Source organism: Apiospora marii (genome assembly GCF_038362585.1).
Source record: "Apiospora marii strain CBS 49790 chromosome Unknown utg000001l_segment0_segment0, whole genome shotgun sequence".
NCBI lineage: Eukaryota > Fungi > Ascomycota > Sordariomycetes > Amphisphaeriales > Apiosporaceae > Apiospora > Apiospora marii.
This window is the reverse complement of record NW_027117372.1, coordinates 1-975617: the sequence shown is the minus strand read 5'-3', so window position 1 is coordinate 975617 and position 975617 is coordinate 1. Positions and strand designations below refer to the sequence as shown.

The window sequence follows — 975617 nt, the reverse complement described above, 5'->3', positions numbered from 1 at the left end:
TCAGCAGAAACAGTGGACGGGTGAGGTGGGAGAGGTCGTCGAGGCTGGCAGCTGGGGGGCAACGGAACGGCAGGAACGGAGGTCCCAAATCAGTCGACGTCGGCTTGCCTGGCACAAACGCAGGAGCTGGGCAGAGCGCTGCGCTGCTGGGAACACGGTAAACCAGACCTCATCGAAGCAAAGTGGGCCTGCATTGGGATGTTTTTCCCCATTCTCGTCCAATCCCAATGGGGCTGAGATCTAAAATTATGCCGACCACCACTGATCTACCACTTAACCTCAAATCTCTCGATCTCACGCTGCAAAGCTTTTATCAGCCTGTGAAGATGTGTGTAAATATCATATCCTCAAGAAATAGCCATACATGGTAGCCATCAACAATTGACACATCTTGTAGCTAGCAATGCAGAATCTTTAACGATCATCTGTGCGAACACACTGCCGGAGTCCCCAATCCCGCCCATCTGTAGTGGTATGCCCCAGACCTACCTAACCAGGCCGATGCGACGTGTAACGCTAGGTACAAAGTAGCAGGCACACCTAACCCGATCACGATAAGCATTCATCGTCGCAAGTGACTTGACCCTTTTGCATCAGTTCTCAAAACAAACATTGCAATGCGCCTCTTCTAGCAAGCATTCAAAGTAAAACAGGAAAGTCGATAGATATTAGGGATGCACATAGGGAAAGCTTTCAGGTTTGCAGTGCTTATTTTTCCAGCCAAGGTTTGCTTGCTCCTTCTGCACGCAACCTCGGAGGGAGGACTCAGGAGGAGAGCTTTGATGAGCTTAAAGCGACAACTGGAGTCTGCTTCCGTCAGAGAATCGCATGCGCCCTTTTTCTAGGGATGGGGGTTCGAGGCGCCAGGGGTGTTGACCCATTCTCAACGTCAAGTCGTCTTGGATTGGCTGAAGCCTTGCATATAGCCCAGTCGCCCCCGAACGCTATCAAACTCTTTCCCTTGGCCCCACCCATTGCGATTTCTGACGTTCTTGTATGGCCCGTGACTTCGTTGCAAGTATTGCATCAAGACAGTGGGAACGCGCATCGTGTTCGGCGTGCCATCAATTTGTCCATACTACTAGATTTCGCGAGAGTATATCGGTTCAGAGGCCAGTTTGCTCGGCAACTACACACGTGCATTGGAACCCCAACCCACCTTGCTTGTTCTTTGGGTTATGAATCTTGGGGTAGGCTGTCGATTATCTTCAGTCTCATTTAGATCACAGGTTATTCCAGTTGTGTCCACTGCTGGTTCCTAAGGGGCACTGCCAGTGTCCAGGTTCCAAGTTTCACAGGGAAACAAGATCACACAGTCTTTTTATCAAAGGCTACTTGAGTCATGGTGCATGGGAAGTGGTCCAAAGGGCCGCCGACCGTGGCTGGGGGAAATCTTTTGTGGCTAGAGTGTGGCTTGTTTGAAGGACGCAATAATGACGGCTTCCTAAGCAAGATAATATAACGGTTTCTTCTGGCAATTTGATTTTATAAACGTGAAGAGGGGCTTCCTTCTTCTTTTACAAGCCGCTATTTCTCTGTCCAACATTGCCGGGGATGCTCCCGTATTTGGAAAGTCAAGGTTCAACTTCACTGTAGGACCAAACTCAGGAGTCAGGGGTAAACCAACGGTGAACTTCACTTGGGGCTGTTCGTGTTAGCCAATCAACAACGGCAACAGCGTCAAATGAAGTGCCATGTTGTAGAGTCGATACGCACACACAGTATGTGCAATTATTGGTTTTATTCTGAACCCCTCTGGAGACATTTCAGGATTTTCCCACTTCTAGATTCTCTAGGCTGTGATGTGAGAAAATGTATATATAATTTTCGCCGCTGACCTGCCATTCATGGCTGGACACAATACACTATTCTGTAGCAAGGAGAGTTATAGACTAAAAGTAGCGTTAAAATGTCGTCGCTAGACTTGAATTATACCATGATATCTTTGAAGACAAGGTATTAACAGTAGTTTCACACTTTTGGGCTATACCACTGTCAAGCACCCTAAAATTATGACTGACATCAAGCTGCCTCTATCCAATTGTTGTGGCAGTACTGCAGGACGAAGTTACAGCTGTAATATACGACAATACTAATTACTACCTAAGAGTATCAAGTACTAAACTTCAAGTGAACAGATGGTCAAGCCTGGTGAATGTGAAATGTAAGCTCAAAATTTCCACGTATTTCCACGTATTTCCACGTTGGAAGAAATAATGTACAACAGACGAAACGACCCTTATGTTGAACCTCCCTCAACGGCTGGTATGGTACGGCTCTTGTGGCAACTCGTACCTGATCTCGCTGGGCTGGTAATGAGGTGGAAGTTCAGCAATTACTGCCTGGTTGTTGTAGCGATCTGAAACGCGTGGTACTGAGGTTTCTTCCGTCTTCATCGCGCCATCATTATACTGTGCTTGGTTGGAAGTTGTCTGTGTGGCCGCTGCAGCTGCACGCCTTCTCCGGTAGAAGTACCATGATCCCAGTACGATAAGAATGAATGCTACACCCCCTATGGAAGCACCGACCGCGATGCCGGTGACTGATGATGAGCTCGATGCTGGTTGTGCCGGCGTATTTGCTGGTACAGTGTCTTGTGAAACCAATGGACCGGAAATGGACGAGTAAGAAGTGGGTGAGCCAGAAGCCGACCAATCGGAGCTCGATTGGCCATTAGAGTGTGATTGAACGGGTTGACTTGTTGGGGGAGGTCGACTTGCTTCCGTCGTAGGAGTTCGCGAGGTGGATGTGGGGACAGCTTTTCCAATGATTGTAATCGTTGTTGGCGTTCCTTCGAAATACATCAGACAAGACTCGGGTCATATGAGGCACAGACTTCACCTACCTTGGAAGAAGAGGATGTTCTTTTGGTTTAGACAGTCGACATTCTTGAGATTGTAGTCGATGCAATAGTAAATGTCTTCGGTAGTGTTCTCGCATTTTCCAACCCCTTGTCCACCAGCTGTATTGTCCAGCCATGGCGCCTAACATGCCATTAGATCGATACCCAGAGGGGAAAGGTGCCCAAGAAAGGCATTTCAGTGCTCCCCTTCCTCAACGCTCTGTAGGATATATACTTACTGCCGAATTCGCGCAAAAGTTCGGACAGGAGCTACTCTTCCATTTCGGATCCGTGCAGCTTCCTCGAACATATGTACTTGCGCCGTCCTTCAGTAGTTCGTCTCCGGTGGCTTTGCAAATATTGTTTGATAAACACGCATAGCCTTGCCCACAGCAAGTTGATTCTTTAGACGTATCATCACATGGCGTATCTTGTTGCGTCTGTGTACCGTCTGGGTAGTAGCAAAAGGAGTTCACTTGGGTGACCAAAATGAACAGAGCCAGAAAAATAGACCAATGACAAGCTGCGTTCATATTGATCACTCCTGATAAACGACGTATACAATAATCTTCTTAGACAAAAAGAAAAGAAAAAAAGCAAACCGATCGAAAGTGAGAAAAACTCCGAAGAATGAGCAGGCCGTTCCTTCCCCGGGGTGCGCCATTATTTAGGACTGGTCAGGGCAGTCTGGTTATGTCGACCCGGCTCTCTGGTTGGGTCGCATCATCACCCTCGTTGGCCCTGTTCAGAATAATAGTGGTTGGTCACATCCTTCCCAAGGGTGTACCGGCTTGTCGGTAAACCCTGATGGAGGCTACCCGCCCATGGAAACCACGGAAACGAGTCTGGCCGATATTGTCGCGCCTGTTATTTCTGGAAGGCATGGTCGACTGCCGTTTCCAGTTGCTTGTTTTCCAACTTAGAACATGAATGTCCTTCGCAAAAGACGTTCAGCCAGGGTTGCTGAGATTGAGCAGATTAGGACATATGTTTTTAGTACTGGTCTTGCTGACTTTTCTCCCCCTTCGCTGAGATGGAATGGATTCCCGCGCACAACAAGTTTGGGAGGGGTGTAGCCTGATCCTGCACAGGAAGAGCCGTGCCGCAAGAAATGGGCTGATTATCCATGATCTACGAGATACGCGCGCTACGAGCAGAAAGCCACGAATCAAATCATTCATTGTAAACGCTCGCGGCCCCTGATATGTGCTTCCAGGGTTGTATTATTGTAACTTGCCGAGATTTGCCGATGACCAATGAGCTTTATCACGCCAAACCCCATGCGACTTTGCCTGGCCAAAAGCCTTCGCAATAGCTGCCGAAAGCTGCCGAAACTTAGCGCATATACAGTGTTCAACTGTAGGATATTTCTACTGGAGTAGCTATTAATATAACGGCTTTCACATAGAATGTTACGATTGGGAGAGTTGGGGCAGTTCATGTTCGCAGCACAGACATGTAGCTAATGGTAAGGTAAACCTTGTACCCACCGTTCGCACTGTCCCCGCTAATAACCTCCTGGAACCAACACCCCGGAGCCCCCACCCCCATTAACTTGCCTCCGGTCAGACTGGGAGGGACTGGCAAGGTCGCGCTTCTATGACTTTCAGACCTTAAGCCAACCCAAATTCAACTTCTTCAAGTTCAGCAAACCAGTTTTCAAGACGAAGATGGCCAGAGTCCAGCGCAGATTGATAGTTCCGCTGGCCTTTTTGCTGGCTATCGGCTTCTACTACACGTACAGCGACCACAGTCCAATTCCAGCTCTGAAGTGGCAGCATGAGCCCCCCATAGCTCCCAGTGTTTTGGACGACCCAGGTTACTTCTGGAGGAAGATCCCAACACACTACCCGTTACAATCAATTCAATCACTACCCACGGGGAAGCCATCGAAGCTCCCAAAAATCCAACACCGATTCAGCCGTGAGACTAGCGCAGAAAAGGAGGCCCGCCTTCAAAAGCAGCGTGCTGTTCACGAGACATTCGGACGTGGTTGGAAAGCATATCGCGAGCATGCGTGGCTCCAGGACGAGCTTGCGCCCGTTAGCGGAGGCTCCAAGAACACGTTTGGTGGATGGTCAGTACCTGTGACGCACCTTCTCATTTATCCTCAATCACATCGATGCCGTTGGTTACTTACATGCTGATTTCGTTCAGGGGTGCTACTCTGGTCGACAACCTGGACACACTCTGGATTATGAACATGCGAAACGAGTTTGAGGAGGCGGTTGCTGCTGCTGCGAACATCAGCTTCGAGGCAAGCTCCCTTACTGAGATCAATGTCTTTGAAACGACAATCCGATACCTCGGGGGATTCTTGTCAGCATACGACCTTAGCGGGGACCAGAGGCTTTTACGCAAGGCTCGTGAAATTGGAGATATGCTGTATGTCGCCTTCGACACGCCCAACCGGATGCCAATCACGCGCTGGGAGGTGGGCAAGGCTGCCAAAGGGGAACTACAGGAAGCTTCGCCATGGGCCTTGGTTGCAGAAATTGGATCTCTCTGCATGGAGTTCACACGATTGTCGCTTGTCACCGGCGATCCGAAATGGTTTGATGCCACGGAACGCATTACAGAAGTGCTGAAATCTGAACAGAGCAAGACCAAACTCCCAGGAAGTATGTGTTCGCCCCTTTCTCACCCGTCTCACACCACTGCCATTTTTATGCGCAAGACGCCTGCTTATAGTTGAAACAGTGTGGCCGATCAGCATCAATCCCAAGGACAAGGACTTCCACGGAGACAACACTTTTAGCCTTGGTGCCATGGCCGATTCTGTGTTTGAATATTTACCGAAGATGGTCGCTCTTTCCGGCGGCCTGCTGCCGGACTATGGGGAGATGTACAACTATGCGGTAAACACCGCCAAGAAGCACAGCTTTTACCGCCCCATGGTACCGGACAACGCCGACATACTACTGGCAGCTGCTGTCCATGTCAACAAGGATGATCGCGGCAAAGAAGTACCTGAGCTAGACCACGTGGGGCAGCATTTGGTCTGTTACGTTGGAGGCATGCTGGCTATCGGGTCGAAATTACTACAACGACCAGACGACCTGGAGATTGCTCGTAAGCTCACCGACGGATGCATCTGGACATACAAGAACACGCAGCACGGCGTCATGCCCGAGACGTTCCTCATGACGCCGTGTCCGTCCAAGGGTGGAACCTGCGAGTGGGACGAGTACGCGTGGCGGAAAGCCCTGCTCGTCGGCGCCGAGAAAGACGTGACACACCTAACGAATGAGGAGATACGCGCGCTCGCAGACCAAGTCATCTCCGATAGGAGGCTGCCGAAGGGCTTCACCAACGTTATGGATCGACGCTATATCCTGCGGCCCGAGGCCATCGAGAGCGTCTTCGTGCTGTACCGGGTGACGGGCGACAAGAGCCTGCTCGAGTCGGCCTGGGACATGTTCCAGGCCGTCCAGAAGGTGTCCAAGACCGCGTTGGCGAACTCGGCGATCGGGGACGTCACCGAGGCCAAGCCGCACCAGACGGACTCGATGGAGAGTTTCTGGATGGGGGAGACGCTGAAGTACTTTTACCTCATCTTCAGCGAGCCTGATGTCATTAGCCTGGATGAGTATGTCTTCAACACGGAGGCGCATCCGTTCAAGCGTCTTGTGCCGTAGGGTGTCGCTGGATAGTGTGTATATTACCTGTTTAGAATATGGGTTTTCAGGGGTAGGATGGAACGTGTTATATATATCTCGGATGAGCTCCACGGGGGTTCCTAAAAGCTCGGGGTTTCTAAAGGACTGGCAGTCGTTATCTATGGGAGAACAGTACCGTATATATTGAAATATCTAATCTATTGCTTATGCTCCTTGTTTCTATGCTGCTACCTAGATTAATGATCCTCTTATATTAGTCTATACTGAATGCCTGTCACGATATCTGAGCTTCAAGAATAATTCATGTATGGATATAATTCATATGTCCACGTACGAACATATGTTTTGTCTTGGGATGACCTGGTATTTGTGTCATGTACGTCCCAGCTCGAAATCCACTTTAAGGGTCTGTCTGATTCATCTTTCAACTACAACTCGACTATATCAAGTACTGGTTAAGTGGAGCCTTATTATATGATACCAATGGGTGGCCAATATCCACTCACGATAAGGGATCCGAGTCTTCTCGATAAACTACTTTCCTACTATGCCTATTATTTCACATGACCCTCGAGGAGTCTACCATCACAGTGTGAGGAAACCGGCCTGGTTAATGCTCGGGTTATATGATCTTGCAGTATGATGTCGTCTTTGTATCCCATTTGCTGTTGTGTTGTGTAGCTTCTGGTCTTTGCACAGGCCTGCTACATATATCTCATGTAAACTAATATTGTCGGAGCTACATAAAATAGCAAGGCATGCATCTGTCAACATACAATCTCACAACATGCAGACAACAACATGTTGAGTTGTGAGAATGCCTTGTGTGTTGTCACATTTCTGTGTGTTGACATCAAAGTCAACGTATCTCAAAACGTAATAGCTCAAATGCCGAGTCTACTCCAGCACATCCTTGAGTATGGACAGGTAGTGCTTGAAGAAAGCCTCCGCGTCCACTTCAGAGGCAACCAAATCAGGACCCCCCTCATATTCAGTAAACGTCACCATCCCATTTCTCGCCTCGACCTGGATGCGCCCGGCCTTCCACTTGCACAGCCCCGGCTCGAAGATGACGGCCGCGGCCAGGGGGTCGTGGAAGGTCATGCGGTGCTTGATGTCGAGCCACCACGCGCTGCACTTCTCGAGGACCGGCCGGAGCGGGCCCTGCACCCGGCGCTCGAAGCCCCGGTACTCGTCCTCCGTCCAGACCACCTGGCGCGTGACGTCGAGCCCGACGAAGCGGTGGCTCGGCCGCCGCGTCTGCAGGACCATGCCGGCGGCGGTCCGGTCGACGGCGACGTTCCACTCCAGGTGCCGCTCCCCGGCCGGGAAGAACTTGCCGCCCATACTCACCACGCCGCGGCAGGCGGATGCGATCTCGGGCTCGAGGGCGAACAGGAGGCCCAGGTTGCTCAGGGGCCCGATGGTCAGCAGCACGACCTCGTTGAGGTTCTCGTGGATGGTCCGTCGCATGAAGTCGACGGCGGAGTCTTCCAGCCGGTTGAGCACGTGCTTCTCTTTCCGGATGAACGGGTACTGCTGGCATGTCTTCTGGCCCTCGCCCTCCAGGATGGGAAGTCGACGGCCGCAGTGTATGGGGATCTCGGCGGCTTTGGGACCGCAGGCGCGAAGAAGCACTTGGGCCACGGCTGCGCGCTCCTGGACCTCTCCGGTTACGATGGTGACGCCGAGGAGATTGCAGCGGGGGTGCAGCGCCAGGTAAGCTAGGGCGAGGCCATCGTCTGGGTCAGTACCAATATCTGTATCGACGATGACCTTGATGCGGTCGTCGATGGTGGCTTTGTTGCCGTCATTGTTAATTGACGAGCCGTCGTTCTCTGTTTTAATGGTGGCCGGGGTGCCGCCGCCGTTATCGGTAGAAGCCATGTTCAGGGAGTGGCTGACCGAGGGGTAGGTCAGCTGATGGGAATACGGGATTGAAGGCGTTGCGACCGGGTACGTAACGCAGTAGTGGTTGATGGTGTTTTCTGATTGGTGCTTACTATTTGGCAGTAAGTCCTGTTGAGGGGATCTGTCTAGTGGAGTTAAGACTGTAGACGGATTTAACCTGAAGATGAGAATGAGTGTGCGAGTGTCTGGGTTGATATTGGACCTCAATCAGCAGCGCATGCCGATCTAATAAGATAATCCAGAGATATAAAGGCAAACTAAGGATCCTCCGAGTAAGCTCTTCTATGAGTCTTCAACCGGAATACAAGGCAAATAAGCTCTTTGAACAACAAACGGCGGAAAACCAATAACACAAAGCACAAGCTCAGCGCTCGCTGGGATCTACATAGGTCTCCAGGGTGTTCGGATTGCATGAAGGAGAGGCAGCATTTGAAAGGCATGATTCCGGGCGACCAGGCGTTTGTAGAAACACCATGACTTATGTCGCACTCGATGTCATAGGCGGCATCATGAATCCGAAGGTTGGAAGATTCATCTTCGGCAGAAGTCTCAGGTATCTGGCGTATGTAATTATGCCACTTAGTGGGGGTCTTATCCTTGCACAATTACATATGTACTCATGTCCTTAACCATGCAATTCGCTTGTGATTGGCTGGCTTTAATTGATTTTCAATCGGACTAGTGGTCATCCTGCGCGACGCGTCTCCCACCTCTTTTCTAGACGCGACCGACATGCAAGTGGGATAGACCCGATAGCAAGCCAATTCCACATAACGTTTTTGCCCACCAGTCCTTCCTCCCCACGACCTCGATTCCTCGACAACCACAGAGTGCAACCACGATGCTGCGACAAGACTTCAATCGGATTGACCCTAAGCGGCGCAATGTCGTCGACCATCGTAAGAAGCAATTCGCCGACCCGGGCTACAAGGAGACCGCCTACCCCCACCGACTGAACTTCTACGCCGTCCCGCCCACCGCCGATATCACGCTGGAGCAGTTTGAGCAATGGGCCATTGACCGTCTCCGCGTCTTGGCCGAGCTGGAGGCATGCTCGTTCCGGAACAAGACCCCTGCCGAAACGGCCGAACACATGAAGCCTCTGCTCGAAAAGTACCTCCCGCTCAACACCAATACGAGCTCCTCGTCCAAGCTGTCTGTCGAGCGGCAAAAGGATCACTATAGCCACTTTATCCTGCGCCTGGCCTTCTCCTCGACGGAGGACCTCCGGAGGAGGTTCACTCGAGTCGAGACGATGCTGTTCCGTCTACGCCTCAACGACGAGTTGGCCAAGGAACGCAACGAATTTGTTCAGACCCTGAACCTGGAGTGGGATCCCGTCAGCGACGAGGAGCGAAGAGAATACGCAACCGAACTTGCCGCGCTTACCGGTTTCCGGAAAGGGGCCCAGGAAGAGGAGAACTGGTTCAAGGTGGACTGGGAGCGCGTTCCCGACTTGGTGGAGGGTCGCAGGGTGTTCCTCCGAGCCGGCAAGGCCTATGTGCCCTCGCGGGAGTCGACAAGCATGGTAATTGCCGAGTTCACAAAGCGCCTAGAGCGCTCCCTGGAGCTCACGGCGCGTGCGCTCCCCCGGCTGGACGAAGACGACAGACTGACGCCCATCCTGGACCACCTGTCCAAGAACTTCATCACCCCCGACGCATCTTACAGCAGCAGCACCTCGTCGGTGCCTGGTGCCGACATTTCCGCGAAGAACGTGGACGCCCTGTCCTCCAGCTTCCCTCTCTGCATGCAGCACCTGCACCGCTCGCTGCGGCGCGATGCGCATATCAAGCATTTTGGCCGTTTGCAATACACTCTATTCCTGAAGGGCATCGGTCTGAACCTGGAGGAGTGCCTCATCTTCTGGCGAACGTCGTTCCACAAAATCACCGACGATACCTTCAACAAGGAGTACCGGTACAATGTCAGGCACGCCTACGGTGACGTCGGCGGTGATTCTATCCGCCGTGGTGGAGGATACTCGCCGTTCTCCTGCCAGAAGATCCTGACCGAGCATCCACCTGGTCCCGGCGAGGCTCATGGATGCCCATACCGGCATTTCAACTTGGAAAACTTGACGGCACTTCTCCAGCAGGTCGGCATCGCCGACCGGTCCGTGTTACAGGGCGTCAAGGAGGACAAGGAGGCCCAGAAATTCCACATGGCTTGCAACCGGTACGTCTCCAACGTGCAGCTTTATTTACTATGTATTGCAATGCAACCAGTACTGACAAACAATATAGCGTGTTCGAACATGTGCACAAGAACGAGATCAAGCGAGCAAAGGACGACGGCATCATGACGTCGGCGCAGCTGGAGACGATTGTGCATCCGAATGAGTACTTCAAGCGAAGCTACCTTCTCAAGAACCTCGGAAAGGGCGGCCAAGACGTGAAGATGGAGGAGGCGTGATCGACGCTGGATGATATTGACTGCATGACTTTATTGAAGCGCAAGGCATTTGACGGAATTGGAGTTTGGGTGTACACAGTCAGGAGGCGGCTGTTGGGTAAGCATCTGTTTGTTTTCGCTAGAAGGGGCTGCTGTTCTCCAGGAACACACACACCATGGGTATATACCTAATACAAACATTTCGGAACAACATGATGGCATCGCCAGGAGTATCAACCCACTGCTACTGCTTTTCTTCCCCTTGGTCCTGCTGTTGTTGTTTCGCGTTGTCCTCAAACCACCGCGCGACCTGCTCCGGGTCCACAGCCACGTTCTCCCAGTGCTCCGCCAGCCTTCCTCTCTCGTCGAACCGCCAGACCCCGCAGAAGGGCGCGGCCAGGTCCGGCAGGATGTCCGGACGGTGCCGGCTCCGCGCCCGCAGCGTCCCCAGCACCGTCCCGAAGTGCGCGTTGGCGCTCACCCGCTCCACCGCCATGACAAGCGTCCCGCCCGCGGCGGCCACGAGCCCCTCCTCGTGCGCCTGCGCGGCCGCGGCGCCGCGCAGGGGGTGCGCGTGGTCGTGCACGCGGTGCAGGATGATGTCCGGGGCGGCCAGCTGCGAGATTCGGGTGAGGTCGGCGTAGAGCCAGCGGAGCATTTCGTCGCTGGTGGCGAAGGCCGGCGGGGCCGCGTCGTTGTCGGCCTTACTGCTGCTGCTAGGCGCGGCGGCGGTCGGCGCGGTTTGCCGGGTCGGGGAGGAGGGGAGGGGCTTGTTCAGGAGCATGGCTATGTGGGGCAGGGATACGGATGCTGGGCGCGATGGTAGCGATATGGATGCAGGCCGCCGGTCTTTGCTCTTGGTGTTGGTTCGTGGGCGTGTCTGCGGCGACGGTCTGGATGAGAAGCGTCGGCCCGTGTAGGGATCCGTGAAGGGATCGGTGGGGAATAGCGAGTATGTTGCGGTAGGTGCTGCCGATGGCTGAGAGGAAGAAGAAGAGGGAGAATTGGTGGTTGTTGTCGTTGGCGTGGGCGCGGTCAGGGAAGCTCCGCCATATATGCTGAATCGGCTTCGAGGCATGCTGTGCAACGATCGGAAAGGAGAGGCGCGGCTGCCTTTTTGTTGCGTCTTATGCATGTCTCACTTGGACGGTGTAATATCAATGTGTGCGATTGGGTGGGTGGAAAAACACTGCCTCGCTTTCTTCTCCCTGCGCATTGGGGAGAGGGATTCCCCTTGATCGGACGTCCGTCGCTGGCCGGCTTCTTATGCACGTCCAGGTTGAAGGCGAAGGTTTCGACCATGGCGCATGGGGATATTGCCTTGTATAGCCCAAATACGCCAAGAGCAGGTTTTGGCACTTCGTGCTAAACAAGGCGAGCCGCGTTTCCTTACTTCGTTGCAGCCACGGGTCTATCGTCGCGTTTTCCACCCACAACCCTGGCTGCCATAACCAGGGATAAACAACAGGGCCGCTGAATGGAGGAAATCATTGGGAAGGCTTGCGATAGATACATTGTATACCGTAATGCTAGGCGTTGAACCGATGCCGGGAAGCTCGGTGCATCCGAGGAGACTGTGACCAGAAACGCATCGAGGGAGGCATCTCGATCAGATCTTATCTAGCACCGCTGACAGCTGGTCTCTGACCAACTTTGGCAACTTCGAAACAGCCAGTCAGCCGGATTGGTTCATTGGCGGGATAGGTGGCTCGGCTCGCAACCAAACCGCTTTATATGTCAGGGCATAGTTCTCACCTATAGCGAAGCCATAGACATGTGGTTAACTTTTTATCCCGAAACTAACATCATTGCCAAGAGAAATAGACGTGCCCAGCTACATCTGTATTTAAGTAGAATTCTCACCATGCCATATGCTTTGGGTCGTTGAACTTTTTGCCGACAACTCACGCCAAGGGAGTAGTGCCTCGTGGTCTTCAGCCATAGCCGCGATCTCGCATGTGGCGGCGTTTCGGTTTGAAAGTAGGTAACCTTGGAGGCTGTAGTATGTATCAGAATCATATTGATTAATATTCTACACTTCAGTGAGCTTACGAAGCTGCTAACTAACGATCACTAACAAGGCAATTGTTTTGTAGATTCTGTGTGAAAGGACTTTGAGAAGAGACTTTGTTACCAAACTAATTAATCGGTATTCAACTTAGGAAAGCTGAATATTCAAGTTGGAGGCTAGAAAAGCCTCATACTGCCCATTGAGTAATGATGTGTATTGACTCTTCGTGTGTATGAAATTTGCTGCAGGGGCCGTCTTCACGCTAAGATGGCAGCACCTTCCCGAGAGCGTGGTTCATGTTTGGTTTCCCACGCGATCATTTCGGATTCGAGTCTCCGGAAACCATGCAGCTGTTGCCTTCTTGCGGTTGTGGTTAGCCAGAAGTGAGGGGGCGTGTTTGCAGCTGAGCAGCTTTCCCCGGTCTGCACATGCGCCTTGCGAATCGACCAATCAATCAACATGGATACATGTTTGTGCTCCAACTCCCTCTTTTCGTTTGCTTCATTGAAACCGCCCAAGGCACGCACAGTCCCTTTTCACAATGCTTCTTCCAAACCGCCTGCATATCGAACAACTTAGTCCACCTTTCGGTAGGACTTCCCGATTCACCCCCTTGTCTGGCATTATGTTATCGTGGACCTCAGGGTCGCCAAGGGTCGCCCAGCATGGTCTGAGGCTTGGCCGATACAACTCTCCAATGTACGGAAGGAAGCAAACCCCGCCCCATCTCAAAACTCCCGTCGAGATAAGGACAAGACAGAACGAGAAGCGCTAGTTTCTTGATCGTAGGGCTTGGTGCAAGCTTGAGAAACGCTTATCTTATACACGTCAAGTTTTGGCAGCGGATGGGTGGAGGCATGTTCAGAGACGGCACTGCTATTCGAGGAAATAACGATATACGGCCGACTTGTCGGCAGCACGGCAACGGACAAGGAGTACGAGAACAGACCCCCGGTACTACCGTCAAACATCTTTCCAGATCCTTGCCAAGATGGTCGTTGGTGCCGGGCGTAATCCAATTAATGGCTGTATTAGGAAGCTGCAGGAAGACCCTTATCAGTCGATACATATTGACTGCAATACTCGGACGATGGGAAACCCGTTTGAGATAGCTGCCGTTTTATTGCGAGGTGGCAGGGGCCTGGAGGCGGAGTATTAATGAGGACGATCGATCGCTCGGGAGGACCTCCAGGTTCTCTGCAGGTGCCAATCGCGTCGCCATCGCTCAGAAAAGGCTATTAGCATCGTATAGCTAAGTCTCCTGTCCACAGATTTGCGAATAATGGCTGGTACATTCAGATCCTGCCAATGATGCCTCATGGATACCTCTGCTCACTCTGAAACAGACGCACAGCAAACCCTCGGCACAGTCGCCGCCGGCGTTGGCGACGTGGGCCCCAACCGGAACGGCCTCCACGATGAGACCGCGACCAAAGCCATCGACCGGGCCCACCTGCCCCTTTCCGGCCTCGAGGACGACCCCGAGTTCGCCGGCCGCGAGACCTTCCACGGGCTGTACGTCGCCACCGAGGAGGAGAAGCGCACCCTGCGCCGCGTGGCCGGCAAGATGCCCAGCTCCTGCTACTACCTCTGCGCCGTCGAGTTCGCCGAGCGCGCTTCCTACTACGGCTGCTTCCAGGTTTACAAGCAGTTCATCCGTGCCCCGCTTCCCCCCGGCTCGACGACCGGCCGGACGCCGCCCGGCACGCGCTTCAACCCGGGGGCGCTGGGGCTGGGTTCCCAGGTTGCTACTGCCATGTCGGTCTACCTCCGCTCTCCTCTCTCTGGCCAAATATGACCTAGTCCCGTTGCTGACCCTAACCAAGGACCGAGGCATTCAAGTTCATGGCATATGCATTGCCGGTGTTCTTTGGATGGTTGGCTGACGCCAAGTATGGACGCTTCAAGATGATTTGCTGGGGTGTCGGCATTTGCGGTGTTGCTCATGGTGGGTTTTGCTTATCTCGATGACGTTCCCCGGTACTTTGGGTGTTTTGTTACTGACTAGGTATACGTTATAGTTATCATGATAGTCTCTGCTTTGCCGCCCGTTCTTACCTCTGGAAAAGCGGTTGGTCCTTTCGCTTTTTCGCTGTACTTGCTTGCTATTGGTGCAGCTCAGGTAGGTGGTACAACAATAACCCGTTTTGCCCCATGAGAATAGAGAATATAGTTAACAGGCTGCCCCTTGATCTAGTTCAAGCCCAACATCTCTCCCACTATTATGGACCAATCGCCTCATAAAGTTGCCCATGTTATCAAGGACAAAAACGGGGAGAAGGTGGTTGTCGACCCCGAAGAATCGATTGCTTCCATAATGCTCTGGTTCTATCTCTTGATTAACATTGGATCTTGCTTTGGGATCCCTACAAGCTACCTGGCAAAACTAGTTGGGTACTGGGCTGCGTACTGTAAGTGTTAACCGAGCTGATGAGCGAGGGGTGATGTGGACTAACAAGCACCCACTACCTAGTGATTCCTACCATCGTCTATTTCATGCTTCCGCCCCTTCTGTGGTATCTCAACACGCGTCTCATCAAGCAGCCTCCCGGGGGCTCTGATCTCGGCAACGTCTTCCGGGTTTTGGCAGATATCTTCAGCCACGGCGGTGTTCGCATGATCGGACGCAAAGGCTTCTGGGAATCCGCCAAACCTTCTGCACGGAGGGCAGCGGGCTTTACCAAGGAATACCCCTACGATGACGAGTTTGTCAACGACGTCCGCCGTACGTTCCAAGCATGTGGTATCTTCCTGTTCCAGGTATGTCTAGATGACACCGGTGTTTCTGATCCAAGAGCACAAAGGCAGAAGGGGAAAATGAGAAACAGAGAACTGACACCACGTGAAGCCAATCATTGGTCTGAATGACGGCGGTATTGGCGCCGCCGCCAACACTTTGACGGCCGGCATGGATGCTCACGGCATGCCCAACGATTTGCTCGACAACTTGAACCCTGTTTCCATCGTCGTTTTGGTTCCCATCATGAACCACATCAGTCAGTTTCCTATACACATAGCTGTGTTTTCCCTATCCAACCCCTAAATATTTAAAATTGCCCCCTTGCTAACGTCGATGACGCTCATTCTATAGTCTACCCCGCCCTCCGCCGCGCCGGCATCCGCTTCGGCCCCATCGCCCGCATGACCTTCGGCTTCGCCATGACAACGCTAGGCTCGATCGCGTACTCAGTGCTCGCCCACCGCGTCTACCAGACCTCTCCCTGCGGCGACCAAGCGAGCCGGTGCACCGAGACGGCGCTCGGCGACCAGGGCTTCTCGACGGTGCACATCGGCCTGTACGCGATCCCGACGGTGGTGACGGCCGTGGCCGAGATCTTCATCAACGTGACGGCGTACGGCATCGCCTACACGCAGTCGCCCAAGAACATGAAGGGCCTCGTCGCCTCCGTCAACCTCTTCATGTCGGCCATCTCGTCGGTCCTCTCCCTCGCCACCTCGGCCGCCATCCGCGACCCCTACCTGCCCTGGGTCTTCGCCGCCCCCACCATGGCCGGCGCCCTCGTCACCGTCGCCTTCTGGTTCACCTTCCGCCACCTCGACGGCCAGGAGTTCGTCATCAACACCGACTTTGACGACATGAAGCTCGACTCCGAGGTCAGCGACGAGGAGAACAACAACGCTGCCGCCGCCAAGAACAATGAGAAGAAGGGGGTTTCGGCTGCTACCACTGCTCAGCCTGTCGAAAGCAGCAAGGGCAGTGATGACGATGGCATTACTCCTACTGTCAAATGATGATGAGAGACTGATTTTGAATTTTGCAGCGCTGCTGGGCAGGCTTGGCCAGTATGAGTCAAGCGTGGACAACCGTTGGCGATGATGTCTTGATACACCAATAGTTGTATATAGATTCATGTAGTGAATTATGTTTTCAAGCCTGCTAAATCACGAAGTGGCAAGTCATCCAGTTTCGTATAAATGTGATGTTATTAACCAGTCTTTTTGATATTCCTCCCTTCGTTTATGACATGGCCCGTATTATATCGTAAGTTCATTAGTTCATAATTAGTGTACAAATGCGCAATGCTGTTTTGCTTTTTTGACGCCGCAGTTCCTTCCAAACTCAAGTGTCAGTGTCTCCTCTATCACAGCATAACCCACCCGTCTCAACGTCTGTAGTGACAACAAGTTCCTACCATGCTCATACGTCGTCTACTGGGGAGGATCCGTGTCGACCCCCTTCCCCTTAATGTCCGAGGGTGATGCCTCTGAAGACCTGAGCAATTCTCTGAGGGTGCCTTCTGCGTAACTCTTCGGCTTCGCCCCTCCTTTTGTATCCGAAGAGGCAGCAACTTCCGTCACGGCTGACCCTCGCCAAGGTATCCAATTGCTGAAACCGGCCAAGAGACCAGCTTGTGCCCGAGGGGGTTCCTCGGGGGCCGTGATGTCTGCCGCGGCCATAGAAGCGGAGAGCACGGCTCTCGACGGCTCTGCCGACGTCTCCGGTGGATCTGCCCCGGGTTCCTGTGATGTTCTTATCTCGAGATGGCTATGTGAGGTCTCAGGTTTGGCCGGCTCGCTCACAAGCGCACCCCCTGATGCCCGCGGCGACGCTGACTCTCCCTGGGTCTGGCGCGTACTATCAATAACAGCGGTCGCGAACGAATTTGATTTCCGGCGACTGACACTCTTTCTACTCTCTGCTTTCGCGGGGCTGGACGGCTCCTCACCGCTGCGAGAGGACGACGCACTCCCATCCTTGCGCTTCCTCGACGCTCTTCCGCGCACGTCTTCGGTCAGTTCTTGGGCCGATTTCTTCTTACTCTTGTCTTCTTCTGAGGACCGGCTTGAGGACATGATAGTCTCGAGCGTGGAGTGCGCCACGCTCTTCCTCCGCGCCGCGCTTCTGCGCTTCTTCTGCCTTGTGGTGGACTGCTCGTCGTCGCTCGGGATCGCCTGCAGCGTGGGTCCTACTGGTGGCTGCGCCCTAGCCGACGATGCCGAGGCGGACGAGAGGAAGCCTGTCCCACTCCCGTGCGGCACGACGTGGACTTCGTACTGGTTACTCAAGGAGTATTTGGACCTGGCGCAAATCTCGGCAATCCGATCTAGATCGGCTCCAATGTCTTGCTGTATATCCGCCATGATATTCTTGAAGCTGAAGGCCTCGAGGGGAGGGAGCGTGACGTCGTTCCTAGACTGCCCCTTCTTGGTGCCCCGATGGCGCGCCATGTTCAACACCATGCCATTCCGACCAGGCCGCCAACTTGACGTCTGCGAAGAGGCCGCGGTTGAAGAAAGGGGGATGCGCCGGCTCGCGGGACGGCTGGAGATGTGGGAGGGAGGAGGCCCAGAGTAGGTCCGAACGATGACGGGCTGGGAGTAGGTGCCGGTGGTGGTCCTTGTAGCCGTGCTTGGTGCGCCGGTGCTCTTCGTATAGCGATGGCGGGAGGGCTGTGAACGGTTGAGCTCTCGCAAGGCCGTAGTGCGGTCGGCGGCAGTGGAATCGTCCAGCGGTATGGGTTTCCCTTCGGCCGTGGAGGGCACCAGAGATGTGCTGGAGACGTTGGGCTGGCTGACTAGAGGGTAGCTGAAGAAGGGGACGGAGTGTCGACGATGTTTAGACGACCGCGCTGAAGACGGCGGCGGCGGCGGCGGCTGGTGGTGGTGAGTAGAAGGAGGTGGGGGTGGATTGGAAGCAGTAGAAAGGGAGGGAGGCCGTCTTTGAAGGTATCGGGGAGTACGGGGTGGTTGCTGTATCGGAGGTGGCGTGTCTGATATCGGGGTAGTAGTCGCCATATCTGCGGACTGCATTCCCTACATGCATGGACAGCACAACGCAGTAGATTTGACGGGCAAGAAAAACAAGTCAAGGAAGTGGATTCCCGTCCAAACAAAGCTGATTATGCAGAAACCTGTATGTAGGTAGGCGGGAAGGATGCGACGTATAAGGCCTAGACGTTTAGTGATCGTGGATCCTTTGCTGTATGCAGACCTCTTGCAGATTTGCCAATGGGCGGCGAATGCGCCGTGGTTGGTATCTGGCGAGTCGAGGGCAAATTACAGCTCGACCGGGGAGGGGGGTCGCGAAACAGAGGATATTAAGACACTGTCTTGGAGCAACTGCAGCTAGACACACCCGCGGCGCAGTGCAGCAGGCAGGCAGATACGGGGTGTAGTGCCTGTTCAATTCTGGGGAAGATGGAGGACAGTGAATGAGGAGAGCGGCACGCAAATCCAGGAAACGCGGAATTGAAGATGGTGTGGTTGGTGGTTTGTGGAGGTGGGGGGACGACTAGGACTGATGGAAATCTAGTCTTCGTAGATTACCCCAGCCCGGCGGCGGCTCCTTGTCTGAGATGGAGGTCGCAGTGCAGTCAGTCAGTGTGCAGTCAATCAAGCCGGCCAGTCAGTCTCGCTTGCTTGGGGCCGAAATGGAACGAGCATGAGGAGGAGGCCAGCGGCATCGAACGATCATGGATTATACTGGAAAACGGCCCTTGGGCGAATGGTAGATGGACAGATGGATGGGCTGATTGATCAATGCGACTAGAGGGGTCAACGTAGAAGAGCAGCAGCAGCAGCAGCAGGCATGTACGGCAGACGTGTATTGAGGATGGTAAGGATGAATCTGATCTGATGCATGAGAAAGGAGATTTTTCCCAATCTCATGTTCTGGCCGTCGACTGGAAAGCAATTTGAACTTTCTTTCCTTTCCCTTGCTGCTGGCCGTCCTTGTCTCGTTCGTTGCTCGCTGTCCCTCGCTTGTATGCAGGCATATCTAGAGCCTCGTGGTGAGTGGTTGTGGGAGGAATTGCCCGCGCGACTATTTTGTGTGGGCAGGATGCACGAACTCGTGGCTGTCGTTCAAAGGCCGACAGGGGGGTCGGTGAGGGGAAGCTGATGTGGAGCCTTCGACCTCAACCGTTCATCGGCGCTTGTCTCTTTCACCATTCTTCATCTGCTGGCCGAGCCACATAAATACATGTAAGTATCAATAACGCATGGCTAGCTATACGTACATATATGCAGTAGTTGGCTATTGAGATATCTGAAAAGTCCTAGGAAGCATCGCCCCTCTAAACGCTTTGCAAAAGCGGCATCGGGTCTAGACAAATATGTAGGTAGGCAAATATTATTGTCTACTACAGATGCAGCGTTCAGTGCAACATACATCTCTAGTAGTAGGTATGTATGCATGAATTGACTTTCTGCTGCCGATCTGGCAAGCTGTTCAAGTTTCCCTTATTGGCTTTCCAGGACACTAGCAGATGGTTTGCTAACATGGAAAAAGCATAGTGAAGTTCCGGAACCCTTGCCGTACAGCAGCTGGCCGGATTGGCTTGCCAGTAACACGGTCTAACCGGTTAGCTAAGGTTCTTCTTGACAGACTTTGCCTTTGACAAGACTACATGTACCAATGCTCGCAGAATACTAATAACATATAGCAGTATAACATATAATATAACGACTTGACTACACACTCAGAGAGAATAATTTGTTTTTCAGCTGTTATTATATCTATTGCCAACTGGGTATGATGGGTGTGAGATGCTACATGCTTCGTGAGAGCCTATGTCACCAAGCCCCTGGAGTTCATAGTTGAGGTACTTATCCGCGCATAGTATGTAAGATGTAAATCGATATTCAACTGCCCGCCTCGGCTGTGGCCGGCTTCCGCGATCATTCCGGAAAAGGTATCACGCGGATGAGCCGAACGCGCCCCAAGGCTGGCTAGCTACGTGTCTAGTTCCCCATCCCATGCCACTAACCCCCAGACGCCGTTATTGGACTACGATCCTGTATTGCTGCACGCAACGTGGATAAAAGACTGGCTTTTCCCGTCCTACTCACTGCCCATGCTCACACATCCGCCACGGGGCGAATCAGCCGGCAGTGCTGCTAAGGCTTGTCGTTTCGCGACAGGCCACCATAGTATGACCCTATATACCTGGCGCAGAGTGGTCGCGACACTGTTTCACAGGGAGCTCCTTTCCGTGCAATCAGTGACTTGCACGTTACAGCAAGTCCGCATCCAGCACCCATGCCTACCATACTCGTACCACGGGCACTCGGAAGACGTCTTGGACAGGGAAACAGTATCATCTATTACGCCAACTGCTATATTCGATGCCTCCCTTGCTGCTAGTCTCTCGGACTAGCAGACAGATCAATACATCGACCGCACGCCCGGTCTAACGCCTTGTTGCTTGGTATATCAGAAAATCATGTCATTAGCGGTACTTTCGCGGCTTCCGCGACATCGTCCTCCGACCACACCGCAACGCTCTCTCCCTCGTTGACTAAGCTGTTGCCGTCTCAGTCCAATGTGTACTCTCAAACAACGCAAAGTGTTCTAAGCAGTAGACTGGGCCATCGTACCGTAACCCTGACCGCCGGTTTGCACACGGTCGCTGTAGATACCCGGGGCTCGGCGGGCGGCGAAGCGGCCCTCGCGGGCCTGCTCTCGGCGATCGAGGTAAACGTATTCGAGGTAGAATGCGTGAACATGGCCCGGGATGACACTACCAACCACGGTTAGATTCCAAAACAAGCCCAAGAAGGAAGTATGTATCGGGAGCAAGCGACTTACCCAAGGATCGTCAGGCAGATGTTGACGAACAAGTCGGCGCCACAACCGGATACCATAAACACTCCGGCGGGAGGGACTGTATTTCTCTTGTTAGTTTCCAAAACCATCGATGGCAGCTGAAAAGCCCTTTCCCGTCTCTTTCTACTTACAAAGGATCGTGATGAGGATGAGAAGAACTCCGGATACGGCACCCATCTTGATTGCTGTCTGAATTGGCGTTTGGTCTGGTTTGTAACTGTCGTGGGGGGATGGATGTATGCTCGATGGTGTTGCGCGGGTGGTTGTCGTTAGTTGGTGCTGCAGTAGTCTGGACTCGAAGATGGTTGGTTGGCAAGAAAGGATGGTGGCTTCAATCAAATATGTATTGCAACCGCAGAGTCCGGGAGGTTATGCGCATTTTCCAAGTTTCACGAAGAGATTGCCTTGCCATGTTTGGGTTACATGGGCTTGGCCTGTAATCGCCATCAATGATTGATGCAATGACGTATGAGTCTCTAGCGCACGTGCTAAACAGCGCGACCACCGAAACTTATTGGCCGACTTAGCCGTTCGTGTGAATTCTATCGAGCATCCTGTTGACGTGCATCGAGCACAAGACGTGGGCGACCGGCAATAGATGACTCAACTTTGCGCTTCGTATAACTTAGGTAATAAGCATGCATACCTGGTATATAGAGCCAGGCATGTCATGAAATAGTATCAGCAATGCAGTGCACTGCATCTTTTCTTATTTTCATTGGGATGGAAAATAAGCATATGAACCTGCCTGACATCAATGTCAGCCTCGCCATGCCGCAATATCCGCCGGCTTATCACAACACGAAAGGACTTGGTGATATGCTAAATCTTTCCCATCGAACGTGGAACACCTTGAATATATCTTGAGTCTGGTTGATGCGGTCCATCTTTATCCTCCCCGTCGCAATCTAATCTTCGAGCCTAGAACAATTCTAGAAAGCCGACCTTGAGGCCTCTAGCTTTTGTTGGCCGTTCCGACTAGCAAGGGGCTACGCGTCCTACTGGGTCGTTCGTTGCTGGAGTGCAGAACAAGTAGGGTTTGGCAGCGCGCGCGGCTCCCTGCTCAAGTTGATTGCATTAATGCAGCTTTGAGACCTTGTCCCGCATTACCTTTCAAGCCACTATTAGACTGATTTGAACGCGAGAGATAGTCCACGGCAAGGCTACCATCACGAAGCTCAGTGCATGCTACTGAATTTGGCAACGATCATGATGCTGGAGGCCCGAAGCAGCCAGCAGCCGCCAGGCAGCAAAGCCCGAATGTGTGTCTAATGATTGATCAAGTGTTGACGCGCGCCATTGTATGGCATTTCGCTGTGAACACTTGCAGCTGAAACGCCCATCATAGAGGGGATCCTTGTAGTTCTCGTGTGGAGACATCCCGGACCGTCCCATGGATATGTTGGGACACAAATTGTATATACCGCCGCGGGATTTCCGCCCATGAACTTGATGCTATAGGATGCTACGTGCTCTGATGTCGGAGACTACGGGAGACTGTCCCCGTGTGGGTAACGATATGCCTCGCTTGCAGTTTAGTTGATGCCTACCTTACTTCCTTTGAGCCATTGGATATCCGGCAAGAAGTAATAGTGAATACAGTGAGGTCTAAAACGGAAGCTTGAGAATCAGACCCTGCGCGTAGGACGGGGAGTATCCTTGATGAAGTCACACTATATTATGGACTTGGTCAGTGCAGTGAAATGAGCACTCGAAGTGATTTTACATACACAGAATCCTCAACTTCTGCACGAGGCTTTCGGCCGGGCGGTCGTGACGGAAAGGAAAGGAACTTGACGGCGTCCGTATCGGGGATAAGGATGGCGGGAAGTTCAGACAGATAACTTCAATAAGGTTCCCAATACACTACGAAGAAAAGTATTGGACCTAAGGCCGCACGTTTGTTTACAGGGGAGCCACGCTTAAGGCTAGCCCCTATAAACCGCATGCATTATTGATACACGATCCGACAGTGACAGTGATTGCTGACGGCGAATCAACAAGTTGCCGGCATCAGGCGTATGTGCGTACACTGCAACGACCAGCTACGACCAGCCACCGTCTGGCCGTATTAGGAAGACCTACGGAGCTGTTGGCTTTGCCATGAGCACAGCACCAGGTCACAAAACCCGGGTAATAGCCAGAGAACCCCCCAGCTGGCTGCGAACCCACCCAATAGATCGTGGAAGGTTCCTTGTCCTGTCTGTCGCGATGACCCCTTGCGCCATCTAACCTAAAAGTCTTTTGGCCAAGGGAACCCGTCTTGTCGGACTTCAGCCGAATTGTTTTCGCAGTCTCCAATGGACCTGATTCGGCCCAATGTGTATTTCTGTGCACTGAATCTACCTACCGTGATAGACCCCTGCGGCCACTTATTAATAGGCGGATACATGCTGGCTATTAGCACTCAGCATTGAGGTATGTTGCCGTAGCGTTGATTCTCAAGGGCGGACTTTGGGGCTTTGAGGGCTCCGACGCCCGTTCTGACACCGACTGATTGCTCCGCCATTAGACTTCTGTCAAGACTGACAGACACTGACATCAATGACAGGTCGTGCCCGTTCCGGTGGTAGGTTTTACTTTCGTTACATGAGATGACATCCTACAAGTCGGATAAGGAACACCGCCAACGTGCCAACCCACCGGAAGCACAGACGCTCCAGCGCTGAAACGCCCGGGCCTCAAAGTGCATACATCCCTGCCAAGAGAGCTACCCGACCAGGAACCACGAGAAACATCAAATCACAATCTCCCCAAGGTAAGGCGCAGCAGGCTGGCTTCGCAGCTTTATGGATATGAGCTTTGACTTTTACTTTTGTCCTCGTGTGTATATCAATCTGAATGTGGTCGTTTACGAAACATACTTCTTACCAGACAGCAGCTGGGCCCAACACGGAACCAGCCACACAGTATCTGTAACTCACTTGAAGCTGTCTCTCAGCTTGAGCTACTTTCGATATAGAATTGGTATATCTGCGCCATGAGCTCATCGTACATATCAGCCACATAGGAATGAAATGCAATCGTGATATTTATTCAAAGATTGCTTGCTGCAGGCGTGTCAGATGGCATTTGAGTCTAGAGTACAGCACATAGATGCAGTGGCAGAGAGGCGTGTTCTGCGAAGCTTCGGTGACAAGTCCATCTCCAACCTTCCGCGTCTGTGGGCACCTGCTTGACAACACGTTTATGGCCGCGGACGATATCCACTCCATCATGCACTGGAGGCGCTTCCGGTAGAGACAACGCTGTTCAACAACTCCATAGCTATGACGCTATTCATTCACTTGATCATTGCTTGATAGTCGGTTTAGTAGCGGTTTGGACATTACAGAGATGCATACTTCAAGGCCTAATGTGGTAGCATACGAGTACGTGTATAATATGCAGAGGAGCGAAAAAGTACAGGTCCCCACTCTATTGGGCCCGACGCAATGGGCGTGATAGGGGATAATACTTGTACATAAGAGGTAATAAGCAAAAGTGACAAGCGTCCCATGTGTGTGGTAGGTAATTGACGGCTATTTGGCAGTTGGGAATTGAGTTGCTGCGAGGTCTGGTTGGTCTAGCAGCGTACCGAAGGACCGGCGGCAGGCGGGCCACTGGCGAAGACGACGCGGAATGCTTCGTTCGTTAGGAATTGGTTTTTTCTATCCACATCCGCCCCGAGCCAAGCGGACTGGTCTCTGGTTTCTACAGCAAAAGCAGGCCGGTTGTTGAAGAGACATGTCAAGATGTGTAGCTCTTCGGTTAATGCATCCACCTTGCCAGGTAAGTATTCATTATGCCTGTGACTAGGTTAGTTCGAGTTCAACCGTCCAGGTCAGACACGGGGCTAAACCGCATTGAGCAAACAGCACATCCGCTTTTTTCCCTCTCTCCCACACGAAAAGACAGCGATCAGCTTTCACAACTGCCCGAAACCAACACCTCCAGCCGAAACCACACCACCAAGACCACCCACCCCAAGCAGCGCAAGCCCAGAAAGCGTACAGGCCGGCTGTTTTAGTGGTAACAGAACGCTGGACTCATTGAAACTGGAGCTGGCACCACCACACGCAATTACCAATTCGGCTCAGGGAGTCGGTCACCTCGCTCTCACCTACTCGACTCGCAAAACTGTACACGCACGCACACACACACACTCACACACACGCACCACTCTCTTTCTTGACTGTAGTCTCTCCACCACAGTATCATCATCGCTCGACCTCCTCTCGCGCAAACCCTTGCATCCATTCTTTTCTCCTCCCCTTCCCTTTTCCTTCTTTGGTATTTGGTTTTCACTCCCCAAAGGACCGCAAGGAAACTGCAGAGATTTCTTGCTGTAAGGAAAGGCGTGGTAGAGAAAGTTACCAGGCGGAAACTAGACTAGCAAGCCCATTGCTGTGTTCCCACTCTCCCATTTCCCCTTGAAGTACCCCTTCTTCGAAGCGACCCGAAGCTTCAGCACACCGACCTTCGGTTTTACTCGTCCTTGGTCCTGCACCGTATCCTTCCTGCCATTTACTTGGAAGGCTCTGCATTGTTTACCAAGCATTCGTATTTCCCATACGCTCAGGCAGCTAGCTGACTCGATTCTTCATCGGGCGAAGGAGAAAACCAGGAGGGAGGGAAAAAAGGACCTGGACCCCAACCACACAGCCGCCATTGTCACGACGACCTCACGTCGAGATTTCAAGGGATTGTTCTCCAGCCGACACGAAAACCCGCTGCAATTACTATAATTATTGTACCATATTTCGATCGTATATTCCTTCCGTCATCATACTCCCGGAAACAACCTCCACCATGTCGAACCAGCCGCCACAGTCGCCTCACTTCGACCGATACGTCGTCATCCACGTAGCAACCACCTGCGATGAGCACGGCGTCTACGTTACGAAAGATTCGGCCGAGGTGATCGAGCTTGGATGGATTCTGTTGGACGCGAAGACTCTAGACGAGGTATGGCACGAGATTTTCCGCCCAATTCTGCGTTATGGAGCTGTTGCGGGCCCCAGTCCTTGCATGAGAATTGCCAGAGGTGCTGCAAATTGCTTCAGAAATGGTCACTAACTCGGTTTCTGGCAGATTCACCGCGAAAACGTTCTTGTCAAGCCTATCAACACGCCCATTACTCCGCTATGCAGTAAGTACAGTTCAAGAATACCCGAGCTTGGCGATCCCCTATGCTGTGCTGTGTACAGCCGATCTCGCTTCCAGGACGGACAAGACTGACTTGGTGCTCGCCTACCTGCAGCTAGTCTGACGACCTTGACGTGGGAGCATGTTCGCAATGCAGGCACCTTCCGAGACGCAATTAACCGCTTCGACGCTTTCGCTTCCGAGCACTTGACCTCGCAGAACCTTGATTTCGTTTTTGTCACCCTCGATGCCTGGGACCTGCGAGTACAGCTGCCCCGCGAGGCCCGCGACAAGGCCGTCGTCCTGCCTCCCTACCTGCAGCACTCCCGTACCTTCGATCTGCGCACCGAATACCAACGTTGGCAACAACACCACCCTGAGTCTCTCCCCTTTGGTCCTTCGATGCTCTCCAACATCTGCGCTGCGCTCGAGGTCGAACCAGTGCAGTCTAGTGCCCCTATCAAGCACAATCTGCCTTTCCACCTGCAGGCTCTGGCACCTGCTTCTCCTCGCCGCGCCATGGAGGAAGCCGTGACACTGGCTCGAGTTCTTCGCGGGCTGATCCGTAAGTCGCAGCCTCGCGAGACTCACCCCGACGTGCTCACCAGGCCCATGGACGCCCGGGCTGATGTCCGCGCTTTCCTGTCGGAGCGCAGCAAGGTCCTTCACATGTCTGGTTTGCCTCATGATACAACCCAGTCGGAGCTTGAGAGCTGGTTCACCCAGTTTGGCGGTCGCCCAATCGCGTTCTGGACTCTCCGCACGCCTGAACAACACAAGCCTACTGGTACCGGCTTCGCCGTCTTCTCCTCCCACGAAGAGGTTAGTAACACCTCGCTTGGCGACATTCTTTATACGATGATTTTGCTAACATGTACATGTGATCCAGGCTGCCGAGAGCTTGTGCATGAACGGCCGTGCTCTCAACGAAAAGGCCATCGAAGTCTCGCCATCGTCAAGCCGCGTACTGGACCGTGCAGCTGAAATACTGACTCCTTTCCCTCCTAGCAAGAACAGGCCTCGCCCTGGTGACTGGACCTGTCCTTCGTGTGGTTTCTCCAACTTCCAGCGTCGCACCGCATGCTTCCGATGCTCATTCCCCGCAATGAACGCCGGCGCACAAGGTGGCGAGATGACTGGTGGCGGCGGCGGTGGCAGTGGCTACGGCTATGGTGGTTACGGCGCTCCTCCCATGATGCCCCCGCCTCATCACGGCGGTGGTCACCACGGAAACATGGGACATGGTGGTGGACGTATGGGTGGTGGCGGCGTCGTTCCCTTCCGTGCTGGTGACTGGAAATGTGGCAACGAAGTCTGTGGATACCACAACTTCGCCAAGAACGTTTGCTGCCTGCGTTGCGGCGCAAGCAGAGCTGGTGCGGCAGTTGTCGCTGATTCTGGTTACCCTTCGCCCATGGACAGCAGCTCAAGCTACGGTATGCCCGGCAACAACTCCATGGCTGGTACTCCTGGTCCTGGTCCTTTTGCCTCGGCAGCCGGCCCCTTCGGTGCTGGCGGCGGTTACGGTCAGCAGTTTGGCGGTCCCCCCAGCACCTACGCTCTTCCCTCCGGCATTGGTGGCGGTGCGGCTCCCTACCCGTCTTTGAACACCCACTTCGGACCTGCTCCCGGTTCTCACTCTGCCGGACCCTTTGACAGCCGTGCTGCCGAGGCCGCTTTCCAGTCGGCGAGCAATGGCCCTGCATCCGCTGGCCCGTCCAATAACTTCTACTCGAACCAGAACGAGAGCGATCCCTTCTCGTTCCTGTCTACCGGCATTGGTGGTCTCTCTGTTAGCGGAGGCGATGCGCGCCAGAACGGCGCCGGCGCTCCCCCCAACAAGTCGCCCGCCTAAAGGCACTGTTATCAACTTACAGCGGCCCATTGTATGTCTTTAAAGCTACCTGGGGCCGTGCGCACTTACTCTCATCGATATTGTCAGGTGTTAGGCGGTTGTGGAGATACACGATGTTTTGACGACATTGATACTAAAGTGTCACTAATTTTGGGGGATGTACTTTGAATGACGAGCAGATGGTAAATCATCAAACCCCTTGGCAGTACATCTCTCTGGACTCGGACCTTCGATGATATGGCAGGCTTGGAAGAACTTGGTACCGGAAGGGGGGAGTCAAGGTTGTGATTCGGATAGGGGGGTGTTGGTTGCGTATGACCAAAAATTATTTTGGGGAGGGGTTCGCTGGAAAGACAAAAGTGGAATTATCGAGTAGAGTCTCAGCACAGCAACACACATCGGCAGCATCCTCGATACACAGTTGGAGAGTCAGTAAAGGCTTTGGGTCCTCTGTAGGTCGGTCACCTTGGTCTGCACTTTATTGCGATACACGGCCGGGTTCAGATATCCTCGGTATCGGACACAGCGACTTTGTACATGGTTACTCTTGTGGTATGGATTTGGTGGCATAGCGCGGGGAGTGTAAAGGGTATATCCTTGGCCTCTTTTTACTAGTTGTCCAAATTTTTTGTCTTCTCTGCTTCTTGTTATTTTTCCACTTTTCGTTTCCTTCGCCGTGTTTGTCTATTTTTCTTCCCTCGAATCTTGTTCACATTGTTGCCGCTGCGGCCTGTCATTAAAGTCTCTCTATTCTTGTTCATGTTCATGGTCACTCCTCACTCACAAAAGGAATCAATTACATAAAATGGGCACAGCCAGGGAGTGGAGGAGTCGGGGAGTGCAGGTTGGATTAGCTCGTTATTGCACAGCTGGATGGTTATCTTCTCTACATGTAGATCGAAAGAAGGCTGGGGCACCGCCGTCTCAATCCTCGGATTTATGGACTTTGCCTTTATATGGACTGATGCAAGTCAACCTTTTATATCTTTACCTTTCGCTGAGACTCGTCTTCATTCTCATTTGCGTGTATCGTTTTGGCCCATGTGCAGCACAAGCAGACCAGTGCAGGGTGCGGCAATAGGTGCTGGTGGCTAACAACCTAATGGGGGAGGTTCCTAGGTTCCAATGCTGTTGGTGAGCGACTTTCGGTGTTTATTCATTCCTATTCCAGTGTTTATTCCACGTTATCCCAGTGTCTTATAAGGGAAAGAGTAACCGTTTACTCGAGAAATTCCCAGTATTCCCTTGAGACATGTCTTTCACTCTAAAAAGAGTGAATGCTTACACCGAGAGTCGATGGGTCGAATGTGCCACAGCTACCTACATGGTTACCATCATTGTGGGAGCACCGATCCCATCAGGAGGGGTTTAATAAGAGGGCAGATACAGCACAACATCGAGTGGTATCTCCAAGAGCTGGAGATTTTGTACTGCAGATTTTTTCAGTACCTACGTGTTAACAAACATTCAAGTTTGGCATTTCGTAATCATCTTCTAATTGCCCTCACATGCAAATTCCCTGGTCACAATTGAACTCAACAATATAAGATGGGCTCATCTTGCCTGAATTGCATTTTCCTCTGCATGCTAGCTATCGGTTTCATCTTCCTGTATCTCCTACATGTGATCAATGGGTCTCTCAAGTGACCGAGAAAGGAAAAAAAAACCAGACCCCCTTCCTTTTGCATTTCATGACTTCTTCAGCTTGACAGCTACCCCACATTACGCTGTCTCTGAAGTCGAAATGGTCATCAATCGTAAAAAGCTCTCTTTGCCAGAGCTGCTCCTATTGTACAATACATCTTTCCAGTAGTTTTCCCTGCCAATGCATCTCGCAAGGTAATGCTGCTTCCAGGTGACACAAGTCATACCGATCACTCGTCGTCGGTGTTACGCGCCTGAATGTGCCGGAAACCGGCAGCGCGAGCCGCGGCTTCGGCCTCTTTGAGAGCAGTCCAGGCTTCCTCGACCCTCTCCTCCAGGGTCATGGGAGGTTCGTCGGCGAAAGAAGGTCCCGCGGTGGCGGTGGACTGCTGCTGCTGCTGCTGCGACCAATGGGCAAAAAAGGGATCATCGGAATCGTCGTCGTCGGAAGAAGAAGAATCATCACCGGCGCCGCCAGCATCGTCATCGTCGTCATGGGGCTTGCGGAGTAGGAAGCTCCAGATTTCTTCGGGCACTTGCAGCCACTCGAAGTCGGCCCACTCGTCCACGACCTCGTCCTCGAGATCGCCGTCCGACAGCTCCTGCTCCATGCTCTGCGCGACTTGGGCGATGTAGGCCGAGTCAACGATGGGGTGGCCTTCTTCGTCGACGTGGGGGCTGTTGGGGCCGTCGCCGTCGTCGCCGTCGTCGCCGTTGCGGTCGTTGGGTTCGGGGGTCGGTGCTGTCCAGCTGCGTGGCAGCGGCGAGCGCTCCAGGTAGGGTGTTTGGGCTGACGAGGCGCTGCGTTCCGAGGCGGTACGGCGGAGCTGCTCCATGTACTTCTCATGGGTCTGAAGGAACGAACGGGGCAGCTGGGCTTCTCCGGCTTGGCGGGTCTTGGGGGGCTTCCAATCATTCTCGTTATCGTTGCTGCCGTTTCCTTCGTCTTCGTCGTCTTCCGAATCCGTGTCTGACATGTCGCCGAAATCCGAATCGGCCATGTTCTCCAGCTCCAGCAGTCGGGCTGTGACAGGACCGGGGCCTCCGAGCGACTCTTCGTCGTCGTCGTAGAGCGGGGCGCCGTATTCGTCGGTGACGGTTGGGTCGGGAGGAGGGCGGCTACGGCCGGTGATGGGCTGCATGATGGCGTACGAGAGCTGGGCCACCTGGTCGTCTTCGTCGTCGTGGTCGTGGCGGTCCCAGAGCTGGTTGTTGTCCCACTTGCGCAGCAGGTCGTCGCGCTTGAGCTGGGCGGCGAGTACCTCTTCCTGCTCGGGGACGGTGAGAGTGTGCCAGCGGCCTTTGAGGATCTCGATGCGGGTGAAGTCCTCGAACGTGTCCATGTGTCGCGTCTTGTGCGAGGCGTCGGGCATGTAGATCTCTTCCTCGCTCGGGTACAGGTTGCGGCCCGTCTTCCAGTCGAAGCAGCCCCAGAGGAGCAGAGGCAGCAGGTGCGTCTCCAGGTCGAGGCGGCGCCGAGCACACTCGTCGGCCACGATCTGGGTGACGTGGATCATGGGTGTACGGTTGATCGGGTAGGGGGTGGGTGAGGCGCGGGGTTCCATGACGAGCGAGCCGCCGGCGTGCTCGCCCCAGTACTCGAGGGACTCCTTGCCCCAGTCGTCGAAGGGCACGCCCATGGCCTTGAACTTTTGTCGGGACAGCACCTCGGGGGCGGCGAACATGGTGACGGTCCAGTTGGCGCCGAGGTCGTAGCGGACCTTGAGCTCCAGCAGCTGGTCGATCTTGTGGTAGCGCTCGCCGAAGAGCAGCTTGCGCAGGGGCACGAGGCTGCGCTGGGCCAGCATGAGCTCCGACAGGTCCGTGTCCACGGGCCCGTAGATGGGGTCGTTGCAGCGCAGCTCCAGCTTGAGGAAGAAGCACTGGATCCGCGCCAGGTCGGCGTCGGTGAAGCCCATGATCTCCTCGGGCAGGCCCAAGGCGGCGATGTTGCGCATGCGCTCCAAGAGCTTGAGGGGCGGGATGGCCTTGCCGGCGTCCAGGCGCTTCTTGGCGTCCAGGATCCAGCACCGGCAGTGGAGTTTCTCGTTGTTGCGGGCCGAGCAGCTGATGATCTCCTGGCGCTCCGCGTTGGTGGGCGCCGCCATGAGCTTCCACATCTTCAGCAGCGAGATCGAGGTGCGTTGGGGCGTACGGTGGCCGCGGCGGGCCAGGTGGGCGAGGATGTCGTCGACGGTCTCCTGGCGGGTGTAGCACATGGCGTACCACTTGAGGGAGGGAACCAACCGATGGACCACATCTTTGTCCTTCTTCTCGTGGTTGGGGTGCGCATCATCGTCATTGCAATCACATTCGCACTTGACGGTGACTTCCTCCTCAGGTTCAGGATAGACCGCCTTCTCTTTGCCCTTGCGGCTGCTGGTATCGATGCCCTTGCTTTCGAGATAGGCCTTCTCTTGTTGCCGGTACGGTGTGTGCTTGCGGCGCCAGGGATGGAAGCCGAAAGGCGACAGGGGCGACGTGGGGGGCTGGCCAGCAGGGTCGGGGATGGTCAGGTGCCGGTACGCGGCGCTGTGCCAGTTGTAGACCATGGCGGCCTCCGGGCAGTTGTAGTCTGTCCAGGCCTTGATCGACGAGCGCAGGGATCCTTTGATGGCTTCGTGGAAGGAGCGATGGATGCTGTAGAGGTTCAGCAGGTCGGCAGGCGGCAGGTACTTGCCGATCTCGATGACCAGTTCTCCGTAGTTGGTTGACAGCTTGTCAAGGATGTCGGAGCGCCGGGAGACGCGGCTGTGGCCTGTCTTGAGGGCGAGGTGGATGCGTTGGAGGCGTGAGATGCCCGGGTTGTTGCGTCCTCGTCTGAAACTGACTTGCTCCCCCGTCATCTCCTTGCTTTCGACAGGAGAGCCGCCGGTCTGGTTCTCCAGGAAAGCTTCAACGTTTGGGCTGTAGAGGAGCTCAGCTCCCTTGCGCTTGGCTTCCTTCTCCTTCTTGAGTTCGATTTGCTCCTTGGCGAATGTGGCTGTCAGGGGGGTCTCCAGAGTGAAATCAGTCGACACCTTAGCGGTGGACTCCTGACTGATTTGAGGAATTGGCTCGATATTGTATGGTCCACCCTGCTTCCCCGTACTCTTGTCGTCGGAGGACAAACTTGCCACGGGGCTCTTGAGCAATACAATCTGCTCCGCTGTGCCCCTACCCCAGTTGACGACGGCCTCAAGTTGTTCCATCTTCTCGGGAATTATATGTTTGGCATACTTGTTCAGCACGGAGATGTGATGGGTGGGGACCAGCTTGCTAGGGCCGGGTATGGAGGGCTGCTCAAGATTGAGGGCCGGAGGGGGCGCCTTCCGGTTTCCAGCAATGCTGGACGAGGCTGCGAAGCCAGGGCCCGGCGTCAGGATCTGGTTGGGGTCCAGTGACAAAGCTGGGCGGAGATTCGAAGCCGAACCTGAAGGTTCGGTTCCATCACTTCTGGGCCGGATTGGCAGGAAGGATTGGCCAGGGCTGGAAGCAGATGCAGGTGCAAGACCAGGATCGGACGATGCGGTTCTGACAGACTCAAACAGGCGAGTTGCTTCACCCGAGCTGACTGTACCCTGAGCTGAAGCTTCCTGGGCTGCCGTTGAAGAACTGCTGCCTGCCGTAGCTTCGGTGGTGTGCTCCTGAGCAGTGGAAGGATACACTTTAAGCTCCGGGAATATGTTGACGTCTTCATAAATCTGGGGAGCAGAGGGGTTATCATAGTCGCCGGTCATGCCTTTCGCCAGCTCTGCTATCTGTTTGCGCTGAGCTACTTTGCGCAGGGCATCGGCAAAGTCACCCATGGTGAACTCAACCTCAGGATGCTGGCGTTGGAAGTCCATCAGTGCATTAATGACTGTCTCCATGCTCGGCTTCTTGGTGGCGGGAGACTCAGCGGGAGACTCAGCGGGAGACTCAGCGGGAGACTCAGCGGGAGACTCAGCGGGAGACTCAGCGGGAGACTCAGCGGGAGACTCAGCGGGAGACTCAGCGGGAGACTCAGCGGGAGACTCAGCGGGAGACTCAGCGGGAGACGAGTGGCCGCCTCCGCCGTCTGCCTTTCCCGGATCTTGGGAAGACATGATGGCAGCGGAGTTCCTCTTGAGAGTAGAACTAGGCTGTGCGGGTGATGAATGTGGATGTGGGTGGACAGGTGATCGAATGGGGAAGATCTTGGGGACTGGTGCGAGAGGTGTGGCAAAGCCAACCTGGTGAAAAGGTGTTGGTGGTTTGATGTAACCTGCAACTTACAAGGCTGGGTCTTGCAGATGCGGGAGGCTAGGTGCGTTGGTAAACAACACAGCGGGCGTGCAAGTTAACACTGTGAATGTGTTTCACTTGCAGAGTTGTCTTGCTCCCGAGAAGGAAAGGTTGGGAGAAGGAAGAGAAAGGTATGGATAGGATGTGAGATACACGATGTTGGGTTTGTGGGAAACAACAACAACAACGGTGGGGTAGAAGAGAAGTGCAAGGAACCCGCTTTCCTTTCCTTGAGAACAATCAAAATCGAAAGTGATTGTTAGATGATTGATGTGCACCAACCATATCGTCGCCCCGGCAGTGAACTAGGTGCGCACTGAGTGATTTCGGGGGAGGGCCGGTGGTTGCGGCCCCGGCCCGGGCCCGTATTAGCCCCGTACTTCCGGCATCCCCCCTAAGTTCACGGCTCGGTGGTCTTTTACTAGTCAATTTAGGGTGCAATTAGGCAGAGGAGTATACTAGGCACCAATGGTACACTGGTACCTCACCCATTTGGCTTTCTAATGTGTTGCTGTAAAGTAGCATGGCCGTATAAGACCGGGAACGGATTATGCAAGGCATCTCCTTTGAGACACCTCAACCTCAAGTGCTCACTAAGAAGTAACTACAAGTTTTCCCCTAAAAAATGGTTGCAATGAAGGTCAATGGTAACAAGGTATTGGTTGGTGTTCATCCATAGCGTAGCACGGTAGCATGTAGGTGACAAAGTAAAGTATGCCTGGGCGAGTAGAGTATGGACAACCACCTAAGGGCAATTTCACAGTTATGTCAGGCACAGAACCATCATCTGCCAGCCCAAACTTGCCTACAGTTGCTACTTGTTCCCTTGTTTTCGAGCAAAACCTTGCATGAACGGGCTACATGTCAACAACCCCATAACAGAGCAAGATAACAAACGTACATTGAAATGTTCTTGCACCCGGATGTGCACATCGTAGTTAGCTAACCTGTCATATGTGTACCAGAGGCTGTTTTTTTTAGGAGCCTTTAACATCACAGACCAAAAAGTAAAGCAGAATAAAGAAAAGTTAAAGGCGAGCGTAAGAATTGGTTGGCTCAGCTGGTCCTCATTGGCACCTACCGAAAGGGGCGTGACCATTTCTGCGCCCGCCAGACTTATAAAGAAGGGAGATTCAAGGCGTTGTAAAGGAAAAGGTTAAAAAGTTAAAAAGAATTAAAAAAACAGAATTTGCTGCCCACTACTGGAATCGAACCAGTGATCTCATCATGTCGTCGGATGCCGTCTTCTGGTGAAGTTGAGCTTCCTATTACTAGTGATGCGCTTTACCACTAAGCCAAGCGGGCCGGATAACCAAGGACTTGGTGATCTGATTGGGTGAAAATAATCGTTAATAACAGGAAATATAAAGGACAGTGAAAGCGGTGAGCGATTGTTGGTGGAGTCATGGCTAAGCTAAGAGGGTGGAGGATTGGGAAAGGGGGCCCACGACCATGGACCCCGTTTTATTCAACCGGCAGCAAAAGTTACATTTGACTCGAGGGCAAAGAGAGGAAGCAATTCAGAGTTGGTATCAAAATGTACATGTATTTATTTGCTGCTTGGGTCACTGATGAAACTCAGCAACCAAGTCCATGGCTAGTCAAGGACCAAAAAAACACCATACGCATGCCTGATGCTGTGCGTCATCCTCGAAGCATCCATCCCAAGTAGTATGTCACCTCTGGTGCGCCTTCGTAGTTACAAATCAACGTCAGAAGAACTGCCCTGTCTGGCTTCTATGTCTCCATTGGCATAAGAGATCCGACGTTCCTCCGATTCCAGACTGCCCAGACTGCCCAGACTGCTCAATGGAGAGTCCGTCATCTCCTCCCTTAGGTTCATGTTGCGAAGACCAAGGACCTTCCCAGTCATTTCGCCGGCTGGCGTTTGAACCCATTTGCGTAGATTTTCGCGAGACAAGTTCGCGGGCTTCCCCTATCTGCCCATCTCCTCCAAATTGATCTCGGCTTCATCCTTACCAACGATGGATTCCGCCACCTTCCACACCTGGAGCATGTTGTCTTCGGCAGCACTGGCTACGAGCCAAGGATCGTTGAGGTTCCAACTGAAATCCGCCAAGTGGTTGGTGTGGCCTCCATGCATGAACAGCCTGTGTTCATGTAAATTAGTTACTTGTCCAAAGAAGCAGTTATCGGTAAAGACTCACAGCTCGGGAGGTCCATCCTCCTGGTCATCTGGCTGTTGCTCGTCACCCACACGACTCAAGTCCCAGAAGATTATGCGTCGATCATAGCTGGCACTGCCGAGAATGCCAGCCTCATGGGGGTGCCAGGCGATGGAGGTAACAGCGTCCTGGTGGCCCTCCAGCGTGTGCACCTTCTCCTTGACATTGCGCAGATCCCAGATGCCAATGGTTTTGTCGGCTGAAGCTGTAGCAACAATAACTTCTGTTGTGGGATTGAACGCGAGCGCGTTGATGGCGTCGCTGTGGCCGTGGCGAGCCACAAGTGACGACTGAGTAGTCGAATCCTGCCGTAAGTCGAGAATTTGCAGTGTCAAGTCGTCAGACACACTGCCCAGGAAATTCTTCGAGATAGGGTGATATTGTACGTCGTTGACGACGTTGGTGTGGTGAGTGTAGGTGCGGGCCGGGTTCAGGGTCGTCTTGCCGCTTTCCAGGGACTTCAGATCCCACAAACGAACCGTTTGGTCCTGACTGCCCGAGGCCAGCGAGCCTTCAACATGAGGGTTCCAGCAAAGACCGAAACCTTCGTCTTGGTGACCCTTGAGTGTGATTTGCGGATTCACCGTTCCATCGGGCTTGACGCTGTGCTTGGTGCGATCGAAGATGAGGATCTCGCCATCGACGGTAAGAGTGGCGATCAGGTCAGGGTTCTGCGGGCAGTAGCGGGCCTTGTTGACCTCGCCAGGGTGGTCGATCTGCTGGACGATGTTCCATTTCATGGTGCCCTTGTCTGACTTGCCATAGCCTCCAATCTCGCCCCGGTCCTCATCGAAGTCGCTAGGGTTCGCCTTGATGGATTTGGGGATCTCGACCTCGGCGATCTGGACATGGTTGGGCTTCTCGTCGGCGGTATGGGTGCCGATCAATACGCGGTGAATGCGACAGTTCTTGCCCTCGGGCTCCTTCACATCAGGAAACCACTGGACGGTCAAGGTTGGCCATGTCAGCGCCGTGCTGAGAATCATATCATATAGAAAGGGCGCGTTCTTCTTCCATGTCTTGTACTCCTCGTTGATCAGTCGCTGCTCCTCGTCCTCGGAGTCCTGACCTGTCATGTTGACTGTTTGCGAGGCGAGTCAGTTTCATCCTGGCACAGCTTTCCGCCATCTAAATTTTGGTGGTGGGATATTATTACCATCAGGGTCCTCGGCAACCTGCGCGGGAGCCATGTTGGGAAGCAGTTTGATCGCTTTTGAAAGCTGCGACTACCCAATCGATTTGCTGGTTGCGACTTTATCAGAAAGAAGTGAGGTTGAAGACGATTGGGTTTGCGTCGGTGGGCTGATGTTGCCAATCGGTGAAAATGGCCAACGCGCAAAGAGATGGTCAATGGTGGGTGGGTGATGGATCGCGTAGCTTAAGGCAGAAAACGCGGCTTCCAGTCGCGTAAAGTGCAGGCGGCTGGAAGCATGTACCTACCTCAGGTAAATATTTTATGTACTCGCACCTTAGGTGCACTTACCTCCAGTTATGCAAGGCTGGATAATTGTGAGGCTGAACATAACTCGCAATGGCCCAAGCTCCCAAATCGAAATCTGGAGATACCCGACTCAAGTCTGTACTTGTACACCAAACCCATCGCTCAGCGATCCGAACCCGACCCCCCTCCAAAAGGCCATTGTTGATAGCCTAGGCGCCTAGCTGCTCTGCTACAAGGATCCACGTTAGCCCCCCAATCGGTCGCCGGCTGACTCTGAAAAGCACGGCCAGATCACATCGTCATACGAGAGACTGTGGCAGACACAGAGGCTGCGACCTCATTACACACTTTCTACATCTTCCCACCTGTCTCATTTTGTGGTGTTGTTGCTTTGGGCTCCTATATGCTTCCTTTGCACGACATCTAGATTTGCGCGATTCCGCCGTACCGTTCATCTTGTTCTATAGGATCTTTCAATTGGCTTCACAAGGCGTTTTTGGCCAGATCCGTCCCGTCCCGTACCGCTAAGACCCTTCCTTGTCTTGTCGACTTCGCAATTTTGACAGGCTTCATTCTTTTGCATCCCCCTCCTGTATCCCAGCTGGACTGCGCAAGATTGTTTCGTTTCAAAGCTTTGTTTGACGCGCTTCGTGAAGCACACCTTCTTTACTACTTGGATTGCTTCGTCTATACCTTGCGACCGCATGCGACTTTGCGAAGATGGGGTTCGTATTAGGCACATTGCCCTGCGCAGTATGACCCCGCGACTGACTCCCTCGCAGTGTTCCCAAGTTCTTTCGATGGATGTCGGAGCGGTATCCGGCGATATCGCAACTGATCGCCGAGAATCGCATTCCCGAGTTCGACAATCTATACGTATGCCGCCTGCGCACCTGCCCGCCTTGATTAGCTAGGAAACTGACTGTGTTGCGATTAGCTGGACATGAACGGTATTATACATAACTGTACACACAAGGATTCGGATGATGCGACCTTCCGTCTCACCGAGGAGGAGATGTTCATCCGTATTTTCAACTACATCGAACATCTGTTCGGGAAGATCAAGCCGCAGAAGCTCTTCTTCATGGCGATTGATGGCGTTGCCCCACGCGCCAAGATGAACCAGCAGCGAGCCCGTCGCTTTCGAACAGCTCTCGATGCTGAGAAGGCTCGAGACAAGGCTATCGCCGAGGGCGTGGAAATGCCCAAGGAAGCTCCGTTCGACAGCAACTGCATTACGCCTGGTACAGAATTCATGGCCAAGTTGACGCGACACCTGAAATACTTCATCAACAAGAAGGTCACTCAGGACTCAGATTGGCAGGGCTGTGAGATTGTTCTGTCTGGCCACGAAGTACCCGGAGAAGGCGAGCACAAGATCATGGAGTATATTCGCAATGCCAAGGCTCAGCCCGATTACGACCACAATGTTCGGCATTGCTTGTACGGTCTTGATGCTGATCTGATCATGTTGGGCTTGCTTACCCACGACCCGCATTTCTGTCTGCTTCGCGAGGAAGTCACATTTGGGCGTGCTTCTAAGTCGGCATCCAAGGAGTTGGAGCATCAGAATTTCTACTTGATGCATCTTTGCATTGTCCGGGAGTACTTGGAGTTGGAGTTCCAAGAGCTGAAGACCGATGGAAAGACAAAGTTCCCCTTCGACATGGAGCGGGTTATAGACGACTTCATTCTCATGGCGTTTTTCGTTGGAAACGATTTCTTGCCCAATCTACCCCATCTGCACATCAACGAAGGTGCATTGGCCACCATGTTTAGGATATATAAGGAGGTCTTGCCCCAGTGTGAGGGTTACATTAACGAAGGAGGAGTTATCAATCTCCAGAGCCTCGGGCTGCTTTTGAACGAGCTGTCCAAGGAGGAGAACCGTCATTTTGAGCATGAAAACTCCGATCAGAAGTGGTTGAAGAGCAAGCAGCTGGCCGAGGCCAAGGGCGAAGAAATGCCCAAGAGCAAGGGCAAGGTCATCATGACCTCTACCCAGAAGGAGCTGTGGAAGACAGTTAAGAAGTACGTCCAGAAGCCGCGCGCGGATCCTCTGGACCTCGGTACTGAACTCGTCGCTGCCGATCGTCAATTCATCAAGGAGGTGGCCAGCGATATGCGACTCGAGTGGCGCACAGTCGACGACGACGAGGGTCAACGCCATCTCGTTGTCTCGCTCCCTGGAAAGGCGAATGGCAATGCCGATGAGGAAGAGGATGAGGAAGTCGAGGCTGGCTTTGCTCTTAACCGCGTGATGAAAAAGTACGACTCTGCACAGGTAATCGACGTTTCAGCAACAGAGTCGCAGGCCTCAATGGCGATCAAGTACAAGGAGAAGTTTGGCGAATGGAAGAACGAGTACTACAGCTCCAAGTTCAAGGAGTGGTCACCCGATACCAAGGAGACCGAACTGCGCCTACTCTGTGAGAACTATGTCCAGGGTTTGCAGTGGGTGTTGTACTACTACTACCGCGGAGTAGCCTCCTGGCCCTGGTTCTACGCATACCATTACTCTCCCATGATTTCAGGCAAGTCCACCCGAAAGCATGGCTTTTATCTATTTGAAACTAACACTGTCTAGATGTCTGCAAGGGCTTCAACGCAGACGTGGATTTCAAACTCGGCCAACCGTTCCGACCCTATGAGCAGTTGATGGGTGTTCTGCCGGACCGCAGTAAAAGCATCGTACCTGCAGTCTATCACCCGCTAATGACAGATCCCAAGTCGCCTATCATCGACTTTTACCCACGGGATTTCGAGCTTGACATGAACGGCAAGAAAATGGAGTGGGAGGCCGTCGTCAAGATCCCTTTCATTGACGAGAAACGATTGCTTTCGGCGATGGCTACTAAGAACGACTTGCTCTCAGCCGATGAGAAGGCAAGAAACGACTTTGGCGTGTCGCTGAAGTTCACTTACGATCCTACAACTCCGCCGATTGTGTACCCGTCCTCCATGGTTGGTGTATTTCCTGACATTCCTGGCTGCCAGTGCGTTGAGAACATCTATGATCTCCCCACGGCAGATGGCGCCAAGCTCTACCGGGGCCTCTTGGATAATGCCAAGCTCAATATCGAGGCTCTGGCCGGTTTCCCCAGTCTGGCAACTTTGCCTTATACTGCCGGTCTCGACTACCACGGTGTAAATGTTTTCCAGCAGGACAGCCGTAATCAGAGCATGGTCGTGACACTATCAGACGTTGAGATGCGTAGCGGCATTGAAACGGCAAAGCTGAAACTGGGACAAAGATGCCATGTTGGCTACCCCTTCCTACAGGAAGCCAAGATCGTCACCGTTCAGGATCGCGATTACGAATACTCGCTAGATGCCAACAACAAGGTCGTGCAGAGACACTTGGACGGTTCAGAGATGCAAGCTTGGCAGAAGAAGGCCGCTTACGCAGGCAACTTCTACAGCAAGCGTCTTGGCATCGTTATCGGTCCCATCGAGGTCATGGTGCAAGTCGATATGCTAAAGGGCTTGATAAAGACCAAGGAGGGTGCGCTCATCAAGGAGTATGGTGACATACCGGGGACCCAGAAGGACCATGCTGCCCAAGTCATAGTAGACGAGGTCGTGAGCGAGGACCAGCGATTCATTGAAAGAGAAGCGTTGCCTATCGAAGAGGAGTTCCCATTGGGCTCCAATGCATTCTTCCTCGGAGAGACGGTTCAAGATTTCATGTACTACGGACGTCCTGCTAGAGTCCTCGGACACAGGGACGGTCTAGTAGAAACAGTTATGGCCTTCCACCACCCAAAGAATCGCCAACCACAACAAAAAGCAAAGGGACAAGATTTTGTCCCACACGAGGCTAAGTACGCATCGCGCTTCTCGACCGTTGCTAAACCAATTGTCGCACACGGAGACAGTCTCGGTAACTACGAGTCTGCTGTCAACGTCGCAAAAAACATCGGTGTCTCTCCCTTGGTCCTCAGCAAAATCGCATCATCGCTATTCGTTTACACTGTTGGGAACATGAAGGTGAATTTGGGCCTCAACCTGAAGTTCGAGGGTCGAAAACTGAAGGTACTTGGGTATACAAGAAAATCCGCTCGTGGATGGGAGTACAGCCAAACTGCCCAAGTTCTCATTGCGCAATACGCCAGTAAATTCCCCGATCTATTCGCTGGAATGATGCAAAACCCCCAGGGCAATGAGCTGCGCGAAACAGATCTTTTCCGACGAATGTCACCCGAGGAAGCCACCCTTAAAGTCAAAGAAATCGGCGCATGGCTCAAGACCATAGAGACTAGCAAGTTTGAGAAAGTTCCCTTGGATGCGGAACAGCTCGATTCGAATGTCGTTAAGGCAATTGAGAAGGCAGTCGATGGTCTCCTCGAAGAATTTAATAGTGGCTTAGGTGAGGATCTATTTGTCAAACGCAAGGCTCCCCGAGATGTGTTGCTGCGCATCGAGGACGCTGAGCAACGGCTTGGCGACCAGAAATTCTCTCTTGGCGACCGCGTGGTCTATGCCGCCGGTAATGGCAAGGTGAAGACCGGTGCCCAGGGAACAGTTGTTGGTATAAGTACTGTTGGAAATCACCATATGCTTGATGTGGTATTCGACCAGCCCTTCATGAGTGGCACTGCCTTGGGCGAACGATGCTCGCCATTCCGAGGAGCAACAGTCGCTGCAAAGACTGTCTTGAATACTACAAGCAAGCATTTCCTGGCAATTCCCAAACAGGGAAACACTGGAGGTCACAGGATTGCCGACTCGATCCAGAAGACCCGCGGAAACTCGGGAGGATTCCGTGGCAGGAATGGAGGCACATACCGCGATGCGCCTGCTCCTCCTCCTCTGAATGGGTCATTCCGCGGTGCTATGAGTGGTGGCCGTGGCAGAGGTGCCGGCAATGCAGTACCTCATTTGCAACATTCGAGCCTGGTCTATCGCCCTGCTCCGAATGGTGCACACCCCCAGCAACAGCATCCGAGCCACCAAGGAGGATACCAGGCCAGCAACCACCATGATTGGCAAACGGCCAACCATAGTGGCCAAGCGCATCATGGAGGCCAACCTCACAACAACTATGCACAAGGACAACCATCCGGCCAAAGCAATGGTGCCCTCTACGGCGCAGTACCGCCTCCCCCGAATCTGAATGCTAAGGACAACAGTCGTGGGGGACGAGGAAGAGGTCGTGGCGGTCGTGGGAGAGGAGAAGGCAGGGGTCAAAGAGGTGGACGAGGTGGAGCTTCCCGGGGCAGAGGAGGACAGCAGCAAAACTCTGCTTAAAGGAACTGTAGATTAAACTTGCTAGCGAACTTGCTCGACCTGGAGCAGTGGGATCCGTCCACTCCGCAGCGCGACCGACCCGCAGGTGCCGTTGAATCCCCAGCCTGGTGAATTCTGGGCATACTCGGCGCGCGCAATGAAGATCAGATAGACAACGTACAGATAGAAAATCCACAAAAGCTACTCGAGTGGATGCGCGCTTGCAATCAAGCCAACACAACGGCTACACGCATGGCATTGTCCAATCATGTGCCTTAATGCGGGGGGCTCGTATGAAACCCCCTGTCCCATCACACTTGGAGTGTAACGCTCTGGATCAGGCTGCCTTATGTCTTTTGTCCTGTTGCCTGTATCCTTCTAGACCACTGAATATAACGTTTATATATTATATCGTGTCTGCTCATCTCTTACATTGGAATTTCGACATCACTGGTTGGCTGACATCCTGATATCAAAAACATGCGGCTAATCAACACAGAAACGATGGAGATGGAGGAATTTATGGGTCGCACACCTCCAAAGTATGCTATACTGTCACATCGTTGGAGCGACGGCGCCGAGGTAACGTATGTGGACTATATGGACGGCAGTGCGTTGTCTATGCCAGCCTACGACAAGGTATTGTCGTTCTGCTCGAAGGCCAGGTCGGAGGGGTTGCAGTATGCCTGGATTGATACCTGCTGCATCGACAAAAGATCAAGTGCCGAGCTCAGCGAGTCTATCAACTCCATGTTCAAGTGGTACCAACAAGCGGAGATCTGCTATGCTTATCTCAACGACGTCACCAAGGATGGCGCGGATTTCTTTGCCCGTAAGGATCGGATGTTTGAGTCGGGCCTGCATATGGACGTCCATCCAAACGATATCTGGGAGAAGCAGAGGCAGACGAGACTGCACAGGGAGTTCTGCAACAGCGTTTGGTTCAAACGAGGATGGACGTTGCAAGAATTAGTCGCACCTTCCGAGGTTGTGTTCTTTGATAGTAACTGGCACGATCTGGGAACGAAGCATTCACTAGTCTCGCTGATACATAAGATCACGCGCATTGACATCGGTCATCTTCAAGCGGCTTCTGCAGAGGACATTGTCGTCAGCCCTGACAGCAGACTAAACAGCTATTCAAAGACACGACATCTTGCGACATCTTCCCGGAATATGGGCTTTTCTGAGCCATGGAGACGGGCTACCACGGCTCAGAAAATGAAATGGGCGGCCGGTCGACACACATCACGGCTGGAGGACCGCGCCTATAGCCTACTTGGCATATTCGACGTGACCATGCCACTCTTGTATGGGGAGGGGGAAACCGCGTTCATTAGGTTACAAGAGGAAATCATCAAACAGCATCCATACGATCATTCGATTTTCTGCTGGCGGGATGAATCAAAACTGGGGCATACGGGCTTGTTTGCGCCAAATCCCGACTACTTTGGTCTTTCGAGGGATGTGAGGCCAGCCTCTGTCACCTTTCGAGAAGAAATGGCCCGGTATTTTGGTGGCCCTGCTGGGACTCCACACGATCCTATCGAGGTATCACTACGGAGGGCACGTTTAAGATTGCCGCTGATCGGGCCCATCACGTCGGTTCAGCTTCAACGGTTGCGAGGCAATTGCCTGAAAGCTGCATACGCGGCTTCGTTAGTGCTCGACTTTAGCCAGAAACCACTATCAGAAACTTTACGGCCAGAAACTACTGGCTGGCATGATCTTGACCAAACCGGAGATAAGCGCATGCCGCCGGTCTACATAGCAGTGCTAGACTGCACTTTTACGGGTTTCCCGGGCCATTTTGTAGGCATCATGCTAAGACGGGAAGATGGTCCACATGAATCCTACGTCCTTGATCATAGCCTGAGGGAAATATGCATACGGCCGGACGAGCGTTGGGCTTCTTACCAAACCTTCTCGGTCTACGCGCACCTCGAATACAAGAATGCCACTGGAGGGACCGAAGAAGGGCTGCAACAGCCATACTTAAGCCACAAGACCGCCATCCAGCTCATTTATGTTGGTACGGAGCCTTACGGGCTTCTCAAGGTGCTGGGCGACTCATCTGCTCGGGGTTTCGTGCCCTTTCAGAACCAATGTGATCTTCACATCGAGGCGGGCGACCGTAACTGGCTCATATTCATCAAAGCAGATAGCCGCGGCAATCTGACCACCTTTGCACTTTTCGTCGGCCGCTTGGAGAACAGCGACAAGCTGTGGACGCATATCGAGTTCCCTGCCTCGTCGAATGACGCCGCTTACTGGACGATGCCCATGAACCGAATGGACCGGGAGCATGATGTTCGCATACCCCAATTCAACAGTCCACAGGGCTCAGAGGCGGACTACCGCAGTGACGGTATCTATGAAGGCCTCACGACGAGGGACCTGGAGGGAACGAACGGCGGCGTGGTCGTCGTGCGGCGCCGCAAAGCGCGCGGATGGCCCGGTGATCCCGAGGACGTCAACGTGGTCATCGAAGGCGTGGATAACCGACCGCTGTCGATGGCCGACGAGGGGCCGCAGGAGGAGTCTCCCGTATCTGACGAGGACGGCCCCAACGAAGAGGATGATGCATGCCGGTCAGGGGCGAGTACCCCCCAATCGCCGGGTGGCGCCTCCCTTCTTGACCTACCGCCTGGCTTCGACCGCTTCAGCCTCTGGGAGGGGTTCGCGGGGTTCAATATACCTCACCCTTTCGCCGACGATGATGGTGTGCCAGAGAACTGGTATAGCCTATCTTTCAGGGAGATGCTCAACCATGTGCCCAAAAGATTGATACATCAATTTGAGCAGCAGCAGAAGCAGAAGCAGAAGCAGCAAGGAGACATATTAGTGAAGGATCCGGATTCTCCACAGAAGCAGTAGTGCTACGGATGTGTGAATCTTCATATGATCCGAGCAAGAGATTGTCTTCTGTTATACTCATCCGCGAATGCCTTTTTAGCCTTACAATCCTACACTATATCCCAACGGGAGAACTTTCAAATTTCCTTAGTCCTTCCATGGCCTCTTCGTAACTTGTTCTCACCGCCTCGGCATGTTGTTGCGATCTCGGCAGGATGGAGCATGGGAACGGCAGCGGGCTCGAATTAAACCCGTCCGTGAACGCGAAACTGGTAGAAGCGATTAACGATTGCACATTTATCCTTTTTGTACCTTCCTTGATCACAACTCACATGTCAACATCAATGTCCTGCCCCGCCTCGTCCTTTGCGGGGGCCACATTGAAAGCCCACAGTATCCGGGCTATGTTGAGGTTGACCGATGCGGCCCCGAGATGCATGCCGGGACAGATACGGCGACCCCAGCCAAACGCGGTGTGGCCGAGGGTGCCGGGGAAGTCGCGGTCCTCGAGAAAGCGCTCTGGCTTGAACTCGTGAGGTTCCGGAAAGTCGTTTTCGTTCAGATGGACTATAGAGGAGGGAGGGGTTAATATCCGCCTGTTGCTGGCCGTGGGCGGAAAACAGCAAAACAGTAGAATATTTTAGGTATAGAGCTTACTGGTCCATAGCGGAGCAACAATGGTACTCCCCTTGGGGATGAACATGCCGTTGTACACGTCGTCGGCCGTGCTCGCGTGCGGGGTGCCGCCGAGCACGGCGACGGGCCGCCATCGAAACGTCTCGGCGGCCACGGCCCTGACGTACTCCAGGTCCTCCATGTCCTCGAACGTGGGCAGTCGGTCTCGCCCGACGACTCTGTCCAGCTCCTCCTGGGCGCGAGGGATGAAGTGCTGGCCGAATTTGACGCATGCCAAGAAGAAGCTCGCGAGCGTGCCTGCTGTCTACGGCAGAATCAAGAAGTTAGGATATGAACGTCGACATTAGGGACTGCTAATGGATGGGCTTTGGGTTACCGTTTCAATGCCCGCGCCGAAGGGCGAGCCAGCGGTGTAGGCGAGCTCCAGATCTGACATGCCCAGCGCTTCCTGTTCCTCCAGGAGATGGGTCGCGAAACAGGGCGTGGCGACGCCTCTCACGACTTTGTCCTTGGTGTCGTTCAGGAGGTCCATATACAGCTGTATGTCCTTCTGGCGCTGTTGGAGGACTTCGGCCTTCCAGGGGCGAACATGGCGGGGACGTATTTGAGTGCGGGATACCTCTCTGCCGCGTATTTGCCGGGGATGCTGCGCACACAGAGTTAGCATCTGTTACTTTCCCAATTACAGTCTGGGTATGATACAATGTTGCCCTGTTCCTTCTCGCGCGAATGGAGAGGGAGTACGAAGACTTACTTAACCGACGTCAACCTCCCCATAGCCTCAATATTCCGCCTCACCACCTCATCCCCCGCCACATCCGTCACCCGCCTCCCGTAAGTAACCAGCACAGTAACCGACGCCGCATACCTCTCCAAATGCCCCCGGAACCCGTCCGGCCGCCTCAGGAGGTCCCCGACCAGCACCGCGCTCTCGAGCGCCTGCAGCGGCCGGTAAGAAACGCTCCGGCGCTGCATGAAGCCCGAGTGCAGCAGCCGGCGCCAGCGCCGCCAAAATCCGCCGTAGGGCGCCATCAGCCCCCGCAGCCCGCCCGAGAGCAGCTCTCCGCCCACGACGAACCGCGGGCGCGACGAGTAGATGGACCCCCGCCGCTCCAGCAGGTCCCAGGCCGCGCGCGCCGAGCCCAGCACGATGGTCGGACCGGCGCCCAGGCCGGGGACGGAGACGACGTCGCCGTACTGGGCGCTTAGCTCGCGGAAGTAGAGCCAGGGCTTCGCGAGGCCGGTTTTGCCGGTTTTAGGGCCTGGGGGCAGGCGGGCGCGGTGGGCGCGGAGTTTGAGGGTTTGGTGGAGCTAGCGACATGTGAGTGTGTCTGTTGTTTGGGGGATGGAGGATGAAAGAAGGAATGCGCTTGCTGAGGGGGCTTACGGAAGGGTAGAGCAGGGTGAGGTAAGCTAGGGCGCCTGCCATCACTATGCTTAGAAGTATAGTGCCAAGCATCGTGGGTAGATTAGTGGTTGTCTGTTATACACGGACGATCCGCGTGAGTGCTGACGAATATGCAGCGGGCGATAGATACAACAGGAATGGAACTGTGCACACGGGCATCTATGCTGTTATATAAGTGCGACAAATAGGTAGCTTCCTCATCTACGCCGTAAAGAGCCAAGCAATACAACCCCGAGCCCACGGCAACGAAGACCGGTTCTCGGTTCAATGAGCCGAAGCACCATCCCCGCATTCTTCCCCAAGCGATGTAGATCCTTCCAACGCAGCATCGGCAAATTCGCAACTACTGCCGAAGCATGGCAAACTTTTCGTAATGTTTGGGGATTGAAACCCAAGTATCTAGTGTATTCCAATATCACTGTGTGCTGCTTACATGTACATGAACCTATATATATATATACGATAGCTAAGGCACCTTCGGAACCCCCGTAGCCGCCCATCTATCTATCCAGCTTTCCCGCCCCAAAATAAAATAGACACTATACAATACACAAAACCAACGCTCGCCAACCTTAGGTACTTTTTACACATCATACAGATGCCAAAACTTGGACGGCCACCCGTTCTCGCCGGTCCCCTCCTCGGGCCACTTGGCCGGCAGCTCGCCAAAGTTGAAGAAGTAGCGGCCCTTGCAGCCGTGCTCCTCGCACTTGAGGTCGCAGAGGCCGAACTTGGCGCAGAAGCAGGTGCCCGCGTTGGGGCAGTCGACGGCCGGCTGGCCGAGGATCTGGTGCCACGAGTACTCCATGACGCGGCCGCTGAACTCGTCCGTCAGGTCCGTCTCCCACAGCCACCGCCGGTACGACTTGTACTCGTCGAGCGTGCGGTTCAGCAGCCGCTCCCGCGTCGCCGCGAACTGCGCGCCGCAGTGCGTCCCCACCGACTCCGGGATCGGCCGGCCGGGGAACAGCTCCGCGTAGGCCCGCGCGTACGCCGCCTCCGTCTTGAGCCGCTGGTCCGCGTCCGGGTCGTCCCACCGCGCCGCCGCGTCCAGGTTCGGCTTCATCTCGACCGGGCAGCCCAGCAGCCACGAGCAGCGCAGCGTCGCGAAACCGTGGCTTAGCACGTACGGGATCCGGAATCTCTGCAGCACCGGGATGCCATCTGAGATGAGACGGCGTGTGAGCCAATAGCCAATGGGAGAAGAAAAAATGCACAGGGGCAGGCAGCAAGGGGGAGGGGGCTAAGCTGGGTAAGCACTTACCATAAAGGGGGTCTTCGTTATGCCATTGATATCTACGCCCATGGATAAAGATGGCCACATCAGGCAGCTTATGGTAATTATCAATTATGTACCTGCATATGAAAAGGTCAGCTTACGGCATATTCCAGTGTGTCTCGAAAACCCATTGCAGTAGGAGATCGGCGGTGGAGAGGGGTTTCGGCACACATACGTTAAGTATACGGTGCTCTCGTGTCCGATGTTATGCTTCACCGTTAACGGAGCATAGGGATCATCGGCCACATAGATGTGAGCTGGGTAATGGGGGAAATTGTCGGTGATCCATGACGTATTCTCGGCCTTTACCGACGAGACGACGAGTTCGACGCGGGCATTGGTCTGCTCCTCCGGCCTCTGCTGCTGCGTCGAGGTCGAGTGGTGTGCAAAGGGGTTCTTGTGAGCTAGGGCGGTGGAGAGGTGCTGCCCGCCCAGGCGGGTTGCAGGGAGATAGAGCCAGGAGATGAGGAAGAGCGAGAGCAGACAAGCGGAGAGCGCCAGTCGACGATACGATCTAGGGCCGGAGCTATACATGGCGTGCAGGCAGGGCAGTAGTTATTACTGGCAAAGGCTCGAAACCATGATCGATGATCAACGGCAGCAAATAGAAAAAAGTATGGAGGGAAAAGGGCAAACAAGCAGGCAAGCAAGGACGGGAACAAGGATCAAAGGGGTACGGGGATTTCGTTTGGATCGACCTTTTATGAAGATCTTTTCTTCTGTCTGGCAGCTACTTTTGCTTTTTTTTCCACGTGGTTCTTCCCTGCTTTCTCTGTTCCTGGCTGGTTAGTCAATCAGTGGGAGTTTTGACAGGTCGCGACAGTTTTGACGTTGGAAAGCTTGAGTTGGAAACCAAATTGCTTTGGATGGAGAACATGACGCGCCATCATCTCACGACAGTGCATGCGTCCCAGTGCGTCCCAGTGCGTCCCAGTGCGTCCCAGCAGGGAGGGCCGCCGCCTTTCAGGCCGGGCGCAAAAAGTGATCGCCAGGGGGCCGGCGAATTGGCAAATGAGCCAATCAAGGGCCAGGGCAGCAGCTGAGCTGTGAAACATGGACAGGGCTTCCAGCGATGCGGGCAGGGTAAAAGAGGGCGGGCCAGCAAGCCAGCAACGCCAGCGACGGAACAGACTAGCCTGCATGCAACATTCTCCCATCTGGCTGGCCCGTGGCAGATCGGGAGCTCTGACTCGACCCACTGATCCCTCCACCTCGGCACCCTCCCCAGCTTGGCCGATGAGAAATGGGAAACGTTTCCTCCGATCTGCAACGCACACGACACAGTCGTACGTGTCTGCAGATGGTTTCAAACTCGCCAAAGATAGCCCTCACCTCATGATCTCATGATATATCATCTTGCCTGGCAGCGTTTTTATCTCTCGCTGTACTTGAGGTCTTTAGGCAGAACACAGCAAACTTGTTTCAAGGTGCTTCCTGCACATACAAATGCACTTGGGCAACGTTGGGTGACCCGAGCTGCATGATTTCTAGTCTAGGTTAATGCCCGTTGGGTCCTCGTTGCACCGACGTTTTTCCCCAGCGCTGCTTGGGCATTGGATAAGAACAAAACTAACTGTACCGGACAACGGTTTCTTCCCGCCCTATAACAGCCTAATCCGGCCAAACCGCCTGCTAAATAGATCGTTCCAGTCAAACAGGAGACATAGTTGGAAAAGAACCAGATAGCCGAGACCTGCCACCAGAAACATGACATCGACACTGACACACCCATAGACATAGAAGAAAAGCGCCAAGAACCTGGCAAAGGTTTGAGGGTGCTCTCGGTGCAGCGAGAAATTCCCTCGCGTCCTGTAGAACTGTGACACGGACAGGAGCACCAGCACAACAGACTGCATGGCAATCGAGGTGATGCTGAGCGACCCACGGGTTCCCAGGCGGCCCACCGTCTTCATCTGCTTGATGAACTGGAACACCACCAGGAAGGCATCCGCCGCGCACAGGACCGTGATCCATATACTCCAGAGCATGGTGTAGGCGGCCGAGTGATGGACTTGCTCCGGCGACGAAGGCAGCGCACCCACAAACAGGAAGGCCAGCGAAATGGGGAGAGTAACTGCAGCGTAGATCCCGAGTATAAATCGCATCCGGGTGGATGTTAGTTTGTGTGCATGCGCCTCCTCTGGGAGCCAGTCCGACATCCTACGGGCACGGGCTTCGTCCGGCCCCGGAACCGTGACCACAGGCATAGTGCGATAGCGGATATATACCACCAGGCTTGGCGCTCGGCTGTCAGTATATCTATCTGCATGTACCGGATGCCAAGGGAGGGGAATTTCCTACAGAATGACTGAACAGAGCCATTGCACGGCCACCTCCACAAAACCCAGAAGCGCCGAGTAGCCTTGCCAGCCCCATATCTGGCGGCTCGCTACGCAGGTGAAGGCAGGAAAGAAGACGCTATGGCTGAGCCGGAGGGCTAGCGTGGTCGTGGAGAAGAGGCCATGGTTGAGGACGTAGTAAGGCGATATGCCTTTAGTGCCGGCCCGCCTGATGCCAATCAACTGTGGCACATACGCCGCGATAACCAACACCCACAGCAGCCTGCTTAGATATGTGATGAGCAATCTGGGTGAGTAGTTGTTCACCCGGGAATGGGAGGATGAACGGAGATGATGGAAGCTTACGTCTCAAGGACGGTGCGCGTAGTAGATTGGTACTGTGACGGGTCCTCGCAATGAGGTGATGTCATCAGAATGTCACCCATTTCGGCCGGCGCATTACAAGTTTCTCGACGTAACGATGCGGTGGTAGAGCCGTTGTCAAAGATGCTAGGGGCTTCTTTTGGGGATGCACGATCGAGGATAGAGATGGATAACTGTACGCTTGATGGACATGATTCAAGAGAAAGATGTTGAAGCCTGGAGGAGGCAGCCCCCAAGGCTAACGGACAAGAAAGCACATGGCCCCGAGCGAGCTAGTGTGTACGTGTGTAGTACTGTAGTAGGTAGGGTGTGTAAGCAGCAGCAGCAAACATGCGCCTAAGGCCTCCCGCCAGCGATCCCGTAGGTACTCAACTGGCGCACTCGCTTTATGCAAGGACACGTCAAATGTTCTAGACCCGAGTTTCAGGCACCGCAGCCGATTGGGGGGCGCGGCATTTGATGGAAGGCCGGTCCGGCAGCCTGTCATATTGGTTCGAGACCAATTGTCTTAAGTAAGTATGTGTAATCATGTTTTCGGTTTATTGGTGCGGCTCATAGCAAGCCAGTTTCTAACAGATCGAAGAACTATTACTGCTTTGTTTTAATAGCATGGCCATCTAGACGATGATGTTTCAATTGTGCTCTACTGGTAGCGAAAGACCCCTGGATCCAATAGCCTGGGAAATATACAGTACTGTTAGCCTTCTTCCACTTGCTTGGCTTCCATTTCTAGCTCTGATACTAGGGGTCGTGATAATATATATAATGCATATTATACAATATAGCGTATTATCCAAAAATAATACGCTAATGTAAGAATATTAAGCATTATTTCAATTATGTGCTCTGACCTCTCCGAATTGACGTACACTTTACGCACCTCACATTCACCTTACATTTCTAGCTACGTGCTCTCGATACTGCCACTACCACTATCGATCCTGTCGGACTAAGCTCACCACTATCGTCAATCGCCGACTTCCGCGGCCATTCCGATACCCATTTCGACGAAAACGAAGCTGGTGCGACCGGCAGTCGTTTGGCCGATATGGCTCGAGGGTGTGGCATACGTGGCTCGTGTGTGGCCGATGCGGCTCGTGTGTGGCCGATGCGGCTCGTGTGTGGCTTAAATAAGCTCCTGCCCCCTCTCATAATTCGGCACAATATGGCCATTATAGAAGCTAAGCCGGATTAGGCAGTTATGCACCATTATGCCATAATGTCCATAACGAATTTGAGACCCCTATCTGATACCACTAAAAACTCAAAGATGCTGCATGTCAAACGGTGGCAGCTAGAGGAAGGTAATGTCAAAATCGGCATTGAAAATCCACTACCAGAACATCAGGTGCAGTTCTTACCATCTCAAATATCTCTTATTGGCTATGCAATATATCCCTCGAAAGGGTGGAATTAGGGGAGAAAACTAGATAGTTTGGTTACATCAATCATACTTGCCAAATGCTTGTTTCTCTGTCTAGCATCTGTTGAAGCGACTGTGAATATGTGTGTCGGTACCTTTCTTACTAATAAGAGGAGCACAGGAGCACAGTCCCATTGCCCCTCCCCCTCCTACTACTAGCTCATCCTTGCTGAGAGGGCAGTCTCACTAGCACACAAAGCAACTAACTGCCGACGTCACCCGTTCTGCCCATTGCTTCGACCCTTGACTAGTAAATGCTTGCTTAAGAGTACAATCTTCACCCAACACAATGTCGACAGAAACAAGTAGGACCGCTATCGTGACTGGTGCTACCGGGCTGCTCGGTCGCCAAGTGACGAGAGCCTTTGAACGGGCCAAATGGAACGTCAAGGGCACTGGCTTCTCCAGAGCCGATGGCGTCGACGTCCTGAAGGTTGACCTCGCCAATGCTTCCGAGGTCGAGAAAGTTTTGGACGATGTCAAGTAAGCAAGACATGCCCCACCTGCCATATGTTCATTCTTATCATTGGTACTGACTGCTATACGAATTGCAACAGGCCCCAGGCCGTAGTCCATTGTGCGTATAGCCCAGCCTTCCTTCTTCACCGTAACTCCTTGAACTTCGTCGCTGACCAAGATTGCAGGCGCCGCCAACCGCTTCCCTGACAAGTGCGACAATGATCCCGAGGGAACGCGTGCCCTCAACGTTGCTGCAACCAAGTCGCTGGCAGGCCTCTGTGCTGCGCGCAACATATTCCTGATCTACATCTCCACTGACTATGTCTTCCCTGGCAAACCTGGAGATGCGCCGTACGAGGCAGACGCCAAGCCTCAGCCCACCAACCTGTACGGCCAGACCAAGCTGGATGGCGAGCTTGCCACGCTGCAGGAATACGAGGCCGCTGGGAAGTCGGGCCTGGGAGTCGTGATGAGAGTCCCTGTCCTCTACGGCGACGCTGAGACCCCGGCCGAGAGCGCCGTGAACGTCCTGATGGATTCGGTGTGGAAGGCTCAGGAGGAGGATGCCAAGATCAAGATGGACCACTGGGCCTTGCGCTACCCTACCAACACCGAGGACGTGGGCCGAGTCTGCCAAGGTAAGTTCGGATGTGACTTTCCTAGGGCATTGTGGCGTTCTTCAACTAACGTTATACCGCAGATGTCTCTGTGAAGTACCTTGAGGCCCAGGATCGCTCTTCCATGCCCAAGATCCTGCAGTTCTCTTCCGAGGACAAGCTCACAAAGTATGAGATCTGCAAGGTCTTCTCCGACATTATGGGACTTCCTATCACAAGGATCGAGGCGAACACGGAAGGCAATGACCCCAATGCTGCCGTTCAGAGACCCTACGACTGTCACTTGAGCACGAAGGCTCTAAAGGACCTGGGCATCAGTGTCACAACTCAAGACTTCATTGGCTGGTGGAGATGGTCGGTGAGAGCGTTCAGAAAATGAGCTGCCTATACTTAGTAGGCTACAAGACGTCTCCAGAGCATGACCGTGGGATTTAATGTCCGATTAGCGAGCATGGTGCATCAAGAATGCCATAACTAAGCTCAACTGTAGGCTAGATACATGGAAATGTTACAAGAGTCAACAAATACCGACATCACCAAAGTTGGCAGTAATTCGAATCGTATGCTGAATTCAAATAGAATGTTGGTCGGCATGCTTTTACTGATTAGCCCAGCCGTAGTTGCTTCGAAAGTGTTGCTATCTTCGAAATAGGCTTTGTCACTGCTCTGGAAATGAAGAAATCCAAACCGCGTAGACCTTTTTACAGAGTGCAAATTTCTTCAGCACTTCTTGAAATGCAACCGTTTTCCCATCAGCCTCGACTAAGATGTATACTTCTGATCAAGGTATTCAGCATGTAGTTTGAGTGACATTGCGCCGATTGCCTCTACATGCTTACCCGCCACCACCTCTAGCTGGTATTGGGAACCCCTGAACACGAAATGGCCCCCAAATGGAAATATGCCACGAAAGATCGCCTGAAGGTAAGAGCCGCAGTTTACCCGTCGAAGTACAAAGTACCCCCGAGGAGCCCAATCGTTCACAGTGGCCAAGATGAGCGGAGTACTTACTCATTTGTGTCTACAGACGCTCGTCGGCTTACGCCCATATGACGAAGGTTCCAATGACTTCGAGCCAGTTTTTGTCGGCTTCGATATCGAGGCGGTCCGGGATGAGCGCCTCAGGGCCGCGAATAGCCCGGAGTATGAGCCACGGGTTGCCGAGGTTGGGCTGGCAATTCTCGACTCTCGGGATTTCGCAGCCCCCACGAGCTCGATCCCAAGGGGCGAGCTGATACAACGCTACCGAGTCGGCGGTACCGCCTCTAGCGGGTCTCCTTCCACTGGAGCTGGAGGTGAGCCGCCCATCGCGGCCCAAGTCGGCGGTAAAATACGGATCCCTGACGGCATGTCCTGCGACGGCGGCAGGTGGCGCAACATTGTCATAGTCGGCCACTCCCCGCAAAGCGACCTGACCATGCTGAAGAACCTGGGATTGGATCTCGACGAGTGCGGGATGGGGTACGAGATCTTGGACACGCACAAATTGGCCAATGACATACTTTCGAGCGGCGGTAGCAAAGCAGAAGGCCGGAAGAGCTGGACTCTGGAGGGGGTCATGGAGCAACTGGGTTGCACGTACAACAGGAAACGGCTCCACCGTGCAATCCACGATGCGCGGTATCACTTGCAGACCATGGCCATGCTCGCCTGCCAGGCCTTCGATAGAGATCAGACCACGCCGCTGCCGATCTCGGACAACCCAAATTGCTTTGCTCCACCGCAGCAGACCGGCGAGCAGGCCAGGAGAGACCTGCTGCAAGAATGGTGTCGGGTCGAGTTCGGCGATGATGGGCAAAACTCGGAAGTCCAGCCAAGTCCGGGGCCCTCGAGAAGGCGAAGGCGAATAGTACCGAGCATGTCGGGCAAACATGGACGCCAGCGTTCAAAATCCGGGGAGCCTGCAAAATAGTTCGACCGGCTCCAGGCGAGCACCCCCCGGATGCGTCGGCTTGTTGTGACGTTTTGTGTCATGGAGCGGTACCCCATGATCGTGTTTAAAGGTTTCCGGACATTATGATAGAATATCCGGTACCCTTAAATAATATGTTTGGCGGTTAAACGACCACCCAGAAGAATAATGCACGAGCGAGCAGGAAAGACAGTAAAGCAGCGAGAGAAAGTGTATCAGTATGTGTGGTATTGTACGCTATGCTCCTTTAATCAAAAGGCTATCCAAAAACATATATGCAAAGACTCTGTATGCGGTGTTACCACGACTTCCTCGCGGCCCCTCGAAGATCGTCCACGTTGAGCATATCGACGCCCTCGGTCGTCAGGGCGTGCCAGACGCTGTTGCGCAGGCCGATGGGCCACGCGGGCAGGTCCCAGTACCGCACCGTCAGGCCCCGACGGTGAGCGCCCTTGACCTGGCCGCGGATGATGCGCAGCTGGTTCTCGGTAAGCCCGGCCCATACGCGGCCGATCGCGGATCCGAAGCTGACGCTGGCGTAGTGCGAGTTGGTGCTGTTGTAGACGGTGGGCGTGGTGACGGCGGGCGCGTCTGCGTCCGGGTCCTCCCACATCTTGTCGAGCGGGGCGTCGAAGAAGGCATCGCGGTACGTCGCGTTGGCGGTGAGCAGGTCGAAGGGCGTGTTGCCCGTCCCGACCACCGTCACCTGGCCCGGGTGTACCGTCCCGTTCTCGACGTACGTCAGCCAGCCCCGCGACCGCAGCGGCTCGAGCTGCTTCAGGACCTCGGGCCAGGTCTTGGCGCCGTCCGTCTTGACGTCGACGAGGAGCGTCAGCGACTGCGCCGGGTCGACGTCGAAGACGCCGCGGCTCGTTTCGTTTTGGCCGGCGGTGAAGCGCGTCTGCGGGTTCGCGCGCTCTAGGAGGTCGACGATGGGGTTGATGTACAGCGACTGGAAGGTCCGCGCCTCCGTCAGGGAGGCCCGGTTGTGGCCGACGTGCAAGGTGGTTGTGTTGCTGTCGTCGAGCAGCCAGACGTCGGCCTCGACGCCGATGCAGCCCGCGTGGAGGGCCGAGAAGAGGGGGACCTTCCTCCAGTAGTCGTTGTGCGAGTGGCAGTGGATCGGCTGCACGTCCCGCAGGAAGTCCGTTGGATACCATGCCAACCCTTCTGTGCCGGTGCCGGCCTTGCCCCAGTTCGCGAAGATTCTGTCGGGGTCGTCTTCCAGGCCCCATAAGCTTCGCGATATCATCAAAGCTAGATCAACCATTGCAACTAGGCCTCTGCACAACACACTATATCAGTACACAATTCCATGCTGGCGTTAGGGTTGGGAACGAGATCCGGACTTACAGTATCGTTAAAGACCATATAGTTCCACACATAAAATAGCCCATGGCCCGCCCTTTCCTCCGCTTGGGCACAAAGCGCCTCCCTTCAGAACCCGTCGAGTTTTCTTCATCGCACGATGCTGTTGAAGACCCCGTTTCACTGTCGGACCTAGACCGGGCTCGTGTGTAGAAATTGGCTTTTCTGTCCATCCTGCTCAGGAACTCGCTCAGAGTCCTCTTCTCTTTCCCCGATACACGCGGCGGGAGCTCGGCCATGTTGTTTGGTGGTGATTTTTGCCGCTATAACGAACGATATGAGGCATACATATGAGTGGGATACTGCGGGAAACCCGGAAAACAAAAGGCTGGACGGAGGGGGATCTTATAAGCGGTGTGTTTATGTCAGAATAGCAAGGTAGTTGTGCCGGTGTGCTCAGATGACGTGGGTGGTGTTGGTGGTGTTGGGTATAAGAGGTGGACCTGACAACAGGCGATCGGCGTCTTTCCTGGCGTGTATGTAGAATACCTGCGAGCTTATATCGTGTGATATTCAAAGAAAGGGAGGGGCTACCAGAAAGGGTAGGAACTGGAACTTTTGAAGGCACAGCTGACATGGGCTGAAGTGAGTACTTATCTCACACACACTCCCGCAGCCACGCACCCTCGCACCCACGCAGCCGTCAAGCCGTTTCATGGCTACTGCAACACCTAACCTATCAAGTTGCGTGATGTAAGCTAAGCTAGAAGCATCCAAGTACCGAGACTCGCAAATGTTCGTCCCTCCCATCAGATGCGTCTGGACCCTGCGGAGCCCATCTCGTGGGTGCTGGAGCGGCCATGGCGCTGGGTCCCTAGCAGAGGCACTAGATCAGGCTTGTTCTGAAGTAGCAGCAAGAATGAGACAACCCAGGCTCGCCAGGGCCCCGCGGGACGTCCAGCTGGGGGACCCGTGGCTTTTTGATTGGGTACAGCGACAGCAGCGGGGGCGGCGTGCCTGCACCTGCACCAAGCTACCGACTACTGCTACCTACCTTAGTACTTACTATACAGAGCAACCCATCATCTTCTATACGGGAAATTAGTTCAATGAGGAGCCAAGCTCATGACATGCGGCGGGAAAAGCGAGTTGAGTGGAATAAGGTTCGAGGCATCATCTCAATTGCATGGTGCCAGTCCCATTTTACCCCTCGCCAAGGCGACCGAACAACTCTCCGATGAACGAACGATGCTGATCATTGGGCTCCCGGGGGCCTCGGACTCGTCTGTCAGAAAAGATAAGCTGAGAAGTTTCATTCCTTTCGTTCGATACGGAAATAGCTCTCTAAGCGTCACACAACAGCCTGTTTCACTTCCGAAATCCCCCTCCTGCAACGCAACACTCAAGCTGAGCTGCCAGAAGGTGTTGGGGTCTGCGAAGATCCACGGTGTTTTAGTGGTTGGGGCAAGGGGGCATGGGGGGAGGAACGTGGCTTGCAGCTAGTTGGGTCTGGAGGAATCGACAAGGAGGCCGTGAGAATAAACGGTACTTCGCCTACCACTTACCTCAACTATACTAGCTTCTGTTAAGCATAGTAGAGAAAGAGATAAAGATGATTATACCACTTTTTGATGTAATCAATCAATACTTCCTATAGAATGTTTGCTTGCTGTGGTCGACGTTGCACTGTAATAGTAGTAAAAGCTTCTCGATCTCCAGCCTGATAGAGACTTGACTCAATGGTTTCTTCTTACAGGGGTTTGTAGAACGGATTCCTTGGCAAGCGCATAACACAAGCCTTGCTAGCGCTGACCTTCAAGACTGGACCAACCCTGGAAATTCTTATCTTATCCGAGGGTGGGCCCTGTTGCTGTGATTGGAAGGAAAAAGTTCGAGGCGGCCTAGCAAATGCGAGAGGCTTCAACCTAGACGAGGGTTTCAGTGACTGGCAAGGCGGATATCCTCACAACCAAGACTCGAAACACCCACCCACCGGGAAGCCGTCGCGATGCCTCACAAACACACAAGAAGAGAGAAGGACCTCTCGACGTGAGTGGCTGTCCCAGATCAATGGGCGAAATCCCCACTCCGTTCTAAGCTAATCGTCGTATCTTGAGCACAGTTTCGACCTACCGCCCACGCAAGTCGCCAAGTCCCTGCCCGTGACGAAGTCGCAAAAGAACAACCAACAGGACAAGAAGAAGAACACGCGCCAGGAGATAAAAGAGTCTAGCAAAGATGCGCCGCCCAAGAATTCAAAGCGGAAGCGCGAAACCGAGGCAAACGATGCGCCCCGCGCTTTCAGAAGGCTGATGGCCCTCTCCGGAGGAAAGAGAACACGCTCAGGCCTGGATAATGGCGACGACCACGAGTCAAAGAACAAGAAGAAGGCGAAGGCGAAGGCAGCAGCCGCTGCCGGCACATCAACCGAAACCGGGGCCACAGAAACGAAGGCAGCACCCAAGGAGACCAAGGAGGCTATCGAAATACCCAAGATTAAGCCGGGAGAACGCATGTCAGAGTACGCCGCCCGTGTCGACCAAGCGCTCCCGATTTCGGGGTTGATCGGCAAGACGGCGAAACAAGGCAAAGATCCGCTGGGAGGAAAGGTGTGGCGCACGAAGAAGGAGCGGCAGATGCACAAGCTCTACGACGAGTGGCGCGAAGAGGAGAGGAAGATCAAGGAGCAACGGGAGGAAGACCTCGAGGAGCAGGCCGAGCGAGAGGCCGAGGAAGAGGAACAGGGTATCAGCTGGAAGATCCCCAAGGAGCTCAGTGGTGCCGGGGGCAAAAAGGGCAAGAAGGGCAAGCGAGCCAGGCTTCTGGGCGAGGCCAACGATGACGAGGAGGACCCGTGGGCGGAGCTGAAGCGGAAGCGAGGAGAGTCGAGGCCGAAGCTGCATGACGTCGCGAAAGCGCCCCCGGAGCTTCACAAGATCAACACGGCAAAACTGTTGTCTGTCCGGGGCGCAGCAGTCTCGGTGGACAACGTACCCAAGGCCGCAGGCAGTCTGAGAAGGAGAGAGGAGCTACAGGGTGAGCGAGAGAAGGTCATCGCAGCCTACCGCAAGATGATGGAAAGCAAAAGTAAACCGGCGCAATAGTTGAATTGGTGCAACCAGTCCTTTAGGTTGGGGGCTTTAATGTTATAATGCTGATTATAAGCATCAAAATCATACTCTGTCCAACACCGAATCAACACATCCAATGCCGCTCAGAGCCTAGTTATGACAGCAGCTTGGATTGGTTCATCGTTTTGACGATCGGCCAATTTCCATTATGTCATTTTCTACTCTGGACGAGGCTGTGTGCTGTTGGATGTGTATATTGTCTGCAATTATATTGATGGCATGATGATTGACATGTAGGATCACAATCCATGCTCATCGGTGCTGCTGTTGTTGGGTGTAAGCAAGTGCTACTGGCGAGTGATCTGAAGTGATAGTTGCTCCGGCACGGTACGGGGTGTCTGAAGTGAAGTGTGAGGAGGGGCAGATCAAAAGCATCAGCCCCACACCCTCCTACCCCACGCTTTGACAAGCTCCAAAGCGTACAGCGGGTGTCAGTTTGATTTCGTTCTGGCCTTGGGTTGGGTAAATTTTACCAAATTTTCCAGAGCACCACACTTCGAGCCCAGCTGCTGGCTCTTTTCTCCTCGCGATTTTTTTAGCCATTCCCATATTGACACGATACAGCACAGAGACGTTTCTGTAATCAGAAACACAGTGACAAAATTCAATTCAGGCCGCGTATCTGAACATCGCATTCGCAAACGAATTCGACGCCTCATACCGGTCTCCAGGCAACTCATCGTTGTGTTACGCCTGTTCGGATAAAGCGACTCACTCACAAGCCCACCCTATTAATCATAACATACCCCTGCATTTGGCCGACTGGGCTTGGATTTGATCAACCTCTCAGGAATCCCCTGAATGATATTTGAGGCAGCAGTTGATCTGAAAATGGTAATTGTGCAGCCGTAGCCGCGCGCGCAAGGTACTTACCCGTATCAGGTGTTTAGGAGGTGGGAAGTCAACCCATCCTCGGACATACTTGCATTCATTCCCTTCAACTAGATGTACCAACGAAATCGAGACCATGGATCGGGGACTCGACGACTTGGTTGAATGGCTCCTCACGGAGATCGGATTCTCTGGCTTGGAAGGTAAGTCCAACCAGCTCAGTCCTCATAAGCTGCACTTGCTAACTCGATGCCTGCTAGGTTTCTCGGCTCTTCATATGGTGAAGGCCGTCAAGACATTTTACATCCAGAGTAAAGTCGGAGCTGAAGGTTCTGGTACGGATGCAACGCCACCGCTACCATCTTCCGAGGTTGTTCACAGCCAAGAAGTGGGTGAAAGCGACATCATCCAAGCAAGCGTCGTCTGGAACTGGCTTACAGCTCGGAACGATGTAATCGTTGGTGAAGATAATCGCTTCAGGGGCATCTCCCTCAAGGAGGCACTTGATCTCTCCGGCTATGTCCCCTCCACGGCACCTCTCGTTGCTGGAAGCTCCGGCGAAACAATGTCCGCAGCGAATGCAACCACCGGCCCAGCGACTCAAGGATCTTCGGCGAGTAATGAAGGTGCTGGCACCGATGGTAGAAGATCTGGGAAATCGACACGTCAAGTCGCACCACGGCTGCATCTTTCGGAAGAGAGGTTATGGAAGGCGATAACTGGACATCAGCCCGATCTCAAGAAAGTTCCTCAATTCGAATGGCAGGCTTTGGTAGCCATTGCTTCTGTCAGGGAAGTGGGAATCCTTCAGGGCGACCTAGTCAGGCTCACTAGCCAGGATAAACGCTCACTTCCCACACGGACAGACGCACTGGCGCGGAAAGGCTATATCGTGAAGCAACCTGTAATGCTGCGAGGTTGTCGAACAAGCAAGATCTGGCTGGCTCAATTCGCACACCATGCCAAACAGGAAACCATCAACGAGGGACTTGCATCCGCCAAAGTTGACTTGTCAAGAGAAACGTTGACAAGGAACTGGGAACCGGTCCCCTTCAGCCATTTCTGGAATGGTGCAAGAGTTGATCACATCGCACTCGCACAGGGGTTTTTGGCTATAGTGAAAGCATTCGGCAAGATCCGGTATTGTGATATCCGTATCAAGCTTGATATTGTAGGCAAGACTTCACAGATGCGAGCGATGGGAAAGTCCTCGAGATGGTTTGCACACCGCGGCATCGTCGAATTCAGACCAATGAAGGCGCCTGATAGTAACCGGGTCTTCAAGGATTGCGTTGAGTTCATCCGCGATCCAACAGCAGAGGAATGGCAAGCCTTCAGAAAGACCCCGACAACCAGGATGAGGCTGAAAGACCCATCGTCGCATCGCAAAGACAAGTCTGCTGCATCGCGCCATGACTCAGCGAGGACAGGCTCGAAGCTGTCGCGATCAGCCCAGAATGAGTTGAAAAACGAGCAGGCACTCATAGCCAAACTTCCCAGCCCAGACATGATAAGGCTCTCGGCATGGAACCCGTATAAACCCCTGATCAACACCGTTTTTGACATCATTCAGCGGTCTGGGACTGAGGGTACATCGAATTTGAACATCGGATACTTCCTGCTGGGTTGGCCTTATCGGAAATGGATTTTCTCCATGACGACTCTACTTGGCCAACAACGTGTACACCCCGAACACCTGAAAGCTTTCTCGGTCACTGCACAACTCGCCCGGCGCGGGAAGACTATGACGTACAGCTTCTTCGCCACCAGCAACATCAAGCCGGAAAACGACAGTTCCAGGCCTGCCCCTGATGGGGAACAGCAAGAAACTGCTGATAACGCAATAACCTCTGATGCTCTACCGACAGACCTGAACATCAAATATGGCTTCTCACGTCCCTCCACCAAGGTTTTCTTGAGGAACTCTTCGGCCAAGTACGTTTCTATGCCGAAGAAAAGGGAGCTGATGCCGCCAGTCAATCCCTCAGAACCCAACACACCAGCCAAGCAGTCAATCTCTCGGACCCGTCAGCTTAGACAGCCACAAGCCGGTCATGACGAAGAAGACTCAGCTTCCGAGCAACCTAACGAAACACCAACAAAGCGGAAGCGGTTGCTAAGGGGTAGGAAATCTCCGACCCCAAGTCTGACTGATCAAATGGACGATATGCAACCCGAACACATGGATGTAGACGATCTTCAGCCAGCTGAGAATGCCAGTGCTGTGAAATCGTCGAGTGAAGCAAAGCCTAATCCTATGCCGCCCCCTCCACGGCCGTTAGGGGTATTCTATGGCCAGCCGAACTCGCTAGATCCTCGGAAAACCAAAGGCCGGAAACGGAAGTCGTTAGTGCTCGTAATCAGACACCCTTCTCTCAAAACACCAAGCGAGACTGTCCAACAGAAAGAAACGCACGATGGACCCTTGGACACAACGCCAAAACACCAGCAGCCAACGCCCATGCATCCTGTGGAGGAATCAGCAGCCGTCTATAAGGACATGGTCGCTGAAAGTAAATCAAGCAGTACTGAACCTCCTGCTACCCCTGTTCCCGAAATGGTGCTAGAGACGCCTCTGCCAGCTCATCAAGAGAACAACTCAACTCCATCTGATGGTACTGCGCCAGCTCAGCCGGCTAACCAAGATAATACCTCTACTCCGGCTGATGGGGCAACGCCTGGTAATAAACGTTCTAGACGCGGCGGCGACAAGCGATTCACCTGTGAGACGTGTGGTAACAGTTGGAAGAATAACAACGGCTTGGAATACCACGTGAAGAAGTCTCAAACTGCTTGCAACCCTACCTGGGTACCACCGCCACCTAGTCTTGAGACCCTATCAGTTCGACGTGCGAAACCGAAGGAGCCTCCCCTACCAAAGACGTTGACCACACCTTCCAAGAGTCCTATGAAGGACCGCCAATACTCCCAGGCAGCACTGCCCACCAAACGCCCGAATCGTGCTCGGATTGATACCCCGCAAGAAACAAGCCCTGTGAAAGGGGTTAAATCACATCAAAGTACTGTTCTGCTTAGCGTGGGGCAAATACATAATGGGCCTGATCTTGCCCCAGCTATAAGATGTGCTCCTCCTAGGGCAGATGAGAACACCAATGGTACTGCACAGAATGTCTGTGTCCCTCCTTTGACTTCGAAGCCGCCGATGACCACGGATAGCCCAATGGTGACAGAGTCAAATGCCGGTGCTGTGCTCCCGGGAAGCAATGTGGCACGCTCATCCCCTTACCCGTTTGGTGGCATGGAACCTTCAGGGACTACATCTACACCTATGCCAACGCCTACGCCAGTGCTCAGTTTGCCAGATCGTGCGACGCCCGACTATCCTTTACCTATTCCCAAACATAACGTAACACTTCCAGCCCAAGCTTCACAGGGGACACCTTCCAGCGGCAGTAATATCGGTGGAACCGTTGCTCCTACTCCGGCGGCTCAACGCGAAGCAAAGCGAACTATCAAAGCAATGGGTGTGCAGAGACGAATCCGCACAACGAGTCTCATCGAAGAACTCCTTCGTGACAACGGAGGGGCTTTCCCTGGTGACCAGGCACTGCAAGTTGTGATTGCATCCATTTGGCCCCGCAGGTTCAACGACGACGTTGATCCACCCGATCAAAAAACTTGTGATAATATCGTCAAGAAGATGATAGGAGCCAAGGTTCTCAGGCAAGATTATTACGGTTTCAGGGACTATGAGGGGAATGTCAAGTCCATCTCAGTGATATCCAAAGCCAGTGATGGACAGGGAGAAGCGGCGCTGGCGGAGAAGATCCTAGGGATCAAAGCAAAGGCCATTGAGTTGTATCCCGACCTTTATATCCCTCCTGGGTTGAGTATGTTGCTTGGAGGACCGCCTCAAACTGAAACCTCCGGCATTGGCGAGGCGGGATCGATTCCTACGGCATTTACCAGCATTGCCAAGGGCTCCGTACGAAAAAGCGTCCTCACCCTGGATTACCATATGCCTCAAGAGTCATCAACGCTGTCACGGAGTGTACCCACGGTGGACCGAGTCGCGTTGTACGAGTCTAACAAGAGGGCTCAACCGGAGTCAGCGGACCCTAACGAAGAGAGTTCGAGGCTTGCAAAACGACAAAAAGTAGATGGGCACGATGAGGGCGGCTACAATCCCACTATGCCTCAACAGCGACGCTTGTCTATTCGCCCTGATTTCGCAATAGATCCCAGTCTGACTTCCCCGGCAACGCAAACAGAAGCAACTGTGCCATTTGGCCAATTCACTGAGGGTATGGAGCTCGACGCTACCACCTCTCTAGCTTCTAAGACCGCTGGCCGCGGGCGTGGTCGTGGCCGTGGGGGTGGCCGAGGCAGGGGACAGGGACGAGGACGAGGACGGGGCGGCAGCACTACAACTCGTGGACGCGGTGGACAAGGCACGGGCCGGGGCCGTGGTCGCAAGCGTGCCAATGTTGCCCTCGATGACAGCCATTCCGCCCGCCAGGCCAAGGCTGCGAAATACACTACCACGACGGAAGGCGACCTCAGCGTTCTCTGGAATCTCGATGAAGATCTCCCTAACGTGCAGCGGGCAATCAAATTCTCGGAATCGGCTCGGGTACTCTATCCCCAGCCCTTCGAGCTTACAGCAATGCAGCAAGATGACTCTGATGAGGACGATGATGAGGATAGGTTCCTTGCAGAAATACCACCACAGCGTGAGTCTCCGCCCAGCGCAAGTAACATGGTGGACACAGAGGCACATGCAAACAATAATAATCCCACTGTGCGTTTTGCTCGCACGGTTTGCGTCGAAGCTCTTGGTGATGGTATCTGGCCTGCAAACCTCCCCAAAGGCTACAAGCCTGGTGGCCGTGGTGAGAGTTTCAGGATGGTTGGCAAATTCCCGACTTCCCAATGGTTCTTCAGGGAAAACCTCCCGCAAAACGCCCAGGAACTGCTGCAAATGGCAACAGCCGCCAACGAAAAGCTTCCACGAAACGGAACCCCACTAGGATCCGACTATGAGGAGTTTCTTCAGAACGTCACGAGCATTGAATCTTGGGAGTTGTCATCGGAAGGTGTATACTTACAGTTCTCTGGTACAGCTGCACCAGATTACGTTTTCATCTCTGTCGGCGTAGATGGAAAACACACAGGCCCAGGTGCATCACCGAAGCTTGAATGGCGGGACGACTTGCAGTACACCCCCGCCAACATACCACAAGAGATCACCGAGGCCCCTCCGGATGACGAGATTTGTGTACCCTCGCAGATCGGACTTGTAGGGGCGGGTGATGCCGTGGCCCAGCCCATGGCGCAACCTGTACCACCACCCGAGGAAGAGACGAATGAGAACCCACCTCCTCGTAAGCGGAGAAGATACAAACGACGCACCGGGCCAATAACGATACGTCGTGATATTGTTTACAAGACCCGCCCGCTGAGCGAACTACCTCCGCTATCCAGGGGTCGCTGGAACCAGCGCAGCGAAGCTGCTGCTGAAGTCGGCCTCCTTGACGGAGAGCACCACCTATTAGTCGGGTTTCTCATACTCAAGGCGCTGGTTGGTGGTGTCGAGAAGATTGTCGACTGGGGTATGCTCATCAGGCTTTTCCCGCAGATGTCTCTGTCTGGCCTTAGGCGGTTCTGGTCCAAGATGGGCAGAGAGCGCAGGAGCTTCATTGATGCGTTTAATACACGTTTCCCGGCCGCGTTTCTGGAAGCCTATGAACAGGGCAAGCTGCCTCCGATAGACTACGAGAACCTCGAAGCGTACGATTGGAAGACATTGATTAACTGGGCTGCCAAGCTCAAGACGCACCAGCAAGTTGAGCTTCCCCCACGGCGAGAAGTGCTCGAGGACCGATACATGCTTCAAGAACCGTCCGAGATCGAAGCCAGATGGCGAGACGAATGGTTCGGCCCGATCACATCAGCCTACGCACGCATCGATGGTTCGGGCGGCGAACCTCTGACGGTTCCCCTGAGCAGCGGCGCCGACGATGATGTGATCATGAAACTGGCAATATCGTGGATCAAGGCTCTTTGCAACAGCAAGTCGCGTTGTACCGTGGGCGAGGATGTGCGAGATGGCCTGGCTAAGCTCGGAAGGGACAACATGGACAAGAAAACGCTTAACACTCTGCTCGAACGGGCCGTGACGAGTCTCATACACGACCGAGTGATTTCCAGGGTGAAAGGCAAGTTCATGGGACAGGTCTTCAAACTCAATAACAACTTTGAGAAAAAGGCTGAGAAGCTTGCCAACATTGAAAAGTTCGCCGAGGCTTCGAGGTTCAAGGCGGAGCTGGACATGTGTTTCCGCAGCGGCGAGACCATGCTCGTGCCCCTCGACGCCAACCCCGGCACCATCATGGCCATCATCAACCTCCAGGCCGAGGACAGAATCGCGTTCCAGCACGTCAACTTCCCCGACGTGCCCTTCGGCTTCGAGCCCAGCAACTACGAGGGCCGCATGTTCCCCAAGAGCTACTACAGCTTTGACGTACGGCTCCACCCCACCGACAAGTACCTCTACAGCGAAGACATACCCATGGTAGCAGAGGCCAACCACCTGCCGGTTCCCGAGAGAGGCCCCGTCGGCGAGCTTCCCATCTGGCGCGACTTCTTCGGCAACCTGGAGGCGGACCGCTGGGTCCAGTATGTTTGCCTGGTCGTATTTGCGCTCGCTACCAAGGGCCCGCTCAACGCCGAGAGCGCGGCGACCCTGCTGCATCCGATGGTCGAGGTCTTCGAGGTCAACCTGATCGTCCAGTGGATCCAGAGCCTGGGGATCCTGAGCTCGACGGCGGATGGTCATGGTTGGACGGTGGGCGAGTGGTGGTGGCTCATTATCGGAAATATGGTAGACCTCAAGGGGAAAGGGGTTGCCGCGGCATGATTGATTTTGCCATACTCGGCGACGGGTATTAAATGGCAGATCTCAGGGGCAAAGATTGCTGCGAAGCTCTGAAGGGCGTGCTGGCTTGGTAGCAGAACATGCGTTAGATACCTTAATGCAGAATGTCACAAGCGTCTGCCTTTCATGTACATATTACAATTTTGGTCAACCTACTATAAGATAACATGTACAGTACGTGATGTAAGCTTTTGTCCATGCCTATCTGCATTAAGAGTGTGCATGTAAGGAAAGGAAAGATGGTGATTCAGCTTCTTCATGACCTTCCCTTCAAACCTTCCAAATGCCTTTGTTCACTATACACAGCTGAATGTTCGGTGATTTCCCTATTCGAGCTCCAGAATTGCAAAACGAGGAGATTAGACCCAACCATGTATACTGACCGGATGTGAGAGTGATGGATGTTAGTCAGCTCTTTTGCAGGCTCTCCGGTCCAACGAAAATCAAATCAGACAGAGGCCTTGGAAACAAACACCATGTAGTGTGTATAATTCCATGAATTTTATTGATATCTGTCGAGGGGTAAAGGCAAGCTGCAATGCGCTACCAAGGTCGGTCCATAGAATACCACATCGACTGCCTACTGCACTTTAGGGGCAACCGCAAGCCTTCGCTCCCTTCATCCTCGTACCGTAAATGCAAAACGCCAGGCGCCGCGCCGTGCCAAGTCAGCCCATACCGTTAAATAAAAAAGACACGTCTCTATCAAGCGGAGCTTCAAAAACCATAGCCGCCCGCGTCGTCAGCTCGTATTTCGTTTTCATGTCCCAACGACTCCCTCCGTCTCTACCTCTCTTCCTCTCGGTCTCTAGCCCGCTCAGTAGCCGACCAAGATCTTGAAGAGCATGGCGATCAGTAGGCCCACGAGCACCATGATGGCGTAGTCGATCCATACGGGCACGTCGGCGTTGGCGCCGGCTCGGTGGTGGTGGTTATGCGCCATCGGCCACTGCTGCGGCGCAGCCGCGACCGGTGCCTGGTGGCCCGCCGCAGGTCCCGGGAGCGGAATGGTTCTCGTCGGCTGCGGCACGCCCTGTCCCGGTCTCGCGGGGGGCATCGGCGCCGTCTGCACGAAGCCCTCGGCCAGGTGCGCCGACTCTGTCTCCTCCTCCCCGGTCGTGTTGTTTGTTGTTGATGTTGTCGTAGTCGTCGTTGTTGCGCGCTCTGCTGCTGCACTACTGCCACCGTCCTCCGGCGTCTTGGTCTTCTTCTCCCCCATCTCGTCACGGAACCCCATCCTAAGCTCCGCGGGAATCTCGACCTCCTCCCGCTTCCGCCTATTCTTCTCGCCTTCCTCCTCCTCGTCGAGCCGGCGGCACTCGGCCTCGACTTCTCCAATGATAGCCTCGTTGCTCTTGCCGCACGCGGCGCAGGTCCAGGCGCGGCTCTCGCCCGCGAGGCGCCTTCTCACGTTCTCGGCCGAGTTGAGCCCGCCGATCTGGCCCGCGGCGTCCGTCTCCATGAAGGCGCGCAGGGCGACGAGGGCGGTGCGCACCCCCCACGCCGGCTGCCACGTCTCCTCGTGGTGGCCCGAGATGCTGAGGCAGATCTCGCGGTTGGCCTCGAAGCGGCCCGAGGGCGTGCTGAACCGGAACATGGGCGGGCGCAGCGGGTACGTCGGCGGCAGCACGATGCGGCCGTGGTAGATGCCCTCGGAAAAGGCCGAGTGCGGGGGCCCGCGCAGGGTGAAGTGCCACTCGAACAGGTCCGTCTCGAGGGGCGTGGCCGTGTAGTCGGGCGAGGGCGACGAGGACAGCTCGGCGGCTTCTTTTACTGGGTGCGGGGAAAACGCCGTTGGGTTAGCGACGGGCCGGACAGACGATGCATCACCAAGAGAGAGGGGGGGAGAGGATCGGAACCGACTTACAGATGCGCCGTATGGTGGGCGATTTGGAGTTGAACTTGGGTGTTGCCATGGTGGCAGCGATAGCGTGTGCAATCGTGGGGACTTTCGACCGAGAGCAATGGAGATGGATGAGGATGAAGGAAGAGGTGGCGAGTTCTTCAGTTCAATGGTAAAGTAGCCGGAGCTACTGCTGGTATGTATGCAGTTGACAGCTTAGGTGTTTAGTTCCTTAGGTCCTTGGGGAGCAAGGGAGTCATGCAGGTAGTTGGTTTGGTTGAGTTAGGATGCGCCGATCTGGGTAGGATTGGCATGTAAAGCCAGGTGTCGGTTATGTAAGTAAGTGAGTGGCCTCGCGCAACGGTCGTTTAACAGAATGACGACAGCTAAGGTGGCATTGTACTACTAAAAGGACCCCGCTGCACTGCTGCGGCTTAAAAGGACCCCTGTGGGCTATCCCCAGAAGCTTGACCAACAGGCGCTAATCTTAGTAACTTCACACCTATCGAGTTTCATAAGCATTGAATTCATGCCATATCCAGATGTGTCACTTTAATCAGCTGCAGGAAATCAAATGTGTTTATTCTGTTGTGCAAACTACAAGAATCTTACATAACGCCGCAGAAGTCTTCATCTAGCCCCTGGTAGAAAAGCATCACTGCGTTACCACCAGCAGGATGCAAACACTGCACGCCCCCCTATTGATGCATGTGAATACCAGAAGTCGCCCTGTCATCACCGGCCAGATTGGTAACCGCTAAGAAGATGCGCATGGAAAAGAAAGAAAGAGAAAGAAAACAACAATATGGACCATTCCATCCTCGATATGAACATTCACTATGCCCCAATCCTGGTTTTCGCCAAGGGCCACAGAATGACGGGTGTAAGCACCTGGGAGCCTACCAGCCATCATCCCCGAATCCTCCTTCCGAGCTTACTCGTGCTTCAGACGCCGGCGAGACGCTACGACCGCTTCTGATATGTCTATCAGGCGTGACGGGCTGCTCATCGGGCTTGGGGCGAAGTCCAGGAACGAACTCGGCCAAGATGTTCTGCGGGACCACATAGCGAGGAACGTGGAAGGCAATGCCGTCGGGCTTGGTCATGAAGACATCTATGAGTCCTCCGCTGACGTTGGCGATGAATTCGCGGAATAGGTCTGATTTGCGGATCTGACACTTTTGGCTGCTCGATTCGGCGTGGGCGATGGCGTTGGTCATGGTCGTAAAGAGCCGGGAGCAATACGGACAAGAAATCCGCATGCCGGCCTTGTGGGCTGAGGACTTCAGGTGGGAAGTGAGTTGGGCAGGTCGCATAAATTTCTTTCTGTTACGATGTCAGTAAGGGGTTTCCCCAGCGCACAACAAGTCAACCCATGGTGGACATACCCGCAACGAAGATGAGGACACTTGTATCTCTCAAAGACAGGTTCGTAGAAGACAGCCGGGTTGTAGCCCTGCTTGTCGGGATCCATCACACGGTGATCGATTCGCTTGGTCATGTCGACCGGCACTTCATGGTGATCAAGCTCCAGGTCGCGGAAGAGCTGCTTGGGAGGAGGCCGGACGTTGGGGAACGCTTGGTTCTCCTTCGATGCCCATGGGCCGGCGTGGCTCTCAGCGTCTCTCTCTTCCAAGGCCCGGTCGAGGGCAGCAAGGTTGTCTCCGGTGAGAAGGTCGGGCGCTTTGTTGATACCCCCGAGGTACAAATCGGGCTCGTTCTTGGGAGTCTCGGGCTCGCGTGCCAGCGGGAAGTCGTAGTCGGATTCCCACTCGACAAAGTTGCGACGCGCCCTATCTGGCTGGAACCAGGGGCGGATATCGGCATTGACGGCCTTGTCGTCCATGTAGTTGAACAAGTTGTCTTCGTTGGCGGGGTTCATGCTGCCCAAGCCCTTGACGAAGTCGACGCGTCTCTTGCGGGCCTCATTGACCATCTCCGGTTTGATGGTGGGGCATTCTCTCGACTCGACATGCTTCATCAAGCCGCAAGGGTGGCGGAAAGTCGATTTGCAGCCAGGGCATACGAGCTCCTCCTCGGGTACGTGCCACTGAGCAGAATGTCAGCAGTGGACTCATCAACACCGGGAACACTATCTTCAGCTTACCTTGGCATCATGCTTTGCCAGGCTCGTGCCGTCGTAGAAATTGATCTCGCACTTGGTACATGTCCAATGTGATTTTCGGTGCTGATGCTGGTAGAGCTCCGCAGCCGAAGGAAGGACGATGCCGCATCCAGGCCGAGGGCATGGGTGCGAAGAGGTTTGGGCCTGGGTAGTAGACGCTTGAGTGGCATGCCCGGCAAGGTTGGCGGCCGAGAAGGGGATGACGTTGTTGCTTGCCATGATTGCGTCGTCGGTAGGCGAGAGATGGAAGTGTGGTGACCAGGAAGGAAACAAGTCGAAACGATGTCTCCGGGGGCAAAAGTAATACCCACCCTTACCTTTGACCTGAGGCTGGTGATGTGCCTGCTTTGCTGGGAATCCTGCGTTGAAAGGGATGGATTGCAAAAGACGGGGGAGTGACCTTGGGAAAAGAGAAGGCGCCTCTCATTCGGAGGAGGTGAACTGGGTAGAGGGAAGGTGGGTGATGTTTACCACAATGAAAGTTGCCACTTTAGCTGGGTTAACAGACCCGCACGTCGGCGACAAATCCTTGAAGACTGGCGGTATTTATTGAACTACAGTCCAACTGCCGGTGACTGTATCGAGGAGAATGTACTTTAGGTAGCATTCAACGGTTCAAGAGCGCACCTTCCGAAAAACTAGAAAAGCGATGAGGTACTTGCCATCACGATCCAAATTACTGGGGCTGAACCGCAAATAATAAGTGCAGGTGTTAGGAAACAACAAATTACTACTGGTCTGTAAGAAAGCGTACGTCCAATTGATGTCAGGAGAGCAGACCTTTGTGTTCTTGGCTTGGAGTATTTGGGTCACCTCACGAGACAGCGGATCTGTGAGGAGGCAATCGGTGGTGGGATAGTTGTTTACATTCGAAATATCACGGCATCACTCAGTTACACTATCTGGATTCCAAATGGACGGGAACTCAGGAAGTCATATTAATTACCTAGTTGACCAAGCCTTATGTAGGTGTACGATATACAGGCTACCCCTATCTTGGGTTCACAACGCATTCTCCAATAGGGGAGCTAACTGCCTGGCTGGCGCAGAAACTGCAGTGGCCAACCCAAAATTCCGAGTTCAGAAAGCTTTCTTCGGGTCCTGTATGTGTACCCCGGCTTGATACAACAGCCGGGGGAACAAATTTGTCTCTCAGACACGTATTGAGAATATTTTGGTTTTGTTGGCAGGTTCACGTGCAGCACGATGAGCCAAAGGGACTCATGCCCTCTTGCATGGAATACATCTAGTCCTGCTGCTACTTTCCTAAACCCTCGTGCCCAGTCTACTGTAATTATATATGACAGCAGCACGGGGTTAGATATAGCAGCGGGGCAGCATTATGGCAAGATTCTCAGCAATACCAGAACGAGTACCTAAAATGACACCGTCCTCAGCTCCAGCATCACAGAAACGTAAACGTACCCTTTCAACACGGTTAATTCGACACGACAAGATGCAACCTAGGTAAACACCGCATCAACAGTTAGTACGCGCTAACGCGGACACACACAGGCATATGTTCGCGATATCATGCCATCGTCCCAGAAGCAAGCATCACAAGACACAGAAGAAAGACCAGAAGGAACTGTCAGTCGGCGATGCTTAGTTGAATTTCCAAAAAGCACAGCACAATCGGGGGTATCATTAGGTGCCACCACACCTCCCTAAGAATCTACAAGAACGCCGTCCCATGCAAAATTCCGCTGCTGATGCTCTGTCGCAATCTCTCTCGTGATGAGGCCCTCCCTTTCCTTCCCCTCTCCCTGGGGAACCAAAAAAAGAATCGTTATAATATGTACATTTCCTTCCTATTATCGTTTCACTCTAACTTCTTCCTCTCATCCTCCACTTCCTGCAGCAGCCCACTCATCTGGGCAAGGAAGTCGGCATCCGAGTCGTCGTCACTCTTGGCCCTTTTGCGGCTGGGGGCCGACGCTTCGCTTCGGTAGGCGGTCAGGTCCTCATCCTCTTCGGTTTCATCGGGAAGCACAGTGGCGGGGCGCTTGCGTTTCATGGAAGAGACCCGCGAAATGACCGGCGAGGGGCTGCTGTTGTGGGTGCCATCCAGGTCGTTGGCCACTGCAAACAGGCTGTGACGGGGTGTATCCTCAATGGGTGTCGATGCCAAAGAATCGCTAGGCTCGCTCTCACGCATGGTGGTTCTGCGGAACTTCTCAAGGGCTTCCGGCTGGTAGGCATACTTGCCGTCGGGCATGAGGACAAGACCATGGACCTTGTATTGCCAGTAGGGATCCTTGACCCGGCTCTTCTTGGTCTTTTCGACGCGGCTGGTGTTGAAGCCCACACTCGATCGGAAGCTTGAACTGTACGTCGAGTTTCGGACACTGCTGGCCGGGTTGGAGAGTGTGTCTCGGCCATTGGCCAACGCCAGGAGCTTTGCGGTTTTAGACCCCATCTTGGCATTGGAGGAGGTGGTAGAGTTGCGGCTGATGGGTCGGAGGCCTTGCTTCTCCCGTCGGCGGTTTTCGGTGCGCCGCAACATCTCTGACGGAAGCATCGTGAGTGGCGCGTCGTCGTCTGCGGCAGCTTCGCGAGCGGCTGCCTGCTCGTCGCGCATCCCTTTGAAGACACCGCTGGCGAGCAGGGCTTGTTCCACATCCTCGTCCTGCGATTGGATCGACTCCCTGAACTCCTTTTCCCTCCGAGACTTGTTCAGTGCTTTGCGTTCGCGGACTAGCTTGAGAGACTCTTCGTATCTCTTCTGTTTCGCAGCTTCCTCTTCGGCCTTCCGTGCTGCGATACTCTCTCGTGAATTCCAGCGTCGAGCCTCGTCCCTTCCCTCCTGAATTCGCTTCTTCACCCGTCGCTTGCGGAATATCTTTAGCCACCTGTAGAAGTAGGTGACACTCAGACTGTACTTCCGGAATTTCCTAGCCTCGGCCCACAACCGTTCATCCTCCTCTTTGCGTATGCGTTCGTTTTCCTCGGCCTGCCATTTCTCCCATACTTCTCCTATAGTTTCTGCCACCACCCATTCTTCGAGATGCTCCTTCATCAGTCCTCCGTCTCCCATAACAAACCATTCTGTAAAGCTTCCCATCGGGTCTTTGTGAGTGGGGGGGGGACTGCAGCTAGAGGCGCAGGGGTGATGCTAGACGAGGCCGTGGGAGCGAATGGCCCCAAGGTGCTCGGTGCCGGCGTCGTAGTGGCTGGTGCGGGACCAGACGGGAACGGGGACGATGTGTTGGTTAATGGTGATTGAAGGTTTCCCGCTGGAGCTTCGGTGCTCGTTGGCTTTGGGCTGGCCATCGTACTGAAGATAGAAGCGGGAGTCGAGCTGGACGTCGAAGCATCCCCAAGCGAAGCAGAGGGGGTGCCGAAGCTGGGAGACCCAATACCAGCAGTTGAAGATCCAGATGAACCGAAAATCGAAGGAACCGAGGGGCTTTTCCCCATAGCGCTGTCCGAAGCTTCTGGTTGCTTTACGGGATTGAACACAGATTTGGTGTCCGCAAACATGGATGGTGTATCGTTTGATCCTGATATGGTGTTCTGATTTGGGGATGCGAATATACTCGGTGCCGATTTCTGTGTTTCGGGGGGCCCAAGGAATGTGCTATCACCAAATGTAACCTTTTTGTCGGCCTTGGGTTTTGTTGTCTCGTCAGGTGTTGGCGGTACTGGCTTTGGAGCCCCGAACAAGTGAGCGAAGGGGTTGGCAGCCGACGGTGAACTTTGTGCGGTTGTGGTCGACAAAGGAGGCACTGAGGCAGTCGAGCTCGGCTGTGCAAAAATTGACGGCCCTGAAGACACGCCAGGGTTGGACTGTGAAACCTGAGCACCGAGGCCTGAGAAAGGGGATACCGCGGAAATAGGAGCAGGCTGCGCTGCCGGGGCAGGTGCCTCGCTATCGGTTTCCGACTCGACAATCTCGTCAGGCTGCTGGGGTGCTTCGCCGTTGTCCGGCGTTTCCTCCACAAATAGGCTCTCCTCATCGGGACTTGTCTCAGCCATCTCTACTCCAATGATTTCGTAGACGGTCTTGTGGATGATCTCGGCAAGGGGTCGATCGCTCCGTTTTCGCTCGACAAGACCGTTCGAGAACGAATGAGGAACGCGTGGTTCGTCCATCTGTTGCCGCGGGTTGAGGACCAGATAGCGGCGGTCGTTATCCTCCTCAAAGTGCAACCCATGCAACTCGGCAAAAGCGACAGCTTCGTCTTCAGTGTCGAAATAGAGCTTCCTCCGGAGAAATTCAGGGGTCAGGTCCTTGGGTCCGTCTCTGGGCCTGGAATATGCCTTCTTTATCACCTGCAGCATGGATTGACGGACCATGCTGAAGTGAATCTCGGCAAAGCAGGCCATGGTGTAGGATATCTGAGGGGATCCAACAATAGTGAAGAATATCGAACCGACATTGACGGCCATGTCGGCGGGCGCGGCTGGACTGAGGGGCCCACGAAGCATTGTGGTGTTATCGATAGCTTCGACGAGGCACATGGCAGTCCTGACACTATCCGATTCCCACAGCCAACTCGGCCATCTCTGGATCTTTTCTTTCAAGCCTGTCTCGCTCGCGAAGAATAAGGCGTAGTAGCCACGAAACTCGGCTTCGTTTTCGCACTTGATCCCAGACGTGGCGCAAGAGTCGTATGCCTGATCCAACGACATCAACGTCTTACTCAGCTGTTCGCGTTCTTGCTGCTCACTGAAATCTTCGGCAGCGAAGCCAGGTTGTGAAAGAAGATGTAGTGACGTCACATGGAACCTCGCAATGGTCTCGAGGCAGTAGATGTGATCCTGCACCTCCTCCGCGTTCATGGCAGGACCTTGGGGTATGAAGTCTTTGCGGATAGCTCGCGTGCGATCCCAGAGGAAATGATGCCGAGTCGTGAGCAGATCGTCAGTCGGAATCAGCTGGTCTATCATATAGTCCAGTGATCGTCTTAGCGCTGCGGGCGATCGTACGTCCATTGGCAAGGGCAACTCTATCCCAGCTGCAGATCGAGCCAGTCGCGTTACCATTTTCGTTGGGCACGGTATCATGTCTCCGTTGCTATCCTCCTTCTCAGCCAGCTTCACATCGTTTTCGGTAATCCGGATAATCTTCTCCCATTCTGGGCACATCTCCTCGCATATGCCCTTGAATATCAGGGCCTCGTCGAGACGCCTTTGTTTCCCTTCCTCGTCAACCAAGTCAGCCTTCACGAGCGAGCTGCGAGCCTTTTCGCGGTAAGCTTTGTACTCTTGGCGGAAGGCATCCATCGCAGCTCTTGAGGAACGAGCTCCCGGGTTGGACGGCCAAGTCGGGGGCTTGACCCTATCTTTAGCAAGCTGCGCCCTGATAGTGTTGGCGAAATCTTCACGTCCAGAGCCTTTCGGTGTGCTGCGATTATTCGAAACCGGCTGTCGGTTGCCATTGGTGTGTAGGTGGTTTGCCGGCTGGGCGGGTGTCGTACGTTGTTGCTTTGGCCGCCCTTGCTCCTCGTGAGCCCCCTTGCGTTTTCCGTTCACCTGGCCATTGGGTTCGCCATGAGCTAGCCCTGTGGGCTTCTGGGCCGCCTGTGACTGCTGGGCTTGGGCGAAGGCAGAGGACGGCTGGGTGACTGCTCCGGGCGCGGCAGCACCACCAAATGGGTTCGGTTTCGCAACCGCTGCGAAAGGGTTGGGGGCTGGCGATGGCGCTTTCGGTGCATTCTCTATGCCGGAGAACGGGTTGAATGGACCTTGAGAGGGCGCGCCAAAAGGTGCACTCGCAGGCGCCATAACCGAAGCAAAAGCTGCGTTTTCAGTAACATTAGTGGATCGAATACACACCTACATCCTCATAATCAAATCGGCGGTTTGGGGGTTTCTAGCGTAGCCCATGGTTCCAACATGGTGTGTGTGCTTCCGAGGGATGACTGCTTTCGGCCACGAACTCTCCTTCAATTGCCTAGAGGTGCCTGACGAAACAAGCTAGTCGTGACCTTTGCAGATCGGACACAGAAGACTGGCCAGCGGCGAGCCTGTCCTGCCCGTTTTGCCAGATTCTCCCATGGTTGTAGCCGCCAGTTTTCTTGCCAATCCGTCATCGCCCTGGCAAATGTGGCTCGGATGGTTTCGATGAGGGTGGAGCCAGCCTCTCCGTAGGCATCGTGCCTCCCAGCTGCTTCAAGGATGTATCGGCCGGTCGCAAGTCCGAGTAAACATGACAACTATGTATGGAGAGTGCTGGTGGTGGTTGTAGGAAAGATCCGAAGACTCACGGTTCGGTGCAGCCATGGCTGTAGACAATCCCCAGCTTTCGCCTCTTGCGCCGAAGGTCAAGGATATGGTGAGGTGTGATGATCGGTCATTGAAGAGGACGCGTCGCAGAGCTCCGATGTATTAAGTGACAGGATTTTTCGAGCTTGATGGTACAGTTGTAGGCTGACACAACGGATCGTGGTGTGATGTCGCGACAAGATTTGTTTCCGGTTTGAGGTGATGGTGGTGGTTGACAAAAGTGTTGCCGTCAGGATTATTGGTTCGTTGGAAGTCGCGCTTTGCCGGCGCTGGTTGTCTGATTGATTTGGGGTATCCGATTGAGATGTGAAGTGAGGTGAGGGTGTGTTGGAAATGCGATGGTCGTCTTCCTGGTGTTTGCTCAAGCCTAGTTGCTCGTGTCTGGCCGCGTTCGTTCAGGTCCAAATGCCATCTTCAGATGGAGTGGAAGGGAAGTGAAAGCGGAAAGAATGGGGGAGCTCTGACCATGAGCTGGACTTTGACCGCCTTGCCCTTGACCGGATTGGGCTAACTCCATTGGCCAGAATAATAGAGTGGGAAGTTGGCAGCCGCTGAAGCATCAGTAACAACAATAGGACAATAGTTCAACAATCAACCTGATTGATGAGCCAGACAGATGCACAAAATGCCTGTTGTTCAAATTCGTTTTTACCTATTGTATTAGACACTATTTTACTAACACCAAGGACCGCACCACCAGCTTTCGAATCATACATGTGGCTGAACTTCGGAAGCTACTGTTCCAGATCGTGTATACTTACCTAGACATCGAGATACAAGGTATAGAAGAGCCATGGAACGCTCTTAAGTACTCTACTGTACGATACTCTTCTACACTTATCTGTTTTACTTTATACGAACTTGGTAAGGTTAGATTACAATTCGTACCTAATTTCAAAGCCTCTATAGTACAGATAACCACCCACTGCCAGCACAACACATGGCCAGGCCACGATAGACATGCATAGCCATTCACTGTTCAGAATGCCGGCCAGTCAAAGAAAGGAGCTGGCAATGAGGTCATGAAAATCCAGCCACCCCGTTAGAGCTAACCCGCACTACTTTCCTGAGACCTTTTCACTGACCGACTGGCTGTCTCCGGTCAACCAAACACGGTAGGTTCTTTGGTGGTCCAGAACTTCAAGAGGCCCCCCTCGGCATCACCCCTCCAAAGAATTCCAATGCCTTGACTCGGGCGGTCCAACGTTCATGACAATTTAGCAGTCACCCGCCAGCACCCAGGAGGAGAGCAGAGAGAGGAACAGCCCGAGCCCGATGATCACTGGGAACTGGCCGGGCGCTATTACCCGGCGCCTGCAGGGGGGCTATTACCTGGCTGCAGCCCCGGTACTGCCGGCTGGGTCCCAACGCACGCAGCACGACTAAGGCACCTTGCATTGTGATTCCCCAAAAAGTCAAAGTCCCCTAGGTAAGTCCCTTGACGCCCAGTCGAGGGTGCGTCTCGCAAATAATTGTAGAATCCTCAATCTTTCCGCCGTGACCTTTTGCAGATTTTCAATCTCATTTTCCTTACCTATGTAAAACCACCCAGCCGTCGCCGTTTCGCACGCTTAACTTTCGTTCTCTTTTGGCCACCCAGAAAGACTAAGAGCAAATTCATAACTAAACCAACCCAATCGGAAAAAGAGAAAGAAAGAAAAGAACATATCCATCCTCCTCCCACGATTGCCAGCCCCGCCGATGGGGACTTATCCACGTCCGACACCTCATCATCGCCTTAATCGACCATCCATGTCTTAAGACGATCGGCTGATGGAACGAGGCTTCCTCGCGCGACACAACATACCAACAGCAGCAAGCAGCCCGGAAGTCCGACGACAAGAACCAGAAGCAAACAACCACAAACTGCGCGACCCCATTCGACGCTCTCACGATAACACCTGAACTGTCGCTTCTTCGCACGCGCGCACACGATTGAGATCTGCCACCACACAGCCCGGTTGGCTGACTGAGCTGCGCTGAGCCGAGCTGAGCTCATTTCCTCCCCCTACTTTGTCCATCCGAGAAACCACTCCCTGAAACAGGGCAGTGCAACACACACGCCCCCAACTCGTATCGCTCGTATAAATCCAATCCGCCCACCCACTTCCCACCCTCCGATGGCGTTTCTCGAAGACCCGCGCCTGCGCCAGCGCTGGAACCAGATATCGCAAACGACCGAGACGGTGACCGAGAACGCGGCGGCCGGCATCTGGACCTTTGGCCACACCTATGTCAACCCCTGCCTGGGGTCCCTCTGCTCCGTCTTCGACGGCTGCACCAACCGCTGTCTGGGCGACCCGGAGGAGCGGGCGCGGCGGCGGCGGGAGCGCGAGCGCGCGCGGGGTAACGCCGAGTACAGTTTCGACTTCTACGACGACTGGGATGACGACCTGGCCAGAGGCGACGCCGGGCAAAACAACAGCGGTGGCGGTGGCGGCGGCGGGATCTTCAAAGGATGGCACCACGAAGACTGGGATCGCCTCCTGGCCGGCACCGGCACGAGTAAGAAAGGCGCAGGCGAGGTGCACGAGCAGCCCCAGCGGGGGACCAAGGGCATGAGCTACGGCACGCGGGAGGCGCGGCGCAAGTCAAGCACGGCCGAGGACCCGACCATCATCCCCAGCACGGCGCCGATCGGCTTCCTGGGCCGTCTCCCGTTCAAGCTCGGCGGGCCACTGCGGTACAAGCCCAGCGCGGCCAACCTGCAGGAGCACCCGGGCCGGCACGGCCTGGAGGGGGAGCACGAGCCGTTGCTAGGGGGGCCTAACGACGACCACGACCACCACGAGGCTCACTTCATGGTGCACCCGACGCACAGTAGGACGCGGAGCGGGACGACGGGGAGCGGGGACACGAGCGACTCGTACCGGTCGCGAGGCGACCTCTTCCCTAGTGACGGAGAAGGGGAGGAGGACGCGATACCCCTGGACGACGAATTCGCCGACGACTTCGACATCACGCTCGACCGCATGGACGACCGCTCCAGCAACAAGACGCGCAGCAGCAAGGGCAAGCGCCGCGCCGCCTCGAGCAGCTACAGCGTGCAGCGCAGCGCGTCGCGGACGACGCTGGGGTCGACGCACTCGCGGCCGCCCTCGCTGCCGCCGACCCCTGAGTTCGCCGCCGCCACGGAAGCCGACCCCGCGATCCTCAGGGATCTGCAGTACGAGGAAGAGCAGCTGCGCCGCGAGGAAGACGAGGAGGTGGTGCGGAAACGGGAGGCCGCCGCCCGGCTGGCTCTTAGGCGAGGGCTCAGCCGGGAAAACATGCAGGTCGAGTCCGTGGCGGAAGCTAAGGCCGAAATCGTGCAGGTCGACCAAGTGTATGCGCCGGCGCAGGCAGCAGAAGTGATGATGGCTGGCTCTCCTCCTGAACCCGACTCTAGGCAACTACAGCAAAACCCGCGGAGTCCATCTCCGCCGCCACCGAGTGATGATTTCGTGCCCGCCCGGCTGCCGTATTTCAAATAGAAGAGAAGCAGCAATCTGCGACTGCAATGATTCACCCACATACGAAAACGCAGCAGCACTGCGTGCCCCCACGACGGTCGATAAATAAGCAAAGGCTTATCAAACACAACCTCGGGGGTCTTCACCATGCAAGTAATGGACCAATGTGGGTTTCGACCAAAAAAATAAAAATAAGGCAGTCGAGAAATTCACTGCCGGCTTGGATATTGTCCTTTTACCGGCATACCTACTCATACTGCGGCCGCATCATTACGGACATAGATACCCCAATCAACCCCTGACGACTAAGATGGACCTCATCCCCATGAGGACGACGATGTAGAATGCCAAGATGGGCATCATGAGCCACGTTTCAAGAGAGCCAACCGAGCTATGAAGATGACAGAATGACCTTGAATCCTTTTCATGTATATAATTATTAAGATATCATTATGGTTGCATAGCATATTGGCAATAGACACTTGGAAGGCCGGGCCGATCCAAGTTGGCAGGCATTCCGAGACATAGACAAGAGAGTTGAGACTTGAGACTGAGACCGAGTTCGTGAGTTCTTCGAATATGAGTACCTGAATAGCATAGTCGCATCAATCGAAGCAACTGTCAATGTGTCAAATTATAGATTGGCGACCCTGGATCAGCAGTGAGATCACTACTTGACGTCATGTCTCAAGTGTGTGATCAAACAGTACTTATCCAACGTAACGAAACTCGACATAAGTCTGGAATAAAATGACTGCCTCCTGGGTGCAATGATCTGCAGATATCTCGATCCTCTGTAAACCCCCTAGCTGCTATGCAAGGCAAAAACTTCGCAATCAGAGCCGACCTGTCCATCCGACCGTTGCTGTAGGACACATTGTACCTAGAAGAGGAAAGTGGAAGTTGATGAGGAGATCAAAAGTCGTGCCTCGGCCCACGCCCACCTTTCCCCGCAAAAGCGTTAGACCCAGCGGTTGCGGGTGTGGTGGAGAACCGGGGTCTGTGGCCGGGATCTTGTTTACGTAGGCGATAGATAGGTAGATCTTGAAGAGATGATGTTCCGCGGTCACTGGTCTCCCCCAATTGCTGTTGTTTCACAAGCAATTAATAATTTGAGCTGCCGAGAGGGACCGTTCGTGTGCACGTGTGTACATTTCCAATTTCTTTCCAGTAGGCTTCGCAAACCCAACTTCTCTGCATTGCCCAACCACTTTACCTAGCTGGCTTACAAGCAGCTCGAAGCAACCTGGAACCAGATACCTGACATAATACGACACACGTACTTGCTAAAGCACAACTGTCGCACAGTACCCAGCAACCATGACAGCCACCAACCCCGAGCTCACGCCCACAGGGCCCATAAGCACGCCCCTGACCAAACTCCTCGGGATCCAGCACCCCATCGTCCTGGCGGGCATGGCGCGGACCTCGGGCGCCGCCCTCGCCGCCGCCGTCTCCAACGCGGGCGGCCTGGGCGTCATCGGCGGCTTCATGTACACGCCGGACCAGCTGCGCGAGATCGTGCGGGACATGAAGGCGCTCTTCGACCGGCCGGACCGGCCCTTCGGCATCGACCTGGCGCTGCCCCAGGTCGGCGGCGGCGCCCGCAAGACCAACCACGACTACACGGCCGGCAAGCTCGACGAGCTCGTCGACATCACCATCGAGAGCGGCGCGCGCCTCTTCATCAGCGCCGTCGGCGTCCCGCCCAAGCCCGTCATCGACCGCCTGCACGCCGCCGGCATCTACGTCATGAACATGGTCGGCCACCCGAAGCACGCCGTCAAGGCCCTCGAGCTGGGCGTCGACATGGTGTGCCCGCAGGGCGGCGAGGGCGGCGGCCACACGGGCGACATCGCCAACAGCGTGCTGATCCCGAGCGTCGTCGACGTCGCGCGCCGCTACCGGCCGGCCATGCTTGGGGGCCAGCAGCCGGCCCTGGTGGTCGCCGCCGGCGGCATGTACAACGGGCGCAGCCTGGCCAGCTCGCTGATGCAGGGCGCGGTGGGCGTGTGGGTCGGCACGCGCTTCGTGGCCAGCGCCGAGGCCGGCTGCAGCGAGGAGCACAAAAAGGCCGTCGTGGCCTGCAACTTCGACGAGACGGACCGCACGCTCGTGCTGTCGGGCCGCCCGCTGCGGATGCGCGTCAACGACTACGTGGCCAAATGGCACGCGCAGCCCCAGAAGATCAAGGAGCTCTGCGACCAGGGCATCACGCCCATCGAGTGGGATTTCGACCAGGGCAACGACGTCGACCCGCCGCACCTGATGGGGCAGGTCGCCGGTGCCATCACCAAGATTCAGCCGGCAGGGGAGATTGTGCGCGAGATGGTGGACGAGGCCCTGCAGATGCTCAAGACAGGGAGGGATTACATCACGCCGACACCCAGTCAGCCCAAATTGTAAACTTCAATGTTTGTAACTATATAACCGTTGGTTTTTCCTATTTTTAGCGACACGAAACTCGGGTTCTGTATTTAGCATACGTACGAATGGTACCTACATACAAAGTACGTAGTAAAGTTTCCCAAGGGACCCGCAACGGGGCATCCAGTCATCTCAAGTTGCAAGCCAACCCGGTCATCGTCATTCAAGCTAGGTAAAGCTACCGAAATAACGAGGCATCTTCCTTTGTAAGCTGGATAGAGCTGGGTCGGCCGGGACGGTAACTTGGTTTGCTTGGCTAACGATGAACCCGAGTAATCGTAATCATGTGACACGAAAAGCGCCTTTGGTGGTGGATTATGCCCTTTCTTGCAGGCAACTCGATGCTAGATCACGTCATGTATTGACCAAGTATACAAGGGTGTCATGGTATGCAAGTCTGACAGTTGTGCTCTGCAAACTGGCAGGTTGGCAATCCTTTCGTGATGCAAATTACAGTGCAGATGCAGTGGAAGAGGGCCTCCCTCTGCCAAAATCACGGGTAGTCTTAGTCAGAGGTAACAATTCAAAAGACGTAGGTAAGCAAGGGAGGGCAGGCTAGGCATGTTAGCAAGGCAATGCTGGAGCGGCCAGGACTCCTTCATACACCCGTCAATAAAAACGGGCAGCAGGGTATCAATCAAAGAGTCAGGCCGCCAAGGCCGGCGGATCGGTTGTTTCCCTCGCCGACTCGACCAGGTAGACCTAGACGTACCGGTTACTTGAATCGCTAGGCGCGTCTTAGGGGGAAAAGCAAGCCGACCCGGCAACGTGATACTGCTAGTCTTCTCGCCCCTTGATTCATTGCTTTTTTGGAAGAGGGGAATACGGGACCGAAAGGGCTGCCCGCCCACCTGCTGAGACATGACAAGCTGTGGAGTTGGGAGGAGGATGCATAGGAGGATTCTGGAAAAGGCTGGAGGGAGCTCGGTAGTTGACAGGCTGGGGTATGTTGGATGGATCCCACACGGCACTAAGGCTACCTAAGCAAGCCTCTCCGCCGCCGCCGCCCCCCGTTGAACGAACCGCCTGGCAGCTGAGCAAACAAAAAGTCGATTACCCCTGCAGCAGGCGGTAGCAAGCAAGCAAGCATTATCACACATGGGCTGCGCGGCCCTCCCGAAGATCATTGCTGTCCTGGCCACTCAGCGGCGCGTTGGAGACAAGACGGCTTGGGGTTTGGCATACTGATTGGTCGGTTCGTCACCGAACGAAAAGCTCTGTGGCATGTTTCAGAAATGTTCTGGTAAGCTGTACCAAACCAAACATGCAGCTCTTCGCATGTGTGTATGTTTGTAGATTCATGGAAGGCAGTCGGGGCGAAAGCCGCTTGGTCTTTCCCCTTATCCCCCCTTAATCCTGTCCATATCTCTTTGCTTATTTTCACTTTTGCTTTGTGCCGTGCCCCCAAAAGAAAATTGTGTGTGCATGGATTTCAAAGGGGACTGAGAGATCAGATTAACGTCGGGACTTGATGCCCAAGCAAGCTGTTCGGGTCCGTTGGCGGGGCACATTCACTGCGTTACCCAGGGAGGGGGATTGACCACCCTCCTTTTACCTTGCCAAGCAGCAGTGTAAGAGGACATAGACCAGCATCGCTGCCCAGCGACAACCAAACATATGCACACATTGTCACCTTGGATTGCAGTGTTTCATCAGATTGTTTGAATTTGTTCTGTTGTTGATTCCTCCAGGTGATGTTACAAAAGTAAATGGTATCATTTGCCGCTCATTCCAGTCGTTACAACGCCCAAAAGCACATCAAGAACCCTCCAGCTAGCATACAAGCTCCAGCCCCCCTGTAAGTAGGTAGTATACAATACGACCGCCAACCAGTACCAGTTGAATGGTCCACGATCCTTCCCGGCTTTTAGTCTAAGCCCACTTGTCTCCACGGCTCTTCTTGAAGACGGCAGTAGATACCAATGGCTCCTTTTCCCACTGAGTCGGGAGAACCATGGCGAGTGTGTCGAGCTCTTCGCGGGCTGCTTGCATGCGCATCTTGAGCGGCTCCTGCTTCTCTGGGCTTTCCTCTTCTTCCGGGTAGGCCATTGGGTCCTCGTCGGCGTCTTCGATGCGCTTGATGAGCTCCTCGAGCTCCTCCTCGGGCACATCCTCCACGAGCTGGGGCGTGGGGCCCAGAAGGAGCTTGTGTGTGTCGTAGACAAAGATCATCTTCTGTAGCGAGTTCAGGTCGACCTTGCCCCATTGTAGCACCCTCCAGGCACCTTCGGGGACAACGGCCAGGCGCTGGGCCCGGGTCAGGTCCCGTGTAGAAGCCCATAGCGAGGAGCACTCGGGCTTGAGCTCGGCTTGGCCGAAGAATAGGGTGTCACGAGAAAAGTCGACGTAAATTCTCGGCGCGTAGTCACCAACACCGAGTGACAGGGTGTAATGCTTCAGGGCCTCGTGCCGGGCCTCAGAGTTGACATGCAGAAGGGCGGGAATCTGGGTGTTGGAGTGCCATGTCTCGCCGTTGTCGTGGCGTGTAAGGACACCGTCCAGAGAGGTTGGCGCATTGCTGCGCCGTGAGAAAGGCGACTGGACAACCACGGTTCGTGCAGCCGGCATGGCCTCTTGCCATATCTTGATGCGCAGCTCGGGTGGGAGCTGGCCGAACATGTGGAATGTTTGAGGGCCCTTGGTCGGGGTGAAGAGGGATGTAAGTGTTTCCATGTTGGACTGTAGGGAGTCGACAAGGTCAAGATACTGAGAGCGTTGTCGTTGGTAGAATCTGGCAAGGAGGCCAAGGGAGTTTATAACTGGAGCGAGGGCCAGTGGCGCCTCCTGCGCATCGATGGTAGTGGTGTGAGACCTTGTGGATGGCATTGTGGTATAGAGAGGCTTTGAGTGTAAGAGTGGGGGATGGTACTCTGATGGGCCAGGACCCCACGGTCGAATAATAAGCAAGTATAAGATCCTCTGTGCAGGGATCCGGTCTGGGTGGGCGTTCAGGGTAACAAGGGGCTATGCTCACGTAAAAGCGGTGATCTAGACCCCAGGGCAGGATGGTGTTCAGCTGTGTGCTGGAGGAAGGATGGGATGCGCCTCGAGGATCTGAAAGAATTATATATCGGCCATGGGCATTGAGCAATGAGGGGTCTCATCCCTGCCCGGGAGCATATACAATGTTGCTTGACGCTCGCAGCAACAGACAGCTGACTGCTGGTCACCAGCTACTTTTAGACTGCCTTTTTTTCGCCATGAGAAAGGCAAGGCCAGACCCTGCTAGCTGCGAGGCCAGGACATCCTTGGTGCAAGCCATGTCAGCCGGCTAACTTTGACCCATCTCTAGCCCAGAACTGGAACGTGGTTAGATAAATGGGGAGACGCCACAGGAGACTAAGGTTGATTGCTGCTCTGTACGTACACAACATGTTGTGCGTATCAATCGAAGGGGCCAGGCGGCCAGGCGGCGGCTGGGGGCCGACTCACCGTGGCCTCTCGAGTCCACAGATCTACTTGCGATGGCAGAGGGCAGGGGTAGCCCTGCCAAGGCATGTCGGTGTAAAGCCCCCGCGGCCTGGTACTACCACCACCACCACCCAAGCGAAGTTGAACAAATGAATTGGCTGAATTCGTCTCGAATTACATTGGATCTCTCTTGGTGACTTCACAAGATGACCGTGGAGCTATGGACAAGTGTCAAATCCGCAAGAGAGCGAGGGTGCAGGAGGGCGCCAACAATGACAAGCTGAGGTCGCATTTGCCGGCTCCGTACTTGGGCTGTCAGAGTTGCCCTTCAATGTTGAGATGTCAAGTTTTGTGGGACTGGACTGGCGACGACGAACGGCACTCCCTACCGATTGGGGCCGATGTGACGCTAATCCGGCCTTTGCAGGTGTGCTGTGTTTGTATAGCCACAGCGACAAGATGCATATACTACGTATGCTTCTTGATCTTTTGTGATTTGTTCAGTTCAGTCAAGGGTTTTTTTTTTTTTTTTTTTTTTACGCGCGTTCGAATGTGCATCTCTTGCGCCACAAAGTGCCTGCAATGCATGCGTGGTTTGTAGGTAGGCAGTCACGAGTCCTGTGTGGAGGTTGAAAGTGCGTGCGTGCGCTGAAGCAGGATGTCAGTATCCATACAGGCTTAACACATACCTACCCTTCGTTCCACAATCTCAGGCCCGAGATGTGACTGACGTGTAGGTAGAGTCGGTATGGTTCCATGACAGCTTGATGGGCACTTTCGAGTCAGTTCCTCGTCCGTATTGATTGCAGATCAAACATAAACAGGAACATATGGGGGAAGTCTATCAACGGCCAATGTCGGTCCACGGCGACGCCTTCCCCCGACCCCCTTAGGTAATACAGGGTTCGCATTGGTCTGTCTGCAGGCATGCTATTTGAGAGGCGGGAGCAACAGAATCGGTAAACCATATTCCCCTAGGTGCATGATAACTCTAGTATGGCATCAGATGAGAGATAGTGTGTCGTGTCTCTGGGTACGTACGTAGAAGATGGTATGTTCTTGTTTGTTTGTTGACTTGGCTCGGTATGTGTGTGTGGCAGTGCCCATGTCAACTGAGAGATATGGGGTTCTACTGAGTGGCTATACACATTCCAACTTGCATCCCGCATCACCACCATCGTCATCAGCATCATTATCATCCAATCTGGATGGGCACGTCGGCGGCTCTCCTCATGTGCCACCTGGTACTGATTCACAATACAACAATAATGTGCAAGCACGTCCGGGGGCGAGCAGATTGAATAGAGTTCATCTCTCGCATGCTTGACAGCTTTGTGTCATGGCGTTCTATTTTGAGAAGAGAGGGAGACACTCAAAATGCTGTCTGTCGGTCGGGGGTTGAGCTCCCTCTGGCGCCGACCCGCCGATGACTGATTGACTTCGTTGCATTCGCGCCCGCCAAGGCGAGCCGTCCGCGTCATAATTCGAAGCATGATCTGGTGATCAGCAAGAGAGTTGCTAGCTGCCCTTTTTCGCCCTCCCTTACATACGTATTACTTACCTGCTGTATGGGCATTGATGCAATTGGGGAATCCTTGACGTAGACCACGACGCGTCGGGCGGGCCAGCGCGGCTCTTCGGCGCTGCTCACGACCAACCGGGCATCTCGCAAGTCGGCACCCAGCTGGGCACTGCCTGCACTCCCCGCCCAATCTGCCCTTCCATCCGCGCCCACCACCCCTCATGCAGACAACGACCAATGGCCAATAGGACAACTGCAGCTTTCATCGAAACATCTGACCAGACTGAGACGAGATCTACCAAGTTTTCGTTACTGGGTTACCTGCAGGAAGTAATATAATCGACGGGTAACGACTGGGACTGGAACGCCGAACATATGCGACGACGACAACGACGTCGTCATGTTCTGGCGAGTCTGGTTCTACGTACGTACGTGGGCCATCAGATTGCCGCGTTCTTTGCATTGCTACTGGCCGTCATGTCGCTGCGTGGAGATTCGGGCCCGAGGCGGCTATGTGCATGGCGCATTCCTCCGTGTCCAAATGACCTTGCCAACTGACTGAGCTTGGATTGGCTTACAGCCACCAATGTACCTGTATTCGTCGACAATGGACGTGGACGTCGCACTACGCTGCGTGAATGAGTGTTGGTTGGCCAACATCAACCCAAGCCATTGAACATGATTGCTTTGAGGCATGTTCTGAGTGGGTGGCACCCGATCATGGCCGAGACTTGCCTTGGACAGGGTCTAATACCTACAAGAAGACGAGATCTCGGCAATCAGGCGCAGGAAGAGCATCCCCGTTCGAAAGTACGTAGCGCCTAAAATGACTCCATGTCGAATCTGGGGAATAGGTTCAGCCCAGCCCATGAATCAGACCCTGAAATCCAAATGAGATTCCTTCGCCTGCACCAAGTGGCTCCCATGATCCATGGATGCTGTGTGGTTAACCTCAACCTTGTACATGTACTGTAGTATGTAATCTGCTGCATGCAATGTCCTGGGTCGGTAGGCAGGAAGTGACTCTGCCACTGCCTCCATACTACCCCTCATTTCCCCAAGCGTTACATCCCGCTTTTAATGCTTTAATGGGGTCGGCTCAAGCCGCATCCAATGGCAAATGACGCTTTACCCCTCTCCCCTGCAAGACGGTTTAACTGCCAGCGTCGGATCTGCACCAGGATTTCCTTTCAGCCCCATTATGTATCTGATTCCCGTGCCCATTTACTACTGGCTGGGGTCCTTGGCAGACAACCTCGAAAAGCTTATGTATGTACACCCAGCTGGCCAGGTATGCATGGCTGGCGAATGCACGTTTGACTTGACCTGCACGAGTCTCACTTTCCATTAATTACAAGTGACAGAGCGGATCCGGGGCACACCACTTCCCACAAGAACAAGAAGAAACCTTGGGATCCTGCTGGAAATGCTCCATCATCGAGCATGTCGTGAGATTCAGGTAAATTCGATTCCTCGGCACACGCCGGCCATAAGGGGTTGTCTAATGCAATGCCAACGTGCATACCTGCCTACATGCCTGACCGGGTAGAGTTACAACTGCTTTACTGCTCGCCTGAGTCAAGACAACTAACTCATCGTCGGCCATCATTCTCGGGACCGTGATTAGTGAACGAATTGCGAGAGGGGACTTCTCTATTTTGTTTTCTTCTTCGGGCCCGGCCTGGTTTCTGGTTCTAGAACCAATGGCAATGGATGAGGAGACCTAATCAGCAGCGCACAAAAGAAGCAACCAGCCTCCATTTTCCACCTCTTTTCTATACGCCAATGGAAGGGAAAAGCAAGTACGGCAAAAGTAAGGGGGTGCGGTAGTATGTCTCATTCATCTAGTTTTTGCCTAAAGACTGGCCCAAGAGCCATTCGTTACCTTCCTCGCCAATAAAAGTTCGTTTTGCTTGCTCTGCTGAAGATACTAGAGCTCGGGCTTGGTCTCCTACAGCCCTATTGGACGTGGCACACAGCTGGCCTCATGTTCTGGCTGTCGATTGAAGAAATTACCATGTACGTCCACCCAATAGCACCTGCCTCCATTTGCCTCCGTTGCCTCAGGGAGGCACGCATGCCGCACCATCTCCGCCTCTGCACAAGGCCTTCCGACGTCAAACCATCGTCTTCTCCCTCTTTCTTCAGGGAAAGAGGCATCTAGACCGCGAACGAAATTCTCCCTGCCACGAAGCTCAGCTGCGCGTGACCAGTGGCGTCGCCCTCCCTCTTCAGCTCGCATGGTCCTGTGGCGTCCAGATATTCTGCAATCGCCACGTTTTAGCGAAACTCTGCAGGGCCCAACGGTCTGGACTCGCTACCAACAAGGTTCTGGTCCGGCTACAGGCGGCCCCAGGGCGCCATTCGGTAAGGCGTGATGGCCTGCCGGTTGCCCGCATACAAGGGCGGACCGCCAGGGAGCTAGCGGAGGTAAGCGAAAGCCTGTGGCTTGGAGCTGGAGAAGCAGTCTAGACCTTCACATGGTTTTTTGATTCTTGCAGATTCCTCCACTGGAGGCCTGAGGCTGGCGACTATACTCTCAGCCCTCCTTTGCTTTATTGCTACTAGCAACGCCTCGCCCGCCTATGCTCAAGAATCTGCACATTTCACCCACGGAGCCATCGCGCGCTTTGGCGCCTCGGGAGTAGTCAATATCCGCATTGATCCTTTTTGCCCATTTGCCCGCCTCTCCCCTTTTCGTCCCTTGTCTAGGAGTCGACACAAAGTTGAAGTGTCCAGCTTGACAGCGCAGATCCCGGGCGGGTAAGCTAAGACGGATCTCAGATATTGGACTCGACCGTGCGGAGCATTCGCGATTTCTTCACACCAGCAAGCTCGGAGCTAAAAGCAGATGCGGCTTATGCTTCGGAGTCTGGCCTCCAGGGGAACGGGGACCATGGTGAACCTCCGATAGAATGCGAAGCGGCTCACGCGCACGACTACTACCGGGATCACTAGAACAGAGCTGGTGTTGTTATCTCAAAGGCAAGTCTAGACTTGCTCTATCGGTCGACGAGGCGCCTGGCTCTGCATACGGGCTTGACTATTGCCACCTCATTTGTCACTTACTGGAGGGTCAAGTATACCCTGTGCACCATTGGAGCCAATATTCCTCTATCTGACGAGTACGAAAGCTTGCACATCGTTGTTTACTTGGCAATCCCATGGCCAAATTCAGTCCGTGTATGGCCGGTTGCTATTCGCAACTATGGCCGTTGTGTTATTGAGAAGAACAAGAAGATGCGAAGAAGAAAGCTAAATTCTGTCCTTCCTACTGGCGAACAGCACGTCCTCATGGGGAAACGCTTGCACTGGCTCAACGAGGTTCAGCGCCACGACCCCAACATGCGGAATCCCATACCAGTCCTCATGCACATTTGAATCAGCCATAATCACATCTTCATGTTTTGCAGCTCCCCTGGCTCGTTTCGAAATGCTCCCGTTGGCAATTGCCATCCAAGGGACGGAGAGGATCTGAAGAAGATTCTTGGCCCCTCATCTCTACAACTTGGCAAAGCTCACGATGTCTGTGCGAGCCAAAAAAGACTCCTGTGGCACTTGAGATGCGCCGGACTCTTCGGAGAAACAGCACACAGGCCGTCGCGGGGGTTGCGGTGTTCCAGGGCCTCCGCTTGAACTCCCCGACCAAGATAGGATAAACATCCCAGACGAGATGGAAACGCTCGTCCCTCACCCCATTCTAGGTTTCTTAACCCCCCAGGAAAACATTCTCAAAATAGTTGTGCTTACGAGAGATTTACTGTCCGGTATCTGCCCAGGGCTTCCTGTCTGAAGTCTGAAGCTTGTTGCCATCCTATCTTCTCTGGGGCGGATACAGTCTGCGTTCTCGAAGCTCGGGGGGTAACGGGAGTCGCCTCATGTACGGCCCTACACGGTAATGTTTGGAACCCCCTTGACAAGTATGTTCCTGAAGGTAACAGAGTTGAACTTACCCTCGAGGGGTGGTATGGGGCCGTCTGGTCCGTTTACCAAGGTAGGTAACAGAAGGCGCTTGAAGACCAGTGGAAAGGGGCCCTTCTTGTAACCAGTCTCGAACCTTGTGCACCGTTTCAAGATGTAACCCATTTGATAATCGGTCGGCCAGGAGGATGCTATTCCCATACTGGGCCGTAAGTTGAGTCAAGTAATGTTGATCGATGTCCACTTGTTGCTGGTGCAGTACACTGCCAAATGAAACACGCACTTGGTGAGTGACGAGACTCGCTACAGCAAACAGGGTATTGACATCAAGCGTTTCGAGTTGTTGAGAAAGGCTAGCCTGGCCTTCTAATTGTGCCACTTGGGTCCAAGGAAGGCAGGTGGACCTGAGGTCGCTAGATGCAAGCTTTGTTGAAGGTAGAGCTGCGCTGCGCTGCCATGTTGGCACTCTACTGGCTTTATCGTGGATGTGACCAGAGCTGTGCTTCATGTTTCGAATATTCCAGTAGTCTATTCTCGATTGTATCAGGGGCTTGTACGGGATTATAATCGAATATCCCTCGCCTTATTCCCATCAAATGTTATAGTGTGGAGGCAAGGCAATACACACTTCGTCATGGTGTGCTGGTATCTTCAGTCGATAAGACACCACGATGACTTCTCTTTGTGCGAAAACGGTAGCTTCCACACTGGACAGAGAAGGGGGTCGAGGGTCGCTGGCGATGTAGGCGGCTGCTGAGGCTGATAAACCAACTAACTGGGACAGGCGGTGTCTTTCTACAAGAGCTACGAGGAAAGCACAGCAAGATTTCCTGGAGTATCAAAGTCGAGAATGTTGCTGGTAAAAAAACCCTGGCGCAGTCAAGCTATGCTGTATCAAAGATCACGTCGCGACACCGATCGGACACTCGCGAACCACCCATTATACAGGGCTTTGGTACATGCTCTCCATGTCTTCATTTGCTGACTTCTTCATAGATATCCTCGGACTGCCCATGTGATCTTCAACATTTGGACATCCTCATATGGTAGACAGAAACATACATTAACCAAACCGCTGGCGGACTTGGGCTAGATCTGAACATCATGTTCTGGAATCTCGCCATATTGAGGTAGAGTTTTCTCTCTTTATCGACATTTCTCTCTACAGATGCCTAGCCATCAATAAGTCTGGAATATGGCTCAGTACATCTCGTGGAAACGGAGACAGTAAGGAGTGAATCTGGAGCCTCACAGCACAGCGAAGAACGCCTGACAGGCAGGGCGCTTCTTCCATCCCCCAAGTCCACAGGACAAGCTCTGTAGCATTCCGGGAGAGCCGGTGGGCCCCCACCAAATTCCTGGACTGCATGCTGTTGATGTGCCTTCCCGACTCCATTCCCGTTGCTTGTTCCTGCAGACGGGCTTCGCTAGCAAGGATCTTCGGTGCCAGCGGCGACCCCAAGTCCGCCGCCCGCCGTATTCAGCGAAATTGACGAGCACCTGGTCAGCAGCAGCTCGACCGACATCAATACGTTCACCCGGGAGCCCGGGGTAGAAATTCTCCGGACAGGCAGGGCGCAGCGGCCGAGGTGCTCGCCAGAAGACCTCCGAACGTTGGCTATAAGGTGTTTATGAGCCAATCCACCATGTCACGAACAGGGACAGTCTTTCGAGCGAGAAGGAGCAACATGAGCAGCGGTGTGCTCTATAGTTGAAACCCCGCGGTGAAAGGGCAGGGTGCCTTTGATGTGATAATATATATGTCCTACTTAGCCCCTGAATCGCATGCCAGAAGGATAGTACGCAAGCAGTCGAAATTCCTCACCCTAACGCTCTGCCCGTCGGCTAGAACAAGATTACAGACAACGTAAAATCCCCTCGGAAAACGTCTTGTGCCAAGTGGTGTCGCCGCTGGTACGGATGGCTATGTGCTCATGAGTTGTCTATCTCACGGTTGCAGGTGCAGTAAGTTGAATGTCAAGCTCACAGACGAAGTCGTATGCTTGGATATGCGAGGTTGCATTTAGACCCAGACAAAGTGCAATCGATGGCATATAAAGTAGAAAAGTGTATAGTATCCAAGTCAAAGGTCCAAGTTAGGGTGTCATGGGACTTCCTACGTTACCAAGTCAGATACTGCGCAGGTAGATAGACCCCTCTGGGGGATACCATTTGGTTCTGACAAGACATATACCAATGTCCTAATTGATTCATCAGTTGGCCGTCGGCTTTTGGCTCAGCTGCACATTCAACTACACCGAATTATCGTGGTGGTTGCAAGCTAACTAATACATCGTCACGTTTTACATGAGTCTACAGTCGCCGGCAGCTCCTGAAGGCCTCATATCGAGCTCCAAGGACTGCTATTCCGGCCAGTACACTATATAGCATCGGCCACGCATGCGCTTTCTTCGCCTGAGATATGCTGAGCACATCTACCTATCATATGCCGATATGTACATATATATCCAGCTTGCCAGGCCGTATACCACATACGCGATAACGCAGAGTGAGAAGCCCGCATAAAGATGCCGACAACAGCACAACTTATCCTATGCACTGCTGTGGTTCATAACCTGAAGATCCCTAGGTGCTACTAATAGCGCATGTGTAATCCCCCTGCTGTCGGATGACAAATCGCCATATCAACTCCCCAACCATCAAAAGAGACATATTTATCATACCCAGTGCCACGGTCACTACAGAACAGTGCATCGACACGTGCTACCTACCACGATGAGTGGACAAGACTCTGAAACAACCATCTAGTCCCTCGGGTTCCTCTTTCGAGTCAACCCGACAATGGAGACGGTTGATGTTTGTCCAAACGGCCCTGCAACCTACTGGAGCCCCCTCCTTCAGGGCCGAACGAAATATGGAGGCTGGCTGGGCACACATATCCATGGGACCAAGATCTCTCTCTCTCGCCCTTCCTTGCTTCTCTCAAGGCCTGTCGTCGGCGAAAAGCGACATGAGAGGGGGGAATCTGTAAGGTAGGGCCCTGCGCTCGCTCCCGGACGCCCTGGCATCGGGATTTTAAGAGTCACGAGGCAGGCTCGTGGTTAGGTAGTAGTAAGGCAGCAGGAGTTTTTTAAACGGGACGTACGCTGCCATGTTTCACCCTCCCCTCCTTGCTTGCATGTACATGGATGGCCCAACCCACGGGTAGTAGTACAACGCGCGAAGGTATAGGGTACTTACGTCCACAACCTGTCTATCTCCCTCTCTTTTCCCCTCTTCTTCTGCTTCTTCTTCTTCTTCTTCAACGTATGCAGGGCAGGCCACTCAACTCTCGCCTAGTGAGACCGATGAAGGGCCCTCCCATGCCGCCCGTCTGTCAAAGTCGGTGGAGGCCGCAGCGGGGAGGGCGGGATGCACATGCACAGGCATGGGGACGCAGAAGAGTGGGAGCCGGCAGAGGGAGAAGAAGAAGGAAGAAACACGCGAGAGTGGTCCCCGACCCTTTCGCTACCTCCCTGTCTCGCACCGCGGACGGGGCCAATCAGCATGCTTCTATCTATAACGTCGAAGACCAAGACTGTCTTTTCTTTCTTCTTCTGCCTCTCAGGCCGTGCCGCGTACCGCCGTCAGCCCCTGCAGTTGACAGCTGAGTTTTGCATGCAGGGAATTGTAGCACGCAGTAGTGTAGCGGGATTTACTTCCTTTGTTTGCCTCGGGCGGTTTCACTGTACTCTCCCTGTCTCATCCTAGACAGGCGGGAGGCCTGCATGCACGTATGTGAGTGTGAGTGGTGGTGACAAGTTTGTATAAGCCAGGGTTTGTTGGGTCAATCGGGGCCCGACAAAAATGCGGCGGCTGCAGCAAGTCGTTGAAGAGCCAGTACAGGGCTGGTGGCAGGGCTGGTTGGCTGCAGGGGACGGACCGTACCCGAGGCGGTAAAGAAGACGACGAAGAAGAAGAAGAGGTGGAGGATTGATGCCGATGAAAAAATCGGCGTACTTGATAGCATTGGGCGAGGGGTGAGAGCGGCGCACACCGCACCTGCATCATGATCAGCTGAGGTCAGATCAGAGCATGGATGCGACGAGGGATCGGTTGGCGATGAGAGCAAGATGCGCGATTGCACCGCCTGCCCGGCGTCGCAACTCCCACGGTTCGCCAGGCTCGGCTTGGGGGGGCTTGGGAGCACGAGGTCAGAGTCACAGAGAGAGGAGTCAGACTGACTGACCTCTCAACTCTCCATCCGCCTGTCCGGCACGACCTCGTCGCTCGTTGGTGACCTAATTCGCTCACCGCAGTTTCCCATGTCTGAGGAAGCGCGCTGCATGGAAATGGCTCTGTCCAATCAAGTCCGCTTTTCGCGTCAAAATCGGCTGGGCAGTCGTCGGCAGGGCTGGTGGCTGGCCTCTGCTCTTCCCCATCCTTGTCGAGTTACTTATTGGATGTAACGGGGTGAGCGACATCTGCAGCGGTCAAAAAAGCAAAGGAAAAAATAGATCCTTGCTCGCTCGCCTGTTCTGGTTTTGGGCCCCTAACACGCCGTATGTATTGGCATGTAATTGAGCAGCGGTCAAATCACCATGTCATTTTCTTGAAACAAGACAAGGAAGCTGCCTCGTCACCTATGCGTATTCTCGTACGACGACGTCCACGTGAGTCGTCGGCAGCAAGAAAAAAAGGAAGCAAAAGCAAAGGGAGGTGAATTGGGAGACTCTGTTTTGGCTTCGCGCGCAAAGGAAAAGGATGATGACGTCGTCTGCCTATCTTCCCTTCTGACAGCCGTCCCCGTCCCCTTCACCATCCCCCGCCCCCACCGCGGGAGTGTACGGTACATAGCTTCTTTAGCTTTTAGTGGTGCCCCCGGGCGCCTCCCCGGCGTATCAGAGGGGCTGCTGAACCTGCCAACCCCTGGCAAGATGGGGGTTACATCCCAAGATGTCGGGTCTTCTCACTGCTTGCTTCTAACCCCTGCCCGCCCCCCCTTCCATCTGGCAACTGGTGCACCCGACTCCGCACCATGGGGGGCCATGTGATCCTGTTTGGTTGCCCGTTATGGCTACCCGAGGAGTACAGGCCTGATTTTCAATTACACTGGAGCCCCTGGAATACCCGTAAGGGGCAGATTGGGGGATATTTCCCCTCAAAAAGGGGAGAATGTATCGGAAATATGTAAAAAGCGCATGCCTGTCGCTACCCTTTCATCAGAGACTTGGGCCTTGGCAGGGACAGATGCATGGCGGCTACCGGCGGGATCTACGGCTACGGCACTCCTCAACCAGGATTCAAGGTTAAAAAGAAACCGTTCTTCTCTGCCAAGTCGTGCAGGTGTGACGTTACGTTACATGACACCAGGTGAAAATGCAAACGGTGCCTCGAGGTACACTGTGCGACGGAGTGTCAAGCCAAGTGATTTCTTTCATCATGTTGAAGTATGTTTCCATTTCAGTATTTTACTTGTACAAGGTTCGTAGCGCGAGCCACTGGTATCTCTGTATCTTGGAAACATTTCGAGGTCATCAAGAAGGGGGATGTATGCGCTGTGCAAGCGATCCCATATTCGTAAAATTCGTAATGACTCTTCTAGTCAAGCAGTATCAGGGGTCTTGCCTAGACCTTCTCCAACTCTTACAAAGTGAAGCAGTGAAGAAGAAAAATAAAAAACCTTCGGCCCTGTCTTCGTGGAGATGCTCAGCATCCCCTAACCTTCGCCGTTCCATGCAACCAGATGCCTCAAGTCACCCTCGTCCTCCAATGGGATCGATTGTGCAGACCTTCAATGCTAGCGCCCCCTGATATTGCCGCCGCCGTTGAGACCATGCGCCTGAGTATCGGTTCTCTTGGAATACATGACGCATGAAACTTTTTTTTGTGTGGTTCCCCGTGTCTATCGTCCCAGCCCTTGCCAAAACACCTGAAATGCGATTCCTTGCCAGCTATGCGTGCCCATTCTCAGTCGCACCTGGCCAATTCAGCCTCGGGCCAAATCCTTCTGAGAAATACCCCTCAAAACGCCGTTGTGAAACCCGAAAAAAAAAAAGAAAAGAGGGGGAAAAACAGGTAAATGCACTATGTCCGCTGATGTCCCTGATGCGCCGTTCTCATGTGTGATCGAAAAGGGTATTCTTGCCGTAGATCAAAATCGAAGCTGGGGGAATCATTGCAAAAATGGCCAGAGTTAACAAAGGCCGAACCATCTTCCGTCGCGCGTGAGATGTTGATACATGCTGAGTGTCCTAACCAAACGCAGGCAGAATTTCTGTTATACAGTTCGAACCAGTGAGCTGTCCGAATAGCCGCTGTCGAAACTAGACTTCTCCACCGTCTTCTCGGCCGCCAACTTCGGGTTGCTGTTGTAGGATCGGTTGAAGACCTTGTTGCCGAGCGTCTTGAATTTGCCGACCGGCTCGCTCTCGTCACCGGGGTTGACGTAAACGTTGGTGACAGGGCCGCGCTCGATGCGGCAGAACAGGGTGGAAAACAGGTAGCGATCCCCATTCGGATCAAGTAAAGGCAGGGTCCGATATCCCTCCTTCAAGTTGCTAAGTTTGGCCGTGTATGTCGCCATTGGGGTCACGCGCTCGTTGCGTTTCTCGCCGTCGGGTGACATTTTCACGCTGAATTTTACAAAGACCAGCTCCGGGTACTTTGTGGTTAATTTGAAGTGGCACTTGTAGTCAAAGACGGGGTTGAAGCCGTTCTCTCGGACCACTTTCGTCGTGTACTTCAAAGGGGTATCGGTGGGAGTAGGTATGCCCACACTGCTGTCATGCTTGTCTCGTTTGTCGTTGGCATGGAACACCTCGACTTCGACATACGGATCGACAGTACGGTTGGCTGGCAAGTTGCCAGGGCGCATGAGTTGCTGGGCCGAGATGACGTCGATAGTAAAGGAGACGTTCTTTCGCTCCAACTTGCCAATGGCTTCATCCGGAAGTCCTTCCCGCAGCATGCGAATCTCTCGCATCGAGTGCGGCTTGAGGACGTAGCCCGACTGATCTGTGCCGCCTTCGAACATGGCCTGGTTGAGTTGCATACCATGGTCAAATGTTTGCCAGTTGAGTGCCGCCATTTGGACGCCCTTCCTCCAATACATCAGAGGATTGAAATTGTGGGAAGTGAGACGGTTGAACTGGGGGTACACTCGCATCATGAAGCGCATGTTGTGCCGATACAGAGCATCCTTGTACTCCTTCGTCTTCGTGTGCTTGCTGAACGTCCCTTCCATAAAGGACAAGATGTGAAAGGGCATCTTGCAGTCGAGTGCAGCAAATCCGTCGAACTTGACGCCCATGCAGTAGACACCTAAATCGCCGAGAGCCGGGACGATCTTGCTAGTCTTCTTCTTGTTGGGTGCGCCTTCACTGCCGCTGTCGTTGTCGCTCGTGTTGCTGCTCACAGTTTCTTGGACCTCGCCTTCGGTGATCGTGTTGTATCGCTTGCCAACTCTCAGCCGAGACGACTCTCTGGGGCTGAGTAGCGGGCTGTTCGCGAGGTACATGGCCGGAACCGCTCCATTATCCGCCGCCACCGGCTTGGTGTACGGCGATGTAAGGCTGTTTGTGAGACTGTTACCACGCCGACGTCCGGTGGAGGATGGCGTTCTTCCTTTTCGCGACTCATCGACGCTTGGCGCTGCTGCCTTTACCTTGATCAAGACCCTGTGCTTCAGCTCAGAGGGCGACGGCAATTTGTCCGAAGATGCATCCAGTGCGGTCGTGACCAAACGGGTGCCGAAAATCTCCTTCATAATGTCGGCCATGAGCACTTGCTGAGCGTTGTTGCAATGTACTTCAAGAGACACCAAGAGAGGGAATGGGCTGGCAACGAAGGCGTACTTGTTGACAATGTTGATGACTTCGCGGAAGGAAATGGCATTCGTCATGGCGTATCCATGCTGGACCTGGGGCTGTCCATCAGAGCCATCCCAGCAGTCGATTTCGATGCTTCGACAACCTTTGACAAGAGCCGTGATGTATCCTTCGACACTGGACAGATCGGCTACCTGGCGGCCCAACAGGTACGTGTTGTGGGAGCTGGATATGAAGTACTCATGTAGTGGCCGGTCGAGGGAGTATTCAGTAGGCTCGCGGGTGAGATGAAGGTTGTAAGTGGAAGTGAGATAGGCGGCAAAGGCCTGCTCCGTCATGCGAGGCAATGGGGTCTCGCCGTCTCCCAGATCGCTAGCTGTGGGCTTGGGCCGGCGTGCGAAGCGCATGAACTTGTCTTCCCAGCCACGGGGGTCGGCGTCAACATCCTCGCCCTGAGTCTCACGCAGGAATGATGCAAATTCAGGCCAGGTAATACCGGTTTCGACGTCCGTAGTGGCCGCTCCTCGGTAAACGGAGCGGATGTCGTCCCGGCGCTTCATCTCCCGGACAAAGAGTTGGAACTCACCGTAGTTCAGACGGCCCGTCTTGGTGGCGTCCGCCAAGGTAAACTTGCTCTGTAGTTGCTCGGGCGAGATATGAATATGCAGATTGCGACACACGCGTTCGACGCCGGGAAGATCGATCTCTTCGTCGTCAAAGGCATGCGGTCGTCCCTCGAACTGTTTCGTCATCTCGCTGGTCCAGTAGGCACGAATGGCTTTCTCGTTGAAAGACATGAGGGACGTCATGAGGTCTTGGCGGTGCTTCGAGATGGCGTCCAGGGCATTCACCCAGTTGTCAAAGGTCTCCTCATCCTCGGCAATCAGGTGCATAACCTTACTCTTGGACTTGTCGGCAACGGCATAGAGGATCGAGAAGAAACGGCCTTCCTCCGACTCGGGTACTTCGTAGTCAAGTCGATATTGCCGAATGTCCGAGCCCACTCGAATCTCTTTAATGTCGTCGATGTAAATGGATTTGGCCGGGCGGCTCTTGTCCCAGGTAATCTTGGCGGCTTCCGAGTCCAAAACAAGGAATATCTTCTTGTATTTCCTCTTCTTGGAGACCTTGAAGATGGAGGTCCCCTTGATCAGAGCCAGCGGGATGACGGGTCCGGCGTGTGCGCCAACCGGGGACAAGGATCCAGTGTTGGAGCCTGGGTTGCTCGTCGATGATACTTCTCGTAGCGATCCGTTCATCAGACCTAAAGCGTTGAACTCGTCTCTCTCGTCCGTGAAAGCGTCATCCGAGTCGCTGTAGAAGACCGTCTCCGGCGGAGCGGTATTGTTGCTGTCACTTCTGCGGCGCAGGATAGCAGGGCCAATAGTACCATCTCGGCCCGCGGGAGTGACTGAAGATTGCCGGCGAGTGGGTGCGAGTTTCTTGGCTCGGCTTGAGAGTCTCCGCATGAGACCTCCTTTGCTGTCCCTTTCCCGGCTTTGCAAGGCTTCAGCCAGGGAATTGGCACTAGGGGCCACACTGGGATTCATCGAGTTGACGCTTGGCTTGCGTGACAGCTGATGGTCGCGTATTATCAAGGGGTCGCCCAGCATCAAGGGGGTAGGCGGGAACTGGTCAACGTCGCGGCCAAGGAAAGGAAAGGGCTCCGGCGAGGCCTGGACGGAGCCGCTCGCCATCAACGCGGCGTACTCTGGCGTCATGAGCGGCGAGTCCCGGGGTAGGCTCGAGGCCATAGAAGAGGCGCTCATGGTCGAGGAAGGTATCGAACTAAGTTTTGGGTTCGCCAGGGCGGCTGTCTGCACCTGGCTGGGGCGCCGCCGCCGCTGTAATGAACCTGTGGAAGAGCCCTGGATAGCCATGGGAGGAGTGGTAGAGTTGACATTGGGGTCGGGGCTCGACCGTGGATGTGAGGTTGGAAGGGTAGGCATGGTATGGTTGTATATGTGCGGGATACAGCCCGGCACAAGGAAGCGCGATGTTCTACGCGAATGTTTGGTATGGAAGAGCAGCGCAGGACAGACTGGGCTAGGCGAACAGGCGTGGCATCTATGAAGAGGATCGTCCAGTTGGTTTCGTGGGCCTCATGATTCTGCGAGTTTGTGAAAGAGGAAAGAAAATCAAAAGCTCAGTGGCCCATGGGCAAGCAGGCGGTAGAAGAGCAGCAAGGGTTTATAAGAATGCAGGTGAATCTTAGCATACACGGACGGGGCCGTGACGGCCGGAGCTGGGACGAGGACAGGCTGATCCGGGACCAAGATGCCTTATATACAACCTTCGAGGCAGCAAGTCGATACCCCACGATATCTATTGGGGTCCGGAGCTTAAGTGGAGGGTAGGCCTACAAACCACCAAAGTCGGAGCAGCAGCAGGCCTCGAAGTACTGGGCGAGTACAGGTACGGCTTTTCGAGGTGAGTACGTCGAGGTACAAGCAACCACACAGATTGGCCGTACAGCATATGCGTGCTGCGCGGGCTGGGGCCGTGAAGGTGGCCTGCAACAGCAGAAGGGTGTGCAAGTGGCTGGCTCTGCTGGGCGAGAGAGTGAGAGATGAAGGTGGTGTTGGTCCTGCTGCAGGATGCAGGTCGCTTTTTTGGGCGGGAACCACGAGAAACTAGGGTAGGTGTGTAGTCAGATATGCAGATAACCCACACTGGCGATCGATATTGTTGTTTCCTATGCCGCGAGGGGGTTATCCCAGAAACGTCCTGTTTGGTTCTTTTCTTCGTATCCTGTTGAGCTACCGGGAGATTGCAACTTATTTTTTTTTCTTCCTTTTTTGACGGAGCGCGGCGGAGAGAGCTGGGACCAGGAGCGCCGCCTGACAGCGATTTCGTATGTTGCAGATGACGGCGAAGTTCACACTAGTTCCGCGAGCACAGTCGGCAATTGTTTCTGTCCAGGTTCCCCCAAGAGCGCCGATGCGATGCAATGCGCGCGACAGGCGAAGAGGAATATATGAAGTTGGTTGTTCGAGGCTGGCGCGCGTTGGGAAATATGCGCGGGCAGGACTGGGCAGTGTAGTACAGCGTTGGGTATATGCGATGCAGAGGCAATTGGTGCGAGGAAGAATCGAGATGTGTCGATACTGGCGATTTGTAGTCGTTGGACGCCAGGCGGCTTTTGAGTGCTTCTCTGGCAAAGGCAGGACTTGAAGTTCACTTATGGTGGTGCAGTAGACGGGGTCGGGAGATTATTAGTGACGGAACAGAGAAGGGATGAGAAGGCATGGCCGGACAGGGAACCGGGGTGCACGATCGACAGGTACGTACTGAAGACTCTAAACAAGTCGTTCAGTGAGCTAAGCAGCTAGCCTGGGAAGCCAGGGTTGAAGAGAGAAAAAAAGGGAAATAAAAAAAAGGAGGGGGTGGAGAGAGAGATTGCTGTGTGTGGATGCAGCAAGAACAGAGGGCGGACAGGATTTGGGTATGGACAAATGAGCACCTGGTGAGCAGTGCAATACCGAACAACAAAAAGGAAACTTTGCAAGTATCGGCTGTGGAGAGAGGCGCATTGTACTGTAGTAGGTACAGTAAGTCCTGCCCGTAGCGTGTACATGCAACAAAGGTACAGGGAGGAGAGGAGAGAGAAGAAGAAGAAAAGGGGGAGTACGGCACAGGCCTTCAAGTGAGTTGGGCCTTTGGGGGAGAGAGGAGAGCGAAGCAGGAGCAGATCGATGACTCTTTGCGGGCACCAACTCAGTTCCTCAGTTGAGTGGTTGAATGGCATGGCACATGGGGCGTATCCGAATAAGAACCAGCAGAGACACACACCCAGCACCAGCCAGTACGTACACTTGACTTGGCTATGGTCGCCCATGCGTTGCAGGGAGCACCCCAGAGTCGAGCTGGTTCATGAATGTATCGCTACGACGTGTGCTGTACTCTGTTCCCTCGTCAATCCTCCTCCTCTGCCTGCGCCCGCCCGGCCACTCTCTCAGCATGCATGCCGGTCAGATCCAGGGGTAGGAGGACAGCTGTGTACCTACATTACCTCTTCCGGTGCCCTGGCCATGACCACACTGTGCATACCTATCTTCATACATTCCTTCAACCCTCCGGCGCCCTGCCAAAGCATGTACCTACATCTCATCAAGCACGCACAGAGTTTCGATGTTTGGAAGAGACGATGCTAATCCGCTACTGCCGAGAGTAGAGTTCACATTCCATCCCACAATCATGCCCAACCAATTGGATAATCCTCGGGAAGGTTCGTTCGAAAGCTAGGTTGTTAGCACCAGCTTGTATGCAATGTAGGCATTGGGCGGAGAATTCATGAGAGATTGACCAAAGGTGGCATGTACATTGGCAGGTAAACAGTTCTTGTCGATCTTCCCTACCGTAGCCTGTACGTATGAGGTAGGCATGCATACAGGTACATGTGACGGGCACATGAACGTACCCTATGGAGCAAGGCAGCTAGCTGTCTGGCCATTGGAACCCGCCGGGCGAGCATTTGAGCTGCACGAGAGACAATGACAGGTATGCTAGAAGGAGTTGGGAGGAACCACCGCGACCGTTGTGCTAGGCTAGCAGGTGCGCTAGGTACATCCTCCCTGGCACTGCGCACTACTACTACACCACTACAGCTGCTGGCGGTATGCATGCGTATTTTGGCGGCTCGACTCGCTCAGAAGAAAAAAATAAAAGTACAAACTCTGAATAACGTGCTGATGACTAGAGGGTGGAACCGTCGCTGCCGGCTCCAGGAACACGCCTCCTAGAGATGCAAATAAGTACACAGGGCGAAACTCTGGGCAAAGGATGCTGGGATTGCTGCTCTGCATCGTGGAAAGCCAGCCAGTCCTCCCAATAAGTACATGGCTAAGCTGATATAGGTGGTTCTAAATGTGTATGTTAGGTACCTGCGGGCTGCCCAGACTCCACTGACATCCAACAATGACTTCACCCTATATTGGGTGACAGTGCAATTACCTATAAGAAGTACTTGTCCAACCGATGAATTGACGTGTTCGTCATTGGCGCCCTTGTCGTAGCGTCTTCACAGCCAGCTCGCCAAATTCCAGAGCGCCTATGACAGAATGGCCAGGGCAAGGACAGGAACAGGGCCAGGAGTAAGAAACATGAACAAGAATGAGAACCAGACGAGCGGACGAGCGCGTGAACATGCACTGTAACAAGTATCCCGAGGTAATAATGCGGCCGTAGTTCGCTTTCTCGCTGGTCTTGAGAGAGAAAAATTGAGAATTGAGGGCCCGACCGAGGCAAGGAACGAGGCGGACTATCGAGCTCAATGCACCTACGTAATTTATACATTTACTAGCCCACGCCAGGAGAGAGGATAAACACAACAGCAAAAGACCATACAGAGTCATGCATAAATGCTCGATTAACTTTGATGTTATGCACGCCATTTGCATGCCCGAGATTCCGCGTATTGTGCTACGTAAATCAAATAGATACGGGCGTGGTTCTGGTCTTATGCATACCTAATTTGATCTATACGAGCCCGTATCAGATCGCTCAACTCTGACAATTGCATTTTTTTTCTCTCTGGCCTCTTAAACCTGGGTCCGAGAGACCGGGGGAGATGAGAGAGATTGCAAGATTAAAAGTGTATCCAACCTAACCCAGATGCATGTGGCAGGTGGGTCTCTAAGGCACCTAACCCTACCGCGGTACCCAGTACTGAGATAGATTGGATCAAGCAAAATCACAAACGTTGGAATTTTGGCCAAAAACTTGCCCAAAGGAGTAGTACACGGTTGCTATCTGCCAGCGCATTACGACTGAAAGCCTTGTTATTGTTTCTGATCGACAACCCGTTGAGAAACGCACAGTTGACTCATCTGGAAGCAGATGAAGAAGAACACAAAGTCGTCCCATCGCAAAATGAATTACCTCTCCCGCCGAAAGAAGAAAAACCCCTGGGCTTCATCCCAAACCCGATATGTAGAGCTTGAGGCGCAAGTTCTTTTCGTGAAACCACAGTGAGAAAGGCGAGCGCATTGCCATTCCCACCCGCGGAACAGGATACAGTAACAGCCCTCAGAGAGCACGATATGATGTAGCAAGTACCCTACGTATTCCCTCACCAATGGCAGCTGGAACCGTACGGTCGCTTCGAGAAGAAGTGGACAATGGGACCTTACCTCTTGTAACCTAAGCTAATTGCGAAACAATATGGGGAGTGGGCTCCTCTGACGATCATCCGGCCGTCGGAGAGGCTCCATCTCCAGTCAATAAGGGCAGGAATGGTGCCACTGTTTTGTTAGGTCGCCAACCTTATTACTGGCACTCTATCAGGGACACAGGGACACAGCAGGTAAATTTGATACTTTGCTAAAAAATCCATCGCGCCTGGCCGAGCTCGTCGCCCGTTCTTCCGCAGGCAGGGCAGACCATACCGGGGAACCGCACCACGCCATGCCATCGCAGATGGTGAAATCGGGAATGGGCGCCGTCTTACTACAAGAGTACAGGTGCTGCACTAGGGGAGCAGCTGACAGTGAGCCGGTGGTGACGGCATCGTCCGAGAACCCGCGTCGGTCAGTGCTCGCCCTTCCATTCCGGTTGCGTCTATATTCGCCGGACTCTTAGGTAGGTAGGATTCATCAATTTGCTCTTTGCGACCCTGAGGGCTCTGTCACAGGCCACACTCACTTGTGGTGGACACCGGGATGTGTTGAGGGTCATGTCATGTCCTGATAGTTAATAGCGGTTGAAACTGCATTGTACATGAACCACCTAATGAAGACAAGTATGAAAAGTATGATGATCAAGGCCAGCAGCCATGTCTGTGGCCGTAGATCTGGAACGAACTTGCTGTCTCTGCAAGAGTCATTTGCGCGAACCGAAGCTTCTACCAACAGTGCATGAACCCAATCAAGGCCAGCCATCATTTCCCCGGGGGCGCGTCTTATTAGTGACCAAGACACTACAATTCTCGAGGTCTTCAGTGATTCCGTTTGCACGGTAAGAGCCTTTTCTCTCCACCCGTCAAAGCGATCTGCCTTGATTCCCAATTCCCCACGCCTATCCTTATTTGCCGCCTGTTTCGTAACGACTCAGAATAACGCACGCCCTAGACCCGACGTCTTTGTGATGTCCCCGGAATCGAATGTCTATCTGTCTTGGAACTTGGTTGCAAACTTGCAATTGCCTGATCACAAAGGTACCTACAATTACACATGATACCCAGGCCTGCAGGTAGCGCAAGTGCACGCCTTTTTCGGTAGGTAGGTAGGTAGACACACTACACAGCCGTCATATCCTCTGTGGCCTATCCGAACAGTCGTTTTTTAACTCCGCATCATCGAATGGGTAAAGAGGTACGGCAGCAGGGATTACGTCTATAATTGCAGGTGCCAGAACGAGCGATGATTGGCCAAGAGGACTTGCATTAGGAAATAGCTAGAGGGAGGCGCGGACTTCACCGCCCAGCTTCACGTCAATACAGTCGTCGCTACAGCTAGTGCTGACCAGGTGGTAATTTTTAGAAAAACCAGCCTTCTCACTCGGTTCCTTGTCATGACATACCAAGACGGTAAGCCGGCGTTTCGGCATCAACCTCAGTAACAGCGGTCTACTCGGAGAGACTTACAGAATAGATCGTCCGAAAAGACTGGCAACAACGAATAGTATAACCCGTATGTCGGCACCGAAAATCCAATAAGCCTTGTACAGTCAGCACATGAGAAACTGGCAGTGTTGGGGCTTGTTTGAAAAGGTATCTAAACGTCTCTGCTTTTGGCTGAACAAATCAAATACCTCGTGCTCCAGTCTGCGCTTTTGGGCTGGGTCACATCAGGTGCCAGCCGGTGATATGATACCATGCTTATATTGAATTGATTTGATGCCTTCCCTGCCTGTTTCGTCGGCGGCCAACGCAATAGGCAGGAAGAGAAACCCACAGCCGCCGTGTGCGCGATATCACTAGGCGATTGGCCTATACTCTTGGGTATTCGCTTCCCCAGGCAAGGCAGGGGTGAGTGTCACGAGGACAATTTCTCGCGTACCCAGAATGGCTACATGCCAGGGCAACATTGCACTTTGTCAGGGGTTTCGGCCAATCAGCTACTGCCGCCCAGCAGACATACTGTGACATAGTGTGGGCTTTTGCGAGGCGGCCAGTGGCCCATGCCTACTTATTATTGATATTGTCGCAATGTCGGTTGACTGTCACGGATGGAGTCTTACCTTCTGCACGCCCTCGGAATTTCCTCTTGCAAGCTTACCGAGGTGATTCCCACCGACTGTGGTATGCAGCTCTCTCTCTCACACTTTCGCTCGACTGCCTACCAATAGGAGCTGTTTCCGTCTTGCATCCAAATGTACCAGCCGGCTCTCCATCACTTTGGGCAACGCCGGATGTCGCACCAATTAACAGCACAAAGCCAAAGGTGCGCATGGCATTCCTCATACGCATAATGCTGTTGGACCGCCATCAAGAGAGGAGGAGGAGGGGAAGAAGGTAACGGTGGTATCAAGCTGCTGCTGGATAGCGATCGGGCAGCTCTCCGAGCCGACACATCATACAAGTATCACGAACTTGACTTCTATAGACTCACAGTACCGAGTATTACCAAGACAAATACTAGAAACCACATAATATCAGTGGGCCTAGCAATCGGCCAGGGCATGCTTGCTTTGTGTGCCAGGCACAGCAGCGAGCTCATTCGCAGGACAGGTCTGGAGGGCCCCGCATCCCCCATCCCCCCAATCCTCCCCATACACATTTCCCCAGGAAGTACGGATAGTCTCGTCATTCTGCATACCTAAAGTACACTTGCCACGACCAGAACCACAACACTATTCTGATCTACATAGCCACGGCCATTTGACCCCAAACTGTTCATAACAGTTTGCTGGTCTATGTATAAGTGCAAGCGATATCTCGTCGGATCATATATCGACCATGAGAATTCCGGAGGTCAGCAGCCTACGCTCGAAATTGAATTTGAAACCGGTGAGGCTCAAGTTGACTCTTGAGAGGCCCGACTCAGATGACTTGCATACGAACTTGCCCGAACCTAGTATCGCCTCGTTGGCTTTCTTGGCATCCCGAGAGGCATGTTCTTCTCGAGTTTTTGCCCTACTCTCCCTACCTGACGGTACGAACACACAAGCATGCATCATGCGCGCGGAAGTCCAATTTACTTGTCAGAAATAACCGGGCGAGGTAGGCAGCCAACCAGCGCCCTACTTTGCTTTCTTCATTAATTTTGTTTTCTTCTTCTTCAGTCCAGCATGCGCGCCATGCGTACCTGGTAGGTAGGTTTTGCATGCACGCCGTCCGTCCCAGAAGTGGTGGTACCGACAGATGGCGCGATGGCCTGCATAGGTACCGATTGATACAAAGCTCCGAAGCGAAAAATATCCGCTGCGGGATGGCATCGCCCGGCTGTTCCGCGTTGGACTTGCAGCCGCATGCTGCAATCGGGCAGCTGGGATATGCGTATCATTGCCTGGCCTGACCACCTCCTCCGTGAATGGCCCGTCGACGAGCGGCCGGCTTCTACTATTGAGCTGAGAAGCGTGAGAACAGCAATTGATTGACGTCCCCCTCTGCCCCTCGCATGGGGATCCCACTTATTAGTATGCGGCAGGCACCCACAACCGCAGCCAGCAGCCCAGCGGCGGCCGACCAGCACAGCGACGGCGACTGCAAGCCACAACACAAGGTTTGGGGGTTGGCAGGTTGGGGGCCATTCCGGTGGTTGGTTCGCAATGTCGCCAGGTCGCATCGCGCGCAACCCCGGTCCGTCGATCAGCGTGAAGCTTCGTGATCTCGACGCTGGATGTGGCCTAGTCGGGCCAGTTGTCAAAGGGCTGATCTATGTACCAAGGGGGGGGTTGGCAGACTGCTGGTGGTTCTCTACAAATTACCCTCCAGGTCCTGCTTAAGCGAGCATGATCACCCCTCCTTTGTAGGCTCCGATCGTGAACAAGCCGCTGCCACCACCCGTTTGGTACGATTGTGTCCTACCATGGTCTGCAGATTATCCACGGCGCTTCATTTATTATGGTTGAGTACCTATGTAGGTAGGCTCTCTCGGGCGCAAGGCGCGGCTGTGAGGTTATTGCCCCTCCTTCCTTTTTCCCTGCTGCTTCACATGAAAACCGGTGCCAATCAAAATTTAAGGCTGCTTGTTGTCTGGCAGGCAATTGGGCCATTGGCATCATATCACCTCAAGTCTCGGCAGCTGCTCAATCATGATAGATGTGCATTGGGCTACAGTACATGCAACAACAGCAACTTACATCAAATGATACTATGTACTACTTCACGCAAACCGATATCTGCATGCGCCTACATACCAGGTGCAGCTGAATATGCACATACAGATATATCAGGCTCAGCCTCCTATGGATCAATTGATTGATGACTGTGATAAAGATTCGTAATGGCGACGCAACACCATGTAGACGTCATGCGTGAGCTGCGTCTAGGCTGTACCTGGTTGGCTGTTCCCAAGCCATAAGCCTTTTGGGAAAATAGAGCGCGGGCCAATCAGGAGGTGCATATGGTGTCTCTAACGTTACTAAAAGGTACATAAAAGCCGGCGAAGATTTACATGTTCATGAGGGGCAGAGAGGACAGAGGGGTAGGGGTTCTGGCGATCCGAACATACCGATTTCCCATGACACCTTTTTGGGCATCCATATAAGCGCCGATCTGTCGCTGTATACATACTCCAGTCTATACTACATTCTGAAACAGTCGTCTATCTGGCCGGCACCTTGCACAAGAACCTTGCAGCCTGCTGTCTCCCGAGCCTTCCTCCCCCTTCCTTACTGTGAGGGGAGGCACGAGGGAGCATGGGAGCAAGGCAAGGGTGCGAAGCACTTGCAGACACCGGGAGGGTGGCCGGGAGGCTGCGTATGATGATGGGCGGGCCGCGGAACTGCTGGAAACATGCCGGGCGACGTCTGCGCGCTCTGTTCAGGACAGGATGGCCTGACCACAGCATCAATCCACCACCGCTGTACTGCTCGCGCCAACACCTCGTGCGCAGTATGAGGTATGCATGTAGATTTGATGTGCTGTGGGGAAGGAGAGACGATCCGAATACCAGGCTCTCACGATCACAAATGGGGGGTGGAGCAGCTACAGTTTCAGCACCGACGAGCGATATTCCGAGTCGGGCGCGCTGCTCGTCATGGCGCCGCGAGAAAGGGGGATTGACAGGAGGGAACACAAACCTAGAAAGCAGGTTTTCTGGGTGATTTCCCTCCCGTGACAGGACGGGCATCAATACCAGCAGCTTGGAAAGGTGAAGATGTCGCGTTTCCTCCCCATGTTTGCAATGTTTTAATTACCCCAGTCTCTGCCCAGTCCGTATCGGGCGGGCAGAAGCAATGGAATCTTGAAATGGCGAGATACATCCAACACCAGGAAAGATTCGTACGGAGTTGCAAATCGCCCCTGCTGCTGCTGCTACTTGCTGCTGCTACGTTGAATCCTCCTAGCCTGTCTCCGTGACGTCGAGACGTCCATGGCACGCGAATAAGACTTGGAGCTCCATAACTTTCTCATCAGACCACGGGTAATCGGCAAAAAGTGTTTACAACCGCAGGCGATCCACAATGGCTCTCTACCTTTTTTCTGAGTGCATCCAATTGCCATGCGTCCAGTCGAAAGTGTGAGGGGGTTATGCCGCGCCCATATCTACAGTACATACTCCGTAGAATTCACTTATCTCTATCTAATCCAAACTCCACGCCTTACGGTAAGGCCCGGCCAGGGGGAGCAGGGCAGGGCAGGGCAGGACAAACCCATGTGTTTGTGGTGACCCTTACGCACGCGCCCAAAGAGCGAGCGCATCTCCAATCTCCAATACCACCGTGTGCATTGTGTTTTTCGGGACGGTGTACAACACGCCCTGGGGGGGCCGACAGGGGGGGTAGGGGAACGTTCCAACATTGCAACATGGAGAAGAAAAAGATGGTGTTCTTCTAGAAGACAAAACTGGGGCCCTTATCCAGCTCGTCGGATCCATCGGTGCTTTGCTCTGCATTCTCATGTATAGGTATGCAATATGTAATATGTAGGTAGGCATATAATGTACAGGCGATATCACGCCTCCGTCCACGCGACAGACAGACAGTAAGTACTAGCATAGCCATCTATTGACAGACACATGGGTAACGTTGGGTAAAATGAGTTATGTACTTCAAATAGTAAACCTCAACCTATGTAGCCTGGCATGGGTCCTCTACCTCGTGCTGTACAGCCCGTATACCTAGTAAGTGCCAGACGTAAATAAATGCGCGTACTGTAAATGCGTATGCTAAGAAACATTGGTAGCAAGAACGGTGGGGCCGCGACCGCAAGCCCATACGAGCGAGTGAACGAAAGGTTCTCAAGTGAGGAAGCCGGCGCCTTAGAGATGTTGCGCTCCGCCTCACTTTTTGATGAAGGGAGGACTAAAAACTTAGGCAGCCTCTTTTTTTCTGGTCGCTATCAGGCCGGGGAGTATTAATAGACACATGTACACGGCCCATACCGGGCTAGCGCTAGCCTGAGTTGCATAGCCGCGTTCGTCAAGCAACCAGCCGTGACCCTGTAATAGCGACGGAGGAAACCACGGCGGTGGGTTGATGTGTTTTTTTTTCTTACCCATGTATGTATTCTGACGAGGACCAACCAACCTCGCCAACCAATCCGGAGGACATCCGATATTGGAGTCGTTCATTGAATGTTGCATTGCCTTGGTCGTTTGCTTACGTACCATACGACCTCCTCCAAATCGGAGGCATGCACGGTGCGTTGATCTGCTGGAGTGCATACACGCATCTTCTTGAGGACGACTAGCAAGGGTCTTTTGCTTCCTCGGGTCCGATCAATCCTGCGATCAACAATGGCATGGCCGGAAATGTCCAGTTCACCAACACTTGTCATGCAGTTTCTTCTCGTCTTTTCCAAACCATAACCAGGGTAGGTGGGCATTGCACCATCTGCACGTCAACATGTCACCCCCGGAATCCTAATAACCCCTAGATTAATATAATGCCGACCAGCGCAGTTAGGCCCGCGCGTCAGATAAAACCCCCAATCAGCAGCCTCCCTACGCCGGGGGATTATGTAACAAGCTGCTAGGTTAGGCCTGCCCCCTTCGGTGCCTCCCTCACTCTGGCTAGCGACGACCAGGATCGCCGACCGTATGAAGCCAAAATTGGCGGAGGGATGAGCAGCGTGCAACATGCGCTTTGTCTGGGCTCATTTGCACGCGTGTTACTACTACTGGCATTGGTCGAGTATGTTGTTGATCTGAGCCTGGCGACACAGCATTTCCGAGGGGAAGGGAACTTGGTAGGCCCGGCTCGCCTCCCATCGCCTCCTCTAGGGTTGTTTTGCGCATGCAACATTTCCCGTCGGCCCTCCTCCTTCTGTCTCTTTACCCCTGTGCCGAGTGGACGGCATCTACTGCCTACGACAAACCTACCGTGCTGATCACTTCATGATGGCAACGAATTGGTGTTGCCGCATGGATCCGTAAATTGGCGTGGGTGCCGACCATATTGGGACATCGCGGGGTCATTGCAGCGTTGAGCGGCATGTGGACGATGGGGAGGGAGAGCAGCATATGTATGATCTCCGGGTGCATTCGACCCTTTTCGGTCGCTATCTGCGCTCTGACTACTGCCGGGCACGGTTCCCGGGGCGGTGTCATCGTCCTCTGCAGAAGCTGCTACCTATTTCAAATGATCATGATATCGCTCGACGATGGCGAGGCGATAGTAGCATGCAGACTGCACAACGCTCCTTCTGGAACTGCGCGCCGCACCAAACGGGGAAATGTCGTACCAATCGTCGGTGAACCTGACCAATCTTCACCGAGAGCCGCGTCGCTAGGTCCCTGTCCTACGTGACCAGTCACTCCCGTATCGCCGCCCCGGGAATTCTCCAACGTATCGCTATCGCACCTTTTTTTTTTCTCTTTGCCCCTCGCTGCAGAGGGCAAACATCAGCAGCGTCCGGTTGGGGTGGGTTCCTGGTCAGCATGCGGTGTAACTGTCCAGGCCGGCCTTTTCCAACAGTCTCTGTTTCACGTTCAAGTACGCCGCCGTTCCTGGCCTGCACGAGAGTCGGTGGCGAAAGGGCCTACTAATGCTCTTGCCTGGCCGACATGCAATCATCGACATCAGCCCGGCTCATCAAGCGAAGCGAGTCAGCAGGAGCGACAACATGATCTGATCCGTCGTTCTGCGGCCAGTGGTACGCCACGAGCAAGTGTACTAAACAAGGCCCCTTGCAGTCTGCTGCAGCTTCGCGTCGTCGGCCGGGGTCAGGTTGATCGCCAGGCAGGGCCGGCCAGTCAATACATACCGCTGTTATGTTGCACTTATCAGGGTATCATCGTATCAGCGTATCTTGGAGTACCTGTACCCTGGAAGACCAACCAGCCCTATATGCGGAGGATCCCATCGGAGGCGCAGACTATTTTTGGCTTGCTGCGACTTGGGTGCCGTGCTGCCCACATGCCGGATTTATACAAAAATATATATAGGTAAGTATAAACAGAATATAAACATAAAAACCCACGGGCTAAGATATAAGCGAGCCCTGTGAGATTACCGCGCTGGCACCCTCCAAATGCGCCGCAAACAACGTCTAACCTTGTACGAAGTGAATTGTCAATGACTTCCTTGTCCAATGGAGGTCATGTTCAAAGCATCTCTTAAACACTGAGCTCTTCAGCCTCGTCATGTGCTGACGCGGCACAGGATGGACGTGACGCTGAGTCTGCCAAAAACCCACCGCCAGGCCTGTGTTTCGAACATGGGGGGTTATGTTTCCCTGAAACCGTTTGCAGCTATACCTAATTGTCGGTTACCTTACCAGCCCGCTGGTACGGTGATCAATACGAGACGCTACTCAATGCCGACGGCACCGCAAAAGCCAAAATGGTGACTGATCACTTTGTTGGAGCCGGGGTTGGTCTATTTTGGCGAGAGCAACGGCGCGCGTCCAATTACCAGCGGTTGTACGTTTATCCTGTCATCATGAGGGGCACTTGACCTCGACTTTTGGTCACTTCTCACAAACCGGGTTGGGAGTTGACCGCCTCGTCAAACGCCGTGCGGCCTTCTTTCTCTGGTCGTCAAAGCAAGCATCGCCGGTCAACCGTATTCAGAGGCAGATGCAGGCCAGCGTCGCGAAGTGGATTGTAGGAGTCACGCGCGGTGCATACATAGCTACTCCGCAGCCCGATTCAGATTTACACGTGCAAGTGTGAAACGTGGTCGGCGATGCGGTCATCATTCCATCAACGGTTCCATGCATATGACTGGTCCAATGGAAGGTTACCTGGCCCAATCCGGTATCTGCAAAAACCCAGGAGCTGTTTCCGCCCGCTTCTGATTAGACTGATTAGACTGGGGCAAATCGACTGTGGATATCGAAGGCCAGATATCGAGACCGCCGCAGATGCCATGTCGGCCGTCTTGGCTTACCGCCCACAACGACAACAGCAGCATCACGGGTCCCTCCTAATTCGGGACTTCGGCTTCCGGTGGCTCTCTGTCTTTGGATCTGGCTCGCTCTTTCCAGGCCATTATGATGGGTCCCCTATCGTATCGCGGCCATTCAAGCTGTGCCAGCTTGCAACGATTACGCTCCGGATGACAATTTCGCTTAATAGCTTCGGGTCAGCTTTCTGCTTGAGGAGTCACGACATTCATTATTCAGTACTGTATCTGGCTTCCTCGCTCACCTGGATGCATCAGGACCGATCGCAAATTGTTCCTCCATCTGCGGCTACAAAGTGGTGCAACATGGGTTTTGTAACATATCTTCCGCTCTAAATGCTTATACCGAGTCGGCTTTTTGCCTACCTCGGCTGCACCCACAGATACCTACAGATGACCCAAGATGAGGAGACTGATGAATGACCTTCCAAAACCAAGCACCTACTACTGCCACCTATTCCTCCTTCACGACTGCTGCAGGGCCCACGGTAAGCCTCACCTTCGCCTAAATATGGTGCTTGCTCACCCACCACCCACCCCCTGCCTGACCCTGACCCCTACCCCTCCACCACTCACCCTGTTTATGCATCGAAAGGCCAGCCACTAACTGCAACCGCACCCAGTGCGGTCATTCTGGGGTAATGCAGTGCGACGTCAGCCTGGGTCGGTCGCTATTGTTGTGTAAGCACTTGGCTTGCTTTCGAAAGAACTATTAGATTACGACCTGGCTAGGGAGTAGGTAGGTTACATATGTCGCTGACCTAACTTGGCATTGGATGATCTGATGATAATGATGACTACAACCTACTTTTGCATGTAGGTAGTGCAGTGCATCTTACTTACCCTTATCTCCGGCTACCATGAAATATCCCATGCCCTTTTTAATTGAACCACACACACACACACACCTCCCCTTCGGGCTTGGGGCTGATATGTATGGCCCATCGTCCCAGAACGGCAAGTCTACCACCTCTCCGCTACCTGAAGGAGCTACGGCAGGGCTCTCGTTTCGGGGCAGTCAGCAGGACAAAACCCTCCATGTGTGCAAATGGGGACTTACATGCATTACCAATTTTTGCCCCAGGTCAGGTCAGACCCAATGCTGTGTTACTGTCTGTCTAGTGGCCGCATAATGCCAATACATCGAAACCGTCTGCAAACACAGCACCGAAGCTTGCCTTTTGACATACAGCCAGCTAGCTGAACGCCATGCGAACCAAATGTGGCGTGCTAAGTGGCACTGCACTAGCAGCAGGATGCGTGGGAGAGATAGCATGTGGCGCTTTTGATCCTGACGATGGCTTGAGGACTGACTATTCGGTGTCCGTCGCTATATTGTACCACCTGAGAAGTGATCGGCAACAATACAGACAGGTAAGTAGGAGGCAGAGTCAGCAATAACGACACCCACCATATCTCGAAGTCATCAATATCTAATTCACGACGATGACAATCTTGACCTCTTTTTGTTCATCTCAGCCCGCACCCCTTTCTCCGCTGCATTGGATTGGCCTGAGGTGCCAGTCAACAACACATACTATACCGTGAGGACCTCCTTTTCAGCTCTCGTCAGCTGGCGAGTTGGGCCGAGGCCGATCTGGCTTCGCGCGTGCGGCTGGGGTGGGATTGTGCGTTGGCTAGAGTGTGCATATGTGTGGGTGTGTGTAACGGGGTGTGTGTGTGTGTGTCTGGGTGAGTAAGATAGTGAGAGGTTGGCAGAGAGAGTGTGTGTGTGGGTATGAGTATGGGGATGGCAGGTATCGATGTGTTTCCGTAGGTAGATATTCTCGTTTGAAGGTTGCTGTAGTCAGCGGTAGATTGTCATCAAGGTGTCGATATGTAGGTACTGTTCTTCATGAGGTTCGGTCTTGCCATTGACTCTTTTTTGAAGAGGCTACTGACACACCGCAGGGTACACCATGGGATTCACCACGGAGTACCTTGAACATCTCGGACATGTCCTTCTTCCATCTCACCCCTCGCGCGAGGTAGATGTACTCGCCGCGGTCGAAGCACAGCAGCAATGCAACGCTGGGAATAACCTGCTTCTGTTTTGCGACTGCTCGGCGAGGATGCCAAATGCCAAAGCAGTCTTGATTGCATACGCATGCATATATGCAAAGGAGGACACTCTTTCCCCCCCCCTCTACATTGCCACTACATGTGCAGCAGCAGCAACAGCAGGCTCAACAAGCCCCCCGGCAGCCAATCAGCCGCCCCCGACCGAGACTCCGGCGCAAGCCAATGGAGAAGGACAAAATTGAGATGCCTGTGAGACGCCATGCTTGTTTCTGCAAGCTCAGCCTGGTTGCCTCTTTCTGTCCGCCTTGCCGGACTGGCCTCTGGTTGGTCTGCAGCTGGGGACGCGCCCCTCGCCCCCGCGCGCGCGCGCGCGATCTATCAACTTACTTGCCCGCCCGCCCCCTTGCATGGAGTATATGCACACTTGGAGATACGGGGAGAGGGCCTGTGCGCGTGCGTCTATCTATACCCCGGGACCGGAGTAGGCGTGCGCGCCTCTGTTATTTCTTCATGCCATTTCCCAGGGCTCTGTCTACCTGTACCCCTAATTCAAGAGAGAGGCATGAAAGAGACATACATGCATATATACACTCATGCATACAGAGGGGGAAACGACGGACCTCGGTGGTGAGGGGGGACGAGGGACAACTATGGTTGAGAGAGACAGAGACAGAGGAGGGGTAGGCGCACGAATCGTTGGAGGCAGGCATCTGTACAGGAATACTGTAGAGGAAGGGCCGTGCCGGCCGTGGAAAGCCGTCTGGCCGCCCGCCCGCCCGCTGCAACTGCTGCTGCTGCTGGCTGCTGGTCGCTCTCTTCCTTTGGGTTGGTGGTACCCTGCAACGTCACGACTCCGTCACCTTCTTGGCAAGTGAAGCAAAGACCCTGGATTTACCAGCGGCCCAGCGCCAGCTCGATTCTGGTTCGATATAGATAAAAAGAGGAGGGGGATGGCGAGGGGAGGGGAAAATACGATTACTGTAGAATCATACTGTTCCATTTCCCGTCCTGCCCTCAAATTGGCCGCGCGACCCTTCTCCGGCCGATCTTCTCTCTATGCGATGTATAGCTAGTTTGCAACAGCTCACCACGTGCTATGGCCGCCTAATCTTTTCTTTTCGGACTGCTACTTTTCCCTGTGACCCTGTTGTGCAATTCTGCCATGGGATGACTCTAATAAGATGAGCATCGGGATGATAGAACGGGACGAGGTGGTACAAGGCGTGATAAGGCAGAGACAGATTCAGTTTCCCTTGCAGCAGGTCTCGGATGACGCGATCAATTTTCATGCCTGTCTCGCTTTCTATGATTTCTTTTTCCTCTCTTCCATTTCCCCTGCCTGCAGTGCCTACAGATGTACTAGATGTACCGAGGCTTGTAAGGTTAGACGTTTGACATGCACTGCTAGCTGCTGTGTAAGACATCGTGGCCCCTCGACCCGTGTAACCTCCGCCATTCTTACTACATGCCTCCTTCCACGGCCCATGTCATGGCACCATCGCATGTTTCGGAAGGCTCCGTCCCTCCGAAAGCCGGGCTTCTTTCTACTCATCACCGCACCACGTGAAATACCGCGAGCAATTTGCCCGTTGCTCGAGCACGCAAAAGGGCGGCCAGCCAGCCAGCGCATCGAGGTACTTTCCAGGTCCCAAGTCCGAGAGGAGCACACACATACACATTTGCCGTAGGTGAAAGGTTAGGCAGATAGATGGAACCGCCCCCGCCCCTGCAAAGCCATGGGTGTGTGTGTGTATGTGTGTGTGTGCAATTCCCCGATTGCGTGAATTTGCGGCCCCAGCAGCCCGAGAAGCACTCGGCGCTGTGGCTCCGGCTATTTCTGTCTCTCTATTCTGCTTTGCTCCCCTTACGTGCCTGTCCTACGGGGGCACACGCAATATGGGTAGCTGCAGCATCGGACCAGCGGGGTCATGCCATCGCCTCATCAGCGATGGACACGGCGTCGTTAGGCACACCGCAACTCTTCTTTTCATCTCCTTGGTCCATCGGGGTCCGAACAGAGGGAAGGAAGGAGGGTTGTTGATGGGGAGGAGGTATGTGGCTACGACGGATCAGTTGAGTCGCCTAAAGCGAGGGGAAGCGGTCGGCTCCTGTTACTCGCCAACACGTGGCCACGCTGTCGTCCCCCATCCTATCGTAAGGCCAGACAAATCAGAGCAGAAGGGAGAGAAGGAAATAAATCGCAAAACGGTTGGGCGCGAAGACGATCTCAGGGTTGTGAGAGATTGAGTGATTAACACGCCCCCTGCCGTCCCCCCCCCCCTTCCGCAGATCCGGAGGATACCTCGTCGAACGAGTGGCTGGGACCCGGCAGGGAAGGGATGTTTTTCTGTTTCGAGAAGCATACGCATGCAGGGCCCAGACCTTGATCGACCCAATGACGTGGAACGGTCAACACACACATTACTCTCTCTCCTCCCCTCCTTCCCCTCCCTCCCTGAAGCTTGCTCACCCACCTGTGATAGGACAAGCATACACTATCTTGATCGAGGGCGGCTTCTGCCGTCGCGAAGCGCAGTCTTGGCCAGATAAGGGTTCCATGGGACCGTTTGGCTGGCACATTGCCATGTATACAGACCCCTCAAAACTCAGAATGGCATCCCTTCCCTTGGAGAGGAGATTTGTGGATAGCCTGCGTACCGAGGTTGTATCGTCCCAATCCAGGGGTCATGGCTACCCTGGAGAACTTACCATCGAATATAGCCCCCCTTGTAGCCCATCCCGGATCTGTAGGCTGCAGGTTCTGATAGGGTCGATGGGAGGAGGCCGGCCTCCCCCCGTTCGAGCCAATCGTCGCTCTCCTATTCTCATTCCATGCCATTGGAGAACCGATAATCACAGGGGGGATTTCTGTGGGGCGACGTCATAGATTCTGATGTGTCGATCGAGGCCATCGCCAACGGGTCCTGTCCCAAGGACGGCATGGTACAGTGTAGTGTATCGAACATACTCACGTCCGCGACAACAAAGTCTCCGTGAGGCACAGGAGCCCCTAACGGCTAGTCAAGACCATGCTAAGTCCCGTAGCAGGCAGACGCCGAACCGGGTGTCCATGTAGTCTAGCATCATTGACATGTATGTGTGTTGTGTTCTTATGTGTTCGCTGCGATTGGTATCCAAAGAACAAACCGTACTGTATCTAGTGAGCTATAGAAGGATGAAGAGGCAAACCTTCTGAGCGGTGACAAGAATAGAAGCCAGGCAGTCTCCTCCCATCATCATAATATGCCTTCCCACTCAAGTAACATCAAGCGTTTGTAAGCACAGTGTCCTAGTCTTGAGCAAGTAGCATTACCCGTAAGGTATCAGGGCCCGTATCATCCAGGGGTTGTCTGTCCAGCCCGCGTCAAGATCATACTAGAGCTCCAGCATCACAACACGGCAAATCAGAAGTAGGCATCCTGTTACTTATTCAATTATAAGAGATAAATGACACTCCCGGGTCTCTTGTCTACCACGCTCGCGAGTTCCCCTATTTAGGGACTTTCACTTCTTGCCAGCAAAGATATCATCATGCCTCTTCGTAACTCTCATCTCGTTCATCATGCACAGCGCCCCCTTCTAACACCCCTTTAAACTTCCCTTCTATCAAAGCCAGAGCGAGAAAGAGACACACACAAAGAGGGAGAGAATGCCATGGGACAGTTCCTCGTTCCTGAATGTTATTATTAGAGCCCGTTCTCGGCCTTGAACTTGTCCCACGCCTCGTTCAGGGTAGCAAACACGGTGGCGGCGATAAGTTTCACCTCGGTAGAAGCGTCTTGCGGCAGCTATTTTGTTGAAGAAGCCAGTTAGTCAATATCACCATTTGCCAGCTATAGCATCAATAAAGGGGGGATAGAGCCTACCTTGTCGGGGTGCGTCTTCGAGATGGCCTTCATGTAGTTGATCTTGACCTTGTTGGCCATGACAAGCTCATGCAGACCGATCTTCTTCCAACCGCTGCCCTCCCATAGAACCTGGTCCATGCTGCCCAGCAGTGCGCGCAGGTTGTCCCGCTTGCCGTCCCGCCACATCGAAATGCGGGCGTCTACCTTCTCGCTCAACGCGAATTTCTCGTCATCGGCCGCCTCGGCCGCTTGATTGGCAGCCCGAAGTCTCTCGACTGCCTCGTAGCTCTTCTGGGGCGCCATGTCAGACATTGCTGAAGGTGTTGGCCGTGGTTTGACCGCCGTTACAGGCTTGGGTGTAGGCTTCGGCTTCGGCGCCAGAGCCTTCTGACAGCGCTGGCGGCCAGCAATAGCGGTAGGACCTCCTACGCCGGCCTCGACGCATAGCTGCCACACATTGCCGGCATCGCTCCATTTTTCCAATTGTTCGAGGGCTTCGGCTTTGCGGCTCAATGCCTTGCCATACAACTCCTTCATATCTCGGTTCTCGCCATCTCCCAACGCAACCTTCTCGCCTTCACCGTGAGAGGGTCCGATAATCTTGATCGCGTTGTCTGCGTCTTCAACCGCCTGTTTAGGGCTACCGGTCTTGAGAGCAGTAAGAGAACGATTCGTAAGCAATACAATGCAGATCGGGTGAGCCTGCGGTATTCCTTGCAGGGAGTTTGTGTAAGAAGTATGCGCCGCGTCGAAGTCGCCGCGCTTGAAGTGTGCGGTGCCGTCTGTCCGATGTTTCGTAGACGCCTGCAGGACAGCGGGCGAGACTGATGGGACCTGTCTAGCAGGTGCTGCTGGTCTGGGTGTGATGGCGCGAGAAACTGGCGTTGCCGATTTCGCGGGAGCTGGAGAAGGCTGTTTTCTAGGCGGCGGGGCAGTCGAGTTGAACAGCAGATCCGGTTCGGGTTCAGCCACCGCTTGCGGTTGCGGTGTCGCTTTCTTTCGCCGAGACGGGCTGACATATGCTTGAGCGCTCTGCTCTTCGATGGCCTGCTTGTTGAGACGAGCCCGAGGGTCTACCGGCGGTTTCGAAGCCTGCTGCCATTTGGGAGCGCTGGATGATGAACTACCAGAACGCATAGGCAACGCAGGAGACCGATCCCGAGACGAGTCAAATCTTGATGCGCCAGCTTGGGGTTCCCTTGAACGAGAAGGTCGTTCGGGCCGCATGCCCGAATCTAGCATCATGGCCTCGTCCGTTGCCGATTGGCGTTGCTTTTCTGGCGCGGACTGCATTTCTTGCTGGGCTGAACGCATCCATTTCGGCTGGTTCGGGTCACCACCACCTTCATTGAACTCGGCCACTGCTTTTTGAACCTGTTTCTGGCCTGTCTTCCACAGGGTGTTGGCAGTTTTGAAGAAACTTGCCCCCATGGCGGCGGCGCGCTGTTGGATATCGGCTGACCCTTCGCCCGGTGATGTGTTGCTAGATCGTGGTGGAAAGCCAGATTGGTCTTCCCTCATCCAGGCTGGGTTGCCGTTGTTCCTGGATCGCCCAGTGTCATCGCGTGTTCTACTTTGCTCGTTACGTGTGGCCCTCGCTCCCGGCTTCTCTCCCCGGGACTTCTTGTGCGCCTCGTCCAGAAGCCAGCTGACAGCTGCTTGGATATTAAGCCCCGCGCCGTTCTCTGTAAGTCCACGCCGGGCATCTTCAGGGGTAAAGCCCATGTCGACCAATTCTGCGACTGCTTTATCGAAGGGATCGTCACCGCCACGACCACTGCGACGTTGAGGAGGTTCCGGTTCGTCATCGGAGGATGAGTCGGATTCCTCTATAGGCTTGCCGGGCTGGGCCACGGGCTGAGCTGCTTGTGTTTTCCGGCGCACCTCTTCTACTGGTTTTGCCAGGTCGCCCAAGAAATCATCGTCATCGTCGGCAGGCGGGGCAGCGGGCGTCTGCTGCGATTGGTTTGGCCGAATTTCGTTCAGACCAAATGGGTCGTCGTCGTCGCCGAAACCTCCAGCAGGGGGCGCTGAGGGCTGGGCCCATGCGCTCGGATTGGCAAGGTCTAGTGTACCTGCATTCGCCGGCGTGCTCTTGCCAGAAGTTGGCTGCAGCGGGGGCGGATAATGGCTTGCGTTATCGACCTTGGTATTCCTGTTGAAGGCCGCGAACAGATCGTCGTCGTCGCCGGCCTTGGCTTGGCCGTTCTGGGGCAAAGTCGCTGGCGATGCGGTTCGTGAGGCATTGGCCGAGCCTTGACCCAAGCTGTCCCAGAATTGACCATTCCCGTACTGCGACTGCATCTGTTTCTTCTGCTCCTCCGCTTTCCTTATCTTTTCCGCTTCCATCTGCTCCTGTCGCTCTCGCAGGCTGAGGTTGGCATTGCTCTTCGCCCCGCCGAAGTTGACCAGGTTGCTGAAGCTGTCCATTCCAGACTTGGGGGCGGCTGGTTTGGGCGCACCCAGTCCCGAGCCCTGTGCCGACATAGGCGTGTTCCTACCCGATACCTGAGGGGACGGGCTCGGCCGTAGTGCTGGGTAGAAGTTGCTGCCCTGGCTGTTCATTGTCGCTAAGGTTGGCTTGTTGGAGCCTTGCGCCGGCGTGGTCGACGACCAATCGAGTCCTGAAAGATCGTCCATAGTTGCACCGGTATCGAACACTTCATATCATCATAAGGGTCGTAGGGAGGTCGTTGGAAGCGAGTTGAGTTGCTAAGTGGGCTGTTTGCGCTGGCGATCCGACGAGTGTCAACACGCGACATGCATCTCCTCCTTAAAGTGGCTTGAACTCTGAGGTCGGCTGTGGCGCCGCCGATTGGCGTTACGTAAGCGTGGGTTTTTGGAGGGGTCTAGATCCGCAATCCATCCAATCTGGGCCAGCTTGAGGACATGCACATCATCGGCACCAGAATTGGTCGTTAAGGGTCATCATGTTCAAGCTGGAACACTACGATAATTCTCTAAAAGGTACACTAGCCCCCATCTTACTTCTATGTACGGTGCTCACCTTATCGACACTGATCGATTAATACCCATAAAGATTAGTGGAAGTGCAAACAATCGAGGTGGAGGGAAGCCCCTGCGAGAGCAACACATTTAAGTCCATAACAGATTGAAGAGATGCCATTCCAGTTTGACGACCACCTCAGTGATATAGAGCATCTTGAATCGGTATTCAAGTGTACAGAGTTTTAATATCGCTTTGTGTACGGATACTTCTTTCCCGTAATCGGGGGTAAGTAAGTGGTACCATTTGGTTGTCATGATTCGTGCCATCACAATGAGACTGACTACATTATTGCGAATACGGCCAAACATCGCCAACGGCCCGATTTGAAAGAGAGAAAAAAAAATCATCTTGAAAATTTATAAATTCTCATGCTTGGCGACTAGCGATGTAGTACCCGATGAGTGACGCTCGGCCGAAATTTGGTATGCTTTTTCTCGGGTAACAAAAGAAAGCTGGAGCGGCTTCAATTCCCATGCTGGTAGATAGTATAACACAATACCTATAGGAGACGTGTGGACGAAGATGATACAGGAACGGTTTGAGACCCTTGGAAATCCTATGCAACTTGACCTGTCATCCGAAAACCCCGACGGACTGATACTACTCTGGACGGGGATTGAGTTGGGCAAGTGGAAGAACAACTTTAAATAATGGTCCCAACGGTTTGATGAAACATGTCGAGCTGATGACGAGATGGTGCCTGTGTGCCAAGCAATCAATACCAAGCTGCCTCGTGGCAACGTGACGGCAAAAAGCAATAGGCGGCCCAGCCGATCCTGCACAGGAGAAGCAGGAACGAAGCTGCGATTGTGGAAGAAAGAGATGGGGATTAGAAGCCGGCGTGAACCCGTTTGCCCGCTGTGGGGGCTCGGGCTTACCCAAATAAGACGCACACTACTTCTACCCGATACTTTTGCTACATAAGTTCATGATTCTCTAGAGCAACTTTGAAGTCATCGATAACATGAGTTCGATGCTTTGTACGCGTGCATTGAGCAACTCAAAAGTTGAATGTGTTCTATCGTTATAATTCTTACAAATCTGAAATCAGCCGTAGATACATACACGGATTGGAAGCCGCCAGCGGAATATCCGAGATCCGTATGCGATCTCGAAGAAGAAGCAAGAAAAAGGGCACCTACAGTTACCAATTACAAGCTCCTTTTCTGGTGGCACAATTCTGAGTGTGGATTGAGACGATCAGCGGCCGCGGTCATTTGGATCTGCAAAGCTGCCTCGTTTGGATTTGGTGGCACCGCGCGTTGTGGATAAGCCAGATCTGATGCTGGCAGTGTGTGACGTAGCTGGAAATGAGCAGGCAATCTTGTCAGACTGCCCCTAATTGATCAATGAGAAGATGATGAGTCGTGCCTCGTTCCTTTGCATGCTCTAATCTGCAAATCCCCAGCCAGCAAATGAAGAAGCGGATATCCAGAACGAACTGCTGGTCAGCGATGAGAGGAGCAAGACGAGGACAGGTTGGCACCCATCCCTAGGTAAGTAGGTATTGCCGGTGTTTGTTCCAAGCAGAAGAAATGGCCACGCTAGCGAAGAACGGGGGGCTTAGAATCGGAATACATAGCATCACGGTTGATCGAAATAGAAACACTCCGACGATTCAGGTCTGGATCTAAGGCTCGCTAACATTGAATCGCTCAGCTTGTGCCGCAATGCGACGCTGGGCTCGCGCTCTCTCTATTTCTGCCAATATGCTATGTTTGGCGCCATCTCTATCAGAGTCATAAGCGCCGGCGGCCGGCAGCAGCCAGCACCCCCGGTTGAGACGGCAAACAAGAGCGGGCTCTCCGGTACCTGCAAGTGCCATTCGCATCGAATCGATAAAGGGATGCCCCTGAATATTCCCGAGATAGATATGATCCGCCTAGTCTTGCGCGCCTGATTGGCTGGAAGTTCCCTGGCTAAGAGGGTGCTGAAACCAGTTTCAAGGATTTGGCCAATGGCACCCGGGCACCCCTGAAAGTCCTGCCTCTGTTAGGCTGCGGGACCCGCCCCAGCATGGTGGGAAGGAGATCTTGGTTACCACCCACCCCTTCTTTTCTATCTAGCCCCCTTTCTGCATCTGCACAGGAGCCTGTACGTCTAGTAGTATGTACATGGCACACGAACAATGCAGCCACGTTATGCAGCAGATAGTGCGCAATGTGCAGCATGAGGTGCGCAGCCAATACTGACTGCAGCGCATCACGCGCGATATCTTACAGACGCCAGCATCCGCCCCGGCAGCGTTGTATCGTACTTCCTCAAGCGAGCTGTTATACCTGACTCGGGCCGGCGCAAGTCGCGGATCAGCATCATAGGGCACAGACGTGGTTTGAAAAAGATACCGAGCAATGTTGCGCCGCCGCGGTTTAGACTGTTGAAATCAGGATAGGCGCCGCTTGGCCTAGCCATAGCAAGTACATACCCAGTACCGGCCTGTTGGTTGCGATGCTGACTGCAAAGCCACGTTCTCCTCCCACATGATCACCAGTCCCCCAAGATAGGGATGTATGTACAGTAAAGAGAGTATATCACCCCCGCCTACTGCAGTGCTGCTACACCAGTAATTAGTAAGTAATATATGGAGAGGGGGCAATGAAGTCCCTGAGAGGATGTCCGGTGTTGGATGTTAGTGCTAAACTGGACCCTCCATCCCTGACACACAAATTAGCTCGCCATGTCAGCCCGTGTGCAATGGATGCGGTGCCTGCCAAGCTGCCTGCCCTCGCTCCTCGCAATTCGCTGGCATCCATCGCTGGCCCCCTCTGCTCACACCATATGTTGTGACTGGACACAGGAGTGTTGGCCGTAGCAAACAAATTCGTGGACAGGACAGGAAGGATGCGTTGGCATGATGACTATCGTACGTTTTTGGAGAATGGGAGGATATCGAGAATGCGAATGTGACCGCTTCTGTCGTTTTTGTCGGCTCCATGCAGTGTGGGGGGTAGACTGGATTCCGCCGGGCGGTCTTTTTGACATTGAACTAAGGCAGGTACAGGACGAGATGGCGCAAGCCCACGCAAAAGGATTAGCCAACGGCGGCGCATAAGGCGACGCCTCTGTCATTCCGTTCCTGCTTCAACCCCCCAGTCATACAAGAAGGCAAGCGAATGATAGGTAGTATCCAAAAGACATCATTTGGGTGTCCCGGAAACTTACAGGCATGCGTTTTCAAGGAGAGGGAAAGAAGAAAAAGGCAAAGTCCCCTCCCAAATTTCCCAAGCCCATTGGGATTACGGAGCCCGTTTGCCAGGACCAGAAGACCTGGGACGGGACGCGAGACACCAGACGAACCCTGGGAATCTGCCCAATTGCTTGGGGGCAGGCCTTAATTAACTTGGTGTGCCAAGATGAGGAACCCCCAGGGTAGGTGACATGGGGTCGTGATCCATGCCGACCAACACCCTGGGGCCTGTAGCCCTTTTCCGCCTCTTGCCTCGGGTGCCTCCCCCCAGCACTCCCCCCTCTCTGCCCTACTACTACTGTACATTCCGTGTTGCCTCCTGTGGACCGTTCAGTGTTGGCAGCGGATGTCATGTCAGCACAGCAGCCAAGCAGTACTTGCATAGCAGTGGCAGGAAACGAACGTGTCGCGTACAGGCCAAAAAAGAGATTATTACTGTGGATCGGGTCAGACTGATGTGCATAGGCAGCGCCAATGGGTGGTGACCCCCATGTCTCTCGCTTGCCCAACCTTCTCCTGGCTGGCTGCTTGTGTGTGTGTGTGCCAATGTGCCTTGTGCCTGTCCCCGCTCTTGAGTGGTAGTGCTGCTCGTCCTGTTCGTTCCGTGTTTAACGGGCGGGGCCTTGTACCGCAACCCTTTTGCTGGACCACCATCGCCTCCGCCCAGGTACCGATTGAATTACACTACACTTCTTCTGTCCTCCCGTCCATTCTTTCTCTCCCCAACCATACCCACGCATTCGTTCATTTTTCACCTCACCTCCTCACGACTTTCTGTGTAGCCACCAGTCATTCTCGATAGCGCGCCCAGTTGACTGGACCCTCATATCTAGGACGCGGGCATCCACATTCATTTCCTTCAACCTGTGTTGATCGCACTCATTCTCCCGCTCTCTTTACCTACCACCCGCCCAGCCATAGAACACGACAAGTCTTCTTTTGGCATTCTTCCCTCCTTCTTTTGCGTGGTCGGTATCCGCTACTACAAGTGATCGCATTCCAGGAAAGTCTTCGGGCCTCCTTCACAATCGTTGGCGTCTCACTTAACTCCGGTCGCATACTATATCAACCCCAGTGCCGGTTGATACCCGCAACAGCCATCCCGGGAACACAATTCGGAAGGTGGTTAGCGACATTGACAAAGTTGGCATCTGCGATTTACCCTCTTTGAACTTGCGGCAAGAACCCATTGCCCGCAATCCACAACAATCGTCTAAGAGGGAAAGCGCAACAACGGGTTGTCTCACAGAACCCTCACGCCTCAAGCACGACACGCCGATATTTCACCTGTTCGACCAGTTTTTCATTGGTCTTCCGCTCCTTTGAGAATACCCTCAAGAAACAATCCCTCTGCCGGTTTTGGTCCCATAAACCGCCAGCTTGACCCGATTTGACGTCCTTGGATTCACATCATCCATAACAACCCCACACCAAATCGTCGAGATATTCTACGTTGATTGAACCCAATCCCCAATCAACCACAACCGCCAAGATGACCAAATCCCTGGTTCTTCTTGTCGCCTGCCTTGACGCCATTGCTGGCGTCTCGGCCTTCTTCCGCATGGAATGCCGAGGCAGACTTGCCATGGCCCGCCTGGACCCTCTGGTCAACTACAAAGAGCCTGGTGCCCACGTCCATGCCATTCACGGCTCGAACGGTAAGCTTTGAGCGCACCTTTTTTGTGATCGCACAATGGAAGACTGAATGCTGATTGGTGTTACGAGCCAGGTTTCTCCGAGTCGTCGGGCTTCAGCGAGCTTCGCGGCGGAGACTGCACCTCGTGCGCTGCCAAGGAGGACATGTCTGCCTATTGGACTCCGTCCATGTACTTCATGCATGACGATGGCACTTTTGAGGCCGTCGATCAGATCGGAGGCATGCTCTCGTAAGTGGCTTCCCACTTGTTGCTTTGGAACCCACAAGGCCGATAAATAATGCCTACTCGGCGACACTGCTAAACAGACATGCTAACGCGAAATCAGCTACTACTTGTTCCGTGATCCCAAGAACAACGTCAAGGCTTTCCCCGAGGGCTTCAAGATGATTGCTGGATCCAACTTCCGCCGTGATTACCCTCTCGGAAACCCGGACCAGCCTGACCCACCTCAGTCCAACTGGAAGATGATGGGTCAGACCACCCAGGCCGCCCTTCAGCAGCGCGCGGTTGGCTTCAACTGCCTGGATTACTCCAAGGCTCCCGAGGCTTCTCTGTTCCGCCACTTCATGCCCACCAAGGACTACCTTGACGCCAACTGCCCCGACGGTATTCGTCTTGAGCTGGCCTTCCCGTCGTGCTGGAACGGCAAGGACGTCGACTCGGATGACCACCAGTCCCACATGGCCTACCCTGATCTCGTCCAGGACGGCAACTGCCCCGAGGGCTTCGATACCCGCCTCACTACCCTCTTCTACGAGATCATCTGGGCCACCAACTCCTTCAAGGGCCAACCTGGCAAGTTCGTCGTTTCTAACGGCGACCCTACTGGTGAGTAGCATATCCATGCTTTGTGCGTATGACCCCCCTTGCTAACGGTCTCCCAGGATTCGGATTCCACGGTGATTTCATGACTGGCTGGGAACCCGATTTCCTCCAGGACGTTATCGGCAACTGCACGAACCCCTCTGGTGAGGTTTCCGACTGCCACCTCCTGACTCTGCAGAGCGAGGCGGAGCAGAACAAGTGCAAGATCAGCCCCCCCGGAGCTCTTGGCAAGGAGAACGTGTTTGGTGCTGCGGTCGACAAGGTGCTCAATGCTTTGCCCGGAAACGTTCCCGTCCAGGCTGGCCCCGAGTCTGCTACTCCTTACTCGGACGGTGGAGCCGCTGGATTCTTCACTAGCCTCTTCGGTGGCGGAAAGCCCAGCAAGACCCCGTCCAGCTCGTTCAGCGCACCCACCCTTACGTACCAGCCCGGCACGTCTTCTTCTTACCCCGGTGGCGGCATCTTCCTCGAGGCCACGAGCAGCCCTGCCGCACCTGCACCCGTCCCGGCTGCCCCCAGCTCTTCAGTGGCCCCTCCCCCGGCCCCTGTCGAGCCTACCTTCAAGCAAGCCCTTGCTGCCCCCTCTCCTGACACCACTACACCTGTGCCATCGCCGGCCACTACGCCCGCTCCTACTTTCTCGTCCGACCCTAATGTCTCGTACGAGGCTGTGAGCACTCAGACTATCAGCACTGGTGACCAGGTTCAGGAGGTCGTCTGGGAGGAGGCTGTCAAGTACGTGACAGAGGATGTCGTCACGACTACCACTGTCTACACTGGTGTTGCCGGCCGATCTGAGCACCACCGTAGCCACCTGCGCCGTCATGGCCACGGTGGCCACCGTGCGTAAAGGCTTGCAGAGATTCCATTTCACTTCGATGAAGATACTAGGGAGCGGCCGTACAGGGCGGATATTGCATCGCGATGTTTGGGCTTCATTTCATTTCGCCCGCATACTATGACTTCTTTTTTTTGTGCTGCTCTTGGAACAAAGCATATTTGACTCAACTGAACGGAGACGAATGCCGTTGTGGAAAGAGCAGGCTACAGCATTTGCATGGATGGAGGAGACGGAGAAAATAAGAAAAACAACGGTGTAGCAGACAATGGCATTGCATATGATGAAACTTTCGTTAGGCGTTACAAGGACAAGAGACACCCTCATCCGTAGGGAGTTGCATTTGGGGCCTGCATACATCTCTTCTGGATGGAGGTGTGGTATGCTCTTTCGATTTCTCTCTGCGGTGAGTTGATCTCAGAAGGCTGCATCGGTTCATACCCATTACCCAATGCAATCAACCCATCAATCAATCTGATCTTGATACACCGAAACCTACGGTTTATATCAACTATGTGTTTGCCGTGAACTATACTATGACGCGTAGTAGTATCGCATCCTTGTGTGTGAGAGAATGAATGCGACGCGACGTTTCTGGGCTGTGCTCTAGAAGACGGTGGCCCAGGATCTAGTGGCCAATAGTTTAGCTGATAGTCCCTATTTTTAGTCGCTTCAGTGGGTGGCTATTGGGCCTTTGCACCGCCACAGGTCCCTCTACCCCCTGGTTCCCCCAGGCCTCTCAGGCGTCGTAAAGTTGGCTGGGCTAGCCTAAGCTGGATTGCAAATCCTACCATCCAACACTCCCACCTCGCTGTCGATAGTGACTGTCTGTCGTACTTGTTGTTTTTTGCTTTTCGTGCTTGCTTCCATCTTTCCTTGCGCAACCTAACTTACCACTGCTGCATCGTTGGGACTGGCCTATGTAGCCTGTCTTGTTTGTTGTAGATCCCAGAACATGCGGTGAACCAATACGCGGCCCTCTCCCTACAACATCCATTCTTTAGAATCTAACCACTTCTTCGTTCCCGGCCTGTCCGTACCTCATGGATACGAGGAGCTTATCGCCTACGTTTGCATCCTCCAACATGGCGCGACGATGGGCTCGCCGGGTTGAACGGTATTGTTGCAGCTGTATTACGTATTTCCCCCTTGCTTTCGTTTACGGCGTCACGACTTGGGCGGTATGGGTCGTTGTTAGCATTGGGCGCAGCACCTCTGCGTCGTCAACCGCGTGGACTGGTAAGTCATACCTCGAACATTTCTGCCAGCCCTTACCCTTCTCAAACCTCGCATTCGGATTCTCCTCGGGCACTGGTACTGATTCAAACAAATCTAGGCACGGCGTCATCGATCGGAGGCGTCATCCTCTACGCCCTCCTAAACTGGTCCTACACCACAGCAGTATTCACGCCGCCCGGCAGCACAACCAACGATTACGGCTACTCGACTCTCCCGACCGTCGCTCCTCCCTCGGCCACCTCATTTACCGTCAAGTCGAATGGCGAGCTACGCTTCTGTAAGAAATGCCAGGCCCGCAAGCCCGACCGCGCCCACCACTGCAGTACCTGCAGGAGATGCGTTCTGAAGATGGACCACCATTGCCCCTGGCTGGCGACTTGCATCGGACTGCGGAACCACAAGGCCTTTTTGCTGTTTCTGATGTACACCACGTTCTTCTGCTTCTTCTGCTTCGCCGTATCCGGAGACTGGGTCTGGTCCGAGCTGGTCAAACAGACACAATACGTCGACACCCTCATGCCCGTCAACTACATCATGCTGGCGGTCATCTCGGGTATCATTGGCTTGGTGGTGGGCGTATTCACGGGATGGCATATTCTGCTGGCAAGCAAGGGCCAGACGACCATCGAGTGTTTGGAAAAGACGCGCTACTTGTCGCCACTGCGCAAATCGATGCAGAGCCAATACACCGCGCAACACAACGGTGAAGGCCTGGCGCTTCCCAAGTATGGACAGCAGCTTCTCGACATTCACGCAAACGCGCTGCCGGGGGTCACGCGGCCGGAAGAGGGGGAAGTTCGTGTGAGCCTCGATGGGAACAACGATATGCGCCCGGCGCACTTGTCGTACGAGGAGATGGAACGAATCCGATCCCGCAAACGGTACGAGGAATACCTGGACGAGCAGGACTCGGAGAAGCTGCCCAACGCCTTCGATCTCGGCCCGAAGCGAAACCTGCTGCATCTCTTTGGACACTCTCCGCTGCTCTGGTTCCTTCCCATCATCAACACGACTGGTGACGGGTGGGCATGGGAGGCTAGTCCAAAATGGGTGGCAGCCCGCGAGCGACTTTCGAGCGAAAGGGAGGAGCAGCGACGACGGGAGGAAGCCGCCGGGTGGGGGGTTGAGACACCCAACTTCATTCAAAGCCAGCCCTACGACACAGAACAGAACGGAGCGACGCGTCACTACCTCAACACCCCTGCGACGCCACCTCGCCCAAGCGGTGGCCGACGGACACTCTCCAAGGCCGATCGTGTTCTTGGGCGCGATCCAGACCTGTACGTGGACGAACCGGCGGGCTCGGTATCTATGAGGAAATTGAGCTCCCAAGGCATCGATATCGAGCATGATGATTATGATACAGACAGTGAGAATGACGAAGCCAAAGAGAACACCGCGATGAACCTGGTGACGAACGGGGCCTGGGCCAGGAGCGGTGCCAGCGGGCTGTTACGAAAGTCCTCATCGAGGACGGATTCGACCCCGTCGGTGAGCGGGGCGAAAGAAGACGAGGGGGTAGACTAAAGTCTAACCATGAGCATTTCGGGAGGCTGGTTTGCGATCTAATTGTTCTCGGGCATACAGGACAAGGCACTTGGAGACGGGGAGTCGGTACTATTGGGTGTGCATGTGTGAGATTGTATCAGCGGGGCATGGCCTTGGTTGCTTTTGCCTTGACTTTCTGGCAGACATTGCACAATCCGGGCTCTGACGACGGTGTCCGAATAAACCGTACGATACATACTTATACTTGCATCAGGGGGGATTCTGGGCAAGGGGTTTTTGCTCGACTTGTATGATTTTGTATTTTGGTCGCCCGTATGGCGTTAGTTGGAATATAGAAAGCGTACCCGTTCTCGGTAATGATGAGTCCACGGTCTTGAGTTGATATTGATGGGGGGCACGAGTCATCATGTACAGGGGCGGCATAATGGACGGGCGATACAAGACGGTCAAGACGCTGACTTGACAACGTCGTCCTTTTGCCCAATCGGGTCGAGGGCGGGCTGGGCGGTTGGTTAGAGCACCGGCTGCAGCGCCGTGACAAGGGGCTTGCTACGCTCCATACTGAATGAACTTTATGCGGACGGGGATGTTCTCACCAAACTTCCACGCCTCGTTTGAAAGCACCAGAGTATGCCATACTGCACAGATGATTGTTGCTGGTTTATGTTTTCCGTGTGTGTGGATGGAGGGACACCTAATTCACAGACCTACTAGGCATACAGGATATATCAACACAGCATGAGTGGCTCGAGTATGTACCTAGTGATTAAGCGAGACGGACAAGTGAGATACATGTATTGCCCACATCATCATCATCATATATCGCCACAATCCCAACGACCCCAAGGAGTACAACGTGCAGCAATGTCCTAGTCGCCGCGTCTTCTTCTCTTGTCGTGGGAGTCTGGATCGGATCCGGAACCACCACCACCTTTTGGCCAGGGGTTGTTACTGCTCGGTAAGCCTGCCAAGTGGATGAATAGACGTCTTGGTTCTGTGCTGTGGTTGTTTCTGGGTACGATGCCTGCCCTGTCGCTTGTGTCTGTCTGAGCTTGGCCTCGTTGCATGGCTTTCGATCTCGTCCAACTCACGGCTCACCCAATTATGAGCCGGATCAGGACACGTAGCAAATAGCGACACCGTTCAGAAAAAAAAAATGTTTTAACAAAGGCGGCGTTTTAATCGTGATAGCGAGGTCCATTATATGCACTGCTCGGTGATTGTCCCGTTGATGGCGATAGCGCTGCTTTTCGTATGAGACAGCATTTCCGTGGATAATCGACAGGCTAGAGTATCTAATCAGATATCTTATTTGATAAAATAAATGTTATACTATCAATATTAAGAGTTCCCTAGTAAATGCAGGTATAGCATCATCTCGTAAGAGCAACGTTTTCGTCACGAAGGGGACAATGGATTGAGTGTTTGAAGCCACGCAAATTACGCGGGATTTATGGATTATTCTATACCTATGTATCGGCTATTGCGTGTCAATCTAATTAGTCTATGTTTATACCATGTCATTTCGGTCTTTACTTCGGGCACTACCCCGATCCATGCTCTGTCTGAGCGTCATTGTTCTATGGAACAACCCGCCGCGACTGCTCCCAGCCTTACTGGTCTTACTAGCGGTCTTCTCGAGATTCGCACCGCTCGCGACTGCCTCTTCTGGAATCCTAGGTGGGTGGGCGAAGGATGGTGTCTGTTTGCGAGCCGCAAACACGTCCTGGTAGAAGTCCATGTTTTGCATGTTGTCGAACCGCGAAGAGTTGGAGCGTTGCCGGCGGGTCGCAGTCATCTTCGACTGATCGACTGAGTGCTGGCCGTAAGAGTCGGTCCTCTGCGGAGGCTGAATGTTCGTCTGGTATACGGGGAAATCGTGGCCGGCGATTTGCAGTTGTCTTCTCGGTTGTTGTATACCCATGGCGGCCGTCTGCTTGGAGAGTTCCATGGCGAACTTGTTGTGACGCGTGAGACGGATGAGTTCGTTCTGGAAGCTGGACTTGTGGAAGGTGATGAAGTTGACTGCCACGGCGTAGGTATCCTCGATGGTGGTCAACTCGGTGATAATCTTGCCAGTGTAGTCGCGTCGGTTGGCCTGGACGAACTCGGTCATACGCGCCTGCAACTCCTCGATCACCTCCTTGGGCGTACCGAATGCCATGCGCAGCTTGAACACGTCAGCCAGACTGCCGGATCGTCGGTGGTTGAGGATGAAGAGCGTGTTGAGCACCGAGTTGGGGGCCTGAACGATGTGGCCTTCCATTTTCTTGAACTCGGTGTATAGAAGGGAGATCTCGGTTACGTAGTAGTCGTCACCCGTTCCGGTGGCTCCAGTGTTGCCATAGACCGTAATACGATCACCGACGTCAAACGGATGCTTGACGAATACAAAGATGATTGACTGGAGGAACTCCTGTGCAGTCGCCTGCAGGACCCAGGCGAGACCCAGGACCGCAGTGCCGGCTGAAGCCAGAGCAGCACTAGCACTTGCCGAGATGATGGAGATGAAGACGATGACGGCGATAATGATCACAATAATGAGGAACGTCTGATCCAGCTTCTTGATGACGGAATCCAGATCTTTCAGGGAAGCTGTGATAGCTTTCTTCTCGCGATGGACCTCGTCACAGAACGCCTCCAACTCATCGAGCGACACATCGCCATTCAGGTCGCGGTCGAAGATAGAAAACGCGGCCTCGGCGTCCTCTTCTGACGGGAATGCAGGGCTCAGGTCATCCGGGGTGAGAACGTCAGCACCGTCCTTGGCATATGTCCGGAATAGACGGCGGGCTAGCACTTGGGCAGAGCTGGAATTTCGCAGTAGTTCCGAAACGACCTTTCGAGGATGGTTGCTGAGACGCACTTCGCGACCAGTGAAGTCTCCGGCCACCCGGTTGGCGACATCACCGACCTTGTTAAACGCAGTGCCAACAGTCTGCTGGAATTGACGCAGAGGGGTCTTCGTTCCAGAAGCGTTGTATCCCGAGACGGATTCTTCGGTGGCGAGCCGGTCTCCCGAGTACTGGAACAAGTGAACCAGGTAGGCAATGTACTGTTTGTTCGTATCGATGCGAATCATGTACGTCCGCTTGTGGAAGGTGTTCGTGATCCACTGCATGATGATCTTCTCAACAAAGTTGCCGACCGCCAGGACGAAAAGCGCGATGATGACCTTCTGGACAATGTGAATCCATGTGATATCAGGGAACCGGTTCTTCTCGTCGGATGAAGGAACCTTGTGGTTGTTGACGATGGGCTTGAAAGAGATCAACACGGCCAACATCCAGAGGAACAGCGCCGTGTGGAGTTCCATCTGCTCGCCGATGACCTTCCATTTCTTGGGATTGCCAGACCCCAGGATCTTGGCACCGAATCTGACCAGGTAGGGCAGAATTGCCGTACAAATTCGTGCAGCCCAGAGTGTCAGCCAGACGATTTCGAGCCAGATACCAAACCACAACAGCTCAACACCTCCGTCACCGCCAATCACAGGCTGGAACTCTCGGGGCAAGAAGATTCCCAGGAAAACCGGAATGAGGAGAATCAAAAAGATTGGTAGCAGGTAAAAGATGTACCGGGAGGCCCGTGGTAGCTTCTTCACACGCCTGAGGAACTTGAAGATCTTGCTGGGCTCTTCCTCATCAGCCGTCGTGGGCAGGTTGTTGGGGAGGTTGTTGGGATTGGTCGGGGCATTGAAGACGTCCTCCTTGATGATCTCTGACCGGCGTGATTGAGATTTGTTCAGATACTCCTCTTGGTTGGAGATCTTTCGCTCGATGCCGAGTAAGGTCAGGTCATCGTTCAGGCGGGCCGCATGATCCCGACGATCCTGGGTTTCCCTGTCCTGGGTTTCCCTGTCGCTCTCCGAGAGCACCTCGGTCTCCACGGTGGGCGCCCGGGTCAGCGTGTTGGAGGAACCATCGTAGTGCTGGTGGTTCTGGTGCCCCGAGTCGCCCGAAGGGTTGTGGTTGTGGTAGGGATTCTGTGAAGACGATGATTCGGCCATTTCGAAAGATGCTTGACGGTGGGGTTGATGATGTTGGCTATGGGAAGATTGTGAATGATGATGAGAAGATTCCATCTCGAACGATTGACGAGATGCCATTCGGTCCACTGTCGATTGTAGGGTAATCACTAATCACTGCCCAAGATTATGCTGTTGTTGCTGGACGCTGCGGTGGTGATTACAGGCCCCAGTATCGGCGACTTCCACTGATATGTCCAGTCTGCCGGTCAACCATCCATAAGAGGAGACGTTGATGCCAGTGTCTTGTGCAGCGAAGGACCGTTTATTCCAGTATCCGATTGAAGTAGGAATTAGGCTTGGCGACGTTGATGCCAGGGTCTTTTGCAGTGGAGGACCGTTGATTCCAGTCTCTAATGGAAGCAGCAATTAAGCTTATTAACAACGTTGGTGACAGTTGCCGGTGTCTTGTTCCAACAGTGGTGGCAGTAGCAGTAGCAATCGCAGCCGAGGAGCGACGATCAAAAAACGAAAAACGAAGATCGAAGAGCGAAGAGGCCGCAGGTAGGAATGTGCAGCCAGCGATTTACTATAGCTGGAGAATAAATAATGGGGAGCTGCGATTGATTGCGTGCTGAAAACGAGTGTGATGAACCGCCCAAGAACAGACAGAACCAGAGATCCGGAAGGAACAGACGCCAGATGAGGAGACTGCTTAATCAATGGAGAAAAAGATGGAGAAGGAAGGTCTCGAATCCTGTGAAATATGTATGAACAGGAGAAAGCAGCCAGTCGCCAATCGCCATCGCCTTGGTTGGAGCGGACGCCGGTTGTTTTGCTGGTGGTTGCTGATGCTGCTGCTGCTTGCGCAACCACCACCCGATGTCAATGGAGTATTCACGAACCCTCGATCCCTGCAGCCCCTACACGTCTGTATCCATTGGCAAGCTCATCCCTGCCCAGGTGTCCAGTCCGCTACAGTAGGGAGTCAGAATTAGATATGACGCGGCAGGGCCGCCGGGCAGGGCCTTCTCTTGGCTTGCCGATCCACAACTTGGTCAAATTTTTGAAAGGCGGCTTCTGGATAGTCTGTCTCTCGGGCTCCCATGCCATGGCCTCCTCGGGATAGCACCTAATGCTTACAATTACAAGTACAGGTGTGTGTATGTGTACTGGTACTCACGCTCTCGGAAAAACACTGTCTTATACAAATCAAGTAGAATGTAGCCTTCGATGTTCTGATGATACTAATAAGAAACATTCGAAGCTTGCTTTGTCGTGAATTCCACCAACTGGAAATTTGATTTCTCTACCCGGCCGAGTTCCAAAACGGTGATTCGACCAACTGAGGTACATGCACAAATGGAAAGAAGGTGGCTTCAGGATAAGCGATCGCATCCCAGAGTCGAGCGATCCACCACTGCATCCACCAGCAGATCTTGGCAGCGGGACCTGAACGCCACGCCTGGAATTAGCAGGACCCATGCCGCCAAAGGAAGCAAGAGCAAGCCGAATCGATGCGTTCCCTTCTCATTCCCGAGTCTGTACTGTGCATTGCATGCCGTAGCGTGGCTGGGCCGCCCGGGCTGAAGCAACAAACCATCAATCAATCGCTCAATGCCCTCTCGTGGGCGGCGGGCCTAATTTTGCATGTGCTTTGGGGATGCCGCCCATGTACTAAGTGGACGTCATATCGCATCTACGTCCCAAGTCGGTCTGATTGTAGATAGAGTTGTTTTTGGCACGATGCTTAATAGTCGGGATGATGCACATGCTCAGCTGGTAATTGCGATCAATGGCCTGAAGGTTTGCGTGCACTGTGGTACAGCGACGATCCTCAAATGCAGGGGCAGCCGAGAAGTACGGTAGAAGCGTGAAATCTTGTTATCGCACCCGACGGTTGACACCGATACATTGCCCAGGGACCCTGCTGCTCAGGGGTGACAGCAGTGGTGGGAGTGGGGGTCAAACTCATCACGAACCACGAACGGCTGGACGGACGGGGGTGGCTCATTCCAACTGCCATCGTGAAAAGAATACCGAAAGCAACGTGCTCGAGACCACACCACACAAGTACGATCCTCTCACCACTGCTGTTTTTTGTCGGGCCGGAGTCCGACTCATGCGAAAGAGATTGATCAACCAGAAATGCCACCAGGAGGTTTTCAACTGTTTCCTTCTTTCTGTCTCTTCCGCCTCTCCATCCAGTTCGAAATACGAGCGAACCTCAGACGGTAAGGAGGGGCCTTATTGCGCGCTACTGCGAGGCCCCAACATACCAGCGCCTCCTTCCCTTTGGTTTGGTACCTACGTTACTTGGTTAAACTGATAAGAAAGCGCATGGCCATCGGGCCTCAGTGCAATAATTGAAACCAATCTAGGAAATGCTCGTCGACGTCAGAAGTTGTCGAGCGGTGAGTTCTGTTAGCCTGCCTACCTAGCACGCCCGCTTGCCTGGCGGGTTTCCCACTTGGGCGTGCCTATGCTAAGAAAGCCGTTGGGCGGGTGGTTGGAAGTGCTTTTGCAGAAGGGATGATCGCCCCACGGGAGATGGGATAACGTTGCGCCACACGACGCCGAGGAGCTCAGGAAACACTGGAGTTTGTTTTCAGCTGGCCAGCTAGGCTGACGTCACATTCCCTCATCTGTGTTGTCTAGTAAGTCGCGCAAATGCCTCTTTGGTAATAGCCACTGACGAAATCGCCGAAACGAGATGCAAATCCTTCACGGGACAAAAGTGAGGGGTCGTGGTGTCGTGGTTGGTGCAGAAGTTGGTGGTAGGTATGCCTTGACCAAAATGCATTGATATGGAGCGGTCGTATTTCCGAGCAGTAGTAAGTAGGTAGGTAAGTAAGTATGGAAACCATTTGTAGGTCCAGATCCAGTAATCCGAGCATACATATATATATAAAAAGAAAGATATTGATACACGGGTTTCGCAGACCTGGGTCGGGGTCGCTGTGCAATGTGCCGCCCGTCCCGATCCGACCCCACGAGAATATCTCCGGATCACCGCATATATCTGGAAAGAAAGGGTCTCAAGGTTCACGGGGTAAAGTGCAATCCCGACTGCAAACCTCCACTTCTCCTGCACGAGATCTGGTATGTATGTGTAAGCTGCAACCTGACCCGACAGGTCGGTTAGAACTCGCCGAGATAGACAGAGAGCCAAGACGGGAGGAGAGCGATTCTCTTGAGCGCAAGAGATTTCAAGATGGCACGGCCGCCGACTCCAGCGACTGTTCGCAGCACGCACACCTGACACCCAACGAGCAGTGAGCCAACCCACCAAAGAGAGCCTCTAGTAGGCAATACATGCCCACCCCAACCACAACTTGTCGGTTTTGTCGGTCCGCAATGGGCCGATTACATTACTGGATTTCTTCTAGAGCTCGTCTGGACGATGGTGGCTGCAATCCTCGAATCATCAACCACCGATCAGAAGACACCGATCACATTTTCACCCCTACCTCTTTTTTTTTATTTTCTTCTCCTTCCACACCCTCAACGTGCAGTAGTGTGCCACCGGGTCGCTCAATCCGTCCGCATCCACGCCGTCAGCCCGCCAAGTCTTGGAAGGTACAAGCGTGGGGGCCACTGGCGAAGGTTTGCATAAATAGCCTTGTGCAATTGGGGGAAGGGCGATAATGAACGTGTTTCACGAAAGAGAAGATGGGTGGATCAACCAGCACTTGCCAGCCAGCGACTCGGATAACCGCTTATCGCCGCAGCATCTAGGCCTGCTAAGGTGAGTAGCAGCTTATATTTCCCTCTGCTATAGCACCACCTTCATTTCCCAGGTTCCCACGCGGCTGTAACATGTGCGACAAGGCGGCTGTGACGAGTGGACATAACGCGCCCCTTTTGAACCCGGGCGCCCTCCAATCGGGACACGCAAACTGCAAATGTGTTTTCCAGAGTCGGTATTGCGTCCATCCGGCTTGGGTCTAGACGCCCATGGGCCTGACTCATGGGCCAAACCCGCGAATGAATCGAGAGGCAGCAATGTGGACAGGCCTCGCATGGATTCAAAATTAGTAGAAGTGCACACATACACACAAGCGAACCTAGATTCTTTACAAGCAAGCTCGTTTGGCTGGCCTCGAAGCTTTCATCAGGCATGAAACTCGCAGACGGGAGAAATGCTCCCCATGCCATCTGGTGCTGTGTTTTTCGCTGAACGGCGCTACAATATCGACCAAAAATATAGTGGGACAAGCTATCACTTCCTTTGGAACAAGAATACCGAAACATCCTTCACCCAAACGACGACACGTGCTTAGATACAGGTCATCAGAAATATACACAGTGACATGACCGAAGAAACCTGGGAAGCCCAGTGCCTCCTTCGGATCCGGAATCATTGACTCGATTTTCAGGGTGAACATGCGATCTATTCCAAGATTCATCATCTACTGCTATCTATGTAGCTCAGTATCATATCAATATCAAGATACATTCGATCTGGCCTCATCGCTAGAGGAACATACTTCGACGTCTACTGAACTTACCTATGCATAACGATTGGCTTACTCAATGCAGTACTCATCATCATCGTCGTCGTCGTCGTCGCCAATACCAATGTAACGCTTCAGGTCCTCATCGTCGCTATCGCCAAGATCGATGAGGCTGGACGTGTCCGGTAGGGGCGCCGGCTTCGAGTAGTCGAAGAGTGGGGGGCCCGACGGCGACGGTAGCATCGCAACGATCTCGGCCAGGGTCAGGTTCTTGCCAGCACTAGGGCCCTCGGCCTTCTGTTCGGGGCTTTCCAGCATATCGATGCAGAGCTGCATCGCATCGGGGTCATCCTGTTGCATGATCGTCTGGTAGTGTCTCACCTCATCGGGTTCGTCGTGGAGATACTGCTGCAACTCAGCGTTGTCCTCGGCATCGTCAAGAACCATATCCTCGGGGCCAAAGGCGGCAGCGTCCGACAATGGCGGCTGTGGCTGCGGCTGCTTCTGCTGCTTGAGCATAGCTGTTGCTGCTGCCTCGGCCTGCTCTCGCTTCTGGTCCTTGTCCTTTTGGACTTCGGTCAGTCGGCGACGAACACGGCCAGCAACCAAGGTCTTGAACAAGCCGAGGCCTGGTCGTTTTCCCTGGTCGGCAGCCACAGGGGGCTTGGCCGGAACTGGCCTGTCTGACGCCGCTTTGGTAGACGAAGAGGCCTTGGGGTCGATCTTCAAGTCGCCCATCGAGTTCTTGCATGCCTGGCATTGCCGAAAGACCTCGGTAGGTCTGAAGCACGGCGGCGTATGGAGATTCTCCACATGCTCGACTTTGCCGCAAACTTGGCACTTGAAGATACGACACATGGTTACGTAGGTAGATGTTTGCTTTCGTGGTAGGTTCTAGTGAGAGATGGTGAGAGAGAGATGGATGTGGTAGGATGAAGATTGTCCGAGCAAGAGATTCATGGCATCCTTATATACGCCTTGGGATATTACCAACAACAATGGTGCCTTTCTTCCAACATACAAGCCCACTATAAATATAACTTCAAGAGCTGAGCCATGCTATTGTATGTAGAAAGACACAGAAGCTATGCTGAGATGGTCTTCGTTTCTGAGCATTGTTCCGGTACATTGATACTGGGACGTTCGAGTTTACCAGCGCACCACAACTACGTAGGTAATACCTGGCCACTCTCCAAACAAGGCGCCTCTTTTGTTTTCACTGGGAAACAACAGCACGAATGACAGGTTTTCATGTACCAGCAACACTGGCGCAATCACTTCATTCCATTAACCCCTTTCCCCCTGACATATTCATCAGAATCCTTTCTGCGAGCAAGTCATCGCCAATCGTTCCGTTTTCCACCGCCTTCAAGTGCGATGCCCAGACTACCCAGAGCACAAGGCATGACGAGTTGACCAGCTTCACACGCCTACTTACGCCCGTAAAGTCATGCGAGAAATGGGCGCTTATGCCAGCTTTCTCGCCCCTGATCCGACGTTGGAGGCAGCCCTCCACCACCAGCTTCGTCCGACCGTAGCCATACAGAACAGCCAGGGCCTGGAGGGAGAGCTCATTCCGACGTCCGCGACCCAAGAGGAAGTGGACCGAATAATGGCAGGTGGCTCTTCTTCATCTTCAATAGGCCGCGGCGGCCACAGCAGCAGCAACCGAAGCGGCGGAAACGTCAGCGCCGAGTTGAGATGCACGAGGCACGGCGGCAGGGCCAGCAGTCCGGCATGTACGAGGGCGCCCAGCCCACAAATCACGCAGCATAGCACGCACCCTTTTTCACCCCAGGATCACTTGGTGACATTGGCATAATATTCATTCTGTCGAATAGAATACAATCTAAACTGGCATTGGATTGACACAACGCGACTGGCGACTACATAGGTTAATTAATAAATTTCACAGTTATCCCACATGGCTTTAAACACTTATCCCATTATCCTATTGTCCCGTTATCCCGTTGTCCTATTATTCCATTGTCCCATTACCTCCTTAATAGTGATAGCGCTGCTTTTCGTATAGTGCTTCCCGTAAATAATCGTCAGGCCAAATTATCCAATCGGGCATTCTATCCAATGGAATAAACATTGTAGACACTGGAGGTCACTTCGCTTATTAGAAAGGATGTATATTATTTATGCATCCTATCTGGATTCATCACTTATTATTTACTCCCCTTCCCCTTCTTTCCCAGCGGCTCAAGTGGTTCTTTCCTCCTCTAGCAGAAACCCTTTCATGTCAATCTCCTTGAAGTCACAGAGACGATAACGGCGCATCGGTCGTTTTAGGGTCCGGTCGTCCCAGAAGACCCAGGCGCACATCCGGCGGGTGGCGATGATCCGTTCTGCCTCCCGCTGCTGAGGCACGGCATTCTTGCGAGGCTTCACGATGTGGTGGATCTGGCGATTGCGCCACTTCCATGAACTGTTGGGCATGATGCCCGAGCTTAAGATGCCGCCCTCGCCAAGGCGGGCAGGGTTCGGTATTGCGTTGTGAGGCTGCGATCCGAGCCGGGATCCCCGGTAGAGGAAGACCTATCGATCTAGTATTAGTCACTTGAAATCGATAGGATGCCATTTCTCGGATGAGTCCACCTCCCTTACAACACTGGGAGATCGATCCATTGGCATAGGAAAGGTGTAAATCTGACTGACTGGAAATCACTTACCAGGCCCCATTGATTGATGCAGCAGCTAAAACAACAGTAGGGGTCGCCGTTCAGAACAGCTCTCATGAATTCGCCGCCTCCGAGTGTATTATCGCGAGTTTGCGTCCGCCGGTGAATATCATCAGAGACGAGTTTACGGCGCGTCTCGTACGGCTCTGCGAGGCTGTTCCACAATCTCTCGATGCCACTTGCGAGCTTGACTCGAATGAAATACCTTGAATTGTGTTTGAGCCACATGTGGTCGCGATCCCACACATGGCGCACGGGGAAGGTTCGTCCGCCATCGACCATGGTTTTCTTGAGCTCGTCCACGTTGTCCGTCTCCGCAAAGGCCAACATCAGGAGGGAGAAGAGGTAACTATACGCACAAGCCACTTCCTCGGTCTGGGAAGGGGCCAGCTTGATGAGCGGGTTCTTGTTGACGTCGTACTCAGCACGGCTCGGCGAGTTGGCGTGGACGCGAGCGTAGAACTCGAATCGAAAGAAGGCGCGCTGGAACTTGATGAGCTCGTTGGTGGTCAGGCGGATAGCCTTCTTCTTCTCGAGGTCTATCGGGGAGTTCGGATTCAATGACTTCAAGGTTTCATCGGCCCAATAAGGAACGTTGTTGTAAACGTCGAAATCCTTGAGGGGGTCACATCGGGCCTTTGCCACGTAATCGTCGATGAATCCCTCGATGTAGGAGCTCAGCCGAGCGAGCTCAGCAGCATGGCGAAGATTGAAACCAGAATCGAAACCCGGAACGGCACATCTGCCACCAGGGTATTGAATGGGGCTGTCTTTCTCGGTTGGGGCGAAGGCAAACTTGTTGTACTTCCAGAGCCGAACGGCCTTTTCGGCGGCGGCTTCGTCCTTTCTGGTCTCCTTGTCGGCGTTGTTCATGTCAGGAGGGTAAGGCAGAGAGGCAGCCGCCAAGGCGTCATTTAGGACCTCGGGCCGGACGCCGCTACTGTATACCACGCTGTACTGAAGGATAACGGTGTAATACCGACAAAAGACGCGATAGAAGGCGGGCGATGCTAAGATAAGCGAGCGGATCGATGCTGCATCCGACCCTTTCAGGATCATCAACTTCAGCTCAGGAGCCAGATTCTCCAACGCCGGCGACGTCATGATGGATGGATACTGGACGACGACGTGACCAATTTGGGTAGATGATGTATGGAATGAAATGATTCTTCCCTTTGGTTGGAAGGAGTGGTTGTGCCTGCGCTCGTATCAACAGTGGAATAACGACTGGTACACCATGTGACTGTGCTCGTATAAACAGTGGAATAACGACTGGCACACCAACGGTTCACCAGACGTTCAAATGACCTTGAAGTCAATGGTTGCCTAATACGCTGGCAGAAACGAGTGGACGAAGTATTGTTGATTAGTCCAGTCCAGTCGAACCACCGGATGCATCCTTGTAATAATGAGAGTTTTGCATCAGTTGGAAGGTAAGTGATGCCTGGAAGGCGATTGGATTGCGCAAAGATGGTAGAAGGAATCGAGCAGTACGCGGAAGGAGCAACAGTGGTGGACTGGCCGAGTGGCCTAATATTGGTAGGATAAATAGGGCAGTTACGCGATTATTGCGCATCTCCAGCGCAACTTCTGCCCTTTGGCGCAACCTGAAGTAATCGGCCCAGGAATACTGGAAAGTGTACGTTGATCGGTGAGCTGCACGTGTAGAATATAGAGCCAGAAGACATCAAAAGGGCACATGGGCCCAAAAGTAGAGATGATGCGAGCAAAGAAGAATGCCGGTTTGACAAATTCCTCAGCCGACCCGCCATCAAGCAACCAGATAATTCTTGCCCAAAACGAGACATGGCGACCAACGACGGGATATTCAATCAACACCCCTTCTTTTGATGTGCACCGGCCAGCGCCCCGGCACCGCAGCCACGTAAGTCTTGTAAGTCCACTCCTGCTCTGGGTCGACGAGAGAGATGTCGTAGCGGCGCACGATCGTCGGCAAGATCTTGGACAACTCGATCCGCACGAGGTTCTGCCCCACGCAGGAGTTGTACCCCAGGCCGAACTACACATCACGTCGTCGACGGTCAGTCATGCGCCGCACTGTTATCGTGTACTCTTCCGGAGGAGAGTGGAATATTCGCGCTTGGCGAAAGGAATAAGACTTACAGGGATGAAGTACTTGTCCAAAGCCGCCGTTTTCTTGTCGTCCCCGAGCCACCTCTCCGGCACAAACTCGCCCGCGTCCGGCCCCCACAGCTCCTCCGACAGCAGCATGCTGGGAAGGTGAAGCGACAGAACAGTGCCGGCCCCGAAGGTCCGGTCGCCGATGGTGATACTCCCTGGTGGCGCCACGCGCTGCAGGCCGATGGTGGAGGGCGGGCAGACGCGCATGCACTCCTTGATGCAGGCCTGCAGGTATGGGAGATTCTGGGCCAGCGCAAAGGAAAAGACGGGGTGGTCCTGAGATGCAGATCCTGCTTCTTTTTGTGGCCGTTTGTCGGCTGTGGCCTGATCGATCTCGTCTTGAAGTCGCTTCCAGGCTGTCGGGTGCCGGATGGTATGGTAGATGAAAGACTGCAGGGCACATGTGACGGTATCCGCTCCGGCGCTGTTAAAAGAATTAGTTTCCCATGGGGTCGGCTGAACTGTGAAGAAGCCACCACACTACGCACCTAACATTGGACGTGACGGCCGCCTGCACGTCTTTGGCCGTCAGCCTGTCCGGGTGGCTCTCGTGGGTCCGGAGCCAGTGGGCAACGTAGTCGTAGCGGGCATCGGGGTTCTTCTTCCGCTGCTCCAGCGCCCGGATGCTTCGATCCACGACGTAGCTGGACGGCATCACCAGCCGGAGGAACGGGGCGAAGAGGGGGCTCACGAGCAGCCCCTGCAGCCAGGGGAAGTAGGGCAGCACCGCCACGTAGGCGCCGAACTCGAGCCCCTGCTGGAGCGAGTTCTCAATGTCGCTGCCTTTTTCTAGGAAACCAAAGCTCTTGGACAAGATGACTTCGCCTACAAGAATTGAATACATTGATGGGTCTGGTCAGCGATTCTATTATGCCAATCAATAGGTTGGGGGCTGGCGGTTTACTAGTGGGGTCCGAAAGGGGAGTAAGGGGGGAGGCAACCGGAGTTACTTCAGGAGGGGTTTCGCTAACTCACCCATGATATCGTAAGCAATAAAAGTAAAGAACTTGGACAGGTCCATGGGCCTGGCGGATGCCGCATGCTCATCCATCCACCTCATCAGCAACTCGACCTGAGTGTTTATTGCTTGCTCCGACTGCAGGAGGCTCGAGGTGGTGTAAGCCGACGCCAGCAGCCTGGACCTCTCGATCTTCTCTTTGGGGTCCACTGTAGCCATGGGGGTCTTGTACGTAGAGTCGGGGAAGGTCAGGGTCTTGTACCAGTAGCCCTGCATATGTAAAAGGTGGTTCATCGTTAGAAGAGAGCGCGTCACGTATCGTATCTTCTGGAACAGGTACCGACCTTCGGTAGTGTCTCAAGCAATAATTTCCTCGGCCCATCGGGATGGGTGACGCTGACTTCATCAGGCGAAATTCGCACGAAGTGGCCTAGCTGGCGATGAAGAGCGGTAATCTCTCTGGCGTGTGTTCCATTCTTGATAATTCTTGCGTGCCAAAGGCGAGTGAAGGCAGCTGGGAATGGTCCAGGTACATCTCTCAGACTCCAGTAACGACGCCAGAATAACACAATGATAAAGGTTGGAATCGCAAATGCAAGTAGAGATCGGATCTCGATTATCGCTATAGGGCTGATCGCCTCGAAGTTTGAGACCCACATCGTGAGACGTCCTGTGTCCGGCGGCGTATGCTTTTCTTTCGGACGCTTGCCGGTTGCGCCTCTCCATTCTTCGAAGAAAACCGAGACCACTGTATTTAAACCTCATGTGCTACCTCCCAGAGGACCCAAACCTGCCTTGAGTCTCTTCCATTGGATTGTTGGATTAATAATGCGGCAAAACCCGCCAATTTCTGATGACGGCACTCCCAGCCGGATCCTTCCATTTTGAAATTCTGGTCTTCCTTCTGGGGACAGGGGGGCGAGCTAATGCTGCGAATCTGGAACAAGGCACAAACGCGAGATCCGGGTGGAGTTACCCACTGCTTCATTTTTCCTTGTCACGATGCCTAACTAGTGCTGACTGCTTTCTGGAAATGCATATTTTTCCAGATTTGGACAATCGAGAGCTCGCCTCCCAGAGCCATATTCCACGTCTTGGCGGAACATGACGTGGTAAACCTGCATGGGAACGGGTCGGAGTCGGAGCAGCCTCCTATCTCCATACATTATCCCAGCCCGCCTGTTCGACGGCAAAAGCAATTGCCAGCCTGCAGTATTCGGCCATGTGCTACAATATCGATGTACGTTCTTAGCACATCAATTGGGTTTGGAATGGTAGCAGTGTCTAGACTTACATCGAAAGAGAATTTTCCCGTCTCATCGTCCACGTACATGGTATCTCGTACGCTGTGTATGTAAGGGTCGTAATCACCGGGGAACCGTCCGGCTGAGGGATCACCTTCGGTAGCAAACGCCGAGGGATAACCGAGCTTCGTGTAAGACATGTAGTCGGAGCCGGCCTTTCTGTAGTAGGGGTCAGATCACAGGATCGGGAAGGGAAACACGGGTGGCACTTACGGGTCGAGTTCCGTAATGAGAGAGGGAAGAGAGGTGTATTCTTCGCCCAAGCCCGCGATCCACTCCGTCAGCGGGTCATCTGCCTGGGTTTTGACGAGAACAATGGACTCAGTCGAGTTCTTTGCCACATACGCAACCATGTCGAATTCCACCATGGCCCCAATGCGCACTCCGGACTCCTTTTTGTAGCGCGCCACAAAGTTACTACCTAGATTGCCACCCTCTTCGCCCGCATACCAATGGAACTCCACAGGTCCGTCCTTTGGGGTAAACCCGTTCATTGCGAGGACCCGAAAGGCCTCAAGGATGGTGACGGTCCCGGAGCCATCATCGTCGGCGCCTGGCGCCGGAAGGAGTGGGAACTTATAGTTGGCCGAGTCCTGGTGTGCACCTATGATTGTCAAGGGGAGGCTCCAGTTGCGCACTTTGGGTTCGAACCGCGCAATGATCGAAGGTTGCGGGAACGGGTGCGTGAAGTATTCCAGTGAAATATAGCTGTGAAACGGCGCCTCTGCGATGATCTGAGCTATTTGATCATGAATCCAGTTCGCGCTCTCTTCGCCTGTCGAACCTCCGAACCAACGATTGTAGTATCCCGTCAAGTGTTCTAGGTCATCGTACATCCTCTGCTTCGAGATCTGAGCCAACAATGGCCGGACAAGGGGCTGGTTTGTGAGATTGGGGAGGTCTGTAATCTGCCATATCAACAGAGGAGACAGGATATTGCGACGACTGCCAAGGGTGCTTACGGGCTTTCCCAGCTTGTATGTCTGCCTGCTGGGCATAGAATTTGTAATGGTCAGTTATGTCCACGAACTTCTTGCGCTGTCTTCGCAAGCGCAGTTTGTCGCCTTCCGTCATCCACTCTGGTTTCTCCTCGCCTTGTACATGCAGTAGTCTCGGCTGTGCAAGCGCCTTGGCTGCCTCGGGACGGAGAGCGACGAAGGCGTGAACCGGATCGGCGTGTTTGGCGAGGGCAGCGGTTATCGCATCATCGACAACATGAGGTGGTCGAGATCCTGTGGTCTGGCGAGACCCGCCAAGCACAACCTGACCCTCGCCAGAGGATATGCCAGCAACAAGCTGCGAGCTACTAAGTAGCAAGCAAAGCAACTTGCAGATTCCGCCGAAGTCAAGCATCGTAGGCAGCTTCCAAATGATTGGTTCTCTCCGGTCCTTATACCTGGTCTATGCCTACCTGAAGCCAAGTTCGGGGATCCTTCAGGCTTAAATGCAATTACAGTCGTACTAGACCTACACCCAAACGAGAATCCGTACAGGGAGTAGATAACAACCGCTGAACCGACCCCGGAATTGCGGGGAAAGAAATTGGAGAGGACGTAAGCTGCATCATGAAAACCATCATTTTATCCTGGTCCGGAGCAACTGTACACCGTCTGAAGTGCACCGCAGAGCACATCACTAGCACTTGATTCCTCCGAGCTGTTGGGACGAAGAGATAAGGTAAGGGGGATACACCCGATTCGTGCGTATGGGACGTATGTACTTACGTATATTGATTGCTTTGTCTGTTTGCGACAGCTTCAAACGACTTATATGTAGTCGTCTTCATGCCGACGTAAGCCTCATTCATCCTTGTCATGGCCATGACGCGGCTTCAGATTTGCACCTGCGCCAAAAGTGGCCAAGCTGCGACTGGCATTTCGAGGGTTGTGGCGGAAGAAAAGCAACCTAGGCGCTAGCATGGAGGCTGACATTGGGCATGCAGTGAGACATCGGGAGAAACCTTAAGACTAAGCAAGCGCACATGGTCGCGGCTGACCCATGCGGCGAATTAGTTCAGCTTATACTATTACACAATATCGCACTCAAGTGGTCGTGACAGCGTCGAAAATCTTCAGCTTTTCCCATATATACCAAGGACCCAGGTCAAGATGTTGTTGTTATACCCGATACGCCGACCCTCCTCGATCTCCGAGTTGATTGCATCATCCTGGCCGACCTCGGCTAGGGCTCGACCGACCAAGTCGGCCGACTAGACCGAGGGTGCCGCATTGCAGTTAGCGCTTCGGATAGCAGCGATGACTTGCCGATTAAGGCATGCTGGACTTCTTGTTTTCTCATTGCGCCTGGCTGTCGCGTGCTTCTTATTATGCCCACTGGTATTACTTCTTCGACTCTTTGTTGACCAGCAAAAATGGAAAGTATATTGCGGCCCTTCCGCTGGTTCTACCACGAATTCGGAATTGTCTCCATCCACGACAGTGGCCGCAATGCCTGGATAATCATCCTTGCAAGAGCCTGCCGCATGTTCGCTCACGGTGCTATATCACTCATATTAGGTCCGTACGCTGCAGCTCGATGTTGGACGAAACAACTACCCATCATTATGGTTCCAAAAGACTGACAGGGCATATAGCCATCTACTTCGCGGCTCTGGAATTCACTGATCACCAGATCGGCCTGTTTATGACCCTGACACTGCTTGGCGATGTCTTCCTAGGCACATTTCTCACACTGATTGCGGACCGTATGGGGAGGCGCAAGGTGTTGCTGGGTGGCTCATTCCTCATGATCTTCAGCGGAATCATCTTCGCAACATTCGAGAACTTCTGGATTCTGCTGTTCGCGGCCGTTGTTGGCGTTGTCAGTGTCACCGGCGGAGACTTTGGGCCCTTTCGAAGCATCGAGGAGTGAGTCCCTCTAATACGTCCGTCTGTCATGGGTCTCGAGTAACAATTACTTACCATTATCCCTATAGATCGGTGCTTTCGCAACTAACTACGCCTTCAACGAGATCAGATGTTCTGAGCTGGTATGTTGCCACCTCAACACTGGGGTCTTCTCTTGGAAGCGAGGCAGGTGGCCGTATCGTCCACACATTGCGAGAACAGAGGGGCTGGACACTGGTCAACGCATACCATGCGCTCTTCTGGCTCTATGTTGGCATGGGAACGGTCAACGTCATCCTGGCTGCGCTTTTGACCGATGAGTGCGAGCTGCGGCAGCAGGATGATTATACACAAATCCCACAGGCCGAACAACCGGAAGCCCCCAGGGGTGCTGCCGTATTAGCGAGCCCCTATAATTCCGCACCATTGTCACCCCAAGTGCCACAGCATTGGCTACGCCGGGGTACGACTTGGCTTGCCGATCGCTTGTCTCAGATATCCGTTCCAACTCGCCGGGTCATGTACAAGCTATGGATCTTGCTTGCGCTTGACTCTGTCGCAGATGGGATGGTGCCTTATTCTTGGACGACGTACTACATGGACGAAAACTTTCACCCATCCAAATCAACTCTGGGCGATGTGACCTCGGTCAGCTACTTCCTCGGCGCCATTTCTGCCATGTTTGCCAGCCCACTGGCACGCCGTATCGGTCTAGTGAACACCATGGTCTTCACCCATGTCCCGTCTTCTGCCGCTGTTCTACTGTTTCCCATCCCGAACGTGTTTTGGATGACAGCAGGTTTGCTGCTTGTGCGGAGCGCCCTGAATCCCCTGGACCAGGCCCCACGCACGGCACTCATCGCAGCGGTTGTCCGGCCCGAGGAGCGCACCGCTGTCATGGGCATTACCAGTCTGGTCCGAACTTGTGCGGCCATGATTGGACCTACGCTCACTGGACTGCTGGCGGCCAACAAGCAGTTCTGGGTGGCATTTGTCGTCGCCGGTATTGCACGGCTGTCGTACGACTTCGGTCTTTACGCGATGTTCATCAACATCAAACTCCACCAGCACGAGACTCAGCCCGGGAGTGCCTCGGAGGGGCAGGTAGACGAAGAGCGGCCCGTCGAGCTCGGAAGACTTTCGTCCTCCAGCACGGATAGCGGAGACTTGGAGATCAATGTCAAGAAGAAGAAGGTGGAAGGGGGCGCGAGCGTGTCACTCCAGTTGCCCGCCCAAAGTGAAAGGGTGAGGAGCAGGAGCCCGCACAGGTCGTCTGTCCTAGACTCTTAAGCTCAGTAGAGCTTCCTGAATAAACTGCCACAAAAGTAGACGAGGAAACGAAGGAAAACTGATTATAATGCTCAGTTATCCTATTATCCCATTATCCCCTTAATAGCGAAAACGCTGCTCCTATAAGATTCAATTGTAATAAACGTAGAAATTCCGCAGTTATCCCGCGTAGTTTTGAACTCTTATCCCATTATCCCATTATTCCATTGTCCCATTACCCCCACGATAAAGACAGCGCTGCTTTTCGCATAGTGCTTCCCGTAAATAATCGACAGGCCAGATCATCCAACCGGGCATTCTATCCAATGGAATAAACATTGTATAATTTCAATGCCAATTTACTCTATAATAGACCTATTGGGTATCGAACTGGTATTTGTTCTCAATAAAACACACACAATCTTGCAACCAAATCAGCGAGCGTATCGCCCTCAAATGAATTGCCACTAATCACCTCCAGACTGCCTTGGCACCTCAGCAAAATACTGATATGATTTACAGTTTCAGATCAAGGGCTTCACAAGCTCTTGTCAGACACATTCTCCATCTGCGTAGCCTCCCCCTTATCGCTCAAATCCCGACTCTTCTCCCCCTGTGCCGGCGCCACAGGCGAGTCCATCTGATAGTTGTTACCGCCGGGCCCCGCCGACGGCGGCGTCGCACTGTTGTTCATCTGGTAGAGCGGCGGCATGGGCGCCGGGTCCTGGAACAGCACAAACTTCTTGAAGTACCACGGCAGCTTCTTGAGGTAGTAGGCGGCGTGGTCGCGGTTGCGGACCTCGAAGACGGCGTCGAGCTCCTCGAGCGTCAGGTTCTTGGTCTCGGGCAGCAGGAAGTAGCAGAAGACCCAGCCGATCAGGTTCCAGGTGCCGTAGTAGCAGAAGGCGCCCGTGTCGCCGAAGGCGTCGACCAGGGGCAGCCAGCTGAAGCTGATGATGAAGTTGAAGCCCCAGGTTACGGCGGTGGCGCTGTTGGTCATGTGTTGTTAGCGATATTTGTTTTTGGAGAAGGCAACGATGGGGTGAAAAGGGGTGATGGTGGAGGTCAGATAACAGCGAAAAACGTACCTGCACATGCCGATATCTCGGATATGGAGCGGGAATGCCTCGGCGGAGTAGGTGAAAGGCACGGGGCCGGAGCCGGGCGAGTAGCAAGCCATGAAGACGAACAAGCCGGTGGCGACCATGGCGAGCTTGAACTGCGAGGGGTTGGCCGGGTCGGGGTCGTCGATGAGGAAGCTGAAGCCGGTCCAGTACATGAAGATGGCCATGAGCGGGTAGGTGACGAGCAGCAGGTTGCGGCGGCCGAAGGTGTCGATGGTGTAGATGGCGGGGATGGCGAAGATCCAGTTGACGAGCCCGGTGCCCATGGTGAAGAGCAGGGCCTCGTCGCGCGTGTAGTTGGCGCGCTGGAACATGCTCATGCTGTAATACACGATCACATTAACGCCGCAGAACTGCTGCATGAACATGACGAACCATGACGACTGGGCCGCGCGCCAGTTGCGCCGCACGGTGAAGAAGTCGGTCCACTTGCGGCCCGCGCGCTGCGACTCCTCGATCTCGAGCAGCTTGTGGGCGTAGTACATGTCGCGGGCGGCCTGGACGCGGCTGAAGCGCAGGCGCGAGATGGCATCGAAGGCCTTGGTGTACTGGCCCTTCTCCATGTACCAGCGCGGGCTCTCGGGGCAGAAGTAGACCTGCAGCATGACGATCAGGGGCGGCACCGACGTCGAGGCCATGATCCAGCGCCACTGCGTCTCCTCGCCGAAGATGGTGACCTTGCTGAAGGCGACGCCCATGATGGTGCCGAGGGCGATGCCGAACGCAGTCCACGCTTGCCATTGCATTACGAGGGCTTTGGTTTCTAGTTAGCGTTGAATACGAAGGTGGATTAATATATTCAGACATACCGCCGCGGATCGTCTTGGGCGTCGACTCGGCCGAGTAGACGGGCGTCGTGCTCGACTTGGCGCCCACGGCAAAGCCCAGGAAGAAGCGCGCCACCAGCAGGTTGTACCACGAGTCCGCCGCCGCCATCCAGAAGCCCGTGATGACTGACATGCCGCAGCTCACGAAGATGGTCCCGCGCCGGCCTAGGTACTTGTTCAGCACCGGGTTGCTCCAGCAGCCGATCAGCGCCGAGCAGAGGTAGGGGGCGCCGTTGACGAGGCCCTGGATCTCGGATTTGGTAATGTTGAGCTCGTTGAAGTAGAAGTCCTATGTCGTATTGAAGAAAAGGGTCAGCAACATATTCTCATTCTCGTTTTGCTTGGTCAAGATCTTGGCCATCAAGGACGGAAAATACAAGTAATAGGCTTGAAAGAAGGTGCTTCGAGTCTATAATAGCTTGGTGGACTTACCTGGGCAGCGTTCACGGCGGACTGGTCCATGCCCTGGACGATGGCCGAGCCGGCACACAAAGTGCAGAGGAAGTAGAGCATGAACGGCTGACTCCACCGGTGCGTGATCTCCCGGCGGAGGATGTTCTTTTCGTCATCGCGCAGCTCCTTGATCTGCTCGAAAGCGTAGTCTTGGTTGGTCACTTGCGCCACTAAGGCGCCCTTGATGAAGTCCTCGCGATGTTGGGTCAACCCCCTTTGTTGGATGAACCCTTCGACGTCGGTGATGACCTCGTCTCGGCTCATCCCAGCAAGGGGGTTGTTCAGGAGGGTGCCAAGGGACGCCTCATTCCGGTGGCTGACCTGTGGCTCGGGGGCCTCGGGGTCTGTACGCTTCTCTGCCATGGCGGCGTTTCTGCTATATGTATCACTTGTGACGATGATATATACCTCTTATGCAGTTCCACTCTCGATGCGAGGGAGCGAGAAGAAGAAGGTGAGAGGCATTGGCACGTTCCCACCGGGCTCCAGGTGAGCGCACGTCTTTAAATAACGAAAACACGGGGTGGTCTTGGCCGAACCGCTGGGACAAACAAATGCCCGATCGCATTCCAGGTAGCTGATCGACCGTGTTTCTTCCCCATACTCCATGTGACCGTATGTGCCCAGTGAACTGGGAAACCCCAAGGGGGCCCAAGAAGCTGGGGAAAGTGGATTACCCTCCTTCCATCGAGGATGCGCCATGAATGCGCCGAGGATTCCTTGGTTGCGTGCAAATTTTCTCGGCCCTCATGGCACGATGTGACGACTTTGGCGTTCATCGGCACTGCGGCATGAGGTGAGACGGCCCAATACGCCCGCAAATGGTTGGCCGTAAGCATGTTTCTGGGGAGAAACCAAGAGCCGCAGAGACTCGGCTGACGAAAGGATGGCATCTCGGCGGTCTTGGTCGCGCCCCGTATGACGCACGCCGGGAATTGCGCCAAGGCTATGGGTCATGGGTGCCGAGAATACTTAAGGCAAGGCCAGCGGGCGGGACAAACACGACCTACCTCCACGCCGGACTTTATCCAATACAATCCTGTCAAATGATGCATGCACGATGCGTTATGAGTTTTGTGTAAATAGTATACATAATCAGGACTTGGCGAAAGAATTGCGAATACGTAGCCCGATATGACCCGATTGCTGTGTGGGAAGAGAGAAAGAAGGAGCGTCTGTATTGTGTTGTGTGGTTGTTGGGAACCGCAGATTACGATAGAAGCCAAGCATGGGATTCAGACTTGGCCGCATTCCCCCTTGAACCAACGTTCCCACATCGTACCACTCTTTTTTCTTGAGAACCTGCAGGGCTCCTACCTTTCAATTCGCATCAACATCGACACTGTTACAAACCTCGCCAAACGTCTCCATCATATGATTGAGCCCATCCCTGACCTCGACAGCCCGCACGGCGCAGTCTTTGCCCAGCATTATCTGGACCTCCTTCCCCAGACCCGCCCCGGCCCCCTCTCCCACCACGACGTCGTAGATGGCCCGGACGGCCTTTTTGTGGTTGCCCTGGGCCCTGAACTGGCCGCTCTGGAAGACGCCGATCGTCTTGCCCACCGTGCTGTTCTCGTAGTCGGGATCTAGGGGCTGCTCCACCAGCCGGGTCGAGCGCCCCATGGGCGTGTCGAAGGACCCTAGGTACACCTGCAGCACGCGGATCCCGAATTCAGCTACTTCCTTGGCCAGCGTCTTGCTGATAGCTGATAAGGTGATGAAGATATTAGTCATTCGATGATGCCAAATCAGTACCAAGTGTGTGTAGAGGTAGCTTAGCAGGAATCTAGAAAGACCAAGTTCACTTACCATCGAGCGCAGCCTTGCTCGCACCGTAAACCCCCAACGCATGCCTCGCCTCGAGCCCCGACCCCGAACTCAAATTCACAACCACCCCACGCCGCCGCCGCCGCATGTGCGGGAGCGCCGCGCGCATAAGCCGATAAGGCCCAAAGAAGTTAGTCTCCATGACGTCGCGGACCTCTTCGTCGGCGAAGCCCTCGACGGGGCCCGTCATGGCGAACCCGGCCGCGTTGACCAGGACATCGACGTCGGTCCCGGCCTCGGCCTCGAGGCGGTCGACGAGGGCGCCGCAGTCGGCGGCGCTGGTGTCGAGCGGGAGCCAGCGGCCCCGGCCCGGCGGGGAGGCGCCCTCGATCTCGCCGACGAGCGCGGGCGTCTTGCTCGGGTCCCGCGACGTCGCGATGATGCGGTGGCCGGCGGCCAGGGCGTGGCGCGCGAATTGCAGGCCGAAGCCCGATGAGCAGCCGGTGATGAGCCAGGTTAGTGGTGACCCGGTCTCAGGGGTGGTGTTGGTGCCTCCGGTGGATGAGGCCATTGTTTGCGTTTAAATCCTTATTTAGTCTTCTTTCCCAATGTCGTTACGAGTAGGGATGGTGATGTAGTGTTTTGAGCAATTCAGTGCTGTGGCGATGCCGTCACTTCTAGGTTGAAAGACGAGGTTCTCTTTACATATTCCCCATCATTTAGTGCAGATCTAACATCCCACGTCGAAATGTCCCCTCGTCTTGTACGGAGATGGAGTTAAGCCCCCTTATTTCCTCCAACTCCGTCGGCCCCGGGGCGACCGTCCATCCTCTTTAGTCTAAACTGAAAACTATCGGGGCTTTGTAGTTGCTGCTTACTTTAGAAAGATCGACCATCATATTGTCAACTAGCAACACTGCGGCGCTGGTCCTGTACCAGCGGCACGCCTACAAGGCTCGACTTCGAGGTATATATTTGCCAACCGAAAGGTCGATATTAATTAGCAAACCTTTGGGGTTATTGTCGCTCGACTTCGTCCAATTACCAGTTTTTGAGATGCCAGAATACTGGACTATATATCCACCACTGAAGGAGCTTTGAATTCCTCCAGACAATAGAATCCCAAAGACCTCGGCTGCACTGGGTATCGCTCGGCCAGCTCTGCCCTAGCCGCCACGACTTGCTTGCGCAACTCCATCCCGCGAGTCCTGCACGTCTCCATGAGCAGCTCGGACAGCAACTCCTCCGACAACAATCGATAGGGGTCTTCCTTCTCGCTCAGCTTCCTGTGCGTGTCCACAACGGGCTGCAGAATGTCGAGCGCTCTGGGCACGTTTCCCTGTTCCTTGTAGGCCGCGGCCAGCCAATGCTGGGCCATCAGTCGGTTCGTCACGTACTCATCGTACACGTCGTGGTAGTTCAGGGACGTGTAAGCGCTCACAGTCTGCTCGAGCAACTTGATCGCCTCTCCCGTCCGTCCGCCTCGAAGCCGTGCTCTTCCGAGCAGAAAGTCGGTTTCCAGCTGGCGGGGGTCGTTGGGCTTGAGAGCAGGATGCCTGCTTTGTAGCATCTCGATGTACTCGAGGATTGCGGTCGCCTCTCTGGTCTCCCCGACATCGATGTATGCGCTTGCAAGGGCACGCTCGCAGCGTTGGCATCCCGGGCTCGCTCTGCCGTGATGCTCGCGTTGCGTGTGCACCACGGCTTTCAACAACGGGATCGAATCTACCGTCCGTCCGACAACGAGGTATGCATTTCCGAGGGCGAAGAGCAACGAATCGTCGGGTGTATAGTTGCCGTATTTCACAGCCACATCCTCTTGCTTCAAAACTTCTTCGAAGTAGCCAATGGCCATATGGAAACGGTGGTCCAGGGACAAGCATTTTCCGACTCTGAAACACAAGTCGAATTTAGCTTTGTAGTCACCATACCTCCCGCTCTGTTCGAGTAGACGGAGTGTGTGTGGTAGATAGAGTCTCCACAGGTATTCGCTGTCCGCATCCCAAGCCATTTCAAATCGCTGAAGCGTCTGGGCCATAATGAGCTCATCAACCGGCCTCAATCGCTTCACTGCGAAGTGCACCAGACTGTGCATATCATACAATACGTCCTGATACAAGCTGAGATCTAGCGCCTCTTCGTCTTGCATACTCACATCGTCTGGCTCTTCCTCTTGGATCTGATCATCTCGGGTTTGTCCATACTGGGTCTGATCGATCTCCATCTCGTCGGTTACAAAGTCGAAGGTTACACTCTCGTCGTCTGATATTGGGTCGTCTTCAATTTCATTGTCTTCTTGGCAAGCCAGGAAAGCATATGCAATCAAGGTACCTATCGCATTTTCCATCACTGCGTCAGATCCTAGACTGGGAAGGAGCGAGCGGGGAATGGCCTTGGGCTCGATGAAAGAAATGAATGTCAGGAGTCTGGCCGCCACCGGATCTTTCCTCACGATTTGGCTAAACGAAATGGACCAAGTCAACGCGAGGGCGTTCTCCGATCCTGGGTACCGCGTCTTGTCGTTTTGGCCGGTTTGCATCAGATCGACGAGGCTCTCTTCGCTTCGGAAAAGAACCAAGTAGTCCTGGATGCCTATTCGGTTCCTTTTCATGTAGGCAGTCGCTTGCGAAATGGCCAACGGCAAATACGTGAGTTCTTCTGCAAGCTCCGCTACTAGGTCGTAGCGCTCTTTCCGTGGGAGCGACGTCTGCAGCATGCCCACCGCATCCTCATTGCTCATTTGGGGCAATTCAATGACATGGTCCCCTAGCTCATCCGCAATATCTCGTGTGCGTGTTGTGTAGATCGTCAACCCAGTGTCACTGTTTGGGAGATAGTTGCGAATGCCGCCAGACGGGTTGACCACGACATTTTCGTCGTCCGCATTGTCCACAATCAGGAGCCAATCTCCCGATTCAGCCGACTCGAGATAGTTCCGAAACGGCTCTTTCGGGTCCTCGTTGTCGTTGTTGCCACCCTTGAGGAAGCCGAACTTCCTCCCGATCTTGGCGCACTCATGCTCAAAACTTTCGCGACTCGAGACGGGGACCCAGAAAACAGAGAAATCCGGCTCGTTTTCTTTGACCCAATAGGCGAACTGCAACGCCAGTTGGGTCTTGCCAATGCCACCCAGCCCAGATATGGCCAGATTTTGGCAGTCCTCGTCTTCGTCAAGCAATAGCTTTTGTTTCATATCCTCTAGAAATCCACTTCGACCAACGAATCTCTTATTTCTGGGGAGAGGAATGTGATGCTGAGGGGCCCGGTCTACTCGACGTCTACGGCGTCGTATCTCATCTTCGAGACAGACTCGAGTTAGCAAACGTGCTCATTCATTGGGCGAGTTGAGGGTGTGTGTGTGTGTATGTGATGCAAGTCATAATTCATGAAAAATCTCCATCTCAGTCTTTAGCCACAGGATCAGGGTCACGCAGACAGCCTAGCCAATCGCTGCTCCAACGTGTATTCACCCTCCTCACCCTCCCCTTGAGCTACCTTCGCATCTTTCCCCTGGATCATGTTCAACGAAGCAAGTGACTCACGTTTCTTGAGCGCCTTGGTATAAACCTCCGAGATGTTGAATCGAACGATGTCCAGGTTGTCCAGAGATTCCTGACTATCATCAAATTTGCACACCCCTCCATGATCCGCATTCAACATGACGACGTTCTCGTTGCGGCCGGATAAATACAACCGTGAGCTCTCTCGAGGTACGACCTTCCTTGGTGGTTAATACCTACTCCAGGCGCGATATTTAGTTGCGATGAGGGACTTACCGTGTCAGAAGCTCCCCAAAAGGAGACAATGTCGTAGTCCGGGAGTTGGTGCCGCCGGTGCTCCATCAAAACATCCTCGAAGAGGTTTCCCCGTTCCAACGCCTCCATCACCCCTTGGCCCTTTTGCCACATCATTGCCTTCGCGATATTCGATGCTATAACTCCCAGATCCACCTTCCACCCCTCTGCTCCTCTCTGCGGTGTCGCGAAAAAGACTAACCCCGAGGTCGCATCCTTGATGCCCGTGTTTTCCGGGTTGGTTTGGGCGTTGATCAGCGCCTGCTCTACGTGAATTGACCACCCATGCTGTGCGAGATGAAAATGATGGGCCGTGTTTCGGTCCTGCTCTTTCTTGCTGCCGCGATGCGATTGAGTAGATCATTCGCCTTGTCGACGAAGGTAGCGCGGTCGTTGCCGTAAACCACCGTCGCATTGTACTCGTACAGGAAGATTCGTGCACCAGGAACGTGCTTTGGAAGATCATCCCGCAGCCAGAGTCGACCCTGAGGCCCTGGAGGGGTGCGCCATGTATCATAGGCGTGGTCGGCGTCGCTCTTCAGTCGGGGATTCAAACCATGGAACCAATTGGCGCAGCGGCTACCAACTCGTTAACTCAAAGTCTTTCTGGAGGATAAGCAAAAAATACTGACCATATCCGTCACTAAAGTCTTCTACAGGAGTAGCAAGAGAAGTTGACTTTGTGATGATCAATAGAGGAGACTTGGCAATCAGCCTGGTCGATGCTGAGTGAGTGAAGACGGGCTACACAGACGACGGGCAAAGCACCACCTGCCAGTCTTCGGGTGATATATATCAATCTGTACTGGGTGTCATCGCTGCCAGACTGTCAACCCCGCACGACGGCCCAATCGGCATAGCGTCGTGATCAATGCGAGACGCAATCCGCGGCCGCCGGCCAGGAAGCGAGGCAGCCATGACCAGCTTGGGGTCGGATGAGTGGTCAATTTCATCTTTGAAATGTGATAAAGTACGACGAGGTAGTATCCGCGAAGATGGCTGACATCAAATCCATGCAGGCGCAGGGGTTGGCAGAAGGGGTGCGAGCTATGCGCAGTGGACTTGGGGTGCCATGGCGGTCTCAAGATAGGGGGAAGGGGGTCGGAGCAACAGTAATGCGAAATGAAGTCGAAGTAAAACCACCTGCATGAGGATCTGATGAGGTTTATACAGAATCATGATGTCTGTATCGATGCGGCTCCGCCATGGTTTGCTACGTGAGCAAACATTACTGGGGTGCGACCACCTCGGCTCCAAAAGTTGGGGCAGCCGAGGCCCAAATGTTATCCAGAACCAGTAGATCTCACCATCAATCAATACTCCTTACTCATCCCCATGCATCAACATGAAGGCACCACGCGGCAGAAATAACTTCCTCAGCATTGCTCGTCATCAATCCCGCAAGTATTCCCTCAAAGTCTTTCTAGCATCGTGACCCGCCTCATTTTATCATCACTCCCAATCCCAACATGTCCCCAACCGCCAAACTCGCCACCCCGCTAACGGCCCTGCTCGGCGTCGAGCACCCCATCTTGCTCGCGGGCATGGACCAGGTCGCCGGGCCGGAGCTCGTGGCGGCCGTGACCAACGCCGGCGGCTTCGGCACGCTCGGCGGGGCGCGCTACACGCCCGCCATGCTGCGCGAGATGATCGCCGACATGAAGGCCCGCCTCGTGGACCGGGACGCGCCGTTCGGGGTGGACCTGCTGGTGCCGCAGGTGGGCGGGAGTGCGCGCAAGACGAACGTAAGTTTTAGTTAGTCTGGCAAGGGGGGAAGGGAGGAGGTGGGCGAAGATGGTTCACAGCAAGTGCGGAGCAGACCAGCTAATTAAAGTCCGGTATGACGGATCGGATGGGTTTAGTATGACTACACCAAGGGTCACTTGAACGAACTCCTGGATATTATCATCGAGAGCAAGGCGAAGCTCTTCGTCTCGGCTATCGGCGTGCCGCCCGCGTGGGCGGTCGAGAAACTACACAAGGCCGGTATCCTCTACATGGTGTGTCTGCTGCCCCCACAAAGGCTCGAGATGCGACTTCCTGCAACTGTGACTCCCGTGGAAACTAACACCCGAAACCTCCTGATAGAACATGGTCGGTCATCCCAAGGTACGATGGCCAACCCTGCAGAACCCAACTCGCGGATACTGATGACAGACACACCGTCATGTAGCACGTCCACAAAGCCTGCCAGGCCGGCGCCGACATCATCTGCGCCCAGGGCGGCGAAGCAGGCGGGCATACCGGCGACATCCCGACGAGGTAAACTCTTTCCTTTTCTTCCCTGCTCTCCCTCTACCAGAATCGCCACCACTAACCTACATCGCAGCATCCTGACTCCAGCCTGTGCCGATATCGTAAAGCAGTATAAGTCACCCCTGACAGGCCAACCCGTCCTCCTCGTGACCGGTGGCGGCGTGAACGACGGCCGCAGCCTCGCGTCCGCACTGATGCTCGGCGCCAGCGGCGTCTGGGTCGGGACGCGGTTCACGGCCGCAGCGGAATCCAAGTATCCCGAATCGGCCAAGAAACAGTAAGCAAAGAGGGACCCCATGGAAGACACACCTAGACAAGACGAAATACGGTTTCCCTACTCTACTCCTCTTCTTCAAATGGCAAGAATAGCTGACCGGTGTACGAACTGACAGGGTCATCAACGCCACCTACGACTCCTGGGTCCGCAGCCTAATCTGGAGCGGCCGCCCCCTGCGCGCCCTGCGGACGCCCTACATCGACGACTGGGAAGCGAACCGGCAGGGCGAGATCGCGGACCTGACGGCGCGGGGCATCGTGCCCCTGGAGCACGAGCTGGACAAACTGCACCGCCAAGGCCAGCTGACGGAGGAGATTGAGGAGCAAGCGGCAATGCGGTGAGTTTTTTCTTGGGACAAAGGATGCTTGCGCATGGATCTGATAGGATGACACTGTTCCTAATATGCTTTGTTTCGGATGATCTAGGCCTATCGGGATCGTGGCGGGTTCTGTCAACAAGCCCGGACAGACGGCGGCAGAGATCGTCGATGAGATGGTGAACGAAGCAGCTGAGCTGTTGGGTGCAGCTCCTAGCTACTTGACGCCGAGCTCCAAGCTCTGAGTAAGTAAAGATATATGTTCGCTAGCTATGGGATGAAGCATCACAATTGCCGAAGAAAGGGGCAAGCAAGACAAACATGAAAAATTTCGAGTATTTTCAACACGAGCCATAGCGGCAACTTGACATGGTAGCAACAAACCCGCACCAATGTGCTGTCTTGGTGGTGGTCGAACCGTTGATGGTATTATAAAACTATATGCAAACGTAACAAGAGAACTCAGGAGTTGTTCGATTCCGTAACAATTGGGGCTGCCAAAAAGCAAAAAGACGTACACTACTCAATACCCCCTAAGAACCAATCTGATGACAACCCGACCCGACAAGCCTCAAACGCCTGTGATTGTTATGCACCAGAAACACACTAATACATTCGTACTGAAAGGATGTTCAAAGCATGAAGGATTTGGACCCTTCAACCAACCCATCCCCCATCTTGGTGACCGTGGACCAATCCGGCGCGAACCTCCGAATCTCCTTAAGCGCCGGGATCGCCGTGCGCTCGTCCTGGTCGTTCCACAAGCAGACGACGCGGCCGTCCATTCCCTCGTCACCGACGTTCTTCCCCTTGCTAGACTTCCAGGAGAACGTCACGTCCCAAGGCCGACCCCACTGGCGGCTCCACAGCCGGAGCTCCTTGGAACCCGCCTCGCCGATCCGGGGGAAGCGAGGATCCTCATCAGACCCCTTCACCACGATGTCGTCCACGGGCCGGTCAAAGTATATCCGACAGGATCGCGTGTTCAGACCGCTGACCCTGATGGACGCGCTGTTCAGACCCTTTGCGCGCGTCGCATTGAGGCTGAGCCATTGAGAATACGTCTTCTCCGGCGGCAAGGTCCCGTTCGTGGGGACAACCCGCGGAGCAAGGCCTTTCCACGAATACTCTATCAGATCAGAGCGCGCCGAGCTGGTCTGCTTGACTATATCTTGCCCAGCAGTACTGGGAAGGCTGCCAACAATATCATCCATGAAAGACGACTCCACTCCGGCAAGGCTCACTTGATTTATGCCAGTGTCCAAGTTTAGGCGCTGCAGGAAGAAAAACTTCATGCGGCTTGTCGGGAAGAATGGGAAGGCGGCGAGGTTGTAGATGAGCGTTCCGATGAATACAAAGAGCAGCAAGGTGGGAATATGGTAAGAATGGCGGTGGATAAACGGGGACAAGGGAGTGAAGACAAGTACGGTCACCAAGGCCACCAAAATGTAGACGAGGAGAGCAGAACTGCCGTCCACGAGCGTCTGATTCGTAGCAGTCATCAATAGAAGACCAATCTGACCAAGGATGATGATAGTGATAGGGGCCAGGATCAGGAACTGGAACACCCACACCCAGTCGGAAAGGTACTGACTCCAGATTTGCTCGTCCCCGAAGACAGACTGCGAGCCAATGGTTCGCTCTTGCAGACCAGCGTTGCTGCCAGTGTTAACATGATCGGAACGGTTGTATCTAGCAAAAGTTGTCTTGGATCCCCGGAGAAGCGAAGTAGATTCGGTTGCCTCCTCGGCATCGTCCTGGTTCTCGCCATTAGTGACCGCATTGGGCTGCGTGCCGGAGGACTGCGGCCTATCTTGCGTGTCGCTTTCTGCCGATTGCGGCCGTTGAGCGTCGGCCTCGAAGCTTTGGTCCTCGGCATACTGGCTTTTCGTTGGCAGGCTGAAAAGCTCCAGAAAACCGAGCAGTGCCGCCACAGAAACAGCCAGGAAGTACCACACGACAGGGTAGCCCAATGCCAGTTGATATCTTTCCTCGTACACCGTCTCGATCACAAGAAGGATCCAGCCAACGACAAATAGCCACAACAACGCGTAGTGGCGGTTGAGCGCGGTCGGCCGTATAAAGTTGGTGGCACGCGCCAAGAACCACATACAGTAAATCCATGCCGATGCCATCATGGACCACACAGTGTAAGGGCTGCTATACACGATGAACGGGTTCAGCTTGTTCAGCATGAATGCCAAGCCGACGAGTATAGCAGTGGACGCGAGGAAAATGGTCGGGAATCGCAGAATGCCGCGTAACGCATGCAGAGAAATACTCTGATCGTGGTCAGCTTCTGGATGTGGTGGTAAGCAGTGGCTGAAGAGGTAGAACTTGTCGAAGTGGCTGAGGATGGCGCCCGTAAGGATGAGAGCAAGGGGAGCTACGACCAGGAGTGACACCGAGACAGCAAACAGGGAATGCAGCTCAAAAGTGAGGAACGCTTTCCCGAAAACGTCGAACCACACGGCAGAGCTACCTTGTCCGCTGGGGACCTGGTGCTTCCCGGCGGCATCGCCCTCAAACGTTGTGCCTGTGTCGGAGGTCAGGGCTTGCATGGTGGTGACGGCGGCTGAAAGCATGTGCCAGATGGAGTTTGGGCTAGTGTGCCGCGCATCGTCGTCCTCGGTATGGTACCGGGCCCGGGGCTCCATGAAAGCAACATCCAGTCCGCGCATCCCCATATTCTCGTTGAACACCACATAATCTGTCTGGCTTCGGATGAAACCAGACTTGAAGGCGTCGCCGCTGACGATGGTGCCAAAAGGATGCGGCGACTTCTTGTACGCCGAAGCTGCCTGAAGATCTGTAGCGCGGAACAGAGTGGCTCTTCCTCCCGCACCGGCTCCTTCGAGGTTGAGGAAGACACGAGGGAATGCCGAAACGGGGTGCCGACCGAAGGCTCGCGCTCCGTTCAAGTAGTCCTCTTCACCGTTGTTGAAGAGTGCGACAAAGCCTTTCGTGGGTTGATTGCCTTCTGTGGTAAAGTGCTTGATGAGTTGGAGCAGGGTAATAACACCCACTCCGTCGTCCGTAGCCCCGTAACCGGTTGAAACACTGTCGTAGTGAGCATTCACCAGGGACCCGCCGGACGAAGGCTGGCCCCCGCGTCGCCACCAATCACCCTCGTCGTCCTGGGAGCCCCTCACATACACGATGATGTTGGTTCCTTCAAAGTAGGTGCTCACGCTTGGGGCTGTTGAAGCGACACCGCTCGCAGCAGAGAAGGTGAGGTTGGACGTCATGTCATTGAAGACAACGACAGGAGCGTTAGTCTTGTCTGCGGAGACGCGCATGGCAGCGGACTCGACTCCGTAAGAGACGCCATTGGCCTTGAGGAGCTCGTGAATGCGGGTCAATAGCCAATCACGAACTTTGTCATTTTTGCGACTATTATAGGGATGGTAGCCGTTGCTGAGCTTCTTGAGATCCAGCCAAGCTTCGGTGATGTTGACACCGGCATAGGGCGTTTCGGATGGGGGCGCCGGAACGGTATGCTGCACAACCAGCAACGCGACAATGACGGCAATATACACGACCGTGGTGAGGAAAGTCACTTGCGACGGGCGAAAGGCGAGCGGATTGGCTACCATGGCTACAGATTTCCCGGGAGACGAGAGATAGCCGAGTTGTGTAAGGTGGTAGTAGTAATCTAATCCACAGAGAGGTGACGAGGGCCTACTGGTACTGACGAGATGACATGGCTTGGGAAGGGAGCAGGCAAGCTTGGAGCTAAATGGGTATTAGGCAGTCAGGATGTTGGAAGCAGTGTCGCGAGTAAGTAGTTGGTGTCGGAAGAAGCTGTCTCGCCCGTCCTACTGTAGGTGAAGTTGGAGATTGGGTACAGGATGATGCAATCAAGTCGGAGAGATGTGAGAAGCGTGCTCAGATCTCAGATACGCATTGGTAGTGCGCGCAGTGGACACCCGCACGCAGGCAGGTTTTAGCTGCATCCACCACCACCCTCCATGCTCCAATCCACTCGACGAGGCAGTTCCCCGCCTTTTCGGTGGGGGACTCAGCCACCGACTACCAAACGCTGCTGCATCAAGTGCATTGGTTTTCTTATCTTCAGGGCCTGCATTGGCGGGATAACCGGTAGGCAACAGGATGATCGATGTTGGTGGGCATCATGCGACCGAGTAGCTTTCTAACGAATGTCATGTAATCAAGTAGACGCGCATCAAAAGAATGTATATTACATTACTATCTGAAATTGTTCGTGTATAGTTGAACTTCGTATTTCTCATCAGTCTCCTCTTCGACGATCCAAGTTGGCTGGATGTCTCGAGCGTAAATTCTCGCCTTCGCCGCCCTTCATGTCTTATTGACCCCAAACACCGGCGTCCTTGCCCTCTGGGTAGAAGAACGCCACCACCGCAATGATGATGTACACGGCGCAAAGAAGCGCCCCCTCCAAGTAGTTACTCCTGCCATCGAGAACCAGGAAGTTGACAATAAAGGCAGACACGAACAGACAAACCGTCTCGAACAGGGTAAAGTACAGTGTCATCTCGCGGTTCATGATCCAGCCTAGGATAACAACCAGCGGCGTGATGAAGATGGCAATTTGAATAGAACTGCCGACAGCGACGCCGATGGCCAGATCCATCTTGTTCTTCATGGCCACCGTCAGGGCAGTCACGTGTTCCGCAGCGTTGCCAACAATGGGAAGGATGATTAGACCAATGAACGTCTCGCCGATCGAACTGGTTTCGACAACTGCGTTGATGGAATCAACCATGAACTCGGCGCATACAGCCACAAGCGCGGTAGAAATCAGGAGAAGTACAATAGCCGAGATTCTAGAGAGGTCGTCATCGTTCTCTCCAGACTCCGCATCAGCACCCTCAACAAGGGCCGCATGAGGTATCTGTGCAGGCAACATGGAGCCAGGGGCCCGGTATTGATGAACCTCGTTGAGTCGGTCAGGTAGCGAGTTTGTTCGGCGAATACCGTATCGTACGCGGGGTACACGTCCATTGGGGGCATTAGGGGCATTGGGGCTCTGGGCAGGAACTTGGCTGAAAACAGGTGGCGCCAAGCTCTTTACTGGCTTGAAGGAAATCGCACGGAGGTTCGTGAACGGGCGCCTGCCAGGGGTACCGGGTCCAGCAGGATCATTAACTCCATCCATGTTGGAAACGGTATCGGCGAAGTCAACACGACGAGGCTCGGAATCAGATACACCAGGGCCATCCACCTGCACAGTCGGGAGGTCACCGGCACTCGACGCTGTCGTACCAGGAATGTTGCCATCCTCGTTGACGGGAGATGCGGTCTTTCGGTGCTTGCGATGCTTGTGCTTTCGGTGACGATGTTTTCTGTGGCGCTTTGGTGGTTCTTCTTCGATAGCTTCTTCACTACCCTCGGTGTTCATGCGAGGGAAGACAGGCTTAGTTGGTCCGTTGGAAGAATCGCCAGATTTTGATGCATTGTCCGGCAAGGGACTTGCCGGATTGGTGCCAAACGAGGATGAGCGGGTCTGTTCGTCGATCGTGTCAACAGATGCCACGCTCGACTTTCTGCGACGCCTGGACCGAATGGCCCTCTTCACGCGCTTAGACATAGTGTTGCCCGAATGGCTAGAGCCTGCCGAGTCGGAGTCGGACGAGTCGCTCGATTCCGAGCTAGAGGTGTCAAGCCAAGCAGCAGCAGGGCCGGGGGTGGACTCTTCGTCAATGATATGTTGCGGGGTCGACTCATACATGTAGGCATGCGACTTCAGCTGGAAAAGAAGATAAATGACATAAACCAAGAGAAGAATAACACTGGTTCCTCTGCTAATCTTCAAGGACTCCGCGTCTGCCTTGTCATTATTAGTGAACGAGGCATGGAACGCAGTAGGCAGAACAAGACTGCAGACGCTCAGACTGAGTAGACAAGCACTCATTTGCGTAACGGTGCTGTTGTAGATTTGTTCCCGGAATCGAAGGCCTCCGAAGAAGAATGCCATGCCGAGAATCAACAGAAGATTGGCGAGGATGGACCCGAGAAGCGAGGCTTGAACGATGCGAATCTCGTTCTTTGCCAGAGCAATGATGAAGATGATCAACTCAACAGCATTACCAAAGGTAACGTTGAGAAGGGCGCCGACGGCATCACCAAGCTTTCGAGCAACCGACTCCGTGGCGTGACTCAAGAGGCCAGCCAGGGGGATGATGGCAACAGCGTTGACGGCGAAGACGGCGCCTGCTGGCATGCCGGGCACATTGGCCACTGCGATTCCCACGGGAACGGCAAGCAGCAAGATGTTGAACCAACTATGACACAGGATCTTCATAGCGGTTTGGTAGAATCGGACAAAGACATTAGGTCGGGGTTCTGTTTCTAGGACAGTCCCCGTCCCCTCAGCTTCAGATGCCTGACCAGTTGCGGCGTTGCCAGGCTGTGTATTATCGGCGCCGTGTGCTTGACTGCCATTGTTGCTGTGGACGCTGGGGGCAGTGCCGCTGCCACCGAGATTGTTGCGGCTACCATTTTTCTCATCTACTCGTTGTGCCTGTCGATTATGGCTTATAGGAAGCGTCGGGGATGCTGTGGGGTCTCCATGCGCGTGTGCTCTAGCCCATGAGCGTATGCGATCTATATACGCAGGTGAATTAGAGGAGCTTTTCTTCATCGATAGTGGATGGAATGGCAAATGTGACGATAAGGTCAAACAATTCTTGAAAGAGAAACAAGAAAGAGAGACGCAGAGGAAGAAGATGTGTAAGAAGAAGAAGTAAGGCTAGAGAGGCAGCCGCGCATCTGATTAATAGCAGCAGTAGAGAGCAGTCAATGACTGCGGTGAATTGGGGGCACCGGGGCTTATCTGACTGGGATGGGGGTTCCCTGTGTGCGAGTAACGGCTCTGGGCAGTGCCGTCGTCGTAGTGCGTAGGTACATACGGAGAAGAGTGCCCACTGGTGACCATCCGAGCCAGTCACGTCTCGACATGACATCTGGTGAGATGCGAGCGAGAGCGACGTGGGTCTCCTCAGCTTTTGCGGGTGCGCCAGCATACATCATTTAGCCACTAGCTTGATTCGCTTCTGCATACCAGATTGTCTGAATTGTGGATGGACTTTTGGATCCAGGGGTAGGTACATTTTGGGAGGAAACAACATTGGCCGCCAAGACAGCGAGAACAGCCAGCACGCCTTTATATCTGGATTGATGCCAACCCACGAAATGGGCTTCTGCCGCCAGCAGCGTTGTTGATGAAACTTGAGCCTGATGTTTTGAAGCCTCAGAGCTTGTCGGGTTTGTATACGACGCTGAACCAGCCCTGCAACCGCCGAATTGCAGTAGCTCAGGGCGTGAATCCAAAGTAAGGCGTGCGTCGAGTGGAACTTTCCACCGGCGGCTGTTTACCTTCTCGCCTCACTGCGAGATGGGTTGAGAGGATAGGGGAATTATAGTTTCTCGAAACTCAATGTATCCGTGTACTTGTACACCCGGGCGTTTGGTGTTGGATTGATAAAATAAAGTCGGGAGCAACGTACGCATGTTTCGCGCCGCGACGACACTAGGTATCGTGCTTGGCTGATGCTTGTCAAGTCTTGGTAGAGGCTTGTTTTGGAGTCTTGGAAGGCTTGGAAGGCTTGGGCGCTCTGGAGAAGGAAATTATGGAATTAGGTAGGCCAACAGCTCGGGCGCTGGGATTCGTCTGGTAAAAATAGATGAAGAGAAACAGAAAGGACTTCGAATCATCCGGTGAAGTAGGCTGGGCCCAGATAGCTACGGATGTCTATTCGACTTTTTGTTGGTGCTTTTGTTTTGGCCTGATTAAATGAGTGTTACAGGCTTGGCGTCCTAACCATCTGTGCTGTCAACGGGATAATCGCATAATACAGCATGGGGTACAGTATGTGATAATCGCATCACTGCACTGGTTGTTTTGTGGGTAACGACCAAGGGATGGGAAATATTCATCTATGCAGTAGCTATTCATATGGTATAATACTATATACTAAACGGGGATACCCCCGGTGCCAAGGCGGAGCCCAATCAAGTAATGAGGTCTGTAGCCGACAATTTCGAATGTTCGATTGACCCTTCATTGTTCAGGAACCCGAGAACGCAACCCAAAAATGACGTAATTAAGCTGAGAGTCAATCCATTCGAGCGCCACGTCACCTGAATCAAGTCCCTCGGTACTTTCATTGACGACAAGTTGTCGAGTTCTCGTCGCTGCTGCCGCCGTATGCTCTGATGGTACTACCTCATGTCAGTAGCGGTGTATGAATCGAGACAATATGCAATGAGCTGTCGGGACATTTTCTCACGATCAACTGGAGCATCTAATCAATCGTGTCAAAGGCACTCATTAGATACATACATCGACGTAGTGCACACACACCCAGTTTGACATGCATGGGTGTCACATTTCAGAAAGCAACTCGAGCAATTGAGCCGCGAGATGTATTCACCAGCCCGTCGTTCTGGTTTCCCGCAGCAGTGGTTTCATCTCCTCCTGAAATCCGAAGTGCGGATGCGTTCGCTGTTCCCCGACAGTGCTCGGGGCATTTTGAACCACGCTACAGACTGCCGCGATTCGCAACATTTGTAAGCTCTCACTGTAGGCGTTGGATGACTGTCTCAGAACCGAACGGAGGCAACATCTAACGAATGTGACCTCTCCGAGTCTACGTCTAGTGGTAAAGCAAGGCTATAGCATTTGAATATGCCCATTACCTATGTAGGTATGCAAGTATACCAATCAATGAACATGAAGTTTAGGGGCACTGCATCAACACATGGGGGCAGATGGAACGACTGCCGACAGAAGATAGATCGACAAGGTAGTACCGATGATGCCACAATGATCAAGATAACATTCGAGCTTACCCTGGCTTGGCTTCTAGTCGACGGGAGATCTACGGCCTAATACTCAATAACCTTTGAGCCTCCAACGGCCTCCCGGATGCGACCTAGCACGTTACCAGTGACTCTTCTGAGCACGACAGGACGTCACCACCTGCCTGCGCCTTGATTGATTAAACGAAATCCAAATGCGGGGTAGCTATCAGCCACCCTGGGGCAAGTTGCGTCGTACCTGCCTACGATCATGGAGTGGCTGAGCGGTACTTTTGTAGGCCTGTAAGTGGCAAGTACTTCCAGCACAGCCAATTCATGCTGACCATCGTCCAATTGCAGGCAGGGTAACCGATTATCAAGGCAGGTGCACCTTACATATTGTTAGAAGGGCCATTGTTCCCCGTCATGTAGTTGTGGTGCGTGGATTACCTGTTGGTTCCAAATGGTATTTTGATCAGGTGGACTTCGCAAGAGCGAGGCCAAGACAAATAGCAGTCTTGGCAATTCAGCACAGCCCGACTGTTCCTCCCGGTCTGTTGTTATGTTTCCCAGCAAATTCCCACTATTGTTTCTTTGTGAGAGAGCTGAGCAACCGGAAATAACTCTATTTGGAATTCTAATGTTCGTTTGAAGAGGTGCGGCCCACTCTACTTTCTACGCGCAGTATCTGCCTTACACATTGGGTGCCATAAACAATCAACCAAGAGGGTGAGCAACATGAGCAAGCAAGAGTGAGTTATCATCGCATCAGGCGCCCTCCGGACCTACACTAGTTCGCTCCAGGAGGCCTAGCACTACAGCTTGAGGAGTACACAGATAAGCTAGTCAGCGAGGCGCAGTCTTCTTGACTCAAGTCATAAACCCGTCGATCGCTCCGCAAGTTACAGCACAACATAACACTTTCCATTCGTCATGTGTTTTGGCAGCAAGAAGGAAAGTTCGAACGAGCCAGCTCCAAAGCCGGCTCATGTTCCGCAGAACGCTTCAAGCAGCGCCCTTCCAGCATCTGCATCGGGGAAGATGAATCAGGACTATGCTCCCCCGGCTGGACCGCCGCCGCCGTCAAAAAGCGCCAGCAGACCGGAGGATTACGCAGCGCCCTCGGGCCCTCCCCCCAGCCACTCACAGGCCAATAACTTTGCTCCGCCTCCGGGTCCACCGCCAGCCCGCCGCAACGATGACTTCACTCCCCCTCCGGGACCGCCTCCTCGTCAGGACTTTGCACCTCCGTCGGGTCCACCACCCTCCAAGGGGCATGGCGGATTCGGCGATTTCGCACCTCCCCCAGGCCCGCCTCCTCCGGCACAATCGGGCAAGAAGCACGCATGGGAAGAAGCTGTGCCCGACACCTCGGAGCTGCCACCACCCCCGCCATTCTTCGCGGCACATGACTTCTCGCCAACAAACAATGCCACTGAAGCGGAAGCTGAAGCAGGCGAGGCTTTCTGCCACAGCAATCCCATGTTGGCACCAGAAGCGCTTGACCCGGCCAATGCACAAGCCCAGCAACAGAGCAACTTCCGACTCCTATGGATGAACGACAAGGTCCAGATTGCTCCCGTTGCTCTGGGTGTATGGAAGGGCTTCAGCAAGGACGGCACCACTGACACAAGCATCATTTCATGGCCTCCAATGTATAGTGTCAGCTCGCACGGTCCTTGGGCGACTGGTCGCACCAAGGTCATCTACTACGAGGTCAACTTTTCGAAGGACAGCCGGCAGGAAATTAGCATGGCTCTTGGCTTCACCGTACCACCGTATCCCGGTTTCCGTCTTCCGGGATGGCACCGCGGAAGTCTGGCTGTTCATGGCGACGATGGCCACAAGTACATCAATGACCGCTGGGGCGGCAAGGACTTTGTCCAACCCTTTAAGCGCGGAGAGACTGTGGGAATTGGCATGAGGTTTGTTCCAACGGGAGGCGACGGCGTCAGTGTGAAGATTTTCCTCACCCGGGACGGCGTTCACCAGAGCCAATGGGAGTGGGACCTCTACGAAGAGACAGACATGGAACAGGATGGGGCCGTCAAGGGCTTGGACGGCTTCCGCGATCTCTGTGCCGCCGTGGGTGTGTTCGAGAAGGTGCATTTCGAGATCGTCTTTGCACCCTGGCGTTGGAAGTGGCAGGGCCTGGAAGAGTACAGCAAACGGCCTTGAGATTCGAGTTCAAGAGCTCCCTGCCAACGACTTAATTACTGCTTCGTGTATTCGTACCACCAGGAGATATTCGGATAGGGCGAATAAGTAGAGGCCGCCCAGGTCTTTCTGTTTTAATAATCACAAGTTTTTTTTATTTATATCTGTGCCTTATCACGAGTAGCATGATGCTGATAGTAGATGTCACGCTCGAAGATCAGAAAGTTCGAAGACACATCTTCTCTCATGTCAGTAGTCTACTCGACGATGAGTACAATAGGTGCCAGAACCGAGCGATGAACTGCGCTGTCGTAGTACAGTGTGGGAATAATAGTCCGCTTCAACGCGGATAATGGAAGCAATGCCTGCAAGCAACAACATTGTTACCGACAACAGACCGTCGCAGGTCAATCGTCAGAGACAACGACAACCATCTTCGCTCCCCTCCCCCCTGATTCAAGGACACGATGGACTTCCTGAATCTCGTCCAGCTTGAACTGCTTCACTGGAATCTTGACTCGGCCTTCTTCTACATCCTTGACCATTTGCTCCAATGGCATCTCATGGAAGTCTTCAGGTCCGCCACCACTAAACCGGTATCAGTACATATTATTATGCACACAGTCGCCAACACGGTTAGTGTATTTCATTCACTTACTAGGCGCAAAGCCGAACCCGGTTCGGGAGGTCGGACATCGGAGAAAACTGATTGATCTCCCACGATCCGCCTTGGATACCCGTCATACAGACTGTGCCTTTCGCCACGGCGCATCTCAGCGAGTCTCTCAGAGTCGTGGTCCCGTTTAGCTCGAGGACCTTGTCGAAGCTGCCTCTGGGACTCTGGACGACTTGATCGGCAATCTCGCCAGAGTCCACAAAGACCTCGTCAGCGCCGCAGTCACGAAGCATCTGCTCCCGGGTGTTGTTGCGCGTGGTGCCGGCGACGCGGGCCGCGCCGAGCGTGCGGGCGAGCTGTAGGGCGCACAGGCCGATGGAGCTGGTGGCGCCGCGGACGAGGAGACTGTCGCCCGCTTTCAGGTCGAGGGCGCTGACCAGCGAGCCCCATGTCGTCTGCATCATCTCGGGCAAGGACGCCAGCACACTGACCGGCAGCGAGGTCGGCGGAATCAGCCGGATGTTCCCGGCGTCGACGCATGTGTACTCGGCGTAGGACCCGGGGATCTCGCGACCGAGCCCGCCCATGCATGTAGCTGGTTTCGCGAACGTCAAAACCCGTAAATAGTGAATATGCCCTGCAAGAACAATACTAACATACCGATCTTAGATCCGATGGGGTGCGGGGGAGCCTCTACGGAGCCCCCGTAGGCTACGACCCGTCCGATACACTCGATACCAATTATACGTGGAAACTTCACAGTTGGAGAATGGCCCTGGCGGGTATACATCTCTTCGACAGGTCAGAGCCATTTCAATACATGGTTGATTGGAGGGACACGGATGTAGGAGTTACCTGCTCGGTTTATACCGAAACCCAGGATCTTGATTAGGACTTGTCCTATGGCGGGGGTGGGAACAGGAACATCTTGCAGCCTCAAGACATCAATGTCCCCAGGTTCGGCACAGACAACTGCGCGCATCGTCTTGGGCAAGGGTGCCATTTTCTTCGGAATAAAGTAGGTATCACACAGATATATATATCGTCAGATGTGGGCGAACAAATCACGATTTCAGCTCGACGATCAATATGGAAAATGGTAATTGCCAAGACAAAGGTACTGCGGGTTGCGGTAGAATCTTGGCGATCTCATACCTACCTTGACTTTGATCCGCAATGGCGGGGTTGTTGTACCTAGCAGTAAGCCGGCGGGGGTGAGACCAGCATCATTGAAGGCAGGCGGCAGGATTGAATTGGTTGTCATCCAATCGGAAAGCATGAGCGCAAAGAAAGAACATTGAAAGACATGCCCGTACAAAGTTTGTCCCAGCAAGCCACGCGACGAATACGTCAAGTGACCACCCCCTGTCTGTTCGCGATCAACCGAGGCGCGAACGTCTTGCTTCCATCCTTCTGGGTCAGCATCAGATGGATGTAATGAGATATCCTTCGGGGTTTCGGGTGATCCAGCCAACGCGATGACTCCAGTGCTGTTTTCTATATCAGAGACTGGTCGAGGCGACACAAACATCGGGCACGTTCTCTCTCAACATTTCTATTCTTCATTGATTTCATGCTGAGCGACTATGGACTAACAAACTTGGACTACCTACCTCCTACCGCAGGCCGCAGACTAGGGTGCTCGGATTTAATGGCCGCCAAAGTCCGGTAACCTACATGTATGACATGATGATGGTCTCACGTGTCGGCGAGGAGTCAGTTATGTTGCTTGCGCTCTACCCTAAGATTTTCTTCTGGTATTATCGTCTCCTCTCCGCCACCATCTTCCTGCCTTGTACTACTGGTGAGCATTAACGCGTCGTCATATTCCCGTACAAATGCCATCGCTCCAAGTAAGCAGCGCGGCACTAACGACATTCGCATTGGCTCGTATGGTAGCGGGCGATCCGAGCTGCTTCCCCTTCACACCATCTCCCTGGCTCCCCCTCTTTCAGGGCTGAAGATGAAATCCTGCTTACGGAAGCAAGTCCAAGGGATCTCCATCAGCGCGAACCCCACCGGCCAGCACCGTTTTCCTGGCCTGGTCTCCATCTAATCGATGGAGAATGGTTCCATGGAGATGAATTCTTGTCGGTTGACTATGCTGGCTTGACACCTGATGGCCAGCCTGACAACCCTCCTTCAACTCTGTATGTTTTCATCCACGACAACCTACCGGCAACGCCATATCACCACGGCGATTTTCTTCCACATGAAACCGCAAGGAACCACCGTCGCCGACCGATGAGCTCGGCCGATCCCGACATCGGTTATCCCTGTGCTGTAATCACCTCAAAAGTTGCCCCGAGAACCAGCAGGACCCGCGGCAAAATCGGGCATAGTCGACAGCGAGCCAGCCAATCGAGTCATCTATGCCAAGCAACCCGTGCTGTGCGTGCATGTACTGCTACTCCGTCACATTTCTCGAGCACTCCAAAGATTTTCTGATTTCCTCATCCTATCTCCCGACGCAGCGCCCGATTTTCGCGCGCTATCCGCCTTCCGTAGCGGGAACGAGCAACAACAATCGACACCAAACCCGCTGCGAAGGCTAAAGAACGCAACCCACTCTTTCCGTGAATACCTACTGCGCCGGCGCATTGTCATGGACAACACCATGGCCATGGGGTTCTCGCCCATCCCTCAGACTGGAAATACACCAGGGTCCTCCGTAGATTCCACCATCCGTGACAACATGCCCGTTGCCCCCATGCACACTATGACTGGAATGGGCGGCGGCGCGCCCGCTGGAGCCACCATCATCGACCCCAGTGTCGAACCCTCGTCTGCCATGAACCCGCGATCGTAAGCACAGCTAGCTCGATGCGCAGCACCGCCGTCATTTGACTAATGCAATGCTTGACATTTACAGGTGTGTTACCTGCCGTCGTCGCAAGGTTCGCTGCGATAAGCACATGCCTTGTGGCAATTGCCGCAAAGCGCACATTTCCTGCATCTTCCCGGCTCCCGGCCGAGCACCGAGACGGCCTCGTCCGAAAGATCCGAACGCCCCACCGAAACAGACGAGCGAGCGTGAGGTAGAGTTGATGAAGCGACTTCGGAAGCTGGAAGGCATTGTAGAAGAGCTGAGCGGTCAGATCGAGGTCGACACGCGGCAACCCACGAGTTCCGGCACTTCCCCCGAAGATTCGTCACATCCCGTTGGAGACGAGAGGAGACTAGAGAGCACCGAGACCTCACCCACGACCGCGTCCTCCGCGCGTACCACGAAGCCAGCCGAACTAGGGAGGAGCGCCACTACAGGGGGGATGAGAGCTCGCCAATCCACTTTGAACAGCCCCATACAGAGCCCTGGTAGTAGTCACGTTCATCGGGATTTCGGACGGCTAGTACTTAATGATGATGGGAAGAGGCGATACGTCAGTAATGCATTCTGGTCGAGGATGAGCGATGAGGTAAGATCGACATTGTTGACGAATGCTGGCTTAACGGACTGACTCTTGTGACTCAGCTTTCAGCGCTTCGAGCGGAGACGGAGAAGTTTACAGACGAGGAGTCTGATGATTCAGACGACGATGGAAGCACACCGGCCACCTCTACCTCCACCAAGGACCAGCAAGCAGACCACCATGCTTTCATATTTGGATATAGGTCGTCTGATGTCGATTTGAGGAAGCTCCACCCATTACCGTCACAGATCCCTTTTATCTGGCAAATATATACGGAGAATGTCGACCCGATCGTCAAGATCCTCCATGTACCGACGATGCACAAGGTCGTTCGGCAAGTAAGAGCTGATATGAACACCTTGACACCGGGTCTGGAGGCCTTGATGTTCGCAATATATTATGCGTCAATCACGTCGATGGAAGAAAACGAAGTGAGCCTAAGATTACATTCCTTACTAAAGCCCAGTTCCAGTTTGCTAACGATCCAGGTCCAAATTAACTTCAACACGGATAAGGCGCGTTTGCTCGACCAATACCGGTTTGGTACCGAACAAGCCCTTGCCAAAGCCAACTTTGTCAGCACTTCCGATGCGGTGGTGGTACAGGCTCTCACCCTCTATCTCGTAGTCGTCCGTAGAAACGACAGCACCCGATTCTCCTGGACGCTCACGGGCCTAGTTATCCGCCTAGCTCAGTCTCTGGGAATGCATAGAGAGGGCACCCAGTTTGCAGATTTGACTCCCTTCGAGATCGAGATGCGTCGCCGCCTCTGGTGGACTCTTGTCGTGGTGGATCTCAGATCGGCTGAGGACCAGGGTACCGAGCTGGTCATTGCCGAGCGGACGTGGGACACCGAATTCCCCCTGAACATCAACGATAACGACTTCGGCCCCGAAATGAAAGACTTCCCACCAGAGAGACAAGGAGCGACGGACGTGACTTTCTGTCTCATCCGGTACGAGATCTGCAGCCTTGCGAGGAAATTGCACTCCTCGGTCAATGCGCTGGCGCCGTGTCCAAAAGATACCCAATTAACCTTCCAGGAACGTGAAGAAATGCTTCTAGAGATGTATAACCGCGTCGAGGCCAAGTACCTGAAGCCATGTGATGACGCGAAAGGCGAGTTACTGCACTGGGTGGCGGCTGCAATCGCGCGGCTTATTATGGCCAAAATGAGCTTGACCGTCTACCAATCAGTCCTCTTTCCTGGTCAAGGGCTAGAAGTGTCTCAGCACGCCCGTGATCGCATATTCAACTCTTCTGTCGAGGTTGTTGAGTACAGCCGACTACTCAACAACGAGGAAAAATGCAAACAATACAGGTGGCTTTTCCAGACATACACCAACTGGTATGCAGTGGCATACCTCTTACTGGAGTTGGGCCGACGCGACTGGTCTCCCCCTATGGAGAAGGCGTGGATGGCGCTCGCCTCTACTTTCCGACTTGAGCCTGGAGAACTGGCCAAGCTACAGGGTAATAATGCAGTCATGTTTCCTATCCGCAAGCTGTTCGTGAAAGCACAGAAACATCGCGAGTCAGAGATCGAACGTCTGCGCAACGATCCCGCGGCGGCCGAGAAGCTGGATATGTCAGAGGACAACATGACGGCACCCATGATCACATTCCAGCATTTGCCAGCCTCTGTGCGTACTTCGATAGCCCTCGAGCGCTGGCGTGGCCTTGTGGGTAGGCCAAAAGCCGATAAGGCTGCCCACAGGTCGTGTATGGACGTTGTGCCTGCGACCACACCCCCTAATTCGGTCAAAACGGTTACACCGCCCACAACATCGTATCAAAATCAGCCGGAAACGGAAGCGGACTTCACCCCAACGCAGTTCTCATACCTCGATGCAGCCATGTCGCAGGTTTTGTTTAACTCTGAGAACTTATGGGGGGCGGCCTATGGTGCTGGAGGCCCCGTCGCAGACGGGCTCTCCAACGAAGCACAGCCTCGGATGACACAGCCGCAGCGGACCATGTCGGGCTATGTTAGCAATGGGAATTCTGGGCTTAATTCTGGAGGAGGAGTGTTTTCTGGAGACTCCTTTGCCACACCCCTTATGCCATCCCAGTCGTTGCAACAACAGCAGCAGCAGCAGCAGCAGCAGCAGCAGCGACAACAACAACAATCAACAACAACGCAGTCTGATAGCGCGAAAACCACACCCCAGCTAGAAAACAATCCCCCGCCGTGGGTGTGGCCAGATTCTGGCTGGAATTGGGGCCCGGGTTCTAGCGGACCGCCGGCAAACCTGACGGCACCAGTGGCGCTTCCGGACGACATCGACGTGAACATGGACGAAGACTTCAACTGGCAGGACTGGCAGCAGAGCATCCGCGGGTTCGAGATGGATGCTGCCGCGGCCGCGGGTATTCCAAATTTCCATGGTGGGTTTACTGGTGGGATATAGAAGGGCGTTGTGTAGGGACATGTGATGAACGAGATACTATTTATTTATTATATATACATAGAAGGTGAGGGACGATCTGTTCTTGGTGAAATTTGTGTGGCGACGGATAGAAAGGTTGGCGCGCATCATAATCGTTCGCGGATATGGGCTCAGCGTTGTGCGTCTTGGCGTGAACATAAAGCCCCTTTGGGCTGGGTTGGATTTGTCATGATTCCCCATTTGCTGTCCGCTTCCTTTGCAATCTTGGTCTGTTCGGTGGTGTGTGTGTGTGTTGGTGTTTGGGGGAAATGTCTTGGTGTCTTTGGTGGGCATTGCGGAGATTGCTATTAGTTATTACGAGTATGTCAATATGGGGAGCATTCTACATGACCTCGTCATGATGAGAACCGTCATTTCTTCATTGTATATCGGTGTCGTGATGCCGTGAGGAACTGGCCACAGACGTGTCGAAGGACAAACCGCTCTGTCTGCGTTCTTTGGGGAGGTCATTGTAAGTGGCCCCTTTAGTATAGTCCATGTATGCGATCTGGGTTCCCCGAAGGGGTTCTCAGAGCGTATATTGCGATCTTCCACCGAATGCTAGTCACAGAAACGCGAAACGCGAGTCAGTTGTCAGAAACAACTGCTCGCTTTTGCCCTAATGTCCGAGGTCTTCGCTTTCATATCTTATATTGATCAGGAGCCAGGACATGTAAGGCGAGGAGTCTAAGCAGGAGGTATTCTCGTCCAGCCCGAGTTGCACGTAAGGTTACAGCATTTGGATGAACCACTTGGCCTCCCGCAACAAATCTATCCTACCAACTTTACGTGCCTGTCCGTTCTGGGGGATGCAGGATGCCCAAACCAGGTTGTTGGGAGAGTTGCGAAAATGCTCAAAAGAGACGTCTGGGGATCGATACTGGCGTGATGGCAGTGTCGTGGCATGTTTGGTACAAGTACAATTAAGTATATCAACATCATATAGATGCATATCTGCCTGTGATGTTATATATCGAATAATACCAAGGATTGTTGGCTCGCTTCGTGATCGCGGAATGTGTCCCACCGCTTACAGTAGGCCGTGGTCGCGACTAATGACCAAAACCACCAACGACAACCGATCTACATGCTGGGCTAACACCGCCAGCAGCTGCTCAGGGCAGAGCCTCAAAGAACCTCTAGGCTTGCAGGAATTGCAGGATGTTTCATCTGGCTCAAGATTCCAGTGAGAATATGTTTGGTCATCAGTCATATTTCATGTCAATAATGCCTCAGGCAAACAAACAGACGGCACCAACATCCCGACGTCCGCTTTCAGGCATAGCCGGGGGTATGAAGCCTCCTTGTCTGGAATGCAGGTTTACACAACCTCGCTGAGGCGTCCCATTGCCGCCGTTGTGGTAGCCCTGCATGTCATGCCGGTCACATGAGGCCAGTGCCAGGGAACAATGGGAAGAAAGGTTCAGGTTCGCCTTCAGAGGTCGCACCGCATTAAGCCACCCCTTACGACGTCTTATTCTCCTGGAAATCTCCGAGAATCCCGTGGAACAAATGCGAAGGCGGGCCGAAGGGGGTGAAACAGGGCCCGACGACCAGCTCCCAAGTTCTGGACGTCAGCTTGTTGGTCTAAGATGCCTACCTAGCCTCTCATGGTTCACTATATTTCTAGTACGTAGAGATGAGGCCCAGACTCGAAGTAAGAAGCAAACACGTCAATCTTCGTCTATATAAATGAGGGCGAGCAAGCGAATGGCAAAGTCTCGTTCATAAAGGGAGGAGAGTAGTAGAGTTTGTGTGACTGATTTGGACAGTACATACATGACGTAAAGTAGTTAGGCGAAGACGACGAAATGGAGCAGGAGATATCCGCCCCTGTCCGCCATGGTGTTTAGGCGCGGCGTCAGTGGAGTTTAGAGCTTAAGGTCCGCTGTGGGCTGCCTGAAGGGCCCCGCTTCTCCCCCGAAGGCCCAGCCTTCCCAGCAGAGCACTTGCATTTAGCGCGCGAGGCTTCGCTGCCTGGCTGACGGTTGATTCTAAAATAAAAATACATGCATATGTCATCAATTGACTAGGCTGTGCCCATATTCTGTTCCTGCCATTCGTGTGGCCTGCGACAGCGTTCCTAATTCTGTCTACATCTCCCTTTCATCCTCATTTCCTTCGCGCGATGGATCCAGCACGACGAGCTATGATAAATGGTGGTGGCCGCCAGTCGCCTGCCCGAGGCGACATCACTTCTCCCAGACGAGACCCAAACACGCGGATTACAAAACAACCCGCACGACCCCCAAGCAAACCGAATGCGGCCTACATGACCCAGGATGAAGCGTCAAGGAAGTGGATGAATGAGGAGGACCGGTTCGTCCTGAAGCAGTCCAAGAAGAAGGCCGACATCCGCGTGCGCGAGGGTCGTGCGAAGCCCATCGATCTCCTTGCCTTCAACCTGCGGTGGATCGACCAGGAACGCGATGTCTTTGACGACCATGACGGCGATGTGGAAATGAACGTGCCTGCTCCGCTTGCGGTCATGGAGGGCCTGAACGAGGCACAGCTTAACGAGCTGGAAGAAGAGATAACTTCATATCGCTCGCTTGAGACAAACACAAGGAACCGGGACTACTGGACGGCCCTCCAGACATTATGCGCCGACAGAAAGCGCAAGATCAAGCCCATGGGCGCCGAGGAACGCGCGGTCAGCTCCGTCAGTTCCGATGTCGACAGGATCCTGGGACCCAAGACCTTGGAGCAGCTGGAGAAGCTCGAGGGCCAGATCAAAGCCAAGCTGCAATCGGACGAGGCAATCGATACCGACTACTGGGAGCAGCTGCTCAGAAACCTGCTGATCTACAAGGCCAAGGCCCGCTTGACAAAGGTGTATGAAGCAATCAAGGAGAGCAGGGTCCGGCAATTACGTGAGCAGGACCCGGAAAGGGCAGATGCTCTCGCCTCCTCTGGCCCTTCCACCGCAGCAAGCACACAGGATGGGCCTGCCACGGTTATCTCGCCTTCCAGTCAGCCTGCGAAGGGCATTCCAGCGCCGGTGGGTAGCGCCGGTACCAGTGGCCGCGCCACCCAGCCAACAACAACCGTAGCAGCTCCCGCCAGTATGCCGGGAACAGCTAGGTTCTCCGCAACGGGCGATGAGGACTTCTCCCAGGCAACAAGGGCTCTCTACGAGCGCGAGGTTGCTAGGGGTGTCAGTGAAAACGAAGAAATCTTCACGGCCGAGGAGACTGTGCCCGGTACGGCGCAACCACAGTGGGCCGACAAGTACCGCCCGCGAAAGCCACGCTACTTCAACCGCGTGCAGATGGGTTATGAATGGAACAAGTACAACCAAACACACTACGATCATGACAACCCCCCACCCAAGGTCGTGCAGGGTTACAAGTTCAACATCTTCTACCCGGACCTCATCGACAAGACCAAGGCACCCACCTTTAAAATCATCCGGGAACACGGCAGGCGGCGGGGCGAGTCCTTTGCTCCTGCGGGCGAGGAGGACACCTGCTTGATTCGCTTCATAGCCGGCCCGCCGTACGAGGACATCGCCTTCCGTATTGTCGACCGTGAATGGGACTACAGCGCTAAAAGAGAGCGTGGCTTCCGGAGCAGCTTTGACAAGGTATGCATGTCTAAATATATCCCCCTCCCTTGCATCGTGTTTCACGTGGTTAGGACACCCCGAACTGGTTCGAGAATCTCGTTGGGACTGGCCTGTTGCTTTATGCACCTACTACTCACTAGTATCGATACGAACAGCCTTCCTTGTCGCGCGCCTTTTCTTTGGACGCCATCATCTGGTGGCATCGTATGGCCTTTCTCGCTGTACAACCGCTTGATGCGCGGGTCCTATCGCTGCTGCTCTTTGAGTTGTGCGCACCTTACACACCCACGAGCCAACGCCACTCATGTTCTTCCTTTTGCGTTCCTGGTTGCAAGCCTAGTCCATGTCTGTACTAATCTCTCATGCGTGCAGGGTATCCTTCAGCTTCATTTTCAGTTCAAAAAGGTACGCCCAAGCCATTACCTCCCAGTCTCGATCGATCATATACTAATGTAGAGTGTCCAGATTTACTACCGAAAATAGTGCACAAGCTCTTCATTGCCCTTGCGGTTATCTATTCGACGAATTGGTTTGCAACAAACGGCTGTTTGCGTGGCTAGCGGACAAGCATACCGTCATGTCGCATTTCGCACTGGTGACTCAGCATCTACAATAGCTTGCATGCCTCCTCCAGTGACCGGAGCACCAGTAGCGGTCACTTAGTAATGTACAGGGTACACCACTTCATCTCTCCGAGGCATATTCGGCTTTCTGTGAGGCGCCTACGTTTCTGTTCCGCCTTGATCTTGTGACACGCTTGGTTGGGGGGAAAGCTGCCTGCGAGTGACATGGCCCCTGCTCACCATCAATACGACTTGCCCATACCGCCCTTCTTGCCTCGCCCAGCAAAGGTCTAGCGTCTTGGGCGGTTTGGCAGACAGCCTGGGTATATAGGACCGCTAATCACGGGTCAACCAGCGGTCCTGCGGACGCTGATGGCTACGTGGGTGTATTTGCGCAAAACATCTTTTATGCAAGGAAGCAATCAAGCAGGACTCCGCCATGTTTCGGAAAGCACAATAACGATGGTTCTTCTCTGGCGACAGTACTCGAATATATTCTTCCTCTTCCCGTTATGTGGCCATGAAAGTGCTCCTTGCGTCGCGATGGTCCCGTCCAATCTAGGAGATGATCTGTCGCGCTGATCTAGGCACTCTCGATGGCCAAATGCACAGTACAATGGAACGGGTCCCCCTCAATAACGTTGAAGCTGCTGTATCAGAACTCAGATGTAGGGCTAGCAGCTAGTTGCCCTGATTGGTTCCATTTGGCGAAGTCTTGTCAGAGCTCTATTGGCATGCAAGCACCCGGGAGTGGAGCGGCATAGTGCCCTGGATTCCCGCTGCAGTGCTTGTAGCATCAAGGAACGGAATCGCGGCCCACGATGACCTGCATGAAAGGACTGAAGGGGGGCCAAGGAACGAATCTAGGCAGCTCACATATCTCCTACACGCTCACACTCACCTACATACTCCTGTCATCTTAGTGAGGACCATCTCCCCGGATACAAAGGTGTTGTGGACACGGTCGGTACAATAGCTGCTGTTCCCTGGGGGGAAAGCATCGACGACCGCCTCTTCACGACACACACACTTACATACATACGTACACACTCACACCTCCAATTTCTACTCCAAGCTCAGGTCACATCTGCGGAGCAGTGGGGCTGCTTCATTTTTTTCTCAGGTTACAGACCGTCTGTTACCCAGAGGTCAACCACTTGTGGTGTAGCCGTAGGGAATACACGCCCCCCTCCTCTACTTGTACTGGGAAACAAAATCCCGAAGTTGCCTGGAGGAGTATGAGTGTGTGCGTAAGTGTGTGTGTGTGTGTGTGTGTGTATGTGTATCTGGCTGTATGCTTGTTCTGGGCCGACTTGTGTGTGTAATGGGATGCTAGTCTAAAATATCCCAACATTCGTATGACCGACCCTACAGACTGCACGATGCGCGTTTGCAACATGGCCAGAGAGGAAAACATGCATTTGCGCACGGTGGAGGCACCCTGTTTATCATGTACTCCGTCATGTACCCGTTGGCTGGGTACGGGGTACGTATAGCCAAGTAGATGTCGTTTACTGACTGAAAAGGCTCCGCTGGCGCACGCCGACGCAGCAGGCAAAGACGGACGGATTGATAGAGCCCTACCTACGGTGTACACATACATACTTGCTTGGCTGCTACCTACTCGCTCTACACTCTCACACAGCTGGAAAGCCTTGCACGCACCATATCATACCACATACCACAAGCACGCAACGCACTCGCTGAATTATTCGAGCAGGGGTTGTTCAAGCTTTATTTCCAACCAAATCGTGTGTTGGCAACGGTTAGGGCAGCCGGGTACCTCGTCTGTCGGTCTCTGTTCACTTGGGTTCTGCTCCGTCCTTCTCCCACTTCCCTCCCATCTGCCCGGCCTATGAGAGGGAGTCTTGGCACATGCTACCCAATCCGCCTTGATCTTCTCCTGGTGCATCTAGGCGCATCTGTCTAGCAGCCGATCCCTGCCCACCACCTTTACAGGGCCCCCTGTCGGGCCAGGGTACGTACGCTGCTGTCTTCCCTTGCTCACTTGCACCCCATACCTACCTAACCTATTAGGGATCTGATCTCTCGCGCATATGTGATGAGCGGCCCTGCCTGCTACTATTAGAGAGAGTACTGTACCGTCGGTAAGTACCTACCTACCTTACCTACCAACCCTGGTCGTTGAGCTTCCCGGGTTCCATACATATTCACAATTTCATCAAAGGAACAGAGCAGACGAGAGCACGGTCTTTCAACCAGCAACTTGGACCTGGCCCTATAATCTTAAACCTCTGACCTCGAGACGTTGAACAACATCCCATAAGGCCAAGCAAGTCGCCGTCTGGAAGGCAGCATTAACCCGCCCTACCCTTCTTCTTCTTCCTCCTGTTACTTGACCATCTTTTTGGGGTGTAGGTGTGTGTGAGAGTGTGTGTTGGTTTTTCTGTCTTGACTCTTATTCATAATCACTCGAGTATCCCGACTACTCGCTGTCTGGTCTCAGGTGGCTGCATTGTCTTCAAGTCACTTGACGTCGACTGCTCTCGTACATAAGAATCACTCAAACGTCGACTAATACGCATCATCAACACCGCCTCCTCGACAATATCTTTAGCTGTCGCTGTCGCTGTTGCCGTCGTTGTTCTTGCTCGGCTTGTTATACGTTTACTTGGCCTCCCTCCTCCTGATTCTGGTTCGGCGGCCCGTGATCTCGCTTGTTGCGTCAGCTTCTTGTTTCGCATCCTTCCCGTCCCCTTCCAGAGAGATCAGCAAAAACACAAAAAGGACCTGGTCAGGGCAGCAACCAATACGGCGGTGTGCCATGGTCGTAGTCTACTCCGTGATGAACGCTGGCCTTTGCGACGGCATGCCCGTCAACTACACCTCATCTCCCACTTCGGACTCCACTGGCAATCCAAAGCGGCTTTGCACGACGCAATCACCGGACGGGGACCTCCCCAATCTGGACAGCTTCTACACTCCATCCCCGACACTGGACGCTGCTGAAACCGTCCAACAGCACCAGCACCCGTCCCATATCCTACCTACCCTCAACACCGCCGCGGCTATTCAAACGTACCCGCAAATCCACTCGGCCTCGTCTTCCACCCCTAGCATGTTGGCCACGCCACCCAACACCGCCGGTGTGGACCACGAAGAGTATACCTACCAGGGATCGCCCGGGTCCTGTGGTGCAGCCCATGTTCCTGCCCTCTCCGCCAGGTCGTCCGACACGAGCCCGCGAAGCTGGTCATCGCCGGACCTGCAGCAGCTCAACTACCCACCGGGCTACTACCAGATCTCCTCCAAGGGCCACCACGACTTCCCGCCGCCCTACGGGGGATCCCAGCCGGCCATCGCCACCGAGGACGCCTTCTCTGTCTCCGCCGCCGCCCAGCCGTCGATGGAAGGGTGTGGTGGTGCCTACGCCGTCTCCGTCTCCGACTCCCCTCTGCCCGGCGACATTAAGCATGACCCGGACACGATCATGGGCCAGGACGCACCGGATATGACGCCAGACCACACGGACTCGGTCATGTCGGCCGACTCGCCGCTGCCCAAGCACGAGTACAGCAGCAACTCCTCCTACCCGTACGACGAAGGCGTCGGTCTCGTGGCCGGCGACATTCCTCACCCCCACCACGGGGTGCCGGAAGAGGACGAGCTGGCGAAAGGCGATGAGCCCTACGCGAAACTGATCGAGAAGGCCTTCTTGTCCAAGGACAGCCGCTCCATGACGCTGCAGGAGCTGTACCAGTGGTTCCGCGACAACACTGAGAGGGGCCGGTCCGAGACTAAAGGGTGGCAGAACAGTATTCGGCACAACCTCAGCATGAACAAGGTAAGCGCGGCAATCTTTTAGGCTAATTAATGATGCATATGTGAACTTTTTCTTCTTCTTTTTCTATCATATTCTACACGTCACATTTTCACGGCGGGCTGAGTAACTAACCATCTGCAAATTCCAAAACCTACAGGCATTTGAAAAAAGAGAGAGGAGACATCCAGCAGGGGGCCCGACAACCGAGTCGGGGGAGCCCAGGAGGTCCAATGAATGGGTTCTGACGAACTGGGCGGAAAGGGACGGGGTGCAAAGCACCACGCGCTACCGCAAGAGCAACTCGACCAGCGGGCGGCGGGGGCCCTCGTCGCGCTCGCACCACCAGCAGGGCAGCATCTCGGCCCGAGCAGCGTCGGGGCGCAAAGGCGGGCTGACGGCCAGCAAGACCAAAGCAGCGAACAACCGCGCCCTCCTGAAGCGGCAGAGCATGGGCATCGTCCCCCAGCACCACCACTACCACGGCGCGGGCAGCAGCAGCTCTTACCAACACGGGCAGCGCCATCACAGCATCGCCTTCTATCAGCAGCAGCAACAGTCACGGATGCACCATCATGATTACCTGCACGGTGGGCGCCATCACCTACCCGAGCCGGATTATACGAGGTCGATAGTGCATCACCACCACGACGAGTCGGAATCTTCCGAGGGCAGCAGCCTCCTACAGTACGCGGGCCACCACCCTATGACCTCGTCCATGGCGGCCAGCATCGGGAGTGGGTCAGGCTACTACCAGGCCCAACCCTACCTGGCGAGCCAAGCCTCGCAGCAGCAACATCCGTATTCTCACCAGCACCACCCCAACCATCCCCACGACGCCTACTCGCACCAGCCGCAGCCGCACGCTGCCCACCCCTTCCATCCCCGGCCAGAGAGCCATTTCAAGGTGGAACACGCGACGAGCGTCTACGAGCCACCGGTGACGTCGTCGCCCTCGTCGGCGGCCATCCACGGCGTGTACGCCAGCGTCTTCGCCAACGAGATTGGGGAGGGTACGCCAGAGAACCCGGTGCGCCCCGCTACCCTGCCCTACAGAACCAGTGGCAGTGGGTGGGCCGAGAGCGCCCAGTCATAAAAAGGGCCCAACCGGGGTTCTGGGTGGGCAGTTGGTGATTGGCTGGTTGGGGGTACGTAGTTGGTGGGATCGGACTGGAGGTAGGCAGGGCAGGGGAGGGGGTGGGTGGTGGTGGTGGTGGTGTGACAAGAAAAGGAAAGGAAACTACCACTCACTCGCCTCTCTCTCTCTCTTCCACCCTCCACTCTTCCTCCCCTGCTTGTGCGAACGTACTTGCTTCCCTCTGCCGCTGGTGCTGGGCATGCCAGATGAGCTGCTCTGGTTGGTCGTACGGCAGCTGCCAGGGATGACAGGCTGATGTGGGGGCTGCTGCAGTAATAACCTAGTACACCTATTTCTCTCTTGTCTCTTTTCTTTTATTTTCACATTCACATCATCCATCTACAAGCCCAAGCAACAGGCGTTGGTCACTGGCATTTTTTGGTTTTCTGGTATCTTGGCAGGCATCTCTCAAAGGAGGACGGGCAAAAGAAAAAGGAACGGGCATGGATGGCATTGCATTGGCATAGTCTTTTACTAGAAAGCGTCGTCAGCATCATCATGGTCATCAGCAGGCACAGGAGGGTGTTACAATCTGGTCGTTCTCCAATCTTCAAATTTGGTAATCCAGGCAGGCGCGTCACGTCCTCTTTCGGTCTTTGAAAAACGAACCGGTTCTTGCATTAGCATACATACATCATATGCGCGCATGGGCTGGCTAACACGGCCGGGACGGGAAGCACAGAAGGAAGCAGCTACCTACCTACCTACAGCATGGTACGATTTTTCCCTTTTTCCCTGGGCAACCGCAGCCATACAGCCAGCGAGGTAGACGATAGAGATGAGGCAGTCGCGAGGAGGGTCAGAATAACGTCGACCAGGACAAGGGTGCTTAGCTTGGGAAAAAAGGCTTGGCTCCGGTCGATCTATCCACTTACATGCCTCCTGCCTTCCTCCTGGACCAACCAACAACGTGCCGCTGCAAGAGTACTTTCTTTTGGAGTACCTACCCTGAAATTGACCCTCGCCCTCCCTCCCTCCCTCTCCCCTACCTATCTCCAAGCAGAGGAAATCGCCCGGCTCTCCGCTCCGCTGCCATTGGCACGACGGCGCCACTCTTCAGCTTCCGCGGCTCTTTTCTCTCCCGAGCTAGTTAGCCTAGCCTGAAGGGGAGGAAGCAGGAATCTGGCTTGCAAGTTGGAGGGCGGAGGGGGACAACAGCTGAGAAGGAATGCAATGGATGCCAAATGAGTCCAGCCGGAAGTCTATCTCAATTCCCACTGAATAAGGTGGCCCCCTCCTCCTCCCTGGGATTCTGCTGGGATCCTGGGAGGGTCGATTCGCAAAGCTGACGAACGCCGCCTGGCAATGCAACTGGACGGGGAATTGTCCCGGCCCACCCCCGCTGCAACACCGTTAGTAGCGCCCTCCTGCTGTGCTGCCTACACTGCTGCACTGCTGCTGCTGCTGTTGCCGCCTTCTCCCTCGCTCTGTCACTTGTCAATTTCTCTCGAATCTTGGATGGTACCACTTTCCGAATCGCTTGACACATAAGGATTTGATCCTGCAAACGGGCGACCGGCGAATTGGGTGTTGGAAATGGCACCGTACCATGCACAAACCAGATGACACCCAATTCTGGGAACGGATCCATCTGATGCAGGACACCCGGCCGCTGTGGGAAAAAAGTGACGCGACAAACGACGAATCGATTGCCGTTTTGGTATTCCCCGAATGGAGCTTTTGCGATGGACGACGATGATGACGATGCGCACTTCCCTCCTTGATCACCCCTCCCCCATTTCCCCTCCAGTACCCTCCACCTGGGCCTTGCCTTGCCTCATCTGCCGATATGCGAAAAGACCACCCAACTTCATCGCCGGCTGACTTGCTTTCGGGTCCTCCTCGATCGCCCAATCATTCCTCGTCCCGACTTCTCCTCGTTTGATGGCATGTTGCTTTTCTCCTTTTTCTTTCTTCTTTTGCTTTTCTTTTTCCGCTACCATGTTCCATGAGTACTCATTTAGACACAAGAAGAGCGACGGGACACGGACAGATGGTGCAAGCTCTGCTGCTGCCGCTGCCACTGTCCTGCCGCTGTAATAGCAATATGCAACTAGAGATACCCAATCATGATGGGAGGCCACTCGCTTGAATTTCTTTTTTATGTTCCTTATGTCTTCTCATTTTAGTTTCTGGGCAACTGCACTTTGGCTTTCTTTTCTGTAGAAATGTGTTTTGTTTCTATTTAGGCAATCGTTCTGTCCACCCCTTTCTTGCGTGATTACGAAGGGAAGGGCCAGCCATGACAAGAAAAGAAAAAAGAAGAAGAATCAAGACATGGGTTAGAGTGTGTCACATTTGGGAGGGGTCACGGTCACGGTCGGGGAGCATGGGCGTGGGAAATGGGAACATACCAATCATGGAGCCATGGCAGCATGGTTTCTCCCATGCAGTCAGACAGAAACACCCAGAGAACAAAAAAGAGGGGGGCGCACGAGACTGTGAGTGAGCGACGGAACCCCGGGTACGGATGGAGGGGGGGTCGGAACCAACACACAACACCTCGGGCCGGGTTACGCAGTCAGTGAAGGCGGGATGGTCATGTCATTCCTCAAGTCAGGCAGGCAGGATAAGCATGCATGTTGGGGTGGCTGTTCGGACTTGCTAATTACTGATTTCCTGGGTTCTTGTTCTCTAGAGGTTGGGTATGTATGTAGATCTCCGCGGACAAGAATCTTCTATGTCTCTTCGTCGGGCGTTCTTCAACATATTCAGCGGGGTGAAGCCAGTCGGGACAATCTGCAGCAACGACGGCTGTCTGGTTTTGCTTTTGGGGGGTTTCCGTGGGGTTTCCTCTCTCTAGGTATCACCCCCAATTAACTTGCTTTTCCGCTGCCGGCAGGGCAATTGGGCCCCATCCCCCCTCAAGCTTTCCCCGGATCTTGGGCCGAGAAGTTTAGACTTCCCCCAGTATGTCTCGATGTGTATGTCTAGGTACTAGGCTTCAGTGGGTAGGTAGCGCCCCTCGGACAAGGGGTTGCATGTTGATGGACTGTGAGAGCAAGTGCCTGTTGGCTGTGTCCATTGGCCGCTACTTGCCCCAAAGTACCCAAACCCCCCGGCACAGAAGGAGCAACAGGGGTAGCCCATTGGCGTCCCGAATACTCGGGACGAGCCTAGCGTCTTGGCGCCGCCGGTTCTGGCTCTCGTCTTTTGAATGTACCATCCATTTCGACGTTTTAAGATGTCTTCTCAACCACACACGGAAACAAATAAGGCCCCGTGGGTTGCTTGAAAAGGGAAATCAATAGTATATCGATGCGGCATATGGGGGAGGAGAGTGGGTAGCATCGCATATGGCCCCCGGCATTCGTCGTCGTTTGTTTGGGTCGCGGACCGGCGTTCGGGAAACCGAGGAAAGAAAACGAAAAGTACCCAGCACTTGGAGAAGTTGACGATGCGATGCTTGTGACGCGGCTTCATAATCTCCGGGCCGTGGCTATCAGACTGTCTTCCTATGAGGAGGAAGTGCATGGCGTTTGGGGGTGGTGGTTGTGGTGCCATCGAACCCACACGCGCACACCAAACCTCTGTGTGGGTGGCTCCTGTCAGAACTACCTCGCTTTACTTTTAGACGTATGCACAGCAAATCCTTCCATAACCCACACCACGCTACTTGGCTTTGATGAAGAGGCACAGCAGGGGGGCATTTGGGCAAGGGCGGCGGTTAACTAGCATGGACGGGAAAGGGACTTTGGCGAATCATCTCTCTGCAGGGGAAGGGTCTCATCCGACGCTTGTAGGGAAACGGTCTTCTCTCTTCTTCTTCATACCGCTCTGGTTTCAATAGCTTTCGACTTCCCATAGTGCAGTGCCATAGAGCGAAAGAATTCTTCTTTCTTAGATGTAATGGTTAGAAGAAGTCTACATGCATGCATACGCCCCTTGTGAAAGGCGAGATGTGGGAGCAGCAGGGGGGGGGGCCCCGGCCGGTATCCTTCCCGTCCCAATCGCCCCGTACCTATCTCAACGTCTTCCTGTGCGATGCACTGAAACAGTGACAGAACAGGGCGTATATAAGTAGGACAAGGAAGCCCTGTAAAGGTACCCATGTACTTGCTATCTAATGTCTTTACTCTCACTCGTCAGCGCAATTTGGCTGGCCCCCAAGAGGGGAGGGGGAGAAAAGCAGCCGCAGCAAGGGCTGGAATCCTTCCAGACTTTTGGGGGAGCCGGCGATAGTTGGTTTCGGTCCGTCTCGCATCGATCTCTTTACTTAACGCAGACTAGGCAAGGTTGGCGGCTTGCTCTCGACCACCTCCAGTCGGTGCTGTAAGGAAAGGCTCTGGAGATGCAATCACTATTGCTATTTTCCTTGTCGCCGTCCTCGTCCTCTTTCTTTCTTGCTTGCTTGTTATATAAATAGACATCGTGTCTATTATCGTCGTCCACTCATGACTCTGTGTGTTAGTCTGAGACAAATCAGCAGCAGTCTTCCACACGCGGTGATGCCGAACACCGCAGATGAAGAAAGGGGCGCATCCGCGACACACACACACACGTGTACTCGAGCTATCCCTTGATCCAGCCCTGCGGCATATTCTACTAGGTACTAAGTTAGCCGTTATCATACTCATACTCATCCCTTGAGGACTCTACAAGAATAGAAACTCAAGTGCGCCCGCTTCTCTCCAGGTTTCCATCGGCCCTGTTGCCTCTTGCGGAGGGGAGTGAAACCCTTCAGGGGCGACAGAGGGTAATATGGGGAATCCCGTCGTAGTCATCGTCGGTCGTTCGAAATATGTACCTGTTACCTTTCTCATTATGTACATCCATCCAGTGCCGCAATGTGTATGATGCGAATCACTATATGAATGTAATGTAAACGATATACAAGATCGGCCCAAGCTAGTTGCTCTCTTCCCGATGGCAACGGACCCGTGCCGGCCGACCGACATGCATGCCTGGGGGCTAGCTCGACAATCCGCTGGTAGGTAGGTAAGTAGGAGCCAGCTGTGATACGACGATGCGCCTACGATGTAACCCAGGCTTGACCGCGACTTGGGGTCGATGGGTTCTGGAAAGAAGCAGGTTGTAGTCTAGGCTATCTTTCACGGAGTTTCCCGTTCACATGTCGTCGTTCGAATCAGCAGAGAGACAAGGCGTTTCTTGGCCGTCTTCAATCCGCGGTTGGTGGCTTGCCCTCGTAGCGACACCGCGGTCTTGGCCATGCGTCCAGGGCGGCTACGATGTGTTGAGCGCCACAGCTGGGCGGGTAATTCTATAGTCCAGCCGAGCGTGTGAGAGGAATAGAGATATTGCAGATACGTCGTATAGTTCCAGGTGGCACGAGTGGCCGCAAGTGGCTTACGGTGCTCTGGTCCTATCTCTCTATAGCTCCCGCTGCTATAAGCCTCACGTTCGTGTACCTGCAGTGCGTATCATGATGCGACTTACATGGCTCAGCTGACCATCGCTTCGGGCTCTGGAATCATATGTCCAAAGTAATAGATAGTATGCATCAAACCTCGATATGTAGTTTCTATACTTGCATCATCTGATCGATCCCTACGTCAATATTGAGGATGAGCGGTGGGCGTCGCGATGAGAAACGGGCGAAACGTCCGATTTGGGCCCCCGAGGTGGCAGATGGGCGGCACAGAAGGCACAGAAGGCACAGATTGGGCCAGTGTGGTGGGCGAGGCCGGCGTCCCATTGGCGGTCCCGTCACACTGGCAGATGTCATCTGCGGGCCACTCCCCCAAACCCCCAGCTGCGGTCATCATTGAATACGACCTGAGGCTTACATGTCTACTTGCTTTGACCGCCACGCCCCATTAAGAGCAAGGTGGGTGGCTGGCGTACCTAGACGCCGGGTTCTCCTGTTCATGATCTCTCTCCCCCATTGCAACCTCACTTTATCAGCTCGACCCAGACGGTCGGGAACCAATTACGATGGAACGGCGGGCGTCGCAATGCCTCTTGCTTACAGATGCGCGTTGGGTCATTGATGATGATGATAATACTGCCACGCGGGATATCGCCTTATCAAATGTATCATACGATGCCAAGCAAGGGCGTGGTGTGTACCCGGGTCTCATTGGGGCGACGCTTTCGGCAGCAAGTCCACTCTACTCCGTCCCAAGTGGCCAAAAGTTCACGATAGTCTATGTACGTTGGACATTCGATGACACTTTGGGGTGCCCTGGTGTAAGTAAGCAAGGGCATACATAATTGGCTCTTGTTTTTGTCTTTATCCATATTATCCGAAATGCATCGAAGCAGAGAATCGGGGCCTCCCCCAGAGAATGTGACTGTTGCGCAATCTAGATGGGAACTGCGGATCGAAGGATACTACTACCAGGTCGGCGGAACTGCGCTGTGCTTCTTCTCCCCCTTTCCCTCATATGCAAAGCAAGCCTGGCAGCTAATCTGAAACTCACACATGTGCGTTTTCTAGAGGGATAGCAATATCGACATCAATGCAAGCCGTCGTCTGCCTCCCGCTCTCGCATGACAAACGGTCAAAGTAGGTAGACAGGCATACAGACAGGCAGGCGGCGCGGTGGGCGCCTGAGGCAGCGCGGCCCTACGCATCCATTCTCTAGATGAAACGGATACCTATGAACAAACGAATAACCGTTGCCCACTTCGTACCTCAACCGACGATCATTTCCCCCATTTGAAACCGGGGTGAGTTGGAAAAAAAAAACCTCTCGGCCATCGTCATATCCGTGTGGCTGGAGCTGCTGCTCTCTCTCTCTATCTCTGCATCCCTGCCTTCTGCCCTGTCGGCTTCCGCTGACATTGATTGACACACCGCAGGAACCCTTCTCACTGTACAGGGGCTACCTATCCTATCCTCCCTACCATCCATTAACCTACTCTCATCCAAAGCTACCGCCCAAAGCAGGATACAGACATACACTTATGCAAGGCCAAGCCAACTAAGACCCAAGCTCCCGTTGATACGACCCGACGACGTGCACAAGTGCAAAGCTACAAGCGTCTCTCGTCGGAAGATGGGCGGGCGGCGGGGGAAATCGAGATATCGATCGTTGCATTCTTCCTTCTCTTTGGCTCGACGCGGTCATGCGGCTGCTCTATTGTAGGCAGTAGGCAGACTCGTCCGCCCGCCCTCTCGATAGCATTGAAAGAGCTCCCCCAATAATAGACAATATGTACGCCAGTAAGAGCCAGGATCCACCGTCTGTGCGTGCCCCTACAGGACCTTCTCCTCCTCCCCCTCCTCCTCCCCCCGCCGCCGCCGTCGTCGCCGCGGAGGCGCGCTGATCCTACCTATCTTTGTCACTCCAGCCCCCCGCCCCCTGGGCCCCCCAATGTTCGGTCCCGGAATTGCGTCGTCCTTCCTTTCTGTATGTAGCTGAGGATAACCAAGAGGAAGGGTGTGTGCTTTTCTTCACGGCTAGCCGTCGTGCTGATGATGGTGGCTCGGCCCGAGAAAATGCCAATCTCAGGCCAAGCAAGAAGAAGATGGGCCAAGGTAAAAGCTGTCATCTCTAGGCCCTTGCCAGAACTCTGGCCTGGGTTGCGGACTCTAGGTTATTGCCCCTTTGTACTAGACCCTGTACATGCTGGGAACATGATTTATTATGGCATATAAATCGACCCATAATCGATTGGCCCTCATAGACAGAGACCAGCGACAGCTTCCGACATCATCTCCTATCGGAGGCGAGCCAGGGTTCTGCGGGGAAGCTGCTCGTCTACCAAAGGCTTGAATCCCAAGGCAGGCCGGGAATAATCAGGTTCCAATCGGGATGCCGATCGGTTTGAGTTCTGAGGTCCTGTTCCAGCTAAGCGACCTGCTAATTTCACCTGCTCGCTCTGCTCTCCCTCCATTCACTTATGGGAGCCCCCCAGGGCCCCCTCCCCCGCTGCTATAATTAGGAATAAGAGTAGCATGATCAGCCGACGATGACTATAGTCAAATCGGGGAAAGGCTAGCGTCCAGGCTGCTTCTGCTGCTGCTGCTACGCTCATCAGAAGGGTGCCGCGGCAGGCAACTACCTCACCCTATGACGCTTCGTTACGTGTCGCCTATGTACCTACTTAACATACGGATACAAGCTTAACTAGCTATATGTGCCCTGGTCTTGCATGACTATCCCAGCGTCTGGGAGTAATTAGAAAACCAAAAAGTCGGTCCCTGACTTATCTCGCTGCGAGCTTATGTATCTCTCCTCGTCTTGCGCTGCCAAGCCTGGGTTTTATGTAGCCGCTGGTTGGCCATGGGCCTGCAAGCGACTGGAATCCTCATTGATACGAGGTAGAGTCGCTGGTGTGGCATCAAGCCTGATATTGTCTGCTGGGCGGCTGGTGGGAGACGGTTACACGAGAAGCAAAAAGAAACCATCCATTGTTACTGCAGAAAAGGGCCTAAACCCTGCTTCCCCAGGCTTGCCAGGCTTGTCCAGAAACCACTAGAGCCGCCAGGCGCCGCCTGAAGACCAGGCTGTTGGCTGCTGGTCGCTGGCTGCTAGACGCAGCCAGCCAGCCAAAAAGGAGCCCCCTACGCCACCCAAACGCCGTCGACCGCGAATGAAGAAAACCTTGCGGACCAATAATGAGCGAACATTTGGGGAGGTTGATACTAGTAGTGCTGAAGAAAGAAAGAGAAGAGAAAAAAGGGACTTCCCTACATAGATAGTCAATAAGCCACTTTTTTCGTTTCATCCAAGGCGACTCGTATCACCAACAAGAAACCAGATGCTGGCACCCACGTGGCATGCCGCGTGGAGGTGGCATATGTACGACCCCCGATTCAGCTCTTAGCTCGTTTGGGTGTGCGCGTTTGTTGCTCAAGCAAAGAGGAGGAAAAGAAAGAAGAGAAGCGTCAGTTTGGATCTCGCAGGCGCTACGTAGTACGGTATTTTCTGTAGTATGGGGATCTGCATGTCCTTAGTTACGTTTCTGTAGCTCCCTTGGCGGAGACTGACGGCGGTGAGGGTCTGTATGTATGAGTACGCGGCCGTCTACAGACCCAGAGCCATTCGTCATGACGATAAGAAGGTGCACTCACGCATGTTACCGATCTCATCAGGGACTGATGGTGACAGGCAAGTAACAAGGAAGGGAGGGATGGATCAAGGTAGCGCTGCAGAGAACAATGGAACAACCCGACGGTATGCGGTCACCGTTAGCCTTCGAAGGTATGGGCATGCGATGAGCCGGTCATCTAGATGCATGGTACAGATCAACAGCCCACCGCCCTCCAGTCTGCAAGAAGGATGTGTCTCACGATGTGTCAACGCACCCCCGAGACAGCCCCAGCCAATCCATGACGCGAGTTCAGGAGGGGAGGAGGAGGGAGACTCACTCGACATCCACACGCAAGACATCACGACTGCATTGCATAGCTTGAGGTGTGAGGTGTCACCTCACACGACATCTATAACGTTATGAGCGTGGCACAGCAGCGACCATCGCGATGTGATGCCTCAGATCTCTCACCCTGCAGCTCCCAGCATCATCGGGCGGCTCATTGCCTGCTCTGGCGCTGGCGGCTGCCGAAAGGGGGTTTTTGGCTGTAGGTAAACGGCATATGCGTAACCTCAGGCTACCGTCAGGACCCTGCCCCGTCCGACCCTTCGCCTATTGAGGCAACTACGCACGTTGAATCAAGTGCCCGTAGAGTATGGGTTACGGTGAGCCCGACCCGGCGGCCGCCCGCATCTTTCATGTGGGATCGGGAGGCGACATAACAAAGCGAGGGCCCCTGGTAGGGGGGCGGGGGTGTAGAACAGGTAACACTGCCGTCATACTATCCATGGTTGATCTCGAGTGAATGAGGGGCTACATGATGGAAGGAATGGATTGAATTGGTGTAGTTGGTGCAAAAGGTCTATATGGCCATGATCAGAATTTCCGCTTCTTCTTGGCCGGCGCTGCTGCGGCTTTTCGCTCCAGCTCCTTTGCCAGCTCAGCTCGCCTACGCTCGGATACCTGCTCTTCCGTCTCTGAATCTTCGGACAATTCTTGCCCTGCGTGATTGGAATTGTTCTGCTGTGCTTGCCCTTCTTGCCCTCGCCTGCCGATCATTCCCAGCCGGCCAGCCTTGGGTTTGGTTGCGCTTGCTGTCGTGGCACCATCGTTTTGCTCTAGAGAAGGAGATCGCGTAGGCCTAGCGGCGGGTTTGGCCCTACCCCCAATCGTCCCTAGTCCACCTCTCTTGCGTTGAGGAGCCACCGGCTTGGGCGGTGAAGAGGGCGGGGGTGACGGTGCCTTTTTGGACCCATCGTCTGATTCCGTGGCATCGTCGTCTGGACGTGACGGTTGCGCTGGATTCGGTGTAGGAGACTTAACAGGCTGTGGGGTTGATCCTCGCTTCCTTCCGATGAGACCAATCTTCTTGGCCGGGCCTTTCTTGGGCGAAGGTTTCACCGGCTCGGCATCAGATTCCGATGCTGTATTATCGTCGTCTCCTGCGGTGACGCTTTGCGACGCTTGGTTTCCTGAAGACGACCGAGGCTGTTGTGAGGCACCTTTGTTGCCTATTGTACCTATACGCCGCGGAAGTGGCTTCTTTGCCCCCTTGCGCGGCGTAGGGTGGTTACTTGGGCTAACATCAGATCCATCACCCTTGGTACTAACATCATCATCTTGTGTACCCTGCTGTTGCCTCCGCTTGGAAGCCAGATGGGGCGGCGTGGCTTGAACTTGGAAGTCATCGTCATCGTCATCGTCATCGTCCATGGGAGTTCCAGCCTTCTGCTGCGTTTCCTCTTTCTCTCCATCCTGTGCGGGCTCTGTGGGTTCTTGAATAAGTGTAGACACAGGTCCTGGGTCCATGTGCTCCCACCAGTCATTCAAGTCATCAGATGCACGAATTCCAGCGTCCTTCAGATCGACAGTATTCGGGCCGCCGAGAACATCTTGAACCAGAGAAGCTGCATCAACAGGAGCGGGAATACGTTGGGCCATAGCCTGTCTCCATTCTGGGCCATCGAAGGGCGCAAGGCCGTTGACCTTGGCATCCGCTGCCACTCGCGATACCTTGCGCTTTCCGGACAGGGCGTTGAACACATCTTCGAGCCCCATACCCATAGCTTGAAGCTTATCCACCAGCTTGTTGATTATGACATCCTTCTGTTGGAGAGTGTTGATCAAATTTTCAATCTCATGCGCCCGGGCATGCTGTGACTGGATCAGAGGGAGCACAAGCTCCGAGGCGAGTGAGGCGGGCGACTGCCTTGCGAGATTGACGGGCCATCTCAGGGGCTTCAGACCGCCTGGGAGGGTACAGGTAATGAGTAGCACAAGCCCCCCTTTTGGGGCGGCTTCCAAAGTGAGCTTGGTCTGATGGTGCTGCGGGCTTGACGTGTCAAAGGCAGCCTGGAGGTAGCTGAGAAGGATGGTCATCTGATCAGGGCCTTCTGTGAGATCGATGCTGGTATCCTCCTGGATGCTTCGGGCAAAAATAGCCTTTCGGTCTAGAGACTCGGTCCATACGTTGGCCAAATCGGACACATGCAGTTTGTAGGTGCTGGTGCCGAAATTGGGTGAGACGATGAGCGCGGGGATGCCATTTTCAAAGGCCGGCAGCGGCACCCACTTCCCCGTCATTGCTGTCATGGCGAGGGCGGAAGGGGTATCCGGCCACGAGAGGGTCAAGGCCGAGTGGTTGAGATTGCAGCAGAGAGACAGCGGATGCAAATGTCGTGCGACCTGGCTCTGGACAGCATTCGCGGGTGGTTCTCGCTATTGCATCCCGCTGGACTCCAGGTATGAAGGATTCCAAGGGCCGTCGAGGGCGACTTGAGCAGTTGGTCAAAATGACGGTGGAACGGTGGGTTGCAGAAGTGGCCTGAATGCGCTTCCAATTTGGGCAGCGAGAAGAAGGTGACGACACCAAAATGGCAAGAGAAGTGAACCACAGATGCTGTGTCACTCGGCCAGATGGGCCGAATAATTGCGGTGTTATTCTGTTTCCAGGACGTCGTTGGCGACACAAAAGGCGACTTTGTTCCTATCAGCCAGGCAGACGCGACAACGACCCCCAAGTCAGTGTCAGTCAGGCAGTCGTCAGGCTGGGAGTGGCTCCATCAACCCCGGCGCACGGACGTTTCTGGTCAATGCCGTGTCACCCTTCAATCTTCAGTGGAAGTTTTGTCTTGGTCAAATGCACAACATCCATTCGATCAAAACCGAAGCATCTAATGTTCTGGAATTCCGAGTTGTATAGTTACTTCTCCCCAAGATACCTTTTCGAGATTTGAACTTGGTAATCTCAACAATCGGCTTGTGCATTCAGTACCTAGGCTATCTCGACTTCTGTCAACACGATCAGCTGAACTCCAGACCCACAATAGATTGACCAGGGCACATAGCCTATCAACCCCCTGTAAGATGGCCTTTTACAGTGGCTCTAGGCTCCATCTCTCCACTGATTGACCGCTGAAGGTCGCCTATCCGTAAACACTTCTTCGAGCGCTATAAGCATGCTTCATGCAGTTTATATGCTATACGATATTCTTAACACGCGTAGATCAGCAAGAAATGTCCAATTTTCTTGCAATTACTGTTATCCTAATTGGTATTATCTATATAGACCCAGTTGTGGAAATCATGGCCTTTACGAGCCCTATATCAGCAAAAGTACCGCCTGGTATTAGTTTCATGGTAAGCCCGTTGGCGTCGCCTGAATAACGGTGTTCGGAGGAATGACCTCGGAGACTTTCTCAGCATATAAGGGATGGACAATGTATTGCCCAACTCAGTTCACAACCAATATTGCAGCAGAGAGTAATTGAATTGAGCTTATTCCCACTATCGCATTCTTCTACGCCGATATACTTATTCAAAATGACAAAGTTCACCATCGACATCACATCAGATCCCGTATGCCCCTGGGTAAGCAAGCCCCCAGACCCCCTACACGCCGCAGGACGACGCAGTCACCACGACTAACCGGACTGTACGTACAGTGCTACATGGGCAAGATCCGCCTAGAGCGCGCCATCTCCCTCTACCAGAAAGTCTACCCGGGCGGCCGCCACGACACCTTCCGCGTGGCCTGGCACCCCTTCTACCTGGAGCCGGACGCCCCGGCCGGTCGGCCGGGGGTGCCCTGGGCGGAGCGGCACGCGCAAAAGTTCGGCGACGCGGACGATGGGGCGAGGGGCCGCCACCTCCGGGAGCAGCTCGCGGCCAAGGGGCGCCAGCACGGCCTCGACTTCAGCTTCGGGGGCAAGATCGGCAGCACGCGCGACGCGCACCGGCTGAACGGGCTCGCGGGGCGCATGGAGAAGGAGGAGGAGGAGGGGCCGGGGCTGCAGGATCGGGTGGTTATGCAGCTCTTTCGCAACTTCTTTGAGGGCGAGGCCGATATCACGAGCCGCGGCATGTTGGCGGACGTGGCGGAGCAGGCTGGCATGGGTCATCGGGCGGATATGTTGGAGTGGCTGGAGAGCGGCGAGGGTGGTAGCGAAGTGGACGAGGAGGCGCGGTGGGCTAGGGAGGAAGGGCAGATGAAGGGGGTCCCCCGTTTCGTCGTGCAAGGGAAACATGTCATTGACGGGGCGCAGGACGAACAGGCCTTCATGGAAGCCTTCGTCAAAGTCAAGGAAGAAGGGGAGGGGGAGCCTGCGAAGAGTGTTTCTTCGTCGTTGGGGGGCAGTGATCCTGGGGCTGCAGCAAGTTGCGCGCCAGGCGGTTCATGCAGCTGAGGAGGATCTGTCAGCCCTGTCATGTTTGTGCCGGCTTGCTTCTCATGGGCGAGACAGGGGATATCCTGGCTAACAATGATTCACAGAGCAAACCGTTCGTCTGGTTTGCTTGTTCCTTCTGCAAGCAATCCAGAAATCAACATCAATCGGACAAACTCTGGTAGTTATCATCTAGGGCGATGGTTGCGAGTCTACTGCTAATACACAAACAAGATACCTACATACGTTCGCCTTGTTTGTCACGTTTGTTGATCGAGCCAGCTAGTCCGGACGAAGATTCCTCGCAGCTTCAGCTCGGGTGACCACGGCTGAGGATGAAGCCCTGACCTGCCAGGCGGAGGAAGTACTCGGATTGGGGTTTCTAGGCGACGGCGGGTCACGAGCAGATTCATTCTTGATACGGTAAGTCACTAGGTAGCCTCTTCTTGAACTTTGGTTGTTACCAACCTTGTCTCTCGTGAAACATGCGATCTCACTCACGCCTCCACAGCATGGCACGTATAATGCCAGCAGGTAGTTAAGTGAATTATAGCCACTCACTTCATGAAGTCGCAGTCCTTTCATTGTGTCTTGATTTGCATAATAGCATCTTGATACGTCTCATAATGAATGTCTTGCAGTGTAGGGAACCACGTGGGTGGATCGGCAGCAACAGAAACAGGACAATATGAAGATCCAGGGGCGTCATGTAAAAACAACGCCAAAGGACGGCCGAAGTCTGTTCATGGAAACGCAGGAATACACCCCGATTGAATCCCCTCCAGTCGAGCGGCCAGCTCCTCCCAAATCCGATCCTCGATCCGTTTCCCCTGCTCGTCCGTGATCCAATCCGGGACCCATTCCCTTCACACAAGCGCAAAACCTCGTCAGCCCATTCATTCTCTTCACAACATACATTACGAATCAGGTCAAACAAAGGACGACTTACTCCTTAATCGCGCACCCCGACAGAAACTTCCCATGCGTCTCCTCCTCGGCGGCGACGCCGTACAGAATAGTCCGACTGCCCGCCTCCGCCGTCCTCGCCTGCATAAGGACGCGCGCAACGTCGATGTAGAGCCGGTAGTACCAGGTCGAGTACCGAGCGAGGCCGGTCCGGCAGAGGCCCGGATTGACCATATTAATGACGACGCCCGTCTTTTCGGGCGGGTACAGGCGCGCGAGTCGGCGTATGATGTGGATCTGCACCAGCTTCGAGAGAGGGTATCTGTAGGCAGGCACATGTCACAGGTTTTGGGGGTCAGTCATTCCGTATTGGGTAAAGTAGGGGGCGGCGGTAGGAATACAGGGCAAGGGTAAGTAGATAGGTAAGTAAGTGCCTGGTCACATACCGATTCCGCATATTCGCCTTCCCCCGGTCGTTCAGCCCGTCAAAGGCATCGTCCTTGATACTGTCCAAGTCGTCGCGGACCGAGAACGCCAGCGCGCTAGTCACGAAGACCAGACGGGGCCTGCTCTCCAGGAAACACCTCGCCGTGTCAGCGAGCTTGGGCAGCAGCAGCAGCCCCAGTAAGGATGTCGAAATAGCATTGACGACGATCGAGGTCTCCTCCTCTGTACCAGTCGACGACTTCACCGTCGTCCACTGGTCCAGATAAACGGCCGCGTTCGCGACGAGGGCGTCGAGGCGGTCGAGCTCGTCCACCACGCGCTTCGCGAAGAGCTGGACCGACTCGTACGAGGCTAGGTCGAGGCTCCAGACCTCGGCGACGCCCCGGCGCCCCGTCTCGGCCTCGATCTCCTGCCGCGCCTGCTCGCCAGCGGCCGTGGAACGGACGGCGAGGATAACGCGGGCTGACTGGGCGCGGACGAGGTGTTTGGCTGTCTCGAGGCCGAGGCCGATGTTGCTGCCGGTCACGATGTACGTCTTGCCGGCGCAGAGCTCGGGCGAGATAGAGAGAGGGAGGGCGGCATATTGCTCTTGTATGATCTCCCACATCGACATTGTGATGAATAGTTTTGGTCAAGCAAGGGGTACCAATTCTGTTATGAAACTAGTTGGTTACTGAGGGCGGAATTTGTGGGTTGAAGAGCCTGGAGAGAGAGAGAGAGAGAGAGAGAAATAAGTGTAAGAGATGAGTCAATGAGGTCAGACTGAATGAAAGACTCGAGATCTCATGGATGCTTTATATCCGCGTGCATGCTGATCTCTGTCGGCCTAAGGTCAAGTGCCTGCCGTAAACATGCCCACCCTGCCCAAAGCCAATGGCATCGGCCTAGCAAGAACCAGGGGGGGAGAGCAATGGAGTCGATTGGGAGTAGTACGGAGTATGGGGGCCATCAATGTCCTTACGGCAGGCAGAAAATTCATGCATGTCACTGGAAGTATATGAGAACTGACAATGTGGGTTGTATAAGACCTCATCGTGCCAGTTCCCGACGCCCCCGTAGCGGCAATATCTCCACTTCCAGCCCCGAAGAAGCCATCTGACCAATCAGAGATTGACTTCCTAATCGGGACATGATGTATTAGCAAGATCTGAGTGGCGCGAGTGACGGATAGTTGACGGAACCCGGCTGCCTTTATTATCTGTATTCCACGCATTGGCCCAATATCCGAAGCTTCTTCATTGGGGTTCTTGGTATCATCCTGTGGTCTAGTGTTGGCAGTTGTGACACAGTCCAACTTGGGCTGCTACGATGACTAACATGCCAACCTGCAAGATGTATATAGCCAGTTCATGACCCCCCAAAACTTATAAGGACCTCTGCGGACTGCTTTTTATAATCGATCTCCATAGAGCCTCGCCAGATGGATCATGGACCGAAGGGATCCAAGCAATTTTACCTAGCACACCCCGGGTTTCTGCCCAAGTTCGGAGACCGAGACGATCACATACACGCGCCAGCATCGGCGATAGCCACTCTCCATACTCGCTTTCGCCAAAGACCTGGATGGCCCCGGAGAACAGGCACCAGAGCAGCAGCTCGTAGTCGGCGGTAGTGCTGGGTCTAAACGCCTGGGCGCTAGACCGCAGTCCCTGGCCTAGGAGATCGTATTTCGCCAAACGCCGTCCGTACTCCGGCCGGAAGGTGACCGTGTAGGCTAGGAGAGCCTTGTGCACAAGATCGTCACGGCCGTGGTGAAGTTCGCTGGTCACGGGCGCCACTTGCAGGATTGAGCTGGTGAGTACGAGGAGGGCGTCCGTGTAGTCCAGGGCGAAAAGTCTGTTGCCAGTGGATCGGGTGTTGAGTAACTTCGTGAAGTCCATTACGTCGAGAGCGATATCCCGAAGGTGTGCAGAAGTGTCGTGAAACCACGGCAGAACATCATGTTTTCGGCTTGTTTCGCGGACTCTTCGAAGACCATCTAACACGATACTGTTTGGGGTGCTATCATCGCGAAAGTGAATGGTTGAGCCGGAATGAAGTGCGAACTCGACATCCAACCTGGAGACTTTCAGTCACTACCTATGAATACACGCAAGAATATTAAACTATACCTCCATGCTTTCTGACCAATGTGGCGGTTAATGAGGAACAGCTGCCTCATGCCGCCCCGTAGCTCGATCATGCGTCGCAGACCTTCAAAGTGAAGCTTCGCGGTGGACTGTTGCTGGTGAAGGTCCTCATTCATAGCCAGCGACGTGACCACAGCTATAGAGCCATCGCATAGGGCTTCCGGGCCCGACAGTCTTTTGTTGATGATATGGTAGGCTCGGGCCATATGGGTCATGACTTGCGGGCTCAAATGAGATTCCCCTAGGGTGAAGGAGGCCATGGCCGCCGACATGGCGAGCATGAGATGGCAGTCTGATGGTGTTTCACGTCAGCACTGATGAATTCGGTTTGTATGTAGTGTGTCGAACCCACATGCTTCATCTTGAAGGGCAAGCTGGAACCACACGGTGCTGACCAAATCGTATTCCTGGCAGAACGCCGATGGGTAGAGGGCCTCGGCTATAATCTTGAACCCTGCGACATCGTCAGTATGGACGTACGTGGCATAAGAAGCCGACCATTCTTACATCGATGGATCAGCGGCCGTGACTTGGGCGTGAGTTCGTGAGGAAACGATACTGACGAAAAGTCGGACCAGTACAGATTGATCAACTCTAATACTCTCGTCTCGCCGTACACCATGAGCCGGGGGTTTATGGTGTCGATTGAGGTAAAGGGCGGATCCAAAATGCGCTTTACTGGCGTGTTGCGAGGACGTCCCTTCCTGGTCGGGTGCGCTTTCCCAGTATTCCTGCCCTTCACTGGAATCCAGCGTTCGGCGTCAGCATTTCGGGGCTCGAGTTCGGAATCAAGCAGGAGGGATACATGGCGAGGAATGTAATCTTATTCATCTCCCATCAACCCCTCTGTGTATCGTTTCACAAGCGCGACGGAAAGAGGGGAGAATCGACTTACTAACATGCGACCGGATCAGTCGCCGTTCATTTCGCCCTACTTTCGTGGAGTCGATGAATTGGAAAGGCATATCCGTCAAATTGGTACGGAAACATATTGAAAGAGAATATAGCCTTATGATTAGCCCATCACATTTACTGATGCAGGCCCCTATCGTGATCAGCTTGTTTTGAAATCAGGAAGTCAATATTGCTTTTACAATGTGCTTTGTTTGAGGCGACCGCCGGGCGGAGTTAGAGGTCGCGGGTTTAACGGTGTTTAGGCAAGACTAATCAGGACCCGGGGAACACCAGCGTCCTAGTAACAAGTGGTAATGATATCATCAGTCAGCCCGTTTGACGGAAAATGTAATAGGTGATATTGCGGCGCTTAAATGCATCCGATGTACCAATGCTATTGAACATTATCCTCGCTGCCCGCTTATAAAAACGACCGCCAAACATTACCACGTAAACCCTTCGTTGTGCCACCAAACGTCTCTCCCCCTTTTCGCCCACGCACCTACGTACTCCCGCAGTTCCCGAGCCATAGCATCCGGTCCGCATACCAAGATGGCCACGCGGTCTTCAACACCCTGTCTAAATGCATCGTCGACGATCTTCTTCAGGTCAGGACGTCTACGGTTGCTGATGGCAGCGTGTGTGGCACCCATATGCATCGGGTTCAATTCGATCTCGCCGCTGGAGCCGTTCGGCCCGAAGTCGTTCCCGGTCAAGTAGATGTGAACACGCTCATCGTCCATGATGCTCTTCTCGAGCTCCGAGGTGGGCCAAGTGGCCTCGCCCGGCTGTCGAACCGCCCAGATCATCTCGGTACGGGTCAAAGGGTGTTCCCGATTGAGGTAATGATAGATCGGTAGCGTAAAGGTGGCACCGACCCCTCCTGCAAACAGAAGCACCCTATCGAATTTGAAACCAATAGTTTGGGGGAAATACCTCGCCGCGCCGTACGGACCCTCGATGCACAACGGAACTCTTGTATTTGCCCTTCCGCCCAGGCTAGCAAGTCTGCCAAAGTTCCGCGTCATGGGTCCACGGTGCTGACGCGCAACAAGGGTGAGTTCCCAGGAGTCTTCGTTGACCCCAGCAACAGTGAAAGGGCTGTAAATAGACTCAAACACCAGATTCGACGGCGAGACCGGATTGGTACTCGGGCGTGATGCTGCAGGAATATTCACATAGGCATGAGCACCCGGGCTTTCCTTGAACTGTGCCGCCATCTCGGGTGATACCGTGGCGGTGATTTTGACGAGATTTGTGCCCGGGATGGGCTCCACCGAAGCTTGCGCGGTAACGGTATAGAACTTGCGGACGCCGATGTCAACCACGATCACGGCCAAGGCCTCGATCATGTACAGCCTGGCGTGGTGCACGTGGAAGAATATGACGACCGGCAGACTCATCGCAACCACGAGATGGGTGGCAAAGAATACTCGATATGAGTACTCGCGCACTTTAGCCAACGCCGTGGTGTTCAGAAGCGACATGCTAATGATGCCGGCCAAACCCAGTAGCACAGTTTTGTTGGTGCTCATCTTTTGCACAACCCCCATTTGAACGAACTTGTTAGAGTAAAGTACCGCATGCACGGCAAGAAGGAAGTACACGATGCGGCCCAGTGTTCGGTGCCACCGATTTACTTCTTCGTGCGAGGAACGGAAGGCATAGGCGACAGGATTCAAGTACTTCAAGGATAATAGGTACTGGATAGGGAATTGGGAGCATCCAATAGCGGCAAACTTCTTAGTCAGGTGGTTGTAGTCTGTTCGAATTGTCAGTTGATCGTCAACACGTGGCGTTCGAGAGATGAGGCACTGGTTAAGTTATCACCCAACGACCAATTATCTCACGTACCATTGCCGGTGCCGACGAAGCACAAGAACACGAGCCAAGATGTCCATAGACCACCAAAAATGAACTGGTCTGTTCTGCCCAGTTTTGTTCCGAAGAAATAGATGTCGTCCTCTAGAAACCAGGAGATGCGGCGAAATATGCGAGCCACAGAGCCGCCAGTGGTGCTTTCTCTAATGTATTTGGCACCCGGCGAAGTCGGGACGGCATTGTAAGCGACGCTGTTAGGGGTTTCCCGCCTAGATAGCCAAACAACGAGCCTCACGATCAAAGCGACGAAAACCGGCAGTAGAGAAGAAAGCTGGGCATAGAGGCCGTATCTGTCCAGCGATAGCCGTCGAGCGTGCTTCTCAGCATCGCTTATTTCGGCAAATGAGTATGACCAAGCCATTTTGGAAAGTGCACACCAATTGACGAAAACAAAGCAGGTAAAAAAAGCTCTGCCGAAATACAGCTTCCAAACACCAGCGCGTCTTCGCTGAGATATGTCAGGAATGGGTGTTGAGAAGGGGTCAAGTTATTCGAGGTCCAATTTCGCGATAAGCAGATCGGGCGCATTGGACAGCTAAGCAGTCCCCTGGAGCCAAAGTCGGACACCTCGCGGGTTCCATGCTGACTGATTTCTCGTCTCAAATGCACGTGCCCGGACAGACAATGAAGGCGTATTTTCTAGTGACTTGATGAGGTAGACCGCGGCCAGCTCGTCCAATTCAATTGACGTATATCATCGCAAGTCAAGATGAAAGAAAACAAAGACAACTATTATGGCATGCATCGTAAGTTTGGCACGTCACCTTGGAAATATTAATTAGCACCATGTTCATCAGGCCCGAGTCTTTGGAGCGCAAGCTCGCAATGCACGCTTGGCTCGCACCGCCAATGAGATGAGTGCGGGTCATCAGTGTCCGCTAAAACATTGCAACTGGCCCCTGAGCAACAGAATAAAACGAACAGAGTCAAATCGTCATCCTCTGGAAACGCAACGAAATCGAGTCCTAAGCGGCGCCTGGTAATTTCATAGCTTGTGCTTTCCTCCCTTGGCCTGTACCCTCGAAATGCGAGTTTCATTTTGGTTCTGTCGCCAAGTGATTGCTTCAGTCCTCAAATCAATGCTGCTGCTGTTGCATGTTGCTGGTGTCGCTTCTTTTGCTTGTCGCAGATTACCAAGAACTTCTAACAGCTGCAATCAGCCAAGTCGATTCACGTCTCTCACAAGGCGCGATTGATGTCGCCAGACCTCGAAGTTGACCTCTGCTACTCATGCTGCTGGTCCGCCTAAAGTACAAACTTCGTAGACCGGCAGCATCCACCTCTTGAAGCAACCTTCAACTTGCGCATCGGACTGTTGCCGACTTCTAGCAATCGGATGGCTATATGCAATGCAGTAGATATCGTCATCATATAGAGCATATCCTTGGCGCATGCTTGAATCGACGCCACTACAACTGAGCTATACGCAGGAGGATCTGATCGGCCGAGTTAGCTAGCTCCCAGCCTGGTTTGATATATATGTTACAGTAATGAAATATAGGCAGGACCCAATGCGCCAGGCTGTAGCATTACTATTTATATACCCATGGCTTAATAACAATGGACTTGAGCAGAGTGTGGCAATGTGATTGGCTTGATGTTTGTTTGCACGATATGCTTACTGTGGTCGTGTAACGGCCCCAGACTCGGCCCCAGTTCTTTATTTTGGGACACCACGCCTAGGCCTGATCGGCCTGGCTTTAGATCAGGTGAACTCAGGAACTCACTGACGGCGTCTTACTATCGCGCGCAAAAGCAACGATAGCCACTTCGTGAATGTGGATGCACCATGGACCACACAAGCTTTTGCCCACGATCTTGAATGCAAGATCGTCAACAGGACATGTGGGGGTCAGAGTAAGACGATGAGATTAGCCAGGGAACGACAAACAACTGCGCAAAGAAGGGTGAACGAACCGATATATTTAAGGGTGAAGAACATCCTGCTGTAAGTTGTATTCTCTTGCTCATCACCAACAGCATCATCCAGCAGATCTTCCCAGCCTTCCTCAATACACCACCTACTCATCCACATATCTCGATCCTCCTCATTCTCATACAAGATGAAGTTCTCCGCCGCCACTCTCTTCCTCGCCGCCACGAGCTCCGTCTCGGCCGCCAACGTCGCCCGCGACGACGGCACCTTCACCGGCCTCGTGGCCCGGGAGAACATCCCGCAGCCCGCCTACGACATGGAGACGCAGTGGATGAAGGAGCAAGGCAAATGCCGCATCTACAAGCAGCTGAACGTGAACAAGAACCAGTTCATGGAGCTGTGCGAGCCCAAGTGCGGCAAGCTCAAGGAGGTCGCCAAGGATGGCAAGACTCACAGCGTCACCTGCTTCAGCCGCGAGACCAAGACCTGGACCGACCCCGAGAAGCACGACTATGTCGAGGGCGACTGCAAGTGCGACCTACCCATCGTCAACTGGGCCGGCGAGAACTTCGTCGCTGCACGTGAGTAGAAATCTCTTTATCCCCATTATCATTTTCCCCTTTCTTGCCATAGTTCAGGTACGCTAACACATAGACGCTACAGTCCCCGCCGTCGGCCAGGTCACCTGCGCCGTCTGGACCAAGGCCATCGAGGACGCCGCCAAGATCCTGACCAGCGTGAACGGCATCCGCGCCGCCGAGTCGGGCAGCGCCGTCCTGCTCAAGGTCGCCAAGATGCTCTTCAAGCAGGGCAAGTCGGAGAGCAGCTACGAGAAGTACGTCAAGGAGCACTTGGCCAAGGGCGACGCCTGCGACAAGTTCGACGTCAAGAAGATGTGGAACAAGGCCAAGGAGATTCCCGACTCCATTCTCGGCATCTAAGAGTTGTTCATCACCGTCTTCATTTGTATTCCTGTGGAGTTGGGAAAAGGTCCAGCAGGATGGGTTGGGGCTTGGCTAGGGAAAAGAGCTGTCACAACTACTGGGTCTTTTTGGGCTGTACACTATATTCTTCTTCTTGGGTAGACCCCTTTTGTGTCTGCATTTTATAACACTGCACATATTATTGGAACTTTGAAATTTCAAGTAAACCCCAGATATTAGAACGTGAAAGTCGGCAGAAGTGTTGAATGAACATACCTTTGCATTCCGTATGAATATACTGCCTGTTCATTTTGACCGCGGTGCTCCTCCACAAAACCTTGACATGTATGTGGTTGAATTATAATTGTCGTTCTCGGAACCTGGGGCTAGAGGAATTTGAGATTGCTCTTCTAAGCCGGTTCTCACGAGCACAACTTGCGTATTCTTACAACACATACAGAAACGATATCCCATCGATTGAGGCAATCACGTGAATCTTGTGCTGGCCTATATAAACTATTTGATCACATGGCAAGTGTATACTTCCCGACCCATGCCAGATGAGCTATGTAATATGCTCCAAGCGTCTCAGGGGTGTAGTGACTACCCGGCGACCAGTACTTAGTAACTATGCATGCAGCCATGCAAACCAGACAGTCTGGCAGCTTCTATGACCACCTAGAATCACGGGATTGGCAGTTACTTGCAATACCTTGACACCTATATAGCTATGACGTATATTGCCACTGCTCGGTTGTGAAGCCGGGGCAACGGATGTTGCCGAGGATGTATGCCTGGCCGAACGGACAGAAAATAGGACATGCAGGTCATGCTCTCTATTCGGAGTTAACGTTTAATCATTCCTGCCTTTTGTGAAACACGAGAACGACGAGTGTTGATAGGCATCTTAGCCCCGATACTGGTGGTGAAAGGCTACTGGCTACTGCAGGGAAAATTTATTCCTGGCACCAAACCAAGGGAACCGGCCGAGCGGGTGGAGCCAAGGCGCTTGATACTTAGGTAAGTCGGGCTGGCCGCCGCTTGTCAGCAGTCAGCAATGATCTAGATTGAACTGCATAGCGAGATAGCCAAGGGGAAAGATCTACTAAAAAGATAGCTTCCATCCCATAATGCACTTCTCATTTGACCGCTTCTTCCTCAAGACCGGGTGAAAGTCTGCCCCCTGGGGAAACTGAGAGTGAGGCTTATTCCCGAGCTGAGTAATGAGGCCGTCGCTGCCCCAGTCCGTATTAGGTAAAGCCTAACGCCGATACAGAAAAAAAAAAAAAAACATTAGCGGCCCCTCCATGGTGTGCCGTTACTCCTCCGCTTTTGGTGACGTCTGACGTGTTACTGCAACCAGAGTGCTCGTTTTCATGTGACTTTATCCCAAAGATACTGGCAGTCCAACCTTACAATTGCTGCAAATGACTCAGATTCTATGCTTCTTCAAGATGTGCTACATAACAGCCCCCACCTTCTCGTGAGACAATGACGAACTGGCAACTGGTGCCGAGAAGAACATTCGTCAAGCACTGAGCGATGGCGAACATGAGATCTGCTGGCTCAATTCAGGGAAACGGATGGAATGTGACCGATAAGGACAGATCGCCCCCACAGTTACCTCTCGACTGCCGGACGACCCGTTAACTGCCGCAGCGTTACTGGCAAGACAGAAGCCTCCCTATTTTCCCTAGTGGGTCGTAGTACGACCAAGATGGAGCCCACAGTCCATGACGGCATGAACGGAGTCGTTCGACCTTACTGCACCTGGCAACGCCGAGCAGTACTATGGGCCATGACATGGGGATAAGGTAAGCAGAAGCGGAGCAACTCGTCAATATCCCGCTCGGCCTTCCGCTCCTCTCTCGCCTCTGAGTGGACGACGGTGCAGCCACACTACTATTGGTAGTCTTGTTACATATTGACACTTCACGGACTACTCAAACAGGTTCCAGAAGAAAGCGGATCGAGTTAGCAATGCCAGGCAAAACTTGCAGCCCGTGGGAAAAAAGTCCCGGCTTAGCAATGCACGTGGGACGACGAACTTCGGGGTTTATACCCATTTTTCCCCTGGACCCCTCGTTGGGGTGCCATTTCGATGCAGGATAAGAAGGCTGGCCGCCTCCCGCATTCCTGATCGATCCGTCCTAACTTGTTTGCCTCTTCATCTCATACAAACAACCATCTATTACCGCCACAAGACACAACAACCTCTTTCGAACCAACAAAACACAATGGCTCCTCCCTCCAACCAGAAGCAGTGGGTGATCGCGTCCGAGAAGAAGGACCTGGACGGCCTCGAGTTTGTCGATGCCGAGGTCCCCAAGTGCGGAGAGACCGAGGTTCTCGTGAAGCTGCACGCCGCTTCTCTTAACTACCGTGATTTGGCTATCCCCAAGGTACGTCTTCTTGCTGGAACCCATCCCCACGAGTTGCTCGCAAAGAACACGTTTGGGCTAACTTAACCTACCAGGGGATGTACCCTTTCCCTTTGAACACACCCGTTGTCGCCGCATCAGACGGATCTGGTGAGGTTGTCGAGGTCGGCTCCAAGGTCACGCAATGGAAGCAGGGCGACAAGGTCCTCACTCTGTTCAACCAGGGCCACCAGTTCGGCGAGATCACCCCCGCTTCCGCTGCCACCGGTCTGGGTGGTACCATGGACGGAACCCTTCGTCAGTACGCCACTTTCAGCGAGGTAAGCAACCACTTAACCCCCCGATATATCTAGCACACAGGGCGCCTGGCTGACTCTGATGGAATATAGAATGGCCTGGTTCGCTCTCCCAAGAACCTGAACCACGCTGAGGGCTCCACTCTTCCCTGTGCTGCCCTTACCGCCTGGAACGCGCTGTACGGCCTCAAGCCCCTGAAGCCCGGCCAGTACGTCCTGACCCAGGGCACTGGCGGCGTGAGCATCTTCGCTCTGCAGTTCGCCAAGGCTGCTGGCGCCACCGTCATCGCCACCACTTCCTCCAAGGAGAAGGGTGAGGTGCTCAAGAAGCTCGGTGCCGACCACGTCATCAACTACAAGGAGGACACCAACTGGGGCAAGACGGCCAAGAGCCTGACCACCAACGGCCAGGGTGTGGACCACATCATCGAGGTCGGTGGCACCAACACCATGGAGAACTCGCTGGCCGCCATCAAGATGGAGGGCATCATCAGCATCATCGGCTTCCTCAGCGGCGCCAAGCCCGAGTCGACCATCCTCGACGTCCTCAGCTGCATCTGCACCGCCCGCGGTGTCTTCGTCGGCTCCAAGGCCCAGATGGAGGAGATGGTTGCCGCCATCGAGGCCAACGACATCCACCCCGTCGTCGACAAGGCGCAGTTCTCCCTGGAGCAGGCACGTGAGGCCTACGACTACATGTGGGCCCAGAAGCACTTTGGCAAGATCGCCATCAACATTTAAAAACGATACCAATAGACATAAGCGAGCGAGTCATGTATAATCTATGAATTAATGAAAAAAATACCACATTGATACCAACCATCATATTCTTCTTCTTCTTCGGTGTGATCTTCATCTTCTTGTACGCAGCACTGCCGGCCCATATTAAGTGGAATGCGGGCCTGCCATCTGTCCGGTTGGCGGAGATTTCCTTCGGTAGAAGATTGAACCTTACCCGAATGCATTCCGACTGGCCGATGAGAGTATGTTGTGCATCTGTTTGTGCATTTACAAGTGCATTGATGCGGAGATTATGAGACTGATCTTTGCAGCAAAGCTTCCGATGGCATTGGGCCCCTTTGCGAGCAGTAGTAACGTACTGATTGCTGACATTCAACGGGCGGAGCGCAGTCCGGGCGACTTCAGCGAAAATATGACCATAGGCTTTCGCCAATTGTAAACTAAGTCATGCATACCTCTGTAGGGTCTTGTGAGCAATCCAAAGTCAAAGGTCAGAGCCTCGCAGCTGGTTGCTCCCCATGACCGAATCCAATCAAGTAATATTCTTGGATCTTCGAGATTGCCTTATCTAGAAACTATCGAATGCGGGTATCATCGGCCATCGCCGAAGGAGTCGCTAAGTGGTGAAGCGGCGCTTTGCGGTAGCACCGCTGCAGCATAAAGACTAACACGGGACCCCTCTGTAGCTCATCTAGTAGTTTAATCTAGCATTCAAGTCCCAAACTACTCTCACCTAGACAAATCCCGAAACGCGAGTGCAGAATCCAGAGACAAGATTCCTTAACTCGAAAAGGCCCATCACTCTTATGACGAGCATTTTATCGATTATGGCATCGAACATCCGCGTGGAACCAGTTGCCTTCCCCGAGTCGTCGGGCATCGACTTCGGTGCTTCAGTCTCTAACGTAGACCTTGAACACCTGAATGGTAAGAATCAAACGAGAACACCATGATCTTGAGTATTCAGCCCCATGGGAATATGAACAAGTGACCTTGAAATGATGATACTGTGGATAAAAGGGAGAATACCCGTACCCAATCGGTAACCTCCTCGGTAAGCTACCCCCATCTCTGTTTCCAGCAAAGAGGAAAGACGCTGATAGGCAATCTCGCAAATTACAGATGCGGACTTTGCTGCCATTCGTGAAGCTCTCTTCACACACCAGGTGCTCGTGTTCAAGGACCAGGGCCACGTGACGCCCAAGGCGCAGTACGAGCTGACGCACCGCTTCGACCCGGCCGCCGCGTCCAAGTACGGTCATGGCGACACCGCCACGGGCAACAAGCGCAGCATCCTGCACCCGGACCTGCGGACCATCCCCCACCAGCCGCAGGTGCAGGTCATTGGCCACGGGCGCGTGGACGAGTACGAGGGGCTCCGCGACCTGCGCCTGCGCCATCCGCACCACCGCACCTTCCATGCGACGGCCGTGCCCAAGCACGAAGACCACGACTTCACGCGCTTCTATCGCTGGCACATCGACGCCGCCCTCTACGGCGCGGACCTGGCCCCGCCCGTCGTCACCACCCTGCTGGCCGTCAAGGTGCCCGGCGACGGCCGCCGCCAGACGTGTCGTTACGAGGACGGGTCCGGCGACGAGCTCGACGTCCCGCTCGGCACCACGGCCTTCGTGAGCGGCGCCGCCATGTACGACGCCCTGTCCGAGGCCGACAAGGAGTTCGCGCGCACGACCAAGGTCGAGTACGCGCCGCACCCCTACGTGTGGATGTCGGCCGCGCGGTCGCGGTCCGACGGGCTGGGCCTGCTGTCGGAGGGCCGCGAGCTGGGGCCCGAAGACCTGCCGGCCCCCGTCGACGAGAAGGCGCTCCAGATCCTGCCCATGTGCTGGCGCAACCCGGTCACGGGCCGGCTGGCGCTGCAGGTGCACCCGTCGGCGGTGCGGCGGCTGCACCTCGGCGACGGCTCTGTGGTGGACGACCTCGCGCGCGTGCGGGATATCGTGCACCGCCTGCAGCGGCCCGGCATCGCGCCGCGGCGCGTCTACGCCCACGACTGGCAAGAGGGCGACCTCGTGCTGTTTCATAACCGCGGGGTGCTGCACTCGGTCGTCGGGGCGTTTGCCGAGGACGAGGTCCGCCTGTTCCGGCAGTGCAACATTGCGGCTAGTTATTTCCCGGAGGGGCCTTTGCCGGGACAGTTGGGGACGGGGGCGGTGGCGGCTACGGCTTGAAGATGACCAGCCGTTTCTCCGCGAGAGGTTCTTTGAGTTGGATTTGGATGTACCTTAGGTGCTACTTCTGCCATGGATGGAGGCTTTTGTACTCATTTGCGCGCAAGGCAGGACAATGGCCTAAGGGCGAGGTGATTTACTAGCTTGTACGGGTACCTACCATCATAGCAATTTGATGCATTCCCTGTAATCGAACGCATGGTTGATGTAGACTTGCAATGGGTGTAAATGCTCACAATAGGATAGAAGTGGAATACCTAAGCACATACCTACAGCTGCTACAGCTTGCGACTTACGTACCACCTCCTGCCCTAGGGTACAATATGTGCAAGACGTCTTAGAGATTATCAGCTTGCCGAATATCTTTTTGGGCAGAAATAAAGATACGAGACTAGAAATCCTGGAAATAGCATAGCACTTATGTCTGAATAATCCCCTCCCAATGAAAGTTATTCACGGAGTTTTCCTCATGGTAGTCGGATGCCAGGCACCGAAGCGCTGCGCTCAGAACAGAACTACTTGCTACTGGCCATCGCTGTAGCTACGGGATAGAGGGGCTCTGCCTCCCCACCAAAGCTCTTACCTCCGAACCCCGACCCGAAACCGACAGGGCAGCTTTTAGCGGAAGAATGTTCCACCAGGTTCCTAATTGTTAAGTGACCAATCGATGACTCTTGTCCAGCTCCCCTCTAGAACATCGTCATTGTGATTTTTGCCATCCATTGCGGATACTTCAACCCATCCACGGGTCTCAAAACTCTACCCTTCTTCGACAACTCCATTTTGTTTGCGCCCAGAGAAACCCGGATATCATCGTCCCGAAAATGTCGTTCACCATGGCGGTCCGACCGGGCCCTGCGCGCCTGGCGACAAAGCTGCCGCAGCTCACCAAGACGGCTTTGCGCACCAATGCGCCCATTCGCTCGTTCCATCGCGCATCGAGCAAGCCTTCACAGACCTTCTTCACGTCCCGGACGCTCACAGCGGGCTCCGTCCTCCGAACCACCTCGCGAAATGCCTTCTCGCAGGCCCGTTCATACCAGTACCAATCTAGTGCGCCTGCGGCCGACTCGGGCTCTGTGATGCGTCGCCTGCTCACCGGCGGAGCCATCTTTGGTGGTACCCTGGTCGCCATCAACGCCGTCTTCAACCGGGAGACCCGTGAGGATGGTGGCATGCCTTACTTCGAGCGCGAATACCTCAACTCGACCTTCATGCACACTGGTCTCGGCATTGGCATCATCGGTTTGACCGCGCGACAGATGGTCATGTCGGGCTTCGCCTACCGTTTGATGGTGACGAACCCTTGGGCTGTGGCGATCGGTGGCATGGCCCTCAGCTTCGGCACCATGATTGGCACTCGCATGATTGAACCTGACAAGTAAGTATTTGCCTTGCCTCGGCGTCGGGGTTTCCCGGCAGCTGCTAATATTTGACTTCTAGCTACGTTCCCAAGTACGCTCTGTGGACAGCTTTCAATGCTACCCAGGCGGCCTTCGTCGCTCCTCTGCTCGCATTCGCCCCGCCCGCCCTGATTGCCCGCGCTGGGCTGTACACCGTCGCCATGATGGGCTCCATCTCGTTCGTCGGCGCTACCGCCAAGCAGGAGAAGTACATGTACATCGGTGGCCCTCTGCTGGCTGGCGCTGCTATCGTCATGGCCTCGGGCCTGGCCCCTCTTGTGATTCCCGCCACAGCTACCAGGACCCTGGCTCTCACCCAGAACCTCTGGCTGTACGGTGGTCTTGCCGTCTTCGGCGGCTTCACGCTGTACGATGTGCAGAAGGTTCTTCACCACGCCCGCATGGCGGAGCGTGGAATCATCAAGAAGGATCCCGTCAACGAGAGTATCTCGCTTGAGCTGGACTTCCTTAACATATTCATCCGAATGGTGCAGATTTTGATGTTGCAGCAAAACCGACGCAAGTAATGATTGACTCGGGGATATACGACGACCAGGGGTAGATCTCGATGGTGCCTACGGCAGAAGAAACAAATTCATGGCTAAAGAAAGCCATCCTTCGGTGCTTAAAATTACGAGCAGCCAAAGACTATTTAAAGCGAAACTCCCCTCTGCAAGCAACTCCTCTCTTGATGAGTTATTACCAGTTGCAACATGACCGGACCGGCCTGGGGGATATGTATTATTTTGTTTAGAATAATGTAAAACATACATGGACTCACTGACTTGTCCCACATTGAGATGTTTCTGAATGGCATTTTGCAGGTTTTCTGGGTACCAACCACACCGGTCTTCGATTCAACCAACCAGCCTCTTTGATGCGGTTGGGTCGAACTTGGTCTTTTTTTGTCCGTCCAAAGTTCCATCTATGCCCATCTCAACTGTAGATAGAAGGTTTCGAGAGCTTTTCTAGCAAACCGCTCGCTCCTTTAACTCAAGCTCTGATTTTTGCTGAGCCTGTGCTGTGCTGTGTGCCGTTTTTTTTTTTAAAATTCCGAGTCAAAGGCTACGTTTAGCCGAGACTTGACCTGTAGAACGGGGACTACGGCGTGCCTTGCCAATGAACATCCACCAAGGGCGGGAGTTCTGTTTCTTTTGGAGAGTCACGTCTGAGCATTGAAAAGCAGTTCGGCTGGGGAGGGAAATTGGAAGCCTGCAGGTCCGGTGTAAGTGCCTGTCGAGAGCCCGCATTAGCAGAATGGCTCATTACGGGATTGCTTACATTACATTAATGCTTTTGCCGCACTGTACGAGTTAGGTAGGTTAATTACCTGCAGTGTCTGGCCCTCTGCTCTTCTCATCCTGCCAAAGTCAAAATTGTCTGACACCGAGACGCTTAGTAGATCAACTGCAGCTCGTGTGCCTCCTTAGCAGCAAAGATGTTCACGGAACACGCCATGGCGCCCGAAGGCTGGGATGGAAATGGAAATGGCTATGACTATGTAATACACCTGATCTGTCGGCCAGACTGATGTCCTGATCTCCATTATCTGTCAGTACTTTACTTATTTGACGGCCTGCATCGTCTGGAAATCCGGACCATTCGATGATTCCGTCTCTTCTCTTCTCCCGTCTTTGTGTGTTTCCTGCCTTCCGGTTCTGGTGGTCGTCCTTCTCAAAGAGACGGGTACATAGTTGAATTCAGTCGTCCTATATATCGTTTCAACCCAGCTATATCTGTCTACCAACATACTATCTATTCGGCGCCCCAAAAAACATGTCGCGAACGTTTATGGAGAGGCATGGATCAATGTGAGTGCGATTTGCATGTGCTTGCGCTGGTTTTGTTCGTGTTTCCCGACCCGACCTACCTACAATACAACCCATGTTGAACGGAGCCCTCAATGTTCGATGGATCGGAAGTTTACAGGGCTCTTAACGCCGGGTACCCCCTCGGTTCGCGTTGATTCGATCGATTAATTCCCCATCCTGCCGTCCAATCCCCAGACCCCCGGGCTGGGTTGTCATGCGCCTGCCTCAGCCTGTACTTTGTTCTTACTCTCTCTCCCCATGGCAAAAACTTGGAAGGCGCACAAGGCACTGCAGCCGCCAATCGCATGGGCGAGGAATGATTTGCAGCTCTGAAAGGCGGCAGCAGCAGCAGCTCCTTCCCGCCCGCAGGAGCAACCCATGATTATTCCACAGGCGGCCAGGAATCAAATCCGAACCAGTGGTATAACCGCCATAGAGTTTGGTCAACATTTCATGCATTTCCTTCCCTCTTCCTCATACCTCCCTGCCCGTCCCGCTCCCACCCCGGAGAACACCCCCAAAACTGTTATATGCCAATTTAATCCTTGAGAACCATATCCCAGCATCCGTTTGATTGTACACGCATATATTTGGCATACCAAAGCGACATGAACTTCTCCGCTGACAACTGATCCTCTCTTTCTCCCCCCACCACAGCAATTCGGTGAGGCGCTTCAAGTCCAAGCGCCTGGCGCACTTCGTCAAGAGGGTCTCGTCTATGCGCATATCCTCCCCGCCGAACATGGATAGTTGGAACCAGCTGTTTCCCCAGGCCATGGACGTGACGGGCGCAACCCACGACACATCCACGGGGGATGAAGATGTGGAAATCGCCGGCGCTACCGTCAACTTCGGTGGCGATGCTGCCAACACCAAGCCCGGAACCCTTGGAACTAGCCTCACCTCACTTTCGCCCTCGTCCATGACGGTGCGCAGCAAGCCACACCCAGCGAGGTCAAAACTCCTGGACCTGCCGCAAGAACTCTTAGATTCCATCACCAGCTACCTCTCTCCCGCAAACATCGTCGTGCTTGCCCTTGTCAACAAGGAGTTACTCGGGCGATTCATCCAGTCCGCTGCTCAGCCCCCAACAGGAGAGAGCCCCCAAACGTCAGATCCTGATGCCTCGAGTTCCTCCGGTCTCTCGGACCAGCCCACCAATGTCCTGACCCCTCTGGCCTCCAAAGTGCTGGGCGACTATGTCAAGAAAGTGGATTCACCTAAACACCGGGTCCGCAGTGCTCTCCTGAGTTTGCTGGACAATGACCTACTTGATCTGGTGTACTGCTACAAATGCAAGCGCCTCCACGGCCCCTTCGTCCCCTTTCAAGGACCGCGCATTTGCGCTCAAGAAGGCTGTCCGATGCGTCGATCATCCGCCGGATCATCATATCCCATCGCGGGCAAATCGGAAGCTGCTTCGAATTATCACCAAACGGCGCAAACAAGGGGCCGAGTACGCTGACCTTATGGCTCAAGTGAACAATACCGCCACGGTGTACAAGAACGGAATTCTGGTCCAGACTTCATTGCGGATGAGATATCGTGGCGACAACCTCCTACTACGACGGCAGCGCATCGTTTCGTCCATCGACAAGACACCGTTGTCCCTTTGGCGATTTGTCCAGCAGCTTTCTGATCTGCCCAACCCATCTGCCACGTGCGATCCAAAGGTGCTGACCATCTGCCCACACCAGACCTGGCGCTCGCGATATGGGAAATTGTTAGGACAGCTCTTGACGCATCTATGTAAGAAGGCTCATAGGGGAGACGTGACTGGCATTCCTGCGTCAGGCTTGTGTTCGGCAGAATGCTTCAGTCACGAACCGTATGACGTCGCGGCCAATGCCGGCAATTCCGTCTTCGACCGATTTTCCCAAATTGGCGCCGGCCACGCGACGTCTTCGACCTCTTCGCTGTCGACGGAAGTTCCCAACAACGCTCTAGACACTTTCGGAAGTGGTGGCGCATGTGCTGCTTGCACGACTGACTTCCACCTGGACGTTGTCAGACTTCCAGAGCCATTTCAATGGGGCTTTGCGCTCACTACGTGGCTCGACCTCGGCCATGTTGATTTCTGTCCCAAATGGGATTCCCACCGAGATCTCCGGCCACCGCGACCATATGTAAGAGTCAGCGACGAACTTGGCGCGGCCTGCCGGCAGTTTGAGAACGTGGCCCAGCTGGATCACTATGTACCGGTCGTTAATGAACTCAACCTCGAGCGCATGAAAAATTATGGCTGGGCCGAAAGGGCAGCACAAGGTCGGGATCGATACGTTGCCTGGAACTCGGGACACTGCGCCGACCCAGTCACTGGGTGGTTTGCAGACCCCGATCCACTGCTCGATGAGGATCTGACAGGTTGAGATCAGTGCCGTTCAGTTGGACTGGATTGACATGTGCATTAGTGATGCTGGAAATTGGGTCTGATACACAGATACCATTGTACCTCTTTGCGAGGGGCAAACAGCTGGAGTTTCTGTCTGTACGATGGAGGTTAGAGTTGCGGAGGCCGAATGCGGCAACTTTCGTCTGCGGTGGTTTTCCGAATCAAGTTCATAGATGTCCAAACCGGTGGACTTCGATTATCACAGGGCTGGATGTCATCGTCGGGCTTAAATAAGACCATGAAGATGATACATCAAGGCGTTACATTGTACGGTTAGATTAACAGTTTTCCTTCATGCGCCAGCATGCCGGAGATACAGCGAGGATTATTGCACACAAAGATGGCATTTCATCTAAATATGGAATGAAATAATAAATTTCAAAGCTACCTAGCTACCCGGCCCAGTTCGAATATGTTGAAAAAACCAATAATAAGGGGTATGTAGTGAGCCGACGCGAGATTCCCAAACCAATGTACATGCATGCTCCCGACGAAGCGGGCTGAATTCCACCCGTAACGAACGCCCCTCGTACTTACTACCTGCGTGAGCATTTCCCTGCCAAAACACAGTCATCGCCAGCTTCCTCCTCCGCCAGCTTGCGTTGCCAAAAGTTGATTTTGTCCTTTCTTCTTCTCACTTCCTTCATTCCTGTCGTCTTCTCGTAAACCTCGCCACGCCGCCACCCGACTTCACTTTACGTCAGCGGCGGGAAGGTGCGCAGGTAGTGGCTGGGGCACTCGTAGCCGCCGGGGTTCTTGTCGAGGTAGAGCTGGTGGTACGTCTCGGCGTCCCACCACTGGCCGGCGGGCACGATGTCGGTGACGACGGCGCCCTTCCACCACTGCGCGCTGGCCTGGGCCGTGACCTCGCGGGCGACCTTTTCTTGCTCCGGCCCGTGCGTGAAGATGGCGCTGCGGTACTGCGTCCCGCGGTCCGGGCCCTGGCTGTTGGCCGTCGTCGGGTCGTGCATCTTGTAGAAGAACTCGAGGAGGTCGCGGTAGGTGAGCTTTTTGGGGTCGTAGATGAGTTGGGCGGCTTCGGCGTCTGTGAGGGGTGCGTTAGTTATTGATGGGACCATGGGTTGAAGGGGAGGTAGGTAGGTAGTACGTACGGCCCGTGTTCCCGCCGCACACCTCGCGGTACGAGGGGTTGCTTCCGTCGCCGCCGATGTAGCCGACGCGCGCGTCGTACAGGCCCTTGCCGGCAAAGTGCTTGCGGTACATGTGCTCGACGCCCCAGAAGCAGCCGGCGGCGATGGTGGCCTTCTCGGCGCCTTCGGGGATTGTGGTGGAGGTCATGCCGCTTTCGGTTGCGCCGGATACGCCGAGACGGGTGGTGGTGGTGAGGGGCCGGAAGAGTCGGGAGATGAAGTTGGGCGCGTTCGAGAAGAAGGCCATGTGCAGGATCAGGTAGGCGAGGAGGGAGCCGAGGGCGAGGTCTTTGAGGAGGCTCAGGAGGGCCGAGAGGGTCATGTACGTAGAGCCGGGTAGTTTATTGGTTTGGTAGGAGGGGGAAATGAGAAAGATTGATGCGAAAATTCAATTCAGCTATGGGTTTCGTCGCAATTGCTATTATATATGTTTCTCGTAATAGCAATGTAGAAAATCCATTCCGCCATTGAACCCTTCCCACATTAGTGCCCCTCCCTTTTTGGAGTCGCAAAAGCGCAGTCGGCGCAGGAAATCGTGACGTGTGAGGGGCAGGCAAAGCAAAGCAGCAGTGTTTGAGCGCCCACCGCCCAGCCGCCCGCCGTGCCGCCCTATCGGGATTTGTCATCGGCTTTAACACTAGCCTGCTAGCGGCGGCCCATGAGCGAGCGGCGCACCCCAACACTGCCATATTGAGATTGAGGCACAGGAAGGGCCCGCCCCAATCCAGTCTGGTAGAAATCAAATTCAGGGTCTTCGGCTCTTTAGCTAGTCATTGCGCCCAACTCAGGAATCGCATTCTATGCCAGATGCATCTCAATTGATTTGGAATATGTAGCATGTGATCATTAGATGCGGTTGATCTTAGTAGTATTAGGAGGTATGTATTTTAGTATTGGAAACCAGTCATAGCGACGCAAACGGTATGCGCAGTGCTTACTCATTGTTCAGGTCCCCCGCTTCGCTCGCGCCTACTCCTCATAATGCGTTCGTCGCTGTAAAACAAACAGGTAGGTAGGTACTGCGTATCGTAGCTTACATCAGTGTACTACGTCCGTAGTACTTCCATTCAGTTGGGGCTCCCTTCAACTCAGGCAACCTTGGTACTTCTAGCAGAACCTCAGGCTCGAGCTACTTTGGTAGGTAGCGGCCAAGAAACACTGTCTGTTCCCCTTCATCTCAATATGAGTTGAACCTTCTCCGCTCTTCGCCCCAAGGTAACAAAGAGACGGCGTTCGGTGCAATGGCCTCTCCGTGTCTTCTCGTCCTGGCTTGCCCGAGCAATCAAGTTATTCCTCGTTGGACCTCCTGCGGCTGGGCATGTGTCCTGGGCAGCTTCCTCGACGGGTGTTCATTACGGCATTACAGAGAAAAGGGCACCAATGGGATTTCCAGCATTCCATCAAGTGTTCAACCCCTTTCCTGCGGATCGTAAGACGAGTAGCAGGCACTAATGTGCTTGTCCAGAACTCGCGGGCCGACCGGCTTGACCAAAAACTCATCCGCACCCGCATTCTCCGAGTTCACCTTGTCCTTTTCCGAATCCTGGCCCGTTACCATTAGTATGAGCGACTTGCAGGACCCGTGCTTCTCTTCGTACGCGCGGATGGCCGCTGTCGCTTCGACGCCGTCGCAATTCGGCATCTGCAGGTCCATCAACACCAACGTGATGGGCTCTCCGTTCTCGGCAGCCTGCACAAACTGATCCTGCGCCTGGTTCCCGTCCTCAGCCGTGACATAGGGGATATTGCGCCTTTTGCAGAAATTCTGCAGGATTTTGAGGTTGATCATGTTGTCGTCCACCAGAAGTGCGCGGAGCTTCAAGTGATGGCAGTACCCAGAGAACCGTCCAGCCTCAGCCTCGGGAGTTTCTGTCGACGGAGGTGCTTCCGGCACAAGTGCGTTGTCTGAAGTCTGAGTTTGGATCGTGCTGACAATCGGGATCGTGGCCGCCTTCTCGAGTACCACCGGATCTTTGGGTGGGCCGGGTGATATCGCGCTGTATAGCAGATCTGCCTGGCGCATCACCTCATCGAGCTTCAAACGGTACAATGGCCCGTTTACTTCAATCCGGCGTTGCATCTGGCGTTCCTTCATCCACGCTTCTCGCGAGGAGTCTAGAGACGATAGCCACAAGACGACGCATCTTGGATATAGCAGCTGAATGCAAGCAACGTCATGATGGTTGGCATCGGTGACAATGTATCGGGCGGATGCGGCATCACTGCGCTTGAGCCCTTTCTCTTCCAAGTGTTTGACGGTGCGGCTAACGAGTTGGTCGAAAGATGACCCGTTTCTTATATCGTGGAATGTACCCGACTCTTGGGCCTTTTCAAGTTGTGTTTCCAAGCTCTTATCTTCCACAAACTCCAGGACCGGATCTGACATTTCAACTCGAAAATGCGACCCTGTTCCCAATGCCGACGACAGGAGCTTGACACTTCCTCCGAGTAAATTCACCGTCTTGCTGGCAAGTGTCAACCCCAACCCTGCACCGGCTTTGTGAGGATTGATCTTCTCGTACGGCTCGAAAATCTTGGCGTAGTTCTCTTCGGCAATACCAATCCCGTTGTCGACGATATCAAACGTCAGCCTTGGGGACTCGTTTGATGAACGTACGGTCAATGAGACCGTGCCCGCGGGCACATCGGACACTGCATGGATCGCATTCATGAGAAGTTGCTGCAGACACTCGATGAGGAGGCGGGCATCGGTTGTGAGGATGGTATGACCACCTCGTGGCAGATCTTCGATGAAGTCTATCGAAACACCCTGGAACTCTGGCCTTTGAAGATGTGATGTTATATCTCTGATGACATCTTGTTCTATGCCGGCCAAATTGTATGGGCCCAGCTGCACTTTTGTTGCCGTGCTTTCTGTCCAAACGTTGTGTTTGATGATACTGTTGACGGTGGTCATGAGCTCTTGGCCCGAATTTCTGATTGTTGCCACATTCTCCCACAGCGAGAGCGCATGCCGGCTTTCACCCCAGTTCACAGGCGGGGTCCCGGCCAGTGTCATGGCAGTGAGTTCCTCGGAGAGAAGCTCTACCGACCCCAAGACACCATGGATGGGTGTTCGAAGCTGGTGCGTGATGCCCCGAATGAATGTTTCTCGAGCATGCAATGCCTGTTGAAGCAGGCGATTTTGCATGGTAGTAGCTGTGATCTCGGCAACCTTGGATACGAACCATGCGTCAAAATCGTCCAAGATATGCTGGATATCATTTGACGCCACGACCAGGTACTTGTCAGAGCTGCCGCACCGAGAGACGATCGCCCGCACGGTCTGCGTGGCCTTGAGGTCCTGGTAGTTGGAGGTCCGAATGATCGAGTCTATGAACTCGCTATCTTCCCAAACGCCCTCGCTTATGTCAGAGTATGCGATGTCAGGCCGACCAATGAGCTTGATGTGGCCCTCGCTCGCGGACTGGATGGAGACATGAGCATCCGGGTAGACCTGTTGAACCATGGCCAGCGCAGCGGTTTCGTGGTGGTCGTCGCCGTCGATGGCGCTTCTAAGGGCCGTCAGCATCCCGTTCATATCCTGCCGCCGTTTGAGGCGCCTCTGTCGGGTGTGACTCGCAATGGAGGCGCTGATAAGCTCTGCAAATCGGACAAGGAGATCCTTTTGTTCCAGCGACCAGGGTACAGGCTACGCAGAGACTACCCAGGGCAACGTCTCCCCCGTCCTCAGCCATCAATCGTAGATGCGTGCCAGCATAACTCCTGAGGCCCAAAGCTGCGACTTGGGGTGCGTGCTTAAAGCGCCAGTCTTGGGACATGTCTGTCACCGAGAAAACACTGCCGAAGGTCTGGTTGATGGTATGGGAGCAGGGGCTCTCTCTCCGGGCAGAGAGGCCAGGGGCAAGTTGGCAGCAGCCACTCGAGTGAAGGTCGACTCGCTCAGAAGGCCTGCGATGGCATACCCCCAGCCTATTGCTTTTTGGAGGCCATTGACGAGCGTGTCGATTTTGGCCAGCAGTTGCTCATCTTGCTCAATCAGCCTGGTGTGATACCAATACGCTGCCAACCGCGACGACTCGTTTGGGGTGAGGTAAGGTGCGAGATAACTCTCGTCATGTCCGGCCGGGGGGTCTGCTGACGGCGAACCTGAAGACCCAAAATGCTTTTCGTGGTGATTTGGATCGAACGGCTTCAGCGGCAAATGCGCATGCTCGACATCCAGTGGTAGATCGACTTGTCGTGGTCGCAGGGGTATCGGGTGCTTGAGGAGGTTCGAGGTGTAGCTGAATGCGCTGTGCGGTATTCCCGTCCCACGACCCTTACCACGACCGGTGTGGTTGCCAGAATGGCCGTTCATTCTCCTGATTGCTATCGCATCAAGACGTCAACTGCCCTCGTGGAGTGACCAAGTTGGATGTCGTTCAGCTTCTTGCGTCATTCGCTTCGCGTCAAAGTTCGGGGTCTCGTTCAGCGTTTCCGTGGCAGGTCTGACTTGAGGATCGGAACAAAACCGTCGAAGCGCTCCCAAAAGGTGGAATTACTAGCTGGGCATTTACGTCAGGGCCCTCGAGGAGGGGATAATCAGTTTTTCTTTCTAGCAGCCGATTTCCACTGCGCCCGATGCCCGCTAACAGAAGCCGCAAAAAATAACGGCGCCCCAGCCATTGGCGTTGAGGCCCTCCCCTAGCTGGAGAAGGCGATCCCTTGTGTCTGCATACTCGAGCTGTAATGTCTTTGGCATCGCCGCTAGGACTTCTAGCGCCGGGTTTTTGGGGGTGATCTAGAGTCTAGACTGGCCTTAACCTGCCGCTAGCGTTATTATCTGCATTCGCCTCATGCACCGACCACATTCCCGGTTTTTCCCCAAGTACCTCTTTCATGGCTGGCAAAGCGGCACGATACCTCGATTATGACGTGTGTGCAGTGCGGGCCAACTTGGATGTGCCTTGGAGCTGCCGCTGCAGGCTGTGACCTGGACTGAACCGGCTTGCGAGCAGCTGTGACAGGCTCGGTTACATTAACCAACGTTCCAGCTGAAAAGCGCACTGGGACCTTAATGAAGCTGGGGTATCCGGGGCCAGGCGCTTTCTGGACGATCTGCCTCAAGGGGCAGGGCGGCTGTGCGGACGGCGCTGGCGGACGGGTTCTGGACCGCCCTCGGGACCCAGGTCTAGATTTTACTTTTCGCCTCCGACCTTACAGAGATTTAAACCTTACCAACGACACAGTCGCATGGGAATTACGTGGATTCTTACACTCCTGGGTCCAGGGGAAATACAGTATACATAAGTTACCCTTTCTGGCCGCCAATGATTTTTCAAGTTTTTAATTTGCACTTGAGCGTTTCGAGGCTGATTGACAGACAGCTACGGTACAGTAGTAAAAGGAATTAGTGCATGCAGCTAGCGGAGGGCTCCGAGTAGCTAGCGATCGTTGGACTTGTGCAAGGATGAAGTCATCGTCTAATCTACCGAGGCCCCGGTGAGCCACCGAAGTCCGGCTTAAGACGGACCCTCGGCCCTGGCCCTGGTTATGGTAACCATGGCCCGGCCCCAGACCACAGATCTGTGCGAGTTGTTGCTCGGGTAGCGCCTCGCAGGGCAGCGCCACAGCTAGGTGCCGCCGCGGTGATGTTGGTCCCCGCGAGGGCCAAGCGGGCTGGGGGCAGTAACCTATGATCGCGGCTTGGTCGTTGGGTGAGAAGTGGATTTGGGCGACGGTGATAAGGGGGAAAGCGAAGAAGTCGTCACGTCTACTCGGTGGATACTGTCGTTATGGATACCTCGCTGCCGACGAAATACTTTACCGTCTTGTGAGTGGCTTACAGACTACATACTGAAAAGGGTTGCTCTTCCTATCTCTTTCTCCATCTCTGCTGACCATGCCAGAATCTAGGATATCGTGGCTAGACTTGCAGTGCTGAATTATGACCATTCACGAGGCACTCTACTCCTCTGCCGCCAGGAGTTGCGGACGATCATATGTTCGTTGCAATAGGCCGTGATCTTGGTCGGGCTACCTAGACCGAAGTCTTGGTTTCTGGTGATGGTTATCGACTTCGCTGGGTCGAATACGCCCAGAGGCCTCAATGGTACCACCGCGCTCTCACGCACTCAAACTGATGGAGTTATCTTAGCCCCCTTTCCGGTCTCTTGACGCGATTTCGTCAGACATGAGCGACATGGTTCTGTCACTGGACGGCCGCAACCAACGAGGATGATGGGGTTTTCGATAAGTTCAGACGGAGCCAGATGTGCCCTGATGATAACTGGCTATGTCTCGAAATCCATCAGGGCATATTGAAGGGCAATGTTAAGTAGCAGCTGGTCCAGGAATGGTGAGGTGAGTGGTCAGTGAAGAACTTACGCGTCTCTAATGAGACGCGACATTGAATACTTGGATAATGATTGAGTTGGAACCAATAGGATTGGATCGATTTTGTGCACTGGTTGTTCAGTAATTGGGAGGCCAGCCTCTCAATCTGATTGCCCATGGGTCTGATAAGCAAGCTGTTCTATCGATTCATTTTCTGTTCAAAACCTGAAGCTGAGCTGTCGCCGATTGCAGAACCAAACACCACAGATACAACTTCTCTCCATGGGTTTTCATCATTGCTGATTCACCTCGCCGAACATCACATATTGCACATCAATCACCATTGCACTCATCACAACTACAAGAAGGGCCAGCAGCTTGCTGACTCCGGGCTTACTCCGTCAATTTTATCCAAAACTTGGAGCTTGACTGTCGCCGATTGCACAACCACAACTTCCCTCCATGGCTGTTCGTCATTCCTGATTCACCTTACCGTGCTTCACACCAAACCTCAATCACCACAACACTTACCACGCGAGAGAACAACCAGCAATTCGCATTTTTCAGGGCGCTCTTGCTCTTGCCACTTCCCCTTTTCCACAAGCTCTACTATCTACGCCTGCTTTTTTGCAACACCAACTGCTGGATAGATACACCAACCAGAACGTAATCTACACACGGGAGTCCTCGTAAGGACACAAACAATCACGAGAACCACTACACGGGAATCCTCGTAAGGACATAAAGAACCACAAGAACCACTACACGGGTGAACAAGATGGACCCCAACACTGCCACTCACTCGGCCAAGGCCACGGGTAGGAACCTAGCGCCCATCTCGTCGCAGCAGGATGGTAAGTCCACAAGATACCCTAACCCAGCCTTCCCCATTCTATGCGTGGACCATATTCAATTCTAGGCCACCTGGCAGACCTTTAAATCGTGGATCTCATGCTGATGGATTATGCTTAGCTGCTATGCGAAACCTCTACCTTCTCGCAATCTATTGCCAGCTCCACACCATCCTACACTGCCTCCACGAGAACGAGAGCAGTCCTGAAGACACGGACCCCGCTGTCACCCGCACAATCGCTACAATTCTCACGACCCTCGGCCAGGCCCTCGATGACATCGAGGCCTGCGCTGAGATTTATGCTTGGGAGGCTGACACCGAGGAGGAGGAGTACGTCAGCTTCGTTATGTCGTTCTACTACGACGTCCGGGAAGTGTTTGACGACTACCTCGTCTAGCTTCACGAAGTTTCTCAAGTCTTCTTATTAGACTTTCTTTTGGTCGAGTATGGAAGAAGTACGGTTGGGATAGGTTATGAAAGCGATGATTTATGAGGATTGGTAGTTTTCATAAGCCTTCTGCAGGAAACCACGATGTTTCTCTGGGATGTTATAGAAAACAACACCATTTTTGACTACTTTTTCGCCTTTTCTATCACTCAATTCCAGATTCTTTGAGAAACTGCGTTTTATTTGACGTGCCAGCACATGTAGTATCATTCGTAAAGGCGAGCGACATGACTGGGATTTTCCCCATTTAGGTGATTCTGCATCTGGTACGCAAACTGACATTTGGTCCTTCTCGCTGCTGATGATCTATAACACCTGCCTCAGTTTCAGCTCGTCCCCAGCTACAATTTCGTCGTTTTTGGTCATTAGCTCTGGAATATCTCAAGCTATGTTGATGTAACGTCCTGCCAGCCGGTCACGCTTCTCCGACATGAGGTAGACTGGCAAGTGTGCACTCGTTCAAGCCTTATCAACGGACATTGCCTCACCATTCATTTAGTTCGCATGAGGATATGTAGAGAGGGAGAGACCTTTGTGGTTTATTATCTCCTGGCTAAAGGAGGACGGAAAACGTGCCATGAGCAGTATCTGCAGGAATGCCTCCTCATGAGTCTGCTATGGTCGTTGTGACGTTGACTCTATTGATGGAGATGGCCACGATGCTCTTGTCGCCGTGCTTAACGCCGATGAACTCGAGCAGGCATGCCAAGGCCATCTTGGACATCTGGAAGGCTCTGAGACCCGGGTCGGTGATAAGCGCACCCACACTGGCGATGTTGGTGACTATCCCACAGCTGCTGTTGCCACTACTCTGGTCGATGAGTGCCAGGAGGGCTTGAGTCATCAGACACGCCCCCACAACGTTAACCTATAGAGGTCGCAACCACCCCTCCGGGTCTGAGTCCGCGATGGGCGCAAGCTATGCGCGGCGGTGTTATCGGCGAGAATATCAACGCCAGCAGGATTCGATTATCAGTCACCCAGTAAGGATGTCATACATTACCATCGGGCTTCAGGGTAGGTCTAATAGCAAGAAAGAGGTTTCCGCCGATGTACCAAAGCGACATAACTCAGCTATAAATTTCCAATCCGTGTGATCCAAGAAGAGGTAAGCAAGACCAACGAGACAAACACATAATCGCCTGTTTCGATAACCGCTTATATGCTAGGGTTAATGAGGCCTTATTCTATCCGAAAAGGTTGAGTGTTACACTGTCTACTGCTTTATGACAGCCAAAGCGGGTGATGTTCTCGCTCATCCAGTCCGTGTCCAGCGCATGGGGCAAGGGTGGTGGCGTCGTTCGATACATGAAGTTTGAGTTTGCCTACACCCAGGTTTCCAGAACTCGCAACGGCACAACATTGCTACCTTCTATGGTTTATATACTGTGTTGATACCTTGATCCCATGTCCGGGCCGGTGTAGCCTAGTGGTAGTATCATTATAGTATGCTTAAAGGCAAGAGGGTTCGACTCCCTCTGCGGACACTTCTCTTTTTTCTTTCTTTTTTTTATCCTTCCATTCCTCCTTTTCGCATCTTCGCTGTTCTCGCAATCCAACTGGTCTCTCTATTCCTCCCCTTTTCCACCTCATGCATGGTACAGTCCTCTCCTAGTCTGAAATCGACAAATCGTGGTCTTGAATGGACATCATTATTCACATGTTGGCTTCCGTTTCTATGCGTCTACGCACACGTCCAAGATAGCCAAGCAAAATGGGATTCTTACAACCTGGCTCTTGACTCCTGCAGGGATTCCCAATCTTCCCTTCGGAAAGGAACGTACCGATCACCCTGAAGCCACAGTATAGTATCATCCTTATTTCCCTTCTCTTCTGTTCCGATGAGGTCCGGGTCAACGCCCTCTTTCCGCAGCAACACCTTGTTCTGCTTGTGGTTATGAATGTGCGAACTGGCCCTCACCATCCTCAAAAACACGGGCACAGCGTACTTGGGCAGCTCGCTCTTGGCGAAGACCGCAAGCTTCTCGTAATCCAGATCCGCTGCGGTAGGATCGACATGGATAGCCGCGCAGCCAGCTCGACCCTCGTGGTGCGGCACACTGACGCCATAAACATTAGCTTCGGCGATGCCCGGAAACCGGCCTAGAACCTCGGCCACCTCGGCCGTGGAGACGTTCTCCGACTTCCAGCGGAAGGTGTCGCCCAGCCGGTCGAGGAAATACCAATGACCATCCTTGCCGCGCCGCAAGGCATCCCCTGATCGATACCACAGATCGCCCTTCTTGAAGACATCGCGGGCAAAGCGCTTGGCGCTGGCCGCCTCGTTCTTCCAGTAGACCTGCCAGGGCTTGTGGTCGGGAACCGCGACGAGGATCTCGCCGCCCTCGTCGTAGGGCATGCGCTGGGCGAAGCCGGTCCGGGGGTCCCGCCAGATCTCGTCGCCCGTCTCGTGGTCGATGCGCACCGGCACGTACGTGTCGCGCATGCGGTACCGCATGATGAGGCCGTGGTGGCCCACGCAGTCGCGCAGGTACGGCCCGCGGTCCCAGACGACGAGGTGCAGCATCCCCTCGCTCGAGCTGAAGAACTCGGCGATCTCGGGCACGCCGAACCGCTCCTGGAACTTGGTCCAGACGTCGGGGCGCAGGCCGTTGCCGTAGGCGCCTCGCAGCTGGTGCTTCTTTTGTTCAGGCGGCGGCGGGGCGTTTAACAGGTACCGGATCGTCTCGCCCACGTAGATGAAGAAGGTGGCCCCGGAATCGCTCACGTCGGGCCAGAACCCGGAGACGGAGAACTTGGGCGCGATGGCGAGGCTGATGCCGCCTAGCAGGAGCGTGGTGGTGGAGATGATGCCGGTGCCGTGGTACAGGGGCATGGAATTGTACCAGCAGTCGACCCCGGGTTTGCAACCGAAGGGAAGGTTGACATACGTCCTACATTTTGTAAGTGAACATGTAGGTGGAATACCTTCCTTGAATAATCAAACGTTTTGACTTACCCGGCCCCGTGCATACGATCAAGACTGTAAGCACAACCTTTGGGCAGCCCGGTAGTACCACTGGTATAAATAAGGCAGTACGGGAAGTCGCCGCGCATGCCCTTCCTCCACTTCTCCTCGGGGACCGCCATCGGCCTCGACTCGATCTGTTGTTTGAGCCCGCTGTCCAGGACGAAGATGCTCGCGTACTTCGACACAATATGGCTCCTGCTTCCGGCCACTCTCGCCTGGCAGTTTTCGTCTTCATCCACGATCAGTACCTTGGATTCGCAGACGTCGAGGCAATGAAGCAGAGGCCGGCCTTCCAGGTTGTAATTGACCAGGGCCGGCGCCGCCCCGATACAGTGACAGGCGAACATGACGGCGAAGAACTCGACGCTGTTGAGGAGATAGACGGCCACGAGGTCGCCGGGCCGAATGCCCTGCTCCAGAAGCCATTGGGCGTACTTTGCGGACATTTCGTAGAGCTCCTGGAACGTCACTGTGCGGGCCCGAGACCAGATGGCTCTCTCGCCGGCCCTTTTTCTACACGTCTCTTCCAGCACGAACCACGGTGACATCTTGCCCTCCTTCACTGATCGGAATTAGTTTTAACGGGACTGTTGGTGGGCAGAGATGACGAGGGGCTATCCTACCTCGTTGGGCGTGTAGCCTCTCTCCTTCCTTCTGGTCCTTGACGAGCTTCCAGTCCCGGCGAAGTTGGTACTTGCCATCGAGGTAGGCGGCTGCCGCCAGCGCGGCGGAACCGACAGCTAGGGAAGTATTGTTAGCGGAATGTCATAAAGCAGAGTATACTGACATTATCACTTACCGAGAACCATGCCCCGGAATAGACAGTAAAATCAGTTAGTTCAGAATGTATACCACTTTCGAGACCCTTGGCGGTCAATTGTATCCTATTAAACACTCTTTCGCGCAATCTAGAAGGTTCACGTAAGGGTGTGTCTAACCAGAGGGCATCAGCCCAGCCTCTTGTAAACGACGACAGAGATGTCTGCCTATCTATTCTCCGGACCTTGCCTCGGCATTCCCACAAAGGCAACTTGGATACCCCTCAATATATGCACCCCAACCTCACCATCCTTGCTAGTATGCATCATGGAGACATGCACGTCTCATGACGGGCTCGTGGGGGAAGCGGCCCCATCCGCTCCACCCGTCGGCTTCAGATGATGGGGTAGCGACTGCGGTCAGCCGAAAAGACGGGGGAAGCTGGACCGGCGGTTTAATCAAACGCTCCGGGAGTTTGATTACGTCCGATTAGTGTCAACACCTGGAATTGCACCTTTTTTTCCCAGGTCGATCAATTATGGTGGCAGCTGTGTTGCTGTACATAGCCAGGCCTCTTCCCATCAAGACTACATGGCTTGCATCCAAACCAGCAACAAATTGAAAGAAGCAAGTTCGCCCTAGCTTGGAAAATACCACCATAATTGGCTTCTTAAGAGTTGTTTCCATACGGATCTTCAACAGCCACTTCCCCTAGTCACGAAGCAGCCAGATTGGGATCGAACAATCACTGCTAGGATCTCCTTGATGATGCCTCGTATTCATTTCTTGTATGCTAACAATTGAGTCGTTCTCAGCCATCTCATTAAACTGTATTGCGATCACTACGCCGCGCGCCTGAGGTATTAGTGGACTAAACTGGCAAGCCGATACCGAGCTGGCGATGAAAAGGTTGACTGGACTATACCCATCTTTCCAAATATGAGATTGGTACCTGGCACTGGGCTGTCTCGTTTGGTTCTTGGAATGGATTGGTGTCTGAATTGAATGAGACGACCGTTAACGGATGTTAACGGAGGCTATTCCGCGTGGGTGGCCCGAGCGTCAATGGCTTCGAAAAAGTTTTGGCTGCTTTGCAGTCCAATAAAACGATCGGCCAGACCCTCCCAAAACTTTCCTTCTGACTGCATCCACCTTGCGAAATGTCTACCGCAAGCAGCTTTATCGACGTCGAGCGCCATCGCCAGACCCTCGAGCAGAACCTCGTCAAGCTTGAAGAAGCCTTGGACGAATGGCGCCAGTGGAAATCCGAATATGAGTCGTTAAAGAAGCAAGTCAGCTCGCTGCCAGCCAACGCTCCGAGCCTGACCAGCACACGGGAGGCTTACCATGGCGACCTCGTCGACGAGAAGGAGTTGCGGGACATTTTCGGCAAGGACGACTCGAAAAGCGCTCAGCAAGTCATCAGCGTCTTGACCAACCGCATCGACTATGTTTCCAAGAACATCAGTTCTCTCGAGATCCAATTGGAGGCGGCGCAGAACAAGTTCGCGGCCGCCGATGTCTTCAGCAACCCCAACGCGGCCGACGAGGGTGGTCTGCCCATCACGGAAATTATGGAGGAGCTCGACGATGATGACAACGTCCTCTCGTACAGCCTGCAGACACCGGCCGACAACCAAGCGAAGCTCCTGGAAGCCCTGAAGAAAGCAGGGGTGGCCGAGGCCCCTGCCCAAGCTGCGCCCGAACGACAACTTCCCTCCTCTGAGACGCCTGTAGAAGATGAGGCCGAGGCTCGAGCAATCGCGATCAAGAACGAGGCGGAAGCGCGCGCAAATGCCCTCAAGAACAGGCAGATCAAGGTGCCCATGAGGCCAAAGGCGCCGGCCCAATCGGCACCAAACGACAAGCCGAAGAAGGGTGTCAGCTTCGCCGAGGATACCGAGATTGTGGGCGAAGAGCCCAAGGATGAAGTACAAAGGACTCAAAATGCAGACCAGATCGAGGAGCTGATGCGCCAAGCCAAGGCGCAAGAAGAGATCATTTCGAAACCTGTTATCCCAACTGACGAATCCGAGGAAGAAGCACAACTTCGAAGAGACATGCTGAGCTACAACCTGTCTGAGCTCAACCCCGTTGTCGCGGAGCTGACGCTCGAAGAAGGCGACTATAGCGGCGACGACTTTGACAGTGAAGAGTACTCCGACGAAGAGGAAGATGAGGATGACGAGGACCAATGGGGCCGGTCTACCCAAAGCTTCATCGATGATGACTACCGGCAGAAAATGATCGAAATCCAAGAGCGCTTACTGGGGGGCCAGAAAGCGTCACAGGATCCTTCTACGAAGTTATACGCAGAAGACAACGATGGCGATCTTCAAGGCATTGGGCGCATTACCGTCAAGAAGGATGAATCTCCTGCTACGACTGGTGACTTGCCAGTGTATAAGACGAAGGGTGTGCGATTCGCTCCATCTCTCGATGTTGCCGACGCCGCGAAGACGAGCCAGGCTAAACCGGTTGAAAAGCCGGCTGAAGAACCGGCTGCAATTCCCTTTGTCGAACCCCTCTCCACCGAGATCGTTGAACGAAAGAGCAGCGCCACGGCAAATCCATCGCAGAACCCCGCTCCTTCCAAGAAGGCATCGAGGTTCAAGTCGAACAGAGCCGCCGGACCTCCTACACATGGCCCTATCAGTTCGGCTGGCATCCCCATTCTTCCGGAGACGCCTCCCACACATAGCCCAATCGCACCGTCGGGGCCAGAGGGTAAAACCATGGCCGACGCGGTGCTGGAGCGAGACAGTTCTTCAACCCCCAAGGAGCCCGATGAGCTCGACGCCGGTCTTTTGCGCCAAGAAGCGGCCACCGAGTACTACAAGATGCGCAATCGACTGATCCAGAAACAAGGTGGGTTCATGAAGGAGGACGATTCGCCAATCCAGCCTCTGGACGAAGAGGAAGGCGGCCCCAAACGCATGAGTCGCTTTAGAGCAGCAAGGCTGGCAAAGTCGTAGCCTGGAGCAATCTACAGTAGCTCAATGACGAGACTCTGGTTGTTCTGAGACTATGTGAACTTGACCCCGGTCCCGCACTGATATGTGACAACTTTATAACACCTCCATGATGGGCATTTGTCGCCTTGAATGACCTGGACACTTATTATATCCGACTGCACATTGTTGGATGCCATCCAATTCAGTTGCATACGGTAAGTAGCGGGGATCAGTACTTGTTTCCTATGTCTAGTTATATACGTGCATTGGTCGGAATAGGAGAAGGAAAGAAGCTGAAACCTCACGGAATCGCTACTATCTGACAATTGATGTACGGCAGCTTCAATCTGCCGTGGCATTACTCGCGGTTCCAAGAGCAACATTGCAAGAGGGCTCTCTGATGCCATAACCTGTGGTTCTTTTACCACCTACTTCGCGGTTATGCGCAATTCGTTTCACCCTGTACATCCCAAATACATAACCTGAATGATGATCAACACACCACTTGAATCCATATGTACTATTTTGCAGTTTTTCGTCCAATATAGTCACTTGTTTTGTTCAACTCTTCTCATCGCCGAATCTCTCATTACTCATAGCTGCCGTAACTCGTAATGCGATCTTCAGTCTCTTCACAGTGGTTCGAGTAGCACGCCTACATCCATGTCCGTACATATATAATGAGAACCAACCATCCCTCGTCCCCCCCCTCTAGCTGATCTTGGCGTTGCTGAAGTCCATCTCGGGGTGCTGGTCCTGGAACTTCTTGAGGATGTCGGCCTTCTTCTGCTCGTCGCTGGTGGGCAGGCCCTGCTCCTTCTGGCGCTGGTCGAACATCATCTTCTCGACCATGCCGCGGGTGGGGCCGTCGAGGTCCGACAGGTTCGAGTTCTCGGGCGTGATGCGCGAGACGTCCACCTTGGGCGCCGACGTGACCACGTGCGCCCACCACTCCATCTTGTTCTGCTTGTCCAGGTGGATCTCGACCGACTTGGTGCCGTCGGCGTTGGTGGTCAGGGTCCAGGTCGACTCGCTCGTGCTTACGTTGTGGGGGAGGTCGCCCTGGTTGTGACAATGAGAAGGGGTCGTGAGTTATGGCCCGGAAGGGTAGGTAAGGGGAAGCTAGGGTCGGCTGAGTGTGAAGTGAAGGTAACGTACATCGATGATGGGGGGCTGGCCCTTGACGCCGGCCACCAGCTTATTCTTCTTGATGTCGACGACGAGGTCGCGGCCCTTGTAGGTGCCGGGGAGGCCCTCGATGACAATGTCTAGCTCAGCGATGGTCTGGGTCCATTTGTAGGGCAGGGCGGCCTGCTCCTCCTTCTCCTTGGCGATCGCAGCGGCTTCAGCTTGGGGGTCTGGCGGGATGGGCGCGCGGTGGCAGAAGGTTAGCGAACTGCCAGCTATTCATGTAGAGCTATGGTGGGGTTGTTTCTGCTACATGAGATGAACATGTGCAGGAGGAGGCTGCCAGCAGATGCAAGTCGTAGAATCGGACTCTTGGCAGCGCGGGTATTGAGTATGTAGCAAAGGTCTTTGCTGCACCAGAAGGAGGCCTCGAATTTACATTGTGGTACGCACCTTTGTCAGCCATGGTTGCGGATTTGTGATATGCAGAAAGTATGGCTCTACCGAAATGTTTGGAAAGGATGACAAAAAGCTCCTCGTTGCTAAACTTAGCGCGGGGTCGCGGTGGTGGTGGGGGAGGCTCCTCATTGTTCAGCCTCCTGCCGGCAGGTTTAGTGGGTGGGTGCGGAAGGAATTCCATGCTACATCGAGCTAACCCCGATCGCCCTGACTCGGCATTTATTTGACAGCTCTCATTCCAACCTCTGAGATCCAGTCGCAAACCTCCACCGCTCCCCAACACCTTCAGATTTCTGGGCTCTGATTTTGCAATAGCCAAGCCATACCTGCCTCAACCGCCAAGATGTCGCGCAAGGCGGTAACGAGTACGGTTACCCAGCCGTCCAACGCCATCCTACCCTCCGATATCTGCCCAGTATGCAAGCGTGTCCGTTACCTCAATACCGACATGAGGTTTCTGATCAACCCCGAATGCTACCATGCCATGTGCTCGCAATGCGTCGACAACATCTTCAAGTCGGGTCCCGCGCAATGCCCGTACGCTTCGTGCAGCAAGACCTTGCGACTGCGTGGCTTCCGAGAGGCGTGGTTCGGCGACCTGTCCGTCGAGCGCGAGGTGGACATACGGAAGCGCGTCGCCGCCGTCTTCAACAACACACAGGACGACTTCGAGACGCTGCGGGACTACAACAACTACCTGCAGGACGTGGAGGACCTGACGTTTGCGCTCGTCAGCGGCACGGACGAGGAGCGGCGCAAGGCCGAGGCGCAGCTGATATCGTACGAGGAGAAGAACAAGGCCGACATCGACCGGAACCGGAAGCGGGGCCGGGAAGCCGAAGCGGCGAGGAAGAAGCGCGAGGTCGAGGCCGAGGCGGCCTCCAAGGCGAGACGGCTGGAGGAGCAGAGGGAGGAGGAGGAGGCGCGCAAGGAGGAAGCGACGCTCAACCGCGAAGTCATGGAGGCGCTGGCGCGGGGCGAGGCCGGCACGGCCGCCCAGATCCAGGAGCGCATACTGGCGCAGAAGAGGAAGCGGATCGCGCAGATCAACGGGACGCTCTTCCCCTCCACGTTGGACAGCGGCCCGTCCAGCATGCTGTCGATTCGCGGGCTCAAGGCGAAGCGGAATGGGCCCACAGAAGACGAGGAGGACCGGAACAAGCCTTACGATCCGTTTGGAGCCACCGATCTGGACCCGACTCGGTACACGGTCCACGACACCTACGAGAACACATGGTTGGATCCTGCCAGAACCAGGGACGACCATCGTGTGCCCGGTTACAGCGTACAGGAATACGTCACCCGTGCCATGTTTGAGGCGTTTGCCGGGCTCGGGGTGGTCATCGACGAGGAGAAGGCTGGTGCGCAAAGGGCAGTAGGTACCGCCGGTGCCAAGCGTGCTGCCCAAACCAACAGCACTACCGGGGCAGCAAAAAAAGCGAATGATGATATCTTTGGTTGAGGGCAGGCTGGTTCATGTTTCATAGCATTCCGAAGGCGGTGCAGCTCATGAATAGGAGTTTCTCATTGCATAGCGTGGGCGTTATCTACAGGATACTGGGTTTAGATGAGTACATACCTGTCTATCTTGACGGGAACAATAGACGGGCACTTAATAGACCTGATTACCTACCAGAGTAACCAAGCCAACTGTTCACTGTACTGGTAGCAACTTGTGGGACCGCACTTGAACCTGCCCGTTTGCGTTGTGTTGGGCAACTACCCGCGCCTTCCTTCTCATCTGCAGTGCATTGGCAGGCACGTTTTGGTTGCCCCACTATCTCCCACTTGACTTGCAAGTCACATCAACAACAGCCACCCGACTTTCATTCCACTTCAAGTTCACAATCACAGATTACACCAACGGGGTAATCAAGGTCACACTGGTAATAATCAGGGATTTCATCAACGGAGTAATCAAGCCACGGAATCACCTTTGGTCGCACCACTTGAACCAACATAACTCACTTGTCACTTGCATAACCACCTCCAATATGGCCAAAAGCTACAAACTGAAGAGTATTTACACGCCCGCAGGCTTCCATTTCCCGACCCGGAACGACCCCCGGCCGAGTAATGGCTACTTCCAGGGCTTTCTGTCTTCGCGTTGCTACATGCCAAGCAAGCAGAAGCAAACCACCACGCTGGAGTTAACCCAGGCCCGTTTCGTCGTGAACCTGACGGTGATATTTGAAACCGTCTCCTACTTCGGCGAATTCTTTGGTCATGGAACCGCCTTCTGGAAGCGGCTTATGACGTACCTGGAATACCATGGGCTCGGTAGGGACCGTCAGCGGCTGCAGAACCTGACGGAGGCGTACAGCGATGCGCGATTGACCTACCTGAAGCAGCAACAAGGACAAGCCGGTTCAGCCCCACCCACACGGTTGACCGAGCTGGCTGACATCATCAACGACCTCCGGGAACGTGGACAGAAACGCGATTTGAGGGATTGGCCCCTGCTCATGGATGGTTGGCGTGACCGTTTGGAAGTTGTGCTGCGGGAGCTTCAGCCCATCGGTGCGCCAGCTGACCACGACCCCAAGATAAAGCAGTCCGCGTCTGACGATGGCGAAGGCCTTGATGATGATGATTCAAGCAAGGGAGATCCTCTCTTTTACTTCGAGTTTTTCGGCAGCAAAGGCAAGAAACGAGGCCCCTCAGACGACACAACATTCGGTAATTCGCCCAAAAGACCAGCCTTGGGAGTGGACGATGGAAGCCACCAACATTCTAATCCTGGCGACAAAGTTAAGAAGACGGGAAAGGCACGCCGGATCAACGCAATGGAGGCACAACAGAAGGAAATGCGAGAGGAGATGAACCATAAATTTGACCTTCAAGCCAGAGAGTCAGCTGCCAGCTTGGAGGCCTTCCAATCCCAGCTCAAGGCAATGCAAGACCAACTGCAGGTGCAGCAGGTTGCTCCGCATGTTCCTACTACTGTACCTACAACTTCGACTCCACCAGCACCCTCTCTGGATCCCAAGAGACACGATCTATCAGAGATGCTAGATTACCAGCCTCGGGACTTCATCAAGGCTATGTGCGAGGAGCTCGGAAAGTTAAGAGCCATCACCAAGAGCAAGATCCACCAGATGGATCAGCAAGGTCTTCCGGACGACGAGAAGAAGCTGGCCGTCTCCGACCTCTCGTGGCAGATTGGCAAGTGCATCAAGGTTGCGGAGAAGGGCGTGGACGAGTTGATGTGAGGAGGAATGAACGGCGTTTCGGTTATACTGTTGATGCGACAGATACTTGTACAATATGATGGATAAAGGATTATACCCCCGGCGTTTATTCCGTTGAGGGTCGTTGTTCCATCGATGGTCGTTATTCCATCGAGGGTTGATGAGTCTACTTTTTTCAGAGACTCTGGCTGTTACTCCATCGAGAGTCGGTTAGGCGACTTATTTGAGCCATTAGGCTTGATGAAACTGTTGCTCGAGCAGGCATGTATGAATTAAAATAGAGTCAAATTATGCGCAATTGCTTGTCTACGTGATCTTATGTTAGCCGTCCCCTCGGGATGCCGAACCCCGTGCCAAGGTTCAGCTTCCGCGGAGATGCATGGCCCACTTGAACAGAGCAGGCCGGGCCCCAACGCCCGTCAGCCTCTTCGCCTTACTTTCTGTTACCCCATATGACGCCAATGCCGGCAATTAATTGGTCATCGCCCCCAACTCCACGTATAGGAGCGAAGCGTGTTAGTCAGAACCAAGAGCCCCCGGCCTGATCGCTACTTCCTTCCTGCCGGTAACTTGCCAGAACCAGCAGCAATTGAAGGGCCACATGATGATGTTGTCCGGCGGTAACATCACGCTATGCGGATATGTCACTGCAAAGGGGGGCCTCGGTCCTCTCGGGATGGAGGGGCGGGTTCTTTCCATCAATGATGGTACGCGTATGTCAAGTCGGATCTGGGGATCTCGCATCTCTTTGTGTAAAATGCGTGCCTGCCCAGTCAGAGACGACCTCGCTTGACCGTCCCATGTACCCTCCCACAGACGGCTCTTTGGAATAGGCAGATAAACCCCAAGGCTGGTATTGGCTATCGTCGCCAGTCGCTCGTGGGATTCTGCATACAGGTTTCGTCTGTGTATGACAGCACGCCTTATTATTGGGCGTGCCTTCCCGAAAAACTCGATACCTCTCTGGCCGCCTACTGCAAGCCACCCGAGCCGAACAAACGCCTGTGCCATTTCTTGTTTGGCAGGTCCGACTTACAACTCTTCGATCACCCACAGCTTCGATTAAGGAAGACCGTCTGCGCTGTGTCTCTGTTCCCGCGGTTGCAATACCTACCTTTTGACAACTTTGACTCGACAAAGCTCACTAGTCACTTCCATGCTGTGAACTTTTGGAACAAACGAACACAGCCGAAATACCAAACCGCAAGTACTGCTGAGGCCGGACATAACGACTTGCACCGCTCAGATGAAGCGGCCATCCCTCGGCAGCCCGTCCAAGTGGCACTTCGACATCGACGCCTACCTCAACCCATTCCTACCCTCGCCACCATGGAAACACCTGCCGCGACTCGTGACGCACTTTGTGGGCTATCGGCCGGGGAAGCAGCAGCCCATCGGTAACTTGGCCATGATTGCGTGGGCATTTATCGGCATATTTGCGTCACTTAGCATCATCGAGATTGTGGGCCGTCACATCGCCAGTTTTCGGTCTGGCGGCGCACCCTCATCATTGGGAGCTTTGTGAGTAAACATTCGACCCGCTTGTCGCGTGGTGTGGACGACCAAGAGCAGCACTAACACGACAAAATGTGTGCAAAGGGGAGCGGCCGCAGTCCTGGAGTTCTACGCCATCGAGTCGCCCCTCTCGCAGCCCCGCAACTCGATCCTGGGCCAGGTCCTCGCCAGCATCGTAGGCGTTGCCGTGGCCAAGCTGTTCGCGCTGGACCCGACGCTCCTGCCGGCGGCGGGTGAGCGCGAGCCGGGCGTCGCGGCCCATGACCTGACCTGGCTGGCGGGGGCGCTGGCCTGCGCCTCAGCCACTGCCGTCATGGGCCTCACGGGAACGGTGCACCCGCCCGCCGGCGCGACGGCGCTGCTTGCCGTCGTCAACCCGGACGTACGCGTCCTCGGCTGGCTCCTCATCCCCGTCATCTTGCTCGGATCCATCCTCATGTTCGGCGTGGCGCTGCTCGTCAATAACGTCCAGCGCCGGTTCCCCGTTTTCTGGTGGACATCGGGCGAGGTGGGAGGCTGGTGGAGGAAAAGGAAGCACCGCAATGGTCAAGAAGAGCACTGGGGGCCGCACATCGAGACGAAAGCATCGCATGCGTCATCGCAACCTTCTCATGGCGACGGCGACGGCGGCGGCGATCTGGAAATGGGACGAAACGCGAGTGGCGCGGCGCCGTCGGAGGCGTCGGCAACGGCGGACAGCGGGAGTACGCTCGATAGGGACACGGAACCCAAGGGCCGCAGCATCGTCATCGAGGCCGGCCGTGTCGTGATGCCCGAGGACATCTACATGACTACGGAAGAGAGGCTGTTCTTAGAGACGCTTTGTAAGAGGTTGTGATACAAGACGATAAAAGAAGAAGACTATATAAACGCAGGGACTAATGAAAGAAGGGTGTTTGATTGGGTTCGCTACGTTACACTTCGGTCTATTGTGCTTCGATGCAACTTATAGCTACTGACGACCTTAAAGGTTAAGGGAGTCGGTTTTACACGCATTAACAAGCATCAAATTGACTTGCACAGGGCTAAGAAAGCGACCAATTCCTCCCATGAGTTTGGTATGAGGAGGAGGAGTCAGATGTAAAGTCATGGGCAGCTGAAAAGGGGGTACGGTAAGCACAGGATGCGGCACAGCACGCGGCGCTCTGGCAGGACCCGAGAGCGGGATGATGCGAGGGGTGACAACCTTGAGGATTCCGAGGATCCCTGCCGTTCCACTAGCCGATCGCAACGCCGCATTTGACTACATATCTAGGTTCGGTAGGTAGATCGGCGGCAATATGGCAGGCATTGTTATCCCACATTCGTCACTTGAGTTACACAACTAGTCCAGAGAAGTGGGTGTCGCAGTTGTTAAGACGAAGATATTTATACAAGGAGTCACTCTCCTTTTTGCATACGTGATTAGGACGATGCAGAAATCCCCTTTTCTGCGCCCACCTATCCGAGCATCTGTACAATCCTTCCCCTATCGATCTACCCTACGTACGAGTTCTCGTAAAAGCCGCCATCGACGTACCACTCCTGCTTGGTCACATAGGCGGACTCATCGCTCAGCAGGAAGGCGATCGGGGCGGCGACCTCCTCGGGCCTGGCGAAGCGCTTCATGAGAGCCGGGAAGTTGATGTCCTCGGTGCACGTGAAGGACTCGCCGCTGGGCAGGAGGAGCGGCTGCCGCACCATGTCCGTATCCGTCGCGCCGCTGGTCGCACACTGGTTAGTCGCGGGGAAAGAAAGGGGAAGTAGCCAAAAGGGACTTACGGGCAGACCATGTTGACGCGGATCTTGCGGGCGATGGCCTCGAAGGCGGCGGCGCGGGTGAGGCCGACAATGGCCATCTTGGAGGCGATGTAGGCCGACATGCCGGGCTGCGCGTACTTGGTCACCTGGCTGCCGACGTTGACGAGCGAGCCGCCGTCCTTCATAGCTTTCAGCTCGTGCTGCATGCAGTTGAAGGTGCCGACGACGTTGGTCTGCAGCATGTCCTCGAGGTCCGCGACCGCGAAGTCCTCGACCGGGTACACCTTGTCGTGCATCCGGCCGGCCACGTTGGCGGCGCCGTCCAGCTTGCCCCACCGCGCCGTCGTGGCGTCGATCCAGGCTTTGACCGACGCGTTCTGGGCGATGTCCACGACGGTCGTCATGAGCCGCTCCCGGATGGCCGCTTTAGGTAGCTCTTGTTCGAGGCCCGCGACGGCGGCGGCGAGGTTCGTCGCCGAGGTGGCGCACGTCGAGACCTTGGCGCCGCGCTGGAGGAGGTACCGGACTACTGCCAGGCCGGCGCCGCGGCTGCCTCCGGTCACCGCGATGACTTTGTCTTGGAAAGGGGTCAGGGTGGGTGGAGCCATTGTGTCTGTCGCGTGGCTGGGATGGGGTCACTTATGATATAGGGGAGAGAGAAAGAAAGGTCCCAACTTGTGCCTTGAAGTATTGGCAGGGGAAGGAATCGACCATACAGGGAGGGTCGAGAGGGTGGCGATCGATGTGACACTGCCTTGTTCTCGAACCAATGTGAAAGGATGATGATATGCAGGCTGAATAAAATGGGACGGGAGGTTTGATTGAAATGCAACGCGCCCGTCTGCCAGTCTCTTATCGACTTGCGTTTCATGCCTTTCTGTCATGCTCCAACTCTGCCCCTCCAATATGTTCTTCTCCTCCTCGGCCCCAGGTGCTTCCCCTCCTGCCTGCCGAGCCCGTCCACGGCCGGACAGCCCAATCGGATGTCTGTTGGCGATCTTGTCATTCCCCGTAATTAGACGCAGTCCCATCCCACCTTACGATGGCGGGCCCAGTTATGATCCGGGGTCGCTTCGCTTCCGCCCAATACCGTCCCGGCGGCCCTTAGGTCTCGCTCGCGGATTGGGTAATAGCGCGATGCTGTGCCGCACACGGTCGGTTTCAATGCGTCTTCCTACATGGAAATTTTAATGGGCCCCCGCGCGGGTCTTTGACTCTTTTCGGGTCCTCGTAAGAGTTCCGACCCCAGCTAGTGGCCTTACATATGCCATCCCATGTTCGTCCGGGGGGTTTCGATGCGCATTGCAACGGGTGAAGAACCCGCTCGGCAATTTCGTTGAACCTGATTTCGGCTGCAGCCGGCGATCCGGCAAGCGAGAGTAAGCCGAGGGCGTGGGGGGGCCACGTTCCCTTTGATGAAGAAACGACAGGCGGGATCGCATGTAGTGTACAGAATAAAAGAAAGGGGGCTGGGCCGTTGACTGGAAACGGCCCGCGGCCGGCACCTCGGCTGATCGTAGCTGGCCTGAAGCTCATCTCGTGGGCAGGTTACATTCGTCCTTTGATGCCTTTCGCTATGCTCTCATCCAATGAAGCGCCGCTGCAGAGCTCCCCCCAGGCCTTATGGGGTGACAAGCGAACGATTCGCTTCGAGAAGGACCAAGTGGGAGCCTGTGGTAATCCCGACCGCTTGGTAACCACCATACCGTGTCATATGCCAACCTCGTTTCACAAGCTTTGACATGACCCTTCATGCCCCTGCGGGATTGCACCGGCCAAGTCTTTTCACGAACAAGCAGCTGTAATCTGGAGTAAGTGGAATAATCAAGACAGGTGCTGTCCATGGAGAAAGTACGGTTTATTCCTGCGACCGCTTGGCTTTTGGACATTAGATCGCCAAGGGGCGAGATTTTCGGTTCGCCCAGCCCAGTCACCGATAAAAATCCTCCGATCATCGTTGCCGCATTGATGGATCCGGGGATCATTTCCCGCCTCGAATCCCCTGTCCCGTCAGCCTGCCCTGTATGTAATATTTGGAAGGGGGCAGGCACCGCAGCCTTAACTACCGTTTGCCCTCCCTCCATCATTGTAACCCACTCCCTTCTCCACGATTTGCTTCTCTGCTCTGTCACACTGAAGATCCACCTGCCGCTGTGGTCAGGTGTTGTGGTAGCTTCCTTCTTTCCTTTCCCGCCTCGAGTTTCCTCCCTACTCCCGCCTCGAGTTTGACTGCACGAACGTGACGATCCAGGGGGTTGGTCAGTACTCGCCATGGCCGACGCAACGGTGATCTACATGGGCGAGCCGCCAAACGAAGAGGACCGCTGGGCCGCCTGGAGCCGCGAGGGCTTGATGCAAGGCATTGGCGCGCTTACCATGACGCTGGCCACCATCGCCTGTGCGCTTCGAGTATACGCGCGCACGCGATTGATTCGGCAAAAACTCTTACTCGACGACTGTATGCGCAACTGAATGCCCCCTTTTCTGATGAATTGCTCTGGGCTTACCAGGAACCAACCGGCTTACCCCTTTTCCAGATCTCGTTTGCATGTCGACCGTCGCGTGTTGGGCGTTTTACGCACTCTCTCTATGCAGTAAGTCGGACTTAAATAAACATCGCTTAACATTCATCCGATGCATAACCTCTGATGATGTCGATGCTGACATACATGCTTATCCCCCAGTGGCCAGGTACGGCGGAGCAGGTCGACACATGTGGCAGACGACGATGGAGGAATACACGACGCTGTTGAAGGTGGGTACACGACCACTCCAGTTAATGTGCAACGAGAACTCACCGAGAACTCACGTATTGGGAAACAGTTCACGTTGGGACTGGCAGCATCCTACATCTTGTCGTCCGAAGTCGCCAAGATCTCGATCCTCATGTTTTACTTCCGCATATCCCCGGACAAGAGGTTCCATTTTGCCGTAGGGGGCATGATCGGCATCCTCAGCATCTACTCGGCTCTGTACATACTGCTCAATATATTCGGCTGTATGCCTATCTCCGACGCTTGGAATGTGGCGAGTATGCTCACACTTAACCCCCTGAGGTCCTACCATCTATGGTACATCGGACAAGAAGCTATGTCGACTGGTCTCGTCGCTGACATGTGTTGGGGAATGCCATAGAGCAGGCAGCAGGCGAGGCGAAGTGCATTGACAAGGGTCAGTTCTACCTTACCGCGGTAGTTGTCAACGTGGCCATCGACTTCATCATTCTTCTGCTCCCGATCCCCGTCATCGCGCCTCTGCAGATGCCACTTCGACGCAAGATATCCCTGTGTCTCCTTTTCGCAACAGGTGGTTTGTAAGTTTCTCCCCGAGATACTCCGTTGACGTATAAGTATGTGTTCGGGACATTGTGCTAACGCGTCCGCTCTTACCGCAACAAACAGCACCATCTTCGCCGCCACCTACAACAGCGTCCTCACGATCAAGCTCTTCGCCAGCGACGACTACAACTGGGAGCTCTCCAAGGAGCTGTTGTGGATGTACGCCGAGCTCGCCAGCTGCGTCATCTGCGCCTCAGGGCCGACCCTGAAGCCCGTCTTCACCCTGGTTATCTTCCCGCGGCTGGGGATCAGGAGCTCCTCGTCGCGGGCGGGCTACCGCGAGCACCAAGACGAGTCCTCGGGCCCGTCCTACAACAAGCAGGGCCACGGCGGCGGCGGCGGCGACCTCAAGACCATCGGCTCCATCGCGTCCAAGCCCAAGTCCAAGTCCAGGAGGCTAGCCCCCCACGACGGCGCCATCGAGCTGGAGTCGGAGGACGACGACTTGTCCATCCGCAGAGAGCCGTTACGCGAAAGTAACACGACCGGGACGACGGATGACCAGGCCCGGCTCTGGTCGCGCGTGGCTAACCACGGGCGCGACCACTCCAGCCAGAACTTTCAGGTTACCTCGGCCGGTCACGATGTCGACGCGCTGAACCCCAACGACGGACGGTGGAGGGGCAGCGGGCTGGACCGGAGGAACTCGACCGGCATCAATGTCACGCGCGAGGTGAATGTCGCTTACGACTCGGCCAAACCGCTGAGTCACGTCTAGCTGGCGGGTGTGAGGAGGAAGAGAGCCCGCTGATCTCTAGGTAAAAGGAGGAGGGAAAAGAAGGAAAGAAAGTTTTAGATGTGTTAGTAGACGCCTACACATGAATAACAATTACCTCTCATGATCCGCCTTCTTGGATTCGGCAGATGAGACTGAACATCAGGGGGCTTCAGGGAAAACATTTACCCCTAAGGACCATCTACTAGTCATGTATTCGCGCATCTGGCGCCGGCTGGCGAACCGGGCTCTGGGAGAACTTCGGGACCCCTTCCCTTCCCGGAACGGGACGGGGACATGTAAGGACGCATCTCTTTACTGGGATAATCGCAGGCGACATCATCCATGTGACCAGGTTTTGGGCGAGGTGCATCGTAGCTCGAGTTACCAATCCCACTGAGAAGGCAGTGATTGTTCATTACCTCGTTCTCGTTAACCCATGCTGTACAGTCGAATCGGCCATTCGGGCATACTGTTCTGATGGAGCTGCCCAGAATGGACTGCCGAATTCGTCACGATTACCAGCGCGGCAACGGTGAGGAGGATATGCATGTAGTAGTGCCTTGGCGCCGATCCTCGAAGGATCGGGGATATTGCCCACCAGCCGAGAGACTGCGGGCGGCGGGCAAACTGGGGCTCTTGATGGGCCAATCACCTGCATGGAGCGACCAGGCGACTCGCAGTTGCATGCATCAAGCATGCCAAAAAGCACATACTGGGATGATACTCACCAACAGTCACTTGGGCCCTGCAATGATGATGTGACCTACTTATCCATTCGGCACGTTGCGTCTGCCGAGTTCCTTCGGTTCTCGTTTCTGATGCAATTGACTGCTATGTTTTCGCAAACCAGACTCTCGCGCGCACATGGTATATGACGTGGTCACCGGGTACCTCCTCATTGGTCACGGCTCCCTGGTCAACGACGTAGAGTCGAGATAGATTAAAATCCGGGGTATCGACATATGGTTTGGGGCTTCCCATTCGTGGGGCTCGGATTTAGCCACAGTGGGCAATCTTTGCGTGTCTGGTAGCAGGTCTCTCCTCCCTCCGGCGCTGTCTCGTTCTGGGTCCTCTGGTTCTTGGCAAGACGATGGCCTCATCCGGATAAAGACACACATGGTACGAGCATGCATCCGGATCCGCAGCGCCAAGGCTTCTATAGCGAGCCGCCTGCATGCTCAGATAACCACGCAGAGACATGATTCCCTGTCTGCCGTTCCCACTGAGGGGAACTGTATGCGTCTGCCGATCCCCATGGTCTTGGCGGCCATATCTCAGGAGTCCAAAGAAGGAATGTGGAATGTGACAATATTCCTACCGAGGACCGATAGCATCCTGGTCTTGTCCTGGACCTCTGCGCCTTGAGGGCTCGGATATAGCCCGGGGCGAAGGGGTGGCCGAAACCTGGGATAAGAACAGCAACCTTCGCTCTTCTGTTCCCGTCGAGTCTGCATTCGACTCTACCCATTTCATCTGAGTAGCTCTGCAAGACCCCACGAGCCTCTTCCCGCATTCACTATGGCGTTCAAGCTGCTCACCTCATTGGCGGTGGGCCTGTCCCTGACTTCGATAGTCGCCTCACATCCAGGCGAGAAGTTCAACAAGCGCGCTCACATGGAAGAGCTGGCCAACGGCCATGCCGTTGCCGATGTGAACTCTCGAGCTCTCGAGGCCTGCCAGAACAGGCCGGAGGTCAAGGCAAGAAAGGAGAGGGCCATCGCGCGACGGGCGGCCACCTTCGACCGCCTCCGCCAGGAACGAGACCTTAGTGATGGTAAGAAGAGTCATCTGAGCCTTTCTTCTCTGCCCGTCCATCGTAGTCTCCCAGACTGATAGGACCCCACATATAGCCACCTTCCTGCACCGCCGCGACGCCGCCTCGTTCCGCAAGTGGGCGGGGCAGTCGCACGACTTCACGGGCAAGCTCAGCTACGACAAGGACACGCCGATCGAGGAGGTCTTCGGGGCCAACACGTCGTGCACGCTGGCGCCCGACAACGCCAACGGGCCCTACTTCGTGTACCAGGAGCAGATCCGGCAGAACGTGGCCGAGGACCTCGCGGGCGTGCCGATGCACCTGGAGCTGCAGTTCATCGACGTCAACACGTGCGAGCCGGCGGACCTGCTCATCGACATCTGGTCCTGCAACGGGACGGGCAAGTACAGCGGCGTCAGCGCGGCCGGGCAGAGCGGACTGGGCACGACGTACCTGCGGGGGGTGCAGCCGACGGACAAAGACGGGGTGGTAAATTTCGACACGCTGTTCCCGGGCCACTACGAGGGACGGGCGACGCATCAGCATATTATCGCACACGCCAACGCGACCGTGCTCGACAATGGGACGTACACGGCCGGCAACGGGCACGTGGCACACTTGTCCCAGCTCTTCTTCGACCAGGCCCTGCGCGATGCGATCGAGAAGACGGCGCCGTACAACGCCAACCGGATCCCCACGACGACCAACCTACGCGACATGTTCACGGGCTACTCGGCCAGCCCCAAGTACGATCCGTTCGCCAACTACGTCGCCCTCGGCGGGGGGCTCGACAAGGGCCTCTTCGTCTGGGCCGAGCTCGGGATTGACACCAGAGCCAATTGGGACTACTATGCCGCCGCGGCGTCTATCTGGAAGGAGGGCGGCGGCTACAACAACCCCAAGTTCAACATGTTCATCGTTGGAACCCCGCCGCCCTCGCACGGCTAGGAGGGGTGGTGATGGTGACCTACGTCGTTCAGAGAGGTGTGTTCTCGTTCAGTGACGGATACTGAGCCAGGAAGAGTAGCCTATTGTTCATAGACACTGGAACAGTATCATCAATAGCACTGTACACCATTTCCTTGGTGTTCGAGTACGTTCTGTGTCATAAAACAATTGAACCTAGCGTCATGTTGAGCTCGCGCAAGTGATGGTGGCCTGTGAGTAAATGGCGTAGCAAGGGGCCGCAGGAATAAACCGTGCTTTCTCCATTAGCACAACTGTCTTGATCATTCCATTTGCTCCAAGTTACAACAGTAGAATTAACGAATGCTACTGTAATGATATTCTGGAAGAGATTCGACCGGTCTAGTCTCGCAGGGGCTTGGTAAGTGCAGTATGGGCTGTTCAGTTGAGCAACGCTGCTGTGAAAGCCGGGTCCCTTTGGCAGGAGACGCTAATCAAGTTGGGTCGCGACCGGGCTGGTTGGCAGCATCAATGATGTTTGCAGTCTGGTTCCTTGGACGCTAAGCGATCGGATCGAATGAGGCCAGCTAGCCAGCAATCATAACAAAAATGAACAAGTTGCCAGAAAAGCAAAAAGAAGAAATATGATGGGGTCTTGCCGGGGATCGAACCCGGGACCTCTCGCATGATAGCTTCAGGGTGAACCCTAAGCGAGAATTATACCACTAAACCACAAGACCGAAACCCGATCATCAGATGACTTGTTGATAACGCAGCCCGTTTTCAGCCTATATGTAAGCGGTCAAAGACCGACTAGCGCCGCGCAGAGCTCGGGCTGCGCGCACTGATCTTGCGACCTTGCAAAGACAACAGCTCTTTTCCAGGAAAGACACGTCAACGTCTAAAATGACAACCGTGGCGTGTGGTCTTCTATTTATACTCATAAGAAAAGAGTGTATTCAATTATGGGGTCGCATTCGGTCAGTAGACATCATCCTGGAGCCCATTGCTACCAATTCGCTTTTACCAGTTTGTTGGACGGATTTGAGCCAGCAAGGGGGCCATTTGCAGGCGGTGGGTCCCTGGGAATGTTCAGAATTTCGTCCTCGTCAAACAGATCTTCAACGAAAGCGCATCGCGTAGAGCTACTGAAGATGAACTTCGCAGTCGCAGCCACCTCGTCATGAAACGCTTCCACTAAGAGCTCCATAAGCTCTCGCATCTCGTTCTTCCGTTGCTGTGGGAGCGCAAACTGCGCGATCCCGTCGACCACAACGTAAACCACTACGTCGGACGGCAGCTTCTCGAGAAGACGACGTAGCGAGTCGCATATGCTCGAGATATCGTGCGGGTGTGTCTGATCGAGGCATTCTTGCAGAGCCGAACTTGAAAAGTCGGGGAATTTGTCGATTAGCTGCAGGAGCAGACTCATCGCCAGCTCGTGGGGGCTCGCAGCGGCGTCGCGGTAGTAATTCTGGTGCTGGCCACAGAAATAAGCGAGCACGACGACGTTCATCGCAGTGGAGGCCTTCCTTGCTTGGCGATGGCTCTTTTGCTGCTCGAGGAGGATGCTCACGATTTTCGCCATGACGAACGAGGTCGAAGCATCTGATGGCTCCTGGGAACCACCGTTTAGGAGGTAGAGGTACGGTGCATCGTCAGACAGCCAGACGTGTATTCTCTGGCTCCTCAGGATCGCATGGGCACGGTTGGTGTCAAAGGAAGTAACCGTGTTTGACGGTAAAGATAGGCGTAGCAAGGCCTCAATGTCATGTGGTACCAGTGCTGGGTCGTATTGGAATTCTTCCAGGAGGTCCCGGGCGGTGATCGACGAGATTCTGGGCAGCATTCCTTGGCTATTCTCCAGAAACATACCTGCCCTGGTCTTTAGCATCTTGAACCCTATGATCAGCGTGATGTATATGGATCACTTACGCTTCATATCATCTTGTAGAAGCCGCTCAATGTTTCCCTGGACCATCGTGTACATAGCCTCATAGGAGGCATAGCGAGTTGCTAGTCGCTTGACGTCTTTGATATCTGCCGCCAGTTCGTCCAGTTGCTGATGCGTTTTGGTGTGCTGCACGTATGCCAGCTCCTGAGTGTCACGCATGTCCTTCACCTGGCTCCACATCGTCTGAGTCGCCTTGGACTTCAAGTCCTTCGCAGCCAAGGTGACCTCGGCCACCCGCTCCTGCAGATTGTTATTCATTGCGGACGGGTTCAGGAAGCGCTTAGCCCCGGCGACTGAATAGGCAGAGACACTGTTAGCTGGCGTATCATGATGCCGTACCTAAGCTGGTATCATGACTTACCTAATGAGTTCAGGACGAACCAGTGGATAATGTGGTCCAAGGTTAGGCAAATTTCGGTGTACAACTTGGCCATGCGCTTGTGAACATTGGCATCCTGGTTAGCCAGATTTGTCCAGTCCAGACTGTCCTCGATGATGCGAGGTAGCTTTTCAAGCGCTTTGTATACGTTGGCTCGATGCAAGCCGGTCTGTTCCATGCAAGTCAAGATGACGTTGAGGCCACCACCAATGACCGAGCCGAACATGTCGTCGGGAATCAGCTGCGTGAACATCTTGCCCGCCCCAGCCTTGTTGCACAGAGATCGAAACGCCTTTTTCGCCTTGCCTGTGACCCCTTTCAAGTCCTTGTCTCGCGACGATACCTTCTCGAGTGCAGCACAGGCTGTATCCATGGATGCAAGGATGCTGTCCCATCCACAGGCCTCAGTCACTTGCATTGGTGGCAGTTTGAGCTTCTCCAAGCATTTGTTGGCCGTCTGGAAGAAGGTTTTCTGGACTGTTCTGTATTCGGCGTATATCCCTTCATAGTCTCTGCTCTTTGTCAGGCTGGCATTGAAGAGTGAATGGTATTCAGATGACTCACAGCTCGGCGTTCTGCCCTTGACCTCTAATTACTAGCGTTTCGTGGACATCACTATCCAATGTCTCCATAAACTCCACAACCTCATTGCGGCCGACTGTCGCCAAGAGATTGGGATTGGAAAGCGTCGCCATCTGGACGAAGGTGTTGATATGTGAGGAGATACGTGTGGAAGGGCGGGGACTGTCTGAAACTGGGCTGGAAATCTAGGACTCTTCATTGAAACAACAAACCCCTCATATCGCCGAGACCAGAACATAGCATACGTCTCACAATTGCACCAATACCCGGTTAGAATGGGGGCCGTTACACAGTTTCGCTGCACGCTTATGTTCAGCTGGCTGCTACGCCAATCAAGACTTGCAGTCGAGTAGGATTGGTTGCGCGCCACCAATGCAGGGTGTGGTAAGATTCCGACCCTCCAAGGGGCAAGCCCTTCGATGCCTCGCACTGAGTGGTTGTGCAGTGCCCCAAGTTAATCGACACATGGAAACATCCCCTCTTCTGCTAGAAACATTCACTTTTAATGCTTTTTCTAACACTCTTCGAGGCGTCATTTGCGAGAAGAAGCCGTCCACGAAGATACAATCATGTCTGAAGCCATGAAAGCTGCCGATCAGACTGGGCTCCCCTCCCCAACTCTCAACAGTGAGACCAACACTCAAGATGTACAGGAATCTCATGATAAGATACTGGAGACAGAGGCACCGTCTGTGGAGGACCTGCCTTCTCCTGGTGAGCATCCGGACTTGACGACTGACCCCAAAACCGATCAGGGTGCCTCATCTGCAGGAACTGTGACGCCAAACCCCGAATTGGAGTCGATACGAGAAGCCGGCAGGCAGCGGACTGAGCAAGTGCTCCTGGCGAAAGCGGCTCTCAAGTATGCAGCCCGTAAGCTACGGGACGTCGTGGCTGTGAACTCTTCTACCCTTGAAGAGGACATAGCAGACATCAACCAAGCCATTGGCACGTTCGCGGAACAGAGAAAACAAAGGCATCCAGCTTTGCAGCCGCCTCTTCGCACGCCCATTCCGCCTCCGCCATTCATCCAAGGTCCCCCGCAACCTCGGCTCCCAGGTCTCATTGAGTAAGTACATTGCCCTTATGTATGACATGAAAGATCCAATACTTGAATCCTGCTGGCAGAACACTCCAGAAAACGTTTCTATATGGATACTCGCTAAACAGATTGACCTCTAGACTGGAAAGTCGGCGACCATGTGAAGTTGAAAGACTTCTAATGGAGGATTGGCGCTCGCGTGGCTTTCTCTCAAATGGAGGTCGCCCACAAGATCTCAGTCCTGTTATCCAAGCCTTTTACCGGAATCTTCCTTCTGCGGCACCAGATCCAGACAGTATTGTGTCGAGAGAGGATTTCGAAGAGATTCATACAAAGTCACACGGACTTGAGAAGCCCCAGAGAGTCAGGATCAATTCACCATTGTTGTTCAAGGACTTGGAGAGTGTGTGTGGCTTGCAGCTGCCAAGCCATCCATATGCTCAAGTATGCACCTGAGCGTATTTCATTTCATGCATAACTAACTTCCTCCTGTAATAGGTTGGTTTCACCATACAAGGTAAGATATTGAGGGCCTGAACCCAAGCGTCGATTGGCTAACCACCAGTGCAAAAGCTACTGGTTAACAACTGGAGAGGCATACACACCGCCATCTCGCGTATGCGGGATGAGCTCAAGTCGATGGAGCAGGAATACAATCTGGATACTGGAACCACCGAACCCTCACCACCGACAGATGAGCAGTCGCAGGATGTCTCGCAAATCCGAGATCCAGACAGGTCCGTTGAGGACATGGAGCTCAGGACGATCGAAGGACAAGACGAAAAGAAAGGAGACGCGAGTAAAGCTGATGGAGTCCAAGATGGATTAGGTGTTTCAGTCAGCTCTTCCAGCTTGATAAGTGATGACGATGAATCTATCGACGATACATATCTTGCTGCGAGGGCGAAACTCTCGCTTCGTCTCAGTCATCTGACGGTTCTTTTCAACTTCATCAAAACAGACCTCGGGCATCTCGTCGGACTCAGGATGAAAATCCAGGAAGGAACCCTGGAAACCATCTCGTTCGAAGAAGTGTACCATCTCTATAACCCTGGAGACCTTATCATCAACAGGAAAGCCCATGTTGATCACCTGCATCAGGTATATGCAGTAACTGGAGGCCGTGTGCGACTCGGCCGCCATGAATCTGCGTACCGTCAACCAGGTCAAACACCTGATGATGCCGACGACGCGCCAGATGCTGGTGTTGGTACGTGGACGGATGTGGTCATTGATTGCTTTCGCATGCGGTGGGATGGAACGCACGTCGGGCCCTTCCGCCTTACTCACCGGGTTCGCCACTTCGTTGGCGAGAGGACCATCACCGACTTGGATTTCTTCCCAGTACGATTCCGAGAGAACCATGAGCATATATGCGCTGCGCTGGAAGAACGCGGCAAGAAGGTGCTGTTGTGCCATGGGCATATGAAGTATGAAGGGCTCACTGTGGCTGCAAGCGGCCAACAGTCACCGCCCCCTCCTCCTCGCTTTCCAGAATATGCACCTGCGTTGACGTTTGAGTCGATTACGGGAGTCTCGGAAGGAGGGATGGAGATCGAAAGCGATGTGTATGTTGACATGAAGGCATACCACCAGACGCTTCCTCCGCCGATGCGGGCTTTCGGTAAGCTTCGAAGAGTCCGGCCGAGCCCCAGAGAGGTGATAGAATCACTACCTGGCCCCAACTTGATCCTCGACTACCACACTGGCGACCATGATGTAGACGAAGCGAAATCAGATGAGTTCATGGCACGGTGCTTTTACCTGCTCAATCCGAGAACACCCGAAGAGATAGTTGGAAGAACGGCTTGCCTGTCCCTTTTGTCCCGGTCCGTACCCGTATACGAATTTCGTTCACGCGAATGGAGTAAGTCTCCTTCTTCCAGTATCTGATTCATGGACTGTAACTGACCGTGCATTCATAGTATGGGTTGACATTACCCAAGTTGAGCCTATCGACAAGGCCGAAGAGACTCGCATACGCGGATGGAAGGATTTGGTGATTGACGACAAGTACAGGCATCTCCTCGAGTCACTGGTCAATAATCACATGTCTCCAACGGAACAAAAGAGGGCGCAGTCACAGACAGGCGAAGACCTACCTATATCCCAGATTGACCTTATCCAAGGCAAAGGGCGAGGCCTGATTATCTTGCTTCATGGACCTCCGGGGACTGGTAAGACCTCGACAGCTGAGGCAATTGCCGCGTACACAGGGAAGCCTCTGTATGCCATCACATGCGGAGACATCGGTAATCATCCCAAGTACCATGCAGACAACAACCAAACGCTGATGACAAGCAGGCCTGGATGCAGAGGACGTTGAGGCTAACCTTCTGCGACACACCCGCCTGGCGGAGAAATGTCAGTATCTCCTGCATGCTCATCCACTCCACTCATGACCATCGAGCAGAAAGCTTACACAAAGACCAAAGGGGGTTGCGTGCTCTTGCTCGATGAAGCGGATGTTTTCCTCGCGCGCCGTAGCTTAAGTGACGTGGATCGCAACGCGCTGGTTTCGGTCTTCCTGCGCCGCCTGGAGTATTACTCCGGAATCCTGTTTCTGACGACGAACATCGTGGGCATGATTGACGAGGCCTTCAAGTCCCGAATCCACGTGGCGCTGCGATACGACACGATAGATGAGCGCACAACAGGACAGATATGGAAAAACCTGCTGAGGCGCATCAATCGGGACAACCGGGCATCCGATCTGAAAATCACGTTTGACGAGCGCGAGCTGCTCAAATTCGCCATGGATGACTTCGAGGAGCATGAGAATGACCACAGCACATGGAACGCGCGACAGATCCGCAACGCATTCTCCACGGCCATCGCCATGGGCCAGTTCGACCGGCTCGAGCGGATACGCCAGGAGGAAGTGAACCCGGAAGAGGCCATGGCCTCGGGCGACAAGAGCCTGACGACCATCAAGCTGACGAGGCGCAACTTCATCCGGATCGCCAAGATTGCGGACGATTTCGAGTACTATATGCCACTCCGTGCGCGGGGACGACGCCGAGACAGCGCACACGAACCAGCAGCGTGACGACTTCTTTCTGCACCAGCGGACGCCGCCGCGGAAGGACTATAGGCGCACCGCCGCCTACGACGACGATGACTATGGCTCTTCATCCGGTCGACGCCGGGGTCACCCGAGTTCCTCCCGCCTGTCGCGGCCTGCTTTCAGTGGCAAGAAGTCGGCAGCCAAAAGACCGTCTTATCGTGACAAATCCGACGAGAGAAACTCCGAGGTCGATGAAAGCGGGCACGATAGCGACGTACGGTCGCGGCGGATGCGACGAAGCCGCAAGACGCTGTCGGGTGATGAAGCGAATAGGTACGACGAAGAGTAAAGAGAGCCTTGGGCAGTTCAACGGTCGGTCAGGTCGGCCCCTGTTCCAACCGAGCGAGCACCAAACAAAACCAACTCTTGAGTCGATGACGTATGGCTTCTTCTGCTAAATTAGTCTTCTTTCATAATGACCCCAAATTGAGCATATGAAGGAGAATCCGACTACTTTGGAAGAATGGACTTATGGTGATTGGGCGCCAATTGATTTCAGGGCTTCAGGTGCATGCGGGTGAGTGAGGGGGTGCCCGCCATCGCAAGCAAGCCCCTACGTACGAGAATAAACTGGTCAAGCCTAACAGACCGCAAAGTTGTAATGCCAGTGTGACCTCAGCAGGTGAAAGTGCTATGAGTACTCGGTATAGTCAATGCAATCTGGCTGTTGAACAGGGAGCAAGTGGGATAATCAAGGCAAGTGACAGCTGAAGTTGACAACCTTAAGCACCTACGGCTTATTCCCGCGACCGCTTGTCTCGCCTAAAAACCTTCCAACTAGCCCGACTGTCCGCCTGCGTTCCAAGTTCAAGCTGCCCAACACCTATGACTCTTTGCTTTTGAGTTTTAGCACCATCAAACAGCCTCACCTTCCTCGTCACTTCGTTAAGGTCGCAAAAGGCCAAAAGGCAGCTCATCAATTTTGGGTGTCACCGCAATTCTATTGATCAGTCGTTTCCGCTATGGAACGACGAGAGAGAAAAAATAGGGAAGAGTATCTAAGCTTATGCAGAAAACTCAATCCAGCCGCAACCGCCAAACGCCGTGCCTTATTTGGGTCGTCATATTCTTCGTTCTGGTCGTGTGAAGTGGGTAAAGGGTAAAAAAAGCAAACAGGTATAGGAGCCTTCTTCTTTCTGTTTTCAATTATACACTCTGGGATCCGCAACGGATTTGAATGCATTTAATTCAGTTGAGATGAAACAAGGAGAGAGGAGAGAAAGCGTGAAATAAAATAAAAGAAAGAGAATAATTTCATCATCATCGTTATCAGTCGTTTTGCTCTTGTTGATGGCCGGCCAAGGCAACGTCATGCATCGATCGTATGTCGTAAGTCGAGTTCTTGGGAGCGCCTTGCCGGAGCAAGGCGATGGAGGACGGAACCGCATTCGCGTCGGCGTTGGCATATTTGGAGTGGTGGCTATAGGAGTTGCGACTGGTGGAGGAGCGTGGCAGGTTCGGTCTCGCGAACTCCTTCCTTCTCTCCTGCTCCGCATAACTCAGCCGGTACGTGTCCTGGTCGGTTTTCGACATGCGGTACGAGGTGTCTGTGTCTTCGTCGCGAACCGTGTCCCTCGAGCTCGACCTGTCGTGTCCTCCTTCCCTTTCCCGTTGCTTCTCTCGCTTCTTCTGGTGGCGCCGGTCTGGGTCGTGCGAAGATCTCCGATCAAGCCCAGCTCTTGAAGCTCGCGACCGAATCGAGGCTGTCGGGCTGCGCGACCTGTGCAGTCTCGCGCCACCGCGCAAGTCGAGGCTGAGCTGCGATTCGTTCGGCTTGTAACTGCGGCTTCCGTTGCGGTTCTCGTCGATCGGGGGAGTCGGAGGAGGCGGGGCGTCCAGGTCATCTCCCGACATTGCCGCCACTGCGGCTGCGTCTCCGTCCTTCTTGGCGCGGTACGCCTCGAGGGCCTTGACGAGCGTCTTGCGCATGGTGGCCTTGTTGACGTTGCGGCGGACGCGGTCGAAGTAGCGCGCGACGTCGCCCACCACCATGACCTGCGAGTCGTGGTCGATCTCGAGGATGTCGGCGTAGTTGGCCCGCGAATCCTCCTTGACGCGCAGCTTGCCCGGCTTCAACTCGATGGAAATCGGCGAGTACGGCAGCCGGTGGCGGTCGCCTTCGTTGGGCACATCGCCTTCGGCGTAGACATAGCCCTGCTGGTTGCTGTCGATACCCGGCTTGGCGAACTCGATCTTGCCGCCATTGGAAATCGGGCTGTTGCGCGCACTGGTCAGCTCACGGCAAATGCGTCGGGGTCGATGGGGTCGCCGCATTTCGACTTACATGCAGACGCAGTGGTGGGGGAACGTGTCGCTGTGGCGGAGAACAATGAAGCGGTTGTATCCCAAGCACTTCCACTCCCACTCGAATTCGTGCGTATCTGCCCACAGAAACTCAAACACCTGCAATTGGGACCTCTTAGCATTCTCGTCGGACGCATGGCGGCGGTTTTCTTTTTGGATCGGTGCGCAAACTTACGTCTCCTATCTGCAGGCCCGAGGCCGGACCAATCTCGTACCCCTTCTTGGCTGGGAGTTGGCGCAACGTTAGCGATGTGCTCCTTCATGAGGCCTTTCTCACCAGCGAAGCAGATTCGACTCACCTAGCGGATGGTTCGCCAGCTCGTCTATCGGCGTGTGTACCGAGGGCGTATGCACTGAGGGCGCGTGCAAAGAGGCCGCATCGTCTCCGTACCCGGAGTCACTCTTCGGCCCAGTATGTATTGAATCTTCACTTTTCCCCATCTCTTTGCGAGACAGATCAAACTCAGAGCAGACAGGAGAGAGAAGGAGGCAGACTACTAATGACCAACACTAGGTAAATGCAGGCGCAAGGACTTAGGGGTGGGAACAAAGTTGGCCCTCTTCCGATCTAACAGCTGGGTTGACTTGCTATGATGAGCTGATCCTGCTCGTCGGGAGGGGTACTAAATTGCTAGCAATGCAATGCTACGGAAAGCCTCACCTCGAAATGGCTAAAGGGCACGCGAAACGACCATGTGTCAAATCGACGTCGACGCTGTAGCGGTGCCCAAACCCACCTCTCCACCGCGCATGCATCGCATTTCCTGTCCGGACTGTCAATGGTCGCGATCGCGGTCAGGACCCACTCACGGCCCGCCGACCAGGCGGTGTGTTTGTTGTCAGCGCCACCGCCATTCGTCGCAAAATGGTCTCTTCGCAAAGGGCCTTGGAGATCCTTGGTTACAAGCCAAGGGAGGGGAGTCTGGGAGTCGCTTTTTTCCTCTGTGTTAGCCCTGGTTCTGCGAAACTGCCCCCTCGGGAGGCAGAGCTAGCAAATTGCGCTTCCCGGTTTTTCTGCTTCTCCCCCTCTACGGAGTAGGTACAAAGATTTCTGCTCGTGTGTGTGGATGGCCCGTGTCTGGCCCGTGATGCCGCTAAGTGATCTCCCCTCTCCAGTCCCTCTCCCCTCCAAAGCCCCTCTGTCCCCAGGTCCCTTTCCACTGTTCAGCTTTTGAACCCATGACGATGTTCAATCAACAGATCGATCACCTCAACAACAGTCGTGGAAAGTGGGCGATGGGTCTTCGATGGAATGAACCACTGCTCCCAACCGTCCAAAAATTCTCCATTGCATCTGCATGTCGTCTCCAAGCGGCTCTGTGGGTGTTTGGCTGCCATTCGTTGGATGCAGCATCCTACCGAGACTTTCCCTGCCAATCACGCATGGCCACCCAGGTTAATCCCTACCGGTTGAACAGAGCACACCAACTTCAGCGATAAGCTGCTCGGGATGCATATTCTGCACTATCCTGCCGCTTTTGTCGTGGATTACAGGCCATTGACGAAGTCTCATACCTTGCTTGCAGCTTGTTTTATCAAACTGGCATCTGTTTGGCTACTGGGTTTGGAAGCACACCGACCCCTCCATATGCTCTCAAATTTTCCTGTTACGGAAGGTCTCGGAGTTGTTCTGGCACCCAGCAATTTCCTCCCCGAGGGGAAATGTCGTGCTCTGCCATGACCATGGAATTGAAATCGAGATGCCATTCGGTCATTTCTTGCATCCCTTATCACGACACCAGCTTGTGCAGCTCAATGATGCCCAATGAGTTCCCGTGGTAAGATGCATTCATACAGGCCGCGCACAGACTCGCTGGTCGTTGTGATGGTCAATTCCCCGGCGACACCCGCAACTGAGCCTATCATATCATGCACGATTTGAGGCATGGAAAGTTCACGCATCATGATACCGGGGAAACGATACGCCGCTGCTCAATTCGTGCAGCCCGTGTAGATAGGCAAGGTCCGTCCCCCTGAGGGCATACTACTACAGTGCGAGAAGTCACATACATAGATACCATACTGTACAGCAGCTCGACGCCACCAGTTTATCCTCTATTACAGACCCTACTATTTTCGGACCTTCACAGGATCCTTCTCTGTGGATCTTCTTTGCGGTCCACGTCGGTCGTTTCCTTTCACCAGGCCCTTCCCCATCAGACCCTGAGGCTCCGGGCCCCCTCTGTTGCGGGGTGCCGACTACAGACTGGCAAGCTATGCCATGCTACTCGTTCGCGGTGCCGTCTGTTAGTGCCCTCGGCGTTCCGGGTATGCAGCACGCAGATCCAGCGCCCCATCGTGTCCCCATGGCCCCCATGGAGCCTCAAGCCGCAGACGGGAATTTTTTCTGGAACATAACAGCACATAATATTGGTCTTGGCAAGGGGAGTATCCCGTACGACGGGACACTTGAACCCGTCATTCTGCACACTGTCAAACTCTCAGCTGGTAAGAATTCTATCACACTGCAACTGACGGGTTCACTGAGCGCGGCAAGCGCTATGGCATGGGGCGAGTGCGTCAGTGAGCTTTGGGGCTGCTACAGACAGTACCCGTGTCGAATAATACCCACTTCCATGCAAAAAAAGTCGTCACTGCCGCCAGGAGAGTCTCGAACATTTCCGACTGGAAGGTTCCATTCCGTTATACCGGTCCAAGGGTACGCAAAGTTGCTTCGTGTTTGGTCTGACGCCTCGCTGTTCATGAACAGCCCCTCGACCTAGGTCTGACAGAACTGGAATCGAGATCATGGCCTCAAGCTCTAATGTTTGCCACCTTCGATGTCTACAGGCCTGGCTGGAAGCGAGGATCTTCCTTCGTCTGCTGACTCTATTCGGGGGTCTGTGCGAAGATGCAAGACCGTCAAGGGCACGGATGTAACAACGTTGCTGTTGAGAGTCGTGATCATCATGTCGAGCCAGTAATATCTGATAAGCGTGGATATGGGTTGCAGTTGGGCCTGACTTTCTCGTATCAGTGACGGTGTGATACCCGTATGGTGCTGACGCTGGCTGATCAGCTGGAGGAGGTAGACTCAACCACTCACGACGATCTGAGACGCAGTTTGAGTGGGGATCGCGCCGCCAATCACGATGCTGGCTGCCAAAGAAGACCATAGGCCCATCGAATATGTCTTTACATTAGCAGACCTCTGATCCGAAGCGATTACAAGGAGACCATCTACAATTTTCGCTCGATATCTCCAAGAGATGAGACTACGATGATCCTGCTCAACCCATTGACTAGGAGCTTTGATGGTTTGTCAAGGGTGAGTGAGCCACCCTCGAAGACGAAGACCCGACTTGGAATCAGATATACAACTATTCTCTGCGATCATGGATCCCTTGGTTCTGGCAGCGATGGCATGGAGTGAATTGCGACTTGTGGGTTGCAGAATCTAGCGAGTCGTCATCTCTGGACGCACATGCACCGCCCCCCTTGGTACTCCAGTGGGCCTGGATGTTCGAGCGTCATCTCAACCCCTAGACATGGGTTGATGTCGGGAATATGCTGTACTATACTTGTTTGAAGACAGCGGCGGAGTGGTAGTCAGTTGTCGTGAGTCAACAGTCCGGAGACAATGTTCCTAAATTCTACCAAGTATGCCTGTTTGACGGTATCTACGTCTCCTTCAACTGGAGCCAATACGCATTGCAGTCCTAAATGACGTGGGAAAATGCCGCTGTATCGTTTCCGTATATAGTGGATTTAATGTTGTTGTAGCTTTGCTTGTTGGTAGTTTGCATGCTGTTACGGTCATTGGCCGCGTAAGGGGCTATATAGGGGCTCCGTCATCCCCTGGCGACACAGCTCGATATCTGGCTTCACTCGGCACTGGGAAGGCAAGATTACGATGACCAAAGACACAAAACAGAGACGGTTACAGTGTACTTTCGTATTGGCAGATAAAGGGGGTACATTATTTCATAGGCGATCAAATCGACACTTAGATAATAACCGATGTTATCAGGCTCAACTTGTCTCGTATTTTCCAAAATTGGCTGGAGATAGCTACAGTATCCGGCTACTACTCTCCCTTAGGGGGCACATTGCCTACCTATGCATGCCTACCAACAGTACACTCCTACGGTCCCCAGTATCTGGGTACGTATGCGCTGGGCCCCCCTGAGTATGAAAAGGGGGGATACATATACGCTGGTGAACCATAATCACCCGGGTTAAACCCATAGCCCGGTGGATTGTACATGCCAAGGGCCGGAAGCGTGTTGTACGTGCCTGCTATGTTCTGATCGGGGTGGAAGCGGTTTGTACCACAACCGCGGAAGCCGGACTGCCTGTTATCCATCTTAGTATCTTTTCTCTTGATGGCTGACTCCAGAGGCTACTTTGATGTCCTATAGAGAGCAGAGAACCTCCAGCCACTTACCACGATGGCAGATTCCGGCCACCGCCAGCTCCGTTATAACCTGCGTACATTGTTGCTATTATAATCTTGTTTGATGTTAGGTGGATATGGACGGCTGAATACACTTGTTGCTGACTTGGATAATGGGTTTTCTTTACTGAGGTTTTTAATGGATTCAGGAAAAAGAAGTCAAGCTTGTAGCCTAAATAGTCGTGGATATAAATACTACGCTTTCTACGGTATACTTATCCAACATGACTGTTGATGATACGCCCTGATGAGTCCAGATCGGTCAAGATGATCCTTGACCTCCTTTTCAACGAAGGTGAATAAGAGCATCATGATCCAGGGACATCTATAGATTGACTTACTGACCATCTATGAGTGACCAGCAGTGTAGCCTCCTCGCGCTGTGTCTAACTGCAGTTGGATTACGTGAGACTCGCCTCCTACAAACACTCTCAAGATCTCTTCGAGGTCGTTTAAACAATTAAAGTGACAGCAAGATGGACGAGGAAGAGTCGAGGGAGAGAACTTTAATGTTGATAACAGCTAACAGTTAGTCACATGGCGTCACTTGGTTTAGATCCGAGATGGCACGCAAATATGCCAACCAAGACTCAAATATCATGCGGAATTTGTGGCATTTCTGATATCTCGCCGTAACTGTTAGCCCCCGTGTTGCCGAAAACGGCTATGTACTCATGTGACCAGCTGGCAGGCAGTCCGGCCCAAGCTCTCGGGGCCCAACCATAACGATAGTAACGTGGCGTCTTCGGCCCGAGGCCGCTCTAACGAAGATAAAGTTGGGGTTCGCCCCGGAGGCTCGAGCTCTACAGGGCCGGCGTCGAGTGGGGGAGAGGAACGAGCGGGAGCAATGCCACACTCGCATTATCCATCGGTACGTTGATGTGCTCAGCGAATCCAACCCCGCTTGGACGAAGTACTTGTGGCTTTATGCGTCGCCAAGGGAAGTCGCGGGCGCAGCCGCGGAGCCGGAGCTTGAACCGGTCACCGAACGAGGAAACGTGGGGTAAATATGTAAGTTGCAAGCTTTCTCGCTTCTGGGGGTTACTGGAAGTCAGGGGTATGCCTGTTTCCCAAGAACAGCCCGCGGCCATCGTGCCGCGCCTGCAATTCGTGTGCCCATGACGCATGCCACACAGAGGCTGAGGCATCAACCCAGTCCGATCCCACCTTGCACATGCCGTCGTCGGTCTGCTTGCTCGGTATGATCGTCAGGGCAGCCCGGAAGTCGGCAGCACCTGCTTCAGTTGCTTTTGACGACTGCGGCTTGTTCTTACCTGAGCTCTCCCATTTCGCGATTCGTCGGACTCTTGTCCCCCCTATCATGAAAACCGGATCTCTGTAAGGCGTTTGATATGCCTTCGCGCAACAATATCGACATTGCCCTGCACAACCCAAACGTTCAAAAAGGTTTACATTACTGCGCCTACCATTACAAGTTTCCGGCCGAGTCGCAAGCCAGAGGCCATGACCCAATCGCATTCGAGTACAAAAGCGGAAGTCAATGGATGGGGGTGACCTGCGGGTTTCTGATTGGTTGCACCAAGGGTCTTTGCCAAGCTCTCAAACACCCGATCCTCATTGGTGTTCCTTGCACCACCACTCCCCTAATCCAGTAGGTTTGGATGCGCAAGTCTCAAATTGTTCCTACGACTACACCAATTGTGTCTTCTGCCATTCGCAGTGGATTGTTCCTGCAAGGGCCCCTCATGCAACTCTGCATAGGTCGTGGTGCGCAGTAGTCGCTGTGTGCGCCAACGATAGCAGTGATGCTAGGTATGGTTCAAGATCCGACTGCATAAACACGCACACACATTGAAGATAAGGAATAGTTTCAATGACTTGACCCTCCCTCGGGGTTTGGTTTACGAATACGAGAAACACGACATTTGAATCAGTTTCGTCGCTTGCATGCGCCGAGATCCGCAGCATGGCAGTGTCAGTCGCGTATCACATAATTCGAGTCAGCAGTTGCCGTTTGGAGAGTCTACGCACGTAGCAATCGATCCTGCCTCAGGAAGCATCAACACCTACTATATTTAACGCCACCACCATCATCCCCATCCAAATAATGGTGTTTCTTCCCCTCTGTCGGCACACACCACTCTTTATGCACATGTATGGTGGTGTGTACATTCATCTGATCACGCCCTGAAGGCAGCCTTACCTGCTGAGTCCCGAATAACACCCGCCTGGCGCAATTGATTGAAGATGCTTTCCTACTCGCTGCATCTGCTCGCTGCTACCCTGGGCTGGGCCTTGCTGCCAATCCAATGCCTCTCCATACCATATCCCCCATCAGCTCCTGACTTAGTTCGGCGTCAAGTCAGCACGAGAGCCCCGGATCCCAGTAAGTATCATGTCCAGTCGATAAAGCATCATTCAAAAACCCCAAGCGCACATATCCATGACTCGACTCGGAAAGCATGCATACGCTGACACTCCGCCTGCACGTGATGATAGTCGACCAAGCCAGCTTTGATACGATCTTGCACTTTGCCAAATATGCCGGAACATATTCTACAGCGCCATGCAAGAAACCACCCCAGGGAGCCGCCGTCGTGGCGTTTGCGCAAAACGACACGACCAAGACGCAGCAGACCCTATTCCGCAACGACGGCGACAAGGAGATCGTCCTCGCTTTTCCGGGCACCATCGACATCAAAGACATCGGGACCGACATCAACTTCCCCCAGGTGCCGCACCCTGCCTGCGACGGCTGTGCCGTACATGAGGGCGTCTACGAGGGCTGGCTCAGCGTTGCCGACCAGACCATGGGGCAGGTGAAGGATGCCAAGCAAGCCACTCCCAACTTCCAGTTCATCGTTGTCGGCCACAGGTCAGTCTCTGATGTTTCCTTTTGTTTGATTATGCTGCTGTCAGAAACCTTCCACGGAATGCAACGGCTGACCCGTATTCTACATCATAGTCTCGGAGGAGGTCTGGCAAACATGGCCTTTGTCGATATGCAACGTGCCGGAATCAAGGTGGACCGCGTCGTTACCTTCGGAGAGCTGGCCGTCGGCAATGGCAAGTATGCCGACCACGTCGACTCGATCGCGGGTGCCACCGACGACCCGTCCAAGCCCGGCATGTTCATGAGGGTCACCCACGCTAACGGTACGAGGCAGCCATCAGAACTCCCATTTCTCTACATGCCGACGATTACTGACCACCAATGATAGACGGGGTCCCATTGCTACCCCCCAACGCACTCACGAGCATCATAGGACAGGACTTCATCCAACACCGCACCGAGTACTGGGCCAACGACGGGCCCGACGGGGCCGCACCGAACGTTTCTACGACTTTCAGGTGCTATGGACAGGGGTCCGACGCGTGCAATACGGGGCAGCGCGGGTTTGGTATAAACACGGCTCATGTCTTTTATCCGTACGTGGCTAGCCCGTTACTCCCCTTTCTCATAACGCGGACTGTGCTGACTCTGGTGGATCAGGGGCTTGAATGTACTCTCCTGTGGCCTCTGAAGCAGGGTTTGAGAAACAATTATTGCTACATCGTGCACTAGAATCCACACAAGGGCGGGGATACGATGCATCGGCACGAAGAGCATGGCGACCCTCTTAGCCGCCTACCGCCTACCGCCATGCACAACTGAGCATATTGGGGCGGTTGATGGCATTGAAGCTATGGAAGATCCAATGATACGATGGTGTCTGCAGAGGAATTTTACTTCCGAATCTGCGACAAGACGTACGTTTTCAGCAGGCGTCTTTGGTTAGCTCACATCACGTCATAGAAGTGAGCTGCTTGGAGGGAAACAAGCTGAAACCTGGCGGGGATGATGATGAAAACGGGTAAGATGAATCGAAGACTCAAGGACGACCAGCTTGGACCAGGGAGGAGAAGATGTCGCAGGCGATAAAGAGCGAGTTATGGCAGACGATAGACAGATGACTAGTCAAGTAATACGGAGGTGTATGGAGTAGAATAGCCTCAACGACAGGGCGAAATGGATATACTTGGTTATATGTACTTAATGAGATCTGTGGTCTCCTTTGCGTGTCTGGGCCATTGCTACGCTAATTACCCCTATTTCTTTTAATTCAACCTTACACCGTTTGCGGAAGAGGGTGCAAAACAGTCCACGTACGAAACCAAATTCACGTTCATGTCCCTCTTAAAGTCATCAGTGATACTTCGAAGTTGTCTCATAGACTAGCCGAGTTTCCAGTGGCCACGGCCGCAATTACGGCACACCGGGAGTGGGCCCAAATATGTGTATCAGCCCTTTTCACAAACCACGCAAACACATCTCAGTGTTGGTCAAGATCCTGTTGTATCGTAGGCCATTGAGGCTTTGCTGATCTGCGCAAAATGTGTCATCTGGGTCTTTGAGTCAACAGGAGCGGCATACTCAGGAGCACAGGAAGTGACGACAATGTGCGGTTTCAACATGACTATTACTTTTCACTTCGTGTATATAGCTGTACCATGAGGCTCACATAGGCAAGGCATGACTCCAACCAACACCTGTCATAATGAATACATGCAAATAAGCCAAGGGAGTATAAGTTTTCAGGCCTTTCCAGGGCCAAAGCAAAACATACACTTTCCCAAAGAGAAAACAACATCGAGCAGAATTGATTCTAGCGAATACCACATTTCACAGAATATTCAACCACGGAGTACTAGCCCAAAGCAACCACCATGTACGGATACAACTACGCAGGAAGAGCCGGAGCTGGCGGCGGCTACGATCTGCCGCATTGGTAAGTGCCTACACGATCCCGTTTCTCCCCTTCAAAAGAAACCGACTTTCGTGGCATGGAAATGGACACGACTAACAGGGACCGCGGAACTTGATAGGCAATACAACATGCCCGGCGCCGGAACCAACTACCAGTACGAGCACTTGAACATAGCCAACGAGCACCAGACCCTTCCCTACCCCTACATGGGCAACCAACCCGGCACGGGGTTTGATCCAGGCGCGTACCAGTCGCCATCGTACATGTATCCCTCGCTGCACAGCTATATGAACGAGTATTCGTACCCACCACAATGGGGACCTTACGGGTATTAGGTGGCAGCTTGTGTAGTCAGAAAGGCCCCTCGACGGCAAGAAACCAAGGTTGGAGCGTGTAAGCTAGAAGGCAACATCTAATCTGTTACCTGCAAGCGCCACAAACATGGGCGCTCAGTGAACATGGCTACCGTGTAGTCACTGGTAGTAGTAGCACAATACATGCACCCCTCGTCTAATCCTTCAAGACCGTCGCATAAGCTGGTTTACTCATATTGTGATATGTCAGCCAGAAAAGTGATATCCGACTGACGCCCCGAGAGCCGCCTCACGCTGTATGCGGGCTGGTGCAGAAACAGCATGTATTAGCGTCCAAACGTGCATGACTATGCATATTCCGCGTGGCATTTAGTATGTACCTGTCTGTCCTTCACGAGTGGCTTTTTGACAAGGGGCGCCGGCGCGATATGCAGGGACCTACCGGATCCCGAGTAGGCCGCCCCCATTTTTCCCATCGGACATCTTGCTTCAATCGAGCTTACGCCCGCCCGGGAAACCCACTCTCGTTAAGCTCCGCTGCAGAACACTGGCGAGATGCCAGGGTCCTCAGGGTAGCTTCCCAGCATAGTGCCGGACGCATCGGCGCCTAGTGCCTGGCGCCTGAACCAATCGCAGCCGGCGTATTCGCCCGAGCTGGCCAGATCTCCGCCACCATTCTTCACACCGCCGCTCCGCCCGCCCAAATGCAAGGCACACGCAACACAGGTACGCACACGCATTTCTGGCAGCAAAGAAGCTTCTTTTCTGAACCCACGCATGCCATACCGAGGCATCGCTCCCGACTTGTCGAACCACCTTTTCTATCCTCCGTCCTGAAACCCCGTCTCTTCCTGCAGGTACAAAAAGCAAAGACAAAGCAGGTCGGATTCCAAAGGACAACACCGTCTTACACCAACCATCGTCGCCCTTTTCTTTTCACTACCCATTCGTATACCCCCCCCCCCCCTCACACTCCGACAAGATGCAGGCCCTCATGGACCCCACGGCCACCTACACCATCCCGGCCCGGCCGCTGACCTGGCTTATCACGGGCTGCTCGTCGGGCTTCGGCCTGGCCCTGGCGCGCGTCGTGCGGGCGCAGGGCCACCGGGTCATCGCCACCTCGCGCAACCCGGCCAAGACGCCCGAGCTCGTGGCCGAGTTCAACGGCGCCGAGGGCTGCCGGTGGGAGACGCTCGACATCGACAACCCCGACAGCGGGGCCTTGATCAAGAAGCTCGAGGAGGACGAGGGCGTCCAGCTCGATGTGTTGGTGAATAACGCCGGCTTCGCCATCTACGGCGCCGCCGAGCACTTCTCCGACGAAGAGGTGCACCGCCAGTTCGAGACCCTGCTGTTCGCGCCCTTCCGCCTTACCCGCGCCGTCATGCCCTACATGCGCGCCCGCCAGTTCGGCATCATCGTCAACATCAGCTCCGCCTCGAGCCTGGCGTCGCTGCCGGCCATGTCCATCTACGGAGGCGCCAAGGCCGGCCTGGATGGTAAGCGGGCCCCCAACTCTGTACTTAAGCTGGAACTGACATCATTCAACCCCTGCAGCCGTCATGAAGACCTTCGCCCTCGAAGTCAAGGACTTCAACGTCCGCATGCTCAACGTGAACCCCGGCACCTTCGACACGGGCATGGCCAACGCGCTGCAGTACCAGGCCGCCGCCATCGACGGCGCCTACGAGGACAAGGCCGTCGGCAAGATGCTCAGCTACATGAAGTCGGGCACCGCCAAGCTCAACGGCGACGTCCAGAAGGGCGTCCAGGCCATGTACGACGTCGTCATGGGCGTCGGTCCCGGCGAGGGCCGCCTCAACGAGCCCCACCTGCCCCTCGGCGCCGGCGCCGCCTACTTCGTCTCCCAGCAGGCGGCCGCCGCCCAGCGCACCCTCGCGGCTTTCGGCGAGCTGAGCAAGAGCGTGGACAAGGCGCCGGCTGCTTAAGTGTCGGGTTTCGTTGGGAAATGAGCAATTGATAAATAAGTAAATTATAGAATAAATCTTAATCTAAGGAAGTAAAAATGTCTACACAGACAATGGCCATCTAGATTAGATCTTCCTCTCGGCATGAAGGTGAATGCTGGCAACTCGATTCCGGTATTTACAGGCATTGCGAGTACCCTGGTCTGGATCAGCGAAGAGCACGAATGGGGTCAGTTCGAGGGTGACTTACATTCGTTCGACACCTTGCAAGTGAACGGCGAGGCGCAAGTCTTGCAGCCCGTGTAGCCCTAACATATGGGTTAGCGATCGAGAAACCTTCATCTGTGTATTTCAATACTTACTTGTCCGCCGCACTGGGCATACTGCGCGGCAGCGCAACCGCCGCCACCGCCACCTCCATTACCGTTAGTAGGGCTAGGTGCAGCCGTGGTAGTCGTCGGGGTACCGGGGTTCGAGCCGCCGCCGCCTCCCTGTATAGCAAGAAACGCTTAGCATACGACTCAAGTCGACCGAGAGACTTGTAAGTGATAAGGGGGTCGGTCCACTTACGATAATGCCGAACCACTTCAGGTCCTCCTCTCCCTGGACGGGCACCGTGTGCCCAATGCTAGGACAGTAGATGCCCTGCAGCCGGTCACCGAATATGTACTTGGTGCATTGTTGGATAGGCGTACCGCCCAACGTCTGCACGGGGGCCTGGTAGTTGTACCCGTCGACGCCGGCCCACTCCTTGATGGTCTCGTTGTAGTTGTTAGGATAGAGGGTGGTGTCGCTACCACCGTGGTAGATCTGCAAGCGCGGGTAGTTGCCGGCGTAGCCCGGGTACATCTTGCGCACCGTCGCCGCCCACTGCTCAGGTGTGGCCCGCGAGTTGCCTTGCGAGCACGTCGAGTTCCACCCGTTCACCGTCCCCGTGTAGAAACAGCCCGCGGGGACCCCGTTGTACACGTTGCCGGCGGCGAACATGTCTGGGTAGGTCGCGGCCATGACGTTCTGGCGAGAAGAAAGAAAACAGAGAAAGTAGTTAGCGTCTGGATCTCTTAGGAGGGAGGGAAGAGAAGCAAAGCTTACCGTCATCATAGCCCCCGAAGAGCTGCCGGTCACGTAGACGCGGCTCGCATCGGCGCCGTACTTGCTCAGAGTATACGTGACCATGTTGGCGATGGAGTTGCTGTTGGCGCCGCCGTTGTGGGTGAGCGTGGCCGTCGACGAGACGTCCCAGCAGGTGCCCGAGTAGGGCGACTCCGGGTAGATGACGATGAAGCCGTACTGGTCCGCGAGGCGCGCGTACGGCGTCGACTGGTAGTAGCTCGTGCCGGTGCCCTGGCAGTGGTGGATGGCGACGACGACGGCCGGCTTGGACGCCACGTTGTTGGGCACGTAGATGAACATCTTGGCCCCCGACGGGTTCGAGCCGAAGCCCGACACCTGCTGCAGGGACGCGCGCTTGGCCAGCGGCTGGGGCTCCTCGGCGTCGGCCGCGGCGGTGAGCCGGCAGAGGGCCAGCAGCGAGGTGCTGAGCACCGAGAGGAACTTCATCTTGGAGATGTTGATCGGCGCGATGCTGAGTTTGGAATGGGGAAGGATGGATGACCAAGGAATATCTCCCGCCGATCAATGGCCGGGGCTGCCACTCTTATAGATGCATCATGCCCGCTTTGCGGTGCTAGCTCGGATGGCATGGCTCCGTGTGGCACTCTCACTGAGCTGCTGATTGCAGGCCTTGGGCTCCGCATTTGCTCAAAGAATGTTGGACTTGGAGCCACCCGATGCCCGTCCGCTGGGCCGGAGCATCGGCGCAGATCGCATGGAGAAAGCACCCCTGTCATCTATCGGGCGTATGTAGGTGGGTTGCTCGCGTCGACCATCATGCTTGCTGTTCTGAGTTGAGCTGACAAGTCCACGTATCAGAAGTGACAACGAACCGACACTGAAAACGTAGCTGGGATAATTGCCTGCTATTGCACGTATGCCTGGCAATGTAAGAGTAAACATGAAGAAGAGACTGCATGATCTCTGAAGATTGACCTGACCATCGCTCTTCCCTTTTCGGCGTCGCGGAGATTTAATGTTTCTGGCTCCGTGCTACAGGGGATTTTCCGCCAATTGGCCGCCAATTGACACCCCGAGAGAACCCACTTTGCACCAACAATCATCCCCTGCAAATCTGATGGTTGCATCTTTGGAACCATGAACTGACCAAGTACGATCAAAACCAGAAGTCTAGAATGATCTGATGGACGATTGAGCAAACACTAGGATATCGTACTTTGGTGCGTCCGGGCGAACGGCTCAACATTTTTAGTGACGTTCCCACGACGCATGCGTACATTCAGTTGGTCTCATTTAACATCCTTCAGTCAAACCACCACTCGTATCAAGATCGCAAGACAGATAGGCAGAGAAACACTCTGGTAGGGGGTATCATTGTATTATATAGCCTCTAATATCCAATGTACTAACGCAATGCCCGTATTCGTAAATGCTAAACGTACTTCAATGGCAAAAGAGAACAATTCGAAAGACGCAGCCTAGACCGTCTCCTTCTCGCCGTTCGCGCCAGCCCGGGCGCCGCCGTCACGGCCCTCCGTGGGCTTGAGGGACTTCAAGCCCGTCTTGTGCTCCGTGTGCTCCTTGCTCAGCTTCTTCTGCCCAATGAGGGGGCTGAGGAGGAGCCCCAGGGCCGCGAAGCACGTGTACATGATGTACATGGTCTGCAGGCTGTTCCAGTACGCGCCCTTGGCGACTGCGCCCGGCTCGCCCTGCAGCGCCGCCACGACGGCCACGTTGCCGCCCGCCGAGCCGCCCGAGAGCTGGTCCGCCAGCTTGGGGCCCAGCGCGGCCAGCAGCTGCGGGTGCTGCTTCTGCATCTGGTTCTGGAAGACGACGCCGCCGATGACGACCGAGATGGACGTGGCGAGCTGGCGGACGAAGCCGAAGGCCGAGGTGGCGGACGCGATGTTGTGGGGTTCGACGGACGACTGCAGCGCGATGAGCGGCGACTGGAAGTTTGGACCGGTGCCGATACCGGCGACGATCTGGAAGATGATGATCTTGGCCCAGTTGTAGCTGGTGTCCAGGTCGATGAAGAGGCCGAAGCCCAGCGTCATGACGGCCATGCCGAAGATGATGGGCGGCAGGTACTGGCCCGTCTTCTTCATCCACACGCCCGTCCCGGCCGAGACGAAAGATAACGAGAGAGCGTAGGGCAGGATGTAGACGCCCGAGAGAAGGGCGTTGGCGCCGAGCACGGCCTGGAAGTAGAGCGGGAGGTAGTAGGACCCCGAGATGAAGCAGAAGCCGTGGCAGAAGCTGACGGCGAACGCGGCCACGTTGGCGCGGTTCTTGAAGAGCGACAGCGGGATGACGGGGTACTTGGCGATCCGGGTCTCGACCACGAAGAAGAGGCCGATGGTGAAGATGCCGAAGACGATGAGGCAGATGACCGCGGCCGAGTTCCAGGGGTACATGACATCGCCGAACTCCAGGCCGAAGAGGAACATGAGCGTGCCCCCGATGATCAGCAGGCTGCCCAGCCAGTCAATGGCGGCAAGACCCTCGCGCAGGGGCGTCTTGGGGTTGTGCAGCTTGAGTACAAATACGAGAATGGCAAAGCCAACGGCAGAAATGGGGAGGTTGACGTAGAAGCACCAGCGCCAGGTGACTTTGGAGGTGAAGACGCCACCCTAATGAATGTTAGCCAAAAATGTATTCAACGGAGCAAGTAGGTAAGGGTTCAGATAAACGTACGAGAACTGGGCCTATCGCGGACGCGATTGCCCACACCATTCCCAGGACGCCGTAGTAGATACCACGCGTGCGCATGGAGAACAGGTCGCTGATGCAGATGTTGACGAGGACGACGATGCCGCCGCCGCCGGCGCCCTGGATAGCTCGGGCGGCAATGAGCATGCCCATGCTGTTGGACAGCGCGCAGATGAGCGAGCCGATCCAGAAAATCGCGACGGCGCCCAGCAGCAGGGCCTTGCGGCCGAAGATGTCGCTGAGCTTGCCCCACGAGGGCACGAGGGCGGCGTTGGCGAGGAGGTAGGCGCTGCCGACCCAGGTGTAGCCGACGGGCGACGCGAACTCCTGGACAATGGTCGGGACCGCCGTCGCCACAATGGTCACGTCCAGCGCCGCCAGGAACAGCGCCGAGCAGAGCGCCGCCATGATCAGCGTCGTCTCCAGCTTGGTCCGTCCCGCCTCGGGCGCCTCCGCCGGCTTCGGCTGGGCGGCGACGCCACCGTCACCGTGCGCCGGCGCTGTGTCACTCTTCGGCGAAACATGGTTGGGCCCGCCGGTGGCACCTGTCGCCGGGGCATCCGTGCTCCCATTGTGCGGCGAATGGGTGTTGTGGTTATGGTTTGCGCCGTGCTCTTGTTTGATGCTTGGCGAGGAATTGGTCGTTGCTGCTTTCGCTGCGTCGGTGGTAGGTTCTGCCCACCTCTCTCGACCTCGTGCAGCGTGTCGGAAGTGTCCGACGCTGCCATGGCCTCGGCTTCTTCCTCGAAGTTAAGTTCTTGAAGTTGCAGTAGAACGCTTGTTAGGGGCTCGTAACAGACGGATAGTCCAAAAAGGGGAGAATTATATGCAGAATTAAAAAGGTAATATTAGAGATGTGTAGTCGAGGCAAGGATCGAAGTCAACCGTAATCAGATCCCGGCATCTAAAGAAATATTAATAAAAATATTTTCTGGCTCCTTTTTCTTACTAATTGATGGCGGTCCAGAAACGCAACGATAGCCCAGGAGATAGTGGATTCGGGACCCTGGTCTAGTGGGTGCGCCCCGGGGTTTTCTAGATTTGCGGCGGTCTAACTCACATTCCAGTGGGCACATCGCGTCCAAATCGATGATGCGATGACCTGCAATGCGCTGGTCGTGACGATGCACTTCGATATTGGCCTTCGCACCCCCCTGCCTGCGCGATTGGTTTGAGATGATTGATGCAGCGCCGAATAATATGAGGCTTTCTCTCGGCAGATAATGACTTGTGTTTACTCGAGTATCCGTAGCAGATACTGCGTCCCGGGTTTGCTTTTGAGTATGCAATGGTACCCACACCCAATGCACCATGCACATCGGTTACTAACGTTTGTGATCCATCATTTCATCTGCGGAGCGGGAGCCGAGTCAGACAATGAGGCGCGTTTTTGGGATCGGCCCAGACCTCTGTTTTCTTCTCTCTCCCGAAAACGTGATCTGATCTCTTCGCACCTTCGTCTCCCCTCAGCCCACGGCAAAGCACCCGTCTGTCCCTTTTTGCAACCGGCAAATCAGAGGGGCAGCGCTTCCTCCACATGGATGGCCTGGCGTCGATTTACTCAGACCAGGTTCCTCACCTTGCGATGGCGCCTCCACCAAGGCGAGGATAGCGCCGGAGACAAGTTATGCGGGAAGCCGAGTGCGACACGCCGAGCTCCGAAGCGCCTGGCTTTCTTGTGGCTGCTTTGAGCTCGGGGCTCGGAATTAATTACGCGCATGATAATGGCACTACATCAACAGCGCCCATCAGCGCCGCCGATTTCGCGGCAGTCGACATGGGGCTGAACCTGGGATTTCGAGCTGCGCTACTACAAGATGGGATGATATGGCGCTTAAAGCCGAAGCCGTACGGCCGTCGTCGCAATACAGCAATGTTCTGCACAGTAAATGGCTGCGCGCACGTTTCCGACCCAGGCCGGCCGGTGCCGTGCTACAATCGCAGCACTGCCTTCCGCGGAGCTCACGTCAACATGATTGGTAGAATCGCCAATCAAATCAGACATCTTGAAAAAAGCACGTTCTGAAATTTGCCTACAGGTTAAGTATTCTTCCCGTTCCTTTTCTCTCAACGTCTTCATGGTGGGGCTTGTCAGTTCAGCCAATCGATCACGAAGCACCCCTGTCAATCGCAAACGCCGCATTGAGGCAGAGATCATTGGCAACTACAATGTTTTCGCGATGCGAATGACCACCAGGATGCGAGCTTTTGATCAGCCGCTCCCTTGCGTCTCTACAAGTACACCATGCTCAAAACCAGGGTGAGACACACAGCAAGCCACGTTGCCGGCAACGCGGCCCGAGAAGAAGCAATGCTCGGTGTAGAAGCGCCAGGATTCTCAGCGCTGCCTGTCCCGGACCCCGCCGTGGGCTCGCCCGCCGTCCCCGTCCGCACTCCCGAGGGACCTATGGACGTTGGCGCCACCGTCGTCGCACAAGCCGTCTTCGTAGCGCCGACGATGCTGGCCCCCTGGTCGTCGACATCGCACCGCGCCCTGCCCGTCTCGTTGCGGACTTTGAAGTCGATGTTGGCGAGCTCGAAGTCGTAGTCCACCTTGCTCGTGCTGTGAGACCAGATGCTCGCGACCTGAAAGAACAGCGGCCATCGCACCGTGTTCCCGGCGCCGAAGAGGTACTCGACCAGCTCCGGCGTCTGGCGCCAGACGTGCAGGCTCGCGTTGCGGACCTCGCCCGACTCCACCTCGTCGGGCCGCCGCCAGCCCTTGCGGGAGTCGACCAGCCTGCCGTCGCTGGAGGGCGAGGCCGTGCCGTTGGCCTGGATCCAGGGGAATGAGTAGATTTCGGTGTCGAGAGAGTCGAGCACGGGCACGAACGATATCTCGAGGAAGGAGAGGTACTGGGGTGCATCGTTGTCGGATGCTGGCGCCAAAGACGCCGGGTCGGCGAAGGTGATCTCCGGTACGTCGTAGAGGACATCTCGGAGGGAGATCACCTCACCCGGTGGCTTGGAGGTGGAGAAGGTCAGGCCGGAAGGGTACACGACGCTGAAGTCGAAATCGCGCCCTTGGATCCCGGTAGTGTCGCCGTGGACGCCACGCGCGAAGATGGCCACCGCCACTGTCGCCAAAGCCAGGGAGAGATACATGCTTAGTGAAATCGTCGAGATCCTTCTACGATTTTGGAACACTGCCGGTATGTTTTACACAAGGGAGGGCTTCGGCTTGGAGGAAGCGAAGAAGTCAGCGACGGGCTTGATCGTAGTAAAATATTTCTCTCGCAGCCATCACTCATGAAAGCTTTTCCTCGTGACTCGATTCTGCAAAGCGAATTGGTGCAACTACTAATAGCCGAGATTGCTGGAGGTAGAAGCCCTCCCTACCTTGCCAAGATTGGCTAGATACATAGTAAGCGCTAGGCAAGTCTCTAGGCAGGCTCAACTGCGGCCCGGCGACCAACTGTTCTTATCTTTATCGTCAACCATGCCGTCGCCGTGTCATTTCGAATTGCCAGATCCGCGTTTGATATCGTGGAGTCCTAATCTTTGGCTGGCATACTTAACCGTGGCCTCATATCGCCCCTGTAGCGCCGCGTACATCAACAGGATAGCTCGCAATCCGACAGCATTCAACACAAGCAATCGATGCGTACGTGTCTGCCAATCAGGGGCCAGCTACGTTAGTAACACGGCGCTGATCTCCAGTCAACATGATTGGTGGATATTGTACCAATTACATCAAGGCATTGTCTTGACTGCGCCTGCTTGAAACTTGCTTACGGGTTGCCTCCCCGCTTCTCTCGCACATTGTTTTTCGGCTCATATCAAACCTCCGTGACAGAAACAGCCTCTCTATGCAGCTGTCCGATAATAGACCCTTGTTCTTACTTCCTCTTCATCGCCTAATCACCTTGTCAGTTTTCACTCAGTCGAACAGGAATGCACGGAAAACAAGAAGGCATTGTGCCTCAGCCCCAAGTGTGCACTCCACCTGGCCACTACTCGTCATTAAAATATAAAGAAATCAGATTGGTGAAGCTTCTCCCGACCGCATCCGGCTCCTCCGTCAACTGCCAAATCTATCATGCAACCTTGGAGGTCGGCCAACAAAGGCGTATGAAGCCGCCCCGGTACCTTGCGTTGTCCTATGTTTGGGGAGACGCTGCAAACACGATGAAGATTGGAATTGATGGGTGCTATCTCTACGTCACCCAGAACCTACACCATATGCTGTCTGTCTTTGGTCGTGGAGGTATCGATTACAAGAAGTATTATCTGTGGATCGACGCCATCTGCATCAATCAAAAGAACGCCGACGAAAAGGCGAAGCAAGTTGGTCGCATGTCTGAGATATACGCCCTCGCTGACGACGTTATCTGCTGGCTATCTCCTCGGACTTGCACGATCCGCGACCCGCTGTTTAGCTTGTCATGCGAGACATGCTCGATCTTCAAAATTCTACAATCCATAGTCTCGGAAGCGACCGATCATGAAAACCCAATACCACCTTGGAACGACGTCAAACATGGATTCATGCGAGTAATGGATAACCCATGGTTCACCCGTGTGTGGACATTGCAAGAATGTACAATCAATCAGCGAGGCACGATGCAAATAGGAAAACACCACCACATGCCGATCAACATCTTCCTGAAAGGCTGTTTCAAGGCTTGGGATTACTGGAATCTACCCCGTGAACTTCCTATATATCAAATTCTGGGGTCCATTGAGTCCATAAGAGACCGGCGGATACGTTTAGGCCCTCGAATGGCATTTGGAGATGGCTATGCAGAGACGATCATGATGCTCCTCCAGGCCAGTTCCAACAGGAATTGCTCGGTCCCCCAGGATCAACTTTACGGGGTGTTTGGCCTTTTGAACTCCATGCACCACGCCCCTGACAAAATCCGTCCTAACTATGGAAAGTCTTTCGAGCGCGTATGCTATGACTATGGGATCGAGGTATTTGGCCATTCACCACACGGCATGAAATTGCTCGCGTTCGAGCGAAACCAGTTGAAGGGAGATATCCCATCGTGGGTCCCGGACTTCCGCAATATCGGAAATATCGACCTGTCTCAGCAGATCCGGGATGGGAATGCTAGGCTGAGCTCGAATCACCGGCAGCTTGTGTTCGATGGATCCTATATCGGGGTATGTGTTTATTCTCTCAGCGCGATGGCAGAGTTTGAGTACCTTAAAACCATGCAACCTCAGGACCCGGATAGCCCAGCAACAGACAGGTTGATTGAACGAATTGATGAATTCGAGAAGGATATACTATTCCCAGCTGCCGCCAAAGCCAATATAGACCCCCGGGAGCTTTTGGTGAACTGGTTATCATTGCAACTGAACGATAGCAGCTATACAGAAGACTGCTTACTGACTTGGTTGACTCTCGCCCATTGGCTTCCAGTTACGGCCAGCCAGGAGTCACAACACGCATCGTCGGCAGAGCTTAGGGCCGCGACATCTTCAACAACACTGTCCGAGCCGGTTTACCAGACTCTCTTGACTTTATTGAAGGCCGGCTTTCTGGTTCTGGACAATGGTATCATTGGGAAGGCTGTAAACCGCTCAGCATCTGTGCTACCTGGTGACATTGCTTGTCATTGCAACATAACGGGCAGTCAGCTCATACTACGCTCTAGGTCGGTAGAAGTGATCATTGAGGACTTTGACAATCAACTGGAAAGTACGGATACATTCACATTTGTATCGGCAGCAATATTGGGACCTGAGTCTTGGAAGCCGCAGGGTAACGAACCCCAAGAGACACAGGGGGTGAATCTGTCTCTAAAACAGTCAACTAGGACTTTTGTTGTTGTGTAGGGCCTGCTGGTGATAGGAATCTTTGATAAGGCAAGTATCAGTCGGGTCAGTATGGGGGTGGAGGGGGGTCATAGCCCTGAATAGGGGTTCAAGGAATGGCAAGACCTACCGGGGTAGTTCTGAGGCACATATGAAGACGACTGCGAGTAGAGTATATGAGGGTAGAAGGGAAACAATCCCAGACAATAAAATCGTGGTTTAGATGACGCGGTACCAGGCAGGCTGGTTTATTCGTAGTCATTTATTCTACAGCCATTTGCTACAGTTTCATAGGGTAGGCAGGTCTTTGGGGTCCATGGGGAACTTGGGGCCCTTGGGGTCCATACAAGGATAGGTCCTATGTCAACTACTGCAACAATATCCAATGAGGAAAGGGAACGCCGATTACCCATTTGCACGATGAAACATCATGCACCGCCACCACAGGATGGATGCTCACCAAGTCAGCCCAGCGATCAGCCCACCTACCAGGCAGCTAGGATACGATGAGCGCCCATCATATAAGGGAAAGAATCCCTCCCCCAGCCGGGTCATTGAATGATCAAACAGTTCCTCGGGTCTATCGCTATTGACGCATTATCTTCTATTATGCAATTTCGATTCGAAACGATTCCAGAAAATGGACCCTGTCTCGATAGTTGGGCTAGTGTCAGCTTGCGCCTCCATTGGCCGGCTGCTCATCCAGATACAGCACACACTCAACACCATACAGGAGAAATACAAGAATTCGGAGTTCGCCATCATGTCCCTGCTATCGCAACTTGTTATTCTCGAAGCCGCCACCTCGCGACTTGAGGCTGTGCTCGCAGCGCGGCAGCATTGCGGCGCCGACGACAATGGCCAGAATCTTTTGTCGCAGCTACATCAGTCTCTCGCCGCCTGTGCGAACTCCATAGAGCTCCTGGCGAACCATGTGGGGAGCGCAAAGACTGCCTTGGATGCTGGGCTGATGATCGGCAGACGCACAAGAGCCAGGTACATTTTTAACGAGGATGGCATTGCACCCATCCGGGAAGCGCTGCGCGATCAAATCCAAGCCATGCACTTCCTTCTCTATGTTGTTTCACTGCAAGTCTACCCAACTCCAATCATCGAAATATAGATCTGATTGATGTACAACCCGCTTGCCATTCAACATCAGGAAATTGTTTTGAACCTGGCACTGCGCCGACACAGATCGCTACCAGACGCCATTTGCACCAATCTTCGTCATTCTGGAGAAATCACACTGACCTTTGAGCTATGTAAATGTAGGGAAGCTAAAGAGGAGCAATCCACAGCACTTCTCGACGCTGAAAACTCCAACATGCTCCATCGCGTGGCTGATCGAAGTTCGTCCCTAATGTGCCTTCGCGATTCCGCATCCGTTGCATCCTTTACCGACAGGGTGACCGACAGCATATCGCGAGCCAGCATCATCTTCGGGTTTGACACCCAGCTACTGGATACCAAACTGTATCGTGGAGCCGTGATCACGGCCTGGAGGAAGCTCCATCGACCACCTCGAAACGATTACCAGCCTAGTAACAACGAACACGAAGCCCATGATTCCGATCCTACACCACATGATCTCGACTCTATACCACATGATCACGATGACCAAATAGCTGGCCGTGCGACCATTCGCGGGCCTGAACGGTCATTGACGCTGTTGGTGAAGTGGAATTTTCGGGCTGAACATCCAAACGAACTGAGCTGTGCTGCTGGAGATGTTATTGTGCCTATAAGAATAGCCGGTAACGATTGGGTATTGGCCAGGCCGGCAGCCGGTTCAAGCCCACCAGGAATTGTCCCAATCGGGTATCTTTCTGTCCCATCGATGAATGGCAGTGAATGCACGAGTGTGGAAGAAGCCCGGGAAGCTTTACTCAAGCTTATACGTATCCAAGTTACTTCTCCAGGATCGCAGGACCAAACCGAGCTGTCTACTGTTAATTCTCCGAAGCTCGATAGGATGCCACCGGACCCACAGGCATCGGAGAGCCCACCTAGGAATACTACCAATACTTCCAACTCGCCTGGAGTTGCCATGGATGATCCGTGCTCGAAGGTCCTCTCTTTCGCCCTTCGAAAATACGGGATCGAAGCGAGCCCGGATGAGTATGACCTATATATCATTCGTAATCACAGGGGAGTTGAAGAAGAGATGAGGTTAACGAAGGACGTTAAGGCGTTGCAATTGTTCAAGCAGTTGCACAGATTAAACCAAAAGCCTGTGTTTATGCTGAGGAAAAAAAGCCAGTGTTCGAGGGGATAAGACAGCCTGATTTGGATATTATCTGAACTTTGCGCAAGCAATATTAATGGACTGATCGCGGTGGTGGTTGTTTCCGACGGCTCGTCGCTTTGCGCTGTCGCGTGCGACTTTCAGCAGCGGCTGAAGGAGGAACACGTAATGACGTCAATTCCCGACTCTCTGGTTCATCATCCGTTTGTGGCAAATGGCGGCCGGCTAGGGCGAGAAGTGTGTGTTGGCGGCATCCAGTTGCCAGCAACTTCAAGACGGGCGCGCGGGGACGCCGTCTGGGGAAATCGTTTTGGGGAGTAGTCTAGAGCCTAGACCCCTGACCCACGGCCCCCCACGGCCCCTGGCTACCTCCCTAAAGAGGGCGTGCAGCGCCATAAATAGCATCAGAGCTGAAGGCAGGTGCAGGTGAACCCCTGGCTTGGAGCCAATAGCGAGATAACATTGGCTGCTGGTGAAATGGCAAAATGATAGCACTGCTTCAATAGTTTGCTTTTGTTTCTCGTTCACCTATGCAGGCCATGCAGACAGACAGGAAGAACACGAGATCGCATCAATGCTTGGCTGATTGGGGGAGGTATATCAAATGATTGATCAATATCGTCGGAGACTCCTTCCCCGCATGAAAGAACGCTATTTTTCTCTCTTTCTCCCACTGTCACTTACTTCTATTTAACTGCGGGAAACTGTCGTTGCGTACAAAGTTTTGTGAGTAGAAGATTCGTATGTTGCAAAACAGTGCTGAAGCCAATTGATGCCGTCTTCCGTGGTTGCCATTTGAATTGACAGGCCCTCCCGAGATGGAAGGAACGCCCAATAACGCCAAACCAAGCGCCAGGCCGCCCCTAATCGCCACGCTAGATCAACCGGCCATTGCAGGTGCCAAACTACCACCAGCAAGCAGCAACACATACAAATACTCACTGGACCCCGACACGCTCCGGTCGGAATCGCTGCGTCTACTGAGGGAGCGACCGCCCACCACCCAAGACCGCTTCATCTGCTACCTCCTTGATGGCGCCGACCCGCTGTCCAACCTCGGCCGCTACTGCGAGCGGGAGTCCTTCGAGGATAAGTTCCAGCTCGACGACGCCCGGATGCACCAGATGTACGGCGCCCACGAGGCCGCCAGCATCTTCTTTTTAGTGATGGACCAGCAGGACGCCGCGCCCGTGGGGGTAATCCGCATCATCCGCCACATCCCCGACGGCGCGGGCCTGCTGACGCTCAACGACTGCCGCGCCATGCTCGGGGTGACGGCGGCGCAGTTCCAGGCGCACCACGGCGTGCGTAGCCTCGACGACGTCTGGGACATCGGGTCCGTCGCGGTGCGCAAGCCGTACCAGTCCCGCGACCGGAACCTGGCGAGCAACCTGCTGTTCCGGGCCATGCACGCGCGCGCGGCGCACGAGGGGATCGCGCACTACATCGGCACCGTGGACCGGGACATCCGGCGCATGATCCAGCGGGTCGGGTTCTGGGGCGGGACCATCTGCGACACGGGGCCCGTCCGCCACAGCGGCTCCGACGATAGCTTGTTCAGTTATGGGCACTGGGCGACTATCAACACCAACGTCCAGCGGCTGGCGCGCGAGGCGCCCGAGGCGGTCCGGCCCGTCGTCGAGCTCTTTGCGCGTCGGTGTATCGATGGCGAGGATATGGATCATCGGCTCATGTTTGACATTTCCAAGGCCCCGGCGGGGGGCAAGAAGTAGGTGCATCTCTTCAATTACCCAGTGCTCGCTCTCTGGAGACGAGAAGGATCCGCTAATGTGTTGGTAGATTGAAAGCGCGCCTTTGATTTTCATTGAGTACGTACAGGTCGCTGGAGAAATTGGCTCCAAGCAGTACTCTAGCGTCGTCAAGCTGTTACGAAGCTCTGTACGATACATGTTGTACGATTGAACATGCTAGCGGATTTCATTAGAACGGTCATTCCACGGCGGGGAAGCGTTTGGCTTTGAGAGTTTCGCGGGCATCTGGGATTCATGGGCAGTGTCATAGATGGAAGATTGGCCTGGTTGGCTGCAGCGCAAGTCAGATTCCAAGAGTTGCTTTCTAGCTAGCAATTCTACACAAATCTATGGGGTATCCTAACAGTCAAGTGAGCCGTCCCAGCAAGTATTTAGATGTCGACAAGTGGTCTAGTAGGGAACTCTTGTGGCAACATCCCTCCAGAATGAGCAACGGTCGCCGCGCCCTCCTTCCCAGCTGGTCGCATTGACCAGACGGAACGTATTGACGATACCGCTACCGTTGCGTATGTAGTAGCTGAGATTGTCAGTTATGTTGAGGAGAGTGGTGTCTCCTCCCGTCGTGTTCAGATCCATTTGGTATGGCTCCGAGAGAGTGTACGCCGGCCAGTAGATGTCGCCATTGACAGGGGCCGTGGCGTTGCTGAACCCGGCCATGGCGTCCGCCAACGATATGACGGGCGAGCCCGACATGATGAAGTTGCCCCATATCTTCTGGATGGCGTAACTGAAATCGTCGGGCGTCCCGTCGCCGGCGGAGAAGTAGGACGCCAGGTCGGCCCCGTGGTAGGCTGGCGTCACGGAGTATTGGTACTTCCAGGCTTGGCGGGAGTTGTTTCCATTGGCGCTGGTGTTGTTAGTACCACAGCTAAAGGCTTCGACGAGCCACTGGGCGGGGCAGTCGAAGAGCGACTCGGCCGCGATATCGAAGACGCTCTGCTGCAGGCCCGTGGCCATCTCCGACACGGTCAGCGCGGTGGGGTCCTGGTCGCCGAGCGTGTCGTAGCGCCATCCATTGTTTCCCGCTTCCGACTGGTCGATCTGGTAGAGGGAGTTTAGTTCTGCCTTGTCTTCCGCCATGAAGTTTGGGAACGTGCTGGATATGAATTGGTCGTAGGTGTCCCTTGTCGAGACCTCGGGATTGGTCAAGGGGACTCCCTCGTTGGCATTGTTCTGTGCGAATTGGTTAGAAGATGTTGGACTTCAGAGCACGCCACGAACTTACGCCGACGAGGATATTTTTCCCAGTCACTTTTCCTGATGACAGCTGATTTGATGGCAGGTCCTGGATGTAGTCATCGTCGATCACAGGTCCAAATGCAAAGGTCCCAAAGTAGCCACGAGTGGTGGACACAAGACCACTTGCATTCTGCAAGGTCCAAGTATCCGTGGATACCAGGCAACCGAACACATCGGAGCGGGCTTGGAACCCCGAAGCACTAGCGCCGCCACATCCTGCTAGATCCGCGAACGCCTCATAGTTCAAGATGGGGAAGTTATCGTCATATCTGTAAACAGGTGGGGTCCAAGGACTGGCAGCGATGATCTAGAAGAAGTCCCAGGTCAGCATGGGGTGGCATAACACGTTGGCCAGGAAACAGTGGGCTTACGTTGTTAAAGAGGCTGGTCCCATTGCCGCCGTCGGCCATCACATGATACATGACCGATCCGGCCCCTGAGGACTCGCCGCCGATGGTGACATTGTTCTTGTCGCCCCCGAACTGGGAGATGTATTTGTTGACCCATTGCATGGCGAATCGCTGATCCAAAAGGCCAGCATTCAGGGCCCCTTTCTGCTTGACATCTGGCGAGGCCAAGTATCCGAAGGCGCCCAAGCGGTATTGGATCATCACGACAATGAATCCATTGTTGTTCGTGTTGATGAGTGTACTCGGGTCGTACATCGAGGCGTTAAAGACCGAATTACCCCCTCCATCTAGAAAGCATTGTCAGAGTCCGACCCCACACGGGAGAGAATAAATGCTTACGTATCCATAGAAACACGGGCAAGTTTGTGGCGTTAGGCGGGGCGTAAACATTGAGATAGAGACAGTCTTCGGTCCCGAAGCCGGAGTTGAAGCCGTAAATAAGAGGGACGCCGAAAGCACCGGTCTGTGGACAGGCCGGCGGCGGGGCGATGGCCGGTGTGACCCAACTGCTGTTAGAAAGAGGGGGCTGTGGCGCCTGCCACCGCAGCTTGCCCAGCGGCGGCGCTGCGTAGCGTATGCCCATCCAGATGTTCAGGTCGGAGTCGACGTCGTGGTATCCTCTGTATCTTGCGTAGCCGAGATTGACAAGGGGACCCGTGGAGTTGGATTCCGCCAGAGCCGGTGCTGCCAAGATGGCCAGGGCAACGGCAATGGCGAGTACAAAGCGCATGAGTCCGCCTTCCATTGCCAATATGGATGTTCGCAGCTGTCAGGGCCGGGGGTATCAAGGAGCCGCAAGTAATACGTGCTAGGACGCAACGAGGGTGTATTAGTAGGAGTGGAACGAGAGATGGACGGTATGAAAGCAGAGGTGTGGAGTGTGAGATCGGCCAGAGTTCGTGTCTCGTAAAAAGATGCGTCTTGGCCTGGAGATAAAAAGAAAAAGCAATGTTGTTGTGGGGCTTGCATTCACTGGCCCGGCTTTCCGGATATCGTGGATCCCGGGACAGTCCAGACACATAGGATTATATGGAATACTGCTGTGTCCATGCCAAAGGCAGCTTGGTGCTGGGTGAATAGAAGAAGATCCGAGGTGTAAGCGCTTCGCCTCCCCCGGGATTGAATGATGACTGCTTACCACTGTACATTTTAGCTAACATTCTCAAGTAAACAATCATGCCTTCAATTGGCTTACTCCTCAGCACTCATTCCGAGTCCTGAACCTATCTGGCGTATGTGTTTGAAAATAATCATAAAATCTATTTCAGGGGCTATTTTACCCCTTTTTACCCCCTTTTTACCCCTTTCGCAGATATTCGTCTCAGATAAAATGTCCAAAACGACCACGCAGTCCTTAGTATCATCTCTCGAATACTTTCGAACTAACAAAGTACCAATTGATCTGATAGTCGGGGTATTCCAGCTCATTACGTCCATGTCAGCGTCGTTGATATAGAGCAAATGGCGGTGACACTCCGTCAGCCACGACACCATGAGTCCACGAGTAAGAGCGTTGAATACTGCAGTTCTACCATCACTTGATAGAACTTGTCATGCACGCAGGGCAGCATGTATGTCGCCGAGATATATAGAGTCGCGCACTGTACTGTGTCATGGTGACTCAATGCTATATCGGATGACTTGGATTCTACCTAGTACCAACTACCGGCATCAATCAATTATTCTCAATAAAAAATTCCTGCTGCACCCCCCCCGCGACTGATGCATTCCCTTGATAGAGTCTCAATCAGACGTACCAACACCACCAACAACTATGGACGCAAAGGTGTTAGATCCCGAGGTCATGGCTCAGTCCCGAGCAACAGAGCTCGAAGTCTTCTTTTCGATTCCCATCCCCATCGTCATCTTCACCACAGCCCTTCGACTCTATGTCAGAAAGGCAACTATCCCCAAGGGCAGCCTTGCCGCCGACGACTACCTGATGATATGCGCCACTGTGGGTGTCGTCTAAGTCTGACTGTAAGACAAGCTAATTTGTCATGCAGCTGGCGGCAGTCGCGGTTAGTGCAGTCGGGCTCGGCTTTGGTACGCACGCTCCTTCCTGTTACAGCAATGACGCACAGATAGGAGCATGTGTGTTGACTGGACGCACAGGGCCGCCTTACGGATTCGGACGGCACAAGGAGGCCATTACTTCGGCTCAATATGAGACCTTTATGATGGTTGGTTCCTCCAGGCTGATACCGTGATCTCGCTGTTGGCGTTACTAACACCGAAGCGTATCAGGGCAACTACATCTTCAGTCACTGCTACGACGTGGCCATAGCCACCACCAAGCTATCTGTGCTGGCCCTCTACTACCGCATCTTCATCACCCCCTGGTTCCGACGGCTCGTCCTTCTCACCGCCGCATTTGTCCTACTATGGCTCTTGTCGATGGAAGTGGTCCTAGTGGTCGGTTGGCATCCCATCCAGAGGTGGTGGTCTGGACACGACCCCGGGTCCGTGCAGATAACCGGGTTTGCCTACTACACCAACATCACCAACATGCTTGCCGACTTGTGGATCTTCGTCATGCCCATCCCCGTCCTCCTCCACCTCCAAACTGGACTCAACAAGAGGATCGGGCTGTGCTTCTTGTTCTCGTTTGGGCTGGGGACGTGCGTGATCAGCGCGGTCAGGATGAAATGGATATTCACAATGGACTCCCGAGATATCACATGTAAGTCTCACGCTTAGCCAGTCACTTGAACTTCTTGGAAAACGCAAGTCATTGCACTGACTGAAGACGTCTCAGGGGATGAGGTACCGCTCGGTATACTCTCAGCCTAGGAGGCTTGCATGGGCGTTCTGTGCGGCAACCTGCCCGTGATGTACAAGGCTCTCAAGGACATCTTCATCAAGCTCGTCACCATCCACCGGGGCCAGTCTCAAGAAGAGATTGCATTACAACACCAGGAAAGTCCGCTGAACTCGCCTCCCGACTCCCACGAGGAGATACGACGTACCGGTGAATGGGTTCGCTTGCGAGGAGGCGTTACAGATATGGAAATCGTTTAGGAGGTTTCAAACGCTAGAGGGAGTTTGGGTTCTTAAGTACATCCTTATTCGACACAACTAGATTACCAATAGTTTCTATCGACTTTATTTTACAATACACTCCCTTATCGCGATGTGCGTCCATACCCTGATTATATGATACTCCCACAATACTCAGCCCTTCAAAGTGAGCGACCGGTATGAATCGAAAGGAATAATATCCCTTTTTATACAAGTCGGTTATGACCTAGTTGAAGTGACTTCAAGATTGAGAGTCAGGTACGAGGTTTCCAAGAAGGTGGATTCCTCAAGACCCGCCTTGATACTGTCTACTCCGGTTTTGAGCTCCGAGAAGCCTCGGGGAATGTAGCCACCGGCTCCAAGAGGGGGCCCGGTGATCCTCCCGAGCATCTTGACAATAGACTTTCTAGAGAGCAGATCCACGAGATTGGGGTTGGAGCTGTCCAGTGTTTGGCCGCGCAGCCGTGGATAAGGGAACAGCTTTTCCGCCGTGATGGGCCAGCAGCGCACGGTGTCCGATGACGGACCATAGCCCACGATGCCGCAGAGGATGGCGCAGCGGTATTGCCGGACCTCGCCTTCCACGGCGGACAACCAGATGATGGAGCGGACCTCCATTCCTGGTACGTAGCATAGCACGTTGGCTAGGCTGACAAGCCCCTCATGTTCATCGGGCGTGGTGTATCCAAAACAGTAGCGAGACCCACCGCTCTGCTTAATAGTGCCGAGCATAACCGCCCTTTCCTGCCAGTTGCCAGCTCCTGGGCGGGAAATCTCACCTATCCTCATATCAGGCTGGTTGCCGTCGTATATTTTAATGGTTTGCCGTTTCCAATGGGTAAATTCGTGTTGTCCTATAGACAAATTTTCATCAGCAGCTTGCCTACTGATGTCATGGACAGGCTCTTTGGGCACTTACCAAAGTGTGGTGGGAATGCCCTGGCAACATTCCCGCTTCCGGGATGCATTAGATAGATAGCATCCCACTTGTAGCGACACCACCCATCCAGATATCTCTCCAAGAGAAGACCCGGCCGCGTTATCATGGTGTCCCCTATTTTGACATAACACTCGAGACAACCGATAGCCAGCTCATACGCGTTGCTAGGGCGGGACAACGGACAGAGTATGAGGTCCAGGCTCAACGCCGAGCCGGATATCTCGATGCTGTGCGTCAGTGAGCCCCTTCCTTTCACTATCTCCAGACCGTAGGAAAACGCTTCCGGCCCCATTGTAAAGAACGGGCTTGGCGCCGTGCTGATGTGCGCTAAGATGGACTGGTCGTACGAGCTCTTGAGAATCTCCTCCTGCAGCCTGCGAAAGGCCTTGGCCTTCCCTTCGCCGTAAATTAGCGGCATGTTGACGCCGAAGATGCCGATCATACTATAAGCCAGGTCTTCTGCGCGCGTTGTCACCCTCTTGGCAGCCCAGCTCATCTTCTTATGCGTGCTATAGCTGTCCAAGAGCTGCCTCGTCAAGTCGGGTGTTCTCCTTTGGTGATTTGTCTGCTGCAGAAGCTCCAGGCTTATGCAGGTAGTCTGTGAGATCTGCTCCGCCCAGCTTTCTCGGCTGCCCAAGTCAGTCCAAGATGCACTGTAAAATCTAAGGCTGTAAGGCGCGACTAGCTCTTGCAACGTCCAGCCACGAGTGAACCATAAGCTGCCGAGCAGGCCGTCTGCCGATCGGACATCCGAGAGGAAGACGAGGCATAATTCGGCGTCTTGGTACCATGCGTACATGGAGTTGATGGCCTCGGTCAGCTCGGCGCTGCTCCTCTTGTCGATGCAGCACGAGTCGATCCAGATGTAACGATGGCCCAGGGCCAGGGCCGTGACGGAGCCTTGCAGTACCTTGGCAGCCCCCCCCTTGTTCTTCCACTCATCCAGCGGTCTCCCCACGTCCTCGAATAGCACTTCATCTTTTGTCCATCTATGCGACAGAATGGCGTACGGCGGCGGCTCGATGAAAAGCTCCAACTCCAGGGTCAGCGTATTGATCAGTCGCATCAGAAGGATTTCGTTGTTGTTTGGTCCAAGATCCGGGGCGTGCCGAGATTGGGAGGCAGCCTACGATGTAGCATCGATCAATTGTGATTGAAAGAATTGTCGGCACAGCCGAGGTTGGTGGTTGGTGTGGCAGACTTCCACCAATGGAACCCGCAGGACCGACACATCTGCCCATGACCGATCAAATCAACGATACGTCATCTGACCAAGTACATTATGGATAGGCAGGGTATATGTGGAAAGCTGGCTGGGAACTAACGCAGGGCGGAACGTAAAAGAAACTCCTATTGATGCATCTACAAATGAGTTAAACACAATATATGTTTCTGTATCTCTATAAAAATGGAGCCTGCAAACAACTGTGATACTTCCAAAACACCCTTATTCATGAGCCAGGCGATGTCATTTGCATCCAAACACATCATCATCGAGTGGCAGGCCAAATACATAACCCAAATCATTCGGCAGCACTTCATCTTCCACCCTTGACGTTCCTCGGAGCTCGTTTTCCGTATTTGTAGCATCTTCAATGGTAGCTGGACGAGACAAAGCGGACTTCTTTGGACCGTCCATGGGCGGCCACGAGAGCGCACACAACGTAGCCGACAGCTTAATCTCATTGATCACGGCAATGACCCAGACCGCCATCGCATAATAGGGCAGCGTAAGCACACCCGGCAGCGGCAACACCATGAACGCCAGCACCAGAAACTCGACGACGGCCGTCGTGCGCCATATCCCGCGATCCTGCAGCTTCCGCACCGACGCCGCGACGTCGTACCAGACCGCCTCCAGCAGCGTCGCGTCCACGAAGCGGTCCCACTGCCGCCTCCGCTCCGCCAGGGTGAGGTCCGCGCGCAGTTTCTGCCGGCGGTCCATGTCCCGCAGCCGGTCCTCCCAGAACGGCTGCAGTCGCCCCTTGGCGTCGTACGGCTCCCGCAGGCAGAACGTCCGCCAGCGCCGGATGGACTCGAGGGCCAGCTGCGGGTCGACGTCGAAGTACTCCCGGTGGTCGTGGACGCGGCACACGCAGTCGAAGTAGTACCGGTGCTGCGCCAGCTCGGCGTGGATCAGGCTCTCCGCGCGCCGGCAGAGCCGGATGGCCACGTGCCCGGGATCGTACTGTCCTCGGATGGAGTGGTGCTGGCAGTCGTTGAAGATGTTCTTCTGTCGCTTGTAGGTCGGCCCGGCAGTGAACCCGATTTTCCAGATAGTCTTCTCGGGGGACTGCGACGGTTTAACTTCAAATAGATAATTGTTGCCGTGGTCCTGTTGCCTTCGTTGCTTCTTGGTGAGGGGCTTTCGCAGAGCTCCCTTGATGTGGTCGTCCAGGCTTGTGGGGCTGTCTGAAAATTGTATGGTCCGCTCGCTTGAGGCCCGCGATGACAGAGATAGACGAGCCGGCTTTCGCCTGCCAGGTCCCTTGACGGCTGGGTCAGCGGGGGCCAGTTCGGGAGCTGAAACAGAGACGGTCTTGAGTGCCGGCCGCAAAGACGGACTCGGGGAAGGTGAGTCTTGTTCGGCCGCGGGCTCGACCGTGATCGAGTCTGCGATACGTGACTCTTCGCTGGAAACAAGACTTGGCAAAGGCGCAGTCACGCATCGTCGCTTTGATTCGCGTACTGGTCTGTGTCGTCTTGTCGACGGAGATGTGCTTCGAGGTTGAGGACAGGCGTCTCCTGCGGGGAGAGTCACGGTCTTCTTCGAAGTGCTTCGCGTCTTTGGGGGTGTAGGGAGTTCCGACTGGTTCTTGGCTGGTGTGTTTGGTAGGTTCTCCATGTTGACTGTTCAATTGGTTCGAGCAGATCAGAAACAATTGCAGAATGAGAGTTGGTATGGTGAATATTGGGAAATGGCTTTTTGACGAAGACTTTTGTCGGTTTATATGCTCGTAGCCCGTCTCGTGAGTCTGGGGATGAGTGTTGGTTAGCCGCCGAGCAGCGTTGACGACCAGGGTCCTGCTGCAGACACAGCCCGCGCAGGTTGCAGGTAACAGCGACCCAACCGGGAGGGCATAGCCCCGTTTCAGTTACCTCTCGACCTCAGCTCTGGGGAGAGAATGCAACAGTAAAAACCTACACGTCTATGCATCTTGCACCTATTACCACTAATTGCGCATTGGTAAGGTTGATTAGGAGGCTTATTCCATGGCCGTCCCTGCAACCTGGTCACGAACGACATCGATTGACCAGCCGGTCGGCGGCCTCCACGGCCAATCCTGCAACGCTCCGACAACAGATACTGACTGCCCTGAAGCATCGGCCATGGCCGATACTACAGCTCGTGAGGAATTGACCGGAAATGCGCTGGAGAGGCTGGCCGTTTCGTGAGCACCGCCATTGGCGACGAAACAATATGGTTCAGGCAAAGCAACTGAAGGTTTTCACGGAGGCACCATTATTCTCCAATCATTTCCCAACGTGCGATCAAGGACTTGGGTTTGGTAGGTTTGTATTACCCAGATGATTTCTTTGGCCCGCAAAAGCGCTATAACGAGTCGGATGTGATGGCAAGCAGATAACCCGCTACCAGAACTTCCTCCGGGCGTGTCCGCATTGTTTTGGGAGGGCCAGTTATTCTAATGTTTATTCAGGTTGCCTGTCAAACCCCGTCCTGACCTCTTCACCAGCACATGTTACAGGCCCAAAATAGCTACATGGCGTTATGCCGCGAGCCGTATTTTGTCAAGCCTCTGTATCTAGGCGTCCCCATATAACCCGGCATATGAAATGCAATGCAGTAAACGCTTCGATAGATAGCCAATAACATACAAGATCCACTCCAAGCCGAACCGAACCGGCTAATAGCCCCAAATGTGTCGGCCTGACTCGATCATCTCATATTCGGGAGGCGGCTCGTCTGTGTCGTGAACGCTTTGGTAAGATGGAGGAGCAAGCTCGCCCAGTACCGAGTCCGCGATATCCATATCGGGTGGTGGTGGCGGCAGGGAGCTGCCAGCCGGATCGCCCTCGGGAATCCCCCTCTCCACGTCTCGTTCAGCCGGCGCGCTTTCTCGAGCAGCGGGCGACGTCGTGGTAGTAGCAGTCGCAGATCCAGCATTCCGAGCCGCCTGCGCGGCGCGCAGCGCATCCAGCCTCTCGTGCAGAGCAGCCAAACTTACGCCGGTGGGCTGCTGGGTTGCGGTTCCCTCCCGAGTAGTAGCAGCCTCCCCGTCTTTGCCCCCAGACGACGGCTCCAAGAAGGCCCATTTCAGCCAGAGAACCTTGATCACCGCCCTCTTCGGGCCCTGGCAGTCGCAGCACACGCTCAGGAAGAGCGCCGGCGGCAGGAAGACGACCGCGGCGACTAGCTTGAGCGCCAGCCAGATCGCCGTCCAGGTGACGACTGCCGCGACCCATACCGCCACAGCAGCCAGTACGAATGCGACAAACAGCACGCAGAGGATTAGTATGGGGATCAGCCCGGCTGGATCCATTGTCGATAGCTTGGTCTTGTCGATTAAGGAGCAAGGGTGGTGATCAAATGTAGTTTCTAGAAGTCTTCTCGTACAAACGAGTTCTGAGTCTAGTCCTGGTGGAAGAATGCGTAGAAGAGGCAATGCTTCTTTCATTATCTGTTCCGGAAAGCGGCTGAACTCTGGAGGGAAGACAGGCCCAGAGAATGCGCACGTTTATGAACTGTGTTGGCAGCTACGCAAGTCCGCGCCTCTTATCAACTCAGATAGTGTTCCCCTAACCAGTTGACTCATCAACTCTAGCGACACTAGCTTCGGTTTCTCCATTGGAAATGTTCATTCCAGTCGATAAAGATTAGAGCTATTCCAGTGCCTCTCTCAGGTATTCAAGTCTATTTCATCATTGTAATAACCTCCCTAGTCACAGAAGCCCGCGGCCGACTCAGGATCCACCAGCCCCTGCTCCAGAAGGTCCTTGTAGCTCCAGTAATCGTGCTTCGTCCCCTCCCCCCGCGACGGGCGTGGTGCTCACCACCCTGCCCGTCCAGTACGAGCTCCCCACCGTGTGCCTGCCGAACGCCGCGAGCCCCGCGTTCAGGATCTCCTTGCGGGCGTCGAGCGAGTTGTTGTAGAGCGCCTCGATGGCCCACTCGCCCGTGAAGACGGGGAACCGGTCGCCGAGCTGCGCCGTCGCCCGCCGCGCGTCGGCGCAGATCATCTCGGTGATGTTGTTGGACCCCGCGGGCCGCCCGCTGAAGTAGTAGTAGTGCACGTCGAAGACGAGGTTCTGGCCCGCGGCGAAGCTGTCGGCCCAGTACTCGGGGCCCTTGAAGTCGTCGTCGAGCATGACGGGGATCTGGGGGTTCACGGCCGCCGCGCGCTCGAGGACGGCGCGGTAGTACTGGAGCAGCCAGGCCGCCGCCTTCTCGCTCAGGGACATCGGCTGGCCGATGTCGTCCGGGTTGTCCATGGGCTCGTTGACGGGCTCGAGCGTATAGGACTCGGGCTGGCCGGACGTCTGGATGAAGTCGAGCACGGCGTCCACCGTCTTCATCGACCAGTCCAGGGCCGTCTCGTTGTACCACCAGTCGAGTCCCCCCACGCGCTCGCCAATGGTCTGGTTGTTGACGCCGCCCGGCAGCCCGTGGAGATCGAGAATTACGTGCATGCCATGCTTGGTAATGGCGTGGGTCGCAATCTCCCGAATGTAGGCGGTCTGATGGCCGTGGTACAGCTTGCTGCCGGGGAGGTCGATCCAGGCCTGGTACGTCGTCGGGATGCGCAGGACCTTTAGGCCACCCGAGGCCAGGACATCAATGTCGGCCGTGGTGAACCAGGACGAGTAGCGTTTTTCGAACACGGGGCCGCACTGGTCGCCAAGGTTGGCGCAGCACGTCCACTCGTCCACCACCTCATCGCCGCAGTTGGCCGCCCACCATTCGGTGTCGATGAAGGGTTCTTGGACCATCCAGCCGCCGAGGTTCACGCCATCTCCCTTGAACGTCTTCCAGTCCAAGTAGCTCGTAGGCGACCTGGTGGTTGCTGCTCGAGCCGCGCCGGCGGAGCAAATGGACCCGGCTATAAAAGCGGAGAGTTGCATATTGACGGGAGATGGAGAAATCTGGGTGTCGTGGGTGGCTGAGGGCCAGTCTGTAACAGCCAGTGCTGTAACGCCCTTCTTGTACTTTTCCATCATCAACTCACGCGGGCCCCCACCGGCCCCACGACCAACTTCCTGGGAATTTGAGGGTCGACATATACCCTGGGAAAGCTGGGGCCCCGGATTTGGATGCACACGAATGAGGAGATCTGGTGGGTCGTCACCCGATGCGATGGGTCATCGACTAGGTATCCTTGGCGATTGGCAAAATCATGTGAGTGACCCTGCCAAGACGATGGAAATCCAGACAGGAAAGCTCTTCACTAAGCAATTTTCTATTTCCCCCCACTTACCGCATTAATCAGACGTCCTCACTTGGTTTATGCATCATTTATTAACAAAATCTGTCCTGACTGTGCGGAGGCGCGGGCGCTTGGGTAGAGACAGGCGGGAACTTGAGTGTTCTCGTCGCTGTGACGTTTCGGCGCCGGGAGAATACCACCTGTCTCTAAAGCTGGGCGGGCCGAAAAGACCATGGTTTGGGTTTCACAGGTGTTATTGCCCATCTCGAATGCCTCGGCATCGGTGTGCAGGTATCTATCTGCCTAGGTAAGCAGCCGGGGAAAGTTGGGATGGCATGCGGTTTGACACGAAAGCATGCAGCCACTTCGGATGAAAACGAAACAGCTGTGCGCGTTTCCTCTAGCAATCAGAGTAGCAAATCGCGTTGGACAGCTTCTGGAAGGCAGGAAACTTTATCAGATCATCGGATAAGCGCACTGACGGAAACTGTGTTTGTGCCTCGTACTCGGCGGTGGTGGCGCATCCCGGGGCAAGCTCACGGCCCGTTTCGGGGCCACGAGTCAAGTCATTAGGTCATCAGTTGCCCCTGAGCTGCGGCCGGTAATGCAGGACGACGTGCCAGATGATGTAGGCTTCGTGAAGATCATCAGGGGGTTGGTATCCAACCGCTGCACCAGGAGCCGAATGCTGTCGAATACAAATGCTGAGTGACGCCCAATGGCAAATATTGGCATCGGAGTGCAATCATCTCTTCAACTTCATTCCTACAAGAGTTGAGAACCTTTCACCTACTAACCAGTACATATTACGTTGCTTTACACACACATCCAAGATGGAGAAAGTCCAAGTCAACCTCGACGCCCTCGAGCGCAAGCTGATCAAGGCCAACAAGATCGCCGCCAAGGGCGAGAAGATGAAGGTCGGCGACGCCATCAAGCTCGGCCGTAAGTCGTCATCCATGGCCGCCACCATCAACAAGGGCATGAAGGAATACGATGTAAGGCCGCTGCTTCTGAACCTACGACTACCCCCAACTTGCAGACTCCAACCTTTGACACAGTCACAGGACACCGACCCTACGCCTCAGGAGAGCCAGGAAATGCTCATGCAGATGACGCGCATCGTCGAGTTGACTGAGGAGCAGGTCAACTCGCTGATCGGGTGCTCGGGATACCTCAAGGACAAGCTCCATGTGGGCGGTATGTAGTTCTGTTTGCCCCCATCCTCGCACTCTGTTTGCCTTACAAGTTCTTATGCTGACCGTCGCCCGACAATCAATTAGGCTTGGTCAAGAGGAACCTCGTCAAGACTTCCGAGGCCAGCGAGGCGCTTTCCCACCTGATGGTGTCGAAGGCGCCCCCGGAGCTGAAGGCGGAGGGCCAGGCCTTGGCCAAGAGGCGCAACGTGGCGTTCGACAAGGCGTTGGCTGTGTATGGCAACGCGACTGGGGGCGACGATCTTGGAGATGGGGCCGATGATTCTGATTAGGAAGATGGCTTGGATAATCTCAGTCCACTTCTCAAGTCACTTAGGACTGAAACTTCGTAGCGGGGCTGGAGTACGCTCTCCTTCAAGGTAGTGCCAATTAGCGAATAATCTGATCCGCCCTAAGTAGTCCGCACATATGTTCATTTCGATTAATACATTCGCTTCGCCTGCAATTTCCAGCCTGACTTTTCATTTACCTCGTTATCCAATTTTGGTATTGCAGATTATTGCATAAACTACTCATGTAAATGTATGTTCAAAGGCTTTTATTCATTTAATAGGGCAAAGCCCCTGAAAAGGGGCAACAAGTCATACATACAAAGCAACGCGAACAGATGGACAAAGAACCGGACACGCACCTTTCCTGGACCGGATACATCATCCCCATCGTTCTTCCTCATCAGGCCACGGCTTCCCCCGTACAAAATGCCACTCGATGGTGTCGGCATGGCTATCGATCAGCCACTTGAGCTCCGCGGCCAAGCACGCCCGTTCCGACCCGTCGTGACACGCGCGTATCTCGGCCGCATACCCAGCCGCCTCCTCCACGTGCCAAAGAACCCCGTCGGCGTGGCGGACAAGCCGCACCCACTCCCTCTCGCGCTGGATAATCGCGGCTTCGGTGCCGCCCGGCTGGCCCCGCATCGTTTTTACCTGCTGTCCGAGGTGCCGCAGCTGCGCGGCGACCAGGCTGGGCTCCTGGGCGAAGACGTCGAGGGATCTCTGGTAGTATTGGCGGTCCTTTTGTTGCTCCTTGCTTAGTTCCTTTGCAAGTCTGTCCTCTTCTTCTTTGATGGCGGTCCAATGAAGTGGACCCGTGAAGAGCCCCATGAGGCTCCAGTCCTCGCGTGCAGGGAAGACGGCGTGGCTGCTGATGCGTTTCCGCAGCTTCTCCATCCGACGGTCAAGGCATTCCATCCGTTGGATCTCGATGGCGATCCTGGATAGCAACATGTCACAATACCTTTCCCACTTTGCCTGGGGGACTACCTTGACTGCAACAGCGGTTGTCGCGGGTGAAGCCTCCTTTTCGTGGTGATGTGCCTGTTTCGACTGGTACCTCGTAGATGGATGCCAACTGGACGGCCTTGAATTCGATCGCGATTTGGGTGTTCCCTGTTCTCTTTGAGTAAGCCGGTGTTCCTCGGGGCTTGTCAGTGCTGTCCATCCACTAGATAAACATCTAGCAGAAGACATCGAAGCCTGTTGTTCAGGAGTGCATTGCATACCTTTTCCAAGTGCATTAGAGCACCCTTGTCGTCGATGTCGGTTCGTACAAGAGGGTTTAAGAACACAGTAGCAGCGCCCTTGCCAGGGTATCTTGACCCTGTTTTGCTTGATGAGGATGTGAACATTTTGCTGGATGGCAAATAATAATGTGTTGATGTCTGTGGTTTGCAAAGCAAGTAACGGCACGCTGATTATTCACAAAAGGCGCAAGGGTTTAATAGTGCTTGAATGGATAAAGGCCATGACTATAGCATTGTGTCAGTGCCACCCGTCAATGACAACAATGGCCACGACAAGTGACAAAGCCACGTGCCTAGACTAATCTAGGCCGTGCAGTATCCGCCCCCTGAAGTTTGGGCCCCTTTTCCGTTTGACAGACTAATACAAAGGTCCAAGCAACATATCCCCAAATTCCAGATTGATCTCCTATCATTCGACTCGTAACCCAACATTGTTTCCAAAGTTCATAGATCCCATTCCATAGAAAACAAAAATAACGCCATAAAAGTAAACCAGCCCCATATCACGAAACCCCCTCAAATCCCCAAATCGTCCGCGCCCGGCGATCCCAGCCGGTCCTGAACGACCTCGTGCTGCGCCGGCAACTCGATCTCCCCGTCCGAAGCCAGGGACGCACGACCCGCATGGCTTGTGTCCATCTCCCCGTACGTATCCAGCTTACCCGCATCCCGTCCCAGGGTGCGGCCACCACCAGTCATGCCCCGGAGCCGAGCATCGGACGACGAAAGCGGGTTGTTCCCCGTCCCGTACGGGTCCAGCAGCCACGCCTCGCCATTGAAGACCTTGCCCGGCATTGCCGCGGCGGTGATGTGGGGCGCGGCATGGTGGTGACCGGCGGTCTGCTGGGCCTGCTGCTGCTGCTGCTGCTGCTTATCCTTCCCCTTACCCTTCTGCTTCTGCTTCATCTCCGTCTTAGCGGCAAAGGGGTGCAAATCCCCCTCCGCCTGACTATCATCCGACACCGTCGGCGCCTCGCTCCCCATCGGCGTCGACCCGACGCTGCTGCCCACGCCAGCGGCCTGCAGGCCGGCCGCGAGGGGGTAGGGGCGCAGGAGGCCGTTGTCGGTGATGTCCTTGCGGATCTTGTGGGCGATGGACAGGGGGACGCCCTCGGCAGCCAGGGGCCCGGACGCCAGACCCTCCATGGGGTCGCCGCCGCCGCCGTACTGTCTTCCGTGGAGGGCGAAGTGGAGGGGGTCGTGTTGGCTGTCCTGAGGCTTCGGGACCTCGTCGGACATCTGCATGCCCGAGCTTGATCGAGGCACCGCCGGGTCCACGGCGGCCCCTTCCTGTCGTGGCGCCTTCTGGCGCTGGCCAGAGCTGGTGGCTTCGGTCTTGGGGTTGTTCATCTTTCTTTTCCTTTCTTTGTATCGTTTGGTTGTTCGGTATTGAAAGAAAGATGAGGGGAGGGGAAGAATGATGGAGGGGCCATATCGTGAAACAGCTGCCAGTGCGGATGGTTAATACTAGTATCGTCAGCTGTTAAGGTTCTGACGACATCCAAAGCCTATTGGTGGTTGACGGGAAGTGACGTTTGGAGCCCGTCACTGCGTTGTAACGAGTGGGCTATAAGTTTGGACTCGTCCCAACTAGGCACGTCTAGTTGTCGCATAGAGTTTGCGTGAAGCTGCGTTCCCTAATCCGGATGGACTGTGTCTCTTCCCCGCCCGCCGTTGGAGGGCAGTTTTGCGGATACTGCGGATGTTGCCGGGTGTCTCTTTATTCGTTCGGCTTGAGTCCATACTGTAGGCCGTTCCCATAAAACACGAGGAAACGAGGAGGGAAACCGGCAGTATTGAGAAGTAGAAAGGATGGGTATCAATTATTCATTAGGAGAGGTATTGTTGGCAATTAGCCCACTTATAGTATGTCTATCGTGTATCCGCCTGTTCATCTCCACATGTGAACAGACAGCGAGAAGCAATGTCACGGCTCAGATCGCCTTTCAAACGATTTCCAGGTCTTCTCTGCGCTTAGCTCGACCGCTCTCTTCCGTCGTCGGGCTCACCATGGCGTCCTCGCCCCTGGCTTCCTTCTCGGCCTGCCTCTCCCAATTCTCCTGACTGCGCGTGGCACGAATCGTCTCGAGGCTGCTGGCGGGGCCGAAAGCCTCCTCCTCGGTCGCGATCTGCAGACCGCCGCGCTTATGCTGCTGCTGCTGGTAGTCGCCGGGGCCCTTGGCGCCGTCGGGAACGTGGAAGCGGCGGTCGAAGCGCACGGCGGCGTAGAGGGCCGACACGATGATCTCGATACAGTAGATGAGGGTGTAATAGCAGGCTTTGTGGTGGAACCAAGCCGGCGCGTTGGCGGGCCGCAGGTCGAAGTTGACACCGATGCGGAACCCGGCGCCCAGCGTCAGCAGCAGCGAGGTGAAGACCAGCAGCCGCACCTTGGAGCGGAAGCGCCCCGCACCGAACTTCTCGATGGGCCGGCTGTCGCGCCGCGGGGTCAGGGCGGCGATCAGGACGACCGGTGTCGGGATGAAGGCGAGAAGTGCGAAGAAGGTGCCCGCGACCAACTGGACGTCGCGATCCATACGGCGCGCGTTCATGTCCAAGGTGTAAAAGGAGTGCACCGTGCAGACGATGACCATGATCAGGCAGGCGACGACGCTGAACACGAGGAAGCGGAAGACGATGCGCGTGGCCCCATGCCAGCCGAAGGTCGGGTGGTAGGCGCGGACCATGCGCTGGGCGAAGAAGAGGTTGGCGATGAACAGGATGATGACACCGGCCTGCGTCAGGATGTTGGCAGCTATGGCGATCTGCACATCATTCGGATGGGTGGCCCATACGATTCTCATTGTCAATGCTGCAGTGCGCGCCATACTCAGTCCGAAGAGCATCGCCGAGAAAACAAACTTGTGGTCACGTTTGCGGTTCTTTTGGAAGATGGTCATGTGCACAACGGCGAGGCAGAGGAAGATGGCCATCAGTACGGCCGAGACGGGGACGTCGAGATCAACAGTCGGACGGCCACCGAGTGATGCATTATTCGGGAGATACGGCGGACCGGACATCTAAGACATGTAAGTTGGTTGGGCTTCATGGAAGACATAAAGTTTCGGGGCGGGCTGCTTCGCCGAGACATGGAAGCTGAGCGAGACAGCCGTGCCAAGCCGGCAAGTGATGTGCATATGCCAACGTACCTGGGGCGGTCCACCCGCTGGCTGGGAGGCTCCGGATGACATGTTGGTAAGGTTTGCTTGTGATGCGCCACCGGACAGGGGATGTGAGATGGGCGATGCGGCTTTCTGGTCTTTCTCCTTTGGTGGATAGGCCAAGACCTTTTCGTCTCGCCCTCACTGTCCGTCTCTTTCTCTTGGGGTGCGTGGTGACGGCCCGCTGTCGCAAACAATGAAAGACAGGAATGTTCAAACAAGGAAAATCTGTTGCCAATATAGGTAGAGTCCCACAATATTCTTTGATGGACGCAGCTCAATGATCTAAGAATACCAAGAGATGGGATGAGGCAAGGCGGGATGGGATGCAAGATTCAGTTGATTGAGTTACAGTTTCCGGGAACCAAAGAGCTGGGCCCCGAACGCACTGCAGCCGCTATATACATACCGAACGAACCCCCATCACCCATCCTGCAAGACGAACCAGGCCCGGGACTTAGATAGATCCATGTTATCAGATCTGGTCATTAGCGCCGCCCGATCTGATGGTCAAGCGAGGAATGTCGGAGGTTCGTCGTGCCAGAACCACCGATCGATGGGGCAGGAATGGCGTGGATGACAGGGGTGAAGCGGACTGATTGTTCCTCCAGTGCTGTCAGTTGCTGCTGTAAGCAGTGTTCTGGGCGTGTCAGCTTCCAAAACCAGCAGGCCAGCCGGGCCAGCCACATCGGTGGTCGGAGCTTAACAGGTTATCCGTAGGCGCGAAATACTGGGTCTTGCTAGCGAGGAGATCTAGTGGCCTGGAAGTGCCCTGTCCGGCATTAAGCTAACCCCCATAGTCGCTTTTGATCTCGGGGTCAGTCATGACGAAAGTGGCTCCTCCTGCCTCCTAATGATCTTTGAAATCTGGATTCCTGGGTGACAATGCAATGCATTCATCAGTCGGTCATTTGGCAACTGTCAACATGACTCGCTACCAATTAGCTGGAATCTCGGCCGATGCTAAATCCCGTTCAGCAGAGCTTCAAGGCGTGGTATGTAACCTGACAATTGCTCAATTGCTTACTACAATTTTTGCTGCAAATCTGCTTATATCCGAGGCCGAGCCCGACTCCGATCGGGCGGCCACCATGATTCACGTCTGCGATTTTCGTGGAAAGGAGGTAACGTAACAGCATGGACGGGGCATAAAAATCAATGTGGTACAGATGTAACTAGAAAATCCCCTTTGATTTATGGTGGGCGAAAATGATCTGTACTTTGACCGGTCAGCATCGGTCCCGGGCGTCGCACACTCCGGGAGATTCCTCAGCGCGGGCAGGGGTTCCTGCTTTGTATTACTTCGAGCCGTGTTCAATCTTCATTTGTTCTTTCTAATATTAGCAAGCCTTGCGTACGAGCTCCTGTGTCACGATACACAACATTTGCAGGTCGGTCCAAACCTGTCACCGCGCCGACCTCCCACAACTCCCTCCAACTGCTCCCATGAATGACTGGCTTGCTTCCCTTCTCAAGTCAAATCGAAAAAGCATCAAGCCGCCAGGCACCCCTTCTTATACGGATAGACCGACTTGAAGTGGTCCGCGATCTCGGACCGCGTCGCCACCCAGACCCCCTCCTTGCCGGCGACGTACTCGGCGAACTGCTTCAACGCGGCGAACCGCCCCGGTCGCCCCGCGATGCGGCAGTGCAAGCCCACGGTCATCATCTTGCCCGTGCCCTCCGTCGCGCCCTCCTCGTACAGCACGTCGAAGGCGTTCTTGAGGTGCGTGAAGAAGCCCTGCGGGTCCCGGAACCCGGACCCGGCCACGTGGAACTTGAAGTCGTTGCAGTCGTACGAGTAGGGCACCATGAGGCAGCCCTTGGGGTCCGGCGAGTCGCGCTCGTGGGCTAGGTCGATCCACTGCGCAGTACTAATGTAAGCGCGTATCCCATTTGAGGTATGAACAAGAAATGGGCTGCGTTCTTCCATGCGCGTCGACGTCCTGCGGCGGGACGCGACGGGAAGAAAAAGAAAAGACTCACGTAGGGCACGTCATCGGCGTAGGTGTCGCTCATCCACTCGAGCTTCTCGCCCATCTCCTCGTAGACCTGCGGAACCAGGGTCCTCGAGTGAGGGCTGTTGCGCCCGTAGTACCATCCCCTCGGCGCATACCCCGTCAGGGACTTGAGCGACGTGATGCCCTTCCGGATATACTCCTTCTCCTTCTCGATGGGCATATCGTGGTACTCAATCCACCGATAAGCGCTAGGTTCAAGTCAGAGAGGCACACGCCAGGAAAAGGAAAACCAGAAGTAACGCCCGCCCGGATACGACTTACTGAGACGCGACGTCATGCCCCTCCTCCACACATCGCGTCGCGACCTCGGGCTGTTCCTCGACGGCCTGCGCAACGGCGTAGAGGGTGAACTTCATCCGCAGCCTGTTGAACAGGCGGAACATGCGCCAGAACCCGGCACGACTGCCGTACTCGTACTCGGACTCGGCGTTGTAGTTGCGCTCGTTGACGCGGTACTGTCCCGGCTGCTCTTTGAGCATGGGCTCGCTCATGCCGTCGCCGTGCAGCACGCTGCGCTCGGCACCCTGCGTTTATGGGTCCATGTAAGCGCGAGCGCATGATGAATGCGGGCAAGTTGTTCATTCGGGACGTACCTCCTCGTAGTTAATCACGAAAGAAACGGCGATCTTCGCGTTGTTGGGCCATTGGAGAGGCAGTCCCTTCTCGCCGTAGCCCTTGAAGTCGCGGGGGTAGCCGTAGTCCGGGTGTGAGTAGTACGCTTCCGGCATTGTGATATCGTAGCCGTGATGTCCGATACGAAGTCGCAGATTGTGCAGTCACGGTGGTCAAGTCAAGTTGCAAGAAAGAAGCTTTTCGCGTGTAATATGATGTGCTGCCCTTTCATCTTGACCATCATGGACCGAGCCTCAACAGGGTGACTGGCTTTATAGCTGGAGTCTCGTCAATCTTACTGATTGGGATACTCCGCCTTATCGTGCATATGCCTCCATTCATTGCCCCATTGCTGCGCCAAGGAATCTATCTGCGATCTGTGCAAGTTGGAGCAATCTGGGGCGATATCTTGGAGTAACGACACACTGTCGGAGATCACCCGATGAGGGATCGGCAAGAATACTGCATTCTTATATGCAATTGGAGATAATTCGTATTCATGGTGGATCTACACGTGGAGGAACCATCAGCTCATCGGTCTTGTTCGGCACCCCAGGACCGCCGCATCCTTCGGACGTGCTCCGAGATCGTACACCCCTACGCAAAACTACACGGGGCGACACGGCGAATGCATCTTTCTAGCAGCTCAATCAATTGGTCTATAGCAACCACCTCTGGCATGGGACTTATACTGCATATGTGATGGCGGTCAAGTATCATATCTCCACTCAATGTTCATATAAAGAAGCCAGTCCTATCTTCTGATCAACCTGGCCTCACACGACATAGTCAATTCACCAGTTCGCGGCTCAAAGCCGTCTTCGCTTCGACCTGACAGCCTTGGGGAAAGGCAACTTCATGATCCTCTCGGCCGCGTGCTCCGAAGCCGCGACAATCATGGCCGACGGATTGCCCGTCATCATGCCCGGGAAGATGGACGCATCCACCACAAACAGGTTCGCCGTGCCGTAGACCTTGGTATCGGCATCCACTACTGCCGTTCCGTTGGGCTGCCGCCCGTCGTCGAGGCCGATCTTCGCGGACCCGATCCAGTGATTGGAGCCACGCGAATCCGGTGTGGCGGGAATCTTTGGGGTTGATCATGACGAGTCAGCGGACATCGTCGCTTTAAGCAGTGTTTGGGTGAGGCATAAGACAGTCGCAAGTGACGAAAGAGGATTTTCTTCATAGAAACAGCTATCACTCACCGAGTTCACGTAGTGCGTCGCCGTCTCATTTGGAGCGGGACGGATCCAGGTCAGATTGGAAATCGACTTGAAGTAACCCTGCACTTTCTCGAGGCCGGCGATGACGGCAGCCTTGTCCGCATCGTTATGCAAGTATGGCGCGGTCGTGGCTTGCATGTTGAGCAGCTTGTTGATGGACAAGCGGCCTCGCGACTGCGCTCCAGTACCAAGATACTGAGTGATGGTCATTGAGGCTTTTCGGCAGTACGAATGATCAGCTGAGCTGTTTTCGCGTACGATGCCATTTTACCATGAAGTATTGACTCACTGTTCTTCGCCCCTTCGACGCGCGACTGCCAATGCAGATGCCGATCGATGCCATCGGTGCCGTGGATGATTTCCCAGAACTGCGTGTGCGTGAGCTTGAACTACTACGAAACGCTTTTGACATGGGCTTCTACTTACAATTGGCCCGAGATTGGGCGCAGCCTGGGTTAATATACCGGTTCGGTTTTCTTGGGATGTTAGCTAACACTCCAAAATTGCTTGTCACTGCCGCTTAGGTCTCACCTAGATACTGTGCCTTGTCGTCTGCATTTGGCGTATCCCAAGCGGCGTAAAAGTCGTAGAATACGACCTCGGGATGGGCAATCTCGATATCGGTCTAGACCATTCGTTAGAAAGGAGCAATAAGCTTGGATTGCGCACTGCGCTTGGCACACCCACTCCGACGTGGTCATCCAGATTGTGTCCCACAGGCAGATTAATCCATTGGTCCGACGAAATCATCGTGTCGCCATCTGTCGAATTCTTGACCACGTTCAATTGGTCTGTCGGGCCAATGCCACCTGTTCTCCCTTGTCAGACATGATCTCTTTCCAAGAGGCAAGGTAAATACAGCAGCGATTCTCGAGGTTTCTTACTTCTGAAAAGCACCTTTGCGGATCCATAAGTGCCAGCCGATACGATCACGCGACCCGTCTTACTCTTCACCTTAATTGTGCCTACATTGGCAGAAGGGTCTCCACACTCAATCTGCACTCCGGTAACATAGTCACCGGCGCGCGTCACCCGGCGCACAGTGGTGTTCATCCACAGCGTGAACTCCTTCCGGCGACTCGCGGTGACCAGGTACGTGGCCAGGGGCCCACCGCGCTCGGCATGTTCGAACATGTTGGTAGCGTGGCCGAAGGTCCAGTTCTTGCGGTCCGGGTGATCATTGGGCACGATCGAGGTCCACCCGTTCGCCGTCAGGCCCTTGCTCAGTACGTCGAAGCCTTGCTGCAGGTAAAGCTTCCCGTCTAGACTCGGGACCGTGGTGCCGGGGATGCGAGAGAACACCCTATCGGTGGCGCCGGCAAGATCGGGCGACTTCCATCCCGCCGGCCACGCATAGTCCCAATCATCGGGATGTGGCTTCCACCACAACCCCGAGTTCACGGCTGTTCCCCCTCCCAAAAGGCACCCGCTCATGTAGGGAAAGTCGGCGCAGGTGATGTTGGTAGGGTCATGCCAGATCTGATTGCTTAGACCTGGGACGTCAAAACGCGTGAGGTTCGTCCCTTCGAGCCACGGGGCTTTCATCGTACCGCCCCAGAGCCCGGTCGATGGCGGACCTTTCTCCAGCATGAGGACAGTATGGCCTGCTTCGGTAAGTCGGTCGGCCATTGGAATACCCCCTGCTCCGGAGCCAATTATGATATAGTCGTAAGTCTTGTTCCATACGGCAACGTCGGAGCACACCTCGGCGGGGTGGGAGAAGGCAACCTCGGCCAAGGTCGCCCATGGGTGAATCACTATAGTAGGTCAGCACAAGGCTATCATATACAGCCTGGCGTAAGGGTGTTAATCGTACAGAGCACCGCGGCGCATAGACGCCGGCATGTTGCTACAATACCCATGGTGAGATGTGGGATCGGATGATATCAAAGTATGCTTTGTAAACAATTTGACTTGGCTCTTTCACAAACGCCAGTCTCGCGTACCTGTGGATGAGTCACGCTGACCACACTCTGAGCCCACCAGATATATGTAGTTACCTGTCGAACCGGGAGCGGCAATATTTGTATAGCCTACCTCGAGATTGGCCCCTCAACGTCGATGACCGAGACGCAGTGTATATTACCTCGGCGGTCGCCAGTCTTGGTTCATGGTGCATGCAGCAAGGGCTGTATGCAGTTTACCACGTGCCATAGGAGACGAGAGCTTTGATTAGTCCAAAGGGGCATGAATTGAGGCATCAGGTAATATGCAACACGTTGGCCTGATATATCTTTAATCTGGGTCGACCCAATGAACAGGGAACGGACGCATCCGCATCCCCGGACCCAGTGGCTCCTCACTTATTAGCCGACATGCTCAAGATCCTGGGGTGCAGCAATGGCACGGCTGATCCAGAAGGTCGGCTTGCTGATGTCCAACAGAAGTGCCGATGAAGCACTTTGGTTGGTGATGCCGCAATGGACACAGTGGTGGTTGGCTCTACCGGCCGCCAAAGGCCAATTTTTATGACTGGATTGTGCCGCACTTGACGAATCGAAGAAGCGCGCGACCGATCCCATCGTAGGTTTGTAGCGATGAAGTTAATCATGGTTGAGATACTTGCATCCAGAACCGACTCAACTTCCACGGCGAGTTCAGTAGTCAGTTCGACATGTTGTGCGACAAGCGCACATTTTACCTTGCGAACCTTGCGCAAAGGGCGGGCGAATGAGTTGACCAACGTGCGACGAAACAAGCAATGCACGACGGCATCATGCATCGTCGATTGCCCAGCATAGGCGTTGACGCGCCGTGGTAGCAAAAAGCGGGAATCCATGGACCGTGGTTTCTTTTTTACAGCTGGCGTAGAGGAGACTTGACTGGAATGGCCCGTTTGATTGGCCTAATCATTGAATTGTCGCCTGTGTGCCCAAGACATTCAGAAGTAGGTCGCCGGCTTCTCATACATTGCCTTGTTTGGTAGTCTCACGCAAACGAGCAATTCGGGATGAACTTCGATGCCCATTGACTGGTACATGAGAGGAGCCCGAGTGGCCCATCCAATGCCATGCGGCTCTTGGGACGACTGACGCGAGATGGAGTGGCCTGGAAGCAAAATAGCGGGACGGGTGTCAGGTACTAAGCCTTACTTTTGAGGGGGCGTCCCGGTAGCCGCGGTGGCAGCGGTGAGCCCCTAAAAAAGACAAGACCCCTTAGCAGCATTGCTAACCTAAGCAGCCGCTCTTCAGAATCTTTCCCAATGGCCGACGAGAGGCCCACTGTTTCATTCACCGAAACTTTCGACCTCGAGTACTCAGTCTGAGACACGTTAAACTTGAACTTCATACAAGGGGGACAACATTGTTTCTGCTCGACCGGGGGAAAAGACAGGGCAAGCGAAGTGCAAGAGAGAAAAAGGTGGCTTCTAAACATCAATCAATTCCTCCTAGACTTTTTTGTGTGCTACACACCAGTCCATTCGTCAATTGCGTTTTACCCGACCCCTCCCCAATCTGATCGCCGGAGCCAGAAAGCCTTGTCACTCATTACTTGGCCCCCCGAAAAAAAGCTTGTGGTCACTGACGGTTGTTGCATCCGAACTAGCGGGTCATCTCATCCCTCCATAGACTCACTCGCTCCAATGGGATTGAGCATGACAGTGACGGCGCTGAGCGAGTTTGACGTGCTCGCCGAGTTCGATCAGCGCGTCTCCAAGGGTGTCATATTTTACGACAATGAACCCAAGATCCAGGTCCAGGAAGTTGACGGGTACAAGGTCAGTAACCATATCAATTAGGCGAGACTTTTACTCCCCGAACCCGCGAGCTGTTATCGCTGACATTGTGCCTAGTTTGAATTTGCCGTCACGGACGCCATAAGTAAAAAGCCGTACATCAAAAACAACGAAGATGAGCCCAGCAAGCAGTGCCACGCCAGGAGGCCGTCGCGGCCCGGCTACTTCCCCGGGTCGGACATTGACGTCTCGGGCTACGAGATGGCCGACGTCAGCGACACGCACTGCGTCGCCTTCAACAAGTTCTGCATGTACCGGCCGCACCTGCTGCTGCTGACGCTGGACGGCTACCGCCGCCAGTACGACCCGCTGAGCCTGTGCGACATGCAGGCGGCGCGGCAGATGCTCGAGACCATGAACTGGCACCACTTCATGTTCTTCAACTGCGGCAAGGAGGGCGGCTGCTCCCGCCTCCACAAGCACATGCAGCTGGCGCCCCTATGCCGGAACCGCCTCAAGCCCTGGCCCGAGACGACCGCGGGCGACGTCAACGTCAAGACGCCGTACCAGTACATCCTGCGGCGGTTCGAGAACGATTTGGGCCCCAAGCAGATCCACGACCTGTACGACCAGATGATGGTCGAAGCGCGCAAGATCCTGCGGATCGACCCGGCTTCGTCTGAGCATGTCCCCCACAACGTCGCCCTGGGCCGCAACTGGATATTGGTGATCCCCCGGCGGAAGGCCGGTGTCAACGGTGCTTACGCCAACACCCTCGGCTTACTAGGCATGGTCTCGGTGGCCAACGATGCAGAGCTACGATGCTGGCTCGACCAGGGCCCCATCGAGGTTCTGAAACAGCTCGGCGTGCCCAGATAGACCGGATTGGGCGCTAAACGGGGAGAAAAATAGAGGATGCGCGTCTTTCTTGTAGATGAATTGCTGTGTGTGTACTTACTTTGGCGGCTGCTGGCTCATGATATCCCATAGACAAGAATGTGTAATAGATCTGGTTCTTCATGGCGATATGCGATTTCGGGGCGGTTTGCGGTTTTCGCAGGATGCTGATTGTTGATGTCTCAGTTTAGTTCGGGATTTGTGAATGGATCGGCAAGTGGTTAAATGGAGGATGCAAATGAGTGTTTGGCTGGGCCTGGAATGCGTCAAATGAAATCTTCATCAGCGTCAAGATGGATGAGGTATTTAGATGCTGGTCACGATCGAAAGAGCGATGGCTGGGGTGGATCAATCGACGCAGTTCATTAGGTTTCAAGGGAAGTCGTTGACCGAGAGTCATCAGCATGCACCGTCATGGAGCGTACGCGATCCTGCTCTCAAGCCTTGCCGGTACCTTCGCGGCATCGTGCTATCCTGATCGATGCCTGAACAGTATGTATTCAGTCGCTCATAAGTATTTAGTTCCTAGCAGCTGATTTTCTCACGTCAGGGGTCGATTGCGGAGATGGTTGCGTCGCCGATTGCGCCCGGCATATCGCGGTCACAGTCACACCCCCAGCAGTGTATGGTCCTCTACCATACTCTCTCAGTATATTACCCAACACCGATTGATATTGACATGCTCGATATAGAACTCTCACCAGCACGACGACCATTTACTCCCAGTTCGGCGCAAACGTTTCCCCAATTGGTCCTGAGAGCACCGTCGTGAACGCTGCCCCAGCCTGTCGAGAGGTAGCCGGCTTTCCGTATTGGGCCGCCGTTTGTGACTCTAGGGAGCGATTTAGGAGTGCATGCTTATGCATAGGGGCTTCTATCACGACAGCCACAGCTCCCACGCCCACATCTACCGTCATCGAGACCATCGCGCCGTCGTCACCAACAATTGGTCCCTCCAAGACCCCCTCATCCACTGTCCCGACAAGCAGCGGTGACAGCCTTCCCACGGGGACAGCCTCTTTGAAAACCAGCCGAACAGGTGTAGTTTCGTCCTCAGTTCTGCTTTCGACCCCAGCCGGTGGGCCAAGTAGCACCACTGGCCAAACTACCGCATCCACAACGACAGACAGCGTACCCGTGCTCCTGACCGTCGTGCCCGCCATACTCGGACCACCGACCAGAAGGAAACGGCGCTTCTTCGGGGAAGAGGGGTCAAAAGACAAGATGCAGCGGCCGGGGGGTTCATCGACGTCGTGGGCACCGTCGAGACCTGTAGCGACGGCACCCCCTTCAACATCACCACCGAGGGGCAGCTGACCAGCGACGGTCGCGCTGTCGGCGCGCGCTTTGGCGATATCTTCATCCCATTAGCACCGAGGGATGATGGAATAGACATCTCCACGGAATTTGTAGTCGTTGATTCGGTCCTGCATTGGCAGAACGCGGCGTTTTCTGGCGGCGAGGCGAGATTCTGCCAGGTCGGCGGCGGCTCTGGCCAGGTCTATGCTACTTTTGCTGAGCGGGACACATGGCCGCCAGACTGTGACTCGATATCGATCATTGTTTACAAGGGTAAGATGACGTACATGTATTGTCCGTATTATCTGCTGGGCTGAACTAACATCATCCCAAAGCTCGACAGTGCCGCAACGGAGTGATCGTACTAGACGAACCAGGGGATGACATTCCCCCAACGCGATTATCTTCTGCCATGGACACTGTGCCTTCGACAACATACACAGAGACTGACATGAGCAGTACCCTAGCGACTTTCGCACCCACTATCAGCGTCGATACTGACTCTGCAACCTCTTTGGATGGGGTAGCCTCTACGATTGACGCCGGGCAAGAGACATCGATTGCCGCAGGATCTACTGCTAGAACGACGTCAACCGAGTCTCCCCCTTTTTCTCAGATGTCAGACACGGTACCGATGACATCAACCGGCCAGGGCACATCAACAGTGATGCCGTCTTCTGCGGTTTCTGAACCTCCTGGGACAGCTTCAAGCGGCCTTTCCCCAACTACTACCCCCAGATCTCCCGAGCTTTCATCCTTATCGATGGGTCCATCTCTCTTTCCTGCTTCAACTGAGTTGTCCATTACGTCTTCAGTTTCAGTATTGAGTGAAGCAACCAATGAATCGGGATCCCCAACATCGGTCGAGATGTCCGGATCTCCATCTTCAATGGATACATCTTATTCTCCTGTTTCCACCGAATCGCCGATTACATCTTCGCGGTCCACATCGAGGGAGGAAACCAGTGCGACAGCTTCCTCAGTGCCATCGGAGACGTATGCATCTCCATCTTCAGTGTTGAGTAGTTCAGTCACACTGGACTCTCCCACATCTACAGTGTCGTCCGGTACTATGACCAGTTCTCCGTATTCAGACTTCTCTGCGGATATGCCGACACAGGCAAGTACCACAAGCTCGGCTTCAAATTCATCCAGCTCTCCGGGGCCAACTTCGTCTACCGATTTCACCGACACATATACCGGCTCGACGCAGTCCTCGAACTCTGTATCGACCTCTTCGAGCGCCATGACCCCATCAACGTTGGTCGAATCATCATTAAGGGGTTCCTCAACGTTGATTCCTTCCGAGTCAGCGTCCACGCGCATTGGCAGTGCGGTACAATTGAGCACAAGCTCGTCGGCCTCTAATACTCTGGTTATCTCCACCGCACTATCTTCCACTTCTGTAATTACTTCTACATCCTCATTAACTTCTATTGCCCCTGTTACAACATCATCCACGGCCGAGTCCGAAACAAGCAGTGCCAGCGAGAGTCAACCCCTCACCAGCACGAGCACCTCCGGACCGTCTGAGCCAGAATCATCTCCCTCAATGTCATCAACGTCACTTCTATCCGCGACAACGACAACATCATCGTCCGCCGACTCAGAAACATCTACCAGTTCCTCAACCGAATCTCCATCATCCTCATCCGACACCTTTACCATCTCCTCCACGTCTTCCATCTCTTCCGATCTCCCATCCACGACCGAAACCCCCACATCTTCCTCTTCCACCTCCTCCTCCACCTCTTCCTCTGCATTCGCCTCCGCCTCCGCCTCCGCAGACCCCCCGCCACCGCCGCCAGGACCGACAAGCGGCCACGACTTCTGCCTCATCATCGACGCCCCAGGCGAAGACTTCGACGGCGCCATCGTCATCACCTACGGCTCCAGCCCGCCCTATGCCCTCATCTTCAAGTCCTACGACGACAGCTACACGCCCGCCGCCTACTTCGACCTCGACGGCCCCACAGGCCGGCTCATCCTGTCCTCGTCCCGATCCGCGCCGCCGTCGCAGGCGCTGGTCCCGTTCCTGCCGACGCCGCACAGCGACCAGAACCCCGTCCTGCTCGATGAGGCATACCTTATCGATACGCAGCCGGATGTATACCTCGAGATGAGGTGCGTGGCGCCCGCCGGCAGCAGCGCTATAAATCCGGCGACGGACAATCTGATCCCCGAATGCGCCATCGAGTGTATGGCCTCGGCGACACTTGAAGGACGGTATTACGGGGGCGTCTCCTATGGTGACAATACAGAGCTGCTGATGATCGACGATGACTTAGGGCTCACCCAATACCGGTTCAAAGTGGGGTATGAGGATGGCGCCTGCATGCCAGCAAGCTAGATGCTGGATGGACGCAGGAAGTCATGTCTTGAAGGGGTCAAGCCCCTATTCCGAGTATATAGTTGCAAGTTGAGTGCTGTATATACACATGCGCAACGAGTACTGAGCCGTCAAAAGCTACCTAGGATATGCACATGATTGTGACCAAATCCTACCAAGTAGTGAGTGTATGAACCGATATGTCAGTCGATTGGTTTTGCTATGACAGGTGTAGAAAGTGGTATCTCATCAAACATCGATACATCGTAAAAGTCCATCGCAGTGCCCAAGTTCCCTTCTCATCGATTCACGAACTGATCGACGCCCGCGTTCCCACCACCCAGGCTGTTCAGAATCGTCCCGCCATAGTCGTTGTTGTCGTAGAAGAAGTTCTGGTCCAGACCCAGCTCGTCGAACAGGTTGTTCGCCAGCATATTGCTATCGTACATCCAGGCCTCGGTGTGGATCAGTCCAGGGGTGTGAGGCTGCTGCGGCCACGCGCCCGTACCGACACTAGCACCATGAGGACCACTGCCCATCTCGACCCCCTCCATCGCAGCAGGGCCGTCTACAGTCACAGTGGCGGCAGCGGTCGGCAGCGGTCCTCTAGGTGCCGAATCAAGTTCCTCTTCTTTGCCTTGCCCTTCCCCACCCTCCACTTCCTCATCGGACGCTGACCCGTCGTGTTCGTGCCTCCGCGTCAGTAGCCCTTCCATGCCCATAGTAGAAACAATTTCGGCCCAGCGCTCGAGCTTGAGGCGGGTGATGCCGATCTTCTTGGCCGCAAGGTCCCAGATGTTGTGATCCACTCCGCCCTGGGTCTCGTCCAGAGCACTCCGGGCATCCTCAAGGCGTGCAACGAGCGCACGCAGGATCCCGACAATGTCGAGGTTCAGCTCCGGCTGCGCAAGGATGTGCGACTTGATGGTTAGCGCGGCGGCGGGCACGCCGGGGCGATCCGCGTCCTCCCTGTCAATCATTTCGCTTAGGTCGCGACGATCTTGCGGCGACGGCTGCTGCGGCGGGTTTGGAGGGCACGCGTTGGGTGGGTCCATGCTAGAGAGTTTGAACCAGCGGGACAGTAGCATGACGGCGTTGATGAGCTGTCCACAGAGCGGCATGGTGAGATAGAAGTACTCGAAGACATCGATAGACAGCCAGCACTCGAACCAAGCCTTGAGGGCGGCGTTGGAACGATAGAGAAAATCCAGTGTCGAGGGAGCTCCAATGGACAACGACGTCAGCGAGTTAGAGAGGTCTTCCAACACGGCGGCATCCATCTTGGGGGGCTCCCAGAGGCGTAGGGCCGCAGAACACACGTGGATGGATAGTACTCCTGTAAGTTTCGGATTAGCTCATAGTTTCCACGTAGTGCCCAGATGCATGGCACGACTCACGATTGCTCCTCAAGTGCCGCGGAATGTGAGCTTTGAACTTGTCTAGTTCCGCCTGGAAAGCACCCAGGTATGCGCTGGTGGGGGCCCTTGGAATAGCGGGCAGCTCGATCTCGTCCTCCGTTTTGTTGTGTAGGCATGATATCTTATCCGAAAGACGCTGGATGCGCATCAACTGCACAAGCAGCAGGTCGGTTTCGTACTCATTGGCGGCCTCCAGCTCCTTTACGCATCGCTCGATGTAGCTGGTATACTTGCCTTGCTCGACTCTCTGATAAGACAGAGCGATGCACGAGTTGACATACCAGGCGCCACAAAGAGCCCTCCGCTCGTCATTCGTTCGTGCTTTGGGCTGTTCTGGGTTCAGCACGAGCAGTCTTGTACGTTCGTGTAGCCCAGGCGGCCTATTGATGCCCAGGTCGGCGCATAAGCTCGTAGCCAGATGGGAAAGATTGCTCATCTGGCTGTGCATCATGCAATGATAGTGGTACCACCCGAGGACGAGCAGGATGGCCTGGAGCATCTCGAGCGATCTCTCGGACCGCACCAGCATGTAGTCGGCAATGTGCTTCATGATGCGGAAGCTCTGCGCTCTCATGGACCTCAGGTGGCGGACCGAGGCCACCATGCGAATCACGATGAAAAGGAACGGCTTGGTGGCTTTGAGCTCCTGGGCTGAGATGCCCGGCGGTAATACCACAAAGGGATAGCTCTGGCTGAGCTTGGTCACGAAGATGGACAGCAAGACGTCGTCATCCTCGACGCTTTCAACGCTCTCGCCGACGGGGGCGCGACATATGCAGCGCGGTGGGGCATACTGATTGTAATAGGAAGGGACTGTTTGGTAGGTCTCAGTGAAGTCGGTGCCGGCCGGGGTAGAGCTGGAACTGGGTGAGACGGTAGCTCTCTGGGGTTCCGATGGCCGGGGAAAGGTCTCGGAAGGGATGCAGTGGGGATCATCAGCAGGGTTAGGGGGGTTCTTGAAGGAGGCGGGCACTTCGCCGGCGTTGGTGGCCCGAAGAATCTCAACCAGGCTGTTGAGCCTTTCTTCCAATTGGGCGGTTCTCCTAGAGACAGAACTTGGTTAGGTAGGAATGGGGAAGGCGTGCAGGTGTGGCCTCAAGGGTCCTTCTTCTCCCTCCACTGGATGTGCACTTACGAGGGTTTGCTTTGCCTTTTTTTTCTGGGGCGATGAACCTGGTCCAGACAGTCTTTTTCTAGACGTTCACATCTACGATAGAGATCAGCACTTGCCTGCAGGGTTCAACATATCAATGCCGTATAGCAAGTCCACGTGTATGGTCCCATGCAGGGCAACGTTGGCTCTTTCTCTGAGATCATGTCTTACCTGTCGCATTTGGAGCCCGATCGTTCATTCGAACGCAAGCATTTGGCTTTGGCAGTGGCACACGGGGAGCAGGCGGCGCCCCACTTTGCGACTGCCGCACTTTTGGGCCTGTCCATGCTGGGACGCTGGGCCGCCTTAGTTTTTAGGTAGCCTAGTATTAGGTAACGTAGGGCAAGGTACGACGCCTAAGATTTGGCGGTATGGGATGATGATGGTGATGGAAACAGCAGGTGGTGTAGAAGCAGGAACGGGGAATACAGGTGAGGTCCGTTTCTTGTCAAAAAGGGACTGCAGAACAATTCGGATCCGTCGAAGGGACATCAAGTTGATGCAGGAGCTGACCGGACTTTGACAAAATTCTCCGCTGCTGACGCCAGACTTACGATTGAACCCCTGAACGGGCAAGGGCCTCAGCTAGCCCAGAGACTTGCAACCACAAATGGGTCCGATCCCAATTGCAGTGTTTAAGTACGCCATTGCAAATACTTTATGCCTACCGTGCGGTTTACAACAACTACAGTCAATCCTCCTTCCTCAGTCCTGTAAGATCTGATACGATTGTCAATTGAATAAGCTTATTTCGAGAGGCTCGTGGCGGTAATACCAGGCTACATGCACTCCAGTAATAGTCGTAGTGTTTGTTCTCCCTGACGTATTGGGTAGCGCAGAATTACCAAAGAGTTGGGTCGGCGAGACGGACTTTGACCAAATCTCCGGTCCCCGTTAATCTAAACGAGCACCTAAACGAGATGCATAATCGCTTTCTATTGGCCAACGCAATATGATGTGTGTTGGTGTCGGTGTTAGTTGTAGAACCTGAGATTCAAAACAGCGTTGTGCTACTTGAAAAGCGCAAATCCCCATCGCGTTCGCGTTCTTCGTCTCAAGAAAATGGCCATGTTGTGTCCTCCCTCACTTGTGCTCGCACAATCAAGTGCACGAAACCGCAAGCTACTGGTCTCAGCCCAAGTCTTGCTTGGAGAAACGGAAATCCTCCCGGGGCAGCGGAATGTCCCAAGACGAAATCGCTGCCAAGTCAGCACCGCCCGCCGCTACGGCTCGGCCGCACAATGTGGAGGAGGGATCTGGCGATGTGGAGAAGCAAGACCCGGTGACCACTCGTACGGTCGCCGACAGCCCAACCGCGACGTCTAGCAGCACGCAACCTAGTCTCACCGGCTTACCTTTCATACTGCTGTTGGTTTCCGTCTTCCTGGCAATTCTGCAGATTGCCTTGAACGCTACCATAACTTCCACGGTGTGTAACCCATGCTATGATCGTGTTCGCTCATCTAACGCCGCTTCCTCCAAGGTGATACCCATCATCACGGATGAGTTCCACAGCGCCGCCGACGTGGGCTGGTATGCCTCGTCCTATTTCGTCACGACGTACGTGGACCCGAGTGACCCCTTTCCCGATGCTTACCAAATAGTCTTGGTGTAAATACTTGCTGACGAAACGAAACCTTGGCGTGAGAAAAGATGCGCCGTGTCGCCTCTAACGGGAAAGCTCTTCCGCTTCTTCAACGCCAAAGCGACGTTCATCGCCTTCTTGGCCATCTACTTCATCGGCTCCCTCCTGGCCGGCCTCGCCCGCTCCTCGGCCATGTTCATCGGCGCCCGCGCGATCGCGGGCGTGGGCGGCTCGGGCCTCCTAACCGGCAGCATGACCCTGATCGCCATGTCGGTCCCGATCGGGAAGCGGTCCGTCATCAACGGCATTCTCATGGGCCTGTTCGCCTCGTTCCAGGCGGTCGGTCCCGTCATCGGCGGCGCCCTGACGGCCGGCGCTTCTTGGCGGTGGTGCTTTTACATGTTCGTCCAGGTTTCGCCCATTTGCCTTCATGCGAGGAACAACCCCTGAACTGACAAGAGCGTAGCAACCTGCCACTGGGCGGCGCCGTCATGATCTTCGTTGGTCTATTCGTAAAGATCCCCAGCATCGGGACACCAACAAAGACGACTCCAGAAAAGGCAGTCGCCCCCTTAACCCTCTACGAGAAGCTGCTCCAGATCGACCTGGTGGGCCTGCTCACCTTCGCGCTAGCCACGGCGCTGTTCCTCGTCGGCCTGCAGTGGGGCGGTACCACATACGCCTGGAATTCGGGCATGGTGCTTGGCTTCATGATCAGCGGGGTCGTCTGCTTCGGCCTGCTGGGTGTCTGGTTCTGGCACAAGAGCGAGGCCGCGCTGATCCCCACCAAGTTCTTCAAGGTGCGCGTCCTCAACATGATCAGCCTCACGGCCGTCGTCCAGGCCGGCGGCACCTTCACCGCGCTCTACTGGTACCCCATCTGGTTCCAGGCCATTAAGGGGGCCAGCGCCCTGCAGAGCGGCACCATGCTGCTGCCCATGATCCTCTCGCAGCTCGTCTTTTCCGTCATCAGCGGCGGTCTCGTGCAGAAGACCGGCTACTATCTGCCCGAGGTCGTCGCAGGCAACGTCTTCATAGCCCTCGGCTCTGGCCTCACGACCATGTTTGAACCGTCCACGAAGGCGGGCGAGTGGATAGGGTACCAGATCCTGGTGGGAGCGGGCAGAGGAATGGCGCTTCAAGTGGTAAGTCAAGAGATAGGCCCAAGTGCTGGTGATTGGCCGTGATAAACTGACTCGTGCGACTGATGTTATATAGCTGATTACTGCCATGCAAGCGAATGTGCCCAGCGAGGACGCATCCATCGCCTCGGCTTACGGCATGTTCGCCCAGTTCTTTGGTGGAGCACTGTTCAATTGCGTGGCCAAGACAATCATGACCTCGTCGCTTCCCCCGGCCCTTGCCAGATACGCGCCGGACGTCGACCCGAGAGTCTTTGCCAGCATCGGAATCACCGAGGCGCGCGAGGTCGTGTCGGCTGCTCAGCTCCCCGGGGTGTTACTCGCATACAACAAAGCGATTGTCAACGTATTCGTGAGTCTGTTCGCGTACCCTTACGATAAGGGGCGAAATAACAGTTACTAAACATGGATTGAATGCAGTATCTACAGCTAGCAGCATCATGCGTTTCGCTTCTAACAGGCTTTGGCGTGGGCTGGAAGAACCTCAAGAAGGTGGACAAGGAGAGGGCCAAAGAAGAAGCAAGTACGGCTCCAGTCGGCGGACCCTACCAAAGCAAGGAATCGCTGGAAGTGAAGGCCGACCATTAAAACATTTATATCCAGGGACAATGTGCGACGCGTTCGGGTAATCGAAAAGAAGGCACTACCACTAGTAGAACACTTACTGACAATCAGACGTCCTTTTTCGATGACGGGATGGTATACTTCATACCCTTCGTGGTGCTCCCGAACCATAGCTGCCAGGTGTCGAACACGGGGCTGATGCGCCCGTACCACGGCGAATCACCTGTGATCATCGGAAGCCGATCCTTGGCATTCTGAAAGTACGTCGAGCTGTGGGATACGACCGGTTTCGCGCGCGCCTTGTCGGCCTCGTCGAACACGGGCACTACCGACGTCGCCCCAATGCGCTTCATGTGCTTGTATACGCGCAGGATGAGACGCACGGTCGCGTCGGCGCCAAGGGTCCATGATGACGTCGTGTAGCCCGTCACGGAGCCGGCGTTGGGGAGGTTGGTCAGCATGGCCCCCTTCCAGACGTATTGTTCCGATATCTTGACGGGGATGCCATCGACTACTGGTGTCCTGCCGCCCAGGAGTTCCACGTGGAGGCCTGTTTCAACAGAAGTGATTTAGCAATCAAAGGTACTTGTATCTGTACAGCAATTTCATGAGGTTACTCACCCGTGGCTGTCACGATAATATCCGCCTCGATCTTCTGTCCCGACTTGGTCACGATCCCATCCTCCACCACGGTCTCGATCCTGTCCGTCACGATATCGCAATTATCCCGATGCAGCGCCTTGAAGAACTCGTTATCGGGCGTCAAGCAGAGCCGCTGGTCGAACGGCGGGTAGCTGGGGTTGAAGTGGACATCGGCCGGCACGGATGCGGGCAGCTGCCGCCTCATCATGGCCCGGATGAGCGACCGGCTCGCGTCGGGGAAGGTGAGGCTGAAGATCACGAAGAGCTGCTCCATGACGAAGGCGCGCCACCAGTTGACCGGGTGCGCCAGCCAGGCGGGCAGGTTCCGCTTGATGAAGGAGCCCGTGGGGCTGACCGAGTCGAGGCTCAGCACGTACGACGGGCTACGCTGCAGCATGGTGACGTGCGCCGCCGTCTTGGCCAGCACCGGCACGATGGTGATGGTGGTGGCGCCGGACCCGATAACGACGATGCGCTTGCGCGCGTAGTCGAGGGCCTCGGGCCAGAACTGGGGGTGGGCGACGACGCCCCGGAACCGGTCGATGCCCGGGATCTCCGTCTGCAGCGGCTTCTCGTAGTTGTAGTAGCCCGTGCAGTTGAGCAGGAACTTGGCCTTGAGCGTCTTGCGCTGCGGCTGCTGGTCCGCTAAAACCTCGACTCCCAGCGTCCAGAGCTGCTCCTCGGACGACCAGTCGATGGTGGTGACCCGGTGCTGGAACTGGATCTTCTTGTCGATCCCCTCGTCGCGCGCGGCGGATTCGATGTACTCCAAGATCAGGGACGCGCTGGCCATGTCCTTCTCGTTCAGCCACGGGCGCCACGGGAACCCGAAGAGCGTGAGCTGCGAGTCGGAGCGGATGCCGGGGAACTTGAAGAAGGACCAGGTGCCCCCGATCTTATCGCGCCCCTCGAGGATAGTCCATGATGCCTCCGGAACCTCTGTCTTCAGGCGATACCCCGTATTGATCCCTGAGAGCCCAGCTCCCACTACAATGAAGTCGTAAATTTCCGTCATTTTCCTCCACTCTTAACAGTACCACCTGAGAAATAGGTGTGAGGGAAGGAAAATTGGCCATGGAGCGTGAAAATTGGGCACAAAAAGAAACATCAAAAGAAACTCATCCCAACATATCTCGGTTTCGCAATCGTTCAAGGTCCAAACGACCGGTATGTGCCCACATCTTACAAGACGGCCCCTGATTCGCAAACTCTTTTCTATTGTATTCATGAATTGCCCGTGCTTATTAATAGTAGTACGTCTCAAGTCTCAAGTTGAAGATGTGAAGACTTAAAGATCTGCAGGTCTGGAGCGTCGGCAGCATGGGATGGCGGGGCGGATGACGCCAGAGAACGAGCGGGACCTGAGCTAGTGTACCTACTACAATAACCAGACACCAGACGCGGAGAGATGCGTCCGACAGACACTGAACTGCCACGATAGGGGATTTACCATCCTATTTCAAAAGTTGCGCCGCCACAGTCGGGAAGGCTTCCTATTTAAGATACTTGTTACTCTTGGGGAGCTCATGTGTATTCTAATACCCGGTGGAGACGAGTATCATCGTCGCTAGTAACCTGAATTGCGTGCTATATTACCCGTCTTGGAACTAAACTACAGCGCTGGGTCGCAGTCCAAGCGCAGTATATAAACTGCCCCGAGGAAGTGGTCAGGTTGATGATATAAGTCTGCGACGTCTCTAAATACATGTGACCTTGATGCATCAAATGCTTAGGTCGACGAGATTGCCGACGTAGGCCATTAAGCATGGATTTCCACCTTGTAGTAGATGAATCGAACCCGATCAGCATCCTCCTTCACTCTGGCATGTGCCGTCCAACGCGCCGCCTTCGTCTCGCCCGTTTTGAGCCCATATTCCACCTGTCCAGTAAGCGTGAAATGCCGCTCCCCTTTCTCATCAGACTCGCTCTTCGCATTCTCAGAGAAGCTGTAGAGCGTATGTTTTCGCGAGGATACTTTGTCCCACATTCTGCCGCGAAGTTGGCGGATCTCTGGCAGCGCGTCGAAGCAGTTAGCCGGCAGGTTTCATTCGGGCTCGTGATATTACAACCCCGTGAGCATCAGGCGCGGTTATCCTGGCAGAGCGGAACGTGTGAAGAGAAGGGTCATTCCGTGACATGTCTACTCACTCTCCGTTCCCTGTGCCTCGTCCTCTCCCATGACGAGCGTGGCGTCTGGGCAAAAGCACTCAATCCATTCCTCGTTCCTGGCCGCGTCGTCAGAGAGCCGGAAGAAGCTGGGTATGAAGTCGCGGAGTTTATCAGTGCTTGAAACAGTCGATGGAAACTCCAGCTCGTAACCAGACGGTGCAGCCATTATTGGAGGCTTAAGATGCAACTGAGTTGGTGGATGAATTGGAGGGGTAATAGTTCGGGGGCAGTTCAGCAGACAGCAGATGCATTTAGCAAGAACAGCGCCCCACCAGCGTGGTGTAACGAACTCACTGGAGATATCAAAACGATCATTAACGTTTTCAGAAACAGGCACATTGTCAAATTTCTTGAGCACCACATGGGTTATGCTATTCATTGCCTGATTCGATCTCGCTGGCCTTGGAAGCACGATCCAAAATGTCCCTAATCACCGGCTCCTTGCGCGCATTGTACTCCCGCATCGTCTCCCCCGCACCGCAACTAGCCGCCATCGCCTCGCGTTTGGTCCGCGCATACAGCTCCCGATCCCGCCCGTGGGCGCGCAGCCAGTCCCGAAAGAGGCAATGGCGCGCGACCTCCGGGCAGCCGGGCCCGTAGACGTGCAGGTTCACCCAGACGGGCGGGCCGTCGCGGCCGAAGAAGCGGTGCTGGTGCGCGCCGGGCGACAGGTCGCGGAAGTAGAAGACGAACCCGGCCGCCTCCTCGAGACGACTCACGTACGCCGCCTCGTCGCTCGGGTCCGCCACCACCAGGTCGATGTCGATGACGTCCTTGGCGGGCAGGCCGGGGACGCTTGTCGAGCCCACGTGCTCAACCGCCAGGGCGCGGCCGTCGCCGAGGGCGTCGCGAATCTGCTGTGCCAGGGCGGCGAAGGTCGAGGCCCAGTCCGGACTAGAATCGACGATTTGAAGGGGCTTCTTGTTCCGTGGGCCCGCTATCATTTGGACTCCGCTCATGTCGGCGTTGTGGAGGGGCTTTGTCGCTTCGGATGTTAATGGCATCATCATACGATCGACAGCTCCACGATGGAGGTTGTATGCTTGCTAGGAATAGGCGTGTTTCGGGCGGTTCTGCAAGAATTTGCCGGTCGTATATGAGAACCTACCTGAACCGCATATTTTGATACGTCCGACCGGTGTAAGTGAACCCGGTACGGAGTATAACCCCCCTTGCCTCTCACCATGGTGTCTTGGTGTCGGAGTCACTCTAGGCGATCCTGCTTGCTGAGTGGCAGTTACTACCGAATTCCGATTGGGATTCCGAGCTAACGTCCACTGGAACCCCACCATTTGGGGGAGTACAAGCAACAACACCAGCATCCTCATTCTGGTACTAAACTGTTGTGACTGGCCCGTAGTTTTCGGGAAGTTCATGTTATAGCTTCTCCTAATACCTTCACAATCTGTCCATGGATTTAACAGATTGACTGCGGCGAATTTACGGTACGGTGATGTGCTGTGATCTAGCACGTTTTGCGGTGAGACTGTGGGGGAACTCCCAGGGCCTAGAACAAGCGGGCGGATCCGGGCCAGAACCTCCGCGGTATAAGTAGACGATGTCTCAGCACCTCTTTGCCCCATTTTCCAGCTACGTCTCTCTGTCTTTTCGAAATGGATGAAATTGGGGCATTCGTTTAACTGTCCGAACGCCTAGGCGTCCAGTTGAATGGAATCGAACCGGCCAGGATTCCGGGGAGGGGGATTGGCGTCGTCGCCACGCGCTCATTAAAGGTACAGGCGAAAAGCCACTGGATCCGGCCTCATCCCGCTCTTCACCGACCGTCCCCGATAGCAATCTGAATGGTATACTGAAATTTGCTCTCCATCAGGCGGGAGATGCCATCCTCGAAGTCCCCATGCAAGCCGTCCGCAGTCTGCATTCCATATCAGATACGGTATCGAGTCAGCTGCCCGCCGGACTATCCTTCCACGGCGTCTTGGCTGCCGATCTAGCCCTGAACAAGAGCGCCGGCTTCGCATCTTGGAAAAAGCTTCTCCCCACCAGGACCGACTTCGCGGCCTCCATGCCCTTCACATGGCCGGAAGAACTTCAAAAGCTTCTTCCCAAAAGCGCGGGCGAGATCGTACAGAAGCAGCACGCCAAATTCAAGCGCCAGCGGGGCGCCGTCGCCAAGGCTTTCCCGTCCCTGACTAGGGACGAGTACCTGTACTTCTGGCTGCTGGTCAACACCCGGACCTTCTACCTCGAAACCCCCGAGCTGGAGGCGTATCCGTGGGAAGACCGGCTGGCGCTGCTCCCCATCGCGGACCTGTTCAACCATGCCGACCAGGGATGCCATGTCGCCTACTCGGCCGAGGAGGGCTATACGATCACGGCCAGCCGCCGGTACGAGGCCGGGGAGGAGGTGTTCGCTTCGTACGGCGATCATTCCAACGACCTCTTGCTGGCGGAGTACGGCTTCGTGATGGCTGAAAACAGGTGGGACGCTGTCTGCCTGGACGAGGTGATCCTGCCACGATTGAGCCAAGCCCAGAAGAAGAAATTGGAGAGCAACGGGCACGGAGGCCCTTACATGTTGGCTTCCGGATCAGAGCCTTCTCGCCCTTTGGTGGCAGTGTTACAAATGCTCGCCTCTCCAGGAGAATCCCCGCCTAGTGCATACGTCGACACGAATAAGGTCCCGAAATTGGGAGCCAGGGCCGAAACCCTTTTGAAAGCGCTGCTCAGTGAAGCTTTGGAGACAGCTGAAGGGGTAATGCGTAAAGTACAAGATTCGCAAGCTGGGGAACCGATGCAACGAGATATGCTCTATCATCGCTGGCAACAAATAGAAAGCATCCTGTCACGGGCTATAGATCGCTCCAATTGATCGATATACTACTGGTTTTCATTTCCAGGTCCATACTGTGAGGCATAATACCATTTTCAGAATTGATCGAGGTCTGAGTTGCAAGCCACATCTTCGCCTGCGTGAAGAGGCGTGTATCACAGACAATGGTTGGTTACCAATCCGTTGGGTAACATTGGCAGCAAGTATTTAACGCGGGTTATTGGCAAATCGGCTTGCCTTGATTGACTCCTGGAACTGTCTGTAAGCCATATTGTAATGATATCAGAATTTGAATACGATAGGGTTAGATCTCGAACGTCCGCCCCATCGGCTAGAACTGCCCACGGACCTTGTGACACTGCCGTCCACCGGGTCAGTACAACTATCAGCAGCAGAAGAGCTGAAGCTCTCCTTCAAAACGATAACGCCACCGTCTGGGTTTGTGGCGAATCTGCAGTGAATCGGTCTATGCTATAGTGTTCACCGACGGGTATCAGCCAAAGAGATCCGTGGGATCTTCACTCTCGGATTGCGCGAGTCTATGACAAGCTTAGCAAGCATCGCTCTCGAGGACCGTCCAACCGTCTTAACAGTGTGATGGCCAGGAAACTACGGGAAACCCTGCAAATCAATCTTGCAGGTGTCGGCAAACCCAACAACGGAGGGGACACCGCCTAGCATACTACTTGCATCAGGTTCAGTCATAAACGAAACTGTGCCTAGAATTTGGTTTACTTCTTGCGCTTTTAGGGAGATGGCCATCGATCGTCAGGATAGGGTTGAACATTGCAACAAATGCTGATCTTCTGGGGTCGATAAGCTCCCCGCCCTGGGCACATTAGCTTCAGCAGCAGCTAACCCACAAGCTCTAGTCACTTTGTCACTTCAACTGCAAAATGGCAACACGAAGCGCGAACACGGGGACATTCACTGATCGAACACGAGCAATTGCCCTATCAAAATGCAGCTCTCGAAATCCAATATCCAACCGTTTGGGGCTAATGAAGCATATGCATTCAAACGCCCAAGATCGATGATGCCCTGGGACTTTAACGTGCATTTGTGACAGAGCGCATTCATGGGTGGCTCTCAGAGCCAAGTGCAATACAGCTGAGTGGAGAACAAGGGCATTCAGCTCGGCCTAAACCGCACCGCGGCAATTATTTCAGCCCTATGCCTTCATGCAGGGCCTCGCGCTTCTTGCATCCATGTGAAGAGCGGCGGGCACGCTTTCCAGCCCAACGTTTCGCTAGGGCGCCATTCCCACTCTAGAAGCAAGTGCGGGGGCAGGCACTTTGGTATCATTTACCGAGCCGACAAGCCATTATCTCGGGTTGTCGAGGACGAGTTCTTGTCGCCAACGCCATCGTCTATCACCATGTGGCTGATCGACACGCGGACCGGCGTGCTGGTTTCCACCATAAACCCGGCTCCGGGCACGTACGTGATACTGTCGCACACGTGGGGCGCCGCCGAGGAGGAGATCAGCTTCCAGGACTTCCAGCGCCATGGAATGGCAAGCCTCACTCCCCCGCAAGGGGCCAAGGCCAAAGGGTTCGCCAAGATCGAGCACACGTGTTCCATTGCCCGCCGCCGCGGCCTCGACTTTGCCTGGATCGATACGTGCTGCATCGACAAGACGAGCAGCGCCGAGCTTTCCGAGGCCATCAACTCCATGTTCCAGTGGTACAAGGATGCCGCGTTCTGCATCGCGTATCTGCAGGACTTGCCGCCCGAAACGGACTCGTCTCCGCTCGAGACGGAACTTCCGAAGTGCCGGTGGGTGACTCGGGGTTGGACTCTCCAGGAACTGATTGCGCCCCGGGAGGTCGAGTTCTACGACGCATCCTGGGAATTCCGCGGGCTGAAGTCCACGCCGACCACGACGCGGCTCCTGGCCGAGGTGACCGGCATCGATGCCGACATCCTCCTCGACAGCACGGACCTGGACAAGGTGCCCATCGCCCGGCGCATGTCGTGGGCGTCGACCCGCGAGACGACGAGAGTCGAGGACGAAGCGTACTGCCTACTGGGTATCTTCAACGTGCATATGCCCATGATTTACGGCGAGGGACGCAAAGCGTTTCAGCGGCTACAGGAGGAGATTGCCAAGGACAGCGGCGACCTCTCGCTCTTGGCGTGGACGACCTCCCCCTACGACGAAAACGACGTCAACCGCGAAGTGTGCCCGCAAGGCCAAAGGTACCATGGGGTTTTCGCCACCTCGCCGATCTATTTCCGGTCGGCCCGCAACATAAAGCATCGCATAAAGAACTTCTGCGTCGAAAAGGAGTATATGGTGACGAATCGCGGCCTCAAGATCGAGACCGCCCTAGTCATGGACGAGTCCGGAAACGTAGTCCTAAACTTGGGCGTGTCGCATAGGGACAATTGGAGCCCGACCAATTCGGACGGGTGGAAGGGCATATATCTCTCCAAAACGGCCGACGGTTACGTACGTTCGAGGCCGTGGTCGCTCTATACGGCGCGGTACCGCCGGTACCTCGCAGACGCGCCCCCCACCGTCCACATCCGCAAACACGTCAGCCCCGCCGAGTCGCAACGGCTCGAACAACGGTTTGCCGGCGGCATACGCGTACGTACACGGTCCCAGATCCAAAAAGTCGCACCAGTGCACCTGTGGGACCAGACTCGTCGGACCTTCATGCACCAAGGCCGGGGTATCAACGCCTGGGTCGTCATCCAGCTCCCAAGTCCCGCGCCCGAAAGCAGCAACGGCAGCGGGCCGCCAAAAAAGGCCCAGCAGATTCCCACGCGCGCAATCGTAGCTTGCTCAACGATGGGCTATGAGCTGGACCAGCCCGGTCGGCCGGTGTGCACCATCTGGGTCGAGGGTCAGGGGCCATGGCGCAATGCGCTTGGGTTCCTCGAAACGCGCAAGGAGATAGCGGACTATGTCATGGCTGATTACCTTGTCAATCTTATTGCGGCCACAAGTTCGGATTTCTCGACCAGTTCGATGAGTTTGCCGTTTTTCGTTGACGAGGCGGGCAATGAGCACGTTGTCGAAGCGACGCTGAGTGATTGCAACATCGAGGGCACCCGCGGGTACTTTCTCGATATTACTGTAGAGGTTCGTTCCGAACAGATACCGCAAGAAGAGGAGACATGAGACGAAATGATCGGTCTGGAACAACATGAACCTGACCGCTCTCACAACGTTGGTGAAATGCAACCGGCAGCGGGTCACGAGGGTTTACTCAACCCCAATACCATATGACCTTTCTTCCGTTACAAAGATCCCCAATGAATTGATTGTTCACCATTTCCGGGAATAGCAACCGCAGGATGCGAATGCCAAGCTCAGAGCTATCGGTCTCAATCTTGGGTTTAGGCGCACCGTCGTCAAAGTCTACACTTTAGTGCGGTTCAGCATTTCCGTCATTCGGTACAGGACCAATGCATATTAGTACTTGTAGGGTACCTATCATATCTTAAAAGCGCTATTATTGCTGTATGGTAACTCATTTCACCCCTTTGAGGAATGTTAAGGACGAATTGCCTGTGCCAGGTGAGGTAGAAACAATGAAGAGGACATACAACACAGGATTGTGGCATTTTGGATTGAATCAACGTCCCAAACACACGACCGAGGCCTAGCAAGCATCTGTCAAGTGCAGGGATGTACGATTGCATGACAGTATAATACATTATGCGCTATTATACAGTATAATTGCATTATGCTGCATAGTGTATTATACAGCACGCCATCGGACGGATAACCTCATCCATACAGCTATCCGGACGACGAGGCTCGCACGGCGACGTCCGATACGTATCGGTAGCCTCGCATCGATGAAACTGCCTGCCGAACTTTGCGATTAAGAGGGCATCCGGACGCCGACGTCACGGAATAACATTATGCAGGTTTGTATGGTATAATGCACTATTCAAGGGAATTACCGGCATTATACTTATTCGTGCATAATGCGCATAACGTACATCCCTAGTCAAGTGACCTAGTTCCATGTCAGCATCATAGGCAAGGTAAAGTGCGGACCAATGTCTAGCGTCGGGATTCCTCAAAGCCGGGTCCGGCACGGCTTTCCATTCGGACAGCTACATCTTATCTTCCCCACACCGCTAAAGCCTAAGTTCACACCTACATCTTCGGCTCTGGCTAGGCCATCGGGCTCGCGGGGACTGAATCATGGATACTTATATTGAAGCACCAGGAGCACTCTGCTTGGTGTTCAATCTGTCTCTCAAGCCCACCGCCAAGCTCGACAAGGCGGCCATCGTCAGTTCAATTGCGTACTGATTCCTTGTACCATCTCTCTGCTTGCGGAACCAGATCATATACAATGTGTTTCACCCTCTCCCTCGAGTTGCTCTCCTCACGGATGAGTCTGTACCGCAACTCCATAGTTTCGGTCCGCTGTAGCCATCGCAGCCCCTGGCGTCAGCTGCGGTAGTACGGATCGCCCATGTTGATCTCGAGAAAAAAGCGGGTTGTTGCGACAGTAGGTCTCGCGCTTGCTCCAGCCCTTTCACGGCGTCCTTCTACTAACCGAGAACTGAAGAACCAGTCTACCCATCAAAGACATGGCGGACGGGTTGCTTCATCATGATCCATGAATCTCATCGTGATGTCCCCTCGGCTATTACTTCGAAAGGGGGCGGGGTTGCGGGTTGCTGGAATGGGACGTGGACTTGGGGAGCCGATTGATACGATGTGATCCCTTACCGCAGAGTTGGTCCCCCAGTTGCACCCGCGAAGGAACTTATTTTCATTAGCCCTGCATAAGTACCTAATGAACTAAGCATTTCATGCACAGATATATACTTCATCTACTGGCAAAGACCATTGCAATGTGGTTGCGGTTGCATGTCAGATCCATACCTAGCATATTTGGTAGAGCTCTAGAGTCTAGCGTGTCACCCATTCGGGCCAGCCCACTAAGCGTACCTAGGCTTAGGTACATTCCGACCCCACGCTAACAATTGTGCTGCCACAAGAGATGCTGAACAATACTCCGCGGCAATCCTTAGCAAAAGTATATTCTGTATTAGACCCTGAAATCGTGCTTGTTGGATGGAAAATATATAGCAAATAGTAATCACAATTTCTGTAACGCCTGACCCGGGGTATATCCATGTTTATAATATCGTGCCAAATCCAACCCGACCAGATACCCGTTCCCGTCAAAGCAGTGCGCACTGTCGCTCACATAAATTCCATCCTCGCAAATCGTGATGTACCCAAATTCGAATCCAACCCAGATCCTCCCCAAAAGTTTCCATATCGACCCGTGTTCCATTCATTGGCTGCTTGTTTTTGAACGACGTTTGCGTGGGTTTTCCAGGTCTACACGGTCTATCAACCACGGTGTGTAATCTCTCTTTGTGCTTTTGACAGGTTCCGGCCTGGTCGGCTTTGGAACTGAGCTTGATTCGACTGTGTTGGCCGAGTTGGCTGAGTTGGCCGAGGTTTCGCCCAGAACGGGCCGCAAGTAGTCGCTGATTCGATGATTCTGGTCTGTCTTGTCTTGGAATCTCTGCCTTTTCCCTCCCTTAGAGTTGGCTGGGCTTGCCAAGCTTGCTCGTTTGACTGGCTTGACAGGCCTAACTGAGTTGCATGGGTTGACTGGGTTCCCCGAGGTTTCGTCCAGAGCAGGCCGTAACGGGTCGCTGGTTTGACGTCCGTGGCCCGTCTTGTCTTGGCCTCTCCGCTTTCTCTCTTCCTTGTATAGATGGATGGCCGCCTGCTTGGGGAGTGTTTCTGTGGTAGGAAGAGACTGAGCGATGTTAGGATATTTAGCCTTGAAGTCTTGAAGAAGGTTTTTCTTCCACTCGTCGATACAGTCCCACTGGTTGCTGTTAACTATCGCCGCCAGCTGGTGGCCGTAGGAAGATGCGCCAATATCGAAGGCGATGGCTGGGCCACAAGACTCGACGCCAATGGAGAGAATATTAATTGCAAGAAAGCAGTTTGGAATTGAGAATATATCGGGCCTTGCCGACCTCAGGTCCTCCTCCTTAAGTTCCTTGACCATAACGACACCGTCCAGGGTCTTCTCGTGGTACAAGACATGTTTTCCTCCGAATAAGAAGACATCACTGTTGTTGGACATCACCGCATCCACACGACCAGCCGATTGCAAGGCGGCACATTCCGCCACAGCTTTGCCTGGAGCGTCGCAGAAAGATAAACCCTCCTTCTCGAGGCGTTCTTTAGTGAGGTTGGCTATCCGCTGATGGTCGATCCTCTCATCCCCGTCTTCTGTCTCGTCGCCCGTTCCATCGGTATTAGCAGCGGAAGATGGTGCCGACGAATCGAATATGAACATAGGCTGTTTCCCGGCTTTTCGAATATTCATCGCGAGGTCGAGCAGGTCATTTGCCACCACAACATTCTTCTGACCGATGTCAATCTTATTTTTCATTATTCTTATGATCCCTTCGATGAATGATGGGACATCAACGGCGACTCGCATACGTTGATGGCTCTTGCCATCGATATATTCGGTGCCGATTCGAGATAAAGGAACGGACTCCGCGATGTTGGATATCTTAAACAGATGGCTCCATAGACCGGGAACCCTTGAATAACCGTTAGCTTGTGGCTTTGACCTAGCGGGGAAGCGGGACGGCACGGACTCCTTGGCGTTCATTGTGGTGGAAGGCAGTTTGTACGCCAGCGTGTATGCTAGCAGCTTGAAAAGATGGCTTGGATTTACATGAGTGTAGCTACGAGCGGGCCACTAGGCAGAAGAGAACGGATCCCTGGATAGATTATATAGAAATTATTTATTGTGAACGAGAAAGTAGACGGAAAATTCAGGCAGCCAGTGTTAGAAACGCGGTCGAGTCCTTGCAACGCGTTAAGTGTACCCCCACGCCCCGCGCCCCGCGCCCCTGATGATACAGCTTTTAGTAAGCTAGCATGTACGATTCCCAGGCATCTGGACTCGCCCATCGCCCGAAGACGCAGCAGTGTGTCATTCTTGTGGGTATTGCATCGTATTACTCATACAAACACGCCATCGGAGAGGTCCCTCGTGCCAAAGCAGGGTTGAGATCTATCTCCAAGATCCGTATCTTAACGGGCGCGACCGACGATCGAACCACTCTGTCCAATGCTCCGGTCGACTGGAAAATGAAGTACAATCGGCATACAGAATCAACCCTGTTGTTCCGCTTCCACTTCCGCTGCCTAGCTCTGGGAATCTGCCTTGCTCTGGTTCGCACCCCACTTACAGGGCTGTCTCTGCGCATCGGAGCCCACCCGGGCAGATGCCACTTTTAGGTGGCTACAGTTTTAATTACAGGCGCTCAAAGGTGCATGGCTTAGATACCATTACGATACTTGGCATCGGGCCAAGTACATCATATCAGAAAGGCTTGCTTTGGTGCTCGATTACGACCACGACGGCACGATCAGGCAACAGCACAACTACACAGAGAGAGAGAGAGAGAGAGAGAGAGAGAGAGACAGAGAGAGAAATGGTGGGGCCTCGCTCACTGTGACACAGCCTTGGGCGGTGCATGTGACAAGAGTAAGTAGTTCATTCTATCGTCTTTTGGGGCCCGCTATCTGCCCTACTGGTTGCGTCAATGCAGAACGTCCTTGGTCGATCAGCCGTCGTGAAAGCCCCTCTCACTACAGGGTCCTGAGGTGGATGAACTAGCAAGCGGCCGCATCTGCAGAAATAAATCGTCTTACCTAGGAGACTTGTAGGGGCTTGGCTAGCTATTCGTCTCCCAAAGTGACATTCGAAGATCGACAGGAGCAACCCAGCTGCCGTTTCAGCAGGGCTGAACCCGCTCTTCCCCGCCCTTCCACCAATGGTTTCGACATTTTGAGCTTCTGACAGTGGGTGCAAGTGACCTCTGTGGTCGCGGCAAACAGGAACTGATGCCGTTAGCCGAGGCGAGGGAGGGTGGGTTCTGTTGAAGATGTAGAGTTGAGGAGAACTTCGGAATAGGTACTTCCTCTACACTCCCTTCACTTGTCGCCATGTACTCAAGTATGTACCTAATGTATATACATGCATGTAACTAAGCCCTGCCGCGAAATCTCCCCTTCAGTCGCCTCACCAGATGGTACCAAAGGCCTAACAGCAATATGGGTATGGGTATGGAGAACAGGGTAAAGCAGCCGCTCTTGGTGTTAGGTTGATACTGACAGGAGGCCCTTGCTTTAGCTGGAAAACAGGGTTGATTTCAGTTACTTACTATATCTTGCATGACACAATGAATCTGCAGCGTAATTTGGCAGGAGGCGTGGGATTTGACAGTCTGTTAGTGTCAGTCAGTCCCAAATGCCGGGGTATTTGGGCCGTCAAATCACATGGGGAGTGGCATACTTTCTTCATGCTCCTACGAACAAATATTTTTAGTATCAGGAATGGCTAATCAGAAAATCTGGAATGCTCCAAGCATGTCGATTTAGTAGCTTTTGGTGGAAATTCATCCGTTTGTTGCCCATCCATTTACTGGCACGCTGTTTGCTCCTCTAGCCATTTGGCCGTCAAGCTCGATCTGGCTGCAGGTCGACCGTATTTCTGCTAAACGACACGGAAAGAACGATCAATCAAGGGATCCACCACATTACGAGATGATGAAGAGGAAAGAGCAAAATCAGCAGCAGAGCTTCCAGATGGACTGGAGTCCTTTCCGTTTGTTAGGCAGTCACATGGCTCCTTCTCCAATGGCGACTTCCAAAACAGCTACCTTTCCCACAACAGCACCCACAACCGGCCAGAGTCACAACGCTATCAAATCTCCAAAGCTATTTTCCCGGTATGATAATTGAATAAACTCGTTCATGAACAGTCCTGACATATCGTCAACCGTCTACCAATCCTCTTCAGTTCGGCTGTCTTTTGTCACAATTGAGAACATCAAACCCTCGAACATCGCATCGTTTCGCGATCACCACGCAGCGCACCTTAACCCAATCCAATGACTTTCACGATGGCCAACGGAAAGCACGTTCCCTTCGACTCCGCAATTGAGACGCGAACATCCTTCATGTTTCCTTGGCTGCACAAGCGAGTCGTCGATGCTATCCATGGCCAGATCGACCAGGTCACTTTCCACAAGGAGGGACAGGACAGCGAGGCCCAGGAGAAGTATGAAACCTTCATCATGGGCAAGTTCACTTGCACCAACAATCTCTGTTCCAAATCAGCATGGAGCAGCAAGAAAGTGAACATCATCATCCGGCGCTTTACCGATGGAGAGCAAAAGCTAGCCTACAACGCGACTGTTTTCAACCAACGGTGCAAGTCGTGCAACGCCTTGGGCACCTTCTCGATAGACCAGAGATGCTACGTGAACCGGGTTGCCTATCGCATCCGAAGCTGGGCAGGAGTAAAGCAAGAGCGAGCACCGTACAACTTCACCGAGACCAGCCGACCTCACGAGGAGGACCTGTGCGAGGGTTGCAAGAGAGGCCATTGCCAGCGAGGTGACTCTCAGAGAAGCCGAACAGTAGTAGTTCGTGGCGGCGAAGTGTTTTTTATCAACTGTGTATGAAAATTGGCAAGGTCATACAGGAAGCGCTGATGTCGTGGTATCAAGACTGCTGTCCGGACATTTGAAGACTCGGTACAATCATGTTCACAAACTCTAGAGCACGGATTTGGGAGGTCAGGTTGGTGGTTTGTGGACTCGATATAATGGTGGCTTATTGGCTGGGTACAGCTTCGACTCTTCAGTCTGCAATCCCTATTTTAGCTTGATCTAGTAATGGTCTTTGATCCCAGGTAGATCGGACTTGGACAGTGACGTACCGCAATACATCGCAGCGCGGTTCTATGCATGCTTTGGGACTTATGTACCATGAAATTGTGGCTTGTTGTTGAAACCGCACCAATGACAATTTGTATATTCAACTCGTACGTGTACTCATTTGAAATTGTTCGCACATATCCCGTTCCTAATTTGCTAACAGCAGCATGCTATGTCGGAACATTCCGCAAGACCCCTGCCTAATCTCGGGACGACTGTCCAGATATAACATCCTGCGACTACCTAGTCTTACTCGGTAAGATCTATGATCTCTCTAGCAAGTGAAGTATTGCGTGTCGCTAGTCCCAAAGGCGACTCCGCCGCCAATGCCTTCTTTGCCCTGGTTATATCTGGGGTGGTAGAACCCGCAGCTGGGGCGGTAGTCTGCGGCTTAGCAGCCGTTACGCCCCGATTCGGGGTGATTGATTGCAAGGGTGTTCGTCCCGCAGGGTGTTTAGGTTTCGCCGCGCATGGGCTGCTGTCGGCAGCCGAGGGCTTGGGCTTGGGTGGCCGGCCTGGGCCGCGCTTGGGGATGGTCGTATTACCCGAGTCAGCTGCGGCTCGGTCCTTGGGTGGGCGGCCTCGACCACGTTTCGGGGCTTCGCCCTCGGATTGACCACCTTCTTCCGCCTTTCTCTTGGGGTTACTGATGGGGGCCTCGGTTGGCGGCTGAAAGAGGGCAGGACAGGCTTTCTCCACGAGCCAGAACGGAAGCCACTCCAGATCCTCCTCCATCTCCTCCTTCTTGAGGTTCCCCTTGTAGGCGTCCACAATTGGCTCGGCCATGACGTCCACGGGGACTACGACGGCATGGTTGGGCTTGACTCGGATCTCTTTCGCCGCCCCTTCTCCCTTGGTCTTGATCTTCTGGACGGTGACCCATTTCGACCCGTCCGTCCCCGACGCTATGCAGCGGAGAAGCCTGCGGACCAGGAGACAGAGGTCGGTCGTCCTCACGAACTTCACCGCAAAGTGCCGGTACTTCCAGTCGAAATAGACCCGGGTAAATTGTCTCAGACCGGGGACATCGACGTCCTTGTTCCAATCGATGGCTGGTGTCGTCGTGCTCTTCTTCATTTCCCTAATGTAGTATCCGACGACGGCCAGGTCTGGAAAATGGTCACCCAGAGCGGCGGCAAGCGTGACTTCCTTCCTTCCGAACTTGCCCTCCTTCAAGTCCTTTGCGAGACGACTTCTCCAAATTGGGAACTTCTCCGCCCGCAAAGCTTCCTTTTCGGCCAGGGTCCAGAGGAGACCGCCATGATTGGACGTACCAATCTTGAGGGCGAGCTCCGGGCCGCAGCCTGGGAGGCCGGTGCTGTAGTCGCCACCGGCGAGGATAGCCATGGCGAAGATGACCCTCTGCGTCAGAGGAGGCTTCGCCCTCTTCAGGTCCTCCATCTTAAAAACCTCCACCATGCAAACCTGGTTCTTCGCATTCAGCCCCCGCAGCACGGTCTGCGCCCCGAACAGGAAGGCGTCTCCGTCGGTCGACATGACCGCGTCCACGAGCCCGGCCCTCTCCAAGGCCGCGCACTCCGCCTCGGCCTCCCCGGGCGCTTCGAGGATCGGGACGCCCAGAAAGCCGAGGAACTGCCGGGACAGGTACGCGATGTGCCGGAAGTCGCCCTCGCGCTGCTACTCGGCCTCGGACCGCAGCTGGCACGCGGCCGACGGCGTGTAGGGCCGGTAGGGCCCCGGCGCGCTCGTCTGCTTCTGGCGCTTGATCGGCGGCTTGCCCGGCCCGTCGTACACGTACACGGGCTCGACCCCCGCGGCGAGCAGGTGGCAGACGTGGTAAAAGAGCGTGCGGGTCGGATGGTTCATCCCGCCGTACTTTTTGTCAGCGGTGACGTGGTCGGTGGCGGTCTTGTACTTGTAGACGTCGATCGGGGCGTCGACGGCGATGCGCATCGGCCGGCCCGTCTTCGCGACGTGCTCGGCGTTGAGTTCCCACAGGCGCACCGTCCGGCCGGGATAGTCCGCGGTGACGGCCTCCCAGAAGCTAGAGGTGTGGACCGGTCAGCCATCATTAGCAAACATCCTCGCGGTCGGTAGACCGGCTGCCTAGTCTAACGGGGGATGGGACGAAAAACACTAAGATATATGTACTCACCCTTTAACCCCCATGGCACAAGAGACGGGCGCAAGGGTCTGTAATCACGTGGTTGAAGAGCTCGTGTGTTGGGAATCCTGGTTCACAAAAAGAAGAAGAAGAAGGAAAGATGGAGCAGACAGGATGGAATTGGAAGAAATGCGATCCATAGAGAAAAGGTCGTACAAAGCTATGGGTGCGCATGTGTTGTATGCAGAAAACACTCGATGTTTTCCACGTTCAATGTTGTATGCAACAACACTCAGTGTACTCCACGTTCAATGTCGTACGACCGTAACACAACCCCCCTCTATCATCGTTTCCAGGTGAAAAGATCCATGTCACTTCATGAACAAGCCGAGGAACAACACCTCGAGGTTGACGCACAAGATCTCATGTGTTGCAAGTGAAACATTCATGGAGGTGTACTCGTACTCTATTTTTACTTCCGACATTTTAATTTCAAATATAAGCAGCAAACATGACTATATAGACTTACCATTCACCCTTTCAACCATTAATGGCATTTGGCAATGCCTTCCCACCCTTGGCCGGCGTAGGACGCGATCGAGAAATGCCAAGCATCTAGCGCGTCGCACCCCAGATCTCAACTTCTGTAGGGCGGCAGCGGTCCCCTGTACTGTCACCCAACTTGCCCCTTGCATAAGTGGGAACCACTCATATGCCGCTGTGTGGCTCGATGCTGTTTCGACCTTCTCATAGAGCGAGGAGCATGCTGGATTTGGGCTCGATGAACCGAAGATAGGCTCTGGCATTTTAGCAATCTTTGCCAAGGCGTAATAACACCCTGAAGTATAGGTTTATCCCGAGAAAAGACCACTGTCAGCAGGAGGCTGCTGATCAAGTTTGTTGCAAGGAACGAAATGAGTACACACGATAAAATATGTTCTCTCCCCTATTCTATACATGAACGTCGCTAAATTAACAAATTCCGTGCGTGCCGTATCGCACCCCGCTACGCAAAAGCACCCACCGCCGCCATCAGGGTCGCCCCCGCAATGACCGCCAAAAAGGCGTGCATCCTATTCGTGCCCTTGAGCGTCTGATAGCTCTTCTCCGTCAGGAAGTCCTCGGCCAGCAGCTGCACCAGGCCCGCGAACAGCAGCAAGCCGCTCGAGATGGCGTTCATGAACCCCACCATCAGCAGGCCCGTCTGGCTCATCGGGTCGTACATCCGGTGCACCACGAGGCCGATCGCCTGCCCGAAGGGCGTCGTCGTTCCGTACGCCAGCACCATCAGCCACGGCCGGAGCGAGTGCTTCGGGAAGTGGATGGCGGCGATGCGCGACCCCAACGCGAGGCCCTCGAAGGTCTGGTGGAACGCGATGGCCACCAGAAATACGACAAAAGGGGGTCCTGTCGCGACCGAAACGGCCATGCCTATGAAGACGCTGTGGAAGAGGATGCCGGCTTCCAACAGTAAACATTGGATCATCAGGCGTTTCTGCTCCTCCGGGTTAGGAACATGGGGCACGCCCGTCTCCAAACTCTGGCGCTTGTGCCCGTGGCGGCGACCGCCAGCAAGTGGCCGAGAATCGTCGCCGTTCACCGGGTCGAGCTCGTCAAGATTTAGGTCCAGGTCGTCGTCTTCGTCGTCGTCATCCTTGCGGTTCGCAGCCCCCGGTCTCGCGCTGTTGGGGGGTATCGAAGTCGGAGTTGCCTCGGGCAGCGGCGAGGCGCCGGCCATAAGTCCCTCTCGGTCCCCCAAGTCGTTGAGACTCAACTCTGCTGGTCGATGGTTCGAGGCTCGCTTTGCTGCCAGGCTTCCATTGGGTGGCGCATGGGCTGCCCCGTTGGTAAGCTCTTGTAGCTCCTCCTCCTCCGACACACACCCGTGTCCGTGGGAATGTGAATGGCCAGCACCTCGGGTAGTGAGGTACGACTCAATCGACACAACAATGAGTACCGACACCATCGCAATCAAACCCGCCATGGGCCGGTACCCCTTGCTGAATATATGCGGAAGACACGGGTCGGTCAACGACATGAAGGCGGTCGGTAGGAGGTGCACGAATGCAGTTGCTAGGAGAACGCCCGTGCCGAAGTGTTGGCAGAGGAAGATGATTCGGTGCGATCGGCGGCTCGACGAGGCACGGCGCGAAAATAGAGGGAAACCGCATGCTGCCATACGTAGATATATCAGCACACTATCCAGCGAGCATATCCATGCGTGTCTATAGCTCTTGCATACCTAAAGTGGACAACACCAATATCAGGACGAGGGCGAAGACGTGTAACGGCGTGTCGTAGGAGCCCTTTTCGCCCGAACCGCAGGCCGGCTTCTTGTCCTCGGAGGGACCGGCATCTTGTCGTCTGGACATTTCGGCGAGGAGCAGGTCTGTCGGTATCGTCGACCAAGATATATCTGGCAGGCCTCGTGGTTAGCGCGTGGGGTTCCCATGCATGCACGGCTTTCAGGGTTGTAGTGATCATGTAGCACTTACCTCGGCCGTTGAGGCCCGAGAGATCTACAGTGGTGTTCATGCCGATTGGACGTTTTTATTTGAGAGTAGTTGGCATGATGGCTGCTTCTACAATTGGTCGATGCGTTGAGGAATTCCCCCTGGAACAAAGGGAGTCGGGAAATGATGTCCTTGATGTCAAAGGCCAGCTCAATCCCATTGTGCCGTTGTTGGTTGTTGTAGGTTCTGGGCGCGCACAGCCCGGTAGCTGGGGCCAGCTCCCAGGGACGTTGCTAAAAACGGGGTACAGGGGGGAAGCTCGGGGAGCGCTGATCAGAACGCTGATGGCATCGGCTTTTGGGGGCTTCTAGCTTGAGCTACGCTGCATCTGCATTAGCCGAATCAATAGCTACCCCTGTCAACGGTGCGCCACCTTGCCATTTCCCGACAACGACCATCATTATCAGATCGATTTGAGACCCGGTGGGAACTGGCATCGTGAGATTCTCGTTACACGGGGCTAAACATGATCTTGATTATCGCCAGATACTTGATAGCCTATGGCCATGCACCGAAACTTCAAACTCAGCGTAGCATGTTTGCCGCCTGTTTGCATGCGGGGACTGCGACAGTCGGATCCGCCCAAGTTTGACACATTGACAGGTGTCACGAAACTTACCATCGCAATGGGATTAAATGGCCGTCAACCGTTCAGCAACAGTCAACAGGACTGAATGCAGTGTCATGTGTATCATATCCGCTGTCGCCCACGCTTTCACATCGTTCTGGTCTACCTGAGCCCATGCAATCATAGAAACACGTGACCCATCATCATAGAGAGTAGATGGAAGCCACTCACCAAACTCATAAGCTTCGAGGTATGCTTCAAGGTATGCGGCAAACCTCGCCCTGTCGTTTCATCGTGTCGCCGAACTCCCAGAGATCAGTCCGACGCCCAATGTGAAACCATGAGAGATTGGTCAATGAAGCAGGTCTCTCTATAGTCCTATTATCAGTGGTAACCAATCGAGTATCCTAATAGAGGATATGACGAGTGCATGTTCGAGATGGCAGGTTCATGGTAGGATCCATTCATATCTGCACATTCCAATATGATGACGGCATCAGATACTTCAGTGCCAAGTGCCTCACACCGCGGTCAAGGCCGCCGAGAACCACTGCCAGCTCTTGTGGTTCTTGCATGGCGGATAAGTACCTGAGTGAGCACTGAGGCCATAAAAGCGGGCTGCCGAGCTGGATAAGCATCTGTCATGAACGTATCGTCACCTCTCATGTCCTTTGTGAGAGGGCTATGAGAGGTGGGCGCCGATTTGTAGCATGACGTCGGGGAGGGCACAAGGGGCCGGGTATTCAGCAGGTGATAAGTTGGCATTCACATCGATTGACTGACAACTGACGGCGATTGCTGGGCTGTGTATAGACCGCGAGTGGTCGATGTGATGCGTTGCTGCTTGGTGTGAAGGAGAGATGGGAACAGCTCCCTCGCAAACCCCCTTACTTAGACGCCCTCAATTGGCAATGCATCGTATCCCGACCCCAAGAGGTTCAATTGACTAGCATCGGCCCCAAAGATGCCATTGAACTTCGTAAACGACGGTGCAGTGAAAGATTCACATGTTGATGGTTGAGAACCCATCTTGCATGGAAAAGCAGCCGCGTGTCGCCAACAATGATCCAGGACCGTTATGCCCGACTAGGCAGGCCGAGATCGCAACCGTGCGTCCAAAACCGATAGGCCTTATATGCCAAGATCTTCAGCAAGCATTACCTGCCAAATGCAGGCAATCAAATTCATGCCGAGAGGAACGGAACGTGGTTAAGCTCATTGATTTGTCGGAATCGACAACTGATGGGTCATTTTCAACAAGCGCAAGTAAAGTAGGCTGGTAGGTATGCCGAAGGGGTGGTATATAGCTGTACTTATTTGTGGGATTGATAGCGGCGGACCCCAAAATACAGTACATGACAAAACCCTGCGAGAACAAGCCTGTCAAGTCTCTGCTGGGATGAGAACTTCAACAGAATATCATCACAGTAGTACTCGTATATTTCACTGTCACAATCTGGAGGGTAAGCGGGATAATCAAGACAGGTGCTGTCGGTGGAGGTTGATTCCTGCGGTCGCTTGATGCGCATTTGAAGGCTTACTTCAACCTGGTTATGACGCCCCCAATGCAACAGAGGGGGGCTAACTGATAACAGAGTGGTAGGCGTGGTGCTGTACCAAAGCTTGTCAGTAACCTCCAGGGCCGCTGCAAGTGCCCAGTGGCCCGAAAATCGGGGGCCAAGCCTGCCGCCGAGCCGCCAAAACTTTTAGGCATGGACACAATGCAACAGAACGCCCGGGGTCATTCTTCACAGCTTCCCGTTTCGTCCCTCTGCCCCGTGCTTGGTCGACGCGCCTAATCGTGCGCCGGCAACCTCGCAAGCCCCTCGCCGGATGAGGTGCTCGATCATGTGCCCTGAGTGGTCCAACTGCCCTTGAGTACCGGCGGAGATCCAGCCATGCACCTCGATCTTTGCAGGTACGAAAAACAAAGCAAAAATAAAGCCGATGGAGATGGAGACAGGCCGTTGCTGGAACGCGCTCTCCGACGAGGGGCTATGATGCGATCTCGGCGCTACTCCGAATCCAACCCAACCTGAGATCGGTCGATTGAGCTTCGCCATGGCGGTGCTTCTTCCAGTATTGCGAGCGCGGCCCTCTCTCGCTCAAGAAGTACGACCGGCGTGCCATCGCCTGCTACAGCCCCGTCCCAGCGCGGCCTCAGCACTGATATAACTGAGTCATGAGTCCGCCAACCTCATCCCATCTCATCTTATCCCCTACCTGTAAAAGCCGAAGATCATCGAAGCCATTAGTAAGGCTTGTGGGGAAACCTCTGCGTTCCCGCTGAGCCTGCCGAAGCGCCGAGAGATCCTCTACAAGGCCCTACGGTGATAAGCATCATCTCACCTCTCCAATGTACTTATCGTAATGGCACTATGTAATCAAGCACCCCTGCCGCCCAGGTGCTAGCCATTGCTGGCTTACCCCAGAATGCACGATAGGCACTTCTTCTCGCGTGCGGCCGTGCTCCTCTTTCAATGGCAGCATGAGCGGGCATGGCTCGGACACATCGCGGCATATGGAAGGCCATCACACTTGCATGTGTGCATGTGATCCATCACGGAGCCATGACGATGGGCGAACAAGACTTTTTTCTTCTTGCGTGCTGCGGCTGCCAGGCACATTATGCGAGACGTTGGGAGCCCACCCAAAGACATCTCCCCCGATGCACATTCCTTTTCCGGCGGCGCAAGATGCTTGGCTGCTTCCGGCTGTCCTGTCGGTAAGCGGAAGGTATGGCTGCCGATCTCTGACTGGCCTCGCCAACTACTACTGTCCCGTCGGTTCGAGCCTTGCTTTTTTCAGCAGCAGCCTGCACAACACGAGCAACGGCTATCGCCTGCCATCCCAGCTAGTCGACCGTCTCTGGGCCCTCGTCCGGTCCTAGTCATGCTGGATGCGACTTGTCGATCTCCACTGTCCCTCCCATGGAATCAGGGCTCCCCTGACACACACAGTTTGTCGACTCACCAAGCTCGCCTTAGAATCAAAGTATGGCGCTGGTCCAAGTAGTTGCATTGCCAAGCCTCCGTCCTCCGAATCTCTTTCCGGAATCTTCATGCCACGGCCACAATGGAGCAACCAGTATCCGCCCTACTGCCATGAGCACGAGCGCTTGCGTGCCTGGGCGCGTATGAATGAAACGTCAGGTCTCTCCTGCCATTTCGGACGGCGCTATGGAATTGGCAGGCAGTTCAGACGGGCTCCGATTCCGCGTCTAAGGCTGATTCGGAAGCTGGCAACATCGCCTTGTGGAGAGCGGCGGTGACAATGGACACGATGGAGCCATAGCCTTCTCACGACTGGAAACTTGGCCTTGAGATATCGAAGTTGTTTGCCTATATAAGGCCAGAAGATATCTCCAGTTCAACGATATCACCATCTGCTCATCAGTCCTTCGTTCTCTGACAACCAGTCCTCGCTCGCACCTCAGTCAGTCTTTGCATCTTCCCGACATCATCAAAATGGTCAACTTCCGCCAGCTCGCTGTCTCTTTGACGGCCCTCCTGCCCCTTGCCGCCGCTGCCCCGGTGGAGCAGCAGATCAAGCGCGATGTCATCCCTGGGAAGTACATTGTCTCCCTGAAGAACGGCGCCAACGCCGAGTCTCACATGAGCTGGGTCAACTCTGTCCACAAGCGCTCGCTTTCCAAGCGTGCGACTGGTGGCGTCGAGAAGACCTACAAGATCAAGGATTTCGAAGCCTACGCCGGAGAATTCGACGAGGCTACGCTCCAGGAGATTCGGAACAACCCCGATGTAAGTCAATCACTCACGACCTTGGAACGCCCATCACTGATCCCAAGCACTGCAGGTCGCCGAGGTTGAAGAGGATCAGATCTGGACCCTCTTCGATATGCCCGCCGAGGTGCAAGACCGTGCCATCACGTCCCAGTCAGGCGCCACCTGGGGTCTCGGAACCGTCTCGTCCAAGACTCCCGGCTCCACCACCTACCGTTATGACACCAGCGCAGGAGAAGGAACCTACGCCTATGTTGTTGACAGCGGTGTTCTCCAGACCCACAGCCAGTTCGGCGGCCGTGCCTCGTACGGCTACAACGCCGCCGGTGGCGCCAACGCAGACGGAATCGGACACGGAACTCATTGTGCCGGCACCATCGCTGGTACAACCTACGGTGTCGCCAAGCGCGCCAACATCATCGCCGTCAAGGTCTTCAGCGGCAGCTCGGCCGCCACCTCGGTCATCATGGACGGCTTCTCGTGGGCCGCCAACGACATCATCAGCAAGAGCCGCACCAACAAGGCCGTCATCAGCATGTCCCTCGGCGGCCCCAGGTCCACCGCCTTCAACAACCTCGTCAGCCAAGCCTACAACTCGGGCGTCCTGTCCGTCATCGCCGCCGGCAACGAGGCCCAGAACGCCGCCAACGTCTCCCCTGCTTCTGCCACCAACGCCTTCGTTGTTGGTGCCATCGACTCGAGCTGGCGCCAGTCCTCCTTCTCCAACTACGGCTCCGTCCTCTCCGTCTACGCCCCCGGCACCAGCATCCTGTCCTCGTGGATCGGCGGCAACAGCGCCACCAACACCATCTCGGGTACCTCCATGGCCACTCCCCACGTTGTAAGTCATTGCCCATGATCTGTGGATCAAAAAGTGACCACTGCTAACATTTCCGCTACAGGCTGGTCTTGCTCTCTACCTCATGGGTCTCGAGAACCTCAGCGCCTCTCAGGTCGCCGCCCGCATCCGATCTCTCGCCACCACCGGCCGGATCAGCGGCATCAGCAGCGGCAGCCCCAACCGCATCATCAACAACGGCGCCTAAATTGGCAACACCCGTTGCTGATATCCCGCGGCTTGTCGAACGGTCCTGCAAAGTCGGAGGAACAGGATCGCACGTGTTGGGGAGGATCTCTCTTATGTCTCAATTCTTTTCTGATGTTGTTACGATGGCCGATGTACATAGATGATGATGATGTTCGATAAGCTTCTTTGAATATACATTCTTCATTTGATGAGATTGAACTTCCGTACTCCCATGTGCCTCGAATATCGGGTCAATCAATTGATGGCGCTTCGGGTCGGTGGCTAGAGCAGTAGGGACATTGACAAGACACCGGACCCACTAAACAGCTAAGCGTCATTTGATTATGCCACTGATTATTCCGTTCGAGTGCTTTAAGCACTCCGGTGTTTATTCCATGTCACTTCTGGCTTAGGTAGAGAGGCGTGGTTCATTACTTAGTGCCCCATTGGCTTGAACCGGGGGACAGCTTAGCGCGGCGATCCGTCTAGGCTCCCGATCCTCTTTAGGCAGAACAGCTCCATGGTGACGGCGCGGGGCTTGGAACCTGGTCGTATAAAGGAGCGCAACAAGATTTCCCCCTCAAGTACCTCGATTACTCAAGGTCGATGCATCTGTACTGCAACTAGCTGCGACTGCTGAGTCTAGCCGCCATCATGAAAACGCTTCAACTCCCACTCGAGATCTGGGGCATCGTCTGCGAGCAGCTCGCCGACGAGCACTTCCGCCAGCCCGGCAACCCCACAAGCATGTCCACGGACAACCCCGCCGGCAGACGAGAAACCCTCCTGGCCCTATGCCTAGTCTCCAAGGGCGTCGCGCAGATGGCCCAGCGGGTCCTGTTCCGGACGTACGACTTCGGCGAGGGCCTCAACGACGGCAAGAAGCACCTGCGCTTCCTGCGCAGCCTCCTGGACAACGCGCGCCTGGCCGCGGCCGTCCGGGTCGTGATGCTCGACCACTGGATCTGCGACATCGAGCCGCACCGGGACGAGCTGGTCGCGGTCTACGGCCGCGTCGCCGCCCGGCTCGGGTTCGACGCCGCCGCCTTCCCCGTGGCGCTGGATTTCGAGGAGAACGAGCACGGTCTCGCAACCCGCGTCCCGGCCATTATGCAGCTGCTCCTGCCGCTCCTGCCGAACCTCCGCTATCTGTCCGTCACCACGCGCCACGAGGAGGATGCGCTGAAGCTGCTGAGCGACCTTCGCGAGGCCGGCGTCCTCCAGCCCTTCGCGTCCGTCGAGCGCCTGACGCTGCGCCACGGCGACACGGAGATGGGCTTCGCCCTGCTGGACTGCGCGCCCCTGCTGACCTTGACGCCCAACGCGACGACGCTGCACCTGATGCAATGCCGCGGCGTGGGCGGCTCCGAAGACGGCGACGGCGGCAGCACCGACACCGACAGCGAAGACCAAAAAGCCGCGGTCCTGACGAACGCGCTGCGGCGGTGCATGCCCGCCCGCATCAAGACCCTCGACCTCGACTACTGCAACCTCGAGCACCGGGACCTGCGGGCGCTGCTGGCCAGCTGCCCGCGCCTCGAGCGCTTCAGCTACTACTCCGGCGGCGCCATCGTCGACGAGGCGAATCGTGAGGTCGGCAACCGCCAGCTCGTCGCGTCCCTAGCCCCCGCCAAGGCCACGCTGAGACGGGTAGAACTGAATTTTGAGCATTCCTGTCGTGAGATGTCCGATGATGATGACGACGACGAAGACGGATACGACGACGATGAAGACGGAGACGGCTATGGGCTGACCCAAGCGTCATTTGCCGAGTTCCCAGTGCTGAGTAGAGTCATGTACTCGGGGAAAGTGATATTTAGTAATAGGGCTCGGCCGAGTGGTATTGACAATGAAAGCGAGGATGAGGACGATAACAACGGTGACGGGGAGGACAGCGACGAAGAGTGATCCGCGCAGGTGCTGCATTGTAATAGTTGGCAGTTGATTGGTTTCTCCTGCAGATGGATGTTGCGTTTCAGCTATGTGTTGTATCAACACTGTTTACAGGGCTCTGGACGTTATCGCTGCAGGCAACAAGCAACGAGCTTTGCTCGCGAGTTTCTGATGAACATGAGTTGCTCTATTGTCCTGTCTTCAACCATCGTTGGTGTGTATAATCAACTGCGTGATCATGCCTTCTTACGCGTATATCTACTAAGGTGGAACATTCCTCGCTGTGGCCTCGGTAGAAGTGACAGCAAATAGACACCGCCAGCTATCGGGAAAGGCCTGGCTGTTTTGATAATCCGGTGTCTTGTTCATGTTACTACTGGTTTTGGTACAACGGACAGAAAATTGACGAGCTGGGCGGGATGCGAGCGAGAATGCGGGATTGCAAAAATTATCAGATCCAATATTGGTATCCAAGCTGCTGGTCACAAGCCCCCTATTGCGATTCTTTTCTAATAATCCGATAATCAGGGTGAAAGTCGAAATCCACTCAGCTCCTGGACCGACAAACCTCCAGCAGGTTGTCGAAGGATTTTTGGTCCTCCTCGAGGTGGTCTTTGTGAAAATTGGGAACCTCTTCCGGCCAATATATCGACCCCTGCTTGTCGGCTTCGGGCCAATGCGTGGGCAGGATGCCGTTGTCGAACACGACGTAGCGCTCCGGGAACATGCTGGACCGCATGCTGTGACAGCCCTCCACGCTGTACTCTCGCTCTTGGCCCCCGTCCCATGTGCGGCGCGGGTAGTCGAACGCGAATGCCTGCAGATTCGGCAGCTCGGTAGCCAGCGCGTCAAACAGGGTGCTCCAGTGTTTGTCGTAGCCATAAGCGACACACCATTCTCCATCGTCATCCTTCAGCAGCTTCCAGTCTCGCGTGCTGGTCTTCCACTCTTCCATGTTTTCCCGGGCGATACGGATCCGGCGCACGATCATGCACCTGTGCATGACGAGCTTCTTGAGGGACTTGATGGACAGTACCCAGTCCAGCTGGTCGTCGTATGCAATCGTATAGTAGCCGAGCGAAAGCGTCTCCAATTTCGGGAAAGAGATGGCGCCTAGTTCAAAGTAGCCCGGAAATGGGCCCCAGTTGTCGGTTCTCGCGTACAAAGACAGCTCCTGGAGGTTGGCAGCGATGGGAGACAGCCACGCGGAGCAGAGATGCTTGGGGAACGTCCGCAGCTCCATCTTGGTGTAGTCGTGGTCCGGACCGTGCTCATTGGACTCCTGGACCATCTGGATATGCAGCTCATCGAGCTGGTCCATGATGTCCCGGAACAGCTCGCTTTCCGTGAACTCGGGGAGGGGTTGATTTTGCAGGTTGAAGAGGGTCAACTTGTGAAGTCTGGAGCTGCCGGCATCCTGTCGGGCTTTGATGGCCTTGAAAACAAGCTGCAGCCGTTCCTCTCGGACCTCGGCCGATTCCATGACATCGTCCCAGTAATTGTTCTCATCCGTGCCAAGGCATTGGGCGCTGAAGCCCAGCAGCAGCGAGTCCAGATTGGGGAACTTGGCGAGTGCAGACACGGCGTCCTGGAAACTCTCCTCCACCTCCTCCTCCACATCTTGTTCCGCGTAGCGATCGTCGTCCGTGATATCTTCTACCGTATGGATCACGGCACGGCGGGCCAGTTGGGCAAGGGGTGCGTTGCCGGCGAAAGCGTTCCAATGGGCGACTGCATCCTCCGTTGGGCGGATGAAGGCCTCCCTGAACAGCTCGCGGACGGCTTGGTTGTTCAGGTCCCTGCTTGCGAGGCGGATGTTCTTGAGATCCTTGATGTCGCTTGCATGGCTGATGATGTTGGCGACAATCTCGGGAGCGAGGTCCGCGAGTGTGGTAGGTGCCATTGTGGAGGGACAGGCTGAGTACGGGATGAGATGGTGTGCACTGCCTGTGATAGGGAAGTAAATGCTGGGAATGAATCAAGACAAACAGCTCGAAGGACTCGTGTGGCTTTTATGCGACAGGAAGGACGCATTGTGAGGTGCAAGTGGTTTAAGGAGAAGGAGGACTAGCGCGATGTTGCCTGCGCCAGACCCTGCCTAAAGCTACTAGCAAGAGGGCCCGCCAAGGATCGAGGATGCCTAGTGTCACACCAGCACCTTCCAGCACAAGTAAATCAGCATGGCAGAAATGTTGTGTTCCACAAAACATCTGGTGGGCAGTAGCTGTAGGTCGTACATACTCTCATAATTACCTCATCAGATTAGATTGTAGTCTAAGATCCTGCCCACCCACCTCCCTGGGCAGCAGGCTTGGTGATAGCCTCACTTGCATGACAAGCCACACAAATTACGTCAATCAAATACATGCGTTGTAACTCCCCATCGACTAAGGAGTGTTACAGGGAAGTAATACAAGCGAGAAAACTACAGGGACACAGGATGATGTTTAGACTACGGCTACTAGGAAATGTACTTGGTGGAGAGGCATGTCACTTTACACAGTTGCAATCACAATCACGATCAAGAAGTATGGCAAGAGAGCAAGTGAAGAGGGAAAAAGGATTTCATTCAAAAGTATAAAAAAAGAAAAAAAAAGTTGAGTATCAAGCGCTGTTGTGAGAGAAGCAACGCTGATGTTTGTTTGTGAACTTGTTTGAGCCTTGGCTCCCCCATTGACGAGTGTAGTTTGTTGTCGATGGGGAGAGTTGTAGAGAGTGGTATCTTTGTCCAAGGTCAAAAGTCGATTCGCTGTCTGAGTGGCGAGAAACTGGATTGAAAGACTTGTAGTGCTGTCTTGTCGACTTGGCATCGAAGCCCTCTTTGTCTGGAAACTGGAGGTTGAGAACCCCGTCGCTGACTGCCCCCGCGATGTGCAGGTTGGCCAGTACACGAGGAACTCGAGAGAGAGAGAGAGAGAGGAGGAGTTTTTGGAGAACCCCGTCGCCAACTGCCCCCGCGATGTGCAGGTTGGAAGGTACACGAGGAACTCGAGAGAGAGAGAGAGAGAGAAGAGGAGGATTTTGAGAACCCCATCGCCGACTGCCCCCGCGATGCGCAGGTTTGTACGGTACATGAGGAACTCGAGAAGCACCCACACACACACGTGAGTTGAGAACTTCGTCGCCGACTGCCCCCGCGATACGCAGGTTTGTACGGTACACGAAGAACTCGAGTTGAGAACCCCGCCGCTGGCTGCCCCCGCGATACGCAGGTTGGCCAGTACACGAGGAACTCGAGAGAGAGAGAGAGAGAGAGAGAGAGGAGTTTTTGGAGAACCCGTCGCCAACTGCCCCCGCGATATGCAGGTTTGAAGGTACACGGAGAACTCGAAGAGAGAGAGAGAGAAGAAGAAGTAGAGGTGGGCGGAAATCTGTGAACACTTCTCGTCGCCGACTGCCCCCGCAATACGCAGGTTAGACGGTACACGTGGATTTCGCTCTTGGGAAGTCTTGAAATATCTTATGCATCCGCTATCGTATCAACGGAATACATCTTGGTCGCCATCGGTGTGTTTTATGTAACGTCTAGTCGATGGGTGTATTATGGGATGGGAATCCTTTTTCAATTGGGAAACCAGAGCCCTTTTCACCAAAGACTGCCATAATATGCAAGCTCGCCCCGTAACTGCGACTTTCTGAAGAGTCAGGCTTGAGCTAAACATATCCCCATCACCTTCGGCCAATACCGACCCTTATGGCTGCTCGCCCCGTGACTGCGACTTTCTGAAGAGCCAGGATTGAGTCAACCATAAAGGAGCTGCGGCGTGAGACAAAAGGGTCCGAGTCCTCATTACCTTCGGCCAATACCGACCCTCATGGCTGCTCGCCCCGTGACTGCGACTTTCTGAAGAGCCAGGATTGAGTCAACCATGAAGGAGCTGCGGCGTGAGACAAAAGGGTCAGAATCATGACCTGGGTCGACGTAAGGTCCCAGAGGGTTTTTTTTTGTTGATGATCATCCAAGGGTTTTCGATATTTCAAGAGTTCCCGCGTCTGATGCGCCAGCGTATATTTGCATTTCAACGGATCAGAACAGAGCATTGTGGTTAAGGTTGTTCGAAGTGACACAGGAGAGAGAGAGAGAGAGAGAGAGAGTAGGTAGAGTTTGTGTGTGTGTGTGTGTGTGTGTGAGTTTGAGAACCCCGTTGCCAACTGCCCCCGCGATGTGCAGGTTTGAAGGTATACGAGGAACTCGAGAGAGAGAGAGAGAGAGAGAGAGAGAAGAGGAGGAGGAGGAGAGTGTGTGAGAGATTCCAGTTCCAGAAAAGAGGGTTCGACACCAAGTCGAGTCCACGTTGACGTTGAATCGACTGAAGATGAACCCAAGTTCGTGTGTAGTTGTTTGTTTGGTGAGTTTAGAGTCATCCCAGGACGAAGCAGTGGATGATAAACGAAGCAGCGCTGAGTAGACGAAATCAAACAAAACTATACTGATGAAAGCTCGCTGATTGTTGTCTCGCTGGGTCGAAAATCATGGTTTGTCCACTTGAGGTGTAGAAAAAACCAAAAACATAAAAACCTCCCAGCAGATTGTTGGGAGGAAAAAAAAATGTTGGAAAAACACCTGTGACAAGCAAGAGACCGGAGCGTTCACTGACGCTGGCTACGGTTCTTGTTGCCGTTGTTGGATCGTCGACGCGAGGAGTTGTTGTTGTTTCCTCCACGTCGAGTCTCCGAGTTGGAGTTGTCGTTGTTTTGACGACGACCTCCAGTAGGCTTGGTAATCTTGTAGTTACCAAGGAAGCCAGCATCACCCCCCTTGTGTTTTTGGGAAGCGTTGTTGGAACCACCTTTGTTAGATTTGGTGGCTTTGCCGCGGCCCTTGCTCTGACGCTGGTTGTTGCGTTTGTTGTTGCGAGCAGGTTGGGTGTTGGCATTGGTGTTTGTTTGGTCATTGATGGACCATTCGTCAATATCCATTTCCACTGGCAGGTTAGAAGCTGCAGGCTGGGAAAGAAAAGGATTGACGGGCTTCGACACAGCAGGGGCATCCAAGAAAGGATTGACCTTAGCAGTGACGACAGGTTTGATAGGTTGGGACGCTGCCTTGGCACCCAAGAATGGGTTGACCTTGGCAGGGATGATGGGAACGACGTATTCAGAAGTCAGTTCCCAGTCCATTGCATCCGAAGAGCGACTGGCGACTTGCTCCTCGCGGAGCTCCTCGAAAGCATCCTGAGAATCAGCGATGCTCATACCGGTCAACTCTTTGTTGAGGAAGGGGACACAACGGTCCGCAGCCCCGACGGCAACTCCTGAGAGACCCATAGAAATGGACTCGATGTTTGCTGAGGAGAAAGCCATGTTGTTTGTAGATGATTGATGTAGAGAGTATCAATTGAAGACTGAAAGACTATACTTGCAAGACCGAAAGGTGATGAAGTATGAGTGGTTGATCTGACAGCCAAAGAGTAGAGTGTGAAGTGTAATGTCAAAAGACTTGAGTGTTTGAAGTTGAGTATAGGCTTGAGGATCAAGAGTATCAGTAGCTTCAGAGTAGCAGTGATAATTCCAAGAGAAGAAATCAATTATTGGCTGGGGGGAAGGGGGCCTTTTATACCCCCAGGAAAATAAGGTTTTTCTCCCATCTCGGGCTGGAATATCTCGAGAAAAGTGCATGCTTTGGGCTGTTTCTGGTACAGAACTATATGATGAGTCGAAGGGGGGCCCGACATCGATTGTTCATGCCAAAAAGGGCCCGAATAGTGGTTGGCTGAAAGCTTGTTGATCAAATGATCAAAGCACGGCTCCCCTGTGAGGCAGCAGCAATCTATACTCCTAGAATAACTTGGTGCTGCAGCAGGAAACTGAATATATGATCAGGTTGAAGGGATTGTTCTTCGTTCACCTCTGACAAACTGACTCATCCTCGAAATCCAAAGTTGAGAGTATGATGGGGGTAATTGAAGTAGAACCGTATGGTGGTTGGAACACGACGTTGATCCCCTGGAGGACCGATTTTGAGAACATGACTGAATTTATCCTCCAGTCTCCTAGACATAAGCGCAACATATATTGGTCAAGATGATAATCGAATGATTCGAAGCCATGTAGAGCATGCCATGCTCAATCCTGAATCAAATATGCCACCGGGCCATATACTACATCAACAACAACGTCGGTATTTTTGGCGGGCTCAGCTTTGACCCACAGCTCAAAAGGTGACAATACCGTGGAGTCGGGTCAGGGGGAAAGTTTAATAAATCAACGCTCGTTAACGTTTAATATCTGAGCAAGTTTATGTTGGCCCGAAGCTGGACGGATAGCCAACTGATCGAACGGTGAGCCAGCCGCTCGAACGGTGAGCCTGTATGCCTTTACCACGCAATACCGTTATCGTCCAATACGGCCCCTCTGTTTGTTTGCCTCATGGTTGTGTAGGCTGTCCCTATCCCTACCAGAAGATCGTATATAGTGACAAGCCAAGGTGAAAGAGACACTTGGTTATTCCCCAGCAAGTATAGAGACTGGCGGCTCTGTTCCATGGGCTGGCGTACCTCTGCGTGTTTTCTGATGCACCGCTTCAGCTTGGTTACTCGTCCTTTTGCTGCTGGTTCCAGCAGATCAAGCTTTCTCGAAGAGTGGCCCGATAGTGAGAGAATGAGTCAAGTTGGTTATTCCCAGCCCCCTTCAAAAGAAGATAAGAGCATAGGGTGCCTCCAGAAAACTTTGATGTATGACTCTTGACTAGAGTTTGCAATGCGGAAGAAGTCGACCAAATATTCGAACGAAAGGTGAAAAGTCTGGTACGAGGCAGCAGCGAAAGGCAGTAGCCATGGTGTCTCGGGGTGCAGAAGGGGAATGGAACGGCTCGAAGAATGCGTCTGCGTTTGGCACGGTGTAGGGTCGGCCGTAAGTTACTGTCAGCCGTAACTGACTGTGTGGCTCCAGAGACTGGGGTGGTTGGCTGGCGATTCGCCGGTTCGATTTGTTGTTATGTTACTCAAGCGTCTCCATATAGAGCTGTGTACTCGCAGACAGTTCGGGTTCGGGTTCGGGTGGTTCCGGGCCTTGGTTGCAGGGAGGATCAGGGAAATCAGTTGCCAATTTGTATCGCGTGCAAGGTTAGCCAAAATGAGTTGTCAGAAGACGGATGTCCTCGTGGGCGTTCGTTGATGCTGGGAGCCACCAGCCCGCTTGGTGTCAACATTGCCGTCGCTGCGTCGTGGCTTGCAAAGGTGGCTGCAGCAACCTTGGTAGCTTTCCGGAAATAGGGATCGGTGCTATTGGTCGACCCCGCACTATGCCGCCGAGATGGATGCATGCGTGTACAGCGCATGTGGGTGTGACGGGAAGCAGACGAGATTCCGAGAAACGGGCGGATAGCAGGCCCTGCCAGAAACCATGTGCGGCGTTGGCAGCCATGCGATACGGTTATATCGCCGTAGTACCATCAAGGGAAGTCTAACCGGGGTCATGATCGACAGGGACGTCTCTAGGCATTCGGCTCGAGGCGGGAGGCTTTCCGATGGCGGGTGGTGGCCGAGCTATATCTTAGCTAGTCGCGTGGCTGCAGGACTTCGGGGTGCCATGTGTCTCGTCGCAAGTGCTTGTTTTGCCCTTGCCAGGATTCATCTCATGTTGTCAGGCGGCGCTATTTCTCTCGTCCAAGGCCAAGGGCTTGGGGACCTGCGTAAGTCGATTGTGGGGAACGTTGGAGGCAGGGGGGCCTGGAACCGTTGTCATCTCATCGAGTCAAGGCCGCATACATAGATCCGAGCCGCTGTCAACTGGTTTTTCCCCCGCTAGACTCTCATCTGAATCAACGGTGCCCCATTGCTTGTGGTCTCACACAACGGATCTTTTCGTTAGGCTGGAAACGCCAACCAACTGGAAGGCCAGCCTGCCTGCACACCACAGCAAGGTGTGCACTTAGATGGAGTCTAGCAAATAGGCAAAGTACGCGTCTACATTAGGGCCGGATGGCCACGCAAGCAACCCCCGTATATGCTGTTTTCAGTTGATTAAATCCCTATTTGCTCATGTTGCACAGCTTGCTCTGACAGCCGAATTGACTTTTGCTGATCTTTTAAGCGAGTACTGATCGGCATCAGCCTCAGGGTTGCACTGTAGCGGGGAGCTCTCAAGTGCCCCGCGTGAATTAGTGTGTGTTCTTGGGGGTTCGTTCTAGTGCTCCAGCGCCCCAGCCAACGGTTCCTTCGACTTTGCGGGACCAACCCCACTGTAAGTACCTGCCGGGGCCTAGAGCACGCATCATCCTGAAGAAACGATTGACGTTTATGTATGTACCTCTTTCCAGATGCACTAGAACAAACGAGTTTTCCATCTGCTATTCTAGCAAAGCAAACATGAAATTCTCGAGAGCTTGCTACCTGCAGTCAAACACACATTCCATCCCACACGAACTACCACCCGGATATCAGTGGCGTTCTCGAGAGGGTGACATTATGCGAGGCAGACTACATACCTAGGTACATACCCATGTCGACATGAGCAAAAGTCCAAGTAATCAAGCTTGTCAAGGTGAAGATGCACTCGTTTCCTTCTGCAGAGCCAAATCGCTACACAGCAACGTAAATCCGGGTACCTGATTCGAAGCAAGGGTTTCCACTCCAACTAAACAAGCTCAGTAGGGTCGAGTCGTGCCTGGTTGCACGACTTGACTCGCAAGCCAGTCCGCAAAACTGGACCACCCACCAGCAGCGGCCGTCAATGTACCTGTTTGGTGGAAACTGGGTTGGCAGGAAGGAAACATGCAGCGACTCCCGCACTCCTCTTTGTTCCCCGTCTTTGACAATGCATCCTGGGTTTCGCCCGTCGCCCCTTGCCCCAGCGTGTTTGACGTCGGCAAACGATCCAGGAAAGTCGAGGCGAGGACGGCACATGGCCTAAGTCCCGTGTATATAAGCCCTCCTTTCCTCCTCCCTCCTATTCTCGATCCCAAGTCTTCATCCATCAACCTCACTTCCAACCCGCCCACATTCTTTCAAGACCAGGAGTCTTACACAATTCGTTACAGACACTAGCTGTCCCATACAACTACATTCTCTTCTCCACTTCAGACGAATCACCATCGTTCTTCTCACGCCTAAACACACACTCTCTCTACAAGACACTTGTGCAAGTCACCACAATCACTACCATCACCATGCCTTCTTTCACCAACACCATCATGACCACCCTCTGCGCGGCCGGCCTCGCGGCCGCCCTGCCCCTGGACGCCCCCGCCGCCGTAGTGGCCCCCCGCAGCAGCGCCGGCGACATGACCTACTACAACCCGGGCCTGGGCAGCTGCGGCCTGACCAACTCGGACGGCGACGCCGTCGTGGCCCTCGCCCCGAGCCAGTACGCCGACCACCCCGACGCCTGCGGCAAGAAGATTGTCATCAACTACGGCGGCAAGACGGCCGTGGCCACCGTCGTGGACAAGTGCCCCGGGTGCTCTCCGGAGTCCATCGATGTCTCACCTTCCGTCTTCCAGACCCTGGACTCCCTCGATGCTGGTCGAGTCCAGGTCAGCTGGTCTTTCCAGTAGAGCGGTCACTTTTGACTGCTTGATTAGGCAGCTCGATACCCCTTTTCACTTCTTTCTTAGGGCTGGGACTCCCCCACTTCGCTTTTCTTTTCTTTACGTTTCGTTTCTTGGATCCGCCAATCGGTTTTGGCTGGGACTTGTGGGATATTAGGGTATAGGTGTTACAGCGGAGTACGGAAGACAGCCGCTGCAGAGACAGGTCTTGGCTTCTTGACTGATCGTTAGCTTAAACGCATCCTGCGAATGAATCATTTGAAGACATATCCAATGTAAAGAGACCTTTGGCCTTCAATGGCAATATTACCCGTTCCAACGTGAGGCACTGGGTTATCACCCAAGCATCTGGGTGCCTACGGCCAACTCGATAAGATCAATAGCTTAGGCGTTTGGATCAGCAAGTAGCAAGAAAGGGGCAATGTTGCATGCACTACACGAAAATGTCACTCAAGTACGATCTTCCCGAACCCCTCCAAGACTTTTGCTCAAGCAAACAAGAAAACTGTATTGTTTTTTGTGTAATAATTACCGATATCTAATTGTATGAAAACAAACTCCAATGAACCGACAGCCTACATCCCCCAGGCCCCAGATTAATCCTTCTCCCCGTGCCTAGTATGAACAAAACAGCCAGCCCAGCGTAATACCAACCCAAAATTACTTAAACATTAGCGAGCGTATGTACCACGCGGTGTGGCCCTGTATCAGTTAGTGAATGTACCCCGATATCCTCGACGACCATCCTGATGGTCTGTCTGTCGCGTTTTCCAGTCAATCCCTTCCCCCTTTCTTCCCCAACAGCGCGAGGCGAGATGGGGGAAAGAGCCGAGAAGTTGAGATTGTGTAGTTGTGTAGCCTCACATCTGCCTTTAGTACGGAGCCAAAGAGAAAGAATCGCACCCCTCATCCTTAACCCGGTAGCTCTCCTCGAGCGTCGCGTGCTCGACCCCGACGACGTACCAGCACGTGCCCGACCCGCCGCGCTCGAACGAGGCGCCGAGGCACTCGCGGGCGCCGCCGGGCGTCGAGGTCGAGTAGGCGTGCGTGGTGCAGGTGTGCAGGCACTCGGTGTACGAGGTGACGGTCGTCTGCTGCACGTCGCGGTGGGCGCGGTACGAGAAGCCGCACTGGACGGCGTACTTGTGGATCAGGGCGCGGCGGATGGCTTCGGGGTCGGTGCCCGGGGGCAGCTGGGAGCCGCCGGGGCCCTTGGGTCCGGCGGGGTTCTCGGGTTCAGGGTTCTCTGCCTTTGAGCCGGGGGCGTTGACGATGGGTCCGACGACGGGAAGGGAGCCGGTGGATTTGCCGCTGGGCTTGCCCTTGCCTGTGTTGCCGACGAGGCCATCGACAAGATCGGTAATGTCGCGACGCTGCTTGCCGCCAAAGAGGCCGCCGAGGATGGAGTGGAGGTCAACGTCGACATCAAGGTCAATGAGTCCAAGGACTTGCACTGCAGGTTTTCGGCGTTAGCATGTGATAAACACTGGGGCCGGAAGGGAAGCTACTCACAGTGCACTTCAAGATCGTGATGGGTGATCCCGGGGATCTGGCTGCTATCGACATCGACGGTAGGCTGGCTGCAGAAAGGCGGCAGGGGGGACTTGGGGTGCGGCTGGTTGGGCTGAGGAGGAGGGTAGGGGTAGGGGTCGTTGGCCGGAGGAGGGGGAAGAGGCGTGTTGTCGTGGCCGTGAGGCGGAGGAGGCGGGTACGGGTACGAGCCGTGGCCTGGGTACTTGGGGTCGGTGGGGTAGTTCACCGGCGGCTGCGGGTCGTGCTTCGGGGGCGGTCCATAGGGATCGGTCGGGTAGTCGTGGTCGTGGTCGTGGTCGTGGCCGGGGTAGGGGAGATTGGGCTGGGGATCGGGGCCGTCGTGATCGTGGGGGTAGCCGCCACCGTTGCCTCCGTTACCACCATTGCCTCCGTTGCCGCCGTTACCTCCATTGCCGCCGAGGTATCCTCCGTTGCCACCGTTGCCACCGTTACCTCCGTTGCCGCCATTCCCACCGTTACCGGCGCCGCGGCCGAAGAAGGCGTTTCCGGCGTTGCCGCCATTCCCACCTTTGCCGCCATTGCCACCGTTACCAGCATTGCCACCACCACGGCCAAAGCCAGCATTGCCGCCATCCCCTCCGTGGCCGCCATTGCCTCCATCACCAGCCTTACCGCCAGCGCGACCGAAACCGCCATTGCCGCCATCGCCCCCGTCGCCGCCGGCACCACCATTACCTCCCCTTCCACGACCGAAACCCCCGTTACCCCCGTTACCCCCATCGCCTCCCCTGCCGCCATCACCACCGTTACCGCCAGGTCGCGGATCGATAGGTCGTCGGGCCGGCGGCGGAGGCGGAGGGGGAGGGGGGTAAGGGCCGCGGCGCGGTGGGAAAGAGGGCGTGACGCAGATGGAGTCCGGCTGGACCTCGACATGGTAATCCTCGGACCGGGTGATCTTCACGCTGGGGCACTGCGCGAGGTTGACCACCGCGGCAATGTCGATGACGCAGCCGCCGGCGTTGGGCAGGAGCCCGACGTCCAAGTGGCTAATGATCTGGGGCGCGTTCGACATGGTCAATGTCGGTCTGGCTGCCTGTGTGAATGCGTATAGTTGAGGTTGCTCTGGGGAAGGAGAGAGGAGTAAGGAATGTTGAAGTCAAACCCAAACGATGTGTGTGATTAAGTGAGAGTGTTATCTCTATAGTAGAGGTGGGGAAGCGAGTGAAAGGTGCTTGAGTTTAGGAGTGAGGCCGGTATTAGGAGAATGGTATATTAAGAGACTGTGTGTGTTTGAGTTTGTTGTTGAGCCTGGAGATAGAATTGACCTTCTGGCGAGAGACGAGCGATACTTATACTAGAATTCGTGCTCGTATGCTTCTCCCATCGCGGCCATGATAGTAGCCATTCCAGGGATGGAATGGGTTTACTTTTGTCGAGCTATCGCATCCAACCCCCTTACAAACCCCCTTTGACCCAGATCTCAGTCTCCCCAAAAGCACTTCCTCAAGTGAATTCAATTATGTTCCAGCGTAAGAGGGCACTCGGTCTAGGAACACCAGGGCTCTGGACCTCCCAGGGAGTTGGTATTGCTAGCAGTGGCTGGATGTCTTGGAGATCATGGCTAAGATCGGTGCGCCACACACCAGGCACAACCAGCCCTTGCCAGGGATGAGAGCGATACTGTGTCACGAAAAGAAAAAGGCAAGCCACACATTGATATGCATTGAAAGTTGATGATGTGAATTCCAAAAACGCCATGCCTATGTGTAAAGTGTACGAGACCACGAATAGTGCCCAGTGTCAAAACCAATAGGCGCCATGTCCTCGTTTGATCGCTGTCATGTCCTCATCCGTATGTGCGAACCATCCTGCTCAACAAACCACTACCGCAAGTGACAGCAAGCCCAAAATGGCCTGCAAAAAATGTACGATTACGCCAAACCACCGAGACCGCTCATTCAATCAATACCACACAAAAACCTCCATCGCCGTCCTTGAGAATTAAGAAACAACAACGAACCCCTTACGGGCCACCGCCAACTCTAGTGGCGGGCTTGCCAGCACGACGTCCGAGCAGTGTAGCCCCGTCAAGGCTTAGCTCAAAGGCACCTTTTTGCTTGTGGCTGGCACGAACTTGTTGCCGGGCCGCGTTCGTCACCGTCGCGCTGTGCTGGCCGTAGCCCTTTTGCTCCTTCTCGGCGCGCTCTCGTTCACGGCCACGATCTTGACCCTTACCCAAGTTCGTATCACGCATACGCTGTTCGAGTTGCGACGAGCCATCTGCCTTGTGTACATACTCGGGGTCGGACTTTTCTTCGTCGTCCGACTCTTCGTTGAGGTTGGCAAGTCGGGATGGAGCGGCACCCTTGGTACCCATCTGCTTCCGTCTCTTGGCTTCCTCCTCTTGACGGTGCACCGAGTATCCAACGTCGAAAATTTCTCGGAGGTTGACGGCACCTGGCGAACGGAAGTCCATACGCTTTCCGCCGTCGACAAAGCGGGCAGCATCGAAAGCTTGGAGCGTATCTGCACCAGCGGCCTTCTTCTCCTCGCGTGGTGTCGGGCCAGATCCACGGACCCACGGGTGGGCCAGGAACTCGGTGATCGTATATCGCTGCTCGGGGTCGACGCAGAGAAGGTGGGAGATCAAGTCCTGGGCGGACTTCGAGATGTCATCCCACCAGGGAGACAAGAAGGTGAATTGGCCCTTGGCCACCTTCTCTGTGAGAACTTCAATGCTCTCATCGTAGAACGGCGGGAATCCACACAGCAGTGTGTACAGCACACAGCCTAGCGCCCACATGTCGACAGACTTCGAGTAACGTTCATCCTTCACTATCTCCGGGGCGGTGTACCCGACGGTGCCGCAAGGGGTCATGGTCTGATTGTCCCACACGATCTTCGACAAGCCGAAATCGGCGATCTTGATGCGGCCGATACCGCCAGCGCCGACACCCGGAATAAATTCGCCCTCATCGACCTTATCCTCGTCACCTGGTTGCTTTGGCTTGGGAACCTTGGCCGGAACGAAAGGAGTAGCTTCAAATAGGATGTTTTCAGGTTTAATGTCGCTATCACAGGAATTAGCGAGGATATTCGCGAGAGGATATTGTGACGTCATCATTCGATGTTCACCGCCACAACGACGCAACCAAGGTGAAGAAGTTGCAAGACTTACCGATGAACAACTCCACGCTCCTCGTGGAGGTACTCTAGGGCATTGGCAACCTGCGTGATGACATGCCTGGATAGGTCCTCGCTGAAGTACGTGAGTCGAACGATTTGGTGGAACAGTTCGCCACCAGGTGCGAGCTCGAGAATGATGTAGTAGTATTGCCGAGACTCGGAGAAATCGATCAATTTAATGATATTGGGGTGATCAAGCTGTCGCATGATTTGTACTTCCTTAAGAATATTTGCGCGCTGCAGGATGTTGTTAGTCGCGGCTGCTATGAAAACAATTTGATGAACTATTGCGTAGGCCCGGACTCAACCAGTACGGGCCAAGGAAGGGAGCCAAGGAAGACAGGGCTGAGCATGATGTGAACGTGTCAACAAAGGAAAAGAAATTTCTCGCACCTCTGCAGCCTTCGGCACCTTCTTGAAGTCCGGATGTAAATGGTTGTTGCCCTATCGAGACCCCATGGTTGGTAAAAGGAGACGGCGGGATATGAAAGCTCCTCGGCCAGGTTCAGAGTACAAAAGAAAACGGGCAGCGCATAGAAAGGAATAGAAGAGCAAGCGTCGACCAAGGAAAGTTCAAAGTGGTCGATGGCAGAGCTCAACCAGTAGCCTCACTCACCTGCATACTATTCATTTCAAATTTGCGGACGACCTTGATGGCACACTCTCCGGCATCACCTGTCAAGTCCTTCGCGCGGTAGACGTTGCTGAAGGCGCCGTCGCCCATCTTCTCGAGGAGCTGCCATCGCTCCAGGCCGGGATACTTGGGGAACTTGCCGCGGGTCTCATTCTCCTCCTGGACCATCTTAGCGACGTGTTGCTCGTGTCCACTTTTCGTCCGGCCATCGACAGATTTCTCTGCGGCGTGGGCCGCGACATCGTTGGCCTGGGCAACGCGGTTTTGCTGCCCAGCGCCGGGCTGAGCACTGTAGGCATCCGGTATGGGCTGGGGCATCTGGCCGTTGTGGTTACCGGCCCCAAGGGGTTCTGTTATGTGTGCCATGGCCTTCTGTGGTGGTGGAGCTTGTTGTTGTGAATGTTCATGTTGCTTTCGCTGTTGTGCGTCGTCGTTGTTTGCCCTGGCTTGCTTGCCTATTTGGGGGAAAAGAAAAAGATGATGTCAGTGGGCGCACAGTAGAAAGAAAGAGTGGACGGTACGCCTGCAACATGTACCCTGGGAGATGACACGAGCTACGTCGATATGAGACCCCAGGAAAAGTACCAGAGAAAGGAATAATTCAGGCCGATCGCCATCGGCGTGCTGCCGCATTGGCACTCGATCCCCCCTTCCGCTCTGAAGAAACACGGGAAAATAGGACCGGGGTAGGCGGGCAGATTGAATAATCAAAAGCACAAAAGAAAAGAACGAAAACGAGATGGGCGGCGACTTACCATGACGGATAAAATTCTTGAGTTGCTGAATTGTTGACATTTTGAAGACGTCACCGGGGAAAAACCGCTTCCAACCTTTTCGTTCGCTGCTTCTTTGCCTTTGCGCGCGAGAGGAGTGCAAGCCTCTGGGAAGTCGACTACAGTCCGCTCCGACGCTCGCCAAAGTTTCGGATTTGGGAAGCAAACTCAGCGAAAAACAATAATGTCTCTCTCGAATGAAGGTGCACCCTCTGGCAAACCCACTCTAGCGTGAGTGTAAAAGTCGGTGATGATCAAGAAGAAACACACAACAATAGGGTACGTGTCGCGGGTAGCTACTGCGTCTCTGCAGGTGAGTATTTTGGGTTGGTTTCGGGTTGATTTGAACTGGCGTTGCGTTGCTCTTGGGAGGAAAAACGAGTCGAAACTACTGTAACGTCGAAATTTGGGTTGGGCGAGGTCTGGCGCTGATGGGGAAGCGACCTTTTGATCAAAGCAATCCAATCCAAGGAGTGCGGGCAAAACGTCTAGTTGGGTATGACGCAGATGCTGGGCGGGCTGTGAAGAAAGTGGCGGCAGGTCGCTAAAGCAGTCGGGGGACTGACTGACTGGAACAAACGGGTTTGTGGGTGGGTTGGGTGGTTGCTTTGTTAATTTAAATTCTCTCGGGGTCTCTGTCTCTCTCTGTCTGGCTTGTTGCACCAGGCTGTCTCTTCTGGGGGTCGGATTTAGGCGGGAAAATCAGATCTTAGGATATGTATGTATGCTACGAGACAAATAAAAAATCCGAAAAAGAGATGATGATAGTTGTGTTCGTCTATGCCCGAAATGAAAAGAGAAGAGAGAGTTATTCAAGGCTCAAACAGGATATGCCAGGAAAGCTTTAAAGTGGATTGCCGGCGACCCGTGCTAAGGTTCAAGCGAGCTTAGAGAGCAGAGGGTAAGGCCAAAACCAAGTGCTCGAAAGTGACGATGGTGGTTCATAGACACTTGCACAACATTCCAGCTCACTTCAGTGCCAGGCGCGCAAAAGATGCCAAATGCCCTGGAACCGGCTCGGATTGGGACAGGAACTGGGACTGGGACGGGGACGGGGACTGGGACTGGAACCGGAGACTTGGTAGGCTGGACTGGACTGGACTGGACAGGCAGGCTGGGCTTGGAGGGGTCAGTGTCAGGTCAGGTAGCGACCAAGTACCTTTGGGTACCTGTAGCCGAAATTGAAGGTAGCCGGGAGGGCGATGATGTCGTTGCTCTACTTGCAGTCAATTAGGCCGAGCAGGTGTCTGTCTGTCTGCATCTGCGACTGGGCCGGGAACGAACGCTACGAAGGATACCCGGCGGGAAAGAAAACAAGCAGGTCAGTGTCGGCGTGTATCAGATATGCAAATGCAACCCGGAAAGTTTGATGGGATGGGTGAATCGTGGTACCCAGGGCTGATTGGAGTCCGCTCCGGTTGGCGATGATGATGATGACAAACAGAGTGGTGAATCAACCCATGTAGTAAATTCTAGACAGAGCGACGAATGACGAGTGGCGTTGACGCTGGCCAGAGTCAGAATCTGGCAATAGGTGTGCCTGAATTGGCAGCTGAACATGGAGTGTTGTGCAGCCTGTGCTGTAGCAGATGAGCGACGGCAGGGTTTTGCTCTCCTGGCCGCCTAGCATTACTGGAACCGATGAGAGGTCAGAGGGTCTACTGCTACCTTGCCAGGCCTGCCTTGGTATCCATCTGGCATCAAGCACAGCAGGGATGGGCGACATCAACCTTGTACCCTACAAGTACCCTTGGCGACCTATGTCACCTCACCTCACCAGCTTTTTTTGCGCCCCAACTCAAATGGTGTAATCCAGATTGAAAATGGGCCAAGCAAGCGGGTCCGGCCGATGGCGGGTAGTGCCCTTTGCTAACCTAGATTACAACTTGCAAGGAGTTCAGATGTTGAGTCGAGTTGAGTTGCAGCAGGATGGGGGAAGTATCAATGTAAGAAAGGCCAGCAGGTGCCCGAAACATGTTCGAGTGGTTCATCCGCTTATTCACCACGGAAGCTTGCAAGTTACAGCGAACCGTTGCTAGTGACATGATCGAGCAAGGGAGAGACCGAGAGAGACGCAGACAAATAATACCCTCTTCTCGCTCGCGGCTTGGCAACCAAGCGCAATGCAGATTTGATGTAACTCTCATTATGTGCATTGGACAAGGTTGCATGTTATTTGCATGTGTCTGGTTGAAGCTTTCTACCGGTACACCTCCCACACAATGTAGATGGCTACAGGAGATTGCGTCGAATCGGCACTTCTGATACCTATGTAGATATATGCCAAGATCCTGGAACGCTACATCTGAATACTACTTTGGATGGCCAGTGGGAGACGCAGACGGACCCAGAGCTACCAAAATAGCCAGAGACACCAACTACGATATGTCCACGATTCACATATCAGATACAAATTGCTGCCCCTTGTGGTACCCAAGACGTACTGCTCTGCCTCCATGCCTGCGCGGCCAGATGTCCATCACCTCATAGCATCAACAATCACAGCGAGACAACTCCTTTCGCGAGCCTCTGCCAGCAGAGACGATCGCGTGTAAAGCATACGTCCCGGGCTCTGCGACGGGTGCGTATCCCCCAACCTACCTTGCAGGTGTGTCTTTGTTCTGAAATGGCCGTGCTGCCACTGCGACTATGCAGGTGTCAATCAATAAGCACATTCCACAGACAACCATGCCATCATCTCAGTGGCCGCATGGGCAATCCTGGACTCTGTTTGGGCCTTGATTGTTTAGCGAGGGGTACGGCATGACGTAGGAAGGAGCGTCATTTTCCAGGGATGCCTCCGCACTGATGATGGCCCAGATCGATGGCTAAGTGGGCAGATTGATCACTGGACGCTCTGCCATTGGCCAGACTGGCAAAACAATTCCCTGATGCGTCAAGCCACCCCTGGCCATGGACGTCAACGGCTCCCAGCCCTGGACCAGGGCAATCGTCATCTCTCTTCCCTTTCCCTCTCTCTTCGCAACACCACACCCATCCCGCCATCCCCTTTGCCGGAGTGTCAGCAACTTTCCTCTCCTTTGATGCATCGGTTTCAAGAGTGACTCTAAAATAAACAACAACCTTACGTAGGTTAAAATGAGGATCATCTTCGCCTCCTCCCGCCTGCCCGTCCCGATCTGCCGCTCTACTATCTCCGCGTTCTGATTTGACAACCCTGGATCCCCTACTATATGTAGCATCGCGCGGTACCTACGAGGCTCTCCAATCCGCCTCCTGGGTGGCTGCATTCTGGACTGCAGTATTGCTTCTGCCTGTATCGTTGTTGTAAGAATTCGTAGCGTCTGCCTAGGTCGCCTGAAGTACGGGATACCATAGGGGTTCTGAACACCGGTCAGTACATGCAGCATCACATTTTCTTATTACGTAGTTGGTAGCAGCAGTCCAGCAGTCACCACAGCCAACAGCTTTGTGTTGACAGGGTATGACCTGAACTGTTGTATACATACCTACTTACATACACCTTTACGGATCGAGCATATGCAACCCCACGCCGGCGTGCACGCCATGACGAGGGCGCCGTCATTTGTTGTATCTACACGGCTGTGATCCCGATACCTGACACAGTAACGCGGCGCCGTTGGTCAACTACAATACATCACCAGCACCAACCTTTTCTCGCATCCTCGGTTCTGTGTCGTCTATGCTGAGCTGATTATGCACGTCCCCCTATGTCCTGCACTATTATCGATGGTAGATTCGCCATCGTGATAGCCATCACGACCTCTGCGGAACGATCTACCAACCGGTGGCAGCCCGCCATATACGGCTGGTCTAAAGGAGACGTTTCTTAGACAAGACGCGCGAACCCAGCGTCGGAGCGAAGTCTCCGAAAAGGCATACTTAGGATGTTTCTTTCCGTCTGCACCTAGTATCCTCAACGTCGCAAGAGGGTCGTATGTCAAGCCCGCAGTCTCTCATGCGAAATTGCGGGGGTTATGCCACCCTACTGGCTGGCAACTGAGCCAAGCGTATCCGAGTTTGTTCATTTCCCATTTGCTTATTTCCCATTTACTCCCATCAACTTCTTTCGCGCGCGGCGTTGGCACCCCACGGTGGGTGGCTTCGTGCCCTCTTTCTTCCGCTTGTACGCCCCACTCACCGCGCAACGGGCTTGAATCAGGGCGGCAACCCGACTGACTCGGCCTGCATGTCGTGACTATGATTAGGAGTGTTTGCTTATATGATATCTCTGCTCTCCTCTTCCTGTGCTCCATACCACATTCTAACGGCTTCCTTCTCGCGCCCTTTCTCAAATTCATCAGCATTAACGGAAGGTCGTTCATTAGGTGGCGCTGATGAATTGCCCGCTTACGTCACAGCAACTGGACCCTGGAGCTAAATAATTTTCGGGCGTTCGGCTCAGTCGAGCCCCCCGCAACTTAGGGGGGGATGGGAAATGATTTTGCACCACACCGCCGAACTCGCTTTTTCGTCGAACGGCCATGGGGCAAAGCCGCCCAAATTCATGCCAGAAAGACGATAGGCTCGCAATGCAAGATGCCAATGGAGACGTGGAACACGGATTATAGCGACGAGAGCAAGCGCTTATCTCCTTTCGGGGCCACCTTGGTTCAGATCTGGCTGGGTCTCTGGGTCCCGCTAAGCCGCGGTCTGCCCGACTCCTTTGTATTGCAATTTGCAACGACTTTTCAAAATCATGCCTGAAGCAGGTGACCAAGAAACATGCGAATCGCTTTTTCCCATATGCATGGCCACACCGTAGTTGTAGAAACGACACAGCGTACCGTATTACCAATGCGAAGTCTCCCCTAGGCTTGACCGCCTCGTTCTCAGGCTGCGTGCCTTCTATGCCGAGCCGATGGAAAATCACTCGGAGTCCTTTGGTTGCCCACGCCATGCAGGTTTCTGATACATATCTGCAAGCCTTCCATCTAGATAGCCACACACGTTTTATGCAGCATGCATGATAGAATGGTGCCTTGCTTTGTCAGATTTAATTATCGGAGAAAAGACCTAGTCGGCTCAAGATGCGACAGAGACATTGGCTCGTTGGTTAGGCTCAGGATGTCGTGCCCAACTTCATTCGACTGCACTCTCGGGGACATACATATGCATCCACCCAAGTAATATTGCGCTCAATATGGCTAGCACTATCCAAAACCCAGATCTGATGTCCAAAAAGAATTCAGGGTTCGTCCGAGCTTTCGACATGGTGCATTCAACCCTGCCGGCATCCATGTTATTGTGGTGTGATCGCCTATCCAGAACCACGATTATGTTGGCAATCACGTGAAATGGATGCGACCCTCCACGATGTCGGTATTTTGTAGAGAAATAAGGCGATCCAAAAATGAATGCACTCTTGTTTGGTTGCGTCGGCAACAAAAACAAATGTTCAGGAGTGAATACTCCTGAACAGGTTTGTGCTGTAGGTCCGCCTGGGGCTCGAACCCAGAATCTCCTGATTCGTAGTCAGACGCCTTACCATTGGGCCAACGGACCTGTTTTGCTTATAATAACCAAAGCGTTACGGGAGTTTATGTTGGGCGACGGCTGATTACATTGGCTGGCGTGCAAAGCGAGAGAGGACATCGTTGTGTTGGTGGGTGACGAAGGTATGGCATGCCAAATCAAGGTTTTGGGTTCACTTCAAGGCGGGAAGGGTAAACCTTAGTGGTGGAAGTGGAGTATCAGAGAAGGAACAGGGATATGGCACGTTGTGGTGCAGAACTAGGACTAGGTAGGGGGTTAGGAGGCTGATAGGTTTCCAACAACATAGCAACATCTGCAATACACATATAGCAAACGAGCAGAAGTGATGTTTACATGCAAGTCGCTGCTGCCTCGACCAGACCAAGCAGCGCTGGCTCGGACATGCAAAGACACTCAATGGTCTGGTCACCCCAATTGTATGGGGCGACATCGAGCTGCACTTCCGCGGAACCTATGAGGGCCGTCGCCTTGAATGTGAGTTGGGCACAGAGAACGATGGCGCCGACGACGAGGCCCCCATGACAGGCGTGTGGTTGGGCCGTCTAGTGCCCTTGCTTTGAGGGAATCATGCCCAAGGTCACAAGTTCAGGAGGTGGAAAGGGGTTTGAATCTGCCTGCAACGGGCAGCCCGACAGCACGGCTTGATGTCAGCCTGACTCCGTTGTTCTATGTGTGGGAATGTTCCTTGTCGATACGGATGTGCTCTGAAGTCTCCTTTTTCTTACCTTGGCCCATGTCTTGCCCCTGAGTGCCCTCTGTGCTCAACCCCTGACATGAACCAAATACTATAGCCTATGGCAAACATGCCATCCTTGCTCCTTTTACCATGCTATATAGTCTCTTATTTATAATCTCGCTGCCTTTTCAGTTGGTTCAGGTCTGAGCAGTAGCATATAACCTGCGAGGAAAGCTAACCTGCGAAGAAAGCCTTTCATATTTGTGTTATGTACTACCTAGTTCTGAGTTTAGCCACCTTGATCAACACATGTTAACGGTCATAAGAGAGTACTAAGTTGAAACCGTGTCGGAAGATCTAGCAGAGCGTTTATTGTAGAACCACCACTGCGAGCGACTCTTCTATATACTAAGACGCTTTCCACGGGCGGTGCTACTGTTCCGCCTCTTGGTTTTCTTACATCACTGCAATATGCGTTCGAGACCACATTTCTATGTCTCTAGGTAAATAGCCTAACACGACTCCTCTCCAGTAGACTTTTTCGGGTCAGCTTTTACTATAATACAAGCCCAATACTGCCGCTAGACAAATGCATTTTTAGCTACATCTCAAGAGCTCGCCCCTTTCTCATGGGATCTCAAGAATAGCATGGTGGATATGTAGGTTCGAAATCCAATGCAATCTCATGATGTTACAGGTCGTTCTGTGTACTCCTAGCTGGGCTATAAATCTTACATTGTCAAGAATGTGTGTGACTTTCTTTGGATGGTGATAACAATCTCTTGGTCAGCATCAGACGGTTTAGAGCCAAAAGGGGCTGGCTGAAAGGAGCCTCTGTTATGTATAGCATAATGAGGATGTAGAAATCGCTTGCAAACGGCTGCTATCCTTAACCACCGACTCTATGTTTCCCCCTATAGACGAACTGCCAGAAATGTGACACTGCAAGTTTGGTGTATGCATATCGCAGGAGAAGGTACAAAGCTTTGGCTTCGGCATCCGACATGGAAAGATCTTCTATGTATGGGCCAGCTGTGCACCATGCTGGGTGCATTTGATATAGCCAGGCGTTCTGAGCTGGTGAGTTGCATATGATTCAAGATCTCTCTGGTCATCATTTCAGTTTTTGTGTCGTATAACTCCATACATGCATGTACAATAAGTCTGGGCTATTAGCTTGTGCTCTGACTAGAATGCAATGCATAGTTGACATATCGATTGAAAGTGATGTTGATCTCCTAAACTCAACAGCTCTTGCAGCCGTTGTGCGCTGGACAGGTTGGAGTGCTTCCAGATTTGAAATGCAGCCAGTCACCAATGAAGCAATGCAAGGGCTTACTGAATTGGATTAGTTGGTACCCTAAGCAACTGAATAATGTACAAATGTATGTAGTTACCACTCTGAAACAGTCCCATTCTTGGTCAGTATCCCATCTTCCTTGAAAGCTGAAGAAGCAAAGTATGAAAATGGCGATCGCTTGTCAATGTATGCCACGAAAAGCAGAGCCTCATGTGTGGGAAGCAGAGGTTGGGGTGGGCCCGTGCTCCACTGGCACCTCTTTCGCGATCAGTTTTGATTGGCCATTATCGCATGATGCTTTCCTCTTGAAGGCCGAGCATCGCCACGTCGATCGGAATTGAATTGAAGCTGCAACTTTTGTCAATCTGTCATTGCAACGTATCGCGACACGTTGCCTTTACTATCACTATAAGGCTGGCGAAATGTCTATGATTAGGTGACCAGCGCAAGATACTGTCAATCCATTGAATATATCTACTTCTCCCTCTCTCAATTCCAGCTGTTCTGTCTGGCTTGCGCGCGCGATCGAGCGACAAGATGACGAGCAACGCATCCAACTCCACAAGCTACAAGCAGCTGAAAGAGGACTTCGTTTCGAACCTCTCCGGCGGCGAAGCTTCCGAGGTGAACTACGTGACCGCCGTCAGCTTCGTGGCGGTACTGCTTTGGTCCGTCCTCCAGACCCGACAATCATTTTTCAAGTCCTACGGCCCACTGGCCCTCCTCGTCGACTTCCTGCTTAACGTATGCGCCTTCCTGCTCGCCATCACGATCTACGCCGACAGGCCGTTCCTGCTCTCGGGCCTGCTGATTGCGCCGGCGATCCTGGTCTACGCCCTGCCGCCGAACATCGCAGCCCCCAAGAGAAAGCCGAAGCTGCCCCCGAGCGCGCAGTCCAAGAACAAGAACGGGAAAGATGCAGGAAGCGCGGCGGGACGGGGCGAGCTGAGCGTGCTCTCGGTCAAGCCCTTCCTCACGCACTACCGTGGGTCTCTGATGATCATGACGTGCCTGGCCATTCTTGCGGTGGACTTTCGCCTGTTCCCGCGGCGCTTCGCCAAGGTCGAGACGTGGGGCACCTCCCTGATGGACGGCGGTGTCGGAAGCTTCGTCTTCTCCGCCGGCGTCGTCGGCGCGAGACCGCTGTTGAAGGAGCGCGCCGCAGGGCGTACTACTCCCCTGGCCCGGCGGCTTCTGGACTCGATGCGCCATTCGCTACCCTTGTTGGTCCTGGGTGTCATCCGGCTGTTGAGCGTCAAGGGCCTGGATTATGCGGAGCACGTGTCCGAGTATGGCGTGCACTGGAACTTTTTCTTCACGCTGGGGTTCCTTCCGCCCTTTGTGGCCCTGTTCCAGAGTGTACTCAAATACGTGCCCAGTTACGCAGCCCTTTCCGTCTTGCTTGGCGTTATTTATCAAGCTGTACTCGAGACTACTCCTCTGAAGGCCTATATCCTACTTGCGCCGCGAGTGGATCTGCTGTCAAAGAATCGCGAGGGCATCTGCAGTTTCATCGGGTACCTGGCCATCTTCCTTGCCGGCCAGGATGCCGGCATGTACATGCTACCCCGCAAGATGAACGGACGTAGTGCCTCGACTCCTGGCGCACAGAGGAACTCTCTGCTGCTGACCATGGCGGCCTGGACCGGCGTCTGGGCGGCGATGTACTACTTCGTGACCAATCCAGTTCGCGGGGCCGGCCTCGACGTCTCTCGCCGCTTGGCCAACCTGCCCTATATCTTCTGGGTCGCAGCTACCAACAATGTCACGATCCTTGCGTTCTACGCCATCGACAGCTTCTGCTTCCCCGCCTTCTACAATGCCACCGATGCGCGGACGGAACGCGAAGCCTACCTGACGGCCACGAGCCGTGTCCTGCGGGCTTACAACCGCAACGGATTGGCCGTGTTCCTCGTGGCGAATTTGCTGACGGGATTGGTGAACCTGACCGTGCCGACATTACATGTTGGGCCGGTGGGTACAATGGGTATCCTCTTGGGGTATGCTGCTGCGGTTACTGGTATCGCTCTGGGCCTTGACTGGATGGATGTGAGTATCAAGTTATAAACACAGACATATCGCCAATACGCGATCATCATGAATCAATTTAACCACTACTATCTCTATCTGCTGAATTGTTTATTGAATTAATCATGTGACTTGAACCACTCCCAATGCAGACCGGATGACGCCGAGATGGGACCTGACAAAAGTACGAAAGGGGTAATTGAGGCCTACTCATGGAACCTCAAACTTGGCAGACAAGATCCTTTGCAATTCTTCGCTTGTTAAGCGAATGTTACGTAAGTGTCCAAAGCACTCGAGATTTCGGATGCGGCTGTGTCGAGGACATGTTGAAAGCACTAGGTTGGATTTGACCATGAACGACGACGCTCTCAAGACTGGCAGCACCATGAGCTCGTGCCGCATCTCCGAAGTCTTGGGACAGACCCACGAGGACATGAGAAGTATTGAAGCAGATCGATGGAGAAGGGAATTTCCAGACTATGACGGAGATCAGCAGCGCGCACGAAGCAGACACCGCCGTGTGCGCCGGCCTCAACGACGTCTTGACCCGGATGGACTCGATCGATGAACATCAGCCTCACTTGGGGATCACGTGCTCGTATTCATTATAGGTAACGTCCAGTCTACATACTGTGGCAAGTAAGTGCTTGCCCGATACCTACTCGTTGGGCTCACGTCACGGGCCACGCAAGCTCAGTGTGTTCAGATCGTTCGCCTCGAGGGTTCGTGACAACCGAAACCAGACAAGAAAAAGGAAGAAAAGAGGTATGTAGCGGCGTCGCATGCAGGCGCATGCATGCATGTACATACGTATGGCGAGGGTGCGCTCGCTCCTCCGGATAACAAACACGATTAACGCCCGGGATCAAGAAGTAAGTCTGCATGGTTCTTCTGAGACAATTGGGCAAGCAATGGTGCGCCATGCAGTCCATTTATTGCAACCTACCTGCGTCTGCCCGCCTATCCGTGCCTCTCCCGGCAAGCTGAACATGGCCCAAAACGCCCATGCTGCAGGCTTCCCGCGTTAGAGAATCGATTTTCTTGGAGGTTTGTGCTACCATGGGGGAGGGAGTGGAGGCCAGCAGTTCTGCCAGGACCCGCGCATCTATATACGTGGTATGTAACTTGTGTAGGACGACGGACAGCAAGAGGCTTGGCTTGGTATTGGGGGGAAGGGGGGCCGACTACATAGATAGCGGTGCGGCGATAGGGCAGAAGGAGCTACTACTACTGTATATCGTCAGCATCGCATCGAGGGATACGAAAATAGACATATCTGAGAGCACACACACACAGTACGGACAGGACTGGGGAAGCCCAATGGAAAAAGATGGGGGCGACACGAGTGCTTGACTTTGACTGACTGACGGATGCATGCCGAGAGGCGGGAAGGCCATGCGACAATGGAAACAAATCGGCTCCCGTCTACTGATTCAGCTTCGTGCATGCATAAAGGGGCCAGAAGGCCGACCAGCAGGTTGGCAGGCCAGGGGGGCTCCTCGATGCGAAAGAGAGAGAGCCGGCATGTGGTTACATCACTACCTGGGTTGAGTTTGGAGACGGCATGAACTTCATGCTGGGTGAGGAATGGGGAACCTTGAGAACATCGCCCGAAGCGCCGGCCTCAAGCGCCCGCCGTGTTGAGTGATTCCTTCTTTGTATGTATGGACTGTGCGGCAAGCGGTGGTTTGCGTGCGGCATTGAAGAAACGAGTCGTCCCCACCTCTCGGCGATCTCGCGATATTTCGTCCCAAACCAAACCCTTGCACAGACGGCTATAAGCCAGTAAGATTGACTCGGGTATTAGCAATTCCTGGAGAGGAGGCCGGGAAATCAAAGAGCTCCCCAGCGCCTCCCTCCCATCGCAATTTGTTTGTTCTCGAAGTTCGGCTCGGTGGAACCATATGTTTCATGCAAGGATTGGACCTGCAGATTTAAGAGCGGCCGGGGGTTGCGGTGGGGTGGGGGGTGGTGGTGTTTGTGAGGTGATATGCCATGAATAGCAGGGAAGGCAAGCGGCTAGCCTCTTTGCTAAGCTAAGTAGCCGCCGGTGTGTGTGTGTGTCGAGGGGTTGTCGTTCATGCCGAAGCGGACGGAAAAAGGGCATTGATCAGAGAGATCGGGATTCCATCATCATCCTAGGGCAGACCGGCAAAAAGCTCCTGCCGGGTCCTGTCCTGGGCCTAGCTGCTACTACTAAGAGCTACAAACATAGGCTAGGCGGGTAGTAGTAGGCTTGACGTCGGAGGACAAAAGGCAACTTGGCCCTAGAAGTTTTCTGGTGGCTTGGAAGCGAAGGGCTGAAGGGCTCATCCTGGATCCCGAAAATGGAGGAGGCCCCGTCAGCCGTTCATCTCCGGCAGTCAATGCGAGATGGGGAATATGATGATGGACGGGGAAGAAGAATGCATCACCATGTCGTAAACTGTTACTAACAGCTGACACGCAGCTTCTCGAAAAGCCGTGATACCGAGGAGATAAAGCGTAAGAAGAGGGCAAGAGAAAAAACAGGTTTATCTGGCTGGAGGCAACGAAAACGAAGCCCGATGATGGTTTTTCTTCTTGTTTGTTTGTTTGTTTCCTTGGTGCTTTTGCAAGGCCTGGGCTGGCTGGACAGTAGCACCCGTTTAAGGCGTCCCTATTCTGTTGGCTCGTCCACGTGGTGCATAGGTAGTGGTCATCCAACGAGCTGGCTATGTGTACGTATCATACCAGCTGGGAGATAAACCACCCCTCACATTGTAATCAACCAGAATGTCATTGTAGGGTGCAAGACAGTGATGCTGTGGCTGTACGAAATAATATAAGGTTGACGACGATGATGTGTCTACCAGTCGCAATATCAGAGCATCAGCGAAGGGCCGGTCAAGGTCAATGCGCAGACGATGAATATCAACTTCTTTTCATGTCTCAAAGGGGGCCGCGTCAAATCGAAGACCAACTTGTCAACAACGACCGTGCAGGGTTCTGAAGCATAGCCGTCCGTGGATGACATAAGCTGACATGACAGGCATGTGGCCCAGAGACATTGGATGAGGGACAAATCTTGTATCCAGGATTGAACCTTGAACGGACAGATGATACAGCTATGTACCGGCCTTGCTTCTGCAGCTCATCCTCATCAGCCGCCGCCGCTCCTGTTTCCCTTTGTTCGTGCAGGTGGTTCAAATAGGAACCGCATGCTTTTCCCGACCAGGCCACTCTAGTCAGCAATTCAAACAAAATGACGAGGTTGCCAGACCCCAGCCACTTTTTTTCGGCGTCTCCAGAAACGCCAAGCAGCTAAGGCTTCTTAGAGGTAATGTTCCTGGCGTACAATGTAATGCCCTTGTTCGCATCGGGCTGGGTGGGAACCACCCAGTGGAGTGGATATGGAGATGGAAAAGTGCATCCGTGCCATTCCTACATGCCAAATGCCCGAGTCCTGTCAGATGAGCGACTTTTTCTCGAATATCACGACCGTCAGTGCCGAATTGCGATCCAGCTGGGCGGACGTCTGGTCTTCCCGCTCAGATGTGCCAACCGCGTTTGTCAACATCAACACAAAGGGCGACGGAAGCGTGTCAAACAAACTCTGAGGCCCGTCCGAGCTTGACTCTCGGGAAGAGTAATTGCCATCTCGAGAAAGTGTCTAGGCTGTCGGGGTGTATCAAGCTTGGTGTGTGTACTCCGTACTGTTCGTCGTCGTATGGCCGCCGAGGGTTGGTTTAAGCTTCCGGTGTGGTCGGAGAGCCTTTTGCCCACCCCCCAGAGTCATGACAGACCTTTTTGTTTCTCGACTTTATTATTAGGTTCTCGGCCGTGGCAATGATGGGCACATGGCTAAAGTGATGTGTCTCGTATCTCACTCTCGCGTATCAGGGTTGACAGCGCTGGTCCGTGTCCAAATCAAATCATGGTGGATTGGTCTATCATCTCATCCCATATGTTCTTGTAGGGAGACTGCTGAAGCTGAGCGGGAAGTAGGCGACAACCCCTTGATCCCTTTCAGCTGCTGATTCCCGAGAAATGGATGATACGAGGATGAAAACAAATACCTTCCTACTGGGTTGGCAAAACCGGTAAGGCTAGCAAGTATGTGTATCTATCGGCGATTCGTGGCGAGGCACCGTTGCTTCTGTTTTGGAAGCCGGCCAGAGTTCAATAGCGCCGAGGCTTCTCTCTCTCGAACCCGAAGCCAAGCCAGAACATCAACAAGGTGCGACTAGTTTAATGGGCGTGTGTAATGTGCGGGTGCATAGGCGACGAAAGACCAGATCATGTGGGCTCCGGCCATGCGAAACATAGGACGCTTTTGGAGGGTTGTCGCATACAAAAGTAAAGTGCGAGGAGAGTGTGTGGTTTGATTAGCTGGTCGATTGAAACGAGGTGCTCTGGCGGGAATGACTGTAAGACAAGGACAGCCTACTACGACAGCACGGTACCGCGGGGCATCCCGTTTTCTTTCCTTTTCGCTAGATGGGTACAGGTAGGTTGGGTTTGGCCTACCGGGATTGAAAAGTACCTACCTACCTCCTACCTACCCAGCGATGCGGAAGTGATCAGTGAGGTGCAAATGGGTGATGATTTCTTGAGATGCGATGCAAAGCGATGCGCTGCAATGGTAGGTAGGTAGCAGTATGCCGTGAGTCGTGCGCGACTTGACGGTTCTTGTCTGGTGCGGTACCTGCATCATCACCATCAATGCCATTTGATCAGTCAATCTCATTAGAGCACCCCTGTCGAACGGGGGGATATCTACATACAGTACTCCGTACTCGTAAGACCCGGACGGCGGCCATCTTTGCCTTCCAGCCAGCACGTTTTGAAGTATTTCCATTCGCACGTACAGGCAAGTAGGTAGTCCCCCATCATGGATGCTCACGGCCCCCCTCTCCAGCTTCTAGTGGCAGTCGAATCGTTCTACGCGGCCGTCGTCGTAGGCAAGTAGGTACTTACAGGAGTCGACGACACGCAGCTCACGAGAATGAAATCCACATTTGAACGCACCGGTCCCGGGTACGGCGGTACATGCGGTTGCAGGTGCATAGGTGCAGGAGCAGTACAGGAGGAGGAGGACGTCCCCCTGCAGAAGTTGGTCGAACCGTTTTGGCTAATGGACTGATCAGTCAGGGCCCCGTCGTGCTTGGGTTCGGGTACAAAGTTACATTGAAAGGTAGAGGAAAGTGCATTTGCCATAAACACCCAGAGTTGATAATTTCCCCAAACCCACCCTGTCCAGGATTGTCTCTCGTAGGTTGCAGTGGTCTGGGAACTTGATACTTGGCTTTGATAGAATGAATGGGGTGACCCAGCCGTCTCGCCGTGTGTTTTCTTCTTCCTCGTCTCTTCTTCCGCGGTTAAGGGCCCGACGGTCATGTACTGTATGGGCTGTGCTGTCTTGGACGATACCTGCCTGCTTGCTACTCTCCATCTCTCCTCTCCGTAGCTCCAGTCGGTTTGTTTAGTTCCGCCTGGTCGGTGGGTTCAGGTGCTGTATCGTAGATACATTAGATAGATAGATGTCCTTCACCTCGTCCGCCGCCTGAGATTCCCACCCTATCTTGGCTCTCCTGCCTTCCCTATCCCACCTCCAATACCACCATCGCAACGCAACGCAGCATCTTGCGTTCGGAGCCTCTGGTCGGTCCGCCATCTTTTCTTGTTTTTCCCACAAGACGAGCAAGGCCAGCCTTGCCGTGAGCCTGTAGAGAGAGAGAGGGAACATCATCACCGAGAGGGACACGGGAGATCATTTCATTTCACACGGTACGTTCGACTTGCTATTGATTGACCATTGGACGAACCGAGCGAACGAACTGCATCGGCAGCGACTCTACCTACCTAGACAATCCCCCTCCTGTACGCGAGAGCAAGCTGGACGGGTGTCGAGAAACCCATGCCAAGGCGAGATCGCCCACGGTCATCCGAGCTCACTGTCCAATATCCCACCCCTTGGAATTGCTGTCAGTTTCAGCAGCAGATTGTCCTCTGAAAAGTCGCATGACATATCCGCGTTGGCTGCCCGATGCGCATGCAACCTGCTCTGTCTGCTCTTCTGCAACAAAAGCGTCCATCTCGTCTTATTTTTGCACTTTGCATTGTTTGTGTTTGGTCTCGTTTTTCTACGCGGACAAGTATCTAACAGAGACTACGGGCGTAGAAAACCAAGGGAAACCCGAACGGAGACGACCAATTTAACGCTAAGCCCACTCCAATTGCAGCCCAGGCCAGCGCCAGCACCAACGCCGGCACCAGCGCAGCAGCAGCTTTTGATGCGGGAAGCTTGACCTGAGCGCCCCTTAATATTAATAAAACCGCTACTACTGGCAACACCCCCAAAACATCAACACCACACCTGCGCACCCCGAATTCTCGTAAGGAAGACGGTATACCGGGAGATCGGCAGAACTGGGAATTTCTTTTTTCTTCTTTTCCATTTGTCTCCATTGCAGTCTCTCGCCGGCGACTTGAGCGATTCTCAGTGTGCAGCCTGCCGCCTAACTTCGAGCGTTTGAACCCGGCCACCAGTAAATCGACCTTCCTGCTTGTCCATCAATTGCAGGCTCGGATTCCAAACGCGCTACTTTCGACGCCGGTGCCAGCTCGTCTCATTTCGCTCATTCCAGTTTCTCGACACGCGCGCAACGCCTTACCCACGGACGCATTTCGAGTCCAGAATCCAATTTGGCCACAATTGAAATACACCCGACGACGACTGCCCTCGAGAAAAAGCACAAAACTCGCGCTGCTGTCGGTTCCTGGTCCATCCCGCCAATTCGTTGCTACAGGCTAGGCGTGTCCTCTTCTGAGCTGGAGTCTGATGCAGAGCGTTCCTTGTTGCCGCAGAGGAATAATTGGGGAATCCTTTCGGGCACCCAAACACAACAAGCAAGACGCGACCAGTAATTAGACCTCCGCCTCGCATCACTTCTGCATGATGATATGCTGAACCGGATCACTGGACCATCGCGAATAAGCAAAAACCACCTTCATTGGCCCCAGACCGCACGTTCTTGCATTTCTCGCCAACAACCGGCCTTGGGCGACAGGGAAAAAACACACCAGCCCAATTGACATTGGCCCAATCTAGGACCATTTCCAAACTACTCGTTACCATTCGCTTGTTACCACGCTTCGTCGAAACATCCGCCAGGCCGTTGATTCTGAAACCTGACGCCCATTGCATTTTCGAAAGACTCATCTTGGACGAGCCTGACTGGGTATTTGAGTTTTCATTCCAAACTTCTGGTTTAACGGCCTTTCGTCTAGCCAAAGTCTCACCCGTCTGAGGCGGCGCAATTCGTCTGGTTTACCTATCCAAATCAGCAAGTAAGCCGAAAATCGTCTCTAGGCCTGCTTTCCCTCCTTCTTTTCTCTCCGACCGTTTGCTGTCGAAGTAACCCCCATTCGCGTCAGCAATCGAAATCCAACACGACAGCCTGCCCGCAGGGCAGTAATCCCTGCTCCTAGGACATCCCGCATTTTCGGGACCTAATCCATCCTTCTGCGCGTCCCTCGCGTGGAAGATGTCGTCTGCTGCACTGCAGGCCGCTCCACATCAGCCAACGTCCCTGCCAGCATTGAACTCGCATCCTTCCGGCCCGGAGGGCTATTATGCGAGAGAGAACCTTGCTTCTGCGTCACCTGCATCGTCGAACCATCCTTCTCGAAGGCCGAGCGCAACCAGCACCGGCTACCCAGACCAGACACAGTCCTCGCCAATGACTTCACGTACAGCAATGGCTTCGCCAGTCCCCGTGGCTGCAGTCGAATACCAGCATTCCCCCCCTTCCAACCGTCGACGACACGAACCGCCGACCGCGCCCCCTCGAACCTCCTCCACACAACATAGCTCTCGGAGAGCCGCACGCGCGGAAGAAAGGGCGTCTTCTTCCTCAAGAGTTCCCAACGGCGAACCGAGTAGTAGCCGCCATAGCCAGAACGGATACGATGATTCCAGGACCCGCCGCGCGCAGCAGCAAGAGAGGGGTCGACAAGACTCTGCCACGATTTCGACCGCAATGCCGATCCGAACCAACCCCACATCAACTCGTAGCTCGTCGAAACAACCGTCCCGCGAAGCAAGCGAGGTATTGAACCAAATCGTCGTTTCTCAACCAGAAGTGGATCTGGCTCGGGAACAAGAGCGACAGGATGAAGCCCACGCCCTTGCAGCGGCTGCAGCGGCCGCGCAGGATGACTACGACGATGCTACCCCTCCACCGATCGTCGCCTCCCGAGATGCACCGGAGGAGCCCAGTAGGAGAGGCGGCCGAAGCCGCCATGACCACTCTAAGAGGGAGAAAGCCACAAAGTTTGGCGACTACTACCTAGGAAGCACCATCGGAGAGGGAGAATTTGGTAAAGTCAAATTAGGTTGGAAACAAGATGGCGGCGTACAGGTGCGTATCTACTTCCCCGCCGATCCACCCTTGATCAGTTTCGTTAACATGCATATCTTGCCCTCAGGTCGCTATCAAGCTTATACGCAGGGATAGCGTTGGAAGCAATCCCTCCAGACTCAACAAGATTTACCGCGAGGTATCGATTCTTCGCGGCGTCTCCCATCCCAACATCGTTAGGTTGCACGAAATGTCCGAGACTGAGCGCCACATTGGCATTGTCCTCGAGTATGCCTCTGGTGGCGAGCTATTCGACTACATCCTCAACCATCGCTATTTGAAAGATAACGCCGCTCGGCGACTGTTCGCACAGTTGGTGTCTGGCGTGGGGTACCTGCACAAAAAGGGCATCGTTCACCGAGACTTGAAGCTCGAGAACCTGCTGTTGGACCGCAACCGGAACATCATTATTACTGATTTCGGATTCGCCAACACCTTCGATGCAAATGATGAGCTGACAGAACAGGAAGAGTTGGGACTGGGCGATCGCGATTACGTCAAGAGCACCGGGTTGGACAAGACGAAGCCTAATGGGCTGCGGAGAGGTGACCTGATGCAGACCAGTTGTGGCAGTCCCTGTTATGCCGCGCCGGAGCTTGTTGTCAGCGATTCGCTGTACACGGGTCGCAAGGTAGATGTTTGGAGCTGTGGTGTTATCCTTTACGCCATGCTTGCCGGTTACCTCCCTTTCGACGACGATCCGGCCAACCCGGAAGGTGACAACATTAACTTGCTCTACAAGTACATTGTCAACACTCCTCTTACCTTCCCCGAGTACGTCACACCGCACGCCCGAGATCTCCTGCGCCGCATATTGGTACCCAGCCCGCGGAAAAGAGCGGACCTCTTCGAAGTGGCCAGGCACAGCTGGCTGGCTGAATACGCACACGTGGTCGAGCTCATCACGAGCACCACGACCACCACGAGCGAGATTCAAAACACCACCGTGCCCGACGAAGAAGAGGATTCTGGTTTGGCTCGGAGCGCATCGGTTCGGGAGCCTACCAAAGCGAAGCCTCAGCCGACCGCCGTCGGCGATCTTGCCCGGAAACAAGGTCCTGTTGACCCCGAAGAAGCGCAAGCATACACGAAGACGCACAAGGACAACAAGCGCCGAACTGTGCAGGTCGAATATGTCGCTCCTACTACGCAGACGCAGCGTGGAGGCGAGAGTGCAAGCCCCCGTGGAAAGGGCACCAAAGCCCGGTCCTCTAGCCAAGGCCCGGTCCCGGTCGAGGTGCACACTTCTCCCCAGGACAAGCCGTTGCCCAGAGATCCGCCAGTCGCGAAAGAGGCATACACCGGATCCCCAGGTCAGAACAGGTCCACCCGGCCACCAAGCGCTCACCGGAACCAGAATGCGCCGGTTTCTCGACCTCACCGGGAATCGACACGGTCTGCTTCCGAGACTGCTTATATGACGACAGGCACACCTGGACACCAGGGAGCTCCCAGGCCAGCCACTCGCAGCTCCATGCACTCGACAGGATCAGGATCACGACACGGTCTTGGCTCATCACGAGCCTCGTACGGCCAGCCCATTCCACCTACGGTTGCTGGCACGAATGCCCACGGAAGGATGTCGCAGCCGAAGGGCGGAGCCAATAACTATCCCACTTCCAGTCCGGCGGCCCAGGAAACTCCAGACATGGACTTTGGAAAGCCAAGCGTCTCCGCCCCTGATAAGTTTGCTCGCATTTCAGGCCAGGAGAACGAGGCAGGCCCACAGCGGCAGCATACGCCGCAATCGGCGACCTATGCCCCCGACGCCAAAGGCCACAGGAGATCAAACACCATCGGTGGAATCGGAGACAAGCTGTTTGGGCGCAGCGGTTCCCTATTTGGCGGCCGTAAGAAGCGTGCCGAGCAGCAACAGCCGGTTGACAAGCCCAACAACAGGAAATACCCCCCTGTCAGCATGGGCAACATGGGGCCAGTCGAGAGTGGCCGGCCTTCGATCGATTCTCGCGCCTCGCGCCGTTCCTTCTCGCAGGCTTTGGGACTCGGCAAGAAGCGTAGTGGCAGCATAGCCGGGTCCCAGGTCTCCCTCGAGAAGCCCCTTAACCCCAGACGCTTCTCCTTGATGAAGGCGATGGGTCTCGGCAGAGATGCTCACACGCCATCACCTGATCCGTCTCAGCAACACCAGGACTACCATGGGGATGAATACGGACGCCAAACCGATGCTCGGTTGAGCCCCAACCATCATCAGTACGCCGCCGATGGCTCGTACGATGAGTCCCACCAGCGCGACGCATCCACCCAGCATCCCGAGAGCCCCAGCTACCACCAACGTCACGCCTCGTCTTCGCGCCCGAATGCCGTCCCATCTCATATGCAGCAGGGCGCTGTCCTCAACTCGGGTTCCGAATCGTCTGTCGATCGTCCCCAACGGCGGACGCCGACCTCTGCGCCCTACCAGGGCGGATATGATTCGGAGAGCACGGATCAGCGACGGTCTGCGAGCCGGGGCGGCCGTGGCGTGCTTCAGAAGAACAAGAGATTCGTCGACGCCTACGACGGCGAAGAATACGGAAAGCCACACGATCACGCCGGCAGTAGTGGTGCCGCCAAGAGAGTCATGGACTTCTTCCGGAGACGAGGCAAGGCCCGCGGTGGAGAAGTTTGATTTTCGTGGAGGATGCACCGGCACTGAAGCACTGACGCCCTTTGTCGAACTCGCTCTGCGCGGCACGTCTCCTTTGTTTATCGAATCTGCTGTTTGTTGCATCGTTGCTGCGAATGAAATACCCCTGGAATTCGACGAAGTTGATGACTGGTTTTCCATCGATACATCTATATCCCACACATCGCATTGTAATCTTGAACTGTTTCAGGCAGCGTCTCTCTCCCTCCACCCTTCCACGTCCACAAGCCTAATATACGCTGGTATTCCCCCCTCATACCGGCCCTCACCATATCCTACGCCACTATCGAACAATCGGCTATAATACGGGCGGCTGCGACGAGAATCCGAGACACGGCCGCATTACTTTCATGTCGATTAATGATCAGATGACATGGGAACCTCTCCTACTGCGAACTATTCCTTCTTCTCCTGGTCAATTCTTTTTTCTTCTTCTTGTCTCGAATCCTCTGTTTGTAGGGAAGGGCGTTTGTTGGTTTCTTAGAAGACTCGGGAACTCGAGTCGCGCCATGGTTGTGTTTTTTTGCTGGGCAGGGAACGGGGGAGATCGTTCACACGTACGGGGAGTAGAAGAGGGAAAACTGGAAACGGGTGTGTCTGTTTTGTGTGTGTATGTGTGTGTGTGTGTGGTAAACCTGGGATGTTTTACTCCCGCATCAATCACACACCCACCATTGGCGGCTCGGCGGCGATGGAGCAAAAGCTCTCGGCCCAAGAAGCTGCTTATCTTGCCGTTCTCACTAAGACACCAGATTTAATTTGTTAGCATCTAAATCATATCAAACCTCTTTCTACCTGTTGTGTCTGTTGTTCGTGAACTGTCTTGCTTGTAGGTTTTCTTGCTGGCCCCTCCTGTGCTCTGTCGCCAAGTGAGTGGGAGTTCTCTGGGGAATGAATGGCTTCTATGAAGCGGTTTATCTGACCGTTCACTTCAAAATCATGGGACCCTTCCATTGTAACAGCCGGTGCTCTTGTTGCGTAAGTTTCGGTTGAGTGGTAAGCAATACCCTGAGCCAATCCCTTCCAATTGTTGTAGTTTCTCCCTCTTTTGGCGATGTCTCGAAAGATACCATACACGGAAACACCAAAGATTGATCGGTGGCTTCTTCTACGGCTTCGCAAGTATATGCGTCGCCGCGTTCCGTTACAGAATGCAAGATCGGTTCATCGTTTGATGCGAGCAAGGCTTCTATAGATGTGCCCTGAGAGCCCTTTCGTGGCGCGTGCCATCTTTCTGGCTCAGCGGCAATCCTTGTTTCTAATCTAGTGGGAGCAGCGCTTTCGCCATCAAGGGGATGAAGCATAGTCGGTACTCAGCACTTAGCCTGAGGAGTTTTTCAAGAGTATAGCATCCCTAAAGAAGGTCATATCCTGTTGTTCGATGCCGCGGCTGTGGGTGTTGGTTATCTGAACCACCCCCCGATGATACATAAACGAGTATACAGACAATTGTTCGGTGGGCTTGGGGCAATGCATCCATGCAGCAACTGCGGCCACATGGCCAGAATCACGATGGCACTACGACTCCTTTCTTCAAAGATCCAAGTTGATTAATCCACAACTAAGCAAGTACTCAATCTGAGCACGTCCTACCAATTGCTCAATGTCCACGTCCACCCGTTCTCCTTAGGCGGTATTCATAACTCGCTGTTCAGCAAGGACCACGCCCCGTTCTCGCGGACGGTGCTCGCGAGCCGCGGCGCCCTCCCCCCACTGTTGACCAGGCCCACCGTGACCTTGGGGATGCCGTACGGGACCCCCGGCTGCGAGGTGGCGAGGTTGTCGTACCAGTAGCAGTAGATGTTGCTGTTGGGCGTCGAGCACCGCGAGTTGGGGTCCATGTTCCAGTCGTAGGTGCCCTGGCCGTCAAAGTACAGTCTGTCGTCCACACAAGGAATGGTAAGCACACGTTCATGATCCGAGGCGCGATCGGGGCAGGGGGGTAAAGGGGGTGGAATGAAGATGGAGAGGAGGCTTACGGCTGGGCGGCGTTCTTGTCCTTGCACTCCCACACCTTGTCCAGGGTAAGCATCCGCTTGGGCGCATCGAAGCTGTAGCTGCAGCCCAACTGGTTTCTATTGGAAGCACAGTCGTACCTGCCACCAGACTACGTCAGCAAATGCCCTACAATATTGATCGTCTGCTTTTGGGGGAGGATCAAACTTACACCGCACCAACCCCCGCCCCCGAGACCGGCGCCTTCTCGTAAAAGAAGTGGTCGGCGAACCCGGGCCCCGTCAGGCCGCAGGTGAAGCGGGCGAGCTCCGCGGCGGCCGGGTCCTCGAACGGCGTCGTCTCGAAGAACATGCCGCGCATGTAGAAGGTCGGGCTCACGACGCTGTCGAAGGTGCAGCCGCCCTGCGCGGGGTAGGCCGTGTCCAGCGCGAAGGCCGGCAGCGTCTGCTTGGCCGTCTGGGTCCCCTCCACGGTGTGGGCGTCGGCCGGGTCCGTGCAGATGGTGACGACGTCGTCGGCGGCGCCGGTGATGCCTGTGTGGGACTCGCAGGCCAGGGTGATAGGCGCGCTGCCCGAGGCTACGATGGCGGTCCTGTCGTTCAGGTGTTTGGTTAGTAGGAGCGATCTACCTTGGCAACGTGGAGAACTTACGGTTCGATGTTGGTCGCCGGGCTCTCCAGGCAATACCATAGCTCTTCGATCTTCAGGGTGAAATCGGGGGCGGTGCCAGACCACGACACGTCCAGCGCGATTTCGTTGAACTCTCCACCCGTGCATCGCAGCGGGCTGGGTATGTCGAAGTCGTTGTATTTAGGCGTGTAGGAACACCCCACTTCGTACTGGATGGCGTTATTGGTGACATTGAGACTGAGGTACTGGCCCTTGGATGTGAAACTGCCGGTCTTGCTATCCAAGCAAACACGGTCCTCGAGGTACCACTGTTTGCACTGGCCCTTTGCGTAGTTTTGGTAGGAAACTGTGAATACGATTTCGTGTTAGCGGTCAGAAGTCGTGGGTACGCCTTGTAGGCTTGCCGGGCCACGCAGTGCTTACCTCCGGTGACGGTCCACTGGTCCTTGCCGACATTGGCACATGTAGACGCCTTGTATCCGGGCGGCGGCGTTGGTTGCGCCGGTGTGAGCGGTACGGGCAGCTTCAGCGATCCTGTAACCAGATACGGGATAGGCGAGACACAATCGTTTCCGGCACACTGGGTAATGGTGGCGTTACCACTGGCCTGGAAGAACACCCTAGTGACACCATAATTAGCTTCAGGCTTCACAATTCAGGATGATGGGGGCATGGCGTCCTTACTTGTCACTGGTATCGCCGCACACCCACGTCTCGGTCAAGCCGACGACAGGGTTGCCATCGTCGCCCACGGAGACGGTCTCGCGGAGGGCCTCGGCCCCGATGCCGCTGCCCTGGCAGACCCCCGCGGACGTGCACTCGACGTCGGCCGCGTAGGGCGTCTTCTCCGAGGCGCGGTTGTGGACCTTGAAGGTGGTCGTGCCGCCTACGACCCGGTAGTCCGAGACGACCCAGCTGGGGATGGTCAGCGACTTGTCCGTGCAGCGGCCCGCGTCGGGCCAGCTGGGGACGGCGGGTATGTCGAGGGCGAGGGCGCCGGCGGCCAGGGCGGTTGTGAGGATGGGGATCCGGGCTCGGGTCATGTTGTGTTTGAAGAGGAGACGAGGGCGACAGTCTTGGTCACGATAGCTGAGTCGGGGAGCTGGAAGGAAGTCCTGCTTGGGGCTGGAGTCTCTCCCATCCAGGACAGAATGGTGACGATCATGGTGCAGCTATTTGTAGCCCTCGAAGCCTACCAAGTCGGTTAGTCGGTCTGGTGGGGGAGGAGGCGGGTTGCTGGTGGTTCCCGACAGTTCGGAGAATTTGTTGACATCGACTGACAGCGCCGCCCTGGCACGGCAATGTCACCCACCGGCACTGGTGGTTTGCGCCCACCGGTGATGAGGTTTCTGGTTGGAAGTCGATTTCCAATCGCTGACAGATAGTCTTGCATGAGTCGCCGGTGGCAGCTGTAATGGGGAGGTCGCAATATTCTCTGCAGGCAAATGGATTGGGCCATGCGGAGGAATTCGATCTTGCAGTAGGGAGGGTCGCATCGGAAACCAGCCAATCGAGTCCCTTCCCCCCACCCGTCTCCCAACAGCAACAGTTACCTCTTTGGGTTCCCGGTATATAGTACACCGCAATATTGGCTCAGCACCACTTCGTAGTCGAGATTTCTCCCACGAACGAGACCAGCGTCACTCGGGTCTTCATTGCGACACCACCGAGCCTGCTATGCCATCATGGCGGAAGGGGCCATGTCCGTCATGGCTCCGTTGGCACGTGGCGACGACAGCTTTGTTCGCATTGTCCAGCAACGATTGTGGGGAAGAGAGGGAAGTACATGGATGACAACCGTCTGGGTTGCACTCGGCGCAATACTCTCGTCGCTTGGACAAGCTGCACAAGGGAAGCGAGGGGGGCGGGGAAGTAGCAGCAGCAGCGTGATGTCGCTTGATCATATGACCGGCAAGGATTCCCAATCGTGCTCGAAAAGGAGAGCTCGACTGCCATCTTAGGCAAATGAGAAAAAGGATGCTCGGCTCTGACGTGCATGGGTTCGGCGGCGGGCGGGGTGCAGGCAGGGTGTGACCAGGAAGTGATATAACCGCGCGCTGCTGACTTAGCCGTCAGACTGCCTTGCATATCGCATGGCCACATCCGTTGACTAATCAACCACTTGGCAATACTCGACTCTCTTTTTTTGCTGAAGATAGGTGACCTGGCTGAAATCGGACAAATACGCTGCTGTTCGTTACAACTTCACCTGTGCTATCTTATCATTATTTCTGGTGGTTTTTGAGAGGCGAACTCTTGGAAAGACGGTCAGATCTCCCGTATAACTGTTCGGTATACAGGATACTCATAAGGACATGTCAAAGAGCGAGGCACGTGGCGGCACACTATCCCCAGTCCACACGTGCGCATATATATATATATGAGCTGTACACCATCCCCTTCAATACCAAAGGTTAGACAGGCACTTTATCCATCAATATACACGTGGCTCACGCATATAGCTCTACTCCCGTCCTATTTATAGAGTACCCTGACGCAGCTATCACGTCCCCGGAAACTGGGAGGAGTTGAAAAATCTGCACGAAAATAGAATAGCTGACGTAGCAGAAGGGCAGCGGTATATCAAAAAGCACTTCCAATATCATGGATACCTGGGCTAGAACGTGGGTAAGCTCGGTTTATCCCAATGTTGGTAAGTGCCGAGCCAACTTTGACTAAGTGCCTACTTTCCGCATGGAATTAAACAGCACTGCCGTGTTGCCGTGGAAATTCCCTGCTTTGAACGAATCGACCTTGGGAGCGCGCCCATAGGCCTGCCCGTCGCGGGTAGGCCTGAGTCTCACCTGATGCGCTGGTCCCAACAGCAATTGGATCTCCTCCTCTTCCTCGTTGTCGTCACAGTCCGCGCCACCACGATTTGCCGCTTCACCTGAGTTATCACCAGCGGGGAGCTGAGGCGGCAGGGCTACGGTCTGCTCTCGGAGAAATCGGCTGTAGAAGGCGCCCGGGTTGGTTTGGCGAAGCGGCAGGGTGCACAGTCAGTCATACCGCTCCGGGATCACGTGGTGCATGTTGCCGCGGTTGACCGCGAACCCGACGCGCGCTATGCCGTCGTCCACCATGATGGTCGCCACGGTGCTCGCGAGGGTGTTGGTACAGCGAGAGGCGAAGCTGCCATCGATGCCGCCCCCTTCCCTATATGGCCCTGTAGAAACATCCGTGCCACCTTACCTTTCTACTTAGACAAATACGCGATGGGGCTACATATTCCAACGGCGCTAGCTACAGCCACCGGGAGGGACTAAGAACCATGGCAAATTCACTTGCAGTTACGAGGAGCCATACCCCACGAGGCATTCTTCGTATATCGCATCCTAAGCCAGCCTGTGGAGAGTCCAGGGGAGGATCTAGGGGCATGAATGTCATAAGTTCTATTGAAGGTGATTTGTGTACCTGCTTAGTAGAAGGTTAAAAAGATTTTTCTTCTTTTAAATCTATTTATATAGCATATAGCTAATATCTCCGAAACTATTAATACAACATTTACAACCAAATATGACTCCCGTGGATCGACAAAAGCTTAATAACGGCCAACATACCCGTATCTGCGAAAACCCTTTCCTGTTCCTTTCTCCGGTCGCTGCTGGCGACCCCGTGGTTTGCGTACAAAAGGCTGCTGCCCTCGGCTTCTCTTTCGATTCGATACCAGCCGAAGCATAACTTCTCAAACAAAAAGACTCACAGAAAACGAAATACCCTCAAACATACTTGTCTACTCGAAACTAAGTCATCATCATCAATCAATACACAATGCACGCCATCACCACCACCCCATTCCTAGCCGCCGTCTTCGGCCTCGCCTCCAAGGCCTGGGCCGCCCCCATCCCTGCCGACGCCAACGCCAACGCGACCGCGACCGCGACCAATGCCACCGAGGTGGTCGTCGCCGCCGCCCCCATCCCCATCGAGAAGCGCTGGGTCGGCGGCTGGTGCGGCGTCCACGTCCAAGTCATCATCAACGAGCGCGGGGACCGGCAGTCCGCCGCCGTCACCCTCTTCGACGGCGCGCAGACCTGGATCCGCAAGGAAGACATCCCGGCCGTCCCCAAGGCCCACACGGGCAACCGGCCCTTTCACGGCGAGGCGCCGGGTCTGAAGAGCCCCATGCAGGTCAGCGTAGCTATCGACGGCAACCTGGTTGACTTTACGTACGAGGGCGACCACTGGAGCTCCGGTGTTGCGGGTTCCAGTAATGACCGCTGCACCGTTGGTCAATGGGACAGTCACGGCGCGCGGTTCATTCCGGATACGGTCGACCTGGACTGTGGTTTTCCTTGCTAAGCTAACAAGCTATGATGGCCTCCCAATTAAGCCGCCGTAATAGGGCGGTATAGTTGGCCTCGGATATTATCGGGTCTAGGATGGTGCAAAGTTTGATACAATTCGGTATCAGCTAGGAAGGCGCATGCAAGGCAAAATGGGGCTTGTCGATTCGTACCAACCTGAGCTAGCCTAGAGATAGGTAGCCCTCTGGCCTCTCCTTGGGTAGTTTCCCTTTGGGTGCCCTTTGAATTAATAATACTATTGTACTACTATCAACTGTAAGGCAGTCGGCACCGCCTATCAGCAGGAGTGACGCTTTCAAGGGAGAGCACGTCTTGAATGCAGCGTGCCTACCTCCGTTAAATAATTAAAGGGTTTCATGTGCTTTTGGGATTCACGCATTAATGACCTTGACCCACGAATGTTCGTTTTTTTTGTAAGAAAGATCAACTCACGTGACTGCCAATATGAAGGCTGGTAAGCACCAATAGAGATTCCATGCCACCCCCCTTCAGACGGGCCTACTAGTTGTTGCGTTCCGAGATGGTCATCTCAATCTCTAGGCAGCTCTAACATTGGCTTCGTGGACCCGACTAGCTAGCATTGTGGCCAGAGCCTCAATCTACCACAGCATTACGTGAGCTCTACCATTGCTCTATTGTGCCCCTACTTTGACAACGACTGCGGTCTAATAAGGAGGATTGCAATTCATGTGTAGATGTTGCCAGCAGCGATTCCCTCGCTTGAGTTTATCTTACCCCACACTGTAGATAAGATGGTTGATTCCGAAAGCGGTAGCACTACCGTTGTTGCGGACGAGCGCGGGGAAACCTTGGTGAGCTATCGTTCGAGCCCAGTGGGCCATTTTAGTCACGAGCAGCGAGACTAACAATTGTTCACGCCTTAGCTCTGCGCATCATGCCAGCAGTTGGATCTCAGTGTACACAAGTTCATCATCAACAGGTCAAGATTTACGCAAAGTCACTCGTCTGGTAACTCTGCTCATGGTCGAAGTATGAGCCTCAACTCTGGCGACGGCAAGAGAGTTTTCGGGCGATTAGATCAGGTTAAAGAGCGTTGTGGCACCTGTCGATTTTGTGATCTTGCCTACCGAGCTGTTCAGCGCTACAGCGGTATCAGGGTTGGCGCAAACACGAACTTGTTCTTGACATGGGAGGTAGATGGGCGCCAGATAACTAAAGGAGAACGCGCCATCAACTGTACCAGAAGAATACGACTCTCCTGGAGGGAAACGAGTGGCAAGGAGGAGAGTGTTTACCTGGTACTCGTCGCCCCAAAGGGCTCAAGAAGGATCAACTCGGACGCTTATGCTTCCAATGCCAAAGAGTCACACTTCCTTGCTCGTGGGCTCGTGGACAACAAAGAGAAGCAAGCTCTTATGAAAAGCTGGATAGATCTCTGCGTCAACAACCATGGATCCAAGTGCAAGAATACGCACGGCACGAACCGCGATTTCCGAAGGCTGATCAAGAGTACGTATTTCGGCGTTGTTGACGTTATTGACATGCAATTGAAAGCCTTGCCCATTATAAATGGGAAACCCGAGCGCTATGTGGCCATCAGTTACGTCTGGGGGAAGAACCCCCTGAATGACAAACCGTACGTGACAACTAGAGCCAACGTCATGGTCCGCATTCAGCATGGAGGCCTCGAAAGCGCGTGGGAGCGGCTACCGCGGACGATTCAAGAATCCATCCTTCTGGTAGCCCGGCTTGGCGAGCGTTATGTCTGGATTGACTCACTGTGCATTGTCCAAGACAGCACCAGCTCCTGGGAGCTTAATGCCAAGGCGATGCATTTGGTATACGGAAATGCGCACTTCACCATCTGTGCGGCTGACGGCGATGTCGATGTGGGGCTGCGAGCCGTCAGCCCTACCCTGAGGGCTGCTTCACCAACTGAACATCTCAAACGTGCATCCAACACGAGCTCTTCTCCTCCTCCAGTCATGGGTGGCCATATGGCATTTCAACGGCATAGAGCTCCTTCCCCGGTCCCTAATTCGAAGATCCATCTCCCTTCGCGCCAGGGGATGACAACGGAAGAGATCCGAGGAGCAATCAGAGCTGCGGATGCTGCGGACGTACCACCCTTGACGGCAGAATGTCTCCCAGGCGTTCGACTCCTGGTATCCAAACCACCAGAAACTGTTGTCGAGGATTCCATCTGGAACAAACGAGGCTGGACATTTCAAGAGCGGCTTCTCTCGCGTCGCTGCCTCATCTTTGCCGAGGGCCAAGTCTACTTCCAATGCCGTTCGACCGTTATCTCGCAACATATATTTACCGACGGGGGCATCAACGGCTGGTCCCTCGACTGGACAAACTCGCCCCTCCGCACCTTGGGCGAGCTACAGCACCGGGCCTTTTGGTTCTATATGAAATGCGTCCCATTGTACACCGATCGAAACCTGACGCAACCCAAGGATATCCTGACAGCGTTCCAAGGGACTGCGTGGCTTCTCCAGCAGCAGCTTAACGCACCATTGTTCTATGGCTTGCCATCCTCACACTTTGATCTTGCTCTACTCTGGATGCCGACGACGCAGCTGAGCCGGAGGAGGGGAAAGCCGGCACACAAGCGCAGTGTAGCTTCATGTACCCAGGACGAGATGGGCAATTGCAAATGCAATGCCCAAGATGATGGCTATGGCGGTAAGGAGTTTCCCAGCTGGGCTTGGAGCGGCTGGATTGGTGGCAAAGCTGAGTACACTCCAAGCATAATGGAGGGGTGTGTGTCCAATGTCCAGGAGTGGCTGAGAGACCACACTTGGATCCGCTGGTACGTGAGAGATTACGAAGGGAATCTGCGTCCTCTATGGGATAAACACGTCCTCTCGGAGGACCAAAGCACAGAGTCGCGTTGGAGGGGTTACGCAGGGGAAGAAACGCCATGCCCAGGAAAATCCCGTCGATTACCATGAAATACCACTATCTCCAAGGTATTATCCCGCACGACCCTCTGGGCATCCGCCACCGTCTCCGCCAAGGGTTAGGTATTCCTATCCGCCCCCGCCGATGCCGTACCCCGAGACAGGCGAGTACAATGGAAATACCCGGAGAGGCCTGGCAGATCGATTCGTCTACCCTGATCCAAAGTACCACGGGCATGTTAGCCGTCGGAATAAAAGGGGGAGTTGGTCACGGCAAACAAACAAAGCTTATCTTCAACGCTTGCCTCAAGGATACTATGAGGGAGAAGACGAGGAGGAAAAAGAGCCTCAAAATTCGCGCCGAAGCCAAAGCTACAAAAGCTACAAAAGCTACAAATCACCTGCTTATCCTACGGATACAAAGCATCAGAAGTCAAGAAAACACACAGATTGGGATCTTGGAAGTATGGGCTCTGGCGATGATGCCGAAGAAATGATGAACGAAGATGTCTCTTCGTCATCGTCATATACTGATGAGAACTTTGATCGAGGGAACATCTACGAGGAGGTTTCTGACAGCGCATCAGAGGGTGAGAGAAAGAGTAAGGAACGCAAAGAAGACAATTTCGGCCGCCCCATACGACCCAGCGTGGAGAAGCTAGAAAGCACTAAATTCACAGGCATACTACCGGACAACCCATTCAGCATTATACGAGGTCCGTTTTCTGCACCCGATGAGGGTACAATCTACGCTATGCCTATCCTCCAGTTCTGGACATGGCAGATCGACCTGCTCATAGTAGCTAGTCGCGACGATAGCGAGATTCCACCAGATACTGCAGCGCCGGGCGAGCTGCGCCAGTACAGCATCGTTGACAAGGGTGGTGACTGGTGCGGATCCATCGTCCTGCCAAGGAAACAAATGGGCGGCCGCGACGTTGCGACGGCCAATCTGATTGCCCTTTCGGACGCCAAGAAACTAACGGAGTACGAGTGTCCAGTGTGGAACTATTACATTCCCAAGGAGAGGGAAGAGAGCGAATGGGATCTCTACTATGTCATGATGTTGGAAAGGAACCATGAGCGGGCGCTTTGGGAGCGTGTGGCTATAGGTAAAGTCTTCCAAGCGGCGTTTCGCGATGCCACCTGGGATGAGATAAAGCTTGGTTAGGCTTGATTCACCATGTCAAAGTTAGATGAGATGGAACGAGTAGATTCACATCAAGGACCCTACTTGTTCGTCGAATAACGACATGAAACGGTGACGCATGCCACTCTTATGACACACATCGCAAAAGCACTTGGTTGGAAAACAAAGCTGATGTGCAGACGCCAATACGCAACATTGGCTGATAGCGTTCTCTTCAATTCACAGTAGGAGAGAAGAGTCCTCCGACAATTGCGACGCGGCTATGAGGTGGTTAGAGGAAATGATGGGTAGGCGAAAGAGAGAAGGTATCCCGGATGAATGACGGTGGCCTTTGGACCGAAATGAGCTATGAAACTTGTATATCTTTCACATCTCTCTACCGAATTTCTTTGGATTGGGAGGAAGAGTCGTTTATTTCAAGCGAGTTCTCGTATAGTCCTTGGTAATTATGAAATAATACATTCTGATCCAATCATCTATCCATCAGAAACAAGTGACAGACGACGAATGACCCCGAATCGATAAACCCTGACCGGGCATTATAAGTTCATCACCTATGCCCTCAATTGACCCTGCCATCAATTGACCCTAGCCTGGTTCAAGTTGGAAATGACCCGAGTGCCGTCCTGATAGCGATCATTCCCGACCCTGGCGCGGCACAGGTTCTTGCCCCGCTCCTGGACGCTGTTGGTGCAGCCCAGATTAGACTGGGGGACGCAGCTGAGGGTGCCCCCGCCTGGAAAAGAGTCGCCCGCCCACACGTTAGCCACCAGAAGAGGGCGCGACAATGGGTGACCCAAACAAAAAGGGATAGCCACAGAGGGTTTCGTGGACTTGCTTACAGTTGTTCCCGCCGGGCACGCAGCGGCCCTGCTGCCCGTTGGCGGCCTTGCAGGCGTCCTCGTTCAGCGACGTGTTGGCCACGCAGCACTGGCCCGAGGGCGTGGGCCGGTTGCCGTTCGCTCCGTTGGCGCGGTCCGCGAGGGCGGCGGGACGGGCGGCTTCGATGTCGGCGGCGGGGGCGACGGCAGCGGCATAGCCCAGGCCGGCGAGGCCGAGGACGAGGGTTGCCAGAGGGAGCTGCATGGTTTGCTGGAAGGAGGGGGGATGGAGGATCGCGGTCCCGTTAGACTAGGAGTGGCGGAGATCAGGAACTTTTTGCACGACTTCGCGTCCGGTGCTTGAGAGATCGAATCGAAGGTAGAAGACTTGCTCGATAAGAGTAGTTTCAATCGCACTGAAACTGGGTGGAAGCAGCGCTTTATCCCCAAAGCGCGAGCCGGAAGAGATGTCGAGGTAGAAACGTTGACGACGTCGACATCGGGACCCTTCGGCGATCACTAGGACGTTTCCCGATCCAACAGAAGCGGAATACGTACCGATCATGCCTCACCACCTGACACCAAGGCACAGACGGGCTCGTCGACAGATGAGGGCCTAGAACATATCATAGCAACTTTTGCCTGGTTTGACACTTGACAGGGCCCCAAGCTAGTAGATCCGACCAAATCACCACACTCAGATGGCCGGTCCAGACCCTAACCCGGACCCTAGCCCCATCCCGACCGCGAGCAAACGCGCAAGCTGATTGGGTTTCAAGAAAGCCTGGGGTCGAGATAAGCTTTGTGGCAGAGGCTCGCTGAACGGTGGCCTGGAGTCGGGGCCCCGGGCTGAGGGCGATCACGTGTGGAAAGATCGAACGAAACAAGAGACCCGGGGTCTAGATCTGCGCTACGTACTTTCTAGAGGGACCTGTCGAGGGGACAGGCCCCAGGGGTGAAGCGGCTGCCGCGGTGGCGCATCATGATCGTCTGGACTTTCGAAACGTCCGACTTTGGGCACCACAAGGTATGACTGGCATAAAAGTATGGTTCCTGGTAAGACCAAAACGAGACTAAGAAGCAAGGCGAATGAATACTTGGGTGCTAGACATGTAACCTACCATTCCAGTTCCGTCTTCATATTTCCCACCTTAAAACTATCGGGAAAGTGCTTTTTCTTCCATTGGTCATACCACCGATCTCGGTCCCTTTCAGATAGTGGATCTTTCGCGTCCAGCCATCCCGAGTTCCGACCGAATAATCTATCGAAAGCGTGATCCAACCATATAGCATCATTAGCACGCCCCGTGCAGCGCAAGAGATGTCCGCAAATTCTGACCGAGGAATAGTACAAGGCTTGTGTTTTGTGTTTCCGGCCCCCTCGTCCCCTTCGTGCATAGAACCTAGCAGAATGAAGCAGGTCTGCGTCGACGTCCCGCACAAAGCTGAGAAAGGGATCTGGGTCTGGATGAAAGGGATGGAGCATTCGGATATGTGCTAAAGTCAAGAAATGGTGAACACTATTATGGGTTTTCACCTGCAGACCCATCCGTTCCAGGGTAGCGAGGCACCGGTCAAAACATCGAGAGTCGATGCATAGCAGTTCGGGGTTGGCCATCATCTGTTGGATGGCAACTCGGGGATAACCGTAGTTGATGCGATAGACAGGCCAGTAGGTCACTATATGCTCACATGTGTTGGAAAAGTAGTCCAAAGCATCGTCCTTGGCACCCTGTGGGTGCCACCATAAAAGCGATTGTAATATGGCTGTATATAGCATGCTTCGCCACAAGTTGACTGAACGCAAACTGTCTTTATCGGACAATTCTTTGAAGAGTTTGTTTGGTGCAGTTATCCATGACTCCATCTTCTTTAGGCGACTGGCGCCGGTGAGAATGTCGCTTATGAGCTGGAGAAGTGTTCTGTGAATTGGTCAGACGACTGATTTTCAAATCAGGAAGACAGGGAATCGTACTCATTCTCTGGATGATTGCGTTTGATCTGTTGGCTGGTGCCATCCATCTCGAACCAATGCACCACCCTGTTGCCTGCCTCGTCCTTCGCAAGGACGACCTTGGCATCTTCGACAGAGAGATATTCAATCGAATGCTTGTAGGCTTGTAAACAAATGATGGCTTTGGGGATGACTTGATCGTCATGAGGCTCCAGACAAAGACGATCGAGGACATCAAGAGCGTGCTTCCCATCGTTCTTCCATGCCTTGACCTCAATGTGCTTTAGGTCGGCTGCAGCACTCAGACTAGCACGGTCGGAAGACAGCTTGGATGAACCAATGCTTGCCTGGGCAGCCTGTTGGACAGGGATGTCTGGCTCGTCATATGGCAAATCGGTATCAGCGGTATACCTGATTCCTCTCGTCGGCCAATAAGCCACGCGCAGTCCCTAGAAAGCTGCTCGAGGCTGTCTCAAGACGGGCTGTAGTAGTGGGGACCAACATTGCCGTGCCGTTGCCGCAAGTCGCACACAAGTGGAGCGGTAGATCATCTTGGAGGATTGAGAGCGGGCCGTTGGAAGATCGCACAAGGCAGTGTCCCCAACGCACGGTTCGCCATCAATCCCCCGACCGAGAAAAGAGAAATGATTAATGGCGAGAGAAGAAGAAGATGTTCAGGTTGGGAGGGGAAATCCGACCACTCCCCGCGCCTCCAAGGAAAAGCAACGAAACCAGGCGACCCAGCTCTCTGGGACAAACGGACACGGCCACAATGGTTTAGCCGAGCCACGAGTGGCGCGCAACGAACCACCATCATGTGACTTCAGTTGGGGTAACCAGGCATGGCATTGGATTGAAAAGACTCCAGGCTGACCACATTCCTTAACAAACAGACCAATCATCAGACGTTAAGACCCATTGGCCATTGGACCCAGTAGCTCTGTTCATATAGCCCTGCATGGCTATTCAAGTCCACGTCTGTTCATTATTGGTATGATTGTACGAGATTCATGTGAGTGAGCATTGACGACTTACCGGATCTGCCAGGTCCAAACTCTTGCCTGGTTTTTCTATATTCCTCGGTAGAGGTGGTCTTTGGACAGAGACACGGCATATGAGTAGTAAGGTGATGCGCCTATTCCCACAGCGTAGCCTGCCTAAGCATATGCAACTTTGAAGACCCAAGAGAACTCACCCCTATCCAGAAGATCCTCCTCCACAGCGATACTCAGTTGGGCGTCGCTTCCCTCGCCCGAGACCGACCATGCAAGCGACTCACCTCCTTCAACGGTCAGCAAACTGACCCGATCACCCGGCAGTATCGGCACAGGAGCCAACACCTTCACCACCCCCTCTTCCGTAACAACCGGCCTCTCCAAGAACAGTATATAAAACGCCGACTCCGTCTGCGTAAAGCGCACCCCCGGCCCCCCACCCGCCACCTCGCTCTGCACAAACCAATACGTAGTATTAAACAAAGCCTCCCCATGCCCGCGAATCCACCGCCCCGCCTCCCTCAGGTGATCGACCTCGGCCTGGACCAGGGACCCGTCGGCGCGGGGCCCGATATCGAGCAGCAAGTTGCCGTTCTTGGCCACCATATCGACGAGCGTGCGCACGATGGCGGACGCGTTCATGTAGGCCCCGGCCGGCGTCGCGCGGTTGTAGCCGTAGCTGTAGGGGTCCATCCCCCGGTTGGACTCCCACTTTCGTTTCTGCGCGGACGCGAAAGTCTCGTACTCGGGCGTGTCGAAGTCGGCCGCCTGCGCCACGCCGCAGCGCGAGTTGATGGCGACCTGCCGGCCCTGCTGCCTGGCGGTATTCCACCACCGCGCCGCGAACTCGGCGGTGGCGTTGGCGGCGCCGGTGTCGCACCACATGATGTCGGTGCCATACTTGTAGGCTAGCGTCTCCATCTGGGGGAGCATCAGGTCGGTGACGAAGTCATCAACTGGGACGTACCCTGTGTACGGCTCCTTTTCGCCGGTATAGGGGTTGGTCGCCAGGCCCCCTGTCCAGGAGGTGGAGGAAGGTTTGTCGAACTGGGTGAAGCCGTACTTCTCCCAAGCGGGGTTGAACCATTCCGGCAGCGAGAAGTAAGTACCGCGCTTCAGAGCCGGCTGGTACGTCTCGGCTGCCTCGAATAGTTCGCCAAGGAGGTCGCGCTTAGGCCCGTAGTGCAACGAGGTCCGATTCGAGACGGCGCCACTGTCGAAGAGGGCAAATCCATCATGGTGTTTGCTGGTAAATACAAAGTACTTTGCTCCCGCTTCGGCGAATAAGTCGACCCACCTGGAGCATAAAGGTTAGATCAGTTTGTATATAAAGGGGCTGCAAGAAAACTGACATCTTGGGGTCAAACTTTGACCCATTGAAGTCAGGGAAGGTGTCATCATACACCCAATCAGGTCCATATGTCCGGAGTCGATAGTTGTAGAAGTCTGACTTGTCGGCCTCCGGGTGATGGGTCGAATACCACCAGAACCACTCAGCATAACTCTCGTACGGAGACGAGTTGCCCCAGCCTAGATGATAGTCAGGCCAGCCCAATTAATACCGACGAGATTTGACTTACCAGTCACTGAATAAGGGCCCCAGTGAATGAAGATACCAAACTTTCCATCGTTGAACCAGTCCGGGCTCTCGTGCCGGGCCAGGCTGTCGAGGTCCTGAGTCCATTCTGTCAGGCCAATGGATACGTCCTTGAACGGAACTCTTTCTTGGCCTTTGTCGTCATCGATGACGACCTCAACTGAGATTGATCCATTCGAGGAGCCCTGTACCCCGAGAGTCACGACTTTTTGGTCTCCCGGGCACAGACGCTTCAGCCGCCCCAAGCTTGTCGTTTGAAATCCCGGCCCCTCGAGAGATAGCATCCTCTCGCCTCCGGAGACACATTCGCTACCGGCATTGTTCACGGTGACATCGACTACCTGCGCGCCATCCTCAAGCCACTTCTGCGTTGGCCTCACCGACTGCACCCCCAGCGAAGCGCCTTGCCACAGCGAAATGGCGAAAACATGCTGTCGGCCCGCCGTTGCATTGGTCGTGGTCGGCAGAGTGATGGAAGCCAACTTCTTACCAACAGACAAAGCCGAGGTGCGCTCGAAGATGTGGCTCGTGTTGAAGTTGCTGCCGTTGCCCGTGAAGCGGCTCGGAAACACGAGCTCGCCGCGGTTGATGGTCAAGTACTCGTAAAAGTTCAGGGCGCGCAGCTCGTAGGCGGAAGTGCTGCTCTCGTCTTCGTACGTGAAGATTACGCCGGCGGCCACCGTCGCCTGGTCGACATCCGCCGCGACGAGGAAGGAGGCGGAGAAGTAGGAGCCCGGAGGGACGGGAATGGTCTGGCCACTACAGATCACATTGTCGGGCTTGTCGGGGCCGGTGTATCCCGGGAATGAGTACACGATCCCAGTCTCTTTGGACGTGTAGTACGGTTTCCCCAGATTCGGGGAGGGGTATGACTGGTTCAGCGCGTCGAAGGCTGCCTCGCCTGGATATGTGCCAAAGGCTTTGTTGTTATAAAACGGCTCAAGATCAATCTGTACTGACTGAAAAAATGCTAGTCTCATCGTATAATGTCGGGGAACAGGTGTCTGATTACCTTGGATGTGGTTAAGCAGGGCTGTGATACACCGATAACGCTTACCGCTTGGAATATTAGTAGTGCCGTGCTTTTGAGCGCCATATTGGCGAAACGGGATTGATGATACCGACCTCTCAAGTCAAAAGCGACAATAACTATAAGTTGGTAGTCGATGGATTGCTTGCTGGTGTAGCCCGTTTTGTCATATCTCGTACCCCTCCGGCACCCCTCCGATGGGCTGTCGGCACTTGTTCCGATACAAGCCGAAAAGCAGCTCCGGATCAGCGGTTATGGCCGACCCACCTAGAGCTAACAATTCTTGGCGCAAAAGCAACGTTGTACCAGCCCGTACTCTTATAGCACAGAATATTCACAGCTAATATCAGGAACCCAATTACATTTTGAAGCTAACTGCCGGTGATGAGAGACCCTCGGAATGGCTCTTTACCCTGGGTGAAGTGAGGGCAGAGGCTGTTCAGGAATACAGTCGATCAATCACATGCATGTTGGTAATCCTTGATGTGACATTCTGGAATTGGGTATTGATGCGTAACGTCCTCGAGAGAAAACCCAGACGCCAGAAGAGGAAGCCGCGCCTTGGGCGATTTGGTTGCAAGATGCCTACAGGGTAACGCGTACAGGGTAACGCGTACAGGGCAACCGCCGTAGGCCTTAGGCGTGGTGTACAGTGCAGCCACAGGGTAGGTACAGGGTAGCTCGTGAGTTTCGATGCGGTCGAGCAGGGCCGGTGGCAGGACAGAAAATGCTGCCGGGCGCCGAGCTCCGAGATCGACCAGACGCCGATATGTCGCCGTTGAACCACCCATGTCGGCTTCATACGCCCCTGTTTATCGGCACTGGCGATTTGGATGGGGCCCTCGAGTCCATCAGCGCCTTTGAGAAGCAAATGGACAGGATTGATAGTTACCGAGTCCATATCCATGTGTTGGTGTTCCTGCCACATGCCTTCTTCTTGACGCACCCAGTCCCCAGTACACTCAAGGAGGCGAGTGCAGCATTGAAAGAGGCGAAAGACTTCTTGGCCGGGTGATGCGACATTGACCGCCAGGCCTACTCTTGTCACGTGTAGATGAGCATCAATAGGGGAGTAGTGTACAGACAGCCCCAAGACCAATCAATTTCATGAAGCAAATGGTTATGACCAATTGCAAACACAGGCGTGTGAAGCGCTTCCTGTTTTAAAACAACAGATTCAGTGCATCAATGCAACCGTTTGCTTGAGTATTGGGCCGTCTGCACCAAAGTATTGTTTAGGATCGACTCATGGGATGTTTGAAGATCTGCCGAGTTTAATGACTTCGGTTGACGTCGGGTAACTTCGATAGCCTACTACCACGTACTCGAACCCTCAGCTTTGTCGATTCCGTAGCCAGCTTGCGTCATCAGATATCGGATGAACTTTTGCGGTGGCAGAGCCGCACTGCATATCGGATGAATGGGTCATGTCGAGAATGACGACGCACTTGAAACAGACCGGCGTGGTCTTGTTTTGACGACTTCCAACCTCCCTGCAACATGCGATCCCCAGCCTCTTCTCCATCATCTTTCTGAGCTGCATCAGCAAAGCGTGTTAAGCCGCCAGCTTCGCGTACCCAAGTAACTTCATCATGCGCGCCACTTACAATACCACCATCCTCGGTGCGGCACCGCGGACCATACTGGTCTGGGTCTTGTGCCTGCTGGCCACCGCCATCGCCGCCCCCGCGCCGGCGCCCCTCGACATCGACATCAACATCAACCTAGGCGACGCCCTAGCCGGCCTCACCACGCGGCCGCTGTGCGACCAGTACTCCTTCATCGCGAACTACTCGGCCATCGGCGCCAACTCGACGATGCGCGACGCCCTGCAGAGCGCGTCGCCGCACGGGGCCGACATCGTGGGGCGCGTCGTCGACGCCGCCATGAAGGCGGCCGGCTACTTTGCGCGCGACAAGACGATCAACAAGATGTGCGGCAACCTGACCTCGATCGCGGACCAGGAGGCGGCCAACAACTTCTCCAACGGCATCGTAGCGGATCAGGTGGTGGGCGGACAGGGGCTCGGGGCCGGGGCTCGTGCGGGGGCGTCTTTGGGGTTGGCTGCGTCGCTTGCGTTGTTGGTGCTGGCGGCGATATGAACTGAGCCGCGGGGAGGGTTTGTTTGGGAAATAGCATTCGCTGGCGGATGTTTCGAGCTAATAGTAGATATGGTATTGAGAATGAATGTAATAGCTGGTTTTGCGAGGAAAGGGGACCAATAATGGATGTGATCGAGGTCAATTCGGCATCATGATGCATCGCTCTGTGAAACGATACGATGCAGGGCGTCCCGATATCAAAGTTAACGTTCCTGGCCTGCCGTCGACAGGATCAGGATCGGCGCTAGATTGAAACTCTCGGACGATTGGCGCACATCCATGGGAAATGACTGGTACTACTAGCAGACTTGATGGTTATTCCACCTGTGCCATTTGGTACCAGAGTTTTCGCAGTGTTGCATTGCACTCGATGTCGGAACAACGAGTGCCGAAATGGCAAGAGCACTTCTTGCTTGTCCTGCCAAGCTTGGCAACCGGGTCGTTCGCCGGGAGCTCCTTCCTAATCTGCCGTGAATCAGCATACGGATCTGTTGGGGTAGACAGGGATACCAGGGCACGAGGGGAGCATTTGAGATACCGGTATCAATCAAGCGGCAAAATACGCCTTATCGCACCACTCACCACGATGGTACCCGACTAGTATGGCATGTGACGTACGCAGTTGGACAAAATTCATATTTGATCATAGGCTATGGCCTATACGTGGTAGCTGAGTCGTCCGCCAAACCCCAAACAGGGGCGCTTGTTGAGTTTCCCATAGGCTTTCGTTAGTACGGCAAGAACCGCCAAGACTCTGCACGTGAAAACCCTGATCTCTTTCTCGTGGTGCACGATGTCTTCGTTCAGCTTACGTCGGCTTCTCCACATACTCGTCTGTATGACGGCGGTCGTGGGTATCACAAACGCCTCACCAGATGCGCCTGCAGATCCCGGCCCCGGCGGAACCGCCCCCGTGCGGCCCTTCCGTCTCGACCAAGTTAGCCTGGGCGATGGCCTGCTACAAGAGAAGCGCGACCGGATGAAGGATTTCCTGCGCCAGTATGATGAGCGCCGTTTCCTGGTTCTCTTCAACAACCAAGCAGGCCGGTCCAACGCGGGCGGCGTACAGGTGCCCGGTGGCTGGGAAGACGGCGGACTACTCAGCGGCCACTGGACGGGCCATTACATGACCGCTCTTTCCCAGGCATATGCCGACCAGGGCGAGGAGGTATTCAAGATCAAGCTCGACTGGATGGTCAAAGAGCTGGCGGCCTGCCAAGATGCCATTACCTCGAGGATGGACGGAGACGGTGCTGGGGGACAGCAACCCGGCAACAAAACGGTCGGCCGCGTGTCCGGCAAATTCGGCAGCGCACTTCGGTTGAATCAAGGCGACCAGAAGCAGTACGTGACTCTCCCGCAGGAGACCATCAACCAGCTCCGCGACTTCACCATCGCCACATGGGTGAACTTGGCTTCGAACCAGACCTGGACTCGCTTGTTCGACTTCGGCAAGGACACCGCAGTAAACATGTTCCTCACGCCACGTGCGGACACGGCCCAACATGCACCACGGTTTGCCATCACCATCGGAGGCTCTGGTCAGGAGCAACAAATCAACGGCAAGGCGGCGATACCGGTGAATGAGTGGGTGCACATTGCTGTCACCCTGAAAGACGCTAGTGGTGCTCTGTATGTCAATGGGCAAGTGGCCGGCACCAACACCGGCATGACCCTGAATCCGACCAGCCTCGACAACCCGGGCAACCGGTGGATTGGTCGGTCTCAATATGGAGATGCGCCGCTAAAAGCCACGATCGATGAGTTCCATGTCTTCAACCGGGCGCTGAGTGCCACTGAGATCCAGTCCCTACAAGATTCCGCGGCAGGCTCGACAGATGGAGGCAATATTGCATGGTACAAATTTGACGAGAAAAACGGCACCAGCCTGAAGGATTCGTCACCGAATGGCCGAGATGCAGGTGTGGTGAACGACGGGGGATCTGATACTGTCAACTGGATTCCCACACATCCTGGCTACGTGGGTGCGCTCCCAGAGGATACGGTTTTGAGGCTCGGCCCGCCCCGTTGGGCCATCTATGGAGGCGATGCCGCGACTAACACTTGGGCTCCCTGGTACACACAGCACAAGATCATGCGAGGACTGCTAGATGCTTACTACAACACCAACAACACCCAAGCACTGGACGTGGTCATCAAAATGGCAAACTGGGCGCACCTCGCTCTGACTATCGGTGACAAGAACCAGCCCGGCTACAAGGGCAATTTGACTAGGGACGATCTTAACTACATGTGGGATCTATACATCGCCGGCGAGTTTGGTGGGGCAAACGAGGTGTTCCCAGAGATCTACGAGCTGACCGGCGACGCCCGACATCTGGAAACCGCCACGGCCTTCGACAACCGCGCTTCTCTGTTCGGCGCCGCTGTACAAGACCGAGACATCCTGGTTCTGACACACGATCACAACCCGGGACCGCGCCGCACAGACCGACTGCACGCCAACACGCACGTGCCCCAGTTCATCGGCTACCTCCGGATCTTCGAGCAAAACGGCGAGCAGGACTACTTCGACGCGGCCAAGAACTTCTACGGCTGGGTAGTCCCGCACCGCGAGTTCGCCCACGGCGGCACCGGCGGCAACTACCCGGGCTCCAACGACAACGCCGAGATGTTCCAGAACCGGGACAACATCGCGCACGCCATAGCCGGCAACGGCGCCGAAACCTGCACTACCTACAACCTGCTCAAACTGGCCCGTAACTTGTTCCTGCACGAGCACAACGCGACGTACATGGACAACTACGAGCGCGGCCTGTTCAACATGATTGCTGGCTCTCGCGCCGACACGGCGAACAAGGCGGATCCGCAGTTGACCTACTTCCAGCCCCTGACGCCGGGCGCCACTCGCGATTACGGCAACACCGGGACTTGCTGCGGCGGCACCGGCATGGAGAGCCACACCAAGTACCAGGAGACGGTGTACCTGCGCTCGGCCGACGGCTCTGCACTCTGGGTGAACCTGTACGTGCCCTCGACGCTGACCTGGGAGGACAGGGGCTTCGAGGTCAAGCAGGAGACGACCTTCCCCCGCAGCGACAAGACTAAGCTCACCATTATTGCTGCCGGACAAGGCCCGCTCGACATCAAGCTGCGAGTGCCAGCCTGGGCGAAGAGCGGAGGAGTCACGGTGACCGTCAACGGCGAGAAGGACGGGCAGGTTCCGGAACCCGGCACCTACCTCACCCTGAGCCGCACCTGGCAGACTGGCGACACCATCGAGATGCAGATGCCCTTCCGCATCCGCATCGAGCGCGCCCTCGACCGCCCCGATACTCAGGCCATCATGTGGGGCCCCGTGCTTCTCCAGACCGTCGGCCGGCCTACGGGCAGCAGCAGCGGCTACTGGGAAATGTCCCTATACAGCTACCTCAAGCTCGACGGCGACTACGCCCGCGCCGCCATCGCGCCCACGGGCAGCACTACCCCGGCAGGCGACCCCCTGTTCCGCGTCCGGGCTGTCGGTAGCAGCAGCAAAGACCTGACGGTGCGGCCCTATTACATCAGCGACTCCCAGCCCGTCTCGTCCTACTTCCGCCGCGTGGAGCCGCGCGTCGTCTTTGGCGGGATCGACACCGGCATCGCGAACCGGAAGCGCAACGACGGGCTGCCCCGCTACGACGTGCCGGTTCAGGGGGTCGCGTCGCCCGGCACCGACGGGCCGACGTTTTTGGACGTGGTCTGGGACCGGGCGCCGTTCGCGTCGCACGATGCCTTCGTGAAGGCGATGTCGGAGGTCGCGGGGGCGTTTGTCGAGGCGGGGGTGTATACAAGCAAAGAAGGGGATGTGATTGTCGGGAAGGCGAGGGAGGCGGAGGGGGAGTTGGCGGTGTGAGATACACTCGGCTTGGATGATGGTGCAAATAGGGGTAATCGGCTTTGTTTTACATGGTGGGTCTGGGGGTGTTCTATAGGCAATGTCAGCACTATGGGCACAGGTTTCATTGCTTCAGGGGGTGCTTTCGCCTGTGTCGATGCTGTGTTCTATTCGCGGGGGATCGATGGAAGAGGCTGCTAGACTCCATGATTCCAATTTCTTCTCTTTTCCATATCTCCTGCTTGCTCTTTACTATTCATACCAGGTGGGCCAGAAGAGATATGTGTGCCTGGCCAAACGTGGCTCTTTCTTCGTATCTAGGACCAGGGTGCTCCAAGTTGCCGCCATGAAAACATTGAAGAGGCCAGCACAGCATGAGACCGAGGCCTGCTGCCAACCTCACCTTATCCTGTGGATGGCGACAGCGCTGCTCTTGATACAAAAGAATAGTTCCCGTGAATAATCTATGTTATTTTCTACTTTTGTATCCTGTCTAACGGAATAAACAATTATCACAATAGCTCCAAGTGAGCCCTGGTATAAACAGTACAGCATATTGTAGTGGAAGCAACGCTTTTACCATCAAGGGGACGCCATCTGCTTGTATTAGTCACGATGGGCTGGTCAATGTATAGTATCTATCATTCAACATGCCGCGCCCATTCCCACTTGTTGATTCCCCATTGCTTGGAACGGCCCTATCATTCGTATGCTGCGATGTGTCTGGGACGTTTGATGACAGCAGGCACGATGGCTTCGCTCCGAGATTATATAAGAAGACAGCTAGCTCCCTTTTCATGAGTCATCTGGCTCTATTAGATGGTCAAGGATCTGATATGAAAAAAAAAAAAAACAGAACAAGACCAAAGTTCATGTCTACTAGGCCAAAACCTGCACAACAATTCCAAGTAACTAAAGAAAATTTTAATTTGCTAAACGTCTAACGGTCTGATAAGACACAAGAGGCCAGCAACACAAAAGCCCAACGCCTCTATGCCAATGCGGGGAAAAGACACGCGCACCGGCTATCTAGGTTATGCTATACAAAATTATGCAACAGGGCTTCTCTAGGCCCTGGTAGGTAAGAAGAACCTTCGTTCCTTCCTCTCTCTACTATCGTGGCACTGCTCTTACTCATCATCCACCAGCCTCTTGGCCTCAAATGCCTTCTTGGCTGCCTTCAGCAGCGTATCCATATCGCCGCTCGTCTCGCACATGGACCGGAAGCTGCCATCCGTCTTCTTAAGCAGCTCGTACGGGTCGCCGTACTCCACCAGCTCGCCGTGGTCCAACACCAGCACCTTGTCATAGTCCACAATGGTGGCCAGTCTGTGTGCGATGGTGATGGTGGTGCTCTGGAGTTGACGGATCGTGCCCTGAATCTTGGAGTCGGTCGCGTAGTCGATGGACGCCGTAGCTTCGTCCATGATGAGAAGCTTCGGGTTCTTGAGCATGGCTCGAGCCAGGCAAAGCAGTTGCCGCTGGCCCTGGGACAGGTTCGATCCGGACTCAGACACAGCAGACGACAAATCAAGGAAGAGGTTCTTGTTGGTGGCAGTAGGGGATGGCGGGCCAGCGGCCTCATCGGCAGCCGCCGGCTCAGAAGCCAGAGCGCCGGTTGTGACGGGGGTCACAGGAGTCTCGTTGGGGCCAATCAGCTGCACGCGGCGCAACGCATTGAAAATCTCCTCGTCGGTATACAGGTCGAAGGGGTCCAAGTTGGTGCGGATAGTGCCTGTGAACAAGGTGGGGTCTTGGGGTACGATAGTGATGGCCTCGCGGAGATCCTTGAGGCCTATCATGCCGATATCGATGTCGTCGAGAAGAATCTTGCCTTCCTCAGCCTCGAGGGCCCGGAACAGCGCCAATGTCAAAGAACTCTTGCCTGCACCAGTGCGACCAACGACACCAACCTTCTCCAGAGGGTTGATCTTGAAAGTGACTTTGCGCAGAACGGGGTCCAGGTCGGATCGGTATCTGGTGGAGTACGAGATGAATTCAACCGATCCGTGGGCAGGCCAGTTTGCCGGAGGTCGGTTCTTCTCATTGATGGGGTCAGCCTCTTGTTCGACGTCGAGATATTCCTTGACTCGCTCCACCGAGTTCATGTTTTGCTCGTTCATGGCGTACAGTCTGACGAGCCAGAGCATGTTCTCCGAGAAAGTGATGGCGTAGCTGAGCGAGATACCCGCAGCGCCCGCCTTGACCTTGCCCAGGCTGAGAATGACGAACACACCTGCGAAGAAGGCAACGAGGTCACCCAGCACATCTGTACGGAATGCCAGCCATCTGTTAGCGGCCCAGAGGTAGATGAACGGGCGGGCTTGGGTGTTGATCTTGGTCAGGTTTTCACGGATAAAACGGCGCTCATCACCGTACGCACGAATGGTGGTAACACCGGACAGGGTCTCGCCGAATTGCTGGAACAGCGGGCTTCGGTTGACCGATTCCAGACGCTTGAGGTCCCGAGATGCGCGAAGGTAGAACAGACCCACGAAGACGTACGCTCCGGTGATGAAGCCTCCAGCGATCAGGAAGCCAGGGGTAACGAAGCCAATCAGGACGATAGTCACGAGGATACCCAGAACACAGCTCATAACGCCAATGGCAACTGGCGCAACTTCCTGGTCAATGGCCTCGAGATCCTTGCTGAAGCGGTTCATGATCTGCCCGAGCGGCGTGACGTCAAAGAACTTGAACTTGGCCCTAGAAACTGAGCCCATCAAGCGGTTGTGAATCTTCCAAGATGCAGTAAGCGAACCGAAGAAGAGCCACAAGTCGCGGACGAGCGCAAGGACGGCACCAGCCAGGCCGATCAACGCAAGAATAAGGAGGTAGTAGTTAACGTTGACCTCCTCGGGTGCATTGGTAGGTGAGTATTGTGCGGGGCTGAAGAAGGCGCCAGATTGAACATGGTGGGCAACAGTCGAAAATGCGTTGGGCGAGGCAAAGTGGCCAACAGAGTTCTGGCTTGCGGCCCCAACACTGAAGGTGTTGATGCTTTCCGCCTCGGTCGTGTACTGCTCGGCCCATTGCTTGATCCACAAGTTTTGCGCGACTCCAGAAAGTTGCTGCCCACCGAAGACGAAGATGGTGAGCATCCAGAACCACCATGATCCCATGGCGTTGAGGTAAAGCTTCACGACAGGCCACTTCACAGCGCCAGTAGCCTTGGTTTCCTCCATGGAGTCTTGCTTCTTCTTCTTCTTATCCTTGGCTTTGCCGTTGCCATTGCCATTGGGAGCACCGTCGATAAGAGTTTCGTCACTACCTTCGCCAACACTCGATGGGACTCGAGACGGGATGCGGGAAGCGTGGGCCGAACTGGGACGAGATCTGTTCTGGATGTCCTCGCCCAGAGCACCAGATGCGATTACTTCGGAAGGAGGACCTTGCGCCGAGACTCTGCCGTTGTCCAGGACGACAACATACTCGGAAGAAGGAACGCAGAGCGTGATGTTATGGGTGACAAGGATGCAGGTGCGATCACGCATAAGAGGTCCTCGGATGCAGTTTGTGAAGATCCATTGGGCAGTGTGGGAGTCCACAGCGCTGAGACAGTCGTCGAGGAGCAGGTGTCGCGAGTTGGAGTAGACGGCTCTGGCCAAAGAGATGCGCTGCTTCTGACCACCGGAAAGAGTAATTCCCTTCTCGCCAACAAGTGTCTCGTCACCATTGTCCAGAATCTCGAGGTCGCGTTCCAGAGCGCAGGCTACAATGACATCTCGGTATCGCTTCTCGTCGTAGGGGGCAGAGAACAAAATGTTGTCCTTGATGTTGGCGTTGACCAACCAGGCACTCTGGGCGACGTATGCACAAGTCTCAGCAAGTCCAGTCTCGGGATCCACGTGGACGTCCTCACGGCTGCGGCCACCGGGCAAGTATACTTTACCCTTCATCAGGGTCATCTCGCCGAGCAGCGCCATGAGCATCGAGGTCTTTCCGGATCCAGTGGCGCCTGCAATAATATTCAGCTGGCCAATCTTGAAATCACTGGTCAAGTCCATGAGACGGAAGGCCATGGTGCCATCTGCTGCGACGGCGTCTTTGCTGCCCCAAATGAAAGTGGCATCGCGGAAGCCAATGACACGGTCGCCCTGGTCGTCGACATTCTCCTCGCTGAGCTGCTTGTACTTTTCGGTTTCGTCCTCGAGCAAGAACTCCTCGACACGATCAATGGATACCTGGGCCTCCTGTACGTGAGCGATCATGTCGCCAAGCTGGTCGAGAGGCACCCGCAGCAACATGAACAAAGACATGGCAGTGAATGCGACAGACGGGTACAGGGGCTTCTTTTCGACCTTGGTGTATACCAGGAAAGAGCAGAACGTGATCAGGACCGGGACGGTGTTCCAGATAGCAACAGCCAGCGCCCAGATCATGTATCGGTTTCGCAGCGCCTTCAGCTCAGCGCGTCGCTTTTGGTCCACAATATCGCCGAAGCGCTGTTCCCAGGCAAAGTACTTGATGATACGAATGTTTTGCAGGACCTCGTTGGTCGTATGGATACGCTTGTCCGTGGCCGTCATGATCTTCTTCTGAGTGAATTGGAACCCCTTGGCGAGAAGGATGTTGATGGGCAGAAGGAAGACCATGATCACCAGTCCCGGGATAGCACTGAGCCCCATGACCTGCCACAGCAGAATGATGGACATGATGAGCTGGGAGGGCGCACTGGCCAACAAGAAATGGAGGTAAGAGGTGACTTCGGAGATCTTGAAGCTGTCGACGGACATCAAGTTGATGATGGTACCCAGATTCGCCTGCTCGTCCGCGTCCTTGGCTGGGTCCTCTTTCTTAGAAACTTCCCCGGTGCCCGCGGCTTCGTTGCTGGTGTCGCTGGCACTCTTCCGCTTGAGACCAATCATCCTCTTCAGCTTGTCGAGACGCGATTCCTTCACAGTCTCTTTCCCGTTGCTGGTCCCGAGGGTGGTGTCCTTGCCACTCGCTGCCTTGCGGCGCAGAGCCTTGGCGTAAATATCACCGATGATGATGGCTCGGATACGAATGCAGATCCTTCGACCGATCCACAAAGCTTGGCCATCGGCAACGGAGCGAATGATATCGGCAATGGGCAGCAAGATGACGTAAAGCCACAGGACGTTAATAGGAGCAATCTCGGGCTTCTCGACGTATTCCAGAATGGCCTTCAGTAGGAGAGTCGGGGCAAAGGTAAGCACTCCAGATGCCAGTGCCCATAAGCACTGCAGGATGAGGTCGCTCTTGAAGTATTTGGCAAGGTGGAAGATAAGTCTAGTGTTCTTCTTGAATTGGCGGTAGTCGGCGAGAACGTAGCCAGCCTTGTCTTTGGGAAGCAAGTTCCAAACCTTTTCCATGACCAAAGGTGACTTGTAACCTTCCCAAAGCACGCCGTCCACCCAGGAGAAAGTCATGAGAGAGAACACAGAGGCCAGGGGCTCCCGCGAAGGCTCAATGTCACCCTCCCACTCCAACATAACCGTCTTGTTGCCTTTCCTAATCGACATGGTCATAATGAAAAGGATCGTCGTCAGGCAGAACTCGGCAACGACCAAGATCTGGGCCAGCTGGGAGCTAGGGTGAATGATGGCCGAGCGGAAGATGAGGAGGGTGAACAACCACTGGAATCCGTAGATAGTCGCCGTGTGGTTCCATATCCGGGGTACTCGCCACTTGGTATTACCGAGGAAAAGTCGCAGGGTCGCCAAGACAAGCACGTAGAGCCATGTCAAAACACCAACCGCGGCAGCGATGCGACCGCGTCCACTATAGGTGTTGGTGATGAGCGCAGCGACGTTGATTGCCACGAGACCGATCACGCAGAGCTCCTCGACAATCACGGACAGCTGTTGGCCCGGCGGAGTATCAGCTTGGACAATAGAGCCCTTCGTAGTCGTCTTGACGAGGGCCAAGCGGCCGCCGCCGTTCTGGGCAATGGAAAGGCCTTCTTCATCGTCGTCGGTGCTCGCGGGTTCTTCTTCTTCGTCCGGCGGGAGTTCGGTATGGTCACGGTGATCGGGGATATGTTCGTAGTCGTGTGCTCGTTTAGATCGGATGCGCTGCAAGATGCCTTGATAGGCGAGGGTCGTGACGGAGAGACCGAACACAATTAAGGGGAAAAGAATCTTCAAGTAGCTGCAGCAAGATGTCATCCGTTAGAGCGCGTCTGTGTAGATGTTGGGGAGGGAGACCTGAGGAGAGGCTTACTCTGATTGGAAGCAGGTGGTGAAATCGTCGATACGCCAGATAGGCCAACCGCAGGAAGCGAAGTCCGCAGTGGAAGCCATCCTCATTTGCGACATCCCGGCAGCCCAGTGGCGGCGCCCCGCGGGCAAGACAATATCGAAGGCGGCACCCAATTGCCCTGCGTCTGGTTGCTGTTTCGCCAAGGGGATAGAAGTGCCTCTTGATCTCGGTTTGCACCAAGGGGGAAGAAATGAGCCGAAATGGCGCGCGACGGGTCGGTAAGACAAGCCAGTATATTTTGTGCTGGAACTAAGTGAAAAAAGCTACCAGAACAAAAGACAATGTTTGGAGTTGCGGCTCAGATGAGAGTAGTCGAAGCCAAGCACTTCAGTCCGAACGATGTGGTCCGGGGTGCAGCATGTAAGAAAACTCTATTGGCGGTATTGGGAAGAGGCGGGAAAAGTTTATTGGGGAGATGAGGCCCGGACAGTCTGTCGTGAGTGGTGACGAAAAGAGCAACAGGAGCAACGTTGAAAGGTGGGGAGGAAAAGAAAGATAACGACATTAAACTGGAGCCTGCTTCGCTCCGACTGCCGACTGGATACCGCGGCTGCTGATCTCGACCCGGCGAACCTCTTTTGTCTAGTTGCAGTCACCACGGAGATATCGAGAGGCTTATGTTCCTCTTCATCACTGTCCTCAGAGGTGACTTCCTGCACCACCTACATGATGTTTGTTGCCCCGAATCGCTAGGTGCATCTGGAGCAGGCACTGTACTGAGCACAAGGTCCGGCGATACAGTGCCCCACCGACGATATTAGCGCCTGCTCCGGTTACCTGGGTTGCTGCAGGAACTTGCCATGTCGTTCGCCGTCAAGCGCATTTCTCAATCGTGCAAATAAATGCTGGACGGAAACATCGACTCCACTCGGAGGAGGCTCGTAACAGGCCGTGTATGCAAGTTATATAGGATCAATTGAAGGAGGACGCCCAATGGTGCTATCAATTCAGATAGCCGAAGTCTGGTCACAAAAGGTAAACTCCCATAGCTCCTGTGCTACGTCATGTCGTAGATTGGTTTTAGACCGCTGCTCTGTATTTCTTGCGACGAAACCAATGCAACAGACGGGTTCATCCCTTATTACATGTTAGGTACTGATCACCGCCATTCTTCAAGCGAAGGGCGTATCTCGTACCCCATACTCCAAATCGACGCTGCTTCTGCATCTGCATGGTCCCTGTCCAGCGTTGGGGGTCCTCGAGCTTCTGCCTATCAGGAACGGTCGCTGCGGTCGTGTTGTGCACGCGTGGAATGTAATCGATCCGCTCTGACTGGGTCCAGCCCCGCCCAAGGAAAGAAGCAACCTTCCGTTTTCAGTCTCGGCGAGAGATTTTGTCGCAGTAGCTCGTAGCCTGCATCGATCCAACTGACCAACCAGACAATACCCAGTCGCCCGAGTCATACAAGCAATAGGTAATATTCCTGAGCTCTTCAATTCAATTGTCGGGGCCCGCAGACGGCTAAGCATATGCCCGTCTTACCGTCCGGTCTTTGCATTGTCAATGATCGTGGTGGCATGCGTGACCTATTCCTCCTCAGCAGTTGGCTGGCAAGCAAACATGTACATCAGGGATGCAACCCTCCGAACATGCGGGGAGATATGCAGCTAATGATTTCAACGTCTGATAGGACATAAGCCGCAGCGCGTGATTCCTACAAATACATGTATGATTTCAGTTCTCGCTCTCTGCAATTAGGCGGTCAAGTTATGATTTGTCACATTCCGGGCTTTCGACGCTACCGCTTTCTGCAAGGTTGGCCGGGGCGCGCCGTGTCGAAGTCGGTCAGGCCTGAGATTCAACCGCTAACTGCACCGTGTGTTATTGCATTGCTGCGTGGCATATTATTGGTTATTTATTATCCGCTATCTGCCAGTGCAGCTTCACCACCACTCTCCAGCATCTTTCCGAAAGGGGTCCTTGGCAAAGCCACCGCGCACTCTTCAATCCAGATGTAGGTTATGTCTCTGTACAATCTAGAACCACGATAGCCGAACGAGGAAAGGAAAGAAGCAGGCCAAAAATTCCCGCTTCAAATAAGTATGGCTCGGCCTGCCGTCGTCACGTTTCTGTCCTGGCGCATGGTCAATGCTGGTCCGCAACCTGGCCGGCCGGCTTTTCCCAGCACCAATGCCAAGCCCCTGCGGAAACAAACCGATCAAATCCCCTCAAGAACAAGCAGCTGTACGGATTATTATAACAGCAGTAATCGTTTATTCCACCGTTGTAACCTGGAGTAAGTGGAACAATCAAGACGGTTTATTCCTGCGGCCACTTGATGCATCGCCCTGCCCACCAGCCGTGCCTTTCTGTCAGAGAGAAGTTGTTGGCATCGGAAATGGCTCCGGGCTTGGCCGGGGCGGTCGCTGTCGTGGTAGTGATCAAGCACTCTGAAGGCATGGCCGCGGAAGTCAGTTGCAGTCGTGAGACTAGACAGTGGAAGCAGTTGTGCTGATGGCTGAACTCTCGCTGCTCGAAACGGCGCTGGTCTTCAAGATAACCCACACATATCGGTAACAAGGTAGCGCCTGGTATAGCTTTCGCATCAGTGGCTTCTCGTGTAATGAGCTGGTCAGGTCTCTTGGAGGGTACACACCACCAAGAGATTCATCTAGAGCTCCTGGGGCTGAAACTTGGACAGCAGCGGCCAAACTGCCGGTGACAAGACAGAACAACCCAGATGAAGGGCGTATATCAACTCGGATCGATTGTTGATGTCAACTGAAAACACCTAAACCACATGAGATGTGTCTCCATCGTCAATTTCACCCCTTTGCGGCTCCGCCCGTAACCCCTGAGGCCACCTTTTCGAGCAATAGAGAATCACCAAAGTGAACACAATCTCGAGCGCGAAAAAGGCCGATGCCATCTGGTACCCGATCCGGAACCTGGGCGCCTCGCCCGTGTTATAGATCAGCAGCGGGACCCAAGCCTGGAACGTAAAAGCGGCAGTCTCGACCACCCCGATGATGATGGCCCGGTGCTCGGCCGAGTGCGAACAAATCTTGTTGATCCAGGTAATGATGAGGGCGCCCGCGCCCGTCTCGCAAAAGGTCAGCAGCCAGCCCGCCATCATGGCCGCGTGGTCGTGCTCCGGGTACACGGACAGGATGGCGGTCCCCGCGAGCGCCACGAGGCACGCGGCGATGATGACGGGCCACCGCAGGCCCAGGGCGTCGCTGGTCCAGGCGTACGACAGGGTGAAGAAGATCTGCAGGCCGTAGCCCGCGGTGGGGATGATGTTGATCTCCTCGGTCGTGTAGAGCTTGGTGGCCTTGAGCCACAGGTTCATGTAGGAGTAGATGCGGATACCGAGGACGTGCACGATGAAGATGGCGCAGAAGAGATAGACGGGCCACGAGGTCACGATCTCTCGAATGATCCTCCAAGTTAGCTTCTTCATCGGCTTGCGGCCGACGCGCTCCATCCGAGCAATGGCCATCTCGCGCTCTTTAGGCTTGAGCCAAGACGCCCGAGATGTAGTGGGTGAATCGGGGACTGCGAAGTAGCCGTATAGCGCTACAGGGACACCAATAATGCCATCGAAGATGAACAGCCATCTCCAGGCAGCCACGCCATGCTTTCCGTTCATACCACTGAACAGCGCAGCCTGAAGATACCCCGAGAACATCTGGGCAGCGCTGGAGGAGGCCTGGAAGATACAGGCGCGTTTTCCCAGCTCGGAAGGGGTGTAAAAGTTGCCCAAAAGCGTCATGATTCCAGGGTAAGCCGATGCCTCGAGTAGACCGGTGAAGAACCGCAGTGCGTAGAGTGTTTCGACGTTCTTCGCACCGGCCATGCCCATGACTATCAGACTCCACATCAATTCGAGCGAGGGAAGCCAGATAGAAGGTCGGACTTTGGTCAAAATCAGCTGCGAAGGGAGCTGGCCTATGATGTACCCAATGTTCCAATACGTAGTCAGAAGGTTGAGGTCATTGCCGGTCAGGACCAAATCCTCCTTCATGCCCGAGACGTAGGCATTGCTGATCTGTCGGCGCAGAGGGTGTCAGTGAATTTCTCCTTGTGTAAAATTGGAGTAAACAGGGGACCAACATTGGTTTGATCAAGATACTTGACGAAGTAGGAGATACAACAATAGCTCAAAATCCACCAGTCGATCTTGGCGATGAACTTGCGCTCCTCGGGTGTCTTGTCGAGAGAGTCCCAGACAACAGACCACAATCTCTTTCTGAGAGAGACCTTTGTCGGCGAACCCGCCACTTCTGCTTCCCTCGGGCCCTGGTCTGAGTCGACCCTCCGTATGGCGCCTTTGCTGTCCATGTTCACTCAAGACGGGAAGGAGCTGCTTGTCGATACCCCTCTTCATTCAGGAGTATCGAAACGACGTGAAATGCACACCTATTTAAGCCACATTGCCAAGCGCATGCATCCTACCACACCATGCACGGCAAGCAAGTCGGTTCGATTTCGTCAAATAACGTGATTGCATCGCGCGTTGATGTGATGTAAGTTAAAGTGGATTTGATGCCGGCGTAGTCCAGTCAAACATGGCCTTGATATCAGCCAGTAGATTATCTGATCTTGATGTGTCGGGCTGTCCCCGACAATTACCAGGAACAGCAACCGGACCCTACCCCGCCATCGGATAGGATACCGACCCCCTTACGTCCCGACTACACATAAGGCGTGCTCTCTAGCCATCTTCATGCTTGGGACAAACATATGAGAACCTATATTGGGACCTATATTGGGGTATAGTGTCTTGTTCAGTTGGATCGGCAGTACAAACCAGATAGCACTCACAATGGTCACTGAAACGGAAGCGCGAGAAATCTACGCCTCATCCATTCACTTCGATGGACTGAACATCTGCAACTGGTCCCGCGACATCTTCGAGGCATGGCACAAAGGCGGCATCACCGGCGTCTCCTGCACATGCGGGCTGTGGGAGGGCCTCCGCGGCAGCCTCGCCAACGTGGTGCAATGGAAGCGGTGGTTCGAGGAGCACGCCGACCTCGTCGTGCAAGCCCACAGCGCGGCCGACATCCGGGCGGCGAAGGCGGCGGGCAAGACGGCGGTGCTGCTCTCGTGGCAGAACACGGCGGGCATCGAGGACCAGCTCGACTACCTGCGCGTCTTCCGCGACCTCGGCGTCCGCAAGATGCAACTCACCTACAACACGCAGAACTACTCTGGCGCCGGCTACACCGAGCTGCACGACTCCGGGCTGACGGGGTTCGGGCGCGAGGTCGTCGACGAGATGGCGCGGCTGGGCATGGTGCTGGATCTGAGCCACGTCGGGCCCAAGACGAGCGAGGACGCCATCTTGTACGCACCGGAGGGCAAGCCGCCGTGCTTCTCCCACGTGCTGCCTGCCGGCCTCAAGGAGCATCCGCGGAACAAGTCGGACCACCTGATCAAGTTGATTGGCTCCAAGGGTGGGTTTGTCGGCCTGTCTCAGTTTGGGCCGCACATGGCCAAGGGTAACGACAGTACCGTCGACGACTACGTGGATGCGCTCGACTATGTGATCGGCTTGGTCGGCGAGGACCTCGTAGGGATCGGGTCGGACGCCAGCGAGGGCCACGGGAGACCAAGCGAGTTCATGGCGTGTTGTAACAAAGACAAGGGCTATGCGCGGCAGCTCACTCCGTGGGGAAGCCAAAAGGTCGTCAAACCTCTGGGGCCCTTGGCTGATCGTGCCGAGCTGGCTTGTGCGATGGCGCGGAAGGGCTGGTCCGAGGAGAAAATGCGCAAGGTTTTGGGATTGAACTGGCTTGCTTATCTGGAAAAGATTATTGGTTCATAGTGGGGGAATGAATGGAACGTCTTTTTGTGGGAGTGAATTTCAATCTATCTCAAAACCCAAATAAGTGAGTAATTACTTGGCGCCAGTGAGTCAGAACGGCCAAAAGTTTTTTTGCATCTCCGAAAGCCATTTCTCAATTATTGCCTTCCATATATATACCGTCCTCCGCCTCATGCTATTCTGTTTCCAATTTCGAATTAGTCAATACTCGGCGCCATCGACCGCAACACCGTCGAGCCAAGCCAGCCCTGCTAGTATTCCACGCAACAACCAATAGCCTATCCACCTAGATAAGCTTGACAAGATGGTCGACCTAACTTCCACTGGGCCATCTGAAGTCTTTCGCTACTTTCCTCGACTTCCACCAGAGGTGCGATCCATGATATGGGAATGGGCTGCGCGTTCTCTACGGACCAAACGAGGAGCATATTTCTTTACCTTCCAAAACTTGTCATTTGTTGAACTTGAGAAAGCTACAAAGGTCGATTGGCAGGTTTCATGTCAACCTAGCAAGGGTGACAACTGGCAGCCTGCTGATAGATCGCTCCCGAAGATTCCAGATGCTGAGTTTCCGGAGTTAAGCCCCCGCACAAGAAGGTGGCACCTAACAGCGCCGTACTGGGATCATACTCGAGTAACGTCAAACAGCCCTACGAGGAACCCGTCTACATACATGATCCACGGTGGTCTATGGGCCGCATGCCGGGACTCGCACCAAGCACTTCGTCGCCGCATGCAGAAGGTTCGACGCTCAGTGAGACGACAACTCCAAGCTGCGGCCAATGATCCACAGCGATATAGCCATCAGATGGAAGTGAGCGGAACCTTTCTTCGGAACGACAAGGAGAGAATGTCATTTACACTTTATCCCGAAAGAGACCTGGTCTGTCTCCAGATCCCTTTGGACCAAGCCCATCTTTATGAATTCCCCAGAAGTTTGGAAGATTATAACAATTACTATTACCTGCATATGCCCTTCGACAGGCCAAAACACATTGCCCTCGAGTTTGACCCCTCGTGGAAGGTGGACCTAAAACCTGAATGGAATTTGCACGGCCCAATGGAGGGGCTTGCTGGCTTGATCTGTTACCTCCTTGAGGAAGACGCCAGAACTGATCAGCGACTTTGGTTCATTGACTACCGACTTCAACGGAATGGATGGAAACCGGAAGTCAAAAAGCCTTGGATTCTAGAACCAGGCCAGCATGCATTTCGTGGAAATGGCTGCAAGTTTGTCGACGTGTCTTCGAGCTTCGAATACTGGGATACAAGACCACGGCAAAATCCTGAGCCAGCCGGCACTTATCATCATGTTCATACCCTATACCGCGATCTCAATAAGAGAATAAAAGAGTTGGAGGACTCCCGAAATGACTGGACGAGTGAAAATTGGCCAGACGACGACGACCTTTTTGATGGAGATATACGAAAGATTGGAGTCCTTGCCTGCGTCTGGGATGAGCAATAGGCTGAAACTACGGGACTAGAGGGTAAACACCTCTACATTATTAGTTCAAGTAAGCGTCGACGCAGAAGTTCGGTCTCGAAGATTTCGCCAAGGATGCTGAATTTCATTGATGGGGGACCTAGACTTGATGTATCTCCCGTATCATAGTTGTATTTACACTTGCCGTGTTTCTGAAAACCTGGTAATGTACGGACTTAAGCCACACCTGTTTTGGGTGCGTGCTTGAAGACTTCGGTGATTCGGCCTTGCTAGAGTGTGATACGTTAAAACCGGTGGTACCGCAACACTAAAGAACACCACGAGTCTACCTGGCGCACCATATCGACCGGCATGAATGTATCGATTGGTTCTGACGCACCGCGTTGGCCGGAAGTTTACCCCTCAACACCAAAACATCCACCTTCGCTATAGATGATGAGCTCAAAGCGCTCACGCTGAATTACAAGAACTTGCTGTGGATTACTCATGGTAGGGTCGTTAACTGCGGGAACCCCATGGCAGCAATGACCACCGGCTTTCTGCGCTCGCTCCGCAATGAGTACAGCGGCAAGGACTATTCGGTACTGGACCTGGGCCCGGAGCGGACGACGTTTGGAGAGATGGACATCTCCGCGATCACTGAGCTCCTTGCTTCGAGGATGGGGGTTTGCCCCCGGGTACCGAGTCGTCCAAGGACCTTAAATTCGCCGAGCGGTCGAGAGGCGGGAACAGGAAATCAGAACGGCAGCGGGATAGCCAGCTAACTCGCGGCTCGATTTACATCGGTTTCTTCCTCACCGACCTAAACGCTCCCATCGAACGTCATTCCTTCCTGTCGGAAACGAAGGTAGTGGAGGCGGAGATTGGCTCCATTAGCCTTGATGACATGCTAAGCAGCAACCGGGACCGCCTTATCAAAACCGCGCTGCAATTGATATATTCCGACAAGTTTGAAATGAACGTCGAAGGAGGGGTAAATTTCATGTCCCAGGTGAAGTTGGCGCTTGGTCTGCTTTCCCAGCAAACCATTCTCAGTACGAGCAATGAAAGAATGTGTAACTTGGCAGCTCTCTTAGATCATTTGCAAGAGAAGCAGTATGTCGAGGTTTTAAGAAAGGCGTTGGAGGAACTTCAGGGCCTTTGCTCTGAGTACGCTCCTAAGAGGGCTGAATGTCGTGTCTAGTATTATATGGGGGCTTTGGTTCACGTTTTCATCTCTTGGTGCTTGACGAAAGTATCAGATGCCAACCAGTAGCTATGACGGTGTCACTGCATTAGGCTTATAAATGTGTCGAGCAGCCGGAAGGTTTGGTAGCTACAAATCTATATTCATCTCCAGATTTGGCAATTGATGGTCTGTCGCTGGCGTGGTCTGCATGCGCCAACTGTCGCGGTGCAAGCAAAACTATTGAATGGGAAACCTCTGGGCCAAAGTCCAAAGTGAGGATCCCAGGACTACTGGGACAGTTAGATGTTTGATTTATGCCATCCCAGATCATTGAAAGCACTTAATGTCCTGTGCCGCATCGGGTGAACTGAAATCGTAATCCTCCGCGGACCAACTGCAAGGGGGTTGCATGGGAGCAACTTGGCAAATGGCATAACACGCAAAATGACTGGAAAGGATTCTCTGGGCATGCACTGATTGGCCAGCCATATGTCGTTGGCCAAACCACACATATAATGTGACGTAATTAGCTACCAAACCCCTTGCATAGGTCAGGCCGTGGCGCAAATATTTATTCGACATCCCAAACAAAGCGTCCGGCACCTTTACCAAATTACAAACCCCTCTCAGCAAAGTTTGTCTGTACTTCTTTTCCAACTTAGCCCGACTTACTCTCAATGGACTTCACCGACGTTGCCATCATCGGCGGGGGCCCCGCCGGCCTAACTGCCGCCAATACGGTCGCCCGCCAGCTGCACACGGCCGTGGTCTACGACAACGGCGAGTACCGCAACAAGGGCGCGAAGCAATTCCACATGATCCTGACCTGGGACCACAAGGATCCCGCCGAGTATCGCGCGGAGGCTCGGAAGAACATCGAGGCAAACTATTCGACCGTCCAATTCGCTTCTTCCGTCGAGGTGGCCAAGATTGAGAAGAAGTCGGACTCGCACTTCGAGGTCCACGACAGCAGCGGCACGGTCACGAAGTTCCGCAAGGTCATCCTCGCTGTCGGGTCGTCCAACGTCTTTCCGTCGATCCCGGGTTACCAGGAACTCTGGGGGAGACGCATGTAAGTACTACACACACACTCTCTCTCTTTCTCTTTGTTTCATCTACAGTTTCGCGGGATCGGATCAAGCTGACGCCGAGAGATCGTAATCTAGCTTCCACTGCCTCTTCTGCCACGGCTATGAAGACCGCGGCGGGGCGTCCTCGGGTATCCTGGCCGTGGGTCCAGTAGGGGCGCGTTAGCCGCCCACATGGCCTTGAACGCCGCGCAACTCACGGAAAAGGTCACACTCTACACTAACGGCGACGACGCCGTCACCGCCGACGTCACCGCCGCGACGGCCAGCCTCCTCCCGTCCAAGTTCAGCGTCGAGCCGCGCCAGATCTACCAGCTCCGGCGGGGCAACGAAGACACCGACTCCGTGACCGTCGAGTTCGCGGACGGGACCATCAAGACCGAGAAGTTCCTGGTGCACAACCCGGCGACCGTGGCGCAGGGCCCGTTCGTGAAGCAACTGGGGCTCGAGACCACGGAGGCCGGCGACATCCGGGCCGATTACCCCTTCTGGCAGACCAGCGTGCCCGGGGTCTACGCCGTCGGCGACTGCAGCACGCCCTACAAGGTCACGCCGAGCTCCATCACGAGCGGATGCAACGCGGCTGTCGCGGTCTGCGCTGAGTTGCAAGCAGCGAAATACACAAAGCCCTCAACGGGCTGACTGAGTATCACATAGACAATTACAAGTTGAGGAGTGGCGTTACTTGAAACACCCCACCAACATCCAGATCGAAGAGTTAGCTACGACCTATTCTTAACGAGAAGCATCAGAGTTACTCAATACATATCTTTGTTGCCCTGTACTGCCCTGAGCTCCACGCACCCACTTTGCATGTTGTCTGTGCCTCTCCAACCAAATGATAAGGAAGAACGTTCCGAACACCGAGAGATCGGCAAACCAACTCAGGAATACGCGCTTGTTATAGGTGTGTTGGTCGAGGTGGAACCCGCTTGCCAAGGAGGCAGTTGGATGAAGGGGGTGGTCGGTGGCATCCCTGGCAGCGTCGATCGCATGAGTTAAGCAACTCGTGCAGTAATATGCGGCAATAAGCCGATCTGGCGGAAGAGTAAGTTACAACTTGAGTTCACATTTGTTCCCGCCACGGTTTCTTTCTACCAACTAAACATCTTATACCGCAGACACACCCGGGCTCATAAGGGGCATCCGTGAGTCGCAGCTCGCATTTTAATTTTATCCTGCAATCAGTGTTCATGTCAGAGACTGCAATAACCGCCTGCAAGTGATGCTGAAAATGGACGAGCAGTATTACTATCAAACGGCTGGTCATGTCGCCGCTGCAGGCATTGGCCTATCTTTACTCGCCACCGTGGCAGTAGCTTGTCGATTCCAGGCCCGAAACCTCACAAAGCAGACCCTCAAAACGGACGATTGGTTGCTTCTACCTGCTCTTGTACGTTTCGTCGAACCCATCTTGTCTTACAGAGGTCACTTGATCCAGAGACCTAACTCGACATGATCAACTAGCTCCTTACCGTTGGAGTGGGCATGTGTCTGGTCTACGGTGTCTACCACGAGGCCTTCGGGCACCGCCAATACTCGTCGTCTCTTAATGGCCCATCTACACTGGCCATGGACCAGATGTCCGTCTCAATCAAGGTGCGTCGCAGTCCCCTTTTGCATCAAGATCCAGGTCTTCGTCCGTCAACATGACAGAAAGGAGGGAAAAAGCTAAATAATCAATCGTTCGCCGACCTCCCAGCTCGAATGGACCATCAGCCTCCTCCTCCCAGTCGCCATGGCCAGCACCAAACTAAGCCTCGTCCTCCTCTACCGGCGTATCTTTTCCACCACTAGCCGCACCCTCCTCGACCGGCTCCTGCGCGGCCTCGCCGCCTTCATCGTCCTGTGGGCCGTCGTCTTCCTCGCGGCGACCCTGTTCTGCTGCGGTACCATGCTCTTCGCCATCTGGCAGCCCGTCTCCGAAATGGCCATGTGCCGGTTCTTTCTCGACGTGCTGCTGGCGTTCTGCGTCACGGGGTTCCTAACGGACGTGGTCATCTTCGCCATGCCCATCCCTATTGTGAGTCCATTCCAGCCTTCTTACGGGCTTCCCGGTTGTATTATCAGTAGCTAATCCCGTGTCCATCCGTTCCAACAGGTTTGGCGTCTCCAATTATCGACGGCGAACAAGTTCGTGGCCATCTGCTCGTTCCTCGTCGGGGCAGTGTAAGTGTTGTCAAGACACGGCCATTCTACAATTGTTACATGAACGAACAATGACTAACATGAAAACAAGGACTCTCGCCTCGTCGCTGGCCCGGCTGATAATATCCGTCGGTTTTGTGCAAGAGGCCGCCGATCCAAGAAGGGATTTCATTCGTAAGTTGTCACTCTATTATCCGCGAGATCAAGAGATACTGCATTCCGGAAGATCAATCTGACAGCGTCTTGTCGTCCGGCAAATCCGCAGTGAACACGACATTGTACTGCTATTGGGGCATGGTCGAGTGCAGCGTCGGGGTGGTGGCCGCCTGTGTGCCCACCCTGCAGCCCTTCTTCCGGCGCAACACGTGGCATTCCATGAAGCGCCTCTTCAGCAGCAGCAGCAGCTACCTTTCGCAAGATATTGATTGCTTGGATACCGAAAACCCGCAGGCCATGCTTTTGGGGCATACAGATCAGCGCGAGTCAAAGGATACCAGCGATAGCTCGCAGAGCCTTTCGACCCTCCCCCTCTTACTAAGCTGCACGTGGCACGTTGGTTGTACGGTTCATCACAGGCAGTCAGCCAGGATCTTTGCTGGAGTATTAGGTTATTTAAGTATGGAAACGTAACTGTCTTTCTATCGTAACAAGAGGCCATGCCCCCAGACCAGCCTCAGCGGCCGCCAAACAAATCACCGAACTTGTCGAACTTGTCCTTCACCAAGTCCGCTATCGATTCCATCTTCCCGGCCACGCCGCACTTCTTATCCCACAAGGCCTTGCACCGAGCGCTCTCCCTAATGTTCTTGGTCATGCCGGTGATCATCTTAGCCACGCCGAACTCTCCGTGCCCTCCGCCCCCTTCCCTGTCGTCGTCGGCGACGACGCCCTTGTCCTCGCCGCCCCAGTTCTGCTTGTCGACCTCGCTGGTCTGCCCGAACTGCGCGTCGGGCTGAAAGTGCCGGAACAGCTCCGGGTTGACCGCGATGCAGTCCAGCGCGCCCTCGCGGCAGCCGTGGAATAGCTTGGTGTCGAAGGCCTGCTCCTGCCCGCGCGACACGTACTCGAGCACCTTGCGGACGCCGCCCCGGTTGACCGCGTACGCGTACGAGCAGATGGCGCCCTGCGACCGGTAGACGGCGCGCTGGCCCTCGGGGAAGTGGTCGTTGATATAGCCGGCCGCGAACCCCTCGTAGGTCGAGTGCCGGACCACCGTGGGATCCTTGAAGAAGGTGAACGTCTCATTGTCGCGCGGGATGTCGCCGCAGTGGCCGAGCCAGAGGACGTCCCAGAGGCTGGAATAGGGGTTGTGGGCCTCGAAGGGGGCCTTGGTGTGCTCGCGCACCGACACGGCGGCCTGGCTCAGCTGCTCCTTGATGTTGACGTCCCAGTCGACATCGTCCTCCATGATCAGCGCCGAGTTGAGGTCGCTCTGGATGACGTGCTTGAGCAGGTCGATGTGGGCCAGCCAGGCGGCTGCACTACCGAACCCTGGCTTTGGGCCCTCCTTCGGTCCCAATGCGGCGAACGCCTCGATCATCTCTTTGGACCACGTGGGCTGGGGCGGGAAGGTGACATCAACGCCCGTCAAAACTCCAGCCGCCTGCAGGCCCTGGACACGCCACGTTTCACCTCCCTTTGACAAAGCCAAGACGGCATCAAACTACACAGTCATAGATGTGAGCAATTACTTGTTGTTGGTCAAGCGGATAGCCGGTAGGGAATAACCGGATGAGGTGAGAAATGACATGGAACTTACCCCTAGTGTTGAGTTCCTCGGACCCCAGTTGGGCTTTTGGGCTTGAGCAGCATCGCTCGCTTTTGGCGATGATGGTGGCGGCGACGGCGACGGCGATGATGACGCTTCTGCTGTTGCGTCTGCTGTCGATGAAGCTTCCGCTGGACGGTCCACTGCCGCATCGGCCGGTTTCCCCGCCGACTTTGCCAAATCGCCAAAAGCGCTGGTGATGGCGTGGGGATACTGCGTCGTAGGCAGCGTCAAATGCCAAAACTGGTACAGCGAAAGAGTGGCCACGGCAGCGAGCAGCAGGAAAGCGATGCGCGCGATCATCGGCCGCAGGCCGCAGCGCATTGCTCCCATCTTGTTGGGGAATGGCGGCAAGCGACCACAGGAATAGACCGTCTTGAGAATTATTCCACTTACTCCAGGAACAACAGTGGAATAAGCCGATACTACTGGAATTGGAGGTTCTGTAGACCTGCTTATTCTTGAGGAGACTTGGCCGGTTTATTCTCGCAGGGGCTTGGCTGGTGGTTTGGGGTGCTTTTTCATAGGGGAGGCAAGACAGGACGACAGCGACCTGTCAAATCAAGAATTGATTCGCGCCAGGGACGAGCGTCAAAAAGAGACCCTGAAAAGGGACGGAACCATGGTTGCTGCCTGTCTGCCAAAAAAGCTAATTGCTTGAAAGCAAAGGAAAGAAACCCACGCGAAGGGGAAAAATGTGTCCACCCGTAAGGTCTGCTACCAAGCCTCAGTAGTAAGCAAGCCAGCCCAGTCCATTCCATGGAGGGAAATGAATTGATGGATGGAGCTGGACGACTCGATAAGTAAACTAGCGTGGGCGATTGAGAGACCCGTTGCGACTCGGGCAGTCGGGGGCTCTGGCATGACTGGCTTGGCTCGGCTCAGCATGGTCAGCTCTGGAATCATGACAGGCTAGGGCGATAGCGCATGTTTTCCCATCGCTGCCTCCACTTTGCTTTTTTTTTTTTTTTTTTTTTTTTTCAGCTTGCTGTACGACGGATTGCCGGCGTCTCAAATCGTTTCTCCGCCGCCGAACCGATAAGAAAGCGGTTGAAAGTTCTGCAAGTGGTTGCGTGGTCCGGGCTACTTGCAGATAGAGTGACGCATGTGGCATTCGTATATATGTCGTGATACAGTTTTGGTGTCGTCCAAAATGCGGCACAACCGGTTTTCTGGGTAACCCCAAGATCCGTGGGTACCTGTCAGCTCGTCGGAGATAGCTGGGCGGGGCTGACCCAGTCAGGCCTAGATTGGCCCTGTTAGAGTTTAGCCTGATGGGCTCAGCTGCCCAGCTCGACTTGGCAAAGCTCCAAAAGTAGGTAGCGAACCGACCCCTATTTTCTGATATTCCATAATCTGTTGCGATACCGAAATCGCCTAAAAAACGCGGGTAGCTGCTGCCGACTGGTCTGTTAAACCCCCCAAAGAAATTGTTCGAGATGCGCGAGGCTCTAGGATGAATTGCTACACTGAAGTCATTGCCCCTTTGACATGCATAGCTCCTGGCAGCGGTATTCTTTCATCAACCCGTGCGAGCAGGTTTCTTTCATCGCATTTTAACTTTCAATTCGATGCCAGCCAAAGCTTCCAGCTGCGCAAATGGATGACCTCTCACTAGTGTCGCGCCGAACCCGAACAGCTCAATCCCCTTTGTTGCGACGCACGGTTCCTGGCCGAGACAGCTGCATCCACATGCCGGGTCTGCCGGTGCGCCGCCGTACCGGGACACACATGCTCCGGTGTCTGTATCGCATGTTACCTGACATACCGAGGTCGTATACCCCGAAATATCTAGTCTTTTCTACCAAATGGATCTGGCGGCAGGACTCCTCGGCGGATCCTGGATATGCATCGCTTGGGGGGCTTGCCCATAAACATCAGACAATACTCGTCGCAACACAGTAACTTGGTGACAGAGAAGTAACATATTGATGTGGAAATGCAGCCAGAGATATAACAAAAAAAAAAAAAAAAAAAAAAAAAAAAAACGACCATGGCATGTTTCACATCGAAGGAAATCCATCCGCTACCCCCAACTATCTACTTCCAATTTCTCAAGATAGTCTCCCCCTCTTCCAGCCCGGCCAGCTTTACCGACTCCTCCCATACCACCTTCCTCTTCCCCGCATCCCGGGACTCCTCACTAGTCTCCATAGGCACCCCCTCGTGAAAATACTTATCCTTGAGCAGCGCCGTCCCCCCTTCACCAGTTCCCAACGCCGCCTCCAAGACCCGCCCCGCCGCGCGGCCCGTCGGGACGAGAAACGCCCGCTTGGGAGCCACGTACGCCACCAGGGGAAACAGGACCCGGAAGAAGAGCACGCGGATCACCCAGGGCGCCAGCCGCTGCATGCCGGTCGACATGGCGCCCGGGTCCACGCCGACGACGCAGAGGTTGCTGTTGCTGTGACCGATCTCCCCCGACCCGGCCTCGGCGTCGAGCATCCGCGCCTGCAGCTCGTGCTGCAGCATGATCAGGCAGAGCTTGGCGGCGCCGTACCGCCGGTACCCGCCCCGGAACCCTGCGTCTTCGGTGGCCGGGCTCCACGCCCCCGTGGCGATGGCGCGGACGCGTGCGGCGTCCGTGACGATGGTTTGGTACTTGGGGTCGGCGAAGGCACGGCCGCTCGCGTTGCGGGGGTCGTGGGGGCTGTTGCGGACGCAGATATGAGTCAACGATCGATCGCCCTTGGCGGCGTGCATCTACGAACGAGCGAGCTGGGACCAAAGAAAGATGCGAAGGAAACGGAGAAGACTCGGATTCTTACTCGTGGGCTTGGCTGCCGAGGACGACGATTCGGCCGGCCACCTTATCCATGCTTTGGAGCAGAAGAAGGGTGAGCAGCCAGTGGCCGAGATAGTTGGCAGCGAAGGTGGTGTCGAGCCCCTGGCTTGTCCACGACTGCTTGCCGAAGTCTTGGAAGCCGGCGTTTAAGACGAGGGCTCGTATTGGTGGGATCTTGCCTGCCGAAACACGGGCCTGTTGAGTGATGTATCAGAAAACTATAGGAGATGTGCTCTAGAGTCCGTAAACTTGAGTGATAGTAAACTTACGTTGATGTCCTCTGCCACTCGGCGGACATTGTCGAGATCCGTTAGATCCAGGGAGACGATCTCATGAGCGGAGTCGGAAGCAAGATCTGGCGCCCGGTTGGCATCGCGGACGGTGAAAATGGCATGACATGAGGGAAATTTGGCATCGGCGTGCTGCTCGACGATGGCTTTGCCCAAGCCACCGTTTGCCCCCGTTAGGAGGAAGGTCCCGTTCGTAGTGGCCATCACAGCTAGTTCATTCCCGTCTTCAGGTAAATAGGTGTTTGGGTGCGACAGACGACTACTGTTGAGAAAAGGCCTCCAGACCCATATTGCGAGTGCGAAGTGTGTGGCAGAAAAATGGCGTGGTTTCTCGTCCCGAGAGTATGGAACCGAGCCCACCCCTTACTTGCCCCTCACTACTGATTTCCGTGGGTCGCCCGTCACTTGCCTACGATGATCTCCGTATGCAGTTACATCTCACGTAGCTGGTTGCATCCATTCACCGAGAGCTCGTGCTAATACGTCGGACCGACTGTGCCGCATTCGCGCTGTGCCGCCTGCCTGAAAGCCGGCAAGAAAACCCTTTGAGCGACAATCGGCGCCGGGGGAACATCACCTGACGACTCGATGCAACAATGTGGCGATGCGGGGAATAAGGATGATCACCAATCCAAGAACTAACACACCAATCAAGATCAGGCCTACTAATGTCGTTGGTTGATGAGCTTCACAGCCAACTGCATGCTTGTGTTGCATTTATTATGTCGACACCTAGAGGAATACCGGTCCCATTTCTTTAGAAAGGAAACACCACATTTTGTTCCTTAAATCGACGGCGCCAGTGTATTAACGATCTGCGACAACTGTGTCTCCATTAGCAAGCAAATATGGAAGACAATAAACCCCTTCCCCAAGTATGTGCACCCCAGGCTCAGATACCGATGGGCCATTGAGATAGAAACCAGACCGTGAAAGAACGTATTCATCCGGCCGACTAACATGACGTGTCACAAAACTACAGTGTCAGGCCTTGATCTCCCTTCTCGGAGCAGACAAGGTCTTCTTGCCTGGCAACGATGGATATAATGCATCCGTATCCTCGTACTTCAGCCCCCAGGCCGCATCCGTCCAGCCGGCCTGTTTCGTGACCCCGAAGACCGCCGACGAGGTCTCTTCCATCGTAAAGCTGCTGACGTCTCCCTCCCCCGAAGGCGACGAGCCCATCCCCTTCGCCGTCCGCGGGGGCGGCCACACCTGGTTCGTCGGGGCCAACAGCGCGCCCGATGGCATCACCGTCGACCTGCGAGGACTCGACTCCGTGGAGCTCAGCGCCGACAAGTCCACCATCACCGTGGGCGCCGGAGTCACGTGGGACGCCATCTACAGCAAACTCGACCCGCTCGGCCTAAGCGTGGCGGGCGGCCGCATCGCCGGGGTCGGCGTCGCCGGCTTGACCCTGGGCGGGTCGAACAACCTGGGCATCGTGACGAGCCTGACGTTCCGGACCTTTGAGCAGGGCCCGCTATGGTCGTCCATGTCCTTCAACCCGCTCACCGAGGTCGACAACCAGATCCGCATCTACGCCCAGCTCATGGCGGCCGAGACCTACGACGCCAACGCCTCCTTCCTCACCGGCTGGGCCTTCGTCGGCGCCCTGGGCGCCACCGTCGCCCTGAACCAGCTGACGTACACGCGGCCGGTCGGCCGCGAGAACCCGGCCCTCTACCAGCCCATCCTGGCCCTGCCCGACGCCCTGCCCGCCCTGGCGACGCCGCCCGTCGTCGCGAACATGTCGACGATGGCGCAGAGCGGGACCGCGTTCCAGCCCCGCCAGGCCGCCCGGTACATGACGGTGCCCACGTGCTTCGAGCCCACCGAGGCCATGATGCGCGCGGCCCACGACGCCTTCTTGGCCTCGGTGCCGCTGGTTCGGGACGTGCCGGGCATCAAGTGGGCCGTCAACAACGAGCCGCTCCCCCCGTCCCTGTACTGCAACGCCCACAACGGCGCCGGGCGCACCAATGCCCTGGGGCTGGCGGCGGCGGCGTCGGGGCGCAATGTCGGGAAGACGCTGGGGCTTTTCCTTATCTCGCCCGCATGGGCCGACGCGGCCCACGATGAGCAGGTGTATGGCGCCGCGCGCACGCTGATCGCCGATATCGAAAAGCGGGCCAAGGAGCTAGGGGTTTACGATCCGTATGTATACCTTGACTACGCGGCGCCGTGGCAGGAGGTCATCCGGAGCTACGGCGAGGAGAGCGTCAAGACGCTGCAGGCGTTGAGGCAGAGGGTCGACCCTGGACAAGTCTTTACCCATCAGGTGAAGGGAGGCTTCAAGATCCCTTTGTGAGAATGAGCGAAAACAGTAGGGGATAAGAATAGGGGGCTTAGAGAGACGTCCTCTCCTCTCTTTCATAACCATGTTTCCGCTACTTCCCAGATGCGATATCATCCAGAACTTTAGACATGTGTCCCCACACACGCTTATCATATACAGTAATTAAAGAGGAATCTGATGAAGAGGTCGATTTATTCCAGACGACACCCGCCTCCTCCGCCCTTTGCCTGGATTCCTCCGACAATCGGCTCTCCTCATCCTCGGCCAATACCTGCTGCATCTTTGGTAACCAATAGTTAGGCCAAAACTCCGCAAGTCGATTAGGGTGATCCGGCCATTTTTCGAGAATAGCAAAAAGCTCTGCCTCGAAGTGGAGTACCAGTTGCTCAAGCCTCTCCAAGATCGCTTTCTCTTCGTCTTGGACATCCTGTATGTCCTCCGGAGAGATTTTGTAGCGACATATCCGGAGGGTGAAAAGGCAGCAAGTATGAGTAGCTCCCAACGCCGAGAAAGTTAGGAAACGTATGGTGTCCCTGTGGCAACTCTTGGAGAGCGTCATGGCGAATTGCTCATAATACTGGGTAACTTCGCTGGAAAAATGTGCCGGGTCTGTCAGACGGTCTGCCAGAGTGGCTCTCGGAGTCATGCGACCCGTCTGGAAATCCAAGAGGCCCTTTAATTGATACACTTGCAGCGTACAGCCCTTGATTGAGCACGCACAGGTGCAGGCATCAGTTAATCCCAAGTGGATGAAACGGTTGTTCAGAGCCTGTAGCCCTTTTAGGTATTCTATATCGGCCTTTTCCTTGTCCCAACGTGCGCATCTTATAGTGTCGCCAATTTCGAACATCATCGCATGGGTGCAAGTTCTTTCTGTCTCATCAGGGGCTCGCGATCGTCCTTCGCAAATCGTATTCGTTTGAAATGGCCGGAAGGGATCTGCCCCATGTTCCAAGAGCCATTCTATGTAGTCAAAGGATGAGACAGAACCGGTGAAAGCCGTTACTAAGGGTGGCGATTTATTTTTGAGGCTAGGCGAATTCAGGTCTCGAAACATCAAGTGCCAGAATATTTCAGCTTGCCACGGCCTTCTCAGGCTTTGATAAATCGATCCGTTGTAATTCGGTAGCTCACTTCTGAGTAATACCAATGGGCTGGCTATGCGTATGTTGTGCTTGGTCAAGATGTTGCTCAGCTCTTCTGCACGAGTATCGAGCATTTCGGCAGTGTCAACCACGAAACCTTCGAATGCAAGAATCGAACTATGGTTCATTCCAAGTTGTCTGAGACGTGAACGGCGATTCGCCATGTGACGAGCGTATCTTCTGACAGCTCGGTTCGATGATGTCCGGAGGATACTGGAAGATAGAAACCCCGCAGCTGGCTGGGGAACAGCACAGCCGGCCTTCAACAGAATCGAGACGCTTCTGGCACATCCGCATCCGCGGCATTTTTGATAGAAGTTTCTGCTGCGGCAGAGTCCCCCGCTTAATGACATTGCCAAATCGAGGGGTGTCCGTGAATTGTTGTCTCGCAGATTCAGAATTTCACTAGACCTAGGTGTGACCTTGGTTAATAGGCTTAAACAGTCTGGTTTGTTCACAGCCAAGTGGAGTGGCGTATGACCTAGGAGGTTTCGTTCGTTGAGGGTGTTTGGAAACCGGTCAAGTAGATCAGTCACCTGCTTCAAATCACCCGAAATTATAGCAAGACTCAGAGGCCCGCATTCGAACCCTAAAAACAGATCAGCTAGTATTCAATAGTGGAACATAAAAAAGGGGCGTACTTTGGGGAAGGCTTGGAATATGGTCCAAGAGCTGTATAACTTTGTGGGCGTTGACTCCCGCCCACAAACTTGTAGTCGAAACAGGGCCGCGTTCTGTATCCGTTTGCAAGACCAGGCTCCGTTCCGGATATTCCCAATTGGACGATCCTAATAGGATACCAAGGGGCGAATTCCCTGTTGAGAAGTTAGGTGGTGCGCCAGTGAAACCAGTGAGCAAACCAACACCTTGCGATTGTGCAGCTTGATTGTTCATTCTTCATCAAGCTCCATGCGCTGTGAAGCTGACCTTCGCCGGTTCCAGCCACGAAGCTTGATTCGTCAAGTATTATTTGGTGGTCAAACTTACCCTTCAAGTCGTAACTATTTACTGGGACCCCAACGGAAATGAGAACTTGCCAAATCCTCAAAAACTCATCGTTCGGCCCAGTGCCGCTCAAGCCACGCGAATCCTAAAGGCATGGATTAGAGTCCTGGTCCCCGTATGCAGAGCGCGCAGGGCAAGCGAGGAATAGCTACTGACTTGATTCGCTCGAAGGATATACGTAGCTTTGGCGAGTCTATGCGCCATGCTTTGATTCTGTGAGTTTGTCGCCAAGCTTGTCGACTTTTTCGCCTGGAATAATTGGGATACTCTCATTTGGCATTGCGTGAAAAAGTCCACGCGCTCTCTTGTGCAGATACCTTGCTCTCCTTCGTGCAAAAGAGCGACGGCTGCTACCTCAAGTAGTTCCAATATGCGGAAGACGGGATCAGTCCGCTCATCAACGGTAGGACGGAAGCTAATATGCGGACATAGGCTCCATCCACCGGCCCCATGGCTAGAAGCGAAAGAGACTTCGATGGCAGATTTTAGCATCCAAGCTAGTCCGTTGTATTTCACACCAAATACTTTGCGGTGCTCGCCGCTTGCGACCACACCAGCAAGTGGACAGGAGGGCCCAATGTCCGTGATGCATCTTCTCGTTGCGCCAAACGAAAGGACCGATTGTTGTTACGGAAAGGGAACTGGTGTGATGCTTGGTCTTGTTGCAGATGCAGATGGGATAGATGTTTGATTCTCCAGGGATGTTGCTCGGGCCAGCTGCGCTCCTGGTGCCGGGTCAGGTGGTGCTTGCCACCTATCCCGCCCGCCAAGATCATCGCAAATTTCTCTCGTCTTCGACGGCTTTTCCAGAAGACGATGGAACGTCCGTGCCTGCGTTTCGGGCCGTCGCAGCCCAATGTCGCCATCTATGCCGAGGTGTCGAGCTAGTCCTTCCAACGTATGAGCGATGTCTTGTATTTGTTGGTCTTGTCTGGTATTCTGGCCGGCAAGGTGTTTCAGTTGGGTTTGCTGCTGACGCGAAGATATGACCACTTCCGATCGCGTGGCTAGCAAATCGGTGGATATATCGCGAGAAATGGGTTCGATACCGACCAGCCTGTCGAAAGTTGACTGTGTCACATCGCTGCCCAGTATTTAGCTCTTATCCATCTTTGGGGAGTGACAAGGGTGAGGGAAGCGGGGAGCGGGGGCAATCTTACATTCTCAGGACTTGCAGCGCCGTACCGATTGCCACGTTTGCCTGTGACAGCCGGCTGGTAAGATGTTGAACTTTGGGCCGATCAAACACATATCGCAGCTTCTTGCCCTTGAGTTGCACCCGTTGCCGCCAAGTGCCCGAGTCATATCCTGTGAGTTCTGCGACAAGATCGTCGAGAGACTTGATCTCGCATTCGCAATACTTGATGGTGTCGATAACTACCTGCGACGATGCTGGGTGATGCGGCTGCGCTTTGGCCACTGAGGACTGAATGACGATGATGGATGCGCGAAGAAATTCGTTGCGTTTCCGGACGGAGTCCAGTTCCTCTGCCCGACATTTTAGTGCATCGAGATATTCGGTAATGCCGGAAGTGACTTGAAGGCTCAGTGACACCAGCCCGGCAGCTAGCCCGGCAACGGATAAGGGATCTGCCATAAGAGATCGCTTAGAGCGGTATAGTGGCCCTTTTCGCTCTTCAAAAGACGAGGTTGGACTAGGTCATCGTGATGGGTCGTCAATCTAATCCGGGGGAAATGTGGTGGAGGTTGTTGGTAAAATAGAGAGGGGGTAGGCGTTATCATCTCAGGCTCTGTCAGCCTATGGACTTTGCGGCCGGCCTGAATGCTCCAATTTTAACTGTCAGCAGTATCTAGCTCACTATCTTGGGGGCCAAATTTGGTAAGCGGGGGATTCCATCCTGGAGTAAATCAAGGCAGACATGCCCAGCCATGATAACGACTTTTCTTTACTTTCATATGGTATAGGCTACATTACTTTTGTCGCTGCTACATACTTCACATCTGACTTTCAACCAAGGAAAGGAGACCCAAAGGGCGTTTATTGAAAATGGACGATCCGCTCCCATCAGTAACCGGCCACAACGCCGCCCCCATCTCCATCCTCCTCATCAACCCCAACTCCTCTCCCCACATGACCGCCAACTGCCTCCAATCCCTCGCCGGCCGCCTCCCCGCCGGCGTGACCGTGCACGGCCTCACCGCGCCGCGCCCAGCCCCGAGCGCCATCGAGGGCCGCGCCGACGGCGTCCTCTCGGCGGCCGCCTGCCTGCGCGCCGTCGTGCCGATCCAGGCCCGCTTCGACGCCTTCCTCGTCTGCTGCTTCAGCCGCCACCCCCTCATCGACGCCCTGCGCGAGGAGGTCACCGCGGGGCAGCCGGTCCTGGGCATCATGGAGTCGGCCCTCTACGCGTCGCGCATGTGCGGCAGCCGCCTCGGCATCGTCACGACGAGCGAGCGCTCCGCCGTCATCCACGAGCTGGCCATCGCCGAGTACGGCTTCGCGCACTACTCGGCCGGGTGCGCGGCGTCGCGGATCTCCGTCCTCGGCCTCGAGAGCCGGCCCGAGGAGGAGGTGCGCGCAGGGATCGTGGGTGCGGCCAGGCGGCTGGTCGAGGAACGCGGGGCTGACGCGGTGTGCCTGGGGTGCGCGGGCATGACGGGCGTCCGGGAGGCCTGCGAGGAGGCGCTGGGGACGGAGGCGGAGAGGCTGGTCATGGTGGTGGACGGCGTGGGCGTGGGTGTGCAGTTCCTGGTCGCGCTGGTACGGGAGGGTCTCGGAACGGCCAAGGCAGGGGCTTATCGGCCGGCCAAGGCAGGGCGTGAGGCTCGGGGACAGGAGTGGTACTAGTTGCCCTCGGTTCCTCTGTCGAAGTCCTCCTTCCAACACAACCACACATACTATCCGCCATGTCGACGAAAATCTCCGAGACCAATCAACGCCTGGTGTGTCACTGAGAAGGCGAGCAAGTGACGAATGACTGGTACGAAACCACCCATTCCAACACCACGGAGCTCTTGGGGAAGCACAAAACAGTCCGGAAGCCCATGGGTACTAGTGGGCCAGGGACACTTTAGAGTATGACGATGCAACATCTCTTTCTCATTACTATTACTCGACTGTCAGTGGAGTAAACGGGGTAAAAATCATCTATTCCATTATTCCTTAATCCTCGATTACTCCAGACTAATATTCATAATCAATGTCTTCCTTCTTTACCGGGTCCTGCAAATCCATGTGGTTGGCAAATTGACGCATAGCGTTGGGACAAGAATTGGATCTCACGTTCCTCTTCTCGAACTCCTATCGACTATGTCAGCTGTGCATGATCCATACTATGTAGTTAGCTATCAAAGTCAATTGCTCACCTCCACGCGCTCGGTCCATTTCTTCGCGAGAACAAGAGTCAGCATCATACCTCGATCTGGCGCTCGAGGCGCGCCTTTTCTTGGACCAGAGACTGTATAATAAATCAGTAATCCGGACTTCTCCTTTTTGATGGATTCGAGCATACAGCCAACTCGGCCATGGCTTTCTATAAACCATTAGCACGAGCAGAGTGTCTGGGCAAGGAATCAACATACCTCCTTCTGCTGGATTGCGAACTACGGAGTCGTCAGTAGTAGAGTTGAATGGTGGCTCCAGGACGTTTCTTACGGCCTTGGTGCCTGAGAGGGGGCCCTTGGGGAGATTGGAATGTCAGTATAAGGTCAGGAGAGTCACATGCGAGCACAGGAGATATGGCTCACGGGCTACTTCGCGGTCTGATTGTCAAATGCGGCTTCGGATCGCCTGTATACAGGCCCTGCTTGGTGCCACATCCAGCAACCGTCGTTGAGCAATTGCCGAGTGGTAACGCTGCTGACTCGTGTTCGTGGTCAGCTTGGCTGCAGTTCCAGCTGTGCGATGGAACAAAACTCGTAATATGCGTACGTTGGGTTGTGAGAGCGACGAGGAAGGCGTGACTGACTGACTACACAGTGTTAAATATGGTCTGTGTTGACTTGGCACGCTCGATGATATCTGTTGGCTCCGTGCATATTCGAAGTGCATTGAATGGGGGACAAGAAAAAGATTTGTACAAACTCGAGAAGTTAGATTGGAGATGAGGAATTTTCAAGTGGTTGCCATCATGTCGTGTGGACCGGCAAGTATTTCCCCACGACTGGCGACCGCGAGCATCCCCAGCCCACAGTGAGGTTCAGGTGAGAGAAAGGCAGCAGACGAATCCCACATGCCTAATTTCATCAATTGATTCACATAACTGACTGATGCACTTGCATAGAGGTAGGTACATGCAATTTAGGCACCTAAGCTGCAAGGGAAAATGACTGGAGTAAGGTACGACTTCAACGGCGGCCTAGAACGTCCCGCTACGCTGGGGCATTTGAAGGATTTAGGTAAGTGAAAGGTGTGCCTTCCTTTAAATTAAATGGCCAACATTGTGGGGTTTCTTACAGTCGCGTAAATCCGACATTGCTAGGCTCCGTACACCATGGATGGCAAACAGTTGCAAGTTACCTCGGCCCTAAATTTTCAAGACCTCGTTCTCGCTCTCCTTCAGGCAATGCCCTCCAAGACATCCACCGAAACAGCAATCATCATTATCGAGCGTGCCAAGTCAACCGATGCGGAATCTGACCACAAGGCAGTCAGTCATCTCCGACCCACCTTCTTTTGCAATTGATGCATTCTGCAACGTGACAGTCCCTCTGGGATTCGTTTGCGTCTGTCAAGAAACGCCCTCCTTGTCCCTCTCACAATCCATCGTATGTGCCCCTACCCAGCCCCTTTTCTCTAGATGCGGTGCAGTGAACTAATTGGCTTCATGATATATAGAATCAAATCAATCAGCAAACGTCAGTTCAGCCCAATTCGCACCCGGTTTCCATGGCCATTATACTGACTTGTGCCCTTTTGGAACCAGCAAACAACCCACCTAAACAACCAACCAAAATGGTATCGTGACCCTGACCAAATTAACTCTTCGTCTATGAGATGTCACTAACCGTTTCTGTCGCAGACCAACAACAACAACAACAAGCACGTACGTATCTCATGCCTCTTGTTCCACCACATGAGTCTCCCTGCAGCTAAACTGACCCTGAGACAGCAGCGTCGCAACAGCAACGTAGGTCATCACTAATACCCATCTTGGCCGACCAACCATGGTATTGACTCCCTGATCGATCTGGTCCCTATTATCTGAACTGTCGCTGAATAATACCCACAGCAGAACAACAACAACAACAACAACAACAACAACAACGTACGTACCTTCCGAGTCTGGTTCCATCGCACAAGCTTTACTGCAGCTGAACTGACTCCGGGACAACAGCGCCGCGGTGTCAATGTGAGTTATCACCAATGGCCACAATGGCGCAGTAACCTCGAGTATATATGACCTTATACTAACCTTCTCAAAGAACCCAAAGCCGATGACCAAGGCTGTAAGCAGCCTTGAGCCCCCATTTCACCACACTACTAACAGCTCCCTTATTGTACGCGGTTCTTCAGAAGGAGGTTAGAGTTTTACCCCTTGTCCGCACGCTTTACCCGTACTAACAGTTTCCAGCGCGCCATAAACGAGCTGGCTGTATGTTCCGATCCATCAATAAAGGAGAAGACTTGAACACTGAAATGTCGTACAGTTCCTGGTCGAGGAGAAGGCGCGCCTCGAGCAGCGCATCCAGGTACAAAGAAGTATCAAATTGAATTGATTTTGAATTACGGGAGCTTGGGAACGAGACGCCGGAAGAACTCCTCTACTTGCTTGTATGATATGAGATTGAGTGGAGAGTCTCCGTATAAACCGAACGCCAGCGTACGTCCCTCGTCCGAGCCGAAGATGCCCTGAATGCCGTTCATATCATCTGACAGTACCTGTGCCAGGCTCGATCCCGCGAAGTGAATTACCTTGTGCGGGGTGTGATGGTCGGGATATTCCCTAAGCAGCAACTCCAATATGTCGGCACTGGATGCGAGAGGAGCCTGCACCGACGTTCGACGCATGTGGCCGTCGTGTCTCTCAACCAGCCCGGCCTCCTTCTCCAACATATCGTACAGATAACCTATAAGCCTCTGCAGGAACGGTCTATGGTTAATTCGCTTTATTTCTTGGCCAGGACTAAGGCTTTCAAAGTCAGTGCAATGCACATCCTTCTCTGTGCTGGCATGGCCTTCTCCATGTATCGAATCCATTTGTAATGCCGTATAACCCCATGCGTCTGAAGCTTGATCTCGGCAAACATTCTGAGGACGGCACAGGATGGAATTCGGAAGGGGTACGTGCCCTCTGCTTTACCATCGTCGTTTTGACCGTTCAATCTAGCAACACCATTCGTACCGTTAACAGAGCCATTGTGCTAAGCGTGGCCATTCCCATTGATATGAGGCTGTTGGGAAGTTTTGTGACCGTTAGTCGACGCCGCAGCCAGTACGGCATCAGGGGTAGACAAGTCTGAAGACCTTGCATGGACACGGTGAAGCAGACTCAGTGGAGACTGCGGAATACTCTGATGCATCAGTCCCGGAGCTGTTCCCGGTCTCGATGCCGAGCTCTTGCTGCACGCACTGGACGAGGTCTCCAAATGCCACGACCTCCACTAGGGTTTTGCTGGGGGCATGGCATTTCAATGCGGTGCTTATAGCGCTGGCCAACTCCAATCCCACAAGCGAATCGATGCCCAAGTCAGCCAACTCGGCTTCGCCCTCGCTGTTGTCAGTCTCGAGGCCAAAGAGATCGGCCAAGATGAGTCGCAGCTTAAAGACCAACTCGTCTGATCGCTCGGGGGTGTTTCCTTGCCCAACATTTCCATGGTGATATTTCAACTTCTCTTGTCGGATGTATATCTACTGGCGCTTGGACAGGGTACGAAGCCAATGACGGCAATGGTTGGCTGTCCAAACCAGGTGTAAGCCGAGACAGCAACTTGCGCATGGTTAATTTTGGTACCCCGGAGTAGTGGGTGCCCAGAATCAGTTTCACTAGTTGTTACTTTAATGGATCGAAGACGAAGATACCCGTCACTTAGGTATTCGGGCCTTACTTTGTGTGAAAGGCGAGAACATCCGAAGTCTCCGGGCGAGCGTCGCTCGCCGCCATCTTCCCTGATCGCATCCACTTCTCGAATCCGCTGGCAATCACAGGTCGACTGGATTCTGGTTGGTGATACGGTTGACTCAGGTCCGGCTTACCTGACTGAAGCAGTCAGAGAGCTTCGCATCGAGCCAGGTGTCCCCCTGGTACTTCTTTTCCACCCTTCCCGTGGATTCTTTCGTCGCCGATCTGCCCACGAGACGCTTCAGTCCATTAGACGCTCGTACCTCGAAAACTCCAGCTCGTCCTGCGGATTCCCCGGAGACGAGAGAACGACTTCGCCCGTGACGTGTACCATGTCCTTCGAGGTTTCCATACTGGCATTACTGGGGATTTTCCAGTCCCATTCGCGCAGCAGATGGTCGTTGGATCCCGCCGCCTGAAAGTCCATCAGGACAACTCGCGACTGATTTATACATACCGGGACCAGACTATGCATGCCGAGGATCTTGGGCCCGAGTCTCCCACGCTTAAAATCGGGCCTCAGGCTCATTCGCGCTTCTATCACCATCTCCACTTCGACCGTCGCAGGGCAGATGGCAGCTGTCTGGGCGATTTTGTGGCCCGATACCAACGATTGATATCTTTCACGAGCGCGCGCGTTCTTGCTTCGCGTCTTGGTAACCTAAGTCTAGGGGTCATGGCACTTGTCGTCTGGCGGCAGTTGCGCCGGTGCCTTAGGCGGCATTTTCATGTCCATCGAATGCCGTGACTTCTCGAATTGGTATGGCGGCATGTAAAATGTGTTCTACTGGGACGTTTACGACGGATGTTGAAGCCAAAAAGTCGTGTTCAGCCCGGCATTCCAGAGGTCCATCGTCGCGGACGTTAGGCTTCATATCGGCCTGTCGACGGCGATGTTCACCAGATGAAAACGCTAGCTGGGTACTGTCGATTCCGCAACAGTTGGGTGTAGAGCAGGATTGGCCATGTTCGTGACGGTGGAGTCAAATTCGGCCTCTAGCCATACGCACTCGGCATACTTGGACGAGAGTCTTTGCACCGCGTGGTGGAAGTATACCGAGTTTCGCATATGGTTGGGAACAAAGTTATTGCCAATGGCTCTGGAGTGCTCCACCTCGGTCGCAAGTTCCACTGGTATACTGGGACAATTGAAACGAAGCCCGTTCATCTTGCGCCTGAGCTTGTCGCTCAGCTTGTCAACGAGGCTAGAGTGGAAAAGAATTCGTGACGCTCAGCCTCTTGGAGCGCAGAGACGCGTAATCGGCGCTGGTGAAGATAGCCACTTGCACCCCATCGATAGAAGCCGTCGAGCCGGCAAGAGTAAAGCTTCTCGGTTCATTGAAGCAAGCAATTGCCGCGGGGGCCACCACCGGGTTTTCCGAGTGAGCGTGAGCGAGCAGGCGCTCGACCTGCTGCAGATCGGCTTCCACCCTCAGCATAGACCCCATCTCTCGCCCCCAGTCATCACGAATGATCTGGGCACGACCTGAGCATCTCCGAGTACGCCCGTAGCGCCCTTTCGTCCAGAGTCAAGAACCAGAATGGGTACTGACACAGCGACTCTCCCGTGAACGGTAGTGCGGATGGTGATTGGCTCTTCACAGGTTGGCTTACTACCATTGAAGCATTTGAACCCGAAGTCGCATAGTTTTGAACCTGGTGTCCCATGGTCTCAAAGTGCTTGATATATGTATCGAATCAACCCTGTTGATATGAGAGCTGGGGCTACGGAAGCTAGCTTGTGGGGGGATCGTGTTTTTGTGCATCGTGAGATGGATCTTGATGGATCTTGATCAGCGATACCTCTCTGGACTTACTATACGTATGACAAACGAGGCTTTTGATTGATCCAAGCTGCACTGAATTGCTTCTCTTGGAGAGTACGCGCTTTATGCTTTCGGATTGGAGCGAGATATTCAGCTGCCGCCGACTTAACATTGAAACGGACCTCGCCGAGCAAGGTTTCGAGACGGGTTCTTACGATACCATCATCGCCTGTCGGGTTCTGCATGCGATGCGGAATGTGCGCAGCTTCTTGAATCCGGGCGGCAAGTTGCTGCTTGTCGAAACGACGCAGGACCAGATGATTCTCCAGTTGATTTTCGGTCTGATGCCGGGTTGGTGGCTAAGCGTCGAGGACAGAAGCATGAGCCCTTCCCTTTCGATTCCCCACTGATCTCAGGTGCTAAAGTCGAAGGGGTTCTCCGGCGGGGTCAAGTTCGAAGTCCACGACTGCGAGAGCGAGGAACAGTACTCTTTCAGCACCATAATAACAACGGCCGATGCCGGTCCATCCTTGGAGAACCTGAGTGCTACAGATCCCTCACTTCTGGTAACGTATGGCGGCCTTGAGGACGAAACATGGCTCCGGGCGCTGGAGGATGCTATGGCCGTTCGAACGGGGGCTCGCGTCGCGGTAGCGGATACCTCCAGCCTGGCCATAGACGAGGTGCGGAGAACGGCGTGCGTTTTCTGGGGCAAGCTGGGTAACCTCCTATTGGCCAACCCGTTGGAAGCCGTGTTTGAAGAGCTACTGCTTGCTGATGTATTACGCCACAACTAGCCGATGTGGTACGTCAACACCAGCCGTTATGGTGCACGAACACCGACCAGTGTGGTCGGCCGATGTGACTGGCCGATTTGGTGCTTCAGGGAGACTCGTGATGTTTTCGGGTGTTGAGAGGCGGTTGGCGGCGCCGGCAAGCCTAAGGTACCGAAAATCTTCATGTATACAAGCTATTGCCCGACAAGGTAGGTAGGTGGACGCTACAGAATCACACGGTAGATGTATAATGAAAATTTAGATTCATTGGGTTTCAGTCACAGTCAAGGCAAAACAGTCAGAAAGCGATGAATCTGGTAAAGTGAGTTGGTATAAGTAGTCTATCTCAGACCTATCCAACTCGATAACGTTAAGAAAAAAAGAAAAAACCCTTGTAGGGAAAAAAGTTTAACGATGGTGAAAAACCCCCTTCGTGGGAGGAAAACCATAAGGACGGTGAAAAAACCCTTGGGAGGGAAAAAAATCAATCCGTCCATTGGACCAGGGACGGTCTAACACGGAGCCGTATCAATCCAAGCGTCAATAGATCAGGAACGGTCTATCACGGAGCCGTATGAATCTAAGACGACGACGCTAAGCCCACATTGGATCAGGGACGGTCTAACACGGAGCCGTATGAAACAAACGTCACTGGATCAGGAACGGTCTATCAAGGAGCCGTATGAATCCAAGATGACGAGGCCAAACCCACAATGGATCAGGAACGGTCTATCTCGGAGCCGTATGAATCCAAGACTGACAAGACATTGGACAGGAACAGTCTATCAGGAGCTGTATGTACCCAGTCATATGAAGCAGGGACAATTTTCAATTAGCTGTTTGCTTCGGGGCCGCCAACTTACTATTTCAAGTCATCCCATTTGCCCTTTGTGTAGGGCGCTGGTTTGGACTTAGACAAGGCACTTTGCCCAGTAACGAGCTTTTTATGCTTCGAAGGCATCGGTTGCTGGGCAGCTTTACCCAACTTTGTCAGATGGTCTTGACCGCCTGTGTTAGCAAGGTAGGCACGCTCGAAGTTATCGATGCTCCTCCGAGCAAGACGAAGTTGGCGCCGTGTCAGCAGCCCGGCATCGCGCTCTTCTTGAGCATTTGCCAGGCGCTGCGCGATCTCCTGGCGGAGCCGCGGGATGTCAATGACTCCTGAGTTGGTGTAGTCATCCAACCGGAACCCATGGGCTGTCTGACACCTCTTCGCGTACTTCTCGAACATCTCGAGGACCTCTGGTCGGCTCAAATTGAGACTTTGGCAAGCTTCAGCAATGCCATCGAGACATGGCGTTTTCGGCCGCGTTCCGCGTTCTCCGTTGGCAAAGAACGACGCAACTGCAGCTCGCTCGGAACCCAGAAGGTCCTGCAGTTGCTCCTGGGTGAAGGGCACAAGTAGCTGCCAGGCCTTGTTGACGTTACCAGTCTGCAGCTTTCCTTGAGCAATGATCCATTTGAACGTGTAGTTGAATAGATCGCCGTATTTGAGCAGGAAACGGTCTTTCTGTAGCTGCTTAAACATTCGCCGCTCGAATTTGGCTCGTTTTCGCTCCTTTCGAGTCTTGGAAGACTTCGCGTACTTCTTGAGAGTCTTCTTGAACCTCGCCAATGAATCCATGATGGTTATCGGTCTTTCCGACGTGATTTGCTTGTATGCTCGGTCGGTTGATCGTTCGTTCGTTCGTTTGGTCGTTCGTGCGCTCGATGATGAACTTCGGTCGTTGGCTTCCTGTTCGATTCTCAAGGTAAACGTGTGCCTCATGTCTGGCTGCTCTTACCAACTAATTGCCTAGCGCTGCGAATGCCAGTGACTCCTTCTTCCGGCTAGATCTACTTCTTCCAATCAACATCTAGGGCAATAGCGGAAATGGGGTTATGACACTGGGATAATGAGCGGAAAGGGAAGATGACGTAGCCCGTACCAGACAGCTGTGATATGAAAAGACTTCGAATGCAATCGGGGACCTTTCTTCTCTCCTTGTGCCTCTCACAACCCATCGTATGTGCCCCTACCCAGCCCTTTTCTCTAGATGCCGTGCAGTGAACTAATTGACTTCATTATATATAGAGAACCAAATCAATCAGAAACCGTCAGTTCAGCCCATTTCGCACTTGGTTTCCCAGAAGCCGCGGCATGGCCATTGTACTGACTTGTACGCCTTTCAGACACACTCACCAACCCAACCAAAACCAACTTCACCATGGTATTAAGCCCCTGATCAAGCTTTCTCTGGATTTAAGAACTGTTGCTAAGCATATAACTTACAGCCAGCCAAGAACAAGAACGTGAGCATCTTCCGCACCAGTTCCCATCGCATAAGTCTGCAGCTAAACTGACTCCGAGACAGCAGAATCGCTCTTCGCGCGTAAGTGATCACCAAAAGCCATTTTGGCCCCTTACCCTCAAGTATATACAGTCGCTAATACAATGGCTGCAGAAGAACTCGTCGGCTCCCGTGAGTACCATTCGCCGCTCCTTTGATGGACCACATGCAGGGCTAGGAAGCATTGTGGCTTCTGGGAGACAGAAGCTCTTCGCGACTATCTCTGCTAGTCCACGTGAGCTCGTGGATCGCTCTCCAATGGCGACTACAGGGGTATTACGGTTTCCACCTGTTCGACTTGCAATACCTTGCAGAGGATTCGAAGCCTCTGGTCTTGGCTCGGCAATTGCTCAACAAAGGCTGATGTGGGTGATACCACTCAGGGTCTGTCTACAGTAGCGATCCGATGCCGTCTGAAGGCTGATGTGGGTGATACCACGGAGGATGTGTCTACAGTAGCGACCCGAAGCCGAGTTGGGTGACGAGAGCAAGACCAGCATGGTTCCTACCTATCAAGATTGCTTCTCGACAGTCCCGAAGCCTCTTACCCCTAGTCTACCAGCCACCTTATGAGGGCGGACGACTTGCCATTCGCAAGCTATTACGAGATACTAACAGAATACAGCCACCTCCGAAGCGAAAGGTGAGTTTGCATCTTCCAATTCATATGTTATTGCCAGACTGACGAAGCGAATAGGCCGAGGTAGATTCTCCTCATGTTCTAGGTCGTTGGCATCAGCTAACACTCAGGTGTCCAGGACCAGGGCTCGCAGCCCAAGAGCGCCGTATGTCATGTTTCCTATGCTCGAAACGTGGTGCTCCTGGCATTATACTGACATTGCAACTTTCCCCCCAGCCGCCAAAGGCAGGCACCCGCGCCGTAAGCATCTTCTTGAAGCCCCATTTCACTACACCGCTAACGACGACACAGTTCGCGGTGATGAAGAAGGAGGTAATTAGTTTTATTCCTCGTTCGAATACTTTAGCCGTGCTAACAGCTTACAGGAGGCCATGGCCCGGGTCCATGTATGCTCGGATTCCAGCAGCAAAGAAGCAGTTTGGAACACTAATTGAAGATATAGTCATTGTTCGAAGAGAGAAAGCGCCTCGCCGAGGAGGCGGCGCTCATCGAGAAGCGCCTGGACGTATGTGTTGCATTCGAGCACCTATCTATCTACAATGAGCTCTTCCGTTGGTACTGACTCACTTTTTAGGAGGCTGGCAAGACCGCCGCTGTTAGTATGACCGCGTGCCTTTGAATATCTCTTGCTGACTCCTATTCTCGCAAAGCTCTGGACCAAGCGCGTCGCTGTACGTAACCAACTTTAATGGTTACCTACGTGGTATGGATCACGCACAGCTAACATGATTAATAGGAACATGGAGAGGAAGAAGTGAGATATATTCCTTTCTATATACTGCAGGCTACTTTGCTGACCACTTGCATTCAAAGGACTTGACCAAGAGCGCCGAGGTAAGAAACAGTTCCGAAATCTACCTTTTCTACTCACACGAATGACTTTTGCTAACGATTAATAGGAGTTCGTGGCCAACATCATCGTAAGTTTCTACTATGCTAGATATAGGCTGTATTCTAATATGCGTATAGAAGAAGAACGACGGTGAGGCCGCCCCTAAGGGGCAGTAAAAAATGCCGGTTTTATTTTAAAAAAGGAGGATTAAATAAGCATTAAACGATGGAAAAAAAAATAATTAATACAATCAGGCAAGGGCCTTAGAGATTTACTATTGCTTCTCTCTTTAATTCTAAGTGACATTCAATGTAATCTAAATCAGAATCGCCACCTTGCACCCACCCAAGCCATTGACCGACCGTGTCTCCGTCCCAATCAACCAACCCCAGAGAGCACAACTTGCAGACGACGAAAGTTCCCCATACCTACGCATAGTCGTAATCAAAGGCCGTGTCGTCTTCCCCGTCGTCGTCGTCGTCGTCGCTTCCGCCCTCACTCTCGGTGTAGATGTCGTCCTTGTCCGGCTCGCCCTTCTCGAGGTCCTCGACCGCCTCGGCGTCCCAGGCGCTGTTCTCCTCGGGGTCCATGGCCCGGTGGCAGAGACCGTACCGCGCCTCGTTCATGTACGACTTCCACCGCTCGAGGCACGACTCGTCTTTCGTCCGAAGCCAGAGGGCGGCAGCGAATTTGGCGGCGCGGGTGAGGCTGTATTTCCATGCCCTCGTTAGTTCAACGGCACTTCTGTCTCCTAGGATAGATGAATTGTAATAAAGACTCACGTGTTCCACAGCAACCCGTCATCCTGCACCGCGCGGCAGAGCTCGATGCGCTGCTCGAGCCGCTCGAGCCGCGCCACCACCTCGTCGGCCTCCCACTTCCGCTTGACGTAGACGTTGCGTCCCCACCAGACGTTGTCCGACGCCAGGTTGCGCAGGTGCGCCTCGTGCGCGTCGGCGCGGGCCTTGTTGGCCTCGCTCAGGTCGCAGACCTCGCACGCGCAGGTGAAGCCCCAGATGTCGCGCAGCTGGCGCTGCCGGGCCTCTCGCAGCTCGTTGCGGACGTTGTAGCTGATGGTCAGCTCCTCGCCCTTCTCGATGTCGCGGACGGCGTAGGCGTGCCAGCGCGACTTGGTGACGTCGCCGCCGCCGACGTAGGGCAGCCGCACGTCGAAGTCGCACGTGGGCAGGCACGAGTGATTGAAGCGCGAGGCCTTGAGGAAAAGGGCGGCCTGCGTCACGCTGGTGCCGACGTCGAAGCAGTTGGTGGCGAAGGTCTGGGCGCGCTCGTAGTCGCGCCGGTATTTCTCCCGGAGGTCCCAGTCGTCTATGATCTCCTTCATCTTCTTCTCATTCGCCGCCCGCTGCGTGTCCGAGATGTAGCAGTGCAGACGGTCGAAGGCCTGGCGCTTCTTCTCGGGCAGCGCCTCGTACTGCCGCTTGATGTCGGCCTGTGCGGCTCGCGAGATGGTGCTGTGGTTGTCGATGCCGATCAGGGCTTCCTCTTCGAGGATGATCTCGCCGGCTTGGATGTCCTGGAGGGCAACTACCCCGTACCCCTTATTCGCCCCCAAGAACTGCGCCTCGCACCATTTGGAAAGCTTGGTACTTAACTTTCCATAACTTGCCGAGGGTGCCTTTTTCTCAGGACTCTGTTCCTTAGGGCTCGGTTCCTCGGGGCTTGGTTCTTCGGCGTTTGGTTCCTTAAGGGGCGTCGGTTCAGGGACCGGCTCTTCGACGTATGAATATTCCGGGATCAGCTCCCCATGGCCGGGGTTTTCGGGACTTGACATTGTAAGATATTGACAAAATGTTGTCAACAGTAGCCACTTAACTCAGTGTGCAGTACGGTTCACAATGAATTGAAGTTGCAGGTAAGGTAGGGATCCAAGAGGAATCATAGTCGCTAGACCGACTGGCAGCATGGCTAGGGGTGACATCTTATCAAAGGATGTCACCGGAGGACTCATGTGTCGGCGGTGAACAACGACATGGTGCCCGTTATCCGCAAACATATTCCGGATTGATTAATTTGCTGAGACTGGCAATCAGGAATGGTGATGGCAATGGTTTGGTGTTGAGACAAAGGCAAACTATTGCGCAACCGTCAGGGCCGCAACAAAGAAACGCGACCATGGCACTGTCGCAAACTGCCAGCCGGGCCCGGCCAGAAACCCACCCATTGTTCTTTATGGGCTCGCATCCCAGCTTCCTCAAGTCCCGTCGTCTTCCTCCCTCGCATTCAATGGCTTGGGAACCGCACCCACACCCACATCCACGCCTTACTCCCTACTTCGCACTTTCAATCTTGTAGTTGAAACACAACAACATCATTTACCCGCTCCCAGCATAATGGCATCTGTTTGTTCTTCGCCATCCCGGTTCTCGCAACCCGACGTTGACGATCATGATGGCCCAGACCACGGAGATGTGCTTCTGGAGCGCATTCGAGACTACGACAAGGACGCCGTCGCCCCACTGACAACATTCACCAGAGAATGGAACAGAAACCGCCGTTTCAATGCCGCCACGCCCCTCATCACCGAGGTCTACCCCCAATGGTACCGCAACCTCGAGGAGATCGTCAAGTATCGCAGCGGCGAATACGGCAACCAATTCTGGAACCGGAACCCGGACAAGCTGTTCGACTTCGCCGTCAGCTGCATGATTTACATGCCCCAGGCCCTGCAGCGCGCCAAGGGCAGCCGCCCGGAAGAGAAGCGCGCCTACATGCCGGTCTTTCTGCGGACCATGGAGCAGCTCAGCCGGGCGCCCTGGATCCGGTACCGCGGCAACGACCACCTCCTGCGCCACCTCGACGACATGGCCAAATTCCGCTTTCGCCACTTCCCGCCGAACTGGGCGGCCTTTGACAACGGCGAGCTGACGGGGAACCCCGACTTCGAGCGCGTCTTCGCCGCCTTCGACCGGCTGGTCGCCAACGGCCAGCCCACGAGCGCGGAGCAGGGCCGCGGGCTCGTCCACAGCTCCGTCACCCTGGTCCTGGACGCCGCGCGCGCCCTGCTCATCAAATTGGACGATATCAACATCACGCTGGACAGGCTGGTGGATGAGGCGACACGCCCGACGTGTATCACCAGGCCCGTCACCGACCCGCTGTTCTTCTCGGGCACCAAAGAGCAGCCCGGGGCCGTCGCGCTGAAGAGCTACCTCGGCAGCCCGCAGAAGGACTCGGACAGCCAGTTCCCCCTGGACGTGGACGGTGCCAGCACGTATTTGGGCGAGAAACGCCACTATGACGAATTCAGCAAGTTTGGCCCATATCCCATTTCCAAGCCCCCCGCCGACGCCGGAGAAAACATCGCCAAGCGCCAAGCCCTCGAGGTCAAGAAGGGCGAGCCCGCGAGCAGCGGTCCTGTCCAGAAGCCGAACAGCCAGAGCAGCAAGCCTACTGGGAAATCAAGCAGCGGTCCCGCCACCAAGCAGAAGGCCAAGAGCAGCAAGCCGACCAAGAATAACAACAGCAAGAGCAGCAACTCCGCCGCCAAGGACGACGGCCACTACCGCTACACCCTCGAGGACGCCGAAGCCGACATCGAGAGCCTCCAAGCCGCGGTCGGGGGCTGGGCACCTCCCAAGGGCCTCGTCCACCCCGTCTGCGGCATGCCTACCGACATCCTGGCGCGGTACTATGACACCGTCAAGCCCTGGTTCGACGAGTGGGCCTGGGCGCGCAAGGCCGACGGCCACGACCTGGTCCCGGGCCTATCGAGCAAGGTCCTGGCCCAGCTGGAGCGCGAGATCGAGAAGCAGCGCGACTACCTCGCCGTCATGCGCAAGGCGGACCGCTACAACTACGGCAAGCTCAAGGGCATGAAGTGCGCCTCGCTGCTGCTGTGCTACCTGCGCTCGGTGCACATGCGCTACCTGATGCTGGCCCGTCCCGACAACGACCTGCTGCAGGCCCGCGCCGACCGCCTGGCGGATTGGATCCTGCACGAGCAGGTCTGGAACGACGCGACGCTGTACTCGCTCCGCATGACCAAGGCCACCAGCAAGCTGCGCCCGCAGCTCCGGAGCGACCGCAAGGCGCGCGAGGCTCACATCGCGGACTGGCAGGAGCAGCTGCTGGCGCTGGAGCAGGACATCGCCCAGGATCCCGTCGACAAACCGGTCGGGGAGATGACGGCTGCGGAGTTGGACGAAGAAATGGAGGGTATTGCGGTCGTGGAAGAAGAAGTGTTCGGCGGGGCCGAAGGAGATGAAGAGGTTGCCCCGGTCGTAGACGAGGAAAACGGTGGGGCCGTACACGAGAAAGAGGAAGAGGCTACCGCGGCCGCCGCAGCAGAGGCAGCGGCCAAGGAAGGAAACACGGCGCCCCCTCCCGTCTTCGACCAGCCCAGGGGCAAGTACTACGGCAAGGAGGTCGAGGACCTCGAGTACTGCGCCTACCCCGGCGAGCCGCAGCTGGTGCTGGACCCCGTGCGGTACGGCCGGCGCATGCGGCGGCTCTACGTCTCGGGCGAGGCGCAGGCGCGGTACGAGTGGCACTGGGTCACCCGGGAGGACGGGGAAAAGGAGCTGGTCAAGGGGGAGAAGAAGAAGCGGGCGCCGAAGCCAGCCAAGTTCACGGTCTTTGAGGCCGGGGGGCCGGAGGGACACAAGGATTTGCCTAGGGGAGACGGTGTACGATCGGCTGCAGTACATGATTATCATGACGTTTTGGCGGGTGCTGCAGGCGCAGTTGCACGATCTGTGAGGATCTGGCGGTGGTGATGATGATGGGGGGCTGGGGGTTGGGGTTGACTTGGGGGTTTGTTTCGTTCATTAGTTCGCGAGAGTTGTTACATAGGGGCAATAGTAAAAACACGTTTCGTAATCCAGTCTCTGTCGCGTGTCTACTAGTAATCGTGGACGCATTACCATTAATGGGGCTATAGTTTGGTAATGAAAGCCAACAAATCTGACGGGGGGGGGCTTTCCATTTATGGGCGGCAAGTAGCTCAGTAAGATCAACCCCCAGGCTACTGCCATACCCCGCAGTTGCCACCTTTTTAAAATACGACCTTTCTTTATAAAAAAGCGTATATAAAATCGAATAAAATTAATAAAATTAAATAATTTTAAATATTATAAATATAAACGCTTCTTTTATAAAAGAATTAAAAATTTAATATTTAAATAATTTTATTTAATTTAATACTTTTATTTTAAAATTAATATTTAAAAATTTAATTTTAATTGTTATAAATATTTTAAAAAATAAAATAAAAAAGAATTAAATTATTCAATATAAATAGTATTAATTAAAAATAATTTATTTAATTTATAAAATTTTAATTATTATTTAAAACAATTTATTTATTTTTAAATAATTAAATATTTAAAGAATTATTATTTTTAAAATTATTTTTAAATTATAAATTCTTTAAAATAGAAAATAAATAAATATTTAAAATTCGTTTTAAAAAATATAATTTTTAATAAATAAAGATAAAAGTATTTATTAAAGTTATTTAATATATTATTTTTTCAATTTAATATATAATTTATAATATATAGGAATAAAATATATCGTTTATTTAATTAATTAATTAAATAAATTATAATATTTTATAATTATATAATATATAAATATAATAAATAAAATAATTATATTATATTAAAACTTAATTATAAAAAGTAATTTGTTTTATTTTATAGAAAAATAAAATATTATTTTTTATAGTTTTTTCTATTAAAAAAAGAATATTTTTAAAAATAAAAATAATTTAATAACATTTTTATTTAAGAAAATAAAATATATAAAAATGTATAGATTAATAATAATAAATATTATATATAAAATTTAAAAAGTATTTTATTTAATTATATATAAATTAAAAGGAACTTTTTAATATAAAATTTAATACTTAATTAAATAAATTAATATATATTATAATATTAATTTTAAAAGTAAATTTTATATATTAAATAGCGTTTTTTAATTTTAAAAATAAAGTTATAAATATATTTATTTAAAAGTTTTAAAAATAAAAATATAGATTTTTTATATATTTTTAAATTTAATATAAATCGTAATTATTTTATTTTATTTTTAAAGTAATTATTATTTAAAACTTTACCTAAATCGCCTTTTAAATTACTTTATATTTTATTTTTATCTTTTTAGTCTAAATTAATATTTTAAAATAAAAAGGTAGAGAAATCGGCGATTTAGGTGTAAAATGGGGTGGTAAGTGCGGGGGTGGCAGCAGCCTGGGGGTTGATCTTACTCTCATATCAGGCAATAATTTTCAAATGTCGTGGGGGAATCCGCTAATTAAGAACATGTGTACATCATCAGGACTTCCTTCGGTTTGAACTTGAGTAACCAAATCAAAATGGGCACCAGTAACATCACTATCTAGATGTGATTATAAAGTGTTTTCTCTTGTTCTTAGAAATAACCAAGGTATCCTCAGCAAGTTTGCCTAACAATATTACAATAAGGGTTACAAAGAACATAGCCATTCAGATGCCAATGGCATGGCTTGTTTGTCCAACCTCTATCTGTGATGCACGACAAAGAGACAGGTCTGTCCTTATCCATCAGTCACATTGTAATACTCGGCATTGTAGGTAGGGTTGGGGCAAGATATACCAGCCCCCGCCCGACACGATTATATGAATACGAAACTCGCCGTCCGATCATGCGCCAGAATATTCGCATTTAGCTTGTTATCACAGCCATCATCATGGTCAATCTTCTCGCTCTACCAGATGAGCTTCTGCTCATCATCTCCGAAAACCTCGTTTTCAACCGAGACCGTTTCGCCTTCGCCGCCACCTGCGCCGAGCTCCACCAAAAGCTAGGCGGCGCGCACATCTACAAGCAGGTCGCTGCCGACGAGCGCGCCTTCGACGAGGCGCGGCTCCGACTTTCCCTGGCCGGCGACAAACACCTGCAAGACTTCGACCTGGGCTCCGGTTTCGACCCGGGTTCCGGTTTCTCGTGGTCCGGCCCGTGGTCCGAGATCCGGGCCGCGAACCTGGCCAAGTTTGACGCCGAGGGAGACGATTATGCTGCCGTCCTGGAGACGTTCGCGCTGCTGGAGTACTGCGTCGGGCAGTGGGGCACCGGCGTCCTCTTCCTGATCGAAGGTGCCCGGGATCTGCCGCCCAGACCCGGGAGGGAGGAGCCGACCCGGTATTTCCCCGAGACGTACCACCAGTCGTTGCTGTTCCGGGCCATACGGGGCTGTTCGGATGTCGGGATCCTCGAGCAGGTTTTTGACGCGTACCTGCAAAAGTACCCGGCCGCCATCCACGGCACCAAGCACGGCCGGATCGAGGCTGACATGACCGGCGCCATGGGCGTCACGAGTTTTGATCGGGTGAACCCCGCGGACCCCCCGGTCTGGCTGGCGTGCGAGCTGAACCGCGTCGACGTCTTGGAGCTGCTTCATGCCAAGGGGGTGAACATCAATCTGGTCAAGAACCACCTGATCGTGCCAGAAGGTGGGCTCGGCCTTATCGAGACCGACGAGAGCCGATGGGACGAGCCCTCCTTTGACCCCCACGACGGGGTCCGACGCGCCGACGCCTGGAACCAGTTCGCCCGAGCCGGTATGTGCGCCGACCGCCGCGAAGACGTCAGTCTCTGGCTGGCGGAGCGCGGGCTGGGGTTCCCCAGCCGGCCCAATGGCCTGACGGCAGAGGACCTGAGCGACGCCGCCGGGTTGAACCACGCGCGGCTGGTGGGCTTCCTGGTCCAGCACCTCCGATGCAAGCTGTCCCGCGAGGAGTACTGCCAGGCTGTCAACGCGGCCCTCCGCGCGGCCATCAAGGGCGGCAACGACTTGCCCTACCGTCGGGCCCGCAGACTGGACCTAGTGGATTATTCCTCCCTGGGCCCCTACGACCAAGTCTTCGAGGCCCTCGTCGCGGCGGGCGCGGATCTACGCCAGCTAGGAAGCGACGACGACGACGACGAGGACAGGAAGGGACCACTCGCCACGGCAATCGAGTTCGAGCCCTCCAACGCCCCCTGGCTGCTGCGGCACCAGCTAGCCGAGGGCGCTACCGACCCCGCCGACGTGCGGGCCGCCCTGCACGAGGCCATCCGGTACGGCAGCTGGCGGAACCCGCACCGCCTCGCCTTCTTCCAGGCCATCTACCCCGCCCGAGCGCACCTGGCCTGCGACCCGGCCCGACTGGCTACGCCCGCGGGCCGCGAGGCGGCCATGGAGGATCTCCTGAATGGGTTCATCCGGCAGATGGGGAGATGGCTGGAGACGACGCGCTGCTGCGACGTGGGGCTGCACATTGTCGACCTGGTGGGCCGCGAGCGTGTGGGCGACGACCAGCTGGTAAAGAAGATGCAGAACTCGCACTTGGAAGCTCTGGTCGTGGCGTGGCGGGACGAGCGCCGTCGGCGGCGGCGGCGGCGGCGGCAGGGGTCGGAGGAGGCGGTGACGACAATGCGATGGGCGGTGCCTACTCCCCCCGAGATCCCAGGCTTGCCCCCGGGTGTGTTGCTCGAAGACAGAGGAATGGACGAGAATGAAGAATACGAGTATGTGAAGGAGTTGCTGTCCAAAATGGACGATGATCAATCATAAGACAATGCAAGGGAGTTGCTGTACCCAGAAAGAGCTTCGAGGACAAGTAGCCGGTATCCCGTTCAGCGCGGCAACGCTGGCCCCCGTACAACACTTTCTCCAAACGAGCGACGTGCGCGTGCGCGTGCGACAGCAGCTGTATTGCGCATTATGAAATCTCAATAGAAACGGGAGATATGCAGTCATACCGGTGTATCGGTTCGTGCAAAGAGGGAAATGACACTGCATCACTGGCAGCATAGATGGAGTATAGCAGGTATAAAGGAGTAAATAACATTAGGTCTGAACTGCAGTGCAAGCCACTAGCTTTGCTTCAGGTAACACTACACCCAGTATGCACCTACGAATTGACGACGGAACGGTGAAGGAATCCCGAAACAGAACAATGATCCAATCGCCCTATAGCTAGAAGCAACTGTACCAATGCGGGAGGGTCTTTGTGTGCGGCCGTCCAATTGACTCAGTCTGACTCTCGCCAGATGCGGACAAAGGACGGTGTTCCGCATCTCGTTGTGTGGAAAAATCCAAGGGTTTCTGAAAACGGGTAATAGAAGCCTCTTTGTTGCCTCAGGGGGGCCGATGGGAGGACATGGGGACAAGAAGACCACCAAAAAGCCAACACCATCTTAATTTCATCTAGCATCTTTGTATCTCACGTCCTACCCAGGCATTGAACATCTCCGTGATGGTATAAAACCATACTCAAGAACAGAAGAAGAAAAGAAGAAAAAGAAGCAACACGCACAGTTCATTCTCAAACCATGGCAGAGCCGTCGGAGCACCAGCACCCCGAGGACCCGACCTGGGACGTCAACGACCTGGAGCAGCGCTGGTTCGTCCTTTACGAGTTCGCCCGGCAGCCCGAGGTCGAGGCCGCCGTCAACAACCGCGCGCCCTTCGACTTCCTGTGCAAGTTCGTCTACCACCGCTACGTCGAGCTGCTCGAGGACGTCCAGAAGGCCCTCGCCGCCGCCGACGCCGAGGCGAAGGAGGAAATGGAGGCCACGTTCCGCCGCGGCGACCACGACGGTCGGGACATGCAGGAGACGCTCGTCGCCCTCGAGACCAACGTCATCAAGGACTTCAACACGGCCGTCCTGCGCGACCCCCTCCGGCGCGCCGCCGGCGACGACGCCTTCGACCCGGCCGACGCCGCGGACCGGGAGCGCCTCGCGCAGCTGCGCCACCTCATCGCCGACTTCCGCTACCTGCAGGAGCCGGTGCGGCCGCTGTGGCGCGCCTACGGGCGGCGTCTGCGGCCGCACTTCCGCTGGATGCAGAAGTTGATCGCCGACTGCCTGCCGCCGGTTTCGGACCTGTGGGTCGACGGCGATTTAAGGGGTAACGACGACTTCGAGCGGCTCTGGGCCGAGTTCCGCTCCCTCAAGACCGACGGCGGCATCGACGGCAACGGCGCCACCGTGCCCAACACGGACGTCGAGAACCGCCGGCTCGTCGTCGAGTCGCAGGACATCGTGCAGTGGGCCCTCGACGCGCTGCTGCTGCAGGCCAGGGACGTCGAGATGGACTGGGCCTACCTGCAGGACCCGGAGCAGGTGCCCTCCTACATCCTCTACCCGCCCTACGACGACCTCTTCTGGGAGGGCAAGGGCAAAGCCGACGGCGCCCAGCAGCTCGCCATCTACCTCGGCTGGGACCAGGACGAGGGCACCATGAAGAGCCACACGAAGCCCGACTCGTCCATGTTCCCCGCCGCCGAGCGGCCCGCGCCCGCCACGCTCGCCGCCATGACGCTCGAGCAGAGGGAGGCCTTGACCAAGGCGCTCAAGGCCAAGTACGACGCCGCGGCCGCGGCCAAGGAGACCGAGAGCGCCGAGCTCAAGCTCAAGAAGCGGAAGGAGGTCGACGAGAGAGTCGCCGACACGGCCGCCGAGCGCAAGCGGCAGAAGAAGGAGATGGAGGAGCAGACGCAACTGTTTCAGCAACTAACACAACCTAAGCGACTGGAGTTGTATCCCGACCAGACCCCACCCGTGAAAATGACCCTCGCGCCCGGTTGGACGATCGAGATGGTCCGGGCGGCCAAGGCAGGCCTGCTACCCGCCAAAGACGAAACCTCGTACCTCGACCTGCTCGACAACCCCCAGCCGCCCAACACGCAGGACGCGCAGGACTGGGGCGTCATCGACCAGGACGACGGGGGACAGGTCTACTACGACGAAGACGCAGTGGAAGATGAAATGGAGGAGGAGGTCGACGAAGACGAAGACGAAGACGACGACGACGACGACGACGACAAAGGGGACGAAGAGGGCGACGAGGAGGAGGTCGACGACAGCGGAACCTACACCCTCGCCGACGCCTTCAACGACTTCATCAACCTCCGCGCCGACGCCGGCCTCAACGACCGCCTCGACTATACCATCCCCCTCGTCACGCCGCCCGTGCCCATCGAGGAGGGGGCCCTCAAGGCCTACCAGAAGGCGTGGCGCGACTTCGCGCAGAAGTGGGAAGACGTCTGGTCGTACGTGCTGCAGCTCAACGAGGACGCCCTGGACATGCAGAACAAGGGCGCCGCGTCCCAGTGCGTGCGCCGCTCCATCAAGACGGACGCGACCCTGGCCGCCACCGTCCGGCGCGTCGAGCAGGCCCTGCGGCACGAGGAGGACGTGCTGCGCGACGCCCACCCCATCGAGGACAAGCCGCGGTACACGCCCGCGCAGCTCAAGGCCTGGCGCATGACGTCCTGGCGGTCGCGCTACCTGCGCTGCCTGCACCTGTGCCTGCTGGCCCTGGCCGGCGACGTGACCGACGCCGACTTCGACGCGAGCTACGACCGCCGCCTCGAGCACCTCATCGAGCACGAGCAGGCCTGGCTCGAGGCCGACAAGTACGCCCTCCAGCGGAACCTCGTCAAGACGGCCGCGGCCAAGAGGGAGGCCCGCGAGCGCATCAAGGAGCGCGAGCAGAACATCGAGGAGATGGACGGCCTCCTCCAGCAGGACGACATGATAACGAGCGGGGACCCGCAGGCCACCATGCCGGCGCCGACGCCGACGCCGGCCACGCAGGACTACACCGCGCCCCCCGAGGACATGCAGTTCCTCCTCCAATCCCTGCAAACCGCCTCCCAACCCGGCATAGCCCAACAACACCCCGAAGACGAAAACGACATCGACATGATGGACGACGACGCCTCGGTCCCCGACTCGTACATCTCGGACGAGTCGGAAGAAGAAGCCATCCAGTACGGCCAGCAAATGCAAGACGGCCCCGTCATCGGCTCCCTGACCTGGGACCCCGAGTCCCCGCGCCGCGACTGGCCCGCCGCCAACCCGCGGAGCGCCGAGAAGTTCGCCCGCGGCGGCCCGCCCGGCTACGAGGGCCTGCCCACGGGGACCGTCTACGAGCGGCTGCAGTACATGATCGTCCTCACCGTGTGGCGCTGCCACATGGCGACCGTCACGGGGTTGGGCATGACGGAGGTCAACCGGGATTATGAGAATGGGGATTCGTGATGGGTGCAGTATCCAATATCAAGGTCATGGAGGTGTTCGTGTGAGGGATAATGTGTAGTGATGGGATAGAAACATAAGACCAGAGTGGAGATGCTGGGAAGGGTAGTATCAAGATGAATTCGCTGTTAAAAACGTACTGTTGTCCTTTTCCAAGTCGATTGGTCCAGGCAATCTCTCAATGTGATGAACAAAGACCGCTTGGTCAAATGCCTCGACTGGAATTTGTTGCGGGGATCAATGGATGACTTGGTAATGCCATATAGCCGTGGGAAAAGACAAGTCAGGTTAGCATGAAAACAGGTTCAACAAGGGGCGCAACGCGAAACATGTCCAGACCAATATCTATTTTGTGCTGCCTGATTTTTGGGTGTATACAAGTGGAAGAAAATATATCTATATATGGTGCAAGACAGATAGACGATGCCTCCAACGGGGCAACGACCATCGGCCACTGCAACTCTATAACATAATACGAAAGCACTCCAAAGAGACAGAAACCATCACTTGCAAACAATTAAGCAAGTAAACGACGGTTACAATCCAAGAACGGCACGAGCGCCGGGCTCGCTGCAAACGTAGACGACATCGTGGGCATCCGAGAAGCCATTGAACTTGGTGGCAGAGCACTTGGTGTAGGCGCCCATTTCCTCAAAGTAGAACCAGTCGCCGACATCGAGCTCGTGGTCGAAGCGGATGCTCTCGGTGATGCGGTCGATGCCGTCGCAGGTAGGGCCCCAGATGGAGTATTCGATGCCACCACCAATTCCGGCGGGGAGACCCTCGGCCGTGGGGGAGTCGAACATGATCTTCTGGCCCGCGCTCAGAATCTTGGCGACCGGCTGCTGGTGGTCGAACATGATGCTGCTGAAGTTGCCGTACAGGCCATCGTTGACATAGGCCATGTAGCTCGATTCGCCAGTGGCGGAGTCGTGGATGGTGCGGCGAGCAATGATGTTGCAGGCAAGAGTGAACGCCGAGGAGACGTAGTAGCGGCCGGGCTCTGCGATGACGTTGATCGACGGAGGGAAATACTCGTCGAGGGCTCCTCGAAGGACAGTAGCCATGGCTTCGAAGCTATCGCCACTGAAACCACCGCCGACATCCAGCGTCTTCATGTCGAAACCGTGGGCAGAAGCCTGCTTGAAAACAAGGTCGGCATCCTGGACAGCCTTGAGGAAGACCAGAGGGTCGGAGGCGCCCGATCCGACGTGGAAGCTCACTCCAACGACGTTGAGACCGAGCTCCTTGGCAAGCGACAAAAGGTTGTCGGTGTCGTCGAGGGAGGCGCCGAACTTGAGGCTGAGACGGCACAGGCTGGACGAGTCATCGGTCAGGATGCGCAGGAAGAGCTCGGCGTTGGGGTAGAGCTTGGCAATCTTACGCAACTCGTCGGCGTTGTCAAAGGTCATCTGCTTGACGCCCTTGTTGGCGACGTAGCGTACATATGAGTTGGTCTTGCAGGGCTGTGCGTAGATGATGCGCTCGGCATCCACGCCCATGTTCAGGACTTGCTCAATCTCGGACTTGGACGCGCAGTCAAATCCAGTTCCCAGGGCAGCAAGAAGCTGGAGGACCTGGGGGTCGGGGTTGCATTTGACTGCGTAGAAAGGCTTGACGCGAGGAAGGTTCTTCTTCCATCGCATGTGCTGGCGATAGACCTCGCCAAGATCGCCCACAAAGAAGGTATCCTCATCTCCGGGCTCGCATGATTCGTGGTCGATGCTCTCGACGCGGCGGCGGAGAGCATCGCCGATCAGGTGTTTGCCTAGAACAGCGCCATTCTGATGATTGTCAAGGAAGAAGTCCTTCTTGACGTGAGTCAATGTATGGTTATTGTTTAGATTAAACGTAACCGGTGCGAATTGCTCAATGGTAGCTGTTGCCATAACCATATCCCTTGATTTCAGGATGGTGCGGATGGGCGGGTGAGGAGTCGATTCTGAGTTCGGATGTGGACTTCAGAGGTAACTCTGGTGGTTGGTAGAACTGGTCTCGGTATATGGATATATCTCCTGGGAGATATACAAAAGACACACACACGAAAGACAGTGTTGTATAGAAGAAGGGAGAACCACAGGGTATCTCTGAATGTTAAGGGGGTCGAAAACGGTAGCTTTCTGATCCCGAAGCGATCTGACGAGGCCTCCTCGACTCTTCCTCTACAAGAGGAAGAACCGCAGAACTCGTCCTATGCGGCAGCTGGCGGTTGGGGTGGAAATCGGGGTTCGGGTTCGGAGCGAAGTCGAACGAAAGCGGCAGGTTTGCTTGCTCAAGAAACTTCAGAAGGCGGAGGAGGTGGGCGGGAGTTGATGATGTGGAAGGTCTTTCGCAGGCTGAAATCTTGATCTGAGACGAAGTTGACGGCCGAGAAAGCCGTGGTCGCGGAGTTGCCTTTGTGAAGACCAAAGGCAGTCGGAGGGCAGTCCGCAGGGTACGGAGGGACAAAGTCTCGACGTTTCTAGCGGCGGTAGGTGGTGGTCAGGATGACTTTGACTTGCATAAACGAGACAGAAGTCGTGCTCGCTTGGGTGGTCTGGTTGGAGGGAGGGGTTGTTGAATACCGAGGTGGTGAAAGGTGAGGAGGGGTGTGTGAGTGGGAGCGGGAAAAGGGAAAGAGAGGGATTTAAGAATAAAAATCCAAACACAAAAACAAGTGGTGGTGAGTGGGAGAGCTGGTGTCGTCGTCGCCCTTGTCCTAGCTGGCTTTTGGTTTAGTGGTCTTTTTTTCCGGGTGGTGGGTTCGAAGCGCGGGTTGCAGACGAAAAATTAGTGGGCAGCCCAAGAGGCAGAAAATTAAAAATATCGAAAAAACCTCCTCGACCTTGCCGCTTTCTCAGTAGTGGGACGAAAAAAAGATGGGAAGTCACAAAATTCTGGGGCATGTGATGACGTTGGGACTCCAGCCAGCCAGCTTGGAAACATCTCGGGCTTTGATGGCATGGATACGTACCGTTCGACAAAACTACCTAAGACAATAAACTAATGCGCTCGCTGGCTGTGACAGATGGCTGCTACTGTCGTTGCTACGGGTCCCACGGCATGCGATTTGGCGATTGAGTCGAGGGAATGGCGCGGCAATGAGTTATGATGGCCTTGAGCCCTCGAGAGCTACAATTGATGTATGTATTTTACCTAACCCTCTCCTCTGGCCTGTGTATGGTTGAAGAGCATGTACCACTGAGTTTTTTTCCTCCCGTCCTTCCACAGATGGCGGGGACTGGAGGAATGGATGGCACAGAGGGGCCGGGGGAGCTTTGGTCTTGTACAGTGGGCTACCTCAGCCTCTAGCGCGTACCTAAAGAAACACTGATGGTTGTAACTTGATTTTGCTTATTTATCATGCTGCGACTAGTAGCATGCGTCCAGTACATAGGGGAGACGGAGGATCCGTGACTGATTTGATCTGGCCGAATGCAACAATCCTTGGTCTGCTGTCAGGGGAAGCATTGGACGTGCAGACGTGCAGCCACTGAGCGATTTCCGATGCGCAATGTCGTGGCCCGATCCCACTGACAACCTCTGGCCATGCTAGTGGGAAAAGTTGCAGGCGCAGGCAAAGGCAGGCAGGCTACTGGGCAGGCTTCTGGGCAGGCCTCACCACCATCAAATTCGACTGAATTGGGCCACGCCCCACCACCACTGCCATTTCCCTCCTCCATCCACAACTCCATCGCAACGGGTATTCGCGCACATACCTCCTACCTGGTCCTCCAAGCCCGTCAAGAAAAAAAAGACACGACATACCCGTCGCTCTCCTTTCAACCAACCACAGGCGACGTATACCTAAGTACTCGGCAACTCTGATCTCTCGATCTAGGTTCTAGCCCCAATATTTGGATGAATGCAGCGACAAATCAGCATCGCCGCGAACCTGACCGCAACTTGTGATTCATCGCTCGGCACCTGCTTTCTACTATATTCACATATGTACTACTACGGTATGACATGCACATGCAGGGCAGCAGGGGCAGCTCACTGCGTCTCCTCCAACGTGTCTGCACTTCTCAAATTCTCATTCTCGGGAAATGCATGGCTGGCTGGCTGGCTGGCTGGCACGCACTACAAACTCAGGTCGACCTTCCAAACGTGTCTCACTCTGATGCTTGACAGGATCCTGCGTGTCTTAGATCCGAGCAAAAACCACGCGCATATCATGCCTACATACCTCTCACCTGCTACCTAGGTTGCTTGTCTCTCTCGGTTCCTTACCGTACTGCTAATCACCAAGCTGCAATACCCGGGTGTGCCCCTCGTTGAGGCTACTGCAAATGATATATCCGATGATGGACAAATGCAAGGCCCAAGAACCAGAGCATGAATCATTTATTCATCCGAAAAGCGGTCAGCTCTTATTGCAATGGCATGCTCCAAGGCTCTCTGCTTCAGACCAGCAGGTGAGGCTTGTGACACGGGTCACAGCCCGCGGCGGACTGCCGGGTCTTATCTCCGGTTAAACTAGCACACCACCAGATTGGATCTCAGCTGGTGTTGAGTAACAGACAGCCAGTACAGACACTTTTGCAATGCAGGCCCTGAGATCTCTCTCTGTAATGCGTCCCAATTGGACACTGACAGCTTCTTTGATGCGACCGGAGGACGGCTGGTAGTTTCAATCATGTTTGGGGCCGTGTCCTACTACACTTTCTTTCATGGATGGTTTTCCTGGACTCTTCTTTTCGATGCCCAACGCCCAAACGCCTAAGGACCAACGAACACCTGGAGTGCATAAACGACCACTACCAGCCTCTACCCTAACCTTAGCGACATGCAATCGCTGAACCCTCCACCCTCCGTCTGGCGAACCGCACGTCCGAGCTGCCCTCTGGGCGAACGAGTCAAGATACTCGGCAATGATGTTTTGCATATGCCAAAAATGCGGCAACTGCGTTGCAAATGCTGAAACTCAGAAACGACGCGCAGTCGACAACAAACCCTCTTTTTGAGTATTGGACCAGCTGGTTTTGCGCGGATGGCGTGACGCGCAAGACTCTGACGCTGCTTCTACAATCACCTCTGTGAATAACGATGATCAGGCATCGCTTGTTTGCCAGGGAATCGGGGATTAAGGTATTCATTGAAGTGGTGATTTCCCACTAATCCACCCCACCTCACGGATAACTCCCGGTCATTTCCAGAACGCCTGGGTCGCGACAACTGCCATCTACAGTAACTTCGAGTAGGTATCCCATTTTGGCACAGAAGCTCACCTTGATACAAAACCGATATTATTTGCAGTGGCCGGTCTCGCTTCGCCAACACCGTACTCCATGCTGATGTCAAAAGTGCCGCCATCTAACTCTGGCCAAACCCAAATCCCAAAAGCCCACGTTCCAGCTCCCCGCCCGTAGAAAGCTCGGGCCATCACATCAACCTCGCGGGAGCTTGGTGAACAAGCATAAGGAGACTTCCAAGTGGATGAGGGCGATGGCGGAAAACGACTTGCTTGGCTTTGCACCTTGCGCGGTATGAGTCAACCCCGGGGAACGACTCTGGAATCCCAGTAGGCTATGCGGGCTCTTGCAAATTTTGCATAGCCATCGCCCCAAAGTGGCTGTGTATATACACCACGTCACGTGGTGCACCGGCCCCTTTTTTCAGTGTAAGCCAGTCAGGGGAGGGGAACAACACCGCCAGAACGGATCAAAACAGGAAGCAGTAGTTACGCGATTGCGAAAACCTATACCTTGGCAGTGGAATGCAATACGATGGACTATGGTATGGGCCAACGCATTGTTGTATCTCAATATTCGAGACGCTGAGTTGTTCTACACTCTGCTTCTGTCTCTATAGAACGCGTATCAGACTCACGCATCGCGAACTTCATGAACATCCTACACTTGTGGTCAACGGAAACACTCTGTCGACGAACCCTCGTATATCTTTCTGTCGAGATTGGCTGCATCATTATACCACCCTGCACCATGCATGGATGGAGCCCAAGAGCAGCACCATGGACGCCAGCTAGCTGTACCTGCCTATGTAGCGCTGCTATATAAGTGACAGTCTCTACTCTTGTACCAATAGTTATATTAGACAGCGAGCCAGTTGGTGCCAAGCCATGGTGTTATACGCCCTGGTGAGTTCGATGAAAATCGGTGTGGGAGTATTTGGGTAGCCATATCAAGCGAGGTAATCAACATTCTTCATGTCAAAACTCAAATGTAAGAGCTGTCTCTACTCAACCTGCCATGCTGGATCTTTCATGGCACTTCGAGGGCAGCTTCACCCGAGACAAGCTCTGGCGTTCTCCAGTCCCGCTTTCTTGGTATCATCCGTTGGTATTCTCCATGCTCAGGATGGATCAAATAGGAGTTGAGCCGCAGTATCATGTATACCTCAAATACATTTGGTTCTGGTAGCATAAGAGGAAGGTGTTTGAGTATTGCATAGAAGAGCTACTTATTTCAAAGATTCAGATGGATATGTGTGTGAATGGACAAGTGATTTAGCAGATCTGAAAGTGATGAGTATTTGTCGGGGGGGGGGGGCGGGGTGATACCTGGGCCGTGATTTAGTTTGAAGACATTGACTTTCGGGGTAGGAAATGCTCTTTCTCCTTTGAAATAGGAGCCTTGATAGTGATGTCAAGATACGGTTAGGGACTCTTCACCCATCTGCGTCCCAATCACAGCCCAAGTCACACGTAGAACCACCTTTCCCAAGACATATTACACACTGGGTAGGCAAACCAATACCGCAAATGTTTAGCCAAGAGACAGCCAAGCGATAGCCTATGCCTACGTAGAACCGATTCACTCGCACAGACAATCAGATCGATCGAGGCATCAAGTTTCAATGACACAGACGTGCCGGCGGCCCGGCTTGGTAATCCGCCAGGAGAAAGCTGGTTCGATCCGTTTGCGGGAAGCGAAGCCAAATAGACTGGGGTGTCTTTGTATGTGGTGCTGTCACTGGTGGTTTCGCTTTGTTGGGCTTCATGACGATGGTCGGCTCTTTGATACTCGTTGCCCTTTCACCGGGGTTGCCACCCGGCACCCCTATAATTAGAGTCATGTGCAAGGAAGAATACTGGGGTTCGGAGATCTTTAGCCACCACCCCCGAGTGAAAAGCGACCCTAGGGATACTGCACCAAGATCCCTAGTTCCTACTGCTACTAAAGATAGGAAAGGGGTTAGAGAACTCAAGTCAAGCTATTTTAAGAACCACCCTCCCTACCTCTTAATCCACGTAACAACAATGGCTCCCTTACTCTCCACCCTAACCCTCCTCCTCGCTGCGGCCACCATCAACAGCCACGGGGTCCTGGCCCAGGCTCCCAAGCCGGCCGCCCCGCCCGCCTCGTTCACGGGCACGCCGGCCGTCGGGTCTGTGGTCAAGGACTGGAAGTACCTGGGCTGCGCGACCGAGGTCGACGGGCGCGCGCTGACGGGCCCGTCGTCGTCCAACGACACCATGACCATCGAGAGCTGCCAGGCCTTCTGCACCGCCAACAACTTCGCCTTCGCGGGCGTCGAGTACGCGCGCGAGTGCTACTGCGGCCGGTTCGTGGCCCCGGCCTCCCGCTACGTCGACCAGGCCCAGGACCGGCAGAACTGCAGCATGCCGTGCAAGGGCAACAAGAACCAGTTCTGCGGCGGCAGCTCGCGCGTCTCCGTGTTCCAGAACACCAACTACAAGGGCCCGCAGCCGCCCAAGACGGTCCCCGGGACGAGCTGGAGCTACGTCAGCTGCTTCATGGAGCCGCTGTACGGGCGCGCCCTGACGACGCTGGTCAAGGCCGACGACAAGATGACGGTGCCCATGTGCACTTCGGCCTGCAAGGGCCAGGGCTTCGCCTTCGCCGGGCTCGAGTACGGCCGCGAGTGCTGGTGCGGCAACACCAAGTCCGACGCCCTCGAGGACGCCAGCGATCCCCAGTGCGCCATGCAGTGCGACATGCCCTGCGGCGGCGACGGCAATACCATCTGTGGCGGGCGCGCGGCCATCGGCATCTACAAGGACGGGTCCAAGAAGGCCAAGAGGACGGTGCGTCGCCACGAGGGTCATGACCAAGACGCCGGCCATGGCGGGAAGAGGGATCACGGTGGAGAGCACGACTATGATGAGTATCGCGACTACGGCCACGGGCCGGTCAATGTCGATGTCGGCGCGCGTAAGGGCCGCTTCGTCAAGGTGGTGCGGCGCTCGCCGGATGGGCAGAGGCAGGTGGAGCGCGAGGAGAAGGTGGTTTCTTTGTAGGCTGACGGCTGAATGGTGGCCGTGGGACAAAGAAGAGAGAGTAGATAGTGGCGGGAGTGTTGGGTGGTCTACGCATTTACCGCTGGGATTTGATTAGGAGGGGGTTTACCGATGCTGCTTTCGAGTCTCCTTTGTCATCAGTTAGTTTTCCCGCAACGTATGATTGATGCATTCCCTTGAACTACGAATCAAATCACGAAAAACCACATCTTCATCTCGAAAAGCTGTCATTATCAAGGCTGGGAAATTCTACTGTGTATTGCTGTTTACCATGTAGAGTGATACGCAGCCCTAAGGAGATCGCTCGTGATGTAACATTGTACCTAGTAGATCCGGCTCTTGTCTTCCTTGCGATGCCGATTCCATAATTACGGTACTGCAACTTAACTACCCTCACTGTCTTGACGAAATGGTTCAAGTTGTTGACTGGAGTGCAATATACCCCTTAAGTGCCGCGGGCGAAGCTGCGTGCGTGGAGGCGACTGGGGATGCCGCAGTAACCACCCGGGTGGATGAGGATACATTGTTGGGGGGCAGTGCAGTATGCAATATCAACAACGTCCTTGCCGCAATAATAGTAGACTTCCATTAGGTCCGGCCTGTTGGAGAAAACAAGGGTAAGTATGGTTTATCATCAGGAGCAAAGGAAGGTAGGTAGGTAGGTAGTCCATGCGTTAAGGCCTGGCTAGATGGATCAAGGGAGCATGACGTACGAGCAAAAGGTGGCGTTCTGATCGGAAGGGCAGTTGCTGAGGGTGCCGCGAGCGAGGTTGCGTGGATCGGATCTACCGGGGAGGCCACAATAGCCACCCTCGCCGTCGATAAGGCACTTGTCGGGCGAGGTGCAGTCTTCGACATCGACCCATTTACCGCCCTGGCACTGCAGGACGCTCATTCCACCCTCCCTGTTAAGACGGAGAAAGGGTAAGTGTTAGATTTTGACGGAGACGAAAGGACATAGACCATGCACGAAGGCCTGGGTAGCTGGATAGGGGTCGCACTTACGCGCACTCGTAAAGACCGTCGTCATCGGCAGGGCAGTCGTCCCCAACGCCGAGAGCGATGTTGTGTTGGTCGGGCTTATCAGGAAGGCCGCAATAACCACTCTGGTCTTCGACGATGCACATGTCTGGCGCGACGCAGTTATCGACATTGTACCATTTGCCTTCCTGGCACTGCAGTACGCTCATTTTATTGTCCCTGTAATGACGGTGAAGAAGTGAGTACGGGTTTCAACAGGAGTAATGTAGCCCGACTAAGGATTCACCAAAGCCTTGGGTGTGGGTGGATGGGGAGGCAGCACTTACGTGCAGTCGTAAGCGCCGTCATCAGAGCAGTCGTCCCCAACGGTGGTGCGAGCGAACATGCGTGGGTTGGGCTTGCCGGGGGTGCCGCAATTGGCAGTCTGGCCGGCCATGATGCACCTGTCGGTCCCCATGCAGCCATCGACATTCCACCATACGCCTCTCTCGCATATCAGGACATTCATATCGTCCTCCCTGTGAAGACGGAGAAGTAAGTACGGGTTTCAACAGGAGTAAATGTAGCCCGACGAAGGATTTACCAAAGCCGTAGGTGGTAGGATGGGGCAGCAGAACTTACGAGCACGTGTAAACGCCGTCACCGTAGCATTCGTCTCCAACGTTGGCGCGAGCGAGGATGCGTTCGTTGCGGCCGCCGACTTCGCATTCGGCATGGCCTGACTCCATGGTGCATTCCTCGGGGAAGCTGCAAGTTTCTTCATCGATCCAGTCTTCGCCGATGCAGCTCTGGATGGTGTTGCCACTGTTAAGAGAAGACGATCATGTTAGAAAAAGATGCTAATCAACACTCAAACCATTGCACCAACAAAGCTTGGGCTGGTTGGTAGAGCAAGGCAGGCAAGTGGGCAGGGAGGTGGGACATGATGACTTACTTGCAGCGAGTGTCGCCGTAGGTGCAGCCCAGAGCAGCGCTGGCGAAGAGGCCTGCGAAGAGGGTGACAACAGCGGAGAAATGCATGTTGACGGTTTTGGTGGATGATTCTGGGAAATTCGGGGGAATTTGGGATAGGTTGTGTTGGTTTGGGAAAAAGAGGTTGTTACTGTATCTTTGCTGGTGTGTTTGGTGTTGTGTGAGGGAGATCCTGCAAAGGCTGGAAAGATTGAGAAATCACAGTGCTTTTATACGCGCAGCAAATATTGAATGCAGGAACTTGCTTGAATGTAATGGTCAAGCTGTTGGGTGGTGAGTCTGGATTGACGGCGTACTGACCATTCAAGACAACGCCATTGTGTTAATATTGAATTGTACCAAGGAGCTACCGTTACTTTGATGCTTAGCATGTCCTACCATGACACGTTGAACGTGTTGAACTGGCGCAAGAGAAGCTGGGCGGAAGTCACAGTTCTGCACCCCTGACCGCAACTGAGATATGTCCTGCGCACCTCATGTTATACGCATCTGGCAGACGTACTCGCAGTGACAGTACAATTTTGTATTCAATTCCAAAATGTCCTGGGCTCTGCTATCACTCAAGAAGGATACAGGTTGGATCCAGATAGAAAGGCTTGGGTCATAGTAGCAAGTGCAGTTGGATGTGGAAGATACAGTCGAAAGGGACAAATCATCATTCTGGGTCCCGAAAATGGTGGGCGCGGAGTTCAATCTTCAAATTTCAATTCTCAACTCTCAATTCTTCAAAAGTAGTATTCATGCCCAGCCGCCTAGCACCTCGACTTGTCCGAGCCTTCAGCGTTTTTACAGAAGTCCTGGCCAGGATAGCAATTCATGCAACCAACGACGGGCAAATTCCAATCAGCACAGTCAGCGTTCAGGGGATTGTTGGCCGAGTCGATGCATTGCTTCATGTAACTGCCGGCCACGTACCATCCGCATCTGGACATCGAATTGGTTAGCAGATGGAAAGGCACTCAGGGGACTTCGACCGCATGTTTTCTCATCTTCACGCTCTGTTTTTCCTACCTGGTAGTGATGATACCAAAGAACTCAGTGAGGTTTTCAGTCCACAACCTCTTGTAACTGTCGGTGCAAGAGAAAGCGACGGTGCCGCCTCGAATCGAGTAAAAGTTGGTGTAGATTACGGCGTTGTTCTCATCCAGCTGGTGCTTGAGGTCTGTCACTGCGGCATCGGTATCATCGTGCTATAATGCGTGGATCGTCGTCAGCGCTCGATTCAAATCACTGGTTCCCAATAAGCCGCAATTGTCCTTACGGGGAGATTGTAGCCACAACCACACCAGGTATGATCGATCCTCCGTGCCTGGGTTTCTAATTTGGCCTCCTCCGGCTGGGGACATGTTCGAGATACTTGTATGGATTTCCTGGCCCTTCTCACCAATGATGACAGCGTATACGCCATCCTCGGGCTGGATGAAGGGCAACTTGGATGCAGCAGCTGTCGAGACGGCGAAAGCTACCAGGAGGAAACGGGGGGTCAACATGGCGAGCGAATGGGGCCTTGGGTAGAAAGACAGGAGCTCTATCTGGGTATTTTAGAGTTTGAGGCAAGAAGATGAAGCTTTGTGACTACAGAGAATCCAGAAAGAGACACAGGACATCATGATGGTTTATATACAGTAAGGAGCCCATAAGACCCCGAACGGAATGTACTCCCTCAATTGGAATTCGCTGGCTACGAGATAGACGCGCCGCATATGAACGTAGCATAATCGTTTGATTCCCTGCGAAAGGCCGAGGTCGTCTCTACGGGATTATGGTGCTACTACCACGAGACCGTACAACTCAAACTATAGATGCCGGGCGTTAAACCCGGGCCGGAGAGACTGCACGGGACCACATCAAGCGGCAAAGCAACGTGCTATTACCAATTACCTAATCTGTGCCACAGCAATATCATCCACCCTAGACGGGTACTGCGGCTATCCGGCTAGGTAAAAGACTAGACTCACGCATTTCAGCACCCAAGGCCGAATTACTCGTGCTGGTTGCTGCGCCTCTCTCAGTTACTGGTGGTGTGTCATGGGTCAATATCTTGGGCCTTGCCAGGTGCCGCACCTGCGGCGGAAACGCTATTGAATCCGGAAACCAGCGCCGATATGGTTCGCCAATACCGGCAATGAGAGTCACGATATCTTTTGGTGGTGAGGGTCAAGCCTCGGGTGAATGCGGTACGCCAGCAACCAATCGATGTTATGTGTTGATAATCGGCAAAGAGAATCGTGATGTGCTAGAAAAGAGGACTAACTAAGTACTGAGCAGTTTAGTGGTATATGTCAGCTGCAAGAGTAACTAAAGAAAAATAGACACGCGTGGACCTTTTAACCTAGAATCAGGGGCTCTTTGATACGCGTGGTTGAGACACACCGACAGCTTAGTTGGGAGTCAGCATCTACCAAAATCATTCCTCGTTGCCTGGTAAATTAGCATTTCCTGTATCAAGGTTGCCCAGTCAGGTTGCTCAACCAGGCGCCTCAGTAAGAGCACTTCTCCAGGCCACAGAACCGCCTCTGTTCAAGGCCAAGAACTCTCTCGGGATTTTCTTCTTCTTTTTTCCCCTACAGCTCGCGTTTGAACCTATAACAGGACTGAGTCAAGCAACATACGCAGAACCAAAAGAAACACTTTTCCGTCTCACCCCTGGTCAAGCAGCAAAGCCTCACTATTGCCTCCTTTATGGCCGACATGGATCGTCATCCGTGGACGAATGAAGATAAAAAATGCCTTGCCGAATGCCTGACTAGAGCCAAGTTGGAAGCGCCTACCCCCCAATACCGGTTTGGCAAAGTCACAGATGTAAAGGCATTGCATAGGGATTGCATCAACAATTCCTCAAGGTTGTGCTTACGCTCCCTAATGAACCTGAAGTGCGTTCTTAAGACCCGAACGATATCAATTACCTCCATCTCCATCTACTAAAGAGGAAGTTAATGATGGGGTGCGGCATAAATGACTGTTTTTTTTTTTTTTTTTTTTTTTTTTTTTTTTTTGTTTCTTGTAGGATCCGACTGGGCGTAATGCGCAGAGAATTCGACGATTTTCTCCCGGCAGTCCCTAAGGAGATCAAGGAAGCCAACGACAGCTGCCTTCTGATCAAGTGGATCCTCGATAACTGTGACCCCTACCCCAACGATGAAAAGCCAGCCCATCCTATGCTCTTTGTCAGGGGAAACGAGGAGTGGGACGTCAGATGGGAAACCGCCGGAAATCTTTGGCAACTCGGCCAAGCTCCTAGTAATAACGGGTACGATACGGAACGGATTCTCCAGCGGTTGCTCGTTGAGCTGCGGTACATGACATCTGAGGTGGAAGAGGACCTCGAGCGGTGCCGCCAAGCTGAGAAGGAGTCAGATCGCGACAAGGAAGACAACCCATATACTGTCCATCCTGTGAAACCGACGCGGGACGGCTACTTCGAGGACATTGGCGATGACGGTCGAGACTACCGGCAGTGGGAACAACAAGAAAAAGCTTGTGGCTGTCATCCCTAGAAGTAGTGACGACGACAATATATTGACTCTGGGTAGTCAAGATAACCCAGCGGAGTGACCCACACACCCGTGTTGACGGCTTGTTAGCTCGTCTGTCAAACGAGCCTCCTTGACGAACTGTCTCCATTCAGCTATGTTCCAGGTAAGACTTAAGTATCTTACTAAGGAGAACCGTCACGGGGGATCGAGCATAAGGTCCGAGAAATCGAGACTGGCCATAGCTATGAATCTGGACCCGCTGTTGCTTATGATTTTCTATTGTAGAGATTGATTCTATAGGGTACCCCGACTCTGTCAGCCCTGTTACTGTGAACCACCCACGAGTTCGGCTTGGCACGTTCACCAATTGATGGATGACCGATTGGAGGACTCAACCTTGAGCGGCCAATGGCACCGAAATTGATACGTGATAGGTCGGAAGAGGAGCTTAATCGCCTTATTATCTCCAGGGTGCTTCACATTCTCCAAGCGTCAACCTATAGCTGGTAACGCCATGGGCGAAGCACTTTGGCAGACCAGTGGGTGTTCCATTGTATCCCGTAACTTACTTTATTACAGTATGCCAATTGGGAAAGGGCTGCTGCTAGGTTCACCAGGCCTGCAGTTGCGGTTCTACTCACATGGAGCAATCGAACAGTAGATGGCCACTCGCGATGAAGCCAAGCCGAATGGTTGGCTGGCGGGCGAGATCTTCATGTTTGCCTTCGAAGCTGAACTACGAGGTCATTTGGGTATCTTCTTCTCCCCCGCTCTTGACGCCGCCACTGCCCTCCACCAATAGCGCAGTAAGCGACTCAATCTCCCCCCAGATCTCCTGTTCCATATCGCGCTCGACCTTATTGCTCCGGCTGTTGAGCCAGCCGGCATCGACCCCGCCGATGCGGCCGTGGCCGTCAGGCTGCAGGGATTTGCTCTTGGACTCGCCGCCGCCGTCTCGGTTGCTGCCGAGTTTCACGATGCCGTCTTCCTCCATGCCCAAGACCTGGCGTTTTATGCGGACATCGACGGAGCGTAGGGTTCGTACAAACTGGTCCATGGACTCCTTGAACACGGTCACGTCTTTGCTGTCGTCATCATCGTCGCCGGCGGCCATGCGCGTGTCGGTCTCGTTCGTCGTCGAGCCGTTCTTGCTGATGCTCTGCAGGGCTTGGGCGACAGTGGGCAGCAGGCTTACGATGCTCTGTACGTTAAGCAGCAACAATTAGTAGCTGATCGGTCAAATAAAGCAAAAGCCAGAAGACAATAAAGCATACCTTGTCAATGCCGGACAATTGCTGCATGCGCTCGCCCTTGGTGAAGGGAACGAAGGGCTCTTCACCCCCAATGGTCTCTTGGGAGGGGTTCATGTTTGCGACAGGCGCAACTGCGACGCTTTCTTGTAGTCGGATGGAGACGGTGAAGAGCGGGAGGAACAAAGGGATCAGGCGTGTGATAGACCTCCAATCCGGTCAGGCTCAGACTGGAGTTTTCAAGTAGGAGAAACCATGGGTATGATAGAAAGGAATTGTGGCTATCAACGAAGCCGATGAATGCGCACAGTCAGAAGAAGTCGTCGTCGTCGCATGCAGTCGAGTGCCCTGTACCCTGGCTGGAGCTTTCAATGGAGGGATGAACGCATTTCTTCCCCACAGGGGGCACGGCTAGCTGAGATGGTGTGGCTGAAGGTGGGGGGATTAGCGATCTGTGGTACTCGGATACTTAGAGGGTACCTTAATGGCTCTGTCGCCGATAGTCCTCTCGGTCTAGCGCGTCGCGTCAATGCAGGTTCATTTCAGCCTCATCAACCTCCAAAGTGGCATCGCCGACCACGAGCGATCCCATCTCATTGAAATCCATCCATCATTCCCTCCCCTTGATCATTCAATTAATCGGGGATCAAACGTCATTTCCGCTGCTTTGCTGTTACTGGCAACCGGTCATCCTGTGTCGTCCTCTACACTGTCGGAATGAAGGGTGGTTCATGAGTGGCTTGACATCAAGCTTTGTGCTGGGAAGGGTGAACCGTTACTCTTAATTGGCATACCATCCTATATATTGCTAGGATCCGCGACCACTTTCTTGTCGCCACCGCATCGGCTTCAACCATCACTTATCTTGCGGCCACATTGCTCCCGACACGACGACGATGTCTGCACCCAATAATGCACCTTCTGGTGCCGGCGGTGCTGGTGCTGGCGCCGGGGCAGGTCCCAACACTGGCGCCAGCTTCACACCACAACCGGCCGCAACCACCACACCAAGCGCACCTGCGAATGCGCCTGCTGCATCAACTACTGCCGCTGCTGGGAGCTCCAACTCGGCGGCGCCTTCCAATAATAACAACCTGAACCAAATTGTAAGTGAAGTTCTTCTTACCTGCTTACCATGACCCCCATATCCTACCCGCATGCACTCAGTGCATGCGCCCATACAATGTCCGGATGGTCTGCATCACATGGTTCATGTTTGCTTCTCACCAAGGACTCATCTGAATGGAATTGTCCTCCCCTCATCGGCCCCCACCTGTTGGTTCAACAAACGTCGCCATGGAGTCAGCTCCGTTTGGTATACGCGTTCAAGAAACGAAAATCGTGCGTCCCTGATTGCATCTTCCCACTCTCCTTTTGGGTGGCCTGCTCAACCATTGCCATGATGAATACACTTATCCCACCTTACCCCAATCCCCTGCCGATAGGCAGGGGACGTAGTCGGGATGTCTATTACTCAGATATCAATAAATTAACATCCGGACAGGTCACAGATTATCTTCTCAAGAGAGGGTATACCCATACCGAGGCCGTGTTCCGCAAAGAGGTGCAGAACGTTGATCCCAGTGGACGCCCGCTGAAGAACAACGACGAGATGGGTCCCAAGAAGTACATGCGTGCTTTTACTCACCTGGAGAAGTGGGTGGAGAACTCACTGGATCTCTACAAGGTATGCCATCTCCCTGTATCGCTCTGATGTTTCCGGCTAACCTATGGTGTAGTTTGAGCTTGGCAAGATCTTGTGGCCTGTCTTCGTTTACTCCTACCTCGAGCTGGTAGAGGGCAACGATCTTGGGGAGGCCAGAGAGTTCATGGAGAAACTGCATTCTCGCTTCGAGAATGTTCACCGCGATGAGGTTAAGACCCTCCAGCTGGTCACACTCCCTGCGCATGTCAAAGAGAACTCGATGGCCAAGCTGTACCGGGACAACAAGTACAACATCCCTCTGAACAAGTATGTCGTTGGCACTCTGATGACCTTCCTTGAGAAGGATGAGGAGCAGGGCGGCGCCTGTCTTCGATTCCTCATCAACCACTACTGCAAGATCGATGCTGTTTCCCGTGGTCCCATCGAGCCGTTCAGTTTCGAGGCCATTTACCGCCGCGCTCGAAACATGGAGATTGATGACGTTGATGCCCAAGAAGGCATTCCTGGCGCGGGGTCAAAGACGGGTGTCTCCAACCGCGACATCCTTAACAACAAGGCAGCCCTGAAGCTTGGACCGTTGCCTATGGATGTTGAGCTGCGAACCGATGTCTTGGCGGAGCTCGAGGAAGAAGACAGGATCAACCCTCCGCGTGATGGTACTGCGACACTTGTGGATGAGTTCAACCTGCTGCATCCCATTAAGAAGGAGTCGGCAGATTCTCCCCAACGCACCGATATCCCCTATCCGCCTTCACGAGCACGCGACGTCGTCATGGAAGTCCAGAAAGTCCGAGAGAACCGCGACCGCTTCCGCATTGAGGGTCGCACTGGCGGTGTCGGACCTAGTGTGTCCGTCTGCATGTACACCCTTCACAACACCCTCGGAAAGTAAGCAGCCGCTATCTCTTCAACTTATCAAATGATGCAATCTGCTAACTATACGCACAGTGTCTCGTCAATGGACTTCTCGAAAGACCAGGAGTTGGTTGCTGTCGGCACCACCGATTCTTACATTCGCGTTTGGACAATGGACGGCAAGCCCTTGAAATCGACCCTGCCTACGGAGAAGGACCTCAAGGTCAACAACCGCAAGCTCATCGGCCACTCTGGCCCGGTCTACAGTGTCGCCTTCTCGGATGCTATTGCCAACCTCGACCGCAACATCTACGACGGTGAGGGTCCCAAACCCGAGACGAACTCTAAACTGCTCATCTCTTGCTCCGCCGATGGCCAGATCCGCCTCTGGTCCCTCGAGGTCTGGTCCTGCCTCTGCATCTACCGCGGCCACGATGGCCCCGTCATGAGTCTTTCGTGGGGTCCGCACGGCCACTACTTCGCCAGTGGCGGCTGGGACAAGACGGTCCGTGTCTGGTCGCAAGATCATGCTTCGGCTCAGCGTCTCCTTGTGGGCCACGACACGTCGATTTCTACGCTTACATGGCACCCTAACGGCGCTTATGTGTTCTCGGCTTCCGACGAGTCTGACAAGTCTATTCGCATGTGGTCTGTCAGCGACGGCAAATGTGTGCGTGTCCTGACGGGCCATGCCGAATACATTTCCTGTCTCGAGTGCTCCCCCAACGGCAAGATCCTGGCTTCTGCAGACATTGGTGGCAACATCTTCCTTTGGGATATCGAAAAGGGCGAACGCATCAAGCGTTGCCGTGGCCATGGCCGCGGTGGTATCTGGTCGATGAGCTTCAGCGTCGAGAGTAATGTGCTCGTCTCTGGTGGACACGACAACACCGTTCGAGTCTGGGACGTCGAGATGCCGCCCGAGGGTGTTAAGGCCGCTGCCCAGACGGACGGTGCCGATGGAGCCGCCAATGCTGCCAGTGGAGGAGGCGAGTCGAGCAACAAGGCTTCTGGATCCAACGCTCAGGGAAGCGGCAGCGGTGCGGGTGCCTCTGGCAGCTCTGGTAAGAAAAAGGGCAAGGAGGTCACCATCACCCCGGACCAGATCAGCGCGTTCCCGACCAAGCGGACGCCGGTCAAGAAGGTCGTCTTCACCCGAATGAACCTGGTCATTGCTGGTGGTTGTTACGAGCCGGAGTTTAAGTAGCTCCTCGGGCTAAGCGATCCACTACCTAATGGTTTTGCGTTCTCTCTTTTGAGGTTGGAGGATGAAGAGTGACGGTAGAAAAGCGACCAAGTTTGTCTTAAGATAGGGTCACTTCTCTTTCTTGCTTAAGGCCGCGGAAACCTCGTTGTTGTTGTTGCGGAACGGCGGCGGCGCGGATATTGATAGATACCCTTGATCAATCCGACTTGCTTGCTGCCTGGTTGGAGTTTTGGCGCAAACTTGATATGGGACAACATGCTGTTTTCTCTCATGCGCCTTGGCCTCCTCCTCCTTGTACACTAGGTAGATAGAGAGACTTCAAGACGAATCTTATTTTATGATGAAAACACATCCTGGCCTCTAATGTTGGTGACGTGATCCCAATTGTGGCTCATGTTATTATGTGTTCACCTTTCTCATCATGAACGGCATCAGCTGGCTCACCAAACCAGACTCAAAAGATTGTAAACTGAATCGTCAAGGCGGCAGATGCCCTCCCTCTGTTACATTTCCACCACGCCCAAGTCATCGTAGCATGTATGAACAGTGGCCGTTGAAGAGTTATTCACAATGGTGGGTAGAGGTGAACTGGAGGAGAGAGGACATATGAACAGGAAGGGAAACCAAAATATAAAAAAACAACATCAAAAAAAACAATGTTGGGTGGTTGCTGGTACTGCGGAATCGGATCGTACTCACACTTCTTGCAGACGCGAGGGATCACCTCCCTAAGTAACCACGCCCCAAGCTCTGAAAAGCGGCTGCCCTTAACAAGTTGAACCGCTTCTGCTCGATCGGGAGGCCACTGGTGTGCTGACCTCCGTGCTCCACTCCACGGTTCCCCCGGAGAAGCGGCTGCCGCTGGTCAGGTGGTTCTTTACCGCTTCCTTTGTTGCCTTACCACTCGGCCACTCAACATTTTAGATCAACAATTGCTTGTTTGGTACTGGGGGCATGGGTTGTTTACATCTATCAAGCTACAGCTCCAGCTCCGAGCTCCCAAGCTACAGCTTGCTGGGGGTGGTTGGGTAGGTAGGTAGGTATTTACAGGTAGGTAGGTAGGTAGGTAGGTAAGGTAGGTAGGTAGGTAAGGTAGGTAGCTAGGTAGGTGAGCTTGTTGCCTATTTCGGCTTGGAGGTACGTACTGGATGAGTGTAAGGCCTTGTGTTCGAAACAGACCTCTCAAGTAAATCATATGTTTTTTTGGATTGTCCCTTGCTCACTTGCACCTCACCCCGTGGGAGGCCCAAGGCCCAGCCTCGCCCCGGCCACGATGCCAGCTACAATATGTGTGTAGAACTGAGTGCTGATATCCCCCAGGACAATGGGCACGATTCACCAAGCATCTTTTATTAGTTGGACGTAAGAAGATACATGATTTTATCTGCACACAGACTTGCTTGTCGTCAGTCTATGGACGTACTACCTGGGTAGGGAGGGACGCGTATCAGACAGCAGTGACAGAACAAGGCAAAACCAGCAATCTCCCAACCCATTTCGCCCTTGCAAGGAGAATAAGACAGTATTAAGTGAACCAAAACATTAGGAACAGATAGATCACATGAACGTAGGCATATGTAAACTACAAATTTTATAAAAAGGGCAGGTAGGAAAAATAAAAAAATGAAGCAAAAAGAAACTCCGGACCTGGGACTCGAACCCAAGCTCTGTGGCCCCTCCGAAGAGGCATGAGCACTACAGCTCATGTGTCAAGCCCACCGTGCTACCAGCTGCACCATCCCGGATTGACTTGATTGTTAATGAGTAGAGGTTAATCCATACTTATGAGGCAGTGGTGGTGGGTGTTAGGCCACGGAGAAAGGCGAGCGTGAAAGGATAACGGAGTTGAGTTTGCCCCCTTCCTGGTACTGTTCGGTTTTATGTAGGAGACTAGCTATCGAGGGATAGGCAGGTGGTGGTAGCAGATCCATACCTAATATGTTACAATGCGCATGGACAAACAGATAGGGGGCCATCCACGTAGGAAAGTCCATAGACGCCCTTGGACGAAACATTGGATCCAATGCCTGACACAAGACGATTGAACAAAAATAAAGACGAAGTAGGACAGTCTTCGCTTCGGTCTCTCAAAGCTCGAGCTGGAGTTCATGATCATAGAAACGTGGCCAGTCACGCGGCTCCCTATGATGTCTGTTCTTACCCACACTCTCTCTTTCATTTACCTTGCATTGGTTGGCCTATAGGTGCTTGACGTTTGGTAACATTATCTCTTCATTTTAATCAAGGGCGTTGGTTAGTTGTTGCCATGATCCAATGATGAATTACTCCATCCATATTCCAAACCCTACCACAGAAGCTCTCTTTCGATTGTTGTTGATTGCTGCCGAAAGCTAAGTCTCAGCGCAGGCGGGATCGGCCAAACAATAAGGGTTATCCCATACTGTCCAAATGAGCCAAGTGCAAAAAGAAGAGAAGAAAAGAAAGAAGAAAAAAAGTTCTCCAAACCTGGTACTCGAACCCAGACCAGTTTGGCAATAAGAAGGAAGGTGAGATTGAAATGAATGAGCCTCCGGCCAGATTACCTGCTCCAGCCCCCCTCCTTCGCGTTGTCACTGACTGATTTATCTAGCGATGCGTAGGTACCATATCTGATCTGGTTCGAACACTTGATCCTTGGGGTGGGTAGGATTTATGTATGGCGCCTGATCTAGGGGGTGAGATCGACGAAGCAGGAAGCTTCCAAGATCATATGGAGGGAAGGAAAGCAAGATATCTGAAGAGAAATCAGTAATTAGGTTCGAAAGCGAATAGAAGATCCGGACCTAGGACTCGGACCCAGGGTCTGCGGTCCCCCTTTGAGGTAAAAGAGGCTTAGGTCTCTCGATCAGCGGGTGGCACCATTCCGTGTTACCAGCTACACCATCCCAAACTCGGTTCTGCTTCTCTTGGTGCTTGCCTGTTGGTCAATGGTCTGTCCAAATTTACAGCGACAAGGAAAGTAGATACTAAGGAGGAAGGCAAAGGAGCCTAGAAAGACCCAAGAAGGCAGGAGGATCAGAAAAAAAATGAAGAAAAAAGTATGTCAATCTATTTCCGGACCGCTTAAGTAATGAGAGTAAACACCAAGTAGTACCTACGCCATGGCTTCTCAGTATAAAAGTAGGAGACCATATTTGAACCTAAGACCGGCCTTTGAGGATCTACGTACCTGTACATTGCTTTGGCATCCAATGGACTGGGTACTTAGCTAGGCAGCCCACGGAGAGGGCTACAGCGCCGACACGAGAGCCCAACACGCCCTCCGCAACCATTGCAAGTCATCCAGGGTTATCTAGGGCGCTCGCAAAGCAGAGTCAACATGGAGGGGGAGAAACACCAAATATGAATGGCATGAATTCAACAATCCATCAGAGGAATGCTCGACATCTCGAATCCTGAGGGGGTCTCAAATGAGAAGCATGGATATGATCTTTGGTCGTTGCTGTTCTTGTCATACTTGGCAGCGCTCCCTCAACATTCCTAGGCAATGCCGTGAAGCTACTTACTCACTGGAGGCACCGACGCTTTTCTCTCGCCTAAGTACTACGGGCGATAACAAGAGGCTGACTAATACGGTAGGGAACCCCTATCATAAGGCTCTCTCCTCTAATGACCCAAGACAGTAAGCATCAAAAAACCGTCCCAGTTCCAGCCAGTAACCTACCTCCCCACCAGATCCAATCAGTTCACACATAACACGCCTCAGTTACCTGAAACGGCACCAATCCAAAATCTCTCACATACGAGGCTTGAGCAGGTTGAGATTTTTGCGCAAGGGAGACAGTCAGAATACAACAAGATAAGGTACACATGCAAAGCCACCATGGCCTTCTTCTCCTTCGTCTATGATGATAGAGTTCACACTTTGATAGGAAACACAGCTGGGGAAGACAAAACCTCCCCACCCATGATGCCGTTGCTTCTACTTGTCCTTCATTGCGCCCGATTCCAACAGCCGAATGGCTTTGGAATTCTCTCTTCCCTCCTCCGCCATACCAAAAACGTACAGGGTTTCGGTGTTGTCAAACATTAGGGTATTCAATATACGAAAGAATGAGGTTCCCCTAGTTTAGCCAAATTTACAGGAGATCGCGTCTAACGAACTCGCCGCGCATGGCGCGGCCCAAGCCAGCGGGGCTGCGCTCGACAACGACACCGGCAGCCTCCAGGGCCTTGATCTTGCTGTCGGCGCCGCCCTTGCCGCCGCTGACGATGGCACCGGCGTGACCCATGCGGCGTCCGGGGGGCGCGGAGATACCGGCGATGAAGCTGACGACGGGCTTGCCCTTGCCGTCGGCACCGCTGGTGTTGTTGGCCTTGAGGAAGTCGGCGGCGTCCTCCTCGGCGGCGCCACCAATCTCACCGATCATGATGATACCGTCGGTCTCCTCGTCCTTGAGGAAGACGTTGAGGCAGTCGATGAAGTTGGTGCCGGAGAAGGGGTCACCACCGATGCCGACGACGAGGGACTGGCCCAGACCCTCCTGGGTGGTCTGGTTGACGGCCTCGTAGGTCAGGGTGCCGGAGCGCGAGACGATACCGATGCGGCCGCGCTTGTGGATGAAGCCGGGCATGATGCCGATCTTGCACTGGCCGGGGGCGATGATACCAGGGCAGTTGGGGCCCACGAGGCGGGTCTTGGACTGCGACTTGAGCATGTCCGTTATCCGGACCATGTCTGACGCACGAATGATTCTCGTTAGCAAGGCGTGGCTCAATTGGCCCCAAGCTGGGGAGGGCTCAAGCAGAGTATTACATACCGTGCTGGGGGATACCCTCAGTAATGCACACAACGAGGGGAACCTCGGCGGCAATGGCCTCCTCGATACCGGCAGCGGCCAGCGGGGGGCTGCAGAGTGAGAAGGTCAGCTTCGTTTCTACCTCTTCGGGCTCATCTTGTTTCTCCCCTCTCTTTCTTCTTCCTTCGGGTCCTCCTGGGGGCAAGCTTACGGGACGAAGATGGCGGTGGCAGTTGCGCCAGTGTTCTTGACGGCCTCGCCAACATTGCTGAAGACGGGGAGACCGAGATGCTCGGTGCCGGCCTTCTTGGGGTTCGTGCCTCCAACAACCTGGGTACCTATATGATTGCGCGAAATCGTATTAGACGTCTGTGAATATCTCTCTTTCTGTGTCTCTCGTGCATGCTGGGGCAGCAAGGTCGGGCGGGCGGAAGCTAATGTTTACCGTATTCGATAGCCTGCTGGGCGTGGAAACTGCACGGAAGAGGCTTTCAGTTAGCTATTTGCAGGTGGAAAAAGGGTCGTCGGAGCAGAAGCTGCCAAGCTGCAGCCTCAATGGCAGCAGAGAGGTGGAAGAGGGAGGGAGAGCAAAGCAAGAAAGCGACAGCAGCACGTACGTTCCCTGCTTTCCGGTGAAACCCTGGTAGATGACCTTGGTGTCGCCGTTGATGCGCAGGTTGTCAATGGTCTTGGAGTAGGGCGAGGCGCCGGAGCTGTATGTGCGGCGGGCGGCCTGGCGCAGCAGAGCCGCACCGGGCGTGCGAAGCTGTCTCGAAATAGCCTGCATCTTTTCTGATTTCGGAGGAGTGGAGGGTAAGGAAGAGGAGGAGTCTGGCGGTGTCTACCAGGACAAAGATCCAGAAATCACTTTCTGTGGCAGGAAAAGTGACTTTATTAAGTGTGGTGTGGTGGAGGGGAGGCGTGGAAGATGTTGAGATGGAGGGATATCTCGTAGTAGCTGGGATTTGATAAGAGGTTGCGAGTAGCTTCAATTTCAATTTGGCTATATCGCCTGCGGCTACTGCTGGGCTTGTGGCTGCTGCTGGCTGGCTGCTTTTTTCCCCAGAGCCAGCCAGCGCAACGTCAAGCACCTGGAGCTGGCTGGCCTGCTGCAAACCACGCCCGGGGTCTTGGGTGCGGCGCTGTGCCATGGTAAAACGGGCCCGTTTTTTCTCTCCTCTAGCCCGACAAGAAAAAAACTGCTGGCCAATCCCGCCCAGGTCACCCGCCTGCAAGCTTGCAGCTGACCCTTGTCACGGTCGGGTTCAATCGACTCTGGGTGAGTGCCCGAGTCCGCTAATCCCATTCGTCCGTTTTCTCCCGAACCACTGTACTGCTTGCTTCAACAAAGCTTTCTCGGCGGGCGGGTGGACGCCACCTGTCAGGCGTTCGGTCCAAGTGTCACTTGGCCAATTTAGTCATGTATGGCTTGCATACTAAATAATAAACGTCGCTCCGTCACCCACGTTGTCGCTGGCAATGGGAAGAAAAGGGTAAAAAGTATAAATCCGATTATGGTATATTGAGTGTAGTGTGTTGTACCTATCATAAATGATGGATATTCCCAGGTCTCATTGCATACCTACCTACTTACCTCGTACATATCCATTGGGCCGGGACCTCGGTCTCAAGGTAGTCCTCAAACATCAAATAGGAAAGAAGAAAATGCATGTACTCGCACTATAGTCCGGAACCCTACCATCAAGGGAATTTCCAGGTCTGAAAGGACGAGCCTCGACCGAACCAATATGCCCGGCTGGGTCTGTCCTCCCGACTGTCAAATCGGAAAGACTAACCCGAGCCAGACCAACTTGGCCGAGGGGCTTTGTTCTCGCGTTGCTCTTGTGATCTCGATGCTATGGAAACTGGCGGTCCTTTTCTAGGGGAGCACACCAAGCAGGGAGACGTATCGTATCTGAACGCTGAAATGGCACTTGCTTCACCACATGAAGGTCTCACTCTCACTCGCCCACCCATTTACTCACAGGCAGCCAATCAGGATCTTGGTCATCGTTTCGTCTCGTCTCGTGGACTCGACGGGAAAGCCTTCCATCCCAACAGGCCACCTCCCGCCGAGACATATCGTACATTTCGGAGAAGGGTATATGTTCTAATATCATACATCATATCATGTACACTGCAGACGGTGTTGTTACATTCCGAGAGGAAAAGTGAAAAGAAAATCGACTCGTCGTCGTCTTCTTTCTTACTCGGAAGCACCCACGCCGTTCATCTCGTTAATCTTCCAGGCCCCGTCGACCCAGTCCTTCTTCTCGCCCAGGAAGGCGACGCGCTCCTGCTTCTGCGCGAGCGCGTCGACAATGTACTTCTGCGCCACCTCGCGGACCTGGTCCTTGGTCACGTCGAGCATCTGCGTGCGCCGGTTCTGCTTCATCTCTTCGGTGATGCCGCTGACGAACCGATCCATGCCCTCGGTGCTGACGGATCGCGGCGCGTCCACGCTCTTGAATACGCTGATCTTGGCCTCCTCGAGGTCCTGGTCCGCGAACTGCTTGTCGACCGCCCACCGGCCCGCGCCCTGCATGATCGACAGCGTGTTCTGCGGGTTCGGGTCGCGGTACGAGTACATGCCGAACACGCCGTCCAGGCCCTTCATGTACGCGCCGCCGCCGTACGCGCCGCCCTTCTCGCGGATCTCGTGGTGCAGGTGCTTGTGCGTCAGCAGCTGCGACAGGATCTGGAGCGGGGCGCCGTCGGCGTGCGTGTACGACACCGTCGGCAGCACCAAGCTGCCGTAGTAGACCTGGTAGGGCAGAGGGTAGAAAGCCTTGATGTCGCGGCCCACCGACGGAGCCGGGGACTTTCCGAAGTTGACAGCAGAAGAAGACGGGCGCGTCGACATGAACTTGGAAAGCGCGCTCGAGTTGGCGCTAACGCTTTCCGGACCGCAGGTCAAAGCGGTGCGGATACTCGACCCAGCCAAAGCGAATTGCTGGATCTGCTTGAGCTTTCCGATGACGTCCTCGTAGCTGTCGGAGCTCGGCCGTCCGGCCAGGCTCGTGATCAGCTTCACTTGGCTCAGACCAGAGACTTGCTCGGACAGCCAAGCTTCCCGGGTAAGCCCCGACTCGGCGGCTCTCATGGCATACGAGTGTCCGGACGAAGCAATGTCATTCACGACACCGTCAGAGGCTGCCTCCAGCAATTGCCTGATCTGTTTGGCGGCTTCCGGGCTGTCAAAGTTGGTCTCGAGGATCAGCTTTTGCAGCAGATTGAACATGTCGGGCACATTGCGATCCAGCGCCATACCACGAAGAGAAACGCCCTCGGTGGCTTGGTGGAAATCGTGAGGAGATGCCGTGCTCGAGTAACCAACAGAGATTCCTCCAGTCTTGAGCTTAATCAAGTCCTCGAGCTGCTCCATAGTCATGTCCTTGGTGCCAAGTCTCATAATGGAGTCCGTGAACAGTGGCAGCATAGCTCGGAGTTCGTCAGGGAGGCCCTCAAAGGTGTTGATGGCGCGGAAGTATGTCAGACCGTTCGTGGGGGCCTCGCGCCACTGAATGGTGGTGCCATGGGCCGTTTCGTCCCGTACCTCAACGCGCTCCTTTTCCCGGGGAATGTCCTTGACGTAAACCGTTGGCAGTATGCTCAGGTCTTCCGTGTTCGATTTTCCTTGCTCAGCAAGCAGCTCAAGTTCTCGCTTCTCCAGATACTTGTGGACCTCGGTCTCGCCTCCGGCTGCTGCAGTTGCTTCCTTGATCTTGCTGGCTAACCGCTCTTCCTCCTCGACAACAAGGTCTTTGCTATATGTCTCAGAAGGAGCCATGGTAAACGTCAAAGTGTTGTCGTTCATGAAGTACTTCTCCAACAAGCCTTCGAGGTAGTTGCCCTTAGCCATGTTGGCCTCGAAAGCCTCGAGGATAGAATTCCAAGCAAGTGAATCGAAGGGGTCCACGCCAGTAAACCACTTTGACTGGATACGCTGCACGATGCCAAGGCCGAAGTTGGCAGTCTTGTGCTTGAGGGCGAGCTCCAGCTGGTGCAGATACCCGTCGATCTTGGATCTCTCGAATCCATTCTGGCGAACCTCGGCGTACACCTTTTGGACCTCGTCCTTAAGCTTCGCCACGTCCTCCTTTTGGACGCCCGTAAGACCCACGGAGAAAATGCCGACCCGCCCGTGGCTATCATAGCCAGCATTGGGGCTGAAATCCGTGCCCAACCCAGACTCGATCAATCCCTTGTACAGCGGCGAACCGTAGCCATCCATCAAGAGACTCGAAAGCATGGATAACGAGAAGGACTCCACCACATCGCCCGTTTCACCTGTCGTCCAAGATATCGAGGTTTTGTGTTGCTTATCTTGATCGGCCAGCGGGTCGATGGGACCCAACACTGTCACCTCCTTAGGTCCACTGCTGAGATCAATCGGTGTCTTGTTCTCCGTATCCGCCTTGATCTGCTCAAACGCAGATAGCCGGGCATCTACTTCCCTCAGATGGTCTGCAAGCGGCATGTCTCCGTAGGTCAGTACCTTAGCGTTGCTGGGATGGTAGTGGTCGGCATGGAATCTCTTGAGCTGCTCGTAGGTCAGGTCGGTGATTTTCTGCGGGTCGCCGCCGGAGTTGTTGATAGCGGGGAACATCTCGTCTTGGAACCGGATGTAGTACAGGTAGCCGGCATCGGACATCTGGCCCTTCATTTCGTTGTAGACGACGCCCTTGAAGACGAGCTTGCTGTCCTCAGGCTTGCCTTCGCCCTCCTTCTCAGCAGCGCGCGGGTTCTCCGGCCCAATGCGCCAGCCCTCCTGCGTGAAGTCGGTCTGCTTCAGCAACGGGTGTAGGGTCGAGTCGAGGTAGACGGACATGAGGTTTTGGAAGTCTTGGGCGTTGGTAGTCGCAAAGGGGTAGTAGGTGTGGTCCGAGGCGGTCATGGCGTTCATGAAGTTGGACAGCGTTCGCGGCAGCATCTTGAAGAAGGGATCGCGGATGGGATACTTCTCGCTGCCACACAGGGTCGTATGCTCGAGGATATGCGGGACGCCCGTATCATCCGGGGGATTCGTCTTGAAGCCGATGGAGAAGACATTGTTGGAGTCGTCTCTGGCGATGTGTAAATAGTCGGCGCCCGTCTTGTCGTGCTGCAGATGCAGCGCTGTCAGCTCCAGCTCGGGGACATGTTTAGTCCGCACGAGAGTGAAGCCATGGAGCTTCTCGCCGGCTTTGGGATAATTCGAAAGCTCCGTCACAGCCTTCTTTGCCGCTCCCTTGGCAGCGTTGGCCGCATTGCGCAGCATTTTCGTCTAGTCTTAAAAGTCTATCGGCAATTGCAGCAAATACACGTCTAGAAGCGAAGGGTAGGGACAGAAACCAAGAAACTAGGTGACAAGTCTATAAAGCCTCAAAGAAAGCGGCGCAACCATGGATGGCCAGATGTACGACTATGTACAACAGAATGGACTGACAGTCAGTCGCCAGCTTTAGCCGATGAAATTTAGCTGGAGCTTTCCACTGCTTTAGCCGCTTCTAGGAAAAGAGGTGGCATGGATGACGCAGGGTCGCCTTTCTTTATTTTAAGCATAACACCGATAGGCCGATATATGACATGCCTTCCTTTTAGGTGCCTATCAGCCAATGACAAATCAACCTTCCTTGGGGACGTCAGACCCCTCGACCCCAGCCAGGGCAAGCCCAGCGAAAAAGTCGAGCAATACTTAAATGACGGGTTTACTGTCCAGCAAAACCAGGGGCAAATTCGTAGCTCAGGTTTCGGCCCTCCGGATTGGCTGCCTCGTGGGGTCAATTCAATTGTTGTCTTGTATGATCGAATTGTTATCTATGCATATCATATCGACTTCAGACAAATCGAGGTGCTCGTGCAGTACATATGCCCGCACAGGCCCTGGAGATTAATCAATGTCATCAGTGAAACCCCTCGATCCAATCAGCAAACACCCCACGGCTTACTGGAAGGGCACCAGATTGCTTGTCAAACCTTACATTACATGAAGGGAGGACATTTGGGTTGGTAAATAGCATGCTCAATGGAATAGGTGTGTTACCTGCTACGGTGCAGTGCTTGCCGCAATCCCAAAGGTCACGTAGGATATTGGAAAATGGGAAAATAAAAACAAAACCCAATCCTACCAGGCCTAATTTCTTCGTGATCCACTGTCCCGGCTCACTGTTCTTCTTGTTACGTAGGGCGCATGTATGATGTCTTCAAGTCATGTGCCTGTTGCTTGGTTTATCTGCTGCTGAAGTGGATGCCATATCAGCGTATCAATTCAATTCACAATGGGACCTACACATTGACCCGGGCATATTTATTGACTTCCCCCTCATACGATACACCAAATGCAGGTAGATGCAATTTATGCAGTCAGTATTGTAGGCACGATATCGACTTGCTGTAACCGTTTTTCCAAGCGCTTGGTCGGGTGGCGCTTTCAAGTAATCCTTCAGCACAGTAGCAGGCGGTTCCAAGGAGCTGGGCTTACGGGTTAGCGGTTTTGATTCAATCTAGAAGGCGCCTGCCTCAGCTAAAGGGAGTGCTAAACGAGCGAAAAGTGCCTGGAGCTGAGAGAAAAGAGCAGCCAAAGACAGGCCCCCCGAGACTCCGACTCAGGTTCTCTCAGAATCTCCACCACCACGTTTTTCTCTTGGCCCTTTTCCTGTGAGGTCGCACTACACCCAACAGAGATTTGACTACATACCTACATACATACCTACCCTGACCCGATTGATGGTGCACCCTTTGCATAACTACCAGAACACCCCATCGATGACTTGACTTGGCCTCCCCACGCCTGCGCCCGCCGAATCCCTCGCTGCACCATGGCCTCGGCGAGTTCGGTGACGCCAGCACCGCTGGCCGCAACAGCGCCTCCCAACGGCACCACGAATCCTGCTACTGCTGCCCCGTCGGCCTACCCGAGCCCGGACGATTCTGCCAACGGCGTGCTGAACGGACACCATCACCACCATCACCATCATCACCACCACCACGCCGATCCCCGCCCTGCACCGACTCCCAATCCCGCCGCCGCCGGCAAGAAAGCAAACAAGGTCAAAAAGATGGATTCCTCCGAGACGTCCAAGCTGCTTGCGGCTAGGATTTCCCAACTCGAAGTCGACACCGCCGCCGAGAAGGAACAAGAAGCCGAGATAGGTAGGTGGTTTTTCGTCCTGTCCACGCAGATTTGCCATTGGCCAACGCCGCTCGTGCCCTGCCCTTGTCCATGCCCCGAGGAGTAATTGAACCCTTCCGCGAGCCGCCTGTCACGCGACCCACCGGCGTTCCGTATTCGCCGTTCGAGAAGTAGTAAACATGTTGTCTTGTCATGAAAAGCTACGGGAAACTTTTTGGGATTGGACATATGGAAGGCGAATCCGGACGTGGGCCCCGTCCACCGAGTGTGTTTTAGCCGCCACGTCTTTGATACGATCAGGATGCGCAGATGCGCAAGTTATTTGATACGATCATGGTTGAGGCTAACTCATGTCGCAATATGCAGAGCGCGAAGTGCGTAAGCACACGCGGGACCTCAACAATTCTCTCAACAGCTCGAACGGCAAGATGAACGATATAGAGAAGATCGATCTACTGACGAAACGATGGTCGGAACTCTTCGCCCAAATGAAGCGCCATGAGCGGGACAGCATAAAGAACAAGAAGCGCGCCGACCAACTGCAGAAGGATAAGGACTCGAGTCGAACCGAAGCCTCCAAGCTTACCGGGCTGAAGGAGAAGCTGGAGAAACTTTGTCGAGAGCTCCAGAAGGATAACAATAAGCTCAAAGGCGAGCAACGCAGCTTGAAGGACGCCCACGACAAGTTGCGCAAAGACTCGGACAAGCGCATGGAGGAGGTTTTCAAGACACTCGAGGGCTACCAAGAGGAAAAAGACAATCCGCGCAAACAAGTCATGAATACCAAGGTGGAAGATCTGTATGTTTCCTGTCCACCCGAGGGGAGAGCCTGGCTGCTTACGGGGTCCTTTACAGATTCAAGAATCGCTTCAAGTCGCTCATCGAGCAGTACGAGCTGCGCGAACTGCACTACCACTCGCTCATGCGCACAAAGGAAATCGAGGTGCAATGGAATATGGCGCGCTACGAACAGCAGAAGAAGGCGGCCGAAAGCGAAAGCGCGCGGTGCCGCCAGCTCAACAGCCAGGTCCTTACCTTTTCCAAGACCGAGACGGAACTGCGTAACCAGCTCAACGTATACGTCGACAAGTTCAAACAGGCAAGTAGCGATCTTTCTTCCCTCCTGCTTAACCAAGCGCTGGGGTTGACCCTTAACTCTTCGGCTGTACTGCAGGTTGAGGATACGCTTAATAACAGTAACGACCTGTTCCTGACCTTCCGCAAGGAGATGGAGGACATGAGCAAAAAGACCAAGAAGCTGGAGAAGGAAAACGACATTCTTAAGCGCAAGGTCGAGGCCCGGAACCAGAACATCGTCAAGATGGCCGACGAGCGCCAGAAGCATGTGAAGGAGCTCGACGACATCCGCAAGAAGAACGAGAAACTCACATCCATCATCAACCAGATGCAGCAACAGGGCCGCGGCATACCGCAGGGCATGCAGGGGACTGTGGAGGACAGCTGCTACGCCGAAGGGGAGGAGGTACACGACGATGGAGGCGACGAGTTGGAGGACGAAGAGGGGGACGAGGAAAGCGAATACGAGTACGAAGAGGAGGAGGGTGATTTTGGCAGCGAGGAGGTCGAGTTCGACGACGACACCGAGGAAGAGGTGCATCTGCACAGCCTGCCCCCGGTGCAAGCGCCGACGGCGCCGACCTACGGGCCGGAACCTCCGCCTACCCATCCAGCGGCGGCGGCGGCGGCGGCGGCTGCACCGGCGATTAACGGACACCGCTAGGACGGTCTCCCTCTTTTTTCTGTGCTTCTACCGCTTCACCTGCTCGTACCTCTCATTATGCTCCGCGGCTCCACGGCAGCGCATCGATCTGTCGCTGGAGTGGGGGTAATCAGCGCGAACCGGGGTCTCCGGTCATCCGCTTTTTCTCTGCTCGGCAGTAACGGCAATATCAATTGGTTGGCAAGAAAGGGATCAGATGTTGTCGACTAGAAATCGCGACGCAATCGGAAGAAACTGTTATCAAGAAGTATGCGGTTGCGGAAAGCAATCATGCTGCGAAGAGCATCATCTATCTACCCACGCCAAGCGAGTTGAATATCATTACAGTGATCTTTGTTTTGTTTTTGCTATTTGGATGTAGGAACGGAACTTGCTAGACGACTAGGACAACATCTCGTACATGCGCCAAGCGATCAAGCAGCCCATAAGCATATCTAGTTATCTGCACAACACCAGCGAGAGACGACGGGTGGTGAAAAGAAGATCCTGGGATAGAGGTCATGTGGGCTCGCGATGGCTCCTGTAGTCCAGAGGACAGAAAGAAAGGGGAAACTAGGAAACAGCAGGCGGGCGGGCGGGAGAACCCCCTGACCCCCTTTCCCAGTTTAGCAAACAACCCGAATGGGTGCTGTGTGTGTATCATTTTCCGCGCGCATGCTTTTATGTATCATTTTAGTTCCATTCGTCGAAGAGAGAGAGGGGGAGAGGGAGAGAGAAGATAGCCAAAGAGAAATCCCCCCAACGCCGGGCGATGATTTGTACATTTTCACTTTCCAGCTACCGGTGAATGCTTTGGACGAATCGTGCGAGCGTGTATGCTCAGGTACCTACTCGCTGACCCCCTGCACGCGTTGGTGTAGTCGGACATCTGAAATCGCCAGTTGGATACGGTCATTGAATTCTCAACAGCTACTGCAACCTACTTGGTTTTGACAGCCCATGCTACAGCGGAAATGGTATATAGCTTGGTAGCCCCAAGGGGCGCGATAGGCTTGTCCACCTAGCCTAGAACTCAGTACCAGCGTTTGGCCTCGGTGGGGATATTGGGCTTTGAAGGTGTCGCACAGTATATGTATGGGCCGATCGCGTACTAAGTGGTTTGATGTTTGGGGTTCTTATACATTTGCCGCCATTGCACCTGATGTTCAAAATCCGGATAGGAGAGACGTCGTTCTCCCTTTCCAGCTACATCATAGTGCGACTGGTCACTGGTGATGCAGTCGCTGATGCTTACCTAATCTTATCGTCAGCCGAGCTGTGGCTGGAGCTCATGTGGGGTGATCTTGGTCTAAAATAATTTCTTGCCAAACTTCAAGATTTAATGGATTTCTCTCCATTCCCACTTCATTGCTTTTCCAAGCAAATCAGCATTTGTCTGGTGCTCTTCCCTCCCACCTGATATGATGGCGCATTGATTTCAATGCAAATGACACACCAGTAGTATGGCTCGCAGATAGGCAGCTACCCCTACTGGTGTGCCTTCTCGTTATGGTAAGCGACCACTTCTTTTCCTTCACACCACGAACCTCGTCTCCGACCACCCCCAAGCCTTCCCTGATGAACAAAATTCTTTAAATTATCAAATGTTCGACTGCCTAGCATACGCTGCGGATACAAGATTCTCTGAACTTTGGCATACCCATCCCACTATCTTCGGTGCACACGTGGGTGTATGAACAGTCACTAACTCGGGACACCAGTGAAAAGATTCTAGTACCGTGGAAATCCCGTCGTGACAGCGGCATGTCCGTCGCCAACGGGAACTTCGATCTACGACCCAAGCTTTGCCGAACTCATCGCTATCGTACAAGGTGGGCATAAGCCTAGGTGTCAGTCACATGGAACAAGCTCTGGCATCAATCAGAACTCCTCGATGCCGTTTATAGAATGTAGGTTGTATAAATTAGAATAGCTAAATGAAATAGTAGTATAATAGTCAAAGAAATAGTGCTACAGAAAATAAGAACATAGGAAATCTATCTATCGCCCTTTCTCCACCCGTCCTGTGCCGGTTGCAGGGTGTGAGAGTCTTTTTCTTCTAGGGCCTGCGATATGTGCCCGTCTGCTTCCCCCGGCTTCCTTGCTTCCAGTCGCATTACATCGGTCCATCTGAAGGCGAAGGGTACAGTGGATTGTGCCAAGGCTTTGTATTGCCCTTGGCCGGCTTCGTGAAGACAGGACGAGCCGTGCCATTGTTGCCGCCCTGTCCCCCGATGGTCGTCGGCAGGTTCTTGCCGGCGCCGAGGCTGTAGTACAGCATGGGCCCGGTCTTGCTGGCCCGGATGAGCTCGTGGACGCGCCGCATCTCGCGCGTGACGGCGGCGTGCTCCTTGTACCGGAGCAGGTGGTTGTGGGAGCTGACGTAGGCGGCCAGGTAGGTGGGGTGGACCCAGTCCCAGAGCGTCTTGTCCCGGCCGTCGTCGAACCGGCCCAGGTCGGTCGTGTCGATGCCCAGCTGCCGCGCCGTGCCGGCCAGGATCTCGGGGACGACGTCCACGAAGTGGCTGTAGCTAGTCGGGTTGGTCTTGGTCGTGGTCGCGTTCTTCTCGAGGAGGACGGCGCGCGTCAGCGTGTTGACGACGTGCTGGCCGACTAGGTAGGTGTAGGTCAGCGGGGCCGGCTCCTGGGGCTCGACGTTGTCGTGGTCATCATTATAATGAAGATAATCAAAATTCCAATCGTCGTCCGAGCCCGGCGGGGGCTGGTCATCGTTATATTGAAGATAATCGAAACTCGAATCGTAGTCCGGGCCCGGCGGGGGCTGGTCGAGATGGTCGCTGTGCTGGACGGTGGCGTCGAGAGCGGCCTGCCCGGCCGTGTAGTCGGCGATGCGGGCGATGGCGTCCCAGACCTCGCCGCCGACGTCGTGGCGGAAGTTGGCGGCGGCCTCGGCGACGAGCCCCCGGCTCGTCGTGACGGTCAGCAGCAGGGGCTGGCCCCAGATGGCCCGGGGCAGCAGGTTGAGGGACTCGGCGCTGGTGCCGGCGGCGTCGGGGAACCAGTTGCCGTCGGGCCCGTTCGGCTCGGCGCCCATGTCGATCAGGCGGCTGTGCAGGTAGGCCACCTTGGTCAGGTTGGTCAGGACGGCCGGGTCGACGCCGCTAGCCTGCTTCCGCGCTTCCCAGGATGCAGGGTCGTCCATGTACTGCTGGAGGGCGGGCAGGACGTCGTTGTACAGTTGGTCTCCCAGCGTCTCGTTCTGGACGGCGGGGACGAGGTCCTTGTTGTTGCCGTGGGAGAAGACACCGGGCAGAGCGGTGGGTGTAGGAAAAACCGCCGCCCGTTCGCCCAAAGTCAATGGCGCGCCGGGGCCGGGGCTGGGGCTCAGGCTAGCGCTGAGTCTGGGGAGGAGGGTGGACTGGGGTAGCAGGACGCCGTTGATGCAGGCCCAGGCGGGCAGCAGGACGGTCTTGAGGCTGGGGCCCGGCACGGAGCATTCGACATAGCCGAGCGGGTGCGTGGGGGCGGGCTTGATCGGGGTAGGCCGCATGGGGGGAGCGCTGTTGCTGCCGTCATCCTCGCCAACACTCCAAAGGCTGCGCTGCTGGTGCTGTCCGTGTTCCTCTGTCTTGTTCTTCGTAGCCACAATCGGAACGGAGATGACGATGGCAAGGAGGCCGGCGGTGCCGACCACGGCCAGCGCGCGCCCTATTTGCTTCCATGGGATTCCTTTCGCGGCGTCCAACGCGGCCTGCTCGAGCACCTGCCCGATCTCCCCTTCCCATGTGAATCTATGCGCAGGGCTCGGCGGGGGCGCGGGGGGCGGGGGCTCAGGGGTTACCGGGGGCTCAGGGGTTGCTGGGGTCTCGGGTGTTGCTGGGGTCTCGGGTGTTGGTGGGAACTCAGGGGGGTTCACCGGGGACGCGGGCCAGGGCTCAGCTGGTGGTGGCGCCTCAGCTGGTGGTGGCACCTCAGCTGGTGGGACTTCAGGGCTCGAAGGGGCTTCAGGGGTTGGCGGGGCCTCAGGGAGCTGAGCTGTTGGTGGGAGCTCAACTGGTGGGCCCTCAGGGCTCGACGGGGGCCCGGGCGGGTACTCAGGGGTTGGTGGGATCTCAGGGCTCGGCGGGGGCCCGATCGGGAAGTCGGGGTATTCGGGTTCGCCAGGGGTGAGGGGTTCCTCAGGAATTGTCGGGAGCGAGGGTTCGTGTGGGGGGAGATTGCCCGGGTTGTTGATCGGGGGCCGGGGATTGCCCGGGTTGTTGACCGGGGGCCGGAGATTGCCCGGGTTTTCGATCGGGGTCCGGAGCTCCGCCTGCTGAGCGAGGAACTGGTTCAGACCAAAGTCGTCCGCCGCGGGGTCGCCAATGGGGCCGGGACGGGTGCCCGGCGGCGCCTCTTGACCGGGTTGCCAGCCTGACTCGAGAAACTCCCGGAGACCGTCCCGCGTGGCCTCGGTTGCGCCATCGGTCAGGTGCGCTAATTCGGGCGCGGCAGCAGGCGGGGTGTATTCCAGCGGCTTCGGGATATCCTCCAGCACGTTGGCCTCTGCGTTCATGAGTTTCCCGAGGCTGCCTGTGGCGGCAGACGCTGGGCCGAAGGCCTCGGGCAAGCTGAGAGGATCGGCGCCAGGGGAACCACCAGAAGGGGGTTCGACAGGTGCAGGATCGGCACCAGGGGAACCACCAGAAGGGGGTTCGACAGGTGCAGGATCGGCTCCAGGAGAACCACCAGGGGAACCAGCAGAAGCGGGGTCGACAGGTGCAGGATCACCACCGCTGCCGCCGCCGTAAGGCGCAGGATCACCACCGCCGCCAGGCGCAGGATCACCACCTCCGCCAGGTGTAGGATCGCCACCGCCAGGGAATTTACCAGGTGCGGGAGCAGGAAGAGGATCCTTACCACCGCCGCCGCCGTCGCCAGATGTAGGATCATCACCACCGCCGCCGCCGTTGCCGCCAGATGTAGGATCATCACCACCACCGCCGCCGTTGCCGCCAGATGTAGGATCACCACCTTCGCTGCTGCTGCCGCCGCCAGTTGTAGGATCACCACCACCGCCAGCTGCAGGATCACCGTCACCGCCGCTGCCTGGTGAAGGTTTATCGCCTCCATTACCACCCCCGCCGCTGTCGCCACCAGAACCATGTTTCGGCTTCTTGGGCTCCGGCTGCAGCGTCGACGACCAGTCCGTCGGCAGATGCGGTCTCCGCCCCTTGGGCTCCGGGTGCAGCGTCGACGACCAGTCCGACGGCAGATGCGGTCTCCGCCCCTTCCACTCCGGGTGCAGCGTCGTCACCCAGCCCGGTGGCAGGGTGGGCGGTCTCAGGTGCACCTCCTCCCGACAGACCGGGTCGATCAGGCTCGGCCACATCCAGGGGAATGGCAGACTTAGTAGTACTGTCAAGACGTCGGGCTCACAACCCCGCGCGCCCAACTTCGGCCCCGCGGGCGACGAGTAGTTCGTGCCGTTGGGCGACCAGTAGTTCGTGCCGTTGGGCCACAAGTAGTTCGTGCCGTTGGGCGGTCCGGCAACGGCCGTTGGTTGTGCTGTGCCTGGCGCGTCGAGCGTGGCCGTGGCCGTGGCCGCGAGGGCCGCGACGAGCCGCTTCCCGTGCGGCATGATGTGTGTAGGGAGATGCTGATGATGCTGATGCTGATGATGATGTTGATGATGCTGATGATGCTGATGTGCTGATGATGCTGATGTGCTGGTGAATGATGGATGAGTGTATGGATGGATGTATATAAGTCAAGGCTTATGAATTATTTCGAAAGTCCAAAGGCGGGAGATCCGAAGCCCTTTATAGGTGAACGGCTGGCCATCGGAGAAAGATGTTGGAACGGTACCGTACTCAGGTCGAATTCAAACCAGGGGTATACAACGTTGATTCGCACGGCTACATCGAAACCTTAATAGTCTTTCCCGTCGTTTCCACGGCGCTTCAAATGGCTGTTGTTCAGGGTTTCAATCCATCCTCCTACCTCCGATGCCTACTTGGCTAGAGACCGAGGCATCTCTGGTTTCTGCGAAACGTGAAGCTTTGAGCTCGAGAACGGCCGGGCTGTTCCGCAACCAGATCCTCGAGCACACAGGATAGCCCAACATTTACACCAATACAACTGTTTTAACAAACACAACTCCCGTAGATCGTGGAAAAGAAAAAGTCAAAGTTAGATGATAACCTCCGGAGAATGCAAAAACCCTTTTCCTCCCTTTCTCCGGTCGTGGCTGGTGACTTCGTTCCGGGCATTGGTCAGGGCGACGGATAGACACGAGGTCAACCAGGTAGTCTCAGGCTTTACCGACTTATAGTACTACTATAAAAACGATTCCATGTATCGAAATGAACCTAGCTAGCTGGCTGCGAAGTTGCCGGAGAATACATAAACTCTACGAACCCACCTTTCTCCGGTGACTTGGATACGTATGTATAAAGAGAAGCCTTCGCCCGCTCTTTCGTACATGACTTACCATCACTCCATCACTCCATCAATCCATCACTCAGTCACTCAGTCACTTCCTTACTCATTTATCCAATCGCCTCATCATTCAATCACACCAGCACGGAAGCCTCTTCCTACATTTCACCTGAACGTGCTCAGCATTACCACCTCCTCCACAATTCATCATGCAGCTCCGCAACATCCTGCTCGCGCTGGCCCTCGGCACCACCGGCGCCCTTGCCGACTTCTGGGTCTTCTACGAGGAAATGGCCGAGGGCGCCCCCGGCTACCGCTTCATGCAGAAGGAGGAGCCCTCGTGCCACGACGTCGGCGTGTCCTACCACTGGCCGTACTGGTCCAACGACCTGTCCAAGGACACGGGCATCCGCATCTACGGCGGCTTCCCCGAGGTCCCCGAGGCCATGGAGGTCAACACGGGCCGCGCGCACTTCACCATCTACCAGCACCGCAACTGGGGCCTCTTCAACCTCGAGGACGAGCGCCGCGGCGACTGCGAGCCCTTCCACGACATCAAGAACATCGAGTGGAACTGCCCGGAACACCAACGGTTCCTGGGCAACCACGGCCGCCTCGTCATCTACTGCGAGACCGATGACTACGATGTCACACACTTCAACTAAGAATTCTCAACGGGTATCTATCTGGTGGACAAGCTGTGAGGCCCTGCAGATACACACAGACACGAAGAGGGGGGCGAAGGCAGGCAAAGGGTGGCATTTGGCTGGGGCCGGGGGGTTTTATCCTGCTTACTGGCCGGTCTCTTTTGGGCGATGTTTATTTCCTTAATAATCTAAATCTAAAGTCTTCTATTCTAAAATGACCGGTTCTGTTATGTATGGGTGGCCTATCCCTGTCTGGCTCAGCACGGGTTATATGTGTGTTTTCCAAGATTGTTTCGATAACGCCATCTCTTGCGGTAGTAGTCGACTGCGAGGCTGGCGCCGGAAGCAACTACTATTACTATATTTGCCTGTGTAAAGGATGCCCAAACCGCAAGTGAAAAACCGTGACGCTGTCAGAATCACTCATTATCCTAGATCGACCTGTCGTTGGTCGAGGCCTGCTCGTCCCACTCGGAAAAAAAGCCTGAATGAACCCTATTTGCTAGGTCTGGTTGCGCGCCCCTCAAGCTGGTCCTGGAGATTTACGTTGGACGAGACACTGGAGATTATCAAGCCAAAATGTACAGTTTAGATGTCGTGGATACCATAGTCGGGCCTATCCGAGATAATTGACATGCCTGTGGAGTTCATGTCATACTCAGTTGTCAGGTGATTCCCCCTATCCCCTCTTTTGAGCTACACATGAGGTTAGGGAGAAAGTCTTCGACACGCAGCTACTTCAAACAGATACACTCGAGTCTACGTTGGCAAGACTTGCGCAGCGTACACAGTTTCTGAGCATGATTCACACGAATTTGATGTGCGAAAAGTTGGAATGTACATATAAGTCATATTGGTTAATTGATGGTATCTTGCTCTTAATTCATTCTATGTAGCCCCATACGTCCGTAGCAAATTCTATTTTATTTCCGTTGTCGTTTTACTTGTTTTTTGTTCCAACCGTCGATCGGCTCATTTCAGGAAATCTTTCCTGGCCAAGCTGTGAGTCGGCCCGGACCGCGACCCCGTCGCCGTCGCCGCCGTCTTGCCCTTGATGCGCGCGGGCCCCAGCTCGCGGCGGATCTCGTCGAGCTGGGCGGTGCCGCTCTTCCAGCCGCCCTTGCGGAGATACTTCTTGTTGAAGGTGGAGTGGCCGCCCAGGAAGTCGTCCAGGACCGAGTCGAAGTCGGACCGCACGGGGCCCGTCACGGACGACATGTTGCTCATGCCCGTCATGCCCGTCACGCCCGAGACCATCGAGTTGGTGTCGTCGTCCATGGCGCTGTCGGCGTAGCCGAAGTCGTCGTCGTCCTTGTTGTACGTCTTCTGCTCCAGGTTGTCGAAGCGCGCGTCCAGGATGCCCATCTGCTCGGTGCGCACCAGCGACGAGGACGTCATCGAGTAGGCCGAGGGGTTGGTCAGGGCGCCCTTGCGCTTCTTCTTGCGGCCGCCGTTCGTGGTCGTGCTAAGGATCGAGGACTGCAAGTCCGAGGCCGAGGGGGGCCCGCCGAGCTTGCGGCCGCCCGACTTCTTCTGGTCCTTCTTGAACTTGGTGAAGTCGGCCATCCAGTCGCCCACCTGATCCTGCGCCTCGGCGGCCTCTTCGGCTGTCAGCACGGGCACCAGATCGGGCGCCTCGCCGTCGCCGCCGCTGCTGATCTTGTACTCGTTGTCGGGCTTCGCGGTGCCGTCCGTCTCCCAGCCCGCGTCGTCTTCCTCGTCGTCGAACCACTCCTCCTCCTCAAACTCGTGGTCTTCCAGCTCCTTGCCGTCCTTGGTCAGGGAGGCGAAGATGTCCTCGTCCTCGTCCACGTACTCCTCGTCCTCGAGGGCCTCGAGCACTTCCCGTAACCGAGGGTCCATATCTGGCTGGAATCCGCCGATGATGTCGGGCACCTCCTGCATGTCTTGGTACGTCCGGCGGGTCAGGTTCTTGGACGGCAGGATCTCCTCGTCGAAGAGGTCCTTCTTCTTCTGCGCGACGGCGCCGTCGCTATCGACCGAGAGCCCCTCGAGCATGTCGGCCAGGCTCTCCTTTTGCTTCCCCTTGGACTTGTCCTCGTCCTTGGCCTCGACGAAGACGGCGCCGCCGGCGCCGGAGCCGATGTCGCGCAGATGTTGCATGTAGTCATACTCGGTGTCGTCAAAGTAGACGCCGTGGGTGGCGGCCTCGCCCTCGTTGGCGCGGATGAAGTCGGCGTCGGAGCCCAGCTCCGAGGCGAGGTCGCCGAGGGCTTTGGACTTGCGGGCGGCGTTGAGGTTCTCGGTCGGGTTCAGGACCATGGAGGGGGCCGCCTCGTCGTTGATGAGGGGGTCATTTTGCGGACGGTGCACCAGCGTGAAGTGCTGGGCCGTCTTCTTGTTTATCCACTTGCCGCGGGGCATCTTTGCGACCCTGAATGTGTGTCTGTCGGCTTTCGGTCTGTCAGACGGGTTGTGGCAATGGGCGTCGCGGTCTGGAGATTGATGTGACAGAGTATTCAAGGTAGCAGAGTAGTAAACGACCTCTTTGCGACCCAGGTTAAGTTCTCGCAGGGGAATTGGAGAAAAGCGAAGTGAATTGGCTGTCGGTCAAGCCGTGTGTCGAATAATCCATCCAAATGCACCATGGGCTTTCCCAAATAATTGCCGTCGCACCCTAGAAAAGTTTTGGTGGGGTCGCTTTGCTGGGGCCGCAGGGCTTATCGACTGCTGTTATCAGGCATGGCCTTGGGTGAGTGACGCCAGTAACTGGAGCAAGCGCCAGAGAAGAAAAAAAAAGAGAATTTCGCCCCGCGCCTGGCAGTTTAAGGCAAGTTGGGTCAAAGTTGCCCCTCCATTTCGGTTCGGTCATAGCGAATTAATTGGGCTTTTGTCAATTATTCAGCGAGTCCGACAGGTACAACAGGAAACCAAAGGCACGAGATCAGCAAGTTGGAAATCCAAACCACAACAACTTCTCTTCTCCAACTTTCTCTATCTATCTGGTCGTAAACTACTCGACACTAGATTTCGGTAGTTATCCATTCAATACAAGAACATCTTGATATCGACTCGTCGTTATCGCAAGTATTTGCACGTCCCAGACCCAACCAGAGATACCCATTCACAACCGCCCACCATGGTGTTGGCAAAGTCCAAGGCCTCGGTCGGCCTCGGCAACTCGCTGATGAACGACCGGTTCGGCAAGGGCAAAGGCAAGAAGGAGGGCGTGACCCGAACCAACCATGCGACCGGTGAGGAGTACATCACAAACGACCGCAAGGAGGCCTCGTGGGTCAAGATGCGCTCCGTCACGCAGCAGTCCGCCATGGACGAATTCCTGGCCACCGCCGAGCTGGCCGACACCGACTTCACCGCCGAGAAGATGAACAACCTCAAGATCATCCACACCGACCAGGTCAACCCCTGGCTGCTGTCCGCCGGCGAGGAGCGCGCCGTCAAGAGCAAGCAGAAGGCCCACAAGGAGCGCCTCACCGTCCCCCGCCGGCCGCACTGGGACAAGACCACCACCCCCGAAGAACTCGACAAGGCCGAGCGCGAGAGCTTTCTGGATTGGCGCCGCGGCCTGGCCGAGCTGCAGGAGAGCAACGACTTGCTGATGACCCCCTTCGAGCGCAACCTCGAGGTCTGGCGCCAGCTGTGGCGTGTCATTGAGCGCTCGCACCTCGTCGTGCAGATTGTCGATGCGCGAAACCCGCTGATGTTCCGATCGGCCGATCTGGAGAACTACGTCAAGAAGGTCGACAGCAGGAAGGAGAACTTGTTGCTGGTCAACAAGGCGGATATGATGACGACCAAGCAGCGCCGGGTGTGGGCGCAATACTTCAAGGAGAAGAAGATTGCCTACCGTTTCTTCTCGGCGTCTCTGGCCAAGGAGATGATCGAGGCTAGGGAGGCGGCAGAGTGGGATGGCCCGCTCAACCAGAAAGCCGCAGATGCGAAGGGGAAGTTCGTGGCCAAGCAACAGGAAGAGGAGTCTTCCGAAGAAGACGGGTCCGAGGAGGATGGCGAGTCCGAGGGTCACGAGTCGGGCGATGAGAACGAAGGAAAGATGCGCCCTGGTGCAGCTTACGAAGAATCCGATGATGACGACATCCGAATTTTGACGGTGGAGGAGCTGGAAGAGGCTTTCCTGAAACATATCCCAGATGCGGACCCCGATAGTAAGTTTGGTATATCAAGATCAACTGCAAGCATGCATGCGCTAACCCCTACAGACCCGGGCGAGAAGCTGAAGATTGGTCTGGTCGGATACCCCAACGTCGGAAAGTCGTCCACTATCAACGCCCTTATTGGAGCCAAGAAGGTGTCCGTCTCCGCTACGCCTGGTAAGACGAAGCATTTCCAGACAATCCATCTCAGTGACAAGGTTATCCTGTGCGATTGCCCTGGTCTGGTGTTCCCCAACTTCGCCACCACCAAGGCGGATCTCGTGTGCAACGGTGTCCTGCCCATCGATCAGCTCCGAGAGTACAGTGGCCCTTGTGGCCTGGTGGCCCACCGGATACCCCAGCCTTTCCTTGAGGCCATTTACGGTATTCACATCAAGACGAGGCCGATTGAGGAAGGTGGCACTGGTGTTCCGACAGCCAGCGAGATGCTATCTTCGTACGCCAAGGCACGTGGTTTCCAGACACAAGGTGTTGGCCAGCCCGATGAGTCCCGCGCGGCCCGTACCATCCTCAAGGACTACGTCAAGGGCAAGCTGCTTTACGTCGAGCCCCCGCCTGAGTACCCCGACCCTGCCGAGTTCAACCGCGAACTCTACGACTCGGAACACCTGCCGGCCAAGCGCCGCGCCATCTTGCTAGCGGCCCTCGACGCCATGGACCATCCCGATGACGCGACCGTCGACACGGAGATCCTGGCCCAGCCCACAGGCGCCAAGAGCAAGAAGCTCGACAAGACCTTCTTCGCCCGCGACGCCAATAACAAGGGCCACATGGCCATGCCTTTCAGCTACAAGTACACGGAGCAAGGAAAGGAGCAGTCCGAGGTTGCCGGAGGTAGACATCTCAGTGGACGCAAGGCCCGCACCATGATTGCGCTCGAGACGGGCATGGACCCCAAGGATGTGCGGCTGGGCAGCAGCAAGAAGCACTTCAAGGGTGGTGCTAAGAAGCGGGCCAAGAAGCCGGCGGCGGACGATGACTAGGAAGCGAGAGAACGGAGCAACAAAAAGAAAAAAAAAAAGATACGAAAAGAACATAGGGGTCCCATAGGTCACTGAGGGAAATCGGAATTGTCAATGAGACTCGGAGTTGCAAGTATATTCGCGCACCTATTGGAACGATGCCCGGACGCAAGTGATTGGCCATGATACTATCAGCAACACTTATTATCCTCAATCTACCTCACGGTGGTCGAGGCTTGATGTCCCGCTCGTGAAAAGCTCAACCCCTGTTTGTTAGTTATGGTTGCGACCCCCTCGAAGGCTTCTTGGAGATTGCGTAATGCTGCGCGACACACTGGAGACTATCAAGCTAAGAATATATGGTTCAGCCGTTTCGCATACCATTCTCGGAGAAAGACAAGGCGTGCTGCGCGCATTTGCTCCATTCGAGCTTCTGGTGGCGGAATTGCCCTGTCTTTCACCCGTCGTTCTGGAGCCCCTTGGCCCGTAGCTCCCACAACTACACCATGTATCGCAAAAACCAGAGGTGCGTCAGTTTCTCGCCAGGTAGGTAGGTATACAAGGGAAAATGCTCACGTGAACTCTGAACCAAGCACCATAGACAAGACAGGTACTTCTTTTTTCTTGTCTTCCCCTTTATTTCCCTTGACTCATATCAATGCTGCCCGGCAGAAATAAAAGGCTCACAAAGAGCGGGTTACGTCAAAAAGAAGGTACCGTTCCAATACCTGTCTCCGAGAGCCAGCGGTTCGTCTATAATTGCTGTTGCCGTTGTTGTATTCTTCAACGTCTAGGCTGCGGCTCCGCCGCACCGACCCACCTCCCGAGGATATAGGACGTGCCCCTGTCCATCTAATATCTATCATCTGATAGTATACACGTAGTCTTGAGACTAGAGGAGCATTCTATGGCTATTAGCTTACTTCCATCGATTTCATTGACTCTAATTTGAGGATACAGCTTTACCTTGAATGGTGTTTCCTTTCCCATGTAATGTTTTCGTGTGAGAGTAACTCCCACGGGGATGTCCTCGAGGTTTCCCTCCAGGTGCTCGTCAGTCCTGAGGCTGTGTGTATGTTCGCCTATAAGGGGCCTCGAATCTCCCGACTTTTGGACCTTTCGAATCATCAATAACCCTTGACATTTTCACATCCATACCCCCATCGACCATTGACCAGCACATCATCCTCGCCCGAGGCCTTTGAGGTCAACACCGGACGCTGCCACTTCACCATCTATCGGGAGCGGCAGTGGGGCATCTTCAATCTCGAGGACGAGCGTCGCGGAGAATGCACACCTATGGACCAGTCCAACATCGAGTGGAACTGCCCGAAACATGATGAATTCAAAGGCCGAAAGGGCCGACTCGTCTTTGCCTGCAGGACCACCGACTACGATGCGAGACACTTCAACTGAGAACGGGGGGCGAATCCTGCTTGGCCGACCCATTCTGCGCGTTACTTATTTCATTCAATCTAAATACAAAGTCTTCTATTTTAAAATAGCCAGTTTGATCGTGTATGGGTGGCCTATCCCCTGTTCGGCTCAGCATGGATTGTGTGTGTTTTCTAAGACTGTTTTGATAACACTAGAGGCAACTACTGTTATTATACTGCCATAACGGCTACTGCTCTCCCAGTACATAATACTCAGAATATCCCAGCGGTGCTGGAGGAAGGGAGCAATTCTAACTCCAAAAGGAGGGGTCGGTAGAAGGAGGGGAGAAACCCTCCGATGGACAAGCCGTGGTTGTGCTTACCTCTGACCGATTTCACTGTTAGATACATTATCCAAACATTTGTAGCTGATACACATGCTAGTCACCACGAATGCACCCAAGATTTGATCTATGCCTAGGCGCGTTGGGCAATCATTCAGCATTAGACAGTAGAGGTTTCAACACCTAGGGCTAATGAGGGAATGGCGTTTACTGTCATACCTTTGTTCAAACAAACAATCCTATAGTGAGCCACATTGCCAACATTGAATATGAACAGTCTGATTGTCCTCAGTTGAAAGAACATCAAAACACATCGGCATTGTTCACCTCCAAAGAACACCATTAAATATCATGGCTTCGTGCACTTCTCTTGCTCCATCTGGCTTCATTTTCGCACCACAACAGGAAAAAAAAACTCATAACAGCCTTCCCCTTCATATCCAATCACTGACTCTAAGAGGTTCCAGTAACCAAAGACACAGTAAGCACACCCCTTGATCCACCATGGCTCCCCGAACGTATACCAACTCCAAGAAGCGCTGGATCGCCGAAGGCCTCTGCCGCGACGGCGTCCTGACGAAGCCGTACAGCCGGTTCCCCTTCGGCCGCGTGAAAGACATGGACGAATTCCACGCCTACTACCAGTCCGGCGAGTCCGCGGACGGCGAGAAGTTCCAGGCCGGGATCCGCGCCCTGGACACCATGGTCCGCCGCATGCTCCGCAACGACTTTGCCGCCTACGCCGAGGAGATCCCGGCCCATGTCAAGGCCACCGGCGGCGTCCCCAACGACGGCAACGTCCTCGTCCGCTGGGTCTATAGCACATGGCACATGTACCAGTCCGATGAAGAAGAGGCGGACGAGATGGATGTGGACGGAGACGACGACGACGACGGCGAGGACGACCCCCCTCTTGGTGCGCCGGAGAAGTTGCTCGACGAGATTGTGGTTCAGCCCAAACAACAGCCAGCCCAGGAGAAGCCCAAGGGGGAAGGAAGCAACAACGGCCAGGGTGCTCTCGCGGTCCAGCAACAAGCAAACCAGAAGCAATTTCATCTGGAGCCGCCGAGCGAGGAATCCATACGCCAAATGGAGGAGTACCACCAGTGGATCCAGTCCAAGGACGACTAAATGAAAACTAGGTAGGTAGAACGAACGACTTACAGTCTCTCGAGGCTGATACGGCGTTGCGACTCCCCTGCACCGTGGAATAGAACAGAATCATGAACCCCAAAACCCCACAGCTGCTTACGTAGTAAAAATGTGGTGTGGGCCCAATAGTTATCGTCGTGAAATTTATTATTGTGATTTCATCGTAATGCAGCCGTTGCTGAGCTGAGCTGAGCTGAGACTGGCTTGGTACCACGGATAAGTACCCTGTCCAAATATATCGCTGCCCTGGATGGTAGAGTTGAGGCCATTGATGCGAAAGGGCGCCCGTCCCAAGAAGCCATCATAGCTTGGTAGTACTAACAAGAGAAACCACAGTCAAGGTCGACAGTTCGACGGCGTTGGACAAAGGGCCCCAAACCCCACCGACCAACGCTGCAGCGGTCGTTCTGAGAACCTGCGATACCGGACTCCCAGTGGTCTGACCTGTACGTGAATTCCACCTGCGGGGGGATAAGGAAATGGTTAGCCAATACAAGAAAGAAGAGAAGGAAAAAGTTGGATTGAAACTAACCAGGTTATCGTCGATGGATGCGCTGACTTTCAGGGGGGCTTCCAAACCGTCTACTTCGCCGTGGAATGGCCTGTTGTTTTTTGCGACCCATGGGGCCTCGAAACTGGCATGATTTATGTCGTTCCCTTCGCCGTCGTAGATACGGGCATTTGCGTATTGCATTTTCCCCTTTTTGTTTACTGAGACCCGTGGGTGGGTGTGCGTATGAGTTTGCCAATGCCACAACAGACAGCCCATCCGAAGTCACGACGTCGCTAACAATTCGCTCGTTCGTCTCCCTTTTATGGCTAGAGAACTCGCCGGGGAAGGAAGGGTTCAGGGTTGAATACGATATAAACAGAACCCTTGAGACTCGAAACTTGCGTGCTTGCAAACTCCGTCCTGGAAGGACGGTAGTAGGTTAGGCTGGCGGTTCGTTGTTATTGCCGCTGCTATTACTACTGCTGCCGCTTCTGCTACCGCTGCTGCTACCGTCGTTGTTTTTGCTACTACCGCTACCGCTACCGATGCCATTATTATTGTTGCTACTACCGCTGCCGCTATTGTTGTTGCTATCACCGCTGGCGTTGTTATTATTGCTACTACCGCTACCGCTGTTGTTGCTGCTGCTGCCGTTGTTGTTGCTACTTTTGATCGTCAACTTCCTGGCAGCCCACTTGAGCTGGACTTGCTATTGGCGCCATCGCTACCTGTCGCTATGCTATGAGAATCACGGGCTGCGCCCGACAAACTCGAAATTGTTCCGCCAGAGTGGTCTGGCCTCTGTGGCCTGAGTCTTAAACCCCACGCTCCAGCTGGCGATTCGTTGTCATTGTTGTTGTTGTTGTTGTTGTTGTTGCAACTTCCCGGTGGCCCATCTTGAGCGATTAGGTATTATCGGCGTCGTCGCAGTAAGTTGATATCATTGTTTATTGATGCGAAAAGGCGCCTGTCCAAAGAATCGGGTGATCGATTTGATGGTAATGTATGAATGTGATATGGTGTTATGATGTAGTATTGTAAGGTGGTGTTGTAAGGTGGTGTTGTAAGGTGGTGTTGTAAGGTGGTGTTGTCAAGCTCGAGGGAAAGGCTTGAGGGTCTGCTAGAGGGACGGAGACTCGCTAGGACAGAATGGAAGGCCCAGCGGGCTCGTACTCCAAAGTTTAGGTAGTCACGGGATAGCTGGCGACAGAGTAACATGATTGGTGATGGAATGGGACAGCCCGTCCTGATTTGATAGACCCTTTCGGGTTGACCGATAAGGAGCTTCCTTTCAATCGAGCTCCGTCGCTCAAGCTTAACACAACATCACATGACCACATCGCCACATCACATCACCACAACACATCACCATCGCCGTCGACCACCATCTTTACCACAACGGAATATGAATACAGGTAAGGAAAAGCATTCGTTCGATTTATTAGTAACACCCCTATCGTGTTGGAAGTACCGCAGTAGTACCACTTGTCATCCTTTATTCCAGCGATAAGCAAAGAGCAGGGTCCGCAGGCCTTCGGAAGCGAGTACGTCCATGTGCAGGGAGCAACGGCTTCGTCCACCATGCCACCCAGGGGGTCCTCGGGGGTGCCACCGGTGCATATGCTGCAAGGCGGCCGCCCAGGGGGCCGCTGCGACCCCAGTGCTGTGGAATGACGTGGCGACTAATATGACGCTCGATGTTGAGAAGATGACCCGGATTCCTCCAACTCTCTTTTAGTCAACTGGGTCTCAACCTCGCCCGTAACGGCTTCGTCCACCATGCCATGCAGTGGGTCCTCGGAAACGGTGGGCGAGGTAGGCGAGATGGGCGAGAGTGTTGTGGAATGACGTGGCGAGAGTGCTGTGTGTAAGGGGTGGTGATAAGCTCAATGGACTGTCAAGACGCTAACTTGACAACGTCGTCCATTTGCCCGGTAGGGGACGAGGAGCGGGTTGGCCGGTTGGTAAGAGCACCGGTTGCAGCGCCGTGAAACTGTGGAACGACGTGACGACTGCCATAACGCTCGATGCTGGGAGGATGGCCCAGATTCCTCCAACTCTGTTGGCTAACCAAGTCTCAACCTCACCCGTGACGGTACCGTCTACCATGCCATCCAGGGGGTCCTCGAGAACGGTGGGCGAAACCGGCGATCCTCGGGGGCGGTGGGCGAGACAGGTAAGATGGGCGAGAGTGCTGTGGAATGACGTGGCGACTAATACAAAGCTCGATGTTGAGAAGGTGACCGTCAAGGCTCTGTTTCCGAGGATAACGATTTTAACGTGGTGGTCGACAGCGATTGTAGCAATCGATTCAATGGTAATGTATGAATGTTATGTGGTGTTGTGTTGTGGTGTTGTGTTGTGGTGTTGTGTTGTGGTGTTGTGAGGTGGTGGTGTTAAGCTCGAGGAATGACTTAATCGACATCGAGTTTCGAAAAAAAAAAAAAAAAAAAAAAAAAAACGTTCATTCCACTGCTATAACCTGGAGTAAATGAAATAATCAAGGCATGTGCGGCCAATGGAGAAGGGATGTCGCTCAAGATGGGCCACCAGAAAGTTGCCACAACAATAAGGGGAGGGAGAGCACTGCTTCCACCGCCAACACCACCGGCGCAACCGGGGAGGAGCCGTGGTGTTCGAGTCGCCGGCACCGCCACCTAACGTTGGTGGTGTCTCCGAGATCGATCAACTAGATGTATCACCTAGAGAGGAAAACCCTTATTTTAGTACAGATGGTCAACACTTGCAAACAGGGATAGACGGCATTTCAGCTCTTACAAGAACATGACACATAATATAGCTTGTTGCCTTTGCAAAGTCCACTCTCACGATAGGGGGCACGACCGGACCGTCCAAAACCTCGCGAGCAAGATGACTTCGGAAGGCCCCAATGACCATGATTCACGTCTATTGTGACCCCCTTAATCCCATAACTCCCGTATGAGCCGTAGCCCCCTACTCACCCTCCCCACCCCTCAAGCCCTCCCCTTCCCCTTCCCAGCATAGTACCCCTCCGCCCCCGCCTCGACCAGCGAGGACACCAGCCCCAGCCGGTCCTGCATCCCCACCATGGCCGCGCACGCAATCACGACCCCCTCGACGAACGCGGCCTCCCCGATTTGTTGAGGCTCCGCGTTTCCCCGGCGGTGGGGGAAGACCTCCAGGATCCCCCGCTCGCTGGCCCACGGCGCCGACCGCGTGTATTGCGCCAGGACGTGACTTTCGCTCTCGGCGTCGACGAGGTAAAGCGGCGTGAACGGGGTCCAGCTATTCGAAAAGATGGCGCTGAGGTCCAGGGCTGCGCCAGCCGCCGAACCATGGGGCGATGATGTTGACGATACCGACGGATTTTGAGGGGTGGCGGTCGTCGTCGTTGCTGTTGCGGCTGCTTGGTTACCACCGTCGCCGCCGCCCTTTTCCAAGGCCGAGTAATACCGCTGCAACCGCTCCTTCTCATCCCCTCCCATCCCCTGACCACCATGGCCACTTCCGTTGCCATCTTCGAGTCCCCGATGCGTCTTCTGCCACACATACCGCCTACCCTCCATCACCGGCAAATCCACCGCATACTTGGTCGTCATGACCCCCGTGCAATGCATAAACCGCTTCCCCGGCGCCCCGCGACACGTCCCGTCGACCGCGTTCAGCAGGAACGTGATATCGACGCCGCACCAGCCGGGCCAGATGAACTCGGGGTACTTGAGCTCGGCCACGTTCCAGGACGACGGCTCGGGCCCCCCGCGCCGAAGTCCGCCTTCGCGGTGGAGCATCGTGGCGGCGTACTTGGTGGTGTAGTTCGCCTCCCACCGGACGTCGCTGGCGTCGTTATCCCACCGATTGGGATTGGGGTCGCCCGTGCCGGGGGCGGGTTGGACGAGGATCCGCTTTTGTTGCTGGAGGGCGGCGTTTTGGACGGTGATGATGTACTTTAGCGGTTCTGATTGACTCGACGACGAGGATGAAGTGGGCGCATCATGGTGGGCTCGGCGCTTTTCGTCGAGGAACGCGGTGGTGGAGTTGTTCGCGCCGGGCGTGTGGGTGCTGTTCGGAGCCAGGTAAGCCGGTGGGGGCTGTCGCAGCTCCGAGGTGGCCTCCTGGTACGACGGCAGACCTGGCGCATGAGCGTGGTGTTCCTCTTCATCTTCTTGCGAGTCCAAAGGATGAGGGTTTCTCTTCTCGTCACCGTGGTTCATTTTGCGAGCTGATTAATTTTGATTTGAATTTTTGATTGAATTCTTTTGAAAGAGCTATATGAGGGAGCGTTGGTCCAGCAAGCTGTTGCTGCCTGGCGTCGGCCGACGTGGTTGTACTTGAACCACGTGACCCAGACACTGCCTAGCTAAAAATAAAAAAATACACACACTGCGCCACGCTAAGAAGTGCCGCCCCAAAAACAGCGACCGCCGACGTTTCAGGACACATTTTCCCATGAGACCCGACCACCTCATGAAGACCCAACATAAAAACTAATGTACAATGAAGAAATAAAAGTTAAGGTATTAACTTTGCGAGTTGTGAAACCCGGGTGAGAATTTTGTAAAGAAGAGTAAAAAGGAAAAAATGTCTCGTTGATTGATCAAGAGTCGAAAATGGGCCCGAAAGCCGGCACCCCACGCGCCTCGAGGTCATAGACCAGTTTCGACGTCACCTTGGCATTGGAAATGATGGCCACCGCCTCGGCGCCGCTCTCCTTGTACAGGCGATAGGCCTCGACGGCCATGTCGGGCCGGCCCTGCTTGCGGGTGTTCCAGATGACGGCGTCGGGGTCGGTGGCGAGGACGCCCTCGATGATCTCGCGGCCATAGGTGGTCTCGGGGTTGGGCGTCGACCAGAAGACGCGCACGGGCACCTCGCGGGCCAGGATGACGGGCAGGCAGGGCCCGATGCCGGACCCCGTGGCCACGAGCACCACTTTGCGGAACAGGGGTAGCATGCGGAAGACGCCCGAGGCGGGCGTGGTGCGCGTCCAGAGGTGGGTAGGTGGGTTGTCGATCATCTGCCCCGTCCAGTCGCCGGCGCGCGACACCACGACCGAGAAGCCGGCCTTGCCCGGGATGGGGATGGTGGCGAACCCGTGCCACTCGCGCAGGGGCTTGGTGGTCAGGCGGATGCCCTTGCCGGGCTTGGGGGTGCAGTAGTCAAAGTGCAGGCGGATGGCGTGCTTGCTCAGGGGCTCGGGCCGGACGTTGACCTTGCGGAGCTGGACCCAGGGCAGGATGATGGTGTAGGAGATGACGGCCACCATCCAGATGGCCGGGTTGTTGACGAGCGGCTTCTCGGGCGAGACGGAGGCGTTGGTGACGGCGATGTGCGCCCAGACGAGCGCCAGGGCCGTCCAGCCGCCGAACCGGTGCATCCACTCGAACTGGTCGTGCATCGTCATGCGCACGCGCGGGTACGCCATGACGAGCATGCCCAGCAGGATGGCCAGGATCAGGAAGGTCAGTACCACGGTCGGCACGTTGACGTGGTTGAACTCGTCCTTGCGCACAAAGTAGATGGTCGACTGCACCGCAAAGATGACCCACCAGCCCGTCGCGCAGATGGCGGCGCCCGAATGCAGACCACCGAGATGATAGCAGCGGGCAAAGTGACGGCGGATCCAGAGCGGGGCGGACTTGGGCACGCGCGTCGCCAGCCAGAAGACGAAGTTGATGCCGTACTCGTTGCGAATGATGATGGCGATCAGTAGGTTGGCGGCGACGGCGTTGGCAATACCATCCAGGGGCAGGCCCGCCTTGGCGCCGGCGGCCAGACCGATGAAGACGAAGAGGTTGATCATGAAGATAAAGAGGAACAGCTTGCGGTAGGCGTTGAAGAGCTTGTGGCGCACATACCGTCCACCGTGGAAGCCGTTCTTCTGGGGCAGCTCGATGGCGGCCTTCTCGACCTCGAGGTCGTCGTAGCTCTTGACGCTCGTGGCGTTGCTCTTGGTCCGGACGGGAACCAGGCCCTTCTCCAGGTTGCTGAGGCTGATCATCTGGTTATTAGCATCCTGGTGGTAGCGGGGGGGGCATCCTCGAACTGGTTGGTGGTGTTATTGTTAGGAACATACGCAGTGGGTGGCGTCTCTGGGGGCGTCGGGGGCATGGCAGCTTGGTCCTGTGCCTTGAGGGGCTCCTCCATGGCGCGCAGGGCCTTCTTGTCGATTTTACCACCGGGGGTCATGGGCATGTCGTCCAGGCGGACCAGGCGCGAGGGGCGCGAGTAGTGGGCGAGTAAGTTGGCGAGGTGCAGCTTGAGCTCCTCCTCGTCGACGTGGCCGTGGCACGAGTAAAACGCCCAGAGCTTCTCACCTATCTTCAGTGCGCAGGCCTTGGCGACGTTGCGGAAGGACTCGACCGAGGCGGAAACGCCGTCGAGCTCGATGCGGACGCCGTTGATCTTGACCTGGTCGTCCTTGCGGCCAAGGGGCTCGATCTCGCCGTTGTCGAGCCAGCGACACAGATCGCCCGTGTTGAACATCATGCGGCCGTCCCTGGTGAACTTGTCCGGGCGATAGCGCTGGGCCGTCAGCTCGGGCAGGTTGAGGTAACCCTTGGTGACGCCCAAGCCGCCCACCCACATGAGGCCTGGCTCTCCGATCTTGACGGGACATTCTTTTTCGTCCAATATATAGACGTTAGTGTTGGGGTTGGGCCGGCCGATCGACAGCTTAGCGCCGAGCTTATGCGTGTGTGCCGTGTTCAGGATCGATATCTCGGTGGGGCCGCAGACGTTGAGGAACCGCACGTGGGGGGCCCACTCCTGCGCCAGTGTCAAGGGGCACGGCTCGCCGCCCACGGCAATCGTCTTGATGTTGGGGAACTCCTCGTGCCGCGGCAGGTACTTCTGCGCCGCGCTCGGTGTGGCAATCACCACGTCCGACTTGCTGAGACACGAGGCCCACACGTCCTTGTCGCCGCCGCGGCCGCTCGACCCGCGCAGGTTGAGACAGCCGCCGTTCATTAGGGTTCCTAGAATTTCCCAGGCGCCTGCGGGTAGAAAAAACGAACAGACTGTCAGCAAGGGTGGGGTTCTTTTATCTATAGTTCAGGGGAGAGTGCACGTACACATATCGAAACCGAGCATGAGGACGGATGACACATTGGTGCCGACTGTGATGCCGAGCTTGCCGGGCTCATTGAGGAGGGTGTTGCAGGTGCCCTCGTGGGTCACATCTACACCCTTGGGCGCGCCGGTCGTCCCGGAGGTGTAGATGGCGTATGCACCATCGTAGGGTCCGACGGGGATCTCGGGGTTGCGAGTGTCGCCGCGGCGCCAGAGAGGGTCCAGCGCGTCGATGGCAACAATGGTGGCGTTCGAGTCGAGCGGCATGCTGCGCTCGACCTTCTCCTCGAAGCTGGAAAGGCACAGGATGATGGGGGCGTCCGAGTCGCGGATGACGTGCTGCAGGCTCTCCTCGACCATGACGGAGCCGTCGATGGGCACGTACTGGCAGCCCGTCTTGAGCACGCCCATGATGAAGATGGTCATCTCGAGCGACCGCGAGTAGACGCAGACGACGCGTTGCTTCGGCTGCAGGTTGTAGTTTGTGATCAGGTGGTTGGCCACCATATTTGACCGCCAGTCGAGCTCGGCGTATGTGAGCGTCCTCTCCTGGCCGAAGCACTCCCGGACGGCCTTGGCATAGGGATACGTGCCCGCGATGGACTCGAACGCCGCCGTCACCGTCCGGTGCTGAAGGGGGATGGACGGCCCGCGTCCATACTGGCTGAATAGATGCTGGTCCCCCGGGGACAGCTTCTCTAGTGAATGGAACGCCATTATTACTGCGACGAAGAGGTCTGTGAATAAGAATGAAAAAAGAGAGACGACTTCGAACGCAGTACGTCGCAAATGGCTGCGAGAAGAAGAAGCAAGAAGCAGAAAAGAAGGATATAAGCTCTCAACAACCAACACACCTAGAGAAGAAAGAGGAAGGAGGAGGAGAGGAGGGCAAGAAGAGCCGCGAGTAATGCAGCCTTTTTGTGACCGTTAGCGAGATCGTAGAACCGATGGTATATGCGTTCCGATGGTAGTGACGGTGTTACTGTGACGGGCTAGTGGCAGTGGAAGAACGGGCAGACCCACGAGAACAAGGAGATCCCCGTGAGCTAGGAAATGAAGAGGAACCCTGGTCCATTTTAAACTCCCGGGTCATGGTGCGGGAGATTCCATGTCGCAAATCCAAATCCTTCCCGGTGAGACACCAAGACGGCAAAATTTTCGACGTGCTTGCCCGTGGGTTGGAATGGAGCTTGGTTGCCCCGATGACAAGCAAAGTCCAGTCCACGGCCTACGGCCGAATCAGGCAAGCCATCATCATCATCATCACCATCGCCGCCCTTCCTTCCAGGGACAGGGAGACGACAGGGTCGGAGATTGAAACAAACGTCTCCCTCGTTCCTTCTTTCAGTTACGCCTCTTTTCTTTTTGCCTGCAGGCATCGCCAAAAACGAGGGCGTGGAGTCGAGGGCGACCAGGGGCGAAGGGGCGTAAGGGCAGGGGGTCGGCGCAGAGGGCGACGACGGTTGAGCTGGTATTGGTGCGACAACACAGGCGACGATGCCGCCGTCCCTGCATGGGTGGGGGCCCTTCTTTCTTGGCGCCTTGCCCTGTGCTGTGCCTGGGACACACGGCACACGGACGGACTCCCACCGTGGTGTGGTCCTGTCAATTCTGTCAGTTTTTGACCATCTGGGGGCTTGGCCTAGATTTATCTACCGTAATTGTATAATTCCACCCGTCTCAGCGCTTCATCGCTACTGGGGCTCCTTGTTTCATGCCGGGGTAACGGCCTTGGCTGCCAGCTTAGAACTCGTTGACTAACCACCAACTATCGTGGCATGTGCATCTAATCGAGATGCGCCGGTCGATGACCGGCAGCAGGCTCTTCTTGGGCCCCCTCTTCTCCTCTCCAAAGTGATTCCAGCAGGTATGTCTTGTATTATCGTGTCTTACCCTATACCCAGACTACCTCTTTAGGCAAAAAGCCCCGACAAGAATCGAATACGGTGTCTGAGATTGCACGTGGATTTCACATGTTGCATTGCCGGTAATTGGGCCATCTTGGAAAACCAAGCACACGTCGGACAAATCTGACAGATCCGCCCAAACAGAAAAAGATCTCCAGTAAAATCCAGACCTCGGGGCCCGGGACTTGGGGACTCGTACGAATCTAAAAGGAGTAATGCTTACTCCACGAAGGGGTTGTCCTAAGTCATCGTACCAGTTTCATAGCCCCGCCTCCTTACCCGCCGTGCCCCACGCCGAAGGAACGGTCCCGACGTCAGTCTAGGCAGGAACTCGTATAGATCTGCCGTCTTGGTAGTTATGGAACCCCCCAGAACTAGGCTATTTAGCGGTAGAATCTCGACAGAATGTGGACCAGGGCCCGGTGGGGACGCTGGTCCTATATCTGAAGCTATATGGTGCTGGATGCCCCACCGACGGATCGGTTTTGGACGTCCACTGGAACGTCTGCACACCTATGCACACCCTTTGCTTCTGGCGACACCCGGTTCTGGGATGCAGGCGCCTCGCTTATTGACCTTGGAGCAATTCCGCGGGCCAAGGCGCTTGTCATAGCCCCTCCATCAGCGTCTTAGCGTGACGTCGTGTCGTAAGATGGAGGCTGAAAGCGTGGCGTGTTCGGCACTTGAAGACTCGATCCCCGGCCAGAACATCAAACCGCCAACCGCAACCTCGTCATGCCCTAGAAGTGGACAAGGCTGATCGATGCGTTCGGCGTGCTGAAAGGAGAGAGCAGTGTGCCCTATCAATACTTCATACCTGTGTTGGAGGGAAGCTTGCCACTTGCTTACATTTTGAGGTGAAGATATCTATCACCATCTCGGCTGTTGGGACCCGAGGAGTGTCTGTGCCATCCCATGCTGAGCAGGCCAGTCCGGTAATTATTTCTCCTTATAAAATCATTGCAGTCAATGCAGGCTCATTGATCGTAGCCCAATAGCCGAGGGACAAGAACTTGAGCGTCTTCTTGGAAAAGATCGTCATTCGTGTTTGTTTGCCCTGCAGGAAAGGTCTGGCTGTTTGAAACAAAAAAGGCCCATTGGCAGGGAGTTGCCTAGGTCGCACAGCTGTTCTGTCCTCAAGTCTCGACTCGGCCGCGGTTGAAAGAGGTTTTTGCGTGGAGCCAGACGGCTCAGGAAGGAGCAACGTCGTTTCAAGAAACAACGAGCTAGCTAGGGTTCAAGGTGGAAGAAAATCGGGGGCTCAATGCATGTGACAGAGTTTGGCATTTGGCTGGTTCACCCAGGCAGTGCCAGGCGCAGGTTCTGGCGCAGGGAAACAGGGTTGCGGTCAGTTTTCCCAGGGTTCGGCGCAGGGGTTCGGGGATGTCACAGTCCATCTCGTCGAGCGACGGTGATTTCTGGTTCAGGCGACAGCAGGGCCTGAAATGGGGGAACTTGATTGGCGGATAAGGTCCGAACGTTTGACGTGGAGGCCAAAGACGGGGCGCGCCAAAGCCGCCAAGCATCGATTGAAATACGCAGGCACGACTTCACTCGGCCGATGAACCTAATTCAGCGATTTGGGACGAGGCTCATCTTGCCTGGCCAGCCTGGCTTGCACGCCGTACTGTATTTAGCACCCAGGCCAGGGTACCCCAACTTGAACGCCGATTTGCTCAGGTTTAGAGTGAATTGGCGCGGTTCGCTAGCACGACTCCAGCCTAGCCTGCAGCAGCTCTGCAGCTCTGCATGAGCCAGCAGCTAAAAGGAGCTGCTTTTATTCGGACAGGTGCTTAATTCGGTTGAAGGAAGACATCGAGAGAGAAGCCGTTGCAGAAATCGTTAGTCGTGAGGAGTACGCTGCATGTGCCACGCGGCGTGCATCTCATCTTCTCATGCCCGCGAAGAGAATGCACATCTTCGGGCTGCAACTGGTATGATTGCGGCCGCGTTTGCAACTGGATCATTACCCACGAGGCGTTGGGAGTAACCCACCATTCTGGTCGTCGCATACACAGGCCGACCACCAAACATGAACAATTCGCGAGACTCACGCATCCCAAACAAATACCTGAGATACTGTCGGAACACGGCATGAAGAATCTATCAAAGAAATAAACGATTCCAAACTCCATTCTTCTATTATTGTTTCTGTTTTCGTCGAGTTTGGGTAGAGGGAACAACGTGCAGGAAACAGGAAAGCGACCAATCGAATTGATGAATCAGCGGCAAGCGCACGATTACCAATGGGGCGCGCCAGGGTCCTTCCCAACAAGGATGGTTGTACTGACCAGAGAGGAAGGCACCTTCCCTTTTGTTCACGTCCATTGCATCAATGTAGCCACCCCTTTGACACTTTTGCGAGTCAGTACAACATCCACGAGGGGGAGAGGGGGGTTTGAGGGGTGTGTGCAGAGTCGAGACAGGGCATGAGTGGAATATTCAACCGAGCTTTCGGCCGGTTCATGCAACATGGCTGACATCACATGGCCCTCGCGTCCGAAAAGCAATTAACGGCGCTCCTAATGCGCCTCCTAAACAGCGGCTTGCATACAATACTGGTGTAGCAAATGCGTTCGTGGTGGGTGGATATGTGGTGGGTACATGTACCTATGAAGGGGAGGGGGGAAGACCAGTAGTAAACACAGCGATAAACAAGGGTCGATCCCGTTTCCCTCTGCTATTCCTGTGTTTAATTAGCCTTGGACTTCGAATCCATCAAATCAATTCCCCGATCCACCACAGCGCATATCAATACCGAACTGCATACCAGGCTCGGACACTGACACCATCACTCATCCTCACGCATCAAGAACAACACCACACAGCCACGATGCAACCAATCACCAAAATAACCACCGACGACGTCAAGGTTTCGGCCAATGACCAGGGTGTCGCCATCCTCCAGCTCGACCGACCGGCCAAGCGCAATGCCTTCAGCCAGACCATGATTGACGCCATCGTGGTGGCGCTGCGAGAGCTGGACCGCATGCCTGAGGTGCGCGCCGTAGTCATCGCCGGCCTGCCCGAAGGCCCCTTCTGTGGTAAGTAGTAACGACCTGCCCTCGAGATGCTCCTTTACCAAAGTGCGCCAGCTAATTGGTGGGTTTACGACAGCTGGCATGGATATCAAAGAGCTGGTTGCCATTACCACGGCGTCGGCGTACCGGAGGGCCTTCCTCAAGGATCTCACAGACGCCTTCGCGGGCTTCTCGAAGCCTACCATTGCTGCCGTGGTGGGAGCTGCGGTAAGACGCCCCGATCCTACGCTCGCTCCATGGTTCGGCGAGTGAGCCGACAGGGGAGAGTGGCAGTACTGACTCGGGATTGCCTATTAATAGCTCGGAGGAGGTTGTGAGATATCCTTGGCTGTAAGTAAAAATACCAACCAAATGGCACACCCCTCCCCAATCCACTGGGTTCGCCGGCTGACGCATAATTATCCAGTGCGACATGATCTATGCGGCTGAGGACGCCCTGTTTGGTCTGCCAGAGATGAAGATCGGTACCATCCCTGGTGCTGGTGGCACCCAGCGTCTTGCCCGGGCCCTGGGGAAGCACAAGGTGAGAAGATACTCCACGTTACACGTTTCGGTCAACATGTCGGTCCCGTAAACTGACCAACAATCCCCCGTACTTTAGGCAATGGAGTTCATCCTCACCGGTGAGCCTGCCTCCGGAGCTGAGTTCGAGCGCCTGGGAATGGTGACCCGCACCTTCCCCAAGGAGCAAGTCCTGGAGGAGTCCCTGAAGCTGGCCACCAAGATTGCGTCCCTGTCCGGCCCGGTGGCCCAGATCGCAAAGCAAGCTGTTCTTACTGGTAAGTTGGAATCCTCTTTTTATTGACAAGAACACCCACGATATGAGAAGAGAACTGACACGAATATCACGATACAGCGGAGTCGACGACTTTGGATCAGGGTATGGTGCACGAGAAGGCGCTGTACTACTCCACATTTGACGTGTATGATTGCCACGAAGGCCAGCGTGCGTTCCTAGAAAAGAGGAAGCCGAACTTCGAGCACCGCTAGAGCGGCAAGAGTATGATTTGACGACGGCGTGTTTACTTGAGCGTATGACTACTACCCAGCCACGGCCATGTTTTATAGGCAGAGCAAGAAGTTTGATATTTGAAAACTTGAATCGTTATCATCCAGTGTGACACTTGAGCTTCTGGTTGCTTGTCTACTTGATGGTCATTAGACCATTCGCCAAGGTGCTTTCAACAGCTTGCCTCGCCACCGTAACCCAATCTGACTTCTTATGGTCAGAACTGCAGGTGACAAGCGGGTTCTTGCATTCCCGCCCCGGAGCTATTAGCAACCGCGTTTGTGCTACATATTATGCATGTATCTTCATTGTAAATAACGGTTTCGAATTAAGGCAATTTGGGATAAAAGTATTTTCTTGCAGCAAACACTTTGGATTAAAGACATTGAGTCGCCACGTCAAAAATGACAGGTAGAAAAAAGTGCCCTGATGATGTTTTCGTGAAGTTGGTAGTCAATTTAGGCTGTGAATATAAGTTGCACTTGCCTGCATGAAACCAGTCCAAGACACTTTCAAACAATCAAACCTAACTGCCAGTAAACACCGACCGAAGCTTGGCAGCTTGGAATTTACAACTTGTATGCAAATACAAACATCCTCTTGACTGTTTGACGATTGTTAAATCAGTCAGTAACACCCTCCAAGCCCTGTTATTTTTTCTCTCCAAGTCTCCGGTGGAAAAGTGACACTCCAGCTGATCAATCATAGCCGCACGCCACTTACGCCCGAGTGCATATGAAAAGAACAGCATCCGTTATCAAACGTGATCTTTCGTTGCAAGCAGACATTGCGCAGATCAACATTTACTACCAACGTCGCCATGGCGTCTTCAGAGGGTCTCTTATCGACGACGAGGCCCAACCTTGGGGCTCGCATGGAGTCTGAGCACGAGACAAGACTCCTCTTACTCCAGCAGTCCACGGATGAACACCCAGCCAGCAACCAAAACACCATGTCCCGTTCGGATCTCGAGCGAGTATTTGCACATGGAGGTTTCTTCGAGGAGATGAAAGACACTTTTCACAAAATCGATGGCACGACTGAAGAGAACATCATCCGGCCCTATCTGATTAGTGAAAAGCTTTGCCCACCAGCTTGTGAGGCGCCTTTGGCAAGCCTGCGGCCAATCCTCTTGAATCAAGTAAGTCAGGACGGGTTATTCCATCTCATCACCAATTGTTACGATACTGACACGTTATGACAGCTTGTCATTAACAAAGTTGGGAGAGGATTTATGATAGTGGTCCGAACTTTCACAAAACCAGACAGCAATCGTTACCTATGCGCGGCAGTCGAGGACACCCGAGGGGGTGTTGATTGCATCATCCTACAGTGCAGAAACCATTCTCTGACGGCGGAAGAAATTCTCCCTGAGGGTATTGTGCTCGCAGTCAAAGAGCCCTACTACCTCAGTTTCCCTGGTGGCCAGCACGGAATCCAGGTCGATCACCCGTCCGACCTCATCGAGCTAGACATTTCGAGCGACCTTTACCCCACTGAATGGAAGGACGAAGTACTTGCCCAGTATCCGAAGGGCCCAAGTCAGCTCAAATCAGAAGGAAACAAAGCGGTAGGCAAAAAGGAGTTCATGAGAGCTGCTCGCCTGTACACCATGGCGGCCTCGCTGTGCACGCTGGCCGAAGATGCACTCAAGCGCGATATTCTACGCAATCGTGCTGTGACCAACCTATCTCTTGGACGATTCCAGCAAGCTCTGAGCGATGCCATTGCATCCATTGACCCATCGACAGAAGATATGGATGATCATCACGCTTTACTGCAATACAAGGCCCAGTGCCGTGCTGGGTGGGCCTTGTATGGTCTTGGCCGTTTCGAGGAAGCCGCACGTCACTTCGCAGATGCTTCAAAACTGCCAATAACACAGTCTACTGAAGCAGCTTTTGGTGGCCTGCAACGCGCAATGAAGCGCGTGAAAGAGGAGAAAACAGGAATATACGACTTCCAGACGATCCTCAATCTCATCCGACCCTCGGAGCCAAGAACAGACACAGCCAGTTTCCTCCGAAACACAGAGGTCGTTGATTTTGGCCAAGCTCGCGGTCGTGGCTTGATTGCGGCCCGAGATATTCCCATGGGAGAACTGGTCATGTGCGAAAAGGCTTTTGTTGCCAGCTTCCACCACGACCGTTCAAGCGATGCCTTCCTCGACGCGAACTGGCCAAACATCTACAAGGAGCCAAACACGGGCACATTGGCACGACTGCCCATGATGCTTATGCACAAGATGCTTCGTGCCAACTCGGTGGATGAACCGGTCTTCCAACTTCATTCTGGACCCCGGAAAATACGAAGCGGCAACCTCGTCGACGGCAAGCCAGTGGTCGACAGCCTCGCCATTCATTCTGCGGTGCAATTTAATGTCTTCCTGACAACGGCTCTGTGTTCGAGCGAGATGCAATCTAATTTCTTCGGCGAAGTACCACGGCATAATCTTGGACGTCTTATGGATATGATGCTCAACGACAGCGAGCATTGCGGGATATATCCCCATGCCTCAATGATTAACCACGCCTGCGATCCAAACTCGGTTCATACCTCCATAGGAGATCTGAACATCATCCGGGCCGCCAAGAATATCAAGAAGGGAGATGAGATCACCATCGTATACGAGCATAGGGTGGATGACGACCCCAGGAAGCTGCAGGAAAAACTGAGTCTCAACTACGATTTTCGATGCCAATGTGTCGTTTGCAAGGCCCACGAGCAATGTTCAGATCAAAAGCTGGACGAACGTCGAGACCGCTTGAAAGAGTTCCACAATGATTACCATTCTTTTAAGTTTGAATCGATGACGAAGCCGAAAGACCCTCGGAGCTCTGCAATTGGTAAGTGATTTTCAGGTTTTCTTTTTTTTCTCTTTTGTTCCGGCGATTGCCCCTCACTGGGCCAGTGACTCAAGAGGAGTGGATATACCATTTTGTTCCCATGAGCTTACTTTATCGCTCCCTGATATGTCCTGTTGATCCAAAGAAGAGTAATACTAATTTATGACCAGAGTCCACAGGCACTTCCGCAGGCCATCCCTTATTGGCGAAGTTTGAGAAACACCGCCAAGTCATCGAGGAGACGTTTCCCCGCACTGTCTACAGCGACTCCGTTCCGCGGGCTGACCTATGCCCGATAGCGGTCTGCTGCGCCAAAGTGTGTCATGACCACATCAAAGGTCACCCGGAACTCATGTTGAAGTGGGCCCTCCTCGGTCTCCGTGACTCTGGCTATGTACTGGCGATCGACGAGACGCACGAGAAGCTGACTTGGGATTCGGCGCCTTCGGTCCAGACGGAGTACCTCGTGGACGCCGCTCTGTACGCGTGCATAGCGTATCACCGGCTGAACAAGCCGGTGCTGGCCAAGCGGTTCCGGGAGCTTGCTCAACTGCTCTGGAAGATATACACTGGCACTCCGGTCGGATTCAGGGAGAAGTTCCATCACGCCGACATCTGGTTTTGAGCTTGTACAGGGCTAGTACAGTGTGATCATGCTCTCAGCTACCGCCTGATTAGAAAATGATCAGATTACATGTTTTGTGGCTGGATACGGGACGAGCACAGTACCCTGAGGGAGAATTTCTTCTGCTGTTAGAAAATGGTCTCTACATTATGAAATAACATGATTGCCTTCCGACGATGTTAATAACGAGCTGTCGAAAAACGTTGGCATCCTAACCTCTTGCATGGTTCTTGCTATGGGATAGCCAGATGATCTGTGTTGGTGCCGCCGGTAATGGCTTAGCAGTGGAATGGCTGCCCGTGGAATAGCTAGTCGTGGGATAGCTGGCGACAGAGTAACATACTTGGTGATGGAATGGAATAACCCTTCCTGACTTCCTTGATTCAAGAAAGACTTTCGGACTTATCGATGCAGAGCTTCCTTCCTATCCCTTGGGCTTAACCCCACATTACATCACTACATCACATTACTACATCACATTACCATCACCGTCGACCACCCATTTTTGGCATGACTAGAGCATCTCTTGACAAAACGGTGCTGCCGTCATGGGCGAGACCTGGTTAACTGAAAGAGAGTTGGAGGAGTCTGGGCCCTCTTCTCAGCATCGAGCGTTATCAGTCGCCACGTCATCCCATCTCGCCCACCGTTCCTGAGGACCCCCTGGAAGGCATAGTGGACGAAGCCGTTGCTCCCATCACATGGACGCACTCGCTTCCGAAGGCCTGCGGACTCTGCCCTTCGCTTATCGTCTGCCCTTCGCTTATCGAGATATGGACAACTTCCGAAGGCCTGCGGACTTTGCTCTTTGTTTATCGCTCCCGGCATGGACGAGGCTGACTACCTGGCCCGAGGACCCCCTGGATGGCATAGTGGACGAGGCCATTACTGCGAACGAGGCAGCTGTTTTCGAGCGTTGCTCCTAGCACGTGGACGCATTCGCTCCCGAAGGCCTGCGGACTTTGCTCTTCGCTTATCGCTATACCTATACCTAGACGAGGCAGCATTCGCTTCCGAAGACCTGAGGACTCTGCTATTTGCTTATCGCTATATGGATAAGGCTGACTACCTGGCCTGGGTGTCCATCCATAGACTACTGGAGGAAGAGGAGCTTTGTCTCGTGCTGCAATCGCTACCTATGCGCGGCAGTTGAAGACACCCAAGGGGGTGTTGATTGTCATCCTACAGTGCAGAGACCATTCCCTGACAGCAGAAGAATAGCCAGCGCATGTAATGCAAACTTGGCCCATACCTCTTTAGGAGATCATCCGGGCCGCCAAATATGTAGAGTAAATACAATTGAGATTTCTTCTGATTCGGAATCATCGTTTTAGGGATTACTGGCATTGATGTGTACTTAGCTGGCGATCAACGAGACAGCTATTGACGGAATAAAGGATGACAATCGATCCTACTGCGGTGTTTCCAACACGATGGGGGTGTTACTAGTGAATTGAACGAATGCTTTTCCTTGCCACCTGCCTGTGTTCATATTCCGCTGTGGCAAACGGCTAGATAGCTCAATGGGGCATAGCTTGCCTCGCCACTATTAGGACTAGGGCGAACCGCTATTGCCCATATATAGGATGTGGTGGTGATCAATTGAAAGCAGAGCCGCAGTGTCTCAATAGAGGTTGACGGACTGTCTTAGACATGGAAAAGACGGGATTGGCTTCCGGTGGTTGAGTGAGTGCCGCCCGCGGCCAGGCCTGCGCCCCCACAGAGGCTGAGCTGTGGGTACGTGGCCCGAGCTCCCTCCCACTTTTGGTGGCAGGCAGCCTTGGTGCTTGGGGCGGTTGGGGGGAGCCGAGTGCTTGCTCAATTGCCTCTGACGACACTGTCGCCCATCATCGCCCTTCAATCTACAACAGCTTCAACCAAACCCCCTGTACGCCCAAACCCAACAAGCAAATCATCACAATGGATCTGGGAGAAGCAGGCGACTCACCTTGGGGTGGTATGTCTCAGGCCATTGCATCAAGCGATCTTCTATTGCCATGCTAACCTGCGGTCAGATGTTCCGTCGCAATCCACGAAGCCGCCCTTCGAGCAAGATGGTAAGATAGCCCCGACCAATTTGATCCAGACATATCGCCGACCTCGGACTAATTGCAGCGACACCGAATTCAGACTCAGTATTGAAGACATCAGAGACCGACGCCTCCCAGGCTTCTCAATCAAACGCAAAGGCCCCTCAGGCTCGAGGGCCGCGCAAGCCCGTTCGACGCTTACAGGCCCAGCCGACCTCCCTCCAAGCCGATGACCCCCTCGGCCCATTGGGCCCCCTTGGCGACAATGCTGCTCCCGGCGCAGACGCTCAGGCCGATGAGCCTCCCGTGCCCCCTCAGAAGGAGCAGATGACCATCCGAACCACCATGCCCGCCGCCGGCCAGCGGAAGGCTGGCCCCAAAGACCCTCACAGCATCGATGACGAGGAGGATGCCGACCTTCCCACGGGCCCCCGCGCACCTCCGCCAGTGGAAGCCGCTCTTCCCAGCCCGATCCGAACCACGAACCGGCCGAGCATCAGCCTCGAACAAGCGGCAGCGAAGCCGAGCTTCCACATCAGCGTCGGCGACCCGCACAAGGTCGGCGATCTGACGAGCTCCCACATCGTCTACTCGGTGCGGACGAGAACGACATCCAAGGGCTACAAGCAGCCTGAGTTCGAAGTGAAGCGACGATACCGGGACTTCCTGTGGCTTTACAACACAATGCACGGCAACAACCCCGGTGTCGTGGTGCCCCCGCCCCCGGAGAAGCAGGCGCTGAACCGCTTCGACCAGAACTTTGTCGAGTCGCGCCGTGCCGCCCTCGAGAAGATGTGCAACAAGATCGCCGCCCACCCTACGCTGCAGAACGATCCGGATTTGAAGCTGTTCCTCGAGAGCGAGTCGTTCAATGTCGACATCAAGCACAAGGAGCGAAGAGATCCGATCCCGGGTGAGAGCAAGGGCATGTTTGGCTCTCTCGGTATCAGTGTAGGAAGCAGCAACAAGTTCGTCGAGCAGGATGACGTAGGTACCCCTTTGGACATTGCGACCTTCAACCATTTGCTAACAAGGAATAGTGGTTCCACGACCGTCGCGTCTACTTGGACGCCCTCGAGAACCAGCTCAAGGCTTTGATGAAATCGATGGATACTATGGTCAGCCAACGTAAGGCAATGGCCGAGGCCGCCGGCGATTTCTCTGCGTCTCTACATGCTCTCTCGACAGTGGAGCTGAGTCACACCCTATCCGGCCCACTTGACGCCCTCTCGGAGCTGCAGATCACGATACGCGACGTCTACGACAGACAAGCGCAGCAGGACGTCCTCACCTTCGGAATCATCATCGACGAGTACATCCGCCTGATTGGCAGTGTCAAGCAAGCTTTCGGCCAACGCCAGAAGGCCTTCCACAGCTGGCACAGCGCCGAGTCCGAGCTGCAGAAGCGCAAGGCGACCCAGGACAAGCTGCTCCGGCAAGGAAAGTCGCAGCAGGACCGCCTCAACCAGGTCAGCGCCGAGGTCGCCGATGCGGAGCGCAAGGTGCACCAAGCCCGTCTCCTGTTCGACGATATGGGACGTCTGATGCGCGCCGAGCTTGACCGCTTCGAGCGCGAGAAGGTCGAGGACTTCAAGAGCGCAGTAGAGACGTTCTTGGAGAGTGCGGTGGAGGCTCAGAAGGAGGTACGTTTTTATTCTACCCAGAGGTTGCTGTCCAGGGAAGTCATGCTAAAATACTGTCTCTAGTTGATCGAGAAGTGGGAGACTTTCCTCATGCAACTCGATGCTGAGGATGACGAGACCGTGTTCTACCGCCCCCCGGTCATACAGACGGCAGGGGACAAGGCTCGCATGCCTGGCGACACGGCGGTGGACCGGGCGCGGGCGACTATAAATGATGACTCTGACTAAAGAAGGTTGCAGGTAGTTTTCGTAAAGCCGTCGATATTGAATGCGTATTGAATACCCTTTCCCGACGTTTCTTACCTTACATGGCCCATCGTGATATGTTTCGCTACCAATGTGGAGGTGTTGATGCCCAGTCCTGTCTAGGAAATTGGGCATTGCACAGGCTAGTCGGTTCTCAATGAGGGCAAACCCATTCTGCCCACGTAGTCGTATGCACCTTGATAATAAACGAATCTCCAGACCTACCTAGGTTGGATAGTGCGAAAGCAGGATATGAGCTCGATATGTAGCACCGCTTCCCTATGAACAACCCTTGGCATCTTGACAAAATGTGCGGCGTACCGCTGGCACTTGCAGCCATCAAAATCTCTCGCTTGACATTCCTACCATCTCCGTCCAAACCATCCCCCGTCAGTGGCCAGTGAAGTGGTGAAGAGAAGGGTAGGCTTTCGACGTGTACCTTGTCCGTCCGTGGTTTCGCTCGTCTTAAGGTTCTCAAGGTCCATGGACTAGATATGGCGGAGAAAGGTAAATGCAGCTAAGAGTTCATTCTTCGCTTCGCTTTTTCGCTCTTATACCGTCGAAGTACTCCCCACGTGGAATTAAATATAAATGTCGTCTCTCGGAAAGTTTTCTTCTTTTTGAAACCTCACAACTTCGATTTATTACCCCAAGTCAGCACTTCGTCAATCCGCCAGTCAACACGAACCAACTTTGCAAAAATGGCTTTCCGTAACTTCCGCATACTACCCCCGGAGCTCAAGATCGAGGTTTGGCGGTTCGCGCTGCTGGCCGAGTCACAAGAGCGCGTGGTGCTTCTACACCTTCGTCACGTCGTCCCCCGGCGGCAATTGATCAGCCCCCTTTTGTCGACGAATAAGTTAAGCCGAGACATAGCGCTGGAGTTCCTCACGCTTTCCATTCCGGTGGCGGACGTGCCCATTGCCGAAGTTCCGTTTGCCACGCGGTACATGTGTCGCATGAGCGACCAAATGCAAATCAGCATCGTGTTCCAGGAGCAGGTCGCCAACCTGGCCAGCTACGACCGGCGAGGCGTCTTGTACCTGAGCCCGGCCCACGACACCTTCATCACCGGCTTGGACTTCGCGCCGCAGTTCGTGAGACTCCAGGGCGCGGGGGCAAAGTATGACGCGGGGGGAGATCAGTACGACGCCTACCACGAGCCGACAATCATCATGAACAACAGCAACAACAACAACAACAAAAGGAAGCTGCGGTTCCGTCCCATCACCGACCGTCTCGACGATCAGACGTGCCGACGCGTGGAGAACCTCGTGCTGGCGGAACAGGGCGTAGCCGGTCCGGCGCAGCGGGGCGCGGCGGCAGGGCCTCCCTGGCGCCGGAACTACTCGCGTCAACGCGACGTGCCGTGGGTATCCTATCGGCCAGCGATTGCGGACAGGCTCTGGCAACGGCCGGTTTTTAGCGGCTGCAGCACGTATCAGCATCTCTGGGTGGCGCCCGCGCCGGGGGTCTTGCGGGGTGCCCTAGACGAAGCCGCCGCCTGCGCGTGGACGCTCGCGCGCGAGCTGGGGAAGAATAATGCCGGCGGCGGCGGCGACCGCGGCTCGCTGAATATCCGGCCCTGGGCGGCGGGGGAGGTGAAGGTGGAACCACGCCCGTTCTTTTCCACAAAGGATACGGAGACCCGGGTGTACGACGTGGAGGAGGCCGAGAGGACTGTGCCGCCATCCCCCGTACTGCGCTTACATTGGCCGAGGGGCAGGCCAGGGCCGGGGGGACTTAATCTCTTCTGGGGTTAAGCCTTGTGTTGGTATCCATATCGTGGGATAGTTCTTGGACGAGGGTGCTGGGGCGGGCGACTGGTCAATGTGGTCATTCTGGTGGACATTCACACGGTTCTATTGGTTTGGTTTGGTGTGTTTTTTTCGTATTATATATTCGGTTCGATACCAGCGAAAGCTAGCAGAAACACAAGACTCATAGAAAGCAGGACACCCTCAAATATATGAACATCTTCACTACTCATACTGACACTAGCCCCCTGTGACCGGGAATATTATGTGAAGATTGGTCAAGCCGGAGATATGAACCTCATCATCTTCGTTTAACGACATACTAAGTAAAGAGGGTGATCAAGTATTCAAGATGAGTTTCATATGCGTGCAGACGGAATTGGGATACTGCTGCAGCGTCGTAAGGAATGGCTACTAGATAATACCTGACGATGCTCTGGCCAAAGTCCTTCTCTATAACCTAAAGGGTCGCACGCAAATGGGGAAAGCCAACACCACGAGAGGGAACGAGTGCAGCTCGAGAGATGGATTTTTTCTTTGCCCTGGGTCGATCCACTTGCCATTCACCGTTTGGAGTTGTGGATATTCCACTATTTAGGTTTAGAGGTCTTCTGGATGAGAGATTGAGGCAACAGCATAGACCTATGGTATCTCCGGTAGGTTCGTTGCTCTACGTATATATTTTCTCTCTGTCGGGATGTTCCTCCGACTTAGAATCAAATATATATCAACCCGAAAGAAACGGAAGAGTCACAATTTCGCTTTCAAAACACAACTTTTGATTATTGCGAACTTGCTTTCATTGCAGCAACGCCAACGATCGAGCTATTAAGCCATTCAAAGCCAGCACACCACGCTTCTATTCGAGCAAGACTGAGACGCAACAGATTCAGTGCTCCCCATTCACTTTCTGAGCATCATGGATTTCTCTTACTTCACCAAGATGCCCATGGAGCTGCAGGTCGAGGTCTGGCGACATGCACTACATGAAGAGGCCAAGCAACGGGTGGTTCTTCTCCACGACACGCACGTCATCCCGCGGCCCAGCCTCATCAGCCCGCTCCTCTCGGTCGACCGCATGAGCCGCATCGAAGCCCTGCGGTTCTACCCCGTGGCGCTCAAGGTGGTGGATCTGCCCAAGTTCGTCGCCCCGTCCTTCCCCAGGGAGGGACCATTCGGTCTCCGCCACCGCGTGAGACAACAAAGAATGAGCCTCATGTTCGAAAGGCGCCTGGACGACCTGGTACCCCACTCCGCGTCGCGCGGCACCGTCCGCCTCAGCCCGGCCCACGACACCTTCATCATCGGCCTCGACTTCGCGCCCCAGTACGCCAGGAAGTCGCTCACCCACCCCGCCAGCGACTACAGCGACCGCGACGACGGGGGAAAGCCCAGCCGCCCCATCACGCAGAGCCTCCTCGACTGCGGATCGACGGTGGGGGAGATCCAGAAGGTGGTGCTGGCGGAGTGGGACAAATACGCCAGGGGACGCCCGGAGTGCGAGGTAACCGTGGAGTCGGAATACGCGCTGGAGACGGCCGAGGCGTCCTGGAACCGGGCCGTCTTCGCCGGCTGCGCGACGTTCCAGCACCTCTGGCTGTGGGGCCGGGGCCTCCACGGCAGCACGCGGATGCTGGGGGACCAGGCCTCCTGCGCCCGGACTATCTTGCGTGTGCTGGACGGCAACGACCGGGACGGGGACGGCAACGACGGCCGGGGCGAGCGCGGCCGGCTGGACATTCGGTCGTGGACGCCGGTGGAGAAGGACGACGGGTCGGTCGTGGTGGTCAGCCGGGTATTATGTGATGCTGAGGACGGCCGAACGCCAGTGTCGGTAGAGACGTTACACATTTGAACGGGATTCAGATATCCAGGGCACCTTGATTGGGCTGGCTGGTCAAAATGTTTTGTACGATTGGGTCGCTGATGGGGACTGGACCGGGAGTGAAATCAGAGAACAAAGTTATGATATGTTGCTTGGTTAATTTTCCATGTTATTGAAATCTACAATGAACGTTGGGTACTGCTTGGCGCCATGACACCATGAAGACTGGTGGATCACGAGATGGTGTTGCAAAGATGGGATGAATAGGGGTGCCAAGGTTAAGTAAGATAAGCTTAAATGAACGACGTAGATGATATCTTCACATGGGTTGCCCCAATGGATTCATACCCTTCTTCCCCAATGCATTCCATTACGGTGCTTTCCAGTCTCTAGGTCTACTGTCAACGGGCTGTGGAGACTCCTCGCCAACGCAGCCAAAAGCAAAATGACGGTGATGGCGCTGTCGTGGGATCAAGTTCAAGACTCACATAAAACGCTAGCCCTTAAGAGAGTCCTCTTTGAACTCGGTCGTGTTGCCGTTGCTGCGGTCGAGCCACTATCAGCAGAGGAGCCCTCGATCGCCATGTTGTGGTCGATCTACAGCACGACCTCGCGGACGTTGTCAGTGCCAGGGCCGAGACAGCACGCGCCGCCGCCATCCTACTCGACCTGGCTTAGGGGCCAAATGTTGCCACCCCGGTTCTCCATTTTGACCCTCGTGACAGGCAGGGCTGTGAGGGGGCCGTTGTCGCTCGGTGGGTTTGGGGGTCGCCGCCACAGCACTCTGCAGCAAGCTAAGTAACTTTTGTTAAACATTTATTCAGAAACCAACTACATCTACCGTGTTACATTCTGTTATTGTCCACAAATTTCTGCGGCGAGCATGAGCAGGCGGTGTTCGTCCTAGTATACCTTGGTAAAGGCAGTATGGGCCCACAACTATTATTATGTACATGCAGTGTCACTTATGCCCCCACAGCCTCAGTCTGGTTTTTACGCACTGAAGATACGACTAATGAATAATTATCGAGAGAGACATCGACCTGATAGGCTGTACTAAATGCCGAACGCATGCCAAGTATTAGTGAGACCCCAACTGCAGTTTTTGATTTGGGGTTTAAAATGCTCCAACGGCGTCACAGCCGACATGGAGGTGTGAGACAAGAGTAGGACACCACCAAACAGCTGCCTCGCTGGCCTTTCAGCTTAAAGATGCCCAACGGCACGGCTTGCCTCCGAGGGGTTCAGACCAGTTCACTTTTCTTTTCAAGTTTGATCTACAATAAGGTCATTCTGGCAAAGACCCAGGGCCACGTCAGTCTGGTAATTTTTTGGCAATGTCTTCATCCGTCGACCTCTGTACCGTCCCGCTAGGAAAGGCACCGGACGGGACCTGGGGCCTTGACCACGTCCAGTCACTGGAGACAGTAACTATTGCACTAAGCGCGTCGCTCACAGCCCTAGCGCTTCTCGTCGCCCTTCCAAGACTTTATGTCAACCGCGGGAAGCTTTTGATAGCAGACTGTTAGCATCATCTTGCCCCTAACTCATGCCCATTTCACCTTGCGATATTCTGACCTCGATTTAGATTTTACTATCTTGGCCCTCGTGTTCATCTTCACGAACCTTGTTTTCATTTCACTTAGTGATTAGCCTCGCATGGACTTACCGTTGGAGGATATTATTGACGCCGCCACAGCAGCTCGGTATTCCCGACACGACTGGAACTTCCCAGCATGCTGGATCGATGCTAGATACATCAAAGTAATTTGAGAAAGGCGACTTGAACAAGTAGCGGGGTGCGTCAAGGCTAACAGATACACACAGCTCGAATTCTGTACCATGTTCTTCTCTGGGTTTGTGCAGTTCTTCCCGCGAGCCGCCATCTTCCTGCTCTACCGGCAACTGTTTCAAGTCCACAGCCGCTCCGTCCGCGTCGCGATTTGGACCGGCCTGGTCTTCACATTTCTGACTAGCGCCCCGAGCTTGATAATATCCTTAGTCTACCTGGCCCCGCGTCCTGGTGAAGCGTGGGAGCAATTGCTGATGCGGCATAGCGCATCAGACCCCGGGTATAACTATTACCTCGTCGGGCCCACCCAGCGCGCGGCATCCGTGTTAGTGGACGTCTTCGCCTTCGTCCTACCGCTGCCCATCATCGCACGGCTTCATCTAGCCCCTAGGAAGAAAGCGCAACTTCGCCTCCTGTTCTCTACTGCCTTCCTGTGAGTTTTGAAACGACTAGCCATTCAACCCGTACCCATGGCTGCCGGATGATGCTGACTGGTCCGGCAGAGGTATTGGAGCCAGCGTCGCTGGCTTTGTCTACACTATCAAGCAGATACAGAATATGCGCGGGAACCGCAGGGATGTAATGTGGCTGACCGGCCCGTCTAATGTGTGCCCGTAAGATTCTTTACCTCTTGCCCCCTACGTTACCTGGAAACAGTTGATTGACTAATGGTGACTTTGCCCATCTAGCCACGCCGAATACTGTATCGCCATAGTCGTGGGATCCATGCCCGCATTTTCCACCTTTCTGAAGCTGCATGTGCTCCAGTCGCGGGCCTTTAAGGCTTTGCGGTCCACATTCAGAGTCAGCAGCAGTAGCACAACTAATCAGGGGTCAGACCGAGGAGGCCTGCCCGACCGTCCTCTGCATGGTACGATTGGCTCGCCGGCCGTTCGGAAGAAGAGGCGTGGACACTATGATCTCACAGACATCATGAACCTGGATTCTCGGTACACGATTCAGGGCGGCGAGGACGGAGATGATCGACCAGTCCAACCAGGTCATATTCTTAGGACTATGGATATCCGACAGAGCGATCATCCGCGTTCTACGGATAATCTGGTGTGAACATATACCGATCCCATAATTGCCGCTTACGCGTGAGGAGTCTCATGCCCTCCCAGCATTTGCGTGGTACACCTCCAACGCATCTATTTGAAATCTTTACTTGAGGCTGGATTTGGATCAGCTATTACTACCCTAGCACGGAAAGATATCCTTGCCTAGTGCTCGACGCTATAGCCCAAGCGCAAAGCATGAGCTTGCAGTCCAGCGATAACACGAATTTGAAATTTGCGTTTGAGCAAACTTGGAGGTCAACTGTGCCACTTGTATCAGCCCTTCAATGATTTGTAGCTTGGGTTGGCAAGCGCGTAACATCTGCCCAGGAAGGGCGAATTTTGTCTCGGGCCATTTGACCCCTCGAAAAGGGCTGTTTTTGCCGAGGCTAATGCCACTCAAACGCCACAATCACTCGCCGTTCTGGAGGCTGTTATGCTCTTATGTCTGGGGCTGAGATATTCCCTGTCGGCAACATAACCTAACTTAATGCAATGTATTTTGATCTCTCATTTGCTAAAACACGAAACTGAAACGTAAACTTCGAAACTATCTATCGGCCGAGAAGCGCCCCCACTGTTGGTGTCAAACAGGTGCATATACATATGGTGAAACATGATTTGCCCAGTTCTGTAGCGATACCAAAGGCTATAAAGCTTCGTCGTAATCGTTGCCTACAAGGCAGACTAAGAATGCGATCGGCCTTGTAATTATGTGATTGGGAGGGGGCGTTATTCGCATGCATGATACAGCCGCCTCGACTTCGTGGAAGGCTCTAGTGCATTAGGCTTGAAGACGCAGGGGGTCAAGCAGCATGCGCGAGGTTGCAGCCACTGCATGTCAGCATCCAAATAGTCACCCGTCACGCCTGTGCAACCATGCATGCGAGAAATGGCCTGAGGGCCTAGTCCAGATGGAGTCTAGAACGGGTTGACCTGCATGATAATTTTGAGATATGCACAGTCCCTCCTGCATACCCAAGACAGTTCGATGAGAAATGGCCTCATCTAGCGTTGCATCGTCAGAAAGTATGGTTGCATCCTGCCTACCTTGGGTATCATGATATCCTTCATAGGTATTACGTGTGGTCAGCGTAATGGCCTCAACTTGATGAACAAAGATATGACGACTGCCGCGTTGTTGTGGACACCGGGTTGGAAATCGGGGCATCGCCCCACGTAACCTCTATACATACTCAGCGTCGATCCTCTAACTCCGCAGCCTTTGCTCTCTGGTATTGTTCTTGTCAAGCTTTGATGTAACCTACTTCTACATGCTCATCACCGGCGAACTTTGGAGGGATGTAGGTTCCATGAGCCTGGCAACCCTATCCGCCGTGCCGCCCTGCTTGCTTCAACACCGTGACTTGTCGTAGCCTCGCCCCTGTTGACTGTTGACAAAACTAGATCACGACATTACCGGACTAACCATCTCCTCCATTACAAAGTCTTCCACTTGTCTGCTGACTTCCTTTTCTGGATCCGTTCCTGTCCCCATCTCGTTTCCCTTTTTTGCTTACTGCGCTGGATTTTGTTCTCTCCCCCCCTGCGTTCCCGTACACCTATTTGACATCCTATTACCGGAAGCTATCTAGGCTGGAGAAACCGATTGACACAGCGATTGGTGACGATAAGGAGCCCTTATCCAGAGAGCTTCAGACGCGGAAGTCGTCGCGGTCGCTGGAGCCCGCAAGTTCCTCGGCTTGGATCCCGATCGGGCGACAGAGTGCAGATACGAGGTGATTCCACTGGTGGACTGTATTATGGAGCCCGGGAAATTATGGAGCCCGGTGCCTGGTGCCCGGTAACGTACATAGAAAAACGTTTGTTTCCCCTGTGGCCCTAGCGGCCGGCGTGCGGGTGGCGTCAGCACTAGAGCCCTATGCGGCTTAAGCTTACTGTGTATCATCACACCATCCCATCATCCGAGCCCACTGCTTACTGTTTTAGCAGCAGCGGGAGCGAACAGCGGGTCATAAGCAGACGACAGCAGCTAGCGCGACATGGACGATATGGGGCCGCTTCGTGCGGGCTTGCCGGGTTTCCACTTCACATCTTCGGTCACGAATGAGAGGCTATAGAACTTGAAAAAATGATCGGACGATATTAAACATCAGATGGAATTCCGGCGCGTCGGGACCGGGCCGTCGCACCACCTGCTTTTCAGGGACTAGGCAGAGTGCGCTATTGCATCCTTCGACCGAACCGAGGCTATTGATGCAGTCTAGACCATGGCCTCTGTTGAATCCTTTGGCGGACCAACTGCTCCCAAGCATCCATTCAGACTATGGCGTTTGTTGAATCCTTTGGCGAACCTACAGCTTCGTATTCCGGTCGGCTGGCGCGGCGGACCCTAGCGAAACGCCCGAGCTGGCACCCCCGACATGCTCTGCTAAGATGTGCGGACCGCCTATAAGTACGACCATGCTGCCGGTGTTGTCTACAGTATCAGTCAGTATCCATCAGTGTTTCTTACTTCCAAGCACAACCTGAAGATGTTCTTCCGCAACATCCTCGCCGTTACGGCGGCTTTGGCTCCTCTTGCCTCTGCCCGAGATGCCTTCGCGCACTACATGGTGAGTAGTCCCTTTTTCCGGGCCGAGTGCCTCGATTGCTAAGTCGATAACTGCAGGCCCAAGGCTTGTCCAAGGCCGATGCCAAGTTGGACGTTGCCGACGCCCAGTACGCCGGCATCTCTGCCTTCGCCATCAACCTTAACTCGGGCGACGTCGGCCAGGGCTGGGCCAAAGACAGCATCGAGGACCTGTGCCAGGCGGCCGAGGAGTCGCAGGCGGCCGGCAAGTACTTTGCCATCTTTTTCAGCATGGACATCTGGAACTCGAACAACGCCGACGCCTTCAAGCCGCTCCTGAACACGTACATGAACCGTGACTGCCACTACAAGTACGACAAGAAGTACTTCCTCAGCACCTTCAACGCCGGCTCGACCACCAACACGTACTGGAACAACTTCTTCAGCACCCTGAGCAAGAAGCGCAACGAGATCTACTTTGTGCCCAACTTTGACAACACCAACGGCTACTACGGCAGCGACGCCAACTGGTGGAACTACTGGGGCAAGACGGTGGACGGCCTGTTCACCTGGGAGACGGTCTGGCCCTCGGCCGCCGGGGAGGTCACCATTGATCGGGACAACAAGGTCGCCCAGGGCGCCGTGGACCACAGCAAGTCGTACATGGTCGGCCTCTCGTCGCTGCAGTACAAGCACTGGGACAACCCCAAGGGCGGGCACGAGCACCGGTACCGCCGCGGCCTCGACACGCTGCCGCGGCGCATGGAGCAGATCCTGGGCATGTCGCCCAAGGCCGAGTTCGCCGAGACCATCACGTGGAACGACGCCGGCGAGAGCCACTACATCGGCACCCTGCACAAGCAGGGCGTCGGCGCCTTCTGGGGCTACGCCAACAACGACGAGTACCGCCACACGGCCTGGCAGCCGCTCGTCAAGTCCTTCAACGTCGCCTTCAAGGCCGGCCAGCCCGCCTCCGGCATGCGCCCCGTCAACGGCGACGACATCACCGGCGCGCTGTGGCACCGCGCCTTCCTCAAGAGCTCCTCGTGCTCGTCCGACCCCTGGGGCAAGCCCGCCAACGACGGCTGGGCTAAGGACACGGTCAACTGGGCCGTCGTCATGCCCGACAACATCCCCGGCGCCCGCGTCCAGGTCTACAGCGGCGGCAAGCAGATCCACTCGGCCCCCGTCCAGCCCGGCCTCAACTACGGCAGCGCCGCCGGCATGGTCCAGGGCGCCCAGTACGTCGAGGTCGTCCGCACCGTCAACGGCCGCACCGAGCAGCTCTACTCCAAGACCACCCCCGTCGCCGTCACCGCCAACCCCAAGGACAACATCTGCAACTACAACTACGTCGTCGACATTCTGTTGAAGGGCGGACCCAACTAAGTGGCCGTCGAGCATGGAAAGAGTTGGCTAAGCCGTTTCAGCAATTCTTAGTCACTTTCGATTGGAAATCACTAAGGCTCTTTGGTTGAGTTTTTTATTAGAATAAAGATAATTTTAAATTCGCGGTATATTATTTAAGGCGCCGAGGGAGGTTAAGGGGTAAAGATTTGACCAGTCCAGTTAAGGTAGATTCTAGGAAATATAGATATCCAATAAAATCACCATCCACGGTCTACGGATACAATTTTGTAAACATATCCTAAAATAAGGATAGCTCCTTAGACTGTAGAAGCTTTATGCGATTCAGGCCTTTGCATGGTAAAACCTATTTTCTTGCTGCCGGTTCTAAATATATTCATATTGTTGAACCTTCTGCTCACTGGTTCACAAGGCACCAATCACCGACTAGTTTATGCGATACCGGGTTTGCAATTACCATTGCCTTACACAGTCTGACAGTCTTGAAGCAGCCTGCGTGGATCGAGTACCAAATACTCGCCTAAGCTCGTCTGAAATCTCTCGTCTCCTTCGACCCCCACAACCGTGTCACCAGAAAAAGAAAAGTGCATATGACCGTCTTGGCCATCTGTCCACAGTACCGTCGAGCAAGAAGATGCCAAACAGAAGTGCAATGAGCACAACCCTGGCTTGGCGGTTCTTGCCAGAAATTGATCAGGGATACGGGCCTCGCAAATGTCCCATGCGGCAAACAAGGGGAAAAGCTGCGTCTTGTGCTTTCGGACGACCTTGATGAGCTTCTGGTAATCTTTCTCTGTTGCAGCTGCACTCCCCATAGCCATGTGTCTAAGCTTTGCGCACTTCTGGAAGAAGGCTTTCCCCTGGTCCTTGATGTAGTCTGCAAAACTTTGATAATCCCTAAAATCAGGTATACGAAGTCCAGGTATGCCTCGTGCTTTGGCGTTGTGTTTGATCCGACTTGAAGCCTGCGGTACGCTGCGTCTGGTAGCTTTGCCTGTTTTGTAGTTGGTGTTCGGTAGCCTTGCCACATCGGCCCAAGAGGGGCGTGCTACGTTGCCGGTGATATCACCCCGTAAACAGGGGTTATTTTGAAAAGCCGAGCAGCACTCATCTGCCAGACCTCCCCGCCGCTCGATCTTGAGATCTAGGGCAACTGGGTGCTCAGATATCGAGATCTGGACTGAGTCCGGAAGGCTGGCGTGTTGTGGCGCCGGTTGTGGTATTTTCTGCCGGCGGAGCACTGACTGACGAACTCGCCAGCGATCACTATTTATCGTGAATTACTTAGTCTATTCCTATTGAAACGCATCATCGGATTGCAGAGTTGTTCTTACGGTCGTGGGTGGAAGAGGTCATCTTGAACAACATCGAGTACATGGTCATTCGCCTTGCCCCCTTTCCGGCTCGTAGTCCGGATCCTTTTGTTGGGATGTTCTGGACCATCATCACTGTATTGCTTCTTGGTCGCTCTATGCGCAGATTGTGCAGCGAGATTCGGGTAGGGGTCAAGCCTGGCACGTGGCGGAGAGGTGCGGTCTGTGTTTCGGAGCGACTGGCGCCGCGTGGGTCGCTTCTGCACCGGGCATGCATTCCAGGACTTCTTGCGTCCTGGGCCCCGTCTCCATTCCCTCTAGCCCACCTTTACCAAGAGCTGAATAGTCAACGCTAGCTTCCGTTGTCGTACTGCATGGAGTCGTGGTCGGTGTCTCGCCCATGGAAACCGAATCGACGTGAAATCTTCCGAGGTGTTTACGACTTGCCCGATATTGGCAACGACTGATTGGAGCCATATGAAGTCGATTTGAGGGCCACACTTCCTGCTGGGGGTTGTCGTAATCCGATCTCGACGTTGGGAACCGTTCAGGTGGTCTATAGTTGTATGCCTGACAAAAGCGCGAGTCCAAATGTTTGATCCAGCCTCGTTTCCTACATGATGATGAAATGATAGCATTGCGAACACGGCGATAAAAAGGTGCTGAAGGACTGGTCAAAGTAGTAAAAGGACGCTCTGCACGTGACATAGATACGTATAAAGGGCATGTGAATTCTTTTGGGGATACCTGGGCTGACTGGCTGGCGCTGCGATTGCTGGTTGGTGAATCTCCAGTGAGTGATGGAAAATCCAGACGCTTTCTAGGTCTTTGAAGATACATCATCTTTCCTGGAGAACGAGTTAAATCGTGACAGAGGTGAACTATTGTTGGATTGACGGAAATTGACTAATTCATCTTTCCAAGATAGACATTAGAGGGTTACTGATATGATGATCATAGTGTGTCTTGCCCAGTGATTACTTATGCATTGATCAATTTATGTCCTAATATAGGAATGCCAGATGTGGAAAAACAGGTTCAGGTTTTGTCTACCGGACGCCATTGCATCATCGCATCGAAACCAAACATCCACAGAAAGAGTGAGACCAAAAGCCACCATGGATGTTGTTCCATGCCCAGCGCAACCAGCAAGGCGGGGTTTGTGTCGACACGTGGCCCGCTTACTACCTGGAGGGCTTGGTACAAGCTATTATCCAACTCCGATACCTACTGCCTGAGACGCATGCAGTTGCTCTGTTGTGACACAGTTTTGAAGTGCCAATCTCGAAGTGATCAAGTTTCAAATGCGTCGTTTTCTAGTATAAAGCTAACACATGTTATTCATTGTGCTCCAGGGCTGAAAAAGTCCAAGATGGATGTACATTATAGGAATGCTGAAAGTCGGTCTGTTTCTCCTACCTGAGTGCGGCAGCTCTGAAACACGAATTTTGACGTCCAATTGAGAGAGAGGACCTCGTGTATGCGCGTGTACAACCGTTAGGCGTCCAACGACACAGAAAATGAATGAATCAAATCTGCCTGACCACATAAGCCTGCATACGCAAGTACATAGGTACACGAAGTGAAATGGCCTCAGTTGGAAAACCTCCTGCCTAGGTGCATTACATAAGGAGCCCACTTCCTCGTAGCCCTGATGGCCTTTACCGGGCAGTTTTGCAACCTTCGGGGTCGGCACTCGGCGATACCAAAAACGCAAGCTCAAGTCTCTTCTTCAAACCGAGCGCGGGTTCTGGAGCCGCGCACGGCCAATTCAAGATCAACAACATGATCATCAATTAACCGACAGTCGGGCCGGTCCCTACGAGACTCTCGGTACCATACGCGCCTGCGATCATTGTCAAGCCTTCTTCAACATCACCCAATCGCATGACTGCGACCAACACTTCTGGGGTACCCTTGAGCATTCCGTAATCAATGCCCCTATCCAGTGTGTTAATCCCCAGTCTCTACGACTTCCATCACCAGTCACTGCCTACAAGGGCGCTATCAAATCAATTGAAGAAGACATTGGTGGTTTCATCACGCCGTCTGCACTATCAACACCAACCCGTCCTGATGATGCATCTGCCTACTCATCATCGGCCTCTCCAACAATCACTCTTTCAACATCTGCAAACACAAGCCAATCAGTTCGGGCATCGCCACATCAGAGCCCTGCTGATCTCGTATCTGCTGCATCATCCCAATCTGCTGCGCCTGATCAGCCAATTGATCAACAACATCATTGGTGCGAACAGCACTCCAAGGCGTTCTCTTCATGGAAAGACCTGCGAAAGCATCTCTTTTCTAAAGAACACCGGCCTGACCTTAATGGGCACAATGATGGGCCAGCTCCCGACGGGACGAATCAATGCGCCTGTGGCCTGATGAGCACCCGCCAGGACAATCACAAGCGGCATGTGCGCGCCTGTGGCAAGCCCCCTAAATGGGCATACCGATGCGACGAAGGGCACTGTTTCGTGGATAGAAATGAGTATTTGAGACATTTGGAGGACCAATCTCCAAACGGATGCGGAAAGAAGCGTGGACGTCCATCTGGAGAGGATGCGACGCCAGTTCCTGCCGCCGGTGGAAATAGTTAGTGCAAAGGGCAAGTGTCGTTTGCCATTTCGATCGGTCACTTCTACGCCACTGGAATCTCCGGCCTAAATCGGGTGCGTTAAGAGCTAGTGGCGGAGTGCACGCCTGTGGCATCCCATTTCATGACTTCCCTTCAAACACGACTCCGACCCCTCACCTAGGTGCGTTGAGACGTTTTTGGCAAAAGGTGAGGCCTCGTGATTTGGTGACGCGATGGAATCACGCAATGTATCAGAGGTGCTTTGGTATCGAAGAATCGGAAAGGATCTGGTTTCTGTCCAGTTACGATGATCTTGTGGGGAGTGGGAGTGGGAGGGTAGGTTTTGTGTTGTGATTTTGGGGCTTATTGTGTCCGTATCATAACCACATGATATTGGGCTACATTGGGCTACGTTGGGCTGGCACCTTGCGACGACACCTTGTGTGACCAGATAACCAACTCTTATGAGGAAATATTGCTATAATTAATAAAACAGGAAACTAAAATTTGACCTAAAATAACGCTAGAGACTATGATTACAGCTGTATGTACTCAGCGCTCTCCTCAGACTCTTGCCCATCATATTTGGACTTGTCACCGCTGTCATCGCTCTTCTCCTCTTCCTCCTCCCCGGAGGGCCCCTCATCCGGCGCCTCGTTGCGCTCGAGCACCTCCTTGGCATCCTCGATATCCTCCTTCCGGATGCTCTTGTTCACGGACTCCAGCGTCTTGGCCGCGAACCGGTCCAGGGGCACCTCGTAGACCCGCGTCTCAACCTCGCGCAGCCCCTTCTTCTCGAGCGCGATGTCGTCCCGCACGCGCTTCGCGTCCCGCTTGACGCGCGCCTCGCACTTGTCGACGTGCTCCTCGAGGACGGGGATGCTGCGGAGGACCTCGACCAGCCCCTGGACCCGCTCATCGGGCTCAGACTCCTCTTCTTTCTGCTGCTTCTTCGACTTGCGGCGCCGCAGCACCTTCTCCGCCTCATCCCACGTCTGCGGGTCCTTGAACGCCATGATGCGCCGGCGCAGGTCCTCGCGCTCGTTGTCGCGGCGCGCGAAGAGGCCCTCGACCAGGTCGAGGTGCTTGACGATCTCGGGGTCGCGGCGGTCCTCGCCCTTGTCCTTGTCGAGGAAGGCCTTCTCGTAGAGGTCGAAGCACAGCTTGTTCAGGTCGCGGAAGCGGAGCTCGAGCGTCTTCTTGACGCGGTTGAGGCGCCGCATCGCCTGGTCCCGCGCCGGGATCTTGGCGTCGCCGAGCTTCTCCTCCGGGTCCCGGTTGCGCCAGTTGCTGTTGGCGGCCGAGGTGCTGAGCTTGGGGGCGCTCTTGACCTTGTTCTGGTCGATCTTGCCGTCGTCGTCTTCGTCCTTCTCCTTTTCCTTGTCTGCCTTCTTCTTGGCGGGTGCGGGGGGAGGAGGGGTTTTCTTTTCCTTGGCGGCACCGCGGGCCTTGACAGGGGTAGAGTTGGCGCCGGTGGCGGCCTTGGCCGTTGGCTTCTTCTTCTTACCTTGGGACTTTGGCTCCGGGGCTGGCTTGCTCCGCTTCGAGGGCTTGTCTGCCTTGTCACCCTCTTCCGCCGCTCGCTTTCTCTTGGGAGGGTCTTGCTGCGGCTTCTGGGCCTTCTTTTTATTATCGCCGCCTTCGGTGTCATCCTCAGATCGCTTTCTCTTCGGTGACTTTAGAGGGGGGGTAGCAGCAGGGGCGGAGGTACTCTCCTTAGGGGCGTCTTTGGGCGCGTCCTCAGGAGGAGTAGCCTCTCCCCCACCGGGTAAGTCTGACTTCTGCATTGGACCTACCCTGGTTTGCGGCTTCCCCTGAGCATCGCGGCATGTAAAAATCATGTTGCTCGTACCGGGTAAATCTGACGGCTGCGGTGTAGGTGGACCTACCTTGGTTTGCACCTTCCCCTGAGCATCGAGGTATGTCAAAATCATGTTGCTCGTCCTGGTTTTCTGGCAAGCTGTGTATACTTGGTCTTCCTATGTTATATTGGATTAGTGATACACCAAACGAAACGATGAGGACGTTGGAGTCCACCAGCTCTTATACTTTTGCTTTCAAAGGGAATGCGGGATCCCCTCCATTGTCGCTCCGCACAATGCTCTCTTTTGATCCTCCTACAATACTCTATATGGGCCGGGTATTCTGGTTTTCAGCTGTATAAAGAGCGAACAACGGACCATAATGTGTTCTTTGTCATTAATCCTGGTCCCTTTGCCCTAGGGGCTAGCGTATCTCAAGTCGTACTCGCTCAGGGATGTAGCTAGAAGGGAGCCCCCCCACATGATGAGCGCAATGCTTAATTTGACATCTCAGGCCAAGTGCGATGGCCCTTAGCCCTACGGTGCTCAGTTAGGTAATGGCCCCAGTTGCTACAGTGCTAAATATTAGATAAAGTAGAGGCATGCCAAATACAACTAGGCAGAGCACTGTTGTAGTCAACCAGCCAAATGGCGACTTGACCTGACACGCTCACCAGCACGCGAACTTTTACTTGCCAAACCGATCGGTCTCATCACATCTATATCCACGGAGGAGAATTGAGCATAGGAAATCCTGAAGCAGAACACCTAGCAAAGATGACGCGCAGATCACGACCGAAGAAGCGTGCAGTATTAACTCCGCCCCGCCAACGTTCGCCGCGCCGTATCCAAAAGAACTGGTTCGCAAACCTACCCAACGAACTTGTCATCCTATCAGCACACTACATGAGGATATCAACCTTGCGAAGCCTTTCCATGACGAACAGAAGATACCATGACCTGCTCGGGCGAGGATTCGTGTATGAAGAGGAGGTCGAGGACGAGCGCCTCTTCGACGAGGCTCGAAAACGGTTCAAGCAGCTTGAGCGGGTGAACGGTCTCACATTTGACAACAATGACATTCTGAAGTGGCCAGAATGCAAATTAAAGCCCAAAGGGGATCCTCTCAGCAAAGATGACTACGCATTTCTCGACAAATGCGTCAACCGGTGGGGAAAGGGGATCCTTTGGCTCAATGCCAGCGAAGCCAAGGTCCAATTCCGAAACGATTGGCCAAGACCAAAGGTGGGACCCAGAAAATATAAGCAACTAGTATCCTCGGACAACACCTTGATTAACGAGCTTCTCCCCTATATGCGCGCGAGTTGCCTCATATTTCGAGCAATCGAGAAGTGCTTCGACATGCAAGTCATCGAGCAAATTGTCGATGCCTATCTGCTGAAGTACCTGGAAGCATTACAGGGCCAGAAGGGAACACGCTGGAGAGTAGATCTTGCTGGGCCAAAATCACAGTTCAAGCTCTGTCTCCCTCCTGTCCTCTGGGCTTGCAGCCGGAACCGGGTCGACGTGCTCGAGCTGCTGCAAAGCAAGTACAACATGGAAGGAAAGAGGGCCGAGGACAGCGTTGATATTAATGTCGTAGCCATGGACGAGGATACTATAATCACCACAGAAACCATATCTTTATGGAGCGAGCCTAGCCCATCTTGGCCTCCCCCCGTGGTGGACGCGTGGCAAGCGGCCTTCTACCACCTGGACCCAGAAGGCCGTCATTCATATGGTTCCGCTACTCCTGGCGAAGACGTGTGTATTTGGCTGCTGAACAAGAATTTGGGTTTCTCGTCGCGTCCCGACGGCATCTGGATTGACATCCTGGTCGAGGCGGCAAAGTACAGGATGTTGCGCCTTCTGCGCGCCTTGATCGACCGCTTCAGGGGCCAACTCACCACGGAGGAGTTCCAAAGTTCCCTGACACTGGCTCTCCAGGCCGTCGCAGGATCGCGGAATGGGAGAACAGGCGACCCGACGTGGGCTGACTGGACTCAGGGGCACGAAGAGGTGATCGACATGCTGATCGGGGCGGGCACAAGTATCCCATCGCGAAAGAACCCAAACGAGTACCTCGACGGCGGCCTGCCCGGCGCGAGCGTGCTGCTGCGCCAGGATCCTGACCGCGCCGAGGACAAGGGGCTATTGGCCCGCGCCGTCACATGGACGCCGTACAATGCCGTGCATTTACTCAAGCTCCAGATGACCCAGAAACTGACCGACTACCGGGACTTGAAAGCCGCACTGCTGCAGACCATTATGTGGGGCGGCGAAACGCGCCTCGAGTTCTTAAAGATGGTGTTCCCCCTGAACGTGGACTTATTATACAGCCCGGCCGAGCGCACATCACCGCAGGGCCGCTTCCTGGCGTACAGAAACCTGATACAGTCCTTTATTGAGCAGATGAGCAGATGCTTTAAGACGGATCGATACGATACTGCACTGTACCTTGTGGAGATCTTGGGTCGTTCGCGTGTCGGGGTGGACTTGACCGCGGAGCTGCAGATGAGCAAGTCAGGAGTCGAGGATCACGCTAGGAAGGTTGTCGCGGGTGTATGGGCTGCTGGAAGGCGCAAATACTTACGCTATCGGTACTAATGGTCACCGCGACGACCGCATAGAGAGCTAGGCGCGTCAGTGTTGCTAGTGCCGCGGCAGCGGGCGACGTTAGTGTTGAGGTTGGCCGGCGTGGAGAGCGATGGTTTTTGACGGAGAAGATATGATTGCGTACATAAACTGTACGATTGACGTTGGTATCGCCTATGGCGATGATATGAATAGGACAATACAAGTCCCCTTTACCAGATACTGCACGACGGGATTCCTGACTGATGACCTTATGCACAAGAGAAGCAATGAACGCCACTATTATCACCAATAACATAGAACTCCGTCTAGGGTATTATAGAAGGTTATGCGTGTGTGATCCCGTAGTGTCAAACAATGTACTGTAACGTTCTATGGGGCTTCTATCCCACTGCTTTCACCGCGCGTAGTACATGCTTGAGGATTCAAGGTTTTGTTGGTAGACCTATCCAGCTCAGGGGCTACTTGCACTGCCCAAAAAGGGGCGTCACGCGCGTAGCGCACGGACCAACACCCATCGTATCAAGGGTGTTACCGATCCCCCACCATCCGTAGACAGGAGGAGCATGCAAGAAAATTATTGTGGATATTTCCGCTGGATTCTTAGGTATACATGGAAGGTCAACAGCAAAAAACATGCCGTCATGAGATAATTCTATCAAGTATGTGTGAATTTCATGAACCTGCGGGTAACTCGGCTGGCGCATACGGGATTCTGAAACAAATGGAACCAGTGGGCGTCAAACCAACCTCGGTGTAAATATCTGTGTCGTCCGTGATTTTGAGAGTTCTGTGCCGTAACACTTGAGCTCGGATCACTCCATCCCCTCGTGTCACTGCCCTGTTATCTTGGGTGGTCATACAAAACAGGGTTTGAAGTCTGTCGGGCTGAATTAGTACGCCTGGTCTGTAGCACATGATCATGCACAGCCCCCGCAGCCTGAATTCCCCTCTTCTGCACGACGTTGATATTTGCGAAAATTTTTCGTCTGGAAGCTCATCCGTTCATGTTCTGACCAAACTCGCGATGGAGCCCGTGACCGCTCTCAGTGTGTCCGCAGCAGCGGTGCAGTTCTTCGGCGTCGTCGTGAAAGCGACTGCTCTCTGCCGCGAGATTCGCGACAATGCCGACTCGGCGACTGATCACAACAGAGACTTGGAGGTCTCTGTGCGAGAGCTGCAGGACGTGCAGGCCCAGCTCGCGAATGCGGCTCAATCAAGCAAACCATCCACACGTCGTCGCATAGCAAGTTGCGTTGCCAAATGCAACCAGGAGTCCAATGACCTTCTTGGCTTGCTGGAAGAGGTGCGTGGTGCAGGCAAGAATCGGAGTACTCTCAAGAACGTTTGCCGTGCCTTGAGAAACAGTCGAAAAATTGAGAAGCTAGAACGGTCTTTGCTGTCGAAGAGGGACAGCTTACACGGCGTTCTACAACAGGAAAATTGGTAAGTACAGGATTATCACATGTACCAATTTTTGGATTTCCACTAATTCTTCCTGAAGGCATCTTTCCGAAAGCCAGGAGACAAAACTTCGAGAAATACTTGAAGGGTTGTCGCAGATCAACGTGGTCATCGGAGAAGCACTCAAGGGTAAAACCATACAGATTATGAATGGTTTGAACCAAACAGACTCAGACATGAAAACACTCTTTGCCCAATCCGAAAGTAATGCATCGAGAAGGCATAACCAAACAGTGAGCGAGACTCAAAGGCGTTTTGAGGAGTCAGAGGCAAAAGAAAACGTGGAGAGGTTCCTCCAAACACTGTTCTTCCCGGAAATTCTGGAACGGCAAAGCCAGATCAAAGGAGCTGCGCCTGGTACGCTGGAATGGATCTTCGAGACTGAAGATTTTAATGTTCCGGACCAAATGGACCCCCTGGACACTGATGAGGACACGTCAAGTCACGATGATGTAACATTGACCGACCAGGAAGATTCGTCAGAGAGCGAAAGCAGCTACGAAGGGGAGGCCGAAAGAACCTGGGATGATTTAGCAGCATGGCTCCGCAATGATAATGGAGTGTACTGGATCAGCGGCAAAGCAGCCTCGGGGAAGAGCACTTTGATAGCTCACGTCGTCGATGACCTTCGCACGAGGAAGGCGCTAGATGTTTGGCGCGGACGTCGCAAATGCCATATCCTATCATACTTCTTTTGGCGTCCCGGCACCGACATGCAAAAAAAGCATAGTTGGTCTGCTCCGAAGCTTAGTTTACCAATCTTGTGCCGAAAGCCCCGAACGGACCCAAGCTCTCATGAAACGATTGGCAATCCGAACGTTGACGATGCACAGATGGAACGAGAAGTGGCTCAGAAAGGCATTTTGCGAGTTGATCAACATCGCCACAAGGAGTTGCTTCTGTGTTTTTGTTGATGGACTCGACGAGTTCAACGGGAACCATGGCGAGCTTGTCGATCTCATCTTTGAACTCCAAGGCCACGAAAGAGTCAAATTTTGTGTTTCTAGTCGACCGGAGGTCCAGTTGAGCAAAAGACTCTCCTCTTGCAGGTCGCTGCGTTTGCAAGATTTGAACCTATCCGACATTACTCAATTCGTCAAACACAAACTATCCGAGGTTAAAATCGACATTGGGAGTAGTTCTGGAAATCTACATGATGAGATCGCCGAAAGAGCAGAGGGCGTGTTCCTGTGGGCAGTGCTGGTGACAGAATCGTTGGTACGAGGTATCGAGGTTGGTGACGACGCAAACACCCTCTCACAGCGGATCAAAACAATTCCACAGGGCTTGAACGACCTTTTCAAGTCTATGTTGAACAAAGTTGAGAAAGTTCATCAGGAATCACTTGCGTTCTATTTACACGCCTTGAGCATTTGTGTTCGATATGACAATCTTATCTCGATTGCCAACTTGACCGCATCGAAGGCCCCAAGTACTCTGTCCTCTTTGGCAAGCTTCGAAATAGCTTGCAAGCAAACAGAGTCTCAAGTCATGGCCCAGAGTGCAGGTTTAATAGAGATTGGTGAATCTGGTAGACCATGGGACTTTTACCGGTGGGACCCTGCATACGTTTGGCTGAAGGTAGAAAGCTCTACAATACCTGTCACACGGAAGCTTCAAACAGATTCCGTTGAGTACCCAGCGACATTGAAGTACGAGGCTAAAGCGATCAAGTGGGTACACCGCTCTGCTTACGACTTTGTTTGGGATCAGGACAATGTCAATGTTCTCAGTTTATCGCAGACTATGCGCGAAAACGTCTTACGACAGCTGTACAGGGGCTACGTGGGTCTTATCATCTATTCGCCTTCTTCAGGTCCAGGAGGTTACTCAAACATTATGAACCACACAGAATCGAGATTGAAGGAACTCTTCTACAACATGGGGCTTCTTTGGAACTCGTACACCTTGGCCACTCGCGAAGCCGCCGACAATTTGCGGTTGTCTTTTGCCAAGGTAGATTATCGGGAGATCTTCTCTGACGAATTGCATCGCGGGCTAGAGAACCCCACATCTGATTGGGCTTTCTGGCATTCTTGTTCTGAAGCCTCTTTTTGGGACTATATCCTTGACAGCTTCGAAGAGATGCCCCTGTCATCGTATGGCTCTGTAATCTATGAGGCGATGAAGATCCCGTTTGCGTCGCCGTTCGAGAAACTGATGCGACTGTTTCGAAACAGAGTCGTTAGAATATTCGAAAAGTCGCCTCACGGACATCCCATTCGCCTCTTACGGACAAGCGACATGACTAACCTGAGCATATCATACAATCCACCACGGCATCGAAGGAAATCACCCGCATCTCTTGCAACCGAAAAGTTCTTGGTAGCCTATGTTATCAAGGCTATAACGCTATATGGCTATCGCGATTTCCCGAACTCACTGGATCACTGGTATGAAATTATTACCACGTCCGGTTTGTTCATCGAGGTGGCTAATAGCAGCCCACACTTATATATGCAGGCTTTCGCATCTGTGTTCCTCAAAGGAGAAAATGAGCGGTCAAATTGCTTTGGTTTTCGTCCTAATGCATTTCGAATCATCAGTTTCCCATTTGGAAAGGCATCGCCTCTTTCGGACGACCCTGGTTTCGAAACTGATCGCTTTGTTTACTTCGACACCACCCCAGACACTACAAAGCACGTATCTCAATACCTTCGACGATCCTATAAAGATCCCTGGGTGATAAGATGGCTAAAACTGATCGCGACTATAGACGAAGTTCGCACATGTCATCAGAAAATCATTGACGATTTCCGGGCTAACGAGCAAAAGCTGGAAGCAACCGAGAAGACTCGCGTGGTTGAATGTCTGGAAGCCCATCTCTGGGATATGCTCATGTCAATTAGGAAAGAGCCAGATCCTCGGGGGGATGAGATTGTCTCCTTGTATCCTGTTAGCGTTGTGGAGAATGAGTCGGCTGTTAGTGAGGATTATAAGGGCCAGACTGGGGAGCAGGAAGCGGAGCTACTTGATGAAGGTCGGCCAAACAGGGTGGTAGATGAGGAGGATTCCTCAGATTGGCTTACGGACGATGGTGATTCCACCGCATCTTTTGAGGAAGCTGCTTGAGGGTTTGAGGACGATCACTAGACATGAATACACTTTCTTGGTCTTTTTATAACGATTCATTTCATTCCTACATACTAATAGTTGATCTGGTGTGGCTCCTGATAGAGGCTAGCACGTTCCCAGTAGTTTCTTCCGATCTGAAGCATTGAGTGTAGCAGGCCCCAGCAATGAGCGTTGCCCACAGCTTGTTCATAACAATCCATCCGAAGTAGCCCATAATCGTACAAATCTCGTCCCCTTTCGCATTCCTCGAAACGCGAAGCTCAGCAGCAACTTGCTACAACGTAGTAGTAGAGGTAGCAGAGGTAGACGCGATCTCCCTGGTGCCTTGATAAGGCACAGTGGACTTGATGGTCGTAGTAGGCATATCCCCCACAGCAAGCGCAGCCGCCGCTCGTCGCTGTCGTCTAGCCACCTGCCGTGCCTCCATCTCCTCCATCGCCTCGACCATCCACAAGCCCACGCGGTCACGGCCGAGCCAGCCGACGACGTAGAGCGCCGTCGTGAAACAGCGCGTCTCAAAGCAATCCCGCATCTTAGCGATGAGGTCGTTCATGAGGTCAATGATCTCCCAGCGGCAGCGGTAGCCGCCCCAGCCGAGCTGCTCGGCATCGCAGGCGAGGTCGAAGTGGTGGGGGAATACGGTGCGGAAGAATTCGAACCGCTTCGTGTCGCCATTCCCACCGAGGGTGAGGGCTGCAAAGAGGGCGGCGCGGACGTCTCGCTGGTCCGTCGCCTTAAGTTGCATCTGCTTCTTCAGCAGGTACAAGGCGTTCTGCGGGGCCGTGCGGACGGCACGAGCGAGCAGGCCCTCGTCCACCTTCCTTCCCGGGTTCTGTTTAAGGAGTGCCTTCGCATCACCAGCCTGCAGGAGGATCTCGATGACGACTTCGTGGCCGTCGGGGATCATCTGAGCAGCGATGAGTCGTTGCTGGTGTCTTCGGTGCGGCTTCGGCTCGTGAGGGCCGGCCCAGCCTCTGGCGGCAGCGTGGAGGGCCAAGACGATTGCTCTCTGGTACTTCTTGACCGTCAGGCTCGCCTTAAAGTGCTTAAGGAGGGCCTCGACGACTCGTGTCTTCTTGAGGACCGCAGCCTCGGCCAGATGCTGGATGGGAAGACCACCCCGACGCGTAGAGAACCCCAGGTTGCGATCAAGCAACCAGATGCATACGTCCTCGTTCACCGCAGAGTGCTTTCGGCGACCCTCGCTGTAGATGGGGTGGAAGGCGCACTCCCAGGCGTCCAAGAGGTGCGACGTTCTATGGTGCCATTGGTCGAAGCGCATTAATATATCGCTCGAGGTGTTATGGTCGTCAATGACCATGTTGACGTCCATTGGCCGCCAGATCTCCATGTCAATTTCCTCTCGCTTCAGGGTCAGAATATCGAGAATATCAGCCCGGTTCTCGCAGCAGGCCCATAGAACGGGCGGCAAGTCGTTCGCGAGGCTATAGCCTCCGGTGTACCGTCTTCTGATGGCCTTTGGCTTGTGACCCATCAAGGACACCAGGTAAACGCGACTGTAGGTCCTAATAATCTCAATAAAGACCTTCATATCGTAGCATGAGCTAATAGCTCGGTTGACGAGACTGCCGTCTCTGTGGGACCTGGGGAGTTGTCGCACCAGGGCCTTGTCCCATACGAAGTCCACGCTGGAGAAGGTGAAGTAGAGAATACCAGCGCCCCATCTGGCAACGTTCTCGTCCAGATCGTCGAAGATTCGTTGAGAGCGAGCGTCTTGACTGGCGTACTTGGCGGCCCGGGACTTCGGCCATTGGGCAACTTCGGTGAGCGTGAAATTTATGATATGATAGCCCATCATCGGATGCACGCCGAGAATAAAGCGCTTGTAGTCGAAGTCACGTTCGTCCTTGACTTGTCTCTCGATGTAATATTGACCGCGGAGGGCTCTCTGTGTATGCTTGCAGCATTTGAGGAGACTGGTCAAGTCCCGTAGGTTCAACTGGTTGGCGATCTTGATGAGGATTTCTGTGGGTAGAGTATCCAATCCAGCCACATCTGCCTGTGTCTGTAATGTTCTCATGTTAGTGGGGGCTCTAGTGACTGCGGGTGAGAGCGAAGAGACAAAGGCAGGGACATAGTGACACAAGGCACCGGCGTATGTCAGCTTACGCGGGCGATTCGACGGCCGCTTGAGCTGATGTGGAATGCTGTACTTACGGTCACCTGTTCCGGGAAAAGCTCGAAGCTAGAAGGCTCGATTCGGCGATGCGTGATGTTGTGCTCAAGTAGGTACAATGTGGCGTAAGGATCGCTGATGTCGCGCTGCCCCCCCTCCGGCGGCGGGCCGAAGTTAGCAATAAGATCATCCATGACGGTGTTCACAGTGGAGGCTGTGAGCTTTCAATGTGAATTGATGCGAGACACGAGGGTAGTAGTGAAGATGATCGAGAAACCAGAAGCAAAAAGGTGCGAGAAGAGGATGGAAACGGGATGTCAGGTGGGATGAGGAAAAGGTTGTGCGAGAGGTGACAGAATTTATCAAGGAGCGTGACTGGAGGTGAAAATGTCTGGCCAAGAGAGTCCTTAGTTGGGAACTAAAGCTCGTTGTGAACTGAGCAAGAGAAAGATGACTTCTCGAGTGTGGTTGTCAAAACGTGTTGTTGAAGTAATGATGGGAGCGACGGGATATGAAAAATGCTGGTGCCCCGCGAAATTGAAGGTCATTCTGACCTGGGCCCGGAAGGAAAAATGATTGAGTTGAGTACCTTGGTCAGCGTATCAACATCCTTCTGGAAGGGTAAAGGACTTCTGAAGCTCTGCCGGTGCTTAGTGCTATCTTATCATCTTATCCTTTTCGACAACAGAGGGGCATGAAATGTGCTACCTAGAATCTGTTGCCGATGCTTAATCTGACTACCACTTAATAGACGCGTTTCAACCAAAGCCTGCACATACTTCATATCTCTAGACCAGTGTATCTGGTAGAATTTCCAATTCAAAAGATAAGTATCTATAGTGATCATCGTATACTGCCAAACGAAGGTCGTAGCTTATGTGGCAAAGAATATCACAAAAAGAAAAATGAACTAGGTGAGGTTTCGCATTGTGTCATTTCCGACTATGAAGAAGTAAAGAAGGTCGAACGGGCCTAAGAGGAAAAGCTGTCATGATCTCAGCAGCCTCTCATTTCATCGTCTCAAGTATCTAGTGTACCAAACCGCAACAGTACCGTATACCTTTGTGCAATCCATAGCCATCCATATCGGCGCCCTAGTACTACACACTCGTACAGAGATACTCCCCTCATTCCTTCAAGCCCATGCGCCTGAGATATCCTCACACCATATTTCTCTGTGCGCAGACAGCCGTTTTGTGAGCAACAGTATCTATCAACAAGTTGTTACTCTTCATCATCAGGAGCTTACATAGCATCGAACTGGCTAGGGGCCACTGACTCGTCATCCGACACCTCCGCGGCTTCCACTGTCTGTATGAACCAGTCGTCGAACCACTCCCGACCAACCCATCCGGCAAAACACATTGCTATATCAAAACAGCCAGTGCGGCGACAGTTGTTCTGCATATGGTCGATAATCTCGCGCCGCAGGCCATCCACCTCACGGCGATAACCGGCTTCGCCATCCTCGTAGAGCTTCTCATCGTCACACGCCAGTTCCTCGTTGTGGAGAAAGACCGTCTTGAAGAACTGAAGACGATGCGTATCCTCACTACCACCGTGCTCCACGGCCTCCATAAGAGCAGCACGTACGTCACGCCAGTCGGTGAGGCGGAGCTCCATTTGCTTCTCTAGGAGGTAGTTCGCGTTGCGTGGGGCATACTTGACGGCCTGTGCAAGGATGCCTTTGCCATCTCTGCTCTCCTGCTTGAGCGTGCCCCACCATGTGCAGGCCTCGTACAGCATGTCGATGACGGTCCGGTGGCCGTCGGGGCAGATGTCGGCGCTGTTGCTGCTGTTCGCCTGAGGTCGCGGTCGCGATCGTGGCGGGCTGGGACCGACCCAGCCTCGGGCGGCTGACAGGAGAGCGAGGGAGACGGCCCGCTGGTATTTCTTCGGGGCGAGTGTGGCCCGGAAGTGGCGGAGGAGGGCGTCCACCACGCGCTCCTTCTTCAGGACCGCCGCCTCGGCAAGGTGTTGTAGGGGAATTCTAGCAGGGCGAGAGTTATAGCCTAGCTTGTGGTTGATCAACCATACGCAGGCGTCCTCGTTGATGCTGCGGTTGGCAGGCTTACGGCGGCCCATGGCGTCGCGCGGGTGGAATGCGCTCTCCCAGGCGTCGATGAGAGTGGTTGGGCTCTGGTGCCATTCCTCGAAAATGCCTTCCTCGTATGGCCAACTGTTCCACTCGTCGCTGACCCGGCCGATGTCCATCCGTACCCAGTGGCGCAGATTATTGTGACCGTCCGGTCTGTTGAGGAGCTCCAGTACATCGACTCTGTTCTCGGAGCAGGCCCAGAAGACGGGCGGAGCGTCGTTATTCTGGACGTGGCCAATAAACCTTCTTCGCACCGGGGGCTGCTTCAGGCCGTCGAGAGAGTCCTTGTAGTACATAGAGTAGGCGTTCATGACTTGCTCCATGATCACGGGATCGCGACAGGAACTGATAGCCCGATTGATCAGGCTACCTTCACGGTGGTAGCGCGGCAACTGCTTAACCAAATCCTTGTCCCAGAAGGTGTCGAAGACGGAGTAGGTGAAGTACAGGATGCCGGCTCCCCATACATCAACGCAGCGATCAAGGAAGCAGAAGAGTTCCTTCGCGCCTTCGAAATCGTAGGCATATTTCTCGGCTCGAGACTCTGGCCAAGCTGCGACCTCCTCCGGGGTGAAGGTGATGAAGTCTGTCATCACATCCTGGCGCACGACGATCCACTCTCGCATGAGGTCGAACATGTACTCCCATGCGACCTGCCTCTCATAGTAGAACGGCCCAACAATGCTGGCATGAATCCCCTTGCAAGTCATCTTCAAGTTGTTGAGATCTCGCATGGTGAGGTACTCTGCAATGTCCCGGATAATCTCAATGGGAATTGTGTCGAGGCGCCATTTCTTTCTTGGGTTCTGCGAAGTTTGTGTAAATTAGTAAGTCGGTTGTTGACAGCTCGCGGCTCATCGTGCTCATATCAAGGTTGAAATGATAAAAGAGATCAGGAAGAGGGTCGGAAAAAGAAAACATCTGTGATAAAGAAGCTCGGAAAAAAATATGAAATGCATTCGCGTATTCTGAAACGGGTATGGATTGGTGTTGCTGGTGTAAGTATGAAATCAATGAGTAGGTTGAACTTACAGTGACTGCGGATGTGTGGGAAGTGCTAGGGCCTGTAGCAAGGCCATGACCGGCGTTATGGTCGTCCTTCAACTGGAAAGGTTCCAGCTGTAATCGACTGAAGCAATTAATGAGCTCCTCCATGGTCATTTGCTATGTGAAGCTATGCTTGACGTCTGTCTTGGTGTTGACAAGCCCCATGCGACACAAGCAATGCGAGCATCCGAGCGTGGCCTTGTCAAGCACTGATAAACAAGGGAGTGTTCCCAGTCCCGTCGCGGGCAATAAGGAAAAGCTTCCGTAGACCTGTGTTTGTGTTGTCAAGGTGGAATTTTCGGGGCAACCAATCAGAGACGAGGAATAAGTGCACGCATTGAATAGAAAGGCCCAGGCGGTGGTGGTGTTGTCTTATCACTAGCTAACCGATTCCATGCTCTGTAACCGAGGGGCCTATAGTACTATCAGACAGCCATTAGCGATGTTCAAGCCCACTGAGTGCACTTAGATGAACCAGCAATCAGCCCTTACCCTGCACATTTCCGAGATGCCAATAGAATTTGTTAGGGCCCGAAAGAAAAAGAAGTACTCTTCCACAATAAATAAGCATGTCTATACATTCTCCGGTAGTATACGATGCGCTCTCTCGGGGAGGGTTTCTCCGATGCAGTCAAGCCGTGACGGGGTCGCCCCCAAACCGAAGTAGGGATTCCTTTTTTGAAACAACTGCAAATCTTCCGATCAACCTTATTCTAAACACCAAAAAGTTGATTATGGTGGTTGAATAAAATTTGTTCGAGTCTCGGCGCCATTCCAGGATGATTTGAGACGTGCTACAGGGTGAGCCACCACTGAACGAGTTTTATAGGTAGAAACCTTTGTACATGAAGCATTTTCCAACTGGAAGACAACAAAAATAGCAAGACTAGTCAGGAGTTCAGGAATTGACTCAAACACGTAGCACTAGATGTATCCAGAGTTGTGACAGGAGCGAAAAAGTGTTTAATAGTACTGTTCATATCTCGATAGTCAGTATCCAAGACGCTGCTGTGACCATTCATAAGCAAAAGAAAGCATCCAAGACCGAAACCAAACTTCTCTGAACCCTCCTCCCCGAAAGGGGTGCACACCCTCTGCCTACATAGCAAGCCTAAGGATGCTAGCAAAGACCTGACTGGCGTTGGCCAGCTGCTCCCTCTGAGCCCGCTCCATATCCTCCACCAACCACTGGCCGACGGCCTCGCGGCCCAGACACTCCACGAGGTACAGCCCAGTGTTAAAGGAGTTGGTGTTGAAGCAAGCCCGCAGCTCCCTCGTCAGTCGCTTCTTGAGGCCATACACCTCTCGTTCATATCGCTCGCGACCGGCCTTCAGCTCCTCGGGGTCGCAGGCGAGCTCGAGGCGGTCGGGGAAGATCCACTTGAAGAACTTCAGGCGGAGGGTGTCGCCATTGCCGCCAAAGTGGATGGCCTCGATCAGCGCGGCTCCCATGTCGCGATAGTCGACCATGTTGAGGCTCAGCTGCATCTTCAGGAGCTTGACTGCGTTGCTTGGTGCGCACCGCATGGCCCGAGCCAGATGACCTCGGTCGTCGCGTCGGCGAGGGTCCTGTTGAATCTGGGCTTTGGACGGTCTTGAGGTCGCATCGAAGAGGGCGTTGACGACCTCTCTGTGGCCGTCGGGCGTGGCCGGCCAGGTAATGCCGCCCCATCCTCCGGTTCGCTAGGGAGATCTCGGCTCGCGGGTCGTCCAGCCGCGTGACGCCGCGTGAAACGCCAGAGTCAGGGCGCGCTCGAACTTCCTTTGCGTCAGGCGGGACTTGAAGTAGGCAATCATCTCTCGAACCAGGCGGACCTTCTTCTGTACCGCGGCTTCGGCCAGGTGGCTCATCGGGATGCCACCGGGGCGGGAGGAGAAGCCGAGCTCGTTCTGGAGCAGCAGTATGCAGACGTCTTCGTGGATGGTGGGACGGTTGAACCGGTCTCGGGCATGGAATCCACGCTCCCATGCGTCCATGAGATCTGGCCTCTTCAAACGGATCCAAGCCGGGATGCCTGTTGCGTTGGTGTGGACCGTTTGGTTGCTGCTGTCCGTGACCAGGTTGAACGGTATTTCCCCACAGTGCTTGTATATGAGGTTGACGATGTCCTTCCGGCCCTCGGAGCAGGCTCGGAAAAGGGGAACAGGATCGTTGGTGAAGCTGTATCCGCGGAATCGTCGGCGCACTTTCGTGTCCTTGAGTCCAAGGATGCCCTCTGGATAATGCCGTGTGTAGCCGCGGATTATCAGGTCTATGGTGTCGATGTCAGAGCATGATGCCATAGCTCTGTTGATTAGACTACCGCGACGATGAATGACAGGCAGTTGTGCGACCAAGTTTCTATTCCACGTGGCATCGACAGTGGAAATGGCACAGTAAAGCATGCCGGCGCCCCATCGGCGGACGCACCTGTCGATGAAATCAAAGTACTCCTTGTTCCGATCAGGGCCATTCGAGAACTTCGCAGATCTGGACTCAGGCCAACTGGATATCTCGGAGTGGGTGAAATCAATGACGCTCGCATCATTTTCCTGGAGTATGATTCGAGCATTGTCAAACTCGCGTTCCTCTGCAGCCTCTTCCTCGTGCACGAAGCCACTGTAGGTGATGAGTTTGTGCAGATTTTGGCAACTGAGAGCGAGATTGCGCAGATCCTTAATGTCGAGGTGGTGTCCAACCTCGAGGATGACCTCCTTCGGGAAAGCTAGAAGACGAAACATGGTTAAGGAGGCTTGCTTCGTACATGTCAGCGCCACGTCCGTGAAAAGCACATGGTTGAGAAGAGCAGGGAGAGATTGGTTAGCAGATGGGACAGTATTTGTCGCTCTCCTAGTGCTCATAATCATTCGAACTGTTGTGCTGTGTGATCAACAGCAGGCGCTGTACTTACAATCAGAAGCGAGATTGATAAGTGTTACTCGCGACAGCAATGGTAGCAATGGCGAAAGAAAAAACGGCGTCTTAGTAGCAGTGGCGCTCTGTCGCGAAAGCAGAGACGATATCAGTCTTATTCCTGGCTGATGAAAGCAAATAGCGCGAGAGGTGAAGGATCCGATGACGGCAGAGGTTGTGGTGAACCGAAAGAACTGGGACAGCGCCAATGAAAAAAGCAAGGGTGTGAGCGTTCACAAAAAGCGATGAAAGTTCTGATGGTGGTGGCGATGATGAGCGCGTGAGATCATTGAATATGAGAAGGAGAAAAGCGAACGTCGAAGGATACGATGAGAGAACACAGTGCTGGTAAAGTTAAACTTTGTGTGACAGTCAAGGTTCCGTAGAACCAGAAAGCAGGTTATCCATCTGGAGCTCGAAAAAGATTGGGACGCGTAAAGAGCTTGGGAAGTCTACTTTTGCCCAGTGTTGGCGGATATCTTTTTTTGTATCGTCAACGGAGGGTCAACCCACTTGGCGAGGTTGCCGGGGAGGTATGTGCACCTCCCTCCCCAACCACACACACAGACCATTCGTCAATCACACCTTGCAGCACCTTGAATTCAATGAGATTCATGATAACGGTTTCCAGTACGACTGATGAGTACAGAAACCGTCGCCATCCTCTGCCTGCGGTATGATACGGTACGATAAGGGGAATTTTCGGCGACAACGATTTATATAGCATTACTACCATGACCAAACCGGAGTAGTCACACTATGTATACTCCACTTTAGGGTTTATGTAGTCTTCTTGCAGTTCGCTGCTACCCCATTGATGTTGCAAATGCTTGGTCCAGGAGTTGCATTTATACCGTGTAGAATATGACAGGTGAGCCGACCATTGGCATTAGTGTCTAGACTTTGCCACACTGTTTCAAACATGGGCCACGAAGATTGTCAATCGTCGGAAGCTCACTCGTTTTACTTGCAATATGATCAGTGTGAGTAATCGATACCTGATGCAAACAAACTACATCTAAATACAGGTGGCAATCGTCTGCAACAAGACGTGGGAAATGTTATGGACACAAGAAGTCCAGTCACCGACACTGTTCGCCTCCGTTGTTGGCTTGATGACGATTTGGCGTTTGTAGTCCCGCATTCATCGTGTATCTTGAAGTTGGGTGGTAGCTGTCTGTAAGCGGTATCCGGAGCGCCCGATCCTTTCTTTCACTACGAAGGGTCCAGCGTATTGTTGGCTTAGTTTTGTTCCCACGATAGCAGCCTTTGGGAGATTATGTACTGGGCCTCGAGGCTTGTTCCAATCAGCCTAGGGGTTCATTGAGTCATGCCTGACACTGCCGTCAGATCCCGGGCACCTGGAAGGGGCCGGCCCCTGGCTACCTATCACGACCCCAGTTTGGCCGCAAGGAAATCATGACGTGACGCAATGAAAAGAAAGGTCCATTTCAGTAATTATTTGGCTCTTCAACTTACTTGTTTTCATCAATCTACAATTCCAGCACGGTACAAGCAGTGTAACTAGAAGCATGTCCGGGTATCGTTGCTCTGGTCACGATAAGCCACAGTTTGCCCTGTTGTTGTTCTCTTATTTCCTTTCACCTTACAATTTCCTGTCGCTATTTCGCATCCTCACCTATATGTTCTCTACGACACCGCGGCCAAGCTCGCCGTCCTACTCAAACCGATTCCTCATCCAGCTCAGTCTCTTCCACTCCCGCCTCGACGTTCAAGTATCCCTCATTAAAAGGAACGCAGCCCACGCCTAAGCCATGGGACCAGTTATTGTTCCAGAACCGCTGCCACGGCTTGTGTATGCGCGCATCGCTCCGGTCGCCCGGGTCCTGCTCGCCCCCCGTCTCCTTCCAGCGCCCGCCCTCGTCGGCGCCGTCGTAGGTGTCCTCGTACCACCGGGCCCGGACGCAATCGGGCATGTCGAGGGCCCACCAGGTCTCGCGGTCGTCCTTGCCGTACCGGTCGTCGCGGTCCATGTGCACGCGTTGAGGGCGCCCCACCCCTCCTTGCCGTCGGGCCGCGCGCAGTCGCCCAGGTTGTGGTACGTCACGAGCTCGAGCGCCCAGCGGGACCCGGCCACGCTCGTGGACAGGGCGAGCGTCAGGTCGGTGTTGCACTGCACGCAGGACGTGGACATGTCGGGGTGCGCGATGCTGTCGGCGTCGTGGACCCGGCTCGTCCGGGCGTCGCCGACGAGGACGGCGCGGGCGACGGAGCCGGGAAGCCTGCCGACGCCGTTCCCGGCCGTGGGGCCCCGGAAGCGGCGAACGCTCTTCAGGTAGCGGGCGGCGAATGCGAGACTCTCGCCGCGGCGGGCAAGTTCGAGATCGACTGGCTCGAAGAGGCGCTCGTTCAAAAGCGGCGGCGAGCGGCAGAAGAGGTGCCTGCAGACCGGCAGCTCCAGGCTGTACAAGAGCCGGGCAAAGTCCTGGGACTGGAGCTGCCACGTATCGGGATCCGCACTTATCACGGGCCCGGTGATGCGGTGTCGCCGCCGTATGAGGAGCTCCCCTTCCGGCTGGAGTATCCCTTCCGACACCCTGGCGTCGTATTCGTGAGTGAACGTCCACAGCGTCCCACCGCAGGCGCCAGGGTCACCGAGTCCATCGTCTTCCTCTGCGCCCGCCTCCCCTTGCTGTGATTGCGATGCACGGCTCTCGTGGAAGTCCTGCGTGAGCTTCTCGGCGACAGCCTCGTCAAAGTGGTCCGTGAAGTCCAGGTCATCCAAACCCCGCAGATCTAGGCGCTTTTGGAAATGGAAACGACGCTGCAACACGCTCAGGGGCAGGCCGCGAGGCTGCCCAAGGTTATGGCGCTTCAGAACCTGGCGTGCCTCGTGGAAGTGGATCTCGGGCCCATTGATGCGCGGTCTCCAGCAGAGCGAGTGGGACTGTATCTTCTGGAGGTGCCACTGGATCAGCCTGGCCTTGGGATTGTCGAAGTAGGTCCCCCAATCGGCGGGATCGCCGTACCACGCCTCGGCCATGGCGACCGGAATCTCGGGCATGGCTTGCGGGGGCCGGAGGAGCTTGAAGGTGTTCCAGTACTCGGTGACTTCCGGGCCGCACGGATAGTACTGGTGCCTCCAGCCATTGGTCGTCCAAGGACGTAGTGGGTGGAGGCGCGTGCACCTAAAGCAGAGGAACCGGTGGGTGAGATCCCGTTCCACCTTTACCAGGAGTTCATGCGTATCTTCACGGGACAGGGTCTTGATGAACTTCCGAGAGCCTAGGAATTGGAATAGCGGCTTGCAGGTCAACGCCACTAACAGCCGGGTCGCTTTTGGCGTGTCGGTGTTGTCGAAAATCATGTCGAGTATCTCAATCGGCAGCAAGGCCAGACCATTTTGGTTAGCTAGCACCGTCGTAGTCTCCAACGCAGCCATCATTGGTTAATATGAGAGTGATCAATAGTTCAATGCGGCGAGGTATGTCTCATACACTGGACATACAGAGAGACGGCATGAAACTAAGCACCATATATACTAGTATCATTTGTTACTATGCACGTAATCAAAAGAACAAGTTTCCCTTGTATTAGATCGTAAGTGTGCTTTGTGCCATCTTTCATGCAACAAGCCCCTTTGTGCATTGTCCTGGTGAAGCCATCTTTGTCTGTCTAGGAGCGTCAGCATGGAATTATCTAAAAATAACCACCTTATGAAATAGTTTCGTTGGATCCGACCTTGTCGGTCGAGGGCTTGGAGTGATATTTTGACGCACTGGGCTAAGTGTTACTAGCAATCCTAAAAGGTGTTGGCCACATGGTCGGAATCCGATGTGACAGATAATTGCAAGCCTGGCGGCAAATATATTTTGCAGAAGGGTGAAATTAGTACGCATAGTACCGATTGAATGGTTCATCTAATCCCACGGTTGCAGTCACGTCTTGTATGCATCAATCAGTTATTGGTGTTTGATAACACAGTTGGTTGGAAAGACTCCATGCAAGTCCGATGTAACACGAACACCATCATTGAGCTGCCCACACAATAACGAAGGCTGTATAGAGTAATGATGAAGAGAAAATAGGGGTCTCTTCGGTTGCTATACGGTGGCCATCAACTCGCTAGTCTATCTCCCCGAGCACCGCGCCGAGACCAGAAAGCGACCCGCTATTGACGTCGGCATGAACTACGGCTGTAGTCAGTTTCATCCGAGAGTGGAGCTCCCGTTTTCAGGATCTGTCCGGCGATGATGTCGGTCATCCAAGGTCACGTGGCGAGTTTTCGTAGACCATTCAAGGGGTATCATAGGTGAGATTGGACTTCACAGCTTCCGCTGACTTACATATCGGGTGTGTCACAGCCAAAGAAGCACCGTTCTGGGTGCGCCAAGTAGCACCGCAGACCACAAGTTCTGATCAAAACATTCTGTTTCACGTGATAGATCGCGGAAAACGGAGGAAAAAGAGAATGAGGAAAATTCACCAGAGTCGCCAATTGCGTTGTTGATTGAAACTTGACCCCCGAGAGCTATCGGGGCTTGTAAAATGCGAAAGGCAATCGTTCTGTCTCGGCGGTGTAAGCAAGTGTGGTGGGCGATGATCAAATCGTGGCACTTTTGACAACTTGTGCACCATAGCGCTGTAGGCGCAACCAGACTCGCGGACTTATTGGTGGCAGCTTCTTGCTTGTCGCTTGCGGCAAATGCGCACCCAGAGAGAAAACGATCAAGTGCATCCATGTCCATGTTTACTAATGCGCCGAGAAATGCTTACTTAGATAATTAGACGATGCGAAAAGCCACCTATCAACAAATGCGGCAATCGCCTTGCAGTTGGTTGGTCACAAGCCCTGTCGAGTTTTTTATTTTCCTTCCAATTGCGGTCGCGAAGCGCCCCCGAAAACAGGGGGCCTGGCAGGGGGGGACCCCTAGGTTGCCTCGCTGCTAGGGGCTTTTTAGGGGACCACATGGCCACATGCCGCCAGCAATCTGGCCAAGATCCCCCAATTGCCAATCAATCCCCACTCCCGATGCGCACTCCCAAAAGGGCATCCCCAAGTGCCAAGTGTTACTGGATTTAGAAGGTGCCATCGCTTGGGCCAATAGGAGATCAAGAAGGCCAATCGCATCTACATTAAATCTACTCTATCGAGGGGGAAAGGGTGACGGTGTCCTGTCATGTTGTCTTGGTTAAAAGAGGGAAAGAAGCAATCGGGTGTTACTCACGAACCATGGATTGAGCGGCACTCGTTCCCTCGTGTGCTGCACGTAGGTAGAAACTTAAATACCGACTGCCCTCTCCCAGGTCTCTGGTCGGGAGGAAATGAAGTTGCCATCATCGTTCGTTTTACCAAGTTCCAAGTGGTGTGGAGGCAGAAAATCACGAGAAACTTCTTTTCCGTTCCGCTCTTTAGTCCACTTTTTTCCTTCGCTCCGGCCGCGGCGGCGGTGTATCCAGGCACAAGTATCTCTCCCAGCAACATACCACCGAGACCCATCCAGCAACAGCAACATTACCTCAAACATCGTAAGCGCCAAGTACGAAACAGGAACCAAGATGCCTATTGTCCAAAAGTTCGATCTGCCCGAGTCGCCAGAGGCTCTGAGCATCTCCTACCCGAAACCGGTGTTCCTGCTCTTCATCGCGTCCAAGGACCCCGCCACGGGCCAGTCGTGGTGCCCCGACGTCCGGGCTTCATGTAAGTCTCAGTGCGAAAGCATCACGTAGCTCAGATGTGAAGCTGCTTGTGTGCATGTGATTGGGGGCGACGGTCTGTAATTATCTCCGTCGAGGTGTCTTGCGTCAAACGCTCTTTCTCATGACGACTGAGGAAATCAATCCATGCGTCTCCCATGGCTACCAATCGCCCAACGAGAGACGTCTGGATATGTATTACGTCTTTATGGCTTATACTTGGGAATTTAACTGACCAATGCTTAATCTATGTGCAGTGCCGCACATTGAGGCCGCCTTCTCCGCCGACGACGCGCCTACCGTAGGCTTCGTCGAGGTCGGACAGAGACCCGAGTACGTACCTCCCCTACTTACACATACCATGGTTCCCCCTTCACCTTTCTTCCTCTCATCACCTCATCATTGACCATACTGGAATTGAGAGAGCCGATCCTGGTGCTGACCTTCGCCACCACAGATGGAGGGAGCGCACCAACGTGTTCCGCACCAAGTGGAACGTGAATAACGTCCCGACGCTGGCGCGCTTCGAGCTGGTCAAGGGCAAGGTCGTTGAGAAGGGCCGCATGACCGAGGACGGCATCATGAACCCGGAGACGCTGAAGGCGTTTATGGCTTGAGAAGATGATGTTGGGATGGGGAATGGTAGAACGTAAAGCTGAGGAACTTGCATGATGCATGGATGGGGGGCCCGGTCTGGCGTATCGTGCTACTGCATTGAATGGGAGGGTTTTCGCCCTCTATCTATCTATCTCTGTGTCATCCGTCTTTCTCTTCTAATGGTGTGGTGTCTATGCTCGCATGCCTCCTCTCTCCAAACTCTTGACGGAACCGCACGTGAATGCCAAACACAGCCCGCTTCAGCTGACCCAGCCCATCTGCAAAGTGCTCTCTACAAGTCATGCCCTCACAATCGAGCATTCTCCGCATGCTTAACCAAACCCTCCCCGCTCCTCTCCTTCTCCAGCCTCGCCGCCGCCTCCGCATTCATCCTCTCCCACATCCGCTTCCGCAACTCGTGCCCCTCCGCGAACGCCGCGATCCAAGCCCGATCGAACGGCGGCAGCCGCCTCCCCCGCCCCGGCGCCCCCTCTCCCGCCAGCGCGCGCAGCGTCTCGAAGTACTCCTCGAAGTCCGGGTGCACGAGCGTGAACCCGGCCCCGTCGCCGCGGGCCGCGACGCGCTCCGCCTCCCACCGTGCCATCGCCTCGCCCGAGGGCAGCGGCTCGCCCAGGCGGTCGGCCAGCAGCCGCGCGGCCAGCACCGCTTGCCACTCGAAGATCTTGAACGTCAGGCCCGCGCCCACGGCGCCCACGAATAGCAGGGTCGGGTCGTGGCGCCAGACGACGTGCTGCCAGAGGTCCGGGACGCGGTTGTTGCGCACCGTCGGCACCATGCCAGCCTCTGCTCCCGAGGTGGGACTGGATGGGGTGGCGAAGAAGGGGAGCGTCCAGCTGAAGCCCGTGCCGAAGATGATGTTGTCGATGTCGGGGATCACGGTGCCGTCGATCAATTCCACCTGCGCTTTCGCGGTTGAAGTTTCCCTCGTCGACTCCGATATGGTGACTCGCTTGATCGATGGGCATTGGTGGATGCGCGGGTGCTGGAAAGCGCCGTCGCCGAAGTAGCGGTTCATGGTGTGGCCGATGATGACGGCATGCGTCGACGCTGCCACTTCCGCCAAGTCGAAGGCGATGTCGGCTGCACTGTTCATCGCATCTCGTCGGTTAATTAGCCACTCGAGCATGCTAGATGAGGCGTATGTCAGGCCAAGCCGATTGTAAGACTCACGAGACAGAAGCTCCGACCACAACCACATTCTGTTACCACACCCCCACCGTTAGCTTCTCACATTCTTGGGTAGCTGATGATACTGATAGGGAGGGTTGTTCACCTTGTCCCGGTAAGCATCGCGCCCCCGATAATGCTTGCTATGCAGTACGCTACCCGGCTGCGCCCCCTGCATCTCCTCGAGCCCCTCGACGGCGGGGACGTAGGGGACCGAGTAATGCCCGCTTGCGACAATAACAGCGTCGAAGCACTCGACCCACCACTCATCCGGCTTCTCTCCCTTGCCATCTCCTTCCTCTTCTCTCCGTAGGGTGACCCTCCACTCGGCACCGACCTTCTCGACCCGCTCCACCGTGGTGTTGTACGAAACCCCCACTCCTGCGCCCTCCTCGTGCCGGCGGACCAGCTCGTCAACGTACCGCCGCAGCACATCCCAGTGCCGAAACGGCGTGTCGGCGCCATGCAGCGCCACGGAGCGCTCACTACGCTCGGCCGCGATGGGCTCGCCGCTGAACTGCATGGCGACGTCCGAGACGTTGGTCTCCAGGTACGGGTAGATGTGCGGCTCGGTCCAGCGTTGCCGTTTCGGCCTCGCCGCCCGCACTGGCTGCTGCTTCTGCCCAGCGGCGCCAGAAAACGCCGGGATCTCGTCCAAGGGCGCGTCGGCCGTCCGGCTGGCCAGGCTCTCGAAGCCCGACAATACAGGCGGGGGCGCATCGTCGCTTAACCTGAACCATGACTGGTCAGCGAAGTGCACCGGTGAGGTAGGTAGGTATCGAGCCGGATCGGCTGGGGAGGTTACCAGCAGCCTCCGGGCGCCTCGCGGCGTTCGAACACCCGGATAGTGTCGAAAGCTTTCTCCTTCGCTAAAGCGTCAATGGTGATGGCGCCCGCGGGGCCAGCGCCAATCACGGCGACTCTCTTGACGGCGCCCATAGCCGACATGTCGGGCAATTCGCGCTGTAATACCAACTCAAATACGCAAGAGAAAAAAAAAAGACTCTAAAACTCAAATATAAGCCAAGCAAAACACTCGCTCTACTATCGATCTAGTTCAACAACGAACGGCTCTGTTTTCTAGTCTCTATTGTGTCCACAGGCATGCGTTGCGGGGGACGGGCGGGCGGATGGGCGACCCCTGATCTGAGCTGGCAAAAGAAATGGCGCCATGGGCCGAGAAAATTAGTTGCTCCCAGCCCGCTTAGCGGCGGGATTTACCAGCACACCCAAGCCGCGCGCCAGCAACCTCAATCTGAGCTACCCGAATAATGATTTGAAAAGAGGATATATGCAATCCATTGCAATGGGCCTTTGGAATCAATGAATCCGACTAGATTTATTCTACTTTTTCAGATGAACATAGCAATATGAACCCCTCTTGTAGATCCACTACTCCGTACACTACGTACCTTTTGCAAGCTGTGCAGGTGTTCAGATTTTGAAATATCATTCAAGTAGCCACACTGCTTGAGCTCCGCGTGATAGCAACTTGTACGACATGGACCTCAACCTCGGGCTCGACGCCGAGACCCGGAAACGTGCCAAGGCCAGTAGACACGCTAATCCTGATATCCTGCCAATTGCCAGTGCGATTGCGTTCGTAGCACCGGACATCTACACTGTCAGGGAGAACCCAGCCCCGCCCTGGGACTAATGTGACCGAGTGCAGAAGTGTGTCATTGCCCTTGATTACCGCGCACCAAGGCTCGAGCGAGTTGCCGAGCCCGCAGAGTATCGAAACGGGCTTATGGTCAGGATAGGGGCTGCATTGCGGCATTCGAATCTCCCCTACGAACCCGGGACGTTCGAGGGTGAAGAGGAGGCGGTTAGCACGGTCGTAATGTGTGCTCGGTTGCGCTTCGATTCCATCTTGCCGGAAGAGGGAGTAAACGTCCATGAATCGGAAAACAAAGGCGCCTTTCCGTACTCCTTGGGCTCTGAGGACCCCTGGCTCCGCCACAATGTAGATATGTCCAGAAGCAAGCGACTGGATCTGGGGAACCGACTGGATCTGTGGCATCCACGGGGGCTGGGGAACCGTGGTGGTATCACTGTATATTTGGTCAACTTGGGATGACAAGACTGAACATCCTTCACACCTCACGCACGCCGATCAGGGTCCAGCGACTTCAGGCCAAGCAGATGAAACCGAGTTATATGAAGTGATTCACTTACCTATCAATTAGACCAGAGTCGCTGTATGGGAAAAGAGATAGCGATGGTTGAGAAATCCTGGAGAACAGGTTGGGTCCGCATTGCCACAGATCTATGCCCAACTCATCTATCGAGTTTCTTCCCAAAACCTTGTATCCCAGTCCTAGAAAGTATAAACGTTGACCATTGTGTGAGCTCTTACATACTTTCAATTTGTTCGCAACTTTTATGCCTCTGTTGGTTACAGAAAATTCGCCATCAAAGACAGAATCAAGTATTCGCTCTATTGGCTGGCTGTCGGAGAAGTTCTCGGGGCCGGGCGCCAGAATCCCTAGAGATCGTTCGTTCCATCCCCGGGTCAAGGGTACTTCATAATCTCTGGGTTCCCAGGCAAAGATGCTAAGATCATTGGTGCTCTTAATGATCTCGTATTGCAGCCGAGTAAATGCCCTGGCCCCTTCGCCATAAAGCATTGGCATGTTCACGCCAAAAATACCTAGTAGAGAATAAGCTCTGTCCTCGATCCTGGTTGTCGCGCGCGACGCAGCCCAAGACATCCGACGAGATAGTGGTACACTCGAGAGAGGGCGTCTACCATGGAGCACGTCAGGGTCGATCTGAGTGATGTCACATATACCACCATCCCCAATCCTCTTGTTCCAGACACGGTCGAAGAAGTATATCTTCTTGGGCGCGATCAGTTCTTGCAGTGTCCATCCTCTGGTAATCCAGCGAGACTTTTTCAAGCCGTGCCACAGTTCTTCAGAAGGTTGCATGTCGGATATGTAGGCGTAACAGACGACGGATCCTTCATACCATTGGAACATCGAGTTTAGAGCCTCGTTGAGCTCGGCTGAGGAACTCTTATCGATGCAGCATGTGTCAATCCAGATCCATGTGAAGCCTTCAGCAACTGCTGTTCGGCAAGCCTGCCGCACCTTAACGTACCCGGTCTTGGTTCGGGCGTGCTCGAGATTCGCGATGTCGGGAAAGAGAACTTCATCATCCTCCCAAGTATGCGAGAGAATGGCATATGGTGGTGGACTGACAACGAACTCCTTCAATGTCAGATCTTCGGTATGAAGAAGGCGCATGATGTGGGACTTGATCGGGGAAGAAGAGAACAAGCCCGGAGAGCAGTCATTGCAAAAATCATGTGTTGCTCGAGCCTGATCGACGCGTCCAGCAGCATGGAGGGGTTGACTTGGGGAGAGCCAATCGCACAAGAGGTTGCTGATGCGACCCCCGATTCATCAATGTCCAATGCCAGGTTGCATCGCATCATTGTCAAAACGAGCATGCTGGTGAGCAGTGCGTTAGACGTAGAAGCCTATCAGGGACCTGACATGCACCAGAAAGAAAGAAACTAGCAGCGTGGCAGCAAGCACCGTGAAGTTGATTCGGTGTACGATACCCTGAAGCTTGTTGTCGTTGCAAATGGGACTGGATCAATGGACGTCGTCCAGTGCAAGCAACTTGATGTTGCTAGCACTTGGCGTTTTAGTGCCTCTTCCGTCAGTGCGCCTGTCAGCCAGCGCCCTGAATTGATTGGGGTGCTAAAACGAGAGAAAGTCCCCACCTTGGACACGCGCCGGCATGTGCAGCAGGCGATGACGACAACCCGTTTCCCGGGGGGCTGTGCATCGCCTTGAATCTTGAATGGCAATGCGTCGCAACCCAACAACTTGATCTGACTTCTTCATTTCTAGATCTCACTATTCTTGTAGATCACTTCCTCCCAATTACTTCTCCAATATCCATCCATCACTCACTCTCACTCACTACTAGAACATCTCCCTTTCGCTGGTACGTCAGTCAACAACGACAACGCTGAACGAACCCACTCTCCCTGCCGCAATTGAACTAACAACTTGGCGGTCAGCAGCAGTCCACGTACCCAACCCATACCAAACATCAACTACTACCATCAATACCATCATCATGGCCTGCGGATCCTCCCACGCGACGCTCGTCAACCGCAACGGCCCCGGCAGCGCCGCCTCGTCCACCATCGAGAGCGTCATCAACAAGCCCGCCGACGGCTCCGGCAAGACCAAGTGCATCGAGTGCGACGGCTACGAGTGCTGCTGCATCCCCATCCCCTGCACCGTCATGTAAAAGGAAGCCGGCGAACCAATCATGGAAATGGCGAGAACACATAGACCCAGTTGACACGGCCGGGAAAGGAAGGGAAGCATACGAATTGACGTCCAGAATAAGAACGCGTCCACGCAAGGAGATGGATAGATACCAGACTGAGATAGCAAGTCAACAAAGAAGCATTTGATATAATGACCGAGTAATTTGTATTCATTCCCTGGTACTTAGCTATAGCTCATCCCCAGGGCTATGCAAGAAAGACACCCATGTTCCATAAAACGCCCTCGCAATGCAATCATGCCCACCGTCCCTCCCTCAAATTCAAGCCGCCTGGCAGAGGTTGCAGAGCTGCTGCTCCATCACGTCTGGTGCTGTCTGATTCACCCAATACGCGCCGCGGCACAAATACATCCTGTTTCCGCAAATGCCACAGAAATGCCGAGAGCCGACAAAGTCAGGCAGCAGCTCTTCATCACCAGCGTCCTTCTCTTCGCCCCCACCCATTCTCTAGTTGGCCGGGTCGACAAGCATCCCCCACATCTCCCCCCTCGAGCTCGCCCATGCCTCGACCGGCGGCAGCGGGCGCCTTCGTATTAGCTCCAGTAGCAGTAGTTGCAGCCGCCACCTCTTCCTGGTCGATCTTGAGGCTGCCCAGCCCCTCCAGCATGCGTTCGACCTTCTCCTTGCTGTCCCGGATGGCCGTCGTCTCGGCGCGCAGCCGGTCGAGCTGCGCCTGCATCGTGGCAATAAGGGACTCGCGGGCCTGGTGGGGGCGGTACTCGTTGATGAGGTGGTGGAAGTTGTAGAAGAGGTCGCGGATGTCCTTGACTTTGTCGGCGGCCTGGTTTTTTTAACTCACGTCGTTAGCATGTATATAAAAATTACAGATGCAAGAAAGGGAACGGAAATCCAAAAGATAGAAGGTGAGGAATCAAAGTGTTTGTACTCACGTCCATGGCATTCTGCCCCAAGACCCCCACGAGCTCCAAGAAGTTCAGCAGCAGACTCTTGGCAATGCGCTTCAGCACCGTCGCGCGGTCGAAGTGCTTATCATCGCGCTCGCCGTCGGCCAGGAGCCCGCCATTGGCCACGACCGGCCGGATCTCGCCGCCCTCCTCGAGCTTGGGGAGGGGCTGCACGAGACGGTAGGGGTCGCCAAAGATGCGCCAGGCGCCCTCGTCGGGCGGCAGGGGTGGTTGCAGGTTCCGCAGGTTCGGGGGCAGGCCCGTCAGCCGCTGGGAGAGCAGGTCGTTTGCGTCTTTGCTGTCGGTCTTGGGTGTGCTATTCGAGGGAAGATTGCTGGTTTCGGCGCGCTCGCGCTTCAGGTCCGCGAGGCGCGCGAGGTTGTCGGCTGTGAAGTCCTTGTAGAAGGGCGGCGGGCGCGGCCAGGTCGAGGTGATCTGGTCCATGTCCTGCATCTCCTGGTTCTCGTTTGGGTCGGCCATCGTGGCTGGGTGTACTGCCCGTCGGGCGGCAGTGGTGGGTATCGGTTAAATATTTGGTTCGTAGAAAAGGTAAGGCAAGTCCTGTTTGCCAGACGGCCGCCGGAAATGGATACGTGTGTGCGACGTTGGGATCAATCACGGTCAAGAAGCGCGGAAGAATGTGAGGTCGAGGCAATGCATCGCTTCTCCGGTGGGAACGAGTGCAATTGCGCCAAATAAGTAGGTTGGACCTCAATCAAGAACGGCGAGTTGACATGCGCACCCGAGAATGACGGATAACAAGGCTGAAAGGCTGAGTGAGGGCAAGCAGCAGCAAGCTGTAAAAAACGAGGGATGCACGGACTACAGGCACAGTTTCTAGAGCTAGCGCCCGCCGTGGGGAAGCTTGGGGGGCTTCTCGACCTTATTTCGACTTCAACTGCCCATCCAATTTGGGGCATGATTAGCATCCGATGAAAAAAGGGGGCGCTGAAAGCCCACCATGCACCCAGAGGCAACGAGGAGGCTACAGACAGCGACTTGCTATAATCGTTTCTGCATATGGTCAAGACCAGTCCAGCATATAGCAAGTGCATAATGTTGCGTCGATCACGGATATAAAGCAGAGGGATGGCACCTGACGGAATTACCTATGCATAAAGCCAGTCTTGGCCGACATCATGACAAGCAATCTGGTACTCAAGCTGTTAATATAGCAAGTGCCGTGATATTGTAGCTTCACAGCACTTTAGACTAAATAACAGAAGTATCGCATAGCAAATTGCATAGATCCCACACAGAATATCCGCCTGTATTCCTGGTTTCTCTGGTTGAAAGATGTCGCGTCCCTTAACGCCTAACCCAAGTCAAATATGCCGGCGAAATCACACCTCACGATATATAACCAGTAGCAACAGGTCCACAAGAAAGACCTCACTTGTAAAGCCACCATTCCGTGTCAAGAACCCTCTTTTTTTCCACTCTAAACAGTCTCTCTTGCTTTCTCTCTGTCTCTCTCTGGGTCTCCTATCAGTACAAATGCCACCAGCAACAGCGCCCGTCTCATCACCAGACGGAACCGATGCCATCGCGACGATGCATCATGCCGAAACGCAATCAATGCAAGGACAGAAAAACAAAAACCCAATGTACCAAAATGCACGGGGTATCTCTTCTCTTTTCTTCTTTTCTAGTAATCCCCCAACACTTCCCCTTCATTCCCAAGTTTCAAACCCGAAACCGGAACCCATCATCAAAATCTTCCTCATCGTCCTCCTCATCGTCATCCTCCTCGCTCTCCTCCGCCAACCCCCCATTCTCTTTACCAGCTGCCTTCGTCTTCCCAGAACCGCCGTCGACAGCAGCAGCCGCCCGGAGGCTCGCCATGCTCCCCTTGCGCAGCTCCTCCCGCTTCTCCTTGAGCTTCCGCACCCGCGCCTCGAGCTCCTCCATCTCGTCAAACTCGTCCTCGAGCGCCCGCGTCGCGTCCTCGCGCTCGTCGGCGATCTCGGCGTCGAACCGCAGCTTGCGCCGCTCGTGCTCCTCCTCCTGCGACTTGGCCGCCACCTGGTCCGCCGTCAGGGCCGGCGCCGAAATCACCGCGTCCCCGTTGTTGGGATTGGGCACGGCGGAAGGAGGCGGCGGCGTCGGCTCCGCGTCGTTGGCGATCTCGGCTTCGAAGAGGGCCCACTCGGCCTCGTCGATGGACTTTTGCGTAGCAGCTGCTGTATTCGTAGAAGTAGTCGTAGTAGGAGCAGCAGCTGAAGTAGGACCCTTGGCCCCATGAGACGTATTCGGCGTCGAGCTATGTTCGGACCCGGACCCGATCAGGGGCGAGCGGCCGTTGAGCTGCGGCGTGGCGGGCCGCGACGGTATCGCGATCTCGACGCCCTTCTCCGGCGCGTTGGACGTCCGCCGCGTCAGCGAGGGCGGTGTGTTGCTCGCCCTCTCCCCTGCCTCCGTCGACCCCGTATCCGTCCTGCTCTTCTTCTTCATCCTCGCCGCGTCCTCGCCGGCGGCGGCAGCAGTGCCCTCAGCTTCGTCCATGTCTATATCGTCCTCGTCGGCGCCATGTTTCCTCTTGTGGTTGATCGTCGTGGTTGTTGTGGTGATGGTGTTTGTTGTTGCGTTTTCGGTGGTTTCTGTGGGTGCCGCGGCGGGTCTAGATGTGGAAGAAGTGGACGAGGATTGTTGAAGGGCGGTCAGCTTCTGTCGGTGGGCCGCGGACCGCAGGTGGCCGTCCCAGAGCGACTCTGATTTGATGGCCTCGTGGCAGAGCTTGCACAGCAGTTTCCCGGCGTCGCTGTAGGCGGCATGGGGGTGCTCGATGCGGTTGGCGGCACGATGAGCACGCAGCAGCGAGCGAGCATCCGACATGACGGCGTTCCCTTTTTGCTGTCCTCGTAATTGTATGGTATGTAGCAGGGGTGGCTCGTATTTGGTATGTATGCTTGGACCAGCACACAGTTCGTCGGAGATTTGAGAAAAGGACAGTAGGGGTTTTCGGTTATGGTTCGGGTCGATCGTCATTGATTAGAGATGAGGGACAGTCGAGTCGCTGCTCTGATTTTCGTCGTCGCTGAGGCGGCCGGACGGGTTTTCTTTTTCAAGTGTTGATCGTTGTTGTTCGGTTGCTATGGGGTCGGTTCATTTCAATAAAGAAAAACCGGGTATGGGCGGTATGGCGTCAATGGAGCTGATGTCAGTTTTCGAACAGCTGAGCAGTGACGCTGAATCTCGAATTGGGGAGCAGCTAGCACGCCTAGCTTTCCCCCAGTGGGGTCCCAACTGTAGCGCTGTGGGGTTCAGCCCATTAGCGGGCAATAACAACCAAATGACAGCTCGGCCTACTGCCTGACTGCCCCTCCATCTCATCTCTCCCAAGACTCTTCTAGATCTCGGCAGTCAAAGATGTAATCTCGTATTGGACCCCTTCTGTGCAATGTGTCAACTGAAGGTGAACGTGGCCGCCAGAAAGATTCCAATTCGTGCATATGAGCCCGTGCCTAATTGAGTACCTAGACACCGCCCCGTATCCATTTCAGAAAAAATGCTGCTGAAGAAGACAGTCAAGCACATAGTGCTTCTTGTGGCTATCAAGATCAAAATCAAATATCGTGTACCTGCGTAAGTCCAATTATCATACATCATTAACTCATGCGGCTCGAAGCAACGCCCACGTGTGTACCAGCACAGAAACAACCCAACCAATTCCAGATACCGGTGAAATCCTTCCCTTCCAAAAACCGCAAGAGGTTTGCCCTCCGGAAATGCAGTAGTAAACGCCCATTTACGTCCATCTCGTGAGAAACCCTGTAAAGCCTTCGCCCAAGCACGCTCCTTTCCTCATTTCATCATGCATAACAATTCCAAACCCCGCCTGCAAGAAGAGACCGCAGAAGCTCCCCGGCAAGCACTCCCAGCCGTAGAGAAAACCCAATCTCGTCCAGGTATGTGCTCGTGAAGCGTTATACCTCGCCCACCTGCCCGTCCCCATCCCCCTCCCCCGCCGCCTTCCCCCCAACCCTCTCCCAAAACCTCTTCAGCCGCCACACCCGTCCCACCCCAGCCTTCTCCTCCCACCTCCGAACCCCCTCCGCCCGCTCCCGTACCTCCCCCGTCCAGACCCCGCCGACCCAGCGCCGAAGCCCGTCCTTGAGCCGCTCGCGCTCCACCGCGCGCTTCTTGGCCACCAGCCCGGGGGCCACCACCACGGCAGCGCTCCCCTCACGGGACTGGGAGGCCCCCGGTACGCACTCTCCGGGCAGCACGCCGCGCTGCACCAGTGTCTCGGCCGAGGGCCGCAGGGGTAAGCGGCGCGACAATCGGATCGCCACGAGGTTGCGTGCGAGGCGCCGCGAAATCTGCGTCGTGTGCGTCAGGAAGATGTGCTTGGCGATCAGGTCCCGCAGCGTCGGCCGCGACGGCGAGAATAGGAGCGGCGGGAGCGACGCCCGGGCGCGGCGCAGGCGGAGCATATGCAGTAGCGGGTGAAGGGAGAGCGCGCGCAAGTGGCGGTTAGTCTGCGTCTACGAGTTAGCGTTCCGATCACCATTGAGTGAGATATGAAAACCATGGACGAAACGTGCACGTGGGTAGTTTAGAACCATGGAACATAAGAGGAGGGGGAGCAAAGGTAGAGAATAGGGGTGATGCGAGTGCATCCTAGCCGAACCCAGGTGCAGCATGGAGAGCGCCGACAAGAGTGAACCTCATGTAGCGTAGAGTGGCACACCAGTCAAGGGCACTCTCCTCAAGGTCGTGCTACTTCCATGCGCGCAAGAGAGAGGGCGGAAAACGGGCACGAAAATGTGGGAAATGCTCGAACTTCGGAAAACTCGAATAGGGGGCTGGAGAACAAACAAATCGACCACGTCACTAGTCGCAGGCATCTTGTGGCACGAAGCAAAACAAGGACCAACAACTTACCCTCGACGTCGCCAGCAAATCGCACACGTCAAGAAAGCTCAGGACATGCATGAGCACCTCATTGGGCAGACTATCCAGCTCGAGCATGCTGTCGCCGGTGCTGCTACGGCTACTTCTCCGTCTGTCCGCCGCCGGGCGCTCCACTATCGCTATAGCCGAGGATGCTGGTGTCTCCCTGGGCATGGACGTCGCCGGCTTATCGGCTTTGACATTATCCGCTGCGTCTGATCTAGGACGCGCATCGCCTGCGGGAGGCGCATCTAAGCGACGTGCATTGACGTGAGTCGAGCAAGTCGTTAGCGATGTCACTACGGCTTGGCCCGTTTCTGCCCGCGCATCCCTGGTAAAACCTCGGTCTGTCAAAGAGATCGCTGCAGGTAGCCTGCTATGACGGCCCAGATCGCCATCTGTCTGATCTGCCAATGGTGGTGGAGATTGCGGCGAGGAAGTATAGGAACTTGGAAGGTTTGCTCCTGAGGTATCTGAGATATCGCTGCTTAGCACAAGAGGTAGAGGCGCATGTTGGGCAGCGCCATGACTCTCTGGCTGGGAGGTAGCATTGTCGCTCTCGGCGTAATAGGCCGGCGATGGCGACAAGGGTCTTGAATCCGTCATAGTGAGCGATCTCGATTTGGTCCTCTCTTCTGGCGGAAGTAGAAGCCGGGCACTAAGCGAAACGCTATAGCGCGCCAATGATGCCTGAATTGGACGTCAACGAGCCGAATAAATCTTGATGGATGCTGGATGAGGGAAGTCGTATTCCCTTCTGGGTAAGGTATGCAGCCGGTAAGCTGCGAACCGATATTGCGATGCGCCGTGACTGCGACCGTGGCAGTAACCGTGACAGTGACGAGATGGCACGCGCTGCGCCGTGATGAAGGGCAGATGGGCACTCTTCATCGGCGTTTCGGAGGAATCGGGCTTAGGCTTCCTGCACCTCGCTGACAGCAGGCTGATTGATGCCAATCCCGAGGTAGGCAAGGAAGAATAGCCAGATCAGAGGGGGTGGATGGGACGGGGCGAACAGGCGCGAGCCGCGAAAGCGAAATAGAGGGTCGTGTCGCGCGTCGGGGGCAATGGGCGGTGCCCTGCGCTAAACCTTGGACAGAAGCGACAACGTGTCGTATCGTTCAGGGTTCTTTCTCCGCCGGCGGAGGAGCCGTTCCAATATCCGCGAGGCGAGGTCGACCTGAAATACCCTGGTCCGCAGCGCCAGCTGGCCGCTGCTACGACAGTATGCAGATGGCGGCAAAAAGGACGTAAGAGCGGCCCAAGAGGGAGGGGAACCGCGACGGGGTCGCGTGTACCGAGGCCCGCCAAGCCAGTCAATGGTTCATTCCTACAGCACACGCCGCAGATGTGCAGACAGCTCGCTGTGTTGACACCTAAACACCTGTCACCTGTCGGTGAAAAGTCAAGGTGTGAATGGTGAGGCGGCGTGGGATGCCGCTGGTATGTCAGTAAGGTAAGGTTCCTAAGGTTTAGTCCGTGAGCCTAATACGGATGCCTTTTCAGTGAGTGAGGCGAAGAGGATGGACTGGATGCGGATACGAAGCTGCGGCGAGGTGAACCCATGTGCGGATGGCTGGAAACAGAAGGTCGAGGCGCAGCGGCGGGGTGATGTCTTGAAGAAGCCAGAGAACGAACGACACATCCAAATGCCTGTTCTTAAGATGCGCGGTTAAGACGATGGAGTCGTCTTCGGGCGGGCTGTCAATCCAAATCCATCAATCAATTGTCCCCAATCAGTCCGTCGGGTAGTCACCAGTTCACTGATGACGGAGCAGGTCGCACGTCGTCAAGACGATGGAGAGAGGGTTCAAGAGATGAATGCATCAATCATTCAGAAAGAAAAGAAGAAGGTCGGTCGGTCGGTGGACGTTGGATCCAAGTCTCTTCGACTCAAGTCCAGACGCTTAATGCGTCACAGGTTCAGTTAATACGATCAGTTGGCAGGGATCATGCGGGATGGTTCAGGGCCAGACGGATGCACTACTGCTGACTGGTCCAAGCTGCTTCCCTAACTCTTCCAATTGATCTTGATGGAGTGCCAGGAATAACTGGAAGCGACACAGTAGCTGGGTACTGTGTTTTTGGGATTTAGTGGGGTCGGCTTGGTGTCTGTTTGCTATTTCTGGCGCAATTGAGGCTAAAACACAGTGCTTCGCAATGCACGACGCACTCTGGGTAGTGGCCAGTAGCACAGCAAGGCCAATTGTAAAACATCAGGTCAATCAAGTTCAAAGTCGGCCGACCGGCTGTAGTATGAAACCCGAGGTCTTGGCCAATGTCCCATATTCCAGCCCTTTGGGATCAGCCTATCCAGCCACCGTTTGAGTCCAACGGCTTTTGTGAAGCGTATGTCATGTGGCAAGTTATTAGGTTAGTGCGCAGTAGCAAGACAGATCCGTCAGGAAGGCGCGGCTTGTCTGTCACAATGTCTCGGTCTTGAGTGAGACAGCGACAGTCGACATTTGTTCTGCTGGCCGTCGATTTTGCCGGTGGAGCGCGCGATTAGAGTGGGATTTAGCCAGCCGCGCGCGCCCGACCCCAAACCCGTTTCCCGTCTAATCAGACGAGAGCTAAGACACTTTTCCTTGGCAAAGTCGGTATGTATGTACATGAGGTAGGTACATATCTACATAAGTAGTATGTAAGCAGGACGGCCAGCTGTCGTCTGCCAAAAGTCACGAGATTTCCACCGCGTGCGGAACGTCGTTAGTGGGCGCACGCAAGCGGGTATGTTAGTAAAAAGCGGGATTGCCCCCGCCTGTCAATTTGTCAAAAGCGCGCGGGCATGCCTTCCAGAAGGGGGCGCCGCCCGATCCATCACGGGAGAGGCAAGGTATTGTAACTTAGAATACGACACCACATGCCAAATCTCTCCATCAACACCCTGGTTTGGGGACCAGGGCAAAAAGAAAGTGGGCGCCGCCGCGGGGCCGCGGCCATGCAAACCACGAAGCAGCAGAAGGAACGGACATTTCGTTCCCGGGGCGAAGAAGCAAAAGAGGTAGGTTATGTGAAGAGGCACACAGACCATATAGTCGCGTGGGAGTTTCCAATACACGTCAAGGTTTTCTCGTCTGTGCTCTGTTGTAATATTGATCGACGTCGCGGTTTCGCGGTTTTGCCTGTTCACATCTGGTATGGTATTATCGGAGATCCGGCACGTAATAGTAGTCGCCTCGAGGGGAAGTCGTCCGTTGATTGATTGGCTTTGATGTGTTGTCCGTCGCCCTCGTCCATCGGCTATTGGCAGGTTTCTGGACGGGCAGCGGCGGCGGCGCTCTTGCCGCTAGGGCTAGGGGCGTTTTCTCATCGTCTGTCTCAAGTCGTCTATACATCTTCACTCGATACTTACCGCCCAACAGCGCTCAATGTCGCATGGCGCAGTTCGCACATGAACCGGGCGTATACCGGTCAAGGTGAAGTAGCAAGTAGGATGATCGCGGATGAGTTTGGCCGCCGCCGCGGAATCGCTTCAATTGCCCGCCTACCTAGTTCACTCGGCCTCTGCGATGTACTTATGTAATCACACCCCCCTAAACTGCAACTACCAGCACGCTATGATGCATGTCTCATATGTCCGGGATGTCTGGCTAAAAGGCCCTTGAGAGGTATTTAGCCAAGTCAGCCTTAGAAGGCATGATGATGGCACATATATCTCACATCTCGGCTGCCGCGTTGAAGATCGCTTTTCTTCATCAACCGGTTTTACTTTTCCCTGGTCCGACGTACCTTACATGCTGTAAACCATCTTCCAATCCAAGTACTTTAGACGTTTGGTTGCCAGTGCAGGCAGATCATGTATGTAACGGCCACGACAAGGAGAATAGGAGAAATAGAAACCTCGTGGCAAAGCCGGAAAAGCAAAGAGACCGAGGTTTCGTCATATCCGCTATTACTGGTGTCCCTCTTTTTGTTTTGGTTCTTCAGTGGCTCGCTTCTTGTTTTTTGTTGCTGAACACACCAACAGAAGGGGGTTCGTGGGCCAGACCAAAGGCCGCAGGTCGCATAAGGCCTGCATATTGCCAGGCCGGCCGCCTCTCCCACCCTTTCTTTCCCCCTCCTGTCGCCACCCCTGCCACCCCGTTTTCTCTGCGATGCAAACCTGCAGCAGCAGCAGCATTCCTTTCCCGCGAGGAGTCGGCGCCCAATGGCATCGGGTTGGGATGAATTGTCGTCTCGTCTCGATTGGGCCTCAATCCAGCGGCGTCGGGGTGCGGCTCCACGGCTTCCCAAGTCGGAAAAGCACTGGTAGATAGGTACATAATCGTCTTTTCTTCGTGGGGATTTCGATGAGGTGCATTGTCGAATCTACGGCTAGAACGTTTTGTGGTTAGTTAGGCGGCGTGGCATGCGTCGTGGTTGAAAGTGTCGAGGTAGGAGGAGAGAGATAGGGAGTGAGAGAGCAAGTTCCATACTTGATTTTTCTTTTCCTTTTTCCTTCCTGCATCCTTGAAGCATATCCGGACAGGGGGGGTCTGGACAAAGAGCCAGGATAGTGGCCGGGAGTCAGGGCCAGAAAAAGAGGAGACCGTGTCCCCCCTTCGGCTGACAAGGCAGGCCTGTCGTAGCCATAAGAGGAGTAGAACAGCCGTCAGTCTGGCCGTTCCAATCAACTGCCCTGGTCTCTCCGAAAAGTGCCAAAGAAGACGTCGTTGTTCTCCATGCACAGCCCGTCCCCTACCAATCACCGGGGTCGAGGCCATGGGGGAAAAGATGGGGGATCAAGGTACGAGAGCCGAAAGACCCAGCAAGCACCTGACCCTTCCTCTTTCCATCGCCGTGTGGGTTTCCCTCCCCCTCATCGAAAACTTTGCCCTCTGCCGTGGGCTTGCGGATTACGAAAGAGGGGGAGGGGCAGGAGGCAGGGCGCTGTAGCGAGGGGATCAGGGCTCATCTGCTTGGCTGATCGAGTGTCGGCCATGAAATACTGATGGGGGATTCAGCGAATGACGTCGACTATAAATATAGTGTGTGGTGGCACAGCATCAAATTCAGAGCACGGGCTTGGCTTTTCGCCTTTGGGAGTTCAACAGGATCCCCCCTCGCGGCAAGTGTTCCATGACTTCCAAGTGGTCTATTCCCTGGATCTGCCTCTTCATCGGTCAATATCCTGCTGGAAGTGTGTGCGAGAGAGGGTGTGTGCCTGTGTGCTGCTGGGAGGGTATCGAATAGAAGTGTGTGCGAGTGTGTGCGAGTGTGCCAATGTGTGTGTCGTGTGTGTCAGGGTGTGTATGTGGATGTGGGTGTGCGAGTGGATGGCTGCTCCACATGAAAGGGTCACTGTTTCTGGTCGACCGGCCGCGGACCCTGGCACATCCCGCAGCGGCCCCAAATTGTGGTGTACATTAGGCTTGTGGCCAGTGCGGAAATCCCTTGCAAAAAAAACAAAGGGAGGCCTGTCAGAGGCTGAAAACCAGGGCGCGTCTGACTATTGAGGCCTTAGCATGGTCGTGGAACTCTGCAGTCGCAACATGTTCGCAGCGACAGGAGAAGATGAAGATGTGTGGGTGGGGTTCTCTCTCACTTCTACACTGCAGTGCTTAGTGCTTCACACCACCATCCCTTCGCTCCGAGTAACGTGCCGTGCTCTAAACGCAATAAGCACCTTGATTGATAGCCTTGATAAAGAGGGGCCAGAAGAGGAAGCACTGCTACGGTCTGACATGCATGGGCTGCATTGGATTGGGCAATTGGGGGATGCGTCGTCCATCACTCAACGGGTCTTGGATGCGGGTGAATGATGGATTGTCTGCAACAGAATTACGCAAAGTGCCCCCATATATCGTGCAGCAAGTATCCCACTTGTTACCGAATGCCCATGGGCAATTGGCTAGCCGTATGCGGTGCATCTGGTCTAGTTGCTTGACGTCGGGTGGATATAATATCCGAACGGCATGGTACATTGTTTCGACTAGAGGCCCAGGTGAAATTGGGATAATCAGCAACATGGGCTGGTCTTGGCTCATAACGAAGCCAGGGTATACGAGGGTTCTCGAAGCTCGGATTTGGAAGGCCAAGGCTGGCCGATGGTCTGCCAGATTAGGCTGGCAAAAACAACAAGGCATGGCCCGTTTAAGCGGCCTAGGTGTTTTCGACTGGCCCCAGGCGGGCCAAGCCCATGAAAAGGCCGAGGGGGGAGGGGGGGAATGTCCCTTCTTCGAGAGAGAAAAAGACCGTTGGTAGACGCGACTTGTTTACTTGATCGAGGGTGCTTGACTAAAAGTCATATGCATTATTGCATCCGGGGCTATATTGGGCACCATTTGTTGTACAGCAATGGGCGCGAATGAGCAGCAATGCATGTGGTGTGCAATTCTGTCACCGAAACACGAGCCTCACTACGAGGGGAGGACTTCCAGACCCAGCCCTGCATCTAGACCTCTGGCAAGGCACGCATACACATGTTGAGGTGACAAGGCGTCGATGGGCAGATCCCGGATTGCGGGCTCGTTGCCGGATGGATTCACAGCATATGCAATGGAATCGTGTCATGGTATCACGTTTCACCGCGCTCCGGTGTGTTTCCACCGCAGCATCATGGCTGTTCCGAGGAGTCAATAGGAGATTAGCGGATGTTGCTTGTGCGAGCGCAAGGCGACGAGATATTCGAGCCCAATGAAGCCCATACAGCCAACGCCAGATGGGGAACCGCCGAGGGCATGACTGAATTATTGCATGTATATGAAGCCAGGTCACACCGTGGCTGAGGAGCGGTGTAGACCGGCTGATGACGGATAAGTAGGGCAGGCAAGTTTTGCATCTTAAGCATCTGGCACAGCTCGCGAGCAGCAAATGTGCGTCACCGAGAAGCGAGGCTGCGTTTGGGGGGTGTTGATCGGTCTCGTCCGGTCCCAGAATAGGTATGTATATGCTGCGATGCAATGTATCCTGTGAGTCAAGTCGTGAGCCAGGTACCAGACTTACCAGGGATGAAACATATGTGATGAAGAAATCCCGGGCGCCACCATCCCACGACCGATGCGGCCCAAAACACGCCTCGAACGACAGGGTGGAGTGCGGTCTGCGGAATGGGCCGTTCGGCCACGTTGGTTCTGGCTAACCGGAACCGGATCCATGAAGATCCCAGACCCCGTCACTTTTTTTTCCAACGCCAGATTGAGATACAGATCGAGCAAGCCCTCCTCCGGGCAGGCATAAAGAGTACTGCCCACGTGAGCGTGCATAGTAGCGTATCCCCAGCGGTTCGTAAATCCCTTGCAACAAGATGAACCTTATCTGGGCTCCGACGGTGGCCGCGGAATACAAGGCTGATTGCTGTCCAAGCCAGGGGCCGTTGCCTTCGTCACCGCGCATGAGTCAACCAGGTCACTAATGCAGAAAGTCTCAGTGTGCAAGGTGTGTATCGCATGTGTGTGTGTGTTGTCATCTGAAATCGTACGGGCACAGACTGTATAGGTATCGAGATTGTTTCTCTCAACAACGGGGTGGACGACTGTTGCGGGTAATGAGCATCCTTTCGTTGTAGATGCGCTGTAACAGTGTTGGCTGCAAGTTCCTCCTGAAGTGCATCAAGAACAATATCGTTTGCTCCGAATGTGGCTTGCTGAAGTGGACAACACACAGGTGACAGTTAGTATGTCCCAGATCGACCTCAGGCTCCATCCACGGAAGACATTCCTCGCCAGGAACAGGTGGCAAAGCCATACTGTGACACTGCGGGCGTCGAACCCTGTATTGTGGGATACCCACTTCAGGTATATCGACACTTCCGGACCGGAGTAGATAGATGCCTCATCGATTTGGTCGTTTGCAGCAATTTCATATCAAAACAAGCCCGTCCGTGGCGGCCGGGACCAAGAGGTGATGATGTTGAAAAGCCTGTATCCCGTGTATCCCGTGACCATGGTGGCATGCCTGCTCTAGACAACACATTCCTGGCCAGGCTGGCTAAGGTCCGAACCGCGTCTAAGCTCGATGGCCTCCGTGGCGTGCTTGTGCAACGAGGTCGATAGGTAGGGCCACAGGATCGGGCGGGATCACCCATGCATACCACAGGCAGGTACGAGTAAGCGCACGCCATGCCTTCATCCGAAGTGGACCGTGGCGGCAAATACGCATACGAAGGTCTGGAAGTGAGGGATTAGCAGAGTACAAAGAAGCGGGCACAAGTCAGGTTACTTGTACAAGAAAGGTATCCCTATACATACCTATCCATGGGAAATACCCGCACATGGGACAGCGATGGCAGGGTGGGGCATTTTCCCGGTCTTGGATCGAGACGTGGCACTCCATCAAAGGGCTTCTCATAAGGACTGGGGGACAAATTGCCCAAAGGCTAAGCAATCCAATCAGATCCGGTCGAGTCCCCACATTCGAATCGTTGATATGTTGGGTAGGGTTGGACAGTGACAAACGTCTTTAGCCAACGCCTATTATCAAGAAAGCCTCACGAAAAGATGCCTCTCGAGAGAACCAACTGCAGCGTGGGGTGTTTGTGAAGCCGTCGCATTATAAGTATAAAGGGGTTTCCCGGTCCCATCGGTTGAGGACATATCGCCAGCATCTCGAAGTTCGACATCTCAGAAAACCACAAAAGCAACTTCTGATTGCATCAAAGCAGAGAAGAATTCCCATAGTCAACCAGTCCTGTTCAAGGTTGAACCCGTGGTTAGTATATTCTCCGTGTTGTCCCCACTTTAATTTTGTGCTGACCTGGGAACGCCACTATAGCGAAGACTATACACCTCAAGCGACGCAATGTGCTACTTCCAACAGACGAGATGGAGCTGTGGGTGGTGGCGGTGGGGGCACTTCAAGCAGCAGTGCCCGAAGGAATATCGAACTGTTCGTTGCTTTGGGGTCGTTTCCATCATCAGAGGTGTGTCGTGGACTTGGAGAAGTCATGCTAATGTGGAGGTTCGGTAGGGCGAAACCTGCGGCATGAAGCTGGTGTACGAAACCACCTTCGAAGAAGACCGGTGCAAGATCTGCAAAGACATCGAGAAGAAGCAGCGCAAGTACACCAAGCTCCAGAGCGACATATACCGATGGCAGAGGGAAGGGAATCGAAGCGCGACGATCGAGCGAGCCGAGAGAGATATTATGGACGTCGAGACTGCGATTCAGGGGCTGGAGCAACAGCACTACCAGAGAGTCCACGAGACGCTCTGAGCTCTCTAGATGTCGGGGGATGTAAATGTCCAACTGGTTGGCTGGCCTTTTAGGCAAAGAGTTAGAGGCAAGATCAAGAGTATCAAGAGTAGGAAAACTGGGGTGCAGGAACTTACAGGCTTGGCCCATCACCATCATGTATTTGTTTTTTTGGAGGGCCTATCCGAGCTGGAATAACGGTCTTTTGAATGAGTAAAACAACAGTCGTTCCGTGCAATATCAATCGAAAAAAGTCGGTCCATGTCAAGCAGTCTGGGTCCTTAGTTGTCGTTGTGGTGAGGATTTTTCGTCATCTGCCAAGGTGGCCTCGGATGTCGCGGTTCGTCATTTTGAGCAGCCAGCTATCTATCAGCAGCTACATGGAAGACACAGAGCTTCTCCCTTTCGACCGAAGCAAAACTGTAACAAGAGGGGCGGGGAAATAAACGGAAGACCGCTGTAGAGCAGCTTTCCCAGACCCGTCGTCCATGACGGAACTAGCCCATGGCAGCCAGTGTAGGGGAGAGAGGAGACCAGAAGGTTTGCTAGGGTTGCAATTTTCATAGCCAATGCACAATATTTCAAGGAAAACGCCTATTCGTGGACAGGGAGCGGAGGTGTCGCCAGTCAGTGATCACGTAGTCGATCAAAGAAGCCCTGGCTAGCCTGGTACTGGAGCTCCTCACGAGAACCAGTGGTGCGAGCGAGAGCTGCCGCTTAAGTGGATGAAAGTGGACGCTGATGGGTCGGGCACACCCGAGGCTCCACCTCACTGGTCGATTGCCGTCGCTCGCGCAGGGTTCCGCACCGCCCTTTTGGTAATGTGCACGAAATTGCAGCGGTAAGGCAAAACGAGTTTCCTCGGCCGTACCCAAGATGCAGACATGAGAGCGGGCGGGCAGTCGGAGTCGGACGACCGTCCGCTGCGGTGTTTTTTTCAGAACAAGATGATATTGACAGAGAAAATTGTGCGCTAGAACTGCCTGCCTCTTTATACCACTCCACCATCCATTAGAGGGGAGTAAGCGGGCACGTGGCTACAAGTCAATGGATCTCATGGCCAGCGAGACCCAGAAGAATAAAATGATTGGCTGAGTAATAGCCAGTTAGCGGTGAAAGTGCAGAAGAGATCCATCCAATTCGACCCGTATGTCGCACAGGGGAGCGGCCCCATCCGCAACCCCATCGACCAGTACTCCGGGCCGCAGCAGACAGCCACGATTGGCTGTATCTGGGCAACTGACCGACCTGCTGGGTGATTCCTGAGTCGCAGCGTAGCGTACGCCTTACCGTCGGTACATGATTAGGCCACTTTGGGGCAATTCTTCGACGATGAACATGGCGGGGAATCTGTGCATGACGACAAGCACACGTGATGGTCATATACTGCTGTTTATTTCTTTCATGCAGCAGCAGCAGCATCAGAGAATGTCCCCACCAGAGGCTTGCCGATACCATCTTTGATACTTCGGGCGTGGCCTTGCAGCTCGGGCAGGTCGTCATCGCTGGTCCAGTCCAAGTGCCCCTGGACTGTGCCGGCAGATGATAGGTCATCGTCGGTGGACAGCTTGGCCAAGATGGTCTGATAGCGGGATAATCGCAGATCTTGACCGGATAGCATGGCATGTGGCGCTTGCTGTGTCTCCTGGGGGGCGATCTCGAAAATGTCTACCAAGTTACTGGAGCAAGCCTGTTAGCTTCCACTCAAGGTCTGCAGGTGTGCACCTCTGCATCGCGTCGCGTCTCGGGATGCGACATACTTTGATGTTTTTGCTACGACTTTTTGAACGGCTTCGTTTTCGCGTTGCGACTCGAGAGGGTCCGCCTGGGCGTTCATGTTCTGGTCGCTAAAGCTGCCATACTGGAAGTTGTTCGGATCGTCGATAAGCAGGCGGGAAACGTCATCCTGATTGCACAAGCATTGTCGTTAGCGAAGGGTTGGCAGCAATGGAAAATGTTGCGACAGAACGAACCTCGTCAAACGTTTCCTGCCTGCGATTGCCGAGGCAAGATGCGCATGCGCCCATTGCGAAAGTGGCTGTCTCTCGGTTGCGAAAGCTGGTAGGGTGGGAATCAAAAGGGGCCTAAAGAAAATAGATGGCTTGGACTGGGACGAGCGTCCCTTTTCCCGAAATCTAGCATGTACGAAGCATAAGTAAGGAGCGGATAATCTGCCTGCTTGTCTGGTCGCAAGGCTGAAATGAAGTTGGGCTGACTTGGTCTTGATTGAGAGTATTTCGTTGCCTTGCTGCGAGTCGAACGATAGTGTCATGGCGATTGAAGCCCGTGCGTCATGGCCGTGTTTGTTTGGCTGTTTGGATTTGCGCCGGAGCTATGTTTTTCCCTCGCCAGCTCCTTCCCTCAAAAGCGCCCGTCCCTCCCCTGGCCAACTGCAGGAAGATGGCCCCACCCACTTTGATTGGCAAAAGATAAGGCTGCAATTGCCTTGCAAGCTGCCATGTCCCGTCTTCGGCTATGAAGAAGAAATTTGACATCGGGTGAAGACTCGACCTGAGACAGGCATCAAGTGGATTGTTTCCTTCCTTATTTTTAGGCGTTTCTGTTTCAATGTTCTATTTCACTGCAGATACCATGCATCTCATCCCCTCCTGACCCCAACCGCAACATGGGGCAGGAATTGGGAGCGGGCTAATCGTATTGAGTTTTATGTCGCCGTGCAAGAAGGATTTGCTGCCGATGCCAGCAGACTCAATTGATGTAGGGTTAATTTGAGCCTCGCATTTCCCAAGCCTTCTGCATTTAAAGGGGGTAATATTTGACCGTCATAGCCCTGGTGCTGCTACTGCAGGCGAATCATACCATCATGCCGGAAATATCTACATAATCCATCAAATGCATGCACCTGCACCACCAATTGCGATGCGACAAAAGGTGATGATTTAGATCAATCGAGATGGGGGGCATTGATTGGTCGCCGGCGCGACGGTAAGCTTGCTGGCAGCAAGCTGGAACGTGCGAAGTCTCAAGATCCGCGTTTCCAAACTTGGCTACATGATCTCGACCAGGCTTCCCTGTCAGCTGGGTGTAACCCCACAGCCGACAGTTGTCATACCGCCAGACAGGATGGGCTCGATGGAGCACAATTGCTTGATCGAACACCAGACTGCATGCGGCTCTGCGGCGATGTACAGTACTTGCAGCTACAATCCAGACAAGTCAACCCGCCGAGCCACCATTTCTCAACATCCTGGATCCCTGTCCGCGACCCCCAGACTACGACATCACCCCATCCCCCAACCCAGTCTTTCCCGATAGGGAAGCTGAGCATGCGACACATTGTGGGCGCTGTGGGCGAAACTGCACCGTCTGAGACGAACTTAGCGTCCCGTCAATTAGGCTTAACTTGCCTTTGCCAAAAATAAACATCTTGGCTTGTTTCCTCTTCCACCAAAATAGCAAATATGGCCAATTCTTGACCCAATCCAATTCGCTTCGGACGGCAACTCGGCACGACCCTTGATCGCGTTCGTGCCAATGTGCCCGCCAAGCAGGATCTTATTCGCTCGTCTTGTGTGGTGGTGGCGATGGGGGCACTTTGTATACTGGGGTTGGATGAATAGGTAAGTTCTTAGACAAAAGTCCCCCTATCAAGGAGACGAACCCCATTCGCGAGGCTACAGCAGCTTGTTGCCAACCGCATATATAACAGGCTGGGACGCTGCTACTATGTATCAGTATTCAGTATAAGATAACGACCGACAAGCCCCTTTCGCATTCCACCAAGAAACTGTCGCGACTCCAGCTACGAAACCACATTCACTGATATTCCATCTTGAGCTGGCACCATGGCACCCACCCACTCTCGCGTTCCGGCAATCACCCTCACCCTACTTGCCCTTTCGAATGGCAGTTTAGGTCAAAAGAAAGTGACCAACGAGTTCACCGACCCTGCGACCGGCATCGTCTTGCAACGCTTTTTCGGAGCCAAGTCCGGCTACGGCTTTGGCATCGCACTCCCGACGACCCCGACCAACTCCTTCATCGGGCAACTGTCGTTCCCGCTCAAAAATGGCGCCGGATGGGGAGGCTGGTCCTTGACCGGCGACATGGAGGGACCTCTCCTGATGGCCGCCTGGTCCGACGGCACCAGCGTCGTCTCATCCTTCCGCCAGGCCGCCAACGAGAAGGACAACCCGCCCGAGGTCTCCGGCAACTTCTCCGTGAAGCCCATCGCCAAGGGTACCTCGGTCAACAACACCTTCCTAACCTATACCTTCTTGTGCGAGGGCTGCCTCGGCGCCCAGCTCGGCCTCGACCCGAACGCCGGCACGGGCAAGGGCGTGGAGATGGGCTGGGCCCTGTCGGACAAGCCCGTACAGAACCCCGGAAGCTCGGCAGGCGTGCTGGCGTTCCACAACATCGGCGAGGGGGGCTTCAAGGCGGACCTGGCTCTCGCCAAACGTCCCGAGTTCGACACCTGGGCTGCTCTGGCTGGTCCTCCGGTTGCTGGAGCTGCTGGCGCCAAGCCATTTGACAACACGAAAGGAGGGTCCGGTGGCGACAGTGGAGACGAAGACAGCGGCGATGATGACAGTGGCGATGAATCCGATGACGATGACTGATCTCGAGTTGGCTTCAATACTCCCTCCCCCTCGTCGAGCGTTTTCCTTTACTCAAACTGAAATAACCATTTTTCACCTGTACATAACATACTGCTATATACCTAGATACCGTACAAACAATTATGCTGGACATAAGCCATGCAGTTGACTCCATCTGCAGCTCGTGAAGAAGAAACATGTGGTCTAGTGTGCGTGGGCTTGATACCGCCACCCAACAGCAGGACCAATGGAAGTTACTGGTTTCATTGGCTAACCATTTCCTCGGCTTCCAGTCCTGATGAATATTATCCTGATGGGATGGACCTCACCCAAGTATCCGCAAATCCATAATTCCCAGAAACTTTAGTCTCAGCCCCTATCTCCAAGCAGAACGGGAAGAGCCTCTTTCAAACTCTGTCTTATCATAATGAGAAGAGAGAACGAACGCAATCTTCTCGCGGAGAACTTGCCCTAAGACACGGGATTAGTCACTATTTTATCAATCCGGAGTGGTGTATTGGTAACATAGCGGCTTTGCACATGAGTTGACACAACTCATGCCCCGTCAAGGGGGGCGCAGCTCCAGGTTCGAATCCTGGCTCCGGTATAAATGCATTCTTTTTCTATTTCCTCCCCTTTTTGGCTTTTGATTCCTCTGGCTCTATCTTATCGTAATCAGAAGAGAGAAAGAGCTTCTCAGCAGGGAGATCTACAGTTAAGACACGAGATTGTTGAACCTTCTATTAATCCGGAGTGGTGTACTGGTAACATTGCGGCTTCACACTTAAGTATTAAAGCTTAAGCCCCGTTAAGGGGGGCGCAGCTCCAGGTTCGATTCCTGGCTCCGGGTGAATGTACTCTTTTTTTTCTTTCACTTCCCCTTTTTGACCAACAATTTCTCCCCTGTTTTATTTTGGCCTTTCGTGACCGAAGTACTCCGATCCTTTCTCCAGTCGTGGTGAATCAGCGGCCTGCGTTTGGAAGGCTGTCCTCTCTTCCTCTCTCGTAGTTCTCTCCCCATAAATCAGGACCACACATACATCCACCACCCAAAGCTACAGAACAACCACCCCGTCACATCCATCCACCATGTCGACGAAACCCTCCGAGACCAACCCACGCCGCCTTCGCTTTGGAGTTCTTCGAGGACTTGAAGCGGCAGTCATAATCGCGTGACTCGTAGAGAGTGTCACCAACTAAGAGACATTACTCCCAATGAGCTCAGGCATAACAGACATGGTTAATTCAGCATACGAAGTAGGAGAAGTAACTTTGCACTCAATTCTGACGATCAAGCCTACATGTAGCTTAGAGACATTAGTAGTCCCAATCTTTTTCTCCTGATAAGTAAAGGATGTCCGAATGAGCCACTTTTGCTGACTCAGTCTTGCCGCCATGCAATTTGCTATTTTCCGTGCTGCGCGGGTACTAGAATGGTTGATCACGGCGCCAGACGCAGAACAGTTTACCGTCTATCGTTATTTGTAAAACCAATGGATGCCCCGAGCGGATGGTAATGCCCACCAGGCATCTGTTTGTTCCCCTATTCAACAGCTAGTCTAATCCGCATCACCTTCGAATATGATCGCAAGGCAGATAGATAGTCTATGGGAATGTTCAGTCCAGTTGGATTTCGTAGAGCTTGGTAGCCCATCATGTGCGCAAAGTTTATTCCATCCCTATCTCCTTTAAAAGCTAAAACCTTTAACCCCATCTTGGTTCTAGAGCAGACTAATCTCTCTCTGACTGGGATTTGCCTTAATAATCCCTGATAATAGTAACTTAGCATATCGGAGTGGTGTAATGGTAACATTGCGATGCACACTTGAGTATAAAAACTCAAGCCCTTCGGGGGGCGCAGCTCCAGGTTCGAGTCCTGGCTCCGACAGTTTTCTTTTGTCCCCTCCGATGGGCTTTTTTTATTACCCAGTGCCTAACTCCTAGCAGCTATAGGGTATTACTCTTTCTATCTACTTGTCGATACGTTGAGTGGCAGAGACAATTGTACGTTTCTCTCAAGCCAAGGCGACATATAGGTATGTCTCGTCTTTCGTATTCTATCGTGGAAATCCCTCGGACCGAATATTTACTCCTGCGACCCATCACCTCGAATACAGTGTTCTTTGAGGAAGATGGGCAAGAAGAAGCTCAGGTCTCCGTAGTGAAATAGCGCTGTCAAACTTTTTCAAATATCATATATATTGTTCTTCCTAGTAATTCCATCGAGTGTCTTCGCAAGGCCCTCCTGTAGGATACCTTATGTTCATTCATACTCGGATTATTTGCCACGAAGTGAGGAGGCTGGGAGAGAGAATGTATCGGCATCGATGGGTCGTAGGGGGCAATATTGGGAGAAAGTCGGAGAGTGCTGTCTTCAATGGGAGAGCAGGGAGTTTGCATCGAAAAGGGGGACAAGGAGTCCGGCGGGGAGGACCCCGACAAGGGGCATCTGGCAACGGGTGTTGTTGATTGGTATCTTCGGCCGTACTCTTCGGTATAGGCAGAAGTAAAGAGGCACGAAATGTCGTGGAGGTCAATTTTAGCACAAATCTTGTGCGTATAGAATGAACCGTTGGCTTGAGTCGCCTAGACACACATTGTAGTTGCCTTGTACCAATATATGTAATGTAGAGGTACACGACCGCGAAAGCTAGCTGACACCGCCAATCCCGCATAAGAGCTGCTTTGTTGCCGACTCGCCTTCCCCCTGTCCAGCTAGTCGCATAGTGGCTAGCCCTCTTCGTTGACAGCAGCATCACGCGTTCGGCGCGGAGGCCCGTGTCCCTGCCATCCGCGACAACGTCTTCCGGTGTATCTCGATGCCTACTCTCTAGCCTCAGCAGTGGTAGGGCTGGATGCCAGAGAGCTTACAAGTGTTGAAAGTCTCCGCCGTCGAAATGCCATTAATGGTTGCCTAGCTAGCAATGGTTCACTGAGGATGGTCGATCGTGTCCCAGTAGAACCTACCACAGGCCTTAATCTTATAATGTATAATATGACAGAGAACTATGGCGACTGCAAAGTGCTGGTCACCAAGAACGTCGGCGGCGGGGCCGAGGCCGACTCCGTTGCGATCGACAAGGACAAGGACAAGGGATGAAAGATGAAACGGAGGAGAATGGACACTGCGGCTTCATCGCTTGTTCAGTTTGCTGTCGGGGCTTGAGGTGAACAGGGCCAAGGGGCTCGTGATCGTGAGGTTGGTGGCGCAGGATCGGAATATAGCGGTGATTCAGCCGCCTCCGCCGACGACGGCAGAGCCAGAGGACTAGTAGTGGGATCCTGCCTCGAAGTGGCGGAGCGACGTATTCATGGACATGATCAGTATGGTACCTGTTGGCGATCTATGATAAATTCCTACCAGATTTTCGACTTGAGGACAGGTAATACGATATGATAAGTAGATTATGAGATTCTGCTTTTGGAGAAGAAAAGGAGCAAGAAAAGAAAAAGGGAACCCCCCACCCCGGGAGTCGAACCCGGACATGCTGTACCTGTAAACCCAGGCCACAAGAGATATACTCCGGCGTGCAGACTCGGCATGTGCTTCCATTAATACACCAGGCAGGTCTCGTACTGATTATTGAGAAGAAATGGCGAAATCTGTGCCCATCTTCCCCTGTCTGCTCTTGGTAGACTGCAACATAGGGTTCCGGTAGACTCGGGTGGTGGGTTTCGGCCAAAGTAACCATCGATGGAGAAAGTATATGAGCATAGCTTTGGGAGCTGGAACGACCTCCACACAAAGTCGCCCATCGAGTCTCCCGCCGGGCAGAAGCGAAGCTTGGATGATCAGCGGCCAGGACTCGGGGGCCGCGAGATGTCAAATGTGCGAGGTACTATTACCCCGGTGCTCGTTGCTCAAGCCGTCGAGGAGGGCCAAGACGAATTGGGGGCAAAAGAAAGGGGTGTGTGCTAGGATGATGGTGCGACGTCTGCGCAGGTAAACTCAGTGGCGTTGCACATAATTATACCCACCCACCTCTGCATCGCCTTTGCAACAAACTGTGAGCACCATGCGGCTAGATACCTGGGCATCACGAGGAGAGGCATTCGAATCTTGTCGGCGCCACAGGGGATACGCGACCGGTGATAAGTTGACACAGTCGAGCTTTATGGGTCGCCTCAACTATCTGCAGAGTATAACGTCAAGGGGCATTGTACAAGTCATGGGGTCCTCTTAAAACTCTTGCCCCTGAGAACTCAAATCTAAGCTCTTATGCTACCAGCCTCCCGATCCCGCCACTCTTCAAGTATCCATAACCTCCAACCCCCAGGAGGTCCCCGCGCGCAGGCAGGTGAGGGCTCAGAGCATCGCTAGCGACGTTTACGTGCCCATATAGGCGAGGTAGAGCGCGAGTAGCTGCACGCCGGCGCTGAAGCGATTCGTCTCTCTATATGAACTTTAACCTATCTTTTCTCCAACAATAAAAAGCCCCGTCTGGTGCAATGGTAGCACATGCAGAATCTGACCCTTATCGACGCATTAATGCTGAGCTAAGGTGCCTGAGTTTACAGGTGCAGCAAGATCCGGGTTCAAGTCCCGGGGTGGGGGTTCTCCTTTTTTTCTTTTTCTTTTCCCCTCTATCCTTTTACCGTTAAGCATATATATAATTACATTTGTTTACCTAGAAGGGTAGGCAGTCTATTTCGCAATCACAGTAGAACAACAGAAGCGGCCCTGAGAGACTTTGCCGACTTCGTCGAAAAGCAGCAGGCGCTGCGGTACCCTACTTCGAAACCCGCGACAGAAGTACCTGAATCACCTCGAACACCAAACAATAAGGAAGAACAGCAGGAGGAGCTCGACATCCTCGACTCCCTGACCCCCAACGACGGCGTTCCCCAGGTTCCATTGCGCGAGCTCCTGTTGGCCAGTGTTGTCAGTCAACCAACCAAATACATCAATATTGGTGTCAACCAACCAAGAGCATATTTTCATCAACCAACCATCGGCAGGGTGGTTGGTTGGTTAATTGATTGACAACACTGCTGCTGGCTACCGCGGACGACGAGGGCGATGATCCCTACAATTACCCGGTAGCGGGGCGGTTCTCCCACAACCGCGTGACTACGATGCAGTCTTGAAGTACCCTGGAGAATAGACACACAATCTAGTTGTTCTCTCATTACCCAAAGAGATGATGACGCTTCAGGTACATCACATTGCCGACCCCTTCAGGTTAGACCTTGATTAGCATGTCCCAACCCGAAAAGGGTCGTGCCCGCAGGGGTGAGAAGAAGAAGAACCGAAAGCGACCGAGGCCGAACTGAGATAGCGCAGGATCCCTCGGCACCCCGAACAGAACGAGTATGACCACAGGGATGATGATAACCAGGAAGGTCTGCAGGGATCTCATGCCCAGATTCTCCGGCACCCCCCTGGTTCAGCACCTCGCCGATGGTAGTGCGGGCCACGAGCGAGAGAGAGTTGTAGAAGAACATGTGTGTCCAGCTTGTGGCATAGCTTCGGGTCGGACGCCGCCGCTGCCGGTTGGGCAGCGCCGCTAGTGAGGTCCGGCAGGATGGGATCCTCCGCTGTGCGTTTCCCTGCGTCGTCGGCCAATCTCGACTGCGGAATTTTTCTGGATGACTGTTGACAAATGTCCTAGTATATGGGACGAAGATGGATCATAAGAGGTTTATTGAATGGAACAGCTTGAACATGAGCGGGGATTTGCAACTACCCCGACTGGACTTCCAATGGTGGGTGATCGTGGCCTGCACAATGGCAAGCTCCAACAGGGGCCGACTTATCGGATCGCATGCCAGAATATCTCCGGTTCGCGTACAGAGATTTGGTCCGGTGGAGGAGGTTGCAAAAGTAGCAAGCGTACCCCTTGAGATTGTAGTGTAGGATGTAGGCATGCGGCGCGGCATGTCAGCCAACTGGACGGCAGTTTTCCCGGACAAGCATTCCATCCCTGCGTCCCGGCAGCATCAAATCGGAACCTTGGCAAATCTGCCTCGGAGCGACCATCGAGCAGCTGAAGAGGACCACTTGCCCCTTAATAGCAAACTGCATACTAGCAAATTCTATAAGCAGACAAGCCACGGTATTGGATGTCATGATACTATTCACTTAGACTTGATGAAGAAATTGAAGACGCAAGGGGTGAATCGATGTGCACCGGGCCGAATGACTAATGCCTCGATGCACAAGCATGTTTGCTACTTTGCATAAGGCTAGTGATTAGCGCCTGTACCAAGCAGATGCTCTTCAGATTTTGTCATCCCTCGCATCGGTCGCATCCCTATCGGAGCCAGTGATCGACTAACTAACAGATGGAGGCTTGCAATGTGATCCCGAACCGGGAATTGATCTTCTGGCGGGGTAAAATGAGCCAATAGGATATTGAATACGTTTCCCTAGTCGTGAATCCCCGTGCCAATCAATACCAGCATTACTGCTTCACCGATAGTAGAAAGCGCGAGCTGTGAAAAAGTGGCGTTCGTTCATTTGAGAACTGACCAGCCGCTTGCCCCAGACTCTAAGGCGACAGCTGGGCAAAGTAGAGAGACTCAGCTCGTACAGCATCCAATTCACACACTTGAAACCCTCTTCCATCGAGCTTCGAACCCCGAACAACTTGTCAAAGCATTTCCTCGCCAGAGACAAAGAGGACAGAGAAAAGGCGAACTCATGGCTATTTAGTACTTGCTTTGACTCCCATACCCCCCATTCTTTGTCCATCGCATTAACAACGACGACGACATCCAGTCATGGACGAAGAGTACAGCTTCCCCACGGCCCGAAGCTTCTTGGGCGACACCATCGTGATCGTCGCGGCCGTGATGCTGGCCCTGGACACTCTGTTCGTCTCGATGCGGCTATGGGGTCGACGCCGATACAACAAAACGCCGCGCCAGTCGACCGTGTCTTATGGGGAACCTCGCTACTGGGTGGTGGTGTCCGACGTGGCCATCCTGTTCTCCTATGTACGTGGAGATCTAGTCTACCTACTCGACCGTTCGCTGCACACGTACTGTTGTCGATATCTCTCAGCCTTCTGACACATGTTCTTGATAGATGTGCGCCGTCGCCTTGGTTGCCATTGAGATCTATGGTATGTTCTTTCAACATGCAACTGTTGTTCCTTTCTTTGTATTTTCTGCTGCTGGGAGTCGCGAACTAACAAAACCCGCCAGCGGTGCGATGCGGCGAAGGGCTGCATGTCTGGCAGCTCAACTTGCCCCAGCGAATGCACAAGGCGAAGGTGCTCTACGTCAATTCAATACTGTTAGTGATACACCTCTTCTCGCGTTTGCAGTATTTAACAGAGAGGGACGCGTCCGCACCACAGGTACAAGTTCATCGTCCCGATACCCAAGATCGCGACCGTGTTTTTGTTCCTGGCCATTGCGCCGCCGCACCTGCGGGCCTTCATTGCCTGCTGCAAGATGATGGCGGCGTACATGGTCCTGTACTGCCTAGTCACCACCTTTGCCGCCATATTTCAGTGCGGCCCCAACGTCTCGATCAACTGGATGAACCCGGGAGAGCCGGGCACCTGCATCGATTTGGTAACCTTCTGGTACGCGCAGTTCGCCATCGACATCAGCGCGTGCGTTATGATGATCGGCCTCCCGTGGTGGCTGTTTGCGTCGTAAGTCGGGACATCCTCCTTTTCCACTTCACACCTACAACACTTGTATGGAGCTGATGCGTGTGATACGGGTGGTGACACAGCATCCAATACAAGCGCAAGCACATCATCGCTACGATACTTTCCACTCTGGCTGTCGGGTATGTATGCCTATTGTCCTGCCACACCTAGTGGGGCTTTTGTTGTTTACTGCACTAACGTCTGTGTCATAGGGAAACGATACTCGCGTCCACATCTCTGTGGCTCTTAGTCCGAATCTTAACCGAGGCCGTCAAGCCCAGCCCGGACATAGCACGTGAGTACTCGGCCCGAGAACCGACTTTCGCTGCCGTAAACGGAACTGGCTGACAACCTCTTCTCTGCTCACTTTTGATAGACCTCGAAGCACTCGGCCTCATCGTGTCCCAGCTGCATGTCAACTTCGGCTGTATCGCGGCCTGCGTACCGACCGTCCTGAAACTCTTTGAAGAAGGGTTGGTGGCCCTGGGAGGACGCATCCGGTGCGTCGAGCGGACCCTCGGCACGAGCCAGCAGAAATCCAGCAGCAGCGGCCGCGGCTCTACGGCGATCCACCTCAGCGCGCTCAAGTCGGCCGATCGCGGTGGCGCTGCCGGCGGCAACAGCGGTGGTGGCGGTGACCGCAGCAAGACACCCGTTGTGGGACCGTATCTCAACGCCGGATGCGATGACGACGATGGGTCGCTGGGGAGCCAGCAGCGCATCATATCGAATACGGGGTGTAATATACAGGTGCAGACGGAGGTTTCTATCTCGGTGGAGACCGATAGGGGCGGGGCTTGCTCGGAGGCTGATGGGGGCGGGCATGGGCACGGGCACGGGCACGGAAGATTTACTTCTGCTGCGTTCTGTGGGTAGTCCACCAAAAAAGAAACAAGTGCGCCGTGCTATAACTTCGTAGGTTGAATCTCTCGTTGTGATTTAGTCACTCAATGTATCTGTATTCACAAGACTATGCGCTGGCTGCTGATGCGCGGGATTCTCTGGCATCTCAAATCTCTAAAAGGTATGGTCGAGACCACGAATGCAGTATTGTCATCGGCTTGTGTCATAATAGCCAAGTCCCTTAGCGAGGCTAGTGTCTGAAGTCTATGTCAAACGGTCCCTTGTGTCTTTTGGGCGTTCAGATTACATCGAACTAGTTGCTAAACAACTTTGATATAGTTCAGATGAGGCTTCAATCAACCAAATGACCTGATTGTACACGATTAATACAGACCTATACTTGGTGCAGAGTTTCCGTGTCGCGCTACTGCTGAGTTGCTCAATGTTACCGAGTCGGCTCAACTTTGCCCCGTCTCATGCGCCCTTGGATCAAGTAAAAGTACCCCGAGGGAGAGAACCAGTCGGACCGCGATGGTATTTGTTGTGTCTCACGATTTCGGGTCCGGGAATGACAATCTGCCCGACAAATTAGGCGTGTATATAACTACTTATCCAGATGGAGGGAAATGCCCTCGTTTGAATGCAACATCATCATCACACCTGTTCGACCCAAGTCGAAACCATACACTCACCATGGCCGTCAAGACAACCCAAACCGCGCTCGTAACGGGCTGCAGCGAAGGTGCCCTCGGCTTCGCCATCGCCCAAGCGTTCCAAGCCCGCGGCGCGCACGTCTTCGCCACGGCGCGCTCCCCCGCGAAAGCGGCCGCGCTCGCGGGCCTGCCCAACGTCACGGTCCTGGCCCTCGACGTCACCTCGGACACGTCCATCCGGGAGGCTCTTCGTGTCGTCACCGAGCATACTGGCGGTCGTGGTGAGCTGGACTATCTGGTCAACAACGCGGGCAGCCAGTACGTGATGTCGACTCTGGACTTGGATATCGAGGTCGCCAAGTGGATGTACGAAGTCAACGTCTGGGGCGTGGTCGCGGTCATCAAGGCGTTTGCGCCGCTCGTGGTCAAGGCTAAGGGCACGATTGCCAACCTTGCGTCCATCTCTGGTCTAGTCAGATCGCCGTACATGGGTAAGTAAGCAAAGGGATTCACGATGTATACACGAAGCAAACCATACCGGTTCCCAGTCCGCTAGCCATACCTTCCAGTGATGTTTGAATCTGACTCGTAGACAGGTGTCTACGCCGGCTCCAAGTCCGCCTGCGAAGCCATCAGCGAGGCGCTCCGGCTCGAGCCGCGGCCCTTCGGGGTCCAAGTCCTGACCGTCATCGTCGGCGCCGTCAAGAGCAACATCTTTGCCAACGGGCCCGGCTACGAACTGCCCGCGGGCTCGCATAGCGGGCAACGACGTCGGAGGGCGGCTCGGGAAGCCCGAGGCCTTCGCCAAAAGCCTCGTTGGCGACATGATGGGCGGCGCGACCGGTACCGTCGGGCACGGCAACATGTCGGGCTTGGTTCGGTTCGCTACTGCGGTGTTTCCGCGGTTACTTCTCGTGAGTCGGCCTCGAATACCTCTTGATGCAATCTCATGGAAAACATATGAACCCCCGGTTCTCGCACGTTAGGACCGTCTAATCACGAATGGCACTGGTCTTGAACATATCGGAAAGTAGCCGGAGAAGGGATTCGAATGCGCTTGAACTTTCGATGTTGTTGAAAGCGTCGACGAGTTGGAGCTGAAATTGACAATTGCCGATGGCGGGCTGTACCTAGAAGACTGGATTGACAATGTGCCCAAAACATGGGGCTGGGTCAATTGAACTTGAGCACCTCTTACGCATATCAATCCAGCGACATCTCAATTGGAGTCGGTAGTACAGCATTAGGAAAGAGCCGGGCTGTTGCGGATGAGGTGCCGGATCTTTGGTATTGCTGCACGCCCATTGGCTGGGAACTTTTGACGTGATATTGCACCATACTGACGCCGCCCCAGATAGCGGGGGTCGAGCACCCCGGTGCGTTGCAGCAACCCAAAACGACGGACAGGGATAATTCTGGAGAATCCGATCACGAAATACGCTGGGAGAACGCGTGTTCTGCTGAAATGGTCTTGATAATAGGCAGTCCTGGTTGGCGTGATTGGCCAGTCCGTAGTCGTCGCATGGCATCATTACAGCTCCGGTCCACACCGTTGGGTCCAGGAGCGCTCTTGGTCAATAAAACATGCATATCCATCAAGATAAGAGAGATGCAATAGGAATAGGCCCTTCCTTGGCTTCGGGTGTTTGGGGGCGTCTATCCCATGCCCCCCATGCGCGAAAAAGGACATGATGATCCCTGACGTCGTGCTACATGATCAACCGGATTCCGATGCAGCAACCCAAGAAGAAATGGCGACATGTATAAGAGCAAGAAGCGGCTGCTCCCTCAGAAGCAATCTGGTGTCCCTCGTCAGATGCTTCTCTCTCGTCAATTGGATTGCGACGCCGTAACACTCTTGCCGTGCGACCGACCCCCCTACCAGCGACGGACCCTACGCCGCCGCCATGTCCGACGACCACAAGACCCCACGGAGCGTGACCTCCAATAAAGGGACAGACTCGGCCAGCGACAAGACGCCCCTTTCGGCACGACACGGAGGTGTCGATGCCTTTGCTGGAGGAGGCGATATACGGTTCTACGAGCCCATACCCGAGTATGAGGGCTACCACCGCTACGACCCGAAAGAGACGTGGTCGCCCCAAGAAGAGAAAAGGCTGGTCAGAAAGGTCGGTCATTCCATCTCGTCTTATCCGGCATCGCCTTGTCCGGGCTTGGATTAGACACATCCCCTTCCAATCCGCAACACGGATGCCCCCTATTTCAGCTACTGACACCAATTCAGCTCGATTACAAAATCTGCTCGTGGGCCTGTCTCATGTTCTTCGCGCTCCAGCTGGACCGAGGCAACATCCAACAAGCTTTGTCGGATGGTATGCTGAATGACCTGGGGCTGTCCACCAACCAGTACAACACGGGCATGACCATCTTCTACCTTTGCTTGTAAGTAAAACTGCTCCCTTTCTATGATTCTGGCATGAGCCAATCTGCTGACACCATGAAGCCTCTGTGCAGAACTCCCCTCCCAGATGATCTCCAAAAAGCTCGGCCCCGACGTCTGGATCCCGATCCAGATGACCTCGTGGAGCATCGTGGCCTGCTGCCAAAGCCGCCTGACCGGCGCCTCCTCCTTCTACGCGACGCGCGCCCTGCTGGGCCTGATCGAGGGCGGCTTCATCCCCGACGTCATCCTGTACCTGAGCTACTTCTACAAGTCGCGCGAGCTGCCCTTGCGCCTCAGCTTCTTCTGGGCCGCCTACATCTCCACCAACATCGTCTCGGCCTTCCTCGCGTACGGCATTCTTCGGTTGCGCCATGTGACCGACTGGGAGGGCTGGCGCTGGCTTTTTGCGCTGGAGGGAGGACTGACGGCGCTGATTGGGATCTTGTCTTGGTTTTATCTACCGCCGTCCCCGACCGAGACGGCGAGCTGGTTCAGGGGGAAGGACGGGTGGTTCTCGGAGCGGGAGGAGAAGATCATGGTGAACCGTGTTCTCCGAGACGACCCAGGAAAGGTGAGATCCTGCTTCCATCGCATATTACTCACGGGACTTCGAGTTATAACAGACCGCTAACATATGAGTCCAGGGCGGCATGCACAACCGCCAAGGCCTGACCCTGACGCTGCTCTGGGAGGCCCTGACCGACTACGACCTGTGGCCCATCTACATCTACGGCCTGGCCTGGAACATCCCGTCGACGCCCATCACGGCCTACCTGACCATCAACCTCAAGACGCTGGGGTTCGACACGTTCCAGACCAACCTGCTGACCGTGCCAGCCTACTTCCTCTTCCTGCTGCAGGTCGTCTTCTGGACGTGGGTCTCGGAGCGCATCAACAACCGCTTCTTCTGCGTGCTGGTGACGCAGATCTGGTTCCTGCCCATGACCATTGCGCTCGAGGTCTTGCCGGCGGCGGCGAGTCCTTGGTCTTGGTATACGTTGAGTATACTCATGATTGGGTGAGTCTCTAGTGAGAGTAATACTCTCTTAAGTGAACATCAGCTGACCAAAGCCTGTATAGACACCCTTACACACATGCTATCGTAAGTTGTGCATCGGCACCGCTTCCCTTTTTACCACGGCTTCCATCAATACTGCATGCTAACTATACCCCAGCTGGTGGCTCTTACGTCACGCAACGCCGGCACCGTCCGTACCCGAACCATTGGCAGCGCCATCTACAACATGTGTGTCCAAGCCGGAAACATCATTGGATCAAACGTAAGTCAAAGGCTCCACTATCCCCTATTGGCCGTAAGCTGATCCCCGACCATGAAGATCTACCGAGACGCGGACCGTCCCCTGTACCGGACAGGCAACAAGGTGCTCCTGGGCCTCATATCCTTCAACATCGTCTGGGCGGTAGGCATGAAGGTCTTCTACATCTGGCGGAACAAGAGCAAGGAGAAGTTGTGGGACGCCATGTCGCGCGAGGAAAAGGACCATTATTTGAACACCACCAAGGATGAAGGCAACAAGAGGCTGGATTTCAGGTTCGCTCACTGAGAGTGGCACATCAAAGTCGCGTGACTTGGACATTTAACTTGTGATAGACATTAAAGACAGATGGTTGTTTTGTTGGTCGGATCCAACAGACGCGAGCCCACTTTCCCCATTGCGTGATGCCGTGGGGATTATCCCTCCAAAACGCTTCTTCATCAACTCAGACCACGCACAAACCTATTGTGCAACTTCGCCCGAGCCGTCTCCAGAAGGTGCTGCAGGCGCGATCTTCGACTTATCATTCACCTGACCAGCAGTTGCCACCTCCAAGCATCCGCGGCAATGGTCGGCAGTGGCGTCTCTTCGTCTGAGCCACGTCCCGGCCGTGAAGTTGTACAGCGTCCACGCGGTCCGGAGGAAGACGAGATCCGCCACCAAGACGGCCACGAGCAAGTTGACGGTCGAGCGTCGCCGAGGCACCTGGCAGATGTACTGGGCCGAAATGACCGAGGGGTGGACGGCGAGCGGACCGGTGACGTTCTTCAGCGCGTCGTAGCTTTGCGTGGCGGGCCCGGGCTTGGCGTTGGCGACGTGCTTCTGGGCGTACGGGAGACCGGATGAAAAGGCTTGCAACGTTGCTCCATCTGTCAGAAGATTGGGCTGTGCGGATGTCTGCCCCAGATCGGTGAGGACTATGGAGTAGACGGACTTTGCCAGATTTTGGCCGGTGCCCAAATTCTAGGGTATGTCTCTTTTCGAATAATGGTTGCCAGCGTATCCGTAACATTATCGCCTTCTGCGTGGGGGTACCTGTAATTTCCTGGCGAGGCGGCTTCGATAAACTGAGAACTGAACCTGAAGAACGATTCATCTGCCATGTCGATCTGCTCATTCCGGGGAAAGAACGACAGGCATCCTTTCCGGATATGGTAGTGTTTGCTTCCCACAGACCGGGTCTCGTTCTGCAGCAACCACGTCATCTGAGCCCAGTAGGTAGACATGAGCGACTCGCCCCACCAGAGACTAGCCCGGCTCTTGGGATCGCGACTCAAGAATCCAGTGCCCAGGAAAGAGTAGATCTGGGCCAGGGATGTGGTGTCGGGCACATAGTCGTACGTCTGGGTGAGATTGAAGAAAACGGCCCCGCTGGCGGTCGTGACACGGCAGGTGGTATAGGTGCGCACCTTGGCGCCCCACTCGGTCAATGCGAGCTGGTTGGTGCCGCGGTCTTGCGAGTCGATGTTGATCTGGATTGTGGAGACGGAGCAGTTCTCCAGGAGGTTCTGGTAGTAGGTCAGCGACGGCGAAACGGTCGGGCCGCTACCGTCTCTTCCCTCCTCCCAGACCCCCGTCAAGGTATACATCAAGGCGGTTTGATTGGTGAAGGATTGGGTGCCGACGGGCAACGTGACTGGGTGGCAGGCTGGCTTGATCTTCGACGTCAGGTAGTTGGGTAACAGCTGGAGGGGGTTCTCGGATACGGTGGCGTTGGGATCAACGGACGTTTCGACGACGAAGAGAAAACCTGCCGAAGCAAAGTTGAGCAAGGTAAAGACAGTTGCCAATGCGAGCCCGCCGACCACGGCAACAGGTGTAAACCACCTGTATGGGAAAGGCCGTATTATATTGTAGGTGAAGTACGACCCATGCTGTCGATTTTGAGCAGCTGGAAGTAATAGAAGACTCAGTGTCTTATGCTTTTGGTGAGCACTGTGCTCTCGCCGTTTGGCCCAGATAAGGCTGGCATAATTTAGGCCTCAATGCTGTGATACCACACCCTAACGAGGCTATGCCGTCCCATTACGCCACTTGGCCCAGTCAGTCTTTCGCGTCTTGGTTAAGAAATTAGGGTAAATTTGACTACTAAATATGACGGGGTTTCAGCCTGACCTAGAGATCCTAGGCGCCCACATACCATGAGCAGGGCGCAAGTGAGGCTAGATGCGTCTTACATGACGTCCTGTCGATGCCCATCCGTGATTCTGTCATTTTTGACAAAGTCGCCCGGCCTCGTGTTGCTGAAATGGTGGGACAAGCATAGCATTGGGCTTGCAACACGAGAACCTTTATTGTAGCATGTAGAAGTTGCCAGATTTGATTAAATGATAACGAAGAAATCAGACGGGTGGCGGTATCTCTATGGTGCTGAGAGTTCTACCCCACTTAGCTGAGGCATTGTGTTCTTCATGTGTTCGAAGGTAGGCACTGAGCCGAGTTTACCCATTCAGTTGCCCCGGTTTGCACATTGTACAATAATCATACAATCTCAATCCTTCCAAAATCAAGACCGCCTGGACTTTCCCCGTACATGTTACCATCAATATACGCCTCCCCGACTAGGACGTAGGCATCTCTTTGCCCAATGGCGGCTTGGTGTTCGAGCAATTCCTGCTGGATTCTCTCCTTCTTGCGTAAACCATATGGCGTGTTGTCGCCCTTCATGCCCTTGAGACTCTTGAGCTTCATAGCCACTAGGCGCACTAGGTACTCGTCAATGGGCATAAAGACGTAGGGCACTGCCGCACCCCTGACGAGCATGATCTGTGGTATCACCAAATGGTAAGCAAGATCGTAAAGCATCAAGAAGGGGGCTTCGGGGAAGGGCAAAAAGAATCCCAGCTTGGTAATGATACTTACCACGTCGCGCTCCGCCGCCCAGCAAGGCACCAGCGCAAACCGGCCCTCCTTGGTGACGAAAACACTCCGCCCTCGCATAGCCGTCCTATACGCCCGTCGGTACCGATCCATGAGCCGCCTCGCCTCTTCCTGCGGTACGTCCGCCGCCGCAGCCGTTCCCGGCCACGCCGCTGTCGGTGTGGCGTCTTTCAACTCCTGGTAGTCCGACTCGATCTCCACTTTCACCGACTTCTGCTGGTCGGACATTCCGGTCTTTCCCAACACCGCACTCCGGAGCAGCGCGCCGGAGGTTTTCGCGCTCGACGAACACATCAAGTCCACGGTTTCGGCGGTCAGGGAATCCAGAAAGTGGCAGAAGCCGATCTCGCGCTGTCGTAGGGTTAAGAGGTATGCTGTCCTCGGCGTCATCATCGGAGTCCCGCCTCCACGTCTCTGCGGTGAAGGCGTCGATGATACTCCCGAGTGTACCATGCTTAGCATCTCCATGTTGAAGCATGTTGAGGCAAATGCGGGGAAGAGTTAGCAGATCGGCCTCACTCGACCCGTCCGACTTCTTCCCGCCATGGAGAACGAAGGACTCGAGGATCTCGGCGTTGAAACTCGTAGGCGTCGTGGCGGCATGGTGGTGAAGGACATCTACCACGGCGGCTTCCAGGTAGAGAGTTGCTCCATCCGCCGAGATCAGAGGCTGGGCTGGAAGCGATGTACAGGCGGAAAATGGGCACCCGTCTGGCCCTACGAAACGATTTATCATCCGAGAGGCGCCTGACCAAGGTAGGGGGTATCAGCTCGGACATACGTCGTCTTGACTAGATTCACCGAGCATCAGGTCTTTTTGGGGATTGCGACCGACGTAAGGTACGCGTGGGCGAGAGGCGAATGCGAGAAGGACCAGTTGAACGGGTCTTGATAACAAACAGGCCGCCCAGTTGAGAAGGACTGTGGAGATAGATGCCGTGTAGTATGCACGTAAAGATTGCCACAACGGATTACTTGCGAGGTCGGTTGACTGTTGGATCTGCAGCATGTCTGCATCGTTGCGTGGTGGCCGTGGGGGCAATGGGGGAGGCGCAGCATCATCTTGCTCCATGGCTTGGCTTACACGTGGTATAGGTAGAGGGTCCTGTAGTTGGAGTGCTTGGTCAATTACGAGGGACGCAGGCTCTATCATAGACAGACCGCCATAGAGCATGTCGCAAGGTTTCGAGGCCTTGCGGTTGGTAGCAATTTGAGTCCAGTCCTCAATCGAATATCTGTGTTCCCGTGACTGCAAGATGTCTGAGAGCTGGACTCCCTTGTTCAAGTTGCCACGATAGTCGATAGAGCGGAGTTCCATAGACTTATTGGCCAAGTCGAGGAGACCTTTAAGATGCTGGATAGCAGCTATGAGGCACTCGGTTGGGATCTGGTGGTCCCCCATCATGAAGAGAGCCTCTTGGGCGGCGCAGATCTCCTGTACAACCCAGACTCGACTGAACCATCGTCGGTGCAGCATGTACACAAGCCCTAAATTAGGAAAGTCAGATTTCGCAGAGCCCCTTTCGGGCGATGCCGCGTCGTGCTCCACGTTGGATGCTTGATAGCTGACGAGTTGGCGAAGTTGGCCGTCCAGAAAGGATGGAGAGGTTCCAAGCCAGATAACCACCCTGTAAGCTTGGCTATAAATTCGATACATGATGCCGACCTGGGAGTCGCGCTCCCTTATATCCTGCTGGTTTATGCAGAGGGCGTCAATGCAGTACTCCGCTCCCGAGCTCGATCGTCTGAGCTGCTGGAGGGCGTCGTACAGGTTCGCGGTGACATAGATTGTCCGATCGCCACATACTATCTTTCTTCGGTTGCCCTTCTCGGCTAACACGTCCTCGCTTGTCATGCTGCGCTTGTGTGCCGCCAATAACCCTCGGTTCAGCACGTCGGAAAGCGTGTGGAGACGACTCGTCATGGCATCCCACAGCCCGCTGGCATCGGAGAACAGGCGCGAGGCCAGGTGCGGGTCTTTATCCCATGTGTAAGACAGGGCCTGATACGTTGGTTCTTGCGCCAGATCCACGGTCCGGAGAGAACAGGTAAGAACCTGCCCAGGCTTGCCCGGAAGAATGTTGAGCAGTCGGATGCATGTCGGTAGCGGCAGAGGCTCGTAGTCGGGTCCTTTGTGGGCCACTGTCTGTTGGTCAATGTCAACTCTTGGTAACTACTCACGAACCCGAGAAAGCGGGACGAACCCGGAACAGCTCGACGGGGTTGACATCCTTGTCGCCGACTATACTGTTGGTCGTAGTCCCGATAAGATTGGCCCACTGGAACTTCCCGGTCTGGTCGTTTTTGGTACCCGGACTCTTGGTTGCATTCGACATTGCAAACAAGTTCTTTACTGGTGGTTGTTGTAAAGAGAAAACCCCCGTCGACAGGAGGATTGGGGATTGCCTCTGTTTATATGCAGCAGGGTTCATAGGCTGAAGACATGGGTCTTCTCGCGCTGATATACTACAGCACATTAAGTCCCAAAAAAGAAAAGGATATACGCTGACGTCAGCGCTACCGTGGTAAGGTGGTTGAGTCAGCGATCTTCAGCGGTTCGCACCTCATCAGTCTGCCGAGCTGAAAGAGTGTGTGGGGATGCGAGAAGCTTACCACGTCGAGGAGGGCTAATAGTGGTTCCATGGCCAAGCGACGCACAATTAGGAAGGACGACTGTGAACTAGTGAGGTGTGACAACGCTTTCTCGTCTAGTTGTAGTATGCAAACTGGAATCGTCATTGAATGAATTATTATCTCGCTGGGGCCCGGCATCCCACACAGCACAACGTTTCCCCAATTCATCGTCGCCACAAATTCAAACTGGCGTAGGCGCCAGCTCCCAAAGTCGAGAGAATGCCCACCCACATCAACCCGAGCATCCCAAACGCCCTCGCGGCTGTTGCATCGGCTGCTGCCGCGTCGTTAACCCTGGGGAATGGCTCATCGGGGACCGGCTTGCCCAAGAACTGGCATAAGGGTTCCCAACCCTCCTTCAGAGACATGACTAGCAACTGCTCCTTGGGGACTCTTGATCTGACCCAGTCTTGGTAGGCCGGCAGGAACTCTGGCAGTAGAATCACAGAAGTTAGCAGATTGCGTTGGTCCCGATATAAAACATGATAGCAGCACCAAGGAGCCTACCTGGACCAAACGTATGGTGATCATAAGCCTCCCCCATCAGAAACCGAATCTGCCGCGCAAACTCCGACACCATGACGGGCATCCACCGCAGCCCCGGATGGACGCAGACCACGAGCGGCAGCCACCAGGCCTCGATGTGGCCGAACACGCCCTTGAGACTCGGGTGCCACTTCGCCGGCTCCCGCGTCACCAGCACCACCTTGACGCCCGGGTGCAGCTCCAGCAGCTCCTCGAGGAACCACAGGCACGGCTCGTCGGTGCAGCCCGCGAACCCGCGGATGCCCTCGCGCACCAGCTTGAGGGTGCGTTCGCGGTCGCCGGCGCGGCGGGCGAGGCAGGCTTCGCCCCATTTGCTGCCGAAGTCTGGTTTGCAATAGTCCCACGTCAGCTACTTCAGTATCTGGAGACAAGTAGAGGGGCTGGTACCTTTCCCGTTGGATACCATGTGCGACCCTCCGTGGGCGACCGGGCCGTACAGCAGCCTCTCCAGCGCTAGTTGCATCGAGGAGGTGCCCGTCCGGGGGAAGCCGGCTCCTATGACCTGCAGGCTCTTGGAGTAGTCGGGTTTAGAAGGTACACCGCCCATTATATGTTTCCGGTTAGTTAAATAAGGAGTTGATGGTGAAGGTTGAGCGAATGTTAGTGGCACAGTCGAGATATTTACCACCAGCAAATTCCAATCATAAGATCACTCAGGGGCATTGACGTTTCTGGTTTGGTGTTCTCTCCACTAACCGGGCATCGGGTACTATTCTGGGCATAGTTCTATACTGTGCCGCATGATTGGAATGCAAATTGAACCAATTGGGATTGGGAACCATATAGACGGTGGGTCGATTGCAACATGCATGCTTGGCAGAAGAACAGAACATGTCATTCGAGCCTCTCGGATGTTTCTTCCCACAAGTCTGGATTGGTGTGGCATCTGAGAGCCAATGCAACAACGGCGTAAAAGGGTCGACAGGAACACCCCGTCTGTGCTTGATATAGTGGGTCAGATCAACCGAGCCGCATCGTGTGGGGATTAGCATAACCCAAGAGATAAAGCAGTGCACGGGTGTCAAGAGACCTGGATTAATGATGATGAGAGGGTGAGAGTCTCTAACAGCGCGAGTATCAAAGGCAAAACCAATCTGCTGGGGCCAAACCGTGGCGTATGTGGCTAGCCTCTTCGCTTCAAGGTGCAGTGTTGCAGGAAAAGCTCATGAGCTCCAACCTAGCGTCGTCCGATGTTTGAAGCTGTCAGACATCGGACGAACCCAGAATCGGATCGGCCCGCATTGCGTAACGAGCGTCCAATCCGGCCCGGTGTAACTGCAACACAACGAGGCCTGATAATCTTTTGCAAGGTGCATGGAAACCCAGGATTCGTACAGGCTAGCCCCAGCAATCCAATGCGAAAACCTGCCGGATCTACTTCCTAGTGGCGCCCAGATGTAAGCCGAGCTCTCAATTGTCGATCTGATTAGTGGACTTACAAAGCTAGTCAGCCACCATCGCGCCAGATCGGAGACCCCAGCCAGTAAATACACCACACGTTTAATACGGCATACTTCTGTCGATGCATCTTGGCCGCATCGCCAACATATCAGATCATGGGCCAAAAAACAGTACAGCCGGCTGAGATCATATGACAAAGATGCAGGCTTGGCACTCCAAGGGCTGGGGGGCTATGGCACATCATGATCGCGTCCTAGTGTGCAGCTATGGTACGCCGCATGGGCATCAAAGAAACGACAGGATTCAAGCGAATGTCTTCTTTGCTAGAGCTTATCGTGTATTTATTCTGCGTGATTGGGGTTTCCATAATCTCCTCCAACTGATAGAACTGTCAACTCAAGCCAAACGAGTGTAACCCCCAGAAACCCGGAACATGTGTTCTTGCAATCTGCGACAGCACCATCATTCTCCAATAACCCAAGTGAATTATTCCGGCCATGTTGAAAACCAACTACTAGCTACGTGTACCTAATATGGTGAAGGGTGCTTGGTAGCGCATGAGTATTCTTCTTGAGACGAGTGTCAGTCAACCTGAATCCTGCTTTTAGATCATTAATTAGTAGGAGAGAAAGGGACATACTTTTACTCTTCTGCCTCGACGTTGCGTCGGCAAGTAGTGCAAGCAGTGTTGTGAGGCTCGACCTCAGGGGCGGCGATAGGAACGGCCGCAGAAAAGGCGGCGAGGACGGCAAGGAAGATGGTAAGGCCCGTCATGTTGAAGATGCAACGAGGTACTGTGGAAAGGGATTGTATTATACTTCGAGGGTGAAAGCGTTGACGTTCTTGGGTTGCAGTTGAATGGGATTTGAAGCGAGTTGTCTGCTGGTGTTCTTCTTCGTTGAATCAGGCTGGAGGTAGCCAGCCTTTTATATACAGAGGTCAGTAAATGCTACTTCTCCTGGACGACTCTTTCAGACCGGCAGCCCTACCATCCCGCACGGGACCACGACCTGTTGGATGCTACCACTCAGAACCAAAATAGCAAGAATATATTCGGGACCGAGATGGCCGGCCCACTACAGCGCCATCCAACGCAGGTTGGTCTTTACCAACAAGAGGCCACAGCCTGATGTCTCGGAATGAATCAGCCGATCAATCCAAGAGCCAATGGCTACGTGTGAACAATACCGAGAACTGGACGTTTAGCCCTGCGGCTAGTCTTCGTGCAACGTTAGGGCCGCAGTATCGAATTTGGTTCCGCGTATCAGGGAGCTCGAGCCGCATTAGAGAAACGCCTCCGCGTCTAGGTTTCTGCAATTTGTGAGACACCTACCAGCAAGATTACGGGCGCCAAGCTTCGATGTCCCATCAAGTTACTGAGGCATTCCACGGGAGCATCGAAAAAAAGAGAAAAAAAAAGAAAAAAGGAAAGAAAGGGTGAAAAAAAAAATAGCATCTCTTGGTTTCGATCCAAGGACCTCCGGGTTATGAGCCCGGCGCGCTTCCCCTGCGCCAAGATGCTTTCCCACAGCAGCGCTCATACCAACATATGATGGAAAGGACTTTGTGATGCATTATATGGACCTGCAGGCTTATTGATTATTTGGTGGCAGAAGGGATGGCGGGCTCGCACTTGAATTGGCAAAGGTCAATCAAGCCCCACTATGGCGATACGTAGCTCCAGATTCGAATCTTGCTGTCGGTATGTATGCATGACCTATCTTTTACGCTATATATCACAAACATGAGTCGCCTGTCTTGTCATTCTGAGGCTTGGCAAGATAATGTGCTGTTAGATAGAGTGGGTGGGACGCCAGTCCGGCATGCGTGCCGTTAACCTTGGAATCGTCAACTTGGCATTGAGGAAGTCGACAGTGCTGCCTAAAGTCAACTTGTTGCATGTATACTGAGTTTAAAGTGTAGATGAAAAACTCACTTTGAACACATAATTGACTGCCCAACACACCTATCTAAAGTCACGAGTTTCTCAACAAGTTTCGTCATTTACCCCAGAAACAGATTGCGCGCAACACATCTTGGAAAAAAAGAGAGCAGCGATTGAGATGATATATCAAATGCCAGCTGGATGAATAGAGTAAGACGAACAAGATATGATAGCAACTATGGTGATGATATACCAGATATATATGTACAAAAGAAATGGCCAGCATAGCACGCTAGCCGTGGAAAAGGGGCTAACCCTCGTCGCTCCAGCGCCAAAAGCCCAGGCATGATGGACAAATGTATATACAGCGAAAATAGAAGAAGGTATTTGAGTACAGTCTAAACAGACAGAGAGAAGCGGAAGTCCCGCGTCAACAGCGACATTGATGGTAATTGCCCACCACGTTGCCTCGAGCAGGTGTCCGGGGGCTCGCTCGCACGGCGGCTCTCGAATCGAAGGCGAAAAGGACAAGAAGAAGAGAAAGAAGAAGAGAAATGAGAGAAATACCAGGAATATTAATTCCAGATGACGGGCTCGGACTCATCCTGACAACCCCCTACAACGAAACCGTCGACCGGAACACGCCCCGCCCGTTGGTCCCGACATACACCAGCCCCGGCACGTTCCCGCTGCCCGCCAGCTTCCCGCTGTCGACGGTGCCGAAGCCCTGCTCCTTACCCTGGACATCGGTCCAGGTCTTGCCACCGTCGGCGCTGCCGTAGAGCCGGGGGCCGGCCGCGCCGTGGCCGAAGGCGTAGACGTTCCAGCGGTCCTCCTTCTTGTCCGTGCCGCCCACGCCGAGGGCGACCTGGAACGTGTTCGTGAGCGAAGCGTCGGTTTGCGCGAAAGTGGCGCCGTAGTCGGCCGAGTGGAACACGCCCGCGTCGGTCGAGACCCAGACGTCGCCCGCCTGGGCTGGGTGCGCCGCGATATATCGAATAGTCTTGGCGTCACCGAACAACTTATTGCCGGTCGCCGCCCCGAACGAGGCGCCGGCGTCCTTGCTGACGTAGAACGTGGACCCCGAGGCGCCGTAGAAGACGGTGGCGTTCCGCTTGTCCGCGGCCACGAGGCTGCCCTCGGGCAGGCTGGCGACCTTGGCGAACTTGTCCTTGCCCTCGGACCGGATCACGCCGCCCGAAGCCGCGGACCAGACGATGACTTTGCCGTCGGCGGACAGGGCGACGGTCCCGCCGTTGGCTTTGTCGTCGGCGCCCTCGTGCGGGGCCCAGGTCGCGCCCCCGTCGGCCGAGACGGCGATCTGCTTGGCGCCCGCCGTGTTGCCGATGCGCACCGCGTCCTTGACCGACGCGCCCGCGAAGTCGACGCCGACGTTGGTGGTCCAGCTCGTGCCCATCCAGTTGACCTCGGGCGCCCTATCCAAAACGCTCGCGTCCGCGAACGTGAAGCCGCCGACGTCGCCCGTGGCCGCGAGCAGCTCGCTGCCGCCGGGGATGGACGCCACGGCCTGGACCGAGGTCTCCTCGATGCCGTCGGCGAGCGAGGCGATGGTGAGGCGGTCTTTCTCCTCCCAGGAGTTGCGGTCCCACTTGGTCAGGTCGTGGCCGCCGAAGAGGGTCAGGCCCGTGCCGTAGAGCCAGTGGTCGCTGTCGTGGGGGTCGATCTCGAGAGACTCGATCATCCAGCCCAGGTGCTTGCTGTCGTTGTCGAGGAAGCCCGGGGCGATCCAGGGGGCTTTGTCGACCTGCCGGGTAAAGTGTCAGCAACAGCAAAAGTAGACAAGTAGACAAGTTGATGGTTTGGGTGGTTGACTTACATTCTGCTTGTACCGCAGGTTCATCTCCGGGTAGTTGGCCCACTCCCACAACCGGCTCCAAGTAGCCCCCGAGTCCGTCGACCGAAAGATGTGGTTATCAGGCCACCACGAGTTCAAGCTCGCCACAACAACAACACCCGGCTTCTGCGCGTCGATAGCCAACCCGCCGAAGCCGAAATTGATGGGGTCCCCGCCGATGCCGGGCGTGATGTCCGTAAACTTCTTCTCGGCAATGTCGTAGCGGTAGACGGCGCCCGCGGTACCGTCGTAGGGCCCGCTCCCGTCCGCGTACGAAACGTACAGCGCCTTCTCCGCGGCGCTCAGCACGCCCTTGTGCGGGAAGAACTTGCCCGGCTGGTCGGGCAGCGCCGCCCAGCTCGCGCCCGCGTCTTCCGAGACGTAGAGGCTGGCGGTGCGGTTGTCGGCGGTGCCGACGAAGATGCGCGAGGTGGCGCCGTCGAGCTTATCGGAGGTGGCATCGAAGGTCACAAAGGCCAGGCCCTGCAGGTCGCTGTTGAGGCCCGTCGTGTCGCCGGGCTGGGGCGCGTACGTGCCGACGGCGGTGAAGGCGTCGACCTTCTCGAAGCTGGCGCCGCCGTCGGTCGACTTCCAGAGCCCGTTACCCGAGCGGGCGCCAAAGTACAGGATGTCCGAGTTGGCCGGGTCGACGGCGAGGCGCTCGCCCATGCCGCGGCCGGGCATGTTGCCGCCGACCTTGAAGGGCAGGTCGGCCATCTGCCAGGTCGCGCCGCGGTCGGCGGAGCGGCCGATCTGGCCCGGGCTCGGGTCCCAGTCGTTGGTGTAGAGGCCGAAGGCGGCGTAGACCTTGCTGTCGTCCCGCGGGTCCAGGGCCAGCGCGTCGACGCCCCAGTTGTGCCACCCGGCGTGGTCCGTGATGGCGTCCGTCACCGCCGTCCAGCTGTCGTCCGCCGCGTTGAGCCGGTACAGGCCCCCGATGTCCGTCCGCGCGTACGCCACGCCCGCCGTCTTGGGGTGGAACGCGATGCCCGGCACGAAGCCGCCGCCGCCGCCCAGGCGCACGCTTTGCCACTGCGGCGGCTCAGCTGCCGCGGCGGCGGCGCTGAGGGCCAGCAGCGGTAAGGAGGAGGTCAAGAACTTCTTCATTGTGGGTGTGTCGTCAAGTTCAATGGACTTCAACAACTGCAGCTTTGGGGAAAATGCGATGGCTGCACAAGAGACCCAATGCGCGTTGCGAGCATTTGTAGAAGAAAATCGTGGAAGGGGGGGTTATATCACGGGCTTTATATAACCACGTTCCTTTTTTCTCCAGCGCATGGTACGGCATGCGGGGCGCGCGAACTGTCGAACCATTTCCGCATGACTGGCAATTGCCAGGGGCTGTCCACCCTTGCTTGACAGCCACCGATCCGAACTCTTGGGACTCTTTTTTCTCCAGTCTCCCTCATCTCATCTCGGCATGGATCGGACAGGTGGTGCCACCGCGGTGGTATCAGCACCACTCACGCCCCAAAATCGCGGCAGCAGGTTGTTGTTGCTCAATGCACGCACAAAATACTGGTAAGGGGAAAACCGACTTGGTGGGAAATCGGCTCCACAGCGGAAGGAACAGAAACGTGGGTGGGCCGGATGGGGCTCTGAGCCCATGATTTTCCCGCGAATCGCGGGCCCCTGGTTCAAACGACTGAAAGCTTTGGGCCTAGGGCCGGCAGACGGGAAAACGGAGCGACGGATTCCGTCCGGCGCTACTGGGCTAGCTCTTGGTTCCTGCAGGTGGAGGGTCCCGTCCGTCCCCAACGACACCCCTTAAACTATTTCTCGCACCAGGGACCGCGAACCGCATTTAAAGAATGAGGCTGCATCGATTTTGGGAATCTCTGTCATCTGGTTGTTGATTGATGTTATGGTTAAGAAGAAATCGAGGAGGCACCAACATTAGAGCAGAGCGATGCGCAGTTGAATCTGCTCGCACTGCAGGTACCCGAGAGATCGCCTTTGAGGTGGGGAGGGGCGTGTCCTGATCAATCGATCGTACAGCCCCATCCTTGCCCGCTTACTAAAAAGGTGGGAACGTCCAACGACCAACGTCCAAACAGGCACAAAACCAACCGTATGTGGAAGACAAATGAGTTTGTCTCAGGACATCAATACGTTCGAATGCGAGTGCAATATGTCAATTGAGTGGAATCTCGGCCCTGGATGCCCATTGGGGTTGGAAAGCCCACGGTTCAATAGCTACCTAAGGCCATTACCGTAAGCTATAGCTTTGCCGTCGGGCACATCAGTGAATATGCTGCTTTGCTACTGTCACTCTCCCCTGACCGCGCAGCAGATGGCATCACCCCCCATTTTCTGTACATAACTCCCCCTCCCCAACTCCCCCTCCTCCATTACGATAGCCAACCAGAAATCAAGTCAGTACCTACCTACCTATTCTCTATCCAGTCTCCATCACTGGTACCCAGCCGCCAGCGACGCCGCAATCTTCTCGGCCCCGCGAAACGTCCGGCGCTTGACCCCGCTCAAGATGTAGTCCACCGAGTTCCGGCCCGCCAGCAAATCTTGCGAGAACGGGTCGAGCTCATCCTCCTCGGCCGCCTCCGCCCCGTCTCGCTGAGACTGAGAGCCACCGGCGGCCATGCTCAGGTTATTGGGCACCGAGGCGCGGCCCCCGGGAGGCGGCGGCGAGCACACCATGCAGCCGAACAGGGACGTCGCCTGCCCGGCCCGGGGGCCCCCCAGCAGCGCGCATTGACAGAGGCCGGTGCCGGTGCTGTTGTTCTGAGCCACCGTCGCCGCCATCTGCCGCATCTCGAGGAACTCGGCCTTGCTCCTCTCGAACTCGTCGACGCGGCGGCGGCGGAGCTCGTCCGGTGACAGTTGCTTCCTGTTCTTGACCCCCTTTTTCTTCTTATTCTTATGGTCCCTGGTGGTTACGCCGTATTCCCAATCACTCCCCCAACCACTCCCCCCCACCCCCCCGTCTCCCTCCTCCCCCTCGTCCTCCTCATAGATCCTCTCGTAGCCATCACCGTCCCCGTCCCCCTCGCTGTCGTCATCGCTGTCCGTCGCGAACCGCCGCCACTCGTGGCAGTGGTCGAGGTCGCCCCCCTGGCGCAGCTCGGCGTAGAGCAGGGAGCCGACGCGGTCGCTCAGAACGGGCGCGTTGAAGAGGCGGCGGCACTGGCGCACGCCGCTGGCCGCGTCGCCCTCGTTGCCGATCATCTTGATCTCCTCGAGGGTCCGGGCCGAGGCCGCGTCCGCCCGGATCGCCACCTGGTCCCGGTGCGCCCAAAAGTGCACCCGCAGGAAGTCGGCCAGGAAGTCGCGGCCCTCCTGGATCGAGAACCGCCGCCGGAACTCGCGCTCCTGCTGCAGCGCCTCGAGCTCGAGCTCGAGCGGCGGTGGGGGCGGGGGTGATCGGGGTGATTGGGGGGATTGGGGTTGTGGCTCTGGGTCGGTGGTGGTGGTGGTGGTGGCGGTGAATGGGCTGTTGTTGGTGGTGATGGGTGCCGGATTGGGTGAGGTCGTGGTTGTGCCTGCTGCCGCCGCCCCCGGCGAGAAAGAGGCCGACGCCGATGCTGATGCCGACGGCGGCGGCGGCGGCGGCGACGACGAGACGCGCCGGAGCCGCGAGTACTCGGCCATGGTGGCCGGGTTGCTGTGCTGGTGCCGCGTGTAGCGCGACAGCCGCTGCAGGTCCTTCTTGATCTCCTTGGCCTGCCGCTTGAACTCGTCCGAGTCGGCCGCGAGCAGCGCCGGGTCCGGCCCCAGCAGCGAGATGCGGATGTCGGTCGCCACCCGCCGGTACTGCGGCTCCTGCCGCTCCTCCACCGGCGACGTGGGCGGGCTCCAGAAGCCGTCGTCGTCGGTGTTGTCGTCTTGGTTGCTGTTGTTGTTGTTGTTGTTGTTGTTGTTGTTGTTGTTGTTGTTGTTGTTGCCGATGTCGTGGTCGTCGTGCTCGGGTATCGTGTTGATCGCCTTCGGGCTCTGCGGGGGACTCCTCTTCCTCCTCCTTCTCCTCCTCCTCCTCCTCTGCGAGCCGGCGGCGGCGGCGGCGCGTTTAGAAGAGGTGGTGGTGGTGGTGGCGGAGGAGGAGATGGCGGTGTGGCTCGGCTTGTCTAGGGCCGTGGCGGCGGGCGTCGTAGCGACCATAGTGGAGGGGGAAGGAGGAGAAGAGGGAGAAGAAGAAGAAGAAGGAACCGCGGCGGGCCTCGGCGGCATCGTGAGGGTCTCGAGCTGCGAGATCCGGCTTAAGCGGGCCAGCCTCTGGTGGTTGGCCAGCGCCGCCATCCTGAAAGAGAGAGAGACACTGTGTATGTATGTTTGCCAGAGAGAAAGTAGAGAAGAAGAAAAAAAAAAAGAAAAAGGGCCGCTCCGGCGGCAGTCTGGGCTTGAGTGTGGAAACGTGGGCGTTGTGCAAAGAACCCACAACTCCTCCCCCCCAAAAGGAAAAAAGAAACAGAAGAAGGGGGGGGAGGGAAAAGGCTGGAAGAAGCGAGACGGAACGCAAGACAGCCCCAGTGCTGGAGTGGGCGACTGACCTAGCCGGGCCCTCCCCCTCTCCCTCGCTAAAGGAAAGTAATATTGGCTCGAAAGGCTGTTTTCGTGCTCTTTTGGGCGGGTACCCAAGGGTCCTCCAAACCTTGATGGCGGGCGCGGCTGTGCGTTTGTGGCGCGGGACTGGCAGGCCTACGGAACAGAGGAGCAAAGGAACACACCACCACATATGCATGCAAGGCCTCAGGGCCAACCACGCGTGCCACTGACCCCGCGGGACTGGCCAGCCGGGCCCCGTGTCCCCGTCTGTCAGTTCTGTACGCCGCACCGTTGCCTAAACACGCTGACCCAAGGTCCCCCCCCCCCCCTCCTCTCTCGTTGGCGACCCATCGTCGAGAGTCCCTGCGTCTGCGCACACCCAGCCAACCTTTTCTCCCTCGTTCCATTGCATCTGCCAAACTAACTCAAAGGGGGAGGGCGGGCCAGCAAAACCCCGCGCGCCACCAACCGCACTAGGCCCGCCAAAGCGCGGCCGGCGGCCCCCCTCCGTCGCTTCGCCTCACTCCACCACACCAACCACACCAACCCGCTCGCTGCGCCAAATAAGAAAGTACAACTGTCACACCCGCGCCCTGTTAGCGGGAGAAGGCGGCGTGGTCACTTGTCAAAGAGGAAAGGGCATTAGGCCAACAGACGTATCATTGAAATAATTATCAACTATTCTACCACGACCAGATCCAGGCTGCAACCTCTTCAAACATAACCCAGATTGTACATCCATACATCCTCGCCTAGTAAAGAGCGTGTCCACCAGAGCAATCATAGGTACCCCTCGTCGATGGCGTATTGACGGGCTGAATCGTAATCGAGGAGGTTGTGCATGAGGAGCTCGATCCACTGGGGTAGCGGAGAGACGGGATTGAAGAAGGTCGGGACGGTGAACCTGTCGGGGAACCTCGTCATGAGCTCCGCTGAATCCCACCACTCCTTCGCCGTCCACCCGTGGCGGGCTCGTATGATCTCCTCGACATCGTGGGGGGAGCCGGGCGAAAAGTTGAGGCATCCGACGACAGAGGTGCCCGCGACAATCTTGCTCAGCTCGTCGGGGAACCCAGAGGACCCCGTCTCGAAATACATGGCGGGCGGCGTTCCCAGATTCTCTGTGTCGCGTGTCCGTTTGATGTGTGCCCGGGGCCCCCCTGTCATGGGAAGGCCGCGGTCCATAGTCAATCGCAGCGCCATCTGCTCGGCAGCACTTGCCTGAACCCAATGCTGGAATAGGTCCGAGCACACATTGGCCGGCCCCGGAGCACCGCCATCCAGCGTCAACCGGAAGCAATGCGGCGGCATCTGGTCTAGCTCTGCTGCTTCCATGACCCACCGGCCGATTGCCCGAGTTGTAGGCTTCCGTCTCAAGGTGGGATGCTTTTCGTCGAGCCAGTCGTCTGTCTCGGCGAACCTTTGGTCTATGCGATGGCCCATGCTATCGAGGAAGACATTCCGCCAGAGATCAACCCTTCTCTCGATCCGAAGCAACGGGTTCTCCATGCAGAACCGGACGAGCCCGCGGCCGTGCGACGCAGAACACGGTACGGCATCACGGTCTTCGTGGATCAAGATGCTGCGCATGTCGCGGTGAATGCCGGGGAATAACTCGAAGAACCTAATGGCGGCTGTGGCGGCTGAAAAGCGGTACTTGGCATCCTTGAACCCGCTGACAAACATAGACAGATTCAGGTCGCGTATCTCTTTCGTGAGCGTGCGGCAGTCGTCGTTGTCGTACATGTGGCCATACGTGCAGCTATACTCGTCATGGAGGAGTTCAAAAAGTGTGTCGACATCAGACTGGGAGGGAAAAGTCCAGTGAGTGTGGCGTGCAGTCAGTGCGAGAAAGTCGGGCATATTCTGCCTGACCTTAATGGGGAGACAAAAACCGCTCATGATTCGCCATTCTTCCTCCAAGGCATCGCGCAAACCCTCGCGTTCGAGACAAGTCCTGAGGGTAAACAGCGCGGCCTCGCGCACCAGGGAGGGACACCGGATCTGGGATCCTTGCCTTTTTGTGAAGTAGCTAGCCGTTACCCACTCTGTGGCCTGGAAGGGAGGCACAATACGCCGGTCAGAGCGGGTGTTGGTCGCCTCTGCTAAATCAAGGTACGGTTCGAACCACGGATACCTTGCCACAATAAGGGCCCGCACCTGACGTGAGCAGATCTTATAAGCCAAACATGCAGCAGCGGCAGTGAGATAGTCTAGCTGGTCGATCAGCCCGACATAGCGGCCTGCGCGTATTCTCAAGTCATCGCGGTAAAGCGTTCTGAACGTCACCAAGTTGGCGCCAAGGGCGACTCCTTTCATTTCGCTGGCGACTTGTCGGCAGGTATACATCAAGGAAAGGTCAATGGCGCCATTCGCATCGCCATGGCCTTGGGCAGTAGCTTTGCGGAGCTTCTCGGTACGGGCGTTGAAAACGTAGCCACCATCGACCAATACATACTCGCGGTAGATGGCATTTCTTAGCTCGGGTGGGAGGCGGAGGAAATAACTGGCAGAAGAAGCCATGGTGAGTGCTGAGAGATGCGTGTCGGAAAAAAAAAATGAAAAGGAAATGGAAGAGAGAATGGCCAATTGGGACGTTGTGGACGGATCAATTGAAAGAACAAGGCCGCTTTAAGTAGCGCATTGGCACCGACCTAGTGACTCATTCTCCGCACCGCATCCCCCCCAAGAAAAGCTTAATCACTCAGCACACCCCCGTCTATCGGAGATATGCTTACCTAAGGATGCACATCGATTGAGCCAAGGAAGAGTGCACACGTACACACCTGCGCCTGCTGTCTCGCGCATATTCACACCATCTGCATATCACATGCGCACGGGACGGATATACATTTAGGGTATTAAATTTTTTTCTTCTTTCTTTTTTTTTTTCGATTCGTACCAAGGTTTCCCGGCAGAAACAAAAGACTCACAAAGAGCAGGTTACCTCAAAAATGATAAACTCAAAAACAAGGCATCATACCCGATACCTTCGAAACTCTCAAAAACATTCCAGCTATAATCGCGAACAAGATAATACGTCAGCTCAAGAGCCCATTATCATCGGAAAGATAGATTGCGGATGCTGTACCAACCAATTATGACTCCCATGGATCGACAAAAGCTTGATAACGGCCTGCTAGGCATGTTAGCCAGGTCGTTCTGCCACCGAGGAAGGAGACGCAATGCGTCGCTTGAGAATGCTCACCAACATACCGGTGACTGCAAAATTCCCTCTCCGGTTCCGGTCCTATCTCCGGTCGCTGCCCGCTTCGGTTTAGCTGTAGTCAAGTCCGGCCAGCCTGCGAGGTGAACTTACTGGTGACTCAGCGGACTGCGTACAAAAGGCTGTCCTCGCTTCCTCTGTCGACTGCTTGAACTGCTAAGCGCCATCAGTCCACTGGCATATCTGGTCAGGGAGGTGTAGTACTCACAGTCTTCCATCCAACACAATCACACATATCATCCACCACCTAAACAGCCACTCGAAGTTAGCCCTGATCTGTGTTTGGCAGTCAATAGACGATGCAGTGGAGTCACCATACGACTTGCCAAAAGACACAGCACATCCGCTCCGTCTAGCAACGCATTGTCAACCATTTGTCTTGCTGCAGACACGTACACAGCTGTCCAGCATCGGAAAGCACCTACCACGCTCATCCACCATGGCGACGAAGATCTCCGAGAGCAATCCACCTGCGCGATTACGTCAGCCCAATTACAACACGGACTCATCCAGCCACGTAGAGTACTTACGCCGGATATGCCAGAGACCACTCGAGGAAGTGAAGAACGACTGGTACAAGACCTGACACACGGAGTTAGTATTACTTCAAGGTAGCCACGAATATACCTGAACTTTGAAACTTACCACCCATTTCAACACCACGGAGCTCTGGAAAAAGCACCCGCGGCTCCGGAGGCATATGAAGAACATCAAGAAGGATGAACCCCCAACCGAGATAGCCTTTTGCAAAGCGTACAAGGTCGGCTGCCGTCTTCTCCTAAAAGAAACACGGGACCCCGATAAGAAAGCCTTCCTCGAAGGACAGATCGAACGGCTCGACGAGCTCCAAAACAAGGAGAAGGATACTCAGGGCTTGGTTCAAACCCTCTTCCTCGACAACATCCAGCTAGAAAAGAAAGGAAGAAGAAACGCCCTAGGTTAGTACAAACAGTCCTGAGGAACACAAGATACAGAATAACTTACCGAGATACCTGGTTCTGGGCGCTGGTTGATGGGCTCGATGGTGACGTCGACGAGTAGACCTGTATGGACCCGTCAGCGACCACGAACTACGGCGCGAAAAATGAGTCGGTGCGAAATACCGACCGAAGCGGCAACGAACCAGGCCGAGGCCACACGCAGTGGCACCTATCGGAGCGCTGGAATGTTAGCCAGAAGGAAAGAAGAGCAGGAGGGGAGCATACGTCGGACTGACAAACCTGGAGGGGAGAGGGAGGGAGGGAGGGAGGGAGGGAGGGCGTCACATGAGGCCAACCAGGTGGTCTCAAGCTTTGCCGATCGATAGTATCTGAAGGCGCGGTCAGTAGCATGATCCGGAAGAGGTCAGAGCTTGGGTTCGCTTACTGACATCAATACTTCACACACAAATATGAACTCTCAAACCAGTGCAGTTTAGCCTCTTGCCTAGGAGGACGCTGATCAGACGGATGAGGATACATGAGGATGGAAGGATGGGCCAAAGGTTCACAGACGGGAGATGAGGATGATCGGACAGGATGAACAGAAGGAAAAGACATTGGACGAACGACGGAAATGAGCGCAATGAATATGGTAAATTGATTAGCTATGCACAAGAAAGTCGCGGGAAAGGGCCCGCAAAGGCGTCCATCGCGCATCAGGGCTTCGTGGGCTCTGACCCGCATTGCGAGGCCATCTTCACCAGGTGATTCTCCCGTTCCCACTGGAACTGATCGAGGCCGAAATGCTGGAGCGCCCACCGGGTCGAGGCAAGGGCGTTGTCCGTGAGCATGCGCTTCAGGTCCAGATGAACAAGCTCGTGCTTGAGCTCTTGTCGTTCGGCGGCGAGCAAGGGACAGTGGATGAAGAGGTGGTCGACCGTGTGTGGGCCCTGCAGGCACGAGCAGGCAGGCGAATCCACCTGCTAAGTGTGGGGAAGCCAGGTGTTAGCCAAGCAAGGTACGCAACAAGAGGAAGGAGGGAAGGAGGGAAGGAGGGAAGGAGGGACTCACCGTTCGCTCGACGTCTTTCCACGTGGAGAGATAACCCCTCAGTCCAATCTTGCCGCTCACCATCTGCAAGTACAGGGTGCTCTCTGCCCGACTCATGTCTTTGCAATAATCGATGCAGTGATCGCTCCAAGGTTGCAGGAGAGCAACCGGATCGGGAATGACAGGGTGGCCCTTGTACCGTTCCTTGGGCTTCCCGCTGTTGCTCCTCCGCGCCTTGTACGATCGGAAGCTTTCATCTATCCGTTCCCTGGTTTCTTTCGCGAAAAACTTCTTCATACCGCGTTTCCTCCATTTCGAATGGCGCCAGTCGACATCGGAATCGTCTCGGCCCGGCGGCTTATGAAAGGACTGCTCGATGTGCTTTTTGAAACTCATCGCAACTGCAACGGTGTGGTCAGCATGGGTCACCTGTGCTCTGCGCGTTCTGGGTTCATCGTCACACTTCACTTACTGCCATCCAAGACTTCATACGGATGATTTATGATCGCATTCGCGAGCACAGATGGAGACCCGAGACGGGTGGGACGAATGCGACTCTCGCGTAGCCTCTCCCGCTCCGGCGACCGAAGCCGCTGGATCCGGAAGGCCATGTGCCGAAAGTAGAGGAAGATGTCAAGAGACTCCATGGAGAGCTGCTTCCGAACAACATCGAAGGATGTCCCGCCAAACACGCCCGAGATCTGCCGAAGGCAGTGGTCCTCAATGTGCACCAGCCGCTCGATCTGCGTCTTCCACAGTCTCCACTTGATGTCTCGACCGTCGATGGCGTACAAGAACCAAGCAGCACAGCCGGTGGCGAAGACTGGCCGGACCATTGTCTTGTACAGCTGTAGCATGCGCCCCAGCGTGGGACCCCAGGTCTTGCCCGAGATGCGCTTCAGGTACGCGAGGCGACGCGTCACCTTGAACTCAATGTCGCTGATCTGCTCGTTCCAGGACAGTCTGTGGTCCACAATGATGCCCAGGACGCGTTGGCTTAGCGTCAACGCGTCACTAGGAAGCCCGGGGATCTTGGGCAGCAGGCGGCAAGGCTTTCTCCGCGAGCCAGGACTGGTGAAGTGCAGGACGCCGTACTTAGCAGGAGAGAAAGAGGCGCCATTGTCATCCGCCCAGCGGAGAAGCTCTTCGTGCAACTGCTCGAGGATCCGGCAGTTGGTCTTGAAGCTTGCGGACGACACGACGAAGTACGCGTCGTCGTGAAACGCGAAACTGGACACTTCCCCAGCCGCAGACGTGGCACATTGGAGCTTCAGACCCTGTAGAAGCGGAGCCGCAAAGAGCAAAAACAGAATGGGAGAAAGGGGGCTCCCCTGTGGAACGCCGACGGTGATCCAAAACTTGCCGGAGGTGTAGCCTGGGATCTTGAAGCAGGTGCTGCGACGGGAGAGGAAGGAGTGGACAAGTTTGATGATCCATCCGGGAATGCCCTTGTCGGCCAAGATCTTCAGTAGCTTGTGGCGGGGCACTCTGTCGAAAGCGGCCGCCATGTCAAGACTCAGCAAGGTCACCTTGAGGTTCAACAGACGGCCTCGATAAACGTGGTTCAACAAGTACTGCTGCGCACTGGTGGTGCAGCGCCCCGCAAAGCCGAACTGCTCTGTTGGCAGTAGGCCGTGAGACTCACAGAGCTTTCGAAGCTGAATGCGACAAGCCTCTCCAGCATCTTGCCAAGAATGGACAGCAGGGAGATGGGACGCCAATCCTTGGGCACGTTCCCCTCCCCTTGGGCCAGGCTTCGGGAGCAGGATGGTGACTGCATTCTTGAAGGCTTCCGGGTGGTAGGAGAACCGGAGACAAGCAGCGAAGAGGTGTTCCAAGTAGGGCACAACGATGTCGATAATGATCTTGAAGACCTCGCCCCTGATTTCGTCTTCGCCAGCAGCTTTGCCGCGCTTGAGCCGTTTGATGAGTGCAGCTACTGCGCCGCGCTCCAGCTCTGGCGATGAGGGTCACTCGCTTCGGCCCTCTAACCGAGGAAGCTCCACCGTGGGCGCGTTTCGTGAATCGGCCCTGCGCGGATAATGCCCATCGGGGTAGCTGTGTCGCAATACGGCGCGTACCTTGGCGGAGGATGACCTGTGTTTCCCCTTGGCGTCGCGGAGCATTCCGATGTGGACAAGACGTCGGGGAAGGGACCATGCCTGAGCTGCGCGCGCCAGTTGGAAAATCCGTCTGTTGTCGTCGGATTGGCGGCGGATCCGGTCCCTGAACGACACGATGCCATCTATGCGTCTTGTCTTGAGCAGCTTTCGAGCCCGGACCAGCCGGCGTTGCCACCAGAGGCGCATTCGTCGCTTCGAGTGGCAACGCTTCTTGCTCTCTGCACGAGCCTCATGAAACGCTTTGCGTAGTCGTTTGGCTCTCGCGCTGTCTTGAAGCTGCGCTGCTCGGCTGAAACGCGGTTTCCGGGGAACACTTGCGTCCTGAGCAGAGCGCAAGACTTGGAGAAACTTGACCGTGTGTCGCTCGATGCGACGCCGTGAGGTCAATGGCGGGGTTTCTAGTTCCCGAAGGCGGAGGAAAGGGGTCGGTGTTGGTATCACCAGTCTGGGGGCCGCCGGTACTGCCAAAAGGGGCGGCACGTGCGGGTAGCGCACGGGCCATCTGCTCCTTCGTGCGATAGATCTGCCGTAACGCCATAGTAGATAGGTCAAGCAGCAGCATATACATCACCAGAATCTAACTACCTAGGTACGATCGTACTACTGCCCATTGAATAATGTTCCCTTATCTGGTGGAAAAAATACCGTTTTCTTGAGGGTGGTAGTTGGTTTAGAGTTTTCGCACTACCGCACGCTTTCCAACTTCAGTGGGCCTCCAGTGCGGCATTCTCCGCACCTAGATGGGAAAGGAACCAAGTTGTCCGCTGATGGGTCTGGCAGCACCGATTCGTCCATCCACTAGATTCGACACCCCCCTTTCGCTCCAGACATAATGCGATGCTCTGTGGGGTGAATCTAGAGGGCGTTGATGGTGATCGCGTGGGGTTCGCACGGGGTCCGCACAGCGTGCGGCTTCGAGACAGGCCGCCGCGCAGCCCTTTGATGCAGCGGTTATCGACGGGCTTGATCTGGACGTGCCCATGAGTGATGACAGAAGTTTCGAGGGGACCGGCGGGAAGAGGGTTTCGCCCTACGAGATTGGGATGATGATTTGGAGCGTGTCACCAACGGACCCGGGGAAGTACAGCGGATTGAGTGGGCCGTCGCGGAATTCGAACCGGATATCGCTGCGCGATGGATAGCAAAAGCGGAGCGTAGGGATTACATCATCATTTAAGCGAGCTTGGAAAGTAGTGCAGATCTCACGGATGGTCTCTTCCGATGGGATATGAAGCATTCAGGGTGCCGACTACGCCTGGATCTAAGTTATTATGTGGCAATAGAAACGATTGCGAAGACTATGGGTATGCCAACCAGCAAAGGCAACATCGGATAAATCGGCTCCCGATTTGCAGCACAGAGTCCCTCATACTTCATACGAGAGGTGAGACCTCTTGTGTACAGACGCTTATATAGATCATAGAAATGAACGAATTGTGATACCGCTGATAACGTAAGTCGAGACAGGTTTCTGGTTTCGTCCTCCCGACCCCATCATCAATGATGAATTACGAACCAGACCACACGGGAGAAGACAAGATTGCGCCACGTGACACAGGTACCAGCACAAGTGACTATTCCCCTTTCCCGGATCGAGTTAGCCGCATGCTGTGTACAAATTTATGTCTTGTTGCACATGGAAGGCCTAAAGTACCCGTCTTATGAACTTTCTCTTTTTAAGTCTTCATATCATTTGCGTCTTATCTCTTCGTCCTCATAACTGACCATCCAAGTTGTTGAAGCAGAAATCGCCATGCATGATCTTGGTCCCTTGCCGACGCCTTTCGCCCCCGATCCTGAGTGTAGCACTGTGATGTCCACTGTATACTCAGTACCGTCCCAGTACTTGCTCCAAGGTCCGCCCTGGGACTGGGTATTTCCACGATGCATGCCTGACGGATATAACCCCGCGGAGACCTCTTCCTATTTTGGTCCAGCCAGATGGTGCCCAGCTGGCTACACCCGAGCATGTAGCAGTATCGACGATTCAGGCCATATTTACAAAACATGTTGTCCGACGTAAGCTTAATATTCAATCCCGTAAACAATAAAAAACCGCTCGCAAAGTAGCTAAGCCACATCACAGACATCGAATGTTCACTTGTCTAAACAATCCCACCTCTACATTCCAAGAAACATTCGGATGCGAATATTCACTGTCCGATACGAATTGGACCTTAACCTCTGTTGATGTGTACCTCGCCTCGTCGTCGTCTCTGACAGACCTCAATAGTAGCTTGGGCGCAATTTATGCATATGCCATACGGCTTTGGAATGGGCTAGACGAAACTGTTAGCTAATTGTTCTTCAAGAAGGCTTTCCAATATTCCAAACTGACTAGACGTGGCAAAGGCTCCTCCCACAGGCACACGAACAACCGAGGTAACTCTCACACTGACACCAACGCCCGCATCCGCGCCGACGGGGTTGAGCACAGGCGCAATAGTGGGGATTGTACTTGGTTGTACCCTTCCATTCATAGCTATCGCAGCAGCGGTTTTCCTGCTGTTCCGAAGGCGGGAAAGGCGCCATAACCGATCCCAGCCCGAGCCGGATTCAGTAGAGGTCTCGGTTGCGCCGCCCGCTCCCGCATCAAGCGACCAGGGTAATGACCAGCGACAACAAGAGTTAAACGCCAATCAAAACCCGATAGAGTTATCGAACGGCCAACATAAACATGAAATGGATGCTAGCCAACGCCCAACAGAGCTAGCCGGTGACAGGCTGCAGCACGAGGTGGATGTCGAACAGCACCAAAGGGAGCTCACCGCCGGCCTGGCCAGTGGTTAAAGAGATTGATTTGTCCTGGGGTGTGAGAAGATGCACAAGACAGCTTGACAGAATGTGAAGAGTGTATGTTGTATACATGTTGTCTCTGGTACAGGTAGACTTCAGGGACGGGACTGCTTGTGAGAGCTTGTTGTCATGGTGGAAATGCTCCTCATATTGGTAGCGTCGATATCTAACTGAGTTCATACAATTTGGTCTGGCAGTATGCAGTCTACTAAGTCCAAGAGGTCAAACATGTATATCAGCGTTCTATATCAACTGTGGGCATAAATGCTCAACACTGGGTGGAGCGTTGGAGCCTCAAATGCTTCCCTCTTCGTAGACATGAGTGGGACATCTCATGGTTGTAACCAACCGTCTAGATGATACGTAGCGTGCAAGACAACGTGACAGAGCTGCCAGTGTGCTGCTTCAAGAGGGAACTGCCCACTTGTTGTCCAGATAGACATGGTCCAGCGATTGACAATGAAAGAGAAGGGATGAGGAACGGTTTTTTTTTTCTTCTTCTTCTTTTCTTTTCTGAGTGAAACAGTCATTCATGAGTAAAACATTATGAAGCTTCATCAGTCCATTGCAAAGAGACACGCCATGAGATTGCAAGAGCAATGCATTTCACACGAGTGTTTGAATCTAGCATCCCAAATTAACCCAACTACAAGAAATTATGTCATCAACTTAGTAAAAGGATTAGCTAGTGGTGTATGTGGCTGGATCATGTCCACGAAATGGACGACGGCCGGCTTTGTCAGAAGTGTTAGTTTGGCAAGAGGTTTGCCAACAGCTTCAAGTTTCAAGCACCTGTCTATACTTACAGAAAGCATCATGAAGTAGCAAGTATTGGATTATTAAAAGCCAAGGGTCCTGCTGAGATCGAGCCGCAATCTTTCAACCACCAACTTACTGGTTTCACTGAACACAACCATACATTCTACAAACATACAATACTTCATCAATTATCATACTCCCGTTCATCATGAATTACTTAGGTCTTCGTGCTATCAATCGTACACCGTTCAGACAGGGTTCCGTACCAACAGGAACTGCGTATGAAGTACAGCTGCCCCGTCACTCGTGCTCTATGTGGCCGCGAACTCATCCGAGAGCATACACCAACTCTACAGACGATTATTTCGCTCGTCTTAGTGTAAAGACTGTCATCGTTTTGCTGGATAGCATACCCAACCTGAACCGTGTTGCACTTGGGATTAGAGACAATGCCACCCAAATCCGCATTTGTATACTCACAGGTCACTGCGACCGGTGCGGATACAACTCTTCTCGCCGGCGGTCCATACCAACGTTCTGTGTCCATTTCGAGTCCGATACTGAGCAGCAGGGCATGACCGACCACAATTGCACCTCCGAAATCCCATGGGAGACTTGGGACATGGATTGCAATCTTTTAGCCTATCGATTGACATTGGATTTGCAGACCAGTCTTAAAAGTCTGGTCTTGACTCCAACATACCCAGTGCGCGCCCTGTTTGAACGAATAAGAGATCTTGTGGTCTCGATCGCGGCGTCCTGCACCAGCCACTGCATAGTTTGCAACAAAGATCTCGGTTGCCAGGTTTCGAGGGCTACGTCGTGTTACGACCCTGACTGCTGGGATACCTTCATCTTTTCCTGGCCCCTGTCTGTGAGATTGTCACCGTTGCTGCGAGACCCATCCGTGCTCGACCTGCTCCTCACTCTTCTCATGGGAGATTTGGAAACGAAAGTGCCACCCCCGGGGGAGAATCCAGACGACTACGCCTTGACTGTCGAAGATATGAAAGCAGCCATCAATAGTTTCCCTGCAATGCACGCCGGGATCACCACGGCCGAGCTGATAGGAAGCGACCCGCTGTGGGACAATCGCCGTATGGTCCTAGAGTATATGTGTTATCTGTTCGAGGGGATGCTGGTCCCGACCCCGACGGACTCCGAAGTGACCGGCATGTCCGTCCACCAAAGCTTCCTCCTGCTCAATACCAACCTAGACCGCCAGGTCGAATACGAGGAATTGCACTATCAGGATTCCAACCAACATGGAAAGAATCCCTGCCTAGTGGCATCGACATAAATTATCAGCTGGGCCAGGCTGGTGCTCCACACCCAGGTATGTTTCCATTACGACCAAGTCCTGCGCGGTCCGCCTGCTTATGAACACGGCCGTCCCCTTCAGCGCTCTGACTGCATTTCCCCATTCCATTTCCCCAACCAACTCTTTCCAGTCGTGTTGTTCTCAACATCAACAGACTCAGGAGAGATGGCAAGCAACCTTGGAACGTTGCCGACTCCCTTCGCCTATAACGCGGATTGTAGTACACAAATGCAGAATGTGTACCATGTGGATCTAGATTACCTTCTCCAGGGCCCGCCGCTGGTCCTTCCACGCTGCATGCCCGACAATTACAGCCCCTCCACATCCTGGTTCTACTCAGCTTCAAACTGTCCGTCTGGCTATACTTCAGCCTGCCAGTTAACGCAGGTCGTAGCAACCTTGACCGACACCTATATCACATGCTGTCCTAGTTTCGCGTAAGGGTTCCCCCTTCTAACTCCCCCTCCTTCCCCTTCTCGATAAACGCGCCGTTGGCTGCGAGACTAAACTTCCTCCAAGCTCGACACACTTCGCATGCCAGACCGAGTTCACTCTGCCACATCAGAAGACGCTGGGATGTGTAAGCTCGTTGCCTGCCACATCTTGGACTATCAGCCCATTCATTGAGGAGTCATCTGGCACGACATGGGTCACTGTGGGGAATAATACGTCCGGTGCCGTCAACGCATACAGTGTACAGATACGACATGGAGTCGCCGATGTAGTAAGTAGGCTTTCCATAACTGCTCGGTGCATAGGAACCGGAGCCCTGACAGGTCAAAGATTTCCACAGAGACCCCGAACACCCGAACCTCCATGGCGACATCCATCCCATCCCCGACTTCGACTTCCACGCCCACGCAAACGTCGTCGCCTTCAGGTCTGAGCACGGGCGCAGCGGCCGGCATTGGAGTCGGTTGTACAGTAGTGTTTCTTGGAATCATGGCTGCCGCTGCTTTCCTCTTCTTCCGTAGACGGCGCCGGCATCAGACTGACCCCATAGGCCAGGTTCCGCTGCAAGACCGACCAAAAGTCGAACCATTTCCAGTAGAAGCATCCGCCTCCCCCTTCAACGTTCCCCGGCTCGATTCAGCGATACAGCGCACAGCCATGGCACGAGATGGACAACACGCAGCGTGCAGCGACAGAGCTGCCGGGGGAGAACACTAGCGTGATGAGGGGCTAGACATACTCCAGTCTATACCCTGCAGAGGAGATGTGCATGTCCCTGGTTGTTGCTTTCAGGCGAAACCGCCATCAATGATCTCAGATCAGACCGACCATAAGAAAACACATCATGAATCTTGGTGGGCGCAGTAGCTGTCAGCATATGTGTATGGTACATGTTTGAGGGAACACGGTGGCTGGCTTTGTTGGAAGTCTTGGATAGAGACATCTTATGACAGGTCGCACACTTTGACACGGACATCGGAATTGTAGCAGCACATCGTTGAATTTCATTTAAGAAGCCACAATATGTCCTTTGGTCCTTACTCGTGACAACCCATTCGTTGGTCAAGCAAAATCAAACTTTTACAAAAGCCTACAACCAATTATCGTGTATTCTTGACATTCATACCAGCGCAATGAATTACGAAGGCGAATGCGAGAGCTTCGAGCAAATCTCGTTGGTACCGCCTTTGCCAGTAGCAACTGCTTATCAGATACGCGTACAGTCCCCTCGAAGTCCAGGGCATCATCATCGCGTAAGGGGGTTTATAATACCGTTGACTATACCGGCGAATCGTGCCGCACTTGGTATCAGGGACAATGCCACCCATATACACATTCGTGTAGGGTCGCAACCTAAGCATGGTAATGGACAACCCGAACCATCAGCCTGCGTTCATTTTCACTCAAGCATAATCTCAGCCGATACGACCAGTCACAACTGCCTAGCAGGTAAACCATGGCCCTCTCGGGACTTGGACCGCAATCTATTGGCATATCGATACGCCTGCTCTTTGCCCGTTTGTGTTGAGCAGTACGGCCCCGACCTTTGGACCCAACCACTCGAAGTTATGTTTCGTCGCATGGCCAGTCATCTGGTCATTCCGTTTCTGGCAGGCTGTACCACTAGCTGTATAATTGGTGATCACAGTCTTGGCTACCGTGTGTCAAAGGCAACCCCATGTCCAAATTCCGCCTGTCAGACTTTGTTTGGGACTTTTCCACTCTCGGTGAAGATCTCACCCTTGCTAAGAGATCCATCAGTTCTCGACCTCCTATTCACGATTATTGTTGCGCAGTCGGACCTCAATAATCGATTCAAAGCAGTTATCGACACGTTCCCCCGAATGGAACCGGGAATCACCATGAGTGACTTGATAGGGTCGGATGCGGGAATTTCGGGGCGTCTGAACTTTTTGGAGTGGCTCTGTGGTACATTTGAAGGGATGCTGGTCCCGACACCGCGGTCGGCTCGTATCGCTGATATGCCAGGCTACGGGAGCTTCCTTCTGATGAACAACCGTGCTGACTGGTACGCCAAGTTCGATGGGAAGTTGAGGGAGAAGGGGTTCCATCAGGGCGGTACGGCCGCCTTCCATGGCGCTCCGCCCCATGCCTTGTTCAGTATTCTCTGCGATGGGCTGCGGGCTCGAAACGGTGTCTATTACTCCAACGAGCCGGCGCATGCGGCTTGGTACATCACTTGGAGAAGCTTTCACCCGACCGACAGTACGAATTCCAATCACCCACGAGTTCTCCAAGGCTGGAAGAACAGCGGCTATAAAAACGTGGCGATACTTTTTGGGGTTGAGGTGGCGGGGCCGCGGCCCAAGGTCGAGAAGGTGGAAGACTGCAGTCTTCCGGGTGAGGTCATGGTCCGCTACTTGTTTCTCATACCAGCCGAGAAGGTGGAGCCATTGCGGGGTGTGGATGAATGGTATTGGCAGGAGGCTCCCTACAAGGACTGGTTGGTGAAAGGAAGTTCGATTGCGCCGCAGATGGAAGCGGTATACCAAAAGATCCATAATGGAAGGTTGATGCAGGAGAGAGGGTGGAATGAGGCGGAAGATCAATAAGTATCTTACCATGGAGTTTTCAGCATAAGTGACACGGGTTTCACTTGTTACAAAACTCCGAATCTACATTGAATGAGACATCAATTGCATCTAGAAACTAGAGTTGGAGATTGAGAGGACGTGGAAGATGAGAAATAGCCAGGTTGTTGGGATGATGACCAATGTGATGTACGTACAGCGTCCATGAATGACTTTACTGGAAATCTAGAAAATGAAACATGGTAGATCTCAGAGCACATGGGCTTTGTCAGTAACAATGGCGGAGAGAACGGCGGAGTGGCTGAAAGAACAAACGGGGCATCAAATTAGTGCCAAGCGGATAAAGGATGGGAAAACGGAGAGAAAGAATGTACACGACGCCTCTACAGGCCTCGAGCTACTATCATGCTGGACAATAGCAGTGTTTCTATCCAGATTGAAAGTTTATATTCTGTGTTTGCCAGAATCCTGTAGAACTTATGGTGCCTGTGAATAAATGCAGATATTTAACCTGCCTACATGCCCCTCCTGATGACCTCGTCTCCCCTTGGATTCATGCCAAGTTGTTGCCCTGGCAGAAAAACACTAAAGTGAACCCGAGCCAGCACTGTCAAGCTTCCAACACAATGCAAAACGAATTCTCCAAGCCAGGCTCCAATGATGGCCTCTATCAGTTTGCCATCTCCTTTCATGAGCTACCTGAGCTGAACCATGTTGCGCTTGGGATCAGCAAGACTGCCAAAGCCCTACTGGTTCGCATTGCCCGCCGCCAAGGAGAGACGAACGTGTGTTGCAGCATGCAGGAGCGTCAGGATGATCAATGGCATCAGTACAGATCCGGCTCGGAGGAAGTCAACGTTTTGACGTATTTGATGGCCCATCAGCTGCTTGGCCAGCTACAACGTCAACATGTTGTCCCCAGCCTTGCGTCGAACAGAGTCGTGCGGAAGGTCATCCTACAGACTGCGCAAGAGGTGAGCAACCATGTCACAACGGCTTGTGTTCATTGCCAGCGGCCTCTGGGGGTTAATGTCGCACGGCCCACTACCTGCTCCCCGGAGTGTCAAGAGGGGCACAAGGACAGTTGGCCTCTCGAGACACGGCTGTCTCCACTCTTGCGCGACCCGTCGGTCCTGGACCTTCTGCTTACCTGTCTCACGGCCCAGCTCCGAGCTTTCACCGTCGGACCCGACGTCCCCCGCCGCTACGTCGGCGCCCCTCCTCCCCTGAACGATGTCCCATTCCCCGTGGATGACATGCTGGACATTATCAACTCCTTCCCACCAATGGTACCTGGTGTCACCTTGGACCAGCTGCTTCACTACGGCAACGACTCCCTCTCTTGCAAAAGGCGCGAGGTATTGGAATGGCTCTGCTCCCGATTCCAGGGGATGGTCGTCCCAGCTACCCCAAGAGATCAGCTCAAGTTCAACACGCCTTTGCGAAATCCTGGCGACCCTACACCAACAAGCTTTCTTCTCCTGAACACCGACCCGGAGACGCAATCCAAGTTCGAACAGCAGCTGAAGGAGAACCACAAACCCCAGGGCGGCGTCGCCGCCTTCCACGGCTCCCCGCCCCAAAACATCTTCAACATCCTCTGCGATGGGCTCAAGTCCTCGGCCGGGAACGTGTACTACTCCCGCGAGCCGACCGTCTCGATCTTCTACACCTGGCGGTCCCTGAGCCCCGAGCAGAGCCACATCATCGGCCAGGGCTGGCGCAACAGCCGGTTCCGAGGCCACGGCGTGCTGCTGGGGGTCGAGGTCACGAAGCCGGGCATCTTCTACGGGCCGGACCACGAGACCAACAGCCACCAGGACACGGTCATGATCCGCCACCTGTTCGTGCTGCCGCCGGGGGTCGAGGAGACGTATCGGGATCTCTATGGTCATGAGTATTGGACCCAGAATGGGTCTATTCGGTCTCGGATGGAGACCACGTACAGCCGCATCCATGACGGGCGTTTGGTGCGAGAGGTTTCAGAGGATAGAGTGACGAGAGATGCCTCCAGCTACTAGGGGGAACCGCAAGCGACAATGGTCAGATGACAAGCATTAGCGTTTAAGGGCTGGTGGTGACATCTAGTGGACGACCAAGGAAAGGCTGGCGCTTTTCGCGGTTAGGGATGAGTTTCGTGCATTTAGCTAGAGTGCTAATTTGACACCATGACATGGCCCAAATGTCACTGTGAGGGGGTGTGAATCAACGAAATAAGTGAAGCATGAAAAAGGGGTTCTGCATGCGTCACAGAATATTGTAGCCAGGGTAGACAACTAGAAGTACTCCAAGTAACAGGATCACGTTATAAAATCTGCTCCTTTGCTATTCATTTGGTTTCGTTTTGTTTCCACTTCCTCCCGTCTTGTGAATAAGCCCTGTAGTGCGGTGACGTGGTGATTCTGGTATTCTTTACTATTATGAGACACTTTGTAACAAGTGGCAGGCTGTGAGTTGTAAGCATCACTTCTCCGTTTAAGTGTATGGTTGTATCTAAGACACCTGATTTTGAAGATGGCTAGAGTTGGATATTTAAGAACCTTTAGCGACCCCGTGTAAGCACCAATACCTTGACAAGCCATTGATATCAACTGAATTGCTTGTCTTTTGTCTATTTACCAACCAGATAAAAAAAATTTGCTTACATCCATCTTGCATCCAAGTCGATCGCCCAATGTCAAGAGTACGTGAATCAGAAAATGGTTCTGACTCCGAGCTGGAGCAACCTCGAAAACGTCAGAAGACCAGTATGGATTCATCAATTGGACAACCGACCTTTGACGCAACACCTATTCTGCAACCTCGTCTTGAAACGCATGCATTCCATCTTTGTTGTACCCACTGGGTGTGTAATCCAAATGAATACAAATTCGTTATTCCCCTATCCGACATACCGGGCCTTAATCGCATTGCGCTCGGGGTCCGCGACACCGCCATCTACATTAAAGTCCGCATCCGGCTCTTCGACTCCGATGCCCGGTACTGTATCTATTTCCCACCTGGCGATCTCGAGGGATACAGCCACTGGCACGTTCCCTACAGCACAGCCTGTCCATGGGATGACTGTGCTGCGCGGCTGGGCTTCAGCCCCGACACCAACTTCCTGGCCCATCTGATGGCTAAAGCTCTGCACCAACAACTTAGAGGCGAGGAGCAGCGTCTCAGAGAAAGTCTAAGAAAAGGCCGTGTTGAAGAAACTAGAAGTTATCTCATCCATATTGCAAGAGAGGCAAGCAATTACGTTACTACTTGCTGTATCATCTGTGGGAAACCTCTAGGCTTTATCGCTGCGCGGCCGATTGCCTGTTCAGCGCAGTGCCAGGATGAGTTCCGAAAGTGGCCACTGAACGTTAGACTATCGCCGTTGTTGCGAGACCCGTCGGTGATAGATCTCCTCCTCACTTGCCTCAATGCCCAGCTCAAGGCTATCATGGACCCCGATTTGCACCCATTTGGCGACAGAGATCCGCCGCCTTTACCAGAATTCCCGGACCCGGCCAGAACATGTCTCGTACTGGACACATTTCCCCCAATGACTCCCGGCATTACCCTTAAGAGCATAATCGACTCTGGTGACATGGGCAACGAACGGTGCAAGGTCCTGGATTGGCTGTGCTCTAGATTCCAGGGGATGATAATCTCAGCACCAGTGACTGATCAGGTCACGTTTCTCATCCCGGAGAGGGCCCGAGTACGTCATCACAAACTAAAGCCAAAGACTTATATCCTGATGAACACAAATTCGTCACGGCAGAAACAGTTTGAAGACCAGCTTGCAATATTTAACCAGGGAGGCATTGGCAGCGCCGCTTTCCACGGATCACCGGCCCAAAATATTCTCAACATTCTTTGTGAGGGACTGAGGGGAAACCCTAGCGAAAACAGGCTTGTCTGGTATAGTGGCGATCCATTCATTTCCACCTATTACATGTCGAGGGGTGTGCGAAGGGATCGGGGCCCGCAGCTTTACCGAAGCTGGGGAAATAGCATGTTCATGAACCAGCAGATCCTATTTGGCGTGGAGATCGCCGGGCCAGTAGACTTGGAATCTGAAGGAGGAGAAGAATGTCGGCAGGAGAGAATTATGGTCAGACACCTGTTCGTCATCCCAACCAGTACGCTGGAACCTGTAAGGAAGGCTGAATTAGACAGAGAAGACGGAAAGAAAGATGGAAAGCTTCAGGGCGGCGATAAAGTGTGGGCCAGAGACAACATTCGACCTCAAATGGAGGCGACGTTTGCTCGTATCCAGAACGAAAGCTTGATTAAAGAGGCGAACACATTGTAAAAGCCGGCTCCGAACTGGAATGGCTAGAGCAGCCGAGAGAACTTGATCGGTCAATCTATCACTGGTTATCGAAAGAGGTCATAACACGGTGACTGGGGAGCCAATGGCTGCAATAGTTTATATGTTACCTTAATGCAAATTGGCAGAATCTGTACTCTGGAGAATAGATTACAGTAGTACCAGAATGTGTTTATTCGTCGGCTCTATCAGGTTCTTTTCTTTTCAAAGGGCATGATGTTTCGAGTAAGCTCTCGTCACCTTAAGACAGTCTCAGATGGCTGATACTCTGTGGCATTTGTAGAAACCTCTATACCGCCCCTGATGGTTTCCAAGACACATATACCTGATATAAAAGGTCTGCAGTGGTCCTTCAGAGTTTGACAATGCCATTGCAACCTGGACGAAAGCACAACCCCACAGTTGTCTGATTTATCCTTCTCCACGAAATAACACATTCATATTTCCCAACAATGAATCACATGACATCCAGAACACATAGTCGACGGGAGTCTTTGAACCCGGGCTCGGAGCTGTCTCTGGAGAATCGTCAGAGAACCATCGGTAGTCGCTTCCTCAGACCCTCGAACTCGCCCGACGTGGTGCGTTACCGAGGCGACCCGTGGCATCTTCAGGGTCCGATTCCGCATGGAGTTGAGGCTGTCGGCAACAACAAGAATGTATTCACTATTCCACTGAGCGAAATACCGGACTTAAACCGCATCGCACTTGGGATCCGCGACTCCGCTAGGCACCTGGTGGTCCGCATCCAGCTTGCCATCAGCCGATACAATTCTGTCGCCGACTTCTGCATTCATCTCCCGCCTGGCGATAACAAGCACGGACTCTACCATATATACAATTCAGGCTTCAGTAGTGACGAGAACACACTTGCGGGCGCTGATTATTCAAAAGAGCCCTGTAACTCGCACCCAAACTTCTTTACTCATTTGCTAGCGGAGGGTCTACAGAATGTACTTCAGGGACAGGAGGAGAGTCTAAGAGTGACGCCGGCAGTGAACATAAGAAACCTTCTCATCTGGCTTGCCCAAGAGGCAAGCAGCCATGTCACCAAGCGCTGTATCATTTCTTCGGAGTCATGCAGGCCATCTCTGGGCTTCACTGCCGCTCGACCGATTGCCTGCTCACCCAAATGCCGGAAAGAGTTTGAAAAGTGGCCCCTAGTGGTCAGGATTTCGCCCTTGCTACGTGATCCTTCTGTACTCGATCTTCTCCTCACCTGCCTCACGGCACAGCTCAGATCTCTTGTACTAGAGGCAAAGTATTCTTATAATCACCCCTTTGCTAATTTCACACCGCCTTTGGTGGACTGTCCGTACGACGCTGAAATCATGCTCAAAATCATCAATTCCTTCCCCATGATGGACCCCAGTGCTTCCCTGGACGGTATAGCTAGGCGGGGCTGGTCAGGGTCTGAATCCCGCCGAACCGTGCTCAGTTGGCTCTGCTCCAGGTTCGAGGGGATGATGATCCCTACACCGCCCAAGGATGAAGCCGTCTTTCATATGCCCCTGCCCAACAAAATGCGTATTGTCCCAAGTACTTTCCTGCTCCTGAACACCAATGTAGATCGACAAGTCGCATTCAAGAACCAACTGGCAAAGCACCGTCAAGACGCAGGCGGCGCCGCCTTCCACGGCACGCCCCCGCAGACCGCCTTCACCATCCTCTGCGAGGGACTGAAGCAAAACGCATTCACGGGCGACAACGTCTACTACTCCGACGACCCCCTCGTCTCGACGTACTACATGTGGGCCAGGGGCCACCCCGACTACCTCAGAGCGATCAGCGCAGGCTGGAAGAACAGCCGGTTCCGGGGCCACCAGGTGCTGTTCGGCGTGGAGTATGCCGGGCTAAACAAGCGCTTCCCGGGCAACGAGGAGAATAGCCACCAGGATACGCTCATGGTTCGCCAGCTCTTCCTCTTCCCGGCCGCGGCCGAGGGAGCCTACCGGGGCACGTACGGGCGTGCAGATTGGGCTCAGAGGTATTCCGTTAGGCCGACGATGGAGAAGGCTTTCCGCCGGGTTCATAACGGTGACTTGATACGAGACATATTGGAAGAGAAGCGAACATAAGAGCGGTTTTTAGGCCAGATCAAAGGTTATCATGGGACAAAAGCTGAATCGCAAACGGTTGATGGAGGAGATGGTTCCAAACTGTTTATCAGATGAATCAGAAGAATCTTAGGAAGCATCATGAATAGGCGTGCCTGGGACATGTAATAAATACAGGTTGAATGCTTGCTATCCTAGACTGATTTATCTAGTCAATTGATAATCTCGTTTACACCACCTCCGCTCATCTTATATGAGAGACTTTCTTACTTACATGCATAGATAGCAGATTTCACTTTTACCCGCGACTGGTTATGTTTACCACGTACGCTTCACAAGACAGAGAACGCGTTGGAAAAGGAAGAATAGTTTTCTTGCTGGTCGTCAAATACCATTTTCCTTTCTACATCAATCTTTTCGTAGCGGAATATTGGAAAGGGGCAAGAGGCTAAACCTACGACATGCATCCATGGTGCCTTGGATTTGAGCCCCTGTCTTCGTGCTTAACAGCTTCGCGTTGCTCATTGGTATTGAATGTTTAAACACTCTCAGTTTGACGTAAGGTGGTTCGTACCGTTATCGGTGAACCTCATTTAAATGGTTGCGGGCTGTGCCAACAGGCCTACTTGCTAAAAAGAAACCATTTGGCTTTGGGGAAGTCGATGGAACGTGTAAATCAGCTACGCCATGCTGCAGGGTAGTGCTTACCATGTTTCGGCTTTCTCATCGTGGCAGGTCGTGGTTGGTATCTTGTTGGCATCCGTCGGGGGCGGTCGAGTGGCCCCAGATCGCTATAGGGACTTTCGTGTTATACTCTAGTCGAATCTGCCGGGCAAAAGGTCCTGCCTTAAGCGAAGCATCGATAACAGCCTGATCAGGCTGGCGATGCCAAGGTTGATCAAGCCTGCCATCGAAAACGCCGCTAGGGAACCGGTGAGAACTCTGGAAGTTGAGCTGGCAGGATGTTGATGCGATAGGTAGCTATAACGCCTCGGATCCGTCCCCCCCCCCCCACCACTTGCCAGGGCGGCCAGATATCGACGAACACATGCACGTCGGGTCCATCGTGGGTGAGATTCCGCCGCCACCAACTGCAACTGGAGCGGGTAATTGGTTCGCAAGACCCAGCCCTATCGCTTGCTGCAATACGCCCACGTCTTATGTTACATCAATCCACAGCCTGCCGCGAAGAAGGGGACGCGATTGGATCAATCGATAATACAATGCATGGAGAATCACCGCCATTCTGCAGTGCATTGTAACCAAAGCTACCAATTGGGGAGGGGTCTGACCGGTCTGTAGGGCTGTAGAGGTTGCATCGTCAGCGGCCCGTGGCAGTGGGTCTGGGGATCAGAGTGCCTATGGCCGAATCGGGTGGCATGATGGGGAAGAGGGGTGTAAGAGGGGGCTCTTGAGCCGCATTTTTCGGGGAGTCGGGCTATGCCCACCTACCTGGAAGGGGAATTTGGGGGCCTTACTCCGGCAGGCTGGTGCTGATGCACGCAATGCGGGACAAATCGCTGTCAAAATCTGTATGCAAGGGATGTGTATTTATGCTGAATCGTTTTTCGCCCGGTTTCTATGCCTCATTCATCACAAATCAGATCGGTGAATACTTGTGTTGTTTCTGTTTTGTGTTTCGCATCGTCGAAAGTACTATCCCATCAAGCAGTAAATCCAACAGATTCAAGCTTGGATTGCCTAAAGTATGGCCAGAACCCATTTGAATTCTGTGCCTGCTTACAGGCTACGCCCCGAGGCGGTGGAGAATTGGCTGCGGACCACGTTCAGTGACAATAGCATCCACGTCGAAGTAAGCTAGACAGCCTTGACTCAGATTGACTAGGAGAGAGGAAAGGCCTCGCCTGTGGATTCAGGACGATTTTCTGACTGATGATGACTTCCACAGACATCTGGGAACCTCTACTCCTTCTACCTAGAGCGAAAGCTCACGCAGGTACGCAGCAAGTACATTGAACAGCGCAACCAGCTAAGCTCTAATGTAGGGCGAATTGGACGCAATCCTGAGTCTGCGCAATAAACAAAGAAGAGCTCATTGAGCGATGTACTTTACGAAGAAGCTGGACAAATTGCTCTTGGGGGGGCTCAGCTAGCTGGCTAAGTCTCCGGGGTGCGTTGCGGGGGCTTGACGTGGTGGGGCAGTGCCTGCAATCAACCCGTACTGACCGGTAATCTTCGCTCATTGGAACGTACGAGGCATTTCTTTTGGCAAGGCACTTCTGGAGGCACACAACTCGGGCGAAAGGCTGGTTTGGCGTTCAATCTTTTGATTCGATGAATGACGACGATACGCCTGACACGACAATGTTTTGAATTGAATCTTTGGGTAGGAAGTGGACCTGATTTTACATTCCTGTTTCCTGCACACTGCCCCCAACCTGCCAACCTTGTGGTGAAACCCTTCTTTGTGCGTGTTATTGATTGAGCCTGCTTTCGCCCTTTTCGCCCTTCAGGGTTACAGTTTGACAGACCGGCACCCTCCATCCCAGCCACACCGTCTCAGGTCAAAGAACACCGAGTGTACTTGAGGGAGATACGAATCTTAGAATACGACGAGGCTCTAAAGGGCTGGATGAAGCTGATATAAATAAATCTAACAATTCCCAGGTGAGGTTGAAGAAGGCAGCTGACCATCCCGAATCAGACAGGAACCACAATTGCCATGGAGACGGATAGCAATGACCTTTTCCGCGATAGTTGCGCTCGTTACATCTACTATCCAGAAAACCTGCTTCGCAAAGTCAGCCCAAATCATCGGGTCAAGGATTGGCAGGAAAGACTTAACGACAATGCGACGAAAGCCGGGCTGTTCGATGACAAAACGGACCCCTATCTTGGATTCCTCGAGCTGCGGGACGGTAAACAAGGTAATTCGATAACGCTACGCTAGACGCGGGTATCATATAGACTAACTGGAATAGATACTGAGTCGATCTTTGTGAAGAATCAGTCAGAGCTGGCAGAACACTTGCAGCAGGGTGTGAACGATGCGAGGTTTCGATACATGTAAGGCGGCGTGGTCTGCATCACCTAAGATGGGATGTGGCGGCTGACAGTGACAAAGATCGCTCGAGTCATCCTCCTCTAGAGATCCATTAGACTGCTCGGTGGCCATGTTCACCTATCTGTTCTCTTACCTGCAGATCCCGGAGTCTTCACTGGACTACATCTTCACCTTCGGCAGAACGCCCGAGGCCAAGGATGTCAGTCTCACTGGGTTTCAGGCGGAAGATACCTTTTCGCTGCCTTCTGATCGGAAGATCGCCATACCCTCTCTTGGTCGCTCAGGCAGTGAGATACGAATGTCGTATCTGTTGCGAGTGGTAGAGAAGGCAGAGTCCCGCACCCTCAGTTCACAATGGACCGTACGCCAATTGGCCGTATACCATTCCTTTGACGTGATGAATGGACGAGCACTGTGGATGACCGTCAAAGGGAACGAAGAAACCAAGAAGCATATCCGGAGTGCATTTGGGGACAAGGATTCGGGGATGCGACCGAACTCTTCGCATGGTACACCGGCCAACTTCAAGGCGACATTGCGCCTGCAGCTACTTCTTCTCGAATCATGCGAGGAGAATGTCCGCTGGCATCTGAATGATGTGGAAAGTGCTTTACGAGGCATCATCAACATCGCGAAAACTGTCAAACTCGACACGGAGCCGCACTTTGAGACGTTGCCGGATGACATCAAGCAAGAGGTGCTCCGCAAAGACAGCATGAAAAAGGTGACCGCGGTTGCTTCAGAAACATTGCTGAGCAGAGTCGGGACAGAGTTCTCGAGTCTTTTCAGCAGAAAGGAAACGAGTGTCAGTTCCCAAGGCAAGCCGACCGTCTCCAATTGCATAAAGAATGCGGTTCGCAGTGTCGCTAAGCCGCACCTCGGGGAGTCCAAAGACGACAAGTGCTCCAGTGGTCCCACACGACTGGAGAACTACCTCAAACTGGACCTGTTCACTTTTGACGACATGCAGAAGCTCCAACAGATTGCCGAGACTGTGCAAGAGGGTCTTCTCGCAGTTGAAATGAATGCGACCGTTCTCCACGACGTGAAGACACACTACGCAAAGCTCATGGAGTCTCAAGACATGCCTGGCGATATAAGGAGCGAGTGCAAGTCTGATGTGGAGCATTTCATTCGGAGAATTGAAGGCCTGGAGTCCGGCCTGGCCCGCAAGCTAAAACAGTGGGAAAGCTTGGAGAAGCTCGCCAAGGACGGCAAGACCCTTGTAAGTCCACTCAATCGCCAGCCCCAGACGATGGACCCGACCGGGGACTAATCAGCCCCTGTAGTACGATGGCATCCTCCAATACCGCAGCCTGCAAGTCAACAGAATCTATGCGGAGAGCGCCCACACTTCGGCCTTGAGGATGGAAAAGATCGCGGGGAAGACGGAAAAGGACACGGGCTCGATGCACGTCATCACGATCGTGACTCTCCTGTTTTTGCCAGGGACCTTCTTTGCTGTAAGGCACCTCGTGGCGCCATGTTTCCAAAGGTTTGTAAGAAATCGTCATCTAACCCCACCACCAATGCAGAGTCTCCTTCAAAGCGGTGTATTCGAGCTGGGGACGGTTGATCTAGGGGAGTCTACCTGGAAACTCAACGGTGGAGTTTTCAACTTATTCATTGTAATCACAGTGACGGCCATGGTTGTTACTTTCTTGGTCTGGGTTGTTGTATACAAATGTGGCAGGAGGCGAGCAAGTCGCATGCTGCAGAATGATGAGGAGACTGGGACGATGGCGGGCGGCGGGGTTCCAGAAAAGCCCCTGGTAGAATAGCCGGCTGTACCTTCCTTTGGTTGGATGTCCTGGAGAACTTATTGAGGGAGAGAGAGAAAGAACACACCGCCCACCCACACAGCCCCAGCCAATATTGCCTGCAGTCTTACTTGCATCAGGCGAAGCGCAGTAATTCCACTTGGGCGCACTCCCACTCAGGCTCACCATCAGGCACAGCGCTCCTGGGCGGGGCACTGCCCCCAACTAGCTCATCGCCTTGCTGGTAGCCTTGATCTACTTCGCCAATTGGCATCTTCAATCCTCAGGATCATGAAAACTCGCCAGGCAGACAGTCTCAGGCTCGCGCAGAACTGCGTAGAGTATGAGGATCTGTAATTACGCACAGTTTACTGCACTGCCACGCTTTACTAGGCACCGCCGTCGTTAAACCCCACAGGTTCGTCACAAATATGACCTTTTGTATTTGACGGTCGCGGACTGGCCTGGCACCTATGGTTCGATTACCCGTTGCACACTTGAGGGGTTCATAAAGATCGGCAATGCTGCACCATCCCGTTTGTTGTTGCACATCGTACCACATCAGAGTTTTCTTGTTCTCGGCAATTGCATTCTATCAAACACCAGGTCTCGAGTCTCTGGTCAGGGCCCAAGCGGCGAATACATCCCACCGGCTCGGTGCAACGTGCGACAAAGGATCTGCCCCTCGTCCATCTTGGCATCATCATTTGCCAGGATGGGTTCTGACACTTCGCCCCTTCCCGCACCAAATCTTCCTAAGATCTGGAACGAGGCCTTTGTTGAATATGTGAGCAACAATCAAAAAACAGGCGTCGATATTGACGGCAAGCAATCTCCTTATGTGAGTCACGACACCCTTGTCAGGTACTGGGAAGATTGCGACCGTATGCAATATGTTCTCGATTCGAGTCACACAGCACCCATTGCTGCAGACCAGTTCAGGATTTGCCAAGCCTACCTCCGGATCTGGTCATGCCTTGTTTACATCGGACTCCCTCATTTCATCATATGGTTTATCGAACAGAGCATCGCAGATGATCACATATCATCGGTCTACGAGCTGATACCCTCACTTGCAAAGGAGGATATCGCAGCGCAAGAGATGATTTGCTCATTCAATGATCACCACTGGAAGTTCTGGCCCCTCTTGTTCGAAAGGGGCAGGAAAATGCTGAAGCGGTCTCTGGATTCCCGGTGTATCCTGCCCATAACGTTCGAGGACTGCCTGACGCCACCCGCCGACTATTACAAGACTATAGTATCCAAAGTTCGCATTGATGCATCATGCTGTGACTTTGAAAATGTATGTATCTTTTGTTCGCGCACTGGGTTTGATCAATTGAATTGACCAATTTGGTAGAAAACGGTCGCTTTCAAGGTGTTCCAGCACTACCATGAAGACAGCGCTGCTTTCGAGAATGAGGCCAGCTTGTTTGAAGTGCTTCCGCCCAGCTCCTCAGACGTCATCGTCCAATGCTTGGGCTCTTTCAAACAAAACCAGAAATGCGTGGTCGTCCTTGAGCTAGCATCCGGTGGCAGCCTTAGAAACTTCCTGGGGAAGACGAGGCGCCCGAAGAGCCGCCAGGAGTTGCGCCAGCTCTGGGATAGCATGATCAACCTCCTCAATGCATTGGTCCATTTGCACAACTTGACACGTGGATCACGTGCCATTAGCTGGTGAGCGCGCCTTCTAACCTTTTAGTAGAGATTTGATGATTACAGAACCTGGTACTGATGTTGACATTTCATAATACAAATAGTGCGCATCGTGACATTAAGCTCGAGAACATTCTGGTTTTCCCGAAATCAGGAGATCAAGTATACGACTTTGACCTAAAGCTAACCGATTTCGATACGAGTACCAACCTACAAGTTATGTCCCCGAACAGCGACGGGAGGCAGAATCATGACGGTGGCCGAACATACTGTACGTAAAGCCTGAATGCCAAACGTATTCTTCTAACTCTAATCCAGGTGCACCGGAGGCTTCGAGGATACAGGCGAGAAACGAGGGTGAAGTCTTCACAGTCCCTCTGAAGAGCGATGTTTGGTCTCTTGGCGCTGTATTCGCCGAGGTCATTGTATGGCTTTCTGGAGGAAACGAGGGCATCGAGGCATTTGAAGCACGCCGGAAGCAAGAAACCAGTGCCCTTCCTGGCTTTCGGGGAAGTGGCTTCGAAGCCTCCTTCCACAACGGAGTGAAGCGACTCAGCTGCGTGGATGAAATGCTGCAGGAGTCTTTAGGGCTTCTCTTGAAGTTGGACAACATCACACCGCTGGTCAAAAGACTCACAGAAGACTACATGTTGGTGCAGGTGGAGAACAGACTGGATGCCATGCCTCTCGGCCAGTTTTTTCGGAACGAGATTACCAAACTGCTTCCTACACCACCCCCGCCACTTCAGACCACTCAGTCTGACTGGCTCACCGCCCCAAATGGCCGACCGCGCGAACCCGTCAGTGCTAATCCTATAATGGAGACCGAAACGGATGATGCCCCAAGCGAAATCCCCGACAATCAAGATGAGAGCAATACAGCTATTAGCCAGTCTCCGGAAGCCCAAGATATCAAAGAAACACCGGATAACCACGTACAACAGCCTGCTGTTACTTCCGACAAGGGTCCGGAACTTCCTCTGCATAGCATCCTGGCTGTCAATACTTGGCTAGATGGTAGAGAGAAGGAGACGCTTCTAGGTATGGATGGGGTTCTGAATGAGCTGAAGAATCGAGACCAGTTGTTCGTGATAGATGACTCCTTATCTATGCGCGAGCACAAGGACCATCTCTACCAGACATGCCGCGCCCTAATCGCGCTGGCTACCAAGGTGGACCCGGATCGGGTGGAGATGGTCTTTACTTCCAACCCCACCAACTTCATCAAAGATAGGCCTCGCCTATTCAAAAACGGACCAAATCTGCTCAGAGCTGGACCAAATCACATGGTGGCCAAGATCCGAAGTCATTTCGAGAAGTCTAACACAATGAATGGCACCAACATGGAGGCCAAGATGGGTCAGATCCTCACCCGTGTGGGGGAAAGCACGAAGGAAACGAGCGTGTACGTCATGACAGACGGTGTATGGGAACCATCAACTTTGCCGGGAGGTGGTGTGGAGTTTCCCATCAAGACTCTCGTGCGGCATCTCATCGAGAGCTCCAGGAACCGGGCGTTCATCACACTCCAGTTCATACGGTTCGGTCACGATTCTGTTGGCGCCCAACGCCTGCGATGGCTGGACGACGAGCTCCCAAAGCTGGACGGCATGCAGCAATAGTACGTCGTCATGCGTCGTTGAACCCCCACACCCTGACCGCGTCCGTTGAGTCTCGCTAACAATTGTCATCATCTAGCGATATTGTCGATACGCGCAAGCACGACGATAACGTGCCCCATATGCTGATTGGGGCAATCAGCCGCCACTACGACCACCAAGACGCTCGCATGAAGACTACTAAGACCCCACCCGGGCCATCGCCGGTGAATACAGTGGACGTGTCAAGCAACATGGCGAGGCGAATGTCGAGGACCACCAAAGCAAGACCATTGTCGAGACTAGGCTTCGGTCGAAGTTAGTTCAAACCTCACCGAGACGCCCGTGGAGGCTTTACCGTACATCACGGTGTTGTAATGACCTTTTGTCTTCTTGCTTCCATTTCTCTCTGCGCTTTCATTATATTATATCATTCAAGGCGGTTGAGGGTGTTGTCGAAGATGCCTTTATACCCCTAATACAGGGCATCCTTGGCAACCTTGGTGTAGTTCCTTTACTCTTGCTTATAGATAGACATGCTCGTTTAATAGAGAGGAATAATTCCAGTGGGCTCTATGAGTTGAGACGAGGAACCACCTTTACCAAGAAGCAACTAGAGAGACTAATTCATGGATCATGCATTTTATCATTTGGGATCTATATCACGGCCTCTCATTACCTAATGATGGGCCGACCGACAGGTGCATATAATTATGTATGAAACTATCATAGTTGCAGCAGCACTCCTTCTAGAATGAATTAGGAGCCCCGATAGTGATTGTAGCAGTATCTGTAAATCTGGCTTTGTCTCAAATAGATCTGATTGAACGAACTGGAACCTTCTCACAACTCGAAATTGCTCCACACCGTTGTCGAAACCCTTGAAGACCAGGATGGGGTCTGTGTATTTAACAGAGAGGGGCTACCTAAGCATCGATGTTGGACTTTGAATACTCACCTAAACTTGTTTATGCAAGTCTCAGATATTGACACAACCAAACTAAAAATATAACAACTGCCACCCATTTCAGATAAGATGAATTACTACCGGCCGCATCATGTAGACCAGGAGACTACTCCTGGCTTAGTGTCTGGTCCAGCCTCAAATGATCGCTCTCACCCAGCGCACTGCTCTTCGGGGGGCTACTCAAGCCCATTCAGTACCGCGGCGTTCGAACACCTCCAGCAGTCTGAAAATATGGCCGTAAGCGACTTCGTCATCCCATTGGATCTCATACCGAACCTACAGCGTGTTGCCCTGGGCATTCCAGACGGTGCCCTGGCAATCCATGTCCGACTGCGCAAGGGACGGTGTACCCGCTGTCCCAGAGCCTTTGGTGGTGCGTGGTCCAAGGCACTGTTTTGCGTTCATCTCCTTTCCCGGGCGGGTTGGCTCAACCGGTGGCGCCATGACTGCACGTCCGGAACGCCTTGGGAGGCCCAGGGCCTCGACTCCAATTTCCTGGTGCACCTGGTAGAACAGGAGGTACAGAGACTACTCAATACCAGCCCGTACGGCTGGTGGCGGGTGCCGTACGACACCCAATACGCGAAGCTGGTAGAGCTGGTGACCTCCGCCTCCGAGTCCAGCACCAGCCATTGCGTAAACCCAAGCTGTCGCCGACGCCTACGTTGCCGGGTTTCAAGACCGGCGCCGTGCTCTGATGAGTGCCGGATGGCATGGAAATCGGTGCCTTGGGCGGTGAGATTGTCGCCATTGATCCGCGACCCGTCGGTCCTTGACTTGCTCTGCACGCTGGCCATGGCGGAGCTGGACAGAACGTGCCCCGGCCCGCAACTCTCCCCGGGCCCCTATCCACTCGACCCCGTCCGGATGCGAGCGGCACTCGACTCCCTGCCGCCGATGGAGCCCGGGGTCACTGTGAGCCAGCTGCTCGGTTCCGGCGCCGGACGTGCCGAGCGCGAACTGGTCCTGACCTGGATTAGCGTCGTGTTTGAGGGGATGTTGGTCCCCACCCCCGCGTCCGCCGCCGTGCCCAATATGCCGGGCCCCGGCAGCTTCCTCTTGCTGAACACCCACGAGGCGCGGCAGGCCAGGTTCCAGGCTCGGCTACGGGGCACCCGATACGAAGGCGGCGGCGGCATTGCCGCGTTCCACGGCACGCCGCCGCACAACCTGCTCCGCATCCTCTGCGACGGCCTCCACGGCGACGCGGTCTACTATTCCAGCGAGCCCGCCTACTCGGCCTGGTTCATCTCCTACCGGGCCCAAGTTGCGCCCGGTAGCCGCCCCGGTCTGCTCACCAACAACCCGCAGACTTGCCGCGGCTGGCGCAACAGTCGGTACAGGGACGTCGCCGTCCTGTTTGGCGTCGAGGTGGCGGGACCGCCGCCGGGCCGCCGGATAGAGGAAGGAAATTCGTCGGCGGACGCGGTCATGGTACGGTACTTGTTCGTGCTGCCGAAAGATCGGGTCGAGGGGTTGGCATCTCGACGTTTATGGAACCCCGTGGGGGTGTGGATGTTTACCAGATGGGTACGAGGGGGCCAGATTGCGGAACAGATGAGGAGAAGCTACCGGAGGATCCATGACGGGACCCTGGTCTCGGAGATTGAAGACGGGATCAGGGCTCGGTACGAAGGTTAGTTGGATTTCGGGGCATTAGAGTAAGCGACAAGCAGATTACGTTTGAGATTATTTCTGACGATAGCTTTTTAGAAGTCCGGTTGACGGATCTGGAGTTGTAGAAAAGAGACTGTCGTCCAGCCGACTCTCCAACTTTCCCTGGGTGTTGGCAACTCGTGGACTATTACATCCGAAGACTCATTGACTCACCCGCTTGGTGGTGTCTAGTGGGAGGTCTTTGTTAAAAAGGGTATCCGGTTTAGCTTTGGTGAGCGAGTGTAGACATGAATGGGTTGTTGATACTATCTTGCCTTGCTGTTGCGAGACAACTTGAAACGAGATTGGTATGGATGCGACTAGATGTCCACAATGGCGACTGTTAGATAAGTCCCCAACTGAGACGACTCAACCGATGACTACAAAACTCATCCTTCGACCACGGCCCATAGTAACCCAAAAGCCCAAATATTTCCTGGTGCTGCTGCTACACGCTTGATTGCGACTGGCCCCGCTCGTCCCGTCGGTCTGGATCCCCTCTGCGCGGCTAGTTCTGACATCTGTCATGCAAAAGTACCAAACGGCCAATCATAAGGAACATCCTGACTAATGCGATCGTACCACTTGGGGCACCATTAGCGCTTCCTATGGTGGTTCTCCCTGGGGCAATATAGGGCGGGCAAGGCGATGGGGGAAAGAGTGGATGCAATCTAAGGGGCAGATCATATTGCAAGGATGCTCGAGTATACGCACATACGCATGCATTAAATGGTTAGGTACGTCAAGAATATGGTGTGTACGTCTGCAACGCAGGGGATTGCTTGGAGTGCTGTGGTCTGTTTGGGATGCTATCCACATACACACGGTCTGAGTGCAGTTTAAGCCATCGCATTACAGATAAGTCACCATCCTCCAGCTACCTCGTCCCATGTTGAGTCCATCTCCAGTACCAAGCTGCAGTCGCTATGTGTGTACCACACGTTGTGCAGCTGACATGTTCGCACAAGGGTCCGCGCCCACTAGCTGCCGCAGCCCCGGGTTCCGGGGCCCGGGGTCCACTTAACCGAGTCGCATGCTTATTTTGACTTCATGTCATCATTTCATTACTCAATGTTCCGAAAGTTGGGGCTGATCCGTTTGACGCCATATAATGTCTCTGTGAAGATACGGAAATTTCACAACTGATTTCGCAACAAATATTCCTAGACCAGAGAGAAGAGGGATTTGGGAGCTGTCGGATAATCATGCAAAATCTGCTTTCTCGCTGACCGCCACGCTCAGGCCCACGCTCAAATCGTCATCTAGCTGACGATATTGTGGACACGCACCAGCACAGCCGATAGCGTTTGGTGCCCATTTCCCGATTGATTGGTGCGATTAGCCGCTAACATGATCATGCACTACGTGGACCCTGCTCCCCAAATCTCCACTCGGGGGCCCTTGCGCGAAACCACACCGAGAAAATGCGCAAGGCGAGTCCAAGGTGACGGGCGTTCTAGACCTCACCGAGATGCCCGTGGTCCCTATGTATGGTTCAAGATGTCACTATGGATTGAAGTTCTTTGCTATCTTTTGCTTATCCGTATCGCTTGGGATTTTATTTTTCGGCTTGATAGCAGGCGTCATCGGGCATGACCCTGGGCCCATTGCATTGCGACATGGCACCCGTACTTGATCCCAAATAGGCAACATATCGTGCTTCGCACTGCCGTCGCATACCAATAAGATGCGGCACGTGGTACAAAGAGTCATCGTTAGGCACCCTTACGCCAATGGATCGTCACATGAAAATCCCGACGACCCAAACCAAACCTCTCTCTTCTGCAGGCCGACCTGAAAACGCGGGAAAACGGATCGCGGGCACAGGCGGCCTCTGCGGCGTATCGGCGGAGCCGCTGTGTTGGCAGCTGCAGGTCCAACAATTGCGGTGGGCTATAGCCCCGGTTTAACATACGATTGTGCTTGGATTGCGCCCCCCCGACCGCCCCCTTTTTTTTTCCCGACTTATCCTGTCTGAGGAAAGTGGGGCTGCCCGATTACCAACTCAAGTCGACACTACTTGCAGCACACGCACACATATCTGGTGTTGCCCCTTAGCAAAGCTTAAGTCCTTACCCTCACTACCCCTCCCCTCACACACACCGCAACCTACATATCTCATCACCGCCACAACACAGATATTCACATCCATCATGATATCGATGTCGGCGCCGACATCCCCCAAGAAGGGCACAAGCCCGCCCGCGGCCCAGCAGCAGCAGGCCCAGCAGCATCAACAGGCCGAGCAGGAGGACATGGGGCTGGGCGGGCTGGTGCTGACGCACATGGACCTCAAGCTCAAGTTCAAGGCCAGCTTCAGCGAGGCCGTGTCCCGGTTCACGATTGACGTGCACGAGCCCTTCCTGACGACGACCAAGCTCAAGGCGTCGCTGACGCGCTACGTCGACGACCTGGTCGACGACGAGGGTCTGCCGGTCGATTCCACCGACGGCCCGCCGCGCCGCCTCGTCGAGCGGGTCGCGCAGTACTGGGCCGCCGGCTACGACTGGCGCGCCGTCGAGCAGGACCTGAACAGCCGGCTGCCGCAGTACACGACCCTGGTCAAGACGCCCGGCACCGACTACGCCGACCCCATCCCGCTGCACTTCGTGCACAAGCGGTCCGCCCGGCCCGACGCCATCCCGCTCCTGTTCCTGCACGGCTGGCCCGGCTCGTTTCTGGAGGTGGAGCACCTCCTGGAGCCCCTGACCAACCCCGAGAGCGCCGACGAGCCGGCCTTCCACGTCGTGGCGCCCTCGATCCCGGGCTACGGCTTTTCCCCCGCGCCGCGCAAGGCGGGCATGGGCTACCGGCAGACGGCGGCGGCCTTCGCGGCGCTGATGCGGCGGCTGGGCTACGACCGCTACGTGTGGCAGGGCGGCGACGCCGGCAGCTTCATCGGCCACTTCCTGTGCCTCGACTTCCCCGACCGCGTCGTCGCCGCCCACTCCAACTTCTGGGTCGTGCCGCCGACGCCCGAGGACCAGGAGCGCCGCGCCCGCCACGAGACGACCGAGGACGAGGACTTCGTCATGGCCCGCCTCGGCCGCTTCGCCGACGTCGGCTGGTCCTACGGCCAGATCCAGCAGACCAAGCCCCTCAAGCTCGCCGCCGGGCTCACCGACAGCCCCGTCGGGCTCGCCATGTGGATCTACGACGCCTGCGCCGCCGTCTGCGCCGACCCCGAGGCCCTCTTCGCGCCCGAGCGCCTCATCACCTGGACCATGATGCACTGGATCCCGGGCCCCTACGCCGCCTTTAGCCTGTACAAGAACGGCCGCAAGGTAGACTCTCTCTCTCTCTTTTTTCTCTGACCCCTACTTCTCTCCTCTGGAACTAGAACTAACTCTTGGGGAATTCAGGACGGCGTCATCTCCACCAAAGGCGTCCACGCCATGCCCTTCGCCACGCAGCCCATCGCCATCTCGCAGTTCCCGCTGGACCTCGGGTACCGCACCCCGCTGGACTGGGCCAAGCGGACGGGCAACGTGGTGAGCTGCGCGCGCCACGACCGGGGCGGGCACTTCGCGGCGCTCGACGCGCCCGACCTGCTCGTCGCCGACGTGCGCGCCTTCTTCGGCGACCGCGAGCGCTCCGGCACCCAGGCCTTCGTGCCGCCGCCGCCGCCGCCCGTAAGGACGCGCGGGCAGTCGGTGGGGATGCGGGAGTGGCATGTGCGATAGGCGGGCGATGGTCGGATGGATTCGAGGGGATGATGAGGCAGGGTGAGAAATGGGAGACAGGTTTTCCATTGATGATGAGGCAACGATGGGACGGACGGTGCACCTTGTATGTAGAAACGAAGGACATGTAGTATTATGACTTGATACGCGGTATAACAGATTGATAACGACAGATTTGGATCATCCTATACCTATACCCATCAAGACCGTCCGTATTGTATGTTCAAGTGCATCCTGTCTGGGACATCATAACAACCCCCCATCGACCGAGTCCCAATCCAACAAATGAGCCCCTTAGTCATACCATATCACATTCCCGCAGCACCCCTCCCCCGGCATATCCACGCGCGCCACACTCCTCGCCGTCGCGGCCGTCGTCGTCGTGTTATCATCATCACTCTCACCCCCCTCGATGCGCCACATCTCGACAAACCCCGTCCCCACATCCGCCACCGCCGCCCAATCCTCCGACCACGGCGCCGGCGCAATGGCATTCGTCCGCGCCCCCGTGGCCACCCGAGCCAGGGGCCGCTCCCGGATCTCGCCCGTCTCGCCCTTCAGCCCGAACACGGTGATAAACCCCCCGCCTGCCTGCGGATCCCCCTCCTCCTTCTCCGTCGCAGCAGCAGCCGCCGCCCAAAGATACTTCGGCATCATGGCCTCCTCGTCGCCCTCGGAGGAAGAAGAAGAAGACGGCATCGACAGCACCACCTCCGCGCCCCGGTACGCGGCCGGATCGGCCCCCTCCGAGGGCAGCAGCGAGTGCCGCGAGATCTCGGCGAGCGGCAACCGCGTCGCCTCGTCCAGGCTGTACGCCGCCACGGCGTTGGCGGCCGCCAGGACGACGTACAGCACGCGGCCGTTGGGGTGGACGACCAAGCGACGCGGTCCCTGAGGGGGCGAAAGCGGCGACGGCCCTTCTACTCCCCGTTTCCTCTGTCGTCGATCCCGATCTTCAGGCGGCGACAGCAAATCAAACCGCCCCCTCAACCCCACCACCCTCCCAGTCCCATCCGGCGAAACCGAATGCGCCCACAGCGCCTCCCCCTCCAAATCCGCCGAGTAGATCGTCATCCCCTCCTGATCCAGCGCCAGCCCCGCGATCCCGCCCGAGGTGTATTTCTCGTCGTACCGCCAGGACTGCACCACCTCCTCCAGAACCCCTCCTCCGCCCCCTTTCCCGTCACCGTCAGCTGCGCCCGTCGTCGACAGCGCCATCGCGCACGCCCCCGGCCCCGGCCACGACGCCGCGTACACCCGCCCGAACCGCGGGTGCGGCAGCACGAACGCCGCCGTCCGATTCAAACAGGCCCCCGCCGCGGCGACGCTGGTGCGGAAGGCGAGGGTTACGTTTGTCGTCGTCTCAACCCCTCCTTCTCGCACCCCCTCCCCCTCCTTATTGCCGTTGGTAGTCGCGTTGGTGCTGTTAGCGACAACCACCTCGTAGCTCGCGACAGCCGCCTTGTCGAGCGAGACCCCATAGACGTTCCCCCGGCCGGCGTCGAGGGCGATGCGGGCGTGCGCCGCGTCGGCGGGCAGGCGGGCCGCCACCGCCGCCGCCCCCGTCGCGTCGTCGAAGACGAGGGAGTAGAGGCGCGGGGGCTGTCCTAGAGAGGCGGCGAAGAGGTGGTGGGGGCAGGCGTGGGCCATCGTCGTCGCCATCGTCGCCATCGCCGCCGCCGCCGCTGCCGCCAGCCGTCTCAACCACCGCCGCTGCGGCTGCCTGAGCTCAGGGTTCCTGTTGTTGATGGGCATGGCGGCGGTGGGATTGATTGATTGATGGATTGATGGATTAGTCGACTGATTGTGGTTTCCGGTAATTAGGGAATGCTGAGCGTGCATGCATGTACTGACTTCATTTACATGACAGACTTCTGTCACCTACTTCGTGTCCGGAATTGGTAAAGTATAGACTATATACCTAACTATCTACACATCCATCGCGGGGGCGCCACCCCGTTGACCTCAAAAAGACCCCGTCGCAACTCGTTGCCAGGTCCTCCACCCAAATCCGCGGTGACGGCGTCGATGATAGTGACAGTTCGGACGGCGAAAATGGCGTATCTGGGGCCTGTGTAATCTCCAACTGCCGCTGGGTAGTATCCCGTCCAGTTCAGGCAGATCATGCGCTGCAACACCGCTTACATGTAGACTCTCGACTTGGGCTCCGGCAAAAACTCGATCAGAAGGTCGATCCCCTATGAAAAGCTGAAAGACTGAACCTTACATGTTGTGTATCTGTAGTCGTCAAGTCGTCCCATGAGTGCGCTCGCGTCGGCGTGGGGTCGGGAAAAGTCCGCGAAACCCTCCAGTCGATCCCGCTAAACGATAAGCCAGCCCAGAGTAAAGGTCACCACCAATCAATCATTGGGACTATGAAGCAACCAGATGCAATTGCACAATTGGCAGGCAGTGGGAAAATGCAGATAATATTACAACCAATATGTTTCGCTCCTGCAACAACCAAAATCAAGATCGTCGACGTTTTTGGTACCCCGCCTTGTCCGCTAAAACCTTCCTATAATACGTACTGGCATGGGAGATTGGTAAAAGAAGCCCTATCTAGCCTCCTGCGACGAAACGACATCATCGTGCAGATGATCCATCCAACCCCTCTTGATGTTCCTGTGACTGGACGAGACCAAAGAGGCAACCATTTTCCCGCCAAAGAAATGACGAGGGCGGAACAGGACAATGAGCTGTACAGGCAGGGCTTGTACAGAAACAACAACCGTAGTAGAGCGTGCGGCCAGTGTGGCTTTCGCCCAGTGGCAAATGACTTAGTTGCCGTTGACAGCCTTGTCATCATGAGGCGCCGTCACGATCGAGTACTGACCACCGGCACCCGCCCAGTTGACCTTCCTTCCACGGACCGCCGTGTTGTCGATGGGGGTAGGCTCCTCGATATCGTCCAGAGTTCCTTGGCCAGTCTGGTAGTTGGTGGAGAAGCCCCAGGAGTAGACCTGGCCGGCTCTACTTATCGCAAAGTTGTTGTCGGTACCGGCGGCGACGAACGTGGCATCAAGGTCTGGAACAGGTAGGGTTAGCGATGTGGTCTTGGGGGGAAATGCGTTGCCGGGATAGAGACTACTAGACTTACCTGGGAGTACGGTGGGCTCCTTGAGAATTCTGGGCTTGCCGTTCTCCTCTTCATCGAAGATGGCATTGTCCTCGGTGAAGGAGCCCGTCGGGAGACCGGTCTGATGGCCATCGATACGGCCCCAAGTGAGCACCTTGCCGTCCGTGGTGCAGGCGATGGAGTGGTGCACACCAGCCGAGACCTGCTTGACGTTCTTGTCCTCGAGGCTCTTGACCATGGTAGGGCGCTCGATCATGGCGTCCGAGTCGCCCGCCCGGTCGCCAAGACCAGTCTGGGAGAAGTTGTTGAGACCCCAGCCCCACACTTGACCGTTGTTGTCAATGTAGAAACTGTGATAGGATCCGGCCGAGACATCGACGGCGTGGTGCTTCTTGGTGAACTTGCCACAGGGCTCCGGCTTGAGACCGGCCTCGGCGTGGTGTCCGCGTCTCGCAATGGTGCGGCGTCCGAGTTGGAACTGGCCGCCGGCACCCCAGGTGAACACCTTTCCGTCCTTGTCCATGGCCAGGACGTGGTTCGCGCCAGCAGCCAGCTTGGTAATGTTCTTCACTTCCGGGATCAGGGCAGGCGTGGGCTGGATGCGGATGTTGTCGGTGAAGCCGATGACGCCGTCAGTGCCTCGGAAGGTTCCCCATGCATACACGTAGCCATCATCGGTCAAGATGAAGGAGGCAGAATCGCAGGCAGCAACGGCCGTGATCTTGGCGTCCGGGTGAAGTACGGACATGTTGACCTCGCCGGGAGTACTTTCGTGGGGGTTCATGCCGCTGTCTTCGTCGTCTTCGTCGTCGGACTCCTCATCGTCAATGTCGCGAGTGCCTCCCTCCCAGTTGGTGTCACGGCCAAGGGCGTGGTCGTCGTTCTGGCCCCAGGTCAGGATGCGGTTGTCGTGTGTCAGTGCGACGGCGTGCATGCCACCACAAGCCAGCGCGACAACGCCGACCTTGTCAGCATCGAGCTGGTGGTTGATACGGGGTCTCTTGACATCGATGGGCTTCTTGCCCTCAAACTTCTTGCTGCCCAGACCCAGCTCGCCAGAGGAGCCTTCGCCAAAAACGAAGACGTCCAGCTTAGCAGTCGGGGCGTGGTTGAGGACGGCGTTGCGCTTGAGGAGGGTGACGGGCTTCTCCTTCTTAGGAGCGGCGACCTTCTTAGGGGCGGCATCCTGCTTGACCTTCTTCTTGGGCCTTTGTTCCTCCTTGGGCTCCTCTTCGCTGCTCTCTTCCTCTGCAGACTCCTCGACCTTGCGCTTGGTACCGTTGGCTTTGGGGGCAGCAGCCTTCGCAGCAGCAGCAGGCTTGGCGGCAGTCTTGGCTTTCGCGGCGCTGGGCTTCTTGTCGCCATTCGTAGCAGCCGCTGCCTTGACCGGCTTCTTGGGAGCAGCGGCTTTCTTGGGGGCGGCGCGCTTGGCCTTGGGAGCTGGGGCAGGTGCTTCTTCTTCTTCTTCTTCCTCGTCGTCCTCGTCCTCATCTTTGTCTTCGGCTACCTTTTCATCTTCGACTTCGGACGCGTCACTTTCGGACTCGTCTGCGGGTGGGGCAGAAGCGCGTTTCGACGCGGCGGTCTTGGGAGCAGCGGTCTTCTTTGTCACGCCAGCTTTGGACGCGACCTTTGCAGCAGGCTTCGGCGCGGCAGCAGGCGCAGCGGCCTTTGCTGTGGCGGCGGCTCTCCTGGGAGGCATTGTGTGGTATCTGGTATAGGGAAAAGGGGGAGGAAATAGACAGCGGTGAAGCCACCTACTCTGGAGATGAGGATGGTGTTTGGATGGGGCTGTTGACGCGCCGGGCGCGATGGTGCGAAAGTTGTGGTAGATGACTGATGATGATGGCGCAAAAGGGTGTTGATGCGTCGCGCTCAGAAACTTTCGAGTCTTACGTCAGGCAGTCCTCGTACGATGGTCGCTTGATTGTTGACCTCGAGTTGGCCTTTGGGAGGTTCGCAAATGTTGTTCGTCAGAAAGAACAATTGGAAGATGAGGTGACAAAGACAGGTGGAATTGAGGAAAAAGAGGTTGGAATATTTTCTTCAATGGGACGGATGGGTGTTGGGTTGGGTGTGGTTGGTGTGTGGTGTGTGCAATGCAGTAAAAGTCGCGCCTCAGTTAATAATTTTCGTTGCAAGGTGCTGCCGGATGCAAGGGTAAGCTGGGTACGAGGAACGTCTAGCTCCGAATCAACAGGCGTGCACTGGCCTGGAGACCAGGGCCCCAGTGGGTTTATCGACGTGAATCAGGTCAGTTTAGGCATGGTTCAGGCCTTGGGTGGAGAGGGTGACAATCCCTCGGCGCTCCGATTAGCTGGTCTCCTGAGCCAGCGCCGCCCCAATTCTTCCCCTAAGCAGAACGGCCGCCCCCACACAAGCTCTGACCGCCTACCACATCCTGCTGCTGCCGGCGGGAAAAAGTTCAACGGCAGAACCCTCTACTTACATCACCAACACGCCATGCGATACGATGGGAAAAACATGGCGCGACATTGACCGTATGCTACCACGTGCAGTCGGAGAGAGTGACGCGACACCCCTATCACGCTTCAATCGCATCACGTATCGGCTTTTGATGGTGATTGGATGCGATTGCTGATTGGAGATTCAGAAATGAATAGAAAACCCAAATGATTGATTGTTCGACACTGATAGTAGACTTCAGCAACCGCAACTGAGAATTGGCGGTTGGCTGGCGACTGACAATCGTTGGGCCACTATGCCTGCCGCCTCCCTCTGGTTGCATCACACTGCCTCTGTTTCGGCCACTCTGAATTCCATCGCAAGTAGCATAGAGCTGTGGCCATCACACATGATCACAGCATAAAGTAGTGTTGGTTGTAGCCGTCAAAACACGGATCAATTTATTAAATCTGTTGTTTGCGGGTTCCCTCAATAGGACCCGGATCCAAAGAAACGCCGACCAAATGCCCCTCTAGCCACTGGTATCAATTCTCAATCCCTGTCCCTAACGCCGCGTGACAAATGCTTTCTTTCCATTTTCCATTTCTCATGTCTGTTTGTGTTTTGCTCCCATGCGCGTGCATTCATCCCATGGGTGCGCAGTGCCGCGCCCCCCAATGTAACGTTCGCACTTGGTCCGAGCCGTTGGTCCGAGCCGTTTATTTCTTGGTGGTGAAGTCGGTCTCGTTGGGGTTGGCAGCGCCGGCAGTGGCGGACTTCTCGCAGGTGCAGGCGTCGGCGGGACGAGAACCGCAGGCGCAGGCGGAGCCGGCCACGGGGGCGTTCTCGGTGGCAGAGCGGTCGCAATTGCACTGGCCGGCGGGTCTAGCGTGGCAGGAGCAGCGGGCGCCGTCGACCTTGTTCTCCGAAGCGGCCTTGTCGCAGGTGCAGTTGAGGGCCTGCTGCTTGCCGCAGGAGCACTTGGCTTGCTTGGCTGTGTAGGAGGACATCGTGTTAGCTTCTCTTCCTCTAGACAAGGCATCTAGGTGGGCAGATAGGTAGGCAGATGGCAGCGAATGCCGATTGATTGTTCTGCTTCTGGAAAGACTTACCACAGACGCATTCTCCGCCGGCGGACTTGCCGCAGCAGTTGGAAGAGGCTTGGGCGACTTCGGTGGCCATTGTGAAGTGTTGTTGGAGTTTGGGGGTTGGTGGTGAGAGAGTGGTGGTTGTAGTTTTGGCGAGATGCGGAATGGTCTCCAAGAAACAGAATGTAGGAGAGTGTTTGCCTGAGGAAGTGAAGTGGTGAAGCTGTAAGATTGATCTTGTGATTGTTGGGCTCTTCTGGAACTCCCTCTCTGGTTGGGGAATGGCTGCTTTTATGTACGTCTTGCCAGGCGATTACTGGATATGGAAAGTACCACTTACATCACTGTTGGCTGGGGTGCTCAGTGTCATGCCAATTACCTCGCCTCTGATTGGTCGCTAGCGGGGGCTCCGCTGAACCCCGACCAATCAAACCATCGGTGATTACGCCCAACTTCAACGCTTGCGCAGGACCTTGCCTTAAGTAACCGATTATGCAGGGGTGACAGCTTGTCAATCCATGACCTTCCAATGGTTACCTAGTTGCCCGAGCTGAGCCCCCCATGTTCCTGTCGTACGTTCTCGGCATATAACTGCAGTTGCTCGTTGGATTGGCTCTTTGCCCGCCAACATCCTGCTTTGCCACCGCCTGTGCTTTCCTTGCAAGCTAGACCCCAAGCGAATGAACCGACCACGACAACAAGTTGAGTATCTGCTTATCTGTCCTCATGGCACATGTCTTGGGGAGTCTCTTTATGATTGAAGGCCTTATTAGATGCTATATCCAGGTGCATAAACTTCGTGATGCACTTTGCTCTCTGACAATGGCTCGTCACCGCTGACCACCTGGCATACCTGCCCTTCACTGTCCGATAATGCCACCCTACATATGACAGGGTCTCGGGCTCTACTAACTCGGCTTCTGTTGCATTCGTCTCAATGATGTTTGTTGGTCATGCGTGACAGGTGACTGGGCTAGTTGACGGTGAGCTAAGGCTCAACCGCCAAGACTACCGGCGCCACTGATCCTCTCCGGTCGATTGTCAGGTGACGCTCTCTAACACCTCATGCTCGAACAGGTCCTATCCTGATCGTCCTCTGCATTTCCAGAAGGTGGGAAAGATAGCTCGAAAGGTCCAGGCTTGGCAGTCTCCAGCTTCGAGGTTGCCATCGAGGTTGCTCGACGGTGCTGCTGTCCCCGCAAATGCCTCTCGGGTCTTCCTTCTCCTTTGAATAGACCCAGCCCATGGGTATCCGCCCGGGTCTCTTGTGGTGCCGCCACCATGAACCGCCTGCCGTTTTGCCTCAACCAAGCACCTCGATATATGGGCTCTGTCTGTCACCCTCAGGCTCCCTTATCCGTTTCCAGTCTACCCAGATGGCCTGCTTCCACAACGGAAAGCGATATAAGATTCACCGTCGCGGCGAGGAGCAGACGGGCTTACCCACGTCGGTTCAACTTCGATGGGCTTCGCAGGCGGCGAGGAGGAGACGGTAGGCGTGGATCGTCTCGGTTGGCGGGTCGTCCGATGGCCTTCCGCCACCAGCGCAATACTGCAGATTGGCTCTGTACGAACACTTAGGGTGATGACACCACGGGCAAGATGACAATCTTAGGCTCATGACTTCGAGCCTGCAGTGCTCACAGGCAACTACTGACATGTTTGGACGGACTTCTACGGCCATAACTCGAGACGGTATCGTAGATGGTTCTTGTCGTCTGTCGTTGGAGGGAAGGAAAATATTTCTTGAATAATGCTAAGACATCATGCACTTGATCGAGTTTGACATGCAGGTCACTCGCCACTCGTCTGAGGCCCATTTGGCTTCAGATATGTTAGCATGTTCCTTCTTTACTTGACGTCTTATGTCTTCTAGGCCTTCTTCCATGATGAGCGTATTGCTCCATCCCGATGTTAGAATGATGCAGGCATAACAAAGATTGCTGCCAAAGGCGTTTTTGATGAGATCTCGGCTGGCGTTGAGCGGGGTGAGGCTGCCCACCTTCATCTTTCTGTAGTAAGTTCGGGGAACTTCTCCCCCGACGTCGCATTCGAACGCGGCCCGACTGTTGATGAACCTCACTGTGGCGTTTACCTCGGCCTCTTGGTCCGCCTCGCTGTCGGAGTCCGCGTGAGTCTGGGACTACGATCCGGCTCTGCTCTATCCCAGTAAAGAGCCCGTCGAACTCGACTCTCATCTCTACCAGCATCTGGCCGACCTCCTGTGCCTCGACTGCGCGCGGATTCAGGACGCGGTCGGGTGGCAGTGGGAAGTGGGTGGCTGCTGATCGTGTTGATGATCCTTGCTCGTCTCTAACGGAGGACTCGAGTATTAGGTCGTTCGCTCCTGGAGGTTGGTTTAGACATGATGTCTTGCGCTTGCTTCGGGGATTGTTGGCTTCATGGGCAGCGTTGTATTGAGTTGGTCGTGTCATTTCCCCGGGGGGAGATCGGCCTTTTGTGTTAGGGAAGCGTAGTTTCAAGAACAAACCCCCTGAGCCCATTAAGGGGCTGAGCTCATAGGCCACCGAAACAGGCGAAAAGGCCCAGTCCAATCTTGAGACTTCTGAAGAATAACGGCATAGCGTATATCGTGTAAAGTGCACTCCCTGCACTCCTTACAGACTCCGCTGTATTAGCTTGAGAAGCTAGCAGGGATGATAGCAGGGGGGTGAGCTTGAATGGGCGACACTGGTTTATGATTCTGCAATAAATACAGAAATCCATCTCTTTTGTAGGTCTTGTCAATCTTCACATTAGCTTCTGATGACCAGTCTTCCAGCCTCGACTCAGGGTCGGAGAGTTCGTTAATGCTGTCTTTCCTTTTGATAACGAGCTTAACCCAGTGATCCTCCGGTACCACATAGCACCCTGGTGAGAAGTCGAAAAAGGTACTGACTGACCCGAGCAGCATAGCGTGGGGAGCGTAACGTGCCCTCGGCCTCCTTCGAACAAAGGTCGATGCACAAGGTGTGCTGTTGGACAGAGACTACTTTGATTTCACTGAGCGGGTACCCCTGCCCTGCGAACTTGAGAACAAGTCCGTTGCCCGGCACTTTTTGGTGTGCTGGGCAATTTTGATGTCTTTGCTTGTCTTGAGGATGTATCGGATGCAAAACAGGTTCGAGGGAGCAGTGGGGGGTCTACATGGCGGTGAATCCTTCTTGCGAAAGCCAGTGTTAAGTTTACTGACTCGTTGCTCTAGTTTGTCCACGGTCTTTTCCAACCTTTCCAACTCGGCGCGATGCGGTTCCGCCATAGCAGCGCACCAGTAAGATGCGAGCGGGGAGCAACAAGTTGGGTTGGACAAAGGCATAGGGGTGGATGGCCTCAATTGGGGGCTACCGCTGCGAGGGATATGGGTAGATGAATACTCAGCAGACATGGCGTCCAAGTCGGTCTAGGAGGGGGTGCGGTAGCTTCTTGAATAACAAACGGTGGCTCTGGTGGACAACGGCTGTGATCGCTGTGATCGCGGGCATTGATCCCGACGATGCATCCGGCTTCCACCAGGCAGCCCGGAACAGCGAGTTCCCACTTCAAGACCTCGAGCGTGTCAATACTGCCATGGTCGGCGATGTCTTTCGTGGGCTTTTGCCGGTGACACCTGTGACCTCAGATATGTGACAAGTGACCCTGGAATTGATACGTCGGACGGATGGATTGCATCGCATAGTCGGCCATACGCGCAGCGGTCTTGGGAGGCCTGAATCAGAGTGCTTATAATAATGGAGCGCTTCTAGAGTATAAAGTGTCTAGGGAGCTATACAAAGTAAGTCTGGGCGACCACTGAACTATCAAGGCCCAGCACGATTTACAAGAGCTACCGTCTATGTGAGCTCGCGGCATACACCTCGATACTTGTTTTTGACGTTTTCCATAGCACATGCAAGGTACAAGATCGCTTCTCTCCTACCTTTTTTACTTCCAGTATCCCACTTTTGCTCGAGCAACCACAAGCCATACCTTTTCACGCCGTACGCATAGGGCGTGAAGTGGGGATTTACGATGAATGGGATGGGGATGGCTAGCTGGCCACGTCAACGGATGTTCTGGCGCAAAATGTATGTTTCATCCTCGGGATAGCAAAGAGCCCAAAGACTAACATCGCCCTAGACAGGAAGCTTGACACCTTCCGCCAAACTGTCTACTTCATGAATGGAAAGAACAAGCAAGCCGAAGTGCTGAGCACCGCGAGACGGATGGGGTGTATTGTTACCCAAGGCAAAAAGCTCGAGTATTTCAGCACCTGAAGTGAAGCTATGAATGCCAACGACTTTGATAACGTCACACCGGAACATCGAGCAAAGGAAGATGATTGGAAACCGGAAACAAGCGACCAGCTAGTAATCCCGATCGAGCTCCATCGGGAAAGAGGCCGAAGACGAACAAGCAGGGGGGACTATCGCTGCGAAGTCTGGATTTCGGTGATCCCTACGTGTGTGATGGCACCCAACTCACCATTCCTCGAAACGTGAGATGCAACCCAAAGATATAAGAGAAGACAAGCTCAAGGAAATCAATTTGATCCTTACGAGATAAGGCCCTAGATAAAGAGACCTAGACCTCGAGCCGAGATTCGCACCCACGTGGGGGGCAGTGCTTCTGCTGACCATTACCCCTGCCCAGCTAACGTGGCCGTAACCGCAGCACCGGTGTGCCTGTCTGAGGCCTACCTTAAGTTAAGTACTTACGTATTACTACTAAGCCCCTTATTCTCCAGTACGCCCCGTCTTTCCCCTCCCACCCGACAGCCCCCCCTCCCCACGGACCGAGCCCAGATGCCGCGTTCGTATGGACGCAAGAGTGAGTCGGAGATTATTCATCTTGGAAGATACACACAATCTAAGCTCCATCTAACATACGATACGGTCCTTACGTGGGACTTCGAATCTCCCGTCATCTATCAGGAATAGACAGACGCGCGTGTTACGAGGTAAAGGGGCCAAGCATAAGGAGAGAGATTGTGTTCACCTCAAAAACGACTGCGACAATTGCGACCCCGAGCCCCCAAAACCCGAACCCCGACAACTCGTCATCGAGCCACGACGTGGATGCTTTGGCATCCAGGTTCCTCCGAGTCGAGTATTGCGTCGCATTGCAATTCCCAATTAGTGCATGTTCGAAATCTGGTTGATAGCTTCCTAGTCAATATTACAATAAATAAGATTTGATGACAGTGGACAAACATGGTGGTGCAAGTCAGAGAATAAGCTGTGAATAATTCACCATCCCCCCCCTGTGCCAATGCGACTCAATGACGAGGCCCAGCAGGGGCAGCCGACCAAGTGCGCTGTAAAAATCGGGAGGACTGCCCACAGAAAAGAAAAGGCCCGAGATAATTGGGACCTTCGCTCTCGCATTCGCATCTCCCCCGCTAGCCACTTAATCTGTTGTACATACGGTGCGGCTGAAGAATGGGGCCCGCGGAGTATGGGATCGGAAAATAACCACGTAAGCCTTTCGAGCGCCCGAAGCGAAAGCCTCCCCAGGCCGAATTTCGCATCTCGCGACTGCGGCCAATTGCGATTGTCGGGATAGGGACACTGAGAACTTGCCTGTCCAATTTTACGTGTCGCGCCCGTTAGTTAAGCTGCTGCCTACCGCTAGCCGGGCCCGTAGACGCAAGTCGGTGGTGGCTTGGCGCTTGGCGCTTCTGTCGACGGGGATTCAGCTGGGTGACTAAGCGGGTAGGAATCCGCCGTGGCCAATGAGCGCGCAGCTAAATGGGTTATGTCGTCTTGTTGGATCTAAGCGAAAAGGCACTAGAAGAGATCTGACGCCTAGTGTTATCTTTTTGCTGCCATTAGCATCACAGTAATGGGGGGCGGAGCGAATCCTTCTGGCGTCATTTATGGCACCTCTGGCAAGGCTTGGAACGCCCGGCCACGTTTCGCACTAGAACAATACGCTGCCCGCGGGTGGGGGGTTGACCTCCGTCGGACTGAGGCTCCGTCGGACTAAATGATCTGGGAGAGCTGATATAAGGATGGCCGTCGTCACGGGTTTCTGGGCAGGTCTTGGTTCGGCAGCATACTCCAACCACCACCACCGAGCGATAAGCCTTCGACTCGATACCAGCCAAAGCTAGCAAAAATAAAAGACTCACAGAGAGGAATATAGCCATCCCCGATCAGTCCCACATCCCTTCGTCGAGTAGCCAGATAGACCAGAGCATCCGACCTGCCCCAGGTCCGCCCACCACCGCCGCCATGGTGTCCGCCTCCGACTTCACCCCCGTGTGCAACACGACCATCCTCTCGACCGAGCAGTGCACGCCGCAGACCTGCTGCCTGCAGCAGGGCTGGATGGACTACCTGCCGACGCTGCCCGGCAACATCCTGTACGCGGCCCTGTTCGGCCTCATCCTGCTGCCGAACCTCTACTTCACGATCCGGGCGCGCACCTGGTCCTTCGGCGCGTGGCTGTCGCTGGGCCTGCTCGGCGAGATCGTCGGCTACGTCGGCCGCATCCTGCTGCACGAAAACATTTTTAGTTTTAACGGCTTCCTCATCTACCTCATCCCCCTGACCATCGCGCCCGCCTTCATCACCGCCAGCATGTACCTCTGCCTGGCCCGCCTCGTCCACGTCGCCGACCCGGCCCTGCAGTACACCCGCCTCCGGCCCATGATGTACACCTGGATCTTCGTCACCTTCGACTTCATCGCCCTCGTCCTGCAGGGCGCCGGCGGCGGCATCACGGCCACGGGCGACGACGACCAGGACCAGGTCGACCTGGGTGTCAACGTCATGATGGCGGGGCTCGGGTTCCAGGTCTTCTCCCTCATCGCCTTCTCGGCCCTGTGCCTCGACTTCGCCTGGCGCGTGCGCAAGGGCCAGCGCGCATGGCGGTCCGCCGCGTCCATCGCCTCCGCCGACCCCGGCGTCGAGGACCGCTACCGGGCGCTGCGTACGACCCTTATGTTCCGTGGTATGGTGGGCGCGCTGGCGGCCGCCGTCTTCCTCATCATCGTGCGGTCCGTCTACCGGCTGGCCGAGCTGCAGGGCGGCTTCCACGGCAAGCTGGCCAACAACGAGGTCGTCTTCATGATCATCGAGGGGCCCATGGTCATCCTCGCCTGCGCCGCCCTCGTCGCCTTCCACCCGGGCCTCGCACTCAAGGGCCACTGGGACATGAAGGGCTTCCAGAGCCTGCCGGCGCAGCACCGGAACGTCACCAAGATGAGCGTCCTGGGCGGCTACGGCACCAGCGCCGACCCGTCGCAGGTGGTTCTAGATCCTGCGCGGGAGGAGGCTGGCCGTACCGACTATCGCCGCACATGATACGGCAATGTCCGTAGTTTGTTGAGAAGAAGTAGAGTCCATGCCAGAAATGATTTGATGGGGGTTTCCCTTTGGTTTTCATGTTGTCGCAACTGGTCGAAAGGCGTATGATTTGCCGCGAGGCGTTTGGGTCGGGTGCAAGACGGGATGAAACGTGACCTCTTGGCCTACTTGTTTTAGAATGGCGAATGATGAGGTGTCGAGCATCGGGTCGCTTGACCTCCTCGCGCACTAGTTTTTGGTTTTCAAAAAGGGGGATGAGGCAGTGACGTCGGACAGACACTTGTTCAGGCTAGCATTGTGTACTACTAGTGGGGATACCCGCAGTCTCCGATAATCAAGCCTATCACAACGTTCCTTGGCGATTCACCATTAAGGTGGCGGGTCGCCGCCGTTTCGATTCGATTCTCCTGCCCGTCGCTGGGCGTCGTTGATTTGCCGTGCAAGCAAGTGGCTTGTTTGGTTTGCCGTTGCTCCGACTGGGCCTTAGCATCCGTAGGTGGCTCCGAGAAATGGTCGAGAAAGGGTCAAACCAAGCGCTTCCCCGCCGAAGTTGAGTCAAAATTTCAGAGTTTGGTCCTAGTTTCAGCTTGGCGAAACTGCCTTCTAGGCCAGTCCGAAAGCGCCCGGTCAATGCGACACCCATCGTTGTAGGGACTCGGGAGTTAATAGTGGCCAGAACGTGTGCGCGCATGACGATGAGTGTCGTCGGTGCGAGTTCCATCCATCGACCCATCCATCCATCCGCTCTTACGATGCGGTGGATGGGCAGTGCATCTTACGACAGGCGGTGCGGCGCCCGACCAGTCGCGACTCAAGGATAAATGAAGAAGAGTAAGAAGAATGAGTGATGGATAGACGTGGATGGCCGAGCTCGCTCACGAGCCGTCGCTGGGCACTATGGGTATTATGTATTCGCATCGCCCAACCAAAATGCGCGGGCGGCCAGTCACAACGGTCCCCAGTACCGGGCCAAGACTTGGAGATAAGAACGTGGGGTAGCCATTTTAATTGAACCGAATGCAGGCTGCAGGAAGAGGCAGTCATCAACGAGCACTGCTATTGGCAGATTGGGTACGGGGCAGAGACAGAAAAGAAGAGGGTGTGAAGCCAGGCAAAACAAGACGACGAGACGCATGCACGCACCGTCGCAGCGCTAGACCCCGGATCTGCACTGCGACGCTGCCCCGAAGACCCCCAGGCTGACCCCTCGTGCACCTATTCGTTGGGGGGCGCTGCACTGACGGCAGCCTGTCGCTGCTTGTTCATGCGGGGTAGTGTGCCGTAGCGGCGCTGCTATTCCTAGCGCCCAGCGCCAGCCACAGCCCAACCAAGACCTGGCCAGTCATTCGCCGGGGTGCGTCGAGAAAAAGAAAAAACCCAAGACTTGGGCCAAGACAGACCCCTGTCCACGGTTAATCCATTCTAGCCGTGACAACCTTGGTATCCTCTTTTATTTTTTTCTCTTGGCTCTCTCTGGCCTTTTAGCCTTCTGATCGCCGGATGACGTGGGATGGGCATTTGCGATGCGCAAAGGGTCCCTCCGAGTTAGGGGGGCTTGTCTGCCTATCCTGCCCATCCTGCCTATCGCCAGCTGCGAGTCCACCTTGACCGGGGACAACCATGTAAGACGATCTTGCCCACACCGGAAAGGATGAGGCACACAGCGGCAGACCGGCGACTTGCGGGAGCCTGCTTGCCTTCGCAGCGAGAGCGGGGCAAAAAGGCAAAAGGGGAGGGAAGACAGAAAAGAGAGAGAGAGAGGGGATGAAGCACTTACACACATGCTTTGGTGCGTCTATATAGATCAGAGAAACATCCCCCCTCCCCATCGACTCTGCACTCACTCTTCATTCTCTTGAAGCAATACACACACACACATACAATACAGTCATCTCTTCTTGACATCCAAGCCTGCCTGCGAAGCAAGTTCATGACAGCGAAGCAATCCGATAGCAAGCTACCAGCGTCGTCCTTTTGCCCGAGCTACCTAGACCAATACCACCCCGCGCCCTCGCCGACCAAACATAGAAGGCGGCACACCGTCCCTCTCCACCAAGCCAGCACCACCACCACCGCCTTTTCGTCCTTTTCCATCATGCCTCCCTACTCCAAGTACTGCTGCCAATGCGGAGGCATGCTCGTCATCAGCGACAAGTGCTCGGCCTGCGCGCACACCGAATGCACCAAGTGCCTGTAGGAGGAGAAGCAAAAGAAGCTTTCTCTTGTAGGAGTGAGTCAGCCCATGAATCCACCCCACTCACCCACCCCCGTCTTACCTACCCCACGAGTTTCTTCCATTGCTTGGAGCCCACCCCACTTACACCACACCGACTTGCAGGTTCGATGTTTTGCGCAAAAAGCAATCGCATTATGTCACGACACGGGGAACGAACGGAGTTTTACTGAGCGATTACTGGGTTGATGCAAGGCTGTGTTCATTTCGTCTTACTTTCTATCTTTCTGACGACTATCTATTATGCATTCATGAAGCTATGAGTGGGGGGAATCTTGGGGGGTTCACTGCATTTCCGGCGTTTCGTCACCAGTGCAGTGTAATTGCGAGCGGCTCGCCTATTGTACAAATCAAACTGTCCTATTCTCAGACGTCTTCAGCTCTAGCCAATGCGATTCATTCTCATACTCAAACATGTTCTCAACTCTCCTTCGCCAAATCATCGAGTCGCAACTCAGAATCTTCGTGTCTTCTTTGCCTGGTATTGGCTGTATGAGAGGACCCTATTCTCGCCCTGAGGGTAAGTCTGACTCTGAGAGTACGAGCGCTTCGGGATTCGCTGTTGGTGCGTCGAAGGTGTCGGGCTTTTGATAGGGCTAGAGTCGATGGTGGTCACGGTGCGCTCGCGTCGTCCGCCGCGGAAGAGATTAATACGGGACACGGCCGAAGCCGCGCTGGACACCCCGTTGGAGAGAATGGATGCTGCCTGGGATACACGGGTCGGGGTCGGGGTCTGGGGCTGGGCGACCTGCTTCGGCCGGCTGCGGGCGATGCGCGGGCGCAGCTCCTGCTCGCGGAAGCCAGACGCCTTGGACCATTCCACCATCTCCTGCATGGCTTGCAGGTTTTTGCCCCAGTGCTTCAGGTTGAAGAGCTTCTGGACTAGCTCGTCCACGCCCTCCTCGTCCAGCAGCGTGCCGTTCTCATCCGACTTTGACATCTGGGTCTCGAGGATCTTGATGCGCTCCTCGTATCTCTTCTTGTTCTTCTTCAGCGAGTCGAGGCGCTCGTCGTTCTTCTTGCTGTCGATGCCGATGGATCTGGCGTGGGTGATTTGCTCCTGCTCGTCTTTGATCAGCACCTCGAGGTAGGCGATCATGGCGTCGTTGTACGGAACGATGCTCTTCTTCTTCAGGTAGAGACCGAAACGGATCGCGGCGTCCTGGATCTCCTTACGACTGGTACTTGAGTCGGCGATTTCCTTTTCGAGGGCCTTGATTGCGGACCTCTTCAAGACCAAGTCAGATGCATTGGCGTCGAGCTTTTCCTGCACCTGGGCATCTATATCCTTGACCACCTTCTCCGTCTGACTGTACCGGATATGGAGATGGCTTTGCCAGTGATGTTTGCACCGTCTGCAATGATTGGACCGTACTTTCTTATTCTTTTTGGCAATAGAGTTCTTGCGGACATCATCTTCCTTGAGCGCGATTTCTTCCTTGGTTTTCTGGATTGTATTGATCATTCGCTTCTTCAAGATCGGGTTTTGCTGAAATTTGAGTTGCGCCTCGTTGACAGCAAGCTGCTTCTCGAGCTGCTCGAGGTCTGCGGCCACCTCTTTCGCCCTCTGCGCGAGCTCATCCGAAGTAACCGTAAAGGCCCAGCAGCCGATCATGTCCGAATGGCCGACCACATCCTCTTCGACTCTCTTCAAACGACAGTTATCGTGGCAGATGGACTTGTATATCGGTCTTCTGGATCCTGCTACGTCCTTCAACTCGACACAAGCGGGGTCTTTGCAGACCGTGCGAGGTCGGTCAAGTCGCTCGACCTCGATTTCGATGCGCTCAAACTGCAGCAGCTGTTGGAGCGACTTCCCTTGTAGCTCTGCGGAATCGAGCTCCTTGATTCTCTCTTGGTTCATGCGAATGGTTCGTTCAATCGTATCTGTGATGTCCGCCATCGGCTGCGTGACTTCGGCAATGACCTCCCTGGCCCTGTTGATACTCAGCGTGCTTTTGACACGGTGTGGCTCCAGCGATTCGATGTGATCCAGAAGGGCCCTTGTCTGCTTGGTGGAGTGCTCCCAACTGTTGCGGAAGTCGTTCAAGTTCGTCATGGTGTATCCGAGCTGCTTCTTGGTCGCGAGGCATCGGAAGCTCTCCGAATCGAAACAATAAACTCTCTTGGCTGTGAGCTGCAGACCCAAGGACTCGTGCTTCGACAAAAGGTGTCTCAGCGGTTTCAAAGTGTCGCCAGGCATGTAATTGGACTGGCGTGTGTTCGTGAAACCCCAAACAATATTCTGGACAGCATCGCGGTGGAGGTATGTCAAGAGCTCCTGAACGCAATACTTGAAGGTCACATTTAAGCGTGCGTTGTTTGGCTTGACCAGAATGAGTATGCCATGCAAACTCGAGAATTGGTTCAGGGTGCTGAGGATTTTAGACATGTTGAGTCTGTCAAACTTTTCGCCTCGAGTGTCTCCAATTCCTGGGGTGTCGATCAGACGAATGACACGATCCTCTACCCTTACGCTGTAGACAGTAGGGGACTGGGTGGCTGACTGTCCAAATGAGCCATCGTTTTCCTCGTCATCCTGTCCGATCTTGACATCTCGCTCAACGATGTCACCATCTGGTTGGCTCTCATCAACATATTGGATTGTGAATGAGCACGGGATTGCGTAGTCCAGCTTTTCGTGCTTCATCGCTTCATCCAAGGAGTCGAACATCATATGGTTATAGAACGCGTTGATGAACGTGCTCTTGCCCACCCCAGACTCTCCAAGGACCAGTATGTTCATCTCCTTGGGCGAGTTGAGAGAAGAAAGCTTGGCTTCCAACTCCGGAGTATTCCATTTGACGAACTTCTTGCCGTGTGACTCTACGTTGCATTGCCATGTAGAGTCATCAAGCTTAGTACGGCCGCAGTCACAGTAGAAGAACTTCTCGTGGTACTGCAGTATGCGACGACAGTGGAAGCAGGTCCACTCCTGTGGCAATGAAACATCGCATGGACATGGAAGGGTGACAAGCCGGCTATTGCGAGGTGCAGTCTTGTCCTTGTCGACAGTGGATTTGATGGCGCGTTTCATGAAACATTGATCCGCCAAGTCCACACTCTCCATCATATTCGGGATCATGACCTCGCCACGGCTGTAGAAAGATATACGAGGACTTGCGAAAGGTATCTCGCTTGCCTCGCACTCGGCAACTACCACGATGTAGCTGGCAGGGTTGCGGCTGAGAAGCTTTGTGATGACGCTCTGACTTTCCTGCCATGATGTGTTGTCGTCTCGCATCTGATCTGTGAAGAACATGACGTATATGTCGCCTCCTGCCGATATCGCATCCTGCGCATCCTCGTAGTTAAGGTAGTAACCACCATTGGTTGCCAAGATTCTGCGGAGGCTGACTTCATCCGAGGCTCGCGCAAGAATCTCCGATACACGATCAGGCGAGTAACTGCATTGGCAGTGCGCTTCTAGCAATCTGTCCAGTGAATCTGCTAAGCAGAGGTTGAACCGCAGCTTCACTAAAACAGAACCGAAGTCCACCTGCAAGTTGTCTTTTGCCGACAGGGCCTCTTTCAAATGCATCACAGTTTGGGCGAGACGTTGAGTGCTGGTTCCTGTGAGCATGAAATCGATGGCGCCAATCTCGCGAATGCATTGCTTGATCTTGCGTTCTAGGTCACCCCATTTCTCCCAAATGAGAAGTAGTTTTGCAAGAACCCAGTCAGGAGTTTGGCGCATGGAGATTCCGCGTTCAAGCTGCATGCCATAAAGCTTGCGCAAGTCGTCCAGAGGGACCAGGTGGTATGTGATGGGGATACCACGGCCATGGTTGGTTCTCTCCAGCATCGAAGGGATGTTGGGAATCAGTTGCTCGATAGTTGAGTACTTCGCGTGGCTCAACTTTGGCACCGTTGCGAAATCACTGAATACCGTGAATATCATGTTGTTTAGACCATGCTGATTGGGATCATCTTCCAGTTTGACTGGAGACTCCATGTCCCCTGCTCTGCTGGAAGAACGATACGAGTTCTCAAGAATGGACTTGATAACATCCAATTTCTCCGTCATGTGTTCTTCCGTGACATTTGCTCCAGACGATGTTTGCTGGGCACACATGATGATTTGCACACCGAAGGTGATACGCTCTACAACATGCGTGTTTGCACTGTTCTCTAGAGCTTTCATCATAATGTGGTTGCGCAGGCTGGGGCAGTCCAAGTTCAGGGAAACGCTCTCGGTGATGACTTCGGTGAATACGTATCCCTCTATGGTTCCTTCAGGAGGAAGAGGTTGGCTCAGGTACTTGGCTGATCCTGAAGTTGGCACGGCATCTGCAATAAAGCTCGCAGCAAGCTCATTGCAGACCTCGAAACTGCCGAACTTTTCTTCGAGGGTGGCTGATGGAGAGGTGTGCACCACCAATGCGTTGTGCTTCTCGTACCCGATGGCGACAGGCGGTGGTTGTCCTTGAATGAGGTTGTTGTCATGGAAGATGTCTTTGTAGGCATTATAGATAGCGCCCAGATCGTAATCTTGCCCAAGGGCGGGTCTGTCGTAACTGACACCGGAAGACATGTTGACAACTGGCTCTGCGAGTGAGAACTGGACTTGTGGTTCTCTGGGGAGGAGCAGGCAACTGTGACAAAGTAAAATGTTAGCTACCTGGGTTTGAAAAATACGCATTCAGCAAACCACCATCTCAGCGACAGACGCGACACGGAAATCTGGTATGAACACAAAGTCCGAGTGTTTCCTTGCAAAACGTAAGGTCTTCTGTGCTTACTGAATGAGGCCAACACAATAACACGAGGCACGTGATGCGAGACCACAGTAAAGGCTGTCGTGAATGGGATGAAACTAATGGTTGACAGTGGCTGTAAGTATCGCCGGATAATGTACTGTAGGTGGGGTCGTGATCCAACCAGAAATCGAAATGCAAAATGTTCGTGGCCAAATGAAATGGCCAGTCGCGGTAGAAAACGAGGAATAGAAGAAGATATGAACTTACGAATTGTCAGTTGCTGTGTAGATCGCAGTGTATGAAGAATGACCGAGGACTGCAGATGGAATGTCGAATAATGTCGGGACTCCAAGTCGTTGCTTGGAACTGTGCAAAAGCAGAAGATCTCACCTCTGAGGATGATGCTGCGGGGGGATGTTGTGGTTGATAGAGGCCAGATGATGTACCAAGTGAAAAGTACAAGCTGGGCGAAGCTGGTAGGCCGTTGCAAGAATATATGCAGCTGTGTTTGGGAGGCGAAGGGCTATCTTATCAAGAAAAACTCGAGCCGAAACAAATTTATGGGTGATTTGGATTGGCGGGAAGAAGTGTTTGCGTCAGGGAAGTAGGTTATAGCGGTACTAAGGCCGACTTCTTTCTTTCTTTTTTTTTTTCGATTCGTATCAAAGTTTCCCGGTAGAAATAAAAAACTTATAAAAAATAGGTTACCTTAAAAATAATAAACTTAAAAATAAAGTATTATACCCGATACCTTTAAAACTCTTAAAAATATTTTAATAATTAATTATAACTCCTATAGATCGATAAAAACTTAATAACGGCCGGTGATTATAAAATTCCTTTTCCGGTTCCGATCCTATCTTCGGTCGTAATAATTTAACGAATTACGTATAAAAAATTATCCTCGTTTCCTCTATTAATTATTTAAACTAAGTTTTTTATCTAACATAACCATATATACTATTTATTACGATTTATTAAAAGATACAATATATCCGCTTTATTACGCTTATCTATTATAACGACGAAAATTTCCGAAACTAATCGGCGCTAAATATATTATAAATTATTCGAAAAAGTAAAAAATAATTAATATAAAACTACCTATTTTAATACTATAAAATTTTAAAAATAAAATTAAAAAAAAAGGCTCCGGAAAAATATAAAATATGTTAAATATAAAACTATAATAAAATTTATATTTAAACTAACTTTTTATAATATATATATTATCGATTATAAACTTTTTTTAAAAAAAATAATCGATAATAATAAAACTTTCCTTATTAAATAAATTAAACTACTTAACGAAATTCGAAACGAAATAAATAAAATTAAAAATTTAATTTAAACCCCCTTTTTTAATAATATTTAAAAAAACCCTTAATTCTAAGCGTTAATCGAAAGGCTCAACGAAAAAGATAATAAATAGATCGACCGAAGCGGTAACGAACTAAGCCGGGCTACACGTAGTAATATAAACCTGGAAGGGGGGAGAAAAGAAAGAGGAAAGGAAGGCGTTATATGAGGCCAACCAGGTAGTCTTAAACCTTACCGATCGATAATATATCAATATTTTACACACAAATATAAACTTTTAAACCAGTGCAGTTTAACCTCTTGCCTAGGAGGAGTACTGAGGCCGACTCTGGATTAGGTGGGAGTGATATTGGTACTTGGCTTGGCAACGACAGCTGCTTCCTGAACAACAAGAATGAACTATTCGTCAAGTTTTGATGTGGAGAAAATGACGGAATATGTTTATGTTTCTCAAAGAAATGATTGATTGAGATAGGTGAAAGGCGGTCCAAGATTGCCTTGGGGGAGAGACAAGTTACGGCCTGGGAAAGTGGTGAGGCTGATTGTATGGCCATCCAAAGCCTTCAGGAAAGTGATTGGTGTTTTTCAGGACCCTAGGAAGGAAAAGCAGTTACCTAGAAAGTGTCACTCTGGAAAACTGCTGCAGTCCTTCATGGGGAAATCTTGCTGGTCTTGGGAAGTGTTGGAGAGAGGCAGCAGCAGAGAGAAAAGTAGGAGCTTTTACGGTTAGGGTACATGGAGGTATCTGTATCCGTCTTGACTAGGGTGCTAATTCCCCCATCCACTGCTTCACGAGAAGAAACTTGTTACGTATGGGATTCAAGAACAGCTCCCTCATTCTAAGTTTGCTTGGGAGATAGAAACGGGTGGTTCACATATCAAAGCTGCTCGAACTAAATGCAAAGTTATCTTGGAGGCCGTCATGTCAGATTACCAACAACGACGCTTTCAAGAATATTGCTATGGATTTACATCATGGGAAAGAACAATCAACCTAAAATGAAGAAACCAGTACATGTTGGTCGAGAGTTCTTCTCAGAGTGCATTTCTTGGAACACTGCGTGTCTGGGGCATCGTATGCTCGCCAAGTCCTATCTGGGGCCTAACCGATCAGATTGAGGGCTTCATCATTGGCAAACATATCAAAGCAGAACATGTTACTCGTTCGATTTCGCTACGTTGAAGTAAAGTCCACGTTCCAGCGTATTGGTCCTCTCATTGATGTGGCCAATTGCAGTCCAATTAGTTTCAAAGTCCCTGTATCCGATGTACATGAACGAATCAGCCTTATTTCGGGGAACACTCAGAATGATAAAAGCCATGGACCATGCAGTCCATATACCAACAGTGCACACCATCAAATAAACCCCTACGGGGATACTTAATTCATCTTTGCTGGATATGCAAATAGTACTTTCGCCGCGTGATCGCTCTCCATAGCCCAAGATTGCAACGCGAACATTCAGATAGCCAATTCTTAGGATTAAATGCTGAGGGCCCCTTCGTACGCACCCAAGGCCGGCAATTCGTTGATACTCCGCAGCTCCGTCTAGGTGGCGGAGCGAACACGGACGCCAAGTCCATTTTCCGTCGGCGGTGTCGTACAATCCCCAATCGCCGGCTTATTAAAGCTTCGGGGCCGAAATTAATGCACGCTACTGCAGTTACTAAATAAAGTACCTAAGCCATTCGAGTTGTGACTGTGCATGGTGGCTTCGCTAACTCAATGTGTTTCGTCACTGCCTAGACGCATTTAGGGCGCCGCCAAAACTGGGTGCGAAGGGTCAGTTGCACGCGCGCGGGTATTTGCAAGTTTCTTTTCTCCCAATTTCTAATCCAAATTGTAGAACGCATATTGGCGCACTGCCTAAATAATCACATTCCCTGCAGTAGTTTCCAGCTCGAATTGCTTTGTTAATGCGGCTTACTTGACGAGTGCTGCAGCTGTACAGGCGAAACCCGCTTTGGGGGTCGCTAGGCCAAGCAGGGATACTGCTAACCTCAGCTCCATGCCTCTCCCGCCAATCAAATGCATCACCGCCAAGAAATTTGGGGTCCGCCAGCCCTACATGGCCGCTAATAGCGTGAGTGGGCACCATCTCCTCCCGGCCGCTGAACCCAAAGTTTTAGTCAGTGAAAGAGTGCATGGCCATCATGCCGTGAAACCATTACCCGTAATCGCGAAAGGCCGAGGACGAGGGAGGAAAGGCGAACCGCTCAGGCACCAGGATGACTGATATAAAACGTCCATCCAAATCACCAAGGGCAAAAGTTATTCAATTCAATCTTCAACCAAACTGAGAACCGACAATCTTACCTATCTCATCAAGTCATACCTTTACTTCTGGCCACATGTGCACCGCTGCAAAACGCTCCATCTCCGAGCTAGCTAGACTTCGGCAACCCCTTCTGTCTCACTCCTCAATCAGCAATCATCACCACACCATTCCAGGACAACCCTTCAACTTCCTCAAGTCACCAACTGCTTCCTGCATTGGCAAGGATTTCAAGAAGCACTTCTCGTCCTCGTCGTTACTTCGTCGCAACAGCACCACCAACATGCACGCCGCCCGAGTCCAGAACTGGTCCGAGGGCCCCCGCTACATCGCCGTCGACGCCCCACCCGAACCCACCGCCGACGAACTGCAACTCCGCGTCCTCGCGGCCGGGGCCCACAACGTCGTCCGGTCCCGCGCGAGGGGGACGCACTACTCCGCCAAGGCCCTGCCGCACACGCCCGGCATGGACTGCGTCGCGCGCGACGAGGCCACGGGTCAACTGTACTACGTCGCCTCCCTGGCCGACAACTTCGGCACCTTTGTCGAGTACATCAACGTCCCCAAGAAGGGCAGCACCCTGCTGGTCCCCCTCCCCGAGGGCGCCGACCCCGTCGCCGTCGCGGGCAGCGTCAACCCCGCCATGAGCAGCTGGATGGCCATCGCGGCCCGCACCACCGACTTGCCGCAGGACTGGACCTGCCTGATCCTCGGCGCCACCAGCGCGAGCGGTCGTCTGGCCGTGCACGCCGCCAAGGCCCTGGGCGCCAAGAAGGTCGTCGGCGCCGCGCGCGGCGAGGCCACCCTCCGGACCGTCGAGGGGCTGGACGAGTGCGTCGTCTTCGACGCCGCCGAGCAGGACCCGCAGCTGCTCAACGCGGCGGGCGCCGACGTGGTGCTCGACTACGTCTACGGCGACGTCGCCGAGCGGTTCTTTGCCAACTTCCGCAACCCGGGCAAGCCCGTGCAGTACGTGCAGATCGGCACGTTGTCGGGCAAGGACGGCGTCGCCCTGCCGTCCGGGATCCTGCGCGCGACCGACTTGACGATCCGCGGCGCCGGCGGCGGCAGTTGGGGGATGGGGCAGCTTATGAAGGAGTTGCCGGTGCTGGTGCCCCGGCTCGTGGGGTGGCCGGTCTTGCCAACGACTAAGGTGGAGTTGAAGGATATTGAGGAGACGTGGGTGAATAAGTCGTTGGAGGGGCGGGTGGTTTATGTCATTTGATTTTGGGGGACGGTGCTTTGGGGGTTGCGGGAGTTTCGGGGAACCTACTACAATAGAATTTGAGCATACACGTCTAAATGCAATACCCACCTCACATTGAAATCAATTTACGGACCTGTGTGAAACAAATGCCAATCTGTTCTGCTTGCTACCCGCCATAAAAGCCGCCCCCTATCCTGGCAATGGAGCTTCAGTCATCAATGATGGATGCGAAGCGCCGCGATCATTTCCCTCGAGCGTCGTCATGGAGGATTGGCTCCGAACTATTAGCCTGAATGTTGATCAGTGGGATTGCGGATCTTCCCGTGGCGGGGGCCTGGGTTCGCCTGTAAGACGTGCATCACCATGACGCTCCGCAGACGACATGGGATGGATCTCCAATTCTTCTTCAATCCAAAGCCCTCCTGCGGGGGCGACACCGAAATTTCTATTGAACCAATTACTTGTATCTTTGATCAACTGATGCCTTGAATGTGACAACGGGCACGATCTCCCTTGAGCCCTCTTAGTAACGATTACACCTAGTGAAGATGAGCACTCGCGGGATTGACACCGGTACCGGCCGACCGGAGGACTACATATCCCGGGTGGAGACAAACACCGGACTGAAAGGCAATGATGACGGTCCTAAGATGCCCGATCTTAGGAATGTGAGGAGTGAGCCGCCACCACAGGTACGTCCAAGCGCTCATAAGACCCCATGAAACCAATCGACTTCTCACGAACAGCAACTAGACCAAGCCTCGCCGCGGCAGCTTCCTGGACACCGTCAAGGAAGCCCTCAAGCCCGGCGACATCCGCGCCGGAAAGGCCAGCCAAGGCGCCTGGGAGGGGCAGCTGATGGAGAGCACCTCCTCGATGACCGCCGGGCCCCACAAGCAGAGCAGCAAGCAGACCAGTAGCAACCACCACCACCACCAAGAGGACGGCACCAAGCTCTTCGACGCCCCGCTGTCGGTGCCCGAGCACCACCATGCCCGCGAGCGGCACCGCAGCCACGGCGTCATGGACCACCTGCTGGGCCGCAGCCGGGCCCACGACGACCCGAGCGGCATCATCGGGTCGCGCCGGGACCGGGCCGCGCTGGGTAGCAGCAGCGGCACCAGCACCGCCACCAAGAAGAGCACGGGGCCGCCCGGGGGGCTCAACGAGGACGACGACGGCAGCTACACGTTCGACGTGCCGCGCGGCAGCCGGGAGGACCCGAGGCGCAGCGCGGTCGACGCGGTGCCGCGGGCGTCGGCGCTGGATATGGATGAGGGGATGAACCATGCCTACTCGGTACGTTTTTCTTTTCCTTGGTTGTCGCTACTTAATTGGGGTATACCGCCAGGTCGACTTACAGAATATGTACTGATTGTATTTCTTGAACCAGACGAGAGATCATGCCAAGGGGGCGAGCAAGGATACTGGCGGCGCTCAGCAATCCAAGAATGCTGCGTCGTCTAGCCAATACTTGACGGACTCTGGTCTCTACGAGTAGATCAGCTGTCAGCGGGATAATGGGAAAGGTGTTTTCCTGCTGGAAATGACGGTGAAATGGCTTGATATATACATGGCCAAGGCGAATACATACATGGGAAAGGAGATGCAGGGTCCGGGAAGCCCGCTGCTTTAGCAAATTGCTGGATGTTGGGCTCGACTCAAAATGCATTGGATGGGAAAAGGGACTTATACTGCTGATGTATCGCAGAAGTTGAACTGTCTATTGAAACTAATGGGCATATTGTGGACATGGGTTGGTCCATGGTGCTTTACCTATCGACTCTCGGTGTCAGCATTTACTCCTTTTTGGGTGAATAGAATGTCTCGGGAGGGAATAGTGGAAATTTCTGGAACAAGCGGTTATTCCATCCCTTTTGGGACACTGAACTAACGTGGAATAAACGCTAGAACAGGAAGGAGTAAACACCGAAAGTCGCTTACCTATGTTGGTCGAGTGTTTGGTCTTCGTAAGGTTTGGTTGATGATAGCTACATAGGTACATCGTCCCACTTCCACCAAAACCTCCGCATCCCACAGCAACTTCTTCCATTGCGAACCTGATAGCTTCCCTGCTTGCCCCCGGCCGACCAAGGCCAAGTCGAACTCACGTTGTCCGGGATTGCTCTTGCGGCACCCGGCTGTAGATGTGATTTAGGTGGTGTGGCGAGATCTGGACGCACCATTGCCTCGCAATTGCACATTGCATCCTTCGGGTCACCAGGGAACAGCCTGGGACAGAGCCTGGAATGGGGATTAGACAGGCAGGCAGCCCAGTCACGTACATCTTGAGGGTAGCGCGTGACCCGTTCCTGCCGTTCAATTCGTGCACTTTCCTCACGCTCCCACCGCTTGCGTTTTGGCAACAGCCAAAACCAAAGTTCTCGAGGAAGGCGCCCGCGACGCCTGTCTCGGCCTTGGGCCTTTCCTGGATTTCAGACACAGCTACATGTGCTTTTCCGTCCATCTCAATCTGGCCAACTCTCTTCTATCTTTTGTTCCAACTTTCTGGCCGCACAGCTTTGGATGCATGCTTTCGCCACATCATCATCATCATCATACAAACAGACACCCATTGCTCAGTATTCAGACTGCGGTTCATTCTCTACCAATCACTCTTTTCACCATTGCAACTTTGCCAGTGTTCCTTTAACCATCACATTCATACCGAGACAAACCGGACATGGAGAGCCAGAGTAGCCAGAGGGCCGCCAGGATTGCGAAAGCCAAAGATGACGTCTACACCGTAAGTGCAAACGGCCGCGTCCGCCAACGAATCCTCCAACTGACAGCTGCGCAAGGGCTTGGAAACTCTTTTGCAATTTTGTCGCATGGAGTCGGACAACTACGTCCAGATTCTAAACCTGTTTAACAGCGACAAGAAAGTGCATACCAAGAATGATGTGGCCCATCCCAGGAACCTTGAACGTTTTTTCTGGCGATCCGACAACAACCATCCGCCACCCCAGGCCGGCCCGTCCGCCTCCGCCTCTCTTATTGATCTGCAGCAAGGAATGAGGTAAGTAGTCGTTCTATCGAACCCAACCCACTTGGGGGCCGAAGCACTGATTGACCCAACCCAGCAACATGCCCGTCAGTAACTGGGGGCACAACCCACCCAATGGAACCCCGGTCCAACCGAACGGTAGCACCTGGTCCGGCCCACCTCAGTCCAAGATTGTCTGCCCCTGGTTCCTGTCCCAGAAGCGGTGCCCCATGCAGGAGAGTGGGCATTGCGCCTGGATCCACGAGGATATCCCCGGAGGCATCAAGCATAATCTCATCTGCCCCTTCTGGACCTCGCTTAGCTGCCAGAAGGGTCCAATGGCATGCCAATTTGCCCACTACTGGTACGTTTACGAACCCTGATGCATCGAGTATATGCTGATCTCTCTCTTCCTGGTACAGGGCACCTCATAAGCAGGTTGCGCCATATATGGGCGCATATTACGATTAGTTCATGGGAGGAGATGGAGTTCATAGGAGGAGATGGAGGGCATGGAAGTGGATGCACCCAGCGTAAACTTTGAACCAACTATTATCATGATCAGCTTGCTGGTTGTTATTTGACTTTATAGACAATTAAGCGAACCGATTATCATATACCTCACCGCCTCTGCCGAAGCAACAGTTCCAACATCCTGCTGGACACGGGATACCTTGATAGCCGTGAGCACTTCGGACTCAATACGCCCGACAGCCAACGATTCCAGCAAAGAGAGGTGCTTCATTGCGCACCCCTGAAGACGGAGGGATACGAAAGCACTGTTTCCACGGGAAGCCAGAGATTCGTTGCGTACGATTATGGCGGCGTGCTCGTGGGGACTCGCGACAACCTCACCGAGTACAACTTTACGTATCGTGTGGAAGACCTGGACTTCCAGTACCGAAAGCAGGGGACGGGGCGTCCAGTGGTGGACTTCCGGGTCGCGTGAGTGACCACGAGGCTTTTCACACGCACCCACTGACATCCCCACCTTCAGATCCGAGCACTCGTACACGGTACAAAACAAACCGGCCCAGAGCGTAACCTTCATGCCCAAGCCGGAACTCCAGCGGCCGGACGGAGACGTGGAACTCATGTTTCTCTCGGGAAACGGTGTCCACTTTGATAGGAAAATGGCGGACGCATGGTACCGGGCCACCGTACCCTCGACCAAGGCCCAGATAAGTACCTTGCAGGATCCCATCAGCCTGTACAAGTTCGAGACGGCGGCGTCCCCCATGGGCTGCGTGAGGCAGTGGCAATGGTGCAACCCGTCGCTGCCGAAAGACCGGGCCTGCGGGCCGCTGGCCAGCTACTACGACTCCTTTGTCGCGGCGGCGCCCCTGTTCGGCATCACCGAGGGGGAGCTGGACCGAGATCGGCAGTCGGCCCAGGACCCCCGGGGCAGCGCGGCGATCTGGGCCAACATGATCTTGAGCAGCAACCCCCAGCAGCTGAACGACTTCCTCATCTACGCCCGGTCCGGCGCGCTGGCGTCCAAGGGCCTGGTCTTCAGCGCGGTGGCCCTGGGGCTCCCGGACGACCAGTGGAAGCGCGACGTTGTCAAGTGGTGGAGCATGATCATGGCGACGTGGCAGATGGCCTACATCAACGCTGTGCGCGGGCCGAACGTGCCCGAGTTCCAAGAGCTGCGAACGTACCCTGTCAATGACACGGAGAAGACCTTCTGCGAGAACCAGGTCAGTATTACCCACGAATAAGTCCCGGTGGACTACAACCGCCCGTCTGTGGCCGGATACGTACTTACTTGAACGTTGGCCCAGAAAATCTTGAGTACCGCGCACACGTCTTTCAGCATGTTTGGGCTCTGCTTCACCCTCGCCACAGGCGCGCTCATCATCATCATCTCCTACGTCCTGGACCCCCTCTTCGAGTGCCTGCACGCGCGGTACCGCCACAAGTCGTACCAGCACCTCGAGTGGCGCTCCAACGCCACGCTGCAGATCCACCGCCTGGCCGAGGAGCAGGTCGGGTTCAGCACGTGGGAGAACTGCACCGCGCTCGTCCCCACGACGACGGGCGGCGCCGACGACGCCGTCATGTCCCGGCTCGACATCACGGACCCGACGCATCCTAAGCTAAGGCGGCCCGTCAGCAAGACGTCGGGGCTGCCGCTGGATGAGTTGTGCGAAGGGGGCGGCGAGGAGCAGGACAAAGGGGAGGGGGAGGAGGAGAGGTATTACGCCTCGAATAAGACCGAGTTCGGGAGCGTCGCGAGCTCCGTCTCCACTGTCGATACGGTGGGGGTCGATCCGAGATACGGGGCTTTTGCGCAGAACCGCGGGTACGAGGCCAGTCCGGTGTCTGCGTCCACGTACGAGGTCAGCCCGTTGGAGGGCCATCAGACGCCGTCGGATCTGGCGTACATGACGCGGATACATTCACATCAACCGCAGGAATCGGGAGGCGGGTCTCAAGACGCCGTACGATCGTCGTAGTATGATTAAAAGGACCGCGATTATTCAATCTGAAAATATTTGAAGCAATCGTTGCTCATATCTACAAAGAACAAGATTGTTGTTCGTTGGGCGAGAGCGGCTTTGGCAAATGCCGAACTCGACATTTTGCCGAGGGAACTACATGATTGTGAACCATTGTTTAGCGTAGATGGTTCCCAAAAGGAGCCCCAGCATCACAAGCTTGGGTTGCATGTTGCTTATTGCTGCATCTTCTTTTCTTCTTTTTTTTTTCTCGATTCATAAGTACCAAGGTTTCCCGGCAGAAACAAAAGACTCACAAAGAGCGGGTTACCTCACAAATAAAGCTTGTTGCTGCATATGATCAGACCCGAGCGGTTTCCACTCAGCTCCAGTCAGGGCGCGCAAAAGCGCTTTTCTCATTCCACAAACAGTCATCCACGTGATATCAGTCACCAACAGCCAAGGGCCCCAAATTGACTCCAGAAGCACTCTACTGGCACTTTAAAAGGGGAAATCCAGTGGTCTACTATTGTAACTTACCCCTTTGCTGGTCCACCTACTTAACTTTCAGTGCTGCAACACATTCGATATTGTTTAATTACTTAATACTTTTATTTCCCGAGACACTACTCGAAACACACACAAACTACACCATGACCGACAACCCCGAGACCACCCCCAAGATGGGCGTCTACCGCGCTCCCCCGCCGGCCCCCTCCTCCACGACCGGCTTCGCCTCCGGGTCCTCGACCCCGTGGACCTTCGTCGCGGGCTTTTTCAAAACCCCGGAGCGGGAGTGGCTGGACGGCATCCCCCGCGAGCCCGAGGGGTTCGACGACCTGGTCTGGTCCGACGACGGCGACAACAGCGAGGTGACCAACCCGGCCGACGACGACCTCGTCGAGGTCCTGGTGGACGACTACTGGGTCTACCTCGGGACCCGGGCCGACCTGCGGGAGAAGAAGCGGAGGCGGGATGTGCTGCTGGGGAAGTGCGATTAGGTATCTGGCTGGTGGGGGGCGCGAGAGACGGAGGAGGCTTTCCGGGGCGGGGTGTGGATGGATGGAGATGCTAATAGGTAACGGAGAAACGGGACCAAGAGTCGCCTGGCGAAAGGCGTGGTGCGTTTTGGTGGTTTGCTTGGATGGATGGTGTGAAACTTTTCATACCAATGACGGTTGGGCTTTAAAGGATATCGTGAAAGCAATTTCAGTGTCAGTCAGGGATAAGTCGGTCGGCACCCGCGAATGGGTTACCCAGCCACACTATGATGTCCTATTTGTTTTGTGACAGAAACAGCAATACCTCTTCGGCAGATAGCAACTTGATCTCTTTATTTCTTGTGATAATCCTACTGTATTCAATAAAGAAGTTTCTCGAGAAAATATCAAAGCAAGAATGACTTCCTAAAGCAACTTCACAGCATCAAGTGGTGGTAATAGAATCACCAGATCTGAAGCAAATTCGTCAGGTAATCACGAAGCTGGTGGTTTTGTGATTGTACGACCCAAGGAGGATTAGTTTCGCAACCGGCAATGCCATAGCAGTTCGGAGGGGTAGCTTTTACCTCAAGCGATGACAAGGCCGGCGGTGGGATGACGGCCGGTTATGTGGGGCCGGCCCGTGGTTGTGCCCCGATTAGGCCAGTCTTTTTCGGGGATTCCAGCTGTTGCACCCGCCCTAAATCCCACTGGTTACTCCGTTGATTCCGCTTGCCCAGTCTAATTATCGCCTACCCACTGGAACCAACGATTATTCCACCATTTATCACATCCGAATAATCGTACAACACTACTTCCAACATGATGATCAGCCTCCAGCAAGCCATCGACCACCTGGCGAGCCCCTTCAGGGGCCGCAAGCAGATCCTCCCCGTCGCCGCCGCCCGCCGCATCCGCCGCGCCTGGGTCACGGACCCCCTCCTGACCGCCTACGAACTGGTCGCCCAGCTCCTGGAGAAGGCCGCCAAGAAGAAGCAGCGCAACATGGGCCGGGCCCGGTTCATGGAGCCCGAGGGCGGCCGACGCTTCTGGCGCGCCGTCGCCCGCGAGGTCAGCTGGGCCGAGAATCTGGAGACGACCGACCTCATCCTCCTCACCTCTCTCTGCGCGCGCCACTACCTCCACGGCACCAACTCCGACGACGACGAGCGCGTCAAAAACATGATTCAGTCCGCTAAGAAGTGGTGCGATCTCCTTGTCCCGGACGAGCTGCGATCCATCGACGGCCGCGTTTCTTACCCGAACATCACGAACGAGGACATCCCCCAGCGCGACTCCGAAAAACACGAGTCCGCAGGCGTCCGCGTCGCCGCCGGCGCCGGGGGCGGCAGCTCCAGCCATAGACGCAGCGACGAGTTCCGCGAGACCTGCAACAGCGAGATTCCTTCACCCAGTACCGCCAGCACCGATAGTAGCAGTTCCGACGACACGTTCGTGTCCGAGCGAGAAGCCAATCGCTTGCGCCAGCAGGCCACCGCGCGCTGGAACGCCATCCGCCGATTCTCGGGGGACACCACCGTCGTCGAGCCCGACCAGCAACAGCCCCAGCCTAGACGCGGCCGGTTCCGGGAGCACTTTGATTAGGAGGATGGAATAATGGCTAGGAATGGCTTGGCGTAAGAACACTGGACGACAGCAATTGGTATTTGAGAAATGGAGGCGTTTAGCAAGGCGTTGGTTGGTTGGATTTTCGGTCGGATCATCCGGAGTGGTTCATTCCACTAGTTCAGTTCAGTCAGTGGGCAGCAATTCAATTCGATCCATTATGCCACTCAAAATGAACAGTTATGCCAATCAGTAAATGGTTATGCTCATGGGATCATTAGTTGACGCCACGGAGGTGCTATTTTGCCCCGGGCGCAGGTGAAGCCGAGTCGTGAGTCGTGATGCGATCTCTATTGCGATTTCTCGGGGGTGCTAGCGAACCCAATCGCGGCCCATCTCCGTCTGATCATTCGGATAGATCAAGCTTGAATCAAAGCTTGGCACAAAGTGTCGTCTGTGCCCCAATTGATGACGGCGAAATGGGATCATCGCGAGGAGCGACAAACTCAGACCTGTTTGCGCGGGCGCGCGATAGTCGCAGGCTTTGGTGGCATTGGTCATCTGATCCCGTCAGTGCAAGACATGTCGTAGATTTGACAGGAATGACACCAGGAACGAGATCAAGAGGTTAGGCCTCCTAATGACTGCCCAGAACCAACGGTCGCGACAGCCCAAAAGGCACATCACGTGATCCACAGCGGTTGCCCCTTCGCTAGGATGCTTGCCGGCTTGGCGCTGAAAGCTTGGGTCGTCGTCCGAATGCGAAACGTCCCACCATTTCGACCCCTCCTCCACTCTCCCACCCTCTCCTCCTAGCAGAGACCCTTTTTCACATGCCGTTTCCGGGACTTGCCCACTGCGCTGCAGTGCGACCTGGCTGAGGCGATTGGCGTCTCAGGTCCAGGCCTCAGCCAACCACAGCTTTGCACGGGCAATGAGAAGATCTGAGATGTGCGCAATTGCGCCCGCGTCACAATTCTTGTTCCTAGAACTTAGAACTGAACTGTACGCGTGGTCCTGCCCATTCCCTTGCAGTAGCCGCTTCGCTTCGGACGGATCGCGCCCGTTTTTTCCAAGATTTGCGATGCTTTGTGGTGCAGTAGCCCTGCAGTAGTCTATTTGCGTACTGACCTTGCGCAACGCCTCAAGGTTCATCCCAGGCCCTGCTCCTCTTCGGATCGCTGATGAATGAGGAGAAACAGAGATGGCAGATGGAAGCTCCGCCCGTCTTGCCGTCCGCTAAAATGGGAGGGGGAGGTCGCGATATATGCGACGCCATTAATGCCCAGCATCGTGCAGTCCACGGACCATTTGCCAAGTAGATCAGGGGACCAGGGGTGGTTCGTTTGATTGTTTCTTCTTTTCACGTCACTCTTCGTTCCATCCAGTCTAATCTTTCCCATTTCATATTCTTCTTTTCCGAAATCTACTTGATTTTGAATTGCATGTGTCTACTGGATAGAGAGGAGTAGACGATTCAAGGGAACGGCAGAGCCATATCCAGATACCCCACATTACACACCTCACCATGTCGTTGACGACAGCCCCCATGAAATGTCTGGACGAGAAGAAGGGCCAGGAGCAGACCAAGTCGGCATGGTTCCAGTTCCTCAAGGTGAGTCCCCAGATGTCACGAACAGCCCTGCTGGGTATACTGTGTATGCCCTCGTGAGCGAGCCAGCCAGCTAACGACCCCACCTTTCGCGCCCGCCCACAGTCCGTCATGACCTTCAAGGGCGACCTGACCTCCCTGACCGCGCCGCCCTTCCTGCTGGCCCCGACCAGCATCATCGAGTACTCGGCGTACTGGGCCGAGCACCCCAAGCTCTTCGTCGCGCCCGCGCTGGAGCCGGACCCGGAGCAGCGCGCCCTGAAAGTGCTGCAGTGGTTCCTCAGCACCCTGCGCGAGCAGCACGCCCCCAAGGACGAGAGCGGCCGGCGCAAGAAGCTCAAGCCGCTCAACCCGTTTCTAGGGGAGATCTTCCTGGGCCGCTGGGTGGTCGCCGACGACGCCTCGGTCGGCGTGACCGAGCTCGTCAGCGAGCAGGTGTCGCACCACCCGCCCAAGACGGCGTACAAGATCTTTAACAAGGCGCACGGCATCAGCGTAAGTGTACTCTCATATTAACGCCAAGCCCAATTGCGCCGTGCTACCTTCATGAGGAAGTAACCCGACTGACGCATTGCAACAGCTCGAAGGCCACGTCGCGCCCAAGGCCTACTTCTCCACGACCATCAACATCGAGCGCAAGGGCCACGGCGTGCTGCACATCGACCGCCACGACGAGGACCACCTGATCACCATGCCCAAGGTGCACGTCGAGGGCATCATGACGTTCCAGATCGCGCCCGAGCTGAGCGGCGTCTCGTACATCCACAGCAGCTCCGGCTACGTCTCGCGCGTCGAGTACGCCAGCAAGGGCTGGCTGCTCAAGGGCAAGAGCAACTCCTTCGTCGCGACCCTGGCCCGGTCCTCGGAGCCGTCCAAGCCCCTCTACACCCTCGAGGGGCAGTGGAACAAGGCCTACACCATCAAGAAGGGCGGCGACAAGACGAAAGCGAAAGCGACGGCCACCGTCGACCTGACGGGCCTGCGCCGCACCCCGCTCACGCTCGCGCCCCTCGCCCAACAACACCCCCTCGAGTCCCGCCGCGCCTGGCGCGCCGTCGCGGCCGCCATCGACGCCAACGACATCCTGGCCGTGGGCCGCGAGAAGAGCGCCATCGAGAACGCGCAGCGCGCTCTGCGGCGCGAGGAGCAGGCCGACGGCCGGGTCTGGCCGCGGCGCTTCTTCCGCGAGGTCCTGATCCGCGAGGACCCGGTCCTGGCGCGGTTCGCCGACTGCGACGCGGTGCCGGCGCTCGACGACGGGGCCACCGAGGGCGTGAGCTGGCGGTTCGACGAGGACAAGTACCGCCTCACGCTGCAGAACGCGGCCGAGGGGGTCAAGAGCCCGACGCATACGCGGTTCGATTCGGGGATCGGGATGATTGATGAGGAGATCTTGGTCGCGGCTTAAGGAAGGAATGGAAGGAAAGAGAAGACGATGGAAAAGTTAAGATAATGCTGCTGGTTTGGCGGCATTGGGTAATGCGTAACGGCCGATACAGGTACTGGGTTATGGGATGTCTAGACGACTTCTTGGTGGGTATGGGGAACCAAATTGGGAACAGGGCAACTAGATGTTGACACTTGTGTTTACGGCATGGCGTACAGGTTATCTCCTCCAAGAAGGGGAATGGGGTTTTGTGATTGGGGTTGATATCAGCGAGTTAACTCGAAGATGAAAGTTGAAATATATATAAACGAGATGTATCTACAGATGAAAGTTCAATTATGTGTGATAGAACGTGACAATCTTATGTCAGAGTATCCAAATTCTTCATACCCTCTGACCCGCCTTTCCAGACGGCGGCGAACTCGCCTCGTTATCATCATCCACCGCGAGCTCCGTCCCGGCCTCGCGCCGAATGCGCGCAATCTCCTCGGGCGGCGGCGCCACCCACTTGGCCGACTTGGTCGGCGGCACGCGCTCGACGTACATGGTGTCGATCTCCTCGAGGGTGCGGCCCTGGCCCTCGAGCACGAAGAAGTAGACCAACAAGCCGCCGAGGACGTTGCAGCCGGCGAAGACGTAGCCGTAGCGGAAGTCGATGGCCGAGGTAATGAAGGGCGTGAAGAAGGCGATGAGGAAGTTCCAGGTCCAGTTGCTGGCCGTGGCCAGGGCCATGGCGCGGGCGCGGTACCGGCTCGGGTAGATCTCGGCGATGAGGGTCCAGACCATGGGGCCCCAGGTGGTGGCGTAGCCCAAGATAAACAGGCAGGCGAAGACGATGAGGATGATGCCCGCCTGGGGGGTCGTCTCGGGGGCGTCGCGGTTCAGCTGGAAGTGGCCCACCGAGGCGAAGACCATGAAGCAGACGAACATCCAGACGCTGCCCGTGATGAGCGACTTGCGGCGGCCGTAGTGCTCCACCAGGTACAGGCCGATGAAGGTGACGGAGAAGTTGATGCCGTTGAGGATCATCTGGGTGACGAAGGAGCTGATGGAGACGGACCGGAAGATGGTCTGGAAACATGTCAGCCGCTGATGTTTCGTTTCTCTTCTCCATGGGCATGTCAGCCATTCGGGTGACGTCAATGAAGACTTACCGTCCCGTAGTAGAAGAAGTAGTTGGCGCCCGTCAGCTGCTGGAACATCTGCAGCAGCATGCCCAGCGCGATCCGGTACGCCATCCGGGGGCCCCTGAACATGTCAATGAACTCCTTGACGAAGCCCTGCTTGACCTGGGACTCGGCGCGGAGCTTGGAGCCAATCTCCTCCATCTGGACGTGGACGGCGTAGTGGTTGGCGGGCGCGCCGTAGACGCGCATGAGGGTCCGGCGGGCCTCCTCGATCCGACCGCGGCGGTAGTCGAAGCGGGGCGTCTCGCTGAACATCAGGATGCCCAGGCCGAGCATCAGGGTCCAGATCCAGCCGAGCCCGATGACGATGCGCCACGAGGCCGAGCTCTGCCGCTGGTGGGTGTAGGTGCCGTAGTTGAAGCAGGCGGCGAGGAAGATGCCGAGCGTGATGAAGAGCTGGTAGGTGCAGACCAGCGCGCCGCGGATCCAGGGCGGCGCCGTCTCGGCCTGGTACATGGGCACCAGCAGGCTCAGGGCGCCGACGCCGAACCCGGCCACCAGCCGGCCCACCATGATCTGCTCCCACGCCGTCGCGGCCGCCACCTGGATCACGAACCCCACCGACACGACGACGGTCCACAGGCAGATGGACAGGCGCCGCCCGAGCTTGTCCGCAATGGGCGCCGCCATCAGCGCACCCACGAGGGTGCCGATCGACAGCAGGCCCACGATGAGGCCGGACCGCGTGTTGCTGAAGCCGAATTCGCCGTTGGGCGGCTGCGGGGACCCGAAGCGCTCGAGGAAGTTGGGCATCTCTAGGAATCCGCTGATCTGGCCGGTGTCATATCTGCAAGGGGGAGAGAGGTCAGTACGCCATCTTCATCACTCAATCGCACTCGCACACAGGGTGAAAAGCATACCCGAAGATCAAACCACCCATCGAGACAAGGGCGCCCATAGCTATGGACCGCCCCGTCAGGCGCTTCAGCGGGGAGTAGTCGAGGGTGTCGGCGGTGGACGGGCCATCGACGTGGCTCGCGGCTTTCTCCGGCTCGTTCTTGTCGACGTTGGCATGGTCAAACGTGACGTGCGTGCTCATGCCCAACATGATGGGTAAGCAGCACTCTAGGCGGTTTTATGCGGCTAATTGGTCCGATTTGTAGGTAATGAACACATGGGAGCAGTTGTCGTGAACGGAAGAAAACAAGAGATCGTGAGGGCTGACATCGTTCAGTATTTATTCAACCGGCCGAGAAGGACTGGTCAGTTCCTGCGCACTCGTTCGTCATGCAATCGCAGTCTCGGACACTTTCCCAGACCCAAGCCATGGAGCTGGGACCGGCGCATGGTTCTGGCTCCCATCGGTCTTGACCCACTCCACCAACATCTCATCTTATCCTCCCTCTGCGACGGAGATCTGCCAGGCTAGCCAGGCGGGGAATCGGCCGCCGAGGCATTTTTTCGAAATGGTAATGCAGGGGAACATGCTTTCGCGGTGCATGTTGCCCATGTCAGTAGGAACGCTGGGAAGCTTATCCACCGACAAGCTTTAGGGCGTCGCGAAGCGCGTCATCGGTTTTGCGGGTTGGGGGAGGCTAGGCGTCCGGAGAAGTCGGGGTCCCCACGATAGATTGGCCGTCGGTGGTCTCCAAAATTCTCTCCTTACGTCATCTCGGCCACCTCCAGGCATCGCTTGGAGGCGGCAGCTCCATAGACAAGCCTGGTGTTACCCCAGAGTTCCGACTTTCTATTGCATATACGGCAAATTCTCCGTCGCAGAGTCGCGGGGTTTCTGTTGCTTCTCTGGAGACATTCGGTCCGTTTTCATGATCGTCCTCACCGCTGTCAGTAAGCATTTCTGGCACATGAGCATCCGTTGCCGCCGGACTACTGCAATCTCGAGTCAATCCACCTCCACGTCACGATACGGCTGACCTCGGTTAATGCGCTCGAGCTTTTCGCGGCAGTTGCAGATGAGTGGTGAAACGTGAGCCCGAGTAAGGGATAATCATGGTCGTTTTTCCGATACCATTGTTGTGCTGTCAACTTTTCTTCAAGGACGAAAAACTTCGCTGGGTGTTTGGTGTTTAATTGGGGAAATGGGGAATTTGGGGGAATTTGGGGCTTTCCTTCAACCCCCTCACACCTGAAAGCCCGGAGTGTGGGGGGCATTTCCCCAGCTCCAGCGCTACGACTGGCTACAATCAACAGTCCAATTGATCTCAAAATCAATACTCTAGTACATGCGACCCGCCCATTCAATGGGAGTCTGCATGCTTTTTGTTTTCGCTGATGTGTCTTATTTTTCACTTAAGTGTACATTACTGCTGGTTCTTCGACACCTGACGCCAGATTGAGGGCGTTGATGGCCCAAGTCGCAAGTGACCAACTGCACCAAGGACTGGAATCCCAGCCCCATAGCATTCCCCAACTCTCAGATGGTGGGGGAGCTCCTCGCAGCCCCTTAAACAAGTTCAGATCATGAAAAGCCTGTCTTTTCAATTATTCTGGTCTTGGTCGAATATGATGCAAAATTGTGCCGCTCCGTAACCCGTTCAAAACATATTATGCCCCGCGCGGACTGAGGCAGAAGGAGGTGACTGGCTGGTTCAGACCCCATCACCGACCTTTATCACGGCCGAAGCTCCTTTGCAACAGCAGACATCAGAAGCAGCACCCTCTGGTGCCATGAGCTACTACACCATTGTCATGTCCCATCACGGTCCAGGGCAATGAGACGCAGGTTCGTGATAGGATATGACATGCTTGCACTTGTGTTTAACCGAGCATCAAGCCGCAACATTCCAATAGCCATTGTTTGGAAGTAATTAAGATGAAATGAGCGAGTCCTATGCCTAGCGAATCCTCCTTCCCAAAATAAAAAGCAGAGCTGAATGAGCTCAAGCCAATTTGCCCCAAGATAAAATGATCCCATATAATAAAAAAGAAACAAACGACGCGTCCGTCGCTCCAAGAATAATCCCCGAGTCCTGCAACGCACCATATTCAAACGTCCGAGGCTACCATTACCAAAAGGCATCCAGCCTAAAGTCAAACAAAAGAGGAATAATGAATGTCTCCCACCTCATGGACCAATATCCTGCCTTCTTCGTAGTTGGGAATTTGATTTGCCGAAGAAACTTCAAGAGTGCAGGCAAGGTGATACTGGCCAGCTTCAACACCCCTAGCCCCTTTACCCGGCTCTCATCGGGTCGAATAGCACAATCGAAACATACCAGAACCCTGATAGACTTAAGACGGGTGTGCGTAAGGGTAAGGACAGGGTTTTCCCAAGTTTTTGGGCTTAATCTGTTCTTGGATCACGGTGCATTTCTTATTGCAGCCAGCCTCATGATCTCCTGGGGGGTGTGAATTGGGAACAACACACTTCCCGCAGGCGTATACTTCGTAGTAAAGAGTGCACGGCATGATAAACTTGGACACGTCAGATATGACTATGGGCAGTCTCCGTGATGATGGTACTGGCGAGACTTACATATTGGATTTTTTGGACTGAAAATGGTGTATGGTTTTGTGAGAGTTGGTATGCAGTAATGTCCTATGTTTTGATTTGAGTGCGGATTTTGATTCTTTCCATCTTATGAGGCTCATACATACTTATATGGGAGTTTGGGCTTCTTGCTTCTTTGTGCCTTCATACATCCTACCGCCAACGTCACGATGGGCCAACACAGATGTTTGATCTCAATACGATTTGGTTTGCATGGTAACCCATGCTAATACATCTTTATCCCGATACGGATTCTTTGTTGCTCACACTGATCTTGATACCCTTATCTAGGACTGTGCCTTTGGGACAGTCATGTATCCATAACTTCGGGCCTTGATCACATGGACCAAGGTCGTCTTTGATGCTGAGCCTGGTATCGACGTTACCTCAGAATTGTGATCTAGGTACGTGAGAAGATATTCTACGCTTGCCAAGGTGCAGCTCTCGGTGATGGCGAAGCTTGCATCGCGTATCTAAACGCAATAGGATTTGGGAAATCATCCGGTGTAACGGGACATTGACTGGAGAATTGGATCATGGTAAATCCAGGTAAGCGAGCCGATGGGCCTTCGGACCAACCCAGCTTCGCCAATTGCCTATCAGCATGGAGAGTGGCTTGATGTAGCTTGAGTACCGAATTCCGATTTGCCATCACGTAGTAGACTGATCCGAGCGTCCCCAAATTGATGTAGACTTGCACGAAAACCCCTACAGACATCTTAGAGACGGAAATCAAAGCCAAAGCCCCCTCCCACACATGGACTTGCTGTATAAAAACATAGTGATCCGACAAAGCCGGTCTCTGGAATGTTTCCATGCCTCTCGATGTGACTTGCGAAACTCGTGCGAACGATTTACACACTTGAAAGAGCCGTTCGCAACACTGGAATTGCTGTTGGGTTTGGTAACATACAGTTGGTCCCTTTCTGCATGTTGGTCAACAGCCGAGAGTTTTGGTTCGGTGTCTTCGCCCCTATTCCCCATCCATTTGGAAAAGGAATTCGGTGCCATACAACGGTTCTGGGAAAAGTGGATTCCAAGTGGGCAACATGCAGTTGCCAGGAATGAACCGAAATGCGTTCGGGAGTTGGCGATGTCCATACCTTTCCCGAATTTCTTGGGGTAGGCTTGGCTTCCCTGATGGAGGAGCATAAAGGCGTCCCCATGGAACACTGTAATAAAGGTGGAATCACAACTTCAAGGTTCCCATCGCTAGCCATCAGATCCTACAAGTGAACTGGAGCTAGACTAAGATGGCAGCTTCGAGCAAAATCGCCTGCAGTTGCTCTTCAACCCAAACTGGGACCCCTTCTTCTTCAGTGTTGGATATGCTCGGCTAATGGGTCCTGCATCCGTGGTGGCCTCCAATTAGCTAGTGCAACCTCACACCCAACGGGGTATGTATTTGATAAGCAGCTCCCTAAATTTTACGTCCCCCACTCTTCATGTTGCTAACCTCAGAAGCATTCAATTTGAATATGAACTGGCAGGTGATAAAGTAGAACCCTCTAGTCTCTGCTACCCATGCCGAAGTCGAAATAGGGACGACTGCGTCATATGCTAAGACAGCTGAGTCGTACCTGGACACAGGCGTTAACGCCGGCTTGGTCTGGCTCATGTCAGCACGACAGCTTAGATAAGGGGCTATCCTCACTTTCATGCTGAGACCTGGGTTGACAAAGCTGGGTTAACCTAATTGCAGTGTTGTCGAGAAAAAGGGGTGGGTCTTCATTCATGACTTTTCCGTGAGAAGAAGTTCCCCTCATTACTTTCAGTGCATCGTATCTACGTAAGTGGTCCAGGATCCATGCAGTCGCGAACAACTTCAATGCATCAAGTTTCTAAAGGTTGTATAGACTCGTTGCTAAAGGTAGATTGTTTTCTATTCTGAATTATAGAAACTTCTCTTGGTGCAAGCTAGGAGGCTCAGGTCTGTCATGATATTGATCGACAGGCCCAACTGTGACATCCATGAAAACATGCCAGCATCCATGGCGATCTGAAAGGCCACGCCATGGGTAAGTTTATCTGCCCCCCTGTCCATCCATTCCAAACTCGCCGCATTCCTAGAGAGTGGCCCCCTAAATCCGCCTCTCCCCGTCCACAATGTTGAAGTTAGCGCCGGTCCCGTCGCCGCAGCCAAGCATGCCTTGGGTCGAGGTGGTGGTGCACGACTCGCCCTCGTTGAGGTTGAGGGCCTCGTCGACGACGGGGGTGCCGGGCTCGAAGTCGCCCGTGTTGGCCTGCTCCAGCGTGATGGCGTTGTCGCCGAAGAAGCCGCCGTCCGACTCCTGCTCCTGCTCCTGCTCCTGCGAGACGTCGTCGTTGTTGTCGTTGTTGTTGTCTCCGTTGTTATCGGCATTGCAGCCGCGGATGCGTACAGAGGGGGCGGCGAGCGCGGTGGCCGCGAGCAGGAGGGCCAGGACGGAGGTCAGGGTGAACTTCATGTTGGGCGTGAGTTGGTGGTAAAAGGGCTGGGTGGTGTGGGTTGGATATCAAATTGAAGTTGTGGTGAATAAGATGTATTGTGGGCTTGTTGAGTAGATTTGATCACGGACCGGCCGGGTGATAAATAAAAGTTAAGATGTAGTAGCGGTAGCTGTAGTTGGCTTTTGGAGATCTTTGTTGTGTATGCTTTTGTTTCTCTAGAACAGTTCCGTGAGAGCCCAATGGTTTATATATGCACTATTATCTGCATCGCTAGAACGGAATGACTCGTGCGCATGCAATAGCCTGCCACGTGGGAATGGCAGCTTTGCTGTGGCGGACGTTTACTGCTGAGTACCTGAAACAAGGACATGTTTGGTGTCATAATCCACGAGCTGGTTGATCAGACAAACTCAGTCAATATATAGAACATCGACGGACACGCCGCCTCCAAGCATGTTCACCCACCCAACATGGCGCCACGAAGTGACGATCCGTCTGCCAAGCTTCCATTGGCATTGGAAGGCTTCTAGGGGAGCAGCGTTGGGGCTACGGGAACAATCACTATCGAAACGCATAAGCATGGATACGGTTCAGGGATCAGCCCTAGCTGTTCGAGGCGCCAAGGACAGTGGTCGTCTCAGATACATCTAGAAAAGATCGGTGCCCCGCCAAAAAGGCTTCTACAGCCCACTTGTATCAGTAAAACCTAAAACATGCTTATTCTAACGTCTTATACTTTTACCCCTTTTCATGCAGTAGAAACACAACGCTAATCGGATATCTATCAACTGCTTCAACGGCTTACAACTTCTTGAACATATAAACTTTCCTTGCCAATGTCACCAGACGACCATACCAAACGACCAGATTCTCAGAATTGAATCAGAAACCTGGGACTCAGCTCTTGACCATACGTCTCACCAAGATAATAAGTGCAATGTTGATTTTGAATGGCGTTTGATCATGCTTGGAGGTTTTTGTATGCGCCTTGACTGGCTCAGGTAGTTCTGCGGGAAGCTTGTGATTGGATATTCAGTCCGTACCAACCCCAAGAGCTGATGCGTTAGCCAGAATAGCTACGAGTGTCTCTGTCACAGACACAGGCGCGGTCTTACTCCCTCCAAAACATCTGGAACTCCCGTGTGGTCGTTTATCACCCCAATCGTTCCCAACGGGCCGGGAAGGTGCCTACGACCCCAGCCGCAACCATCTGATCCAGCTCATCATAATCTTCAGCATATCCCAACCGATAGCACCGGCTCGGACCAAGCAGGCAAAAGCAGCTGCCGTGATGCTTTCCGCCAGAGAATTGAGGCTGAAGACGGTGTCGGACTGCGGGGGCAGTCTGCTGTCAGCATCGCGGAAGCCTGAATTGAAGCTCTACACAAACCAGATCCAACTCCAGCATGCATTGAAAGTAAGCACCCTTCAAAGCTGGGAGGAGCTGACAAGAATGCAAGGTCGCGCGAGGCCAAATCCGGGAGGGGGCTAAATCCGGGAGTTGCGACAGCGTTTTCTCGACGACGTAAAGTCTGAACTTGCTTAATGTGCCGTTATTCTCCAGAATGCCGATGAGCCACTACAAGTCGAGTTGTCACTGTCGAAGAAAGGGGAAAGAAGAAAATACCAGGTAAGAGCGTTGTCAATTATCTGTAGAATCTACATATCATCAGCTGGCTCTTACGTTACCTACTTGGGCCCTCTGCGACCAATGCCCAAAGATGGGCTCTCAGGAGACGCGGCCCAAGGCTCTCAAATCACATTCACGGGGGAAGTCAGCCGACAGCTGCAGAAACCTCGATCGGATCCCGAAGCTACTAGGAGTGACTCACGGAAAGCTCTAGTCGTTGAACAAGCGGTGGTTCTCGTCGCAGACCGACTCGCCGTCGTCTCGCCGGTAGGTGGTGTTCTCGACGGTTATGGGGCAGTTGCCATCGCAGCCGTCGGTGATGATCCTTACCGTGGCAAAGATGCAGTCACAGCGCATGTAGCGGGTAATGGTGATTTTGCACATGATGTCAGAATTTTAGGTTGGGTTTACGTTTCTGCCACTACCGCTCCATAGATGTTGACGCGTCGTTTGACATTTATATAATCTGATAATTTGAAAATCAAGCGACGTGTAGTAACGCTTTTCAATGCGATATACTCATGTATCGGACTAAACAATGGTTTTGTCGATTGAACAAAGGAGAGGTGCCCCATTGCCTGAACACTGTCTCCTTTGTTCCCCAAGGTTCGGGTCAGTCAAGCAAACCATGAGTTGTCCAACAACACCCGAATTTCAGCGTTCTCTGACGTACGTATCTTCAGGCCCTTTCTTCCATTCCCATACGATGCCACCTGTGGTGTGAGTATCTTTTCAATGAAAACTGAAGTCTCTTGACAAGTATCTACAGAGGTTTCTCATCAAAGTTGTAAGATAACATCGCGGTGCTTCGGAGGTAGGGAACACTCGTAAAAGCCCATGCGGTCAGAGCCGCAGCGGTGGCGTTGTTGTCTTTATCTGTATTTTGCCATGGTAATTTGAAACATGCATGGTCAGCCCCTCTTGATTTGGCCCCTTTTCCGAGGTGGGGGTTTTCAAATACAGGAGTAAGCTGGTTTCAGGGGTAGCTGTTGCCTAGGTATCTCTTCATTTATTCTTGGCCCCGAGTATTGCAACATGATCCAAGGCGCAGTGAAATGGAACCAGGGTGATATTTGGCAAGCAAAAACGCCCCCAGCTCAGAGCAAATGTAGGCAATACCGAAGATCCGGTTGTGCAACAGTGTGTGGTTAATTATGCTATCACCTGGTGTTGATAAAGCTTTCCAATGATTTCGAGTTTCCATATTACCACTGGTGTGTGGCAAGACTCCAATGCTGATGGAATTTAGAATTCAGGTGCCTGAATTACATTTGTGTTTACTCTGAAGTGTTTGCATTAGGGGCTGATTACGCATGATCCTGTTCAACATTAGCATATGTGGTACAGACAATTCCCTTTTCCTCGTATATGACAAGGCTGACTGAAACCCCCCTGCTCAGAGGGTGGACGTGTCATCATGATTTCTTTTGGTCAGATTTGCCCACTGCCTCGGCAAGTTCTCCAATTGGCCATCCCTGCCATTAAAGGCGGATCAACTGTGCGAAGGCCCCATGAAAGTAGTACGACCGATGCCTGGTCGAATGGGAGTTCCCACGCCTTACCAGGCAGGACTTCCGCCAGGGCCGGGCTGACTTACTAGATGCAGTTCAACCACGTTTGCAGGAGGTGCGTGCCTCAGGCCCGAGTCGGCTGTGCTACACACCCTTTACTCGGATCAGGCTATCTTTATCAGCTCGAGTGCTCGCTCCAGATGTCCCCATTTACTTTTCTTTCCTGCATATGATTTATACTGTTCCTGAGGAGGCGTATGAAATCAACACCTGCAACATGGAGAATCTGGGAACTTTACCAACGCCCTTTGACTTGAGCTCGACATGCAGTACAGAAATGACGAAGATATACAACCCTGACCACCAATACTTTCTCCAAGGCCCCCGCCTCAGTTTCGCACGTTGTCTGCCCCTAAACTATAACCCATCGAGGGACTACTACTACTCTCCGGAGTCTGAATGTCCGCCCGGGTACACTCCAGCGTGTCGAAGATATGTATCCGTGGCCACCTTGACGGATACTTATGTCACATGCTGTCCTACGTAAGGGCAACCTCCTTTTAAAAAGAGACCATTGACTTCAGCAAGACTGAACTGCATTCAAGCCAGCAGCAATATACCTGTCAGACAAGCATCGCCTATGCGCATATGTCGACATTAGTATGCGGAAGCGATTTACCCTTAACAATGTGGACGGTCTCATCAGTCACTGTAGAATCCTCGGGCTCAATCTACGTGACAGTCATGTCGAGCACAGCCGGCGGTTTCAACGCATACGGGGTGCAGTTACGCCGCGGCGCCACCGACACTGTAAGTCAGTCGTTTAGCTCAGGCCCATGGGTCCCTTTTGCTGCACTACGATACTGACCCGAATGAAGACTTCCACCCAAACACAAACGTCGACGAGCACGGCCGCTTTCACAACGTCTACATCAACGTCGGGTCCCACGCCCACAGAATCCATATCGCCGTCGTCGGGTCTGACCACGGGTGCAGCTATCGGTATAGGGGTTGGCTGCACCTTTGCAGGTATCAGCATCGTGGCGGCGGTTGCCTTCCTATTTTTCCGCAAGCGAGGTACTCAGAACCGGCCGGCAGCGGCGGAAATCCCGATGCACCCACAACTTAAAGGCGAGCTGCCCGCGGATCATATTTCAGCTCCATTCAACGCACCTTTTCCCTATCAGCATAGCGAGCATCCGGTCCACGAGATCGATACTATGCCGCGTCGCGTCCCAGAGTTACCAGGGTAGCTGGTCGACGGGTATGGAGAGGCGTCTCTACAAGGAATTTAAACACGAACCCAGACAAAAGAGTACAACAACAGGTTTCCGGGTATCAATTAAAGGAAATAATCTACAAACATCTATCACACTGTATCAGACGGCCAGTAAGTAAGTCGATGCATGGGGTTGAGATATGGATTGCTGACTGCTTGGGAATTCAGCCCCTTTTTATGTCTTGTATCAATTCTAGAAATTGTTTTGGGGTACTTTATTTCCAGCCACTCTTTTCCCATCAACTGCAGGTGGCTTTCAATCGCCAGCAGCTACAACGTCACCCGCTGCGGAGGGGGCTCAGTAGGATTCAAGGCTTGGTAACCTTCACACAAACTAGGAAATGACCCCATTCTCAAGAGCGCATAGATTGAAATTTGGGGCGTTCATTCCATGACACCGAAGTCCTTGGCGCGGAGGCCTGGCGGCGGCGCCACAAGTCTGGTTCGGTTCCAGGTCTTATGTTTTGCTTCGTCGACCAGGCCAAGGATAAAGCTTTAACAAGCCCCGAAAGGCAGCCACAGCATGTTCGATGAGCCATTGTGGCTTGCCAATGGCTAGCCAGGTCAAAATTCTATTACTACGTACGATCGTGAGGCCTAAATTGTAAATAAGGTTTGACGGTCAGCCCCTATTTCAAGCTGCCAAGAATGGCTCGCCTACTGGGTACAACTGAGCCTCCCTCCGAGTGAGGGGCTTGCCCGTATCCATTTCAGCTGCGCTACAGCTACATATATCTCCTGCGGGCCAGGGCCGGCCTTATGAACTCGACTATCCGCCCCCTCCGCGACCCTGCCTGAACCCCCGATCGACTTGGCTTCTGTTTCTGCCCTTCCCCCCTGAGCAGTGTTTCGGGACTGACAGCAACCAAAAATGGCGAATCTCGGGACCTTGCCCGTTCCCTTTGCCCCGAGCGCGGCATGCAGCACCGAGATGGCGAGCGTATACAACGAGGACGGCGCCTATTTCCTTCAGGGTCGCCCGCGTTCGTATTCACCGTGCATGCCCCAGAACTACGTCCCGTCGAGAAGCTACTACTACTCCGCCACCGAGTGTCCGTCTGGCTACACGCCCGCCTGCAGTAACTTCGTGACGGTGCAGACGTTGACCGGCACGCAGATTACCTGTTGTCCCACGTAAGAGATGCGTGCCCTGCACCCCTCTTCCAAGACTCATTAAAGGCTTTCGCAAAGCTGATGATACCCTCTCATATAAGTCAGCAACATTTTACCTGCCAGGTCAATGTCGACTGGCCGCACGAGTCGACTCTGGTGTGCGCAACCGATTTGCCTTCGACGACATGGACGTTGCCCTCCGTCACCGTCCTTCTGCCAGACTCAACATACGTCACGGCATTGTCCGGCACCAACGGCGGCATCAACGCGTACGGCGTGCAACTGCAATACGACCCAGCTGTAAGTCGCCTGTCACCGGTGACGCGACCCGTCCGGAGACTAACCCACCCGACGACAGATTTCCACACAGGCCCCAGCGACCTCGACTTCCGCCCCCGGGCTCACGACGACTTCGGGCCCCGGCCCCACAGGATCCCCATCCTCGCAGGGCCTGAGCACGGGCGCGGTCGCCGGCATCGGAGTTGGGTGCGCCGTTGCTGGCCTGGCTATCGCCGCCGCCGCGACCTCGCTTTTCTTCCGGCGAAGGCGGCCGCCGCACCGGGACTCGCCCCCGGCGGCGCTGGCCACGGTGCAGGAACCGTTCATGGCCGAGCAGCATAATACAGATAAGGCGCATGGGGCTCCTCCCGACGAGCCATTCTACACCGACTCGTACAGCGAGCCGCAGGTGCAAGAGATAGAAACGAGGCAGCCGGTGCAGGAGATCGACACCACGCCGGGCCAGGTGCCGGAGATGTCGGGGTGATAAGCTTGAACAACAATAGGAGCTTTGAAGCAGTGCAGTATGACAAGGGGGCAGATATAGTTTATATACAGGCTGCAGTCTATAATTACTAGTCAGACTCCAGGCACCGTGCAGGAGAAGATTTCAAGCTGGACTCTAAATCGGGTCAACTAGCACTGGAAAGATTCGGATGGCCTGGACGTCAGCGTGTAGTACAAGACTCCTGTGGTGCGTGCATGGCGGGAGGACAGGCAGGTACATGCATACTTGTCCAGCCGAGAACGCATAAGAGCTGATCAAAATGTAACGCCACTGATGACAGAAGATAAGACTTGTTTCTGATTCCGCCCCTCCTCCTCAACGGATGAAGAGATCAAGCCATGAGAAATGCTTGAACGACGCCCTCCTGTCAAAAAGGGCAACATGTTGTAAGGGCATCATCGGTTAATGTTTCTGATTTCGATCTACTTGGTTATTATGGGAAGCCTTCTGAATGTGGAACCAATGATTGCAACCAGTACGCCGGCTCTTTGATCACAACTCATGTTGATATCTTGACTAAGCCACGACCAGACAAAAGTGTCTAACGTATTACAAGACATTCCCCCCTGTTCTAGATTGAATCTGACACGAGATCTGAACATAGTCCTGTCATGTTGTACTTGTGATTCTTTCACAGCACACTGTCTTTATAAACGTCTGTCTCGCCTCTGCATGACGTTGCAATTTCTCCCTGCTTAATCCATACGGATGCCCCGCGCCGCAAAAGACATAGAGAGCTATGGAAGGCTTTGGTCCTCTACCGACCCCCTTTGCCCTGCGTTCGGCGTGCAGTACAGACATGACCAACGTGTATTATGTCGACTCGTCGTTCCTGCTTCAGGGCCCGCCCCTCAGCTTTTTTCGATGCATGCCCGGCAACTATGTCCTTTCGACGAGCTACTATTATGATCCAGCTTCGGGTTGCCCGACCGGCTACTCTTCTGCTTGCGCAAGCGAGGACCGCTCGGGCAACACATATATCACATGCTGCCCGACGTAAGATTGACCCCCCATACACAGGGCCCGGGACGCCCTGGGATGCAAAAGGCATAGCTAAAGCCCTCCGAAGACAGCGTTCTTTCAATTGCCAGAACCACCCGGCTTTTGCGCATCAGTTTACCTTGGGATGCGAATCACTCATGCCTACTACTCGTTGGACCTTAACCTCGGTGACTACAGAGTCATCAGGCACGACAACCGTACAAGACGCCACCAACAACGCGGGTGCCATCAACGCATATAGCGTACAGATATTGGCCAGGTCTGGCGAGACGGTACGTCAACCCTTTCGCGTCCACGCTAAAAAATATATACTTTAATACTGACCTGTCGAAGGGTTCGATATTACAGGCACCGTCCTCGGGCTTCCCGTCGCCTATGCCCCCGTCGTCAAGTTTAAGTACAGGGGCAGCAGTGGGAATCGGGGTCGGCAGTACCCTAGCGGGGCTTGCTATTATATGTGCGGCAGCCTTCCTCTTCCTGCGGCAACAACGAAGGCGAAAGCAACAATACTAACAACAACAACTTCCGCAGCAAGAACAACCCAAAAGTGAGCTGCCTCAGGGTGGGCAACCGCGTCACGAGATGGACAGCATGCAACACGGCGTGACAGAATTGCCAGAACAAGCTGGACTGCCGCGCGTCCACAATTGAACCAATATCCACATGTCGGCTGGCGGCTGGCGGCTAGATGTGGATATGTAAGAGCGCCCGGAGGAAGTAAAGGAGACAAGACTCTCTAGAAACACGACCGCCGATTGTCCCACTTGGTATACTTCACCCCCTTTACATTCATTTTGGCAAAACAGTTGGTTCCTCAAACCAACCGAGTACAATATAAATGGAAAACAACCATGTAGCACTCTTAGCCCCGATCGCAATGAATTCACCAATTATTACGGATATGCTGTCCCACGTAAGAAGTCATCCGGACCTCATAGACCCAGGCCTTGGCCTTGTAACTGACTTCCCACTTAGCCAGCGGAGTTTCACTATACATGCGGCGCAGCACCAATGGGATGATTTAAATAGGAGCACAAGATGCCGGATCTAAAGTTTCCTATTATCCGTAATCCGGCAACCCGCTGTAACCCGAAAGTTTTCGAAGTAGGCGGTTGATACAATCATTCCTATATATCAGTACAATAGAAGAGACTACATTTCAAACCTGGGCCTGGCATATGGACCTTTCGAGCTACGACAGCGTCAAAGCCTTCGCTGTCCGCGCCGGGCGGGAGCTGGACCGCCTCGACGTCCTGCTGGAGAACGCGGCGGTCGCCTCGGTCGAGTGGATACGGGCCCAGGACAACGAGCGGATGGTGACGGTGAACGTGGTCTGGACCTTCCTCCTGATCTTCCTCCTCCTCCTGCCCCTACTGCAGGAGACAGCGGCCAGGTTCGTCGGCGCGACGCCCCCCGCCTGACGTTCGCCACGGCACGAGCGACAGCCACTTACTTCCTCGTCGACTTCCGGGAGAAGGACGCGCCGCCCGAGGGCGGCATCTTCCGTCGGCTCAACGACGAGGCCCAGCAGTCCCGCCCGAGCCAGCGGCGCGAGCGCTACCCGACCACGAAGCTGATGCAGGTCATCCTCGTGCGCGCGAGATGGCGGCCCCGTCATCGTCAACTGCACCAACCCCGGCCTGTGCCAGAGCGAGCTGGCCCGGGAGAGAGCTCGACGGCCTCCAGGTCCGGGTGGCCAAGTCCTTGCTGGCCAGGACGGCCGAGCAAGGGTCGCGCAACCTCATCGCCGGCGCCGTGGGCGGGCCGGATACCCACGGTCAGGACCTGGACATGGGCAAGGTGACTATGCCCGCGACTGTCGTGGTCGGTCACGGGGGCGCCGAGGTACAGACGCGTCTCTACACGGAGCTGATGGAGAAGTTGGAAGTGATCGCGCCGGGTGTCGCGCAGAACGTTCTAACATGAGGTTTCCATTTCATTCAGTTCGGGTTTTCTATTTTATTCATTACTAGTCCTTGATGTGAGCATAGCCTGGGCGTCGGTAAGTTTTGGTGAGGGCTGGTCCTTTGATAAGGGTTAGGATAGACAGCGAGATCCCCCTATTCTCGAGTACGACCCCTGAGGCCTTTTGAGAGTTCACCATTATACCTCTCCAGGCACTAGATACCAATATACGTATTATCGCTATTGGAAGGCGACATTTGTAGTCGGAGTGGTAGTCTGCTGGCGCTCAGCTCGGGAACACGAGTGCGAACCAAGGGGCAGTGGCCACGCGAACTAAGAGTATAAAAAAAAAAGAGGGGGCGAAAAAGAAAATAGATTTCAAGCAGCCAACTCGATGCCGAGTGTTTTACCACTCGACCATCTAGCGGCATGACCTTCAATCTGGGTGACACCGGGTATTGATCCTCTAAGCTAACAGGGCATATATTGACAAGGTTTAGAGCTCAAGGGGTGGCATCTGTGGTTAGGGTAATCGTCTTTTGTGGCGCCCGACCCGGAAACGTTTTTGTAAACCAGGGGAGGAGAAACTTTAAATGGGGTATCGCAGACGAAACCCTAGAATGTATGGTGTTGTAATAGGAGTCGCGATTAGTGATGAATCGCTATGTGTGTAGACAAGGGTGAGGTTAAATAATATAGAAAGGAGGCTACCGAAGCTGTTAATTAGAGACCTCCTCTTAGGTAAGAAGTTAAACTACACTCGTTTAAAAGTTTATATTTATATATAAAGTATTAATATTAATATTATCGATCGGTAAGGCTTAAAACTATTTAGTTAACCTTATATAATGCCCTCCCTCCTTCCCTTTCTCCCCTCTTTAAATTTATTAATTCGATATTTATTTATTATCCTCTTTATTGAGCCCTTTAATTAATGCTTGAAATTAAGGGTCTTTTTTTAAATAGATATTATAATAAAAGAAAAGGGTTTAAATTAATTTTTTTATTATTTTTTCTTTATTATAGAATTTTTAAAGTAATTCGATTTATTTAATAAAGAAAACTTTATTATTATTAAAATTTTATTCTTTTAAAAAGAATTTATAATCGATAATATATATTTTATAAAAAGCCGGTTTAAATAAAGGATTCTTTTTAATTTTATATTTAATAATTTTTAAAAGTTTTTAAAATCGTTTATATTTTTTTAAAAACTTTATAATATTAAAATAAATAGTTTTATATTATTTATTCGTTATTAATTTCCTTTTTTTATAATATATTAAGCGTTAATAAGTTTTAAAGATTTTCATTATTATAATAAATAAATGTGATAATAAATAATATATATAATTATATTAAATAGAAGATTTAATTTAAATAGTTAATAGAGGAAGTAAGGATAGCCTTTTATATATAGTTCGTTAAATTATTATGGGTAGTGACTAAAGATAAGACCGGAATCGGAGAGGGAATTTTATAGTTATCGGTATATTAATAAGTATTCTTAAGCGATATATTATATCTCCTTTATCGGTAGTAGAACGATTTAACTAATATGTTTAACAGGCCGTTATTAAGCTTTTATTAATTTATAAGAGTTATAATTATTAAAATATTTTTAAGAGTTTTAAAGGTATTAAATATAATACCTTATTTTTAAATTTATTATTTTTAAAGTAACTTACTCTTTATAAGTCTTTTATTTTTACTGGGGAACCTTAATATAAATCGAAAAAAAGAAAGTTAATTAGAGACCCTAACGAAGCTAATATTAGCCGCTTCGCAGACATGTTGACACGAAGTATGCTGTCTAGACAGCCAGCAGCGGATCCAACGCGAGGAAAGATGCTGATTGGATTCTATGTAGTTCTACGTCTAGTTTAAGATAAAACAGATATTTTGAATACTAGATGAAGTTGCTTCGATGTCCTTTATCCACCAGATCATATCTTGACACAATACGGCGGAGGTACACTAACTGCCTGTTACCTGGTATCTAAGCAACTGGACTGAATCAATGTTATTGTTGATGCGAATAGTCGACGAATGACCTGTTTCTTTGGATATAGGCATATTTATTCAAGTGCATCGACCAGACTACAGCTCCACAAACCCTTCGTACCAGAATGACAAGGAACCCCTTTTCTAGGAACAAGACAATATCAGAGATATGGCACTGATACCATCGATGACCATATGGACCTCTGCCATCAACTATACCAAACGTAAACTCACACTTTGGTGTTGCCCGACCTGAGTATTCTCCCAAGTTTTCTATAACGTCTTCTGGCTCCGTCGCCCCTTGACGCCTGCCACGATGCCATTTCAAGTCTACAAGCAACCCCGGGCATCGCTTTCAGTTCCTACCAGAGATGATGATGTTGAATCGTTGGCCGACGGGATACGCAGAGGCCGAGGCTGCTCAGCCTCACCCCCCTCTAACATTGGCGTCCCAAGAGGCCGCGCCCTCCCACAATCGCTTACCTCGAGTCATTTGCCCCCCAAAAGAGGAAAGAAGCCCGAAAGCCATAGCACACACATCTCCTCGACGAAAACCGACCGCTCAGACAGGCTGAGCGGTAGAAGAGGAATCGAACGATGGGCAAATTGAATTGTCAGTAGTGGCGGCGGCGACGGCGCTGGTGGCCTGTCGTTGCAGATAAAGGAGGAGGGTGGGCGCGGGATATTATCATGTAAAGAGGAGGCTGTGCTGCCACCACCCGACTCAACCGCCAGCCGAAATCGCGGGACACGGCCACCCAGCACATTCTTAAAATCACGCGATACATACATACATGCACCCACACACGCCAGGGCCAAACAGCGAATGGTGTCATTTTCCCACTCTATTATCTATATATGCGAATCGATCATCTATCTGCGATTGCACGAGCCTATGCGACAGCCCGTGGGACTGATTACTTACTCAGATTCTCGTTTCACACGATTTCCACAGAGGGGTCCGAGAACACTGGAGACCGAACAGAAAAAAATGGGCAAGTCGTGTCGACGCGGCACTTTAACCTGTCGCGCGCGGGGGCGGCGCCGCCGCACCGCCAATCCGCAGCTAATAAATCTCCGGATGCTTCTCTAACAACAACTTGCGACGACCGAAAACAGGCCCAAGCAGCCCGTCGGGGGTAGCAGACGAGCTTGACGAGTCAGTCCCCGTGTGAGAGATTGGCTGAGCTCACTGTCCAATCCTCTAGCAAAAAAACAAGGGACGTTCTTCTTGAAAAGCTCTAACCGCTAACAAGAGGCGGGCGGGAGGTCTAAACAATTACCCGAAGGAGGGAGGGTGCGCAAAAGAAAAATTTATCCCGAGTTGTGTGTGTGAGTGGAAATTAGGGGTCTTAAATTTCTGATTTATATTATGCTATAATAGCGTTTTAGCGGTATTCGCTATTATAATAGCGATATCGAAATAATAAGGTTATAAAAGTCCGAGCGAATTAACGTATAACCCTTTGTAACCCCGTATTCTCTCCCTCCCTCATAATACATTTTTAACGTTAATAATACCCCTATTCACGATATTATATTAAACTTATTATTATTACGACTAGCTTATTTTTCCGGCTATTTTAATACCTATTTCGACGAAGGGGAAATTAGTGCGACCGGCTATTCCGCCATATGGCTCGAAACGTGGTTCGAAGTGTGGCTCAAATATAGCCGATATAGCTCAAATATAGCCGATATAGTTCAAATATAGCCGGTTAATTATTTAAATTTCGTTATTCGCATTATAGCTAATATTCTTATAATAGCGTATTATTTTGCGATAATACGCTACTCTACATCATAACCATAATATGCATTATCACGACCCCTAGTGGAAATACTGCTACGCACTGATGCCGCGACTTAGGGTCCAACCGGTTTCGCCTTGAGCGCTAGAGGGGGGGTTAGATTACATAACCGCCAGGCAATTACCAGTTTCGAGGTCGTCATGGAAGAAATGAAAGGACGAAGAGATAAGGGAAGATTCAATCGAGAGACGGATGGTAGAAGGATAAAAAAATAACCAAAAAACCAAAGTAAGAGTTAAGATGAGATGACGGTAGGCGGTAGGGTAGCGTTGGTGTCGCGTTACCTTCACCAGAGCAAAGATTAGGTAGGCTCCGTATGTGCTTCGCGTATCGTTGAAGATGGGATATTAGATTAACTATTGCTTGTTGAATTGACATCGATGGCTTGTTGTGGTATTTTATTAGCTCGCCGGCTCACCTTCCTGCGCCTGGTACACACGCCCATGCCTAGTCGCGAATTACTGCAGTGCGACCACCATCCACTCCCCTGTAGATGTGCAGCTGGCGGCAGCACAACTGGATGCACATGCAATCTTACGATGAGCGTTGTGGTTGGCGGGCTCCCGAGGCGCGCAGATGTCGGAGAGACGCGCTCCTGCACGTTGGACGTAGGTGACCGGTCAACATGTCCAGAAATGGGCATGGGCATCAGGGTCGCCATTGGATTGATTGATAAGACGGCACTGCCCGAGGTCATGCGGTCCATATATTGTTGTTATGTCTGATTTCAGGGTGGGCTGCCAGAGTGCGTGCATGCGTGCAGCCAAAGAAAAGGCGAATGGGGAGCGAGGGAGAGAGGGGCGGGATGGGAATTGATACATCTTTCTCATCTTATTACCCCGCGCTTTTTTATCCAGCAAGGCAAGCAGCAAGGACCAGGCCATGTGTGTTGGGCTGGCAATTTTATTTATTGCTGAGATTGTATTGTTATTGTTTTATCCCAAGCAGTGTATAATTTGTTTTTACATTGCAACCACCGCTATTTGGGCAAATGACCCGGGTTAGGCTTGTCTTGAAGTTAGCTGGTTCTCCACGTGCTCCCGACCGGTGACCGGTGACCGAGCTCCAAGAGCGAGGAGCCAGCCCAGGCGGTATGGCGTATGGAGAACAGAGGAGAGAGAGGGGAGCATTGGCCAGGAGCATTCCAGTGCCATGCTGCTCCCATGCCGATAATCCCACCAACGGACAACCGTGCTCAGCGAACCGCCATGGTCATGGATGGCAGCGCGGAGGAGGGATCGAATCGACCGGCGAGAAACATACCTCTTCGAGAGCTGGATTGCCCTGGCAAGACCTTGAGGTGTGATTGAGTGGAGGTTGTCGCGCGCGCACATGGAAAGTCCTTGGACGGGTTCATGACTTGACTGACCCTAATAAACTGGGCCCAACCTTGTTGCGTCCGAACCAGGCCAGACGGCGCAATTGCCTCTTGGCCCCGAAGCCTATCCTCAAAGACAAAATCGAGATGAAATGGACGGAAACCAGCAGATCGGGTCGCGGCAGTTCGAGCCGACTTCCTCGAAAAAGTCAATTCAAGGCTGCACCAGGCCATGGTTCTGGCCACGATTCTGGCATGGCTCAAACCGGATCGTCAGTTTTGGCCACTGCAATCAAGCCATGGTGCAGCTAAACCGCCGCGCCGGTCGTGAAGCTACTTGCAAGGCTGCAGATACTAGGCAAGACAGCAATCAGCGAACAGGCGCCTTAGCACATTAGCACCTGGCGCATCCTGGACGTTTGGAAGAACCGCTGCGAAGGAGTGTTTGGCTCTCTTTCACCTCACTGTCTTGCAGTCGAGCCAGGTTTTGGGTTAGTGTAGCGAAATTAGAGAAGCTTCATCTCCGCAAATTGACAATTGACAGGGGGGAGGGGTATGTGCACTCATTGCTGGCTCAATTAAGCATTGCTGCGAACGCGGAGGAATGCGCTCATTCGACCCCCGATGCCAGGTGTCAAGGGTAAACGAAATGCTGTCGACGTCAACTGCATGCGTTCTCCCGCTGAAGAATCGGAAAGGCAATAGTCGTCTGCACGATGCTAACAAACAACGGCTTGTTGGTTGAGGTTGAGGTTGAGTCAGTTGGTAGGGGATCATATGCAAGATGCCGGAGCGGGATGGCAATGGGACGCTGCAGATCGACTGACATTCGGGTTGGATCCTCCTCCCTTGCGTCGGCCTCTCCCTCTTCTCCTTCGTATCTACTATGGCCGACTGGCTGCTGTGGTTGCTCAAGTCATTTCCAAGCCGCTTGTTTTGAAGCAGCGCCCGGAGCTCCTGAGTGGTCACGGGATACAGGAAAAATCAAACATAGTGTCGCACCTTCATTACCTAGCCCATGCCGTTTGATGCTCATCAGTCGATGCGCGGGGAAGAGACCTGCATGAGAGGGAAAGACAAGACCCGTTTCTCCCGACAATGGAAACGTGATTTTTCAGCCCGCTCGATGCTTTTTTGGCATCATCGCTGTGCCGCTGGGCAAAGAAGAAGAACCCCAGGTCAATGCTGACATAACGGAGAAACTATTCAACATGCGAGGCAGGCCTCTGGCAGGGCCAGCGCCGATCACTATGTCGCTGGCAGTAGTAATAGACCGAAAGGCAACCAGCGACTCGTGTTCAGCTATGGAATCCTTGGCACTGGCCAATTGTCGCATGGTGCAAAGTAACAAAGCGGGCTGAACTGGCGATGACGGAACCCAACGGCCAAAAGGGAAGAAAAGGCCCCGAAGACAGTACGAACCAGTCTGTCAGATGGTGAGACGGATTCCGCCCGCACTATCGGACGACAGATGGCTTGCCGCTGGTGTTTTGGCTAGATGGGCTAGACAGCATGGCTGCATTGTCGTCGGATATGATCAGGCAGTACCCACAGAAAAGACCCAGTTCGGCCAAAGTGAAGGATAACATTCGGAAGAGAATTATGTTGGCATCCAAAGAGGGTCGCCTCGCTCCAAACTGTTATGCTAGCGTTGGCAGTAGGCACAGTGCAATGTCGGAGTTCTGTGTACGGCCGGGATGGAGAGACACGCCTAGCAAGGATTTTGACTGTAGAATTGTGAGATCTGAGAGCTTATCCCTTGTCGCTGCAGCACCCTGCATGGCCCGTTTTCATCTACGCTCAGAAGTGAGACCTGGGTGTCAGAACTAGAGGTCATCGTGCGGGCGAGCAGGTTTGTCTCGAACTTTTGGCGGACAAACAAGTACTGGAAAGCTCCCCCATGTCCTCAGCTGTTCAAGGGCGATGGCCAAGGGACAGTGAGAGTGTGAACATGGTGCATGGCGTTTGGGAGCTGGAAAAAATAATAGGGGTGGCAGGAGAAACCCGGCATAGAACGTGGGAACCCGCCGGACTCAGGGGTAGGGGCTAGGCAGATGGCCGACGAGGATCCCGTCTTGGGTAAAGCGTCAGGAACATGAGCGCTATTGGCTCGCGGAAGAGAGTGCCGACCCGCTGTGATGGACGATGCATGGTGGGACCTTGCAGCTCTGCCACATGCCTTTTTTTGATGGGCTATGGGTGGTGCTGCTGAGCTTTTGTCAGCTGCTTCTATGTCCAATGCGATTCGCCGAGTTCGCCATGTATCGTAGCAGTCGGAATGCCTGGTCGATGAGGACTTGCTCAACAACGTCATGTGAATTATACTCTGGAGCAGACCAACCGTGTGCAATGGCCCCTTGCTTGTACCGCTAAATGCCCCGACCCGATGAGAGCAGCGCATACACTGGTCCAGTCTCTTCAGGGCACAAAGGATGTGGAGGGATCCGAAAACGCCACGGAGATTGATAACCTGCATATCTGAGACACAGACAGCAGCATACGCACACATGGACGTATTTCGCAAGATTCGCTTGCAGTCTTTGACCAACCAGCAGGTGGGCTGAAACAACCAAGAGAAAGAAAGAAAAACAATTGACGTCGTTTGATGATAGCCCGGCAAGTTGCGTACCCAGGTACGGGCAGAAGCAGGTAAGTTTTCTTTCCTTTTTCTCCTCGACGAGGGCAAGAGGGGTAGCACCCGTTTGTTCCCACGCTCATCAAACATCAAACGTGGGGAGAGGAAACGGTTGGTTGACTTTAACCTCAACCTACCTTGGGGCTTGAGATGGTCTGGAGCGTTGTCTCGGCCGTGGCAAGCCCGCCCAAGCAATAGCGACTGTACCTATCCATGTTAGGAGCCGCATCGTCCTACGTACCAGCCAGCCATCGGTGGTATCCAGCCTCGTATAGCAATGTGTCATCGCAAGACTGTACGACTCTGGTGCCGAGGTTATGCATTGGCAATGAAGAGAATCATTTGATGGCGAGCCCAAGCCGAGTAATCCACCCGAGCCAGGTACATTGTGGACATACAATAGTGCAAGGTGTCGAAGTCATGATCGTCGAATCCCAAGTGCCGGGAGTCAGATGGGCCTATGAAATTTGGGGAGATTGCTCCAGCGGACTCCGATTCCCACGAAGTAGTGGCGGAGAGTTGGTGGAGGAAACCACGGTAGACCCACCGGATCAATCCAACGCCGCGGGACGACGTTGTTTGTTCTTGCCTTGGAGCTTCCAATCATAGAATCATAGATAAAGAGTAGCACGCATACTAGCAAGTGTGCTATCGGTTTTCTGCCACTGCATCCGTCCTAAAATAGAGGTTGAAAGGATCTTTATATGCAGGTGTCAGACAAGACGGCTGCTGCTGCGAAGGGGAATTGAGCAGAGGGAGAGAGAAGAGGGAGAGACCTGTCAGCCTTGGGCGGTTTTAGTGGGAAGCAACGGCGAGATGGGCGCTAATAAGCAAAGCCACGGGCCAATCCACCGAAGCCTCGAGACCCAATTGTGGCCATGGCTAAGAAGATGTAGGTACCTACCTGCCTATCCGAGCTTCTGCTTACACAATCATACTTGCATGCACATTTCAAAAATTGTTCAGGCAGCGTCATCATGTTGAGATGAGATGGTTACCTAGAATGCCAGCTGAAGCTGATCTTTGTGCACTGCTGCGCGGTCGATGCGATGCATGCGCCGTAGATCGATTGGACTCAAGAAGAAATATTTCGCATGTGTGCTCGAACCAATCGCAATGACCTAACGGCCTCTCCGCCAATTACAGATGTCATGCAAGTCTTAGCTGAGGAAAGACATGCGAATAAGAAGCAAAATTAAGAGTAAAAAGAACCCAGATTGGAAGCGAAGGGACGGGGAAGGGGAAGGGGCGTTTGTTATGTCTCTTCCCCCTTCTTTCCCAACGCTCACCCCACGTCTCATCCCAAGACGGCACTTCAGCAAAGTCGCAGTTGACATCATGCAATCTGACGACAGGGAAACGTCCCTATCGTGCCATGGCAGTCATTGATTGCGGAAATGTTCATCATCGGACAATGAGACCATAGCCTGCCATCGTATCACCGACGGTTGGTACGGTCAGTGGTTATAACGATCATGCAGTTTAGTAGCAGTCGATGGGGTTATCGTTTAAATAGTGCATCTTGCAGTGGGATCGCCGCAGCACTGGGCAGAAGGGGGCACAATACGGGATGGGCAGCAAGCACTCACAGGTTCCAGGCTCACAGGTGGCTGTGACAGTGTCATCTACTGTGTGCTTGGGTCCCCCTCCACGCTCCCGGTCAGGATGCTACCATCACTTCGGGCACGCCCCCCTGGCACCCACCCCTGGCGAAGGAAAAAAAAAAAAAAAAAGAATCTCTTTGGAGCTCAGTCGCCCAAGCATCCTTGCCCCCAGTCGGCCCCAGTCCCTAGTCAATTTCCACCGCTCAGGTTATCCATTTTGGGTTGAATCTCGCTGTCACCTCCATTGATTGGAAGTCCACACTTGGGAGGTCCAATCCAATGGCCCTCGATTGATTGATTGACTGGCGTGCGTCGACCGAGTCTAATGTCTACCAGACTTTTTGCTCCCAATCTGTTCTCGCCTCTTTCCTCCTGTTGTCCCGCAGGCGATACCTATCACCTCCTTCCGTTCCCTACCTGCTCCAGTTTCTTCTTGGAAGCCCTCACCATAGTCGTTCATTCATCCAACCCGGTCACCCTGGCACCACTTCACCACAACCGACCTTCTCCAATTCGACCCGCGGGGAAAAAAGGCATCAATCTTTGGACAGCGACACAGCGATCAACCACAACAGAAACACGGGCCCTTTTTTGGTAACAGAGCAATTTCCGACACATCATTAAACACCGTATCACGGCTACTTTTCTCTGGCATCCAGCGCGAGGCAAATCACAACATTTGCTCATTTCCATTCCAGCAGCCCGCACTTTCGTTGGCCCTGAAGAAAACGCAGTCTCAGCTGCCGCCCGCCTAATCTGCAGGTACCATTGGCCTCTGCACCACGTTACACAAAGGCAACTTTCGCACCCAGGAGAGCACCAGCGACGACGACGAAACCGACGACAACTGCAAAGGGACGAGCAGATCGGGCCTCGATTTTTCGATTTGCGACGAGTGCAGGATATATTAGATCTTGGTGTTTCAAGCGCATGTTCCAAGAGCCACCGTCAACTTTTCTTGTTCTACGTTGGGACGAAAAACCTCCGTACATCAAGCTAGCAGCAACAAACACCCTGAGCTGGGCTGTGTGATCGTCAACCTCCCCTCGTCGCCCAACTTCATGCTTTACGTTTGTGACAAACAAATATAAGCTTAGCAGGTGAAACAGCTTCGTTACAGCCGACAGGCCAGCTTACAGGTAATTGACCCAATTGTTTTCTTTTCCGTCAATCGCCTGGCAGCTATATACCCTGCAGCTCCCCCCATGAGGTTGCACCGACAAGTTGGAGCGTTCCTCCCGACCACGGATACTGGTTGCGAGATGTCAGTCGGCTTCATTTGCCGATGCACCAGTCCGCTTTGCAAGTCTGACATTTGAAACTTGAGAGACTATACTAAGCGTGCGATTCTGTAATATAGGCGTTCCGCACTCCCGTTCCGCCAAGGCAATTGTGCCTGCATCCCGGCCTCGTTCGAAATACTGGACCACTGCTGCACCTACGGATTCTATCCTGCCTTTTCTTCATTAATGGAAACCACAACACGGCGTCTGTAGCTCCTTGATTCGGGCGGTTTCTTCCAAGTCGATCTCGCCTCGGACATTGACAGCACGCAACTACACACACCCAGCCCTCGGCACATCCACAACACATCGCCAGGATGAACAGATTCAGAACCAAGAAGAAGGCCAAGGAGGAGGCGTTCGCGCCACGGCCCTCGCAGGACTCGGAATCGTCAGGATTCAGGTTCAGAAAGGGAAAGAAGCCACAGGAGGAACCAAAACCTGAAGAAATTGACCTTTCCTCGGCGCTGCCGTCTTCAGATGACTTCCGCACCAGTTTACTGATGACGGGTCTTTCCGCTCGATTTTCCATGCTCCGGGAACAGGACGACCCCAGCACCAAGATCGGAAAGGCCCTCGACGACAGTGTTCTATTCCCGAAACGGCAGTCGAGGATGCAGGACCTCGGGCCTGCTGGTGCTCTTTCTGCTCTCGGTGGCCTATCGGATATAGCAGAGGTCGAGTCGATTCGGGCACCTTTCGCTCGAAACGACCCGTACGCTTCAGACAACGAATCAACACACGGCAGCGTCATGACAAGGGCGAAGCCCACGGAGGGTAACAACCTATTCGGCGGAAGGCAGAAGGTCTACAAGGTTTCTGCGGGAGGTGGCATGAACGGAAGGGTACTATACGACGACGACGTCGCTTTATCGGCATTTCAGAAATGGAAGCGAGATGAGCAAAAGCGCAAGTCGCTGGAAGCCGCCAACGACGATGGTGATGACGGCTCTCGGAGGCCTTCTATGGAGGAGCCGTACCCGCGCTCCGAGTCGCCGTTCTCCAGCTCCTACAACCGGAAGCGGGAGACCAACTCGACCACATCTTCCATACCTTCCATGGCTCGCAACTCCACAGCCGCCACCTCCATAACATCACAGCAGCCTACGCCGTCTGTCAAGGACTGGCAAGGTGGCTCTACTGCCCCAACTTCTGCGAGCTCGACACCGGTTTTGGATCGAACCTTCACGCGAGCGCGCCGCCTCTACGAGACGGGCCTCAACAACGACCTTCAGGAGCAGCAATCTTCGGCCATGTCCAAGATGGACACGCTCAGCCGACAGCGCAACTTGGGAGCACGGACCCCTGATCTTGGACAAGCCTCGCCGTCTCCGACAACATCTGCCTTCTCCGATCGATTATTTGGAGACCGCAGAATTCTGTCCAAGGCTAGTGCCCCGCAGCTACGATCAATGAGCCCAACCTCGAGATCTGGGTCTGGGACACCGGATCTGGGAATCCGAGTACCCAGCAGCGGCGACAGCCGAAACGGCAGTTTTGCAGGAACTGCGCCTCTGAGCCCCCCAATCAGCGAAAGCGAGGAGATTTCCGCGCTCCCCATCGGGCCCAACGATCGCGGCAAGGCCACCGCCCTGGGCGTTTTCCAGAAACCAGCGCAGCCGTACGACGAGTCTCGATTCGCGCAACGTCAACTCCAGCTCCAGCAAGGTCGCGAGACACCCACCCAACGTTCCCGAACCGAGTCCAATGCCTCCCAAAGGTCGGGGTCCACGCCACAGCCCCTTGATCTCAAGATAACCCCGACGCTCGAGGAAGAGCCCAGCGGTTCCACTTTCTTTGACGACTCAGACGTCTCTCCAGGCATGCCTCCCCCTCAATTACACGTCGAGCGTCCTGCCGATAATGTGCATCCTGCTCTGCGACATGGCGCGTTGCCTACACCACTTTCTCTCTCCGGCAGGTCAGACGGTCAACCGTCTCCTACCGCAGAGCCTTCGTCTCTTTCGCCGCAACCTCAGCTCACACCAGCAGACTCGCCAACCCTTGGGCCCGGTGCCATAGCCGGGCTTAGTGGTATGGTCCGTCAGCATCTCCGAGCAGACAGTGGAGCCTCTTCCATCTACGGCATTACTTCCGCCACCGAAGACAACGACAGGCACTACGCCAACGAAGTGAACGACTACCGGGACCTCGTGAACAACACTTTGTCTTGGAACCCCCAACATGACAGCACGGTTCCTCGATTGAATGCTGCTGCGGACGAGCCCGTATCCCCAAGCAACCCCGGTGCCAGCAGGGAGTCTCGAGGTGCGGATGAGTTTGCGAGAGAGCTCGCTGACGGCGCCCGCCGTGTACGCGAAAAGCTCACGTCCTATGTCGAATCCGACAATGGCTCGACCACGAACTTGGCCCTTCCAGAGAACAGAGAACCATCAAATGCGCAATTGTCCAAACCAGCACCCTTCGGCTTGTTGAGGAGCAAAACCAGCCTCGGCACGATGGCACAGCCGCCCAAGGCCGGCAAGATGCTAGCTCGCACTCCTACATCGCCGGGCCAAATCGCTCAACCATCTCGTGATGAAACGAGGGAGGTAGCCGATATGTCCGGAGGAAACGAGTCTGAAGGCAATGGCGAACAACATGCCGGAATCCGCGCGTTCCGCCAGGCTCGACGGGACCTTCAGAGACTGAAGGAAGCTGAGATGCAACAGCGCCGCCCACCACCACAGGGAGGCCTACCCGAGCCTCCTGCCGGGCGTTCCACACCGACCAACCAGCGGAACCCCACACACCGGTCTCCTAGCAGAGACAGGAAGCCTCCTCTACCCCTGTCGCAGCGAAGGCCAAGTGTGGACACTATCAACGTCTCTCGTTCCGGATCCAGAGGCGCCTTGTCCATCGAGCACGACAGAAGCGGTTCTGATTCCAGCCGCGAGCGTCCCGGCAGCCGACCCGAAAGCCGACAGACTCGTTCAAGAAATGGCTCGTCGCCGCCAGCCCGCCTGCTGGAGTCGAATGACGACCGCCAGCCAATGCGGTCGCCTGGTCTGCCTGGAACCAACATCCGACGCTCACCGCATATGCCCCCGCAAGGCTTTGCAACAAGGACACAACAGCAACAACAGCAAGGTCTTCGCGTTCGGCCTGTTCAAGACTCGGAGCTGGGCAACCCCTCCCCCATCTCGCCCATGCCCTCGTCATTCATCCCTCAATCCGGTCTGCCCTCATCCCCGCGCGCCTTCAAGACTCCCAACCCGGGTCTCAACCCGGATGGATCCGAGGTGCCCGGGCTCAACGACAACATGAAGCGTACAGTCAAGAAGCGCGAGATCTCGGAACCGACCTTTGTCATGTCCACCTCTCGTGTGCCTACCGTATCACTACCCACCGAGGCTTCTGCCAACCGGGACCGAGGCAACAGCCGTTCCCGGTCCAACAGCAGGTCCGACAACTTTGCGCCACCTCTGCCGCCGATCAACCCCAGACGCCGGCAAGAGGGGTCCAAGACGAGGACCATCTTTGGTTCTCTGGTAGGCCGCAAGAGCGACGAGGGCAACGCCAGCGCCCCGCAACTCTCGACCGGTCCTAGGCCTGGCTCGGCGAATCCCTCCGACGACGACGTCGCGGATAAGCCCGTCACCCGTCAGCTCCGCAAGATGGCCTCGGAAGCACAAGGCATGCAACTCAACCGGCCCATGGGGGCGCCCAACAGCAACAACCAATACGCCAACATGGCTCCCCCAGCTGCGAGGATGGTGGTTACCCAGAACGCCAAGGACCGCGAACGAACCAGCGCCGTGCTGCCAGGCGGCATGATCTGATGTCACCTTGGCTAGTTTCCTACAAAAGTTATGACGAACGCCCCTCTGCTATCGGTATCGGGTAATGCACACTTCACTTGTTTATACCTTAGTGTCTTTTCTCATTGGTTTTGGGTTCTTATTTTCTTCAATTGTAATTTCTTTGTTATGCCCATGGTGGAGTTTCGACGCTTGTTCGGGCTGGTCTCGGAGTTCAAGTGTGGGCTGAAAATCTACGTATGTGAGGAACTGGAATGGGGCGAGCGACTTGATATATGCACAACATCGGCATGGCGGGTTTTCACTATCTCGTCTCTTGTTTTTCTACGCAAACGTTGAGGGACATTCTGGATGAGAGATACCGCTGCATATCTGTAGGCGCAAGAAATCTGATTTGGGGACGGCTTGTCCCGCCGGGCAAGCAAAGACTGAATGAACAAGAGGGAGACCCGGACCCTCACGGGTTCTTGGATGTACGAGAGCGATGTGTATGTGTGTGGAGGTGAAGATATCACCTTGATGTACCAAAAGTTTTCAGAGCACATCAAACCAAGAAGTAGTGTCGATGACATACATACACACTATGACACCAAACATGATACCACTTGCTTCGCTGTATCGATTTGAGTGACTGCGCGACCCGGACCTTTCCAATTCAAGCCTTCTCAATCTTGATGACCATGTGGATGCCATCCTCGCCGCCGTCACCACCCTCCGTTTCGCCCACGGGCGACGGCGTCACCAACCGAAACCCGACCTTCTCGTAGAAGCGGACGACGCCGGCGTTGTCGGGCGCGATGCCGATCCAGGCGCCGCGGCCGTAGTCGTGGCCGCTCGCCCGCACGCTGCGCACGTAGGCGTCGACGAGGCGGCGGCCCCAGCCGCGGCGCTGGTAGGCGGGCAGGAGGTCGATGTGCATGGTGGCGCGCCAGCCCTGGGCGGGGAGGCCCGAGGTGCGGTTGAGCTGGAGCAGCTGGCGGGGCTCGTGGGCGAGGCGGACGAGGGCGGCGGGGTTGGGTTTCTTTTTGGCGGCGAGGGGGGTGAGGCCCGTGGGGGTTAGGGTGGTGTCGTCGGGGATCCAGAAGGGTTCGGGGTTTTCTTCGCCAGGGGAAGAGGAAGGGGAAGAGGGAAGAGGGGGAGGGGGGGCTACGGAGGGGGAGAGGATGGTGGAGACGTAGGAGGGGTAGCGGTCGGCGAAGGCGTAGACGTCGGGGCAGCCGATGCAGTAGCCTACTACTTTACCGCCGCCGCCGCCCGGGGAGCTCGAAGAAGGGGGGTCCGACGAGGAAGAGGGAGGGGATTCGTCGTCGTCGTCGTCGTCGACTAGCATGTGGCATGTGGCGGGGGACAGGTGGGTGTACTGGTGCGTCCAGATGTAGGGGGCTAGTTTGGCGGTTATGGGGGTGGTGGAGAGGGACGGGGGGAGGGTGGCGCGGCACTTTGCTTGGTGTTAGCTATCGAGATCCTCTTCCGGTTTGTCTCTCATTTCTTTTCCTATTTCCCCTACTCTAGAGCCTACGATATTGAGGTAGATGAAGCAGATGTGATGGGATGAGGTGAAGTCGAGATTAGGTGTGAAGTGAGAGCCGTTAGACGGCTGAGCCCGTGGGTGCGGGGTGAAGTGGGACGGACGGGTGCTAGCTGGATCGACTTACGATGTGGGCGCAGGCCTCGAAGTCCGATTCCTGGTACGGCCTGATGAAGAGCATCTTGCGAAATGATCGTTGCGTTTCTTCGGTTTCAGTAAGCTAGCTTCGATGATTTACTGGACGAAGTGATCGGGAGTAGGTAATCTGACCCAGGCGGGCAGAATCTGACATCACGTCGCCCCTCCTCCTTTGGTGGCTGGCAGCTGAATTGCCGGCCGGGATCAAAGACAGGGGGCATTGCAACCCCACCTCCCACATGCGGCAATTGAGCCTCCATTCATGTCTTGGGCTTAGTAGCAGCATGCCGACGCGCTCTTGGTCGTGTTCTGGTGTGCAGCTTTGTTGGAGTAGCCAATCGATTCTTAAACACTGATAGGTCACTCCTGATCAGCTTCGTCGTCGCAATGGACGGACTGAGCAGGAGTAAGCAATGCCAAGCCCAGTCTGAGCAAAAGGAGGAAAAGTCATGCGATTCAAAGAGTCCAGATTGGCGTGGCAATCATATATACTAACTTACAATACTGGCAAGCCTATATTCGGCGGGCTACTTATCTGATATAAGTCTATCCTCCTGACCCGGCCACTCCTTTTTCTGATCCACAACCTCGCAGAGCACCTGGTAGGCATCACCTGCCTTGCAGTCAAAAACGGACCAGTCGCCGGCCTCTCGGCCGACCCTCACCAACCCCACGGTCTCCCCGACCTCCTTGGCCGCCAGCCCCCTGTCGCAGTAGACGAAATACTCGGGACACAGCGTCCCGCAAAACCGCTCCTCGTGCACGAAGCCCCAGTGCTGCTCGAGGGCCGTCTCCAAGCCGCCGCCCCCCACCGCACTTTCTTCTTCAACAGCGGCGTCCGTCGTCGTCGAGCGATGCTGGACGTTCTTCTCTAGAAACTGTTGAGAGCCCGACTTGCGCCGCTTGAAAGACTTGTCCAGGGCGGCGAGATACTCGGCAGGATACTTGGTTCGGGGACCCGCGTAGGCGAGGAAGGTATGGTGTGTGTGTTTCCACGGACGGTACCCGGCCTGGATCTCGTTGAAGAGGGTCATGGTCGTGGCGTTGGCAAAGGGCAGGCGCTGAGTATCCGTCGCGGCGACCTCACCCAGTGCCGCGAGCTCGGCCCTGATCTTTGTCTTGTTCTGGTTCTGGTCCTCGGCTCCTCCAGCTGCCTTCTCGTCCCAGTCCATCTTGACCAGCAGGACCCCTTCCTCGTGGTAGTCGGGCGTGTCGACGATGAGGAACATGCCGCGGTGCAGCCGGGGATTGTTGCGGCAGCGGAGCGGCCACTTGCGCTTGGCCTGCGCTACGGCCTCGGCCTGGCTGCCCGCCGACACGCGCCCCTCGGGTCTGCAGCCCAGCTCCGAGGTGGGGACGGGCGGACCCCAGCACGGGTGGAGCTCGCGCATCACCGTCTCGAAATCGATTCCGGGGACCGCGAAGAACCCGATGTAGTAGTCCAGGTTGCGAAGAGTGCTCGAGGCGCCGTCCGAGTACTCTTCGTCGGTTTGGGGCGAATCAAACGGCTTGTTGGTCGACGGATCATCCTCTGGCTTCTCCGTCGTCGACGGGCCCTGGTTGTCAGCATCATTCCCGCCATCGCTTTGATGGTCGTCGCCTCCGTACTCCTCCTTGTAATCGGCCCAGTCCGCGTTTGCGATCTGCAGGTTGACGAGGATCAATCCCACCTCTTCGGCCGGGACGCGCAACTGGTCGATTCGGCAAGCGTGGTCGCCGCCGTCGTCATCGTCATCACCAGTGCCGTCGTCCATGGTCACGATGACCAGACCAGTCTCCCGCCAGTTCTCATCGACAACGGCGACGAAGTAGAAAGGGTCGAAGCGGCGAGTCGCGATGAGATTGTTCAGGTGCTCGGCCAGGCCCGCACGTAGAGGCTGGCCCGCCAAGTCGTGGTGAGGGGCGCGGCGGACATTGTCGTCGCCGTCGGTCTGGCTGTTGCACGCTTCTTCGATGCGGGCGAGCTCCTCCTCGCCGTCGCTAAGCTCGACGTGCACGAAGAGGGCGAAGGGCAACAGAGGATCGGGGAGGTCCTTGTAGGGATCGATGGAGGGCGAGCTGCTCGCCGGCAAGGTCAAATCAACTGACATCGTGAGGGGGTGATTGGGGCCGAAATTTGGGCCCAATTTTTGAATAATCTGTGGATGATATGGGATTGACTATAGCAAAAGAAGGTGGGATGTTCCAATTCCCCGGGTTTGTTTGTTCGTACCAGATGCCCATCCCTCCGGGTCCTGTTTTCCAGGCAGCCGGCCTAGTTTGCCGCCCTAATATGGGCCAATGCAGCTCACTCTCAGCAAGGGCCGTACCGTGACGTCACTGCTGTTACCAAGGATGCCTAACACAAAGAAGGCTGACCAAAGTCCGAGCCACCACTTAATCGGGTGGTGCGACCCAGCTAGAATCCTTCCTGAAAAGCTGATGCAGATCTCTTCCTCCATTCAGCGGCAGGCAAGAAAGACGTGTTACACAACCCCGATCGATATATTATTAGTTGGACGCCAGTGCCAGCCTCCTGTATCAGCCTGAATCAGGAGAGCGCTGATTCAGGCTTAAAGTACTGCCTTTATATAATAGACAGTTAGGAGTATTCCACCTGTCACAGATCGGAAACGCTTCAGCCAACTGAATCAGCTCGCCCCGGCGAGGAAATGGCCGAGAATTCGAAGTCAGCCAGCTGAAATCCTATGAGAGCTTACGCCGCCGTGACACCATCTAATTGTCCTCCTCATTCCCTCTGTCCATAGCCTGGTCAGAGAACAGCCAGGTGACGATCCCCCAAACGCCGCATATAGTGAACAGGCAGTGTCACTATGAACTTACGTCTATGCAGATGTTGAACAACCAAGCATAGGTCTTGTCTGCTGACGACGCCGACGAGGCATACCAGCTTGGAGAGGGGGGGCTATGTCTCGAGAAGACATAGCGAACACTGCCTTGCCTAAGAATAATCACACAAGCCGTCGTATCACCATAAGCTTACCTGCCTACGTTACAACATGGCCCGCCATTGTCTTCCTCCGGAGGCGATGGGCAGTTCAGGGGCGCAGATCGAAGTGTGTCAGAATAGCAGGGCCCTTCGGTGAAGAAGATGGAGATGAAGAGACTCGAGGCTGATGTTCTCTTGCTACAGAAAAGATAGACTTGGGGGCTATAGTCGAAATATAAAGAGGACGAGCAGGTGCCCGTAAGAAGATGGAATAATACGATCTAGAGCAACCAGCATAGATCTATCAGTATACACACGCTTACTGCGTCGAATTATTACTACTTCCACTTGAATCTTGTCGCTTGCAATGAGAGCTACCATCGCTTCTCTCTTTGGCTTTGCCACTGCTGCTGCCGTCGCCGGCAACCCCCTGAGCGAACTCGGTGTCGAGCTGGACCCGCGTTCTCCGCCTCAGGCCAACGGAATCCAGTTCGATTGCAATTCCTTTCCCGAGGTCTGCGCCAACATGTGCTGGGGTACGAGCCCCCGTTTCTCCGCCGTATCATAAGCGGTCGCTGTTCTACACTGGAAAGAACACATGATACTGACCGCCCTAATACACCCAGGCGCCTACTGCGTGCCATCCAGCACCACCTCGCTCGTCTACGACAAGGCCAGCAGCTCCAAGAAGCGCGAGCGCCGCAAGGCCGCCGGCTGCGTCGACGACAAGAAGCCCGGCACCAACCGCTGCTCCAAGGGCCGGCCGGGCGCCATCAAGGACTACAACTGCGACGAGTACCCCTTTACTAGCGCCAAGGCGGACAAGACGGCGGCCAACGGCAAGGAGAACCGGTGCAGCCGCTGCGTGCCGTCCAAGCAGAACAGCAGTATGTTCCGTTCCGTGACACAAACACATGCATCCCTTTTCCCTTTCCACCCACCCACTCTCGCTCGCTCTGTCCTGTCATTTCCACGCCCACCCCCTTCCGTGAGAAACCCCAAACATAGGCTAATACTCAACGTAACACCCCAGAGCAAGGCTCCGTGCTCTCCAAGGGCTACCGCGACTTCTGCAAGAACAAAGCCCCCTGCACCTTCAAAGTCTTCTTCGGCAACCCGGGCGTCGCCGGCGCCGGCGGCCACTGCCTGACGGGGGACCCGAACCAGTGCAAGCCGGACGCCGCCGAGCTCTGCACGGGCCCCATCAACATCATCGAGCGACAGGAACCGCCGATCGAATGGGTGACGACGGCCCCCTCGCTGGCGCGCCGCGCCCTCTACACCAACGGGACCCACATCCCGGGCCCCGCGCAGTTCCGCACCGCGGGCGGGCAGCTTCTGGACGCGCCCTACGGCGGCGTCATCGGGCAGGCCGTGCACCGGCCCCGCGCCGTCAACGAGACGCTTCATGCGGAGTTGGTGGCGCGGCATGCTGCGGGGGGCCACCATGTCGAGGACGAGGATGGGGAGGGGCAGTTTGATGAGATTACGGCTAACATGGTTAGTGATGTCGATTACCTCCAGGAGGTCACCTGGGAGGCGCGCTTGAAGGAGTAGTGGGGCAGGTCGGGACGACTTGTTGGGGCTTGTGGAATCTGGTTAGCCCAGAGTCTTCTTGTCAATGGCACTCGTGGATGCATGTTTGTGTACGTAGTGGCAAGCATCAATTCCCTCATAGTCTCTACGGCACTACTTCAATTAGCCTGTGTGCAATTATTTCTAATAAGCATTGATGATTGTGGAAGACACATTTCTAATCTACTAAGCTGACACTACTCAAGATGAACAGTCTCCCCACAGTTGACACGGTCTGGATCTGCACTACGGGAAGTAGAGACACGGCTTCCCAGCCACAATCCTGTCCAACTCGTCAATGCATTCAGAGAGAATATCCCTATCAGCTACATTGGCTTCCTTGTCGTCAATGTATGAAGAGAAATAATCCATATCAGCTACATTGGCTTCCTTGTCTTCGCTAACTCCGATGTCCTCGCTGATTTCGCTGACTGCACTGTCTTTGCTGGGGGTTTCCGACATGGTCTCCTCCTTCCAGTTAACGCCTATCAACATGGTTTCATGTTTTTCTTCGTCCCAGGCACGATTCTGGCGCTTCGTCTCCCATTCTCCCCTCATTCGGTTTAACCAATAACCCTGGATGAAGTCCCAGTAGCTTTCGGTGCGAAGGGGACCCTCTGCTGAAATCTCATCAAGCCGGGCTTGGAAGTCATCAAGGAGCGATTCTAAGAGACCGAGATCTTCTGACTCGACGTCTCGAATATCATCCACCTCTTCGATCCTAAAGCGAGGAATCAAGACCTGGATCCACCGGGGATCATACTTGCAGTCATAACAATGCTGACAGCAGGTATGAGTCAGACCTAGTGCATTGAAAGTCAGTGCCCGAGTCGCCGATTCAACCCACTTGGTATCTTCCATTTCACCGGCCCATTTCAACAGGCGCTGAAAGCACGGAAAGTCAAAGCCAATAAGACGATTCTCTTCGTCAGACCAACGCAAAAGAATTCGGAACAGAATAGTAGCCGGAGTGCAGCCATGCAAGGAACAACCGCAAGAGCAGTTGTCCACGACACCTGCATCCAAAATGTGTCTTCCTAGCAAGGAGGCATAATCTGGATAAATTTCCAGACGCCAACGATCCAAATACGCGGCAATATAATGAGCGTGTGTCGTGCCCCCGGCTGGAGAAGAGTGAGTACAGTATGCATGGCTAGAAGGTTGGTTTATCGTCAATGGGGAGGAAACATCGGCACCATGCTCAATGAGCCATATCCAGTATCTAGCTATGGTGTCTGGTGCTCTATCAGTGTATGCAGCAGCAAAGAGTGGTGTAATTCCGTGGTTATCAGGGGCAGAGAGGTCTCGGAACCCCATCTCGTAGAAGATTGCGGCATCCGAGCAGCCCAATAAATGGTGGTACACTGACGTGCAGGACAATGAACCACTTGATACGCCATAGGCTTCGAAGGAAGAAATGTGTCCCTTGTTATAGAGCAACTCCGCAGCTACCTGTGCATTGCTGTCCAGAACAACTGGAGTGTTCAGCGCCCATTGAAGTCGTTGGCTATGGGAAAAGTGTTTCAACGCCTTTTGCTTTAATGCCTCTCGACGAAACTTGAGTTGCTTAGTGAATTCTTTGACACAATGTCTGCAATACCTGTGCCTATAGGTCCGGGTTTCCTTAAATATTTCGCAGTTTAAGGCGGTTCGATCATCTTCGAGTAGGTATACCAGACATTCAAGCTGAGTGCGGTGGTTGTGTATGACAGTGAGTGTCGTTAGACTCTTTAAGACATTGCCTAGAGTACATCTTTATGGCGCAGGAGAGTAGACTCTGGTGGTTTAAAGACACGCTGTTCAATCGGGCGCGTGAAGACCTCGATATCAACAAACGTAGACAGGCAGGCTTGTCCAGTGCCAGGTGCAAAGGTGTTAGTCCTAGGATGTTATTTTCGTCCATGGAAGAAGGGAGTGTGTCCAGTATTGTCTCAACTCTCGATTCGTCTTGGGCAAGAACGGCAAGGCTGAGGGGGCCGCACCCCAAGGCTTGACGGTCCATCAGTTCCACTCATTGCATTTGTTGCCAATTGAAACTTACCTTCGGCTATATCTTGACTTGACATTAGTACATCCAGTATGTCCTCGGGATATTTCACCTCAGGTGGTCCAAGATAATCCAGAACAGGGTGTGTTTCCGAAGGCTTGGCCAGTGGAGGAAGAATTTCAGGTGTCTTCAAAAGTATTACGTCTGAAATCATAATAGCGAAGTCTTTTCTCTTTTCCCGGTATTGTAGTGTGGGTAAGAAAGTACTGTTGCTCAGCTCACGGAGAATCACGGAGATGGGTGTACTATTTAGGAGTGAGTAAAGCTGTATGTATATATATCAAGTGATGGGCGCCTTACTGTCCTTCGAGGTTACATGACATAGCTGGTGCCCCGTACCCAAGTAGCATTGTGAGCAAGTCAGTTATCGTAGAAAGAGGAAACGTGGAACCCGAATGGTGGTAGCTGTATCGAAGATACACACGAGGAATCTTGTGCTTAGTTTTAGTCCCTGCGAAACGGATTAGGACTCAAGTTTGGAGACGTACGTTGGATACGAGAGTGGAGATCAGGGTGTTATTTTCGGAGTCAACATCCAACGGGCTCGCTTTTTGATCCTTGATCAACTGTGAAATCCGCGAGGTACATATCTCGGCGAAACGCTGTTGGCTTCCTTCAATCATGCCATCTAATCCTTCCACTAGGTCCAAAACACCGAAAAGCAGAGCTATGATCCGGAAGATCGGCGAGGTCCGTTTGTCAACAGTGGGATAGTACGTGAAACTGGGCATTATGCTGCAACCACCGGCTCCCGACGAAGCCGAAAAGCTATAGGCAATAGCCCAGGAGGCAATCACTCGCATTCCGGCGTAGGAAATGCCGAGTTTTCGGCTCCGGTCTCCCGTGGCGAACGGCGAGAACTCGCAATCGGGTCGATGCAGGTCTATTGTTTCGATCTCGTCGAAAGCTAGAAGAGGGCCCCACTTGCGTAGCCTACGTTGTCGAACTCTTCGTGGTCGACGACAATTGCATCTGCCAAGTATTCCTGGGCGCTGTTCTCTGGGATTTACCACACCCACTGAGCTGGTTCGAGGAGTCGCCTTATTATGGGCCGCAGTTGGCAGAGACTCTGTTACGTCTACGACCTCTCGAAGTGTGCTGGGCTTCGACAGCAGACGCGTAGCAATTGCATTTGCACTCTGCCCATGCGCGCCGGGGCAATTCTCTGAACTTCGCAAGACAGCCTCTATTCGGTCCAGTCTTTGCGTACTTGTCGAGAAACCGTCGATCATGACTTGATTTTGTTCAGCCAGGCGGAGCTCTAAACCGTCGACGTGGTCCACGATGAGAGGTCCCGTTTTTGCAACATCTTCTGCGATCGCGGGCAGGGTGGCGGTTATCTTGCGCAGGTGAGTACTGGCCAATGTGGCCTCCGACCGAACGACGAGCAGCTCCGAAGCCATACTTTGCACGCCCGCCCTGGTATGCTCAGTGTCTATTCGGACTGTTGTCAAAGTCTCGTTCATGGAGTGTTGTACATCCCTGCCATTTGTCAGTGGTACGGTCATAACACAAAAGGATCTGTGACTAACAGCCCGATGGCTTGCATGGCCCCTTGAAGGGAGCTGTTCGCCCTCGACAACCGCTCTTCGAGCTCCTTGACATCTTGACGACGATATGCATAGGCAAGCTTCTTAGAGGTGTCCCGTAACTTAGATCGTAAGGTGGCACTGCTACCTGGAGTAGATGACAGCTTGTTGACGAGAGCCTCAAGTCCCTTAAGCTGTGCTTTGCAGGCATCCACAGAGAATTTGATGCTGGCACTAGCCATCTGACTTGCCTGCGTGCATGACGGTGACGAGTCGATATGGTTGATTGCAGCTTGTATGCTACCAACGTACTGCTTCGCTAATCGCAGATCCTCCTCGCGACTGCGAATTGCATCGAGATACGACACCAGGCCGCCGGTGACCTGTATCCCCAGGGACACTACACCAGCTGCCAGGCCGGCAACCGACAGCGGGTCAGCCATCAAAGGGGCTTATGAAGAGGATTCAGTAAGTTGGCTGGGTTCAATAGATGTGGGAATGGCAAGCCGATTTCAAACAAGAAAGGAATAGAGCCCAACTTTATCTGATTGTTCCTAGGTAAACGCGATGGGAATGAGGTGGGTTGACGGATCGAGGGGGAAATCAGCCTGGGAGCGAAAATGCCACCAATGTTCTTCTTGACGGGCGCAGGGCCGAGCCACCACGGGATGCATGACGTGGCCTGGCTGTGCAGAACTTGTGTAACCCCTTTACATGCAAACCGTTGATGAGGCAGGCAAGGCCAACAAATGAAAGGTCTCATCAAAAGTCTTCTGTCATGATAGTCTCCAACGCCACCCCCTCTCGAAGGATTGTTGCATTAGTGGGAGCCACAGCGCTTACAAGTCTTTCAAACAGCCAGACGAAATGCAACTTCGGAGGTTTTTCCAGTTGGTAAAGGTGGTCTTGATCATGCACTTCCATTGTGGTTGGCTGGATGCTGAGTTGATTGCTCGAGAGCATGCATCACAGTAAGAAATGGATTTGGGCTGTGTGCGCTCATGTATTACCCCGGGATTCTGAACAAGTGTTGAATTCAAACAAGATTGGCAATGCGAAGGTAATACTGGAGTGGTAGATACTCTTGAAAGGGCGGTATTGACCCAGCCTTAATACTCTTGAAGATCGACGAGGTGCAGCTCCAGGCAAGGGGTCAAGGCCCCTGAACCCAACCCGGAAGTTCAATTAATGGGACTCTGTGTCTTGTGCTGCAGGGAAGCCGGAGTTTCGTAGCAACTCATGTTCGGCGCAGTCTTCCAGATTTCCGCTTCATCATACCTCTCTCTTTCCAGTTCTCTTCCACACTTATAGAGTAATTGATTGATGATCGAGTTAGTGAAACGAGATACCTGCGACGAGTATTGAGGAGCACGGTCGGCCCGGCGGCAATGTTTGCTGAAAATTCCGCCGCTGTTGGTTCTGTGCCTCCCTTTCGAAGAAGCCAGCTTGAACAACCAACACGGATGCATCTCAATCATTTACTATCATTCCGCATAAACCAGTCAATCCAATCATTTATAGTCAATAAGCATGGTAGATGTGACCGAGGCGGACGAAGAGCGACATGCCCGCCAATCCCTCCAAAGGATCCCCCCTGCCCCACCATTGCCTTCATCACCCTTGACCAGCGTGCCACCTCCCCAAACGCTTCCACCTGGGACAAACAACGCCAAGTCAAAGCGGCAGTTCGTCATGGCTGCCAAGTTTGCCGCGTTTGAAAACACTAAGAGGCCAGCGTTTGCGGATTCCACAACCTTCCGGCCTCGCCACTTCTTTTTCTACGGCTCGCTCATGGATCCCGAGGTGTATCAGACCGTCACGAAGAGCGCAGAAGCCCCGGTGATGCGGAAAGGGTGGATTACGGGGTTTCGCACGAAAATGTGGGGGATCTACCCGACTCTAGTCCCAGTGGCTCCGGACTCAGGGGTTTTGGGCCCAGACGGGTTGGGTACAGGAGTTCCAGACGCAAAAGCCGAGCACGGAATCGCGACCGAGGTAAAGATTGCAGGCACCTACTGCATGGTAAATAGCTATGTCCACTTGATGAATCTCCAGTACTACGAAACCGCCAACTACAAGCCCGTCGACTGCACGATAACCACGGAAGAGGGCGAGGAGCTCAGAGACTGTGCGACCTTCGGCTGGGCCGGGGACCCGGACAGCACCGAGCTGGAGGACGGCGTCTTCGATTTCGAGAGGTATCAGAGGTACTTCAAGCCGTCTGTAGTTAGGCATTCGGATATTCCATAGCAATAGCAAGAGGGCACAAGATTTGATTAAGCTGAATCACCTATCAGCTCATCGTCCAGTTGTTATGGGCGCCGCCCAGTTCACCCACAATGGCGCGCTGCTCTAAGAGACTGCCGCCCGTGCCGAAATGCGATAACCCCGGCGACCTTGAGAAAGATTGCGTGACTCGCGTAGATCGGAAGGAGACTGAGCAGGTAGCCTCCAAGCATGGAGAAATGTTATTCAGCCCTCGGCAATCGCATTTGGGGACAAGATGCGGACCCAACCGGACGGGACACTAGCGTTGCGTTCATGGGAGGGACTGGGATAATCACGGTACGGCGGTGCATCTACTCGTTAAGTGGTTATTCAAGTCATCACCGCTGCGGCCAGTGTCCAAGGCAATTGATGATAGGACAGCTAAACGTCCATTGAAGATGCTTTGTAAATGAAGGCTAAGATTGATGGCTGCCTCATTAATGTTGAAGACCAACAACCGCTCAAGACTCGTCCTCTTTTTGCTTCTCGCTCTTAGCCTGCGGCTCGCCTTTCTTGGGTTTGTTCTTGGACCCAGCCTCATTCTCGTAATCACCACCTTGCTTCTCGTACTCTTTAGCCAGTTTGGCGCCCTGCAATTCTAGTTAGTATATGTAACAGGTGCAAGTCTCCCGAGAGAGTGGTAGGAGAATGTCAATTGAGTCCAGTTAAAGAACAAAGTGTGTGTTATCGATGGCTTGGTGGGGATCGGGGTGTTGGTGGAAGAAAAAAGCACTGGCCGTCCCCGCGCCGAGTCGAACCCGAAACCTCGGCGACTCGTCCGTCGCAGGGATAATTCCAGGGAGAGAAAGAGCAGCCCAAAGCTTTGAGTGATTGCGAAAAATGCAAAAAAGAAATCGATGCCCTCACGCCGGATTGAACGACGGACCTCGTCATATCTTATTGGGCGCTGTTGCCAGGTCCCTTACGAGTGACGCGCTCTACCACTGAGCTATAAGGGCTGTTGACCTCGATCGTGGCTTGTTTTGATGAGAGACTGACCGCTAATCGGAGATTATGACACGGACTGAGGGATGGTGGATACAGAAAGGGTGGGAAACGCAGAGTGATTTAGTTTGGCGAGAACCAATGATGGCCGCCAAGACAAAGGGGGAGACATATCGGACGAATTGGAGAAGACTAGCTGTTACCCACCTTCCAGGCGGCCCACTGCCCCTCACCACCGCCAGACTTATTGGGCTCTTGCTTGATCTCTTCCTTGAGCTCTTCGCGCAGCTCGGGGTCGGTGGGCTTGCCTGCATAGGAAAGTAAGTACAGCGTAGGCGGAGTGTAGGATGGTATATGTATGGATGGATCGCATGCTCACCTTTGCTGGAACCCATTCTGACTTATTCTATGGAGGATACACTGGTTGAAGGTGGGCAATGGGTATGGTGGTAATGCTGTATTTGGAAATGGCAGTTGCGATTGATGTACTCCGTAGAGTGGGAGGATTGGCAGGTATGACTATCTCACTCTGCAGAAGGGGACGACGCCGTGGGTTTTATCTCCATCCCGTATCTCTATTCTCCTCATACCAATCCATCAAGTTAGAGCTATTGACTTGTAATGTTGAGGTCATTATCGATCGATGACGGAATGCGATCGCGTCTATTGTACGCAATCAACCGTGCTTTCAAAAGACACAATGGAAAGAAAAAGCAACCGACATGCGCGCGGCTCGATCGACTGACTTACACAGAGGGCACCTACCGCTGGGAGCTCCTAGTGCTCGGGAGCGCCCGTAGACTGTACGCCATTGCATCACCACTTTCCCTTCCCAGGAACAGGATTGGGGAGAGCTGTTCAAAGGCTTGGCAATTAGAAATTGGGAAGCTTCTGTGTCTCCGATGTGATGCATGTGTGTTTGTCTTGAGCGGATGTGTCTTTTAGCTACATGTAGCTTTTGCTGGCTGAAGAATAGTAGCCAAAACCTCGGGACCGCTGGTGCCCCGTTGGATGTTCACTGACGCAGACAGGCTTGACAGCCCCAATCCCGCCCCTCCACACGGCCAAGGGGCATAACAAACACCAGTCCAAACAGCACCAATTCGGCCATCGCAGCGGTGCTCTGCATATGATCAATCCGGCATGAGACCCATGTCAAAGAATATAGATATTTTGTAATTGAATGGTAGGTTACAATTACCCAACTAATTAGAACCAATGCTATCCAGTATGCTATGCAATTGCTAATGCGAAGTGTTTCCCTGCCTGTCGCTCGCCGTTTTGTTCTCTTAAAAACTACACATCGCCCGAAGCGTAATGCCTGTACGTAAGGACGTACCCTTTCTCTATATGCAATGCAAGTCAACTGATGACCAGTCCGGGGACCAGCCTTTGATGATACAATGAATCCGGACATGCAACTCGAACTTGCTACATCCCGACATATCCTTTTCTTTTCGTTGTGAAGGCGTAATAGCTTTCCCATGAAAGCCGCCGACTGCTGCTCTGCTTGCGAAATGGCGTGACGCCTGTCGCATCTGCAATCAACCCCCGCGACTCGGCACTGACGCACCTCCTTCGTTTCACCTGGGGTTTCCCGCGATTCCTTATCGCATGGATGCACACGTGTGCCCTCCAGGGTTTGTGGTCTCCCTTTTCGCGGGTTATCGCCTTGACGCCGTCCCTGCACCCCCAGAGTCGTGGCCGAGCATATCTTTGCTGATCGGGGTGCTGCTTCTTCATCGATGCTTCATGAGACTCAATGCACATTGGCTCGTAACCCGCCATGTCGCCTCCTTTTTCTTCCGACATAATGCCTTATCGTACACGCTCGTACAAGTCTGCTTACTTCGCGGCAAGACCCTGAAAAGCGGCGATTATTCGTCGGTTCGCGTGCGTGGCCGTACTTGCGTCAAACATGGCGAAGAGCCGGGGCGGGCGGCATGGGTTCTGTCCATTGAAAATTCCAGTTTCCCGGGCGCCGTCTTCACCCCTTCTTCCGCCTATCCTTGGCCCGCTGCGCCTCGCACACCCGGTCGATATGCGCAATCAGTTCGTCGATCCGGTACGGCTTCGTCGTCACGCCATCCTGCAACATGTCAGTATTGAATACCCCAAAAGGCTGTAGGATGCAACTCACCATTCCCGACTCAATCGCCGCCGTAATCTGCTCCCCCCGCACATTGGCCGTCACCCCGATGACGGGCTTGTGCCCCGGCATCTCCCCGCGCCCCTCGAGCTGCCGTACCGACCGCGTGAACTCGATGCCGTTCATGACGGGCATCTCGATGTCGCATAGAATCACCTCGAAGCGCGTGTACAGCGACACGTCGCGCAGCTCCCGCGTCGCCGCCAGAATGTCCTCTTCCTTTTCCAGCGACGGGGACGGGGACGGGGTCGGGTGTCCCAGCAGCTCCAGTGCCTCCTGCCCGTGGTTCGCCGCCTCGACCACGAAGCCCCGCTTTCGCAGCAGCTTGCACAGGACCCGCTGGTTGATCAGGTTGTCCTCCACGACTAGCACCATGCGTTCTTCCTTCTTCGTCGTCGTTGTCGGGGTTGTCGTCGGGGGTAAGGTCGGCGGCGGTCCGGGCGGGACGAGTTTCAAGTCGATCGGCGCGCCGCCGTCCTGGTCGGGCGCGACAACCAATGGGGAGGCCGCCGTCGTGAGCCCCAGCGTGCGCGTCATCTGGATGATGGGCTCGACCGAGACGGATGCGCGCCGGGGCGCCGACCCCTTGGGCGTCCGGACGTAAAAGGCAAAGGTGCACCCGTCGCCGGCGTCGCTGTGGATCCCAATCTGGCCGCCCAGCATCTCGGTAATCTGGCGCGAGATGAACAGGCCGAGCCCCGTGCCGCCGTACTCAATATGTGTCTTGGGCGACGCCTGCGCGAACCGCTTGTAGAGCCCTTCCATCTCCTCTTCCGTCAGGCCCTTGCCCGTATCCTTGACGCGGAAGCAGAGGTACACGACCTCGTCCCAGACGTCGAACTCGGGGTAGTTCTCGTGCGTCGGCGTGATCGGCTTGGCCTGCTCGTACCGCCGCGGCACGTACGCGACGCCGAGTTCTTGTTCCGTTGGCGGAGCGGCAAGCGCGGAGACGGTGATGTCGATGTTGCGGATCGCCGCGTTCTTGGTGAACTTGATGGCGTTGGTGACCAGGTTGATGACAATCTGGAGAAATCGGTTCGGGTCCAGCAGGACGTAGTCGACCCCGAGCGCCTTGAGCGATGCATCTTCGCTGAAATTCAGTGAAATGCCGGTCATCTTGAGCTCGGGCTCGAAGATCTTCACCGACGTCCTAATCAGGGTGGCTGGCTGGACAGGGATGGGCGAGACCACCAAGAGGTCGGCATCCAGTTTCGACAAGGTGAGCACGTCATCCACAATCTGCTTTTGATGCTGGACGCAGTACATGATGGTATTGGCCGAATCGATGGCGCTATCCAGATGCGATCGGAGAGAGTCGAGCGCGAGGGTGTGGCCCGCCGCCGAGGCAATGGCGCCCGGGACGCTTTGAATATCGTCCACGCACTTCTGCATCGCCTCCACCACTTCCTCCCCGCAATGCAGCACCGCCGAGAGGGGATTCCGGATCTCGTGGCTGATCATGTCGATGAAGCGCTCCTGGTGCGTCTTCAGCCGGATCGCCTCGTCCATCTTGTCCGTCAGGATCTTCTCGGCCAGCTTCTGCCCGCTGATGTCCGTCACCCAGAAGTCGATGTAGTCGACGCTGCCGTCCTCCTTGAACTCGGTGAAGCCCGTGACCAGGACCCAGACCGAGCTCTCGATGATCTCGTCCCCGTCTTCCATCCGGAACACCTTGTCCCTGAGCTTGAGTTCCATCGAAACGGGGCGCGCTTCCGTCTGGATTTTGCGGAAACACTCCTTCCAGGGTTCGACGTGCGCCTCGTCTACGTAGGGCATCCACGGCTGGGGCCCGTGAACTTGCCCGCGGGTGAAGCCGTAGTAGTTGTGCCAGGCGTCGTTGCCGTACTCGACGTAGCCGTCCTTGTCGGTTCGCACGATACCGAGAGGGCAGTGTTCCGCGTAGTTCCGCCACTTCCTCTCCGACTCCTCCAGTTCCCTGCTGCGGATGAGCAGCTGTTGCTCGACCCATTTCTGCTCGCTGATGTCAATGGTCAGCCCCATGACCGACCCCACCTCGCCGAACTCGTCCATGTCGGCGTAGACGGCGCTCATGATCGTCATGTGCTCCGAGTGCATGTGACCTTGCCGAAAAGGCTGCTTGACGCGAAACTGGAACTGGCCGCCCTTCTTCTCAGAGACGACGCGCGTCCACCACTCTTCCACCAGGGGCTGATCCTCGGCCATCACGTTCTCGAGCCACTTGGGGTATTGCGTGGTTCCGGGAGGCACACCGGCAAACCTATACCATGCGTCATTGGCGTATAGAAGCTATGAGGTAGACATGTCAGCACGTGACTGGGCACGCAGAGTAGCAATGGATAAGGTAGGCACTTACATCTCGATCAGGTTGGGCGATGGCGAGCCCCACGAGTGAGCGCTCCGCGAACTTGGTGAAGCGCCATTCGCTCCTCTCAAAGTCCATCTTGGCCTTTTTGATCAATTCCGCCCGGGTACTCACCTCGTCGGCCAGCCTGATCTTGGCGATCTGCGACGCAATTGCCTCGCCAATATAGCGCAGGAAGTCGGTGTAGGCCTGGTTGTACCGGCGGTAGGGGTTCAGGCCGACGATCAAGAAGGACACGATCTCGCACTCGAGCTTGATCGGCACGATGACGAACTGGCCGCTCGGCAATCCAAAGCCCTTCCAGCCGACGCCCTTGAGCAGTTTCGAAAGGCTGGGGTGGTCCGACTGCAACACCACCATCTCGCCCTTCTCGAGGGCCTCGACGACGACCGGGCCAAATCCGTCCAGGTCGTGGTGTATGTTGAGGTATTCGCGTGCCAATTCGTGATCTTGGTCGACTCCTATTGTGCCTTCCAGATGGCAGGTGAGACTCGGCTTAGAGGGGGGCGCGAGCATGCTAGGCTTCTGGTCGACCGAGTACAGCAGCGCGAAAGGCAGGTCCCTCTCGTCTTGGCTCAATCCCGCCAACGTGGTGGCCCAGAGATCCTTCAAATTCGTGATCCGGGAGATCTTGTGAGTGAGTTGCTGCACGCAGTCGCTGCGGCGCTTGTTGATGACGTGCATGGTGAGGTCGTGCGGCGTGCCGTACGACGCCATGACCTCGCCGTTCTCGCCAATGAGGGGCACGAGCTTCCAGTCGAAGTAGGTCTCCTCGAGGAAGCCGTGGCGCTCCATGAGCAGCATCGAGGCGTCGCCCGAGGCTGGCTCCGCCGTCAGGCGCTGGTTGGTGATGATCTTGTCGAAAAAACTCCAGAAGTTGGGGAAGACGTCGGCGGCATCTTGGCCCATGATGGTGGGGTGCTTGTTGCCGATGAGCGGGATGTAGGCCTCGTTGTAGAAGATGGTGAACTTGTCGCCCCAGTAGATGATGCAGGGCGCCGAGTCGACCATGACCATGCGCAGCAGCTGCCGCAGCTCCTGGGGCCACTGCTCAATCGGGCCCACGGAGGTCTTGGCCCAGTCGACGTTGAGGATGAACTGCTGGAACTCGGTCAGGTGATTGGCGCGGGCGTTGGCCAGCCAGTTGAAGTTGGGGCGGGCTGCCAGGCACACGGGGGTGCTGAGCCCGCCTCCTGCTTCGACTGGGCGCCGGTCTTCATCTTCTCGCGATACCAAAGATATCATTGAGTAGAGGCCGTCAGAGGCCGCAAGGTTAGGGTTTGGGTCGAGGGTCCAAGGATTTTACTACTGTGTGCTGTCTGTTCCGGTGTGCTAAGGGAGGGAATGACGACCCAGCAAGAATCCGTGTCAGAAGCGCATCGAAGTGACAGGTGGCCCTCACGGGAAGCACGCTCATCCGCTGCTGTGCGTTTTCCTGGAAGTTTTGGTGGTGGATGGTGGTGAGCCTAGCTCGGTCCGAGATAGGGCGGGCGGATGGCCAGAGAGGAGATTGGACTGCTGCTGTGGTAGGTCAGGATGCCAAGGACACCAACTGCGAGTCGCATGGGCGGATTTAGGATTGCTTCTGTCGTCTGTCTTTCTTCGGACCGTAACTTTCTTGCCTATTCCTTTGCTTCTTGATACTATCGTGGGATGAACGAAAAGGAACATCTATTTTTTTTTTTTCCCTTCTCCCTCTTGGCCTTGGTCGCAAGCAAGTGTGGTGGCAAAGTGAGAGAGTGAGAGGGAAGGACGCGCGACTGTTGCGCACGCCACCACCCGCCGGTGCCTTACGGAGCGTTCTAGACTGCTCCTCGTGCGGCGGACTAGTGCAGCAAAAAAGACAGGAGCCGCCAATGGCAGCCCAGCAGAAAAGCAGGACTTCGAGACCATCGATCGCGATCGCCAAATCCCCCTCCCCCCTTCGCTATCCCGCTCACCCATTCTCGGTTTTTTTTACGTGCGCCTGACAAATGCCAAAGGCCAAATGCCCACCCCCGGCGGCCATCGGCAAACGGGGCAACCTTGGGAAACTAACTGCCAGGGCGGTGGTGGGGAGGTTGCCAGTTGCTTGGCCTGCAGATCAGGACATGCACACCCAAACCGCCTTAGCGGACGGACAAAACGGGCTCCCAATGCTGTAGATGAAACCCGAATCCTCCTGCCAGAACAAGTATGTGGCTGGCCGGCCAAGCTGTCAATCATGGTCAAAAGACGCACCTCTCCTTCGTGTTCCACATTCGTCAGACTAACCGATGATTTGCTTCCCAATTTAGGAATCGGGCGATTGCATTAGGGCTGATCTGAGCGACGTAGTTTCTTTTCTTGCTCGCTCGCCACATCCTTCCGGCCTGTTCAATCAATAGGATATTTTAAATATGCACATTGCAGTAAAATATACATGTTGATCACAGAAAAGAACGACCGACGCCAAAAGAAGGATTCGGCCGAACGGGCAAGCACTTGCATGCCTGTCGATCTCCCGCCCCAGCAGGTGTCCCGACTTAACACTCGGGATGGGCCATCATCACGAATCGGTTGACGTCCCGAAATGCTTGTCCGCCATATAAACATTTCTGCAGGTCCTACATATCTTCCAAGGATGGACGCGACATACAGTAAGTAGATCTCTCAGTTAGATTTCCATGCGTAGCATTCGTGTCGTGCCCGAATCCAAGACACAGACAGGGTTCATTCTGGACATCCCCAGTCAGCCTACCTCGGCAAATCTTTTTGGGAGCTAGAAGGGAAACGGTTACACTGATGTGACAGACCGCATTCTAGACTGCCCGGCCGTTTTCTTCAACAAATGCACTTGGCAGGCTGGCAGGCCTAGCGAGTAACCAGTAGCTTAACTTGCTCACCTAGGTAGGCCCACCCGTTGCCACCTTCACATCATCTCCCGGCATAACTCAGAAAGTGGGATACCGAACTGATTGATTAAGAGAGAGTTATCTAATGTCGCATCCAGATATGCATGCTATTGGCGTGATCCATTTGCTCCGTGCGGAATATGGGCGTCGACGACCCATCAAAAGTCGAGAGAGAAAATTCTCCGATACATTCTTGCCGTGTCCACCCCGAGTCGTCTGCATGGCTTGGAGGGGCAAAGGGGGCGCTAATACGTAGTGCTCGTGTGTGCCCCTCACCCCCCTCAACTTCAGCAGAGCTGCATTCCACGTGCCACGGGCTGGGTCTGTCATCCAGCCATTGATCCGTCGCATGCATCCCATTCTCAAGTGCCGTGATATACCCCCAGCCTAATACTTCCATCCCATAAAGATGATTTCTAGTCACGTCGGGCTCTGTCTAAAAGTAAAAGTCATCCAGATCCAAATCCAAATCTAAAACCTCTCCCCTCTTCCGATCGCGGGATACTCCAGGGGAAGAGTAGGCATTATGTGAGCGCATCAACGAACGGCTGTTGTACGACTCCATGCTCAGCGTCGCGCTGCCGCTGGAATACGCCGGGTCAGCATCCGCCGGGCGGCTCGGCGTGGGCGGCACAACCTCTTCCTCGAAGGCCTTGGCAAGCCGGTCCCGGCACTTGGTGAAGAGGGGGCTCTCGGCGTCGTACGCCTGCACGCCCGGGTCCAGGAACGTGGTTTGCAGCTGCTTGGCGTGCGCCGCCCAGACGCCCAGCAGGTAGTGCTTCCCCCAGCGCTTCCACTCGCTGCCGTCGGCGTGGGCGGCCTGGCGGATCAGGCCTTCGACCTGTTCGTCGAGCGCTCGGTTGCACTTGTCGTTGTGGTCCTTGACCGTCAGGTCCTCCACTAGGCGTGCGAACCAAGCGACACGATCAAACGAAGCGTGGGAGTCGGTAGGGAATCCTCGTTCGTCGCGAGCGAACAGCTCCAAGATGGATCGGCAGATCCAGGATCGGTTTTCATGGAAAGCCATCTCCTTGTTCGTTATAGTGGACGCCTGGGTTACGGGAACTTTGCGGCGTAGAAATTGATGGGCGCCGTCCACATTCGAGTAAACCAACTGCGCGTAGATCGTGCTATCGCTGCCGACCTCGCCGGCGAAGCGCACATATATGTCTCGCGTCTGCCCGTATTGGATGTTTCCGAGACGGACGGTCAAGTGTGTACTCCCTTCTTGCCACCCTTGGTCTGGGTGAGTTTCCATTCTCTGTTCTGTCGAGAGACTAGCTGTGGATGGACGTGCTGTCAAATGGAGGCGGCGGTCGGCAGCAAACGTTGATTGGAGATGAGCTACAGCGTTCACAATCACGGTACACTTGCGTATTTTCAGTGGCTGGCGGATGGGAGGGCTGTCGGGGCTAGGAAAGGATCCTTGAGCAACTTACCACCATGTTGGAGTGAGGTATGAATCCGAAACAGCCTCCTCCAATTTCTGCCATGGTACTCAGGAGGCCCGACATGATCTGAGGGCCGAACCCGAATGTTTGGATGGTGGCCGGTAGAGAACCTCGTGCCCGGAGAGCTTCTGCGTAACCTTGGGCGGGTGCGCTGGTACGTATGTCAACTTCTTGCCCGGAACTGGTGGGATATGTAACGCATCTTACCCTTGATTCGGCAGACCATCCGTCAGTAGCATGAGCGCGGGTGTCTTGCCAGGGTTCGGATCGGGGCTGAACAATCCCAGACCTTTCTCAAGACCCTGCCATAGGTCTGTTCCCCCTCCTGTCCGCAATCCCCGGATGATCTTGTCTGCCTCCTTCTTGTTCTCCTCGTCCATTGGCACCAGCTGCTGCAAACCCCTGGCTTCGGAGCTGAAGACCACGAGACCCAGTCTGTCAGTCTCGTCCAGCGTGTGTAAAATGGTCAGAGCAGCATGCTTCACAATGTCCAGCACCGTGCAGCCCGGGTTTTCGTCGCGCTCCCCCGGGTTGATGATAGGCGCTAGTTCGTCCATGCTTCCGGAAACGTCGAGGACCAGGACTATGTCGCAGGGTACATGGGTCGTGTACAGATGCGCAGGCTCCTTCGGGGGAGTGACTTTGACGAGCACCCCTTCCTGGGACTCGAGAGGGTGGATGGCGACATCGAGCTTGTTTTGGTTGGAAGCCATACTGAAGCCGGTTCTCGAGAGATCAATTCAGCGACTCAATATGGTCTGGAGCTCAGCAGCTTCTGTGTCGCAAAAACATGACATCTTTAAATATTCTCACCAAAACATTTACTTGCCTAAGTGATTCGTTTGCTGCTTTCCATACTCATGGCGAAGCGACACGCAAACAAAGAGCGGGAGGGAACCATGACTCTAAAGGCTGGATCAAACGGAGTTCGACCATTCAGTCAGGTTTGGCCGCGTTCAGAGCAACGAAATATCTTTATCGCTAGAGACATTTCAATATAATTCTTCTCCCAAGCTTGGGCAAAGAGGATCGTCTCAACACAAGTACTTGCCAACAGACTGCATGTAAGTATTTTCAAGTGCAGCTGCAGATAAGACATCCACAAAGGTTGGCAGCTATGGTGACAGTTGAGAGGCGGCTGTTCCAATGGCTGACACCTGACCTCCAGCTACATGTACCCCGCTAATGCGCAAACAGCCCGAAAGAATCAGCTGCAAGTGTTCATGATTTCCCCTAAAGAAAATTGTTTGTCACTGAGTCACCAGTCAAACGAATACTTCCATCAGACTCAGGTGGCATTAGGCATTACCTGGACATACACGAAACGCTTTATTTGAAAACTGCTGTGAGGCCTCGCCCTGTGCCTGAATTGACGGACCATGTGTTCCGTCTGCCAAAAAGCCGTTGCAAGCCAATCCCTGCCGCAAATCCTGGCCCCCTTTACCGAACCGCAGCGCTAATCGCCCTGGGACGCCCGTCCCCTGGCCTGCCTTGAAACGCTGTAGGGCTGACATCTAGGCCCCTGTTAGCCTGTCAAAGCTACAGCCAGGCCCAGGCCGCCCAAGCTACTGTCCCAGGCACGCTTTCCTTCTTCTGCTTTCGACGCACCAAAGCGGATCAAAATTCATTCTACTAAAGACGCCCGGTATTTGCCAATTTCGACCTCGGGACATAGAATCAGGCCATTGTGGCGTCATACCAAAGCCTGACTTGGGTGCTAAGGAGGTCTAGATGCCACTGGCACATGGCCATTGGGATATTTCACTGGACAGCCCCCGCAGAGCAAACAGTGATATAGGGGTAGTCTCCGGAAGAGCTACATCCCGAGTTATTTGTGCTGTTCTATTTGAACTTTCTTCGGTGCTATTCCGCCTGTTTCTTCAAGACTTCATCCACCGGTCGCGTTAGCAGGATGGGTGCTAATCATGGCAAACGTCCTGGGGCCCGCTGTAACGAAAGCGCCACCACTAGAAGCATTAAAAGTGATACCTTTCAGAGAATCATCACCAACCATGTCGTCGCCGCCACCTGCACTCTTCCACGGCTTTCCACAAACTTCACACAGGCATCTGTCAGCAGTATCAGACGTTGACACTACCTCTGCCATCCCAGCGCCTTTTCCACTCGTCGAATAATAAAGCCCCTCCATGGTTCATGAAGTGCTAGTTGCTCACCCCTCAACATGCACGAACAACAAGCCTTTGCCCCGCGACCCTGTTCGCCACAAAGATCAGCAATGGCAGGGTTCTTTCCTGATCTTCTCCTAGTCAGCATCGCCCGCCAGCCCGATACTGTGACACCCCTGTAACCTCTCACGTAGTAAGTAATAATAGTGCTTCGCCTCATAGCCTTTCGAACCGAACCCGCATCCCCGCGGGCCGCAGCACGAACGAAGGATTCTCCACCGCGAACCCCCCGTCCACGCCCAGGAACCGGTACCCCCGCACCAGCAGGAACAAGAACGTCTTGACCTCCATCAGCGCGAGCTGCCGCCCGAGGCAGACCCGCGGCCCGTTGCCGAACACCTCGTACGCGTACGGCAAAGCCCGCTACGGCGTGAGCCGCTCCCACCGCTCCGGCCGGACCGCGTCGGCGTCGTCGCCCCAGACCGCGCGGTTCATCGACGCTACCGCCGGCAGCACGTCGACGGTCGTACCCTTAGGGAGGCGGACCCCCTGGATCGTCACGTCGGCCGCGGCCTGGCGGGGCATGGAGACGGCAGGGGGGTAGACGCGGAGGACCTCGCGGGCGAAGTTGTGGAGGTACGGCAGGGCGTCGATCTCGGCGAACGATGATGGGAAGCATGGAGGAGTAGCGGATGCTCGATCAGAAAGCTCAAGAATCTCGTGGCGAAGCCTTTCTTGCATGTCAGGCTTGGTAGCCAGCGTATACACGCTCCACGACAGCACGTTGGCGGATGTGTCATGGCCCCCCGAGAGGAGAATGAGAAGCTGGTTGACCTCGAGAGTCAGTAAACCGATTTCATGACGGAACGTAGGGAGCGAATAAGTGACTCTTGCGGACTTACGTGGCCGACCATGGAGTCGTTGGTCATCCCTTCGGCAGACCCTCCAGGAAGGCTTTGCTTGATTAGATGGCTCAGAATATCGCGAGGCCGCTCACCATCCCCCTCGGATTTGGAGGCCAAAATGGCATGTCGCCTTTCTTGGATAAGCTGCGTGAGTGTCCTCCAGCCAGGTCGTGGCAAATTTGAACATCCTGTTGGCTTCGCAAGGAACCCACCGTAGCGGGACAAAGCTGTCAGCCAGCATGAGCAGTTTTCCCATATTGTCCATCCCGAAGATGGTGTCATATGCATCATGGAAGCGTCGGCCAGACGGCCTTTTGAAGGGTTTCCCTCAGGTAGAAATCAATACAAATGAATGAATGAATGAATGAATGCATCATGGAAGCCCTATTCTTTGCCCGCAGCCATGGCGCCCCCAGACGAGGGGCTGCGGATGTTGGCAGGGTCGGTGCCAAAGATGGCGACGCAAATAACACCCATCATAGCTTTTCTAAAGGTCTCGGTGCAGTCAAGGACACCGAATTCGTCATCCCCAGCTCCGATGGCACCGTCCATATACAGCCCGAGTTCCGCAGCCTTCCGATGAACGACGGGGCCCAATCTGCGAATGTTCTCCGGCGTAAAGGCCGCGTTGAGCATCTTCAGGTGGGCTCGATGCTCGTCGAACTCCAGCGCCAGTATGCCTTTGCCGGCGATCGGCCTTGTCAAGTGGCGCCATCGGTCAGGTTTCTGAAAGGAGTAGCAATGCGTCTGCAGCAGTTCCTTGAATGCAGCCGGGCTGTTTACAATCACCACCTCGTTGTTGCCAACTGTAAGATAGCGGACGAAAGGCGACTCTAGATGCTATCTAGTCCACTTGACGTGCAGGGCTGTTGGTGTTGGCGCTTTGAAAAGGTTGATGGCTTGGCCGAATATGAAGTAGCCGTTCTTGATGGCATAGAACGTCAATTTACTTTTGCTAACTTTTAATAATTAGAGTGACTTGATGGCCTTGCTCACCGTCGGGCCGGGTATATGGCGTAGGGGAGAGACAAATCTAGGATAAATGAGGATTTGGTAAAACTTCAGTGTCATATACTGCGTTAAAAATAGCAAAAAAAGGTTGACAGCGCATGATCCTCCGCCGTACCCGTGTCGAGTTGCCATTGTCGTATCTTTACTAGGGAGAATGACAAGAGCAAGGCTGAGAAGGCGCAACAGAGAATTATGCTGCCCGGATTCGCAAAGGGTCGCCTTGAAAGTGATGAATAGAGGAAGACAACATAAGCTACGAAGATTGTTGTCATCTCTCAGGTTCAAAGTCATGCCATGCTTGCTTTGAAGTGCGGAGTTCAGGTGTGGGACCAACTGCCCTGGCTTGCAAGGGGGTAGCTACCGGGTCGCTCCAGTCCGATGACAAAGACCTAATCAACTTGGCAGTGCAGGGACCAAGGCCGTATTACCCGAATATGATAAGAAGCAAACCAACCTCCGGGGAGTCTGTGTAAGCATTCCAACTGGTTGGCATTGGGTTAGCCGCCGGCTCCTTGGTGCCTCTTGGAAAACTCATCCGTTTCTTCAGAGACCCGCGCAATCTTCCCACCTCGGTAAATGGAGCTGTTGAGCAAACTATTGGTGGCAAACCCGTTTCATAGGGCAATAAGAATCGACAATATCTCTTCTAAGGGTACTACAAGATACCCTATTGGACGTGCTGGACGGGCAGGAAGTTGGAATCGTCTTGATGACAGCGGGTCCAAAACAGCAATGGTTACGAGCCAAGCTTGCCAGTAGTAAAGAAACACCACGATAAGATACTTATACTTATGAAAGTTGAGACAACAAGTAAAGGGAAAACTCCTTTCCGCACTTGTTGTTCATTTTGATCGGACTGTGATCCACATGCAAGAAGGCACAAAAACCTCATTGTAGTCACTTATCTACTCAAATGATGATCTGAGACTCTGTTTGATGAGGTTAGATCCGTCTGTACGAGCCAGGACAAGAATGTATGACTGCATCGCGGCCTCAGACGATAGAACGCTTTCTACAGGAAGTCGTCAAAGTAGAGGCCATCCGCCGAGGGCCTCTCGTCGGGAAGCCATCGCAGAATCTTGCGAGCCAAAGCCAAGAACTGCTCCTTGTCCTCGCCCTCAAGCTTCGTCTCGAGCGTCTCGAGGCTCTGATCGGGAATCGGCGTGGCTGCGATCCAATTGCCTGATGTAGATTACATGTTAGCGGCTTCATCCAACTGGAATTGATGAATGTACTGAACAGTCGGCGTGGGGTAGCACAAATGTAGGTTGATTGGGGCTCGAGGGGAAGAAGAAAGGGAAAAAAAGAAAAAGAAACAGAAAGGGGTTTTCCGCACCTCCCGAGTCCCAGTACTTCTGGCACTTCTCACTCCGCTCTAGCAACGTCTTTGGCGGCGGGCCCATAACTGAAACCATTTCGGCCAGATGTCGCTCGTTGTCCAGCTTGTTATTTGTCCTCGCCCCGGAACAGTGGTCTCCCCTCAAGCAACTCCCAGATCTTTGGTCCTATCGTGTTAGCGCCTGGCAAAATGAAAGCACGTGGGTGATAAATGCGAGGAAAACACGTACCAGACATCCGAACCCCCATATATCTATCTTTGAGTCCCACTCCATGTCTAAGATGACCTCGGGCGCCCGGTAGTCGCCCGGCATGACATCTCCGCGATACTTCTGGCCAGGCTCGCCCAGGCGCGCGACGCCAAAGTCAGTGATGACGGGCCAGGTCGAGCCCGTACTAATTCTCCACGGGGGATATACAGTCCTGCCTGGTAGAATCTTGCGCTGGCTGGGAGTGTTCTGTTCGGCTTCCTCGATTTCGGAAAGTAGCTCATCATCTGTGAGACCTAAAAGGATATTGCCCAATGATAGATCTGGATTCTTCTGGTTAGGGATACAGAGTTACGGCGGTGCCCGAAGCCTTTGGGGCGCTTACCTGTATGGACCACACCAGCTTGGTGTAAGAAGTCTAAGCCATGCAGAACAGCATACATGCCGAACTGGATGACTTCCTTCTGTAAGGTGCTGGGCTTGAGCGACTCCCGAATGTCGTCAAGGGTCGGACCCAACGGGGCGAAGACAAGGCATTGGTGTGGTCCATGGGACCCAGTGATCTGGAATCTGTCGAGGACAAGACGCAGCCTCTGCTTTCCAATATGGCCTGACTCTATGGATGTAATATGGTCAGATATGGCCACCTCATCACTTTCTTCGCACCCCAAAACACAGACTTTCACAGTCTGATAAACATTGTTTCTGTTGAAGAAAGTAAGCAGACCGTTAGCATCCGCTCGTCCTGGTCAATAAGACCCGCTTTGAGATACGCACTGGAGATCACGACATAGCCAAGTGGTAGAGAAGGATCCAAAGCCCAGCTTCGCGAGTACCTGATACCTTCCTCCAAGAATCTCGCCAAGTCTGACGGGGTAGAAATCATTCGGGTCATAAGACGAGAGTCTCTCCTCTTGAATCGGTTTATCGGCAGGCAGCACATCGAATCCGTCACGCGGAAAGGAGCGAACAAGGCTAGACATGGTCCGCAGAGAGCTGGGGCCGCAGAAGCGACGCGTACCAGCTTGTCGATAATCTGAGTGTTGATGGTGCAATTGGGAGTTGAAGCATGGAGGTAGCGTCGCATTCAAGTGTCGTGGTGACTTAAGGACAGTCCATAGTGTGGCCGGGAAAGCCGATCGAGAGAAGCTCATGGCGAGGAGCATGTCGCGGCGCATGTCGTGTTTGCGCGGACGGGTTTGGTGAAGGGATGGGATTGTGATGTTCCAACTAGGTGCAAGCATGCAATGAAAATGCCAATGGTTCTTACTCGGACTTGAAAGGAATGAATCGGCACACAAGAACAGTGGTTTGCATTTTGATAAGCGAGGCAATCGCCTGTGGGTGGGGGTTATCAAGGTACGCGACCGGATTATCCCTGAGCTCGACTCGGAGCTTGCACGCTTTTTACGCCAGCGCAGCACTCTTGTATCACGTATGCCATACGGATTCACTGTGAATCAGATTCCTAGTTCCGTACCATATGGCATCCAGAAGTATATGAACCATATAGGTATCAATGAAAACAGTATCACATACGGTCGTCGCAAGCGTCGGTCGGGATGTAGACCTCTTGTGTTGCATCGCTTTCGCAGAAAACAGACAAATTTAGGCCAAGGACTTGCCAAGATCATACTTCTGAGGTTAAGCTGTCAAGCAGAATTGGTATATATCCAAGTCCAGCGGCGACTTCTAAGTACGATCCACTGAGATGCGCATCTCTGCTTGATTCGGACCGCCTATCATCCCCAGTGCTATCAGTCGTACACTGGATCTACTACACATTCTATACCAGTGATCTTCCTCGTCAAGAATCCCATTTCACCATGCGACGTTTCACTTCGAAAACCATCAACTTCATCGAGACCCCCCTGACTGCCCTATCCACAGGATATCAAGACCCACTCCTCAAGGCCATTAGCGAAATCAGGAAGGAGGTGAGTTGATTCGGTTCGTTGTCAAGCCGGAAGGTTCTGGCATGATCGTTGCTCGAGCATTGTTAACCGCCGATACAGTATCCCTTGATCACGGATTGCGAGATTCAGTAAGTCTCTGGTCATCATCCCCCAGTTGTCATACCGTCCTCTGGTTCTCTCAAGGTTCAACTTCAATACCAGGGGTATTCGCCCACACGTCTCCATACATGTCGCAGGCAATAAGGAGGTCGTCACCGCCGCCCTCAAGAATGGGAGAGGTGATCGAATCACTACGGTCCACGTCAGTGATGATTACAGGTTCAACCACTACCCCTCCCGCAAGGCATACAGGGGCAAACTCAAAAGAGGCTCCGGCAAAGGGAAGGATGAAGATACATCTGTAGGTGAAGGAAGCCAGGATGCGCTGGAAGGATACTCCGAGACCCCAGGCGAGGGAGAGCAGAAGGACTCAGGCGAAGGATCAAGCAAGAACTAAGGCCAGCATGAGCGGTCTGCCGTACATTGTGCATCATGTAATGTAGACTCTTTGGCAGGGAGCTTGTCGCGAATACGTTGGGCTGGTCATTTTGCATTGCATACTTAGAGTTGCCCGACGGGGTTTTGTCACCTCCGAGGTTTTCCCCCCTTTAGCAACGTCACCCCACGTACAATCGTTCGGGCAGTTGGCAGTTCTATATATGTACCCATAGATCGTGAGCTAGTAACTAAACCCAAAAGACTTTTCCGGTCTGATTGCATCACACATACTCCAAGTTGCATCGCCACTACATACATGGCCTGGAGATGAAGATAGCCAGAATCACTAAGTAAACAAAGTCCTTCACGCATCCCCCTCCCCATCCGTCACCCCCTGACCATCCACTCCCCCACCACCCCGGTACAAAAAGTCCCCCCCAAACCGCGTCTCCAACCGAACCGCATCCCGCAGCCCCAAAACCGGAAACAGCCGCCCCCGCACGTCGGTAAACTCGTGTTGCCCCAACCGCTCCCCGTTGTAGGTGAACCAGATGGTCGCAGAAGCACTGCCACCACCACCATTACTGCTGCTGCCGCCGCCGCTACTACCACCCCCGTATTGCTGCTGCCCAAAGTCGACGCCGCACCCCACCGTGTCGCCGACCAGCCCGTACCGCGGCCCCTTCTTCACCCACGTCGCCCCCGGCCCCAGCGTCGACGAGAAGAACCCCCCGTCGTCGCCGTGGTAGGCCCACGAGCGCGCGGCCGGGGCGTCGGCCAGCGGCTCCCAGCCCGGGAACTCGATCATGGCGCCGCCCAGGGTGCAGAAGCCGATGGCCACGATAGGGTACTGCTTTGGGGGCTTTTCTTTGTCGTTGTTGTTGCTGTTGCTGCTGCTGCTGCTGCTTTTGCTGTTGTTGTTGGGATCCGACTTGTCGCCGCGGCCGTCACTGCTGCTATCATTGACGGCGGCCGTGGTTGCAGCGGCGGGCGGTGACGAGGGGTCCAGGAAGGTGATTTCAAAGTAGTACTTCGCGATGCTAGGAGGCAGTGGTCTATCCGGGGAAAGGGAAACAATACCCCTGTGCGTGGTCTTGGTGACGGTCAGCCCGTCCTCGGAGACCAAGTCCCCCCTGGCCAGCCAGCGCGACGGCAGCACGCCACGTTCTCGTAGGAAGCACGCGACTTCGGTCTGGTTTGCACTCTGGGCCAGCTCAAGAGGTGTCCACCCGTAGGGGTCCTGGCGATGGAGGTCGGCGCCGAGATGGTGCAACTGCCTGAGGAGTCGGGTGCTGCCGTTCGTTGCACAGATGCCGTGGAGTTTCGTGTCGATCTTGGCAGCCTCCGGCTCCTTTTCCACCAGCATCGAAATGATGTCTTCCAGATCGCCACGAAGCATCTTTGCCCAGTTCTCGTAAGCGAGAACCAACGCGGTTTTGGCGTCTTTGGTTTGGAGCGACGCGTCAGCTCCAACGCCCAGAAGAAGACGGACACATTTCACATGGCCATGTCTGGACGCAAGATGTAGCGCGTTCGCGCCTTTCAGCATGTCTCGTCCGTCGACATCGAGACCAGCGACATCTCCCGCCTCACGGGCAATGTTGATCATCCTCTGGACCACATCATCAAAGCCGCGGGATGACGCTTGGCGTAGAGGGCTTCTACCTCTCTTCGTCGACCTGTTGATCTCCGAGATGGGGCGTTTCGCTTCCAAGAGGCTATCCAGGATCAACATGGTTGCCTCCTGCGATTTCCCCTCACATGCCATGAACAAGGGCGTCCGACTCCGAAGGTCGAGGCAGCAGGCGTTCGCGCCTCTCCCAAGCAGCATTCTCACACACTCGGTATATCCAGCCCACGCGGCAGCATGGAGAGGCGTGCTTTGACGATTGTTGGTGCGGTTTATGTCAGCGCCCTTGTCAGCAATGAGCTCTAAGCATTTTGTGTGACCTCCCAAGCATGCTTGATGCAATGCCGTATTTCCCTCATCATCCGGATCGTCGATATCTTCGACGTTATGTTCAAGGATGATACTGACGCATTCGAGTTCACCGAAGTAGCACGCCATTTGTAGAGCCCTGAGTGAATGGTCGCCATCCACATTGATATCGGCGCCGTGGTTCAAGAAGGCCTTGAGAAGCTGCTTTGGCACGTTCCTTCTCGATAACAGGATGAGTATTGGCGGCCAACCTTCTGGCGTCATGACGTTAATGAACTCAAGCCTGTGCTCCGCTGGGATGTGATCTAGAAGGAGCTCGAGGGCTTCGGGGTCGTCCCCGGTACAAGACAGGTGATGCATTGGGCTCCACGTTCCATGCTTTTTGTCGGCAACCTGCATGGGGTTCCCACCGTGGTCTAGCATCAACCTCAAGGCCTTCAGACTTGAGTTTGCAAAAAGCCACCTATTAAAGGCTGACATGCTCTTATCTGATTCAAAGTTGACATCTCCTCCTTTCTTGAGCAGGAGCTCCAACATGGGGTGGCAGTCAGCCCTCACTGCAGCCGCTTGGAGTGCATTCTCCCCTCCGCAGAGTTCATTTGGATCTTGGCCCTGCTCGATCAAACGCTCGGCCCAAGTGACGAGGCCCAGAAACGATGCCACATGAAGAGGGCTTCGCAGTTTGCCCAGATACCCTGCTTCGTCTCCTTTGGCAGATGCTACTTTGCGTTGCCAGTTGTGAAAAACAATTGTGTTGCTGGTGAGTCTTTCGAGTTCCGTCAAGATATCGGCCCAGATGTTGTCATGCGGCCGTATCCCATCAGTGGATGGTTCCTCGGCCCGTCGAAGGTGGAAAGGCCAATGCAGTATCTCGTATCTGACATGACTTCCTCGATCAGGCGAGCTGTAGATGTAGGTGTCATCGCCTTCTGTGTCTCTCGCAGCACCTTCCTTATCCTCATCGTCCACTGACTCATCGGATAGCTCCCCCGGGTCTTCATTATTGGGGAATTCTGCTTGAGCTCCGTCATCGAGGTTTTCATCACCATCGGCAACGCCGCCGGCAGTTGCTCCAATATCACTGTCCCCGTGCTGATCATCCATGGCTTCAGCGGCGGGGACCTTATCGCTCGCGTCATTAGGAGTATCACTTGTCGATTCCTCAGTCTTGCTTAACACGGCTTCTGGGTCCTCGATAGCTTCAAAACCCTCAAGAAGCCCGGCGCGCCTCTGAAACACGGGATTGTTCAAGTGACGAAGGCACATCAATGCCCTCTGCAGATGCTCTCTTTTTTCATCGAACGCCAAGCTTCTTGGCTGTGAAAGTAGCTTCTTGCAGCGATCGCAATAATGCCCGGTCACATGGCCTTCATCGCGTTCATCATGATCCACGACTTCTTTGCAGAATTCGGGAATCCGCTCCCAATCTTGTAGGCTGACTTCGTTTCCATCTAGACGCAGAAAGGGTCCCGCAGACCTCTCCAGTTGCTTCCGGAGGTTGTCTGTAGCAACTGGAAACCCAGCGTCAGTGGACGAGCCACCACTGTATTCTTCCACGGTCGCACTGTCGTAAGTGCCATGAAAGGCATCACTGATCTCCTCTATCGTCGGTAAGGCGGATCCAGGCGAAAAGACAGTCCAGGATAAAGCAGTGCGAAGAAGGTCCGCATAGTTAGATGGCATGGCTGCAAACGAGGTTTTGTATACGCTCTGTATGCCCTCTGGTAATCCCTTAAGCCTATCAGAGACACTCTCGGTGAAAGGCTCCTTCAGGTAAGGTATGGCAACATGGGCAACATATCCAAAGTCGTGGCCAGCCTTCTTGATGATTGCACCAGTTGCCGTTCCAACGTCTGCTTCAGAAAAGCATGGTGCGTCCCTCAATTCATGCTTGATCTTTGATTCCATATCGGGGCGGTGATTGTCGTCGGCATCGATAGAAGTCCCTATATTTGTCATCGATTCAAATTCGTTGTGGAACGGCTTAGCTACTGAGCATCCCACAATGGTCCGCACTTGCTGGGGAGAAACAGATGTCGGAGCCTCGAATATTGCTTTCAGTGCTGCTAAAAGTTCAATCTGTTCTTTTTCATCAAGAAACTCTACGGCATCTAGAACGATGTAAATGTCGGTTTTTAAGAGAGACGCAAGCTGGAGAATGGCTTCCTCAAACTTGGGTAGGTAATCGTCTTTCTGGCTGATGGCCCTGGCTATACCAGATCTACCCTTGGGAATCGAAAATACTTTATTGCAGTTCTCAAGCAGAGATACATCCTTATCTTCAGCCGATACAACTTGAAGAATCTGGAGGTATAAAGTGCTGTAGATGGCAGCAAGCTTGGATGATCTTCTGTTGGTCGTGGAACTGAAATCGTCGATGTCACAGGACGCATGGAGGACGGTGACACATTCTGTGGCATAATGGTCGCTGATCTGGTCGTAAACTGCAGCCAGAATGGTAGACTTACCACTGCCTGGGCAGGTATAATATATTAGTGTCGACTCCAACATCAACGAGATCTCGGGCCTACCTTTTGCCCCAACTAGACATAAGACACTGTTGAACTTGGATCTTTCCCATTCGATATAGGATGCGTTCTCGAGTATCCAATGGCAGGTTGCTGGAAGCCTGGCTGACCGCAGCCTTTGCAAGGTGGATGGGGTGTCGTTGACCGGCACACTCAGGCGCTCTTTGATGCGCTCCACGTCCTGCATCGCAAAATCCCGTGGCGTCTTCGCTTTAAATGTGTGACGCACTTCGTTCAAGAGTTCAATTTGCTTCTCGTGGAGCTCCACCGATGTTGCCTGAAAATGCCGGATGTCCTTGACGGCATAATCCAACGATTTGAAAGAGTCGAGAACCCCCTGTGCGAAGGCGGCTTGCGTATCGTCGAGGACGCTTTGCTTCAGTGAAGCAATATAGCTGATCTTTTCGTCAAAATCCGCACTCAGCAGTCCAACCAGGTTCTTGATGCCGTTGTTCACCCTTCTCAGCTTGCCGGGTTCAATGTGCCGTTTCACAGAGAATGAGAAATGGAGAACGGCCGTGTATGCGTTCACGATATCCCTGAACAGCTTTTCCACAATCGGGGTTGACTTCCAGGTTGGGCTGGACCTCTCGTCGTACATTCGATCATAGTGAGGAATAAGAACCATGATCTCCGTGATATCCGTCAGTCCTGACCCAAAAAGACCATAGAGCTTGAAGTCGCTCTCGATTGCTTTCAGAACCAATGTAACGCCGAACCAAGCCAATCCGACGCTCTCGGGGGCTCCTTCCATGGCATAGTTTCCAACGGAGATGAAGCTGCTGATGTTGCTCAATATGTTATGAATCCAAATCTCCGGGATGCTGGTGTCTCCGGAGACACGGCGAGCGCCGTACTTCCGAGATGACTCTTGGTCTAGCCTCTTGGCAGCGGCCCGGCTGTCCTCGGGAGTACCTTGTTCAGACAGGAACTGCTTGAGTAGCTCTCTGTCCTTGGCGTCTGTGTAACTGTTCTGCGTGTCATTCTTAAATCCGGCCAAAGCATCCTGGTAAAGTGCTGAGGATGACATGGTGGAATTGAGGCCCCATAGGCAATTCGTGCCAGGCAGTGTCTGACCCAGTATGCTACCAAGTAGGTGACCACATCCTCGGGAAGGTTGGGTTGCCTATAAGTATATTTTATAGCCTTGGTGTGGTAGAGCAGGGACGTGGCAGACTCCCTCCCACTGCTGACATCCAACGTAAGATGCAAGCTGCGGCTAAATTCGACATGGGCAAGATCGTCAAAGCATCTGGGGATGAGCTTCATCAACAGCCCAATCAAACCGCTTGGCTGCGGCTTGGCACATAGTGGCGGCTGCATCGAACATGACAGACTTTTGGGGCAATCCGTGTAGAAGGGGCATGTTGCAGAATTGGCAATTCATTGCGTGAAGAAATGGAACGCACAGCTGAGATCGGTGAGTGCCGCCTGTCGCTTACGTTGCATCCCAGGACTTGCTGACAAATACCCGACTGCGACCATGGAAGTGGAATGCATTGGGTCATTACTGCCACCGGATTGTGTACCTATCATGCAGTCATAACAACTGGATGGCCTGATTAATTGATGGGTGATGTGCTTTCTTGAAAAGATGCTTTTTTTGTGGCTGACCTGCGAGGGCTGGAAAAGAGATCGGGCCAGGCAAAAGGAGGGCCCGATCTGAACCAAACCCAGTGTCCGGGTTGCCCTGCACCTACCAGACAGGACCCCGGCCAGCAACACCGCCTTTCATTCAGTCTGTGTCAATTTCCTACAAATCTGTATGAGCTTATAGATATGATTGCCGGTGGACAGCCTCACACACGTATTTATCACTTCTTTATAGAAGACACGTCATGACATCAACTATGGCGAAGTTGGGTGTTAACCAAACTGATGCAGAGCTGCCCCTCCCCTGGCAAGGGGTCAGCTAGGTGCTAGGTCCGCCACCATTGAGTGCGCAAGCAAAGAACCACCCTTGACAGCCATGATCGCACCCATCTAGATCAGCAAACCAATTCAAGCACATAGAAGTCATGACCAAAATTGAATCAGTGAAGTGAAATGAACTAAACCAAATTGTAAAAACATAAACCCCGAGACCCCAACCCATGTAACGACATCCCAAAACCCATATCCACGCCCCTAGCCCATGTTATCGCAATACTTAGCATAAGCCCGCGACCCCCTCGACCCCCCGCGCCGCTCCCCGCTCAGCAGGACCGAGTTCCGCGCCCGCCGCCGGTCGTCGTCGATGCCGCGCAGGATGGAGTCGAGGTCCGACGCCGGCGCGGGCGATGTCGTGCGCGAGGGGGGAGTGGCGCAGATGGGCGACGAGGAGACGGGGGACGAGGGCATGGAGTGGCTCTGCCGCTTGTGTTGTTGGTAGCGCAGATGCGGCGGCAGGGCGCTGAGGGGAGTTGGCGGTTCTGGTTGGTAGGGGTAATGCTGATGCTGATGCTGACGCTGATGTTGTTGATGGTGATGATAATGGGTCGTACGAGTGGAAGAAGGGGTGGTTGGCGTACTCGGTGGCGCGACTGAAGAGTAGGGAGGCGGCGGCGTCACGCGACGTACTTCGGGGACTGTTACTGTGACCGCCGGGATGGCCGTGGTGGTGCGCTTGCCGGTCACCAGGTCGGGTCTGCGATAGGCCATGCCCCGTCTATGGGGGCCATTTCTCGGGGTAGTAGGTGTAGACGGTGTACTGCTCCCATCGGCCGGCGCCAGGAAGAGCTCAATCCCCGCATCACGTCCACCATGGACCGGCCCCAGTGGGCTTTTGACACCACCGCCGCCAACCTGCAGACATACCGGCGCCGACGGTGAAGCAGCGACAGCAGCAACGCCCCCAGGAATCCCCGGCGAAATCTTGGTCGTAGCCGTCGGACCCGGTGGTGCTATCGTCAACCTAGCAAGATCAACAACCCCTTTGGCACCACCGCCACTACCGCCCCTCCCACTACATCCCTCCAACTCAAACCGCACCCCCGAGTCCCCTCCCCCCTTCCCATCAGCGACCGTGACAGTCGGCCTCACCGTCGGGACCCCCAGCGCCGCCGACCCCTCCATCTCAAAGACAGGCACACCCCCCGCCTCGACCGCGACCGCCGCCGCCTTCAAGGCCTCCTTGCCCTGTTCATCTTCCTCCGTCCCCTTGACGCTGCGCGGCTGCTGGCGCGCATCGCGAATCAGCCGGATGCGGTCCGGGATGTCGGCATACTGGTAAGCATAGGGGTCCGAGAACAGCCAGGGCGCGCTGTGGCTATGAGGGCTGCTGCCGATGTCCAAAGAACTTCGCGACATGGTAGATGGAATGGAATGAAAGAATGAATGAATTGTACAAATGAGCGCGAAACGAATGACTTGGTTTAGTAATAGTGGATGAAAATATGGAACGTCGACCTAGCGACCTGAAGAAGGCAAAATGGGAAAGATGGTACACAACCACGGTAAGTTACTGCAAAAAGACAAGAAGAGACACACCGATACAACAGAACCAGGAATGGGCCGGGCGGCAGGCGACATGTACGCGATGACTCTTATTGTCGCGCGCCTCTTTGTCAGCGCCTCTTGATGGGCCTTTCAATCGCTTCCCATCTAGCCCTCTGGGTCGTCTTTATTGGCGATTCTTTCAATGGAGGGACATCGACGCACTGTGGTCATATCAGAAAAAAGGGCAAGCTGAGCGAGCATCAGCAAACAAACACGGGCGACAATGATGACCACGTGGCGGCAGCCCAGCCACAATGCACGTGACATCATTTCGACACATCGCGACGCAAGGAGCACAAACACACTTGACTAAAGTTCATTCATTGCTCGTAGGATCATGAGAGTCGTGGAATGCATCCCTATATACATCGAAACGAAAGGTGTATTCCTGGCTTAGAAACCGCATTCCCCCCTGATGATTATGACCTTGTTCGAGAACCAGAATGTTGCCAAGAATCCAAAGTATCGATCCGATTGGAGAAGAATACAGTTCGCAGCATGGGCTTCCTCCTCGATTGAATCATATGCTGTAGAAGCCTGCGAAATTAGCAGTGAGCTTGACACACAAGTTTTGAAAGCTCATATCAGACATCATGGAGGTGAAAGGGTTGGGGACATGGGAGTTGACATGTCCAGGTTAGGCCATCACGGCCACAATGATAATCATCAGGACGAAGAACAGCCATGCGTAGAGGCGAGTGGATAACGCAGACTCGACTTGATCGGTAGGAGAGCGCCCTTCTTTGACAATTCGAAGGATAGGTTCGTCACGCTGGAGCGAGTTAGCCTCCAGGGCGTCAACAAGGTAGCCACCATACCCGTCGCCGCCAAGGGCCGTTTCCTTCTCGCGCGACCAGCCGCGTTTCTTGAAGAGCCACTTGCCCCCGAGCCAGAGTCGAATGCATGTATCGAAAGGCTTCTTCTGCTTCGCGTTGTACGGGACAAGTTGGGAATTATCATGGTCAAGACCACCAATCGTGTGACCGCAGTAGAGGCTGGGGGCTTCGCGCTCCTTCTCGAAATGCTTTCGGTATCCGTCTAGCTCTTTGCGGCGGCGGCGGAGGCTGGCATTGAGCTCTGCAGCTCGGATCTTCTTGGGATCTTGCTCAGGGCCATAAGTCAGCTTCTCGACGGGAGATGGGCATTCGGGACAGAGAGCATGTGGGTAGCCAATGTCATGAAAGTACCAAACTCGACGTTTCGGAAGAAACATATTAACGCTGAGGGTATGGACGGGGGCATCGCCGAAGCGCTCGTAGTAGAAGCCACCCAAATGATCAAGATGTTCAAAATAGGCCTGGTGCTCGAGGCCACGGAAGTACATCAAGGAACCAATCTCAAAGTTGGAGTAGAACTGACAGTTGTTATATTCCTCCGCTTCCGTCATGATCTCACGGCCCGCGGGGGTTGAAGCTGAGCGTACGATGTCTCGCGAGTCTCGTGGTGTATGAAGAGCCCAGCTCATGTCAGCTTCAGGATGCACCATCTCCGGGTTCGACAGCTGAAAAGCCTTGGTGCTATCCCATAGAGAAGGAAAAGAGCGGGCATCGCCGAGAAGGGCTAGGTTGAAACCGTAGGCCATGTTGTTATCGTGCATGAATCGGAAGACGTCGTACTTAATGTCACATGTGTATTGCACCTGTTGAGAGACTTAGTCAGCTATTGTCATTTTTCAATGGTTCTGGGAACCTAGGGAACGAGACCGAGTTCATGAACGGGACATTCGGATGTTGTATGCAGGCTTGGACCTAGATGCGGTGAACCCAAAAGACAACACAACGAGTCAAAGCGATTGAGGCAAAAAGAGTACAGCAAATCGGCGACGACCAAGTGGTTTGCATCGCCGACAGCATACTTGGGCCACATCGCCGACAACAGGGGCATGTATAACATGATGTATCGGAAGGACAAAGCAGCAACACGGTACATCTCGGGGGGAAAGCAAGGATAAATCCATGTATGACAAGTTCGGCGAAAAGTGAGAGTGCGCAAGGTGATGTGAATGGCAAATTGGAGAACTTACACCAGGTTCGATACGCCAGTACCATTCGTAGTCCTGGAGACGACTTTCCAAGGCGAAAAGACCGGCATTCCATCGCGACTTGTGGTGATGGCTTTCCAGCCAAGTCTTCTCAGCACCTCCTTCTTCCAGGAACTGGCGAGCATTGGAGAACTTGGCATCATCGATCCAATGAGGGACGACCCAGTGGTGTTCGGGAATCCGCTCGAAAAAGCAACGAGACGAGGAGACATTAAGGACTGCAGCCTTAAACTCCTCTGTGAAATCTTCGTTGCTGAAGAAAACCCAATCGTACCGGTGCAGCTTCTTGGAGTTGAATTGAGCCTCCACCTGTGAAACCGTGTGCATCATAGCGACAATATCCGAGTTGTTGACCAGTGAAATAAGAGCAGCCTTGGGTCGGGTGGCCTGTAAAGACAGGAGCATCTTGGTCGGTAACGTAGTCGGGTCGATGTGGCTATACTTGTTAAGCCACTTCAATGGATCGAACTGTTTGTGTTTGTGACTGTAGCCGTCGACGAGCTCAGGGATAGGCTGCATGAACAGAGTTGACTCGTCGTCGAGGTTGAACACAGGAGATGTTGTGCCGGGCAGCAGGGGGTCGTCTCGAATACAGAACGACAGCACAAGGACCATGAGCAGCAAACCAACAATGGTAACAAGACCTTTGCTACGGAGTACGAAGGGACTGCTGGCAGGTATGCACCATTAATAAGGGACCGACGGTGAGAATCTGCGAGGAGAGGACGTACCGAGAAGGACTGAGGGTTCCCTGGACATTAGGGGCCGACGAGGCGCCGGTGAGGACGACACCTGAGCCAGTCAGTATCACAAAGAACCTCATATCCGACAAGATCTCGAAGTATCTGCGTTAGGCTCTTGTCGGTCGGCAAACGACTTACCAGTAGCTTTATCGTTGTAAGTCTTCGCGCCCAGCAGTAGGAACTCGTTGTTGTTAAGAAGCGAGCCCTGGGAGGGGCTCCGAGGAATGTGGCCATCGTTGGAGCGCGGCATATTCACGATGCTGGGTTTGTTGCTGCTGGTCGGTCGCAGTTTCGCAGTTTGAAGTGCTGTGATCTTGTGGAAGGGATCTACGTGACGAGAGGGTGTCGATCCAAGAATGGACCAAAATCGATCGAGGCTGCCTTGTTGAATGAAGTAGGGACGCAGGAAACAAGTGGTTCACAAAGGTTTGAAACGAATAAAACAGAGAATTTCAAGAGAAAAGTTCTCCGACGTTGCGAAGTGAAGGCTTGCAGCGATATTGCTGGAAATGAATGTTTCTGATGTTGTTGCTGCTGTTTTGCGCGCAACTCGATGCTGGGACGGTAGTGATTGTGTGTGCACTACCAACAGCCCTCGAGTCTGGCTGGTGAAGGAAAGTGAAGTAGTTGGGAAAGTGAAAAATGAGTGACAAACAAGTTGGTCTGGGAGAAAGGTCTGGGAAAGACAAATCAGGAGCAGGATCAACGAGTGACTGGGTAATAAATGTTGCGCGGATGACGATGAGAGCCCAAAGACGACGTCGACGATCCAGGGGGGCGGCGACGACGATTGGGCCAGGAGGACAAGGTGATGAGTGACTGGAGGATTTTGGTTTGAAGGGGAAGTTTGGGGAAGGCTGGCTTCCACAAACAAGAGGCTGTTGATGGATGACTCTGGGTGAATATTTGGTTCTTTCCATCAACCAATGGCAGGTGCGAGGAAGGTGGCGGGGGTATGGTATGCAGGATGGAAACAAGCTACTTCCACGTGCTCTGCCATGTGAGGACTGGGAGTTGAGAAAGGTGAAGGAAGGCACGCTGGAGCTTCCCCAGGCGCTAAGCCCCCGGGCGGGATCAATGCCAACAATCGGGGGCAGGCACGAGTTTCGGGAGGCTTCAGTTGGTGCTCAGCAGGTATACAGGCGGGCAGCAGCGATAGATGGCGGGCCACGGCAATGACAGCGCCTACCTGACAGCTGGGCCCCCATTGACCAGTAGAACTGAGGACAATCGGCCTGCACTGCTCTCTAGGGCGCCCAAGTTATAGTGGCCATGTAGAGGAAGGTAATGGCAATGCCTGTAAGCAGCATCAATGATGAACTCCAAAGCCTGAAGCCATCATGAACAAGCAGACGCCTCAACACCGACTCCCCATCACGCCCACCAGCAAAGAATGCCTCGACGCCGACCTTCTGCCAAGACCATCTCGTCGCAAGTCACCCTGTCGCGAATGTCGAGTAAGGTAATAGCAGGAACAGTAAATAGCGTCAATGACGAAGCTCACAGCCGGACCTCCCCATGGGCAAACAAACTTCTCAACACCGACTCCCCCGTCACGCCCATCACGTCGCGCCTACCGAGTAAGACGATGACAAGACCAATAAACACCGTCCATGACGAAGCCCACGGTCCAAACTCCTCACCAGCAAACAGACACCTCAACACCGACACCCCATCACCACGCCGCAGATAACGAGAAGCCTGATCGTTCATGATGTTCCCACGGTGGTATTATCGACAATGCCTGCCTGTCTGTCTGTACAGAGTACATAGTTCTACATACAAGGAATGGGCAAAAGGAAGCAAGCACTACTCAGGTATCATTGTTCCGTTTTTCCCCTAGCCTAAACGACGAAAGTACAACGCCTTGCGAACTCTACATGTGACCGCGATACCCTCATTGGCGGCGGCAGTGGTGGCGCTATGAATGTATCCTAGGTCCTAATAGTGAAGCCCATGTTCTCCTCATGTCTCCACGATCATCGTATCGCTACTCTCCTCTTCTTCCTCCTCTGTTAGATCGAGCACGCGCGCATATTGTACAGTGAGTCGCTGGAGTTCCCTGAACTTGCCTGTGTGTGTGAAACTTGGTTAGCCGTGATCGTGACGAAATTGAAGAAGGGATTGACAATAAATGAAGAGGAAGGGATGAGAAGGAATGGAGTCGACGAGTTGCAAAGTAGGCGTGAAACTTACCAAGGATCATGACAACTCCCTTCAAGAGTTCTTTGCGGTCCCATCCACAGATCTCGTCTCCCGTGCTGAACCAGCCCTTGGCCTCATCTCCCTGTTCCGTCTTGTCCTGCAGAATGCCGCCAAGCAGGCTGTTCATCAGCTCCTCGACCTTGCTCCTCAGGCCCTCTGCGCCTATGCGCTTGGCGTACATGAACAGGTACAGCCGGAACTCGTCCTTGGATCCCAAGGTCAGGGCGCCCGCGATGCGGTTTTCCAGGTGAGCGATGCTGACGCTCGACTCGAAGTCCTCGAAGCCGTCCTTGGACAGTAGCAGCTTTACTATGCGCTGCAATGTGTAGGCGCGGCCCTTGAGCAAGAACTCGTTGGTGGTGTGGCGCTCGAGGAAGGGGATGATGCCGGCCGAAACGCTGGCTTCCTCTTCCTTGGAGGCCTTGGAAGCCGTGGCGCCAACAGCTGTCGACTGAAGAGAGCCGATGGACGAGTCGTTACTGTTCCAATACTGGCTGCCCACGGCCCACCATGACTCAGAGAGACGCTGCCAAGTGTACATGTTAGGATTATAATAGTATCCGTCACCATTCGTCAGGGTGACAATGATGTGGCCATTGGCGTTGAGATGGGCAGACGTCACGCCAGGAGCTGGCATGGCTGCATGGGGCTGAAGAGAATGGATGGCGATCTCCAGTACGGGCGCAAGGGAAACAGGCGTGTGGGGCGAGGATTGGCTATTAATGTTCCAAACATAGCACATGCCAACCGCTGTGATGCAGAGCAGCCACCACCCTCGACATTCCAGTATGACGGGTTGCGACTCCAGCACCATGGCATTGATCAGTCGTCGGCCAGCTGGTGTCCATGTATAGATACTACCATCTTCGCAAGCAGCTGCCCAGAAGTTCTTGTTGCCAGTGACGAGTACGATGGCTCGGGGCAGGAAATCTTGCCAGAGGACGGCGCCGCGCTTAGAGGCGGTGACATGTGACGGATCTCGTATAGAAACCGGGTTCTTCGCTTCCAGAATCACATTCTCGGGCGTTTTGGATGCGTCCTCCAAGCTCGTATCGCCTAGCAACACCCCACGTTCAAGTGGTCGAACAATGTGCGACCTTACCTTGGGTACGGCAAGTCGGACTTGAGATATAGCAATGGATGGGTTGAGGATCGCTGGCCGAAGGTACTCCGGAGTGGGAACGAGGCCGTGTTTCGGGGGTTCCAGTGTGGCGGGTTCCAGTCCCTCGACACCATTTCGCACGATAGGCCTGGGTCCGGTAGCTGCCCGTTTGGGTGGGTGATCGTCTTCTTCCTCGTCGAGGGGGATTGCTTTGCGTTTGTTGCCCAACAACATGGCAGCCAAGCCGCCCTCTGGCAGACCGTCAAATGGCTTCGACAAGTCGAGGACTGTTTGGGGCATATCGTTTTGGGCCGTTTTGGCGGTGCTTGAGCCGACCAGTTGGGTTTGCGGGAGCGAGGACTGGCCAGTGCCGGATGAGGAGATCAGCATGGGCGCGACCCTCTTCTTGCCGTCTTTGGTGACCGTAACACGCGATTTGAGCTCGTTGACTCGTTGTACTTGCTTGTCGGAGTTTTCGCCGGCTTCTGCAGTCTTCTCCTTGTCCGTCTCTTTGGCGGCTTCGGATTCTAATTGCGCATTGGGGGTGGCCACGTTATTGGGCGTCGCCGTGCCCGTCTTGACGCCATTGGTTGGGGGTGTATCCGTGTCTTTCGACATAGGGTGGAAGTCGCCCATCAGAGCTCCCATCCTTGACTCGGCACCTTTTCGTTCACCCTCCTTGCTGTGATGCTCGAGCCTGTAACCGTCCACGTCCTCGGCAATACCCATGGCCTTCCTCGAGGCGCCATACTTGGATAACGCCTTGTCCGTCTCTTCCAAATTCGCAACCCATCCAAGCTCGCCCGTCTCGAACCTGACTGTAATGATGCTACCATCCAGACTGGCCGCGAACAGGGTCTGGCCATCCGGTGTCCATGCAAGGTCGGATATAGATTTGGCTGCGAGGTCCTGCAGGATCACGACAGGTCTCGAGGTGTTGGTGTTCCAGATGCTCAAGGTCTTATCTTGGCCAGCAGATGCTATCACTGTCACCAGGGAACCGCCCGAGCTACCGTTGGTTACGCCATTTTCAGCTGGCTTCTTGGTGTGGAAGAGGCGCGGAGAGAACATGCAGACTTCGGTCGGGCCCTCGTGGCCAATCAGGTTGATTTCGCTGTCCCACCTCGATCGCTCAATGATGGCCACGGAGCTGACTGGCCCGTTGACTGCGTTCGCGGCAGCAATGTGGTTACCATCCGGAGACCAGGAGCATCTCCTGAAGTAGGTCGTCAGAGGCGAGGATTTGAAGGGGGTGTTGATGGTGGTCTCGAGCTGGAAGTTGTTGACCATGTCGTGTTGCGTCGCATTCGGTGCCGGTGACGTAAAGCGGAAGATCTTGATCGTTCGGTCGTCGCTGGCCGTGGCAAAGAACTTGTTGGCCGGATCGAAGGTAATGCCCTTGACGTGGCTCTGGTGTACCGACAGGACCTTCAGTTTCTCGAACGTGTGCCCTGACCAAATCACAATCTTGGAGTCAAGACCGACGGACACCAAGATGGATCCATCGTAGGACCAGCCCAAGTCTTGCACGTCATTGTCGTGGCCGATCAGTCGCCGGGAGGTTTTCCAGTTCTCGACGGGAGGAGGTTCGTTGTTGCTGCCAAAAGTGGCTATCGTCGGTGGGCCGCTTTCAAGCTGGTAGATACAGATAATCTTGTCGTCGGCGCCGGATGCTAGGAGGCGACTGTTGGGCGAGAATCGGACGGAGTGGATGGTGCCGAGATGGTGGCTCATGTGGCAGAGCTGCCTCGGTTTCGTGTAGGATCTGTCATCGCTATTGTAGATGGCTTCAGTCGACCAGACTCGGACATTTCCATCTGCACAGGGGGTTTCTTCATGTTAGTTTTCTGTCTGTTGCAGGAGAAAGAGAGGGGTTTCTGGACGAACCTCCGCCGGCTGTGGCCAGCCTCTTGCCGTCGGGCGACACATGACAGCTGTAGACCTCGAAATCTTTATTCTCGCCTGGAGCGCAAAGGTTAGAGACGCATAGTTCAGGGCGCAAAGGCCGGCCGGTCGGTCAATTGGGTTTACCTTGGTGGCTCAGCCATGATGGCTTGATGATGTGCATCGTGAGTCGTTGACGCGATGCGACTGTCGCATGTCTGCTGTGACCGAGATGCGTAATTGATGGGGATGAGGTGGTGAAGCTATCATGGAAGGCAGGCACAGCTTCCTACCTCTTAGGTGCGTGCGCCAAACCAATCAATCAATGAGTGGCTTGGGAAATGCGCGACGCGACGGATACGTTCTCCAAAGCCGTAAGCTTAAGTGGGTCAGGCGCCTGGGGCAGTCGGTGATGCGGGCGCTGCAACCGGTACGGATCAATGTTGGCCCCTGTCGGCTTGCTTGGGCGTGGGCGGTGCCGAGACAGAGCGTTGAATGCCCAGACTCTCTTCAATTAATAAATGTTGTAGAACTGTATGAAGCACCAAGACACCTTCGGGGTTTCGAAAGAGCTCAGTGACCCATTTGAGACTTATATATAGTCGTTTTCTGTATATGGGTCTTGTCCAGTCGATAACGTTCTGGAGTTATCTGGATGACGAGAGTCTTTAACTCAAAGCTGAAAATCGTCGGTACATCACTACACTGAGACTTGTAGCACAATATTTGGCCGTGGTGCCACATGCACATTCACGGATGTGTTTGGGGCGATATCTTCCTTGCTTCTGTGTTCACTTTTGGAAACTGCTTTCAGATGATACGCAGTCATTGCTGCTGCACCTACGAACATTGGAAACGGTATTGAAAGTGTCAGTGAAGGCACCACTTATGCGTGGCGATCCCATGTCTCACTGCGCCCAAATACTCTATGCGCCTTCCGCCTCTTGGTCTTGGTCATCCTCTATGCGACACTGCCGCTCTCTTGCTCTCCGGCCAGCCGCCACTTTATCCGCCCTCGTAGGGAAGTTGTGTCTATCCCATACATCCCGCAACCTGAGGTCTCCTGCCTGGGGCGGAAAGTCCCGCCGTTCCCAAAGGTCCCGGTAGATGCCAGTTTCCCGGATCGGTTCCTCGGGGTCTACACGATGGGTATTGGTCTTGTCGACTCTGATAGGCAGCACAGGTACCGTCGGCTCGTCCTCGCCCACGAGGAAGTCCAGCAATGCCTGCCTCTGTTCCGGCAATAACTGCACAATCCTGTAGGGAGCTTCGTATCTGTCCGGGTGAAGGTAAACGGCGTTCGGGTCGGCATCTGGAGTCTTGGTCGGATCTCTCCTGTCGAATAAGACCACGCCCCCGATAATTTGGGCTTCGGCCCAGTACCCAGCCATGTCGGCTGCACCATTGGGATACTGATCGTAGTCGACGTACCACGAGTGTTGAAACAAGGTAGGCAGAGGACCATCAGGGTGTTTTCTCCAGTAGCGCTCGTCAGACTCGGGTGGCTTCCAATCATGGACGCCGTCATCCTTGTGTATGCTCTCATCTCGTTGGTATATCACAACCGCGATCTGATGAAGAGCGACGGCCACCATTTCAATCAAGCGAATGTTGAATGCTCTTGAGCCAGGAGCTGCTTCCTGAAACTCGAGCAGAAGCTAGATTTCATGTCAGTCAGTATGGTCAGGGGGGCAGCATCAGGGGCTTCTGAACAGGAATGCGACTTACCTCAGCATCGAAGCGGAGGGTCTCGAGATGGAACTCGTTACGAAACTTTCGTGTCTTGTCCACCATGCCCGGGCATAGCTCCTCGTGGACTTCATAAATGGGATGATCGTCGGGGAAAGCGCTGTAGCCTCTGTTCCCAGCAACATCTGACAATGGCAGCCCATCAAAAAGCTGCGCATAAGTCACTTCGGCAATATCCGTCGAAATAAGCCTGGTGATGGCTGTGATGAAGTAATTACGATGGCCCTCCTCGATGTCGGCAATGCTAAGCTTGCGGGTGGGCGCATTGTCCTCTTCTGTTGTGTCTGGTGGTAACTCCAATGAATCTGCGGGAAGCTGGGTTGACATCGTGGTTGATGGTATGTGCGGAATGAAGGAAGCTGACAAGACGACAACATTCATTGCGTGTTGATGGGAGAACTGAAGGGTGAGGCAGATACTTTATTTGCGCGGATGGATCCGACAATAAGTCGAATAATGTTCAAGTAGTGGACAACAGCAGCCGTTGGATTGAAGATCAAGTAAGGCGCTGGTCTCTGCATGTGGTCGTTTCTTGCGGGGTGCCCTGGGGCCCAATCAACAGACGCGCGGTTAGCTAGCACCGCTGCCTGTGTCACACTCGCTTCCCAGCATACTCGTAGAGGTAGGCAAGGTCGTGATCTAAGGGATTGATAAAAGGAGAAAAGGGAATCGACGGCTTCCTGGCCATATCTACAAGGGCGATTTGGCGATACCGCGGGGTAGGTCTATACGACTCTTATTCTGAATGTATACTTCTTCCATTCCATTCCTATCCCTATATTTATATCTTCCGTCACCTTCTGGTGCCCTTTTTGAATTGATTGCTATATGAAATACGTTCTCGTTTTGTCCAAATTCCCTTTCTACTAAATTCTATGTACTGGTGGTTACTCCTTGTATTCCTCTTCCCCCTAGATACTGACGGCAAAGCCCACAGGCGAAGACATGAGCAAATATGGCGGCGAACCAGCCGGCTTCGTCTCCGTCAGCAAAGACGTAATCGAAAGCATGATCTGCGCCCGCCAGCAAAACCCCAGCGTCGCTGGCGAAAGTTATGCCACGCTCAAGTTCCAAATGGTACCCACTATTGCCCACGACATCATTAGCCTCTTCGTTGAGTTCCTGGCGGATTTCGAGCGAGCCACGACGCCGTGCAACGTGAGCATGCCGGACTACAAGCTCAATGACTCCACCGGTGAGGCCGGACGGTACTGGGAACGGATCTTTCTTGGCGGGGTTGTCGAGGACTCGTCGACGAAATACCATGTGACTCGTAGACAGCTCCATCCCTGAGAATAGGCGACTAAGCTGCGAGTGAGGAAACGCATGGCCAAGGCGTCTATCGCAAACTCGCCACCGGGAGGCGCAAGTCCCAGGACTGTATACCGGCGGTTTCCCCCCAGTATTCCACGAGCTTACGTGGGGTCGTCGTCCACGTCGTCCACGTCGTCGTCGTTGTCGTCTCACAGGCTTACCGATTTCTTCAGGCGATAACACCGCATAAGGAGGTCTGGATACTTTATTCCAAGTGTTTATAACGTTTGTATCTAAAATATTCAGTTTCAATCTTCCCGCTAGTACAGCCATTCCTTTGGCATTTACTATGATGCTGTCTACTCCATCGCCTATAAGTCGAAAGCACGTACACGTGTAATTCTTGCCGACTGCACCACCCAGGATTTTCGCGCGCGCGGACAAGGAGTTTCCAGGCTATTTTGTGGAGTGCAGACAATACGGGAATATACAACGACATAGCGCTCCCGGCGAGACTGACATAACTCTTCTTAGTAGCCGAACGGGCAACGGCAGCTTTTCGACCGTCGGCGTAAGGCTTGGTACGGTCTTCTGTGACCTGGCTTAAGGGCGACGCTTGACGACCGGGAGGAGCTCGTCGTGGCCGGCGGCAAGGGTGCTTGCTAATAAATATGTGCTAGCCAATGCAAAGAAATCACGACAAGATGGATGCATGTACTGTACTGGCCAAACCAAGACATGGCTCTCCGCCCAGATGGAAAGCTAGCGTTTTTTCTTCCTCTTTCGCTACATCCCAAGCCTCCTGGGCAGAAGCAAGAGACTCGTAGAGAGCAATGAGTCGCTGCTGATGGAGGAGTTCCAAAGCACCATGCGCCAAAATTTGTGCCAATAATGATATCCTCATATCAATATAGAAGATTATACTTATGTTCTCTTATTCCTTTACTGCAATCGAGTGTTCCCATGTAGCTTTGTCAGGGACAATTAAGGGGGCGCACGTACACGACGTAGACCCACTCTTTGTTGAGAACCATACAATCATTCTCTGGCACCGTAGCTTTTCAGTTCTCAATCATAAGATACCATAAGCTAGCAACCATCAATTCCCCCATTCGGAAACAATTCCGAGTTCAAAGCCCGCTTGGCTTAGTGGTAAAGCGCATCACTAGTAAATGGAAGGAGCGTCTACCTCCAAAAGGGAGCCGCGACCGACATGCAATGATGAGATCACTGGTTCGATTCCAGTAGTGGGCAATTTGCTTTTTGCCATTCGGACGGCGCGACCGACGAGAAATGGCAGTTGTTTTTTTGATGCAACAATTTCTGGGAACAGCTTCCTTTTCCCCATTCTGTTTCGAAATATTTATCATCGCATCGCTTTTCGGAAAGCGTCTGCTCTGGACCACGTCGCAAGTTTACCTGGCGTTGCCCGTCTCGTTGTGTCGTGCCCCACCAAGGATAACTCCAAGACCCAGCTGCGAGCGTCCCGTCTCTGGCACTTACACCTCAACAGCCAAGACGTCTCTTGCGATGCATCACTTTCACACTCTCGGGCTCTGATGTCGCTCTTCAGGAGAGATTCACAGGTTGACCAACTTTTCGATTGAATATGTTTTGTTGGTATGTTTAGTTGGATAAGTGGATGATGGATCGCTACGTGGCCGTCTTGCGCCGCCCCATTGAATGCATGGTTCTTTCTAAGAAAAGCAGTACGCCCAAGATATATGCAGAAAGAAACGCTATGCTGAAAATCAAAGATCGAGATGAAGATTGGGTTGAGTAGATGAGCAAGTCACTGTTTAGTCGTCAATAGGCAGGACCTTGCGGATGCCCTCAGCGATTTGTTCTGTGTGCGCATCCATCGTTAGCTGGGCCATTCCATTTCAATCAGTCTCAGGGGGCGTGCATGATCAGGAAAACTCACCCTCCAAGTACGGCATGACATGGTCATAGTCCTTGCACACTGTCGAAAGAACAACTGTCAGCAATCTGTCTCACTTTCCGACTGGTCCATGCTGTTTCGTTGATTGCTTACCGTGGTGCCCGTTCCAGCTCCCGTCGAGCGGGCCGTTATCATCCGAGTCGGACTGGTCGTGCGGCTCCATGGCCAGGTCGCCCGAGCACATGATGCCTTGCCGCAGGTAGTCGACGCAGTGCAGGTAGTGGCTGTGGTAGTCGCCCGGGAGGTGCTCCTTCGTGTTGCGCTCCAGGTTGGAGTAGATGCGCGCCATCATGAACTATTCGTTCCCTTGGTCAGCGTGCCTGTGTAGGTACCTGGCAGGTATGGGAATTGGGGGCTACTCACCACGCAGTGCAGCTGGTGCGTCATGGAGGTCGTGAAGAACGTCTCGTCTGTTACCTCGCCCCATCCGGATCCAACTACGATGCGGTTAGCCTTATCTCGTTCGGTTCCAGTGCATCACCAAGGATGCGCAGCAGAAAGGGACATACTGGGCAGCATGGTGTTCCATTGGGCGATCGTCTCGTTGGAGAAGAACTTGGACGTATCGTTGGGCACGAAGGCCGGATCCGCATTGAACTTGACGATCTTGGTCGGGACTAGATACCGCACACGCAACAGTTTAGTGCCTCATACTCTTCCATCCTGGAATGCAATGCGGAACACTCACACTCAGGCCCCAACCCCGTCACATCCCCCCGACCTGGATCGTCGACACCGACTTCTCGCGCCAAAAGTCCCGGACCAGCAGCAGCGACAGCGAGATGTTGACGCACAGCAGCAGCGTGTCGACGATCCACCGGTACCGCCGGAACCGCGTCATGTACTTGCGCGTCGTCGACTCCTCCTCGTGCGAGTGGTGGCGGCAGTCGGGGTGATGGTGATGCCTATCAATGTCGCCGCGCCAGTGCTTCTCGTCGCCCATGACCGACTCATCGACCTCGGTGCTCGAGCGCCCGTCGTCCCGCTCCTCGGTGATCGCGACGTTCTGGTAGCCGCCGGGCTGCTTGCTGTACTCCATTCTGTTGTTGTTGCCGCTTCCTTTCTGCAAGAGTCTCATCTGGCGAACGATCGATCCGAATCGGGATGTAAAGTAAACAGGAAATACGCAATATCTGATTACTTGAACAGGGAAAAGTCGAAGCCAGCTTCCGAAAAGAGACGAAAAGAAGTGAAAACACGACGTGATGCGATCGTACCGTAGGGATACCAGTCCTGGGGAAGAGAGAAGGGGAAAAAAGGGGAGAAGAAACAAGACGGAGAAGACCAGTAGTCAGTCAGCCATGGAAGACAGACGACAGGAATAGCCGGGGCACTGGGCTTGGCCCGAACCAACCTTGACTCCCCAACGGTGCAGCAGCTGGGAAGTGAATCAAGTGTTGCCATATTGGGAAATGGGGTTCCTGTTTCCACTTCCCTCGACTTCACTGTTTCAGTCTTGGCGCGGGCATGACTTTGCGGACTCTGGGAACGATGCGATGCTCAGAAACGCACCTGTCATTCGCTAGTTCCAGGGCCCGGAGCCGGGTGGGTGGTCTGAACTATCCCCACGTCGCAACGACACGCGCATGAGACCGACCAATGCTCGCCCTGAAGCTGAAGAATCGCCGGTATTACATAGTCACTATTATGTAGACGAGCAGTTTGGCAGACCAAACGGATCCATCTGCTAGCTAGGTCCATCCCAATCGCCGGGTGCTGCACATAGGTGAGGGGCGCGATGGACTAAGAATCGGAGCGTTGGCTGAATTCAGGCAGTCAACCCCGGCTCTGGCAGCACCTCTGTGCGCCGTGCAACCCAAAGTCCCGGCATCGCGCTGGCAGTGATACTAATACACGTACGTTGGAGCTGCTTTCTAACGGCCGAGGTGACCTTCATTGGAAGCTATTAATGTTCCACGACACCTACCACATGCACGTAACATGCGAGACAGGATCTGGCATTAGGTAGTGAGTGATGAGAATACGAAAATCGCTTGATAAGCGAGAACGGCACCAGAATGCCGGGTAAACGTACTGCAGCGTCGTCGCGCAGGAGGGAGGCATGGTTCAAACAAACCTTTGCGGCACAGGGGAGTGTGTGGGCGTCCCGTGCCGCGCAGGGTAGAGGGGCCGGGTAACTTCCAAACCTTCTGTAATTGGCGAGGTTCGGCGAGGGCGTTTCACCATCCCAGGCGGGCCACAGGCGGGCCCTGGCAGTAGTTCGTTCTCGTGACAGGGTGCTAGGGAACCCCCGTCAGAGACCTGCAGGGGGTCTTGAACAGAAATGCAACGGTCGCTAAGCTTCAGCTTCTAAGTCAATTAGGAAAAATTGCGCGATGCACCAATCACAAGGTCGAGGGGGTGTCCCCGACGGCGGTGGTGCTACGTTCAAGGGCCCAAAAAGTTTGTAGAAGATATCTGAGGGCAAACTGCACCGCGGTCAATCGGGAAACAACTTAATCGCATTGATCATCGCTACCAGTTGAAGTCGCCTTTTCCCAATTAGTTTGGGTAGGTATGTTTGGGTCGTGCACCCGGCAATACCAATGTCGGGTTTCGCACCGACAGGTGATGTTTCCAGGACCAACAGTACCCTTACTTCTCGAAGGTATTTGCGCTACGCATCTGATCTTCGACGAACTTGGCAGTGATTCAAAAACACCTGCTTGCAACGTAGTCTGTTTGCAGCTAGTAATCGAGCGGCCATGCACTGGTCTCAGCTGGATCAGACGATTCCAAACCAGAAATAGCTTCATTGCACTTCTGATCAGAGCAACAGATAAGTTGACTCGACGCCCGCTCACATGCCCTTGCTGCGTCATGTTTGACCTCTTGCCAAGTATATTTCTGAAGATTGAAGAGTCGTATTTGCTCATTCGAGGGAGTCAATAACCATCAATTGACGTGAGTGCTGGTCGCAACCCATTCCCAGCTGGATAATTCCGGCTTGGCACCCCCGCTGAGCAAGGGGAGTCGGCCCAAGGTTTTCGGCAAGCGGCAAGCGGCGCAGATCCCGTGCATGTTAAATTCTAATATCAGATTTCCATGTTTTCGCCTCAGCATAGCAGCAAACACGACCGGCAGTTGGCAGGGGAGGCCCGAGGATTGTGGGAAGCACCACCTGGGTCTTGTCATCCATCTGCGGCACGGGCGGTCTGCATCTCACCAGGTAAAAGCTCATACAGTGCGTGTGGGTTGTGTGTGAATCTTCATGTTCTCATTTCTCAAGAGAGTCGCAACCGAGCGTGTACTATCTGACACTAAAACAAAACGCAATCGCAATCCATCTCAAACCAGGGCCAATGACGACCATGGCAGCAGTCCTCCCTCAGTGGGTGGCACATCATTTCGGCCCCGTGCCGTCAAAAACATATTCCAGCCTGTTCTCTCTCCAAACCAGACTACTCCTCCAATCTTTGGTTTCTTTTTGGGTGATCCCTTCTCTCGTCAATCAGAATCCACAGAGGGAAGAAAGAAAACGAGAAAGCCCCAGAAAAGAACGAAACGGGTGTGTGTATGGGGGATGGGTGCGTTTAACAAAGGTGCAGCGCGCCGGCGACCTGGACGCTGAAGCCGGCGTCGTCAAATGCGGTTCCCCAGACCTCGCCGGGGCGGTAGGGGCAGTGGTCCATGGCAGCCTGGGCGTAGTCGGCGAGGGCGGAACACTTGAGCGTGTAGCTGCCGGTAGGGTTGTCCCAGCACCACCTATGATTTCCAGCAAAGGGTCGGGTCAGTAAGTGGTATCTGAGTAAATCAAGGAATTGAACAAGAGCCGAGGAGGGAGAAGGGCGGGCAGGAAGCGGATGGAAAAGGCAAAAGGAGCCAGGCACTTGTCGTGTTTGTATGTGAAGGGAAAGAGGGATGGCCGACTTACAAGATGGCGCTGTCCCAAGAGCAGCTGACGCGGCCGCAAGGTCCTGGTGTAGCACCGCAGTCGCCGGTGAGGCCGCGAAGGTAGTTGATGCCATCGATGATGCGGTCGCCGACGGCATAGCCCCAGTCACCACCATTGGGAGTCCAGCATTGGATGTTCGAGATCTACACGGGAAATTGGCGCCGTCAGCGAGAACGAACTTGACTAGGTACCTAGGACCCTTGAACCAGACCAGAAGGGTGGCTTGGTCTCGACAGTGACTTACCTTGAGCTGGTGAGGCGAGGCCGAGTGCTTGCGAGGGACCTCCATGAGCTTGTACTCGGGGTTGACTGCCTTGATCTGGGCGTAGATCTCCTGTGGGAACGAAGCCAGAGTCAGTAGGCAAATTTCGTGTACAAGTTGAGTCTCATTGTGGAAAGGCTTACCTCAACAGTGCCGTTGAACTCGTAGATGGGGCCGTCGACGGTGACATTGCCGCGCCAGGTGATGCCAGGCATGGCGACAGAGCTGTTGGATGCGCCAGTGCCATCGCGCTGCGAGACATGTTAGATGGGTATCTGGTAATGATGTGAGAATTGTGAAGGTCCAGGGACATACCGACACAGCAGCGCCGCTGACGAGGGTGCTGACCAGGGCGGCCAGGAACCAGAGGGTGAGGGCAAACATGATGTCTTGCGTTCGGAGAATGATGGTAGATGGGATCTGATGAGAGTTGTTGATCAATGAAGATGAAGGGATTCTTGGTTGGATGAAAGTGAGTGTGTTTTGGTTTGTGGTGGAAGGTCAAGTTGGTGAGGTTTTTGTAGTGGGTTGGTTGCGGGATGGGCGCTGGAAGTGTTGTTGGTGGAACTTGATCAGATGCAGGTACTTATTTACACAACAGAGAGCAGATGTCAATTACTGATTTAGAAAAAGAGGCCCAGTATGCCTAACACAGCTGCTGCAGACCAATTGTTGGTTTCATAAGCCGACCAGGAGCAGGAACTATTGGCCGCTTACCGGCCCGGAGGTTTTTGGTTTTCACCACTGATTCACGGCTTCGTCACCTACGGCGTACCAAAAGGCACCTTATGGTAGGGCAGCATAAGTACAACCAAGGATGTCTGGTCAGGTGATCCTGGTCGTATAGTCCTACCCCGGATTCTGCGTTGGCCCAATCATTTCCCATCCTGATTGACCGCCCGTCCTCCCCAAATTCTTCCGAGACCACCACCACCAACACCACCGCCTCCGATCGAAACCCCCACTCGGCACTTGCGATGTCTCATTCCGGGCTACCGTCCCTATTCTCCGGAGTTGGTCATGGACACAAGTGCTGGTCAAGACTCGGATGGAAAATCCTGGAAAGTAACCAAGGCCGTAAACCGTATGATTTGCCGAACCTTCCGCACACCACATATCAATTGGCGCAGTAGTACAGATTTTCCAAACGATGGCCTGATTCACAAGATGCTTCTAGCCTCTACAGACCATAAGACTCCCACCGCCACTGGTCTGTCATTTGTGACATGATTTTCATTTCACACCCAGCTCGCAAGTTGATTGTTGATACGCCACATGATCTAGACTGCGCAGCGTAAAGGGCACTTTTGACACAGCAAAAACCTCGTGCAGTCTGACATGTCATCCTATTACTGTCTCTAGCTTTCTCATATGCAGACATCACTGCTAGTCAATAAAGATCTTGCGCGCCTAACTGTCACTTGTAGTTGAGAAAACGCTGTCTTGCCTCCTGATTTCATCCCAAATCTGGCAGGTCAAGTATTATGCGTCTCGGGTTCTTCGCGATCCTTGTAGTCATGTCTACTGGATTCACGTGTCCTCTGAGCAGTTCTATGTGCCTTAGTAAGGCGTCGGAGTCGTTGGAGCTGCTTCTAAGCATCCTAGAGCACTCTATCGCCACCTCTAACAACAGAGTGCCCTACGTTAGGCATACTTCTTTCTATGTAATGCAGGGGCTTTATGACCGGGCCATATCGCAAACCAAGCCTCGGTGCGTGTGGAACGCAAGATTCGAAACAGACAGAGTTGGAAATTGGGAGTTTCCAGACTGGGGCTAATAGGTCTCTTTGCTATTTGACGCAAGTTGAGCCAGAGGAAAATAGACTAACGGCCACGTTCGACCACATTCGGACCTTCGATATAGCCGTGCAACATGGCTAGTGAAATGAGACGTCTGGACGGACCAGATGCCTCCAGAATTTATACGACGCCCCTGACGACCAGGGCTGCGGCAACGGAGCCACAAAGCTAATCTCCAGAGAGCACTCCTGATACATGTAATGGGGGCGAGAGAAAAGAGATTTCGAGGGGAACTCAAGACATTGACTCTCGGAATGTTTTCATCCTGGAGAAGGAACATGTCGTTGCTTTCTTTTCTATCGGAGACGGGAACTCCTTGTAGGCAACCAGATTTTTATTTTTGATGAGTAAATATATTCTCATCTTCCCCAGGTAGTGGAAGAGGGCGTGGATTACAGCTACACATTATAGTTATGTATATAAACTTAAGACACTATGGATCACTTCACAAACCCGCCGCACACCCCGCCACCACCCCCGTATCATGCACCACCGCCCCGCCCACCACCGTCAACACCGAGCTCAGCTTCCGCAGGTCCTCGTCCGGCACCGCGAAGTAGTCCTCACTCAACACCACCACGTCCCCCAGCCGCCCCACCTCCAGCGCCCCCAGCAGGGGCTCGTCGGGCCCGCCCAGGAACCACTGGTTGGCCCGCGTGTACATGCGCAGGAACTCGGCGCGGCTGATTTGTTGGTCCTCGTTGATCTGCTCGCCCAGCGCGTTCTTCCCCGCGACGGCGTAGTACGCCTGCACCCACGGGTTCATGGGCGCGATCTGCATGCCGTCCCCGCCGATGCCGGCGGGCACGCCGCTGTCGACGATGGTGCGGTAGGGCGGCCCCGCGCTCGGGCCCGTGCCGGAGAGGTACTGCCAGCTCGACAGGTTGACGCCGCCGCCGAGCTTCTTGAGGCGGGCGAGGTACTCGGCCGTGATGAGGGGCACGTGGGCGACGACCCAGCGGAGGTCCCGGATCCCGCCCAGGTCGGCGAGCTCCGCGTCCACCTTCTCGAACGCCTCGATCTGCGTCTGGAAGTCCGTCGCCGTCAGCGAGTGCACCTCCACCCGCCACCGCGCCTTCGCCGTCGCCAGCGCCGCGGCCTCGAACACGGGCCCCCCGCTGTAGTCGTCGAGGTCGGCGATGAACTCGCCGATCCCGCCCGTGCGCACCATGTCGCCGCCGAAGAAGGGAAACGCGTTGCGCAGCCGCTGCGTCAGCGCCGGCACCCCGGTCTCGTTGTCCTGGTGCAGGTAGTTGACGCGCAGGCGCACGAGGCCCCGCTTCTCCCGGTACACGGCCAGCCACGGGTCGTACATGGCGTAGTTGTCCTCGTGGGCCGCGCCGTCGGCGGGCGTGCCCGTCGCCTGGAACGCGCCCTGGTCCAGGTGCGTCGTGATGCCCATTTCGGCGGCGTAGGCCATGGCGTCCCGCACGCCGCGCGTGCGATTACTAAAAGTGAGCTGCTGCCGCACCGCGAGCAGGGCCTTGCCGTTCTCCTCGCCCGCCGCGATGGTGCCGTTGGCGCTGATGGCGACGGGCCCCGCGGCGGCCAGGGAGGTGGCGGGCTCGGACTCGAAGTAGGCCTTGCCCAGGCTGTTGGTCACGCTCGGCCCGTTGAAGCCGATCGAGATGAAGGCCGGGTGCTGCGGCAGCGCCTTATCGAGCTCCTCGAGCGTCGGCAGCCGGCGCTCGCGAAACTGGTTCGGGTGGAAGCCGCCGATGGTGGTGATGAAGCTGCCCGGCGGCACGGCGTCGCGGCTGGCGCGGGTGGAAAAGGTCTGCTGCACGTCGGCGACCGAGTAGGCGTTCTCGAGCGGGGTGTGGTAGCCCGGCCGGTTGCCCATCAGGACGATGTGGTTGTGGCTCTCGACCAGGCCCGGGACCGCCACGCGCCCGCCTAGGTCGATGGTCGGCGGGCTGCCGAGGAAGCTCTTGCGCGCGTCGTCCACGCTGTCGCCCACGTAGACGATGTTTCCCTCCTTGATGCCGACGACTGTGGCCTTTGTCTCGGCCGCGTCCATGGTGTGGATCGTGCCGTTGAAGAGCAGCAGGTCACCTCGAAGCGCGCCGTTCTTGTACGATTGGGCCACATCCGCCAACTTGCCGCAGACGGCCAGGTCGTCTTGGGGCGTGATGGCTGCCGCTTTGGCGCCCCATGACTGGGCGACAAGCGATAGCAACAGTGGCGCGCTCTTCAAATGCATCTTGGTCCTGGTGTTTCCTTCGCTAGCCAGAGAAGAGAGTGAGAGAAACGGCCATAATGACTCGCCAGGGGAACCAAAATGCAGGTAGCAGGTTTATATCATGAGGCATCGCGTACGCACGTACCTGACTCGCAGGACTCGCATAATATAAAATTCCCGCAGCGTCGTAGCCATGGACGGGAATGGGGTCAAGATCACGGCAACGGCGATTCTTTTGTTGGGGTAATGTCGCACCCGGGCGGATACTCCCCTTAAGCTAGGGGTTCGTGCGGCCTGGCTGTGTATGTAGCCAAGCATCAGGCACCAGGACTGTCCAATCAGCCCAGGCCTCACCAAGTGGAGCCATGCATTACTACGCTGCTATACCCTGTAGTATATCTCAATATCTCTTCTCCTTATACACTTACTTCTTAGATCCGTGTTGCATGGCCTTAGACCGCAACTTGTCGCTGTACTGAAGCTAACCAGCTTTGTTTGAATACCTATTGATGATAGAACTAAGCTGCAATCGAAATAATGGTAACTCATACGCTCAAACCTCGCAGTCGGCTACTGCGATAGAGGTTAAATACCTGCAGGCTCTCGTAATGGCTCGGAAGAGCCCTGTCAAGCGGGACCAACTCTCATGAACTCCTGAGCATGAGAATGTGTAGTTTTAGGGGGAAAAGACGGCGCATAACCTGCATCGTACTTCGCACCGGGATTGGTCGTGGATCGAAGGACTCCCGAGCCAGCGCATCGTATGTCCATCGGGGCGTATCCGAGCCCTCAAAGTCAACTCATCTGACACCAATACATCACTGGCTCAGCTTCGCCGTCATATGCTGTTTCCCACACAGCTACTCCCGGCTTCAAGAGCGAGTGACAGAGAAAGAAAAACTCACGAATCCTGTCTCCAGGCTGAGAATCTCGTTCACCAAGACGCAAAGCTTGGCGCAGTCCAGCACGACACACTCCATAGCCTCACGGTAGATAATATAATCCGACAGCTCGAACCCCACGGCAAACCCGACCTGCCTGACTGAGTGCCGGACCCCGATGTCGTTGCACCTCAGCTTCATATGGTACCAGGGGTTGGTCAGGCGGTCATCCTGCCTTACCGACTGCCACCACGCCACGTCCTCGACGTACTCGTACAACTACTACCGCATCCGATCCACGGACTCGGGGTCCAGCTACAGAAACGCGACAATGCACCGAGGGTCTGGTTGCTGATACCGCACGCGCCGGCGTCGTCGCTCATCGGATCGCCGTCGGGGTCGATCTCATTGTCGAGCTTGAAGATATGGGGGTCTTGCACGAGTCTCGCCTAGGGAGAAACCGAAGCTAATGCAGAACCGTCTCGGATAAGAAGACAGGGAGGACCCCTCAACCAGTAGTTGTACTTCGTCAGCGTGAGCATCTTCTCCTTGGAGCAGTCTGCATAGAACACGCTGGATATGATGACATGGTTTCCCTTCTGTCGTTGCTCTCGTGTCTTTGCTTCTGGGAGGTTAAGTCTCCTCCCCCCTGTGCGTATCAGCCGCCGCTTGCAGGATAAGGACGTATACACGTGTATCCGAATTTCCTAGCGATTCACCATTAGTAGCTTACGTCTACTGTTATTCGTCGATCACCAAGTTGGCCTCGTCCAGGAAAGTCTGCAGGTGTATCTTCTTGAGCCAGGATGGCATGAGATTCATGAGGTCCCCGACCTTGATCGTCTCGCCTCTGCACTTGCACCTCTGCACGAGGCATCCGCGCCCGTCTACCGCGATGTTGGCGACAGTAAAGGCGGAAACGTCCAACGTCGACAGTGTCGGGCCAAAGATGGAAGGCACTTATTGGTGCAAGCTGCTTCAGCGAGGGGAGAAAGGGGACGTTATGACAGCGGTGGCCATTCTTAGACCGATCGTAGTAGCCATGGTTGTTGGTTTGCGTCTGTTTTTTCGGATTTGGCGGCTGTTCCCACGGTTTACGGGAGGATGAGGCTGACACAAGGATAGCACGAGACCTCTGAGGCTGTATTATGATTGCAACTGTAGGCGGAGAACCGTGATTTGATAATGCAGATGTGGAAGGCAAAGTGGTTAGTTACAGTACATGAAATTTGATCTCCTATCTGATTAGCTACAACGAAGCTCGCAGGAGTATCAGGAATCTACTGGAACACTTCCAACTGGGCGGCGATTTGGTGTTCTCGACTTGCCTTTCTGGAAGTAGCGATGCCATCGTGTCACCCATACAGTCTCACAACCAGACTTTCCCCCTATTTCCGGGCTATACCCGCCCCCAATGTTTCCGAAACACAATCATCAGATCTGGTGTTCTCATTGAGCAATTTGCAATTGACGGTTGCCTATAAGAAATCCTCGTGGGACGACCATCTTCTCGTTCAAGTATGGGCAGGTGCGGCCCGCATCGCCAATGGGTAGTTTCTTCACCCCGACATGGGGTTTTGACGTACGTTGGGTGTACCTCGGTGAGCTTCTGATTCAGGCCAGCCCGCCTCACTAGCTCATAAAGTGCGACTAAATAACGAACGCGGTGCGCGCCCGTACAGCTGGCACTGGAAGATAAGAAACGAGGCACCATCAATGCCATGCTAAACTGTCCGACTACTGCACCAATCTGCATCACTTCTACCAGGAACGCGGGTGCCTAATGCAGCCTGCGAGTCTCTCTATTAACCAATCGAAATGGGCAATTGAAGGCACGTCTGGCGCTTTGCGTGACTCGGTGGTCGTCCGAAAAGACTTGGCTCTGGAACACAGATGAAGCCAATGGCAAATAACGTTTTGTGTCGGATGAACACAAATCTTGGTCGGTCTTGGCCAAGCGCTAAGCGAAAATCGCGCCTTGCTCTATGTTCTGTCCCCGTGTCCCCATTCACCGCCGTTATTAGGCGCGACCGGGGTAAGAAAGTACCGCAGACCCATCCCAGAGATTTGCCCTCGTGTACCAGCTAGTACCAGCTAGCCAAAGGCCGACTTGGAGTCCCGTTGCTAGATGTGCTCAGGGTATATAAGGTTTGGCAAGCATCCAGGGTCGATGTTTCCACCCCTTGACCATGACTCCCGCCGAATCCGGGGATGGGAGATCGGCGATCTAAACCGCACATCACCTGACACATCCGGCTACAGCACCCCAAACTGAGATCAAATCTGCGGAATATATACACGCATACCTCGGCATACGTCCCGTTTCCTGTTTGTCAACTATTTCTCCTGGTGCCCAGGAAGCCGAGGAAGCTCGGAGAAAGCGGGATCATACATACTCAGGGAGAGGAACAGATGTGTAGAATCTGTTTCCGCAGAGCCCCTGTTCTTTGAGCGTGAGAATGACCTTCAGCAATGAACATCGACTGCCTAAAGCGCTCGTGCGTTGCAGCTCATGCAACAAACAGTTCCCCGAGAAGTTTATTCATATCCCGATGTGGGCTATGTCGACAACACCATGTGATATGTAGTAAAGAAACGATTGGCGTTTGGTGTTTCGTTGCCGCTTGGGGGAACGCAAAATTGATTCAATTTAGAAGGAGGGATGGAGGAAAACGACGATGATAAATAGTAATCTTCTGGCATATCAATACCACGGACCATTCAATCAAGCCCCTATCTTCGTACACAGCAGCAACACACAAGACCCATTATCTTTTCTTTGAGCGAAATAACAATATAACCATGACCATCGTCAACGATACCCAAAAACCACGTCGCATCAAACCTCCCCACGTAGAGAGCCTGCCGCTGCGGGTAGAGAACGTGGTTGAGGAACGGTGTTCCGATCCGTTTAATGGCGGCCCGGTGGCAGATGCGCAGATCGTCTCGGCAGCCCATCGTGAATCATCATCTCCTCTAGCTGCCGAGCTGACATACGACGACGGTGAATATCCATATTTTGTCCCTTACTCTCCCGACTCTCCACAGTCGGAAGCGTCTTTCGACTCTCTCGATTCTCTCGAAACTCACGACTCTCTGGATTCCCTGGACTTTCTGGACTCTCTAGACACTGTCGACAACCTCGACCTTCACGAGTCTCTCGACGCCGTGTACACTTGGTATCCCCACTTTCCGCGCTCCCCTCGATCCATTGTTTCTTCAGCCCCCTGCTCCTCCTCCCAACTACCACGCCCCGCCCGCTCGTCCATCTCATCCACCTCCACCGCCCCAACCTTCAGCTCCTACACCCCCCTGATCCAGTCCTACCTGTCCCGCGTATCCTTCAAAGGCGGCCTGAACTCGGAGCTCGCGGGCGCAGTTTCTTCTCTCCCAGCCACCCACCACCGTGAGACCGGGTTCTACCACCACCTGGCAACCCAGCTGCGCGACGCCGGCGTCCGCCTCTCCGAAATCTACTTCGCGAAGTGGACGCCACCAGCGACTAGGGATTCGTCGTCCTCGAGGACCTGGCAGCCAGCGGCTGCACGTTCGGCAAGCCCGAGTAGTCCTTATCCGCCGACCAGGTTCGCGCCGGCGTCGACACGTACCTATGGTAGCAGTAGCAATAAGGCGGCTTCCTTGGGGAAATCATTCGCGAACTCCTGAAGCCCGGTCCCGCGACGCCGTCGCGCCCCGAAACATCAGAGGGCCCGACGGCGGCCGCTCCGACGAGCACACGCCTCTATTACTCGATCGTGAGCGCATCCGAGGCGCCTTCGAGCCTCTATGGAAGGAATCAAACGATGCTAAACCCCCCTTATCACCATCGACGGCGGAATTCCAGTGCATAGTCCCCGGTAACCCCAACATCGTTAACATATTCTTAGCCCCGGCGGGAGAGCCGGGATTCCTGGACTGGCAGACCCTGTCCCACGGCAACGAAATCCACGACGTAGCCTACTTCGTGGCGATCTCCTTGACCGTGGCCGACCCCCGGGCAATCGGGGAGAGCATCGTGAGGTCATATATGGAAGCCATGCGGCGCCAAGGCGGTCCTTGCGTGAAGTGGGAAGACGCATGACTCGAGTACCAGAAACACCCGCTCCACGGTTACGTGCTATGTCTGGCGCAGCGGGAGATGCAGTCGCAGAAGAACATATGGGTGATGACATGACCTTACATTACGGCCATACTAGAGCACTCTATGGTTGGTTCACGATGAGAAGCAGCATGAACAAGGGTGGAAATAATTGGTGTGCGACGCTTTTGTAACGGTCAATACGTTGAGTGAAGCTTCCCATGATAGATTCGCATACGAAATCTATTAGCTGTCGATTCAATATAGCAACTTTTCTAGTGTATTCGTGATACCTGCAACTGAGACATCGAAGGCCTTCCTGCGCACAAGACTTCATTCCAGGGTCGCTCTAACTAATTCTGTGACTGTGCCACCTCTTGCGCGCATGAGCTTTACAGCTTACTTTGGAGCAGTGATAGCTGATCTCTCCCGGGCTGAAGGGGCGATAGTGGAGGAATGAATGCCCGTTCACCCTCCATTGTACGGCCTCCCCGTACTCAGGCGCTCCCAGCTCCTCTAGAGCCTTTTTCAATTCCTGTGAAGCAAGAATCATGGCGATATACATGGGACTTACCCATTGGGCCCCAGAATAGAAATCCCCAAACATGGGCATTCCGTGTGCTGCAAACAGCCGAATGGCTGCGACGTCCTCAGCATTGCACAATAGAGTAACAATGTCATGTAGTGTCCGAGGGGATTGACTCAAGTGCATGCGGATATCTAACATGTTCTCGTCCAGGATGAATGATATGAACATGCCATTCTGAGACTGATGCTTTCCCGCATCTATATAAGTCTTGATAATCCGCACCCATTCGTTTGCAGACGGATGGGCTCCCGATTCATGAAGTATTCGTGCAATGTCCACATGGCCCCCACGGGCGGCGCCCTTCATCGCACAAGGGGCGTTGGGGTCGACACCCTTCTCTAGTAGCAGTCGTAATGTACTCTCGTGACCTCGGCTGGTAGTTATCTCGAAAGGTGTGATGGTTGGTACGTAGCTCAGGTCTGGGCTCCATTTGAGGGACGCTATCTGCTTATTGGCATTGAGGTACCGATGAATAGTGAACAGCCGCCGAACTAGATCATTGTTTTCGTGGTAGCAGGCAATGCCTAATAGTTCGTGAAGGAAGTTGAGACTCATGTACTCGGCGTGATCGAGGAGAGTGTTTGTCATCTCGCGAAGATCGAGCTGTGCAGATCTGATGATCAAGGATTCGATCAAGTTTCGGTGCCAGCCTTCCGATGTGTGCCTGTACTTTCGGACGAGAAGTAGCTTGAGCATCAAGAAATCTTCCCGCTCAAAGGCCACCACCAAAGCATCGCCCTTCATTGGATCAAGAGCGCCATGGTCCAATATCTCTTGGGCGATATCGTACTGCCCTGACTTAGCAGCTGCGATCAGAAGTTTCCCAAGGGTACCATCCTGGGTTGTTGAGTACTTGATGTGATGACTATTCTCGGAGCTGAGATAGTTTCTGATCGGTTCGAGCTGGCCAATGAGTATTTGGAGACGCATTATGTTGACTCTGGGCCGTTGGTCGAAGTGTCCCCTATAAGATTCGCCCTGGTGAATTCCGGGGAGCAGCTCATGGTCAATACCTAGTGCGCGCATAATGCCTTGATGTTCTTTGACCGTGTCCTCCAGAGCGGTCTTATATATGATCCTCAGATAATCATGGCGTTGTTCCTGCCGGCTTCGTTCTCTTTCCTCGCACTGCTGTCGGATCACTTCATTCACAGAATTGTCGAAGTGAGCTGGCAAGGACCCGTCCCTAAGATTGCCGCTGTTTGAATACTTGATGATGAAGGAAGCCGCGAAGTCACTGAGGCTGTCGAGCGGAGCTTGACAATTGCACCATGGACAGATGGTGATGTCGTGCCACTTCCCGGGGCGTAGAAGCTGTGTATCGTTGATACACAGTAAGATCTCTTGATTAAAGATATCTGTTATCAATATGATTAGCAAAATCGATCGGAATGAATCTCCAGAAGAGAAGAAGCACCCACGATTGACCCGTCTCCATTGCAATAACACCCGGATATCAGCTGTGGAACCTCTGTCTTTAGGTTCAGGGTCTAAATCATGGAGTAGAAGTCCAGGGTTGTTGGACTGAGAGTTTGAGTCGGAGGATGATGAGCTGTCTTCTGATTGACAGACCGACCAGGGACACTGTCCAACCACCGCCTCTTTCAGGATTGCCCGAAGGCATTCCAGTGGCAAGTCCACCAGGCCTTTTGCAGGCATCTTGATGGAAACCAATGTTTGAGGTTGCGATCAGGTTGGCGTTGGTCCACGAGAATGTCTTGGGGCAGAGAGGTTGAATTGACGAAGTTGCTGTGAAAAAAGAAGGTGGATGCAAGACGGAGAGCAGGGCAGATCTTTGGCGTTTGCAACCCCACCAGAGCTTTGGCGTGGTTCACGGTTGCAAAACGAGTGCTTGGGTGAGTTTTGAGAACTCTTGAAGTGAGGAAGGAGCTCCCTGGAGCGTGTGTTGGTCTCTCACTAAGGGTGGGTGGGTTAGGTGTTTGGATTCTGGTCCAGGGCAGCAACTGCAGGTGGTGCCTACAACTATGAGTGCTTGGGTCAACCCAGTGAGCTTGGTTGCAGGTGCAAGATTTGATTCATTGCGATTGTTCAGTTGTGCCTGGTTGATGTTGCTCGCAGGCAGCGAGCTGGGGAGGAAGTCGCGACTGCCTTTGCCCACACCCGGCCCACCCTTCTCGAGCAGCAACCATCAGCAAACACAAATAATTTGCCCATCTCGCACCTCTTACTGAAGCCGCCAAAGAAGTATTAATACAGAAGTAGAGGTAAGAAATCCAATTAAAGACTTGTTCTCTCCCATTTTCTTTTTGTGTGCCTGGCCATCGGTTGAAAGTATATGTATGTAGATACGTCTGACCTGATACACCAGACCCAAAGCCGAGTCATCCATACCAAACCAAAGCAAAGAAGTAAAAATCACACAAAACTCATTCAAATCATATCATCGCGCTTGACGTACGTCACGCTCACCCGGTGCGACTTGTAAATGACGTCGTGCCGGTGCTCGAGGCTGTTGAGCTCGACGTCGCTGCCCGTGTCGTCGACGAGCCCGCCGCCGCTCACGACAACGGGACCGGCGCTGCGGTGGCTGCTGACGAGGTAGGGGTCCCTTCCCGACGACAGCTTGATGTTGCTGTTGCCCGTGCGGCTCGTGGCGGTGGCGGCACCGCTGCGCTTCGCCGAGCTGCTCATCGAGGCGCCGTGGTGCACCAGCGACTTGAGGGACGGCAGGCACACGACCACGACGGCCGCTACCAGTTCGGCCATGGAGAGGACGTCTGTGAAAGGGAGTCAGCTCGAGGAGCTTACGTCGAGTGGTTGTGTGGCATGTAGGCCCTGAATAGGGGGTTTCAACTTACAGACGTTGGTCCAAGCGTGCGTGACCTGCATCGTGACGAACCGGCCGATGCTCGTGCCCAGCGTGATGATCCCCGAAGAGAAGGTGGCTGTCAAACCGGCCAAGTACCATTTGTTGATATGTAGACCAGGTAACAGGGGAAAGGGAATGGAGAAAACTGTGGTGGCACGTCAGCAACATCATCTCGGTAAGATAGCGCCAATAGGTAGACCAGGCGACATACTCAAGATATCAGAGATTAGGTTGAGCGACCAGTCAATCCGTGTTACGGTCATCGAATTAAAAGTGCTGCACTCGCCGTCGAGGCTCCAATTGACCGCGACGTTGGCGCCGCACCAAAACGTATCCACGAAGACGGTGGTGAGGAAGAAGCAGACGGTCAGGCCCGTCGTGAGGTAGAGCAGCTGGCGCAGCTTGGGCATCGTGGGCGGGACCAGCCGGTAGTAGAAGGAGATGAGCGCCAGCTCGGGCAGGTAGACGCCCGAGTCGTAAAAGTAGTTGCCCGCGAAGGACACCTTGAGCAGGGAGATCTGGTCCTCCATAGGCGTGCGCGGGTCGAAATCGTCGTCCATGCCCCCCAGGTTGTACGCCATGACGTCGGTCGCGAACAGCGCGATGAGGTCGCAGGCCGAGGCGACGATGAACCAGTCGCTGATGGTGAGCCGCGTCCGCTGCAGGCCGAGCCGGAGGAAGAGGCGCATCGAGACGAAGACCATGGCCACGGCCATGAGCGTGGCCTCGACGGGCTGTGGTGTTGCAGCATCACACGTTAGCCTTCGAGATCGTGCCAGTCCATTGTGGGTAGCTGGGAATGCCGATCCGATCGCTACGACCAGGATTCGGGTCTGGGGAGCAGAAAGTTAACACCAAAGAGAGCAAACGTACCACGACGGCCGACTGGTGAATCCCACCACCCTCAGACATGATATTACCGCACCCGAGTAATGATATATAGTAGAAAGGAGCGTCGATATTGGGTCGTCGTCGACGACGAGGCTCGAAGGAGAGGCTTAAGTTGAATCACCACCACATCCCAATCATATGCTCCGCAAATGGGGAAATGCCAATGCAAACGTCGCATGGGGTCTCCAGGACTTCTAATATGCCCGATGCAAACAGTCGATCATGGGGCTCCGTCGTCATCCTCTCGCGCGATTGCCCAATTATCCAAAAGCAACCTACCTCTCAAAACTCTTGTCTCCCCAAGAGGCGAGTCGGAAGCCCAGAGCCTGTCACAGAGGGCTTGTTACGCGAGAAGGAATATGCGTTGCGTGCCCACTGCGGCATGGCAAGCGAGAGGGGGTTCCATATCTTTCGTTTTCGCTCACCCTATACCCTCACACCTCCTCGGGCCGCCCAGGGGTATCAGGTGCAGAGGAGAGTGGTGAGTGGTTGTTCGCCCTTATCTCTCGCAATATGCATGAATTTCTCCTGAATGCAGGTGTCAAGCGAACCGTTACATTCTTCCCGTTCAGTCGCAGCCTTCTTCTTTCTTCTCCCGTCCCACCACCTTGCCCGGTGTGTAACAGTAAGCGAGCAGGGATGACGGAGGGACTTGGCAGACGGAAAGAAGAAGGTGGTCACTGGTGTGGTGCGATTGATTCAATCATGTTTCGCTGGCCTTACAACGGGGGGTGCATGGGAGAGAAGAAGAAACGGCTCGCGGAATTGGCTGACCCGCCGGTCCGCCGGCGTGCTTAGGGCTTAGAGTGCTGTGGGACCAACGGCTTAGGTACGAATGAGTGGGAAATAGGACCCTGGTGAGCTTGCCGCGGGTGCGCCCAGACGGTGGGGTTTCTGAGCTTGGCTGCATGGGCCGAGATTGATCTGTCTGCACTCAGCAAAATGCGCATAGAGGCCTCTTCTCGATTCGAGTCTCAAAAACTCCAGGGGTGAGAGATATTGAGAACTACACTGCATATCATTCCAGCAGAGGCTGTTACGATGGCTGGGATGTCGATGAGACTTCGGATGGTCGGTTTGGTAGGGCAAGGTTGCAATTGCACACTCTTTGGGGTTTGACAGAGAACGACCGTTGCGCTAATTTGTTTGGTTCATCGTATCTGGGAGAAAGAGAGGGTCGCATCCACAGGGGACTTGTGAGTTGGACCCCTGCCCTGCACTGGCCAGCAACAGCTGCAGAGCCAGTGGCACGTTGCTAGTTCCAGAAGCTGGCCGGCCTGGAACCAACACACCCTCCGTGCCTCTGCCCTGCCTCTGTAGCTTGCCAGCTACATACAGTAAGCAGTCCTGCTGGCCCTCTCCAATCACCTCCAGCCCTTTGCGTCCTCTGCGACCCCGACGCAAATCTCCGCGCGACGGTCCCATTGGCCCCGGATAAATTACTCTATCTGCGCTGTCCCTCTCTACACCCAGCATGTATTTCCCACAATTATCGAGCAATGTCGTCTGAGGCCACACCCCCCTGTCCGGCTTGGCGTCGAAAAGTTCCTGGGGTGGGTGGTGTGCAGTTTTGGAGGTCTGCGAAAGCTTGGACAGCTTGGACAGGCTTGGAGACCCTCCGCCGTCCCGCTGCTGATCCCGTCTTTTACTTTATATTGATCTCGAGGAACACTTTGTCCCCCTCGGTTAAAGTGTCATGTTGGCTTCTATGATCCTTCTCTCTGTCGCACAGTGGCTTTCTCTTCCCGCCCTTACTGCAGCAGCACCTGCCAGATCTTCTTTCTTTTTGGTGTAAGAACGGCCCCGAGCACCGAGCCCCGAGCAACCCGCTGATCACAATGGATCACTTCATTGACGGCAAGGATGTCATGGTAAGCACACTTGTTACCGCTCTGACGCTCCCGCGTTGAGATCCTTAGTTCTGCAGTGACTGGTTGCAGCTGTCACTGCTTTATGACATGCACGCTTGGACTCACATCACAATTACGTTAATTAGATATCCGAATGGATTCTCCTCGCTATCGCTCTGGTCTTCGTTGCACTGCGCATCTACACGCGCCTCTTGCGTCTCCGGCAGCGACTTGACTGGTCCGACTACCTGCTCCTGGCGTCGGCCGGGATCGCTATTGGACTGATCATCTGCGACACCTTGACCTACCAGATGGGCGTGCTCGACGAGTACGAGACCTCTGAGAGGCTGTCCAAGGTAAGTGATGCCCAACGACGATCCCAATCCAAGATGACGAGGACTGACCAACGATGTTCAGATCTCTTTCGCATCCAACTACTTCTACGACTTCGGTATGGGCTTCCCCAAGCTCAGCATGCTGGCCTTCTACTGGGCCTTCTTCCGGAGTAGCATCAGCTCGGGCATGCGCAAGCTCCTCTACGGCATCACCGCCTTCGTGTGCATCTGCTATCTGACCATCCTCTTTGACGACACCTTCTTCTGCGGTGTGCCCGTGTCCGTGCAGTGGTCACAGGAAGAGGGCGCCTGCAGCGTCTTTTACGCACCCGAGCCCTTCATTCTCAACTTCACGCTCAACCTGACTTGCTACCTCGTCGGTAAGTCTGCGCATGTACCCACAGATTGACCTTCGTCGCCGTCCAACTGAGAAGCCGATGACTGACCGTGTGCTTGCTAGTCTACGCCATCCCCCTCATCCTGTTGATCCAGGGTGTCCTGACGGCCTCCACCGGCCTTGCCGTTACCTTCGTCTTCGGTACCCTGACAATCTTCACCACCATCGTCCGCTTTGCCTGCCTCAAGATCGGCACTGGCCAGGAGAACCTCGTCTGTAAGTTTGATGCATCTTCCATGAAGACTGACGGTCCAAGTGCGAACAGTCAGCTGACTATGGTGCCACAGATCCCCTCAGCATGCTCGAGATGGCGCTCGCCATCACCGTCGTCGCCCTCCCGGGTCTCAAGCCCCTTGTTGGCCGCCGCGCCAGACGCGACTCGGATGTCGACGAGGAGACCGTCCATGTCACCCATGACAAGAAGAACCAGCTCAAGTAGGCTGGTGAGAACAAAAGCGTCGCTGTTTTATTGATCATTGAGAAGAGATTGGCTGACTACGTTGACGATGTCTACCATATCTCTTCGACCAAATGGTGCCAGGAGTACAGCATGATGTAGATCCGCAGGGTCTCGTACATATCACTTCATACTTCGTTCACATAGAAATTTGGATATAATAGACTGTTGTCGGATACCCCAAAGCCAAATACATGCCCCTTTCCTCAGGCGCTACCAGTGAGGTCCTGAGAAACCAATCTTCTGCAAATGCCCCAACACATCGGATTCTTCCCAATTGCTTTCGGCGTGGCCTGCATGGGCATGTGAAAACTCTCGGACCGATTCTTGCGTAAGGCCGGGCAAATCAGGAGGGCACACGAGCACAAAGAGAGCACCCGAGCCTCTGGGCCCGGAAGAATGGGTCGAGTTCCCGGCGATCCACATTATCATCGTACGATCCTATACAAAAAAGCAATGACCAGGAAATCACCACTGCCAGCCCCCTGCTACTCTGATCTTCCCCTGCCACTCTTTTGCTCCACCCACTCGGCGAGATTCCAACAGGTAGATTTACGATTCGTTGCCAGGCTAAACTCCAACTCGATATATAGCACCCTCCCCCGTCCCCTGCCACGATGCAACTCCGATTGAGCGGCCAATGCCTATCCAGGAGTCCCGAATCTCATTTTCCCGGGCATGCACTGGTTGACCAAACATGGCACTGCTCCGTGTCGGCGCGACTGATGGGCAAATATGTGTATCGTCCCAATACCTCGGGATCGATCTCTACTGGTCCAATCCTGGAATTATCGTCGTGTCTCTTATGCGCAGGCCCCTTGCATGGGCACACTATGCGGTCTTCGCACCAAGTATGAGGTGCATTGCATAGGCACACTGGTTGCGCATCTGTGAGACGCATACCATATCAGGATGATGAATGGGGTTTTAGTGCAGTCTCTCGACGCCTCCACTGTTCAGACGCTGTCCGGCGGTTCATCGATTCATCTGGTAATATTCCTGAATACTGGACCGGTCCCCGGCGATCATCGATCAACATTACTCAGATGGGTGAGGTTGCATCGTGCCCCTTGTCGGACGGGACAGGGGTGGCACTGTCCCAAACGGTTGCGTAACAGATTCCGTTTTCTCCTCCAATGAGATCTGACCCCGCGTCGAATCTCGAGAAACGAGGTTGCGACACGCCACAAGGGGTTTCCTGCCGCCAATAGTCGGGCTTCGCTACCGTTACCGGGAAAAGTCCAGGAGAGACGTGTGGTTGCATTGTGGCTGGCCAGCCCGCCCGCCCGGCCGTCTCGTACGGGTGTGCCTTCTTTCCCCCTTGTCTTATACGCCGCCTATTATTATCGCGCCGCGCCGTGTTTGTCTTGTCGAGCCCTGCCAGAAATACGTCGTGGTGCTTTTTCGGGGCAACAATGTGTTGTGGCCCACGAGGCAGGACTTGCTTTTCCCCCAACGCTTTCCGGGGAAAAAGCAAAGAAAAATCGAACGATCGGAAACGCACGCGTGTGTGTCGCTTCCACACACCCTCCCCTTATAACCCAAAACATCGGGTCGCCGCGAGGTGAAACGAGGCGTCGGAGCATGCCCGGAATCCGGAGTGATACGACCCAAGTATTATGTCAGATCTCATGCGCGTGACCTCGCATGAACGACGATGGACAAAGTGGCATACCCCCCCGAAAGGAGTATGGATTCGACCAACCAAGATCCGTTTTCGTACCGTTGTTGGAGCTTTTTGTTTCTTTTCCCGGCTCCGAGGAGATCGTCGCTGCTGCCCGGTTGCGACCTTGCTGGGCCGCGAAGGACTCGGACAACTCGCAAGCCCTTCCATTTGAGGTATAAAGACGATTGCAGTGATCGATCCATATATATGTTCTGGGATCCGTTATAACTATCATGGCGGCTGGTCTCGATGATCTTGCAACCTGGTGAGATCGTACGAGAATATCCGAGTGGTCGATCGCCCGGAGATCAAATCAAAACTTGTGCCGCTTCCTGCCCACATATCGCGAAGTTGTCATTGCTAGTTCCCGCTCAAAGGAGAGTTTGGGAGAAAGAGAGGTTAATTATGTCGAAAGCGAGAGCCGCCGGGATCAATGGCGAAATTGAGCGAGGTAGTTTCTTCGAGGCGTGCACCGCCAACGTTCTTCAACATTGTCTTTTGCTGCCCCAACTCATCGCCCGTTTTCCTGATATCGTGAAACCCGAGACCAGTGCCTTCCCCCTGACACCCCCAATGACAATGGTCCTGGCCTTTCGCGATACTGCCGCCCATCATGTATACTATACCGTTACCGACATCTTCATGGGTGGACTCTTGGATCACGAGCTACAAGTCATCAATAAGAGCGAGCGGTTCCCACAAGGCAGGCCGGGCCTGGTTACGCTACGTACTCAGGCAAGTGAGCTTCCACCAGGCGTATTAGTACGAATATAACTCCGCTTGCCTCGTTACCTACTTGTTTGGCGTGATCTATGGGGGCCCCGTCGTACTGAGAGATCGAGCCCCGGCCCCATTTTGTTGATGGTCAACCTACCAGTAAGCTTTTGTCACGACATCAGACCGGCTGGGGCTTTTGTTCATTTAAAGTAAGTGATTGGGGGTAAAATGGCTCGTACCATGAACCATGATAGTGTCTATCACGCGAAACGTATTATTGCATGATAATACTTCACATTTCCAGCATCCTCACGTCCCCAAGACGCCTGGCAAGGCAGCCGTTCCTCGAGCTGCCAAACCGCGCCCTGCTGCCAAAATGTGGCGTTATCTCGACTCCGTGCCCCTTACCGCTTCGGCCGAAACGGTGGTGCCGAGCGGCACGTCCTCCTGGGTCTGCCAGTCGCTGAGCAAGGTGCACTGCTTGGTGACGAGGTCGTAGTTCAAGTACCCGCACAGGCCGTGGAGCCCGTCGCAGTCGTTGACGCACTCGGCGAAGGAGTGGGCAGTCACGATGGTGAGGAGGTTGGGCATGTCATATGTGTACACCTTGTCGCAGGAGAGCTGGTATGGGTTCATGACGGGGCTGAAGTAGGGGTTGGGGAAGTCGGCGCACTTGGGGGCTGGAGGGGGCGAGTGCGTGATCGTCACGGTGGACTGGTGGGGAGGAAGGATTAGTCTCGGCGTAATTGATGGAAGGGGGGACGGGGAAGAAAGGGAGGAAGGGAGGGCCCCTTACGGTGACGGTTGTGGATACAAAGGCGGTCGCGAAGATGGTGCTGGTGCTGATCACGGTCGTCGTGCCGGCGGCGGTGACGGGCTTGGTCTCCGTGACGGTCAGGGTCACGCTCTCCGTCGCCGTGGCGTCGATGGTGGCCGTGGAGCTTGCCGTGGACGTTGTGGTCTCGGAGGCTGTCTCCGTGTCGGTGACGGTGGCCGTTTCTGTACCTATGGCCGTAATCGAAGCAGTTGACTGGATGCTTCATCAGTGAAACCCCTTCATGACATCATTGTTCTAAACTAGGGGTGCGGGTGAGTATGCATACCAAGCTCGTCTGCGTGATGGGGACGCCGGTTGATGTGACGGTGACAGTAGTGGATGCCGGAGTGAGGAGGCACGAGCAGGCACTGCTGAGCATGGAAGGCCCGTTGCTCAGGGCCGTGGTCAGCCAGTTGGCCGTGCCGCAGTGGTCCCTGTTCTGGCGCTTCTTGAATGTGATGGCTGCGGCAACAGTGGTCGTTGTCAAGCTTCGCATATGGTCAGTGTCAGTGATTAAACCTAAAGAAGAGTGAACATAGGAGGACGAGCTCTTACTCGGTCTGCGTATGGGTCGATGTAGCGTTAGTGGTGGTCGTAGCAGTGGTTGACTCGACCGTGGAGAAGCTAGTTGTGTGCGTCGTGGTCAAGGTCTCGGTATTGGTCAAGGAGACGGTGGAGGTAGCGGCCACCACCGTGGTGGGCACGATGATGGTCGTGTACACCACAGAGATCAAAGTGGCCGTCACCTGGGCCGTTTTGGTCTCCGTGACATAAGTCGTCGCAGGCGTCACCGTCGTCGTCTGCACTTCCACGGTGGTGGGCTGAAAGGGGATGGTTTCCGTGATCGTCGCGGTATTGGCCTGGATCAGCTTGCTGCAGTAGGAGCTGGCCTTCGCTGTATGCGCCTCCTCGTGGAAGAGGTCATACAGCAAGTCGCGCGAGCACTGCTGCACCTTTTTATACAGGTTCTTTTCTAGGTCGTCAAACATTCCAGAGCGTCGCTGAGGCGTGATGGCTTGGACGGCGGATACTGGTTGTGCATCGATAGCGGGTGCCAGAATAGCAGCAGCGCCGAAGAGGACCGCTGCGAACTTCATTTTGTCGGACGCAAGTTATACTGGGGAAATTCAAAAATAAGCGAGTGACTGCAGCAAAGATGGAGGATAGAGGGAAAAGGAAAGTCATAATGGCACTTAGCCGGCATATAGATGCGTTGGTCGTTCTGTAAAGGAGCTATCAATGCCCCATGTACATCCTGTTATATACATTTCTTCAGCCGAACTCAAAACAAACGGAATCCCGCGCTAAGCATAGGCTTGGGGGAACCTAGACTAGCGTTGGGGGTGAGCGGGCTTGAAGAGCAGCACTAAGGGAAAGGCTATTGAATATCCAGGGTCCAACTACTGTTTAGCTGGGGTTGAATTAAGAAGCTAAGAGTATTTCAGCTCTGTTCCTGGACGTGATATTTGCCGCCTTGTTGCCTACAGCTCCCGATCCACCATTTGAAGCAGAGTCCCTCTTTAGGCTGGATGTTCGTGCCTAGTTCGCTTGCGGTCGGTCAAGTAGCCCAGATTGCCCTAAAGTGGATTCGTCCCTCAGGCAATAGCGATATTGACATATATGCGTGCCGACTTCGTCTATCGCGAATGCCTGGTGAGCGTTTCGCGATGGAATGAATTAGCATATAGCATATAGCATATAGCATAGTAGCATGATTACTGCGTCACGATGCGCGATTTGCTTTGATGATTGATTGGTTTGCTAAACCATGTCGGTATCAATGTTGTCCCGGTCGCATCCGCCGGAACGCCGGCGATCAGCTAAGACTTCATGCTTGCTTACCTCCGCACTTTTTCTCCTACAGCTGGGACACAATCTCCAAGCCCCATTACAGCCGAAGAGCGCCAGCAAGGTAGCCCTCATCGATAATGGCTAAAACTGGCCACCAAGGAGCCCAGCAGGGGGGTTTCACGACCTTGGAATCCTGGCACGGCCCCACCTCCGTCAATGACATCGGAGTGTCGGTTGTGTTTGAACCCAGTGGCACACCCGACGTTGAATAAGCACCAGTTCAATCCCTTGCACGATGTATCACCCATAATGTTGTCTATGCGATGCTAACATGACCGGGCTATATCAGAGAACGCTCCCGTGGCAATTTCCTATGGCTCGTCTTGGTGACAGAGCGCTTGATCAAAGAGATAGTAAAAGGGAAACGGAACTGCTTCTACTTGACCACGCTACTTTCCGAGACCCTCAAGACGGTCATGGAACTGTATGACGATCTGATCAAGAATGCGGAGGACCTGGAGATGATGCTACAAGTCCTCCGATGGGCTGTGCTAGCCAAGGATCCCACGTTAGGGGATTGGCGCTATCTTCTCCCTTTTCTCCAACATCGGCCACCGCGATCGTTTCTCTCATGCCAGTGGTCGGAGTTTTGGGCACGAGCTGATGAAGACCTTGCGGATTTGATCTGCAGTATCTCCATGGGCTTAGTACGCATCACCCAAAAGCCGGCGCCGGCTTCTCTGAGCGTGGATACGATCGTGACTGGTGACGATTTGCAGCACGACAAGGTGTCACTTGGCGGTCGAGCAGGGTCGTTGGACTCGGAACAAGGAGAGACCAGGCTTCGCTCTTTGATCTACAGACCTGTTGCGATCCTTCTACAAGACAATAAGACTGGTTTCTGCGGCATGGAGTGGATGGTGGGGATACGAGATGGCCACTTGGCCATCCTAGACACCTGCATATCACTCATAGCTGCTCGAGACCTCAACGATCTTGTGGAAGCCAGACTGAAGAACGGCCGACCTGATTTGTTGGACGAGTATTCGTGTAGCTCGGGAGGTTATTCAAAGCCCAGAAGAGGTAGCAGTGTCAGGAGCTTCTCATCTGCAAGCACAAATCGACTTGGGTTACATCTGGGACCAGCCTTGACCGACACAACTGACAGTACGAATGCAGAAGATATTATGCGCGGTGTTCTAGGCGAACAGGCTGTTCAAACCGAGCTTCCACGCTTTCTGTCTACACTGGGACGAGAGCAGTCAGATACTGAACAGAGACAGTTCCGCCTCCGGCTTCTTCACCAAGATGCGAACAATGAGGTTTATCTACCTGGAATAGCATGTAGAAGGCTGGAGGAAACATTACATAACATTGGCCGATGTTTAACGGATATCTCATGCCCAGGAGGGACCAAAGTTGCATACGCTAAATCCAAGAAACAAAGAAAAGAACACAGTTTGGTGTTTCACAGTCAATGAATCAATTATCAACTAAATAGTGCTTAGCATAGGGCTGTAGTAGCTATGAAAGCAAGTCCTTAACGCCTTCGCACCCCAGATGCCCCAGAACCAAAAACAAAACCAGGCGGTCGATTATTTGCGACCAGCAAATGATCATAGCATCAGCCCATCGCGATCTAATTCCATTACGTGAAAAGTTAACAAAAGTCGTCGCGGACACTCTGTTCGCGATGGGAGCACTTACCATAAGCTGTGAGTCGGACGTCGTGGTCAAAGCAAACGTACTTTCGCATCTTCGCCAGGGCAACATCAAGTGAATGTAGATGAGGCGACCTAATAGGCGCTACCGTAGTATCCACTAGCGCGGCTGCTACTGTAGTAGTTGCCGCCACCGCTGGAAGTACCGCCATAGCCGCGAGGGGCAGCGTCGTCGTACTCATCATCACTGTAGTCATCGTCCTTCTTTCCCTTGCCCTTGGGATCCTTGCAGCTGGAGCTGGAGTGGTGCTGGCCAGAGCGCGTGCTGGAGGAATGGTGGGTGCTCGAGGACTGGGGCTGGCTCGAGGAGGAATGCTTCGTGCCGCTCTCGTCACGGCTGCTGCTACCGTGGGGGCGCTGGCGGCGCTGGTAGCCGACGTTGAAGTCGCGGGCGCCCTGAGCGCTGCCGGCGTAGCCGTAGTCGGGGGTTCCGCCACTGGCCTTGCGGTCATTGGCGTACTTGTCGAAGCCGGCGGTGGTGGACGAGTACTTGCCCGTGGCGGAGGGCTCCAGGGTGTCGACACCGGCATAGCCGCCGAGGGTGTCCTGGAAGTTGGACTTCTGGCCAGGATAGTTGTACCGGCTGGGGTTGGGCAGAGTGTTCCGGTCGCGGTCCAAGGCGCGATAGCCGCTGCTGTAGGTGCCATAGGCCTCCGCATTGCGGAGGGCCTCGTCGATGGGCGGGAGGTCCTTGTTGCCGCCACCTCCGCGAGTCTTGCGGGTTTGCTTGCTCATTGTGATTGACAAGGAGGAAGTAGGGGAAAGAAGTGTGAAAGTGTAGGATGATTGAGGCTTAGTAGTAGCAGGTGATGATGTGTCACGAAGGACACAGGAAAGGGAAGTGGACTGATGTGTTTTCTGTAGGTGGTTGAGTCGAAAGCAAAGCGAAAGCTTGTCGGATTGCCAGAAGACTGGAGAGTTGTGGGAAGGAAAAGATCTCGAGGGAAGATGAGGTAGAGAAGGGAGGAATTTATAGGCAACATCTGGGCAGTGGATGAGTGCTGCATTCAATTGAAGCATTGAATGGTTAGGAACCGTTCAACTAGAAACCAAGATATTCTTTAGTAGATCACTACGGATTCTTCACTTCCATTTGACGTAACAGATGCACGTAAAATGTAGGATGTACGCCCTTCTTTAGAAATATGTGAGTCCATAATGCGATCCATTGCACCGGTCACGATTTCCTCACGATGCCATTTTCGGAAATGTCATTTACTGGCGTACTATAGTAGAGAGATGCTTAGAGGTAAGTAAGCCAACTTATGACAGTCACTGCACGACTAAGCATCCAGCACGATTCATTCACAGCTGAGCACTATAGATGGGCGGCTTCACTTCTCGCTCACAGATGAAGAGTAAACCCAGAACTCCATGTCACATCGGGGCTCCTGGTCCAGACTGAGCTACTTGTACTGGGAACCCTGCTCATTGAACTGATAGTGACTCATGAAGTGCTACCAGTTTGCTAAGGGGTTCACAAACCATTGACACTCCGTAGCATATGTACACAACAGATCGGCTATAGGGATCACTACATTAGGCCAATCCTCCAGAGAAGAAGTACATATCACCAGCAAGCAGCACGCGATAGGGAGAATAAGATGTATCAGGGAAGTTTTCAATGCCCAGCTATCAAAACCGCTATAGCAAACCAATGATGAGATACCCAGGCCTAGTGCTAGAACACACCGTTTTCGTAAACCCCAGAACGCCAGCTCGTGCTGTCATTAATGTTCTTGGTCCGTATCTTCGTAGCATCTACAGCGAATTCGAGCGATCAGTCAGCGATTGTGTTCGCACAAAGACAGCTTTTGGCTTCTTACCGTATAAGTTATTGTGTAAACAGATGCATCCAGCCAGCTAGGGTGCCCAATTAGGCTTCTTGACAGCACCGTAGCCCGTAAAATACGCGGGGGGCTCCATGGCTTCATGCTTGGCCCCGCTGCCATTCGGGTTGTTCATCTTGTAGATGGGCAGGTCCTGTCCGGCCACGGCCATGCTGTGCTCGCCGCGGTAGGTGCCGTGGCCTTTGTTGTTGTCGCTGGTGGCCTGTCCGAGATTGGGGAGGTCGTAGCCGCCGCCGGCGCCGCTGGCAGCATGGGTGTTTCTGTGGGTTGTGGAGTTCTTGATGCTCTTGTTGGCCTTGAGCTTGCTTGGTTGACCCATGTTGGCGAGCGGGTTGAGGTTCAGTTGTATTCGTGGATGTGCTTCGTTACTGTCTTGGAGTACGATGGCGATTGGTCTTGCTGAAGAATATGACAATGGCCTCTGAGGCGTGCGGAATAGAACTTGCCTGTGTGTGCTGTTGTTTCTGACACGACGCGACGAGCGAAATCCACCCTGCGGCAGATGGAATAAATTTATAGCCAGCCTTTTGGGAGTTCCAAGGCACGATACATTCAATGCAGTTATCTCAATATAAACTATTGAAGTGAAAGTCAGTTTCATTGATGCACCATTAGCATAGCTGGCCCTTCAAACCCTGGTGTTTGGCCACCAGAGCCTCTACACAGCGTTCAATTACATGGCATGCACCACAACTTATCCATTGCCAGTACAAGTCAACTAAACTTCACGTCTTCATCACCAAGCTTTCATAATCTAAACCATTGTGACACATGTCTACCGACCTAATACCATGCGTTTTCGTGAGATGCTTGGCGGCTGTTAAGTCGCTTTCACTTGACGAGGGGCTTCAACCAGTAGGCATGATTACATATCCCAGTTTATATAAAGTTGAACGCAATGTTATGTTTTCCCTTGTCGATGTGAAGTCTTCACCGGCTCGTTGGGGGAATGGCCCAGTCTTCCTGGTCACGCACGATGCTTTCATTCAGCTACCGGAGACGCTACACCCTGCCGTTTGCAACGAGCCAGGGCAGCTCAAAGCAGTACCTTAGCTGGTTGAGTGGCCTGGTACGCAGCTTTGGCTCCCCTTCCAAGAACAGGATTAATGGAATAATCTGATCAGGTCCTGACGTAATGAACTGGTGGTCATTCACTTGAGAGGGACTAATCTGTGATTTAGGGATATGGATGTCGGTGAAACATCCATACACAGGGCAAATTCATCTGACCTGTCCCACCAGCCTTCTACTTTCACGTGAGCCATTCGTCATACTTGCACCACACTCCGAATGCCAAGCCTACAGGATAACGACCTGTTCAAGTTGTCACTTGTACATGCCGTGACACACTTTGATAAAAAGAGTAGACAGGGCAAACACCTGGCTATAAAACATGACATTTCCCGGTCTCTACTCGCAACCTGCGAGATTGTGTTTCGGACAAGCCTTCAAGTAACATTGCGGATCATGGAGGCATCTACTCTGAATTGCGACTCGGGCCCCCTGCTTCGCACACTGCATTTCTACAGCGAACTGGAGGGAGACCAGAGTCCCGCATACATCGCCGAAACTACACAGAAATCAGGAAAGCGGCACTACGAGCACAATCCGGTCAAGGTGCTGATCAAGGATTGCCAAGGGCTCGAGAGCGAGTTTTCTCTGGACGTCCACTCCTTCGCATTGGAGCCTGACTCTTATCACGGTGGGGCGGAGGAAGGCTGGCCAGGACGCAGACACCGAGGCGAAGTATCTCCCATTTGTAGAGCGTCTCATCATGCGACAGGTACCGGGCGCTGAAAAGGTTGTGTTCTTCGACTATACTCTCCGTCGCGCTCGCTCTACGAAGCTCCCATCGAACCACGTCAAGAAGATTCACATTGACCAGTCACCAAAAGGGGCAGTGGGACGCGCAAAGAGGCACCTGGAGAAGGAAGACTGGGAGACGATTTCGAATGGGCAGAAGCGGTTGCGCATCATCAACTTTTGGAAGCCTTTGGTGCTGGTCCGCGATCACCCGCTCGCGCTTGCAGACTCTCGTACCCTATTAGCGGACGACTTGGTCAATGTTCGGCATGCCTATCCTGACTATATTGGGGAGACTTTGGCTGTCAGGCACAGGGAAGGGCAGGAGTTTTGGTACTGGAGTGGGATGACCCCCAAGGATGTTTTGCTGTTCCAGTGTTTCGACAGTCAGCAGACTGTGGATGCGAAAGGGCTCAGCTATCCGCAATACGCCCATGGGCCATTCGAGCTGAGGGAAGACGGATCAAAAGCGTTTACCAGAGTCAGCATAGAAGTACGGTGTCTTGTGGTGTGTGAGTTGTAAGATCAACCACCCCAGAGTTTTGTCTAGGCCTGTTCGCTGCAGAGTATGAGAGTGACATCCAAGGCGAGTGATATTTGTTTCTATCGTCCCTTCTGTCGAGTTTTACATAATCATACCGACGGCTATAGCCGGGATGGGGGTGACTGTCTGCATTCAGGCACATGCAGACAATAATCTCACGTATCGGCTTGTACGCATGCCGTGCCACCACCAATCAATTACAGCAAAAAAAAAAGTTTACCCCGCTTTCGCTGATAAATGCATGCATACGATGTAGCGTTGCGTTGGTGATCTCAGCTGAGTGTAGCAATTGGGGGCGGACAACTGGCCTTCCTTTTCTGGCCCTCGGCCGTCTGGGGTCTTGCTGACATTCAGCCACCTCATTTCTATGAGCACTGCCGCGATTTCTCCATTCTCTGTGGTCCACGGCCATTACTACCATCAGCTTAACATTCGCTCAACACTTTGCAACCCGATGGCTACAATGAGCGAGATTCAATCTGAAATCTTCAAACCGTCGGAGAATGAAAGTGTCCCCGAGGAGGATTCTCCAAACTTTCAACAGCTGTTATCTTTGTCCAATCGCGCGGAGTTCAAGCCCAAAGGATTTTCATGGAAGGATGCGCCTAATCCCGAGACCTGGTCGGCTTTCGGTGATAGGGGTACGACGGCATTGGTCGGCTCATATGGGGATCTAATTCAATTCGGGGCCTACATCGGTCGCGGCCACTCCGGTCTGTTCACCGCAGACCGAAAGACTAGTGACGAGCCATATTGGGTCACGGATCGAACAACACAATTGCAGGACTGGGCAAAGGGCATAGACGACTTCGAAAACCATTATGGCCTCCAGATCTTCACGGCGTCCTCGTCAGATCCCGCAGAGGGACGAGAGCGGATTTTGCCCCCTAGCGAGATTCCCGACCTCGAATGGGTTAATTATCGATGGCCAAGATTCAAGACATCCAAAGAAATGGAAGCGACAGAGTCGAAACTGCAAACCACGACTCAGTGGCTAGTCCATGATGGCTTGGTCTTGCAACATACTCGAGTCGACTATTCTGGCCCAGGCAAAGTCCATCTGGGTTTTCGGGTGCCCGTGGGCGAGGATATAATGGAGATCCGTGATCTAGACCATGTGGCTGGCTCATACATCTTCAACGACTCCCATACCGGGTATAAGCAAGGGCTTGGACCCAACCAATACAGTTGGATTTTGAAACACGATCTTGAAGAAGGAGAGCCACAAGCTCCAAACATGAATGGGATTACTGATGAGCATGTGTACGGGGGCATCACACAAGAGTCAGTCGCAGTTATCGTATCCATCATGCAGGACGGGAAACTTGTCCGGTGGGCGGGACAACCAAACTCATCTTTGCCAAACGCCCAGTCAGACAACACGGCAATAAACATATCTGATTGGGACTCCGAGCTCACTCTTGGTGAAGGAGGAAGGACTTCTACCGAACTGGTCGTCGCATACAGAATGATACTTCTCACAGAAGAGGTTTGCCGCTCCTGGACCAACTTCATCATACCTGCATATGCAATGGACGTCTACAGAATTCTGTCTGAGGAGAATCAATCCCCCGAGGCTTTACGTCTTTCCGACAATCAAAGCAACAGCCCCGATGGGAAGAAGCCTCAGTCGTTACCAGAAACCCCACAGGGTGCATCCGAACACATCGAGTTCGTGATTCGCAGGCATCTGGAGCACATTCTCTCCACTTGCTCAATCCCAATCCAGAAACTATCCTCGGAGAACCAAGAAGCACAGGTAACAAGAGAAGACATCGTCCCAGTTGCCTTAACCTGTGGAGACCTCTCGTTTCACCGAATATCTGGATCAGCCAGTTTGTAAGTGAGACCTCCTGCCAGATTTACGTCACCAAATTCGTTGGTCGAGATGTTTTCAGGCCAGATGTATGACTTACACAGCCATGCATAGGTTTGCTTTCAATTTTCTGGTCGAAATGCAACGTCGTCTTCAAAATCCCAGGTTTAGCGAGGATCCGTACGCACAACATCTTGCCCACAGAATCGATCAAGTTTGTCAAGGTCATATGCAGTGGCTTCGGATAATAGCAGAGAAGCCACCCCAAGAAGGATTTCTGGCAAATTACTGGGTCAACGGCACGCCAATCAACGGCTCCGGAAGTTCGACATGGCTGGCTAAAGACAGCCTTCTCGATGCAGCATTTCAGATCATCAAGACTGACGTCTATTCCGAGCTGCATCAGGAATCCGGAACATCCGTCAGGTGCTCGATAAGAGGTGCGGCCGGGAATTGGATGGTGAAACTAAAGGAAAAGGAACATCGCAAGTCCTTTGCGTGGCCTCATGGGTTCGAAACACTTCCTACCTTTCGCTTGGATGACCACGTTTGGATATGGCGCGCCCTCAAAGTTACTGATCATCCTGACATTTCAAATCACCTCAAGAACAACGAGGAATCCAAAAAGGCTGCAAACAGATTCACCCATCGAGAGGTTCAGCGGGAAATCTTGCGCCACTTCACAACTCGCAACGACGACATTTCGGGAAAGAGGATGCTGGCGGTAACTCGATCCTGCCGAGAAACCAGATTCTTTTTTCACGCCCGTGATACCGTCCTCTTCCACTCTCTTGACTCGGACATCCCCTTTCCTCTGGAAAACTCCCTTTTTCGCGACTTGTGGCTCGAGACGATCGACGCACAAAAGCGCCACGACGAGAACCACGAAGATCAGTGGGACAATGCTTTACGTTATGCACTGGCGGTTGTCATGGGTTGCAGAGGGCACAGTCTCAACAAAAGAACTCCCCAGGAGCTCCTCAGAAGCTCGCTAAGGACGCTTTTGGAAACGTCTAGTCCAAATGGGCTTTTTGCCGGACAGCTTGATGCTACGACAAAGAAGCCTATATGCTTTTTCAGGGAGCCAGATCGCGACTTTCATTTTCACTGTACCTTCGAGATCCCATACATCCTTTTGGTCAACTCATCTCGTATCACCGGAGTCCAGATCGAAAATGACCAGAAGCGCAAGAACCGCGACTCCATGGCCAATGCCACCACCCCTGTAGGTGGATACATGGACCTCCCAGCCATCGAAAGGGTGCCAGAGTTTGCTGGTCTGCAAGGCAACCCTCTGGTTGCACCTGGCTATCCGGGAGCTGGAGGTATACCAGGCAACCTGTTCAAGTCGCTCAGAAAACCTACCGTTTTCAAAAAGCGACAACCGTTCTACCACTTGCTGGACTCCACCAACATCGTCGAGATTGAAGAAGAATGGCTTTACAACTACCCTGCCTTCCTAAAAGACAGTTCGTTGTCTTCTGGAGCGGACGCCAATATCCTCATGATGAGTTACCTAATTGAAGGGCTTGATCTGCGCGAAGCGGTGACCAACATGCTCTCCACTCCGTGGAAAATGACCCTGGATATTGTTCAGAACGATGAAGAACTCCAGAAGGAGTTGTGCGAAAGATTAACAGTGGACCGCAACCTTCTTGCTAGAATCGCATTGATGATTGTCAGAGGCATCGGTTTTACAAAACCTTCATCAGCAGACCAGCGATTCCAGGTTGTGAAGGAGTCAATACGGCAGTTACTCAAAACGTTTGAGAAGCTAGCCGATTCGAATCCCGAGCAAATTGGCGCGATCTATGCGTCCCATCCGACCGCAACGGATGACCCCCGCCCAGGTCTGCTTGCTCAGCCATCGTCCAGGTCCTCGCGTAAGTGGTACGAGATACGCACGCATACCGATGCCTCGTCCGACCCGATGCCAGGAACGCCGACTGGAGAGTGCATTACTCCCAGTGATCTGGGCATCCCAGCCATGTACAACTACTTGGAACGCCGAGAAGTAATGGGCCGCTTCAGAGTTATTATGAGGCGGCACGTCGATGTTTTCGTGCTTGTCGGATCCAACCTTGCCGGTTTCCCTGAACAAATTGCGGATATCTTCAATGAAGATGAGGCTATGTTGGCCCGAGTACTCTTGAAACACAGGTCACTATATAAAGGAATCAAGGATGAGATCTCAAAGAAAATTGCCAACGAACCGCAGATACGCCGGGAAATAGTACGATACATGGACAACCTTGCGTCAGCTATGGACAAGCGATCTGATTTTATTGGAACACCCCAGCAGAGCGAGGTGATACCAGAAAGCAAAGAGCTTTCGGCCAAACCATTCGCTGTACCGAACGAAGTCTTATTCAATCAGCATCGCGGCGCATTTGTGGTGGATACAACGAAGAAACTCTCTCAAGGCCGAGTTCAGAAAGCCCAGTCTTACGACGACAACGAATACTACGGAAACCGAATCGGGAACGATTATCTGTGGCATGAAATATTCAAGGTCCCGCGCAAGCCAAAGAAGGCCAAGAAACGATTCGTTTGGCTCTCGGACGCCACCATCATCACCGCACTGGTCTGTTACTTGGGCAATCCCCAAGTGGAGCGTGACCCGATGGTCATGTTCTTTGACCGGCATTTCAACTACGAGCTCTACTTCTTCGACGACACGACGCCGCACTTGAACACGTGGGAGACGGAGCTGCACATAAGTTTCTTCCAGGTCCTCGAGCCCGGAAAGAGTGAGCCGATCGGCATACCGAAGCCCTTTCGAGAATCGTTTCCCAGCAAGACCCCCAGCGATCTCACCAAGGCCTCCATGGGGTTCCGGTTCTTCGGGGACTTCTTCGACCGCTACTGGACCTGCCACTTCGTCGAATACATTCCATCCGACGGCCCAGAAAAGGCATGGGACCTGCCGTTTGACAGCTGGAGCTCGCGCTCGACAAAGAACCGGGAGTGGAAGCAGCGCAAAGTGCTCGAGCTGTACCTCTTCGAGAGAATTGTGACCAGAGTGGTCACGAGCACCAGGGAGATATACGAGCGGGTGCGGACGGAGCTCGGGGTGAGAGGCGAGGTGTTCTCCATGGTCGCGCTGGACAGCGGAGACTACTTCTCGTCGAGCGAGCATTGGCAAAAGTGCCAAGAGACCCTGCAAGTCGTCGAAGACCGGCTCGAGCACATCACCACGGAGATCGCCAAGTGGGACTCGCGCGAGCGGGAGCGCGGCTCGGAGAGGCCACGCTGGACCCGGAACGACGAGCGCAAGTACAGCGGGGAGATCAAGAAGCGGCTCGGGTCCAGCAACAGCAAGGTGCGGGACCTGCGCCGGCTCAAGGCGGATATCAAGGTGCTCAAAGAGCTCCTCATCAGCCGCCAGGACCAGATCCGCAACGACCTCGGACTGCGCAGTGACGAGAACATCCGCTTCTTTACGTACGTGACAGTCGTGTTCCTGCCGCTCGGCTTCGCGGCGAGCATCTTCAGCATGAGCGAGGTCCCCGACGGGCAGCTGATTGGGAGCATGGCCATCGTCGCGGCCGTGGCGCTCATCCTCACGGGCTTCGCCCTGACCACCAACGGCATCTCTCGCAAGCTGCCCGACCTGTCCAAGAAGACGATGGAGCATAGCTACCTGGCCCAGCTAACTGAGAAGCGCGAGGGCCAAGCCGTTACCCCCGCCGATGGCAACTCGGGTCAAAATCAGCCAGTAGCCATGGAAACGAAAAGGAAGCAGCCGAGGTGGTACGTATGGTTTTGGCTGACGTATGTTTTCATCGAAAAGCCGGCCCGTCGTGTCTCCATGGCCTATCAGGACATGAAGCATCAACGGTGGACGGTTAAGACTGGGGCCAGTGTCGTATTGGCGCTCTTTCTGTTGCCGTATTGCCTTTTCGTGTGGCTCGTGCAAGTTGTGGCCTACAACGCGATGGATGTCATGAAATGTCTCTGGCGTGAGTTATACCCGATGCTTGCCTCCAAAAGACGGGAGAGAAAAACACCCTACCGAACCGTGGTGGCTAACTGTGTTTGCAGACAAACTCAAGTCGCATCTTCCAGACAACCCAGACACCAGCGAAGACTTGTTTCAAGGATTCATGGCCTCTCTCGTGAGCCCAAGTGACAGCATGAGGCCCTTCAAACTGAAGGAAGAGCCCAAGAAAGGTCGCAAGGAGCCCCAACCTCTTGCCCCTCCTAAGAAGCTTGAGTTCGACCAAATAGAAGGATAGAAGGAGAGGCTTCGACAGGACATGACGAGTGACGGAGCCATACTTCTTACTACCGTTTCAATAAACTCAAGCTTGGAACTTTGCACAACTCAATTACCTTCAATTATCACTATCCCCCTGCCTCAGAACCGGATGTTATATGCAGGGGTAGCACATGCCATCCCACTTGAAGCAAGGGGTTGCTCGTCACCTCCCGAAATATTAAGTGGGTTTCACCAGCTTATGGAGCAACGCACTTGCTGCCACCAAGCTCTTCTTTCCATTTGCTTTTACATTCCCAATCCAGCCACATCCAGACGCACGACACGACTCATGCAACCCGCCCCCAAACCCACAACCGAAACCACCACCACCACAATGAGCAGCACCAACCCCCCCGTCAAGATCAACACCTACCCGGTCCCCGCCGGCGGCCGCCCCCTCTGGGGCCCCCTCATCTGCGGCGCCGTCATGTACTGGTCCGCGCGCCCGGGCCTGATCGAGCCCGGCTCCAGGCTCTACGACACGGTCCTCTCGGGCCACCACCCGACCGCCTACAACGCCGCCTGGTGGGTCCAGAAGTCGCTCTTCTACTTCCTGTTCGGCGCGCACGCCGTCGAGACCGTCGCTTTCGCCGCGGGCCCGCTCCGCAAGCACGGTGTGCCCCTGTTCGGGGCGGCTTGGTTCCAGTGGGTCGTGGGCTGCTTCGTGGGCGGCGTCTTCACGACGAAGTACTTTGAGGCGGTGGTCAAGGCGAAGGAGCGGGGCCGCAAGTGAGCAGGGGGCTGTGAAAGGGGGAGGGTGTTCGAATCAAGGGTGGAGGGGGCCTTAGAAAGGGAGTCTAGCAGATTCTGACACAAGGCTAGCAACTGACACATGCATGTGGCTTGATACTTTGCTACTGCAGAAGTTAGCTTGCAAGATGTACGAAATGTATCAAATCTCTACTTGTCAAGGCACCTCGAGTCAGAGTGTGGTCTACTGTCGTATAACCAACCACCAGCCGCATTCACCGTTGCGAACTCACTATCGCTTGGAGACGGGTCCCCAAACCTTTTCCCCCTGTATACTCTTCTACGGCCAGAGTCTTCACATCGAAATTGTAGACTTTCATTGTCAAAGCTTATATTACACTCAGAAACCATATTGCCAACCTCTCAGTTTCCCAAATCATGTCACGTAATCATATCTGTTTCTTAATATCATAGATGTTTGACAGACTTCTGACGTCCCGCAGCAGGGGCTTACTAGCAATGAAGCTCGCTTTCTTTGATATCTTCGCTTTTCCTTGTACTAGGTAAGATTTAAGTATGTAGGGCGATCGTCTTGCCATACTGGCAGCGATCCGACCCCATCTATTCAACAGCAAGGTAGGATGCTGGGTTCCTCCGGCTAAAAGAAACTATATGGTACCAATAGTATGTTGGCGTTGGGTCGCCGGCTGCATGCAGTGCGCATCCATGCATACATCCGTCTCGCTTGGCCGGCAAATGGCACCTCGAAATCCCCCTTCGACCCCGCAGAGTTCGCCAAGGACCCAGTCATTATTTCCTGCTTCGCATCACTAGTTTTCATTTGGTCTCACACATGCGCCAACCTCACGATGTCGCATAACCCTCAGCCGATCAAAACAGAACAGGGGGGTGATGAATCCTCGGGCGGCAGCGCTTCCCACCAGGTCCCTGCGTCAGCTGCTGCAGTCGGCGCGGCGCAGCTACCTGAGGTAGAGAGGATGACGCCCTGGACAGCTCAGGACCTCCTCCCCGAGGACTATCCCGTCATCGATCCCTTCTACCAAAGAAGCGACCTCGTTTCGCCCGTGGCGCTTCCTCCCAGCCAGAGCGGCCTGCCGCCGGAGGCGTGGATGCCGGGCGAATGGCATCGCGAGTCCAGCGGCTCGTCCGTCGTGGAGCCGAACTCGGTCACCGAAGACAACGGGAGAACCTACCACGGATACAAGGAGGGCAGGTACTTCGCCCCAAACGACGCGGTACGTAAGGCGGCGACCTGAAGCAACACGCGGTAGCCAGCTGCTTACAGAACGACTGCAGGCAGAACAAGATCGTCTGGACATGGGGCACTATGCCACCACCGTCATGATGAGTAACAGGCTGTACCTCGCGCCCATTCAGTCGCCCAAGCGCGTCTTGGATCTCGCTACGGGCACGGGCATCTGGGCCATGGACTTTGGTGTGTTGCAGACTTCTTGAAGTAAGCGAGCACGGTCACAATACTGATGATGCAAATGCCTAGCGCGCGAACACCCCGACTGCGAAGTAATCGGCACCGATCTAAGCAAGATCCAGCCCGAACACCCGCCGGGCAATGTGCAGTTCATCCGCGACGACGCCGAGGACACCTGGGAGTTCGGGCCCCCAAAGTTCGACTACATCCACGCCCGCCACGTCATGAGCTGCTTCGACCAGCCCAAGGCCGTCATGGCGCAGGCCTTTGGGAACCTCGAGCCGGGCGGCTGGGTCGAGTACCACGACACCACCGTCGACGTCCTCTCCATGGACGGGAGCACCCGGGGTACCACTTTGGAGGAATGGGGCAGGCTGATCATGGCCGGGGCCGCGGCAAGCGGTCGTGATGTCCGGGTCAGTATGCACTACAAGGAGTGGCTCGAAGAGGTTGGCTGTAAGTCTCCCCGACTTTCTTATGCTAAATTCTAAGCCAGGGAGAGTCAGTTTCCCTTCGAAAGTAATCATTACAATTAACCCCCAATGAAATGCGATAGTCGTCGATGTCGTGGAGCGAAAGATGGCCGGGCCCCTCGGGCCGTGGCCCCAGAGCGCCCGGCTGAAGGAGACGGGCCGGGTGACGCAGCGCATCTTCTACGACAATGTCAACGGCATGTCCTACAAGCTCTTCCGGGCTCTGGGATACACCCAAGAGCAGATTGACGAGTTCGCCGACCGGTTCCGCGTAGATCTGCTGAGTCCAGCTATACACGCTTACTTCCCGGTGTAAGTATGACAATGTGATCCCGATGACTTTTCCTACCTTGGAAATTTGACTTTGAGAAACTAATGATGACGATTCTGTGCAGTTGGGTGGTGTATGGTCGGAAGCCTTACGAGGCAGAAAAGGGTGGCTTGGCCGTTGGGAGCGAAAGTACAAAAGTACCGACCGGCACGCCTGCAGATACAAAGCTCTGAAGTCAGATGTACGTATCATGCAGTTTCCAACGATCCATTCTAAAGGGGCTGTAATGAGGAGCAGTTCAACAACTGGATCAAGTTTTCAAGCAATAGGATGCACACGAACGCGTGTGGGATGGCTACTGTAACCCCTTGCACAGTCCTGGCTGGTTGATTGTTTGGCTTTGTGCTTGCTCTCATGCCACTTGGCCCCCGCACATGTGTGATGTGGAGACCTTGTACTACACCCGACACCCATTCTGCCTAAATCACTAACCACTCTCAGTCGATCTCGATCTGCCGAGCATTGTTTTGTGCACAGCCTGGTCTTCATATGCCAAAATGTTGCTTGCGTTTTTTGGATTGTAGCTCCACACTTCTTCCTGTCAACATTACAAATCTCAGCACTAACGATTTGGTGCCACCTCAAATATCGCCAGGCGACTTCAACTACTAGGGGTAGCCACAACACCTCAACCCTGCCCATTGTATACAACAACTACTACAGGGAGATACTACTAGTATCATCAAACTCTGGTGTAAACCGAGCTCGTAATGGACAGCCCTACGAATAATTGGTGGCGCCGACAAATATCACGTCCTTTGCTACACGCAGGACTCCCCAATCCAATCCGAGATAATATGTATAGAACCATCTGTGGCCTTGAAGAACAGTTGGCCAGAATACGCCCATACCTACTCCCAAAATACAGACAAAGCCACGCGGCTGGTGTTTGTACGGCCTGCAGGTCGATACCATGGACAATGTTACAAGAGATCATGATTTACGATTCCAGTCGAGCTGAAAATGTCAGAAAGCAGAGAAGACTGATATGGTCCAATACACTACCCGTCGCGGAGCTTCAAAAATCAAACTGCAAGCTTTGCCGAGCTCTGGGAAGCCTCATTGCCACCGACGAAAATTTGGAGAGTAGCCGGTGTTCTCTGATATGCAGCCCCGTGACCGATCTCGTACCTCGGAATTTCGACTCTGGTTTGGGATTAACGGTATACCCCATTCTGCACTTGGTACCTACATCGGTGCTCAGTATGGTCGTTGGAGACTTGACCCATTTCAGTAACAGCTATATTGCTGTTGATGCTCGTGGGCCCCACGACGACACTCTCCAGGACGCGCTTTACCCTCGCACTATAGCGCCAAACGCAATCGATATGCATCAAATAGGCAACATGATCAGCGATTGTTCGTCGACTCATGATGGATGCCGGGAAGATCGAACCCAGATGGTAGGATTGAAGGTCATCGACTGCATAACGAATAGGGTCGTTGTGGCACCTCCCAACTGTCGATACTTTGCCCTCTCGTACGTGTGGGGTAGTTCTAAGAAAAAGGGAACCACAAAGTTTCCAAAGGTTGTACAAGACAGCATCAGTGTGACAAGGGCGCTTGGATCCAGGTACATCTGGGTTGACCGATATGTGAGTCAAAATGCCTTATTGTTGCATATACACCAAGTCATTGATACGAGAATTTAGTGTATTGACCAAGACGCTACGCACAATCAACACATCTTTAACCAGATGCACAGGATATATTCCGGTGCCTTTGTCACGATTATAGCTGCCGCAGGCAGTGACGCAGAGTACGGACTCCCAGGTGTGTCTGTAAGTCGACCAGAACAAATCAACCTCGAGTTGGGCAATCTTCGCCTCATTCAGATAACCGTATTTGAGGACTACAATGTTATGAGCACGACCTGGTTCACTAGAGCATGGACCTATCAAGAAAGTGATTTTTCGCGGAGACGGCTTATATTCACCGAGAATCAAGTATTATATCTCTGCAGCAGGTCCAGAAAAGCAGAGGGGTCGCCCTTGAATACGTCCGGGAAAGACTTTGATATACCCCAGTACAAACACAACCCCGGCCCGTCAACCTTGCGAAACGATATTGCGATGTACACTCAACGCTATCTTACATATCCATCAGACTCTTTAAACGCCTTCTTGGGGGTTATTCATTACTACATGGAACTTTCGCTGGATTTCATTCTTATACGTCACGTGTGGGGCACCCCCTTATATAAACTGGTAAGCATGGAGGATTTCGCATTGGACCTAACATGGTCACACCAGACACCCGGCCAAAGACGACCAGAGTTCCCGAGTTGGTCATGGGTCGGTTGGGCTGGCGAAGTCCAATGGCATGATGGAGACTTACAACCAAGATTCAATTGGGGGTTCTTAAGCGACAGCCTGGAAGAGATCAGCCGCGAATCTCTGCTCAACCTCGACTATCGGGGCGCCGATCATCCACGGTGTTTGGTCATCTTCACAAAACTCTGTCGGGTGACTCCGGTCTTTAAGCAGATCGGGAAAAACAAAAGCAATGCACCAGTACTTTTCCCTTTCGAGGACGGGTACATCGGTGTTCCCTGCTTCTGGGACGAGCGACCCTTACCGAAAGGCGAGTATTATGCGGCCGACCTGGGTCAATATGGACCTCGCGTCGAGGGTTCTGCGAGGCGGCATTTTGAGCGGCAAATGCTACTGCGGAAGACAGACCAACAATTTGAGCGCGTTGGACTACTAGACCAAGTCTCTGTCGGCTCCTATAGCCCAATTACGCGCCGCGGCCTTTACCAAAGAGTCCACAAATACAACGCTAAAAGCGTCTACTTGGGTGAGGAGGAGGTCACGGAACTCTACGGACAAGTTGGTGGTGAGTTGAGGTGGTATACCAATGCGCAGACCCAGAGGGTGTGTATCATTTGATTAGGAATACTCTCTCTGATCTCAGACCAGCTGCGATGGCTGTTCGAGGGCACGATATGGTCCTCCATCCTCAATACTCTAGGTTACACAGAGACTCAGGCTACAGAACTCCCTATACATCGCACTTCCCCATCCTCTTCGCCGCACCCTCGTGCCCTCAGACAACGTAGTGCCGCGAAGCTCCCCTCTGCTCATCCGTTTGAGGTTTCCAAAGAAGGCCGTCAAAAGGAAGTGAGTTTATCCAAACGCCTGCCAAGTAATGGTCGCCTGTGGCCTCCTGCATTCGCGCGGCGACCCCGGCCAAGGTGGGCAACCTGTCAGACCCATATGTCAAATTGGTTTTGGAATAGCGCTCCACGATCTTGTTTCATCCCCGGTCTTCTGCCCATCCTGGTTCACCGTTCATATTCGCCCCCTTCACCAGAGTATGTCCTCAGAGAGCCAGGTCCATGAGCCCATGGGGGTGTGCTTGAGTAGCGATGGTGGACTCGCATTCCCAGAGGAAATCTGATGTCATTGGCCAGTTGTCCATTATATCTCGGCACGGGGCGCAAAATTCCTGGGCTGCATGCACTCTGAGATTCTGGACTTCGCTTTCAACCAAGCGATGGTCGAGTATGTCACTATCAACGGTTTCGACCAGGAATGCTGGCACCATGGGGGCATCTACGCGGATGTATCACTCATACCAGACTTCCAGCTCGTTGGGGCTGAGGGCATGGGAAGTCATTGGTTGCTTGGTCATGTTGAATAATTTTGTACATGCTATTACTTATGCACACTGCTAGGGAGGCTATCTAAGATCTCAATCTAAGATTAAGAAATCGGGACTAAATCCACTGGTGCGAGAGCTACGACTATCGATAAGAAGTTATGTGGAGTGCAGCCCCTAATGGGACCATTCCGCGACCAGCTCCTGAAAGGGATACATATGGTCAATTCGTACTCAACTGCTTAATCCATCTTCTCCATTTGACAGCACTTGTCTCTGCTGGCCGTGTCACTGGATCCAGAAGGTGATGGGCAGCAACATCGCGCAGGCAGACTACGTAATTGTCAACCGTCGTCAACCGTCGCACGCAGCTACGACACTAGCGCGTCTGTCATGCCATGTTTTTCCCTGCACCAGCCCGCTGTGCCGTGCCGTCTGCAGATACGAACCTTAAGCGCATAGGCCCTATGCTTATTTTAATGTCATTCATACCAAGATGTCCCGGTCATGCGCGACGAAGCAACTGTGTACTTTCAAATTTCATACTACATGATATCATGTGGTTCTCTGATAACATGCTGTAGCAAGCTGGAGGCTTGGTACGCCTCGTACCTACTTGGAATTGAAAAAATAGCAAAACAAAAGGGACGCCCCCAATGCACCCCGTACTCCAAACCGTTGTTGCCCTTTTTCCCGGAGAAGAAATAAAAAAGAAGAAGAAACCCATAGAGGCCTGTACGTGCGCCGTAATCAACCTGAACGCCTCGGTGCAAGTGTCACCCAGAAATCCGTCATCAGCCAGAACGCCGCGCTGTGCATCTTTTTGATCGGCGCCGTGGGGTCGAGGATGGTGAAGTCGTATCTCCTCAGCAACTGAGACGGTTAAGGGTTAGCAGTGTACAATACGCCAGATCACAGACAGCAGACTTACCTCGGGCAGAACCTTGTTGATCTCCATGATCGCGATGCCCCGGCCAAGGCACTTATACTTGCCGTACCCGAACAGGATCTCGAGGCACTCCGACATGGCCTCGAGCTGCTCCTTGTCCGCGTCGAGCCAGCGCTCGGGTCGGAAGGCGTGCGCGTCGGGGCCCCAGTACTCTTGGCTACGTAGGATTCCCCAGCCGTCGATACCAACTTCAGTGCCGCCCGGGAGGAAGTGGCCCGCGACGGTGTCGCCCTCGACGGGCACCGACTTGGCGAGCAGCGGCGTCAGGGACGGGAAGACGCGCAGGCCTTCGCGGATGACAGCCTGAAGGTACGGCAGGCGCTTCGCCTCGGTATCGCGTATCGGCGTCGAGATCTCCCCGGTCCGTGCAACGCCGTCGAGCTCAGCCAACAACAGATTGTACACACGCGGGGCGGTGAGGACATAAAGTAGTGTCATGCGAATCGCCACGGCGACGGAGTCGGTACCAGCCACGCTAAATGCATGTTCAAGTTAGAAGTCCGGTACAAGACGATGGACGGACATGGGTCAGCTTACACTTGCACGAGCGCCTCTCCCGTCGCTTCATCTTTGTTGGCGCCGTGCTTGAGAAACATGGCAATCATGTCGCGGCGCACCTCTGCGTTAGGCCCGAAGCGCTCATCGACGCTGTCCTGAGCAAACCTGTGAGGCCACGATATAGAAGCGTCAGCAATCCATCGTCACATTATGTTCCATAGGCAAAAGGAGTCTTACTTGATAAAGCGCCCAAGACCCACCGCATCCCGCGGCTTCGGCAGCAGCTCCGACATGGGCCAAGTCTGGACAATCTTGGAGAGGATGGGCAGGGTGGCGGCGGTTGAGGCAATGGGGAAGAAACCCTCGTTCCACTTGACCCAATCATAAATGTCCTTGCCGTCGTCCAGGAAGCCGAACGGCTTGCCGTAGCACATGTCGCCCACGATGTCGATGGACAGCAGCTGCGACAGGACGGCGAAGTCGACGGGCTGATAGGCGCCATGGGTGGAGAGGTACTTGCGATCGACGAGGTCGATGAGGCGCGAGAGCTGGCGGTCGATTGCTTCTTCCTGTAACCAGCACACCATGCCATGTCAGTCCCACACGGCTATCTGGGACGGCTGGGGCCGCTGTCCAACCATGAGTCATGAATCCGGGGTGGGTGGGGACTCTTTCGTTTTCGTCGGACTTACCACGAGGTTGCTGGCCGAGTAGCCAGGGCCAATCTTGGTCCGCAGGGCTGCATGCTTTTCCTCATCCACCATGCAAAAGGAATGGTCCTTGCCCTTCTGAAAGCGGAACGTCCCATACCACGGGCCCTTCCGATAAGGCGACTTGAGGGCCTCCATGCGCTGGGCGTGCCGGAAGTCTGTCGTGATGACCGTGTTGGGGCCGATACGAACCAAGGAGCCTGCACATGGTCAGTCAATCTAGGCGACCCATTCGTCACACACACACGTATCCCCGAAGATCCCTTTTTCAGAGAGATTAGAGAAAACAGGGAAATCACTCACCATATTTGCTGGTCAAGTCACTCAGGTTGGAATGCGAGTGACCGCTCAGATTGACGCGAAGCAACGGTAGCGAGGACAGGGAGTTGAAGAAGGGGCCGGGGACGTGGCTCAGCCTGCGCCAGCTCCAGAGCGCCTGGGCAGTGTAACCAATAACCAACAGCAGCAGCAGATCCCAGACGAAGGATCCGGTGCTGACGGCTCCATAAAGGATGGTAACTTGGGCCATGGTATGTATGGTCGATCTGCTTGCTGCCTGGAGTTGGAGTCGTCAATAATGTCGACTGATTTGTTGCTTGGGGGAGCATATGTGAGAGAAATGCAGAATGCAAGTCAAGTCGGGGCAAAAACGAGGAATGACAGAAATTAAGGCAAGCAGTCACAATTTTCCTTTTCGATATAGGGGTCGGCTGCAAGGACCTCTTTTCTCTTTGTTCCCGTTCGCTATCAGGAGCCATGTCGAGCATGTGCAGAAGGCGAGGTGCCTCCAAGGTCCCGCACCATCGTGTTTGGAGAGCGAGCCCACCATCAACGGCGTAGCATTCGGGATTGGGAGGGGGGTTACATGGATCGGGATGGGTGGGCTCTCCATATCGACTCCACCTCCACCGACGACGCCCACGCACAGAATCAGAAATCCATAGCACAACTGTTACCTGTTTTCCAAACCTGCTAGCGACGAGTTTGCGTCGTTCCGGCAAGCCACCATGCGAGCGTGGACAGTAGGCGTCACGACAAAAGAAAGCAGCTGGCATCTCAATCATGATCGAGCAAACATCTTCGCATTGCAAACTTGAGAAAAGCCAATGGCGTTCTGCTTCCGGTATGCCGGACATTCAGTGGTGCGGTGCTAGCTCCTTCTTCAGCTCGAGCGCTGGGCGCATGGGTTTTCCTTTTCTATCATAAATGACCAGTTCGGGTTTCCTGCTCATGCATGGGTAGCTTGGCGAATAGCCGAGACCCCTGTCCCGGGAACCCCCCCGACCCCCCAAAACCCACACCGTTGCCAACGATTGGGCTGGGGAGGGGTCGGCATCCCAGCACGACTACTCTACCTGTAACGGAGAAGCATGGTGGAAAAAGGCAAGGAAGCCGACTGTTCCCTGTTTTATTGGCCACCGCCCAATCGATCTTGGGATTAGCGGCCTGCAGCATTTCCGGGGCCTATAAAGAGATCTCGGTCCCAGCATAAGCCCGGAGAAGCAATACCAATTGAGACCAAAAATAACGTTGGAGACGCATGGGTGGTGTAACCTGTCAGATGTGACGAGCCGTTTTGGGACCCTGGGTGGGGAGGGGTTTTGGCGCCCTACAGTTGCAGGGGACTGACTGCTGAGGAGGGATATCCCAACTTGCTATGAGCCGGGTCTGTTCAATCAACGACCAAAGATCGTTTTGAGAGACCGTATGTTTGGAAATGAGTTGTCGACTTTTTTCAAACTGCCGAGCTGAGCAGATAAAAGGATGGTAGGGTGCGACGCATCACTTTGGTTTCAAAAGGGGGACAGTCATTTTATCGTCACTCTGCATTCCCAGCCATGCATGCCAATAGTTGTCCAATATCGCTCCAACCGAGGCACCTCAGCTTCTGCTCACTTTCCAACCGAACTGCTTGCGTGTCTGCAGCTCGATGGAGACTCACCAAAGATATTCTGCAAGGGCGCAGGGCCAATCTTGCTGCTCCTGTTGGGGCAGCGCAGGAAGGAAGATCTATTCCAGTCTTTAGACCAATAAGCAGCATTTCGCCCCTGACATTTCTGCTGCAGGACTGCGCAGTTCTTTATTGATAGTTGATAAGCAAATGCGGAGAGTGATCAATCATTTGGGAAGCGTTTACGATGTCGCGGGAAAAAGAAAAGTGATATTCGAAAGTGGTCCGACTCGAGAGAAGTCGACGAGGATCTGGAAACACTTGCTACCAACACACATTATCTTTGCCAACACCAAACGTTCCGGGATGATGTTGCTATATATCTCGGTGCCGTGTGTCTTTGTTCCCCAGACTCGTCCATGCTCCGAAGATCCACCTCGCAGAGACAACTAACTCCACAAGGCGCCCGTTGAGGAGTCGATGAAGCAAAGCTCGACCCTTCAGACGCCCCTACCTGACTCGTACGAACGACCCCTAAGAACGTTGTCGAAATGGCGCTCGGCGGCGACGGTCCCTATATGGTGGCCGTGCTGTGGTCGCTGACGGGCCTCATCCTCTTCTTCCTCTTCCTGCGGCTCTACACGCGCATCGTCTGCGTCGCTGCCTACGGTATTGACGACCACTTCTACGTCTTCACCTGTGTGAGTCCCGCCGGAAGACCCGAATCGTGATTGATGCCAAGCTGACATGTGAAATATCTCGCACAGGTCCTTATCGTCGCCTACAGCTCCTTGGAGACCGTAGCCGCGCACCATGGCTACGGCCAATACGACCTCGACGGCGACACCATCGCCAGGAGCACCTACTTCCGCATGATCGGCCAGACCTTCTCGCTCATCGCCACCGGCGCCTCCAAGTTCACCGTCGGGCTGTTCCTGCTTCGACTCGTAGTTGTGAGATGGATGATCATTGCTATCTGGGTGGTCATGGCCATCATGGGCATACTCTCGACCTGTTCGTCTACACCCACGTATGATATCCTCGTGATACTGAGCTGATATGCTACGTAGTGGCGACAATATTCACTTGGGCAGCCTGCACACCCGTCGTCTTCACATGGGACGAGCGTATCCCAGGCGGAACGTGCATTGACACTATCCCTCTAGCTATGGGCCTGGCTTGTAAGTACATCAACTCGCCTCATAAGGATAGAAGCTTACCAAAATGTCACCTGCCACAGTATTCACAATCGTAGCGGATCTCTTCTTCGCCATCCTCCCGTGGATCTTCATCTGGAAGCTCAACATCCCGAAGCGGGAGAAGATCATCCTGGCCGTCAGTTTGAGCCTGGGCATCTTGTAAGCACTTCACTCTTCTCTACGTTACCTCCTCACTGGTAAGCCTCCCGCTCACCGACACCCCCACAGCGCCGCCGCCGCCGGCGCCAAGCGAATCATGGAAGTCAAGGGCGTCCGCGACGTCCCCGTCGGCGTCATCGTCTGGTCCCAGGTCGAGACGGCCGCCACCCTCGTCTGCGTCGGGATCCCCGTCTGCCGGCCGCTCTGGACCCGCCACCTCAGCAAGTTCTTCAAGTCCCGCAGCAGCGCCTACGAGCGGCAAGAGCGGCCCAGCGATGACAAAAACTCTGGCGGACCCGCGCCCATCGGCATGAACACTTTCGGCGGCGGCACCATGCCCGGCGCCAAGGACTCGAGTGGCGGTAGCCCCGGCAGGAAGAAGAAGAAGAAGTCGTCCAAGGTCAGCTCCCGCATCTCGTCGCTGTGGTCCATCACCACCACGTCCCAGGCGCCGCGGGCGGGCACCGAGCACCGCCGGGAAGAAGACGACACCAAGAGCGACGAGATCAACCTCACCATCTCGGAGGAACAGCTCAAGGGGCCAGAGGTGGTCGAGACTACTACCACTCATGGCCATGACCAGGGCGTGGCGATGGGCTTCCCTGGCGGCGACGTCGAGACCGGCCACGCGACCAATAATGTCGGGGCGGAGCTGAAGCGGTCGTGGATCCTGGGCGAGGGCGTCAACCAGGCCTACATCCAGGGCGACCAGAGCAAGGAGGAGGAAGAGAACAAGGAGGGCATCATGGCGTCCCGGACGTACGAGATCAAGCGCTCGTAGCGGGGGCTCATTGTAGGATTCTGTTCTCCACTGCTACCGTTGGGAAGGGCTTTTGTTTATTAGTTCGGCGCATTGGGTTCTGTTCTGGGTGGCAAGTATTGCCACGGTGGCCGGTCCGGTTCGCTACTTGGCGGCATCAGGAGAAGGAAAAACAGCACCTCTGCTGATGGGCTGGCAGATACATAGTTGTACGAATGATGGCATGATTAGGTTATGAAACATTAGTTGGTGATTGCTTGGAGCCGCGCTTACTCTACTTGGTGGAACTTTTCTGGAGGGCGAGCACCAACACCCGAGACCAACGGGCTAGGGTCGATTTGCGCATTGACATCGTCACTTGCCACGATCAGCGGCCGACTAGTGTTTCTGCCCGCAAGACAATTGCCGACCGCCCATGGTCCTGCATGATGGCCCGCGCGTTATCGCCATCGTGCTTGTAGAAGTTTGTCGCCCCGCGCCGGGGGTATCGCTCTTCCAGAACATGCCGTAAGCGTGTTAGGACGCGCCCTGCATTGCACTTCGTCGATGCGAACATCAATAGTATCAATTCTTCGGCTACTTCTTACCATCGATTAACCCCGGACATCACAGACCTGGCGGCAGAGACGGCACACATACACCGCTCTGTCCTCGTTCTCTTCTGTTCCTCAACCAAAGACAAACAACTTCTAGAAAACATCGCCGCCCGGATTTGGCGGATCGCAGAATCGATAAAATTAAACCCCTTGGACGATCGTCTCCGCCGTAGTGGGATACTGTGGAGTGGTTACTTGCATGCAGAGCATCCCCTGGCCCGTGCAAAAGTCGGTGCCTCAACGTGAGTGGTCATGCTCTCCTTAACTAGGCAAGGGAGACCAACAATAGAAAAACAAAAGGTGGGCATTCGATCCGATATTCCCCATAAACGGCCACGCTTACCAAATGAACATGCCACGCTACCGCAAACGGGGGCATCAATAGGGGCACTGCCCCAAGACCCCAAAGTTAGGCAACGGCGACGTCTTATAGAAAAGCGTCGCGCATCTCAGCACCATCCGTTCCTGTTTCATTCCCCCAAGGAGAAAACTGAAACATATCGCTCCCCCAGTCTCTCATTGCGATATCCCTTCCTTTCCCTACGACAACCCCTAAATTCCGTCACGATGGTCTCCGCCGCTTTCCTCCTCACCTCGGCCCTTGCGTGCCTCCAGGTCTCGGCCGTGCCCGCCACCCAGCACGAGCGCCGGTGGATGTGCGGATCGCCCAGCGTGGCGGCCCAGGACCGCTCGAACCAGTGCATGCGGGAGAAGGCCCCTGACGCCTGCCCCGACCAGGATTGCAACGAGGAGTGCTACCAGGAGCTGTGGAAGACGTGCTGTAAGTGAACCCGGCATACTACCAGGGCTAAGGAGCGGACTTTGTTGCATTCTATAAGACTGAGACTAACACATCCTTCTCCGGCTCACAGGCAAGAAGAACGACGGCAAGGTCTACGGAAGCTTGATAGACCCGGAGCGCTTTGACTGCGCCATCTGGATGCCTTAGATGGTCTACAGAGGTCCGGTATCAGCCCTGCACAGCACCAGCGTCCCTGATACTCAATGCGACGCGTCACCTGATGAATGCCAGTTACGATAGAATGGTTGTTGGCCACCAGGTACTGATCACGTATATGACTTGGCAGGCTTATCGCCTTGTCACACAGTGTGTGTGTTCGGGTACGGGAAGGGGGTCCTTGGAGAGGAGACATAATCAAGTATAATATTAATAAAAACCCACACTCGCTTTGCATCCTACGGTCCATCGTATCGACTGTCTCGGCAATTTTGAAGATTGAAAACTTGGGAGGGTAACCTGATTTTGTGCGTGCTTTGTTTTTGTCAGGGAGGCTTGGTATGGATCGAAAGGAAATGCATCATGGTTATGATTGAAGATGGGCCAATCTAGGTGAAGCCTGCAACCAGACTGAGACTTGGACAGATAGAAAAGATTGTGGAGAAACGCCGTCGCACACTTGTTGTTGTCAGAAACTGCTGAAGCTACCAAACCACGTGGTCTGCCTCATACATCTCCGTCCGCCTCCTCGGCCTTCATGCTCCCCAATGGGTCACTGTTCAGAAAGTTCCACATCTCGGGATATCCCTCGATATCATACCAGTCGTCAGTATCAGTAGGAGTCATCCCTTCATTCCCAATATTCAACGTATCTAGCAAAGGAGGCTCCCATTGCAAAACCTCGGGGCCTTCCATTATAACCCCCGGAACGTAACGCGGAACCGATGAACCATTCGTCCAATCAATAGACATGAACCTTGGCCGAGAAAGTGTTGTATCGTATGTGTAAAATGGCATGGAAAAGCTTGGGGTCGAACGCGGCATCCAGTTGTCCCCGTCGCTGAAACCTTCTGAATTAGAGATACTCAAACACGACCCATTGGATCCATGGTGGCTCAGGCCAGGCAAATCTATATCCTCCATCTTGGGCTGCTCGATGGTAAAGCCTGAACTCTGGATGCTGGGATATCTGCCGGGGTAATCTCGCAAACCGTTGGCGAAATGGTTCCGGAGGAGATGCGGATCTTTTTCGTTGAGCAAACTTCCAGGAGAGGAGAGCAAAGCTTCCCGTAAGCGATTTGCTAAGTGGTCCGCAAGAGGGTCCCACCAGTTCCCAAGAGACTCGAAGTCCGGAGTGGGAATGGTGATGGACGGCGTCCTGAGGTTGGCCTCGAGATTATCTGACAAGAGTCTAAGCATACCGCACCTATCGTTACAAGATTACACTTGAACTTACAAGCAGTTTCAGGTCGTTTGACCTGAGGAAACAGGATATCCCATATCTCATACCATTTATCCTCGGGGGTCTGACAGGAGCTTCTCTTGCGGCTTTTCAGCATGCTCATTTTATCTTGGCCGATTCCCTGGGCCACTGGATCTCGACACGAGTTGTCTTTTCGGGGGCATGGCGAGGCCTGTCGCCTATGAGCCAGTAGATCTTTGTCTTGCTTAAAGGTCTCGAGACACCGATCGCACGAGGTCTGGTAGTGGCACCGGTAGATGTGCTCCTTGAGACGGGGTATCTCTACCCATCCCCGGCTGGCACACAGGGTGTCCGGAGAATACCGATGAGGAAATGCGGCATATAGTGGGCAGGCAAAGGGTTTCTGATATCCAAAGTCTGAGCGAGATCTCTTCTGCTCTCGATAACATTTACTATCCTCTTCAATTGGCGGCGGGCGCTTGGACGACGTGCCCGGGCAACCTGAAGCCAACGATGACTCGCCCATCCCATTGGCTAAATTTGGGTGGCAAAAAAGGGAAAGTGATACCGCACATAGAGCCCGAAACCTAAGGCAACTAGATAAGCATGTAACATTCCCGAGTGGCAAATCGTGTTTATGTGTGAAGGTAATAAAGAGGTGTGACTACTCCTCTGAATTGCTTGAAAGCAACAACACATAAATTCAAATATGCTTACCTTGAGGCCGCGGTAGAAACCCGTCGTTAGCAGGGGGACAATTCAAACAAGGCTCGCCGCCGCTGCATTCGCATCGAGTACCTTCTTTCCGGTTTCCTCGGGGGCCGGGCCGAAGGCGGTGACGAAACTGGGAGCCGATTGGCACGGCTAGACGGGGGCGACTGCTGACGCCCACGAACTGCTTACGACAAATTTATCGATTTACGCCCGAGGCAGACGGACAATTGAAAAATGTAGGTAGAGAAAGGGAAAAGAAGGCAACGAAGTGGAAAAGCTGCAATGGGGAGGCAGAATCCGGGCGACGTAGGGCAACTCCATGGAAGCCGACGGGCGACGATTGTGGCGGAGCAAGTAGGCTATCAACACCTGCATGCTGACACGCCCGACTTCTACGAGGCAAAGGCCCAAACTGCCGACCTAAGTATTACAACCCCACATACCAGGCTGCAGGTCTGACAGCACTGCCCCAAGATGATGTGTCAAAGGGAAAGACATACTCAGCCCCCCTTTGCCGAAAGGAGGGGGTGCTCACCACATACTTCCCACCTTGACTTGCATCACTACACCTACAGACGTTCCTTATTGACACCAAAACAAAAGCAAGAAAAACAAAAAGACAGAATAATTCAGACTTGAAATTTTGATCCGTTTTTGAAAGGTTTTGTTGCATATGGCGTACCCCAGGTCAGAGAAAGGTTCGTTGAATGAGATCGTCTTCCTACCGGCGCTCGCATGCTAAAACGGACAGGCACTTGTCAGGCAAGATATAATATAATTCCCGATCATCCATGTCACAGCCTACATGATTCCGCCCAGTTGATATGAGGGATATGGTGGGGAAAACGCAGGTTCTTTATCCTCCGCCACCACCCCAGACTCTCTCCAGGCCGTGCCAGGGACTAATCACTTCAAGTGCCGTCCCATGACCATCTCTCAGACTGATTCCTAGCTTTGTTTCCTTGGTCAGCAGAAGTCGGAAAAGCCGGATTGCTTGTTTGCACTTGCACGCCTTTCCTTCGAACATGTTGGGATGCAGAAACGTGCCAACCAAACTCGGAAGCGAAAGGGGGGCTAAACCGAACCTGTCAGCTTTCTGAGAGGTGCTGGGAGTGCTCTCCCATAAGCATTCACAGGTTATCATGGCCGACCATGAGGATTCCCCCAGTCCATTTCAAGATGATCGGGTAGTGTGGCTTTTACCATCTTGGTCAGCCATGGCCATGATTAGGTTGCTCGCTTAGATTAGGTCCAGCACCGTGCAGTCTTTCTCGTGTGCCGTCACAGATGGAATGGGGCAGGACGAAATATGAGAGGCAGTCCCAATCGTCTCGCTCTTTGCAGATCATCCTCGAGGCTAGCCATTGGTGAGGTGTTTGACCGTGACCATCCACTCAGGAGGACTGACACCTACCCACACACCCAACTCCCGTTTCAATCTGCCAATACCAGAAAGGCGCAGGTGGACACATGTCCAGAAGCAACCGATATTAGCATCGCCTACAAGCAAAGCACCGTGCGAGATCAAAAGTACTGCCTGACATTAGCATGGAACCTGTCCAGAGGGGAGTGCGAGCGGGACGATTCGGTTTGGCGATTGGCCCTCCTCCCCCTCCTTATTGCGTCCTATTCCCAACACTGGCCCAACAAAGAGGCCGGTCTTGCTTGAGACCCGTTATGGATGGCTTCCAGCGTACCAAACCTCCCTTTGCATTTTGACAACATCTTCTGGGTTCATCAACGTCGTTTTGTCAAACCCTTCCGGTCCCCGTCGCTTCGAGGTCTCTTCAGGAGCTCTACCCGAGCCACGGCTAAGGTGGGTACGGACACTCGTCTTCAAATTTCGGAGTATCAACTTGGGACCAAATAAGCTGATCTTACCAGATAGCTCATACCAAACGACAGTCAATAGTCAGCCTTCATTGCAAAACACATCGTCACTATCAACCCGTCGCTCCGAATCGACCGCAGGAAAAGGTCTCTGCCGACCGGCAACCACTTGATCGCCGTAGCAAATTATAACACGCAGACCTGCACTACGAGCTCCTGTCCGGACATATTCTCTTGAAGCAGGTCGGAAACTCGACAGAAGTAGGAAGAACGAAAGATCTACCAGCCTCTCAAAAGAGAAAGGAGCAACGAAGGCGCGACTGGACGCTAACGCGTCAAGCTCAATATTACCTCATTCGGGGATTGTCATCGCCTCCAACTTTCCAACTCGTTTGCCGAAAACAGCAGCCACTGACAACTCTCATCGCCGAGGTCCAACCAGAGGCAGAGGCCAGTACGTTTCAACAACTCGGCAGATCCAATATGGCAATCACAGCCATGATAGCGACAAGTGCCTCGGTACTGCGGACAATGACTTCATCCCTGCCACTGGCTGTCGGTAGAGCTTTGAGAAGAGAATTCGGCTTACTACCCTTGGCCATGCTCTGTGGCACAGCAGCTGGTGCGCCACCCGTAAGCGTAAGTAGGTCATGTGTGCATAGGTACAACGTACTTGCTGACTCTGCCAAGGCGGCTGCCATGGCCTCGAGGCTGGCCGAGAACGCGAAGGTTGAGGTGATCTTTGGCCAAGCCAAAGGTAGGGTCACTTGACCAAAGAACACACCAAAATACGTACTGACCAAATATGTAGTCGCTGACCTCAATGGAGTGATGTCTGACCACCGCTCGCTTCCGTCGCTTGTCGGCGCCACTTCCACCACCCTGAGGTCTGTCGGCATCGTTCTCGTTTTCGTCGCCGTCGTAGTCCTTGGGAAGACCGCTTGCTTCCCCTCGGCCCGTCTTGAGACTCTGGCTAGAGACGTAGTTCAAGGCGCAAACCATATCGAGGAAGTTGTAATCTCTCATCACAACGTTGTGTCTGCAAGCCAGGGCAACCTCAGTCTCGACACTTCCGTAGTGCTCAGCGCCTCGGGCGAAGAATCTGGGACTCTTGGCCAGCTTCTCCATAATACTTTTCCATCGCCTAGCAACAATGCAGACTCACGTCTCACTCTCGTCCATGACCCAAATTTCGATGTCCATCTGACTGGATCTCAATTCGGACTCGACGGCCTGTCAAACATCACGTATAGCGCTCGCATACCTTCCGATGAAAGCCCTTTCGTGACCTCCCCCAGTGTTTCAGTTGATGCCGACCTGGAAATTGCCCAACTTCACGGTATCTGTAAGGTAGTCGACAGCTACCGCGATATCGACTTTGACTTTACCGTCGATACACCAAGAGATGATGATAGTGTCTCGGTGGCAAGTATGGCCGCAGTCTTTGATGAGGACGAGTCGAACGAAGTTGCTCGGGGAAGCTCGTCGGTAGTTTGATAACGGGAATTGTTGTTAGAGAGGGGACTGGATGCGTAGCATCGCAGCATCGAGGTTTTGAAGGAAGTTGGTAAGAAAATGTCTCATGTTAGATTCCGAGTCAAATAGACCGAATGGGCTTGAAAATAATATGGCATGATTAGAACGGGGATACAATCTGAAGGCGAGACCTGGTTGCGCATTTGTGAATGTTTACGAAAAGTGAATTTTCCTAGGAGAAACAAGGAACTATCAACTTTGTTGGCGAAACAACGAATGATGATTCCTTGGTAACTGGCTGGAAAGTTGTCAGCATGGACACTTGACGCAGACATCGAAGCGAAGCCCGATTGGGGGCTGACAGCGAGGAGTCAGGTGGGGGCAGCCTGACGGAAGGGGTCCCGGAAATCGGATCTGATTGGCATATCGCCTGGCGTATTACAAGCGATCCGCCAGAGTCATCGTCTCGTGCTCCAGGCCAAGTCGAATAAAGAGGTCCACGTCAGAGGCGAGGTCCTTTTCTTGATGGCTGACGCCAATGGACATAACGCTGCAGACCAGGATTGATCATGTTTCGCTACTTACGTCAAATTGCTCAGTCAAATGAACTAGACAACAAAAAATGACCTTCCAAACTTCTGATCATTGATACCCAAACCCATGCACAGGCTATTTAGGGTGATATATCAAACATCACCTGGTGAAGCCGTGAATATTTCTATGAGTCGGAATCTCATCCCAGAGATATCGGTGAGCCATTGAACCGGTGGTACAATACGTAGCTGTAACGCCCCATGTATGAGCCCATGGTTTCACAGTGACACGAAATGACTTCCAATGTCCTGCGGTACGAACTGTCACGGCCCCATACCGGTGGTCTGTGCGCTGAGGCCCGTGCGCCCCACATCGGCATTTAGGTAGAACTTCCGTAATTCGGCATCAGAGATCCTTTGGTTCCTCGTGCAACAACATCAATAGAAACCATACCCTTACACGAACTCTGTTCACTGGACACCGTAGACGCGTGCCAGGAAATCCTCGAAGGCTACGAGAACCTTGATACTGACAGACCCAGTAAAGAATAACGAGGGAAACGGGGCTGGAGCTCCCGAGGCAGAGTTTCCGACTAGGCATTGTAAATTTCCCGAATCCCGACCACAATATCGCCCCAAGGCATATCACCCAGCATTGTCTATACCGTGTTACATGCCGTGCAGTGCGCCTTTGGCCAACATGTCTGAGTTGCAAGGATCCCAAAGGCCCTACCATGAACGAGCGCTGCAGCATCCCCACCCGGTGGCGAAGCGCCTCTTCCAGGTAGCCGAGCTGAAGAAGTCCAACCTCGTCATCTCGGCGGACTTCACCGACTCCAAGTCTCTCCTAACCTGCGCCGACCGTAAGCACGGCGAGTCTTTCCCCCGAACGCCCTACATAGCTAATGCATGACAACCAGGTCTCGGCCCGTACATTGCCGTCTTCAAGACGCACATCGACCTGATCGCCGACTTCTCGGACGAGACCGTCACTGGCCTGAAGCAACTGGCCAAGAAGCACAACTTCCTCATCTTCGAGGACCGCAAGCTCGTCGACATCGGCCACACGGTCCAGAAGCAGTACCACGGCGGCGCCCTGCGCCTCTCGGAGTGGGCCGACCTCGTCAACCTCAGCATCCTGAGCGGCGACGGCATCGTTGAGGCCCTGGACCAGACCTTCACCGCGGCGGACTTCCCCTACCGGGGCCAGCGCGCCCTGCTGCTGCTGGCCGAGATGACCACGCGCGGCAGCCGGGCCGTGGGCGCCTACACCGAGCAGTGCGTCAAGCTGGCGCCCGCCTATCCGGACTCGGTGATTGGGTTCGTCGCGACGCGGGCCCTGACTACGCCTACCCCGACAGGAGCCGGCGACTTCGTGGTTCTCAGCACGGGTATCAACATGGCTGCCAAGGGCGACGCGCTGGGGCAGCAGTACCAGACGCCGCAGTCGGCCATCGCGCGCGGGGCGGACTTCATCATTGCGGGACGCGGCATTTATGCCGCTGCTGATCCCGTCGCGGCGGCGATTGCGTACCGAGATGCTGGATGGGGCGCTTACGAGAAGAGGATACAGCGGGGAGATGGTTCGTGATGTTTTCTTGTTTATTCGAGGTGCTACTACTTGCAGCCGTGTAAAGACCGCAGCGACGTGGGGGTAGAGTTATTGAGCAATACAACATAGTTGAGTGTATTGAAGTACGTCCACGTTATGCCATGGGTGATTTACTGTGCGACGTTGTCATGGTCGCAGGCCAAGGGGACTGTGGCCTTCCAATATCTCCGCCACCCATCAAGATCGTCATCCACGGCGTACCAAGTAGCAAAGCGGCGGCATGCCTCCCTCGCCAAGTGAAGCGCACAAAACCGGCTCCAGGGTCGTATCTCGTTCTACCAATACTAGATCCCGCTCTTCTAGTGTGTATTGTCCCATCTGATGTCCTCCCAAGAGTCTACTGCGTGACCACCGAATCTTTCGCCTGAGATGCAGAACACAAACACACACCCGAATTAGTCAGTGCCCAATATTACCTTGCCAGAAGGCGAAACCGGGGAGGAGGGAGACTTACAGCAACGCAAATGATGCTCGCCCTTTTTGCATTCCTGGCCTTGTCCGTGTGCGCAACGCCCAGATTTCCGACAGCGCTCGACTTCGGGCAGATCCGCGCCATCGCACGTCTGCTTCAACAATTCGGAGAACTTTATGGGGCCGGCCGCGGCAACGGGAGCGGGAGCGGCCGACGTGGCCCGCAGCAGGGCAAAGGTCGCGGCGAGGAGGGGGAATACGGCCGAGACCATGGTGAAAGGCGTATGAGTGCTGTTGAAAACGTGAAGATGCGATGGTGTATAAAGTGCTGTCTAAAAGAAGGGAATCTACAAAAGAGAGAAGGCAGTGCTGTACTGCTTATATGTACACAAAAGGAAGATCTAGCTAAGTCGCACCCCTGTCACTGCAACATGAGGCAAGGGTCATCGAGCGCTGGAAGAAGTAGGTAGAGTGAAAGGGAAATAGGTGTGCGTGCCCCTCCCTGAGACCGTTCTCGGATATGCTGTCTGCATTTTGAGTTGTGGTATTCGAGCGTAACTTGCTCTATGTGAGTCTTTTGTTTTCTTCCAGGGCTACCCGGCACCGCATCAACAAATCCACATGGCGGGCGAAAGAGACATTTAGATATCAAAAGTGAGGTCCGTTCGCGATATCCAGGCTGGCCCAGTACATTCAGGATCCAAAAAGGTGCCAGCATCCGCTACCGGTGAATAACGAGAATGCAGGTCGTCCATGGCGTACAAAGTAGAAAGGTACTAATACGTCGCCTCCCCCCTATCGTCTAGTACCTCCCAAGATTCGTACCTCACCCCCTTACGTAACCGCCATTGGCCTCACCCGAGTTAGAGACATTTGGAGTCAGTTACCAGGGCGAGATGGAGCGATTTCGAGAAAGAAACAAACACATGCCTTTCGAATGGGAAAGACATAGGGCAGAACACCGCAGGGAGACACTTACAGCAAGCACGCAGCCACCCCTCGTGACATGGGTTCCAGTCGATTCCGCATGCCGGGTCTGCGTTGACAGCCATGCATTCGAATGTGGGCCCGGGTTTGTCGCCGACGCATACGTTCCCGCGCGCTTGCAGCGGTGCGGCAGCGGGCGCCGCCGATACCTGTAGCCAGGTAAAGGCCGTGGCGAGGAGGAAGACGGCGAAAACCATGGTTGTCGGATGGCGGAGGTGGAAGTTATCTGTATTGTTTTAGGCCGACCCGGACCCAATTATCTAGATACCGGTGGTAGATTGTAAGGAGCGACAATGAATCAGAGTGGAGACCTGTAGGTATGTGTTATCTTGCTGGGAAGAAGTGAAAAAGGGCATTTTACGAGGATGTGCTGCCACGGCAAGCGTATATATATGCCCCGTCGAGATTTTCTTCTCCAACCTTGGGCAAACCCCATCTATTTGGACTAGGTTGAAGCCAATTTCGTTTGTTCATTGCTTACAAGTGGTATTGTCGCCCGTGTAGAGTAGAATTTGGGATCATCGCCATTTGGTTGGGGCTTACAGCCGTGTCGCCCCCAACCGGACAAAGGAACGACGTTGCCAAGTCAGCGCCTTGCCTGTCCTCTAGAGCTTGCCACCACCTCTTAGACTCTCTATCACACGATGTAAGGGATCCTCCAGGGTTCCCCGACCATCTCCCCCAGCTCTCTCCGACGGCGGTGACCCCTGTCGTGGTAATCTTGTTGGCTATTGGCCAATGTCTGTTACGAGGATGAGCCAATCGGGCCTTGCCCATTCCTGTTCCCCACCATTAGGGCTGTTACTGTTGACATATTTCCCGAGGGGGTAGATGCATTAATCGCCCATTTGATGCACAGCATTGCGCTTTCATTTCGTCTGTAAGGGGGGTTCTATCGTATGTGCCATGTGGGATGACTCATATTCCGTCCCAGTGCGTCCTGCTGGGAAACAACAAAATAGGAGAAAGGGTCTTATTTTCTGGGCATCAAGCGAAGAAATGTACATCATATTCAAAAGCCAGGGGTATCTCAAGTTAATCTAGCACCAACATCATTACGTCCTCTAACATATCGAACACTCACCCAAACCCTAGCAGAGCAAGAGAAACTGCAGCACCACCACCGCCGCCGCCAGCCCCGACACCCCGCCACTTCCTACCACCCCCCTCCCTCCACCGCTGCTCGCCCTCTCCTCCGCCTCGGCCCACGCATCCCGCGTCACCGGCGCTGTCCGCCCATTGCAGCTATACTCCCCCGCAAACAACCCGACGCCGCGCAGCTCGTCCAGGGCCGTGCAGTTGAAAGCGGGGTCCGTCGACTCCAGCGAGAACAGCTCGGTCACGCGCCCGTGGTTACGGATGTCGATCCGGTCGTCGCGGTTGCTGCTCCAGAAGCTCTTGGGCTGGCCCCGGGACCAGAACGCAAATAAGAAATCCTCGAAGAAGTCGTTGCTGATGTTGCCCGCCAGCTCCACGTGCGTCAGGTTGCCCATGCACCGCGAGTCGGGCGTCACGGGGTAGTGCCCCGCCGGCTTGTCTTTCGTGCCCCTGCAATAGCCATTTACCCACGCCGCGTGGCCGAGGCCGTCGACGTCGCTCGCGTTCTGCACGTGCGTCGTGGCCGGGTGGAAGTGCATGCTCGGCAGGCCGCGCATAACCAGCCGGCGCGTCGGGACCTCTTCCTCGCTGGCCCGCGAGGTGGGCGCGGTCCAGTCGAACCACGAGCTCGCCACGCCGCGGAAGCCCTCGAAGCGCGGCAGGTCTTGAATATCCAAACTGGCGATCGAGGCGAGGCGCAGGTCCACGAGGTTCGAGCTGTTGGTAACGACCAGCTCGTCGATGGCGCCGCCGCCCGCGCGCCGCAGCTCGCGGACCCCGGACACGCGGGCGCGCCCGACGCGCACGGCGCGGAGCCAGACGGCCGAGTCGCCGTCGAGGTCGAGGTCCAGGCGCGCCGTGTAGTTGGACTGGATCAGGACGCCCGGCACGTTGCGGGGGTTTCGGGGGCGGCCGCGGTAGCTCCCACTGATGCGGAGGTGGTCGATGTTGTGCCTGCTGGTCTGGATCTCGTCGCCCGTGTCGAGCAGCGTCAGGGCCGCCAGGCTCGCGAGCCCGACGTTCCGGATCTCGACGGTGCCCGTGTCGTACTGGGGCGTCTTGCGCTGCCAGAACTCGTCCAGGCGTGGCAGGTCGACGGCGCGGAACTCGGAGTAGGCCGCCAGCGAGTACAGGTCGATGCCGGTCGCGGCGGGCAGGTTGTCCAGGACCACCCGGCCGCCGCTGCCGTACACGTGCTGGCCCACTTCCAAGAGGTGCTTGAAGCTGACGTTCTGCAGCTTGGGCATGTCCTGCAGTAGGAGGTCGCCTTGGATGTACCAAATCCCCTTGTGGTGGAGCGTCGTCACTTGCGACCCCTTCTCGCTTCGGAGCGAGCCGTCGATGGAGTCGATGCCGGAGAGGTCGATGTCGCCGGTGGCGTCGCTGGCCAGAACGACTTCGTCGTCGATGACCTGGCAGCCCTTGCCGATGACGGCCGCATCGACGTCGGCTTGGGAATGGACGGTGATCGAGTCGCAGTGTACCGGATTGTACGCCGAGGTGGTGGCGGCGCTGAGCAGAAGCGAGAAACAGGCGAGAAGCCCAGGTCTTCTTGGCGAAGGTCGCATCATCATGAGGATGAAGTGGGGACGAGGCAATTGCAGAGAATAAAACGCCACGACGTTCGCGCACACCTAGACGTCGTGCCATGCCGGGCATGCAGCACGTCGGGTATTTATGCTGCACCTGTTAGGAGGGTCCTAAGACTACGGCGCAGCACCAATCTCCGATGCGCGCCGCGTAGCCGGGAAACGGGGCCCTACTGCAGGGGTGCGGTTCAGCCCTCGGGGGGTCCATTTTAGGCTGCATCAATGCGATCAGCCCACTGCGATTGCGCGATGTCGTCCGGAGCAACTTTTACTTTCATCATGCCCTTGGATAACCAGGAGCGCACGATTGAGCTCTTTTCGATGCCGTACCAGATCAGCTGCTGGAGATCAAAACTGCCTTGCGGGTTTTTGTCGGAAGCTCCGGCCCCAGGTGGAAAAAGAGGCCAAGACGTGAGTTACGGGGCGACCACAACACCGGGCTACTTAGCGAAGTCTTGGCTATGGGTCTGGCGAAACAGAAGCCGCCGGCAACAGCCCATCCAGAAGGCCCATCCTCCGTTCGCGACTCGACCGAAGTGGGTTCTCCACGCTTAAGCTTAGGTCTGTTCTGGGTCGCGCTTAAGAAAGTAAGCTCTTAATGAGTGTTGCAGTCAAGGACCGATCTGGCCGAATGCATTGGTTATCCAGCCTAGGCATGTAGATGATTTCCAGAGAAGGCCGCCTTGAAATTGGCAATGCGCCCGAAAACCTGACAAAACAACTGTCTCAATGTTGAATCCGCGGGGCAAGGTGGTTTGCCTCCCTCCAGGCTACCCGAGCTTGCTGCGTTTTCCAACATGTCTTCCCATCCGTCGCAATGCCGACTCCTGAGCTAAGGCCGGCCGGACACCGGACCGTTCCGTGGTGCAACAGCGCCAATGCGACTGAGGAAAGGGCGAGATCTACTTCCCACTTCTGGATCTTCCCGATGTCACTTGTTCATTCATAAGAAAAGTCAAGATGAGACCGTCGACGAGGATCTTGTCGCACAGAGTGAGCAAGTCGACTCTATATGTTTGGGAGGATTCAGCAAGAAGAGTGAGACCCGAGAGAACGAGATGAATGTTTGTCTCGATTCAAATGCTATACGGATGCTGTATCTACGTATATGGCTTGGGTATATAAAACCTTTTGTCTTGCCAACCCAGCCGGATCAGGCAGAGAATCAAAAGTGCAGTGAGTGTGTCGAAATGAAGAGGACCAAGTGCGTGTCCGCGCCCGCGACCGAAACGAGAAAAACGTCGTACTGCTGAAGCCGAATCCTTAACGACGACGACCAGCCCCGCCACGCCACCAAATGTTCCCGCGCAAGTAAGAAAGGTGCCAAAAGAGCAAGCGAGCGTGTGAAACGAAAACGCCTTCAACCAATCACCCTAGACAGTCCCCGACGATATCACCCTGTCGGGAACCTCGCTCTGCGTAAGTGCAAACCACCATCATCCCTAAGGCTCACCGTTCCCATTCCCATCCTCCCCCGTCGCATACACCACCGTCCCCACCCCGAACCTTCTCTTCCCCGCCTTCCACCCCTCCACCAGCGCGAGGTAGACCACCACGCACCCCAGCACGACCCCCCACTCCCGCCCGATGGCCGCGTGCTTGAACACGAGCCGGTTCACGACGGGCAGGTAGACGACCGGGAACGTAATCACGAACCCCGCCACGACGGCCCCGAACAGGAACCGGTTCCGGTACACCGTCTTGAACACCACCAGGGGGCCCTTGCCGTAAATCTCCGGGTTCATGGCGAACAGCGACCGCGTAAAGTGCTTCACCTCCCACGCCGTAACCAACAGCAAAAAGCTCAGCGTCGCGAACGTCGTCGCCCGGGCCCGGTACACCACATCGCACCCCGCGCTCCAGTCCGAATTGCACGCCTCCCCCAGCGCCGCCGGGCTGGGTTGCCCGCTCAGGCCGTACGCCACTGAGGTGAAGGCGGCCAGGCAGAGCGCCCCCATGAAGAACCCGTACGCCATCTTGTCGGCGATGATCTCCCACGTGAAGACACCGACGCGCAGGTCGTGCGGCGGCCGCACCATGATGTCCGGCTGCGCCTCCTCGAGCCCCAGCCCCAGCGCCAGGAACGAGCTCGTGATCAGGTTGGCCCAGAGGATCTCGATGGGCGAGAGGGGAAAAATGGACTCGCCCTGCGCGTCCTTGAACGAGAGGCCGATCAGCAGCAGGAACACCTGCGCGATGTTGGACACGAGCAAATGTAACAAAAACTTCTGGATGTTGTCGAACAGCCTTCTCCCTTCCTCGACCGCCGTCACGATGGACGCGAAGTTGTCGTCCGTCAGCACCATGTCCGCCGCCTCCTTGGCGACATCGCTGCCGTTGAGGCCCATGGCGATGCCGACGTCCGACTTCTTGAGGGCGGGCGAGTCGTTGACGCCGTCGCCCGTCATGACGCAGAAGGCGCCGCGGCGGTGCATGGCCTCGACCATGCGCACCTTGGTCGCGGGGCTGCACCGCGCCAGCACCAGCGGCAGGCGCGGCAGGGCGTCGATCTCGGCCTCGCTCAGGGCGTCGAAGGCGCCGGCCGGCATGGTGGCGTGGGCCGCCTCCGCCGCCGTCATGCGCCGGGGGTCCAGGATGCCGACCTCGTGCGCGATGGCCGTCGCCGTCTTGATGTGGTCGCCCGTCAGCATGTGCACCGAGATGCCGGCCCGCTTGCACTTGGCCACGGCCCCGGCCGTCTCGACGCGCGGCGGGTCGTACAAGCCCGCCAGGCCGAGCGGGACCAAATCGCTCTCGGCGACGTCGCGCTCCTTCAGCATCTCGTCCGAATAGGGGGCGACCCGGTGCGCAATACAGAGGATGCGGAGACCCTCGGCGGCCAGCGACTCCGCCTTGGCCGTGAGTTCCGCCTTCTCCTCCTCCGTCACGTTGAGACGGGGAAGCAGCGCCTCGAGGGCGCCCTTGGTGTAGATATCGACCGTGTTCTTTTGGCCGCGGCTTTGCCCGTACACGACGCTCATGCGCTTGCACGTCGAGTCAAACGGGAACTCGGTCAGGATGGTAGACGCCTTGGCGTGCGAGACGGTCACCTTGCTCAGCCCGAAGCGCATGGCGAACACGTTGAGCGCGATCTCGGTCGGCTCGCCCACAGCGGTCCAGGCGGCGGGCGCCGACGTCGAAATGGTCGAGGTCTCGCCCCCGTCGTCGGTGGCACCGGCGCCCGCCGACTTGCAGTCCGTTACCGTCGAGTTGTTGCAGAGCGAAATGCACTCGACAAAGGTCCTCGCGTCCTCGGGTAGTCGCGAAACGGAAGAGGACCCGACCCCTTTCTCCTGGCTACTGCTGTTGCCCTCCCAGACGACGGTGCCGCTGGAGGGGTCGAAAGAGTGGGTGCAGTCGTTCACCGTAGCGCTGAGCCCGCCGCCGCGGAGCCAGACCTTGCGGGTGATCATCTTGCCCTGGGTGAGGGTGCCCGTCTTGTCCGAGCAGATGTTGGTGACGCCGCCGACGGCCTCGAGCGCCGACAGCTTGCGCACAATGACGTTGCCGCTCGCCATGGCCTTGGTGCCCACGGCCATGCTGATGGTCAGCACCGCGATGAGCGACTCGGGGATGACGGCCACGCCGACGCAGATGCCGTAGATGAGCACCTCGTCGTCGACCTGCCACAGGCTGACCGAGAAGACGATGACGGCCAGCAGGATGGCGAGGCCGAACAGCAGCAGGGCGAACTTGCTGAGCTTGACCTGCAGCGGGGTGCCCTCGAGCCCCAGCACGCCGCGGAGGCCGTTCTTGAACCGGTCCCACACGCGCGCGGGACCCGACAGGCCCGTCTTGGCCTTGGGGTTGGCCCGGAGCATCTCGGCAATCTTGCCGACCTCGGTGCTCATGCCGGTCGCGACGACGACACCGCGACCACGGCCGCGCGTGACGGTGCTGGCCGAGTAGAGCATGTTGATGCGGTCGCCCAGCGGGACGTCGGCCTCCGACAAAATGGCCTTGGGGTGCTTGCTGATGGGCAGCGACTCCCCCGTGAGGAGAGCCTCGTCCGTCGACAGGTTCAGCCCGTCAATAAGGCGCAGGTCCGCCGGGACGATGTCACCGACGTTGAGGACGACAATGTCACCCCGGACCAGGTCCTCCGCCTTGATCGATTCGATCTGCTGCTGGCGGACGACTTTGCAGGTGGGGGCAGACAGCGCGTAGAGAGACTGGATCGTCTGCTCTGCACGGTAATCTTGGATGAGACTGGGTCTTCATTAGCGCAAGTCATTGTTTGGGGAGGTATCTCCTTGGTGGCGGTGCTGCTCTTGGAATAGTATTTCTTTTAAATGGTTCACATGCCAGCTCATACAATTAGGTGTTCGATTATCCAACGCAATAAACATTTTACCAATAGCACCATGGGGCAGTATGAGGAGCAACGCCATCAAGGGAATAGGCGAACGAAAAGGAAAAGTAAAAACTGACCCGACGACAATGTTGAGCAGGATGACGGCGGCAATGACGCCGCCCTCGATGAAGTCGGCAATGGCAAAGGACAGTGCCATGACGATGAAGAGTACTACAGTCAAGCTGTTGGACACCTGCCTCAGGAGAATCTCCCACACGGATAGCCCCTTAGCTCCCTTAACCGCGTTCGGCCCATCCTGGCCCAGGCGACGAGCCGCCTCGGCGCCGGTGAGCCCATGGCCGAAGCTGGTGCCGAAGGCCGGCTCTAACTCGGCGAGCGGGAGGGTGTGGGGGTGGGCAACCTCATTCAAAGAGGAGAATGGGGCGCCGGTGGCAGTGGTGGCAGTGGTGCCGCCGATGGAGACGGAGGAGGAGCCCTTCTCTGTCTGCAGGGGCGACGGTGACTTTGGGATACCGGCGAAGTGGCTGGGGTCCCGGGTGTTTAGGGTGGAGGGGTCGCGCTGGCTAGGGGGACCAGCGGGAGAGGACGTGGCATTGGTTAAACCACATATAGGAGGTTCAGTCGACTCCTCGACAATGATTTGGTCGGTTTCACCCATTCACGTATGACTGCAACAGAGCTTGATGCCTGTGTATGTACCTTACTTGGTCGATATCCTAGTGAAAGGACAACTTCGTGATATGAAAAGAGGGAAGAAGGGGAGTCAAGAGACGAGTAAGAGGGAGAGGGTAAGAAAAAGAGAGAAACGGAATAAGCTCGATTCGAGGTCCGATCCGGGGACGGCTAGATATAATGGGAAGCCCCGCCGCGTTGTTGGGGAGGCCGTCCAAGGTCATGTGGCTGGCTGCCAATGTGATGCCAAGGGCCGTCGTCCCATGTACCGGTTGGCGAACTTGCTATACTTGTTTAGTCGAAAAAAAGCGGCGAGATGGACCGCTTCTCTCACTGCTCATTGGGGCATGCGTCATCCGCCGCCGCGAAGAAGAAAATGCGGCTTGCGATGGGTACTGTAGGGAAAGAGAGGGCGTCCGGGTGATATGGGCATGCTGCATGGCCAAGCAGCAAGGTACACTGGGCGGCGAAAGGGGGAAACTTCCAAGCCTGCCAAGCGGCGCTAGAACCTCCGCGGTTTCTTGGGGAGGCGCAAGGCCACGCGCGGGACGCCAATCGCGGTCAAGACGTCGTCAACCGCCCACGCCCAGTTACTCCATCGTGATGCGGTGAAGTCGCTGGGCCGAATCCAAATCCCAGTACCAAGGCGATCCAGGGAGATCGTAACTGACGGTCGCAGATTAGGGGCATCGCATACTCAGCACGAACGGGATGAAACTTCCCAATATCTGACTCGAAAAGGGACAACGTTTGGAGATGGGGTCCGTGATGGATTCCATTGATGAAAGACAGGTACTATTGATGGAAGACAGGTACTGCATTCGGTCGCCTTGGCTTCGCTCGTTTATGGTTACATTGCCCAAGCTTTGTGTCGTGGTCCCATCAGCCCAGAATTGATGCTGGGCAGAATGCTTGGCCTACAGCTTGGGAGGGGGAGGGGAGTCTGGACGATGGGTGGTTCGATAACGGAAATAACTTTAGAGGGGTAACACAGCTGCAGTGCTGCTTCTTAGCACACCCTGGCCCCCCAGAACTCCAAGCTCCCCCAACCCACCACTAAACCAAACCAAACCAAACCCTCGCTTAGGCGCATTTCTGGAGTGTTCACCTTGCGACACCTTCGTCCCAACACGAACCTGTTCGCCAACATGTTCGCGGCAGTCGGCACATGGGCCGCCGGGCTACTGAATCGCGAAGGTGCGAATTGGGCCTCTTGCCAAACTCGTCGGAGTCAGTCATTCGGCACATTTCCGCGATGAAGACTCCCAGAAGTGCATGTTTGGTATCTGATTGATCTGACTGCCTGCTGTTTGCTGCCGCCAACTACTGCTGGATTGATGGGTGGCTGTGCCAATACCCAGACTTTCCAAGTTCCCCGTATTCCAGCCCCCCGCACTTCCCACTGGAGCTTGGCCGACGATGGCGAATCCACCTCGGCGCCGCTTGGCGGCTCGTTTTGCCTTCTTTTGCCCCGGCCCTGATTTCCTCATTTGTTCCTGCCAACGTTGCAATGCCGACAGACAAAACTGAGAGGCCACCGATTCATGGTTGACAAGAGTCTCTCGTCATTCATTTGACGATGGGTCCGCTTTCTTGGAAGTGAGGTATCAACAATCCAGACACCGTCGTCCGCCTTGGTATTGCTGATTGCGAGAGGGGAAACCTGTCTTGTATGATTGATACCTGCTTCCCCCAACTGACAAATCAGCCCGTTCCACGTCGAGCAACCCGTCGCGTGATAAGAGCGGGTGCATAATCCAAGTACTGTCACCTATGGATGTAGGCATGTATGCGTCTTTGTCAAGACGTAGTAATGGACCTCGGTGAATGATTTGCATGAATGGGAGCGTCTGGCGTTGATGAAGTCGCGTCCCCGATCGGGCCAATCATGGCCGCATCCGTACCTCACCCGCATGATCCGGATGGGCGCTGCCTGCTTTTTCATGTGCTTACCATCTCTCCCTCAGGCAGATAAGGTGCGAATGCGAGACCGGCCGCGAGGTGATCCGGCTGCGGGGGGTGGCTTTCTCCCCAGCACACTCGGGCGTATCGGTCTTCCGCGACGGATCCGGGACAGGCGAGAAGCATACTACCGGGGAGTCTCCTGGCTTCTAAAAGATACACATGTACATGCAATTCCACATGTCCCTTCCACCACAACTGGCAGGTCCAGACCCAATCCGTGCATACGCGAACGAGTCTCGTGCAGTAGGCCGCTGCCGTCAGTAAGCCAGTAGGAAGTGAGAACGCCCTTGCGTCCAAGCCTTGGTGTATGCCTTGGTCAGCCATGGCAGTATGGATTTGATTGGACGGATGGATGGATATGCAGTTCACGCTGCTTTCGGCACAATGTTGTTCCCGGTCTTGAGGTCATTCATACAACATGTCGACATGGATGAGTGAGGATCAAGTGTAAGAAGCTCGGTATATGACCGAGAACCCATTGTGACTTGGGTGATAATCAACGTTATTGCCATTAGGGCAGGTACATGCATGGTCTGTAAGCGTAGCAAGTAACGTCTTGTCAGCAAGGATCAGTTGCTCTACGCATGTTGTAAGCTGTAGTCCCCATCCAGTCATGATGTCTATGCAGGCGACACAGTGAGAACCCCGTGTTGATGCCCGCGTAGACACCTCCCAAGTCCCAACCATCATCTTGGCCTGAGTTCAACTGTGATGTGACATACTGTCCCCAGCATCTACGCCTCGTAAACCCTCACCCCCCGAAACCAAGTCTCCCGCACCCGCGCCTCCAGCAACCGCTCCGCCTCCCACTCCATCTCCACCACCGCCAAATCCGCCGACAGCCCCTTCTCGAGCTTGCCCGCCCACCGGTCCAAATAACAACTATAAGCCGACCCCGCCGTCGCCGCCGCCACCGCGGCCGCCAGCCCGAGCGCGAACCGCGGGTTCTCCATCCCTCCCGTCTCTTCTTGGGTTAGGTTCGGCTCCCGCGCCGACCGCCGCGTCGCCGCCGTGTAGATGTTCTTCAAAGCCCCGTGCGGCGCCGTCGGCGCGTCGCACCCCAGCGCCAGCACCGCGCCCCCGTCGGCGAACTCTTTGTAGGCGAACGCGCGCCCGGTGCGCTCCGCGTCCCCCAGCAGCCGCGGCCAGGCCCGCAGGATGGCCGGGTCCGCGTGCACGGGCTGGACCGAGGCCGTGATGCCAAGGTTCCCCAAACGCGCCGCGTCCTCGGGCCGGGTGAGCTCGAGGTGCTCGATGCGGTGCCGCTTGCTTTCGCCGCTTGGAGAAGGGATAGTCCCCTGCTCCAGGGCGTCGATGGCGGTGCGCACGGCGAGGTCGCCGATGGCGTGCAGGGCGCACTGCAGGCCGGCCTGGTCCGCCTTCCGGACGAGGGGCACCATGTCCGCGACCGACCACAGGAGCGCGCCGTTGACGACGTTGGCGGCGCCGTTGACGTTGGCGGCGTAGGGCTCCGTGAGGGCCGCGGTGCAGGCGTCCACGATGCCGTCGATGATGATCTTGATGCCCGCGATGCGGAAGTCGGACTCACCCTTGAACTCCTCCCACAGCTCGATGGCGCGGTCGACCTGCGCCACGTTCTCGGCCGCCGACGCGCGCGGCGTGATGAGCCAGTGCGCCGCCAGCCGGATCGGCAGCTTGCCCCGGTCTTGTCGCCGCAGCTCCCGCACCGCCTCGAGCATGTTCTCGTCAAAGGCCATGTCGACGGCGCCCGTGTAGCCCTCGCGCGTGTACGAGTCGATGGCCCCCCGGAGCGCCGACAGCTTCTCCTCCATCGACGCCACCCTGGCCAGGTGGGGCCAAACGACCAGCATGACGGCCGACTCGGCCAGCACGCCCGTCGGTTTGCCGGTGGCCGGGTCGCGGTGGATCTTGCCGCCCTGGGGGTCCGGCAGGTGCTGCAGGCCCATCTCCTCGACGGCGGCCGTGTTGCACCACGTCGAGTGCAGGCTCTTCTCGTCGATGTAGATGGGGCGGGGGTCCAGGTCGTCCAGCAGCTCCGTGGAGGCCTCCTCGCCCTCGGTGAGCATGGCGTACATCCAGCCCTTGCAGCAGATGCGCGGCACCTCGGGGTGGTCGCGGGCGTACTGGCGGATGGTGTCCCGGATCTCCGCGAGGCTCCGGCAGCCGTCCAGCGCCACGTTCTGCAGCGACTGGCCGAGACGCAGGAGGTGCATGTGGCCCTCGACGAAGCCCGGCAGGACGACGCGGCCCTGCATGTCGCGTCGCACGGCCCCCGCGGCCTCGGCCTGTGCGACTTCGGGGTCGGCCAGGGAGCCGACGTGCGCGATGGTCCCATCTGCGCCGATCACGATGCACTCGGCGAAGTCGTGGGCACGGCCGCCGGTGCCTTGGCTCGTGAAGAAGCGGCCGTTGTGCAGGACGGCCGGGGTTGCGGGGCCCATTCTTAGTGTGTGAGGTTATATTCTTCTGGAAAGGGTCTTCTTGGGTATGTAGTCTAACGCCAACGGACGGCTAATGTGGACGAAAATAGTAACAGACGACTAGAAGGTTCAAAGTGCGTACACGCTATCTTCGAGCATCGAAATCTACGGTCTATGATCTGGTCCTGTTGGAATCGCCAAGGCAAGTTTGGAGAGAAGTGCAAGAGGTCAAGTAAATACGCTGGAGATGCCAAGTCCGATCGCGGCTACCGCCGTTTCGGCCACTGCAGCAACTCAGGCCGCCTCGACAACATGAGTAATTGCAGCTACAGTCGGCATTGGCGTGACACTATCCACGCACGTTCCTGGCTGCATGGATCACTGACTTGATCACGAGTGTTCACTGTGTTCTATTCATGTAAGGTTTGCGCAGGCGCTACGTTTTGGCTGGCAGTCACATTGGGTGAGACTTGACACTTGCAGATGCTTTTATTCCCAGGTGGGTTCAGCGCCCAAGTCCCCCGCTGTAATGCAGCCCTTCAGCCCGAACAGGCAAACCGGGGCCCAGGGGAGCTCAACCCGTGCCATTCAATGACGAGAATCAACCACACCTCGAAAGTGGTAATTGCTAATAGACAACATGACGATCTTCGTATCCAACAGCCATCAGATGACATCTCGTACTGCATCCGTATACTTCAATCATTCGAGAAAAATTCCTTTTGTCGAGTAACTTAGTTGTTACACTTCCCGTAAGTCGCCTGGCAGCCGGTCGCCTTGGAGCAATGATCCGTCGTAGTCCCGCACCAGCCCCTGTTGCAATTGAAATCAGCTAACCATTCACCCACTTGACTCCTACCACATTTTGATGACATAGTACATAATAGAAAAGACGGGTAGTAGGAAACACAACGATGAAGAGTCACGTATCCTGAGTGAGAAAAGAAGACGAAGCAGACGAAAAACTCACGCCGCCGAGCAGCAATCCGACCCCGGGCACTTGTACCCGTACTTGCCCGCCTCCACCGTCCCGCACGTCCCGTCGACGCTGATGGTGGTCCCGGGGACGGGGGCGCGGCAGGCGTTGGTGGCGTTGGAGTACGAACCCTGGCAGCCGGCCGAGTTGAGGCAGTAGGCGTCCTCGGCGCCGCAGTAGCCCGCGCTCGAGCAGCAGGCCTTCTCCTTGAAGCACGTGTAGCCCTTGTTGGCGCCCGCCTTGGCCATGCCGCAGGTGCCGTCGGGGCTCACGGCGGCGAGCGTGTTGGTCGCCAGGGCGAGGGCGAGACCGAGGGAGATGGGGATGTGGGAGAGCATGTTGGATGGATGGAGTTGTAAGATATATGAGGATATATGAAAATCAAGGACAAGATCAAGGCGATGTTGTCAGAGGTTGAGACTATGGCAACATTCAATTGCGACAATGAGCTGAAGACTTCTGTGTTCATCGTGCCACACACAGCGACTGAATCGCCTCCTTATATGCTACCTCGAACTCGACATCCCCCAATCCCCCCCTCGCCCATGCCAGACTGGCGCTCGCTCAATCTCCCGATGTTGTATTCCTGTCTCTTGGATTAATTGATCGAGGCCACGGGCGTTGGAGTAACCTCGATATTGACGCTGCAGAAGATGGGATTCTGCACCGGCCATGTTTTTCCGTCGTCTGGCGGTCCATCGCTTGATTTAGCCGGCGCGGCTCCTTAATATCCAGAGGAAAGAGGCGAACGGGTGAATTGATTGAGAAAATCATACAAACGTTCCATTGCAGTATGTAACCCAAACTCTGTTGACTTCCACGCTATCTCGTGTGCACGGTGGGCAATAAATAGAAACAGGCGGGCTCTGGTCTTGGCTTGCATGGCTCCTTTCTTCCAGTGGCGACAGGCGACGATGGCAAAACCGCGAATGTGGTGATGGAACGCCGGTGGTGCTCCAAAACCAGAACACTATGCAACAGATCTTTACCCTTCACTGGAGCAGTTCTCACGTAGCCAAACTCGGTCGATCTATATATTTTTATTTTTATTTTCTTGCATTATTCTCATGCAGACCGTAGTGCCTACCTATTGTGCCTACCGCAATTGACCACCAGTCGGGCTTCCGCTCAACTGCGCCCCGCACTGGCAACCAAGCACTGGAGTGTTGAGCGGATGACAAAGTCTGCACCGATTCCACCACGCGCGGGGGTGCACGGTGCTAATCCCCCGTGTGTAATCGCGTTGCGCGAGGTAATATGGGCTAGGCGAAGCCGTGGGGTGCCGGGCTGAGGTCCAAGATGCCCCGGCCGGATGTGGTTCAGGGGAACACCCGGTCAAGACCGACCGACCGACGCCGAGACTCATGATAGGATATCCACCCCATCTCCCTCACGCCTGCACACGCGCACGCGAAATGAAGGGTGATACTTCATATACCTACTCAGCGGAATGAGAAATACGGCTGCCACGACCACGGCGATGGCAGGCCATTATTAGTGAAACGAGAAGCAGGTAAAGAACGAGATCATACTGCAGCACTGGCGCCTTGGTATGTGTGGTTCCAACGGAAAGTCATACGGCGTCTAGGGTTCATCTATTGGGAGGAAAACCTGCTCTCTGTGAGTCTTTTGTTTCTACTGAGTAGCTTTGGCGGGCATCGAAACTGAAAGTTTCAGCACACCAGGAAAAGAAAGAAAGAAAACTCTCTCCTACTCTCTCTCCGGTCACTGCTAGTGACTCGCCGGCCGCGCCTGCATATCAAAAGCTGCCGCCCTCGTCTCCTTTCTCGTGCTCCTCTCTCGCGCTCCTCTCTCGTAATTACTCCTCACCCCAACCCGACGACACATCCGTACATCCGTACAACTTGAGACGGCTCCTTCACAATGCATTTCGAATGGCTACGAAAGATTGGAAATCGTGCATCCGACGGCGGTGATGCAAAGGACTCTGCTTTAGCCGCCACCCGGGAAGCCGAACTTGGCCCACCTTCTACCCGGGAATTGCGTTCCCACTACAGGAAGACGCTCGATTACCAGGCTCACCAGATACTGGTGCAAGAAGACGTACGCAATCGCGCGATCCGCGCCGCGGGTGGGCATGAGAGAGACGTACGCTGGCTCGAGTTGGCCATCCTTCCGTGTTGCGAGACTGTCAGCTCTTGCCTGCTGGAGCAATGGCTACTCAGCAAGGAGCAGCCGCCGCCCGCAAGGTCCGAAAAGGTACACCGGCGCGCAGACCTTGTTCGGAGCACTTTTTGGGGAGAATTATTCTTCATTGCCAAGATTGCCGCCCGCCGCCGGGATTTCCAGCGGCCGGGACAAAACCTGGCGCAGAGCTTCGTCGCCATCGCCGTCGGCGCGATAACGCGGGCGGCGCTGGAAGCGGGGGCCACGCTGGGGTTCGAGGCCGCGACGACGGCCCTGTCGCATTCGCTGCTGGCCACCGTCCACCAAATCGCCGAGTATATTGCGCAGTGTCATGCCCAGGGGGAGAAGCCCTCCTTCCTGAAGGGGAAGGCTCTGCTCTCGTCGTCCTCGAATCCTCGCGGCCCTGAAGCTCCAAGCTGCCCGAAGGACGCTGCCCCGGAGTCGGCAAGCTCAAGGGATCCGTCACTCGAAAGACCCGAGACTCCCCCCTCGTATTCGTCGCGACGTTCCTCCTACTCGATACTGTCCGCGACGGCAGAAAGCGGGGCGGAGGAATACATCAGCTTGGTTGGCCATCCCAGTAATACGTCAGACGCAGCCATGCTCTGCAGGGGCAAAGGGGTGGAGGACTAAGGGTTGAAACACGAACGAACAAGATGGGCTGTTGGAGGCATATCGACAGGGTGTTCTTCCCCCAGACTTCCTGCAGTATTGTCGGCCTATCAAGTTGGCGGCCGAATATCTAACTAGGGCTAAGAGAATATATCAATCACTACCTAATCCTGGGAAAAACACCAGCCACAACTTGAAAGTCCAGGTAAATGTGTCCGAGAATAGGGTCGGTGGCCGCCCTACTGGACCAAGTGTGGTGGTTGGCTAGCCGGGTTTGGTTTCGTTGGGAGCCGAGGGGACAGACATCCCGTCGGCCAAGGAACTAGACGTCACAGTGTAAGCCATGCATCTTTTACTTGTGTACAATGCCTTATGATTTCTCGGCTTGCACTCGACTTCTTCAAGTGGTGACAGGCGACGATGACAAAACCGAGGATGTGGAGAGGGAACGTCGGTGGAATGTTGTGCTCCAAACCAAAACGCCATGCAACAGATTCTAGCCTTCACTGAAGCAGTCCACACGTAGCCAAGTAGGTCGATCTATAATTTTAATTTTATTATTCTTGCATCATTCTCATGCAACTCATTCATGCCATAATGTCTTTGTGTCGTTCCCCGAGTGTAGAAAGGAAGAACCCCCAAAACGCCTTGCCGTACGTGAAAGCAAACCCATCATGAGATGTCATGCCCCTAAAGCAAACGCCGAATACACCATAACCACCAAGCGCCTCGAGAGCACGTCTCTTCGGTATCATCCGCCGAACTCTATATCATCCCCTTTTTCTTCCCCCCTCTAAACGCGCGACCCCGTAAAGTCCAAACCAACTCCCTTCATCCCCTAGTCTCCCTCAATCCCCCCGCGGAGCAACAGCCGTCCGACCCGGCATAGTCCCATACTCCGCCGTCAACTCCCGAATCAGCGGCAACCGCTGCTCCGGGAACCGCGCCGGTTCTTCTTCCGGCACGACGAGCGAAGCCTCGTACTGCCGACTGCGGATAAACACAAACGCCGCCAACACGAACGCGATCATGGTGCCCACGACCCCCATGAAGATATTGACGGGCGTCGGGTCGCCCCTGAGGGGCCCGTGAGTCAGCGCATCGATGCCGCTCTGCGAGAAGTTGACGACGCCCGACAGGCAGGTCAGCATGCCGTAGATCCGGCCAAACGTGGCGAACCCGAAGACCTTGGTGGCGTAGTCGCTCACGGCGCTGTAGTAGAGCGGGCGGAACAGCACGAAGCAGATGACGGTGGCGTAGCCGGCCCACACGAAGGGCAAACAATTCAGCAGGCCGATGAGGGCGATGTAGGCGCTGAGCACGAGCAGCATAGTGGCGACGCTCATGTTGTTGAGCAGCAACCCGATGAAGGGCGTGGCGGCGATCCCCCCGATGGGCAGGGCGATGTCGAAGAAGTGGTTGATCTCCTCGGCCACGTCGTCGGAGCCGAGCATGTAGCGGTACTGCGAGCGGATGGTGGCGATGAAATAATTCATGCGCAGCATCTGCAGCACCGTGAGCAGCAGGATGAGCACGAACCACGGCGTCAGCATCTGGCGGTGCGCGGGCAGGCCGTGCAGGACGCCCCAGATGCCCGACGCGGCGTGGCGCTCCTCGACCAGCTTGTCGCGCTCCTCGCGCTCCTCGCGGTCGCCGAACACCTGCTCGATGCGGTCGACCTTGGCGCGGCGCCGGTCCGCCCGCAGGCTGCGCACGCGGTACAGCTCGCCGTCGCTCATGTCCTCGTCCGACTCATGCACGTCGCGCATCGGGTCCTGGAACTTCTCGAGCTTGTGCTCCAGCTGCGGCGTCGAGTGGTACGGGCCCGCCGGCATCAGCGTGTACTCGCCGATCAAAATCCCAAAAGGCACGACCAGGTACAGGAAGAAGAACTGCGAGGGCTCGAAGGAGCCGCCCGACGCCTCCCAGGCCAGCCGGTAGAAGAGGAAGATGGCGGCCGAGGCGTCAAAGGCACCCGTGATGACGGCGACGATCAAGCCCGAGTACTTGGGGAAGGCGTTGGCGAGCTGGTAGCTGGGCACGAACAGGAAGGTGCCGCCGAGGGCGAGGAAGATGTTGCCGACGAGGTAGCCGTCAAACTCGGGGATTTTGAAGGCGTAGCCCATCAGGATGCAGCCGATGGCCATGAAGATGGACGAGGCCGTGTAGCAGCAGCGGCGGCCGTACCGGTCGAGCACGGCGCCCGCCAGCAGCGACGACATGTTGCAGGTGATGGAGGCGGCGATGAAGAAGAGGTTCAGGCGCAGGTCCTGCTCGGGGCAGGGCACGTCGTCGCCATCCTCGGCGCCCCGCGTGGAGATGCCTTCCAGCTGCTCCTCGGTCGGGTAGCACAGCTCGCCGTAGACGCCCTCGGCAATGAGGATGGGCTTCAGCGAGGCGAAACCAAACACGATGCCCGAGGCGAAACAGCAGGCGATGATGGCAAATGTGACTTGGGCTGTAGGAGAGGGCGCGCAAGGGTTTGTTAGCCATCATTTGAACTCTTTTCTCGTTAGGAATGTCGAACCTGTCTTGTTCCGTCATGGCGGCTTTGGGTGTGTGTGTGAATGTGTGTGTGCAATCGCCATGACCCGAAACGACCTAACACTTGCTTGCTTCGAAGAAGCGTGTGCACGTGTTTCTTTTACATCAATGCGTCCTTGTACAGGAACAGGGGAGGTTGAGAGTTGAGAGGCGAGGTGAGGTCGGGATAGGGCAGTCAGTTATGAAACTTACCAATACGTCTGGCCGTCGAGATGTTGTAGGCGGCGACAGGCGGGGTCGTGTCGTCCAGGGGGAGCAGGGCCGTGGTCTCCGGGGGCGCGAAAGCGTCGAAGCTGCCGCGGCGCCAGGTGCCGCTCACCTTGCCCGCACAACTCTCGAGGTCTTCATCTTCGACGGCAACCTGGGATTGGACGTCCAGGGGCTCCTCTCGGTCGACGCCTTCGAGAACTGTAAGATGTTGGGCTAAAGACATGGAAGGTCTTTTTTGTTGCTGGTATTGGTGTGGTTCCTTTTTCTTTGGTGTTCTATCGTAGCGCGCAAAACGGGGCCCGGAGCGCTGTGGACTGGAGTGAGAATAACACCTGATTGGAAGTTGGCCTTCTCAATTGGGGAATTCTGGGGATTCCTCGCTCGCTCTTTGGTCAAAACCCGAGAGTGGAAGGGCCGGCAGCGAAAGGGCTAGAAAGGTTAGGAACTTCAGAGCGAAGACGTTCTTCTTTCTTTCAGGCGATGCAGCAGAAAATAGCCGACCTGCACTGTCAAGAGTGAGGCGAAACAGGTGAATAGATATAACAATAAGTATGTACAGTCTCGAGAGCCGACCACGACAGGATGAAAAAGAAAAAAGACAAATTGTGTGTGGGCGGCGGTCTCGCTTCTTCTTGTTATATCCTTCTTTTCCTGCAGAGTTCTGGTTTCCCACGGTCTTATTTGCACTGCGCACGAAATCTTCAATGCCGACAGAGAACCGGGATCGAGATGAGGCAGGTGGCGTTGTTGTTTGGTGGTGAGCTGCAGGTTAGGTAGTCTTGCTGCTGTATGTTTCTCTGGTATGACCGACAAAATGCACAGGCAGGCTCGCTTGCTTGCTTGCAGACAGGATACAACAATACAACAACGAATACAGGTAGTCGGTCTCTTTTTCTCTCGACGTCTTCTTGCTCTCTCTTGAATCACAATATGTTCCCAAGTCGTCACTTACACTGACGGAAAGAAAAGAGAGAGAAAGGCAGGACGAGTGTGTAGGGCAAGTCCCAATTATATAGATCGGTCAGAGTGTGCACGATGCCTACGGGTGGTGGTGGTAGTTGCTGCTGCTGGGCCCAGAGCGCAGTCTTTTTTTTTCTCGTCCTCTGCCCTGGTCGGTCGACCGCTGATACTGGGGACTCGGGACGGGTGTACAGTATGGAATGTCTGTTGATAGCACACCCAGGGACCCATATGCCCCCATGGGTTTGATCATGTTTGATTTGATTTGGCGACGGAGATAAAGAGCGGATGGATTGGGTTAAGGCCAAACGTGACGTAAGTCCGACTACAGTTAGTGCCGCCGGGCGTGCATACTGTCTCGCTAGGTGTCAACCCACGATGGCCCGTCCCATCGCTGCGCAGCATCCCAGCTTGGACATGGGATGGCTGTTGGGTGGATGAATGGGAGGAGAGGAGGAAGAGGGGCAGCCAAATTGATAGTCCGATAGCCCTGCTTGCCGCGTGATGGTCTCGCGGCGGTCCCAGCTCGAGCCAGGTGCACCGAGATCGCAGAGTTTGCCGACGGTCTGGCCTGGGACTATCGCGTCTCCACCGTGGGAGCTAATGCACGACAATTGAATGCGACTTGCATGCTACAGGAAGGAAGTCAGAGGATAGAAGACAGAAGAGCCAGCGCTTAAGATGAACTGCGACAGTGCGACTGGGTTGCTGGCCAGCTCTTCCCCCATCCAGCAAGTGACCGACAATCCGACAGAACAGACACTGCACTAGAGCGCAGCCTGCCTACAAACTACGGCTACAGCAGCATGCAAATGCGCTGCACTGCACTGTCCGCCAAGCCCAAGTCAATCACACGTCTGGTAAGATGCACGTACATAGGTGGCAACCCAGTAACAAAAGCAGCAGGCCGGCACTTCACCCTGCAGGTGCAATCTCTCGCTGCTTCGGCGTCTGCTCCGGCCCGGAAGCCTCGTCGTCTCGTGTTTTGGTGGTGGTTGGTTGACTAATGGGTGGCAGTGTGTGTCTCGGTGCTGAAGAAACACACCGTGTCAGCTCCCCCTCCTCCCGGAACTTCAGATCAGACAGTTGGGGGCCACGAGATATTTTTTTCCCTTTCCTGGGTTGGCAATGCAGCAAATGCCAGGATGTCCTTTCGTTTCAAGTTGAACTACTTTAGCTCCCGAAGTATTGAAGCTCGAGACAGGCAGGGAGACGTCGTCTACTGGTGTTGCAATTCGCAGTCAGATGTTGCAATTCCCGGGATGTGTTAGTGGGCACAACGGCGTTAGCGAGTAGTGTCTCTTGTTAGTGTTAGTCGGCCGAGCTAAGCTGTGAGTAATCTCCAGGGGTCCGGGTTCGTCTTGCAGTCCGTCCGCTCCCTCACCGTCTTCACTTTCTGTCGTTCCTCGTCTTCCAGTTCTTGACCAACCAACCAGCAACGCCGAGCTACCAGGTTTCTCTGTGCACCCCGGGGCCTAGCCTAGCCTATCCCTCGTTCTCTCCTCCATGCTCCGAGGCCACTCGTTCGCCAACGCAGGTGGTCCATCGCTAGATGGAATGCGGCTCAATGCAAGAGCCACCTGATACACACAAAACATCTCGATTCTTGGACGCCGCCTTTAAAGCCGAGCAGCTACCAGGTCCATCACCTGCCTGCACTGTATCCATAAGCTACGCCGAGCAACCAGTCAAGAGTCAAGCAGAAGGACCCCTTCTTTGCCTAAAGGCTATCTGTCGGCCTGCAAGCCCTTCGACCCCTCGACCCCTCGACAGAACCCTCGACCCTCGACCCCTACTTGCAGGCCGGAAGATTATGGAAATTGCTATGCTTCCCTAGTGTTGCACTCGCACGTTCGCCCGTAACTCGCTCGCTCGCCCGCCTCGCTGCGCCTGCATATGTAATGTAGGTATGTATGCATGGCATGCACATTTCCCTCCCACACAGCATGGGATGGAATGCACCATGGGCGGCTGGCGGCTGGTGTGGTGTGCATGGTCTCTGCCTCGACCATCACGAAACATGATGATGATCATACGATATAGATAACAACGAGATATCTCGAGCTTCTACTTATTCTGATTGGGGGGAGCAACAGAAAAAAAAAGAGGTGAGCACGGAACATGACATGGATGGAGTAGCTTGTTTCTCTGGACGGCTATCGGTTGTCGGGACTGATGGTTTCGCTTAGCCTCTTCCAACTTCCACACTGCTGTTAGCGCATGTGGGGGTTGGTTTGCTCTGGCTCTTGCTCGCGCGGAACCACTTGCCCACTGCCACCCACAGTGAACGACTACTGTGCTGCTCCCTTCGCTAGTTTTCCTTCGTATTGGTATTGGGACACGGATAGGTTATACTATTACGCCATTTATTTCCATCTGGTGGAGGCTATTTTCTCTTGAAGCAAAACCCACTGACCTCTTTTTTTTCTTGTTTTCCCGTCACAAGCTGGCGATCCTATAAAGTAATAGGTTTCGACGGGACAGGACAGGCCAGGCAGAAAACTTGATCGATCACAGAAATCCCTCACACACAGATCGCCCGTCGTGCCGTCTGCCGTCAAACCATCATGAACGGACGGACGCAGGCAGGCAGACCTACAGTACACTACACCACACCATACTAGACCGCAGCACACCACCACCGGCTTCTGGTCTGCAGCAGCAGCAGCAGCAAGCCAAAGCAAACCTGCAGCGTGCGGTGTCGCAACGGGGCGTTCCTTCTTGCCTCCCCCCATGCAGCAGTAGTGAGTAGCAGCCAAAGTAGGAGGAGGGCGTGCATGATTGGGGTAACACCAGCGAGAGTTCCAGACCGCCCGCATAACCGTTACCGCCGAGGTGGGATTTGAAATAATATGTACTAGCGCTGCCCTCTTGTCTTCTTCTTTCCTCGTGCCGCCGCCCCTCGTTCGTTGCCCCTCGTCCGTCCTCCTACTTAACTTCTTCCCAAACAACCACATCATGCTTAAGATGATCAGTCACCTGCAACCATACCCTTATGCCATGCACACGCCAGAGAGAGGAACGATTGCGCAAGAGACAAACATTCTCCGGCTCTTTCTCTCTGGGCAGGCAACTATTGGCGATCAAAGGCTCTAGATTGTTCGCTGCTGCTGCACTCCGTCCCGAGCCAGCGAAGCGAATCTCTTATGCCGATCACTCCCGACGTCCCCACCCACGCATGCATTTCCCGGTTCGCCCTAGGTCTCTACCTCCGGCGCCGAAACCGTCGAGAAGTCGTGGCGATCGCTGCACATGTGCCAAAGCTTCTTGGGCTAGAAGTCCAAACTCATTCGTACCAAATAAAACCCGTAGTTGGCTAAAGGGGTGAGTGGGTGAGTCTCGGGCAGAGTAGTATCAAATCCTTACTTCACCCCAGGTGATATGCACTCCGCGCAACGCCGCGGTAGGATAAGGTATTGCATGGAGCGTCCGTATGCACTGTCCTCTCCTGCATGCCCATCTCCGCCACGGGCAGCTTTCCTGGGCAGATCCTGGGGAAGTCTTTCCTCTGGTTGCTGGCTGCCACCGAAAGACCCAACAGCGCCCTTGCGAGTTAAGCAATGGTTATCACTGCCAATGTTGGGAGATCTGCCTTGACCCCTGGATGGTCATGTTGAACTCTTTCATACAAGGTCCACTCAACCGTCAGATGATATGCACGTTGCATATCCATGCTGCTGAACCCGGATGTTGGCCGCTTTCCCCCTGAGCATCTTCTTTGCCGGCCGCCTGAAGGCGAGTATGCCAACGCATAGCAAGAGCCATTACATTTCCTCCAATGCTCGTCCCTGCCGCGAGCTTTCCTGTGGAGGGTCTCCTCTCCGGCGCCGAAGGTCACCGTGCCAGTGAAGACAAGTATAGAGAATGATTGGGCAGACGCCGGCATCTACCGCGGTGGACGACAGGGGAAGAGTCCATTCACCGCAGGGTATGTTCGTTAGTGTGTAAGCAGTCAAGGGCGGCCCTCGGCAGAACATGGTTCAAGTAATGCCCATGAAGACTTCCAATATGTAAGTAAATATTATTACTTCCAGATATTGAAGGAAGATCAGTCATCCATGCCAGTTGGAGTGTATGCAAGCCCGCCCGTATCCGAGATCGATCAGGCCGAGCATCGCAGGTCAGCCTATTTACTGCCACCATACAAGAAGTAAGGAAAAGGTGAACTGGTGGTAGGATGTGAGAGAGTATGCGCGATGATTGATAATGATGTTGTTCATGTGTAATTGCATACGGCGAAAAGATGCCTGCCTGCCTTTCGTGTGTCCATACGTAAAGTGACGAATAGGAGCTGCGAGTTCTCATTGTCGCAGATCTTGGGGGCCGGCCAGATAAAAGTCAACTTATGAGGATTCGCAAGGAACATTGATATTTCAAATCCCGGCATGTTCAAATTGGGCGCATATCATGGATTGAGGAGTACAGTTGATGATGGTGCAAGCAAAACAGCAGAAGTATGGCGACATCCCATAAATGATAAGAACACCAAACGTCGTATGTGACGATGACTGTGTCGACCCTTCTATGATGCTTCATGTTCTTCACGCTTAACTCTTCTCGAGCAGGAAGACATCAAATAACCACACAGCAATCGACACTCCAGCCCAATTGTACAAAAGTGGGAGTTTCTCTTTTCAATATGTACAAGACCCGACAGCCAACCAAGACCGTCAAGCTTCAAGCCGCGCTGGTACTACTGCTACTACTACATCTTACAAGAAGTTGATGCCCACCCCGACACTCAACCCCTTCCGCGCCTCCTCCCCCCTCCGCACCACCATCGGCAAACTAAAGTTGAGCTCGAACCGGGCCACCGGGTGGGCATACACCAACCCAAACCCGGCCGAAAGACTCGGGAGGCCGTTGGCGAGCTCCCTCGTGGCCCCCGTCATGCCGTTCCACACGGCCCCGCTGCCCATCGTCTGCCCCTGGCTCGTCTCGCCCTTCTCCTTGCCTGAAGATGATCTGCCACCCTTCGCCTGATCTTGCAGCGCCACCGAGCGCCCGCCGTTGGCGAAGAGCTGGAGCCGGAACGGGCTGTCGTCGCCGGAACGGGGGAGGGGAAGCAGCATGTTGACGCTGCCCGCCGCAAACACGTCGCCTCCGAGCGCGTCGGCGCCGTCTCGGGGTCCGAGCCCGCCCATGGTGAACCCTCGCACGTCGGTCGGGCCGCCCAGAGTAAACCGGTCATTCAGTCGGCTGGGCTTCGCGCCGTCGAGGCCGTAGCCGGTCGGGAGCGGGTACAACATGCCGGCCCTGAAGCCAGCCCCTATCGACACGCCGGAAGGCTTGCTGATGCCGGGAACCGGCACGGGCAAAGCACCCGAGAATTCCACCTCGCTCTTGGAGAAACCCACGTCACCTCCCAGGTGGCCCCAGCCCGCCAGCTCGGTAGCCGCTTTGAGCAGGTACCCGGATTGCGGGAGCATCGGGTTGTCCCGGCGATCTCGCTGGAAAAAGTATTGTATGGAGCTCTTGACCGAGTCGCCAGCATCGTTCCGCACCGAAGCCGAAGCCTTCTCGTGCAGGCCCGTGATCTGCCGCCAGGCGCCTGTGTAGCCAATCTGGTGCTTGTCGCCGGCGGGGTTCAGCCAGTTGAGCTTGACGGCGCCGCCCTTGACGGCCTCCTCGTGGCTGGCCCAGGGCTTCTGGGTGCTGCTCACCAGGCCCTCGAAGCTAAGTCGTAAATCGGGGTTGCTCAGGACGGGGGCGCTCAGGTCGGCCGAGTAGGCGGAGCGGGTGCGGGTGCCGGCCGAGGCGTTGAGGGCGAGGGTCTCGGCGCCGCCAAAGACGTTGCGCCAGAACATGGTGCCGTAGGCGGAGCCCTCGGCGTTGCCCAGGTCCGTGCCCGTCTTGAGGTAGATCCGGGACTTCTCGCGCACGCGCAGGGCGACGTCGAAGTCGGTTGGCGTCGAGGACGGGTCGGCCTGCGACGGCTGCGACAGGTGCACCTGTATCTGCTCGTGGAAGATGTCGAACCGCTGCATCTTGCCCACGGCCTCGCTCACCTGGGCCAGCATCTCGGCCAGCGTGTACTGGGCATTGCGGCGGCTGTCGACGAGGGGCTGGAAGAGGGGGTCGAGGAAGGACTTGCGGGTGTTCTTGGCCCCGTGGATCGAGATGGACGAGAATGTGACCGGCAGCGTTCCATTTTGGGAGAGCTGCAAGCGACTGGGTTAGCTTTCTACCTAACGAGACTGACTAAGTGTAGACAACAAAGGAATTGGGATTAATACGTACAATGTCGAGGTTGCGAGTCTCGGCATAGGCCTCGGCTCGTTCAGCTGCTAGCTTCTGGTCGACAGAAGCCGTCTCTTGCTTGAGGGTGCGTTCGAAGGCCTAACCGACCAAAAAAAGTTGTGACATCAGCGCACTGGGTCTAAGTGAAAATGCATGACACAGCACAAGAGAGGCTCCGGAAGAACTCACATCGCTGCTGTTCGCAAACGCTTTTCCCGCCATCTTGAGGGCCGGGCCGGGCTACCGAAAGCAGGATCAACTCTCGTGGTGAGTTGGAGACGATGCTCTAAGAAGCTCAATTGCAGTGTCGAGCTTTCGTCGGGTGCTCGGGTCAATCAATTGGAGTGCAAATGGCAATATCCGACACACTGAAAGCTTAGGTGGGGTGTGGCTGGTGTGTGTGTGTGTTGCTTGGCAGCGGGAAATGTCTCGTGGCTTAGGTTTTTTGACAACTCAGCAAGAGTCAGATGTCTCTCTGTGTTTGGCATCTGGCATCTGGACTCGCAACTCCAGTTCCCTGCGTTTATCAGATCGCCCATCATCTCCATTACAGGCCCTTTGCCAGGTGGAACAAGACGGTTTCTCCAGATTTATGCCCAGCGCAGCCAATCAATGCAGGCTTCTCCAGCAATCGCCGACGGCGCCAAGTCGTGTGTTCCCTGTCTGTTTCTGGCATCCTTGTCGCAAAGAGGTTCAGAAGCGGAAGTCGGGTCGTTGAAGGTGAAGTCACGGGTTGTGTATGGTGTCGTGCGAAAGCAATGTGCTGCCGGTAGCAGCCGTAATACATTAAGTATTTCGACAATTGAAGTAAGAATAATGCGAGACTCCCATATCTCATGTCTACCCCAATTCAGGAGGTAACACTTGGTCGGCACTGGCCTGCTGCTGCTACTGCTAGGCCACACGTGCCATACCATCGACGGCCACAGTCAAGATGCACCCGGACCTGTTGTGACTGGTCCGTGGCTCATAGTAGGCTTTGCCCAACCAGACGAGAATAGGAAAGCCTGCTCGCCAATACCAAGACGGCTGCACGCCATGGGTTACGAAAGGAAAGAAAAATAATACAAATAAAAGGCATCTCATCCTACCAGACGTCCGAAAATATAAAGAAAGTCGTCAACATCCACGACGCACACTAATAATCTGCAACGAACCGAGCAACACATCTGAGGGTGGTAGGTAAGTCATCAATGCGCTTGACGACCACCATCTTTTTTTAGGCGGTAGTGCCACCTTTTTGCCTTAGCTAACAGGGACCCTCCAGCAGTGGGCCCCAGGTCCCAGTCTCCAGTCACAGGCCTGTCCCCCTACTGTGGTAACGCCGACGTATCACCACTCACTCAACCATTTGAGACCAATCTGGCAGTCTGGCTCAGCCTCAGCCATTTGCCCTTCATCATCCTTACTGGACTTTCGCAGTCTCTCTACTTGGATTCAATCCAACCAACCGCCCTCGCCAACAGAAAACGCTGCCTCGTTGTTTTTTTACTTTCATCCCCTTCAAACTCTCTCTCTTCTTTGAACCAGTTTGGTTTTCTTTCACCCAGGTCGAAGCCTGGCTCTCCCAAGCACGATCCAATTGTCCAAAGGCTCCCTCCCTCCCTGCTCCACAAAGAGTTTGACAGGACAACGTAATTGTCTACTTGCCGACGTCACCTCGCCTTCTCTCGTTTAATAACCGGCCATCTCCCACGCCTGCCGGCATCACCCCCTTTGGCCCCCGAAAATCCAAAAGGTTGAGCCTACCTACTACTACATCTTTTTCGCACTCGACATCTTCCCAACAAAAGTCGCAAAACAAACGTCGCAACGTCAAATCGACACAAAGCCCCCCTTCAATACGGACAAACCGAACTGAAACCACACCTACCGGCCTTGAACCACAACCGCCATCATGGCTAGCAAGGCAGCGCACAAGCGGCTGACGCGGGAATACAAGTCCATCTCCCAGAACCCGCCCCCCTACATCGAGGCGCACCCGTCCGACAGCAACATCCTCGAGTGGCACTACATCATCACGGGGCCCGAGGAGACCCCCTACTACGGCGGCCAGTACTGGGGCACGCTCATCTTCCCCTCCAACTACCCCTTCGCCCCGCCCGCCATCCGCATGCACACGCCCTCGGGCCGGTTCCAACCCTCGACGCGCCTGTGCCTGTCCATCTCCGACTTCCACCCCAAGTCCTTCAACCCGGCCTGGGAGGTCTCGACGATCCTGGTGGCGCTGCTGTCCTTCATGACGTCCGAGGAGATGACGACGGGGTCCGTCTCGAGCACGGAGCGCGAGCGCAAGTTCCTGGCCGCCCGGTCGCGCTGGTGGAACTCGACGAGCGGCGGCAGCCAGAAGGGCGCCGGCAAGGGCAACGTGAAGGCGGGCGACGGCGGCGCCAAGTTCCGCGCCGAGTGGCCCGAGGTCGACAAGGAGAACTGGAAGTGGATGGCGGAGCACAAGGTCGACGCGGCTACGGGCCAGTCGGCCGCCGCCGCCAGCTGCGGGCCTCCTGGTTTGGGCATCGCGGCCGGCAGTGGTGGTCAGACGCAGGCGGTGGTGGACGCCGTGGTGCAGCGGCGCGACGCGGCCGGCCGCAGCTGGCTGCGCAACAAGTGGATAATAGGCATCGGCGTCATTCTCGTGTACACTGCCCTGGCCCGGTGGCTGGGCTCCGAGGGGGAGAACCAGTCGGGATCGCTCTGAGCTGGAGAGTGTTTTTACTTGGCAGCAGCACATAGGTAGCATACGGGAGGTACACAGCGCAGCGTTCCCTTTTTAATTCTCTTTTCAGGGCGGCAGCAGTCATCCATCGGTCTTCTAAGTAGTAAGGTGACGATGGTGGCCCGGGCTACTCCTGCTGTATCATTATTAGGCGTTGTTTAGGTCATGGCCTCCTTAAACAAAATATATGGATTGCTATGCATGATTGAATTGTTCACCAAGTGCTTTGGATTGAATGTATGGACTGTGAATGTATGGCAGCCGCAGTGACGGCGACATAAATAGTGCTTGTACGTCTCATCTTCTCTCGACAACACTCTGCCATTAAGGCATGGGTGATGAGACTTGCTGATCACGAGGAAGTGCAAGCAAGTTCCAGAGCAGGACGAGGTTAGTCTACCTACTTACTTGTACAGCTTGTCGATGCTGATCGCCAATTTAGGTAACTACCAGTCAGTTTCTTGGGTGTGGCCTGCATGTGGTTATTCGGCTTCTCGTCCGTGGAGCCACTCAAGAGCACCCAGGTTGGCCAGACTTGTTCCATCAACCACTCCTCATTTTCTGTTGTACAGCAATCTGGAATAATTGTCCTGAAAATACATCAGTCTAGCAGGAACTTGGTCATCCCACAGCTGCAAAGTGTTATTTCCTTTTCAGCAACGGGCTTGGTCTAGTGGGCAGTCATCCAACAACATCTCCCATCGATCAGTGTGGGAGCAACACAGGTATGTACACATTCCCTACACTGGAGCACCAGATCATTCCACTGGGCAGGATAGGTGCCCACCTTCCTATTATTCCGTTCACATTCTAGAGGTTATTCAGTACAGGACCTACAAGTGGGGACTTTTCCAGCTTACAGGTGCCTGGAGCAGGTTGATTATCCCGTTGTCAACAAAGTGCCAGCACGCCGAAGCACCTGTACTGGAACAACCACCTTCTGGAGTAACTTTTCATTTGCGGCCACTTTCCTAACCTGCCTGATTTAGGAACTGCCATCAATTATTTCCTGGTGCCTTACCTTTTCCCCCACTTGCACCAACAGCTTCCTTCCCACTTGTGTCAACCTCACTTCCCTTCGACTGTTGACAACCAACTTGCACGCATCTCCTGCCACCAACACTGGAAAGATTCGTGTCATTCATCTGATCTGCTCAAGTCACCTGCAGAAGGTAAGTAATTATTCCTTTGGTCTCTTTTTTCTGTTCACAAATTCACAAATTTTCCCGTGGTTGCTTGCCTGCCCTTCCACTTCCCTCACCACCCACCATCCACACAAGTCCAAGTCCATCACACACGAATTGGCCTGCTGGAACGCGCCTTCCCTCGCAGTCTCCCACATCCTCTGCCCTTCTGCCAATTTTTCATTTCATATTGCTGCTCCCACCTGCAACGCAAACAACACCTGCGGAAAGAAAAAAAAGCATCCTCTCACCACTGTTTGACTAGGTCAACCCAATCCAACACCCATCAATTGTCAGTCATTACTGTGTACCGGATCCGCCAAGATGTCTGCCGAGATGAACAATGTTCCTACCCAAGAGGCCGACGCTGTCCCTCTCCCTGTGTCGCCTGCCGTTGAGGAGAGCGATACCATGGTCATCTTGCATGACGCTGCCGATCTCACTATTGTGATCAAGAGTGCAAAGGGCACCCACCTGTACAAGGTTTCAAGCATGAACCTTGCCACGGCTTCCGATGTTCTGCGCGCCGTCATCTTCGGTAAGGATGGTCAGAAGAAGTCGGTCGGCGATGCTGATGTGACCATGGACATCGGCGACGTGGATCCCAAGGCCATGGGCACTCTGCTTCGCATCAGTCACTTCGACTTTGCCAAGGTTCCTCGCGAACTCGACCTTGACGATCTGTGTGCCGTTACGGCCCTCACTGCCAAGTACAATTGTACTTCTCTCATCATGCCCTGGGCCTCAAACTGGATCCAGCCGCTGGCACACCTTTACAAAGACGAGTCCGCCCATGCAGTCAACTTCAAGGCTGCAAACATTGCCTGGGAGCTCGGCGACGCCAAGCTCCTCCGACAGATGGTTAAGGACATCATCATGACCGCCAAGGTTGACGCCGACGGTGATTTGGAGCACGTTACCGGCGCAAAGCTTAAGGACCTCGTTCTGCCCGCTGGTATTCTCGGTACGTTAGGTATTTACCATTTCATTAAACCTTCCACTAACTCTTGAGACAGACGAGATCGTCGCCATTCGGACCCAGACGATTGAAAAGATCCTCGCCGCTATTCAGTCCGCCTTCGACAACGCTGGCCAGACGGGCGGCGTCAAGTACTGCAAGACTGGCAATGACGCCGAGAAGTGTCAGACCATGATGATCGGATCTGCTGTCTCTTCACTGATGCCTATTGGCCTCTTCCCTGTTCCTAAGGCCGAGACTTACAAGGAGAACATCACCACTCTGGTTGCCAAGCTGGAGGGCTGCACCATGCAGCACTGGGAGGGACGTAACTACGCCCCTCATGCATCGCATTCTGGCTGCAACCTGCGATTCACCGAGAACGCGCAGATCGCCGTCAAGGGGATGGCCGATCCGTTGAAGGAAGAGCAGATCGAGCATCTCGTGAAGCAAGCTGCTAGTTCAGGCGTTCACTTTCAGCAGTCTGACGATGAGGAGGAAGCTCCAGCCCGGCGTACCCGTTTCACCGATACCATCAGTGGAACCGGCGAGCTTCTGGCTAGCTCTCGCAGCGCCTCGCCCAAGAGCACTGTTTCTAACTAAGATGCACTTGGCATGGACATGGAGGAAATCTGATGGACGACGGTCTGTGTGACTGTTGGCATAGACAGCTTATCAACGAGTGTCTGCCTGGAATGAGAACAATGAAGTAGAATAATGAACTAGATGATTCCCTTGATGCATTGATTTTTCCACTGATTATTCCGTGGATGTGTTGCCTGTTGCTGCTTATCCCTCTGATTATCCGGTTGCCTACTTCGTGATGTACTGTTCATCCCGCTGATTATTCCGTGGGTTTGTTGTCTTTCTGGTGATTATTCCACTGCTTCTTTCTTTGAGGTGTTGCTTATTCCGCTGGCCTTTCCGTTGCTTGCTTTGTGATGTACCGTTCATCCCGCTGATTATTCCGTTACTTGATCCGTTGCTTACTTGGTAATGTCCTGTTGATCCCACTCATTATTCCGTGGATGTGTTGTCTATCTATTGATTATTCCACCGCTTCTTCCTTTAATGTGTTGTCTACTCCGCTGGCTATTCCGTTGCTGAAGCTGTTGCCTACTTCGCGATGTACTACTTATTCCGTTGATTGATCTATTGCTTACCTGCTGATGTACTGTTCATCTAGCTAATTATTCCACGATCTTGCCCATTGACAGCATCCAAATCGATTATTCCACTCGCCTTTGATGACAACGGGGGAATAAATAAATGGAGTAACAACAGAGGCTTCGTTTTTGACGAGACTTGGCTAGTTTGTTCATTCTGCTGTTTATTCTACCCACGACTGGCTGGCTAAGAATCGGGATAACTGTTAGCAGTGGAATATGAAAGGCTGGAAGCAACGGGATAGCTGGTAGGACAAAACAGATGGCAGTATCATTTCTTTGCTTATTCCATTCGTGTGGTGGCTATGTGATATTGGCACTCAGCTCTGGCTAAGCATTGGGGGACCTGGCGGCGATAAAACAGGGTAGCTAGGAGCAACTGGATAACTGGCGAGATGGATTGGCGGGCAGTGACGAAATTGTTGGTGTACATGGAACAATCGGTGGCAGTCCATGACGATGCTGTCCTCATCAGCCACAACTATGCGGTTTATTCGAATGTGGTTACATCCTCATCTAATGGGTACATTGTAGCCGCTCGAATAGGACAGGATGAGTTTTACATGCACATCCATCAATGCCAAAGGTGGACTTTATCGTAGGAAATTTCACTTTGGATTTGCAGTTTGTGATACAACAAAGCTGTTCATGGCCACTAGTAATCGGCTTTGCCATTAGCAATTGAAAGGCCCCGCCTCAATTTGTAGGTATTCATGCATCTTGGTAAGATACTAGAGCCTGAAAAAGAAGGGGGAAGCAACAACAGCAAGCATTGAAGCCTTCCCTTGTTGATATCTGTGGTTTGCTTGATTCGGCTCGTGGTGTACTCAAGTGCAGGATGCTTGAAGGAGATTTAGCACAGGAGAATAAGGGGCTGGCGGATTCCTTGATATTCATCTGGCAAGGGCTGGCCATACTATGAAAAGGAAAGAACGAGGGACCAATCCAGTGTACAACAACAGAGCTTGTGTGCCTCTTTATGAGTTCCATTCGTGACTGCCTCGTGAAGGCTCTGCAAAATGGTTTTTATTCAGAGAAGCTCACGCGTCACGCTTTTCGCGTTACGCGTCCCTTCCCTTTTTTTTTTCGGCGCGGTTCACCGGATAGAAAGGATGCTCCTTGAAAAGGAGCGCCCTCCTAATCCCTTGTGCGAATACCAACCAGTCTTTATGAGACCATACGGCAGTCAGTGTGTGGGCATCACAGGCTGACCTACGCCTAATAAGTGTCTCCCCTGGCCGACTGTCCTGTCAGCCAACTTAAGACCAGCTTGGCCCATGACCCCGAAATTCGTTCATGATTGTAAGGAGTTGTTTTCTCGCAAGATATCCAGCGATCCAGTAGCGGCCGGACTGGCTTGGGAAAAGAAGGTCTCCGAACGAACGTGAACGAACGTACAGACGTACGACTACACGTACACAAATTGCCCAACATATGAACCTTGCACCTTGCACCGCAGCTTACAAGGACGAGCAGCCAACAACATGGCTCCTTCGAAAACCAGCAAAATCAAGAGCAAGGGCAAGGGCAAGGGCCAATACAAGGCCGTCCTCGCTCCCACTCCCCCCGCCACCATGATCAACGACAACAACAGCCGCAACACTGGCGAGCAGCAGCAAGACCACAATGACGACGAAGGCAGCGGAAACAACAACAGCAGCAGCGGCAAGAAGCTCTCCAGCTCGGCCGTCAATATCAAGCGCCGAGAAGACTACGCCAACATGGACGCCGCCTCCAAGGACCGGGAGCGGACCCGCGTCAAGCGCAGCCGCGCCGTCAAGATGGCCCGGGACAGCCTGCCCGGCACAGCCTGGGTCGAGCTAGGTCGGAAGGCGCAGGTCGAGGTCGCCGGGGCGATTGCGGAGGAGATTCGGTACAAGTAGTAGGTTCTGCTTTTCTTTTCTTTTTCTTTTCCTGGTCTCGTTCCCCCCTAAGATTGATGATGACTAACATCGTTCTCTCTTCTCCTACCCTACAGTGCTGCCACCACGCCCGGCCCCAGCTCCAGGACCGCTGCCGAGTACGCCGTACAGAAGATATTTGCTGAGAAACTTCATGTTTTCTTCCCCGACCGAGAACAAACGAACGAGAAGCACTGGTCTGCCGACGGCGGCGGTGTCGATGCCATGGAGGTGGATTCGGAGAAGGAGGTTCGGACGGATGACGATTGGACTTCCTTTGAGCTCACACGCGGCTGGCAGGGCATTATTGGTGACTGAAATTGGAGGCCCGAAAAGTGAGCTTGACGGGCAGGGAGGGTGCGTACCACCATTAGAATCAAGGGCGTCTGGAAACCTGGGGCCAATAATAACTGTTGTTTGGCGCAGGCCTAGGGGCTTTTTAGAAGCATACTTAGATACAGTCGAATTCTAGTGGTAGTCGGATGTCTGCTGCTTGCATTGTCAGACTTGCATGCACGGTTTGGGGACTCGGCTGATTTGCTGGATTTCACACACGCAAGCACCTGTTGACTTGAGATTTCTCTAGGCTTGGCTCATGGTGCAGCAGGTCTGATTCTAGAATAATTGTTGTTGTTTTGTCTCGTTCAACGTCAGGGGAGCTGAGGTGAAGAGATGCACTACGACGCACTGGGCTGGTCTATACTGTTCTTAGTCTCCTGGTACATAACTGATATGCATCCCATCTAGCAAGACTCCCCGTGTCTGGACATGGGCTTCATGGGTATGGCATTATCCCTGAAAGGCAAAAAAAGTAATGCGACGCGAGCAGGATTCGAACCTGCGCTCCCGAAGGAAATTGATATCGCCAGTTCGAGTCAATCACGTTAACCTATGGATAAGGGGTTAGATAAGGTGGCCAGGTGGATATGGGATCGTAAGGTGCACTAACCACTCCGTCATCGCGCCATGGCTTATTGATGGTTCCAGTGCACAAGGCGTGGAGGGGACTATATACTCCATGATGCTGTTCTCGGGACGGCCATTTACACGAGAGCAAGAGACATATGGTCTGAGGAGATTGGAGGGCTTTCTTGGCGCAAAAGCCGCCAATGCTGCACAGATGTGTGCTAATAATAGAAGTCCTGCAAGCGTGATTATTGACCCAGGATATCTCATTATCGCAAGAACCCGGGGTGTTATTGTGGTAAATGGGTGAGGATATTGCAATTTCTGCCGACGGTCACGATATATTTCTTCTGGCCTTATGCCGCGCTCAAGAAAATGCCACGCCAGAGCTAGGATCGGATCAGATATGCATGTCTCGTCTCAGCTAACGTGATGAGGAGTTCTATTATTAGACAGGGGTCACTGCTTTTGCTAGCCTGTCGCCTCTAGCCGCATCCTCGATAGGGCGGACGCCGCCGCCGATCCCCAGCGGGTTTTGACATCATTGAACGCGGCTTGGCCCATCTCTGCAGCCGCTTTCTTCTCTTCATCAACACATCTTGTCAATCGGGGTGTCCTGTCTGAATTGGCATTTCTTTACAGCGAGGTTTACGTACGAAGAAGAAGGAGCATGAAGAGTGAGAAATGCACGAGCCCACATCTGGATTGAGCCTGGAGATTTGAGATCGAGCGATTGCCTTCCCCAGCCCAGCTTACTGTCGCCCCAAGCCCAATTGAGAGGCGGACTGCGGGCGGAGATTAGGAGCCGGGATGAAGGGGGTTTGCCGATCCATCGCCCTAGGTCTTACTACAGCGCCCTCGCCTTGGATTCTTTTTCAGCTCCTTTCCGGGGTGTACGCAACGACTAACTTTGTTTACCTAGTATATATGGTCCACTTCCTGCCGCCATGGACTTTGTGTACCTTCTCTTGACCAGGCTCTTAAGTGACTACACTTGAAGTTCGTTCATTCTGCCTGTCATTCCTTTGGTAAACCTCTCCCTGACCTCCTTTCCCGGTTACCTCTGAAAACAAGGATGCGATCCTCTACCCTGGCCCTCTGGGCCCTCAACGCGGCCTGCATCGCCGCCGCGCCCGGCGCATGCACATCTCACAATCTGGACTCCCGCCAGCAGAGCGGCGCCAAGGCCTTCGCCTCCTCCTCGGACGGCAAGTACAAGCTGAGCGCCGTCGACGCCCCCGTCAAGGGCGCCGGCCCCTCCCCGCCCAGCGGCGCCTCGACGTGGAAGCTCAGCGTCGACGACACGCCCGCGGGCCGCCGGCAGCAGATCACGGGCTTCGGCGCGGCCGTGACCGACGCCACCGTCTCCGTCATCAACGCCCTTTCCGCCGAGGACCGCGCGAAGCTGCTGCGCGAGCTCATGACGCCCGAGGGCGCCGACTTCGCCCTGCTGAGGCACACGATTGGCGCCTCGGACCTGTCGGCGCTGCCGGCGTACACGTACGACGACACGGACGGCAACGTGGAGGACAAGACGCTGGCCCAGTTCGGGCTGGGCGACCGCGGCAACGCCATGGCCGAGATGCTGGCCGAGATGAAGAAGCTGAAGCCGGAGCTCACGATCCTGGGCTCGCCGTGGGCGCCGCCGGCGTGGATGCAGCTGGACCGCAAGCTGATGGGCGGGACGGAGCAGAACAACCTGGACCACGCCTACGCGGACGAGTACGCCCAGTACTTCGTCAAGTACCTCGAGGCGTACGCGGCCAAGGGCGCGCCCGTCGACGCCATCACGCTGCAGAACGAGCCGCTCAACTCGCAGGCGGGCATGCCCACCATGTACGTCTACGCCGACGAGTCGGGCAAGCTGATCCGCGACAACGTCGGGCCCGCGCTCAAGAAGGCCGGGCTCAAGACCAGCGTCTGGGCCTACGACCACAACACCGACCAGCCCTCGTACCCCCAGACGGTCCTGGACACGGCCAAGGACTTTGTCGACACCGTCGCCTGGCACGTAAGTAGTTCCTGAACTGTGCCTGCATCCACGACTACCATTGCCATCACTAACATCCACATCCCCAGTGCTACGCCACCGACAACAAGTGGTCCGTCCTCAGCGACTTCCACGCCAAGAACCCCGGCGCGGCGCAGTACATGACCGAGTGCTGGACCTCGTCCAAATCCACGCCGTGGCACCAGGCCAGCAGCTTCACCGTCGGCCCCCTGCAGAACTGGGCCAAGGGCAGCCTGGCCTGGACCCTCGGCACCGACACCAACGACGGGCCCTACCTGGGCGGCTGCGATACCTGCCGCGGTCTGGTGGTGGTCGACACCGCCGCCAAATCCTACAGCTTCACCGTCGACTACTACATGCTGGCCCAGTACTCGCGCTACATGCCCCGCGGCGCCACCGTCCTCGCAGGGACCGGCAGCTACACCTACGACGGCGGCGCGGGCATCCAGTCCGTCGCCTCGGCCAACCCCGACGGCACCCGCACTGTCGTCGTCGAGAACACGTTCGGCAACGACGTCTACCTCACCCTCGACGTCAACACCACCAGTAAGGGCGAGCAGTGGAGCGGGAAGATCCTCGCCAACAGCGTTGTCACCTGGGTCTTGCCGTAAGCCTGCCCCTATTCGCTTCTTCTTCTTCTTCTAGGCTGTACATAGTTTTTAAAATCAAACCATTTTTACATAGTCCGCTCGATGATGTCTCTGCTCAAAGTGACTCGGCCGTCCGCGAGATCCGCGTCGCTTCTCCGCTTCGTTACTTTGTCCCATGCTTGAGTGTGGCCATGATTCTTGGTCTTCTCTAGGAGCATCTGGAATTTCACAAGCGGATGGCACACATACAATCATCAAAACGGTTCCACTTTCCCGAGTCAACATCTCTTCCACGAGAACGATTGAGATGAATGGGTGAGGTGGGTGCTTAGCGACCCGGCGCCGACCATGTCGCCAACGACCGCCCGCTGGCTTATTTTCCCAGTCTTGTCCAGGCGATCCACCGACATATAGAGCCCCATTCGTCGCCAACTTCTCAACAAACAAATAATCACTGGTTTGGTGGTGTAGTTGGTTATCACGTCAGTCTAACACACTGAAGGTCCTGGGATCGAGCCCCAGCCGAATCATGAGTTTCTCTTTTTGTCTTTTTGCTGCAGACCAGACAACGATCTGGAAAAGGAGCAAGGACAAGACAGAATCTTTGCCAATAGAGTCCTGCATGCTGCCTGCATCAGACTGCGGGACGAAGATTCGACGCTCGCATGCATGACAAAGGATTGGCTGGATTTCTTCTTGCGTTGTGAGAAGTGGAGGAAACGGCTGTTCACCTCCTGGTTCCCGGCCGCCACCCTCTAGCAGAGGGAAATGCAGCTGGTATACTCCGTCGGCAAGGCCTGCCTTTCTATATGCCAGACCGAAGCTTCCCTTTTTCCCGCCCGGAGCATCGACCTGACCGCACCCCGACACATGCGACTACCACAGTATTGTCATGCAGACTCCTATACTCGGATCATATTGTGGCAGAAATATCAACAAAGCGGGAGATGCTCACCTACCTCCTGGCGAACTTGAGCTTTCTCACGACCGAGTGCCGGCGTCTGGGTTGAGCAGGACCCGTCTTTTATGGCTTGAACGCCGGCTATCCTCTCTTTGCAGAACTTGTCTTGGTCCATGCCTTCGTCATGGAGCCGGGGAACCTCGGTATCTGAATTAGGGCTTTCCTCAGCAACACCTCCCGCTTGCAAGCTGGCTCGCGATAGCAAATTCAGACCGTGAGGATAGGGGTTGAGCTTTGACTAAGGATCACCTTCACGGGGCATGATGAACTTAAAGAACTGTGCGGCTGTTTCCAGAACGAAAGTGGAAAGGCATTTCACCATAAGCAAGTTCTTTCTTGCCGCCTTTCTTTTCACATTCGGGTGGTCCTGGTTACCGGGTTTGCTAGTTTTCCCCACGAAAGTGTTGTCAACCAGGTATTTGGACTGAACGCCAGCATGCATATTTGCCTATATATGTGTCATCGGAGAGAGACAGAAAGATCTGCCGTTTCTGGAGAGAGCAGTCTTGTGTGAATCCGGAGCGTTTTGCCATATTATTTCAGGTAATGACTGATCAGTCCTCGATAATCAAAGCTACACACTGTGTGAATGTCAATAGGCAACTCCTCCATCCATGCTCCAGTGTCCACGGCATGCACCTTAACACCTGGAAACATCAATTATAGGGAAGAAAGCTGTTGAGCCCGTAGATTCCCACCTGTGCCGCACCGCAAATAGGGAACCAACATGGCTTCGTCTTTCCAAAAGATGGTGGTGCACAGCACTGGTGGCTCTGGCAGGTATCAGCAGCATGCCAAAGACGCGGGATCTGCCAAGGGGCGTTGAAAACCACCTCATCATGAGATTTTGTAGTCTCCCTCCAACCGCTTACGTGGAGTGATATTTGTGACAGATTTGCCCGTATTGGCCAAAGTACTTTAGAGGTCTAACACTACCACTTCCAGTGCAAGCTCATTACCCGAAAAATGTCAGCCATCGGGCATGGAGGCCGGCTCGTACCTCAAAAACACCCTGTGAAATTAACCAAATCGCACTGGCTCGCCGGGTCCCTCTCCCGGATATTTTCGTTGGAGTATGTAGCCCAGGACTAGACCAAGTTAGACTTCTTCACACCAACGGCAGTACTATTGCTCAGATCAGACCAGATAAGCATCATGGTAACAATCTTGGATGCTCCTCCTTATAACCTACCTACCTTCGCCTGCCTGCACTAGCACCACAGCTGCCCTCCTCTCAAATACATCACCGCAAAGTGCCATCAATATCGAAGTAACGGTGGCCTTCACCACTCTCACTCTTTTGGCCGCCGGCGCCAGCGCCTCCCCATTCGAACTCATCAGCACGTACTCTAAGCCCGGCTACCGCTCCCTCCCAGCCGAGAACGTCAGGCTTACCGATAATTGCCGGGCCCTGGTTGAGGGCATCGCCTCGATCAAGCTTCTAGGCTCCGAGGGGTCTGGCATGTTTTGGCACCGGAAGCTTCTTCAGACCAACCGCTCATGGATACAGCAGTATTGGCGATCTTGTAGAGGGCGACTTGAGCTAACTTGCTTGTAATACATCAGGTAGTCAAGACTTTATCCGATACCGAATGTACATAGATGATCTCGCCGCAAACTTGGTCCCCTGGTTACACCGCCGAAATCAAGGAGCACCACGGGCAGGATATCACATAAGGTCCTTTCACATGTCTTATGTGACCCCGATCTGAATTCGGAGACAGCAAGAGGGCGCCAGGAGGAGGGTGTTGGTTAACGTTTCCAGCCGGCCACATCAGTCAACGCTCATCTTTGGGGCGTAGCCCAGAGTAGTTCATAAAACCCCATGAAGCTTTTGCTTGGATCATACATCTACGCGTACATTGTACTGCCAGTATGCTATCTCGTGGACTTGTTCGAAGCCGTTTCGACACGCCTGCTGCGGACTCCATTTCAATGTCCCCACTCTAGTAAGTTGACCGGTTGTGATGAAAAGTTCATGTAAATATCTGGGCTAGTCACTACTCGGAAACGGCATCTAGATAAGAACGGGTATATCTCCAGTTCTTCTTATGGAACTCTGTTTGCACACCCGACAAGTCCGGGAGAACAAAACTGTTCGCCAAACAAGTGATACTTACCTAACTGCATGGTCCAACTGCTTTTCAAAAGGCAACATCACAGACCCAATGGGTATCTCAGTTATGCAAAGGCGTGGGTATCTCTTATTTCACATAGGACGTTGCTTCCAAACAGCGTAGAGTAACACAGCTATAGGTTGCCAAGAGCTTGTCATACCCACTGTGACCGCCTTCCTATACTGGAGATTATGGAGCTCGAATACCCAGATTACAACCAGGCGTCACCAAATATACTCAACGAGATATTGCCCATCTCATGAGAAACGGGAATTCAAGTAGGCTTATGGGCGGAAACATAGCCAGTAAGAAAGGAGCCTAATAAGTCAGAGAGGAAACAGTGAATGTAGCTTTCGTTCAGCAAACCTGACGTGACTAGTCCACTCCCCATTGAGCTTTTCTTCATCACGATTCACCCGTAGCCTTTCTCCATACACATTACATCGTAAGTCTGACTGTGTAAGACACCATCTCACCAAGGCTGCACCACATCCCGCCTTACCACCTTCCCCACCTCCCCGTCCCGCTTCCCCTCGACCACCTGCCGCACCGTCTCGCCCCCCACGGACGGGTCCAAGGCCCCCGCCGCTTTCAGCTTCTCGGCCCCGACCCCCGCGAGCCCCGTCGCCAGGAACCCGGGGCTCACGGCCCAGACTTTCACCCCGTCGTTCCGCAGGATCCGAGCCCACTCCCGCATCAGCATGTTCAGCCCCGTCTTGGCCGACCGGTACCCCGTAATCGACATCGTCCCGGCCCCCTCCCCGGCCGTGCTCTTCTTGGGCCACCCCGCGGCCGGGCTCGCGTTCAGCCGCCGGCCCATGGGCGTGTCGAAATCCTCCGTCTCGGCCAGGGTCGAGGTCCCCGACGTCACGAACAGCAGCCGCGGGTTGCCGCCCTCCGATCCGGATTTGAGCAGCAGGGGCGCCGCCAGCTGCGTCAGCACGTGCGTCCCGCTGACATTAACATCCCACATAGCATTAAACGCCTCGCGCACGCTCATCCCCGGCCCCGGGGCGCGATGTCGTTGTCGAAGCTGGCGCCGCCGTTGTTGATGAGGACGTCGAGGCGGCCGCCGTGCTGGGCGGCGATGGCCTCGACGGCCCGCTCGAGCGAGGCGTCCGACTCGAGGTCCGCCTGCTGCACGCTCAGCGTCGAGGTGCCGCTGCCGCCGCCGGGTTGGGGAATCTCCTTCTGGAGGGTGGCGATGGCGTCTTCGCCCTTGGAGACGGTGCGGCTGCCGATGATGATGTCGTAGGCGCGCGGGGACTGGTAGAGGGCCTTGACGATTTCGTAGCCTAGGCCGGTGTTGCCTGTGTGTCATTGGCATGTTAGAGGGCTATATCATTTATATCACTCTAGAGATTGAGAGGTAGCCATACCGCCAGTGACGAAGACGATCTCCTTGTTGGATGCCATTGTGGCAGTGATGGTAGTGGCTTAAGTGTTATGAGTAGTTACTAAGATGTGTTCAAGACATGTAGGTCTGTCGTCAAGTACAGAAGTCAATCCGAACACAATTCTGAGCAGATATGTTCAGCGGAATCAATCAAAAGACCTCAAGCCCAATACCTCAGGTATTTATGCATTGCACGATCGCCGCCCAACAAGGTAAGGGAGGAGGCGTCACACCCTCGTATCTCCGGCTCGGCCTCTCGCCCCCCGGTTCTTGTGTTTGCTTTAGTGTGTCCGTCCAATAGGAAGGGGCGGGTTTTATCTCCTGGCCGGACGGCGTTAACTCCGTGCCTAGCAATAGCACCATGGCCACCACCCCAGCTTCTGGCTGACGAATACACAATAGTATGTGACGGACACAGTAACACAACATGACGATAGCTCCGATCGCTTCTGGCGCGGGGTATGTGCTATTCATCGGATTTGGCGCAGTCCGTTCTCCATGCAGCCATCTTCGGTAGTCCTTGTCCGTAGTCCTTGTCCGTCGGGACTCGGGGAATGATGTAAGTAGCTAAGGTAGCCCCTAGTTGCACCACACTGACGTATGTGGATTGATGAGGTATTCAGCTGCCAAGCTGGCGCCTTTCAGTAGACCAGAGAGTAGGTACAACATTAGCTATGGGTGAACGAATGGGATTGGTTTCCAGTACTGAAGTATCTATGATTCCGGTTCGAAAGTAAGCAGGCACCAATTCAATTGACCGGTATCCAAACAGCATTAGAACGATGTGTTCATACATACAAGCTCACACCTACAGGCGCGCGCGGATACAGAAACCAGCACAGGAGACATAAAGCAGCGCATTTCTCTAAAAGATTCTTTATTCAGCTCTGTATTAACGCAGGAACAACTCCCGCATATATCGTCTATGCTGTATCTACTTTGGGAAGAGGACAGTGGCAAGTTGAAGGCTGCTAGGGGAGGGTGTCAAGTGATGAGAAACCCGCATCCTTCGAAGAAGCGCCCAAACTGCCGAAGAGCAGAAGCCACGAGAAACAAAAAGGTTTCATCTCGTGTCGCTGATGCAGTACAGACAGCAACAGACCAGACCAATCAATCATAGACAGACGTGGTGAACCGTGGAAAAATTCTTCCTTCTCCACTACCAGCCATCATCAGCTCCTCTCCCCTCCTCCCTCCTTTCGCTGTTTTTCAACGCTTCACAGTCCCACTGACGACAAACACTGCTTGATGCCACAAGCATACGTGTGTGTCCCAATCCCGGTAACTCTTTTTTCGGGGTGACTGGCCATGATGAGGCTCACAGCTTCTCGTCTGCAGCAGGCCGTTGTAACGGCTGAAAGTATCTCTCTCTCCTCGGCACCATAGCCGAGCGCCGGACCAAGTTTGGACTTGGCTTCGCCATCCCTGCCAGAGAAGACTGCTGTCCCGCTGGATGAGACGCCAAAACAACCATTGCCAGACGACGCATGCAAACCATCCGTGAGAACAAGAAACATCGCTCAACACCAACGTGGGATGCCATGTCAAAACCAGAGAAATTCGTCGGACCTTTGTATCCTCGACGGACGTCCATATGTCCCGAGAGCCGTTTTGCCATGCATGCAGCCCTACCATTGAGACTCCGTGATCCCTCCTTTTTTTCATGTAGCCGGTGACGCCGTCATCATCATCATCAAGTCGTGAAATCTTATTAGCACACTCCGATCCGCTCATCTAGACCATGGATTCGTAGGGCTGTGCCTCGTAACTCGGCGCCTCCTCGCCATCACCCACCGACGCCACAGAAAACTGCGGCACCCAACGGCGGATGAGGCGCGGGACACCGGCACCCGACGGCTGGACCATCTCTTCTTGCCAGTTCAGCGAGTCCCAGGCGTCCACGGCGGAGTGGCGTTGCAGTGATGAAAGGCGGCGTTGGATATCCTCGGCACCATGCACGCTGCCGTTGCGGACGGCTTCGACGGCGCGCAGGCGGCGAACCTCACGCTCCGCCACGACATCGGCTACCGCATGGTATCGGTCCTGGGCCGTGTTCCAGCCAGAAATACCATTGCTCTCGGAAGTAAGTACGTAGCGCAGAGTGTGGAAGGGCAGGTTGAGAAGGATGCGCGACAGCTGCGGAGAGCACTTAGCAGGCTCGCGGGGAGAGGCAGCGTCCTCCTCTGGGTAGGCCGTGGGGAGATCACCAAACTTGATGCTGGACAGTCGGGTAGGCTTGGACTTGGCATTGCTGGATTGACGGACCGAGGAACCTCGGGCGATGGCAGGCGCCGTCTTCTGGTAGTGCATGGGCTTGGGAATGGCCGGCAGGCGCGCAAAGGGCGGGTCGAAGACGCTCGTGTCCAGCTCGAAGTTAGCGGGGAAGGCATTGATGAGGAATCCGACCATGGCCGACATGAGAAGCTCCGTCTCGGGGCCGTAGCCGTACTCCTCGTCGGGCATATCCGAATCGTCGTTCAAGAATCGCTGGTGGCTGTTCTCCAGGGCGAAGGCGAGGCCCTCTTCGACGGTGTTCCAGTTGATCATGGCGGCGGCGATCTGCAAGCCCCGAACAAGGATGTCTTGCATCTGGAGCAGGTGGCCTGCAGCGGCGTATGCCAAGGCGAAGTTGAACTGGTCGGCATGGCGGCCGGCTTGCTCTGGAGAAGTGATGTTGTTGCCCATGGGAGGGGGGACGGGGAGCAAGGGGCTCAGGTACAGTCTCTGGACAGCCGTGTACCATGCATCGGCGCGGCGGAGCCACATGTCCTCGGACTGGATGCTGATGGTGTGAGAGCCCGGGTCTTGAGCGCGGAGAAGCATGATCGAGTTCATCAAGTAAGGGCTGCGGGCCAAGATGAGCTTGTGTCCCTTGATCTTGACGGGATCCTGGCGGCAGTCGGGGAACACCAGCTCCAGCACGCAGTCGGCCAGCTCGGGCGAGTTGAATTGGCTTCGGAAATAAGCGACACTATCGGCCAGGTCCTCGGCCATCATGCTCGGTCTGCCGCCAAAATGGCCAGGCGCCATGAAGGGCGGCTGGAAGTGACCGTGGCCCATGGCATGCGGGAGACCAGGATGAGGCCCGTGGTTGCCATAGCTGCCGTGGCCGTTGGGTGGGAGGAAGTGCTGGCCGTTCTCGTTGCCGTTCTGGTCGCCAGAAGCCTGCGAGCCCTGGAAGCTGTGAGGCGTAGGCGGGCCGTAGCGTCCGATGTTGGGGGGATAACCGTCGTATGGTCCGTGGGGAAGGGGGGCAGGAGCCTGCACCTGGTTGTAGCTGTCCATGCTGGTCGAGACGGGTCCCATCTCGTGGCGGAACGGACCAGGACGGCCGGGGAAGTTGGTGGCAGAGCTGTCGGTGTGCGCATGGCCGTGGCCGTGACCGTGGAACCCGTTGGTAGGAGGGAAGGCCTGACCGTTCTCGCCGCCATTAACGCCATTCATGTAGTGGCCGTTCGGGGGCGGCATGAAGCCGGCGGCCGGAGGTGGGGCAGGCGAGGGAGAGTGAGAGTGCGAGTCGGGGAAGCCCATGCCTCCAAACAGGATGGGGCCGTTGGGGGTGGGATGAGGTCGCATCGGGTGAGCCGGGTGGAAACCGGCGGGGTCGGGACCGTGATCCATGGCTAGACGGTGGTGGGCCTCGTGGAGGTGATGGCCGTTGACGGGAGCATGGGGCACGAAATCGTTATTGGGATATGTTGCCGACTGGGGCTGCGAATCGAAAGCAGAAGTGGGCGAGGAGAGTTCGCTTGGGTGGTAGGATGCGACTGTTAAATCATTTACTGGTAAGCAGGTGGTCTTCAAACGGACATGCATGCCTGAGTCTACAGGAAACAAAGAACAAAAAGAAGAAGTACCTGGATGCTGCTGCGGGTTGTGAGGTGCAGACCCATTACTCAGCGCGAGGGGTGTTTTCTCCGGATCATTGGCGGCCGCAGGAGCTACGGAAGCTTGAACCAAAGATGAAGAGCGGGTTCGCGCCGGGGTGTCTGGGGCATGGATGTCGTTGGGGACGTCGCCAAAGGTGAGGTTGCCAATGCCGTTGGCCGGGCCGTTGTTGTGCGAGGATGACTGGTTCCGTTTGTGCAGCTTTGCGTCACCGCGGCCGTTTTGGTTGGGGGCCTGGTGCTTGGTCCCGTTGACGACGCTGTTGTTCCGGCCGCGGTTGCCCTTCTTGTTGCTGCCGTTGGTGTGTTCATGACCACGAGGCGATGTACCGTTGGTAACCGCGTTTGCTGTGGCAGGGGCGGTGTTGTTGTTGCTGTTGTTGGAGTGGGAGTGGGCGTGGGCGGCGGTTGCTGCTCCTCCGGCCTTCTCCACACCAGCGCCGTTGGTGGCGGCCTCGTTTCCAGAGGCCGACATGTTCTTGCGGTGGGCAGCCTTTTGCAGTGTCAGGGCCGAGTCGGGAGCGGCGGCGTGATGGTCGATCAGAGCAGCCTCGAGAGACGCAACAGGGTGTCCATTCGTAGATTGGGCGGTAGGCGCACCGTTGGTCGAGGGTCGTCGCTGGTGGTTTTGCTGTTGTTGCTGCTGCTGCGGCTGCGGCTTCTGCTGCTGTTGCTGGAGGTGTTGTCGGCTGGCCTGGCGATTGACGTACTGCAGAGGAAGCGCAGGCACAACGGCAGGGCGAGCAGCGGCAGTCGCGAGTTGCTTCTTGGGCTGGTGGTGCGGCAGTTGCGGTTGCGTTGCTCCGGTCGACGCTCCATTAACTCCGCCCGAGACGGCTGGGGCAGGACTGGCGCCATTCGCAGGCACAGCGGCCGGGGCAACAGCAGCGTGGTGATTGAGGTTGTGCTGCTTCTGTTGCTTGATGGCCTGACCACCCTTTTGGGGCGCCATGATGGGTTGGGGGAGCGAGAATGACGGTGGTCGTTGGTTGTGGTCAGTCTCGGGTGGGTTGGTTGGGGGGGGGGTAGATTAAGATACTATTTTTCTCTAGGATGCTGCTTGGGATTTGCAGCGGGCGGGCGTGGGCGGGCGTGGAATATTTCATCCACGCTTAATTGGCCTTTGGATGTTTTCGGCTTTTCCCTCCTACGCAGAAGAGTCCAGGTGGAGGGAGGTCCTTGCTGAGGGGTGGCCCCAGAAAAAACTTCGGCGCTGGGCCTGTCAATTTGCTGCTGCTTCGCTCTCCTTCCCTCGCCCTCCACCAAAAGCGCACCAAGCTGCTGCTGCTAGATCACAACCCGCCTAGTCTTGCCTTGCCTGCTCCAAAGCAACAGCAGAAAAGTCTCGAGGAAGTCTTGGAAGGTTGGGAAGAGCTTATGGAATAGTAATCAAAGTCGCAATTGGAGCAGAAATGGCAACAACTCTCTCAGAACACCTCAATGGCAGGCACTGGTCGGTCGTCGGTCCCTTTTGGTTGGTCTAATCTTTTTTTTTATCGGGGATAGGCAGAGAGGGAAAAGGTGGAAATCGAACGGTCGTGGTGTGTGCCAGGGCCCAGGAAGATGTTTTATTTTGGCTGCTGGCTTTTTGCCCGAAACCAGCGCCGATGAAGGTCCGCCGGGTCGAGAAAACTCGTTGGAATGAGGTTCTTGCTGCTGGCAGCTGGTATAGAAGGCGCGATGGCAAAGGTGCACGCGCCTGAACAATCGATTGATAGATTGGAGTCGCGATCTCTGGTCGCTGTCTGTCGCTGCCGGGACTTATGAGGTCAGTGTTCGGTACCTAAAGCCGGGGAGCCTGCAAGCTGAATAAGCTGCAACTGGAGCCCTGCGTGGCTCCTAGTCGATTGCCTTGGCGCTAATGCTGGGCCAAATTGGAACGAACTGCCTGCACCTGCACCTGCATCTGCACCCTCTCCTCTCCTAGTAGCGTCGGGTGTAAGATGTATGTATGAAGCAATTGCACACAAAAACCAGTAGACAGTCTGCAAGAGGATAAGAGAAGAGCAACAACAAGGGGGGAGGAAAAGGTAGATAAGTAAAAGTATGTAACTAAGTAAGGCGTGTATGTATGGCCAAGAGGAATCGCTGACTGTAAGACTGTTGAACTTTTTTACCTTGGACGTAAATGTATGTAGCGGCGGCGGAGGCAAAAAAAAAAAAAAAAGGCACTGAAAGAAAGGATGCAATGGATCATTGAGCAATGCGGCATCGACCTGACGGGACCTGACCGCCGCCCATCCCCCATCACGGCGCTGCATGCACTACCCACGGTGCGCTCACCACGCAAACAGCCTGCGGAAAGGGTCTATGGGTTCTAGAATGCCCTCACCAACCGAGGGTCACGTTTGTTCCGGGGCACCAAAAGGTTTGCCCAGGAATCCACTCAACCCCCCTATAGACTTTCGGGCTCTGCCAAAGGAGGGCACCGCCAGCTCCCATTCCATTCCTTCCTCGTTCAATCAAGCAATGCAAATTTGTTGAAACTGAATGCGCTGGTGTCCTTTGTCAACTGGACGACATCTGCATTGTTGCGTATGCGCGCACAAAGAAATCAAACACATGAATGACAGCAATTGTGTCTACTGGAATGAGCGAGACTCTAACGTCCGATGCATTCATTCATTGTGCGTGTAAGTCGCTTAGAAGGTTGCGTATTGGTAATATAGCACCAGCAAAAGTGCTGAGCTGACATCGACAATTGATCCAGAATGTGACCCCCCACCGAGCCGGAGTGTGCCTGCCAATTAGTACGGTGCATGTACTCCATACCGCGACCGGATGCTAAAAGGTACCTGTCCAGGCCGCATGCGTCATCGGGGGATTGGGCGATCTGCTCAGAGATGGTGGGCTGTCTCGCGACAGCGGTCTACCATGTCTTAGATATGCGACCGCTCCCGTTGCGGTCCATTCCTAATGATTGAAACCATACTGATTGATGATTTGGAGCCATTATCTCTAGAGTTCTGCATGCTGCATAAACCAAAGATGACTGATACTGCAGGTGGTGTTTGGTTTCTTTTGTCCCCTGTCCAAAATGTTCCGTCAGTGTCTTGGCCCGCCAGTAGCTCGATCTGGTTTCGTTTTTCTCCCTCTTGTTTCCCTCTGCTCGAATTAAGGTTTTCGATCCGTGCACGCGTACCCACCGTGGTGTGCTTCCCACCCCACATCCGGTCCTCTCCTCCAAAATTCTTGGGACTCCCTCCATTGGATCGGGGGATCTGCCCTGCAGTCAAAGAGTTCATGTGCAAGATTGTGGCCTGCTCTAGGTGACACTTAATGCCTGGGTCACACAGTGCATGAGTGCGTCGCAATTGCATGCTGCAGTTGCCTATTGAGTTCGCTCATCACCGGTAGAGCAACCAGTGCAATCGTTCATCCAGCTGCACTGTCATAGCGCTGGAACCGGTGCTCTGGAGCCAGCAACCAGTGCTGTTCAGCCAGCACCCCACGTTGCACTAAAAGCGAGCTCTGCTCGGGCCGCACGATGGGCGATAAAAATAGCTCTTCCACTGTCAACCTAGCCAACTCCGTTGCTGCTGAGCGCGATACGAGGCGCGCAAAGCTTCATCAGTTCCGTCTTCTCACCAACTGCGGCATGTTGCTTTGTCACAGCCTTTGGCGGCCTCGTAATCGCCCTGCTCCCAGATGTCTGTGCTGAGAAACTCATTGATGTGACCGCGCAAGCGACAGCGCCTCGAGCGCCACAGCCAACGCCTCGATGCCCTTTTCCAGCGTTCTTGGCTTTGGGGAAACTGGACCATGACATACCGGTTTCCCCATGTATTATGCAACCTTGCATGCTGCAGCAACGCGATGCATATACATACTCTATCATCCATCAACTAAGGCGCCAAGCTACTCACTCTATCTTCATACATCTTACTGATATCTAACCATGAGACCAATTGTTGCGCACGTGTGCCTATTCGTATCCTGTCACATCAATCCGAACGGTATAAGCTTCATCGCCAAGGCTGAGAAGCTGAGCGCAACAGCTATCAAGCCTTCTCAAAAGCACAGCAGGCGCAGCCACCCAGAGGTCTAGGTCTGGCCACTACCATCTGCTGTCAGAACTCTGCAGGAAAAGCCACTCCAGCTCTGGCTAGTTTTGCGAGGCCCCTAGCTGACAAGATGGAAAGGAAGGAAGGAAGGAAATGGATCACAACCTCGCGTCGCCCGAAGCTTATACCTCCCTTCATAGCACACGCGGTATTCTTCGCCCTGTTCGGCTTCTCTGCTGAAAGGGCGAGACTAACGGCCGTTACTCAGCTTGAGTCCGAAGTTCGTGGTTTCTTATTCCGCCACGTCGTGGGCCTGATAAATCCCATTAGATACAGAGGAGCTCCCAATTCTCATTAATGTGCTTATGCCGGGCGACAGGCGCCTTGCGCATACATGCTCAGGGGTCTTATGCATTTAGGAGTGATGAGTTCTGAAACTACCGCTAGAGAAGATAATAACAAACCCCGTCATCGCTCCTTCCAGATTTGGTCATCTTGTTGTGGATAGTGATGAGAAGAAGAAAGCGCCGGAGGGGATCGATTATATGACCAGCTCGGCTCAAGCTAATGGCCAACGATACTGGAGACGAAAACATACAAGTTCAGAGACCCAACGAGGCATACCTTGGCCAAGCATATATCGCACTCGTACTGAAGGCGATCATGCTTTCATCACCTTTCCAATATTGCAGCTGTATGATGAGGAAAAGCGTACCCAAGAGCTCGTCTGCTGAAGCAGCTTTTGCTTGTCAGGCAGCAGATGATGCGATTACCACTAGATCGATGAGCATTCCGCCAGGGACGAGGTAGACCAGCATCGCGATATCTCACATAGCAGAACTTACTACCTGTTCTACTTCCTTGAGGCTCGAGACCCCGATCAACAGATAACAGCATGAGCTCTCAAGATATGTGTGGGCCGTTTCGGGCTGCTACTTGCTACGCTACGATTCAAGAATAATTCGGGGGCCTCTTGTGTGACATTACAGGTCGAGCTATCTCCAGACTGCCAAAAGCAAATAGCGTTTTCAAGATAGAGAAGCATGGGAAAGCACCACAAGGTCACCGCATTCATAGTTAGCTGTGTTGCTCAAGCACCAGACCACGGTATCTTCGTGCGCACTGGGGTTAATTGCTGTACGCTTGAGATAGCCACATCACACGACACGCCTATCCATCAATCGCAACCTGGGTGTTGATTGCGGCCTGCTGAAAAGTAGGTTCGACATCTTGGGAGAGGCAACACCTAGCGTAACATCTACTGCATCACCGTCTTCTCGAGTAGAGTGCCAACCACAACGCGCAATAGGATAGAATCATACCCTCATCAAACATTAAGTAAAGTAGACAACCTACCCACATCCATCCATCCTCAAACTCCCCTTATTCTTCTTCCTCCTCCAACACCAACACCCCTTTCAAATCGCAAATGCTCCAAGTATACAGCGACCCATTCGTACAAGCACGCAACCAACCTCAGCCACGCCCCCTATTCCTCCGCACCCCCCAAAAACACACCCCCTTCATTCTCCTCCTCCCCCTCCTCGACCTCGACCCCCCAATCCCGCCACTCCGTCCCCCGGACCCACGAAACCCCCTTCCGCCACCCGGCCTCCCTTACGGCTTTCGCGTCCCGCTCGTACACCGCTCCCGTGACGGCGAGCGCCACCACGAAAACCCACAGGTCCCCGCCCTTCATGGCCTTCCACCACCGCCGCTTCACCCCGACCTTCCACAGGCTGTCCACCGACGTCCGCGCCGAGTACAGGAAGATGCCCCGCCCCCGCTTGCGCTCCACGAACCCCCACAGCCCCGCCAGGAACCCGCCCAGGAAGAAGCGCTGCGTCGCCAGAAAGTGCCGCGGGAACCACGTCTGGAAGAAGCAGATGCTCGCCCACGCCGTCGAGATGGCCCCCGTCACAAACGTCGACAGCCGCAGCGTCTGCGAGAACAGCTTGCTGAAGACCGCCATCGGCGCGTTGTACAGCGACTTGTACTTGGGCAGCAGGAACAGCGAGTACAGCACCAGGAAGGCCCGCCCGATGCGCGGGAACGACCGGACCCAGAAGGTCAAGTACGTCCGCAGGCAGGACGGGTCGGCGCCGTGCAGCGTCGCGCAGCTGAGCGACGTGATGAGGGGGTGCGCTTGCGAGGTGAGCGGTGCCAGCTGGGTCAAAGAGGCTGGCAGTGTCTCTTGGTTGGGGAACAGCGCCGGGCTGACGAATGGCCTGAAGATAGTGTTAGTAGTGTCCCGATAAATAGATGCAATTGGAGTCAGGGGTAAGAAGACTTACGGCCAGTTAAGCTTCGCCATCTGGGCCAGGCTGTCGGCCACGTCCCACGGCCCCGGCCACCTGACGCCCGCGGGCAGGTTTCGGGGCGCGCTGTGCAGGTAGGTCGTGGTGCTCTTCCAGATGAAGTCGACGTAGGGCACGGGGGAGCACTCGCGGTCGAAGGTGACGGCGTGCAGGAGCTGGCCAAAGGCAAAGGGCTGGATCATCCAGCTGCCCCACCACCAGGGCCGCTCGCGCTTGACCATGCCCTTGCCGCCGACGCGCGCCTTCCAGCCCCAGATCAGGCCCTCGCCCTCGAGCAGGTTCCACGCGAACTCGAGCGCCCGGAACATGGTGTAGATGGCCACCGACACCCGCAGCTTCTGCGACGGGTAGATGCCCAAGGCGAACCCGGCCAAGCTGGCGCCGACGGCGGGCGCGTACGGCGACGTCAGCGTCTGGGTCGTGCGCGGGTTTCGCGTGCGGAAGGGTTCCGACGAGGGCTCCAGCAGGTGCATGCGCAGCCGGCCCAGGAACCGGAACAGCAGGCGGTATAGCAGCAGTATGGTCGACAGGGACATGGAAAGCCGCAGTGTGGACGACTTGTAGAAGGGCTCCTTTTTGTTGGTGGCCAAGCTATAATGAACAGTTATGGTTAATTATTTGAACGCATCGGGTAGCAGCATTAGGGAGAACAAGAAGACATACGGTTTTTGGCCCTTGATTCGGGCCATGATCATATCGTAGGCCTTCATGCCGAGGTTGGTGGCCACGAAGATACGCAGGGCATGGCGCACGGCTCGCGCATTGTAGCTATCGCCGCGGCCCCCGCTGCCGGCCGACGACGCGTCCTTCCCCTTCCCCTTGCCCTTGGGCTTGACGGCATCGTCGCTGCCGCTCTCGGCATACTTTTCGACGGCCAGAACGCTGGGTGCTCGGCGGCGCAGGACGCGCGATCGGGAGAGGACGTATTTGTGGAGGGACTCGTACTCGCGCGGGGACATGGTGTAGCGAATGGCATTTCGCAGGACGGGGTCCGACAGGGACTTGGACTGGGAGGAGACGGCCTTGGACGCGGCACGCGGTCGTGATGTCGGCGGTGCTGGCGTCGGTTTGTTGGGAATGTCGATGGGAGGGACCCTGGATGGCCCAGCTTGCGACGTCGACGAGGACTCCATGGCGGCTGAGCAGCGCCAACTCGGGCGCAGGTCACGAGAAGCTGTCCAGACGTTCCGAAATGTGGCGAGTTCGATGCAGAATTGAGCGTCGCGTGCGTGGAATAGATGGAAACAATATTATGCAGCTGCAGCTGACGTGCCGGGTCGGAAGAGCTGAGGAGAGCTGAAGTTGGCGAAAGGAAAAAGGGTAGCAGCCCGACGTCATGTGTCGACGCCCAAAACGCAACTTTAAGGGGTCGGCTGTTGCGTTGGGGATTTCACAAAAGCACCCGTGTGTGCTTGTTTAATTGAACGTGTAGAAAAAAGAAGTCGGAAAGACAGAAAGTGTGAGACCGCGACGAGATTACGGGCGGCAGGAGAGCGGGATGCGCAAGTAAGAGACGCTTGGCCGCATCGCAGTGTAATGTCTCGAGTGTATTGTTTGTATGCAATGCAGGCCGGCCAGCTTGGCTGTGGCATGAAGAAGCAATCTTAGAGAAAGCTCGAGCCTCGGCTCTCACATGGCAATCTGGCCATGGTCGCCCCAGCTTGCGCCCTATCAGGCCCAGTTGCTGCCCACTAATCACAGGCTTAGGGGCTCAGGTGGGGGGCATCCCTGGGCATTCTACTGGCGCATCATCACCCCGGCATTTCGGTTTCCCTGTCCAGTACCCTGTCTCTACCACTTTGACAACTGCTTCCCCAGGTTTATGAAGAGCATCTGACAGGCTAGACACTGGCGCATCCCACATGGGACATGCATGGAGGAATCAAGGAGACACTCCATATTTCCATCGGCCTGGGACAGTTGCATTGATTGAAGAGTCTAGTGCTACGACATGAAGCCGGCAGCTACCTTTGAAGAGACTAATGCCCTCAAAATTTGACGGATATTCAATGTGTCGATCACTCGTTTCCAAGTATACCCAAGTTCTCGCATACCTCAACACCCAAGCGGATAGGCGATGCACACATTCACCTTAATCTGTAGTATTTATCTCCTGCAACGCCCGAATTATTGTCCATTCTCATCGTACCGTAACTGGCATCGCTCTTCTTTGCGGCGTGGTCGTCGTAGGTGTAGGGCAAGCGATCATCGAGCCCAGGGGCTTGCAATTGAACTCCTTGTTGAGCTGGAAGCATGATCCGTTCACACACTCGCACCTTTTTTTGGCGACCGGTCAATACGTACGTAAGTACTCAATGGTCTTGCCGGGTATGCCTTACCAGTTGTGATTCAGACCTTGGTCCGGGTCCGCCACGCTCTCGCATTCGATGCCGGCCGCGGTGCTTAGGCTGCTGCAAAGCACGCCCACAATGATGCCGAGTCTCATAGTGTGTGGCTTTCTTCTCTCGTGGTTTTTTATCGAGCCGCGATGGATGTAGAAGTTAGATGTATATGTGGAAGACCGTTCGTGAATCTTGCGTGGTTGCTTCGTTTGGATCGTGCTGGTCCTCGTCGCATCAATGTAGCAGTAGGTAGACAGTAGATTCAAGCCGGCATACGAGTTCCTCCAACAACACCATATATATACTCAAGGACTACTGCTATGAACAGCGGACACATCACCTTTACGGTGTCATACAATCACATCGTGTCGGCACGGGATAGTAGAGGTAGAAATGGGGCTTAAGTTTGTCGCGAATAATGACGTTGCTGGAGCCCGTCATGTCTACATATTTGCTACATCATCTAGCGGCCATACCAGTATATTAACTGGCTCATGACAGCTAATATCAAGCCGGCCGAGTTGCAAGCTTTCGCTCTCTCGCTTCCAATGGCAAAAGGATCTTACTGGGCAAGAGCCCGCCTTTCCCAAATACTGATAGAGCGCCGCCAGCCCAGGACGTCAACACAGCCCCGGCATACTTCCAGGGCTGGGGCTGTTTACAGGTATGGGGTCTTCTTCCTTACTACCTGTGCACATTCATTGATTCCACATCTCGGGTTTCTAGGTTACATTTGCTCGTTCCGATCCCGGATCACCTGGGAAGAAACGCTTGGTCGGCCCTTGGATACGGCATCTAGATAGCATGGTCCCACACCTCTTCGGGCGGGAACGCAAAGAACTCGTAGTACGCCTCGTTGCTACTGCACAGCGACTCGTACATGGCCGTGATGGAGTAGGCGTCGAGGTACTGCCACTCCATCTCGCCCTCCGGACCGTCGTCGTACGGCCTCTCGTCCTCCTCCTCGGCCTCGCACACGATAATCACGACCCCGTCGTCGATGTATCTCAGCTCTTCGTCTGAGTCGAAACCGCTCTCTTCCGTGGCCCGGAACTTGTCGAGGACGTCGTCGTTGACGAGCAGGAAGAAGTTGCGGCGCGCCTGGCTGATCATGTCATAGGCGTCGGGGTCGTTGGCTTTCAGCGAGGCGATCCACTCCATGTGACACTTCCGCACCTGGCTGGGCTGCAGGCCTTCCAGGCTGCTGCTGCTGCTGTTGTTGTTGTTGTCGCTGTCGCTGTCCGACAGATGTCGTTCTTTCACGTGAAGCGTAGCGCAGGCGGCAATCTGCCCCTCTCCGTCGTTTCCGGAGGACTTGTTCACGGCTTGCCGGATATAGTCCAGATAGCGATGCCAAAGCTCGTCATCTGCGAATGAGGTCCGATAGACATCGAAGCCCCAAGTCTGGTGAGGGTGGATGCGGCCGTTTAGGTCATGCAGGATATAATGATATCTTTCCATCTTGAGGGCACGACCGGTGGAAAGATTGACACCGTTGATGGTTGGCAATGATCAAGTTGAGTACAAAAGCAATAGGTATGTTTACCTATTCTTTTTACACCAAGTGGCGCGAGATGTTTTGTCGAAAGGATCTCAGTCCTGAAGTTTCTGAGAAATTGCAAAAGTGTGATTCATAGTATTACTTCTCAAGGTTGAACGAGGACGTGGTCAACAGAAAGTAACTCGAAGCTGGGCTAGTTGGCGGTCCCTTTTCAAGCTCAATAAGCCCCTGGGGTTGGAATTATTGAAAATTAAATGGCGCAACGCACATCATTGCAAAGGTAATACTTCGCGTTGGTCATCACGGGGGCAATCATGTTATAGAGGCTCTGCACGACATGCTCAACCCACCATCGGCGTATGTGCCGGTTCGTGTCAAACTACGGGCACTGCAGGGAATTTGCACTGGCCAATCCTGTCTTGAGATTTCAGGCTCGCAGATTGACAACATGTATCCCCCAGACAGCCCATGGGCAACGCCTGATCGACGTGCTCCCAATGGCCCACCATGTTCGTTCACCTTTCAACCCCGTAGCTAGCCCCTTGCCTGCTGGTCCCTGCAGAATGCCTAAGAGAACATGGCTGCTTCTGGCGTATTACCACTGGGGTGATCCAATCAGGCTGATGTATTCGTCAGCCCTGCATCCTGCCGTGGCGGACCCTGCTGAGTAAGAAGAACGGACCGATGATGAATACGAGGAGGGAGTTTCGGGTCTTTCATCGAATGAATATCTTGACGATGTAGACTCTGGGACAGTTTCCGGGCTGCCTAGCAGCGTGGTTGAACTACTAGCGAGTCCGGACGAAGCTTGAATTTCGCCCGGGACGTCAGGACCGCAAATATCTGAAGACGACGCGAGCAGAGCCGTTGCCTCGTCCCGTAAAGGTTTTTGGCCGTGGACATGGCACCGCGCAACATACTCGGCGGTTTGCTGGGCGGTAGCCAGTAGCGAATGAGACACGGCCATAGTCGAGGACTCAAAATCCAGAGTCGTCGTCGCTTCTAGTGCCGCCCGTGTAGTGGCAGCGACAGCCAAGGCGACGAAGCTCTTCGCCAAGCTCTGCCCCGGCCGCTGGAAATCCCGGTGGTGGGCAGCCAGGTTTCCAATGTGGATGAGCTGTTCGCAGAGACGGTGCCGAGCACGATCTACGTGCCAGTATTCGTCGGGACTGGTGGGCGATGGGGAGGGTTGCCTCCTAACGAGCCATTCCTCTAGCAGGCAAAAGCTGACGGTGGTGCAGCATTCACGGATGGCCTCTTCGTACCACAGAATAAGCTTATGGTTGTTACGATGGCCCGAGGTATTCAGGCGATCCTTGAAGTCTCGCAGTACCTGGTGAGACTGGCATTCAAATGTTTCCCTGTAGTGTGAACGTAATGCCTGGGTTTCAGGATCAGCCTCTCGGGTGGCTGCCGGGGCTGTGGATTGGGTAGCAGGGTCCTTCGCATCACCACCGTCGGGTGTACGACTTCGAAGTTTTCGTAGCCACTTGAAATGCATTTTGGGGTCTGAAGTTGTATGTACCTGTCGACGTAATGGGGGATGAGGACTACGAGAGAAAGTGAGGGCAGTCTTTTGTACCTGGCAGGCCGGTGCATCACCACGACCGGAGAAAGGGTGGGCGAGGATGTTGGCATTCTCCGGTTGTTATTAAGCTTTCATCGATTTACGGGACTTGATAAGCCTTTGATGGCGTATACCGAATCTTGGAACTTCAAAAACATACAATATGCAACGATTATCGGGGGCCGCCAAGAATAGGAGGATATTGGAATAGATCTGATGCCCGCTTTGGAGTATACGGTGCCCACCAGCGAAAATCAAGAGTAGAGGGAGCTACAGTTATATTTCGTTCGGTCCAGGAGAAGCTACAGGAAAAGATGACGAATGCAAACATATATCTTGACAGGAGTTTTGCACGCCTTGGTTTGGGCCCAGTCGTGGCTCGCCGACAAGCCATCTTGGATGCCCTGTGCCGTCTTCCACATGCCTTGTTGGTAAGGAAGGCTCAAAGATAGTATAGACGTAGCATGTCCGCTGGGACCATGCGTACCAAGATGCCAAAGCGATGATATAGTCTCTGCATACTTTTACTTTTTTTCCTGGGATTCACCCATCGCTGCCGTGGTCGTATCAGCCGTATTTCTTATTTCGTTGAGTATACATATATCACTTGCTCTTGCAAAACTAAATACTTAAGAGCTACTGTACAATGTCGCAACCTATGGTGCATTCGGCAAGACAAGATGCCCCGTCATCTCGCTCTTCAGCCTGTCAAGCGACTGGCTGACCTTTGGCCAGGAGCTAAAGATGGGCAACTGTTGTTTTGTACGGAGAGGGTGCAGACGTGAGGGAGATGGGAAATCCTGAGCCCGGCGTCAGTCATGAACCCCGGGCCCCTGAACCATATCCCGGCGGCATCTTCCGACCTCGACCCGGCGCCCCACGGCTTCACCTACTCCCGCCCTCGCGCAATGCGATTACACGCGAGAGACGACGTCTAGACGTGCCATGGATCCGAAGCGCTCTGGCCGTCGCGAGCGGGTAGGGACCCGGGAGTTGGGCCGTCATCATCAAAGCTGCTGTTCCGGCTTGTCAGTCAAAGCGTCGGCCCGCCCCACCGCGCGCGTTGTTGAACCGGCCACCACCACCGTCCTCTGCTCGGCGCTCAAGTACTTCTTCGCGATTGCGGGCATCGTCATCGTATTTCTCCGCCTTCTACTGGCGGTCATTTGCGGTAAGCACACGGGTAACGCGTTTCTTTGGGCGGGGGAGTGGTTCTCCCAGTGATTGGCTGGGGACTTTGCTAAACATCAAATGTTTGGTTGGTAGGACACCTGAATTCAATCGGAGAAACTGCCCCTGATGTTCAGCTGTCATCCATTCTGCGTGGTGGTCACAGTCACACGCCGACACGATGCAGTAGGTTATGCTAGTTCATCACGAACTTTGGACTTGATGCAGCTGCAGGAAAGGAACCTCAAACCAAATTGTTGGAATCGTAAGCAGATTGCTAAACAAGGGAAACACAATCTAGTCTCTGGAGATGTGTCGCGCCAAGGACGTTCCTGGGTTTTCGGGGGGGGCGCTTGAAGTCGACGCTCAAGTTATGGATGTTACCAGCAATTGATTGCGGTTCCCCAGGACTTTTCCCTGCCTAGTGGCGGGGGCAACCAGGGAAACGCATTCGGGGTCTTCTCCTCCGCTCCACACAACCAAGACCAGGGCAAACCGGTTTGGAAAACGGAAACAAAAAGGTTGAAAACACCCAATCGGGGATCAGAATCTATATCGGCTCCAATCCTCCACATCCGATGGTAGCCAAAAAGACAAAAATCAAAGGGCCCATCCGGAATTCGAATCCGGGTCACGTGCAATTAAGAAAGAACCCAAAGCACGTATACTGCCACTATACTAATGGGCCTTCAGGTGGCCGATAAGGATAACGTTTTAGCTGGTATGATGGCTTATGTACTTGCTGTGTGGAATAGTGGGGGCCCGGCTATCACTGGCTGTGGCGTCCTCCCTGGCTTGAGCCTTGGCGAAACAGCGAAGCATCACGATACAATTCCTACTGCCCAGCAAGCACCTCAGAAAAGTCCCCAGTGGGCAAGTTCTGCGAAATATCTACATTTTATTCCTTTGTCCACGCTGCCTGAGTTGTTTCGTTCCTTCAGTGCCTGCATACTCTAGCTTACGGCGCTGGACGGCTGGTGCTGGTTACCAAGGCCTGAAATGAGCACATGTAAGCCTCATTCAGCGACAATTAATAACCCTTAGGAATCAATGGTTTGTGGTTTGAAATGGCCATCTAAGTTTCCTCGATATTCAGACAGGCAGACGATTTATGTAGTTGAATGTTATCGCCGCTGCGGGACACCGTCGAACGGCTTCACATCTTCTGTCAGGGAAAGGGATACCTTATCCTTCTAGTTCAGAGCCCAGGAAACATCCATTGCGTTGCACCGCTTGTGTGTGTCGAAGGGAAATCTTCCATTGCAAAGGCTTGCTTACCCGAGGTAGGTGAAGATGCCAGCCTCCTTGCTGACATGCCGAGAAGAGGTTCCCGGAGGTGATACGGTCATACTTTTTGCTCAACCGATGGGGGTTGGTTGTGGATTTGGTTAGCAGCGCTGGCTCTTGATCCGTTGGATTCTGTATCTACGGTGGCCAGTTTCCTTCTCGTAATGGGCTTCCAGGCTGTGGGGGGCTCACCGGGTCCCTTGTCCCATCGTTGGGTCTTATCAACTGCCCCCCCCCGGGAGGGAAAGTACTTGCCTGTGCTCTTTGTTCTGGGAGCGTTCTACCATCTTATTTTCGATGTAGATGAGGCTTGAAGCCACATAACTAAGGGAAGAGGATGGCAGTTGCTGCAGACGTTGACTCTCCCACGAATCAACTCAGGGCCTGTGACCAAGACGCCACATGGAACAGAACTGGCGAAGACCCCCGTATTCCGGCCCTGGAACAACATCGTTGTATTCCATCCTTCTTCTGGTCACCGAGGTCCCCTATCTCCAGGCGACCTCTGTTAACCAGAGGAGCAGGACCAGAAGACTTTGCATCCGGTGTTCAGCGCCCCCATACCATCCACAACAGACACATCTTCCCACGCTAGACTAGTGAGAGCCATTCCCTAGAGGGCATCGCGCTTCGTGTCAGTGGCAGCCCTGCTGATAACCGGGGTCGTCAAAGTAATGCTTACAGTTTGATATGTGTAATCCGTTGGTTAAGGTGAAAAGACCTTCTCCGGTGGGCTTGATAAAAACCCCTCCCCAGAAACCATAGCTCACGGCGGATAATCATGCAACCAAAGAATGTAGAAAGTTTATTTGCAGCCATCGTCAACCTCCTTTTTGCCCCCTTGGAGGAGTAGACATGCAAATTCGAGGTTGATCAAGCACCGGGTTGCTATTTGCTGATCGGGTTCTAACCAGCAGCCATACAAATCAAGGCGAAAACGTGTATAACCGCCGCAATCAGCGCCGTGCCGTCTATCTCAGCAGGGTCCCATATTCGGGGCATATTTGCGCTGTTATTCTATCGCTGCAGATCCTCTTTACCAAGTGTCTGATCCGCGGTATCACATGGCATGCCAAGAAGCCATCGGGGCGCAACCACGTCAGCTACAAGTCATCGGATGCAGGCCTTCGCTTTCTCGGTGGCACCTTCGGGGTAAGCGACCCCACCATTCACCGGTTTGCGCAACAGCACCACCCCAACGACCGGTGGAGACGGGGCTCCCATTAGCTACCTGTTTCGCGAGAAAAAGGGGAGTGGGACCACACTAGGACCTCCGGAGAGGGCCGTTGGGTGCGCGCACAGCGCCTTGTATCGGGAGAACCACATCCCCGCACTTGAGGGAGGGCGCCTGCGCCTGGTGATAGGCTTACATTGGGGTTGAGGCCTTGATTTTCGCCCCGAACTTGCGTGAGCGAACGAACTCTCAGCGTGGCAGCGATAGTGGGATGCTGTGACACACTGGCTCTACGCGCCGAACGAACCAGACGCCCCTCATCATCCAATCCGCGCTTGCCGCAGCCCGGTGTCCTCCAAGCTTCCCCTCTTTCCTTCGTGTATCAGCCCTGAGGGTTGTCGAAGGAGGAAGGAGACGAGAGGAAAGATGGTGGTGTGGAGGAGGGAAGGGTCTCGACGGCGGTATATATAAGGGGTCCAATGTTGCCAGAAGGGTTCTCAAAAGATATTCCTTTTCTTCACCATACACAAGTGACTTTGCTTATCAGACTACTACCCACCAAGACCCAACACTTAAACAACCACTCTAACGAGTACTACCAACCCAACACAATGGAGCCCGCCAGCTGTGGATGCACCTCGTGCGCTTGCTCTAACTGGTACGTTCTTATCCAGTCTTCATACCAATCATACACAGTAGACAGCTAGCTAACTCTTATCGTGTCTTTCTAGCAACTCTTGCTCTTGCTGCGTAAGTGCTCATCGCAACTCGTCTTGACTTCACGACCACCTGATTACCATCGGCAAGCAAGTAGGCAATCAAAATTGATACATGGAAACTGACGCAATGAAAAACAGTCCCACTAAGTACAACACCATGAGGGGTCGATGAGTCTTGCCCTCTTCCTCTTTGGGACATGGTGGTGGTGATGGTGGTTGGCGTGGGCACCACCACCATCGAAAGCAGACACCTTGATGGCCATATGGACAGGGGGTTGATTGGCCCTTGATGGAGGGGATGGAGTGTGGTACTAGCAGCGGCATATGCAGCCAGAAACTCGTGGATGGATGACAGCAGCAGCAGTGCTTTGCTCAAATATTCACTCATTCTATGATCCGAATCATGTTGTCCTGCCGTTTTGCCGATCGTGTTTTGCTCGACGTACTTGTCTCTGCGCCATGATTGGGTCTGTTCGATTGCAACCAGAACGCCTCCGAAGGGAGTTGATGCCGGACTGGCTGCGTGAATTCGGTAATCAATTAAAGCCAATTGCATCCATGCCAGATTTATTGCAATGCCATGCGGTTATGTTGGCTACCCGCTGGAGGAGGAGGGGCCGCCGCTTACACGGCAGTGTTGCGACCCCAGCCCTGTGTCGGTCCCATATTAGACCACTCCCCCCTTTGCTCCGAGTTCCCAGCACTTCCCTCGAACGTAATTCCACCCGGTTTCTGCGTATAACTATCTACCTACCTTTACGCGATCAAGAACGCAAATATCTCAGGGGTGCGGCGCGGTACCGAGTGATCTCCTCTGTCATCCACTATCAATGGAGATCATCGCGCGAAAACACGTGTGCGGCGCTTAGTCTTCGTGGGATTCTTTCGCGAGTGCGAGATCCTCGCTCTGCTCCAGGCGAACCATCACGAAGCAGTGCATGAATATCGCAGAGCTCTCGCCCACACAGAACCACCGACACTCCCACACGGGCGGCATTACGGCGCAAGCGATGGTGGTGTATGATTTTTGGTCATCTCGAAACGCACCTCGATACATCCTCTTCCTTACTATCCAGGGAAGCAAAGATGGCACATCGAACCGATCATCAACAAATCCATATACGATAGTCTCCATGTCAGACTCGCATACGGCTTGGCCCGCTCGCGCAGCTATCGATGCCTTTGCGCCAATCCATCCGACCAGGGGCCTTCGATGAGAAGAATGACAACAACAACAACAACAAGCAACAGCCGAGATCGGCCGGATTTGCTTGTCGCACGATGAAGTGTCACGTACCGGAGCAAACTTTCTCGGCAACTGCACCAGCCCGCCCAAGCGGGCAAAAGGAAAAGGGTTCGAAGACATCCATCAACGACATACCGGAGCTTTTGCTGCTAAACATCAAGAAGAAAAAAGGGACAAATGGTAAGTGACATTTTGAAGACGGGGGCTTGCTTGACAAACCATTTCCCAAGCAAGCAAGCTCCTCGTTCTCGTCCGGTATCGTCTCCCTCTTCTCTTTCTGGTACTTCTCCTTGTTTCTCTAGTTCTTTCCTTGCTTCTTCTCGGCTTTGGAATCCACCTATCAAGTAGAAAGCGACGATACTGTTAGCAGCCATGAGTGGGCCGAGTAGGTGCACAGCGTCACCGCGTTGCAGATGCTCTCTCTATCCGAATCCTGAACCTCAAAGTACCTCTTTAACGCCATCCTCGGCGGACAACCAGTCATCAAATGCTGCACAATCGAGGTCAAGCCGAAAATTCCACGAAAGCCACGCATAAATCTAGAAGAGGCAGCAGATGCGTGTGGTCTGGTAAGACCAGAGTTCATTCCAAGTTTAACGATATTACTTAACCTTCCTTGATAATTACTTCCTGTAACGCGTGCTAAGCTGCACACTGTTATTCGACCTTACTTCACCAATGGAAAATAACTAAAGATCTCTTCGGTGATGCTTCCCCCTCTCTCTCTCATTCGGAGGTTTGGGTTAGTATGCGAGAACTGCCCACATCCCCCGAGCTGAATCCCGACTGGCAGAGGGACGAAGCCCGTGCCAGGTTGGACGATGTCCCTCGAACTTACTTCACCAAGGACGAACATCTGCAGAACTACTTTATACAACGCGAGAATGGCGTTGTAAATATGCAAAAGTCCATCCTCGACTTCAAGGAAAATGTAAGGGGTGGTGGTTATTAGCTCCAGTAGAAAGTCAAGACGCTGACTTGACAACGTTATCCTTTTGCCCGACAAGGGACGATGGCGGGCCGGTCGGTTGATTAGAGCACCGGCTACAGCCCCGTGACAGAAGATGTGAATACGGAGTTGACACTGATACAATGGGGGAAGATAGTTCGGCTGACATGCTGATCACCCATGAACCTTGGAAACTGTTCTATCTCGGCGTGTCATAGTCCTCCTTGGAAAATCATGTACCTGAAGATCCGGAAGTCGTGCAAACTGCGGAACAGAGGAAAGGGAAAAGCACTAGTGTTGTTTCTGAAGTTGCTCGTCCACAGGAAATTACTATCCCTATATACCGTGGTACAGATACGAAGAGAGCTATTTCGCGGACCAGAATGCCAGGCACATCATGACTGTGCGTGCCGGGGACTTCCATACGTCCAACCAATGTGCTGCCTACTTCACATTCAACAGGGAGTATGCGAGAAAGTGCGCCGGCACTAGTGGAACAGTAATCCGCATCGACATCCCACGGGATATGCTACGAGAGGGCTACATGTTTAACGGCGTCCCAGTCAAAGGGGTATGTATGTATGTATCAATGTAGCACTGGTAGATAAAGAACTTGAAGACTGCATTATTTTATGAACAACAGTGCCAATCGTGTTACTGGTGGCCAGAATTAAAAAGCCACCATGTTCGCCTACCTACAATATCCTCTCGACTCACCACTCTACTTTACCAGCTATTCCACTGCCAGCCACCTCGTCCATAATTATCCCAAGCGAGAGTACTATACAATACGAGTAACACCACCATATCCGCGAACCAAATAAGCAATCTCATCATCTATAAGGGGTATTAACGTAGAATTCTATAAGTGTCTCTTCTTCCCCTCGTTCTATCCTGTCCTGTATCGATGCCTCGAACGCGAAATGACGGATCCAGTCAGGCAGGTACCTTTATATACACATACACACATTACCAGTCCCTGCCATCACCCCGCCCGAGTAGGCGCCCAATCCCGCAACCACCCCCGCGCCCTCTCCGGATCCCCCGCCCCCTCGCTCTCGCACGCCGCGACGCACCACTCCAGCTCCCAGACCCCCTCCGCCGCCAACATCTCCGCCAGACCCCGGCGCTTATGATTCGTCTCGTCGACGCAGAAGAACATGGGCTCCGCGCTATCGGGGATCGCCACCATTAACGGCCTGATGGCCGGCAATATCGTTTGGGTATTCGACCCCTTGGGCTCGAGCTCCAAGTTTGCTCGTCCCGTCTTGCACCACGCGTTGGCGCACCACTTCTTGCCGCACCCCTGCAGCAGCTGCGTCAGGTACCGCCGCTCGATGCGCCGCCGCAGCGCCTTGCCCTCCGGGTCGTGCACCTGCACGTACAGCGGCGAGAAGCACAGCGAACAGAGTCCCAGGTTGTTGCCGGGGCCCTGTCCCATCCGGGTGCCGGCGCCGACCGCGCCGCCGCGGCCGACGCCATGCAGCGTGCGGCCACAGTTGGGGTTGCGGCAGATCGGAGGCTTGGTCCGCTGCGCCTTGTCCAGCTCGTGGTGCTTGAGGTGCGTCGTCATGTCGCGCAGCCGCACAATCTTGCCACACAAATGACAGTCGGCGGTGCGGGCGCCGTCGGCCACTTCGTGCGCGGACAAGCCCGAAAGCAGGGTCTCGGCCGAGGGGTTGAACGGGTCGCCTTCTTGGGGCACCTCTAGGTGGCAGAACTGGCAGAGAATGATCTTGCCCGGGCATACGCTAGTGCGGTGGCGGGCCAGATCCGGAATCGAATTGGTCTGGAAGGGGCAGTTGGGACATTGCCGGTCGGTGTGGAAGATGTCGTCGTGCTTCGCCTTGGACGTCTCGGAGGAGCCGTGGGCATCGTCGTGGGCACAGTGCCAGTGATCCTGCCATTCGCTGGAATCCTTCTTAAACACCTCGCTACACTGCGGGCAGGCAATGTTGTTGCGCCGGCAGAAGCTCTCGTGCAGCACCATGGTGCGCTTCGGTACCCACTGATGGCAGTTGGTGCATTGCTCTTCATCTGGACCGCCGGCTTGGTTTTCTACCTGTGTCGGCTCGTTTGTAGTGTTTGGTGTAGACTGCGCGCGCAAAGTAAAGGGAGTTGGCGCAGAGCCGGCCGCATCGGGCCCGGAACCGGAACCGGAACCAGAGTAGCCATGAACTGAAATCAGAAGCTGGTCCACCCCATCGAGCTCGGCGTTGGTCGGCTGGATCACCAACGTCTTGGTTCCTGCCGTAGCATCGAAAACACCAAATACATGCTCCGTATCGCGAGGATGAGCTCTTTGCCGCGTAGATTTCGGTGACACGAACAAGTCCACCGCGTCGACGTCGCCACTGATCTCGATCTGCAGAGGCTGCGAGCGATCCCAGGAAGGGAGCACATAATCCACGTAGTCTCCCGGCACGACCTGGCCCTCGGCCGCCTTCCAGATACTGATCTCGTGGCCGATGGAGCTCCCCGCAGCCGTGCCGGGCGCCCTCTGCGACTTGGCCATGATCTGCCGCACCGTCTCGCGCGCCTGCTCCTCGTTGAGGGCCTCGATGTCGACCTCCAGGTCGGTGTCCACCACGCAGACGCCGTCGCCCTCGGGCAGGAACTTGTCGACGAGGAAGCGGAACGTCTCGCCCCCCTTGACGCCCTTGACCGACAGCAGGGCCCCGTTGGTCAGGGTGGTGTAGCTCTCGCGCAGCTGCCGCTCCAGTAGGCTCTTCCAGTCTTCGGGGTCGTAGCCGGCCTCGAGGGGGCGCAGGCGGACGTAGGTGCCCTTGGGCAGCTGTTTCGCGTGGACGGTTATTTGCGGTCGAGTCGTCGCAGGTTTGTTGTCGGTATCGTCGGCGGCGGCATCGTCTGTAAGATCAACGGCGTCTTCGACAGACTTCCCATCTTGTTGTGCTTGCGCAGGAACAGCAAGCGCTTGAGGATCAATCCCTAACGCGTCGAGCAGGTACGGGCTCAAGGCGACCTCCCCCTCCTCGGCGGAGAACTCGCGGATGCCGGCGTGCACCGCGTTGCCGTTGGCCTGATTGACGAGCCGGAACATGAGCGGGTTCGGCAGCTGCTGGGTGGAATCGGCGTAGAAGGCATGCTGGGGCTGTTCGGATATGTAGGGGTTGTAGCGGCTGCGCGACGTCGGGGTCGGCTGGGCTTGCGACGACGAGAGGGCGGTCGAGGCGGCCAGCAGCTGCTCGAGGGCGGACTGGGGCAGGATGATCTTGTCGCCGCGGAGGTCTTTGGCGGTCGGGTCGGCGGCGGTGAAGGCGGCGGACCACTTGAGCGACGGCGGTTCGCCCTCCATTTTCGGCGCTGGTGTGGGTGTGCTGGAATGTCGCCGATCGTGAAGTGCCAAATTGATTTTGGACGTTGGCGAAACTCGAAGAGGATCCGACCTCGGTTGGATTTGGTTTGTGGGTTAGGCAGTAGAGTGACGTTGGCAGAGCCAGCTAACCAATTACGCCACCAGAATGCGACTTTCTAACTGTTGTCGAGCTTAACAGCAATCACAAGTTGCAGCATTCAATCAAATCTCTATTGTTGTTCTTATCATATCACTCGAGCGATGTGGCGTTGGCAGCAAATCGACCTGGATAGCTGCTGGCCAGCTACTGAAAATGGGCGTGGTTTGTCAATGGAGTACCTCGCTTGGCAATGATGGTTGTAAGGGTAGATGATTGACAACGAGCATTCAAGTCTGCCTGGGGCACTCGTGTCTATTCAAGAAAACAAAAACAGCTTCGCCATCTCCAGCCTCTGGTCTACCATCAGTCAGCAGCCTCGGGCTTTCTGCGATATTCTGCGTATGACGACGCCGTTGGATGCGCCGGCGACCGGTGCCATTTATCTCAGCTCCCGATGGTGGGGGCGGGGCCTTATCGCCGAGCTGATAACACAGGCGCTGGCAAATGGCCTGGAGCTGAGTTCTAGGAAGACGCAGCTGATCAATTTAACATTTGTCATGACCTGACTCTACTCGATTGTTTGCATCGTTGTCCATGATTCACAGAACGCACTTTAGCATTGGCATCGAAGGTTAGAACCCCTACCCCGGCAGCTCGATAGAACGGCCTACACCTGCCTGGTCGCACAATGCTAGCTCGGTGGGTAGTCCCGAGACATGCAGCTATCCCGTGTGCTAGTAGGTCTGCTGCTCACTGAGCTGTCCCCGACTCGAACGAATGGGATATATCAAGAACCCTTTCCGCCCGGTTAGGCTCACTTTTGTCGGGCTTTGCTCCGGACAATTAATAGGCTGCAACTCCGCCGCGAGCCCCATCAGAACTCCCATCTGCTATGAAGAGGGGAAGAGGAGGAGGAGGAGCACCTGAATCATGAACCACTATCTGTTTCCCTTGGCAGATCCATCCAGTGGAGAGCTGTATATTGTTCCAAGACGGAGTTATCGACTATACATGATTTGCCAGTCTTAGTAATTGCGCCTGCATCCCCCCGAGCTGCAGGCCCAGCTCGGTATTTGCGAGCGACGCCAGCGCAAGAGGGAGTTCTGGAGGGAGGCCACTGTTCCCGTCTCTCCTTCGACGTGCCAAGTAAATAGATTGGACCTGGTTCGAAGGCCAAGACGTCGATCCAGAAAGCCAAGGCCCAACGAAACGAAATGATGATACAACCCTTTTTGGACCACAAACAAATGTTCAACAAGAGAGGGGGGAAAGGGGTGTGACGACGGGCGAAACGAAGGACATGGCCATGAAAACTGGCTGCAACATGGCGGCGGTATCAGCAACGTCTACCCCAGCTCCGACAATGCTGTCCGTGGCACGGCGAGTGGCACGCTGCACAGACGCTGCGACGCTGGGGACGGGGTTTTGTGTTCTATTTTCGCCCCGTTGGCAACTCTTAGCTCCTTGGGCCCCCTTCAAAGACCCTAGATCTGCTGCTGGGCCAAGACGGCACCAGAAACAGCCCATCCCCGTTTGGCGCGTTAGCGACCAGGTTTAAGGTGTTTGGCAGAGGCCAATCCCAAAAATAAGCAATCCAATACACTCCGGCGATCTTCGCATCTTCTTTCAAAGGGGGCGACCAAATCCACCTCATTCGTCCACTGAGCAATAGTCTTGAGCAGCACACTGAGGGGTGTGGTAGCATCGCATAGCTGCCGGGTCATCCTGCAGAAACGAACCAAGGCTTGCAAGGTTGAAGGGCTCCACGACCCTGGCTGCAGTTGCAGTTGCAGGCTAGCAGGCCTTCCATCCCACTCTTCTCTGCCTATTGCTGCGTGTTCTACTGCCTAGGGGTCAATTAGCTGCTAGATGCTGTGGGGCCCCGAGTGTTGCTCATTCGAGATGATCACACCTCATTGTCAGATCACCAAAAGTCCAGAGTGGCAGCAGCAGCAGCAAGCACACCAATCTGATAAGTCTCAGTGTCACCGCTCTTCTTCTATACCGGCCTACATAAGGTATGCGTGTATACCACACCTAAGATGTTGACTAGATGATCGACCGTTTCACTGTCTGCCAATTTTCTTGCAAGCTTTTTTAAGTCTTGCCCTTCCATTCTCTTTACTGTTTTCTTGCAAGCAACTTTGCGCCTCACTTACCTCCCACACTGCCGCCGCCCCACGTATTGCATGTGTAAGCAAGCTTAAGCTGAGCTTGCCGCAAAAAACTTACGACGATATTCCCAACATATCGCCTTGCGGTGATCTGAAACCAAAAGAGAGAGCAGCAGCCTTTACACCACAGCAGGCCGGCATCTGCATGTAATGGCACCGGAAGCCCTGGAACAGAACACGCGCGCTCTGTCCCCCGGTTCATCCGAATCCTCTTCTTTCTCTTCTTCTTCTTCATCCTCCTCTCTTCTGGCCGACTTGCTGTCCAACACGCTGGTCTTGCGCCAGACCCTTCCTTACCTCCCCATCTCCTCGCTTCTGAATCTCACCTCCACCTCCAAGCAGCTGAGGGACCTGCTCTACTCGGACCCGGACGTCTTCCGACATATCGACCTGACCCACGTCAAGGCCGCCCAGTTCGAAGCCGCCGGTATTGACCACGGCGGCGAGGTTTGGCGCAATGTCCAGCTCGACGAGTACCTCACCGAGGATGACTTCTACTCGGGCCCCCTGAGGGGCATCTTCACCAGCCTGCAAAAGAAAAACAACATACTGCAGAGCGTGCAGACGCTGGTCCTCGACGGCCTGTCCGTCACCGCCGAGCTCGTCCACGAGATCCTGGTGGACCCCCAATTCGCGGTGCGCATCCTCTCCCTGCGCGAGACCAAGCATCTCAACCACCGCAAGCTGATGCAGTCGCTGCGCTACGCCTGCCGGCCCTCGCGGCCCGAGGGCACGCCCCGGCTGAAGGGCATCTACCTGTTCAGCAAGCGCGATGCGCCGCCCTCGCCCTGCCGGCGGCGCAAAAGGGACTGCCGGCCGCCATCAACGTCGGCGCCAACTGGAACCACAAGTCGGCGCATGCGCTGAAAGAGGCCATCAGCGACGAGTGCCACGGCGGCGACGACTGGTACCACAAGCGGGGCCTCATCATCAGCAAGCCCGTCGGCGCCGGCTGGGCCGAGACGATCCTGGACTGCCGCGGGTCCATCCTCTTCGACGCCGTCCTGTGCACCGGCCCGCGGCACCGCAACTCGCCCGCGTTCGGCACGGCGCCCATCACGGGCGACACGGCCACGCACCCCTGGAGCGTGGCGACGTACTCGGTCGGCGGCTGCGCGTCCTGCGGCGCGGCGCCCGAGGGCTTCACGACTTACGGCGAGTCGCCGGCGGAGGAGTTGCCGCTTCTTACGCCGTTGGCACGAGACTCGTCCAACATCCGCGCCGCCACCCGGCCGACGACGGTATCGAAGAAGACGGCGGCATCCCAGCAGACGAAACACCAGTTCGTCCCGCGGTGCGAGGACTGCATCCGCGAGCGGTACTGTTTCGCGTGCGACCAGTGGTGGTGTGAATCGTGCTACCAGGTCCCCGGCAAGGAAGAAGACCTGCTGTCGGTGGGCGTGCAAGTCGTCGCCCTCGACGACGAGGAGACCAACGGGCTGGCGGCGCACGAAGCGGCCGCCCTGTTGGCGGAGCAACCCAAAGTCAAGGTACGAGCGGGATACTGTGCGGGCTGCCATCTCCGGGCCTTGCAGACGGGACGACGGTTACGGAATCCCAGATGAAAAGGGCTGGAAGGAAAGAAAAGGAAACCCCCGACACCCCTTCACATATATACCCTATACCAAGAACCATGTACACCCACCCACTGTTCCTGTACAGAAGGATGGCGGAGAGCTCTTGGGGCTCGACTCATCCAGGATAAACGTATGCTGCGCAACCCCCCTTCGTCGAATTCGCCCTCTGACTTCATTGCCATTTCCACATATGGATTGCATATGTTTGCAACTGCTGACTCAACAAACGACAACAGGGCCCACGGAAGATCAAGAAGGATTGCTGGGAATGCGAGAACAACGTGAGATATACTTTCGATACCGAGAACATTAAGGATGGGCTTGCTGACACGATAACCAGTGCATGGACTGCATCGCCAACACGCAGCGGCACTGCAAGCGCTGCGGCGGCGGCTACTGTCTCATTCACCATGAAGGCTCGACCACGACGTTATGCGATTGTATGTTATTGGCCCGAAGTCCTGGGGTTATTTTGCTGTTGCTAACAAGTTGATGAATAGGGTGCTCGACTCGGAACCGGCATGTACGATGATGACTTTATCGAAGGAAGCTCATAGGGAACGAATTCCTTTTAGCAATGATGACGGACCAAGGGTGGGATATGCCGGCTGTCTATTCAACTTGAGGGTAAACCATGCCTGGAATACGGCAAAGAAGAAGAGATCTGGCACACTTTTTTTTTTGCTACTGGTTGGCCAGTGGCTATTCAACTCGGCAAAGGTTAAGCATATTTAGATGCTGTTTGGAGACGGAGATGACGGTGATACAAATAAGTAGGCAGGTAGTTTGCCGCGGTGTTCGTCTGATGATGACGGCAACGACTACGGGGCACCGCACCCGACACCGAACAAAGTCCCCTCGAGAATAAATCAACTCAACTCCATTGGTTAGATGCCCGAACAGCGTGAGGAATTGCTAATGTGCGTATGTTTGCGGTTGTATTTGTGCATGTCAGTAGAGTACTTGAGCAACGTCAGAAATTTAAGATAAGAAGCAAGGGAACTAGCAAACACTCAAGACCCCCCGGCTAGAGACAAAAACAAAGAAAATATCATGGAAAATCCAGATCCTTCCTTCAAACACGTGAATCGACCCTTTTCCCGCACTTGGAGTACCGAAATTGGAGATGGTGATGGCCCGGCCCCTGGAGCAGATCCGGCAGTTGGGTTTTGCACCCCAAGCTTCTGCCCCCCAATTGCAGCAACAGCTGTCCGTGCACCAAATTTCCAGAACCCCAACGTCATTTGGAGCGATCCGACTTTGGCATCTTTTCTCAGCCACCCCATCTTCCGCGACGAACCATTAGGCAAGCAGCATATTGCCGCTGCTGCATCCCAATCGATGCGACGTGGAAGTTTGCTGTCGTAGCTCGGGTAACAAGAGGTTTCTCGCATTTGTGCGCTGCCTTGTGGTGTCTTTGCGCCCGTCTCGTCCTACTTCTTTCTGCCGTCGGAACTTGACCTGCACGCGACCCACGAACGACGAAAACGATGGCGCCCCGAAAGTCCAAGACGTCGCGCCCGGCGCCGCCCTCGCGCACCCTCGTCCTCGACAACGGCGCCCACACCCTCAAGGCCGGCTACGTGACCGCCGGCGACGACGACGGCACCAATTCCGACGAGACGCCCACGCTGGTGCCCAACTGCATCGCGCGCGACGCCGACCGCCGCGTCTACGTCGGCCACGAGCTCGACCAGTGCAAGGACTTTTCCGAGATCGCCTTCCGCCGCCCCGTCGAGAAGGGCTTCGTCGTGAGCTGGGAGGCCCAGAAGGAGATCTGGGACCGCCAGTTCTTCGACAGCGGCGCGCCCCAGGGGCCCTGCGACCCGTCCGACACCCGCCTCGTGCTGGCCGAGCACTCCAACGCCCTGCCCGTGCTGCAGGCCAACTGCGACCAGATGGTGTTCGAGGAGTACGGCTTCGCCAGCTACTGCCGCGCCAACGGGCCCGCCCTCAACGCCTACCACGACGTCCAGGCCGTCTTCCGCACCCCGCGCGACCCGGCCACGGTGGCCCAGCGGCCCGCCGAGGTTCTGTTGTTGATCGACACGGGCTACTCGCACACCACCGTCACCCCCTTACTGAAAGGCCGGCCGCTGCACTCGGCGGTGCGCCGCCTCGACGTCGGCGGCAAGCTGCTGACCAACTACCTGGCCCGCCTCATCTCGCTCCGCCACTACGACATGCGCAACGAGCCCCACATCGTCAACGAGATGAAGGAGCAGGCCTGCTACGTCTCCCTCGACTTTTCCTCCGACCTCGAGCGCGCCTGGAAGGGCACCCGCGGCGAGCGGCGGCCGGAGTACCTGGCCGGCAGCGGCGGCATCGCGAAGGAGTACGTCCTTCCCGACTTCCACACGCGCTCCAAGGGCATCGTGCGCGACTTCGACCCGGAGCAGGCCGGCCGGGCGCGCAAGCTGGCCAAGCTCGGCGAGTCCACCGAAGACGTCCTGACGCTGCGCAACGAGCGCTTCACGGTGCCGGAGATCCTGTTCCACCCCTCGGACATCGGGCTGCGGCAGTCGGGCATCGCCAACCTGGTCTGGGAGTCGCTGCTGGCGGTGCCGACGGGCCTGTGGCCGGCGCTGCTGGCCAACGTGTGCGTGGTGGGCGGCAACGCGCTGTTCGAGGGCTTCGTCCAGCGATTACAACAAGAGATTGTGCGGCTCGTGCCCGACGACTGCATAGTACGCGTCGCGCGGCCGGGCGGACCCCGTCGCGGCCACGTGGGCCGGCGGCGCCCGGTTCGCGCGGCAGCCTGAGTCCGTCGTTGCGGGTTGCTGCGTGACCAAGGCCGAGTACGAGGAGTACGGGGCCGGGTGGGTGGCGCGGCGGTTCGCGATGGGGGATGGAGATACTTGAGGGGAGAAAGAGAAAGAAGAATATTAAAGAGAAAAGCCTGGCGAGAGAGGACAACAAATACCCTGCATAAATAACGAATTCATGATTGATGGTATATTGAATCCTCCCTGATGCGGCGAGCCGCTGCTAATTGAATCTTTGTCGCAGTAGTTGAAAGTGACCTTGCTTGCAAGAACTGAAATCAGGGCATTCTACTTGAAGTGGTGTCATCCCACCGCGCAATACTGGTTCAAAACTAAGTATACTTCAGCCCGCCTCCTGTCCCCGGTAGCTTAGGTAGGTGTTTTCTTTGTAGCCTTCAGCACGTCGATCTACGTCTCAACTGGATGAATACCTAGTGGGCATCAAGAATTGGCCCAAGATACACCACCTCAGTCATACCCGGCTCTTCCAGCCAACTCATTAGTATGAGCTTCACGATGGGTTGCTCCTGTCTTCCCATGGTAAGAGCAACAGGCCAGAATTCATCGGCAGCGTTGAATAGCTTTTCATACGAGACCCCATCTCTTAAATCAGGACCCAAGAATAATCTTTCTTCCACTGTGCCTGCCTCACGACAACTGCTTCTTCTTCATCGAGTACTTCTCCATGATGCCGTCGTCGAGCGGCACGACGCCCGATCCTCGGGCTTGCGCTCGTTGACGAAGCCCGGGTCGGGGCTGCTCCAGCTGTAGTCCTTCCACTCGCCCAGCGCGTCCCACATGCGCTCCACCAGCCCCTGGACCTTGTCGCGGCGCTCGAGGCTCCAGTCGTGCGCCTGTGCCAGCTCTTTCTGGTCTGCCGACGAGACTTTGTCCGGGTCGGTGTACCCCTCGATGACGCTGCGGAAGACGCGGTACGTCTCCTCGAGCTCGGCGACGGTGGCGACGCCCATGACGCTGACCCCCGCGCGCGTGCCCTTCGGCAGCCACGGCGACGAGCCGCCCTTGGACGCGCCCTCGCGCGCCCAGTTGTCCATGGCCCAGCGGATGGCGACGACTTCGAGCTTCTCGTCGGCGGCGCGGGCCAGGTCCACGAGGGACCGGACCGCTTTTCTCAAACCCTCGGGGCTCGGGTGCCAGGCCGCCATGGGCCCGGCGTCGGCGCCGCGCGTGGTAAGGAGGCCCATGCCGAGCATGCTGGCGTTGAGGACGACGTCGACGCCGGCCTCTTCCTCGAAGCGCTGGTGGATCCGCGGGTGGCCGAGGGTGGTGTTTTGCAGGGTGTAGTGGCCGTAGCTCAGCACGGCGTCGAGGGGCTCGCCCGTCTGCGACTTGACCAAAGCGGCGAGGTCGCAGAGGGTGTCGACCGGGTAGCCGCTGATTCCGATGTAGCGGATGAGCCCCTCCTCGTCGCGCAGGCGGCGGAGCTCGGCGACGGCGGCGAGGACCTCGGCCGGGGTGACGAACTCGGCGTCGTGGAGGTAGACGAGGTCCAGGTGCGAGCAGGTGCTGCCCTTACCGCCGCCCAGGCGCTCGAGGCTGCGGTAGACCGAGTACCGGATCCATTCGGGCGAGTAGTCGAACTCGCGGGGGCCGATGCGCCCGGCCTTGGTCACCAGGAAGTACGAGTCGCGCGGGTACCGGGCGGCGTTGGACGGGTGCGTGAGGGCGTCGCCCAGGATGGTCTCGGAGGGGCCGTAGTAGGGGCTCGTGTCGAAGGCGCCGATGCCCAGCTCGAGGGTGCGCGTCACGATGGACAGGGCGGGCAGGACCTCGGGGTTGTGCGGGTCCGAGACGTACTGGTAGTTGAAGGTCGCGGTGCCGAGGAGCAGCGGGGGGAGGACCGAGTGGAGGGGCGGCAGGTTCTTGGTCGAAGGCTGAGGGGCGACGGGGGGAGGGCCTACGGAGCCCATGGTGGTGGTTTTATGGGTGTGAGAGGTGGGATTTCGGACAGTGTTATGTAGAGAACTAGGTTACTTTCTGATGTCCCCAGTAGAAAGCGAAGTTGTCGTAGAGAACAAGTATGCCAAACACCGACTACCCTCTCTTCAAACCTGAGCGGCTCTTTCCGGCCCTTTTCCCTCTTGGCACCTGAATGTCGCGATGTCGCACAAGCGGCCAGTCAGCGAAGATCTGCGCGGTTTGCCAGGGGTCCAATTGGGAAATTGTGGGGGGAGGGGTGATGTGCAGATTTGCAGATTTGACAGGCTTGTTCCTGGACTCGCTGTAGGTATCTGGCTGGTCGGACACTAGGTTACTGTACGAGATCGATCATGCAGTAGCAGCGCTAGCAGACAAGCAACAGTAGGGAGAAAAGGGTCTTGCAATGCGTTTACGAGGTAGATATTCTTTGCGACAAGAGTGCAACGAAAACAAGTGATGCAAAAATAGTCGAAGCTAAACTAGAGGCTTTCATTCCCACTAACCAACCCCGCGATAATGAATCACTAAGCGGGCATGGTCGTCTCAACCTTTTTCTTCTTCCTTGCTTCTTCTGCTTCTTCTTCTTCGCACTACATACCCACCGGCCTGTTTCTCGGGCGCGCTACAGGCACCTAATCGCGTGGCGGCTGGCTAGGACGCCCCTTACGTCCAAGACTGTGAGATCTCGGATTGGAGTCCGAGGACCCGAGTGCGATTACGTGCTTGTTTCTTCTCAAAGGCAGGGGCAACCAGAAGCCATTCTGCTGGTTTTGTTCCAGCCTGGGACTTCCAGATCGACTTGTCTGCTCTTAGCTCCGCTGGAAGTGAGGGGCAGCTAGAAGAGAGCCGTGTAAGTGGTTGGCAGCGCCAAAGATAACAAAGCACGTCATCGTTTCTCCGGCCGATCCCGTCTGTAAGCGAAAGGCACGGCCAGCAAGGTCACTGATAAAGAAAACAGAACTTGGTCGATTGGAAAGACGCACCATCTCGTTCTGGAATATATATGTCTCAGATAGCCGAAGATGCACTACCCACATTTCGTATTCCAACAGGGGAAGACAGAATGGATATGGCCGCTGGAGGTTTTCGTATGGTAGAGGTGAGGAGTCAAATTTAACTTGGACGGCAAACACGGGAATCTGCAAGTGGTCGTCGCACAGCCTCTCTGGACGTGCGCGCATTGGGGACTCCAATTGGCCCACCATCTACGAGATGCCTAAGGAGTCGGACTTCTCATTGCCAATAAGGATGGCCGTTTCTCGTCGACGCGGGGGCCAGCAATTGCACCCACCAGCGGAGGGGTAAAGTACAGATGTGCACACGAACATTTATTTCGATGAAACAACCCGCTTGTGACTTTCTGACATGTACATACATGATAATGAGCGTCGGCGGTATCTTTACCCTCGAACTGCCCAGTCAGGATTGACGACGCCGATCTAGCCCGCGACGAGGCGACGGAAGCAGACGTCGTTTTGGCCCGATTAGCCTGAAAGATCTCTTGGTCGCATTTGTTCCACCTCGTCCCAATTTCTGGCTCCTTTTCCCCCATACGCGAAGACAACACCGAAAACTATTGGCAGCCAAGGACGGTGCTGTAACGGATAGAAAGTTCTCTCTTCTCTGCTTGGGGCAAAGGGAGGAGCCGCAACTCCCTTTTGGTCATTGCAGATCTTCTTTCGCCCCCTGCATCTGGCCTGTGGAGGTATTGTTTATATTAACGATGAACTCAGGCCAAGCCTCGGTCCCTGCACTTTGGGTGGCCGGCACTTGGATTGCCCAATGGGGTCCTTCACATTACCAAAACGATGCGCAATGATGGTCGATGCCCAGCTTGTGTTCGTATGCCAAGCTCATACTCTTGAGTGTGCTTCTGGTGGGTGATTTCGGCTGCGGGTGATTGGGCTGTCAAGAGGCTCTCCAAAGCCACTGCCATTTCGCAACAGGATGCCAGGAGTCAGTCGCCGGCAATTAAAGAAGAGACGAGCCTGGGTTCCCTTTTCTGGAAGAAACCACAGGTTTCGCTTGTTCGGACGAGAGACTAGTCAAGTTCGAGAAGAATAGATTGACTGAAGATCGGTCTGCTGTCGAGCAATCCCCTACATACGCGTACATAGTCCCCTGGTGGACACCGGAAATAGGGAGAGAGAGGAAAGCGATATCTCAGTAATCCGGGCACGGGAGGACGGTGAGATTGTCCCGAAATCATGTTGGGTCGGATCAGGGGCAAGGGGGCGTGCATGTCCCGCCACGCGGCGGACAGTGCTCTCCATATTGCCCATGACGCTGCAGGTCCAGGATCCGTTGCCCAAGGTGGAGTGGAAGCAAGGCAATAATTGCTGGATGCCGTTTTGGAGATGGCAAAATGTCGATCACTTTTGTCGCGGTTGCGGTTGGATCAGGGCGTATAAGTAGAAGTTCGTCCAGCGCATGGGAGAAACAGTCGTACAGGCCGCCGCTCATCCCTCTCTCTGTCTCTCCCGCCCTCCCCTTCCCGCCATCCACCACCCTCAGGTGAATCGTTGTCTGTTGTTTCTTTTCTCTACACCACCGCCGACGACATCATGAAGTGGTCGACCATTGCCGCCGTCGCCGCCACGGGCCTTGCTGGGTCCGGTAAGTCCATGTCCACGTCTACTTCTGTCACATCTACCACATCCACTCCCAGCCGTGCTGGTTCTGCCTCTTCCACCATCCACGCCTGGCCCATCCACTCGTGGCCCCCGCGCGGGCACCACGCCCAGCCCACGGAACAAAAGAAACGCTCGGCTGCTAATGCGGAGTCTCCCCCACGTACAGCGGCGGCCCAGGCCGAGACGGAGCCCTACACGGACGCCGAGACGGGCATCACGTTCCAGCAGTACCCCAGCACCGACGGCGTGCAGTTCCGCGTCGCCCTGCCCGCGCTCACGGCGCCGGGCCAGCCCTACGACATCCTGCTGCAGGTCGAGGCGCCCAAGAGCCTCGGCTGGGTCGGCTGGTCGTGGGCCGGGCAGATGACCTACAGCCCCCTCACCATCCTCTGGGCCAACGGCGACGAGGTGGTGCACTCGTCGCGCATGGCCTTCGGCTACCAGCCCCCCACCCCCTACGCCGACGCCGCCTACCAGGTCCTCAAGGGCACGGGCGTCCGGGGCGACACGATGAAGTTCACCGCCGTCTGCAAGGGCTGCAGCAGCTGGACCGACTTCACCGGCGAGCCCTTCACCGTCGACGCCTCCCAAGAAGCCCGCTTCGCCTACGCCTTCGCCGAGGCGCCCGTCGCCAGCCCCGCCGACAACGCGTCGAGCTTTTCGATTCACGACGGCGTGGGCCACTGGTACCACGACCTGCCCGCGGCCCAGTCGGCTAGCTTCGACATCTGGGTCGCCCAGAACACCGTCGCCAACAACGGCACGGGCAAGCCGGCCCACCTCGGCGTGGGGGCCGGTCTGGGCGTTGCGGGGCTCAACAAGAAGGAGGAGGCCAAGCCGGCGAAGCTTAATGCCGGTTTGGGTCTCGGTGTGGCTGGTCTCGATAAGAAGGAGGAGAGCAAGCCCGCCAAGCTGAACGTGGGTGCTGGTCTGGGCGTCGCGGGTCTTAAGCGCGATCACGAGAGCAAGCCGGCGGGTGCCAATGTCGGTTTGGGTCTGGGCGTCGCTGGGCTTGATAAGAAGGACGAGGCCAAGCCGGCCAAGCTCAACGTTGGTGCCGGTCTCGGTGTTGCGGGACTTGACAAGAAGGAGGAGTCCAAGCCGGCTAAGCTGAATGTTGGCGCTGGTCTCGGTGTCGCTGGGCTCAAGCGCGAGAGCGCGCCTTTCCGGTTCATGGAGAGGCTCCAACGGGATCTGGAGCAGGACCGGGCTTTGTAAAGGAGCTCAGTTAGGTGGAGAAGAGATAGAGGGATCAGTCAAGCGGCTCTCACCAGACCAGATAGCGGCGTCTGAAAACTGTACATAGAAGAGTGACAATTGCGTTTGATTTACTGCGTTTGGTTTCGTGGGGATGACAATGGTCGGAGCAACATCTAGTTCCACTCTGGTAGATTCATCTCAAGCAAGTACAGATCCTTCCCATCTATCCCAGGCTATGGAATCAGTTGTGAGAGTGCGACCGAAACCTATGCGATCTTGACATGACCTCATTACTTAGGGGCAGGGTTGACGTGGGGTACGTGGAGATGGAAGTCCTTGGCGACGAGGCGAATGGTAACGGGCTAAAACAGACAACCAAAGCCAAATTACTGACGAATCCTTGATCACGAATTGCAAGAGATGAAGTTCAAAACTTAGATTAGGAGGTCTATGGTCTAAGTCCGTGGCATGTGTATCTAAAACAGAAAAACCCAAAGTGTCATGCAATCCCCAACGCTAAGCAGATCTAAAGTAGGTATATCCATCTTCCCAAAACCGGTGTGTGTGATGATGTACAAGTAGAAGTAATTTGAACGCCAGAACCAAATGCATCATGATGTTGCCACCACTACGAGTGAGTGACAATGCGCTTACGCGTTGGACTTCGGGGGCCACTTGACGCGCTTCTCGCCGCGCACGTACAGGTTGGTGGGGCGGATGAGCTGAAACATGGGGTCGTAGTCGACGGTGTGCTCGCCGGCCTTGGCGAAGTGGTAGCGGTAGACGAGCTTGGGCAGGAAGACCTTGACTTCTTGGAGCGCAAAGTTGAAGCCGATGCACATGCGGGGGCCCGTAGCAAACGGGATGTACGAGGCGGTGGGCCGGTTCTTGACGGCCTCGCTGCTCCAGCGGTCCGGGTTGAACTGGGCCGGGTTGTCCCAGATGGCCGGGTTGTTGTGGATGTGGTGGATGGCCGGGATCACGATGGCGTCCTTGGGCAGCCGGTAGCCGCCGGGCAGCACCATGTCCACCTTGGCCGTGCGCGCCGGCTGGTACGACGGGTTGTGCTTGCGCTGCGTCTCCTTGATGTAGGCGTCGAGGAAGGTGAGCTTCTGCGTCAGCTCGGGCGTGATGGCCGTGTCCTCGTCGACGTCGTTGTCGACGAGCTCCTGCAGCAGGCGCTCCTGCATGCCCGGGTAGGCGACGAGGCCGTACATGAGCCACGAGAGCAGCGACGACGTCGTGGTGAAGCCGGCGCCGGTGGCGACGACGAGCGGCTCGCGGATCTTCTCGATGGGCAGCTTGTTGCCCTTGGAGTCGGTGGCGCGCAGCACGTAGTCGACCATGTTCTCGGCCTGGACGGCGGCCTCCTGCAGCTCGAGGTCCTCGACGCCCTTGCTGGCGTCCTCGATGGACTGGTTGATCATGGCCTCGATGTGGGTGCGGGCCGCCTTCAGCTGGGCGGGGGCGCCGAAGGGCATGCTGGCGTACCAGCTGCCCATGGACGTGATCTTCTTGTTGAGCTCGAGCGACTGGGCGATGCGCATGACCATGGCGTGCAGCGGCGCGTCGACGGCCGTGAAGTGGCCGAAATCCATGCCCAGCACCAGCTTGCCGACGGCCTGCGAGCCCAGCTTGAGCATGTACGGGTACACGTTCCAGGCCTCGTCGCGGTCGTCGAGCTCGTCGAAGACCTTGAAGGCGTCCTCGACCGTCTTCTGCATCGTCGGCGCGTAGTGGCGCACCGCCTTGGGGCCCAGCGCCGGCGGCAGAAACTTGTGCGTCAGCCGCCACTCCTCGGTGTCGGTGTCGCCCAGGAACACTCCGGACTCCTGGTTCTTGATGGGGTGCAGCGGGTGGCCCGGGATGATGGCCTTGGTGAAGAACTCGCTCTCGGAAAAGACGATCTGCGACAGGGCCGGGTCGTTGGTGTGATAGACGGTCGAGCCCATGTTGCACGTCTTGATCATCAGGCCGTACCGCTCAAACAGCCGCTGGTGGTTGCCCAGGTGGTCCGGGTACACCTCGAAGTAGTTGCCGATGTAGGGCAGGCCCTTGGGGCCGGGTACCTCGCGCACCGCCTTGCCGTCCACCGAGATGGCGATCGGGCCCTCGGCCTCGAGCACGTCGGCCACCGTCACGAGGGCGACATCGTTGGACACGAAGCCGACGCCTATGAAGTTAGCATTGGGGGATTTCCCTTTGTTTGGTTTCTTTAGTTCTGGTACACACCTTTGGAATCCACAATAGCCAAGTAAGAGGCCACCAGCTGGCGCAGCTCGTCCTCGCCAATCGTCGCCGGCACATCGATTTGGCGGGCCGTGGAGACGTCGTCACCCAGCAGGTAAAAGGACTTTGTCGACATGGTGGCGGATCTGGGGGAAGGACCGAAGAGAAGATCTGAAAGAGTAGATCTAAGGTTAAACAGAGGGCGGCGATACCACGATGGCGTTGCAGTTCGTACGGTTGTTGTCTGAGTGGTGGACGACTAACATACGAGAGTAAACACACTTGACACTAAAGCAACACACACAACAAACACACAGACACTGAGGAGGAATGGGGAGTGGGTGGGCAAGGCAGAAGACGGGGTCGATCGAAAGATATTGGATTTCAAGAAATAGATGCGACAAGTACCACGACAATGTAACTTCCGCACAAGACGCCTCCCATCTCCAGTCTAATCAACTGTCGTGGCCAAACTCATACATAGCCCAGCCTACATGATTTTGGGCATTTCGCAATGCCGAGGCGCCCCTCTGTTTTTCGGCCGCGGTCCAGGACCCAAGCTCCATGGAAAAATAGAAGGCCATTGTCGCGGCCTACCTGACTAATGCTGCTTATGGCGAAGTTGCCGTCGGGGACTGGGAGCAGAATGCCAATGTCTTCGATCTGGTTGGACCAGTTGGCAGTTTGAGACCCGAAACCGAAAGGCCAAAATAAAAAAAAGGGAGGAGCCCGCAAGTTCGTAATCGCCGCCCTTGCAGGAGGGCCCCCATCCCTGCTCGCCCGTAGAGGATTTTTCTCAACTAAAAAGCGGGAACGGGATGCGGGCATGACCGGGACGAACTCTTGTGGCAGGGCCTTTAGGGGCCGTTTCTAGAAGCCTGGAAGCCCATGAAGCCCCAACAACGAAAAGGCGACAAGCGAAAAGCATCGAAAGAGGTAGCGGGGCCGATCCAAGTACCGTGGATCGAAGGCTTTTTAGGGTGTTGGGGGCGCCTCTAGGCTCGCTCGGCAAGTACCTGGTCGGGGACCCGTCTGATGTCAATCAGGGGGCTCCAGAAATAAGTTTAAAAAGGGAGTCGTACAGCCGGTAGTGCTAGCCGGACATGGCAAAGCTTGGCCTCATTGGCGCCCTGCTTGACGTTGCAATGTCAACAAGATTGCGATGGGATGGGAAGAGCGAGATAGCGAAGCCAATCGCATGATCATGGATTGGCATCACATTACGGAGGTGAAAATTGATGAATAGACATTTGTTTATCGCTGGGCGACACCGGTCAAGGCATGATGTCCGAGACTGTTGCATCCTGCCATTTGGCGAGTCACCACCCATACCGTTGTGACTTGACTGACATGGCTTGTACCGCCCCCGTGGCCCCGGTCGCTCCGTCACCGAGACTTCCGGAACTCGGAGTCATCCTGCTGCTCTGGCATATGTAAGGCATTGTTTGACAGTTTGCATCCTAGCTAGCAGGCCGAAAGGGTCAAACCGGACGTACCCATATCGTAAATGCGCGTACACGTGTCTGCGTGTCTCCCATATGCGGCAGTGCGGTATCTACAGTATATTTTTCTTTCCACTTTGCTCTTAGCTTTCCGTCGCACGTACGTAGGTGGCTTCGTGGTAGGGCTTTGCGGAATCAAGACAATTGGCATTGGCCTGGCCCGTCCACTTTTTCCCAAGCAGCTTAAGTAATGCCGCGATGCGGCCGAAATGGGGACGCTCGGAGTCCCACCAGAGATTTCCAGGACAAGCAATCTCGACAGCATCCCAGGGGTCCCACCGCGCCTGCCCATTGAGCCTCGGCTCGGCATCCCGCTACTTTTTTCTGGACTTAGTCATGCCGCGGCCCTGTATCTGATTCTGGTGGGAGGGACGGAGCCAGCATCGAGAAAGACGAATCGCAGGTTTGGACGGTGGATTCGTTTGCCCCTGTAAGTAGGTGAGTATGTATGCAGGAAGTTAGCAACCCGAAAGGGCGGGCTGCTACTTTTTTACATGGCATTGGCTTGACATTGTACAAAAGTTCGGGAGTCCTTCGAAGAACGCCCCGTGGCCCTGACATTTTTACCATTTTGGAGAGACTGACTGCTTGTGTTCCCTTTCTGCACAAACATCACGTCCCCCAATACGCATCACCAGACATGTCGACCTCACCGGATACCGAGTTCTCCGCCAAGGAGGTTGCCCTCCACCGCGAGGGCACCGATGCCTGGATGACCATCCACGGCGAAGGTGTGTTTCTTTTCCCACTCTTTGCTACTCTTCAGAGAGGAGAAGAAGAAGAGAAAGCCAGTTGAAGCTCGACATGCTAACATTGCCCAGTCTACGATGTGACCAAGTACCTGCACGACCACCCGGGCGGCGCCGACGTGCTGGTCGAGGCGGCGGGCATGGACGCGTCCGAGGCCTTTGACAACGCCGGCCACTCGGAGGACGCCTTCGAGATCATGGAGCAGTACCGCGTCGGCCGCCTCAAGGGCGCCAAGAAGTTCGGCGCCCAGCCCGTGAAAGTGACGCTGCAGCCGGCCCTCGAGAAGAAAGCCCCCGCCGCCAAGGGCCTCGCCGTCTCCAAAAGCATCGCCGCCTCGGCCATTGCCGCCGGCGCCATCGGCGGCCTCGTCTACGCCGCCAGCCTGTCGAACCAGGAGATCATCCCGGCCTCGATGCTGCAGCACCTCAAGGCCCTGGCCGCGCCCATCAGCGGCTCGCTGGGCGGTATGGCGGGTGGTGCCTCCAAGCGCCAGGGCGGCCTGGGCTTCTTCGAGGGCATCCTGGCGGCGTCGGCCGTGTTCGCGGTGGCGGGCACCATGGCCAGCAACGAGTTCGCCAAGATGACCGACTTCCACGCCAACATCTTCGCCAACCCCATCCACATGCGCATGCCCAAGTCGCCCCGGCCCGACCCCCTGCTGATGCGCGGCTGGCTGCACCCGACGCAGTACCAGTCGCTGCCCCTCGTCGAGAAGGTGCTGGTGGCGCCCAACGTCTACCGTTTTGTGTTTGAGCTGCCCAACCCCAAGGATATCGTCGGCCTGCCCATCGGCCAGCACGTCTCCATCGCCGGCCCCGTCGGCGAGGGCGGCAAGAGCGGCGTCAGCCGGTCCTACACGCCCGTCTCCAACAACTCGGACAAGGGCGTGCTGGAGCTGGTGATCCGCTGCTACCCGGACGGCCAGCTGACGGGCGGCTACCTCTCCAAGCTCGAGGTCGGCGACGAGGTGCAGTTCCGCGGGCCCAAGGGCGCCATGCGCTACCGGCGCGGCCTGTGCCAGCGCATCGGCATGCTGGCCGGCGGCACGGGCATCACGCCCATGTACCAGCTGATCCGGGCCATCTGCGAGGACCCGCGGGACACGACGCAGGTCTCGCTCGTGTACGCCAACCGGACCGAGGCCGACATGCTCCTGAGAAAAGAGCTCGAGGACTTTGCGCGCCGCTACCCCAAGAACCTGCGCGTGCACTACCTGCTCGACGAGGCGCCGGCGCACGGCAAGTGGGCGGGCGGTGTTGGTAGGGTCAACAAGGACGTCATGGCCGAGCGCTTCCCGGCGCCCTCGCCCGACAGCAAGATCATGATTTGCGGGCCGCCCGGCATGGTCAAGGGCGCGACGGGGGCGCTGGTCGAGCTGGGCTTTGAGAAGGCCGGGGCGACGTCCAAGATGAGCGATCAGGTCTTTTGCTTCTAGGGGTTAACGCAACCAACTAGAGGTTTCTTCTTTCGACGATATTAATATTTCGGTATTGTGTATGTATACATGTTCTGTATATACTAGGCGGGAACGGCGCAAAGGCTACGGCTGTGTCATTTTGGGGGGAAGGAAGCCGATGGGTAGTAGAGCCCGTCGTCTCATGCATCGACTTTGGAAAGTGGAATTAGCGACATCATACCAGCATTTTGTTCCTTTTTCTTTGTCAACCAACATTAGAAAGCTGTTTAGATTTTAGACATGACGATATCTTCACTTTCTATGACCAGCTACTTTTTGCCATTGTCGAGCCTGTGATTTTGCATGCGTTCTCGTATATCGATCCAAGCGGCACATATGTCTCAGAGGTGTCACCTGTCACCTGTCACAATGCTGATCGGCGGCTAGATCCGGTGTAAGTACTTGCTTTTCGGCACGGGTCGTCAGGTACATTTAGTCAACCTTCAGGATTTATCAACATCAGCATATTTGACGTCAACTGACTTGTTTCGTCATGGCTTTCACAGTTAGCTCGGTGGTTTTGATCTGGTCCTCAAGCTGCTAACATCAAGTTAATCGCATTGAACTGGACAGCTTAGAGAACGTTCAATTTCGACATGCCGGCTGTTGCGCATGTTGCCATCTGCTCCCTCACACGCGTCTCATCCCGGGACAGGTGACTAAACCTTATCATGGCTATTTTCGGATCATCTTGGCGTTAATAGGTGTGAGCTTCATTAACAAGGGACTCTAGACAGGCCATGATAGTCCCAATCCATTGTTTATCGAATAAAATGCCTCTCCTATTAGTCAGTCCACACATCGCAATCCATGGCCAATAGACCATGTGCTCTCACACTCGACGTGGGGGATGCGGCATTCGAACTGCCGATGTCGCACATCGATATGCGGCCGAGGTGCGTGATGCTTTTCAGAGATAAGGACGTTGGTGATGGGCAGAGCTAGCCCACATGCAGGTAATTGGACCCCGCCTCCGCATTCTGTGGTGGGCAGGTCACGGTCACTTTGCACGCGAGCACCGGGTTTGGGCAACTGTCTCGTGAAATTGGCCTGGACGGGGAAGAGGAAGCATGGTATCCTGATCAATGTGTCCACTATCTTTGTGACTGCATCTGAGATACCATCACTTCAAGACTGACGATTCCTATGGAGTACATACATACGACTGCGGTTGCTACAGAGCTGGCTACACTTCTCGATAAGGGCCAAGAAAAGGCGCTTCTTTTGCGGGAAGAGCCCCATAGGCCCTGCCAATGGGATCTTGTTGACTGGACGGAAGCTGACGAGGCCTGCACCCTACTTCATGTACAACAGCTTGCACCTGCATCAGGCTTTTTTTCGAGCCAACGGGCTGGATGGACGTGTTCCCACCTCCATGGCTTTGTTTGCGCGCCGCTTTCCTGCGTGTGTGCTGGTCTTACGTTTCAGCCAGGGGGCCATTCTTGGCTGACGGCAACCATTTTTTTTTTACCTTTTCTGTTATTTACTAAACAAGCGAATGAGGCCTGCCATGCAGAGCTCCCTTTCCAAGTACAGAAGTAGAAGTAGCAACATATCTGCATTGGATCGCCGAGCGGCAGGAGACGACACGCAATGCCAGAACCAACAATTGAGATGCCGTGATATATGACCGCTCTGTTTCAATTTTCTGCCCAACGCCTGCCAGCTTGATGTGCTGATTACATCAATGCAGGTACATGTGACGATCCATGAGAGGGAGTAGCGAAATCGCAAAGAAAAATGCCGAAGTGCATGTAAATCGGCGCTGAAACGTCCCTAGTGGTGGAAAGAAGGCCCTTTTTTTGTTTGGACGCGCTGTGCCTGGCATGAATGACGCCCGACAGCTCCCCTCCGGACTGGGACCCAGCCCACTGAATAACAGTTAGCAGCGCTCTAGTTGCTAAGTTTAGCAGGTTAGGCACCTGCTAAGGCACTTCCTTGCCTTATTGCCGCCCGCAACCATCCAGTCAGGTAGCTGCATTGCTCGTCGCGCAGTCGTCCAACGCAAAGAAGCATCAATATCAAAACAAACCAGTGCCTCTTTCGACTTCTACACCGACACCTTCAGGTATCGCTACTTGCCTACCTATCTTCCAGCTTCATCATTGCCATCATCGCTACTCGAGGTCTTGGCAGCTAAGCAGTGTGTGTCTTGCATATCCAAAGCAGAAACACCAGACCGCCAGCAGAAACAGAAAGCTTGGCGTCGGTCGCCCCGGTGCCTCCGCCCAGCCCCTCCATCATTTCCATCCGGCCCGAACACGCTTGTTGCAATTGATGTTCAATGTTCCTCCATCATCAAGCAGCAGTACTACCGGCTATGTACTGAACTACGATAACCCGACCGACCGACACTTATCGCATGGTCAAGGCCTTGTCCATCAAGAGGCCTCGTTATCGGCACCCTACTATAATCTTTTCCCTCTCTCTCTCCCTGCGTGCCTGCATCGCCTAGGCTGAGCCGTTCTTCAACAAGGAAGCAAGCCGTCCACATCAACATCAACAACGAACACCACGTCCAGAACAGCAAACTTATGTGACCCATGCACCCACCTGCCTGACTCCTTGGATGCTTGACGCCTGACGTAGCCTTGACCCATCCTGACTGGGCTGCACTGCACGGTGCCCTGGCGAACCCTGCACCCACCCAAAAGATCAGCCGCCATCCCACCTGTCGGTCTGTGTCTTTGCCGTTACATCAACCTCGCGCCTCACACGCCTGGCCGACCGACCGACCGACCGACCCATCCTTGCGCCGCCGATTCCATCCAATAGACGACCATGGGGAACACTAGTACTAAGGAGTCCCGTCGAGACGGCAACGACGCCGGCGGCAGCTCCCGGGCGGGGGGTACCACGGCGACCTGCCCGAGCGCTCGTCACGCAGGACGAGCCACCGCCCCAACAGCAACATGTCGGCCCTCAACATCCTCACCGGCGGCGGCGTCGGCGGCAGCTCGTCGCGGCGAGAACACCGCGAGCGCGAACGAGAGCGAGAGCGGGAGCGCGAGGACGACGACGCCCCCTTCCAGAGCCGCGAGACCAGGGCCGAGCGAGAACAGCGACGGCTCAATAAGGAGAGGCAGATGCGGGCCATCGAGCGCGAGCGGAGCATGGCCGAAGAGCACGTCGACGGGGGGTTCTTGGTGGCCACGGGCATCTACCCGGCGGCCGAGGACTGGGACCATTCTGTCGTGCGGCAGCTGCAGGTGAGTTGAGCCATGGTGTTGCTGTCGAGATGCAGCTTAGGTATCTAGGTCGTGGCTAACAAGGGTATGGCAGATCGAGCGGAGGATGGCACCGTACTGGCGCGGCCTGGGCGACTTTGAGGACCACTGGGCCGAGCACCAGATCATTGCGGCCGCCCGCGGCTTGGACATCCCGCCCGCCGACGAGGTCCCCGAAGGCCTCGTACCCCAACCCCTCGCCGGGCGAGTCGAGTCCCCGAACGAGTCTATTCAGAACCTGATGGTGCCCATCGGCGCCAGGACCATGTCCGCTTCTAGTGAGAGGACGGGCTCCAACCCCGGCTCCTCGCTGCCCTCGCCCACCTCGCCGGGCCCGACACACTCCCTCAAGCCTCACAAGCGGGCCATGGCGGCGGTCATGAGCATCTCGTCGCGCAACGGGTCGCAGCAGGAAATCGTCCCGGCCGCGCCCCGCGAGGTCAACATGACGCCCGACGACCCCTTCATCAACGGCCAGCCGCGCGAGGTCTTCCTGTACAAGGAGGGCCTCGAGTGCCCCCTCTGCTACATGTACTACCCGCGCTTCCTCAACACGACCCGCTGCTGCGGCCAGCCCATCTGCAGCGAGTGTTTTGTGCACATCAAGCGACCGGATCCGCACCTCCCCGAGCACCACGGCGACCAGCCGCCGCAAGACGGCGCGGAAGCCGGCCACGGCGAAGATACGGAGGAGCTCATCATGGAGCCTGCCAAGTGCCCCTACTGCCAACAGCCCGAGTTCGGCGTCACGTACGAAGCCCCGCCCTTCCGGAGGGGTCTCGTCTACGCGGCCCCCGGCCTGGGCGCCATGGGCACCGCCATGTCTTCGACCTCGTCGCTCAACACGGGCAACCTGTCGCCCACGTCGGCCAACACGCCCGCCACCGCCAACCGCCGTAGGACGCAGAGCCTGTCGGCCAACGCCTCAGGCGTCATCACTACGGATCGCATACGCCCCGACTGGTCCAACAAGCTGAACGCGGCGCGGGCCCAACAGCGGCGGAGGGCGGCCGCCGCCAACGCCCTGCACCAGGCGGCCTTCTTCATGCCCGGCGGCGAGCAGCGCAACAGCATCTTTGGCCGCTCCACCACCCGGTTTATTAGCCGGCGGAGTACTAGGGGAAGCGAGAACGGCCCGGCCGGCGGCGCCTCCTCCTCCCAACAACAAGACGGAGCTGGAGATGGCGCACCAGCAGCGCCACGACCTCACAGCATGGCCGACCCCGCCGGTGCGCGCACCTCATCCGCCCGCACGGGACCTAGTAGGGAAGCGATCAATGCGGCGCACCTGGAGAGCATGATGATGGCCGAGGCGATACGGCTGTCCCTGGCCGACGAGGAAGAGCGGCGCAAGAAGGAAGAAAAGGAGGCGGAGAAGCAGGCGAAAAAGGACGCCAAGAAGAGAGACAAGGAGGAGCGCAAGGCCAACCGGCGCAAGAGTAGTATCTCGGGTCTCACGGGGGGGATCGGCAGCCTGGCGGCGGCTAGTGCCAGTTCGCTTAGTTTGGGACTTGGGCTGCGGCGGAGGAATAGCGCGTCTGCGGGAGCGTCGGGCTCGGCTGCGGCGGGCCTCATGCCGGCGGCGGGTGCCAATACGGCGGCCAGCCAGAGCACCGAGGTGTTGCCTACTAACACCACCACCACCTCTACTTCCAGTTCTACGTCACCGTCGACGGCGGCGACCGAAACCGCTGCACAACAACACCAGGAAGCCTCTTCTCGGGATAAAGGCAAGGGTGTGGAGCATGCTGCTGCCACGGAGGGCGCCACGTCTGGCAACTCGTCGTTGCCGATCCCCATATCCCAACCGCCGCGGGGCTCCTCGCATCTCCGGCAGATCAGCAACGCCAGCTCCATATCGTCTAGTGGGATGGGAGAGAGCCCTTCGGGCAGCTACCCGCCGATGTCGCCGCAGCATGGCACCGCGCAGGGTGATGATCCTCGAGGAAGCGGGCTCAGTCTGGCCGATGGTGGCAAGAGCGACGACGAGAGCGCGGGTGCTACCGAGTCCATGTTCAACTTTACGAGCCTTTCGCAGATGGTCGGCGTCGAACTGGAGCACCAGCAGAGCGGGGAGAAGGCGGCGGCGGCGGAACACCACGAAGCACAGGCACAGGACGCCGCTACGACCGGGTCCCACGAGAGCGACAAGGTGTCTGTCGGCCATCTCGAGCATGTCGAGACGGCTGCCCCCGCGACCACCGGCGAGATGATGCAAGAGAAAGAGGAGGCGTCGTCGTCATCTTCTACGCCTCCGGCTCAGCCGACAGCGGTCCTGGACCCCATCCGAGAAAAGAACTCGGCGGCGACGGCTATGGAGCTTGCAACGGCGCTGAACATTAACACCACCACGGAGGACGAGGCAGCTGTCAACAACACGCATGCGCCGCGAGCGGAACCCCCTAGCGTCATGATCACCCCCGAGACGCCGGCACCCATGTCGGACGACGGACAGGAGTCTAAGCAACTTGGCTACAGCAACTGAGGGGATTTGACCTGCGACGGCACTGCATTTCAGCGATGATTACATTTGTTCACGAGCGTTGTTGAAAAACGAGGCGAGACGAGGCCAACGCAGGTGGATCTTGCCACTCATACCTACATGGCAGCTTTTGTTTTATCGTCGTCGTTTCTTTTGCATATCACCAGACTGCAGGCGCCGCGGGTGTTTGTGGATGCTCTCTCAGGCCGCGGAATTGGTTGATGGATGGAAAAAGACCCTCTAGAGGCGTACTACCATTACTGTTACTGCATAGGTACTCACTTCCTTTTTTTTTTACTTTGTCTACTACTTACTTCATGTGACGTTCCACAGCCGGTGGTTGGTTGGTTGGCACAACTTGGCGTTACAGGGGGGGAGTTTGTGTAGGGAATTATGGATCAAGCAGTTTTGTATGGTATAATACAGCGGCGGAATTGAGACGGCGTTGTCCTATCTAATCTTCCGACTTTTTTTTCGTGGCTTGTCTCTTTTGTGTGTGCATTTATAGTAGGGTACCATTCTCCATTTCGATGTTCGGTGTCTGGTCGAAAGGTTTCTTGTGATGCTTTTGTTTTCTGGCGTGGAGCTGAGAGAGGCGAGGGGAACGGGCTTGTTGTCGGAGGTGGTCGGTTGGTATATCACGTCCAGATTGCGAGGCTGAGACGGGGGTTGATCGTATATTCTGGGGATGAGAGGGAAGAGAAAGTCATCAATGCCACCCACATACTGCAGATGTGAGTGGTTGGGCATGGGAGGTTTCTTGTTGAACCAACCTCTCGGTGTTTTCGTCTTGGCCGTACCGCTGTGCACGTGGTAGATGTACGATTACCTACCTCGTCCGGATTCTCGTTGGGCGATGGGCACGCTTCATTTTCTCCCTGTGCGCAGCCTGATGCATTGGTTTGCAGAAGATAGGCGATGGCCGCCGTGGCAACCCATTAGCAGTAGTAGTTCTCAATCCCGTCTTCGTTCTAATAAAGTGTCCAGTTCGCTCTCGCCAAGTCCGCACTCTACAAGGCTAGATCAGCCAGGGAGTCCCCGTTCTGGACGTCATGCCCTCATACACAGTTACAGAAGATTTGACTGCGCCTGTCATGGGTTGCTACCTCCTGTATGGTGAATCAGGTGGAGATTTCTCGCAGCGAGGAATCGGCTATGTAGGCCAGGCGAGTATGTTTCATGGCAAGATTAGATATAAGCAGGCCAGTACTTCTAAGACATTCGTCCCAGGTTTTGTAATACTAAAAGAAGAAGAAAAGAAAGGAAGAAAGGAAGAAAAATGCACAGCTCGCTAAGCCATCTGACACCCTGGCAACCAATAAGAACCCGAATGCAAAAAGCCTGTCAATCAACATCGTGAGCGGCATCGCTGACTATATATAAAAAGCGTGGCAGCCCCAGTCCTCTGCCTCGCTGACAAACATGTCGGTTATGCATTCCATCAAGTGCTGATTGAACTCAGTCCACAGAACTGAACACCGGCATAGAGGACACTGCGTGCCATCTGCCGTGTTCACACCTGGGAATGTGTGATCGAGCATGTGACAATACACGTTCGTCGGGTCCAAGGTGATACTGGGTGAGTCATCTTCCTTGCAAAAAGGGCATCGCAACACCTTTCCAGGATGGTCCTGAATGTGCTGGACGATGGTTGCTGTATGCATGGATCGACAGTGCTCGCGAAGCGCCACTTTCTCCCATAATGTTAGGTTGCACAGAGGACAGACAATCCAAGAAGAACCTTCGTTGGCGTTCGGCAGTTTTATGACCGTCTGGCTGCGCGATGACTTCAGGATCTCGGACAAGAAGCCATTTGCGGGGCAGGTAATATAGGATAAGTACCTTCCGCTTAGAGGCCGAGTGAGGGAGTTGGGGCTAGAGGACTTCCATTGGGAAATATCCGTTCCCGTTTCGAAGTGGGACGAGATGTGTTGTACTCTGGCTTCCCAGTTGCGAGGCTGGAAGCAGCAGAAGTGACAGACTAGGGATGGAGGAGTGAGGTTCGAGTCCACCTTCCAATCGTCCAGTTGCAGCCGGTCAGCTTGTTTAGGCCACGCCTGGTCCTTGCAATGGAACACCTTGAGATGTTGCTTGATAGCGTCTCGTCGATAGAAGGTTCGGTCGACCTCGGGCTTGAGTAAGCAATCCGGGAAACGGTGGCCGCATTGGCCCATGGGTCGAGGGTTGTCTCCCTCAGTCGCGCATATTGGGCAGTCTTGGCTCACATTTTTCGATAACGAGTTGCCGCAAATCCAACGCTCGCAAGCAAAGTGCGTGGATTTCTCGTGTCGTTCCCACGTATAGCGTTTTGGGAACTGGCGATGGCAGACTGTGCATGCGTAGCTCGCTTGTGTCTGGCTCTGGGTTTTCGTACGTGTCCGTTTGCGTTTCTTCGAAGGCGGCTTCTCGCAATCCTCTTCCAGAGCCTCTGGGAGCATAGGTTGGTCTGGTTCCGGGAACCCCTGCAATATTTCATCGTCCAAGGGGTTCACGTCGCCTAGGCTAACACCATCGGACAAGCCAGTCAGCTGTACCACCTGGCTTGGAGTTGTTTCAGCTGGCAAAGGGCTGTCATGATCATGAAATAGTACATCATCATTAGAGCCCTCGAAAACCATCCTTCGTCCTTTACGGGGTCCCAAGGAGACAAAGCTTGATGCGGAGCCTGCACTTCCATAGGATGATGCATGATCGGAGCTCGCCCCTGTATATGAAGCGAGGCCCGCGAAAGGGGTTGACGGACCGTGCGCACTTTCCGGGAGCAAAGAATAGTCTGTTGGGGCAGTCCACCGTGGATCAGGGGTTTTCACCCTTCCAGGAGCCAGAAACCCATGTACAGGTGTTGAATCCAATGGGTTAAACTCCGGGAATGGATAGTCCAAGGGCTTGATAGACGGCCAAAGATTTTCATCCGGTGAGCAGAGGTATCGTTCCCACTCTGCAAGAGGGAATGCAGTTTCTTCAGGGAACAGGGGGGACGTATCCTTTTCCCCCGGCGCGGTGGAACTCTCTTCTGACGATGTCTCGGGAGCCTCAAGTTTCTGAAGCCAAGTCATGATGTAGGCATTCTTCGAAGTGGGTTCTGGGAAGAGTGACCGACAGGATGACCATGGAGACCGTGGATGCTGCTCTTGCTTTTCCATCACCATTGTTGACAGACAGGGATCAGGCCGAGGGGAAGCTATAGCTTCTAAAGACAGAATACTGTCATGCTTGCCATGAGAGCGAGGGGGGAAATGTCTGAGGTGACGCAGGCTTAGTACCGGGGGCAAAGATGCGGCTCGAACAAAGCAGTTTTTGCCGTCGTCGGAGACGCATCCGATGTCTGTGCCCAAGCTGCCGCCGTGTATGAACGGGCGTTGGGCATTGGAAAATTGTCCTTGGAAGTCGACTTGCTCCTGTTGGCCATGACTGGGAAGCAACTGCACTGAGGCCTGCTGTTCGAAGCTAGACAATAGCGCATTGGTCGATTCAAATGGGTTGGAGACAGGGTTGAGAAAGGGGTTGACGAGAGGGCTGAGGAGGGGGTTGACACGTCGCAGTTTCCGCTGCCTCAAACGGGAGAACCACGAACTGATCTGGGCTCCGGTTAGGCCTGTGAGCTTGGCTAAACTCTCCTTCTCCCCGCGTGTTGGATATGGTTCTGGGTGGCGGTTGACCCAGTCCACTAAGTGCGTTCTCTGTGTGGCAGTCAGTCTGAAAGGCTTTTGATTCGGTGTGATTGAGCTCGGATCTGCGCCGACTTCGCTCTCCAGTGGAAATGGTAGATCATCATGTGTGGGAAGTTCAATTGCGTCGAGGTCCAGAAAATCGCAAAACCAGTCGTACTCCATGCTGAGTGATCCAAGGAGATCGTCGATGTAGTGAAATGTGCACGGAGCCAGGCGGGATTCAGAATCTCACAAGAAAGGTATGGAGACGATGTAACCAATGCCAATGGCTGGTTTTCATGGTGATTCTGCACCCCACCACTTGATTGGGCCTTATGGCACACCATGAACACCAGGCCGCAGAGGCTATGCCAAGCAGGGTCGCACCGTGAAAACCAGGCTCAACCAATTGATGAGAAAGAGGTACCTGACACTGCACCGCCATCTAAATGACCACGGAAAAAGCGTACATTAACTATGCACACGATACGCATTCTGTATCGTGGATTCCAAGTTTAACCAATCAACGAATGGTACCTGACATTGCACCGCCACTTGTATGTACCTATGCAATAAGCATTTTGCACCATGAAAACCAAGGGCATATTCGCGGATGGTCAACCGGCAGCTGATTTATATAAATGGACCACGTAATCCCAAGTGACTGAAAGGACTGGCTCACATCTTTCTTATCACCAGAGCCCTCGCCACGATTGGTAGATTACGTCCCCTGATACGCTCGTACACGACAATTGATGTCGGATCTCGCCAGGCTTTCAATCAGACCGTGCAACTTCTCCCCTGTGCTCAGATACACAGAACGACTCAATGTCTGTCGAGGTCATCATCAGCATAGTATTTGGCGTCATTGCGTCACTTCTGGCAGTGGCCGGGGTTGTTGCCACGCTGTATCGTCGGCGAAGACCTGATGTGGAACCGGCTGTTCACCGTGAGGTTCTCCAGGTTGTCCTTACGTCAGGAGACATTTTGCTAACACGGTAGATAACAGATTAGATATCGTCTATCAAGAGGCAGACTTTGCGCTTCACACACCTCGAAAGGATGGAGTATCTTAGTGAGAGGAGTTTTGGTTACATCCAGTACCGTTGACACAACGGGATCCTGAGTACTGGCATGGGCACGAAGTATAGGCGTCCACTCGGACATCGACTAATGTCCCACCCAACAAAGGAAGTCAGTTACTGCTTTGGGAATTTGGGAGGGATATTGTACTCTATGGGGCTATATATGTTAGGTTAGGAGGAGAGTGAAGACTTAGTTTATTCCTATCTAGGATGAGTGATACTGCTGCTGATTCTTGGATACATCTTCATGAACACATGACTACGCAGCCACACGAGCAATTTTGGAAAACTGGTATCTACATTGAGAGGTAAGTGTGGTTCCTATTAGAAAATTCAATACAAGCAGGCAGTACCCCTGAGCCACCGGCCTCACGTTTCAGACTCGTAAGCCCAGTCTAAACTTCACGATAGCAAATACCAAGCCAAACGCCGCGCCAGCCAAGTGCCCCGCGGAACTCCTATCCCCTGATCGGCTCCGGCCAGTTCGACTGCCATTCTCTAGTACCCTCTGAGTATCGCGCCTCTGATCTTGCCATGGCATCCCTGCCATATCTGTACACAATAGCAAAGGCACGACGGGCCACAGAGGTATGCCGCCTATTATCTTTGCGGTCGGATGTAGACAAGCGAGAGCGGTGGCGACCCCGAACAAGACCCCGCCGGATCCCATGGATCGTCTGGCCCTGATCAAGCCGTCGACGTTGCTTTGGGGTGTGCGGCGGTCTTGGTCCGGTGAATTTGTTGCCGTGGCCAATGAAGAACGCGAGTGTACCACATCTCCCGCACTGCAGGCCAGCTGAGAGCCGACCGTCAAGACGACGACGGCCCCGGGGCTGAAACCGCACCGGAATGCCAGGTTCAAGAGGTAGGGCACCATGATGGCTCCCTGTGCTAGATGCTGGAGGTCGCGGTGGCAGAATACCGACGACAGGGCTGTATGGTAACGGCCTTCGGACCAGTTCTGCAGCGAGAAATGCCAGTGGTCGCGGCAGTGGTCCACCATGTCCATCAGGTCCGTCGGTATCAAGTCGCGGCCTGTCATGACCTTCTCCAACTTATTTTGAAATAGCATCGACTGTTGCTCCGTGCTCAACTTGCCGTCTTGCATGAAGTTGGCAAACTCGGTGTCCGATAGGTGACTCAAGCCCATCTTGGCCTTTGTGTTACTGATTACGGCCAGGTCTTCCAGCAGGGCGTCGCGGTATGCGATCCACCAAAGACTCACGTGACACGATGCAATAGCGAAGCCCCAAACGAAGCAGATGCGGAATAGAAACATGCCGCTCGATTCTGGTCTTGGGGACGCAGTGGTGTTGATACCAACGGAACGTGAGGCGGTCGCTGCCGAGGTATGGAAAAAGTGCAGTCCATGGGGCAACGCAGAGTTGAGCGCCCCCGTGTCCGACATGGGGAGTTGGTTTCTCCCCCTTGCTGGCGGATGATTTGTGCCGTGGCCATGCTGTTGATCCAGTTTGCATAGCCCTCGCCTTGAATCTAAAGCGGCTGCCCAGATGTAGAGCCGAACCAGCTGATCTACTGTGTGGTTGAGCCAGCCGCAACACCGAGAGATCCCGGGCAGATGAGCGAAGCATCGTGTGACGTTTGCACCAGCCACCAGGAAGTGCGTTTGGGCAAAGATGGTCACTCCATCCTCATGACGAAAGAGCAAAGCTGGAAAGAAAAGGTTGCTGCCAAAGCAAAGCATTGAACAGGGGCTCGCGGCACATCTGGTCGGCCCGCGACCCAGTCCGCCATGTTATAGGCTGCTAGGTACGCCACCTACGCCCAGGTATACGATACATAAGGCTAGCATCAGGCAACCAGAACGTGGCGTATACACTGATTAGAGCAGCGCCCAGTTTTGTGAGGGCTACAGTAGTATTGCTTTCGGACCATGTATCTTCAAGGTGGTGTCAAACATGAGGCAAGGTTGGCCAGTTTACTGATATATCAAGACAAAACGAAACCGACAGTGGTTGCATCCTAAGGTTTAATAGTTTGTGGGCAGTACTTGGGTGATTGGATAAGTCGCTTTCCCCGTTCCGGAACCCGAACCTCAACCTACCACAACGCAGGCTGCCACCATCTAACACAGTCAAAGGAATTAAAGTCTCGAACCGAGTCGCCGCTTCACAAGGGCAAACAAGACACCGAGTGCCGCAGCCGCCAAGTTGGCCGCGCTATCGACCTTGCTTCCAGAGAAGGCAACGCCCGTCTTCTCAGCTTCTAGCTCTGTTCGGTAACGTGCCCTCAAGCCCTGCGGAGACCCATACCCATCCCAAATGTCGTCCACCACCAAGGACGGGGCGAAGAACCAAAGCGGTACGAGGCGAAATATCCGGGTTGTCGGTGACAAGCACGTCAGAGCCGCCGTGACCCCGAAAACCATCCCGCTTGCGCCGAGGCAGTGGCGGCGGCGAATGCGCCGGTCGATCTCCCTCTCCGTGGCGTCGTCCGGGCTGGGCGAGGCTCGAAGAGCGAGCCAGGATTCGCCCACAAACCCGAGATTCGAGGCTAGCTCAGAGCCGGCCGCCAAGAGCACCACGGACCAGGGCTTGAACAAGCCAGACCTGAGAGCCACGCCGAGCATGGGCGGCGCAAAAATGAGCGTGCCCAGAATATGCCCCAGGTGGTCGTGGCAGAAGACGGTTAGAAGGAGCGTGTGGTAGCGCCCCTTTTCCAGGATTTCCAACGAGCACGTCCAGTGCTTCTTGAAGACTCGGACTCTTTCCTCCAAATTCTCGGTGGCCCAGCCAGGACCCCGAGCGGAGAACCGCGGCTCGAAGTCGTGCCAGATGAAGCGTTGCCGCAGGGTGATGCGGCCGCTGTCCAAAAACGCCGTGAATTCGGAATTCGACATGGTGCCGCAACCCATCCGCGCCTTGAATACTCGGATGGCGGCCAAGTCGTGTCGCAAAGTGTCTCTGTGGTAAATGTACCCGAGGCTCACGAGGCACGTTATAGTGGTGAAGCCCCATACCACCAAAAGTCGGAAACGCCGTGTGTTGTTCGGGTCGCTTTGGCCACTTTCGATCATGCCCGGTGGGCTGACATGAAGTGATCTGATGCTAGCCGGGATCGGGGCAGCAAGTTGATGACCATAAGGGATCCGCGAGTATTTGTGCGGGATTTTCGGGATTTGTTTGGCGAGTAGCCCACTCGTATTCCCGACTTGGATCCTGCTTGATGATGACTTCTGCCGCAGGCATACAGATGTCGTGGCGGTTATCGAATTGAAACAACGGCTCACACGCGAAGCGGACGCCAGCGTTGACGGCGCTTGACTCGCGGAGAAAAAACACTCGGGCGCGGAAGAAATGCATCGTGAGTCCCAAAAAGCCGATCAAGACGGACATGAGTTTGTGTCCAACTGAGAGCGATTGTGGAAAAGAGATCGGAAAGAACTTGCCTTGTGGTGGTGAATGCATCACAATGTGACAGAACTTGACAGGGGTTCGCGGCACATCTGGTCGGACCGCGACAAGATTCGCTTGATCATAGGCTGCTAGGCACGCCACATAGGCGCACTTCTGGGCATGCCCATTTGTCGCAATGGGCCATGGCGCTCAGGCGTTAGGCAGCCGCCAGGCAACCAAGACTTTGGGGGAGGCACTCATACTGACTGCATACGCCTAATGCAAGCCCGGATGCGTCGCAGAGGTTGGTGGACTCGAGGCGGTGGTAGACGTCCGGTACCAGCCGTGTTTGCTTGCACTCTTCTATGTAGCAACGACTCCAGCTACTGGAAACAACACAGTCAATGCAACAACGTGCAGTCAATACTGTCATTTTGGTAGACGGGTTCGATACAAGATATTAATGTGAGTGGAGGGACTCGGACAAAGTCGGCGTATATACTATCTCGTAGCATAGTGGCTCATACGTTGGAAGAAAGCAGTTCGTGTATGTCGCGAGGCGCTTGCTTCAAAACCTCCAGCCCATTCTCAGCTTCCAGAGGGCGAAGAGCACACCAAAAGCCGTACCGCCAAGGTGTGCCGCGTACATTACATCATCACCCTTATCCAAAGGGACGCCCGCTATCCCTTTTCTGATCACTTGTCTCAGATCCTTTCCGAACTGGCCGTATATGTCGACCACAACATGCCAAGGAACAACGGCCCAGAGAGGGAGTATCCCGAGGATGCGCGCTCTTGGGGTCAAGACCAGCAAGGCTGCGCCAACGCCAGCAATGATGCCGCTGGATCCCATGCCCCCAGCATGGAGGAGAGCTGCGTCGACATTTGCCTCCCCCTTTGCGGCCCTTTGCCGGCGATGAGCGTAATGCGTATAGTATGTTGATGGCTGTACCTAGGTTTGCACCAGCAAGTGAGCCTGCTGCCAGACTCACCACCGACCAGGGGCCCAGACTTGATCGAAACGCCATGTTCAATAAGTAGGGGAGCGCCGCCATCGAAGTTGAGAGGTGCCAGGTGTTGCTATGAGTGAAAGCCGAAGTAAAGACAGTGTAGTAGCGGCCTTCGCACCAGTTTCGAAGAGAGAACTGCCAATGGTCCCTCAGGCCGCGAACTGCTTTGTGTAACGCCTGTGATGATATCGCGCCCTCGGTGCCTTGTATGTGTTCACCATGCTCTTGCAAGACCAGTAGTTGCTGCGCATCGAATTGCCCCTTTTCCAAGAAGGCCTTGAACTCCTCGTCCGACATGTCATCGCAGCCCATCCTCGTCTTTATGTCGCGAAGGGACTTGATGCGTTTCGTCAGGGCTCCCGTACTCGCCATCCACGACCAGCTGACAACGCACGACACGCCGACGAATCCCCAGATGAAGATGCGCTGGCAGCGTCGTACAGTGCCTGTAGAGCTCGCGACAATCGGTTTGGGTGCTGAGGAAGCAGGCGCAGCGCGGGAGAGCGGGGGCGGTATTGCCACTTTGGCAAAATTGGGCAGTGCTGTTTTGCCTGCCGCTTTCTCGCTCGACGAGTAGTTCATTCGTAGACGTATGGCTGTCGCTGTCGTGGCCGGTGTCAGATAGGAGCGACAACTCCATCGCGAAACAGGCGTGAGCTGCCCGAGGCGTGCTGGCTGAACGGCGCTCATGACGAGAGCCCAGGGGTGGTTCTGCAACTTATACCTATAGGTATATGGTGGTAACGTCAAACAACAAGTATGCCTGGGCCGATGCCTGTAGTTGAGAGATGGCAGGATGAGAGTCAACAAACGTCACCATGCAAGGGATGTTACCATGAATCCCAGCTTCACAGGCGCCCCCGGCACTTCTGGTCGGCCCGCGAGCCAGCTTGCCGGCTCATAGGCTGCTGGGTACGCCACCTACGTCTAAGTCTCGGACATTCCAGCCATCGAATCTACGAGGTAGCATCAGGCAACAAAATCGTGGCGCACGTTGAGAAGTAGAAAAGACTTCGAGAGGCGCCTTGCATCAACCTCCGATTGCCAGAAGAGTCTGGTTAAAGTCACGGGGCATTATCCCGGAGCGAGCGTTAGATTCGCTGGTCTGCCGTAGTATATATAGCTTCAATACACGAGCAATGCATAGTAACCGACTTCTTCCAGATTCCAGCCGCTGACTATGGTGGCCCACTACATCCGGACCTAATTGGATCTCACTATGGATTTTCCCAAGGCACGGATGAGGCTTGCCAGGAGAAGGTCCAAACCTAATACATTATACACCTCCTCTCAGAAACATGGCACCCGACGTGCCCGGCAAAAGTCAACCCAAGAATCCGCGTGCTGATCCTCGATGGTCCAGATACCTCCCCAGCATGTCAATTGCAAGTTAGATCGCACCATGGATTCGCCGTCTTGTTCTTCTCTCAGCTTTGACTTTCAAGCCAAGGGCCCCTGTATTCGTCACATAGATCACTCAGCCACGGCATGATGTAGAAGTTGAGTCACGCGTCAGTTTGCCGGTTTACAAGAAATAAAAAATCACATTGAAGTTAGGTGAACTATGCTTCCGAAAACATTGAAACATCGACGGCCCTGAACCAACCCGTTTGGTGCCACCTATCGCGGCCAGGAAACGGTCTCCGAGGCTTCAGCCCAGCGTCAGTTTGACAAGGACAAACAAAAGGCCACATGCCGCACCTACCACGTGACCCACGTGACTGGTGGTGGTAGAGGAGCCAGGCCTACCATCCAGCAACCGCTCTATGTTAGTTCGGACCAACCCCCTGGTGTCGCCTCGAAACGCAAACCAGGCGTCCACACCGAGTCTGCAAAGAGAGAAGAGCCAGAGAGGTGCCAAGAGAAGCCCTCGGGCTTTGGGGCACAACAAAGGCAGAGCGACCGAGAACGCACTTATAATCCCACTGGCCCCGCAAAACAGGCGGGTGCGGAGCCGGTAGTTGATTTCCATGTCCATCAAGTGGTTTTCCGGATCCGGGGGGTCCGGGAAGGCTAGGAGCGCTAGTCGGAATTGGGCTAGTTCCACTAGACACCCCGCTATCCCGGAGCCTATCGCCAGGATCGCCATTGGCCAGGGCGCCCAGCCGCACCCAAATGCTATGTAGAACATTACGGACAAAAAGAAACCATTACCTAGATAATGCTGCGCGTCGGAGTGGTAGAAGACTGATGTAATGATGGTGTAGTAGCGTCTTCTGCTGATGTTGTCCAACGAGAGCATCCACCAGTGCTTCAGAAACTCGTGCTGTAGTATGCTCGTCAGATATTTGATGTCCGCTGGAGCCATGACCGGCCTGCGCCGGTTGAAGCCCTCGACGATCTGGCTCATTCGAAGCTCATCCGCCTCGTCGAGATGGCCTTCCCCGTTGAGGGCATTGAAGCATTCGAGGTACGACATCTGAGGACGGCCCAGCCCCGTCTTGAGCTCCTCGAACAGGGCGTCCATCCTCGCCATGATCCATCTCTTGTGATATAGGGATAGTCTCATGGAGTATACATACAGCGATACGTTGGGGAGAAAGATGGCGGCGGATACACAGGCATACACGACGAGGAAGAACTTGACGCCGCCGAAGTCGGGTTGGGGTGCGGCGTCCGTGTTCATTGCGACGGCTTCCGGGCTGACCGCCGTCGGGGCGTGGTGATAAAAGGGGATTTTGAAGAACATGGTTTCTGTCCAGGAGTGGCTCGATGCTGATTGCGTAGACTGCTGAAGGTGTCGAGAGGGGGTGTACATAAAATACGCCATTACCCAAGAGCATGATGTGTTATATACCGGCAGATCACACATCAGACCTGCGGCACAATGGCAATGTTCTTCCGTGACTGCGACAATGGCCTCTCACAAGCTTGATGTTTGGTTCCTTTGTTACTACAGCGGGTCATCAGGGCGGCTTACTTTACGCACATTGTTCACTTCTATCCAGTCGAAACAAAGAGTACGTCAGAAATGACCTCAACTGCAACAAGCTCACGGAGATGGTTTGCTATGCTTAGCTCAGAGTTGGTTCTCACTACCCATTTGGCGATACTCGATAATCCAACCACCTCCCCGCACACCAATCACAACTTTGACCGCACCCCCAACGGCACCTCCCCCAAATCCACCGGCCGCCCGATCCGCCAACTCACGTCCCCGCCCGCATCCTGGCCGGCCTTCCACCGCCACCGTCCCTTTTCCTGCGCCCCCGCCTTAGCCAGCTCCACGACCCAGCGCCCCGCGACTGGCAGCATCTTGAACGCGTGCCCCGAGTCGCCGCTCGCCACGATCAAGCTGCGCCCGCCCGTCCCCGGCACGAAGTCGACGATGTACTCGGAGTCGGCCGTATCGGCGCACCAGCAGAGGTGTTTATTAACCAAGGGGCGCTCGGCCAGCCCCGGCAGCGTCTCCCGCAGCAGTTTCCGGACCTTCTCCTCGTCGGCCGGCGTGATGAAGTCGTTGAAGTCGGGCGGCACCGACACGGACTTTTTGCCATCAGACGAAGAAGAGACAAAGTTGGTGTACCCGGCCCCCGACGGACAGAGCTTGAGCAGGTTGGTCCGCCGGTCCGGCTCGAAGAAGAAGCCGAGGTCGCGCGCGTACGTGACGGGGATGCCGCGCAGCCTCTGCGCCTCCTCGGGCGTGAGCTGGATGTGCGCGACGGCCCAGGCGTTGGCCGCGACCTGGCGCCCGACCTCGGGCAGCACCGTCGCGAGCGCGGCGCCCAGGGCGAGCACCGTCAGGGCGGCCGTGTACCGCTTGCCCGCCGCGGTGACGGCCCCCGTGCACCGGCGCGCCTCGCCGGCCGGGTTCGTGGCGTAGGTCAGGGACGCGACGGCGTCGCCCGTGCGGAATGCGACGCCCAGGGCGCAGCAGGCCGAGTACACGGCCGTCAGCGCGTCGGCGGCGTGGGCGTAGCCGGCGAATCGGTTGAAGTAGCCCTTCCACTGCATGGGCCCGTCGAACACGGGCGCGACTTTTGTAATGTCCTCGCGCGTCACGATGGGCGAGATCTTGCCCCGGAAGGCCGGGTGCTGCTGGATGGACGCCAGCGACTTGCGCAGCGTCTTTTTCGCCTTGTCGGGCGCCGCCGCCGAGTTGGCCAGCAGGTAGCCCGTCTCGTGGTAGTGAGGACTAAACAGCGGGTCCGTCTTCCAGGCCGCCATGGCCTCGAGGGCCAGCTCGGCGTAGAAGGGGTCCTCGTACTCGGCCCGGACGATCTTGTTGAGGTCGTTGCCGGCCGAGTCCGCGGGCGGCACCGCGCCCGACTTCTCCAGGACGGTGATGTTGGAGTGGCCGGCGCGGGCGAAGTGGTAGGCCGTCGACAGGCCGAACGTGCCGGCGCCGATGATGAGGATGGGCGCGTCTTTGTCCAACATGTTTTCTATTTGTGGTGCTACCTAAGGGCAAGTCTCTTTAATTTGTTGAACGAAACTCTTGGATCAATTAGACAAGCGAGGATTGATGAGAGCTCCGAGATTTGGTTATCAGACCCGCTTGGGTGTCGGCATGCTCTCCGAATCCGATGTCGGCTTAATCTCCACCCCGGGATTGACCCATTGCATTCCCGTCGTTGTTAGGATATTTAACCAGGGTCAAAGGCAGTCAGACACGACATGCATCAGTCCCGGTATGTCCCGTGTCTCCAACGTGGAATGCGACCCGAGATGCTAGACCAAGACGGTTGCGTAGTCGAACATGTCAGCATGTGGAGTGGGATTTGCGACCGGCAGTGGAAGCCTTAGTCGCTGGGGTAGTGCGGGGAAGGCCACTAAGCCGGGTGGTAGCAGTTTCCCGGTAGCAGTGTCAATCGGAGTTGGGCGCTAACCGCTCCCCAATTGTTCAAACAATCCCAGTACCCAACACCAAGCACAGTTAGCAGTTGAATCCAGTCATTTCCAGGAGGAAATGTCTAGACTAAGTTGAGTGAAGAGAGTAGAATTAGTGAAACGCTCGCTACGTACGGCACATGCAGGCGGGGTTGGCACAAAGTTGAGGTTGGGCGGTGGGTCTGCGGATTTGGCATTTGTGCCAAGTTGGTCGCACTTTGCAAAATCACCACAGCCGCACGACTGTGTCTGCTGACTCATTTACGGTTGGCCGGGCTGTTGCTATCCCTGACCGCGTCTGCAGGTCCGTATTCCGTTCCGTCGCCGAATCTCCCGCCCTCACCAATATGACCCTTTTCAAGCCATCCCCCGCCCCCGAGCAACGCAAAGCAGTCCGCTGAGGCAAGTCATGGCGTCATGCTCAAAGTTACGTCTATGTTAGCGAAACCTTAGCTCGAGCCCCGCTTTCCTCCAACATCCATCGAAGAGTCTTTCGTTCTTCAAGGCACAGGATTCCCATTCTCGCCATCTAGCACAATGTCATTACCTTGGACAAGCCGGACTCGTGCATGTAAGTACATCTACTCTATAATTGCATGAGATAGGCGCAATATCTAATGCATGACGATAGTTCACGATGCTCGAAGGCTCGTGGAGATGGGCTCCTCAGTACTAGATGGGGCAACAGTACATTGGCAATTCCATGCCCCGCCTTCGTGCTTCTCTACCACGAGTAATCTGGCAATGAAGCGGACCATACCAGTATTTCAAACGGCGCTCCAGCAACGTGTTGGATTGCCTAGAGAAACGGAGATCCGTGCGGGTCGAGGGGGATATGTATGCTCAGACGAAGAGGGACTGAACGAGGAGCAACAGCTTGTTTTTGACCTCGTGGTGAAGCAGGAGAAAAGTGTCTTCTTTACCGGCCCTGCAGGCACGGGCAAGTCAGTCCTTCTCAGGAAGATTATCCGAAGCCTAGCGACAAAGTATCTCGGAGAAAGCAATCGCGTTGGCGTGACAGCCTCCACGGGCCTTGCAGCTTACAACATTGGCGGTACGACGCTTCACCGGTTTGCGGGAATTGGCCTCGGCCAGGCACCTACTACCAAGCTCATCAGGGACGTCCTGAAAAACAAGCTCAAACTACGGCGCTGGTTAGACGTGCGTGTTTTGATTGTTGATGAGATTTCCATGATTGACTCCATCCTCTTCGACAAGCTCGATATCATCGCACGTGAAGTACGAGGAATAGCTCTACCCTTTGGAGGTATACAGCTCGTCCTTTCTGGCGACTTCTTCCAGCTTCCGCCAGTGAGGAAGGGAGCAGACGATGGCAGCCCGAAGTTCTGCTTCGAGTCCAAGACATGGAGTAGCGCTATACAGCAAACCATCGGCCTAACTCACATTTACAGGCAAAGGGATCCCGAATTCACCAGAATGCTGAACCAGATGCGAGAGGGCCGCCTCTCGCCTGATACTATTGAGAAGTTCCGAAAATTGCACAGGCCCTTGGCGGACAACGGTGCAGAGGCCACCGAGCTTTTCCCACTGCGACAAGAAGCAGATCGGGCGAACTCGAGGCGACTGCAAAATATCAACGGCGTGGCCTACAGCTATAGTGCAAAGGACGGTGGGATTATCGAAAACCCCGATACCCGCAAGATGCTCCTGAGCGACTGCATAGCCCCGGAGTTCCTGACCTTGAAAGAAGGAGCACAAGTCATACTCATTCAAAATGTCGACAATACCCTCGTAAATGGGTCTCAGGGCCGCATCATTGGCTTCGCAACGACGAATTCCTTCCTGCACAATCGATGGGACTATGATGACTCTCATGCCAGCATTGCACCACCAGGAGCGTCCGAGAAGAGGATGGACGAGCCCTTGCCCTCTCTATCCAGTGGTCCATTTTGCAATGCAAGATGGTAGCACCCGGATTCACTTTTGCAAGCCTATGGAATGGGCAGTTGAGCGATGGATGCCCGACCCCTGGGCGGTGGATGGCTGGGTCGTCGAGAAGCTGGCAACGCGCACTCAAGTCCCTCTCCTCCTTGCATGGGCGCTTAGCATACATAAGGCACAGGGCCAGACACTGCACCGTGTTAAGGTAGATCTCGACCGTGTATTCGAGACTGGTCAATCCTACGTCGCACTCTCGCGCGCGAGAAGCATGGAGGGGCTGCAAGTTTTGAATTTTCATCCGAGTAAGGTCGCGGTACATCCCAAGGTTCAGGCTTTCTACGAAAGTTTGTCAAAAAGGTCAGGCAAATAAACAGCCGCGGATCGCGATAATTTACGCAAAATCAAATCATACCTGACGATACTTTGTCAATGCGATCAACCCCCCCAAGCTTGCCATCTAGCCAAACCACCATGACGACCAAATCAGTGATGCCGTTGCTGTCAGCGCAAAGCCCATACGATGGCCTATAAAAGCTGCAGGTACTACAAGGTCCAGCTGTACCCAGACTCTAACACACTGCAAACAATTGATCAGCAACTAGATAATTAAGTAAGCGCCGAAGATATAGAAACGCAGACATGCCTGGAAATTGCACCGAGGTTCTTCACATGGACCACCCGGACGGGCCGACGGAATTCCTTTCCTGCAGCATCACCCACCGGGAAAAAGGCACCAAGGGAAGCAACAGCGGGCATTACAGCACCATCCTTTTCAAGAACGCGGGTTGCGATGCTCCCGACATCGAAACCACGCAAATGACGAGGGAGTTCCGGGCCCTCGTCCACCAGGCCTGGCGCGACGCCTGCCGGAGGCTCTTCCCCGCCGACTACTGCTTCGCCGCGGGCTACTTCCAACCGCAGCCCCGGCCGGCGGTCTCCCTGCTTCCCGAGGACGACGCCGCCTTCTCCCTGGCCATCCTGCTCCAGCTCCGGGACCCGCACGAGCCCGAAGCCGCGTGTCTCCGCTCCTTCCTCCGGGCCTTTGGCGACGCGCTGGGGCAGAAGTTTGCCGAAAACTTTCCCTGGGGGGTCGTGTTTCCCGAGGAGCTCTGGGTCGTCGTGATGAATCCGCCGAGCCAAGACCGGGCCCAGAGCCGGGAGGCCCGCCCGCCCAAGGCGGCGGCTTTCGAAAAAAGTGTTTTTCGCTTCGGGTAGGCCCACATGACCTGGCGGCGGAGATGGGCGAATGGGGTATCTAGGGCAACTGCGGGACAGGAAGAGGAGGTCACATGAAATTGGTATCTGTAGATACATCGTACCTAACATACTTACATGAGGAAATACAATAGCACCAAGCTTGCATACAGCTTTGAGTAGAATTTAGCGCTGTCCTAGTGACATCCAAATTGTACAAAGCTGCCCCGTATCTCAGGTCATGTACCGGAAGTTGCGCTGCTTCATGTCCGTCTCGTCCACGAACCCGTCCACCGCGGCTCCTTCGTGCTGGATCGCCTCCAGCTTGCCGTACCTGCGGTCGCGCCGCCTGTTCTCCCAGGTGGCGACGGCCCAGTACGCGCCCAGGATCAGCATGCACGCCCCGTAGGCCGCCAGCATGGCCACGACGCCGCCGGTGTACCGGGGCGCCTGGTCCGACCGGAAGGTCTGCGGGCCGATCAGGTTTCCCGCGGCGTAGCCGATGGCCACGAGACTGAGGCCGGGTTCGTCGTTAGTCGGATTGGCGGCAAAAGAGGGCGTGAAGATGGGATGTGGCTGCATCGCCGTTTCATGTCTCAAAAACGAAAAGCAAAGAAAAGAGAAAAAGGTGTGGGAATAGGGCCTACCTGTACGCCACCGACTTCTTTGTATGTCCGCTGGTGTTTGCTTGGGGCAGAGAAATGCCAACAACGTAGGGTGCTTTTTGTTTATGTAGATTCATCAGCACATATATTATTCAAGAAGACAATCTGAGAGCCACTTACGCCAGTAGAAGTACATAAAGTACAGCCCAACCATCTGGCCGGGGATGTTGTCCCTCGGCAGCCCGTACACCAGCGCCGTCCCGAAAGCGGGCAAGAGCAGCGCAATGGAGGCTACCGCCGTGCGCCGGTTTCGCCACCGCGCGGCCCAGTAGCTGAAGGCCCAGGCGCCGCCCGTGGCCACCACCCCGAACGGCATGGTCAGCAGGCTGGACTCGAGCGGGCCGAAGCCGAGGTCGTTGATGATGATGGAGCCGAACGTCTGAAGGCCCCCGTTGGGGATGTTGATGACGACGTTGAACAGGACTATCAACCAGACGCGGACGTCCAAGACGGCCTCGACGGCCTGGTCCCACTTCCAGCCCCCGCTCGCGACGAGGCTGCCGGTCCGGTTGGCGGCCAGGCGCTGGACGGCGTGGAACTTTTGCTCGGGCGTGGCGAAGAACCGCGCGTTGAGCGGGTGGTCCGGCAGGACGAAGAACAGGACGACCGAGGCCAGGATGTTGATGGAGCCCGTCATGATGTAGAGGTACTGCCACTTGAACAGGGGCGCGCCGTCGGGGATCTGGCCGACGACGAAGGCGAAGAAGCCGTTCAGGATGGAGGAGAAGTAGGCGAAGACCACTGGGGAGCGCAGAAAGCGACATCAGATTTGGAGGACCCTAAGAGTTGGATAGATACCTACAGGCGTTGCGGGGCGGCTGTTCCTCCTTCTTGTAGAACGAGGCGATGATCATGGTGAGGGTGGGCGTGATGGCGGCCTCGAGGAAGCCGAGGAAGAACCGCAGGGCCATGAAGCCCTTCCAGGACCGGCATGGCGCGTAGCATATTGTGAGAATGGACCAGCAGAGCGACGCACTGCAGAGGAGCTTCGCTGGCGGTATTCTCTGTACCAGATACGATGCCGGCACCAGTCCACATAGAGTCTGGCAATCAAGATGGTCAGCAATGGTCAATCTAGCAAATTCAGCAATTTTGTCTGTACCTACACCCACAGGGAGAATGCTCCCGAGCCAGCTGTACTCCTGCCCCTTGAAGTTGTTGTCTTCTTGGAACCCGTAGAGCGACGCCGTCCCAATCTGGACCTTGTCAACGGCACCGAGAGTGGCAATGAGAAGCAGCTATGTCATGTCAATCCAGGTACTTCATGGTCCAGAGGGCTCTGCTTACCAGCGGTACCACGTGGAAGTCAATCTTCTTGACGATCGCCTTCTCCTGTGCTGGGGTCATGGGCCCAAACTCGTCGTGTGCGGCCACATATCGTGCGGCTTCGTCTAGAGCGCGGTCGTCGGCCGTCTTTAGGGTTTCCCCTGGGTGAGCTGGAGAGACGGGACGAACATCATCGCCCATCTTGTCTTCTAGGGAATTCCGGGCCGCCATTCTGCGAGAAACACGTGAGGTGCGTTGTTCAGTTCGTAATCACTCAAGTAAATAATGGATACTGGGCATGGGAAGCAGTGGGGACCTTGTCACTGTCGAGCACCGTTAGAAAAGGGGTTGATCATATAGTTCACTCTCTTAGATAAACCGTTGGCTGCCAAAGCACAGCGGCAATACTAGCCCGGATTACAGGCGGTATCTTGCCCCCGCATGCTGGACATTGGCGTTATCGGGTTCACATCGTCTCGGACCTGTGCGGCACCATGTAAGAGGAGGGGGCACACGGAAATGGTACGATAAGCATGTCCGAGGGTCGTATGGAAAGAGGAGTCGCAACTATCTTCTGTTTCTGAAGAGTAGAGTCAGCGCCCTTGGTTTTGGAGATAAGCAGTCGAAACCGATGGTTACAGGGGTGTGGTTGCTGTTCGGGCATCTTATTGGCCGATCCGCCAAGATCTCTCCAGCAGGTAGCAGTGTGCCGGATCCGCGGGGAAGGTCGAATGGGCGTGCAACCAAAGCCCAGGAGAGCGACAGTCTAACTGAAAGCAGGGAGGGGTAAGCGCTGCAGCTCGCACTGTACCGTCTGCGACCAATGAACCAACGGACAGTCGACGACAGTCGATTGACTCGAAATCTGGACATGAACCATTGAGTAGATCTGCCGGCTTGGCAAGCCGGGCAGCACCGACGTTGACTTTGGCCCTATGGGGTTGCAGTGCATCACTTATATCAACCACATCAAGCTCTCGTGATTATCAGCGTTCCTCGGACCAAGATAGCAGACCAAGTCCCAAATCGTAAGCTATCTCAGTATTTGACCATGGCCGCTGACAAATCAGCAGTCGCGCCCGTTGCCAGAAAGAGTGTCAAGTTCGCCATTGGTAAGTTTGCCTTCAATCAGTGAAATGCCAATCTTTCCCCTTTGCAACGACGAGGCTAAGCAGTATAAGACCGTGGAGGCACCTTCACCGACGTATGGGCCTCCGCCCCCGGGAGAGACGACATCGTCATCAAGCTGTTGTCGGTCGACCCCTCCAACTACGACGATGCCCCGGCCGAGGGAATCCGGCGGGCTCTGGAGATGATCTCCGGGTCCGAGATCCCGCGACGTGCCCCCATCCCCAAAGAGCTGATCCACTCCATCCGCATGGGCACGACGGTGGCTACCAACGGTGAGTGAGCCCTAGGCCCCAAGTAAAACCATTCTTTGCCACTTACACTCCCTACATCAGCACTGCTGGAAAGAAAGGGCACGAGACACGCCTTCATCGTCAATCAGGGCTTTGGGGATCTGCTGGAGATCGGCTACCAGTCGCGGCCAAGACTGTTCGACCTGGGCATCGTCAAGCCGGAGCTGCTCTACGACGAAGTGGTCGAGATCTCCGAGCGACTGACCGTGGAAGAGTACGACGAGGACGTGACCAAAGACCGCCGACCGCCTCTCCAAGAAGTCCCCGGGATGCTGGTCCGGGGCTCTACCGGCGACATGCTCCGCATCCTCCGACCCCTCGACGAGGAGGAAGTACGGGCAAAGCTACAAGCCATCAAGGCCAAGGGAATCGAAGCCGTGGCCGTCTGCCTCGCCCACTCGTACCTCTACCCGAAGCACGAGAGGCGCGTGGCCGAGCTGGCCCGGGAGCTCCGGTTCGCCCACGTCTCCGTCTCGTCCGCCGTGGGCGCCAACATGATCAAGATGATTTCGCGGGGCTCCTCGGCCTCGGCCGACGCTTACCTGACGCCCGAGATCGCCCGCTACGTCTCCGGTTTCGCTCGGGGGTTCGAGGACGGGAACTTGGACGGCGTGACTTGCGAGTTCATGCAGAGCGACGGCGGATTGGTGAGCCACAAGACCTTTAGTGGCTTGAAAGGGATTCTCAGCGGGCCGGCTGGTGAGTGACATCCTCCATACCTCCCTCTTCTTCCATATCACTCTCGACTTACTCAGAGTGCATCAGGCGGCGTCGTAGGCCACGCCCGAACCTCGTACGACGGCCGGTCCCCCGTGGTGGGCTTCGATATGGGCGGCACCAGCACCGACGTGAGCCGCTTCGGCGGCGCCCTCGAGCACGTCTTCGAGACGGCGACGGCCGGCGTGGCGATCCAGTCCCCGCAGCTCGACATCAACACCGTGGCGGCGGGCGGCGGCTCCATGCTGTTCTGGCGCGACGGGCTCTTCAAAGTCGGGCCCGACAGCGCCGGCGCCCACCCGGGGCCCGCCTCGTACCGAAAGGGCGGGCCCTTGACCGTGACGGACGCCAACCTCTTCCTGGGGAGGCTGATCCCCGACTACTTCCCCGCCATCTTCGGGCCCCACGAAGACCAGCCCCTGGACTCGGACGTCGTGGCCCAGAAGTTCGAGCAGCTCGCCGACGAGATCAACCGCGACACTGCCGGCGGCCGTAATCCCATGACGCCGGCCGAGGTGGCGCACGGCTTCGTCGACGTGGCCAACGAGTCCATGTGCCGGCCAATCCGCGCCCTGACCGAGGCCCGCGGCTTCGAGACGGCCCAACACAACCTGGCCACGTTTGGCGGCGCGGGCGGGCAGCACGCCTGCGAGATCGCCCGCAAGCTCGGAATTCGCCGCATCGTGATCCACCGGTACTCGAGCATCCTGTCCGCGTACGGCATGGCCCTGGCCGAGATTGTGCAGGAGGCCCAGGAGCCGTCGTCGGAGGTCTTGTCGGAGGTGTCGCTGCCCAGGATCGAGGAACGTATCGCGTTCTTGAAACAGAAGGTTACAGAGGGTCTTAGGGGGCAGGGGATTCAGCAACAGGCCGACATGGCGCACGAGGCCTATCTCAATCTGCGATACCACGGGACCGACACCAACTTCATGGTTCTGGCTCCCGTCGACGGGGACTGGAGGTCGGCCTTTGAGAGGGAGCATCTCCGAGAGCTGTCGTTCGTGTTTCCCAAGGACCGGAAGGTCTTGGTGGACGATGTCCGAGTTCGCGGTGTGGGCAAAAGCGGCGAGGTTAGCCGGGATAACGAGAAGCTGGTGCTCGAGCTGGAGAGCAGCTTTGAAGAGTCAAAGACCCCGCCGCAAAGAACAGTAAGTCCGTGTCTGTGCCCCTTCTTGTTGTGTTCTTGCTAAACGGATGTCTGCAAGACCGATGTCTTCTTCCCCGACGGTGGGATGCAGCCGACCCAGGTCTACCTCCTCGACAGCCTGAATCCGGGTACTTTGGTCCACGGTCCGGCCATCATCATCGACAGCACCCAGACCATCGTCGTGGTACCGCAATCGCAGGCCCGTATCCTGACATCCCATGTCGTTATCGACCTCGTAGATGATGGCGCAGCTGAGAACCAGCAGCGGAACAATCCGCCCGAACAGCAGCAGGAGTTGGTGGCGGACCCCATCAAGCTGAGCATCTTCGGTCACCGGTTCATGAGCATCGCCGAGCAGATGGGCCGGACCCTCCAAAAGACCAGCCTGTCGCTCAACATCAAGGAGCGGCTGGACTTCTCCTGCGCCATCTTCAGCCCCGACGGTGAGCTAGTCGCCAACGCGCCCCACGTCCCGGTGCACCTGGGCAGCATGAGCTACGCCGTCAAGTACCAGCACAATCTGCACATGGGAGAACTCAAACCCGGTGATGTGCTCGTGTCGAATCATCCAGAGGCCGGAGGTACTCATTTGCCAGGTACGGGAAATGCTTCTACCCTGAGTAGTAAGCCATACTGACTTGCACGTTTCTAGACATCACCGTCATCACTCCAGTCTTCGACTCTGATGGCAAGACCATCTGCTTCTACACCGCATCCCGCGGCCATCACCTCGACATTGGCGGTTACCGCGGAAACTCCATGCCCCCGTACGTATGTCTATTTCACCTGCGAACCTATTGCTAAACCTCACCAGGGACTCGACCATGCTCTGGCAGGAAGGCGCCGCCATCAAATCCTTCTTCCTGGTCCGCGACCACCGCTTCGACGAGGACGGCATCGTCCAGATCCTCCTTGCGCCGGGCCAGCACCCCAACTGCAGCGGCTCCCGGCGGCTCGGCGACAACCTGTCGGACCTGAAGGCGCAGGTCGCCGCCAACGCCAAGGGCGCCGCCCTCATCGACGCCCTCATGGCCGAGTACGGCCAGCGCACGGTGCACTTCTACATGCGGCAGATACAGGCCAACGCCGAGGTCGCCGTCCGCAACTACCTGAAGGCCACCTACCGGCGCTTCGGCGGCCGGCCCCTGAGGGCGCGGGACTACCTCGACAACGGCAGCGTGATGCAGGTCGCCATCACCCTCGACGAGACCGGGTTCGGCACTTTCGACTTTACCGGCACGTCGTGCGAGATGCTGTCCAACATGAACGCGCCGCCCGCCATCACCTTCTCGGCGCTCATCTACACGCTGCGGCTGCTGATCGGGTCCGATATACCGCTCAACCAGGGCTGCCTCGCGCCGACCAAGGTGATCCTGCCCAAGAACTGCTTCTTGAATCCATCTGCCGGGCCCGCCGTGTAAGTAGCCTTTGTTGCACATTGTATTCGTAGTAGCACTAACATCTGACAGCTGCTGCGGCAATACGCTGACCTCCCAGCGTCTCGTGGACCTCCTGCTCAAAGCCTTCCGCGCCGCCGCCGGGTCTCAGGGCTGCATGAACTGCTTCGGCTTCTTTGGCAACTGTGCCGACGACGGCGACGCCGGGAAAGAGGGTTTCGGGTTCGGGTATGGCGAGACCATCTGCGGGGGCGAAGGCGCTGGTCCGACATGGCACGGCGCTTCTGTGAGCATTCACCTTTTCCTCATACATCTTTCCAAATATTCTATGCACTCGCTGAATCCGGAGGGTATTCACCGCCGCTCCTCCAAAAGCTAACCCCGAAACGCAGGCCGTCCAAGTTCACATGACCAACACCCGCACCACCGACCTCGAGATCCTCGAGAAGCGGTACCCGGTCCTCCTGCGCGAGTTTTCTATACGTCGGGGCAGCGGTGGGTCCGGTGAGTTCCGGGGCGGCGACGGCGTCGTGCGCGATTGGGAGTGTCGCGCCCCCCTCACCTTTGGTCTCATCACGGAGCGGCGCGTGCACCGGCCCTACGGCATGTTCGGCGGCGAGGGCGGGGCGTCGGGGGCGAACTACTGGGTAGAGAAGGACGGCGAAGAGGGGGAGCGCTGGATCAACATTGGCAGTCGCGGGCAGGTCGACATGCGGACGGGGGATCGCTGCGTTATCCACACGCCCGGCGGTGGGGGCTGGGGCCGGCCGGATGATTTCGCTGAGGACGAGATTGATCGGATCGTGAGGGAAGAGGTTGAATGTGGCGGCAGTGGCAGCAGCAACGGAATTGGGGCTGGGGCAAAGGATAAGGCTGAGGTGGCTTACCCTCGAGCCGTGTGAAGCTTTCATGCTTATGCTGCTGCACAGGAGGCTTCTTCATAGATTGACGCTATTTGGGCAAATATCTAGGTTAGTATGTAGTGGCAAGCCATCCGTGCCAGCCATGGAGTAGATTGGCAAGAACGAAAACAGTGACTTAAGTGAGTTAACTACCAAACTAATTTTCTAGATAAATGACTAATTCCTCGTCGTCTTGTCAAGGTCATTATCCCGCCACAAATCCTGAAATGCTGAATCGAAAGTTCCTATAAACCTGGCGAATCACTCATCACGCGTAACATAATCCTGCATCGCCTTATCAATCTTCCCCAATGCATCTCTTTCGCTTATATCGACGACATCGTGAAGCCACTCAAGTTTATCCAGGTACCTAGACCATAGCCACTCTGGGGTTTGACTTTCTTCTTCACAGATCCTGTACAACGTATGGAGGAAGATGGATTCATGTTGGTTTTGTTTCCTCTCAACGCACAAAGCGCATGTGTTAATAAGTACGGCTCGCATCCCCGGATCTGGGATTCGTCCGAGAAACAGTCCACGTGTCGTTATCCTCTTCACCGTTCTATAATCAATGCTGTCCACGGCTGATCTTGCGTATAGTCGTGCTAAAAGGAGGCGATGGGCCTCTAATATTCCGTATGTCGCTCTACGTTCGATGGCAGAATGTTCTGTGGCTGTCAAAGATGAGCCATACCGACTTTTCTCAGGACAGGGGAATATAAGGAATGCTTACTTTCAGCATTGATTTGAAGGCGTTTAGCAGTACTTTTGGCCACAGACTTGTAGCATCTACCTGTAACAAAATATTGTTAGCCATCAGTATGATCGCGTGAAGACTACTCGGCGAAAAGCGTACCAAATGCGTCTCTCATGTAGCCGAGCAAGCCTTCCCCAAATGGTGACCCATTTACAGACTTTAACATCAACAGGATGTCAGTCATCTTCTCCGCGGAGGGAGATGTTGGGTTGCACCATGAAATTCCCGCGGCAATAGCATCAATCAGGATAGCACCGGGATCCTCGCTTATTGAATCGGTAACTGGTCATGAGTCTTAGCTTGTGATCTATCGCTAAACAATCAAAGTGCTACACACAAGCGTCCTGCTGGAAGAACTCCGCGCCCATCTAGCATATCCTAGGATCCTCGACGTTCTGCTTGACATCTTTCAGCTGACCATTGGCAATGCCGAGCAATTTCTCAGCAAATTGCTCCGGTGGTTGTGATTCTGACGCCTCGGTTCTGAGGTACGCATCAAGATGGAAAATGACATGGTTCCGCCTTTCCCCGAACTTCACTGAAGAGGGGAAGAGCATTATGTGTTCTTGTGGTGTTGTCATGAGGTCAACGATATATCAATTGAATATGATGCTTCGAAGGACTTGCAGTATGAGCGCGATTCAGAATATGTTACGTTAGACCTCATATACCTGTGCTTTCTTTGTTCCTGCCAGCCCAACACTCCTCAAGCGAGGATGCTTGATTGCATGCAACTTGGTGTATGAGAGATCCGTGTTTCAGGAGGTTGGAAACGGCCTGGCGTGCCGGTGTTTGCTGTTGCTGGAATCCGAAATATGGAATGGAGTCGGCCGACAAACCAACAGTATTGCTACCGGTCGAAAGTCTGGAACATCAGCGAATGATGGAGATCGTTGTTAATTGTGTGTAATTGGCTAGGTGCTGCGTGGACAGGAAGTACGCATCGCCGCTTTGGGAAACATAACACCAAGCTGCACGTGTCAAGCAATCGCATATTGATGCGAAATTATCTGGTCTGCACCGCCAAAGAATGTTGTTGGGCGCTGCATATAAGGCTGTCGTGGTGTTCTGGCAACATTACTTAGGTATCTGCTATGTGCATAGAGAAAACATGGGCGCTCAAGTACGCCATCATTTGACCACCACCATTCGATATCACAGCAAGATAAGGGAAGGAAAAAGGTGGCAGAGAACTGATCTTTCTCGACCTAGCAGCACCACAAAGCCACTTCACGCCTTTCACATTGCAATACGAGAACTCGATGTGGCCAGAAATCATTGCCGGTCATGCCAGTCGTCAATTGTTTTGGTGTCATATTAGTACAGCTGCTCTATGATGTGACCCATATTCCCGTGACAAAGCCCGCGGTTTTTGCTCTAGTTGTCTTCGGTGTTCTCGTTCTTGGCCAGATCGTTCTCCTTCAGTAGCGTGGTGATCTCGTCCGCGCTCCACAGGCGGTGGTAGATCTTGCCGTCCTCTGTCTGGCCCACCGTCGCGAATTCAACTAGAGGGCATGTCAGTATGTCAATCTGGGCTGGGGTTGCAGGGGCACATACTCTTCTCGCTGCTCAGCTTCGTCGAGTCCATCGTCTTGCTGAGCACCTTGACCGCCATGGCGCACGCCTCCTTCAGGGTGCAGTCCTCCTTGTAGTCCTGCTTCAGCAAGCTCGAGGCGCTCGCGTTGTTGGCACCGGCGCTCGTCGCCTTCCAGCCGCCGTAGTTGCCCGAGGGGTTGCTGAGGTAGAGCTGGAACTGGCGCTGGGGGTCCCAGCCGGCGTAGATGAAGGAGACACCGAAGGGTCTGAGGCCACCGTGTTGTGTGTATCCCTGCTTCAGGTCGCAGAGGCGGCGCACGAGCTGCTCGCAGGGGATGTCTTCGTTGTAGGTGAGGAGGTAGCGTTGGGCGGCTTGGCGGGCGTAGTTGATGAGGATGTTGGCATCGGCCGTCATGCCAGCGACGGCGCAGATCATGTTGCTGCGTGCATCTGTTAGCCCATGTGGTAATGCATTGCATGGTGTCTCGGGCGCCACCTACTCGTTCAGAATGTACAGCTTCTCGGCGGATGTGTCCTGCTCCAGCAGCTTGGAAGTGACCTTGCGCTCGGCGGCCAAGACGATGCCATCCTTGGCGAGGATGCCGATGGCGGTACCGGCGTGGGAAATGGCCTCGAGGGCGTACTCGACCTGGTAGAGGCGGCCTTCGGGGGAGAAGATGGTTGTCTGGAGGGGCGAGGGTCAGCTTTCGTTGGGTGCGGGCGGCGGAGCTTCCACAGCGGCCAGATGCGGGAGGATGGGATTGGCAGAGGCAGGCAGGCAGGCAGCTTACTCGGGAATCGTAGCGGCGAGACATGATGGCGAGATGTGAGTAATGCAAATGGCCCGCAGCGGCTGGTTGGGTATTTGCAGTATGGGACCCGAAGAGACGGCGATGTTTCTTCGACGGTCGGGTTTGGCAGGTATCGTGGGTCGGAGGTTGTGATGATGGCGGGAAGGCTGAGGGACCGACGTAAGGTTAGTGGCAGGCAGAGAGCTGGCCAACGCAATTGATACCGCGCTAGGGAACGCTGGCTGGAGCTGTAGCAGTGATGCTAGGCAAGAGCCCACACGCGTACGGGTGGCAGCTGCGATTAGATAAGAGATTAGATAATGGGTGGTGCTTGTTGGAGGTACTGCCACAGGAGCTCGAGCTTGGAGCTTCCTTGTGGCGGAAGCTGTCCAGACTGAGTCAGACTGGTCGGGCCACTTCTCAACCGGGTGGAAGGTTCTGGTCCGTGCAGCGCCTGGGCCTGGAAGTCTCGACAAAGTATCGCGCCCTACTGCCTCAGCGGCGGCAGTACCTGGAGAAACAGAAAGCAGGGCCGGGAATGCACTTGATCGACCCAATCAACCCACCTCCGCTTCTTCTGGCCTGCCACTCCTCCGCACCCCTTCTAAGTTCTTACCCGAGCCCTCCCAATCTTCACCAGCCTACTCTGCTGCTCTCTCCACTGCCGCCCTCTCACCTCTCCATCCTCCATCCTCTTTCCCACACTGTCGCAGCATGTGAGGGGTCAGTCCGATCAATGCCTTCGAACCTATTACCACTACCTCTACGATTCCCACGCGACACCCGTCTGGCATGATTCGCAGCTGTTCCTCCGTTTCCGACCGACATCGACTTTGCGACTGCCATCTTCCCTCCCCCAAACCAAAACTCCACTTAACGAGGCACGCGATCTCGCGACCGTGATTTTTCCCGTTTCCGCATTCTGTTTCGCAACACCACCGGCTCACCTCCCCCACGCGCCGCAATCCACTCGAACTCCCTCACACCTGTTGACCTCGCTGTCGCCTAGTACACCGCGACACGGCTGACACACAGCTTGGGGAAGTTCCTTCTCTCCCGATCGTAGGTTGGAGGGAATTGGTCGCCGACCCGGGGATTGGTGACGCTGCCCACACATTTGGCACTTTTGCGACGGCGCAAGTCAAACCACTCTGCCTTGCCTGTGTCGCGTCTCTCTGCCTTTTTTCTTCAAAGCAATAGTTGAACCTTGCTGCGTAGAGTTCTTTCCATGATTGCCCGGACAGTGACCGCCCGCCCTACCATTGCACTCCCCCATCGGCCTGCAAGCCACCACTAGTAAATACATACATACGCCTGTCGCATACAAAGCGGTCCATCCTGCAAACATCGGGGGCAACGGACACCACCACAGCAAACCACACGCAGCTCGTATAAGAACACACAACGCAGCTTCACTCTGTAACAGACTCACATCCACAATGTCTGGTAAGCGCACCTCTCACAACCGTACTGGCGCAACCCGCGCGTCTCTGCCGGCGCGGCCGTCTTCTTCGTCGTCTTCCACCACGACCCGCAGAACCCGAAGCGGCGCAACCAGTGTTGTGGCCTCTGGCGAAGTCGCCATGCCCGCTCAACCACAGTCCGATCACAAACAGTATCACACACGCAGTCTAACACGTTCCTTACCCGCGACAGCAGAGCAGGAGCCCCGACGATCGGTGCGCGCCACCAAAGGCCAGCACACCAAAGCCTTCGAGGCGCTCGAGAACGGCCCCCAGCCGACGAAACGGAAGCAGGCGGCCAAGAAGGGCAAGAAGGTGGCGCAGAAGGAGGAAGAAGAAGAGGACGAGGAGGTGATCCGCTGCATCTGCGGCGCCATCTCCCAAGACAACGACGACCCCAACGAGCCATGGATCGCCTGCGAGAAGTGCGGCGCCTGGCAGCACAACGTCTGCATGGGCATGAGCATCTTCGACGACGATCTACCCAAGGAGTATTTCTGCGAACAATGCAAGCCTGAAGACCACCAGGAGCTTCTCGACGGTATGGGCCGCGGCGAAGAGCCCTGGGTCACGCGGCGGCAGAAGCACGAGGACGAGAACAAGAAGAAGAAGGGCGGCAAGAAGGGCAAGGCCAAGCGCGTCAGCGACTCCAAGGACCGCAACACGTCGCCCGCCGCCTCGGCCTCGGCATCGGCTTCTGCGTCCAAGGCCAAGCCGTCCCCGACGCCCGAAGTGAAGAAGGAAGAGGAGCCCGCCGCCAAGGGGGGCAAGCGGAAACAGAAAGAGCGCGACCATTCGCAAGGGCCCCAGAGCAAGCTGCGCAAGGTCTCGGAGTCGCAAGCGGTCGCCCCTATACCTAAGTACACGGCGCCAGAAGACCTGGCCACCAGCGTCGACAAGCTGGAGCCGGCGGCCCGGAAGAAGGTCGCCCAGGGCCTGCAGAAGTCTCTCGAGGCGGCCCTCGACACGGCCGTCAAGGAGCACCTCTTCAGCATGCCAAAGGACAGCAACAAGAAGAGCCTGGCCGAGCGCCACGCCCTCGAGATCGAGCGCGCCCTGCACGACACCCACAGCCAACAAGCCGCCACCACCCAGGCGCGCACCCTGATCTTCAATCTCAAGAGGAACGTGCCGCTAGCCGTTCGCGTCTTCAACCGCACCCTCACGCCGCCGACCCTCGCCTCCATGTCCACCAACGAGCTGGCCACCGAAGAGCTGCAGCGCGAGACGGCCGAGATGAAGGCCAAGGCCGACAAGCAGTCCACCCTCGTGGCCGAAGAAGCCCCGCGGGTGCGTCGCACTCACAAGGGCGAGGAGATTGTCGAGAACGAGAGCTTTGCCGCCACGACCGAAGAGGTGCCCTCGGTTCTGCGCAGACAGAGCGTTAAGGACGCCTCTGCTGGCGAGTCGAGCAAGTCGCCGGGCCAAGGCGCATCTTCTTCTTCCGCACCCGGCGCCGAGCGACCTGCCAAACCACTCCGAGTTGATACACAGCGGTCGCCCAAGCAACCCGGCATCGACCTCGACAAGGTCTTCAACAGCGTCCGATCTCCATCTGCCTCGGCGCACCAGCGTCGCCCTTCGGCGCCCGTCCCGCCCACCGGCCCCGGCGTGGACCCCGACGTCGACCGCATGCTGGACGACGGTACCGACTCGCCCCCCTATTCCCCCACGGAAAACCTGGACCCCGACGTGGTGTGGCACGGCGACCTCAAAATGGGCAACACGGCCGAGTTCCGGGCGGTGGCCAAGTACGCGGGCGGCGCCGACCTGAGCAAGCAGAGCGGCATCGCGTGGAACGACCTCATCCCCGTCGTCCTCAACGTGGCCGGCCGCATCCCCGAGGACAAGGCGGTGCCGTACCTGTGCGGTCTGCGGTATAACAACCAGATCGACCTCGTCATCACCAGCCTCTCGGTCGCCGACGCCAACGACGCCGCCGCCCGGGCCAACTTCCAGACCGTCGTCAACTACTTCATGTCCAAGAAGCGCTACGGCGTCGTCGGCGATAGGAAACTCGGCAACGTCCGCGACACCTACCTCGTGCCCATCCCCGAGGGCGACGGCCCCCTGCCCGAGCCGCTCCAGAACATCGAAGGCCACCTGATCCCCCAGAACCGGACCGAGCCTCTCCTGCTGCTGATCTTTGTGTACCGCGACGAGAAGCTCCAGCCGTTCGTCAGCAGCGAGGCCCCGGCGCCCGTGCCTCAAGGCACCCCTACTCCCATGCCTGACCACCGCCGTCAGTCGTCCACTGCCGGACCTACCTGGTCGCCCGCCACGCCGCAGGCTCCTCCCAGTGCGACATTCCCGACGCACCAGAGCCACACCCCCATCCCCCCTCCGGTCATTCCTGGCCAGGTTGCACCAGCTGCCGCCCAGGCTCCAAGTCCTGCGCCCCCGCCTCACCAGGCCCCGGCCCTATCCCAAGGTCAACCTCCTCATCAATACCAACCACAACCTCAACCTCAGCCCCAAGCGCCACCTCAACATCATCCTCTTCCCCAAGGTCAACAACCACCCCACCACCAACCTCAGGCGCAGCACCAAGCTCCACCTCCGCCTCAATACCAGGCGCAACCATCCCAGATGCAGCAGCCGCCCCAGTTCCAGTCACACCAACCGGCACCGCCTCTCCGACAGACACCGGGCCCCGTCGCTGCCCCCCCGTCCGCGGCTCCTCCGCAACCGTCACAAGACGCCGAGGCCATTAAGAGGGCGCAGGCCGAGGGCGAGGAAAAGGCCCGCCAGGTGCTGGGCCCCCTCTTCAACAGCCCCACCGTGACCTTCCTGCTCCCCCACGCCGCGCGCATGAAGGAGGGCGAGTGGAACGCGGTGAAGCGGTGCCTGGAGCGGGACCCCCGCGCGCGCGACGACCTGCCGCTGCTCAGCAAGCTGCTGACCGAGGAGGGCAACAACGCCCGCCAGAACGGCCAGACCTCGCAGGCCCCGCCCCACCAGCAGAACCCCCACAGCAGCGCCTCGCCGACGGGCGTGGTGCAGACCACCCTCGCGGCCGCGGCGGCCAACCTGCCTCCCAGTGCGCCCCCGTCCGCCCCGTCGGCGGCCGCTACCGTGCAGCCCAAGGCATAAGAAGGGGGGTCGTCGGAACTTGCATCCCGCGATTGACTCATCAATATCGCAGTTCTTGGGGTCTGCTGGACTTTGGCATCTCCCAATATTCTCTGGGAGAGAGCGGATTCCATGATCGATGGTGCCTGCTAGTCTTTCTTGGCTGCTACTCTTGGACGACGGTGCGACTGGCACCTCTTGGGATCAGAAGCTGCATCATCTTCTGCCGACGTGTTTTATCCAGGATGCTCGTTCGGTCGGACTGCGGGTGGAATTGGCCAAAGGACGATCCATCTGAGCACTCGCATCTCTGAATCTTTGCTACACAGTGGTACAAGCACCCCCCGAGGCCGACATCGCCATGAGATTGTTCTTGCATCCGCGGTCGTCGTATATCGACTACATGCCGCCACCGCATGCGGAAGTCAGACCAAGCAATTTCTCCCGTCCGAAGGAAGTGATGGTGGTGAGAGAAACGAGATTGACGAAGAGGAATATGAGGAAACTAGATGATAGCTGGATGCTGCTGTATGTGTATGGAACAAACTGTGTATATCATTCTGCCCACCAGTACATGGAAGTCAGTCTCAGCGATCCAGATTAATAATACGAGAGACGACATTGAGTAAATACTTTGCCTCCATGATTGGCCTTGCTTTTTGAGATACGATCTGCGTGACATGGATGTACTTCTTTCGTTGGTACTCGTTGGGCGATTATTCTATCCTACAAGCCAGATGCTATCCTCCCCTAGTTTTGTTACTGTCCCCCATGCGGCATTGGGGGTAAAGATGTAGTACGGTTTGGTAAGTAATCAAAGCTCCCACGTGGCCCAGCACTATGATGCTCATCGAACATGTTAGCAAGAAGAAATTCATAGTATCGTTGTCAACATCTGAGGGCACTTCCCTTGCTTGAATATCAAGATGGTGGGTGCAGGTCTTGTCATCACCATCGTAAGTGTCTGGCCCGAATGATGTGGCCTTGCACCTACCACTCGCCTGACTTTGCCAACGAATGCGTCGTCAGGTTGTCAATCTCATTCCCCCAGACATGGTTCGGCTTCGTGATAATGTGCGTGTCAATATCTTGAAAAAAGTTGCCGTGATGCAGGTCCAGCTACTTTCCGGCTCGGAAAGGGGGTTCTCTACACGTTCTGCATGGTACACAATTGGTTGGGAATCTACCAGGTTTTAGAGCAAGCTTAATTAAACAGCAAATACGACGCTGGCCGGCCTACCATGACCACTTCATCAACCGCCGAGATCTCGACGGAACAAGAGTTGAAGGTGATCGCCCTCACCGCCTTCTTGATTCCGAAGTGATACGAATCCGTGCTCAATCCTTTTCCAGTTGCTAGACCAGATGCAGCCGGTGGTTTGCGCTTCTCTTCATTTTCACTTCGGCTACGCGGTCCTGGGGAACCGGGTTTCTGGAGCGGCCCCGTCCGCAGGCCTAGGCATCTTGCGTGCAGCTGCGCTAGTCCGGACAGCGCAGGTCCGTATACTTTCGGGTCAAGCTGAATGGTACGGCAGTTCGAGTCACGTGATGGCCTGCAGCGGCGTTTCTCTGGTCTCCTGGGACTCCGATATCCGAACTACAAACGCGAAACCCTCAAAAGTTAAAACCAATCAAAGTCAGAACAGGCTGGGACCGCAGTTCTGTACCACCCCGAGATTTGGACGGAACCGCCCGGGAGCTCCAATTTCCCCACGAAAACTCACTCCAAGCAGCCCCGTCCCTGTTCCCCGCTAGCGCGCGACTGGCGCCTTGTCCTGGTCTTGGCACGGCGCCCAACTAGGTAGACTCGAAGCCGCGAAGTTCCTTCTGTTCGCGGAGCAAGCACAACGTCTTCCGCTCGCAGGATCTTGTCTGGGTCATGTAGGAATGCCATGCCTGACGAATCTCCCGCCAAGAACCGGAAAAGACTGGAGAATAGCACACAGTTCCTTAGATCGTGGAGGATACTCGATGTTAAGACAGGGGACCCCACCCCTTTTCGGCTGCCTGATCCGCATACTGCACAATTTGGATGCGTCGTGAGTTGATAGAAAATGCTTCGTTCTCTGGACATTGCACAGGGCCAGCCATGATATGTCGTCTTGACCACTCTACCAAGAACCTGTCTGTACCAACGGTTGGGTTGAGGAAGACATGTGCGTCGTGGGAATGGTGTCAATTGCCATTGTGTTCCGAGATCCCAGCAAGGTCCATCGCCATACATTAGCACCTTGGCAGAAAACTCTCGATCCCGAAATCCCAGGGCCACCTCAGTATTTCGACCGGGCAATCCGGGCTTCCCTGCCTCTCGTAGGTTTCCATAGATGGGTATATAACCCAGAAATAGTTGCCATGGGCAGAGGCACACCTCTCGGCTGAGCCATTTGCTGAGCTCCCCTATTGACAACATGTTCACAAGAAGTCTGGTGCTGGGCAGTCTCGCCGCCATCGCGCATGGAGCTGCTCTCATCACCCGTGGCGACATCGACCAGTGCCTTGCATCTTCTGGCGTCCCCCACGACGTCAAGGGCTCGGCGGACTGGGACGTCCACTCGGCCGCCTTCAACATCCGCATCCCCTACATCCCCGTTGCCATAGCCGTGCCCCAGAACACGGACCACATCAGGCAGGCCGTGCTGTGTGGGAAGAAGCTGGGCATAAAGGTATCCCCTCGTTCGGGTGGCCACAGCTATGCCAACTACGGGCTCGGCGGTGACGATGCCCATCTGGTGGTCGACTTGTCCAGCATGTACGACGTGACGTTTGACGAGGAGACGAACGTCGCCACGGTGCAGGCCGGTACCAGACTAGGGCATCTCGCGAGTGTTCTCTACGAAAAGCATGGCCGCGCTGTTGCCCATGGTACTTGTCCCGGGTGAGTCACTGTACCTCGCCCCACGACGGCAAGATCACTGACAGCACTACCAGCGTCGGCGTTTCCGGACACGTCGGCCACGGCGGTTTCGGCTTCAGCTCCCACACGCACGGCCTCGCCCTCGACTTCGTCGTCGGCGCCACCGTCGTCCTCGCCAGCGGGGACGTGGTCGAGGCCTCGGCGGACCAGAACCCGGACCTCTTCTGGGCGATCCGGGGCGCCGGGTCCAACTACGGCATCGTCGCCTCGTGGCGGCTCCGGACCATCGCCGCCCCCACTACTCTCACCTACTTTGGCGTCTCGCTGGGCTGGAACCGCGGCACCGCGGCGGCGGGCCTCGAGGCGCTCGAGCGGTACGCCCGGCACGACATGCCGCGCGAGCTCAACTTTCGCGTGTCCGACTATAACCGCGGCGCGCCCGGCATCGAGGGGCTGTACTACGGCACCGACGAGCAGATGCGCGCCGCCGTCGCCCCGTTGCTCGCCGAAGCCGCCCCGGACGCCAGGTTCTCGCTGGCGAAGACGGTCAGCTGGATCGAGGCCGTCACGCACTACGCTTTCAACGAGACCATCGACTGGACCTGGCCCAGTCCGGTAAGTACTTGACACAAAAGCCCTTTTTATCTGTCTTCGTTGAGGTGATAAGTATCTAATCATGACCCCGCAGCGCGAGAACTTCTACTCCAAGAGCCTGACCCTCAAAGGCCTCAACGGTACCTCGGCCCAGAACTTTGTCGACTACTGGTTCGACACGGCCAACCGCATCCCGGACCGGACCCGCAGCTGGTGGTTCCAGCTCGACGTGCACGGCGGGCGGACCTCGGCCATCAGCCAGGTGCTCAACGCCGACACGGCCTACGCGCACCGCGACAAGCTCTTCATCATCCAGTTCTACGACCGCGTCCCCGACGACGCCGCCTACCCTTCGGAGAACGGCTTCTCTTTATTGGACGACTGGGCCGACGCCGTCACGGCGCCCCTGCCGGCGTCCGACTGGGGCAAGTACATCAACTACGCCGACGCCAACCTGGCCCAGGACGTGGCGCAGGCGCTGTACTACGGCGAGAACCTCGCGCGGCTGCGGGGGCTCAAGGCCCGGTGCGACCCGGACGAGCTCTTTTGGTATCCCCAGTCCATCCGGCCGGCGTAGGGGGCCTCAGTGGTGTTGGAGGGTGCGGGATTCCGGGTCACGAAAAGGGTTGAAGCTGATTGTCGACTTGAACTTCAATCGGTGGCAGTACCTCCGGGGCACAGTCTGGACGTGTTGATAATATTGATACATAGACTACTCTATAATCCAAACTCCCAGCAAAAGACCTCCCATTTCTAATCAATCCCTCCCACTGCCCCCCCCCTCCCCCCCTCAAGGCGCCACGGCGTCCAGGATCCACGTCCCCTGACTCACCAGGTTCGGGTTTTCCGTGAAGCGCATGCGGAGGTTGTTGCGCAGCTGCTTTCGGAACCGCGCGTTCTCCGGCACCTGCCGGATGCGGCATACTTGACGGAGGTACTGGCGGGCCGCGACGCCGCTCCCCACTAGATGGGGCTGGAAGGTCGGCGCGGCCGAGCTCTCGCGCAGCGTCTGCAGCGTCGCCGCGGCCAGGTCGGCGAATTGCGAGCACATCCGGCCCGTCAGCACGTCGGCGCGGTCCGGGGGCCGCAGGGGCGCCGGCTCCTCGAGGTGGCCCATTAACCAGACGGCCAGGGCGATGCAGCTGATCTGGGAGAACTTGGGCCTCATGCCCTGGTTCGCCGCTTGGACTGGATACGAAGTTAGACAAGAAAGACATGGAAATATCCAAGGGGGGGGGGGGGCTTACCGCCGGCCAGAGACGTATAGTTCACGGCCACAATGGGCGGGGTAAACGTCAACCAGTTGGGGGCGGCGTTGGCCCAAAAAGTCTGGATGTCGGCGAATCTCGCCGCGTGGCCCTGGTGCCACGGGTCGTGCCACGACATCTGGTTGTTCTGCGAAAAAAAAAAAAAGTATCATGGATTAGCGAGAAAGATTCACCACCTCGGAGAGGCGTCACCCACCTCGCGGTCCCAGACGCTCAGCGAGTAGACCTGGGTGTCGTACCGGCCGCCGGCCGGCTTCTCGTGGCGGTGGAAGTAGCAGTACAGCCGGACCTTCTTGCCGTTCGGCCGCCAGCGCAGCGGGAAGGCGACGACGGAGGGGAAGGGGGCCTGGCGCTCGCGCGCCAGCTGCGCGCTCGGGTTGGACAGGTCTTGGGTGAAGATGGCGTATTCGGCTTGGGTCTGCATCCTGGTCCAGTCGAACCCGGGGCCCGGCGCCGACGGCACGTCGAGGCAGGACTGCGCGCCCCGCCAGTGGAAGAAGGCCCACTGGACCGAGGTCAGTGGTTACTAAGATGGATCAATGCCCCGCGGTAGTCGCACTTACCACCCGCTGTTCCCGCTCGCGGCAGCGCATGTTGTACGCGTTGAGGACGATTGAGATCCCGCTGTCCAGGAAGTAGTCGTCCTTGATCACTGGTCGTGTCAGTATTGACCGCAGAAAAGAAACGAAGCCAGAAAATTGACGTCACCTACAGGTGTGATTGGGCGGCAGTTGCAGCAGCGTGATGAGGAACTTTTCCAGGTACTTGCCCTTTGCCTGGTCGGGGCTGACCTTCCTCGTCGTCCCGGGTTGGTTTTCCAGCGCAGTAAACGGCCAAGGGGCGTGCTGCAGGATTGCGAGGGAAAACACGTCAGCCGGTCCAACTAGTATCATTCGTACACGAAGGCGGGACCTCCAACTCACCCAATAGGGAACGCTGCCCCCATGAGGACCTGTCCTTGGGTTGTAGGTCAGAACCGCAGGCGGCAAGCGCTGGGGATCGTTAGCATATCTGGTATTAAGGTATACGTTCCTTGGCCGTGGCGGTAGCCACGCAATATGCAAATTGGCAGCCATCTTGGATGTTGGAAACCGTTGCTTTACTATGCAGGGTATGCTTGAGAGCAGGATGGAAGTCTGGGATACTTGTAGGCCGGGTTCAACAATAGAGCCAATACTTCCGGAATCAGCTATCGCAAGCTTCGTTCCACAAAGGTCGTGGACGTGTGGCTAACAAAGCTCGACCAACTTAATTCTTTCACACCATTTAATTGACAAAGCACATCGACAAAGATGAAGCCCAGTCGCGTGGCCCCATTGCGACCATTACTCCGTGGCTACACTACTTTGCGCCACGTCTGCGCATCCTTCTGCATACCTTTCCCACGTCCACGTTCCAACCCAAGCCCTCTTGTCCGCTAAGCCCCCTCCTCCCGCATACTCTCCCCCCACGCCCGCCGGACCTCCCCCAGCAGCCCCTCGACCGTCAGCACGTCCACCGCCGCGCCCGCCAGCGCCCTGCCCACCCGCAGCGCCTTGCCGAACGCGTCCCGGGTGCCGCTCGCCCGCTCGAAATCGGGGCTGTGCGGCCCGTTGCCCTCGGGCCCCGGCACGATCGCGAAGCCGGGGCTCAGGCTCGGCATCGCGTAGCTGACGTCGCCCTGGTCGGTGCTGGCCCCGCTGCGGCCGAGCATCTCGTCGAGGTCCTGGTCCGCGGGGATGGCCGACTCCCACGGGGGAGAGCGATGACGCTGACGGCGATGAAGAGTCTGGCAAGAGCAAGGCATTGAAGTAGCGCGCGTACGCCGCCCCGAGCGGCCGGTTGGGCACGTGGTCCGCGTACGCCATGCCCATCGTGACCTCGACCCGCGCCCCCGTCGCCGTCGCCCCGGCCTCGAAGCAGCGGCGCACCTTCTCCAAGAGCTCCTCGCGCCGCGCCCGCGTGTCGGCCCGCACGACGAAGTTGCCCGCCGCGTAGGCGTGGATGATGTTGGGCCGGGCGCCGCCGTCGGTGATGTGGCCCTGCACCACGTCGCCCGGCATCGTCTGCTGGCGCAGGACCGAGAGGGCGTTGTAGGCGGTGATAAGAGCGTCGAGGGCGTTGACGCCTAGCCAGGGGCTCGCGGCCGCATGCGCCGCCCGGCCGAAGTACTCGACGCGCAGGGCGGTGTAGGCCGAGGTCCGGGTCAGGGCGTGGTTGTGCGTGATGCCGGGGTGCGAGATGAGGTTGAGGTCGACCTGGTGGTCCCTGTAGGCGCCGGCTTGGAGCAGCTTGATCTTACCGCCGCCGCCCTCTTCGGCGGGGGTGCCGAAAAGCACGACTTTGCCGGCGAGGCTGTGGGTTTTCATGACCTGGGCCGTGGCTACCGCCGCCGAGACGGAAGCGGTGGCGATGAGGTTGTGGCCGCACGCATGGCCGATGCCTTCCAGTGCATCTAGTGCCAGTTAGTGAAGCTCGGAGATGCACTCGGATTGACTCACCCATCTCGCAATTGAACGAGACCACCGGCCCTTTCTTTCCGCTGTCCCATACTGCCACCCAGGCCGTCTTCAGGCCATACGCGGAAGGCGTCACCTTCCAGCCATCGATGCTCTTCATGAACGACGTCAGAGTATCGTGTGCGATGAACTCTTTGTAGCCCAGCTCCGGGTTATCGTGGATTTTCTTGTTGACGCCCCAGAGCGTATCGGAGATGCGACCAATGGCATCATTGATCTCAGGCAGGTACCGCGGGGCAGAGTGCAGTGTGTGTGGCGCCACATCCTCGTGGGACACCAAGACTAAATCGTCCACGTCAACTCGCATTTTGAAACAGCAATTCTGAAAAGCGTCACAATTGGTGTCAAAGATTTCAGTCGGCTTGGTGAAATGGTCAAGTGGTATTATTCGTTGGGGACCAGCCTGTCCCGCGGCAGGGAGCCGGTGGTGTGGGGTAAAGACTTCATCCCGGCAATTGTCCCTTCTCCTCCCCGGCCCCCTGTCACCGCATCCTTATCTCCCGAGGGGCACATAATGGCAAGACTTTGGATGATTCGGGAACATGGATGCTACAGTAACGGTGATGTTTGGGCGACCAAGCTGCGAGAGGTGCATTATGCGCGGGCTGTGACATTTACCTGTTTGCATCAACATAAAGACTGCATCCTTGTTAGCTGCACAGCACCGCGACCGGACCAAAAGCCCATGAGTCGTTTCCAGCAGCTCAGATCGCGTTGTGCCTCGTTGTGACGGCGCACAGATCACACCTTATTCTGACTTCTTCCAAAGTGACCCCACTGCCCAACACCACTTGGATCCAACTGGTCATCACTACTTCCCGACCGCCCCCCAGCCCGTCCCATTCTACCACCAGCCTGGTGCGCCAACAACATCCAACACACCATTGACAAGATCACCACTGACGCTGAGCTGAAACGTTACGAGATCGATATTGGCATCAAATGAAGGAGACATTGTAGTCCTTCGCCTCCGCTATGGGTGCACAGTCAGGCAGTCAGGACCCCTTCGAGTCGAGATGGGACCCAATGGCAACGCGAAGACCCCGAACAACAACAAAACGGGAGCATTGACGTACATCTAGTTCGTCTTAATCCGGTATCCCTCTCGGGTGAAACTCCCAATACCACGCAGCCGCATCTCGAGAGACTTCGGTGCTGGATAGCATACGAGACTGCATCAAGACCAAGAACGTGTGTTGGGCCAAGCGCACATTCTCAGACTCCTGGGGATGCCACCATCCATAAGTCACTGGCTTCAGCCTTATCAAAGTACGAGTACTGGACCGACTGATATACATTAGTATCATCTCTACCTAGATTCGTTTCCATTCGCGGCTTTTTGACCTGCGTCCAGTCTTTACCTGCATCACACTGCGCAGCTGTCGTAGGCAATGCAATGCAGAGCTAGAAGCAGGGCCGATAGCTCCCAACCACTGTGCCCCGCCCCGCCCCCGCCCCCACCCCCGCAATCGAGCTCCAGCTCTCCAACACAGCTTTCCAGTTGCCTTTCAACTGTCTTCAGATTCCAAGTCTCTTAGTTTCGGGTCGCCTGCGCTTCGACTGCACCACATTCTTTTTGGCTTTTTCAGTTTGAACCATCGTCGTTCCCGGCATCCAGTCTCGAAGTCTCGCGTCCCAGCGCTCCCAACTCCCCCAGCTCTCCCGCCCCTCAGCACCCGACCAAGCAATGCTTCCCGACTGGCATGCCGGAAAAGTCGCCCTTATTCCTGTTGCCATTGCCAGCCACGGCTTCGACGATGCTGTCTCAAACATGCCGACGTCATATCCACTACCCAGAACGGCGACCACTTGACGCCCGGCAATCGGAACCCATACCATTCGCAATTGCTCCTGGATGTTTGCACCAAATGTCGGATCACGGTGCCCATTCTAAACCACCTTCCCAGTCCAGCGATTCGCCCTCTTTTGATTGGTCGCTTGCCTAGCTCCCTACTGTCGTCATCCCGTCTTGCGTGGCAATCCCGTCGCTGTTCCTGTCGCAGTGGGTGGAGCGCAGGGTTTTCCTGACGAGTGTCTCTGGGTACATCCTTGCTTCTCCAGCTGCTCATTGAGACCTGACTGCTGTGAAGTGCCGACGACAGCACGCCTGCAGTAGGTCTGGCAGTTTCGCACGCCTTCATGTTGGCCGTGCCAGCTGCCCTGTCGCCACAGTGCGATATCTTTCCTTTGGCTTTTGGCTATCGACTTGAGTTTCCAGTGTCTATCCTCATGCGACCGACCAACCACCCCCCTCGTTTCGACCGCCGACCCCATCCTACTCCATAGCGACTTTGTCCCCCGATACGATCGAGCCGAACCGAGACGGTCTGCCCCGAGGCATCCAATACACTGGTACACACATGGCAAGAGGAGGAATCTTGGGCACTACAATGTTTGACTCGGCTCGGCGCTGCGGAGTTGTGTTACTATTGCGGGGCTTGTCAATCTCTTGACGGTGTGCATGCAACAGCTGGCGGCCTGCATTTCCCTCGCGATCTAGTCGACCGTTCACTCCATTGCTCACTGCATTGACGTACGCCGGCCCCATCGTGTCTTGCCTTGCCAGTCCCTCGTCTTTGCAGCCCCATTCCCAGATCAAAGCGACCGCTCGTTGAACAACTTTCTTGGCGAGCAAGACTCAAGCTGTCACTAGCCTGAAGCTGCTCGTCTCCCCAATGCCCTCTTCAACCCGTGCTTCATTTTCCCTTTCCCTTTCCCAGCACCAATACCCAACGCCCAATGCCCAACAGCGCACTGCCCACCTCACTGCCTACCGCCATGCTGATTCCCGGCCTGGATTCCCTGCCTTGGTCCCAGCCTTGGTTTTCTCGGCCTTGGTTCCTTGGTTATCTGGCTGCGATGGCGCTTTGGCCCTAGAAGTCTTGGTTGGAACGCTTGAGCACTGCTGGCTTTACTCTGCCTTGCTGATTCCCTTTCGCTTTTTGCCCTTGGCAGTCCGTTCCCCCACTCAATTCCCACATTGCTATCCAGAATGCTAGCTCCTCATGCTTGTGCTTGAGTGTTGTATAGCAAGTCGTTCACGATCCCGATCGGCCATGGTCCCATCCTCTGCGAAACCAGTCAAACACATCGACACTGCTGAGCCAAATTACTTCACCCCGGTTGTATTCTCCCCCATTTGGCCGCTGGTCCCCTCGTTTCACGCCTTGCTCTCTGGTATCGCCTCCGTCTCCCCGATCCTCTCAATTTATACTTGCTCCAGCCCTCCCAGGGTGCGACTCCTAACTTCTTGCTCCCCGCTCCAGGCCTTGGTCATTGCTCATCGGTCCGGCCTCGTTCGTGCGAACACTTTTGTGTGCTGTCCCCGACGTCGCCTGCTTTGCTTTTCCTCTTCTGCTTCCACTCCGTCGAGCCTTTTGACCCCAAGTCAAGCGATTTCCATAGTCTCCTCCAAAAATTCAGTGCATCTGATTCAATTCGCATTGCGTTGCCTTGCCTTGTACGAGGACTTGCCATTGTTCCAGTCCTCCTGCCCTTGGACATGGAGTGCTCCGTTGTTTGCCTAGTGGTTCTCGTGACATATGTGTCAGTGCCTCGTTGCTCTTGAACAGACATCATTGGCGACCGAAGCCAATTGTAGGGAGGAGTAGCAATTGCAGCTGGCTTGGTACCTGGCCTCCTGTATCGTGAGATTCCAGCCGCTGCCTTGTCTGTTGTGTAGTGCCAGCCCTTGACGAACTTCAATGTAATCTATTTCAAGCTTCCACTTGCCTGCGAGTTTTCGATTGGTGTAGCTTGGCAATCCTATCCGCCATGGCGCCCTGTTTGCCGTGACTTGTAGTTTCGTACCTTTCTACAACATCATGCCACTGGACGACACTTCTCTCTTGCAAATTCTTTCACTTGTCACACCGGCTTCCCCTTGTTTTTTCTGTCCGAAGTGCGTCCCTTCAATTGGCACGCCGTCTCCAGCGGCTTCTGTGTTCCTCTCACTACATACTGCTTTGTTCGCCTTGTTGTTTCTTATTCTATCTCGGTTGTGTGACCGTTCCAGGTCCCGTCTTGTTCCCCTGTCTGCCCCCTGTCCTGGTTTTTGTTGTCTTCCTCTCCTAACTCTCGTCTTTCCCGATTTGAACGTGACGAGTCTTCCACTCTCTGCTCTATGCAACCATCGAACTGGAGGCTTTCTGAATTACACCCTCGTCATCCAACAGCATACTTCCCCAGCCGTGACCTGGTGTATGATCATCCGGTTGAGCTGCGCAGGTCTCGAGCACAAGTAACTCTCGACATCAGCAAGTGAGGTCACCTTCTTCCATGGGCAAGCCCGATATTGGACCCGGAACGCGGGATCCGGGTTCGGGCTCTTGCACTACTTGGGCCAATCTCGAGGAACCATCGACGTGGTCGCATCACCAACTACTTGACTGACATGAGCCTCTCCACCAACAACAACCCCATCAACGACGCGGGCGTAATCTGGTCTGCTCCCTCTCGTTGCAGCATGACACTGGCCCCATGGTGTACCGTCTTCGCAAGCTCCAACTCAAGGGACGCCGCATGCCGCCCTCGAATTGGGCTAGGTGGCTGAGCCTGCACTACGGAATCGTGATGCGGACTTGATGCCGGGCAAAGTGTTCCCCGCCCTCGTGGGCCATTTTGACGCGTAGACTGTGGAAGTAGCTCGCAACCGAGAACCGCATGATGCGGACGTCCGCCACCCGGGTCTCACACTGGCTTCCTTTGGCGGGCTGCAAGTCAGCCTCTTCGACGCCCAGACTCCCAGCCGCAGCTCAGAATTGCATCTTACCTACGGCAAGCACCCTGCCGAGATCGAGTCCTGGTCGCGTCGGCTGCTGTCGATGCTGGTATGGACGAAGCGAGGACTCGTGCTAAATGTCGGCACGTACTAGCGAGAGGGCCCGGCCAGGGATGCAGCTCATTGTCCTGTACTGGGACCTCTGCCCCCAAGTCTTCATGCCGCTGCTGTGAGTCCGGCTTCGGAGGCTTCTTCTCCCGAGTCTTGTACTGTGGATCTCCATGCCCTCGAGCCCCCTGCCCCTCATACTTCATGCCCTTGACTCTCTTTCCCTTGATGTTCTGGTCACCGTCCCGGGCGTATTCTTCACGGCAGCTCTACCCCGGGCATACCGACTCTCGACACCTCGACTCCTGAATGCTCTGTCCCTAGGCCTTTCTGGCCCCGAGGCTGCAGCCTGGTGTTCTTGGGCACTAGCAGTTTCTACCCCTGGCACCTCATGCTCTGACATTTCATCATTGGCCCTTTCTGCCACGGGTGACATCCTCCAATCTCCTGCCCCATGTCCCCCCTGACTAGGTAGAGCTGCCCCTGGATTCAATGTCTCCGGGGTCTCTACTCGAGCAATTCCTACCCCCGAAACGACACGGCTGCCGGAGCTTGTTCTCTTCCGTCACTACGTGACACCGCCGCCCGCGTCCCGGCTGTGGCACAGTCGTACTGAGTGGCCAACATTGCGAGAAGCCTGCAATGGCACTTAAAGCCAGGTAAACCGAATCTTGGCGCTCTCATCCCATCGCTTCTGGTAAGTGGCAGAATCACGACATGTAGTAGCTCGTCGCCGAGGGCGACCAGTCCCGTGAGAAGAGCTCAATCCTAGATAGCGTCACATGGAGAAGTGCGGAAAGACTAGAATCATGACACGCCACTTCGCGCCAAGATACGCCCATTACGATGTTCCAACCCAAGGCGCCAGCCTCGACACTGACGCCTCGTGTTGGTATAGGTGTGAGACTCGGAAGCGGATCTCGTACCACGGTAGACCGAACCAACTCGCATCGTGAATAGCACTACCTGCGGCGATACGCGTGCTACAGGATCTGCTGGCTTGCTCCATGCTCTGCACTTGTGACTTGGCTCGCTGTTCCTGGCTCCATGCCCATCAACTTGTCTGCTGTTGCGTGATGCCTACCCCAGACTGCATGTGAACAGCCCATCTAGGTGCCGTTTCGCCCTCACGGGGCCAATTTTCGGCCAGTTCTCGACTTGCATAGTCCCGCCCTTGTCAAGGCAACTGGGCTGCATCGCGGTTCTTTCGGTCGAGCTTCGAGCAGTACGACGCCACGCCCATGACATATGACATGTCAGGTCTCATGTGTGCGCAACCACCGGATCCCGGATGACCGGAACCGACTGGCACCATCATGGAAAGATACATCACTGGGCTCCAGTGTATGAGGGTGGTGCGACCTCAGCTTGTGACCCTGCCTGGATGTCCAGCCCATCGCCAACCGGGAGCCGCCGTCTGTAGATTAGAGATATGCCACGGTGGAAGTGCCACGAATACACGACCTTAGATGTGAGGTTCGACCAGAGTTTGCATTGCCAGCGGAGTGCTTGAGCTCGTGGGCGCGTTTGGGTTGGAACTTTACGGCGCAGTATCGCTTGCAAGGCGACGAGACCGCTGCAGACTTCTCGTGCTGCCACACTTATTATGGGCGCTACCACCGGGTGCGGGTTCCCATGTTGATAATAATGAGAGTCAATTTAAAGTCCGACCGGAGGCAGGGCCTTATGCAGACTGCGGTACTATGCTAGCTACTATAATATATTGGGTTCGAAACCTATACGGCGCCTCGGGGGCTCCTAACTCGCGCTCGCCGCGGTAGGCAACTACCGAGCTCGGACCACCCCGTCCTATCCTTTCTACCCCCGTCTACCGCCCTGAAATTTCCGCACAGGCTATCTATACGCCTCCGCGTTCTCTGTCCCTCGAGGGTTAGGGTTAGGGTTAGGGTTAGGGTTAGGGTTAGGGTTAGGGTCAGGGTTAGGGTTAGGGTTAGGGTTAGGGTTAGGGTTAGGGTTAGGGTCAGGG

General features: G+C 54.6%; 318 protein-coding genes across 318 annotated transcripts; 151 read left to right on the top strand and 167 right to left on the bottom strand.

Moving 5' to 3' along the window:
* Positions 1-4512: 4512 nt before the first annotated feature.
* On the top strand, positions 4513-6480 carry PG985_000318 (endoplasmic reticulum mannosyl-oligosaccharide 1-2-alpha-mannosidase; the record flags this gene model as incomplete). The annotated part of the gene is made up of 3 exons (XM_066820087.1): positions 4513-4919; positions 5000-5463; positions 5543-6480. The coding sequence occupies 3 exons, from the start codon at positions 4513-4515 to the stop codon at positions 6478-6480; spliced, it is 1809 nt and encodes a 602-aa protein (XP_066690966.1).
* An 879-nt stretch (positions 6481-7359) lies between these two features.
* PG985_000317 (uncharacterized protein) lies at positions 7360-8349 on the bottom strand (the record flags this gene model as incomplete). The annotated part of the gene is made up of 1 exon (XM_066820086.1): positions 7360-8349. The coding sequence occupies one exon, from the start codon at positions 8347-8349 to the stop codon at positions 7360-7362; it is 990 nt and encodes a 329-aa protein (XP_066690965.1).
* An 865-nt stretch (positions 8350-9214) lies between these two features.
* Positions 9215-10788, top strand: PG985_000316 (uncharacterized protein; the record flags this gene model as incomplete). Its single annotated transcript, XM_066820085.1, has 2 exons — positions 9215-10551; positions 10620-10788. The coding sequence occupies 2 exons, from the start codon at positions 9215-9217 to the stop codon at positions 10786-10788; spliced, it is 1506 nt and encodes a 501-aa protein (XP_066690964.1).
* A 223-nt stretch (positions 10789-11011) lies between these two features.
* On the bottom strand, positions 11012-11845 carry PG985_000315 (uncharacterized protein; the record flags this gene model as incomplete). Its single annotated transcript, XM_066820084.1, has 1 exon — positions 11012-11845. One exon carries the CDS (start codon positions 11843-11845, stop codon positions 11012-11014), a length of 834 nt encoding a protein of 277 aa, XP_066690963.1.
* Positions 11846-14060: 2215 nt separating this feature from the next.
* Positions 14061-16531, top strand: PG985_000314 (peptide transporter protein; the record flags this gene model as incomplete). Its single annotated transcript, XM_066820083.1, has 8 exons — positions 14061-14067; positions 14125-14536; positions 14605-14726; positions 14800-14900; positions 14976-15189; positions 15252-15538; positions 15627-15774; positions 15870-16531. The coding sequence occupies 8 exons, from the start codon at positions 14061-14063 to the stop codon at positions 16529-16531; spliced, it is 1953 nt and encodes a 650-aa protein (XP_066690962.1).
* A 417-nt stretch (positions 16532-16948) lies between these two features.
* On the bottom strand, positions 16949-18535 carry PG985_000313 (uncharacterized protein; the record flags this gene model as incomplete). Its single annotated transcript, XM_066820082.1, has 1 exon — positions 16949-18535. The coding sequence occupies one exon, from the start codon at positions 18533-18535 to the stop codon at positions 16949-16951; it is 1587 nt and encodes a 528-aa protein (XP_066690961.1).
* Positions 18536-21092: 2557 nt separating this feature from the next.
* Positions 21093-21524, bottom strand: PG985_000312 (uncharacterized protein; the record flags this gene model as incomplete). Its single annotated transcript, XM_066820081.1, has 3 exons — positions 21093-21261; positions 21330-21405; positions 21479-21524. The coding sequence occupies 3 exons, from the start codon at positions 21522-21524 to the stop codon at positions 21093-21095; spliced, it is 291 nt and encodes a 96-aa protein (XP_066690960.1).
* A 4614-nt stretch (positions 21525-26138) lies between these two features.
* Positions 26139-28329, top strand: PG985_000311 (uncharacterized protein; the record flags this gene model as incomplete). Its single annotated transcript, XM_066820080.1, has 4 exons — positions 26139-26294; positions 26421-26478; positions 26590-27296; positions 27364-28329. 4 exons carry the CDS (start codon positions 26139-26141, stop codon positions 28327-28329), a joined length of 1887 nt encoding a protein of 628 aa, XP_066690959.1.
* A 1874-nt stretch (positions 28330-30203) lies between these two features.
* Positions 30204-34040, bottom strand: PG985_000310 (uncharacterized protein; the record flags this gene model as incomplete). Its single annotated transcript, XM_066820079.1, has 1 exon — positions 30204-34040. The coding sequence occupies one exon, from the start codon at positions 34038-34040 to the stop codon at positions 30204-30206; it is 3837 nt and encodes a 1278-aa protein (XP_066690958.1).
* Positions 34041-36154: 2114 nt separating this feature from the next.
* On the bottom strand, positions 36155-37594 carry PG985_000309 (Histone acetyltransferase type B subunit 2; the record flags this gene model as incomplete). Its single annotated transcript, XM_066820078.1, has 3 exons — positions 36155-36329; positions 36387-37485; positions 37561-37594. The coding sequence occupies 3 exons, from the start codon at positions 37592-37594 to the stop codon at positions 36155-36157; spliced, it is 1308 nt and encodes a 435-aa protein (XP_066690957.1).
* Positions 37595-38565: 971 nt separating this feature from the next.
* On the top strand, positions 38566-43111 carry PG985_000308 (XRN 5'-3' exonuclease; the record flags this gene model as incomplete). The annotated part of the gene is made up of 5 exons (XM_066820077.1): positions 38566-38570; positions 38628-38721; positions 38783-40379; positions 40433-42922; positions 42978-43111. The coding sequence occupies 5 exons, from the start codon at positions 38566-38568 to the stop codon at positions 43109-43111; spliced, it is 4320 nt and encodes a 1439-aa protein (XP_066690956.1).
* A 467-nt stretch (positions 43112-43578) lies between these two features.
* On the top strand, positions 43579-45951 carry PG985_000307 (uncharacterized protein; the record flags this gene model as incomplete). Its single annotated transcript, XM_066820076.1, has 2 exons — positions 43579-44184; positions 44977-45951. The coding sequence occupies 2 exons, from the start codon at positions 43579-43581 to the stop codon at positions 45949-45951; spliced, it is 1581 nt and encodes a 526-aa protein (XP_066690955.1).
* Positions 45952-46258: 307 nt separating this feature from the next.
* PG985_000306 (cytochrome P450) lies at positions 46259-47995 on the bottom strand (the record flags this gene model as incomplete). The annotated part of the gene is made up of 5 exons (XM_066820075.1): positions 46259-46497; positions 46588-46870; positions 46943-47189; positions 47321-47877; positions 47954-47995. 5 exons carry the CDS (start codon positions 47993-47995, stop codon positions 46259-46261), a joined length of 1368 nt encoding a protein of 455 aa, XP_066690954.1.
* Positions 47996-48557: 562 nt separating this feature from the next.
* Positions 48558-49787, bottom strand: PG985_000305 (uncharacterized protein; the record flags this gene model as incomplete). Its single annotated transcript, XM_066820074.1, has 2 exons — positions 48558-49138; positions 49355-49787. 2 exons carry the CDS (start codon positions 49785-49787, stop codon positions 48558-48560), a joined length of 1014 nt encoding a protein of 337 aa, XP_066690953.1.
* Positions 49788-50047: 260 nt separating this feature from the next.
* PG985_000304 (uncharacterized protein) lies at positions 50048-51978 on the bottom strand (the record flags this gene model as incomplete). Its single annotated transcript, XM_066820073.1, has 5 exons — positions 50048-50547; positions 50698-50729; positions 50982-51500; positions 51555-51839; positions 51899-51978. The coding sequence occupies 5 exons, from the start codon at positions 51976-51978 to the stop codon at positions 50048-50050; spliced, it is 1416 nt and encodes a 471-aa protein (XP_066690952.1).
* A 1650-nt stretch (positions 51979-53628) lies between these two features.
* On the top strand, positions 53629-54794 carry PG985_000303 (Methionine adenosyltransferase 2 subunit beta; the record flags this gene model as incomplete). The annotated part of the gene is made up of 4 exons (XM_066820072.1): positions 53629-53822; positions 53897-53916; positions 53984-54436; positions 54499-54794. The coding sequence occupies 4 exons, from the start codon at positions 53629-53631 to the stop codon at positions 54792-54794; spliced, it is 963 nt and encodes a 320-aa protein (XP_066690951.1).
* A 503-nt stretch (positions 54795-55297) lies between these two features.
* Positions 55298-56327, top strand: PG985_000302 (uncharacterized protein; the record flags this gene model as incomplete). The annotated part of the gene is made up of 2 exons (XM_066820071.1): positions 55298-55339; positions 55443-56327. 2 exons carry the CDS (start codon positions 55298-55300, stop codon positions 56325-56327), a joined length of 927 nt encoding a protein of 308 aa, XP_066690950.1.
* Positions 56328-56625: 298 nt separating this feature from the next.
* PG985_000301 (uncharacterized protein) lies at positions 56626-57934 on the bottom strand (the record flags this gene model as incomplete). The annotated part of the gene is made up of 2 exons (XM_066820070.1): positions 56626-57610; positions 57681-57934. 2 exons carry the CDS (start codon positions 57932-57934, stop codon positions 56626-56628), a joined length of 1239 nt encoding a protein of 412 aa, XP_066690949.1.
* Positions 57935-59643: 1709 nt separating this feature from the next.
* On the top strand, positions 59644-60739 carry PG985_000300 (uncharacterized protein; the record flags this gene model as incomplete). The annotated part of the gene is made up of 2 exons (XM_066820069.1): positions 59644-59684; positions 59758-60739. The coding sequence occupies 2 exons, from the start codon at positions 59644-59646 to the stop codon at positions 60737-60739; spliced, it is 1023 nt and encodes a 340-aa protein (XP_066690948.1).
* A 4339-nt stretch (positions 60740-65078) lies between these two features.
* Positions 65079-68477, top strand: PG985_000299 (uncharacterized protein; the record flags this gene model as incomplete). The annotated part of the gene is made up of 1 exon (XM_066820068.1): positions 65079-68477. The coding sequence occupies one exon, from the start codon at positions 65079-65081 to the stop codon at positions 68475-68477; it is 3399 nt and encodes a 1132-aa protein (XP_066690947.1).
* An 835-nt stretch (positions 68478-69312) lies between these two features.
* On the bottom strand, positions 69313-70411 carry PG985_000298 (ubiquitin-conjugating enzyme/RWD-like protein; the record flags this gene model as incomplete). The annotated part of the gene is made up of 2 exons (XM_066820067.1): positions 69313-70268; positions 70363-70411. 2 exons carry the CDS (start codon positions 70409-70411, stop codon positions 69313-69315), a joined length of 1005 nt encoding a protein of 334 aa, XP_066690946.1.
* Positions 70412-71237: 826 nt separating this feature from the next.
* On the bottom strand, positions 71238-72682 carry PG985_000297 (uncharacterized protein; the record flags this gene model as incomplete). The annotated part of the gene is made up of 3 exons (XM_066820066.1): positions 71238-71664; positions 71727-72388; positions 72446-72682. The coding sequence occupies 3 exons, from the start codon at positions 72680-72682 to the stop codon at positions 71238-71240; spliced, it is 1326 nt and encodes a 441-aa protein (XP_066690945.1).
* Positions 72683-74285: 1603 nt separating this feature from the next.
* Positions 74286-78691, bottom strand: PG985_000296 (80 kd mcm3-associated protein; the record flags this gene model as incomplete). The annotated part of the gene is made up of 3 exons (XM_066820065.1): positions 74286-75448; positions 75508-78207; positions 78676-78691. 3 exons carry the CDS (start codon positions 78689-78691, stop codon positions 74286-74288), a joined length of 3879 nt encoding a protein of 1292 aa, XP_066690944.1.
* A 2123-nt stretch (positions 78692-80814) lies between these two features.
* On the top strand, positions 80815-82167 carry PG985_000295 (uncharacterized protein; the record flags this gene model as incomplete). Its single annotated transcript, XM_066820064.1, has 1 exon — positions 80815-82167. The coding sequence occupies one exon, from the start codon at positions 80815-80817 to the stop codon at positions 82165-82167; it is 1353 nt and encodes a 450-aa protein (XP_066690943.1).
* A 1299-nt stretch (positions 82168-83466) lies between these two features.
* On the top strand, positions 83467-84552 carry PG985_000294 (uncharacterized protein; the record flags this gene model as incomplete). The annotated part of the gene is made up of 1 exon (XM_066820063.1): positions 83467-84552. One exon carries the CDS (start codon positions 83467-83469, stop codon positions 84550-84552), a length of 1086 nt encoding a protein of 361 aa, XP_066690942.1.
* A 1893-nt stretch (positions 84553-86445) lies between these two features.
* Positions 86446-87399, bottom strand: PG985_000293 (uncharacterized protein; the record flags this gene model as incomplete). The annotated part of the gene is made up of 1 exon (XM_066820062.1): positions 86446-87399. One exon carries the CDS (start codon positions 87397-87399, stop codon positions 86446-86448), a length of 954 nt encoding a protein of 317 aa, XP_066690941.1.
* Positions 87400-99647: 12248 nt separating this feature from the next.
* On the bottom strand, positions 99648-103145 carry PG985_000292 (1-phosphatidylinositol 4 5-bisphosphate phosphodiesterase 1; the record flags this gene model as incomplete). The annotated part of the gene is made up of 1 exon (XM_066820061.1): positions 99648-103145. The coding sequence occupies one exon, from the start codon at positions 103143-103145 to the stop codon at positions 99648-99650; it is 3498 nt and encodes a 1165-aa protein (XP_066690940.1).
* A 19212-nt stretch (positions 103146-122357) lies between these two features.
* On the bottom strand, positions 122358-125159 carry PG985_000291 (uncharacterized protein; the record flags this gene model as incomplete). The annotated part of the gene is made up of 2 exons (XM_066820060.1): positions 122358-122459; positions 122538-125159. 2 exons carry the CDS (start codon positions 125157-125159, stop codon positions 122358-122360), a joined length of 2724 nt encoding a protein of 907 aa, XP_066690939.1.
* A 5049-nt stretch (positions 125160-130208) lies between these two features.
* On the top strand, positions 130209-132049 carry PG985_000290 (uncharacterized protein; the record flags this gene model as incomplete). Its single annotated transcript, XM_066820059.1, has 4 exons — positions 130209-130374; positions 130446-130602; positions 130700-131202; positions 131259-132049. 4 exons carry the CDS (start codon positions 130209-130211, stop codon positions 132047-132049), a joined length of 1617 nt encoding a protein of 538 aa, XP_066690938.1.
* Positions 132050-133122: 1073 nt separating this feature from the next.
* On the top strand, positions 133123-134803 carry PG985_000289 (palmitoyltransferase for Vac8p; the record flags this gene model as incomplete). The annotated part of the gene is made up of 2 exons (XM_066820058.1): positions 133123-133276; positions 133374-134803. 2 exons carry the CDS (start codon positions 133123-133125, stop codon positions 134801-134803), a joined length of 1584 nt encoding a protein of 527 aa, XP_066690937.1.
* Positions 134804-136295: 1492 nt separating this feature from the next.
* Positions 136296-138794, bottom strand: PG985_000288 (uncharacterized protein; the record flags this gene model as incomplete). The annotated part of the gene is made up of 1 exon (XM_066820057.1): positions 136296-138794. The coding sequence occupies one exon, from the start codon at positions 138792-138794 to the stop codon at positions 136296-136298; it is 2499 nt and encodes an 832-aa protein (XP_066690936.1).
* Positions 138795-143281: 4487 nt separating this feature from the next.
* On the bottom strand, positions 143282-144067 carry PG985_000287 (uncharacterized protein; the record flags this gene model as incomplete). The annotated part of the gene is made up of 1 exon (XM_066820056.1): positions 143282-144067. One exon carries the CDS (start codon positions 144065-144067, stop codon positions 143282-143284), a length of 786 nt encoding a protein of 261 aa, XP_066690935.1.
* Positions 144068-145417: 1350 nt separating this feature from the next.
* On the bottom strand, positions 145418-147000 carry PG985_000286 (uncharacterized protein; the record flags this gene model as incomplete). The annotated part of the gene is made up of 2 exons (XM_066820055.1): positions 145418-145753; positions 145888-147000. The coding sequence occupies 2 exons, from the start codon at positions 146998-147000 to the stop codon at positions 145418-145420; spliced, it is 1449 nt and encodes a 482-aa protein (XP_066690934.1).
* Positions 147001-147724: 724 nt separating this feature from the next.
* On the bottom strand, positions 147725-149655 carry PG985_000285 (uncharacterized protein; the record flags this gene model as incomplete). Its single annotated transcript, XM_066820054.1, has 5 exons — positions 147725-147916; positions 148021-148462; positions 148527-148863; positions 149014-149266; positions 149341-149655. The coding sequence occupies 5 exons, from the start codon at positions 149653-149655 to the stop codon at positions 147725-147727; spliced, it is 1539 nt and encodes a 512-aa protein (XP_066690933.1).
* A 493-nt stretch (positions 149656-150148) lies between these two features.
* PG985_000284 (uncharacterized protein) lies at positions 150149-151653 on the bottom strand (the record flags this gene model as incomplete). Its single annotated transcript, XM_066820053.1, has 4 exons — positions 150149-150223; positions 150291-150459; positions 150514-151201; positions 151263-151653. The coding sequence occupies 4 exons, from the start codon at positions 151651-151653 to the stop codon at positions 150149-150151; spliced, it is 1323 nt and encodes a 440-aa protein (XP_066690932.1).
* A 1018-nt stretch (positions 151654-152671) lies between these two features.
* PG985_000283 (uncharacterized protein) lies at positions 152672-154436 on the top strand (the record flags this gene model as incomplete). Its single annotated transcript, XM_066820052.1, has 3 exons — positions 152672-152816; positions 152894-153167; positions 153236-154436. 3 exons carry the CDS (start codon positions 152672-152674, stop codon positions 154434-154436), a joined length of 1620 nt encoding a protein of 539 aa, XP_066690931.1.
* Positions 154437-154953: 517 nt separating this feature from the next.
* Positions 154954-157182, bottom strand: PG985_000282 (uncharacterized protein; the record flags this gene model as incomplete). Its single annotated transcript, XM_066820051.1, has 4 exons — positions 154954-155404; positions 155504-156293; positions 156349-156655; positions 156799-157182. The coding sequence occupies 4 exons, from the start codon at positions 157180-157182 to the stop codon at positions 154954-154956; spliced, it is 1932 nt and encodes a 643-aa protein (XP_066690930.1).
* A 957-nt stretch (positions 157183-158139) lies between these two features.
* Positions 158140-159160, bottom strand: PG985_000281 (retinol dehydrogenase 8; the record flags this gene model as incomplete). Its single annotated transcript, XM_066820050.1, has 2 exons — positions 158140-158528; positions 158632-159160. The coding sequence occupies 2 exons, from the start codon at positions 159158-159160 to the stop codon at positions 158140-158142; spliced, it is 918 nt and encodes a 305-aa protein (XP_066690929.1).
* Positions 159161-159661: 501 nt separating this feature from the next.
* On the bottom strand, positions 159662-162967 carry PG985_000280 (uncharacterized protein; the record flags this gene model as incomplete). Its single annotated transcript, XM_066820049.1, is given in 4 exon segments — positions 159662-161898; positions 162069-162306; positions 162366-162649; positions 162664-162967. Coding segments are annotated over 4 exon segments (3063 nt in total), but the record flags the coding sequence as incomplete, so codon positions are not given.
* An 885-nt stretch (positions 162968-163852) lies between these two features.
* Positions 163853-165477, top strand: PG985_000279 (uncharacterized protein; the record flags this gene model as incomplete). Its single annotated transcript, XM_066820048.1, has 7 exons — positions 163853-164128; positions 164246-164383; positions 164472-164492; positions 164557-164645; positions 164713-164916; positions 165032-165253; positions 165342-165477. The coding sequence occupies 7 exons, from the start codon at positions 163853-163855 to the stop codon at positions 165475-165477; spliced, it is 1086 nt and encodes a 361-aa protein (XP_066690927.1).
* A 387-nt stretch (positions 165478-165864) lies between these two features.
* PG985_000278 (uncharacterized protein) lies at positions 165865-168828 on the bottom strand (the record flags this gene model as incomplete). The annotated part of the gene is made up of 1 exon (XM_066820047.1): positions 165865-168828. One exon carries the CDS (start codon positions 168826-168828, stop codon positions 165865-165867), a length of 2964 nt encoding a protein of 987 aa, XP_066690926.1.
* A 731-nt stretch (positions 168829-169559) lies between these two features.
* PG985_000277 (Sodium/calcium exchanger membrane region) lies at positions 169560-172243 on the bottom strand (the record flags this gene model as incomplete). Its single annotated transcript, XM_066820046.1, has 2 exons — positions 169560-171820; positions 172126-172243. The coding sequence occupies 2 exons, from the start codon at positions 172241-172243 to the stop codon at positions 169560-169562; spliced, it is 2379 nt and encodes a 792-aa protein (XP_066690925.1).
* A 2706-nt stretch (positions 172244-174949) lies between these two features.
* Positions 174950-176194, top strand: PG985_000276 (uncharacterized protein; the record flags this gene model as incomplete). Its single annotated transcript, XM_066820045.1, has 1 exon — positions 174950-176194. The coding sequence occupies one exon, from the start codon at positions 174950-174952 to the stop codon at positions 176192-176194; it is 1245 nt and encodes a 414-aa protein (XP_066690924.1).
* A 386-nt stretch (positions 176195-176580) lies between these two features.
* On the bottom strand, positions 176581-177792 carry PG985_000275 (uncharacterized protein; the record flags this gene model as incomplete). Its single annotated transcript, XM_066820044.1, has 4 exons — positions 176581-176761; positions 176832-177384; positions 177450-177581; positions 177645-177792. 4 exons carry the CDS (start codon positions 177790-177792, stop codon positions 176581-176583), a joined length of 1014 nt encoding a protein of 337 aa, XP_066690923.1.
* Positions 177793-179406: 1614 nt separating this feature from the next.
* On the top strand, positions 179407-182610 carry PG985_000274 (fungal specific transcription factor domain-containing protein; the record flags this gene model as incomplete). The annotated part of the gene is made up of 4 exons (XM_066820043.1): positions 179407-179594; positions 179662-180205; positions 180262-180630; positions 180688-182610. The coding sequence occupies 4 exons, from the start codon at positions 179407-179409 to the stop codon at positions 182608-182610; spliced, it is 3024 nt and encodes a 1007-aa protein (XP_066690922.1).
* A 2146-nt stretch (positions 182611-184756) lies between these two features.
* On the top strand, positions 184757-186679 carry PG985_000273 (uncharacterized protein; the record flags this gene model as incomplete). Its single annotated transcript, XM_066820042.1, has 3 exons — positions 184757-186214; positions 186569-186601; positions 186662-186679. 3 exons carry the CDS (start codon positions 184757-184759, stop codon positions 186677-186679), a joined length of 1509 nt encoding a protein of 502 aa, XP_066690921.1.
* Positions 186680-189565: 2886 nt separating this feature from the next.
* On the top strand, positions 189566-191636 carry PG985_000272 (sequence-specific DNA binding protein; the record flags this gene model as incomplete). The annotated part of the gene is made up of 2 exons (XM_066820041.1): positions 189566-190564; positions 190701-191636. 2 exons carry the CDS (start codon positions 189566-189568, stop codon positions 191634-191636), a joined length of 1935 nt encoding a protein of 644 aa, XP_066690920.1.
* Positions 191637-201497: 9861 nt separating this feature from the next.
* Positions 201498-203213, bottom strand: PG985_000271 (uncharacterized protein; the record flags this gene model as incomplete). Its single annotated transcript, XM_066820040.1, has 1 exon — positions 201498-203213. The coding sequence occupies one exon, from the start codon at positions 203211-203213 to the stop codon at positions 201498-201500; it is 1716 nt and encodes a 571-aa protein (XP_066690919.1).
* Positions 203214-204443: 1230 nt separating this feature from the next.
* PG985_000270 (uncharacterized protein) lies at positions 204444-205306 on the top strand (the record flags this gene model as incomplete). Its single annotated transcript, XM_066820039.1, has 2 exons — positions 204444-204491; positions 204566-205306. 2 exons carry the CDS (start codon positions 204444-204446, stop codon positions 205304-205306), a joined length of 789 nt encoding a protein of 262 aa, XP_066690918.1.
* Positions 205307-206028: 722 nt separating this feature from the next.
* Positions 206029-207251, bottom strand: PG985_000269 (uncharacterized protein; the record flags this gene model as incomplete). The annotated part of the gene is given in 4 exon segments (XM_066820038.1): positions 206029-206149; positions 206235-206332; positions 206345-206513; positions 206638-207251. 4 exon segments carry the CDS (start codon positions 207249-207251, stop codon positions 206029-206031), a joined length of 1002 nt encoding a protein of 333 aa, XP_066690917.1.
* A 490-nt stretch (positions 207252-207741) lies between these two features.
* PG985_000268 (uncharacterized protein) lies at positions 207742-211903 on the bottom strand (the record flags this gene model as incomplete). The annotated part of the gene is made up of 7 exons (XM_066820037.1): positions 207742-207756; positions 208147-208696; positions 208750-209059; positions 209120-209221; positions 209275-209508; positions 210164-211423; positions 211516-211903. The coding sequence occupies 7 exons, from the start codon at positions 211901-211903 to the stop codon at positions 207742-207744; spliced, it is 2859 nt and encodes a 952-aa protein (XP_066690916.1).
* Positions 211904-213605: 1702 nt separating this feature from the next.
* Positions 213606-214359, top strand: PG985_000267 (uncharacterized protein; the record flags this gene model as incomplete). The annotated part of the gene is made up of 2 exons (XM_066820036.1): positions 213606-213999; positions 214082-214359. The coding sequence occupies 2 exons, from the start codon at positions 213606-213608 to the stop codon at positions 214357-214359; spliced, it is 672 nt and encodes a 223-aa protein (XP_066690915.1).
* Positions 214360-216578: 2219 nt separating this feature from the next.
* PG985_000266 (NAD(P)-binding protein) lies at positions 216579-217759 on the top strand (the record flags this gene model as incomplete). The annotated part of the gene is made up of 3 exons (XM_066820035.1): positions 216579-216743; positions 216818-217042; positions 217112-217759. 3 exons carry the CDS (start codon positions 216579-216581, stop codon positions 217757-217759), a joined length of 1038 nt encoding a protein of 345 aa, XP_066690914.1.
* Positions 217760-218586: 827 nt separating this feature from the next.
* Positions 218587-219951, top strand: PG985_000265 (alpha-ketoglutarate dependent xanthine dioxygenase; the record flags this gene model as incomplete). The annotated part of the gene is made up of 2 exons (XM_066820034.1): positions 218587-218686; positions 218882-219951. The coding sequence occupies 2 exons, from the start codon at positions 218587-218589 to the stop codon at positions 219949-219951; spliced, it is 1170 nt and encodes a 389-aa protein (XP_066690913.1).
* Positions 219952-220775: 824 nt separating this feature from the next.
* PG985_000264 (uncharacterized protein) lies at positions 220776-221881 on the top strand (the record flags this gene model as incomplete). Its single annotated transcript, XM_066820033.1, has 2 exons — positions 220776-221332; positions 221395-221881. The coding sequence occupies 2 exons, from the start codon at positions 220776-220778 to the stop codon at positions 221879-221881; spliced, it is 1044 nt and encodes a 347-aa protein (XP_066690912.1).
* A 2026-nt stretch (positions 221882-223907) lies between these two features.
* On the top strand, positions 223908-225534 carry PG985_000263 (uncharacterized protein; the record flags this gene model as incomplete). Its single annotated transcript, XM_066820032.1, is given in 2 exon segments — positions 223908-224483; positions 224497-225534. The coding sequence occupies 2 exon segments, from the start codon at positions 223908-223910 to the stop codon at positions 225532-225534; spliced, it is 1614 nt and encodes a 537-aa protein (XP_066690911.1).
* A 718-nt stretch (positions 225535-226252) lies between these two features.
* On the bottom strand, positions 226253-227030 carry PG985_000262 (peptide methionine sulfoxide; the record flags this gene model as incomplete). Its single annotated transcript, XM_066820031.1, has 2 exons — positions 226253-226602; positions 226670-227030. 2 exons carry the CDS (start codon positions 227028-227030, stop codon positions 226253-226255), a joined length of 711 nt encoding a protein of 236 aa, XP_066690910.1.
* Positions 227031-228116: 1086 nt separating this feature from the next.
* PG985_000261 (uncharacterized protein) lies at positions 228117-230249 on the bottom strand (the record flags this gene model as incomplete). Its single annotated transcript, XM_066820030.1, has 1 exon — positions 228117-230249. The coding sequence occupies one exon, from the start codon at positions 230247-230249 to the stop codon at positions 228117-228119; it is 2133 nt and encodes a 710-aa protein (XP_066690909.1).
* A 246-nt stretch (positions 230250-230495) lies between these two features.
* On the bottom strand, positions 230496-231029 carry PG985_000260 (uncharacterized protein; the record flags this gene model as incomplete). The annotated part of the gene is made up of 1 exon (XM_066820029.1): positions 230496-231029. One exon carries the CDS (start codon positions 231027-231029, stop codon positions 230496-230498), a length of 534 nt encoding a protein of 177 aa, XP_066690908.1.
* Positions 231030-233765: 2736 nt separating this feature from the next.
* On the top strand, positions 233766-234237 carry PG985_000259 (uncharacterized protein; the record flags this gene model as incomplete). The annotated part of the gene is made up of 2 exons (XM_066820028.1): positions 233766-233841; positions 233960-234237. The coding sequence occupies 2 exons, from the start codon at positions 233766-233768 to the stop codon at positions 234235-234237; spliced, it is 354 nt and encodes a 117-aa protein (XP_066690907.1).
* Positions 234238-234892: 655 nt separating this feature from the next.
* PG985_000258 (short-chain type dehydrogenase) lies at positions 234893-235132 on the bottom strand (the record flags this gene model as incomplete). The annotated part of the gene is made up of 1 exon (XM_066820027.1): positions 234893-235132. One exon carries the CDS (start codon positions 235130-235132, stop codon positions 234893-234895), a length of 240 nt encoding a protein of 79 aa, XP_066690906.1.
* Positions 235133-236011: 879 nt separating this feature from the next.
* Positions 236012-238068, bottom strand: PG985_000257 (uncharacterized protein; the record flags this gene model as incomplete). Its single annotated transcript, XM_066820026.1, has 4 exons — positions 236012-237182; positions 237248-237821; positions 237883-237999; positions 238059-238068. 4 exons carry the CDS (start codon positions 238066-238068, stop codon positions 236012-236014), a joined length of 1872 nt encoding a protein of 623 aa, XP_066690905.1.
* Positions 238069-239178: 1110 nt separating this feature from the next.
* On the top strand, positions 239179-240993 carry PG985_000256 (uncharacterized protein; the record flags this gene model as incomplete). Its single annotated transcript, XM_066820025.1, has 1 exon — positions 239179-240993. One exon carries the CDS (start codon positions 239179-239181, stop codon positions 240991-240993), a length of 1815 nt encoding a protein of 604 aa, XP_066690904.1.
* A 690-nt stretch (positions 240994-241683) lies between these two features.
* Positions 241684-242566, bottom strand: PG985_000255 (nuclear movement protein; the record flags this gene model as incomplete). The annotated part of the gene is made up of 3 exons (XM_066820024.1): positions 241684-242034; positions 242131-242330; positions 242554-242566. 3 exons carry the CDS (start codon positions 242564-242566, stop codon positions 241684-241686), a joined length of 564 nt encoding a protein of 187 aa, XP_066690903.1.
* A 336-nt stretch (positions 242567-242902) lies between these two features.
* PG985_000254 (CDK-activating kinase assembly factor MAT1) lies at positions 242903-244021 on the top strand (the record flags this gene model as incomplete). The annotated part of the gene is made up of 1 exon (XM_066820023.1): positions 242903-244021. One exon carries the CDS (start codon positions 242903-242905, stop codon positions 244019-244021), a length of 1119 nt encoding a protein of 372 aa, XP_066690902.1.
* Positions 244022-244553: 532 nt separating this feature from the next.
* Positions 244554-245771, top strand: PG985_000253 (uncharacterized protein; the record flags this gene model as incomplete). The annotated part of the gene is made up of 1 exon (XM_066820022.1): positions 244554-245771. One exon carries the CDS (start codon positions 244554-244556, stop codon positions 245769-245771), a length of 1218 nt encoding a protein of 405 aa, XP_066690901.1.
* A 1225-nt stretch (positions 245772-246996) lies between these two features.
* PG985_000252 (uncharacterized protein) lies at positions 246997-248103 on the top strand (the record flags this gene model as incomplete). Its single annotated transcript, XM_066820021.1, has 2 exons — positions 246997-247271; positions 247350-248103. The coding sequence occupies 2 exons, from the start codon at positions 246997-246999 to the stop codon at positions 248101-248103; spliced, it is 1029 nt and encodes a 342-aa protein (XP_066690900.1).
* Positions 248104-248741: 638 nt separating this feature from the next.
* Positions 248742-249613, bottom strand: PG985_000251 (D-arabinitol 2-dehydrogenase; the record flags this gene model as incomplete). The annotated part of the gene is made up of 2 exons (XM_066820020.1): positions 248742-248967; positions 249027-249613. 2 exons carry the CDS (start codon positions 249611-249613, stop codon positions 248742-248744), a joined length of 813 nt encoding a protein of 270 aa, XP_066690899.1.
* A 1663-nt stretch (positions 249614-251276) lies between these two features.
* PG985_000250 (uncharacterized protein) lies at positions 251277-253061 on the top strand (the record flags this gene model as incomplete). Its single annotated transcript, XM_066820019.1, has 4 exons — positions 251277-251463; positions 251782-252036; positions 252141-252318; positions 252407-253061. The coding sequence occupies 4 exons, from the start codon at positions 251277-251279 to the stop codon at positions 253059-253061; spliced, it is 1275 nt and encodes a 424-aa protein (XP_066690898.1).
* A 1518-nt stretch (positions 253062-254579) lies between these two features.
* PG985_000249 (Intradiol ring-cleavage dioxygenase) lies at positions 254580-255765 on the top strand (the record flags this gene model as incomplete). The annotated part of the gene is made up of 2 exons (XM_066820018.1): positions 254580-254835; positions 254912-255765. 2 exons carry the CDS (start codon positions 254580-254582, stop codon positions 255763-255765), a joined length of 1110 nt encoding a protein of 369 aa, XP_066690897.1.
* A 967-nt stretch (positions 255766-256732) lies between these two features.
* On the bottom strand, positions 256733-258751 carry PG985_000248 (uncharacterized protein; the record flags this gene model as incomplete). Its single annotated transcript, XM_066820017.1, has 4 exons — positions 256733-257625; positions 257659-257970; positions 258039-258573; positions 258653-258751. The coding sequence occupies 4 exons, from the start codon at positions 258749-258751 to the stop codon at positions 256733-256735; spliced, it is 1839 nt and encodes a 612-aa protein (XP_066690896.1).
* Positions 258752-259207: 456 nt separating this feature from the next.
* Positions 259208-263018, top strand: PG985_000247 (uncharacterized protein; the record flags this gene model as incomplete). The annotated part of the gene is made up of 8 exons (XM_066820016.1): positions 259208-259707; positions 259821-260124; positions 260179-260197; positions 260246-261547; positions 261606-261932; positions 261985-262044; positions 262116-262725; positions 262775-263018. Coding segments are annotated over 8 exons (3366 nt in total), but the record flags the coding sequence as incomplete, so codon positions are not given.
* Positions 263019-264016: 998 nt separating this feature from the next.
* PG985_000246 (uncharacterized protein) lies at positions 264017-265492 on the bottom strand (the record flags this gene model as incomplete). The annotated part of the gene is made up of 4 exons (XM_066820015.1): positions 264017-264974; positions 265032-265150; positions 265227-265276; positions 265351-265492. The coding sequence occupies 4 exons, from the start codon at positions 265490-265492 to the stop codon at positions 264017-264019; spliced, it is 1269 nt and encodes a 422-aa protein (XP_066690894.1).
* A 6408-nt stretch (positions 265493-271900) lies between these two features.
* On the top strand, positions 271901-272973 carry PG985_000245 (feruloyl esterase a; the record flags this gene model as incomplete). Its single annotated transcript, XM_066820014.1, has 3 exons — positions 271901-272283; positions 272374-272564; positions 272630-272973. The coding sequence occupies 3 exons, from the start codon at positions 271901-271903 to the stop codon at positions 272971-272973; spliced, it is 918 nt and encodes a 305-aa protein (XP_066690893.1).
* Positions 272974-274115: 1142 nt separating this feature from the next.
* On the top strand, positions 274116-274491 carry PG985_000244 (uncharacterized protein; the record flags this gene model as incomplete). The annotated part of the gene is made up of 2 exons (XM_066820013.1): positions 274116-274177; positions 274275-274491. 2 exons carry the CDS (start codon positions 274116-274118, stop codon positions 274489-274491), a joined length of 279 nt encoding a protein of 92 aa, XP_066690892.1.
* A 961-nt stretch (positions 274492-275452) lies between these two features.
* PG985_000243 (uncharacterized protein) lies at positions 275453-276422 on the top strand (the record flags this gene model as incomplete). The annotated part of the gene is made up of 2 exons (XM_066820012.1): positions 275453-275972; positions 276031-276422. 2 exons carry the CDS (start codon positions 275453-275455, stop codon positions 276420-276422), a joined length of 912 nt encoding a protein of 303 aa, XP_066690891.1.
* Positions 276423-276631: 209 nt separating this feature from the next.
* PG985_000242 (uncharacterized protein) lies at positions 276632-277961 on the bottom strand (the record flags this gene model as incomplete). Its single annotated transcript, XM_066820011.1, has 3 exons — positions 276632-276709; positions 276764-276892; positions 276972-277961. The coding sequence occupies 3 exons, from the start codon at positions 277959-277961 to the stop codon at positions 276632-276634; spliced, it is 1197 nt and encodes a 398-aa protein (XP_066690890.1).
* Positions 277962-278953: 992 nt separating this feature from the next.
* PG985_000241 (major facilitator superfamily transporter) lies at positions 278954-280915 on the bottom strand (the record flags this gene model as incomplete). The annotated part of the gene is made up of 3 exons (XM_066820010.1): positions 278954-280108; positions 280173-280843; positions 280870-280915. 3 exons carry the CDS (start codon positions 280913-280915, stop codon positions 278954-278956), a joined length of 1872 nt encoding a protein of 623 aa, XP_066690889.1.
* A 1504-nt stretch (positions 280916-282419) lies between these two features.
* Positions 282420-283292, bottom strand: PG985_000240 (uncharacterized protein; the record flags this gene model as incomplete). Its single annotated transcript, XM_066820009.1, has 1 exon — positions 282420-283292. One exon carries the CDS (start codon positions 283290-283292, stop codon positions 282420-282422), a length of 873 nt encoding a protein of 290 aa, XP_066690888.1.
* Positions 283293-284081: 789 nt separating this feature from the next.
* On the top strand, positions 284082-285974 carry PG985_000239 (uncharacterized protein; the record flags this gene model as incomplete). Its single annotated transcript, XM_066820008.1, has 1 exon — positions 284082-285974. The coding sequence occupies one exon, from the start codon at positions 284082-284084 to the stop codon at positions 285972-285974; it is 1893 nt and encodes a 630-aa protein (XP_066690887.1).
* Positions 285975-286716: 742 nt separating this feature from the next.
* PG985_000238 (uncharacterized protein) lies at positions 286717-288522 on the top strand (the record flags this gene model as incomplete). The annotated part of the gene is made up of 3 exons (XM_066820007.1): positions 286717-286949; positions 287229-288074; positions 288270-288522. 3 exons carry the CDS (start codon positions 286717-286719, stop codon positions 288520-288522), a joined length of 1332 nt encoding a protein of 443 aa, XP_066690886.1.
* A 497-nt stretch (positions 288523-289019) lies between these two features.
* PG985_000237 (uncharacterized protein) lies at positions 289020-289934 on the top strand (the record flags this gene model as incomplete). Its single annotated transcript, XM_066820006.1, has 1 exon — positions 289020-289934. One exon carries the CDS (start codon positions 289020-289022, stop codon positions 289932-289934), a length of 915 nt encoding a protein of 304 aa, XP_066690885.1.
* A 429-nt stretch (positions 289935-290363) lies between these two features.
* On the bottom strand, positions 290364-292367 carry PG985_000236 (carboxylesterase family protein; the record flags this gene model as incomplete). The annotated part of the gene is made up of 4 exons (XM_066820005.1): positions 290364-291146; positions 291199-291519; positions 291584-291909; positions 291962-292367. The coding sequence occupies 4 exons, from the start codon at positions 292365-292367 to the stop codon at positions 290364-290366; spliced, it is 1836 nt and encodes a 611-aa protein (XP_066690884.1).
* A 1029-nt stretch (positions 292368-293396) lies between these two features.
* On the top strand, positions 293397-294643 carry PG985_000235 (uncharacterized protein; the record flags this gene model as incomplete). Its single annotated transcript, XM_066820004.1, has 5 exons — positions 293397-293579; positions 293629-293805; positions 293870-294305; positions 294381-294388; positions 294464-294643. 5 exons carry the CDS (start codon positions 293397-293399, stop codon positions 294641-294643), a joined length of 984 nt encoding a protein of 327 aa, XP_066690883.1.
* A 219-nt stretch (positions 294644-294862) lies between these two features.
* On the bottom strand, positions 294863-295375 carry PG985_000234 (uncharacterized protein; the record flags this gene model as incomplete). Its single annotated transcript, XM_066820003.1, has 1 exon — positions 294863-295375. The coding sequence occupies one exon, from the start codon at positions 295373-295375 to the stop codon at positions 294863-294865; it is 513 nt and encodes a 170-aa protein (XP_066690882.1).
* A 1676-nt stretch (positions 295376-297051) lies between these two features.
* Positions 297052-298428, bottom strand: PG985_000233 (uncharacterized protein; the record flags this gene model as incomplete). The annotated part of the gene is made up of 1 exon (XM_066820002.1): positions 297052-298428. The coding sequence occupies one exon, from the start codon at positions 298426-298428 to the stop codon at positions 297052-297054; it is 1377 nt and encodes a 458-aa protein (XP_066690881.1).
* A 1021-nt stretch (positions 298429-299449) lies between these two features.
* Positions 299450-300085, bottom strand: PG985_000232 (uncharacterized protein; the record flags this gene model as incomplete). Its single annotated transcript, XM_066820001.1, has 1 exon — positions 299450-300085. The coding sequence occupies one exon, from the start codon at positions 300083-300085 to the stop codon at positions 299450-299452; it is 636 nt and encodes a 211-aa protein (XP_066690880.1).
* Positions 300086-300506: 421 nt separating this feature from the next.
* Positions 300507-301664, bottom strand: PG985_000231 (glycoside hydrolase superfamily; the record flags this gene model as incomplete). Its single annotated transcript, XM_066820000.1, has 1 exon — positions 300507-301664. One exon carries the CDS (start codon positions 301662-301664, stop codon positions 300507-300509), a length of 1158 nt encoding a protein of 385 aa, XP_066690879.1.
* Positions 301665-302799: 1135 nt separating this feature from the next.
* PG985_000230 (uncharacterized protein) lies at positions 302800-303455 on the top strand (the record flags this gene model as incomplete). The annotated part of the gene is made up of 3 exons (XM_066819999.1): positions 302800-302964; positions 303034-303166; positions 303250-303455. 3 exons carry the CDS (start codon positions 302800-302802, stop codon positions 303453-303455), a joined length of 504 nt encoding a protein of 167 aa, XP_066690878.1.
* Positions 303456-303833: 378 nt separating this feature from the next.
* Positions 303834-304409, bottom strand: PG985_000229 (uncharacterized protein; the record flags this gene model as incomplete). The annotated part of the gene is made up of 1 exon (XM_066819998.1): positions 303834-304409. The coding sequence occupies one exon, from the start codon at positions 304407-304409 to the stop codon at positions 303834-303836; it is 576 nt and encodes a 191-aa protein (XP_066690877.1).
* Positions 304410-305221: 812 nt separating this feature from the next.
* On the bottom strand, positions 305222-306055 carry PG985_000228 (uncharacterized protein; the record flags this gene model as incomplete). Its single annotated transcript, XM_066819997.1, has 1 exon — positions 305222-306055. The coding sequence occupies one exon, from the start codon at positions 306053-306055 to the stop codon at positions 305222-305224; it is 834 nt and encodes a 277-aa protein (XP_066690876.1).
* A 596-nt stretch (positions 306056-306651) lies between these two features.
* Positions 306652-307725, bottom strand: PG985_000227 (uncharacterized protein; the record flags this gene model as incomplete). The annotated part of the gene is made up of 1 exon (XM_066819996.1): positions 306652-307725. One exon carries the CDS (start codon positions 307723-307725, stop codon positions 306652-306654), a length of 1074 nt encoding a protein of 357 aa, XP_066690875.1.
* Positions 307726-309358: 1633 nt separating this feature from the next.
* PG985_000226 (uncharacterized protein) lies at positions 309359-310615 on the bottom strand (the record flags this gene model as incomplete). The annotated part of the gene is made up of 4 exons (XM_066819995.1): positions 309359-309730; positions 309853-310075; positions 310149-310411; positions 310481-310615. 4 exons carry the CDS (start codon positions 310613-310615, stop codon positions 309359-309361), a joined length of 993 nt encoding a protein of 330 aa, XP_066690874.1.
* Positions 310616-311308: 693 nt separating this feature from the next.
* On the bottom strand, positions 311309-313587 carry PG985_000225 (uncharacterized protein; the record flags this gene model as incomplete). The annotated part of the gene is made up of 8 exons (XM_066819994.1): positions 311309-311587; positions 311708-311964; positions 312015-312093; positions 312152-312201; positions 312257-312350; positions 312413-312534; positions 312610-313482; positions 313542-313587. The coding sequence occupies 8 exons, from the start codon at positions 313585-313587 to the stop codon at positions 311309-311311; spliced, it is 1800 nt and encodes a 599-aa protein (XP_066690873.1).
* Positions 313588-315308: 1721 nt separating this feature from the next.
* PG985_000224 (uncharacterized protein) lies at positions 315309-316280 on the top strand (the record flags this gene model as incomplete). Its single annotated transcript, XM_066819993.1, has 2 exons — positions 315309-315443; positions 315519-316280. 2 exons carry the CDS (start codon positions 315309-315311, stop codon positions 316278-316280), a joined length of 897 nt encoding a protein of 298 aa, XP_066690872.1.
* A 422-nt stretch (positions 316281-316702) lies between these two features.
* PG985_000223 (uncharacterized protein) lies at positions 316703-318965 on the top strand (the record flags this gene model as incomplete). The annotated part of the gene is made up of 6 exons (XM_066819992.1): positions 316703-316790; positions 316849-316921; positions 316991-317354; positions 317429-317870; positions 317933-318593; positions 318656-318965. 6 exons carry the CDS (start codon positions 316703-316705, stop codon positions 318963-318965), a joined length of 1938 nt encoding a protein of 645 aa, XP_066690871.1.
* Positions 318966-319149: 184 nt separating this feature from the next.
* Positions 319150-319947, top strand: PG985_000222 (uncharacterized protein; the record flags this gene model as incomplete). The annotated part of the gene is made up of 1 exon (XM_066819991.1): positions 319150-319947. One exon carries the CDS (start codon positions 319150-319152, stop codon positions 319945-319947), a length of 798 nt encoding a protein of 265 aa, XP_066690870.1.
* A 278-nt stretch (positions 319948-320225) lies between these two features.
* PG985_000221 (uncharacterized protein) lies at positions 320226-322784 on the bottom strand (the record flags this gene model as incomplete). The annotated part of the gene is made up of 3 exons (XM_066819990.1): positions 320226-321262; positions 321324-322399; positions 322669-322784. 3 exons carry the CDS (start codon positions 322782-322784, stop codon positions 320226-320228), a joined length of 2229 nt encoding a protein of 742 aa, XP_066690869.1.
* An 893-nt stretch (positions 322785-323677) lies between these two features.
* Positions 323678-325812, top strand: PG985_000220 (uncharacterized protein; the record flags this gene model as incomplete). The annotated part of the gene is made up of 6 exons (XM_066819989.1): positions 323678-323926; positions 323981-324057; positions 324151-324483; positions 324549-325227; positions 325301-325576; positions 325645-325812. The coding sequence occupies 6 exons, from the start codon at positions 323678-323680 to the stop codon at positions 325810-325812; spliced, it is 1782 nt and encodes a 593-aa protein (XP_066690868.1).
* Positions 325813-325895: 83 nt separating this feature from the next.
* PG985_000219 (FAD/NAD(P)-binding domain-containing protein) lies at positions 325896-327445 on the bottom strand (the record flags this gene model as incomplete). The annotated part of the gene is made up of 2 exons (XM_066819988.1): positions 325896-326338; positions 326410-327445. The coding sequence occupies 2 exons, from the start codon at positions 327443-327445 to the stop codon at positions 325896-325898; spliced, it is 1479 nt and encodes a 492-aa protein (XP_066690867.1).
* Positions 327446-328189: 744 nt separating this feature from the next.
* On the bottom strand, positions 328190-328765 carry PG985_000218 (uncharacterized protein; the record flags this gene model as incomplete). Its single annotated transcript, XM_066819987.1, has 2 exons — positions 328190-328440; positions 328579-328765. 2 exons carry the CDS (start codon positions 328763-328765, stop codon positions 328190-328192), a joined length of 438 nt encoding a protein of 145 aa, XP_066690866.1.
* A 205-nt stretch (positions 328766-328970) lies between these two features.
* Positions 328971-329603, bottom strand: PG985_000217 (GrpB domain protein; the record flags this gene model as incomplete). The annotated part of the gene is made up of 1 exon (XM_066819986.1): positions 328971-329603. One exon carries the CDS (start codon positions 329601-329603, stop codon positions 328971-328973), a length of 633 nt encoding a protein of 210 aa, XP_066690865.1.
* Positions 329604-330457: 854 nt separating this feature from the next.
* PG985_000216 (uncharacterized protein) lies at positions 330458-331432 on the top strand (the record flags this gene model as incomplete). The annotated part of the gene is made up of 1 exon (XM_066819985.1): positions 330458-331432. The coding sequence occupies one exon, from the start codon at positions 330458-330460 to the stop codon at positions 331430-331432; it is 975 nt and encodes a 324-aa protein (XP_066690864.1).
* A 2257-nt stretch (positions 331433-333689) lies between these two features.
* On the top strand, positions 333690-334526 carry PG985_000215 (uncharacterized protein; the record flags this gene model as incomplete). The annotated part of the gene is made up of 1 exon (XM_066819984.1): positions 333690-334526. One exon carries the CDS (start codon positions 333690-333692, stop codon positions 334524-334526), a length of 837 nt encoding a protein of 278 aa, XP_066690863.1.
* A 2149-nt stretch (positions 334527-336675) lies between these two features.
* PG985_000214 (uncharacterized protein) lies at positions 336676-338028 on the bottom strand (the record flags this gene model as incomplete). Its single annotated transcript, XM_066819983.1, has 1 exon — positions 336676-338028. The coding sequence occupies one exon, from the start codon at positions 338026-338028 to the stop codon at positions 336676-336678; it is 1353 nt and encodes a 450-aa protein (XP_066690862.1).
* Positions 338029-340333: 2305 nt separating this feature from the next.
* PG985_000213 (zinc-binding domain-containing protein) lies at positions 340334-340897 on the top strand (the record flags this gene model as incomplete). The annotated part of the gene is made up of 1 exon (XM_066819982.1): positions 340334-340897. The coding sequence occupies one exon, from the start codon at positions 340334-340336 to the stop codon at positions 340895-340897; it is 564 nt and encodes a 187-aa protein (XP_066690861.1).
* A 504-nt stretch (positions 340898-341401) lies between these two features.
* On the bottom strand, positions 341402-342649 carry PG985_000212 (PIN domain-like protein; the record flags this gene model as incomplete). Its single annotated transcript, XM_066819981.1, has 1 exon — positions 341402-342649. The coding sequence occupies one exon, from the start codon at positions 342647-342649 to the stop codon at positions 341402-341404; it is 1248 nt and encodes a 415-aa protein (XP_066690860.1).
* Positions 342650-342790: 141 nt separating this feature from the next.
* PG985_000211 (uncharacterized protein) lies at positions 342791-343282 on the bottom strand (the record flags this gene model as incomplete). The annotated part of the gene is made up of 2 exons (XM_066819980.1): positions 342791-343157; positions 343269-343282. The coding sequence occupies 2 exons, from the start codon at positions 343280-343282 to the stop codon at positions 342791-342793; spliced, it is 381 nt and encodes a 126-aa protein (XP_066690859.1).
* Positions 343283-344223: 941 nt separating this feature from the next.
* Positions 344224-345752, bottom strand: PG985_000210 (uncharacterized protein; the record flags this gene model as incomplete). The annotated part of the gene is made up of 3 exons (XM_066819979.1): positions 344224-345389; positions 345460-345633; positions 345713-345752. 3 exons carry the CDS (start codon positions 345750-345752, stop codon positions 344224-344226), a joined length of 1380 nt encoding a protein of 459 aa, XP_066690858.1.
* A 4013-nt stretch (positions 345753-349765) lies between these two features.
* PG985_000209 (uncharacterized protein) lies at positions 349766-351087 on the top strand (the record flags this gene model as incomplete). Its single annotated transcript, XM_066819978.1, has 3 exons — positions 349766-350059; positions 350115-350882; positions 350944-351087. The coding sequence occupies 3 exons, from the start codon at positions 349766-349768 to the stop codon at positions 351085-351087; spliced, it is 1206 nt and encodes a 401-aa protein (XP_066690857.1).
* Positions 351088-351722: 635 nt separating this feature from the next.
* Positions 351723-352976, top strand: PG985_000208 (F-box-like domain-containing protein; the record flags this gene model as incomplete). Its single annotated transcript, XM_066819977.1, has 1 exon — positions 351723-352976. One exon carries the CDS (start codon positions 351723-351725, stop codon positions 352974-352976), a length of 1254 nt encoding a protein of 417 aa, XP_066690856.1.
* Positions 352977-353508: 532 nt separating this feature from the next.
* Positions 353509-354864, bottom strand: PG985_000207 (uncharacterized protein; the record flags this gene model as incomplete). The annotated part of the gene is made up of 1 exon (XM_066819976.1): positions 353509-354864. One exon carries the CDS (start codon positions 354862-354864, stop codon positions 353509-353511), a length of 1356 nt encoding a protein of 451 aa, XP_066690855.1.
* Positions 354865-357551: 2687 nt separating this feature from the next.
* On the bottom strand, positions 357552-358265 carry PG985_000206 (uncharacterized protein; the record flags this gene model as incomplete). The annotated part of the gene is made up of 1 exon (XM_066819975.1): positions 357552-358265. One exon carries the CDS (start codon positions 358263-358265, stop codon positions 357552-357554), a length of 714 nt encoding a protein of 237 aa, XP_066690854.1.
* A 3805-nt stretch (positions 358266-362070) lies between these two features.
* On the top strand, positions 362071-362457 carry PG985_000205 (riboflavine-aldehyde-forming enzyme; the record flags this gene model as incomplete). Its single annotated transcript, XM_066819974.1, has 1 exon — positions 362071-362457. The coding sequence occupies one exon, from the start codon at positions 362071-362073 to the stop codon at positions 362455-362457; it is 387 nt and encodes a 128-aa protein (XP_066690853.1).
* Positions 362458-363323: 866 nt separating this feature from the next.
* On the bottom strand, positions 363324-365017 carry PG985_000204 (uncharacterized protein; the record flags this gene model as incomplete). The annotated part of the gene is made up of 2 exons (XM_066819973.1): positions 363324-363904; positions 363964-365017. The coding sequence occupies 2 exons, from the start codon at positions 365015-365017 to the stop codon at positions 363324-363326; spliced, it is 1635 nt and encodes a 544-aa protein (XP_066690852.1).
* A 951-nt stretch (positions 365018-365968) lies between these two features.
* Positions 365969-368560, bottom strand: PG985_000203 (CAMK/CAMK1 protein kinase; the record flags this gene model as incomplete). The annotated part of the gene is made up of 5 exons (XM_066819972.1): positions 365969-367016; positions 367124-367368; positions 367525-367575; positions 367748-368220; positions 368521-368560. The coding sequence occupies 5 exons, from the start codon at positions 368558-368560 to the stop codon at positions 365969-365971; spliced, it is 1857 nt and encodes a 618-aa protein (XP_066690851.1).
* A 7969-nt stretch (positions 368561-376529) lies between these two features.
* On the top strand, positions 376530-378059 carry PG985_000202 (GWT1-domain-containing protein; the record flags this gene model as incomplete). The annotated part of the gene is made up of 1 exon (XM_066819971.1): positions 376530-378059. The coding sequence occupies one exon, from the start codon at positions 376530-376532 to the stop codon at positions 378057-378059; it is 1530 nt and encodes a 509-aa protein (XP_066690850.1).
* Positions 378060-385528: 7469 nt separating this feature from the next.
* On the top strand, positions 385529-389033 carry PG985_000201 (kinase-like protein; the record flags this gene model as incomplete). Its single annotated transcript, XM_066819970.1, has 2 exons — positions 385529-386404; positions 386472-389033. The coding sequence occupies 2 exons, from the start codon at positions 385529-385531 to the stop codon at positions 389031-389033; spliced, it is 3438 nt and encodes a 1145-aa protein (XP_066690849.1).
* Positions 389034-390688: 1655 nt separating this feature from the next.
* PG985_000200 (uncharacterized protein) lies at positions 390689-390892 on the bottom strand (the record flags this gene model as incomplete). The annotated part of the gene is made up of 1 exon (XM_066819969.1): positions 390689-390892. The coding sequence occupies one exon, from the start codon at positions 390890-390892 to the stop codon at positions 390689-390691; it is 204 nt and encodes a 67-aa protein (XP_066690848.1).
* A 134-nt stretch (positions 390893-391026) lies between these two features.
* On the bottom strand, positions 391027-392680 carry PG985_000199 (uncharacterized protein; the record flags this gene model as incomplete). Its single annotated transcript, XM_066819968.1, has 5 exons — positions 391027-391147; positions 391219-391599; positions 391659-391983; positions 392061-392257; positions 392322-392680. The coding sequence occupies 5 exons, from the start codon at positions 392678-392680 to the stop codon at positions 391027-391029; spliced, it is 1383 nt and encodes a 460-aa protein (XP_066690847.1).
* A 1632-nt stretch (positions 392681-394312) lies between these two features.
* PG985_000198 (uncharacterized protein) lies at positions 394313-394720 on the bottom strand (the record flags this gene model as incomplete). Its single annotated transcript, XM_066819967.1, has 2 exons — positions 394313-394589; positions 394647-394720. 2 exons carry the CDS (start codon positions 394718-394720, stop codon positions 394313-394315), a joined length of 351 nt encoding a protein of 116 aa, XP_066690846.1.
* On the top strand, positions 394719-395939 carry PG985_000197 (uncharacterized protein; the record flags this gene model as incomplete). The annotated part of the gene is made up of 2 exons (XM_066819966.1): positions 394719-394751; positions 395466-395939. 2 exons carry the CDS (start codon positions 394719-394721, stop codon positions 395937-395939), a joined length of 507 nt encoding a protein of 168 aa, XP_066690845.1.
* Positions 395940-396388: 449 nt separating this feature from the next.
* PG985_000196 (uncharacterized protein) lies at positions 396389-399985 on the top strand (the record flags this gene model as incomplete). Its single annotated transcript, XM_066819965.1, has 4 exons — positions 396389-396398; positions 396692-396756; positions 396829-398723; positions 398884-399985. The coding sequence occupies 4 exons, from the start codon at positions 396389-396391 to the stop codon at positions 399983-399985; spliced, it is 3072 nt and encodes a 1023-aa protein (XP_066690844.1).
* A 557-nt stretch (positions 399986-400542) lies between these two features.
* On the bottom strand, positions 400543-401050 carry PG985_000195 (uncharacterized protein; the record flags this gene model as incomplete). The annotated part of the gene is made up of 2 exons (XM_066819964.1): positions 400543-400700; positions 400807-401050. The coding sequence occupies 2 exons, from the start codon at positions 401048-401050 to the stop codon at positions 400543-400545; spliced, it is 402 nt and encodes a 133-aa protein (XP_066690843.1).
* A 2846-nt stretch (positions 401051-403896) lies between these two features.
* PG985_000194 (glycoside hydrolase family 29 protein) lies at positions 403897-406311 on the bottom strand (the record flags this gene model as incomplete). The annotated part of the gene is made up of 3 exons (XM_066819963.1): positions 403897-405031; positions 405087-405264; positions 405351-406311. The coding sequence occupies 3 exons, from the start codon at positions 406309-406311 to the stop codon at positions 403897-403899; spliced, it is 2274 nt and encodes a 757-aa protein (XP_066690842.1).
* A 1642-nt stretch (positions 406312-407953) lies between these two features.
* PG985_000193 (uncharacterized protein) lies at positions 407954-408463 on the top strand (the record flags this gene model as incomplete). The annotated part of the gene is made up of 1 exon (XM_066819962.1): positions 407954-408463. One exon carries the CDS (start codon positions 407954-407956, stop codon positions 408461-408463), a length of 510 nt encoding a protein of 169 aa, XP_066690841.1.
* A 793-nt stretch (positions 408464-409256) lies between these two features.
* Positions 409257-412319, top strand: PG985_000192 (uncharacterized protein; the record flags this gene model as incomplete). The annotated part of the gene is made up of 1 exon (XM_066819961.1): positions 409257-412319. One exon carries the CDS (start codon positions 409257-409259, stop codon positions 412317-412319), a length of 3063 nt encoding a protein of 1020 aa, XP_066690840.1.
* Positions 412320-413431: 1112 nt separating this feature from the next.
* Positions 413432-418567, bottom strand: PG985_000191 (uncharacterized protein; the record flags this gene model as incomplete). The annotated part of the gene is made up of 2 exons (XM_066819960.1): positions 413432-418415; positions 418488-418567. The coding sequence occupies 2 exons, from the start codon at positions 418565-418567 to the stop codon at positions 413432-413434; spliced, it is 5064 nt and encodes a 1687-aa protein (XP_066690839.1).
* A 2690-nt stretch (positions 418568-421257) lies between these two features.
* PG985_000190 (uncharacterized protein) lies at positions 421258-422813 on the bottom strand (the record flags this gene model as incomplete). Its single annotated transcript, XM_066819959.1, has 2 exons — positions 421258-422517; positions 422583-422813. Coding segments are annotated over 2 exons (1491 nt in total), but the record flags the coding sequence as incomplete, so codon positions are not given.
* A 481-nt stretch (positions 422814-423294) lies between these two features.
* PG985_000189 (uncharacterized protein) lies at positions 423295-424299 on the top strand (the record flags this gene model as incomplete). The annotated part of the gene is made up of 1 exon (XM_066819958.1): positions 423295-424299. The coding sequence occupies one exon, from the start codon at positions 423295-423297 to the stop codon at positions 424297-424299; it is 1005 nt and encodes a 334-aa protein (XP_066690837.1).
* Positions 424300-424603: 304 nt separating this feature from the next.
* PG985_000188 (uncharacterized protein) lies at positions 424604-425767 on the top strand (the record flags this gene model as incomplete). The annotated part of the gene is made up of 1 exon (XM_066819957.1): positions 424604-425767. One exon carries the CDS (start codon positions 424604-424606, stop codon positions 425765-425767), a length of 1164 nt encoding a protein of 387 aa, XP_066690836.1.
* Positions 425768-427591: 1824 nt separating this feature from the next.
* On the top strand, positions 427592-428644 carry PG985_000187 (FAD/NAD(P)-binding domain-containing protein; the record flags this gene model as incomplete). The annotated part of the gene is made up of 2 exons (XM_066819956.1): positions 427592-427986; positions 428113-428644. 2 exons carry the CDS (start codon positions 427592-427594, stop codon positions 428642-428644), a joined length of 927 nt encoding a protein of 308 aa, XP_066690835.1.
* Positions 428645-429236: 592 nt separating this feature from the next.
* PG985_000186 (uncharacterized protein) lies at positions 429237-430079 on the top strand (the record flags this gene model as incomplete). The annotated part of the gene is made up of 3 exons (XM_066819955.1): positions 429237-429395; positions 429470-429601; positions 429705-430079. 3 exons carry the CDS (start codon positions 429237-429239, stop codon positions 430077-430079), a joined length of 666 nt encoding a protein of 221 aa, XP_066690834.1.
* A 744-nt stretch (positions 430080-430823) lies between these two features.
* On the bottom strand, positions 430824-432542 carry PG985_000185 (uncharacterized protein; the record flags this gene model as incomplete). Its single annotated transcript, XM_066819954.1, has 3 exons — positions 430824-431813; positions 431910-432131; positions 432522-432542. The coding sequence occupies 3 exons, from the start codon at positions 432540-432542 to the stop codon at positions 430824-430826; spliced, it is 1233 nt and encodes a 410-aa protein (XP_066690833.1).
* A 1416-nt stretch (positions 432543-433958) lies between these two features.
* Positions 433959-435197, bottom strand: PG985_000184 (short-chain dehydrogenase; the record flags this gene model as incomplete). The annotated part of the gene is made up of 3 exons (XM_066819953.1): positions 433959-434568; positions 434687-434898; positions 434973-435197. The coding sequence occupies 3 exons, from the start codon at positions 435195-435197 to the stop codon at positions 433959-433961; spliced, it is 1047 nt and encodes a 348-aa protein (XP_066690832.1).
* A 644-nt stretch (positions 435198-435841) lies between these two features.
* On the top strand, positions 435842-437304 carry PG985_000183 (uncharacterized protein; the record flags this gene model as incomplete). The annotated part of the gene is made up of 2 exons (XM_066819952.1): positions 435842-435868; positions 435976-437304. The coding sequence occupies 2 exons, from the start codon at positions 435842-435844 to the stop codon at positions 437302-437304; spliced, it is 1356 nt and encodes a 451-aa protein (XP_066690831.1).
* Positions 437305-437383: 79 nt separating this feature from the next.
* On the bottom strand, positions 437384-439331 carry PG985_000182 (uncharacterized protein; the record flags this gene model as incomplete). Its single annotated transcript, XM_066819951.1, has 2 exons — positions 437384-439026; positions 439079-439331. 2 exons carry the CDS (start codon positions 439329-439331, stop codon positions 437384-437386), a joined length of 1896 nt encoding a protein of 631 aa, XP_066690830.1.
* A 180-nt stretch (positions 439332-439511) lies between these two features.
* Positions 439512-440308, bottom strand: PG985_000181 (uncharacterized protein; the record flags this gene model as incomplete). The annotated part of the gene is made up of 2 exons (XM_066819950.1): positions 439512-440034; positions 440061-440308. 2 exons carry the CDS (start codon positions 440306-440308, stop codon positions 439512-439514), a joined length of 771 nt encoding a protein of 256 aa, XP_066690829.1.
* A 290-nt stretch (positions 440309-440598) lies between these two features.
* On the bottom strand, positions 440599-441039 carry PG985_000180 (uncharacterized protein; the record flags this gene model as incomplete). The annotated part of the gene is made up of 1 exon (XM_066819949.1): positions 440599-441039. One exon carries the CDS (start codon positions 441037-441039, stop codon positions 440599-440601), a length of 441 nt encoding a protein of 146 aa, XP_066690828.1.
* Positions 441040-441450: 411 nt separating this feature from the next.
* PG985_000179 (uncharacterized protein) lies at positions 441451-442251 on the top strand (the record flags this gene model as incomplete). The annotated part of the gene is made up of 1 exon (XM_066819948.1): positions 441451-442251. The coding sequence occupies one exon, from the start codon at positions 441451-441453 to the stop codon at positions 442249-442251; it is 801 nt and encodes a 266-aa protein (XP_066690827.1).
* A 1645-nt stretch (positions 442252-443896) lies between these two features.
* On the top strand, positions 443897-445121 carry PG985_000178 (uncharacterized protein; the record flags this gene model as incomplete). The annotated part of the gene is made up of 6 exons (XM_066819947.1): positions 443897-444052; positions 444425-444448; positions 444635-444754; positions 444828-444851; positions 444977-444997; positions 445053-445121. 6 exons carry the CDS (start codon positions 443897-443899, stop codon positions 445119-445121), a joined length of 414 nt encoding a protein of 137 aa, XP_066690826.1.
* A 7-nt stretch (positions 445122-445128) lies between these two features.
* PG985_000177 (uncharacterized protein) lies at positions 445129-447632 on the bottom strand (the record flags this gene model as incomplete). The annotated part of the gene is made up of 7 exons (XM_066819946.1): positions 445129-445495; positions 445558-445728; positions 445916-446187; positions 446599-446689; positions 446728-446879; positions 446922-447125; positions 447390-447632. 7 exons carry the CDS (start codon positions 447630-447632, stop codon positions 445129-445131), a joined length of 1500 nt encoding a protein of 499 aa, XP_066690825.1.
* Positions 447633-448355: 723 nt separating this feature from the next.
* Positions 448356-449027, top strand: PG985_000176 (Type I polyketide synthase; the record flags this gene model as incomplete). The annotated part of the gene is made up of 2 exons (XM_066819945.1): positions 448356-448595; positions 448647-449027. The coding sequence occupies 2 exons, from the start codon at positions 448356-448358 to the stop codon at positions 449025-449027; spliced, it is 621 nt and encodes a 206-aa protein (XP_066690824.1).
* Positions 449028-449868: 841 nt separating this feature from the next.
* On the bottom strand, positions 449869-450630 carry PG985_000175 (uncharacterized protein; the record flags this gene model as incomplete). The annotated part of the gene is made up of 1 exon (XM_066819944.1): positions 449869-450630. One exon carries the CDS (start codon positions 450628-450630, stop codon positions 449869-449871), a length of 762 nt encoding a protein of 253 aa, XP_066690823.1.
* An 810-nt stretch (positions 450631-451440) lies between these two features.
* On the top strand, positions 451441-452984 carry PG985_000174 (uncharacterized protein; the record flags this gene model as incomplete). The annotated part of the gene is made up of 13 exons (XM_066819943.1): positions 451441-451468; positions 451962-451979; positions 452034-452039; positions 452095-452216; positions 452268-452288; positions 452342-452362; positions 452419-452481; positions 452551-452571; positions 452627-452647; positions 452713-452730; positions 452790-452810; positions 452876-452896; positions 452946-452984. The coding sequence occupies 13 exons, from the start codon at positions 451441-451443 to the stop codon at positions 452982-452984; spliced, it is 420 nt and encodes a 139-aa protein (XP_066690822.1).
* Positions 452985-453236: 252 nt separating this feature from the next.
* Positions 453237-454600, bottom strand: PG985_000173 (uncharacterized protein; the record flags this gene model as incomplete). Its single annotated transcript, XM_066819942.1, has 2 exons — positions 453237-453516; positions 453591-454600. The coding sequence occupies 2 exons, from the start codon at positions 454598-454600 to the stop codon at positions 453237-453239; spliced, it is 1290 nt and encodes a 429-aa protein (XP_066690821.1).
* A 559-nt stretch (positions 454601-455159) lies between these two features.
* Positions 455160-457544, top strand: PG985_000172 (uncharacterized protein; the record flags this gene model as incomplete). The annotated part of the gene is made up of 1 exon (XM_066819941.1): positions 455160-457544. One exon carries the CDS (start codon positions 455160-455162, stop codon positions 457542-457544), a length of 2385 nt encoding a protein of 794 aa, XP_066690820.1.
* Positions 457545-459505: 1961 nt separating this feature from the next.
* PG985_000171 (uncharacterized protein) lies at positions 459506-461371 on the top strand (the record flags this gene model as incomplete). Its single annotated transcript, XM_066819940.1, has 1 exon — positions 459506-461371. The coding sequence occupies one exon, from the start codon at positions 459506-459508 to the stop codon at positions 461369-461371; it is 1866 nt and encodes a 621-aa protein (XP_066690819.1).
* Positions 461372-462132: 761 nt separating this feature from the next.
* On the top strand, positions 462133-464850 carry PG985_000170 (uncharacterized protein; the record flags this gene model as incomplete). The annotated part of the gene is made up of 1 exon (XM_066819939.1): positions 462133-464850. One exon carries the CDS (start codon positions 462133-462135, stop codon positions 464848-464850), a length of 2718 nt encoding a protein of 905 aa, XP_066690818.1.
* Positions 464851-465383: 533 nt separating this feature from the next.
* Positions 465384-466742, bottom strand: PG985_000169 (Ornithine decarboxylase; the record flags this gene model as incomplete). Its single annotated transcript, XM_066819938.1, has 1 exon — positions 465384-466742. The coding sequence occupies one exon, from the start codon at positions 466740-466742 to the stop codon at positions 465384-465386; it is 1359 nt and encodes a 452-aa protein (XP_066690817.1).
* A 5306-nt stretch (positions 466743-472048) lies between these two features.
* On the top strand, positions 472049-473050 carry PG985_000168 (WSC-domain-containing protein; the record flags this gene model as incomplete). The annotated part of the gene is made up of 1 exon (XM_066819937.1): positions 472049-473050. The coding sequence occupies one exon, from the start codon at positions 472049-472051 to the stop codon at positions 473048-473050; it is 1002 nt and encodes a 333-aa protein (XP_066690816.1).
* Positions 473051-473495: 445 nt separating this feature from the next.
* On the bottom strand, positions 473496-475051 carry PG985_000167 (uncharacterized protein; the record flags this gene model as incomplete). Its single annotated transcript, XM_066819936.1, has 6 exons — positions 473496-473649; positions 473764-473955; positions 474056-474250; positions 474358-474549; positions 474653-474835; positions 474966-475051. The coding sequence occupies 6 exons, from the start codon at positions 475049-475051 to the stop codon at positions 473496-473498; spliced, it is 1002 nt and encodes a 333-aa protein (XP_066690815.1).
* A 704-nt stretch (positions 475052-475755) lies between these two features.
* Positions 475756-476493, bottom strand: PG985_000166 (uncharacterized protein; the record flags this gene model as incomplete). Its single annotated transcript, XM_066819935.1, has 3 exons — positions 475756-475927; positions 476015-476171; positions 476265-476493. 3 exons carry the CDS (start codon positions 476491-476493, stop codon positions 475756-475758), a joined length of 558 nt encoding a protein of 185 aa, XP_066690814.1.
* A 1533-nt stretch (positions 476494-478026) lies between these two features.
* PG985_000165 (uncharacterized protein) lies at positions 478027-478500 on the top strand (the record flags this gene model as incomplete). The annotated part of the gene is made up of 1 exon (XM_066819934.1): positions 478027-478500. One exon carries the CDS (start codon positions 478027-478029, stop codon positions 478498-478500), a length of 474 nt encoding a protein of 157 aa, XP_066690813.1.
* Positions 478501-479215: 715 nt separating this feature from the next.
* On the bottom strand, positions 479216-479846 carry PG985_000164 (uncharacterized protein; the record flags this gene model as incomplete). Its single annotated transcript, XM_066819933.1, has 2 exons — positions 479216-479680; positions 479754-479846. 2 exons carry the CDS (start codon positions 479844-479846, stop codon positions 479216-479218), a joined length of 558 nt encoding a protein of 185 aa, XP_066690812.1.
* Positions 479847-480625: 779 nt separating this feature from the next.
* PG985_000163 (Transcription initiation factor TFIID subunit 5) lies at positions 480626-483457 on the top strand (the record flags this gene model as incomplete). The annotated part of the gene is made up of 4 exons (XM_066819932.1): positions 480626-480835; positions 481234-481416; positions 481469-482283; positions 482344-483457. The coding sequence occupies 4 exons, from the start codon at positions 480626-480628 to the stop codon at positions 483455-483457; spliced, it is 2322 nt and encodes a 773-aa protein (XP_066690811.1).
* A 4079-nt stretch (positions 483458-487536) lies between these two features.
* Positions 487537-488983, bottom strand: PG985_000162 (succinate-CoA ligase; the record flags this gene model as incomplete). Its single annotated transcript, XM_066819931.1, has 5 exons — positions 487537-488135; positions 488218-488306; positions 488408-488534; positions 488642-488670; positions 488814-488983. The coding sequence occupies 5 exons, from the start codon at positions 488981-488983 to the stop codon at positions 487537-487539; spliced, it is 1014 nt and encodes a 337-aa protein (XP_066690810.1).
* Positions 488984-490402: 1419 nt separating this feature from the next.
* PG985_000161 (peptidase M16C associated) lies at positions 490403-493456 on the bottom strand (the record flags this gene model as incomplete). Its single annotated transcript, XM_066819930.1, has 1 exon — positions 490403-493456. One exon carries the CDS (start codon positions 493454-493456, stop codon positions 490403-490405), a length of 3054 nt encoding a protein of 1017 aa, XP_066690809.1.
* A 1540-nt stretch (positions 493457-494996) lies between these two features.
* On the top strand, positions 494997-497051 carry PG985_000160 (uncharacterized protein; the record flags this gene model as incomplete). Its single annotated transcript, XM_066819929.1, has 3 exons — positions 494997-495330; positions 495677-496109; positions 496166-497051. 3 exons carry the CDS (start codon positions 494997-494999, stop codon positions 497049-497051), a joined length of 1653 nt encoding a protein of 550 aa, XP_066690808.1.
* Positions 497052-498911: 1860 nt separating this feature from the next.
* Positions 498912-502611, bottom strand: PG985_000159 (uncharacterized protein; the record flags this gene model as incomplete). Its single annotated transcript, XM_066819928.1, has 2 exons — positions 498912-498963; positions 499178-502611. The coding sequence occupies 2 exons, from the start codon at positions 502609-502611 to the stop codon at positions 498912-498914; spliced, it is 3486 nt and encodes a 1161-aa protein (XP_066690807.1).
* Positions 502612-503620: 1009 nt separating this feature from the next.
* On the top strand, positions 503621-504076 carry PG985_000158 (uncharacterized protein; the record flags this gene model as incomplete). The annotated part of the gene is made up of 1 exon (XM_066819927.1): positions 503621-504076. The coding sequence occupies one exon, from the start codon at positions 503621-503623 to the stop codon at positions 504074-504076; it is 456 nt and encodes a 151-aa protein (XP_066690806.1).
* Positions 504077-505030: 954 nt separating this feature from the next.
* On the bottom strand, positions 505031-506443 carry PG985_000157 (uncharacterized protein; the record flags this gene model as incomplete). Its single annotated transcript, XM_066819926.1, has 1 exon — positions 505031-506443. One exon carries the CDS (start codon positions 506441-506443, stop codon positions 505031-505033), a length of 1413 nt encoding a protein of 470 aa, XP_066690805.1.
* Positions 506444-507158: 715 nt separating this feature from the next.
* PG985_000156 (uncharacterized protein) lies at positions 507159-509195 on the top strand (the record flags this gene model as incomplete). Its single annotated transcript, XM_066819925.1, has 2 exons — positions 507159-508203; positions 508258-509195. 2 exons carry the CDS (start codon positions 507159-507161, stop codon positions 509193-509195), a joined length of 1983 nt encoding a protein of 660 aa, XP_066690804.1.
* Positions 509196-510198: 1003 nt separating this feature from the next.
* PG985_000155 (uncharacterized protein) lies at positions 510199-510590 on the top strand (the record flags this gene model as incomplete). Its single annotated transcript, XM_066819924.1, has 2 exons — positions 510199-510242; positions 510353-510590. The coding sequence occupies 2 exons, from the start codon at positions 510199-510201 to the stop codon at positions 510588-510590; spliced, it is 282 nt and encodes a 93-aa protein (XP_066690803.1).
* A 757-nt stretch (positions 510591-511347) lies between these two features.
* PG985_000154 (uncharacterized protein) lies at positions 511348-512740 on the bottom strand (the record flags this gene model as incomplete). The annotated part of the gene is made up of 3 exons (XM_066819923.1): positions 511348-512021; positions 512369-512507; positions 512579-512740. 3 exons carry the CDS (start codon positions 512738-512740, stop codon positions 511348-511350), a joined length of 975 nt encoding a protein of 324 aa, XP_066690802.1.
* A 344-nt stretch (positions 512741-513084) lies between these two features.
* Positions 513085-513282, top strand: PG985_000153 (uncharacterized protein; the record flags this gene model as incomplete). Its single annotated transcript, XM_066819922.1, has 1 exon — positions 513085-513282. A coding segment is annotated over one exon (198 nt), but the record flags the coding sequence as incomplete, so codon positions are not given.
* Positions 513283-515514: 2232 nt separating this feature from the next.
* Positions 515515-516732, bottom strand: PG985_000152 (uncharacterized protein; the record flags this gene model as incomplete). The annotated part of the gene is made up of 1 exon (XM_066819921.1): positions 515515-516732. The coding sequence occupies one exon, from the start codon at positions 516730-516732 to the stop codon at positions 515515-515517; it is 1218 nt and encodes a 405-aa protein (XP_066690800.1).
* A 383-nt stretch (positions 516733-517115) lies between these two features.
* On the bottom strand, positions 517116-520306 carry PG985_000151 (uncharacterized protein; the record flags this gene model as incomplete). Its single annotated transcript, XM_066819920.1, has 3 exons — positions 517116-518511; positions 518595-519513; positions 519592-520306. 3 exons carry the CDS (start codon positions 520304-520306, stop codon positions 517116-517118), a joined length of 3030 nt encoding a protein of 1009 aa, XP_066690799.1.
* Positions 520307-524329: 4023 nt separating this feature from the next.
* Positions 524330-525527, top strand: PG985_000150 (uncharacterized protein; the record flags this gene model as incomplete). Its single annotated transcript, XM_066819919.1, has 6 exons — positions 524330-524540; positions 524614-524744; positions 524838-524867; positions 524944-525060; positions 525139-525316; positions 525394-525527. 6 exons carry the CDS (start codon positions 524330-524332, stop codon positions 525525-525527), a joined length of 801 nt encoding a protein of 266 aa, XP_066690798.1.
* An 839-nt stretch (positions 525528-526366) lies between these two features.
* PG985_000149 (SET domain-containing protein) lies at positions 526367-529017 on the top strand (the record flags this gene model as incomplete). The annotated part of the gene is made up of 3 exons (XM_066819918.1): positions 526367-526619; positions 526839-528250; positions 528604-529017. 3 exons carry the CDS (start codon positions 526367-526369, stop codon positions 529015-529017), a joined length of 2079 nt encoding a protein of 692 aa, XP_066690797.1.
* A 1920-nt stretch (positions 529018-530937) lies between these two features.
* PG985_000148 (uncharacterized protein) lies at positions 530938-532918 on the top strand (the record flags this gene model as incomplete). The annotated part of the gene is made up of 5 exons (XM_066819917.1): positions 530938-530974; positions 531033-531074; positions 531148-532034; positions 532088-532690; positions 532754-532918. The coding sequence occupies 5 exons, from the start codon at positions 530938-530940 to the stop codon at positions 532916-532918; spliced, it is 1734 nt and encodes a 577-aa protein (XP_066690796.1).
* A 719-nt stretch (positions 532919-533637) lies between these two features.
* On the top strand, positions 533638-534699 carry PG985_000147 (uncharacterized protein; the record flags this gene model as incomplete). Its single annotated transcript, XM_066819916.1, has 1 exon — positions 533638-534699. The coding sequence occupies one exon, from the start codon at positions 533638-533640 to the stop codon at positions 534697-534699; it is 1062 nt and encodes a 353-aa protein (XP_066690795.1).
* Positions 534700-535612: 913 nt separating this feature from the next.
* PG985_000146 (uncharacterized protein) lies at positions 535613-536548 on the top strand (the record flags this gene model as incomplete). Its single annotated transcript, XM_066819915.1, has 1 exon — positions 535613-536548. The coding sequence occupies one exon, from the start codon at positions 535613-535615 to the stop codon at positions 536546-536548; it is 936 nt and encodes a 311-aa protein (XP_066690794.1).
* Positions 536549-538360: 1812 nt separating this feature from the next.
* Positions 538361-539378, top strand: PG985_000145 (uncharacterized protein; the record flags this gene model as incomplete). The annotated part of the gene is made up of 2 exons (XM_066819914.1): positions 538361-538743; positions 539000-539378. The coding sequence occupies 2 exons, from the start codon at positions 538361-538363 to the stop codon at positions 539376-539378; spliced, it is 762 nt and encodes a 253-aa protein (XP_066690793.1).
* Positions 539379-541863: 2485 nt separating this feature from the next.
* On the top strand, positions 541864-543290 carry PG985_000144 (uncharacterized protein; the record flags this gene model as incomplete). Its single annotated transcript, XM_066819913.1, has 2 exons — positions 541864-541944; positions 542001-543290. 2 exons carry the CDS (start codon positions 541864-541866, stop codon positions 543288-543290), a joined length of 1371 nt encoding a protein of 456 aa, XP_066690792.1.
* A 443-nt stretch (positions 543291-543733) lies between these two features.
* Positions 543734-545220, bottom strand: PG985_000143 (uncharacterized protein; the record flags this gene model as incomplete). Its single annotated transcript, XM_066819912.1, has 3 exons — positions 543734-544535; positions 544604-544899; positions 544954-545220. 3 exons carry the CDS (start codon positions 545218-545220, stop codon positions 543734-543736), a joined length of 1365 nt encoding a protein of 454 aa, XP_066690791.1.
* A 734-nt stretch (positions 545221-545954) lies between these two features.
* PG985_000142 (uncharacterized protein) lies at positions 545955-547185 on the top strand (the record flags this gene model as incomplete). The annotated part of the gene is made up of 2 exons (XM_066819911.1): positions 545955-545960; positions 546307-547185. The coding sequence occupies 2 exons, from the start codon at positions 545955-545957 to the stop codon at positions 547183-547185; spliced, it is 885 nt and encodes a 294-aa protein (XP_066690790.1).
* A 514-nt stretch (positions 547186-547699) lies between these two features.
* PG985_000141 (uncharacterized protein) lies at positions 547700-548950 on the bottom strand (the record flags this gene model as incomplete). Its single annotated transcript, XM_066819910.1, has 1 exon — positions 547700-548950. One exon carries the CDS (start codon positions 548948-548950, stop codon positions 547700-547702), a length of 1251 nt encoding a protein of 416 aa, XP_066690789.1.
* A 792-nt stretch (positions 548951-549742) lies between these two features.
* PG985_000140 (uncharacterized protein) lies at positions 549743-551572 on the top strand (the record flags this gene model as incomplete). The annotated part of the gene is made up of 1 exon (XM_066819909.1): positions 549743-551572. The coding sequence occupies one exon, from the start codon at positions 549743-549745 to the stop codon at positions 551570-551572; it is 1830 nt and encodes a 609-aa protein (XP_066690788.1).
* Positions 551573-552587: 1015 nt separating this feature from the next.
* Positions 552588-556096, top strand: PG985_000139 (P-loop containing nucleoside triphosphate hydrolase; the record flags this gene model as incomplete). Its single annotated transcript, XM_066819908.1, has 3 exons — positions 552588-553006; positions 553065-553757; positions 553798-556096. 3 exons carry the CDS (start codon positions 552588-552590, stop codon positions 556094-556096), a joined length of 3411 nt encoding a protein of 1136 aa, XP_066690787.1.
* Positions 556097-556373: 277 nt separating this feature from the next.
* On the bottom strand, positions 556374-558430 carry PG985_000138 (uncharacterized protein; the record flags this gene model as incomplete). The annotated part of the gene is made up of 2 exons (XM_066819907.1): positions 556374-558125; positions 558278-558430. 2 exons carry the CDS (start codon positions 558428-558430, stop codon positions 556374-556376), a joined length of 1905 nt encoding a protein of 634 aa, XP_066690786.1.
* A 1051-nt stretch (positions 558431-559481) lies between these two features.
* Positions 559482-561489, bottom strand: PG985_000137 (uncharacterized protein; the record flags this gene model as incomplete). The annotated part of the gene is made up of 2 exons (XM_066819906.1): positions 559482-561140; positions 561367-561489. The coding sequence occupies 2 exons, from the start codon at positions 561487-561489 to the stop codon at positions 559482-559484; spliced, it is 1782 nt and encodes a 593-aa protein (XP_066690785.1).
* Positions 561490-562479: 990 nt separating this feature from the next.
* Positions 562480-562908, bottom strand: PG985_000136 (uncharacterized protein; the record flags this gene model as incomplete). Its single annotated transcript, XM_066819905.1, has 1 exon — positions 562480-562908. One exon carries the CDS (start codon positions 562906-562908, stop codon positions 562480-562482), a length of 429 nt encoding a protein of 142 aa, XP_066690784.1.
* Positions 562909-563064: 156 nt separating this feature from the next.
* Positions 563065-564102, bottom strand: PG985_000135 (uncharacterized protein; the record flags this gene model as incomplete). Its single annotated transcript, XM_066819904.1, has 1 exon — positions 563065-564102. The coding sequence occupies one exon, from the start codon at positions 564100-564102 to the stop codon at positions 563065-563067; it is 1038 nt and encodes a 345-aa protein (XP_066690783.1).
* Positions 564103-566042: 1940 nt separating this feature from the next.
* On the bottom strand, positions 566043-567602 carry PG985_000134 (uncharacterized protein; the record flags this gene model as incomplete). The annotated part of the gene is made up of 1 exon (XM_066819903.1): positions 566043-567602. One exon carries the CDS (start codon positions 567600-567602, stop codon positions 566043-566045), a length of 1560 nt encoding a protein of 519 aa, XP_066690782.1.
* Positions 567603-569794: 2192 nt separating this feature from the next.
* On the top strand, positions 569795-570549 carry PG985_000133 (uncharacterized protein; the record flags this gene model as incomplete). The annotated part of the gene is made up of 3 exons (XM_066819902.1): positions 569795-569936; positions 570190-570265; positions 570390-570549. 3 exons carry the CDS (start codon positions 569795-569797, stop codon positions 570547-570549), a joined length of 378 nt encoding a protein of 125 aa, XP_066690781.1.
* A 287-nt stretch (positions 570550-570836) lies between these two features.
* Positions 570837-572665, bottom strand: PG985_000132 (Flavin-containing monooxygenase FMO; the record flags this gene model as incomplete). Its single annotated transcript, XM_066819901.1, has 4 exons — positions 570837-571635; positions 571721-571749; positions 571824-572448; positions 572523-572665. 4 exons carry the CDS (start codon positions 572663-572665, stop codon positions 570837-570839), a joined length of 1596 nt encoding a protein of 531 aa, XP_066690780.1.
* A 505-nt stretch (positions 572666-573170) lies between these two features.
* Positions 573171-573740, bottom strand: PG985_000131 (uncharacterized protein; the record flags this gene model as incomplete). The annotated part of the gene is made up of 1 exon (XM_066819900.1): positions 573171-573740. One exon carries the CDS (start codon positions 573738-573740, stop codon positions 573171-573173), a length of 570 nt encoding a protein of 189 aa, XP_066690779.1.
* Positions 573741-575815: 2075 nt separating this feature from the next.
* On the top strand, positions 575816-576121 carry PG985_000130 (uncharacterized protein; the record flags this gene model as incomplete). The annotated part of the gene is made up of 2 exons (XM_066819899.1): positions 575816-575988; positions 576061-576121. 2 exons carry the CDS (start codon positions 575816-575818, stop codon positions 576119-576121), a joined length of 234 nt encoding a protein of 77 aa, XP_066690778.1.
* A 325-nt stretch (positions 576122-576446) lies between these two features.
* Positions 576447-577419, bottom strand: PG985_000129 (Mediator hinge subcomplex-like protein; the record flags this gene model as incomplete). The annotated part of the gene is made up of 2 exons (XM_066819898.1): positions 576447-576815; positions 576925-577419. The coding sequence occupies 2 exons, from the start codon at positions 577417-577419 to the stop codon at positions 576447-576449; spliced, it is 864 nt and encodes a 287-aa protein (XP_066690777.1).
* A 1206-nt stretch (positions 577420-578625) lies between these two features.
* Positions 578626-579774, bottom strand: PG985_000128 (uncharacterized protein; the record flags this gene model as incomplete). Its single annotated transcript, XM_066819897.1, has 1 exon — positions 578626-579774. The coding sequence occupies one exon, from the start codon at positions 579772-579774 to the stop codon at positions 578626-578628; it is 1149 nt and encodes a 382-aa protein (XP_066690776.1).
* A 1091-nt stretch (positions 579775-580865) lies between these two features.
* Positions 580866-582009, bottom strand: PG985_000127 (uncharacterized protein; the record flags this gene model as incomplete). Its single annotated transcript, XM_066819896.1, has 2 exons — positions 580866-581420; positions 581827-582009. The coding sequence occupies 2 exons, from the start codon at positions 582007-582009 to the stop codon at positions 580866-580868; spliced, it is 738 nt and encodes a 245-aa protein (XP_066690775.1).
* Positions 582010-590739: 8730 nt separating this feature from the next.
* PG985_000126 (uncharacterized protein) lies at positions 590740-590970 on the top strand (the record flags this gene model as incomplete). The annotated part of the gene is made up of 1 exon (XM_066819895.1): positions 590740-590970. The coding sequence occupies one exon, from the start codon at positions 590740-590742 to the stop codon at positions 590968-590970; it is 231 nt and encodes a 76-aa protein (XP_066690774.1).
* A 1381-nt stretch (positions 590971-592351) lies between these two features.
* Positions 592352-592976, bottom strand: PG985_000125 (uncharacterized protein; the record flags this gene model as incomplete). Its single annotated transcript, XM_066819894.1, has 3 exons — positions 592352-592628; positions 592710-592855; positions 592923-592976. The coding sequence occupies 3 exons, from the start codon at positions 592974-592976 to the stop codon at positions 592352-592354; spliced, it is 477 nt and encodes a 158-aa protein (XP_066690773.1).
* Positions 592977-594755: 1779 nt separating this feature from the next.
* On the top strand, positions 594756-595532 carry PG985_000124 (uncharacterized protein; the record flags this gene model as incomplete). The annotated part of the gene is made up of 1 exon (XM_066819893.1): positions 594756-595532. The coding sequence occupies one exon, from the start codon at positions 594756-594758 to the stop codon at positions 595530-595532; it is 777 nt and encodes a 258-aa protein (XP_066690772.1).
* Positions 595533-599205: 3673 nt separating this feature from the next.
* On the top strand, positions 599206-600919 carry PG985_000123 (P-loop containing nucleoside triphosphate hydrolase protein; the record flags this gene model as incomplete). The annotated part of the gene is made up of 3 exons (XM_066819892.1): positions 599206-599419; positions 600185-600393; positions 600791-600919. 3 exons carry the CDS (start codon positions 599206-599208, stop codon positions 600917-600919), a joined length of 552 nt encoding a protein of 183 aa, XP_066690771.1.
* Positions 600920-602234: 1315 nt separating this feature from the next.
* PG985_000122 (uncharacterized protein) lies at positions 602235-603994 on the top strand (the record flags this gene model as incomplete). Its single annotated transcript, XM_066819891.1, has 6 exons — positions 602235-602450; positions 602542-602578; positions 602661-602751; positions 602816-603118; positions 603331-603413; positions 603495-603994. The coding sequence occupies 6 exons, from the start codon at positions 602235-602237 to the stop codon at positions 603992-603994; spliced, it is 1230 nt and encodes a 409-aa protein (XP_066690770.1).
* Positions 603995-604654: 660 nt separating this feature from the next.
* PG985_000121 (oxidoreductase) lies at positions 604655-605554 on the top strand (the record flags this gene model as incomplete). Its single annotated transcript, XM_066819890.1, has 2 exons — positions 604655-605105; positions 605211-605554. The coding sequence occupies 2 exons, from the start codon at positions 604655-604657 to the stop codon at positions 605552-605554; spliced, it is 795 nt and encodes a 264-aa protein (XP_066690769.1).
* Positions 605555-606521: 967 nt separating this feature from the next.
* On the top strand, positions 606522-608583 carry PG985_000120 (uncharacterized protein; the record flags this gene model as incomplete). Its single annotated transcript, XM_066819889.1, has 7 exons — positions 606522-606743; positions 606860-607017; positions 607079-607589; positions 607663-608036; positions 608099-608120; positions 608194-608298; positions 608356-608583. 7 exons carry the CDS (start codon positions 606522-606524, stop codon positions 608581-608583), a joined length of 1620 nt encoding a protein of 539 aa, XP_066690768.1.
* Positions 608584-608757: 174 nt separating this feature from the next.
* On the bottom strand, positions 608758-613511 carry PG985_000119 (uncharacterized protein; the record flags this gene model as incomplete). The annotated part of the gene is made up of 6 exons (XM_066819888.1): positions 608758-609164; positions 609230-610169; positions 610783-611205; positions 611261-611850; positions 611953-613321; positions 613380-613511. 6 exons carry the CDS (start codon positions 613509-613511, stop codon positions 608758-608760), a joined length of 3861 nt encoding a protein of 1286 aa, XP_066690767.1.
* A 462-nt stretch (positions 613512-613973) lies between these two features.
* PG985_000118 (nad dependent epimerase dehydratase) lies at positions 613974-614902 on the bottom strand (the record flags this gene model as incomplete). The annotated part of the gene is made up of 3 exons (XM_066819887.1): positions 613974-614239; positions 614317-614679; positions 614743-614902. 3 exons carry the CDS (start codon positions 614900-614902, stop codon positions 613974-613976), a joined length of 789 nt encoding a protein of 262 aa, XP_066690766.1.
* A 1372-nt stretch (positions 614903-616274) lies between these two features.
* PG985_000117 (uncharacterized protein) lies at positions 616275-616530 on the bottom strand (the record flags this gene model as incomplete). Its single annotated transcript, XM_066819886.1, has 2 exons — positions 616275-616347; positions 616403-616530. The coding sequence occupies 2 exons, from the start codon at positions 616528-616530 to the stop codon at positions 616275-616277; spliced, it is 201 nt and encodes a 66-aa protein (XP_066690765.1).
* Positions 616531-618257: 1727 nt separating this feature from the next.
* Positions 618258-620603, bottom strand: PG985_000116 (carbohydrate-binding module family 1 protein; the record flags this gene model as incomplete). Its single annotated transcript, XM_066819885.1, has 2 exons — positions 618258-619406; positions 619479-620603. The coding sequence occupies 2 exons, from the start codon at positions 620601-620603 to the stop codon at positions 618258-618260; spliced, it is 2274 nt and encodes a 757-aa protein (XP_066690764.1).
* Positions 620604-621908: 1305 nt separating this feature from the next.
* On the bottom strand, positions 621909-623612 carry PG985_000115 (uncharacterized protein; the record flags this gene model as incomplete). Its single annotated transcript, XM_066819884.1, has 3 exons — positions 621909-622383; positions 622534-622947; positions 623098-623612. 3 exons carry the CDS (start codon positions 623610-623612, stop codon positions 621909-621911), a joined length of 1404 nt encoding a protein of 467 aa, XP_066690763.1.
* Positions 623613-624776: 1164 nt separating this feature from the next.
* PG985_000114 (uncharacterized protein) lies at positions 624777-626519 on the bottom strand (the record flags this gene model as incomplete). The annotated part of the gene is made up of 1 exon (XM_066819883.1): positions 624777-626519. One exon carries the CDS (start codon positions 626517-626519, stop codon positions 624777-624779), a length of 1743 nt encoding a protein of 580 aa, XP_066690762.1.
* Positions 626520-628000: 1481 nt separating this feature from the next.
* Positions 628001-628852, bottom strand: PG985_000113 (uncharacterized protein; the record flags this gene model as incomplete). The annotated part of the gene is made up of 3 exons (XM_066819882.1): positions 628001-628129; positions 628207-628265; positions 628816-628852. 3 exons carry the CDS (start codon positions 628850-628852, stop codon positions 628001-628003), a joined length of 225 nt encoding a protein of 74 aa, XP_066690761.1.
* Positions 628853-628858: 6 nt separating this feature from the next.
* PG985_000112 (uncharacterized protein) lies at positions 628859-631501 on the bottom strand (the record flags this gene model as incomplete). The annotated part of the gene is made up of 4 exons (XM_066819881.1): positions 628859-629092; positions 629214-629593; positions 629665-631105; positions 631274-631501. The coding sequence occupies 4 exons, from the start codon at positions 631499-631501 to the stop codon at positions 628859-628861; spliced, it is 2283 nt and encodes a 760-aa protein (XP_066690760.1).
* Positions 631502-635078: 3577 nt separating this feature from the next.
* PG985_000111 (uncharacterized protein) lies at positions 635079-636170 on the top strand (the record flags this gene model as incomplete). Its single annotated transcript, XM_066819880.1, has 1 exon — positions 635079-636170. The coding sequence occupies one exon, from the start codon at positions 635079-635081 to the stop codon at positions 636168-636170; it is 1092 nt and encodes a 363-aa protein (XP_066690759.1).
* A 186-nt stretch (positions 636171-636356) lies between these two features.
* Positions 636357-637361, top strand: PG985_000110 (uncharacterized protein; the record flags this gene model as incomplete). The annotated part of the gene is made up of 3 exons (XM_066819879.1): positions 636357-636628; positions 636711-636915; positions 636975-637361. 3 exons carry the CDS (start codon positions 636357-636359, stop codon positions 637359-637361), a joined length of 864 nt encoding a protein of 287 aa, XP_066690758.1.
* A 1145-nt stretch (positions 637362-638506) lies between these two features.
* Positions 638507-639217, top strand: PG985_000109 (uncharacterized protein; the record flags this gene model as incomplete). Its single annotated transcript, XM_066819878.1, has 1 exon — positions 638507-639217. One exon carries the CDS (start codon positions 638507-638509, stop codon positions 639215-639217), a length of 711 nt encoding a protein of 236 aa, XP_066690757.1.
* Positions 639218-639822: 605 nt separating this feature from the next.
* On the top strand, positions 639823-641217 carry PG985_000108 (uncharacterized protein; the record flags this gene model as incomplete). The annotated part of the gene is made up of 1 exon (XM_066819877.1): positions 639823-641217. The coding sequence occupies one exon, from the start codon at positions 639823-639825 to the stop codon at positions 641215-641217; it is 1395 nt and encodes a 464-aa protein (XP_066690756.1).
* A 653-nt stretch (positions 641218-641870) lies between these two features.
* PG985_000107 (uncharacterized protein) lies at positions 641871-643484 on the top strand (the record flags this gene model as incomplete). The annotated part of the gene is made up of 1 exon (XM_066819876.1): positions 641871-643484. The coding sequence occupies one exon, from the start codon at positions 641871-641873 to the stop codon at positions 643482-643484; it is 1614 nt and encodes a 537-aa protein (XP_066690755.1).
* A 470-nt stretch (positions 643485-643954) lies between these two features.
* PG985_000106 (uncharacterized protein) lies at positions 643955-645580 on the top strand (the record flags this gene model as incomplete). The annotated part of the gene is made up of 1 exon (XM_066819875.1): positions 643955-645580. One exon carries the CDS (start codon positions 643955-643957, stop codon positions 645578-645580), a length of 1626 nt encoding a protein of 541 aa, XP_066690754.1.
* Positions 645581-648693: 3113 nt separating this feature from the next.
* Positions 648694-650365, top strand: PG985_000105 (uncharacterized protein; the record flags this gene model as incomplete). Its single annotated transcript, XM_066819874.1, has 3 exons — positions 648694-649809; positions 649874-650083; positions 650120-650365. 3 exons carry the CDS (start codon positions 648694-648696, stop codon positions 650363-650365), a joined length of 1572 nt encoding a protein of 523 aa, XP_066690753.1.
* A 694-nt stretch (positions 650366-651059) lies between these two features.
* Positions 651060-653622, top strand: PG985_000104 (serine/threonine protein kinase; the record flags this gene model as incomplete). The annotated part of the gene is made up of 4 exons (XM_066819873.1): positions 651060-651647; positions 651705-652021; positions 652105-652271; positions 652319-653622. The coding sequence occupies 4 exons, from the start codon at positions 651060-651062 to the stop codon at positions 653620-653622; spliced, it is 2376 nt and encodes a 791-aa protein (XP_066690752.1).
* A 1174-nt stretch (positions 653623-654796) lies between these two features.
* Positions 654797-656206, top strand: PG985_000103 (uncharacterized protein; the record flags this gene model as incomplete). The annotated part of the gene is made up of 1 exon (XM_066819872.1): positions 654797-656206. The coding sequence occupies one exon, from the start codon at positions 654797-654799 to the stop codon at positions 656204-656206; it is 1410 nt and encodes a 469-aa protein (XP_066690751.1).
* Positions 656207-658374: 2168 nt separating this feature from the next.
* PG985_000102 (uncharacterized protein) lies at positions 658375-659904 on the top strand (the record flags this gene model as incomplete). The annotated part of the gene is made up of 2 exons (XM_066819871.1): positions 658375-659505; positions 659584-659904. 2 exons carry the CDS (start codon positions 658375-658377, stop codon positions 659902-659904), a joined length of 1452 nt encoding a protein of 483 aa, XP_066690750.1.
* Positions 659905-660198: 294 nt separating this feature from the next.
* On the bottom strand, positions 660199-661659 carry PG985_000101 (uncharacterized protein; the record flags this gene model as incomplete). The annotated part of the gene is made up of 1 exon (XM_066819870.1): positions 660199-661659. One exon carries the CDS (start codon positions 661657-661659, stop codon positions 660199-660201), a length of 1461 nt encoding a protein of 486 aa, XP_066690749.1.
* Positions 661660-662684: 1025 nt separating this feature from the next.
* PG985_000100 (uncharacterized protein) lies at positions 662685-664685 on the bottom strand (the record flags this gene model as incomplete). The annotated part of the gene is made up of 2 exons (XM_066819869.1): positions 662685-662932; positions 663005-664685. The coding sequence occupies 2 exons, from the start codon at positions 664683-664685 to the stop codon at positions 662685-662687; spliced, it is 1929 nt and encodes a 642-aa protein (XP_066690748.1).
* Positions 664686-664825: 140 nt separating this feature from the next.
* PG985_000099 (uncharacterized protein) lies at positions 664826-665482 on the top strand (the record flags this gene model as incomplete). Its single annotated transcript, XM_066819868.1, has 2 exons — positions 664826-665066; positions 665184-665482. 2 exons carry the CDS (start codon positions 664826-664828, stop codon positions 665480-665482), a joined length of 540 nt encoding a protein of 179 aa, XP_066690747.1.
* Positions 665483-666108: 626 nt separating this feature from the next.
* PG985_000098 (uncharacterized protein) lies at positions 666109-666571 on the bottom strand (the record flags this gene model as incomplete). Its single annotated transcript, XM_066819867.1, has 2 exons — positions 666109-666383; positions 666502-666571. 2 exons carry the CDS (start codon positions 666569-666571, stop codon positions 666109-666111), a joined length of 345 nt encoding a protein of 114 aa, XP_066690746.1.
* A 6118-nt stretch (positions 666572-672689) lies between these two features.
* PG985_000097 (RTA1 domain protein) lies at positions 672690-673763 on the top strand (the record flags this gene model as incomplete). The annotated part of the gene is made up of 1 exon (XM_066819866.1): positions 672690-673763. The coding sequence occupies one exon, from the start codon at positions 672690-672692 to the stop codon at positions 673761-673763; it is 1074 nt and encodes a 357-aa protein (XP_066690745.1).
* A 2690-nt stretch (positions 673764-676453) lies between these two features.
* On the bottom strand, positions 676454-680533 carry PG985_000096 (uncharacterized protein; the record flags this gene model as incomplete). The annotated part of the gene is made up of 1 exon (XM_066819865.1): positions 676454-680533. One exon carries the CDS (start codon positions 680531-680533, stop codon positions 676454-676456), a length of 4080 nt encoding a protein of 1359 aa, XP_066690744.1.
* A 4045-nt stretch (positions 680534-684578) lies between these two features.
* On the top strand, positions 684579-685520 carry PG985_000095 (NADPH-dependent quinone reductase tdiC; the record flags this gene model as incomplete). The annotated part of the gene is made up of 1 exon (XM_066819864.1): positions 684579-685520. One exon carries the CDS (start codon positions 684579-684581, stop codon positions 685518-685520), a length of 942 nt encoding a protein of 313 aa, XP_066690743.1.
* A 530-nt stretch (positions 685521-686050) lies between these two features.
* Positions 686051-687003, top strand: PG985_000094 (uncharacterized protein; the record flags this gene model as incomplete). The annotated part of the gene is made up of 3 exons (XM_066819863.1): positions 686051-686194; positions 686256-686801; positions 686896-687003. The coding sequence occupies 3 exons, from the start codon at positions 686051-686053 to the stop codon at positions 687001-687003; spliced, it is 798 nt and encodes a 265-aa protein (XP_066690742.1).
* A 1586-nt stretch (positions 687004-688589) lies between these two features.
* On the top strand, positions 688590-690947 carry PG985_000093 (uncharacterized protein; the record flags this gene model as incomplete). The annotated part of the gene is made up of 4 exons (XM_066819862.1): positions 688590-688852; positions 689134-689433; positions 689486-690188; positions 690273-690947. The coding sequence occupies 4 exons, from the start codon at positions 688590-688592 to the stop codon at positions 690945-690947; spliced, it is 1941 nt and encodes a 646-aa protein (XP_066690741.1).
* Positions 690948-691582: 635 nt separating this feature from the next.
* On the top strand, positions 691583-691930 carry PG985_000092 (uncharacterized protein; the record flags this gene model as incomplete). The annotated part of the gene is made up of 1 exon (XM_066819861.1): positions 691583-691930. One exon carries the CDS (start codon positions 691583-691585, stop codon positions 691928-691930), a length of 348 nt encoding a protein of 115 aa, XP_066690740.1.
* Positions 691931-692731: 801 nt separating this feature from the next.
* Positions 692732-693514, top strand: PG985_000091 (uncharacterized protein; the record flags this gene model as incomplete). The annotated part of the gene is made up of 1 exon (XM_066819860.1): positions 692732-693514. The coding sequence occupies one exon, from the start codon at positions 692732-692734 to the stop codon at positions 693512-693514; it is 783 nt and encodes a 260-aa protein (XP_066690739.1).
* Positions 693515-695003: 1489 nt separating this feature from the next.
* PG985_000090 (oxysterol binding protein) lies at positions 695004-696495 on the top strand (the record flags this gene model as incomplete). The annotated part of the gene is made up of 3 exons (XM_066819859.1): positions 695004-695090; positions 695193-695582; positions 695668-696495. The coding sequence occupies 3 exons, from the start codon at positions 695004-695006 to the stop codon at positions 696493-696495; spliced, it is 1305 nt and encodes a 434-aa protein (XP_066690738.1).
* A 363-nt stretch (positions 696496-696858) lies between these two features.
* PG985_000089 (uncharacterized protein) lies at positions 696859-698709 on the bottom strand (the record flags this gene model as incomplete). Its single annotated transcript, XM_066819858.1, has 3 exons — positions 696859-697545; positions 697629-698448; positions 698522-698709. The coding sequence occupies 3 exons, from the start codon at positions 698707-698709 to the stop codon at positions 696859-696861; spliced, it is 1695 nt and encodes a 564-aa protein (XP_066690737.1).
* Positions 698710-703126: 4417 nt separating this feature from the next.
* Positions 703127-705607, top strand: PG985_000088 (uncharacterized protein; the record flags this gene model as incomplete). The annotated part of the gene is made up of 3 exons (XM_066819857.1): positions 703127-703130; positions 703183-703566; positions 705216-705607. The coding sequence occupies 3 exons, from the start codon at positions 703127-703129 to the stop codon at positions 705605-705607; spliced, it is 780 nt and encodes a 259-aa protein (XP_066690736.1).
* Positions 705608-707370: 1763 nt separating this feature from the next.
* PG985_000087 (uncharacterized protein) lies at positions 707371-707936 on the top strand (the record flags this gene model as incomplete). The annotated part of the gene is made up of 2 exons (XM_066819856.1): positions 707371-707493; positions 707562-707936. The coding sequence occupies 2 exons, from the start codon at positions 707371-707373 to the stop codon at positions 707934-707936; spliced, it is 498 nt and encodes a 165-aa protein (XP_066690735.1).
* An 897-nt stretch (positions 707937-708833) lies between these two features.
* On the top strand, positions 708834-709841 carry PG985_000086 (uncharacterized protein; the record flags this gene model as incomplete). Its single annotated transcript, XM_066819855.1, has 3 exons — positions 708834-709096; positions 709177-709375; positions 709434-709841. The coding sequence occupies 3 exons, from the start codon at positions 708834-708836 to the stop codon at positions 709839-709841; spliced, it is 870 nt and encodes a 289-aa protein (XP_066690734.1).
* Positions 709842-712042: 2201 nt separating this feature from the next.
* Positions 712043-712285, top strand: PG985_000085 (uncharacterized protein; the record flags this gene model as incomplete). The annotated part of the gene is made up of 1 exon (XM_066819854.1): positions 712043-712285. The coding sequence occupies one exon, from the start codon at positions 712043-712045 to the stop codon at positions 712283-712285; it is 243 nt and encodes an 80-aa protein (XP_066690733.1).
* A 181-nt stretch (positions 712286-712466) lies between these two features.
* Positions 712467-712790, top strand: PG985_000084 (uncharacterized protein; the record flags this gene model as incomplete). The annotated part of the gene is made up of 1 exon (XM_066819853.1): positions 712467-712790. The coding sequence occupies one exon, from the start codon at positions 712467-712469 to the stop codon at positions 712788-712790; it is 324 nt and encodes a 107-aa protein (XP_066690732.1).
* A 10951-nt stretch (positions 712791-723741) lies between these two features.
* PG985_000083 (uncharacterized protein) lies at positions 723742-727206 on the top strand (the record flags this gene model as incomplete). Its single annotated transcript, XM_066819852.1, has 1 exon — positions 723742-727206. One exon carries the CDS (start codon positions 723742-723744, stop codon positions 727204-727206), a length of 3465 nt encoding a protein of 1154 aa, XP_066690731.1.
* Positions 727207-727840: 634 nt separating this feature from the next.
* PG985_000082 (uncharacterized protein) lies at positions 727841-728894 on the bottom strand (the record flags this gene model as incomplete). Its single annotated transcript, XM_066819851.1, has 2 exons — positions 727841-728623; positions 728841-728894. The coding sequence occupies 2 exons, from the start codon at positions 728892-728894 to the stop codon at positions 727841-727843; spliced, it is 837 nt and encodes a 278-aa protein (XP_066690730.1).
* Positions 728895-729378: 484 nt separating this feature from the next.
* Positions 729379-730941, bottom strand: PG985_000081 (uncharacterized protein; the record flags this gene model as incomplete). Its single annotated transcript, XM_066819850.1, has 1 exon — positions 729379-730941. The coding sequence occupies one exon, from the start codon at positions 730939-730941 to the stop codon at positions 729379-729381; it is 1563 nt and encodes a 520-aa protein (XP_066690729.1).
* Positions 730942-732147: 1206 nt separating this feature from the next.
* Positions 732148-733337, top strand: PG985_000080 (uncharacterized protein; the record flags this gene model as incomplete). Its single annotated transcript, XM_066819849.1, has 3 exons — positions 732148-732316; positions 732407-732667; positions 732814-733337. The coding sequence occupies 3 exons, from the start codon at positions 732148-732150 to the stop codon at positions 733335-733337; spliced, it is 954 nt and encodes a 317-aa protein (XP_066690728.1).
* Positions 733338-733601: 264 nt separating this feature from the next.
* PG985_000079 (uncharacterized protein) lies at positions 733602-737374 on the bottom strand (the record flags this gene model as incomplete). The annotated part of the gene is made up of 6 exons (XM_066819848.1): positions 733602-734932; positions 735192-735344; positions 735397-735647; positions 735703-735833; positions 735891-736884; positions 736935-737374. 6 exons carry the CDS (start codon positions 737372-737374, stop codon positions 733602-733604), a joined length of 3300 nt encoding a protein of 1099 aa, XP_066690727.1.
* A 1087-nt stretch (positions 737375-738461) lies between these two features.
* PG985_000078 (uncharacterized protein) lies at positions 738462-739181 on the top strand (the record flags this gene model as incomplete). Its single annotated transcript, XM_066819847.1, has 1 exon — positions 738462-739181. One exon carries the CDS (start codon positions 738462-738464, stop codon positions 739179-739181), a length of 720 nt encoding a protein of 239 aa, XP_066690726.1.
* A 479-nt stretch (positions 739182-739660) lies between these two features.
* Positions 739661-740539, bottom strand: PG985_000077 (uncharacterized protein; the record flags this gene model as incomplete). Its single annotated transcript, XM_066819846.1, has 3 exons — positions 739661-739789; positions 740352-740452; positions 740524-740539. 3 exons carry the CDS (start codon positions 740537-740539, stop codon positions 739661-739663), a joined length of 246 nt encoding a protein of 81 aa, XP_066690725.1.
* Positions 740540-742131: 1592 nt separating this feature from the next.
* Positions 742132-745882, bottom strand: PG985_000076 (histidine kinase hhk13p; the record flags this gene model as incomplete). Its single annotated transcript, XM_066819845.1, has 3 exons — positions 742132-742233; positions 742285-744561; positions 744629-745882. 3 exons carry the CDS (start codon positions 745880-745882, stop codon positions 742132-742134), a joined length of 3633 nt encoding a protein of 1210 aa, XP_066690724.1.
* Positions 745883-747946: 2064 nt separating this feature from the next.
* Positions 747947-749674, bottom strand: PG985_000075 (uncharacterized protein; the record flags this gene model as incomplete). The annotated part of the gene is made up of 3 exons (XM_066819844.1): positions 747947-748897; positions 748950-749112; positions 749169-749674. The coding sequence occupies 3 exons, from the start codon at positions 749672-749674 to the stop codon at positions 747947-747949; spliced, it is 1620 nt and encodes a 539-aa protein (XP_066690723.1).
* A 1629-nt stretch (positions 749675-751303) lies between these two features.
* On the bottom strand, positions 751304-752016 carry PG985_000074 (cytochrome P450 3A5; the record flags this gene model as incomplete). The annotated part of the gene is made up of 3 exons (XM_066819843.1): positions 751304-751510; positions 751547-751912; positions 751990-752016. The coding sequence occupies 3 exons, from the start codon at positions 752014-752016 to the stop codon at positions 751304-751306; spliced, it is 600 nt and encodes a 199-aa protein (XP_066690722.1).
* Positions 752017-752376: 360 nt separating this feature from the next.
* Positions 752377-753135, bottom strand: PG985_000073 (cytochrome P450; the record flags this gene model as incomplete). The annotated part of the gene is made up of 2 exons (XM_066819842.1): positions 752377-752689; positions 753119-753135. The coding sequence occupies 2 exons, from the start codon at positions 753133-753135 to the stop codon at positions 752377-752379; spliced, it is 330 nt and encodes a 109-aa protein (XP_066690721.1).
* Positions 753136-754015: 880 nt separating this feature from the next.
* PG985_000072 (uncharacterized protein) lies at positions 754016-755867 on the bottom strand (the record flags this gene model as incomplete). Its single annotated transcript, XM_066819841.1, has 6 exons — positions 754016-754185; positions 754340-754445; positions 754572-754846; positions 754936-755255; positions 755328-755780; positions 755821-755867. 6 exons carry the CDS (start codon positions 755865-755867, stop codon positions 754016-754018), a joined length of 1371 nt encoding a protein of 456 aa, XP_066690720.1.
* Positions 755868-756376: 509 nt separating this feature from the next.
* Positions 756377-756962, top strand: PG985_000071 (uncharacterized protein; the record flags this gene model as incomplete). The annotated part of the gene is made up of 3 exons (XM_066819840.1): positions 756377-756487; positions 756566-756594; positions 756650-756962. 3 exons carry the CDS (start codon positions 756377-756379, stop codon positions 756960-756962), a joined length of 453 nt encoding a protein of 150 aa, XP_066690719.1.
* Positions 756963-757307: 345 nt separating this feature from the next.
* PG985_000070 (uncharacterized protein) lies at positions 757308-762440 on the bottom strand (the record flags this gene model as incomplete). The annotated part of the gene is made up of 2 exons (XM_066819839.1): positions 757308-761356; positions 761414-762440. 2 exons carry the CDS (start codon positions 762438-762440, stop codon positions 757308-757310), a joined length of 5076 nt encoding a protein of 1691 aa, XP_066690718.1.
* A 1119-nt stretch (positions 762441-763559) lies between these two features.
* Positions 763560-764698, bottom strand: PG985_000069 (uncharacterized protein; the record flags this gene model as incomplete). Its single annotated transcript, XM_066819838.1, has 2 exons — positions 763560-763852; positions 763921-764698. 2 exons carry the CDS (start codon positions 764696-764698, stop codon positions 763560-763562), a joined length of 1071 nt encoding a protein of 356 aa, XP_066690717.1.
* An 826-nt stretch (positions 764699-765524) lies between these two features.
* On the bottom strand, positions 765525-767921 carry PG985_000068 (uncharacterized protein; the record flags this gene model as incomplete). Its single annotated transcript, XM_066819837.1, has 4 exons — positions 765525-766526; positions 766911-767595; positions 767660-767720; positions 767810-767921. The coding sequence occupies 4 exons, from the start codon at positions 767919-767921 to the stop codon at positions 765525-765527; spliced, it is 1860 nt and encodes a 619-aa protein (XP_066690716.1).
* Positions 767922-769636: 1715 nt separating this feature from the next.
* PG985_000067 (protein HIR1) lies at positions 769637-773046 on the bottom strand (the record flags this gene model as incomplete). Its single annotated transcript, XM_066819836.1, has 4 exons — positions 769637-769743; positions 769868-772795; positions 772866-772940; positions 773010-773046. The coding sequence occupies 4 exons, from the start codon at positions 773044-773046 to the stop codon at positions 769637-769639; spliced, it is 3147 nt and encodes a 1048-aa protein (XP_066690715.1).
* A 742-nt stretch (positions 773047-773788) lies between these two features.
* Positions 773789-774938, bottom strand: PG985_000066 (uncharacterized protein; the record flags this gene model as incomplete). The annotated part of the gene is made up of 2 exons (XM_066819835.1): positions 773789-774520; positions 774591-774938. 2 exons carry the CDS (start codon positions 774936-774938, stop codon positions 773789-773791), a joined length of 1080 nt encoding a protein of 359 aa, XP_066690714.1.
* A 618-nt stretch (positions 774939-775556) lies between these two features.
* Positions 775557-775904, top strand: PG985_000065 (uncharacterized protein; the record flags this gene model as incomplete). Its single annotated transcript, XM_066819834.1, has 1 exon — positions 775557-775904. One exon carries the CDS (start codon positions 775557-775559, stop codon positions 775902-775904), a length of 348 nt encoding a protein of 115 aa, XP_066690713.1.
* Positions 775905-777664: 1760 nt separating this feature from the next.
* Positions 777665-778326, bottom strand: PG985_000064 (uncharacterized protein; the record flags this gene model as incomplete). Its single annotated transcript, XM_066819833.1, has 4 exons — positions 777665-777711; positions 777901-778102; positions 778171-778244; positions 778317-778326. 4 exons carry the CDS (start codon positions 778324-778326, stop codon positions 777665-777667), a joined length of 333 nt encoding a protein of 110 aa, XP_066690712.1.
* Positions 778327-778513: 187 nt separating this feature from the next.
* PG985_000063 (uncharacterized protein) lies at positions 778514-778846 on the bottom strand (the record flags this gene model as incomplete). Its single annotated transcript, XM_066819832.1, has 1 exon — positions 778514-778846. The coding sequence occupies one exon, from the start codon at positions 778844-778846 to the stop codon at positions 778514-778516; it is 333 nt and encodes a 110-aa protein (XP_066690711.1).
* A 2494-nt stretch (positions 778847-781340) lies between these two features.
* PG985_000062 (uncharacterized protein) lies at positions 781341-782348 on the bottom strand (the record flags this gene model as incomplete). Its single annotated transcript, XM_066819831.1, has 5 exons — positions 781341-781512; positions 781682-781845; positions 781947-782036; positions 782108-782215; positions 782280-782348. 5 exons carry the CDS (start codon positions 782346-782348, stop codon positions 781341-781343), a joined length of 603 nt encoding a protein of 200 aa, XP_066690710.1.
* Positions 782349-784209: 1861 nt separating this feature from the next.
* Positions 784210-785967, bottom strand: PG985_000061 (uncharacterized protein; the record flags this gene model as incomplete). The annotated part of the gene is made up of 1 exon (XM_066819830.1): positions 784210-785967. One exon carries the CDS (start codon positions 785965-785967, stop codon positions 784210-784212), a length of 1758 nt encoding a protein of 585 aa, XP_066690709.1.
* A 3662-nt stretch (positions 785968-789629) lies between these two features.
* PG985_000060 (kinase-like domain-containing protein) lies at positions 789630-790908 on the top strand (the record flags this gene model as incomplete). The annotated part of the gene is made up of 2 exons (XM_066819829.1): positions 789630-790431; positions 790496-790908. The coding sequence occupies 2 exons, from the start codon at positions 789630-789632 to the stop codon at positions 790906-790908; spliced, it is 1215 nt and encodes a 404-aa protein (XP_066690708.1).
* A 346-nt stretch (positions 790909-791254) lies between these two features.
* PG985_000059 (uncharacterized protein) lies at positions 791255-793153 on the bottom strand (the record flags this gene model as incomplete). Its single annotated transcript, XM_066819828.1, has 2 exons — positions 791255-792852; positions 792916-793153. 2 exons carry the CDS (start codon positions 793151-793153, stop codon positions 791255-791257), a joined length of 1836 nt encoding a protein of 611 aa, XP_066690707.1.
* Positions 793154-793885: 732 nt separating this feature from the next.
* Positions 793886-795236, bottom strand: PG985_000058 (archaeal flagellin n-terminal; the record flags this gene model as incomplete). The annotated part of the gene is made up of 4 exons (XM_066819827.1): positions 793886-794232; positions 794314-794400; positions 794536-795058; positions 795198-795236. 4 exons carry the CDS (start codon positions 795234-795236, stop codon positions 793886-793888), a joined length of 996 nt encoding a protein of 331 aa, XP_066690706.1.
* A 1817-nt stretch (positions 795237-797053) lies between these two features.
* On the top strand, positions 797054-798236 carry PG985_000057 (uncharacterized protein; the record flags this gene model as incomplete). The annotated part of the gene is made up of 5 exons (XM_066819826.1): positions 797054-797086; positions 797212-797421; positions 797483-797780; positions 797861-798013; positions 798085-798236. 5 exons carry the CDS (start codon positions 797054-797056, stop codon positions 798234-798236), a joined length of 846 nt encoding a protein of 281 aa, XP_066690705.1.
* Positions 798237-800319: 2083 nt separating this feature from the next.
* On the bottom strand, positions 800320-802551 carry PG985_000056 (uncharacterized protein; the record flags this gene model as incomplete). Its single annotated transcript, XM_066819825.1, has 5 exons — positions 800320-800586; positions 801046-801351; positions 801434-801667; positions 801741-801942; positions 802010-802551. 5 exons carry the CDS (start codon positions 802549-802551, stop codon positions 800320-800322), a joined length of 1551 nt encoding a protein of 516 aa, XP_066690704.1.
* Positions 802552-803721: 1170 nt separating this feature from the next.
* On the top strand, positions 803722-804789 carry PG985_000055 (uncharacterized protein; the record flags this gene model as incomplete). Its single annotated transcript, XM_066819824.1, has 2 exons — positions 803722-804567; positions 804754-804789. 2 exons carry the CDS (start codon positions 803722-803724, stop codon positions 804787-804789), a joined length of 882 nt encoding a protein of 293 aa, XP_066690703.1.
* Positions 804790-805041: 252 nt separating this feature from the next.
* PG985_000054 (uncharacterized protein) lies at positions 805042-805701 on the bottom strand (the record flags this gene model as incomplete). The annotated part of the gene is made up of 1 exon (XM_066819823.1): positions 805042-805701. The coding sequence occupies one exon, from the start codon at positions 805699-805701 to the stop codon at positions 805042-805044; it is 660 nt and encodes a 219-aa protein (XP_066690702.1).
* Positions 805702-806898: 1197 nt separating this feature from the next.
* Positions 806899-807219, top strand: PG985_000053 (uncharacterized protein; the record flags this gene model as incomplete). Its single annotated transcript, XM_066819822.1, has 1 exon — positions 806899-807219. The coding sequence occupies one exon, from the start codon at positions 806899-806901 to the stop codon at positions 807217-807219; it is 321 nt and encodes a 106-aa protein (XP_066690701.1).
* A 1371-nt stretch (positions 807220-808590) lies between these two features.
* Positions 808591-809142, top strand: PG985_000052 (uncharacterized protein; the record flags this gene model as incomplete). Its single annotated transcript, XM_066819821.1, has 1 exon — positions 808591-809142. The coding sequence occupies one exon, from the start codon at positions 808591-808593 to the stop codon at positions 809140-809142; it is 552 nt and encodes a 183-aa protein (XP_066690700.1).
* A 1976-nt stretch (positions 809143-811118) lies between these two features.
* PG985_000051 (Mg2+ transporter zinc transport protein) lies at positions 811119-815217 on the top strand (the record flags this gene model as incomplete). Its single annotated transcript, XM_066819820.1, has 2 exons — positions 811119-814932; positions 815024-815217. The coding sequence occupies 2 exons, from the start codon at positions 811119-811121 to the stop codon at positions 815215-815217; spliced, it is 4008 nt and encodes a 1335-aa protein (XP_066690699.1).
* Positions 815218-815574: 357 nt separating this feature from the next.
* Positions 815575-815973, top strand: PG985_000050 (uncharacterized protein; the record flags this gene model as incomplete). The annotated part of the gene is made up of 1 exon (XM_066819819.1): positions 815575-815973. The coding sequence occupies one exon, from the start codon at positions 815575-815577 to the stop codon at positions 815971-815973; it is 399 nt and encodes a 132-aa protein (XP_066690698.1).
* Positions 815974-816449: 476 nt separating this feature from the next.
* On the top strand, positions 816450-818357 carry PG985_000049 (uncharacterized protein; the record flags this gene model as incomplete). The annotated part of the gene is made up of 6 exons (XM_066819818.1): positions 816450-816493; positions 816616-817186; positions 817248-817386; positions 817450-817836; positions 817937-818165; positions 818249-818357. The coding sequence occupies 6 exons, from the start codon at positions 816450-816452 to the stop codon at positions 818355-818357; spliced, it is 1479 nt and encodes a 492-aa protein (XP_066690697.1).
* A 1032-nt stretch (positions 818358-819389) lies between these two features.
* Positions 819390-821829, top strand: PG985_000048 (uncharacterized protein; the record flags this gene model as incomplete). Its single annotated transcript, XM_066819817.1, has 5 exons — positions 819390-819779; positions 819837-819965; positions 820437-821022; positions 821101-821306; positions 821656-821829. The coding sequence occupies 5 exons, from the start codon at positions 819390-819392 to the stop codon at positions 821827-821829; spliced, it is 1485 nt and encodes a 494-aa protein (XP_066690696.1).
* A 708-nt stretch (positions 821830-822537) lies between these two features.
* PG985_000047 (cytochrome P450) lies at positions 822538-824473 on the bottom strand (the record flags this gene model as incomplete). Its single annotated transcript, XM_066819816.1, has 6 exons — positions 822538-822660; positions 822719-823211; positions 823274-823399; positions 823472-823803; positions 823927-824144; positions 824248-824473. 6 exons carry the CDS (start codon positions 824471-824473, stop codon positions 822538-822540), a joined length of 1518 nt encoding a protein of 505 aa, XP_066690695.1.
* A 1913-nt stretch (positions 824474-826386) lies between these two features.
* On the top strand, positions 826387-827974 carry PG985_000046 (uncharacterized protein; the record flags this gene model as incomplete). The annotated part of the gene is made up of 5 exons (XM_066819815.1): positions 826387-826536; positions 826603-826849; positions 826906-827016; positions 827076-827193; positions 827263-827974. 5 exons carry the CDS (start codon positions 826387-826389, stop codon positions 827972-827974), a joined length of 1338 nt encoding a protein of 445 aa, XP_066690694.1.
* Positions 827975-829116: 1142 nt separating this feature from the next.
* On the top strand, positions 829117-829498 carry PG985_000045 (uncharacterized protein; the record flags this gene model as incomplete). The annotated part of the gene is made up of 2 exons (XM_066819814.1): positions 829117-829330; positions 829422-829498. 2 exons carry the CDS (start codon positions 829117-829119, stop codon positions 829496-829498), a joined length of 291 nt encoding a protein of 96 aa, XP_066690693.1.
* A 516-nt stretch (positions 829499-830014) lies between these two features.
* Positions 830015-830853, bottom strand: PG985_000044 (uncharacterized protein; the record flags this gene model as incomplete). The annotated part of the gene is made up of 2 exons (XM_066819813.1): positions 830015-830688; positions 830745-830853. 2 exons carry the CDS (start codon positions 830851-830853, stop codon positions 830015-830017), a joined length of 783 nt encoding a protein of 260 aa, XP_066690692.1.
* A 3002-nt stretch (positions 830854-833855) lies between these two features.
* PG985_000043 (uncharacterized protein) lies at positions 833856-834752 on the top strand (the record flags this gene model as incomplete). Its single annotated transcript, XM_066819812.1, has 3 exons — positions 833856-833894; positions 833946-834012; positions 834067-834752. 3 exons carry the CDS (start codon positions 833856-833858, stop codon positions 834750-834752), a joined length of 792 nt encoding a protein of 263 aa, XP_066690691.1.
* A 1212-nt stretch (positions 834753-835964) lies between these two features.
* PG985_000042 (orotidine 5'-phosphate decarboxylase) lies at positions 835965-836855 on the top strand (the record flags this gene model as incomplete). The annotated part of the gene is made up of 2 exons (XM_066819811.1): positions 835965-836127; positions 836185-836855. The coding sequence occupies 2 exons, from the start codon at positions 835965-835967 to the stop codon at positions 836853-836855; spliced, it is 834 nt and encodes a 277-aa protein (XP_066690690.1).
* A 1208-nt stretch (positions 836856-838063) lies between these two features.
* On the bottom strand, positions 838064-838471 carry PG985_000041 (uncharacterized protein; the record flags this gene model as incomplete). Its single annotated transcript, XM_066819810.1, has 2 exons — positions 838064-838089; positions 838267-838471. The coding sequence occupies 2 exons, from the start codon at positions 838469-838471 to the stop codon at positions 838064-838066; spliced, it is 231 nt and encodes a 76-aa protein (XP_066690689.1).
* Positions 838472-839365: 894 nt separating this feature from the next.
* Positions 839366-840943, bottom strand: PG985_000040 (GPI-anchored cell wall organization protein Ecm33; the record flags this gene model as incomplete). The annotated part of the gene is made up of 1 exon (XM_066819809.1): positions 839366-840943. One exon carries the CDS (start codon positions 840941-840943, stop codon positions 839366-839368), a length of 1578 nt encoding a protein of 525 aa, XP_066690688.1.
* A 1460-nt stretch (positions 840944-842403) lies between these two features.
* Positions 842404-845934, bottom strand: PG985_000039 (ATPase Na K transporting alpha; the record flags this gene model as incomplete). The annotated part of the gene is made up of 2 exons (XM_066819808.1): positions 842404-845170; positions 845393-845934. 2 exons carry the CDS (start codon positions 845932-845934, stop codon positions 842404-842406), a joined length of 3309 nt encoding a protein of 1102 aa, XP_066690687.1.
* A 2713-nt stretch (positions 845935-848647) lies between these two features.
* On the bottom strand, positions 848648-850336 carry PG985_000038 (uncharacterized protein; the record flags this gene model as incomplete). The annotated part of the gene is made up of 1 exon (XM_066819807.1): positions 848648-850336. One exon carries the CDS (start codon positions 850334-850336, stop codon positions 848648-848650), a length of 1689 nt encoding a protein of 562 aa, XP_066690686.1.
* Positions 850337-851281: 945 nt separating this feature from the next.
* Positions 851282-851629, bottom strand: PG985_000037 (uncharacterized protein; the record flags this gene model as incomplete). Its single annotated transcript, XM_066819806.1, has 1 exon — positions 851282-851629. The coding sequence occupies one exon, from the start codon at positions 851627-851629 to the stop codon at positions 851282-851284; it is 348 nt and encodes a 115-aa protein (XP_066690685.1).
* A 1927-nt stretch (positions 851630-853556) lies between these two features.
* PG985_000036 (uncharacterized protein) lies at positions 853557-853772 on the bottom strand (the record flags this gene model as incomplete). The annotated part of the gene is made up of 1 exon (XM_066819805.1): positions 853557-853772. One exon carries the CDS (start codon positions 853770-853772, stop codon positions 853557-853559), a length of 216 nt encoding a protein of 71 aa, XP_066690684.1.
* Positions 853773-854899: 1127 nt separating this feature from the next.
* PG985_000035 (photosystem II D2) lies at positions 854900-857028 on the bottom strand (the record flags this gene model as incomplete). Its single annotated transcript, XM_066819804.1, has 2 exons — positions 854900-856509; positions 856788-857028. The coding sequence occupies 2 exons, from the start codon at positions 857026-857028 to the stop codon at positions 854900-854902; spliced, it is 1851 nt and encodes a 616-aa protein (XP_066690683.1).
* A 5449-nt stretch (positions 857029-862477) lies between these two features.
* PG985_000034 (uncharacterized protein) lies at positions 862478-864227 on the bottom strand (the record flags this gene model as incomplete). The annotated part of the gene is made up of 3 exons (XM_066819803.1): positions 862478-863926; positions 864006-864104; positions 864195-864227. The coding sequence occupies 3 exons, from the start codon at positions 864225-864227 to the stop codon at positions 862478-862480; spliced, it is 1581 nt and encodes a 526-aa protein (XP_066690682.1).
* Positions 864228-865902: 1675 nt separating this feature from the next.
* PG985_000033 (ubiquitin-conjugating enzyme) lies at positions 865903-866703 on the top strand (the record flags this gene model as incomplete). The annotated part of the gene is made up of 1 exon (XM_066819802.1): positions 865903-866703. The coding sequence occupies one exon, from the start codon at positions 865903-865905 to the stop codon at positions 866701-866703; it is 801 nt and encodes a 266-aa protein (XP_066690681.1).
* A 1526-nt stretch (positions 866704-868229) lies between these two features.
* Positions 868230-869466, top strand: PG985_000032 (uncharacterized protein; the record flags this gene model as incomplete). The annotated part of the gene is made up of 2 exons (XM_066819801.1): positions 868230-868869; positions 868922-869466. The coding sequence occupies 2 exons, from the start codon at positions 868230-868232 to the stop codon at positions 869464-869466; spliced, it is 1185 nt and encodes a 394-aa protein (XP_066690680.1).
* A 2047-nt stretch (positions 869467-871513) lies between these two features.
* Positions 871514-872248, top strand: PG985_000031 (uncharacterized protein; the record flags this gene model as incomplete). The annotated part of the gene is made up of 2 exons (XM_066819800.1): positions 871514-871911; positions 872008-872248. The coding sequence occupies 2 exons, from the start codon at positions 871514-871516 to the stop codon at positions 872246-872248; spliced, it is 639 nt and encodes a 212-aa protein (XP_066690679.1).
* A 1663-nt stretch (positions 872249-873911) lies between these two features.
* PG985_000030 (glucan endo-1-6-glucosidase BGN16.3) lies at positions 873912-875458 on the top strand (the record flags this gene model as incomplete). Its single annotated transcript, XM_066819799.1, has 2 exons — positions 873912-874847; positions 874916-875458. The coding sequence occupies 2 exons, from the start codon at positions 873912-873914 to the stop codon at positions 875456-875458; spliced, it is 1479 nt and encodes a 492-aa protein (XP_066690678.1).
* A 3529-nt stretch (positions 875459-878987) lies between these two features.
* On the bottom strand, positions 878988-879488 carry PG985_000029 (uncharacterized protein; the record flags this gene model as incomplete). Its single annotated transcript, XM_066819798.1, has 1 exon — positions 878988-879488. The coding sequence occupies one exon, from the start codon at positions 879486-879488 to the stop codon at positions 878988-878990; it is 501 nt and encodes a 166-aa protein (XP_066690677.1).
* Positions 879489-879511: 23 nt separating this feature from the next.
* Positions 879512-879931, bottom strand: PG985_000028 (uncharacterized protein; the record flags this gene model as incomplete). The annotated part of the gene is made up of 2 exons (XM_066819797.1): positions 879512-879825; positions 879895-879931. The coding sequence occupies 2 exons, from the start codon at positions 879929-879931 to the stop codon at positions 879512-879514; spliced, it is 351 nt and encodes a 116-aa protein (XP_066690676.1).
* Positions 879932-881645: 1714 nt separating this feature from the next.
* PG985_000027 (uncharacterized protein) lies at positions 881646-884750 on the bottom strand (the record flags this gene model as incomplete). The annotated part of the gene is made up of 1 exon (XM_066819796.1): positions 881646-884750. One exon carries the CDS (start codon positions 884748-884750, stop codon positions 881646-881648), a length of 3105 nt encoding a protein of 1034 aa, XP_066690675.1.
* A 4541-nt stretch (positions 884751-889291) lies between these two features.
* PG985_000026 (uncharacterized protein) lies at positions 889292-891253 on the bottom strand (the record flags this gene model as incomplete). Its single annotated transcript, XM_066819795.1, has 3 exons — positions 889292-890030; positions 890097-890711; positions 890784-891253. The coding sequence occupies 3 exons, from the start codon at positions 891251-891253 to the stop codon at positions 889292-889294; spliced, it is 1824 nt and encodes a 607-aa protein (XP_066690674.1).
* Positions 891254-893257: 2004 nt separating this feature from the next.
* PG985_000025 (uncharacterized protein) lies at positions 893258-893923 on the bottom strand (the record flags this gene model as incomplete). Its single annotated transcript, XM_066819794.1, has 1 exon — positions 893258-893923. The coding sequence occupies one exon, from the start codon at positions 893921-893923 to the stop codon at positions 893258-893260; it is 666 nt and encodes a 221-aa protein (XP_066690673.1).
* A 635-nt stretch (positions 893924-894558) lies between these two features.
* PG985_000024 (uncharacterized protein) lies at positions 894559-895464 on the bottom strand (the record flags this gene model as incomplete). The annotated part of the gene is made up of 1 exon (XM_066819793.1): positions 894559-895464. The coding sequence occupies one exon, from the start codon at positions 895462-895464 to the stop codon at positions 894559-894561; it is 906 nt and encodes a 301-aa protein (XP_066690672.1).
* Positions 895465-903060: 7596 nt separating this feature from the next.
* On the bottom strand, positions 903061-905391 carry PG985_000023 (ubiquitin fusion degradation protein; the record flags this gene model as incomplete). The annotated part of the gene is made up of 1 exon (XM_066819792.1): positions 903061-905391. One exon carries the CDS (start codon positions 905389-905391, stop codon positions 903061-903063), a length of 2331 nt encoding a protein of 776 aa, XP_066690671.1.
* Positions 905392-907815: 2424 nt separating this feature from the next.
* PG985_000022 (ubiquitin fusion degradation protein (Ufd1)) lies at positions 907816-909774 on the top strand (the record flags this gene model as incomplete). The annotated part of the gene is made up of 5 exons (XM_066819791.1): positions 907816-908492; positions 908546-909155; positions 909479-909523; positions 909583-909682; positions 909743-909774. 5 exons carry the CDS (start codon positions 907816-907818, stop codon positions 909772-909774), a joined length of 1464 nt encoding a protein of 487 aa, XP_066690670.1.
* A 958-nt stretch (positions 909775-910732) lies between these two features.
* PG985_000021 (Actin-like protein arp-6) lies at positions 910733-912104 on the top strand (the record flags this gene model as incomplete). Its single annotated transcript, XM_066819790.1, has 2 exons — positions 910733-911902; positions 911931-912104. The coding sequence occupies 2 exons, from the start codon at positions 910733-910735 to the stop codon at positions 912102-912104; spliced, it is 1344 nt and encodes a 447-aa protein (XP_066690669.1).
* A 571-nt stretch (positions 912105-912675) lies between these two features.
* Positions 912676-913938, bottom strand: PG985_000020 (L-galactose dehydrogenase; the record flags this gene model as incomplete). Its single annotated transcript, XM_066819789.1, has 1 exon — positions 912676-913938. The coding sequence occupies one exon, from the start codon at positions 913936-913938 to the stop codon at positions 912676-912678; it is 1263 nt and encodes a 420-aa protein (XP_066690668.1).
* A 2574-nt stretch (positions 913939-916512) lies between these two features.
* Positions 916513-917799, top strand: PG985_000019 (uncharacterized protein; the record flags this gene model as incomplete). Its single annotated transcript, XM_066819788.1, has 1 exon — positions 916513-917799. One exon carries the CDS (start codon positions 916513-916515, stop codon positions 917797-917799), a length of 1287 nt encoding a protein of 428 aa, XP_066690667.1.
* A 632-nt stretch (positions 917800-918431) lies between these two features.
* Positions 918432-920146, bottom strand: PG985_000018 (cytochrome P450 oxidoreductase; the record flags this gene model as incomplete). The annotated part of the gene is made up of 2 exons (XM_066819787.1): positions 918432-919954; positions 920014-920146. The coding sequence occupies 2 exons, from the start codon at positions 920144-920146 to the stop codon at positions 918432-918434; spliced, it is 1656 nt and encodes a 551-aa protein (XP_066690666.1).
* Positions 920147-922152: 2006 nt separating this feature from the next.
* On the top strand, positions 922153-923697 carry PG985_000017 (uncharacterized protein; the record flags this gene model as incomplete). Its single annotated transcript, XM_066819786.1, has 2 exons — positions 922153-922243; positions 922334-923697. The coding sequence occupies 2 exons, from the start codon at positions 922153-922155 to the stop codon at positions 923695-923697; spliced, it is 1455 nt and encodes a 484-aa protein (XP_066690665.1).
* Positions 923698-926630: 2933 nt separating this feature from the next.
* On the top strand, positions 926631-929430 carry PG985_000016 (C2H2 zinc finger protein; the record flags this gene model as incomplete). Its single annotated transcript, XM_066819785.1, has 2 exons — positions 926631-926927; positions 927001-929430. 2 exons carry the CDS (start codon positions 926631-926633, stop codon positions 929428-929430), a joined length of 2727 nt encoding a protein of 908 aa, XP_066690664.1.
* Positions 929431-930800: 1370 nt separating this feature from the next.
* On the bottom strand, positions 930801-933260 carry PG985_000015 (uncharacterized protein; the record flags this gene model as incomplete). The annotated part of the gene is made up of 1 exon (XM_066819784.1): positions 930801-933260. One exon carries the CDS (start codon positions 933258-933260, stop codon positions 930801-930803), a length of 2460 nt encoding a protein of 819 aa, XP_066690663.1.
* A 1278-nt stretch (positions 933261-934538) lies between these two features.
* PG985_000014 (uncharacterized protein) lies at positions 934539-935570 on the bottom strand (the record flags this gene model as incomplete). The annotated part of the gene is made up of 1 exon (XM_066819783.1): positions 934539-935570. The coding sequence occupies one exon, from the start codon at positions 935568-935570 to the stop codon at positions 934539-934541; it is 1032 nt and encodes a 343-aa protein (XP_066690662.1).
* Positions 935571-936266: 696 nt separating this feature from the next.
* Positions 936267-937022, bottom strand: PG985_000013 (uncharacterized protein; the record flags this gene model as incomplete). The annotated part of the gene is made up of 1 exon (XM_066819782.1): positions 936267-937022. One exon carries the CDS (start codon positions 937020-937022, stop codon positions 936267-936269), a length of 756 nt encoding a protein of 251 aa, XP_066690661.1.
* A 1064-nt stretch (positions 937023-938086) lies between these two features.
* On the bottom strand, positions 938087-939218 carry PG985_000012 (uncharacterized protein; the record flags this gene model as incomplete). The annotated part of the gene is made up of 2 exons (XM_066819781.1): positions 938087-938470; positions 938511-939218. 2 exons carry the CDS (start codon positions 939216-939218, stop codon positions 938087-938089), a joined length of 1092 nt encoding a protein of 363 aa, XP_066690660.1.
* A 961-nt stretch (positions 939219-940179) lies between these two features.
* On the bottom strand, positions 940180-941217 carry PG985_000011 (uncharacterized protein; the record flags this gene model as incomplete). The annotated part of the gene is made up of 1 exon (XM_066819780.1): positions 940180-941217. One exon carries the CDS (start codon positions 941215-941217, stop codon positions 940180-940182), a length of 1038 nt encoding a protein of 345 aa, XP_066690659.1.
* Positions 941218-941612: 395 nt separating this feature from the next.
* On the bottom strand, positions 941613-942908 carry PG985_000010 (FAD dependent oxidoreductase; the record flags this gene model as incomplete). Its single annotated transcript, XM_066819779.1, has 1 exon — positions 941613-942908. One exon carries the CDS (start codon positions 942906-942908, stop codon positions 941613-941615), a length of 1296 nt encoding a protein of 431 aa, XP_066690658.1.
* Positions 942909-944102: 1194 nt separating this feature from the next.
* Positions 944103-945630, top strand: PG985_000009 (uncharacterized protein; the record flags this gene model as incomplete). Its single annotated transcript, XM_066819778.1, has 2 exons — positions 944103-945261; positions 945326-945630. The coding sequence occupies 2 exons, from the start codon at positions 944103-944105 to the stop codon at positions 945628-945630; spliced, it is 1464 nt and encodes a 487-aa protein (XP_066690657.1).
* A 269-nt stretch (positions 945631-945899) lies between these two features.
* On the top strand, positions 945900-946475 carry PG985_000008 (uncharacterized protein; the record flags this gene model as incomplete). Its single annotated transcript, XM_066819777.1, has 1 exon — positions 945900-946475. One exon carries the CDS (start codon positions 945900-945902, stop codon positions 946473-946475), a length of 576 nt encoding a protein of 191 aa, XP_066690656.1.
* Positions 946476-946688: 213 nt separating this feature from the next.
* Positions 946689-948616, bottom strand: PG985_000007 (uncharacterized protein; the record flags this gene model as incomplete). Its single annotated transcript, XM_066819776.1, has 5 exons — positions 946689-947049; positions 947102-947174; positions 947240-947860; positions 947922-948357; positions 948407-948616. 5 exons carry the CDS (start codon positions 948614-948616, stop codon positions 946689-946691), a joined length of 1701 nt encoding a protein of 566 aa, XP_066690655.1.
* Positions 948617-949436: 820 nt separating this feature from the next.
* PG985_000006 (uncharacterized protein) lies at positions 949437-953969 on the top strand (the record flags this gene model as incomplete). Its single annotated transcript, XM_066819775.1, has 9 exons — positions 949437-949497; positions 949567-949788; positions 949849-950505; positions 950572-951671; positions 951729-952266; positions 952323-952437; positions 952485-953087; positions 953140-953353; positions 953460-953969. 9 exons carry the CDS (start codon positions 949437-949439, stop codon positions 953967-953969), a joined length of 4020 nt encoding a protein of 1339 aa, XP_066690654.1.
* Positions 953970-956103: 2134 nt separating this feature from the next.
* PG985_000005 (proteasome) lies at positions 956104-957077 on the bottom strand (the record flags this gene model as incomplete). Its single annotated transcript, XM_066819774.1, has 4 exons — positions 956104-956231; positions 956284-956702; positions 956763-956947; positions 957054-957077. 4 exons carry the CDS (start codon positions 957075-957077, stop codon positions 956104-956106), a joined length of 756 nt encoding a protein of 251 aa, XP_066690653.1.
* A 1415-nt stretch (positions 957078-958492) lies between these two features.
* On the top strand, positions 958493-961609 carry PG985_000004 (uncharacterized protein; the record flags this gene model as incomplete). Its single annotated transcript, XM_066819773.1, has 1 exon — positions 958493-961609. One exon carries the CDS (start codon positions 958493-958495, stop codon positions 961607-961609), a length of 3117 nt encoding a protein of 1038 aa, XP_066690652.1.
* Positions 961610-963996: 2387 nt separating this feature from the next.
* On the top strand, positions 963997-965613 carry PG985_000003 (FAD binding domain-containing protein; the record flags this gene model as incomplete). The annotated part of the gene is made up of 3 exons (XM_066819772.1): positions 963997-964463; positions 964517-965057; positions 965131-965613. The coding sequence occupies 3 exons, from the start codon at positions 963997-963999 to the stop codon at positions 965611-965613; spliced, it is 1491 nt and encodes a 496-aa protein (XP_066690651.1).
* Positions 965614-965826: 213 nt separating this feature from the next.
* Positions 965827-967197, bottom strand: PG985_000002 (uncharacterized protein; the record flags this gene model as incomplete). Its single annotated transcript, XM_066819771.1, has 5 exons — positions 965827-966224; positions 966284-966431; positions 966501-966809; positions 966868-966956; positions 967017-967197. 5 exons carry the CDS (start codon positions 967195-967197, stop codon positions 965827-965829), a joined length of 1125 nt encoding a protein of 374 aa, XP_066690650.1.
* A 524-nt stretch (positions 967198-967721) lies between these two features.
* Positions 967722-969109, bottom strand: PG985_000001 (Peptidase M20 domain-containing protein 2; the record flags this gene model as incomplete). The annotated part of the gene is made up of 3 exons (XM_066819770.1): positions 967722-968054; positions 968134-968726; positions 968785-969109. 3 exons carry the CDS (start codon positions 969107-969109, stop codon positions 967722-967724), a joined length of 1251 nt encoding a protein of 416 aa, XP_066690649.1.
* Positions 969110-975617: the final 6508 nt, after the last annotated feature.